At 39.7% G+C, this 1,089,448-nt stretch overlaps 26 protein-coding genes, 4 long non-coding RNA genes and 1 other non-coding gene across 58 annotated transcripts; 19 read left to right on the top strand and 12 right to left on the bottom strand.

The window, feature by feature from the left end:
- Positions 1-19,280: 19,280 nt before the first annotated feature.
- LOC141756978 (uncharacterized) lies at positions 19,281-21,742 on the bottom strand. Its single transcript, XM_074617104.1, has 2 exons — positions 20,948-21,742; positions 19,281-20,478 (listed from the first exon to the last, which is right to left on the bottom strand). Exons 1-2 carry the CDS (start codon positions 20,974-20,976, stop codon positions 19,416-19,418), a joined length of 1,092 nt encoding a protein of 363 aa, XP_074473205.1. The 5' UTR covers positions 20,977-21,742; the 3' UTR covers positions 19,281-19,415.
- Positions 21,743-27,618: 5,876 nt separating this feature from the next.
- LOC141757070 (uncharacterized) lies at positions 27,619-30,065 on the bottom strand. Its single transcript, XR_012591582.1, has 2 exons — positions 29,930-30,065; positions 27,619-28,903 (listed from the first exon to the last, which is right to left on the bottom strand). It is a non-coding gene; the product is annotated as an uncharacterized LOC141757070 (long non-coding RNA).
- A 130-nt stretch (positions 30,066-30,195) lies between these two features.
- eif4g2a (eukaryotic translation initiation factor 4, gamma 2a) lies at positions 30,196-39,560 on the top strand. Of its 2 annotated transcripts, XM_074617195.1 has the most exons (21): positions 30,196-30,377; positions 31,436-31,541; positions 31,674-31,727; positions 32,404-32,529; positions 32,723-32,825; positions 32,919-33,047; positions 33,145-33,211; positions 33,313-33,464; positions 33,622-33,732; positions 33,818-34,000; positions 34,286-34,427; positions 34,535-34,698; positions 34,796-34,900; positions 35,080-35,190; positions 35,284-35,388; positions 35,477-35,692; positions 35,813-36,071; positions 36,253-36,457; positions 36,582-36,790; positions 37,856-37,977; positions 38,405-39,560. In XM_074617195.1, exons 8-21 carry the CDS (start codon positions 33,381-33,383, stop codon positions 38,468-38,470), a joined length of 2,082 nt encoding a protein of 693 aa, XP_074473296.1. In that variant the 5' UTR covers positions 30,196-30,377; positions 31,436-31,541; positions 31,674-31,727; positions 32,404-32,529; positions 32,723-32,825; positions 32,919-33,047; positions 33,145-33,211; positions 33,313-33,380; the 3' UTR covers positions 38,471-39,560. The 2 variants fall into 2 exon arrangements, with proteins under 2 accessions (XP_074473296.1, XP_074473303.1); XM_074617202.1 differs by lacking the exon at positions 31,674-31,727 and having other exon boundaries at positions 30,203-30,377.
- Positions 39,561-41,148: 1,588 nt separating this feature from the next.
- On the bottom strand, positions 41,149-50,809 carry ctr9 (CTR9 homolog, Paf1/RNA polymerase II complex component). 2 transcript variants are annotated; one of them, XR_012591572.1, is made up of 23 exons: positions 50,650-50,809; positions 48,137-48,235; positions 47,747-47,986; positions 47,535-47,652; positions 47,358-47,447; positions 46,763-47,019; positions 46,559-46,666; positions 46,234-46,470; positions 45,862-46,080; positions 45,490-45,673; positions 45,309-45,397; positions 45,024-45,209; positions 44,027-44,114; positions 43,798-43,946; positions 43,588-43,704; positions 43,351-43,496; positions 43,183-43,254; positions 42,913-43,048; positions 42,651-42,794; positions 42,386-42,553; positions 42,252-42,321; positions 42,038-42,150; positions 41,149-41,956 (listed from the first exon to the last, which is right to left on the bottom strand). XR_012591572.1 is itself a non-coding variant. In XM_074617159.1 (23 exons), exons 1-23 carry the CDS (start codon positions 50,692-50,694, stop codon positions 41,497-41,499), a joined length of 3,540 nt encoding a protein of 1,179 aa, XP_074473260.1. In that variant the 5' UTR covers positions 50,695-50,808; the 3' UTR covers positions 41,149-41,496. The 2 variants fall into 2 exon arrangements, 1 of the variants encoding a protein (XP_074473260.1); XM_074617159.1 differs by having other exon boundaries at positions 42,252-42,345; positions 42,405-42,553; positions 50,650-50,808.
- A 177-nt stretch (positions 50,810-50,986) lies between these two features.
- On the top strand, positions 50,987-94,114 carry mrvi1 (murine retrovirus integration site 1 homolog). 2 transcript variants are annotated; one of them, XM_074617139.1, is made up of 40 exons: positions 50,987-51,165; positions 53,332-53,353; positions 54,242-54,326; positions 54,444-54,563; positions 54,653-54,833; positions 56,270-56,328; positions 56,414-56,474; positions 56,569-56,727; positions 57,953-58,070; positions 58,156-58,206; positions 59,190-59,267; positions 59,350-59,406; positions 59,495-59,554; positions 59,886-59,941; positions 60,038-60,131; positions 60,227-60,358; positions 60,455-60,540; positions 60,814-61,852; positions 63,389-63,536; positions 67,330-67,361; positions 74,391-74,609; positions 78,643-78,749; positions 78,845-78,906; positions 80,106-80,270; positions 80,455-80,532; positions 80,625-80,674; positions 80,856-80,912; positions 81,288-81,731; positions 81,842-81,920; positions 83,410-83,530; positions 83,696-83,726; positions 85,565-85,705; positions 85,893-86,024; positions 87,738-87,891; positions 88,219-88,268; positions 88,912-89,097; positions 90,287-90,351; positions 91,032-91,154; positions 91,817-91,945; positions 93,159-94,114. In XM_074617139.1, the coding sequence occupies exons 3-40, from the start codon at positions 54,308-54,310 to the stop codon at positions 93,319-93,321; spliced, it is 5,106 nt and encodes a 1,701-aa protein (XP_074473240.1). In that variant the 5' UTR covers positions 50,987-51,165; positions 53,332-53,353; positions 54,242-54,307; the 3' UTR covers positions 93,322-94,114. The 2 variants fall into 2 exon arrangements, with proteins under 2 accessions (XP_074473240.1, XP_074473247.1); XM_074617146.1 differs by lacking the exons at positions 50,987-51,165; positions 80,856-80,912 and having other exon boundaries at positions 53,234-53,353.
- Positions 94,115-96,447: 2,333 nt separating this feature from the next.
- Positions 96,448-99,436, top strand: lyve1a (lymphatic vessel endothelial hyaluronic receptor 1a). Of its 2 annotated transcripts, XM_074617221.1 has the most exons (7): positions 96,448-96,608; positions 96,728-96,911; positions 96,995-97,134; positions 97,694-97,879; positions 98,068-98,140; positions 98,294-98,459; positions 98,536-99,436. In XM_074617221.1, exons 1-7 carry the CDS (start codon positions 96,527-96,529, stop codon positions 98,572-98,574), a joined length of 870 nt encoding a protein of 289 aa, XP_074473322.1. In that variant the 5' UTR covers positions 96,448-96,526; the 3' UTR covers positions 98,575-99,436. The 2 variants fall into 2 exon arrangements, with proteins under 2 accessions (XP_074473322.1, XP_074473313.1); XM_074617212.1 differs by having other exon boundaries at positions 96,449-96,608; positions 98,294-99,436.
- ampd3a (adenosine monophosphate deaminase 3a) lies at positions 98,816-114,130 on the bottom strand. Of its 2 annotated transcripts, XM_074617176.1 has the most exons (16): positions 114,069-114,130; positions 113,641-113,717; positions 106,392-106,614; positions 106,123-106,303; positions 105,333-105,498; positions 105,018-105,237; positions 104,769-104,898; positions 103,739-103,933; positions 103,416-103,547; positions 103,169-103,332; positions 102,951-103,077; positions 102,006-102,169; positions 101,532-101,652; positions 99,980-100,153; positions 99,746-99,856; positions 98,816-99,644 (listed from the first exon to the last, which is right to left on the bottom strand). In XM_074617176.1, exons 1-16 carry the CDS (start codon positions 114,113-114,115, stop codon positions 99,474-99,476), a joined length of 2,403 nt encoding a protein of 800 aa, XP_074473277.1. In that variant the 5' UTR covers positions 114,116-114,130; the 3' UTR covers positions 98,816-99,473. The 2 variants fall into 2 exon arrangements, with proteins under 2 accessions (XP_074473277.1, XP_074473286.1); XM_074617185.1 differs by lacking the exons at positions 113,641-113,717; positions 114,069-114,130 and adding an exon at positions 109,730-109,994 and having other exon boundaries at positions 103,730-103,933.
- Positions 114,131-117,159: 3,029 nt separating this feature from the next.
- adma (adrenomedullin a) lies at positions 117,160-119,706 on the bottom strand. The gene is made up of 4 exons (XM_074617093.1): positions 119,550-119,706; positions 118,843-118,945; positions 118,576-118,701; positions 117,160-118,408 (listed from the first exon to the last, which is right to left on the bottom strand). Exons 2-4 carry the CDS (start codon positions 118,935-118,937, stop codon positions 118,105-118,107), a joined length of 525 nt encoding a protein of 174 aa, XP_074473194.1. The 5' UTR covers positions 118,938-118,945; positions 119,550-119,706; the 3' UTR covers positions 117,160-118,104.
- Positions 119,707-124,517: 4,811 nt separating this feature from the next.
- sbf2 (SET binding factor 2) lies at positions 124,518-234,257 on the top strand. The gene is given in 42 exon segments (XM_074617080.1): positions 124,518-124,685; positions 141,285-141,370; positions 162,325-162,462; positions 168,768-168,902; positions 169,365-169,475; positions 171,555-171,660; positions 175,862-175,994; positions 177,741-177,849; positions 178,213-178,326; positions 179,763-179,840; positions 180,062-180,175; positions 181,016-181,144; positions 181,395-181,493; positions 182,375-182,579; positions 182,778-182,887; positions 183,699-183,848; positions 191,616-191,684; positions 200,989-201,159; positions 202,121-202,392; positions 203,486-203,658; positions 203,928-204,001; positions 206,299-206,494; positions 207,712-207,839; positions 208,554-208,729; positions 208,904-209,037; positions 209,125-209,326; positions 209,782-209,978; positions 210,247-210,387; positions 212,001-212,084; positions 215,169-215,243; positions 217,012-217,190; positions 219,198-219,374; positions 219,763-219,864; positions 225,604-225,789; positions 227,029-227,155; positions 228,587-228,714; positions 229,043-229,267; positions 229,360-229,467; positions 229,581-229,774; positions 231,678-231,765; positions 231,848-231,979; positions 232,844-234,257. Coding segments are annotated over 42 exon segments (5,709 nt in total). The 5' UTR covers positions 124,518-124,630; the 3' UTR covers positions 232,943-234,257.
- Positions 234,258-240,824: 6,567 nt separating this feature from the next.
- LOC141756960 (switch-associated protein 70-like) lies at positions 240,825-253,959 on the bottom strand. The gene is made up of 12 exons (XM_074617069.1): positions 253,769-253,959; positions 251,229-251,369; positions 249,844-250,017; positions 249,496-249,723; positions 248,796-248,942; positions 248,112-248,220; positions 247,821-248,002; positions 246,394-246,501; positions 245,755-245,921; positions 244,563-244,761; positions 242,867-242,963; positions 240,825-241,441 (listed from the first exon to the last, which is right to left on the bottom strand). Exons 1-12 carry the CDS (start codon positions 253,862-253,864, stop codon positions 241,323-241,325), a joined length of 1,767 nt encoding a protein of 588 aa, XP_074473170.1. The 5' UTR covers positions 253,865-253,959; the 3' UTR covers positions 240,825-241,322.
- Positions 253,960-256,194: 2,235 nt separating this feature from the next.
- On the top strand, positions 256,195-275,299 carry ipo7 (importin 7). Of its 2 annotated transcripts, none has more exons than XM_074617046.1 (25): positions 256,195-256,440; positions 259,541-259,622; positions 262,512-262,668; positions 262,821-262,979; positions 263,075-263,231; positions 263,854-263,943; positions 264,077-264,171; positions 264,807-264,891; positions 265,007-265,141; positions 265,344-265,443; positions 265,537-265,613; positions 265,772-265,888; positions 266,562-266,651; positions 266,743-266,908; positions 267,038-267,198; positions 267,997-268,125; positions 270,021-270,087; positions 270,233-270,358; positions 270,493-270,590; positions 270,703-270,798; positions 270,942-271,162; positions 272,072-272,280; positions 272,391-272,597; positions 272,696-272,812; positions 274,227-275,299. In XM_074617046.1, the coding sequence occupies exons 1-25, from the start codon at positions 256,357-256,359 to the stop codon at positions 274,322-274,324; spliced, it is 3,123 nt and encodes a 1,040-aa protein (XP_074473147.1). In that variant the 5' UTR covers positions 256,195-256,356; the 3' UTR covers positions 274,325-275,299. The 2 variants fall into 2 exon arrangements, with proteins under 2 accessions (XP_074473147.1, XP_074473156.1); XM_074617055.1 differs by lacking the exon at positions 256,195-256,440 and adding an exon at positions 256,648-256,722.
- A 3,919-nt stretch (positions 275,300-279,218) lies between these two features.
- On the top strand, positions 279,219-287,271 carry tmem41b (transmembrane protein 41B). The gene is made up of 7 exons (XM_074617234.1): positions 279,219-279,473; positions 281,201-281,318; positions 282,324-282,452; positions 283,242-283,335; positions 284,088-284,192; positions 284,608-284,746; positions 284,840-287,271. The coding sequence occupies exons 1-7, from the start codon at positions 279,380-279,382 to the stop codon at positions 285,007-285,009; spliced, it is 849 nt and encodes a 282-aa protein (XP_074473335.1). The 5' UTR covers positions 279,219-279,379; the 3' UTR covers positions 285,010-287,271.
- Positions 287,272-290,032: 2,761 nt separating this feature from the next.
- On the top strand, positions 290,033-328,864 carry dennd5a (DENN/MADD domain containing 5A). Of its 2 annotated transcripts, XM_074616999.1 has the most exons (23): positions 290,033-290,290; positions 301,340-301,411; positions 302,206-302,315; positions 303,068-303,776; positions 309,763-309,950; positions 310,732-311,043; positions 312,672-312,887; positions 312,983-313,217; positions 314,739-314,889; positions 315,034-315,127; positions 315,806-315,937; positions 317,351-317,503; positions 317,644-317,731; positions 317,823-317,910; positions 320,844-320,972; positions 321,761-321,882; positions 321,976-322,121; positions 323,352-323,470; positions 323,566-323,747; positions 323,958-324,040; positions 324,635-324,758; positions 325,710-325,878; positions 327,339-328,864. In XM_074616999.1, the coding sequence occupies exons 1-23, from the start codon at positions 290,191-290,193 to the stop codon at positions 327,520-327,522; spliced, it is 3,906 nt and encodes a 1,301-aa protein (XP_074473100.1). In that variant the 5' UTR covers positions 290,033-290,190; the 3' UTR covers positions 327,523-328,864. The 2 variants fall into 2 exon arrangements, with proteins under 2 accessions (XP_074473100.1, XP_074473108.1); XM_074617007.1 differs by lacking the exon at positions 301,340-301,411 and having other exon boundaries at positions 290,046-290,290.
- A 1,172-nt stretch (positions 328,865-330,036) lies between these two features.
- sinhcafl (SIN3-HDAC complex associated factor, like) lies at positions 330,037-335,794 on the top strand. Of its 2 annotated transcripts, none has more exons than XM_074617031.1 (6): positions 330,037-330,175; positions 331,202-331,364; positions 331,885-331,984; positions 332,079-332,193; positions 333,301-333,451; positions 333,581-335,794. In XM_074617031.1, the coding sequence occupies exons 2-6, from the start codon at positions 331,237-331,239 to the stop codon at positions 333,777-333,779; spliced, it is 693 nt and encodes a 230-aa protein (XP_074473132.1). In that variant the 5' UTR covers positions 330,037-330,175; positions 331,202-331,236; the 3' UTR covers positions 333,780-335,794. The 2 variants fall into 2 exon arrangements, with proteins under 2 accessions (XP_074473132.1, XP_074473122.1); XM_074617021.1 differs by having other exon boundaries at positions 333,298-333,451.
- Positions 335,795-339,778: 3,984 nt separating this feature from the next.
- On the top strand, positions 339,779-364,162 carry scube2 (signal peptide, CUB domain, EGF-like 2). Of its 4 annotated transcripts, none has more exons than XM_074616980.1 (23): positions 339,779-340,106; positions 340,752-340,871; positions 341,224-341,349; positions 341,730-341,864; positions 342,694-342,819; positions 342,930-343,046; positions 344,317-344,406; positions 345,588-345,704; positions 345,823-345,945; positions 346,952-347,068; positions 347,220-347,342; positions 347,630-347,746; positions 349,715-349,804; positions 349,921-350,043; positions 350,717-350,884; positions 351,227-351,430; positions 357,113-357,283; positions 358,922-359,089; positions 359,653-359,814; positions 360,614-360,811; positions 360,994-361,146; positions 361,241-361,320; positions 363,089-364,162. In XM_074616980.1, exons 1-23 carry the CDS (start codon positions 340,019-340,021, stop codon positions 363,233-363,235), a joined length of 3,063 nt encoding a protein of 1,020 aa, XP_074473081.1. In that variant the 5' UTR covers positions 339,779-340,018; the 3' UTR covers positions 363,236-364,162. The 4 variants fall into 4 exon arrangements, with proteins under 4 accessions (XP_074473081.1, XP_074473074.1, XP_074473066.1 ...); XM_074616973.1 differs by having other exon boundaries at positions 339,781-340,106; positions 340,755-340,871; positions 351,224-351,430; XM_074616965.1 differs by having other exon boundaries at positions 339,781-340,106; positions 351,224-351,430.
- A 2,146-nt stretch (positions 364,163-366,308) lies between these two features.
- tmem9b (TMEM9 domain family, member B) lies at positions 366,309-373,556 on the top strand. Its single transcript, XM_074616953.1, has 5 exons — positions 366,309-366,528; positions 367,627-367,718; positions 367,821-367,929; positions 368,427-368,561; positions 371,881-373,556. Exons 1-5 carry the CDS (start codon positions 366,457-366,459, stop codon positions 372,034-372,036), a joined length of 564 nt encoding a protein of 187 aa, XP_074473054.1. The 5' UTR covers positions 366,309-366,456; the 3' UTR covers positions 372,037-373,556.
- Positions 373,557-374,187: 631 nt separating this feature from the next.
- On the top strand, positions 374,188-438,080 carry dennd2b (DENN domain containing 2B). 3 transcript variants are annotated; one of them, XM_074616932.1, is made up of 20 exons: positions 374,188-374,321; positions 397,833-397,926; positions 403,281-404,549; positions 406,180-406,325; positions 412,335-412,456; positions 413,654-413,869; positions 414,228-414,324; positions 414,499-414,543; positions 414,978-415,162; positions 416,927-417,036; positions 418,339-418,408; positions 420,380-420,457; positions 421,578-421,718; positions 421,854-422,002; positions 431,328-431,505; positions 433,003-433,044; positions 433,751-433,862; positions 436,227-436,466; positions 436,692-436,778; positions 437,579-438,080. In XM_074616932.1, exons 2-20 carry the CDS (start codon positions 397,853-397,855, stop codon positions 437,611-437,613), a joined length of 3,396 nt encoding a protein of 1,131 aa, XP_074473033.1. In that variant the 5' UTR covers positions 374,188-374,321; positions 397,833-397,852; the 3' UTR covers positions 437,614-438,080. The 3 variants fall into 3 exon arrangements, with proteins under 3 accessions (XP_074473033.1, XP_074473022.1, XP_074473042.1); XM_074616921.1 differs by lacking the exon at positions 374,188-374,321 and adding an exon at positions 381,689-381,922 and having other exon boundaries at positions 397,828-397,926; XM_074616941.1 differs by lacking the exons at positions 374,188-374,321; positions 397,833-397,926 and adding an exon at positions 402,745-402,890.
- trnae-uuc (transfer RNA glutamic acid (anticodon UUC)) lies at positions 434,663-434,734 on the top strand. The gene has a single exon. It is a non-coding gene; the product is annotated as a tRNA-Glu (tRNA).
- A 6,028-nt stretch (positions 438,081-444,108) lies between the features above and the next one.
- trim66 (tripartite motif containing 66) lies at positions 444,109-461,303 on the top strand. The gene is made up of 17 exons (XM_074616905.1): positions 444,109-444,342; positions 445,851-446,064; positions 447,985-448,114; positions 448,432-448,548; positions 448,731-448,845; positions 449,082-449,228; positions 450,450-450,567; positions 450,946-451,760; positions 453,716-453,922; positions 455,244-455,373; positions 455,495-455,576; positions 455,664-455,844; positions 456,239-457,146; positions 457,261-457,384; positions 457,490-457,564; positions 459,371-459,523; positions 459,610-461,303. Exons 1-17 carry the CDS (start codon positions 444,334-444,336, stop codon positions 459,844-459,846), a joined length of 3,762 nt encoding a protein of 1,253 aa, XP_074473006.1. The 5' UTR covers positions 444,109-444,333; the 3' UTR covers positions 459,847-461,303.
- Positions 461,304-471,363: 10,060 nt separating this feature from the next.
- On the top strand, positions 471,364-495,073 carry stk33 (serine/threonine kinase 33). 2 transcript variants are annotated; one of them, XM_074616832.1, is made up of 13 exons: positions 471,364-471,465; positions 482,439-482,552; positions 483,096-483,209; positions 483,354-483,458; positions 483,616-483,754; positions 486,413-486,498; positions 487,188-487,275; positions 488,757-488,832; positions 488,948-489,060; positions 489,219-489,304; positions 489,391-489,463; positions 490,099-490,256; positions 494,883-495,073. In XM_074616832.1, the coding sequence occupies exons 2-13, from the start codon at positions 482,439-482,441 to the stop codon at positions 494,973-494,975; spliced, it is 1,245 nt and encodes a 414-aa protein (XP_074472933.1). In that variant the 5' UTR covers positions 471,364-471,465; the 3' UTR covers positions 494,976-495,073. The 2 variants fall into 2 exon arrangements, with proteins under 2 accessions (XP_074472933.1, XP_074472924.1); XM_074616823.1 differs by lacking the exon at positions 494,883-495,073 and adding an exon at positions 492,310-493,080.
- On the bottom strand, positions 489,028-708,464 carry LOC141756885 (uncharacterized). Of its 4 annotated transcripts, none has more exons than XR_012591540.1 (7): positions 708,093-708,464; positions 707,034-707,090; positions 705,504-705,560; positions 524,724-524,894; positions 521,370-521,418; positions 501,629-501,850; positions 489,028-489,447 (listed from the first exon to the last, which is right to left on the bottom strand). It is a non-coding gene; the product is annotated as an uncharacterized LOC141756885 (long non-coding RNA). The 4 variants fall into 4 exon arrangements; XR_012591541.1 differs by lacking the exon at positions 524,724-524,894 and adding an exon at positions 503,720-503,826; XR_012591539.1 differs by lacking the exon at positions 524,724-524,894.
- On the top strand, positions 502,945-515,496 carry LOC141756895 (uncharacterized). Of its 2 annotated transcripts, none has more exons than XR_012591545.1 (6): positions 502,945-502,960; positions 510,461-510,508; positions 510,600-510,687; positions 512,362-512,405; positions 515,337-515,371; positions 515,402-515,496. It is a non-coding gene; the product is annotated as an uncharacterized LOC141756895 (long non-coding RNA). The 2 variants fall into 2 exon arrangements; XR_012591544.1 differs by lacking the exon at positions 502,945-502,960 and adding an exon at positions 508,492-508,892.
- lmo1 (LIM domain only 1) lies at positions 637,528-671,493 on the top strand. Its single transcript, XM_074616727.1, has 4 exons — positions 637,528-638,204; positions 656,962-657,175; positions 669,475-669,600; positions 670,982-671,493. The coding sequence occupies exons 1-4, from the start codon at positions 638,183-638,185 to the stop codon at positions 671,085-671,087; spliced, it is 468 nt and encodes a 155-aa protein (XP_074472828.1). The 5' UTR covers positions 637,528-638,182; the 3' UTR covers positions 671,088-671,493.
- On the top strand, positions 706,245-714,498 carry ric3a (RIC3 acetylcholine receptor chaperone a). The gene is made up of 6 exons (XM_074616810.1): positions 706,245-706,376; positions 709,098-709,315; positions 709,573-709,648; positions 709,954-710,050; positions 710,627-710,784; positions 710,931-714,498. Exons 1-6 carry the CDS (start codon positions 706,259-706,261, stop codon positions 711,656-711,658), a joined length of 1,395 nt encoding a protein of 464 aa, XP_074472911.1. The 5' UTR covers positions 706,245-706,258; the 3' UTR covers positions 711,659-714,498.
- Positions 714,499-717,855: 3,357 nt separating this feature from the next.
- On the bottom strand, positions 717,856-775,434 carry tub (TUB bipartite transcription factor). Of its 3 annotated transcripts, none has more exons than XM_074616774.1 (12): positions 775,069-775,434; positions 731,989-732,040; positions 730,033-730,195; positions 729,157-729,294; positions 727,262-727,417; positions 725,374-725,495; positions 724,280-724,471; positions 723,777-723,889; positions 721,111-721,225; positions 720,481-720,579; positions 720,175-720,346; positions 717,856-718,474 (listed from the first exon to the last, which is right to left on the bottom strand). In XM_074616774.1, exons 1-12 carry the CDS (start codon positions 775,122-775,124, stop codon positions 718,341-718,343), a joined length of 1,512 nt encoding a protein of 503 aa, XP_074472875.1. In that variant the 5' UTR covers positions 775,125-775,434; the 3' UTR covers positions 717,856-718,340. The 3 variants fall into 3 exon arrangements, with proteins under 3 accessions (XP_074472875.1, XP_074472887.1, XP_074472897.1); XM_074616786.1 differs by having other exon boundaries at positions 727,262-727,414; positions 775,069-775,427; XM_074616796.1 differs by lacking the exon at positions 775,069-775,434 and adding an exon at positions 741,127-741,558.
- Positions 775,435-783,379: 7,945 nt separating this feature from the next.
- rras2 (RAS related 2) lies at positions 783,380-824,071 on the bottom strand. Its single transcript, XM_074616844.1, has 6 exons — positions 823,571-824,071; positions 791,819-791,906; positions 791,568-791,670; positions 789,584-789,692; positions 786,964-787,082; positions 783,380-785,368 (listed from the first exon to the last, which is right to left on the bottom strand). The coding sequence occupies exons 1-6, from the start codon at positions 823,670-823,672 to the stop codon at positions 785,281-785,283; spliced, it is 609 nt and encodes a 202-aa protein (XP_074472945.1). The 5' UTR covers positions 823,673-824,071; the 3' UTR covers positions 783,380-785,280.
- A 5,568-nt stretch (positions 824,072-829,639) lies between these two features.
- Positions 829,640-843,167, bottom strand: copb1 (COPI coat complex subunit beta 1). The gene is made up of 22 exons (XM_074616714.1): positions 843,027-843,167; positions 839,020-839,173; positions 838,368-838,597; positions 837,521-837,690; positions 837,318-837,432; positions 837,122-837,214; positions 836,500-836,637; positions 836,231-836,350; positions 835,463-835,570; positions 835,209-835,355; positions 834,921-835,066; positions 834,252-834,348; positions 833,982-834,142; positions 833,779-833,899; positions 833,457-833,684; positions 832,784-832,963; positions 832,237-832,381; positions 831,351-831,470; positions 831,098-831,243; positions 830,471-830,560; positions 830,147-830,302; positions 829,640-829,930 (listed from the first exon to the last, which is right to left on the bottom strand). Exons 2-22 carry the CDS (start codon positions 839,108-839,110, stop codon positions 829,871-829,873), a joined length of 2,862 nt encoding a protein of 953 aa, XP_074472815.1. The 5' UTR covers positions 839,111-839,173; positions 843,027-843,167; the 3' UTR covers positions 829,640-829,870.
- A 6,327-nt stretch (positions 843,168-849,494) lies between these two features.
- pde3b (phosphodiesterase 3B) lies at positions 849,495-912,680 on the top strand. Of its 2 annotated transcripts, none has more exons than XM_074616749.1 (16): positions 849,495-850,608; positions 892,842-892,892; positions 893,976-894,224; positions 894,759-894,913; positions 896,711-896,811; positions 896,898-897,123; positions 897,234-897,325; positions 900,417-900,571; positions 900,815-900,949; positions 902,282-902,393; positions 902,572-902,685; positions 904,313-904,512; positions 906,909-907,112; positions 907,340-907,501; positions 909,388-909,646; positions 909,742-912,680. In XM_074616749.1, exons 1-16 carry the CDS (start codon positions 849,706-849,708, stop codon positions 909,954-909,956), a joined length of 3,333 nt encoding a protein of 1,110 aa, XP_074472850.1. In that variant the 5' UTR covers positions 849,495-849,705; the 3' UTR covers positions 909,957-912,680. The 2 variants fall into 2 exon arrangements, with proteins under 2 accessions (XP_074472850.1, XP_074472841.1); XM_074616740.1 differs by having other exon boundaries at positions 900,414-900,571.
- LOC141756892 (uncharacterized) lies at positions 894,053-899,921 on the bottom strand. Its single transcript, XR_012591543.1, has 3 exons — positions 899,670-899,921; positions 894,985-897,130; positions 894,053-894,192 (listed from the first exon to the last, which is right to left on the bottom strand). It is a non-coding gene; the product is annotated as an uncharacterized LOC141756892 (long non-coding RNA).
- A 2,317-nt stretch (positions 912,681-914,997) lies between the features above and the next one.
- cyp2r1 (cytochrome P450, family 2, subfamily R, polypeptide 1) lies at positions 914,998-920,764 on the bottom strand. The gene is made up of 5 exons (XM_074616763.1): positions 920,259-920,764; positions 918,709-918,850; positions 917,974-918,606; positions 917,499-917,828; positions 914,998-916,194 (listed from the first exon to the last, which is right to left on the bottom strand). The coding sequence occupies exons 1-5, from the start codon at positions 920,496-920,498 to the stop codon at positions 915,977-915,979; spliced, it is 1,563 nt and encodes a 520-aa protein (XP_074472864.1). The 5' UTR covers positions 920,499-920,764; the 3' UTR covers positions 914,998-915,976.
- Positions 920,765-931,080: 10,316 nt separating this feature from the next.
- On the top strand, positions 931,081-935,181 carry calca (calcitonin/calcitonin-related polypeptide, alpha). 7 transcript variants are annotated; one of them, XR_012591533.1, is made up of 5 exons: positions 931,081-931,175; positions 931,661-931,752; positions 932,120-932,245; positions 932,914-933,806; positions 934,484-935,181. XR_012591533.1 is itself a non-coding variant. In XM_074616713.1 (4 exons), exons 2-4 carry the CDS (start codon positions 931,667-931,669, stop codon positions 933,785-933,787), a joined length of 375 nt encoding a protein of 124 aa, XP_074472814.1. In that variant the 5' UTR covers positions 931,081-931,175; positions 931,661-931,666; the 3' UTR covers positions 933,788-933,808. The 7 variants fall into 7 exon arrangements, 1 of the variants encoding a protein (XP_074472814.1); XR_012591534.1 differs by having other exon boundaries at positions 934,472-935,181; XR_012591532.1 differs by having other exon boundaries at positions 934,465-935,181.
- Positions 935,182-1,089,448: the final 154,267 nt, after the last annotated feature.

Here is a 1,089,448-nt window from a genome sequence, read left to right as displayed (position 1 = left end):
TTCAAACTGGAGAGGATAATTAGAGATTTAATGGAGCACAGCAGACTCGGGGAGACTGGTGAGCTCCTAATCGAAGGAGGCTGATTCAGTCACAACAGCAAAATGAGTGGGAGGTGCTGAACCAGTTTCACATTAGGTCGCAGCTTTTGGCCGAACTCCACACAAATCCCACATTAGATGGCCAGTGGGGGAATCGAGTAAAACTTGCCTCAATGGAAAAAAGAAAAAAAAGTAAGTTTCGAAGAGACAGTTATTTTCCAGTTGCCAGCAGTCTTCTCAGAATAGTCTGTTAGTTATGTTGCAAGATTGTTTACTCATTATACTGGAGCCTAAAGGGCTCATACGAACTATAAATCTCTTCTGAAGGACAAAACAATGTTGGTTTGCTCTGTGTTTTTAAGTGCTTTTAGGTATATGGTAGACATTTAGTAGGTTTCTTCATAATTATGCTTGTGTTACTGTGTTCTTCTGAATATGTGTGGCACCTACTGTACATTTCACTGAATATTTATAATTGTGCAAGTAATTAGGATTTCTTCTGGGACACGATGGAGTAAACATCGAGTTCAGCTCAAAGGTTACAGTGACTTTAGCAATTAGCGCAAGTCACCATCTCGTAAAGGACCAGTGTGTAACATTTAAGGGGATACATTGGCAGGAATGGAATATAATATTAATAAGTATGTTTTCTTTAGTGTATAATCACCTGAAAATAAGAATCGTTGTGTTTTTGTTACCTTGGAATGAACTGTTTATATCGACATAGGGAGTGGGTCCTCTCCACGGAGCAGGCAGCCAAGTTTCTACAGTGGCCCAGAACGGACAAACCAAACACTGTGTCGATAACGTTAATCGCTCCGGAGTTAACACCCGTCACTTCACTCAGCCGCCGGGAAAGAAGATACAGGAAACCTCTGTTGGTCTTGAGGAGCTGCAGCATTTATTTCTACACAAACTGCTACTACCACTGTACATTCACTAGATATTCTCAGAGCTAAACTAACTCTGTCTTCTGCTCCACTGCACACATTCACTGCCGCTCTCTCTCTCTCTCTTTCTCTCTCTTGCTTCACCACTCACTTCCCACGTACACACACACTCTACGCACTGACTGCTATTCTCCAAATGACCTACGCTAGTCTTACAACAACTGGCTGTAGAGGGCCATTTGCGTTTTCACGTCAGCAACCGTAGTTCTTCTACTTGGCACACGGGAGAAGTTGCAATCTGCAACCTCACCACTGGACGCCGCCAGATGTTACACACTGGTTCTTTAATTACTCTGATTACATTGCATTCTTGATATTTCATTCTTTACATTTCAAAGACACCTTTCATTGGGGGAGAAGTTGCAAGAAGTTGTCTGCCTTTAAAGCTGCAGCCTGCACGTTTAGAAGTTTGTTGCAAAATTAGAAAAAGAAATTATGGAAAATGTCCTAAGCCAGCTAATTTTATTCTAGTTTTTAGTTTTTTTAGACTGTATGGTTACATAAGGATACTGAGTCCACAAACGAAATGTGAACATATTATAAACTATTCGAATTGCAAACATCTCAGTGGGTGTCCTTGACATTTCCAAAAGACATTTCTGCCTGGTGGGATGGAGCTACAATGTCAGCATGTGCACAGAAGGATTTCAAGGTGACCTTTGTTTCTTTTACCCTGAATAAAAATATATCTATTTAGAAAAACATGCAGGTATCAAATGTCACTCAACCTGCTTGCCAGGCACTTTATATAAAGTGTCATCACCAAAATGTCCAACACCTGGAAGACTCATGTTTGCTTGAAGCATCAGGTCAAGAAAAGAAAATCACAGAGCAGCAAGAGGGTGTTAAGAAGGAATAAAACTGACAAGAGAGCGAGCATCATGCCTTACAGTTATGCTGTTATGTTTATTTTATTAAAAAAAAAAAAGGAAGAAGATATTTATTCACACAATTGTTCACCAAGAGAGAGGTGGGTGTCCAAATGTGAAGCACTTTTCACACACGACGGCAACAAAAAATGTTTGTGCTCTATTATTTCAGTTACATTAGTTTCATTGTGCTGTAAAAAGGGTTTGATTATCTGTGAGCCAAAGCGTCCCAGTAGATTTACCCCCTCCTGATGAACACGCTTCAGCACCAACAGAGGGAGGCGGGTTTAGTGTGATAGGAGTTTATTTTTAATACCACAAAGAGGAAGAATTTGCTAAGAGATGCACTTCACTTCTCAGCATCAACAAGATTTGTTGCCTGTCAGCGATCCTTTCTTCGTTCAGTTTATCGTGTTATATTTAAAAACAAGCCACTGTTGAAAAGCATGAGTGTGAGAGTAGGTGATGCATGCGGTGTTAGATAAATATGATTAACAATGAAGCTATAGATTCCTGTTTGTCCATAATTTCACTTTGTCTCCAGTGTGACAGAATAAGCCTGGACATTTTCAATATTTTATTATTGTCAATAAATCTCAAACCAACTAGTGCTAGAGAGCACTTATGGCAGCAGGACGGTGTGGAATCATCTCAAAATAACAATCCGATCTCACAGGATGGCGTATACGTCCACGACGTGAGGACGCATTTTAGGCTTTTCACGTGTCGTTTGTCAGCCCAGTCGCACAGCAGTTCATGAAATAGTCACAAAATATAATGTATTCATTTGTGTACACACGTATTTCAGTCAGCACAAAATGAATTTGTATGTAATTCACGTAATTGTGAACCGGAAAGTATAAAGAGCGGCGAACGCCGCGTAGGGAGGAGGTTGGGGTTGATGAATGGGTCAAAAAGCACAAGACTTTTACGCAGGAGACTGGTGTCAATGTTTTCCTAAGCCTAACTGAGTAGTTTTTTGCCTAAGCCTAACCAAGTTGATCTATTCCTAAACTAACTAAGTAGTTTTATTTAGAAAAAGACGGGAGCAGAAACTGACACGTGCATCACGTGTTGCTGGACTTTAGTAGGAAAACGCACAAAAAATCCGTTGTTGAAAGTTGTGCTGAGCATCACGAAGAAAAAATGGAAATTCGTGTACATGTAAACGAATCAAATATATTAAATTTCATGACTATTTCACACAGTGCCGTTACACTGTGTTGCATTTGTACACGTGTCATTTGTACGTCACACAACAAAACTACGGTACCGTCCGCAGTTAGGTTTAGGCAACAAAAACAGTTAATTAGGTTTAGGAAAAACATCATATTTGGGCTTAAAATAAGTATATAAACTAGTAAAATACACACATAAACAATGTAACATTAGTACAGAAAACATGTCACTAAAAAACATGTGAGAGACGTCACTAACGTAACTCAGAAAACAAAACACCAGTCTCCTGGTTAAAAGCGGTTAAAAGTCGTGTTTTTGTTGGACCCATCCACCCCCATACCCGCCAGCCATAAGTGGTCTTTCTCGCTTTTTATTCTATGTCACTAGCTCTGAGCGTAGCATATTTACCCAGATGCGTTTTTACATTGTAGTCAGTATAGACTTCATGCTTTACAAATGACACGCCAAAAGCAAGACAGGCATTATTTCACACTAAATGCCTAAGATGTATCAGGCTTTGGCTACACAAACAACATTTGTTAGATCAATTCGTTGTTCGCTTTGGTCATTTCATGGGATTTGTTGACGACAAGAAAAGCAGATCAGAGCCAGTTAAAAGTTCAAATTGAATGAAAGCTTTGTTTTTGTCTCGGCATAGGCATTTGAGCTTCAGCGTGGTGGAAAAGCCAGAGGAGCATTTTGTCCATTTGTCTTTCTGAACAGCAGCATGACGGTCTATTAGGCCCATAGCGTTCTGGTTATGGCTCTTAAATATTTTGGGTGTGTAGGCCTATATCGAGTGCTGAAGGCAATGGTCTGTACTGATCACACAACCGTGCAACATTTATGGCTCAGGATTTGCTGTTGTTCTTAAATGTTATCAAAAGGGACGTTTTTTTCCACTCTTACTCTCACACCCCTTCACAGCAGACAGCAGTCGTTCTGCTACACTGCGTGGATGTCTGCAGGCGCAGAGCATCCACAAAATCAAGTGGTATGACAAGTCAGTGCCATACCACACCAACAGCATAACACAGTGCCTGGGAACGACTTCACATGCTGTCAGACAGTGTGTTGTGCTGCTAACTGAACTCAAAAGGGTGAGTAAGGCAGAGTTTGGAGCGTTTACTTGATAGCTATCGAAAGTGACACCAAATCTTGCCTCCACAATAGAGTCATTGTGAAGCAAACACACAGTAATAGAGCTGATCTTAAGGATGCTGCACAGCTTCCTCAATCGTGTTTTAGCTTGTAACTTCACATGACGTGTGTGTCACTCATTATAACTGCAGGAGCTTTATTAGCAGCTCTTAGTTTACGTCTCACCAAACAAGATGTTCTTAATTGCTACACATTTATGATAACTAAAAATACCAACAGCAACATCTAACGACGAGATACTTGTTAGAGGAAGAAGATCACATCACATCTGGAGTGAAAAATAGGTTTAATGAACTGTATGTAACAAGTAACAAGATAAAATGCTAGAATACAATGCAGTGAGAGGACAGATAATATCCTCTGAGAAGCAAAAGATAATGAGGTGTTTTTCATTTACAGCATTTTGCTTCCTTTGTTTTTGATCTCATTGACACATTTTTCCATTACTGGCTATTGCATATGCACGCAGATACATTTTATGCATATATTTTGAGGCAATAACCGTTATCCATTACCTACTGTAGAGGTCCTGAGATTACAAGAAATGTTATTCTTCCAAGAACAATAGCTGATACAGAAATTATTTGTCATAAATAAAAACTGTTCAGTCAAAAATAAGTCCTGGTCACATTTATGAATGTTAAATTGATAGTTAATTAAACTTAGTTAATACTTATTTTACTGTTAACAAATAATGAAATGATAATTAATAATGTTTACTAATTATTAATAATGCTATTATTTATGTAATTTTAATAGTTTATTGTTTCACACATTTTAACATTTTATATAATATATATAAAAGTATCTGTTAATGATTAAGATATCATTTTTAAACCTTAAATAATTTTTTTTGTAAAACATCTATAAACATTACAGATATTTGTAACACTTTGTTAATGGTTAATAATTGGTTTGTAAAGCATCTATAAACATATTTAGATAGATAATTAATACGTTGTCAATGGTTAATAATTGGTTTTTGGTCCATCCATCTATGTTTATAGATGTTTTACAAACGATTTCTTAAAGGTTTACAAATCATTTGATAATCATTAACAAATACTTTATATAGTATATAAAACATTATAATGTGTGCAACAATAAACTGATAATAAATAGTTTATTAATGCAATCAGAATGTAATTGTTATCGTCTCTTATCAGCTGTGATTCAATATATAATTTATAATCAAATTATTTCATATTACACAAACTAATGATAAAATAATATAAATTATAGAATTACTGATAATTAGTAAAGATTATGAATTGTTTATTGTTACAGTAAAATAACTATTAACTAAGTTTAGTTAACTATCAATTTACCATTTATTAATGGTGGTTATTATAAAGTGTTACCTGTGCTTCCCTGTCAGTCACGTCTTGAGTTATTTAATGTTGACCCATGTTGACTCTACACTTTGCAGGTGAAGTTTCAACCTCTTCTCATGATATTGAATGAGAATGAAAACGGCCCCCTGATCATCTGAGCCTGAAGATGAAGAATTGATTGCCAGAGTCTCCTTGAATCTTTGATATTGATTATTGCCTATAAGTGCCAATTTGATCAGCCATTCAGTGATGACAGAAAATAATCTCATATGAAGCTGGAAGGTATTGAAGTGTTTTGGCCTCTTTATTCAAATGCCGATGGATTTTGCAATGTGGTCATGCAATTTGAAAATGCATTCTGCAATTGGCAATTCAATATGCAAAGTGGCAATGCAACCCTTTAATCAGTTTGAATTATTTTGATCAAAACTTAAAATGAAACCTCAGCCCGCCGTGACCTCCAGCATTGCCACTTTGCATATTACATTGCCAATTGCAAAGTGCATTTTCAAATCGCATGACCACATTGCATATTGAATTGCCGATTGTAAAATACATTGCCATTTGATTAAAGAGGCCAAAAGACTTCCACAGGAAGTTGGTTATGCTGTATGTTGTACACGTCATGTGTGTGGATGCAGATTTTGAGACTTTTTCACTATATTTACAATAACCAGTAGCCTAAACTGCAACATTGAGTCAGTTGTAACACACTAACACCACATTTTGCAATTAAGAGAGCGTGATTATTAGTTCAAATTTGAGCAGAGAAGTTTAAATAGTTAACTAAACATGATAAGACCTGCCATCCTCGAACCATCCACTAGATCGCCCTCAGGATTTCTTTCCAGTTCTGGTCACCTGACTTCCACTCCCACTTACACACCTGTTCCCACTTTCCTTCATCAGCCCTGCCGTGCATATAGACCATCCCCTTCTCCCCAGTCACTTGCCAGTTTGTCAGTGTTGCTTTGCTGCTCATGTTTTTGCTTTCAAGCCTCTGTTAGTTGTTACGCTGTATTCTGTAAGCTGGAGTCTGTACCTGTCTGCCTGTCTGCACCTTTTCCCTGCCTCATATTTGCCAGTGGATTCTCAGTCACTTGGGTTTGGACTCGCTACCCTCACTGGTAAGTCTCCGTACCTTCACTTTTGTTATTGAATCATTGAACTGTCCCCGTCGAGTTTGAGTCCTCCTTCCTCTGCTGCCTGTGACAGAAATAGGTAATAAAAGTCATGGATAAACAGTTGAAATGTCCAATTTCTGCCACTCCAAGTGATAGGCGACTAGTGTGAATGCAAAAGTGACTATATGTCCCTTAGAATAATGTGACGTTGTCTATTTCTTTAGTTATGTGAAAGAACAACACAAGAGAAATGTACTAGAAAGATGTTAGACATGTATTAAACATATTTGCAGATTTGTTAGATTACGATACGATACAATACGATACGATACGATACGATACGATACGATACAATACACTTTGTTGTCCCCTTGGGGAAATTTGTCTTGGACTCAGTGCTGCACACCATCAGCAGCCTCCACAGCAACATCAATAAATAGAAACATTAAATACATTAAAAACAATCCACATGTAAACAGAGAAACACATAACAATGTAAACCACAAACAACATATATTGCACATTACCCATATTGCACAAGAGCTATATAAAACAGCATTAATCTTAGAATGTAATTATGAATTATTATACGGTAGATTTAAAAAATGCACATATATGTGGAACTCTGAAGCCTTTTGTAAATATTATGATGATTTAAATGAATGAATCTGAAAACTTTTCACAGACCCCCTAGCGGAGTTCCATGGACTCCACTTTGAGAATCACTGGTATAGAAAATATTGTTTCAATATCCAGTTTTATATAAACAAGAGTTCAACTTGGACGAATGAAGGGATACTTCAGCTCATGTCTATATTTCTAACTGTAGCAGCTGTTTAATAGGTTGGGTATTTGTTGGGCAGAGGCAAAAAGTACATTTGGATTCCCTCCTTGCTGTGTTGATGCTCTCAGGGTGGACTGTGTAGATAAACCTCTGAGGCTGCAGGTAAATTTCAGGCATGACTGTAATGACTCTGATCTGTGCTGGCAGACTCAAACTGCAGACAGGACTTCAGTGCTTCCCAGAGCAGACAGACAGACAGAGAGACAGACAGACAGAGAGAGGCAGACAGGAGCTCAGCTCTCTCCATACTGAGCAGACGGTCTCAGGCCCGGTCACATTACCTCAGTCTGAATGGAGTTTGTCTCGGAGCAGCTCAGCTGAGTCCTCACCCTGTCACTACTGGGATCTATTCCTGTCTGAGTCTACGCTGGGAGACATCTGTCAGCATGTGTAACGCACTCCAGGAACAAAACTAAAGTCTGTACCATGTGGGAGTTAGCTATCAGTGTCAATACATGTCAACCTGCACAGAGAAACAGGTGGGTGATAGGAAGAAACAGAGGCAAAAAAAACAAAAACTGAATTTTTTAGTCATTCTTTAGAGCTAATTCAGAGAGAAAGATATAATAAACCCCATAATCCTAATATCAATGAAAATCCTTTGATATGGTTAATAAATTATTTGATTATATGTGTTTAAGAGGATGAAGATAATTTCCATAATTTGATACAGATTAGCATAAATACATTTTCACGCAATGTTCAATAAACAGTATTATGAAGCCTGTACAATTTCTATACTAATTTTCTGAAAGTGGTCTGAAAGGGAATTGGTGTGTAACGAAGCATAATGAAAAAAATCCTATTTCCATCCTGCCATAAACCAGCATCAGCAATATTGATGGCTCTGTATGGATAATGAATATTCAGCAACTTGGTGAAAAGACCTTCCAACAGTGAGTGGTTGAGTGATGGCCCGATCCTTTCAACAGCCTGAAATCTCAGCGCTTTTTCACAAACTTCTGCCTGGTTCAGGATATTAGTTCAGTATATTAGTTACTGTGCTGAGTGGCAGAATAAATGCCAATACATCTAATCAATATTTATATGATTAAAGCAGCAGTTACCGTGTCCCACCATGCAGCACACACACACCTGTTGTGTGCGACCTCAGAGAACAGTATATTTAGCTGTTTATTACTTTAAATTCTGCTGATAAACAGAAACGCCGTCTCCTTTTCAACAGAAAGCCACAGCGAGCTGAGCAGAAATAGGAATGTCAAATCACATCGAGTCAACAACAAACAAAAAACAAGTGTATAAGCTTCTCCATGTTCTTCATATTTACTCATTAGCGGATGCATGACTGATGACTACCCTCAGGGTAACATCCTCGCTGTCTAAGTAAAAACCCTTCAAGTCCTTTTTATTTATGCATTTATTTATTTATTTCAGTAAGAGTCAAGCACAGGGTTGTTAAGGATGTAAGGGAGGAAATGGCACAGCTTGGAGCTATTTTTTTTGCTTTCTTTTTCATTAAATTTTTCAAGGATACATATGACCTTTTCCTTGAAATGGTGAAATTAATTAATATTATTATTTCATGCTATGAATACATGACATGTTATTTCCTGAGCCATTTTCAGCCATACACAACCTATGGAATCCAGCCTTTTCTTTTTTTATTAATTCATTTTTTGAGCAGCAAAAAGACATGAAATGAGAAAGACATCATTTATCACTAAATGCCATTTATAAATCACAAAGGAGGATATAAAAAGCACCAGACCAGTGACAGCATTGTTGAACTTTGAGATGTGAAACGTCCTAAAAGGGCTGATGTTTTGAATATTCTGTGCATATAATAGCTCTTGTTACATGCCGCAATTAATTCTTAAATACGTTTATGAAGACTTGAGGGCTGGCGTGGTATTAAACAAGATTTAGTCGCACAAAATTGCTTTTAACCAAAAGTAATTAGCCACATTAAATGTGTGACAAGTAGTAAGTCATGGCAATGAAAACGTACTGTATCTTCTAAAACTCTTAATTGTAGCAATAAGTTCTCACTATTGGCTGTCGTCTGTTTGCACTCAGACATGAGAGCATAGAGCTTCAGTGTGCCTGCAACAGCGTGATTTTGATAAATGACTTTATTACTTGTTTTGGTGTTGAGGGAAGATGTTGTTGTGCTGCCCAGTACATTAGTTCTTTGTCCTTACAGGATGATGCCCGCAGACAGTACATTATACTGACTGGTGGTTTCACACAGGAGAAGAAGCACCTCTTCTATTTCTCTCTAGACCCAAGGAAATTGTCTGTCCCACAATGATGCTTGAGGGTTTTATATAGTGTATTGTCACCTGGATTAGTGGGCTATGCTATTTTGGGATTGAGCACTTGGCCACCTTCTGGCTGCAGGATGCTTTGATGGGTAAGGACACCGTCCCAAGCAAGGTCGCAGGTAGAGCGCATGTGACAGCTGGTGTCCATCCTCCTCAATATGTCCTGCTGGACTCTCAAGATCTCCGAAGCAGTTATACAGCATGTGAAATTTTCCTTTCTATGATGTCTTTCATTATCCTATATAGTCACAATTAGAGATAAAACTAGCATTTATAAATGTCCTGATGGACAAGGGTTTTAAAGGGTGTGTAGGATTTGGTGGCATCTAGTGGTGTGGTTGTAGATTGCAACCAACTGAGTACCCTTCTACTCACTCCTCCCTTTCCAAGACTGAACTGTGGAGACTCAAAATCATGGTAATGCCGTTCGCCTCGCTCAGAGGCCTTCCGCACCATAATAACACTACTTTAGGAGCAACGGAAGTCAGACGGCGGCTGGCGGTATCACGGTTTTGCACTCTGCGGCTCACGTTACTGCAGTTTCACAAGCGTGTCGGAGAACTACGGTGGCCTTCAGGTAACTTAAAACCTTAAAAAGCTCTCTCCAGAGCCGGTGTTTGGTTTGTCCATTCTGTGCAATTATCTATGGACAGTCATGCGATTAATCGCAATTAAATATTTTAATCAATTGACAATACTAATAGTTTTGAATGTTATATTCCATTTCTGCTAATAGATCCCCCGAAAAGTTACACATTGTTCCTTACGATGCTGTCCATGTACTCCCATTCCCAGTGTGAATCTGGCTAGGGACCTTTGTTGCATATTATTCCACGTCTCTCCCACAATTTCCTGTTTGCTCCATACTGCATACTCAGTGATGGTTCAAATTAACTGTCAAAATACATTTTCTGATCTGACGCTCCTATCAACAGGACGACATCATTTGTCTGTGCCTTTCAAAATCCCTACAAATCACTGTTGAAAAATAAATGATTTAAATGTTTTCAGAAATATCTGGGGTCCCTATCTGGATGATTGTGAGATGATCACCATGATATTTGTGTGTCCCATCTTTGTTCCCAGTGCGTCATGTAATCATTTATGCTCAGTGGATGAACATGAGATGTAACATTATGATATGAGGAATGTGCATGTCTTTTTATTAGGGCTGTAAATCAATTAAAATATTTAATTGCATGATGTCCATAGTTAATCACAATTAATCACACATTTTTATCTGTTCAAAATGTACCTTAAAGGGAGATTTGTCAAGTATTTAATACTCTTATCAACATGGGAGTGGGCAAATATGCTTGCTTTATGCAAATGTATGTATATATTTATTATTGGAAATCAATTAACAACACAAAACAATGACAAATATTGTCCAGAAACCCTCACAGGTACTGCATTTAACATAGAAAATATACTCAAATCATAACATGGCAAACTGCAGCCCAACAGGCAACAACAGCTGTCAGTGTGTCAGTGTGCTGACTTGACTATGACTTGCCCCAAACTGCATGTGATTATCATAAAGTGGGCATGTCTGTAAAGGGGAGACTCGTGGGTACCCAGAGAACCCATTTTCATTCACATATCTTGAGGTCAGAGGTCAAGAGACCTCTTTGAAAATGGCCATGACAGTTTTTCCTCGCCAAAGTTTAGCACAAGTTTGGAGCTGAAGTTATTTAGCATCCTTCTCGACAAGCTAGTATGACATGGTTGGTACCAGTGGATTCCTTAGGTTTTCTAGTTTCATATGATGCCGGTATCTTCACTCTAGCTTTACAACCTCCGAAAGATTGATTGCGTTAAAGAAATTAATTGCGTTAAAACAAATTTGTGTTATCGTGTAAACTTTAACAGCCCTACTTTTTTCATATTTGTATATTGTTTGTAAATTTGTAATGTATGTTCAAATGCTGAAGAAAAAATTTAATCATTTAAAAAAAAAAAAAAACAATAAAAGAGAGAAAAATATTCTTAAACTACACAGTATACAACTAGATCTGGATCAGATATGATAAATAGTGTTTTTCATGATACCAAACTGCTTTAGTGACTCACAGGAGTGGATGTTCAGTATGTGGTTTCTTTTTAACTTTTGGCTTATGGCAGAAAAAACACTTTAACTTGTCCCGAGGGAGCGCTCTCCTCCCCAACAAATCTCATGCTAATACCATCAGGCCCCCAGGTAGAGCCCAGCCAGAGTGTAAGCGGAGCTGGAATCAGACAGCGCTTGTCAGCGATGACTCAGACAGTCCCTCAAGCCCAACACAATTTGGCGCTCAGGACAGCCACCATTGCTCTACCTCAGCATATTCATGCAGTGTGTGTGCTCAGAATATTAAACACACAATCCGCACGAGCAAGTTTGGGAGGTAATTTGCAATGATATCTGAGGCCACACACCCTCTCTGCCATGTATGACCCACTCTCCATCAGCAATAAATAAGAGCCAATTAGATCCCGAGCATGGAAACTCTCGTGTAGTAAATGAGAGGCATGTCCTGGATAAACCTCTCTGATGGAGAACAGGGAGAATAATTCAGCCAAGCTACGGTTGTTCTTAATGTGATTCATGTTTCGTGTGCCGAGAGTTCGGCCAATTAAATTTGTGTTCCTAAAAGGATTTTTTTCCCCCTGCTTTCCCGATTCCTTAATGGAAACTTGTTGACCCATTCACCACAGTACGTATAGAGCTCTGATAATCCTGAAGAGTTTACATGATCCCCGGAATGTGCTTGTGCTGATGTGTGCACATTATGTGAGATTAAGAGAGGAAAATAAACACAAAAGGTGTGGAAATGTTACTTTTTTCACATATGTGAGATGGGTTTTTAGTCTGAGAGTTCAGACATCCACAGACATGTCTGTGTTTGCATGTATGTGTGTCCATCAATTTCACAGCATTAAAGTCCCAGACGCAATGGAACAAAACTAAGCAGAAATCCATTATTGTGGTTAGCCTGAATTATAGTATAGCATAGTTGTCATTATAATAACTTATTCATGGTCATAATTTACATATTTGTAACCTTTTTTTTATAAATAATTTATTCAACTTGGCACTTACTGTATATACAAGAATTGCCATACAAATATTAGTAACAACCTGCCTATATTCTGTAATAAACAAATGTTGTATTTTTCAATTTAAAGGTACAGTGTGTAGGGTTTTGCGGCAGTGTTGTGGGTCCCCCTCCGCTCACTCCTTCCTTTCCAAGACTGTGGTGTTGGCGAGTGCAAAACCGTGGTAACGCCGTTCGCCTCGCTCCCTATGTAAATATGAAGGGCTCATTCTAAGCTAACGAAAACACAACAATTCTTAGTTTCAGCAGGTTATACATCAATTAAAACGTAGTTATGAATATTATATTCCATTTCTGCAAATAGATCTCCCGAAATGTTACACACTGTTACTTTACGCCTAGTATACACTATATGACTTTAGCCCTGATTTTCCGCTCCCCAACAGTTTTTGGAGCTCTGGAACAAAAGCCCCAGATCAGAGGCAAATCAGAGTTGGCTCGCCGCTAGCACATCGGCGCCTCGAGCATCATGTGTGAACTGCTCAAAGAGCCAAGAGGCTCACCGACGCACGCCGATGCCTCTCGGACACAATCCAGATATCTAGCATGCTAAATATCTGGACCCGTCAGGGACTCCGGCTATGAGCTACAGCCAATCAGAGAGCAAGATACGGGTTGAGGGGAAACCTGGGGGTAATAGGAACTGTATGTGCTGCATTTGCAGCGCGGAGCAAAGTTGTTGCTGCACTTAGAGGAATAGATAGTAAAAAATAGTGCGGAAACTGTCTATTTTGTTAACAGGTGTCAATGACAACATCAGCATTGTGTCTCGCATTTGGTATCGAGTCATTAACCGTGTATTTCTTGCGTGTGTTTTCATGACAAAACGTAGTTTGGTCAAAGATCTTGTAGTGTGTGATCTCCTGTCCCCGGTCAGTCATGTAGTTTGAAAGCCACATTGACTTCAAGTAGTGTAGTGTGAACAGTACTGCTGGTGTGAACTTGGCTTTAAAGGAACATGGAAATAAAATGTAATATTTAAAATACATCAGACCTTTCTCACAGCAGACATTTGACCTGTCAAACAAGTCTAACTAACAAAATCATTAATGACAACATTTCAATCAGGTGTTCCAGTGTCCAGGCTGGAGCAGAGCCATCATTAATGGTAATTCATTAGACCTGTGTTGTATTTATCATACAGTACGTCAAAATGTTTGTACCACTCGTGTAAAATAAATGCCACTCAACAACCAAACTAATTAGTTTTTTTATATATAAGTTGATTTAATTGTTGTATTTTCAACTAATTTGCTGTTTAAATCTTGCCGGTGTTCGAATGATTCAACTTCAGACTTTGTTTGTGTGAAAAACTTTTAAACCCAGTGCGATGGACACAAATAATGCCTTGTATTTGAACCATACAAAATGTCACGAGAAGCGCTGTAGCACCATCTACTGGCTTCAAACAATACAACTCAAATTATCATGTGTTCTTTTTGCTCGGCTCATTCATTCTTTTTATAAACGGCTCAACATTTTCTCTGCTTAGGCTTGAAAAATGGAAATTTACTGTCAAGTCTGGAGACCAACTTTAATTAACTTTAATAAGTTACACAATACATTTAATAAGGCTCTCACAATGCTTTCTATTCTTCTGTGATGGCTCAAATTAAATTCCTAATTTACTTCTTGCAATAATAATTTGTCTCATTGAAAGCCGAATATGATGGATATATTCTCTTTGCACATTATTAGGTAATTTATCAGCTTTTACTGAACAATTCACAAACCCAAGAGGGAATATTATAGGCTGTACTATAATTTCAAACTTTTTAACTCACTTCTCTGTATTTAATGGTACTGGAGAGAGGGTTCGGGTGGAATTTTATATCTTGCTGCATGTCATTGTTACCCCACACATATATACCATCAGCCCAGTTTAACATCTGTGGCGCTCTGAGGGATATACCCTGTATCGTTTCCTCTATCTACAGTATATAAACACAGCAGAATACTCCTACCTTGATACTTGAAGGTAAAGCTGGTGTAACATGGATGTTGTGTCATAGTTCGATCCCTTCGTCTCACAGCTTAGGAGTTCATTTTCATGTCATCAGAGTCTTTTTTCCTTTTTGGAAACTCCAGACTGATCCCCCTGCTTTTTCTCCTTCAGGCTGATTTGAAAGGCCACAGTTTTATCACTTGGTGAACTTTACTGTTGTCCCTCTGGCAAGAAACACAGTCATTCTGTATTTGTGTCATCGCTTTCCGTGGGTCTTGGTCGTCTCCCTGCTCAGTATTATGGGGCTATACCCTAAATGGGTTGTTCCATGATTTATTATTTCCTAATTATGCAGCCTACAGTGCTCCTTTAAACAATAAATTATCCTTTAAAGGACCAGTGTGTAACATTTAGGGTGATCTATTAGCAGAAATGGAATACAATATTCATAACTATGTTTTCATTAGTGTATAATCACCTGAAACTAAGAATCGTTGTGTTTTCGTTAGCTTAGAATGAGTCCTTCATATCTACACAGGGAGCAGGTCCTCTTCACCGAGTCTGCCGTGTTGCTCTGCCATGTTTCTACAGTAGCCCAGAACGGACAAGCCAAACACTGGATCTAGCGAGAGCCTTTCACGTTTTTACGTTACCTGAAGGCCACCGTAGTTCTCTGACACGCTTGTGAAACTGCGGTAACGTGAGTGGCAGAGTGCCAAACCGTGGTACCGCCAGCCATCGTCTGACTTGTGTTGCTCCTAAAGTAATGTTATTAGGGTGAGGATGGCCTCTGAGTGAGGCGAATGGCATCACCTCGGTTTTGCACTTGGCGGCTCACGTTACCGCAGTCTTGGGAAGGGAGGAGTGAGCGTAGGGGTACTCAGTTGGTGCAATCTGCAATCGCACCATTAGATGCCGCCAAATCGCACACACTGTACCTTTTAAACAATAAATGCTCCTTTAAACATATGACTCTCACCAGATCTATGACTTCTCACACATCCCATCTCTGGAAACCGTTCAGTGGACAGAGTTTAGGATTTAATGACACAATGGGGGCATATCTGTTTGCTCACATCCAGTCAAATAAAAGGGTGACAGTCAATCCAGGGTGTTTTACTCAAGGGACTTTGGATGCACATTCAGTCTCTTTGAGCTGTCACTGCAGTGGAGTTGATTTCTTATTCATTTTTAAAAATTCCGGTTTTCATTTTTCATGAATGTGTATGAAAATATAGATTTTTAAAAAATCACTTTGACAGTCAATGTCAAGTTGGCTGAAGTGAGATTGAAAGATCCTTCTTGACTTTATAATAAACAGAAGCTGACAACATCAATCTCCCCACAAGGTCCTGCAGCTGCATAGCTGTCCTGGAGCTTTCGATCATATCACACAATCTACCTCAGCAGATGGAGCTGCCCAGTTGGAAATACACTGTGCATGCTCAGTTTTTCCATTATTTCTGAGCACTTTAAGGACTTCTCCTCCAAATAGGGGCTTAAAAATTGAGAATATTACAGTAGCTGCTGGATCCAAGGTCAAAATTTTCAAGAACGGACTTTTCTTCAGTCTCATAAAGTTGGCCATGTGACACAGCTACTGTTGCAGGGCTAGTGTGCATAGCCTTTTAAAGGCAACTTAATTCACCAGGGGCCTCATGTATAAACGGTGCGCAGGTACTAAAATGTTGCGTATGCTGTGTTTCACGCACACGCCGGGATGTATAAAAATCGCCATCTTCCAGTGTGAAAGCTGAGCAGTGTTTTATACATGAGGCCCCAGGTCAGGATTGTAAGAGGAAGTCGGGGGGGCCAGTCCAAACCACTGAGCCACTGTGTCTCAAATGACTACCTTCATATTTAAAATTTGGTCAATAGTGAAACTATTGCAGTCCATTTAAATATGTCCCTGATAATAATGCAATTCAGTACTTTGGAGAACTGATACTGCAGGGAAAATTCTCTAATGATGCTTGCTACCCTGCAGGAAGGTTAGTGTTTGGATCACACAGCATCTCTGGGGCTACCAGCAGATGTTTGTGTGTATTACTCAAGGACACTTCAACACAGTCAAACACTTGTTGACACCAACACCTGAACCAGGGTCTCCCAGTTCTCTCTCACCACAAAGCCACAGCTGATATTTTATTATCCTTCTCTGCAGCACCAGGTGTTCCCGGTTGAGAAGCAGCGACTGGCTGTGCTTTCCCAGTTAAGTCTTTCTTACTCTTTATTTGGATCCCCTTTACTGGCAGGCGTGGACACCTATCTATGAACAACAAAGAATGGCTGGTTCACCACTATGACTCTACCACTTGATGAAAAATATGAGAAAATTATGCTTTTAAATGATGTGAAAATGATCTGGCGAGAGCATGCAGAATACTCAATAACCCACAGTGTCCAATTGGACTGCAAAAAAAAGCACATTTAGTCTCGTTGCTGTTTCTATTCAAGCCACACATGAATGGAGCTGTATGCTGGTATTTATGAGGGAGCTCAATAGGAACTCAATACCTTCTTTTTATTTAATAAGGAAATGAGCACTGGAGAGTGACATCTCTCCTTTCATGACTGTCTTGTTTTGCATTAAATCATCCCAGTGTTCAATGTGGATTGTAAAGAATTGTTACTTGATTTTACCTTTGCATAATTGTGCTTATCTGCTGTGTTTATTTGTGCATTGTTTTGTCATTTTTTATGGTGTCTTTTATCATCTCAAAATTAGCCCTCTTGGCTCTAACTAATTGCCTATTTGCTGTTTTGTGTTACTCAATGGGCTTTTTCCTTTAATTGAAGATGAATGTGCACTAAATGGCGGTTAACAAAGCACAAACTCAGATTACAACACACACAGAGGGAGCGACTTCATTCTCTGCTCAGGTAGGCATTACTCCTCTATCTTTTCATTGCAAATAGTTGTTTACTGCTATATTAAGGCCCTGGATATCGTATAGAGAACCTTTAATAATTGAAATTCAGATGAAATAAAAGAGAAAAAATAATGTGTAAAGAGATAACCTTTTGCTTAAAGCTGATGGTAATGATTGTTCTATTTCAATTCTTCTTGATTTGAGCGCTGCATTCATTCTATTAGATAGCCTTGGGAAGTGGGTTGGCATCAGAGACACATGGTTTAAATCTGATTTATCAACTTAACAAGTTTCTATAGTCATTGGTGAAGGTTGCATCCTTGGCCCCTGTTGTTCTGTACATACATGCTGCCACTGGGACATATCATACATAAACACAAAATCTAGTACCATTGTTATGCAAATGTATGTACCATTAAAGTATGGGATTGGTAGTGCTGTTCAAATACATTTTATGTTATATTTGTTGAAATTCTCATTAGATCCTGAAAGCATTCAATAAATCAAATACAAAAAAAAGAAATAAATCTGGTGTCTGTGGCTGTCGCATGAATGTAATAAACCCGTCCAATCATTACATTGGAATGTAATGATTGGACGGGCTGCGTGTCTGTCTACCTGCGTGCACTCTGCCCGTGCACTCTGCCCGTGCACTCGCTGCGAGTCACCGGAGTCTTCCACAAGCTGCTAGCTCGACAGCTGTGAGTACCAACAATAGCCATGTTTGTAGTTTACGTTCATAATGATAATGTGGGGGAGTGTCTTTGGAGGGAGGCCTGAAGTGACGGACTGTCAGTGTTGCCGACTTGGCCACTTCCTCGCTAGATTTAGGAACTTTTGGAGCGAGCGCTGCTATTTTCACTGGAAAAGAGTTGGCAACACTGGGCTCGTTTTTTCGGTTGGATCATAAAATCTAGTGTAGGCTACTCTTGCTAGTTTCTCAACATTACCGACCCTACCTTTAAAAAACAGTGAAGTAGGCAATTTTCATCATTTATTATCTTGTCTGTCAGAAATAAAGTGCTGGATGTCCCAAAACCTTCTCCAGCTAAATGAAAAAAGATCTGAAATCTGAAATAATTGTCTTCAATCCCACAAAGTCCATCCCTATTTTACAAAAGCATCTTTGCTCCCTGTCTACAAACATGGAACCTGCAGCCATGAATCCAGGTGTAATATTCTTTCTTTTGAAAATCGTTTTAAAAATTTGCTCAATCGTGTTTTTATCAATTGAAGTCAAAGTCGACCTGATCAAGAGAAGGTCATTCACGCTTTTATATCATCTCAGTTTGATTATTGTAATTCATTGTATTCAAGGTTTAGCCTCTTCAGCCTCTCTCTGAGGCTGCAGAACCAGTGACGTCTTTTAAATCACTTCTCAAAGCAAATCTTTTTTTAAGCGCAATATTTATATTTATTAACATGTCTGGTCTTTTTAATGTTATTGCTTTTGAATTTTTATATTATATTTTATTTCCATTTTATTTTTGTATTGTTTTAATTGTCTGATTTTATTTCATTGCAGTCCTGAAATGTTTTTGTTAGAGGCTCAGACATTAAAAACACTTGTACATCTGTAAACACTTGTAAAAAGTTTATTATTATTATTATCTAAACAAAGGAAGCATCTTTAGGGCCCCAAGTACGATTGCTTTTCCTCAACATCTTAACCAACATACATCTACAACATGCAGCTATATCGCAGGTCTGTCAGTCAGGACAAAATGAGAGCCGTGGTCTCACACATGTAGTGCTGTTTTTCACTGCAAACAATGTCATCCCAGGATTTTAACCTATTGTCCTGTCTCATGCTACTCGGCGGGACGATGGCAACACAGTCCTGTCCTGTCCCATTTTTGTTTCCGGATGCCATGGTGTTGTTCCTCCAGTGAATGTCATCTCTGTGGGTTGTGTTGCCATTGACCCAGATGTAGACGCCCTCCTCATCCATTTCCTGCAACCCGATCCACACTGAGCTGAGGTTTTGTTGAGGGTTATTCTGTGCAAACTGAAAAGTCATGAAGGTCAAGAATGCGTGGTCTTGTGCATTCAAAGGAACAGCCAGGTCAGCCCCCATGTTAAGACATTTCCTGCGAGCATCTTCCCACCTCTTTGTTTCTTGTGGCAGGACGAAGCAACGCGACCTGTATTCGACCCAGCCAGACATGCAGTGTGAACACTGCAGCGTGTCGTTGCTGCACAATCTCCAGAGGAAGGACAGTTTGTCGGAAAACAGGATTGAACGCTGGTTCTTGGAGGTTTGTTGTTTATTGTTGAACTGCAGGCGCCACCGTTTGCTTTCTTCAGCCGCCGTGGCGATGATGTGCAATGATTGATTCAGAACCAGGTGCAGTCCATTGGTTACCTCTATTGCAAGTTCATAGCTTTTCTGGGTTGATTCTAGAAACTTCTTCAGCTCATCGTTCTCAACTTGCAACTGGGTTTTTTCTAGCAATGCGTTCTGCAAGAGCAGTTTCAGCCGGGTGTTTTCAGCAGACAACAACATGATGTAATTTGTTGTGGAGATGTTTAAGTTCAGCATTCTCCTCATCTCAGTGTTTTCCGTTTCTATTTTGCTCAGATTTTGCAGGTTATTTATCTGAGTAAAGAGGACACCGGTCAATCCACAAACAAGCGCAATCAAAATCAGAGTCAAAACAGGTCGGCAAACACTTCGCGAGCGGCCTTTTTCAGTCTCTCCACTGCTTATTTCTTCATCTTCTGTGTAACTTGTTGAAATTGTTGTTGATTGCTCCTTAGAATATTCACTTTCAAAACTAAGAGCAAAAATAGAAAGAAAAGGATCAAGAGATGTTACTGTAAACAATCTGTGACACCATTCCTCACCCTTACAGTATATTTGGTCATTATATTGATTCATAAGTCACCAAACACATGTTCTTTTATGAAATCCACATATGTGTTGATGTGTAAAGTGATATAGGATTTTATATAAAAAAGAACATTCCCATCTCCTAAAATATTTGCACATTTCACTTGCATAGGGCTGCATTTTATTGTCAGATTTCTGCAAACTGCAACACGCAAACAAAATGTGTAACATAATATCCTTTACTCCCCCTCCCTCACATGTCAATATTGTCCCCCGTATTCCCACCAAGACTACCTCATCCTATCCATTATTAAATCCAAGAACAAATATTAATTGTTCAAACACTTTAAAAACTGGCAAAAGACCAAAATAACTGTAGACATCCCATGATTGTATACTCTTGATTTCATTACCTTGACAGGGTCTCTAGGGTTTCCTCCATTTCAATCCTGTCTTCTCTGTAGTTTTCTACTGGATTTTCTGTTTCTCCTAAAGTAGGGTCTATTTTTTCCCACCAACAATTGCAGCAGCTCCACCAAGAAATTATCAAATGTTTGAAATGAAAATTGTATTTTGATTTGCTTTCCCCCCAAGTTGCCACAGCAACTTGATAACATTAACATTCTTAAAGGGCCCTTTTGTATTTCCTGTTCCAAAGTAAACTTGGACCAAAGCTGCTATTCCATTGAACTATAGCATTTTTTCACACAACTGTACTGTATTTTTTTAATTGCTGTTCAGACAGAAGGATGCTGTGCTCAAGCTGTGAATTTCTGTCATAGAAAGTGAGTCAAGCCAACAGAATCTACAATAGTCAGATCTCCATGTTGGAAAAATAGTTAAGTTCCCTACAGTAATATGCATGGATGGATTACTCAACGGGCCTACCGGGCACAGGCCCAATGTCACTCAAAGAAACATGTGCCAACCAGGAAGAAACTCAAAATGACCACAAAGAAAAATTAAACAACTACAAAGGGATACAAAAAAAAAAAAAAACTACAAAGAGATATGAAACAGTTGCAAAGAGACACAAAGAGATTCACAACAGTTATGAAAAGGGCAAAACAGCCGTACAGAGACACAAAATTGCCATAAAGAGAAACAAAACCACAGAGAGATATAACCACTACAAAGAGACACACAAAGACTGCAAAAATAACAAAACTACAACACTGACAACTCTAACACAAAGACTCACAACACTTATGAAAAGGTATCGGCCGCACAAGGAGACATAAAGAACTACAAAGAGACACAAAACCACAGAGAGATGTGTAACGACTACAAAGAGACATAAAGAACTACAAAGAGACACCAAACCACAGAGAGATGTGTAACGACTACAAAGAGACATAAAACCACAGAGAGATGTGTAACGACTACAAAAAGATAAAATGTCCACAAAGAGACACAAAACCACAGAGATGTGTAACGACTACAAAGACACATAAAACAACTACAAACAGACACAAAACCACAGAGAGATGTGTAACGACTACAAAGAGACATAAACAACTACAAACAGACACAAAACCACAGAGATGTGTAACAACTACAAAGGAAAAAAATTACAAAGTGGCTGAACAACTAAACTGGAAAAACAAAGTTCGGAAACTTGTGTTTGGTGGATTTTTTCTCTGTTGTTACAATGCTAACGGTCATTGTATTTTACATCGTTGGAAAGCCTGTTTATTTACCTTCGCAATGATGTCCCACTTGTTAGGATCATGCATTTGTGGGATGAGCAGCACAGCTGATTATGTGGGTAGCGCCCAAGAAAAATTTGCCAAAATGCTCTAAACAGTGTATTCTCCTAAGGCTTACCAGGAAGCCTGCAAGGACTGCCCTTCACCGTCAGGCCCGTTTGCGCTGGTGTCGACAACACAGACAATGGAACCTGAACATGTGGGGGAATGTCATGTTCAGTGATGAGTCCAGGTTCTGTCTGCCAAAGTTGGTCGGCAGGGTCAAAGTATGGAGACGACGCGGAGAACGCTATGCTGATTGTTGCACCGATGGAGTAACAGCTTTTGGTGGGGGCAGTGTCATGGTGTGGGGGGGCATCTCCCTCACTGGCAAAACAAGGCTTGTCATCATTGAAGGCCATCTCAATGCAGCGAGATATCAGGATGAGATTCTGCAGCGAGTGGCGATCCCATATCTCCACAATCTGGCGCCTAACTTCATCCTCCAAGATGACAACGCTTGCCCACACAGAGCCAGGGTTATCACAGACTACCTCCACAATGTGGGAGTAGAGAGAATGGAACGGCCTGCCGAGAGTCCAGACCTCAACCCAATTCAACATGTAGGATCAGGTTGGGCGTGCTGTACGTGTTAGAGTGACCAACACAACCACGCTGGCTGACCTGCAACGAATCCTGGTTGAGGAATGGAACGCCATCCCACAACAACGTGTGACCAGGTTGGTGACCAGCATGAGGAGGAGGTGCCAGGCTGTTGTGGCTGCGTATGGATCTTCCACCGCTACTGAGGCTCCTGACGTTGTATTCAATCAATCAATATGTCTTGTTTGTTCCTTGTTGCTGAGAGAGAGTTCAATCATCCAATCCACCAAACAACTCAAAACAAGAGACAACACCAACAGGAGAATACACTGTTTACCATTGACGGAGCATTTTGGCAAATTTTTCTTGGGCGCTACCCACATAATCAGCTGTGCTGCTCATCCCACAAATGCATGAACCTTACAAGTTGGACATCATTGCGAAGGTAAATAAACAGGCTTTCCAACCATGTAAAATACAATGCCAATTAGCATTGTAACAACAGAGAAATAATCCACCAAACACAAGTTTCCGAACTTTGTTTTTCCAGTATATAAAGTCAGTGTGTATTGATCCTACAGTATATAGGAGAGGTGGTGGCGCCTTTTGCTTGTCTGTGATGGGGGCCCATTGTCTCGTAATCGGCTCATGGTCATATGTTGCAATTACAGCACAGGCACCAGAGAAACATGCAAAACCAGGGATGTGTTTAAGAAGGTTGGACAACAGTAAATTAGTTAACAACTGAGGAGACTTCTCTGTTCTTTTGTTTTTTGCTTCTGTTGTTTGTTACTCAGAAACTGGCAACACTTAAAAATAACTCTTGTCCACGGAGGCTTGATTTTGGGAATACTGACCGATTTTCTCTTTTTCAGAACTAGTTTGGATGAATATCTTGGACAGAGTTTGTGTTGTGTACAGGGTAAGGATTCATGTATACGTCTTCTGATCTTAGAGACGTTCCAGCCATCAAAAATTAGTTTGTTTTTTTTGTAAATCTGGATGGGCGTCTTCAGTGAGAGACAGACAGAGGCACATCTCTAGGACGAGCGTTAAATGTTAAATATGAAAATGAAAACCTAGAGGTGCACAATGATTTAACTTTATAAAGAGTGCAGCTTTACCATTATATTAGATAGTTTTTGTCAAGGTTTTCTCTCATCGCTCTGTTATGAAATTCATGCGTCCTCTGCCACCTCGGATAACACAGTTTTTCAAAGTGAGATAGTTTGACATGAACCACTTTTTAGCAAAGCATCACCTCCAGCAGACATTTAGGAATATGTCTCTAAATGTTTGAATGTTCACACAATTTAGCAACACAAACCCATTATGCACCTGCCGCTATGTTATGTCCATCTGGGAGGAACATTTATGAGGTCCAAGCTGCAATTTATTGTTATCTGACACAAACGCAACGTTTGGAAAGCACTAAAGGACAAAGCGGTGTTCTGTGATGACAAACCTGTAAAGACTTTTAAGACTGTGATGATATAATATGGCTCTCTGCTGTTTCTTTCTGTTTTTGAGAGGGGCGTCATGGTGAAAAGGTTAAAGCCATAACTCCAGCATTCTGGACGGAGGCCCTTATGAGAGCTGAGATGTATCAAGCCACATGTTGTTCTCAGGCCATCAAAGTTGTGGATGATATCGGTTTTGTTTTCTCATAATTACCAATTAATCTGGAGGTTTCATGCTAATACTTTACACTGTCATAGTATGAGCAATGAGTTTGCAATTTTTCATCATTCTTAGGAAAATATTTGAATAGCACAATTGACTGTCAAAGCATTTCCTGTTAACCAAGGCTGTGTTAATGGTTTATGGTGTGGTGTAGAAAAGATAGGCGGAAAAGAATAATTATGGAATAAAATAGTTTTTTTTCTTTAAAAAGCACATTCAGGGCATTTAGTGGAGTAATGGTAAACAATACTAGTCATTTCCATTATGTCCCACATAATTATTGTTCATTTAATTTGTTTTAAACACGTTACTGCCATCTTGTGGTGAAATACAGCTTGAAATGAAAATGGACACTACATATTACGGATCACAATATGTAAACTGTGAAAAATACCTGAATTAACAGATGCATTATGTGAATCATCCCACAGTATTCAAATTGAAAATGTTCGGAACAAATTACCTCCTTTCCCCTCCTGAAGACTTGAGCCCAATTTAGTTCACAATAAAAAAAATAATCTTTATGTGGCCCTCCTAAATATGATTTAAGTTATACTATATCAATATTGCTGTATGTTCCCTGACCAAACAAACAAAATCGATCTATATGAAAGCAGGCGGAAGCTTGATGATACTCTACATGTCTGCCACTTATATCTGGGCCATAACATTTGCTGCCGTGTTACACAATGTGTCTACTGACATATTATTAGTAAAGATTATTATTTTTTGGGCAAGCTTTAGAGGATCTGATTGGTCATCGATGCAGTTTGAGTATTGGATCCCCAGTTACACTTATTGATGAGTAGTGGAGCATTCTATTATTGTATATTACACGTAGCATTCTGCTATATTTTTATTGTATATTGTACATAGTGTTCTGTCTTTCTGTATATATTTTCTTGTACTTCTTTGTTATACTTTGTGTTTCCTTGTAAGTGGCACTCAGATCAGGCAAAGGAAGAATTTCATTGTACGGGGAGTTTGACTTGGAGAAAATTGCAATATTCAAATGTTAACTTGATTAAGCAACATTTTTCTAATTGCCTTATTCTGAAGGGTTATTTAAGATAGCCTCAAACCTACATCACATGAGAGCATAAAAAAGAGAGCATTGCTTGAGGTTGGACACCAAAAGGATCCGCCTTCATAACAATTACTGACATGAGAAAGGTCCTTATTCCTCATCTACTACTACACTGGAGCGTCTCAGTTACCAACAGATCAGACTGTGGTTGCACTGGGCACTCCTGAAAAAGAGCACAGATAAGTGAAATATCTGGGTTAAATCAAGTTTTAAAAACTCATGCAAACATTCATCCATTAGTAAGCCCTGTCATCTCAAAGCAAGAAGAAACTGTATTATTGAGACGATGAAGTAGAAATATAGTTTGCATTCAGCATCTTTCTACTTGATTCTGAAGGTCCAAACAAGGTTCAAACAACATCATTAGATCAGTGAAACTCACATCAAAGAGAAAAGAAGCAAACCAAATGAAATAATAACCAACTTCACACCAGCTCCGACTGGAACTGCACTCTTTTCCTCGAGTGCAGAGCGAGCCCTCGCTGACTTCACTGGCACACTGGGCTTAATTAACTCGGAGAGGAGTGTTTACTGTCAGACAACTGGCTCCATTTTGCTTTTGATGAATGATTGATGCCCCTCAGGAGTGAAGCAGCAAACAAGAGCAGGCATAGAGAAAGGTGCAACGCCTCCCCAGACTAACAGGGAAAAATGATCAAATAATGATGAAACAACTTTGAAAGCGATGGGATTATATCAGCGAGTGACAATAGGAATACCCACAAGGAGTAATCTTTTAAACTCCACTCAGTGATTAGATAATGTACATAATAACTGAATAAACAAGACGTTCTCTCTGTGTTATTCTTCAACCTCCTCTCTGACACACTAATTCATCAGACAACAAACAGAACCTGTCATTCTGGATTTAAGGGTGTGAAGAGAATTAAAGACTTTTATAAGGACAGTGGGTGCCAACCTATAGAGGTCGGGACATCACAAGGGGTCGCAAGATAAATGTGAGGGCTTTCAGGATGAATAAATGTATGAGAAATGCAAACAAACAGACTTCTGGTGTAAAAATGTGACAAAGTCATTTAAAGGAATAGTTCAACATTTGGGGAAATATGCTTACTGGCCTTCTGGCAGAATGTCAGGCAGCAGCCAGTTAGCTTAGCTCAGCACAAAGACTGGAAACAGGAGGGAACTGCTAGCCTGGGTCTGTTAAAAGGTAACTAAATCCACCTACCAGCACCTCTAAAGCTCAATAATTAACACATTGTATTTTGTTTGTTTAATCCATGCAAAAGACAAAGTGTTAAACCGACAACTTGTCATTTTACAAGGGGTTTTGTTATTCCTTTAAACTCAACGTCCAGTAGATTAAATGTTTATTTTTCTGACTTTTCTCTATTATTTTTCAGGCAGATGCTATTAGCAGCCAGGTGTCCATAGCCCACGATGCTATTTGCACCCGACCCGGGCACACATTAGATACTGTAAGTGTATATGTACTGTATGTATATTTTTCCTAAACCATGTAGTTTGGTGCCTAAACCAAACCAATCTGTGAAAACTGAAAATATTAATAATAAAAATAAATTACTTTTTTTCCCAAAAATGCCGCTGGGTCATGCCTGCCTCCTTTTCTGTATTGAGGTAACAAAAATGAACAAATAAGTAAAGAAAGAAAGAAACACTTTTCACCCCTGTAACTCTTGTTGTAATGAAACTGACTAAACCATTTTAAGCCAACAATATCAGGGACCAATTGTATATTTATATTATAATAAATCCAGTTATTTATGAAAATAAAGATCTTAATTTTTGTCTTAAAACCATTGTGATGTCTGATGTGTGTTGCGGTTTACAGGGGCTAGGGTTAGGGAAATCTGAATTTCGTCTAAGGCACCAAAAGAGCTAAAGCCGGCCCTGTACAGGACTCAATCTCTAGTCTCCAGAGTGTCAATCCTAAATTTGACCCATTCATCCACCACAATCCACCTACTCCTTGCATGTACTTTTTCGCTATTTATATTACTACTACTATTACTGGATGTAAATAGCCGTGTGATTATTCTCACCCGGGTATAAATAGACACATTTTTTATTGTGAAACACTGGTTAGTTTTACAAGTCTTCAGGTCTATAACAATATTCAAATGAAACAATTGGAGTAGCTTTCTAAATATATGGATGTTCCAGTTCCAGACACACTGACTATTCAGGTTTAACCACATCACAACAAGGCTGTGGAAATGCAGTTTGAACATGTTATTGTTAACTACGCAGATTTAATATTACCTTTGCCCTACAATTACTCATACGCCCTATAAAGGTTCATGAGTTCCGGAAACAAACGTTGCCAAATCTTTTAATATGTGTGTCTTATCTGGAATATTTCACCGTCATCCTGACATGGCTTATCTTGCACAATGGGCGGAACAGTGTAACCTGAGCTACAAAGAGGCGTTACCAGTCTGGTCTCGCCCGGTAGTCGTTTACTGGCAGATGGAGGAAGTGACTCATGTTGCCATGTCAGTGTGAACAATAACACGGGTGTCGTATTCTCAGAATACACCCAATCCACAGGACTTCTTATGAAACTGTTACGCCCCACACCTTCTACTGCACTGTACAGTAGCCTGAGAAAAACAAAAAGAGGTCATGAAATAAAGTGATCATCAGATCAAGAGCTTACAGTTTCTTTACACAAAGCCTGAAAAGTCTATAAAAAGCTGCTCTGAAAGAAGGGAAATAGTTTGACATTTTGTTCTAATGATGGTGATAAAGGTCAGATGATCACACAGACGTTAGGATTCACCCTGTGGGCCCATGAATATCCACTGAAAATGCTATGTAAATTTTGACATTACAGTAGCTTTTGAAAGGTCAGGAAGTAATCAAACCCATTAGGAATCCTCTAGGGACCATTAATATCTCTGACAACTTCATGCAAATGTGGCCAGTACTTGCTGAGTTATCTTTACTCTTTGCATCCCCACACGAGTGGGCAGAAACCAGAAGGATGAGTGGGAAATCAGGCTGGAAGTCCATGTGGTGCATGTCGCAATAAATTCAGAATTATACTTGTTTCTGGCTCATAAACCATCTGGGTATCATGGTGGCAGACTGCAGTTGGTTTCAGTGCTGTGTCAACAGCCATCGATCCTCCTCCTCCGGCATCCGCGGGTAAAAACACTGAATCCCAGGCGGCTCCTGAGTCGATGCCCTGTAGTTAACTCTGTGTTTGAACATCCCTGTAGAGAAGGGCAAGAACATTGAGCCTCCCTGAGAGGATCAATATAGTTTCACTGGTGACTTTACAATCCAGTAGGTCATATTCTGCTGTGATGGAGGTCACTCTTCTATGAAAGACAGTTTCCACCAGGAAAAGAAAAAAACAGTTGAAAAGGCAAGATAAAAATAAAAATCCTTACGGTAAATCGAAATTATGAGATGAAAGTCGAATCATGACATTATACACTTTTGAATCATAATTTTTCACTAAAATTACGAGATACCAAGTCAAATTTATAAGATATTAGGTTAAGTTAACCATTTTGATTTACTATCTCATCGTTTTGAGTACAAATTATGAGATGAAAAGTCAAAATCGTGAGATATTAATTCAAAATTATGAGATGAAAAGTCTAAATTGTGAGAGGGGGAAGTCAATATTATGGGATACCACGTCAAATCTATGAAATAATTACTATTTCATAACTTTATGTAAAAATTATGAGATAAAAAGCCAATATTATGCGAAACTACCTCAAAAGAAAAGTCTATCATGGAATAGTACAATTTCTACTCTATTTCATATTTTAAATGAAATGAACAGTTACAATTGTGAGATGAAACATCAATATTATGAGATATTAAGTCAAAATCATGAGATGTTACAATTTTTTACTCACTATTTCATAACTTCGAGTAAAAAATGTAGGACAAAAAGTCAATATTATGAGATATTAAGTCAAAATGATGAACTATTAAGTCAAAATTATGATATTAAGTCAAAATTATGAGATGAAATTCAAAATCATGGAACAGTGCCATTTTTTACTCTATTTCATATTTTAAATATGACATGAACAGCCACAGTTGTGAGATAAAAACTAAATATTATTAGATATTAAATCAAAATGATGAACTATTACGTCAAAATTATGAGATATTAAGTCGAAATTATGAACTATTAAGTCAACATTATGAGATATTAAGTCAAAATTATGAGATGAAATTCAAAATCATGGAACAGTGCCATTTTTTACTCTATTTCATATTTTAAATATGACATGAACAGCCACAGTTGTGAGATAAAAACTCAATATTATTAGATATTAAATCAAATTTCAGAGTCATTATATTAAGTCAAAACGTTGAATTACCACTCCCATAATGCTGGAAAAAAATGTTGAATTTCCTTCCATAGTTTCCTCTGTATCCAGCTGTAAGAAACGTGACAGGACAGAGTGCCTGACACAAGTACACACAAAGTGAGACGGTAGAACAACCCCTCCGGATAAGATACCACACATGTTCTTCTGATGAGAAACAGATCATGAGAGTTTTCCGTCCGTGACGTCGGCGGGGTGGGCTGATGACGTGTGAGCCGGCCTACCATACATAAAGCCTCTTCCGCATGACGTAGGTGACCAGTCAGCATTCTGTCCTCGCTGTAGCCGGTAGCCTAGCAGCAGCCTCTACCCGTCGACCATCACCAGACCTCCAGCTGTAAACCTGCTCTCCTCTCAGACCTCCACCTCCTCTTCTCTCTCTTTTTGTTTCTCACCTGGTCGACAAGACGACAATCACACTGTCGTTCCTTTAGTAAAGGTAAGAGATGTGCTGAGTCTGTTCCTCCCACGGCTAACCGCTAACGCTAGCTTGTGGCTAACGTTAAAGCTAGCTATGCTAAGTTAGTAGCTTAGCTAACCGACCGGTCTGGTAGGAAAGCTCATCTTCAATCACCAATACTAATGTGGATTTACAAGTTTAGCATGAGCTGACCTCGTTGACGGTAGACACGTTGCGCTGAACTGGTTTATAAGAGTTGTTCACAGCGTTATTAGCTTCATTAGCTCGTTAGCTCCCCGGCGGCCTGCTGAGCCAAACCCTCGAGATGCCTCTCTGTGTGTGTGTGTGTGTGTGTGTGTGTGTGTGTGTGTGTGTGTGGACATCCGGTGTCTGAACAAAGAGCTCATAAAATCAGCTGATTCTCAGAGATTCTCTTCTTGGTCTACATTAAAATCCTTTTTTATCTGAATTCACACCATGTTTTGTTGGATTATAGATAAATACCTCAACATTACATTGGTTTTAGTCTTTTTGTGGTAAATCTTGTAATTTAAGGGACATACTTGATTTGATTACCTTTACATGAATACGTATTGTGCCTCTTTATTTAATTACAAATCCTCCACAATGGATCGTGTTAGAGTTGACCTAATTGACGTGGATGTTTCCAGAGAGGCACATGTAATCCTGGTGCAGCTCGCTTCCTGTAGCGCTGCTTTCTCTCCGTGGTTGAAGGCAGGTTAAATAAGGTGAGCCTGGGCAACTTGGGTCAACGTTAGATTATATATTCAGGATTCACAGAGGACCGACTGGGTGGGGTTTATGGCTGGGTTTAATGTAATGAGAAGCACAAAGCGACACAACACCGACTACGTAACCGTGCTAGCACCTAGCCACAAGAGTAATGCTAAGCTAGCTGTGACCCAGTTTCACATTCACTGCTACGCACAACAATTATGACTGACATCCGCAGTAAATACAAACAAGACATACTATGACAGATATCATTATTGCTTTGTTATAATGTAATGTGCAATTTGTTTGCATTTTTTACACCCATTAGCTGTTAACTAATCTGTTACTGTCTCTCCTTCCAGGTCGCGTTTTCCTTCCCTTTCCCGGAACATTATTCTTTTCAGCTATACTTAGTCAAGCCGCCAAAGTGGAGAGTGTCGTCGCACCAGGGGGTCCTTCTCGTTTCAGGTATTAAACATTATATGATCACACAAGGCTTATTTATTTATACTGATAAACCTCTGCAACAGCTAAAACAAAGGATTAGACCCACATCTACTTATGTTAAAGTTAAAACCCTTTTCCTTTTTTGTATCACAGTGTAGGGGGAGGAGGGGGTGCACCTCAGCACTATCCCAAGACTGTCGGCAACAGGTGATTTTCCAAAGTTTCCTTTCACATGGAACACCTAGGCACTAATCTTTATTACATATAAAATCTAACCATCGCCAATGGATTTAAATTGCACTTTCACATATGTATTCTTTTCAACACATCTGGGGGATAGACATGCCTCTAATAAGAGGCTTCTTTGGCCTCTGAATATGTTGGTATATGACTCTACACCACCCCTGGTGGTTTTTAGGATAAAATAAAGTTCTTTATTTTTTACCACTTTAGTAGTGGTTCAGTGTTGTCATCATCAATATTGACACCAGTTGGCAGCATGTAAACTACAGGGGTGTTGTCATTGTGATTGTTTTTTCTCAAATGACTTAAAGGGAAGCTTTGCTGATTTTGTGCAAATGAACCATGTTCAGCTTCCATCCGTGTTACTGTAGCTCCCCAATGATACAAAGCCGATTGGAAATCTGCAACGTTGCCCTTTAAAACACATACCAAGACATGTTGTGTCATGTTTGCAGTTGTACTTCTTTGGGTAGGGAAATATTTCTAATTTGTAATCAAATCAGATTTTAGTAAAGTGTACCAGGGCCTTTGTGACTCACCCACCATGCATCGGGACAAGATACCTGTGATAAAAGGTCATGTTTTCTGCTAAATATTTCTGTATTGTAGTGGTATTGACTTTGTTTTGTGTCCATTACAGCGAGTTCCTGGGGAAAACCCCAGGTTCTGGCGTTCAGAGATGGGTACCTTCTCGAAGCACTAGACGAGATGCCAACTCCTCCAACGAGAAAGGGCAAAATGATGCAACCTTCAGGAAAGTGAGAGGGTAAGTTTCAACATTTACTTCAGTTACATGCAATCTATTCTTCTCAATCAATTCTTGGAGTATTTTAATTGTGGCTTTTTTGTACCAACAATTACCCCTTTAGAGATTAGTTGATGCATGATAGTTGTTGGCATTTGGTCTTTGAAGCGTGATGTTTTTTTTTTCACCTCTTGTCCTTCCTCCTCCTCTTTAGCATACTTAATAAGCTGACTCCTGAGAAGTTTGACAAACTATGCCTGGAGCTCCTCAATGTGGGTGTAGAGTCAAAACTTGTCTTAAAAGGAACCATCTTGTTGGTGAGTATTCTCTTTAGCTTTACTCATGTATTATTCCTATAGCCTAATGAAACGATCACTTAATTTGTCATTTTCTATTTCTTTCTCTTTTAGATTGTTGACAAAGCCCTCGAAGAGCCCAAGTACAGCCAGTTATACGCTCAACTATGTCTACGCTTGGCACAGGACGCACCAAATTTTGAAGACCCAGCAGAAAATCAAGGAACACAAAAGCAAAATACTGTAAGTTTTTGTAACAATAGGATTTGCACAGGAATATGGTTTGCTTTGCTACACTTGTATATTCTTTTCTGGATTTTGAACAAATTCTGTTTTACAGACCTTCAGAAGGCTTCTGATTTCCAAGCTTCAGGATGAGTTTGAGAACCGCGCAAAAAGTGTCGAAAGTAAGTGAATAACATTTGATACAAGTGGTCTATTAAAAAATACATTTGGTCATGTCTTGCATGAATTGTTACTTATTTTCAACTCTCTTGCTCACCCGTAGTCTTTGACAAACATGACGGCCCACTCACCTCTGAGGAGGAGGAGCAGCGTCATATTGCAAAGATCAAGATGCTGGGCAACATCAAATTCATTGGGGAACTTGGCAAACTCAACCTTATCCACGAATCTATCCTTCATAAGTGCATCAAAACAGTAAGTTCTTTTGAATAATTGTATGGTTGGGTGTATTTGTATTAACTCTTGTGATCCCAAATGAAGATTACGCTGCCATCCTGGCAGTTGGATGCCCAAAGTCACTTCAACAATTTGTGAAATAAATTACATTAAATGTTTGTTCTTTATTTTTAAGCTTTTGGAGAAGAAGAAGAGAGTCCAACTTAAGGATATGGGTGAAGATTTGGAATGCCTCTGTCAGATAATGAGAACAGTGGGACCTAAACTTGATCATGCAAAGGCTAGGGTGAGTATCTGGAAAATAACCAATTAATAGCCTTGTCTTAAAATGTCTCTGTTCCATTTAATAAACAAATACATTCTCCTTCCAGTCTTTGATGGATCAGTACTTCAGCCGCATGCGATCCTTAACAAACAACAAGGAACTGCCTGCTAGGATTCGTTTCCTGCTGCAGAATACAGTGGAGCAGCGAGACAACAACTGGGCTGCTCGCAAAGCGTATAGTGACAACGGACCAAAGACGATCAACCAAGTTCGTCAGGATGCAGTAAAGGTTAGTCTACATGGTTGGGGTTTCCGCAAGAAAAGTGGCCAGGTGTTTTTTCTCAAAAGAAACACGGACACTCGCTAAAGCTGAACACACAACCTACGCACTGAGTTATTCCTTCAAAGGAGTTTGCTAATTGTATAACACATTTTAGTTTTTAAAAAAAAATTCTCGATGCTTAGGCCCGGCGGGGAGTGGAGTTGGGACCGAAGAATAATTACATTACTGATCTAGTAGTCGTAGTCTGCCTGTATCCTCAGATTCTGACTGGATTCCAACATTGCTTTGCAGGATTTAGGTTGTTTCTTTCCACCTTCGAACGATGCAATGAGGAATGAATTCTTCATGGAAAACTCCTCCTTCCTGCCAACAAGGATCAAGTTTGACAGGGAAACTCTCGGTGGGCTGGCTGATATGTTTGGACAAATGCCTGGTATGTTAGAGCTTTTTATCCCCTCAGTGATAAGAGAGTTACACTACGTCATTAATAAGGCTTGATCTTTTCTAGAAATGTTTTAATGATTGTCTTGTTTTGGGTAGGATCTGGCATTGGTACAGGTCCAGGAGTCATTCAGGACCACTATTCCCCTACCATGGGACGTCATCGCACAAACCCACTCTACAATGGCCACATTGGAAACGGCAACGGTTCACACCAGCCTCAATTTGAAGCGGGAAGCAAACCGTATATAAAACCAAACCAGGTACATAACGGTACATTTACAGTGTCATTTTTCAGTACTTTTCTCATGGTGATGAGTCATCATTATTAATTGTATATCTGTGAATCTCTTTTTAAAGGGGCAGGGTTCACCTGTTTTCAACCACAAACAGAATATCTCGGTGCAGATGCAGTCTAAGGATATGGCTCCACGATTTGGCAAGAAGAAGGTCAATGCTGATGAGGTACATTGATAAACTAAGATTGTTTTGATTTGGAATTTTGTATGTTGGGCGTAGTCTGGGTGCCATTTAAATGGATCCTATTGTTTCAGTTGGATGATTTTCTAATATTACTCCACACTTCTTGACTGAAAATGTATAATATAACTGTGGTATTAAACTCACTCTCTTCGCCCCTCTAGATCAGTCTGAGGCCAGCTCAGTCCTTCATTTTGAGTAGAAAACAAATGCCAAAGCTGCAGCCACAGATGAACATGATTCCAACAAGTGCCCAAGGTTCCCCACTCATACAGGTAATATTTTTACACTTAAAAACAAATGTGTTTAACTGATATGGTAATCACAGTTTCCAGGGAACATGTAATAATTTGGCTTCTTTTGTTTAGTCTCCACAGCTTGGCCTGAAAATCAATCCTCCTCCAATTCAGGAAAAACCTGCAAAGTCCACTAAAAAAGCTCCTCCGACTAAGGAAGAGTTGCGCAAAATGACGGTAAGTTTCTCTCACACTGTGCTTCCTTCATGCACAATATACTGTGTCTAGCATACTATATCTGACTGTCCTCTCCATTTTCTTTTAGGAGACACTGGTGGCAGATTACCTGAACAACAAGAACATCGATGAGGCTGTGAATGCTGTGAGGGAGATGAAGGCGCCAAAGCACTTTTTGTCTGAGATGCTTAACATGATAGTGGTCTATTCACTTGATCGTTCAGATGAGGATAAGGAACATGCGAGCACCCTGGTCCATACTCTCTGCATCGAGGGCCTTGCCACTGGTGAAAATCTAATGCAGGTCAGTGTTTTAACCCTTAAGTTCTTTTAATTAAGCAGAATATACAGTACTTGTGTATGTTTTTACCATCTGAATATCAAGCTTTGACTCAGCACTAACAGTTCTGTTTTTATGTGATAGGCCTTTTTGAGTGTTCTGGATCAGTGTCCCAAGATTGAGGAGGAAGTACCACTGGTGAAGTCCTACCTGGCACAGTTTGCAGCACGTGCCATCATCGCTGACCTGGTCAGCGTCGCAGATTTAGCCCATCAGCTGGAGAACGGTGCACATTTCCCACTGTTTCTGCTCTGCCTGCAGCAGATGGTCAAACTGAAGGACCGTGATTGGCTGGCTGACCTGTTCCAGCAGAGCAAGGTCAACATGCAGAAGATGCTACCTGGTATGTCCAAACCCGCCATATGTTTATACTACTACTACTAATGCCATTAGTTAGGCTCTCAGTTCAGTTTTCAATGATGCAGTACAAAGAAGAAAGAAAAAACGTGAATCTCATGGAGTTTTAATTTTTAAGTGTCTTGTGCTACCACTGATGTTTTTTTATTTTTTTTAATACTACATAGAAATCGACCAGAACAAGGACCGAATGCTGGAGATTCTGGATGACAAAGGTCTCAGCTTTTTGTTCCCACTGATGAAACTGGAGAAGGAGCTGCTGAAGCAGATCAAAGTGGATCCCTCTCCCCAGTCCATCTACAAGTGGATCAAAGACAACATCTCTCCTAAACTCCACACTGACAAAGGCTTTGTCAACATCCTCATGACCAGGTATAGCCGTGGACAATGATAAAATATACTTGCTTTATGAGCCATTGATTTGTTGGTTAATCTGATCCCAAACAATATATTTTGTTCTTCAAGTTAACAGTATATTGATTGTCTTGTGTACCAGCTTCTTGCAGTACATTGCTTATGAGATCAACCCCGACGACGACGAAGAGCAGCTTTCAGCGCCCAGTAAGGAGCAGCAGGATGAGGAGAAACAGCAGCTGTTGTCTTTCAAGCCAGTGATGCAGAAGTTCCTACACGATCACATTGACCTGCAAGTCGACGCGCTGTATGCCCTGCAGGTTCACTGCAATACCAAGGGTTTCCCCAAAGGTTTGTACACACACTTGTCGTTCAGAAGAATGTAAAATAGTACATGATTCGTACGGTCATGTAAAACATTTGAAAATGGCAGTTTCCAGGCCTGGTGGAGTTTTTGAAAAATAGAACCAGAAAAATTTGGAAAAGTAATTTTGCTAGTATATGTGGTTCAGTTAAGATCAACTGAGAAAAATCTACATTGGTTAAGCAATACTTCAATATTCGAGCAGATCAGTTACATCACTTAACGTTACATTGTTCTCTGCGTTACATTGTTCTCTGCGTTGGGTAACGTCAGACTCTTACCTGAGTCGCAGCTTGTACTTTTTAACATGTAAATTTGCGTACTGCGAGGGAAATACCGATTTTAATGTCTTCACTTGGACAAGTACTTATTATGCATGGCTTGAGAAAGACCAAGATCCAGGGCGGGCAAAATGTGGACCGTGTAGTAAAACGTTCACATTTCAAACTTGAGGCACTTCTAGCTAGCCATGCTGAAGGAGCTAATCACCAGGCTGCTACCTGCGTGAATCAACTCTCAACCCCATCGCCAAACGTGGCAGTGCTTCCCTCCCGTCCGCCATCGAACAAGGGACCATTTTGGGTGCGGTGTCCTGAAACGAAGCCCTAACTGCAGAGGTACTGTGGCTGATAGCTGTGGCTAAATGTCACTATTCCTACAAGCAGGGCTTGACCTTAGCAGCTGCCACAACAGTCTCAGCACACCAAAGGGTTGTAAAATTAGCACCAGTCAAAATCAAATACAACATGGTTTCACAACAACAACATTGTGTTTGGTGACAATGCTGAGTGGCTAGTAACCAGAAAAACCAGTAGCCACAGTGGCTGATGAGCAAATAAGTTAATGTCAAGCCCTGCCTACAAGTCATGTGAAGACACAAACCAGCTTTTACAGGTCATATTCCTCAACAGCCATAGCTTCATTGATTTTTAGTTTAGATATACTCTAGTACATTTTGACATGACTTTGTTATTATTTTTCATGTATACACAAATGTTTCTGAGAATGCATGGTCATAGATATGAAACTTAATGATTACTTTTCTGTTCCAGGTATGTTACTGCGCTACTTTGTGAACTTTTATGATATGGAAATAATCGAAGAAGAAGCCTTCCTTTCATGGAAAGAAGATGTCACCCAAGAATACCCAGCGAAAGGAAAAGCATTATTTCAGGTAATTTTCATGTACATTGCTAACAAGTTTATTTGTTTGTACAGTTTTTCAAATTGCTCCCTGACCATGAACGGCACCTGTGTCCTGGCCAAGATCAGGTTATTGGAGTATCCCAGATACATGCGTGTGACTCTCATTTAAGATGAGCACTTGTACCAGTTTTGAGAAACTGGATATGCTAGCATTGGGTATGGATAAAAACTGATACTGTGGCATTGAGGTGTCAAGACACACCTGCACACAGAAACCTGAATATTGTTATGATCATGTATACAGGAATATGAATAACCAGGTTCCATGTAAATATCCAGAATAAGACTCAAAATGTAAATGTACATGTACGCATTGTCTGCAGCTGCCCATTCATGTAGTGATTGATTCATCATAAATAACTTGGCCTAATGAGATTCTGTGTTTTATGGTGCAGGTGAACCAGTGGCTGACCTGGCTGGAGACTGCAGAAGAGGAGGAATCCGAGGATGAAGATTACTGAGGAACAGGCCAAAGCCATGTGTTATCAGGATGCAATGAATACATTTTTTTTTTTACTTGTCTCCATTCGCCCTTCCCAGTTTCCTCCCTAACTCCTTTCCTCTTGCCTCGTTTATGAATATTTTCCAACCACTGTTACAATTCATTCCACTATGAAATGTTTTGCCAGATCAAGCCAGCATCACCACCATTGTATTTATGCTTTTTCCTTTCTAATTTTCAATCTAATTTGATGTCCTGCAGCAGATGTTTTATACATTTCAGTCTTGGGTTATGCTTTCTTTAACAGCAGGCAGTATTTTTGCAGGAAACTGTACCAGCACCAAAACCTGACCCATTTTATCACCTTTTCCATCTGGTAGGAGTCACCAAGTGCTGCCATAACTATTTACTTAAAAACTGTTTACAAAAAGAGAAAAGGCTCTGACATGTTGCAAAGAGACTTTTCTCCTTGTTTTATCTGCATTTGTTAAATCAGTTTTTAGATGCACTTTGCTCAACATCATGAGTCGTTGCAATAGTAAGATACACTTTCCTTGATTTGTTGAAACAATCCTAAGTTGCAGTTTATGGCTGCCATAATTATAATGGTTTTCTTGTGCTTGAAAGCAGGCCATTTTGTCTGAGAATTCACAACGATCTGGATTTGATGACTAACAATAATGGGCTGTTTGATTTGCACAGTGTGATTTCAGTTACCCACAATTAGTTTAAAGAATCAAGAGCTTTTTTTTTTATGTACAAAACTTTTGTGCTGTTAGGAATGAATCTGTGTGGCCTTTTTAATTTATCAATTCATATGGATATACCTCTAATGTATCTCGGACTATACTTGAATGTCTCGGTTTTAACATCGAGACAGCCAAAGCTTAGTTTCCTGTGCAACAGTTGTTCACCACCATGTGTGGAAATTTTACGTCGGTTTGCCATATTTGTCGAGTTTTTAAATGGTCTTTTTAATCTTCATGAAATTATAAAGAATGTACTGTATGTGTACACTTTCTCCTTCTTTTGGGGTGTCACTGTAATGTTGAGTGCAAGAAGTTTAGTGTACAACTACAGATCAACCTTGAATAAAGTTTAACAGTTCATTTCATTGTCCTGGACATTTTTTTATCCCCTGAATTCTGAATTGTATTTTTACTTGTATGACTTTAAAAACATAGTTTAAGGTTACACTATGAGTAATTAACTTGCTTTCAGATTTTTTTTCTGTGCAAATTAAATACTCAACAAATTACAGAATTAGTTTTCTGAAATCTGAGGTTGCTTTAAGGTGGATCATGTGCACTTTGGAAGAGCTGCAACAATTAATCCATTAGTTGTCAACTATTAAATTAATCTATTTTCATAAAATTTTTAAAGAAAAGTCAAATCTGATTCCAGCTTCTTAAATGTGAATATTTTCTGTTTTCTTTACTCTGACAGTAAACTAAATTTCTTTGAGTTGTGGACAAAACAAGACATTTGAGGATGTCATCTTGGGCTTTGGCAACATTTTTCACTTTTTTTTTTACATCTTCTAGACCAAACAACTAATCGATTAATCTAGAAAATAATCGTTAGTTGCAGCCCTACACTTTGGTCGGGCCTGACACATGGACCGACTTTTTCCACAAAAAAAAGGGAGCACATATGTGAAATGATGGTCCCAATTTTGGGGTTACATAGGCTTTAATAACGATGACAGGAAAGCTACTTGGCTCCAAGACGGTGCAGAACATGGGGAGGTGCTCATTTATTTGGAACAGAAATGATCACTATCATGTCAGTATACACTGTGGTACAGTGATAATCAGCTTTTACTTTTAAAGTTGTGTTGTGAGGATAAGGATACTTATTTTGAGTCATCACCAAACCTCCCATTTCGTTGACTCTACAGTATTTGAATTAGTTGCAGATTGAAATCAATGTTATCAACTTTAGGGTCGTATGTTTGCAGTTTGCACATCCACCTCTTATGACATAGTTTACTTCCAGCTTATCGGTATTCATAGTAGTGTTGTAGTACTTGATCGGTCTGAAGACCACTTTTTGAAGGTCTCGGAATCTCGTATTTTTACTCGGACAAAGAGGACTCTGCATTTTATTTCAAGACCACGCTGCGTGAATATCAATAAATTGCCTGTTGTCTGATTTATTAAACATTTCTGAAAATGCTTATAGAAAAAGGTAAATTCCCATACATAAAATTCACCTCTGAAATGCCTTTTGATTAATTATAGAGAATACATTTCTCATGGCAACACTTGTACATTCACACACATACACTATATATGGCAATGGACATTGAAGAGGAATCTGTTTGCTGTGGGTGTTTTTATGGGAATGTGGATCTATCAGATCAATTTGTGGAGTGCCTCTGGTTTGTTCCACCTTTTATCGCAAGTATGTCGTGCAGTGTGGGACTCGCATTGGTCTGGTCTTGGTCCCGACTCCGACTCTCCCTGCTTTGGTGTCGACTTGGTCTCGACCCCTCGGTCTCGATACACTCTGATCTCCGTCATGACTTGGTCTAGGTTTCGGTGGTCTTGACTACAACACTGATTCATAGTGACATTTCACTAAAGAAGAAGAATCATGTTGAATCACAGCAAAAACACAGTAAAGTTGATGCTATCTCTCTATTATGTCTATGATACAGAAGCAGAATGTAACAGTCCACATCTTACACCATTCTTTGTTTTCTCTTTTTTTATTTGACATTTAGTTGAAGCATCTTCCCATTTTTGGGTCAGTCAGTGTCTCGTCTGACCATCTGAGATAGAAAATAGATGTTTACACCTTTTAGTTCACTTCAGATCCTTTGATCTGTCTTTAACAAAACACGGAATCTGTGAAAAGACATTTCCAGTAAGACGTGAGGAATACACCAGAACGCTGTGCCAACAAAAAAAAACTACACTTTTTCTAGGCTAGTTCCCAGATACATCGTACAGACAGAAATCCCTGCTTTTTAATAGAAAACAAAAATGCGGACGTGGAGAGTTTTCTCAGCATTACATGGGACAAGTCTGTGAGGAAGATTTAATCGCTGTCATCATTGTTGGAGGCTTCACGTTCCGAGCCTTTGTCGGAGTGGCGTGGGGAGCCCTCGTTGTCAGAGCGACGTGGGGAGCCGTCGTCAGAGCGGCGCGGGGAGCCCTCGTTGTCTGATCCCGATCCCCGGTCTGATCCTCGGTCGGACGCCGCGGCGGGCGAACCACGCCGGGACTCGTCGTCGGATCCTGACCGACTCCTCTTGCTCTCGTTGTCTGACTGCTCAGAGTCGGACTGCCGCTGCACCCTCCTCTTCTTCACTGGACGGTCGCTGCCGGAGTCGTCGTCCTCGGAGCCCGCGGAGCGCTGAGGGCTGCCTGCAGAGCGCCGAGGGCTGCCCGCCTCGCTGCCAGATCGGTTCCTACCGCCATCTGATTCGCTGTCGGACGCAATGCGCTTCTTGTGGCCACCCTCGTCGTCAGATCCCGAACCGCTGTCTTTCTGGTTTCTGTATGGGGAGAAAGTGCACTCAACAACTTTCTGTTGATGTACTGAGTGTAAACTCACATTTAAACATTTCTGTTCTTACCTGTCTTCAGCTATTTTCAGGCCATCCTCATCTGAAGAAGAATCTGATGAGGAGATGATGGCCTTAGACTTGATCTTTCCTTTGAGAGACGGTGGCAGACGCTCAGGCTGGGACTAAAAATGATGAAGAGATGTTGATGTTATAGAAATTAGGCCAAAAAAAATCACATTTCAAAAGGATTTCAAGAACTTCAATCACAGAAAAGTCAAAGGACCTTTTCACCCCTCCTGCGTTCTTTTGGTTTACGCTGCCTCTTGCCTCGTGATGCTCCGTCCTGGTCATCACTGTAATGCAAGACAACATTCACTCTGAGTATCTTATGAGCCTCGTTCAGCAGTCTAAATAAACGTCATTGTAGCAGACTAACTTCCTCCTCTTCTTGCGTGACTTCTTCTCTCCGTCCTCGCCCTCCTCCTGCTCGCTGCCACTGCCGCCCCTTCTCTTCTTCCTCTTCTTCATTGGCAGGTCCTCGTCGGAGCCATCGTTGACAAACTCATCGAAGTCGCCTTTCTTGCGCTTAAGAGATAAAAAAAAAAAAAAAAATCAAAGTATGTTATCCACGCTGCATTCTGTGCAAGTTAGTCTGCTGTTGAGTTTGCTGTCAGACACTCACGCGTCCACCGCCCTTCCTCTTTTCTTTGGCCATTTCCTTCGATCCCTCTGCGAAGGTGAGCAGGTTCTTGGTCTTCTCCACGTACAAAGCTCTCTGCTCCAGGAGCTTCTTCTGCTCCTCCACCACTTTGTTCCGCTTATCCGTCTAACAAGATTTGAGGGTGAGAAGCCAGCCAATTAATAAGAAGCGCTTTAGTGTAGCTCAGCATGGTCAGTTACTGCCAAAAAGCTTCACGGTTTTTGGATGGTAGCACCATATGTACCTGTTCTTTCATCATCTGCTGACGCAGAATGTCCCTCTCCTGTTCTTGTTTGGCCCGAAGCTCCTTCTCCTCCTCATCCTGCTTTCTGGCTCTCGCCACGTGGTACTGAGCCTGACTCAGCAGGTCAGAGCACTGCCTGCAGTCCCACAACACACCCACCAAAGTATACGGTTTAAAAAAGATAAAGAAAGAAATGCATTTGTTGTTCCTTCAAAACAAAAAATTGTTCAGCATGTATTTGAACTGGGATGAGAATAAATTCAGACTGACCTGGCCTCAGAAGCGGCAAGAGCGAGGTCAAACCTCATCTTGTCTCCAGCCTTGCTGAGGTAGCTGAAATACCTGTTTGAGGAGGAGGGGGAGATACATTTGCAGGATTAGGCACCTGACAGCCAGAGGATCAGACTGGAAGAAGGCAATATAAACCAAGTCTGATACCTGTGAGCCAGTTCAAGCTCTTTGACGGCGCTGAGCACAGCCTTCAAGTTGCTCTTCTCATCTTTCAGCACAAGAGTGGCCAGTCTCTGAAGCACCAGGGCCACGTTGAACATCAGCACTGTGTCGCTGGGCGCCACGTGGCGGGCCTTGTTGGAAACACATCAGAAAGACAAAGCTATACTCCCCACATATTGTAACATCAAAACAAAAGCCTTTAATTTTTTTCCTTCATGTTACCTTCAGCAGCATCTGCTTGCACTCGTGGAGTTTCCCACATTTGAAGAGCGCCCTGGCGAGGTACAGCAGCACCTCCGTGTTCTGATATTTGTAGAATTTCTTCAGGCAGTTCTCGTACTGTGGAGCAGCAGTATACAATACTCAACTGCACAGACAAAACATGAACAAAGACTATCATTTTTATAGGTAATCACAAGCGAGGCCCCTTACCATCTGCACAGCGCTGATGTACTGCTTCTGTTCGACGTAGATGTGAGCCAGATTTAGCCAGACGTCGCTGATGTCTGCTGTGGCCTCCCTCACCTGCGCAAACACGTCACGAGCCTCTCTGAAGAAGCCCTTATGGGCCAGGACGGCACCTGTACACAAGGCATTTATGTTAAATACGTCATACATGTACAGTAGAACGGATTAAAAAAATAAATAAAACTCAACGGACCGATGCCATTGGCAGCATAGAGGTTCTTGGCGTCATTTCGCAGGACTTGTTTGTATATCGCAAGGGCTCGATCCTGGTGTCTCTTTTCCTGTAAAGACAAAAAACACACTTACTCCATGTATAATTTCCCTTCACGCCAGGGTTATTATAGTAAAGTCAAATTAAATAAGCAGTGAAAAATATTTGAAGTAAACTGAAACAAAATAGAAACGATATCAAGAATAGATATTAGATATTATTTTAAAGTAAACTGAAACGATATTGCACCGGTAAAATAGGAACAAAAATCAAATCAAAAGAAAAAGGAACTTCATTTAAATTTTTGTTTTTTAAGCTATAATGTATCAATACCGGGGGAAAAAAGAGATGGCATGAATTTCCGTCAATTGTCGTGACATTGAACCACAAAAAGAAAGGAAAGAAAAGAAACAAGAAGAAACTGAACGGACTTCCAGAAGACGGCACTATGCCACAATTGCTTCACATCGGACACAAAAGTAGTGCAAAGATTAGACATAATGGCCATTCCTACACAGTTCTCCAACCATATATTTTGTATGTATATGTAGCTACATACTTCTGAGACATTATAGCTGTCTCTAACAAAAAACAAACTTAAACTACTGTAAAACTAGAAATATAAAAACTAAAACTAAGCCTTTCTGAAAAAACTGAAACTGAAACTAAAACTAGAAAGAACCTTCTGGAAACTAACTCAACTACAACAAAATCGGAAAGTCAAAACTAAAACAGAATAAAAACTATTTGAAAAGCCTAAACTATTTGAACCTTGCTTCACGCATACAAAACAATATCTATTCAGGGTTTCCCTCAGCGCTTTATCATGGATATGTCCTGCCTCGCCTGAAATAGAGCGCGCCTGTACTAACATCAGAAATTACTACATTGTATGAATCATAATATCAAAACTTTAAATAAAGAGAAAACAGGGTAGAAGCACGACATCACAATAAGTGAGCTGATCACTGAACTGCACCTTTTCCCGGTCTCTGGTGGGCTGGTGCAGAGTCTGCAGCCACACATTACCCAGAGCCAGCATGGAGTAGGTGTCGTTCTGTGTGGACGGCTGCTTCAGAATACGCTCAAACTTCTTTTGACCCGGTCCCCACTCCTGTTTGGCCAAGTGAAGGTTCCCTATCAGGGACCAGGCATCCGGGTGATCCTGCACCAAACAGAACAAACGTCACATAATGTTGAACAGAGTCGGATTTTATTGAATTCTGATGTTATAATATTCACACTACAACAGGTGACAAAGTACCTGATTAATCTGCAGGGCCTCTTTGAACCAATCAGAGGCTTCGTAGAAATTCCCTTTGTCGCGAGCCATCGCTCCGAGACGCAAATAACCTGTGGACCAAAAAATTCAAACAATTCTTCACAAATATTTTTTCTTCTTGCTCTCACTTTTTGTTTTTTATTGTATAATGTTGCATGCTTACAGTCCACGTAGTTAGGATGCTCTCTCAGGATGTTTTTGTAGAGTTTCTCAGCTTCGTGGAATTCACACATTGCCTCGTACAGGCGGGCCAGATTGTAGGAGGTGGTGACAGAAATGGCGTTGTAGTAATGCTCGTCGTGCTCTCCTTCAGCTTTGGCCCGTTCGAGAGAGGCAAGAAAGTATTTCTGTAGGAGAGAAGACATGACCCGTCATTGAAACACTAAATATACAGTGTTCTGCACACTTCATGATAAAAACTACTTTAAATACCACGATGAAAGAAAACATGTTAATGTGCGGTATAGCCAATGAATTCCCAAGTGAATGTTAGGGTGTCGTGTTAATACAAGCTGTGTTGTGTATTGATGGACACCTTGGCCTCTCCCAGGTTGCCCAGTCTGAAGTGAAGAGCCCCCAGGTTGTTGAGGATCTCGGGGGGAACGTCGGCCTGCACTTTCTCCTGCAGGATGCGGGTGGCCGTGCCGTATGCGGACAGCGCTCCTTGAATGTCGGTCTGCTCTAGGATCTGAGCCAGCTCGATCCACGCCTCCACGTCATCTGGGTACTGCTCCGTTACTTTCTTCAAATGACCCTAGGGAACAAAGACAGTAAAAAATAATCATCAGCTTATTACTCGAGCTAATTCCAGACACATTTTTAAGATACTAGTGTAGTCAGAGCAGCAAAACGTCTTAATAACTGATGTAGGTAACTGTGATGAAATAATCTGTAACAGGATACGTACTTTGGCGATGTCTCTCTTCTCCTGATCGTCAGATGTTGCATAGAGAGAGCCCAGAATTTTCATGGTTTCGTAGTTGTTGGGGTAGGCCTTTAAAACCTTTTCGAAGCACTGTGCCGCGTTCTCTTTGTCTCTTCGATACACGTACATCTGGCCCAAGCCAAAGAAGGGCAACACGAAGGTGGACGAGGCGAACTGAGTTGCCTGGTAGTAATACTGAAACGCCTGGTCATAGTCCTCCTGGAGAGAGAGAAAGAGACATCAGAGACGTAAAGCGATAACACAGTGAATAAACGGTAAGCTGCCTCCGGATAAGTTAGGATCTTACCTGCACGTGAAACGAGCGAGCTAACTGGTAGCAGCTCTCGGCCTGCATGGCCTCCACCTCTGTGTTATGGAAAGCGTGGAGGGCCAGATGCTGCACTTTACTGTAATCCTGATAGAAAAACAGAAAAGGTGTGAGTAATAGTTAAACGACACCCTGGTTTAGAACTGTGTAAGTATTTCAGTGACAAACTAGACCGGCGACTACCTTTTTGAAGAAGAAGTGGTTGGCGAGGTGGTTGAGCACCATGGGGTTGCTGGGGTCGATGGTGTAGGCCCGCGACAGGAGCTGCACTCCGTTCTTGATGGAATCTGCCTCCTTGCTGTTGAGCTCCAAAACCGCCAAACCAACAAGAGCTCCCACACATTTTGAATTAAGCTCCAGGGCTCGACCGAACGCCAGACGAGCCTTCTCCAGTTTGCTGAGTTTGACAAAACAGTGGCCCATCCCCAGCCTTACCTCAGCTGGACAGAGACACAAGAAGAAGACAGAAGATAGATGAGGAATAATCTACAACACGTATCTTTGTATGACAAATGCTATAATAATAGTAGCATGGCATAGCAGGTACATATTGGCTGATATATCAGGTGTCACATCTCTGTAGAACCAAATTTGAGGCATCTTTGTCCAAGAAGTTTATTTTATTTGCAGATATATCATGACCAGATTTTTTCATACTCAGATATTGATATCTTGTATCGACCAGACTCCAGCAGTAGTAGTGAATAGTAATAATGTCGTAGTAGTAATCTGGAATACAGGATGCTGTTTTGAGGAGGATGCAGGTTAACGTGTTTACCTGGGCAGCCAGGGTTCGTACGGAGAGCCTTTTTGTAGTATGCCAGTGCTCCTCTGTAATCCTTCTTATTGAAGGAGATGCAGGCCTTACCTGTTGAACAACAACAACCGTGTGATTATTTCAATGAATCAATCGCAGTGGTCAAGATTAATGTCTTATTTTTAATATTCATCATACCGAGCAAAGCAGGGATGTTGTTGGTGGACTGATTGAGGACAAAGTGGAACTGAGCGTCGGCCTGGTCCATCTTGTCTCCTTCCAGCAGGCAGAAACAGGCTCGTCCCAACAAATGGTTCTGAGTGAGCCGAGAGCATGTTATATTTACTTATAATGCAAAACTAGTGGCGCAATAGCAGTTTTCTCTCATCATCATCATCACTTTTTTTTACCTGATCATACATGATGATCTTGTCTGCCATCGTGTAGAGTAGCGTGGCCTGCGTGATGAGCTCTTTCTTGGCATCTTTGTTTTTCTCTTTGCGTGCTTGCTGGACATAGTAAGCTGCCAAGGTGTCCAGACAGGTCATCTGGTCCTTCTCGTGGTCTCTGTAGTCGAGGTTTCCGTCAATACGAGCTGCCTCTAAAAGCTTGACAAAATCCTCTGTTTTGCCCTGCTTGTAGTACTCCAACTGAAAACAGACAGAGTGGACACTGTTACAACAACTGATGGGATAAATGGATGTTTGACACCTGGTTTGTGTTCAATTTATTCATCAAGCTAACATTCTATGTTACGATAATAAATGTAACAACTGTCTGTGGTGGCTCCGTTGACTCACCGCCAAAGCAATCCATATGTGCAGCTGCGTGTGTTCCTGCTTCAGGATACTGATGACCTCGTCTCCTTCAGGCAGCTGGTCAAAGTCGAGCTCGATGACCTGCAAGATACAATTTATTCAAGTCACTGAGCATCAACGTCTGACAAAACGCATACTCTATGTATCATTTAAGTTATGAATGAGGGTTAGGCAATATAACGATGCATACTGTGGGAAAATATCAAGAGTTTTAACAATACCATTTATACTGTGGTGGCTAACCCTGTAATATCTCTGGGTATATTAAGCCGTTATGGGTGACCAATGCTTTATGAAATTTATTGGATTTTTACTTTACTTTACTTTACTTTACTTTACTTTACTTTACTTTACTTTACTTTACTTTACTTTACTTTACTTTGACTTTATTGTCCACCTTAGTAGAAATTTGTCTTTGGCTTCTCTATTACATAAAAGATAAATTCAAATATGACACGAAATTCAAACATTAAAAACATACAGTCAGCAAAACACTGTGCCCTGTTACAAAACATACAACAACAAATGTACAATTGTGCAAATGGGCAGGAAACAGCAGCAACCGATGGGGATAAGTTACACCTTTCAAAATACTAACAATACTTCCCTATTGAAGTCATTTTGCATTCAGTACCTGTATGGCATGGGGAATAAAAGACCTCTTATATGTGTTCCGGCTCGCCCTCGGGACCCTGAATCGACGGCCAGACGGGAGCAGCTCAAACTCACTTTTTGCATCAACAATATGGTAAAGTACCTTGTTTTGTACGGTATTTAATTCACTGGATTAGCCAAAACTGACATTACTGTCTGTTTTTTTAATGCATGAATCCAGTTTTTCCATTGATTTGATAGAAAACACAATATGCTGCACTTTACACTCAATTGTCAGTTAATTAGTTACACTAACTGTGGCATAAACTATATCTCGGTGCTGCTGAAACAACAGCCCGATGCAATAAATCCTACCTTAATGAAGGTTAAAGTTGTTCAGTGATACAACTTTACAGTCATTTTGGAGGCCGTAGTGCTGTTAAATTGTATTGTATTTTATTGAGAGGTGTTTTTTAATATTTTGTCCATCTCATTTATATTAATAATGGCAGCTAGACTAAATATTATAAACACCTCTCTGCACGAAGCAATGCAACTCAACATCACAACAAACTACAGCCTGGCAACTGAGTGTACATATATCACAATACATATATATCTTGTAATAATTGCTATTATGGAGGGACAAAGGAGGACGGTCTGCAGGACAGATAATAATGCACACAGTGCACTTTTCATAGACTAAGCTACTGGAGTTACCCTGCATTATACTCATTTTCAACAGTCTCTTCTGCACTATATTCACTTTTTTAATAGTCGTGTATCACAGCTGTTACCCTGCACTATATTCACTTTTAACAGTTTTCTTCATCTCCTTGTATTTTTATATCTGGTATATTTTTTTGTTGTACTTTGCACTACTAACTTTTTCACTGCCTTTTTACTAACATGTTTTGCACTATGGAACTGTGATGCTGGAAACTTGAATTTCCCTCGGGATCAATAAAGTTACTATCCATCCATCCATCCATCTATTATGAATTTAGATCCAGATGTTTGTATACTTGTGATGCCTTCTTAGCTTTAAATATATAAGAAAGTAAAGATAATAACTAGTGCTATTAAACAGATCAAAATACCATATAGCCATCTGTTATATATGTTTATATCATGTTTATTTTTGTTTATAGCTTATTTTGTAAATTGTACATTTTTATTCTTATTTTATTCTAACGTTTTATCTATTTCTTTGTTATTATACTGTTTGACTTGCACCAACAAAAACCAAAGCAAATTCCTAGTGTATACCTCTTACACCTGGCAATAAACACCTTTCTGATTCTGATTCTGATAAGATATAGAAACTCATTTAAAGTTCTTAAATAAAGTGTAACTGTTGGATTGAATGTGTGATTGCTTCATTAAGAGGGGCAATGACAGAAAACATAACAATAAGTGACTTACTAACCTGAGCTCATATATCTGCAGACAGTAATGTTTGTTTACTTGAATCTCCCTGGGGATCAATAAAGTTACTATCTATATATCTATTATGAATTCAGATCCGGATGCAATTTAAAGTTGTTAAATAAGCTGTACCTGTGGGATTGCTTCATTAAGAGGAACGATAACAACACCACAAGAAGTCCCCTCACGTTACTAACTCACATCAGAGCCTGAGCTCACAGATCTGCACACAGTTTGTTTACTAACTTAACCAGCTAATGGTTCCGTCTGCACCTGCTGCTCCAATCATTACTGGACTTCACGTTTCTGGTCGTCTTGCACATATGTAAATATCTCAGTCTGGCATTACTCCACATTAACATCTCCACTAGCTAATGCTAATCTGTTAGCATGTCTGCTAGCAGCACAGCGAGGCTCACTTCTCTGCTCTCCTCAAACTATCACAGGAAAGTTACACATTACAGGAGTTTCACCTCATCTGTGTCCCGCAGGGGGATCTCGATGGACCCCCGGGACATCTTGACTGCGGACGGATCCACTTTGAGTCCGGATGTTTGACAGTAGTATAGTAAATGTTCAGTCCGCTGTGCGTCTGCTGGGAGAGGAGCAGATACTCACTGCTTCATGCTTCCGACAGGAAACAAACACGGGCGGTGCAACCGAAAACTGTGTCCGGGCAGGTTGATGGGCAGAAAGGGTTCCGGGACGTTGATCCCAACTGTCATAGTGGTAGTGGACATTATTGGAGGATTTAGTGATCGATAATAACTTAAAAGATGTATGGAGGAGTTATAATCCGGGAGTCAAGAGTTACTCATGGTTTAAGCCGAATGGAGGGAGCAAATCGATAATGTATTATTGGTTGGTGAGGGATAATATTCATATTCAATCTAACATGTTTGAAGTTTGGGTACGCTTCTGGAGCTGTTGCCCCGGCAACCCGCCCCCGGAGAGGCGGGTGAAGATGAGTGAGCGTGCATGTCTTCAAGGTAGACTATAGTTTTTAGATTTTTAATTTAATTGCACTAATATAGTGCTAAATTAGGATTTTGATTGTTCACATTTGCAAGCAATGTTGTCTGAAGTTAGATTGTCCTAGGGATTCCTTATGGATGACTTGTGCTTGTTTATTTTTATAGGAGAGCAACAACCTGGCAGGTGTAGTAGAGCAACACCTTGGTGTTTAAAGCCACCAAGGTGTTTAAAGCCACCAAGGTGTTTAAAGCCACCAAGGTGTTTAAAGCCACCAAGGTGATGCTCTACTTTGTTTTTATGCCGACCTTATTCTTTTTCCCCAAACTTTATTGTAAACATATACAATATACAAATATTGCAGACATGTACTCAACATAAATGTACAGTTAAGACTATGACTTTGGATATAAGAAAAACAGAAATCATAAAGACAATTAAAATAAATAGAATAAATAAGGTTCAGTAAAAAGATAAGGGGGAAACTATTCAGTTCACTATACAGTACTCAAGTTGTATTGCTCTTTTTAGTGGTTATAAGTTTGACAGTTTTAATATATTCTTTAAATTTATATAAAAAAACAGTGAACTTGGGGGTAGTTTTTGGCATTTGTGTATGAGAAATGTACCATGCATAATGAGTAATTTATCAATGAATTCAATTACAACCTGGCAGGGGTTTAAAACCACCAGATCGAAAATAAAAATAGGTATGTCTTGAGGTGATGGTCTTCTTTGTTTTATGACGACCTTGTTTTTTTTCCAAAACTTTATTATAAAAATATACAAATATTCCAGACATGTATAAATGTACAGTCAGGAATATGACAACAGAAATCATAATGACAATTAAAATAAATAGAATAAGCTTAAGTAAAAAAAATAATAAGGGGTTAAATACAATATTCTTCTTTTAAGAATTCACTATACAGTAAGACAGTTTTATTGCTCATTTAAGTGGTTATAAGTTTGAGTTTAAATATATTCTTTAAAGGGACTGTTTGTAACTTCTTACACGTATAAATCACCCGGGTCGGTGTCCCATGCAAGCTTGCATATGCGTGCTCGCGTGTGGCTGCGCTGTTCAGACAAGACTCCAACACAAACTACACTGAAGCACCAAAGTTCTATCTAGTGAAGCCCGTCTTGCAAAACAGTGCTGGCCGCGGTCGGAGGACGCGGTGCAGACTGTAGTTTTGGTCTCCAGGGCCGGAGTCTCTGCTGTACTCTGCTCCTCTGCTCCTCTGCCTGCTTGCCTTCACTCAGCTCGCTCCACCTCACGTGCATGCGCGCACACTACACACTGCAGAAGACTTCGTAGCTCTGAGAATATCTAGTAAATGTACAGTGGAAGTTTGTGCAGAAATGAATGCTGCAGCTCCTCCAGACCAACAGAGGTTTCCCATGTCTTGTGAAGGAACAGGGCTTTGCAGCGAGAAACGTTGTCGTCTCCGACCGGGTGCCGGTGTCTCCCCTGTTCCCTCCGACTGCGGACGGGAGGCTGAGGCAGGAAAAGCCAACACTAGGATCAGCAGTGATTCATGGAGAGACCTTCGTCTGGTCAGCTAACATTACTGCCAAGCAGGTGAAATATAGAGTGATATTGATGTTTTAGCTGACGTGTGTCGCCTCACTGTTTTGAGCGATGCTCGTTCATGTCTATGTAGAGCGAGCAAGCGTGAGCCCGACGCTGACTTTCGTTGACTTAACGGCCACAGGTGTCGCTGTTAGCAAGCATTTCTGATTCTTACAAACAGTCCCTTTAAACTGAGGGTTCTTTCAGTATTTAGCAATAGCAGTATTTTTAATGGATTGATAATAATTCTCTTTGCCACACTGGCAAAGGGAATTTACTCCCTGCACGTCCAAAATGTGGAAGAAATGCTTAGCAGACTGCATTTGATATGTTAAACCGGTGAATTTAAATTGAAACTCATTAACTGCGCCATTGTCGCCGACGCCAGCAGGGCAGCTTTTAGGCCGGAGTGAGGTGAGATGAGATGGGGTGATGATGTGGGTGGAGGGGTGTGAGAGGGGACTGGGGGGAGGGTGTCAGCTGGTTTTGATGTGAAGCAGAGGGGGAACAAGCATATGGGCATCTTGAAGACTTCTTGTGCAAACATCACAGTGAGTCAAATGAAGCTCCTGATTTAACATTTTGACAATCTTGTTTTTCTTTTCAGAGGAGCTGTCCTGGACTGGGAAGTAAGAATCTTTCTTTGTGACTTATTTCTATTTTTAAATTAATATTTGATTGCTACATAACAATAAGACAAACAAGATAAGTACCTTATAATCTCACTGTACACATGATTTAATGGAGCACTGTCATCCCTGTATATTTAGCACATACTATTGTTTTTCAGTAGTGAAAATTTGATTTAGCTATTTTGTGCTCTTCATTGAAAACATATTATTTTAACACAGTATTGCCATCACTCATTGCCTATGAGCGCTAAGTAGAGTCACATTTTTTTACCTCATTGTAGGATGGCAATAAAAAGATATGTAATAAAAATAATTCATTCCGTTGTCCATCAAAATATTAAACAGCAACAAGTAGTTCTAGTATTATATGATATGATTTTATTGAGAACTAGTACATTTTAAATGGATTATTTATTATCTGGTATGATTATACCTGGTTTTAGTATTTGAACCCACTCTCTTTTATTACCTTTTATTATTTTAAAGAACTACTGTCTCACACTCAACATGTGGATTTAAGCACGTCCATGCATTGTGTATGTATGATCTATGTTCTATGTGTGTATGTGTACATTGTGACTTTGGTATGTTGTGTGATGCAGTGGCTTGGAGCCTAAGACAAATTTCCCTGCAGGACGATAAAGTATTATCTTATCTTAATATGTAGCCCACTGATTTAAATCCCACTGCGTACATGTAAGCATTAGAAACAATCAGATCTCGAGGGGAGTTATTAAAATCATAGATGCTTCACTTCACATCTTAGTTATGAATTGATTTTAATTATTCAGTTTTGATTAGTGTTTCTACTCTGAGTTTTGCCCTGTAGACATAATAAATGGAGGTAAAGATCTGTAAAGTGTTTTACATTTATTCAAAAATCAGGTCATGTAGGAACGTGAGAGTCTCTCAGCACATTTGCTGTTCAGGGATTCTGGAGAAACAAGCACAATGTCTGGCGGCAATGAAGGTAAGTTACTTTGTTCTTTTATCAAAGTATCAAACAAACATTTACAGTATATTATCTTTCTTTACATGTATACTTCCTGTGCATGGCACTAACCTTTGCCCATCTCTACATGTTTAGTGTGGGAGTCAGCTGGAAGTGGGACGAGGGATGTGCTGGATGACAATAAAGACAAAAGTGGATTCTCTGAACATGAACTCCTTGACATCATGTATAATGCATGTAACACCTCCAACACAGGTACACAGGCTTATGTCGATTTGACCAAAACAGATTGAAATAATCATATGATCTGTGAATCATTGCTCCTGTGTCCCTCCCGTCCTCAGGAGAGGTGTTGGCCTCCACCATCGTGCAGTACCTGCAGACCATGACGGATCAGAGTCCGGAGCAGGACAGACTGGCCGCCCTGCGACGGCTGCTCGACCCTGACTTTCTGGACCCTCATGTGAGCAGAGAGTCTTTCCACTCCACCATGAGGGAGTGGATTGCACAGTGCAGCCAGGACAGGTGAGAGTAAACTGCACATCATCATTGTGGATGTCATGTAGCATGTAGTTTTTCAAGTGACTACCTTGACATTGCTTGAATGTAGTCATCTAAATGTACTTCACTGTGCTCAAATATCTGCAAATCCAAATCATTACAAAGCATCTGCAGTGTCCCATTTTTTTTACAACAATCATGTTAAATTACATAATGTTGTGAAATGCAATCAACCTATACATTTCTTAAAGGGGTAGATATTTTCATCAATCTGAAAAATAACGGAAATAATTATATATTTTTTTCTTTTAGCACTTTCCTCAACAAAGTGCTTTACAGGGAAAAATAGAGCAAGCAATAAAGGTAAAGTGGAAAAATACAAACAAAACAAATAAATAGAGCAGAAAACACAAGAAGGATAAAAAAATAATGTTATGAAAACATAAAAATTGTAAATATGAAATGGTAAAGCCAGAAGCAGAATCATATTAAATATTTAAAATGTTTACAAATGTTTACATCAAATGTGGAATACAAGTTATTCCCCAATGTGGCTGCTTGTGTTACACAGCAATTTAGAATGAAGATTTTAAACAAATGTTAAAAGAAAGTTCATCACTCCAATTAAACAAAGGGGGAATGTTTATTATTCACTTTGTGGGTGTAAAACACGAGACTTATTCAAGCTTAGTGCTCCTCTTCAGCAGCGGTGGAAGTTGAACTGTAATTAAATACAATTTTGTACTCTTACTTTGCTTCAGTATTTCCACGTTATGCTACTTTATACTTTACATTTCAAAAGTTAATGTTGCACTTCTTACTTAAATTACTAGATAATATTCAGATAAAGATTTTCCATGTAAAACATATCATGATCTTATCAAATCTGATGGATTGTTTAGATTAAACTACTTAACAGTATATTAAGTTGTTAGAATTAGCTCCACCTTGACAGCATTAAATGTTCCTTACATGTATGTGCATCATTGAAAATAGTCAAATAACATGTATGATAAATATTACACTCTGAATAATGCCTTTTTGCATGACAAGTTACTTTTGATATTTTAAGTACATTTTGTTAGCAATACTTCTGTGCTTTTACTATAGTCAAATTTTGAATGTAGGACTTTTACTTGTGGTGGAGTATTTTAATATTGCGTTTTTGTTACTTTTACTGAAGTAAATGATCGTAATGCTTCTTCCACTGCTGCTATTCAGGCAGCAACAACGTCGATCATTCGTAGAAATGAAAGAAGGGACCTGCAACAAACTCCTGTGTTGATTACATTCCCGAAAACCATTATATTTGAGGATGTTTTTTGTTTTTACAAACACAGTGGGACATGTCTGGTAAAATGTATTTGTTTCCAACTAGTGATGTTGATTAAATCTTTTATTTATCAGCATTTTTTCTATGAGATGTGGGAACTAATCCACTGACTCTTGGTGTGTTTCAGTTCCGATGTGGAGGGCAGTCATGTATCTTGGCCTGACTCTTCTAAAGAGCCTGTAAATGGTAGGCTATTACTGTTTTGTTCAGACTTCTGAGAAATGTCTTAATCAAATCAGATGGCGATTCACTAAACCCGATTTCCTCTCAGGACTGGATTCCTCAGCTTCTCAAAGCAAAGCTGCCTCCTCAGAAAGCCACCAGTGTTCCTGGTTAGTTATTTCACTCCTTTAACCTCTGCATGTGTTTACCTCCTGTAATCAATGTGTTGTCGTACTTAACCACCAACTGTTTGTTTGGCCTCAGTGATGGAAAAGACCTGTTGGACACAGTGGCCGAACTGAAGCACGCTCACCGCAAGCTGAGCGAGCAGAACAGCAGCCTGCTGAGGACGGTGGCTCAGTGTGAAGACGTAAACCTGCAGCTCACTCTGGAGGTCACTGAGCTGCGAGCGAAGCTGGCCAGGTGAAGAATGAACTACTTTCTTCTTCATTTAACTCCAGTCATAGTGCTGCAATGTAGGATTATACTGTAACTCTAAAGCCTTGTTTATACTTACACGCTCACAAAAGTACATCATTGTCTCATTTAAATTCGTTTTTTTCGATATCACTTCAGTGTACACGTCCAACACAAAACTGAACACAAAATATAAACTGCAATCTGTAACAAAGTAATACACATTTAATGATCAAAAAGGAGAAGGGAGAACAAAGATCAACATCATGCATATAGCGAGCAAGCAGTTTCAATGCAACCTGACTCAGATCACATACAAGTGACACGTCTCTATCATGTCACCTCACACACATCTTTAAGCTGCCAGTAGTCGCAGTTAACAAGAACGTTATCAGAGTTGGAAGCTTGAATCAAAAAAGTGAAAATGCTTGTTCAAAACTAGTCGGTGCAAATAAAGATTGACTGTGAAAACCATGTTTAAGCATGAGTAAACTAATAAATACGTGTTAATTTAACATGAGTGAAGCATGAGACCAATTTGCTTAATGATCGATCAAAGAGTGGCCATTTTATGTTTCACATTTTTTATTTTTTACAACACCAAACCGTTCTTAGAGATATGAACTACAAAACTTCACCAGCTGAAACTACCGGCAGAATAATTGTAAAATCAATCGAATCAGCATTTTCTACTATGAAAATAAAAATCATCACAGCAAACTCACAAATAAACACTCAGATCGGTGTCTGCCTGGTCGTCACATCTTTTGTCCTCAGATTTTTTAGAACTTAAACATTGAAACGGACCTTTAAAACTTGTATTTGAGTACCCACTCATAAATCATTCATCATATTTTATGTTATTTGTTTTATTTCATTCTTCCTTCATTGGTAACATTCAATCATTCATGGAGTGACTCATGCATCTTTCAGACAATATTAGTTTACGGAACCAGACCAAAAGAATAACAGTCGAACATGTTGAATAGAAGAAGAAGAAGAAGAAGAAGAAAAAGAAGAAGAAGAAAGGCACTTTATTAATCCCCGAGGGGAAATTCAATTTTTTGTAGTACTATGTAGAGATACAATGTGGCTCAACCCTCACTCTTCCATTAGCTTAAATTTGGCAAAACCAGGATACAATCTCTGTTCTTGTTAATTTTTTGTCTGTTTTGGACGTGAGTAAGGGTTAATAAAACAATAAGTTCTGATGTTTGTTTGGTGTGTGCAGTGCTCAGCGGTCAGCAGTGAGAGCCAGATCCCTGACAGAAGAACTGGAGGAGACCCGTCGGGCGTTTAAAGAGGCCCAGGAGAGAGCCAGCCGCACCCAGACCAGCTGCACCAAATTGGTACAGTTGCCCAGTGAAGCTACCTTCTATGTTTGATTCATTTTCCACGGCAACTATTTACATGTAAATCTTTTATCATCTTCAGAGCAATGAGGTTGAATGCCTGAAGGTTCACACAAGGAGGCTGGAAGACAAGGTAATGTCGATCTTAAATGTGAGTCCAAATGTGTGCACGTTCAAGGTCCCTAGGTTCAATTAGAGTCAAATAGACCATAAAGCAGGGTATGCTTTAGGACGTGGCTACCTTGTGATTGACAGGTCACTACCACGGCATTGTGTGGTCTGGGAGTTGTCCGAGTTTTCGTCTTACAACGTTAACCCTTTCACAGTGTGTTTTCAGTTCATGAATGTTAATTGTAACATTTTGGTCGCCTAAAAATGTCTTATTCAGAGTTCGGTTGTACTCGTGTCACGTCTCGTTGCAAAAATACAAGATGGCGACGGAAAAAATGCCGAACTCGAGGCTTCAAAACAACAGTCCACAAACCAATGGGGGACGTCACGGTGACTGCGTCCACTTCTTATATACAGTCTATGATTGTTATTCTACAATACATGGTTGCACAACAAAATGCAAGTAGCCCCTTATGCTACACAAAAAAACTAAATACAAAACCATTTTTATGGTGGAGTACGGAGAGTGACAATGAGTTGAGGAGCCTCGCAGCCTGATGAAAGAAGCTGCTCTGCAGTCTGGTGGTAAGGCAGCGGGTATTTCTGTATTCACTTATAATAACAATCATAGCCTGTTATGGCAAAAACAAGCACTTTTAGTGGCTGTAAATGACGGTGCCAGCTTGCCCCAATAGCACCATATTGCAGCCAGTGAACAGCTGCCGTCTACAGCGCTCTCCCTCAATACTAAACCAATTTCAGAAATTGTTGTCACTATTAGTCAGTTAGACACAAAAACATGGGGAAATAGGTTGAAAAATACTGAAGCTACACTTTAAGTTTCCTTAAAGCTCTTTGGTTTTGCTGACGTTGAGCAGTAGGTTGTTCTCTGTGTACCACTCTACAAGATTGTTGATTTCCTCCCGATATGAATTCTCTTCGTTGCTTATATCTGCCAGATGATGGATTTACAAAACTGAAGTTCCTATCTTTGTGTCCACACAGAATGAAAAACTCACCTTTGAAAGGACGTGTTCTGAAGACAGCATCAACAAACTGAGGACGGTCAACGCTGAGTTGAGGGTAGGAACAGATGAGTAACACTCTTGTGTTTGTCTCTGCGTTATGTGTTTGAACCGGGAGTTAAACATCTAAATGTTCACAGGCTGAATTTGAGGAAACCCTGCTTATGTTGACTCTGAGAGACAGAGAAATCGCAAAGGTTGGTCTATCTGGAGATTTTCATCTGGAAATAAATTGTCTGTCCACATTTCTGTCTCTTAAATTTACTTTCAAATGTTCCCGTGTAGAAAGACATTCTTATGGATAAGATGAAGAACTCTCATGTGGAGAGTCACAACATGATTGAGGTACGTTTTTTTCACAAACACTTTGAATTTGAAAGAAGTTTTGGTGAGATGGAATCAAGTGAATCTTATTTGACATCTCATAATATAGAGTAGAGTAGGTACTTCATGTTAAATCATGAAGAGAGACCAATTTCAAACGTGAAACAAACACTGATATCAAGAATTTTAATGTGATGACTGAAGTATTACAACAATGACCAAACTTATCAGCATCATAATGTCAGAATATGTAACAAGAAAACTGCAAATTTGAAGTATGTTATATCTTGAAAGTGGTTATATTTGATTAAATGTTATTTACCACATTAACTATAATGTTCTGGTGTTGCAGGGTCTGCAGTCAGAGCTGGTGAGGTTACAGGAACATTCACACCAAGTTCTTTTGAGGTACTTCAGGACTCAATGAAGTGTATATTTAATTAAATATAAGTTTTAATATAGTATACAGTGAGTGAGTGTTTTTCTTCTGTCTGTTCCTGGCAGGTATGACAGACACTGTATCAGTGCTCAGAGTCTCTACGGTCGAGATCCTCCAAACCACCGCTCTCTGCAGAGTGAGATGCAGGATATGCAGCAGGTAGGAAGCGCTCGCTGGCTGCAGGTTCATCTTTTCATGGTGCTGACAGTTTGTCTCACGTTGAGCGTTAACTTCTCCGCCTTCTTCGTCTGCAGCAGCATCACAGAGCTCTGGACGACATAAGCCTCCCGTCCCTGCACACACACAGCGATGATATTCACAGCATCATCAACAGGATCAAGTCTGCAGAAATAGCTCATCTTCTGAACAACAAGTATCCTGAGAGGGTGAGGAGAGTCAACAGAGGGTGATAATTATTACATACAGTAACATGTATGTGTATAAATCTATCTTATCTCTCTTGTGTCTTCGCTCACACGCAGGACTCTGCTCCTGTAGAAACACAAGAGAGGCCTTTTCCTCACCGCCCGCAGCAACAGGCAAGCATCAAGCAGCAGCTTGTCAATGTGTATGTGAGTTTTTTTACCTCCTCTTTCTCCTGTTATGGTAACAGACTGGTTGATGTTAGTCTCTGTTCTAAGAAGCTTTCTCCGGCTAATAAAAGGGGTGTCTGGTTTTGACAGTGTATTTATGGGCATCTCCATTACGCAACCCATAGGAGTTCCTATCTTCTGTGTGTTGGACTCTATCTGGGATAAGTGCAGTTTTAGTACCCTTTGGTAACTACAGACATAACAATGTTTAAAGGAGATGTTTATAAAGCTGCGGTGGTGGTTTTCAGGCTGCAGGAGCTGGAGCTGCACAATCGTGTGTGGGAGGAGAAAGGGGAGAAGGTGGAGGAGCGGTGGGAGAAGGAGAAGGAGCAAAAGCAAAGCCAGACTGGGAGCCCGACTCAGATCCAGGAGGCCAAGAAGGTGGCTGTGGTGAACTGGTGGAAAGCCCGCAGCGTAGAGGGGGCTAAAGCCCGGACAAAAGACCCACAGTCGGGCCAGGAGATCTCTGAGACGCAAGTGAAGCTCCAACAAGCAGAGCAGACGATCACTGATATGAGGGAGCAGGTTTGCCTCTTGCAAGCCTCTCTAAGATCTGCACAGGAGCGTGTCGCCGAGCAAAAGAACAGCGGTCTCCATATCGATAAGGGAACCAACACTGACAGAGAGGAACCACACAGAGCTGTGGAGAAGGTTGTGAAGGAGCAGAGGGATGCAGCAGTGGCCACGGAGATTACAGGTGGAGCCTCTCTAAGATCTGCACAGGAGCGTGTCGCCGAGCAAAAGAACAGCAGTCTTCATATCGACAAGGGAACCAACACTGAGAGAGAGGAACCACACAGAGCTGTGGAGAAAGTTGTGAAGGAGCAGAGGGATGCAGCAGTGGCCACGGAGATTACAGGTGGAGCCTCTCTAAGATCTGCACAGGAGCGTGTCGCCGAGCAAAAGAACAGCAGTCTTCATATCGACAAGGGAACCAACACTGAGAGAGAGGAACCACACAGAGCTGTGGAGAAAGTTGTGAAGGAGCAGAGGGATGCAGCAGTGGCCACGGAGATCACAGGTGGAGCCTCCTCAGAGCAGGAGCAAACCCAGCTCCGGGTGACCGCAGACGGCCTCCTGGAGACCCTCAAAAGGATGGAGGCGATGGTCAACAGCGCCCTGGAGACCGCCGAGCTGGTGAGAGAGAGCGAGCAGAGGGTGAGCCAGGTGAGGGTGAGGATGGAGAGCATCACTCAGAGGGTGGAGGAGGCTCTGGACCGAGCAGCCGACACAGGCGAGCAGCTGAACGTTCTGGAGGTCAGGATCGCAGAAAAAGATCCAACTCAGGTTTGTCGGTGTTAAAAAACAGTTTTTGCTTTTCAGTGGAGTAACAGTCAAAGTAGAGTGTAGTTTATTTAATGAGCCTGATTTCAAAAGTTCACAATGGTTAAAGCAACAAGTGTGTTGCTCTACTAAAATTTATGTCTGGACAGGTTTGATTATATCTTTATTTAGCTACACTACATAAAATAATGCAGAAAAGTTAGTTAGCAAATTATAAAAACATGTCATTTTATATTAAATATTATTGTCATGTGTGTCCAGAATTGTCCAGTGTCAGTATTAAAAACATGAATACCAGGGAACTGAGATTTTATCTTATAATGTAATCCAGATTTCATCTCAAACTGCTCCATGGAGATGTTTTTATAGCTCATAACACTCCTGTGGGAAGAAAAACTGCCAGAATAAATCTCGCTCTTATAAGAGGTTTCAAGTTGAGGTTATGACATTACTTGCACTCTTGTCACTAAAATAGAGGCAGTATGAGAGTGGTGTATCCAAAACTTTTACTTAAGTAAAAGTAGCTATACTACAGTGTAGAAATACTCAGTTACAATTAACAGCCCTTTATTCATTAGCATACAAATATACTTACTGCCAAAAGTAAAAGTACTTATTATGCAGAATGGTTCATCTCAAAATCATATATATTATATTACTGGATTATAATTATTTATGCTTAATGTGTCCATCAATTTGATGTTGCAGCTGTTAAGGTGGAGCTAATTCTAATTACTTGATAAACTTTATCTGCTTGTTAGCGTGTGAGCAACAAAGTTTTATCTATTCTTAACCTATAATAATACATCATAATGGAATTGTTGATTATATTTTGTATTATTAATCTAAATCTGCAAAGTAACTAGTAACTCAAGTTATCAAATAGATGTAGTGGAGTTAAAAAGTACAATATTTGACTCTGAATTGTTGTAGAGTAGAAGTATAAAGTAATATAAACTAGAAATACTCAAGAAAGTACCTCAATGTTATACTTCTACTTAGTTATATCCTATTCATTCATTCATTTGTATAATTTGTAATGACCCCAGGAGGTAAAACGTTGCAGTATTTCTAAGTAAATAGCAAAGATTAGATAAATGTCCAAAAAATAAACATCATTTTGACGTAGCAGAATTTAGATTTTCTTATTTCCTGCTCTGGTGATCATCTTACGACCACTCAGAGGCAACTGATGACCCCTTGTGGGGGTCCAGATCCCTAGGTTGGGTAACTGTTGTAAGGAAGTGTGAAAAAATCGAGGTTTGGAAATGTATGGCTTTGGGAGAGTTTTTCATGTTCAAACGCAGCCATTGGACTCTCAACCAAAAGCAAATAAGACTTAGAACCTTACATTTATAGTTTTAGTAGTAAAATTACTTGTTCTAGTATTAATGTAATAATAGTGATTTCATGTTTTTTATATAACATAAACTGCAGCTCTACGACAGTCAAACACATGAAGTTGATTTGTTGTCTCTCTTAACGTCTCTTATGTAAAGCATTGATCAAACTGTTCCCTCTGTTTGCACTTTCCTGAAGTCTCCAGGTCAAAGTCTGGCGGCTGATCCTGGAACAGACGTCACAGGCTTCATGGCTGAGTCTGATGTAGAGCCTGAAGACGGAGACGGTCCTCCTCCATCTCCTGTGATCCCAGAAGTCAGTGAGCCTCCACAGCTACCCATGAATGGTATGATGGCTGCATTACAATATTGTGTTAATGGGGCGTACACTGTCAGACACAGATGAATTAAAGCTTCCTTCTCTAATGGTAAACTCCCTGAGGAGGTCTGAAAATAGACACAAGCAGATATTTACATTGCACACAACAGCTGGTACAGTGAGGAGGAAGAGAAAGAGCTCTAAGGGAGTGTATGTTATCTATCAAAGGGGGCCTTGGGGGAAATTAGGGGAGGCCAGCATTTTTTTATTTTTATGTAAACACAGTGAGGGTAAGTATTTTTAGCTACACCCCATTTTTAATTGACAACATGCTTATATTTTGTTTTTTTGCGAGTTATTATTTCCAGTTCAGCCCACTTTACATTTACGTCTGAATTGTTCTGAAGTGCTTTGAGCACGTTTATATAAAGACGTTGAGAAATCTAAGATCTGTAGCTCACAAAGTACACAACGCAGGCTTTTAGGTGCATTACAGTAGGGATTTAACAAAAGCGGAACCATTTAAATGTGAATAAAAGAATACGCTTTCTTCAAAAGAACTAGAAAAGCTTGTAACCCATTTATTATGACTGACAATAAATATATAGTTTTGAGGAATTCTTATTCGCTGTATTGATGAGAGTTAATTGAGTAAAGTGAGACCATTTATGTTTGTACAATAAATAAGAAGCTACAGCTAGTAGACGGTTAGACTGGAAACAGGGGAAATGGCTAGCCTGGCTTTGTCCAAAGCTTAAAGACCAGCCTACCAGCACCTCTAAAGCTCATTAGTCTAATCACCACATTATATCTTGTTTGTGTAATAATCAGTGCAAAAAACATACAAATATAAACCCCTGTACAACCACAACTTGTTTTTACACTTGTACGGATCAATCAAATGATTAATTTGATTAATCAAATGAGATAAAACGTGTCATGTGACCTTTATGTGAGGTGCTGGTAGGTGGACTTAGTTACCTTCAGACAGAGACAGGCTAGCTGTTTCCCTCTGATTCCAGTCTTTATGCTAAGCTAAGCTAACCGGCGGTTGGCTGCAGCTTCATATGTAGCGTACAAACGTGAGAGTGGTATCGATCTTCTCATCTCTTAACAAGAGAGACAATAAGTGCATTTCTCGAAAGGTCAAACTATTCCTTTGCAACATTTCAACATCAAATGGGACTTTTCTTTTAAAAACTTTGGAAACAACATTGAAATGTTTTATTTCTAGCTACAAAAAGAAGGAAAACACAAAATCTTCAGTGTCTTTTTACAAACCCTTTGCGATGCCTTAATCTGCTCATGTCGTGATGTGCACTGATCATTTTGCCATTTCGTCACATATTTTCCAATACTACTAATACTAGTAGGCTACTAATGCAAGTCTTATTTATATAATTGTTTATTTGTGATGTAGAGGAAAGATTGGAGCATGTTGAGGTTGCTGAGAACCAGTGGGTGGCCTCAGAGGGGGAAGTCATAGTTTAAATGAACAGACAGTAGTCGTCCCCATGTCTGCTTGTTTGTTTATTTTATGTCTAAAGTTTACATTGTCCAGTGCCAGGTTGGCGTGGGCTTTGCTTACCAAATGAGGCTGCTTCCACGTCACAAAACGCTGCAGCAGGTTGACATTTTATGATGACATTGCTGCCATAAAAGTTAATGTGATATGATACATTCCAGTCATTGTTGTTAATGTGACGAAGGTTTCATCATATTTGGAGCTCTCTACACACAGCAAGCTATAGATGTTAACATATATTAACATCAGTGTGATGTAAAATGTACCAGATTTCACCAAAAGGTTTCATCTTCAATTCCTGGATGTGTTAATGTCAAGCATTAAAAAAACAAGCAAGACAAGAAGCAGACAAAACAACACCAAACCACATTATTGTGTGTAGGATATAGCATAAATGATAAGAAAGCTAATAAGAGCTGATATGAAACAGATATATACAAGGGAATAATATGATAATAATGAATTTACAACAACAGACGAGACAAAACATCGCAAAGGACTACAAAAATGAAACAGGACATGCAAATATAAAGGACACATGACACACAAACCTAAACAAAGTATCATGTTAACAGTGCCATATTTAGCATCTTAGTTGCTAATTAGCTAATTTTTTTTAATGTTTTAGCCAATGTGGCCTTTTAAATGTCTGTCTGTTTAAATGTCTGTGCTGCAGTATCCGCACTGTTCCGCATTTTTGATGCCATCTGGACTACAATGGAGCACTCGTCCTCCATTAAGGTTTTTAAAACTACTTTACATTCCCTCTATATCCACCTTACACTAATAAAACATTAATATGGGATATTAAATCACCTTTAGGCACAGCACTGTAACATAACAAAGGGATAAAAACTTGTTTTTAGGTTTTGTGTTGCTGTTTAAAAGAAGTCACAGTCAGGTTGTGTGATGAATGAAGATCCATTGGAGACTGAATGTAAATAATTTAGAAAAGCAGTGTGTCTCTAATACTGTGTCTGTGTGTGTGTGTGTGTGTGTGTGTGTGTGTGTGTGTGTGTGTGTGTGTGTGTGTGTGTGTGCATGTGTGTGTGTGTGCGTGCGCGTGCGCGTGCGTGCGTGTGTGTGGTGGCTGTAAACAGTGTGCTTTTTCATGGGCAATCTATAACTGAGACAAAGATGGAAATACCTAATTCTACCGTAGCTGGAATGCAAATGATTTGTGGTGAGATTGAACGATTACAGAGAAAAAGACTGTGATCTGGAGAGAAAAGCAAAAGTTTCTGAAGCGAAAAAGAGGTTAAATTAGGACAAAAGTGTGTAGGTTAACACAGCAGTTAAAACACTGCAGGAATCTAGTCATACTTTACTTCTTCATCACTTCCATCTCGTCATGCGCCACGGCAGGTTTTTCCTCAATGATTTGTGTTAGATAGATAGATAGATAGATAGATAGATAGATAGATAGATAGATAGATAGATCGTGTTACAGCAGCAGGTTATCCAGGCATTGCACAGGAACAGCAGTAAATACACAGTAAATATACATATCAACACTAGAGTTAAATATTTATAGAATACACAAAAATATATTAGAATACACTATAAATATATAAGAATTTTTGTTTTTAAATAAAAATTAAATGAGGTAGTATACCAAGGTAGGTAATGATTTATGAAGTGAAATCTGCATTAACTCAAGTAGTTTTTGTGCTTCCCAAGTGTCAAAATTATTGGAAATGGCACCATCAAATAAGCAACATAAAAGCAGTTAAGTGTTGTTTTTAATTCATCTGTATCCTCTCATATTTGAATAACACTGGTTCATTTAATTACCTTTTACTTTATTCAGTTACCTTTTTAAAGTGCCATGTTGCTGCTCAGCTCCGATGGCGCTCTGCATAAAGTCACTGATGTTTAGCTCTTTGCTTGGTATCACAATATTACCGACCTTTTCCTGAGAGCGCCTGAAGCAGACGACACAATAGCCTTTACTTGGGCCAAGAGCTTTCAATCAGAGGATCAAGCACCTCCTGTACTCAAAACGGTTGCCAGGTTATTGTTGCCCCTAGTTATAGAGGTGGACAGGGTGGGGGTGAAGGTACTTCCTGAAACAAGAGTTACAGTAGTTCTACCAATCAGATGAATATCACGTCACCAGCATCAACCTCACAGGACAGACAACTCAATTTGTTTCTTCCCCATTCTGTTTCTCTCACAAACACGCTCTCTGACTTTCCATTTTTTAAACCGTCTCATGACATTTGCATTGCACATGCTTTCCTGTTAAATGCAAATCAACTGTTTTCACTGTGTGTCTGTGCTCTGGCTCCAACAGGTGGCACAGGACGAGGCGGCTGCAGCAGCAAGGTAAGACTCCCTCCTGCTCTACTACAGAGAAATATAGATATTATTTTGTACATAGAGGCAGGACTGCCTCTGTGTAATGTAATGTGTTGTGTGTTTGTGTATTTTTTTAATGTTTTTTGAACTGGCTCATTGGATAATGTTTTTAAGAGGATACTGATTACCACTCTCCTTCAAGCTTGCCAATGTAAAGATAAAGTGCAGTTTGACTCAGTTTGGAAATAACATCATTTTGAGGTGCTTGTACTTTGTACTACTATTTTAGTTTTTACATTTTATGCGACTCTATACTCCACTACAATTCAGAGGTGAATATTATACTTTAAACGATACCCCCTAGATGCTAAATAGTCCCCCCATTTAGCGTTTATAAGCAGTATACAAACAATTAATAAATGGTTTACAACACACTATAATGGTGCTGTAAGCAGATATAAGGACATTTTAATGGACAGTATTTATCAACAATTATATCTTTTCCTATGAAGACTTTTTACATTTATATTTATAAATATATATATATATATATATTACCAGTTATTAAAAGTTGATATACTGCTTATAAATGCTAAATAGAGGTACATAAAGTGTTGCCCTTTTCAGATTAAGATTTTACATAAAAAGCATATGATAAATTTATAAAATGCGAGAGAGTGCAACAGGAATGAGTCCTAAAACCAGGAAATGACTCAGCATTTTAGCACTTCCGGTTCCCTCGTCTGGGGGGAGTCAATGGGTTTTCTGAATGGGTTTTTAGTAAGATTCCTGAAATAAGGTCTGGGGTTAACACAAGCTTAAGAGATTTTAACGTTTTATTCTTCGATATAAAATACGTCAGTAAATATCCCTATTGTTTATTTTGAAGCCTAACGTTTATAGCCTAACGTTAGCTTTTTACTTCTGACGATTGCATTCACGCTTCAAAAATCATAAAAGTAGTGTTAATTTGTGAAGATTATCTTGCTTAAATGTTTGTTTGCCACAGAGTTTATTTTCTGCAATAATCCAAAACCCAATGGAAAAAACCCATTGGCTTTTTGTTGAGGGAACCAGGCGATGCTGACTTCCTGGTTGGCCTACAAAAATGCATCCTTTATAGATAAATACAAAATGTAACCAGTGGTTCCCAACGTTTTTGCCCCGTACCAAAAAGCAATGAATACTTTGGGCCCCGTAACACTTTTCAGGGTAAGTTGTTATTCCACTAAAGAGAAATTTCCCTTCGAAACTTCTCAGCTGGCTAACAGTTCGAGGCTCAGGAGTTTAATGATCCGATATCTAACAATAAATCAAAAATCTGAGAAAAGTACAAAAAAAATTGCACAGATTCTTTCTTCTTTCCTCTCCCACTGATCATCTCACAACCTCTCAGACTTATTTTGTGACCCCCTTGTGGACCACTGGACTAAACTACTTAACTATAAAATAGGTAAAACTACCTCAACCAGCTGGAACAGTAAAATGCTACTTACCCTTATAAGCACTGATGCATCAGTATTAATAGTAATGCAAATTATGATAATGTGTCACAAGTGCCATTTTTCTGCAGAGCAAGTACTTTTGTTTTTGATACTTCAAGTATATTTTGATCCTAACACGTCACTTTCACTTTTGAAGCAGGGTTTTTACTTGTAACAGAGTATTTTTACATTGTTGTACTGCTAGTTTTACTTTATTCTGAATTCATTAATCTGAAAACAACACAACCTCAATGCTTAAAGAAGTTAAAAGAAGATCTTCACTCCAGTTGAGCTCCACAATAAGAACATCTGACTTTTTCGCATAAATTGCTCCTTTGATAAACTGTTTCCTTCACTTTGTAGCATTTAAGATTATCAGCTCACGTTAATTCAAACTGTGATGCTGTAATTCGCTGTGAACGTCAGCTGTGTTGCTCCAAACAATGTGACTCTGTGTGCTGCTGTCCTCTTTTTTTCCCCCTCACAAACTTCAGGATGATCGCAGCACTTAAAAACCCAAATCTCTTACCACTAAAAAGCAGCACAAATGGTGCAAGGTTTGACAATGCAGTTTACCAAACAATAATGAACTTCAAGAGCTCGCAAGTGGATGTCGTGTTTTCCTCTTAGGCTGCAGAGTAAACACAGATCGGACGGACACAATCTAACTATCTATCTTTCTCTCACAAACATGCCCTCGCATACAACAACACACATGATCGTCTCCTATACTGCTCCCACACTATGATTAGAGAAACCAAACAAACCCTGCAGAAAAAATAACATACTTTTCTAACTTTCTTCAGGTTTTAGTTTTCGGATGATTTGTGGAGCAGCAGCCTGAGAAAACACACACACACACACACACACACACACACACACACACACACACACTCCACAGCAGCCCAAAGAGGCATACAGAGCCCTTCTCCTTAAATGGTCAAAGCTCCCAGGAGTGAAAAAGAGGCTGCTGCTGAAAAAAGCCAGGGAACAGAGGGGACGGGAGAAGGAAGGAGAAGCCCCGAGGATAGAGGAGATTTCGGAGGAAACGGCTGAGAGTGACAGTTTGACTGTGGGAAGTCAGTGTGTGTTTCTCTACGGCGCTATAGTGGTGGACTCAGGTAACGTGCGTGCTCTCTGTGGACAGGTTCAGATGGTCGGCTGCGTGGTGGAGCAGTGGGGTCTTAGTGGGTGATGGTTTTAGCTGGACGCAGGAGATGTGCAGCTTTCTGTTATCCGTCTCTGTAGCTGCGTCAAACTTGTGCAAGAAGGTGTGTTTTTGGACTTTTTGAGAGTCTGACTTGTGGCTGCTGGGGTGAGTTTACATAATCTGTCCGCGAAGTGTGTCATCTTTCCTTCCTCTTTGTTTGTGATCGTACATTTTCTAAATTTATCTGCTCCCTCACCTGACTGTACATCTTTCTGTGGATCCATTTTTTTTCTGTCTTTCTCACCCTCTGTCTTGTTATCTCATATTGTGACTCTGTGGCAACCACTTCCTCTGCTTGGCCCTGTACTCTGTGCTTCACACAACCAAATTTTAAACAAATCTGGCGAGAGGGAGTGGGCTTATGTAACAGAGATAGGAGGGGAGGAGGAGGGTGCCGGTCCCCTCGTCGCACTGTGAGGGAAGAGACAGCTATAGGCCTGGCAGCAATGAGAGGTTAATTGTGACTGATGGATGTAAAGGACACATATGTTTTAATTTTAGAAGATGAGGGTGATGATGAGGGTATGCTATAAGAGCAGGATTGTTCTTGAGGAGTTGTGTTCAGGCTTGTATGTTCTGTCCTGTTCCCCCCACAGGAAACAATCTGAGTGATTCAATTACTCTGCAATATTTATCTCAGTCTCATGGTCTGCTGGGGAAACAGTCTGTACCGCCGAGCCTCCTGCAGTGCAGGTTGGCATCTTTGTTTTGGCTGAGTCAGGACTCTGTCCTCAAAAGACATTTAAACTTGTTGAGCTGCATTTGTAAGCTTGTTTGGTTGCTTAGTAAGAAGGAGAACAACAGCAATGGCAGTATAAATACAAACTATTAGAATTACCTCTGATTTCTTTGTTGTCGTTCTTTATCTAATTATTCTCCTTATGTGGCATTTTTTTAGGGGACAAAAAGAATAGTTACAGTTGTGTCAAAAGTACAATATTGATGAAAGAATAAATCAAGTGTTTACGATTCATATGTTTAGTCAGTCACGACAAATGCAGGTGGTTGTTACCAAGACTGCCCTGAACTCCAGAGGCAATTAGATAATCATGTTAGAACTATTCAGAGACTCACTCTCATATTTATATAAGCAGTATACGACCTCACAGCTGACCTCTTGTGCTCTGATTTGATAACTAATCACAGAAGAAGTAGACTGAGAAGACAGTTCATACTTTCAGGTATGAATGAGTTTGAAAGTGTTGAAATGTCTGTACTAAATGCTACTGCAGGCTGGGAAAGAGTAGTGAGTTTAATGCTGTCTGACAGCATTCTTGTCGTCAGGAAATATCCTCGCAGCTCGCTGGGAGACAGCTAAACAACCCATTTCCTCCCCAGTGACTCACAGCCTCTCTGTGCCTATACGTTCCCAAGAACTTGTCATGTTTGTGATGACAGTGAACAGCACACTGCATATTCTGGGATTTGTCCTTGCGTAAAGTGCATGCCATACCTCTGAAATAAGCAATAATTCATCACACCTTTCACTCGCCTACGCGCCTTATTCATCACTGGCGGTAAAAACACAGCCACGTCTGTGCTGCTCTCATGCATATGTAAATCTGTCTATTTTTGGTGAGACCAAACAAATGGGGGGACATTAGCATCCAGTACAGTAACCCATGACAATAGTTCATACAGACTCTGACTGCACTGCGCTCAAAGGGGTTAAATCGGTTCTGCATTTAGTTTTGCATAAATGTGTTACTAAAAAGGGAGGAGCTGTGAGTTCAAACACGTTGCACACATAATATTTAACTAAATTAGGTCATGCTTCTCTTTAGTTTAGACAGCCAGGTAACGGCTGCAGCATTGATGGCAAACACCAGTTGGAATGACTGAAACGATTAATCGGTTTGTCAATTGACAAAAAAAACAACTAATCAAGAATTTTGCTAATTGTATAAACGTTTAAGTAATTTTTAAAGTAAAAACTACAAAAATTCACTGGCTCCAGCTTCTCAAATGTGAGTATTTGTAGCAGTAAACTGAATATCCTTGGGTTTTTAAAACAAGACATTTGAAGATGACACTTTGAACTATGGGAAAGTAAACAGTGACAGATTTTTGTTTGTTATTTTCTCACAACAAAATGATTAATCAAGAAAATAAAAATAATTGAGTGTCAACCTCTGGGTCTGAGAAGTGAAGCCAATGCTGAAGAGCCTTAAACTTGCATTATTTCTAACAGCCAGCAGGGGGCGACTCCTCTGGTTGCAAAAAGAAGTCTGATTGTATAGAAGTCTTTGAAAATGAGCCTACTTCACTTGATTTATTACCTCAGTAAACATTGTAAACATGAGTTTATGGTCTCAATCACTAGTTTCAAGTCTTCTTCAATACAGCATGATGTTCATTTAGTAAATTATGGTCCCATTTAGAGTAAATTAGACCATAAAGCAGCGTATGATTTAGGGCGTGGCTACCTTGCGATTGACAGGTCACTACCACGGCGTTGTCAGGTCTGGGAGTTGTCTGTGTTTTTCTATTAGAACTTTAACCCTTTCACAGTGTGTTTTCAGTTCACGAATGTTAATTATAACCTTTATGTCTTATTCAGCATTCAGTTGTACTTAGCTCCACCTTCTTCTGTCATTTCTGGTTGCAAAAACCAAGATGGCGATGGCCAAAATGCCGAACTCGAGGCTTCAAAACCATAGTCCACAAACCAATGGGTGACGTCACAGTGAATACGTCCACTTCTTATATACAGTCTATGGTTGCACCTCTATTATATATGCAGCATAGCACAGGCTTTGTTTTTGATGTGGGAGAGATCTGAACACAAGCAAATACAATATTTCACCAAAATATATTTCCATGGACCATCATGGGTTCAGATTGAACCCATGATGGTTCAGCCTCAAAATACACGTTTTCAGTTTCCTCAGTTGCAGTGATTGATCAGTAAATTTCTTTCTCCTCGTAGCTGAGAGCTGCATCATTGTGTTTGCTGTTGGCTTTCCTCTTACGCTTTTGTAGATTTTGTTGTATCTTTGGCCAGTTTTCTTCAGTCTTTAGTCTCATCTCTGTTATTATAACAATACTGACAGCCTCCTCCACCTCGAACATTAATTCATTAAGTTTTAATGAATTCACACTGTTGATTAGCTTTAAGTAAAAAGACATTCAGTGTAGAGTAATGATTTCTCCTCCCGGTTGTCTTCCATGTTTGTTCCACACAGCATTTTCTCATACAAGCCCCTCTGTTTGTGTTAGCCAGTCCCTCAGGAGATCATTGCCTCAGGCAGCCTGTGAGAGCAAGTTACACTGAATGTAGCAGAGTTTTATAACAACCCAGTGCATCCTAGTCAACCCAGTGTGCTACTGGTCGAAACGTTAACTGCCTGAAAAAAAGCATACTTACCTCTGGCTTGAGGCTCAGGCATGAGTGGTATTTATTAGCTTTTTTGTGGAGCAGAGAATTCTGCGTGAGTGTTGCTGTTTTTCTTTGTTGCTCCGCTGAGCATCACTCCGATAAAATAATAAAATTGCTGCTTGAGTCTAGAAGAATCTAATCAATGTTTCACTATCCTTAATGCATCTTTTTTCGCATCCATTTTCCCAGTGAAGTAAATATATTCAATAACTTAAAGGTGCGCTGGGACGTTTTCTTGTAAACAAACAAACGTTATATAGACGTTCAGTGTTTCTCACCAAACATTTGCAAAGCCGATTGATCGTTCCTTGGTGTGTTACCACCATCTGTAGATCAGTTGAATAGCATGAAACCAACAGCAGGATGTGGATTGTGTTTCCCGCGATCTTACATGCGTGCATGCACGTCCTCGTCAACGTGTTTGGCATAATACAAACGCAATGGGGACTCACTCGTACAAACATTGCTCTACTAGTGGTCAAAAACTCCACACCTTTAAGTGAATATTCACATTTTTCATGGTATTAATGAAACAAAAATAGATTTATTATACTTTAAAGTATTTGCTGAACTTGTGCAACAAGTGTCACCCAATGTACTCTATTGATAGCACCATTTGCACCAATTGGCCCATTTAATGTTTCATGGCATTTTATTCACTATAGTATTTAATATTGACCTTATATTGTCACAGGAAATGAATGTACTCTTGTGAGAGTTTGGTTTCTGATGTAGCAGCCTGTCTGGGAAAATTAGCTAAAACCGCTGTTCCTAGGAAATGGAGAATGAAGCTATTTTTGGGATGTATTTATGGTGTCTTTTTATAGCTGTAGTTAACCAGAAAAGACTTCCTGCAGAATGAGTTAATAGTTAAGGAAGAGTTACCCTCACATTTACTCATCTAATGCATACAGTATGTGTCTACTCATGCATATTGCATAACATACACGTGCTTGTGTCTTCATGTGTGCATGATCTTGCAGCTCGAGGAAGAGGAGGAACACTCCCTACAGGGATCTCCTCTTGAGCAAAGTGACCATAACTTGGAGGAGTCCTGTGCTGCCTCCTGCGCCGCTGAGAGTCCTTTTGTTTTCCCACACACCCGCTCACGTCCCCCACTGCTCCCCACCATGCCCACACTGCCCGAGGAAGAGGAGGACTCCCCCGAGGAGCTTAACAGCTCCTCCAGCTCTCCCAGTACAGTGAGTGTCACTTTCTGTTTTTGGAAAAAGCATGTGAGGCCGTAAAATCTGATGCTGAATAATCCGTTTGGCTCCGGTGAGGAAATTCTATCAGTGTTGCTACTGATCGTCTGAACTCACAAAAAGGTCTCTTCTTTGCCTTCAAAATGCTGCTTTCAGTTTAGCAGTAGAAGCATTTGATTAATCCCTCGTAAGTGAGAGGACACTTATTATTTCTCTGGTTGCTTCTGTTACAAATGTTCCCTGTGGTTAACAAGCTGAGGCTGTGCTGTGCAGAGAAGTCACAAACAATCGCAGCTACAAAGTCTACATATCATATTGGCATTTGACTTGGGATATATTTGACTATTTTGGCTCTGTACTTGTATTTTTTTTAATCTAATGTTAAAATTGATCTGTACTTCCACTGATTCTTGGATATTTTATGAGTCTTTGAAGTCTGCTTTAAAAGGATGTGTGTCTCATGAATACTGTGTCTCTCTAAATGTCAGCTGTATGCCCTTTGAGGCAAATATGTGATTTGTTATGTTTTGGGCTATATAGATAAAAATCAACTTGACTTGACCTCAAAAAACTTAATTGCTTGATGATTTTTGAGGTCATCAGAGGATCTGGGAACTTTGGCAACCCCAGCTAGAGCAAGTGCTCCTCCTGTGTACTGTGTACTCACCCAAATTACATTTACTTTTTTTTTTCAAACTAAAACTATCAGCGTGGCTAGATACCAGTAGGAGTAAATGGAAATTCAATCTTGTAACAATTTCTATGACGCCCAAGACTATAATGCATTATAAACATACTTATAATGTGTTATAATCTGCTTATAGAGCTGTATAATTATAGTTATAAGCACTTGTACATATTCATAATGCTTTATAACAATGATTATAACACATTATAAAGCATTTTATAATAACTTAGGTCAAGTATCATAATAACTTCAGAATTGTTCGTCACTCAATGACATTTTTTTTGCAAGGATCATAGTGTATTATAATTCCCATAGTTGTAATACATTAGAATCTTTTTATAATGCATTATTATATGATTATAAATTCACTCTAAGTGGTCATTGTTTGTTAAAATAAAGTGAAAAAAAGCATTCAATTTATGCAAGAACAACTCACAAAATGTAAAATGGATTTTTTCTTAAAGGTACAGTGTGTAGGATTTGGCAGCATCTAGTGGTGTGGTTACAGATCGCAACCAACTAGAGTACCCCTCCGCTCTCTCCTCCCTTTACAAGACTGCAGTAGTGTGAGCCGCTGAGTGCAAAGCCGTGGTAACGCAGTTTGAGGCTCAGAGTCCATCCTTACCATAATAACACTACTTTAGGAGCAACGGAAGTCAGACGGCGGCTGGTGGTACCACGGTTTTGCACTCTGCGGCTCACGTTACCGCAGTTTCACAAATGTGTCGAAGGACTACGGTGGCCTTCAGGTAACGTAAAAACGTGATAGGTGATATGTTTGGTTTGTCCGTTCTGGGCTCCTGTAGAAACATTGCAGACTCTGTGAAGAGGACCCGCTTCCTATGTAGATATGAAGGGCTCATTCTAAGCTAACGAAAACACAACGATTCTTAGTTTCAGGTGATTATACACTAATGAATACATAGTTATGAATATTATATTCCATTTCTACTAATAGGTCCCCGAAATGTTACACACTGTTCCTTAAAAGCAAACAATGACCACTTACAGTAACTTATAATCATATTATAATGCATAATAACAGTGATTATGATGCATTATAACATTTTATATTATATATTAAATTATATATTTCAACTATGAGAATTATAATACACCATGATCCTTGCAAAAGAAAGTTGTCAGTGAATGACTATCAATAATGAAGTATTATGACACTTGACCTCATTATAGGTCATTATAAAATGCTTTATAATGTGTTATGATTATTGTTATAAAGCATTTTGAATATTTGAGTGCTTATAACTGATTATAATGTACTATAAACAGATTATAACACATAAAACAGTTGTGTTTATAATGCATTATAGACTTGGGCACCATGGAAAGTTTGGTTGAATCATGAGCACCCCCAAGATTAGAGATTTTTCTCTATTTCTAAAGATCTTTTTCAGCAGAATATGATCTTGAAGGGGTCAGATTCAGATTCAGCAAACATCCTGCAGACAGCAAAGTGTTAAACAGTCTGAGAACATCGTCTTCCGCTGATAAACACACAGGCTAGATAAGACATCTCTGCAGAATTTAATGAAGCCGTGTAATCCAATCTTCAGGGCATATGCCAACACTATAAAAGTCTCCACCTTTACTACAGCACAGCTGCAGTGTTACCATCAGAAGGAATCCTTTTATTTGGATCCCAGTGCAAAGATAAGCTGAGAGGAGCTCTTAGGGAATTTCTGTTTGATCTCAGTCTGTGTTTACTTGCCTACTTACCTTTTATGGTTGGACAAGAATTTGTGATTTTATGAAACAGGAAGTGAACGACCTATAACTTAAGAAGATGTGAAGTTTTCCAAATGTTTGAAACTGTGAAATTGTTTAAGGGCTGCTCCACCGATTTTACTTGAAGTTCGGTTTACTCGTCACTAGGAGTCTAAAGTAGCCTGTGGAAATAGTTGTATAATGTGTTGTGTGGTTCTGGACATACAGCCTGCATTATGTGAGGTGTAGGATCTAGTATTCTTTGACGCTTGACCAACACCAGAGAATAAAAGTCAGTACGTCTCGGCCTCCGCTGCTTCGATTTTGACCGTTCATCAGTCTCCGTTGAGAGTTATAAATCGCTGGAGTGTTCCTGTAAACAGATTTATGACAACGTTCACATTCAACATAATTTATCTGAGTGTTGATTTGTTCTTGTTTATTTTCACTTGGGGACATTCATACTCATTATTTTGTGTCTCTTGTTCTAACAAATGACTCATCTTTAATAATTCAACACTGCAGAGCAAAAAGTCGCTGTTGAAAACTTCACCAGCATTTACCTCACAGCAGCAGTTAACCGGTCCAGGCTTTAGGCTACTGTAGCTGCCCGCCTGAACAAACCACAAACCTATTTCTTTTAATCAAAAAGCATTTTAAGGACGTTCTCTTTCAAGTTAGGGCTGTGTATTGGCAAGAATCTGGCGATACGGTACGTATCATGATACAGGGGTTACGATTTAATATATTGCGATTCTATAAGTAAGGCGATAGATTGCAAATTTTTTAATCTGATTTTAGGAAAACTGTAGTAGTATAAAGAACACACTGCCATATGCATAAAATGTGATTAAAAAAAGTTTACTTTTTTAAGCAATCAGAACAGCGAGATCTGCATTTGCATGTATCACAGTCCCTGTAACATCCAACATCCTAGCTCTGCTTTGAGAGGACACATCTCTTTGCCAATGAAATAAAGTATTGACTGAGTTAATCGTTGCATGTAAACTATTAATTCAAAATCAATACACTGTTTTTGAGAATCAATACAGTATCACAAAACATAATATTGTGATATTCGATATTTTCTTACACACCTGCTTGAAGTGAGTCTGTCTTACCACCCTCAACCTCATCCTTTATATAACCAAAGCTGCTCATCACGACATTTAGACAAGTATTGCAGTGTCTATTGAACAGATCGTTATTTAAGGTTTAAAATGGTCACAATAGTGTAAGGGAAATCTTTTGTGTTTGCACAAATAGCCCATTTGTGGAGTCCCTGCAGTTACAAGCTGGTCAAAGAGCATAACAGCCCCAAGGCCAACCACTCTTTAGGGGGCATCAAAGGCATCTGTATTTGGGAATATGCACAACTGTAGCACAATATAAACTGTGTTTTTACCTACTTTTGAGACCCTGTCTTATTGAAGAGTTTTTTGTCAAAATCCAGTTTTAATACCTTTATTATGTCTGTTAATATAGTGCTATATAATGCATATTCTTAGACAAAGTTGTGTTAGATGAAAGCGAAACATAATATATCCCACCAATGCCAGTTTTGCTGTAACCTTATTTTATCTTTGACACTTTTGTTTTTCTTTGTTTTTTTTGCAGTCTACACCAGCAAAGAGTCGAGCTGTTATGATGACCGCCCCCACCATCGTCTACCCACAGCAGGCCACTATTGTCCAACAAGATGGACATCCCCTGGAGCAGACCAGGTAATCATCCACCATCTCAAACATTGAAATAGTTTTCTTCTATTTTGGCTGTAAACAGGGACAATGTGTCTGTATCGTTACTGTTTCTCTCTCAGGCCGCACAGTCCCAGAGCTCGCCTGGCCAGAAACTCTTCCGGAGGACCCATCACCACCATCGGTGGGTGAACCCTGTGTATACACACACACACACACACACACATACACACTGCAGCTGTAATTATCTAAAGATAACCACAACACTGTGAGATCTATTTACTTTAGTCCAGCACCAAATTGAACTGTTTGTAAGTGAACATTTGTAACTTTGTTGAAAGATGTGTCTTTCCCAGGATGGATAGAACCAATAAAACCAAAATAATGCTGTGTAGTTACACAAGAAGCTTCACCACATTTCGACTAAGTTTGGTCATTGGCGTCCGGGGAGATGAATCTGTCAGTGTGTCCTCCCACATGCCAGAGATGCTTGTGCAGCTTTGATTACGTTTGATGTTTAGCCTGTTGCCCTTTTCTGAAGAGAGGAGGAGATAAAAAATATCACCGACTTGGCCGAACCTCATCACCTGATTTATTGGCTCATATTTAAAATGTAAAAATTTAAATATGTAAATTATTCATTGGCATGAGACTTTATCGAGAGGAATTACACTTAAATATCTTCTTAAAATGTAAAAGCGCTCACAGACTTTGTTAACTTCTTGTTCCCCAAAAAGGTTTGTACAAAATGTATATTTTCAAAGCCTTATGACCTGATGTTTGATGTCTGTTTAAAGGACCAGTGTGTAACATTTAGGGGGATTTATTGGCAAAAATGGAATATAATATTAATAAGTTTGTTTTCTTTAGTGTATATTCACCTGAAAATAAGAATTGTGTTTTCGTTACCTTAGAATGAGCCGTTTATATCTACATAGGGAGCAGGTCGTCTCCATGGGGTCCGCCATGTTGCTCCGCCATGTTTCTACAGTAGCCCAGAACAGACAAACCAAACACTGATAACTTTTCATGCTTGGGCCGGAGTCGATGACGTTACTCGCGTTCATCGCTGCCGCTCTCTTTCTCTTGCTTCACCACTCAGTTCCCACGTACACACACACTCTACACACTGGCTCTGCTCCAAACAACCTTCAGTTGGTTGTAATCTCCTCACCTCCCCACTAGATACCGCCAGATCCTACACAATGGACCTTTAACATAGCTGTTTGTCTATAACTGCAGTGTGTGTGTGTGTGTGTGTGTGTGTGTGTGTGTGTGTGTGTGTGTGTGTGTGTGTGTGTGTGTGTGTGTGTGTGTGTGTGTGTGTGTGTGTGTGTGCGTGTGTGTGTGTGTGTGTTTACATGTGTGTATTGTCTTTCTCAGACAGCACAGGTCATGTGATCGACCTGGTGAAAGATCAGCTGCCGGAGCTGCAGCTCTCTGAGGAGGATCGACAGAAGAACCTGGAGCTGCTCCAACAGGCCAAGAAGGTCAGCGACCGTTTCCTGACACGCCGCGGCCGCCGTTCCCTCACTGACTCACCCACAGGTAGTGAATAATACACAAACACACACACACACACACAAGCACACACACACAAGCACACTGTACATAGCAGATCATTTTGAGTAGATTGTTGTCTTGATTTAGTTTAATACTTTAAAAGGGGTCGAAAGTCACATTGAACTCAATAACTCATATGTTTAATTCACAAATATTTTTTTCTCCACAGGTCTCTCTCCAACTCCAACTCCGTCATCCTCACCGTGTTCATCTAGAAGCAGCTCACTGACTGTGGCTCCTCAAACTGGTAACCCACTATCTAAAACAACTATTTATGACTTATTTATAACTCACTACTCTATTCCCCTATTACTTACTGGTTGTTTTCTGCTCTTTCAGCTGGAGGACCCACAGAGGCCACCTATGTCAGCCCACAGTCTGTTGGGCAGGTAAAGAAATTATTGATAATGCTATTAAAAAAAAACAGCTTTTACTCACAATGGCATGAGTTATTATGCAGATATTTTTGATGCACGCTCATTTTCCCCAATTAAAACTGGCAGTGTTAATTGTATTTCCCTTTGTTGTGTTTTTAAATTGTCCAAGTAATATGTATTAACACTCTTGTAGCATCTGGAAGGTCCTTCAGTGCGGGATCAGCCTGACTTAACAACCCAGGATCAGGAGGTCAGATTCGCTCGCTGTGTTTCTTTTTATTAACACAGATAGAACTTACTTACTAATATGACTAACTTAATATTGTCTAATGCACGCCTGATAGAAAGGTTTGTAGAAGACTGAAGTCATGCAAAAGAACAAGAGTCAACTACCGCACACTGTCGACATGAAAAAACATCTTAACGTTTCACTCATCTCGAGAAATATCTCAACATCTACAAGATGGAGTTGCACAAAATTTTGCTCACTCATGGTTTGCCCGATGAAGGGGCTGATAGTGTGCGGCAGTTTCCTCATCATAATTGTAATTCAAATAATACATGTTTATTAACACAACATGAATGCTAAATGTATTAATAAAAGTTATTATCTTGCCAACCTCAGGGCAACAGATTGTTGGTGGACTGGAAGCCCTCTGAGAAGAGGAAAGTGTCCTCTGGGACTCTAACGCCCCGTTTTGCTGTTCAGAAGGAGAACTGTGATCCTGCTGTACCTAAGAGTCCTCCAGCTGTGGGTAAAGCAGACGAGGGACCCGGTTCGGGCCGAAACCCCAACCAGGCCCCGGCCACAGGGGTGGCCAAGCCCGTCCCCCGACCCCCTACTCAACAGGCCCCCTGTACAGCGGAGATCAAGACGATCGGGGCCTTCCCTCCACTTATGAGGGCTGTTTCCTGGGATACTGTAGGCGGCCTTAATTCTAGAAATGGAGGCCCGAGTTTCCCTCCTACAGCGGAGGATACTTTCTCAGATGCTGTCTTCAAGTCCTCAGGGTACAAGGACCTCCCTGTCCAGCAGGGGGGCGTACAGAAACTGTCTAAATTCAGAGAGGTAAAGCATCAGTTCCCTGCTTTTGTAGTCAAATGCCTCTTCTGTAAAATGTTGTGTAAATGCTTTGTTCTTACGTGTGTGTGTGTGTGTGTGTGTTTGTGTATATACAGGAGCACAAGCTGATGCGTAACCAAAGCATACTGGGATCCAAGTTACCAGACTTGAGTGAAGCTGCTGAACAGGAAAAAGGTAACAGTCCTTGTTTTCCCTCTTGTCCATGTAAGACAGAACGGGCTTTCAGCAGCACATTCAGCCCTGTCGCCAAGGGTGTGCACTTCCTGAATCTCAGGGAAAATCTGTTCCAGTCACAAAATGATGATGATGATCTGTTCATGTTGTTTTTCCTCTGTGCCACCCATTTACTGGCAACCTCATAACAGAGAAATAAATGCTGTTTGCATTTTCCATCAGCAGATGGCATGATTGTTGAAGTATGTGAGCCAAAGACAACCTGTGGAAGATGAAATGAAGAGATGATTCGATGTGTTTTGTGTATTTTGGAAAGAGACCGAGCTTCAGACTTTGGACTTACGTCACTAAAATTCGGACATTACTCGGACTTGAATACTGTGAAACTTGAATTAGTTGAGACTTGACAGGTTTAAGATTTTACTTGACATTTGAGAAAACCAAAATGTTCAGATCTCAAGTTAACTATTAACACGGCTTTGAAGGAAACTGTACAGATGTTTTATTTTATTTTAAAGGAACAGTGTGTAACATTTTGGGGGATCTATTGGCAGAAATGGAATATAATATTCACAACTATTTTTTTTTTTCATTACTGTATAATCACCTGAAACTAAGAATCGTTGTGTTTTTGTTGGCTTATAATGAGCCCTTCATATCTACATAGGGAGCGGGTCCTCTTCACGGAGCCCAGAATGGACAAACACTGGCTCTAGAGAGAGAGACTTTCAGGTGTTTACGTTACCTGAAGGCCACCGTAGTTTTCGGTGCCAAACGATTGCAAAACCCTGTTACCGCTAGTCGCTGTCTGACTTCCGTTGTTCCTAAAGTAGTGTTATTATGGTAAGGATGGCCTCTGAGCGAGGCGAACGGCATTGCCACGGTTTTTGAAAGGGAGGAGTGAGCGGAGGGATACTCAGTTGGTTGCAATCTGCAAACACACCACTAGATGTCGCCAAATCCTACACACTGTACCTTTAAAAGTCAGCACTTAGAGACCTTAAAGTGAGACTATGTCACATTTGAAAGAACAAATAACGCCTTCTTCTTACTACAAATGAAAAGTTTAATTTAGAAGAAATAAAATGCATCCTTCTTCAATTGCTGCAGCCCAACTTGGTCTGGTATGACCAGTATCTCATGATGGCTAATGTTAGTAAACTACATACACGTTGATGTGTACAGTATCTGACTTTATTGAATTAGTTTACTGACTTTATGACTCTTCTTTACTTGTGCTACTGCGACACTATATTTCAGTATATATTATTGTCCTGTAGTTTCCTCTTGTGGGCATGGTGGTTAATGTTCAGGAAAAGTTACAGAGTTTCACTTGAAAGACGTGTGGTTTTTACATAGACTCGCACAAAAGCACCTGAGTCTTGACTTTAAACCGGATTCAAATTACTTGGGATTCGAATCAAAACTTCTTTGAAAACAGACCAGGTCATTTTCTCTAGGCCTGATTTATACAACAATGTGTCTGCAGGTCCTCCAGCTTCTCCAAACTCAGCAAGCAGCGAGGAGGCAAAGGAGAAGGCCGACGCCATGCCGAACATTTCAGATGTGATGCTGAGAAAACTCAAACTCCACCGAGGTCTTCCAGGCTGGTGTGTAACAAACCAACTGCTTTTTTGGTTAACTTTTATCTTTTGCCTTGTTTTTCCTGTCTAATCGCTAAAAAATAACCCCCCTTACATCTTAATTTTACTGTGTACAAATACTGTATGTACATTACTCACCCTACTAACAGTTCCTCTTTGATTTCATTCCAGTGCTCCCCCTCTCACTGAAAAAGAAGTTGAGGTTGGTACAGATTTTTGGGTGATTCTCACACATTATTCCTGCTAAAAATAAAGATATAAAGTCACAAAAACATATTTGCTTTCATGATGAAGGATTGAAAGTACAGTATGTTGTCCATGCAAGCTGCAGTTGATTTAGTTTTTCTGTCGGTTGCTTTGCTTGTGCGTGTCTGCAATTTAATCATTTGACAATCTGGGAATTATATAATTATTTTCTCTCTTGCCGAGAGTCAGATGAGAAGAGCGATAGCAGCTGGTTAGCTTAGCTTAGCATAAAAACAGGAAACAGGGGGAGACTGTTAGCCCGACTCTGTCCAAGAGTAACAAAATCCGTCTACAAGCATCTTTAAAGGTCACTAATCAACATGTTATATCAATCTGTCCATCTATTATCTTCTGCTTATCCGGGGCCGGGTGGCGGGGGCAGCAGGCTTAGCAGGCTATTCCAGACCTCCCTCTCTCCCGCAATGTTTTACAGCTCTTCCTGGGGGACCCCGAGGTGTTCCCAGGCCAGACGAGACGGGAACGAGATGTGAGATGTTATATCTTGTTTGTTTAATCTGTACAAAAATTGCGTTGTGTAGAAACGCTGTTTTATAGCAGGGTATGTGCCAGACTATTTCTTGGATTAGTAACTTCCTTGATTCTTCGCTTGTTGCCTGGCAACTGTTTTTTGTACAGATTTAACAAGCGAGATACAACGTGTTGATTAGTGAGCTTTTGAGTTGCTGGTAGGTGGATTTTATTAGCTTTGGACCGACCGAGCCAGGCTAACAGTTTCTCCCCGTTTCCAGTCTTTAGAGTGCTATTAATCTTCTCATGTAACTCTCAGAGAGAAAAAAGTGTGTTTCCCAAAATGTTGAACTATTCCTTTAAAAAATTAACATTTTATAAGTTACTTTGGTGGTTTATGGAAGCCTGAATAGTAGGAAGAGACTCAACTTACTTGCAAATACATTTATTTACTACTTAAACACAACTTAAACTGTTATGTAGCAAAAGAAAAAAATAATAATAAATCTAGAATTTGCCTCACGCCATGTTCTGCTTCCCAAAACAACATATATTTGATTTAATATTCTCGTTTCCGCCTTCAAAACGCTCCGCAGTAATTAACCGTGTGCGTGAGTGATCGAACAATGGGTCATAAAATTGACTGCCAACAGTAATCTGTTTACTTTGAGCAGTAAATTGTGTTCAAACACTGTTTCAAACAGAGCAGTCGGATCTATTGTTCCACTCGGTGCTGAACATTTGCCTCGAGTAGCCCCGTGTTTATAATAACATGTTTTGTTACCAAAGTAGTTAATTACACCTTCATAAAATTGGCTGCCTGAGTTCGGCGGTGTTCTGTCAACAGGAAAGTGTTTTTCTGTCCCTGATCAGACCGAAGAGACTCAGAGTGATTTCCTGTGAAGAAAAATGCAAACATTAGTGACGCTGTCGAGCTCGGGCTGCAGCCCCTCTCGCTGCTCCCTCGGGGACGTGTCTGGATCAGGACAGTCAGAGGTCGTATATTTCCTCTCAGCTGTGGTCTATGAATGTTGGAAAACCATGCAGACTGGCTTTGATCTACGCAGCAAAACTTCAAGAGGTCAAATGTCATGAATCACAGCTTGTCCCTCACACGTTAACCAATGAGAACGCATATTAGTACGACGCAAACAACCGCACTGATGTAGCCTGTGTGTGCTGCACTGTGGGAGAGTTTTCTATGGTTTCCTCTGATTTATTCCTGTGAGTTGGTGTGTTGCCATCACCAGCAGTTTATCTGTATTTAATGTGCTGTTTAATGTGCCATTCCTAGTGTTTTATATTGCAGTAACTTCCTCCCAACAGAACGCATTTATCCAGCTGTCCCTGGCGTATCGCAATGACAACTACACTCTGGAGATGCGGATCAAACAGGCGGAGAGGGAGAGGAACCTGACGGAGGAAGACACCGAGAAAGAACTAGAGGAGTTCAAAGGAGCACTGAAGGTCAGCCCTCGGAAACAGCAGCTGATGTTGGATTAAACTCCCTCTGGCTCTCGGTCATCTGTTTAATGTTTTCCTGGAAGTGTCCCTCAATAAATATTTATCTTGTCCGAGTCCAATCCCAGGTACAGAAGGGAACACGGTGTTTTCCTGAGAGAGTTTTATCAAGATGTTGTTGTGTTTCTTGCAGATGACCTCGCCACAGTGGCAGAACCTGGAGCAGCGCGAGTCCTACCAGCGCCTCATAGAGACGGTGGCGGTGCTGCACCGACTGGCCACGCGGCTCTCCAGCAGATCAGAGATCGTGGGAGCAGTTCGACAGGTGCACCCATACAAACACATGCAGGACAGTTAATGACAGATAAAAATAATATACAGTACGTCTGACTGTTTAAAAGATGCTGCCTTCTTCAGGATGTCTCGGGGCCGCTGGGATGCCTGTTTGGCAGCATTTTAAAACGTTATGGGGAAGATTTGTATCTGATGTCATGGCTAACCTCACGCCAGCCAAAGCAAACATCAGTTTAAGAGCAAATTTACTGGTTTTGCAGTACAAAGGTCTTTAGCTATTTATAATCCCAAACCACTCGGATGAATTACTACATTTTTCTGTCTTTTCCTTGTACGGCTGCCCATCTATTAATAGCAATCTAATTATAAGGCTCTAACAAATGCCCCGAAATGAAGGCTCCTGTAATATTTTATATATAAGTCTCTTAAGGGACTTTCAGTTTTTTTTCTTGACAGCCACATTTATTGATATATATTCTTGAAATGTTAAACTGCTTCAAACACTTTGTGTTTACTGCAAATAATAACGTGGATGTGTGATGATTACACACTGTATAAAGGAAAATGCAAATATATGAAGCAGGATATATTGTTACTATAAGGCCTTTTCCTCCAGGTATTTCTCTCCATCAGCACTGCGCATATTTCTTATCTTTTTAACATCTGTTTTGGTTTTACGGCACATTTTACTGTGTGGTTCAGTCTCGCTGCTCTCGTCCAGCAGCCGTCAGCGGCTTTGAGCAAAAACCTCTGATAAACCCGCTGACTGTACGCTACCTGCCCAGCACCAGACAGTAGGGGTGTAAATCACAAGTTTCATCACGATACGATATTATATCGTTTCTTTGGACAACAATACGATATTTACTGATATCACAAAGTTTGCCACGATACGATTTTGATTCAATCCAGTGGTCTGTGATCGATATGAGACGATATCATACCGTATGCCCATTTGACACAATCAGTTACATTTATATCTACTCACAAAAACAACTAAAATATGTTTTGACTACTTTATTACGGGGCTTTGTAGGAAGGAGGTGCGCTTGGATGGAAATGGTTACACAGACGTGCCATGGGAATTTCAAAATAAAGGCGTATCTTAAAGATGACGATATGTATCGATGTTTTCACTTTGCATCGATCATATTGGGTCGTTGATCATTGAAGCGATATATCGATCCAGATCGACGTATCCTTACACCCCTACCAAACAGCTGACAGACAAACTTAGCAACTCATTGGTGGGAAAGTTGAACATAAAGAGTTATTTGGGGAGACCAAACCATGAAAACATGAAGCAAGAATAAGCCAATTAATATTGAAATATTCATCAGGTGGCCAAAAATACAACGCTAACGTGAAGATAAATTGCTCTGTGTCTGCTGGATGCGTTAGTAGGCAGTTACTGTGTGTCTGTCAACTGGTTTTGTAGCTTGTCTGCCTCTTAGTGGCCAAATAAACAATTAAGTCAGCTTTAAAAACTCATATTTACACTTTAAAACAGTGGGCTGATGGGATAAGTCAATATATGTAGGACAGCCGTATGTTGAATTGAAATCCTGAGTAAAGTATAGGTTTGGTTGTGTATTTTTGTTTTCACATCGCTTCCTATCACAAAGAGCCATTTGTTCAAAGTCTCTCTTTTTTTGTTTCAGGTTTTAGGTTATTTAGGTCATGTTTCTGTCCTCATGTATTACAGTGTGCAGTCTTGTATTGACTGACTTTCATTGTGCAACAGGAGAAACGTATGAACAAGGCCACCGAGGTCATGATGCAGTATGTGGAAAATCTGAAGAGGACGTATGAGAAGGACCACGCAGAGCTGATGGAGTTCAAGAAGCTGGCCAACCAGAACTCAACCCGCTGTTACGGAGGGTCCGTAGACACTGGAGGTAAAAGACTGCGCTGGCGACCACATTCAGATCAAACACGGGAAAAACCCAGAGACATTCTTCTTCCGCAGAGGGTTTCATGCTTGTAAATGGAAAATATTTGTAAACTTTATTTATCCAGGGAACGGTTTGATAAAGTATGCAACTTTTTTTTTAGCATCACTGCTGCTTTGCTATGCAAGAATAGTTTTACAAGGGAACTTTCCACTGTAACTTGAGTGTCATAATGCTGCTTCACTGCGGCTTTGGTAACGAATAGCATGAAATTAATGGTTTCTGTGCTGTTGTAATGCTGTATTCTGTGTTTCTTTGTATGTATTTATAAAGATGACGGAGTTCCACGGCCGTCAAGATCGATGTCGCTCACCCTGGGAAAGGTAAGCACCTCAGTTTTTCCGATTTGTAATGCTGAAATAATTAATCGATTACACCTTTTTGGATACTTGGTTAATTAGGTCATCTAAATGTCATCAATTAAGCACATTCTCTGATCCCAGCTTCTCAAATGTGAGGATTTGCTGCTTTTCTCTGTTTCATATGTTTCTTTTCATAATTCGACTTACTACTTCATCATAACATTGCGCCTTTAACTTTGACCCTCTTGCTCATATATCGCTGCACAGAGGAGTGTGGGTCAGAATAGCCAGAAAAGCGTGCTGGCTTGAATACTGCAAAATGCGACCAGATGTAGTAGGACATCCTGGTATTTTTGGCATATTGCATTTGACATACTATGTATTGAGACATACTAAATATTTTTCTGGAATACTAATTGGTATGGTAGTATGGGTTTACCACGTTCACCATCTTTGTTTAGCGTGTTAGCAGGCAATAAACACTAAAAATGTCCTACTTTTTTTGTGTTCCTTGTTTAATGTATGAAATTGTCTCGTCTTTCAGTGACATCATCATGCCTTTGTAGTTGTAAAAGTCCCAAAAATGTATCTCTTAATCTCTAATGTTCTCATTTTCTGTTCTTACCACTGGCACATGTTCTGTCTCCTTTTTCACCCTCACTAGGCTCTGCCCAGACGCAGGGTGAGCGTAGCGGTGGTGCCTAAGTTTAACCTCCTGAACATCCCAGGTCAGACCCCAGCCACAGCCGGCCCGGGACTCATCATGGGACCCAGCATGCTGGGCCCCAGCATGGGCCCCAGCATTGGACCCACCATGGGACCCACCACTGGTGCTGCTCTTCCTGTCCTGGTAGGTCTTCCTGTCCTGTCCTTTCCTGTCCTGTCCTGTTGGGAAATGATAGGAAATTACATATCCAACATTTAATACAGTGACACCCACTCTTCCAGGTTGACTGCTGAGTATGTAGAAATCGTAGTACAATGGGTTAGCGTTTTGGAGTCACCTAAGGACACTTCCTTATGAAATAGTTCATTTTTAGGGCAACAATCGTTTTAGTGTTTCTTTTTGTTTCAAAATGGATGAATAATGTTTTGGGATGTAAACGTTCTGTCTCATTTTGCTGTAATTTACTGGTTATTAGTAACAAATTATGGTCCAGGTCATATCTATATTAATTGTCAGTGGTGGCAAGTAACTGAATACATTTACTCAAGTACTGTACTTAAGTACAAATTTGAGGTTCTTGTACTTTACTTCAGTGTTTCCCAGCTGCTTTACTCCACTGCTTTTAGAGGGAAATATTGTACTTTGTAATCCACTGGATTTGTCTGATAGCTAAAGCTACTATTAACTTTACAGTTTAAGACTTTACATTTTAAAATCATATGATAAGGTTATGAAAAACAATACATAAAAAGCAGTATCTACTTGGGGTTTCTTGTCACGTTTCAGATGTCTTTGAGTTGTTAAAGGTCCACTAAAGAGACATTTCCCCTCTAAACGTCTCTCAGTGTTTCATTTAAATAACTGTTCTTGCCCCAAAGAGGTAAAATTATCCAATATTTTACTAAAAAAAAAGCAGAAATCTGAGAAAAGTCCAAAATATGAATACAAGTTTGTGTTGCAGAAATTTATTTTTTCTTCTTTTCTCTCCCATTAATCATTTCACAACCCCTTAGACTTATCTTGTGACCCTTTGAAGAGGCCCAACCAGTTACCACAATAAAACGCTGCTTTCACATTGATGCATTAGCATTAACAATCTAATAACATCCTATATGCTAATATAACAGTCACAGGGGGCATTTTTTGCAGAGCGAGTACTTTTACTGTTTGGATACTTCAGGACATTTAGTTCATAATAATTCTGTACTTTTGCTGAAGTAGGATTTTACATGCAGAACAGTACTTTTACTTTGTCGTATTGGTACTATTACTTCAGTAAAGGATGTGAATACTTCTATAGCGCCTGTTAATTGTGTGTTATTGTTAGAAGGCAATAACATCCTTCCACACTATTCAACACTCTCCTCTTTAGTGTGAAGCGAATGATGTGAAAGCCAACGCTTCCACAGAGGCGGCACCACAACCAGCAGCAGAATGGTATGTTTTATGTGCTCGTGGTGTTTTTCTTGCACACACACGCACACACACACATACTATACACACATGACTGCATGTACAGTATGTACACATACCATTGCTTGATTCCCAAGGTCCCCACACAGTCTTTGAAACAATGGGCCAAGACAAACCTGAACTTGTAATCCGTCTTATCAAAAGCATTTTGTCCTGCAGTGGGACCTTTGTCTTGTTTGTGTGACCTTCAGGATGTGTTTTACGGCGCAGAGAAAGCCCCAGTGGGGTGAAAATAACCCTGACGGCATTAAAAAATAATCAAACCCTGCTGCAGTTGATGGATATGCTGTCCTGGGTCGTAATCTAAACATTTGTGCAAAGAGTTTGACAAAGTCCAGGCGCAAGGCTCCAATCATATCCTGGTTATAAAGAGAGCCTGAGTGGAGCTCTCAAGTGTCTAGATGTTCTGCGAGGAGACGGGAATAGCAATAACAAATGTGCAAAGTGCCAGCTCCATTTTTTTCTCTCTGTACTGGCCTTGCCTGTGATGCACACTACCACTCAGCCAGTGCTGCAGTTTGTCCATTATAGAACAAGGCCACGGTGTTGTGATGGAACCTAAACCTACACTCCTCTCAGTTTTTATAACGTCTGCTGCAATGGTGTCCGAGGCTGATTGTTCTTTCCCATCTGAAACAATGCAGTGGAAAGAGTGTGTCGGAGCAGGAAAGTGAGCCAGCCAAGCCTCCAGTCAACTTAGAGGAGATCAGAGCCGAGATCAGGGCCGAACTCAAGGCGAAGATTGAGGAGGAGTCCTATAATAAAGGGTGAGGCATTCTCTCCTCATCCTTAGCTACACGCAAACACACTTATTGTTGTTCATCATCATAAATCACCAGATTTATGAGACTCATCAGTCATGCTGTTGCTGTTGTGCAGGTTTATATAATGTTTAAGGTGTTATTGATAACATTTTTATGTAGACAAATATAAAAAATAATAATAATAATAATACATCCACAGAGTTTTTAGAAAGGTGCCGAATAAGTGTATGGCTTTACCTAAAAAAAGTGTGAATTAATCGTTTAAAAATTGTTGGTGGGTCCAAAATTAATGTTTTGTTTATCTCTGTGGATGATATCTGACGTTGGTTCCCACTTTTAACAAGGTTTGTGAGCCAATAGTATAAAGACGTTGGTATCACGTGGTATCTCTGGGTCGTCAATGTTCAAGTTGCCAGTTAGTGTGGAAAATAACTGTCTGAGTTTGACGGTAAGTGCCTGGCAACCACTTGACGTGAAGTGAATGCAATGACACGGGGAAGGGAGAATGAGACATCTAGTAGCTGAATGTTATCAATAGCACAGATACTTTAAATAAATTCTACTTTATATGTTACTGCCTGATGATAGGACATCAATACTACTACTGTATATCGTATCATATACTGTATAGATCTTGCTGTTAAATTTGAACATTTCAAATGCAGCTTGCAAGAGGGACTGAAGCAAAGCAAAGTGCTCCAGAAGGAGAAGGAGGAAGAGGAGAACGCTGCAGAGAAATTGCTGGAATCGAAAAATAAGGATGAAGAGAGCGGAAAGAAGAGAAGGACGAGCAGGTAAACTGAGTCTGCTGCTTTAAAATATACATATATACAATATACTGCATGTTGTTCTTTGACAGTATTGACGTTAGCAGACCAAAATGACCAGTCTTCAAGTTCCATTCAAAATGCAAAACAACAAAAATGTACCTGAATCTAATCTACACCATGAATGAGAGTACACCCAAGACCTGTCTCTATGTGGCACATCTTAAGCTTTCAGTTTGCTGCATTAAAGTAGTTTAAATACATCAAGTGCTGCTTCTAACAAACAAAATTTGATTGTACAAATGTAAAGAGGTAGAAATCCACATCAGTATTTATATGAATCTTCCAGCTTTTAAGATATATTTTGTCATTTTGCACACCTATGAGCCTCTTGCAGAAAGCTGGACGTTCATGGTCACACATTTCTCAAGATAAAAACATCCTTAGATCATTTGAGTCCGGTTGGTGAATAATAGGGCTAGGCAATATATTGGTATTATATCGATATCGTGATATGATACTAGATATCGTCTTAGATTTTGGATATCGTCATATGGCATAAATGTCTTTTCCTGGTGTTAAAGGCTGCATTACAGTAACGTGATGTAATTTTCTGAACTTCCCAGACTGTTCTAGCTGTTCTAATATTTGTCTTTACCCACTTAGTCATTCTATCCAAATTACTGATGATTATTTATCAAAAATGTCATTGTGTTAATATTTTGTGAAACCACCAATAGTCAACCTTACAATTTTGTCACAATATCGATATCAAGGTATGTGGTCAAAAATATAGTAATATTTGATTTTCTCCATATCGCCCAGCACGAGTTAGTAATGATGTTGATGATCAATTAAAGATGCTCCTTTTTTCAAACTTGATACAACAACAACACTTTTGACATCAACATTATAAATTATAGCAAATCTTTATGTAGCTCTACATAGTTTGCATATTATGATTCATGAATGGTAAAATTTACAGCAAAAGGAAAAGGGTGAAATTAAATTTAAAGGAGTGAACTGCCATGTTCATTATTCCAATAAATATATAATCCATTTTACCCATCTTCAAATATATAAATCATTCTCATCATGTTATCACACAATACATTTTGATGATTTCAAGCTAGATTGTTGTTTTTTGCCACAGTAAATATTTACATCGAATACACATATGAAACTGTTGACAGCATTGTAAATACCAGATGTATACTGTATGATGTCATTATCTTCACAGGAGGATGGAAGAGGTCCTGGTTCTTCTTCGTCGCATTTGTCCTAAGATTCCCCTGAGTCGGCGACTTCTCTGGACCGCCCTGACACTGTTTGTGGCGATGTGTCTGGTTATCAGTATTTTTACATTCTTCAGTGGCTACTACAACAGACGTGAGGACACGTAAGCAGAGACGAACTTTGTGCGACGTTTGGACTGAGTGTAGCAGAACAACCAAAGAACCCCAGTACAGAATAACCGAGGTCTCTGACAGTTTACCATATCACCACACCCGGACTCACTTGAATCCACGACCCTGACTCTCCAGGGCCAAAGACGTTTTGGGAGGCTTTATGGATAATGTTGCCTTTATCATAGTTGACAGCATTAAGTTATAATTTAGTTTTGGATTGAACAATTGACAGATTGTTTGCTGCAGCAAGAAAAAATTCTGTTTAGGGACCAATTATATAGTGTGATGACATATACTGTATATATATATATTTATATTAGATGCATACGTAACATTTTGTGGTTTGGGTACTTTTTAATGATGAACATCTTCACTTTCCATTAAATGTATCCGTAGAAGTGTATATTTATCTACACTCTAATGTTAAAGTATATTCTCTCAGGTCCAATAGATAATAAAGCTCCTGAGAGTTTTTGAACTAATATTTAAAGATACAGAAAATATAGGATTTTTTTTTTAATTATTATTTCTATAATGTGTATTTAAATACTTTAAAATATAAGCACATTCCAAAGTAGTTCCGTAAGTGCAATATTTTGCAGTCGATGGTTCTCGTTTGTGCCATTTTGGATTGTGTCTTCAGAGCACTGAGAGGTTTTCTTCTTGTATGAGAGCACTGATTAGATGGCATAAGGCTTAGTTTTATCTTCTTTGCACATGTGTACCTGCCTGTGTTGTTTGTTTGATGCTCTGCCACTTCACCTTTAAATAAAGGTGCCTGAAAAGATATTGTAGTCATTTCTATTGAGAAATATAATGTGCTACCAAAGCAGGTTGGTGCTATAATCCCTTTTTTTTACCATTTGGGGGCAGTGGGAACAAGTTGTGAACACAACGTTGATATATCATCACTTTAAAGGTTGATGAGGTGAACTTGTTAGCAAACTTAAATACACATCCAGCAGTTACGCAGCATCATTATCATTCATTTGGCGTCGTGTTTCTGATCACCTGGTGAACTGAAGTCCAATATTTTCTCTCTTTTAGCTCTGTATTGGTTCTCCTCCAACTCCTAAGGGAAATATCTGGCTCTTTAGCTGATAAATGCTCCAATATGTTCACCAGCTAACTAGTTGCTAACTGTGCTGTGTCTGCTGTTTGGTGCTGAGCTTTCTCGCTTAAGCTTTTTTTAAATGAATAGTTTGACATTTTGCGAAGTACACTTATTTGCTTTCTTGCCTAATGCTGAATATGACGCTACAGCCGGTTAGCTTAACTTAGCATGAAGACTGAAAACAGGGAGAAACAGCTAGCCTGGCTCTGTCAAGAGAACTAAATCCTTCCACCAGCACCTCTAATGCTCACAAAGTCATACTTTATATATTGTTTGTTTATCTGAACTAAAACCGAATCGTAAAAACAAAAAGTCGTCAATGTGAGGTTGCGGGAACTATAAAAAGTCACTGTACCCAGCCAAGACATAGTACCTTCCCCTGGTAATTAGTGAAGTTTAGATGGCTTACACAAACAAGACAACACTTTTTAGTTTGTGGATTTTCTTTTTACTTCAGACGGAGCCGGGCTAGCTGTTTCCCCCTGTTTCCAGTTGCTAAGTTAAGCTAAGCTATTCGACTGCTGGCTGTAACTTAATATTTATCCTGCAGGCATCATAGGGTCGTGTCTAGAAGGTAACATGCAAACTCTCGCGAGATGGTTAAGGTTAGGCATTGACCTTGAATGGTTAAGGTTAGGATAGGTCATCGGGCAGCGAGTCTCGCGAGAGTTTTTTGCAAGTTTTCACAATTTAAAGGTTACCTTCTAGAAACGACCGCATCATAGTAGTATCAATCTAACTCTTGGCAAGAAAACTAAATGTATTCTGAATTATGTAATCAGTGGGCCTTTTCAACAGAAGATATTTCGACATGTCACAGTAGGAAAAGCACAGGTGTAAATAATAAAATGAATGATGGCTGAATTCCATTGTGGAGGCAATTTCTGTGAAGAAGGACTCGAACACCGAGAGAGCGTCTTTTAAAGGTTTAGTAAACACTTGCAAGTGGGCAAACAACCATAAATGTTCAGGACTGAGAGCCCTGAGTCTCTTCGTTTGGCGACATTTATAACCTTGCGTGCATGCTCACAGTCGTATATCTCACATTGTCTGTCCGACTGACACTTCTGTCCATTTAGGGTTTCTTGTCCTCAAATAGGCACTACATGTTTGTTGACTAGGTATGCAACACAGAAACAGAAATAGGCTTCAATGGCCATGAGTGTCACCTATCAGGACCTTAGGAATGTGCTGCATGTTTGTATTTTTCCAGCACATCCATTTACAGTATCTGCTTCAGTTTCAGGGTCCTGGTATTGTTCATGCTGTCAAAATGTCTATGCTGGTCATATTTTCTTGCTCCAACACATCAAAATTCCTTTATATTCCCGTTGGCGTAGCTTAATGACCCCATAGACACACAAAGTTAAATATCCGTCCTTTTCCATAGCTCACGTTTGTCATTTATTATGCCCTCATTGACACCTCACATCTGACAAAAACACCGCTGCGTGTTCGTCAGCTCTGCGTCATTTCCTGCCGTCGGGGCTTGTGTGGAGATGTTTTTGGGGAAATGGGATGTAGTCGTGTGCCAACGGCTCATCAGAGGATACCAGAGATCATAAGCATGTTCATGATTGAGTAATTTCCCGTGGGAGGAAATCATTTGGACAGGGTGCCCATTGTCAGATATCAGCAACAGTGCAAATCACGTACTCTATGTGGACTTACCGCACATATTACAAGCTGTATTTACACTTAAATTCAACAAATGTTCTTAACTGAAAAACACTTGTTTAAGTCAAAGAGAAATCTATTTAAATAGTCATTTAATGACTCCTGGAACATGAATTCACTGCATTTTGCCCTCTGCAGAATTTCTGCAGCTTTATCTCCTGTTGACTATTAGTTTTATCTCTCTGTCTCCTGGGCCCTGCTCCTAGAACATAATGATGGCTCTTAATCTGACCCGTGAGCAGTACTTCCCTCTTCCTTTTCCTCTACTTTCTGGCAATGACAGAGTCCACACACACCCCAGCCAACAGAATCAACTCTATTTAACCCTGTCATTTGGCTCACATGCACACCGTGCATCGCTTGCCATCCCTCTGCATTCATCCGACTCCACTCTGACCAGTCATAAGTATGATCTGGCTTTGCATCACATCGTTGTTGTCAATTACTCCAGTCATCTCTGATCAAACAATTGACACAAGCCACATCAGAGGTAAGTAATTCCAGCTGTTTTTATGCTGCATTTTTATAAAAATGTCTTTAGATGAATATGGGCAACTCCTCTTCTTAAATGTACCTAAATCTGAGAATGTTTTATATGTTGTTTTCCAGCTTTCCCAGCAGCAAACCAAACTGTTGCTGGAGTGTTCCAGGTCAGCGGTTTAAATTACCGCAACCAGCCTGAGTATGCCTTCAATGCCTCTGACGCTCGGGGGCTATGCTCGGCCCTCGGGGTCAATATTGCTTCGAAAGCACAAGTACAGGAAGCTCTCAGTAGAGGCTTCGAGACGTGCAGGTAAGAAATGATCACCTCAGGAATCTCAGTGGAGTTTAATGAAAAGTGCCCTGATGTTGTGTCATGTTTTTGTTTTTTTTCAGGTTTGGGTGGATTGATGAACACTTTGCAGTCGTTCCCCGCATCAAGGCCGTTTCCTATTGTGGCAAAAACCAGACGGGCTTGGTGCCATGGCGAGCGCCTGTTACACAAAATTTTGACGTGTTTTGCTTCAATGAATCAGGTATGACATTTTTGTATGATTGCTTTACACTTCACATTAAGAGGCAACAGTTGAGTAAAGATATCATGCATGTTGTTCTTAACACAGCCCTGGCTTTTTGTTCTTTAAACTAAACATATACATCAAAAGGTATTAACTCAGATTAGTGTGAATGGCTAGTCCTGACGTAGACTTAATGTGGATTTAGATGCATTTTTTATTGTATATTTTACATAACAATTTTATTGATAGCTACTTTGCTCTGAAATTCATGAGAAATGAATGTAAGACTGAAATTGTGGGGATCATAAAAGGTTTGTTTAAACATCCACAATTGTGTTATGTATGTTTTACTGGATTTTTAATAAACTAAATATGTGCCATTATTGCCAAAAAAAAAATTAGAAGTGCCTTTTTAATGAACTTGTCCTGCTCTATGTTAAGATAGCTGTATAACTACATCACTATCAGCTCACAGTTGCAAATGGGAGGCAGAAACAATTGTTGATAAACATACATTTATCAAATGGCATGCACTTTCTATAATCTAATCTCTCATGTCCTTTTTGTACATGCACAGATGCTGCAACACAATTGAAGGATGCAACAACTGATAACCCTTCGGAGGGTGCAAGCTCCACCCGGACCACGCACTCTACATCTTCATCCACCCTTTCTCTTCCCTCTTCCTCCTCAACTCTTCAAACCATAGACAGAGAGGCAGAACCAGTCCGGTTTGTCGGCAATGCACAAAGCTCTGCTGGAGGTATGAGGATTTTGTTCATTCATGCTGTGGAGGAACTTTGTGTTATATTCAATTCATACTGCACAGAAAATACAGTACAAGTAAAAACATATGAACTATAAAAGACCTTTTATCATTTGTTGTTTGGATGTGATTTTTTTTTCTTCGTATGACTAATGTCTTTTCCCTTTCATGTTTTATTGTTCCAGTAAAGGCTATAGCCATCACCTCAACTTGTGCCCTTCTCCTTTCTGCAATAATCATCCTTGCATACATAAAATTGTGAGTGGATTTCCATTTGATCATACCATATATATAATACTAAAGTCTAAAGACATATTTGTTGTTGTTAAATGATGCTTTCTGAAGAGGTATTATCTCTCGATTATATCTATTAGTGCATCGTCTGATTAATTTCTTTCTCTCTGTGAAAAGGAGAAGGAGTCGCGCTCTGAGCTCTGACAAGAAGCAGCAGCCAGAGTACATCCAGACAGAAGAGTGGACATGTGTGAAGGATATAAAGGAAACCAAGGATACTGCGGAGGAAGATGAGAGGATAGAAGTGGAAGACGATGCATCCGAGGAAGATGAGAGGATAGAAGTGGATGACGATGCATCTGAGGAAGATGAGAGGATAGAAGTGGAAGACGATGCATCCGAGGAAGATGAGAGGATAGAAGTGGAAGACGATGCATCTGAGGAAGATGAGAGGATAGAGGTGGATGACAATGCAAGTTAAACATCTTTCTGATGAGATTTTTTAAGAAGCACTCCATGGACAACTACTGAGTAATATTCATTTTAAGAACAAAGATGTGTTCCTTGTTTTGTGTGAAAGTGATGGAACAGACTGTCCGTAAAGGGCATTTATTTTTGTATATGTAATAAATGTGTGTGTGTTAGTATTTTCAGGTGCAGTTTAGCCACTAGATGGCAATGTTTGTTATACAATCAATGTGAAGACTGAAGTCCTTTTATTTTGTTTGCTGCTTCAGATAATGAACATACATGTAAATGCAACATTTCTACAACATTTTTAAAAAGGCATTTTTCATTATGAACTTAGGTATCTCCCATAACTTAGATATATTGATATCTTTCCAAACCTCTTTAAAACAAGCTATTTAAGAGAGAGACAGAGGAAATGTACCAGACATCATCTGTTATCAGAGTCGTCTCGACTGACGTTATGTAACGCGCTCTCTCAACCATTAGTGTTCTTGTGTCTGATGTACAGTGTATACAGTAACTTAAAAACATCACGTTTCAAACAGTATCTATGACATACCCCCATTCACAAAATGGAGTGTAAGGTACAGTTGTTTATACATTGTGGGTTTGTGTAATGACAAGCGTGTGAATGTGCTTCACACGTCTGTCCCTCGACAGCTTTGTCTAAACTTTTTAAGAACAAAGTGCCATCAGTCATCCTAAGCATGCGTCTTCACTTTACCAAACTCCTTATCAACTTGTGACTTGCTTTTTAGTTGACAGGATATTGTATTTTTCATTAAATCATCACAGTCACTCACTGGCACTTTTCAAAATAAAGGTAAATGGTGATTACTGACAGCTCAGCATGCTTGAATTCTCTCTGTTGAAGTCCATTTTATTTCTACTGGGAATTCATAGGGTCAGACTTCACTGCATCCACTATGAAGCTGAGTTCATTGCACAGTGTCTCGTGTCTGTAGGCCATGCGGATCTGGGCGACGTTGGTACGACGGATATCGTTCCCTTCAGGTCCGTCTTCCAGATAGTTCACTCCTATGAAGTGCCTCTTATCCTGTAAACAAACAACAAAATACATTATTGGGAGATAGATGATTAAATGTGATGGAGATTAGGCTGAAAAAAATGGAAAAAAGGAGGACTCAGTGTGACTACCTGGTGAGACAGTCCACTTTGCAGCACACTGTTTCTGGCTATTTCACACACATCACAGGTGCTGAGCTTCCACAGCTGAGCTGCGATAGCGTACTCTTCCATCAGTGGTTCCTAGAGTCAGGACACAAACTATGGATAAGAACTAAATCCATCTAAAGCACACTGCAATAGTATGTTTACGAAAATGTACACCAAGATTCTGGCATACTGAACTAGAAACACTATATTTTTTACCTTGGTGTAGTGGAACTGCATGGGGTCATCTGTGGACAGGGACACACACAGGCCTTTGTGCAGGAACTCTCTGAGAGGATTTTTGGAGTATTCCAGGAACAGGCTGTTGTTGCTGAGTGGAGACATGGCAATTGGCACCCGGGCCAGGTAGTACAGGTACTGCAGCACAGGGCTCTGAGGGAAGTTTTAAAAAAAGAAATACCGCTCTGACAGTCAGATAAACACATATGGTACACATACAGTACAGAAGCTCTGTTACTGTTTGATGTACATGCTGCACAATAACTCACAAGTACTGTATTGTTACATCTAAAACATCCAGGTTCCCAATAATGAACGCAATCTGATCTAATATTTGAATTTGTAGATCTTTATCCACATCCAGACTTAGATACAGTGAGATACAGTTGGATTATTGCAATTGTAATGAATAAATTACACAGATGAAAACCTAAAAAAGCAACAAGAAAGTGAGAGTCTTACTACCTTATTGAACAAAATGACTAAAATACTGTATATCTGTGCAGTTTGGGTTGTAGATCAATATCAGTGAGTCATTGTCAGCAATTGTTCTTTCTTCAGGAACATTCTCTCCATCCACCGGGAATTCAAAACTTCCTATTTCCTTTCTCTCACCTACAGTTCTCACATTTTCAGCTGTTCCGTCATGAACCACAGCGCTAATAGAGAGAAATGGGAGAGGACATTTCGGATGCACAAGCTGAAAAAAACTTGGGCTGTGGTCGTCCTATGTTACGTCCTAGTGTCTTTTCCTAGCCACTTTTCCTTGACCTCGATGGAACGTCATCAGGTCAAGGAAAGATGTGAAGGAGAATTCATAAGGACGCAGGAAAGGACAACGCTAAGAGAATTCAACTGCACTTACACTAGGCTACGCTGTGGATGTTTGTTTTCAGGAAAACAACATGAGTACAGTGACAAACTCAGTGCTGTACAATTCAAGTAAGGATTTCTGTCCAAAACCGAATCACACCTCCTAAGAAGGATGTTTCCAATAGTGTACAATCAAAAAACAGCGGCAATGGATGTTATTGACGTACGAATGGTGTGGCGCTTTAAATGTTGCTTCCGCAAGGAATTATGGCATTATCTCCTTTCCTTTGGTAAAGGATGATCCAGTGTACCCTAGTCTAAAGGAGATAAGAAAGGAAGCATTGAAGCACCTTTCCTTAGCAATTAGAGCTCTTATCATGGCAGCCTCTTAGATACTTTTGGGTAATTTTACTCAGTTTTTTACTAATTTTACACAGCCTTGGTCTCAAACCAACAAAGACTTCAAAACAGTCACAAGGAAGAAACGTTCATTTCAGTATTAATTATGTTGTCTTTTGGTCTGAAGTTAAGAGTCGAAACAAACACTTTTCTGTGTTCTCACATTGTGGTAGTTATTTTGGTCACTATGATGTATTTTGAACAAGTATTAAAAAGCACAGAGGATAGTCATATTATTCATCTTTGATCATTATAAATTCAGCAAAAAAGCATCTGAATTCTTGAATAGTTTGCCCTCGTGTCCACAAATCTGAAGTACCTTCTTCAAGTTGAGTCCATGTGCGATGTTGTCTGATGTGAGAAAGGCAGAGACCAAGTGAGTGATTGATCCAGCTTCTCCGCAATGGGGACGGAGCTGGAAGGTGCTCAGTCCACGCTCTCTATAGAGGACACAAAAGGACAATCAATATACAAGCAACTCATGGAGTGGTGTCTAAGTCTGCTCATCCTTGTATTTATCAGACTGAGTATTTATAGATATCAGCTGCATATAGAGATGTCTGAGCTACTCTCATCAGCTATGAGTGTTCAATAGTTCAGTACTAGTACAGTTCTTACTTTCCAATGATTAATTAATCATTTCATCCCTGAGAGCTCTACAAAGTAAACTGTCCACTGAGTGCTGGACCCACAGTACCAGGTCAGGTCCTACATTGTAAAGGCAAACATTTTCCTCCATCAGTCTCACAGCAAGGTGTGTGTTTTGAAGAGGGAAGAAGGCATTGGCGCTTACTTTCTGAGGTTGTTGAGGACCATGATGTTTGCATACATGTGGAAGATGTAGTAGCTGTAGGGAGGGTTGTCATCTGCAGTCCACTGTTCTGGCTTTGGGCTCCGGAAGGAGAACATGTGATCGCTGTGTTTGGACTCATCGTCCACGCTGTCAAACCCAGACACCTGCACAAAAAAATAGTCCCTTACTACTGGGGTGGTTTTATGAAGCCCGGCAGGTATCGAGGTCAAATTGTTTTTATTATTATTATGTCACAAATATTAGTTACTTGTTTCCTCTAGCCTATGAATTGTTTCATTTGTTACCTCAAATTAATAATTCATGCCCAGGAATTATTTAATCTTAGTCTCAAATTACAAAATTAATTTCCACAAGGCAACACCTTATGACCTTGTAAAATGTTTTTAACATGCTATAATGTTGTTGAGAGCAGATATGACATTTTAGTGTGTTTATTAATTGACAGAATATGTCAACAATTATAACTTTTTTTATAAAGACATAGTTTATACTATCACAACTGTGTTTTACGATATTGTCATTCATTATGTGTTTATACACCAGCCTCCACTTATGGGTGCCCATAGCAGGAGTTAAATAGGTTCATTATTACATTAATAAACACTTGTATCATCTTACAACTATATTATAGTGTGTTATAAACCATTTAAGTCTTTACTGCATGTAAATGCTAAATAGGGGTGTGTGTTTGTGTGTGTGTGGGGGTTCAAGTAAAGTATTACCTCCCACAAATTAATTGCAGTGAATAGGTAATATTAGATATAAATTAGAGACTTGAGCGAATTATTTTTGTGAACACAAATTAATAATTTAAAGGCATGAGTTCAAGGTCTAGGCACACAGTTTATAAAAAACCTCCTAAACCTGATGGGCTCTGTAGGTTTTGTTGTGATGGACCCTAAAAGAAATCAAGGCTCATCTTACATATTTGAGGAAAACGTGGAGTTGTTTGTGCTTCTGTGGGTTAACAGTGGCCTGAAATAGAGGAAGGAATATGTTCTCCAGCATCTTGCCAAAACTTGGTACCAGCTTCTTTGCCTTGAAAATATCACTGAAACACAAAAAAACATTGTATTATTTTTAGATTTCCCATTTTAAGAAATGATTTTAAATTGAATTATTCTTAAGGCTGTAGCACTCACTATATTCTGGGCACTTGAATCATCCACCTCATGTTTGGAGAGTGCACTTTGTGGTTAATGAACCACTTGGCCAGATTGTCCCACTCGTCTGGAGAGCGTCCGTAGATGGAAAGGCGCGGCTCTGCATGCTGGTACTTACTCTCCTCCAGGTCATGGGACACTTCCTGTTAAAGGTGAGAAGTAGAGTGTGCTAAACTGTCTCTGCGAAGGTTCTGACTAAAAAATGTATAACTACATGATATAATACCTTTATGATGCGAGCGAAATACTCCCCATTCATGAGGTTGTCTGTTTTCAGGAAGATCTCTCGAAGTTCATTGGCTCCCACTGGATTATACTTAGAATTGAACTTGTCAAACCGGTGGAAGGTGTGTCTCCCCTGTAAAAATTAGACATTTCAAAGCACCAAGAATGGTCGGTCATGAAAAAGCGCTAATCAATACTGGTATTAACCTGCGCTGGCAGGGAAATTAAGTGACACAAATTAGAGGCAGAGTGAGTGAAGGAATTGTAATCAGTGGAGAGATTTTGGACGTAATGCTAAATGACTGCATTTATTACATTTCTTACAGCATGTACATCCAGAGAGTCCACGGTGAGGTCATAGGGGTCCATATCGAGACTGTGGAAAACCTGCTGGAGGGTCATTTTTTGTCCATCCTGTTCCAACACCACACGGTCTGCATCAGTCTTATACGTTTCCTGGATGAAGGTCAGCAGGTGTTTCTGAGACATGCAGGCGGCTGCATGAATATGTGTGTCCACCTGAGAGACAGAATCAATGTCTATGTTCAGCCTATTGGACAAATTTTGTGTTTAGAAACACACACACACGGCTTTTCTTACCTTTTTTTCTTTTTTACAAATAGTTCAACTTAAAGTAATAGTTTGGGTGTTTTGAAGTGGGGTTATATGAGGTACTTATCCATAGTCAGTGTGTTACTTAGAGTAGATGACGGTCGGCATGCCCCCAGTTTGGAGAAACTAACGGTAGTACCAACACCAGAGCAAAGCAATACAGTGCTGTAGACGGGGACAGCAGCAAAACATAATTTAGCCACCTAAAAGAAAGGCTCACCTAAGTGTACGCTATATTTCGAATATTTTCACCGGTTTATCTTGCCGTCAGACAGCCCTTTCCTTCTCCTTTTCGACAGGGGACTGAACTGAAAGTGAAACTTATCTATGCTCTCTCGAAAGCCAGCATGCTCAGATGACAAAAACAGTATAGATATGTCTCACTTTCAGTTCAGTTCGCCCTCGGAAAAATATTCTAAATATAGCCTACACTGATATAATTTTTTTTAGGTGAGCCTTTCTTTTGGGTGGCTAAAATACGTTTAGCTGCTGTCCCCGTCTACAGCACTGTATTGCTTTGCTCTGGTGCCGGTGCTCCTGTCTGTTTCTCGATGCTGGGGGCACGCCGACCGTCATCTACTGTAAGTAACACACTGACTATGAATAAGTACCACATAAAACACCACTTCAAATCACCCTAACTATCCCTTTAAAGAAGAAGTGACAACATGTACTGAAATCATACGTTTAGGTGTTTTTACAGAGAATATTGGAATATATGCCATGAAGCTAGAAGTCTAACCTTCCTAACATTGTAGAAATCTCTGTGAGGCACACATTTCAGTTCCTTTAGCTCAGCCATCTCATTGAGCATCTCATGGAGGTAGAACTTCGAACTCAGGAAGTTTAGACGTCTGTGACAGTAGGTCTTCCTGAAAATCAGAGTGGACCTCAGTATAGTAAGTTACTCAGGTGGCAACAACCAGTTTTACAACTGGAGCTGTTTATTCAACCGGCATAGCTGTAGTGTCTTTTTGTTTTGGCAACTTACGTGGGTCCATCTGCAATCATGGCCAGCACGTGACTGAGGTCTATGGCAAAGGTCTCTAAGTCTGGGTAAGGAAGGTCATGGGGCTGTTTTTTTCTCAGAGCCTCGGCACTGTCGTACACGTTCACTATCCCGTCCTTCATCTTCAGTTCGTAGTTCAGATCATCAGGGATGTCCTCCATGCTGTAGGGATCCTCCCCATCTATTGGACAGTGGCACATATCTGGAGGCCACAACCTTGTTCTGTTACTGTCATATAAACCAGAATAAACCATCAGTGACTGTATCAATTAACCATAATGTGTATACACTTCAAACCTGGTAGAACCTCATCTTCTTCGCTCCATTTTGTTTGTTCAGCGGTGCGGAGAAACTGGGCTGTGGTTCTGCAGAATGTATGATAGGCTAGCTTGGAGTATTTCTCGCGAATAAGCAGAGCCTTAAACAGACTTTTGGCTGCCTGTTCATAGTCCTCCACTGTGATCTGAATGGGGAATGGACATGACACATAAATTCATCTTAAGTGTTGTCTTATTTAAAGTGGCAATCCTTAAGATTTCAGTCCTGGTTGATATAGAAGTTCTATTTGAGTGAAAAAAATGTACTTGTGCTCAGAGTTTAGCCGTCTGGAGTCTTTTTTTGTTGATACATGAGCATAGAAATATAAAAAAAATCTACAGTATTTCTATGTAGCCTACATGAGCTTCAAGTCTTCAGAATTGTGTGCATAGTTCCATCTTTTGTGGGTATACAACGTACAACTGTACTTTTACGGGAATGTCCCCACAGACACCCATTTCAGAATAATAATTATAATGCAAATATATAAATATTGCAATACTTTCATCGGTGGGCCATAGTCTCAATTTGTTACCATTGTGTTACCTCCTTCGGGGATAGATAGTGACTTAACAGACATTTATTCAAATGAAAATCTACGAGATTGCCACTTTAAGCCATTTTGGTTAGTGTACAATTATGCCGTTTCTTTCAACATTCTGTAAACACGACAATAATTAGATGGGAGCAGTAAATATTGACCATGTAAAGCTGCTAAAGCATTAATTTCTCTAATGGTGAGGCATACATTTATGTTTATAGTACTTACTCCAGCACAGTAATCACCACTAATAGTGACCCTCTGGTAATCAGGGCAGTTATCTGGCTCTGATGAGCAGGTGGGGCTGGGGGACAGGTATGGAGCGACTGTCACTGACCGCGTACAATCTATTTTCACTGGGATCTGCAGGCACATTGACTGGGAACGAATCATCTTCAAGCTTTTCTTCCTGCAAAATTAGCCATGTAATTATCATAAGTGAACATCATTAGTGGCATTGATCTGACTAATGACAGCATTCTCATAGCAGGGCCTACCTCTTGTTACTCTCCTCTGACTGTTGCTCTGCCAGCTCCTTAAGCAGCTCATGTTCCTTGGCTTGCTGGAGGCCTATAGGGCAGTCCTCAGGCATGGCGAACATTGATAAGGCATCCTTGCTGTCTTCTTCCTTTAGCGCTGATGCATATACTTTCTCTACTAGCAGCTGTGTCTCCTTCTCCGCCTCACTCAGAGTTACCTTCGGGAATTGACGAGGCATGTCTGCAAAAAGGTAGACGCTACAGTAAATGACGGGTGACAGAGACATGTAATCAGACCTGCCCTCTTTATCAGACCTTCACTTGCTCAGACCAGTTTGTGCTGTTTTGTAAACAAACCTGTGTAAGGGTTTTTGGGTGCAGGACATTCAAGAACTAACTGCTGCACAGCATCACCACCTGGAGAGCTCTGTGGGAATAGTTCATGTCCTACAGGATAAACACTTTTAAACACTTCACTTAAGTTGTTTTTTTCTCCAAACTCCAAATGAAAACCATAAAAAAAAATCACCTCTTGTGATGCCACAAATAAACCAGTACACAAGATTTTCAAGTCGTCAATATAATGTAGGGATATAACGTCTATCTTAGCCAGTTTACATATGCTCCCAGTTCATTCCACAGTCGCTATTAACATTTATCATCTTTATTACATTATATAGCTTTTTTCCAGTTACCAGTTTGCTGTATTTATTTGTTGTACTTTTTCATTCTTTGCCTTTTTCTTTTCAAGAAGTTTCGTCTATGTTAAGCAACAAGTCACTATGCTTTTAGATGGTGGTGTTATAACAATTATTATTATCAGTAAATGACTGTAATGGGATACTGGAATGGAAAACACTGGCTAGTAATGGAAACACTAGCTAGTCCTGTGGAATATATCATACTTAAGTTGAAAGCATTTTGAATTGTGCAGTGGTACTATGACATTTTGAAAATAACTTGTGTCAGATTGCTCCATTAAATATTCCAGATTCATGACCTTTGTAGGAATGCAAATCCTCCTGAGCTATTCTTGACATGTTACTTTACAGTGGCAGTCACTTTCAGCCTATAACAAAAATAATGGTAGTAAGTTTGTTTTAGCCTTTATCGACAGCATAGCTGTAAATAACACTAACATTTTTACTACAGTATGTAATCCTGGATACACTCCATCTGTTTACAGCCATGCTCACAGACACATACAGTACAGCAGCTATGTCAAACAGAGAACTGTCTATTTCTGCAAACAGATAACCTGGGTGAACTGACAGTGTCTTGCTGATATCCTTAGTGATACAGGGTACAGTTCTGGTCATTGGGAGTGCTGAGGCAACAACAGAGAGAGGCCATGCTGCATCATGGTGCCATATAAGCCAATTTTCCGCTCTACCAGGGTGCTTCCAGGAAGCTTATCATTCCGGACACACAACACTACCCTGACAACAGCTGTGAGCATCACACCACATGCACACTGTGAAAAGGGATAGGCTCATAAAGCTGTATTGATCTGGAGATGATGTCCCTTATCAATTATTAATTGTCCTCTCATACCCCCCAAAATAATTTCCATGAAACGAATACTTATATTGCTTTTTTTTTTTGTTCTCACAGTCAGGTGCACATACACAAACACACACATCACAGCCAACATCTGTATGTGGGGCACATTTGGGTAGTAAATGGGCTGAAAAATGGGCCCTATATGGGATTGTCCGCAGGTTCCATAATGGCCCAATGTCAATTGCCCAGATGGATCCCATGCAGGATTACAATGGGTGTTTTGTGGGCCCCAACTGGGCAACATACCCAAGACCCATCTTAGTTCCAGCCTTAAGTTTTATGTGGGTACTACATGGGGACTACATGGGCTGAAATATGGGTTGTAAGTGGGTTTGTCACAGTTTCCATGTTGGCCCCATGCCAATTACCCTTGTGGATTTCATGCAGGAGTACACTGGGTGCCCAATCTGGGCAACATAAACCAAAACCAATCTCTAATTTCCCATTAGTGACCCACCTGGGACTCACAAGGGTAGCCCACTTGGGGGAGCCCACGTGGGACCTATTTAGTTGACTCAACTGGGCCACATTTGTGTTGCCCATTCTGAGCCCATACACTAATTTCCCATTATTGACCCACTTAGAACCCACATTAGTTGACCCAAGTGGGCCCCAGATAAGATGCCCATTTTCAGCCCATACCCACTTGGTACCCAGGTACCCCCAGCATAACCCATGTGGGGCCCACATAACCGAGTTGGCTGGGATCAAATTGGACAGTTATATTGCCTAATCCCATCTGACAGCTGGACAGGAACTAGTTAAGCTAATTATAAAAATAAATGAAAAAACAAACAAACAAAAAAGCATTACCCCGAAAAAAAGCAATAACGTTTTCTGTTTATTCACTAAATTGAACTGATATCTGTTGAGGAAAAAGAAATTAACCAGACCATTATGACGTGTTAAACCCTGAAACTTGCTCTCATTTATTTCGGTCCTGTAAATTTACATGTGAATTGTGGAAAGATGTCAATAATTTTATACTTGTTAACATTTTCTCAGATTTTGCACTGTAATATAGAAATATTGTATTTGGTTGCTATGATTACAGTGACAAAGACAGTAATGCATTTTTTCATATTAATCTAATTTTAATTATCGCGAAGTTCCACATTCACAAGTGTAAATTTACCCAAAAAAAAGCCTAATTTATTTGTATTTATGAAAGAAATGGATCTTTATCAGTCAACAATTTCTTCCTCACAAAACAAAAAATCAATGAAAACAATGAATGTATGCAATATCTTTAAAGTTTTTAAGTGAAATTATTGTCATACTCTAGCCTGGTCTTTTTTTTTTTTTTTTAATTTTAATTTTATGTTGGTTTTGTTTCATTTCTGTTTTCCTTTTATGTTTGGCACAGCTCTTTGTTTATGTTTTCGCTATGCTTCTTCTGTATGTAAATGATTTTAATGTTTTCTGCTATTACTATGTATACTGTCATTTTGAAATAAAAAAACAAACAAAAAAGCATTACCCCGAAAAAAGCAATAACTTTGTCTGTTTATTCACCAAACTTAACTGATATCTGTTGAACAAAAAGGTTTTTGCGGAGGAATAAATGGACCAGACCACGATGACGTATTAAACCCTGGTAACCGAACCACACCCTTAAAATCACTGCGAGGCTACCAGTAACCACGTCACCAGCATCGCTTTGGTGTTGGTAAAGTTATGTTTGGCTAGTTTTAAACCGACTTTGCTAATATAGATATAGATAGGTACAATATACGCAACGTTAACATGACATTAACATGTGAATGTTCTCGTCGCTAGGTAACGTTACTGACCTCTAGTTGTCAAGCAGACCGTTCTCATCGTACATGTTTAACGTAGCATTAGCTTACAATAGCTTACTCGTTCTCCTCAGGTGCTGCCGCTGGTAAGTTAAAAGTAATAGCTGTTTAGACAGCTGTTTCAGCTTACATTAGGTAACTTGTTATGCAAAAAAAAATTGTATTAAGCCTATAGACTGTATTTAGCAAAAGAAGAAAAGTTTTCCTTCAACAGGCAACTTGGCGGTTACCATGACAACCAGGGTTGCGATCTCATGACGTGGCTGAAAAAATTGCGTTGAACGTCATCACGTTAAAAATCAGTGTTGACGTCAACCCCCCCTCCAAAATATTGTTTTAGTAGACAGTAAGAAGATATTCCTTTATTAGTCCCGCAGTGGGGAAGTTTGCAGTGTACAGCAGGTAAGGGGATAGTGCAAAAAACAAGATGCATCAGCTAACACAGTAAAAAAGAGCTAAACAAAGTGTAACAAAATATGAACCATTTAAATAGAAGGAAGTATAAAAATAGGAACAGTATATACAGTATTGACAATAAACAGACTATTAACAAAATTGCACAAGTGGAAAATGATATTGCACAGTGAGAATGAATGAATGAATGAATGAATGAATAACATTAGTTTACTTGTAGTAGTTTGCATTTATTTGTATTTTCTACTGTGTTTATTGTTATGCAGGACCTAAACTTGGTCTTTGATTGGATAAAACAAAATAAGCTGGTACTAAATATCTCAAAAACCAAATCCATTATTTTGCGATCTAGTCATAAGCTATCATCTATGCCCACACTGAATCTCTACTTGGACGGTGAACCTAAACAGCAGGTGGATAAGGTCACATTACTGGGACTAACTATAGACAATCAATTGTCATGGGTGTAGAGCACATTGACACAATTTTCAGGAAAATGGGAAATGGCATCTCCATGGCAAGAAAATGCCTTCCGTATGTTCCAGCACACATTCTGGGACAAGTAGTTAAATCTTTAAGTTTAAGCCACCTGGACTATTGCTCACTTGTATGGTTTTCTGCACCGAAAAGTGTACTGCGGAAACTACAAATTGCCTAAAACAGAGCTGCAAGACTAGTCTTACACTGCCCCATGAGGACGAACTCAGACAGCATGCATCATAAACTGTCATGGTTACCAGTAGAGAAAAGACTCGCCTTAAGCACAGCGACGTTCTTTAGTAACAGCATTTATTCTACTAAACCAGAGTTTTTATACAGTCAAATTACCAAATGCAGAGACGTTCACAGTCATTTCACTAGAACAGCAGGTGATGGCCAAATCGTGTTACCTCACCCAAAATCTAATGCCTTAAAAAAGACTGTCATTTATCGTGCCATCAATCATTGGAATAGCCGCCCTTTTTACATCCGTCAATCCTCTAACAAATCCTCATTCAAATACCATCTAAGAATACATTACTGAAGCAGCTGATTGATAGTCATTATATGGTCATATGTGTTTTTTCTTTTGTTCCTTTTCCCTGATGATGGGCCTTGAGGCTAAATGGTTGTGGAAGATGTGTATGAATGTGAAATTTATATATGTTTGGAAAATTTGAACATTATTAGTGTAACACAAATATGATGTTGTATATAGTATGTATGTGATAAATGTAATGCACTTGATTTCGGACCCCAGGAAGACTAGCTGGTGCCATTGGTATCAGCTGATGGGGATCCTTTCTAAATAGATAAATAAATAAATGCACAAAAATACTAAGGCAAATAACTGTCTTTGTTATTTTTTATGTCATTTTGTTTTATGTATCTATTAATTTATTTGCATCAAGTAATTCATGATTTCTTCAAATATTAATTTAGGTTTTTGCCAACTCTGTCATGAATAGTTAGTTACTCAACAACACCCAGCAGGGACTCATACCCAGAGCAACTCAGCCTCAGACTCCTTTCTGTTGACCATGTGCCTTGAATAACAGCAGATGTGCAGTGATGCAGAGAATAGCCTCTACTGTAACTTGACTGCATAGCCATTTTGCCTATTATCTTGTATTACATTTATATGCCTGTCATCAGTTCTGCGCTTACCTTCAGTGCCGCTCATAGCCATATCTGGGGGTGTTGTCATCTCAAGTGAAGCACTTTACAGATTCAGTGGCACCTTAAGAGATTCTGTCTGCATCTATCTGGGTCAGACTCAGTCAATCTATGAGTCTACGGTGGCATACAGTTATAGTTTTGTTTTCCTGACTGCCCATCTCTCTCTATTTTAAGGAGCAAGTGGCCTCATGTTGACAGAGCTACTAATCCAGACTATGTCAAAACTGGCTGTCGACAAAGAGAGGGCCTCACCGCCTTCTGCTCTATTTATCTCTCTCTCTTACTGTCTCTCTCAGACACAAACACACAAGAACTCTGTCACTCGCTCTTACACTTACATACAGTACAGTGTGCACACATAGTGAGGGAGTGAGGAAGTGACTCCTCACTACTTCTGTGGCAAAGAGGCATCACAACCAGGTAGTCATCACAGTTGTCCCTTTCAGTGAATAAGTCACAAGCTGCTATGATCATTTTCTTAAGCACCCCCTGTCCAAGTGTTTGCCCATTTATCTCTCGCTTATTAGCACTGTTTTTAACTTGGCTTTGACCTTGGTTTTGTACATCTGAGAATACATAACCCAGCTGTGGTTTCCTGGCAAAGTCACTCTGATTACCATTCAGATTTGTGTGATAGCAAAGACAGCTGACCCCATCTCCTATATATGATGCAGAGTTGCATAATGCATTTTATTTACATGTCTATACTTGCTGCCCAGCTATTTATAACAAAGTGACCAGACTGATCCTTTATGTCAATGCCGAGAACACTCCTCTAGCAGTCAGTGTGGTAAAATAACCTTCTTACTGTATGGTTCTGGTGCTGCTTAACCAGCATTATAATAATAATAATTAGCCTAATCTCACCACACCCTGGGCCCGGATAAGCAGCCAAAGATAGATGGACAAAATCACAAGCTGTGACAAATTTCATAGTGCAGCATCTCCCCTGAATTAACTGAGAAATGCATTTTATTAAATTATCTAATCAAAAGCATTTGCAGGGCTTCAACAATTTTTCTGAACAACAATGTGTTTTTTCATATCTGCTTGTGATGTACAGACGGTCATGTTCCTTGAAGTATAACAACAATATGGCAACAGAACAAATCTCTGGATGCTTGAATTCCCAAGAGAGAAACAGCTCTCTCGTACAACATCTAATTGTTAACATCAAGGTGCCTGCTGCAGGGGATCAATCAATTCCCATATGATAAAAATGCCCTTCCGTCTATTGAGGACTCCCCAACTCAGCACCCCAATAACAAACACAGGAGATAAAATATAATATTCAGCATTCACAGTAGCCTTTCTCTAATTGATCTACGTGTCTGGTTTAGGAAACATCAGATCAGATGGCTGACAAATAGAGTTATAGTGTAGCTCTGGAGAAAGCATTATTTGACACTAATGTGGGAAGTATCCTAATGGTGCCCACTCTGGACTGTGCTAATGTGGGTGTGTGCGCCCTTGTGTTTGTGAGTCTGCTTAAATGCACTGGAAATGTGGCAATGTGGAGCTGACCATATATCATCTCCACAGTTATGTTGGAGAATCATCATTCATTATTTCGCCTTCACTGTGTAAATCCCAAAGGAGGCCATTACCCGACCACTTACAGCCCTATCTCAGACCCAGCTCGCTATATTCTGCTGTCTTTATCTTGTCTTTTTTTTTGTCTTTTCTCAGACACGTCACTGCTGCTAATGGCTGAGCCCCCAAGTTGGCTCTTTGTCAAAGTCATATCTGAGAGAGAGAGGTCAACAACACACGAGAAAGCCATTTACATTACAGAGAGACACGGATGAGATAGGGAAAGTAAAGGAGCTCACTCTTTCCCAAGCAAGGACTTGACTGCTGCTTTAAAAGAGGCGTGTCTCCTTTTCTCATCTTTCTCAGTGGCCAGGGCCTGGAGAAGAGTAAAGATAAAAAGGAAGGAAGTGCACTCACCCATGAATGCAGAACAGCCTCCCTTGCAGCTATTCTCTAATACGTGTCAGATACATTTCCAGTAAATCTAGATGCATCGTTTTGTTATTGCACCGATGAATGGGTTTTGATATGGATACACATAAACCAGTTACCAGTTACAAAGTCGCACATACAGTATAACAAAACTGCATATACTGTAAACCAACATTTTATTTGAATGGAGATTTGAAGACAGAAAAATACTCTAAGTGATGTTTGCCTCCAACTGTCAATTATCAGTGGTCATCACTGGTTTTAGACTACTAAGATGTCAAATAATTGCACTCACCTCCTCAGGCTCTGCTGTCTCTGAAGTTTGTATAAACAGAGAAACATCTAAGTCATGCTGTGCTGTTGTGGCTAGAGTGTATGATATCTCATCCACCACCCTGCAGTGCTCATCACTCCATCCTTAACTCTTTCATTGCCGCAGCTTAGAGCAAGGACATCGGCCGAACAAATACGGAAGTCAGGAAACATGGTCATTTGCACTGTTTTACTGCTTTTTCTGGCAGTATTATTGGATAAAGTAGGAATTATGTTCAACATGTATAATCCCAGTGTGTCTCTGTTTTCTCCCTTCTTTCTTAGAGACTAATCATGTCCTCTTGTGTATGTTTTGTTCATTTGCAGGACATTTTGCTGAGAAGAGACATGAGCAGACTAGCAAGTAAAAACAGCAATGTAAGGATGCCCTTTGGATTAGATAAACAACAATTGTACAAATAATATAACAGTTTTCACTTGAAGGACTAATTGGTTGCAAAGCTTTAAACCCCTGCTCTCGCTTCTGTCTCTTTAACCACAGTCCCTCACCTGAGATAAACACTGTTACAGCACATTCATCTGGACTTACCTCACCAGTGCACATCATGGCAAAAGTAAGTGTCTCTATTATTGCATGTATTCTGTGTGCGATGCAAAGAAACTAAAACTCCAAGCTGTGTGTTCAGCTAGCAACATCAATCTCTGGTCTGTCTCACAGACAGATTCTCTGATACCTTTGCAGAGCAAGGAGTCTTTAATTGAGCATGGGTGAACTCCTCACACAGCCTTAGAAGAAGGCCCAGATTTACTGTTGTGGCCGTAAGCAGCAGTGGGCACACAGTCCCTGATTTAGCCTGACAGTGTTTGAGATTACGAGGCTAATCTTCTCAGCTCAGGTTATCAGGGTACTTTTAGAGTTGGCTGTAGAGGATTGACTCTTTGCCCTGGGCCAGTATCATTTTGATTGACATCCGTATTGTCAGACTGATTATTCATCTCCTCCCTTCTCGTCAATAGTGATGTAACAGTGTGTCAACGAGCAGTGCCACAAACAGTGTAAATAGGGGATCTTATTAACACCTGATGATTATTTTCTAATGGCTCCAGAAAGTCCTTTTTCACTCAGTTGCATTTTGGCAAAATTTGGTATATTAGCTGACATCCTGCTGAAAAGAGCATGTCCCAAAATAATACTGTCAATAGCTGTCTGAACACAGCAGTGGAAAAAATATATAATATTTTTACCAGTTGACCTACACTGATCAGTTTTTTTATGCCATCATCACATCACTGGCGTCACCAGCTGATTGGCTTACTGAAGCAGTGACACCGTCACATAGTTAGAGAGTGCACTGACTATGCCAGATCTAGATCCATCCAGTTTATTCTTAGAATGCTTTTATTGTGGCGAGAAACACTGAACATGTTTTTTTACCATTAGGGCTTTGTGTAGCCCTAATTTAAGGAGCCACTAGATGGCACATTTGCTTTGTTTTAGTTTCTTTATAATATTTGCTCAGGCCATTCAGTAATTTATTGGGGCAGGTCTTGTGTTACTGACATGTGGTAGCTACTGTGCATTGTGCTGATTTAATTTAGGCATAAGTTATACTTCAGGAATAGATAAAAATACAATTTAAAAAGACTGAAGCCCCCCAAATCCACACGTTTTATTGAAGTAATATTTTAAGCTCTTTTTCTAAGAATAAATCTCTAATCGCAAAAGAACAGGTTCTAAACAATTAAAGCACCTATCGCTGTTCCCGCTTCTTATTAAAAAATTGAATTCATTCATTGAATTCATTCATTTGAATTCAGATGTCTGATCTTATTGAATAGATCATACCAAGAACAACCAAAATCCCAATTTGAGCAGTTTTACCCATCTAACCTCACTAGATGGCAATAGAGAACATAGAATTAAGTTTTGACCCTCGTTTTGCTTCCATATAACCTGCTCACAATCATACTACAAAGGTTTGAACAGCTGTAATTGGCTTTTCCGGTGAATTAAAACTAAAGCGGAAACTGTTTGCATCCAACATATATCTAATTACTAATTATTGCACTTTTAATCAGTGCTGTGAGCTCTACAAAAAAAACTAAAGTCATACATGATTTCATTCAGTCACAGGCTTATCTTTCATTTCCTGTATGTTTTCACTAAGAAAACAGAGGGATTAACTGGTTGGTGCTTACAGGAAAATCTGATAGTCGTGCTAGAAATGAGCACAGGGGACACCAAACAAGTGGCAATGAATATCTTACTCTAAGGACCCGGTTAGTTTGATTTTATACCGTCCAGTGAATTCCTGATTTGATCTATTGTAGTAAATCTGCATATGTGATAAAGTGTAAATTGAACTATGAATTTCTGCAGTAGGGAATGAGCGAAGCTAGAGGATAAGATGCCACATCTGCACTATCCTCAGTGGGTCTGCATGGTCCATCGCTCTTTGCCGTGTTCACCCCACATTTTCTCTACTACTTTTCCAATGTGGCAAGTGCACGTGTCAGTTGTACCCTTTGTGCATTGTGGGACTGGTGTGAATAAAAAGAGAGACAAGTAATACAGCCAAAAGAGAAATTTGCTATATATGTATGTGTCTACAATGTGAAAGGAGGGGTGATAATGTGTCATGTAAAGAGATCTGCAGCTTCTCAGTGCTGTTCAGTCTCAATGGTCTGCTTGAATGTGAAGGTCACGATCAGTGCTTTGCTGGAGCAGTTTTTGTGATGCTCTCGCAGGAATGTAACACCGGAACCCCCCGCATTGGCCTTCTCGTGTCCTGACCATCTACCATTGAACACAGATGGAGCTAAAGCCTCAGCCTCCTCTGGTGGCTTTAGGGCTGCTCTGTGGTGTGGGGTGAGCCAACAAATATGAGCTGAACCAAGCAGGAATGCGCCTGGCACCCTGTCTGCCCTTATTTTGAGGGGGGGGTCGTCATAATTAGGGGAATGTAGTGAGAGGAGGGGAGTATCTAATGAGACCCTGTAATCATTTAACAGAGACCAGGTGCTGTGTGTCTTGCTGTAACCGTGCACTCCAGACAATAGAGTGCCACTTTCAATTTACAAGAGCTATAAGCAAAGGAGGTCTGGACAAGGTCTAGATTTTGTATGCAAAATGTTTATTGAATAACAATGTTATTGCTTTGACACAAATAAAATAGAACACATTTACAAATATATAATATACGTATAAAACACATATCCTATTACCACAGTTTGCAAAAAGAATAATGACAAATAGCTACAATGCCCATATATATATTTCTTCCTGTACAAAAATAGTTCTATCTGCATAAGTACTGTAGTGTTATTTCTATATAATATTTAAATAAAGGAATTCGTATATACATATACCTGCAATAAAAACAAATATAGATTGCACATGTTTTTGTACAAACAATAACAATTTCAAGTATATTTCAATCCATTGTGGACTTGCACATATCTCACAGAATCTAAGGCATTTTCCCTTATACAGTGTCCAAAACTTGATATAAACTGAGAGCTTCGGAGCTCCGTAGCCTATCTTCCTGTTTGGCATTGTGATGAAGATGTCTTTTCCTGATGATTCATTCGGTTTTAAGTCCAAATGGAAAAGTGCAGACAAGTACTGACAGTTTGGAACATGGTGGTTTAATCCTTAGAGGTTAGCACTTATCAAAGTCCTGGCCTTGAGGAAGAAATGTGTAAAGTCCCAGAATGATAGAAGAGAATTCCCTCTTAAAGCCAGAGGATGTGTCCACTTTGCCAGGTATTAGCACTCTTCCTTTCCCTCTGCCAAGCAGAGAGCAGCACCTGTAGTTCGCTCAACGCTGTGCCATCCAGTGTCTGTACGCCAGCTGCAATTGTTTGCACGCTCTACATGGCTGAGCTGCGAGGCTCAGCCTTTAGAGAAGCTCAGTGCAGCCAGTCTTGTTCTGACTCAGTTCTCAAATGTGCCGGGACAAACTTGGCAGAAGTCTAAGGCATTTAGAGAATTTTAGAACAGAGAGAGAACGCTAACTCCCTCGCTTTTGTTCCCAACTCCTCTTGCGAAGTCCCGCTCATGTCCGTCGGAGGAGAGCCTCGAGCTTGTGAACTTGTGAATCATTTGTGCTCCACACGGGCCTCAGCCTGCCCTGCTCTAGCCTCAGTGTGACTCTCTGCGCTGGAAGAGATCGACGCCTGCGGCCGTATCCCTGCGGGCTGATCTTGTCAACAGGGGCGCTCCCGATGTTAAGATTGTTATTGAGCTGGTGCAGACGGTGTGCGAGGTCGTGCACTGTGCAGGTGCCCAGCGAACAACCGTGTCTTCTTGACTGGTTGGCTGAGTTTTTAGACCTCTTGGCTCGGACATTGATGTCAGTGCTGGAGAACAGAGGGAGAGAGAAGAGAATATTAATCTAAGTTGTTCAGTCCTGAGCTTAATATTCCTTTTTTATGACATCAGAATACATTTAGATGACAAAAAAATGATATGATGGCCAAATGGAGACAGTTTGTAGACTTTCAGGATTGCATGGTAAGTGTCTTACCTGGAATGTGGCAGCAAAGTATCCCTGATATCTTCTGGTCTGACAAAGTTCTCAGACTCTGCTGTCTTCTCTACTGATACACTGTCAAGATCCCGTCTCAATCTGCTCGCCAGCCATATGCTTAGCCTGGGAGAGGAGGAAAAAATAGTCCATTAGTCTTAGGTAGATAATTCAGTAGACAGCTGGCAAAGACTTGACAGACTGTCACATCTTATATCAGATTGAAACATATTGATTGTTGAGTGAATCACTTTGCAGTTAACTCACCTTTTTATCAACTCTGGATTCACTTCAAGTTCCACACAGTGTGCTACTGTTGCCAGCAGGCAGCAAGAGAGGAAGGACTGGAAGATCAATTGCATTTTGACTCCTGTGGAGAGTAGAGAAAACATTTGTTAGTTATTTATTTATGCTATAGATTGATATTCAACTTCATGAATTTCCTATTGTGCCTGAATGCATGTAAAACTCCCTCCTACAGTATTTCTGTAGTGCCACACTGGTACTTGCTTACACAAGAGTCCAAAAGCCAAGTTATATTTTGCACTTATCATTCATTTATTTAAAAAGTTAAGCTAAGGTCAGATTTGGCTCGGTTAAGTAAACCTACAACCATGCTTTGGGCCCCTGGCCAATAACGTGAAGGACAGTTTACCAATGAGGGGTCCAAAATAGACTCAGCTCAAAAGTCAAACAAAAACTATTTAACTCAGTCACCTCATTAAAAACATAGAAAAATCAATTGCAGCTAATAAACGATGTATGATGTACTGCCTGTGTCAGATGCTTTATACCTTGAAGGCAATTCCTTCACAGACGCACACATTGAGAGCTGAACTGCTTATATAACCAGACAGATAACCTGTCCTCGTCTCTACACTTGTGCCCTGACCTCAAAAAAAGCAAGGATAGAGCCATCAGCTTGTAGCACAGCAAATCACAGCAATATCTGTGTTAAAAGAGAGTGCACATACCTGTAATTCTGTGATAATTCAGTTGGATGAGAAAGTTCAGTCAGCTGTAAAAGAGTACTCCACAGGTTTCTTGAAATTGCCACTGGTTCTGTAAGGCAGCTGTGTCACTCTGCTAATAGCTCCTCCACACCAGACTGGGAGCCTTTATACAGGAGGTGGGAGGGGCTCAGTGACTGACACACTCTCTCATCCTTTTCCCCCACCCCTCCAGTACACTAGTGCTGCTGCTCAGATAGAAAGATAGTAACTTTATTAATCCCGAGGGAAATTCAAGTTTCCAGCATCACAGCTCCATAGTGCAAAAGTGCAAAAACATGTTAGTAAAAAGGCAGTAAAAAAGTTAGTAGTGCAAAGTATAAAGAACAAAAAAATACACCAGATATAAAAATACAAGATGAAGAAGAAAACTGTTAAAACTGAATATAGTGCAGAGTAACAGCTGTGATACACTACTATTAAAAAAAGTGAATATAGTGCAGAAGAGACTGTTAAAAGTGAGTATAGTGCATTATTATCTGTCCTGCATACCGTCCTCCTTTGTCCCCCCCACCCCTCCCTAGAGAGGTGTTGTACAGTTTGATGGCTCGGGGGACAAAGGATTTCCTGAGTCTGTCTGTGGAGCACTTGGGGAGCAGCAGCCTGCCGCTAAACGAGCTCCTCTGTTTGGTTCTCTCCTCTGCCACCGTCACCAGAGAATCGAGCTAGTACAACAACGCAACACAGTGAAAAGATCAAGAATGAAAAATGAAAATGATCAAAGAAAATAGTTTTAGAATAAGTGCAGTGCAGCCATTGTATCCTGTTGTCACTGTTTCCCAAAGTCAAAACTTTTTCACAGCTCAGTGTAAATTATGCATCAACAAAGTTTTACAATTCTCATAAAATGTTTGTTTTATTCCAATATGTGTATATAATGGTAACAAAGCAATGGTCATCAGTTATGTAAGTCCCATACTACACTCACTGTTCCAGTAAGAGTACAATGTGTTTGTCTCAGGCGACTGCTTTCTATAGGGGGGGTATTAGAAATCTAAATAATCACAAAAGAAAAGGTCATTCACCTTGTTATGTTTGAACGTTAAGGTCTAGTTTTTGTTAACGTTTCTTTCAGTTCAATTGGCTAATTGTCTAAAATAAAATTTTAAGGAATGTTTCCACAGTCTGCGTTTCAGGGCACTCCCCAACACAGTGAAGTTCCATGTCGGCTCTGAAAGCACACTGGATGATGAATATCAGATTTGGAAAAAGACAAGCATTGAGTAACTGATTATATATAGTGAGTATGCCCAACTGTAAACACAATATACTGAATGTATTTGTTTGTACAAGGCAAATATTTGACTCGGGACTCACCATGTCCTTTATTTTGATATTTGGATAAATGCGAAGTGGAATTTTACAAATTATCTAAAAATAAATCTAGGGGCAGAAAATGAACTTGAACAACAATCTATGACGTATGAACAATATTGGCTTAGACATTTTTTATTTAAATAGTTCTGCTGATTTGTTCATGTTATAAATTATAAGTAATATTACTTAACTTTTGCCTCAGGAATGCATACACAAGAATCTATTAGGCGATAATGGGAGTGCCATCAAGTCTGCCTGTATGTCCCAACCTCTCACATTATTTGACTATGGGATGGTCAGTACAGCGAGTCACTCTAAACCTGTATGCAGCAAGTTTTACATTGCCACACTATGTCCATTTGTGTTAAAGAAATATATTTCTGTCTTTGATTTTTATTTATGATTAGTCTGTAAGGCTCAAAACAACACCCCCGTCAGTGGGGTCCATGAGGCAGATGTGTATAATAAGTCCCGAGGGGGGGAACATACACAGGAAGTACCATCACAAATAACACATTACGGAGTTTACAACTCATTGTTTATCACAGCCTTCATCTCGCTAACAGCTAGTGTAGGTCTATGTTTGTGTCTGAGATGAGCATATACAGTATGTATGTGATGTATGTGATGCCAAAAAGATTGAAATCATGCGCCTTTACAGTCAGTGTATGAAATGCTGTAAATACCATAGAAAAACCATTTGGTTTTGTCAATGTAGAAATTCCACCGCAGAAATTTCCCCAAGGTATGAGGTCAATTAGTTTTTGTAGAGTCGCTTGAAGTATTGCTTTCAGTTTTGATTTTTGTTTCCGTTCTGAAGAAGGGGGAAATACGGTCCCTTGGGTCCTTTCAACATAATTTTCGAAATACTTAACACTTGACATTCCACTCTAGCATATCAGCGTCCTATAATTCATATCTTATTGTTTTTAGTCCCTGACACAGAACCTTCCTGAGTGTATTTATATCCCGCGACCCAACTCAAAGAATACATAAATGTCAAACACATGTGCTGTAAACCAGCAAATGTTTGGTAAGCACTTTGTAATGATAATTGCCTCCGTCAGATAAGTAATCCCCTCAGTGTAGTTTACAACAGGAGATTGTGCAATCTCGACAACAAAATTCTGCTGTTGCTTTTTGGCTCCTTATATAGAAATCGTTTGCTTATCCTCCATTTAGTTGCTGTCGTGGCATGACTGACAGTTTTTGTACGACCTTATACTGGAATGAGCAGGTATGTGTGGCAGGAAACCCGAGCGACTAGTGCCAGGAAAATTAGGGTGGTAACCCCAAAGGCACAAATTTGACAGATGATTCATAATCATTATAATGCCATGATGTTCCAGGTTTGTCACCTGGAAATGTGTGTATTTGAGGTCCCATGACTTTCCCGTCATTCTTGTGTCATTATAAACAATATAAATGAAAAAACCCGATCTGCGTTTCTTCATGTTTGGCTCCGGTTCAACTATTCGACTACCTCTGCCTTCATGTTCCTTTTACCATCAAACGAAAACAATAAGTGGGACAGAAAGAAAAAGCGAGAGAGTCAAAGAACACAACAAATTAGATAAATTGCTTGCAGTGTTCCTGCTATTGTTGACAGTGATGGTGGTTTTTGCATTCCTCTTATACACATTAGCTAGAGTACTGACTTCCATGTGCTATTCCCTTGTGACAGCTTTTCCTGTTTCATAAATATTCAATATTTTTATTCACTAACCACATGAGTTTATCATGCCCTACACAGTGTATGTCAAAACATAACAATGAACAGCCTAATATAGCAACTTTAAAACACAAAATATTGTCTGTGACAGCTGCAATAATTCTTTTGTAGCACTTACCACAAAATTGAAGCATTAAGTGAAATTGGATATAAAAGCGCACACAAATATGTGAGTCCATGGAATAACCTCTGATGATCATTTTAATGTTGGAATATGAGCAGCTTTGTCATATTATGAGGAAATGTTTTTTGTATCAATTTTAATATAACTAGTATTTTTGTACTGGTGCACACTTGACTGGTGGTTGATTTTAGTTAAAGTTGTGGACAAATATTTCCCATACTGAAGTGTCCCTACACTCTCACCCTCACTACATCCCATCCAAAAAGAGAGTAGCTAGTATAGAGAAGTACTGTATTATTATTTAAAGGGGACCTATTAGGCATTTGTGCTTTTTCCTTTTCCTTTAGTGTGTTAAATCTTTTTTTGTGTATGTTAAAGGTCTGCAACGTTATAAAGCCCAAAGTCCACGCCAAAGGGAGTTACTCTCCCCCACAGAAACACTACTCCTGAAGTGCCTGAAGTGCCTGAAGTGCCTGAAACGCCTTGATTGAAGTCCTGCCTTTTCTTCTGTAAAGTGGTGAGGTCACCAAGTAAAACATTTGCATAACAGATATTGTGGCACGCCCTCAAACAAAGCTAGTTAGAGCGGAGCTGGAGTGGAGTCCGAAGAGTTTGGTTCGGTTGACCAATCACAACAGAGTGGATCAGCTGACCAATCAGAGCAGACTGGGCTTTTCTTTTTCTTTCTTTTTTAAACTTTCTTTTTTTCCCTTTTTTCGAGGTTGTTTTCATATATACAATTTACAGTTCGTAATTACAATAGTTTATAAACCATTTTTTTAAGTAGTTGAGCTTATAGATGAACTCATTAAGTACACAAGAGAAAACAACTTCAACATTCAAAATTGAAATAAAATTAAGAAAATAAATAATAATAATAATAATAATAATAATGATAAAAAGAAAGAATAGAATTAAAAAAAGAAAACAAAAAACACACAAAACAAAAAAGAAAACAATAATAATACAAAAATAAGAGAGGGCTTTTCAGGAGGGCGGGGGGGGGGGAGGCATGAGCTCAAACAGAGCGTTTCAGACAGGGTGAAGAGGTGCTGCAGCACGGCCGGTATGAGAAAAGCAAAGTGTTTTGTTTTTTAACATTAAAGCATGTAAACATGTTCTAGTAGAAACCCAAAATACAAGTATGAAGCTAAAAATTAGCATGATATGTCTTCTTTAACCTGCTGAATATAAAACTGATGCAAATTTTCTACATTACTCAAAGTCAAAGTTCCCTATATTTATTTCTTACATGTATCTACCATCTCTGTGAGTGTTTTTCAGTCATTCTTGACGATACTTTGGGGGCAGCTCTTTTACCAAATGTAACTCCCAGGGACCGCCATAACAGTCAGTCACACTTTAAGAAAACAAAACATGCTCTGACCATGTGAAGTGTAATTCAGATTAACATTTTAACGGGAAATAAAGGCTAATTACTATGTAGAAGGTGAAACAAGGTCTAAACATCAGAAGATACCAGACACTTTCTGATTTTTTTTTTTGTTCATGCACTTGCAAGAATGCCAGAAATGTTGTAATACCTCTTCTATTGCATTACCCAGGCAGTGATTACATGCTCTCCCTGTTATTATCAATACATTCCCTACAGTTACAGTAAAATACAGTATTATCCTGGAGTGGTGGCTGCCCCTGATATAAAAACAAGTGGGGACCCCAAAGTTTCTCGCCTAAAAGAGCCTGTGTTGAGACACAGTGGTGTGTTTGTAAACTCCAGGGCCCACGCCCATGGATGTGTCTCCAGGCTCCTGCACGCAAGCGCACTGACACTCCTTCTGTCAAACATGGCTGTGCTCTGGAAGCAGGAAAAATGCTGAATTGTGTTGGTATACATCGGGAAAAGCAGCAGACATGGCTAGATTTGCTGACTATTTTATTGTCGTGGGATACGATCATGAGAAGGCTGGTAAGTTTTGACCCGCTGAGGGCTGTAGGTTTGTGTCCAGGCCGTCAGTCAGTGTGATGATGTTGATGCTAGATAGCTTTGCGCTTAGCTTTTAGCCACACAGCTAACCAGGCGAGACTGGAAAACACCTCCTTTTTACCCCCATAAACCCTCCAGATAGTGACTACCACCCGGCGGGGATGTGTTTATAGATCTATCACCCGTCTGATGGCACATCACCAGTAGATCTTTACGCACCGCAGGTTGCGATGTTTGACTTGGATGAATCGAAACTTTTCATGGGATTCAAAATGTGTCACATCCTGTCTCTGTTGATCAGGCTCCTGTCAGGGTTTCACTGCCAACTAATGGCACAAACTGGCTTAATAATCACCGAGGAAGATCATATAGTAAAACCAGATATGTGTGACTCCTTAAGGCATATGTTGTTTTGCTGACACAAGGTCAGTATTGGTAGCCACTAGTGTTTGCATCCATGCTTTGTATGTTAGTGTCGTCAGCGGTGGTCTTGCTGCTGCTTGCCCCGTCCTGCAAGCTCTGTTCTGGGTCTATTTTTACCCTCTGCAGCCGCACTTGTCAATGATTTGTTGTGTTATATTTGTTTTTGCCGGAAACTGCTCAACTTTTCTCCTGATGGGCGTAACGTTATCCAGCTGCTGCTGTGAGGAAAGGAAAGGCAGTCCTTCTTGTGCTAATCCAGATCCTCTTCCCTCCTCTTCCTCTTCCTCCTCCTCCTCTCACCACTGTTGGTCTGCACTGGGATCCCCATGCTTCCTCTCACTCACATGTTTATGCCTCAGGTCCAAGCCTCACATTCTTCTCATCCAAGGATTTGCACACATTTCTTAGCATTTACTGGATAAATGGATAAGTAAGATGAAAAACCTTTTGGCACTGCACAGATGTTGAGTTCTCACATGTTCCCAAATGATACATGGCATTTTGTAAATACCTCACTTCTGCAATTTATTGCCACTCATCCACTCGTAAGGACACAATAATAACCGTTGCTTAGGCGAGCAGCCTGGAGAAAGTAAAAAATATTCACTTGATCTGCCATGAGGGAACAAATTAAAGTTCCTAGCCTCTTTCGGTGGCGTCCATCCAGCGCCATGTGTGTCAAAGAGGGGGCCAGAGCAGCTGAATCCTCTTAGTCACCATAGCTTGCTATGCATAATAGGTAAACAGTGTCTTTCATCAGCTCTGTGCATCCCAAGTGCCAACTGACAAATGAATTTCTTGTGCTCCAAAGGACAAAATGTTCCTGGCGTCACCAGAAGAGTCTGAATGTATTCGCATTCAGTCACTCTCACCACAAGAAGACACACAGGGACCCTGAGTCTAGTTTATTCTCCGCTGGCCGCCGCTGATTATGATGATGAAGTTAATTGTGGCGAGAGCAAGCCATAAAAGTCTGTCATGTCAGATTGTGGTTGATTAGGGCGCTGCGGCAGGCTTATGTCTCATCCACATATAAGCCTCTCTGCAGGACACCATTTCTGATTGAATTGTATTTGTCTGATTTTATTATGTTTTGCTGAATGTAATGTAGCGTATCAATTGCTGGTTTGGGTTAGAGCCCTGCAGAGATGCCCTGGTTTGAGTGGTTTTCTCAGAATTGGTAAATGAAAGAGGAAAATAAAATGACGACTGTTTATTTCTCTAACTGGCCTGTGCCCAGTGAAGCTGGCTTATACAAACCAGTCTGCTCACAGTAACATGCAGTAGGTTGTCTAGACAACAGATTCTTCCTGCCCACCTTGCCCGTTAATGCAAACCAAGGATCCCCACCTGGGTCATCACCCAGCCTCCTGCGCTGAGCTGGCTTTTGCTCCACTGACCCATTTTTCACTGTTAGATTACTATGGATGGATCAGCTGGAAATAACGCCAGGCATGCAATCTGTTGAGGAATAGGCTCGTTTCCAATTTGCAGTGAATCAGAATTACACTGTAAAAAGTAAATGAGTCCCTGTAGATTCAGAATCTATACATTTGAATAAACTCCAATTTTAATTGTTGACACAGGAGTGTTGTTAACGTAAAATAATAACATTTGCAATAAACAGAAAGCATTGCTTTTAAAGTAGGACAAACCTGGTGTGTAGAAGTAATTAGGGATGCACCGATACTGGATCGGATATCGGGCCGATACTGAGTCAAATAGCTGGATCGAGTATCGGTGACAATGGGGCCGATCTATTCAATTCAATTCTGTGTATATATACTATATTTAATATACTGGAATTTGAATTCCTGTTGAAATTGACCAATTTGTTGCAGAATTACAAAGGCTTACACTTTCCTGTTAATTTTGAAGATAATAAATTAACAGTTCAGTAAATTTATATCTATGTATTTATTTGTTACATTTTGTTTCACAAAGTTAAGACAAGCCTGATGTTGCTTTACACATAACAGAATGATCCCAGTGGCATACAGCTTATTAATTAAACACTGGTATTGGATCGGTACATGGGATCGACCGATACCCAAAGCCCAGGTGTCGCTATCGGGACTGAAAATGTCGGATCGGTGCATCCCTAGAAGTAACGCTGTGCAGTATTAGTAGTGATGAAGCTTCTCTCTGGGTGACACAGGGTGGTGTGAAGGTAGGAATACAGGAAAGTGGGTTAGAAGTTGCAATACTGTATAGCAAAGATGTTTACTAAAAGGTATAAAGTATAGCAAGGAAACATTATAAAGTACTGTGTAGTAAAATTCCTCTTTAAATTCTGTTTATGACCTTGCACTTGCACGACCCGGTTTCATTGATTTTCTTATATTGATCTTTTGCCCCTTGAGAATGAATATAAATCCAGAGTACTGCATGTGTCTCCAGCATAACACTTGTGATATTTTCATTGTGAGACTGGTGACCTATTTAGAAACATTTATTGAGAGACGCATAACTAATGGTCAAATCATTGTGCTTTGGTTAACAGACCGAGGTGACATAAAACAAACGAAGAAGAAGCGATTCTATAGTTTATTGTTATGGCAGTGCGCAGTTTCGTGCGTCACATGTGTGAAAATGAATATGCGGTAGAGTATGATAAAAGAGAACATGACCTGAGACGCAGATTCCTCCATTAGGAATCTGCAGGAGTTTGCTTCCCTGGGGGCCAATGCCATGAGCCACAAACCCTGGAATTATTTTCATGAATAATGTCGGAATGTGAAAACGCTCGCTCGGTTTAGATGGATGCAGGCTGTATTGAACCTGCACTCTATTCTGTATTTTCCTTTTGCAGTAGGACGCCGTTTCTCTTCATTGGCAAGGGGTTATATACTGTCTGGTGTGCTGTTTGCCATAAATTGTAATTTGCCAAGTTAAAAAGAGGAATTTGCCCAGCTGCTTTTCTCAGACAGCTTATTGGATGGATATCGTCAATCTTAATTGAATCAAACTGCTTTTGGAGTGTGTTTCACAGACGCAATGCCCAATCTCTACTTTATGTGACTTTATGGTCTGGATTTTCTGTTCTGGACTCGGGGAAGGTCTTATGTAACATTGCACACTCCAGCAAAATAACAAAAATCATACTTCCAAATGATCGAGAGCAAAATGTTTCCATCTGCGGATATCTTTTGGCTGTGTATATCTGTAGGGATGCAAGTGTGCAAGCTTTAGATGTGGAGTGATTTCTTCATCAGATAAAATAAAAATATAAATGCCTTTCAAGCATGATTGTAATAGATGTAGTTAAGAATGACTCCATGCTAGGTTTTATCCTCCAAAACCTACAACCAAACAAAGAACCAGATTGTACAGATATAGCTACTGTAAGAGCAAGAATAAATAAATTAGTTATACATATTAATTACAATATATACATTTTTGTTTACATTAGAACCATGTCAGAGGAAAGGAAAAACAGTGTCTTATTTGTGAACACAAAGCGCGGGCGTCCTTTCTGCAGTTGGACAACAAGATCAGCAGGAAGATAATCAAGGAAGGGTTGCCAAATATTATAAAATAGATTGACGTTATCCTTTAATGTAGCGCTTAGGTGTTCCATAGGAAAACAATCAATAATTCTCTGTACCATTGTGTGACTGAGGGAGGTTTCTCCTTGATCAGAATGCATCGCCTCACGAGAAGCAGAAGTTTAACCAATAAAGTCAGCTGTCTCACCGGATAAAGAAAACTCCCCCGTAGGTACATTCAGGAGAAACAAGCTCGGCAATACATTTCCAGTATCTGGTTATCAAGGGACATTGCCAGATACAATGATGGGAAGTTCCTACTTCTTTTTTACACTTCACACAGAGGGGAGAGACCCGGGGATTCATTTTCTTTAGAAAATTAAAGTGAGGAGTGACAATACTGGTGTTACCGATTACACTGGACATGTTACAAGAAAAGATGACGTTCAATATATGTAGAGTGCTTACTTTGATCTTTAACGTTAGATGGCTGTGTGTCTGGCCTGTATGCTCGACTTATACGGAGACCATGCGGAGCAGACACTTTCAGTTTTCAGTTTGTAGCGTCTGTCGTCCGACTATGTATTGATAATATGGCGCTGATACACGAAAATGAACTAAATGGGTTTTATTTCTCATTTTATTTTCTCATTGTCAAGAGAGACCTGATATAACTTGGTGGCCACAGGGGGCCACCTACATCGGATCTGTGGCGGCCGGAGAGTAACTTTTTGTGGCCGCGGGCCATAGGGCCATGGTTAATGTCGAACCCTGCCCATGAATTGACTTTCTGTTACAACTTCTCAAAGAGTGTTTGTTTTTGTGCTGGCTCTCTTGGCACACCCACAAAGAAAGTGCTTTGGCAAAAAAAAAAAAAAATAGAAGAACAAAACCAGCGTTTGAATCTCTGGGAGGTTCATGTTTTTGTCTTTATTTTTGTTTACTTATTGCATCTTGTTGGAAATGCTATGGAAATAGCGCATGTCGGTGTTTCTGTGGTTTGTCTTGATGGTTGTTTCCCTAAAGTGGCACACGTCGTAACTCCGTCATTAGACCGTTTCTTGCCTTTCATTCTTGGCTATTTTCAAGCTTGTGTTGGTCTACACCAGTTGGGGTTCGTAGTTTCGTTTACCGGAACCTTTTGATTATTTTCAAGTGCTGTTTGACTCGATCACACATTTGCTGGCATTGGGCTTGCTTCTGAGCTTAACAATGGTCTCCTCATTTCAGGGAAACGCCTGCACAGCTGCATGTTACTGACTGCATGGAATTTTGTGCTTTTTCTTGCAGCATTGCTTTTTTCATGTTGCATCATGAAATGAAATCCGGGGTTGTTAACTTCTTCTTTTTTTTACCATAAATTCCAGAATATGCTTATTAATTTGTTCAGTTTTAGTAAAACAACACATTTCTTATTACTAAAACTTGATTTATAAGCCAGAAAGTTTTCACACGATCAGAATGTCGTTTGGGAAGTTGCTTTGGACCTGTATCAAGAGGCTGCACTTTTGTGTTTACAAACTCGCTGAGCCTTTGTCTAAAAATATGTTGCGTAAACAAGGATCAACAAAGTATTAACTCCTGACAATCAGTCCTGGATTATATTTGACAGATGTTTATTTATGCTAAGATGATGGCTAAATGCCATCTGTTAACTTAACGAAGTACTAACTTTGGCTAAATATTGCCATAAAGTAAATATTGATTGCATACCCTGACTTTAAAGAGTGTCCCTTCCAACAGCTGGAGATGTTGACTTCATGGTTTAGATGCCAGATCTTGAAGTGCTGCCATGTGTTGTGGTTGGTTTTCTAAATCGTTAGTTATTCAAGTTGTGTAGTCTGTTTTGTTTTATCAGCAGTAACATCAACACATGTTGGTTTGTTGGTGGCTCAGTACTTATGGAATAAGATTAATAGCTGTACTTTCGAGCGATAACTCACACAGCATTGTAGATGTTTTTATCATCTGCTCTATATTTAATCTGGCATTACTTGCTTACGGTGATTCTCAAAGTGGGGTCCGTGTCTCTCTCCCAGGGGGGTCCGCGAAAAGTTTTCAGATTCATTCATTTAAATATTAAAAAATATTTATTAGGGCTGTCAAGCGATTGAAATATTTAATCGCGATTAATTGCATGATTGTCCATAGTTAATCACAATTAATCGCAAATTAATCGCACATTTTCTATCTGTTCAAAATGTATCTTAAAGGGAGATTTGACAAGTATTTAATACTCTTATCAACATGGGAGTGGACAAATATGCTGCTTTATGCAAATGTATGTATATATTTATTACTGGAAATCAATTAACTACACAAAACAATGACAAATATTGTCCAGAAACCCTCACAGGTACTGCATTTAGCATAAAAACTATATGCTCAAATCATAACATGGCAAACTCAAGCCCAACAACAACAACAACAACAACCGTCAGTGTGTCAGTGTGCTGACTTGACTATGACTTTCCCCATACTGCATGTGATTATCATAAAGTGGGCATGTCTGTAAAGGGGAGACTCGTGGGTACCCATAGAACCCATTTTCATTCACATATCTTGAGGTCAGAGGTCAAGGAACCCCTTTGAAAACGGCCATGTCAGTTTTTCCTCGCCAAAAATGTGCGTAAGTTTGTAGCGTTATTTAGCTATTTAATAGTTATTTAGTATGACATGATTGGTACCAGTGGATTCTTTAGATTTCCTAGTTTCATATGATACCAGTATCTTCACTCTAGCTTTTATACTGAGCCCGCTACAACCTAAAAATTGCAAGTGGTGTTAATGCGTTAAAGAAATTTGTGCAGTTAAAATACATTTGCATTAAGGCGTTATTATTGCGTTAACTTTGACAGCCCTAATATTTATGTTCTTTGTGTCACAAAGAATTAAATGATTATAAGCATAACTGTTGCCAATACTTCAATATGCTGACTATCACATAATAACAACTTCTGCATGCCCGTTAAGATTTTCTATTGAAAACCATTCACATGCACTTTTTCCCATCTGTCCTTTTGGCCCTGATATGACTTATCAGGGGAAAAAAGGCTCTCATACATCCGTCAGTCAGCCGTTGATGTCAAATGTCAGTCCTTGTATTATTTCAGCACCAACAGGCTGCTTGTGGTTAACAAAGGTGTCACATTAATGTTGTTACTGAGAGTAAGTTGGCAGATGTGGAATTGTTTCGCTCCTATACATCTTGGATTTTCTGCCTCCATTGATTGTTTTCTTTTGAACTCCACATTTGGCAGCTTCTCGTTTGGATTCAGACTTTGTGGTGAAAGGCATCCTGACCACAATGGAGTAGTTCCTTCCTCTCTGTTGTAGAGTTTAAAACTGATATGTAGGGAAACTCCACTGGCTACCGTTACACTACTCTCAGTCTGTTGATAAGGCGTTATACTATCAGAGCTTTGGGATTTCTGTGGTTATTCAAATTATGTAAAGTTCATGTCAGGAAACATTTCAGCAGCATGACATTTTAAGAGGAAATGAAATGTGACAGATGGAATAGGTTGGTGGACTATAGTTGGAAAAAAAACTGAACACTGTAAAACAACTGTGAAACCATTTCCTTAATCTGATGAGACTTAATGACGGCAATATCTATATCTTTAAAGCTAATAAAGAGTTGAACTTAAAATGACCTCCGTCTGGATGTGTTGAATACAGACATTGTTCTGAACTCAGACTAGTCTGAAGAGAATTCATATACTGTAAGTATACCAACAGATGTAACCAGGGGCTGTATACTGAATAGCATAATTTTTTGGAAGAACTGTAAGCCACCATATGCACAGTTGCAACTGGGAAGGAAGGTTTCGACCCACTGATTGACTGACTGACTGACTGATGTGTGATGATGGCGCTGCTTTCATTTTTCTTGAGCTGCGGGAAAGAGCAAGTGATGAAAAGATGATTGATAAGTTTGTTTAAAGATATTGAAGTTGATCGAGGAAAACCACAAGTCTGTGGAATGTCAAAATGGGTTGTGTGTATGTGTTATTTTAATTTTTTTAAGCTTGTCTCCTGGCTGATAAGTTTTTCTTTTCTCCCAACATTTCAACCTGGGCATGACCTCAAGGCAGTGTCTGTCTTTTTACATACTTCCTGCCCTGCAGCTGTCTTTAAAGGCTGGAAAGCTTCCAGAATTTGATATTCATGACATCATTAGTTTGCTAATCTCTGATACCCTTTTGCCATGCAAACCTTCCTTTGCATATCACCCACACAGAACAACCACAACAGTTTAGTTTCCTGATGTAGCCAAATTGTCTGAAGCACAGCTGGAAGCTCTACATTCAACTCATTTGGATGTAATATGTCAAAAACTGATTTGATCACAAAGAGCCGGTCATTAAGTCAGTGTCAGTGGTTGTGAAGACGTCCTCGATCTCTTAAATTTTCTGAAATAGGTTAATGTAAATTCTGTCTTTAGTTGGATTTCCCCTTTAATCTGGGGTATCGATATTGCAGTGGAGGAAAGTGAATAAGCTATATCTGTGAACTTATTTCTAGGGATGCACCGATTTATCAGCCGAACATCGGTATCGGCCGATATTCACTTGGACTGCCTTCAGCCTATCTGCAAAGAAGATATTATTTGTTGATGGCAGTGGCTGAAGTTTATCTGTTGTGTTGCATCAATTTTGTGCCGGCTAAATTTTGTGTTGGTTATTTGCGGACGATCTCGGACAACAGTAAGCAGCTGCTGAGTCAGAGAAGAAGCCACTGAATGGACATCACTTTGGCATGACGGCGAGTGCCATGCATACGTGTGGATATATATAGATATAGATATATCTATATCTATATATACAGTAAAGTATATTCATGTGAAAGATGGTTATATCAAAGGTTGTTTCATAAATTTGTATTAATAAATGTGTGCTCATTCAAAGACAGTGTAATGAAATGCTGGATGACTTTAAAACAGCTCAGTCTTTATTTCCCTGTCACAGAAGGGGAATAATTAACAGCAAAAACAAAATAAATTGCCAAATTGTTGTTTTAAACATCGGTATAGGCCCAGAATTTCACAATCTGTGCATCCCTACTTGTTTCCAGAACAGTCCACCTGTGTGCACAACTCGGCCAAAATCAGGTTAGAGGCTGACGTGAGTGTTACGTCAACTCCACCGGTGGCCTGTCCATACATGGTAAAATAAGCATTTGGCTGATTTAATCAACAGAAACAGCAGGAAGATAAATCAGGAAGATGAATGGAGCTTTTTTTTTCCAAGAGGAGAAACATCTGCTCCAATCAAGAAAGACTAACAACTTTTCCTCTGTGGGTTTTCACTTTTTTTGTTGAGACTATGCTAAATCACACAACTCAGTAATACATTATTAGGTTCATTCAATCTTTCAAAGTAGCTGAAGTCAGATATTTGTCTGTGTGTGCTGACTTGACTTGCAGTAATGGCTCAAGTCCCAGTGGTGATGCTGAGACAGAACGTTAAACTCAGAATGTCTGTAAAATGTTTCAAAAGACTTTCATGAAATATCCAAACATTTATTATGTTATTAACTTATGAAATTTGTAGAGATACACTGATAAGTCAGTGTTGTGTTGGTATCAGCCAACCAGTCAAGTTGCAGTTTATATCCATGTCGTTGCAAAATGTCAACAATTCATTATTTTATCCTATCAGACATTTGTGTGAAAAAGGGATGCTAATTTAGAAATAAAAATTGAACCGATAACCGACCCTCGTTAACCGATTATTAACCGTTAACCGATGAGATTAGTGCATCGCATGTGGCGGTGCGCCAGCTGCAGTGTATGAGCACAACAGACAACTGAGTTCCCAGTTCACCCCTCCGGGAGCGTTATTGTAGCAGCCACGGTGCTGCGTGTAGTGTCGCGGACATGCGGCTTCATTCTCCACCGCACATTTAGTTTAGTTTAGCAGGTTGTCAGCTGTGTGTCTGCCCGGCGTAACTTTAGCGAGTGTCAAACAACCGTGTGTGTGTGGCGGCGGTGAGTGTGGGTTTGTCGGTAGCGTTATTGCTATGAACGTAGGTGTAGCAGTGTGTGTACAGTTTATTTGTCGTTGAATAAATGGTACAACTCCTCAGCTCGACTCGAGCCGACTTCCTGTATCTTGTAACGCCAGCTCAGACTCTCTTAAGGTGGGCTGTTAAGGTGAAGCCGGACGCTTTTCTCCTTTTAAAGGGACTATTTGTAACTTTGTACGCGCATAAATGTAGCAGGTCGTCACATATGCGCGTTCGCGTGTAGCCGCTGTACCCTCCTCCTCTGCCTGCTCGCCTTCACTCAGACAGCTCAGCTCGCTCCACCTCTAGACGTGAACGCGCGCTCACTCCACACTGCAGAAGAGTTAGTTTAGCTCTGAGAATATCTAGTGAATGCACAGGGGACGTTTGTGCAGAAATAACTGCTGCAGCTCCTCCAGACCAACAGAGGTTTTCCGTGTCTTGTGAAGTGACGGAGAGATTTACGTTGTCTTCTCGTTACCGACCGGGTGCCGGTGTCTCCTCTGCTCTCTCCGGCTGCGGGCGGAGAGAGCAGGGAGACAAGCTGCAGAGCCCCGCTGCCTCAGCCTGCACTTAGGCAGGAAAAGCCAACACTAGGATCAGATCTAAATCATGTTCATGGAGAGACCTTCGTCTGGTCAGCTAACATTACTGCCAAGCAGCTGAAATATAGAGTGATATTGGGCTTTTAGCTGACATGTGTCGCCTCACTGTTTTGAGTGATGCTCGTTCAGGTATATTGAGAGCGAGCAAGCGCGAGCCCGACGCTGACTTTCGTTGATTTCACGGCCACAGGTGTCGCTGTTAAGAAGCATTTCTGAAAGTTACAAATAGTCCCTTTAAGTGACAAGCCGCTCCTTTTTTTTTTTTTTTAGTTTTGCTCAGCTTTTTAATTAATTATTAATATTCCTTTTAACCGATAGCGTTAACTGGTTAAAATTCTTAATGTCGGTTAACGGTTGAACAGTTAATTATTAACATCCCTAGTGTGAAATTGTCATAATTAGCATATGAATTTTTGAGTTATGGACAAAAACGTGTTTTGTGAGGTCACATTGACCTTTGTCCACCAGAATCAAACCGTCATCCTTGAGTCCAAGTGGACGTTTGTGCCAAATTTGAAGACATTTCCTCAAGGCGTTCCTGTGGTATCCCGTTCACAAGAATGAATACCGGATAAAAAGTGTTTAAATGCAGCTGGAATATTTATTATCTGACTCATATTTCCCAACGGTTGTATGATATAAGCTGTCTCGTGACCTAGAACTGGCCACAAATCTAGTTAAGTAAGAATTTGTGGCTATCATGGTATCAGTTAAGAGTTGTTCCGACCACCGTTAAATTTAGTTTTCTCATTTTAGTAATAAGAAAACATTTATGAATCCCACAACAGTTCACAAAAAATTATGTACGCACTAAGTAAAAGGAGGTCTGTGCTTTCAAATGTTTCATAAAAGAGGCCCAGTGTTTGTACTGGACTGTGCAAATCTCTAACGGCACTTATTAAAGGCTGGTTATCCTTTAGTTATTGTTCCTAATAAATGCGTCCCTGAAGTCATTTCAGGAAAAAACCTGTCTAGATATATATATATATACATATATATCGTATTTCATCAGAAAGCTGAAAAACATAACAATTACATCGCCCAGCTGTACCACAGACAGGTTGTTCTGCATTGAGCTGGAAATGAGCCACGCTCTTAAACATGCACACGCGTGCTGTGGGCTTGGACAGGTTGTTGTTGCTTGAATAGCTTCTGCCAAAAAACAAAGAAATAAATAAACTTGATTTTGGGCTAAATCCCCCCCATCTCCCATTTCGCTAGCGGATGTTCAAATTAGCATGTTTCTTTTCAGGCCTGGCTTCTATTATCCCCACTGATGGGATTCTTTATAGTTATCAGGGGGGTAGTATTTGAAAGCGCGGTTTGTTTTAATACGAGTGCAGCCTCGTGGAATGTGAAGAATTCTGTCATTTATTTTCATCCGTGGTAGAAGATTTGAACTTGGAGTACTCGGAGCATATGATTTCAATTAGAGGAGCTGTAAAGTCCTGAAGACGCGCAGCGGTCAGACAGACTGTTGTTCTACTAGCACCAGTCTGTCTGGACACGCTCTGCTCGCCTCTACAGGTGAACAAAGGCAAAAGTATAACCATCATCCAGCTCCCATCTGTTTAAACAAACAAACACACACTCCCCCAAACCAAGACCAATCCCCACTTAAGCCCAAGAGCCTCATTGTGATTAATTTGTTTCTCTCTTCGACAGAGGTCTAGGTTTCAAGGAGTTGTTGACAGCAGGCTTGAGGCACTTTGTGCAGGAGGGCTGCAGCCGACCACTGAGGACCTCATGTCATTACGATGATGTGGAGCACTTTATTGTCCTGTTTTTTTAAGCAATTCGTCGTCCATGTGCAGAATATCTCCTCTTGGCCAAAGAGTGAAACAGGGGCTTCATCTGCTAAGTAGTTTTCTGAGTCATGGCATTTGCCCGTGTTGAGATGGGGCTGCTGAAATGCACTGAACGGTAAAATGGATCTAACACCACCATCTTTTTGACATTAAAATATAATGACAGTTGTCTGGATAGAAGATGCCAAAATCTTTTAGGAAGTGATTTGAACTGTAAATGGCCACGAGAGACTTCCCCGTAATGATCCAATGTATCAAATGCAAACTGAAAACATCAATACATATCATTGATACGCCCTTAATTTGAAATTCTTAACTGATAAAAAAAAAATATTTGCATTTAAACATGATAAATGTGGCACTTTATAGTGAACAACAGGAGGTCTATTTTTATTCTTTTTATTTAAAAAAATAGATCATTTTTTATTTAAATGTCTGGAAGAGCCCAGTAATAGAGTTGTCAAATCATATTTTATTTTATATTTTTTTGTGAGTTGATATAAATGTAACTGATGGTGTAAAATAGGCATATGATATTGTTTCATATCGATCGCAGGCCCCTGAATTGAATTGAATCAAATTGAAATCATATCGTAGCAGACTTAGTGATGTCAGCAAATATCGTATCGTTGTCCAAAGAATCAATATATTATCATATTGTGCCAGCTAGACAACGTACTAACGCTACACTGCGGTCCACTGTGTCCTCACACTCTGCCCCGATATAGAATATTCTTACGTCCAGCGGTGTCTCTGCATGCCTTTTTTATTGGAGAAGTTTTTATAGTTTTGAGCCAGAGTTGTAGGATACAAATGATGTTTAAAAGGCACAAGAAGCTTATGACTATGTTGGTTATGATTTCTCTGACATTGGTTTTAGGGCTAGCCAGAGCTTATGTCAAAACGTGTCATTCTAGGTTTTAACTTTTTGGATGGGAGTAAATCCCAAATGCTGTTTAGCTCGGCACTAACTGGTTAGCTCTTTTGCAGATGGTAAAATCCATGTGAACTCCAAATATTTTTAAGGGCGTTGTTTGATATAAACAGATGATCCGGATCCTAAAAAGCTGACCCTATCTGTAGCATATGTGACTCTTCAACAAAGGTAGTATTCAGCCAGAATGCTTTGAATTGAGAATTTGTGCTTGGCATAAACAACATCCCCGTATATATCTATTTTGTCCAAATTATTAAATTAATTCCAAGAAAATGGGCCACATGTATTCAATTTCTGTCTCGTACTCTCTTGCTAGGAACTTTTTCCCTTGGCTGATGAATAGAAATTGTGTCCTAGCTGTCAAAGAGTGACTAAGAGTTTAGAATAACGTTGAGATGAAGTCATGGGGTCAGACAACGCAGCGTGACAAAGAGCATATTGTGAAATCGATCTTAAAAGGCTGTTTTTGGCATGTGAAATGAGGGATTTGTTTTCTTAAATTAGATCAACTTTTCATTTATTAGCTTTCCAGATTGCTAAATAAGAATGTTGCCGTCATATATCAACTCCTAAATACATATTGCGTTGTGTTTGCACTCATGTTGACGTGAATTATTACGTCCAATTTAGATTTCAGAGTTTTGCAAGACCCAGCCATATGATGTCCTGAGGGAAATCTATGAGGGAGTTATTTCACTGGTAAAGAGTTCGATTGTCAACCTCGCAAATCTGTGTGCGCTACACATGCTATAGATCAGTATCCAGCTGTCTCTCTCAGCACTAACTGCATACTGTAAGTGTGTACGCCTGTGTGTTACATTATGTGCTGTTCATTTATGTATGACTAACACTTAAGACTTTGTATTAAAGGTATTAAGGTTTCCCTTTGTGCCTTTTGGTTTAACTTCCACTGTAGTGGTGTAAGTCCCATATCTCATACTTTGGACCACGTTCCTCCTGACTCATCTTAAGTTAGTCAGTCCCACCAGGATCTTGAGACCTGCGACTCCGACCGACTTAACTGTCTTTCAGAGGCTGTAGCAGGTTCAGGTTTAGAGCTAGAGTGAAGGTACGGATACCATGTGAAACTAGAAAACCTAAGGAATACATTGGTAACAACCATGTGATCTCACTTGTTGGGGAGGAGGCTAAAGGACGCGCCAAAGTTAGGCAACATTTTGGAGAGGAAAAACTGGCATGGCCATTTTCAAAGGGGTCCCTTGACCTCTGACCTCAAGATATGTGAATGAAAATGGGTTCTATGGGTACCCACGAGTCTCCCCTTTACATACATGCCAACTTTATGATAATCACATGTAGTTTTGGACAAAAAAGCATTTGAATGCAGTATAAATGTTATTTTCGCCTATACTAAAATGGTGTATTTGAATATTTCTGCATACAGGGGGTCCCTAAACAGTCTTGGAATTACACAAATTGGGTATCACTGTAAATCTGAGACTTTTGTGGATCCAATGAGCCCAATCATATTCATGTGTGATGATGTTATTTTGTCTTTTCATTTTATTGATACCATTTTTTAAATTTGACCTCACTGTATAAAATGACCCGTGTGACCTCTAGGATAATCACAGCCTCATGAAACTTTACAGCCATAAACTAGAGACCTAGAGCATTCAGAGGATGGATGACTTTCCTACGTATACTGACAATAAGGGGCTTTCTGAACAGAACAGAAGTGCTTGCCATCTAATCTCAAAATGTCAAAAGTATTTGACACCAAATCACAGCATGGCTTTTTCTATGGTGATCCTCAAGGTCGTGGTGTCTTAATGTGGTATTTTGGAGGGATTATTGATCATTTTGATCAATTCTCGAGTCGTAAAAAATTGTTAAATTTAGCACCAAATCTGTGTAACAAATGGTATCAACCCAAACATGGCTACAACAACTTGTGAGACATGAGTGAGCATGGGAATGACCATCATATACTTCTATCATCATGTTCTAAGCTCTTATACACTTGCACACCTTATTTTAATTAATTAAAAAGAACATGAGACATGCTCTTTGCCTGTCAAGTGACTTGTTAACTTGTTTTAACTCATCTCCTTTTAGCATTAAAGTGGGTAAATTAATGCTGTCGGAGATGAAATACCCAAGAGGACGACTTTCTGTTTATTAGTTATTTGTAATGAAGTGGGTTTGTTGAGGCGGATTTTTGACATTGTTTCACCTGACATCTTACCAGTGGTTCTGAATTCCATTATTACAGCAATAAACTGCGGTGATTAGAAGATATTTGAAGCATTGTTCATGTTTTCACAATTTTTTGCAGAAACTATGTGGGATATAGACTGATATAGCTTGTACAAATAACACAGTGGTCGGATGCGTTTGCATTAGATGTTCCAAAAACAACAGCGCGAGTTCCTGGAGGGGTTTATTTAATTCAACCCGGTAATTCATCCATTGATTGACAGTAACTGCTCCCTAATACACTGATGCATTCAGCTTCATTCTTTTAATCTCTCTGACTGGTTATTTCAGTGTTACATTATATTTGATTTTGCTCTGTCAACATATTTAGGCCTATTTAGTTTTGTTTCAGTTTCAGTTTTTTCGCAATTCCTCTTTACAAATAAAAATGAACCAAAAAATTCTTTGGAATTCTCGCTTCCTAGTAGCTTTTTTTTAAAAGTAGAATCAGGCCAAGTCAATCAGCTTCACTTCCAAATCACTTAACCACTAACTTACGCCGAATTCAGTGCGGCCCACTGCAACAATTACATTTTTCTGTCTGTGGCCGGGAGGCGTGTTCATGTGCTTCAGGCAGAATGAAATTCTTTGTAACATAGATCAACATGTCCTGTATTTGATATACTCTATTTACATTTTATATCTTTATTTTGTTCTGTTGATTCCTCTCTTTGTCTGGTTTTCTGATGTAGTCATGTTGAGTCAAACCTAATAAGTAGATTTGACTTACCATTAAGTGAAATTAAAATCTGAAAATCTCTTCAGACCATATAGTGTGCTTTGTTTTTCCTCACTTCTTTGTCCATTACTTTACTGTAAGTCAGGATTAATCTGAAAGAAATCTAATATTAGTCAGAAACATTGACTCTGAGATGCAAGCCTTTGAGAAAACAGTGTACGTTGACCAGTGCATTATTTATGCAAGAACTGCTTCAGTTCTCCATATTCTTTACTGAGTTTAACAGATGTACGTTGATTGGCTAACTTAAGATTGGTGATTTTTCTCTTCTTAAAATCATGCAGAGGTTTACATGCCATGATGCTTTGTCCTTTCCACTGACTGAGAGATGTTCCTGTCTTTTTATCTGCAGGTTCAGGAGAGGGATGTGGAAAGATCATTCAGCGATTCCCCAAGAAGGATTGGGAGGGAACGGCGTTTCCTCAAGGGGTGGAGATGGTGAGTGATAACAGCCTCCTAAAAACTCAAATTAACCAAACGGAACAAAGCTCTGCTCCCACCTGGGTATTTGAAGTACTCTATCCAGAGTGAAACACAGGAACACAAAGATGCACAAAGATGTCCGGGGGCATGCTCCCCCAGAAGAACATTTTGTACATAATAGATGAAATGCATCAATGTGGTGCAGTATGAGAGCAAAATTAAGGGGCTAGATCAACAAAGATCTTTGTGCTCTTGTAAACAAATGTTGTGCTTTAGCAGTGGTGGAATGTAACTAAGTACATTTAGGCTACTCAAGTACTGTACTTGAGTACAATTTTGTGGTACTTGTACTTTATTTTGCATGATTTGATGACTTGTAGAAATCATTTCTGAAACTCCAAGTACAATTGACAGACTAGTTTCTGAATGGTTGCATTAATATTGTGACTGGCCTTTGCTGTCTGCATTGTAGACCAATATCACAATTTCAAAGTTCATAACAGGAGAGCTGACACCATCTCTGGAACAAGTTAATGTGTGATGTGCACAGGTTGTACAGTGTTTTTCTAGTTAGTAAGTGTCCTTGTCTTTACACCCCTTACCCATTACCCCCTTCCCCTTCCTTCCTGATTTGATAGTTGAGAATGTTTTCTGCGAAAAAAAGAGGAAATATTTGAAATATTTGTCTCTGGCATTTTCAGTGTCACAAAATGACAAATTATACCCCAGGGAATTCTCATGTTTTAAAAACATATTTGCCCTTTGGAGCTTGTGCAGCAGATATGGGCATTTCCTGTTTCAGATAAATACATAATTATTGTTTACTCAAACGTTTACACGTTCCCTAATTGGGAAACAGACATTTTAACATTATGTCCAGCCTGCTATCTGGTTTCACATTGCTGCCTGTCTCCATCTTCCTCTTCAGGAATATTAAGGGAATAGTTGCCGGCCCCAGGGGGTCTGTTATCCTTATATGGACAATGCAATGGATGGACAAATATTTGCTTATCAGGACTGGGAAAAACTGTCAATCTCAAGGGCAACATTAGAAGTCACTGTAACAGTGTCATACCGCACAGGACATTAGCGCCTGTGTTATATCTGTTTTCGTTCATTTATATTGGCTTCTGCAGATAAGCTTTTAATGACTAAGCAGAATGGCTTTGGCAGCCGACAAGAAAGAAAACAGCGACATGACTCTAGATCCCAACACAGTACTCGATCCTTTGAAAGTACTATCCAGCACATACTTCTGAAATATTACATTTTTTCTGCTCTCTTTAATACTAAAAATGACTCATAAAATCCAGATACAGGGAAGGATCCATAGCTGTGGTTGTAAATGCTGTGCCAAACTTGTTGCATGTTGTCTATTTTGCAATTGAAGGTATGTTTTGCGTTTGGTGGAGGTCATATTAGGTACAGTATGTAATGTAGGGGCCAAGTGATGCAAAGCAGAGCAGCAGCAGGTGTAGAGGCCAACAAGTTGCATAATATGGGTCAGATATCTAAGCCAAGATAAATGAAGAGAGCTAATCCAAACAACAGACATTCCTCATCATCTCATGTTTAGATGAGGTAATTTTTTTCTCTATGACAGGATCCTTTCTTTGTAGAAAGGCAAAGATAAATCTACATTTTTATACAGTATTTGCAGATTTAGAAGTTTAAACTTGGGTTGGAGTTATTTTGGATGAATAGTGAATACAGTTTTGTTTGTCTTTTAATGATAAATGAGGGTTATTATAGCTGTAGCTGAAATCTTTGGCTCTGTGCGGATACTATTATACCATGACCCTTGTTTATGGTATTTATTAGGCAATTGAGGACATGTGAGGCTGTTATTCCAACACAAATAGACATATTGTGAGTGGGTGGTTTGAATGGCGTGCCGGCGTCTTCCTGTGTAACTCACTGTCTGAGTCTGCTGGTGGCCATCAAGAGCGTCTTGTTGTGAGTTATTGCTTAGAGATGTGCAGCATTGTGCTCCTCATAGCCAACAAACGGTACTGGTGACTGGTGAAACTATGAAAAATTAAAAAATTAAGTATGTCTTGTCTAGACAAAGTGTCAAGTAGAATTTTGGAGACTGAATTTTTTGTTAATATGAGGCGGAAACCCTAGCACTGCTATTTAACCTTTCAGTGACTTTCAGTGAGGGATGAGCCGGGTCGGCTCTCCTCTCTCAGCATCATCCCTCAAGTATCTGTCATGGTTTCATAGAGTTTAAATATAGAAACACGGCCACAAGTTTAGCTAAATCTATTAGCTTAGTGTTTCCAGATGTCATTGAGGACCTGCATACCATATTGTTATGTGCCTGTGTGGGTGTGGGTGTGTGTGTAGATTTTTTGTATTCCATCTTGCTGAAGTGTTCCCCCCGATGCTTCTTCATTATGTGTCAGCCTAGACTGAAATTGAGACATACTGCAATCCCCAGTGTGCAAAGAGAGCACAAAGCATGATGTTTCTCATTGAAGGCAGTAAGCCCAAGCTGAAACAAGAGGATGCATTCAATGCTAGGTCTTCTTTGGCAAATACCCCGCATATTTGCTGAAACTGTTCTTCTGAGATACAAGTATATGTAGAAGGATAACATGCTGAATAAGTTGTCTCCATGAAAAAGCGCCCCGAGGACTGAGCAAGGACGGGAAAGAGGGGGTTGTTCCAGAAATTTGCTTTCCTACTATGTGGTGTGTGACAAACTTTGGTCTAGAGCCAAATGACTGAAATTCCAGCTTTGAAGCTTTAATGAAGATACACCATAGTGTTTAACAGACCCCACTAAGCAATTTGCATTTTGGCTCTGTTTTGGGCTGGTATGTAAACCATTATTATTTGCAGATTTTCTCCACTCCATGAAAAAGAAAATGACTCATTTACAAACACTAAGAAACACATCTGTAGAGAACAGTGGATGAAGCTGAGCACGAAAAGCATTTTGCGGTCACAACAGGCCCCCAGCAAACTAAATAACCACAGATGAGGAATGCACCAAGAAAAAAGCGTTTACAACTTGTGCAAGGAAAAATGTGTTTCTAATCTTTTCAGGCAAGTGATGATGATAGGAACCAGCTCAAATCCTCATCTGTTATGGATGAGCTAGGTCTGTGGATGGAGTTCAGTAAGTTGTTCACCTAGTACATTTCCATCACCTCTCCCTCCAATATGAAGACACAGTCCTGATGATATACTGTAAATGGACAGAGGGAATTCATTTGTCAAGTAGCAGGTTTTTAAGATGTAAATTCTCAAAATATATCATGCCATTAGCAACTAAATGGAAGTTAAAAACAATGGTTTATTCCCCAATCACTTGCAAGGTTTCCTTGATTCTGACTTGTATTGTTCTCATTTCTCGTTTTTCTCTGGAGCTACTGTGACAAGCAGGATGCGGATCATGTGACAGACCAAAGCTGTGGTTTGCTTAAATGAATAACACAATGACAATATGGTTGACTTGAACTTTAATCTAATGATTACATGAACGGCAAATTGGGGTTGTTTGTATTTTATTATTAATTTTAGCTTATTATACTCAAAGGGAATATAGTGGTCTCCCTTGCTGTGAAAAGGAGAGTCTTACTAATTTTCAAATTTCAAGGACAGATGTGTCTGTCTGCTCTGCCGTACAGTACAAGTTTTATAGTTTGGGCATCTAGCATAGCAGCCAAACTGCAACCAGCCCACCATTGCCTTCAGTTACCTCTGGGTCAAGTAACCCTAGTCATGCTCGTCATTAGGGACGTTACGGTAAGGACTTTTTCCCACTGGTTAATAAACTTGTGACATCACCGGTGTTACCGTTTACACCAGAAATTTACAAGAAAAGATGGTGGTGAATATATGTAGAGGGCTCACTTTGATCTTTAACGTTGGCCGCTCCATCCTCCACACGATGATTGCCTCATAAACATTATGGTTCCCTTATAGCATTGGGTTTAAATCCGAAATATCACTTTTGCTTTTCGCTTCGACCTCAAATCCTCCGCCATCGTCTTGTCTGTCAAATCTCTCAAGTCCTGTGTGTGTGAAATCTGACTCCTGCTACTCTGTGCTGAGACTCCGTACGGAGCAGACACTTTCAGTTTGTGTCGTCCATCATTCGAGTATATATTGATAACACGGTGCTGATACGCAAAAGTGAACTAAATGGTTTTTATTTCTATTTTTGGTGGGGCGGTAGGCAAGTAATCTGTGTGTGCCTGAAACACTGTATAACACTGACTACCGCAGCAAGCCTACTCATCATGCTCAGTTTAATAAAGAAAAACATTTGTTTTTTTAAAGTTGGACAGGGACAGTCTATATTTAGTTATTTAGATTCACCCCCAGACAGTTTGTAACAGAGACATAAAATGTGCCACACAAACGCCAAAGGAATGTGGGGAATTTCTTTGGTGTTCACTGTCTGATTGCTGAGTCAGCTTGTTTAATTACAAGCACCATTTGTTTAATGCTTGGAGTATTTGAATGTTCATAACATCCGCTGCTCGTAGACAACATATTGGTGTCAAATGTAGATTGGTTGAGTGTGAGTTGTAGACTCTCCCTCTGTTACACCTTTCTCCCTCGCGTGCTCTTGTTTCTTTTATGCAGCGTTTTCTTTCATGTTTAATGGGCTGCATTAATTGCATGTATAAAATCCACATTGTAAGACAACCACATGAGCATTAACCTTTTTAAATCCATCTAATCCAAGTATTAGCGAGTGTATGGAGTAACAAACACCAAATCTTGTCCAAGCCTGCTTTTTCAGGTCAGAATGCTTGCCAGTAAACTGTGTTATAAATGTTACTGCTAACGTCACCTAAATGAAACCGTCATGCTTTGTATTTTAACACAGTGGAGGCAATATGCCTCCAATTTATGGCAGGATGGTTTTTGTTTAATGCTGTTTGTTGCGTGTAATAACGGAGGTACATAAAACAAATTGAGTTAATGCTTTAAAACAGATCCTTTTTAAAACTGGTTTTATCCCTTCAGAATCTTTGTAAAACACCTATTAAATACACAGATGTTGACATGTCGCAATATTTATATCAGCATTAATTATTTGGCAATTTTTCACCTTTTTTATCTTTTATTACGTGTTAATTTATATGCAGCTGAATTCATTCATTACTGGTCGTAACAAAATAAAATAAACTATTAAAAAAAAACTTTGTTGTGAAGTTTTGTGATATTTAAAGTGATCATATAATCCTCTTGATCCTTTGCCTTAAAATTACGATATCGCTTATTTTTGCCTTCTGCCCAGCTGTTCTAATATCAGATATGTCTCTCATTGTTTAACATGAAAGTTAAATGTTAACAAAGTTACATTTCAAGATACATGTGCACAGTCGTGGATCCAGTGTAGACATTTTGATTCAAAATCAAAGAAAATATTTTCTAGAATGAAACAGAGCCCCTAAAACAGCCTAATGATGTGCACATAACCTGACCACACAATATTAGTTTGGTTGTGAAAATTAATTAAAATAATATTCAAATGTAATCCTTAAACAGAAAGTTAAATCACCATATATTGAAAACGTCGGCATTGAAATGGATAGCTTTATGTTTATGCTTGGCGTGGCCTTCAGTCTGTATGTGTATATACGTATATATACTGTATGTGTGTGTGTGTGTGTGTGTGTGTGTGTGTGTGTTGGGTGAAGAGAGATGTCTTGACGCCGAGGCCCGAGAGGTCAAACACATTCCAAAGAACCACAAAGTTCAGCGTTGAACATGAGGGTCAGTTTATTACATGTAGCCTGCAGTCACCGCTCTGTCAGCGGACTCATTCCTGCTGTCTCTGCTATCATCACGTTGCCTAGCAGGTAAACAAAACGTCTCCTCGGATTACGTAGCCTCAAATCAGCCTTTATATTTTGGAAAATTTGACTTGAGCTCTGCAGCACAATCATTTCTGTTAATGTGTACAGTAAGAGGACCGGTATCCATAGAGGAAGTTAAAGATAGGAAACTGCTTTAATGCCACTTTGAGCCGAGATAAAGGCCGTGCAACAATAATATTTGCTGGTTGCAGCTCGAATATGAGGATTTGCTTCTTTTTTGCACTTTTATGTATAATGTTTTGGTTGGTCAAACAAAACAAGCACATTGAAAGCATCATCTTGGGCTCTGAGAAGTTATGATGGGCAATATTTCTCTATTTTCTGACATTTCATAAACTAAATGATTAATTGGTTCATAGAAATATAATTGGCAGACTCTCAGTAATGAAAATAATCCTGATGTGATTTAATTATGAGTAATTGTGTTGGGTTTTTCACAGCTATAATTTGTTTTGATGAGTACATGCAGTTGTTAAATTTCCATTTGGCTACCAAATACTTGCATGTCTGCCTGCAGGTCAGACATTTTTGAAAAAAGCCTTGGTTGACCTTTTCTCAACACGCCTTTTTCCATTTGCAGTACGTTGTCCCTCCTTGACGTGTTTCTTAGTTTGTTTTCAAAGTTTGAAGGCGACCTGACCTCACCTTTTAAAGGCTTGTAGCATTTACCATCAGGTGTTTGACAGTGAAAACAGTGGGAGTCTCAGTCTAATATTCAGACTGCTCTATTTCTAGTCTCACATGTTGTGGTCGTGGGCGAGATGCAGCAGCACTGAACAATAGTAATCCTGTACTGGTCCAGTCCAACACACAATATGCGGTGTGGGTTTTCTGTTCCACTCAGTCAGCTAGTAGGCAAGCAGACTTGTTTCTCTGACCACATACCACGCCGGTCATTTGCTATTTTGTCCCACTGTGTACTCAGATATATATTGGTAGCCATAATTGTTACTGAGAGAAAGACATTTATACAAGCGGCTACCACAATGGCCAAAAACTAAAGCCAATACGGAAGTGCTTTAAGATGCAGCTCCACTAATGGCCACAGCATTTTTCAGTCTGCTTGGATCAAGCCATTTAACATGTATAAAAAAGTCTATATGTTTTCCACAAATCATTATGGAAAAAAGCTAATTCAATTTGCAATGTGTGTCTTGGTGGTCTGTAAAAGTAGAGGTAGATGAGTGTTTGCTCGACAGACGAGAGTCAGTCTATCACACTAAGACGTGGTGGTTTCTGCTCTCTCATCCCTCCACAGCTCCACCGAGACTCCTCCGCTCTTTACCCAAATTTAAATTGTCTGACCCGAACTTCCAGGATGGTGGTCAGTGGTTAACCCAAATCCAGTCTTCAAAACAATCTTCCAAAACGAGGGTGACAACACAGGCACTGCGTCTATGCTTCTCTAAAATCTATAATTAAGAATGTCATTTAGTAGGGATGTCTTACCGCTGTCTAAAAATGTATTGATAGTGTAAATCCTCTAGGACTGGGTATAGGATAGGATACACCTATCTTCCGATCCAATAATATAACAATACTTGGGTGCCGTTTTGATAAGTATTGCGATTCTACAAGTATTGTGATTCGAAATTACAATTTATTGCGATTTTTGTTAACTTTTTTAACACTAGACCATGGGAAAAAGTTGAATCATACACTTCTAGGGACTTTTACTTTGGAAAATATCTAAATTAATACAGTAGAAATGTTTGATTTTCCATGCAGACCCTACGCAGTTTTCTACTTTCTCGTTTCGGCTCGCTGTTACCAGCTGCGGTTTGTTTTGGTTGACGGATACGGAACGGATATGACGTTGCGTTACTCAGACTACAACATTAAAAGCGGTAACCTCCTTCTACTTTCGTATAGACTGAAATGAAGCAGATATATCGATTCTGGCAATAAAAGATCGATTTCAAAATCCTAAACATTTTTTTAAAAAACGCGAGACATACGTGAATTGATTTTTTTTCCCACCCCTAAAAACCTCCCAAAATGCTACTTTTCATGGATTTAATCCCTCCTATTGTGTTTCCTATTTCTTATTTTCCATTTTCATGAGAGTCAGTTAGCTGTGGACTACACCTGAGTTATAAGGAGCGCCTTTTTATATGATTTCTAAGCAGATTTATCCCATTAATCCTTAATGGACATTGGAGAAGTTAGTAATGAGATGATTGCAGCAGTATGGGTATGAGGTCTGTTTGAAGGCTGTTGGTTTCCCTGTGGAAGTTTCTTCACTTATTTGTTAATTGCTTCTTACAATTCACACTGCCAAACAGCAATGCAAGAGTCCCTCAACCCTCCAACTAAACAGAAAAGCAGTCAGTTAGAAATATATTGCATGTAGAGTAGGCTAATCCAAGGCTAGATGATAACAGAGAGAAGCGAGGACTATTTCGAGTAAAGTTATTGTACTCTGTGTTCTGTTATTGCAGTGATCTGTTTGTAGTAGGCATTGTTTGCCTACCATACATTCAGTAAATAAATACAATTGAATATACTGTAATTGCAAAGGTTCATTGCATCACAACTTATACTGTATATGTAATGCCAGCTTACACTCGTACTTGTTTTCATCTGACAAAAATATGTAGACATGAGATTTAAAAAATGTCCCCTCGGGGCCCAACTTCCTCTGATGAAGGAATTTGACCTGACTTGACCAGACTGTAAACATTTGTGTCATTTCTCTAGAACTGTCTCGAACTTTGACCTCTTGAACCTCTCCTTTTTCCCCCCAATCCCTGCTGTAATGAGGAACGTGTCTCGGCACTTCCGGGAAGGATGCTCGAGTTATTCAGAAAATGTGTAAACGGCTGGTGTCGTGTGGGTAGTTGATGTGACTGCTGGAAATTGAAATAGAAATGTTTTAAATGCATATTGTCTCAGAAAAAGAATACTTCAGGACTCTGGTATGAGCCGCTGGTCTTAGGTCAGGTTCAGTTCAGAAAAGAGTCACCCTTATTGCAGCAAGGAGTCATTCATCTGGCCTTGTTCTCTGAGCATGTTGGATAAGCAAATCATGACAAAGCTTAACTGCATTGTTATAATCAGCAGCCTTGGTTAGTCAGCTTCAGGCTCGGTGCCAAACCACAGACTGATGAAAGAATGTGGCCTAATTGTATCACTGATGGATTGACCGTAACTCGACATGTCGCGCTGCACGTCGTTCTTATGATGTTTGTAAAACTATGAGACAAGCTAAACAGTGCATTCCAGATAGCAGGATGCCGTTCCAGCCCGGGGGGGGGGGGGGGGGGGGCGGAGAATGGGATCATGTGTTTGTCAGGAAGATCCACACATGAGTAATCAATGCTCCGTGTGCCAGTGAAGCTAAACACATCAGGAAACCAAGCTGGAGCCGTGAAGCAAGCAGGACTTTCCAGGCTGAAAAGCACTGTGAGCTCACCAGGAAATGGGAATACACAGGATGAAACGAAACCACAGTACGCTGGAGAGCAAACATACTCAAAATTTTAGATGTAATACAGTTGAAGCTCTCCGTCTTAGTGGTTTATTGTTGATATACGTTGTTTTGGGAATTAAGTGTTTCTTCCCTTGTTGTTGTGTCACATATACGCTTACTGAAATGTTGTTATTTCCGGATAGACTCAAGTCTGAGAGTCCAAACAAACAAAAACACAAAAGGGACGATGACAACTCTGTGGCCAGCCAGGAGCTGGACAAAAACATGTGGTTGTGAACTGGTGCCAGTAGTCGGGTGAACAGGTCCAAGAGCAAAGTTTTGGGATGCCCCGGGCTATCCTGTACCCTTCCTTCCTCCCATCTAAAGAGCTGGCTGGCTCCAGACATCCCACCAGCTGGCTACTGATGAATGCCACTGTTTCTCGTAAAAAATGACTGCTGCTGACACCAGAAATCCACACACTCATCGTCTCCATATATTAAATGCCTGTCTGTCAAAGAGATAAACTAATTTGCCTGAAGACGTGATGAACTCTGCAGACTTAGGTGTTCTCTGTTCTTCTGTTGAGCTTCTTCAACAGGACTTGCTGACAACCTTTCAATTGTAATGGTTCCCTTTTGTGTTGGCATTGTAGACATAAAATACGGTCCAAACTTCTGTAGACTGAGCCTGCTAAGCTTCACCTGACAACAAGTACTCTTATCGACATTGGCTGGATGTTTGACATTGTGAGTGAGAAATAGCCAGATCCTTTGGAGCAGTCTTGGCCACTGGCAGCATAATAACATGATGCGGTAATACATCACATTGCTGTAATTGCTGAGTGTGGAGCTCTGAGGATGGCAGTGTTGCTTTTTAGTCTCTTTGGGTGTGTGGAGCAGGTTGGCCTCTGGAGGCTGGTTGCAGGGGTTTTTAGAGCCATACCCTCAAGTCACACTGTATTTACTACGGCTGTCCCGAATACCATTTTTTTGGCTTTGAAGCTTCGGGGAGAAATATTCGAAGGTAATCAACGCTTCGGGACATTCCTGCTGCCGCAAATAGCGATATTCGTCTGAGAATAACAAATAACAATTAATATTGAATATGAATAATGAATAATGTTGTGGGATTATTCCTTATTTCATGGGCTATTTGTGGATTTATACATTATTATTGCATATATATATTTACATAAACAAAAAATGATGATTCGGCTTAGCCCTAGTATTTGCCACTATAAAATCCTAGGTAGGGCTATATTCTCCCAGTCTGTCCGTAGGTATGTTTGTGCTAAACCATGAATTTACATACCCAGCTCTGATTTGACGGTGCTGACGATGCTTAGCTTTTTAAGCTAAAAATATTGCTAAAATATAGTTAACCAACCAGCTACAGAAACATTGTGATGTCTTGCACCTGTGTTTTATTTATAAGGTTGAGTAGGAGTCATTTACAGTACGAGCAACCACTTCTCCTTTTTTAATCAACTGTGTCGTCTTCCTCCGACTGTGACATCAGCGTTACCATTAAGCCACCAGAAACTAAGAGAAATGTAGTGGCTCAAGGCGGCCCACTCAGACGGCCAGCTCCTCTTGTCCACTTCAGTCCAGTTTTTAGATATTTTTGGAAATAAATAACTCACTTTGTTAGTTTTCAAATATCAACTGTAAAGCTTCAAAGACATGGTTGTCATGAAGTTGCAGATTTAGACACGTCACCATCTAGTAGCTTATTGTGTGGTTTCCTGAGCAGGAAATATTGTATTAACATATTAGTGAGTGAATAAGTGTCTTGACACAAAACATTTTAAAGAGATTTGTGTGTGAAGCTTTATGTGAGAAAGGGTGTTTGCTTGGAAACATATTCTTCTGTGTTCATACGCACTCAACACACTGACACGTACTGCACGGATTCACATTTACTCTCCCCGCTACATTAGTGTATGTTCAGGAGAGGAACAAAACTTGTTGTGGTTTGAACTGAGCTTATTGAGGGTGGTAGTGAAACTGAGGCCTACTGTGCTGAATACTGTAGCTGATCGAGGGCCCCCACAAGGCGGTGGAGGAAGCACCTGTTCCACAGGCAGCTCATTATCAGACATCATCTGACTGTGCTCTAAAGGTCTGACGCAGGACAGCCATTGTACTGATCCACAACCTCAGGACAAAGCTGTTTACCTTGCTCTTTCATTCATCACGCCATGTGCTCAGAAATGTGTTTTGATTTTTTTCCATGTTTACTTTTTACAGATGAAATAAAAAAACATGTTTACCTACCATCAGCTGATATAGGTACAAAAAAGGCTGTAGTAATCTGGTACTGATCAGAACTGATAAAAGAAAAATAATAGTGGACAAATAACCAAAATACCGCAGAAATTAAAGCTGTACTTAAAGCTGCAGTGGGTAGAATTGGAGCAAATGTGATTTAAAAAAAAGTTATTTTTATAAAACTGTCACTATATCCTGGCAGTACTGCATGAGGCAGGTAATCTGAAAAAAATCAGGTTCCTCTGTGTCCTCCGGTGGTCCTAACGGCATCTGCAAGATTTCACATACAGGAGGAAAACAACCAATCAGAGCCCAACTAATAGGTATTACAGTAACAGAATATTGATTCATATTTGATCAGCGCTGCCTAGTTTGACCATTTGATCGGCGTTCGCGAGTGATTTACAGCAGCCGCTGTTGAATGAATAGCCAATAGGAACGCTCTCTCTCTGAAATGACCTGTGATTGGCCAAAGTCTCCCTTTACAGGCTAGATTGTTTAAAGCCTGAAAACAGAGCCATGAGGAGGTGCAGAAGTCTAGTTATCCCTCAAAACACTTGAATTACAATATGCTGAAAGGTTATTATTGAATTTTTGCCCAATGATGCCAAAAACATTCTGCCTACTGCAGGTTTAAAGGTACAGTGTGTAGGATTTGGCGACATCTAGTGGTGTGGTTACAGATTGCAACCAACTGAGTACCCTTTCCAAGACTGCGGTAGCGTGAGCCGCCGAGTGCAAAACTGTGGTAACGTCGTTCGCCTCGCTCAGAGGCCATCTTTACCATAATAATACTACTTTATGAGAAATGGAGGTCAAAGGGCGGTTGGCGGTATCAAGGCACCACAGTTTTGCACACTGTGGCTCACGTTCCTGCAGCTTCACAAGAGTGCCGGAGAACTACGGTGGCCTTCAGGTTATGTAAAAATGCAAAAAGCTCTCTCGATATCCAGTGTTTGGTTTGTCCGTTCTGGGCTACTGTAGAAACATGGCAGAGCAACATGGCGGACTCCATGAAGAGGACCAGCTCCCTATGTAGATATGAAAGGCTCATTCTAAGATAACGAAAACACAACGATTCTTAGTTTCAAGTAATTATACACTAATGAAAACAGAATTATGAGTATTATATTCCATTTCTGATAATAGAACCCCCAAAATGTTACACATTGTTCCTTTAAAGCCACTATGAAAGATTTGAAAATGTCCAACTGTAGAGCCTCCTGTGGTACTATCAAAAGAGACACTGTGGCAGACAGGAATACTGCTAACCCAGTCTGAACAGAGCTTGAGGTGCCTATCATTGTGCTCTATAACTCATAAGTACAGATCCACCGCCTGGTCACAGACATGCAGAAGCAGGTGAAGTGCTCCAAGGTCAAATGCACAGCTGCAGGCTGTCTAGGAATGGAGGCCAGATGTGACCCTACAGCAGGTCCTGGGGAGGCATCACGGTACTTTGTAGGGCGAAAGGGCAAACTTAAATCAGACAGAGCTCATCTCCCTGTCAAAAAGTAAGTTATTAAGTGCACGAGCACAGACAAAGATGATGTATGGTAGGATAATTACTTGATTTTTAAAGTTGCACTGATGGAAAGATAGTCAATGTCCCAATTGATTCATTACCACTTTCATTTTCTTTCTGTACGTCCTTTAAAAATGACTGTATACAAGTTGGAGTCAGTTGTATTTTCTAGTAAAATGTGGCTCAGTACTCCTTCTTGACATCACCACTTTGAATTCTGATAAAACCCTAATCGTTTGTTTCACAAATATTTATGTCAAGCAAACTGTTATAAACTGTTGTTGTAAATATTCAGTAGAACTACCGGTTCCTCTAAAAGTCTCCATCCTTCATTTCCACGTCCTTTAAATATTTGAGGTTAAGGCCAGGTACAACCCAAGTAGGACAATTCTGTTTGTGTCTTTCACCGTGCCTGTCACAAATGCCAGAATCAGAAAGGGTTGTTATGGTCTGTTAGCGTCCGTTGTGATTTGGGAGAGAAATCATACACGGTCTGTAATTCTTTTACAGCTCGCTGGCCACTGCCTTGAATTTTGTATTTTAGTGTTGCTTAGTGTTGGATCTTACAGAGTCTGGTTATCCTTGGCATGCATAACACGTGTTGTACTCTGCAGTCATTGTCACTTATCTAACTACTTTAGCTAAATTCATAATGGCTTACTGCGCAAAGCCAACCGCACTCTCTTGCCAGATTTCTGTTTAATATAAGACATCTCTCAATAATTGTGAATCTCTGTAGTTATTACATGGCTTTGACATAACCTTAAGAAAAAGTACAGCGTGCTGGCAAACTCTCGGGCTATGATTAACACAGTTATATAAGAAGGCATGCTCATACATGACGTACCGGGTCCTTCTTAAGCAGAATTCATTGATTGTTTTAGCGATAATGACGCAAGCACAGTTGATCTTACCGCTCTACTCGCTTCAGTTTGACAGATTCCTGTCACAGCAATGAGAGAATTTATTGGATTATGCTTGTTTTTAAAATATTCAAGTGGTTTTAATATCAGTTTTACCACGAAAACCTGTTATTAAACAGTGCCGGGGAAATCCACGTTCTTTTCCTTGGATTCTGAAAGGGAATTTCTGACTATATTTCAAAGCAGATTCTTCCCCTGAACTATTATTCAACTCGTTAAAGCTTGGAAGATTTGGTGTTTGTTAACCTACTTTTGACAAACCTGAGACATAATAAAGTCCATTTAATGTTTTGGACCTTCACGCCAGCCGTGAACATCCCTACAGGCGCTTCAGGTTTAGTTTAAGGAGTAAATTTGAGGGATTTAATCTGACAGGGGATTGATTTAAGCAAAGGAATGTCTGATTCTCTAAAGGGTCCTTTTTATTTGCCTCTTTACGCATTTCTGTTTTCAAGTTTCATGTGGTGAACTGGCCGTATGTTTTTAATTTATGCTGTGTTTTGAAATAAACCCAAGTATTCGCCCTGAAGTGAACAAATCTTCCCAAGGGATGCTGGGGGTTCAGCAGCGTTGTCCTTCTGAGCTTGTTCCTGGACTGTGCATGACTAAAAAAAACCTTTACATTTGAGCTAAAAATACATCTTGTGGTCTTTTTCAGGTGTTACATTTCCTACACATATGGCTTCTATTAGACTTGAAATGTTGTGTATAGTATAGTTTGCAATATTTGCTAGATGACTCTTCCTGTCCCGCTTGACTAGACATTTTTTCTGAATTACTGTGGTCCATCATAGTCATCTAAAAATATCTACCTCTAAAATGAACCATATGCGCCGGGTATTGCGTAACATATGAGCAAAGGGAAACCAGAAGTGCTGGTGCCAGTGGGGAAGCAGAGTTGAGGAATGGAAGTGGATGAGGAGATGCCACCTCAGCGGAGCGCTCCGTGATGGAGCTACACTTTGACGCAATAAATGAACTCCCTGCAACCACTGAATGTTATTTGGATAAGAGTGCTATTATGGTCATTTTGTTGACAGTTTAGTTTGTTATGTTCATCATGCTGACCTTGAGCTAAAGAGATGGTTAAGGGGGGGGTGTTTGTGCGCCAAACCGCTCAACTCGAGCAGCCGTCTCTACTTGTTTTGTCTCCGCTGCTCATCCTGCAGACCTGATAAAGCAGGAGTTCTGGGCAGGCTGCACGCCATTGACCTTCTCACCCCCAGCCAGTCCCGCTCTGTTCCCCGACACCTCGCTCTTCACTTTCCGTCATTGTGTTGTCTTCCTGGCGTGCGACTCGTCCACATGAATGGGGAAAGAACAAGGAAGAGGATGATTGAAGTGCACTGTGTAGTGCACATCTGTTGCTGCGTTTTCCTTACCACATTGTCTTGGCAGTAACTTCACGTTCCGGCTACGTCTATAATTCACTAGTGTTGTCTGGAGGTTTGAGTGATTATAGGTGTATTTTTTCACGTTTTCTTTTCAGTAATACCTCTAAGATTTGACATTGTCTGGCAGCCATATTTAATGATTCAGTGTGTTATTTATTTCCTGACTGTCCCTACATTTCCAAGAATTCTTCTTCGTTCCATGCAACAGTTGTGTACATTGTGTACATACAGTGTTATACATTGTAGTCAGGGGAGTGTGTTTTTCTCTCCTTCAGTTTCGGTCATTCTTGCTGATGCTCAGATGTGAGGAGACAGCTCAGTCTACGCACATTGTATTGCTGTGGAGATAAACAACATGGAACAGCTTTGATGCCTGATTACATTTGGGTGTGCAAATCTACCGAATTAGGAAATAAGTCCCTTTCCGACAGGATTTGCGGGATTGAGCTCATTTGTGGTAACGGGAACTCTTTAAAGGTTTTATGACCCTTCGAAGTCTGTTTGTATTCTCTTAGTACGGGATTCTCAAATGTTGGGTCATAATATAAATACAGTTATCCCGTTTCCAGTCTTGTTTTAGCTGAATCATACCAGAGAAAAACATCGCTGACTTTGAAAGGAGATGCCATACTGTCTATTTGTCCTGAGTCATCTTTAGTCGTGGCTCTTGCCCCAGTTATATCTGGCCTGCGTTGGCCTGACCTGGCATTAATGTCTTGTCACAGTATAAGAATGCAGCTATGTCCTGATGAGCCTCTGTGGGTTGATTTTTTTCTTTTTATTGGTGCTGCTCTTCAAGCACTCTGCTCAGCTGTGACGATGTTTAGCAGGCCAGACCGCAGATCCAGTGTCAGCGGCTGAGTAGGTGAATAAGAGTGCAGTCATACCAGGCTGCAGCACATGATGTGATGCAGAGGGTTTAGCTGTAGGGCAGCAGTTTACTGGGCTTTGACATTAATACAGCAAGTGTGTCCCTTTGTCACTTGACTACGGTCTAATTTGGGAACGGGAGATGTCCTTTCTCTCTGCTGTGTGTTTGTGTGTGACTCAGTGCTCTATAAAGGCGACGTTTACTACGTGTTGACCTTTGCACCTGTTGCACTGCAGTGGATTTCTGTCATGCTATAGCTGAGTGTACAATGGAGCTTGTGTCAGTCAGTGGTTTCACTTGTTCTTCCCTCAGCTCTGCTGCTTCCTGTAATCTCTCCAGTTCACTGGCACAGCAGGACATAAATACACTTACAGAAAGAAAAAAGGCCCCAAACACTTGATTTGTTTCTGTTTTGCAGACCGACCTTTTGACCCTTTTTGATAGAATTGCTTTTGCTTCCCCTCTTTATTATTCCTTGAAATCTTAAAGGAGCTCAATACGAGATTGGGAGCATTTCTATTGCCTCTCAATGACTCTCAACACGGCGTGCGGCGAGCTGGCGGCTCACAGCTAACAGTGCTAACAGCGTTAACAGTGCAAACAATGGCAACAGTGCTGACAGAACAGTGTTTACCTAAGGGGGAACCAGAGGGTAGGCGCTACGCGTCTGCGACGATGCCGTCATTCTGTACGCCGTTACCAACTGTAAGTCCTGTATGAGGTCAGAGCAGAGCAGCGGCTGTGAGCTAGCCAGTTCGTGCACACTTACGTGCACGGACATGCACTAAAAGCACTTGCGGCCAGCCTGGCTTTGTCAACAAAGTGTGGCGAAACTCTGATTATAACACATACAGAGGGAGAAAGACTTCATTCTCTGCTCAGATAGACATTACTCCACTATATCTTTACATGGCAAATAGTTGTTTGATGCTATATTAATGCTCTGGATATTGAATATAGAATATTTAAACATCACATCTTTATCCATTTTGCCTTCTAGGACTAGCCACGCGTTTATATCTACACTGCCTTCTGTGTTTGACAGAATTGCAAATGACATAATCTTTCAACTCGGATGTTTAAACAAATAGCATAAGGTTATTTTCTCTGTTTACACACGGTTGTTCACAGTTAAATTTAAAATGATAAACAACATTTGCAGAAAGCTCCAGATGCTTCCCTGCGTTTGCAAAAGTTGCAGAAAAGCAGTGCAGATTCTGAAATCATCAAGGCACTGGTTTCAAATAGTTTATTCACAAGCAAACACCACATATGAACACCTTTGATGCATACTCACTTGTTGTAGACATTAAAACTCATAATGAGAGTCATAAGCAGACAATGTTGCATGAAAATATGTTTTTCTTATTAATTTCATTGAACCGCCCCCTTTGTGAAATCCTCATTGCATCCAGCTACAATGTTTAGGCTAAGCGAGACGATCCTTCATCTCTTAGTTAGACAGCCATAAGTTGTATGTAAAATGATGCCAGTAGTCTGTCTGGATGCAGTGATCCCTGAATAAAGTGAAGTTTACTAAACACTGAACTCCCTAAAGTGTCTTTGAACCTGCGCCAGCCCTCAAGTGTTTTTCCCCAGACCTACAGGCGAGATAACGGCTTAAAGGAAACACTGATTTAATATCAGGGAAGTCAATTAATCGCGCCTCCTCGTGCTCTCGGCACGCCGCTCTCCCTTGCAGTCAGTACCTCTTTCAACAGAAATACAACACACACACACACACAGGATGTTATACCTGTGATTTTCAGAGCTATGCGGTCCCAAAGGGGTTTATCTCGTTTTTGACAACAATGAATGGCATAGTTGGAATAGTTTAGGACAGGATCACAGTTATCGGCACGTGTCCTTGAGTCCTGTCTGGCCTGACACACACACGCACGCACATACCTCACCACAAAGCAGGTTTAACAGATTTCCTGCGAGCTATTGTGTCTGCTGGAAGATGGTGGCATCCTGGTCCAAACCTGCAGGTTGAAGCCAGATCTCCCTTCCCTCCCCCCTTTTCCTCTCTTCCTCTCTTCAGTCCCTTTCACAGATGCAGTCTATCCCTGACATGTTCAGGAACATTTCCTGCATTGGGTCATGTGTGAATGGGAGCAGGGATCTATATTCAGGGAAATCTGTACTGCCAATTTCCCATGTCAAGCTGAGTAACATTTCCGGGAAAATGCCGGTACGGCTGTGTTGTGTATGAAAGTAGTAACATTGCAGGGACAAGCACGTAAAGGGTTGCGTCTGTCAGACGAACGACGCTTTCACGCGGAGCGAGCAACCCAATCACAAGACTCTACTGATGAGGTGTTTAAATCTGCGACCTGTTTACGGTTTAGCATTTACGCCGATGCTTTCACGGGCGACTTGTCCAGCAAACTTGTTTAATATTAAATACATTACAAGAACATTGGCACTGGACAAAAACAGCTCCGACATGTTCCCTCCGGCCTTGCCCCATCTTCTTCTTCTTCTTCCTCTTATGGTGGATGGCATTCACAAGCATTGCCGGCATCTAATGGACTGTCCCTTGCCCCATCGATTCCGGCATTGACATTTATTGTGTGAAAAGGCGTAAGACAGAAATTTTGTGTGAGAATGTGTGAAAGAGGCTTTAATATCCATTTCTCTCACTCTCACTCTCCTTCACTTTTTTTTCTCTAGATTATTTTTTGGCTCTTTTTGGCTTTATTTGATAGTGATAGTTATGAAAGGGGGGGAGAGAAAGACGGGATGACATGCAGCAAAGGGCCGTGGGTTGGATTCGAGCCCCGGGCTGCTGCAGTAAGGACTCAGACTTGGTTCATGACTGAGTCCATCCTTCTCTTCTTGTCCTTCTCTCTCTACTCCTCTTCTCTTTCTGCCCAAGAGACGTGACCTCGCCAGTATATTTGTCTTTGGCTGTACACAGATCCATCTATCCATCACTCCATCTGTTTTTGCCCTCACCCGCCCCTCCTTCACCCAGTCCTCCATGTGTCCGGTGATCCCCTGTGTAACCCCTGAGGAGAAGTCTAAACATCGTTTTTAGAGCCAGGGCCAGTTGGGCCTCCAGCAAAAACAGAGCGAGACGAGACACAAACACTCGTCTCTCTGACCAAATGCTCGCCTGCCTCCCATATTTTGGCCCTCTGCTCTCTTATGTGTCTCTCAAATAACTTATCCATTTCTCCACACCCATCTTTAACACCTCATTTTTCTTGTTTTGTGATAGTCGTTTTTTTATTCGGCATAATGAACCGATCTTACAGTGGGTGGTTTTATTATTGGCTCATAGAGTCACGTGTTTATGTGAAAGCAACATATGAACAGCATGAGAACATATCTGTGAAACTATCTATAAAATCAGTTTACTGATAAACGGTATAGGAACACTGAATCAGGAAGAAGCTTGTTTTTGTCCACATTTTGCAGATGTTTTGTGAGGATCGGTTATGACTCACACTGGTCCTGTGAGACCTTAAACCTGTTCGACATGCTTTTTATTATGGGTAACAGTCTTTCTGAATTAAAGTGCCCACGATTTGCTAAAAATGGCTCTGTTCTGTCATGCATCGAAAATTGTTGATTTGTGTGTTTTCTTAAATTCTCAATAAACAGAGTTTGGAAATATGATTAATAGGTTATTCCAAGAAGATTTTGGGAGAATATGACTCACTGGCGGAGAATCATAATATTTCAGAGTAAAAGTCTGCTTTACTCACTTGTATCCAAAGCTCAGCCAATAAGTTTGAGACCAAGTCTTTGACTTGACTCAAAATCCAATTCTGACAGCAGGATAAATAAATGTTTATTATTGCTCTCAGTTTTTAACCTTAATTTAATCTGGTGTACTAAAGTGTTAACCTTGCACAGCAGCTGGATTCTCGCAATGTCACAAGATCACACGAAAACCCATCTTGTCAGGCTTCGAGTAATGCGTTTGTGTCTGGCAAGCCAGTGCACGAACGAGCATCCTGTGAGGAGCTACTGGCAGCTACGTGCGTCAGGCGACACGGAGAGGCGGCTGTTAGTTCTAAACAACAGGTTAACGTAGATGCTGCAATAGCATCCGTTCCATCATAACTGGAGAGTATTTCTTCATTGAAAGAAGAGCAAAGAACGGCGCTGAAGGCTTTTCTTGATGGAAAAGATGTTTTCGCTCTTGTCTCGACTGGCTTCGGCGAGAGTTTTCCAAACAGTTTTCCAAAGACGGCTTCTCAGATGGTTCTGTGTAACAAACCATCTGATGGGTCAGGTTACTAAAATGTTATCAGCTGGTATATTGGTTAATTCCTGGGTATTTATCCTTTTCTCCATCTTTTACAAGGTGTTTTCTTTTATGATCAGTCAGTTAATGAGCTCAGGCAGTTTGGCCTGGCACCTTCGCTGATGACTTTCAAGGAAAATAAATACTGAACATGCCACTTCCCGCTCTGCTGCACTGAAACGGGACATCCTGTCTGCGCTCTCTATGGGGGCGTTGGGATTAGACTAGCTACAGTAATATCCTGATGCCCTGTCCATTTAAGGTTTGAATGGATTACTGGCAGCAGAAAGTTTCAGGGGACATAATAACCACTAGACTTTTAACAATTTCAAATCTTTGACAATTACGATGAAAATGTTGTCTCTGACATGATTAGAGCTTAAGTCACAGTAACACTGTGTGTCTGAGCACGTTTTGTGAATTGTCCTCTATGATTAATGGTATTTTGTTTAATATCTTTTCAGTTCTGCCAGCCTTCAGGTTGGAGGCTGTCCAGGGATAGGAAAGCACCCACCTTCTTCACCGTTGTGCTGACAGATATCGAATCAGACCGACACTACTGCTCCTGCCTCACTTTCTACGAGGCTGAGGTCAATCTGCAGGTAAGACTGCAACACACACTAGCTGAGGTTGAGTACTTTCTGAACTGTCCTTTAACATCTTTGTGTGAGTGAGTTTTTGTGCCGTTTTAATTCATGCACTTATACATTTGTTTGTTCTCTCTAATAGATTGATTGAAGCTTATCCCAGAATTCACTGGGGCGAAAGTTTTCAGTGCATCAGAGGGATAAGACAGACAGGCCCTGTTCAGACCTGGTAATAACATGCGTCCTGAGTGATCACAAGTAGACAGCTCTAAGTACAGGCGTGAACGCACTCAAAACAAATTGAGGACGCATTGAGATCCGATCACTCAGAGCAGTTTGTACACTCTATTGTATTCTGTCGGTACAAATGTATTTTATTAAGATATACCTTATCGGGCGCTGCAGTAGCTTACCTGGTAGAGCGGGCAAAGGCAGCGTTGCCGGCAACACGGAGGTCCTCGGGGTCCCCGGTACAATAATCTTTTATTTTGATGTCAATAAAATTACCCAAATTCACAAATATGTAGGATATTACTACTGACATTCATGTAATATTACGTCACAACACCTGCTGTATCAGCCGTGTGTTTACTACGTGTTTATTTGCATATAGAGCGGGGAAGTGAGATCACTCAGGACGCATGTTAATACCAGGTCTGAACAGGGCCTTAGAGTCTCCAGATACTGTACAGCTGTTTTAGGACTGTTGGAGTAAACAGGAGCACCAAGTGAAAGCCAACAAGAACATACTAATAACATGTGAACTATACACAGGACAGAGCCCTGTGAGGGAGCAGTGCTAACCTCTGGGCCACCATGCTAGACTCATTAATCCTGATGTAGTGAAATCTGTAAGCACAAATATTTCGCTTTGTCACTCCATTAAACAGCTGCGCATCACATCACTGTGAGCAGCAGGCTTCTCAACCTCCAAATGAGGCTCCTTATAAGATCATCACAATGATGATCCTGAGTTTCGTGGACTCTTGTGATGAGCCTGAGGTTCATCTTCATGTGTCTCGCGACTCTTGGAAGCCAGTGGGATATCTCGGTTGGACAACGTGATTGTTCTTATTTTCTGTTTTCCATTTCAGTTTTATTTTGGGGATTTCTTTTACAGACCTTTTTTAACTTGTAGGAATGTCTGTCGTGTGCGTGGTGCCTTTCAGAATTTGAGGCATTTGTAGAAAACAAAAGGCTGCTAATAAATTGTGAGCTGGCTGAGGGATGCTGTTATAAAAGACAGGATGGGCCTGTGATCCCCGCCAGAGCATTTCATTTGATTTACTCATGCATACAAGATTGTTTTAGATTGCACATTAGTGGTCACACGGCACAAATGTTCAAAACCCCCCATAAATTATTGATTACAGCAGATTTGTTTGGATGGGATCATTTTTATACTTCTGAATGATCTCGTTATTGTCCCTGCCAAAAGCCCACAGAATACCAAGCTAATTGTTTCACTGTGTTTTCCTGTGTTAGTGGCCTTAAATGACTCCTGTCCCTCTGCCCGCTGTGACTTCACTTCCTTTGGCATCGAAGGCACACTCGTAAATCACACTCCAGTTAGATCAGCAAAACATTTTTTGAGTTAAAGTCAAAATGTGGCCATGTACGAGAAATGTGTCTGCTTTCAAAAAGTGGGAGAGTCACTTCGATGGAACTTTCAGAATCAATACTGTACTATTTCATGCTTTCCTCATTACCATCTCAGCTTGTTGTGTGAATCAGACCATAATTACACAAACATTCCTCTGTTTGCACAACTGGGCACATTTTTCCTTAAAGCATCAAAGGAAGAAGGATTTAGAGCAAATTGTCACATGAAAGGGAGAAAATAACCAAAAATAGCCCAGTTGTTAACTGTTATGGGTTTCTTTAAGAGCCTAATAACAGACTTTGCCCAACACTGGTTGGCCCCACAGCTATATTGAAACCTTAATGCTCCTTGGTCTGTTTTCTGTCCTCACACACCGGCTTCCACCGGAGTGGAAGCAATATGAGTTGTCATTAACAACAGATTTAGACTTGATTATGGGGCCTCATGTTTTTGTAATGTTGTCTTTGTTTACTGTTATCTGTGGACTGGCAAGGCTATTAGTGAGGGCTACAAAATTTGTTTTTCACACAGACTCCATGCTTCAAGTTTATATTAGGTCTGCAGGACACAATCAGCTGTAGAGCAGGCGGCAACCTCCGGTTCTGAGAAGTGAAGCCAATGCTGAAGTGCCTTAAAATTGCATTCTTTCTAACAGCCAGCAGGGGGCGACTCCTCTGGTTGCAAAAAGAAGTCTGATTGTATAGAAGTCTATGAGAGAATGACCCTACTTCTCTCTTGATTTATTACCTCAGTAAACATGAGTTTATGGTCTCAATCGCTAGTTTCAAGTCTTCTTCAATACAGCATGATGTTCATTTAGTAAATGATGGTCCCATTTAGAGTCAAATAGACCATAAAGCAGGATATGCTTTAGGGCGGGGCTACCTTGTGATTGACAGGTTGCTACTAGGGTTGGGCGATATGTTAAACTTTTCCAACCAGCCGTTGTCAGCCCAACAACCGCCGATTGCTGATATATTCACGCAGGTGTGTGTGTGTGTGTAATGATGCACTTCCCGTGCCTTGTCTGATAGTCTGTAGATGTATAGCCTCTCTGTATGCCCGCTGAGCAGCGGCTCTCATTTTTTGGAGGCAGACCATCGCCCCAAAACAACAACCAGCGATGTACTCAGCCAATCGCCGATAGCCAATATATTCGTCCAGTCGTCCAACCCTAGTTGCTACCACGGCGTTGTCAAGTCTGGGAGTTGTTCGTGTTTTCGTCTTACAACTTTAACCCTTTCACAGTGTGTTCAGTTCATGAAAGTTAATTATAACAATTGTGATTGCTTATTTAGCTCCGACCTTTCTTGTTCCTCTTTTGGTTCCAAAAAAACAAGTTGGCAACGGCCAAAATGTCGCACTCGAGGCTTCAAAACAAAATGTTATGTCTATAACTTCTGTTTCCTGAAGGAGAGGAATGAGGTACAACACGCACAGTATGGGGTGTGATATCCCATACTGTATGTGTTGTACCAAGTGAATCGACAGAAAGGGAACGGCGTTCCACAAATCAATTGGTGCCGTCACGGTTACTACAACCACTTCTTATGCTGTAGGGACACAATTTTTGCAACAGAAGTTTAATTGTTCCAGATATTTATGACATAAAAGAACTTCCATATAGAATACTAAATATACTCTGATTTATGTACAAACATTTGAATTTCACCTCACGCATTTTGTGAATGTAAACAGTTTTTTTCTCAATTTCTACCTTCACTTTTTAAAGGAAGTTCACAGTATTATCAAACGGGGTTGTAAAAGTTGCACTGATTGAAAGAAGAGGGCCATAAAGTGAGTCAGGGACACCACGGCAGAAGCAGGAAGTTGTGTAAAATATTTGTTGTTTGTCATTTGGGATCATTTACTCCATGTTAATGAACCATTGATAGACGTATCTGATTATACTGTCCTGTGAGTTTCCCATTTTCAGAAAGGTGTTATATAACTGGTTTATAAAGTGAGAAGTTGCTGCTTCTCAATATTAAGTATTAAAAAAACATGAATACTGACATGACTACATCTGGAGAATATTAATTCTGTTTTGAAAATACACATTTGTGTTGTGTCATGGTTGTTTTTTCACTTTTTAGCACTTTACAGCTCACAGTAATTGAGATGTTTGTGTGTTCAAAGACACACTTGACCCAGACACGTGGACGCTTTGTGTATATTAAATACCGAATTTGATACACTACCTTTTTTGTCAGCCTCGTGTTAATTATAATGCTATATTTGGCCTCATCCAGACATCACGTTGCTGCAAAAATAAGCACACCTTCCTGGAGTCAGTAGAGTCAGTGTATGGCACTAAGGATCTTCTTGAAACGTGACGGTGTTTTAACAATCTTTACTCTCATCCTTATCTACTCCGTTGGATTCCACGGAGAGTCCAGACAGGCGGCGGAGGAATGTATTTTGTCTAATAATTGAACCAAATCCTAAGAATAATGGTGAAATGTGACCCCCATCTGAATGGAATATTTTGATCCCGTACTCCTTGGTCCCGAGATACTGAAGCACTTATGGCATGTTTTCACTGCCTGGAGAAATATACCAGATTGTGATAAGGGCTTTAGTTAGGAATGAGCACGGAGAGGTCGGAGCATCAGTGCTCTGATATGTCGGGCTCATGGATCCACGATAGAGACAATTAGAACCAGATTGAGGCTGTTGCTTGTACGACAAGCTTGTCATGATTTTGGGGAGAGGTAGATAACGTGTTTGATCATAGCAAATATACTTTATAGTGTTCCTTTGATTTGACTTGCAGTAAAAATGTGCACTCATAACGCCGGACTTTTGTCACTACATATCTGGATGCATTTCTCTTCAGCAGGACAGTTACGCTTTCCTTTGGTCATTCTTTGTTTCTGGTCATATTATTGCCCACAATTACAAGCTTTAGAGTACTAATATACCACAAGATTTCTATGTATAAGATTTTTTTTTTGCAATATTTTGCCATTTATTTGACAGTCAAAGAGTGTAGTTACAGACTGGAAACAGGGATAGAGAGAGGGGTACGACATGCATCAACTTTGGGGTGGCTGTTGCTCAGGAGATAGAGAGGGTCGTCCACTAATGGGAAGATCAGCGGTTTGATCCTTGGCTCCTCCAGTCCACATGTCGGAGTGCCCTTAGGCAAGATACTGAACCTGAATGATAAGATTAGATCCTTATGGTGGCAGGATCAGGTGGCACCTTGCATGGCAGCCTCTGCCATCAGTGTATGAATGTGTGAGTGTGAATGTTGACATGTAGTGTAAAGCGCTTGGAGCGGTCGTAACACTAGAAAGGTGCTATATAAATGCAGTCCATTTACCAATCCCATGGACCTTCAGGGTTGAAGTGGTGTAAAACATCTTGAAAATACTGTTTCAATGGCTACATTTGGCTAACTGTAAATGATATATCTTGCTAAATAGGGATGCATTGATACTGATATTGGATCGGATATTGGGCCGATACCAACTCAAATAGCTGGATCGGGTATCGGTGACGATGGGGCCAATCTATTCAATTCTATGTTTATATAGTGTACATAATGGAATTTTAATTCCTGTTTAAGTTTTGACCAATTGCATTAAAAAGGTGTAAACTTGATTGTAATTCCAAGTTGTTGGTGTACGATTTATTATTTTAGTACAATTCACTAAATTTATATTTATGTATTTATTTGTTACATTTTATTTGTTACAAAGTAATGTTTAAGTCAGGCCTGATGTTGCCTTACACATAACAGAATCATCCCAGTCACTTCCACACAGCGAGGCGTACCGCTTATTAATTAAACACTGGTATCGGATCGGTACTCGGTAACGGCCGATATCTAAAGCCCAGGTATTGCTATCGGTATCAGGACTGAAAACGTCGGATCGGTGCATCCCTATTGCTAAACATCATATGACTAAACATTGTGCATTTGTTAGCATCTTTGATATCGTCATTTATGTCTCTTGATGTTTTGCATTTGCTGTGTTAGTATGTGACTGGGAGGGAAGCAACATTAATCTCTTAAATTCATTTTGGCTTTTCTCTAAGGAAATCCACTTATATGAATTTGTCACTTTGTAGGCGAGATCTTTTATTAGCCTCATCGTAATTTTAGAATTATCTGTTGTGTCCATTGATGGCTCCAGTGGGATGAGCAGCTGTTCTGAATGAGGACAGATTGGGAAACAAGATAATAAATAGTCCAAACTTCCATGAACGTGTGTTTCCTCTCTGGAGACAAAGCCGTATTTTTAAGATTTTTGGGGGTTGATGCTATGACTCTGTCTGATGCGAGAAAGAGTTTTGTCCTGGTTATTTTTGTTTTGTATGAGGAATGTAATTACTTTCCACTACTTTCAATCACTGTCAAGCCTATTTCATGACTCACCCCTCAAGTGAAAACAGAAAATGGATTGTTAGAAGTTGGGTGTCCATCCGTAAACTTGTACACAACTAAATTTCAGCTTACATGACTCAGTATTACCACTGAATACTCTTTATGTTGGGGCACATCAGTTATTTTTCCTCGGAGAATGTGCAAATACCACATGCGATGCACAGCACATGCCAGATGTGTGTTGGACAATTAGAGTTTTAGGCACATGATGTATTCACAAGCTCAACAAGGAGCTCAGCGGTGCTGGCATGCTCTATAGTACATTTCATGGTCCATGGCACTCTGTTGAACCCTGAAATAGCTCCTTTTTTAATGTTTCAGGGATCAAAGAGTATTGAGGCTGATGGAGACGAAGATGAGGAGGAAGAAGAGGATGGCCTGATCCAGCCAGCTCAAGTGTTTGCACCAAAAAGTCTCATTCTCGTGTCCAGGCTGGATTATCCCGAAATATTCCGGGTAATAAGACACCATATGATTGTATCTTGATTAAAAAATATTTTTCTGTCTTGTTCAGTAGGAATACTCCGAATTTTTGTCAAATCAAGGCTTTCATCTCGCAGCTCTGAGATGACGCTTATCTGCTTTGTACTGTCTGCAAAATAGGCCAGAGTTTGATTAAGCATAAGCATGCAATTCTGTAAAGTAAATGAGACGTAAGCACCTCTGATCTTTTCATCACAGACTGAGTTGATCACAGGTTTTGCAGACACACGGTAGGCCATGCTATTCATGTTAATAGGTCCTTCAGTTCCTACATGCACGTAGGTGCTATTAGAACAAACTGCTCCCAAACTTAAGCTAAATGTCACAGACGCTGTTTAACCATGAGCTGTAATATTGATGACTATATAGAGTAGTTATCCTCGGTTTGTGTCTGTGTGTAATCACTTTGTTGTGTTTCACATGTTGTCCTTCCAGGGGTGCTTGGGTCTGATCTACACAGTGCACATCGATAGCCTGAGTTTCCCTTTAGAGGGTCTGGTGGCCAACCTCTTTACATTCCAGGTTCCTGTTGCTGGTGGATCCCAGGTAAGTCTTCACCAAGGTACCACAGTCTGTGGCCCTGTTCAGACCTGGCAATAACATGCGTCCTGAGTGATCGGAGCACAAATGGACAGCTTTAAATACGTCTGTTCACACCTGGCATTAGAATGTGTCTCCACATGTGTCTCCAGTGACCACTTGTGATCCGATCTCACTTCGGACGCATGTTAATACCAGATCTGAACAGGGCCTGTGAGACGTCTCACTGCTGCTGCCCTCTTCCTCACAGGGGGCCACAGATCCAAACCAGGCTAGAGGGGCTAGAAAAGGTTAACGTCCGTCCTGTTAGACTGTGAGGCAGTGGTTGTTTATGGAGGCGATGGCTGAGGTTCAGTGGAGCAGCTACTGAAATGATTTATGTTTTCTGCGCAGCCAATCAAGATTGCCGTGTTCAGATGGTGCCAGAGATTGTTGTCCAGCCACAGGCAGTCATTTTCTGATACATATTCATCATTTTTTCCATTATGTTACTTGGAGCAAAATACCTCAGCCTAGTGTAGGGCAGCAGACAGCAGAGCTCTTAAAGTGCTTATAACCGTTTAGAGGAATATATATTTAAAATTCATTACATAGGTTTTAAAAAACAACATTTTGTTTGTCGTGGCCAAGTGTCAGAAGATGAGGCTATAAATGCTTTGAACCACCCAATAGATTACTTACACTTTTGAGAAACACCCTGGAGTCAAAACGTGTACTGTACGTTTACTGGGGAGAAATCCTCATCACTCAGGTAAAAATCTGACTTGGCTAATGTGCTGTACGAGGGAAGAATTTGGCCCGTTCCCCAGCAAGACGCCACTTAAAAACCCCAAGTCCTCGAGTCTGCCTTCAGGCAGAACTTCAGCAGTGGAACAGACTCATCTGTCAAAACAACACCTTGTTAAACATCTAGGTATGTCGAGAATTGTATGAATGGAGACTCCGAGATACCTTTAATTTTTCACTTGACTGAAGAACTTTTCACTTCTCAGTCCCCTGTAATGGGAATCACAAACCATTTGAAAGACTTTGCTATCCAAAGCACAACTGTCGCATCACCAATTAAATGCTAGGGCTGTCAATCGATTAAAATGTTTGATCGCAATTAGTCGCATGATTGTCCATAGTTAATCGCGATTAATCACAAAGGAAGATTTGTCAAGTATTTAATACTCTTATCAACATGGGAGTGGGCACATATCCTGCTTTATGCAAATGTATAAAGAAAGCCCAACAGGCAACAACAGCTGTCAGTGTGTCAGTGTGCTGACTTGACTATGACTTGCCCCCAAACTGCATGTGATTATCATAAAGTGGGCATGTCTGTAAAGGGGAGACTCGTGGGTACCCATAGAACCCGTTTTCATTCACATATCTTAAGGTCAGAGGTTAAGGAACCCCTTTAAAAATGTCCATAGCAGTTTTTCTGTGCCAAAATTTAGTGTAAGTTTGGAGCGTTATTTAACTTCCTTCCTGAAAAGCTAGTATGACATGGTTGGTAACAATGGATTCCTTAGGTTTTTATAGTTTCATATGATTCACTCTAGCTTTAAAAACTAAACCCGCTACCACCTCCGAAATGTGGATTGGATTTTTAAGAGGTCATTTAAAAATCAAAAGTTGCGTTAATGTTTAAAGAAATCAGTGGCGTTAAATCAAATGTGCGTTATCGCATTATTATCGCGTTAACTTTGACAGCCCTAGTGAATGCACATCACAGCAGCAGATACTGTAAAAACATATTTTAGTGTGTAGACACTAAAACATTTTTTTATATTTCTTTAATGCAAGAACCTTTTTAAAGGGTTCTGTGATATTGCTGCAGCTGTGCGCTGCACCAGTTATATTTTGGTGAACATGTAATTGAGGTTTTCTTTGCTCAATGACAAGCAAACTCATTCAAATGGCTAATTCAGTCCTGCAGCTGCAGTGTCTGTGTCTTCTTTCTTTGATAGCCACAGAACACTCAGCTATAAATCTCAATGGATGACTGTAGCAGTACTGCTCGGCCCTGTAGACGTGCTGGCCGTAGACATTTTTCCACGACTGTTTTCTGACCTTTGCTTGTTTTGTTTTTCTTTACAGAAGTTGTTTAGCCTGGGAGCAGGAGACCGGCAGCTCATCCAGACGCCTCTGAACGACACGTTGCCCGTCACAAGCAAAAGTGTTGCTCTGCTCTTCCAGCAACTGGGTGGGTCACTTTGATAACTACTATTCAGTAATCATGAGACAGGAAGAGACTTATTGAGTCAGACCATGACTTGTTATTGAGTGTATTACTGTATCTCTGCACTGTCATTTATTTGAAATGAACTTTTGCTTTGCTGCAGGTTGTCACGTCTATATAATATCCCATTTACAATATGTGTTGTTGGTCGTTATAATCTGACAGTTTTCACACTCAAAGAACATTAGTCTTAATCATATTAGTGGCATCGTCGTCTTAGTTGATTTAATGAAGCAGCTTAGTGTGTGTGACATATTTCACATTCATTCAGTCTTGATCCTTTCAGATTTTTAGAGGCTCCGTTCTACTTTGCTAATCACGTGGTGGTAAACAGCAGCACTGTAGGACTTTTAAAATCAGGAGACTTTAGCAATGAGCCATTAAGAACTTGGATTAATTCTACACTAAATGTGTCTGAGGCAAGATTATGTGGTTTTTCGCTTTGTCCCATCAGTGTAATTTTGTCTGAGCTAGAACGAGCACATGATGAAGATTTGATTCAGTTTGCTGGTTTCACGTTGCCATGTTTGCTCAATATGTTAAGACTGTAAACGCTTTGCACAGGCAGTGTGTGCTTTGTCAAAGATGTAACACGCCCGGATGACCATGACTCATGTTGTTTGGAGTTTGCCATAAATTATTAACCGAGCTATCGAAGATTATATTTAAAGATTTTCAGGTCATTTTAGAAGAATTTGGTTTACTTCACTTTTTTTGCATCTCTAGGCGTACATCTGTTAGAGCTGAGAGTGAATTGAAATATAATTCACCTGAAATTTGATTTGTAATGGAAAGTTGGCTCCTTATTTGTCCTCATTTGATTAGAAGAATGTGATTCAAAACAGAGCGGATTTTATTTCCTGAGTGTATTAACACCATCCTCTGTTTGTTTGGATAAAGTGGTGAACATGCACATGGGGGGTACTTGCACGATACACATGCGGTCAGGGTTATGTTGAAGTCATGCATTTGTAACCAATCTGGATACACAAAACAAAGCAATCTTCACACAAAGCAATCTTCACACAAAACCCTGCCGTGCCCTGTCAGTCCTCATAAGCCTGTTTCCATGAATCAATCCAGGACATTATGAAGCACTGCTAGTCCTCGTAGCGGCTACATGGCCACATTAAAGAGGAGCTATAGTATCATGCTCATCAGGTGCATACTTGTATTTTGGGTTTCTACTAGAACATGTTTACCTGCTTTAATGTTCAAAAAACACTTTATTTTTCTTATACCAGCTGTGCTGCAGCACCTCTTTTCACCCTCTGTCTGAAACGCCAGACAGAGCCCAGTCTGCTCTGATTGGTCAGCTGGCCCTCTCTGTTCTGATTGGTTAACCGAACCAAACTCTTCGGACTGCGCACCGGCTCGGCTCTAACTAGCTTTGTTTTAGGGTGTACCAAACTAGCCGCTAGGCAGGAATTATGCAAATGTGTTACTTGGTGACATCACCACGTTACGGAACAAAAGGCGGGACTTCAATTGAGGCGTTTCAGGCAGTTCAGGAGCAGTGTTTCTGTGGGGGAGAGTAACTCCCTTCGGCTTGGATACTGAGTTTTGTAACTTTGCAGAACGTTTACGTGCACAAAAAAACTATATAACACACTAAAGGAAATGGAAAAAGCACAAAAGCATAATAGGTCCCCTTTAATGTGTATTGTAATGGTGCTCAATATGTGACGTTGTTAAATTAATACAGTGGAAAATGGCTAACCTTAAAACCACAATTTGTCCTTTTTTACATTTGTGTATGTATTAAACAAACAAGATGTAACATCTTTATTAATGGTTGGCAGTCTGCCTCATATTAAGGGTGCAAACATGACAGTGGTATCATTCTTTTCATCCAACTCTTGGCAAGCTAATAACGGTATTTATATATGCATACTGCATAAGTGTTAATGTAGGACTATAGACGTTAAATGACTCAGTCTATCTTCTGATCATACCAGGAAAAAAGGGACGGACGTTGACAGTTAATCATTCTTCCGCCGTTAAAACTGATTTCTCTACATGCTGACTGGAAGGTAAATATCATTAGTCAGCTGATCAGCTTGTAAGCGGAGAGAACAAGTGTATCAGTTCCACTTATTAGATCATCCTCATGCCCATATAAGGATTGGCTAGTAGCTGTGCAGGTCGTCAGGTCGATACATTATTCTGTGTGCACAGGTCACCTGAGTCACCAGAGAGGAATGTGTGTTAAGCATGTCACAGGAAGTACATCCCCCCCGGGGCGAGATAAAAAACCAGCCGTCAACAGCCTTGTTGTTTGTTGTTTGTTGCCTTTGTCTCTTCTGTTGTCCGGGGATGTTGCTGTCACTTTTTATTTAGGGCTCGGAAGTGCGTTGCTGTTTCCATAAGATAAGTAAACACCTGAACCTGAGGTGTGATTATGAAACAGGAGCCTCAGTAGTGAAATGAGCAAGGTACACTCTTTTTTACAGCGCATTTTACATAAGCTGGAAACAAATCATTTCGTTTGACAAGCCTGTTCATCTTAAAAACTCAGATGTTGTTGAGGCTCATGTTCAGTTTCCTGTTTATCACTAAAGTGCTTCACTCATGCAGGCAAACATCCAGACTCAGCGCCCCCAGTGGCGCTGATATGTCTGCCAGTGTTCCTCTTTCTTTATCACTCCAATGTGTGATGAATTGGTCTGTCAGTTGCTGGATAGGAAACAATAACAGGAACTGTAAATTTAGAATTCTTCCAGATTGTCACGTCGGTATTTGAAATATTATTTATACTGTATGAGAGTGTGTAATTTCCTTTGATTTCAGAGATTGGTTTTCCTTTAGGTTTATATTCAGTGTATAACATTAACTGACCCGTTTGCTCATGGAAAATGTATTGCATTTGTCATCATGAGCCGTCAGGTTTGATTTAAAAAGCTTTTCCGATACCCGATTATGTGCATTGATTCTAACTCTTATTATTGCAGTTGTTGTGATCGATGGAGGAATAGACTAAACGGCTTGATGCAAATTAAGAAATCGTTGTTGCAGGAGCAAAAGTAATTTTGTCAGAATTTACTTAAATACATACACCGATCACTCATAACATTAGGGCAGCATGGGCACCCTGACAGGTCTGCGGCTACGCAGCCCCATACGCAACAAACTGCGATGCACTGTGTGTTCTGACACCTTTCTATCGAACCCAGCATTCACTTTTTCAGCAGTTTGAGCTACAGTAGCTCTTCTATTGTATCGGACAACACAGGCCAGCCTTCGCTCCCTGCGTGCATCAATGAGCCTTGGGTCTGACCCTGTCGACGGTTCACCAGTTTTCCTTCCTTGGACCACTTTTGGTAGGTCCTGACCACTGCAGACCGGGAACATCCCACAAGAGCTGCAGTTTTGGAGATGCTCTGACCTAGTCGTCTAGCCAGCACTATTTGGCTCTTGTCAAAGTTGCTCACATCCTTACGCTTGCCCATTTTTTCTGTTTGCAACACAAAGTTCAAAATGTTCACTGCCAGGTGCCATTGTAACAAGATAGTCAATGTTATTCACTTCACCTGTCAGTGATCTTAATGTTATGTCTGATCAGTGTAAACTGTTCTGTATTCCTGCCTACATGTATTTTCCCAGAGCCGTGGAAAACAGAAAGGAAGTGCTGTGTTTACCTACCAAGACAAAGACACACTACAGATGCATAATTTACAAGAAAGTGATGGTCTCTTCTGAAATAAAGGAAGAGTTGCCACCGTAGTTTCAGGCTTCTTCCTCACCAAAGAGCCGACGCAGCTCAGCCTGTCACTCACTCACTTCACATCAACTCCACAAGTTTTGGAGTCACGCAGCACCTTCTCCAGCTCTGGCAGACCTATTATCAAAATGAGATTAGTACACAAACAATCCCATCCAACCCCTAAGTAGCAATACAGCCTTTTATACAGTATTGAGATTGGTATGGTTGATCCGCAGACCACTGCCGCAGAATATTGTATGTTTTGAATTGCAGTAATCAGTCTTGAAGCTGTTATGGATACGTACAGAACTCCCAAATGAATACTATGTGATCCAATCTGTTTGAAGTTTGAAATCGTCCACAAATAGCCACGAATGTTTGATGAATGATCTGGAAGAATGTGGCCGTCACATTCCAACAAACACTTCATTAGTTCCGTTCTCTGTTGCTTCTTCGTTTCAGGGATCCAAAATGTTCTCAGCCTGTTTTGTGCGGTTCTGACAGAACACAAAGTTTTGTTCCACTCCACCAGTTACCAGAGGCTTGAAGAGGCCTGTCGCGCCCTGGAAGCCCTCATGTTTCCCCTTAAATACAGGTAAGCATGTGTTTGACCCCAGCGGCGGGACAGATTCTCATGTAACTTTCCACTAACAACTCTGCTGGTGTCATGACTTCCATGGCTTGTGGTTTGATAGATGATTAACTTTGTTCATCATTGGATTCAGTTTTAGAAACGGGTATATCTACTGGATAAGATTACCCTTTAAGATCACAACATTTTACCTTGTCTAGCCTTGTATATATCTAGTAACTTCAAGGGATTTTTCCACTCACTTTTTCACTAGAAGTGCCTTTCACTTGTGCCTTTCACTTGTGCAGTGATTCACTTCCTTCCCATTTTAGAAAGAAATGCACTCATTACTATCTATCTTGTGAAACACATTTTTGAAACTCAGAGGGAAGTTTAGGAGAAGTAAGGGTAACTTCTGCATTTTTCAACCTAGACACTATTTGCATGTGTCTGAGTGACTAATGGGAACAACCAGTTTTGAAATTGGTCCAGTATTGAGGGAGAACGCTGCAGCCGCCAGCCGCTAAACAAGCTGTAATGCAGGCTCAGGTTGTTATTATAAGTGTCTGACAACATTATGGAAAGCACCCTACCAGAGAAATAAAACATTTTTCTGACCTTTCGCTTGTTCCCGGTCTGTTTGTTATTTTGTGTCCCGCTCTGAGAAGCGTCGTTCTGAAATCTTGCGTCGCGTCCACAATGTCAAAATCACCTAAATGTTCAGCCATGACATTGAAAATCTTTTAGATACCACTAAGCTCCACTTTCTGTACTCCAACACTACGAACTCTGACAACACCAGCTCATAATGTTGTCAGACACTTGAGCCTCTCAGAGAGCAAAAACAACTTTTAGCGGACGTAAATTGACGGTGAGGAGTTGCCCCGAGCGATTACATTACAGCCTGTTTAGCAGCTGCTGCATGCAGCGTTCTCACTCAATTCTGCACCAATTTCAAAAACGTTTATCCTCATTAGTCAGTTAGACACAAAAACATGGGGAAATAGGGTTGACAAATAGTTAAATTTACCCTTTTATAGACAATCCACTCTACCTCTTGGTATCTAAGCAAACGTTTAAGAATAAAATACTAATAATGGTTGGTGAATATCCCTAATGGTAATTTTGCCTGTATTGCCAAAATATGCATTATGTAACAAAAAATCGCAAAATGGCTTGTGCCATTCAGTAGTAACACGTGAATGGTACATAATCCTGATCACCAGATATCATTTGTGATTTTGTTTACCATCATATTGAGACAAACAGTAGGTTACATTTGTTTTTCTTGTTCTAAAAAACTTCTTTAAATTTTAAATATGAGATTATCCGTGTGTTATAGTGAAATAAACTATGAATCCCTCTACCTGTTTGGCTATCAATCCTTCATTATTGTCTCTCTTTTTTTAACATTTTGTTATGCGTACATATCCTGTGAAAGCAGCAATAGTCAATAGAAGTAATTCAGATTTTGTCCGTGTTACGCAGCCCTAGTTCCCGGTAGATGATGATGATGATAGAAAATTTCCACAGCTTGTAAATGATGCAAACTATATGAAAAGTCATGTGAGTGTCACATGCCTTTACTGCTGACTTATCTTTTAACATAAGTTTAGTCACTTCAGTTTCACTTTCATGATAGCGTACATTAAAACACAGGGAAGTATATTTTAGACTCTCTGTTGCCCACTCATTTCTCAATTCTTCCCCATCTGTCTTCCTCGTCTTATTGTGCATACTATTCACTGTTATGTCCTCTCCTGTGTTCAGTTACCCATACATCCCTATTCTGCCTTCACGGCTGCTGGAGGTGTTGAGCTCGCCCACCCCCTTCATCATCGGAGTGCACTCCATGTTTCAGACTGAAATCCAAGATCTGGTGAGTGCAGATGTATCACAAGCATCCAGTAATCTCTCTCACTTGCATGTAGAACTTGAAGATCATAAATTGTTTTATGCTGTCAAACATCTGTCTTTTAGAGATTGTTTTTATATCGTAACGGTGAGGATGCATTGTGATATTTTAGGACTTTCTGCTGACATGGGGAATTTTTTTTAGAAAAAAGCCCTTTGGTTCCAGGAAGTTTTACACACAAAGATGAAGTAATCTGCCTTTCAACAAGATGTTTATTTTACCGGTTTCGGCTGAACCTCGTCAGGCCTACGTGTCGTTCCTCACAGCACTCCCTCCACCTGCAATCAAACCACCTGACCCGTCTGTGTTTTATGTGTATATAACCAGTTGGATGTTATTATTGCCGACCTGGATGGAGGCACAATCAAGATTCCTGAGTGCATCCACTTGTCCCTGCTCCCTGAACCTCTGTTACACCAAACACAGTCTTCCCTGTCCCTGGTAAGCACAAACACACACACACACACACACACACACACACACACACACACACACATACAGGTGCAGCCATATTATTTAAAGGAACAGTGTGTAGCATTTAGGGGGATCTATTGGCAGAAATGGAATATAATATTAATACGTATGTTTTTTTATTGTATAATCGCCTGATTATAAGAGTCGTCGTGTTTTCGTTACCTTAGAATGAGCCGTTTATATCTACATAGGGAGCAGGTCCTCTCTTCACGGAGCAGGCAGCCAGGTTTCTACAGTAGCCAAGAACGGACAAACCGCTGTATTAACTTTTCCTGCCTGAGTCGATAACGCTACTCGCTCCGGAGTCAACTCAGCCGCCGGGAAACAAGACACGGGAAACATCTGTTGGTCTTGAGGAGCTGCAGCATTTATTTCTGCACAAACTGCAACTTCCACTGAACATTCACTTCATATTCTCAGAGCTAAACTAACTCTGTCTTCTGCTCCACTAGCTTAGTGGTTCTTAACCTTTTTCAAGTCATGACCCTTAAATTGATACACGTTAGGTCAGGGACTCCCATTTGATAAGATTTAGCTTCAGAGACATCCATCTTAAAATGTTTTGGTTGTTAGCTATAAATAAGACCAGAATTGTAGTTGTCAACTACAGTTGAGGAGATAACCGCGGATAAAGTGAAACCTATGATCAGATTAGTCACTCTTATGACTTCCTCTGTAGTCAATTAACTATTGAAATAAATTAAATACACATTTTTTCTGGGGACCCCCTGGAACTCCCTCACGGACCACTGGGGGTCCCCGGACCCCTGGTTGAGAACCACTGCACTAGCTCACTTGTTTGCTCACACACATTCACCACCGCCGCTCTCTCTCTCTCTTGTACACTCTGACTCTGCTCCAAATGACCAACGCTAACATCTGGCTCTAGATTGGGCCATTTGCGTTTTCACGTCGGCCACCGTAGTTCTCCTACATTCTTGGTACACGAGAGAGGTTTAAATCTGCAACCTCACCGCTAGATGCCGCTGTGTCGCCTTCACACTGTTCATTTAAATAATCCTAATATGATGACATTTGAAGTGAGCAAGCAAAAATTAATTTAAACATGAAGTCATTTGACTTTGAACACCAAGTACACAAATAACAGTCCTTGTTTAGCATCTGTATACTGTGCATGTCTGCTGGTGTGTTTCACACAGACACACACACACTTTAATGCACGCAAAGGTATTCTTGGATTATTGTACTCAAACATGCTCAGTGACTGCTGGTGAAATTGATGTTCTTAATTTCTTTTCTTAATGTGACACTTTTTATGGTGTGCCGTATTATCTGGTTACTCATCGTGCACGAGAAATGTTCACTTGTGTCCTTGTTGCAGTTATTGCAATGTCTTAAATGAAGACAAGTAAATCATCTGGAGATCCATTTATTCTTTGTAGGTTTTGCACCCTGATCTGGAGATAGCAGACAATGCATTTCCTCCCCCTCGCACTGCGGCCTCCAACCTCAAGTTGTTGGTAAGTCAGCACCGCTATCACACACCCTCCTTTCATTAGTGATCCTCCGGGGTCGGAAAAAGTCTCTTATCGCCAAAAAGTCTGCGTTGGAGTGAGGGCACTAACTGACTGTAACCCATTACCCTCAAGATAAATAACATGTCTGTTGCATAATTAACTTATCAGACTGCATTTGTGGCATAGTTGTTTGATGAGTCGTGTGTGCGTGTTCGGTGTTCCAGGACAAGGAGGTGAGGGCCGTCTTTCTCAGGTTGTTTGCACAACTCTTCCAGGGCTACAGGTCTTGCCTGCAGCTCATCCGCATCCATTCTGAACCTGTTATTCACTTTCACAAGGTAAGATAACAACATAATGGAATTCCCAGTGTTGTAATTAAAATTTTGCAAAAACCTTATTTTCCATTATGTGACCTTAGATTAAACTCCTTTAGCTTTTGCTCCACAGAAAACACATTGTTCTTTTTATATGCCAAGAATGTTTTTAGCCGGAGTCCAGCAGTGAGGGTGGAATTACATGTAAAGACGTGACAGATAAACCTGTCAGGGGTGTATAAAGTGTGTGTTTGTGTGTGAGTATGCATGTTGTTTTTAAATGTGTTGTTTCTTCCGTGATGCTATCCTTTTGTTTATGCAAGCTTCGGACTCAGTCCCGTAACCTTGGGCAAAGCCCGGCAATGAGCCATGTGAAACGTATTAGGTTTACATTTTTGTTTTGTGCCGGAGCTTTTGTTTGTTCGTGTCTGTGGTGTCTCCGTGGTAACCCCTCAGCACATCATCCTCAAAGTACCCCACATGGATCACATTATAAACAAACGCTCAGCTTATTCGCCTGGAATCGCTCAGTGGGGGAAGGCTGGAGTGAACTGTGTTTTATCTCTTCTACCCACATGCACAAATAATTATGCATAAAGTAAATTAAATTCATTTGCATGTAGTAATTTATGACTAGATTTATTTCCCTTTTTTTTGTACATGCTGAAGAACTTATCCATGATTTCAACAATAAAAGATGCCGGTCTCGGGCCCCCTTGCAGAGATATTTCTGTAATCTTATTCTAAAAATGTCTGTGATCAACACTATGCTTGTTTTTCAGTCCGCAGCGTATCCATATGAACAAGACTGCATTGCTCCCATCTGTGTGGGATTGTAACTGATCTAATTCTGACATTATCCAGACTGCCTTCCTGGGCCAGCGAGGCCTCATTGAGAATGATTTTCTGACCAAGGTTTTGGATGGCATGGCGTTCGCTGGCTTCGTCTCAGAGAGAGGTCCGCCTTTCCGCGCCTGCGATCTCTTTGATGAGGTACTGTACCATGATGCTCCACTTAAAGCTGAACTTTATTACCCTTCACTTTGTAGCTGTAAATGGAGATGTTCATACACAAAAAAAAATTTTTACACTACAGCGACTCTGAAAACGTTGTACGACACTCTATCAGTTGTTATAGTGACCTAGTTATGCTGCAGGAGCACTGTGATACTTTTGTATGTATTTTGCTAGATGATGTACCCCTTTAATAGTGTATCTTACTGTTTTGTTGTGTGTTTTGTAGCTGGTGGCCTTCGACACTGACAGCTTTAAGGAAGAAGACGTCAGCCCTGCCAAGCTGCAGAAGCACATAAGGACATTCTCTGAGCAGCTTTACAGAAATGTAAGACTTCAAGCAAATAACTACAACTACATCTCCTAAGTTGTATTGGTGTTGTACCGTATAGCAGTGATTCTCAAAGTGGGGTCTGTGGCACTCTGCCAGGGGGTCTGCGAAAAGTTTTTAGATTCATTCATTTAAATGAACATGACATATTTTTTTATTTTTTTTTACGAAAGTCTTCATAGTTCAACAAATAGTATTTTCATTTTTAAAACTACAATATAATCATTCCAGTTGTCAGGAAGAAATGTTGGCATTGGACATTTCTGCAAACCACGGATACATTGAATGTGGACGTTTTGTAGTGACATAGTACAGCGAGTGACATGCAGAGCAAGTGACGTGGTATATCAAGAGACCGTTATTGAAAGTTACGTTGTATGAATGTCGACGCTTCTGAACCAAAAATACGCCTGATAAATACGTTTCATTTGACATACATTTGACTTAACGTACGTAACGTTTTTTCTGCAAGTGTGATACGAAGCTGATAAGAAACGCATTTGGCAAACGTATTTTTGGTTCAGAAGCGTTGACATTCAAACATATTCAACATTCAACATTCATGCAAACATATCATGTAGCAGGTTTGCAGAAATTTACAATGTGAAAGTGTTTTTTCTGACGACTGGGTTGGTATAATAGTTAATAGATTATGTTCAAGTCGAACAAATCTATAACTCTTAGAGTCTGCAAATCTCAATCAATTCTCTATCTTGTAAGGGGTCCTTGGCTGAAAAAAGGATTGAGAACCTCTGCCGTATAGGACAGATGTCCTAATATTAGCATGCTCTGCACGTGTTTTGCTGTATATCCACTATACTGTACATACAGCTGTGTATCCTGTTAATACATGTGGTTTCCCTGTGGATGTACCATAGGAGAACCCAAACCCCCACATGGCATTCCAGAAAGTGCCTCGGCCGTCGGAGGGATCCCACCTGCGGGTGCACCAGGTACCGTTCCCCCCGCTGGATGATGAAAAGGTGGAGAAGATGGTGTGGGAGGGTGCGGCTAAACACAGCAGCGCACCTCCTTCTACGCGAACTGAGAAGAAGTGCGTTGTACCTGCCGGACCACCTGTCGGTATGTAATGTACAATGCACAGTGTTGTGATGAGGCTTTACATTCCTGCAGTGTTTATGTTGTGTCTCTCTCACAGTGATAGCTTTAACATAACGGATATCTGCAAAATATGTCTTTGACTAGTGAAAAAGCTCTGATGTTTGCAGCAGCTGTAGTTTTAACCCGATTGCTCTCCTATACTGTCCTTCTGTATTCCAGTGTCCATTATGGGTAAGATTGGCTCCGTGTTTAACAGCGCTCGCAGGCTGGAGGTGGTGCGGAGCTGCATTTCCTTCATCTTTGACAACAAGACCCTGGAGACTGAAAAGGTGATGATGCACAATGTCTTTCATCAGTGGAGCTCATCAACTTTTAAACAAGCTCATTAGCTGGAGGCATCGTTGTGTTACGCCCACCCAGCAGACCATTATGGAGCTATAGATCTCTCCTCACCTTCATCATCCTCATATCTCCCAGCTGCCACACAGACACAGTACTAGATAGGGCCTGCAACAAAACACTCCATGTTGATGTTTTGCTAACTTTGCTAAGCAATAGTTATTCTTTTCACACAGATGTTAATCGGTTCCAGTCAATTGTGTTTCGCCTCTAAAAGCACCTACACTACACAAAGATGTCCTTCGCTGTGGCCCCATGTTTGTGATTCTACCCAATATGCGTCCAATGTGTAATAAATGGGATTGTTGCCAGATACTTTATGTACCCCTCTGGCTTCATAAAGGAGTTATATAATACAGGACCGCATCTCTGTGCTAATGTAGGAATGCATAGCATGTATCCTCTGGACCCCTCGTGAGCCTGTAAATCCTTCGCTGCCAAACGGTCATTAACCATACAGCAGGTCGAAGTAGCTGCAAGTACTGTGTTGTTATGTGGTGTTGCTCTAATCAGTGAATGGATAAAAAAAAGCAAATAACTCCTCTGTAATCAATGTTTCATAAAACAAGGGCCTGCTATCTCAAAAAGCCTGAAAATCTGAAGAAGCAAAGTTGTTTGAACAATCACAAATTCTCGATTGTCTTCTCTCTATCTCTGATCAACTTCTCTTGTCAGGTCAGTCACTTTATTTGAGGTATTTTTCTTTTCTAAAACCCTCTTTGTCCACCCGTCTCCTAACAGACGCTGCCGCTGCACTGCGCGCACTGAGAACAGCAGACAGCTCGCCAGTGTCTGACTGAGGAACTGAGTCTTCACGTTCAGCAAAACCGCGCCATACTGGACCACCAACAGTTTGATTACACCATTCGTATGATGAACTGTGCCCTCCAGGTGAGTCACGCAACAGAAGTCATGCCAACACAAGTCACCCTTTCTACTGCAACATGCACAATACTCCATGCAGCCATCAAGGTGTATTGCTATTACTTTGAATCTAGATATTTCGATCGAAAATAGGTTGACAATAATTCTGATAAACAAAATCTGTCATTTATCAAGCAACACATTTACCAGACATTCATTGTTTCCAGCTTCTTCCATGTGAATATTGCTGCTCTTCTCTGTTTTATATCATTGCTTTGGGTTTTGGACTGTTAACAATCATTTTGAAGATGTCGCCTTGGGCTCTAGAAAATGATGTCTGGTAGACTGAAAAACATTGATTAATAAAAAAAAAAAAGATCAAGTTTCTAATCCCACACATAATGCAAGATTCAGTGAAATTGCATCATACATCACTGATGTATGATGCAATTTCACTGAATGTAACATGTGATTTACGGTAGGTACTCATCAAAATGATATCTGTTTTTACTGTTGAATGATATGGTTTTATTACGTTGTTCCCCTAATAAAATAGCTGAAATTTTAAAACTTTGTATGTAATTTAAACTTTTTTAAAACAGGAAGTGGACCTGAACTGTTGTGGTCAAGTGTGCCTATCAAAAATGTCAATTTCATTCAGATTTATTGTGTTATTCATGTATTATTAAATCATACTAAGATTAATTCAATAACATTTCTCAGTCAGCAGACCACAGTAAAGGTTGGCAGAGGTCTTTCTCTTTGGATTTCTCTTTGGAAAAGTTGACTAAAAACTTTAAAAAAAATAGTTTTTCTAACCAGATTTCGACCAAAACAATATCTAAAACTGATGCCAAAGGTCTCTGTAAGGTTGTACATACTCTACATATCTGCTTGAAATGCGCTGTACCTTAGATTATCAGCAGATGCTATATTTTATGAGTTGTAATTGGTTCTAGTTCGACAAAAACAACGTGTACACTTGCACATGTACAGAACAGACCTGTTCATCCTCCTCAGCTTCTTTTTCTTATTTTTTTAACAATCTGACAGCATGTCGTCAGACTGAACCCCAACAATGCTGCTCGTTGTTCATCGGATAGTATGTTTGTCTCTTTCTGGTGTCCTCTTGTCTCGGCTACTTGTCAAAGTGAGTAAGTAATGTGTTTTTGTGCAGCTCATAAAGAGTCAGCGAGACTTCACTCAACCAGAGCAGCCGGGTCTTTATTGGTAGTTCCTCATGTTTACTGCCTTGAATCAGCCCTTCCAAGATTTTAATAATTTTAAGCAGTCCTCACAGAGTGCAGCTTTTATGGAGTGACTTTAGATTCCAGTCATTCTTCCCTCCAAAATGGTGGAAAGCCAATGACTCCCACCTTCCGCCCGGGCTACAGACATGCAAGGTCATTTGACGTGTCATTTGCTCCACGACTATAATGTCTACCTGGCAAGGATACTAATTTGCAAATTGAATTATTTATGTCTTTCCACGCATGCAGGAAGACGTGAAAAGAAAAGCTTGTTGCATCATCCCTTTATGCCGCGCAGTGTCTTCGTTTCCAGGAGCAGAGATGAGCTCTGTGCTGCTCAGTTTGTCCATGATGTGCATTTCTTGAAAAGCCAAAAAGTGGCGAGATGTCTGGATAAAACCACAGATCTTTTGCACGGCCTCTATAGTCTAGACTTATTAGTATATTTGAAGTCTTTGGGAATTGATGCAAAGCTGAATATATTCTTCCATCGTCCCATTCTTGTGGACACAGCTGATAGGCCCGGGAGCCAGTGCGTCTTTGTGTGTGTTAAAATGAGATCCTGATGTGTTAGCTTTTGTTGGAACGGAAGAGTGAAACATTTTTAGAATTAAAATAGTTCCAAAGCTGGACACGAAATGAGCTTCGACAGCAAAATGATGAACAATGCAGCAAACCTCCCCGAAGGATGCCACAAGAGATACATATGAAGTGCATGACATTTGTCAAGGACAGATTCTGTAAAACAGGTAATTGTCATGCACATCTGGAAAAAAAGCTGGTGAACCCACATTGGGAGGCAAATAAAATCTACATGTCCTCACCATATAGTAATATTTACGAATAAAAGTCTCCAAGTGAGTTTTAAAGACCAATTTGACTCCCTTGACATCCTCTGGCATGCTGCTGAAAAGCCAATGATCCACGGCAACACATGGGGAAAGAGTAATAATTTTGCACATGGAGAAGAGATTTGATGTGGAGTGCACTTTTGTTAACCGCAATAATACCGGATGAGATATAGTCAGCCTTTTTCTGATGGCTTTTTGTTTGTTTTGTTTTAAATTGTATTGTTTATTGTTGTGTTTGTCATTTCTTCTCGTACTTCAAGATGGTTGCGAGGAATTTGTTCCTGCTTTTATTCCTCGGTCTCAGCTCGGTTGTGAGGGATTTGTCTCAGATGAGCTGTGAAAGGAATATAAATAGTAAATTGCTGGGCCAGTATTACTTTCATATTCTGCGTGCTGCCCTTTCTTTCAACGCCCAGCCACGTAAGAGCCCCCAAATTATACTACGGAGAGTGTGTGTGTGTGTGTGTGTGTGTGTGTGTGTGTGTGTGTGTGTAAGAGATCCTTCGGTGCCTAACAAAAACCAAAAGTGACCTACTCTGTTAAAAAATGTTGCTTGCTCTTTGTACGATGACAGCATGATGCCTCATTAGGATTTCTGGCGTCCGTGTTGATGTGACACATTGATTTTTCAATGACATCATCATTATGAGGCCAATTACAACATTTATCGTGTAAATGTGAACTTCGGGCTGAGTGGCAGGTTCTGTTGTCTCGTCTGGTTGCAATCAGTGTTCGCAGGGGAGCACGGCCGCAGGAAGTGGTATGTAATGCAAAGATATACAGTAGGTCAAAGTTTAGGACATTAGAATCAGGTGGTATTGTACCTTGTCAGTACTTGTTAGTACTTGTTCATTCGTTAATGTTGTTTTGTAATACATAAAAAATGTTAATACATCCTGTTGATTGAGTTGTTCGGAAACTGTTTAGAGTGACGCATTTGAACATCTGTTGTAATCCTTATCTGTGCTGTTTCTCTGTCATGAATCACGCTCAGTAACGACCCTCATTAAGGTGTTTGACTTAATTGCACATATATGAATGTTGTGCGCGTGTATGCTGGTCAGTGCTCCAGCTTCTTGAAGTAAACGTTGCACAAGCCATGTGGGGGAATGAGTCCTGCTGTGGATGTATCCTGGCATCCCAACCATTTCCTGTCAGATAGGATTATGAGCCCTCTGCGCTCTGCTCTCTCATGGCCGAGGGCCTCATGATGCTCAGCAAACACACTCTGAATGGCAGTTTACTGTGAGAGGGGATTAAGGCGGGAGGTCCATGGGAAGCGGCCACAACGGCATGGAGTCCATGAGTTCGCATGAGTTTGACCGTCTGAGGTGCAAGTAACGCATGTTACGCACAGATGTTGTTGGAGAGAGTACGAGGCACTGTATCTGACTGTCATGTCTGAATCGCAGAAGTGTGAACTGATGAACTGGAGCGCCTACCAACGTAAATCTGTACCCTCCTCCCTGCACTTTATCACTTTGAACATCTCCTTTAAAAGCAGATAGATGACTTCATTGCATTTTACATTATTTTAGATTATAAATTTTGTCTCATGCTGTGAGAACATGGCCTCTGTCTGCCTTAGTGGCCTTGATGGACTCTTTACGTAACATGGCCACTGGGAATCTGAACTGGGTATCATTCCCATGTTCAGAAAGCTGTTTCTCTAGGACGTCCACCAGTATGACCAGGTAAACATCTGCGTTGATCACATTTGGCCTCCAAAATCATAGGGAAGCCACAAAGGCAGCTAAGTGTCATGCATGAAGAACTCTCAAGAAGTAAAGCAAATAGATGTATTAATGACTAGGGCTGTCAGTCGATTAAAATATTTAATGGCGATTAATCACATGATTGTCCATAGTTAATCATGATTAATCGCACATTTTTGATCTGTTCAACATGAACCTTAAAGGGAGATTTGTCAAGTATTTAATACTCTTATCAACATCGGAATGGGCAAATATGCTGCTTTATGCAAATGTATGTACATATTTACTATTGGAAATCAATTAACGACACAAAACAATGACAAATATAAACCCTCACAGGTACTGCATTTAGCATAACAAATATGCTCAAATCATAACATGACATTTAAGAGGTCAATTAAAAATCACAAGTTGCGTTAATGCTTTAAATAAATAGATTCCTTAGGTTTTCTAGTTTCATATGATGCCAGTATCTTCACTCTAGCTTTAAAACTGAGCCCACTACAACCTCCGAAAGATCGATTGTGTTAATGCATTAAAGAAATTAGTGGCATTTAAACAAATGTGCTTATCGCGTTAACTTTGATAGCCCCATTAATGACCCTTCTTACCCACTGCACAATGAATTTGAACTCTTACCCTCAGGGAGACTTTATAGTTTACTGATGGCAAATAGAAATATCTACAAAACATTATTTGTTCCAAGTGCTGTTTCGGTAATAAATGAGGCACATAAGACTATGATTATACAGGGCGGAGACGTTACTGCCGTTCTTTGCACAGTAGGTTCATTTCCTGAACACTTGAACATTGTGTATATTTCAGACTTGTGTATTGAGAGTTTTTTTTATGAATGTGTACTGCTGACACGTCTCTTTTTTGCGTTTCACATTTCCCGTTTGCATTTGATGTAAGCCTGTGTATTGTCATATGTAGAGCTGACCCGAATGCTTCGAAGTTTCACTGTTGCCATGGTAATCGACCTCCAAATCGGTATTCGAATGCTTCGTTTTTTGTTTTTTTATATATATATATAAGTATGTAATAATAAAGTAAAAATCCCCAATTAACCCATGAAATAAGGAATAATCCCACAATATTATTCATATTCAACATGAATTACTATTAGTTATTCTCAGACGGATTTTGCTGTTTGTTGTGTGTAGAGGTGCGTGTGTGTACAGTAGTGTTGCAGCGGCACTGAAACGGGGGAGATAGAGACAGACAAACAGAAGAACATGTCAGTCTGCTGCGCCCCGAAGCTTCGAATACCTTTGAATATTTCTCTCCGAAGCTTCAAAGCCCAAAAAATGGTATTCGGGACAGCCCTAGTTGTATGTATGTTTTATGGCATGTTTTATGTGAAACCGAAGGCACATTTTCACACTGTGGACATTATATTTTTCGTAATATGATGCTTTGGCTCTCTGTTTGACGCTCGTCTGGACAACGCAGAAGTCTACTATGTGGCTTATTCTTCTTCCTATTAGTGATTCAGGTCGCAATTAACATTAATAGCCTCTGAGTTGAGAATTTTTTTGTAGTTCGTAGCCACAAAAGTCTCTTAAAAAATGGCCCCAAGTGTCCGTTTGTTTCACAGCTTTCCTGGAAAGTCCTAACGTCTCCGGAACACACAGGAAGCTGCTGTTTGTTAACATCCTCCAGCGTTTCTGTCATGTGCTCGTGCTTCTTGTTTTTGCTCACTGTATGCATGCCTGAGACAGTGTAGCTGCGTTAGTCATCATCTTCAGCATAACTCCTGCCTCTTCAAGAATGAGGAGGGAAATGGTGAGACTTACAGTAAATTATAGGAGGAAAGGAAGTCAGCAGGGTGTCATCGCAAACAGAAATGTGGGGACACACAACACCCTCCTCACCATCTATTCTTGAAATCGAAAATAAAGCATTTAACATAATTGCCCCACCATGTGGCTCTATTCAGCTCTACAATGATTGAGTCCCATATGCAATAATACATTTACATTTTGTCAAGTTCCCCATGTGATGCTGATAGACAAGAAACAGCTCTGCTCGACATCTCACGTTTCACTTTTCATTCAGTCTAATCTCAGACTCTGCTGTAGATTTGAACTGCTTATCTGTTGTTAGTTGACCTCCAAATCTTTTGAGCTGTCACTTAGCCTCTCTGTCTGCTAACAGGAGATTAAGTGTGGCTTAAGTGAACCTGATATTGTCTACTTTATATAAGATATGACGTGTCGATGCAGCCTCTGGACAAAGCTTTCCTTCATCTGAAGCATGACCGCCGCCAACTTTTCAGCGCCGTCGTCACAAGTTTCTGTTCCTAAGAACCGATGACATGCATCGCTGAACTCTTTTTTTTTTTCTTTTTTTTTTTGCTGGAATAATGCCGGTTTTGTTAATTATTCACACTTTTCTGCCTGTGCGTTTCCACTTGTTGTTCTATTTTGACTGGGGTCCATGAACTCCCGTGACCTGCAGCATTGTTAAAGGATGCTGGTAAACAATGCTTTGGTGCTGCTCCAAGCTGGAACATTTCACCGCAGCCCAAATAACTGCAAAGAGAAACACAAGCGACAAGAATAATAAAACAGAAACTATGTTGCTCGGTCGACGGGGGGCCAGGCTTTCATGTGTTTCTGTGGAACTTGTGTTTTGCATTTTCTCCCCTCTTTACATTCTTGTGTGCGTGTGTGGGGTTTTTTTCTGGAGGAATAGCGGTAACAGAGGCCCCCATCACAGACCGCTATCAGGAAGTTCAGCATTCTTCCCCCTATCTCTCCCGCCAAAATGACCACTCCGATAAGACTGATAGCGTGTTGCATAGCTTTAGAAAACTCTGCATCTGTGTGTTTGCATATTCACGTAACACAAAAAGAGAGAAATGTATGTTATTTATTTACACATTTTCTGGGCTTGAGGTCCCACTGAGGGTTATGAGGTGCTGTTGTTTTGTGCATGGTCTTAAATCAGGTTTCCTCTGGCCATTCTCATCTACAGACTTCAACAAATAACTCCCAACAAAGCTCACCAGAGATAAGCACCAATTTCCTGTCAATGAAGTACTTTTGAGTCCAACTCGCGTCCTTTTCTCTTATTCTCCTGTTCTCCGCGATCTCTACAAGAAAAGTTTTGTTTGGGCCCCTAAGTCCCCCGCTCTAATCCTCTTAATGTACTATTCATCTTAATACTATTCTCCTGAAAGCACCACTAAGCGCCGCCTCTTTGGCCTGAAATAATCCCACATCCTTACACACTTTGGCATGGTGAGTAAATGTCAAAGTGGGAATATTTTCAACTATTCCCTGATTTAAAAAGAACAAAATAAAAAAAGAGAATTAAATTTGCTTTCTGGCTAGTCGTGACTTCTTGAGAAATGGACAGCATGTTATGGTAAAAACGACTGGATTTATTCAGTGAGACTTCAATGGTAATCTAGTTCAAGAATTTAAAACATAAAATGACCTATAAATCGAAGGCTGGAGCGCTCTGACAATTGTGTCAAGGCAGGGATTATATAAAGCTATTGAAAGCATATGTCCTAATATTGGAGCAGAGCAGAGTTTGTGGTTTTGGTAGACCCTTTTTTGTTTTTGCATTGCTCTGACATATAACAGGACAGGAGTATCTTTAAGTAACAGGAAGTCACGTCTGCTGAAAATAGATTCTTTACCCCCCCAGTGTTCTCCCCAGGTCACATCTCTGCATCTCAAGTATACAGTCAGTCGTGTGATGAAAGACGTAAAGTCTTAATGTAACATCTTAGCAATGCATGAACCGTTTCAAAGTAGATCCAGTGTTGCAGTAAGAAAGTGGTTCTCCTTTAGGTTACCAAAACTGTTTCCCCTCTGGCCCTGGAGTGTGTGACCTTTCTGTTGGAAACTTGTGTTCCTTGTTTTGGGGCTCCAGTGAAAAAAGGTGTTTGCAGAACTGTGTAACACGTCTCCTGCTGTGTGCTGCTCTGCTCTAACATCTCCCCTGTTGTTTGACCCACAGGACTGCTCCAGCTCAGAGGAGTACGCGGTGGCTGCTGCGCTGCTGCCCCTGTCTACGGCCTTTTACAGGGTAAGCAAATGAACTAACAACAAGGATGTATGTGAGTTCACTTTAATGCTTCTGTTTCTCATATTTTCATCATTATGCATACAAACCACCGCTCTGTCTATATACCGTGTAAATAATTCTCTTTTAGTCTCTCACACACCTAAGCCGCGCCCGTAGCTGCAGCTCCTCACAGGACGCTGAGTGGTCCGTTGTCTGGCTTGCCGGACACAAACACATTACTTGAAGCCTGACAGGATGGATTTTCATGTGACATTTGATTCTTGCGTGATCTTGTATCATTGCGAGAATCCAGCTGCCGTGCAAGGTTACCTCACTCAGCCTTTAAACATGTCCGTCTCCGATTTCAGTAAAAACAGCAGAAGTACTGTTAACAGTATTTCTGATAATACATCTACGCAGTGAAGTGTTTTACATTGTGATGTCACAAAATCGAGACTGATAGCAATAAATTGCCGTTGTCATTATATCAGCCAATATTACCTTATTGTATTGGGTACATTTTGGCCGAAATGTAGCAAGAAATGCCACCAAAAGATGTTTGAGGTAATTTAGAAACGGTGTCTCCATGACGTAGTTTATCATGCTCCCAATTATTCCAGAAAAAAAATTTAAGGGATCCTCATGTGTTATGTGTTCACATAAAAAAATGCATATTTGCCAAGATATTGTTGTCAGATTTTTTGTATCTCTCAATATATCGGTGTCAGCCTAAAAGAAGTCCAGTGCCAGTCGGGCTCTGATTAACACTATAGAGGAGGTTGTAGGCGGGAATAGCCAGAGGAAGGACAGCGTTATCAACCTTATACCTTTGCTGATCCCTGAGCATGCACATGCACAGAGCAGCATGTTAAAACCTCCAAAGCAAAATGTAGAGGACGGGCCATGGCCTTTGGTTTCCAAACCACATTATCAACACAGAGTAGCTGTATTATTCACCGCAGCTATGTTCCCACAGCTTGCTCGTTGCTATGGGGACAGACACAACTGTCCGCATTGGCTTTTTGCTGGGTACCAGTGCCATACCCTGATGGGCTGCACTGGGACCTGGCCCGCTCTCTCTTCCACCACATGACTCATCCAGTTCACATGCCACAGGCTGATGCAACTCTCTCAGATAAGCCTTATGTTGTTTTTCTTCCTGCTCTTTAGGGCCACCAGTATTTAATATTCATCAATGATGTCAGTGTTTCTTAGCTGTGTGCATGCTTGTTTAACCATGTAACAAGAATATATCACTACAAAGCAAGTTCTGTCTCAGATGAATATCCATTCATTGTTGGTCGCAATTGTGACGCAATGGAGTGATTTTCAGCTATTTTAGTAAGAAGATTATAAATGATTTTCTTGGGAGGCATTGACGGCTAATTAGAGGAAAGAATATTTTGAGAATGCAACCGATTTTTCCTTATTATTTACAGATGATTGGACCTGGCGACACGCTTGAGCTCTGACTCACCCAAAGGGTGAAAAGTAAAGTGAGGTCAGGGGGGAATCTGCCAAAATGATTCTGTAATCTCCGGTTTAGTGGCACAAAGATCACGCAGTGAAAATGTGAGAAAAACAAAGCTTGGTAATGGAGCATCCCTGCAGCTGTCATCAAGGGTGTGAAGGCAGAAATGATCCTAATTTGATTATTGCAAAATGCAGCCTTACAAGTTTGGGAACATGAATGGGATGCCTGGATTTTGCAAAGAACAATATGTACCACAACGCTGCAGCATACATAACCATCTCGTCTTTCAGAGGCCCCTCACCAGCCATTTATCTGTATCCCAACGAGAAACTTATATAACGACCTCTGAGAGACGGCTCGCATGGTCTCTCAACCGTTGCTTATACATTACAGTAGCTATGTGTTCATACTTCATACAGTAAATGATCAACCTGTCCTTGAATCTGACCAGAAAAGACTGCAAAAGTCATTGTAAAGAATGAGAGTAATTGAACATGGCAGCATATCTTTGACTATAGTTTTTTTTTACCGCCATAAGAAATCAGTTGGATATTGTTGAACCTGTCAACACCCAGGAAAGGCTGTTTTTTTCTCTCACTGTTGTGAACTTTAGTGAACTATAATTAGACTTGTATGTATAAAATCTCCTAATACTTTAGAAGTGGTTTGATGGTACCGCAGTGCCATTGTTCCATTGTTTTAAGGAAGACTCTGCTTCTTGTAAATACCACTAGGAGACTACATTTTACAAGTCAGCAAGTTTGTGCTGTGAATCAAATGATTAACCCGCTCAGGACTGTATTTCCTGCACCGACGCACTTAACTGCATGTTGACATTAATCTTGAACCAGTCTCATAAGCAGTAACAGAGGAGGTATTTACCCTTTGATTTCCTGCACGTTTTGTATGTTCTGCAAGTCTTTTTAATATGAATTCATTTTAAGATATATTAGCTTTTGGAATTCTTTGTCTGAGTCGGAGGTGGCAATGTTAAGGTATCTACACATTTTAATCAGTAGTGCATATTTTTCACTTAAAGCTGGGGTAGGCAGTTTATTTTTTTAAAGTCCATAATAACCTTAGATAATTAGGCATAATAACGGCAGAATTTGAAAATACAGTCCTCATCCTGCAGCTCTCCTCTCTCTGTCCTAAGCCCCTCCAGACCGGCCGGGGCATATGCACGCGCTCCATACAGTAACCAGTAGTGGTAGTAATAATTCATTTCGGTCCTTATTAACAATTTTCTATAAGAAATCCACATAATAAATAATAACAATGCATTAAATTAAATGAAAAAAAACATGTACCTATGTACAGTATGTACATTTACCCTTTTTAGGTAGCATAGCATATTCTAATAGGCAACTCACTCACTACTATACAGTATTTAGGTTATACAAAAACAAGACAAAACAGAAATGATAACAAAGTTCCAAACATGTCATGCTCAATAATTATCATACTTTAGTTTTATACATTCAAATTTGCAAAGTGAACTACTCATCCTTAATACTTTGTCACAAACATTCCACAAGTTAACCCCTTTGATAGACATACATCTATTCTTTATATTGTCCTTACTCTTGTTTTTTGAAACCTATCTAATATGAGTATTCGTCATTCATTTCAAACATCATCCAGATCTTTATTGTTGTCGTGAAGCCTTCCAGTTTACTTTGCAAACTTGTGGGCCTGTAAAGCACTTTGAGATGACAAACTGTGATTCAAGGCAGAGCGTTTCAGAGATGAAGAGAAAATGTGGCTAATAGTGTAGCCTTCTGCTAACCGTAGCCGTGAGCAGAAGAACATTTTCTCTCCATCTCTGAAACAGATCCCTTTTTGATAAGTCCATCTTCCTTTTTTGGGTTGCTTTGCACTGTAGGCAGTTGTTGCGGACGTACATGCGCATCTGCATTTGTAGGACAGCCAATAGGAACGCTCTCTCTGAAATGACCTGTATTTGGCCAAAGTCTCACTTCACAGGCTACATTTTCTAAAGCCAAGAGGAGGTGCAGAGGTCTATTTTTCTCTCCGGTCACTTGAATTACAAAAGTTATTATGGAATTTTTGCCCAATGACGCAACAAATAACCTTCCTACCCCCACTTTACTGGCCAAGTATTCATAAGAAATACATGTTGTTGTTTTTTTACTGCTATTGCATGCCAAACATCCGGGCACCGCACATTAACAACTGTTAGTTCAAGAGTCAGACATTGGTCAAGTCCCTGTTTGGTATTCTTGGCCAGACTTTGGCGAGCTGACACTGTGGTCATGCTGCAGTGGTACTGTCCCCATGGCCCTTAAGTCTCCAGGTCGAGGGACGTGGGAAGCTCCCCTCGCACTGCTACCATCTGCTCCCAGAATCTGCTGGATGGAGATGTGCAGTGGTCGGTTTAATTCGTGGCCATATGTTGACACTGAACAGTATACTGTATGCGATTGACCCACATTCTGTGTTTAGTTGTTTTAATCTCCCATTTCTTTGGTTTCCCCTCAGCTTGACCCTACTTGGATGTTTTGCTCAAACTAAAGCACTTATGGAGCAGTATTTGATAGATGTTTGACAATATTTCAGATGGAAGGAAGGTGGAACTGATTTGCAAAATATCTTTTGGCTTAGATCATGCACGGATGGTGTCATTTGGCCCGTGTAGGTAAAGTTTATCTAAATGCCACACAACCTTTGCACAGTGGCCCTTTGTTAGAGCTGAGGTTATACATTTGGTTGTGATTCTCTAATCTGCATGGACAGTTCCTCTGGCATTCATTATCTAGCGAGGGGTGGGTTTATCAGGAGATGAACAGGTGTCATTGACGTCTGGGTCTGTTGTTATTCTGCCCTTTGCCGTCCAACACGATATTTCTTTGTCCATTTGGATGTGTCACAAGAGTAAATGCCTCTCTGTCTGGGGAAAACACAGATTGGATACAGCAGCAAGTGAAAAACCCAAACACCACACTGGATGACTTCCACAGCGAGAACACTTGACTGTTAGCATTCCTTCAGCCGTAGTTTATTCGTGGGGGGGATTTGGCAACTCGCTCCGTCAAACCGCTCTCCACCATGTCCTCGTGAGCAAAATGACGTACTGCGTGCCCCTTGTATATCTCAGAAATGTCCAGCGCTTGACTTAACCGTATCTATGTTTACTTTGTTTTCGGAACATTTATGTTACTTGTGCGTCTTGTTTTTACACAGTTATGGCCTATGGATGCCATGATGGGTTTGTTTATTAGTCTGACTTTCAACAGGTTTTTCTCTTGTTTGTTTGAAATGACTGTAGACTGTAAATACATTGTTTGATTAGAGAGTCTTCAGGATGCGAGTAGTTTTCCTCACAATACACTGACTCACGTGGAATTGCAATAATGAGGAGATGGATTGTGTACAGGTCAGGCATGCGTTCCCTTGTTCAGAAATAATGACTGTTTTTGTATCTACAATTCAGGAATGCTATGAGTTCTTCTAAGGCACTTGTAAATAACGTTGCTGCCCCAAGGCTGGTGACACATCAGATACAGCAGTCAACACCCTACATACAAGTATATACACTCCCTTCAGTGACAACGTGCACCGTCTCTCACTCTCTGGGAGACACAGTTGACGTGTGTGATGCCGTATGGCTGTCCGGCTCATGTTTGGAGGCCGCAGTCAATCATACTGTGAACCTTGGGATCATGTCCCAGAGTTCAAAACAAGATCCCAAATCCTGATAGCCTCATTCCTTTGACCTGTACACAGCATTTTCCTCCTTTCTGTCTCCCCTTGTGGGTTTTCTGCTTGTTTTTCACCCTTTTTTCCCTCAGCCCTGCATTCCTCCTCTTCACTAGTCACAGGGCCAGATGGGTCTGCTACTCCCTCCTTCCCCTTCATCTCCACTTCCTACTTTTCCTTTTCCTCCTCCCTTTCCTCTCCTTCCTCCTCTCCTTCCCTGTCCTCCTCTTTGCCCACCTGTTTTGTTAATGTCTCTTTAAGCACAGTCTATTATCATATTGGGAAGAGATGACCTTGGTCAAGATGACCTGCACATATCTGTCAAGTCAAAAACAAAACAGCCAGGCGGAGTGTAGACAAATCGCGCACAGTTCCCCTCCTACACAAACACACACACACACACACCCACACAACATCTGCCGCAAGACACGTAGCACACTCCTGTGTGACGGAAAGGTATTACCGTACTACCCAAAGGGCCTCACTTCTTCTTCTTGTATTCATCACCATTTATTTACAGCCATGTTTCATTCAGCTCCATCCTTAAAACCTGACCTCTTTGCAGTCAATCCAGAGACCATGTGGTCCACGGTCCAGTGCCAGGGTTGGTCACATTATAGCCTCTCTTCAAAGCATTTCTAGCCACAGCAGATTTGTCATTTCAATCATCGCTTCTCTGGCCTAATTCCCATACTCATTTGGTTCCTCTGATGATAGCAGTTAGTGTAATCATCTCTATTTCTAGAGAGAAAACAGTTCATCTAAACAAACTCCCATTAATGTCATCCTTACGTTGCCACATGATCTAGTGCAGGGCTGCACTCTGGCAAACCACCAGGGTCTCTGAACTGAACTACAGGTTTGAAATGCTCGTAGTCTATAATTCTCAAACAGTAATATTAGTGATGTCCTCAAAATAAAGTATCGATCAGGTTTTAGTTGTCAACATTTAGAGCTGCAGTGGGTAGAATTGGAACAAATGTGATTAAAAAAAAAAAGTTATATTTATAAAATGGTCACTATATCCTGACAGTAGTGCATGAGACAGGTAATCTGAAAAAATCATGTGCCTCTGTGTCCTCCGGTGCTCCTAATGGCATCTGCAAGATTTCACAGACCGGAGGGAAACAACCAATCAGAGCCGAGCTGGAGCCTGACGTCTCTGAGCAGCTGTCAATCACTTGCAAACTCCGATCAAACGGTCAAACTAGGCAGCGCTGATCAAATATGAATCAATGTTCTGTTACTGTAATGCCTATTTCTCGTCTCAAATGTTTTCAGAAACATCTTGTAGTGTACTGTTTAGCTGTAAAATGAGAACGTTTCCTCCGGCTGGTGGGCGGTGCTTGGTATTTCCTCAACTGATCTCAACATGGCTGCCGGGTCACAAACTTTCTCATTTTACAGCTAAACAGTACACTACAAGATGTTTCTGAAAACATTTGAGATGAGAAATATACATTACAGTAACAGAATATTGATTCATATTTGATCAGCGCTGCCTAGTTTGACCGTTTGGTTGGAGTTTGTGAGTGATTGACAGCTGCCTCAGTTGAATGAACAGCCAATAGGAACGCTCTCTCTCTGAAATGACCTGTGATTGGCCAAAGTCTCCCGTCATGGGCTAGATTTTCTAAAGCCTGAAAACAGAGCCATGAGGAGGTGCAGAAGTCTAGTTTTCTCTCAGAACACTTGAATTACAATATGCTGAAAGGTTATTATGGAATTTTTGCCCAATGATGCCAAAGATATACTGCCTACTGAAGCTTTAAGTGTAATAGGCTTTTATATTTAGCCTGATAAACAGACTGAATTGCCAATTTGTTGAGGACATTATTAAAGGTGCTGAGTACGGGATTGGAAGCATTTGTATTGCCTCTCAACGGCTCTCAACATGGCGACGGAGAACCGGCGGCTCGTAGCTAATGGTGATAACAGAGCTAACAGTGCAAACAACCGCAAAAGTGCTGACAGAGAGAAGAGTGTTAGCCTGGGGAGGAACGGGAGGGTGGATGCTACGCTTCTGCAATAACGCCGTTGGTCGGGACGGCGTTATCAGCTGTAACCACCATATGAGAGTGCAGAGGGGCTGAGCGACTTCATTCTCTGCTCAGGTAGACATTATGCCACTATAGCTTTACATAGGAAATAGTTGTTTGCTGCTATATTAATGCTCTGGATATTACATTTAGCACCTTTAAATAAATTCTGGGTGGTAAAATTTAAAAAAAGACCACCTTATGTGTTCTGTGTTTTTACCTTAAAATCCCTCAGACTGTTGTGTCACATTCTTTCCTTAATTGAGATGTTTTGTATCCGGTTCTTGTTGGCCTCTGTCATTAGCCAGCAGGATATCCTAGTCTCTTTTCTTTAAACACCTTGAATACTCTGCTGAGCTCAGCGGTGTAGCATTTCCCAAACAAAGTGGTTTCATTTTTGTAATCTAATATTAGAAGAAAAGCAGCAGGAGCCTGCTTCAGCATTTCATGCAATAACAAGTTAGAGCGTGTTTCAATCTTTCAAGATGTTTACCCACATTTTTCCTACATTGCGTACGTTTTTGTGAATCAATTCTGTTGTGAAAAACAAAATATATCTGAATCATAATGAAGGTTGAAGGTTGAGTACAGTAATAAGATGTTACCGGTGCTGCTTGTTAACTGCTGTATGGGCACGAGCTCTCTGTTCACCGCCTGTCCTCCCAGCTCTCCTCTCTCTTGGCTTCTGGCCCATCAAACTGGGAATAGACCTGCTTTGGTTCTGTCTGTTTTAATTACAGTAACCCCTCTGGTTTCTCATCATTCAAAGGTAAGCTGTGAAGTGATAATGGAAACTGCTGTATTGTGACAGGCTCAAAGGGGGGAAATCAGAAGCTAATCAAATAACAGACTTCAGCCTTCAGACTCTACGGGGAGATGGACGGTTGGTGAACGTTGGTTTGTGGCCGGCCATTTATTGGCTCTCTGTGCCTCTGTTGAGACCATGTTATTTGTGGTGTGATATTGTTTCTCCAGCATTGCTCTGCGGTATTCACCATATGTGGTATAGAGTACAGTATGGGCCAGCGTTAATGCCTTTAGCTGAGCACCCTTTAGTAGCTGTTTTTGCAAGCAGCAGGTGCTTTACTCTTCAGCCCGCACTAATGAAAAACAACAGCACTGCTTCCAAATACATCCAGACACAGAAGGAAAGAGGGGTGGTCCGTTGTTCCATTAGGGTTGTTATCTGGTAAAAAGTTACGACTCACAAGGAATGATTGATTTCACTTTAAATCCCATGGCGGACTTTTTCTGTTTTGTTTTTCCACTTCTCAGCATTTTGGCAAACTCCTTTTCAAGGGGCACTCACTGCAACTCAAATTCCTTCTTGATGCAAATACCCAGTGAGAAAGTCTTGGGTGAATTATAAACCCAAGACTTCATATTTTTATGGCTGTACAGTTTTGTTAAATGGAAATATTCCAGATGTTTTGTGTATCATATTACATACATTTACCCAAAATTCAAACATATTTTGGTATTCCAAGAAACTTTGGGATTTCCACTTGGATTTAAAACAAAGTTCTGTGGCTTTGAACAAAGTTTGGCTGTGATGAATGTGTTTGTTCTGACGGGGTCAGACCAGGTTGTGCATGTTAGGTTTCGATTCAGTTCATCTGTCTGTTTATTTAGACTGCTCGTGTTGTCAACACATAAATGTCATTTTAACGTCTGTAACATGACAGAAATTGACATTCTAATCAAAACTAATCTAAACTGTCAACAATAACAGCGTCAATGCCTGACAATCCAACATCTGGTTTGTATCTGTTGCTATGGGAGACGACATAAACTACCAGAGAAACAGTTCACATTCTCTAAAGGTGGCTCATAAAACAATTGATTTCTCTGGATAAAACTTGTAACATGTACCATTGTTGTGTGCAGTGGGGTGTATGACACATTCGAACGAGCATGCAGTGGTTTGATATCCTGCAACACACACACACACACACACACACACACACACACACACACACACACACACACACACACACACACACACACAGACCTCTACTCAAAGTCAAAGCCAGCTGTTTAATGTTGCTACCTTACATCATCCTGACTCTATGAACTACGTTTTGTCTTGCAGAAATTGGCTGCCGGTGTGAACCAGTTTGCCTACACCTGCATTCAGGACCATCCCATCTGGACCAACCAGCAGTTCTGGGAAGCAACTTTCTACAGCGAAGTCCAGAGTCAGATCCGAGCCCTCTATCTTAACACCCCAGAGGGAAAAGACGGCATCACTGCCAGGCTAAAGGTAAGACAGGAAATGTGACCAATATGAGTAAATATTATGTGAAATAAGCTTGTTAAAGCTCACTAATTTAACCCTCATTAGAGTTGAAAAGAAACAGAAATAAAAATAGGAGTTAATTTTTCAAACAAATATGGCAAAATGTCTTCTTTCCAGCTTTGAATTGCTGCTGTTCTTTGTCTTTATGTGATTGTAAACTGAATCTCTTTGGGTTTTGGATTGTTGGTTGGACAAAACAAGACTTTTAAAGACATAACCTTGGGCTTTAATGAATGGATGGATATTTGTTTTGTCTCCGTTAATATTCTTTATTTGGGAAATGCGGAATAGTTTTCCAAAATATTCAAAAAAATTGAAACTAGAGACCATCTTGTGATGAGATCACACCAGCCGTGATGCTAAATCAGGCCAAGGGCCCTGTCGTTGGCTGTGGCAGGTAAAAAATCCTGGTCAACTGCCACCTTGGCAGATACAGTAGGTTTTTCTAATATTAAGAAATATTATTTTTAAAAAGCAATCCCTTAATTGAAAATAGTCAGGGATTACAGTTGCGTGATATGTTCCATATTTCTACTGTGTGCTACCACTGACTCAGTGTTTACAATTCTAAAGTGTTCTACATAGATTTCAGAAGTGGCAGACAAGAAAAACTGAGTGGCCGGTAGAAATGTTCAGTGACCTGCCACAGTGACAGATTAAGAACATTTTAATTTCAGACCCCAAGTGTATGTGAATGACATAAGCTGACAGGAAGTAAACATGGACCCAAGCTTTTGCCTAGCAATGCAATTCCGTTGAAATTGTCTATACCAGCGTGGCTGATAAACATGAAGGGGAAAATCATCCTCTGCTTGAACTGTTTGCCACTCTGCAGGTCGACACTCATCAGGCATCATTACATTTTAAGGGGTCAAGCCTAAAAAAAAGTCTGTCAAACTCAAACTGTTTGCTCTGACCTCTCCAGGATGCGGACCCCGAGCCTGCGGCGAGCAGAGATGAGGAAGACACAGCCATGGACCTGGCCGCGGAGCAGCTGCGTTCGTGGCCCGGCCTGAGCAAGGAGAAGCAGCATGAGCTGGTGAAGAATGAGGAGAGCACCGTGTTCAGCCAGGCCATCCACTACGCCAGCCTCATGGTTTACCTGCTGGTTCCTCTGGACACCAGCAAGCTCAAGCTGCTCCGCACCGCCCCGGTCGCCGACTGGGAGAGCGGCAGCAACAGCATTGTCACAAACAGGTCAGCATGATGCAGTAGTAGAAAAAGGATGTTGTTTAACATCCTTCACATGTCTTTACTGTCCTCTTAGATCAAACACAGAATAGACTAGAACATATCTTTGGCTTGTTGAGTATCTGTAAGGTAGAACGATCACTCTTATCTGGAGGAAACGTTGAGGTAAGGTTTCATGATTTGGGAGTATGTATACCTCTCTTAATATGGTGATGATAAGCATGTGGGCGGATGTGGCGTAACTCACAGTCTACATGATACCTTCCTGTTTAGCCAAATGGAACACAGTACCTCTCCTGTTTCCAGCCCACGTCCATCCTGTGGGCTTACATCGCTACTGCACAAAACACAGTGAGGCTCATTTACTTCTGTTGGGAAGTTTAAAACCCTCAGGGCGTCTTTAATGGGGCTGCACTGTCCTCACCCAACCCAAACAACATAGCAGGGGAAGTGATTTCCCGTACTCTGCAGTAACTGAAATAAATCTGTGAAGATCCCCCATGTATGTCTTTTCTTAGAAGTGAAAAGTAGGCAGACATAAATATATTGTTCCAAATTTCATCCTTTGTTACCAGAAGAACACAATGTTAATTTTTAAAATTGTGTTATGTTCAGCAATTGAGCTATTAGTCATTTGTTGTAAATTTCCCATTTAATTCCCGCTAGAACACGTTGTTACTATTTAATCTATTTAATTTTATTTGTTTTGTTTCTATTTCTAATGAGAATACAGAAACACTGCAGGCAAGTATTTGTTTGCGTGGAAATTTTCTCAAATGTTTTCTTGCATTTTTGCCCCAGACTTGTTTGTTTCTCACAGAGGACATTTGGATCTCATCACTAGCTATGAATCCAGAGGGAAGGTTGCATCACCGTCTCATGTGAAACATTCTTCTTGGCTAATAGAGTCTGAGCGATTGATCCAGGCATCCCCGCTTTGCTCATGCCAGGCTGCAAATCACTCTCCCTCTCACTGCTCTTTATCACAGTACATCCTCCAAATCCATATCTGTCAACACATGACTCTCAGATCTCGGATTAAATCTCATTGTAGCGTGACCTTTCTCATTTTCATGGTGTCATCATGTGTGTTTTACAGCATTGCCGGTAGCGTCGCAGAGAGCTTTGACACAGAAAGCGGGTTTGAGGACTCCGAGAACAGCGATGTGGCCAACTCTGTGGTCCGGTTCGTTGCCCGCTTCATCGACAAGGTGTGCACAGAGAGCGGAGTAACCCAGGACCACATCAAGAGCCTGCACAGCATGATCCCAGGTACAGCGTTCACACTGTTCATTCACACTGTCCTAATTCCCTCAGCTTTACGCAGAGTAACCTTCACATGTGTGTATTCTCAGCTCAGGCCAACAGCAACAGAGGCCTCTGAGCTGATTAACTCCTGACATGTTACATGGCCTTAAAATCTGTAAATACACACTCTGGTTGTAAGACTTTGTGGACGTACATGTGTTTCTCTGTACCAGCTCTGTGTGTGCACTTGTGTATGTACATATGGCAAGCTGACCCCAGCTTGTGACCCACAGGCATCGTTGCTATGCAGATGGAGGCTCTGGAGGCAGTTCACAGAGAGAGCAGGAGGTTACCTCCCATTCAGAAGGTGAGTGTTGCTCTATTCTTAGCTGCTGACACCTCGGCTGTTTGTAGAGTGGATGTACAATTGACCGACCGTAAGTCCCGCCCCCCTTAGTTACTGTTGATAGGTCGGACAAGCTTGATAAAAAAAAGCGCACTTCGACATACTTCAGGGCGATTCGAAGCAGAGATAATTTAACGAAATCAGATGAAATCATACAGGTTTACCAGAAATTTCAGCTCAGAACTCCAGCAGCGACCTGCAGTCGGAGCTCCAGGAGCAGAGCTTTGCTTTGCTGCTCCGCTGGGAGCCAAGACCGACACCACGCTGCTGGAGACCCAGGCCGTATTGCTGGGCCCGCTGAAGGGAAGGTAGGCACGGGAGAACCCAAACAGATTGTCAAACCCTGCTGCTGCAGTAATATCTAAGTATTACAGAAAAAGGGAAAGTTCACCGAGGTTCTGCCGGGTTCCAAGCTTGCTCAACTGTCATTGGAGCACAGAGCGAAAAGGGGCGGGACTTAGGAAGGGTCAATTTTATGGCAGAGTTAGACTTTTAAAAATCTAGACCCACAAGCACCAAAACTGTTACAAGTTAAATGTCATCAGCTTCAGAGTATGCAGACTGACGATCTCATCTAATGTTTTTCCAGTCATCATTGCACTTTCAGATTTGACCAGTTGGTCTCTTGGATCATGCTGTGTTATATGTCTGCAACTCTTAGTAATTCCTCTCGCACACACTCATACACACAGACAAACACCATGCCAGTACTGCCTTGGGAGCAACCTGGAGACCGTGGTGAGCAGTCTGGGCAGATCGTCTGCTGTACTTTGTGGCTAACCTCTCACACGTTTATGTGTTGGACAAAGCTTCCATCCTGGCCTGCTAGCTGCAAGCAGCATGCCAAAAAATACTAAAAAGTGTGTAAACAGCACTGACTCTGGATTCATGACAAGTCGGAATAGTGGTAGTAGTAGTGCTAGCAATAACACCAAGAAGAAAAACATTGAAGGTGCAGCTCTAATAAGAAGCCGAGCTCGCAGCAGTAATGAGGTGCAGAGGGACTCTCTTCTTGGTCTCGCTGTCCATTCAAGGACGGACTCAAGAAGCTCTTATTATCTCCTGGCCAGACCTCAACTCCCCCAGTTTGGCTGTGGCCTTAATGGGAAATGCTGTGAATGATCTAATGTCCCGCCTCGTTCATATTTGTGACAGTGGAACAACTGAGTGTTTCTTTACTTGCTTTGGAGGCCAGAAGGAGCTGAAGCAACACGGGGTGTTCGTTACAGTTCATACATTAGAAAACGTTGCTCACAGGTTAGTTTGGTTAGTAATCACTTCTGTTGCAGTCAACACCCTAGTCTTACATATCATTTAAGGCAAATATGTCACACTATACGTTTCCTATTCTTCTTTCTTAAGAAGCGCCGTAAACTTCTCTGAAAACAGAAACCGATTCCAAACCCACACAGAATATGAGAAGTACTATGAGATGCTGCAGATACAAGATATTTGCTGTTTGAAACTGAACATCTCAATGTGATTGCTGATAATAATGTAAAGCAAAGGGCTACTATTATATTTATTTTACACACGGTTTTCATCGTAACGTGATTAAACTGAGTAAGGGTAATTCAAATACATGTGGCATTTTGAATTAAACCTTCAATGCGTTATAGTTGTCTGCTAATGTCTTGTTTCTTTCACTCGTGTGAGTTTGAGGCACAAAGTTACGCTGTAACTTCTGCCCCACTGGAATAAAACCCTGATAAGAATTGAGAAACTGGTCACATTATTAAGCCTTATTCTACAAGTAAAAATGCATCTTGTCAGTCAGCGTCCTCATGTTTAAATTTCAAAAACATAAAGGCGATTACTGAGTTCGATAGATTGGATAATCGCAACAGTTTTTACTTGTAAAGCAGATCATGAGTTTTGCTTGGAGGGTTTGGTAAAAAGGTCTCTACAGAGAGGATGAATTCGTTTTTGTTGTAAAAGTTAGTTTTTTAGATTGCTATCTAATGCTCAGTGTGTGTGTGTGTGTGTGTGTGTGTGTGTGTGTGTTTTTGATGATGACCTGCATGTGATGCTTAAATACGTCCAATGCGGTCTTGTGGTGCTGTGATTTGACATTATGATTTTCTGGCTTTTTGGGATCTGATTCTCTGACGCCAATGCTTTTGCTAAATCCCTCATTTAGAGCAACTTTAAAATCAATGAAAAACACCTAAATGTAATCTCAGACATGCTTCATAGACCGGTATGATTTGTGCGTACAGTGTGTCTAATGTGTTGTTATTATGTTTTTTCCCCATCAGCCTAAGATTCTGCGTCCAGCACTTCTTCCTGGAGAAGAGTTTGTGTCAGAAGGGTTGCGGGTGCTTCTGGACCCTGACGGCAGAGAGGAGGCCACTGGGGGCCTCCTGGGGGGCCCTCACATCCTGCCAGCAGAGGGAGCCCTCTTTCTCACCACTTACCGAATCATTTTCAAAGGCACCCCCCATGATCCACTGGGTAAATACTGAACCACAGCGTCAATTAAAAGGAATTATTACTATTTATGACATGGCTTTGTTGAATACTGGATTCTGATTGGTCAATCACGGCGTTATACGGTCTGTTATTTCTTTATAGCAGACCGCTTCAGGCGATGCATCACCCTGTCAGGGTTTATTTTGCAACAATGACCGGCTTGTTGTACATTATCCCTTACGTATATTTGTTGGCTAAAAAAAAATATTTTCTTTTTTATATTGAAACCATACCATCTTTGTCTGCTCAAGTAGCAGCAGAAGTTATTAGTATGTGGGGCCCACTGGTGACGTCCCTAGTTCATGTCGGACCTTTTATTGCATGTCATTCCCCATCTCTCTCTTCCCTCGTTTCCTGTCAACTTTCTACAAAAATCATTAAATATCCAAAAAAAGAATAATAAAATATAAAAACTAGGGCTGTAGAAGTTAACGCGATAATAATGTGTTAACGCAAATTCATTTTAACGCCACTAATTTCTTTAACGCATTAACGCAATCAATCTTTCGGAGGTTGTAGCGGGCTCAGCTTTGAAGCTAGAGTGAAGATACTTGCATCGTATATGGTATCAAATGAAACTACCTCCTTGTCACAAAGGAAGTTAAATAACGCTCCAAAGTTAGGCTAAATGTTGACGAGGAAAAACTGTCATGGCCATTTTCACTTCTGACCTCAAGATATATGAATGAAAATGGGTTCTATGGGTACCCACGAGTCTCCCCGTTACAGACGTGCCCACTTTATGATAATCACATGCAGTTTGGGGAAAGTCATAGTCAAGTCAGCTCACTGACACACTGACAGCTGTTGTTGCCTGTTGGACTGCAGTTTGCCATGTTATGATTTGAGCATATTTGTTATGCTAAATGCAGTACCTGTGAGGGTTTCTGGACAATATGTGTCAGTGTTTTGTGTTGTTAATTGATTTCCAATAATAAACATATACATACATTTGCATAAAACAAGCATATTTGCCCACTCCCATGTTGATAAGAGTATTAAATACTTGACAAATCTCCTCTTAAGGTACATTTTGAACAGAGAGAAAATGTGCGATTAATTTGCAATTACACACGATTGACAGCCCTAATAAAAACTTAGTTAGTTATTAGCTGGTTGTCCAGTGTGTTGTGTCAGTAAGATGCTGCACCAATCATCTCAGTAACGTGATGCTGGTCTTTGTTCCTGTGTGTGTCCAGTGGGAGAGCAGGCAGTGATCAGAGCTTTCCCAGTGTCCACGCTGACCAAAGAGAAGAAGATCAGCATCCAGAACCAGCTGCAGCAGAACATGCAGGAAGGCCTGCAGCTCCGCTCTGCTTCGTTTCAGGTAAACGCTGAAATACTCTCATGTTAGTCCAGTATGAACACAAGTTACCGGAGAAGTCAAATGGATGGGTGGGCACGGTGCGGTGTGTTTTCGTTAATGTGGCTTCTCTGAGATTTTAGATTCAATTAAAAAAACAACTTGTAGCATCATCTGTGGTTCTGTTTCTCAGATATTACATTTTACTTAATGCCTTTCCTTAATTTATTGGGCTCCCAGAGGATTCACAAGCTGCACAAACTATTATATTAGCACTGGCAGTAACACATGAAATTACAATTAACAATCCGTGTGGCACATCTTTTAGAAGCATCACTTTCTTGTGTTTTATAACATGAGCTTGATTCTTAGAATCAAAGAGAAAAGCAATTTTCAGCCAAGCATGTGTTGTTAGTCCTTAGATGTACTGCTGTAAAAGTTTTAATGGGTCATTCCTATCTTTTTATAACACAGATGATGAAAGTCGCCATGTTTTTGGATTGGAGGTCATTTGGCCCGTGTGGACATCTTTTCAGTGTGTGTGTTGTGGAAACCATGCATGGGCTGTTTCACCAATGTTGTGTTTAGATGTGGAAGTTGCAGATCAGCGTGCTTTAGCAAACGTTTGGGGGGTATAACAGAGAGGAATCTTAGCACTGATAAAGAGACAACTCTGACGCACTGAGATGCTCCCATGTAAAGATAGACTTAACACATGTACACTAATACCTCTTACAGCTGATAAAGGTGGCTTTTGATGAGGAGGTGAGCTCAGAGATGGTGGAGATCTTCAGAAAGCACCTCCAGAGGATCCGCTACCCACAGTCCATCTTCAGCTCCTTCGCTTTCGCAGCAGGACAAACAGCACCTCAGCTAATCCTTCCAAAACAAAAAGAGAGGAATACTGGCTTCAGGTTTGTGACGCTCTGGACTGAGTGGTTGTTGTAAACATCACTGAATGGTGATTCCAGGTGTCCTCTGAAATATTAGTGTAAATAAATACATGTCTCTGCAGTTTGCTTCTCCAGTTTTGATGCTGAAACTGCACACAGTAAATAATGTTGCTGTCTGCCGTGCACTCCTCACAGAACACTCTCCAAAACTATCGTCAAGGGAGCAAAGAGGGCCGGAAAGATCACCATGGGCCGTGGCAGCCAGACAACACTGAAGAAGAACGACAGAGGCAGCAGGATGACTTGGCATGACGATGATGACATTTCAAGTAAGAGGAATGAAACATTTGCACGTGATGGGTTGGAGGGAGATGGAAAACAAAACTTAAATTACCTTTGCATGTGTGTGTTTTCAGTATCCGACGACGGTGAGCCGCCGCCCAGCAGCACTTTGCGAGCATCAGAGAAGTCCACCATGGAGCAGCTGGTGGAGCAGTCTTGTTTCCGTGACTACCAGCGTCTGGGCCTGGGCACCATCACCGCCAGCTCGTCTCGCTCCAAGTCAGGCGACCAGTTCCGGATCACAGCCGTGAACAGACTCTACTCCCTCTGCCGCAGGTACACACCTCACAGGCTCAATACCTGATAAATATTCTTCTAGCTGCAACAGTACGGCTAAACATGCAATCGAGAAACAGTCGAGGAACCTGCTGATCTTTGATGACTCCACTAATGTCAGCACAGCGGTGCTGAACACATTAGTTTCCAGGATTTGTAGCCCTGTCGGAAGTTTTGTAAGCCTCAATATCTAAAAAGGCCAGTGGGGAGTCCTCCTTTACCTGGCAGAGAGATGTTTGACATCATTTGAGACAGATTCAAATTCAGCCTGTTAATACTAAAACACACATGCTGTGACTAATACAGCCATAATCCCACTGAGATCTTGGCTGTAAATCCAGTAAGAGTCCATTTATTCAGCTGCATCTCTGTGTATAATCAAATTGCTTTGCAGTGGTTTATTAGTGGTCGACAATTTGTGTGTTTGAGATTTCTATTCTGTCTCTCTTCGTCAGTTATCCGGGGCTGTTGGTGGTTCCTCAGGCAGTCCAGGACAGCAGTTTACACAAAGTGGCCCGCTGCTACAGACACAACCGTCTGCCTGTTGTGTGTTGGAAACATCCTCGCACTAAAGCCGTGCTGCTCCGCTCAGGAGGCTTCCACGGCAAGAGTGTGGTGGGAATGTTCAAGTCGCAGAACCCCTCCTCAACAGGTATGCATTCACACATTCAACAGTTTGATCTTTCCAAACTTTTAATGTGTTACTTCAGCTAACCGACCTCCAGGAGTAACAGCTAACGAAAGCTAACTAGCTCGCTTTGATGTTTATCTAAACTATTTACATAATTTATACCACTTGTGCAGCTTTACTTCTCAAAAAAGTCTTTTGATGGTTAGCCTATAACAACAGGGTAATTTAAACTGAATTTAAAATATCATTATTTTCGGTCTAAATCAAAAGTGTTGTGTTCTTCCTTTAGCTCCTGCCTCGTCCTCAGATTCATCCAGTAGTCTTGAACAAGAGAAGTACCTGCAAGCCGTCCTCAACTCCATCCCTATTCACTTCAAAATGAACGGACACAACACCCTGTCCAACCGCTCCCTCATTGGCCTCTCACCAGGTACGCTGATCGTATTCTTATTTAATGCTGAATACCGCAGTTGTCTCTGCTACTTGACTGTTTTGATCTGCCTCTGGGATAATTTGGATACTTCTATATTATAGACTTTTCATATCTAAAACAGCATATATTCATATGTTATATTGTTGTGACTTTGGAATTTTTAGATCTCTGATAATGCAGTTAGTAACAAGACAAACAGCAAAAGCACAGGTTTAGTAAAACATTAATGAAGGCTCATTTCCCTTTAGGTGTCCCACTAAGCTATAACATTGAGTCTGCATGCACGGTAGCAGGACTCTGAAACTGGAATACCTAAATGGATTGCAGCCATCTATAGCCGTGTTTCCACTCACATGTTTTTATGTGCATTTTGAAGTATCGCATTAGAAAGTATGCGCGTCTCTGGCAGTGCCAAACTGCAAGCCTGTGCGTATGCAGCCTTCCTCTCAGTCCTTTCAGACAGAGCAATCGGATCACAATTGGATATCAGTGTGGACACTGGAGACACATATTAATACCAGGTGTAAATGTAATCAGGTTAAATCACATCCAGATACAATCTGGATTGGAGATGCATTTTAATGCCAGGTGTAAAGAAGGCCTTGAATGTTGACAAGAACAGTATTTATTGTCAAACTGAACTAAATGCAATGAATTCCATTCGACGTGAACACAGCTCACCGTAACTATAATTATACTAGTATAATTTTAACGTAACTGGTGGATTGCTGTAGTCTGCAGGGAGTCAGTAAGCAGTGCCTGTGAGGCTCAACTCTGGGATCATGAGTTCCCTCAAACCAAAGCTACGTCACCTAGCAGCCCGCGCTCCTACCTGACCTGAATTTGTTGTGCGATGGCCTCGGCTCTGCCGTGGGAAAAAACTTAGTTTGTTTGTGAGGGACAAGAGGCCACAAGTTCATTTCTTCTGATAAAAACTGCCGAGTTGCACTCTTTATTTTTGTTCACTCAAGCTCTGCTTTTTCTCTGCCGCCAGGCAATCACTCTCTTCCCTTTTGTGTTTGCTCTGGTCTGCAGCTATTTTTCACCTACTTATCTTTATGTGTGTGTGTGTGTGTGTGTGTTTATGAGACAGAGAGAGAGAGAGACTGTGTGGGAGAAATACTCTATCTGATATTTGGTAACATTTGGAAGGAAATTTGTACAATAAAAGGTTATGTAAGAATCACAGGACAACCGGGGGTCACTGCCCAGCCAATCCATCTCCTCTGACTTCACCCCCCCACCCCCCGGTCCGTATCCTGAACATACTGGAAAACATACAGGACACTATACAACACACTGGACTGGACTGAAGCTGTGTCCAGGATGCTCACACACACACACACACTCATTTAGCCATCATGTATCTTGTGATAAAGTGCTCCGATCAGTTTAATGGGAAAATTGGAGTTAGCTCAATTCTGCAGTGTCACAATGAGTTCAAACTGAACCAAAGGGATAATTCATCATTGCAATCAGTTTTGTTTTCGCTTGTAGATGAAGGCAGTGCTCATTTGTCATCTTGTCTTGTTTATGATTTGATGCTGTATGAAAAAAATACCTTCCTGAACGCTGACACTTGTTGTATTGTGTGAATGTTTTGTCTTCAGGCAGTGACAGGAGAACATCACGGATACCAAAGATGGCTCCTGTCCATTTAGATCTCCCATTCTCAAACAGCTTTACCAGAGGAGGTGAGTGTTGTTCTCTGTTTCCTACTCAACATGTCCACGTGTGTCCTCCTGCTGCCAGGTGAAATATGAAACACCGGAATCTGTCATCTGTAAGACTGTTGAGTGTTTTAGCATCATCTAGTCTGTTAAAGGGATAGCGTTGGTGTTTTGAAGTGGGGTTGTATGAGGTACTTATCCATAGTCAGTGTATTATTTACAGTAGATGACGGTTGGCACGCTCCCAGTTTGGAGAAGCAGACAGGAGGAATGGATGGGAGCAAAACATATTTTAGCCATCTAAAAGAAAGGCTCACCTAAAAAATATCAATATCAGTTTACGTAATATTTAGAGTATTTTAGTTTGTTTGTGTTATTGTGTGACTTTGGTTAGTTCGGATTTACTTAAGTTACAGAATAACACAAACAAACTAACTGATCGAGGCAGCGGTAGACCAGCAACTCCCGTGTTCTGCGAGGTAAAATTACAGTTTTTTTTAATGGAGTCTGGTGGCTTTGGCGAGAGCACAGATGGATACAACGGCTTGAGTATTAATAAGTACCTCATACAATCCCACTTTAAAACACCCAAACTATCACTTTAAGGGGGAAAGGTTACAAGAAGGGGGTTAATTCATTTTTGCTAACCGATTGGATAATCACAATAGTTTAGGGAGGTTGTTTTGCCACCACTCCTGGTTTTCCTAGATATTCTGCCCTTCTCTCTGTTGTCTACTTGGGTCACATATTCTCCCATTTTTCTCTTGTTATAAAACACATTTCATCTCACATTTTAGAAATATGATTGAATGTGTCGTCACAACCTGGTAAATCACACTCACAATGAAAAGTATGCAACTAAATCATAGACATCCTGGAAGGAGGACTTTGTGTTTCATTCAGATTGTACTGAAGGAGTACTCTTCTTGTAAAAGAGGATATTACTGCGACTTTAGAAAGTTGCATACATTTATAAGAACGTATGAGACATAATGTACAGGCCAACAATATTTACTACTGTTCAAAGTAAATTGCAAATGTTAATAGTGATTTCAATGTTTTAATATTTATCTGAAAATAACTTTCTCTACAATGAATGCCGACTTCAGACTGTCGTTTTTCTAGTTATCATACCATGAATATAATGCCTGAATGTGAGCAATTATGAACTGAATATTTGTGAAAGTACTGAGATCATACAGTATAAAGATTGTAAAAGTATTGGAGAGCAAGAGTGAGACTAAATAATAGACTCTAAATAAACAACCACGGGACAAATGACGGACTATTTTCAGTAAGTTTCTCATAATTAAAATAAACTGTAAACAGATGCTGAAAATAATTTGAGCTTTAGTGCCCGAAGTGAATGTATCAGGTTGTTATATGCACAGTTTTTTCTATTATGTGGATCTGTGGTTTATACACCTTGTTAAATATCTGTTATTTATGTGAAGTTTAAGGTCTTATATTTCACAACAGAAACTCGCTGCCACATTGACCTTTTGTGTTCTTGTGACCTGTAGTGTTTCTGCCAATAATGACCATTACTGTAAATGTAATCTCACAGATCGAAACTCAATGTGCTGTAAAATGGACAATTCATCATGACTGTGTTAACTGGAATGTTAACTCCTCAGAGGTCAAACAACCAGTACACTATTTCTAGAGTGTTTTGTCTCAGCCAGATGTTGTTCTTGGTGCCGGTGCATGTCTGAGGTGTTAGTCAGATGAATGTCAAAGGGCAGTGAATTCTTAAACCGACTCAGCACTAAAAAGGATGACGCGCCACATCCGGTTACTTAAAACATGAGCTTTTATGTCCAGTCATAATTACTGGATTTAAAGTGCAGGATTATCACTGACATACTCTTTGCCTCCTTGGAGCCAGGAGTTTCGAGTTTTGAAAGTGGTGCAAATGAAGTGATCTGACTTGTCTGAGATTACCAAGGTCAGAAAATCTGTGATATTTTAGAGATCATCTCTCAGTTCAACTCCATCTGAGTAAAACTGTCTATTACACATAAAATTATAATATAATGTTCTAATCATATTAATAATGCAGACGGAGGCATTAAACAAGCTCATCAAAGATCCCAACAGAGAGCGGATGCAGCGGAGATGTTATTGATGTGGCTGATGTTGCAAATACTGAGGAAAATGAAGTTATAAAATGTCTAATGAGGAGAGTACAATTGAGTTTATTTGCACTCATGCTCACAGTTAACAACGGAATAGAGGAAGAATTTACATTAATGAAAAAAAGTAGAATCTATACATGATTGTATATCATAAGAAATAAAAACTATACATTTATTCATAGTACACATATGCAACCATAAATACACATTTACAAATACAACCATGCTTACATTTTAAAACACTAACACACTAAAAAGAAAAACAAACAATCAGAACAAACCCCACAAACTAAAGCGTCTAGTCATTTTACAGTTTACCATATCACAAAGCACAACTACACAACACCTGTTATTAGTAATATAATAATACACAAAAACCAGAAGAGAGCACAGACCTCCGCCAAGACTAAATGCCCTATCTCGCAATGTTAACGTGTGACATGTTTAACATGTTTAATTCAGTTTGATTTTCCCCACCACAGTCCTGGTTATAGCTTGTGTAAATCCCATTTGCAATATTTTCATGCCTGCTCTTAAGACGCAGAGAGTTTTGCACATAAAACTGCCGCCTGAAAATTGTGGTAACTTTAGTAAATCCAGTGGAATACATAGTCAGCCTCTGTTAACATGCCTCCACCTGAGGAGAGAACAACATGACAAACTGTGACTCCAGCCTGGAGCACCTGTTACACAGGTTCCTGGAGCAGAATGTGTTCCTGATAAACATTCACACCATCAATCATAACCATGGACGAACATATTCATGCATGCTATGACAATCATTCTCTGGATCATTTAAAATAACTTCATGTGGACCAGTCTCAACTCTTCATTTGCATGTTTCTGTGGTCTGAAATGATTTGTGAGTTAGGTGGTGATGTCCGTATGATGTTGACATGATTTATTTTTTCCATGCCCCTCTCCCTGCCCTCATCTTCTTTCTCTACCTCCTGTACAAACAACCACCCAGTGCTTGAGTACAGAGATAAACTATTCACTCACTCAAACCAAAAACCTGCCAGTAAGGAGAGAGTCCACCCTCAAGGTATAGTCCAACTGTCTCTTTCCCCTGCCAGTCCTCTTAAAGCGCTCCCTATCTATCTAATGCATCCTCCGAGCCTCATCCTTTTCCTCTTTCTAACATACACAAGAGCTCACTAACCAAGTAACTTCACCACGCTGCAACCCCCCTTACATAGACCTTGTTAGACGTAGCACTAATCATGGCTGACTTTGTGGCTGCTCCTCTGGGAGCTGAGGTTTTTCACAAATCAAAGTGGCTGCTCTATTGTGGCCTTTTCCATTGTTAATGTGTTGGCTCAGCAGGGCCAACTGTGGTCAGTTACGAGTCGAGTCCAGACTGAGGATGAAAGGAAGCAGACAACTGGTCATGAATCACTCAAAATGAGGCCACTCTGATCTTGTAGTTTAATGAAGACAGACTGTGTTGTGTAAATGTGACTCAAAGCGAACAGGATTCAGTTAATAAAAAAAAGAAAAATCATATAAAAGCTCTGATCAGGGCTTCGTCTGAAATCGCACACTATGCTCTACAGACCCTATGTGTGTACTATCGTTCAACATACGTTTGTGTGAATAAACACTAGTATGTATCTTTTCGGACACACTGAGCAGTAATTTACGTCGTCACTTCCTGAGAGCATCCTTGCCGGTTGCAGAAGGGTCACCATGGTAACCTGTGCCCACCTCATGTGACCAAACGATTTATGAGAATCGAATTCTGAACTAATTTAAACAATATATTAAGCCTAGCAAAGTGACATTACTCACACTTAAATTGAAGCATTATTGACATTACAGAGCTGTCTGCCAGTAGAGTGCTGCAGGGATGACGTATATTTGTAGGCCATGTCTGTTATGAATGTAGTCGTCACTACCGCATGGCATTGTGGGATTTATGATGCCGTAGTGTCAAGCATTTGCATACTGTGATATTACACAGGAATTAGTATGCAATTCACATAATATTGGTTTCATACTAAGGTTTCGGACATACTAAAAATCTCCCGTACTGTATAAGCGTACTACAAAGCATGTTAGTATGGAATTTCGGACGCAACCATGCTGTGTTATTATTACCTGTCTAAACAGCAGTCGTTTTAATCGTGCAATCAGGTGTAGCGTCAGGTGTAAACAGTTATCAGTAAACTGACCCCCGAGGATTTTAAGATATCTGTCTAAATTTATTTTGGTCAAAGGCTCTTTTATAGGCCTTTTCATTGCCATTCTGTTGCTAGGGCAACAGCTTTGGTCCAAGTTGACTTCCTGTCAGCTACTGCATTAACTATCATCGCAACAGGAAACACAAAGGGGCCCATTTAGAAGGTTTATGTTGTCAAGTTTGAAAAGGTCTGTAACTGTCGTGATTGCAGAAGCCGACATTAGTAGCAGTTTGACAGCCATGCAAATGCAACTGAAAAGGGCTGAAAGTGATTACTGTGAAAAATCGTGTCCTTCCTGATAGTGATTCATGCTGTTTGGAAGGTATTGCATGCTGGTTTTCAGAGAATTGTTGCTTCTAGACTTGTTGACTTGCAAAGAAATTCCTACAACTTCTGCTTCTAATATCTCAACACACCCGATTCACAGAGGCAACTGCTTTAGTGGTCGAGTGAAAGAATGAAGGTCATAATCCCTGTTGTACTGCTGTGCATGTAAATGTAGTCCGCATGTCATGTGTGGTTCATCATTCAGTCTTAGTTTGTTTGACAGCACGTGTACATCCGTTGTATTCGAACAGTGCCGCTCCTCCTGCGCGTGTGTGACTTTTGTTTGTATCTGTGTGTTTGCAGGCATGTGGGCGAGCCTGCGCTCCAGCAGCAGACTCAGCCATCACCCGTTGACAGTAGACGTGGGCGCCAGACTAGCAGGGAAGGATCTGGCGCCCCCTGCAGGTAGCAGCAGTCTGCAGGCGCAGCTCCTGAAACAGCAAGCTGCCCTCTACGTCTTCGGAGAAAAGTCCCATTTAAGGGTGAGAATGAAAAGAAAGCCGCTCTCTGGAGGCTGAGGGGACATGTTGTTATAAGTTGTTTTAAATCTACACTCAGTGTCCACTTTATCAGGTACACCTGTTCAGTCCAATGCAATCCCGTACAACTCTTCATAAAGTCTACTTTTATGATGCCTATGACGTTCAGGTTGTTTTTATATACTGTCATCGAGGCGTTAAATCAAATCATATGTTTTTGCATTGAGGTCATAGTGGTGGTGTTGCATTATATTCAGAGGTGTTTTGTGATATTCTGACCCTTCATTTCAGACAATGTCACCAAAAACTGAAGGGTAAGATTTTGCACAGCCTTAGTGATTAAAGACAGACTTGTAAATAAGCGAAAACACAATAAGAAAATAACTAATGAGATGGAGGTGGAGACACAAAACAGAGTGCTGTGTCCTTCCCCTCAGAGGCTGTAGTTTGTGATGTTTTAATTATACATTGTTTCCTCCTTCTTATGTGTAAAGGAGTTGGACAAAAAAAAACATCTTTCAATATAGTACAGTCCAATACAATACCACCAACATCCCATAGCTTACTGTGCTTACTGTAGGTGTTAAAACGCCTACCAGGAACTAAAGCCCCTGGTTCAAGTCTGACTGAAGACTTTTATTGCATCTCTTTCTCCATCATTTCCTGTCATCTCTGCTGTCACTCTAAATCACTCCCAAATTAATAATAACAAAAAACAAAAAACTGATATTGTAGATTTAGGGCTGTCAACGAATAGTCTAAATTTGAATATACACCGATCAGCCGTAACATTATGACAGCAAGGGCATCCTGACCGGTCTGCGGCTACGCAGCCCCATACGCAACAAACTGCAATGCACTGTGTGTTCTTACATCTTTCTATCAGAACCAGCATTAACTTTCTCTGCTATTTGAGCTCCAGTAGCTCTTCTATTGGATCAGACAACAAGGGCCAGCCTTCGCTCCCCACGTGCATCAATGAGCCTCGGGTCTGACCCTGTTGCCGGTTCACCGGTTCTCCTTCCTTGGACCACTTTTGGTATTTCCCGACCACTGCAGACCGGGAACATCCCACGAGAGCTGCAGTTTTGGAGATGCTCTGACCCAGTCGTCTAGCCAGCACTATTTGGCCCTTGTCAAAGTCGCTCACATCCTTACGCTTGCCCATTTTTCCTGCTTCCAACACAAAGTTCAAAGTTCAAAATGTTCACTTGCTGCCTAATATCTCCCACCCACTGCCAGGTGCCATGGTAACGAGATTATCAATGTTATTCACGTCACCTGTCAGTGGTCTTAATGTTATGGCTGATCGGTGTATAACAAATGAAAAGAGAACAAGGATTCATGATGTTTTTAAGTTTGACACATCTGTTATTGATTAATCTGTTATTAAATCTGTTTATTTTTGCGAACAATCAGTTAAAGTTCTTTTGCTTGTCTATAAATCTCTGCATGGCTTGGCCCCTTCCTATTTATCCAATCTTCTCAACCGCTACATACCGACTCGCTCTCTGCGCTCCTCTGGTGCCAATCTACTCTCCACTCCCACCTCCAGGCTCCGCACTTTGGGTGACGGGGCCGTCAGTGTGGCTGGGTCTAACCTCTGGAATGCTCTTCCTCAGGGTCTGCGCCAGTGCTCATCTGTTGCTTCGTTTAAATCAGAACTGAAAACACATCTTTTTAGTTTAGCCTTTCACGGAACTTCGTAATATATTTATTATGAATGAACCCATTTACCTGTATTTATTTTAAATTTAATTTTGTTGTTCTTTGCACTGTAATCTTGCATGGACTGTCTTATCTTGTTTGTAAGGTGCCCTTGGGTGTCTTGAAATCGTTCACTTGCTGCCTAATATATCCCACCCACTGCCAGGTGCCATTGTAATGAGATAATCAATATTACTCACGTCACCCGTCAGTGGTCTTAATGTTATGGCTGATCGGTGTATATTTAAATAGTAAATAAAAGATATTAAACCTTCGCTGTGTCTTCTCCCTTTGTGTTGACAGGGCCTCAGAGTGGACTCCTCTCTGAACTGTGAACTGGTGCCGGTGGACTTTTCAGACACACGGCAGGTGAAAGCCTCTTTTAAAAAGATGCTGAGAGCCTGCGCTCCCAGCGCCACCTCGTCCGACTCAGAGGACTCCTTCCTCAAAGCCTTGGAGGACTCTGAATGGATCCTGCAGGTGAACAAACACATAAACAACACAGTTTTATAAGGATTCACATGAACTGTAATACAGTGACTCAGGCTCTAAAAATGATGTGAGAACGACCCAGCCATCCGCTTTCACTGCTCATCCTGTGTAAATCCACTCTGAAGCCATTTTCCCAAGAGAAACAGATTTTCATGCTGGTTATCTGATGTACCCCCTGCAGCGTTACAATGAGCATATCGGATATTATTATCTGTGGGAAACCCTTTATAGGATACAAGCTGCACTCGGCAAGCAATTTACCAGTAGGCCAATGGTAACATATGCACAGCGAGGATTAACTGTGTGTGTGTGTGTGTGTGTGTGTGTGTGTGTATATATATATGTGTTCACATGCACATATGTTGATCTCCCACAGCTTCACAAGATCCTGCAGCTGGCACTGATGCTGGTGGAGCTTCTGGACAGCGGCTCATCTGTTCTCCTCAGCCTGGAGGACGGCTGGGACATTACTACACAAGTGAGAATAACGCACAAATACCTTTGTTAATAAATGCACAATTAAGTCAATACTTAATTCAATTCAGTTTTCAATTCAATTTATTGATATAGCATCAAATCATAACAGAAGTTATCTCGAGACCCTTTTCATATAGAGCCAGTCTAAACCATACAAAATAGTTTACAGAGACCTAACAAGAGATCCCCCATGAGCAAGCACTAGGGCAACAGTGAGAAGAAAAACTCCCCTTTAATGGGTAGAAACCTTGGGCAGAACCAGGCTCTGGGTGGGCGCCCATCTGCCTTGACCGGTTGGGTTGAGAGAAAGAGAGAGAGACAACAACAATAATTGCACAACAGTTGTAATGATAATAGAAAAGGGACTAATAATGATAATTGTAGTGGTGGATGTAACAGAATGGTAATAGTAATAGCAGTAATTTAGACCTGAGAGAGAACATGGAGAGCTTTAACGTGGAGCACAGTTTGTCTTTTGGTACGTTTCCATCAACCTGTTCTTCATATAAAGAGAGTATAAGAAACCCCTGAGGGGAAATAAAGGAGATTAAAACAAAGTAATATCACAAAAATACTAATACGGAAGTAGGGACGCTGGCATAATGAAAAAATAAAAATCATTCACGTCATTACATGCCTCCACTGCACCTTAAAGCTCATAAACGAAGGAATAAGACGACGGGGGTCGTTAAGTGTATGTAACCACAACTTCCCTGAAGTCCAGATGAGGTGCTTGTTACATTTCACTCCTTTTTATAATCATAGCAGTTGATAAAAACACCACAGGGAACACTTGGATCAAAAAGAAACACATTAAATCATTAAAACAAACACATAAGTAACATCCTGACTGGGAAGCAGCAATGAAACGCCATGATGTATCAAGTTACTGACACCCAGTTCATTATGTAGTTCCGTACTCGAATATATTTGCAAAAAGCAAACACTGATTCATATTGTATTTTGCCAAAATTTCAAAAATAAGCTTGTGTGACATTTTAAAGAAAGCGTAACTTGGCTGTAATTGTAAAATGTAAAAGAAATCACTTGTTAAAGATGAATTATTGACAGAAAGCAACTCATAAAACACTTGTTTACATTATGAGTAACCTTTAACTTATTGTTTTTGATGTAAAACATACAAACACCACAAGAGGGAAACTGTTAGATAGCTGCCCCGTCGCCATACATTATCATTATCTAGTGTGAAATATTGACATTGAAAGCAGAAAACGGGTAACTAAATAATAGTCAAAACATAATAGTTTAAATGTGATATATAGATGTTGACTTTTAAAACAGAAAACAAGCGTTTAATATTGTGATATTTACTGGAAATTACATACAATATAGCCAACAACAATTAGGAAAGTTTCTCATCAATTGGGGGATTTCAAAGCGAGCAACAGGAATATGTAGAAACTAGGGCTGTCAATCGATTAAAATATTTAAATGCAGATTAATCGCATGATTGTCCATGATTAATTGCGATTAATCGCAAATTAATCACACGTTTTATCTGCTCAAAATATACCTTAAAGAGTATTTAATACTTTTTTCAACATGGGAGTGGGCAAATATGTTTGTTTTATGCAAATGTATGTCTATATTTATTATTTAAAATCCATTATCAACACTAAACAATGACAAATATTGTCCAGAAACCCTCACAGGTACTGCATTCAGCATAACAAATATGCTCAAATTATAACATGGCAAACTCAAGCCCAACAGGCAACAACAGCTGTCAGTGTGCTGACTTGTTGAATTGATCAAAACTGCATGTGACCCATAGAACCCATTTTCATTCACATATCTTGAGGTCAGAGGTCAAGGGGCCCCTTTTAAAATGGCCCTGACAGTTTTTCCTCGCCAGAATTTAGTGTAAGTATGGAGCGTTATTTAGCCTCCTACAACAAGCTACTATGACATGGTCGGTCCCAATGGATTCTTTAGGTTTTCTAGTTTCATATGATTCCAGTATCTTCACTCTAGCTTTAAAACTGAGCCCGGTACATTCTCCGAACGATACAATTTTAAGGGATTCTCCACAGAGTGAGACCGCACTGGGCCATGTGTGAGTCATAAATCTAGCACACCTGCTCTTCATGCTGATCTTCTAATCAGCTCCGTCACTTGTGACCCGATTATGCAGCGATAGATAATGAAAAGGTCTTGAAGGCTCACTGATTTGTGCTGATTTCGAAAGTTCATGGTTCTGATTTTAAGGCACGTAAACAAAAAGTCTGTTTCAATCCTGATCAATTGTCTGTATCCACTTCCTGCCACATTCAGCATTTCCTTGCATATTTGCTTTCTGAGCTCATATTTTCCATGTTGACCTGTTAAAGTGCACATGTTTGTGTTGGACGCGCGTGTCCTTCAAAATGTGTTTACGGGGTTTGCAAAGCCCTGGGCTGCTGTTTAAAAGCACACTTTGTGGACCCCTTTATGCCTGGCACGTGTTTGGCCCGGAGCATCTCTCTCCACGGGCCACCGGCTCCATCACGCCAGGTCCTGATCAGCCCACACATGCAAATGGGCTCCATATGCTCTGGCTCTCCTGCCTCGGTCCACGGACCATAGACACCCAGCAGACAGGATGCAGATCTGTCTTTGCTTTCTTTTTAAAACCCTGTTTTCTGTTTCTCCGTCTAACCCTCTGCCTCTCTCATATCCTCTCTCATGCCTTGTCTCCTTCTTAAATCCACTCCTCAGTCCGCTGTAGTCTCACAAATAATCTGGGCGGTTTATATCAGTGCCGGGGTCGCGGGGGGCTTTCTATACCACTCAGGACTGGATGTTCTCGTAAACCTCACGGGGAAGCCATGAACTATTTTCCTCGCTCATTCCACGCGTCAGGGCTCATTAGTTGTGTCGGAGGAGACGCGGGCAGGGACGCAAGCCAAGCATACTGCATGTGCAGACAAGTGGTTCTCAACTGGTGTTTTGCGGAGCGAGCCTGAAGACTTCGCTTCGATGTTATATAAATGTAATTGATAGCAGATGATCTGTTTAACGTCTTGTTGTCAGAAGATGTTGTGTTCAGCCTTTGAAGGGATGCAAGGCAGAATCATACCATCCAAGAAAAAAAAAAAGAATGCTGAATCGTAATCAAACATGACAAACTGAAAAATATTGTGCCACAGCTGCCACTCTCCTTTAGTGGTACGACGATCATATTAGCCAAAATATCAGGGGTTTTCAACCCTGTATATTTAACATAATGAGAAGTATCATATTCAGTCAGTCTCACTGGCATTGACAGTGGGTTGTTGATCCAGTATTTTTCCACTGAGACTAATTCCAGATACGCTGGTATCGGCATAAATGTTAGCAGATACTGTAAATAACAAGAAACACAACAAAACACGTTTTAGGTCATTTAGAAACGGTGCCACCATTAGTTTGTCCATCACAGAGCTCAATACACATCTACCTCCAAGAGGTCAAGGCCCAGTTACGTGTTGGTTAATCTTGTATGACAAAGAGATTTTCCAAACAGACGGGTTAAAGCATAATAATACAATTTATTCCGAACAATCAATGTTGCATAAGTAAAAATAAAAGAGTTTACAGATATCTGGATCCAGTCTACGTGTCCCTGACAACATACAGTGCATGGGTCAGTTCGTGAAGTCTGAACCCCGAGCTATCCCTGATCCAGCCTATTCATGGTTTACACAATATTAATATTCATGAGCTTATGGCACGTGATGTTTCTGCTGCATGTCTTCTTCGTTATCTCCTTCTGACTCCTTCCTCTTCTTGACCTTGCAAAAGAAAACAGCACCTGCCACCTCCCTTTTCCTCACAATCACTCTATTCATAACAAATCCAACAGTCAGGTTATTGTAAGCATTCTTGTACATAATAAATCCAACAGACCCTCTTTTGAACTTAACTAAGTTCACCTACAGATAATGTTACATACAGATATATTTATTATAAGCATAGATAATGTTACGTACAGATATATTTATTATAAGCATAGATAATGTTACGTACAGATGTATTAATTATAAGCATCATCATGTTACGTACAGATGTATTAATTATAAGCATCATCACACAACCTCTTCAGGATCAACATCTTCACTATCCCCCACCATTTCCAGGAGACCCTGTCTCTCCGCTTGGAACATGGCCATCTGATAAGACGGCGGTGCATCCGGATGCTTTCGTTGCACAGCAGAAATAATCACACGCTCAGTGAGGTGGCGAATACATGGAATACAGCAACAACCGCATAATACTAAGCATGCACACACAGCAAGGATTGAGGAGAATAGAGATACCACCATGCAATTCTTTAAAAAAAACACTCACCAATGTTTGTTTATGTTATATAAAAAAATATAAATATATCAATGTTTTAAACTCTCAAATATCAATATTGGTCTTAGCCTCAAAAATCCAGTGTCCAAGATTCATATTATAAATGTTTTGCTTACATGGTCATCAGAAAATGTACACAAATACAGCAACACATCAAACTAAACGTTGTCACAGGTCACTCAGACACACATTCAAGTTATTCCATGTTTAAACAGGTTAGTTGTTCATTGTCTTGTTGTCCAAATTACTGTAAAAAATATTTTGTTATGCTGCACAATTAATCGAAATTTTATCGAAATTGCAATATGGCCTACTGCAATCTTCAAATCGCAGTATGAGGAGAAAATCGCAATATTTGTTAAAGACGAAATGTCTGTCAAAAAACCTTTTTCAATTAAATATTGTGGTGCTGCAGAGATGTCCTTTCCTACACATCGTATTGTACAGACTTAAGAAAACGTCTTTGTTTGGTACAGATCCCCACAAAGATCACACCATAATCATTTGAATATGTTTTTCAATGAAAATGAGAATAATGATGTAAAAATGATCATTCTCTCTAATATCCAAATCATATCGCAATTGCAATCTCAGTCAAAATAATCGCAATTAAATCGTTTTTCAAAATAGTCCAGCTCTATATTTTGTTTGACTCATTTTCATGTCAACCAAACTTCATTAGTGTATCTTCAACTTTCTTTTTTTTTTTTTTAAGTAGGCAACAATGGCCCTTTCACAAGCCAACATTTAGTCAGTTTTTATCGCACTCTGGTGCGGTTTGTTTGGGCGGTTGTGAACGCAGTAATCATACACTGGTGCGGATCAAAACAACTGGACCGAGACCGCTTGCGAGAGGTGATTCTGCACCGTTTCCAAGCGAAACAAAACGCAGGCTGCCTGCGCGGGCATTTGTTGAGATAGACACAGGTAAACAACTGGTTAACATGAGCGGGAGAGGACTGACCTGGACTTGTGCAGAAGTCGATGTCTTCTTCACATCTGGGTCAAAGAGAACTTACAGAATAAATTCCACAAAAAAAGTGACGTTTATAAAGTCATTCGAGATAAACTAGAGGAGAAGCTCCTTCGTACACGCCCCTCAGCAAATCATTTTTTTATTTGGTCCCCTTTAATTTGTGCACTGTGAAACCAAACCAGACTAAATAGAAAACTAACCAATAGTATCAATTTAACTCTGATCCGAACTAACCAAATGGACTATGGCTTGTGAACGCGCCCTAAAAAAACAAAACATACCACATACTACAATTCAGTAGAAACATACAGAAGAGAATAATCTTTTTCTTGTTAATGGATGATTGTTAATACTACAGATAAGTATTGTATCTGACCCATCTCTTCCTCATACATCACTCTCACCTTTTCTTCTTTCGCTCTGCAGGTGGTGTCTTTGGTGCAGCTGCTGAGCGATCCTTTCTACCGGACTCTGGAGGGTTTCCAGGTGCTGCTGGAGAAAGAGTGGCTCTCCTTCGGCCACAAGTTCAGCCAGCGGAGCAACCTGAGTCCCAGCAGCCAGGGCGGCGGCTTTACACCCATCTTCCTGCAGTTCCTGGACTGTGTGCACCAGGTGAGGTTTACCTTCACTTACCACAGTATCTCCGTACAGTCCAGCATATCTGACTTGGGGCGACCTGGTAGCTCACCTGGTCGAGTGGGTGTCCCATATACTAAAGGCTGAGTCCTTGCTGCCCAGGTTTCGAATCCAACTGCTGCATGTCTTTGATGACATATCACTATCACTGACAAATTAAGTAAAAATCCCCCAAAAATAATCTTTAAATAAATAAAAACAATAGAAAAAGCATTTTCTGCTACGTGACTTCTCTCCACTCCCCATGATCCCCCTAACTCAACACCATTCATACCGTCTTCATGAGCTCATCACATTCCTCAGAAGCGAGAGGGCGAAGAAGGCGAGAAATTCAGATGTCGTTATCTATACATTTGGTTTAGTTTTTCACTTTGCATTCCCAACTCTGGATGTGTAATTTCCACACTGTATTGCAACAGGGAGTGTGTGCAGGGAGGCTGCTGCCCAGATGGTCCGTGAACCCAGTGATCAGCACTGAGCTGTCTGCGCTCGCGTGTTTCAGCATCCCTTCACATTTCAGTGCGTGTTTAGAGCTGCATGGGGGAAATTGCGGTTGTGGGGATTGAGAGTCTCTAAGAAGGTTTGGGTGTGCTTCAGGATTTCGGGGGGGGCAGGGGGGGGGAGTGGAGTTAATAACGAAGCTCATACAGCTGAGGTCCAGAGAGCTGTGTCCTCTCTGAGAGGCTAACTTTAGAGAATGTCTTGGGGGTGTTTTTAGTTTCTCCTGGGGTCAGGCAGGCCCACTCCCATACACTTACATCAACACATAGTTTCTGCATTTGTCCTGGCAGCTAAGACAGTTTGGCGGGGGTCCTGGGGTCTGGAGAGCTGTAAACGGGGGGGGAGAGGGGATTCGGACAAGAGCTGAAAATAGAAGTGCCTCATCTCCAAAACAGCTGTTGTTTTTGCCAATAGACCCAGGTGGCCTCAAATATTCAACGCTTCTCCCTCACTGGCCACCTCACACAACTGGATGGGAACAATGGAGCAGCAGTCCTGCCGGCTCGGTCTGGATAGTGTCTGGCGGTGATGATATCACTGACCTTTGCCCCCACGCGGACAGGAGACATTCTTTCCTGTTTTAATCGGTCATTTATGCACCGGAGGGATGTGAAGCCACAACAAGAGGACGTGATCCAGCTGTCACACACACACTCTGACCTTCCCTCTCTGTCTCCTAATCTAATCTTTATTCATCTTTTCATGCCTTTGCAGATTTTGGAGCAGCATCCTCTGGAGTTTGAGTTTAATCAGTATTATCTGAAGTTCCTGGCCTATCATCACGTCTCTAACCGCTTCAAGAACTTCCTGTTGGACTCCGACTATGAGCGCTTGGAACATGGTTAGTGTCATTTACAATTTAAACCGGGGGGGGGGTTTCGTATTATCACTTTTTATACTGAGGAAATGCTTTATTACAATTGGCCGTATGTTACTTTCATATAACCAGGCACGTTTTAACAAAGATTAATGTATCAAAGTTAGTACTGTACTTTACCGTAAAATGTCCATGTGTAGAATAAGTTCCCAAAACAAAATGCAACAACTGCTTGTTGCACCATGACGAGAAAAGCATTGTCACAAACTACTTCATGTTGAAAGTTAATAGGAAAATACACCAAAATATTGTCTTACTTATATTTAATTTAAAGGTACAGTGTGTAGGATTTGGCAGCATCTAGTGGTGTGGTTGCAGATTGCAACCAACTGAGTACCCCTCTGCTCACTCCTCCCTTTCCAAGACTGCGGTAACACGAGCTGCTGAGTTTAAAACCGTAGTAACGCCGTCTGCCTCGCTCAGAGGTCATCCTTACCATAGCAAAACTACTTTAGGAGCAACGGAAGTCAGACGGCGGCTGGCGGTACCACGGTTTTGCACTCTGCAGCTCACGTTACCACAGTTTGTGTGTCGGAGAACCACGGTGGCCTTCAGGTAACAAAACTAAAACTACTGCGTTAAAACACATAATGTGGTTTAGCTTAAAATGACTTGAAACAAAACAAAAACGCAAGACATGACTGCGTTTCACACGGGACACAAACACCGGTCTCCTGGGGGAAAGTCTGGTGTTTGTTGGACCCGTACACCTCCCCTCCCGCTCGCCGGTAGTGGTCATTCTCACTTGTTATACCCGTTAATAGTTAATAACATTTTTATTCAACGTATTTACATTCAAGGTCGCTCGATATACTACGTCACCCGCTCTGCGCATCGCTCGTTGTACTACGTCACTCGCTGCAGCTGTCCGCAAAAGACAAACATACGCAACAAAATACGTTTCCTTTCAAACGCAATTTAGTTGTATGGGAACGTAATTTTTAGGAGACAGGGCTGGTAGAAACATGACGGAGCAACATAGCGGACTCCGTGAAGAGGACCCGCTCCATATGTAGATATAAACGACTCATTCTAAACTAACGAAAACACAATTCTTAGTTTCAGGTGATTATACACTAATGAAAACATAGTTATGAATATTATATTCCATTTCTGCAAATAGATCCCCCGAAATGTTACACACTGTTCCTTTAAATTAATTATGAGGTGGGATGTCGTGGGTTATTACGTGTGTGCTTGAAGATGATATGTGTGTGTAGATCTCCGTTGATGAACGTAGCCAGCCAAAAACCTTCTCTCATATCCTGTTATATAACACATAAACCCCTTTTGTTGAATTACAACTTTTATTAACAGAGTGTTGTATCAGTCAAAACAATCTGTGAGATTAAGTGGCCCATGTGCTCAGCAGCTTCTCCTCTGTGTGTTTCACAGGCACGCTGTTTGACGATAAAGGTGATAAACAGGCCCGGAGAGGCATCTGTATCTGGGAGAGCATGAACAGGATGCACCGGAGGAGTCCCATCTTCTTCAACTATCTGTACAGCCCCTCAGAGAGCGACGTGAGTGTTTCTGTCTGCCTTTCTGTCCCTCCTGTCACAGAGCTCCCCGTACATCCGACAGCTACAGCTGATTCATGCAGCTCCCACACTGAGGAGCGATGGTGTGGTTGAACTCTCTTGTGCTGTCATATCTATATTAAAAACTAGAAATCAACTCTTATTATTTATACAGTTATTTCACACTGTTTTTTTGTTACACATTGTGGACTTTTTGATTATCCTCAACAATAAATCACACTCCATATATTTGATCTTTTTCCTCAGTATTTTACATGATGGACACGATAAGATTGCATCCGATTCTCATTTCAACTTTTCTGTTTTGTAGGTGATCCTGAAGCCTTCGATCATTATCCCCAGCCTGATTAAATGGGACTACTTCACGGATGAGACTCTCTCCACGGGGCCGTGTTACGACTGGAGGATGATGGTGGCGAGGTCGGACAGCTCAGAGGAGGTGCACACCCTCTCCAACAGTAAGAGGAGGATTGTGTGGCCGTGTTACAGCAGCGTGAGCCGCGCCCAGCCTGACGCCATCACCAAGCTCCTCACTGTAAGAGTTGTTAATTGAAAGATATAAATTTTATCCCGTTTGTTCTAATATCATATGTCAACATGTGTTGTCTCTCTTGGCTGTTGTTGCAGGACGTTGGGAAGCTGGAGGGTGAGCTGAACCAGGCCTCGGAGAGATGGCAGACAACTCTGGAGAGAGTCCGAATCAGCATTCAGGAAGACCTCGCACAAGAAGGAAATGTGCGTGTTAGAAGAATAACGATGACAGATGTTGTATTAAAAAATAACAGGAAGGACAAATCTCAGTTGTTAAATTGTGTAAAACTATTCTATTCCCACTCGTGTGTTTGCAGCTCCGTAAACAGTCCATGGTGTCCATCTCGGGCCTCATTCCCACGTCCAGCATTCAGGCTTTCCAGCGGCGCTCCATGCTGCACCTGCCAGACAGCGGGCTGGTCGAAGACCGCAGCACCGCCACGGCCAATGGGATCAACCGCCGCGCCGCAACACTTTACAACCAGTTCACCCCCAAGAGCGAGGAGAACAGGTGGGTCGTGAACTTCCTGAGTCCCGGAACAAATAAGAAGTCCACATTTGATTCCCTTAAAACTGCTGCCGAGGGGCCAGTCCAGTTTGGGAAGACGTGTCAGTGCTGTGGTATGTGTGTGTGTGTGTGTGTGCGTGTGCGTGTGCGTGTGTGTGCGCGTGCGCGTGCGTGTGTGTGAGGACTGTCTGTACTCTGTTAAACTCATCGTGTGTAATTCTACAATTATCAGGAGGTTAAAGTACAATCTCTTGGTTCTAATATCTGGTTAGTTTCCTGAGTTGGACAAATAAATATTAATATTTACTCTCTGTAAATAATTTATAAGCTCTTCACGTTTCAAAAATGTTTTGACCGACGAAGGTTTTAACAGATGAAGAGAGTTTATCAGAAACACTTGACAGTCGATAAGTATTTCGTCATATTATCTATAAATCATATAATCCTCTAAATTATTCCAATTTCCTGTTAAATACTTCATGTTTCTAATCATGTTAACTCTCCTGCGTGATAACTTCAATATTTTGCTTTATATTTGTCTTAAAGAGTAAAAACTCGTCATGTCCGTGTTGAAGCTTCTTTTTGATCATTTAAACACGGTATTTTAGATGTTAATCATTCCACAGCTTTGTTGAAATAAATTCAAATATGACAGTTGAAATCTCTATAAGAGACATTGAAAGAAGATATGTAGGACATTCTGATCTGTCAGAGTAATACAAATATCCACTTCTGACCTCTTTCCACAACGGGTACATAATGTACAAACGGTACTGGAGTTGTTCTCGTACATATGGAGAAACACGACGTTCAGACGTTGTCTCTGTCCAGTATGTCCTTCTGGGATAAACTCCATCTAACTTTGATCATGAACAGGAAAAACGAGTCAAATAAAAATGATTAGGAATAATGTTTAAGTGGACTGTGCTTAAAGTTTCCTAAATGCGAGATTTGCGAGTGCTGACAGAGCTAACAGGGCTAAGTGTTAACCTAGAGTAGTGCAGAGCAGCGGCCGTGAGCTAGCCAGTGGGGCACGAACATGCACAAAATGGCACACACGGCCGGCCCGGCTATATCAACAAAGCACGGAGAAGCTCAACACACACAGAGGGAGAGCAACTTCATTCTCTGCTCAGGTAGACATTACTCCTCTATATAGTTGTTTGATGCTATATCAATGCTCTGAATATCGAATAGAGCACCTTTAAAGGGATAGTTCAGATTTTTTGAAGTTGGGTTGTATGCGATACTTATCCATTAGTCAGTCTACAGTAGATGGCAGTCGGCACGCCCCCAGTTTGGAGAAGCAGGCAGGAGTACTGGCTGCTAAACATATTTCAGCCACCTAAAAGAAAGGTCCACCTTGAAAAATCAATAACAGCTTAAGGGTATGCTATGATTAGAATATTTTCACTGTTTCACCTTGCCGTCAGACGGCCCTCTCCAACGGGGAACTGAAGCTGTTATTCTCTCTTTAAAGCCACCAGGCTCCTTTGACAGAAACAGTCATTTTACCTCACAGAACACAGGAGTTGCTGGTCTACCGCTGCCTCGATGTGTTATTTTGTTTGTGTTATTGTGTGACTTTGGTCTTTTAAAGGGCTAGTTCGGATTCGCCAAATTGTTTTTGTCAAAGGAGTCTGGTGGCTTTGAAGAGAGCATAGATAACGACATCAGTTCCCCGCCTGAAAGGGCCGTCTGATGGCAAGGTGAAACAGTGAATATGTTCTAAATATAGCATACACTTAAAATTATAGTGATTTTTTTAGGTGGCTAAAATATGTTTTGCTGCCGGCCCCGTCCACAGCAGTACATTGCTTTGCACCATTTTTAAGTGTAGCAAAAGGTACAGAGACATATCATCCAGTCTAAATGCACTTGGATGTCACTGTGTGTTATTCCTCAGGTCGTACGAGGGGATCCTGTATAAACGTGGAGCGCTGCTGAAAGGCTGGAAGCCTCGCTGGTTCGTATTGGACATTACGAAACACCAGGTGAGCTAAGCTGCACCACATTCATGTTTAAGAAACCCTCATCTCAGTGACGGGCTGCATGTTAACGTTCACATCTTCACAGATGAGGTACTACGACACCGGGGAGGACACAAACTGCAGAGGCCACATCGATCTGGCGGAGGTGGAGTCTGTAATAATCACCGCGCCCACTATAGGAGCTCCCAAACACATCAGTGAAAAGGCTTTCTTTGACGTGAGTACATGTTCACCCAAATGTCCGCTGGATGCAGCCGTGACCCGTCTCTGTTGCACAACGATATGGAAAACATGTCTTTATGAACGTGGCGACTGATATTTGTGGCTGTAAGTTACTAGAACAGTAAAACTAAAATTCTTTCAAAATGGAAGATTTAAAGGCCCTGACACACTAAGCCATCAGCCGGCTGTCGGACAGTTGGGGGCTGTTGGTGAGCGTCTGTCAGCCTTGTTTTTGCGGTGTGTCCCGCACCGTCAGCTCTAGGCTGCCCGTGTTGGAGTTTTTTTGGTCGATTCAGCATGTTGAATCGGCATCGGAGCTCGTCGGTGAGAGAAATCACTCTGATTGGCTGTTTAGCTTAAACAAATCAGTGCACGAGAAGAGAAACGGAAGTGAGGAAAGCAAGCCAACGAATAAAGTCGAGAGGAAAAACACAGAAGGCTCTTCTCATTTTTCATCTTCATCTCATCTGATCATTCCAATTCACGTATATTTTCACAACGACAGGAATGAAGCTAAGTGGTGAGTGACAGTGGTGTGAAAACGGTCGGCAAACGCTGCTTTGTTTCATGTACGTATCATAACAACGGCTCGTATATCCGCTGTCATTGGTCTTCCGGTTTCCCTTTTTGAATGACAAATACCTACGACCGTGGTGTGGAGAGTTATTTCCTCTCGCGCAGGCGCAGGACGTACGTGGTAGTTGGCCGTTGGCTGTAGTCTTTGCGGTGTGTTCAAGTGCAGCTTTTTTGGCCAAGACACAGGCGACATGAGGCATCGTGCGGTCGGCCAACCGTACATCCAAGTCTGTTCTGTCCCTTTTGTTCCACATTTAACCCTTGTTGTCTGACACCTCTGTAGCTGAAGACCAGCAAGCGAGTCTACAACTTCTGCGCTTCCGACGCGCCCAGCGCTCAGCTGTGGATGGACAAGATCCAGAACTGCATCTCCGATGCCTGAGCAGTGAACCTCAGAGCCTGAGCGCTGACGTCAACATCACGACCACGAAGAGGCGGCATCAGGAGGCTGAGAACAGAGACATGACCACCGCTCGACGCAGCTTTCAGATGTCTTTAATTGGGGGACCACAGTGAACAAAGTGCCTGGTAGTGGAGGATGAACACTGATCATCCACCTCTCTGCCTGCTGTTACTCAGCAGCTGGTCGGGCCGTCGTCCATCAAACACATTCGTCTCTGCTGTCAGCTCCCTCCTCCGCGCCTCCGACAGGGATCAAGTGAAGATAAGCTGATGTTTTAGTGGACTGCACTACCAAGGAAATGCTATCCTACTTAAGCTGTAAATAGATCAAAGCAATATCACTGGCCATTCAAACTGTGGGTTCAATTTTAGACTTAAAAAATGTAGAAAATAGCCTATAAAATAATTTCTATCGGATATTTTACTACGAGGAAAAAGGTTATTGCTGCTTAAAGAAACGTATGAACCGCCAAAAACTCAGAGATTTTAATGCACAACATGAAAAAGCAATTTGTTTGCACTTAGTTCTTAAGTATGCACTCCTTATCAAATATAGATTTTGTAACAGATGCAAACCGCGAGGCTAAAGGCATTACTTTACAATGTACATACGTTTCCTCAAGACAGTTTAAATGAAAAGAATTTGCACAGTGAGTTCAAAAAGAGTTTCCTGACATTTTTCTATTTAAATACGTGATGTTTTTCTCTATTTTGTTTAATGTTTCATTGACTTCTGGATAACACGTGTCTCATGTAATGTAAATTATTATTTTTTATTAAAAGTGTAACGGTGTAAGTGTGGTGGCTTCATGTGTTCCTGTAAATACCTGTGTGACATTTCATTTTATATACTGTATGATGTACTGAACATAAGTATACTTTTCTAACCTTAATTCTAATGTGACCAACAAGTCTTCTTTTTTTTTTTTTTTAATGTGTCGTTACTGGTGCAAAAACCTGAGTGGCCTGTTCCCCGTTTGTGATGAAACCTTGTTCTGAAAATGAAATTGAGATTGTTTTGGGTTTGTTGTTGTTCAGATTGTCCAGGCAGGCTCTGTGTCTTTAAGGGCTTTTAAAAAGTAATTGAATATATCATGTAGGACGTTGTGGTTTTCAGAGATCCTCGTCTTGTCTGTTCTGTTTGTGCAACCGATACAGTTTCATTAAAAAAGAAGAAAAAAAATGCCAATAAAACTACTCCAAGATGTCAGAGGCTTTTTTTGTTTCTGTATATTTGTACCATGTTTTGTGGTGACACTAATTTTTTGGAAATAAACCAAACATACTTGAAACCACCCGTTGCTTGTGTTCTTGTTTAAGTGAGTGAATATCAAAGCGTTCGCTCATTTATTGTGTAAAAGTAGGAATACCACAATGTGAAAATACTCTGTTACAAGTTAAAGTCCTGCATTTAAAGTTTTATTGAAGTGGAAGAACAAGTATTATCAACAAAATGTTTTCAAGTGTGAAAAGTAAAAGTACTTAATAATAGAGTGGCTCCTAAAATAATAATGTTGTATGTATTATATTATTACTGATGCGTTAAAGGACCAAAGTTAAAGGAGTGGCTTTGCGTGTTTTAGCTCATTTATTATAAATCAACTGTAGCAGTACTTTACATCACAACTAATGCCTTTGTGTACAATGTGGGGTCATCATTTAACATGTAAACACTGGATTTTAATGTAGCTTTTCGACGTGAGGCTATTGGTGGGAGCCTTTTGTATTTAAGTTCAATAAAGCTGTGTCCAAATTCAGGGGCTGCATCCTCCGAAGGATGTAGCCTACAAAGGCAGATCCTCCGGAGGACCTGAAGGCCAGACTACCAATGAGAAATTATCAAGCCTTCAGCTCAGTCACCTAAACTAATGTTGCATTCAGGTGCTCCTCATTAAAGGCAGGGTCGGTGATTTTGAGAAACTAGCAAGACTACTCTAGATTTTAAAAATGATCTAACCTAAAAACCCAGCCCAGTGTTGCCAACTGTTCTCCAATGAAGGTAGCAGCACTAACTCCAAAAGTCCCTTAATCTAGAGAGGAAGTCGCCAAGTCTGCAACACTGACAGTCCGTCCCTTCAGGCCTCCCTCCAAAGCCACTCCCCCAAAATTATCATAATGAATATGAACAACAAACATGGCTATTGTTAGTACTCACAACTGTCGAGCTAGCAGCTTGTGGAGAAGACTCCGGTGACACGCAATGAGTGCACGGACAGAGTGCAGGCAGGTAAACAGACAGGTAGCCCGTCCAATCATTTTATTTGGGCCGTATTAAATGATTGGACGGGTTTATTACAGTCTTGCGACAGCCACAGATGCCAGATTTACTTCTTTTTTTTGTCAGGGCATTTGATTTATTGATTGCTGTCAGGATGTAATGAGAATTTCAATCAATATAAAAAAAAAATTCTAAAATTTTTTACCAACCCTACCTTTAACTTGTGAAGTAAAAAACATTTATTAACAAGCAGTTTCCCTCAAATGGCCAAGAAGGTGTTGTTTGTGAACCCTCACTTGTTATCTAAAGTTTTGCGTCCCGTCACAATCCGTAGCAGCAGTAATGTTCTATCATTGTATGTGAAATAGTTTGAATTCATTTATTCAGCCTCTCTAAATTCAAACAAGTTGTGGACCTTAAATAAAAACATTTGAGTACCCCTGACCGAGAGCATCTATAATGTTGGACCAATGTTTTAACTGTGCTGTTGACACATCTGGTGTGGTCCCCATCTGGGCTAGCCCACAGGGGACCCACATGGGATTAGTGTTGCACTGCCCACTGTAAACCCACACCTACCCACAGTGGGCCTGCACAGACATGTTTCTAGATGGATTATGAATCCATCCTTTAGTTGTTAACACGTTGCAATTGATTACCAGCAAATTTGAAGCAGACATTCCTGTTCCTTCAGGGTAAATTGTAATAAAGTTAGGGATTCCTAAGCGTTTCACATAGCGCCATCATGATGTCCAATATTTTGCCTCACAGAGCTGCCAGCATCACAATGGGTCATAGGATACAGGAAGAAAACTTGTGTAATTGTCACGTTTCCTGGCCTCTTATGAACGCCTTGTCTTTATGAAACATTTTCTCTCAATGAAAGGTAATCAGACACGGCTGAAACTCATGTTTTTTTTTTGTCCAAAGCCAACAACAGGGCCTGGAGACGATGATGACGGGTTTCTCACTTGCCAGCAATGAATAAGAGCCCCAGCTCAGGCGCTGTGGCGCCTGGTTGGCGGCTCTGAACGGGACTCCTGTGGTCCAAAGAGAGTTTGTCTCTGAGAGGAAGCTGAAGGCCAGAAGAAGAGCAGAGGGAGTTGTTTTTTTTGAGATCATGGGTGTTTTGTCCCTCAGTACAATCTCCCAGCTGGCCTGTACTGTCTGGCAGCAGGTGCAGAGCTGCAGCAGGCCAACATCTGGGCAGAGCCTCTGGCAGGCCTCTCCATATTTAGCCTCTTGCTTTGGGCACGGAGATTAGGCCCTCAGCCCACGAACAGAGGGAGCAGCGGAAGTTATCCAGCAGGATTGTGTGGAGTGGAATGACAGGAATCGCTTCCTCCGATGCCAGAAATACTCGACAGACATTTTATTGAAATATTGATTGCACATAGCTGCGTTCCTCTAACTGGATCATACCAGACTCATGCTAAGTATTTGCATATAAACTGCCTCCATGAGTGATTTATTCGCTAAAGATTAAGTCAAAAACTGATGAAAGCATCTAGAACAGCAGCGATTTTTTTAAATGCAGTGCTGTGCAATTGTGATGTTGTGTAACTTATGGCTAAATGTTTCCTGAGTTCAGTGTGGTTAGTAGCGTGCTGCTCTCGTATATAAAGGCAAATAAAAAGCGGTCTATAAATTAAAGATTGCACGATGCGCTTCATGTCACAGCTGCAGTAAATGCCTCTTGTCCGAGAAAACAGCTTGAAAAATAAGCTGATTGGCCTTTCCGCGGTCCCCAAAAATACCCCAGTGACAGATGATACTAATTTATTTTATTGGGCCTCTAAATCCTGTTATCCCTGCAGCCCTGTGGTTGCAATGAATGTGGACTATGTAGCAGTTTCCTGGGTGCCTCTGCAATTCGAGAGCTGATTCAATGCTGCTGTGCTGGGGGGCCCCTCTGTGGCCCCTCAGCGGGCACCTGCTCCAAAATCCATCGGCAAACAACTCCAAACGCTGATCTCATTGGCTCGCCACACATCATTGAGTCCCACCCTAGAAATCAGGATGATGTCAGCTGCCTGCAGCACATGGGGGTCTAGCTGGGAGACGATCAAATGCACCAATCAACTGAGCTCCAGATGATCTTATCCGGGCTCCGCCCGCTCATCCGTGAGCAGAAAAGCACAATTACACATTTGATTTATAGCATTAAGGGATAGTAGTGTGGTTTCTAAAGTTTGTTTCCTTGGCCCACTTTCAAGTATTTGCCTGAGGCCCTGATGTTTTTCACTTGCCAGTGTAAAGTGACCCAGCAGAGAACCCAGAGTCCGTTCAACCATGTGAAACGCTCGGGGGCTGTGAGGTCATCTATCCCAGAAAACAGGAATCTGCCAGACATTTTTTCACGAGCAGACAATCCCCCCTAAAAAATGTTCCTGTTTCAAATCAGTTGCGATGAGGATATGTTGGACGGGAGTCAGATGAATTGGTTATGGGCGTTAGGGTACTTTTCAGACACATGGGGCGAGGGTGAGACAGCTAGAGACGTCCTCATTGTTGGAATGTCGAGGGGCTTGTGCAATTTAGCCACGGAGATTACAAACTCCCAATTCCGAGAATAGTCTAGCAAAAAACAAAAGGCGCCACATTTTTCTCAGATTCTGGGATATAAATATCTCTTATAGAAGAAATGTGAACAGCAAATCTATTTATCATAAACCAGATTAACAAGTAAAGCTGCAGTGGGTAGAAAAATGACTATTTCTCTCCTCAAATGTTTTCAGAATCATCTTGTAGTGTACTGTTTAGCTGTAAAATGAGAAAGTTTGTGACCCGGCAACCATGTAGAGATCAGTTGAGGAAATAACAAGCACCGCCCACCAGCCGGAGCACACTTTCTCATCTGAGGTGAGAAATAGGCATTACAGTAACAGAATATTGATTCATATTTGATCAGCGCTGCCTAATTTGACTGTTTGATCAGAGTTCCGAGTGATTGACAGCTGCCTCCGTTGAATGAACAGCCAATAGGAACGCTCTCTCTCTGAAATGACCTGAGATTGGCCAAAATCTCCCGTCACGGGCTAGATTTTTGAAAGCCTAATAGATAATAATATATATATATATATATATATAATAATAGAGCCATTTGGAGGTGCAGAAGTCTGAATTACAATATGATGAAAGATTATTATGGAATTTTTGCCCAATGATGCCAAAAACATTCTGCCTAATGCAGGTTTAACAATCCTGTAATCTATCATCATTAGCTGTTTATTCTAATCTTTTTGAATATTTCTGTTTTTTTCATGTTAAAGAATATTAACAAAGATGTCCATAAAAGGAAGAAGCTGTGTGGATTACATCTCTTATTCTGGATTCTGGTAAAAAATATTCATTCCTAGTCACAGTATTAGCTCAGAGATTCAATCTGTCTCTATATCTGATGTTATCAGTGACACACCGGTATAAAGAGATGGTGCATGGTGCTGACTGTTAGATACGTGTATGAATGCAGGTTCTTATCTCATCTCCTGCTCTGACAACTCTGAACCCAACATGAACCGTCTCTTTCCTTTCAACAAATTAAGGCTTTACGCCAGAGAGTAAAGACGCTCATTGTGCGGACTGCCAGACACGAGCAAAACAAGCACCCACTGCTGATAGTTTCACCCAGTTTCAGTGTTCCTGTAACGTAGACGACAAAGGTGAGGTGTACCTGTGAGAACAGTGGTCCTTTGTTGCACAAACTGATTTGTTTTGACACAGACGCAGCAAAACGGAGCCCTCGCATGCTGCAGGTCACGTGCATCCAGTGTGATTCATCTTGTTTTGACATAACTGGAACAATGAAGTCATATTGAACAACACATACAGACCTGTCACACAAACAGGAAGGTAACTAGGGAGGCACCGATCCTACTTTTTCTCTCCCGATATTGAATCTGATACCAGGACTCAATTTGCCAAAGCCGAGTACCAATCTGATACCAGCTCTGTGTGGAAGTTATTGGGAAGGCCAGGGATCGCTGTGGCACTAAAAACTGTGACTGAATGAATGTAGCTGACAGCAGAAACACTGAATTTTATAATGACACTGACAAAGAGACTGTATTTAATGTGGATCGGACATGTTGTGGATTCTCATCTGGCAAATCAGTTCATTGCATCCCTACAGGCGGTGGTACTGTGGAGGTAAAATACAAGTTTTAGGTACTTATACTTTACTTGAGTATTTCCATTTTATGCTACTTTATACTTTTACTCCTCTACATCTCAGTGGCAAATATTGTACTTTTTACTCCACTACATTTATTTTAAAGCTTTAGTTACTTTGCAGATTCAGATTTTATGATGTAATGTTATAGATTCAAATAAAACTTTATTGATGCCCAGGGGGAAATTCACAAACTACCCAGCATATTAGATCCATCTTTACCAGCTGCAACATTAAAGTGATGAACACATGAATGCATCACTAATTATAATCTAATAATATAATATATATATATCATTCTGAAATGGGCCGCTCTGCATCATTAGTACTTTTACTTTTAGCACTTAAAGTATATTTTGATGCTGAAACTGGTACTTTTACTTAAGTACGATTTTGAATGCAGGTGACAGAGTATTTTTAAACTGTGGTATTGCTACTTTAACTAAAGTAAAAGATCTGAATACTTCTTCCACTACTGCCTACAGGTGACTGCAATGCTTTTTGAAAAACATAAAATGATCAACTTTTCTGACTTAAAAGATAAGGCTGACGATATTTAATATTTCTTATGGTCAACAAATCCCATGAAAAGGCCAAAACCAACGATGAAGTGTTGTCAGTGTGTAGATGAAGTCCTCCTGGGCCGTAGACCTCAATCATTGGATCAAAATAGTCCCCAACAAAGCGGCTAAAAACAACAAAGTCCAGCTTCCTTTTTAAAAAGTGAAACTACGTATACCGGTATGTGACCTGTTTTTTTTAGATTTATGTCCGCAGTAGGAACAAACAGTGCCACCGACATGGTAGTGAAGTCGGAAGGTGTTTAGAGATGAACAACACACTGTTGGTTTTGGGGAGAATAACACCACACTGATCCTTTAAGAGTGAAAAATACAAGGACCTCACAACATCTGGACAACATGTCTGAAGCCACCATCAGAGGTGGAGACAGACTAGCTGTGCTATGCCAGAAAAATATTTAGCATGTCCAAATACATAGCATGTCAAAGGCAGTAGGCCAAAAATACCAGGATGTCCTACTACATCCGGTCACGTTTTGCATTATGCAAGACACCATGTTTTTTCTGGCTATTCTGACCCACAATCATCTGCACAGCAGCTATATGAGCAAGAAGGTCAAAGTTCAAGGCACAATATTATGAAGAAGTAGTATGTCCCAATTATATGTATACTGTATGCAACAGTATGTACTTGGTAAGGACAGTTGCAGTACGTACTAAGAGTAAAAAGAATGAGTATGAGATTTGGAACGCACCCTAGGGCTCCTAAAACATCTTAAAAATGTTGACCATGCAGTGTTTTCTTGCACTTAAACAAGCCGTTCATATGGTGACACCTGGTGGACGCTCTTCATCATGATCAAAATGTAGATGTCATGATGAAAGCAACAACAAAAAAAGAAAGAAAAAGGAGGAAGCTTGCTGCATCTCTGAAATGAAAATAGCCATCCACTTTAATACAAAATAGGTGGTGTTGTATTTGTTATCATTTTTGTTATGACTGTAACAGTCTAGAAAATGAATCTACTGTTATACTCTGCTGGATGTCAACGACAAGTTTATGTCAGAACACAAAAACATGTTAAATGAAACACAGGAAGTCAGAAAGGACGGACTAAAATTACAAAATAAAAACTGAATGAGAATGACATTTTTATAAAATAATCAACTCAAGGTCCACTGATGTCCCATCATCACCATCTCTATGACAGAAACTCTGCACCATGATTTCAGGTTATTTTGTCAAACTACTTAGTCCAACTGCTTGAATGTGAGTTTTTGTTAGAGAACAAACTGATGCAGTTAATCCCGGCTTTTAAAACTAACTCAAATCAAATCAGTAAAACCGTTTTCACGTGTCTCATTAAGTTCATGTTATCAAACCTCTTCAGACTTTGAATGTGACAGTTCAGAGTCTTCCTCATCGGAGTGAGATCCATTCGTCGTGGTGTCACTGAGCCTGAGCACCCTGGTTCTTACTCTCCTGCCACGACTTCTTCCTCAGCTCCAGCTCAGTGTCCATGAATGAAGCCAGACCCCAGTTAGTGATCCTCTGAGGTGCTTTATCACCTAAAAGAGAAGGGAGGGAGGCCCTTTAACAAGATGGACTCACAGACAAATCACTCATGATGCATTTTGTTGTATTGGTACTTAAAGCTTCAGTAGGCAGAATATTTTTTGGCATCATTGGGCAAAAATTCCATAATAACCTTTCAGCATATTGTAATTCAAGTGTTCTGAGAGAAAACTAGACTTCTGCACCTCCTCATGGCTCTGTTTTCAGGCTTTAAACAATCTACGACAGGAGACTTTGTCCAATCAAAGGTAATTTCACAGAGAGAGCCTTCTTATTGAGCGTTCCTATTTCTACCCACTGCAGGTTTAATGTGTGTAATAATAAATCTGGATAACAGACTGAATCTGAAAACAACAATAATTCAGGGCATAAAGTCTAGGGTTTCCCATGCTCTTAGGCTGTAAATTACTCTATATGATCAAAGGAAAATCTGCCATTATATTGATATTTAATTATTGAACGGGTCTGAGGCAACACATTCTCATCTCAACTCGTCATATGCTGACGCTTTGACAGACCCCTCAGTGTCACTTTTCATCCACAGTAAACAACGTGCTTAATGTTGTGAATTAAACAAAAACACTTGTTTAGGATTAGGCAACAAGACTTAGTTAGGTTTAGGAAAAAACAACATGGTTGGGCTTAGAATTACTAAGTTTTTACACTGAAAATGTGACTTGACGTTGTGAAAACGGGACATGAACGAACAGCTGATTGTACAGTTAAAGTGAAACTTAACGCACGGGACACAAACAGCGGTCTCCTGGATGAAAGCCTTGTGTTTGTTGGACCCTCCCACCTCACCTCCCACCCGCCCAGTGTGTCTCTTTTGCTCTTTAAACTACGTCACCACAGCACTCTCTCTGAGTGTTTACTGCTGCCGCGGATGGTTTTACATTGTAGTTACTGGAAAGACCGCTGCGTCTCATCAAACGCTGACGGCAGTGACAAAGCATCGGTATTTGACGCCCTGGGAATGAGAACGGGCTGTCTGAGGTCATGGTTCTGTGCAGACCAGTCAAGTTCTTCCACACCAAACTGGGACAAAACATTTGCTTATCGACCTTGCTTTGTGTAGGGGAGCATTGTCACGTTGAAACAAGAAAGAGCCTTTCCAAAACTGTTGCCACACTATTGAAGGAACGTTATTGTCCAAGCCAAAAGCATAAAAAACAGCCCCAGAACATAAATATAATGTTGACAGCTGTGTCCACATACATTTGGCCATGTAGTGTACCTCGCTGCAATTTTCAGGATAACGGTGTTTTTGTATATAAGGCCTTAATTCAAGTTGTGGAACACTACGATATCAAAATCTTGCAAAAACACATCAAGAAGCCCCGTTTCCATGAACTTGATGCACAGACTTTTTAAATGCATCTGTGTCATGTTGACTTATGAGACTTCTACGTCCCCACCTGGCTGGATGAGACGCAACAGCCCCTCATGTTGGGCCACCTTGTCCTTCCAGGTCTTGGTCTTGTTAGCTGCTCGTTCAAGCTTCTTTGACAACTCCTGTATAAGATAAAGAAGACGTGAGAGAAAAAGATAGAAGGAATCAGATCATATAAACTCTGAGTAGATGTCAGCTGAGAGGAAGACAGGTGGATAAATGGGATGAAGGACATTTTGAGACAGTTTGGCCAGCAGGGGGAGCAGCTGTTGATGATCAAGTAGTTCATGAGTCATTATATTGGTGGTTTAAAATGTAAAGTATTGAGCACCTCAATATTTTTGGCACTGATATGTCGGCAGTGCTGAGTATCAAAAGCTGTCATGTATGGAAACCTGGCATCAAATGTCAGATTCATCATGTTGTTCACTTAGGTTTTATCTCACTCCCCTGTTTCCTGTCTGTATTTCTACTGTCGACATCAAATTAAGGCAAAATACCAAGCAGATAATGTTAAAAAATATTTAATTTGATGATTTAAATCAAAAGTTTGATAATTTTATTGTATTTAGGCAAAGTTCCTATTTGTGTTTTTGACAAATGTTAATATTTAACTACATAACTTTGGCTTCTTTTGTAAAAAAAAAAATAGCTTCTGTAAAGAAACATGTCTCTATTTGGTAACACTTCATTTTACAGGTCCGCAAATTTCATGGTAAATAGGTGATAATTAGCAAGTAACCTATTTGAAATTTCTTTGGAATTACTGCCAAATTACCCCAATATTTATCTCAAAATTTATCTCAAAATTTATCGAAAATGACTTTAATATAAACATTATTTAATAATTATATGATAAAATAGCATATAATGGTTAAAATAGGGCCCTTAGGCTCGAGAAGCGGTTGCTCTAATAGAAGACTAATAGAAAACACTTCTGTTCAGGCACAAATTTCACCATTGTGTGATTTATTGTCTCCACAAATGTAACCTGGTAGCTAATGCAATGATTCAGGGAGCTTTTTAAAGAAATTTCAAATAAGTTATCTGCTAATTATAATCTATTTACCAGCAGAAATGGAAATAAAGCATATCATCTAACTTTGTATTATTTTCCTGGAAATGTATTAAATAAATTATCAGCCATTGGGAAATAGCGGAATATAATTATTAAATAATGTTTATAATAAAGTAATTTTCGATAAATTCTGAAGTAAATATTGGGGTAATTTGGCAGCAATTCAAAGAAATTTCAAATAGGTTACTTGCTCATTATCACCTAATTACCATGACATTTGAGGACCTGTAAAATGAAGTGTTACCCTTTATTTATAATAAAATAAGGTATCAATATTAAGTATCCGGCACTCTGGTTCCATATTGGCACGAGTATAAAAAAATTTCAAACAATACCCAACCCTAATTCTGACCCTCTTACTCCTCATTACGAACTGACTGTAGGTCAGTTGACACGACTTGTAGCTTATTCTATTCCTCCGTATACTGAACATTATTTATAAGAATCATAAAACAAGAATCAACAAAATGCCACAAATGTGAAACATAATAAAAACATATTTGTGGGTAGAACGGGGTAGTTTTATTACCAGATACAGGAGCAGTGCCTTCTGCTGAATGGAGAAGAATACTACTATTTCTGATGCCAAGGGGACAATGTCCACCCTAGATAAATAAAATCTCTGTCTTAGTTTTGACCTGACCTCGTACTCCTCCAGGGCTCCATGCCGCTCCTTCTCCAGCTTCTCCAGCTGCTGCATGGCTGCCTGCAGGTCTCTCTCCTTGGCCCGCTTCTCGGCCAACAGCTCCTGCTTCTCAGCCTCGGTCTGAGACAGCGCCATCTGCTGCTGCAGGTGGATCTGCTCCAGCTCAGCCCTCTTGGTTGCCTCCTCCTCAAGCAGCCTGAGATGGAAAACACAGCAATGATGCTTACATTTTATATAAGTTGTCTATTTTAAGTCCTATTCTGAACAAAGGGAAATGAGGAGCTGGAGCCAAAGGTAAGTGTGGAAAAATCCTGAACAGGTTGTCAGTTTATAACAGGCCTGCATGTCTTTTGAATATGGCAGGAATACCAAACTAACTCAGGGAAAACATGCAAAAAATACACAGAAAAACAGCTGTGGGACACCATGTTTATATGTATAAAGGAATTATCATTTTTGTGTGATGTTTTTGTATTGTATTTCATTGTAGTGTATTGTTAGGGTTCTCTATTTTATTTTTTACCTAGAGTATTACAATAGTTTAAGAAATTGATTTAAAATCTATAAATACAATTTGCGGAACAAACACATTAGTTTGACCATTTATTGTTTTACTTACTCTAAGCTTATTTTTGTTTTCTGTCCATTTTTCCTGTCACTTCCTATCCCTGCATGCATTTTCCGAGCTGTGTTTCCAACAAAACTCTGTGTTTTTGCAGCAAGAAATGCAATTTTTAGTATTTATAATTTTTACTTGATATTGTTGCACCTAAAAAAAGGGGGAAAATCTGTCAGTTACCTTTTTTTATCATAGCTGTCTTGTGATTGTTAATTTGTTCGTTTAGTTTTTCTGCAATCAGTTTACTGTTAACCAAGATAGCCATTGTACTAGCTGTCTGTGGCTTATGTGTTGCTAACACAACACTATAGGTAACTGTTCATTTAGTTATTTAGTAACCTATCTGTCAACTAGTGAATCAACAGACCGTCAAAAAAGTAAAAATTAGCATCTTAAAAAAGACTGCAGGTCTGTTAAACTGGTTTGCATAATATCATAAAGGAGTTAATATAACTGTAATTATCCACTGTCCAGTGTGTACGTGTGTGTGTGTGTGTGTGTGTGTGTGTGTGTGTGCGTGCGTGCGTGCGTGCGTGCGTGCGTGCGTGCGTGCGCGTGCGTGTGTGTGACCTGGACTGCAGCTTGTGCATGGCCTCCTCATCCTGCTTGGTCTGCTTCTCGTCCTCTAAAGCCTCCTCCAGCCGGTGGTACATGTCCTCCAGCTCCCGGACGCGCTGGAGGTACTGCTCCAGTTCACTGGACTTCTGAGCCACCTGCTCCTCCATCTGCTGACGCACCTGGGTGAGTCAACACACACACACACACACATACAGTTGCACGGTCTTACACACTAGGCTCTTGAACCGAGCAATAATCTACAAATCAACTGTAAATCTTCTTATGTGTTGCTGCAATGATGCAATCTCATCAGATCAAACTACAAAGTTTTTCTCATCTTACAAAGGCCTTTGTCTGTTTAGTCACTTTAATAAGACGATGATTAATGCGTCTGTGCATGTGACGCTCAGACAGAAGGTGACTCAACATCATGGGATATATCATTTTAACTGTTTTAGCTTGTATTTCCTGGAAGGACAGAACCACAGACAGCTGACTGAATCAGAAAATAGACGAGACAGTCTTAGTTGACCAGACTCCATTAGTTTTCTCCCTGAACTTTCTAAAGACCACGTGTTGTCGCATAACAACACACATGATCAGGACAAAGGAGCAGAGTAGAGGGAGGCAGACTCTGGCAACGGTGGTTACCATTTTCTCTCTCTCCAGGTCCAGTCTGTAGCGATCCTGCAGGTCTAACTGAGACTGCTTCCTCCTGTGCTCCTCTATTGCTGCTTTAGTTGCAGCCTCCTCCATTTTCTGTGAAGCACAAAAGAGGAAAGAGCTGTTACTTCTCTGCTTTAGCTACACCAGGCTACAGGGGGAAATCTTAATTAAGAAAATTAGGTTGGTTAAAGAAGAGTCTGTGCTACAGTGGGAATGTCTGGGTCAAGAATAATTAAAGAACCTTTTACTTGTAGTCTCTTATAAAACATTTTATTAGTAACAACTGGGTGTATTTAGCAAAAGACAAAAATACCCATCTGGCAGGGTAAAAAGAGAAGTGAGAAACCATCAATAATCTGCTGCAGCTCTGAAAAAATTGAGTGCACATGTCTGGCCCACCGCTAGATGCAGATGTCCCTGGCTGATATATACTATCATTTGCATAGCAGGTTTTGCTTCCCTTTTCACTGTGAATGTTCTGCTGAATCGAGTGTGTGATTGTGTTATTTTTTTTAATCAAATGTGTTTTTGGGTTATCTTGAACCACAATACGTGAAACTAAAAGGAAGTGGACAAAAACTGCAGGGCTGCATAATTAATCGACATTTTATCAAAATAGCAATATGGCCTACTGCTATTTTCAAATGCACAATATTTGTTAAAAGCGAAATGTGTGTCAAAATACCATTTTAAATTAAATATTGTCATGCGGCAGAGATGTCCTGGCCTACACATCATATTCTACAGAATAAAACAGATCCCCACAAGAATCACACCCTAATCATTCTAATATGTTTTTAAATGAAAATGAGAATAATGATGTAAAAATTATCATAATTCCCTCTAATATCTAATCATATCACAATTGCAATATCAGTCGAAATAATCGCAATTACATATTTTTATCAAAATCGTTCAGCCCTAATTTAGAGCATCTCAGATTTTCTCAAAAATGTAAGATTTACAAAATTAGCTGGACTGACCTACTATAGCTCCACATTTGTACCTACAATAAAGCATGTTTCATCATGACATTTCTCATAATAACCTACAGGGGTATTTTAAAGCAATAGTTTGTAGTGTTGTTAGATTACACTGTTATATGTTTACGAGATATAATTTACTTTAAATGCAAAAGGGAGATCTATATCCCTTTGTGAGGATCAAAATGTTTCCTCAGAGAAACATCTATCAGATATAAATAGGAGGAAAGAGCTTCCTGTAATAGAGATCAGATTGTTTGCTACAGTATATGTCTAAGACAAATGTGTTTACTGGGGCCAACAAGACTCGACAAGGACTCCTGTGTTTAACATTTGAGTTGTGCAAATGGTTACTGGACTCAACAAGGTGCGGTTGCCACCTTCTCAACGTCAGTGTTTAAGTTAGAAGAGTTGAGCATGGACCAGTACCTTCCTCATACCCTCCAGCTGCATCTGTTTGTTCTCACTGGCCGCCTGGAGCTTGTTCATCCTCTCTGCCAGGTCGTCCTCCTCCACCAGCTGTTTCTGACGGTGCTCCCTGCGCCTCAGCCGGGCCTCGCGGTGAGGAGACGGCAGCCCCAACCTCAGCAGCTGGATGCACGTTTGAATAGCTGCCGCGACACAGAGCGAGAGGTTGAATCACTGATTGATTTACTAGATGCTGTTGATATGACTATGATAATGATGAGGCAGTTACAGAGAAGTGGAAAATGATGCTACCTTGAAGCCATTCCTGCTTCTTCTTTTTATCTGATGCACTAATCTCAAAGCTTTTATCAGTGCACTTGATAATGAACAGGCATTTCTTCCCTTCTTTATCCGGCAGAGACTGCAGGAGAGAAAAAAATATTACCAGTCACATCATACTAAATGCACAAAACCATGTGGGATTATACAAATTCAAACAGTCGCTGCTGTTTCGACCACTGGTTCCCAACCTGGGTGTCCTCGAGAGGCCTTCTTGATTTTAAGAGGTGTAAGACAACTTTGTTTTAAAGAAAAAACATTCTGTGCTGATATGTATTGGTTATTGGTTTATTATTTAAAATATAAACAGGATAAGGGCACAGTGAAGACCTGAACACAAGCTATATCCAAAGAACCTCCCATCTCTGCTAAACAGCCTCATTCTGCATTAGAAAAGTACGCAGTTAAAACAACCAAAGAGCTGATAGAACAATGGCCAAGCGTCAGGGAGAAGAAAACACTGGATTTGTCAAAAAGAAGCCTATTACGTTAGTATGGTTGTTAAAAGTGGAAAAAAAACCTACATACATACATAATACAGAGAACTGTATTAAAAGTTCCTAAAAATAACAGGAAAACAGGAAATAAACTGCTCAAAATTCATCCAAATTGCTCGTTTTAAATAAATAGGTAAATAGATAATAGATAACAACATACCTCCACACAGCAGGTTCGGTCCAGAACGATGTCTCCTTTCTTCTCCACCATGTCCTCACAGGCGTAGTATGACAGCGAGTTGGGTCGAAGGACAAACCAGCGCTCCGTCCAGTTCTTCCTTTTGTGACCCTTTTTCATCATGTATCCCTTCAGAACACAGTATGGACGTAAACAAGGACACTTGAGTTCTCTAATTATTTTGCCATAATCACTGTGATATACTTAACATAAGTTATGCTACTTAGATAATTAAGGATACGATTGATAACATTTACAACTTTCAGCTACTAGATGTTGCATTTTCCCTCCCTCGTTCCATTGCATTTACTTCACAACAAGTCATTGCCAGTCACAATCTCAGCCATTTATCCGTTTTCTTTCGCTCTTACTGACAACCCAGAGATACCATGTGATATCAAAAGTCCTTTTACTATTGGCTCACAAGCCTTGTTAGAAGTGGGAACCAAACCTCAGATACCTTGCTCAGAAATAAACAAAACATTAATTTAGGACCCGCCAGAATTTTTTTAATGATTAATTCACAGTCATAATATTTTTTTTTAGGAAAAGCCATACTTTTACTCACCACCTTTCTAAAGACTTTTTTAATATATTTGTCTACATAAAAATGTTATCAATAAGACCTTTAATATCCAATATGTGTGCACACAGTACACGTGGGATCAACATCCTGTCTAACCTGCTTGAGCACGTCCATTATGAGCTCCTGGAAGACCTCGGTGATGCCCATGGACAGGGTCTGGTGGTTCATGCCCTTGCTGAAGTAACCCATCCCCACCAGTTCAATCAGCTCCCAGGCAGTCAGGCAGTTCTTCTTTTTGTTCAGCTTCAGCTTGTAATCTGCAAACTTCTCCTCACTCCATCTGCTCCCCATGGCCTCGATCAACTTTCGCAGGAAGTACTCAATCTGAGGAGATTGACAGACAGAAGTGATTTAAAACTAAAACGAAATGTCCTTGCTCTTTGCTCGATTGTTTACTTGCAGGTAAAAAAAACTAAAAAACACAGAAAACAACTATTTCCTCACCTCTTCCGTAATGATGACGAGCGGGTATTTTTCTTCAGACAGAAAGTTGAAAATGCACCACACTTTGAAAGCATCGTCGTCTGAGATGACTAGATGTTTAGTGCAGATATTTTTCTTGTAACACAGTGTCCAGCACATCTTGTTGAACTCCAGTACATCAAATTCCTCCTGCACCTGGGAACAAAAACACACCATTCAAGTCAAAGTCAAACTGGTCAGCACCAGTGAGGGCAGCGTGTTTACAAATGCTAAGCAGGAGACTGCTGATTGTCTCCTTTCAGAACCTCCAGTCTGCAGGATGTGAGGTACAAACCTGATGTAATTAAACGCCTCATTTTTATTCAAGTCAGAGTCTACAAGAGGAAGGCAAGAAAACAGCTTCCAAGTACAAAGAGTGAAACTCAAGCTCTAGTTTACTAGCTGACATGAGACTTCAACAGATGTGTTTGCACTGTGTGTTACGCTGCGCTCCCAAAAACTCTATCAGAGACAAGTATGCCCCTTTTGCAAAGAGTGTATCAGGATGCATCCCATTTTACCTAAATGTTTATTAAACTACCAATGAATTAATAATTAGACAAAAGACATTGTTCCTGTGGCTACAACAGAGAAGTGGTTTTAACCATTTCCTCTCTTACAGAGAAAAACAGGCCATGATTAGTCATCCTAATCTGTGTCATACACTCTTCAACTGAGAACAAGTATGTGTTGGTGTTTTTTTTCTATTTTCATTGTTTGTGTAGTAACATATCTTAAATCACAATCACACGATTTAACCACTTGAACACCAAGCATATCGTGTACACGACTTCCCGTGTTGTAAACACAAGCTCATTAGTTTCATTTGAAGGCACCAAAAGTCCCAATTGTATGCATACTGCATGCTACATGAACGTTGTAAGGGCAGCTGAAGTACGACCTAAAAGTAAAAAGAAAAAGTATGTGATTTGGAACGCACCCCTAGTATTTTAACTAACCTCATGTCCGATATCTGTCTGCAACTGAGTCTCTGTTCCATGCCTGCATCGTCACACTAATCAATTTTTACAATATCTTTGGTCTGACTTTGTTTATGGAAACTCATTGTTTTCTGATTTATAATCACGATCATTTAATTTGATGCCCAGAACTGTTTTCACAGTTTAACGATTGCTTCCAGTGAAGACGTCAAAGGCCAACTTCAGTCTTCAATCTTTATCTGTGTTCAGATCGCTGCATAACTGTGCACCCACACACACACAAACACACACACACATAGTGAGAAGAAAAGTAGCACAACCACAATACCATTTTGGTACCGAAACTTTTTGCAAATGATGTGTGTTGACTGGATTAAAAACGCAAGACTCATTCTCCCAGAACTATTCCATCAACCTTGTCCCCACCTTGTCAAGTATAAACCTGTTGAGGTACGGCATGTAGCCCTGGTTGGACAGAGGCCCTTTATTATCATCGTTGAAATGCTCTTCAAGGGCCACAGGGTCATGGGGGATCTTCATCACTGTGCACAGGCTGTGGGACAGCACCTAAAGGACCACAATTTAAATGTGAATTAGATAAGGCAAGCAGGTGAGGGGACATATATTTAGTCAAGTCATGTTACTATACAGATATGCATTCTTTCAAAATGAATATAGGTTGTAGATGAGTTAAAGAAGAAGGTCAATATCAGTCTCACAGTCTTCAAATTTTGCTACATGCAAATATAATTCACTGACATTTACAAGCATCACTAGCCAAGCGCTGCCTCTATTCTTGAAGGTGATATTTCTCTTATTAGACTAAAGGTTCATTTTACTGTAATAACAGAGGATTACACCCAGTAGTGTTTCATTTTAACTGTGCAGCACTGTGGCTTCATATCATCACGGACCAGGATTCTGATAACCTCCACTTGCAAACAGTCTTTTCTATTCTCTCCCAGATAGCGGTGGTATAGATAGGTGGTGGATGATTAGCTTTAAACTGGCCATCACAGTGATGTAAAGACCATAAATAAATCTCCAAAAATAGGGACTTTTAGAGTTTTCTTGACTTATGTTGAGAGAGCATGTGTGAGAGAGGAAAAACTCAGCAGGATCCTTGAAGTCAGAGTGTGTCTTTGTCAGGCTGGGCACATCGACATCAGACCCAGCAGGCAAACAAAATCTGGCCCAGGCTGTCACTCACCACCTCTCTCTGGCCTGTGCTTCAGTAAAACAGCCTGGAACACGGTTTTCAACTTCTTAGACAACAACACAGGTGGATTAAACATGCTTAAACATTCTCCCTTATTTAATAAACTAAAGGAATACACAAAATATAAGGAAAACACAAAAAAGCAGCATAAGTGAATGAATGGTGGATAAATAAGGTATATATATGATGGTATAAATCCCTTGTGTAAGCCTACTGTAGCTCAAGTAAAAGTAGTCTACCATTGAAACCATATCAAATGACTCCTTTACAAGCAAAAGTCCTGCATTCAAGTTTCAGTTTTAAAGCTAGAGGGAGGATACTGGTATCATATGAAACTAGAAAACTTAAGTCCATCGAATCCATTGTTATCAGCCATGTCATACTAGCTTGTCGGGAAGGAGATTAAATTACGCTCCAAATTTAGACTAAATTTTGGTGAGGAAAAACTGGCATGGCCATTTTCAAAGGGATTCCTTGACCTCTGACCTCAAGATATGTGAATGTAAATGGGTTCTATGGGTACCCACGAGTCTCCCCTTTGCAAACATGTAAACTTTATGATAATCACATGCAGTTTGGGGCAAGTCATAGTCAAGTCAGCAGACTGACACACTGACAGCTGTTGTTGCCTGTTGGACTGCAGTTTGCCATGTTATGATTTGAGCATATTTTTTATGCTAAATGCAGTACCTGTGAGGGTTTCTGGACAATATTTGTCATTGTTTTGTGTTGTTAATTGATTTCCAATAATAAATACATTTGCATAAAGCAAGAATATTTGTACACTCCCATGTTGATAAGATTGTTAAATACTTTAAAAATCTCCCTTTAAGGTACATTTTGAACAGATAAAAAATGTGTGAATAATTTTGGATTAATCACGATTAACTATTTTAACCAATTGACAGCCCTAATTATTACATAATTTACACTATATATTAGCTACTGTATTATTATGCACTATACTCTTTTTTAACAGTGTCTTCTGCACTATATTCACTTTTTTAATAGTCCTGTATCACAGTTGTTACCCTGCACTATATTCAGTTTTAACAGTTTTCTTCATCTCCTTATATTTTTATATCTGGTATATTTTTTTGTATTTTTTACTTTGCACTATTAACTTTTTTACTGCCTTTTTACTAACATGTTTTGCACTATGGAACTCTGATGCTGGAAACTTGAATTTCCCTCGGGATCAATAAAGTTACTATCTATCTATCTATCTGTCTATCTATCTATCTATCTATCTATCTATCTATGTATTAGCCTACTGGCAGATTCATGTTGAAGCAGTATTTTATTGTTGTATCTGGTTGTGGTGAAGCTAAACTAGGCTATATAACGTTATAGTGTGCTGTTGTACATCATATTTTATCATCTTGAAATGTAAAAACTGAATCTGCAAAATTACTGATAACTATAATTGCTAAATAAATGCAGTGTTAAATAAGTCCCAATATTCCCCCTGAAATGTAAGTAGCCTAGTATAAAATGGGACTAACGTTAGCTCAGTGCAAACTACTCACAATTATACTTAAGGTATGAGATACTTTTCCCCCACTGCTTAAAGTAAACACAGTAAAAAGCTGTTGTAGTCGCATTTTTATCATGAGGACACGCTAAATGTCTAACTTTAACACAGTTAGTGTGAGGGAAACCGAGTTGATGGAGTTTTTAGTGCCTGTTCATCCTCCATGACATCTGAACTTTATGAACAAGAATAGAAAAGAGAAGTGAATCACACCTTTAACTGAGATTTGGAGACTTTTCCTCGTTGATCCACGTCCAGGGCTGTGAAAGCATGCCATATAGACTTCAACAGCTCGTCTCGAAGCCACATCTTGTCCCTCGTCGTTCAGCACCAGAGAGGACGTCTGTCTGTCCTTCAGCTGTGTGTCTGTCTGCGTCTGTAGTTTCCCCGTCAGTCCGCCTCTCAACCACCACAGCGATGATGATGGTGGTGATGATGATGATGATGATGAAGGCGCAGCAGAAACCAGTGTGATGACAGCGCCACTCAACGTTTACTTCACTTTCTTTTCATCTTTTTAACTTAAGCTGCCAAAAACCGGTCAGTTTGAACCGTTTTCACATCTTAAAGGTGCCCTTTTTTTTTTAGAAAAAAGTGAGATTTTCATGTTTTTTTGTTAGAAAGCTGGCTTAAGTCCTAGAAAAATACTGTGAAAGTATGGAAACACTCAATCCACAGGGAAATACACACAGCCCGTATTCAGAAACTCTGCATTTGAAACAAGCTGTCAGGATTTCTGTCCATTTGTGATGTCACAAATATACAATATTTAGACCATTACACGGTTTTAAACATAAACATTTTAAATGTGTCCCAGTTTATTTCCTGTTGCAGTGTATGTAAATAACATCAGGTGACAGGAAGTATACATGGACCCAAACTGTTGCCTAGCAACGCAATTCCGTTGAAATGCACTAAAACGGAGCGTTTCAGACAGAGGGTAAATACAGGTATATTCAGGCTGACAGTAGGAGGAAAATAAATGTTTTTTTGGACATTACAGCATGTAAACATGTTCTAGTAGAAACATAAAATACAAGTATGATCCTGAAAATGAGCATGATATGTGACCTTTAACATTTAATAATACTTCTGTGTTTTTATTTAGGTTTGATTTTGAATTCAGGATTTGTACTTGCATTGGAGCATTTTACATATATAGTGCTATTGTTATTTTTACTCAAATTAAATCTGCAGTAGGCAGAATGTTTTTGGCATCTTTGGGCAAAGAATCCATAATAACCTTTCAGCATATTGTAATTCAAGTGCTCTGAGAGATAACTAGACTTCTGCACCTCCTCATGGCTCTATTTTCATGCCTTAAAAAATGTACTTCGGCCAATCACAGGTCATTTCAGAGAGAGAGCGTTTGTGATCCGTTCCGGATCACAAACTTTCTCATTTTACAGCTAAACAGTACACTACAAGATGTTTCTGAAAATATTCGAGCCGAGAAATAGGCATTACAGTAACAGAATATTGATTCATATTTGATCAGCGCTGCCTAGTTTGACCGTTTGATCGAAGTTTGTTTAGTGATTGACAGCTGCTCAGAGACGGCAGGCTCCAGCTTGGCTCTGATTGGTTGTTTTCCTCCAGTCTGTGAAATCTTGCAGATGTCATTAGGAACACTGGAGGACACAGAGGCACATGATTTATTTTTTTTATTAAAAAAAGAGATATATATAAATATAAAAAATATAAAAGATAATACAATATAAAATATAAAAATACAATATGTATATTTATGAGATGACAGTTTTGCCAGATTACAGTTTTGCCAGATTATTGCACAAAAGTGTCTGTCAGATAATTATATATATATATATATATATATATATATATATATATATATATATATATTATGCCTTATTCAACAATGTGTCCAACAAAAAGTATAACATTTAACAAAATGTATTTAACATTCAGCTGCTCAATGGTCTACAGACAAGATAGTAGGCCTCACAGATAAATATAATCTTTACTATTTTCTGATCATCAAGGTCAGTTTACATCAATAATGTTTGTTACACGTTTATTTATTTCGTTATTTGATGAATACTAAAAATGAAATGAGTCAAAATAAATGATTTCTTTCTAGAATGAGGACAACCAGTAGGGGTGTCAACTTCCCTGTCTCTCTCTGTGAATCACTGCACTGGGCAGGTTGTACTTCTGGTCATTGTTTATGGACTTTCTGGTGAATAACATTCTCATTCTTGGAAAATTGTATTTGCATAAATCCAAGTATATGAAAGTGAAACCTAGGTTTTAATGTGTTTCTTTCTGAGTTTCTTTCGTACATAAAAGCCCTTAAAGTCATGAAAAACAAAAATGCTTTGAAACTTCTTAGCATAATAGAAGAATATGAATTACAGGTACAGCCCAATAGCCCTTAATTTAATTTATTATTATTTTCATGTATAATTTTACATAATTTATTTGTTTTTGTTCTGTATGTACCTTGTCCTTTTACTTGAATGCAATGATCTATGAGCCATGTTGTTTTGAATTTGTTTAATAAAAAAAAAAAAAAAAAAAGAAATAAAAGGTTGTACTTCTGGTTGTAGTCCTGCCTTGCTGTAAAACTACAACTCCCAGTAGCTGAGCTCGATGACCGCCGCCGGATGTTCTGTGTTGCACAAATTTGGCGCTGATCTATCCGGGTACTTTTATTTCACTGCTTCCTTTCGCGCCGGGTAACCGGAGAGCCGTGCGTCCATGTGCGCAGTGACTGGGGGGATTGATAGACGTCTGAAATATTAACTAAAATCCGAGCCGCCAACACAGAGTTTCTCGCAATGGATCCTGAGTCTTTGGTCGAGGCCCTTCGGGGGACGATGGACCCCAACCTGCGGGAGGCCGCGGAGAGACAGCTGAACGAGGTAACCACGGAGACTAGACCCGTTAGTGGTGTGATGGAGGCCGAGGCCCGACAACAGCGAGATAGAGCGAGGCACGCAGCCTAGACTACCGTTACCATGACAAATAGAATACCAGAACTCCACCTGGATACTGCTCCTAACGACCTCATTAACATCACCACTACATATCCAGTAGCGTTAATTCAACAGTATGTCTTTATTTCGATGACACAGTAACGTTAGCTTCATCATGAGCCAGCTGTGTGGCTAATGCTAAGCTAAGTTCTCGCTCCGCTAGAGGAGGTAGGTAATTATTAGCTCGTCACACAACAGTTTCAGTGAAGTTTTGACTATTTTAGGAGCTGACACGACATACTAATAACATGTGTGGCGTGTTAAAGAGCAAGTGAAGCCGGGTGAAACGTGGGTTGTGTGCTAGTTAGCGTATTTAACAGCAGGAGACTGATTTAGCCTAGCTTAGCTTAGCTTAGCTTAGCTTGCTGAGCTACATAGCTGCTGCTGCTGCTCACGTGTCACTGTGACAAGCCCTGAAAGTGATGACATTATTCAACAACGCAATAACATTTATACATGAGCCAACTATTCGCTGTTTGCTTGCCGTAGACACCGTTTAATATGTGATGGTTGGGTTTTGTTTTAAAGCTACTTGGTCAATAATAAAATAGAGTTTTTACGTTAGCACGAGTTGAGCTAATGTTAGCAACACAGTCCACTGGGTTCAAGCAGCAGCAGGACTATTTAAACTAAGTTGTGTTGTTTTCTCCTCATCTGCTAGTTATGTTTTACCAGTTGACTTGTATTTATTTATGTGGCTTATCAGTAAGCCAGCAAAATGATACAAGCTGTAAAGTTAGAAATTAGGTGTCAGAAAGAAGTTTAATGGCTCAGATTGAGACTGAGCTGGGTAACTTTGACTATAACCTGAGGCTATGGAGTCCTGTCTTATTTGACATTAGTAGTTTGCATAGTTTCCCTAAATGTCTTATCAGTTAGTATGGACAGTGTCCTGCATTAAACAACTTGAAGCCTTCATTTCATGATTTCTAATAATTTTCCCCCAGAAGATGTTTGGAGCTCACTGATTTGTGTTTTGACTGTTGTTTGCTCCACAATCTTCTACATCTGTGCTCCTTTAAGTCAGTTAAATTAAAATGGATGACAGTTATCCAAAACTAAAGCCTCCTCATCTGCTAGTTATGTTTTACCAGTTGACTTGTATTTATATATGTGGTTTATCAGTAAGCCAGCAAAATGATACAAGCTGTAAAGTTAGAAATTAGGTGTCGGAAAGATGTTTAATGGCTCAGATTGAGACTGGACTGGGTAATTTTGACTACAACCTGGAGTCCTCTGTCTTATTTGACATGTACAGTATATTAGTTAGGGGGGAATTAATAGTTTCCCTAAATGTCTCATCAGTTAGTATGGACAGTGTCCTACATTAAACAACTTGAAGCCTTCATTTCATGATTTCTAATAATTTTTCCCAGAAGATGTTTGGAGCTCACTGATTGTGTTTTGACTGTGTTTTGCTCCACATTCTTCTACGTCTGTGCTCCTTTAAGTCAGTTAAATTAAAATGGATGACGGTTATCCCAAACTAAAGCCTTTTTTTAATGTTTTGTTTTCAAGTGACAATAATCCAGCCATAGCATGTGTTCAGTATGTTTTGCCACCTTCAACCATGTTTATTTTTGGCAGTGCAAGTGGCTTGGATTGTTTTACACCCACATATGCCTCGATAGTGATGGCTCACTTGAATGGCATATAGCTTGGAGTGTGTTCTTAGACAGCTGGCTGGAGTTATTTGAGTTGTGTACAGAACAAAAAGTCATGTCTTCTGGAGGAGGATGGAGTAAATCTGTTGGAGTGCATAGTTTCTAAATACAGTGCTTTGCTTAGTCATAAACTGACTTTGTTTTTCATGGGAAATGGCCAGATAACAATTGAATAAGGCTTGACTAAATGCTGAAATACATTGCATGATCTTTAAAAATATGTTTATACATTGTGGTTAAAAGCCCATAGGATGTGTTTTAATTAACATCTCATAAATCAGTTGGTCATCTCATAATTTATCACCTTTACAACTTCACAGGGACCAACCTATTACAGCTTTAATTCTGGAGGAGGCAATAACACATAATTACATGGGTTGGAAATTAGCACCAGCCAAATGTTGGTAACATATGCAAGTGGCTGCTAGATTTGCTTCACTCACCAGCCAAAAAAACAATGGTAATCTAATGAGTGGCTGCTAGATTTTTTAATCAACCAGCCACTGGCAGGTGGACAAAAAAGTTAATTTCCAACCCTGGTTATAAACTTGACTTTAAGTCAAGTCTAGTTTAAGTTAAGTCATAATCAACCCAATCATGTACCCATCACACATGAACGCAAACACTTGATGTGTCTTAATGTTGTGAAATATTGTGGTTGTTGTGCTGCCTTAATGTTGTTGTATAGTGAATTTGTACTGTCTTGTAATTGTTTTTATACAGTGTTAATTTTCTTAACCAAGATGTCATTCCCTGTTAGCTAACTCTGGTACAGCTAAGAAGCCGTGTACTGTCCCTGTCAAATAAATAAATAATAAAATAAAAATATAATCACGTTTTACATTAGAAAATTGACAAAAAAAGACCTGCACTGCTCTGGATCACAGCTGGTTGATAATATGAGCATCTATTTTCAACGCATGCTGGTGTTTAAAAAATAATGGACCCTATGGGATTTCTTTGTTTCGTAAACAATGTAAAAATGCAACAAAGCACACAATTACTCATCAATTTCAAAAGGTAATAGTGTAATATCCACTTTTATTATCCATCACTTAGCAACAGACTTAAAGCACCTGTATGCCAAACATAAAATACAACCTCCCAAGTTCCTTTATGATGGGAGCTCCCAAGTAGCTTAAAGCCACGGCCATTTCCCAACAGCACATCACAGTATATCACCAATAATAACTGGAAGTAGAGTTCATGCAAAATAATATGAAACCTTCTTCATACCAAACGGTGTGAAAATTGATATTCTAAATGTTGTTTCAGTGTTTATAACCGGTTTACATTCAGCTGTTCATATTTCTGCTTTCCAGGGTCACACCCAGGTAAACTTTGTGTCCACTCTGCTGCGCGTCACCATGTCTGATCAGCTGGATTTGCCTGTCAGGCAAGCAGGTGAGTCTAAACTTTGGCTTGTAAAAATAGTTCAGCAGTCGGTAAAAGGTGATCTTATATAAAACTAGACGGAATAGAAAATCAACTCTGCATATGTTATTCATGTCATCCCTGCTATCTGCTGGGACCAGTACATATTTACAGTCAGCTGATATGTGTAATCAGAGATGGGTGAGGGATGAGTTCAAGCTGAGGTGGAGATCAACACAAACAGGTCAGGGTTAAAGTGCCAGATGTGCCCTGGTAGAAACATCTTCTAGGGAAAAAATGTAGAAAGTGAAAGCTATTCTTCCAAACTGTCTAAAAGCAAATGCACTGGTTTGCTAATGACATTTTGACACATTTCTCATTGGATTGAAGTTTAAGTGTATCTTCTCAACAATTATATGCCCATAAAGATAAGACCTTCATGTGCTAGGAGGCTCACTTTTAGATTGAGATGGAGATTAAATCCCCAAATAAAAATCCATAATTGGATTTTTGACATAACAATTTGTAAATTATTGCTGGAGAAGCTGCATGAATACTTCACTAAGTCTTTTTTTTATTTAGTTCAAAACTATTTATTGAGCATACAAAAAAAACATGCAAAATAACACTTGCTTAGGAAAATAAATTGCCCTTTTCTATTTTCAGTGTTGCTGTTATGAGTCCTAATAGGTAGCGTTATTTTAAAACAATGTTACGACACACAGTCTGTGCTTTTTCCCTCCCCCTTGTATCAACTGGGTCCACCTAAGGTTACTGAGACACTCTGGCACTGTGTGCCTTACCACTTTATCACGCATCTGACTCCAATTTTGTCCGATCGCATTATCCGAGAAATGGACTAGATATTCTCCACGATCCCAAGTTAAACAGGTCACTTATATAACAGTTTCTAAAAAAGATAATTTAGCGATGTTGCATGATTCACACTTGTGTTTTTGTGAGGCTAAAGTGCCACGCTAAAGAGCAGCGGACACGTGGAGCTGGTTAAATATAGCTTGTTTTGCTTCAGTCAAACGCTGCTCTGTGGAAGGTGTCAATGGAGGGGAAAATCAATGTTCAAAGTGAAAATCTTGGCCAAAGTTGTTGTATAAAGTACACAGATAGTATCTGAATCATTGTGTGTCCACCTCCCAAGTATTCATAGCTGTACTAGCAAATGAAGCTGTTAGAGCCGTGCTATGGTGCAATGAATTACTTTTCCAGCTGTAGGAAAAATGTCTGACCATGTTTAAAGCAGAGTAGAGGAGGAGCAGCTCCTCCAGACTGCAGACAAGCTGTCTGAATAATATCACAAATGAAGCTGATTACAAACAAACATTGTCTTTACTTATTGTATTGGCACTTCCTCAATACATTTAGGTTGGTCGGGTTGTTATTCATTTAACTCCTGTCTGGCTTGATGTTGGGAGGCAGGCCAATATTTAAGAAATGCTGTCAGTCACTCTGCTTCTTTTATGATCGTTTTATTTGTCACTTACTGCATAATTTTCAGTGAATAGATTGATCAAATGCATCAGTCGTAGTGGTTTTATAACAGACAGCACAGTTGAATGTGGGTTTGAGTTGTTTTTGAATCCGTATTGGCAGCATGTACAGTATGTGGGGAGTTTTTGAGATCTCTGCTTTGAGATTTCTGCTGCCAACCGAATACAAAGGAGGTAAATTAAATTTTATGTGTGGTGGTCAAACCGTTGAAAAATGACACTTGTCAATAATTGTTGAAGTGTCGCTGTTGAGTTTTTAAATGTTGTCTTCTTTTGCTTTGAGGACCACAAATTAAATTCCATTCATCTCAATTGTGTTTGTGTTGTACCAGAAAGGACTTTGACCTTAAAACTTAGAATGCAAACCATGCAAAACTCTACATTTTGCACAGCTGCCAGAGTATTTTTGTGATCTGGTAGAACTGACCCTTTTAAAGTATCTGGTTCCCATGTTTGTTTAGATTAGATCCAAGTGCTCGCAGCAGATATTGTGGTAGGCTTTTTGTATTCATAAAAAAAAAACACACCAACTGATTGTATACTTGAGCTCATTGTTTGATTAATGTTGTTTGCCCAGCGTAGGTGATTTTATACGAACACTAAGGTCATTTTAAATAGTTAATACACTACAACCTCAATCCCTAGAGTTTTAATATGTTCCTGCTTTGGACTGGAGCTGCAGTTTACTGAACCTAACAAATAAATTGTTAGAGAATGTCTAATAGGAATAGCCTAGTTTAATAAATTGCCTCTGTAATCATACCTGAAGAGTGTATTTCACCATATTTGTATGCCCGTTCTTTAATTTTCTATCATCAGCAGTGTTGGCCGATAGTGTAGTTTGGTGGTCTTGGGCAGAGGGGAGGGGGTTTATGCTCCGTCAGCATTGATAGGCTGGATTATGATTGCCTCGCCAGCGGCGTAGACGATTGTGTCAGCAGTCTGACGTCCGCCACCCAGCCCTCACTCCTCCACTCCCTCAGATGCCTCTCAGAACAGGGCCCCACGTTGTAGATGTGAACCCGGCTGACACCCTTGTGCCACATTCAAAACTACTGAACTACAGACGGCAGAATTTATTTCTGCCTTTTAGGCTTTAGGTGGTTCTGAATTTACACTACAGTGTAGCACACAGTCATGATGTAAATGCAGTCAATATGACGGATGCACGTTCGGGAGTTGCATGAGGTTGTACACCAAATGAATTCTAAAAAAACTATACAATGTGGTTTTAGTTACTTAGTAGTTTATCTGCAAGCTGCTTTACAGAGTAGTATTATTCACTTGGCAGATTGTTTTGTAGAGATGGAGAACTGAATGTTGCTCATACATGTATATGTCAGCATTTATACTGTACATAGTATGTGCTGTGTTGCTGTTAAAGGGCTGACCCTTGTGTTTTCTCTCTGTCTAGGTGTGATTTACCTTAAGAACATGATAACCCAGCACTGGAGTGATGGCGACGGTACAGCCACAGAGACTCCTGCTGTCAATAACATCCCCGACGAGGACAGGCTGTTCATCCGAGACAACATAGTGGAGGCCATCATCCACTCCCCCGAGCGCATCAGGTAACCACACACACCCCGCTGGTTGAGTAGAGTCAAAGGAGCTCACGGTCGTCCATCTATGTTCTCTACCAGTCGCGCTTTTCCACTTTGCATACAGTATTCTGTCACTTTCTAAATCACCCAATCTAAAACTGTACTTTTGAACCTGGCAGGGTCCAGTTGACAACATGTATCCACCACATGATCAAGCACGACTACCCCGGCAAGTGGACAACCATCGTGGACAAGATCGGCTTCTACCTGCAGTCAGACAACAGTGCAGGATGGCTGGGCATCTTGCTCTGCCTTTACCAGCTCGTCAAAAACTACGAGTAAGTCAGGGTTCTCTATCTTAATTATCTATCGTATTATAACACCTGACATGGGGTTAACATTGTGTGGCTGATGTAACCTGCGTGTGAAACAGATACAAGAAGCCAGAAGAGCGTCAACCTCTGGTGGCTGCCATGCACATCTTCATGCCCATGCTGAAAGAACGCTTTATCCAGCTGCTACCTGACCACTCCAGTGACTCTGTCCTCATACAGAAACAGATCTTCAAAATCCTCTATGCCCTCTTCCAGGTAACGTCACAGCTCCCTAGCATCTTCTTTAGCTGGGATTAATGAATGAGAACATGTGTTTGTGTTTTTTCTAAAGAAAAATGTGTCTAGGGCTGCAACTAATGATTAATGCAACTAATCTGTTGATTATTTTCTTGATTAATCGATTAGTTGTTTGGTCTATAAAATGTCAGAAAATGGTGAAAAATGACGATCAGTGTTTCCCAAAGCCCAAGATGACGTCTTCAAATGTCTTGTTTTGGCCACAACTCAAAAATATTCAGTTAACTGTCATAGAGGAGTAAAGAAACCAGAAAATATTCACATTTAAGAAGCTGGAATCAGAGAATTTTTACCCTTTTCTGTAAAAATTACACAATTATCAAAATTGTTGGCGATTAATTTAATAGTTGACAACTAATCGATTAATTGATTGATCGTTGCAGCTCTATTAAAAACATTTCAGCAGTTGTGCTCAACCAGTGTTTAAATAGCACAACTTCCTTCACTGAAATTTGTCTTTTATTCTTAAATCTGTTATGCCCTCTTTTGGCGTGAACATATCAAAATATCTGGTCTAATTAGAGTAAGTGTAAAAAGATTTATCAAAAAACAAAATGGACTCCCTTGTTTGTCTCCACAGTACAACCTCCCGCTGGAACTCATCAACAGACAGAACCTGACAGAGTGGATGGAGATCCTGAAGACAGTAGTGGATAGAGATGTGCCTCCGGTAAGGACACAAAATGAATTCATACCGCACTAATATTGCCGATGACTCCTTACAAATTGTCCGGTTTCCAAGATGTAAACATTTCAGTTCTCCACACGCTGACTGTGCCAACATTCGTTTTTGATATGTGCAGGAGACGATGCAGGTAGATGAAGATGAACGGCCTGAGCTGCCATGGTGGAAGTGTAAGAAGTGGGCCCTTCACATCTTGGCCCGGCTGTTTGAGAGGTAAAAATCCGATGATTGTTCCCATAACTTGTGTAGTAAATAGGGCTGTCGATCAATTAAAATATTGAATCGCATGATTGTCCATGATTAAAGGGAGGTTTGTCAAGTATTTAATACTCTTATCAACATGGGAATGCTTGCTTTACGCAAATATATGAATATTTATTGGAAATTAATTAAAAACACAAAACAATGACAGATATTGTCCAGAAACCCTCACAGGTACTGCATTTAGCAGAAAGAAATATGCTCAAATCATAACGTGGTAAACTGAAGCCCAACAAGCAACAACAGCTGTCAATGTGCTGACTTCACTATGACTTGCCCCAAACTGCATGTGATTATCATAAAGTGGGCATGTCTGTAAAGGGGAGACTCGTGGGTACCTAATAGAACCCTTTCTGACAAGATAGAATGACGTGGTTGGTACCAGTGGATTTTTCTAGTTTCATATGATACCAGAATCTTCACTCTAGCCTTAAAACTGAGTCTGCTACAACCTCCGAAAGATTGATTGCGTTAAAGAAATTAGTGGTGTTAAAACAAATTTGCGTTATTGCGATAGCTTTGACAGCCCTAGTAGTAAATCGTACAAATATGTTTAACAATAACATTCACTGTATTGAACTTTGCAGGTATGGAAGCCCAGGCAACACAACCAAAGAGTACGCAGAGTTTGCTGAACTTTTCCTCAAGGAATATGCAGTTCCTGCTCAGCAGGTAAGAACTTCACAAGCCGTAATTCAAGCAGCAACGCCCCAGTCACACTGAACTGTGTCTCTTTTGAAGTGCACCTCAAAAATATAAGGCATTTCTTTGTTCATCTGTCTACTAGGTGCTGCTGAAAGTCTTATACCAGTACAAGGAAAAGCAATATGTGGCTCCCAGAGTACTCCAACAGACACTCAACTACATCAACCAGGGCATAGCTCATGCTCTGACGTGGAGAAATCTCAAACCACACATCCAGGTACAAATAAAGCATGTCTGACTATCCAGTAAACAATTCCCAATACAGTAAGGGACAAGTTTTAGATGTTGGTTGTGCAGTACCAACATTGTAAATCTGTATTTGTTTTGATGTACTGGTTCAGCCATCAGATGAAAGAAGCAAAACTAGCCTGACATCAGAACCACTCCCTGACTCAGACTCTTTATGTTTTGTTTTTCAGGGCATCATTCAGGATGTGGTCTTCCCCCTCATGTGTTACACAGACAGCGATGAGGAACTCTGGCAGGAGGATCCATACGAGTACATCCGCATGAAGTTTGGTAAGCAGAGAAAGTTGCTGCCTGTTATTCAAAAAGGATTTGCGTGCACCGGTGATGACTAACCATTTATCCGATGTCTGCTGTCCCCCTTAGATGTATTTGAGGACTTCATCTCTCCAACAACTGCAGCCCAGACGCTCCTCTTCACTGCCTGCAACAAGAGGAAAGAGGTGAGTTCAAATTATTTTGTGTTTAATTTCCTTGAGGCTTTGATTTTTGGTCAGTTAGGAAAAAAGTTCCCATAATGGAAAAATCAAACAGATTCTGCCTCTATCCCCTCAATTCATATTTAATGAAATCTAATCCAATATGTTCTTCCTCTGTTTAGGTGCTGCAAAAGACGATGGGCTTCTGCTACCAGATCCTCACTGATCCCGCCTCTGACCCCAGGAAAAAGGACGGTGCCCTCCACATGATCGGCTCTTTGGCTGAAATCCTGCTGAAGGTAAACACCCCTCAGCTGGCTTGTTAGCACTACTTCTTTGACAATTCCTCTTTTCTACACACAGATTAGAGACATTTGATTCCATTCTGAGCAAAACGGGTGTTGAACATTTTTAACATGGCGCAACAAACAGTATTTTCACAGCACCTTCCTGTTTTTCACCACGACATCCGTCATTTAGTCGGAAATGATGGTCTCTAACTGGGTTTAGAGATGATTTTGCAGAAGTTGGTTTAGCTTTGGGCTTTTAGAAATGGTGAACGCTGTTGTACTTACTTAGTTGTGACTTGTCGGACTATTGAAATCAAGTTTAATATTTCAATGCTGTGGACCAAATATTCAAGAGCTGATACTGTAGAGTTGTATCAACCAGTTTATACACAACTTCAGTCTGAGCTAGGGATGGGAATTGGTAATCAATTCCTCTGATTGATCAGATTTTTTTTTATCGATTCCTGGTAAATTGTTGGGTGGTTGGCCACCGGCTGCTAACGTTAACACAACTGTCAGAAAGCGTTGATAAGCGGACTCGAGTCTGAACAGCCCATTTCTAGAAAGTATCAAAGAAGTCCTAGATGTTTTTTTGTTAAAGCTGAAAATGAATCGTACAAGATGAGTGTTGTGTTTGACCGTCTTGTGAAACTTGACAGTTTATATTTCTTTCTCTACACAGAAAAAGATTTATAAGGACCAGATGGAGTTCATGCTGCAGAATCACGTCTTCCCCCTGTTCCGCAGTGAGCTGGGCTATATGAGAGCCAGAGTAAGTGATCATTTCCCAACAGGCAGACTGAAGACACATGTGTTAACTTTGCTTAATAACAAGCTTTTTCTCAACCTCTGTTTCCACACAGGCCTGCTGGGTGCTGCATTACTTCTGTGAGGTGAAGTTCAAAAGTGACCAGAACCTGCAGACGGCTCTTGAGCTGACCCGCCTTTGTCTAATCAATGACAATGAGATGCCAGTTAAGGTGGAGGCTGCTATTGCCCTGCAGGTCCTAATCAGCAACCAGGAGAAAGGTGAGCAGTAAAGTCATGCAGCTGGTGTTTTACTGACGGCACTCTATACAATGGTTTTTGTTTTGAGAATGTGTCATTAAGCAGTTTTTCTTTGAGTGTCTACATTAACTCGTGTGTTGTATCCTTTAGCCAAAGAATACATCACCCCCTTCATCCGGCCAGTGATGCAGGCACTCCTGCACATTGTCAGGGAGACGGAGAACGATGACCTCACCAATGTCATACAGAAGATGATCTGTGAATACAGTGAGGAAGTGACTCCAATTGCAGTGGAGATGACACAGCACTTGGTAAGTGCAGTAAAGAGGCTGCATGTTGAGGTCATCGTTTCACATGATGCCATCACTGAGTGGCTTAGTGAACTCTCCCTAGCTTCATTTCAGATGGAGTACAGGCAACCAAGATTATAGTCACTCACTGAGTTATCCAAAAAGAAAGAATAATCAGATTTTTATTAGGGCTATCAAAGTCAACACGACAATAACACATTAACGCAAATTCATTTTAATGCCACTAACTTCATTAATGCAACTTGCGATTTTTAGATTGTAGCAGGTTTATTTTTAAAGATAGAGTGAAGATACTGGCATTCTATGAAACTAGAAACCTAAGGAATCCATTGGTACCAACCATGTCATACTAGCTTGTCGCGAAGGAGGTTAAATAACACTCCAAACATTTGCTAAATTATGGCAAGGAAAAACTGGCATGGCCATTTTGAAAGGAGTCCCTTGAACTCTGACCTCAAGATATGTGAATGGAAATGGATGCTATGGGTACCCACGAGTCTCCCCTTTACAGACATGCCCACTTTAACCCATACAAAATGTGTGATTAATTGCGATTTAATATTTTAATCGATTGACAGCCCTAATTTTTATCCAAACATGTAATGTGCCTGACACATATGGCAGCTACATATCCAAGTTAAGGATTATAATTGTCTCACCAAATTGACGGAAAACATGCTTGCTTTTCTTCTCTTTATCTATCAGAAGTTTGTAAAAACTTGTGCAGGTCAGCTGCACAGCAGCTCACATACCATTTTTGTTCCACAATCCTAATAGTCTCTGTTGGGTCTTTGTCAGGCTATGACGTTCAACCAGGTGATTCAGACGGGCCCTGATGAGGAGGGAGGAGATGACAAGGCTGTGACAGCCATGGGCATCCTCAACACCATTGACACATTGCTAAGTGTGGTGGAGGACCACAAAGAGGTAAGCAGCATAGCCACTAAGCATGCTGCCCACGCACGCACACGCACACGCGCGCACACACACACACACACTCCAGGCTGATCACTCATCTCAGCGCCACTTCCTCTGCAGAAGCAGCTCTGGTCTGCTGTAGCATTCCTGCCAACACACTTCAGCCACCCACCAACTCCTGGGAACGCGCTCTGTTCTCACTGTGTTCAAAATGACTCAGAGGCTGAGGCAGACGCTAGAAATAGTGCCAGGGCACGCTGCCACCATGTCTGCTGAAACATAGAACTGCCAGTGCTCCGAGCCAAGAAGCCATTAGGTTTGACCAAGCATCGCTTTACACTGAGGATTTGATTGCACAACAGTTCAGCAGTTCAGATTTCAGCGGTCGTCGGTGTATTTCACTTGGCTACAAAGAATAGGAATCGTTGTTTTTTTTACCATTGACTTTACAGTCCTTACTGTAAAGTCAACCTGTTCAATTGGGATCATTAGAGGACATCACAGGATCGACACACCAGGGACATGAAAAAGCATTGGTGGTCAAGAGGTGCTTATCATCATTGCTTCTAGTTGATTTGACTCAAAATAATTTACTCATTCACTAAAGGTGAAAGTCATGGGTTACCTTACACCATTCCTTACACCGAAGTTAAATCATGTTTTCAACGTAGCAGGGATAGTTGATCATTAATAGAATCATGCCTTTCATGCAAACTTCCCTTTTTTATATAACATAGTTTTATACGTTATAACATTTGAAACATTTGGTTAAAATATGCTTTGAAACTGAGGCCTTTTTTTAACCCATTTAAATGGTTTCCCAGCAGCATACTGTGTGTGTGTGTATATTAAGACTGACCTGAATGCTTTGAAGCTTCGACCGTTGCCATGGTAATCGAAGTCCAAATCAGTATTCGAATACATCATTTTTATTTTCATACATGCATTACCTCAAAAATCCCAGTTAGCACATGAAATAAGGAACATTAATTCCACATTATCCATTATGCATCAACATTAATTATTCTGAGTTATTCTCAGACGGATAGCTCTGTTTGTTGTGTGTACGTGTAGAGGGTGTGTGTATGTGCGGTGCTGTCCCAGGTGCTGAAACGCAGAGGAGACCGATGGACGGTTTCAACAAAACCATGTCTTTTATTTTATATGTTGCATAGGCTACAGTATATTTATGTATTAATTAGTTTATAACCCTACACATGAGCAAATGTGTTTCTATGGGCTATCACTGTAATGTATTTTGTTATTGCACATTTTGCAGCTTTTGTTGTAGTTGTTCCCCTCCCACCGCCGTTTTAATGTCTACCGGGTCTCAAGCCTGATGGCTGCATCGGGATGTTCCACATGTGAGGACGGAATGGCAGCAGGAGTTTTTTTTTTACTCAGACACAACCTGCCACAAGAGGAACAAACTTTTTCTAGTAGCTTTATAGCAGCTATCTGACTGAGATCTGTTTCTCTTACTGAGTGAGTGAAGGGTGAGAGGAGACTGATGCTCGTAAAGAGAAGGATGTTCTCTCTCTCTCTCTCCCCTTTCCTTTGTTTCCTCTGTGTGTGAGTGTGTATATTATGTGTGAGATTGATACAGTTGGCCTACACTGAGCCAGCCTGTACCTTGTTAGTGATATGATTTATATAAAACACTAAATTAGTGCTTAACAAATACCAAGCAACCACATGTGGTGACAAAATAGATATTATTATTACACACATTTTGAACAAAACGTGTGACTAATTGTTTCACTCACTAATTACATAATAACACAATATTTGTAGTATAAGGAACATGCTGTTGAGTTGAATCTATACACAGATTTGATCCCTACAGCTTTATCTTCTCTGATGTATTATATTGATTAAATCCTTTGACCCTCGTGCTGTTTCAGATCACCCAGCAGCTGGAGGGCATCTGTCTGCAGGTGATCGGCACTGTGCTGCAGCAACACGTACTGGGTAAGCGGGTCCTTCCTGTGCTTCCACATTCCACCCGCATGTTGCACTAAAGCTCCCTCTGTCTGCCTAGGAGATGATCTATTGATAATAAACAGACTATATTTACCTCCAGTCACTCACTTGACTTTCTCTTTCTTTTCCCCAGAGTTCTACGAGGAGATCCTGTCCTTGGCTCACAGCCTGACCTGCCAGCAGGTGTCAGCACAGATGTGGCAGCTCCTTCCACTGGTGTATGAAGTCTTCCAGCAAGACGGATTTGACTACTTCACAGGTATGTGGCTGGCTAAGAACCAGTGTAAAGATTTTAAACTGTAGAATAAAAAGGAGCACTAGTGGCAGATCTGTAACAGCCAATATTCATAATATTGTTCAGCTGTGTGAAAAGTAAATGTGTTTCTGTTTCAGATATGATGCCTCTTCTTCACAACTACGTCACAGTTGACACAGATACTCTCTTATCTGACACCAAATACCTGGAGATCATCTATAGCATGTGCAAGAAGGTACAATGGTGCAGTTGATAATGCATGATGTAACAGACAGTGATTTCAAGCTAATTATTTGAGGTGATTGCTGTGTATTAGAAGGTTTACCTGAGTCTGTCACCTCTCACAGGTCCTGACAGGTGATCCAGGTGAGGACCCAGAATGCCATGCAGCCAAGCTGCTGGAGGTGATCATTCTGCAGTGCAAAGGTCGTGGCATTGACCAGGTCAGTAGCTATCAAATCTCCATTTCAAACTGCTAAGCCACACAGGAGGCGTTTACTCCTGACATCAAGATTCAACATTTTTAATAATACTATTCGTAATTGACCGTTTTGCTCTATTGAAGATGACCTTGCTGTCGTTGCAGGTTGTGCCCTTGTTTGTGGCTGCTGCATTGGAGCGTTTGACGCGGGAGGTGAAGACCAGCGAGCTGAGGACGATGTGCCTGCAAGTGGCTATCGCTGCACTTTACTACAGCCCCCCTCTTCTCCTCAACACTCTGGAGAACCTCCGCTTTCCAAACAACACTGAGCCTATCACTAACCACTTCATTACCCAGTGGCTCAAAGATGTCGACTGCTTCCTTGGGTAAGAGTTTCATGAGTATCAACAGTGCAAATTAGCACTACAGTACACATGGTACTGACAATTAACTTTCTAGTCTAACAATAAAACTCTTGAGCTCGGTATTAACTAGGCTTGTCAGTGTTACCGGTGTTACAGGTGTTACACGGTGGTTGGGCACCCATTTAAATAAAAAACATTTAGTTCATTTTGCCGTATCACCGGCGTATTATCAATACAAAGTCAGACGACAGACACTACAAACTGACAGTGAATGCATCTGCTCCATACAGAGTCTCAGGTCAGAGTAGCAGGACTCATATTTCACACACACGGGACAAGAGAGAGTTGACAGACAAGACGATTCGAAGCGAAAAGCAAAAGCGCCTATTTGGCAATATTTCGGATTCAAACCCAATGCTATAAGGGAACGTATAGCGTCAATGTGGCCATGGCCGTGCGGAGGACAGAGCGGTCACAGCCGGTGTGCGCTGCGGAGCACACAGCCACCCAACGTTACAGATCAAAGTAAGCGCGCTACATATATAGACTGTCATCTTTTCTTGTAAAATGTCCGGTGTAATTGGTAACACTGGTGTTGTCAAGAGATTATTAACCGGTGGGAACATTTCTTCACCGTCACATCCCTAGTATTAACCGCAGAAACTTGTAAATTTTATACTTGTCAAATGTATAAACTATGCATCTATTAATGAATTCATTGCAATTCATCTTTAATTATGATGATGACAAATGCTGATCTCTAGAGCCCAAAATTATGTCTTCAAGCTATTTACTTAGTATAACCAGCAGCCAATGAAACCCAAAGAAGTCGCCGTATATAGCAATAGTTCAGTCAACTAATAACTGTAATTTCAGAACTGTTATCATAAATGCCACTAAGTTTTTTTTTTTCCCTTGCTCCCCTCGCAGCCTCCACGACAGGAAGATGTGCATTCTCGGACTTTGTGCTCTCATCGACCTCGAGCACAGGCCTCAGGCTGTCAACCAGGTGGCCGTCCAGCTTCTTCCAGCAGCTATCCTACTGTTCAACGGCCTCAAAAGGGCGTACGCCTGTCGAGCAGAGCATGAGAATGACGAGGACGATGATGATGAAGACGGGGAAGACGACGACGACAACGGTAAGCCATTAATGTTTGATGTATTCAGTGTTGCTTCAGCCAAGTTCAATATTCCTCTGCAAGGCGAGTTAAGTGTATTAAGGTGTTCCCTAAACTCTGAATGAATGTAGCCGAGCTGGGCAGTGACGAGGATGACATCGACGAGGAAGGCCAGGAGTACCTGGAGATGCTGGCGAAGCAGGCGGGAGAGGACGGAGACGACGAAGACTGGGAGGAGGACGATGCTGAGGAGACGGCACTTGAGGGCTACACTACAGCTGTAGATGACGAAGACAACTTAGTGGACGAGTATCAGATCTTCAAAGCCATACTACAGAGTAAGACGACAACCTGATGATGTGAAAGCTAAATCAATCAATGAAATGGCTCAGTAAAACAAATAATCAATCACTAATCTCCCTTTACTGTGATGCAGATATCCAGAGCCGTGACCCAGCGTGGTACCAGGCACTAACACAGGCCCTCGACGAGGATCAGGGCAAACACCTTCAGGACATTGGCACACTTGCAGACCAGAGACGGGCAGCACATGGTGAGCGCCTGCTGAGACTGCAACAAAAAATTCAAATTAAACTCTGATTGCAGCACTTCAGTCTGACAATAAAGCAAATTCTTTTTTACATGCTATTTCCTGCTTTTTTGTTATTGATTTTGTTGCCTTAAATTTTGTTTTAATTCTAAATGTTATTACAAATGCCATTTCATCTATACATTTTACCTGGAATAAAAGGTACTATAGTATTCATAGCCTCTATCCACTTATACTACAGTCCAGCGTGTTGCAATAAGCTGCTTTTGTGCCTTTTTATGGACAGTAAAACATGATTTTTAAAAAATGATGGGAAGATTTAAAAAAAAAAAAAAAATCATATTTTAACCTCCATAAAAGAAAACAATAAATATGAGTTGTAATCCAAGTTCAATACTTGTCAGCCGAAGTGGTGGCCTAGGGCAGTGGTTCCCCACCTTTTTTCTTAAGGGACCCCTTTTCTATCAGAGTAATCTGATGACCCCTGACTGACATATTTTATGGATATTTAATATATTAAATGCATAACAATATCAGTACAGAACAACTGATAAGCTGTACAATTAACCCAAATAGTGAACACAATAACTGCAGGAAGTTTGTGTAAAATGAGCGATTTGAATAAATTGAGCAGATTATTTCTTGTGAATAATGCATCACAGATGAGTTTTCCTGTTATTTTTAATACAATTATCTGGATTGTCATTTTTTTTTGTGTTTTTTCATTCATACCAAGTTCAGTGTTTTCTTCTCCCTGATGCTTAGCCATTGTTCTATCAGCTTTGGTTGTTTTAACTGCCTACTTTTCTAATGCAGGACGCGGCTGTTTAGCAGAGAGGAAAGGCTCTGTGAATATAGTTTGTGTTCAGGTCATCACCTTATCCTGTTTATGTCTTAAATAATAAGCCAAACTTTGAAATTAACAACTTCATTTAGTTTTCTTCACAGAAATGAATGAAATGCTGAGATATAGGCCAACTGTATATATTTAAAAAAAATTGTCTTACACCCCGTTAAAATCAAGAAGGCCTCACGAGCCCTAGTTGGGAACCAGTAGCCTTGAGGTTTAGGGGCTGATGAGGAACCGCAGTGTCCAGTCTGTTGTCGCCATTTCTCTCTCCCCTCATTCCTGTTATCGCTTCTCTTTTAAAGACATAAAATGCATTGGATCACACTGTGGCTCCTAGTCTTGTCTCCAAGTTGTGTATCTGTGTTCTGTGGAAAGGGCTGCAGGGAAAAAATTAAAATCCGTACTCATACAATAACAACATGATATGTGTCTTGGGCTTCCTGACAGTTAAAATGGCCAACATTTAGGGAGCGGTCTAGCACCAGCTGTGTAGTTTATGAGCAGTGAACAACACTCCCCTTCGGGAAACATTATTTTTAAGTACTGTTGCTTATTATCTTATTACAGAATCCAAGATGATCGAGAAACACGGCGGGTACAAGTTCACAGCGCCAGTGGTGCCATCTACTTTCAACTTTGGCGGCACTGCTCCAGGAATGAATTGAGTCATCCGTTCTACTTTTTATTACTCTGTGACTGATTGTAGTGAAGTGAAAAAAAGCTTGTGTTGTTCCCTTAAGTAGTGGTTCCAGAACTGGTTCTTCTCAGTCATTCTTCAATCTGTCAAATGGGAAATAAGCACCAGAAGATGTGGGAAAGCAACTAAAATGCAACCAATGGCTGGGGAAAACAAACCAAGAACTTGAGCACGATGCAAGAGAAGAAGCTCTGAACAACGTTGTCTTCTGGAGCCCAGTGTGGAGGGGATACCATGATGGCAACTCTTTCGTTTTTTTTCCCACTTTAAACAAATTTGGGGGATTTAACAGGTAGAAATTGATAATGGGACTTAATATTGCATTATCACTGTTGTGGCCAATTGGCCGTAATAAGATTATACCTCTGGTAGTGGTGATATCTACGTTATTTTCTGCATAAACAAACACTCATGTTTATGTACATACAAGCCAAGGTTATTGATTTTTCAAGTAGCCTTGAAAAACAACCAGAGGCATTTGTAAGGTGTTAACAGCTGTATTCATATGTAGCATATTGGATACTTCATAGCACTATGTGATGCCTGATCTCTGTAAATTAATGACTAGCACTTTCATATTGTTCAGGTCTCCTAGCCTTCTGTATCAGACTGCAAATTTTTTAAATTGAAGACTATTTAAAAATGAAAACAGCTGTAACTTTGTTACTTTGCAAGCGACTTCTGTAATGGCTGGTTGTCACGCTTCTGGTTACAGAGGGGATCAGTGAGCAACTCGGAAACTATTGATTTCAGGAAAAAAGAGAATGCTCTTGGTGTTCAGTTTGGCTACAGGACATGGGTTTGTGAGCACTGAAAGTACAATTGAATACATCATTGAAGCATGTACAATTGGACTTATCGTGAAGGTCTCAAGCTTTTGGTTGGTGTATGGATGAACCATCTATATATACAACAACATATTAAAAAGAAAAAAGCTAAGGGACTCCATGACCTCGAGTGTTTCCTTAACAGGATGATGTATTTTCCTACTTTATGCGTTTATATTAGTGTAAGTGTTTTTTCAGAGGACTGTTCACCAGAGAGTGCATTGCTCTCCTGTGACACCAGAATCAGTTGTTTTTTGACATCGTCATACACTGTATTTGTACAAACCTGGTTAGTTGTGCTCTCCACAGAGCAGCTCTGAAGCAAAAATTATCCATGCGTTCCAATATCCATACTATTTAGTATGCCATAAAAAAAATTTTTATGTCTCAATACATATGTCAAATGCAGAATGCCAAAAATACCAGGATGTCCTACTACATTTGGTCGTTTTTCGCAGTATGCAAACCAGCATGCTTTTCTGGCACAGTCCTATGCTCATCGAATATATGAGCAAGAGGGCTGGATAGGTCTTTTTTCAGAGAAGAGATTTAAAACATGTCTCAGTAAAGCGCAGGTGTAAATAATATAATCCGCAATGGCTGAATTCAGGGCTTGTATTGTGCAAGCTGGCTCACTGTCACATCACTTACTGAGACATAAATTGACCATTTCACAGTTATAAATGCAAACAGTCCAGTGTCCGAGTTTATTTCCTGTTGCAATGTATGTGAATGACATAGGCTGACAGGAAGTAAACATGGACACAAGCTGTTGCCTAGCAATGCAATTCCATTGAAACGGTCTATAAAACAGAGACACTAGGAATATTCGGCACAAACACATCAGCTGACATGATGCCTTAAAGTGGATCCTGCTTTATTCCCTAATCTTGGGGCACTGTTTTGAATCAATGTATAGTTTCAAGACCATTATTTCACTTTTGTTCTGTGTATATTTCTAAAGTAATGTGTTTGATCCATTAACCACTCAGCAAATCTGGTATTCTAGCATAGAAAAACTGCACACATTGCACAGATAACTGGAGGAACACTGGTTAATAGAGGCCTGCCATCTTATTACCCTGGGGCCCGCTATGAGTATAATCTGGATAGATATGTCCAAAATACTTGATTTGGGCCAATTAAGGGTCAAAATAATTTCCTGTCCTTCAAAATTTCTTCATTTTACCTCGTTCGGTAGTTAGTCAAGTCAATTTTATTTGTATGGCCCAAAATCACAAATTTTCCTCAGGGGGCTTTACAATCTGTACATGAAACGACACCCTCTGTCCTTTACAATGCGACCCTCGCATCAGATGAGGCAAAACTCCCCCAAAAAAAACTTAACGAAAAAAATGGAAGAAACCTCAGGAAGAGCAACAGAGGAGGGATCCCACTTCCAGGATGGACAGACGTGCAATAGATGTCGTGTGTACAGAGTAACAACATGATGAAAATACAACATAGACAATCCATATGACAAAAAGATGATGTCACGCAGCCTTCCGGTGTCGCCAAACGGATAGAGCCAGAGCAACACAACCTCCTCTCCACGCCAAATAGATAGAACCAGAGCAACACAACCTCCTCTCCACGCCAAACAGATCCAGCCAGAGCAACATAACCTCCTCTCCACGCCATACAGATAGAGCGAGAGCAACACAACTTCCTCTCCACGCCAAACAGATAGAGCCAGAGCAACACAACCTCCTCTCCACACCTAACACATAGAGGCAGAGCAACACCACCTCCTCTCCACACCAAACAGACAGAGCAACACGACCTCATCCTCTCCACTGTGGAACCTAGAGAGAGGACCAGATTCTCGTTTTTATTTTACAGTTGCTTGGTAATGTAAACTTATGTTACCCATGCCAACAAGCCTCCTTGGACTGAATTAAATTGATAGAGAGGCTAAATCTCCTGGAGGACGGAGGTCCAGGTCTGTCAAGTGGCAGCAACAGCCAGGAGAGGCAGAGAGGTCCCAGTTAATGATGCTTTTTCTTTTTTTTAAACTCTTTTTTTATTTGAGAACAAAGAACATGAGGTCATCATGGGTGTTACAATGTCAGGTCACAGCACATTTTTGTAACTACATCTTAATATACAATGTCAAACTTCAATCAACAGTGTAAATACACAATCCATTTTTCCCAATACTTTTTTTCCAATTTCAGCCTTCAAATAAATGTGAGTCTTTCCATACAATATATTTCATTTACAATACCCCGTCTTTGGTCTAATGTTGGAGGATCAGTCTGCATCCATTTTCGAGTTATGGCTTTCTACCTACTTGCCAAGAGAATCTTTATTAAATATTTATCTTTGTGTAAAACATTTTCTGGTGTTTTTCCCAAGCATAGTGTAATGAAGTAGTACTTTAACTTTATTCCCATTATTTTATGAATCTCAGTTGCCACCTCTTGCCAATAAATGTTGTATTTTAGGGCATGCCTAAAAAATATGGAAATGATCAGCCATTGAGGTTCCACATTGCCTCCAAGAAAAGCCCCGGCTCTGCCTGCCTGTTTGCAGTGCTGTTAATTTAGGAGTGAGTTAATGATGCTTTTAAAGGGTTGGTACAGCCAAATAGAAGTATACACTTCAATATACAGTATATATATACACCCTACCCTCGTATACACCCTACTTGCAATTAACATGCAGTACTTTTATACTGTTAGGCATCTTCATCTGTAAATATGAATCATCTTTGTATCTTTGTAAAGATGAATGAACACTTCAAACAGTAGAAACAGCTCTTAAATTTCAGTTACTACTTTATAATGAAATGCAACGCACGTGTCACTGTCTAGATCAGCTATTCTCAACCCCTGGGCCGGGACCCACCGGTGTGCCTCAGAGAGCCACCTAGTGGGCCGCCAAGGTGCTTCCAAATGGTTAGATTAACCTGCTATTTTCTATTTCAGAGATTGTAGCGGGCTCTCTTTTAAAGCTAGAGTGACGATACTGGCATCATATGAAACTAGAAAAACCTAATGAATCCATCGGTACCAACCATGTCATACTACCTTGTCGGGAAGGAGGCTAAATAACGCTCCAAGGAAAAAGATATGTGAATGAAATTAGGTTCTATGGGTACCCACGAGTCTCCCCATTACAGGCATATATGTCACAGATGCAGTGACACAAAATTGAGCAATTTTTTTAAACCAGTAAAAGTATTCAGTGAGGAAATATGACCCTGAATACTTTGGATTCATAATGTCAGGCAGTGATGGGTGAGGGTAAGCTGAATATTTATGTGGGTCATTACACCTGACAGTGGCATAACACATATTTATAGCCCAGTTTGTCATTTATTTGGGAAGGTGGTCCTCGGAAATGTTTTAAAGGGGACATATTGTTAAAAAAAAGTGCGATTTTCATGTTTTTTTTTAATTATAAAGCAGGCTTAAGTCCTATATAAATACTGTGAAAGTATCGAAACGCTCAATCCACAGGGAAATACAAACAGCCCATATTCAGAAACTCTGCATTCGAAACAAGCTGTCAGGATTTCTGTCCATTTGTGATGTCACAAATATACAATATTTAGACCCTTTACACAGTTTTAAACATAAACATTCTAAATGTGTCCCAGTTCATTTCCTGGTTGCAGTGTATGTGAATGTCATCAGCTGACAGGAAGTACACATGGACCCAAACTGTCTGAAACGCTCCGTTTTAGCGCATTTCGACAGAATTGCAACAGAATTGCCTTGCTAGACAACAGAGTGTAAATACAGGTATATTCAGGCAGACAGTGTGAGGAAAATAAAGTTATTTTTTAACATTACAGCATGTAAACATGTTCTAGTAGAAACACAAAATACAAGTATGGACCTGAAAATGAGCATAATATGGGACCTTTAACAATCGGAAGTGGACCTGGAGTTACTAAAGGTTGAGAATCCCTGGTCTAGAATCTAGAGTCTAGATTCTAGACTCTAGAATCTCTAGACTAGATTCTAGATTCTACGGTTACTTATCGCCATGGAGACACCGGTCCTGCTGGCGGCGCTGTATTGTGGACTCTTCAGGGTTTTACTGCTGCTGTGATGTTGAAGGTGAAAGGTCAGTCTGTGTAACGTGTCAGCAGACTGTCACTTCACCGGTGTCACTCCACCCGACCGGCTGTCACTGTGACACACAACCTTTCATTACCCTAGCTGATCTTTTAATCCCGGTTAAAAATGGCCAAGAAGCGGAGAGAAAGACGAGAAAACGAGGGTCTGTCCTCGTCGAGTCAGGAGGAGGTGAAGGCGGATGCTAGTGAAGGAGTGAAAGGTGGGTTCTTCTTGTCTTTTGGCTGTGGTGGATAAATGAATGTAGAGCAAGGCAGAGGGAAGGAAACACTTATAGGTACATACTGATCTATTGAGCTATATATATATATATTGGTAGCGGTGCTTTGAGGTCAGAGCGGACAGCAGGACAGGAGCTAATGCTAGCCGAGAGCTAGCTGCTGTAACACACACAGCTAGGAACATCAGCCGAGCTGTGGCTAGTGGGTTAGCTAACTAATGAAGCACATAACGGGTTATCCTGTTGACGTAACGTTACCTAACATACACCCCACACACTGTTAGTAAAGTAGTGACTGTGATTTCATCACCCTGAATGTTAAAACGAGAGTTAAGCTCAGATAAGATAAGATAACGTTAGATGTTCCAGTAACAAAGACCATCAGTCCAACAGACCAGTCAGTGGTGGGGGAAGTGTTCAGATCCTTCACTCAGATAACAGTACAAAGACAACACTGTTTAAAAATGCTGCAAAGATTTGCGTTGAAAATGTTACTTAAGTTAATTGTCAGATGTACTGAAAGTATAATAAATAAATGTATTCTATGTGGTGAAAAGCCCCCCTTTTGATTGTTATACTATTATGAATTATTATTGCTGATAGATAGATAGATAGATAGATAGTAACTTTATTGATCCCGAGGGAAATTCATCACAGTTCCATAGTGCAAAACATGTTAGTAAAAAGGCAGAACAAAAGTTAGTTGTGCAAAGTACAAAAACATATACCAGATATAAAAATTCAAAGAGATGAAGAAAACTGTTAAAAGTGAATATAGTGCAGGGTAACAGCTGTGATACACGACTATTAAAAAAAAAGTGAATATAGTGCAGAAGAGACTGTTAAAAATGAGTATAGTGCAGGGTAACTCCAGTAGCTTAGTCTATGAAAGTGCACTGTGTGCATTATTATCTGTCCTTGTTTCAAGATTCAAGATGTTTATTGTCGCGCCTGTTATACAAGTACAATCGTGTGAAATGCTTTTTGCTGGTAAGCTCCATTAAAATAATAAATTATATTACAATTCTAAAAGGAAATACTTTTTACATGGCATATTAAGAACATATACATTAAGAACATATACAGTATAAGATATATAATTGAGGTACTTTTTGTTGGTCGAGGTGGAGCTAATTTTAACAAATTTGATCTACTGTTGCATAGTTTAATCTATAACAATACACCACATTTTATTCATTGTAATTTCTGTGTGTAAAATCCCAGTTTGTAACTACAGCTGTCAGGTAAATGTAGTGAAAGTAAAAAGTACAATACTGCAGATGACATTCCTGTCAAAAGTGACAGAAATGCACTAGGAGGAATATGTCTTGTTTGCACCTAATTCTTGTGTTTAATATGTTAATCAGTGACAGTTAGTGTTAATTTGCTATTTGTAATTTGCCTCGGTCTCCTCGGTTCCTCTCTCAATTATATCTCCTGAGTGCTGAAGTTGGTTAAAAAGCAACTATATACCCTAATTTCCTATAACATGACATCTCTATCTGACACCCTTTTAATGAAAGCATGATTTAACAGACTGGCTCAGAAACAACAAGTGTCTGTCTCGAGGGGGAGATTCAGTTCCCTGTAGGGCTCGAACAAGTGATGCAAAATTCATAAGCAAATTACACAAGGTGGCTATAGTTTGTCTGTTTTTATAGTAACTTCTTGATTTATTAGGTAAATAACTTATTGTCTTTCCCCCACAGAGGCTCAGCATACTGAAGGGGGCTCAGCACGCTGGTCTCTCCTGATTCTGGTGTCTATCTTCACCTGCGCTGCCTCAGTCATGTACCTGGTCTACAGGAACTTCCCAGAGCTTCCTGAGTAAGTTGCTTTGTGGATTATTAAACTTGATTAAATGTGGGTGGGTGGAGAGACAATGTACTTATTTTGTGTTCACAAATAACACTGTTAGTTCTTATTCAGAATTTATGGGTTTTTCAGGTTACACACTTAAAATCTAAGATACATTTTTGAGCAGTCACAAAAGGATTTGCACATGTGGACAGTGGATTTTGGTTTGCTTGGGGGTTGTTTGTTTCAGTGTGAGCTGTAGTAATGAAACTGTGACCTGTTATTTTCACTTTCATAATTACCAAATGCAAAACTCTCATTATTTTGTCGATGTTTCTGACCAATGTAAAGTTAGTGGCTATTTTAACACCCTGTAGTACTACAGTGAGTTTATTTCCAGGGCAAAACATTATTAATAAAGTACTTTACCAAGAGACATTAACAGGAGAGTAGAAATACCAGGTATGCTGGATAAAACATAGAAACATACAAACCAGAAAATATAAAACAATTTTGTACTGATTTAGCTTCTTTAGATTTTGAGAAAGGTTGTTGCAAAAGCTGAATCACCTTAGACCCCAGCTTTGACCTTGGAATAGCTGCTGTCCTCAGACCTGCTGAGGCTTATGGTTGTATGAAGGGACAGTAAAAAAAAGTAAATGATTTAAGTAAATCCTAAAGTTAACAGGTCACCTAATAAAGAGCTCAGCACTGGGGCAGTGTTGGATCTACATAATGTTGTTGTTGTAGGACCATTGTAGCAGAGGAGTAGACTTAAGGCTGCATTCACACGAGATCGGGCGGTGCAGCGACCATTCATTTTCAATTGGGGTTATGCGTTTGGGCTGTGGCGGCCTCAGGGGCCGCCGGAAAAATGCAGTGGCCTGCGGCGGAAAAGTAGAAACGGAATCAACTTTCATCAGCATTTTATGCAATCAAGTTTTGGTATATGCATTGTATTGTCATGAAAACAAGCTAAAAAGTTATTTTTTGTAAAGTATGTTTGACTAAAGATTATATATTTTTTGTTTTCAGTGATGAAATGGAGAAAATTAAGATCCCTAAAGACATGGATGATGCCAAAGCTTTGGGAACTGTGCTGTCCAAATACAAAGACACCTACTACTCCCAAGTGTTGGTGGCCTACTTCGCAACATATATTTTGTATCCTTGGATAATCTATCTACCTACCTATGTTAACTTAGCTTCCTTTTGGAGATGTTTTCAGAACTGCCCTTTTGAAATTCAGGTCTTCAAAGACAGTCTGTTTTCCAGTGATAGTTTGTAGCAACAATTCAGTTAATCTGTTTTTAACTAGGGTCAGAAGTTTACCAAAATCTTCTGAGAACACCTGAGCAGATTCAGGTTCTTGATCTTGTGATGCCACCATGATAAACACTACAGCTTCTTTCAGTTGTGCCCATGTTTGGGCTGACGAAACCCATCAAGCAGCATGTCCTCCATCGGAAACAGCTCAGTATCAGACGGAAATAATCTCAGTCATTCATCACGCGAGTGTCAAAGAGTATAGGCTCTGAATCTGCTGGAACAAGTCAAGACAATGACATTATGGCTTCAGGCCATTTGTTATCTCTATCGTAAAGAAGTGTATGTGAGCTTTGGCTTGGGTGTGCAGACAGTCAAATCTTAAGCTACTCAGAATTATCAGTTTAGTTGACCTTTCCCATAGGACTGACAATATGAAGATAAAGATGGTGTTGAACTAGCTGGAGAAATACATAACATCATTTTATTCCCCCTGTGTATTTCTTTCTCCTTTTAATATGGACAGCATCAAATCAAAGATTCTACAGAAAGACCAGCAGTGCTTACAGGAATATGCTTTTGATGTCTTCATTATTATTATTAACCTATTATTATTTTATTTGATGCGTATGCCTGAGTGATAACTGTATGTTTTTACAAAGTCGTTCACCTTGACGCTTCTTACAGCCTCCAGACATTTGCGATCCCTGGATCCATCTTCCTCAGCATCCTGTCTGGATATCTATACCCTTTCCCCTTGGCTCTGTTCTTAGTCTGCCTGGTGAGTGAGGAATGACGGTATGAAATGTATAATTGAAAACAAATGTTGTATTGTATGATGAGCAACTGTGCACTGAAATAGTTGCCACGAGACACACTTGGTAAGGATTTAGATACACATGCTCTGTTTTGCAAGAATGGATCGTGCCTCTTAAACATTATTTTTTTATAAATTTCAATGAAGTCATATTTGAAAATTTAAATCTGGCAGGTATTGGAGCAGACAAGAGTGTAAAGAATCTTAAACAATACATTAACATTGGCTGTGCTTATATTTTTAATAAGGAAAATGTCACCTTCAAATGAACAAACAGAGTCTATCTGTGCTGTAATAGTCAGGTCAGTTTTATCTATAAAGCCCAATATCATAAATTTGTCTCAAGGGGCTTTACGCTCTGTACAGCATACGGCACCCTCTATCCTTAGACCCTTGATTCAGATAACGAAAATCTCCCTAAAAGACTCCTTTAACAGACAGACATACAGTACAATGCCATAGATGTGTGTACAACATGTCATGTGCCTGTGTTGCATCACAGGCATTTGTGGCCACTCGTGGTTGGATTTTTTCTTCTGTCATGTTTTGTTCCTGTGCTGAAGAAGTCCCTGCTCTTTTCAAATGTGATGTTTTTGCTGTGACATACAGGAAGGGCAGCGGCTAGCGGTGGCATCTCTGCCAGCTGAGCTGCCACCTGCTGTGTGTGGATTGGAAGTAACCAATGTTTTCGTACTTTGTGTTTTTTCTGTTGGCAGTGCTCTGGCCTTGGTGCTTCCTTTTGCTACATGCTATCATATCAAGTGGGCAGACCCATTGTCTACAAATATCTCACAGAGAGAGCACAGAAATGGTCCCAGCAGGTAAAAAGCCTTATAACTGAAAATGTACTGTGAGTAGAGGGTATATTTGTATGAACAATTCTACGTTTTCTTTTGTATTAATCGTATACAATTACCATTTTGTAAGGCACAACTGTGCCATCTAATGTAGTCCAACACAATGGCTCTGCAGTAAAAGCTTCTATTGTTCAGTATTTATTTATGCACCCTGTATGAATGATGTTAATTCAGCTTTAAGGGAGGCTGAAGTCGGTTTTACCCAAAATAAATACTGGTACTGTAAAATATTATGTAACTGTTACTGAAATTACTATAACGACAAAGGTACTGATACTGTCAATATAAACTGATCATTAGGAAATTCACAGATAGGATTTACTGGTAATTCAGTGCATATGATTTACGAAATGTTCTGCTCATGACTTTCTGCCTGCAGGTTGACAAACATAGAGATCATTTAATCAATTACATCATCTTCCTGAGGATAACCCCCTTTCTACCCAACTGGTTCATCAACATCACCTCACCTGTCATCAATGTGCCTTTGGGGATTTTCTTCATCGGTACCTTTCTCGGTAAGACTTTCTATCCCTTCTGACTGTCTAGACCTTATTTTGGTATTCGTTGTTGTCACTGACTCACCTGTATTCAACCTGGCTGATTCACAGGAGTGGCACCGCCATCCTTTGTAGCGATCAACGCGGGTACGACACTGTACAAACTGACCACAGCTGGCGAGGCCGTGTCCTGGAACTCTCTGGCTGTGCTCGGCGTACTCGCCGTGCTCTCCATCTTGCCCGTCTGCTTCCAGAAAAAGCTGCAGAAGAAACTAGAGTAGAACATTAAACACCTCAGCACCTCATCTGCTGGCTGATCCCGGCATCCCCCTCCCCTCGGCTCAGGAACGTGCAGCTGTCCCTCAAGTTGCTCTGCCTCTGTCTCATACGTCAGCTGCTGGTGGGAGAATCTCTGACCACAACAAGCGCTCATTGACCACAAAATGCATGCAGTGGTGGGTGGTTCCTGATGTTAAGTGTAAACTGGCCGCTGCTTGCACAAGTTTTTCGGTTTCTGTGAATTTTATTGTCGATTGTGCATTTCTTGTAAATAAGAGATTTGTTTTGGTTTTTATTTAAGGCACTGCTCATTATTTTATGATTTTGCCAGACAATTAAAGGTGCTACTTGTAGGATGTTGGAGTAATACTCATCATTGTGATAGTTTTCATGGGGAAAAGGGTTTCTCTTTTCTTGCTAGAAACTGCTAAAAACGATGTAATCAGTACCTCGTTGAGGCTGTTGTTTTATTACCGGAACAACTTTTACTACTACATTTGCTTTTGGCAGTAGCATATCAACTTGTACATCCTGTTTGTAGCACCTTTAACTTCCACGCCCTTTTTCATATTTATTTTAACATGCTTGTGTCTAACTTCAACCGAATGAAGTGTACCACCACAGCAATAACTGTCACACTACTGTTGAAAGTGGATTTTTAAAAAAGTAAGTTTTGATACCTGGTGCTTGCCTCGGCAAACATATGCAGTGTGGAAAGAATGAAACTGCGGAGAAGAAAAGTGGGATGACTGATCTTGTTGACATGTGGGTGAGTTCCTGTGTTCTTCCTTGAAAGGTGCCTGGATCCACTGCCACACACACTTTCACCCACTTTTGCTCATACTAGTAGCCACTATAACTTGTAAAGAACAGACTAAGCTGATGTAATATTTCCTCACAGCACATCCACGTTGCAGGATGCCGAACAAATTTTGTATTTTATGTTAAGAAGCGAGCATAGATGTCAAGACAACTGATTTATGTGGTAAAAAGTACTGTATGCAACCCAGAAAAGTTAATGAAAAGCCAAACAGACTCCTCTTGGTTTGTAAATTTGAAAAGGGTGAGATGGGTTCTCCTAAAGTTTTGCATATGGTAATGATAATGCACCTCCTAGGTGTGTCCTTCTCCACCCAGTGGTATTGTTTGGTATGCCAGTATAGAAATGGAGATGAAGTGGATGATACACCAGTGCCCTCAATAAGACTGCCAACGGACTGAGGTATCCAAGCCTTACCTAGCTTTTTACTGCTTCCATTCTTCACCAGGTGAAATCTAATACGATGCCTGATTTATGTTTTTAGTCTTTAAATTGTTTTGAATGTCTAATTTTTGTGTCCCGTGCTCTAAAAGCTAACTGAATTTTTCATTTAGGTGTTTTTAATTTTTTGCCTGAAGGTAACTTATTGCTGCTGCTTAAAAGCATTCTGGACGGTTACTGGAGACATTGATGCAGTGAATGTACATGCAGGTAACTTATTCAACACACTTTTCTTTAATCTCTTAAAAGGTCTCATTCATAGAGGCAGTTGGTTTGGTGCATTTTTGCGATTTCCTGTTTTTACTTTATTGTCTTATTATTCAGCAGCTTCACTGTGTACTGCTGTAATATTATTAACCTCTCAAACCCAGATACATAAACATCAATCTATGTGAAACTTAAACTGTTCTACTGTATGGGGATACTTATGTCTTAGCATTTTCTGCTTTCATACTGGTCGTAGCAGGACGCTACTTCTTTCAAAGACTGTTGGGTTGTTTTTATGATTCTTACTGGTTTATGTGAGAACAGCATTCGTACTACTGGGGTTGACTGTTGTCTTGGAAAATGTATCTTCACTAAGGTGGTTGAATCAAGTGCTAAATAATATAAATTGCTCCTAAAAATCTTATTTTTTGTCTTAATACTTAAGTTTGATTAACTTCTTGGAATTTCTTGATAATTCTAAATTTGACAAAACATAAAAAATGATAGATTTCATTGATTTTTTTTTCTCTAATTGTTACAATATTTACACCTAAACTTATTCTAATCTTCACGCTACACATATACTCAAATTGGATATATTCTTGCTGTTTTTTGTCCTATTACCCTATCAAAGATAATTTGTGTAGTCCTCTGTTAACATTTCAAAAAGCAGTATTATTTTGTACTGAGCAGTGATGTATTGCAGTATGAAGTGTTTACAGATTGCACATGTCTGTCCTATCTAATCAAATTTGTTTTATATTTATTGAATTATTAAAATTATCTTTACAGAATACGATTGAGTTTTGAGAGTTCTCTCTAAAGAGTGCATGTTTGCAGCAGGAAATCATCATAAAGCCTAATAGCCTTTTGTGGAGGCAAAACTACAAAATTGATTCATTGGGATTCTTTCCCAGCAATTATGTATTAAGCTTGTGAATAGACTGGGCTCTCCATAGAACATGCAGTAAACTTCAGAGACACATAAACAAAAGCATTTGTCTCTATAGCCCAAAGAAAAAAGGTTGACACTGGCATTTCAGTGTGTGTTTTAAACCATGAACAAAATGTTATTATGTATATTCTATATACTGTACATGTCAAGTCTGACTGAACAAGAGTGAGGTTTAGTGCCACCAGGTGGTGACATTGTAACATACCTGCTAAGCAGTGGTCTGTTGGATAACATGACATTCACCCTAATATACTGTGATGTGCTGCAGTGTGAATGCTTATAACATGCATTAATCAGGGGGAATTTTACATTTAATTCAATACTAAAAAATAAAACTATGATGTTTCTTAATAATTAAAAAGTAGGAAAATGGGATCTCTGGGATAGATGTATGTTCTTCTCTGACCTGCAATGACATGGCCTTTATTAGACACATGACCAATAGTGAAATATAAACCTCACTTTTGTTATAGTAAAAAGATTTGTTACAACTGGACATTCAGATAAACAATTTTCTGTATTTAGTATTCAGTATTACATTCAAGCACCGTTCGCTCTGTACACTTTACAGATGACTGTTCTACTGTATTAATTATTAATACCATTACATCACATAAAGAAACACAGGGTTAAATTAGATGCTTCTCTAGAAATAAATAACTGCAAATTCATTGCTTCAAAACAAAGTGCCAAATATAATATAATACAATAAAATGCACCATAATTCTAACTACACTAGCTGCTGAGCAGGTTAACAATAATTCCTGTCAGGTTAATGGCTGTGTTACTTTATGGATTTAAGGCAGATGATTACAGCTGTTGTGCAGTTAATGGACCACAATGCATTTCGACTGCAACGCTCTGATTTCTATGGATGTGTGAAGCCAGAGACAAAACCGGATCTGATGAAAACCTCCTTCAAAATAATACAATAATTAGTCTCAACTGCAAAAGTTGGGTGAAATAATAATATAGTAAAGTAACTACCCCACATGGATACACAAACTAACTAAGATGACTGTTTTGACATATCATGTGTGCATTAATAAAAGAGGAAAAAGAAGACAAGTCACACTCAAAATATAATAAATTGTACAAATATGGCAGAATTTGTAGACCGGTAGTTGTATTTCTTGAACCACTGCAGATTAGATGGTAGAGTGTATATAAACTATAAACCAGGAGGATTATTTTGACAAATATAATTTAACAAAATATATAGGTTTAAATAAAAATACAACCTGACCTGAAAACGTTCAATGAAAAGGTGAAACACTGGCTGAAACTAAACCAAACCTGTGATCACTGATTTCTGATTGGGAACATATATTTGTTAATTGATTGTAATGTACGATGTTGCATTATGTGATTTTATGTATGATGTATTATTATGTATTTTTATGTTTTCTTAAAAGCCTAACCAGGGACAAGGTCTGCAAATTAGCTATGGCTAGAAGTCCGATATACATTGCATTGGTTGCACTTTAATTAAGTGTAACAATGCCTACATGTGTTGTCCCTGTCAAATAAATTAAGAAATAAATAAAATGAAATAAAAGAGGAAAAAGAAGACAGTACAAAAGTCACACACAATATATCACCAATTGTGCCTGTACTTTTTTTCTTTTCTTAGAGTGTATATAAACTATAAACCAGGAGGATTATTTTAACAAATATAATCTAACAGTGTCCATTTTAATCTCCAAATGTTACTATTGAACAATATGGCTGGAAGGTTTTTTTTTTCTTACCACTAGATCTCATAGCTAAATACTAGATTGATATATTTTTTTTCCTGTACTCAATATGATTTTTTTTTATATTCTTGTTATATATTCATGTCATACTTATTCTTTTGTGTATTCATTTTTTACTTGTATTCTTTTTTTCAATTTCTGTTTGCAAAGATAAAAACCCCACATATTTAATGACGATACAGGCCAACAGCAACATTTTTTAAATTAGATAATAAATAAATATAAGAATTAATTAATACAAAAGTTTCTCGTCTAGATATCTTTTTCCTGTACTCAATATGATTTTTTATATTCTTGTTATATATTCATGTCATACTTATTCTTTTGTGTATTCATTTTTTACTTGTTTCATGTATTCTTTTTTTCAATTTCTGTTTGCAAAGATAAAAACCCCACATATTTAATGACAATACAGGTCAACAGCAGCATTTTTAAAATTAGATAATAAATAAATAAATATAAGAATTAATTAATACAAAAGTTTCTCGTCTAGATATTTTTAATTAATACAAAAAAAGGTTTCTCGTCTAGATATTTTTTTCCTGTGCTCAATATGATTTTTTATATTCTTGTTATATATTCAATAATTATATATATAATATAATATAGTATATACTTATATAAATAATTATGTAATTTATTTATTTTTAATTTAATTTAATTAAATTTTTTATTTTGTATTTATTTTTTATATTTATTTTTTATTATTATTTATATTATATAATAAGAAGAAGAATTAATTAATACAAAAATGAGAGTTTCTCGTCTGTTATAAACGGTGTTTTATTGTGAAGGGCCTGGGCCGGATGTGTGGTAGCCGTTGCTGTTAGGTCAGCAGAGAGCAGGCTAACTGGAGCTAGCTCAGAGTCAGCCCTGATTTAGAGCTTCGCAGTAACACAGCAGCATCCGTGATGATGATGGCTGCAGAGAGAAATCACTCCTCCAGGTTCCTCTAATATGCTCCCTGTTGGGAGGATAAAGGAACCACTGGACCAGCCTCAGAATGACCACCGGATTCAGCTCCGGTTCCTGCCGGTTCGCAGACTATTTTGTGATCTGCGGACTCGACACCGACAGCGGACTGGAGCCAGACGAACTGTCCGGTAAGAACAGCAGAGCAACCGTCGTCAGGGGGGGAATGACGGGCTGAGGGAGGAAGGGACGAAGGGGTTATAACATCATGTCAGCTTTATTATTCAGCATTTACTGTATGTTAACGTGTTTATGTATTAGTGTTATGTGTTTAACATTAATATCAACGGACACACCGTCAGGCCTAGCTCCTCTCCTCTCAGCCTGGCTGGTACTGCTCGATGAGGAGGATTACTGTACTGGCTGGTTGTGTCTCTTTAACACACTCACGTGAATGTTAATTTGCTTGTCTATAAATTCCCTCCTGATTTGTATACTGTGTATATCTAAATGTTTTTTATGTCGGTGTTTCTGTGCAGTAATACATGTTTAATGTGAACAATACTTTACTTTTACAGTTAATAGAGACATTGGTTGATGGTGTTTAATACTGATGATATGATGTTATTACAACAGAGGATGTTGTCACAGTGGCTCCCAGCTGTCACCTGGTTATTTATCAGGTAGCAACTCACATGGGCGGATTACCCTATAGGGCACAAAGATACCATACCCCCCCATACGACCCCTGACATCCTCAGCATCCACCAGAGATCCACATTGTGCATGCAACCATCCTCCTCTCAGCCTGTCTGTTACTGCTCGATGAGGAGGATTACTGGCTAGTTGTGTCTCTTTAACGCACTGACATGAATCTTAATTTTCTTGTAGATAAATTCCCTCCTGATTTGTATACTCTATATATCTAAATGGTTTTTATGTCGGTTGTGTGCAGTAATACACATTTAATGTGAGCAACACTAGTTAATTGAGACATTGGTGTTGGTTGATGGTTTATAATACTGATGATATGATGTTATTACAACAGAGGATGTTGTCACAGTGGCTCCTATAGCTGTCAATTCAATTCAATTCAATTTGCTTTATTGGCATGACTGTCAGATGAACAATATTGCCAAAGCGTCAATTCAATAATAAATAAAAATAAAAAAAGAACAAAATAAAAACAAAAACATATATATACATATATACAATTCATTAAGCAAATTACAATATATATATATATTTAAAAAGAACATGCATGTAAATGGAGGAAAACAATAAAGAAGTAATTAATCAAGTTTTTTTAATTGTAATTGTAATTAATAATGTCACCTGGTTATTTAAAGGAGATCAGGTATCAAGGTAGCAACACACATGGGCGGATTATTACCCTAGGGCACAATTGTTTTTATTTATTTAACCTTTATTTAACCAGGTAATACTCATTGAGATTAAGAATCTCTTTTGCAAGAGAGACCTGGCCAAGACAGCAGCATTTAAACATACATTAAAGCTTCACACGCCACAACATAAAACAAATGCAAAAATAAAGACATAGCATAATATCATACAAAACACATTAAGATAAAGTTAAAATATTCAGAAACACAGACAGCTCCTGATTGACTCTGCTTCTAGGTCTTTCATTAATGTTTTAAATTCATCAAAAGTAGTCAGATTTCTCATGTCATTTCCCAAATATACCATACCCCCCCATACGACCCCTGACATCCTCAGCATCCACCAGAGATCCACATTGTGCATGCATCCATCCTCCTTAGAGGGCACACCCTTCCCTTCGCAAACAATTATAGAAACATCTTAAACTTATGATTAAGAGTACAATAGGCTGCTGTGACACACTTGGATCCTCTTTTGATTATGATTTTACCTGCATGTGTTCTGATTGAAAGACAGAAGATTTGCAAATATATATCTGCATGTGAAACTGTAGCCTGCAGGGTCCCTGAGCATGAACTGACTGAAATGGAAATTACGGCATGGCAACAGTGCTGTTTTTCCTCTCTATAGTCCTCCTGATCGGATGACTTTTCAGATGTACATTGATTATAATGAGAATACATTTTAGCATGAGCCAGTAGGTGTTGGCAATATGACAATATATAGCCTACCATGAAACAGTTGTGTCATACCGTTAATGCTGTGGTAGTTTAATACCTTCCAATGTTTCTGTGTTTATCAGGCTAATGTGGGCAATATTTGATTTTAGTATGATTTTTATATCAATGTGATACCCAGGTATTTATTTTCTCTGAATTACACAAAAATAGACATTTACATGGTATTCATGAACCATTTGTCATTTGACTTTCCAGAAAATGTACTATAGGGCTGCAACTGATGATTATTTTCATCGTCTTCATCGATTATTTGCTCCATTAATCGATTAGTTGTTTGGTCTATAAAATGTCAGAAAATGGTGAAAAATGTTGATCAGTGTTTCCCCAAGCCCAATATTACATCCTCAAATGTCTTGTTTTGTCCACAACTCAAAGATATTCAGTTCACTGTCGTAGAGGAGTAAAGAAGACAGAAAATATTCACATTTAAGAAGCTGGAATCACAGAAGTTTTACTCTTTTTCTTTAAAAAATACTCAAACTAATTAATCAATTATCAAAATAGTTGACGATTAATTAAATAGTTGACAACTAATCCATTAATCGTTGCAGCTCTAATTTACTACACCATAAATATCCAACAATGCAATGCGGTAGTGACGACAACATTCATAACGGACATTGACAGACAGCTCTGTAACATCAATAATACTTCAATTTAACTGTAAGTAAAATATTTCACTTTGCTAGGCTTGATATATATTTTGAATTAATTCAGACTTTGATTCTCACAAACTTTCGTTTTGGTCACATGAGGTTGGCACCGGGTTACCATGGTTACACGTATCCAACCGGAAAGAAGACTCTCAGGAAGTGACGACGTACATTACCGCTCGAAGCCCATGATATATATTGATATTTTGATACAAAATTACATATATACTGTAGTAGAGGATTATATCCATATCAATCACTCCAGATATTACAAATGGTAAACAGATTTTATTGCGTTTAAGGATTGTGATGTCTCAATTAACTTGAATATTCTGGTGGAAGTCTACAGTGACATTAGGCGCTTAAAGTGGCAGTAGGCAGTATATTTCTGGCATTATTGGGAAAAAATTCTATAATAACCTTTCAGCATATTGACTTTACAGCTAAACAGTACACTACAAGATGATTCTGAAAACATTTGAGGTGAGAAATAGTCATTAACGTAACATAATATTGATTCATATTTGATCAGCGCTGCCTAGTTTGACCGTTTGGTCGGAGTTTGCGAGTGATTGACAGCCGGCTCTCATAGACAGCAGCAGGACAGCAGACCTCAGATCAGCTCATACTGCTTGTTTTCCTCCGGTATGTGAAATCTTGCAGATGCCGTTAGGAGCACCGGAGGACACAGAGGCACATGATTTTTTTCAGGTTATCTGTTTCATGTACCACTGTCACGATATAGCGACCGTTTTATAAACATAGCTTTTTTTAATCATATTTGCTCCAATCTTGCCTACTTCAGCTTTAAGATCTGACAGTAGGCCTACACAGTTGGGAATGCTTAGTTCTTCCATACTTTATCATTGCTTAGTGTTGGAGACACTTGCACACATGTAGTTATTTACCATCTTGTGAGAAATGATCACTGAATCCAAGATGCAACCTACCAAGCTGCAGTTGTTGAGTGACAAGCTAATCTGAAACATGAACAAAGTGACTCTGTGAAGCTGGTTGGGTAGCCATGACAACTGACAGGCGGCACGTGACAGGGTATGTTACCATAACTGCACATTTCATCTCAAAAGAGCAGGTCCTAACAAAGACATGCACATCCATTTTATCGTGGCCACAAAATGGTAAACTACTTCTCTCAAAAGACTCCTGTTATTTTCCTTATTTGTTACATGAGAGAAGATTTATTGTAGGTTATTAATTGACGATTCTTGCGAATGAAATGTATTTGATTTTCTTGTCTCTTCCTGTAAGTGACAGATGGGTGTGTTGGAGTTTCTGGGGTTGTTGAGTGGCCAATATAGTTCGCTCAAAAGCTGCTTTCACCAAGGAGAAAACGATGTAATAATCATTAATATTCTTGAGTCTTTGTCTCCTCTGGGAGTCGTGACAGAACCAAGACATCAGTGGAAGTAGGAGTTGTGTCTCCTAAATTAGACTTTAGACAATGGAGATTTGTGTTATTTTGGAGTGTATGTACTGGTGCCTTCAAATGAAACTCGTGAGCTTGTGTTTACAACATGGGAAGTTATGTACACGAGTCATGTACAAGTCATGAGAACACTGCTGTTAAGCAACGGCAATATTAACGTTACTGTCTAGAAGCCACAGAGGCTAACAATTTAGCAAGCTAACAAGTGGGTAACACAATGTAGGAAATGCAAAGGCATAATGACAGAGGAAAATAGGACATATCAAATTATGAAGAAAAACAATATACAAGTAAAATTACAGTATATTAAATTATTATGCACCAAAAAATTAACTTCCATGGTCTCCGCCATTTCTGATAACGTCAACAAACACGTCACAACTCGTAAGCTCTGGGCTTTCAGAAACTTTGCACTTACGAGGTTGTGAATACCGTAAGAGGGGGGCGTTCATATGGACTGTTCTCGTGAACACGGTAAACACATCCCCATTTGAAGGCTCCATAAATATCTGGCAACATTTCCCCACCATATAATGTCAGGGTTTCCCGCAGTAATACCACTGCTAACTAATATCTTTGGGGAAAGCCCAAAATGTTGAAGGGAATAAACAAACACCTAATATAGTTTCAACTCAAATGATGTACTCATCACTGCATTTCCATTCAGACGGAGCTGCTAACATGAGCTAGCCTTAAGCCTGTTGTGAGTGTTGGGGTGTAAGCTGTCGTTGGCCGGGTCACTGCTCCTGCTTCAAACAACAATCAGATTAGCTCAGCCATTTTAACTTGTCTTGAGAAAAAAAAATTGACAACTGCTGTTCACAACACAGTGATTAATAGAGAATTCTGTTATCTCTATTTTCTGTGTGATTCATTGTGACTCAGCAGGTAGTGAGAAGCCTTTAGAGATAATGTTGTGGTCAAAAGAAAGTTCTTTCCTCCTTAAAGCTAAACTTAATCATAAATCCTTTTACAAAGACTCAACCCCTTTACTTCCTATTTTTTTTACTTCCTTCAATTCAAGTTCCTGTTTACCAGTTTCGCTAACATTTACTTGAAATTTTGTTATTATAATCTGCTATTGAGTGTGTGATAAGGGTTCTTTGAGGTCTCTCTGACTAGACAAAAAAACTTAACCGCTTGAAAGCTTGCACAGAAACTGAGACTCTGTGGTCTAACATCAGTGAAGCTGCTCTACTTACATGCGTGTTGCTGCTGTTTACTGTAGAAAGAGGTTAGGGGCTTGCCCTCGTCGACTTTCAGTTTAAGTTGAAGAGAGGAAATGGTGCGGAAATTCCATTGTTACAGGTTACATATGTCAGCTAAACATCCTCTATAGGTGTACCTAGAAGTTCTTTTGAATTTTGAATAAATGTTTGTGCCTTGTTGGATGCATTCAAGTGTGTCGTGTCAGATTTTAATCTTTACTTGTGACGGAGTACTTCTTCTGTTTTTTAGTCTTTACAGAGAGTTCATATTCTTTTTCACAAAATATTGTAGGGTTGCAGCTAATGATTATTTTCATCGTTGATTAATCTGTTGATTATTTTCTCGATTAATCGATTAGTTGTTTGGTCTATAAAATGTTAGAAAATGGTGAAAAATGTTGATCAATGTTTCCCGAAGTCCAAGATGACGTCCTCAAATGTCTTGTTTTGTCCACAACTCAAAGATATTCAGTTTACCGTCATAGAGGAGTAAAGAAACCAGAAAATATTCACATTTAATAGGCTGGAATCAGTGATTTTTTTTCTCAAACATTACTTAAACTGATTAATCGATCATCAAAATAGTTGGTGATTAAAAAGTCAAAAGTACTGTGTATGGTTGGTAATACAGGGATGTTTCAGATATCTTTCATGTGCGGGTAGATTAGTACAAAACTGTAAATATGTGAAAAGTTAAGTCAACAATTAGAGTGCTAATTTTGCAGATGATAACAAGAGTAAATGCTTATTCAACCTTTTTGAAACATACTTGAAAACCAGCACTGGAAAACAAATAGTTGATTTGTCAATCAGTCAATTGACATAAAATCAATTGGCTACTATTTTGATAATCAATTAATCGTTTAAGTCATTTTTTAAGCAAAAAATGCCAAATACTCTCTAGTTTCAGATTCTCAAATTTGAGGATTTGCTGCTTTTCTTTGTCATTTATGATATGAAACCGAAAATCTTTGGATTTTTGACTGTTGGAAAAAACGAGACATTTGAAGACGAGACCTTGAGCTTTAGGGAATTGTGGCAGTCATTTTATAGAGCAAACAATTCATCCATTAATTAAGAAAAAAAAGAACATATTGATCAATAATGAAAATAATCGTTTGTATCGTAAATACTTTACCACTTTTTTGTAAAGAAAGGCTTGCTTCAGCTGTAACTGAAGACCGTTTTGAGCATCATAAACAAACAATGTCATGACGCTGTGAAGAGGCAGTTCAGCCTCATCTTAAGCAACAGATACTGAGGATGGCAACTTAGCAGCCCTACGCACTTAGTAATTACTGAACAGATGGCTGGACATTATTCAGTAATTATAACGATTCAAACATTTTGAATTAATCAAAGTAACCTTGCCTCAAACTTTGCTGACAGAACTGTTGATAGATACTTGGTGCCATGAATGAAATGAGCTAAATCAAACTCTCTCAGTGATGTAACAGAACCACGGTACGTTCTTCATTTCCAATGTGATGCAATCGTGATTCATGTACAGTGAAACACAAAGAAACGTCCAAGACATTCTTTAAACGCAGTGTTTGGCAGCGCAGCGAGGGCCTGATTAGCATATGTATGACCCTGCAGCCTCACAGGCGACACTGGAAACACAGGCAGCTGAGGGACATAAGTACACTCGCACACAGGCTCCACTCATTCAAATGCTAAATATCCTTTTGAATTTCCCAGGCAGCCTCTCTCCCCCAATCCTACTCAGCAAACAAATGAGGATGAATGGCTCAACATGAAAGCTGGCTTTAAATGCATAATGTGGGCTTTCATATTTTCACTCAGTTGTTTATTTATGGGCCTGTTAAAGGGTCTACTGTCAGTGTTTTAAAAATCTGCTTGAAAATGTATCAGGGACATTTTGAATGCAATTTAAAGAGGCATTACAGATTTCACAGGGCTTTGAGGGTGCAGAGTATCTTGATCTTTACACAAAATTATTACAAACTGAAGCTGACATATGAAATAAGCTCGTAGAAAATACCAGCTCATAGGCCTGCAACTAATGAATCATGGAATGACAATGACAACGATGGAAGCTAAGGATTCAAGGTGCTCTATACGATATTCAGAACATTAATATAGCAGCAAACAACTATTTGTAATGTGAAGATATAGTGTTGTAATGCATGTTCGTGCATGTGAGCGTGCCCCACTAGCTAGTTCATAGCCGCCGCTCTGCACTGCTCTCATACGGCAGTTATAGCAGAAAACGCAGCCCCGACCGACGGCGCCATTGCGTAAGCGTAGCGCCCACCCTCTGGTTCTCAGGTAAACACTGTTAGCTCTGTCAGCACTGTTGCCGTTGTTTTCACTGTTAGCTGCAAGCCGCCGGCTCAGCTGTCGCCATGTTGAGAGCTGTGTGGAGGCAATAGATATGCTCTCAATCTCGCATTTAGAACCTTTAAAGTGTACAATCTGCAGTTTAAATCAATTAACTTTTCGATTCTGGGTGCTTCTTCTTCTTCTTCCCTAGTGGTTACCCACTAATTTGAATGAGCAAAGACAGTGATGTTACTGGACAAGTGAAAAAATTTGAATCGGAGAAACCATTTGTGAAATGTTACACATTTATTGAAAACCCCCACATTGTCTCTGTTGGGAGTACAAGCTGTGAAGGCTGTGAGTTTAAGCTGAGAGTGAGCTATCATGTCCTGTCAGCGCCGGGTCCTCTGGGTGAATAACCGTTGATGTGTTTTTGCTGCTGAGCTATTTTGAAGCGTCAGCAGCATCTTCACCGAAATCCTGCTGCGGGCAGTCAAGTGGAGTCGTGCTAGAGTATAGATTTCTAGACCGAGAGATACATCCGTTTATGTCTGAGCCTAGTGGGCCACGCTACGCTAGGTGTGAGGGTGTGTGAGCACAGGAGGGGTGCAGAGCTGTGGGTGGTCCCTGGCTGACTGGATGAGGGAACACGGCGAGGAGCCAGAACTCAGTGACGCTCTACTCCCACTGCTACCGGTCCACACTCTCATGGCATCACGCTCTCCATTTGTTTGGAAAAATATGACAAATGTAGAAAATGTTTACACGGTAGAGCTTGTTGGTGCTCATTTCAACGAGTGTCTTCCTGAGGTGAGGCAGCCAGCGTGTAATTAGCGCTAATTACCAGGTGAAGGTTGAAAGAAGGAACAGATGTGTAGTCTGAGCCAACTGTAAAGCTGTGACAGTCGAGGTGGGCAGGGATAACACCACTATGGAGGATCATGTTACCAGAATTAAAGTTAAAAGCTATTCTAGGAGCCAAAATGAGCATTTAGCCTGTATTGTTTATTATTATTTGTTTAGGCTGCACCACGTTCTTTTGGTTAGTATCATTTCCAGTAACTGGCACAGGGGTGTGGTTTCACATATTTGACCTGTTCACTGGGACCGCAGGATTTAGACAAAGAGGGCGAGTTAGGCTTGGACATTTTCTGTTGGCCCTATAGGTCCTACTTTAATTTATCCATAACAGTTGCCATTATTTTCATTTAATAAACAGTCAAACGCATATGGTTTTTAAGTATGGATTTGTTTTACGGGTCACAGTAAAGAGTACTTAGCCTCTTAGCGGCTGTTTGCTTGATAGCAGTTGCTACAATTATGTCATAAACAATTTGCTTATATATGCTTTTGTTTTCTTCTTTCATTACATTTTTCTTTTCATATTCCATGTTTCAATTTAAGTTACATTTTTTAGTTGATTTTAGCATTTACAGCATTTTCCATTTACAATATCCATTTGTCATTTCAATATCCTTTTTTAGTTACCTTTTTCTTTTTATCATTTATCGTGGAGCCATCATAGTGGTATAAAAATGTCAAAGAAATATTAAGGAACTAATCTTTTCCCCATCCCTACTAATCTTAATAATAGTCTGACATATCTTTGGTTGCTCAACTAGGATTCTCAGTAAATGCTTTCCAAGATTAAACATAAGTGTCTTGTTCAAACAAATGCAGTAGAGAGAATGAATGTAATCTTCAGGGAAGAGAGTTGAGAGAGTCATCATTTCTTGTCTCTATGCGTGTGTCACCATTAAGTCATATCATAAATGCAATGAAAATGGATTTTCCTCACCCCTAACTACATAGGTCACATCAACCTTTACCTTGAAATTGACCTGGTGTGAAAAGAGTCGATGTGTCACACAGCTCACTTTTGGCATGCTGCATTAATGTGTGTTTCTACCAGCAGGACTGTTTCATTGGTGCTCGGCAAATGTCACGCATGAAGAGGAAACAGCAAAAAGCACTGCTTTGTTACATAAAGGGTGTTTTTTTTGTGCAAAATGTTAGATAATCTCACTCAGCAGCTCCAGTCAGTCTGCAATACAAGGGCAGCCATTCACTCAGCAAACCTCATGACTGTCTAGTGATAGGATCTTTGAACCATTTACCACACCTTGAGATGTTTATTCCACATGTGATTAAATGTTGAAAATGTATTGAAATGTCATATCATGTCTTTGTAAAACACTTTTCCTCTCCATACCATCTTACAAGGCTATCTATATTACTCTATATTTTTCTTTATTGTCAAGAAAGACTAAAACCAAGAATGTGTTGGGTTCTCAATAATTTCCTACTTCCTTACCCTGTCTGTGGCTGACTCCGAATTCATTCCTACTGAAGAAATAACTCTTAAGAACAAATCACAAATATGTGCATTTAAAAAATGTAATTCACTAAAACAGCTAAATAACTGTCTGCAAAACTCATGACTCTCCCATCAGCCTCGGCTGTACTTTTGTTTAGTGCTATAGAGTGCTCCAGGGATGACGTATTTTTGTAGGCCAACCAGGAAGTTAGCATCGCCCCGGTTCCCTCGACAAAAAGGCGATGAGATTCTTCCACTGGGTTTTGGATTATTGCAGAAAATAAGATCTGTGGCAAACAAACATTTATGATACTTACACGTTTTGTTCAGCAAGATAATCGTCACAAATGAACACCACTTTTATGATTTTTGAAGTGTAAATGCAATCACTAGAAATAAAAAGCTAACGTTAGGCTATAAATGAAGTACACCACGGTCGCATGAACGTGAGTATAAACAACAACGCTGTAACAGCAAACGAGTCGACGTGATGACGTTTAGTAGTCTCATTTAACCACTTGTTAACAACCGCCTTTTTTTAAGACACATTAAGGCTTTAAAATTCACTAGTGGGGTATTTGTTAATGTATTTTATGTCGTAGAACAAAACGTTAAAATCTCTTAAGCTTGTGTTAAAACCACAGACCTTATTTCAGGCATCTAACTAAAAACCCATTAAAAGAAAACATTGACATCCAGATGAAGGAACTGGAAGTGTTCAAATGCTAACTCATCTCCTGGGTTTTAGGACTCATTCCTATAACACACACACACTGTTAGCAAATGTTGGCATGCTAACACGCTAAACTAAGATGGTGAACATGCTAAACATTACACCTGTTAATCATTAGCATGCTACGGTTGTCATTGGGAGTATGTTAGCATGCTGACATTAGCTCCAAGCACCACTGTGCAGCCTCACAGAGCTGCTAGCATGGCTGTAAACTCTCTGCGGTGAGCTTATAATCCATATCAGAGCCGTATGGATTTGCATGATCTCTAACAGGAGAGGAAACTGAGACACACAGAAACGCTGTATCCTCGTCTCATAACCCCAGCAGCTGGCTTGAATTAGCATACACACCTGCCGGAGAGACACGATAACGTCCTGTGTCTGTGGGCAGTGATGCGCTACCCATACGCAACCAGGCTTTTAATTCTACTTTTGTTTTATTTGTTGTGTAGCTTTATGCCAGTATATAGAGGCTACTAAATTCAGAGATGGGGCCAGAGGAAAATTGGCGGGGGCAGAAGAAGGTAACCCTCCCACCACACACACGCCTCCCCACTCTTAACCTGAGCTCAGCTTTAACCCTTCAGCCTTTAACCTGGCTCACCTTGTTTTTGTTTTTTTACACTAAGCAGCCCCAGCCCCTTTTTGTTACTTCAAATTTTTCCCAGTTATTTTCTGCACAGGTGTGGGGCCCTTTCTGTTTTTTTGCGCACTCTGATTTCTCTTCTCCCCTCCTCCCTCACATCCTTCAGCAGCAGCTGAACAATGAGCTGATGTTTGACAATCACCGCTTCTGTTTCTCTCACACACACACACAAATCCAGTGCTGCCTGCGCTGGCATTGCTTGGTCAGTGTTTACTCCCCCCCCACACTCTGAATGACTTTTCAGTACTGCCTTGGTGTGTGCATCACTTCTGCTTTACTCTGGGTTCAAATCAACTCAGTTTGGGCTTTTTCTATGATTGATTATTTTATGTGTTCCTTTTGTATTGTCATTAAAGCTGTCAGGAAGCATTAAGATCCATAAAGTAAATCATCTATTTTGGAGTATTGGATGCTTCCTGTTTGAATATTTTATTTCGTTTACTCTCTAAAGCGGGATGCAGATGACAGCTTTATATGATGCAATACAATCTTCCTCTCAAGACAAATATGCTGACTTGCGCTTTCCTCTGGAGCTGCGCCTGGCACTTTAAACCTGCTTCTGATCAGATTGTTTTTCTGCTCCTCCTTCCACATCTGGAAACCTATGCTAACTCTTTGTCTCCTTTTTCTTTTGTTTTTTTTCGCTCTCTCTCTGTTTTGTTTCATTTCCAGGTGAGAATTTTGAGCAGAGTCCACTGCGGAGAACCTTTAAATCCAAAGTCCTAGCACATTATCCAGACAATGTCGAGTGGAATCCATTTGACCAGGATGCAGTTGGCATGGTACGATCTCTACACAGTTAAAGCATTTCCCTCACGTCATTTAAGAATAATAGCATGACTGGGAGATAGGATTGAAATCAGTATCACAAAATTAATATAAATATTTTTCCTTTGTATCATGATACAGGAAATGCATACAAATTCACAAATTCAGTTGATGTTAAATCTAGGGCTGGGCGATAATTCAGTATGATAACTTATCAACTTTCAATGGAATCATATCCTGATGAAATGTTATATCAGATATCATGATGAAATGTTATATCGAGATATCATGATTCATGATCCACAACTACGGCGTCTAAATTGATAATAACAAGCACATACTAACTCAAACAATCTGATTACTCTGTATTTGTGTGCATGCATGTATATATCTATAATTTCACTTGAAACTGTTGTGTTCATCTTGCACTAAAGTTCTTAATTAAATGAGAAAATACTCAATACTTTTCATTTGTCAAGTATTTAATTCACACAGGTGTATACAAATATGCCATGTGGTTACTTCATATAGTGTAGACTATTTACATTTTGGCCATATCGCTCAGCCCTACTTAAATGCATTGAGCTGTGTTCCACTGTTTTGCAATACTAACATGTGTAAAGGAAAAATATCAGTAACTAATTGTGTTGGTTTGCTTAGAATCATTAAAGGAATAGTTCAACATTTTGGGAAATATGCTTTCTTTCCATGTGTTAGACTAACTTCCCTCAACCCTCTGATGCCTTCTCTATCCGTCCTCTCACAGCTCTGTATGCCAAAGGGTCTGGCGTTCAGGACGCAGATCGATTCCCGGGAGCCCCAGTTCCACTCCTATATCATCACCAGGGAGGACGGCTCTCGGACCTACGGCTTCGCCCTCACCTTCTTCGAGGAGGTGACCAGTAAGCAGATCTGCAGCGCCATGCAGACTCTTTACCACATGCACAACGCGGAGCAGTACGACATCTTGCACACTCCCACCTCGCCGCCGGGACCCGAGGACCAGCGGCACCTACACCCACACCATCACTCACACCCACACTCCCAGACTCGCCCCGTGCTCCACGCGGCGCCCGCCATCTCCCGCCTGCAGCGCTTCAACTCGTACGACATCAGTCGCGACACGCTGTACGTGTCAAAGTGCATCTGCCTGATCACACCCATGGCCTTCCCTCAGGCCTGCAGGAAGGTGCTAAAGCAGCTTCACCTTGCGGTCTCGTCCCCCCAGCCCCCGCCCCTCCCGCTGGAGAGCTTCATCTACAACATCCTCTATGAGGTGCCCCTGCCGCCCTCTGGGCGCTCCCTCAAGTTCTCAGGCGTTTACGGACCCGTGGTGTGCCAGAGGCCGAGCACGTCTGAGCTGCCACTCTTTGACTTTGCCATCGGTGAAATGATTCATCTGCTGGGGATGGAGAACGTTCTACAGCTGTTCACCTGCGCCCTGCTGGAGATGCAGATACTGCTCTACTCACAGCGTAAGTAGTCATCCCGCAACTGTAACACTCAGTGTTCTCATGTAGCCTTTCGCATCCTGTCACATTAGGGTGCATTGATCACAAGTACCTATGCATATTGCTCACATTACAACCTTATTTTAAAGACAAATAGACAAGTAGTCAGGGTTACATTGAAATCCTGTGTTATATGGACACAATTCATTAACACTATACATGTTTTCTGAAGAGCTGGAGGCAAGGAAAAATCATGCATTATCTGTAACAGCTGTTAGAGGTCATGTGAGCCTGTTAGTAGAGGCTGTCTCAAGAGACGTGTCTGCAGCCGGGGGACATATCAGTGTCATGACATGAGACTAGATATTGTCTGGGGACCTGGTTGTTACACACTGGTGTAGCTTCAAGCCTTTCCTCCATGTTTATAAATTGTGGATGGATGGAAATGGAAAGAAGACTTAAATTACTATTTTTGTCATCATAGAGAGGGGGAGATGCGATATTGTTTAAAAATGGGGATAACAGCGCACATTTTCAGAAGTTCTCTCCAAGTAGACATTCATAGTGTTGCATTCTGATGTTGAAATGAAAAGTGAAAGAGATTGTTGTGTCATTAATGGGGGGAAAAAGGTCCTTTCTTTCCTCCACACAGCTGGCCAATCACTGCGTGAAGTGGGTGTGAATGTGGGATTGTTCTTTTCGGAAAGTGGACGGACACAGCCTTTTCTTATCAGACGTCAGAAAAGTGCGAGGGCAGGGGGTCTCAGAGGCTATTCGACCATCTGACAAGCACTCATAGGATGTAGTATATTGGCTCCTTTAACCTGCAGTAGGCAGAATATTTTTGGCATCGTTGGGAAAAAATTTCATAATAACCTTTCAGCATATTATAATTCAAGTGTTCTGAGAGAAAACTAGACTTCTGCACCTCCTCATGGCTCTGTTTTCAGGCATTAAAAAATCTATCAATCACAGGTCATTTCAGAGAGAGAGTGTTCCTATTGGCTGTTCATTCAACGGAGGCAGCTGTCAATCACTCGCAACCTCCGATTAAACAGTCAAACTAGGCAGCGCTGATCAAATATGAATCAATATTCTGTTACTGTAATGCCTATTTCTCTCCTCAAATGTTTTCAAAAACAACACACCAGCAGCATACTATGGATAAGTACTCATACAACCCCACTTCAAAACTAACCAAACTATCCCTTTAATAGAAACACCATAACTCAATGTAGTCTTCAGTGGCCAAAAACAAAACTATTTGGCTGCTGAGCTCTTTGTGCATCATCAGTTTCATGGTCTGTTTCACCCAGAAACCTAGACGCAGAAAATGAATACACTGAAAAGGAAATGTTGCAGCTTGTGTCACTGCTACACTGCCGCTCCGTAAACCAGCTCTTTTGCCAACTTCAGAAATTTTAGGGTTTAAAATGTCTGGATGGTTGTTGTATAGGAACAAAAGGCATGGCCTTTAGGCTAGGACACATGTTTGATATGCATGGTGGAACTGTTATCCAAGAGATTACATAACCTGTTGAGTGGTTCCATTAAAGTGATGCAGTGTGAGTACCAGCCTGTGTAAACGTTGGTCCCCCTCCTCACCCATCACCGGCTGCTCCTTCTGCCAGGACTCACATGGAAATGTCTGTGTGAGGATCGTCTTGTGTGCACATTTGAGCTGATAGGCTATGCAGGCCTTTTTTGGTGATTCTTTGTGATTCATCCTTTAAGCAAAACACACAGCTGACAATCAGTTACTTCATTTTATAGGAGCTTTTGATTTAAAAAAACTATTTGGCAGTCCCAAAATGCAGAGAGCTCGATCCCTGTTCGTATTTATTCATTCGTAGTAACTGCTGTGTGTGTGTGTGTGTGTGTGAAAGGAGAAACAAGGAAATCATTTAAGGATGCTGGGTCTGGTCTGGTGATTGGATCCATTACAATGGCAAGAGAAGGCAAATGGTTTACAAAACGCCAGGGGCCGGGGGGAGAGGAGCTCTTAAGGGGGGGGGAAGCTCTGGTGTTGCTAGGCGACCCAGAGACAGGGAGGATGGCAGTGATGCAGGATGATTATTATTGGTTGGAAGTGACATCATGCCTCTTTTATTCCCCCCATGAGGTTGATCACTGCAGAACGTGTGAAGGGTGTTGTGTAGAGTTAAGCCCTGGCAATCTTCCACTGAGAAGAAATGAGGGGTTGTTAGGAAAAGACTCCACGTACTTAAACACACACACACACACACACATGGAAGAGAGGGGAGAGGGATGCTCTGCAAATAGAGAGACGACTGTGTGTGTTATGTGCTAAAAATAGCGCTGGACTTCATAAGTCTGATTTGAAATAAATAGGCCAGTATTTCGTCTCTGAAGCCATGATAGAGAAGATATTCAAATACGGTCTCCTGTCCTTCTCAAACAGGAAGCTCATCATGTGTCAATCATGTGTCAACCACTGTGACACACTACAATTAAGCCGCTACTTGTTATTGTTATTTCCCTTCCTTCGTCTTCTCGTCCGTCTCTATGTGGTTTGTGCAGTCGAGAGTGGCAGGTTAGATGAGGGGAGAGGGAGATCTTAGCGGGGGATGTTGCAGTTACACAACGCACGTTTGAGCCGCAGAAATGCTGCATGTGAAATGAAGTTGAAAAGCACAAATTTAAATCTGGACCTCCGTCAGCAGAGTGTGTTTGGCTTTAAGATACAGAATCAAGCTTGTCTACATCAAACTGTACCATTTTAAGTTAGCAAATGACTCACTCTTTTCATATTACCTTTTTTTGTATATTAGGCAATAGCATTACCATCTTGTGCCAACTTTTAGACGGGATTCTAAAACATGCCATGGTTCTTCTCCACCGTCAGTTGTTTTTTTTACAGCCCATAACCACATTATTCATAATTCATAATTTTCCTTTTAGTCAGAGGATTGTGTGTTTCATGTTTTTCTTTAGGCTGCAATATCAGTTTGCGCAACTAAATTATGTAGTTTTGGCTGAAGCGGAAACTCTTAGTCAATTAATCGATCAGTTGATTGACAGGACATGAATCCACAACTATTTTGATATTGTATTAAAGCAGCAGTGGGTCGAAATGGAGCAAATATGATTAAAATTAGTTATTTTTATAAAACGGTCACTATATCCTGACAGTAGTGCGTGAGACAGGTAATCTGAAACAAAAAATCATTTGCCTCTGTGACCTCTGGTGCTCCTAATGGCATCTGCAAGATTTCAAAGACAGGAGGAAAACAACCAGTCAGAGCCGAGCTGGAGCCTGCTGTCTCTTAGCAGCTGTCAATCACTCGTGAACTCTGATCAAACAGTTAAACTAGGCAGCGCTGATCAAATATGAATCAATATTCTGTTACTGTAATGCCTATTTCTCGCCTCTAATGTTTTCAGAAACATCTTGTAGTGTACTGTTTAGCTGTAAAATGAGAAAGTTTGTGATCCGGCAGCTGTGTTGAGATCAGTTGAGGAAATACCAAGCACCGCCCACCAGCCGGAGCAAACTTTCTCATTTTAAGTGCTGTATGACATCTCTCAACCATGAAATGTACCTGGGAGATAGTGGGGTTTTCCAGTTTAGGAGAACTAGCCTGCACGCTAACAACAATACATTTTAATTGTTTTTAAAGAAAAATGCCGAACATCTTTTGGTTCCACCTTCTCAAATGTGAGGATTTGCTGATTTTTGTTTCATATAATTTTACATTGTAAATCTTGAAGACGCCATCATGGGCTCTGGGATATTTTAGAAGGCAGAATATTTTCTGACATTTAAAGAGCAAACTATTCATCGATTAAACAAGAAAATAATCTGCAAATTCATCAATATTTTAAATAATCATTACTCTATGGCTACATCTCTGCAGGAACCACAGAATACATCACTCGTTGGCTTTTCCATTCACTTCTGACCAAATGAAAATAGTTGTTGATCAAAATCAGCCCGTAGCTTCTGGCTGTCAAAACGAACACAGAAGTTGTTTGATCAGAAGAGCAGAATAAGATCCGCAGCAGTTTCACTTCTGTGGGTTCAGTGTATTTTTAGCCTGCGCTGCATCAGTTTGCACTCAGTATGTAAACTAAACAGTTCAAGCATCACTTCAAGTCCAAACTGCTACCAGTTCTCAGTGTGGACATTTATAAAGTGTTCGTGGCATGCATCGGTGTATATAAGCAGCAGTACTTGACCCTTTGTGACCTGAGTTAAAGTGGTTTCTTGTTATTCTTGTTACGGTGGCCTAGTTTAAGAGCAAACGGGTGATGTGTTAGTATTCTTGTCCCCCCATCCTGGGAGAGGAAGCCTGCTGAGAAGGGGGGATGAGGGGGGGAGGCCCAGGCCGGGGTGAGAGTCTCTTCTCATGGACCAGCAGCACATGACCAAATGAAGGAATGGCATTTATTTTGGCACCATAACGGGAGAGGCAGAGCTGCTGCTGAATGTACAGTAGGTGTCAAGGGGATAGAGCAGGAATGCAGATGAGGAGGACTGGAGACATTTGTATGCACACCAGCCCTGATCATGAAGGAGTGTTGCTCTGTGGAGTCACAAAGAAAGGAATTTAAAGTTGGCTATAGGGCCAGCTGACTGGAGCTGTGTAACTGCTTAGACTGGATCCTCCACAGGTCCTTCAGAGGACTTCCTCTTTCTTTCTTTCTTTATTATAGGACAGGCTTGCTACAACGTATTTGGTCTGCAAATGTGGACTTCAGAAGATCCGCTCCCTACATCTGGACACCGTTTGTGTCTCATTACAGCTGATTCCTTTAAGTCTGGTCACATATACAGAACAGAGAATAGCAAAGACAACCAGACTAAAGAGTTAACACTATAGTAGGGTTGGATGTTTCCTTTTGTCATGTCATCATGTTAGTCCACGCAATTTTTACAATTTATTTCATTAAATCATCTGAGATCTGCTTTCTGAAACATGGCCAATTTATCAGAATACAGTTGTCAACTGTTTCCTGCTGTTGGATCAAAACCTCCGTTGACATTTTATTACATTTAACGAAGCCAAGCTTACCGGTAAACATCTATTCCTTCTAAAAGATCATTTATGATTTCTTACGACTGATGAACAGACACTAACTCATTCGGCAAACATGTTTTAACATTTTTAGCATCATGTAAAGAGAATAAACAGGATGTCTCCCAGATAAAGCTCGTCTGCCTCAACGGCAGATTACACATTTTTGTAACCGCTGAAACATCGCTCCAAATTTAGCAGATGGTAATCGATAATATAGAAAAAGTATTTTTTGTCAAGTAGCAAATATTATCAGTGGCTGATATACATAAGCAAACACGGCAAAAAACTGCTACCGCGCTGCTTTCTGTGGCTTCAAACTTTCAGTCGTGTTTTACTTTTGGCCTCAGCCACTCAGCGCTATCGCAGCAGGTGATTTCTGTCAGCAAACAGAAGAGCTGCTGAGGCATAAACAACGTAATCCCATTTAGATAACAGATAGTCATGTTGCACAACTCTTCTGGCATATGCTGTTTACCGCCCCAAGAAGTGTTTTGGAGGAATAATCAACATTTATCAGGCAAAGGCAGTGTGGCCCTGAAGTGTTTGTGGAATAATATATGGGAAGAGTTGCAAAAATGCACTTAAATAGTTTAGAATCATTTGAATATGTTATGAAGACTGCCCATCATGAGCAGCACAGCAACAGATTTCTGCCATGTGGGTATCAATCCTTTTCTCTTGTCCAGTAAATGTTGAATTTATCACTGATCACGTCATTGAACAAGCATTCGCATGTGGTGATTTTGATGATTGTACTGTGGAAACCACTAATCAGGAGAAAATGTTGGAGCACACGTGATCATTCAGAATCATTACAATCACTGAGGCTTTAAACTAATAATCAAGTCAGGAAATGAACCCTGACATCTGCACTGTATACTGCTGCACAAACAGTATCTTAATATCTGTTTCATGGTTACAGTCTGTCCTTCACCGCTGTTCTCTTTTCTTTATGTGTGCGTTAACAGATTACCAGAGGCTGATGACGGTGGCAGAGAGCATCACAGCCTTAATGTTCCCCTTCCAGTGGCAGCACGTGTACGTTCCCATTCTGCCCGCCTCCCTCCTCCACTTCCTGGACGCTCCCGTGCCGTATCTCATGGGCCTCCACTCCAACGGGCAGGATGACCGCACCAAGCTAGAGCTGCCACAGGAGGTACAAAACACACCGTAGTGTCTCCCCCTACTTAAATAAGAGTTAAAACTCTCTTCATTTGCTTTATTTCAATTTTTTTTGTGCAAAGTCGATTTTTTTGAAATGGCAGTAAATTGCTGCTGAGATAAATGTTGTAGGATTTTCATATTACCGTACTGAGAGGTGTGAACACCACTGTAGATCCTCCCACGTCTATTTGTTCCTCTTAAAAAACACAGATTGCAAATCAACCTTCGCCTCTGTGCACTTGTGTTTGCTTTTTTTTTGTTAACTAATGCAGTCTGCAAGGTTGTTACTTTGGTGCAAAAACATGTGGAGAGATTATCTGGATATTAGTGAATAAATCCCTCCTTGTCTTTATTTTTCTTTGTGCACACAAACATGCACGCTATATCTTTGTCAGTGTTTTTATTTACAATCAGAACAAGCAGAATGATTATTGTCATCCTGCATAGGTAAGGCTTTTTTTGTTGTACAGCTGACACAAGCTATGGTGGACAGTTTTTCTTCTTCTCATTCCTCTTGTGGCCACATTTTTAAGCTCAGTCATCAGTTTGCTCATTAGGAACAAGTGTTTTTGCTTCCCATTTTAAACACAGACAGATATGCGTGAAAAGTGAAATGTGCTGTCAGACATGTCTGGTAAATCTCGAGGTTGAACTGTGAAATCTAAAGGGATATAAAATAACCTTTGTTAGCTGTGTAATAGTGTTATTAGGCTCAATTTATTCGTTTTTTATGTTTCTGATGCTTAATTATCTCATTTCTTGACTTCTTCCAGGCTAACTTGTGTTTTGTGGACATCGACAACCACTTCATCGAACTGCCAGAGGAGTTGCCCCAGTTTCCCAACAAACTAGAGTTCATTCAGGAGATCTCCGAGGTGCTCATGTCCTTTGGCATTTCTCCAGAGGGAAATATTCACTCCAGCGACAGCCAGGCCAAGTACCGGGGCTTCCGATCTGTTGACATGGTCTCCGATAAGCGCAACGGGAACCTGGCCTCGCCCCTCAACTCCTACCTGCTGAGGGAGAACGAAACCATCGCCAGACTGCAGGCGCTGGTCAAGAGGACAGGCGTCAGCCTGCAGAAGGTGAGAAATGATGAAATCTGATGAATTAAAAATGGGTGGTTGTCTGGAACTCAATCTTCAAAACAAAATTTCTAATTATAGTTGAACAGTTTCAATAATGAATGCATTCATTGTAAAATCAGCCTTGCAAATAGAGTTTTTAAACCCTTATATTCAGCAGCTCCATTGAAATGCAAATATCTCATAAATGTGCGACTATATTCTGCCAGCTTATAAATGATGTAGGGATGATAATATCAGTTTATTGTATTATATGATGTTATTACTGTCATAATTGCAGTAAGGAGAAATGAACAAAAGGGGGAGCCCTTCTGTGCCACACAGTGGACTGGATGCATGTTTTGTCAGTATAGAAAGAAAAGAAGAAAACAGAAGTTGTCTAAAGTTTATGGTTTTCGTTTTTTTTAAAAAAAGGTCAGAAATTCCGCACTAACATGCTATTTAGGATGCTAAAACAGTATATGTCCGAAACCTCAGTATGAAACCAATAGTATGCAAATTGCATACTATTTCAATGCAATGCGTTAGTGACGACAACGCTCATAGCAGATGTTGACGTACAGCTCTGTAACATCAATAACGCTTCAATTTAACTGTAAGTATAGATTCCACTTTGGTAGGTGTAATATTTTAAAATAATTCAGACTTTGAAACCGTCATTTTGGTCACATGGGGTTACCATGGTTACACTTCTCCAACCGCCAAGGAGGCTCTCAGGAAGTGACGACGTAACTACTGTTTATTCAGGCAGCAGTATGTGGGGTTTTTAAAAATGGAAGATCAATGTGTTAAGTTTTAATCGTGAAAGGTACATTCGTTGCCCCTCACCATATTTGAGTAATTAAGGAGTTAATATGTATACTGACATAGATAATCATATTGAAGAGATACAGGGAGCTAACAGAGTGCCACCTACAGTAGTGTGGAGTCTTGAAGGTGTTTTGCATTTCCATCCAAGAGACTTCATCAGCTCAAAACAACAACTCCAGCTGCCTTTGAAATGCTGCTGGTCGATGCCTTGCAGCTGAGATGACAGAAACTCTTTATGGACACTGACATCAGCAGATGTAGTTGGCATCTGTACAGGCTCATTTGGCTCGAGTGACTTACAAACAATGTGATGAAATACTCTCTCTCCCTCTGAAGACTGATAGACGGATGAATTAGCTGCTAATTAGAGAAAGCCTAATCGGCTTATGCACTAGTGGCCAGCGTTAGCTTTCCATGAACGGATTAGCTCATCGTCTGTTTTCCAACTATGAGGTCAGACCTCACTTATAAGGAATCTTATCTAAACTCACTGCTGAATCTAAGGGAACAAGGCAGTGATTGAAGAGATTCTTGGGTTACGTCATTGGACTTTGCTGCTCTGTGTTATTGTAGCCCCGTAGTGCTGGCATCTGTCTAGCTGACCCACTGACATGCTAAAAAAGGTCACTTAGCTTTGGGTCATAAATCAAAACAGATGTCTTCCTTTCCCATAACCCTGCTGCTTCCTCAGCAGCCCGTGGCAACAGTCAGATAAGACAACACTGTTTCTTTTCTTTATCTGACATCTTTCTCACACACTTTTTTTTGTTTTCTATCCTTTCTTTATTTTGGCGTTAATATATGCTCGTGCACATCAGCTGGAGGTGAGAGAGGACGCCAGCAGCATTAAGGACGTGCGCGTTCAGTGCGACGAGGAGGAGCTGAAGATGCATCAGATCAACATCCACGTGCGCGAGGTCTTCGCCAACCGATTCACCCAGATGTTCGCCGACTACGAGGTGTTTGTCATCCAGCCAAACCAGGACAAAGAGTCCTGGTTCACCAATCGCGACCAGATGCAGAACTTTGACAAGGTAAATTGTTACAGGCAGTTCGTTAATAGCATAGCATCGTGAAGGGTATTATTTTGTATGACATTAAATTCCACCTTCTTAATTTGTGAGCGCAGGCCTCCTTCCTGTCTGACCAGCCAGAGCCCTACCTGCCCTTCCTGTCACGTTTCCTGGAGACACAGATGTTTGCCTCCTTCATCGATAGTAAGATCCTCTGTCACGATGATGAGGAGAAGGAGCACACGCTGAGGGTGTTTGACTCCCGTGTGGATAAGATCCGCATGCTGAACGTCCGCACGCCCACGCTGCGCACCTCGATGTACCAGAAATGCACCAACATTGAAGAAGCAGGTAAGGAAGAAAGATCTTTGTGGATGTGGAATAATTTGATGCTTTCAAAGCACCAAATATTGTTCTCAAATGTATCAATGTGCCCCAGTTCTCTGGACCCGTCTCTATCTTGGGAAAAACTCAACTTGAGGAAAACTCTGTGATTGGTTAGCACTGATAAAGCCACATATTTTAGTTTGAAAAGGAATAGCTTTAGTAAAAATGGACCTGTGTAATGTTGAATTACGACCCTGCGTAAAGCCAAAACACTTCCAATTTAAAGTTTGTGAATGTAATTAAAGAAGACCTCAAAACTCCTTTAATTTGAGCGTGGTCATAAGTTAATTTGAAGGTGTGAGCTTCTGACAGACTTGGAGATTTGCTGTCTTTAGTTCACTGACTGGTAATTACTGTCTTGTTTGCAGACAACCTGCTTACAAAGCGATATGAAAAAGCTGATTTTGTCGCTCCTGGACCTCATGCCATTGGGCTCGAGAACGACAAGACTCACCTTTGTAATATTTGCTCTCGTTACCTCAAACGTCTCCGGGTGGCAGCTCTCTGAATATGTGTGCAGTGCATTACCTTAGGTACACTCATAGCGGACGGATGGACTTCCTTTGGACTTGTCTACATAGTAACTATTCACTTTAACTCAGAACACACTATAACAGTGTTTTAATATAGTTCGGAGATGCTAAATGTGTTTTATTTACTGATCACTCTAAATTTGAGAGTCCTCTGTGAGATCCTTAATGCTTTGCATACATGTCAGTTTATACAAAACTTGATGACCTTTATGTTATTAAGAATTAAATGCACTATCACTGAAATGTATGGTGGGGATCTTGCAGCATGCAGGTGAATGGGTAATAAATTCTTTTCAGGGAATCAAATCTTTGTACCTGTGAATCTCAGCTTCAGACAGTGAACTTTTGGGTTCTGTGTGTGTGTTTTTATCTATTTAAGGTCTATTGTATTTCTTTAAACTCGTGGGTGCTTTTGTTAACACGGCCCATGTGTGGGTGTGCTGTTAATCAGGCATCAGAAAATCACTGTCTAAAGCTGCATTCATGGGTGACTTTAAAGAAAAAGAAAACATCTATTCTGAGCCTTTATTCTTCTTCTGGTTCTGTGGGTGTTTGGGAGGAGATTTTCTATTTTAACTTGTTCTCTTTCTTCTGTTGTCAGTCGCTTGCTAAAAGAGAAATTAGAGATTCTTCGTCACAGTTATCCTCGTTTCTTAACACAATTAGCTACAGAAAATAATGAAAATCTTAGGCGGATGATTGGTGAGAAGTAGGGACGCACCAAATGGATTTTTATTTAGCCGATACCAATAACCGATAGTTACCTGCTTTGTATGGCCGATGCCGATAAGATAACCGATAATTTCACATTTTTATATTTAAAAAAATAAGTTTATAACCTGTAGTTTATTATGGTAAATAAAATTAGGGCAAATTAACAAGATGAGAATGATGAATGCATCCTGTAACCCCACCGCTGACCTCTGCAACCCCTCATACATCTCCTCCGCAGAGAAAGCCATTGAGATGAGAGTCATGAAGATCGACCACACCGCCCTGCACCCCCACCTGCTGGACATGAAGATCGGTCAGGGGCGCTACGAGCAGGGCTTCTTCCCCCGACTGCAGTCTGATGTGCTCTCCACCGGGCCCACCAGCAACAAGTGAATATTTCACATTAATCAAAATTGTCCTGTAATTTATATTCATTTTGAATGAACCTTCGACGTCTATATTTAAATCTGAGAATGGCGGCTGTCTAGCGATGTTTCTTCTATAAAGTTGATGTGTTGTTTTTTGCGTTACAGATGGACCAAGAGGAGCGCTCCCGCCCAGTGGAGGAGGAGGGACCGACAGAAGCAGCATGCCGAGCACCTTTATTTAGACAACGACCAGAGAGAGGTGAGTGGTCACCACAGTGTTTTCTTCTCTCGGCTCATATTCATACAGATTGACTGCCTGAGCTCTGTTGTCTTTGTTCATTTTGCATGACCTGTTTGCTTTATTTTTGTCTTGGCTCTCACCATCTTGTCTGCTCTCCCACCCTCCTCTCACACTTCTGGCCACTACTGTCTTTTCTCTCTGCCTCTCTTGTACTCACGCTCACGTCACTCTCAGCATGTAGAGTGTTTGTTTCCGGAGCTGCAGCTCCTGCTGTTTCTTGACTACTACTGGCTCTCGCAGTCCTTCAAGCCCTGTCTAAAGTCGGTGACTGTGGACGTGGTATGTGTTGGTAATCTGTGAGGCCTTTAGCTTTCGCACTGGGGCCACATGAATCTGTCCACCCATGTGATCTTTACCTCCCTCTGCTTCCTTCACCGCCTGCAGCTGAGATTTATCTCATGATCCATGTCACTTTCTAGCGCGTAAAAGATATAATCTATACATTTGTTTTTAAATTATTAACATGTTTTGTTTTAGAGTTGAATACTTTTATTGTAATAGGCTTGATTCGACATGTAGTTATTCTAGTAATCCTGGTTTCTCTGTAGTAGTCGCCACCAGTAAGCTGGGTTGTTTTCTCTGAAAGAGCGTTTCCTGTTGTGGTTAGCTGACTGAACTCTATCTGTCTTTTACTAGAAGTACATCCAGGAAGCCAGGAACCTGGGCACAACCATCAGACAGCCCAAACTGTCCAACCTGTCACCTTCTGTCATCGCTCAGACGAACTGGAAGTTTGTTGAAGGGCTGCTGAAGGAGTGCAGGAACAAGGTTTGTGTCTGACTGACTGACTGACTGTGTGCTGCAGTGGATTAGTTTTGCTCTGTTTGTGCTGTGATCTCAGCTGCATTATTTCAGTTGAAAATAAGGTTCATCACATTTTTACACATTTTTAAAGGTTTGTTACACAAAGCAATTCAGAATGAGCACTGCAGCGGAATAAAGTTAGCAGAGAATCTCTATCTTTTGGAGTTATGACCGACTTTCTAATGTCTGCATTTAGTTTCCAATTATTAATCATTTCAAGTGTTCAAGTGTTGAAGCTTAAATTGTATCATTTCAGTATTTGGTTAACAGCAGAAAGCAGAACATAATGTAATCACAAAGGATGACAGAAAACATTGCACCATAGCATGTAGATGAGTCTTCTGTTTGTAAGTTATTTTTCCTACTACACACAAATAGATATCAGAATTTGCTAGTCTGAAGTTAGCAAACAGCACAAAAAAAAAAATGTATCTAATTATTAGGCCTAGTCCACACATACACAGGTATTTTTGTAAACAGCGTTTTTCCTTTTCTCCTTCGTTCTCAAAACAAAAAATCCCGTCCACAGAAGCACGTTTTTTTTTTTTTAAATCTCCGTCCAGATGAAAACGCAAAAACACAATTGAAGCGCTGTCAAGACCGGTTGGCAGGTTGGGCCACACACTGCATTGGATAAGTAGCAGTGACCTCCGCAGCGCATTCTGACGCCTCTATTCCTCAATATAGTGGAAGAGTAACTGTACATTTATGTGTAAACATGAACATTTTGCTACTTCCGCCGTTCATGGATGCATTTATGCAGCTGTTGCACAACATGTCGCCTCATTAGTGGCACACTCTGACACTACAAGCCAGAAACTCTGTTTTCCCTTTCTACACGTCAATACTGAAAGCAGTGGGGTGCAGACCTGTGGCCCTTTGCTGCATGCCATACTCTCTCTCTCCCCCTCTCACAACTATCACTGCAACTATCTAATAAAGGCAAAAACAGCCCAAAAATTAACTTTAAAAAAAAAAAAATTATGTTATGGTCTTTCATCCACACCCAGACACCGTTTTTGGTCACTGAAAACTGAGTTTCTAAAAATCTTCACCCTGGCCGGAAGCTCCGTTTTCAGTGACCAAAAACGGTGTCTGGGTGTGGACGAAAGACCATAACGCATAGAAAAGGCTACGTTTAGAAAAAATCCTGTGTACGTGTAGACAAGGCCTTAGCTTGATGTCTTTGTCAACTAAACTTTGAGTAACAACAGTGTGTGTGTGTGTGTGTGTGTGTGTGTGTGTGTGTGTGTGTGTGTGTGTGTGTGTGTGTGTGTGTGTGTGTGTGTGTGTGTGTGTGTGTGTGTGTGTGTGTGTGTGTGTGTGTGTGTGTGTGTGTGTGTGTGTGTGTGTGTGTGTGTGTGTTTTTCTCTGCAGACCAAGCGTATGCTGGTAGAGAAGATGGGTCGGGAGGCCGTGGAGTTGGGTCACGGAGAGGTCAGCATAACTGGCGTCGAGGAGAACACTCTGATCGCGAGCCTCTGTGACCTGCTTGAGAGGATCTGGAGCCACGGGCTGCAGGTCAAACAGGTCAGGAAAAACAACATTAACGCAGTCACTGTTTCACATGATTGATCCTCCACAGCTGGCGTGGACACACCGTGGACACACACCATGGACACACAGCGTGGACACAAAGCACAAATAATGAAACTAGTTTATGTTTTCAGGGTAAATCTGCCTTGTGGTCTCACCTGCTGCATTATCAGGAGAGCAAAGAGAAGAAGAATGCAACGCCGGGTGGTTTGGGACCTCCAGGTAAACGGCTGAAATCACCTGATAAACAAAATGAATTCACAAATAAGTGACTCTTGTTGCAATTACACATCTTTTTTTTTCTCCACACCAGGGTTCATTCATGACACAGAGAGACGCAAATCTGATGGTGGTGGATCGGCCATGCCCCCTCTTAAAATTTCCCTGATCCAGGACATGAGGTGAGGGGGACCGGAGGTTATTTAGACGTGAGCTAATGAGGAACTCAATAAAGTCTCGCTTGATTTCACCCAGTCTACCGTAAGCTGATTTACAAATGTGTTGGCTGCTGTCACTATCAGAGGGAAGTCAGTTGGACTAAGACTGCCCCCTTGTGGTTGACTGTGAAACAAGACCTACGTGGAGTTTACTATGTTGGGAGTTTTCTAAGTGGGGTCTATGGATCCCCGGAGGATCCTCAAAGGATTTTCTTGTGGTCAAAATTAGTAATAATTTAAGTTATCCCATTTAAATGTATAAAACCAATTGTTTTTTTTATCATTCTTACTCTAGTATCTCCACACATAGAGACGAGGCAATTCAACAACAATCAACAACAGATTGAATTTTCTCCTTGAACAAAAAAAAGCAATTAAATTTCGGCCTAATTTTTGTCTGTTTTAGTTCAGTGACTAAAACGTTATTGATCCCATGTCTCAGATAAACAAGGGCTTCTTCATAGCTCTCACAGTATCAGTACTAGATAAATGTGATGCTTCAGCGTTTATTAATTATAAAGGCATTTTTTTCTGTTTTCTAGATTTGCAACAACTTAGTTATATTTAATGTAGTGATGTAAGTAATGAGTTTAAATGCAGAATATATCTGCAGACACCAGTGACGCCACTGTAAAAAGTTTCATTCTGTCCTGGATAAGATTCACTCTTCTGTACCTGAGATATCAATTAAAATAATTCAGCATGGCAGTGACAGAAAACATAGAAACTACCACAACATTGATATTAGTAACTAATATTCAAGACCACTGGTATTCCAGAAACACACAATAATTTTATATGATATTGTTATCGTTACACCACTATTATTATATATTCTCTGACATTTCTGTCCATAGTAGTGGTTCTGTTACATAAAAAAACCTCTTGTCCCTTTTTATAGTATTTGTTTGGATACTATTTGTCTACATTAGATAATAGACAGTGAGATATGTGACTGGAAAGAGAGAGGAGATGACATGCAGACATGACCAGACCAATTAACTAACCCTAACCCACCATCCCAGACCCCTAGGCCAACCTGATGCCCCAGTTTACTCCAGACTTTCTACTCTAGTATATTCATATTCATGAAACCTTTCAAAAGGCTTTCAATAACCCTGAGAGCTCCAGCAGCAGCAGCAGCACACCTGCATGCTTTAACACCTGTGTGTGCGTGTGTGTGTTTGCGTGTGTGTCGTCGTGTTATCTACCGTACCCAGCCAGAGCTGAGGAGTCTGGGCTGGTGTTGCTGGAAGGAGGCGCAGAGTGAGTCTGTGTAACAGCACGTTACTTCCAGCCTAATTACTCGACCCCCCGCCAGTCTGACTGAGAACGAGAGGAGGGGTCATCTCAGGGCACAAACACTCATCTCTACTCTACAGATAGATACACCCTCCTCCACACTCGTGCATGATCGTAAACACACCAGCAGCCTCCCTTAATGAGTTTTAATAATTGATCATATTGTCTTAACAGGCGGTAAAATATTTTTAACTTAAAAATGATGAGTTAATATAACAATTGCTCACATTTAGAGATGATGGCAGCACCTCTTATCTGCGTTACCCTGTGCTTTCTAGGTAAGACAGTTAGCAATGATGGTGCATATAGTAGATGTTTTTCTCTGTTTCCATGGAGATACCGAGCGGAGAAAACTGGGTTACGTGGTATGAGGGTGGATACAGGGAGGGGGATGGAAGTTAGAGGAGGAGACACGACGAGCTCTTAGTAGACGAAGCTTGTGGCACAGGTGGAGTGGAAGGGAATGTGTCTGGACATCAGAGTCTCGACGGTTGCTCGGAGCGATGACACGGGACGACGTCTCTTTGGTTACAAATGCCACTACAGAGGCACACTGAGCCGTTTCTTTTACTCGGGAAAGTCAGAATCATGATGATCATTAAGATTTGTTTTTTAGACAAGTATGGATAAATCATATATCTCCAAGTCAGAGTTTTTGAATATCATTTGTAGTGCCCGAAACAATTTGTTTATTAATTGATTAGTTGATTATTTTTCATTTATCAATCAAAAGTACCCAACATCCACTGGTTGCAGCTTTTCTAATGTGAGGATTTGCTGCTTTTCTCTGTTTTATGTCATTGAAAATTGCATATCTTTGGTGTTTTGGACTGTTGCTCTGAAAAAAACAAGTAATTTTATGACGTCTCTTTAGGTTCTGAAAAGTTGTGATGAGCATTTTTCACTATTTTAAGACATTTCATAGACTATAGATTTCATCGATTGAATGAAAAAGATTGTTAATGGCAGTCCTTAACACTTGTGTATTACATATCGGTGTAAATCACAAGTTCCATCACAATACGATGTTCTATCGATTCTTTGGACAACCATACGGTATTTGCAGATATCAAAAAGTCTGCCACGGTACGATTACGATTAGATTTAATTCAGGGACCTGCGATCGATATGAGATAATATCATATTTCATATATGTTTAACACAATCAGTTACATTTATATCAACTCAAAAAAAGCAACTAAAATATGATTTGATCATTTCATTACTGGGTTCTGTAGGAAGGAGGTGCGCTTCGACGGAAATGGTGAAACAAACGTTGATCATTGAATTGATCCAGATGGATGTATCGTTACATCCCTTGTATTCATATCACCACGGTGGCTCCACTGATAGACTAAATGAAAGAACTGACCTAAATAAAAGTACTTGATTGATGTATTTTGACTGAAACAAGTTCTCAATACTTAAATATGTCATTCATGCTCTTTTCAGAACGAAACCACAGACTGCATGAATATGTGCATCAACCGCATTCATTATTATCTGGTTTAATTTGGCCTACTTTTATGATGAAACTTATCTTTGCTTTTCTGCTGAACCTCTTCTGACCTCTCGACCTGTCATGTTATTTGCAGACACATTCAGAACATCAGTGAGATCAAGACGGACGTGGGCAAGGCCAGAGCCTGGGTTCGCCTCTCCATGGAGAAGAAGCTGCTCTCCAGACACCTGAAGCAGCTGCTATCAGAGCACGAGCTTACAAAGTGAGCAAAACACGAGTCAAACTCAGTTTCTGAGTCTTATAACAACATTTTAAAGATCACTGACTATCTTTTCCCACCTCTTGTATTTCCTTACCCTGACCTTCTTTCTGTGTTTTTTTTTGGAGGAATGTCTGTCTCATATGAAATGAGGATGACGTGTGATCTACACATGTATAATACATCAACTCTTTCGAAATTGCAAAGCATCATGCTGTAGTTCACCGCAGCGTAAATAATTCACAGCATTCTTTATAATTGATATCAGAGTGGTGAAGTGGGTCAGGGGGGGATTTCTGTCTGCCTTTGTGACCTTACATGTCATTTGTTCTACTTTATAACAAACACACTCACTTTGTTATCCAAAATTGATTTAACATCTGTAGGGCTGCCGTCTCTTAGTCTATCCATCGACTAATCGGTCGTTTTTGTCTCGGTCAGCTAAGATTTCTTTAGTCGATTAGTCATTTTCTATGCTTTTTTCATGCTGAATGAAACTTTTAAGCACTTCTCTGGTAAACACAAGATTTAAAGTGGTGCTTCTGTGTGATTCTTTGTGGAGAAACTAATTTTTTCCAGATCTGTTGATTAAATCAACTGATCGATTAGTTGAGTCTTAGTCGACTAAGATCTTCTTTGGTTGAGGACAGCCCTAATCATCTGCCATGCTGCTGCTGACACTGTTGAGGAATGTTTATCTGTTGGGCAACTTAACTATTTTAAAAATTATGGAAATCCTTTAATTTTTTGTGTCTAAGTATTAATGTTCATTTTTACAATCTTCCTTTTAGAAAACTGTACAAGCGGTACGCCTTCCTCCGCTGTGACGATGAGAAGGAGCAGTTCCTCTACCACCTCCTGTCCTTTAATGCTGTGGATTACTTCTGTTTCACCAACGTCTTTACGACCATCAGTGAGTCCTTGTTTGATGCCAAACAGCTCAACAACGCTGTCAATAAACTGCCAGTTTTTCTCATGACTCTCCTCTCTCCTCTCTGTCTCCCAGTGATCCCCTACCACGTGGTGGTAGTTCCCAGTAAGAAGCTGGGCGGCTCCATGTTCACAGCCAACCCTTGGGTTTGCGTTTCTGGTGAGCTGGCAGAGACCGGAATCCTGCAGGTCCCCAGAAATACTCTGGAGATCACTTTTGAGGTTGGTGCTAATTCTTGGACAAAGGATAACTCCATTTTATTACAATTTGGTTCTTTATTTTGTAGTTTTAGTCATTGTTTCTGTTGGTTATTATAACAGTGTATTCACCACAGTAACTGCTACGATGAAGTTTAAAGCAGGCTTTACGCTCGCCGTAGTGTTCCTGACGCCAGGGTGCGCGAGTGAATAATTACATCATCATGTATAGTGTGTAAAGCGTAAAGGCTCCGCAAGTTGTCACAGCACCTCTGAATTTTTGTTACTAGGCGCCTGCAGCGCACAAGGGCTTTTTTTTAACATGACTGCCACAATAAGATAAAAGCAAATAACTTAAATTAAGAAGTAAAATAATGAATTCGAAAGACGGACAATTCGTTTTGAAATGCTTTAAAAGCAGGAGATCTCTATTTCACCAGCCGAGTCAAATTATTTACAGGATATTAATCCTTTAACCTCATTGCACAGAAAATTGTGCGCCCAAGTACGTCAGGTCAAAGTTGATCTTAGACGTTGGTCTGTAAACTGTATCAGATGTTTACAACAGACAGTTTGTTTTTTCGTCCATATAAGTTTGGTAAAATGGTGAAAAATAATGATGATGATGATCATTTAACTTCCTTTTCATGTTGGACAACAAATTATAGGTAACTACAATTACTGCCTTGTGGTTGTATGCCTCCACCAACCGGTCAAGTTTGTGTGAAATTGTTATAAATAGCATATCAATTCTTGACTTATGACCAAAACCGTGAGGTCACAGTGACCTTTAGCCTTTTGAAGTGAACGTTTATGCCAAATTTGAAGAAATTCCCTCAAGGCGTTCCTGAGATATCGCGTCCATGAGAAAGGGAGAGACGTTAGGTCACAGTGACCTTGATTTTTGACCTTTGACCACCAAAATGTAGTCAGTTCATCTTTGAGTCCAAATGGATGTTTTTACCAAATATGAAGAAATTCCCTCCAGGCCTTACTGAGATATTGCGTTCACAAGAATCGTACGTACAGACGGATGTACAGACGGACGGACGGACAACCCGAAAACATAATGCCCCCGGCCACAGCTGTCGCCAGCGCGGAAGCATAAAAATTAAGATCAAAACTATGAAAATAACACCAAGTTGTAATAAGCCAGAATTATCCTTTAACGATATGAGCTGATGTCTTGTGTTTGTGAATTAAACGTTTGGTTTGGGTGTTTGACATCACCATGTCTCTCTCTCTCTCTCTCAGTGCCAGAACCTGGGTAAGCTCACCACGGTGCAGATGGGTCACGATAACTCGGGGCTCTACGCAAAGTGGCTTGTGGAGTGCGTTGTAGTCCGAAACGAGATCACGGGGCACACTTACAGGTAAGCGTGTCTTTTGAGAGAAATTCACCTACTGTAATTATAGTTTTGACCGCAGGGTTCTCAGATATAATGAACAAAATGTGTGCGTCGTGCAGGTTTCCGTGTGGCCGGTGGTTGGGGAAGGGCGTGGATGACGGCAGTCTGGAGAGGATCCTGGTGGGAGAGCTGATGACCCCCAGCACGGAGAACGATGAGAGGATGTGCCGCACACCCCCGATGCAGCAGTCACCTGGGATGATGAGGAGGTTTGTTACCATCTCGCCAAACAGCAAACCAAGTAAGTTACTCAACTTCACAGTCATCTGTACCAACTCATAATAATAGTGGGATTTAGATTTGTTGTTATATTCTAATGCTTGAAGTCTTGTTCTTAATACCTTCATTGTTAAAAATTCAAACTCAATGACAAATATGTTAAAGAAAAATTCCCTTTGTGTGCTCGTATTGTCTCACAGCATCTTTGTTTGCCTTCTTTCTTCTCATCCAGAGTTAAACACAGGTCAGATCCAGGAGGGAGTGGGAGAGGCCATCAATGGGATCGTGAAGCACTTCCACAAGCCGGAGAAGGAGGTGAGAGACGGCAGTCTAGACGGGCCCCAACATGTACTTCTATTATTCATCACAAATGAAGAAAAGCAGCTTTCTGCTCCGGTGGTCCCCAAGCCCCTCAGTAACTGAGGGCTATGTGATTTCATTCACATTGTTAAAACATATTAAAGGAGAATTCTTGCTGGTTTTCAGAAGTCGACATTATACTTGATCATTTTTTTCTGACCTAGAGTTATTTTCCTCTGTCTTGAAGGCACTTATATAAAGCACCGACACTGATAATTATTAGTTATTGAGGCACATGAGGTGATAGTTATAATTCAAAGGAGATGCCTATTGTAACGTAACTGTTGATTATAGGTTTTACAAGTCATTCTTTGTGTAGTCAAAGCACAAAGGATTTAAACAGGGAAATCCCCTTCATGCTTTACTCCACCTCTTTACAGTACTGACAGGACAACGTAGGGAGGCTGTTATTAAAGCTGTTATTTTAATGGACATAACTGAAGAACTGTATCTAGAAAGTGCTCCATTTATTTGTCATTTGTGAGAAAACAACGACCTTATTATCAGTTCTAACTTCATGCATTTTCCTGTTGTTTCTGCTCTCCGCAGAGAGGCAGTCTGACCCTTCTCCTCTGTGGGGAGTACGGCCTCGTCTGGGCTCTGGAGCAAGTTTTCACGCACGGTTTCAAATCTCCCCGACTCTTTAAGAATGTCTTCATCTGGGACTTCTTGGGTGAGGACTTAATATCATTACCCCCTTATATTACTTAAGCCCATAAAGGGATAGTTTGGGTGTTTTGAAGTGGGGTTGTATAAGGTACGTATCCACAGGTAGTGTAATACCTACAATAGATGTAGGCAGTAGGCACGCCCCCAGTTTGGAGAAACAGACAGGAGCACCAGCATCGGAGCAAAGCAATATACTGCTGTGGACGGGGCTGGCAACAAAACATATTTTAGCCACCTAACAGAAAGGCCCACCTGAAAAAATTTATATTAGCTTAAGTGTACGCTATATTTACAATATTTTCACTGCTTTACCTCGCCTTGAGACAGCAACTGGGTTAGTTTGTTTGTGTTATTGTGTGACTTTTGTTAGTTCGGATTCCCAAAGTCACACAATAACACAAACAAACTAACCGATCGAGGCAGCGGTAGACCAGCAACTCCCGTGTTCTGCGAGGTAAAATTACAGGTCTTTTCAATGGAGTCTGGTGGCTTTGGCGAGAGCACAGATGGATACAACGGCTTCAGTTCCCCGTCAGAAAGGCCGTCTGACAGCAAGGTAAAGCGGTGAAAATATTCTAAATGTAGCGTACACTTAAACGGATATCAATTTCTTTAGGTAAGCCTTTCTTTTAGGTTGCTAAAATACGTTTTGCTGGCGACCTTGTCCACAGCAGTACATTGCTTTGGTTCTGTGTGGTAACTCCTGTCTGTTTCTCCTAACTGGGACGTGCCGACCGTCCTCAGCTGTAGGTAATACACTGACTATGGACAAGTGCTTCATACAACCCCACTTCAAAACACCCAAACTATCACTTTAAAGTGATATCCCACCCAAAATCTTAATGTTTTGACTATCAAACACTCAAGTACTCGGTCAAACAGACCTTCATATTACTGTGTAATCAATTATTAACCTATTTGTCTTTTAATTATTATAATTTTTTTGCTTTAACAGAAAAGTCACAAGTGTACTTTGAAAGTGCGGAGCAGCGGGAGGTGGCTCCAGATGAAAACTGGCAAACCAGAGTGCGCCACTTCTGCCGATTCATGCGCGCCATCAACAACACGTCCAGAAACATCGGCAAAGACGGGAAGTTCCAGATGCTCGTCTGTCTGGGTGCAAGGTAGGCCGCAGCACTCGCTAACCTCTTTAAACATTTGTTAAAGGAAGTTCAGTCTTCAGCATGGATGCGATGAAAGTTGTGTAGTATTTAGGCTGCAGAGTGACGTTACCCTTCTGAGCGTTCTTAAGACTGGGGGACTTTTAGGTATCAGGTTGGAATGGTGAGTATAGACATGGTTGCTAAGCTACATATGTAGTCTCTGTATCTACGTCATAACCCCTTAACGCACAACCATACATGAAGCTTAAGCCCCAAGGATGCAAATCAATCCTTCCTGCTGAAATGTCTTTGGCTACGACACTTAATCCCTCACAGTTGTAGAAGCTCTGCTCTGTATCTGACCCTTCATCCTGACCTGCAAGGAGCCAAGTGAAAATGATCTCTCCTTTGAGGATTCTTCAAGTATCAGATATTTTATTGGTTTCCTTTAGTTCTTCCTGCTTCTGTGCATTGAATGTGTGGTGATTTTATCCCTGTCTATTCACGACTCCTCTGTACAAAATAATAGCACTGCAACAATTAGTTAATTAATCCAATATTCAATCGCTAGAAAATTAACAACTTTGATAATAGATTAACTGTTAATGTCTTTTATCAAGAAAAGAAAAAAGCCAAACTTTCAATCGTTCCAGCCTCTCAAATGTGAGCATTTGTAGCTTTTCTCTGTTTCTCATTGTTTTTGACTCTTGGTTGGACAAAAAAAGTAATCTGAAGACATTACCTTGGGCTTTGGGACATTGTGATGACATTTGATAGACAAAACATCAATTAATCAATTAATTGAAAAACATTACAGAATAATCAGTAATGAAAATAATTGTTAATTGCAAGCCCTACACATTTTCAACAAGCTCACTCTCTCTCTCTCCCCTCTCGTCCGCTCTTCAATTTGTACAAACTCTTCGTCCATATACTTTTACTTAAATAAATACAGGCGGCCATCGAATTCAAAGACCTCATCAACATTGTTAAAATCATCTAAATGTTCAGCCAAGACATTGAAAATCTTTTAGAAAACACTAAGCTACGCTTTCTGTACTCCAACACAACAAACTCTGCCTGGCTAACACTCGTGTTTCTACCATGAATGTATTCCACTATTCCACCGTTATCTTACAGCAACACGTCACGTCACCAGATTTCAGAGACTTCTCCTTGAGCGAGACTCTCTCCATAATGTCAGATACTTATAATAACAATCAGAGCATGTTATGGCAAAAACAAGCACTTTGGAGTGGACGTAAATGACGGTGCCAGCTTGCCCCCATAGCACCATATTGCCGCCCGTGAGCGGCGGCCGTCTGCAGTGCTCTCCATCAATACTGGACCAGTTTCAGAAATTGTTGTCACTATTAGTCAGTTAGACACAAAAAGATGGGAAAATAGAGTCCAGGTTGAAAAATACCAAAGTTAACCCTTTAAGTTGTTATGTTGACTCCACGTGTGTCTTCTTCTCTCAGGGACCATTTGCTGCATCACTGGATCGCTCTGCTCGCAGACTGTCCAATCACTGCTCAGATGTACGAAGAGGTCGCACTGATGAAGGACCGCTCTTTGGTAAACTCTCTAATTCGAGTACTACAGACTCTGCAGGAGTTCAACATCACCCTGGAGGCTTCGCTTGTCAAAGGTGTTGGTATCTAAAACCAAACCAACTTCCCACCAGTTGTACCTGAGCAGGATGATCACTGGGGACCACTAAAAAGAATAACTGAACCTTTTATATGCAGGAAAAAGACTTGAACAAAGGACATTTTCTGGCTTATATTAAAGCTACTGTTACATTTGCCATATATTAAGTGCAATGAGCCTTTCAAGATATGTTGTTATTTTTATCCTCGATGATGTTGCCATTAGATGTTAAAAATATGTTTTCTATTATGAACCATAATTTTCACATTATTGGCGACTTGTGCTATAATGTTTTATTGAAAGGTAAATATTTTCATTGTTATCGTGAACTGCTGACAATGGCTATATTTAAGGGAAAGTGAGGATCAAAACTGTTAATATATTTTCAGAGAAAAACAGTATTATTTTGTTAAATCAGTCAAGTTGCTTGCTCTGTTGTCAACTCAGATTCCAATGTCATTACGCAGAGCTTAAAGCAAATGATGTAGAAGTATGCTTTATAAGTATGTGTATGACAGGGGGTTTGTAGTGTGGAAAGTGATTCACAAAACGGCTGTTACATTTGGGTCTTTCCTGAGAAATGTACAAATGTGCAGATCTTTTACATGGAATACCTTCAGCAGAGAACATGGTCCTTCTTGCATGTTAATAAGACTATGTGGCTTAACCCTGTATCCAGTGATGGACAGTATATTCAGTTGGATAAAGGAAAATATCCCAAGTCTTTGGCTTGTGTTTCACGCACAAATTCTCCAAGAGATGCTTGACCCAGCTTTCTGTGCAAAGTGAATCACAATGAAAGCCTTCATGTAAATACCACCAACCAGCCCTTTCCCCTACCCTCATCCCAGCCCTGACACTACATCGGCCCTCTTCTCTGAATTTGAACAGTGTGATGATCTGTGTAGACTTCTCCTCGTGATAAAGGATGGTCTCCTGCTTCCCATGTGAGGAGCAAAAAGGACCGCTCTTTCCCACTCCTGATTTTGTCATCATGGTTTCTTGCTATGCAATACCCACAACAGAAAATTCAACCCCCCCTACAAACTCCATACCGCGTGTCTTGAGGTGTTACCAGGGCCCTCCTCCGTTGCATACTTTGAACTTTACTGTGCAGAACAAGAGATTTAATATGTGAAGGACTTCTTTTCCGTGCCAACAACGTCTGGAATGACTGTGTTGTACTCGTCTGTGTACGACCCACACATGAGCATCTTGGGAGATATATATTTTTGTTTTCCAATACTGTTGTACATTTATTGACATAGCTGTGTAATGTAGTGTTTACTAAGTGAGCAACAGTGTACAGTGTAAAAATATATTAAGAATAAAGCATCTGTAATGCGTTAAAGTGAATTTAATTGTGTTAGTGCCAGTTTTTCATTAATTTATTTATCTTATCTGCTATATGTGCTTTCTCAGCTGGTTTCAGCTTCTTAAAGGTCCCATATTGTGCTCATTTTCAGGATTATACTTGTATCTTGTGTTTCTACTAGAACATGTTTACATGCTGTAATGTTAAAAAAAACACTTTATTTTCCTCATACTGTCTGCCTGAATATACCTGTATTCACGCTCTGTCTGAAACGCTCCGTTTTAGTGCATTTCAACGGAATTGCGTTGCTAGTCAACAGTTTAGGTCCATGTTTACGTCCTGTCAGCTGATGCTATTTACATACACTGCAACAGGAAATAAACTGGGACACATTTAGAATGTTTACGTTTAAAACCGTGTAATGGTCTAAATATTGTATATTTGTGACATCACAAATGGACAGAAATCCTAACGGCTTGTTTCAAACGCACAATTTCTAAATCCGGGCTGTGTGTATTTCTCCGTATATTGAGCGTTTTGATCGTTTAATAGTATTTATATACCACTAAAACCTGCTTTATAATATAAAAGACATGAATATCTCACTTTTTACTATATGGGACCTTTTAAATGGGAATATTTTCTGCTTTTATTAGTCTTCAATGATGGTAAATCAAAAGACTGTTGGTCAAACAAAACAAGCAATTTAAATATAAATATCCTTGGGAAAGTGTGTTTTTTTTAATATTTTCTTACAGACCAAACCATTTATTAGATGATGATAATAATATGTAGATTAATCAATAATGGAAATATTGTTAATTAAAGCCCTAAATTTAATTAAAACTGTTTTGGACAACTTTCTTTCTACTTATTAAAAAACAAAATATCACAATATTTTAAAAAAAAAATCACTTTTGTATCAAATATTTGAGACAGCAGTGATTTAACTGTATTGTGCTTAGTTTTATTCTCTCCTGAATGTGCTCTCAGCTGAGAAAATGTAAACAAACGCGTTCGCGCCATGTCAAATAAGCTGTTTTTCTTTAAAGCATCAGGCCAGATGGCTGCTGGGATATTGAGTTTGAAAGAACTCTTAACAACTGTGACGGCACAGAGATCTCCCGCTCGTTCACTACGCCTCCCATCATTCATGTTTTCTGACGAGTAGGCAAGGACCGCACCCATTGGTCGAACCCAGGTTCAAACTCAACGGCTGCACTCCTTATATGGTCATAGTCCGTGTTGTTATGCTAATGCTGCTCTAATAGACAGCTGTATGCAGCAGTAGTAGTAAGAGCATGCGCAGTGCGTCACTAGGTCACGGCGAAGATTCAAAGTTTTTGTTCAGTAAGTGCACTTTTATTTATCTAATACAGACACTGCATTAGAGGGATTTGACTGGTGTGTTATGTTTGTGAAGAGACTGATGGTAATGTTTTGTAGTGGTAGTCTGACGTGTGTTTTTCTCCAGTTGTTGCTATGAACGTACAAAGACTAACCGACACGAGAGAGCATGGCGTGCTAACAGCTAGCTAGCATGCTAACATGCTAACGGCTAACAACAATGAGCCGTATTTGGCGCTCTAGCGGGCAAAAGTTTGGATTTAAAGGGAAAGGATGAGTTCATCGCTTCTTTTTTGTTGTATTTTCCTCAAAATATTTGACAACCTACATGAATTACGCCAGGTTGATAGTTGTGTGTTTTTAAGACACAAATAATTGATGGAACAGCCCGGTAGCTTTTTGTTTCTTCACTTCACACAGAGAGAGACAGATAGCGCTGCTGCTGACCGCTTCTTGTTTCCAGTGTTTCCCTACAAACAAATCCCTACACTGAACAATGTCTAACATCGACTACTTTCATTGTGTTTGTGCTAGTAACCTCACAAAGTCTGCAAGGTGTTGAGAAGAGTAACATAGCCGCCATATAACGAGGATTAAACGCTGTGTTGTGGTGGGTGTAACGTCTCTGCCGTCTCTAAGGTTACACCGTGCGGAGTTTGGGAGCTTTCAGTCGTTACCGCGTCAAAATGTAACATTAATCATCCTTTTATGATTTGTTTCTTCAACACAACCAACTACATGAGGTTATAACGTTAGAGTAATATAAGTGTTGTCTGTTTTTATGTTGTTTTGGTGTTTAAATTCCTTTAAGATGCTCTGGTTGCTTTCATCAAAAAAGTTATGCCTTTCTAGTTGTTTGTGCTTTGTATATCTAAAATGTGAGTTTCATACAAGATGAGTTAAATTATGGGTTTAAAAGTGGCTTGGTTGTATGTCTGTGTGTGTTCGTGTGGGACCGCCCCCTTCTCAGTAGTAGAAAGCTGACTGCAGGCATCCACGGTGCTTATTATTACCGCTCTTTGTTTTCAGATTTTTTGCCATAACACCGACCAAACAAACAGACTATGTTTGGCTTTCACAAGTCAAAGATCTACCGGAGTAACGACGGCTGTTGCATCTGCAAGACCAAGTCCTCCAGTTCACGCTTCACAGACAGCAGCCGATATGAGGAGACCTTCGAGCTGTGTTTTGGGTAAAAGCTCTCATTCATTCATCTATTTCATATTGTGTTAATCTGTGTGTTTTTGCTTGTGTATGAACAGAAGATTGCATTGATGCATCAGGGTGTTATATTATTTTTTTTATTGGCACAAAAAGTACAATGAAGCAGTACAACTATAAAGAAATCAGTGTTTTACGTGTTTGAAACAGTGTTATCCTAGACCCATATTTCCTAAACCCCCCCCTGTTCCTGTTTGTAGTAATGGAGATAATGTGGTACACACAGAAAGTTTGGCAGTGTACACATGGAATTACATTGAATAATCCCAGAGAAGGGAAAACAAAAATTAAATAAATGAATAAAAGAAATAACAATAATAATAGTAAATAGATCGGAAAGGAGTATATATACCTACACACACCATATATATATGTGTGTATATATATATATATATATATATATATATATATTGTACATATGTATACATACACATATAAATTGCATCAGGGTGTTAAACTTTAGCAATGACCCTTCATTCATTTTTTTTAAGGCTGTCAGAAGATCGTGTTGGAGACATTTGCAATGCCTGTGTGTTGCTGGTGAAGAGGTGGAAGAAGCTACCTAATGGCTCCAAGAAGAACTGGAACCACGTAAGTGATGTCTGCTCACAGTAGTGAGAATCATATCTGTCAAATTGTCATGTTTATGGCTTTAAATTTTACTTTTGCCTGACCTGACTTTCAGGTGGTGGATGCCAGAGCTGGACCAGGCTTCAAGATGACAAAGCCCAAGAAGATCAAGAACGGTGATGGGAAGAAGAAAAGCAAGCTGAAGAAGCTTCATAAGTTAAAGAGACAAAGTAAGTTGTTTATATATATTAGCTCGTAATTTGCATGTGTTGAGAGATTTGTCTTATGAATAGATTGGAACTAGTCAGACAAGGAATATTTGTTGACTTAAATGCTCAAGAAAAAGTGCCAATATCAAAGTCAAACAAATACCTCACTCAGAGGTTTTCGGTTTGGTTTTCTTCTCAGTCTGATTTAAAAATGAGTGTTTTAGCAGCACCTTGTGGCTCTTTGGGTTAGGGCACACACTGTTACTGTAGTGTGAAACAAAGAGCCAGTTTTTAAAAATTAATTGGCAACATTTTTGATGATTGAAAAATTGTTTAATTTTTTTAAGCAAAAAAAATAAATTAAAAAATGAACTGATTCCAACCTCTCTAATGTGAATATTTGATGATTTTTTTTCTAGTTTTCTATGATGGTAAACAGAATATGGATAGACAGGAAGGCAATCCAGGCACTCCAAAATACTAAAACAAGTGGCAACGGGGAAGGAAATATGTTAAAAAGCCTTTACTGTAGTGGCTAAATCATTAAAAAAGCCAACATGTTTCGACCACTGTAGGTCTTTTTTCAGGGCATTCAACAAACAGACAAAGCGGATGTGGCCTCACCTACAGTATATGGCATCACATGATCACCAGAATCCTACAAAATATTACAAAATATCATGAAGAAATAACGCAGAAACAATTTATGTACCTCCATTAATGAAAAATACTCCTAGTTTTTGTAAACAGAATATGTTTGGGTTTTGGACTGTTGGTCAGATAAAACAAGCAGTTTGAATGTGTCAGCCTGGGCTTTAGGAAAGTGCTATGGGCATTTTCATTATTTTCTGACAGTCTGTCTAGAAAAAAAATCAGCTGATTAATCAATAATGAGCATATACAGTAATTGGTATTGTTGCCCTAGTTTGAATATAGTGTTTGTTGGCCTACTTTTGTATTTATTAAAAGCTAAACATTTCCCCAAATATTAGGAATGTTATTGAATTCCCCATCTCAGCATGGTCCCTTTTTGTTTTTAGTAAATCAGTTGAAAAGTTATTAAAACTTTAGTCAAGTATAGTCAGCAATTTACTGAATACATTTCTGTTTCTTTTGTTTTCCAAGCAGACTCAGATGCCCACAGTAGTACCTCCAGTGTGTCTCCGGCGCAGTCTCCCAGTTACAGCAACCTGTCAGATGATGGCTCAGACATCGAGTCCAAACAAAGACGCCCGACTCCCTCCACTTTCTCATTCCTGGACCGTTCGTACTGGAAAAGGTAAACTACTGCGCTCATTGAACAGCTTTGTGTTTGACAGTGCGACAAGAGAATTTTATTACGCCGTTTTGTCTTTTAATACGATGAATAACTCAAAGAGTCATCTTTCATCTGTTCATTTCCCTTTAGGCAAAAGGTGTGCTGTGGGATTGTCTATAAGGGGCGGTTTGGAGAGGTGATTATTGATCCCCGGCTCTTCAAGCCCTGCTGCAGCTCCAAAAAACAGAAGACACTGGTGTCCACGCAAGTGGCCACACATCTTCCAGACCCACATCTTCCAGACACACTTCCTCCACAACTCCCAGAAGACATGAAAGAAACCTGGTGAATGCTTTTGTTGAATCCCCCTGTAGGGTTATCCATGGCATCCACCTGGATTTGTCTCCAGTGGCAGACCTTTCATTCCCACTCACCCCACTAGATCAATTTGTTTGATGTTTCCTTTCCATGTAATGTTCCTTTTTTATATGGGTATTTTTTTTTAATCTTTTGTATAGAGTTGATTTTCTTTTTTTATAGAAAGCAAAAAGAAAAAAAAAACATGTTATGGGCATTAGTGTTATTTATAGGTTGAGGAAGCAAATTTTGTCAAAGCTCCGTTTCTGATTCAGAATTGTTTTAATTTTGTATTAAGTGATCAACGTTTTGTAAATATTTTGTCACCTTTTCATACATATCAAGACTGTTCTATTTTTTTTTTCATAATTTGTCTAATTGTAAATGCATATGAACACCAGCTATTCTAATACCAGCTTTTTTTGTGTATGTTGGAGTGGTTCTTCAACATGTTGCTGCAATGTTTTGTCTTATCTGTTTGTTCCACATGTGCGACTGCGTGAGTCTGTAGGATTTTAAGCACACAAATGGCTATCGGCTACCCCAGGGATCATTAGAACAACTGTTCTCTATGAATTTAATGAGCTTTTTAATGTTTGTATAGATAGGAACGCATAATTTCTCTGACATTTTCACAGTTTAAGCATGCTAGTTTGAAACACTCCATTTGAATTTTCTCCTTAGTTGGTGCACATTGACTCAGATAGATGTGGTTAGACCATGCATGCAGTACATTCCTCTGCCTTTTGGAATGACAAAAGTGATTTCTTTCTTTTGTACAGCCTCCAATGAAATGACAATACATGTTGTAAAGCAAATGTTTTTAAAATGGATTTTGTAAATACAGTCACAATGTTTGGCTCTTGGTACATCAAAACCTTTTTGAATTACAGGAATAGCAAACTACTACTTCTGTAAAAAAAAAAAGTTTTTTGTGTGTCTGAAAGGTGCTTAAAACACATGCTTTAAACCAGTTAATAGGTTTTTATCACATTTTCACATCTCAGACTTATTTCTGTAAAGGCGTGCAAAGCTGTAGCCTATGCTCAGTAGAAATATGTGTAAACTGCAGGGAACGGTAGATGTTTAATTGCCGCATCAGTGAGCTGCAATAATCCTTATTTGTTTAATTGCTAATGGCATGCAATGGTCAGAAACAGATCCTACAGGAAACACCTGACCTATGTTTTATGGTTACTAATGCTGTTGGAGAAAATGTGTTTATGATCGCCATTTCTGTAATTTATCTTCAGAAGTAATTGTCAAAGTTCAAACTATGCAGACATTTTGAATGTGATAAGTGCTCTGGGGCTGTCCGTCACTCTCGCTATTACAGTGTAAAGTGATGGACCCTTACTCAACCAAATTGGCTTGTAAAAAGCATCCATTATTTCAGCAATAATTTTACATTTTCCTAATCAAAATTCATAATTGTCTCAATATGTCTTATGTATGTCATGTAAAAATAATGCTCAGATTGCACAGTTTTAGCCATGGTGCATACTGTCTCTCAAATTAATACTGTAATGACACGGTTGTTTTTTTTGCATTATTGTAACCAATCTCAAACTTCATGAATTGACAGGCAATGCTCTGTAAAGTTGCTTAATATATAAACTTTTCTGCGGCAGGGTAGTTAAATGCTGAACATGTTTTATGATTATTATTAAAAGGAGAAATGCTGCTCCCTTTTAAGCTGGGAAATAAGCTTGTTTTTGTCCTTAGGGAGTTGCCATATTGTTTTTTGCGAGGTACATTTTGGGATGTGAGATGTGCCTTAATGAATTACCTGACCTTGTCATGATTCTCATGTAATTTATAATTATTTATTGCAAAATCTTTTTTTTTTAAACTGACATTTTGATAACTGGTGTAGAGCCTTTCAGAAAGTCTTTTTAATTTTGTGCACTTCCTTTGAACATGCAATTTCTATGTTTTTTAATACTTTTTTGTATACTGCACCACAAAGTAGATCTGTATTGTAATAAAAAAAATGAAAAGAAAAAAGTGTGATATTTGTGGGTCATTCCTGTTTTGCAGCAACATTTCTGTCCCCATGCACTACTTGTTACTAACATTTATATATATATATATATATATTTATATTTAATAATACATTGTATATACAGTATATAGCACTTTAAAATGTAATCAAAGGCACTTTACATGGTAGCAACAGAAGCAATTTACTCATATTTTCTTTAAAATGTGTCAAATATTTATAACAAATCGCTTAAATTATAGATTACGGTCTTCTTTATCACATAAACACAATAATGCACATTAAAAATACCTTTTTACTTTACTGACCTTTTTTTGGTACATATGCTCAATTTTACCATGTATATACAGTATGCATATATATTATATATATATATACTGTATATGTCCCCAGTAATCAACTTCTTTAAATACTGAATTTTTGAATTATGTTATAGGCCATGTTCTCTCTCTCTCTCTCTCTATATATATATATATATATATATATATTGTATTTATTTTTTTATTTATTCATCCATTTTTTTTTTTAGCTTTTTCATTTACCTGTTAGTAGTTTTCTTGCCTTCCAAAAAAAGACTACAATTCCATTGAGACAATTTTCAGGAAGTGACATCATTTCTTTGGAGGGCACTCTAAGGAGTCAAGTAGGGTGAGCATAAACTTTCACTTATGTCTTTTTTTCTCGATGTTTCATAGTGTGAATCTGTTTGTCACACTCTTAAATTTCCTGCCCCGTTCAGCTTTATTATGAAGAAAGTTGGTCCCATCAATAAAATGTAAAAAAAAACATATTTGATGTAGTTATTAAAGTTCTGTTAATGTGTAGAAGGGTCGCTAGCTAAATCTGAATCACTCACAGAGCTATGGCCAGGGAATGAAGTTAGCACCTGCCACCTGCCAAATACAGGGTAAATGTTGGCTGTGGCAGGTACAAATTTCAGGTGACCTGCCACCATGGCAGACAGGTTTTCCTTATATTAAGAAATATTATTTTAAAAAAGCAATTCTAAAGCCTAAATTAAATATTGGGTAACACTTCATTTTACAGATCCGCAAATTTCATGGTAATTAGGTGATAATTAGCAAGTAACCTATTTGAAATTTCTTTGGAATTACTGTCAAATTACCCCAAATATTTACCTCAAAATTTATCGAAAATTACTTTATTATAAACATCATTTAATAATTATATTCCGCTATTTCACAATAACTGGTAATTCATTTAATAAATTTCCAGGAAAAAAAAATACAAAGTTAATTGATATGCTTTGTTCCCATGTCTGCTGATAAATAGATAATAACTAGCAAATAATTTCTTTGAAATGTCTTAATTTTTTTCTTATTAGACAATAAGTCACACAATGGTGAGATTTGTGCCTGATCAGAAGTGTCTTCTATTAGTTTTCCACCTTGGAGGAAGAGCAGCCACTTCTCAAGCCTAAGGGCCCTATTTTAACCATTAAATATTATTTTAGCATATAATTATTAAATAATGTTTATACTAAAGTAATTTTCGATACATTTTGAGATAAATATTGGGGTAATTTGGCAGTAATTCCAAAGAAATTTCAAATAGGTAACTTGCTAATTATCACCTAATTACCATGCAATTTGCAGACCTGTAAAATGAAATGTTACCAAATATAGTCATGCAATAAGGTTACATGATATATTCCATAATTCTACAGTCTGGTACCACTAAATTAGTGTTTCTTTCTAGATTTCAGAAGTGGCAGACAGAAAAACATGAGTGGCTTCAGTGACCTGCCACAGTGGCAGGTGAGGAAAAAGGTTAATTTCAGACCCTGGCCAGGATGATGTAGCTAAAAATGTTCCTCCTTGTTAGCTTCCAATATAAACCAGTTCACACACAAGGATTATTAATTGAGATCCTGAGATTGGCCAATATGTTTTCCTGACAGCTAAACATGTCACTAAACTACTGTCACTGCAAAAATCCATCTTCTCTGAGGCCGACATGTTGATGCTAGTCATGTGTAAGTCTCGAACGAGTAGGCTCAAAGAGCCGGCTCTTTTAAGTGAACGATGGGAGCCGGCTCCCGTCCGAAAGCCGTGTTTTTTTTTTCTTTAATTAATTCAAGCCAGAATGATAGGATGATCTTCTCCGCGCCACGGACACTACATGCACTGACTGTGACTGAATGTTGTGTTAATGACGTCCGTGCGACCAATCAGGTGATGACAGACAAGGATCAAACCATCAAGCAGGGAGGGGCGCACTGACGGTCTACAGGTACAGAGCAGGAGGGAGAGGGGGAGAGAAAGAGAGAGAGGAGTGCGGTGCGCGAATAGCAGACAAGATGAGTGACAGTCGGAAACGAAGCAGCGTGTAAAATTACGATATTCTGGAAATTATAAGGTTTAGTATAATTATATTGAATAATTTAAGTGATATATGTGCACACATACTAATCATAGCTCAAAACAGCGCTAAATTTGTCTGAGTTATAAAAGGCAGAAGTGGTAAAACGAAGAGCTGTTTGGGAGCCGAAAGAGCCGGCTCTTCTTGGTGAGCTGAGCCAAATGATCTGGCTCACTAAAAAGAGCTGAAATTCCCATCACTAGTTGGTTTATACCAGGAATGACCCGGATGTCCGCCGGTAGGTGGAGCACCAGAGCCACATAGAGAACATGACGCAGTAATAACGCACACTGACCACAGTGTGGAGGACTTACTGTTGAAATATGTGGTTAACGTTACGCTGTGTATTTTGACAGTTGAAATTAGCCTACATTAATTTGTGACCCTTAACAGTTGAGACGTCATGTAAAAACGTTAACTTGTACGGTAAGTTAGGAGACAGACCTGAGCCCTGTTGAAGACGGTTGAAGACTTCAGTATGTATTAACTTTACCACTTCTATTCTTCTTAAGGAGATTGTTTCCACATCTTGAATAAGAGAAAGGCGGCGTTTTCTTTGTATTGGTGCCATTTTTTCATCTTCCTCTGCAGTATTTATGGATAACAAATTAATCATAAAATGTGCGGTCCCTCAGTTCTCAACGGTAGCTGCATTGCGTGTGTTGCCTAGCAACCGCGTTGCTTGGCCAACGGTGCTCTTCCAGGACTATTCCAAGTTAGTTAGCTACCCAAGCCTGACGTGGGCGACTTTGAAACAGACGCCAAAAAGCTCCATGTTTACAAGAGTTGAGACTTAAAAAGCACTCAATCACATCAGGTTTTACCAAGCGAGTTCCGGTCATGGCAAGGCATATAGAAGGAGGCTGAGTGCCGCGTCATATCAGCGGGGGTATTACACATGCGCAGTAAAATCTGGTCTGCACTCGCCGAAATTGAGCCAATCGCAACGCACGACCGCAGCTTGAGTTACACTGCGCATGCGTAATACCCCGCATTCCGATACCGATGTCCGCTCGTGACCTAACCTCCTTTCCATAGGCCTTGGGTCATGGCTTGTGTTGCCTAGCAACAGCGTTGCTTGGCCAACTGTGCTCTTCCAGGACTAAACCTAGTTAGCCAGTACTTGCTAAGTTAGCTACCCAACCGTCAATGACGAAAACTATTCACATTATGTGGTTGTATTATGTGTATTCGGTCTTTTTTTTTCATCACCGAAGCCTGACGACTTTGAAACAGACGCCAAAGCTCCATGTTTACAAGAGTTGAGACTTTTTAAAAGCACTCAATCACATCAGGTTTACCAAAGCGAGTTCCCGTCATGACTCGTGTTGCCTAGCAACCGCGTTGCTTGGCCAACGGTAGGCTCATCCAGGACTAGCTACCTAGTTAGCTAGTAGTTGCTAAATTAGTTATATACCGAACCGTCAATGACGAAAACACATTCACATTATGTGGTTGTATTATGTTTTTTGTTTCAATCACATCAGGTTTACAAAAGCGACTTCCGGTCATGGCTTTTCAAAATAAGAGCAAATTAGCGCACAGACGTTTGTAACGTTTTACGCAAAGCCTCCACACTTCCGGTCTTCCACTAGCTCTCCGACTGACTTGACGCAGCTCTCCTTCACATGTACGCGCACGCACGCTCTCATTCTCGCTCTCTCAAACACACACACACACAAACACACACACACACACTCACTCTCTCACTCCTTTCTCTTGTCTAAAGCCCCTCTCTCTTGTGAGGCAGATTGACAGGCTAGGATGAAAATGAGGCGGACGCTCGGTCACCACTTCAGTGCGTACGCGTCCTTTTGAGAAGACCTCTAAACTTGGATCATATCACCATGGGAGCTATTTGGGCTGCAAGGGACTTTTGTTTGTTTTTGCTCTTGTTAAATAGTCGCCAAAGCGCAGTGCTTGCAGAGAACCGAGGTGGGACTGTAGTGAGAGTGTGTGTGCATGTGTGTGTTGTGTTTTCCAGTGGTGCAGAGTGCTACTTTACGCACGCTTTAAGGAGTGCGCTCTTGTTGTTTCCCCAGTGGGGATTTTTACAATTTCCTTTAGTTTCTAAATGTGTGGCTATATATAAATGACTGTGGGAATATACTGTATGTTCTCCCAGTATACATACGTTTGAAAATCCAGTTTTCAGCAAGTTTTCTGTTTATATCATGTTTATTGTTGTTTATAGCTAATATTGTATATTGGTAGAATATAATTTTTTTAAATCTTATTTTAGTCTAACGTTTTTATCTATTCTTTTGTTATTATACTGCTTATTTGCACCAACAAAACCAAAGCAAATTCCTAGTGTATACCTCTTACACCTGGCAATAAACACGATTCTGATTCTGAATCTGATTGTTTTTTATATAACTTATTAATTTTAAGGTGAGTGCTTACATGATTTTTCAAATCGCCTGATGTAAGTTACTATTATTATTAGGTTTATGTTTTAAAGTTTTCTTGCTCTTCTTACCTTAGTATATTCCCACAAATCTTAAATGTCATACTATTTGACTTATTAGACTACTTGAATGTGTTTTTGGTAATCATGAGACCCCATATGCATTTCAGCAGATCCATGTGCAGAGGGAAGTGATGGCTGTCACATTGATGCTATTTGTCAGACTACCCAAGGCTCGTACAAGTGCACGTGTAAAGCAGGCTTTAAAGGAGATGGAAAACACTGCGAAGGTAATGTGTGTGTGTTTTTTTTGTTGAGCAGTTTGATTCACATTGGAAAACAAAGTGTGATCACAGAGTTTGGATGTTTAGGCACACGTTTTAATGCCTTTTGGACTGATTATATCTCTGTAATTCTAACTATATGTTTGGAAATCTCATAGTGTTCTTTAATGTATTCTGGCATAATTTCTGAATTCCCATATCTGTACTCATTTATTCTTCCTATATTTCTTTAAGATAGACACTATACATCCCCTATTGCACTAAAGTTCTTGTTCTTACTCTTCAAAAACTATTTTTTTTGTATTTTAACATTTTGATCAGTAGGTGAACATTAATTTCTGTGGTGTTTACTTCTCAGATGTTGATGAATGCGACTTGGAGTACAATGGTGGCTGTGTACACGAGTGCAACAATATACCAGGCAATTATCGCTGCACTTGTTATGACGGATTCAATTTGGCACATGACGGACATAACTGTCTAGGTAAGATCAGCTTTAAACCACTGAGTAAATAACCTTTTGTGATAGACGGAGAACTTGAATCATCAGCTCCGATGGTGAAGAGTTCATGTTTGTGTGGGCTGTATGTGAAGTTTCTCACACTCGGACTGCTTTTCTTGAGCCCTCTTTGGTAAACCTTTAAAATGTTGCCTAATACAAACAGTTTTGTTTTTGTTCATGCAGTGATTTATAAATATTTATGAAACTTGATTTGAAAAAGCTTTATTTTCATCTGCAATGTTTGGACAAAACTGCCATATTTGATTCATATGAGTTAAAAAACTGATTTGTGAATATAGCAAATACTTTTCCAGAGTCTTGTAAACACGGTTAACTAATGTTATCAATCCACTGTCCTGTAGATGTGGATGAATGCAAGTTCAACAACGGTGGGTGCCAACACACTTGTGTCAACACCATGGGCAGCTACGAATGCCGCTGCAAAGAGGGCTTCTTCCTCAGCGACAACCAGCACACATGCATCCACCGCTCTGTGGGTGAGTGGACAACTGTTTGTCTGACAACACAGATGTGCTGCACCTGAAGCACAACTCAGAATTATTGAAGATATTTAGTCTCACTGCCACAAATTTAAGTGCAGTTTAAAATGTCTGGAGGAAGTGAAAGATTTAACAGTTCATTCATAAAAGAGGTTTTGAATTTGTGTGTTTGTGGATGCTTGTATCCGCTAATTGTATTATACCGTGAAAAAGACAGACTTAATGTTGCAAACTCTCCAATATTCAGATAGAAATCCGAGATTGACGGCACAATGAGGGGTGACAGGTTCAAGCTGGCTCCCGTCACTGAGCTTTTATGTGCAGCAGCAACATGCTGTGGGAAAAAGGATCTCTGTGTCCCGGAGAACAAAATAAGTTAATAACTGCAACACTCGGGTCTATGTGGCCTGTGTCACAGATTAGTCTGAAGTGCCTTTTGTTTTGTCTTCTTGACTGAAGTCAACTTAAATGCAAGTGCTTTCCACTCCATCGGGTCTTGACAACCCTTTTAAACCCTGTGGACCTGTCCACTCAGCTGTGACCTATCTATATAAATGGTGATTCATCTCATCTCATTTTTCAGCTCAACGCATTATTTAGTTTGTTGTAGAGTTTGCATACTTTTGAGAAACTTTTCCTCTGCTTACAGACTTTTTAGAAGTGCTAAAAAAAATAACGCAGTGGGTGATGTTTTTTAAGGCGTGAGAACAATCAGTGTCTTTGAGGATGCCAGACTAATCTCTCAGTATGTGTGCCTTTTGTGTGTAGCCGGTCAGTCACTGTAGGAGAGTTTCATTGTGTACCTCTCTCCCTCTTTTTATCCCAGAGGGCCTCAACTGTATGAATAAGGAGCACGGCTGCGCCCACATCTGCAAAGAGACACCCAAAGGGGGCGTTGCCTGCGAGTGTCGTCCAGGGTTCGAGCTGGCGAGGAACCAGAGAGGCTGCATCTGTACGTGCTCAACAGCATGAAGCTAACTTCACACTAGTACACGCCTACAGTTGGCTTCAAATGTTGCACTGTTAATATGTCTAAATTGTTGCATGTTGTTGGCCCTGCAGTAACTTGTCACCATGGCAACGGAGGCTGCCAGCACACCTGCGAGGACACAGAGAACGGCCCCATATGCAGGTGTCACGTCAGGTACACCCTGCAGCCCGACAAGAGGTCGTGTGTAGGTAAGCACACTGTTTGTACACTCAGACTCATTTTCTGTGGCATTTTGTAAAACTCTTCCTTAAAAAGCTTATAGTGCTACAACAATTAATCAATTAGTTGTCAACTATTAAATTAATCGACGTCATCTTGGGCTTTGGAAAACACTGATCGACATTTTTCACCATTTTCACCATTTTTCACAAACAACTAATCGATTAATCAAGAAAATAATCAACAGATTAATCAACAATGAAAATAATCGTTAGTTGCAGCCCTATTGTGCACTAATACACATCTTTAACATGTTCTGTGGTATTTTTTAAAACTCTCCCTTAAAAAGCATATCTTAATCCTCTGATGGGTGCAACCATCTATTGTCTTTTAATCCAACTGACCTGCCAGCAGCTCAGTCATTTCATAGTCATGCTACACAGCCAAACATTGTTCAAACCCAGCAACTTTATTGCAAATTCTAAAGGGATCCAAAAATTTCCAAAGATCACTTTTGGGCATCTAGAACATTTCAATTTGATGTAATGGTGCAGCCGTGAAAAACTTGGATGTGTGGGAAAGTTCATTCTTGACATTGGAAGCAATAGTGTTTAAACCCACTGTCCAACTTTTTTCCCCATCTCACGGTCTTCCTCAGTGGATGGAGTTCTGAGCAAGACCGCGAGATGTGGTTGAAATCTCTGGAGGAACTCGGTAAGAGTATTTTCCTGGGTTTGAGCAAACTTATGTTTACAACATTGTAGCGGTTGTTTTTACATTCAGTATATGTAAACAGAGAGGTATGATTCATGTTTTAGGTTTGTATGTCTGATAACATTTATTTTCCTTATTGTAATTTCACATTGCAGGAGCAGCTTGCAGTGTGTTGGACTTTGTTTCTTTAGTAATGCGGAGGCTATCTTGATGAGTGAAAGAAAACACAGTAACTGGGAACATCTCTCTCTGCCAGTTCTCCTGTTAGTCAGTGTGCATTTTTCCACACAATGGTTTATGAGGGATAAGGATCAGCCGTCAGATATTGAGTAGTATCTCTCCTTCCAGCAGCAGCAGCAGTGTGTGTGAGGTCCAGGCATATCACTGATTCACTTTACTGATCTGGTGTGTTATCTGACGCACACCAAGCCAATGCAAGCTGAATGTCTTGAGTGTAAACATGCATCTGGTTACTGAAAGGTGACCCAGAGCTGAAGTCAATATAAAAGTAACTGTGCTTGTGTTTTATTTAGGAATGTATGTACCAATTCTTACTCTTATTAATTATTGTTTTTTCTGTGTCAGAGCGAGATGAAGCCACCACCGAGTCTGCAGACCACAACGCCACATCCTTCACTGAGGTGGACAAACGGGTCAAACGAAGACTGTTAATGGGTAACAACTACTCTCCTTCATTCAGAGGCTAACGGCTAGAATGTGTGTTTCTACCTGAATGCCATGTTGAGCTGCCAGGAACCACTCCGGGGTGTCAAACAGGGGAGAGGACTAATGTCTAGTAAACCGATGCATTCCTCAGTCTTTTGAGCAAACTGTGAAATGACTACGCACTCGCTTTCTCGCCCCCAGCTTCCCCCCTGAAAAATATGCATTTGTGACAGTGTGGTACATTTCACGTTTTCCTTCCATTTGGGAAGGGCAGCGTGTGAATCTTTTCTTGTATAGTTAGTATTTATCAGTTGTGTGATTTTGGGTCACTCGATACATGTAAAACATTATAACGTTGGCACTTTACCAAGAACATGGCTAGCATGTGCGCTCTGGAAGTCTTGTGCTGTGTTATAAATAAAACATGTTGCGCCAAGATGTTAACATGAACCTAACCAGTGTATGGATGTACTCTAAATTCAAACACACAACTGTGCACCATACAAACCATGCATTAGAGCCTCATTTGTCTGTTCCCATCAGCATATATAAATGTTTAAATCAATATTAAATACTGTATATAGGGCTGCACGATTATGGCCAAAATGATAATCACAATTATTTATCACAATAATTCATTGATTTTAAGGACAACATATTTTTATGGCACTTTCACATTTAAATAAACAGTGCACTGCTTTCACTTCTATGTTGTGCTACATCACTGCTAACTTGCAAATCTTTGCATCAAAATATAACTGGTCCTTATTCACACTATCCCCTCGATCGTCCCCTGCTGGCTGGCTGTTAGTTTACATAACGCTTGATTTGATGTGGAGCGGAGTTTTCTATGATCGTCAATATTGCGGTCAATCATGTTCATTTAACTGTGAGAAGCTGAAATTGTGATCACGATTAATATTTGATCAATTGTGCAGCCCTAACTGTATAGGAATTAAATGTTTGTCGTGGCCTCAAGTGTTCAAAGCAATTTAGACAATAACTCAAACTCTATGGAAGAAACAGTATATCTGTAATATTACATTGACTCCAGGTATTTTTAGAGCACAATTTTCCGACAATCAAGGTTCTGTTTTACAAATGATCTAGTATCTGACATTGAGGACGTAACATAGCATTTTTGTAGGAAGGTCATTCACATCCATTCACATTGTGTGTCGTAATTTCAGAAACCTGTGCGGTGAACAATGGGGGGTGTGACTGCACCTGTAAAGACACATCCACAGGCGTGCGCTGCAGCTGCCCAATCGGCTTCACCCTACAGCCGGATGGAAAAACCTGCAAAGGTCAGACTGCCAGTCCACAAAAGAACATCTTTACAGAGAGGAGCGGCCTGTTGAGACACTGATTTAGTGATTTAGTGGATTTGTTTGGGATGTCAGGATGTCACTTTTTTCCCCACAGATATTGACGAGTGTGAGCCTCACAACGGCGGCTGCGAACACTTCTGCAGGAACACCATCGGCAGCTTCGAGTGCAACTGCAGAAAAGGCTTCAAGCTGCTGACAGATGAACGCTCTTGTCAAGGTAGGAATGGCTCCTGAATAGTTTTATTCAAACTCTGGACTGTTGACAAAGACTGGGGCAAAATGAGACTTTCATAAATGAGACAAGAGGGAGTGGGATGTGACAACACTAGCAGACATTTCCATAGCATCTGTGCACATCCTTTTTTACATCCTTTCTAAAAGACTTGACCTGTAATTTTGTGACCACATAAATGAAGGAATAGTCACATGCATAATTGAAGAGTTAAGGTTGTAGATAAAAAAAATCTGAAAAAGGCCACTTCAAAAGTAAGTAAAAAACAATGAATACAAGGTGTTGCTTGTAATAAGTACAACAATCTGCCAATGGTACAAGTGAAATTTGCTTGTAAGATTTCTTGAAATTATATTTTTATTTATTCAAATAATTAATATTTAGGCCTTTCAAGAGGGAGATCTTGAAATTAGCTGGAATAACTCGTTTTGAGCTGCTGTATATCTCACTAGTATTAGGTAATGTTGTATGTCATAATAAGCCTGTAATGCTCAAAAATAGTATTTTTTTCACTTAACAAGCTATCCAAGATGTCTAAAAACAAGTCCCTAGAGCTCACGTAAGTGTTAATTGTTAGGCGATTGTGTCTTATATTAAGTATAATGAGATATTTTTACTAGTAATTAGACAAATATACTTGGTAAGATTTTGCGTTTTTGCAGTTTGTTTTTGGACTCATCAGAATATAGGTTTGTTTTATGCTTTTTTTAACCCTTGGATCAGGGTCTATACCTTTTAATGATGCTGACTTAATGCGACTACAATTAAATTGAAGGTGTCTCCTTGAAACCCAGTCTTCTTTTTACAGGAATAACTATCAAAATCCAATGTTATTTTACCTGACATAGCATACTGTACACATCACCTTTAACTGAGTGTGAAAATTCAGGATCAAATGCAAATGTATGTGTCTGTGGGTGGGAAATCCCTCCTGATGGAGATTGCAACTGACTGCCCTGCTATTATGTCACCTGCCTGATTTTGATTACAGATATAGATGAGTGTTTTTTTGAGCGGACATGTGATCACACGTGTGTGAACTCCCCCGGTGGTTTTCAGTGTCTGTGCAACAAAGGCTACACCATGTATGGGCTGGCCCACTGCGGAGGTGAGTCTGCACTGGGTAGAGGGAGCTACACATAACAACTTGAGCGTAACACACAAGGTGCTCAATTGAGAAATGCGTACAAAAGTGCTCATTGATGTGTTGGGAAAATGGACCCTGTAATTATAGTAATGATTTTCCTTTTTCCTCTCAGATATAAATGAATGCAGTGTGAACAATGGCGGTTGTGATCAGGGCTGTGAGAACACCTTGGGTGGATTTGAATGCTTTTGCCATCCTGGCTATAAGCTACACTGGAACAAAAAGGACTGCATTGGTAAGCCAGTGCCTCTTCCTATATGAGAGGCACATCTGTTGAGTGCTGTTGTCACATTTTGGACTCAAACATGGGGGGACAAAAACAGGAGATACTTTGAATTCTGCTCTCTTTTTTCTCTTTAATTCTCTGTCACTTGGTTTTCTTGTGCTTTGAGTAAAACATCCAAAATGCTACGATGCTGTTGGTGCTGTCAGGATGTTGGACTTTCTGTGCCTCTTCCTCCTTGTTACAATCAAAAGTGTTTTCTTTTTTTACCTTGGAGTTTTGTTGTGATTTCCATCTAGAGGCTGAGGGTTTCCCACCTGCTAAACCCCCCTCTAAACCCACCTTGAACTGTAGTAAGCTGGAGGGAGGGGACCGCTGCTTCCTGACATGCCAGTCTCAAGTTCATATCAGCAGTGGTGAGTTGGTTGAGCCAGATCTCAACATAAAATGATTTACCTGTTTACCTGCTGTTCAATGAGTGCAGCACTAACTATATTTACTCAGGCCAAGTTCTGCAGAGGAACCGTTTTGGTACAAGGTTTACACACCTGTGCCTTATTGTCAACTTCACCTGCAGATCCATCTTCTTTTTGAGTGTTTTCTTCTCATGAACCAAAGCTGACCTGCAAAACTACTGTACATACACTAGCTCTTGCATAACAAAGGAGTCACTGTCAGCTTTGTTACACTCCTGCATATGTTCCTACAATGAAGTCAGTTTCACTCTTGCAATGTTTCAAACACAAATGTAGAGATTGTGCAAGTTAACAGTGCAGGAAAATGTCCAAATCTAGATTTAGACCAACTTTGATTGAGCAACAATTTAGCCCTCGGAGGCTAACTTTTATGGCTTTCTCAACACAACGTTTTAAATTGAAAGCCTTCGAGAGGTTTAACAGTCTTAATCTGTCCTCCACAAAACATATTTTAAGTTGCTGCTGTGCTGTAGCAACCTAAAAGGAAGGGGTGGGGGAAGAAATCGACACAGCATAATATCAAAATATTTTGCGTGGCAATATCGTATCGATACTCTGATATCAAGTATTAATCTTTTATTATATAATCTATTACCTATTAACAAACCGGCCGCTGTTCTGTCTTTCAGATGTTGTAGCGGGCTCAGTCTTAAAGCTAGAATGAAGATGCTGGTATCATATGAAACTAGAAAACCTAAGGAATCAATTGGTATCAACCATGTCATGTTAGTTTGTCAGGAAGAATGCTAAATAATCAGAAGTTACAATACATTTTGGCAAGGAAAAGCTGGCACGGCCATTTTCAAAGGGGTCCCTTGACCTCTGACCTCAATATATGTGAATGAAAACTCTGAGAAGAACAGAGTGAAAACTGATTCTCATTAGATAAAACAGGTGTTGACTTCAATAGAGCTCTGATAGAGCATAGCAAACAATGAGGTTCTTATAAGTATAGTGAATAGTAAGAACAGTGACGTCTACGACATGTTTGATCCAACCAGTTAATACGACCTGACACACCTCAGTCAGGTGCACCATTAGGTTTTTTTGGTATGATAAGACCCAACAGCATGGCACAGTACAGGTGAGGTATCACCTGATGCAGCTATGTTTTAAAAAAGTGATGCAGCCGAATTAGCCAGAAGAGGTGGGACCGAGTCATTGTTTTGTAACTCACAAGTCTTTGCACTTAAGTCCCCAGTCCTATACTTTGAGTTTTGAGTCCTAAACAAGTCACAATGCGCTCTTCACCAAATGTAATGCCATTTGCGTCTCCGTCTGTAATTTCGACCCGCATGTTTTGCATACTGCAGTTAGTTTTTTGTTGACCACCGTATAGTTTTTGTATGCAAACAACCATTTTTTTCTGACTAAACTCAGCAACGTAACGTTATTTCTTCATGGTTCTCTCCTGCATCTTGATTAGATGCTGTCGGATTGGTTCAAACAAAGTGCATCTGGGGAATTAAGTGTCGACTTGCTGGGAATGAGTAGCGTTAACGTTGGTTGATTCATCAAATGAATTGATTTGTGGTGATTTGATTAAATAACATACTTTTAAATCTTTGGTCTTGTGGGAAGGTATCAAGTATTTTTTTCAAGTCAAAAGGCTCAAGTCCAAGGGAAGTTCTGAGTCACTGGTGTTAAAGTACAAGAGAGTTGCAAGTTTTTTTTTATTTTGTCAAGTGGAGTCTAAAGTCATCAAAATTGTGACTTGAATATGACTCAAGTGCACACCTGTGTTAGTCAGTAAATCGAGCTGTTCTAGATCTAGTTGTCAACATCAGTCTGCAGAGCGGCTCTTCGTGTTCCTACACGCTGCCTGTTTGCTCTCTCTGACTTGGCTTTCGTGGCCTTAACTTTTGTCTGCGTTGGTCTGCGTGTCACGGCCTCTTGTGTGTTTTTCAGGGACGGAGGATTCCTACACGGTGACCTGTGGAATGCCTCTGCCCTGCTTGGCTGACGCACAAAGGAACAACAGTGGCTCGCACTGCTTAGGCAAGTACAAAACATCACAGATTTACATCTGTCTTTCCGCTCTGCCACACAAAACAGTAACTCAGGAACAACTCCCTTGTTTACCGTTGATATATTTCTGTTCCTCTGTCCTGCAGGTCCAGAAATGGCCAGCGTCCCACGCATTAAGACCACAGCCACTTTCAAGTCCGGCACCGCAAAATGCAACTTAAAACGAAGTCAGGAGAAGCTCAAGGAGAGCTTAAACTCAGCACACTCAGGTACAGAGGTTGCCACACAACAAACACAACAATGCGTCCAAACACAAGACTTAGATCACAGATAAACCAGGATTAAAATTACAGCTCCTTCATGTTACTGGTTAAAAAACATTTAGGGTTTACCAAGAGCTGCCAGCATCTAAAGCCACACTCTTTAGAAGATAAAGCAGACCTGAAGGCTGCTTCAAAGTAAACCAAAAACCAAAGGCAAATGTGAAAGAAATTTGTGGTGAAAGTGATGTGGTTTTGAGTGTCTTGAATGTCTCAGTGCAGCACTTTGTCTGGCGGTGACAGGGGAGGATGTAATTAGCCATAGCATGCCTTTCAGTTGGGTCTGACCTAGCCATCAATCAAATGGGTTTCCGATTGTAGGATTATTTTGCTTCTCCAAAGGGTTTCGGCATGGTCTTTTACATCTCTCATAGTCACTGAAAGGGCACATAATTGTTTCAAATAAAGGAAATGGTCACTGTGACATCTCATCCTTTTTCTCAGCTTTCCGGTCTACACGACAAAAAATTAATGGCATAATTTGACTCTTTTAAATCTGTGTAATACTGTCAATGATTTTCTTTAACAATTGTGCGATTGTGTGTGTGTGTGTGTGTGTGTGTGTGTGTGTGTGTCTGCTGTGGCGTGGTCGTTGGGGGGTGGTTGTCTCCCGTGTCCACAGATAGCAGGTTCTTCTTCACTGAAAACGTCCAGTTCAGCTATGTGAGCCTGCGCTGCACCTCGTCCGGGCAGCGAACGCGCAACCGCCACGGCAGGAAAGCCGGCGAGGAGGACGGCTCATCGATAACAGCTGAGTTTGAGCTGGATGTGAACCTAGAGGAGGTAACAGGTTGGTCTCTCTGCGCTTCCCCTCTGCCTGCCTGCGACCTCTGCTTCTTGTTCTCCATCTTTCTTTCGCTGCTGTCTGTTCGTCACTAAACAAACCAAACTGTTAAAGTATCTCCTGTTTTGACTTGGCTACGGTGGTGGGCTCTAGGTTGGGACTCGATGTGGTTTATTTCCTTGAGTTCTTTATTAAGTGTTGGCCTGGATTGCTTTTCCTCTGGTGCATTTGTGTAAATGTGTAGGCAAGCATGCGAGCATCCACGCATGAATGTACAACTTACGACAGGTGTGGGAGATGACATTAAGCTGTGGAAACAGTCGCGGTATCAAATGCTTCTCTCAGCAGAGAGCTGTGACCTGAACTGTGTGCGCCGGCGCTCAGAGAAGAGGCTCAGGAAGACCATCAGGACCTTGAGGAAGTCCATCAACCGAGAACAGTTCCACCTCCACTTTGCCGGGTCCGACTACGAGCTCGCCAAGAGTCTGGGCAAGCCGGCAGAACTGCCCGGACACTGTGCGACGGGACAGGTGCTGGTGGGCAGGAAGTGTGGTGAGTTTGGTTTTTGTATTTACTTGTTATTCAACACAGGAATTAGGGATGCACCGTTAACCGGATCGGATATCAGGCTGATACTGACTCAAATATCTGGATCAGATATCAGTGATGGGGCCGGTCTGTTCGATTAAATTCTATGTTTATATACTATATACAGTATATATACTGACATTTGAATTCCTGTTTAAGTTCTGACCAATTTGTTGCTGCATTAAAAAGGATTACACTTGAAATTAAATTCCTGTTAATTTTTGAAGATTTATTACCAAGTTGCTGGTGAACGATTTATTATTTTAATAATAAATAACAATTAAATAAATTCATATCTATATATTTATTGGTCACATTTTGTTTTACAAAGTTAGGAACGCAATGAGTAAGTCAAGCCTGGTGTTGTCGTACACATAAAATAATGATCCCAGTCACTTCCACACAGTGAGACATACAGCTCATTAATTAAACACCGGTATCGGTAATCGGTACTCGGTATCGGCCAATACCCAAAGCCCAGGTATCGCTATCGGTATCAGGACTGAAAAAGTTGGATCGGTGCATCCCTAACAGGAATCATAAAGGTCAGGACATGCACCCTTCAACCAGGCATCACTTTTCATCTCTCGAGAGCGCAGATCCAACCACTTTTGTTACACCTAACACAAGGCAGCCATGTCTCTGACTAGGCCCTAAACACACAGTAGACTCATAGTCATGTCTTAAAGCAACTGAAATGGTCCATGCCAGTGAGATATATTTAGACAAGCTGGTTTAATGATTGGATTTGGAGCAGGTGTTGGCCAGATGAGTGCCATATTTGGTTTGCAGACATGCTGTAATGAGCTAGTTGGAGGGGAGAGCGAGCTCGCCTGTAAGAACAGAGAGACTGTTGTTGGCCCTCCAAGCTGTGAGATCTTCCAGCATCTCCCCGGGATAAGAGTGTAACATGAGGGCCGATGGCAGGTCTCCTGGTGGCTGTTGCCTCTCGGTCGGGTTTTTATATACAACCTGCGATGGAGAAAATGTTCATTAAATAAGACCGCACACTGTCAGAGCTGAACGCTGGCATGTGTTTTCTCTGGCTGTTGGGACCGTGCGCCCCTAGTTTCGGGCCTCACAGTAAGTTTGCTGCACGCCGCCTTTATATCAGCGAGAGGAAACCAGTGCCTTTCTTCTGTTGATATGTCTAAATATTTACTCAAATGGTATGCGCTTTGTTCGATATATGCACCGCCAATGTCGAAGATGTTTGAATCTGATGAAGGGCCAGATCTTTAGTAAACCTCACACAACTCTTTTAGTGTGTTTAAGGTTTCTGTTTAGGGGAAGTCTTTGCACATTAACTGTAGACTAAAACTTGTCCGAAACTGCAACTATCCTTTAATTTCATCAGCTTTATGTTGCATATATATCCCTGTAACACCATATTTTTTGGGCCCCTACATAAACATCAAAGTTCCCTCTGCTGTCGAGCTGTGCTGACATGATTTAAACCTAAACTGCTCCTGTTCATTATTTCCATCTTTCAGTAACGCAGGTCTTAAGTATCTTGATTCCTTAACTCCCCCGCTATGCTTTCAGGTCAACATTAAGCAGTCTATTGGCCATGGCAGGGGTGTAGACATGTAATTTGGGAGAGGAGGAAGGGGGGGCTGAAAGGCATTCTTCTTAACCTCCAGCTCTTTAAAGGAGCTATATTTTTCCCCTCCTCCCCCACCTCCCGCTCTGGCTTAGCTCGGAGTGCAGTTTAGTCCTTTTCAGTTTGCCCACTCCATTGAAAACCCCATTTGAGACTTGTTCTCACTGCCTCGGAGAGATGACAACACAGCCTCCTGTGCATTTGGAGAAAATATGCTTTCACCCCCGTGCAAAGCATTTCTCCACTGATTCGTTTTGGTTACTCCATCGGTTTATAATCCAGGATGTTGTTTATGTTTAAATAAAAAGCATGACTTAGTTAGTTATTAATTATATAAATATTTTGTTGTTCAGGTGTTTATTAGTACTGTTGATAACAGTCAACAGCACCAGAATAAATATTTATATGAAAACAAGTGCGAACAGATCAACGACGATGTGAATGGTGCGCGTCCAAGTCTATTTGACTTGTTTGCGTGTTTGTTTTAACATTGAAGATGTTTAGGAAGTGCTGTTGATTCAAGCTGGCAGTTTGAGTGCTGCGCCCCCCTGCCCCCCAACTGGGGCCACTTTGCATGACCCCCAGCCACTAAACTGCTAAAGAGAATTGACTTCAGCCACACCATGGGAATCAATTAGCATCAGTTGTTTGGGCCTCCGCTTGATGGGCGCGAGCAGCGATTGGGCCAAGCAGAATGGGGGGATTCAGAAACCTGACCCCTTTTATTGGGTTCAGCTCCTTACCACTGTGATACCGTAGTGTTTTCCTATGTCATCAAGTAGGCAAAGACTGGGGACTTGAATAGAGGTGAAAGGTCTTTTAAACCTCTTTGGGGCCATCAATTCGAGGACTCTATAGAAGCGTTCTTTGCATTTGAAAGGCTTCAAGGTTTTTTCTCTCTTTCACTCTCACTCTCTCTCTTCTCTCACTGCTTCCCTCTGTCAAATAAAAGCTGTTAGAGGACAATGCAATTATGGCTCCTCATGGTCTTTCAGAATAAACAATAGGCTTCAAAAAATGAACTGCTCTTGAGAGAATTACATTTTCTCTCTTTAGAGGAAAATCTAACAATTTGCTGAGCCACGTATAATGGATCTACGTTAAAGCTTTTGTGTGTCTAGCTTTTAGAGATGGTGGTTTTTCTGCTTACAGGCGGCTTAGAGGCTACGACTGAGGCACATATAGTGCTAAAGGCCTGGGATTTAATTGATTTATTCTTGTGTGAGATCAGCTCCAGTTTTCAAGTCAAGTTCTTAAGACCATCAGACAGACGCAGTAATTCCCAAATTAATTACAGGCATCACTCTGAATGGGAGGAACCAAAGCAAAACGGCGCTTTGGTCCCTTTAATCAAGCCTTTGCACTTTAGTGAGATAAGAGGGAAATACTCGCTTTGATTTGCTCCCGTGTTTGCTTTTAAAAGAGGCGAGGGTGCTTATGGTGGTATTAAAAGTTCCTCCCCGATGCACAGCCATGTCGTATCAAGTATTAGGACGATGTCAGATGTGGGGCACAAAGGCAGCTGTGGAGAGGGTTGGTGCTCTTTTGTCTCAGTGGTTTTGTCTGGCTGTATTATTTTGGTTTGCAAAAGCATTTTAACAGCTTAATGCTGGGTTTTTGTACACATGTGTGTGTCCCTATAAATGTGTTAACAGTATGTGTGTGTGTGTGTGTGTGTGTGTGTGTGTGTGTGTGTGTGTGTGTGTGTGTGTGTTTTGAATTGCATCTAAACTAATGTGAAAGATGCAGACATTTATTTTACTTCGTAGTTACGCTGCTGTTACCAATTAAAAGCAACATTTATTACTTTTATTATCAAATCTTGAATTGAAATGGACCCAAAACTGATTTTTGTTTTCCATAATTGTTAATACATACCTTGATTATATCATTCATTTTGATCCTTTAACTTTTAGCTTATATAAACATTTACGTTCTCTCCTGATTTGAATGTGGAAATTTATGACAACGTATGTAATAAGACTACATTTAACATGAGTAATGAGCTAAACTCTTTTTTTAGTACCAAGCCTTACACTCTAAAAATATATTTTATATATAATAATAATATAAAATAATATTTTACATGGCAATATTGTATCGATACACAGACATTAAGTATTGATCTTATGTTTAGAAAAACACTAAATAACGCTCCAAAGTTGCGCTAAATTTTGGCAAGGAAAAACTGGCATGGCCATTTTCAAAGGGGTCCCTTGACCTCTGACCTCAAGATATGTGAATGAAAACTCTGAGATGAACAGAGTGAAAACAGTATCTTATTAGATAAAACAGATGTTGACGAGCAGCTGCAGTTGAGAAAGGGTAATAAATCGCAATATATCACAATACTCAGCATTTCGAAAATGTTTAAAATCGCAATAAGATTGTATCGTGACTTTAGTATCGTGATAGTATCGTATCGTGGGGCATCTGGTGATTCCCACCCCTAATATTTAATGACAAAAATCAGACTACACAAACTGACAAACATAACTAATAAACATATAAGTCCTTTGAGGACCTTGTAAAGTTAGTTTTGTCTATGACAATTTTCTGTATTTTATAAAAATTGGATTATTAACATGCCTTTACTCCTTTGCTAAGAACATTTAAGTACAATAACTACATTAATTCCATTCAGCTATAACCTAAAACCAGTATGAGAGATCTACGGTTTACACGATCAATGATTTAACAATTTTGCTATACGTTATGCAGAACACAACAATCATTGTATCTTGTCATATTTATGACTAGTTGTCTATCAAAGGTTGTAGTCCTGGTTACTAGTCCTACATTTTTAAAGGAGTTTATGAGTGAGTGAGCGAGTGAGTGGAGTGTAAAAGTTTGTCGGTGCTTATTATAATGCATCAGCGCACGTGATGTGTGTGAGTAGTTACTTGTAGGGCTTCCCCCTCTTAGTTGAGTCGACAAATCGGTAGTTTTGGTCTTAGTCGACTAAGATTTCTTTAGTCAATTAGTCGTTTTTTATGCTTTTTCATGCTGAATGACTTATTTCCAAGAAGCTTATGAGCACATCTCTGGTTAACACAGGATTTAAAGTTGTTCTTTTTGTGATTCTTTGTCGATTAAATCAATGAATCGGTTAGTCGACAAAATTGTATATGTTAGTGTTAGTCGACTAAGAATTTCTTTGGTTGAGGACAGCCCTAAGTTGTCATAAACATTCAGATAAATGATTGATAAATCATTAAACAGAAGTGATTTTTTAGGAGGTACCCTATTGAGTGCCCTTACACTTTTATTTAAACCAGTTGCAGCATTTAAAACTCCAGTAAACTGGTGTACGCTCTGCTAAACTGCACCAAGGTCAGTGATACTTACTTGTGTAATGTTCATTGCCGTGCAAGTAAGACTCTTCAATCTGTCAACAGATTGATAAATTGATCAGACGAAGCCTTTTGATGTGTGAAGGATGTACTTCACTGTGTTTATACGTTTCAAGTATGTACATGGTCCTGTTTGATTACAGGCGGCTCAAGTGTGAAGTCTGGGTTACTTTACTTTAATGGTCTTGTCATGCAATTGAACCGCTGTATTTATGGTGTAAATCTACAGAGCGGTTAGGGCTGTTTGATTATGTGTAGCCACGGGGCATACTGCTATATTTGTTGTTTCATGTCTGCGTTTCACATTGTCTATCTCCCTTCCTGACACTGATCTGTCTGCTAAATTGGTGCAAATTACACTTCAGGCACATCAGTCTGTTTTGGGTGTCTTAAGTGTTTGTGTTCAGTTTGTGAGGAAAATGTTTGATTTCAGCGGCTTGAGTAATTGCATTTGTTTCAACTTGGTTTTGTCTTTGAGGGAATAATACATATGTTTAGCACTGAGACAAAACGATCAGCTCTAAGCGATGTGACCAACAACCACAAGCTTGGCAGCTCCTTTGAGAAACATGGCTGGCCTGTATGTGTATAGTCAGGGCTGCACATGTGTGTGTGAGTCTTGCTAAAAGTAAATCGTTGAATGAATAACCTTTAATCTATCTTGTTGTCATTCCCCCACCTGTGTGTTAGTGAGCTGCAGTGTTGGGAGCTACTACGACGGGGATCAGGGAAGGTGTTTGTTGTGTCCAGCTGGAACGTATCAGGATGAGGAGGCGCAGATGTCCTGTGAGGTCTGTCCTGGACCTGAAGGACGAGAAGCCTCCAAGGTGGTTGGCGCTCGGAACCTGTCAGAGTGTGGAGGTAAGACAGTCAAGTCCATTTTTATTTATGTAACTCAAAATCACAAATGCGCCTCAAAAGGGTTTTACAATCTGTACAGCACACCCTCTATCTTTAGATAAGGAAAACCTTCCCGAAAAATCAGAGGAGGGATCCAGAACAGACAGACACTGACATTAGAGAAACAAAAGTAAAAAGTGAGAGAGAGCCTCATATTTACCGTACAAACATGAGAGTAGCATCAATCTTCTCATCTAAGAAATGCACAAAAAAGTGCATCAGCACATTTCTCAAAATGTCTAACTATTCCTAAATACTGTAGATTATAGAAAGATTTTCTTTCATGGTTAATATAAGAAAAAGAAATCTTCAAATTTGCCTTTTAGATGTTCATCCTGTTGGTAATGACAATAGTTTAAATAGTGCGGCGCGTAAAAAAACAGTTTGTACAATAAAACAAAAAGATCTGAAAATGCGTAAGCCAAAGGGAAATATGATGTCAAATCTAGAACAAAAAGCAATAAAGGCGCAGAAGGACACAAAATGTTGTTAACTGTTTTGTGAATATGAGCCACACAGGAAGCGATGGTGCCTCGATAAAGATCTCTCCCCGGCAGATGTTCAGCTTTGTGTAAAGCCAAAGAAGCATGAGCTTTAGATGTTGAAGATGTATTTGAATTCAAAAGGTGAACTCTTCTTTCAGTCCTGAATAATAGCAGAAGGAGCCACCATGTTTTGGTCTCCTCCTGTGCTGTTATCGGAGTCACTTTGTGGCTGAATCCCAGATCCCATCTCCTCCGTCAGACTAAACAACAAAAAGCTATCAGCAAACTCCCACTGGCTCTCAGTTTGTATTAGGCACCCTGGAGTTACACACTGTGGAGTTACACTGTGCACTGCAGATAAAACATGGCATCTTTCCATTAACATTTGCTTAAGCTTTGCTATATCTTATCTTAACAGAGTGCTGCAGGAATGAGTCCTAAAACCCAGAAATGAGTTAGCATTTTAGCACTTCTGGTTCCCTCGTCTGGAAGTCAATGGGTTTTTTGAATAGGTTTTTAGTTAGATGCCTGAAATAAGGTCTGTGGTTAACACAAGCTGAAGAGATTTTAACGTTTTGTTCTATGATACAAAATCCGTCAATAAATACCCAACTTGTGAATTTTGAAGCTATTATGTCTTAAAAAAGACAGTTGCTAACAAGTGGCTAAATGAGAGCATCATCACGCCGACTCATCCGCCTTTACAGCCTCATTGTTTATACTCGTGCTCATGCAACCGTGGTGTAGTTCGTTTACAGCCTAACATTAGCTTTTTACACTTCAAAAATCATAAAAGTGGTGTTCATTTGTGAAGATTATCTTGCTGAACAAAACGTGCATCTACCAAAAACATTTGTTTGTCACAGAGCTTATTTTCTGCAATAATCCAAAACCCAATGGAAAAAAAAACATTGGCATTTTGTAGAGGGAACCATGACGATGCTAACTTCCTGGTTGGCCTACAAAAATATGTAATCCTTGTACCACTCTATAGAATATTTCACATGAAAAATAGCAAAGAAAACACTTGAAATCAAACTAATCCAAGTGGTGCAGCTCTAAAAGTTGCTGTGTCTAACAGTTCACACTTGACCCAATGCTTGTGTGTGTTCAGGTCAGTGTTCGCCCGGTCAGTACTCTCATGACGGCTTCCCCCCCTGCCTGCCCTGTCCACTGGGAACGTACCAGCCAGAAGTGGGACGCACCACCTGCTTCCCTTGTGGAGGGAATCTGGTCACCAAGCGCAGTGGTGCTTTTACCTTTCAGGAGTGCGAGACTAAAGGTGCGTCAGTCTTCTGTGTTGTTGTTGTTGATTCAGGGTAAAAACACTAATAATTCCAGTTTAGTTAAGTGTCTCATGTTTTAACATAAATGGAGGAATTAGATGGTTATTTTGGAGCTGAGGAAGTTTATGAAAACCTGTCAAACTTATCAGATAAAATGAAACATCTGTGGTTGTTTGATTAAAAAACAAAAACAGACTTTTTTTCACTTGACATCACAACAGTAGCATGTGGTTGGTCTATGGAGCTCTTAGCAGGAACTCTGTCGCCCTCTGCAGCTGTTGTATTGTCTGTACATTTAGGCGCTTGAGTCAGTTTAAAGCTGTGCACCTCCTAGATGTCAACCTTTCAGAAACTAGGAGAAAAGTTATTTTTATGTATAAACTCATTGGTTTTGAATAGCTTTTCTGAGCACAACATTGCAGAAGATTTTCTAAACCCATTGATTAATATGTAATCATTAAAACACCCATAATAGAGATGCAAACATTTAATCTAACAATGAATATTGGGAGTGTTATATCAACTAACAGCCCTTCATCACTGTCATTGGCTCCTGCAGTCCAATGCTCTCCAGGACATCACTACAACACCAGCACACACCGCTGCATCCGCTGTCCCACGGGCACGTATCAGGGAGAGTTTGGGCAGAACTACTGCAGCGCCTGCCCTGGAAATACCACCACCGACTTCGATGGCTCCACCAACATCATGCAATGTAAAAGTATGTATGTCTGTACACAGCAAGGTTATAATGGTTTTGAATGGTCAATTATTTTTGATTTGATTTTAGTTTTGACTTTTATTTTATTTTAGTTAGTTTTCAGAGTACGTTTGCTAGTTTTAGTTTAGTTTCAGTTTCTCAGAAAGGTTTAGTTTTAGTTTTTATATATTTAATCAGAGTTTTTTATTTTTATTTTTTATTTATCTATAGTTTTAGTTGTACAGTAGTTTTAATTTTTGTTAGGGACAGCTATAATGTCTCAGAAGTATGTAACTATATAAAGGTTACATACAAAATACATGGTTGGAGAACCTCGGAGGAATGGCCTTAATGTTTATTGTTTAATCTTAAGCAATTGTGGCATAGCGCCGTCTTCTGTAAGGTCAGGTCCGTTCAGTTTCTGTGGTTCAATGTCACGAGAGTTGACGGGAATTCATGCCGTCTTCTTTTTTCGGTTGTGATATCTTATAGCTAAAAAAACTTAAACTGAAATGAATTTACGTTCATTTTTATTTTATTCTGGGGGTTTTTAACCAAGAATTATCATTTCAGTTCAGTTTTAGTTTTTCTTTAAAGATATTGTTTTTATTTAGTTTCAGTTTACTAAAAATATTTTTTCACTGCTTATTTTTTTTTTAGTTTCAGTTTTAGTTTACTAAAATAACCCCAGCATGCAGTAATTCCTCTGAAACCTGTACACATAGAAAATTAAATTTGGGATTCAGTTCCAGATAATTCAGTTTGCTGCGCCAAGAACAAAAAAAAACAAACAATTTGACACATCTATGTCACTTTACAGACCGACATTGTGGAGGAGAGCTGGGAGATTTTACTGGCTTCATCGAGTCCCCCAACTACCCGGGGAACTACCCAGCCAATGTGGAGTGCACCTGGACCATCAACCCACCGCCCAAACGCAGGATCCTTATCGTCGTTCCAGAAATCTTCCTGCCTATTGAGGACGAGTGCGGAGACTTCTTAGTAATGAGAAAGAGCTGTAAGTTTGAACTGTTTGTGTGAGTGTATTAATTAGCAAAAACTGCACCGCCAAGAGGTTAACTATTACTCTAGGGTTCATAGTTAGAGGTTATTTTAGCGTTGTATTATCAACATGGCCAAAATGGTAGTAGTGAGCTAATTATAGATGCCTTCCTGTGTGCTCAAATCCTCATTTCACAGCTCTGTCCAACTCTGTGACAACCTACGAGACGTGTCAGACGTACGAACGTCCCATCGCTTTCACCTCCCGCTCCAAGAGGCTCTGGATACAGTTCAGGTCCAACGAGGGAAACAGTGGGAAAGGCTTCCAGGTCCCGTATGTGACATATGATGGTAAGAAAAAATGTGATGTTTGGCTGCTACCTCAGTGTGTTGTCAAATTAGATTTGATTGGTTGCATCAATGAGCTATTTATGAACTGTTTCAGAGGACTACCAAGAATTGATAGAAGACATCGTCAGAGATGGAAGATTATACGCTTCAGAAAATCACCAGGAAATTCTCAAGGTATGTAGGTACACGTGTTGAACAAGGAGTACTTATAGTTGTGTATTTCAGTGTTTCATGGATAATTTGGCATCTGTTTTGCACCTGTTATTCTCTATAAATAGAACATATTAATTGCAATTAATATTTGTCTTTAAATTGTACAAATCAATATGTTTATGAAAATATTTCAAGGAACAATATGTAGCACTGGCAAGTTGCGTTTTAGAATGGGTAACAACCGTCCAAATATAAAACATTGGAGCGGTGGCAGTCCAATCCTCTGGTGTGAGTGATAGCAGTTAGTGTGTGAACATTATCTCTGTTGATCCAGTTTGTCTGCTTGCTTCCATGGCTGCAGAGGGCTGTGTTTGCGTGCCAGTTTGTTTCATGTATGGCAACGGGGTCGAAATGGGCCGTGGACGGGATCACACTGGCCAAAACAAAAACAAACATTCGGGACTGTAATAGAAATTTCAAAGTAGAACATACAGCCAGTATGTAGCACTGCAAGCCAGTATTTCAATTTAGCATGTTTCCTTAATCTCTGAGACACCATGGTCATTTTATGATTTGATACAGTAAATATATTACGTTATTATTATTACATTATAAATTAGTAAAATTTTGAGGTACTTGTACTTTACCTTAGTATTTCCATTTTATGCTACTTTATATGTCTACTCCACTACATCTCAGAGGGAACTAATGTACTTTTTTACTTCACTACATTTATTTTACAGCTGTAGTCACATTCTCACACGATAACTTATTATCTTGTATACATAGATAAAAAAATATATGTCATCTTTCAGGACCTTGAAGTTTCCATAATTAAACACTCTGACAGAGGCCATTTTGCATATTGAGGACTTTTACCTTTTGCTACTTTAAGTACATTTTGCTCGTAATACTCTAGTACTTTTACTCAAGAAGAATTTTTGAACTCAGAACTTTGAATATTTTTACTCTGGTATCGTTACTTTTACTTATTACACAGATTTGTTGAGTACACTATTCTGATTGGTCAATCACGGCATTCTACGGTCTGTTATTTCTTTATAGCAAACCGTTGCTATGTATAACAGATCGTTGCTATGGGAACAGTTCTGATGTCGGACTCCGGCGGACCGTTTTTTTGTCACATTATTGATTTCTTAAGTGGCAGTAGGCAGTATATTTTTGGCATCATTGGACAAAAATTCCATAATAACCTTTAAGCACATTGTAATACAAGTATTCAGAGAGAAAACTAAACTTCTGCACCTCCTCATGGCTCTGTTTTCAGGCTTTAGAAAATCTAGCCTTTGACGGGAGACTTCAGGACACAGAGGCACATGATTTTTTTCAGGTTACCTGTTTCATGTACTACTGTCACGATATAGCGACCGTTTTATAAAAATAACTTTTTTTAATCATATTTGCTCCAATCTTGCCTACTTCAACTTAAAGTCAGTAGCCGTGTAATAAGCGGGATACTGTACAGCTGGCAGGTCATTGTTGTGACATAATGTGGTACAGGGTCTTTCATCGCCCTGTTGGGGTTTATGTCAAAACAATGACTGGCTCACTGTACATTATCTTCTTCCACCACTGATTATTCAGATCAGTAGTATTCTCCGATCGTTGATTTGTGTTTCTGTTTATTGTGTGAATGCTGTTTATTCTGTACTGAGGTCCAGTGAGCAAGTAGCGCCCTCTGTAGGAGACTTGTGGAAATACAGGCTGCTGCTTCACTTTATCATGAGCTGTTTTTGCTTTCCATTAATGCAACACATTTTCTCATCAGGACAAGAAACTCATGAGGGCATTGTTTGATGTGCTGGCTCACCCGCAGAACTTCTTCAACTACACGGCCCAAGAATCAAGAGAAATGTTCCCTAAATCCTTCATCCGCTTCCTGCGCTCCAAAGTCCTGAGATTCCTTCGCCCTTAGGATGGGCAGTTTCTGGACATGTCATGAAAAACTTAGATAAGATATTGACCACAGTATCTTGTTTTATCCACTGCCCCCTTTTAAGAATATCCTGTAGTTATCTGTTTTCACACATGGAGCGACACTAGAGTGGACTACACACTTGATAAAACTGATCCTGAAGAGAAAGTGGAGCTTTAAGAGGGAGAAATGATCAGTGATAAAGTGTTACAGAGTGGAGCCCCACATGGCCATCCTCAAACGGGGATCTGGATCACTCTGTTTGGAAATTTGGAAACGTCTTTTTATTAGCAAAAGAAGAATTGTGATGACTTTATATTTTAAAGTCACCGCCTCAGGATTTAATGCTGCACATGCCAACATAATGAGACAGATCTGCTGAAAGCATCGCTGATTAAAAACAAATGCTGTAGCTAAACAGATATACTATACTGAATGTCAGTGATGCTGTATATAGAGTGTGTATCTAGTTTTAACATAGGCTACTTTCAAAGGTAGAGCTTAATTGACAGAAATACCGCTAAATGTCAGAAACAAATATAGCACAAATGTTTTCTCGGGAACATTAGCACTACTGAAGAAGTAGTGGCACCACAAAAGCAATTATTCTGATGAATGTTTTGTATATGATGTAAAAAGTTTTAGGTGAAGCGCTAATGTATTGTAGTAACTACGTACATTTTTGACAGTGTATCATTGCTGCAATTGCTGGTGGCTCATGTATTTGATGTTCTGAAAACATGACACCAGTATGCACCAATATATTTTGTATTGTTTACTAGCAACCAAAGACAACTGTTCAGAGTACATGAAAAGAAAAGTCCTGTAAAATAGAATCAAGCTATTCACCTGTCTTAGATGACACGTGTATGTATATTTTTATGGTTTTGTACATCTAATATGCTGTAAATAAAGATAGAAAACTTATTTTGTGTTTGTATTCCCTTTCCAATTTATGTTTTTTTATTATTATTTTGTGGCACCAAACAGAATGTTTTCATTGTTTATTGCATTTCATTAACACACATACACACCATGACTGCTCTATTAGACAAGTTAAAGTTTAAATATACACATCAGCAAGACAGTATTTGGACATAAACACAATGCTCCACTCTCTTATGCAGGTATGAAAATATCTGTAACTACAGATGTACATATTAGCTACTCATTTTAGATGTTCAGGTAAAGTGGTACAGTCCTGTTTGCTCCGGCTGGTGGGCGGTGCTTGATATTTCCTCAACTGATCTCAACATGGCTGCCGGGTCACAAACTTTCTCATTTTACAAATAAACAGTACGCTACAAGATGATTCTGAAAACATTTGAGGTGAGAAATAGTCATAACAGTAACAGAATATATATATTTGATCAGCGCTGCCTAGTTTGACCGTTTGATCGGAGTTTGCGAGTGATTGACAGCTGCTCAGAGACGGCTGGCTCCACCTCGGCTCTGATTGGTTGTTTTCCTCCAGTCTGTGAAATCTTGCAGATGCCATTAGGAGCACCGGAGGACACAGAGGCACATGATTTTTTTCAGATTACTTATCTCAGGCACTACTGTCAGGATATAGTGACCTTTTTAAAAAAAATCATATTTGCTCCAATCCTACCCGCTGCAGCTTTAAAACACATTAAGACTAAGCTTAACAAGACCTACACAAATTTTAATTTAAGGGCTCTCAAGCAATATTTATAGTATCGATCAACCACCATTCCATGAATATAGACACCAAAAGAAACTCACATTAGAAATATTTTGTTGTATAATTTATATAGCAACATATACACACCCTATTTAATTTATTCTCCCCCATGCCTTTCACCCCATGGTCCTCTTGGTGTTCCCTGGATTACAGTTTGGGCCAAAGAACGTATATTGTCAAGAAGTGAAAGTCAATTGTTTGTTCCATTGCAACATCAGCGCCCAGCAGTAGAGCTACGCTTCCAACATTTTGGACTGAAAGCAACTACTGGACGCCTGAAACATCCGCCTACAAAGGGCTGTACAGAAGTAAAACAATTATATATATATATTGTGTTATATAGTGATTACAAAACAAGTGAAGACATGTGCAGGGACATATATAACAAACAAAACAACACAAAACAAAAACAACACAAGGGGATAAAAGCAGGTTGAAGAATGTGTGTTTTTGTGTTTGTTTGTGTGTGTGTGTGTGTGAGATGTGGATAATGGGTGTGTGTTTGGCATTGAATGAGGCTAGATGGTCATATATGACATATATCTACTCTTAAACACATATACTGTACACATGCACACATATCTACACACACACATACATATATCCTTCCTTTTATGTGTAGAGCATAAGGGGAACAAAAACAAAACAAAAAGAACATAAATGAGTAAAATATATATATATATATATAATATAGTATATACACATACACACATATGTATTAATAATATTAATAATAATAAAGATGATGATGATGATGATGATGAGGTCATGATAATAATATCAATAACAATAATTGTACCAACATTTACAATAATAAGTGAGATAAATAAAAAAATAAGTAAATAATAACAATAATAATAATAAAAAAAAATGTTTTAAGTTAATTCGAAGGTCATACATAATTAGAACTGTGTATGTGTGTGTGGGTGGGCAGAAATGGGGGTGAAAATGATTTGTATTTTATTATCATATTCTACTGAAATGGCCTCTGTTTAACAATAAAATATAATAAGCGTTTTCAGTCCAAAATGGCGACAGCGGCTGTTGTCAAAAAGAGTTTCGTCTCTTTGCTTGTATTCTCTCTGGTTCGGTAATGGGACTGTTGCAACATCACACTAAGAGGTGCGTTCGGTTTATCTTCACCCGATTTTCAGCAAGGGCGGAGTCTAGCTCGGCTTTTCTCAGAATCATTATATTAAAAGTAACTGATTCAATTGTTGAGTAATTTGTTTTTGCTCAAGTCAGTTGTGATACGAAACCAAACGATGAAATGAAAAAAACGGCCCCTCGGTTATAGGTATTTCACATGTCACCGCCCGCCGGGTGGTCATATGTGCAGAAACCAAACCGCCACATCCGGAAACAAGCAGTCAGCTGCTGGAAGCCGGAAGCTGTTAATACCTGAAGTAGCTCGATGGCTACAGTGGTCGGTTGTTGAGGTGTTATTCACACTGCTGGCGTTGTCTCTGGAATCACTTTCACTGCGGTTATTTGGACATCACTACAGGCTGTGAAGATGAAGTCCGTGTTTCTCCTCGAGGCTTTCTCTGTGGCTTGTTTTGTTCTTTTAAGTCAAGTGACAGCGAAGGTAAGCTCATGCTAACTAGCCTGGGTTAGCTAGCGTTAATGTTGATGATGGATAACTACACTGACATGTCCTCTCTAAAGATTAAGACTGTCTCCAGCCCTCACAGTGCAGAGGAAGAATAGACACGCTAACTCTTGTTATCCTGACTCTGGGACTTTCCTGTGATGACCAGATCTGTAGCAGGTGTTGCTGAAGCATCATGAAGCTACAGATTAAACACAAACTGAACATGAGACACATGAAGGAGGATTTATTGTTAGTTGTAGCTCGGTGTAGCGATGGACTGACAGCTGACTGTGTCCTGTATGTAGGGAGGCTAACAGCTAACATCCTCTTTAGCTGCTCATCAATCAGAAACAATGTTATGATCAATCATTTTATATTAGTTAATAAAGGTGACAGTACAGTATGTGCAAATGTAGCTATTATATAATAATAATAATACATTTATTTATATAGCTCTTCTCAAAACAGATGTTACAAAGTGCTTCACATGACAATAAAAGCAGATAAATAAAGTAAAAGATATGGTAACTGTTAAAACAGAACATCACAGAACATATCAATATATTAACAACAACAACGATACAAAATAAATACTATAGTACAACATGGTTGACATATCAAAACAAAGGTTATGAGTTTTTTTGGTATAATTATATACTACTAAATAATAATAATAATAATAAATAGCTCTATTTGTATTGAATTTTTTTAAACATGAAGTCAACAAAGTGCTTCACATGATTTAAATTAAAGGCACACAAGTCTGAAACAATAAGAATATGACGATTATACATAACAATAAGGACATAAAATCAGTAAAGAAACACAAGTAGCAAAAGGGAGGGAAATAAACTAATTAAATACATATAAATATAACCTTAAAAGCCAGATTCAACAATGATATGTGTTATGTAAGTGTGTTGTCTATGTGGGAAGAGGGAGAAGAGAAACCAACAAAACAAAGATATACATGTGACAATGGTGGCAGCTATATGAAAAGACAATAAGTCATGTGTCATATCATGTGTGCAGCATGTGAGTCCATGACAAATAAACAATAAAGTGTTATCTTATGTGATCTATCTGTTACAGAATTCTGAAGACATCCGTTGTAAATGCATCTGTCCGCCGTACAGAGATGTCGATGGGCAAATCTACAAACAAAATGTCTCTCTCAAAGACTGGTATGTAAAGTGATGTGTCACCCACTACACTTCCCTGAATGACACGAGCTGTCCATTTCCTGCTCACTACTAGCTTGTTAATGTTATTTTCCTGTTTTTCAGTAACTGTCTCCATGTAGTTGAACCCATGCCGGTTGATGGGAAAGATGTGGAGGCGTATTGTTTACGCTGCGAGTGTAAATATGAAGAGAGGAGCTCGGGGACCATTAAGGTAAGTTGACACTGTAACTGGTATTGTTAATTACTTTATTTGTTTTGTCACTTACTTCACTGTTGGGCTGCACCTAATGATTATATGCATTCGATTAATTTCGATTAATTTGTTTAATCTGTTGGTTATTTTTGTTTTTATTAATCGTTGGGTTTATAAAATGACAGAAAATGGTGAAAAATCTCCATCATACTTTCCCTTAATTTAACTATAATCAAATTGCTTGTTTTGTCCAAATAGAAAACCCAAAGATATTCAATATACAGTGATAATAAACTAGAGAAAAGCAGCACATTTCAGAAGCTGGAATCAGTGAATGTTTTGGTTGAAGTATGTCTTAAATGATGAATAGATTATTAAAATAGCTGTCAATAAATTGACAGAAGAAATTATGAATTCATTGTTTCAGCAGTAGTTGTCACTTAATTCACTGTTTTCGGTGTTTGTATCCTACACATGTCAAAGGAAACTAATCGGTAATCTTTCTGTATATGTAGGCCACCATCATAATGTACCTCTCCATTTTGGGCCTGCTGCTGCTCTACATGATTTACCTGACTCTCCTGGAGCCCATACTGAAGAGGCGTCTGTTTGGACATTCGCAGCTTATCCAAAGTGACGATGATGTTGGGGTATGTGTTCCTCTTAGTGTTACAGCATTGTATCTCACACTTATAAAGTACAATAAGGTTTTATATCATGTTAATTATGGTGCTGCCCCACCCTCCTACCCAGAAAACAATTCTTTCTTGTCATGAGAATTTCATGTTATGAATCAATAACCTCACTTTGCACAACATGTCACATGGGATTCATCCTTTGTGGTTAAAATCTAACAGAGTTATCGGTCTCAAATGTCCAAATTACACACAAAATACAACCCTTAATTTCTGAATCTTAATCTTTAGCTGAAATAAACATAGAAATGTCAAATCAACAGTTTATTTAGGCAATGTTACAGCAGCTGGTCCAACCTGAAGAGATCCTTCTAGCAGTGCTGTGTGGTAAGAGCTGCTCCAAACACAGGGAGTGATCTCACTCTGCATCAGATCCATTAGTAACCACATTAAGGAGCTGCAGCGGGGAAACTGTCAACCTAGTGCACGATGCAGGCAGCTTTAACCCTTTTCTGTTCACATCACACTATCTCTACGTGCTTTTGCCACCCACCTGTTTCTTAAATATTATTCATTCATTCAGTCATTAAAATGAGGGACCAGGTTTCTTTTTCAGGACGTGTGATTAAAAGAAGCCGGTTTAATGTATCCACATTTCTGCAAAAGAGAAACTGGTTATTTATGTAAACATGGGTGTGACAAAGACCAAGCACAGGAAAAGTAGCAGAACGTGATAGGGATGCAGCACGATTACAACCAAAATGATAATCACGATTATTTTTGATAAATATTGAGATCCCAATTATTTATCACGATTATTCATTGATTTTAGGGACAAAATATTTTTATTGTACTTTCACATTTAAATAAACAGACTACTTTCACTTCCATGTTGTGCTACTTTCCTGCTAATGTACAAATCTTTGCATGAAAATAAGACTTAAAATAAGATTATTCTCCACCTGAATTCAGTGCATTTTCATTTTGATGGTCATAAGGAGTAATATACAGAATATTACTGCAGCCTCAGCATTCAGGAAAGATTCTCACAGGTTGCCGCTGTAGGGTGCATGCAGCGGCATGACAGCTCCCCAAAAGTGAAGCCAAAACATCTTGATTGCCAGCTGCCGCTTGATTTGATATCCAGCAGAGTTTTCTATTGGCGGAGCACGCATTTTAAATGTCAATATCGCAGTTGATCATGTTCATTTAATTGTGGGAAGCCGTGATGGTGATTATTATTTGATTAGTTGTGCAGCCCTAGAATGTGATCACTACTTGTAGCTGTGTTTCATTGTAGCAAAAGTCCTGCTTAAACTGACACTTAAGTGAAGTTCACTGTAAAACAGAACTTCTACGTAGGCTGGTTTCATTTCCAAAGCCAAACATCAGTCTGTTTCTAAAATGTGTTTAGGCAGTAAAGACTGCTTACTCTCTGTGGCGCTGTGCCATCAGTGAAGAATCATTTTCTTGCAGTGGCAGGCAGCATGAAAGCACTAAACAGGTTTCGCAGAAAACATTGAATTATAATGGATCTAAAATATGCCAGTTCCCACTACTCTATATAAGAGAGTGGAAAAGAAAACAAATCACTGGGGGTTTAGAGTAATCGTACAAGTGCACTGCATTCAAAAAACGATTCTGTTTCATAGCCTTACATTTCTAACAGTAATCTAGTTGCTGATATAATTGTCATTTGTTCTACTAACTATTTCAGGAAACACCATTAAAATGCTGAAAGTGCATTTAAAAGCGCAGTAAATCAGTTTGGTCTCCTCCAGCATGACGCAGTTTTTAGATAATAAGATATTTTAGATCTGACAAAAGAAAACAGTGACTGCCTTTGCCTGAGGGGAGAGCGGGAACTGCAGCTTAGCTCGCTGCTGTGTTTTCACTGGCAGAGTTCAGGCAAGAGGAAGTGTTACATGAGAGGTTTCTGCTTTTGCTGTAAAAATGTGACTAAGCAGTAGTAAGCGCCGAAGTGTTTCACATTGTTGCATGAAACATTTCGATGTTGGCAAACTGTCAGAAATTATGTTTATACTTTAATTTTATAGAGGTTACTGCTTTGCTTGTTGTATGGAAATAATAAAAGATATATAATCTTTGCTTTCACTGTATTTGTGACACAGCAACAGAATAGGTAAATTACCACTGCTAGAGAAAGCTTGAAATGACATGAGTACTACAATTATCTAATTTACCCAAAGCTGAGACTATTTGTAGCACTGCAGCTTGTCCTCAAACTGTCACCGGGACCAAAACAAAGGGGAGAGATTTAAAAGCAAAACCAGTATAAGCGGAAATGCTGCTGCTACATTAATTATAGAGGAAATGGTGGGCTTGTAATGTTTAGTCAGTCTTTGATACAGCGAGGCGGCCCAACTGATAATGTTGGTTTATTTTCCTCAACAGATGTCAGCTGTGGCTGTGATCCTCCCAGTCTTGTTCGTGCATTTACTTTTATTGTTTTTTAACTGTAGCAACTTTATTTTATAGGCGTCAAAACAAGTTACAAAATACTTACAGACATAAAATCAAGAAAACCCAGTGATTGAGTAAAATAAAACGTTAGTAACTAAAACAAAACAATGGCTAATTAAACTAAAAGTATGAGTGCAATAAAAGCACAGAAACAACTCAAATTACAAATATATAATAGAACAAATTAAAAAATATAAGTCTAATTTGTTTGTTTAAATGAATTTAGTGGGGTAGAAGATCAGACAAATAGTCAGGAGGCAATACCAATTTGACAGTTTCCGCCAGTACATGGTTTAGCCGAAGTGGTAAGCCACCCAAAACAGATTAGTTAGTAGATGACAACGTAAACAAATAAAGACTTTTGCTGTGTGAATTAGCCCCTCTGTTTCCCCCTAAAGATTTCTGTTGTATTTCATAATGGTGTATCATTTTTTATTAAAGGTGCTCTATACGATATTCATAGCATTGATATAGCAGCAAACAACTATTTGCTATGTAAAGATGTAGAGGAGTAATGTCTACCTGAGCAGAGAATGAAGTCGATCCCTCTGTGTCTGAGCCATAACACTGTTAACTCTGTAAGCATTGTTGCTGTTGTTTTCCACTGTTAGCACTGTTAGCTGCGAGCCGCCGGTTCAGCTGTCGCCATATTGAGAGCCGTGCGGAGGCAATAGAAATGCTCCCAATCTCACATTCAGCACCTTTGACGTTAAGGGACGTGGTCCTTATTCAAGGCCCAGCAAAGACCAACAAACCCTGCATTATGTGCCTCCACTGTTCAAAGGTGACCTGACCTAATATGTCATACCTTTTTAGGCTGATCATGTTTTTTTCCATACTGTGTTTTCAGGACCAGCAACCTTTTGCCAACGCTCACAATGTGCTGTCCCGTTCACAATCTCGACCCAACATGCTGAACAAAGTGGAGCATGCCCAGCAGCGCTGGAGGAGGCAGGTCCAGGAACAGAGGAAGTCTGTGTTCGACCGCCATGTTGTTCTCAGTTAAACCCCGCCCTGCGAGCTACTGGTAGAGCAAAACAACAACAACAACAAAAAAACACTGTGACAGAGCCCTCAATTTATATTCCTTTCTCTCATTTGTGGTTTGTATCTCATCAAGTGTGACACTTATCCCAGGTGAACATGGTGAAGAAATCTGTATCTGTAGAGCAGGAGTCCCTGTTAAATGTAGAATCAAAGCTGGGGACTCTCATTTAGTCTGCAGGCAGCACAAGAGGCTACAGTGAATTCATTTTTGCACAATCTCGAATGAACAGTCTTAAATATCAATTTTCCAAAAGCAGAATTTACTCTCTGCCTGCCGTCTAGTTTGAAGAAGTGCCAAGTCACCAGAGAATTTACAGTGAAGAATTTGATGGAAGAGACTAATAAATGTGAGATAAAAATAAATCTTTCAAGTGAATATTTTATAGCACTCTCACTAACGCTTTCTGGCCACAGCATCAGGTGGAGTCCCATCAGTCTTTCACATTTACAAGCCAAACTGGCTTTCAGAGTAAAATAACCAGATGTTGGTTAACTGGATACCTGCAGTAATGGTCTGTTAACATGTAGCTGGTGGGTATTTTCCACCCCAAAAACTAATATAACCTGAAACTACTGCTCTCACCACAGGAGAAAGGAACTAGTGTACGATATATAACTCTTTCAGCTTTCTTTGAAAAGAAGATGCATGTTTTATAATGAATCTTTTATAAATGTGTTTGAATCCTTCATTCCTACCATAATGTTTAATGTCTGATAAGTGGTGTGAAATCCATAATTTAATACGTCACTTTCAATTTGATTTTTCGGAGTAGTTTCACTAAACCTCGTTGCAGGAATCGATGCAATCTCTTGGTGATGTCCTAGCTATGGTAGCTGTGCTATTGATCCTCGTCTGTTGAAGACCCTCTTGAAATCAGTGCCCTCTTCAACTGCCTAAACAAATCTAATGACTAGTCTTTTATTTTGACGCTTCTTCTATGTGCTCGGTCTAACACCAGCTCCGTCATGAAGGTCCTTGTTGTCTATCAGGCAGCATTAGTACGACAGAGTGGTGTTATTCTGGGTGCAAAGATGTTCATTTTGTGTATAGTTGGGCTGTGTACAGACCTATGGAAGTGTTCTTAACTATTGTATATGTTATACCTATAACTTTGAAATAAATTTATGTAATATTTGTGATTCTTTTGTACTTAAGTACAGTAGTTGGGTAAATGTACTTATTACACCACCACTGACGGCCATGACTGTGCATGTTACCAAACAAATTTGTAATTAATCAAAACTACCACAAAGTAATAGCTTCTCTGACAACCTTTTGGGCCCCTGTAATCCAGTCTTGGATGCACACATCGTTTTTAAATAAAGCAGGTAAAATGACTTCTGGTGCTGATACCTCTATAACTGAGTACATTTCGGACCCTTTTGATGATTTCTGTTCAGTTTTCTGATCCAGAATAATTTGAACACTGCCAATGGAAAATACTCTGGATAATTTCCTAAATAAAAACTTTAAAGGCATGTTTGCAGTTTAATTTGGGGTAAAAGTACCTTTTTTTGTGTTTAAACTTTTTTAAATTTTTCTCAGCATTTGAACATACAATACAAATGTATAAACAATATACAAAAAAGTTAAAAAACAAACAAACGTGTATATATATATATATTATTATTTTCTATAATAATAATAATAATAATTAAAGATATAAATATAACTCCACCTGTATATATCATTTATTGTTTAAACTCATACATATTTTTTTTTAGTACAATATCTCATAAGTATGCATGTTCATCCATGATCATGTGATGTACAGAGAACAAGGATGGGACACCCAAATATCAGTTGTCATGGCGATGAGCTATACCTATCTTTCCTTAAATATTCCATAACCTGCCACTACTTTTATTAACACAAAAAAAAGCCTGGAAATGATCAGTTAAACCCTTCATTAAAATATGTTGACCTATAAACTATAACTACATTCATTTGTCTGCAAACATTTAATAACCCTCAGTATCTTCTTTCTTTTTTTTTGTATTAAACAAAGTGATTTCCATCCAGCTGCGTCATCATTTCCTGTGCAGTCCACTTTTCCTTTTTTCCCCTCCTCATTGCATGCAGCAGTTTAACAGAGGAGACGATTTTTCCGTAGAAAAAGAAGATCAGTTTTTGAGGCTGCACAGACAGAAAAGCGACTCAGGCTCTGTGTTAAAGAATGGATCATTGAGCAAACACTGCAACACCAACAACAACAACAACAACAACACACAGACAGGTAGGATGTTTGTTTCACCTATAAATGTTGTTTTATAGAGAAATCTTACCACTTTTTTTTACCCTTTTAAGTAACTTGAAGCATCTTTAGAGAGTTGTGTTGATGAGAAAAGATGTATTGTGTTTTATAGTCTGTTGTATTGTAGACATGATTAATATAACTGACACAAAGTTGTTCACACACGCTGGCTGTGATCGATGTTGTTGTTTACTGTCTAATCAACTGTTTGACGTTATGAAGTAGTTCTTCTCAGCCTCAGTGCTGCATGTGCAGCAGTCTGCCTACAGGGGGCGCCTCAGCCTTTCAATTTGATCCATCCACACAACTAGAGTCCCTGTTGATACACTCACCTGTGTTTACCTTTTCCCTCATGTCCCTACACGTTTCACTTTAATTAGGACAGTTTGACAAACACACCCTACACACACAGAGGCATGTACAAACTCCAGAAACATTACAACATTACGCTACATTTGCCTCCAAGGTTTTCTGAGTCAGACTGATGTTGCTGCTGTGTGATGAAAAAATGCCACGAGAGATAAAGGACTGTCCTTGTGTGTTGTTGTGTTTTGTGAAACTGCAGCTGCATGTGTTATTCAAAGCATTTTTAGACACAGTAACATGGTGCCACTTCTGAAACTTCTGGTTCTCAGAAAAAAATATTCCAGTTCAAATTATGATGTAATTTATCAAAAGAGTGGGCTGGTTTGTTACAGATTAGTGTTGATTAAAAGTCCTTATTCTATTATTTCATTTTCCTTATTAAGTGTTGCTGTATCCAAAAGATAAGAGACAGAGAGTTCCCAGTATTAATAAGTGGTTGAAGAAGTATTCACATCTTTTACTTAAAGGTGCAGTGTGTAGGATCTGGCGGCATCTAGCGGTGTGGTTGCAGATTGCAACCAACTGAATACCCCTCCGCTCACTCCTCCCTTTCTAAGACTGCGGTAACGTGAGCCGCAGAGTGCAAAACCGCGGTAACGCCGTTTGCCTCGCTCAGAGGCCATCCTTACCATAATAACACTACTTTAGCAGCAACAGAAGTCAGACGGCGGCTGGAGGTACCACGGTTTTGCACTCTGCGGTACAACGTTACCGCAGTTTCACAAGTGTGTCAGAGAACTACGGTGGCCTTCAGGTAACGTAAAAACGTGAAAGGCTCTCACTAGAGCCAGTGTTTGGTTTGTCTGTTCTGGGCTACTGTAGAAACATGGCAGAGCAACATGGTGGACTGAAGAGGACCCGCTCCCTATGTAGATATGAAGGACTCATTCTAAGCTGACGAAAACACAACGATTTCAGTGTTGTTTTCAATCCTCTCTGTTGGTCATAGACTGCAAAATGGTGTCTGTATGAAACAAAAACAGTCAAACAGGTTTGAAATGTGCCCCAGGCTGTAAATATGAATACTCAGACAGCTCACATTCCTTGTTATTCTCCCGGAGCCACCACAGAGAAGCGACTGTAACATATTTTGCATTAAAATATTACAAAACATGAAAGTCGTAGTTATATTATGTTCAGCTACTGTGCAGAAGACACTTGCAGCTTTATTTCTCTTCAGTTTTAAAGAGGAGATGATGTCTTTACTGTCGGCGCTTTCAGGAGAGTTGACTAGACACAACTTAATTCTGAAGATTAACCCTCTGAGACCCGCGATCCCGACCAACTTTACTGCCTTTCAGAGGCTGTAGCAGGTTCAGTTTCAGAGCTAGAGTGAAGGTACACACATCCTATAAAACTAGCCTAACCTAAGTAATCCATTGGTACCAACCATGTCATGCCAGCTTGTCGGGAAGGAGGTTAAATAATGCTCCAAAATTGGATTAAATTTTGGAGAGGAAAAACTGTCATGGCCATTTTTAAAGGGGTCCCTTGGCCTCTGACCTCAAGATATGTGATGAAAATGGGTTCTATTGGCACCCATGATTCTCCCCTTTACAGACATGCCCACTTTAAAATAATCACTTTTTCTGATTAATTAATCTCCAGGTTCTCATCTTTGAGATGATGTTCACCACTTCTATGTGACATCTACTGTTGACCTGCTATCTCCCCCTAAAGACCCCATGTACCCCCCTAAAAAAGACAAAGTCTGTTGTGGGTCTCAGAGGGTTAAGAGCAGCCTCGGGCCTGTTTCTGAAACCAGATATGGTGTTCATTGCACCAAATATATTCTCAAATGGGTTCAGTATTTCCATAACTACCTCCTCGACCCCTCGAACATTCAGAAGCTGAGAGAAAGAATCTGAGGTGTAGGTGGGAAAATCCCCACAGAGCTGTGAAATAATCCCCTTTGAATGTTTTTAGGATTTGGGATTCACAGTGGATCCTTAACAAGCACACATAAGGTTTAGGGATTTTATGTGAGAAAATAAACACTCGTTCCCTTGTGCCTGTGGCTTTAGCAGGTGTATAATCATGAGAGCGGGAAGAAAGAGCTGAGATTTACAGCATCAGAGCTCAGTGGTCAATCTTAAAACTGTCTGTATGTGAAGCTTTTGGAACTTCATGATGTATGTAATGTGAGCAGATGCATGTTATGCTATGTTTTGAACTTTGTTTGATGCTCATGAAAGAAGAGGATGTGGCTTTTAATGAGAAATACAGATGGCACTATTCAATGGAAACAATGAATTCCACGAGAGTACAAACTCAGGCTCTGGTAAAACATCCCACAAACAGGAGTCACTGCCTTTGTCTTCAGACAGACGGCGAGGATCTGTGGTGTTTTCAGGAAGGACAATCTTTTACGAGACCTTGAAAAGGTTTAAGAGTGGGTCCATGAGAAAAGCTGCACAGTGGCAGATCTCGTAGGTTTCCTGCTGACTCGATGGGACGAACTGTGACGACGGACGTCTGGGTTTTGTGACTTCCTCTGTTCCCAAGTGTGTGGGATGATAAGACACCCCGAGAGACTGAAAGCAGAGGTTTTATGGACGGGTAGTGCTTCAACATTTGGTTCAAAGATGTTGCATGCAGCAACATAGAAAGATGATGTGATCTCATGTTTGATAGCATGAGGAATATACTGTATAGTAAATAGGAGCTCTTTCACAGTAAAATCTATTGTTGAAAAAAATGTTTTGGTGCTGAGCTTGACAGTTCAAGTTGACCTTGACAAAACAATCACCAATCAAGGTCCACTTACTCGCTTGTTCCAGAGCTTTTAACTGTATAACACAGTCTTCATCAGTAGCAGGAACTAGATGTTCAAACTTTCTATCATTTGTTTTAATTTTTTTATTCTAGGACAACTCAATGATAAATTCAAAAAGGTATTAAAAATTAAAAATTTCTAAGAAGTTCATGTATCTGAACTGTAAATTAGTTTTTTTTAAAGATGGTCCATTTAATGAAGGTGATCCCTGTTATGTAATCCTACAGTGCAAAATGTGCTTTGTTTGGTTTGAACTGTGGTGTTTTCACATTGGGCTTCTTAAAGGAACAGTGTGTAACATTTTGGGGGATCTATGAGCAGAAATGGAATATAATATTCATAATCGTTGTGTTTTCGTTAGCTAAGAATGACCGCTAGATGTCGCCAAATCCTACACACTGTAGGCGAGACACTACAGGCAAAAAACATTGTTTTTCATGCACTGATCAATTTTGAGATTTTGGCAATTTTGCTTCCATAACACATCTTCTTTCAGACCAGTGGAAAGAAAACATCCAAAATACACATGTAGGTGTTTATTTGACTAAACTTTGTTTATTTACGTCTGTAGATTTCTCCTAAATTCACCGATAGTTAGCATTAGATAATGCCTCATTTGCATATTTAAACATAACATTTCTGAAAACTTGTAATACAAAAAAATGTATTGTCTTAATGTAAGTAATCAATTAGGGAAGTTTCATGGCGATATCTCTTAGTTACATTTCTTTACCCTATTCACCTGTGGTGTCTCCCCCTAAGTATGTTGTTTATGTTGTATGCCTTGCTTTTATCGTGAAGCACTGCCACGTAGAATCTAGAGTAGTGTGGTTCCCAAACTTTTTCATGTCAAGGACCCCTAAAATGACACAAATTAGACCACTGACCCCCATTTGATACGATTTTGTCCCCAGTTTGATAAGTTTTTTGGTTTTAGATGTTTTATTACAGAAAGTGTATGAAACCCATGACCAAAATAGTCCTACGTTCTGTCATTGTGTTACTTATGGATTGATTTATAGTGCTAGGGACCCCCTGGAATCCCCTCAAGGACTCCTGGGGGTCCCTGGACCCCACTTTGAATACCACTGATCTAGAGAGGTGCTACATAAACTTTACTCACTTATTTATATTTTATAGTGAACAGATGAATACATTTTAATGGTCACCACTTGACCACTGAGACGCATACTGTACAAGTTTGGAATTCATGTGGCTTTCTCATCGTGTTGTCGTCTGGTGTCATTTTTTTTGAAGGTATTTGTGGAAATGTGTCCAAATGAACATGCACAGTTTACAGTCTGAGATGGTTTACATGAGCCGACATTACAAAGATGCTCTTTGTTATCCAGTGAATGCTCCAGAACCACAGCACAGAGAGAGTTAAGTGGTTTAATTTTGTTGGAGTTAACTCAAACCTGCGGGGGTATTATATTTGGGCGAATATTTTCATTTTTGTGGTCACCTTAAGTTTAGACCTGTGGTTCAGAGCACACCCAACCACTTTAGATTGGCTTTAGAATATGTTGAGAGATCTGCAACAGTGGAATGTAACTATACACACATTTACTGAAGTACTGTACTCAGAGAGTAACTTAACACCAGGCTGCATCTCCTGCCAGATTTGTGCTTGGTTGCACCTGTAACCACACCCAGATGTGATGTCACGGGGTCATGGAGTCCACCTCTACGTCACTGCAGCAAGCTGAGGAGTTAAACCACTGGAGGTCAGCAAAAACAAGTTATTAATATTAATATAAAATATAAATCCACTCATAAATAGTGATGTATTATTATATATTAAGCTATATATGAGAGTATATAAACTAGTTGAAATGAGCCCCACCTTTACCAGCTGCAACATTAAAGTGATATGCACAATGCATCTCTAATTATAATAAAGTGATACACAGGACGGCCTTAAGGCATAGGCCGTATAGGCGGTCACCTAGGGCGCCACCTTCTGGGGGGCGCTGGTTGATCTCTAAAAAAAAATATATATATATATATGTATATATAATAATTAAAATAAAAAAAATGCTAGTGGGTGCCCTTCCTTATTTTCTGCATTGAGACAAATTGACAGATTGGACAAAAGCTTTCTCTCACGGGCTGCTGCTCCCAGCTTTCAAACCGGAAACAATATGGTGGCTCGTTTGGAAACTTTCTTCTCTTATTTCACAAAAATAGTTCACCAAAATGTGTTTCTGAAAACATTTTATGGGAGAAATAAGCCATTCATTTGCTGAATCTGTCTGTATTTTGGATCAACAACGGTTAGTTTAAAAGTTTCGAGGGACTTTCCAGAGGTGGGGAGACGCCCCTGATTTGCATAAAGTAGGATATAGACCTCAACTTTATGCAAATGAGGAACGGCTAACGTGACGCCCCGTCTCTCGAATCGCGCCGCCACGCTACCAAAATGCATTGCACATCTACAAGGCTTGTTGGGGGGGGACTCCAAATCTGAATTTTGCCTATAGGGCACCAAAAAAGCTCGAGCCGGCCCTGAGCTACTGGAGAGTCTATAAAGTAATTGAAAGGAACTCTCCACCTTTTACCAGCTGCAACAGTGAAGTGGTGTACACAATGCATCACAAATAGTAATAAAGTGATATATTAAATATGATTCTGAAATGGACCGTTCTACAGTACTTTCACTTTAAGTGCATTTTGATGGGTATACTTATGCGCTTTTACTTAAAAGTCCCATATTGTGCTCATTTTCAGGTTCATACTTGTATTTTGTGTTTCTACTAGAACATGTTTACATGCTGTAATGTTCAAAATAACCTTTATTTTCCTCATACTGTCTGCCTGAATATACCTGTATTTACCCTCTGTCTGAAACGCTCCGTTTTAGCGCATTTTGACAGAATTGCGACAGAATTGCGTTGCTAGGCAAGAGCTTGGCTATATGTTTACTTCCTGTCAGCTGATGACATTCACATACACTGCAACCAGGAAATAACCTGGGACACATTTAGAATGTTTACATTTAAAATTATGTAAAGGGTCTAAATATCGTGTATTTGTGACATCACAAATGGACAGAAATCCTGACAGCTTGTTTCAAATGCAGAGTTTCTGAATATGGGCTGTGTGTATTTCCCTGTGGATTTAGTGTTTTGATACTTTCACAGTATTTATATAGGACTTAAGCCTGCTTTATAATAAAAAAAACATGAAAATCTCACTTTTTTATAATATGGGACATTTAAAGGGACTGTTTGTAACTTTTTAAGCGTTTAAATGTACCGGGTCGGGACACATGCACGCTCGCATATGCGCGCTAGCGTGTGGCTGAAGTCTCTCCTCCTCTGCCTGCTTGCCTTCACTAACACAGTGCGCGTTCTCGCTGTCTTGCTCCACCTCTAGACGTGAACACGCGCTCACTACACACTGCAGAAGAGTTAGTTTAGCTCTGAGAATATCTAGTGAATGTACAGTGGACGTTTGTGCAGAAATAAATGCTGCAGCTCCTCCAGACCAACAGAGTTTTCCCGTGTCTTGTGAAGTGACGGGGCTCCGCAGAGAGAAAGTTATCGTCTCCGCCAAACCTCCGGTGTCTCCCTCCGGGCGCAGTCGGGAGGCGATAACGTTTCTCTTCCTGCTTCAGCTGACGCAGGAAAAGCCAACACTAGGATCAGCAGTGATTCATGGAGAGACCTTTGTCTGGTCAGATAACATTACTGCCAAGCAGGTGAAATATAGAGTGATATTATGGTTTTAGCTGACGTGTGTCACTTCACTGTTTTGAGCGATGCTCGTTCATGTCTATGTAGAGCGAGCAAGCGTGAACCCGACGCTGACTTTCGGTGACTTAACGGCCACAGGTGTCGCTGTTAACAAGCATTTCTGAAAGTTACAAATAGTCCCTTTAAGTAAAAAAATCAGAGTACTTCCTCCACAACCACTGCTCTCTGAGCTGCTTGGTTACACATTCATCTCTGACAAATGAAAGACATCATTGTGTGTGCTGGGTGAAATGTATTCCCCCTCGGCCAGGCTGGGGCAGTGAGTGTGGAGGGGTTTCAGCATGACAATGTGCTGCAATGCTGCCAACGTGGGTCTCATACCACCAGCAGCTCCTGAATATTCATCCTCACTCCTCCTGAACAATAAACAAGGGAGTGAGGCTGAATGCCTGTCTGGAGGAGGGCACGAGGGGGGCAAACAACCCGTCTCCATGGCAACAAGTCCTGCCTCCAGTCCGCAGAGGGCTGTGAGAGAGAGAGGGAGAGAGGGGAGGCAGGAGAGAGAGGGCTTTTCTGTCGGCTTTACTTGGAAAGACATAAATCGGGAGTTCATAGAGAGGGGGCAGGTATCCGGCTAAAACAGCCCAAAGTTATAGCGCAAAACGAGCTGGATGTGAGCGTCTTAAAGGGGGATTATCATCTCTAATGTCAGCAGCAGCAGCAGCCATGGACCCGAGGAGAAAGTCCGAGGTAAAGAGCTGCTTCTTTTTCAACAACATGAGGGTTAAACTTTCAGCTAGAGCCAGGAGAGGAAACCGGTACAAACTACCAACAAACAAGAAAAAGAAACACTATAAACGCTGTAAAAGTTGCAAGGTGCGTTTAAATGTGGTCCTGTAATCTCCATGTGACCTTATTTGGACATGTTTAAACGCTGAAGTGCAGTAAAGCAGCTAAAACAAGCAGACTGGGTTTTTCAGCTGACCCTTTTGAATGAAGAAAATGTCCCAGCGGATACAGGCTGTAACTCTGTGGGTTGTAATTAGACCAAGTTATCGCTTAAACATCCAAAGAAAGAATCAAACCATGCAGCAGATAAACAGAAACAGTACAAGACTCCACAGTGAACTCACTGAGTCCTTTATCTCTGGTAGTTTTGGACTTTGAGGGGAGATTTGTTTTGTTCTGGGAAAGATAAAAAACCCACATGAAACAACATGCAGATGTGTGCTTTATCATAAATGGTCATAGTTTATACAATAGGCTACACATGCTGTTTTCTTTGTTAAAGCTACTGTGACATCCTGTACATGTCATGAACATAACAGTAAAGCTTTTTAAATATGTTTATTGGGTTTTCTTATTTTCACAAACACAATAAGAATAATTATAATAAAAAAACAACAACAAACAAACATCACTGGTACAGCTCAGATCAAAACAATGTATATAGGAGGTCATAGGAAATAGTCCATAGTGCAGGAAGTCACAGGATATACTGTATGAGTTCATGTTTAAGAGACTACTTGTGAGATAATGGAGGAGAGATCAGGTCCAATGTAATTCAGATAGGGCTGCCAGATATTGTGGAACTGATCTACTTTGGTATGTAGAATATTTGTAAGATATTCCAAAGGGACCATCTCAAATATGACTTTTCGCCAGCCTTAGACAGAGGGTTTCTTATCACTTATCGAAACAGTAAAGATTTAATGTAGTAACCATAAAACTACTCTTCATGTACATATCGGTATTGTTCTTTTTTCCCACAACATACTTGTTGTCAAATTGCCTTGTTTTTTTTGTTGTTTTTTTAACAATATTTGTATTGAATTTTACATATACATATATACACATATATACACATACAGACAGACTAACAATATTAATAATTAAATGATACAATGAAATGTTTAGTCAGAATTTCACAGTAATCAAAGAAAGAGAGACATGACATTTCATGTATTTCACATATCTAACAAAGAAAATGAATAAAATAAAAGATAAGACAAAATAAATAAATACCTCAAAGAAGAAAACAAAAAACAAAAACACAACAACACACAACAATTTCAACAACAGCACTCAGCAACACACAGCAGTTTCAATTTGACTGTGCTTCCTTGACGTCCAAGAAACTGCCTTGTTAGTTATTTAGGGGGTTATCATTTTAATTTGATCTTTTCTATTTAGATTTTAAACTTGGTAGGGAATTACAATGATGAAGTATGGTGCAAATATAGCCTAGGCTGTGGGATAAGCAACAAGTGACCTTTGGTGCAGATGTGGATGCAGGAATCTTTAAAATGATTTTCTAACTGTGAAAGATGTGCTTTTTTTTAAACATTTTCTCTACTTTCTTATGACCTCCTGCACTTACTGGGATAAAAAAAAAAATCAGATTCATGATGCAACACGGTTGTTTTTGAGAATTTGGTGCAGATCTGCAGTGTGATTAACACACTGTACTGTACACTGAAATGTGAATCTATATAACTAGAAATGTCAGCATCTTATAAAACTTTTGAACCAAAATATTTCATCCAGTATGAAATTTGGGCACCAATTCAATTAGTTATCGTTGTTTCTTTAAAAATAGGCAGGTATTTGTTTTGCCCTCTATTTACTTTCGGAGTTTTGACCAGTTCAAAGCTCTGAATTTAAGTTAGTTTGTTAGGGTGCTATCATTTTAACTTGAGCATTTCTATTTCAATTTTAAACTTTGTAGGCAATTACAATGAAATTTGGGGCAAATATAGGTCATGGGCTAAACAAGTGACCTTTGGTGCAGATGTGGATACAAGAATCTTAAAAATGATTTCCTAACACTGAAAGCTGTTTTTCTTTTTTACATTTCTCGACTTTCCTATGACCTCCTGCACTTACTTGGATTGAAAAATCTGGTTCATGAAGCAACACATGATTAGAGCTGCGATTAATCAACTATTAAATGAATTGCCAACTATTTTGATAATCTATTAATCTCTTTGAGTAATTTTTTAAAGAAAAAAAGTCTAAATTCCCTGATTCCAGCTTCTTAAATGTGAATATTTTCTGGTTTCTTTACTCCTCTATGACAGTTAACTGAATATCTTTGAGTTGTGGACAAAACAAGACATTTGAGGACGTCATCTTGGGCTTTGGGAAACACTGATAGACATTTTTCACCATTCTCTGAAGTTTTATAGACCAAACAACTAATTCATTAATCAAGAAATAATCAACAGATTAATCACCAATGAAAATAATTGTTAGTTAGTTGCAGCCCTGCACACAATTGTCTATGTGAATTTGGTGCAGATTAAGATGATGCAGTATTAAAGTATTAACACATTCACACCTTTACACTGGCAAAGACATGCTCTCTCTGACTGCTTTGTAGTTTAAATATGGGAAGCTTTACGGGAAGTTTATGTCTGTTTTTTCAACTGATTACAACTTCAATCCTAATGATTTTATCTTATACACTACAATGCAAACATTAGAGACATGACTGGCTTTATTTAGCTCTCTATTTTTTCCTTAAACTCTTTCTGTTGTGCAGATCAAACAATGACCTTCCCCTCTCACTGGACGGGACTGTCAACACAAAGCTATTGAGGAAATTCTTCTCCGTCCTCCTTTCAGTTAAACAGGAATGAGCCTGGCCTCTCACCAGACACTTTTAAATGGACTGTTGTTCACTCAACATCATGATGAAAGTGATTTTCCTCTTTCCCGGTGCTCTCTGTCCATCCAGGTAGTTTTGGTGTGATTTGCTGGGGATCTTAAAAACGTAACAACAATGTCCACACCTTGTTGTGAACAGTCCTTCTGCGTATGTACTGCGTAAAAAAGTATCTCTCAGGGAAATAGTCTGCAGCAACAAGGTGTGGGGACTTTTATAAGCTGTCATTTTTATAAAGAGACATTGCTGTTGAGTTTTCCCAATGTACTTGACATGACACTCCATGCCATTGCGTGTGTTGTATCGGGGCTACATCCACGGGCTCTAAACCTTAGCAAATGACATTCAACATGTCAGTTTTGTGCTTTTGAGTGAACTGTCCCTTCAAAGATGTCTGATCGTCTCTGATGACGAAAATTTTTGATTAGCACACCGTACAATGAAATGTGAATCTATATAGCAAGAAATGTCAGCAATTTCTAAAACTTTTGAACCAAAATATTTCATCCAGTATGAAATTTGTGGACCAAGTAAGTTAGTTATTGTTGTTTCTTTAATGAATAAGTAGGCAGGTATTTGTTTTGCCTTTTTTTTTTTACATAGTTTTGACCAGTTAAATGCTGTGAATTTAAGTTATTGGAAATTGTTTTGTTTGTTGCTGGTTCGGCACCAGTCGGGCCGTTTCCTTTGTGCCAACCACCGTTGATTTATTTGTGATTTGTATTGCGATTGAGATGTTGTTGTTTTTTTTTCTTTGGCCTTTAATAATTGGCAGTTTTTATGCCCGATTACACCGGCTTATGTTCTTTCCTTAAACCTAGACTAAATAGGGATGTAACATAAATCAAACCTGTTTGAGAACATGGTTAGCCTATACCTACTCTAATTTGAGCAGACTTTTCACCATTGTAATGATGGAGTTATGGAAGAGAGCTGGTTAAATGGAAGTGTTGTCAATTGTTATCCTGTTATGTCTTTAAGTTGAACTCAGGTGCTGCAGGTGTTTGCATCGTATGATCTGTACAATAGGAGCTGCCCGTTTCAAGCATACTATCTTATTTTTTGGTGTTAACAGTGATTCACTTTCAAACTCACACATCCTTCCTCCTCTTTTCATCGTTCAACTTTTCAGACCTGCAGCTGGACGGTCAGAGAGTTTAACCTTTATTGAAGTGTTTCTTGCTGTTCGTCAGTACTTTACGTCATGCTCATACACTTAAACACATGCCTGAGAGTTGCTTAGTGTTGGAGTCTGATACTGTTGGCCACAGAACAGCTCTGAAGAAACAGTTTAGTTCAGGGTCTCGCTGATGGAAACCACAGTCAGCTGTTTAGAGTGGAGAAAGTGTTTCTATATTAGATTCTTCTGAACAGATTTCTCAGTTGAGTGTTGTTCAGGTCACAAGGTCAACTCTCTTAACTTGAATCCACAAGTTCAACTGAAGTTCACAACCACTGAGAATGAACGCTTCTTGAGAAAATCTATTTCCACTTTTCATTGCCCCTCATGACACATCTGCGCTGATGTCCAGTTATATTTAAGCTACAAGTGCCTGGCTGTAGAATGTGTATGTTGTATTGTATCACAGTTGGAAGTCAGACTCAGGATCTATTTAAAGCTGGTTTAGGTTTGTCTGTTTGTTTTGTAATACAGAAATTACAGAAAGGAAATGTCTGTTGTGTTGCTGTTTTTGTTCTTGAAAGACGTGTTTGACTCTGTTTGCTGATGTGATTATGAGAGGCTGTATCTTAGTTTGCCCTGCTGTTGTCTGCCTGTGCTAACTACTGTTGAACACCGTCATGACAACACTGATACATCTCTGATTTATAATCCTCAGACTTTGCTAGATGGTCCTCTACACTGTAATTGGGATACCTTTGCTCAATGGCATGTATTTATTGACTCTTCTTAAGGTTTTCTGTGTAGTAATAATTAACCAGCAGCCACAATGTAATCTAACATGTGCCTGTCACATTATAACAAGTTCTCTTTATGCACTCACCCAGTGAGGTGCAATTAATCAATGGGATCTGCATGACCATGCCGCCATAACATGACATCACTATGTCAACATTAACACGCCATAAGATGCCTTCACTGATTCACGACGCTATAGTTAATCTAGCATTGCCTGCTCAAGCAGTTCACCATCAGCTTTGATGTCTGAATACAAATTAGGGATGCACCGATCCGACTTTTTACCATTGTGTAATTAATAGGCTGTATGCCTCACTGTGTGGCTGGGATCATTCTTTTATGTGTAAGGCAACATAAGGCCTGACTTAAACATCGCCCTCCTAACTTTGTAAAACAAAATGTAACAAATAAATAAATAGATATAAATTTACTGAATTGCTATCATTATTAAAATAATAAATCGTACACCAGCAACTTGGTAAAAAAAACTTAAAAATTAACAGGAATTACAATTCAAGTGTAAACCTTTTTGATGCAGCAACAAACTGGTCAAAACCTAAACAGGAATTCAAATTACAGTATATCATGTATATAATATGTAAACATAGAATTGAATTGAAGATATCAGCCTCATTGTCACCAATACCCGATCCAGCTATTTGAGTCAGTATTGGCCCGATGTCTGATCCGGTATTGGTATCGATACAAACACTGTCGGCTGTGTTTGTGAAACTTTTAGCTCAAAAACACTTTGAGATTTGTGAATCCACTTTATAAAGTAGACCTATAGCTTATAATAAATTGCTATTGTCTCGGAGCATAATTGTTGTTGTTAAATGCAGGTATTTCTTTATCTAACGCTGTCATCATGTAGGTGATTGTTCCCCTTATGAGATCACATCCAGTTATCTTAATTCATTCACTGTCTACTTATGTCAATAGTAGTAACGTTAATGTGATCATTGGAAGCCAGAGAACAGTCTAAAGTGAGCCAGTCATTTGTTCGTCTTAGCGTTTTGAATTTGTGCTTTAGAAAGTTATTAGGGAAAGATCTCCTTCATGGTCAAAAGAAACCAATGGCGACTGTAAGATTTTATGACTGGCTTATGGAGAGGTTTAGCAAAAATAATGATGGAAGCAGATTTTTGATTAAGAGATGACATTGCAGGTCTTCATCCTACTTCTTTATTTTCTTGCACTGTCTTCAGAATATTTACATAACAGTTGTTTATGGGAAACACCCTAGATCTGCTTTTTTTTTTGCTGATTTCTTAAAAAAATTGCTTGTGAGTTGCACATTTAGATGGGAACATTGACAAAAAAAATCAAGTCTTAGCTTAACATTTTAACCTACTTGAAGCTCACAGTAGAGAAAATGAGCAACAACACAGGTGACATACAAGTTCTCATTGTTTTTGTTGGCTTAGCTTAACTCTGACTTTAAGACAGAAGCAAACAAGAACACGTCTTATCTTCTTAATGTCCTTGGTGAAGTTAAAGACTGTGTGTGTCAGAGGTCAGCTCTGTGACACAAACTCTAGCACCCCTGCTGCAGCTCAGATGGATTTAAGCCTGTTTTCCACATGCCTGCCTCTGCAGCTGTGCATGCTCATATCTAGGTTACACAGAAGGGTTTTTCCTCTTTTCCACAAAGAGAAAATATGCCATGATCATTCCGGGGAAAAAAAGAAGCTGAAATGGCTTAAAAAGGAGATAAAAAAAGATTCCAGGAATTGGTTCCACCTGGTCAAATGAGCTACAGTGGCTGCATGGCGAACCATGTGGTAGAGTATGGGGGTAATTTTATAGGTACGGCTATGTACATCAACCTTGGTGGGTTTCTTTTACATAGAAACACACTGAGGCTGCCAGAGCCTTAAACCGCTATCCAAAGGTTATGTAGAGAATATACATCCAGAGTGGAATTCATCAATCTTTTAGTTTCAGCTGAGAGGTTCCATCATGTTTGTCCTGCTATACAAGGTTGTTTGTGTGTTGTAAATGCTTTTATGCAGACTGTATTATTGAGCATCAAGAGCTGGATTCCCTTCTACCAGGATATTTCTGCAACTCCCACAATGCTCTGTTTAACATACCAGCTTGAGTCTCTTTTTTTGTCTATAGTGGGGACAAAACTGGTCTTTCTGCAGATATTGAAACAATGGCATGCATGGATCAGTGTGTGGGCTCATGCCGGCCAGGGAGTTGTGACGTCTGGAAAGAGTTGAGAATTTGCAGAGATTTTCACTCTTCTTTTCCCTCATTGCTTCTTGGCTGCCTGTAAGTTCTGCGTTTTTTTTAAAAACCTTGAAGTCAGGTTGCTGATCAGCAAAAACTGAGGACCAGGTCAGCCAGAAAAGCAGAGTAGGAAGAGGGCAGTATTAGGCCCTGTTTAGACCTGGCATTAACATGCGTCCTGAGTGATCGGATCACAAGTGGACAGCTTTAAGTACGTCTGTTCACACCTGGTATTAGAATGTGTCTCCACATGTGTCTCCAGTGACCACTTGTGATCCGATCTCACTTCTCCGCTCTATATGCAAACTAACACATAGTAAACACATAGCTAATACAGCAGATGTTGTGACGTAATATTACATGAATGTCAGTAGTATTCTGCATATTTGTGAATTTGGGTACATTTTATTGACTACAAAATAAAAGATTATTATACCAGCGGACCCCGTGGACCTCCGTGCCGCCGGCACCACTGCCTTTGCCAGGCAACAGCGGGGTACAGAGCTTTAGAGAGCTGGGGATGAGAGCGAGCGGGAGAGTGGGCATGTGCCACCTCTGTGCTAAGCTCTGGAACAAAAATATGACACATCTCCGACAGTATGATATTAATGCACTATATGCAGTATGTAAATATGTAGCCTATTGATAAGATATATATTAATAAAATAAAGTTGTACTGACAGAATACAGTAGAGCACAGAGGCCGTTTCCATGCAGCGCGGCAGACAAGCGCTCGTGCCTGCCTGTCTATTCACCTGAGGAGCGCAGTGAGACCCGCGGATCCCAGAGGGGCGCTGGTTGAGTAGGCGGTCCTTCAGTGTGGCCCAGGACACATTCCTGTACAAACTGCTAAAAGAATGTGGCCATATGTTGCCCAGACCACCTCTGAATGTGGTCTGAGTGATCGGATCTCAATGTGTCCTCAATGCGTCTTGAGTGCGTTCACACTTGTACTCAGAGCTGTCTACTTGTGATCACTCAGGACGAATGTTATTGCCAGCTCTGAACAGGGCTTTAGCCTCTGTTTATGGACGCTGTTGTGTCTGCTACTGCATGTTTCAGGATGAACGGAGATCTTAAAGTGAACCCAGTCGCAGGTTAATGAAAGTTATGATGTCATAAAACTCTTACATAAAATCGTGCAGTGCTCTCCTAGTCTGAACGTCAAGTGCCAGGTGCTGAGAGAGCGCATATTTGAGTGTAGTTGAATGAAAAACAAGCTCTTGGCATCGGGTCCAGGTGTTTCTGCCCCTCTCCTCTGCTTTTTTTCACCCTCTGAAAACATTCTTTAACATTTTGAATGCAGCCGCGGGTCTGATGGATAGGGAAAATATTAATACATTCCTGTATGTAGCGGAGAGAACGGTGTATCAGATGATCTGTCAAATGTGACAGGGCCAAGGACGTGCAGACTCTCTTTTGAAAGATATTTTACCTGATAGAGACACACACGCACACACACACACACACACACACACACACACACACACACACACACATACCCACAGCTGATAAAAGACTTACTTTTTAACCACATCTCCCTCTCAAGGACGTATTGAACACAAAGGGCTCTTTTATTCCAGCCCAAACAGTCTATTGGAGACACTGTTGTAGTCCCATTTCATGAATATGCTCTTGTTACTGAGGAAGATATGCGTCATTGATATGCCTCTCATGTAATCAATTAGAACTTCTGGTATATGACAAAACCAGGAAAAAACCCTGCCATTCGGGCATTAAGATGACGGTGTTGAATATCTTAAAGAGACAGTTTGGCTTTTGGGATTTGTTTTAATGTCAGAGCCAAAGACAGACTCTGTGGGTTGAGTTTGAAGTAATGGCAGTAACTGCTACATGTGTGGGGATAAAGCCTGATCAGACAGAGCGCATTTTTTGCAGTTTGCTGAGTCTGTTTTATTAGATGTTGCTAGGCAACCACCAAATGAGTGCTTTTTACAAACCATGAACTGCACGCTACCCAAATAATTAATAGTGCAGTTTAAATTAATGAAAACAACTTATCCGAAACCTCATGTACCGCACTGATTTGCTGTTTGTTGTCTGTACAGATCATGGTAACTACGGTTGGTAAAGTCTTAAAGATCCAGGGGTCCAGCAAAAGTCCCCACAATGAGAAAAAACACCAATGACGCCGGGTGCTTTTCTGCTCTGAATTGAATTTTTTTCAACTCGAGGCGTTCAGGGCGCTCCTGTAAAAGTGCATGGAGCGGATAAATGCGATGCTCTCGGCAACACAAAAGCAGCGCGCAAAACACTTCAATCTCATTGAAAACAATTACAAAAAGCCGCCCCAGGCTGCTAAAATGCACTGTCTGATCAGGGCCTAAGTAGGGAAAGAGAACTTGTAACTTCTCCAATGCTGGATGTCTGGTTTGACCAAGCTATAAGTAGTAACAATTCAAATATTTAATCACAATTAATCGCATGATAGTCACATTTGTGTGCTGTTCAAAATGTAACTTAAAGGGAGAAGTATTTAATACTCTTATCAACATGGGAGTGGGCAGATATACTTGCTTTATGCAAATGTATGTATGTATTTATTATCGGAAATCAATTAACAACACAAAACAATGACAAATATTGTCCAGAAACCCTCACAGGTACTGCATTTAACATAAAAAATATGCTCAAATCATAACATGACAAACTGCAGCCCAACAGGCAACAACAGCTGTCAGTGTGTCAGTCTCCTGACTTGACTATGACTTGCCCCAAACTGTATGTGATTATCATAAAGTGGGCATGTCTGTAAAGGGGAGACTCGTGGGTACCCATAGAACCCATTTTCATTCACATATCTTGAGGTTAGAAGTCAAGGGACCCCTTTGAAAATGGCCATGCCAATTTTTCCTCGCCAAAATTAAATGTAAGTTTGGAGTGTTATTTAGCCTCCCTCTAGGTTTTCTAGTTTCGTATGATCCCAGTATCTTCGCTCTAGCTTTAAAACTGAGCCCGCTACAACCTAAAAATTGCAAGTTGTGTTAATGCGTTAAAGAAATTAGTGGTGTTAAAACGAATTTGCATTAACGCGTTATTATTGTGTTAACTTTGATAGCCCTAGTAGTAACAGAAGAAGTAGTCAAGCTACAGTGCAGTAGCATGTACTTTTTTTAGGAATGTTGACGTGTAAAATAGAATAGCAGGATGTAATAACATGAGTCGAGACGCCACCAGTGTGTGTGTGGGCTTACATAGAAAACAATGGGTGCGTTTTGACATGTGTCATATACTGCCAGTGTGTATGTTGTCCCTTAAATGCTTTTTCCTGACCTGGTTGGTCAGTTACATTTTTCAAAGCATCAACAATGAAGTCAAACAACCACCCTGTTGTCAAAGTTACTCCAATCAATAGTTTTATATTAACAGTGGTTTAGTGTAAAAGGTGTTGCTCATTGTGATAAAGTCAAAGAAACGTATCACCTGACTACCATCAGGTCTACAGAGCGTTTTAGTGTCTTTCAGATTAGGTTTTCGTCTCATCAGTGTTGTTTCCAGCTGCGGCATCCAACTGTTTTCTGCATAAAAGCACTAAAAACCCAATGTGTGATACCTGCTCAGTACCAAGCAGCAGACAGACACAGTTAGCGACTAGCTGGTGGACATAGTGGAGCATTTAGCAGCTAAAGAGCCAGATATCCAACTCAGGTGGTCACAAACATGTTGTTCTGTATCTGCTGGATGTATAAATAAGCAACACCCAAACAAGTTTGCCATACCAACTTTATCAATAAGAACTATTGAAGAACTCTTTGAGTCTTTAAGAGATATTCTGAAGCATGCATATTTGGTGAAGTATTTTTATTTGAGAAACATATTGCTGCATTGTAATGTTGTATGTGGCACAAACGGCAACAAATCTTCCCTTAGCAAAGAGTGTATATTGCTACGAAGTGACAGTCAATTGATCGTTCGATTGCAAAGTCAGCCCCCAGCAACTGCTACTCTTCCGCCATTTTGGACTGAAAGCGACTACCGGACGCCGGTAAAACATTCGCCTACAAAGTACCGTACAAAAGTAAAACAAAATTATTTGTATTCCATTGTCATAATTTTAATGTCATTACCAAAATGTCCTGTGTTGACCAATAACAATATTATAAATACGCATACTATTTTAATTATTTACTTACTTACTTATCTATTTATTAAACTTTTTTGCCCGGCTGCTTCCCAGAGGAGCATAAAGTGAGCGATGGACATAAATGGAAGTTAGAAAAATCCATATTTTAAGAACAATCTCAAAGTTTTTCATGTCAAGGACCTCCAAAATTGATGTTCAATAGCCCACAGACCATGAATGTATAAGAGGTTGTGCCCTGTGCTTTTGCCCTGCGTGTTAGTTAATAGCCTACAACTCTATTGAATTCTGTTTTTGTCATGCTACTAGCACTACTAGCTACTGGTTGTTTGGGAACAGAGACGTTAATACATCCACCACAGTACAGACTTACAGCATACAGCCCATGGGTGTATTTTAATATAATAAAAGTGATGAATTACAGCCAATATATCCATTATTATAGTGGCATACAGCTAGCAGGAAGCTGGCAGAACCGAATATGTCATATGGACGTGCAGAGCGGTGCAGTCCTGTGGGTCTGATGCACGTCCATTATGCCGAGAAAAATAACTCTGGATTTGGATATTAGTTAATTTTACAACTTTTAGGACATAATGATTTAAGTGAGGGCTATTTAAGTGTGAAAAAAAATGATCCTCTGATTTACAGACATCTCTTTATACATCTATGGCTATGGACACATTGGCGATTTCTGTCCGAAATGGCGGCAGTGCTACCGCAGCGCCATCAAGCGGCCATTGTCAAAACAGCACCAGAGTTTTGCATCTTTGCACAAACATTTTAACATTTTAAATCAATGTCAAGGTCGTCATCAAGACACTGAAGTGATTGAAGGAATCAGCATGACGCGGTTGACTTCTCACTGTTGACCGTTAGCTCGCCTTTGGCTCTGACGTCTCTAGAGAATATTTGTGTAGAATCTGGTTGAATGCACTTTAAAGGTACTCTAGAGCTTTCTTAGAAGTGGTTGTTTACAGCCTGTGATTTTGTGTAGGGAGATGCTATCAGACCTCAGGAAGTCAGTTGGCTAACGCCTTGGTGTTTACACTGCACAGTCCATCTTGGGCCTCTGTGACCCATTTCTGTTATTGTAGCTTTCTCAGTCCAAAAAATAAAAAATGATGAATTCATACAAATAAACATTGCTTAATATAACTTAAGTGTGTAGAGCTGACACAATTAAAAATAGATTAATTCCCTCAGCTCCTGGCAGCTGATTGCAGTTTTTTCTCTAATCTTCGTATGTTTGTGTTGCAAATTGAAATGACAGAAGCTTCATGTTTTAAATCAGAGAGGGAATATTGAATGTCACTTCCAAAAACATACAATGTTTTTCCAGCAGGTATTAATCAAAAATAATATTTTACTATTTTAACTGCCTAGTATTTTACTAATATTTTAACTGCCAATGAATTTTATGCATTTTCATTTGGTTTAATTTTGGAGCAATATGAAAGATTGTATTTCTCAAGTTCTGCTTATTTTTTTATCATGCAATCATGAATAAATTATTTAGCTATTTTTTCCATTTGGCTATCCAAAGAGTGTGTTTTCACAGTAATGCAATCAGTATTCCTTGTCCCAAATGTGACTGAGAATCTCTGATTTATAGAAATAATTTGAGAAGTGTTCTAATTTTTGGAACAAATGTCATGTTGCTTGATAAGTACTTTTCCTTCTGTGTCATCTACAAATGTGACACACTCGTTCCTGCAGTACTGTCTGCATTACAGAAAATAAAGGGGCTTTTTGTGCTAATTTTCTGTAAAAAATGCACTTTAAGTGTAATGTTCTTCATGGAGAGTTGTAAGCGGGACAGGACAACATAATTCTTTGATGAAAATAATGATGCATGTCCCGTCCTCTTAGCACGGTCCACAGTCACAGGAAATAGCTGACAGGAGGAATGCTCCCTCTCTCTCCTCATCTGTCTCTATAGGACTCAGCTCCACCACTGGTTGGCTGGCTTCTTCGTACAACAACTTCCTGTAAACAAGCCATGCTGCCAAACACCCTCCCATCCTCCACCTCTGATCTCTAGGGATCTCCATTTGACCTCCTTATGCACCAGAACAATCGCTTTGAGCCTTCTTGAAAAGTGATTTTCAGGGGCAATGGCCAACAGTTTGAACTAACTGCTGGTCTAATTTGAGATTAAGTCCAGGAAATGTTTATGATAAGGAAGATGTCTTAACAGTTTTTCCTGCTGTTAGTGTTTTTCATAGTGTTAAATAGAGCATGTTTAAATGAAACTGATTCACAGTCCATATCCATAAGTAATAACAACATGCATCTGTGAGAGCATGCTTAAGGCCCTAATCAGACAGTGTTTTGCAGGTGGTAATTTTTTACTTTATATGTTGCTGGGCAACCACCAAATGAGTGCTAACGTTGCCTTGTTACAAACCATGAACTGTATGTGACCCAAATAGTTAATAGTACAGATTAAATTAATGAAAACATATTATCCGAAATCTACCGCAAAAAAAAAAAGTACCGCTCTAATTTTGCCCCCAGGCCTGCTGTTTTCTGTTCAGATCATGGTAACTACGGTTGGTAAAGTCATAAAGCTCCGGGTATCCAGCAAAAGTCACCACAATGAGAAAAAACGCTAATGACGCCGGGAGCTTTCCGCTCTGAGTTGAATTTTCTTCAACTCGAGGCGTTCAGGGCGCTCCTGTAAAAACGCAAGGCGCAGTGAGCGGATAAACGTGATACGCTCAGCAATGTAAAAGCAGCACGCAAAATGCGTCAATCTCATTGAAAACTATTACAAAAAGCTACTCTAGGCTGATAGAATGCACTCTGTCTGATCAGGGCCTAAAGCAATTCCCAGCAATGCTGTTGAGCACTATCAACAACATTTTGTTCCATTATTTTATAGTAGAGGCAGAAATCTCAGAGTTGGATATCCCCATGGTAATGGTAAATAAAACTAAAACTATATCTGCACGGCTAGATATTAGAGTTAGACGATAAATTGGCCGGACTAATAGTTTGCCCATTATTAGCTTAGCGCAGTTATATCTGCGTATATGTCGATTAATAAGTAAGAAGAAATCACAGTACAGAAATGCCAAAGATATGACTGCATAGCAGTAATTTAAAAACGCCGGTGTCTTCATTACATAGTTTGTCCACCAGTAAGCAGTAAGTTTCAACTAAGCCACACCTGAAATATCATGGACACAATTTAAAAAAAAGTTTATGTTGTGTCTTTATGTAAAAAGAAAAAGGACTATTTGGTAGGGCTGACCTGAATATTAATAATGTATAAATCCCAAAATAGGCCATGAAATAAGGAATAATCCCACAACATTATTCATTATTTATATTCAACAACAATAATTATTATTAGTTATTCTCAGACGGATATCGCTGTTTGTTGTGTGCAGAGGTGCATGTGTACAGTAGAGTGGCACTGAAACAGGGGAGATGGAGACAGACAGACAGAAAAACATGTCGGTATCGATGTGAAAAATTCAGTATCACCAGGCTGTACTAAATATCACTTGGAATAAGTGAGCAAATGGCATCTGTTGTGATTTGTTTGAACTGACCCTTTAATGAGACTATTACCAGTCTCTGTTATCCACCGCTGCTTTTAGACTTAGACTCTATAAAAGCAGTTAATTATCTGCAGCCGCCTGAAGGCAGCAGATCGGCAGCCTCTGAAATGAACATGTTGTGCTGAAGACACATGAGAATCCATCGTGGTGACCTTGATTAAATCATGCACAACAAACACTAGGTAGCTGCAAAATAACTACAAAACCTTAATGTCTCTGCACACATCAAACTGGTCAATTATACCTCTGTATTTTCCAGGTTTATGCTATTATTCACGTGGCTGCTACCTCTTGAATAATGGCTTTCTTTCCAAATTTTCTCTCTGGCTATAATCCAAACTTTTCAGTTAAGCTGTTTTAGTGGCAGCAGTGTAGTTCTGTGCTGTTTGATGCGAAAATAGAATTTTTTTTAAGTGGAGGAGAAGCAGTGCCTGAAGCACCAGAGTTTCTCTGGCACAACATTGTCTACATGCTGTGACAGTTATGCCACTTTGTTGAAATGTGTCTGCAATGTTTACACTGAAGATTGAACATGGCATCTGTGATGAAGGGGGGTGCTTTGTAGGGTTTTTTATTAGCTTACCTTATGAAAAATTGTCAGGCGCAATAACTACCTTTCTACTCTGCTCTAATGTTAATCTGTGATTGAAGAAAATCTATTTCGGTTCACGAGTGTTGTGTGTGAAGTTGTGTCAAGTCAGATAATATCGACTATAGGGTTAAAATAATCCTTTTTCAAGTTCATGATTTGCTGTAAAAATTCCATTGTTATTGTTGGAACCTGTGTTCATTCTTTGATGCCAAAGTTAAGCAGTGTCAGACCAACATTAAACCCGGGTGGAAAGCCAAGTAACATGACCTGTTCACACTGATGGCACACCCAATTTTGTTTTGGGTCTTACAGGAATGTTGGTCATCTTGTTTTTGTTCCAGTGGCACTGGATTAAAGTCCATGTTCATGACGGGATTGGATCCTTTTGTGAATCTACTAAGTCAAATTCTATTTAATATTTGAGTAATAGTCTGAATTCCTGATAACACTCATTGACAAACCAAAACAACCTTAGAAGAGTTGAGTTCATGTCTATTTGCTTATTGAAATGTGTTGAGTGCTGCAGCTTTTCCGAATGTTTCACATCCTTGTGTTTTGTCCATCAGGTGAGTGGGCGGTTTGCAGACGAACATGACTGCCAACAAGAGTTCGAAGGCCGTGTCTCGGGCAGGAGGGGGTAAAGCTCCCCGGGACGTCCCCGACAGGTCAGTGACATCTGGGACGTCAGGGGTGGGCTTGTTAATGTTCACTTCCAGTCATCATGTCACATGGTTTCAGAGTATTTGACTGAAAGAGAAACAAGCGCTGTACTTTATATCAGTTCATTCATTTTCAACCACATGGATGAACAGTCTGTAGAAGCTTTTTTTCACTCATGGGAAAGAGGGACTGATGATTTTCTGTCATGATAAGACTTCCAAAGCTTTTGCAAGTACGATCCTGTGTCCTGGACCCGGGCCCCATCCAACCCTGAACTGTGAGTAGTGAGAGTTGAAGCTTGTGTTAGCATGTTGAGAGCTGACAGTGTCCTACTGGGAGAGAAAAACAAACTTTGGGAATGATATGTGATATCTAGACTATTCGTTCTTACAATTTATCATCCTGTCCATTTTTTTGAACACTTTTTAAGTGTTCTTAGGAACAGGCAGACTGGTCTCATCTCGACATACAGTAGTTCACATGATTATTGTACTTCACAGCTGTGAAATGTAGTCTGTGTTCACAAAAGTCGGACCACCTTGTGAAAGTCTGATGGCTGATTTGAGCATGATGATTGTTAGCAAGGGTGCTGCTATCCGTATTCTTTGTAGGGTTGTGTATTATCAAGAATCTGGTGATACGATACGGTAGCGATTCAATTTATTGCGATATATTGCGATTTTTAAACTTTTTTTTTTATTATTTAGCAATTAAAGACATTTTAGAAAAACAGTCATAGTATAAAGAACACACCACAACATAATATCGCGATACTCATGAGTATCAGTATTTTTTGACACCCCTAATTCTATGTAGTAATGCTACTATTTGACTGGCAGTGTTTCTTATTCATTCCTTCCTCATTTTCTGTGCGGATGAGGCACACACAGGACAATGTTTCATGCACCGCAAAACATAAACTAACCTGTGGCAGCCGGTTTCTGAAATTGCTTGTAAATTAGTCCTACTGGTATGTGGCAAACTGCACAAATGTTAATCATAATGTAAATATTGTGATTTAGATAAATGGCATTCATTTGCTGGTAAATCACCGCTATTCCCAAGGTAAACTTGGTGAATGTAAATGTGAGGAAAACACTAATCACAGTAGCACAAAGCTCTCTCTCTCTGCCGACTGCATTCCTCTAACATGATAACTGTGCATTTAACCTCAGCCTCTTTTGATTAATTTAATTGTCATTTTAATAGAGCTTTATTAACAGCTTGTTACCCTACATTCTTAAAGGAACAGTGTGTAACATTTCGGGGGATCTACAAGCAGAATATAATATAATATAATATTCATAACTATGTTTTCATTAGTGTATAATCACCTGAAACTAAGAATCGGGTTTTCGTTAGTTTAGAATTAGCCCTTCTACATAGGGAGCAGGTCCTCTTCATGGAGTCCGCCATGTTGCACTGTCATGTTTCTACAGTAGCCCAGAACGGACGAACCAAACACTGGCTCTAGAGAGAGACTTTCAAATGTTTACGTTACCTGAAGGCCACCGTAGTTCTTCAACACGCTCGTGAAACTGCGGTAACGTGAGCCGCTCTCTGACTTCCGTTGCTCCTAAAGTAGCGTTATTATGGTAAGGACGGCCTCTGAGCGAGGCGAATGGGGTTACCATGGTTTTGCACTTGCCGGCTCACATTACCGCAGTCTTGGAAAGGGAGGAGTAAGCGGAGGGGTACTCAGTTGGTAAAAATCTACAACCAGACAACTAGATGCTGCCAAATCCTACACACTGTCCCTTTTAAAGATCACAAAGACGCTTTGCAGCTCCCATGTTTTAACAGATGTTGTGTTGGATAGTGCTACACAATGCGTTCCCCCAAAATATGAGATCAACCAGGGAGGAGTTTGTCGGACAAATTACACCTATACCGAACTGTGTAGCCTCAAGTGGCACACATGGCCACATGGTGGAAAAAACACTACAAAGCTAAACTTAAGGTGTGCTTGATTCTTGTTCTGTGATCTTCTGTGAGGGAATAATTTAAAGGAATGTCTTGCACCTCAAAGATCTGTGCTGTGAGAGAGAACTCACACTACTGTGACTAGTGTTTTATACATCCTGGAATGCACATTCACTGAATTTATCTTATTTACTGACATGTAACCAAATAAACCTATGAAACCTGTGAAAATTTGTGCTGGAATTAGAGTTGTATCCTTGATAATGCATAAAACATGGATGATAATGTTTACACATTATGTTGAACTATAATAGTAGAAGTGGTGTTTGTGTGAGCAGTCTGCTCCCTCCATCCTGGTCAGTATAACAGGAAGTGGCCTGTGGTTAGCATGCCCTGGAAGCCTGAGTGAAAGCCAGAGGCCAGGTTGTAACTGACTGGCATCCAGCTCTCAGTACTGTACTGTATGTGTGGCCGGCCCAACTGAATCTGACTAATCTGGACTTTTTACAAGCATGATCCAGACCACAAGAACCCCCTAAAGGTCCCCAAGTCTTAAATAGACACAAATTCTGCACATATTTTCCTTTTGTGTCTAATCGGGAGCTCTTCATACCGCAGTCTACACTTCATTTTACAGCCTAAGGCCATAATATTGTAAAATCTGTATTATTTGGTGGCTGATTTTACTCTAGTGGTTGATTTAAATCTGCTGCTGTGTAAATGAATAAACAACAACAAATTCACAGTGATACGAAATACGCAAAAACAAAAGAATATGTTACAAAACAAACATATATGAAATGTAATATATTTTCTTATGATGTCATCTAGCCATGGATCATATAAAATCAGGCCACACGTTTGTAAAGATTCAGTTCAACATTTTCAGTTTTTCTTGCTTGTTTACTGTGACATTGGTGAAACCATGTTTGAGCATGGAGAGCAGCCATCTAACCAAAGAGCAAACATTTTAATTGCTGCGATTAACTCAATAAACTGTACTGTACTGGCATTAGAATAGCTTTACTGAGTGTTTGGTCTGGTTGCTAAAACATTCCCATTGATACTTAGCTTCAGAGACTCCACTCCCTCTCTGGCCAAACTCCTTGGCAGAAGTTTAGTTGGGAACCAGTAGGATTTTAATGTGCCAGACAAATCCTAATAGCTCCATGCTGAAGCACTGCAACATGTCATGTGTTGGACTGCTGATTATTAATATCAGAGTGTGCTCAAAAAGTATTTCCTTCATGAAACCATACTGCCTGTTTGACTTATTGTGGGGTTTAAAATGTGAAAGTATGATCGACATTTCACCTTAGATTGGAATTTCTTTTGAACTCTTTTCAAGCTTGAGTTAGTTTATGTTTATATTAATAATCAATTTGTTCATAAAGTAGGAAATATGGTCTGTTGATGTTTGATACAAACCGAAATTATGAACATATAGTATTTTCTCATGAAAAACTTCTCATGAGCCAAACAGGCAGGTTTAGTGCAGAGAAAAGGCTTTGGTTGTTATGGTGAAATTGAAGAGGATTTTATATTTTATTTCTCATTATATGATGATCAAGAGGTTGTACGTCTCAGTACGATGTCGGCATCACTTTACTTTAAGTGTCCCTGCGTAGCATTTATAAGCAGTATATAAACATTAAATAACGCACTATAATGTAATTTTAATTGTAAGCAGGTATTTCTTATTATTAAAGTTTTCATCAACAGCTGCCTATGGGCCCCCATGAGTGGAGGCTGGAAATAATTAATGACAATATAGTAAAACACAGTTGTAATAAAATAAAATAAGTCTTCATAGGAAAAGTTATTATTGTTAACAAATACTGTAAATTAATAAACATGTCCACAAATGTCCTTTTATCTCCGTACAACTAGAGCTGCATCGATTAGTCGACTAATCAATTAATCGATCGATAGACAGAAAAATAATCGCCAAATATTTTGATTATCGTTAATCTTAATTTTTCATGCAGAAATGACACAAAAATGAGGTTTTCAGCCTCTCAAATATGGTGATTTCACGATTTTCTGTGTTTTTATATCATATTAAACTGAATATCTTTGACATAAAGACATTTAAAGACATCTCCTTGGAGTTTGAGACACTGGGATGGACATTTTTCAGTATTCTCTGACATTTACTAGATTAAATGATCGATTAATGTAGAATACAATCGGCAGACTAATCGATAATGAAAATAAACGTTAGTTGCAGCCCTACTTACAACTACATTATAGTATGTTACAAACTATGTATTAAATGTTTATATACTGCTTATAAATACTAAATGGGGGGACTTAAAAATGTCTTTCATTCTGAAAAGTTCTACTTGAGTTGTGTTTTAGGAAGGGATTGTGTTTGTTGTAGCAGATTGTATTTGTGGAGCTTAGGACAACAATATATTTCTTTTTTTTTGCAATGTAATATATGTAAGAAATGATGTTCTTGTTTGAAAACAGTTGTTTCACCACTGCACCACAGCATTTTTCAGTGGTGAACCAAACTACAGAAATACAGTATCATATTCAGTTATTCCTTGTTAACCAAGCTGGAGGAAATCTTGTTGTGAGTCATCATCTCACAATCTCATATTACTTCAGGGGAAGTAAGATAAGATGCATCCATCATGCTAGCAGCTCACAGGTTTCTAGCTGTTGTAAAAAGCCTCCCCACCCTGCCTGGAGCAGGAGGAATGAAACCAGGGAAGGGCAGGTAGGTGAGAAGCGAGATCTGTCCCAACCTGCATTGTTGGATCACAGTCCCTCCTCCTCCCATAACGCTTGTTATTCTAACCATGGCTGTGACATCAGATCTCCCAACGCTTCACTTTCGCAACACTTAGCCAGCTTCCAAATCATGACAAGGTTCCTGAAAGACTGTGAGTAGTAACATGTTGGACATCGACGGGGAAGTAAAGGAGGTGAGCACCGTGAGAAAGTGTGTGTGGGACAGTCAGCAGTGAGCGTGGGACAACTAGTATCACTTAGAAAAGGCTGTGAGGACCAGAGAGGAGCAGTGAGACTTTTACAGGTAAGACTGCTGTAAAAAATCTGGCTTGGCACACTGGTTTCTGTGGGAGGTCCACAGTGATTCTCAAGTTATTATGATTATGTGGAAAAATCTACAGTGGCATTTTAATGTAGTCTGTATTTCCTTTGGCCTTTATTTTAATCGCATGCTGCCAAAGACAGAATACTTTCCTGTGGTTATTCTCAATAAGTGGCTCAAGTTTTCATTATGTCTTTGATCTTGGAAATGAATTCAGAATTTTTAAGCTGATTCTTTATGATTTTCTCCCATCTGTTCACCATCGAGTTCCTGGTACTTTTCATGCTTCAGGCTCAAGACAGCTCATATGAGAGAGAGAAGCATTTAAATGTTTACAATGTTTGTTCACACCTTTTCTGCGTCTCGTTCCAGGTGCCAGTCTACGTCACCGTGTCCTGTTCTCGCTGCCAGTCAGACGCAGAGCCAGCAGCCTCTCCTCAGCGACGGTGAGAACTCCGGAAAGCAGAGTAGGTACGTCAGGACCGACGGCAGGTTCCTGGCACGTGCCGGCTGGAGCAGCAAGACCGCTACCCTGTGCAGTGGTGCGTCTCTCACTGGTGACACTGACTTCCAAGGCCGTCTCACCAAGTCAAAGAGCATCAGCTGCCTGGACAACAGGCTCTCCATCTATAAGCCTCAAGGTCAAACCAAGTCCTGCCAGGAGAGTCAGGGTGTCCAGGAGCAACAAAGGGAACTCACACCGGGAGATGGACTAAATGGTAGGCCCCTGAGTTGGAGCACGCTCTCACTGGGACCTTCATCTAACCAAAGCCACAAGCGCACCCTCTCTCTCACCCGCTCAGTCGCAGGTGTTCCCCCCGCCACAATCCGCAAAAAGATCTCAGAATGGGAGTGCAGGAGGGTGTCTTTGCCTAGAATGAGCTTGTGTCTGGATAAAAGAGGGGGAGAGCGTGTAGGGGGCAGTGAGGGCTGCCCCAGCCTGCTCTCTTCTCCCTGCAGCGAGAAAACGTTTGACTTCAAGGGGGTTCGAAGGATGAGCACAGCTTTCTCAGAGTGCTCCTACACAGAGGAAGAGGAAGGAGTTTCAGACAAAGACTGCCTGGGCCGCTTCCAGAAAAGGATAGGCAAGACAGATTCCTCAGGAGCATTTGCACGTTCCCTGTGTACTCGGAAGGAGACGTCAGCGGTTCTCAACAGGATACAAAAGATAGAGCAAGCCCTGAAGGAGAATCCCAGCCCTACCCCTCCACGTTATCTGAATAATTGCTACGCTCCGGACAAGACGAGACAAAAGTCTTTTGTGATAGGCGACGACTTGGACAGCACTTGCACCAGTAAGCGCAGCAGCATTTGCTCAGTGGCCACAGAACCAGACGCTGTTTTGGTGTCTGATAAGCTCTCTAAACTCAGACAGAGGTTTAGTGTGAGCTCAACCAGGTCTGAGAGCCCAGAACCACCGAGCCAACAGACCTCTGTCGGCACACCGGTCAACCCCTTACCTAAGCCCAAACGCACTTTTGAGTACGACGCCAAACGGGACCAGAAGGTCGTGTCGCCAGCCAATGGACTACCTCCAAACACAGCCTCTGAGTCCCCCCCGCCTCTGCCCTCGACCCCTGCACCCAGCATGCCCCGAACGGTAAAGACCGAGGGAAGCACCCCAGTGAAACCACAGGACAGGTGAGAATATCTGTGTGCTTACGTCTAAAGACAGTTTCTCTGTGAAAGTCAATGTAAAATTCAATGTTTTGTCAATCTCTGGCCTCATGTTTACTGACATAAAAATGATTCCAATGATTTCCACCCAGCGAGATATACAGATTTTGAATTAGGGAGAAAGAGAGCTCGAAATGTATGTACAGTATGTAACGGATCAGTACAAGGTATCTACAGATACTCTGAGCTGAGGTATCGGAAACTAGGTCAGGAGAGAAAAGGTTGGATTGGTGCATCATTATTGGGTGCATTCAAGTTTGAAACGTTTCGTACGTATAAAACAGTCTTGTGAGGAATTTGGATCACAGGTTAAGTGTTTGCTTTGTTGGTGTTGTAAGATACTGATTAGTGTGTCTGGTTGTGGTGTTTGAGCGATCTACTCTGGTTCTCCTGAATATGTTTTTAGTGAGGATTTGAAGTGGAGATCAGTGTTGAATCAGTTATGCTTCCTGAAAGACCATAGAGGAATACAAACAATAGTTTTGTTTTGTTAGAACATTGAGTTCTTGTCACCCCAGCTTTCCTAATTTAATCAAAATGAATAATGTCATCGTAGGTTTATCATGAGGTAAATGCCTACTGGAGAAGGGTTGCACCGTGCACGTTTTTGAGAAAATATCTAATTGCGATAATTTTGACTGATATTGCAACTGATTTGCGAATCAGAGAGAAGAATAATTTTACATCATTGTTCTCATTTTCATTGAAAAACATATTCAAATGATTTATGGTGTGATTTTTGCAGTGATCTGTACCAAACAAATATGTTTTAATAAGTCTGTAGAATATAATGTGTAGGCCAGGACATCTCTGCAGCACGACAGTATTTCATTTAAAATGGTATTTTGACACATTTCACCTTTAACAAATATTGCATCTCCTGCGATTTGAAAATTTCAGTAGGTCATAATGCTATATCGATAAAGTTTCTATGAATATCCAATAGAAACCAGTGAAATCTAACACTGGATTATTATTGTGCCCCTTTGTTGCTTCAATATTAGCTGAATCTTGGATCCTGTAGTCTTTTTCTTTTTAACTTAAAGCCCTCAGGGACAATCTGGAGAGGCCCCACCCTCTGATCATATGTAAAATGAGGATGAAATCCTTAAATGTTCATCCCTTGGACTCTGTGTTTAACATTCCTGTGGCTCTAGCAATTTCAGACCAAGCTTAAAAGCCACAAACTGTCGATGGCGCGACATGACCGTACTCCTACACTAATGTAGCAGTGCCTTGTGACATGTGATGTGAGCCTTATACTGTGCACTCAGAAATAGTAAGATATCTGCATGTTTACTTGTGACTTATCAGGAAATTCCTTGAGATTGGAGAACATGTTTATCATGGTGTTTTATAATTAGTGGCTCCTCATTTCTTTTTTTTATGGGATAAGACAAAGCTTTCGGCTTTCTCTGTTCCAAGTTGGCAAGTGGAGAAGTAAAAGTGGCCGGCTGGACTATTTTTAACACCATCTGGACTTTCTCTGTTTACTCTTATCTGTCTCCACTTTCTTCCTTGTAATTTTGTCTATTCGACTATGTAACGTCATACCCAATCTTGGTCTGTTTTGACTTTCTTCATTTCTTCCTAGAGAGTCGTGTGAGTTGGAGGATGCTACGACTCTGCCATCTACAAATCCGTCCTCACCTGCAGAGAATGGCAAGCTAACCACGGGCACACGGAGTCGACCCAACTCCAAAAGCACTTTAGAGGAGAATGCCTATGAGGACATAGTAGGTAAGCACACTGGTTCACGAGTCTTCATGTCACTTTGATCACTCCGTGGTTTCTGTCTGACCTGGGTCACTCTTAGAAACCGTTTAGAGCTGAAATGATGAGTCGATTAGGGCTGCAACTAACTATAATTTTCATTGATGATTAATCTGTTGATTATTTTCTCGATTAATCAATTAGTTGTTTGGTCTATAAAATTTCCGAAAATAGTGAAACAAGTCAATCAGTGTTTCTCAAAGCCCAAGGTGACGTCCTCAAATGTCTTGTTTTGTCCACAACTCAAAGATATTATTTCATAGAGGAGTAAAGAAACCAGAAAATATTAACATTTAATTATTATTATTAGTTATTATTATATAGTATTTAGAATTTAGTTTTTTTAAAAATTACTCAAACCGATCAATCAATTATCAAAATGGTTGGTGATTAAATTTAATTGAAAACTAATCGATTAATTGTTGTAGCTCTAGAGTCGATTAATCGGTTAGTTGATCAACAGAAGATTTATTGCCAACTTGTTTTGATAATCTATTAATAGTATAAGTCACTTTTTTAATGTAAAAATGACAAAAAAAATTAAATAAAATATCAACATTGGCTTTTGGGAAACTGAATATATTAAGTTGGGCTTTGGGGAATTGTGGATGGACATTTTTCCCTATTTTCTGATATTCTATTACCCAAACATTTATTTGATTAATCAAAGAAATAATCAGCAGATTAATTGATAATAATACTAATTGTTAGTTGCAGCTCTTATACAGTTCAATGCAAATCATGTGACTTTAGACATTGGTTATAAGCAAGACAGTGACAGTATGTCTGTAATCTGACTGTTGCTTTTCAAATCCAGATGAAGCATTAAAGATAATCTCAGGTGAAACTGCAGCACTGTGAGGGATTACTATGAATTGAAAGTATTGAAAGAAAAGAAAGTATGTGTCCACGAAGAGTAAATACATGCATTATATGGTTTATGAAGCCTTAGAAGACAGCAGTCAGATGTTTTAGTGAAAGCGATAATCCCATGCAGCATTGTCTAATGTAATAAGATTGTGAGGGTAGTTCTTCCTCCTGTATCTGCCTCATGTAGACACTCAACCTGAGCATAAAATGAATAGATAACACGTGGTTGTATAGGTTGTATTTCACTGTAAAGATTGTCTGGTTGTGTAAATATTTCCCACTGCTATCCAGCACTATAACACATATTCGTAGGGGATGAGCACTTTTGTCCACAAAGACATTGTTATCCATAAAAGCCACTATTGTGCAGCCGTATGACCAAACTCACAGTAAAGAAGATCTTTAATTTAGTTGCTGAATGTTGACTGTATAGCATTATCCTCTCACATGGCAGCCATACGAGCAACACACTGCTGTACACAGGATCGACTCAAACGTTTCCTGAGACAATGTGTATGTGAAATGCTGAACATGTTGAAGAGCCAAATTCCTTTCCACTAGCAAATGACCCCCGGCCTTCTGCCCAGTCCAATTGCCAGTTCCCCCCAGTGCATACTTAATGTGGTGGAAATGTGTGTCAGTGTGAGTGTAGTCTCATGATGAAGCTTGGATTTCAGATGCAGTAAAAAGTTTTCACACTCTAAAATATGTTTTCATGATGAATGCTCAGTGACCAAATAAGGGCTTAATATGCAAGTATTACGTTACTTTTCTGGTATTTGTACAAGTGGCCACGTTGTTCTTGAATCAGTGATCAGTGTCATGCTCATCAGCATTTCTTTTTTAAGCGAAGGATGTGCAGTAGTCTCTGAGAGAGCGTCAGGGGGGCATGACTGATTTTCATGTGAATCCCAACAAAGCCCCCATTGTTCATCCACCACTATGAGTGTGGAGTTTGGAGACGCAAAGACATTTTCTCTGAGTAAGTTTGCAGTGGTTTCCAGTACCGCTATGCAGTAGTTTACAGGTCAGATGATCCATATGAGAAGCAGCCACAGCAGTAAATGAGCCATGTTTTGGTCCCTCTGTGCCTCTATTTTCATAAGCAGTTCATACAGAGAACCTGAAGTTCCCACACATTTTCCCCAGGACATCTTAGCCGCCTTGGTAGGATAGTCATTCACACCATTTGGGTTTTTGGCACCTGTGTTTGATGCCAGATGTTTACCTTTAAGAGTACAAGTCATTTGTACCCTGTGCTACGATGTTACTACAATAGAATGATGGATTGTGATATCAGGGGTCTGTTTTAAGTGCTTTTGACTAGTGGAGTTGATAAACGGAGTGCCAGTGAGTGATCTGTTTACAGGCAGGTGAATCACACCCTGCGCTAACACTATGATTCAGCTGTCTGCATCATGTGAGTCCCGTTCATGTTCAAACTCCCAGCTGTGTGTTACCTTCGCTGACGTAGATTATTGCTCAAGTGTCGTCTGCTCTTACTCTTGTAAATAAATCTGGGAGACTGTCTGGTACACTGTGAGTGATTCAGATTTGATTAAAGGATCAGTATGTAATATTTCGGGGAATCTAATAGATATGGAATATAATATTCATAATTATGTTTTCACTAGTGTATAATCACCTGAAACTAAGAATCGTTGTGTTTTCGTTAGCTTAGAATGAGCCTTTCATATCTACATAGGGAGCGGGTCCTCTTCACGGAGTCCGCCATGTTGCTCTGCCACGTTTCTACAACACATTCTCATTCTCAACTCGTTAAAAAACGCCCCTTGGCATCGGACACCAGCGCACGGGGTACCCCTCTTACGTTATTTTTGGACGGACCAGGGACGGTGTGTCAATATACGCTAGCTACATGCATAGTGCCCTTTCAAAATAAACTTCTGTTTTCACAGGAAATTAGGTTTAGGCAACACAACCACTTAGTTAGGTTTAGGAAACAGTTGTGGTTGACGTTAACTTCACTGACTAGCGACTCCCGTGACTCACAGGACTGATGATATCAACTTGTCACGTGACTAAAGACTGACGTGACAAAATAAGTCAATGTTACCTTTAGTTTCACACAGGACATGAACAGTGGTCTCCTGGTTGAAAGTCCTGTGTTTGTTTAACCCATCCACCACCACTCCCACCCGCCCTTAGCGGACTCTCAAGCTATTAATACTACATCACATGCTCCGACCGTTGAATAACGCCCGAGTGGGTTTCCTTTGGAGTTAGTTGAAAGTCCGGTTCGTCACATACTGTTGCTAAAGGGTGCCTCCGTGTGTCGGTTTCCAATGCCGAGGGGCACTGACCAAACGGCGGTATTTGATGAGTTGGGAGTGAGAACGGGTTGGTTTCTACAGTAGCCCAGAACAGAAAAACCGAACACTGTTGCTAGAGAGAGTCTTTCACGTTTTTATGTTACCTAAAGACCACCGTAGTTCGCCAGCACGCTTGTGAAACTGTGTAATGTGAGCTGCTGAGTGTAAAACCATGGTACCACCAGCCGCCGTCTGACTTCCGTTGCTCCTAAATTAGTGTTATTATGGTAAGGCTGGCCTCTGAGCGAGGTGAACGGCGTTACCATGATTTTACACTCGGCGGCTCACCTTACCGCAGTCTTGGAAAGAGAGGAGTGAGTGGAGGGGTACTCAGTTGGTTGCAATCTGCAACCACAACACCAGATGCCGCCAAATCAGACACACTGTACTTTTAAAGTTACACTTAGACAGTTGCATACACTGTTGATGATTTTGTTATTCTTTGGTGTAAAATATGCCGTGTGCATTCTCCTACATACTCTCTCCAGTGTGGTCACAAGCAGACTCTCCTCATGATGGACACACTGTATGGTTTGTGGTGCTGCCAAATGTTTTTACAAAGCTGCAACCTATTTTTTCATCCCTATCCCATGCACATTTGGGTTTACGGTTAAATGAATGGGTGAGCGCCGGTGCCACTATACTCTAGCAGCTAGAGTCTAGCTGGTCCACTTTATAGGGTAAGCTGATACTGACGCTGTTGGTATAGTTTGTTCTGTGCCTCGCCCTGCCCAGAGAGTCCACACAGAAATGTACAATCACAGTGTGCAGCCGAGGTGTGTCCACTCCCTGCATAATAGTCTGGGGGTGTGTTACACAGAGATCTGGATGTTTGTAATCAGAGGAGTAGATTAGTACCCTCCAGTACATAAGCAGCTATACAGACATATCATTTTCCCAGCAGGCTCTCATTACAGTATTGCTTCAGTTTAATGGGGTTGCAGCACAACGTGGGGTCACGCTAAGCCCTCTTATACTGCTCCTCAGCTTTAATGATGCACAGAAAATCACTCCAGTACACTAATTTACTGTTTGACACAACATAACGCTCCCTGGCTGTGTATGTTGTCTGCGTATGTGTGCATGGCTGTGTTCGTTTACTTCCGACAGGTTCAATAATTAACCTAAAAATAGATAATTGAACAAAGCTCTGCCTTGTAGGTTAATCTTAGACGATTTTAAAACACACACTCATTGTTTGAGATGCTGAGTTCATCTGGTTTTTCCACTAATATACTCAGGAAGAAGGAGCACGGCTACCAAATAGATTTTTTCCCCCCTTTCCACTGACAGATAACGCTGCTTTTCTTTCTTTTAAAAGTTCCCCTCATGCATTTCGACGCCATCTGGCTCTGTTTTTGTTCTTCACTGTGGTTTCTTCACTTTCTCACAACCTTTTTCAGACCCTGCCAAAAAGCTATTCTCAGAGCACATGTCTGAATAGACATGGACTGTGGTGTTACACAAGTTTTCTCTTTATTGAAGTTGGCCCTCTGCCAGGTGACATCAGTGAGAGCTGTGCAGCGCTCTGTAATGTTCATTTTCTTTCCTTTTCTGCTATCATTTGTTCACTGAAGCACATCTATAGAGCAGTAGCAAAGTCTGTGCTTATTGTGACTTCTAGAGGTACAGTGATGCATCTTTTTATGTTTAAGTCCTTAAAACCGATTAACAATTGAGACCCTAGTCAGAGTATTAACATAGACTGTACAAAATATGAACATAGTCTCTGTGACGTCACCCATAGGTTTCTGAAGAGCTGCTATGAAGCTCAAAGTGGGTGGCTCTGGCCCTCGCCATCTTGGCAGTGACGCCAACTTGGCACAGCCTAACCCCTCTTCCTAACATAAAGCGTAGGTGGAGATGAGGCGCCCCTGGTAACACAGTAGAGGAGACAGCTAGCAACTAGTGACTTGGTATGGCACCTACCTGTCACTCAAAGCAGCCATGCCCTCAATTATGCCTAAATGTAAGCCTTAATATAATTTAAATGTGTGAGTTATATAAAAATTCACCCCTGTACAGTTGTCATGAACGGGTGAATTAGCTATAGAGACCAAAACGGTTTTGTTTCATTATAAACTAAACATGTTTATTTTTGCTGTAAATTTGGGCATTTGAACATGGAGGTCTATGGGGATTGACTCACTTTTGGAGCGAGCCTCAAATGGCCATTTGAGGAACTGCATTTGTTGTCACTTCCTCGTTGGCTTCATTTCTCACCACCAGAGGTTTCTGCTTGAGTATTAACTGTGGTTTTTAAACCTCATTGCTTATACCTTATTTGAAATTCCACAATATGTTTAAGCACATGGCATGAAGTTAAATTCTAGATATTTTACAAATATATACTTCAGTATTTCACAAGAAAGAAAAATATATGTAATGCAACTCTCTTAAGTGTAAGTCTAAGATGAAGATGATCCTCCTCTCCATCTCACAGCAGACAGTTGTAATGCCTGGACAGTGACTCACCAGCAGTGTTGTGTCCAGCAGCTTCAGCCGGGCCCACTGGGGCCTGTGGGGCCCAGTGCCAACAGTAACTGTTTTGAAAAAAGGGAGTTCACTTGAGCCAGCTGGGAGTGACCTTTGACTTACCTTTCATGACTCATCTCTTTCCAGACTAACCATAGGGAGGCCCTCTTGTGCCCCTGACACATTTCACTGACCCCACAGCCTCATCTGTCTTCTGTCGAAAACATCCTCCATCTATGGACAGCTGCTAGCGTTACTGCTGTTTGAGCTCCACTGAACACTTACTTCATCCCCACAGAGAAGGAGAACCCATATGAGGATGTTGACCTGAAGCGGAAGAGTTTGGGTCGGAAGTCTTGTCTTTTGGAAAGCAACAGATCGTGGACCACCATGGACAGGAAGCTGAACTCTCCACCTCAGGTAAGTCATAAGCCTGTTGGGATCAACAGCAATGATGTGTTTTCCTTTAGTAAACACAACACACATGTGTTCCTGTGTCAGTGTCTGGACAAGACCTTTTTAAAGAATCTCACACCTCATTTGTGGCACTACAGGAAACAATTTGATATGTTTAGACCCATCTGCACATGTGGTTGCCTCACCTAAACGCAGAAGCACTTGTCTCACTATACTAAATGGGAGACACCCATTGTTACTGGTGGGAACAACAAGTGTGGTTTAATACTCCAGTGTAATACTCATTGAGCAGCTCCTCTTGTTCCAGTACTTCACGCAATATTTTAAACTTATCAGCTTGAAGTGACCATGTCTTGTTTTGTAGGCACATTTTTGTTAACTGTCAGTGCTAACCTCTGAGACAAATGCATTGCGTTTCCTCCTGTGATTACTTCACAATAAAACCCACCATCTGCTCCCCTGGTTGAACGCTTTTAATGCTTTTAATGTTCAATTTGCTTTGGCAGTAACTTAATACAGCTCTGATATAGTGTAAAGAGAGTGAGCAGTAAACCGTGAGGCTGATATCAATGTGATAAAATTATAAACAGTAACGTTGGATTACATGTTCCTGCAAATCCCTTGTGCTTTAGGAGGCAATTTGAATCCAGTTTTCGTTAGTTTAGAATGAGCCCTTGATATCTACATGGGGAGCGGGTCCTTTTCACGGAGTCCGCCATGTTGCTCCGCCATGTTTCTACAGTAGCCCGTAACGGACAAACCAAACACTGGCTCTAGAGAGAGTCTTTCACATTTTTACATTACCTGAAGGCCACTGTAGTTCTCTGATATGCTTGTGAAACTGCGGTAACGTGAGTCACAGAATGCAAAACTGTGGTACTACCAGCACTGTCTGACTTCTGTTGCTCCTAAAGTAGTGTTATTATGGTGAGGATGGCCTCTGAGTGAGGTGAACAGCGTTACCACGGTTTTGCACTCAGCGGCTCACTTTACCGCAGTCTTGGAAAGGAAGGAGTGAGCGGAGAGGTACTCGAGTTGGCTGCAATCTGCAACTACACCACTAGATGCTGCCAAATCCTACACACTGCACCTTTGAAGAAAATTATCTGAATTAATGCACTGCGATAACTATTTATAAAACCTTTACGAATGAATGAATGAACTTTACCAACCCTTCCATATTCTTTTCTCTCTGACTAGTTGCCATCCAAACCCAGTAGCCAGTCGCTTCGCCTCCCTGGTCCGAGTGAAAGGAAGAGCCACCGGATGTCACAGTTGTCCAAACGCTACAGCCACGACGAAATGCTGCTTCTCCCCCAGCGAGGTGCATCACCGTCACCTTGTGGCTTGCTGGATGATAGCCTCGGTAGCACCAGTGATACCTTGGCCTCACACAGGCACTGGAGGATCCCCAAGGTACACACTACTAGATCCTACACAAACACCTACTCTAAGTCCTTGCAGAGCTCCGACTGTGTTCTCTTTCCTCTCCTGCTTCACAGACCAGCTCAGGTTTCTGTAGGGACCAAGTCAGCTCTGGATCACTTGTACTTCCTCAGTTTGGAAAAGACCTTTTTAAAACACAGTGCCTCGATGCGCCTTATTACTGCTTGGGTTTCTCTTGTGGTACTTTTTCTCAAGAACTCGCATTGAAGATTTTCAATAACCCTTAAAGCACAGTACAGTATTACTTTTGGCCAGGAACACCCTCTACTTCTTCTATACTTAGGATCAAAAGAAACAACTGAGAACTTCCTCTTTCCTCTGTTTACAGCTGGTCCAGAGGATCAACTCAATTTACTGCACTAAACGTGGGAAGAAGAGGCTGAAAAAGCTGTCCATGGCCAATGTTGAGACTGCATCTCTGCGAGGTAAGGGCTCTCTTTAGTCCCTTTATCCACTGGCCAGATAAGTGAGTAAATATTTGCGTCTCAGCCACCCACAAAGAGTTCTTGTCGTGTCCTTCTCGTGACATAAACACATGTTTGTGAAATTGCCCTCTGACCTGTAGAAAACCTTCTTGTCTGTCTCATGTCTGCCTCCAGATGACAACAGTGAGAGTGAGAGTGACTCTGACGACAGGTTCAAAGGTGAGTGACCACAGCGTTCATTTGCAACAGTTAGGTGCTACATTTCTGTCACCTATGAACGTTTTGTTGGAGCTGTTTTTCTCAGTAGTTGTGCAACAGCTTCCCAGTTTTGTATTCAACAAGTAACCCTGTGTGACCGAACAGACCACAGAATTGTAACGGAACATTTGCCATGGATTATCAGTAGACCATACAACATTTATCACATGTCTAGGTCCAATGACAGGAATACTAATGAGATTTAGTGATGTTTTCCATCTGTTTTGGACACGATATTTCAGTAAAAGTGAATTACACCCATATGTACAACATTTAATTTCCTCACTGGCTGAAGGTTAATACCCTGTGAGCCCTAGATTTACATACTGAACTCTATAGTGTGAATTGTGTTTAGACAGAGAATTGTATGTACTAATGTTCGCTTCCCTCCTTAGCTCACACCCAGAGGTTGTTGAAACTGCAGTCCATCCTCCGACGGGCCCCCAGCTACCGCACGCTGGAGCTGCAGCTCATCGAATGGCAGGAGAGGGAACTCTTTGAGTATTTTGTGGTTATTTCTCTAAAAAAGAAACCCAGCAAAAACTCCTACTCCCCAGAGGTCACCTACCAGTTCCCCAAGGTAAAAGCCTGACAGTCATAACTGAATCCTACTCCTATAATGCATCAAAGGACCTCAAGTGTTTTAGCTCAGGAATTACAAATCACAAATACTACATTGATATGTCACTGTTTTTCCAAAGCTTACAAGAACCATGTTATTATCATTGTTTAAATGCAGGGTGGGCGATCTTAGGAAACCAACAAGCGTACGCTAGATTTTTAAAATAAAAGGATCCAACTGAAAACCCAGCCCAGTGTTGCCAACTCTTTTCTAATGCAAGTAGCAGCACTAGCTCCAAAAGCCACCAAGTCCAAAGGAACTCCCCCAAAAATATCATAAACCATAATGCCAACCATAATCATAATGAATGTAAACAACAAACGTGGCTATTGTTAGTATTTACAGCTGTCTAGTTAGCAGCTTGTGGAAGACTCTGGTGACGTGCAATGAGTGCACAGGCAGAGTGCACGCACACAGGCAGGTGGGTAGACAGGCAGGCTGAATAAAATTAATGGACAGGTTAATTACAGTCCTGCGACAGCCACAGATACCAATTTTTTTTTAATCATTATTATCAAAATTATTATTTTTGATTATGTATTTATTGATTGCTGTCGGGATGTAATGAGAATTTCAACTAAAATAACAAAAATGTTTGTAAAATGTTTACCAACCCTACCTTTAATGCTGTTGGCAGCAGGGACTGATTTTAAAATCACTCGCTTTAGTGTTTTAGTCTGTTCAGGTGACTACTGAGGGTCGAAAAACACATTTGTCAGTTTATTAGCTTAAAAATCTATGGCATGGTCTGGGAAAAGGTTAGCCCTAAAGCTAAATATAATCCATTTGTAGTTAAATGGCAAAACACGATAATAATAATAATAATAAAAAGAAAAAGAAATAAACGCAATCACGTGAATAAAAGCCAAACTTACACACCACATCTAAGATGTGTCAGGCAGCAACATTCTTGACATAGTTTATGACAGTTAATATTGTCTGGACAATTGATGAGACGATGATGGAGATGAACTGTTGATTTTCACTAGCAAATGTAATCCAGTTAAATCATATTTAGACAGTCTGGAAGATGTATATGTTAATGCCATGGATTAAGCGGGCCAGGGTCATCTAGAAATAACGTGTTAGACCAAGAGTTGATTATGTACTGAAGGCTTTTCAGAGTTTTCCCACTCTGAGCTTTTAGTCATGTATTATTACACGTAGAATGAATGCTGAAAATGATGACGATGATGTATTACGCAGGACCGTGACCCATGCCAATTATTTTTTGTATTTAGATTGAAGTAAAAATCAATATTTATGTGAGCTTTTCACACTTGATTGAGCAGGTTGTTGACAATTTAAAGCCGCTCGGGCAATTAAGATTTATAGCTTAGAGCCTGGGGAGTCTTGGGAGCCTGTTTACAGTTAAAAATAACCAGGATCTGTGGCATGGACGTGTTTTTAGTTATTCAAAGATATATTTTAAAGTTATTTAAGGTTCGGCTCAGCAGAAGTGTCCCTTGGGAAAAGTACGTCTCTGCCAGCCAGGGGATACGCTCACTCTGCTGCTGTTGAGTTAATGAGGACTGGAGGGGGCAAAGGTTTAACCTCGTATGGGAGAAATGGTAGTCTGGTCATTTATTGGTCACACTGACATCCATGGGGATCTTAAAAATGGAGGACACAGTTATGTGAAGGAGAATGAGCTAACTGAAACTCCTCTCCTGTCCTCTCCCTCTCCCTCTCCCTCTCCTCCCCTCTCCTTCCGTCTCACAGCTAGAGAGGCCCACCAAGCAGATGAGGGAGGCCGAACAGAGACTCAAAGCCATTCCACAGTTCTGTTTCCCAGATGCAAAGGACTGGAGTCCTGTGTCTGAGTACCCCAGGTATGGCTGGCAATCTTCCTGATTCAGTGTCAAACTAACTGGTCTATTAAAGGGGAACTCCAGCGATGTTGCATTGCACTTGCATAAAGTTTGTAGGGCTTGTAAGAGAAAAGAATAATCAAAGCAGCAGAGGCCGATATATCCCGACTTTTAGTCCCTGGAATTAATCAAATAACTCTGGATTTATCCAACAAAAGCAATTCAGTAGCATCTTTCATGCAATTGTTTATACTAGTGCAGTGCCCATGTAAAATATGCCTGTCCTGAACGGGTCGAATGCTTGGCCTGTGGTGTTGTTGTTTGCAGCTTTCTCGAGAACTGCTCATACAAACAACTTCACACTCGACACTGTGCTTCCTTGGGTCCTGTGCAGTACACCTGCCATGACATCGTTGCATCACACACCCAAGTAACGGCTACCCAGAAGCACCAGTTAAATACAGTTATGGTCCTAAATCGATACTAGAGTACTTCCTTGTTTATGAATGAAGCAGTGCACAAGTTGAAGCTTTTGAAGCAGCGGTGCTGTGTGTGTGTGTTTTACCGATGCGATGGTCATCCCTGCAAACTCCACCTTAAAAGTTCCTGTACTTTGAGTAAGTGCTAGCCCCCGACCAAGGCCTTTTTTCCCCGGTACTTAATTTAGACCCTGGTCCCTGCGGTCGAGTTCCTCAAAAGGTTCCTAGTTCCGGGGGAAAGTTCCTTGCAGATGTATTCATTTCCAAATAAGCATATTGGTCACTTAGTTTGACATAACCACTGCCGTAGAAAGTAGAGCATGGATTTAATTAGTGAAGGTATTTGGCCGGCGGTAACATTATAAGTTAGTATTGCAAAAACGTACACAATCTGAGTTGCAGTGGCAGAGTGCTGTGGCGCTGTTTCTGTAGGATATCTGCTTGTGCTCATTGACTCCAGGGAAGTGAAGAAGAGTTCAGTCAGTATATCCAACATCCATGTTACGTTAGTTTCATGCAGCAAAAGGGACCTGCAGTCAATGAGCCGCAGCCTATAAAAGCCCTCTGCGGAAAACATGCTCAATTCAGTCCACAGAGCATGTCTCATGTCCTAAATTGCACAAAATTCAACATAGCTCTTCTTTTGGTCAACGGCAATACACCCGCCAAGTGTGAAGTAGATCGGATGAACAGTTCTTGAGATAAGCGAAGGACATTCCCATACACTCAGACAAAGAGAGAGAGACAGACAGACAGACAAAGAGAGATTCTTTGCTTTATAGTTAGATGTGTATGTGTCTCTGTGTGTCGATTCTCATGTGTTTACATTTGTTTTTTTCTACAGTGAGACCTTCTCCTTCATGTTGACTGGAGAGGATGGCAGCAGGAGGTTTGGGTACTGCAGACGCCTGCTGGTAAGCCACCGTTCAGCCCCTCATCCTCTGCTCCCTGTTCACACCCCGCTGAGCCCTGTTTGTTGTGACAGACCTTTTTTTATGTGAACATGTGATACGGTTTTCCTGTGGGGCCGTTGATGTGTTACCATCCACTGTGGCAGCAGGAAACAGAACATGTAAAGCAAAAATGACATGAAATGACCGAATTGGTTAAAAAAATGCATGAAAGTGGTTTCATATTAAATATGTAAATTAACCGAAAGAAATACAGTAGCTACATACTATTTACATAGTGTCACTACCGCAAACATTCAGTCATAAAGGGCATAAAAAAATAATTTATGGTAAAAACCCAGTTAAGATTGACTCATTGAATTTAATGAGAGTTTCTCAGGAAAGGCGAAACAAAGAGAAACCATGAAAAATCCCGACTTTGTCATTGTGGAGCATTTCCTCCTCATAATGAGGCCGGAGAGCGCTTTGATGTGTTTGTTTTGTTGAGCTTCCCATTTAGCTTGCGGGTAGAGAGTACGACTGTGTGGGATTCTGTGAATGTGGTGGTGATTTTGTTTGCCGTTTGGTATTTCTGAGTTTACAGTACTACAATGTGTATGTTCTCATAGGTTTACTGGGAGTGCCTCGTATTGTCTTGTGTATGCGCTGGATGGCAGCCGACGTTTTGTGAATTCTTTAACCAGACAAAAATGTTTTTAAACTCGTTCTGCTCCGTTGATCCGAGATTCATCCTGATGGAAGCAGATTTGAATGAAGGGAAAGGAAGAGGTGATCTGCTCTCCTCCAGTAACTTTGTTTCTTCCCTGCTGTCTGACCAGCCGTTGGCAGTAACAGAGCATTCCTGAGGACTTGAATCAAGCTCCACATAGTTGATTTAATCATCCATTTGGAAAAGCGGAGGAGAAACAAGAGGAGAAAATTGTATACCTAATATGGACAAGTGGATTGGCGGTTCTTGAGTGCTCATGTTCATTTGTGTCTGTGTGTCTGGGGTCTCCAAGCACATAATGGTCTAAGAGTGTACAGAGGAAGGTAGATACGATCAGCAGGAGCAGATAAACCACCTGTGTTTAGGAAGTTGGTATCCACATAAAAGACTTTCACCTCAGATCACAGTCTCGAGTTAAAGACTTCAGCTACACTATTTAAACAACTTATCTACATATGATATTATCATGGTCTACAGGTCTGACTCTTTATGTATTTTCTTTATAAATTAAATTCCATACATTTGATAAAAGATGACCCTTTCTGACTTTTCTGCTCTGGTTCTTTAACCCCTTAAAATCCACCTGCCGCCGACTGGTTACGGTTAGGGGTTAGATGATGATCAACAATGTTTTGAATGATGGTAAAAGGTTTTATAGTCATCGAAACGCAGTATGTGCCAATTGCTTTTACTCACTTCTGTGACACTGGAAAACATACTGAAGCATGTTGATAACTGTAAAACCTTTTACATCATTCAAAACAGAGTTGATCATCATCTAACCCTAAACCCTAACCCTGCTTTTACTTGTAACTGTGATTTGCCTTTTTTGTATATACATTTTTAATCAGCATTGTTGAAGGGAACCTGAGACCCAAGATGTTCATTGCCAGTGACTGCTTTCTGAAATTGTTGTGCAAATGATAAATAAAGAAACTCGAAACTTGTAACCCGCCGGTGGTCAGGTGGGCTTTAACTTTAACTTTAAGTTCAGATTACTTGTCACAGGGAGAATTATTCAGCATGTGAAAAGAGATGTATAATATATTTTGTGGTTCTGGAGAAGCTTTCTAAAGCGTGAAATTAACCTGAAAAGAGCCCTTAATCTGACTCTTGTAAGTCCCACAACTTTATGAGTACTATATTGGACTGGACTGCTGGACTACCCCTTTAAATGTGTTTGTAGACAGTTTTCAGTTAATGTGTCTCTTTATCAAGTCTACCAACACCAATGTCTAATGAGTCTCTGTTTCTTTCTCTTACAGCCGACTGGGAAAGGACCTCGTCTTCCAGAGGTGTACTGTGTCATCAGCAGACTGGGCTGTTTTGATTTGTTCTCCACGGTAAGTTCAGCCTTTCCCGTGCACACACACACACACACACAAACATATGTACTGTAGACAAACGTCTACAATGCGCTGGCTGTGTGTGCAGTGTTGTAACTGTGGTTAACCCGCCTCACAGCTGAAATAAATGACTTTCAGGAGACCTTCTGCTGAACGCTTGTTCATTGGTAAACCTTATTTCAGTCTTTTTTTTTTTTTTCACTTCCTGATTTCCCAGAGTAATTGTTTCCTTCACTTTTGTCTCAGCGGTGCTAACACAGAGCAGAGCTGTCACTCTGTTTGACTTTTCCAGGCTTATCTGATTACTTATTAATTCAAAGTGAGTAAGTCCAGACTGTTGAAACAAAGTGGCGGCTATATGACATGAAAATAAAATACCATGGTATGGAGTGCAAACATGCCCTTTTTCCATTGTTTAATAAGAATAATAACTGAGCTGTGATTAACGGCTATACAAACAATCTGAAATCTGTATTTAGTAGTTGAGTTTAAGCAGAATATCAGTGCAATGTAGATGCATTTTAGCATTTAATTTGTGAACAAAGTGTTAACCAGCAACAGCATTTTACTAGTTTTGCATCATGTGATATTTTAGGGCATTCAACACATGCAAGAGTGGAAGAGAATGCCTCAAACGTCTTAATTTTGTGAACAATACAGCAGCAAACCTGAGACGAAAAGTGCTTTCATCGTAAATGGGAAAGGAGGCCAGTGTTTGATTTCAGAGGGAGTTGTGTGTGTGTGTGTGTGAGAGAGACAGACAGACAAACAGAGAGATGGAGAGGACGAGAGAGGTGATATCATATGACCTTGAAAACAAGCGATTCTCCAATCAACTTTCCAGACAGCAGGCAGCTTGAACCAAAACAGGCAGACAGGCAGACAGGGTAGAAATTTCCAATCACACTGGCATGGAAAGAAATTCATTTTCTATTTTCACAACAGAAAATGAATACAGAGTTCCAGACAGTTAGTGCTCAAATGCATAACAATATGTTTCCATTAATCGTCGCCATGGCTTGTCTTGCTTGGCTATTCATTCAACATGGATATTAACAGTTTTCCAGAAACTTTGTGTTGTTGTAATATGTTGAGGAAACTGCGCTCCCATGTTCAGATCCTGGATGAGGTGGAGCGGCGGCGAGGCGTCTCGGCGGCCCTGGTCTACCCCTTCATGAGGAGTCTGATGGAGTCGCCCTTCCCTGCACCAGGGAAGATTATCAAAGTAAAGACCTTTCTGCCCGGTGCAGGAAATGAGGTCAGAGCTACTACTTTTACTACTTAAATTATGCCACTTAGCCTAAATAATTTCAAGTTACAGTTGTGTGAATTCTTCTTAGTTAATCAGATCCACAAACTGTGATTGTGACACATTTGTTTTGTGGTCATTCAGGTCATCGAGCTGAGGCGGCCCACCGACTCCAGACTGGAGCATGTGGACTTTGACAGTCTGTTCAGTTGCCTCAGTGTACGGCAGGTGATACGAGTCTTTGCCTCGCTGCTGTTGGAGCGTCGAGTCATCTTTGTGGCTGATAAACTCAGGTGAGGCTCAGAGTTTGTCTTAGTCTCTGTGCAGTGAGATTGTCATCTTAAACACATAATTTAAATGAAAGAAACCCATGTAATTTACTTCCTTGTCCTCTCACCTATTTGACTGATTTTTTGTCACACCGGGTCATATTTTTCCTCTTGCAGTGTGAGACAGTTGGTCTGCTTTTTGCTTCGTTTGAGGCTTTGTCCATATTTTATAGACCTTTTCATTGCCATTTTGTTGCCAGGGCGCAACAGCTTTGGTCCAAGTTTACTTCCTGTCAGCTACTGCATTAGCAAACATTGCAACAGGAAATACAAAGGGGCCCATTTAGAATGTTTATTTTGTCAAGTTTGAAAAGGTTTATAGTAGCGTTGCCAAAACAAATATTGTGGTTTATGAACCGATGATAATGCAATGGAATAGACATTTCCTACATATAAGATTGCCGAGGCGTTTCAACAAAAATAATGAGGACCTAGGGATTGGTCCTGGCACACTGTTGTAGTTTTCCATGCTTCCTGGTCATCCAAAAACTGAGCAATATCTCTTCCAAAAACTTTTCACAGACTGCTTGTGTCCATTTAGACTAATCCTGGCTGATGATGACAGCATTTCAATAACCTTTCTACTCACACAGACACATAATAGTAGCATAATGCTTAACAGATACACCATGTGGTGAACTGTTTGCTTATAATGTATTGATTAGTATCAGACAGTCAGGCAACAGGTCAGTCCGTCAGTCAGCCAGCTGCCAGTTTGGATACCAGAAGTAAAGTGGGTCACACCGATGAGTCACTGCCAGAGGAGAAGAGGGCGGGGCTGATAAGATGCGAAGAGTCTCCGAGGACTCGGTGTCCCAGTCTGTCCTCTTGTTACAGAAAAGAGAGGGGTACTTTTAGAGCATTGGAGGCGAGGATGGAGTGGGAGGAGATTTGAGCGGAGAAGTAATCTCTCCATGTATCAAAGCCCAGTTTAAACAAACATCAGTGGGGGCAGTGACTGTGAGGAGAAGGAATGCACTTCCTGTGTGCGCGACTCTGCCCTCCGTGATCTGTGGCTCGACTGTCACCGTTTGACTTATGATGCCACGTTAACTCCCTACGTATGAGCTACGGCACTCTCTGTGTCCCTGGAGAAAATCTCTCTAAGTTGCTCATTACCAGAGGTGATAAAATCAAGGAGTCATTGGGTGGGAGTCACTCACGATACAATATTATCAAGATATACAGTATTGCTCGCGACAGTCATGGTAAAACTATACAGGCAAATTCTGCGACTTTGTGATATCTTGCACGGCAATCATTTATGATGTGATGATAGACTGTATATAAGAAGAGAGCATAGTCACCGTGACGTCACCCATTGGTTTGCGGACTCGAGTTCAGCATTTAAGCCATCAACATCTTGTTTTTTTGCCGTCGCCATCTTGTTTTTTTGGAACCAGAAATGACACGACAGAGTGGAGCTAAGTACAACCAAACGCTGAATAAGACATTTTTAGGCAACCAAACTGTTACAATTATCTTTCATGAACTGAAAACACACTGTGAAAGGGTTAAAGTTGTAAGACAAAAACACGGACAACTCACAGACCGGACAACGGCGTGGTAGCGACCTGTCAATCACAAGGTAGCAGCGCCCTAAAGCATCCCCTGCTTTATGGTCTATCTGACTCTAAATGGGACCATAATTTACTAAATGAACATCATGCTGTGTTGAAGAAGACTTGAAACTAGCGACTGAGATCATAAACTCATGTTTACAATGTTTACTGAGGTAATAAATCAGGTGAGAAGTAGGCTCATTTTCTCATAGACTTCTATACAATCAGACTTCTTTTTGCAACCAGAGGAGTCGCCCCCTGCTGGCTGTTAGAAAGAATGCAAGTTTAAGGCACTTCAGCATTAGCTTCACTTCTCAGACCCAGAGGTAGCCACCTGGATGCGATGCAATATCAATGTACCTGAAGAGATAAACATTCTTTTACAGGGGTGAAATAATAACAATAATAACTATTTGAAAAAACATGGTTCAGTCATATAGTACGTCACTCACTGCATTATGAAACGTTTGCATTTGCATCAAAGTGCATTCATTTATGGTTTCCAGACGATGAATCTTAATGACTTTGGTGATCCCCTGACTTTTCTTCTGCCGCCACCATGAGGTTGACATTTGTGGTTATGAGTTAAATGTCTTGACAACTATTGGATAGATTTTAATGAAAAATGGTACACACATGTTCCCCTGCGATTTCTTAACTTTTCTCTCGCATTATCATCGGGACAGAATTTCAATTTATAACCAAATACCTGGAAAACAAAGACACAGACACTACTTTTTATTTAGTGCTAATTAGCAAATGTTAGCATGCTAACACACTAAACTAAGATGATGAACACAATAAACATTGTACCTGCTAAGCATCAGCATGTTAGCATTGTCACTGTGAGACATCATTCAAATTCAGATGACTCTGAAGCAGAACAACAGTTAAAATGTTTGCAATAAAGGAAAAATGAAGTAAAACTTTAATTAGGGCTGGGCGATAATTCAATATGATAATTTATTGTCTTTCAATGTAATTGTATCATGATGAAATCATATATCGAGATATCATGATACACAAGTACGTTGTCTAAATTGATAATAACAAGCATATGCTCAAATTTCTCAGAAAATCTGATAATTTTTCACTAAAATTCTTAATTATATGAGAAAATACTCTTCATTTGTCAAGTATTTAATCCACACAGGAGTATACAACCATACCATGTGGTTATTTCATATAGACTATTTATTTATTGAATTACCAGCAAACATGCTATATCATGATATATATCGTTATCAAGATATGAAATGACCTTTATCATGATTGAAGAGTTTGGCCATATCGTCCAGCCCTATCCACAATGCTGTTGTTGCAGAAACCTAAAACACCAGCAAAAAACACAATTACAAAGATGAATTTTATAACTTTGAGTCGTAAATATGCAGTCGTGCTTACTATACAGTATATACTGTGTGTGTGTGCATGCATCAATGCAGAGCTGCTGTGTTTTGGTTTCTTTTGAAAACAGTGACGGGGCCTCTCTGCAGCATTAATGACTTCTATGATAAAAGGGCTGCTCCCTCTGGGGCTCCGGTACATAATCCATTCCCCAAATACCTCGCCAGCAGAACATGATGTATGTTTCTTTGCCTTGAGATGTACATCCAATACAAGCAGGAAGTGAGAGGATGTTAGGCAACCTTTTTCTGTGGGGTCTTCTATTGCTCATATCGTTTGCGTGTTACGTTCACTTAACTGTTGTAATATGCACTGAAACCTTTAGTTGTTTTTTTCCAGAGAGGTTGTTGCCTCTGCATGAAAGTCTGCACAGACAATTTCTTTCTTAAGTGATCACTCACCATCCGATGCCTGTAATAACAAGTCGGATGCCTAATCGGATAAATTCATCACCAGCTATGTCACTCTGTAATTGCTTAACTCGATTGACCTGCAGATGCTGGATGAGTTTTGTCAGTGCTGCAGAGTTTTATGTAAACAGCCTCTGTCGGTCCTCAGGCTGGAGATGAGGATGGTTACCTAACTGTATGTGCATGTCTGGATTCAACTCTTGGCATGGCAGTGACATACTTCTACAGTAAAAGTGCATATTACTGCACATTGGATTTAAATGACTTTCCCCGATATGACTCCATTGTTAAGATGATTGAATCCCACCGTCTTCCCTGCATTATTTTAATCATAATTGCCACACTCAAACCCAAAGTATGAAATAATTTTTGATTGCAAAGATATCCTGTTATTGGAGATGTCTCACATGGTCAAATAGACCATAAAGCAGGGTAAGCTTTCGGGCGTGGCTACCTTGTGATTGACAGGTTGCTACCACAGTGTTGTCTGGTCTGGGTGTTGCACGTGTTTTCGCCTTACAACTTTAACCCTTTCACAGTGTGTTTTCAGTTCATGAAAGATAATTGTAACCTTTTTGGTCGCCTAGAGATGTCTTATTCAGCGTTTGGTTCTACTTAGCTCCACCCTCTCGTGTCACTTCTGGTTGCAAAGAACCAACATGGCAACGGCCAAAATGCCGAACTCAAGGCTTCAAAATGGCAGTCCAAAAACCAGTGGGTAACTTCACAGTGACTACGTCCAGTTCTTATATACAGTCTATGCTGAGAGTAAAAGAAAGGCACAGGAGGCTGTTTGGCTTTCTGCATAGACACTCTCTGGTTTCCCCTTAATGTTGTTCATTTTGGTCCCCATCTGTGCCAATACAATGTGAAGTATCCTATGTATGTTGAGTTTGTGGTGTCCTTTTTCAATTTTGGGATAATATAGCAATCTGAAAGTGCGTTGGAGTTCTGTAGAGCACCCACATATGCAGCTGCAGTATTATGATCGATGGGGTCTGCAATCCTCAGACAGGTAGAGTTATTGCCACCGCTGCTGGCATTTTTCTAATCAACCAGTATGGCGGCATACTCATTTCATTTAGTCCCCCGTTATTCTCAAACACTTTCTGTAACTCGCTCTGCAGAACTGGCACGAATCCAAAACCGCTTTTAACAACCTAACCGGTTTCCCATGTGGTATTTAACTCCGAGGTAGGGTGAAATCCACACACTGTAAACATGTGAAATGTTTCTGTTTTTCAAAGAGTCCAGAAAGACTTGGCCATTGCCAGAGCCTGACCAGCTGATTTTTACATCAGTGTCGTTCTTGTGAATGTTTACACCCACGCGTCGACGCTCGCATACACATGTGGACACTCGTATACACAAACACCTGCGCACATTCATCTGCTCTCTAGACAGCACTGATCAAACTCAGACGTTACAGTGGTTTAAATGAGAACACGTATAGAGTTTCCCATCGGGAAGCCATTTCTCATAGTAAAATGACTTCTGCTGTTGCCTTCTGTGGAGCCGGGGAGCCGGTGGCTGGAGATCCTTAAAGACAGGAAGTGAGGGAAAACCATTTGGGGACTAAGGGAGCAGAGAGCATTCTGCTGGCGGATAAAAATACACCCTGTGCAGCTTGTCATAGGAATCCTATAGGTCTATATGGACTCTGCTGCCTCTTTATATGATTTCTAGGTGTTATTTTGAGCTTGGGAAGAGCATTAACATTGAAGAATGGTTTTGCAGAGCTTTGCCGAACAGCTGGTGTCTGACAGCTGTGGTTCAGTCTAGTCCTCTTTGTCCTCTGTCTGTGGAATCAGTCTTAGCCATGCCAGGACTGGTAGACACAGTGTGCAGTGCTTTAGTAGAGCCGTGAAGCATGTGGTGATGCAGGCTTTTGTCTCCCACCCTCTCTCTGTCTCGGACACTGAAATGTTCCCTCCTCCTCTGGGCTTCACAGACTAAGCCTCTGGATCCCATGTTTCCTGGAGTATGTGCCAGTTCAGCCTCGCACACACTAAACCAGGCCTGGCAGACCTACGAGAGATAATATGTCAGGATTAGCTCCCAAACCTCAACAGCTCTGCACAGACGTCACCTCTGAGAAACGGGTTCTTCTCTCTTTTACTGAAAATGGAATCATAAATTTATATGACTTTTATGCGGGTAATCAAGTTGAAATTAATCAAAATCTTTGAATCTTAGTTTATTATTGCTAAGTCTTATTTTCCAACCAATCCACACATATGCTGTTGCTTAAGAAACAGTCAAAGTCAGCTGTGTGTTTCAGAGGTTATTGCACCCTGAAAAGTGGAAAAAAATGCCATACAAGGAAGACAGGGAACTCATTTTGCCGTCCTCTTGTATGTATATGAGGGCACCAAATAACAAGAGAGTCTAAATCTATGCTAGCGGCTCTGTGAGATTGTACCATGCATGTAAAAGACACGGGATACAGCGTTGTAGGCGGGTTCCCGTTCATTCTTATGAGAGTTGCTCAGTGGCGCATGCAGTCAAAATGGCTCGACTGCCGATGATAAAGTACTCGGGATCATCCGACAATCTTCCACATCCATTGTGCCCATAGAGCAGGCGCAGTAGCGTTTCCTTTAACTCCGCCTCCTAGCTCGCGGTCTGGGACATAAACGGAGGAAGGAAGATAACTCTGGGTTCGGCTCTTAATGCAATTTAGAACAATTTGGACCTAACAATTTAAATAAGGGCTATTCAAGTGTTTGTACTGGAAGTTTACCCAAAAAATGCCCAATGGCATCACGTGACGGACACAGAAGTTGTAATTCCACCGTTGGCCACTACGAAAGTTTGCTTCAAAGCCCGACGCACTTCCTTGGGGCTTGGCCTGTATTTGAAACAGCAGTGCTTTGAGCTAAATGCTAACATGAGCATGCTAACATGCTCACAATGACAATGCTGACATGATATTTACCATGTTCACCATCTTAGTTTATCATGGTAGCATGCTAACATTAGCTACACACAAAGTACAGCTAAGGCTGATGGGAATGTCACTAGTTTTGCAGGTAATTGGCCATAAACCAAAGTATTGAACACAATTTTATGCCAATCCATCCAATAGTTTAAAATATTTCAGTCTGGACCAAAGTAGTGGACCGACTGACCTCTTGCATGGCTAAAAACCACCATACAATATAATCCAATCTGATACAACCACAATGCAGCCTCTGTACCTATCTACATATACAATAAAGCATTAACAAATTCAGAAGAGAAAAGGGTTTGTCTAAAATTTCCCTCTGCTGACACTGTCTAATTAAAATCTTTAATTCAGGATGTTTAATTATTTTGACTAATCTATAGAGAGGCGAAGTCTCTTCCCTTCCGGTGTCGCCCATGGGAACTTATTTCGGAGAAAATATGTACAGTAGTCCAAGACGAGAGACAAATCATTTTTTTATCCTGCTTGAATTGTAGTATGAATTACACGTATGAGGTTTGTCAATTTAAAACATAATATTGCAAGTCAAGAAAGTCACAGTTTGTCGTAGTTTAATTTAGTTTTGTGTTCAACCGCTCGGTGAACTACATCTCTCGTCTCGCACAATATACGTCACCAACACTAGCTCGCTAGCTAACTTAGCTATGTTCCACGAACAGATGTAACATTATCTTACCTTTTATTTTTTTAAAGATATTTTTTGGCTTCTTGCCTTTTTTTGATGATAGTGATACTCTTGAAAGGGGACGACATGCAGCAAATGTCCACGGGTCAGATTTGAACCTGGGCCGCTGTGGTTAGGACTCAGCCTTGGTACATGGGGCGCCTACGCTGCCAAGTGAGCTACTGGGGCATCCCAACATTATCATTGTCTTGTGTTTTATCAAGGGACTCCTGGACTTTTGATCACTTGGGAAGCAAAAGAACGAGCAAGACAAGTTGCTCGGGTGACAACTTGGTACGAAACACACAGACATCGTAGCTTCAGAGAAAGAGACGTCACTTACGCAACTTTTGGGTGTATAGTGTATATATATAGTATAGTCTTTCTAATTACGTATTTTCACAGTTTTATACTTCAACAGTTTACAACAAACTGCAACTTTCTTGACTTGCAAAATTATCTATTAAATTGACAACATCGCCGTTGACTATCGTTCATATTTTCTCTGAAATAAGGTCCCATGGTGGTCCACCGGAAGGGGCGGGACTTGACCTTTCTATTATTCTCACTTGTTAGTGGACAAGGAGACCAGAGAACATTTTGTTACAACCCACGTATGGTCTGAGGGTCTGAAGTTTTGGTCTGGATCTAACGGGAATGTCCCTCTCTCTTTCCAGAGTTGAGTGGCAACTTCTCGTAGTGCAGAGTGTTTTCATTGCAAGTTCACCTTCTCCCAAGAGTGTGTGGTTGGGGGGAATGAGTGTAATTGATCCTTTTGGTATCAGTGGTGTGTAGGGCCGCGTGTAGCCTGTGGCAAAGGTTTTTCTGAGATCTGTGCCCCATCACTCCCTGTTGGAACTCGTCAGACCCAGGAGACGGGATCTGTTAGGAATTACAGAGCCCTCCTCAGGCAAATGGAAATCAGACCGGCCAAAGCAAAGCTGCAAGTGCTTCATGGTATGAGTGATCTGGAAAAGGCCTAAAAACGCTGTGGTTATTGTAGCCTTTGGGTTTTCACTGGTGTAATTCTATTTAACCCTGTCAAGAAAACACATTTTAATCTTGGCAATTTGACTCATGGGAAGTTAAGATGAAAAGCCCTGTGGCAAACATGTAGCCTGGATGAATGGAGTGGAAAAGTTTGTGGGAGTTTTGTCATTTATCTCAGCACATTGATTACTGATCTCTGTATGTTCTCTGTACGCTGAAACTCAGTGTGAACGAGGTCACATAAAAGGGAGTAACTTCTGTTTACTTGGATGTTCTGTCTGCTGTTGATGACAGCGACCGCGGAAAACATTCCTCATTAAAAGTGTATATATCTCAAGTGGGGTGCGTGTGCATACCATGTTTGATCCCTGGTCTTGTTCTTGATCCATACTGATTTAGTGCTCCACTGTGTGTGTTTGTGTGTATGATTGGACCCACAGTTTATTTTCACTCCCTTTGTGTACATGGACTGGACAGTATGTAGAGGACAGAGGGGAGGAGGGTCAGCCACTGTCAACAAGCGACGGATCGTGAGAAAGACGGGCTGCTATTTGGGATCTCTCCATTTTATACCACAGCTGTCGGAGTTAAACCAAATTGGTGCTTTCTGGCACTGCGTCAACGAGCCTCCAGCTTAACTATAGCAACATGTCAGAGTCACGCCAGCCCTGCAGACAGAGTACAGTAATGTCACAATAATGCATTTTATTGGGCTCACCCTTCTTCTTTGTGGTTGGCAGTAGATGGCATTAAGAGGGAGAAGTGCATTAAGATTAAGGCATTCATTTATCCAGAAGTTGTTGTAATGTGTCTTTTAGAGAAATCTTTGTCAAAGTGTAAGAACAGCCTTTTGGATCGTGCTGTCCTTCAGATGAGTTACAGGAAGAACAAAGTGTCAAAGCCAGAGCGCATAAACTGTGCTGTTACGTCTCATATAAAAGTAACTGTTTCAAGGAAAAGAGGATCAAGTAGTCTTTTAACCTGGGAAGAGAGTTTAGGGATGGAAATACACTATTTGTGCTCTTATAGTTCAGTTTGAACATTTTGAAGGATTCTTTTTTTTTACAACTGCCAAAGTTCATGACTTCAGTAGGCGGTATTTTTAGGAAAATGTCGTTACCATATAAACCACCACTCCCCTTTCAGTCTGAAAAAAAAAAAGGTTTTGCATTATCTAGTGAAACATCTGCTCTATTTTCAGTTTAAACTGGTGTGGCCGCTGCAGGGTGTTGTTGTCGCTGTGATTGATGATCCGTGTCTTTGTTTTTTTTTTGTCATCCATCATCAGTACCCTGTCCAGCTGCATGCATGCAGTGGTGGCGCTGCTCTACCCCTTCTCCTGGCAACACACCTTCATCCCCGTGCTGCCGGGCTCCATGTTGGATATTGTTTGCTGTCCCACTCCCTTCCTGGTGGGGCTGCTGTCCAGCTCTTTGCCGAAGCTCAAGGATTTGCCTGTGGAAGAGGTGAGTACACCATATCTGCATTATCTCTGACCGTCTGTGCGCTTTCTTTTCCAGACTTTTACATTTCAGACTGACGTCTCCTTCTTCAGATGTCTCCGATTGTTCTCATCTCTCTCTGATTGAAGCCTGTTTCTTGGATAATAGTGGATATTAGTGTCTTGGCTGATAAATTACAACAATACAGATTCAGAGTAACTTCATTATAAATTGGCCGACTGTTGCTGCATCTGTTTGATCTCCTCTGCCTCTAGTCTTATTGTATCAGGGAACCAGCCAGGTGACTTCCAACCAAAGGAGAGGATTCAAAACTGTGGTCACATTTTAAGACCGTACATTTCAGACCAGAGCAACTGAAAGATGCATTCATTGTTTTTTTGGCCACTTGGGGGCAGTGAAATAAGCTGTAAAGACAACATTGACATATTATCACCTTATGGAGTTGACCATGGATGATACATTTCTGTTCATCTGTCCAGTTCAGTCGGTACAGTTGACCCCTCTCGCGTTACAAAAAGCAATTCGAGCCATTGTTTGCATGAAAATATTAATTTAGAAAATACATATAATTCAGTTTAGCCTAAGTTATAAGATGTTATTCTGGTTTTAATACTCTTCTATGACCATAAACTTAATTGTTGTGGACCGATGGATCAGACAATACAAGACATTTTAAAAAGTCAGCAAGGGTTTTGAGAACTTGTACTCTCTTGTAATTTTCCATGATTTGCTAACATTTTACAGACCAAAGGATTAAGCAAGAGAATAATTGTTAGATTAAGCGATGAATGAAATATGGGTTAGTTGCAGCCCTAATAAAGCAGATTCTCTGTGAAAGAATCAGCTGTATTCTTGTTCATCAATCTACTTGTTTACCTGAAAAGATCTGGATTGAAAGTCAAGCCGTGACTTTTTTCAGAAACCTAAGAAGAAAAAACCCTCTATACATTATCTCTATACTGTTTATGTATGTGTAAGCACTCACACAGATACATCAGATACAGAGCCAGAGCCAGTGTCAGTGTCAGTGCAGCACCAGCCAAAGATCTCTGGCCTCCTTCTCTTTCTAGTTTTGGATCACAATAAATATTTTGGTAGAAGAAGCCCTGAAGCTCTTAATGAGTTACACAGGGAGTAGGTTTGCTGCTGAAAATTGTTGAAGGTTTGTTTTATGTCAGCATTGGCTACATCTACGCATACCTCTCAGGCGTCAGTCACAGTTAACACCGACCTGTTAACAACATCTACTGTCTGTTTACGTCACTCTTCCTGCTGCTGATTGACTCATGAACATACTTCTAAAAAAAAAAAAACTTCTTTCAGAAAGATTTTTTTGTGCTGTAGCTTTTTTGAAGGTGATGGTTATTTATTATTTATTTATTTTACAGATTGTGTTTTGCGTAGAGCCAATGTGGAATAAGCAATTCTGCTTGTAGGAGATAAAGGAAAGCTTTTTAATTCGTTCTGAAGAATGATGTACTCTTCTTTTCCTTTTCTCAGGCTTTAATGGTCGACCTGGGAACTGACCGATTCATCAGACAGGTTAGTCTATGAAAAGAAAAAACTGACTTTATAACTTGCTGAACAGGGGCCACTGTGGTCACAACTGGCAATCACAACATAATGCCAATTTCTCTAAATTTCCCAAGTTTTTTAAAGTCATTTCACAATGTCCTCAGTTTGAGGCCTGCTTGGGACCTTTCATGCATTTCCTCCCCCTATCTAATAAGGGCAAAAAATGCAGAAAAAACAACAACACATAAATGCGATTGCAATGGGACCGCAAGCAGAAAAAAAAAATGTTTCCTGGTGAAATATGTGTGTGTGTGTGTGTGTGTGTGTGTGTGTGTGTGTGTTTAATTCTTATTTTATTTTTGTGATAAAACAATTGAAATGTTAATATGTGTCATGCTATAATGTTGTGTAACAATAGCAAAATGTCAGCAAACTGTCTCAGTAATGTAAGTTAAGCAGCAACAAAGTGTCTAATGTTTTTAACTAAAGCTAGCAAACATTATCTATCATAAGTTACTGGTCATACCAGACCATGTAAGGCTGAAGCAGCAAAACCCCTGAATGTATTGAGCCGAGTAAGTGTGTTTTTTCTTCTTTCAAACGTTAACATGGTCTTGCTTTAAGCAGGGCTGTAAAACATGCGGTTCTCTGTTGTAAGTCTGAGCCTTTGAAGCGTTTTCTCCAAACATCGTTGTTTATCGCTGGTGACTGCAGTGTTTTCGGTTGTTTATAGATGGACGACGAGGCCTCGCTGTTGCCGCGGAAACTTCAGGCAGCTCTTGAGCAAGCGCTGGAGCAGAGGAATGACATCATCAGTCAGGACTCTGACAGCGAGTCAGACGAAGGTGAATAAGTGACTAATCATCACTTCCTACCAAGACTAGGGTTTCCCTTGTTAATTAGAGCCATAGTTTCTGTAGCAGAACATGTTCAGTCCAAGTCTCTTTGAAACTCTGACGTCTTCTCTACAGACTTCTCATTACAGTGAGTCACAAAGGCTCACCTTAGAGGTGAGGTGATGTGATGTTTGTGATGATGAGAGGTGCATGTTGAGTTTACTGGTGACACATTTTGGTGACAAAACAACACTGAAATGTCCACGAGTAGTACAATTGTGAAAAGAAAAAGAAAAAAACAGTAACAGTCAAACACACTACTACACTACAAGTTTATTTTCTTTTCAAAATAAGATGGGTATAGTTGTGTTTTAGATCTTTAGGTTAAAGAGGACCTATGGTGCTTATTTTCAGGTGCATACTTGTATTTTGGGTTTCTACTAGAAAGTGTTTATATGCTTTAATGTTCAAAGAACGCTTTATTTTTCTCATACTGTCTGTCCCGCAGCACCTTTTTTATCAGCTTTGTTTGAGGGCGTGCCAAACTAGCCGCTAGGCAGGTATTATGCAAATGTATTACTTGGTGACATCATCCCCCTTAAGGAAGAAAAGGCAGGACTTCAAGCAAGACGTTTCAGGCAGTTCATGAGTAGTGTTTCTGTGGGAGAGACTAACTCCCTTTAGCCTGGACTTTGAGCTTTGTAACTTTGCAGACCTTTTACATGCACAACAAACTGTATAACACATGAAAGGAGAGGGAAAGGCTCAAAACCAAAGTAACTCTTCTTCCATTGCTGGCACTATGTATCTCCCATATGGTCTAGCGGTTAGGATTCCTGGTTTTCACCCAGGCGGCCCGGGTTCAACTCCCGGTATGGGAATCAGGGTTTTGTGAGGGTTTAACCCCTGGAGATCAATATTAGGTTTATTACCTCCGCCAAGGCCAAGGGCCGTTGTTTGTCTGTCTGTTAACAGGATTACTCCAAAAGTTCGCGATGGATTTGAATATACGTTTTTGGAGGGGTGGACTGTAGCACAATGAACAATCCATTTGATTTTGGTGGCGATCCTGATCCTGATTCAGGAATTTTTTTATGGATTCCGATCAGCCTGAGCATTAAGACCACAAGGTATAACACATGCGCATTGTAACTGATGACGCGTTGATGAAGCGTGACCCCGCCTTCTTCCTTCTGAGAGCAGAGAGATACGTGTGTGGATGTGTGGCGAGACTTCAAGGTGCGGAAGCTGCTGGCCATCCGCGGTGAGAAAGAAAAGAGCGGTAGATGACGGGATGAGAGACAACGTAGTGTAACGTTATACAGACATAACAAGGCTGCTGAGGCATCCGCCGATACGTTACACGGAAACACACAGTGTTAATAATAAGCCGACCACCTCACGGTACCGCCAGCTGTGATCTGTTTTTAAAGTCAGGCACCTTGGCGGTGGTCTGCGCTCTCCGAGTGCCATTCTAGTTTGTGAAACAACAGTTACAAAGTGCTTCACAGAGCAAATAATAAGAAAAGAATATGGGCATTCAAGAGACAATAATAAAGAAAACCTGATCTTACTCTTTCAAAGACATGCGCACTGTTCCATATCACTGCATTAATCAGGAAGAGAGCCGACATGGGACTGAATGTCCGACTCTGCTTTCCACATTCTTCTCCAAAATAAAACCCACAGCTAACACTGTGTAACGCTGTATCTGTGTTACATCTGCCGCATGTCAATCACAACATTTTCTTGCTAATGTGCAAACCAAAGCTTATGCAACGTAAAGTCTGTTAGATTAAATATATGTTTAAGCTTGACTCTAGTACCTTGTAATATTTAGACAGTGTGCCAGGCCTACGAGCTGGCCATGACTCCTAACCTCTACTGTACAAAACTGATATGAGAGGAAACTAACAAACCTTAGCAATAATGGAAAACAGCAAGGGAAGGCAGAAAATGAAAAAAAAAAAAAACAATCAAGTTGAAATTGTTCTTTAATGACTCTTTAATGATTTTTTTTTCTAGCCATGAAGGTCAGTGCCTCTGTAACCTGTTATTCTAGCTCAATACTTTTGACAGACTTTGACAACACCAACGTGAGAGGAATAGAAGAAATAAAGAGGCAAACCACATTATTGTTATTTCTTTGTGGTTAATTAGATTCAGGTTGATTTGACATCAGCAAGCATGATGGGAAATGTCCCAGAATCTCCACACAGTTAACAATAGCTGTGAGCTAAACCATTTACTCTGCTTTAATCTCATCTGACTATTTCTTGGAAAATATCAACATGCCATACGTGACATGTCTGATTTATTTCTATCTTATGGATAACTGAACTGTGATTAATCTCCTTTCTTTTATGTCTACAGAGTATAACTCCTTGAACAGCCTGGTGTCAGAGGCCTTCATCCGTTTCTTCCTGGAGACCATCGGCCATTACTCCCTGTTTATCACTCAAAACGAACGCGGAGAGCGCATTTTCCAAAGAGAGCCCTTCCGCAAGTCTGTGGCGTCTAAAAGCATCCGCCGTTTCCTGGGCGTCTTCATGGAGTCTCAGATGTTTGCAGGCTTCATTCAGGATCGGGAGCTGAGGAAGACCCGGGCTAAAGGTAGACTGTCAGTTGTTTCCATGACTGTACACTGTTCCACCCCTCTACTAACTATAATACTAAGTGTGCAGGAGAGGGCACTGCAGTAATACTGATCCCTAGTGGCTGAAAGTTATCATCAGCATGTTTTCTCACCACACCACTGAGCTCCTTGGCAGACATAAGGAACTGGAACCTCCTGGAGTACTAAGATGTTTCTTCTTTTTTTTATTGTCCCGTTGACAGGTCTGTTTGAACAGAGGGTGGATCAGTATCTGGAGGAGCTGCCAGACACGGAGCAAAGTGGAGTCAACAAGTTTCTGAAAGGCCTTGGTGAGTCCTGCAGCAAACACACATTTAACGTTGTACACTTTTGTTCTTGAAGCCAAACAAAACTTGACACTACAAAAACAAACAAAACAAGAATCTATGTGTAACAGATAACCAGGGGGGTTACAATACAACTGGTGCTATTTTACCTGAAATGTGCTCTATATAGGTTAATGAACTCAATTCATCCTTTCCAACATTTATCAAATATTTCTGTCTTGATTCTCAAAGCAAATGTTAATTTTTCCATTTAAAAAAAATTTAAAGTCTGTCCAAAACCAGTCTGCTAATGTGGGTGGTCCTTGACTTTTTACTGGCGATCAGCTTTATTTTAAACATGTACACTTTAGAAACGCCAAGAACTTGTTGTGGTATCATAACCACGTACAAGACCTAAAAACAAAAGTAAATTTAATTTTTAAATCTTTTTCCATGCTTTTTTTCAAGCAGTTTTAAAATCAGGCTAAAATGTTGTCAATAATTTGACACAAAAATGGTCCTTCAGAGTCCGACATCAGAACTGCGCCCATAGCAACGGTCTGTTATACATAGCAACGGTCTGTTATACATAGCAACGGTCTGTTGTAAGGAAATGAAACAGACCGTAGGACGCTGTGACTGACCAATCAGAATTGAGTATTCAACAAAGCCGTGGAATAAATTGGGATGAGAATGTGTTGAAACTTCACGTAATCTCAGCCTGGTTTGATCCCCAAATACTGTTTAATAACCTGAATTAATTTTAACCTCTCAGATGTTGATGCATTTACACAATTTAATGGATTTGTTTTAACTGTTTTCAGGAAGTAAAATGAAGTTTCTCCACAAAAAGAACTGAGGGGGAAATCATCGTCCTGTTTTCAGTCATTCAACAAACTGAAGACCTGATATCTCAAGTCTCTGCATTATGATGATTCTCACCTTTTTAAAAAATGTTTTTTATGTAAACATGTACATATTATTTCACTGTAAGCTGGCTGTGATACTCTTCAGTGTATGTTTATAGTACCTTATGATGAGATAGCGATAGCAGGACGGTACACAGCGAGTGTGCCGTAGAGTAACCACTGATGTCCAGGTGTGCTTGTGAAGAGCGTTATCAGAGTGTGTGAGTGTGTGACTTGACATGGGCATAGATGTACAGTTCATATGTTTTCATTTTGCATTAATTCACCACAGTGTTGTCCTCTGTTTAAGGAGTGTAAAACCTATTCGACAACTGTACAGGCATCAAGACAATGAAGAAAATGATTGTAACTCTTCATAGAGTCTTTTGCAATCTTTTATTAAAAAATGTAGTGAAAATGATTGTGTGCAGTATTAACTTTACTAATAATATACATGTTAAATATTTGTTTCATAATCATCATACATTTTTTCTTATTTTTCTTACACAAAAAGAAAAACCTTTTCCTCTCCAAAAAGGCCAATTATCAATAACAATAATACAGATGTTCTCCTCAGCCTTTATTACTCACAAAACAAACAGAAATCTGTAATTCACAGTTTGCCAGATGATATAAAAATCACCTCTTTTTACATCCGACATCCTCAATGACAGCTTCCCCCAAAGCCGTGCATTAGGAGGAACTGGTAAGATCCCACAAGGCACCGTTAGTCTGGCACCAGCTACCACATGCTGCCGGTAACCTTATTACGTCTCTGCACATCACTCTGGCGCCTGTCACTGCCACGCTGTTAATAGCTCTCCTAACTGAGAGGCTCGCTGCTGATTCCAGCCGCCATGTTACTTTTCCTCTGCTTGTGTCCTTTACAGCAATTAAGGGCGACGTTTGATGTGAAAAAACTGCGTTCTCTGTTTAGGATTAAGCTGAACACCAACTGTACTTTTCAGGCTAGCAGTACTTTATTTTCATTCTGGGTAATTTCAGCTCTTCTACATTTCTTAAGGAGATTTTTTTATTTTTAGCCCACAAAATGTATCTGATGTCAGTTGCTTTATATAGTATATTAAGAATTTACATACAAAAGATATAAGCATTGCGACACAGCAGTACAGTGCATTTTGTTGAGATGCTGGATCTCATGCTACATTAAATGACCAGTGTGTAACCGTTAGTTTGTTTTGGTGAGGAAAAACTGTCATGGCCATTTTCAAAGGGGTCCCTTGACCTCTGACTCAAGATATGTGAATGAAAATGGGTTCTATGGGTACCCACGAGTCTCCCCTTTACAGACATGCCCACTTTATGATAATCACATGCAGTTTGGGGCACTGACAGCTGTTGTTGCCTGTTGGGCTTGAGTTTGCCATGTTATGATTTGAGCATATAGTTTTTATGCTAAATGCAGTACCTGTGAGGGTTTCTGGACAATATTTCACATTGTTTTGTGTTGTTAATTGATTTCCAATAACAAATATATGCATACATTTGCATAAAGCAAACATATTTGCCCACTCCCATGTTGATAAGAGTATTAAATACTCGGCAAATCTCCCTTTAAAGGTACATTTTGAACAGATAAAAAATGTGCGATTAACTGTGGACAATCATGCGATTAATCGTGATTAACTATTTTAATCGATTGACAGCCCTAAATATAATATTAATAGGGACCATTCTGCTGCATGAATACTTTTACATTTGATGATTTAAGCACTAATAATAATACTTTTGCATTATTACTTAGGTCAAATTTCTAATGCATGACTTTTACCTAGTGGTGGAGGAAGTACTACCATGTTCTAAAAACACTACATATTACAAGTAAAAGACCTGAATCCATGTTACATGAGTAAAAAAGTGGTATTATGAGCAAAATGTAATTAAAGTATCAAAAGTGCTCCTGCAGAATGGCTCCTTTTGATAGTGTTACATTGTTATAGAATGGTATACTATTCAGTTTTTATCACTAACAAATAGCATAGGATGGAAATACTCAAGTAATGTACAAGTATGTCAAAATTGTACTTAAATGTGTTACATTCCACTGCTGCTTAAAATGGATCATAGATTGATAGATAGATAGATAGATAGATAGATAGATAGATAGATAGTAACTTTATTGATCCTGAGGTAAAAAGGCAGTAAAAAAGTTAGTAGTGCAAAGTACAAAAAAATATACCAGATATAAAAATACAAGGAGATGAAGAAAACTGTTAAAACTGAATATAGTGCAGGGTAACAGCTGTGATACAGGACTATTAAATAAGTGAATATAGTGCAGAAGAGACTGTTAAAAATGAATATAGTGCATGTTCATATTATGGTATTTTTACTTAGATAATATGTGAATATGATCTGCAGCAGTGGTGATGTTACCATGGTGCCATTTCTTTTGAACTTTCCAAAAAAATCCTCCTCTCTTCTCACCAAGTGTCACACTACAGCTTTGAGAAACGTCAGAAGTATTGCATGAGAACGAATGTTAAAATCTCACGATTAACTACGAGACTTGGAAATCTCTAAAATATTTTGGCCGGTCTAAAGAGCGACATCCGACAGGGGGGGAGCGACACTCAGGAGATGAACGAGGGTCAAGGTAAAAACACACCACACACACACACACACACACACACACGCACGCTGCAGCACACCTGACATGATTGACAGAAGTTGTTGTGCGGACAGCCTCGTGTCCATCCATCCTCACACACGCGCTCATGTTTACCTGACAGGATGCTTCTGCACGAGCTGCGCACTTCACGAGCGGATCTAATTTGTGCACAGACTACAGTTTTCTTTATGCTCTTGTTTGTTTACACCTTAACTATCCGTGTGTGTGTGCAGACTTAGTGTTGTCGGGCTGTCCTCTTTGTTTTGTTGTGGATTGCACCACGCTGCCATGATAGGGGCGGAATCTCATGCGCACTTTCTAAACCATAATATGAGGCTGGAGGTGCTGCTGCTGCTGATGATGCAGAGGCAGGAGGAAGAGGAAGAGGAAGATGAGGATGCGGGGGCAGACTCTCTCTCATACTGCAGTTTGACTGACAACAAGCTGCTTGTTATTAGACGCGTTAATAAAGTGCTGTCAGACTGACACGTTCACAGGAACAGATGGAGCAGGCAGTCAAACGTGGAACATGCCAACATAAGGAAAATCCCTAAAATTCCCACAGCTTTATTCAGTGAGTAATAACATCACTAAACTATATAGGGCTCTAATCACACTTAATGGTAGTTTTCATCACCTCAATGTATTGTTTTACAGTGATAATTCAGACACCATAATCACATTTGTAAAAATGGCAGGTTGTGTTTTATGTTTATTGTGAAGTTAAAAGCTCCTGTTTAATTTCACTACAAAGGAAATAAAGTATATAATGTGTTAGGCATCGTGGGGGCAAATCCGATTGAATTTTTTTTTTATTTAAAAAAATTTGATTATTTAAAATTTAATTTGAATTACAATTTTAAATTTGAGTTTTTCCTTTTCTAAATTAAGGGTCTTTGGTGGTGGTACCAATTTGTGATTTTATGCTGGATAAAACTGACTTAACTTGACTAAGACATGCTGATAAATTATGTCTGCACCAGGGCCATGAAAATGATTTTTAGAAATACCGGTATTTGTTAAATTCCTCCCAGCGCAAGATGAAATGCTTGAGCCTCTAAAAAAGCCTGTAAATGTTTTCCCCTCATTTTATTCGTTACTTTAACTGTATATATTCTGTAAATTCTGTCTCCATCTGAATGCTGTTTCAAAACCTTAATTCGATTTCATTTTTGCCAACACTGTCAAATTTAAAAATATTTAGTGTAAAAAAACATGAGAATCAGCCTTCAAATCCAATCATAACTGAAAGAATGTAATAATTCCTCTTGGCGTCATTAAACCCCCCAAGCCCCCCAATTCTCAGAAACAATAGAAGTGCTATCAACACAACCCAACTCGTTACATACTGCTGCTTTGGCGCGTCACTTTAGGTTCAGGCATCAAAACAACTTAGTTAGGTTTAGGAAAAAACTACGTGGTTGGGCTTAATCCACCACGTTTGTACAGTGAAAATGAAATTGAATGTTGTGATTGTAAAGTGAAACAAACAGCGGTCTTGTTGTCTTGTGTTTGTTGGACCCATCCACCTTCCCTTCCCGCCCGCCCTGTGTGCCTGTTTTCGCTCTTTAAACTACGTCACCACAGTCCCAGCGCACTTTCTCTGAGCGTTTCATATTGCCGCAGATGGGTTTACATTGGGGTTAATGGAACGCCCGGTGCGTCTCATACCGGCGCTAAAGTGTGCCTTGTGCTGTGACAAAGCGTCAGTATTTGACGCCCTGAGAAGGAGCTGGTGCCGTACAGTAGCTACAGCCTGGGGCTGCACCATTTTGTGCACAGATAAGATTTTAAATAAACGGAGGTTTTATTGCACAATTTGTCGTTTTTTTTAATTTTAGATAAACTTGAGCTGAACATTAGATCTTTAGCATATACTACTGTCATATACTACTAATGCAATGGTTAACTTAAAGCTGCATTAATCAGTATAATCAATGCCATTATTATATTAATATTGACATAAATGACTACAGGTAATTTGAAAGCATTCGCCCACTCTGCCCGTGCACTCATCGCGCGTCACCAGAGTCTTCCATAAGCTGTTAGCTTGACAGCTGTGAGTACTAATAATAGCCGTGTTCGTTGTTTACGTTCATTATGATAATTTTGGGGGAGTGGCTTTGGAGGAAGACCTGAAGGGACGGACTGTCAGTGTGGTCGACTTGAGGACTTTCTCTCTAGATTTAGGGACTTTTGGAGCTAGTGCTGCTACTTTCATTGGTAAAGAGGTGGCAACACTGTGCTCCGTTCTTTGGTTCGATCATTTTTAAACTCTAGTGTACTCTTGCTGTTTTTTTAGATTACCAACCCTAGCTTTAACAAAGCAATAATATGTCAGAGCTGTTGGTCTGTCGGCTGTTTTGTTCTTTTTCTGTCCCCTAGTGGCCAAACATGTATTAAAGGCACTTTAAAGTACATAATGAGGGTTTTATAACAAGAGATAACTATATGCATTAGATTGAGTTGTCACCGGTTTAACCGTCCGACAGGAAGCGTATGGTGAGATCTCATTAGCTGAAGCAGTTCAAGCACCCCATGATGAGAAGATCTACATAATGGGCCAAATATCTCTCAACAATCTGGTTTCTGTGTGAAGTTGCAGCAGCTTAACTAAGTGGATTTCTTCACAGAGTAAGTTATATGAGGACAGAGGTATAGTTAAATGACATAATAACTTAAGAGTGGTTGAAGATAATCCTGCTTTCTCTGTGATCTCATCACTTCGGTGTTAATAGATGTTACATAGGGGGTGCTTTCAAGGGAGGGATCACAGCGCAGGTTTCTATTATTGTGACATCTCTCGAGATGGCATGCGTATCTAGTGCCAGCTTCACTTAGCAGGGCAGGGAGAGCTGGCGGGAGGTTTCAGTCTGAAAGATGAACGCCGGGAAGGTTCAGTGCAAGCAAGGTGCTACCGAGCTGAGTGAACGAGAGGCAGGGTGTACTACTACGACTGGCTAATTGTGTTTCAAATTGGGTCTTTGAGCGCACAATGGGGAATGGGATTGTTCTGAGCTCCCCACTGAAGCACCCAAGGATGAGAAAGTTGTCAGATTTGTAGGTCAGGCTGCAGGGGCTGTTGTTAGGCAGACTTGCTCACAGCTCGAGATGTCTCAGCGGTTTGATTCTGGGATCTATTTGATGGCGAGTATTTGTTTTAAGTTTTGCTTTCAGCAGTTCCCCAGTTCCCCTTGTTCAACTTTCATATTGTCATGTTTCTTATGCTGATGCCTCCTGCGTCTAAATTCCCTTCATCTTCTACAGTTGGCTACTTTTCGTTCTTCTTACAGTGTGCTGCTGCTGTTCATTTTCTCTGACATGTTGAGTTAAAATCTTAATTGATTTCTCAGTGTTGGAGGGAATTGCAGGAGTGTACCCTAGTCCCATCTGGAGCTTGTCAGAGCCTGACCCGGTTTCTGCGTGCTACGTTGGCGTGTAGCTCCACTGGGACCTGTTCCCTCCTCGTGCTGACAAAGGGAAGAAGGCCACAACCGGCCCATCCCGACATACCCGACACAACCTGAGTCCAACATCGCCTCACACTTCCTGCTCCAAAGAACTAAAAGTTGCTTACAGCACAATTTCTCCCTCCTTCTCTCATTGTAGGTCACTTGGTCTTCCTTCCTCCATTTTGGAAAGAGCTTCCGGGGATATTTTGCCCTACAAAAAAATAATTATCTTATCTCCCTAATTCCCAATTATTATGCACAGGCTTATTTAAGAAAAAGGATTAGATTTTCTCTCTTTTTTTGTGGTGGCTGCACCAGCGAGCAGGGGGATGAATTTGAATGTGACACTACTCCTCTGCTCTGCTGCAGTGAAGGGGGTCCTACACTTGGATGAACTGGGGGAGGAGAGAGCACAGCGAGGCTGTCATGTAAGCCGTCTCCTCTGGGGCCACCTCTCGGTGCGCGCTGCTTCCTGCCTCAGGTAGAAGCCTCAGTGCTTCTGCTGCCAAGGCGTCGGGCTGCTCGCTCTCTTCTCCTCTCCTCTCCTCTCCCTCCCGCTGAGAAGGCTCCACGCTCAAAGCACTGAAATGGAGAAGGTAAGTGGTTTGTTTCAGCATTGTTTCCTACAGTATCTGGATCTTGACACAGCTAGAGATTGTTTATTTTTGTGCAGCAGTTTCTGAGTTTGCACTGTTGATCCTGTGATTGAACCCCTTTAGGGCCTTTTTGTGTAGAGTTGGCATGTTTGTGTTGCTCTCTCCTCACCCTAAGAGACATGCTAGATACCAGGGATACCCCTGCCATTGACTTTGGACAAGGATGAGGGTTTTAAAACTGGATTTGGTCCCGGGGGCGCTGCTCCTAAATTGGTAGCAAGGGTCAACTGCAGAGGATGAATTTCCCCACTGGGATTAATAAGATGTTACTCAGGTGAAAATAGCTGCACTGTGCATCATCTTACTAGGTTTCTGTTGACAGCTTTCATGCTCTTTTATTTTACTCAGATGCAAACACAAGGAACAAAGAGGAGTTTTATCATGTTTTTTTTTTATAATTAAATCCTTATTTTAACAGATATCTTTCCTTTTTAACATTTACATTGGGGCTCTCAATCGATACAAATATTTTATCGCGATTAATCACACATTTTGTTTTCTGTTCAAAATGTACCTTAAAGGGAGATTTGCCAAGTATTTAATACTTTTATCAGCATGGGAGTGGGCAAATATGCTTGCTTTATGCAAATGTTTGTATGTATTTATTATTGGAAATCAATTAACAACACAAAGCAATGACAAATATTGTCCAGAAACCCTCACAGGTACTGCATTTAGCATACAAAATATGCTCAAATCATAACATGGCAAACTCAAGCCCAACAGGTAACAACAGCTGTCAGTGTGTCAGTGTGCTGACTTGACTATGACTTGCCCCAAACTGCATGTGATTATCATAAAGTGGGCATGTCTGTAAAGGGGAGACTCGTGGGTACCCATAGAACCCATTTACATGCACATATCCTGAGGTCAAAGGTCAAGGGACCCCTTTGAAAATGGCCATGCCAGTTTTTCCTCACCAAAATTTTGTGTAAGTTTGGAGAGTTATTTAGCCTCCTTTGCGACAATGACACTGTTGGTATGGATTTGATTCCTCAGGTTTTCTAGTTTCATATGATGCCAGTATCTTAACTCTAGCTTTAAAAATGAGCCCGCTACAACCTCCGAAAAATCGATTGCGTTCAAGAAATTATTGGTGTTATCTTTGACAGGCCTAATTTACATACATCATGGTGTTTAATTGCTGACGGTTGGAAAATGAAATCAGTGTTTAAATGTATTCAAACGATGCTGCAGCACAGGTTAAGTTTCACACACACTCCTCTGAGAGCCTTTGTGAGCACGAGAACAGATCACAACTCTTGGAAGTGTGATTTAGCACAAAGTAAAGCGGCAACACAAATGTTTCTGACATATGCCACCTCGTCTTTTTGTCACATGGTCTGGTCACACTGTGTGTGTGTGTGTGTGTGTGTGTGTACCTGCATGTACGTGTGTGTTCACTGTATATTCTAAACTCAAGGAGGGTTTTTCTTTGTGTCTTTCAGAGCTGCTCTGAGTGCTCTGTGCCGACACTTGCACAGAGCCTGTGTACGCTCTGCAACAAGTGGCTGTGTTACCAGTGCACAGATGTGCATCAGCATCAGAGAGCCCCCACCACTTCCCAGTATACAGACATGCACCAGCAACAGAGGCCCAGTGCCACCCAGTGTCCTGACCTGCACCAGAGAGGCTCCAGCTCCCTGCCTCCGACTGGACAAGGTAAGAGATTTACATATTTCATGACTTTTTTTACCTCTTTTTTCCGAGCCACTATGACAGATTATCATCTGAGATACGCAGTCTGCCTCTCTCTCTCTGTCACCACAAAACCCGCCTTTGTTTTCTCTCTGGTGCTCTGTTTGTTTGTTAATCATGTCTCAGTAGGAACCATTGCCATGAATAATGCATGACAGTGGCGATGGTGGATAATAGTTCCTGGAGATCCCTGTGTTTTATTACACCTCTCTTTAACACGTGGCCCAGATTCTTAACTGCTCGAATGATTTCATTTTGGCTAATATTAGTGTGTTGCTATTTAAAGACCCTCACGTATGCCTGGCAGCTTTGTTGCCGGCTTCTTTTGTGCAGGTCTGCATCGCACAAGTTGTCATAACGAACGGACACCTTTTATTGTGACGAGGAAGTGTTTACTGTTTAGTTTGTGTACTTGTGAGAAGCAGCCGTGTGACTGCGCTGACTGACAGGATGTGGTCAGTCAGATCAAGTCGATGCACACAAGGGTTGATGCTCGGCTCTTCACCACAGAGAGGTGTGAAGATGTGCAGGCAGGAGGGGGTTGGTTGGGGTGAGCCGGCCAGCAGAGAGCAGTAGGGCTGCGTTCATTAGCTCTAACCACCTGCAGGTCTGTGGGCCAACAGTTTCTACAATGACCTATTTAGAAATGTGTGAGAGTGTGTGTGTGCGGTTGGTGCATCAAAGGCAGATCGGACAGCACTGAAATGTTGTTCACTTACATCTCAACACACATTGCAACCTCAACAACAAACCTATTTCCCACAATTGTATTTTCATTTTCGTCTCAAAGTGCACGCCGGTTTTAGTGGTGCATGTCAATATAACTCCGTTTACTATTAACCCACTGTCCCACTTAGTAGCACCATGTAAAGTTTCACAGACGGCTCATACTATGAAAAGCTACATGAATATAAAGATATAATAAGTGTATAGAGAGCTTAGGCTTTTGTCTTTCACTCATTGTGGTCATTTTTAAAAAGTATAGCCAACATACGGCAAAATATACAACTAAATATAGTGTCTCCCCATCTTCAAAACAGTTGGGCTGTCCAACAATGCAGTACATGCTTGAAACTTTATGCCCAATTCATTACAAGGGGCTAATGATTTAAAAAAAATCGTCACTTTGTTTCTATTTAGACAAACCACACCTAAAATCGAATAGTTAGTGTTGAAATGAATATATTTTGAAAATATGCTTATTCCCTTTCTAGCTGAGTGTTAGATAATATAATTGATACCACTCTCACTTCTGTACGGAAGAAGCTAAGACCAGCAGTCAGGTAGCTTAGCTTAGCTTAGCTTAGTATAATGACAGGAAACAGCAGGAAACAGCTAACCTGGCTCTTTCCAAACGTAACAAAATCCACCTCTAAAGCTGACTAATCAACATGTTATATCTTACTTATTACACGGCTGTGTTGAATACTCAATTCTGATTGGATAATCATGGCGTTCTGTTATTTCTTTATAGCAGACCGTTGCTATGGGCGCACCTCTGATCTCGGACTCTGGCGGACTGTTTTTGTGTCAAATTATTAATTTCTTAAGTAAGTAGCCGTGTAATAAGCGCCCCTTCAGGGCGATGAACCCTCGTGTCGGGGTGCGGCATCGCCCTGTCGGGGATTCTTTCACAACAATGACCGGCTCGCTGTACATTATCCCTTACGTGTTTAATGTGTATAAAGTGTTAAAACCAAAGTTGTTGTTTTACAGTTTAGTTAGTTAGTTAGTTAGCTTTTTGATTAGTGTTGGTGTTTGTTCTCTCTCGACTACAGAATGTGTACACGCTGATGGTCCTGTTGTTTGTGTGAATTGCTTGTCGACGGTTGCTAACGCTGCCCGCTCTCTCCCCCCTCCCTCCTCTCTCCGTCTGTTTTTTAGGCCCGGGGCCGTATCCTTGCTCCCTCCTCATGTGCCACTCTCACAGACAGGAGCCCTTGGAGCTGTTTTGTGAGTCATGTGACCTTCTGTGCTGTAGCAGCTGTCACCTGTCCTCCCACAAAAACCACAGGTCAGTCCTCAGACTCGCAGCACAAGGACACTGCAGAGAAGGGCTAACCGCAGGTTAAAAACTTCCTCTGAGCAGCAACTCTCTTTAACTGCCTTGTCACTTTTATCATCTGTATCTGCATACACTACCCTTGGCTCGCCTAGCACCTATTAAGTATTCATACGCTTTTGTTTTCTGTGATGTTACAGTACAGTAGCTGCCTCTAAGGTCACCTGCATAATGTCTTGTCCCCAGGGGAAACTGTTTTAATTCTGGCGTTCTTCATGCCCGGAGAATAAATTAGTGAACTTTGTGCTGTGGTCTCTCGTGTTGTTCAGGGTGGTGCAGATCGGGAAGGCCCTGCAGGATCAGCAGTGGCTGTTTGAAAACCTGATGGTGCAGGTGGACGAGAGGAGATCTGCAGTGGAGAACAATGCTAAGCAGATAGAGGACAGGTTGGTGTAGAGTCCTAATCATAGTCCTCCTGAGTCTGAGCAACTTCTGCCACAAATGCTCAATAATTTAACAGTGTGAAATATAGCAAGCTAATGCATAAATTAATGTCTGAAATGCTGCTCTCCTCTTCTGCATTTGGGATTTTTCTCAGACATTTATTTTCTCCTCTCTGTCTCCGTAGACTCCATGGTGTAAAGATTGCACACAGGAAGGCAGAGAACCAGATTAAAATGGCAAAGATGATTATGATGAACGAGCTTAACAAACGAGCCAACCTATTAATAGAGCAACTGGAGGTAATTACTTTCTTTTTCTCTCCTTCTTTATCGTTCAGCCAGCCGTGAATCTACATGCAAAGAATCAGTAACCGCCGTGATGTAATCAGTCCTGAAAGCAAGTAAACGAGAACCCGGAATAATCTGTCAAAGCTGCTTAAGCCAACATCTCAGGAACTACATCTGTCAAAAACAGTCCAGCCATGACTCTCTGTGTACCATGATTACTTGTTGCATTTTGATGGGTTTCTTTACAGAAAATCTCAGAGGACTTCCAGCAGCGTCTGGAGGACCAGCTGCAGGGGGCAATAGAGATCTGTGGCCAGCTGGACCACGTTCAGAAGTTCATCACCTGGGCCACGACCCACCACTGCAGAGGCCCGGTGCTCTTCAGCAGGGCTCTGGTACGCTGACAGGGCAGGCAACAGACGTCCACCGTCTGATTGTAACACACACAGTCCTATAAGCTTCTGTTTTTATTTCTTTGTATGTAAAGGGGAACTCCACCTGTTATATATGTGAAGTTTATCAGCCAGAGGAAGTACTACTCAGCGTGTCCCCTGGGTTTCTAGAGGTGCTTTGTTACAGTAAGCCTGACAAAATTACTGAAGTTGCATCACCGGGGTGTTTCGGCTTGGGCTATAAATTAAATAAAGAGAAAGCCTGCGTTATGAGCCAGGAGCGTGGAATTTGAAGGCATTTACCAGACAGGGAGGGTTTAACAAAAGACAAGTTGTATGATGGAAGTCCAGATATCTTGGCCTCAATCTTGACTATTATTTTGTAAATCTCTTGTGATACCTGAAACTTTATGGACGTGCAATACAGGGCTGTAGTCAAGACCAACTTAATTGAGTCCAAGTCAAGTCCAAGACCCGGTCCAGTCGAATCCAAGTCCAGAGCAAATTGAGTCCCGATCAAGACCATAATAGGCAATAGTGTCTTTCCAATGCTAACATAGTGATTAAAGAGTTAGGATGGACATAAATAATCTATGATCTTGATCTGAATTCTTACATAACTAATCAATGCATAGAATTTAGGTTTGGGGACCATTATAGATTTCTGCAGGTACATTAGAGGCGGAGGGGTATATACTTTTTTCATGTGTCATATTGCTAGAATCAGGCAACGTTCTGTACAACAGATCCCGAATCAGCAGCCAGGAACAGCTTTACCAGTTCTCAATAGCTGAGCCCGAGACCAAGACAAGTGCAAAACTTCAAAGAAGTGACATTGAGACAGAGACCGGATTTGACTACTACAGCCCTGGTGCAATACTAAATTCCTCGCATTCTCTTTTAACCTAGTCTAGAAAGTAACTCTAGTAGAGCTATATGTGGGATATTTGTGTTATTGACTTGATTTACAGCAGCTCTTCTTTCAGGATTAGCTGTCTTTTTAGAACACATTTCTGTAAATGTGCTAGTTTTAGCCTCGTGGCTAATTTTCTGCTGTAGTCCCTGGGCTTGTGTACTTGTGTGTACTGTACATATCAAAACACATTTCATAAAAACACATGGAAACAAGGACAACTATGCATAAAACAAAGCATGCTTCTTTACCTAGCATGGTCACACACATGTTTATAGAATATATTATCTTTATCTTATATCTTCTTTCAGATTTCTCTCCAGATGCAGCAGCTGCTGGAGTCGTCACTCCACTCGGACTCCTGGAGTCCCGTCAGGATCAAATTCAACTGGGATGCTAGTTACTGGACGAAGCAGATTTCCACTTTAGGTAAAATGAATGTTACTGAAGCGAGATGGTTATATTACAGTTAAATTGTTTTAATTTGTTTTATTATTCAGAATGAGGTTGAAACTGAAAATAAGCCCACAATAAAAAAAGTGAATGCATTACAATAAAATTATATTTTTGCAGTACAGGATTTGGTGAATTTGTGAAAGGTTTTTGTTAATGCTGGTGAATTTGTTTTCAGTGTACTACCATCAATATTTTTTTTGCAAAACGATACACCTTCTCATTCAAAATATCTTTTTACTGCATGGTTGAAACAAATAACTTTCTGTTCAAGTGTGCACAGAGTTTATTATGTGCTAATGATGTTATTATTTGCATGACATATTACATTAATGTGACTCTGCTGCTCTGCAGGCCAGCTGACCGTTGAAGGGGGAAACTGCTCTTACCCTCCGGGCTTGGCCTGCTCCAATATCCTGAGGCCTCAGCCCATCGCCTGCTTGGCTCTGCCGTCCGTGTGTCACAGAGGACGAGAACCAGGCTGTGGGTACCAGAGCTGCTGCGAGCAGCCCCAGATGTGTTGCCTCCATGGCATTCCCTCTCAGCCAGATCTGTCCAGTCTGGAGAAAAGCCAACTGGAAGCCACACTTTATAACTCCAGCTGTGTTCAGTCTGCCCTTATCTCGGCCTCCTTGCACCAGAGCCAGCAGCTCCAGAGGTGCTGGGACCCAGACAGCTCATCGCAATGTCCTCCCCCTTCAACATCTGTCCCAATCATGGGACCCATCCAGCTCAACTGCAGTCGAGGATCTGCGTCCCAGCCACAAGCTGCTGCCTCTCAGCCACAGTCTCAAACTAAGTCTCATCTCTATCACCAACGTCAGAGAGAAGTTCGTCTAGACAGCCAGGCTCAGCCAAGTGCAGGCCATAGCAGGCGAGGCCAACGTCAGAGGAAGCTGTCGACCAGCACGGCTCTGCAGCAGGACCTCAGCCACACAGACAGAGATGTGATGACTGAAGAGAGCTGGGAGGAGAGGTGCAGAGTGGAGGAGGCTCGTGGACAAATGGCAGTGGTTGAAAGCAGAGAGCAGCAGTTGGATGTGGATCTGCAGCAGGACAGGAGGGAGCCGAGTCCTGTCCAACATGTTCCTCCGCCGGCAGCAGAGCTGAGAAAAGAGCTGCAGAGAAACAGACCTGCACTGATGCTCAGAGACCACAGAGATGGCAGGGTGAGAGATTAAGTTAACAATAGACCCCGACTAGTATTGGTTATGGCAATATGTTAAGTTTTTAGCATAAACACAGCATTAAAAATCAAGGATTTCATCGTCGGCAAAGATTTACACTGGTGCACCCGATATGTTAGGCCATTAAATAGGCATTATCAGTCGCTATAAGCACCATAGACGTGGGTTATTAGTGGCCTACTATGTTGTAAAAGTGAAAGCAAAACTTAAAAGCAACACGTTCTAATGCGTTGTAACACTAAATGAAACGTTACGTTTTGAACAAACAAAAGGGCTCCTTTAGGTTTAGGCAACAAAAACAGTTACTTATGTTTAGGGAAAACATTGTGTTTTGGCTTAAAATAACTAAGTTTTGAAAGTGAAACGTAACGTTTGTGAACACCAAGACAACTACATGTTGTTCTGACCTTGTTTGAAAAATTGGGCGTGTGTGTTTGTGATCAACATCAGTTAGTGTGAGATCACAGAAAGGCATGCGGTGGGTTTTTTGCACCTCAGTTCTCGGTTTTTCGTTTCACACGTGGTTCTGCAAAGTTTCTAGTCCCTCAAACTAATTTGAACCCAACTCCCAACTCATGTCATAGTAAACCACAGCACAGTGTTCATACACACCTCTCAAAAACCACAATGTATCAGTCAGAGTCAGGCTGATTTCCTATTATACACGGATGTTCAAACACTTGCAAACACAAAGAACAAAGGCAACCAAGCCTAATTGAAACATCATGTAGTGACATTTAAGTCACATCAAAAGCCAGTAGGAAAATGTTTTACATATGGGAAGTGGTTATTGTATATTTCTGAAATGTTGAAGTTTAAGGGAGTGTTGAATTTGAGGCGGTACTCAGTTTTAATTAATATCAGTAAACGACTGAAACTAAAGGAGCACTCTATTTTAATGCCAGGATGATCACTTCCCACAGTTGACAGCTAGCCTGAAAACAGATGGTGCAACAGAAATGTGCTCCTGCTTTTATGAAGAAAGAACGATGGGAAAACAAAGCGCTGCTCTGACAATTAAAGCTGTTCGTACTGCAGCAATGCATCCCAAAACCAAGAGAGCACTGTTCATCAAAATCACACTTAATGCCAGGGGTTTGAGGAGCCACGTAATCACCTCGCTAAAACTTCTCAGGGTGCACGTTTACGAACACAAAGATGTATTATTTTTAAATTTTCAAGTCACGCAGCGTCTGAAAACGACATAAAACCACTTGGGCGCACTCATTTATGTACTTAACCTGTCATTAATGAGTCGCTGAGGGAATAGGGTGAGCTGCCAGTTTGATTTCAGTTCTGGTTTGCACTCTGAGATAAATTCGTACGCCCCTCCATCGCTCCAGAGAGAAGGATTATAGTCTATTTTCCTCCACAGTCTGAATCCCGCATACGTCTCCCAAGGGGCATGGATCAGGTAAGTGTTTTAATCGCATGATACTTAGGAGCACATGCTCGGTGTCAGCGTGGCCTGAATATGTATGATGGTGCACTAGAAAAAGAAAAAGAGGAAAGAGGTGTTAAAAAATAACGTAGTGTTAAATGATTTGTCGGCCCTCCTGCTTCCATTAGCTGAAGTCACAGCTGAGATCTTTAAAGGAGCTTTTCTTACATTAGTTAAATTGTAACAGAAGAGAGAAGTAAAGGAGTGATTTGCTGTACTGGTTTAATCAAATGGCCACACTGCACACCTGATAGTGAATTTACATATCATAATTGGTGTTGTAACCAAACCTTTTATTGCCTGTACAGTAATATATGCAGCTGTGTGGGCCATTCTCTATGTTTGTAAGGATTGAGTTGAGTGTCTGCCTTGTTTCCACAGCACACAACCCACTCCTTTTCTCTCCTGTCTGCTGTTAATGGCATGAGCAGGGGCATCTGTGCATGTGATGCAGCTTGAAAACCTGCTCAGTTTAGCATGTTTGTGTTTCTGACAGAGATCCACGTCCCTGGAGGTGTCGGTGACAGCCCACGAGTGTGTATCTGATGTGCAGAGCAGCAGGCTCAGCCCTGGTTTAGTGTGCACGAGGAGGGAGAGACGCTCGCAGAGCATCCCGGCAGAACTGGCAGCCCCATCCACCAGCCCTTACACTGAAAGGCCCACAGGATACACTCACGGCCTACAGGCAGGAGCTGCAACTAAGGTAACCCCGCATCAGATTGTAATCACACATTGCTGTCAGATGGAATAGAGGTGATCACTGTTGTGCTGTGCCCTTTGTACATGTGATTTCTGGCTTTGCAAAGGAGTAGTAATTACAGACCTGTCATACATAGTTATAGCATTGAAAAAATTAATATATTACTCTGATTTAGGGCTCCAACAAACTATTATTTTCATTATTGATTAATTTGCTGATTATTTTCTTGAAAGTTTGATTTAATCGTTTGGTCAATAAAATGATGAAAAAGTGTCCATCAGAGCTTCCCAGAGCCCAAACGCACGTCTTTAGATTGCTTGTTTTGTCCAACCAACAGTCCAAAACCCAAAGAGTTTCAACTAGTGTGTTTAGAGTGGGGTTGTATGAGGTACTTTTCCATAGTCGGTGTATTACCTACTGTAGGTGACGGTCGACACGCCTCCAGTTTGGAGAAGCAGACAGGAGTTACCGTACGGAAGCTAAGCAATGTACTGCTGTGGACGGGGACGGCAGCAAAACATATTTTAGCCACCTAAAAGAAACGCTCACCTAAAAACATTAATATCAGTTCAAGTGTACGCTATATTTAGAATATTTTAATATTTCACCACTATCTTGCCGTCAGACAGCCCTTTCCTTCTCCTCTCCGATGCAGAACTGAACTGAAAGTGAAACTTATCTCTGCTCTCTCCAAAGCCAGCAGGCTCCGATGACAAAAACAGTATAGATATGTCTCATTTTCATTTCAGTTTGCCGTTGGAAAATATTCTAAATATAGCGTACACTTAAATATTTTTTTCTTTAGGTGAGCCTTTCTTTTAGGTGGCTAGAATACGTTTTGCTGCTGGCCCCTTCCACAGCAATATATTGCTTTGCTTCCGTGCAGTAACTCCTGTCTGCTTCTCTAAACTGGGGGTGTGCTGACCGTAATCTACTGTAGGTATTACACTGACTATGGATAAGTACCTCATACAACCCCACTTCAAAACACCCAAACTATCCCTTTAAAGTCTGTTTACAGGTGTTGGGGTGTACTACTGCATATGTGCATATCCTCTTTTTTTTACACTCCATCATGAGTCCAATGTTGTTATAGAAGTGCAATGCTAACTCAATGGAGCAGTAGCTTTAGATATGATCCAAATACATTTTAGTTATCTGTCAGGAGAGCTGTTGTCACCAATTTTGACACTATTCAAATTCAAACATCAGTCAAAAGATTGCATGGCTCTATAAATAAAAAAAAAATATTTGAACAAATAGGAGCATCATGACCGAGTTACATATGCTGATAGGTTTTACATAATGTTTGTTTTGTTGTCAGTATGTCAGTGTGGATCCCAAACAGAGGAGAGCTTCAGATGGGGTGCTTTGTGTTGTCAAGGAAACTTCGTCTAACACGACGCCCTCCAGAGGCTACCGGTCTCCTCTACTGTCATATAAGACAGAGCCAGGTGCTGTAAAATACTACTTGACTAACTACTTACCATGAGATTATTTCTCATGATTATTTCTCATAATTCCTCAAATGAACAAAATATAAAGTTTGTGAAATCATATTTCTCTTTTTTTTAGATCATTCTTTTACTTGTGTAAATGAAGAGGCTGATTATGAGGCCAATGGGAAATGCAGGGTGTCAAGAAACGACCACAACAGGTGTGTAATAGCGGTTCAGTCAAACATTTGTTCATGCACAATCACGAAAATAAGGTTTCATCGTTCTTTCTCTGCTTGCCTCCAAAGTAACAGAGATGTTCAGAAGGACTCAGTGAGGCCCAGGGTACCGGTGGTTTGCTTGGAGCGCCTCAAAATACTTGTGTCTCAACTCCCCCCACATGGACGACGGCAGAGCGACCCATTACCTGCCAGCGGGACGGAGAAGAGCAATCCGCAGCAGAGAGCCTGGCATGATGCAACGCCTGAAGTAGGTATCATTGCTTTGCATACTGTAGAGGAAAGGTGATCATATAAAAACATCATACAGAACATATTTAATGGTCATAGAAATTTTTTTACATGATAAATAATGATAATTATGATATAATGATAGACTTATAGGTATATGTATGTATATTTTCACAGCAGTAAAAACATGACAGGATACAATCATTGAAGTAAACAAGTGTATTTTGAATTAGCAACCCCACCGCTAGATACCGCCGGATCATACACACTGTTCCTTTAATACATGATGAGTTAACATGATGTTCAAATTATGTTTAATTCAGCTGCGTGCTTTAAGTTCAGCAAATATGTTTAATAAAATATGACAAAAGCATACAAGACATCTTCTCTTCTCTAATGTGTTGTAAACATAGGGGATAGCCGAAGTCTCTGAGACCAGGAGGACCACCCGCTCTCTCATAGCGCCGCCATACGCAGAGCAACAGAACCGTAATCAGTCTACCGCACACTCCAGTGAGTTTGACAGCCGAGGGAGAATCAGCTCTCATAAAGTATCCACCACTCCGTCCGCTGACCCTAAATATGTGCCACAGAGTTGCTCTGCACTGGATCTGGACTCTGACTCTGATCCCATATCAGTCTCGGAGGACGCTGTTGTTTCTCGGGCTGATCCAGACCCACAGCTGGACTCAGATGCATCACCAGATTCTGACCTAAATGCAGATTCTTCATCTGAGGCTGAACTTGAATGTCTGGCTGAGGAGGCACCAGTGGCTGCAGGAGAGATGGGGCTCTGCGGTGAAACTGATATCGCAGGGGATTCAGAGCCAAGTCTTGAATATGAGGCAGACCCAGAATCAGATGCAGGAGCGGGATCGGAGGATGGACAAGGGCTGGACGCTGATGCAGAATCAGGCGATGCTGAAACCGAGTCAGACGTCCAGCCAGACTATGATCTCAGTCTTCAGGCAGAGACCGACTCTGACGTTGTGTCCGATCAGCCTCCAGACTCTCAGGGTTCTGTGGAGTCTGAGCTCGACGTGGAATCTGAACCTGAACTCACAACTGACGACCCGCAACCGCTGCGCTCTGACCTGGAAGAGGAGTCCAACGTAGGTGATGCTCAGATGCCGCTTCTGATTGCAAACCCTGTTGCTCAAAGAGCTACAGAGGAAGTCCAGCCGGACCAGGACGACGCCGAGATGGAGAGTGAGGACTTCTGTGCCGTGTGTCTAATTGGAGGGGACCTGCTGTGCTGTGACCGCTGTCCAAAAGTTTTTCATCTGTCTTGCCACATCCCGTCTCTGCTAAGCTTCCCCTCGTAAGTTTCTCATACTGTAACCTAAAATGTATTAAAGTTACCCTCCAACCTTCTATGAAACTGTTTATTTGGAGCTGTTATTGTTAACCTGATGCTGTTTCATATCCTGTTCAGAGGCGACTGGGTGTGCAGCCTGTGCAGAGACGCCGTGCAGCCAGAGGTTGAGTATGACTGTGAGAATGTGAGAACATCTGGAGAACACACATCAGCCCACGGACTGCCTGCGTGTGATCAGAGAGTAGGTCATTTTATTAGCTGCATTAATAATGACGATGGCTGGTGGTTTTCTGTGCCTGTGTTCCCTTTCTGTGACTGTTTTTCTAACAGTTTTCATTGTTTGTAGAAATGTGAGCGGCTGACTCTTCTGATCCTCAGTAACGCCGTGAGTGCTCCCTTCCACGAGCCCGTCAGTCCACTTGTGAGTAATCACCCTTTTATTACAGACCACAACTCATTTTCATAATCTCATTTAGTTTTCATTATATTTACAGGAACACTGTAGCATCATGAGGAGTTTTCCTCATTGTTTCGGTGTACATAAACCCATTTTGATTGCTGCTATATTTGTCAGGGCTTTGGGGTTTAAAAGTACCCTGTGGAGGTTTTTTGTAACATGTTCATGTTCATGTTCAGTTTTTCTCACCAAAACACAATGAATGTTTCCTTGAAGCCTGACAAATATGTTGAATTGAATTACATTTGTCGGTTGGTGTTTGGAAACACACTGCATTCAAAGTTGGCCACTCCTTCTCGGCTCAACGAGAGGCAGAGAGAGAGTAGCGATGATCGAGCGAGCTATAGAGTGAATAAAGAGAGGGAGAGGCGTTAGTGAGAACAAAGAAGTAAATCAGAGAAATAAAAAGGTTACTTTCTGATTGTTTCACAGCGGTTATGTTCTAATGTACTTAAACAAGCCCACACCCCCACAGACCTCCGTACAACACTGCGGGAATGAGCCGCTTTGCCGGATTTTTAATGAATGCAGCCAAAGGGCTGGCTTCATTCTGTCTTCTCTGCTCGTTGTGTGTGCCTCGGTCAAACTGACACACCGATAGCAGCACACAGCAGAAGATAGAGAGAGGAGCAGGCTAAAAACTAAAGCACGTAAAAACACACAGCGATGTAACAAACCCATTCTCATACGTCAAATACGGCCGCTTTGTATCTGACAGAGCTAAAGGGGGACTTGTGCCTCGGTATCAGATGCCGAGGGGTGTGACAAAGCGACGGTATTTGACCTGGGAATGTGAATGGGTTACACCCCCACGTGGGGCCCAAAGCCTCTTTGCTGAAACCCAGAAGAGTCCTGAACACAGCAAAATACAAAGAAAAGAGAAAATACAGGCAGAAGGCTGCAGGGTCTCTGTAGATACAGACACCACCACACACTGCTAGTGTGTCATAAGTGATGATTGAGAGGGATTATTTTTGTATCAGTCTATTCATTGTTTTTGAGGGGGAAAAAAGTTAAAAGTCCCTAGGAAGAGATCACATGACTACACCTGAGGCAGGGAGGATAAAATGAACGCTTCTGTCCGGAAAGGAACCGCCCCCCTCAGGTGCAATCACTTCCACTAAATCAGAGGCGATATATGCTGCCTTTTTCTCTCTGTTCACCCCGTTTGACCTCCAACATGATCCTAGCATAAACCTCACATACACAGACAGAAGCAAGAGAGACATGTTAAATCTGCCTCTGAAATAAATTGCTCTGCATATGGAACCTGCTGACTACTCCTCTCTGTTGCTCATATCATTAAGTCCAGTCCAGTATGTTCCTATTCAACAATACCTTTTAAGGTATGCGTCATCCTCGTGAGCATGCACAAGTTACAAGCAAAGGGGATCCACTCATACAAATATTGCTCGATAGCACCTACTAGTGGTCGAGAACTCCACAGGCTACCTTCAATGTTGATACCTAAGGTTATCTCCTCTTGAGTCCAGTTCAGTTCAAATTGCAACTGCAGTTAATCAAAGGCTTTACAGTTTGTATGTGCATTCCTGGCCCATCATTGTGTGATCATATCTTATCTTAGGGAGGAACTAGAATTGCTTGAGCAAGCACCCTACAAATAGGTGGTCCCATTTGTCACAATGAAACAGTACATTTTTTTTCATGCTTTTTTGAAAGCAGAAAGAGTTATGAGGTAATTACACTAGAATGAGTGTCTGGGTGGATTATATCTAAAACAGTGTTAAATGGCTCTTCTTTTTCATGCAGGCTCGTCATTACTACCAGATCATTAAGAGGCCCATGGACCTGGCTGTGATCAGGGCCAAACTCAACAAGAGGAACACTCGACATTATAACTCACCAGAACAGTTTGCTGCTGATGTTTATCTCATGTTCCACAATTGTGCAAAGTTCAATTATGTAAGTTAAAAGTAATCCTTGTTTAAATTATAAATAAGTCAGTACTTGAGTGTAATAGCTCTCTCTCTCTCTCTCTCTGACCACAGCCCGACTCCGAGGTGGCCCAAGCAGGCCGCAGCCTCGAGGCGTTCTTCACCTCCAAGCTGAAAGAAGTTTTCCCGGACAGAGTTTTCCTCGCGGCGGAGGCGGACTCTGACAGCGATGAGTACGACGAGGCCTACAGGACCGCTGAGAGTGGTTTCCCCTGGCCTGAGAGGAGAGAGCAGTGCCACAGGAAAAGGAAGAGGAGACACTCTCTCAAGTCGAGGAGGCAACACTTCTAACGCTGTACACACATATGCTGTATTTGTGGGTAATTATACTGTTTTTATTTAGCGGTCTGGGGCTGTAACAGTATTTCCATTCTGTAAGCTATTTTGCTGTTTTCAATAATATCACAGTGCTGCCATCCGATGGCAGCTGAACATACTGAAACAATACTTCAGATATTTGAAGTACTAACTAATGCCGGAGCAATTATTATCCCTGCACACTTCAACTGATCAGAGAAGTAGAAAGTGTAGAAAACGAATATAAAAAGTTTCAGTTAGATACTATATGTGACACATTTGGAACCACATCTCTTTTGAGAAAAATGACGAATCAAACAGATTCTGCAACTTTAAAACAACTTTTATTAGAGAAATGAGGCTGTAATTGTGACTGTATCATATCATATTTTGCCATTGATAATTTGCTCCTGATGCGCTGGAAATCAGATTTATTACTTACATTCAGACCTCCTAAAATCACATATCTGATGCTCTATTGTACAAAGAGGATGCTGTAGTTGGATGTTTTATTAATCTCAATTTGCATCTTTATTAAGTGTATTTTTTAGGTGAACATAGCTCTGATCATACACAGCACTTTGAAACTTTGATATGGGTAAAAACTGTATTTATCATATTCGTAAACGCTCAACATATTTATACATGTGTAACTGTATAGAACTTTATTTTACTATATTTGTCCTTTTAATTACTAAATGATTGCAGGCAATTATCATAGGTTTGATTATTGATATAATTATGTGTCTCAGTAGCTTTTTTTGAAAAGCAGCAGTGAATCTTATTGACTTTGTCTTTTTGATGATACAGAGTGATTGAAGGCGCTATTATAACCAGTGTTAGAGCTCAACATGTATTTTCATGTTTATTAGAGGATTTAATATCCAGATGAAACGATCCAAGAAAATTTGACATTTAACCATAAATTAAGTTTGTGCATACATTATGTAAGCTTTCTGTTCCACCCGTGTTTCAGCATAATGTCGTACTCCTCTATTATAAATATCTCGGGCTTAATAAGAGTGTTAGGTATCGATATCATTCAGTATTGATGATTATTTGTAGAGCCACACTGTTGAGAGGAAATAAGACGTTTTATAATACCTGCTGTTGTTGAGCATTTCCTGTCTTTAAATATTATTTACTTGCTTCCTGCAGCTTAAGATAGATTTTACTTGACATTAAGAGTAATTACTGCATCAATTATTGTCTGTGCACTCCTTGATTATTCGTCAAGAGTAGTGAATATACAGTATATGTAATGTTACTTCTTTTGAAATCAATAAATGTAATAATATTCCCTATTGTATGAGGGAAGACTGATAAACTATAGTTACTGTCCCTATTTCAGGAGAACAGTCTGGTTCATTTCTCTCTTCTTTTTTTTTTACTGTAACAGTCAATGATAAATGCACATTTATTAGTATCAATAAAATGCATTCAAGAGAAAACATATTTCATTATTATTTTCCATCTGACATTATTAATCATTATATGTGACAGGAGTTGAATGGTAAAGAAACTGTGTTTTATCATTTACAGCACCACAGTGTACTGTAAACGTGTACCTACTGTAAACAACCAGCACACAATATGAATTGCAGCCATTTATAGTTGGACTTTTGGCAGAAGGGTATTAGGATTTCTGCTTCTTCCCTAAAAGCCACAGAATCAAATTCATACATATTTCTTAACATTTTATTTTACCTTTATTTACTTTTGGGGGTGACACATCTCCAGTAGTTCAAATATTATGATACAATATGACATTTTCCTGCAGAACATTTCTTCTAAATGCATTCCAACACTACAGGATGTATTAAAATCTTTTGATTTGGCTGTAATTTCCCAGTATTTCAGAGGATCCAGGCAAGTTTAATGGCCGTGAATAAAATGTGATTTTTGGCTCCCTTGAAAATATCTTCTGAGATCCACCGTCTAATCTAATTTCATTGTGTCTTCTCTGATTAAACTCAGCGATGATGATGATGGTGGTGGTGGTGGTGGTGATGATTGAAATATCCTGTGCCAATATGATCTCTCTCTGAGGTAGCGATAATAATTCCAGTGTGTGTTTGTGTTGGATGATGAAACGTGGTTTGGATCTCAGAGTGGTGAGTGAAGTAACATACTGGAACTTGTTATTGTAACGAGCTGCAGAAGATGATTTGTGCAGATGTCGTAGCAAACTGTCCAACACAGGGTACGATTAATAAGCTCTTTTTGAATACTGGTGAGTATTACAATCCCACACCTCTCCTATACCCAATTTTAAAGTTTTTTAAAAAAAGGGGCCTTCTTTTCTTTTTCTCTGTTCCATGTTTGTCAGCTTGTTGTTTTCTGCCATTAAAAAAAAGAAGAGAAAAATAAATAAATAAAATTAAATAAATAAATGAATACTGGTAAGTAAAAAAAGTATAGTCTCACAATTAATAGATCAATGTCCCTGCAGCTTTTCCAGATAAAATGGCCTATATGAAAGAAGATGTAAGGATCACTTTGAAGAGGCTACTGAGCAAATGAGCAGATAACACATGGTGACTCAAGTTCAAAATGAAGTAATGATAACAACTGAAACTTCTCCCGTGTGCCAAGCATGGCTGTGGTGCCAAGCGTGTAGGAGAACTACGGTGGCTGAATGGTTCTCTCTAGAGCCAATGTTTGGTTTGTCTGTTCTGGGCTACTGTAGAAACATGGTGGTGCAATAAGCCGGCCTGACTCCAGAGTTCTCCTTATACATCCTTGGTGAAGAGAGAGGACCCAACTGTAGGTAAACGGTTCATTCTAAGGTCACGAAAACACGATTCTTATTTTCAGGTTTATACACAAAAAAAAACATGCGTATTAATATCATATTCCATTTCTGCGAATAGATCCCCCTGAATGTTACACACTGTTCACAGTTTGTTTGAGCTGACTTGTTTACCACAAACGGAGGTATGGATAAAACCACAAGCTAAATGTAGCTTGAACAAAGCACCCAGCAGGCCTCATCGCTTCTGACACCTTTGTGACATTTTTTAATACAATTAGTGAATCATCTCACACATCATGTGGTCCAACACCAAGTAATACAGGCAGATGTTTCAATCTAACTTTACTTTCACACTAATGAAGAGTTAAAACAACCATTTGTTTGTGAAGCCATACTGTATACTAGTTAACATTTTTGGGAATACCACTGAAGGCGCAAAACTACAAATTATGTCACTGAGTAATCACATGTAGCTCCATGTTTAAATGTGTGTTACACCTCTCTTTGATATTTGAATGCACTTTATTTACAGTGTGATGTCATAGCAAGAGAGTTGGAGGAGCTGGAGGTGGGAGGAGAAGATATTGGGGGTCTTTAAGTATGGTCTTTAAGGTAGGAATTCCTATGTGTGTTCTAATACCCATACTACCAGACTATTTAGTATGCCTGAAACATATTTAGTATGTGCCAATACATACAGTAGCTAGTATGTCAAATGCAGTATGCCAAAAATACCAGGATGTCCTACTACATCCACATTTTGCAGTATGCAAGCCAGCATGCTTTTCTGGTCTTGTCTTTAAGTAATAACATGCAAATTGCAAAACTCTCCTGAGATGGTTATGGTTAGGCATTGATCTCGAATGCTTAAGGTTAGGATAGGTCATCGGGCAGCAAGTCTCGAGAGTTTTGGAAGATTTTGCAATTTGCGGGTTACCTTCTAGACATCCACCTCTCTGTAGCGGATATATGAGAAAGAGGGTCAAAGTTCAAGGCACAATGTTATGCAGTATGTCCCAATTGTATACATACTGCATGCAGCAGTACGTACTTTGTAAGGGCAGCTGCGGTACATAATAAAAGTTAAAAAAAAGTATGTGATTTGGAACGTAGCGAATGCTTTTCTGGCTATTCTGACCTACAATCCTTTGCTCAGCGGAAGATACGTCACATCGACTGAGCCGCCAAGAGAGCACAGACTATTTGCAGCTCATTGACAGCTCAAATGATAGAAACCGTCGGATATATGAGCAAGAGGGTCAAAATTCAAGGCGCAATGTTACGATGAAGTATTATGTCCCAATCAACACATTCTCATCTCAACTCGTCACATAGTGACGCTTTGTCAGACCCCTTGGCGTCATTTTTCGGTCGCATTTAACACGCTTAATGCATTAATGCATACTGCATGCAACAGTACGTACTTTGTAAGGGCAGCTGTAGTACGCACTAAAAGTAAAAAGAAAAAGCGATTTGGAAAACAGCGAATGATTGTAACCCAGACCGTAACCATCTATCAAACTGCCATGATTGGCAGAGCTGTGATGGGGCAGCAACCAGCCTGAGGTATAGCACCTCCTGGAAGAAAAAAATTAAATTAGATACGATTTTGGCAAGTTTACTAGAAGCCGCCAGCAGCAGTCCATATCTTCTATCATTAATCTTTTTGACACTTGCCTCTCTTGTTTTGTGTCTGCTCTGAATCTCTCGACCTTTGAAACCTCTGTTTACGGCTCAACATGTTTTTGCCATTTTGCACCACAGTCGATTTGATTAAAGCAAGAAGCCCTCAAAATGCTGTTTGAATCAGATTGTTTGGAAAGCATGAGAGAAAGAGAAATGCAGCTTCAGCACAGACATGATGTCAACCCGCTGCCTGGCTGGCTCTGAGGCTTTTTACCCAGGAGACACTGCTGGCTCCTGCCTCACATCACACACCAGATATTGTGAACAAAAAGGTTTTGAAAATGAGTAGAAACTATTTCGTTGCATGTAAAACAATATCGTGATTGTGTCTCAAATTTAAGGGGAATAGTTCGTAAGTGTTCTTAATGGCACAAAATTCCTCTCTGCATCTGGAAATCTGTTTTAGATTTAGTCACACAATAGAAGGAGGGATGTATCTTATTAGGTAAATGGATTTCTGGAGAAAGGAGAGCTTTTAAGACAAATCCCTGGTGATGTGTTGCAGTTTGACGTCAGTTCAGTGTTGTGCTGTAAAAATATTCATTGTTTATTTTGGGCCAAGGATAAAATGCCATCTTTACTTATATTACACTGCTAATCTTTCCTTTATGTATTTGTCTGTGTTTCTGTTTTAAAGAACACATACAGCAATAAGTCAAAGGTGTTATATGTACACTGTTTTGGTCAGGGGGCATCTTGCTCTGTTTTATTCTTGAATAAGGTTTGTGACCTTTCAGTCAGCAGACTCGGAGTAAAACATTACAGGATAATAATGAGACACCTCAGTGACCTTTGGTGAACAATGAAAAGGGCAGACAGAGAAATACTGAGAGAAAAATGAGAGTTGACCAGTGAAGCAGTCTGTGAAATCAAAGTTTGGAGTATTTTTTTGAGCTGCGGTGGGGGAAGAGACGGGAAGCTGAAGCTTTGTGCCTAATTGAGGTCAACGGACATGTTACATTTTAAACATGTGCTGGTATTTTATAGTCTGTGGGTTTGATTCTGCAACTGTAACATGTCTGTGGTATCACCAATTTCTAAGGATCCTAACATCCTGACTATTCTTTCTTTTTCTCGAGGAAACCTTTAAAGAGGACCTATTATGCTTATTTTCAGGTGCATTCTTGTATTTTGGGTTTCTACTAGAACATGCTTTAAAATTCAAAAAACGCTTCTCTCATTTCTCATTTTTCTCATACCGGCTGTGCTGCAGCACCTGTTTTTACCCTCTGTCTCTACAGCACACAAATGCAATGTTTGGCGGTACGTACGTCGGAGTTTAGTGTTTACTACTGTTGCCAGGCAGCCTACTTTCATTTCCGTCACCACTCGTTGACTTTTTGCTTATCCACAGAATATTTTATTTGTACGCCTCCTGGCGTTTTGGAGCATATTGCAACGAACAACGCGCTTAGCATAAACGTGCGCGCGCCATCTATGGAGGCCTGAGTTTCGTGTGTCTCGTATGAGCAAAGCTTAACTCCCTTTGGCGTGGACTTTGGGATTTGTAACTTTGCAGACCTTTTACATGCACAAAAAACTATAAAACACGCTAAAGAAAAGGGGAAGGGCACAACAGTATAATAGGTCCCCTTTAAATTCAGCACTCACGTCTCTTTGGAAAGGCTATGATTGTGCCAGACACGTAGACCTAGTGCCACTTTTGGTTAGAAAGGCTGATCCTGTAATATTATTTATGTACGTATGTATTTATTTGTTTGTTTATTTTATTCATTTATTATGTTTTCATGCAAGAGAAACCAGACTCGATTTAGATATTTTTTTCTACAATTTACACTGTAAAAAGTAGGGCTGATCCGAATACTTCGAAGCTTCAACCATTGCCATGGTATTCAACCTCCAAATCACTTTTTTCTTTTATTATTTATATATAAGTATGTAATAATATTCTTTAATAAATCCCCAAATAGCCCATGAAATAAGGAATAATCCCACAATATTATTCATTTTTCATGTTCAACATTAGTTATTATTAGTTATTCTCAGAGGGATATCACTGTTTGTTGTGTGTAGAGGTGTGTGTGTGTACTGTAGTGCGGCGGCACTGAAACGGGGGAGATGGAGACAGACAGACAGACAGACAGACAGACAGAAGAACATGTTACCCTACCGTACCGCGAAGCTTCGAATACCTTCGAATATTTCTCTATAAGCCCAAAAAATGGTATTTAGGACAGCCCTAGTAAAAAGTCACTTAAAGCAGTGGTGACATAAGAGATGCTTTTGAATTGAATTTCCTCATGGCACACAATACACCCATACAGCACTTTTTTTATAACAATATAATTATATTTGGAGAATTTAAACTATAATGCTTAACATGTACTATATAATACCGTATGTTTTTCCAAAAAATACATCAACGATGAGTAAAATTGTATCTGCAATTTAAAAGAAAAATGTGTCTAAAAACCTGTCTGTTGTATTGGTCGACCTTTTTGTCTCCCTGCTTGCAAAACTTGTCTCTTTATGTGAGAAGGGTCAGAGACTCTGTGTGTTTTCAGTTCTCTCACAGGGACATGTGGTGAAGCAGCTCCTCCAAACACTCGTATAAGGACACATAATCACCTTTGATGAAGTCTGTAAACAAAAGCCAAATATCAAATGTCTAGTGTTTGTATTACACAACACTGACTTCCTCTTTCTTACACTCATGTTCTCCCTAGATGTTGTGGTGAGATTCCTGACAAAACAATTTATTTGACAGTAATGCTTCCACTGCCGGTATATAGATATACTCATTAATGATGTTATACTAAAGAAATATATATATCATATACTGCTCTCATTGGTTTCCCACTGTGTTTCTGTTGGCCTCACACTAATTAGATTATATCAATTTAAAGTGAGTCAACAAAACCTTCTTTTCAGTCTGTTTCATATTGAAATCGGTGATGTGCACATTTTACCACCACTCAGTGTTTATCTGCATGCTGGGTGAATGTAATAGATTTACAGTTTGCAGACGGGGATAGAATTTAAAATCTCTTCACTTCTGGGCTAAATGAATTTGCCCCCGATGAGCAATCATGCACCACAGTGATTATAGTGATCATTGTTCCACAGTTTGACTAAACTGGCAACATGCTGTGTTCATTGCCTCTCAAAAGAAAGCTTTGTGCATTTTCATTCACTGTGTTGAACTCTCAACTTGTATTAATGTTCATCAGTTAACATTTGATTCATAACATATCTTACATTTTATAGCAAACTTATTTTTACTTGTTTCTTTACAGATTCTTAATACCATAAAAGGATGTCCATAGATGAAGTTGGTTATATTTGATGCATGTTCACAGGAAGGAATGATATGTTTTAATAATACCATTTTGGGTGATGATTTGTGGTTATTGTCTTGTCTTTGGTTTGAAGGTATATACTAATGGTACCATGTAACTGAGAGCACACTCATAAACCTTTAAAGGTTTATGTTGCGACTATTACGACAGCAGAATATGTTTGCAGCCAGCACTGCTTTTTTTACCACCAAAGTTTTACTTTTATTGACTGCAAAAGTCTCATAAAAGGACCCTGCTGCTATACTGTGCTGCAGCTAATTTACTCTCTTTTTTTGGCTCCCTTCTTGTTTATTTTGGCACATGTCTTACTCTGTTTCTCATCACTTTTCACAGTTTTCTGCAGTAGGTTGGAGAAGAAGTTGTTAGATCAGTTGATGGACGATGTGCTGCGTTTGATCTCTGCATCCACTTCTGCTGTGTCCGAGTGGACGCAGCAGGTGTGTGTCCTGGAGGAGCCTGCATGTGAACTGGGCAGATGGATTTGTGGTGGCCTACAACATCACTGACCGACTGTCCTTCCTGCACACCAGAAGCATCCTGCGGCAGATCAAAGAGAGCTGTGAGGGGTGAGTGGCCGCATAGTCTGCTGGGAATGAAGCCGAGCTGAGGGATTTACTTTGATGAGCTAATGAGTCCCATTCCTGAGATGAATAATGTGTAGACCTATCAGGGTGAGGATCAATGTGGTATGCTGCGAGTTATGGGCTGTATTCCAACATGCTGTACTGGGATGAGCTGAAGTATCCCTGTATGAAGTTAATTTGACTTTGACACAAGCACACTGGGTTGAGGACATTTTGATTTAGGATTCATATCGTATCTTCTAGCAGTGGAACCTCAGAGCTCCTCCAAGATAATTAACTGGGTAGATAATCCCTGATTGCTTTATATCCACTTTTCTTGTTTATGTTAATTGAAATGGGATAAAATTAGGGCTGTCCTCAACCAAAGAAATGCTTAGTTGACTAACACTCATACAATTTTGTCAACTAATCAATTAGTTGAGATAAATCTGTAAAACTGAGTTTCTCCACAAAGAATCACACAAAATCACTATAAAGAAATCTCAGTCAACTAAGACCAAAACGACCAATTAGTCAACTAATCGACTAAGTTGTGGCAGCCTTAGTAAAGAAGTTTGCAAGATGGATGAACGGTGGCAGCTGGAGAGAATTAAAACACTTTAAGTTCCTTGAATTGTGCATTTCTTTCCCCAACATATTGTGAGAGAGATTTAAAACAGTTAAAGAGGCCGCAGCTTCACACACTGATACTGGTCAGATGTGAAGGACACGACATAGAAACCATTTTAAAGTTTGAAGTTTGTGAACTTCTAAGACCTGATGTTTTTCACCACTGTTATCAATGTGGTACAGCCTCTAGTTCTCTTCACCACCTGGTTCACTGGTCGTTGTTTAACCATGTTTCACTCCTTTATGGCAGACTGGTGGATGTCCCGGGGGCCGATCCTCAGGCTCAGGAAGACTACTGCCTCTTCCTGGAAGGGTCTGCAGCTGAGGACTACTTGTGATGTTCAACCTCTCCACAAAACTGATTTGTCACGTGATGGAGAACCTGAAGCACCGTGCAGACGATGCAATGGCTCCAAGTCCATGGAAAAACTCACCAATATGGTTGGCAAAAGACGGAAGTCAGTCTGATGGAGGAAATCTGTGGCTACTAATTATAATGCATGTAACTAAACTGTTTGTTTGGATACCCCAGGCATTTTCTATTGGTCAACAAATATGTGGACCAATACCAAAATACCATTTTTAATGAAATTGAATGACATCTCACATTTGGAAAATGATGATACATAATTTCAACTTTCAGTTTTTGTTTTGTCCTCAGAGGGCAATTGGATTTACAGCAAGATGTACTACAATACATGAAAAAGCATAGGCATACAGTACAGTAAGGGGAAGGGGAGATGTCCTGAATACAAGTGGGCTAGAAATCCAACACTAGTCACTTGTGTCCGACTCACATTTTCACAGTGGCAAAAGCACAGCAGCAATAACATCTAAATAAAAAAGTCAGATTTGATTGTATGCATCAGCATTATACCTCCAAAAAACCCTTTCCCATTGAAATTTCAATGTTCTTCTTAAGGATATAAATCCAAAATTAGGCTCTCAAAAACTGTCAAGATCAAATGTTTCAGTTCAGTTGGTATGAAGACAATTTGATATCTCCCCTATAAAATTTAATCAAATGAAAACACTGTAGGTGGGATAAAAAGCCAAATGTCAATGATTTCACAGCATGTAATATTTCTCTGTTGTAATTATGATTTCTGAAACACTCAAAGGTCAGTGTTTGAGATAAAATGTAGATTTCATGGTACAAACAGGTGGCAGGTGGTATGCTCCTATTCATAATTTTGGCAGCAAGCAACATTGTTTTTGCTGTTTGCTCTGTTTTTTTTGTACGTTTCATAACTTTCTTAAAAGGTTGTAATCAGAAGCACTCTCACAAATAAATAATTTTGCAATTTGCAGTTAGTAGCCTAATTACAGCATGCAACATGCTTTGTTTGTTAATGTAGAAAAAAAGGGAAGCTGTATCCAGTAGGCCTACTGGAAAGCAGATGTTAGTCTAGTAGACTTTAATTAAAATATGGTTTTCTATGGTGCAGTTAAATGTCATGCCAAGATTAAAATCCAGGCTGCCCAAATAAGAGTTATGGTTGAAGATCTACAGAGCCCCCTTCTACTAATCACTTTAAATTGCATGCAAACAGCTCAATTTTAACCTAAATGGAGCTGGACTAGATCAGATAAAACTGTTTTTCAGTAGGTTAGCGAGCTGAGTTAACCCTCTGAGACCCACAGACCCGTTTTTGTCTTTTTTAGGGGGGTACTGGGGGGTCTTTAGGGGGAGATAGCAGGTCAACAGTACATGTCACATATAAGTGGCGTACATCATCTGAAAGCTGGGAACCTGAAGATTAATGTAAGGTGCTCAGCACTGTGTGTCAAGTTGTTCTAGTCACAAATCAGAAATAAACATCATATAATTAATTAACTAATCAATTAATGAAAATACATTGTAAAAGTGTATAAGGGTTTAGAACATGATGATAGAAGTATATGATGGTCATTCCCATGCTGTATTATGTCTCATAAGCTGCTGCAGCAATTTTTGGGTTGATACCATTTGTTACACAGATTTGGTGCTAAATTTAACCATTTTTTACCACTCAAGAATTGATAGAAATGATCAAAAATCCCTCCAAAATACCACATTAAGACACCAAGACCTTGAGGAACACCATCTATCCATCTATCTACATTTATGATGTAATTTAGATTTGTTTAAAATCATTTTCTCTATATTCAATTGGTAATCTGGTGATCTTCACAGTTGATGAAACTACAAAACACTTAAAAATGTTGACTTTATCTTAGGTTATCTTTATCTTATTTCTGAACAGATAACTGTGAATTGAATTGTTCCAAAATTGAATTGTAAAGAATTAACACATTACAACTCAGACAAAACACTCACAGTTGTGTCCACTAGATGGAGACTAAGGACCAATAAAAATCCAGGGAGGGAGCCACAGAGGAAAAAACTGGTTCAACTATTCTTATATAAGAGGATGTATGGTTTATTGTACATAAAGCCAGTGAGAGGTTTAGTCTATGTTAAAGTCATGTCACACATGAGCCAGCAGGGGGCGCTGCAAGCCACGGTAATGATAGAAAAGCGAACATTCATTCATCGGAGGAGTTTTGTCCCTCTTCGCTCTCCCTCCTCACTCACTCACCTAAATAAAGTTAGTGCAGACCAACAACCTCCTCATGACAACAACCACCTGCTGATGAAAAACACCCACTCCGAGAGGTAACACACTCTAGTTCAATCTTCTAACAGGAGCTCTCAGTTTTATAACAGACGTATAATCACACTTGTTGCATCTGTATCGTGTTTTTAGACGTTTTTAACCCGTCAGCTTGTGACACTTTATGTGTGGTTGCCATGACGACGTGTGTTATGCTATGGGGGATGTAACTTCTACATCTGTGAGCTAGTTCACCTAAAAATGACTCTTCAAGCTTAACTAATATTGTTGTAACGTTACAATATGGTGGACAGCAGAGTAGCAGTACGTGTATTAAAATATCCCAGTTTTTTTTGTTCTTAATAGGCGTTAATTACCTATCTGTAACATCATTAGGCTGCTAATTAGCTATTAATTAGCTGGCTATCCTCTTGGGAACCGAGGAGACAAAGTGTCTTCCACTTTCATCTTTTTGTGGTTTCCTTAATATTTAGGGTTTAAAAAAAATCTTACAATTTAGACTTTTTCAATTTTATTTTTATTTTTAATTTGACAGCATGTCCACTGTAGTGGACCACAGGAACATTTTACTGTTAAAAGCCAATTTAGAAGATACAAAAAATGTACAGATTATGGCTGTAGAGTGATATTAAACCAAAAATACATTAAACTTGATTGAAAAAACTAAAAAATATATCATTCTGGATTCATGGTAACACCATCCATCCATCCATCTGCAACCGCTTATCCCGTTAGGGGTCGCGGGGGGGCTGGAGCCGATCCCAGCCGACATTGGGCGAAGGCAGGGTACACCCTGGACAGGTCGCCAGTCACACAAACTAGAAATTATATTTACAGTAAATGGGTACTTCCATGTAATGTAACACCCATATTGCACACATATTGCTATGTATCATTGACATGTATCAGTGATCATTGAGGTCTGAAGATTTCCCAAGCAGAAATACAATTTGCCTCAAGAATGCAAAGTCTGTGCTTATGAGTATGGTAAACAAGAGACCATAACACTGGAATTGTCCCAATGATGCACTACTACCTGACTGTATTTAAGTGATGGTTTGGGTATTTTGAAGTAGAACTGTAGGAGGTATTCTCCATAGTCAGTGTATTACCTGGCGGTCGGCCCGTCCCCAGTTTGGAGAAACAGATTGGAGTTACCACTCGGAAGCAAAGCAATGAACTGTCAGGCCGTTCTCATTCCCAGGGCGTCAAATACCAAGGCCTTGCCACAGCCGTCAGCGTGTGGTACCGCCCCAAAAGGCGCCCTTTAGTGCCGGACGCACAGGGTGTTCCATTAACTACAATGTTAACCCATCCGCTGCAACAGTAAATGCTCCAAGAAGTGGAGTGGAGGTGGATGGGTCCAACAAACACAAGGCTTTCATCCAGGAGACCGCTGTTCGTGTCCCGTGCGTCATGTAACAATCAGCTTTTCATTTGTGTCCCATGTTCATGTGTAACGTTCAGTCTCATTTTCACTGTACAAACATAGTAGTTTTAAACCCAACCATGTAGTTATTTCCTAAACCTAACTTTAGTGGTTTTGATGCCTAATCCTAAAGTGATGCCAAGGGTAACTATAGAGGTCTTGATGCCGAAAATAAAGTGATGCCAAGGGGCGTGACAAAGCGGCGGCATGCGACGAGTAAAGAATCTGGTAAAGAATCCTCTCTGCTTCAGTTCTGTCTCCTACAACAATGTGGAGTCATTAAGTACATTAAGATGGTCTTGGTGTCCACTACAATTGACATTCATAAAAGGGCTATTATTTCAAAAGACAAATCATATAACTGCTTTAAGAACTAAATATATCATTCCTGACATGTTAATAAACAAGAAAATATATGAATATCATAGTAAAAAAAACAATAGATAAACAATAGATAAACAATATTTGATTTACCTCTCCTCTTTCCATGAAATGTGCTTTCACCTATGACGTCTATTTTAGATAAAAAAAAGAGGAAGTTCCCAACGTCTCAGCCTATCACATGACATATCACTGGAAAGCCCAGAATGTCCTCTTTAAAATACACCAGGGGTTGATAGAGTAGCTCAAAAGAGTAAAAGGGGATGCATGTGGACAAAATGTCCACTACAGAAGACACAAGTCAATGGGCTGGGTCTCAGGTAATTGAAGGCTCGGAAGCTAATTAACGCTAACTGCAAACATATCTGGAACATTTCAGAGCACGGAAATACCTTCACTTGATCCATATAGGTTAACTAACTAATCTAATTAGTTTAAGTTACTGCTAGCGTAGCTGGAGCAGTCGATTATGTTAATATGACTAAACGCTTCAAGCACTGAAAAACGTTAGCTGTTACCTCACCCCCGATTAGAAAAAGGTACTCATTTTTTAATTTTTGTGTCAGTTAAAGCCTCATCATTTGATCTTAAAGGTTATGTTGTCCTGCATCTTTTGTTCTAACTCGTTAAAAACACATTTTTCTAGTGAGGAGCGTCACAACGTTATCAGCTTGGCAGTTGGACAATGAATGATTTATAACTGCAGGTGTAAGACATCTGTTTATTCTGATATGAATGTGCTGAGTTCTCTCTCTGGGTTGTCATTGAAATGAATTTGATTTTGTTCTTGTTTCTGCTATGGCCTACATTTTTTCTAGATGTATGCCCTCCTAGCTTCCCAAGGCTGAGCCCAGCAAGGGCAGAGATTAGCCTTAACCAGGATTAAACCAATGAGAAAATTTGAATTTGTTGGCCCTTATCTTCCAGCAACATGTGGAGTGCTCTGAGCAAATGGCAAGAATTTGATCTTCCTTTTGGCAAAGCATGTTTTTCTTGCCAATAGACTTATCAAACATGACCATTGGAGACAGAAAGAATTCCTGGAGCAGCCTTTAAATGATTTGTTTACAGGGACACTACACTTGTTTGCTGTGTGTAGAAATAGCAACTTAAAGAACCGCCTTTTTGTCAGCCCTGTAGTTAGGGTGACCGGATCCCAACAAACCAAATGTGGGACAGAGAGTATGTTTGTGTGGGACAATGTGGGAAACGTTACCAAGGCTGAGAGGTAGTCTTCAATTTTGATATAATGTCTATCTAACTTAAATAATAAACATTTCTATTCTGCCCCTTAGCTCGTAACATCTTACGCTTTGCCCGAATGCATCCATAGATCGGCGCATCTCTTTTTGAGCCTCACGTTTTGTTGTGAGACTCACATGAACTGTGTAGCTTCATGTCGTATCTCCCCCCCCCCCCCCCCCCCCCCCCCCCCCCTTGTGTGAAATTGAAAAATAACTGTCAAATTTCACCAACTCTGAGAATCGCCTTCCACCGGCTTATAAATACTTATAAGTAGTTTCACAGTCTTTTTTTGTAGCTGCACTTCCTTTTCTTTGTGGTAGTTTCCATCATCTTCCGCCTAAATCTGCATAGCTTGTGACTTTGCGGTGACTCGCAGTTTTCTCTGTTGGGCATAGCGTAGCAAAGACGGTGAAATGTCAACCTGCACTTGACCCACGTGTGCGCAGTTTGACAGCAAACACAGCGCCGTGATGACAGCCTTCCCTGCTTTCTTCACAGCCATTGGATAAAAGTCAGATTTTAAAAAACGTCAATCTTGTAGTGGTTTGACTTTTGTAAACTAGAGCCAATGAAAATGTGGGACATCGTCTCAAAATGTGGGACAAGGATACAAATGCTGTGCAATTTTTTTAAACTTCACCTCATTGTATTAAATGACCTGTTGTGACCTCTAGGATAATCACAGCCTCATGAAACTTTACAACCACAAACTAAAGACCCAGGACATTCAGAGGATGGATGGCTTTCCTAGATATATTGACAATAAGGGGGTTTCTGAGCAGTTTCCAGAACAGAAGTGCTCGCCATTTAATTGCCAAAAAATGCAATTCTTGCAGAAATCTCTAAATGTCAAAAGTTTTTGAAACCAAATCACAGCATGGCTTTTTCTATGATGTTCCTCATGGTCTTGGTGTCTTAATCGATATTTTGGAGGGATTATTTATCATTTTTATCAATTCTTGATTTTTAAAAATATTTACCACCAAATCTGTGTAACAAATGGTATCAACCCAAAAATGCAATTTATTAGAAATAATACAGCATTGGAATGACCATCATATACTTCTATCATCATGTTCTAAACGCTTACACACTTTAACAATTTATTTGTAATTAATTAATTAATTAATTAATCAATGAATTAATTATTAATTAATGATTATTTCTGATTTATGACTACAACAGCGTGACACACAGTGCTGAGCTGCACCTCAAATTAATCTTCAGGTTCCCAGCTTTCAGATGATGAAATGCCATATCACCCTAAAGACCCCCTGTACTCCCCTAAAAAAAACAAAAACGGGTCTATTGTGGGTCTCAGGGGGTTAATGACTTAACGTTGATGTGTTCTTTTTGGTATATTCCATTTAGACCACAAGCTTTGATAATCTCTCTGCATAATATTAGGAGTCACCTCATAACTTAGTGAAGTAGATGGGCTCTATATTTGCATTCTAAACATGCAATTTCTTGCCTCATCAGGTAATGTAATTCCACGCTTCATTAGGACTGTGAAGTTTATCATTTGTCATCAAAGCCAAGCTGTCAATAAATGATTAAGTTTCACATGAGAAAAATGTAATATTTGGGCTCAAGCAAAACGGATAGCAGTGTACATTTTAATTGCAGTAAGTAAGACTCTGTTTTTGTTTGATTTTCAGGCTGTATTTTAGCGTCTGCTTGTTACAGCCTGAGGCAGCATCATTAGAAGCTGCTTAAGCCTAATTTATTCTGCTATTTATTCCATTAAAGAAAGCAAAGGCCCTGTACAATGCAATCATTTAAATGTGCAATATCCTGATGGTCTGGTTGAGATTGAAAAGTGGTAACTGTTCTGACACTGTGGTTTCAGCAGCATACAGTATGTCATTTCTTTCTGGGATACACCACTGCTGACTTTGGTATGATGCAGTTACTCTATTGGAGAATGCCAATCATAAATGTCATTATGGCTGCAAATAGTGATTATTTCCATCATTGATTAATGTGTTGATTAATTTTACAATCAAACAATTAACCGTTTAGCCTCTAAAATGTCAGAAAATAGTGATAAATATCTTATCATTTGCCACAGCCACAGGTGATATCTTCATATATCTTGTTTGGTCAGAACAGTCCAACAATTTCTATATTTATAAACAGTGAAATTCAGAAAATATTCACATTTGAAAAGCTGACATCAAAATATGTTTTTCTTGATAAATGTCAGAATAGATTTATTAGCGGTCACTTCACTTTAATGATCACATGACCAAAGTCAATGGAATTTGTTTTCTGTACAGCATGGTGACAAGACTCAGTTCACAGTATAGAGTGGTGCAGGAATGAGTCCTCAAACCCAGAAATTAGTTGGAAATTTAGGACTTCTGGTTGCCTCGTCTGGAAGTCAATGGGATTTTTGAATGGGCTTTTAGTTAGATGCCTGAAATAAGGTCTGTGGTTAACACAAGCTGAAGAGATTTTAACGTTTTATTCTACGATATAAAATACACATTTTGGAGTTTTAAGTTTTCAATCGTAGTCAAATATATTTTAAAATCAGTATCTTTAAAAGTATAAAAGGAAGGTATTCTTTTCAGCCATATCATTTTATGGATATATTATTTCGCTAATTATGTAAATTTCATCTGCCGAAAAACTGGGAATGCGACTTGTTGTATTTTGTTCATAGGCTAACGTTAACTTTTACTTCTGATGATTGCATTCACAATTCAAAAATCAGAAAAATGGTGTTCATTTGTGAAGATTATCTTGCTGAACAAATCGTGTAAGTATTTTAAACGTTTGTTTTCCACAGAGTTTATTTTCTGCCATAATCCAAAACCAAATGGAAAAATCCCATTGTTTTTTTTGTCGAGGGAACCAGGGCGATGCTAACTTCCTGGTTGGCCTACAAAATTACGGCATCCCTGGAGCACTCTACATGTATTTTCTACATTGCACAAGGGAGACTTCATACATTGACAACATATCATACAATAAATGATAATTACAGTATTACTGGGTAGGCAAAGAAAGGTGGATATTTAAGTACATGACGCAAAGATGCAGAGGTATATTTCAGAGTTAGGAGGCAGAGTTCTTATTGCAGATGGGAAAAGGTGTTCTTGAAATAAGATGTTTTGACCTATAGGGCACAAATTATTGATTCATTTAATGTTGATTATAGGGCTGCAACTAATGATTATTTTCGCTGTTGATTATTCTGTTGATTCATTTCTCAATTAATTGGTTCGTTGTTGGTCTATAAAATGTCAGAAAATGGTGAAAAATGTCGATCAGTGTTTCCCAAAGCCCAAGATGACGTCCTCAAATGTCTTGTTTTGTCACAACTCAGAGATATTCAGTTTACTGTCATAGAGGAGTAAAGAAACCAGAATCGATTATCATTAAAATAGTTAGCAATTAATTTAATAATAGACAACTAATCGATTAATCGCTGCAGCTCTAGTCGATTAACTCATTTATTAATTGACACATATTGTCAGCATCACTTGTGTTCCTCCGACAGATACCCCTTCCTACTTGCGGGTGCCTTTAAAACTGGTAGATCAGCAGCAGTATTACTGTATTTCTGTTTATACAACATTGTCAGGATTGTGTTAGTCCTGTTTAACAGTTTTATAGCGTGGGATGTAAAGAACACTGCAGCCTCTCGGGGCTAGTAGGAGTGTAACTGACATTAAGGGTGGGAGAAAGAGTAAATATACCTTGAGTTAATGAAAGACAAGCAGGTTTAAGGGAAGAAAAGTTACACAGGATCAGAGTCACCCTTTGTATGTCCGTGCTCTCTGGTCCAAAGTGACATTGTTCTTGTGTGCTAAGTTCTTAGACAGTATCCCCCCCACACACTCCCAGTCATTAGACACTATGTATATTTGTTCACTCAGTAGTGTAAATAAACACAAATTGCTGTCTGACAGAATGATGGAGAGACGAGGCAAGTATGGGCTTGACTTGTGATGAACCGTCGCCTCTGATTACTTCCTGCTGAAACTGGAGATGTAAAGGTGGACCACAGCCTGTGTTTCCATAGCGTTAGGGTGTGTGTACTGATGTTTGCTCATCTTTCAGCGTGTCCTTGTGCGAACAAAGACCATTGTTATTTGACATTGTTAATTTGTGCTGTCTAGTCGTTATTTGACGTTGTTAATAATCATATATTTATTCTTTGGTCAGTCCATCTATATAGAGGTGGAAAAAAGATCCAAACACAGAATTTGGTAATTCTTTAACTAATCAAGTCAACAAAAATGATAATAAGTAGTCTAGGCTTGGTCTTTCAAGGAGGTTTTGAAATGTCATGTTAGTACTACTGATGTACCAGGTACCTGGACCGAATTTAGGCTTAATGGAAGGCATTTTAGGTGGCACAGGGGCACAGTTGTTACCCATCACTGCTGAGAGGTTTTATTTCCAGCAATTTGGTCATGCAACAAACACAATTGGCCAAGTTGCTAGCCGGGAAAGAACTGTGTCCTTGTCACTGCGTTAGCGATTCTTGAATGTTGTTTGGGTCAGAGTGGTGGGATTTGGGAGGAAGAGCAGGAGCCTCTTACTGATGGGTTAAAACGATTGGTAGCTTTTCTCAGTTGCATTTACAATTTCCAAGATTTTTTTAACTTGACAGTTGAGGCTAGGGCTGCAACTAACGATTATTTTCATTGTAGGTTAATCTGTTGATTATTTTCTAGATTAGTTGTTTGGTCTATAAAATGTCAGAAAATGGTGAAAAATGTCAATCAGTGTTTCCCAAAGCCCAAGATGACGTCCTCAAATGTCCTGTTTGTCCACAACTCAAAGATATTGAGTTTACTGTCATAGAGGAGTAAAAAGAAACTTTTCCTTTTTTTCTTTAAAAATTGCTAAAACCGATTAATGGATTATCAGGAGTGGAGATTCATTTAATAGTTGAAAACTAATTGATTAATCGTTGCAGCTCTAGAGGCAGAGTTGATCAGGGTTCAAATGCAGTAATTCTTGGTTGCATTTGGACGCCAAGTCTGATCATTTCTGGGTTAATATTCTTCCTCCAGCCCTTCAAGTTCTCAGTTTGGGTTTGTGTTTGGGTGCAAACTGCAGTGTAAACATTTAAGTCATTAAGTAGGGATGCACCAATCTAACTTTTTCCGTCTCAGTATCGACTGATACCCAAAGCCCTGGTATCAGTCGATACCGAGTACCGATCCAATACCAGTGTTTAATTAATAAGCTGTATGCCTCACTGTGTGGAAGTGACTGGGATCATTCTTTTATGTGTAAGGTGACATCAGGCTTGACATAAACATTGCTTTCTTAACTTTGTACAACAAAATGTAACAAATAAACACATAGATATAAATTTACTGAATTGTTATATATTATTAAAATAATAATTTGTGCAACAGCAACTTGGTAAAAAATCTTAAAAAATGAACAGGAATTACAATTCAAGTGTAAATCTTTTTAATGCAGCAAAAAAATTGTCAAAACTTCAACAGGAATTAAGATTCCAGTCTATAATGTGTATAGTATATAAACATTGAATTTAATTTAATAGATCGGCCCCATTGTCAACACAGATACCTGATCCACCTATTTGGTGCATCCCTATCATAAAGTTAAAAAACAGAAAAGTAGGCTAAGTATTCTATTTTGTGTTTTGACCTGTAGTTTAGAAACAGGTCTAAAGGTTGCAGATAGACAACCCCAGGCTTAAAGCAACTTAAAACCTGTCTGATAGTGACCCCTTTTTTGAGGTCAGACTTCTCACCCTGACCTGACCTGATATCCAGTTTCCTTTGCATCTTGGATCTGGGGCGAAGGACCAGTCACCTCTGTCATGCACAAGACCCTCCTACTCCTCTAGTCACTTCAAGTCCCCAGTGATACACTCATCACATGCCTCTGTCTTCCACAAATGAGCTGTGATTGAGGTGATTGGAATTTCCAGAGGCTGTCACAATCGTTTTGATTGGAAAATAGACAGGAGATAATGGGAGAGACAGGCCTGTTATGAGAGCCCTGTCAGGGCTAAAATAATGCATCAGAGTGAAGAGGTTAAAGACACCGCTTCCTTGTTAATAATTAATTGCTGTGCATGTGGTGGATCCACTTCATCGCTCCCAGTCATCACTTGATAATTGCTTTACATTTAATTTGGCGTTAGAGACTGTTTTTCAAGCTGGGTAAATTGTGCTTAAAGTTAATATGGTCTCAGACTGAGACAGAAGTTTGGTCATAAACCAGTGATTAAAAAAATGACAAGTTAGACTAGACTAGGGGAAGTAAAGATTCAGAGATATTCTGTACACTAGTTCTTGAAGTGTAGACTTCTTGAATTAACTTCATGAGCTAATTTAAAAAGAATGTCTCCAATACTGGTAAAATAGCTTCAATTACAAGTACGTTGTTTTGTTTCTATTCAGTGTGACATAGTACAAACAGGTGACAAATTATACAGACAATGGTGTAACACAAAATATACAGACATTAACATATGATGTATGAAACAGGTGTTTTTTTATTGTGTTTGTTAGTGGGAGTATTGTAAGTGTTTGTGTGCATTTATGAAAGTGTGTTGTGTAAGTGTGTCATAGGCATGTGTAGGTATGTCTAGTTATTTATAAATAAATGATAATTGTAATAATGTTGATAACTACATAAATAATAATAAATGTAAGGAAAAGATAAAAGTAAATGGTAATGATAAAAAGATATTAATAAATACATTTTTAAATAAATAAAAGAATAAAAAAACAAATAACTACCTACTACTACTACTACTACTAATAATAATAAAAAGAGGGGGACTCCATTAGCCCTCTACAGTCGCTTTCTTCCCAGGAAACACCGAACCCCTTAATATTAATGACTCATTTACTTTATTTTTTCATTATTATAATCATTATTATTATTATTACAAATTAAAAGTATGTTGTTAATGTCTCAACGCAAGTAAATAAGTAAATAGTTATAATAGTATGCATATTTATAATATTTTTATTGTTCAACAAAGGACATTTCGGTAGAGACATTAAAATTATGACAATAGAATAGAAATATTTTTGTACGGCACTTTGTAAGTGGACATTTAACTGGTGTCATTATGGGAGTCGACTCGATTACAGTTAAATTTTTTTATTGCAAAATGGCGGAGTCGGAGGTCTGCTGCTGGGCGCTGGCGTTGCAGTGGAACGTATAATTGACTTTCACTTCTTAGCAATATACGTTCTTTGGGTTTGCCTCATTATGTCCTCCTAGCAGGGAGGAGCTGGACACTGGTAAAATAGTTTTGCAGTAATTGATATTGTATAATATGTGGTGTGCTTATTGGTAGATTGAGATGTCAGCAGTAACTTAGAGATCTTGTATTAATGGTCTGTTCATTATTCTGTGTGAATCTAGATGCTTGTTCGGTTTAGCTCACCCTATACTTGTGTACCTGGGCAGGTGGCAGGTTCCAGTTAGATCAGGCTGAGGATGTAAAATCCCATTCACTCGAGTAAGGGGGAGAGGAAAAGGGAGTTGGCAGCATGCTGTGAGGCTGCAGCTTTCTTTTGTTTGGTGTTCTTTTGATTTAGTGTTATTGAATTTCCCAGGTTTTATTTTTGCCCTCTGTGTCAGTAAACTTGTTGTTAATAAATAAAAAATGTTGTGCTCTACTCCTGCTAATCAACCTGGTTCTTCAACATCCCTTTTTAAAGTTTTCCAGTGCCAAACCACCTCATCTGCCCTTTACATGGGGTGGTGGCGCTACATCTACTGCTGACTTTTTATCTACCCCTGAACATCCTCTGTCCCCCATCCTGACCCTCTAAAAAAAAGTGGGCGGAATGGAAAGCGGCTAATAAACACTAGATTTTAAGAATTCCCTCTCCATGAGTGCCTTCACACCAACATTTTTCTGATAAAATAATTGATGTCAAAGAAATGCAGTTATTATTTGAAAATAATTTCTTGACTTCCTTCTTTCTCTAGATGACACAAGCCTATGTCCGTGGATTAGGCATGAACATGATGTCCCTGCGGACCAGCATCACACTGGAGAGGAATGTGCCTTTAATACGCCTGGAGAATGATGCTGACCTGAGGGTATGGAGAGCTTCTTTACATGATCCCACTACAGTCCTGTGTTGTGCTATGGGGCCACCACTGAAGAAGCCACACATATTCACTGGTGACCTCTATAGTGCACTCTTATCTGCACTAGAAGAGGATCAAACTTCACTTTGCTGCTGTATAGCCCCCCTTCATTGGGGAATTTGACTGCTCCCTTTGCCAAATCCGAAGCAGCCAGTGCTCAGCCTTGCATGCACACAGATAATGATCAAGTTAATTAGACCTGAGATTGAACGAACTGCAGCAGCAACTTAATCATTTGTAACTTGATTAGAAATACTATATTCTGCTCCTCCAGAGACCTGAAAATGTTCAGCTTTTTTCAGAGAGCTTGAAATTAGGATGTACTTTGGAATTCAGGTCTTGAGTTAAGACATAATGTTTTTGTAATCCAAAACAGTGAAATGATCTTAAAGTCTGAAACACAAGCTCAAGGGAAATCCTCTGCTGTCTCTGACTGACAGTGAGCAGGTGTAGATTGCAAATGTATTAATGTTTTCTTTCTTATCCCCATAGGAAATCTATGAATTTGGAAGGAAATTGGGTCAAGGTAGCTTTGGAGTTGTTTATGAAGCCACCCACATTGAGACACAGACGAAATGGGCTATTAAGGAGGTTTGCAGACCAGCGGTGAGTGCTCTGGGACGCCTGTTTTTTAATGTGATTTAAAAAGTTGCACTAATAGAGAGTTTAATGTTTGGAGAAAGAAACAAATTGCAGAGACCACACTGAAACTCCATCAGCGATCAATGATTTGACTTTCTGTCACTTCAGGCAGGAAGTTCGAAAGCCCAGATGCTGGGGCATGAAATAAACATTCTCAAACAAGTGAACCATGCTCACATAATATGTCTCCAGGAAGTCTACCACACGGCTAAGGTGAGCATTTCTAACCTTTAAGACTAATCGAGAGTGGGTTATGTATAATGCGTGTGACATATCATAATCTATTACTGTGTGTCTCTGCATAAATGTTACTTATAAGCACACAAAAATTGGTTATATGGTAAGATGCATTTTCTCTTCTTGTTTCCAGATGACTTATTTGGTTACTGAGCTGTGCGTTGGAGGTGAACTGAAGCAGCTGTTGCAGCGGAAAAAGTTCCTTACAGAGGACGAGACGAGGCATATCATCTGTAGCTTAGCTGACGCCGTCGTCTACCTTCACAAAAGAGGTAATGTCATTCTACAGATTGATATTTTGATAGTGTTACAAATCATCTTTTAACGCTGGCTAAAAAAATCAAGTTGTTGATGACCTCCAGTGATTGGAGTCCTCATGTTGCAAAATCACTGATAGGGGTGTTTGCAGGTGTGACAACACCCTGGTGTGGTTACTAGTGCAACAGACATGAAACTTAGAACCAGAAGACAAGTGAAACAAAGCTATTTAGCTTGTTGCTAAGTTACTTCATATTCTTACAGTAATTAGACTCTAGTGTGGAACAAGTAGTCTTGGATTATGTTTCAGGCACCTCATGCCTGGTTCAGACTGTGTTTTGAATAAAGTGTGCTTCAGTTAAAGGGAAAATTTGTGTGCGTGACATTGATTGAGGAAGTTGAGTCCTCCTTCTCGCAGTGCCTTCATGTACCAGGATACATAGCGCGCAAGCTGCTAAACTTGCTCCTAAACTTATGCAGGTAATAAATATGAAAACATGGAGGCTCCCTAGTCCGAACCAGCATGAACCAAGACGGCAACAACTCTTTATTATTTTACACATTATCGATGGCAGCACATTACAGTTCCACTCCTTCCGTTTTTTCCTTTCATAATAAAAGCCCAACCTAAATTCACTCAGCATTTCGCCAAGAGGCAACTCAACAAATTAACTTACAATAGCGTTCGGTGACAAAAATACTCACTGAATGGTTATCTGCTCTTTCGGCCCTGCTGGTCTTAGTCGTATTTTTTGGTTTATCTTTGAGATCCTGAAGAAGTTCTCCAGCACACACTCTCGGGGTTGGCGTCTGCGACAGCATCCATCAAAAACTGCCCACGCTGACATTCATTGCAGCAGAATGACTGTTTCTGTTGGCATCGGAGTGCAATTTGAGCAAAGGCACCACCAGTTGGTGTCAGAGCCTCATGTTCTGGAGGGTCCCCGCTGGTTATTTCCTCCCTGCTGCATGTACACTGTAAAAATCCTCGTCCATAACACCTTCTGCACTCATATTTTGGGATGCCATTTTCGCTGTTGGAAACTTAACTAGTTTGCAATACAAGCGAAGAGAACAAGGACGTTCCGTTTTTGAGCAGCACCTAGAGCACGCCCCCTGGCTACCCAGAGAAATTCAAGCTGGAATAGCTCTGGATGTTCTCTGGGGCGCAGCTGCAAAATCTGTAGTTCTCCTTGCATCCAACTACGTCACGTCAAATGATGGCTCTGAATGTAGTAAGAACAACAGATTTTGCAGCTGCGCCTCAGAGTTCTAGACACAGAGAACATCGGCAACAACTGCAGGCGCTTTTCACACTATATCCCTAACTCGGATAGATAGAGATAAGGTTGAAAATTGGTGAATCTTCCCTTTACGTTATAGTAGTTCCATGGTGCCATTATTGTGTTGTCCTCAATGACGTGAGATTCCTTGCCATTATGGCTTTATTATAGAAGTGTTGCTCATTTTGATAAGAGAGCAATAATAAAAAAAACTTCATAAATTTAATTTTACGTTTTTCATTTGGAAATGGTGTTTCCCCTTTTCATGGTGAAATCTGTGGTTAGAGGTAATTGAGGTTGTTGCCCGGCAATGAGGCGTCGTTACATGTGGTTAATTTACAACAAGCTGAGCAATACTGATTAATAGGTGTGTATTCACATGGAAAGTCCCGCTGTGCTGGTTTTCCTCACTCATGATACCAATGACAACGCGCTGGCGTTGAATTAGGTAGCCAGAACCCCTTATTGTCACATGACCAATCATAAGTTTAAATTTGTTTGGGTTTTCTCAGATTATCAAATTTTTGCTGTCCTTCGTCAGACTCCGCTGCTGTTTGTCACATTCAGCTGTTAGTCTTCGGAGCTATACTTAGGCTCAGCTGTGCTTTGAGCTTTAATGCTAACACATCCTGGTAACATGGTACATTTTGCATGTAACTAACACTGCAGATCCAATTGTTTTATGATTTCTCAGTATTATACTAAAATATAAGGCACCAGGAAGAAATGCAGAACTGATGAGTGTATTTTAAAATGTGTAATTGTTATTTACAGTATGTATACTTATTAAATAAATACATTTATAATATGAAATTGAGAGTTCAGCTGTCAGCAAGCAGTCAGAAGAACAGGTATCATTGAGCAAAAAATGTCTTAAATGAATGAAGGAAAAAAGAACCGTTTCAGGTGTTTGTTTTGTGCACACCAGTTGGTCTAACTTACCTTCCACACACCATCAACACTGTTGCGTTTTATAATTGGTTGCTTCAAACAGTGTGGTGAAAAGGACTGCCCAGGGCAAATTGTATTTTTCCTCCTGCCTTCTCTCACTCCACCAAGCTTTGTTAACGAGGCCCTTCAGCCTTGCCTACTGTAAGCAAGCTAAACACCGTGTTAGTGTGTGCGGAACATAGTTTATTCTGGTGACTGATATTAGCAAATCATGTTGCACTTAACTCTGATCACAGACTTTATTTTCTTCAGAGCCATGGTTGGCGTTAATGATTTATCCGGGAATCATTTTGGTATTTAATTGAGGAAAACTGCAGAGTTGTGTGATGCTTCTCAGTGGTTTGAATATTAATTACAACTCATTGTCACATACATTCCTGTTAAAACTATTCAAACCCAGTAAGTCTGTGTAAAAGTTTTCCTCCTTCCATCTTACAGACATAGTGCACCGGGACTTGAAACTTGAGAACATCCTTGTGAAGAATTATCTCGATGAGGATGATAACGGCAGGATCAATATCAAGGTAAGATGGTGACACAAAGTGTGAAACTTTCCATCACCGCTTCTTATCCATTCTCTGTCAGAGTACAAGCCTCTGATGGGCACTTTTTATTCGCCCACTATCGCCTCTATATTGAGTAAAGGCTTTAAATAATACCTCATTATGACAGACTCCCTCTGGTCTTCCTTTATAGTATACCTTTACAAAGAGAGACTCAACTGTATCTTTAAACAAATTACCAGCTGAGCACAGCATGTTGTGTGCACTGACAATGAGCCAGCCAAAGCAGATACCTGGTGTGCGAGTTAAAACAAGGCTAGACCACGGCGTAAACATCCCCGTCTCTCTCTGTTTTTCTCTCTTTGTCTCAAATAAACATACACAAACACCCACATACTGTACATGTTGTAAAAAAGTGTTTTCGTGGCACAGCATAAATGACTTTCATTTCACAAGAGTTGGTCTTCTCTCCTGGATTTGTTTTTGCTTTTGTAATAATGTGATACCTCTTTGCAAATATGTGGACCCGTACAGCCTGAACTGCTATGTTTGTATTTACGTAAATCCTCAAGGATCATTGTTTGTGCTCAAGCTCGAGCCTTGTTTTCCTGACAAAAGCACCTAACAAAGAATTCAATGTGGGTTCTGTCAGCACATCTAAATCATGTTTATTTGAATCACCTTTTTCTTATGTGCTTTTCTCTACCTAGGTGACAGATTTTGGATTATCGGTGAAGACAGGTGGTGTAGGGATTGAGAACCAAATGACGGAGGCCTGTGGGACTCTTATCTATATGGGTAAGACACCTATATCTCCTACAGCATGCAAGTAGGCCACAAGGATTGAGCTACTTGAATGAGTGGTGTAGCGGCTTTTGCAGTATCTTTTTAGTTCTACCACTTGAAGGTGCCAAAGTTGGAAATTTCTAAATTCCATACATCATGGTGTTAAGTTTGTAAGCAGTGAATGTGATTCTATTTTTGCATGTGGAATGTATCTGGTATATTTTCTATCTATTCTTATCATTATGTGAAGGTACCCTGCTGAGCTTTTGACCTATAGTCGTGCTATGGAGTGATGTTTTAATGAGCAGGTCCCTGTTTTGTTTGTATCTTGTGCTTTACTAGCAAACGCACATTACTGCTGAGTGTAGAGTGCAGTAATACAAATATGTAGTGCATGCAAGCTACAATATTACATGTCTTGTTATCACACTAGCTGCAACGCTAAATTGGACCAGTGATTATGTTTGAGGCAGCTAAACGATAGCTTCTTGCTAATGTCATTCATTCATTAGCCCCGTTTGGGACTAGCACTATCCATTGCACCCACGTAATTAATACAGTTTTATCTTGTACTGCAAATTTTCGCAACGAATATAATAAAAGGCATCAGGCCCAGAGTGCAAGGTTTCTTTGCGTGACGTTTGTAACGTAACGCATACGAAAAAGGCAAAGGCCTTATGCAAGTGTTTTTGTTTGAATTCACAACATTAACCACGTGTTTACTGCAACCGTAGTGGAGCATCATAGTTTGACGTGCTGGGCTACCCAGTGTGTTAGAAAGTGGCACCAAGAGGTCCTGACCAAATGTCAGTATGTCACGAGTTGGAATTAGAACAGGTTGGACAGACAAAAAGAAATATAAACATCTGGCAAGTACTCAAAACCGCCTCTGTTGTAGTTCCTCACAAGGTGAAAACAATACCAGCGTTGCTGTCGCAGCTAGTAAAGAAGACTCCTAGGCGATGTTAACATGGATATAAGCAATGCAGGTTTCAAAGTATTTTACAAATTGGCTTTGTTTTGTGAAGTTTTATGAGAACAGAAATGAATTCAACATGTTTGTACGGCCTCAAGGATACACTCTATGTTTTTGGTGAGAAACACTAAATCTGTACACTTTTACTTTGCATGCTGAAAAATTGTTGCATTAATTAAATACCAACTGACCTGTAAAACATTTTTAAATTTTTTGTGAAACCTGCATTGTTCCGACTTGCAGTCCCCTTCTTCTCCTCCTCCACTTTTATTGGTGCGTTGCTACTTTTTAATGCTCATTACTGCCACCAGCTGTGGATATGCATTACTGCCTTGTATATCACATCCTGTTCTTGTGCTGTGCGAGTGTGTCCTTGTGAGGATGCTGATAAACATTATACAAATAATATGTAAAACTAGTGGTCAAAACCGAATTTTAACTAGTAGTTTTAAGCCCTGAATTTTTCATATCTCAGAAAAAGAAAAGTCATACATTTGTGTTTGTGTGTGAATTTCAGCACCTGAAATGATGAGCGGTCGAGGTTACAGCCAGTGGTGTGACGTGTGGAGCATAGGAGTCGTTATGTATATGTTGTAAGTAGACACACATACTATATATACATATATATATATATATATATATGTATATATATATATATGTACTCATACATACTGTGAATACATGTGTCTGAGCTGTGTGTCCCTGCAGGCTGTGTGGGGAGTCTCCGTTTGTGTCCAAAACAAAGGCAAACCTACTTGAGGAGATTATGAATAAAGAAGTCAAATTTCCTCAAAACATCTGGGCCACAGTCAGTGATGCAGGTGACACTTAATAATTCAAAATTAGTAATTGTTTGTGATGTGGAGTGAAGGAATTTATTTTTTCATTGACAAGCAGTACAGGATGTTGCATACATGCAGTTTTACTGTCCAGATTTTTACTAACAAACTCAACAATTATCTCGGGTCTGTCTCAACAGCAAAAAATCTATTGACTTGCCTTCTGAAGGCGGACCCTGCCTACCGCATGTCTGCTAATCAGCTACTAGAAAACCCCTGGATTACAGTAAGGCAATGATTGTTCCAGCTGCATTCATAAACTTTACCAAATGAGTCACAGGAGGAGCTCTTATGGGGTGCTTTGTCCAACAGGGTGACACTAATGGGCCTGCTATGCCGTCCAATGTGCTGGAGATGATGCGCCTTCACCTGGAACAGGAAGAAAGTAAGACAATGATGAAGATTTAACATAATTATAATAAGTGAACCCTTCTCATGAGTAGATAACTTGAATAAACAATATTGTGCTTGCGATAATATACAACAAGTTGTTCTGGTGGGCGGTGCTTGGTATTTCCCCAACTGATCTCAACATGGTTGCCGGGTCACAAACGTTCTCATTTTACAGCTAAACAGTACTCAACAAGATGTTTCTGAAAACATTTGAGGTGAGAAATAGGCATTACAGTAATAGAATATTGAATCATATTTGATCTGCGCTGCCTAGTTTGACCGTTTGATCAGAGGATATAGTGACCGTTTTATAAAAATAACTTTTAAAAATTATATTTGCTCCATTTCTACCCACTGCTGCTTTAACAGATACCGGCCAGCCATTCAGAAACAATTTCTCTCACCAGGAATGGCTGTGCTGTACCCTGTACCATTGGATATGTCAGAGTTACCAAATAAGGTCAAATTAGTCAAGTCTACACAGTATTTGTAATATTTAATATTAGACATTTGATTATATTACATGTACTGAGGAACAGAGAAGCAGAGGAGGGACGGAGGGAGAGAGAGAGAGAGAGAGAGAGAGAGATACTTGATGTTGATGTTATTTTAAACTGTCCACTATAGAAACACAGACTCTGGAGAACTTGTCCCTCCCTTCCTCTGAGAGCACACTGGACCCATCCCCGCTCCCCAGGGTCGCTTCAACCGAATCAGACAGCAACTGCAGGAGCCACGCTAAGAGAAACAGCAGCTTCTGTACACCCTCCACATCCACCAAGCCGGTATGTCTGTTCAGCACAGCTCTACATTTTGACCTCACCTGCCTGTGTGTGTTTTTATTCAGGACGCTAACTTTTTATGACTCCCAAATGATTTCAGAGATGTCAAGTTTCTACTTATCTATTAAAGTACTGTTACGTCTGCTTACACATCACTTACCTCATGTGGTAATTAACTTGTTTTTAACTAAGACTGTCCCATTAAGTAGATCATTTAACACTTACAGCAAAACCGCTTTTTACAAACATGTTGACGTTTTTGGCCATTTGTAATTTTTTTGTCTACTTTAGTCTACTATTGTTGAAACATGGCGGACTCTGTGGAGAGTAAAATCGAGACTGTGTATCGTGATTTTTTAAAATGTATTAGTTATTTAGAAATCGATTTTTTTAATGCCAGAATTGATATATTTGCTTCATTTGAGTCTATGCGGAGGCAGAAGGAAGTTACCACTTTTATTGTTGTAGTCTGAGTAATGTAACGTGACGTTATATCAGTCCTGTATCCGTCAACCAAAACAAACCGCAGCTGGTCACAACTAGAAAGCAGAAAACAGTGGAGGGTCTGTGTGGACACAACCGGCACACTCACATTTTAAATCCCAAATGGTAAACACTACACATACAGTAAAGTATAGAAACACTTTGGGTTTCACACATTACCAGGAAAAGCAGAGCTAGACATCACGGCTAAAGCTGCACGCTAACTCTGTCATAGACAGGAAATGTTATCGTATTGCGGTGGTCCGTGGTCAAACCGGCCGACGCTACAACTGTAGCGCACCCATATACTGACATTTACGTTAAATACAGTCAAACAGAGCTGACCATGGATGTATAAAGAGAACGGAGTTGACAGGAAAGCTAGTGACGGACTTGGTGAAGTTAGTGGAAGTATACACGTGTGACTATGTCCGGTTTTCAAAATAAGGTGTTAACAAAGAGGATTGTATATACAAAATACATATATTGATATAAGATTGATTGGATTATGTTCACCAGAAGTATAAAACACGACATGCCCCTTATAAATTAAAAAGAAAATACAACTAATTTGTGACGGAAATATCTTTATTCTTTGATTTTTGGGTTTCTGGAAAAATTCAAGAAATAATGCCTGACAATAATTAATATTTGACTTCAGGACATCTCTGACTACATACATGCTGAAAATCAAACATTTTTATTGTATTAATTTAAATATCTTCCAAAGTAAACGTACCTAGAAGTGTATGACTCAACTGGTCTAGTGTTAAAAAAGTTAACAAAAATCACAATAAATTGTAATATTGAATCGCAATACTTAAAAATCGCAATACATATTGAACTGGGAGATAGGTGTATCGTCCCAGCCCTAGTGGAGAGGGGACCCGCTCCCTATGCAGATATAAATGGCTCATTCTAAGGTAACAACAACAACTCTTATTTTTATTATACACTAAAGAAAACATGGTTATAAATATTATATTCCATTTCTCCCAATAGATCCCCCTAATTGTTACACACTGGTCCTTTAAAGTAAACTACCATTCTATAGGTCAGCCCTTAGCTACTATATATATGGTTATAGAATCCAGGTATCGATCTCTCATCTTTCCCTTTGGATTATCCTTCTATCCTGAATGAAGACTAAAGAGAGCAGTGGAGGCCGGGTCCAACACAAAAACGGCTCTGAAACTCCGGGACCACCTCAAGACACCTCACAGATTTGTTGAACCTCCTACAACCTCAATTTAGTTTTGATTTATAGGTTTTAATGATATTTCCAGTAGCACTCAACATATCTTGTAGTTTTCAATTTTACAGGTTTCGATCTAAATTGAAAAACTAGAAATATCTACAGCTGTACATTTTGGACTTTAAACACAAGCTTTCTTATTTAACTGCCTTTGTGCTCTCATATTGCCATGCAAACTTCACATTAAATCACCACTAGATGGTGCCAGATTCACCTATTACAGAAGATGGTAATAAAGGTGTAGCGATGCAGCTGTTTTAAAATGGATGTGATAGTTAATTATGTTATGTAAGAAGAATTTAAATCTCATCCCTGCAGATTCATGCTGGTGTGAAACCCTTCAAAAAGCCGAGTGCAAACAAGCGCAGGTCTGTGGTCAAGAAGGATGTCAGTACAGGACAGAAACCAGCCTCAGACCACCAGAGACCTTCTACCTCCTGTAAATGTAGGACTGCCCAACGCAAACTCTAACACCAATACCCCTTCAGAGTATAACTAAAACACCAGCCATATCACTTGAGAAAGTGGGTGGACAAAACAGAGGCTGCATGCAAAAGAGAATCTATAAACTAGAAGGTGAACTTTCTTTTATATACATTTTATTTAATGTAATTCTGTTTATTCCATTCAATTCTGTGATTTAGCAGTGATGTGAATGAAACTGCTGTGAATGGTGGTGACCAGAAACTAAGCAGTGTCAAAAAAAGGGGCCTCATATGCAGGTGTGAAAATAGTACATGTAGTCCAAGACTACTGTAGCTGAGGGTCCAGCCTCAGCAGTGCCTCGTGCCAAAGGAAACGGCCCCCGGTCTGAGGTGTTCACCGGATGGGGCCAAACTGCTGGACAAATGCTTTCTGTTGCACAGCCAACTGTTTGAGAACATCATGCAGCCCAAATACAGACTCACACTTATTTATAATGGCCTAGAATGAGTTTGTCAGATATTACTGGTGGCATCTGATTGAAGGTTTTTATTATAAAGCAGCGACCTGGAGTTAGTCGAGTAAAGAGAGCTACCCAGGAGATTTGAGCACTGTACAGCTCATTCCTTAATAAAGCCTGTTATTTAGTAATTGACTTACTACCTAGCAGCGTGTAATGTCATCTCTTTATTTATATACACTGTGAATGTATGCCTTTTCCACATAGAAATGTTTAAATCATAATCTCATATGTAGTTAATTAAATTGGGGAAAAGAAAATCATTATTAGCTAGAGGTCAGGGATGTAATATTTATCAGAAATGTATGATTACAGGTTAATTTCTTTAATGCAACTTGCGATTTTTACGTTTTAGCGGGCTCAGTTTTAACACTAGAGTGAAGATACTGGTATCATGAAACTAGAAAATGTAAGGAATCAATTGATACATTGGTAAGTCAGCACACCGACACACTGACAGCTGCTGTTGCCTGTTGGGCTTGAGTTTGTCATGTTATGATTTGAGCATATTTTTAATGCTAAATGCAGTACCTGTGAGGGTTTCTGGACAGTATTTGTCATTGTTTTGTATCAATTGATTTCCCTGTTGGTAAGAGTATTAGATACTTGACAAATCTCCCTTTAAGGTACATTTTGAACAGATAAAAAATGTGCGATTAATCGCGATAAACTATGGACAATCATACGATTAATCACGATTAAATATTTTAATCAATTGACAGCCCTAGTTTGTATCTATCTCAAAGTATAATTAGCCTTAAAAAATGCATGCATTACTTTTAAAGATATACTGTCATGAAGTGATTGGACAAGTGGGTATTTTGACGAGAAGGTGCAGAGTCAGAAGGATTCATCCTTTGGGAAACATGAATGTTTGTACCCAAGTTCATGCAATCCATCAAATATTTGCTGAGATACTTATTAGTGCTGGGACGATTCACCCATCTCCCGACTCGATACTATCCCATTTCGATTTGTATTGCGATTTTTAAGTATTGCGATACTACAACTATTGTGATTCGATATTACGATGATACGGTGATTTGTTAATTTTTTTAACACTAGACCATGGGAAAAAGTTTAATCATACACTTCTAGGGACTTTTATTTTGAAAAAAATCTAAATTAAAACTTGGATTTTCAGCATGTATGTAGTCAGAGATGTCCTGAAGTCAAACATATCAGTCATTGTCAGGCATTATTTATTAATTTTTTTCCAGCAACCCACAAATCAATTGTTAACACCTTATTTTGAAAAGCGGACGCAGTCACAAGTGTATACTTCTGCTAACTTCGCCAGGTCCGTCGCTAGCTCTCCCGTCAGCTCCGTTCTCTGTATATATCCATGGTCAATTCCATCGGGGCCGTTTGAATGCATTTAACATAAATGTCAGTATGTGGGTGCTCTACAGTTATAGCGTTAGCTGATTTGACCACGGAGATACGAGTGATGGCTGGCTTTACCGCAATGCGATAACGTTTCGTGTCCATGACAGAGTTAGCATGCAGCTTTGGGCATGATGTCAGGCTCTGCTTTTCCTGCAATGTGTGAAACCCAAAGTGTTTCCATACTTTACTGTATGTGTAGTGTTTACCACTCTGTATTTAAAATGTGAGTGTGCAGGTCGTATCAATGCAAACTGCCGTTTTCTACTTTTTCGTTTTGGCTCACTGCAGCCGACTTGTTTGTTTTGGTTTTTGAAACGGATATGACGTCATGTTACTTAGATAACAATAAAAGTGGTAACTTCCTTCTACCTCCGCATAGACTCAGATGTAGCAAATATATTGATTCTGGCATTAAAAAAAAAAATTAAAAAAAATAAATCACGATACATAGGCGATTTTTTTTTTTTTCTATCCCTAATACTTGACTTGACTGTGTCATTCAATAATACAATAAATATACATATTTTTGCTTTTTTTCATCCACATATCTTGAGGTCAGAGGTCAAGGGGCCCTTTGAAAATGGACATGCCAGTTTTTCCTCACCAAAATTTAGCGCAAGTTTGGAGCGTCCTTCCCGACAAGCTAGTATGACATGGTTTGCACCAATGGGTTTCTAGTTTCATATGATGCCAGTATCTTCATTCTAGCTTTAAAACTGAGCCTGCTACAACCTAAAAATCGCATTAATAATTATAATAATAATTAATGCATTATTATATATATATATATAATAATAATATATATATATATATATATATATATTACATATATATATATATATATATATATATATATATATATATATTACATATATATATATATATATATATATAACTATATATAAATATAAGTATATATATATAACTATATATATATATATATATAGTTATAGTTATATATATAACTATAACTATATATATATATAACTATATATATGTATATATATAGGTATATATATACACGTATATAGTTATATATTTATATATACATATATATATATAGTAAAAATAAGACTTAAAATGTGCCAAATACCATAAAACACAGAACTGTTGAACAATCATTTGACATGTTATTTTCAGTAACATGACAATATATTTTTGTATTGTTTTATAATTACAATAAACTTAATACTCATAAAGAGTACAGGACATTTTATTGGATATCATTTCGCAACGCCAAAGTGAGCATTAGGGATTTTCTTTCTTCTGTTCTGACCTCTCAATTCCAAAACGCCCTATATGCAGCGACTGCACCCACTCAGTGTCAAAACAGAAAAACCGTCACACAGGCTGGTTACGCTCCATCTGAATGCAGAGGATTGGGACTGAGGGCAGCCACGGGTCTAATCTCGTTTGGAGGCCATTGAAAGCAGTAGGAGCTACTTTGAGGGCACTGCCATTCAAGCACAGGTTTTTCCGCTGTAGAGAGAATAATCCCCAGCATAGATACAACATTAAAGTAGCCAAGCATAACACACAGAGGCTGAATTTCAAATCCACCCATTTGCATCTTGAAGTGAATGAGTGCCAACAATGGGGCTCCGTGCTCATGCACAGGCTCTGTGCTTTAGTGTGTCTGTAACTGTAGTGTGCGTTTGATGAAACTGTTTTCAAAAGGTATTTCAACATTGCAGGGAAGAGGTTATTGTCTTAAAAGTGCGGTTTGTTAGTTATTAAATTCAGTCCAGGTAGAGATACTGATCTCGGGTGATGTTTCTTAAGTAGATATGCAAAACAGTTTTTCTCTGTCTTTTGTTAGATTTATTTTTAATAAAACAGACTATTATGAGAATGAATAAATGGCATGTAAATGATCTTTGATTCAAGCTGCTTGCCAAAAGACTGCAACATTATTGACATACTGTCTGCCTTTGGTTTTCTCCGACCGGTATAAACAGCAGATGGAGCTGTAGTAAGTTGCTGAATTTATTTCCTGGAGTTAATCTGACAGGAGAGAGCTATCCCTAAACCCTACTACCTAGTTTTGTGCATGAAGATGTCTAATTAGAATTGATTGCTTGAGTCACTGCCCATTAAAACTGTGAAGTCCATGTAACATGTCACTAATTAATATGTTTAATATGTTGTATGGTTACGTCTTCATGATCTATTCAAACAAAATAAATGGTAAAGACTGGCTTCATTTTGGGTGCTGTCTTATTCACAAAATGTGATTTTTGTTGGTAGATAATTCAAGAAATAAAAAAAACGTCTTAGTTAAACCTCTTTTCTCTTTAGACACTGGAGGTCTGTTTAGACGACCTTCTGTATGGCAATTTCTTGTCAGAGGAGGAGATGGGATTTAAACATATGGTCCTCATTGTCTTGTGCAAGACTTTTGATTAATTATAGGGAAACATAAAGAAAAAAAAATCTCAAAATTGATTTGTGCAAGCAGAATATGACCTACAGCAAATTATAGGAGAATTATTTTAAAGAGACTGAAAACACATCATGAAAATATGGGAGAATATTTTCATATATGATGAAGATCAGATGCTGTCTGTTTGTATTGTTGCCACCAGTTTTACTTTTACTCCTTTGGCCAAAACAACAGAGAAAAGAGGTGGGAGTGGAAGGGCGACAGGATGAGAGAGGCTGTATGGTGGATAGGTTAGGGGCGTGAATTTGGGACAAAGCATGGAGGCAAAGGAAATTAGAAAATTCGTCGGGATGGAACAAGGGATGCGCCCCCAGCCCCCCCCCCCCCCACCCTCCTTCCCAAACCCCCCCCCCCCCTTTTCCTCCAGCAGTGCTCCTGACAGATGGAAGTAAGGGTGGGTGGGTTGACGGGCTGGAGGGATTAAAACTCTGCGGCCCCATTTTGGAGCCTGAAGAGAGTGTCACTCCTGCAAAGGTGGGGTGCAGAGAGGCACTTGTGGCGAGAGTCGCGGGGCGTGTGAAGTGGGTGCACGCGGGCTAATGTCAAAAGAGGCAAGGATGCTTCCCCTCCGTCGGCCCCCCCTCTGCTCCATCCACCTTTAACCACTGAGGAGCGTGGAGGGGGCTGCTAGGAGGAGGGGAGGGGGGTGCATCTCAATAACCTTAATAGAGCTCCCTTTAATTAATCAGCTCATCTGCAGAGGCCCCGATACCTGCAGCTGAACCCCCCCCCACACCCCCCTACTCCCCTCCATCCTCACCCCCAAACGCAACATCCTCACACTGCTGCTGTGACATTGTGGTAATGAGGTAACACAGCTACAATGTCATGGAAATGTTGCGGAGACGTTATCTGTGGGAGCTCATCACACATGCTGATGTTCCTGATCCCCTTCAATGTTTATGTTGTGTGCGGACGTGCGCGTGTGTTCATGTATGCCGCTGCACCCCCCTCACCCTCCCGAAAAAAACGATACATATGGCCAAATGGCGGGAGGAAAAGCATGATGCTTCTATTTCCATAGAAGAAGAGAGGGTGGGTGGGGAGGGAGAGGGGGGCACCTCAAGTAAACATTTGAAACAGATGGCAATTTCAAAGCAAGCCTCATCAATCTTTGTTGACACTACCCCTTTTTTAAAACTACTCTTATTTGGGATATTTGCAATTATAATACATACTGTAAGCTCATTTGAATATCAAATTAATTACCGAACACACTGGAGTAAATACCTCTTTTATAAGTCCTTGTTAAAAGTGAAAAGTTCTTGACTACGGTTGGATGGCGTGTTAATTTACAGTGATATCTAATCCCAAGTTACTTCACATAAAAGGCATTACTATACACATTTTAATGGGGAGGTGGTTGTTTTCCAAGCAATTTTCTGCTAGAGTACATTTTTAATTTATTCATATTTAATTTATTGGTCTCTGCATACCCGCTCAGTAAAACTAATCAACACCATGTATGGGCCTCTTAAAGCCACATCTCTCCTTGGCAGGCAGACAGGCAGCCCCTGCATTAGGATAAGCTCTCCTCTCTTGTGCACAGAGCTGGGTGAAATGCCCCGCATTCAGTCGAGCAGGAGGATACCACCTCGAAGGAGAGACTGTTCAGTTCCCACAAACAACCTTTTAATCAGAGGGAAAAAAGGGAGGGGGGGGAATGAAAAATGTGCCCAGCCTTGAGTTATCCAAAACATTTCAATTTCTGTGGATAGTGACCATCGTCACTGCTGTCAGAACATCGTCCACCGAGGACAATTTCTGCTACTTCCTGTCCTCAAACTCCTCTGCCCTTGAATTGGTTTTATGGAGCTTTGGCAGTCATTTAGCACAGTATGACTGGAGTTCTTATCACCTGACTTCGCTATACACTCCAAATATCTATCGACCCATTGACACACCTTGAGGAGGGATCTACACAACCTTACACATGGAAATGATTTCAATTAATTACCATTCCCCTTTGACAAGGCAGAGGGGAGGGGGTGTGGGGGGGAAACAAAGGAGCCCAGACAACAGGAGCATTTCTCTGGTGTAATGTGCACCATGTGTAATGAGCAGCGGAAAGGTCATTTGACACATTTCTGCCAGAATGAATTCATTTATTTCAAGCACTTAATTTTGCAGTCACCTCATTGGTGCACGGCTTGGCAGTGCACTGAGAGGGTGCATTACCACAAGTGGAGGCTTTAGTTTCCTCCCCAACAGCTAGTGCTGACCACAGGTCTGTGGGAATGCCTGAAGAGCAGGGAGATAGTGAAATGGAGTGTGGGAGATCCAATCACCCCTTCTATCATAGGAAAATCGCCTCCATCACCTTCAGCGTAATTGGAGCATTCATTACAGTTCAGTAAAAATGCAGGTTGCCATTAGATGGGCAATTTAAAAGTAGGCTTCTGGAGAATGAGAGACTTGAGGGGTCACGATACGGGGTCACAGTCAAGTAAATAATGGGAATTGGTCCCATGAGGCTTGGAAAACCACAAAGCCCGTGGTCACGCACCAAAATACAACTCAGCACAGGAGAGAGGCAGGAATTCAATCACCAGACAGAAAATAAAATGCCCCCCGTGCCCTCTCAACATCACAATAATTACAAATAGAAAGTCAGAGGCAATTCACCGCCTTATAATTACTCTAACCTGATGAGGTTAGAAAACGCTGTGATGCATGTGTGACAACTGGAAACTATTCTGTTATTTTAACGCTTACAGTACAAAATTTAGAAATTAGAAGTACGAAGAGCTATGAGATTATACCAATACCGGATTGGATATGGGTGACAATGGGGCTGATCTATTCAATTAAGTTTTATGTTTGTATACCATATACATTATATACTGTAATTTTAATGTTTAAGTTTTGACCAATTTGTTGCTGCATTAAAAAGGTTTACACTTGAATTGATTTTTTAACAATTTGCTGCTTTTGATAATAAAGAACAATTAAATAAACGTATATCTATGTATTTATTGGTCACATTTTGATTTACATAGTTAGGAAAGCAATGTTTAAGTCAAAAAAATCGACTCACCTACAGTATGTATCGCATTTTTTTTTACGATTTTGAAATCCATTACTTGATGCCAGAATTGATAAATTTGCTTCATTTCAGTCTATACAGAGGTAGAAGGAAGTTACCATTTTCACTGTTGTAGTCTGAGTAACATGATGTCATATCCGTTCTGTATCCGTCAACCAAAACACGTGGATACGACCTGCACCCTCACATGTTAAATCCAACGTGGTAAACACTACAAATACAGTAAAGTATGGAAACACTTTGGGTTTCACACATTGCAGGAAAAGAAGAGCTAGACATGATGGCTAAAGCTGCATGCTAACTCTGTCATGGACAGGAAATGTTATCGTATTGTGATAACGTTGCGGTCAAGCCAGCCGTCACTCATATCGCCGTGGTCAAATCGGCCGACGCTACAACTGTAGAGCACCCATATACTGACATTTATGTTAAATGCATTCAAACGACCCCGATGGAGCTGACCATGGATGTATAAAGAGAACGGAGCTGACAGGAGAGCTAGAGACGGACTTTGTGAAGTTAGCGAAAGTATACGTGTGACTACGTCTGGTTTTCAAAATAAGATGTTAACAATTATTTTTGGTTTGCTGGAAAAAATTTTAATAAATAATGCCTGACAATGACTGATATATTTGACTTCAGAACATCTCTGACTACATACATGCTGGAAATCAAACGTTTTTACTGAATTCACTTAGATATTTTCCAAAGTAAAAGTCCCTTGAAGTGTATGATTCAACTTTTTCCCATGGTCTAGTGTTGGAAAAGTTAACAAAAATCACAATACTTAAAAATCGCAATGCATATCGAATCGGCTCCCAAGTATCGTGATAGTATCAAATCGAGAGATAGGTGTATCATCCCAGCCGTAGTGTGCAGCATGAAATCGGATCAAATCTGTTGCTGAAAGAATGATGTAAAAAAGCCAATTATTTCCTGACTTCTTTATTAAAACAAAAATGCCCCCAGTATTCTGGGAGCTGTAGTATTAAACCACATTTGCTCTTACCACCAGTAAACAGGGTGTCGCCAAATCATTGAGAACTGAAATCTTCTGGATTGCCACTTTAAACCCTTCACATCACGTTGAAGTGAAGTCTAACATGGTAACTTTTAGTAGGGAGGATGTTGCCTTCAGCGTCCACTAGAGGCCTCAGTCTGGCTGAAAGTTGCACCACTTTGTTTTTATTTGTAGTTCTGCTGCTACTTTTGTTTTGTTATGTTTTACAATTTTTCTCTACAGGGAAACATTTCTCTGTAAGCAAAACCAGAAACATTTGCTTGATCAGAGGAACCATATTTAATGTGTTTAGGTTTGAAAACGGAGTTGTTATGTTCTGAAGGTTATTTTACCAAAACTTTGTTCTAAACAAAGCAAGCACAACAATAGCTCTTCGGCTTATGTGTGCTTCGCTAACTGCAAACATGCCTGAAGTCACTACTGATAACATGATTTTAGATTCTGTTTGAGAGATGTAAACGCTCTCACAACAAATCTGTGTATGTATTTCTTTGTGAAGCTCCCACTAATGACCATGTTTTTGCAGGAGAAAATGCTTCTACATTAAATATGAATACACATCATGATGAAACAATTAGGCAATGGATAGTGTAGCTGGTTTAAGTATCTGGATGCCTTAAAAAAACTGTAATGACACAAAGCTGTGGAGCAGTATTCACAAATTAGCCTCACTTCTCGGTGGAAAAGAATAATTAGAGAGTTTTGAACTGAGGAAACCACACAGGCCCTCTCCTGTCAAGACTGGACCGTCGCGATTTATGAAATAAGATAATAATCAATCAGAAGTATGCTTACCTATTGGAAGGGATGCCCGGAGGTTCATAATAGGATGACACACGGCCTCGGAGTCGGGGGCTCTCACACGGCATATGGGGTGTGCTTTCCTCCAGCCTTTTCACCACTCAGGAGGCAGATTGGACTTCTCACTCTCAGCTACTCCGCATTATTGTCCATTATCACACCGTGGTCCATGTGTAAGGTGACAGTGGTGCTCTGATGGAGAGGCGACAGGGGGACCTCGACAGCAATAACATATTATTAGCTTTTTTCACAGCTCCACTGGGCTGGATTTACACTGGATATCCAGAGACCTCCGAGGGCAGCCCACTGTCACAGCGGTGTCCACCAGCAGAGCAATTGCCAGAGATACACAGGTGTGTGTGAACTGAATAGCCATGCACCCACGCAAGGCAACACACGGGGCACGTGTACACACACACACACACACACACACACACACGCACGCACGCACGCACGCACACGCACACACACACAGTGTGTCTGTAATCAGTGACAGGCCTTTTCCAATTAGCCTCAGTGTGCTGTCATTCTTGTGTACTATTGTAGTACTGCATGTTCTCCTTTTGTTCTGTAAACTGTAAACACATCTCCTGCCATCACTGTGGTGTGTCTGAGTCAACACATGAACAGATAGATAGATATACTTTATAGATAGATATACTAGATAGATACACTGTACAGATCGATAGATATACTTTATAGATAGATAGACTTTGTAGATAGATATATTGTATAGATAGGTAGATATACTGTATGTAAGGGATAATGTACAGCTAGCGGGGTCATTGTTGTGAAAGAATCCCCTCAAGGATCAACAATGACCCGCTAGCTGTACATTATCCCGCTTATTACACGGCTACTTAGTTAAGAAATCAATATTTTGACACAAAACGGTCCGCCAGAGTCTGATATCAGAGCTGCGCCCATAGCAACGGTCTGTTATAAAGAAATAACAGACCGCTGTGACTGACCAATCAGAATCGAGTATTCAACACAGCCGTGTAATAAAAATAGATATACTTTGTAGATAGATAGATATACTGTATAGCTAGATATACTTTATAGATACCGGTAGATATACTTTATAGATAGATATACTAGAAAGATAGATGGATAGATATACTAGATGGATAGAGCATGACGTCCAGAAAAAAAGTCTAGCATTTTTGTTGTGTTTCGTGTTCCGTCATGGCCGCGAATTGTAAACAATGGTGGAGCTATGGCAACAACACCCCCACCTTTTTGATGTTTCCTCGAGGGACTACTGCGACAGAGTGTAATAAAGAAAAAAGCTGGCGTGAAATAGCAGAGCACTTCAGCAACCGGGTGAGTAGGCTACTGCTATTAGCATTAAGCTTTCTTCGTGATGACATCACGCACGTCGTGAAAGACAACCAGCGATGATTGGTCGGGGACCGTCATGTAGTCTGTCATGTCTCTCGGCCAAGTTACAACTAGAATTTATGACTCTCAACTGCTTAGTCTGACATAGTGACCATCGTAACCGACAAAAATATTGTGTAGCATGAACCAGGCATTAGATTTTGTACATCGTACTATGGAATAAGTGTCGTCTTTTCCTGGTTTTAAAGCTACATCACAGTAAAGTGATGTAATTTTCTGAACTTACCAGACTGTCTAGCTGTTCTATTATTTGTCTTTATCCACTCGGTCATTATATCCACATTAATGATGATTATTCATCGAAAATCTTAACGTTTAAATATTTTGTAAAGCACCAATAGTCAACCCTACAATATTGTCACAATATCGATATCGAGGCATTTGGTAAAAAATATTGTTATATTTGATTTTCTCCATGTTGCCCAGAACCTAGATAGATAGACAGATGGACATACTGAATAGATAGATATACTGTATACATATAGATATACTGAAAAGTTAGTTAGATAGATAGATATACTGTATACATATAGATATACTGAAAGGTTAGTTAGATAGATAGATATACTGTATACATATAGATATACTGAAAGGTTAGTTAGATAGATATACTGTATAGATAGATAGATAGATATACTGTATACAGTACAGAGATGGATATATATAGATCAGAGTGCTTACAGATTCCATATGTGTGGCACATCTGCCGCTCCTGTTTAAATGCGAGATGCTCTTGTCCTTGGTAATGTTAACAGTCTCCCTTGTGACTGATGCCTCTTGTCCCAGCCCTGTTTATAAAACAGTCAGAACTTCGTTAAGGGACAATAACATCAGCCAGGCTCAATTATGGTGACATTTTGCTGACATGCAGATTGCCTCCCCTCAATCTTTTTTATGTAAAATACTTATGTGCCAGTCACATATGGATGGATGAACTTTGGGAGAATCAATGGTATTGATGAATCATAGATCATACAAGTCAACAAGACTGACACCAGGAGAGCGAATTCATCGCACGCAGAAAGTCAATATTAAATTGTAATCATAATCAGACAAAGTGAGTTATGTATAATCAATAGCACAATTATGATATGACTTGTCTTTGCAATACAGACAATAAGTGAATTCAAACAGGCTGTATTGTGTTTATTACAGCATGAGCTTGTGTATTTAATGTATTTAATGATAAAACTGAAAAGATGATCACAACAATCCTGATAAATACACAAAGCAGTCTTCTGTAAGAAAAAAAACATTGCAATGAATTGTTGGAAACTATAGAAGTTGTTCTGAAATATGTTGGAAGGGGATTGTCAGGAGAAGAATACAATAAGGCTGCTAAATCCAGTGAGACGATGGCATTTGATTGTCCTTTGGTGTGCCCTGAAATATTGGAGCAACTCTGAGCTGCTTCATCTGTTGTCAGTGGTCTAACAGTACAAGCAAAAGTGACCAAACATTTTTTTGAGTTAGTTTTTGTTTCTGCCTCATGCCAAAATCTGGCCCATCCCACATGGGATTACAAAACACTATTTTACAAAACATGCATCTTCCGGTAAGACATACTACGGTGGCCCTGAGAACTAAACAGGCTCTTCACAATTCGACAAAACATGCACAGCATTAAGAAAAAATGCCACAAATAGAGTAAACACATCCAAATACAGAAATTAGCTTTAACAAACACGACAATAGAAACCAGGAGGCACTAAAAAGTGATGCACACGGCTGGGACACGGCTTAGGCTGTGTTTGAAATCACAAACTAACGTACAGTACATACTTAATCTGTATGTGCTGCATACTGCTTACTAAATTAACCATTAAGAATGGCATTACCAGCAGACTGTTCACACTGAAGTATACTCAAGCTAGGGTTGTCCAAGTAATCGAATTTCAATTACAATTGTGGCCTCCAACGATTATGAAAACAAGATAATCGACAGTTTCGCACTGACACTCTCGTTTTGTCTTGTGTCATAAATCCAGCGCACCCCTTTCCTTCACAGGATGGCAGGATCCCCTCATAGGGAACTCTCCCCTGCCCTGGCTGACCCTCGCCGGGCCTATTTCCTACCTGGTGGTGTCCCAATTGTATGCATACTACATGCAACAGTACGTACTTTATAAGGGCAGCTGAAGTACTTACTAAAAATAATGGAACACACCAATAGACTGTATCTAAAGATGGACGACATGACAGCTCCCCAAAAGTGAAGCCAAAACATCTGGATCGCCCCCTGGTGGCTGGCTGCAGTATAGGTCATAAGTACTGCCTCCTCCATGTTAGCGAATGGGACATGTGCCAAACTAAAAAGTACACGTCAAATACACTTTTCCCAAAGAGGATTTCTGTCATTTTAAATAGTTCTTATCACGCTGATGTATGTTCAAATGTTCATTGGTGATAAGTTTGGTTATTTGATGCTATAAAAAGGGGGTGAGACGTCATGATTGATAGCTGTGATTGTCTCTCGCTGACAAGCTACAGCCGTGTTTGCAGCTGCAGCCGTGAAATCGGTTGAGAAATGTAGATGTTATGGTGTTTTTTTTTTTATCTGGAAAACGGCAGCTTCCAAGTTCACTTGTATTTTTTTACAGGCCAGTCCTGCCTTCCCCAATATGGCGTTGACGTTGACGTACGATCCAAAGGCCAATGCGTCATTCTACATATATATATATATCTATGGTCGGAGCGCACTACATACACTACATAGATACTAATTTTACATCATAATTAGTATGAATAGGATGTGATTTCGAACAGACCCTTAATATGTATGTGTTTTGTCTATTTGCATGTTTTCTTAATTTGCAGTGCGTTGAGCTCTCAGGGCCACCGTATACAAATACTAAAAAAAAATAGCTCTATATGCTTTCGAAATCACAAAATCACTAACTTCTATGTCATTCAGAGCACATTGAACAAATCTGCTCTTCTTCTTCCAGACTGACAAACTGTTTCAAAAGTTGAAATTAATGCAAGTACAAGTTAAGAGCAAAAGTGCATAAAGAAGAAATGGATGCCTATGTGTTGGCACAAACCTACACTGTGCAGAACAACACTCTTTTTAGTAGTGCAAACGAAGCAAAATGTGGCAAGCAGAGCAGAAATAAGCACAGATGATACACTTGCGAGGAGGATAAACTGCATAAGTCTGATATACCTGGAAAATGTGTATCTAGAATTAGATTTAACATTGGTGGATAATCAAACATTGGCAGCTTGGTTCAGAAACATTAACGTGTCCTGTCAAGGTACAAGGACTTTACGATTGGTGGCACAATCAAATGTTGGAGAGTAAAAACAAACAGATTAAACTTGCCTATTCAGACAGAGAAATCTGTGTTTCATATTTGCTCTGTATGTCATATTAAATGAGTCATAGAGGAATTATTGTTGAGCAGATAAAGGCAAGGGAAGCTGAAGGGAAGCCAGGCATTGGAAAATGTGAGCTGACATACTGTAGATCAGCAAATCAAGAGAATATATCTGGTGGGTGAAAAGGCATCTACACACATGACTAAATGCATAATAGCCTCCGCACATACAGTATGTATGACCTCCTTTAGATGTGCTAGTGTGAATATATGCAAATTTTTTACAAAGCCTGTATATAAACTGTTATTTACGAAGCCCCAGGAGGGACATGGAGGGGTCTACTCTAGAGGGTAACCCAAGTTGCAAAAAACATGCGAAAACTCTCATAAGACTCGCTGCCCAACGACCTATCCAAACCATAACTATTTAAGGTCCATGCCTCACTTTAACCATCTCGCAAGAGTCTCGCACTGTGGGGGTTCCCTTCTAAAAAAAAAGACACAACCTGCTTTTGCGAGATTTTGCAAAACCATTTTCATTTGGGCTCCTTATGACAGCTACAGTAGCTTGGAAAATAGTGATATGGGGCACTGAATTTGATGAATTTACTGTTTATCAGACAAAAAATGAGGCAAGAATTACTTAGCCTCAGTCCCCGCCGCTAGGAGAGTACTTCACCGGAAGGAGAGCAGACACCAGCTTTGGAGATGGACTTTCAGTTAGCGGCTGTAGCGACTTGAATTCAGCCAGTGCCAACCCCAGCACCGGGTGTCACAGCGGGCTGGTGGCATCAACAGAAAGTTTCAGACCTCCAACGTGGAAGTTTGCACTGGCTGAACTCCAGTTGCTACAACCACTAACTCGCAATCCTTTTGTGTAGCCCATGTGATGCATTAAGCGTGATTTATGCTCGCCGCATCCACGAGGGTTGCGAGTGTCCCCACGGCCAAAGTGATGTCACACCATCAGAAATGACCATTTGCGGGGTTTCCGTACAGCAGGTTTTCGCCTGTTTGAGCACATCCAAATTTTTCCAAAACGTTTCCTCGTCATGATTCCATGTCAGCTGATGTCTGTGCGGCCGTTCTTGCGCAAAGCATAATCAAAGCTTTAGCCTTTAGACAAGTTAATAGTCAGCAATGAATGAAATAAAACAAAAGTACTGTATAGCTTCAGGTCTCAAATGTGGCAGTATCGGTTAAAGTTTGGTCATTGTGTCTTAAAAATGCAGGTATTAGACAGGTTTGGGTCTCATTTTTCAAAATTGTCAAACTTTTCTGACAATTCAACAACAACAACAATCAAACCTTTATCATTTAAATCAAACATTACAACATTAAATTTAATGCACGAAGGAGTTTTAGTGATATTCATAAACATACCTGTAAGAACTTGGTGTACATGTAGAAATACACAATTACTCTGTCTCTCTCTCTCTCTAGCTTTCTCTCTGTCATGCACTCACACATGCACGCACAAACACACAAGGATTTATGCAAGTCAAAGAGATATTGATATATTTTCAACAGTGAATAGAATCATCAAAACAAGCTCCCTCTCTCTCTCTCTCCCTCTCCTGCCTGTGACTACAGCAATAAAAAGCATTACATATGAGAGTGAGACAGCCCCTGTCGTCTTCATTAGCAGATGACAGCTTTTCTCCATCAAATAGCTCATCCGAAGGATGTGCAAGCGCTTTGAATCAGACTCTGTAATTGCTGACCAATGAAAATACTCAAGGCTTTGCACAAACAGTCTTTACTGAGGCCTCATTTTCAATTGTGTAGATTGGATTTAGCTACAAGGTCTAATAACTTCAGAAACCTGACAGGTGCATTCCCTGATACTCACCCTCTCCTCTTTAATCAACTTTTTTCTTCATTATTTCCACTTAACTACTGACAGTTTAGAGGCCACAGATTTTTCCTTTTTTCCCTCGACTGTTCAGTGTGCTACATAGCCTACAGACAACCACATGAAATGAATGTAATGTCTCTCAGATAAAAGATTTGTAAGGTTGAAGACCTGCACCTCAGCTTTTCTGAGTGAGACACCCCTTTGCCCTTCACTCTGTTGTCTTTCATTCACTGACTTTTGTTGATTAACCATAATGAGGTGACTTACTGTAGACCCCGGGCCAACCCCCTACTTTAGTGAGGTGGTACAGATTTAAAAAAAAAAGTCCATCCAGGCAGCCGTCATAGGGGGTCAGCACAAATCAGATGGAGGGGCTTTCTTGTGTCTGGCAGCCGACACTTTCAAATGTTAATGGATGGGGGCGAACAAAGTTGAAGTGGGTCTGAAAATGCTAATTGTCCCTAATTCATGTAAATAGGTTTCTTAATGGAGGAATTAAGCATTTTAAATATGCAATCGGAGGCAATCAGTCCTTTCATTTGGTGGGGTGGCACAGGTGTAGAGGATTGAAATTCATCTTTCACACAGGGTGGCTCATTTGTCATTTGGCTGTGTTCAGGCATGGATGACGGGGACTGGAGGAGAGGTCCTTCTGCACTGTTATGTACAGATATCGGTGAGTGAAACACGTTGCAAAACCTTTAATTGTGTTCTTGTTGTTGACCGTACGAAGATAGCGGGAAAAGCAATTAACTCCGATCAATACTGGTAAAAACAGCCAGTGTAAAAATATCATTCGTTCTCACCACTTACAATACAATACACTGATATATTTATATATTCATAAAGAATTATTTATACCCTCTATACTTATTTACACAGTAGAATATATGTATAATTCTGTATACAACTACAGCAATATAAGTCATGTCATTTCTGGATAGAAATAATGAGTGTAGCACACAACAAAGGAAGGAGGCCTACCTACATATCACAGACAGAGGAGCAGCAGAGTAGACAGCTCTGACTTATTATTCTGATCATCTCAAACAGACAATAAACCAGGAGGTCATGTTTCAGCATGTAATAACATGGTGTAGCAGCAGGACCAGAGACAGAGGGAAACTCACAGGCACCGCGTATGGGCTATGAATCAAATGGGCAATGCATTGTCTCAGAAAATGACTTATTAGTCAATATAAAGGGGGATACTGTGTCTTTGAGGTGTAAATAGCCGTGGCTGTGCAGAGAAGAGGAGGCGGCCCTGGTTAATGAACGAGACAAGAAAAACCTTGTATAAAAGGACAAACCAGATCACAAGATTTCAACCCCATTAGCTGCTACTCACAGGGAATGATAATAATGATAAAGGATGGTAGGGCCTTTTGATTTCGGAGTAGCAAACTGTGTTGTCTTGAGAAAAAATCTTTTCCTGGAGGAGAATCAAAGAGCAGTTCATTTTCACACTGACCTTCAGGGCTCAAGGCGGCCAGACAAGGGCACAAACAGATTGAGAATTAATTGGTGCAATTAACATTTTGTGATTATAAGGACTTCAGATCAATACCCTATGCAAATAGCAGTATTGATGTGCAGCAGAAACCTTGTTAATTGTGTTTGGCGAACAAACAGGCCCCTGTGCTACTATTCCATAATGGAACAGGAGGCACGGACAGGTTCAAACTGCTGACCACTTTAGATGCATGAGGACATGCGGCAGTTTCTCCCTCCTCCATCCTACCAGTCCACCCCTTCACCCTCCACTCTGCTCGAGACTTTTAAGAAAAGTTGCAGTTTGATAATCTCGGTCACTTTTAAGTTGGCCTTTTAGTGGCTCTCTGAAAAGGCTCTTAAAGGCTGGATGAAGATCCCTCAGTGTTTCTCTGATCACCACGCTCATGTCAGGCGGCAGCAGATTACACAAATGGCCTTCCGCCTCCTTTCTTTTACTTTTTAACAGTGGGAATGGGCACGTAAGGAAGAATTGAAACACTCTGTGCCGACAGCCATTGAAATGAATTAGTTTCAGCTTTATTGCAACGGACTGGATTTTCCACTCTCGTTATTAAACTGCGTTAAAAATGCACTTTCATTTCAGATAAGTACCAGTAATCCTGTTTGCGGACCACGGCAGATGAAGTTAAATATAATTTAAGCAGAAACGGAAACGCATGGAACAATGTAATCACTGAAAGTGAGATTGAAGTGATGCTATTCTTATCATTATTATTATTTTCATTACAGTTGGTGTGGAAAGACACCAGTGATGGCAGCAGCCACAGCAAGCAGAAGGTGAGAAAAGAGGGGGAAAAAAGCCCCATCCAATAACTATCAGAGCCAATAAATCCCTGCTCACTACTGCCCGTCTCACTTTTTCTTTCAGTGACAATTGGCTTGCAGATTGCTGGAGTGCTTACATCCTGTGGCCTTGAAGAAACACACAGAGCTGGCAACGTACAAAAGGCATGAAGGTACTGTTAATTAGCTGAGTTTACAGGCCGAAGGAACAGTTAGCAGGGTCTTTTATGTGCTGTACTGCCTGCTGTGGCTGTGGTGTCGGTGTAATGATGCTGTGCTTAATGTGGGCTTACCTGTCTTTAGCAGTGTGGTGTCGCATTTGCTAGGATGTTGCACAGAAGGTAAAGACCAGGCGAGAACAGAGCAGAGCTGTGACATAAAAAATACATATTTGTTTTACCCTGCATTTATTTGATAAATGGATTTTTACCAAATTACAACAATTGATATTAAAACACCTCTATGCCCCATTTCACCATCATTAAAAATGAGGTTCTCAAGAGTAAGATTACAGGTTATATAATAAAAATATAACAATTGCCATCGTATTAGCCATTTGTTAGCGTGCTAATTACAGTTAATTCTTTTCAATTTTGGGCTGTGCTCCTTTAGGCATTAGCCTTAATCTCCCTGGTGATGAAGTTGGTGTATTAAACAGAAAGCACTAGAGGGAGGGGAAAGTGGACATGGAATTAAACCATCATACTTATAGCCATGTTTAACAAACACCACCACTTACTGGGCTATTTGTTAATGACCTGAATCTAAATACTTTTCTGTGAATTGTGTTTGTAAAGTGAGACCCCATTACATCTAATTTAAAAAAAACAAATATAGTGCTAAAGTGATGGTTGAGGCTTTGAGAGAGATTTTATGAAAAAATAACGACTGGTTTTGCAATGTGAAATATAGTGCTGCATGTGTAAAATTTAAAGCTGAATTCTAAAAGACCCAGGAATATCCAAAAGAAACACATTTTCATTGTATTGGAAATCATTGTGTAATTAATATGGATACCAGACTAATTTCTATGGGGGCATATAGCGACCTTTTGGCCATGCGGTTTTACACAATCCATGATGGAGTTGCTGCATGATGAACTTCCTCTTTCACTGGATCAATTAATGTCGACGGTCAAGAATATAAAAATCAAGATTCAATAGAACTGCAAATACATGAGGACGAAGATCAATCCACAAGTAAACATCAATGTAAGAGGACTGAGGTGCCTCTGGAAGCTGAAGCTGGTTTAAAGTAAACATTGCTGGGAGGATGAAGATGATTGTGGTGATGATGGCGCTGATTCTATCTATTATTGCACCTGTTATAAAGTTGATTGTATCTCTGCTGTAGAGGAGAGGATAGCCAATGTTCTACCTAAGCAATCAACATATAAAAGATACATAATGATGACACGTGAACCATTTCCCAAACATTGTTATAGAGACAAAAATAATGCAGATAGTAAATCATAAAGCCAGGAGTCGAAATGCCCATCTACGGTCAGGCTGTGGAGAGCAGGTGAAAAATACACAATAGTATTGCATTTTTAGACGCGGTTCAAAAAGACCTTGTCAAGATTGATGTCTCTCCTGTAGCTATAGTTAATAGTAAGGGAACACTCCCGAAATTAGAATCCACTTCTTTCTAAACGCACCACCTGTGAATCGAGGACATCTGAGAGAAAAAAAATGGAAGGGTACATGTCATTTCTATAGGTTTCCGAGACACAGGGAAAGGAGAACAGCCAATCTGTGAGATGTAATGGATATGTCAAGAATTGCTAAATCATAGGTGTCCGAGGCAGAAAGACAACTAACCCAAACATAATGTCATTCTGGAGGCAGAAAGGAGGCAAATGCGGGAAAGAAGAGAAGAGGAAATGACACGGGTGGGTAAAGTATTGCATTTAAATTTAGCAAAAATGAGAAAAGATATATTAACTGTTTATTTTCTGACGTACTGTTCTTTATTATTACCTATTTGGCATCTCTGTCGGGTGCATTATGGAAATGAAGTAATGCTACTTTGCTTAACAATAACACACTGACTTTGAATCCTCTTACTTAAGGTTTGATTGCTTCTTGACGGTGGTTTTAAATGAATTGTGTTGAGGAGTGATAAAGAGCTTATTGCCAGGAATAAAAGCCCAGAGCAATGAAGAAAAGCTACACATGGAGTGGCTAGGCGATACAGGCTATTACGGTGAGGGAATGGTGTCCTTGACTGCCAGGACGGCTTAGAATTTTATTTCATCTTGTTTTGCTGGCTGCTGACAATGATGCGTGACTCTGGCACTGGAGGAAGAGGGCAAGCATGAGAGCCATTTCAGATCTCATTTACATATAGTGTGTCTATAACAGCATGAAAATAACCGTGTTTGAATGCGTGTGCATATGAACATGCAATGTGCACGTTTCAGGAGACATGAATACAGTATGCCTGCATGCAGGTGTATATGTGCATTCAAGCTTTTTAAAAGTTTGTTTGTGAATTTTCTACAGAGTGGTATTTTAGGGAAAGTTATGATTATCATTCTCCTTGTGTTGCGTGTGTTTGTCAATACACACTTGCTCTGACCTCTATCACTCACATGCGCTGAAGCCCCCAAACCTCATGTAAATTTGGACAATGGGGGACTCTGGGAATTGTTGTTTATCAGCGCAGTGAAAAGAACGGTTGAGCTGTAATGGCCCTCCAGTGGGTTCAGTATGTAAACTTCTCTGTGCTGCAGCAGTTTGAGGCCTCCCCTCTGAGCTGCACATCTCTGTGTTATTTTGGTTGGCTGCTTGATTCGGGTGGGAGCAGTTCATTTGGAGGTTATCGCTGCTTTTGTCAAGGTGAGTCAGTACTTTCGTTGCATACAGTGGCACAAATGAGGCAGCAACATCTCCAAAGAAAAGCTCATCTTTGCTGTTTTGTTTTTCTGACTATAAAGTCCCATCAGAGTACATTCAGCCTCCAAGGTTGTAACTTTTTAAAGATATTAAAGTTCCCCTCCAGACATGTTTTAAGTATGTAAAATACTCTATGATTAATATTTTGTTTAACATGGTTTTCCCACATAAAAAGTAAAAAAAAAAACTCTGAAAATGGGCTGAAAGCACATCTACTCTTTTTCCTGATTGAATCTGGCCGCTCCCCCCCCACAGAGTTGCCAAGTCTACTTATTATAAGCGACTTTGGGCTTGTTTTCCTCAAAAAGACAAATATTGGTAGTCGTCGGTTGTGTTTTTTTGGGCTTGATTCTAAAGTGTAGTTACTTATTTGGGCTAGCTCTTGTCTCTCTCCTCTATACCTGTCTAGTTTGTCCTGTTGCAGGATCCGTACACACCTGTACAAAATCCGCCCCTCCCTTTCTCCCATGGGCACAGTGCGCACGCACGCACGCACGCACGCACGCACGCACGCACGCACGCACGCACAACTTCTTTTTTTTAATCACTTTTTTCAACATGCTATACTATGACTTATTTTAATAACTTTTTTGACACACTATATGATGACTTGTTTTAACTTTTTTGACATACCATACTAAGACCTTTTAATTATTTTTGTCAACATACTATACTAGACGATTTTATGACTGTTTTCTGACATATTATATAGACGTTCTGTTTTTTTTTTACATACTATACCACGACCTGTTTTGACTTTTTTCGACATACTATACTATACTATGACTTATTTTAATGCACTGTAATATGACTTGTTTCAACTTTTTCAACATACTACGACTTTTCTTTGACAAACTGTACTATGACTTTTTTTTTGTGGTATACTATAATAAAACTTTTTTTCGACATACTATACTATCCTATCGCCTTTATTCGACATATGATACTATGACTTTTTAATGACTTTTTTTGACATACTGTAATATGAATATTTTTTAAATTTTTTCGACAGACTGTACTGTGACTTTCATGACTTTTTTCAACATACTATACTATGATGTTTTTATGACTTTTTTCCAACACATTATACTATGACTTATTTTAATTAAATTTTTCGACATACTATGAAGTTTATATGACTTTTTTTTTCGATATAGTATACCTTGACGTTCCTATGTTTTTTTTTACATACTATACTATGACTTACTTTACTAATTTTTTTTGGCATACTATGACTTGTTTTGACTCTGTTGGAATTACTATACTATGACTTATTTTAATGACTTTTTAAACTGTTATTTTTTTTAATTTTAAGACATACTATACTATTACTTTTTTTCAACATACTATACTTTGACTTTTCTTTTTTTTTGACATACTATAACTTTTTTCCGACATACTTTACTATGACTTTATTAATTTTTTCGATATACTATAGGATGATTATTGTATTTCAACATACTATACTATGATTATCTCCGACATATGCTATGATTGTTTTTTACATACTATACTATGACTTTTTTTCGACGTTCTATACTAATTTTTCTTTTCAACATGCTTTTCGTCATACTATAATATGGCCTTTTCTTGACATACTATACTAAGACATTTAAAAATTTTGCGACACACTATATTTTGATGTTTTTATGACTTTTTTGACATATTCTACCATGCCGTTTTTCTTTTTTTCGACAAACACTACTATGACTTTTTTTTATGACTTTTTTGACTCACTATACTGTGACTTGTTTTGACTTCTTTCAAAATACTATACTATGACTTTTTCAAAAAACTATACTATGACTTTCTAATGACTTTTTCAACATACATACTATGAGTTGTTTCGACATACTATAATATGACTTATTTCGATATACTATACTGTTACGGCTGTATGTGTTTTCTGTGTTGTTGTCCCCCAGCAGCTCTGCCCAGGTGTGCTGCACTGCTCAACGAGGTGGCCTGGTGTGCTGCACTGCTCAACGAGGCTGGAAAAGAAGTGCTTAAAGCTCCTGTGCCAGCAGCAGAAGGGAAAGGACTGATGGTTTTTCTGCCTCTCAGCCTATCATTTTTGTATTGTCTTATTCATATTTCTTTGTCAATAAATCCTATTGTTTGAGTGTTTTAAAGGTGTTTTCTGTGGTTGATTTGGGTCAGTATTGGAGTGTTGTTTGCTTCCATAGGGCTGCCCAAGGGTGGGGCGGAACATATACTATGACTGTTTTCTGACTTTTTTCAACATACTATACTATTATTTCTTCCAACATACTATACTATGTTTTTATAACTTTTCTAAACATATACTATGACTTATTTTAATTACTTTTTTCAACATACTATACTATTATTTCTTCCAACATACTATACTATGATGTTTTTATAACTTTTCTAAACGTATACTATGACTTTTTTTAATGACTTTTTTTGACATACTATACAGTGACGTTTTTATGACTTTTTACAATATAGTATATCGTGACGTTTTTATGTATTTTTTTCGACATACTATACTATAACTTATTTGAATGCCTTTTTTTTCGACACACTATACTAGGACTTGTTTTGACTTTGTTTGAATTACTAGAGTATGACTTTTTATTTTAAATTTTATAAACATACTATACCATGACATTTGTATAACTTTTTTTGACCGACTATAATATGACTTTTTTCGACATAGTATACTATGTCTTTTTAGTGTGTTTTTCGACATGCTATATTCTGACTTTTTTTTTCCGACATGCTATACTATTACTTTTTAAATACTTTTTATGACATATTATACTGTTTTTTTTTAATACTATACAATTACTTTTTTTTCCGACATACTCTACTATGACTTTTTTTTAAATAAAATTATATGTTGGATATCGAAAAATTGTCGAAAAAACGTCGTACTAAAGTTTGTCGAAAAAAAATAATGGTATAGTATGTCGAAAAAATAATGACTTTTTAAAAACTTTTTTCAACATGCTATACTATGACGTTTATTTCAACATGCTATACAATGACTTATTTTTACTTTTTTTCGACTTGCAACTTTTTTTTTGACATGATATACTATGACCTTTTTTTCGACCTACTATAATATTACTTTTTAAAACTTTTTTTGACATGCTATACTATGACCTTTTTTTTCGACATACTATATTATGACTTTTTTTCTTTTTTCATTTTTCTTCTTGCTATTATATGGCTTTTTTTTTCGACATACTATACTATGACTTTTATAAAACTTTTTTATATATAGTATATCGAAAAAGTTATAATATAGTATGTCGAAAAAAAAGTAATATTAAAGTATGTCGAAAAAAAATCATGGTATAGTATGTAGAAAAAATAAGAAAAAGTCATAGTATTGTACGTCGAAATAATAAGAAAAAGTCTGAATTTAGTATGTCGAAAAAAAGTCATTGTATAGTTTGTCAAAAAAATTTATGTTGAAAAAACATCATAGTATAGTATATCGAAAAATTAAAAGGTCATAGTAAATAAGTCGTAAAAAAAGTCTCAGTATGATATGTGACAAAAAAAGATCATAGTATAGTATGTTGAATAAATTAAAAGTCATAGTACAGTATGCCAAAAAAAGTCACAGTATAGTATGTCGAAAAAATATAAAAAGTTATATAGTATGTTAAAAAAAATCATAGTATTGTGTGTCACAATACTAAGAAAAAGTCATAATATAGTATGTCCTAATAATAAGAAAAAGTCATTGTATAATATGTCGAAAAAACATCAAAGTATAGTATCTCAAAAAAATATAAAAAGTTAAAGCATAGTATGTAAAAAAAGTCATAGTATAGTATGTCGAAAAAAACTCAGTGTAATATGCCGAAAAAAGAGCCATAAAATAGTATGTTTAAAAAATTTAAAAAATCATAATATAGTATGTAAGAAAAAGTCACAGTAAAGCATGTTAAAAAAAAGTCAATGTAAAATTCAGTTAAGTATGTCAAAAAATAAGAAAAACTCAGAATATTGTATGTTGAAAAAAGTCATAGTATAGTGTGTTGAAATGAGGCTTGAATTCACAACCTTAAACTCTTCAAGCTGTCTTAAAAACGGCCTGAGCTATAGTATAGTATGCCATTAAATAGTCATAAAAAAAGTCATAGTATAGTCCATCATAAAAGGTCATAGTATAGTATGCCATAAAAAAATGTAGCAATGCTGGGGGCCAAGCAATTGGCCCTGCACTAGTATTTACAATTCAGCTTATGTTAGAGCAGGCAAACACACTATTTAATCCTTTATATTTTGTTTACACAAGTACACAAGTAACTTTAACTAGATGTATTCAACCTTCAGTAGATCAACACAAGTCTACGGCTATTTGTTGGAAAGCTTCTATATCTTTTAGCTAACATTAAACGGTCTACGACCAATGGTGGAAGAACTCAAATCCTCACGTAAAGTTGCAATAGGCAGTATATTTTTGGGCAAAAATTCCATAATAACCTTTCAGCATATTGTAATTCAAGTGTTCTGAAAAATAACTAGACGTCTGCTCCTCCTCATGGCTCTGTTTTCAGGCTTTAAAAAATCTAGCGCGTGACGGGAGACTTTGACCAATCACAGGTCATTTCAGAGAGAGAGCCTTCATATTGGCTGTGCTCTGGTCACATGTGACCGGAACTTGGCGATCCTTTAACAGATTTCACAATGGCTGCCGTGTCACAAACTCTCTCATTTTTACAGCTAAACAGTACACTATAAGATGATTCTGAAAACATTTGAGGAGAGAAAAAGGCATTAACGTAACATAATATTGATTCATATTTGATCAGCGCTGCCTAGTTTGACCGTTTGGTCGGAGTTCGCGAGTGATTGACAGCCGGCTCTCATAGACAGCAGCTGGACAGCAGACCTCAGATCAGCTCTGACTGCTTGTTTTCCTCCAGTATGTGAAATCTTGCAAATGTCGTTTGGAGCACGGGAGGACACAGAGGCACATGATTTTTTTCAGGTTACCTGTTTCATGTACTTCCGTCACGAAATAGCAACCGTTTTATAAAAATAACTTTTTTTTAATCATATTTGCTCCAATCTCGCCTAATTCAGCTTTAAGTACAAGTAGAAATAACATAGTCAAAAAATAGCCTACTCCATTACAAGTAGAAGTATTCAAAATGTTACTTGCGTAAAAGTACCTAAGTATTATCAGAAACTACTTAAAGTATCGAATGTAAAAGTACTCATTATGCCGAATGACTCCTTTCAAAGCGTTATGTTATTAAAGAATATCTTCTATCAAATCGAGTTTTCCCTAGATGGACTATTAAAGTATGCTTTCTTCTTCTTGTTCTTCTTCTAAGCCCCCGATTTTTAAATAGCTAAGCTGCTTTCAATAGCGACAGTAATTTTTAGTTCACTCGACCCACATTTTTAAAAATGGCAGCTTGCAAAACTACCCCGTACACTACACTGTACAACTGACAAAGTGCATTTGTTTTTCTGTTTGGTTGCCGTTGAAATGATTCAGTGAGTGTCCCGTTGAAGATGATGTCACGGCAGTTTTACGCGCTGCCGCTACACCGATCAGCTGAGAATCCCGCCTACACTGAGAGGTTACTATACGCAGTGGAAACATGACATAGTGAAAAGCACCTACCAAAAGTGAGTCAAGTCAAGCAGAGCAGAGCCGTACCATGCAGTGGAAACACGGCTAAAGCAGCTTAGAGCTAGCTCAAGCAGGTCCACGGCGACCCGGTCGGCTTTGTGATGTTTTATACATTCAAAGAACTTCTATAAAAAAATTAACTGCTTTGCAGCATCAATGGCATCTAACTGAGATGCGCGTTCATTTGTCAAAACGTGTAGCCACACCCGGCGAGTAAAAGAGGTTGTGTTTAATTGGGCCTCGGCTTTTAACTCAAGTTGTACGGTAGTTACGTTCCACCGCTGTCTGCAACACTGATTTGAAAGTAATATACTGAAAAAGTCCTATAATGAAATTGGTCATTAATTGGTCCAACTGAAGCTGAAAAATAGGAAACACTACAGTATGTAAACAACCAGACATACAGGGATGAAGAAAGTCTTACAGAAGAAGATAGTTTATTCTAAGCAACAAACTCCAAGCGCCGACTTCTTGACTTAGTGAGTCAGGCATGCCAAAAGCTGTTACTCCTTAAGTAAAGTATATGTCCAGTAATTATCTCATATGATGCTGCGTGTTTTCAGGCATACAGAAAATAATGATCGTGCGCCGCAAAGTGCTTGAAAAATTGCAGGGGTGAAACCTCTCCCTCTGATAGGTTTAGGCATTTCAGACATCCTTTTCCAAAGAGATTTGGTCAGAGCTTTTCCTCTACTTAAACACAGAAACACTGAGGATCAATTTGTGGGATTAGTGGACACTGCTGAGATAAAGTTGGTGCTGAAGAGGCCCACATGACTGTCGTCCCCCCAGTGTCCCGCTAAAGTCCTCTTAGCTTCATTCCTGGCCACAGACTAAGCTCATCCAAACCCCAAATGCAATCACAACCCCAGCTCAGTGAGACCCCTCAGAATCATCATCTACAACAACACCAGCCTAAATTGCAGCTCCGTCCCTGATCTCCAGCCCTCCCTGCCTCGTCTCCTCCCAGAACTTTATTTAATGAGTGAAGTTTTTTGGTGGGTGTTCGGGGGTCTCACGCCGGGCCTGGAGCAACAGAGGAGGAGCTTTCATAAACCATCGGCGAACAAATGGGATTTAACACACAAGAGGCTCTGATGGCCTATTAATTCTGCTTTGGCTGGCATCCAGAATGAGCCCAGCTTCTCTCCTAATTGGAGAGAGGCTAATTTCTATCAGAGGTATCAGGAGACTTTTTTTTCTCTGTGCAGGATGCATCCACATAACTTTAATGGATTCATTCAAGGGCTACGGCACGCAGACATTGATTAGATTGCCTCTGAGGCCCCGCTGCTGGTCGCTTGACATAGGCAGCAAATGAAATGTGACCTCTGGTAAAAGGCCTGAACCAGCCAGCCCCACTCTAATCCATTAGCTCAGAACCTTTCCCAATCCCATTTAATTAATGAAGTGATTTGAAAAAGGGTGAACATTTACCAATCCCTAAAACTGGAAAATAGTGGGCAGATAAAGTAACTGAAACAACAGGAGCAACCAGAACAGCCACATTAAACCCTACACAAAGTAATAGCACCAGAGTTGGGTTGCAGAGTAATTGTTTGCAATGAGATGGAATATTATTCCAGCCCTGAGACAAGATGATCCAACCACAAAACACATACAGATGTGAGGTAATGAGTTGGTTAAGGAAAATTGCCTTTCTTTGGCTGGATTGCTTAAATATTTGTCAGCAAGAGAAAAAGTCAATTTATTCAAATTCATCAAAGCCAAACAGTGACAGCAGGGGAGGGGGGAGTTAATCAGTGAAATGTAAAACAGAGGAGAGGGAAATATATTTTCCACTTTTGTCTGTAGAAAGAATTTACCAGTATGTTCATCTTGGCAGTGCAGCTGTGATCTACACCCATCAGCACCACTTCAAATCTGCTTTCTGGTATTCCCATTTTGTACAGTCATTCCTTTTTTAACAAGGATCCCTTTCAATGTGCAAGCTCTTTATTCAGACAATTGGAAAAGGAGCTGTAGCACGGTATTTCTCCTCAATGTCAAAAGAACGACAAGCACCAGATCTCTGTTGGTGCATATGTTACATTACTTATTTTTCTAATTGAATTCATTTATTTATCTTCAATTAATAATTTATGACGCAACACACAGTGGTATGCAAATGAACAATTTAAATTTAATGAGTTTTTAATGACCAAACAAATAATTAGCCGAGCCCGGTGTGGTGTGCATGTAATTTGAGAAGGAATGAATTTGAGAGCTTTGTTCAATGTTTGAGTACAGACAGGCTAATTTACTTATAGAGCAGCTTATGCAGCAAAAGAGCTGCGTGGTACATACAAAAGCACTGGAAAGTCATTACCTCAAGGTCATTAGGAAGTCTCCAAAAGGCCAGTTGTGGACATGTAATGCTAAAAGAAAAAAGAAATAAATAATGTGAGCCATTATATTCCACACGCTCATAGCAAATAGCAAAATAGAGGCACATGCTCTGAATATAACTCACAGGCTGACAAAGGAAAAATCCACTATGGATATCCTAAATATTCTAACTATTCCCCTTGGTGTGGGGGGAAAAAGGCAGAGGGCGACATGCCACCGGAGCCAAATGGCATTTGATAATGGCTTTTTTCAGCAAACCCAAAAGACATTGTTAAGATTTACATTTTCAAATATATGCTGACCTTTTTTCCCTCCTCTCCTGCGTTCGCTTGTCATCAGCACTGTAATTGAATCAATATATTTCCTGATCAGCCCAGAGATTGAATAAGGTCACGGGAAGCCATGTGTGGACATTAAAAATCATTATTCTACTCAAATTGAGCAGAGATGGCATAGACCATTCAGGGTTCAAAATGAAATTATATTAGAGTCTATTACACTTTTACAATTATAGAGACGTTCCAATATTACAACGGGAAATGAAGTCATAATAAAAAGCCCAGGGGTGTATTACAAAGAAATGACCCAACTATTTTTTTCACTTTCACACTGTTATTGAATTGATGAAGAGAACTTGGAGACATTACATTCACTGATAAGTGACCTTATTCATGAAAAATAGAGGAGACTGTTTCAGTTGCTCCATTTTCTTACTTCAAGTTTGCTGTGGAGTCGTTTTCCACCTGCCAGACCTCAAGTGAGTAGCAGTGTGCACATTTACATTTCCTCACAGACACTTTCCAGGACAAGTGGTACTAATGTAGCCGCTAAAGCAGTTACTGTTTTAATTGCCTTTAAGCATACATTTATTTTAATTATTCATTTATTTTCTGGGATATGGGATTTTGCTTTATGCACACGTCTGAGCAGCAAAAGCGGCTAATTAAATTGCCCAATAGAGTTGTGCAATTGGAAGACAAAGTTTCAATCCTGTTAATCCAATACTCCAGAAAAAAAAGTGGAAAATTAAATTAAACCACACTATTAACTGATACTTCTCAGTCTAAACTCTTGCAAATTATGCCTAACTATCAAATTAGATAAAACTCCATTTTTAATTGGCTTACTCATTGAAATGAATAACACTTATCAGCGATCAACTTATCAACGCCGCGTGAAATAAGAATGAGCAGGACAAGAAAGCCTCCCTTCCGGCTGTACAGTCATTCTTGTGGTCCAGTTTGCTATAGTTTACAAATTCAAATATCAGGCTCAGTGTATCTCAAATTAGACTATTATAAGGCTTCCCACATATAAAGTGGCGACCTGTGATTTGTCTGTGCTGTCACGTCCGTCTGGTAATGCAGAGGAAGAGGTTCATTTTCTTCAGTTGTTATACTTCTGTTTCACTTAAGGCACAGCCCCTCTGGTCAATTAGGCGTGATGGTCACAATGTCTGCAGAGCTCTAACAGTGTGCTCCTTAAAGCCTGTCAAATGACAGCGAGCGGGGAAACCCGGTCGCCTGGAAACGACGCCGGCTCCCACAGCCATCATCATCATCGCCGGATGTAAATAGCCTTTCATCTCAGGTGGAACAGAGCCATTGAGCGAGCACATCTACGCTGCCCTGTTTAAACTCTGCATACAGAGGGATGAGCGGTAATGAAAGGACCATTTACACCATCTATTCCACCTCCACCTCTCCACATTTTTAGAATATAAAACCTCAGAGTGGAACGTTTATGAAACACATAATGACAATCTAAATCAGTGGGCGGCTTCAATCTACAAGGATTAGTGGGCTCGATGTAGTTCAACACGTGAAGGCATACTTGTCGCCTTATTACTGTAAGAGCTTCAGAAGTCCTCCCTGAAGGAGCGAGCGAGCGAGGGAGGGGGAACACTCGACTATGCCACAGATCTCTGGCAGCAAATTAGGGACTGTGCTATCTGTTCAGTATGGAAAAAAGAGGCCGCCAGATACTTGGCCTGTCACATTTTTCAGGTAGAGGAAAATAACTCTGTGGTGGATTTTTACCTTAATGATATGCCCAGGACATTACTGCCTCAACACAGCAAGGCAACTCTGCAGGCAAGGAGTGATATGACTGTGTACACTGGTATTTTGAAAACAGACACAACTGTTCATTACAGGTCTGCAGGTTCGGGGTTTTTATGAATGTCTCTGTCGTTTGCTAACACTCAGCAGTTACAAAACTAAAGGCAACACATGATCAAAGTAATAACAAAGGTCATGCAGGGTGATGGAGCTCTTTGTGAAGATAAGTAAAACAGAAGAAAATAAAGTAATTACAGAGATTAAAGGGGACTGTAAAACTGAAAACACTTGCTGTTGCATCTCATTTGGGGATTGGAAATGTGGCTCATACTGCCTCATGTTGGACACATTAAGATCAAAAGAAGTCTGGTTAATGGAAAGGAGGTACACATAATCAACAAAGTTTGTGCAATTTGGGTGGAAAAATGTTCAATGTCTTGAGAAGAGTCCATTATAGCATCTAGCGTTTTGGTCAGAGCCCTGGATTTTAAGAAGGTAGTGGATAGTTTTGCAGGCCGTTCGCCCAAAAAGGCGTATGAATGACACGATAATGCGCAAGGCATTTAGTGTGCAATGAGAACGCCTTTCTTGAACACTTTCTAAGAACACATCCGAGTAAATATGCTACGCTTAGCGCTTGTGACGTAGAATAAAAAGTGAAAGAAAGAGCGCTTCTGGCAGGTGGGGGGTGGGGGGGAGGTTGATGGATCCAACAAACACACTTTAACCAGGAGACCGGTGTTCAAGACCGGTATTTTGTTTTACAAGTTACGTTAGTGATGTTTGTGACGTGTTTCCCATACTTATGTTACATTGTTTCCGTACATATTTTACTCAGTTTACGTAGTCATTTTAAGCCCAACCATGATGTTTTTCTTTAACGTAAGTGTTTTTTCTGCCTAAACCTAACTGCTGACGTTACCGTAGTTATGTTACATGGCGTACAAATGACACGCAAAAAGCGGCATACAAATGACACATAAAAAGCCTAAAATGCGTCCTCATGACACACGGAACATCCGTGTAATGTCGTGCTATTTATACGCCTTCCTGTCCACAATAACCACAAATATCACGCAGGGCCACGCAATTATACTGCTACTTGAGTCACGGTGGTGTAAAAAAGATTGGGATGAAATCAATAATGAAAATTAAATTTATGGAACATGTTGTTGAAGGCTGCGGGGGATTTGTGTCATTGACATTGATATAAACAATTAATGATTACACTCCTCGTACTAAATGTACGTACGAACGGACAGTTGCACACGTACATAAACACGCATCAATCTCCAGTTCACACGAGGTGCTCCAGCCGCCGCCGTGCTCTGCAGTCTGATCGTCTCCTTCCTCAGCCAAACTGGCTGGCTCGCTCTATCACCCCGGTTTGTTGGAGGCCCGATGGTGATGAATGTCTTTTCCTTTTTGTGAAGTCCCCTGTACTGCTACAGCGTGCCAGGCAGAATGAAAAACAGATTAAAGAGGCAGGAAACCGACACAGAGAGGATGTTTGGCTGTTGGCTATTGAGTTATCAGCCCTTTTCACACCTAATGAAACAACTTTCAGCACTGCAGCTTATTAAATATCCCCCAGTCACTGGGCAGAGCTGCAGAGTTGCCAGGCCCTGAGAAAGCTACATTAGATTTTAATTAAAAACAAACAAATTACCCGGAGCTCCATGCATCCAGGAAATTTAACTCAATCCAAATAGGACCTAACTTTTAACTGTGGAGTGATACAGGTACACTCTCACAAACCACCTAAATGTCTATTAATGCTGAGAGGAGAGTAAATACATCAAAAGACTTTTATAGACCAAAAAATATATGCAAATGGAATACGATAAGATGGCAAGGAGACTGGGTCCAAACATCCAAACATACACCCTGTGAGCCCAGCAAATAGGAAATCATCACTGACTGATTTATTATTTGATAATCAATCCAATCTCGTTAACCTTCACTGTGGACACTTATCTTCAGTCCATCTACAAGGATTCTGAAAATCATACTGAAAAAAGGTTAATAATCATTTCTGTTTCCTTTGTTCTTGTGGAATTTGAATGGATTTTATCTTAAAAGCTAATGCCCTTTCAGGTGTAAATCCCTCCATGATGAAGATGTCATATCATAGCCGTCTTTTTTCCTCCAGGTCTTTTGAAATAGAAATATAATAAGCCCATTATGCCTGTCTGTGTTTATAATGATGTTTTTAAAAAAAAAATCTATTTGTTGCTCCGTCACTCGGTTCAACAGTTTCTCCGTGTGCAAGTCAAGTTGTATCATTACTTTGATTTTTCCCTCTGCCTCCAAAGCGACACTCACACATCCGGCTTTAAGGGCGTCATCGTCTCTCCTCGTGGCATCGTTTGTTTTAGCTGTGGACACTGAAGAGATCTTCCCATGTGAAAAGGAATCAGCTCATTATTGAAGTATATATATGAGGTATTGTACGAACAAGTGCATTAACATTTTTCCTTAGACAAATGAAGACAGAGTGGTAGTGAGGAATGGGCTGCGAGGCTGAAGGGCATCTGTCCCAGGCAGCTAAACCAATGTGGACTCCTTCTTCCTCCCAACGTCGCTTCTTTTTCTCCCTCTGGATTTCTGCTGTCCTCCAGCTGCACACGTAGCAGGCTTGTTCGTTTCATTTGGATTTGACCCCTGCTTACCTCACTTCCGAGTGGGCTTCATTAAATGTCTTTCTGGCTCTTTCAGGCCTTCTCTCTCTCTCCGAAACACTCACTAAGTGGGAGAACTGTAACAAAAGGAAAGCCTCCAATGTGCAATTCTCAGTGGAGAGGGTGACCCCAGCTTTAGGGAGAAAAAGAACCTGAGGATAATAGCAAATGAAGCCAAGGGCTGCGCTAATGGGCAGACACAGCACACAGAGTTCCTGGTGCTGCTTTAACTGACAGACATGTATATTAATACTCAGCATTTTTTTTTATATCAAAGTGGAAGAAATATGAATATTCATCCTCATTTATATTTCAAGGCATTTCCATTCCTGCGGGGGCCTTGGTAGGTTCTGACCAATTTCCATCCCTATTACGGAAATGACAGCTCTCACTCTCGGGCCCTGACAGAGGTCTGCCCAATGCACAGGAGGTCTTACGAGGAGGGAGCCTGCGCCCGTTCCCAGCTGTCCACAAACACTCATTAACAGAGGAAAATATCCAACGGAATCTCTGTGAGAATTTTTAATCACACAAAGGTCCTGCTAATTAGGCAGCTGATGGGGCATGGAGAGCACAAGGACGAATTCTTTAAACAAAGGACTAGAAACTTTAGGAGCCTTAATTACTCGGGCAAAGAGTTCATTCCAGAATGGCAGAGCACATCATTCCACTAATGAGACCAAGTGGCAGCACATATTAGTGAGAAATAATGTGGAAAGTTCAATTATATTGTGCTTTTGGAGCCTTTTCCCTCTTTCCCTCCCTGCTACTTATGCACACACATAAGACAAAGCCCGGGCCAGCGCAGGAAGGAGGCAGGGGCGGAGGACACGTAATCACTGGCACCAGCACTCCGTTCTTCACGTGTATCTTGGCAGGCTTGATCATCTTAATTGCCCATTAGAATGTTCTCCTGTTTGAAAATGAATATCATTATTGCACCCGGTTCTGGCCTCTGCTGGAGAAAGACTTGCTGCAATTTCACCATTCAGTACCGCATGTGTCTTGAATTCCAAACACACAATTGACTACCAATTTGCAGAAACCAAACCCTTAGAAATGGTATGAATTAAAAGGGCAAATGCAGAGTTAATTACCAGGAGGTAAGATTAACTCTTTTTCTCTTGCTACATGGCCAAATATTCATAAAGAACATGTTGGGGATGTGGCCTCGTCATTGTTGCGAATTCTGTTTCACCACATGGACACAGGGACAAGAGGAAAGGGATAAAAATCGTCCTCTAATGGTTTTTCCTCAATTAATGTGCTGCATTTCTTTACTTGGGATGCACCAATACCGGATCGGATATCTGGCAAATACCGACTCAAATAGCTGGATCGGGTACCGGTGACAATGGGGTTGATCTATTCAACTCAATTTTTATGTTTATATACTATATACTGTACATTATATACTGGCATTTTAATTCCTGTTTAAGGTTTACACTTGATTTGTAATTCCTGATATATGATTTATTATTTTAATAAAAAATAATTCAGTAAATTTATTTATATGTATTTATTTGTTACATTTTGTTTTACAAAGTTGGAAAACAATGTTTAAGTCCAGCCTGGTGTTGCCTTACATATAAAAGAATGATCCCAGTCACTTCCACACAGTGAGACGTACAGCTTATTAATTAAACACTGGTATCTGATCGGTATTCGGTATCGTCCGATACCCAAAGCCCAGGTATCGGTATTGGGACAAAAGCTGGAAAAGTCAGATCGGTGCATCCCTATTCTTTACAGGTCTGCTCATGCCGATACACAAACAGCGCTGTGTTTGGGTGAAACATGCAAACCATCCTGCTTTGGAGGATTTGGTTCCCTTTCAGAACAGCTACTGGAAAAAATTACACCAAAGTTTTTAAGTCTTCAAATGACGTTATTATCACTATTTTGCACAAAGGGTGTGGAAACAAAGTTATATCCACTTGTGTTTAGCTAATAGCATTAACCACAATCTTTAACTTTGTTTCACACAGTGTGTGGGTAAATAATTGTGAATGACAATCAAATAATGTGCTCCTGAAAGGGTAATGTATGCGCATTCTCACCTGCGTAAAAGATTGTATTAAAAATCCTAATGCCCACATCAGGAGGTGCCTCGATACCAATTACAGCAAGCAGGAAGCAAATTTCCCGTGAAATAAAACAGCTAATGGGAAATGGAGGGCGGCAGGCACCATTCCTTATTGCCCGCTAAGCTGGAACAAGAAAGAGAGGCAGGCAGAGGCGGATGTCCACAACCGGCCTGGTTTTAACCACACTGGAGCCAAATACATCATTTGGGCCTTTGGAAATGAGTTAAATGTGTTTGTGCTCAAGATGATGCCACTTCCACACATATACTGCATGTCTACATCCTATCTAGATGCTATTTGATCTAGGGATCTTATTTCTGTACTCAATATAGACTCTCTAAACTCACTGCTGAACTTCATACATACATTTACATTTTTTTTATTTATTAGTATTTATTTTGGTCTATTTCCCTGTTGAAATTAAGACAGTGCATACATGTGACACAGACAGAGAGATGGCGAGCAATGCAGCATTGCACAGCGCAACTGAACTTTTGTCGGACTCCCTGCTTTTATATATTCCTTTCACTCACTTTGAAAGCCCTGCAATGGACGAGGAACGGCTGATTTGTTAAGTTGAAATGAGGAGTTATCTTTAGGAGTGTGAACGGGAGATCGGCATTAATGCAGCCAGTGGGCAGCAGCACAGTCCTGCTTGGCTAAATAACAGAGCTAACTGCTAATGTTAACGGAGGTTCCATTGATTTACATTTATGATGTTATCATGATGTGTTCATAGGTAATCTAGTAAAATTTAGTTTTTGGTCGAGAAACTTGAATAAATACAATTTGAACTGGCGTCCGTCACTTGCAGTTACGTCTACAAAAATGACGTTAGCCAGTTCACAGTGCCATTTAATAACATAACTACGTCAACAAGCATTTGAGCAACACTTCAACGGCAACTCGGCGACACTGTAGCTTGCCACGCTGGTGATTTTGTTGCTTTTAGTCGCTCATAGCGTTAAAATGTTTTATCTGTACTGTTTTTACATAAGTTTACATTTGGGCCACCGAAAATTTACTTTGGCCACCAAATTTAGGGGCTTGGTGGCCAGTGGGGCCAGCGCTTAAAAATATTAGCTTCTATCCCTGCCCACACTCGAATACACCAATTAAGGATACCAATAATTTACTCTTAACTTCCAAAAAATTGGGAGACATCTAGAGACAGATTAAAAAGGGACATTGGTTCAGCCAAAGACTGTTCACACACATGTGGAAAACACATACAAAAAGAGAAATTGGTGCTGCCAAAGTCATGAGAAATCTTGATTTTTCGTACCACGTCCAAAAACAATGGATCCTACAGCTACCACATTGCAACTTGATAGTATCTTTCATCTTTTGACCCTCCCTGAAAATGAATCAAACTAGTTATAACTTGCTTGAGCAAGACATTATACAACTGTTTTCACGGACTGCACTGCTCATAAATTGACTTTGACATGGAGCATTGGTGAAGTGCCCCTTTAAAACATGAACCTTGAATCATTTGAGTCTGTTTTACAACTAACCTCCATCTTTTGCTAAAGGCAGTTTGCACTTCCCTTTCTCAGGTAGCTGAGTGGGTTAAATGCACATGAATATAAAAGAAATTTGGAAATGAAGAGGATGTTGACTGTGTGCTCTCCCCTCCTAACGGTCTGCAGAAAGCCTAACCCAGAGAGAATAATCTGACCGGAGAAGACCCACCAGTGAGGGAACCTATTGATTTTTTTCTCCCCATGTTCTCTCTGCCAGAGTTGTTTGTTTCTTTTTGCTCATTGCCCCTGTTTTATTTACAGGCAGTGGGATCAATAGAGACACTTCCTCACGTGCTTGTTTCCAGCTTTATGAAAACACATCTTTCAGCCTCTTAAGCACACTGGCATATCTACATCATTTCTCCAGTGGTTCAAATAATTTGAGTTCAAACTATTGACAAGTGTAATTGTGCAAGAAGGTGGCCGTATAGAACAAGATGAAATACTGCAGCACTGAAGTGAACTCTTAATATGTATATTTGTTGAGCACTCTTCTGAGCTGTCATGAACTTGAAAAAATATCTCCTGAATATCGACCTCTGCTGCCGACAGTTCTTAAGAGAAACTAGTAAAATATGCCGTGAAGACTTTCGTGAGTAAAACTGGGAAGCGGGTTTAGTACGATTTTCTGCAAGATTGTCTGTACCTGTTTAGGTGACAGATCAATATGTTGGTTGTTTCAGAAAGCCTCAGCAATTACAATTGTAACATAAAAGCAGGGAAACCTGGCTGGAAACCTGGTTGAGGCCATTAGGCAGTTATGCCGCTGTAACAGTGGGTGTGGGCCATCTTTACTCCTTAGGGTAACTACCAGAGTATGCGAATATTCAAATTTTACAACAAGACTTAGACACTATAACAAACAGATTGGAACAAGCGAAAGGAAAGAAAAATGTTTTATTTCCCTGTAGGGTCCTTCCCACAATATGAGCCTGTCAGCGGCAAAAACAAGCACTTTTGGTTACATTGACGCTGCTCACTGCTCTTGCAACTCGTTTCACGGCTGCCGGTCACAACGTTATCCTTCAATACTGGACCAATTTCAGAAATTGTTGTTCCTATTAGTCAACTAGACACATGTCAAAAAATACCAAAGTTACCCTTTAATTCTTTGACTATTCGTGGCAGTTCTGACTTGTCTTTCCTCCTTGCAAAGTAACTACCATGTAATCTAGTTTAAAAGGAGATTGTCCTCCCCAAAAAAACAACATCAGTCGTATTCAGCAAAATGTCAATTGTTTACGTTCAAGTTACCAAGCCTTCTCGTGGCCGTAGGACTCATAACTCTTGTGCGGTGGGAGCACAGAAGGACGTTTTGATTGATTTGTTTATCTGAGTGTCCTGCACCATATGGTGCCGAGCCCATATGGGCTTACAAGGAAGTAGTGTGACAGCGTTTTTTAGAGCCCCAAAGTCAGCAGAGTGAGAAGGTCAGGGTCAACAAAAAGTCAGTCTTGAACACGGGAGACCGCTGTTTCTTTCCTGTTCCCTACTGGCAGTCAACATTGGTTTCTTTTAAACAAGGAGAGGGGGTTGGGGTAGAGGTTATTGGGATGGCGAGGGTGTGGTAACATCGCGAGACAATGGGTGAGATCCAACATGGCTTATTAAACTACTGGTATTTTCTAAAAATTCCGAAAACAGCGATAAAACAAACCAAACTGTCTTTTCCTCCTGGATTATACCATCACAACTCTGGATAACTTAGAAAACTTCATTGACGAGTACTTTCACAGACTGTGCATCATGAGTCAACCCCAGGAACAGCCGAGGTCCACTGAAACAGACGAAAGGACCACCACCATTGAGGTCAGTGTACTGAAATCAATAAACAACAAACTGTCAATTCTGGAATTACTTCACATGGACATAAAGGACCTTAAGGCGAGTCTTGAGAACAGCAACAACAAATTAAAACACTACAGATGGAAAACAAGGATCTAAAACTTGCAGTCAAAAACAAAAATATAAAACCATATTAGACATCTAGTGCCACAGCATGCGCAACAATCTAATATTCACAGGAAAATCTGAACAAGACAAGACAACCCAGAAAACGCAATAAAAAAATTCATGCACTCGGCCCTGAAACTAACAAAAGTCGCCATAAACATCACTTTCCACCAAGTCTGCCGCATTGGCCCAAAAACTAACCCAGACCCATTATTCACAAATTTGAACACTACAAACAAAAAGGGTTTGTGAAGGTTCCTTTTGTAAACATGGCCTCAGTCTTTCCCTGACCTTAACCAAGTGGTTATTGTAACCATGATTTCAACCCAAACTATGATCTTTCCCTGACCTTAACCAAGTCATTTTTGTACCTTAATCATAGAAGTTTAAGATCAGAAAACAGTCATATTTTTTAAATGGTTTAATTGGGAGGACTTGTTTGTGTTTTGACTCTTGCCATTGAGGAACCATTTGCTTCTCATCATCATACATACATGCTCACATGAATACCAGCTCAGTATCCCTAGGCATTATATCCATATGATTCTGTTCCTCATCGTTTATGTTCAATGCCAACTTTCAGTGCCAATGCAAGAAGTAGTACAGAGTTTGTGTCTCGTCACAGTCCAACAAAATATGTTAGCTTTTTTGAAAACTGTAACTATGATCGGGCAAAAACCTTAACCAAAGGTTTTCATGTCTTAACTACAAAAATAGTTTATTTCAATTTTTTTCTGACATTGGGCTGTAAATTGATTAAAATATTTTAATGCGATTAATCGCATGATTGTCCATGATTAATCACACATTTTGTATCTGTTCAAAATGTACCTTAAAGGGAGATTTGTCAAGTATTTAATACTCTTATCTACAAGGAGTGGACAAATATGCTTGTTTTATGCAAATGTATGTATATATTTATTATTGGAACTCAATTAACACAAAACAATGATTAATATTGTCCAAACTGCATGTGATTATCATAAAGTGGGCATGTCTGTAAAGGGGAAACCCATTTTCATTCACATATCTTGAGGTCAGAGGTCAAGGAACCCCTTCGAAAATGGCCATGACAGTTCCTCGCCAAAATTTAGCGCAAGTTTGGAGAGTTATTTAGCCTCCTTTGCGACAAGCTAGTATTACACGGTTGGTACCAATGGAGTCTCCCGTCACGGACTTAATTTTTTAAAGCCTGAAAACAGAGCCATGAGGAGGTGCAGAAGTCTAGTTATCTCTCAGAACACTTGAATTACAATATGCTGAAAGGTTATTATGGAATTTTTGCCCAATGATGCCAAAAAAACTCTCTGCCTACTGAAGCTTTAAGGCAAACAAAGGAATTACATTACTCATTTTAATATGGTGTCATTAGCATGTACACAATGTCTCACCTTTAAATGCAGTTTATAAGAAGTTGGCTGCCTCAAGTTCAACAACAACCGCTATCTATCTAAGTCTCCAAAGTCCTAGGAGAAATAGCGTTTGTTTTTTATGGACTGGCCCTCCTCTCCCACCTCCTGTTGACTGGCAGGCTGCTCCTGCCCTGATGCACAATGCTTTCACACTCGTTTTGGTGCAGAGGGTGCTACACATTGAATTAAAAGAGTTCTGATTGATAAGGTAGTTGAAGGCAAATCTGCTCCCACTAATTGTCTTTCAAATGCCCTCATTAATCAAAGCAGAGCCGGGCCCGGTGACGGCCAGTCCTGTCAGCCGCTGTGCTACAGGCTCTCCTCCGGCCACTCACCCCCCAGCATGACGCCTGCTTCCCCTCTGTCAGGCGCCGCTGTCCGAGGACTACAGGAGCACAGGCCATCCGTCCGTCCGCTGCACACCTGCCTTCTGCCAGACAGGATCTGACCGCCCCCTGCCACTAGGACGGCCCCAGAGACCAATTTAGCAGCCACTTAATGATTCATGACTTCAAGTGGTGGAAATGAGGGCAGCATATGATAACAGGAATAAACACATTTAATTAGCTCCTCGTATACATTATTTATTTATTTACCTGCACTCTGATTAATTTATATATTTTGTGTGTGTGTGTGTGTGTTGTGAGGATTTTTGGTATTCACAGCATCTGGCAGAGAGCCTTTGTTGTGTGGTTGAGGGAGCGCCTTCTCCCACACCTATCATTTGGGTGGGGGGATAGCGGTGTACCTCCTCCTTATCTGGGGACCTTTTGCAAGGGTGCAGTGGGGTGGGGGTACCAGCAGGGATTTGGCAAGCCCCCCACAATGAAATGAAACGAAATGGCGCGGAATATTAGACTTTAAAATATACAGTTCCCTGTGCTCTAAGTAGCCTTGTTTGTGAATTTCCTGACAGGTAGTTACTCCCCCAGTTTTCTTTGAGCATAGGGCATACATTTTCATGGAGGCACTAATCAAAGCTGTGCTGTGGCAAACAGCACAGCCACAGTAGGCCCAATCAAAGCCGTGTACCTGGCTCTCTTCCATAAGGCTCCGGGAACGCTGATGACAACTCTTACCCTAGCATCTGCCATCGCATCCATCACAGGTTGACTTCCTTCACACTCCCTCTCTCTCTCTCTCTCTTATAGACACATGAGCACAGACTGCACTATGAGCTCTCACTCACAATACAAACGTCATGTTTCTAGGATGTTGAGTAAACACGGAGGAATAAGTTACATATCCTGGCACTAAAAGAGTCGTTAAAAGAAGATCATTAAGGAAAATTATAGTTAAGTGTCAGATTTTTATGCAGAATGTTCTATAATTGTCTTTTTCGTGGACTTTCTCAGATTTGTGGTGAGATTGTCTCCCTCTCACACTGATTACAGAGGGTAAAGGGAGGAGGAGGCACATAAAGCCAAAGAGAGAAAATGCTTTAGACGCTGTCACTGATTATTATTATATCCTCTTAATTAGCTGTTGTTGCAGAAATAAACTATAATTGTCTGCATGGCAGCAAATTAAAACGTCTGGTGTAAAACAAGCGCAGAAACACAACGTGGGAGTGACCTCTAGTATTGTCCTTTCAAGGCTTTGCTCTCTTTGTCACTTTTGTGAGGGGAAATCAGTGAGAGCAGTGGGAGTGTGATGATGAGAGTTGAGGAGGTTAGAAAGGCCTACACCCAAAGCGGCGGACGCAGAGATTCCCGCTGCCCGCTCTCCTCCTGTTCTCTTTTCCGTGTCTACGTCCCCCCTCTTCTCCTCTAATCCCCGGCCGCTGAAGACCTCCAGACGCCCTCCTCTCATAATGACACGGCTATCAAACCCAATTGCTGTGGCTCAGACCCAAGGCAGTGCATTAAACCCCTTAGTGTCTGATTGCTTCTCCAGAGTCAAGTGGTTGTGTCCTCCCTGTCATTCCCCTGGCCACCGCCATCGCCGTCCCGGCTGCCTGGAGCTGCTGAGACGAGAGCCCTCACACAGGCCTGGTTAACCCACTCGCCCCATTCACACTGACCTCATACATGCAATGAGGTAAGGGCCTGCACAGAAAGATGCAGGAGTGCTGATTTCATGACAGGCTGCCAAGATTGTTTTTAAGCAAAATGAATTAAATATGAGAGACTTTTTGGTGATCTTCAGCAATGTCAGAGTGACCTGTATGATGAAAGAACTCCCTGTAGATTTACTATAAGCTCTCCAACGGTAGATAGTGTTTGGTTCCCGTCGTAAACCTCATCTCAGGAGAAATAAAAAAAGCAATCCAAATATTGAACACTAACATATAACACATACAATACATATAAAACATCCTTTAATGGTGGTATTTGTCTTGCTTTCATGATACAATGTTAAAAATCTGTTCACAACCTAAACATCTTTGGAAAAACAGGTGTCATGATATTTACAGTTTTTGATTAAGAAGTCATAAGAACTTGGAATTCAGTTCTGACTCTGTACATTTTAGTTACACAGCTTCTCTTATTTGTTTTTCCAGATTTCATAGTAGTCTGGAGTGCATATCAAAAGACAAATACAAAGTTTTGACGTGGTTAGCTCCAATAATGAATCATCAAACTATCGTGTGTATTGCAAATATAGCTATAACATTGACAAACCTGTCAAAAGTGTTTTTTGACCACTGAAGATACATGAAATTACGTGAAACATGAAACAACAAACTGGAGGTTATTATGCCCTAAAATAAGCATGTATTCAATAACAATGTCCTCTTTTTACTTTTAGTACAGACTGCAGCTGCACTTACAAAGTACGCACTGTTGTATGTAGTATGTATACAATCGGGACATAATACTGTACTTTGTCACAACATTTCGCCTTGAACTTTGACCCTCTTGCTCATATATTGCTGCAAAGAGGATTGTGGGTCAGAATAGCCAGAAAATCATGCTGGCATGCATACTGCAAAATGTGACCGGATGCAGTTGGACATTCTGGTATTTTTGGCCTACTGCATTTGACATATTATGTATTGGGACATACTACATCTTTTTCTGGCCTAATAAATAGTATGGTAGTATGGGTACTGGAACGCACAGATTATATCTCTATGAGGGAAAGTTGCAAGCATATATTTCCTATAAAGTGTTTTTTTTTATCTATTATTGAGGCATTTCTAAAAACAATTTGTCAGTGAAGTGAAATAATTTCTTTCCAGGTTTAAAAAAGTGTCACTTTTCTTGATTCTAGTGCTGCAATCTGTCTTATTCTGTCTTGTTTCAAGACACTGACACTCATATCCAGAACATTTCTTTAAATAAGTTCATTTGTATTGGAATCAGGCAAGACTTTTAGGACTCAATCATAGACAAAAATCACTTGATATGCAGTGAAGGGGGTGCTGGATAATCTATTACATAAAAAAGCTGTCTTGGTGACTACAAATGTTGTTCATGAAATACATGACCTTGTTATCTTTCAGGTGACGAGAGTTAAAGAAAAGTAAGTGCGGACTGTATTTCTAAACAATATGTTTTTAAAGTTATGCATAATCGATTGCTCAGTGTTGGACCTACACTAGCCGTCACCAAACATTGCTGCAGGGATGTTCCTACAGTGCAAGTGGCAAAGCGTCGTCCGTGTTGCCTGCACACCCATGGTTGCACTGAAGGGAAAAATAATGGGAATGAAAGAGCAAATATCTGTAAGTATTTGTTTGTCAGCGTGTGTGTGTTCCCGTACGAATGTGTGTACATGTGCATGAGCAGCATATGTGTGCGTGTCTCCGTGCTGGTGTGTAAGATGGAGTGCAGTGTCGGAGTTTGGGCAGAAGGTGAATAACTACAGTGCTTACAGTGTAATCATGGTTCCTGTCAGGCTGCTGCAGGAGAGGAGGGGGCGCCCAGCAGACTGAGCTCCTCGGTGATGAAGTACAGGCACCGAGGAGCGCTCTACACCTGGATATTTATTAACACAGGCCTGACAGTAATGAGGCCTGAACAGGTGGGCTGGGACACACATATCAGAGTGAGGAGCATCCGCCAGGAGGCAGTGGGGGAGACGGCGAAGACGAGTGGGAGAAGTTCACCCTGCAGGAACGCAGCCCTACAGAGAGCTGAGGCTGCACACCCACTCGTACCTACATACACATCTGACTAGAAACTACAACAAAAAACTAAATGTTTGTTTCTCCTATGCTGCTCTACATTGTGCATGTCACACTTGGATCCAATAAATCACCCATACATTGATTTTAGATTTGAGAAACATGTTGGACTGGCCAATTAGCAATAAAATATATTAAGTTGCTTATTTCTGTTGGCACTTTGTTGTGTTACCAAACATGCAAATAATTGAAAACAAACTGAAACAGAATGTGAATACGGTGAGAGGTGTAATTTGCAAGCCAACAGCTCATGTTATGAATATCTGGAGCAGTCTTGTGCTTGTTTTACCCTTTAATTAGACAGGAAAAACACCACCGTTCATTTTCTGTTATTTAGAGAAAACTCCACTTTATTGTAAATAAAAAAAGATACTGCACGACTACCGTGTTAGCTTTCTTTAAGCTTAAGGACATACTTTCAAATTGTCTGCAATTCAGGTGAACACTTAATAAACATAGTTGCAAACAACGGATGGGGCTGAATTACACAGCCCTGTCTCCTAAAAATTATGTTCCCATACAACTTAAACTGCAATTCTCAGTTATGTTTGGAGGGACGCATATTTTGTCGCGGATTACGTTTGTCTTGGATTTATCCCAAATAATCGATGGACGGCCGCTGTGAGTGACGTAGTATATGGAGCGGCCAAAAATAATGAATGAAAGTTACGTGGTATAATAACATTATTGTTCTAATAACGAGTATAACAACCGAGAAAGTCTTCTTTGTTTTGTTTTAATGACGTAGTCATTTTAAGCTTTTTCGCCTATAACCTAACTAAAACTAAGTTTTGTTGTGGTTTTTGTTTTATTTTGTTTCAATTTACAATGTAAATCATGTGTTTAAAACTTTTAAAACTGTGACCATAATCTGGGAAAAAATATGTCTCCCCAAACAAAATTATGAATGCAGTTCAGTTGTATGAAAATGTAATTTTTAGGGGTGTAAGAAAATACCAATACACATGAGTATCTCGATATTATGTTGTGCGATACTGTATCGATTCTCCAAAACACCACATTGTGAAGGAAGCTAAATAACGCCCCAAAGTTATCTAAATTTTGGCGAGGAAAAACTGGCATGGCAATTTTCAGAGAGGTTCCTTGACCTTTGACCTTAAGATATGTTCTATGGCTACCCACTACCCACGAGTCTCCCCTTTACAGACATGCCCACTTTATGATAATCACATGCAGTTTGGGGCAAAAAACATGCAGTTTTTTGCATGCAGTACAAATGTGTTATTTTTGTCTATTTTAAAATGGTTTATTTCTGGAGAGTTCTTTATAATATGACAGTTTAAATAAAATCATATTTTTAAAAAATCACAATACATCACAATATATTGAATCGTTAGCCAGTATCATGATACCTATTGTATTGCCAGATTCTTGCCAATACACAGCCCTAGTAATTTTGTAGGAAGTAAAGTACTGCATTCTCCCTAAAGTACACTAATCCAGAGGTTGACAATAAGAGAAAGCTACAGATGTGATAAAGGAAATCAAAATAAGTGGCTCTCAGTCCATGCAGTGTGGACTTCAGGAAGAACAGCAGAGACTGGGAAAGCTGGACAAATCACCAATAGCGAGGGACATTTTCCAGACCTCATTAGGGTTAAGGACAGAGTCACAGTGAGGTTAAGGGTAAGGGAGTGGGCTAAGCATACAGGCTGGGAGTGTAGTGATTACAACAACTGGGATATCCGGTGTGTTTGTGTGTCTGTATTGGCCTTGTGCTGCCTTTCTGTACTCCGGTTGTCTTATTAAGACTCTGAGTGAGGCTAATCAGTGCTGTCATCTGACGCTGAACAGATGCACCGAACAAAGGAGAGGAGGAGACCACTGCAGGCCCAAGGTGCATCTGCGGGGGAGGAGAGAGAGCTGGCGCTGCCTGAGCTGATGCTAGCTGATGGCACTCCCTGTCAAGTACCCCTCTCAGAGACTAATGGGTGGAGAAAAGGTAGAGGGTGACTACGTTCAACATTTCATGTCAAATCCACCTTAATAATTCGTCATTGCCAGCTGTGACTGACACAAACTGTAGGTGAGACGGCTTCTCGTGCTCACCCAAAATGGCACATGGGGAAATTCACTTAACTAACGTAGTCGACTCTGGATCCGGTCGGCGGCACTGTGGGTAATCTGAATTTCTGGTGTGTGAAAGTAAAGAGTGAAACTTGTGCTTTACAGAGGGGACATGATTTTGAAAATGATTAGGGGAAAGGGATGGATGACGGCGCCACGTGAACGCTCCCCTTATTCTCTGTTGTTATGTCTCTCTTTCACCATCAATTATGTCTCTTTCTTCCCGTCTTCCTCTTTGTGTCTCTCTCTCCAACAGTCTCACTCTCTGTGCCAGACATGGACAGAGAATTAGGAACTCAACTAGGACTGCAGACAGACTTTAAAAACCAGAGCAGTGACTATTAACTCATCTCTGCAGCCTTCCTGCTGAGTCTGCTGGGAGCTCGCACTCATTTCCTATGCAGACACTCCTAACAGATGACCTTGGTCTTATCAGGACAGGTCTAGATCTCGCCAAAACCGGCAAAACATAATATTACCATTAAATATATTATTATATCATTGTTCATCTGTCATTGTGTTCAAATTTAGCCTCCATAAACCCCGGTAGCAGTAACGAGAACTCACTGATCTCTGCCATCTAAACAGCCACAATAATAGTGTTAGATAAGTCTAATTTCAAAATGTGAGATACAGTGGTTAATCTATACAGATGTGTATCTACCGCTAGCATCTTCTGTAAGTGCATGTTCTGGAAGAAAGTCCACTACAAGTGTAATTGGAAAGGCATACATGGATTTAAATGAGTACCACACATGTCCTGCTTTACACGTCAGTAAAATAAGGGGCTTTCTCTTGTGCAACCGGTTCCATTTATAGCCCTCCAGTCAAACCACCAGTCACATAAGCATACAATAGGGCTTTATTAGCCGATCCCCCCACACTGCTATGCAAGGAGGACAGATCTCCAATCTGAAGAGAACAAGCAGTTCCCTTTAAAGATCCTGTGTCTGGGGCTAATCTGGTAAACTCCCATAAATGCTCCTCAGCACCCCAGATGGAAGGAATTAGCCGCCCCAGACAGTGCAGAAAGGCCTTAAGCCTGTGATATACCTCTGAGATTAATTAGCTCCCAACTTTAGATATTATTATAGAATCTTAGGTTGCCACAGAAATTACCATGTCTTCAACTCCATTAGACAGTTTTGTGCCGCGGTCCAGGCAGAGAGCCGAGGCGCTTAGCAAGGCTCTGTCTTCCATAATGCATGTTGGCCTCATCCGTACTCTGACAGCACTTAAGAATCCTACAGCCATTTGAGTGACAAAGATCTCATCTATTTTTCAGTTTTGACTCTCACTGTATGAGGGAGGATCTTGTGCAATAGAGTGTACGTATGTATGTGTGTGTGTGTGCACAGGTGTCTGCAAGTGTACACAAGTGTGCGTCTGTGTGCGTGCAGAGGCAATTAGAAAAATGTTGTTGGACAACAGTCTTGGATTTACTCACAAATTATCTCAACTCAGTGCAAAGCCGGAGCGTCTCCGTGTGTGAGTCACAGTTTTAATGAGTTCTTTTCATGCAGTCCTCCATAGCCTCGCTCGCCGGCGCTGCAGATTCACTGTTTTGCCCTTACAAATCTGTATATGTGTAGGATAAAGCCTCCGATTGAAGGAAGATGAGGGATACATACCAAGAAAGGGAACTACACCTTTAAGAGGAAGAAAACAGACAATCTCCTGCCAGTAAGAAATCTGTATCAGATTGTTTTGTGGAAATGACCTGGAGTGGGCAGCTCAGACCTCCATCTCTGTCCGTGTCAGAAAGCTTAGAGCCTGAGTCTCCCAATCATCCCCTCTGCTCTCTCTGAAATGAATTTTATTTCATGTGGTTTAAAAATACATTATGAAAGCCACTCCAGCACTCTATCACCATCCAGATAACATGCAGAATCTACTATATTGAACTAAATTGTCATCTCATTCCAAAAGCACTTTGTCAACATGTTTTTTTGTTGCATCAAATAAAAGCTGGATGTTAGATTTGAATTTGTTGCATGCCAGCTTCCATTAAACATCTTTTGACAGCGCTGCTCAGCGTGATAAGTTTCAGTCTCGCAAAGAGGCGGGGTTAGATAATCCATTAATGTAGCATTAGACCAAACTTTTAAGCTTCCTCCGACAGGCCATCTCCAGTATTTGGCAACATCTGAGGTGGGCGGCTTCTTATTGCACATTAAGTGCTTTTAGACACAAGAGCAGAGCATGTGGTGAGTGATGCATTAGGAGACAGACTGTCGAAGATATGTGCTCTCTCATGGATGCCACTCGTATTGATTTCTATAGCCTTTTAATTTAAGGCACTTTCACTTAAGACTGAGACTAATGTGAGAAAAGGCTGGCTGCATATTCAGCCGTTAATGCTACAATCATGTTCAATTAAAAATGCATGAGGCCACAGATTTAAAGATAGGTCCTTCGAATCGGCTTGTGTTTTCATTAAATAATTAGGATTGGTAAAAAAAAAAAAAAAATGCAACACAATGTTAAAAATGTGTCTAATGATCGGCAAGCACCTTAAACGATACAGAAAAGACATGAATGAGACAGAGTGGGGACAATTAATCCCTCAGAGGCTCCGACTCACACACCAAGTAGCTCATTGCTGAGCGTATGACCTTGCTGAACAGCCTTGAAAAGCACAGGTGACCACTCTGCTGCTTGATAACTTTTCCCCGGCTGCATGTGCTAAGTGAAACTGCCGTTTTCAGCCGTGGAGACGTTGGGCTGCAGGTTGACGGCACGCAGAGAGAAAAGAAGGAGGGTAACAGTTGAGGCCGAGGGCACCCGGTGTCAAGCTCATTAACCTCGGCAAGAGAAACGTTACAATGAGACAGAAGATATGCACGACACCGGGTCACATCCTGAAGTGCTGCTTCTTGTAAAACCTGAACTCTCACCAACTGACACAGCAGCATCGGCATTTCATATATTAAAGGCCTTTTTCTCTGAAGTGGCGGGATGGTTTTTCGAGAGGAGAATGGGGAGTTGTGTATGATACTGTAAGTAGATTTAAATATTCAAAAGGCAGGGGTGGCTCAGACAGGGCTGATGTGATGGAGTGTACATCATTATGCCGCTACCAGGCCCTCTCAGCATATCTTCATTTATAATGCTTCTCATACAGTCATCTACAACCCTGACCTGTTCAAATAAAGCCTTTGTCCCAGACAGGCACAATCAGAGTGATGAGTAAACACATACACTACGTCTATCTTGCCTATTAATCTGGGCACCCAGCTGTGAGGAGGGCTTTGCTGCCCTATCTCCCCCGGTCCACACAGTAGCCCGTTGGTATTGCTGCCCGTGTTTGGATTTCATCGAGAGCTCGGGATCGTTTCACTGCAACACAGATCAGAGCACACTGGTGAATGTGGCCCTTTCTGTGAATATTTTGAACCTGCAATTTTGCTTCTTGGATATCTGGAATGTGAGCAATTTAACTACTAGTTCAACAAACTGTTTCATTCCATGCATGGTGATGTAGAGATGAGCTCAGAGGTAGATAAAGTGATGCATATAGAGGCAGCTTGACTCTGTGTCGAAACCGTGTATAGAAACACATAGTCAAACTGAAATAAATCTAATTCTTGCTAAGAAATCACTATAGGATATCCTTGGTGTTTGTTTTGACTGTAGTTATTTGGTAAAAAAATGGGATTTTGTATTTAACTGCTAACACTCCCTACATTAATGTTCTCCGGGGGGATTTTTGGTTCCGATTGGTGCAATATCTGTGTGGAGGGGCAATAAAAACAGTTTGTATGGTATAACAAAATATTTTATTTCCTACTCACTTATACCTTAATTCTAACAACCACACAGGCTGTTAACCAGCTTGTGGGCCAACATTGTGGCTGTTGCTTAGTTGGTAATTTGCAGGTGTGCATGCAGGTAATTTACTATTGGCTGGTTCTTCATGGAACATTATTCCAACGAACTGTAATTTCATCCCTTCAGCCGGTCCAAGCCCCTCTAGAGGGGGTCATTTAACAATGGCCAGTAATGGCAGGCCATCCAAATGTTTGAAGTGGCAAAGCGGTCAAAATTAAAGCTTTGGTATCCGTAAAACCACGCTCATAAAAGGAACAGCCCTTAAAAGGTGCCAAAGCTTTAGTTTAAAACATTTAGAAAATGAACTAACATTATCAAAAGAGTGTGAAGAGGTAACAGTTTTGACCAAATACGTCAATGTGTTGTGCTGCAGAGATATCTACTGCCAACCAGCGGGGTCTGTACTTTCTTGTAATACCACTTGTACCTCAAGAGGCGATAGTGAGTCACTGTAGCGTCCAGTCTGCCCTCAGTCCAGAAAACAAAGTGGAGCTGCACCGAGGGCTTGTCAATAATACATCCATGGTCCGTGTGCGTTTAGATAGTTTGTTTATTGTATTCAATCCAAAGTGGCAAAAAAAACAAAAAAACAAAAAAACAAAAAAACAAAAAAACAAAAAAAAACACAGCCTTGCCTCGTCTTCCCCTCCGCTGGGAGGCTGCTTCACCCATAGAGCGTGCGGCAGCTCCAGGCGTACACCCAGTTAGCAGTTAGCTTCAATTCAGCCAGTGCAAACACCAGCACCGGGGGTCTGATCCTGGGGGACCGCCCCGACTCTCCGCCCAATCAACAAACTTTCTGTTGCTCCCGTTACACAGGTTAGACCCAACGCTAGTTGTTGCGGACGTTGAGAGGACGAGTGCCGACCTCTCTCCGAGATGAAGGTGCGTGTCGTTTTTTCGTTTCTGCAACTTTGGAGTTAATCCAATAAGCAAAACACCAAAGCGTACATAGACCTACAGCCCCGGGTTAGTGGCACAAACACAAAGATTACTAACGATAACTATAGGCCGACGTCATACTTGCAGATTAGAAGATAGCAGTGTTATGTTTGAAGTTTGCGTATTCTTGCTCTGCTGTTAGTTAATAGTTTTTTTAATAACTGATGACCTCTACTACTGTATAGACCCAGTAGTAAAGGTGAAATGCCGCCTCCTATTTCTTCGGAGCATGTGGCACATTTTACACATTGCACCTTTAATGTGCTTCTTTGCAAAACCAACTTCCAAATCTGATGTGAAAAAATGTGTGAATTAAATGGTCGATATGGTGGTATGTCATGGATATTCTAGTGTTTAGTGGTGTGAACTTTAGGCCTAATATGCTTATGAATTTATGCTTATGAACCTTGATATAAACTGACTCCGATTACTAAGAAAGCAAGTTTAAAAAAAAACAGAGCCTACGTAGGGTCTGTAACTCTGCAGGTGAATATTCCATGACATTTCATCTGCAGTGGTATTAAGGTGTGGGGCGACACTGGCCATGCGGGTAGGGGGCTGGATGAAGCATGAAATTCATTGTCAAATACTTTCTTCCAGTTTAGGATAAAAAAAAAAATGGCAGATGTGGGGAAAATAAGAAGAAATAAACCTTCTTACTGGCATTTATAATGCGAGGTTACTAGCGTATTTAAAACACACAATATTAAATGCTACAGAATCTGACAACCTTCATCGTGACCGCTCTGTCATATTGAAATCCATCATGTCATTTGAGATGGCTCAATTCATAGAAAATATAGGTGTATTAATAGAATATAACAGAAATCCTATTACTCTTTTGAATCTCAGTGTGAAATGCATAAATTGCAAATGGGGCAGTGCGTGGAACGTGCGACAGACCTGTTAATGAAGGGCTCTGATTAGCATTTGTTAAAACTCAGTGAAGTTCTTACATGCTAAAGGTCAGACTGCTGCTCTGACATGGGGAGATGAAAACGTTCTACTTTTTGGGGGAATGTCATGATTTGAATTAAGATTGTCAGATTGGCTGTAAGCTCGTATCACAGTGCAGGCGTCTTGTATGACCTTTTCAAGGAATTGTCATTTTCCGCCCCTGTGATGCCACCATGGCTCAGCGGGGGAGAGGCCCCTCTTCTCTCGCCATGTAATTTGTCCTGGGTGTTACCATTCACACTGCACTACTCCCAGCCACTCGCCCAGATGCCTATGTATCTCCAGACCAGCAGGCTGCGACTACAGAATAACGAGAATGTAGCCGCTCAGGTTCTACTCTATGCACTGCGTACAGCAGGAAAGGCCTCTGCTGTGTGGCCTGAGCATCATACACACTCACAGTGCTGGAGCAGCCACTGGTCTAAAGCAAATATGATCACAGCTAACGATATTAACTACACTCGCTATAGCAACAACCGCACTCATGAGCGATCAAGCACTGGAGCCAGCTGTTGTTGAAAGTTGTTGTGCACTTTGCAGTAAACTATTTTTTACTCACAGTGATGTGTGTTCATAACAGGCTACAAACACCAGTGGTGACATAAATAATGTGTTGTTGCCATCAAAAGAGCTTGTGTTTTAACTGTTACTTACGATTATTTTTATTTTTGATTAATCTGTCGATTATTTTCTTGATTAATCTATTAATTGTTTGGTCTATAAAATGTCAGAAAATGGTGAAAAATGTTGATCAGTGTTTCCCAAAGCCTGAGATGATGTCCTCAAATGTTGTCTTTTGTCCACAAATGAAAGATATTCAGTTTACTGTCATAGAGGAGTAAAGAAACCAGAAAATATTCACATTTAAGAAGCTGGAATCAGAGAATTTTGACTTTTTTTTTCTTAAAAATTGCTCAAACTGATTTATCGTTTATCAAAATACTAACTAGAAAAATGGATTATTCGTTGCAGCTCTAGTTAGAAACACAGAAAATATAAAGGAATTTTCTTTGACATGTTGCCATAATACTATTACAGAATACCCAGTAACACAGTACCATTTATATGGTGAAAAGACATCTAGGTGAAAACTGGGCTAAATTTGGTCAAACAGACATCTGGGTTACAAATAATCACTGTTTTAACAGCATGTTATTGACTATAATGTAATGTTTAACAGGTCCCCAATAACACAAAGTCATAGAAATGTTAGTATCAGTACCATACACATCTACAAATTAACTTTTAAAAATAATTTAGCCCAGTTTTGACCTAGATGCCTGAATGTTTTTGACCAGAAAATTGCCTTGGGGCCCCTTTGGGTCCCAAAAGCCCCAGGTTCACTGCATAATTGCTATTTAGTAATTTGATTAACAGCTAATTTGTAAGGGATTTGCACCACTATAGTACAATATCAACTAAGTCGGGTCCTAAATTATTAGCTAATTTCCCTGTCTTGTAGAGGAGCCCTGAATCTAGTTTTTAATAACATACTGTAAAATAAATTTAGTGTAACTTTCTAACTACTACTGACAACATTTCAGAGGTTTAAATCTTGATGCAACATTATGAACAAGGAGAAACGTGATTTTTCTCATGCAGAAATGTGACACCACAACAAGGCTGCAAAACATGTCTCAGACCTGTTACACAGGCCTTAAAGTTTACAGACCACACATTTAGCCACTGCGACTCCTGAAGCCTGTCTTCGGAGATTTGCACCTACAATGAAGATCATACTGCATAGCAGCACTATAGCTGATGTGGCACTGCTGGCCTTTCACAGCTAATTGGTCGCTCTGTGCTCATCATCTGGTTATCAGCGGTGATTGGCTGATGGTAAGCTGCGACTGGTCATTCGAGTGTCACTAGCCTCTGTTCCTGTAATTAAAATCTGTCATCCAGAACCACATCCCTCGTCGCCACTAAACCCTTTCGTCAGATGCCAGAGCTCAGATAAACTGCCCTGCAGTCATTTCTCTGATGAGAAAAATAGCACATTTGTGGTGCAAAGTTTAGGAAACAGAATGCTTTTCAAAATATCCTAAAGTTGATCTTATTGTGCCAAGTAAATAAGCAAATTGTATAAAAACAGTCACAATAATAAAGAGATGAAAGAGACAAAATTAAAACTGAAAAATCACTGTATTTGACTAAATACTGGAACTAATAAGTTTGCTTATTCATGTATAGCCAATACAAAAAGGTTTCTGTCTGTATTCTGAAACTTTTAACAGTGAAGTGTTTTATCACTGATAGAAAAAGTAGGACTACTGTAGATAATGTAGTGGGAGAGAGGAGGAAGCAAGAGATACTTGATATTTTTAATGATGCTGAACATTTGTTCAGGGCTTTAACTACTGGAGGGCACTCCACTGTTGAGTTTCCACCAAGCTGGCCTTCAGAAACATGGACGACAGAAATCTTTGGAAATTAATTAGAGACAAATCCCTTCTCGCTGCTGAAGTGTGGCATTTAAGGCATTGTCCTTGGTGCTCGTATAACACCACCTTTCAGTGTCGACCCCTCTCCTTCCACCGGCTGGATAATGCAGCCTAATCCACATTAGCAATCACTCCAGTCCCTGTTGTGTAGTGGCAGTCCTTCCTAATTGCTTGGCATTATTAGGTACTTTACTTGTAAATTTGAAGAGGAGGAACATCATTCTACTGCATCCAAGCAGCAAATGATCCAATTTGCCTAATTTCCAAGAAACACCACCAGTCTGTTTTACCCTCACTGCTCCCCCTATTGTTTGTGGAGGGGAATGATAGAGGAGCACATATTAGTCAGAGGTAGGTGTTAAGATGTTGTTTTACTCAATTATTATCTGAAAATAATCTCCAGAGATAATAGGAATCAAATATATATCCGTATATAAATAAAAAGCAAGTGCGTATCCACAGACAAGAGAGCAAGGAATAGTAAGAATTTCATCAGATTCGCCTGACTCTGTTGCAGGCCTCAATCAAATGCAGACGCCTGACTGAAATCAGCTTGTATTCAAATGAACTAGAGCCATTGTTAAGGATATCCAAAGGAGGAAGATGAAGAGTACCTTTGATCTAATATGACGTCTATCCTTCAGCGCTGCGGAGTTGTTTACTAAATTAGAAAATGACATTTAGGCGCGTGTGATAGCTGGAGCATCAAGGCAGAAAGAAATGAGCCCCTCAGACTTGCACGCGGCTGATTTGCTATTGGTGAAGAATATCAGCTTTAAATCCCTAAAATGTAAACATCTGAGTGACCTAATCTGAAATTCAGACACCGGCCTGAGGGGCAGGAGAAGGGGAAAATAGTCTCATAATCTGCAACCCACTCATTCTTCACACACTCCGACATGGCTTTCTCTTCCTCTCTTCCTCCGTGACGCTCTTGTTAAAGTTTTATAGCCACTGTCTCGGCGTCTTTTTCACTTTTAAAGAGATTTACTTATGAGTTGTTGACTGCTGGTCTCTCTTTATTTCTCCGTCTGCATTAAGGGGCACACGCAACCCAATCCAGCTCATCTCTCCCTCTGCCTGTCAGTCAGCCAGACGGCCAGCGTCCCTGGACCGCGTGAGGAGGAAGGGAGGGAAGTCGACGTGGCCCAAGGCGTGCCGCTACACACCAAGGGGGAACAAGGCAGACATGACAGCCTGATGACACTTGCTTTTGTGTATCATATCATTTTACCAATCATCTGCATTTCATTTATGTGAGACTTCGTACTCCAACGCAAAGTGTCAAGCCTGTTGGCCTAGTTAGGTTGAGAGTGAAGTTGGCTGGGTAAAAAGCGAGCTGATGAAACCCTCCTGTCCGTGGCCCGCTGACAAGCCTGGCACTCCAAATGAAAGTGGAAAGGCAGCCTTATTACAGTGCGTTTCATACGGCAAATGGGGAAACAAATGTGACTTGATATCCCAGGATGCCCTTTGTTGTTGTTATTACTGCTGTTGTTTTTGTCAATAATGGTGATGATAATGCCTGGTGTTTTGTTTCAGTGCTCTCTTTTGTTGTTCTACCCAAACAGGCTTTGTTGGCAGAGGAGCTGCTGCAGCAGGGAACGAGAGGAATTTCTCACATTCAGGGTTGCACTTTGTTATTGTGATCCTCTCTTTTTGAATTTAAAACTTAAGATGAAACCTCCAGATCAAGAGTTCATCTGTCTCTAACAATGTGGTAAACAAGAGAGCTGTTAATCCAGACCTGAAGCAGGAAGATTTGTCTGTCATTAGATTTGACTCTTCTAATCTTTTACAAGCACAAACTACCATACTCAGTCTGGGCATCTAGTGTATTTACAGTGTATCTAATACTAGACACTGAACGCGATATACACCTTGACTTTGCATTATTCATGATTTCTCTAAACTGGCAACTTCTTTCATGAGGTTTTGTGGAATATTTACCATCAGCCTGCCTGTATCGATTGCATCAATAAGTACTCTGCATTCTGTAGCCCACCTTGATTAAACTTTAGTCTCTAGATGTGTCCTTCAGATAAGAACAAAGGCTGCTTGGACCTTTTGGATTTAAAATCATTTCTGGGTGAGCTTTTGTGCTCACATGTTTCCCGAGCCATACACAAAATTGATTCAACTGGCTTAAACGTAACGTAATTCTTTATGAACATTTTCAAAAGTGCTTAATGCGCGATTGGGAGCATTTCTATTGCTTCTGCGCAGCTCTCAATATGGTGATGGCTGAGCCGGTGGCTCGCAGCTAAAGGCAACACTGCTGACAGAGCTAACAGTGTTAACCGGAGGGGGAACTGGAGGGTGGGTTCTACGCTTCCGCAACGGCGCCGTCGGGACGGCGTTATCAGACAGCACGTTCTCATCCTAACTCATATTGACGCCCTGTCAGACCCCTCTGAATCACTTTTTGGTCGCAGTAAACCAGTGCTTAATGACCCCTCTGCGTCACTTTTCGGTTGCAGTAAAGACGTGCTTAATGTTGTGAATTAAACAAAAACACTTGCTTAGGTTTAGGCAACAAAACTACTTAGTTAGGTTTAGGAAAAAACAACATGGTTGGGCTTAAAACGACTACGTTTTTACAGTGAAAATGCGACTTGACGTTGTGGACACGGGACACGAACGAACAGCTGATTGTAATGCGACAGTGAAATTTATTGTTGGACCCATCAACCTCCCCTTCATTCTTTAAACTACGTCACTACAGCACTTTCTCTGAGCATTTACTAATGCTGCAGATGGGTTTATATTGTAGTTAATAGAATGCCCAGTGAGTCGCATACCTGTGCTAAAGGGTGTCTTGTAGGGTTGACAAACGGCCATGACAAACGCTCGGTATTTGACTTGGAATGAGAACAGGCTGTTCCACCACATCCTGACATTGTTCAGAATGTCAGGAAGGTATGAAAAAACAGATAACCACCCAAGCATATTGTATAGAAAGAAGTGTAAGAAAGAAGTGTAAGAATATCTTTAAGTGTTGACTCAAATGCACCGTATACCGTTTGTGTCCCTGCACTTAAGAAGAGTACAGATTAGCGATTGGCCCTCTTCCACTCTTTGTTGGCGCTAATGTCAGTTTCCCGTAGAGACAGGAACACTTGGAGACAAACATTTAAAAGCTCTTCATGTAAAAACAGTAGGAGGATTCTGTCTGAAAAGGGGTCTAAATACAGAAATGAATAAATAAATACAATAAAATGTGGGCACTGCTCTCATTTTGCAGCTTGGATGCAGCCTTGTCAAACGGCACTTAAAAGCGAGGGAGCTGGTCTTGGGGGAGGTTGAGATGTTTATTCTAATGGATGCCATAATGAATGCTTACGGAGTCAGGCCTTGGCTTCGATAGGGGGCCCTGTGCCAGCATGGTTTTAAAGGAGAGCAGTCACTGCAGCAGCCCTGGGCGCTTGGCACGCCGAGCTCTCCACAATCTCTCGGCACACACAGAAATAGCAGCAAGGACCTGGAGATAACCACCCGTGAAATCTCTCATCACATGCCTTTGATTACTTGTCCACTATTTACTGTTTTTAAACCCTGAACTTCAAACACAGCAAATAAAACACAATTCCTGTGACATCTCCGTCCTCATAGGGCCGTGTTTATTGAAGATGTATGCCTACAAATTGTCCCCATGTTGTGTTGTCTCTCACTTACGACTCAAAAAGACAAAAATTTAAATCAAAATGCTGGATTGACACCAAATATCACATTCTTTCGCCGTTTCATGCAGTCATTCAAAACATTTAATCGAGTTTTGAAAAACAGAAGCAGCTTTCTGTAGATTTTATAAATGTGTGTCTATTTTTCCAGATTAAATAGAGCCTATGGTGTGCGCAATTTGTATGTGTTTCCGTGTGTGTGTGTGTGTGTGTGCCTGCTGGGGGTGAAGACTGAAGCGCTTTATTAAAATGATGAGAGCAAGTTCAATTTGAATCATGCAGTGCCTGTCAGTGGCTTCTCGAATTGCAGGGCTGATGAAATTGCTCTTGCGGTTATTTAAAAGCAGTTGTAATCCATCTGAAAATGCTGTGATATAATCCATTTAATTTCTTATTCCTTGCAGCAATAACATTGAGTAACAAAAATCTATCAAAGCAATGTAGCCTGGTGATTTAGTAATTATCTTTATTTTACATTACTGCAATTCAGCCAGGATTAATTGGAGTCTTATCTGAACAGAGCGGCAGGTCACTTACCTCAATACACCACAATGTGTTTTTATCTTAATCATCAACCTCCACAAACTCAATTGTGACCCACTGTGCCAAGAAATTATTATTTTCTGATGCAGAAAATCAGCAATATATACAGACAAGAAACCAGCGGTTATTAAAGTGTCTTTAACTGGTTCCTTCAAAATAAAGAAGTGGTAAAAATAAAAACAAAAAGCACACAGCTGAGTGCTGCAGCACTGCGATAACCTTATCAGAAGAGGTTACTGGTGAAAACACAAAGACTGTGGGTGGAGCAGCAGGATGTATCACATGGTAAGTGTCATGGAGTGATTCCTATTTAGGAGGACTCACAAAATATCCAGTATTGATCAGCTGTTTAAGTTGAGTTAATGTATGAGCGATGCTCAATGTATTCCCTAATGGGTAAGCTGCCTGTAGGCAGTGCGCTGGTAATAAGACCTCAGACAGCCACATAACTCAGCCTGTCTCTAAGACCACTCTCTTTTTCCTCCACCTGGGCTATCTGACATCTGATATTAGCGAAATCGCGGCACTTTGGAAAAAGGAAGTAGAGGAATGGAGGAGAGGAGAAGGAGCCTTGCGAAGCCTATAAAAGCTATGGTGGATGAGGGAGAAGTAATTAGAGCTTTATTCACCATGAAGGCATCAAACTGTTTTTTTATTTCTATCACTGACAACATGTGTAGAGTGCAGAATATTAGATTAAAGTAGTGTTCTTCTTTTGCTGTTTTTTATTTCTATAATTACATTACTATCCAGGTTGCATTCATTTCTAGGGCTGGGACGATACACCTATCTATAAGTACCGATACGATATGTACTGAGATTTATTAAGTATTGCGATTTGATATTATGATTTATTGTGATTTTTGTTAACTTTTTTAACACTAGTTCATGGGAAACTAAATTGAACCATAAAATTCTAGGGACTTTTACTTAGGAAATATCTAAATTAATACAGTAAAAATGTTTGATTTTCAGCATGTATGTAGTCAGAGATGTCCTGAAGTCAAACATATCCGTCACTGTCAGGCATTATTTATAATAAAAACAATTCCAGCAATCCAAAAATCTAAGAATAAAGACATTTCCCTCAAAAATGTTTGGTATTTTCTTTTTAATTTATAAGGGACATGTAATGTTTGATACTTCTGGTGAATATCATCCAATCAATCTTATTTCCATATATGTATTTTGTATATACAGTTGCCTTTGTTAACACCTTATTTTGAAAACCAGACAAAGTCACACATGTATTCTTCCGCTAACTTCGCCTCATATGTGAGGGTGCAGGTCGTATCCACGCGGACCCTCCGCCATTTTCTACGTTTTGGCTCACTGTGATTTGTTTTGGTTGACAGATGCGGAACAAATATGACGTCACGTTACTCAGACTACAACAATAAAAGCGGTAACTTCTTTCTACCTCTGACTCAAATGAAGAAAATGTATAGATTCTGGCATACATAGGTGAATCGATTTTTTTCCCCACCCCTATTAGTTTCTGTACATGTCATTGTGGTATGAAAATGAACTTGCAGTGACTTGAACCTTGTTTGAGACCGTTCATATATCAGTGAAGTCAAGTTTGAGCAGCATTCAAGAGGAGCCAATAGAATCCCGTCTTACCGAAGACCCTCTTTTCCTCTCTAATATTTACTTCACTTGTTTATTCAATGAGAAAACTGCCTGCAGTTTCCCTTTTTAACACTCCATAGTCCTGTATTTTATTCAGCCTCTCCCCTTTTCTACTTCCCATGATTATTGTCATCCTTTTTTCTTCCTTATATGAATATTATATATATTCACTATAATATTGGAATGTAGATGCTGTCACATGTAGATACAAATTATGAAACAGCATTATAAGCCATATTTTAAGAAGATGAAACCTGGAAGACCATCAATAAGCAAACATGTTATAATGAGAACGATAATATGAATTTCGTAAACTTCTTGCATCACTACAGTTCTTTGCCTAACTCTCAACGGGAAGCTCTGACGTCCAAGATGTGTCTCCCAACAGCCCTCGACTGCACCGACCCACAGGAACATGCCTAAAGCTGCATTAACACACAATTAATTATAATGCAAGTGGCTTGTTAGACTCAATATCCATCTAAACACTCAACACTATGGTTTTATAAAACGGTTGTCTGTAATGTAAAATAATCACAATTTGTTGTGCAAGCAGTGTGTGTGTGTATGTATGTGTGCTCTAGTGGTGTTCAGGACCTCAACAGGAGTCTGTTTGCTGCCTGCCTGCTGGTGGATAAAACACATAAAGGACTGTCCTCACTAAGATTAATTGATTCCTTCACATTTGGATTCAGTTCAGAGAACCAGAGAAATTGGTTGTTTTGACAGTGACGTGGCTCTCGCTCGCTCGCTCACTCACTCACTCACTCACAAAAACTAACAATACTCAAACATGTATGGTATGTACTAGGGCTGTCAACGAAATATTCTAAATTGATATACATATTCAAATAGTAAAAAAAACCAAAAAACAGATATTCAAATATGCTGCTGTCTGCCTCGCGCGCACAGAATGCACCGCACTACGGGAGCCACACAACATCACTTTCGTTTATTGAAAATGAAATGTAACGTTAGGTCAAGCTCCAGATCAGACTGGAGACGTAGCCACCTAAAATATGGGTGAGTATTACTTGCTATCTTCCAACATTTGTACTTTTTAAAAAGAAAACACGTTTTATATAGTGATATTTACTGGAAATGACTTACAATATAGCCAACAGCAAGAAGGAAACTTTCAGGCAATCTCCAGCCAGAGGTCACCATATTTAGTTTTTTGTAGTGAAATGAGGTATCATATAGATAACTTCTCATTTCAACTTCACAAATCATCCGTTCCTAATCCATTGCGGCCTTTCAAAGTGAGCGTTATCAGCTATAACCGCCATAAGAGAGCAATGCAGAAAGACGGAAGACGTGTGGCCGGCCCAGCTATGTCAACAAAGCACAGAGAAGCTCTGATTACAACACACACAGAGGGAGAGTGACTTCATTCTCTGCTCAGGTAGACATTACTCCTCTATATCTTTACATAGCAAATAGAGGTTTGCTGCTATCTTAATGGTCTGGATATTGTATAGACCATCTTTAAAACACCAACTTTAAAAACTCTGCTTTCTCCTTCAGTTGTTTTGGTACATTAGCGTTAGCGTTGGCATTAGCGGAGTTAATCACCAAACATATTGATTATGATGAATCACTCGGGCCATCCATCTAAACATACATCTTTTCAGGACCTTATAAAAACAACTTTTAAAACATTACTCATGCTCTTCAAATCACTTACGCCATGCTAACGGAAGCTCCGTCTTCTTGGAAAACATTTTTTCCATCGCAAGAAAGACATACATCACTGGCGGCAGGTAGAAAAATCATTATTTGTGATTTGAATTTACCTTGCCCGTAGGTATGAGTGTATTGATACCGTAGCACATGCACAACAGGCCGAAATAGAAACATGTAAACCCTTGGCTGTGGTGGGACTTCATGATGGCGTTTTCATGTATTTTGATCATACCCTCTGCACTCCCGGAAAGCCTCTCACATGTTCCGCGGCATAAGTGCTCATGTCTAATACCCTCAGAGGACGTTTTGGTCTGTCTCTATGAGTCTAATTTACGGATATCTGCATGAATTGGGAGGGCCTGGGGCCAACCATCTCATGTCTTTTTAAGGGAGGGGATGGGCTGTTGCGTTAGTAGGCCCTTTCGGGACAGGAGCAGCATTTCAGATAAGATCGGCGGCGGGAAGTGGTGAGCCGGGCCGTTTGTTCTCGTTGGCCATCTCTCATGTTGCACCACTGATTGGGAGGAAAGCTAAAATTGCTTTCACCGGGGCTCACTCCAGCAGTAGGCAATGATAACTAACAATGCCCCCGGGACCTAGTTAAAGCTGCATCACACGCGCTGGAAAACCACTTTAATGTGGCAGCATTAGGAAGCTGTCAGTTGGGTTGGTGGGGAAAACAGATTCCAACTCATCGTGGATTTTGAAAACATTTGTTATCCTCACTTCAAAAATGCATATAATCAAGCAGGCATTTTTAATTTCATTTCACACAGCTTACCATGAAGAAAAAAAGGTTTAAAGATCATAAAAGCAAGGATACAGAACAGAAAATTACCATGCTTCCGCTCTTGTCTCAAACCCCTCTGCTGCCTCGCTCAGTCATGGGGATCGTGGAGCTCTTGTCATACAGAAACACAGCAGGTCGTGTGTTTCTCTTGTTTTACTCGGGTTATGATTCAGGTACCGTTCAGTGGATATATTTGTAGTCCTCACATTATTGACCCATCTGTGCAATTTCTCTAAGTGGTACTTAAAATTAGTGCTATTTATAGCTGGTGCTAATTACAGTAAAGCTTTCCTTGTCAACTGTAAAGCAGAAAAACAATATAAATAGTCTTTTTTTTTTTTTTTTGAAGCTCGATATGATGGAGCTGTTTCTCAAACACCACTTTCATTAATGGTGCCCAGTTTGAGAGTAACATTTTGATCTAAACTGATTTACTTCTCAAAAAAATATTTTTTTTACCTTTTACATTTTATACAAACATGTCTGGCAACATTTTATCTAGGACTGTCAATTGACTAAAATATTTAATTGTGATTAATCGCATGATTGTCCAAAGTGAATCGCGATTAATCGCAAATTATTCGCAACATTATAATTTTTTATCTGTTCAAAATGTACCCTAAAGGGAGATTTGTCAAGAATTGAATACTCTTATCAACATGGTAGTGGGCAAATATGATTGCTTTATGCAAATTTAAGTATATATTTTTCCATTGTAAATCAATTACCAACACAAAACAATGACAAATATTGTCCAGAAACCCTCACAGGTACTGCATTTAGCATAAAAAATATGCTCAAATCATAACATGGCAAACTGAAGCCCAACAGGCAACAACAGCTGTCAGTGCGTCAGTGTGCTGACTTGACTATGACTTGTCCCAAACTGCATGTGATTATCATAAAGTGGGCATGTCTGTAAAGGGGAGACTCGTGGGTACCCATAGAACCCATTTACATTCACATATCTTGAGGTCAGAGGTCAAGGGACCCCTTTGAAAATGGCCATGCCAGTTTTTCCTTGACAACATTTAGCGCAAGTTTGGAGAGTTATTTAGCCTCCTTCCCGACAAGCTACTGTAGTATGACATGGTTGGTACCAATGGATTCCTTAGGTTTACATAAATGTCAGTATCTTCTAGCTAGCTTTAAAAGCCTGCTACAGCCTAAAAATCGCAAGTTTCATTAATGTGTTACAGAAATAAGTGACGACTAATCCTGTTTTGAACTGTGACTGTGCTAGTGCTGAAGCTCTGGACCAGGGAACCACAACAACTCATTCACAACTGATTAACATCTCCATCGGTTTGTACGGTGGAGAAAGCCATGCAAGAGCTCTCTTAGCCAGTAAATCAACATCTTTGAGCTTTGGCAGTTGTCTCACTGAAAATGACCAGTAATCCAGTCTGCCACCTTTGGAGAACTTGGCAGTCGATATAAAGTGGTAACACTTGGTTCATAGTGTATACCCACAACTTTATTATATATATATATTGAATTTATTCAACCAGGAAAAGCCTCATTGAGATTAAAAATCTCCTTTTCAAGAGTGTCCAGGCCAAGACAGAAAACAGCACATTAAACAAAATTTCAGGCATACAACAAATAACAGTCAGACTAAGTTATGCTGTTTAGCTTCTCCCACCCCACCAGGTAATTTCTGAATCAAAAATCTTTGTGATATGCAAATTCTCTGTTTTGCAAAATGATAGTTATCTGAGACCTACCTCTCTAAACCAGTTAAAAAACAGCATGCAGACTGTAAATGTAGTCATTATAAATCTTGTTACTGTCTTTAATAGTGAGTAAAATTTAAATAAAAAAGCATCCCAAATCCTTTTAAAACATGCTGCTGGCAGGTTAGAAGGAGAGGAGAATTATAATGGTTGTTAGAAGTGTTTGCTTTTTCTCCTTTGAAAAGAAATTGTCAAAAACAAGGTGTGACATAGAGCCTGATCCATGTATACACTCCACACTGATCGCTCAACAAAAGACACCCTATCTTTGCCTAATGCCTTCCCTTCCATTTGGCAATGCTCTCCGAGTGTCCAAGAGGTGTTCTTATCCATTTAATATATGCTCACAGTGTATCCTGTCAAATATGGATTTGAATCAATAGCACTCTGGAGTGGCTCGTTAAACTTAAATCAGCTTGGAAGTGGTGCATGCCTGCCTCACAGCTGCTGTCATTAACCACCGGCTTGCAGATTATTGGAGAAACGTCCTTGTGTGAGCAGATTCACTAGTTTACCTGAGGACTGTCGGTTGGAACTCCAATGTGAGATGAACTAGCACTGAGGTACAAACAGCTCATATCCACACCCTCTGGTCTTAAAGCAACACTCAACCAAAGTCTATCTTTTCAGTGCCCCATGTACACTTAGAAAGTTTGCAGTTTTGACCTTCACAGAGCATAACAGCTGCAGTCTGCTTGAATTCATATCAGCTGCCCTGAATTCCCACAGCGACCAGTTTTCATGGCGGACAAACTTCCCAAACCACTTCTGCAGCATAATCTACTTCTCCTGCTGTCCTCCCGTGTGCTCAGTGTTTTCCAAACTGTTATTGTTTCACCAAGTTATGGCTGAACATACTCCCTCCATCTCACTCTTCACACTCAACGCTGTTGAGCTGGCAAATAGGTGCACATTTTCTATGCATGTTAGACTCTTTCATTGGTCAGAACTAGGGCTGTTGAAGTTAACGCATTAATGCAAATTTGGTTTAGCGGCACAAACGCAATTTGCGATTTTTTGGTTGTAACGGCTCAGTTTGAAAGCTAGAGGGAAGATACTGGCATCATAGGAACCCTGAAACCAAAAGGAAGTCATACTAGCTTGTTGCAAAGGATTTGTATTGCCTAAACCTAACTGCCACCGTTTCACAACATTAACGGCATGTTACAATAGACTGCATGGGGATTGACTCGCTTTTGAAGCCAGCCTCAAGTGTCCATTTGAGGAACTGCAGTTTTTATCTCTTCCGCATTGGCGTAATTTTTCAGCACCAGAGGTTGCCGATTGATTTCAACGTTAACCATATGTGGCTTTTTGCCCAAGTGGCAAAATATGATGAGTAAGGATGAGATTACGTTGGTTTGGTGACTGCATGATGTGTTTAGGACTTACATAGTCTGAATGTATATCAATGCAACCATTACACAATTTGTAGTTAATGAGCTAAAACATGCAAAACCAGCAGTATGGTCATTTAAAACCTTTTCTCTCACGGTTCTTTTGACTGGCCTTGACTTATAATCTCCCCAAATGTCTCTTTTGTGTGTTCTTCTCTTTTTTTCCAACTGCATGAATAAATGGAAATACTGAAAAGTAAGTGATTCATCCGTTCTCCTGTAAAGAGTCGAGCTCATTGCACAGCCACGCCTTGTGGGAAAGGGTTAACTGCGACAGCAACAATAATGAGAGCGCAGTGAGACGTGTGAAGTAATTAGTCAGTCTGCTATCCAATATTTACCCAGTTAATTATTTGTGAGTATTACTCTTGTCTTCCCTTCAGATGGCTGCCTGTGTTGTTTTTTCCACACCATTTGTCACTGTCCACCTCTTGTGGGTTCTCATCCCCTCTCTTCCTGTCGTTTTTCTTTTTTTCCCCTCTTTTTTTCTTTCTTCTGAAATGGCAGCAGAGGGGCATTTTGGTGAACCCTTGCCAGTGGAGGTGTTAGACCGCTGTCCCTGGTTGTGTGAGGTCAACTATGATTATTCATTCATCTGTCTGTTGCGAGATGTGATAATGGTTGTTAACTTTCCAGAGTGCTGCACACCACAGAAAGGTCAGACAACCAAGTGAGGAAGAAGAGGACTCTCCAAGTTCAAAGGTCGCACACCCGGCCACAATACATTTATCTCCATGCTTTTCGGGGATTATAGAAGCAGAGATGTGAAATAATTATACAGAAATATATTTTAATGTGAAACTTCATCTGAAACGCAGTACCACAGGTGTAGGGGTAATATTAAAACCTGACAACAAACCTTGAGCAATAGTTCAACATTTTGGGAAATACATTTATTCGCTCTTTCGCTGAGAATCAATGCCTTTGCACACCAAGTCTGTTTTTTTCTAATGCGTTGCTTAAAATCATCCGATCCGATCTTGCATTGAGTCCGATACAATTTATTATTCTATTAGTTGTGAAAAGTCGCAATACAAGACAAAACTGAATTAATTACATGGTTGCAATGGATGTCACTAGTCCCACACGGGGCTAATGAATGAATGACATTAGTAGGAAGAAGGGCTGTCAGCATTAATACAATAATAACGTGTTAACCCGAAATTGCTTTAACGCCACTAATTTCGCATGAATGCAATCAAATCCCATGGAATCCATTGGTACCAAGCGTGTCATTCTTGTCTGTCAGGAAGGAGGCTAAACAACGCTCCAAACTTGCGTTAAACTTTGGCGAGGAAAAACTGGCATGGCCATTTTTAAAGGGGTTCCTTAACTTCTGACCTCAAGATATGTGAATGAAAATGGGTTCTATGGGTACCCACGAGTCTCCCCTTTACAGACGTGCCCACTTTATGATAATCACATGCAGTTTGGGGCAAGTCATAGTCAAGTCAGCACACTGACACACTGACAGCTGTTGTTGCCTGTTGGGCTGCAGTTTGCCATTATATGATTGGAGCATATTTTTTATGCTCAATGCAGTACCTGTGAGGGTTTCTGGACAATATCTGTCATTGTTTTGTGTTGTTAATTGATTTCCAATAATAAATATATACATACATTTGCATAAAGCAAGCAAATTTTTTTGAGTTTTAAATACATGGCAAATCTCCCTTTAAGGTACATTTTGAACAGATAAAAAATGTGCGATTCATTTGTGATTAATCATGGACAATCATGTGATTAGTCACGATTAAATATTTGAATCAATTGACAGCCCTAGAAAGAAGCTATTGTTTAGGTGCTTAGAGCACAATCACTACTGTGTAATCTTTAGCACATCCTTTGTTTTGCAACCATCCCTGAATTCAAGCTGTTCTGCAATCACCTGCCACAACCTATGTTTAACTTCTGCATCACTGTATTGTTTTATTTCTTTATTATAAAGGGCTTTGTGCTTTTTTTTTTGCAAAGCAAATGCTTATCTTGCCATATTAGATGATGAGGTTATCATGGATAGCGGCTTTCAAAAGTCAAACAAAAATCTTTTGCCTTTTGACGGATGCGAAAAAAGGGAGAAAACCAAAGCAGTTCTGAAAAGTGTAAACATGATTGGCACAACGTGAGGTCGTATTTATTTTTAAACGTGCAACAAATTTGGATGAAAAATACAGACTTGGTTTACAAAGGCCTTAACATGAGAACATTGATACCACTCATGTCTGTATGGTAAATATGAAACTATAGCCAACAGCATGTTAGCTTACTTTAGCATCAGCACTGGAAACAGCTAGCCTGGCTCCAGAAAGAGGCTAACAGTTTCCCCCTGTTTCCAGTCTTTATGCTAAGCTAAGCTCCATCTCCTGGCTGTAGCTTCATATCTAACAGACAGACAAGACAAACAAGAAAATAACAAAATGTCAAACTATTCCTTTAACTTATAATTGTCGATCAGCCACTATAAGTGACCTGAATGGATGCGAGATGAATCTATTATCACTGTCATTGTTTAAATAACGTTTAACATGTGGAGGAAGTATGTCTCTGACCAATATGTGTGGGGGAGGGCTCAAAACAGAGGGAATGGGGTGGGTGGGCTTGGTTGGTTGAAAGGAAGACAAAACAGTAATTATTTCATTATGGTATGACAGCAATAATATTACAGTAGTGCAGTGTGCAGTGCGCTTATCTGTGGAACAAATGAGCTCTCCCTAAGGAGAGCCGACTGCAACACTGAACCTACGGTAGGGTTTGCATTGCCGTCTTTCTTTCTCCCTCACACACTTTCTTTCCCCTTTCTCAGCTACCTTTTTAATATTCTCATTCATAGCACATGCAATTATTATAAAAATAAATTTAGCGCAGATAAAAAAAAAAATTGGGCCTCTTGGGTGACGCAAATGACTTCCTTGTTTTTATTAGAAGACAAGGTGTTTATTAGGGGCCTTGTTGGCTTATTGCAGGAGGTTTCTGAGTTTGAGTAATTGTCCAATTAGGTGTAATTTCAGGAATGGTGCTAACGCAGGCGATTGTGCTGTAAGAGGAAGACTACCACCGGGACACACATTAATGAATCCCACCGAGACCTGTCTACCTTTAAGAAAGAGAGACTGTGTCTGCTTCTGTTTCGCCTTCCCAAATCTTTTTAACGAGGCATTATAACTGGGATTTACAATTGAGACAAGGCGCTACTTCTCCCTCCCCCACTTCATTGTTCCTTATTCTTCACCGTCTGTGCACTGGGTTACAAAAATAATTTATCATTCATGTTATTTCAGTTCTCTGAGCAATTGCCTCTTATTCAAACAGAAAGGTTACCTTAATTGTTATGTAGCTCAGCTATTTATGCCCTGGCATAAAAATGCATGTTTGCTGCTTCATGGAAAGGTCACTCATTACAACCCAAATAAGTTTTCCTCTGTCGATGTCGGTGTGGGCTCCTCAAAGTGTTTGTTGGCTACTTCACACTGAGAGATGGAACGAGGTTTTCACGGAGAGCTCCAGAGGATCACAGTTGTCGCTTCATACAGATATCTGATGTGAGGAACATTTTGGGAAATACACTTATTCGCTTTCTTGCAGAGAGTCAGATGAGAAGATAGATACCACTCTCATGTCTGTCTGATATGAAGCTACAGCCAGGAGATGGAGCTTAGCTTAGCATTAAGACTGGAAACGAGGGAACCAGCTGTCCAAAGGCCAAAAACAATCAATCAACAAGTTATATCTTGTTTGTTTTATCCTTACAAAAACTTTGTTTTTAGGTGCTGAAAAGCTGTTTTATATGCTCTAACAATTCACATGTTGATTTTGTTAATTCAAGACAGGAGGGGCCTTGCAATGTGAAAAGCAAAGCAGAGATTCTCGATTTTTCTGTTATTGTTCATTTCTGGAAATGTGGAGCCTAAAGGTGTGATGAACTACTATGTACTACTGTTGCTATATCGTGTCAGTAGTACATGAAACAGGTAACCTGAAAAAAATCATGTGCCTCTGTGTCCTCTGGTGCTCCTAACGGCATCTGCAAGATTTCACAGACCGGAGGAAAACAAGCAGTCAGAGCTGATCTGAGGTCTGCTGTCCATCTGCTGTCTATGAGAGCCGGCTGTCAATCACTCACAAACTCCAACCAAATGGTCAAACTAGACAGCGCTGATCAAATATGAATCAATATTATGTTACGTTAATGCCTATTTCTCGCCTCAAATGTTTTCAGAATCATCTTGTAGTGTACGGTTTAGCTGTAAAATGAGAAAGTTTGTGACGCGGACAAACAATTATAATTTGTGGCTCTTAATCTTGACGTATCTCAAACGCTTCATTTTACTCTTGGTTGCTATAGGACACCATTGGCCATCAGTGAAACTCTTCCCTCTTTAATTAAATTTCTTTTTTCTTTTTTTTTAAAGCAACTCATATCGGGATTACATTTTAATGAAATTGTTTTGGTGTTCTTCTTCTCAATGCTTTCACTCTTTAGATACTGTCTACCATGGAGCATTGAGGTTCATAATAAAAATATCAAGGCCTTCGCTCACCATTGCTCCCTGTATGCCAGGGTCTGTCGGCAATCACTGGCATGTCTGTATTTATAAGGTCATTCTTAACTTGCTTTCATGTAAATGTATCCATCTGAAAAATCCTGGAAGCTACCGTCTCTGCTCTGTGACATATTCGCAAGACTTACTTTTGCTATCTTTCCCCAACGTCCATCTTGAAATGGGGGAAAAGGGCTTTTAGGTGTGTTGCTCTTGTGGCTTGGAAGTTGTTGCAGATTGATTTGGGTCTAGGGGAGCTGGTCTCTTTACGAGTTTTCAAAATATATTTTTTGGAAATCGTGCAATCTGGTGCATTCTGACCATGACTTTTATCCCTGGCATAGGCACCAACTGATGCATTAAAAGTATAAAATAAAACATTTTACCTGCAAAAAGTATGCTATTAGTAATGGAGTCCTATTTCTCTCCTTACTGAACAAAAACGTATTTATGCAACTATATTTTAGAATAAAAATAGCACAAATAACTACGTGCGTTAGCGGTAAGAATAAAATGGACTATGACGGAATAATTTACTTTCGTCTGTAGACGTGGTAGACGGAGTACCTGCACCCATTAACACACAAAAACTCATGCCAATTAATCATGCTTTAGTTGCCACAAGTGGCCATTGGAGGGAAAACAAATACAATACATTGCTGATTTCAGTATAAAAGATTTTGTGTTGACAGGGAATACTGATAACATGGGAACATGATAAATAATATAAACCATATTCCCTATAGAATGTACTTGCTAATGCAAATTTGGTGTAAATAAACACAATTTTAGGAGGCAGTGTTGGTGAAAGAGATGGACACATGTACAGAGAAAGAGAAATAAAAAAGACATGACAGCATTAGGTTGAGAACTGGGAGTAAAAAACTGAAATATTAATAAGGGTGAGGGCTGTGATGTTTAAACTCTCAGACAACATCCTCCTGCATGTGTTTGCAGGCCTGTTCTTTGTGGACAAATAATAGGTGTGGGGCTGGTCTAAAAAATTCAACACACTGCATAATGTACAAAGGTCTGGCACGGAAGCACGAGGAATATGAAGGTGACTATCAAAATGGACCTGGCCTTCACAACGTGTCCACACTTGCTCCCTGCGCCGCTCTGCTGTTACATCTGTATGAGGTTAATGCTCCGGCAGGACGCAGAGGGTAGGGATGTAGGGAGAACTACACACTGGGAGTCATCAGCTCAGAGCTCAGTGCAACAGACATGGCCTCACTCGCACCACCTGAACAACAGTGCACAAGATCCCAGACTGGACATCATGCAGGCCCACTTGCTCTCAGCCAGTGGGGAGATAAAGCACTAAGCTGCTCATATGAATGCCAGCAGCATCGGGAGGAATGTGTCTGAAGCTCACATCTAGTTTGGGTTCATGTCAAGGTTGCATTACACCCACCCGCCCACCACCACCAACAACACCAACACCAACACCACCCTCTCTTTCTCTCTGCTTCATCCCTTCTCACATTAGAGCCTCTCACAGTCTCACCACAACCACTGACACCACCACGAGCACATCACATCCTCGCGGCAGCTACCCACCGCTCATCTTCACACTAAACCTTGTCCTTCTTTCAGGCTTACGTCTCAACACTCCCTCAGAAATAAGCCATTTCAAAAAGATTCATGAGCAGCTGGAGCCGCCATGCTGTATAACTGCAGCCATCACGGGCTCCTTCGCTGATACAGCCTGACGTCTCAAAAGGCTTCGGGATTCAAAACAAAATCAGGTCTCCTGATCCAGCGACAAACTGAGCTATTGGGAAGGCGCTTTTGCTAAGACTCTTTGTGACATGATGATTGGGAGACAGGCTGAAATTCTCTATGAATATGGATGCAACTGTTTATGCCTCTAGGAGAAAAAAATAAATAAAAAATCAAGCACATACTTGACTGGGAAATATTTGTAAAAAAAAAATATTGGAATGCTTTTGGCAAGGTAGGCTATATATGTGTTTGTTGGAGATAGATTATTTCTTTCAGTGTGTGGGCTTGGACTGTCAGTTCATACCATCTTAAAAAGGATTATCTGATGCACCTAGCTCTGATTTCAATTTGAATAGGTGTGAATTTATTTTGCGGTGCTCAATATCACATACAAATAAGTCCCCTATAATCCAATTCCACCCCCGCCAGAAAAAAAAGGATGAAATAAGAATCTCATTATACTGTCCTGCTTTATGTTGGCTTGTTCCCTCACAAACAATCTTCTGAATTCAATATCAGAGTGTTTACTCGCAGCTCTTGAATGGACAGGAATCTAAGTGAACGACAGGTGATCTTTTTCTAATTTCATCAAATTTCAGGTACAGAAATTCATCCCCGAGCATTAACTCATTTTGAAATACCTGCACCCCATGTCTTATTTACTGCCCCTGCGACACTGAATTCGTAGTGATTGAATGTGGTGGTGATGAAATTAGATTGCATTGTGTGTCTCTGGCTAATAATTCCAGATGGAATAGCTCCTCAGTCTGCTTGACATGATGCACCCAGAGAGAAATATGGAGGCAGAGAGGGAAAGTTAAGGTTGCTTAGGTTCATTCGGAGGCCTTAGAAGCACAATGAATCAAGCTTTACTAAACCTTGGGAGTGGTGAAGACCTGTGTAATTTGCTCTGAGAAGTGTCCTCTGAGGAGGTGTGTGGTGCTTCTGGCCCCAGGAAGAGGCCTGCCCTCTTCTGTGAGCACGGTGTGATGTGATGATAAGATGAGGTGTCCTGTTTAAGAGCTTGATTAATGGCGGAGGAAGAGATAGCCTCTCAGCACAGATACTGTTTGGCTTTACTGAAGCACTCTTCTGTTCAGGCAGGGGAGCACTCCCGGGGTGCTCCACTTCATCCTCGCCCAAACCCCAAATTACCAACACCGCTGTCACCACAGCTCATCTTTACTTAAGGCGTAATGGCAAAGATCACGATCAATTTTCACAAGTCCATTGGAGCAGGCTCCTTCATTATGTTTAAAAACCATTCACACTGATTGATCCGCGATGAGTGCACGGTATTGATAAATAATTAAAAAGCTCTCAGTTTAATTTGGGGGGTAAGTAGAGGATGGAGAGCGTGGGGGTCGGGGGTTGGGGTTGCGTCAGGCCAGTGGGCTCTTAGTTGGTGTAATGAAGCCTGGCCCCCTGCTGAGGCACACCCGGCCTCAGCTCCCTGTCTGCCTCCCCACTTTGTCCCAATGGACGCACAACCAGCTGGATTCGCCTGTCATATTCGCAGCAATCAATGCAATCCGGCTTGAAAGAAAATCAATAAGATGTGTCCACTTATGCCTCAGAGTGAGGATCCTTTGCTGGAGCAAAGCTGCAAAATCAACACGAGAGATTTCATAAAATGCTCTGTGAGGTGTTCTTGTGGTTGTGGGATGTTCTACATTTTTCATTTTCTTTTTTTAAATTTAAGGCATACTTCTCACATTGAAGCACAGTCATTTCATGATACAGGCCACTGAAGGCATCAAAGAGAGGATCTCTACAAATATTCTTTGAGGACAATACAACAATGAAGAGACGAGGAAAAACTACACCCTACAGTGTGTTTGTTCAATGACAAATCACCTGTTTGTTGTTTAGGCTGGAGGACTTGTTCACCTACAAATTGGGGTTGTCTACTTACTTTAGGTCTCAGAGGTGACTTAGGTCTATGCTAGGTGATAATCTTCATGCACTGTCTGCCTGACAGGGGGATGGAAGACAAACAGAAACAGACTATTGAAAATTGCATCAAAAATGGACCTTGAGAACACCGGAAGCAGGAAGACAAAGGCAGAAGCAACTTTTAAACAGAAACATTTCTACGTTATTTAGACAAAATAAAACGAGTACTGTTAACAGACTGGATGACATGATAAGAGTTACTGTTATGTGATAAGTATCATTATGTTCAGGGATATTGGTTTAATTAGAGATCTAAAGATAGGACAGTTTTTAAGGACAGTTTTAGTGCAGCAACAGAGATTTTCAAGGTGTCAGTAAACAGCGTATAGTTAATGTGAAGCCTGTCAGACATTTCACAGTTTGCTCATATGTTGTGTTGTTCGCTAATTAATTGTCAGCAAACCAGGTAACATCTCGTCATCTTCTTACTGAGGGACATTACAGTATGTTTTCCACAAAAGTTCAGTGTTCATTTATGATTTACTAATGATATAGGATAATTATAATTCTTTACATAACATACAGTAAATCTATGATCATCAGTGGTGGAAGAAGTACTCTGAGCCTTTACTTAAATGTTCTCTATATGATACTCAGAGCATTAATAAAGCAGCAAACAACTATTGTCTATGTAAAGATATAGAGAAGTAATGTCTACCGGAGCAGAGAATGAAGTCGCTCTATCTCTGTGTGTTGTAATTCTCTGTGCTTTGTTGACATCGCTGGGCTGGCTGCGCGTGCTTTTAATGCATGTTCATGCATGTGAGCGTGCCTAACTGGCTAGCTCACAGCCGCCACTCTGCACTGCGCTCATACGGCGGTCACAGCTGATAATGCCGACCCGACCGACAGCGTCATCGCAGATTCCCCCTCAGGTTAACACTGTTAGCTCTGTTGCCATTGTTTGCATTGTTAGTGCCGTTAGCACCGTTAGCTGCGAGCCGCTGGCTTAGCTGTCGCCATGTTGAGAGCCGTGTGGAGGCAATAGATATACTCTGATTTTTAAATTTAGTACCTTTAAGTAAAAATAGTAAGACTACACTATAAAAATGACTTAATTTCAAATAAAACAAAATAAATCAAAATCTTACATAAGTTAAAGTACAAAAGTATTATCAGCTAAATGTATTCATAATATCAAAATTAAGTAAAATACTAATTATTCAGAAAAATTACATCTTTGGTGGTGTTTTATTATATAAATTATATTTATAATTAAGTCCTAAAAAGAAATCAATAAAATCATTGCAAACTACCGCAAAGTCATTGATTGTTGTACGTATATTTTAGTTTTTAATTTAAATCAACTCAGGTATGAATATATTCAGCATTTGGGGATTATAGTTTTAAAGAAAGAAAGAAAATAAGACTTTATAGACGCAATTAAGGACTAAAATCAAGGATTTTGTTCGCTGAACACTCATCTGCAAAATAACTAGCAACTTGAGGGGCAAAAAAGTACAATATTTTCCTCAGAAATGAAGTGGAGTAGAAGTATAAAGTAGCAGAAAAATTAAGTACCTCAACATTGTTCTGAAGTACAGTACTTGAGTAAATGTACTTTGTTACTCTCCATCAGTGATGATCACTTCCACTTGGTCAAAGACCTCCTGCTGTTTGAGGAGGTAAGGAGGCTCAAACACTTAAAGGCCATTTGAAATGTCCAGAAAATGGTCGGTTCCATCAGGGAAGGAGCTCTGCTCGGCTGTTTTTGGGTGGGGAACTGTGACAAAAGCAGTTCGGTAAAACACCAGAGAAACATGTGCACACAGTGTTATGTTATGATGTTATGAAGGTATCAGAATGTATTAGTCTTTTTTGGAGAAGTGTGTGTGAAAGCCTGGCGAGGAGAAGGTGTTGTCCTATACTCTGGGGTTCATCAGCTCATGGGGGCTGTTAATGCTCAACCCACCAAATCCTCCACCCCCTGCTATTGCCACCTGGCTAAACCAGTTAACACCACAGGCTTGAGGTCATGGCTCAGCGACCCTGGTGCAGACAGCTCCTAGAAGTGTGATATGAGGCCTCTGGTGCTGTCTGTCCCACAGCCTCACCCACTGCTGAATATCACTACATGCCAGTCATGGACTCACGCCTCGACTGAGGAGCATGATGACTGTAAATCCGAAACAAAGCAAGGTCAACTCTGACACACGCAGATGGACACTCGTATGCACAAACACAAACTGACGAGCACACACACAGCTAAACCGGGAAGCCAAACACAATCTGTGTCAGAGGTGTGTGCATGTGTGTGTGTGTGGGGGGGGTCTCCAAGTTGTCATTTACTGCCTCTCTGTAAACCAAAAACAGCAAAAAAAAAATGAATATTATGCTGTGTCACACTTTTTAGTGCTGATATCCGTCTAATTGATGACTTTGTGCCACATCAATCCATTATGCATAATTTAACATGGATCAAGTCCCACATTAACATAATCACCCATTGGATATTCTGCATAGTGTGACACGCTAGCGAGGAGCAGAACCCCAGCCTGAGAAAAAGTGACAGGGGAGATGCACCCTGCATGAGTTGGCAAACACACACCCACGCTTTCCTTCAAACACACACACTGACACACACACAGTATAGGCTGGGATGGGGCTGATGTTAAGATGTCAGATCCTTATTCGCTTTAAGCGAATAGTGGGAGTCCAGCCTGAGCATTTTGTGTTTATGCGGAGCTGCATTTGAATAAACAGCACACACACACACACATCACACACACACACACACACACACACACCCCCAAACATACACACACACACACACACACACACAGTGAACAGCTTGGAGAGTGAGGGGTGTAGAGCCGCCTGCTTAGACGCTGCCGTTTGCAATCACTAAGCAGCTTTAGTGTCTCCTACCACAGTCCTGATTTAAAATTCATAAATGCTAATCCTTCATAATTTACAGTTTAAAAAGCAGCCCTGCTCACAGGCCCTGTGGCCACAGCTCTGTCAGAGTAATTATACCAAGGAGCTGGGAATGGACTACTAGCAGAGACTTTCAACAGTCAAGGAAATCCCCCTCACTGGCACCTGACCCAATTACTCCAAATACCTAAACAGATTAGCAAGTCATTTTCCAGTTCAATCTGGACATAGGTGCCAAATCGGTGTTATACTTTAGTCAGGTGGGTAAATAGCATTAAAGTTGGGACATGCCTGTTTCTTATTAAGTGGACGGTATGCCAAGTAATTTTATTAGCCATTTCATTTAATTTGTGGCCCCAGAGATTGTCTTTTACAAGGTTACTAGGCTCTCTCTATTCCTCTGGTGTCAGAGGGTGATTTGCTGCCCTCTCACTGTTCACTGACATTGCCGTGTGTGTGTGTGTGTATATATATTGAATATGTGTGTGAGAACGTCACCGATGAACGGACGCCTCTATTTGGAGAGGTGCCAGTTTCTAAACCAAATTCTTTGTCCTTGCGAGGACAAAATACATTAGTTTAGATGTAGATTGTCTGTGATTCTTTCATCCAAGGTCACTAATAGAAAGCCATTATCAAAATGGTCTGATTTCACTGAAATGGTCCACAATGACACCACGAAACCATTGAAGGTCCTGTGAAAGGGCCCGGCTCTACATGTAGAAGCTCTTAGTGCAAAATGGCTCGCCGTCCTTTTAAATGCATAATTAAGTAGCTATCTCAAATATTGATTCATCTCTCATCCTGATGTACCGTGCGACAGTGAAAGAAGTATAGACATATGTAACAGAAAGGGATCTTTAGTCATTTGTGAGTACAATGTTCAACAAGCCAGCAGATGACGTTTTTTCATCAGTGCAGAGTGATACACAATACACTATTTAATTTTACATGACATCAACCGTTTGGGTTGACTCTATATATCACCAGAGTAAAAGCTGTGCAATGTATTAAGAATGAATGCAAGAAGCGGTAGGAAATTTAGAAATTCATATTCAACTGTGGCACATTAGCATTAAGAGGTCAAACTTCTGTCAAATAAAGCAAAAAGCAAAAAAAAACACTCAGATTTTCCCTTCATGACCAAAAATCTTATACTGTATGTTATGGGTCAAATATGTGAATGCATATTAGGGCTGCAACTAATGATTAGGGATTAGCGATTTTTAATTAATCTCTTAAAAATCCAATGGGATACCGTCATATGAAACTAGGAAACCTAAGGAATCAATTGGTATCAACCATGTCATACTAAATAACGCTCCAAACTTACGCTAAATTTTGGCGAGGAAAAACTGTCATGGACATTTTCAAAGGGGTCTCTTGACCTCTGACCTCAAGATATGTGAATGAAATTGGGTTCTATGGGTACCCATGAGTCTCCCCTTTTCAGACATGCCCACTTTATGATAATCACATGCAGTTTGGGGCAAGTCATAGTCAAGTCAGCACACTGACACACTGACAGCTGTTGTTGCCTGTTGGGCTGCAGTTTGCCATATTATGATTTGAGCATGTTTTTTATGCTAAATGCAGTACCTGTGAGGGTTTCTGGACAATATTTGTCAGTGTTTTGTGTTGTTAATTGATTTCCAATAATACATATATACATACATTTGCATAAAGCAAGCATATTTGTCCACTCCCATGTTGATAAGAACATTAAATACTTGACAAATAGATAAAGATAAAAAATGTGTCACTAAATACGGACAATTATGTCATGTCATATACACATCAGTGTGTATATGACAAAGAAATGCATCAAATCCTCATATTTGAGAACCTGGAACCAGCAAATATTTGGCATTTTTGCTTTAAAATAGACTGTAACGATTAATGACTATCAAAATAGTCGCCGATTAATTCTGTCGATCAGCTTTCAGTTAACTGACTGTTTCAGCTCTGATGCATATAGAAGTGGAATATAATGTACACTAGTATTGTCATAGTAGAACGTATTACCTCTATAGCCTACTATATGCTTTATGTTATTCAAATCACTGTATTATGTATTAGAAAGTCTCTCAACCTTCAAATCATTTGTTTAAATGTCATTAAAACTAAAGTGGTGAAATAAATATGCAAAGTATTTCACAGCTCCCTTCATTTCACACTGCAGAGGCTTCAGACAGAACACAGTAACTGTTTTGTCTTCATACCTGTCTGGTATTTCTCCATCCTCTCAGAGATGGCCACAGCCCCAGCAGACGCTTGAGCACTATATCACAGTGACTCTCATCTCTAAGTGAAAGAAATCAGGATTCTATTAGAGCAGATTAGGAAGACTGCATTGGACATCATGTCACAAATCCCAAGCTTTGAAGTTTTTCTCTGTAACCATCAGCCATGAGGAATGACTCGCCCAACACTCAGATTTCTCTTCTCTTTCTTTTTCACAGTATATCTGCAGAAGCCCATTGCTATTGTATACTGACGCCTGCATGTGTGACTAATACTACTGTATTAAGCTTTGTTTTAGATACAGACACACACCAGTCACCAGCAATCCTCATCACTACTTTTGCAATAGTTTACAGACATACTTCTAAAATAACATCTTATGCAGCAAGTAACTCAATTAATTTCAACCATCGTCTTGAGAATACGTGCTGTTTGAATATGAGACAAATTATACACCAGAGAGACAGACAATAGCGCTGGCCTAATATTAGAAGAAACTACTTATTTTGTTTCACAGCAAACTGCAGTTATTATAATTAGCTATTTGTTTTTGAGCAGAGGCCTGTCTTAAAGAGTGGGATTACTGCATCAATGATCTCACTTTAGGTCTTTAGATCTCACTTATACCCGGGGTGGATCACCATGGTAACTGATGCTGCACACCAGCTAATCTGCTTTTGAAAAGGTTGATTTGGGGTGGTGGATTGAACTTTAACTTTGAACTTTGCGACTAGTCAACTCTGTGGATAAAGGGAGTCCCAATTCCTACACATGGATACATTACTGCAATGCAAGTTAAAGCTGCTCTAATCAATATGTTTGTATTTACAATGGATTTATGATGAGAAAGGGGTCTCTCTTAGTGATGAACCCACAGATAATTATCAGCTGCCCTCAGCTCTACAGAACTTTTTATCATCTTTCAGTTCACTCTCACCGCTCTCATCAGTGCCACTTCCAGTTACAGCAGGCAACTGTTTTTAGAAAACAAAAGCTCAGATAAACCCACTGTACGCTACCTTCCCAGCACCAACAACAGAGAGATAAAATGAGCAACTAGCTGGTTTGATTTTGATTTGATTCTATTTCACTAAAGGCCGGTACTGTATTTTTCATTCGAGCTGGTGGAGACCAAAACAAGGTTAAACTCCGCGGTTGTATGCCTCCACCAAACAGTCAAGTTACAGTTTACATCCTTGTCTGTCCGAAATGTCATCACTTCATCTTTTCATCCTATTAGACATTTGTCATAATTAGGATATGAATTCTTGAGTTATGGCCCAAAACTTATTTTTGTGAGGCCACAGTGACCTTTGACAGCTAAAATCGAATCAGGTAATCCTTGAATCCAAGTGGACGATTGTGCCAAGTTTGAAGAAACTTGTGCATTGTGTTCCTGAGATATCATGTTCATGAGAATGGGATGGATGTACGGTCAAAGTGACCTTCACCATCAAAATCTAGTCAATTCATCCCTGAGTCCAAGTGGATGTTTGTACCAAACTTGAAGAAATTCCCTCCAGGCCTTCCTGAGATATCACGTTCACAATAATAGACCGGACGGACGGACGGATAGACAACTCAAAAACATAATGCCTCCGACCACGGCTGTCCAGCGCCAAGGCATAAAAGGGGAGCGAATATTGGACTTTGATCCTTCAGGTGGCGACAAACAGGAGATTACATCACAGTAACAACACTTTGTTTCATCAATGAAAACTATGCTTGCCGTTCCCTAATGATGTGCAGTGATAAGCAGTTTGCTATTGTTATCATAGCCTAAACTTTATCTTTAAAAGGTTCTCTACGCAGAATTCCGAGCAAATCTATGATTGAGGTATTGCTATTGGGGAAACCGGAGTAACCGGTATGAGCGCGGTGCAGAGCGGCGGCGATTAGCTAGTCAGTGGGACACACAAACAAGGACTCACGCACACGAACATGCGTGTGCATCCGGACTGACTACGTACACAAAGCACAGAGAAGCTCGGATTACAAAACACACAGAGGGAGAGGGATTTCATTCTCTGCTCAGGGCGACATTACTATACTATACTATACTCTCTTTGGCTACAGAAACCCTCTTACTTTATTATTATATCGGTATTATGTTCTCAATTGCTGCGTTTATTTATCATGTTCTGGTCTTTTAATTAAAAAAAATATGAGTAAACTATTTCTTTCAGGAAGCAATTTATTAAGTGAAGCTTCTTAACAGGTTGAAAATGTAAGCAGTGTATATTAACGACAGTATGATTCCACATTTAGGCCTACTTTTATTATTCATTTCATTGTTTTCAATCATTTCTATTAGTCCTTTGCATATTCTGAGGTAATAATAATAATTTGTTTCTACATCTTTACCCTTATTAATATTTTTATATCCAAAACAAGGATCAACAGTTTCACCCTATAAATGTGCTGCTCTGTTGATGTTGGCTGTGATTAATCCAGTTAACCGTCATGGCAATTACCTTTTACTCTTGTAGTCTGTCGATGATGAACTCTCTTCATAAAAACAGCGCTGAGTTTTAGTCCTATCAGCGTTCATCGAAGCAGCCTCAAAATGACAACACACGCGCACATGCTACTGTATATCTCCTCCAAAACACATCATGGCTTCTAATGTGTCAGGCTTGTGGTGCAGCAATTTCACAACCAAATAGCTCCCAGGAGTGATAAGAGTTTCATTATTGCGCGAACAAATCAAACGCAACAAGCAGCATCATTCATAAAACAGATTTCAATATTTCACCTGTTTTAATTTAGGTGTTCAACAAAGCGACGGAGAGATGGAAGAAAGAGCAAGAAATAATGGAGAAGGTGGGTATAAGTACACAAAGAAAGCAGCACTCCAAAGGATATTGCTTTTAGTTATTCTAGTTGTGTGCTAAAGTCTGCGCGCTGTTGTGCAATTTTGAAAAATAAAATCTAATCAAAACAACAATGCAAGAATAAAAGACCTGCCCTAAGGCGCCGTCTTACATTTCTGCTGAAAACAAAATTATATTTTAAAGTTATTTTAGCTTTGAAGCCGACCACAATGGCCTATAAACTAAATTTATGACTAATGTTAAATTCTTAGCGGTTTTAAAGAGTAGAGAAGAACTGCGAGAATAATGGAGTAATTTTGCTTATTATCGTCTGGCTTTATATGCTTATTTCTTTGTTTGCAAACTCATCAGGCATTATTAGATTAATTCTGGTCAATTTAACAGTCTGACCAACCCAATATGGGACTAAATGACTAAATTGGAAGCAGATATAAATATTGTATGCGAGTATTCTTGCAATAACTGTTTTTAAGTTCATAACATTATGTTTCTTGTTGACTTTGTGTTGAATCAATTCTATCAGAGTTTTTTAATCAGTAGTTTGTGGTGTTGCCGTTATTGTGTCCACCCCCTGCGCAGTACAGTACATAACAAGCAAATCACTGTCTATAATATTAGCTGCTGTGTGTTTCAGTTACCTATTAATCCGTGGCCTTAAACACACACGCAGCAGTTAAGTGCATAATCATCTGATGTAACAAGGTCAAAACACCCAAATTAAACATTTCATTTTCTCTGTGCGCCTGCTCTCTTTCCACTCATCATTCAGCCTTGTACACATAAAAGGCACAAAGCACCAAGACTTACTAACGAGTAAGCGCTGAAGAAGTTCAATTGATGAAAATACAAAGGGATCGAGGAAGGCTGCTTCTGGTATGATCACAAACAGAAAGCAATTTTTGTTTAGGTCAGGGGCAGTCGAGGGGGTGGCTCAGTGGTTTAGCGCAGCGAGAAGGTCCTGGATTCGAACATGGATGAATCAAGAGTACTGGATACCATATTCCAAAATGGCACCCCATTGGTTCCAATGAGAGCTGTTTACCAGCAGCAATGTCCCCAAGAAATTACAGTTACATACTAATTTGTAACAGCAACAACGTTTTTTTGGTTTGTTATCAACATAATTAGAAAACTTTTCAATGAACGTAGTCACAAAATGTTCATATTTGCCAAAACAATCACTGACAACATATTTGATTTGTTTACCGTACAATATCCTATCTTGGGGACCAAAAAAAGAGCTAACAGGCAGGTGACCAGAAACTCACGGAGACAGAGACTCCACGTGAACGATAATGTTGCTCTGTAACTGCTGGATGTGTAAAAAAAGCAGCTTTTTCCTAACTCATTCGCCATATCAACTCAAAAGGCAGTGGGAAACCTCCCGGGTCTGAGAAGTGAAGCCAATGCAGGAGTGCCTTAAACTTGCATTCTTTCTAATAGCCAGCAGGGGGCGACTCCTCTGGTTACAAAAATAACTCTGATTGTATAGAAGTTGAGAATGTATGAGAAAATGAGACTACTTCTCACTTGATTTATTACCTCAGTAAACATTGTAAACATGGTCTCAATCACTAGTTTCAAGTCTTCTTCAATACAGCATGATGTTCATTTAGTAAATTATGATCCCATTTAGAGTCAAATAGACCATAAAGCAGGGGATGCTTTCGGGTGTAGCTACCTTGTGATTGACAGGTCGCTAGCACGACGTTGTCCGGTCTGGGAGTTGTCCATATTTTCATCTTACAACTTTAACCCTTTCACAGTGTGTTTTCAGTTCATGATATTTAATTGTAACATTTTGGTCACCTAAAAATGTCTGAAAATGATCAAAATAAACAGTAATTTTGGAGGACCTCTGAAAGCATGAGGTCACTGTGGCTGTGTGTGTATTTGTGATGCTAAATGATTTATTGTATTACAGCCATTTCCTTTGGAAAATGCGTTTTTGGGCCCTGGGACTTCACGTAATCTGCAATTCCGACGGTGGCCACAACACCAAAATTACCTCAGAGCCCAGCGATGTTCATAGGTTCCTGGTTTCAAACCTGCTGGCGGGCTTTTATTTTTGTAGAGTTTGCATGTACTTCCTATGTTATTGTGGGTGTCCTCCAGGTCCTCCACTGTCCAAACACATGCTGGTTTGTTGGGTGCATTGCAAACTCTGAAATGCCCATGTGGTTGTCTGTCTAGGTGTTAGCCTGCTCACTCTACTGTATTGCTCCTGTGACCCTGAACAGTTTAAGTGGTTTGCAAAATGGATGAATGTTCAGGTTATGCAATCTGTCATCGAAACATTGTGTACATGAGTTCTGAGCACTTAGAATAATGCACATTATCCTTGTTACAGAGAGTTGAGATTTAGACAAAGTATTTTAAACAAAGTGACATATTTTCCATCAAATTGTAAACTGTTTGTTCAACGTATTCTCATACAACAGTTCATATGATATGTGATACGAAAAGTTATTCTTCATTTTTCGTGTGTTTCCCTACGAATGTCTAGTGTCAATTTCCGCTCCAATCTTTTCAAAATAAACTGTTTTCACAGGAAACAACTCGGTTAGGCTTAGGAAAATATTAACTTGATTAGGTTTAGGCAACACAACTACTTAGTAAGGATTAGGAAAAGATCGTGGTTAAGTTGCGCCACAACAAAAGTGGTTACGTCACACCAGAAGTAGCGTAGCTTAAGTACGGACGTTCTGTGACAAAAACTACTTGGTTAGGTTTAAGAAAAGATTGTGGTTTTGGTTAAAATAACACTGGACGTGGCATAACTTAAGTTCGAACGTTACGTGACAAATGAATCAACGTTGACTTTTGGTATCACACGGGATAGAACACCGTTCTCCTGGGTGAAAGTCTGGTGTTTTTTGACTCACCCATCCACCCCGACCTCCTCCCGCAGTGTTTGTCGCTCCCTATACTTCCTACGTGGATTACATAGAAATATTTCGTGGGATATTGACGAATTACAGTGCATTTACTTTTTGTAAGTATAGGTACAAATGACAACAGCCTGGTTTGTTTAATTTCTGACGTCATCTTCCATAGACTGTTCATCAATAGCAATTTTGTATCTTTTCTGTACGTTTTCTAGTCTTACTCAAATTGATTCACGAGAGGTTTCTTATGTATTCTTATTAGAATTTCAGATTATTTCTTATTAAATGGTTTCATATTGGAATGATGACACCATTAAGAAAAGCAACAGCACCACTGTATCTTACGTCTACATTCAATGCTCAAGCTGCCTAAAATGCCTTCCTTTGATCTAGTTAGTCTCCTAGGCATTGGTAATAGACCCATCGCTATTGGGGGGAAAAAAGGAAATTGCAGCACATTTCAATAAAAGTAATTGGTCCTCATGCAGACAAAACAGCCACACATTTGCTATCACTATGTATACGAATGCGAATGTAATTACCTTGCCTGTGAAGCCCCTCTCCCTCCCTCTCTCCCTCCCGCACTCTCGTATGATTATGTTTTTCTGCCTGTGTTATCTGAGAGAGAAGTGTGCTGCTGTGCTGATTAACAAATAACTCTGTGATGAGCCCCCCAATGTCCAGTTAGGTGCAAACATACGCCGTATTTGGACAGAGAGCTGAGGCCTTATGGGAACAGAAAAACTGCTAATCCAGTCAGATATTTTTACAACTAGAGGGCCTGCTTTTGCTATTATTATATTATTATACATTTTATGCCATGTTTCCTTTGCAATATGTTTTATACTGAACATCCACTCTCACATTATTTCGGCATTAGGATCAACCACCGCTGGTGGATGTGTAGCAGGCTATCCAGATCTGCACAGTATGGCTCTCATAACGTAATTAGTCCATCTCTCTAGGAGGGTTTTGCTAGCTTTACCTATATGCCAAAGTAAAGTGCAGGCACTTTGATGATAAAAGGGATAAAAAGGCAGCGATAAGGTGGAATGTTGAGCAGAGCGAGGCTGGCGTGAGCCAGCCAGCGGAGGTCTAATTGGATGAAGGAACCCTGTTGCATGAGGCGTTCTTCCCTGAGAGTGCAAAGACATTATGAAAACCTCCCACGCTGCTTTCAGTTGATTCAATTAATTTATTTTTCTGTTAAACTGATGGAAATATTGCCTCTTTTCCAATAAAAGCCTGACAGCTTTAGCACTGCGACATGGCTTGAAGTCCTCAGCTCTAAGGAATTAATTGTGAATGCATTCTGCTCCCGTCACCAGCCCTGCCCTCAGCCCGATCCCGAAAGGATGACCAGAAATCACCCCGTCTCCATGGCGGCCCAGCCCAGGCTCAGCCTGTGGTCGAGTGATCTCATTCAGCGTTATAATTCCCCTCTTCCATGTTTGGTGCTGCGGCTTTTGTTTTGACCGGGCTGACAGTGAGCCTTAACTGATCGCCATGCCTCAACGCAGCGGAGGAAAAACATTGGTTCAAACAATAGGCAGAGGATCAGAGAGGTGGGAGAGTGAATAATGTGTCAGGTGCTCCGAATGAATTAAAGTGCAGAGCAAGGCTGTGGAAATACCTCTGTGTGAGGCCCTAATCAGTTGCAAACAAGGGAGGGAGAGAGGGGGAAAAAAAGCTTTCATTCCTGTAACTAATCATTTGCGGTTTCCCAATGCAGTCAGCCAACGCCAAAGGCAGAGACTAATAAACTGGGAGGCTGTGTAGATTTATAAATGATTAATTAAGGGGCCTCCCACGGGAACTACAGCAGCTATAAGCAAAAATATTAATTAGTTGAGATGAGACTTAAACTAACAGGAAAACATTCCAGCCATGTTGGAAAGCACATGGTGGGGGCAGCTTGTTTGACTCTGGGCTGACAAAGAGGGCCCTCACTGCTGCACCACTGTAGGGCGAGGGAGGGGGCTGTGTTGAATTTGGCTGGAGGATAATGAAGAGTTACATAGAGTGTCAGACAGAGAGACACACAGGTCCTTAGTATTGAGTTGTAAGGAGAGATGACTGAGTGACTGAGAGGGTTAGGATTGGGTCTGAAATGAGTTCTCGACTGCCTCAAGTACCTCTGCACCCCCCCTCACACAGCTACATTACCATCTCTGGTTGCCTCTCTTCATGCCTGCCCTTCAGGGAGGTCTCTAAAGCCTCTCTCCTCCGCTTCTTTTCATGAATGTCAAGATGCTGAGTTTAAAGTCCTGCAGATTAAATGGGAAGTGTTGAGTTTATTCTGCGTCTAATGAAAGAACTAGGTAATTTCATGCAGAGGATCTCAATGTCACAATGCTTTCCAACTTCCCGAGCAGTCTTCTTATTTCCTGTTCTCCACAGGGAGGGTGGCAACTGATTTCACCATTTTTGATTGCCGCAGCATCATCCGGGATGATGCTACCTGGGTGGACGTGACCCATCCAAAAGAGTGACCCATCCAAAAGAGCCTGTGTAGGTGTGATACAGTATTGTGAAGTGAGCAGCAAGGGTTCATGGTGCTAAAAACTATTCATGGCCACTGTCAAATCTGATGGCTGATCTGATCCAGCCTCTCTGTCATCTATTGAGTCAGTCACCAGAGAGCTGCAAAATCAAACAATACTCTGTCTCACTGTGTTTCCTGTTGGCTATTCTATGGACTATCTGTGCTGACAAATACAGTTTCTTCACATTAAAACAACTGGCCAAGAGGATTCTCGAAAAAGACGAAACTGACACATTAGCAAGAGGGAAAAAAAGAGCAAATATTTGTTTCAGGAATTCCACAAACCCAACATCAGTTTCTGTCAGAAATGCAATATCGTACAATTTGGAATCACATATCAACTCTCTGACATATGCCCCCTCCAGTCTGCACTCTGAAGAATAATGTGGCTTGCCTCTGCATACTCACACATACTGTATACCACAAGACAAACCATGGAAGAGATGGCAATCACCCTTTTCTCTTTTCCTCTATCAAAAATTGCAAAGTAAACTTAAGACAATAAAAAGGAAGCCAACACCGCACTGGGCAGCCAGCATGAAACACAATTACAGAAATATGAATTCATTTGTAAAGGTTGTGCGTCATTTTCAAAGATCTTTGTGATGAGAGCAAAAACCACTGGAAGCACAAACCGCCTGTGCCAACTCAAATATTATCACAGTTAGTAGAAATTGGACCCCAATCAGACCTGTGGGACAAAAAATGTAAGCCAGTGGTTCCCAACCTGGGGTTCGGGCCTCCCTTAGTGGGGCGCCAAAGATCACAGGGGGTGCGCCAAAGATCACAGGGGGTGCGCCAGGATTTGTCTGCTCTGAGGCTGTCAAAATTTGATTTGCTCATGTATAACTTAACTTTATTGGATAATTTATACAAAAGTCTGGATATAAAACTATTTAAAAATATGTATTTTTTAGCAAATTCTAACTAAATATTCAGTTTCAGTCCGTATTTATTGGCGTTTAGCCTTTCAAAAACAAAATTTTCACTGCGGTCAAAAACCTATTTGCTCTCCTGCTTGATGCACCTGTATTAACTGGTCGGTTTAGCAGCAGTCTAACACCATAAATTACATTTATTTAACTACAATAACAAAAAATCTATTTCGGCTCTAGCACTATCATAGTAAGTTAATTAAGTCATTAAGAAAAAAGATCATATTAAGTATCTACATTAGCTTGCCGAATCCTTCAAGACGTCATCACTTTATTTATGTAGACAAAACAAACGAGTTTTATGCATTAAAGAAAGTTGATTTAATAAAAATACACCGAATCATCTTCAAATTGAGGATTTTGTTTGAGGATTTGTAAAAATTTTTTTAGGATGATGACATTGAGGGGGCTCAGCTTTTCTTAGACACAAGTAGGGTGGCTTTAAGGAAAATAGGTTGGGAATCACTGATCTAAGAAATACTTTGAGACCTGAAATAATCGAAACCTTAAACAGAGTCCTAGGTATCTGGATTAAATCACCTGACTATACTGTGGATGCCTCAAACGTAATCCATCCACAGAAAATCCACAGAGGAATCAGCCCTCAAGTGACTATATCAAAAATCCCCATATGTCAATCTTGACTTCAGTTTCGTTTGCAGGTTAAAAAGAACCGGCCTCAACTATTTTCATGTTTTCAGCACAGAATCTGCTGAAAAGAGTCTGAGATGAAAAATTAGGGCCAAGTAGACACTTGAAGAGAGAGGCAGAAATTCCTTTAAGCCATCATAATTGACTCACTGGAGGGCCCGGCTCTGGTGGCGGTGAGGTGCTTCAGAAGTCAATGTTCCCAGAATCTAGTGTCAAGGGTGAATACATGTTTTTAGATTTCATAAATAAATATTTCATTCAACTGTCAATGGCATGTATGTGGTGGAAGAGAGCCCTTTCATGTCACTCTGGCTTTTGGATGGGTGCGGGAAAATTGAGGCTACTAAAGGCTACCAGCAGGAGTGAGCCAGAAAAGACTCCCATTTGAATGATGGGCAAAGAGTTGAACTGTGTTTTTTTTCTCTCTGCTGATATGATCAGCAGCGAGAAAAGCTGAAGGTGTCCAGCAGAAAGGAGTGACGTTTGACAACAATTAGTGGTGCTGCTTTGAGCAGTGATAGGCAGGCCTATATACGACACAAAGAAGGCTCCAACCACCCACTTCACAGCGGGTCAGACCACCACACAAATCAGCCCCATCACATCTCCAGGCAAGATTGATACTATACGGCAAAATCTAATGTAAGAGTAAAGAACACACATATTTAGGTCCAATTGGAAACACATAAATAGTAAACTTCTATTACATAAACATGTCCAGCTGAAACATCATAAACAAGAAATTCTCCAAACTAAATTACAAAATAATGCAGGAAGGCATTGTTTGCCTTCCGAAAACCATTATAAATATCATTAATTTTATGATCTGATACCACTTTGGTCTAAGTTTGGTAAGGTTTAGACCAGTGGGCAACTCCGGGGTCTGAGAAGTGAAGCCAATGCTGAAGTGCCTTAAACTTGCATTCTTTCTAACAGCCAGCAGGGGGCGACTTCTCTGGTTGCAAAAAGAAGTCTGATTGTATAGAAGTCTTTGAGAAAATGAGCCTACTTCTAACTTGATTTATTACCTCAGTAAACATTGTATACATGAGTTTATGGTCTCAATCGCTCATTTCAAGTCTTATTCAAAACAGCATGATGTTCATTATGTAAATTATGGTCCAATTTAGAGTCAAATAGTCCATAAAGCAGGGTATGCTTTAGGGTGTGGCTACCTTGTGATTGACAGGTCGCTACCACAGGGTTGTCCAGTCTGGAAGTTGACCGTGTTTACATCTTTCAAATTTAACCCTTTAACAGTTTTTTTCAGTTCATGAAAGTTATTATAACCTTTTTGGTCGCCTAAAAATGGACGACAGCACCAGTCCTTTCAGCCAGTTCCCAAAATGAGATATGTTTACTTTTAAGTGACAAAGCTCTCTAGTGGCTGTAGCAGTAATAATGACGGGAGCAAAGAAGGAAGTAAAACAACATTGAGGTGGACGGATGGGTCAACAAAACATCAGACTTTAATATGGCAGACCACTGTTTCTCGTTTCAGTCAACCTTTCTTTAAAGATGACCATAATGTATCCCTAAACCTAACCAAACCTTAAACATAGCGATGTCACATCATAAAATGTATTTATTTTCAAACAGTGATTTGTAACAGTTTTGGAAGGAACACACAAATGATGTCTAGCTGATAGAGTGGAATAGTCTCCACTCTTTTGGGAAGACTGTTCACAACATTTTGGGACATGGCTGCAGGGATTTACTCCCATTCAGCCACAAGAGCATTAGTGAGGCCATCCATATTGTTAAGCAATAAGGCCTGGCTCGCAGTTAGCACTACAGTGAATGAATGAAAAAATATCTAGTCATTTACATGTCTCATCTCTCATCAGGTTTTTCAGACACATTAATTAACAACAAAACAAGCATTCCCATATGTGTACCAACCCGCAGCTAACAGCAGCAACAACATACTGTCATACAAATATGTACATGAACAGCCTACATTTAGTGCCCCAGGAGATATCCAACAACGAAAATTGACTAAATTAATGCACAAAGCCTCACATAAACAAACATAATATACAAACATGAACAGAACAAAATCTACAAGTCATGTCAGCTTACACGTTACAAATGTGTTGGATGGGGTAGAGGTCAGGGGTCTGTGCAGACCAATCAAGTTCTTCCACATCAAACTCAGAAAACCATTTCTTAATGGACATTTCTTTTGGAATGGCAGCACTGACATGTTGAAACAGGAAAAGGACCTTCCCAAAACTGTTATCATGAAGTTGGATAAAGCACATTTTTGTCTGAAATATTATGATATGCTGTTGTAGCATTAAAAGGTACAGTGTGAAGGATGTGGCAACATCTAGTGGTGTGGTTGCAAATTGCAACCAACTGAGTACCCCTATGCTCACTCCTCCCTTTCCAAGTCTGCGGTAATGTGAGCCGCCGAGTGAAAAACCGTGGTAACGTCATTCGCCTCGCTCGCCATCCTTACCATAATAACACTACTTTAAGAGCAACGGAAGTCAGACGGCAGCCGGAGGTACCTCAGTTTTGCACTCTGCGGCTCACGTTAATACAGTTTCACAAGCGTGTCAGAGACGCTAAAGTCTCTATCTAGAGCCAGTGTTTGGTTTGTCCGTTCTGGGCTACTGTAGAAACATGGCAAAGCAACATGGCAGACTCCGTTAACAGGACCCGCTCACTATGGGGTTCATTCTAAGCTAATGAAAACACAACGATTTTCAGTTTCAGGTGATTATGCACTAATAAAAACATAGTTATGAACATTGTATTCCATTCTGCTAATACATCCTCTGAAATGTTACACACTGTCCCTTTAAGATTTCCTTTCATTGTAAATAAGAGGCCAATCAAGTTCTTCCACATCGAACTCAAATAATCCATTCCTTAATGGATATTTGTCTGTCGTCACAAAGTTGGACAAAGCACGTTCGTCTGAATTATCATTATATGCTGTAGCATTAACATTTCACTTCATTGTAAATAAAAGGCTTCACCCAAACCTTGAAAAACAGCTCCAAACGAAAAGCACACACTGTCCACATACTTTTGGCCACATTGTACACATTGTGTATATCAGTGTACAGTGTACACTGATATACAAAACTAACAAGCAGTTACTGTTTCAATTAGTCTATCATAATGCTGTACAGTATCAGGAGACAATTCAATCAAAAGAACCGTCAGTATCAGCAGCACATACCGGCCTGTATTTACTTCTATTATTTGTTCAAAGACTGCTGCAGCCCTACTGTATCTAAAACACACACCAAAGCATGCTGATTGTTTTGTGTGTAATGTAAATGTTTGTGTCTTGAGTAAATTGCAGGTGGAAGCAATGACTTCGGGAGGTAAAAACAAATTTAGGCAATAATTGAATTGTAGCATAAAATTGCCAACTGCAAATAACCACAAGCCATTACGTGAACCCATTCTCTCCCCTTTCAGTAAGAAACCGAACCTCACACACACAAATACAGTGTGCATGCATGAACACACAAAGGCACGCGCACACACGCAAGGTGGGAGAGACCTTTGAGGGTTTTACAATAGCACATTTATCCGCAAAATTAAAAATGGTGATTGATCCGTGGAATATTAACGGTCAACAATGTTTTTCATTAAGTTGTGAAGGGGAGCGAGGGGAGGCATTCTGGGAGAAGAAAGAGAGCAAGAAGGAAAAAGAGCGAAAGCTTTATTCAATGCTGATCCTGTACTGTAAAAAGGCCCGAAGAGAAATGTAAATACTAGACTCCAATAACACGACAGCACACTAATCATATTTACAAACTATATTAAATCTGCCCATTGTGTTTGCCTTGCTGAGGATTGGCTACCATGTAATTGTCATTGTAACCAGTGTTGGCTTATGGGGAAATTTAACTGCAGTGATATAAGGTGACTGGTAGGATTATTATTACTTTATTATGACCCAGTATATGTTTATTAAAACAATTTGTCATGCAGAACAGGAGTGGGGAATGGAAACATTAAATCCTGCTCCACTCTGGCCGCAGAAATGAGTTACAATAAAATTAATGGTGGGGAGGCCTGGGCTGACACCAGAGTGGTACGTAATAACCTGCTGCTTCGTTTCATTTGCCGATCATTTCCTGTTGGGCCCTCACCATTAAACATACATGCGGGGGATTATTGAAATAGCCCTGCGACAGCCATTGTAGTGCAGAGAGTGTGTGTGTCTCTCTGTGTGTGCGTCTATCTGTGCGGCTGTGTGTGTGTGTGTTTGGCTGGAAATGCTGCTTTTATGTGGCCGGGGCATTTGATCTTAAAAACACCGGCGTCATGGCAATATGCCACGGTGTGTTTGTATTTCTGGTTGTGCTGTTACGAGAGGAGAGATATTAGGACGTTGAGGCAGTAAGGCTGGGATCTGAAGTCTTAGGAGGAGGCATCATTTCACTGAGTGCCTGGGAGGGGCAAGATTAGTCTGTCAGTCCTGTCTAAAATGACTTTGAGGCTATAGCTACAGGGATGCAGCAGAAGTTTAGCCAAGGAGTTAAGTGCATTTACACTGAACAATGCCCTTCATTCCCCTTGCGGTTTGGTGTTTGTGAGGACAGCCATGGTAAAAGGTGTGGACTGATTATATGACTTGGAGAGCATTTTTTTTTTACTGTATCTGGTATCTTGCAGCCGCAGCAAACTTAAAAAAAAGAGTATAATATGCTGCCTTCGCAAACCCATTAGAACTAGCACAGGAAAAACACTGCAGATCTACATTTTAAATGCCGTATACATCATCCCACATCTCAACCTGAGCAAAACAAATGCTGCCTGGTGTCAGGAGAGGTGCCACACCTTCTCCAGTCGCTGTCTTTAAGAGTTAATGTTAACCGGAAACAGTCAGTGACATGTGTTGAAATTTAATCTACAGGAAAGGGCAACAGTGCCTTTTTTACATTTTACTGAATCATGTGGGTGAAATATTATTACTAAACAATCTGAAGTGCTTACAAAGAAAAGATCACAAACTGTATAAGGGGCTGATCACACCAAGATGCAGCGCAGCCGCTGCTTGTAACCGGGCAATCAAATGGGATTAACAGGAAAAATGTGGTTTGTCTCTCTCTCTCAAAGACAGTAGCCTAAACTGAAACTATCACTAGGCTATATGAGATATGAATTTCCCCTTCCCTCTCACATACTCCACATAGTCCAACAGCTAACTAGCTAGCTAGCCCTACCACATCTACCGGCAATCCAGCATCAAAACAGGAAGGAAGTGGTAAAGTAGTGAAGCCCGCCTCTTGCTTGATTTGATTGGCTGCCTGGGTCAAATGTGACATTGACAAGCGGTGCGACCAGGGTTTAAAATATGCAAGTGGCTGCTAGATTTGCTTCACTCACTAGCAAAAAAAGACAATGGTAATCTATGGAGTGATAGATTTTGTAATCTACCAGCCACAGTGGCAGGTGGACATTGGGGTAAATTTCCAACACTGGGTGCGACTCCACGGCGGGCCACGGCAATATTTTAACTTTAATGCGTGTCTAAAAACAGCAAAAAAAAAGCGATGATTCAAGATATGTGAATGGAAATGGGTTCTATGGGTACCCACGAGTCTCCCCTTTACAGACATGCACACTTTATGATAATCACACTGACAGCTGTTGTTGCCTGTTGGGCTTGAGTTTGCCATGTTATGATTTTAACATATTTTTTATGCTAAATGCAGTACCTGTGAGGGTTTCTGGACAATGTTTGTCATTGTTTTATATAATAAATGTATGCATACATTTGCATAAAGCAGCATATTTGCCCACTCCCATGTTGATAAGAGTATTTAATACTTGACAAATGTCCCTTTAAGGTCCTTTTTGAACAGATAAAAAACGTATGATTACTTTGCAAATAATCACGATGAACTATGGACAATCATGGGATTAATCGCAATCAAATATTTTAATCAATTGACAGCCTTAGAAGAAAGTGAAGTTGTTGTTTTCTGGGTGTCCCTGGAGCTGTTTCACCATCATCCACAAGCTGTTTTAATATTTTGCAGCTGTGAGCAGCTCTACCATTTCCTTGTGTTTTCCATTGTGGGAGATTAATGTCCATCAACAGCACATTTAATAATCAAACGTTTTTTAGTATGCATGCTGACTGCTTTGAGTACACTTAATTGCATCAAAATAAACAGCTGGTGGCGCTAATTCTCCGGTCGGGTTTCATTAAACCACTGCAGAAGAGGACAGCGCAACAAGACTATGTAAGTCAAGAGTGCTACAGTCAAACCCCAAATAAACAAAAACAATGTGGAAAACATGATGGAAAAATGGCATATACTGTATGCTTGTTTCATCTATTAACTTGAGAATGATCTCCTTGTTTTTGTCTGCTGCAATTTTTTGTCTCTTTTTAGACTTATGTGAAGTTGTCGGATCCTATTCATTTTCTATGGAGATCTTGTTGCATGATGGATACGACTCGGCGAGTTGACTGACCATTCGCCATATCTTAATTTGCATAATCATAACTCTACCTCAACTTTATGCAAATGAGGTCAGTCCTTCGCAAGGAAGCAGGCTCGCGAAACTCAGATCAAACAGTCAAACTATGCAATGCTGATCAAATATGAATCAAGATTATGTTACTGTATTGCCTATTTTAGCGTACGGTTTAGCTGTAAAATGCAAAAGTTTGTGACCCGCAACCATGTTTAAAACAGTCCAGCTAAACACCAAACATCGCCAACTGGCCAGAACAAACACGCACCACGGCTCGCAAAACTCAGATCAAACTGTCAAACTAGGTAATGCTGATCAAATATGAATCAAGAGTCTGTTACTGTTTTCAGAAACACATTTTTGTGTACTGTTTAGATGTAAAATGAGAAATTTTGTTCGCCACCTTGTTAAAAACAGTTGAGCCAAAAAACAAGCAACACGCACCGGCAGCAGTAAACCGGACCATTTTGGGTCCCGTCACATCTTTCCGTTTATGGTCTGGATTTGGTTCATCTCCACCATGAGGCTGCATTCACACTAGATCAGGTGGTGCTTAAAAACGCAAGTCCCATGCGTTTGGGCTGCGGCAAGGGAGTGCCAAATTAACTTTGGAAATGCAACCCAATGTCAGCTGAGGTGGCCATTCACGTAACTGCCGATCCAGAGCTGAACAACCCAGCCATGAGGGAACAGAAGACGTTAATCGTCGTGCAGTCAATGGTCCATTAAAGTGACTCTCCCACACCGCCGCAAAATCCTGCGGTGAATCGCCTTAATGCCTGATCTGGTGTGAATGCAGCCTAAGTCACATGCATCTGTTTCCATCACACTTTGTCGCATTTTATCGACACACCAACTTTTTCACATGTCCTGAATTCCTGCATAAGACAGTGAACTCTATCTGCTCATTGACTACAAACATTATGTGGATAAAAGCATGACCTCATTGGTAAATGTAAGTGTAAGTGCACATGTATGAGTACGGATTCTGCACAGTATAGCAGACATTCATGTTTATAAAAGTTTGACCAAATCCTGGGCCTGAAGCTCATTATCAGGATTATTTTTTTTCTCCCTATATTGGCCAGTGAGCACATAATGTGTCTCTATGATTTGAACTGAGTGTAATTCTGAGTGCGTTAACCATTCTCTTAGGTCTTTCAGTGATGTTGTCATTGCCATGCAGTTTATTGTTACAGTGGCAGGGTCCTTTCTATGCTGCCTCTCTCTCAGGAATTTCATGGTTATGCGGAGAAAAGAATTGGTCACAGTAATAAGATAGGATCCATCCGATGCCATTCAAAATAGCCTGATCAAATCTCTGGTCTGCAAATCTCAGTATTGTGTTGTGTTTTTGAATTTACTGAACACCAGTTATGCCAACAAAGCCTCGGTTTTCTAAGAAATGTTTCCTTACTACGCAGGATACACAAATAAACCAATGCTACCCTCTAATTCCTCAATAATTAAAAAATAAGCCTGCGCTCACCATTACATGACTGTGTTCTGCGATGGGCTCCAAGACCTCCAACAGCTCACACAGAAGAAGAAAATGAAACCTTATGAGTTTGCAGTGTAAATCCCTCAATCATAAAGTGTCTGAGAGAATAATGCAGGTTAGAGGACCCTCTAAGAGACCTTTGTTTAAAGGAATATATGGTTGGTTTTACATGTTAACGGCAGTTTTGGGCAGAGATGGCTGCACTATTTTGTATGAACGTTGTTTTGGTTCACCAGAAAGTCAAACTGAAACAGTGAGCTGAAATGTGCACAGAGCTGCAGAGTGAGAGGTTGATTCTCAGTGGGATCGACAGTAGTAGCAACCCTTTAGCATTACAGGCTGTTCTCATACACCGTTTGTAGTTATACCTACGAAAACTAATGCATTGTAATTCGTATACATCCCACAGAATCAATTAGTATTTAATCCACGTAATTGTGAACCAGAAAGTATAAAGAGAGACAACAGTCGCTTAGGGAGGAAGGCGGGGTGGATGAGTTGGTCAAAAAACACCAGACTTTTGCCCAGGAGACCGGCGTGCATACCCTGTGTGAAACCAGTAGTTAGCGTTGATTTATTTGTCATATAACTTCCATACTTAAGTAATGCCACTTCCATAGTTAGTTTAGTCCAAACCACAATCTTTTCCTAAACCTAGCTAAGTAGTTTTTTTGCCTAAACTTTACAGAGTCATCTTTTCCTAAACCTAAGTAGTTTTTGTTATGTAACTTCCGTACTTAAGTAACGCCACTTCCTGTGTTATTTTAACCCAAACCATGATCTTTTCCTAAGCCTAAGTAGTTTTGTTGCCTAAACCTAAACAAGTTGTTTACTGTGAAGACGGAAGTTTATTTTGAAAAGAATGGAGCGAAAATTGACATGTGCGTCATGCGTTGCTGGACATTTGTAGGGAATTAAAAAAACGCATGAAAAATGAGGAATACGTTTTCGTAACATATCATACAAACCGCTGTATGAGGATACGTTGGAACATTATGGTCAGTTTTTGAATTCCCCTCCATGTCGAAAAAAAAATATGAAGAGAAGTATCCTTTAGGAAGGTGCACTTGTCAGGACAAGCTAACAACTCTGCATCCCCTGGAGAGCAAACAAAGCTTAATTTCAGCTAAAATGAAAAACTAATCAACACTAATTCTCTTCAATCCCCTCAATAAACTTAAATTAATATTTGTGATTGTCACTGGATAATTACAATACGAAATTTCTTATCATGTTAGTTATCATGAAACTGTAGGAGGAGATTTTTGCCTCACACAGTACAGCCAGAGTCTGACTTTCACCCAGACTTAACTTCCTGTGCACAACACAATGTGCATTAGCAGTGTTTTAATGATGGCATCATAAAAGCTCTATTCATATATACTCTGAATTGGGCATAAATGGTCCATGTGATTAAGTAGTACATAATCTGAAAGCTGAAATTACACTTTGTTACTTTGGCCGTGCCATTTTTGACAAAATTACCGTCAAAAAAGTGGTGGTAATCAAATGGACAATTAGTTTTTAAAGTGAGGTCGCAGAGCTCATTCCTAGTTTCCTAACGTCTACTGCCCACCCTTCATCAGTTCACTGCACCCCCCCATACAAAGCCTCTTATGACCACATTAATGCACCTAATTACCATGTCAATCACAAGTAATGCTTATTAATTGCCCCTCAGAAAGGGGCTATTTCAAACAGCGAGTAGTGCCTTTAAAAGCCCACTGAAAGGCTGACTGTAGGGTAGGTTATGAGAGAGAGAGCCATGTTTCAGCCCTACTGCTGGCATTAGTCAATCTGCTGTCCAGATGTCTTCCACAGGTGACAGCTGCAATGGCCTAACAAGCAAATTAATCACGGAGCTTTTGTGGCGCTTCATTTTAGGGAAACTCATTTCGTTTCATAAAAGGCTTCATCTCGTGTGAAAAATGACAAATTGCGGCCATGGAGTGATGTGGAGGACCAAGCAGCCGGCTCTCATTTCTGTACCATGCCTGCAAGGTACTGAAGAATAGAGAGGCAGAGAGATAGAGCAAGGGGAGAACTGGGCCAGAACCAGCGACACAGTAATGAAGCCCAACTCTGCCCCTGTGGGCTCAAGTTCTGACGAGCCTCACAGGTGGCTCGGTCAGATTAAAACCCAGCATGGTTATAAGGACTAGGCTTTGAATGAGGGGATACGCTCTGTGGTCTGTCAGACATTGTCCCCAAATTGCAACATGGAGGACATTTTGAAAAGCTGGCCCAACAAGGGGTTTGGTGGCAGGGAGTTTTCTTTGATTTAAACCCAGATGGCTTGTTGTACTTTAAAGCCTTTCTTGATTTATATGTGATGTTTTATCCCACAGATTAGTGGTGGTTTTGGAATTTGGGGTGCATGTTAACCAACAGAGAAGCAAAAGTGTAGAGTTTGTTTTATTTTAGAGCAGGCAGCCCAGCATATGTGTTGCTAACAAATGTATAAAGCAGGGCAATTACAAACTATGTATTTTGGAGGAGTTGAGAGTGAGTGGATTTTGAATTAAGCCCATTTAGTTGCACAAAGTGATTGACCCGAGGGCAAACCTAAAGTGTACTCCACATTTTTTAGCAAAAATTGAACATTGTGTGTTTATATATATTTAGAGAAGCAGCTGAACCGTGGAATTTTTTTTATGACAGAACATCAAGAACAATTTCACATCGCAACTTAAAGGTTTTTCAAACAAAAGGTATGGAAAATTGAAAACTTCCGGTGGCCACACAGACCCAACAAATTAAACTTTTTGGATTTAAAAGCTTCACAAAGCCATTAATACAAAAAAGGAGATAAATCCTTGAAAGCCTTCCAACAAAAACTGTAATTATCATTGCCAGTAGAAAAGAAAAGAAAAGAGCACAGGGAGGCAAGAGGATTACACTCCTTCACAACAGAGGAATGTTCTGTGTTTATTTCTCTTCATTTGTTGAAAGAAATTCTGGGGTGACAGATGTCAGCAACACTTTATAATTTAGCATAATTATCATGTTCATTCTATTCTACCGGTGCATATTGTATCCCACCTTCTATTCTTCAAATTCTTACTTCAACTCGCTCTGATTGGGTAGAAACCCATAGTCCCTCTCTTGAATGTTTGACCATGGCACATAGAGGGAGATTTTTGCTTAAAGAGGACATATCATGCTCATTTTCAGGTTCATACTTGTATTTTGGGTTTCTACTAGAACATGTTTACATGCTTTAATGTTCAAACAACACATTATTTTTCTCATACTGTCTGTCTGAATATACCTGTATTCACCCTCTGTCAGAAACGCTCTGTTTTAGCGCATTTCAAGGGAGTGGCAACGGAATTGCGTTGCTAGGAAACAGCTTGGGTCCGTGTTTACTTCCTGTCTGATGTCATTCACTGCAACAGGAAATAAACTGGGACACATTTAGAATGTTTATGTTTAAAACTGTGAAATTGTCGAAATATTGTACATTTGTGACATCACAAATGTACAGAAATCCTGACGGCTTGTTTCAAACGCACAATTTCTGAATACGGGCTGTGTGTATTTCTCTGTGGATTCAGCGTTTTGATACTTTCACAGTACCAATAATATCACTTAAACCTGCTTTATAATATGAAAGACATGAAAATCTCACTTTCTACAATATGGGACCTTTAATGAATTCACGAAAGCAGTTTCCTTGACAATACAAAGAATGTGTTGCAGTTACAGCTGTCAAAGTCAACACGATAATAACGTATTAACGCAACTTGCGATTTATAGATCGTAGCGGGCTCAGCTTTACAGTGAAGATACTGGTATCATATGAAACTAAAAACACATAATGAATCCATTGGTACCAACCATGTCATACTAGCTTGACACTAAGGAGGCTAAATAATGCTCCAAACTTATGCTAACTGGCATGGCCATTTTCAAAGGGATCCCTTGACCTCTGACCTCAAGATATGTGAATGAAAATGGGTTCTATGGGTACCCAAAAGTCTCCCCTTTACAGACGTGCCCACTTTATGCTAATCACATGCAGTTTGGGGCAAGTCATAGTCAAGTCAGCACACTGACACACTGACAGCTGTTGTTGCCTGTTGGGCTGCAGTTTGCCATGTTATGATTTGAGCATATTTTGAATGCTAAATGCAGTACCTGTGAGGGTTTCTGGACAATATTTGTCATTGTTTTGTGTTGGTTATTGATTTCTAATAATAAATATATACATACATTTGCATAAAGAAAGCATATTTGCCCACTCACATGTTGATAAGTGTATTAAATACTTGACAGATCTCCCTTTAAGGTACAGATAAAAAAGTCTTCTATTAATTTGCGATTAATCACAATTAACTATGGACAGTCGTGCAATTAATTGTGATTAAATATTTCAATCAACTGACAACCCTTGTTGCAGTACAACTGAAAAGTTTTCATTTCCGTTATCTTTGTTGAAGTCTTCAACAAACTTTCTCAGTCGATGTACTGTATACCTATACAGAGACAACATATCTTAAGGATGCTTCAGTGTAGATGCTTCTGTCTGTAGAACATCAGCCGTTAGGACAAACCTTTCAGTTTTCTGTTAAAAGGTCCACATCGCTGTCATTGGCTTTTGAGTCGTTAACCCATTTTCTCTGGTTAAGAGTTATTATATCACTGTTTATATTAATTCTGTGAAGGTTGCAAATGAGTAAAAATTTTTCTGAAATATGGTGAAGACCTAAGAATCCACAAAAGTTACCACATTTAATGAAGATGCTTGAATAGTGCAACTTGGATGCGTGTTCAATAAAGTTTATTGTGAAATCAAGCATTCGATAAGCAGTAAGAGAAAATTCCAAAAACAGCAAGCTTGAATGTTTAACATAACACTGATTATGAGGTTATTTTCATCTATTTTCAAGATGACTATTGTATGTTACATTTTACATACAATTGAACCTACTCAACTATCACTAATACCTTAATAATGGGGAAATGTGCCGTACCATATGTCACACAAAATGGTGCTGTTTAATTATTGCCACTTAAAGGAGTTCAAGGAGGCAACAGTCAATCAGTAAATGATGGCTTGATCTTGACTCGCAGAGTCTGCGTCACCATGGGGACCCCAGACCCTGACGCCCAGATGCAGCATCTTCCCAGAGACTGAGATATGGCCAACCTCTGACTCTTCAATGTGGTCCCACTGGCAGATATGCTCTTATCAGGACAGGCTGCAGCATACATCTTCCAACTGCCAAACACACTGGCATAGAAAAGGGGCCCTAAATAGTGTGATAGGTGAAATTCTTAACACATGTGACTGTTGTGTATGATCCACTGAAGTGCAGTCAAGATTAGACTACAGCAAACAAACTGTTAAAGGGCAGGTATTTCACGGATTTATTACTTCAGATCAACATTTATGACATAGAAATGCGAAATACTTGCCAGTGAATATTATATGCCTAGGGCTTTTATTTTGAAAGGTAAGAACGGAAGGAGAGAATCTGGTCTGCGCTGCCTTTGTCAAGGTTGAAAGGAGTAATAAAGTTTGCCGTCCTGGTTCGGACTACGGAGCCTACGTGTAATATTTATGATAAAAACTAAAAATATATTGACGTGCAAATTAATTGCACTGAAAAAACACCACGGGTGTGTAACGGCCTTTAATCACTGAATTTCTGTTCATGTTCATTTTTGATTTGCAGAAGTAGCATTAAATAAATACTAGTCGGACGACGGACGCTACAATCTGAAAGTGAAAGTGTCTGCTCTGTACGGAGTCTCAGCTCAGAGCAGCATGTGTCAGATTTCACACACGGAACTGAGAGAGTTGACAGACAAGACGATGGCGGAGGATTTGGTGTCAAAGCGAGAAGCAAAAGCGCTTATTTGGCAATATTACACGGCGCTGTTTAATACTCGATTCTGATTGGTCAATCGCGGTGTTCTATGGTCTGTTATTTCTTTGTTTCTTTTTTCTTTGTTATACCGTTGCTATATATAACAGACCGTTGCTATGGGCACCGTTCTGATGTCGGACTCTGGGGGATCGTTTGTGTGTCAGATTATTGATTTCTTAAAGGTCACCTATTATGCAAAATGCACTTTTCCATGTCTTTTAAACATCAATATCTGTCCCCAGTGTGTCTACAGGTCACCATAGTATCATAAAAGACCATCCTCTCTCTTTTTCTCCTCCTCCGTTTGTCCGGAAATGGGTGCAGAAAAAAAATTCGCTTTTTTCCTTGTATTCTGACGTCATTTGAGAAATGCAAGCCACGTGAGGGTTTCCTGGTCGAACCAGAGAGAACCTTCAGTAGCTGACCCCGCCCCACAGCGCGTCACTGTCTCTCCTCCTCAACCTAACTTGAGCAAAGTAGCTCCTACAGTTAGTCTGCAAGAACCAGCAGAACCGTCTTCATGTACTCCCATCATCTAAATATAACATGTTCTTTCACAAAGGCTTTATGTAATTACACTGTTTAAACAGATGATATTTATATATTATATATATTTGATGTCATGCATGTAGCAGATTACAGGTAGTAAATAGTGACTTGTAAGCAACACAACACATTTCTGTTTCACAGTCAAACTTTATTTGAGTAGACAGATGACAATATTAATTGTTCACAGCATTTGTAATCATCCCACCTGTTAGTTAGTTATGTTAACATGGTACAGGAGAAAGTCTTCAGCTCTGGTAAACTATGGTAAGCTAAGCTCCGGTGGTCTGTAGTCATGGTAACAGAGAGACAGCTACTACTGTAAATAATATACCATTACTCTGATCTTCCATACATTTATCTTTTAGCAGAAATAATGAACTGACTACTGTTTCACATCTTCTATTTTCCACGCTGATGGTCGCTGTGTTTACACACCGTGTCATAGCGGTAGCATGTAGCTAACCCGTTAGCATGTAGCTACATGCTAACGGGTTAGCTACATGCTACCGGGTTAGCTACATGCTACCGGGTTAGCTTTGTATCTCCATGTAAACAGAGCCATCTGCTCTCAGCTGTCTGCTCTCCTCTGGGATGATTCTGTCGGTCATTTCTCACAGATGGATCTGTAAAGACAGACGTAAAACAGAGTGTATGTTTACGGTTTACAGAGTTGATGCATGAGGTAAACACTGAGTTAACTAACAGAGATATAAACAGCATTATTTACCTGAGAGAAACCGTCAGGAAAACCTGGAATCTGGACCGCAGATGTTCATCACGTGTCGCCGATTTCTGATCAGATTCCTCCGGTAACGTGCGCTGGGTGAAGTTTCTGGTTTATAAACTTTATTCTAGCTGCTATCTCTCCACTCGTCTCTCTCTCTCTCAGAGAGAGAGAGAGAGAGAGAGAGAGAGAGAGAGAGAGAGAGCTTCTCCGGGAGGGAGGGGGAGGGTGACGCTGTTGTTGAGGACGTTTGATTGACAGAAAACGCTGACCAATCAGAGCAGAGTGGGAGGAGACAGAGGCTACAGACACAGAAATCAGCACTTTTGGAAATGGGCTGAAACAGAGGTTATAGAGACATGCTGGAATGCATGATCTGATTGTTTTTTTGAAAAAAAAACTTCAGAGACATGGTTTGGAGGTGTCTGAGACCTATAATAACTAGTTTAAATGGAGTATAATATGTGACCTTTAAATAAGTAGCCGTGTAATAAGCGGGATAATGTACAGCTAGCAGGTTGCATTGTTGTGAAATAAACCCCTTTAGGGCGATGAGACGTATATTTCACAACAATGACCGGCTCGCTGTACATTATCCCTTACACACTTCGGATTTTATCCCAATGCTATAAGGGAACCATAACGTTATTGAGGCTATTGCCGTGCAGAGGACGGAGCGGTGAAAACCTGCAGCCTTGCAGCGAAAGCTGGACCGGAGAGGCCAGACACATAGCCATCCAACGGTAAAGATCGAAGTTGTAACTCGTAAAATGTTCGGTGTAAACGGTAACACCGGTGTTGTCACAAGTTTATTAACCAATTGCGAAAATTTCCTCACCGTCACATCCCTAGCTGGCAGCCGGTTAGCTTATCTTAGCACAAAGACTGAAAACAGGGGGAGACAGGTAGCGTGGCTCTGTCCAAAGGTAACAAAATCTAGACCCACACATAACCCGCCGTGAAACCACAACATGTCGTTTTCACATTTAGTTTTTTGTATGGATTAAACAAATGAGATACGTAAGAATTAGTGTGTTTTTAAGGTGCTGGTAGACTGAGTTTGTTACCTGTGGACAGAGCCAGCTGTAGCCTCATATTGAAAGAACAGATATGAGAGACTTCTCATCTAATTCTCAGCAAAAATTTCAAACTATTCCTTCAATCCTACAGCATGTAAAGCATAAATTAACATTAATAATAATAAATATCAGAACTATTCCTTTAAGTTGGAACAAGAAGCTAGATTGTCTTGTTGATGTCTGTGTTATAACAGTCATCATGGAGAGAGCATGCATTATCTTACAAAGTGATTTTCACTTAAAGAAGAGTTTAATTATCATTTCATTGCATTTAGTCGGTTTAATTGTAACTTGTTTAGTAGCTCCATGGGTGTTGCTTTTGTGCATGTGTGAGCGAGGGGGTGGAGTGAAAAAGAACAGGAAGTGGACTAGTCTACTTGAAGATATGGCAATATACAGAACCACGAACATACTCACACACTCACACACACACACACACACACTCGGACACTCAACACCCCCCTCCCCTGAGGGCCTAAAAGCTAATTAGCTCCTAAAGCATTTATTTATCACAGATAAACTGTCCAGCAATCTCACTGGCACATCCCCAATGGAAATAAGAACTACTCATTAGTTTGTTCAATTAAGCTTTCTTTTCCCACTTCAGCCTGCCCTCCCCACATCACACACAGCGCAAGAATGCACTTTTTGGTACTGCAAAAGTTGCTCCGCTTAAGCAGACTTTCCATGTATACACTGCAGTAAAGGCGGAAAGCCTTCGACATCTCTATCAATATGTATGTGACCCAAATTAGATTTAGAGGCTAAACTTAATCAATCTGTATGTGGAAAGTCCTTGAAAGGAGAACTGTGATTAGTAATGCTAAAACAAGACAACAAGGGTGGGGGGGATTAACTCTCATTTTACATTTTACTGTAAGACACTCGAATAAGCAGGCGTCTGCTGGTGCTGTTGAATAAACTCATGAGGTGAACTCTCAAACTTTTCCACACGAAGGCCTATTTGGGATTATTTGGAGCTGAATGAACTGAATTCATTGTTGACTCGGCTGCATTTCATTTATGCAGCGTGACAACAAGCTGGGACCAAGTGGATCCCACTTGGTGTCGTGACAACTTGGTGTCATTAGCCAATTATTCAGTTTGCTGAAATGGTACTTTTGAGCTTCCATCTGTACGGTATTTGCAAAAAAAAACATGTTCTTATTTCAGGTTGGATGGATTGTGTTTGATCCGGAGGCTGAGATATGCAGCTTATACTTTCTGATGCAATACAGTCTTTAAATACAACTGAGGAAGATGCCAGGCAGCTTGCTTAAAGGTAGGGTCGGTAATGCTGAGAAAATAGCAAGAGTACATTTGATTTTTAAAATGATCCAACTGAAAAACCCAGCTCAGTGTTGACAACTCTTCTCCAATGAAAGTAGCAGCAGCACTTGCTCCAACAGAAAGTCGGCAAAACTGCCAGTCCGTCCCTTTAGGCCTCCCTCCAAAGCCACTCCCCCAGAATTATCAAAATGAACATAAACAATGAACGTGGCTATTGTTGGTACTCAAGGCTGTCCAGCTAGCAGCTTGTGGAACATTCCAGTGACGCACAATGAGGGCACGGGCAGGTAAGCAGGTACTAGGGGTGGGAAAAGAAAATTGATTCACCTATGTATAGCATTTATTTTTTTAACGATTTTGAAATATTTTTTTTAAATGCCAGAATCTATATAATTGCTTAATTTGAGACTCTAGAAGTAGAAGATAGTTACCACTTTTATTGTTGTAGCCTGAGTAACGTGACGTCATATCCGTCAAAAAACAAAACCAAAACAATCCGCAGCGAGCCCAAACAAGAAAATTGAAAACGACAGAGAGTCTGTGTTGATACGACCCGCACCCTCACATATTAAATCCAACGTGGTAAACACCACACATACAGTAAAGTATGGAAACACTTTGGGTTTCACACATTACCAGGAAAAGCAGAGCTAGACCTCACGGCTAAAGCTGCATGTTAACTCTGTCATGGACAGGAAACGTTATCGTTTTGCAGTAACGTGCGGTCAAACCAGCCGTCACTCTCATCTCCGTGGTGGAATCAGCCGGCGCTACAACTGTAGTGCACCCATATACTGACAGAGCTAGCGACGGACTTGGCAAAGTTAGCCGAAGTATACACGTGCGACGAAGTCTGTTTTTTAAAATAAGGTGTTAACAAAGGGAACTGTATATACAAAATACATATAAGGAAATAAGATTGATTGGATTATATTCACCAGAAATATAAAACATTACATGTCCGTTATAAATTAAAAATAAAAATACCACTAATTTGTGAGGGAAATGTCTTTATTTGATTTTTGGTTTGCTGGAAAAAATTTAATAAATAATGCTTGACAATGACATGATATATTTGACTTCAGGACATCTCTGACTACATACGTGCTGAAAATCAAACATTTTTTACTTTATTAATTTAGATATTTTCCAAAGTAAACGTCCCTAGAAGTGTATGATTCAACTTTTTCCTATGGTCTAGTGTTAGAAAAGTTAACAAAAATTGCAATACATGTAGAATCGCCACCCAAGTATTGTGTTACTGTAGTATCGAATCGGGAGATAGGTGTATTGTCCCAGCCCCAGTAGGTAGAAGGATGGCCAATCATTACATCAAGGCTGAATGAAATTATTGGATGCATTTGATTTATTGAGTCTATCGATGTGTAATGAGAAGTTCAATAAATATAACAAAACAATGTATTTGAACAGCACTACCAACCCTAGCTTTAATGTATATGATGTTTCATGTTCTGTATAGTAGTTTAAGCAGTTTAAATAAAGTGCCAGTTCAGTCTTTATTTCTCTGTTGCCAAGAATTGACATCTTTCTCATGCAGTAGGGTTAATTATTAATCCATGTGAACTTTAGTTTTGCCCTCCATTATTAAGGGTTTTCACTACTATTCTATATTATAAAGTCATTGCGTGAGACACAAAGACAAAGACTTTATGAAGTACTGTACCTTTTTTTTGTTCTGACTCATTTCATTAAATCATTAAAAGCAAATTGCATTTTAAGCACCATTGGTATTTGAATGTCAGAGGCATAATAGATTTGTTGAAGTAGCATTGAAGTTGTTAGAATCCTGTTATTAAGGTCAAATGCTCATCACAGATAAAGGTTACGGATACATTCCCACCAACTACAGCTTTTCCTCACACGCCAAAATACTCAGCAGCATAACAGTCATCAACATTGCATGGAGGCAAACTTCTCTGGCCTGCTGATGAATGCGCTGAACTTGGAGAGAGGTTTTTACTTTCCTCAGGCCTGAGTATCTATCCCCTTAAGACAGTATTGCCGAGACACCACGAAGGCAATATTTGGCCCATTCCATCACTCTAATTCACTCCCTGCACATCCATATTTCATTCGGCCTCGGCTTTAATGAAAGTCATGGCAACTTCACCACCACTGGAGTCTCTAAGCGCACACATTGAAGAGAAAAAAAATCATAAATAAGGACATTGGCCTTCATACAAAACAATATGAGAGGAAATGAGGCCCCAAAGTTGGTTGGAGAAAGGTGGGGGGATTCAGCTGCGTTGTAGCTGGGGAGGCCATCTGCCTGGAAGAGCCTGGCTATCTCCCATCCCAAGTCCCCACTTTTCCTCCACCCGACCCCCACCCTCCCTCCACTGACTGCACAGACAAGTGCCTGTTTATCCCAATGCCCTTCAGAAGACATTAGCACAGGTCTCATGTGCAATCCTGTTATCTTCCACTGGCCTGAATATGCTCAGATTTTAAGTAGGGTTTGCTGTGTTGAGTTGGGCGTCTATATCCCCAGGAAGCAAACATGACATCCCCACTAAAAGGCTGCAGGGACACTGGGCTGGGTGGTGCGGCTGTTACCTGCATATGCATTGTGTCTACACAGCCCCCCTCCTGCTGGATGCAACGCTGCATTAGCGAGAAGAGTACAGTGTCATTTCAGAACTCTTGTGGGTGTTACTCATGCGACAGAAAAGCCATAGTACTTCAAATTTGCCATTTGTTTGAGCCCTCTAATTTTGACTTAATGAATCAATAACAAAAGAAAAATGGAAAAAAAAGAAAATTTGACCTTTAACGACTGACTTGCAATAATTCTGTTGACAGTAAATATGAAGCCAGAAATAGTAATTAAAATATTCAGACCTTTATTCTAATCTTTTTTTGCAAAAGGGATCAGCAAGTTATGTTTTTTTTCTGAAATATCAGTGTGATAAACTTTGTCAAGTCAAATCCGACTAATGCATGATGATTGTCGTGCATCACTTAGTTAGCAACTCTTTTATTCCAGAAAAAAAATCTTTTTAATGCATTGACATGATTTCTGTTCAGATATGTGATGAATGAATTTGCTGAGCAATTACACTCACTGTATATCAAGCGTTCCTCTGGAACTGGTAGGAATGACCAAAGAATCGCTCTATTTTCCTCGTAGCACTCAGAATCGCTAGATAGTTCTTAGTCTAGCCAAACATCTGTGATTCATTGCAAATCTAATTATGTTTGACCTTCAGAGTGATGATATTTCTTGGTGTCTCAAAGAATAATATAGTATTATGTGCCACAGGAATAGTTGAAAGTAGATTTTTTTGGGAAATACGTTTACTTACGTTCTTGCCATAGTTAGATGAAAAGATTTGATGCCACTCTCATATCTCAAACCTCTCTCAATGGCTCCATTAAATATGAAGCCAGGAGACAGTTAGCCTAGCTTAGCATAAAGACTGGAAATAGGGGTAAACAGCTAGCCTGGCTCTCTCTAAAGGTAACAAAATCCACCTACCAGCTCCAAAGCTCACTATTTTACAGGTTATATTTGTTTTTTGTTTTTTTGTGTTCGTCTTAAACAAAGTGTAAAAATGGCATGCTGTGGTTTACGGGGTCGTATCCCGGACTATTTAACAGCTGGAAGCAGTTGCTAGGCAAACAGTGGAGTCACTGTTCAGACCAAGAAATAGTCCAGCACATAACCCCCAGTAAAACCACAAACACAATGTTTAAACACTTCAGTGTTTGTACAGATGAAACAAATGAGATACAGTATAACGTGTAAATTAGTGAGCTATAGAGTTGCTGTCATTTTTGAAAGGCTAAACACCAACAAATATGAATTGTTAGTCGTACTTTAACTGGACTTACTACAGTAACTTACTACAGGAATAGCTCAAATTCAGTTGTATTAATGAAAGTATTTTAAAAGCATGCACAAGTTGCTGGTGTCCACTTCCTGCTGTCTAACCTCTGGTCTCCTGCCTGATACTTAAAGGTAGCAGAGCTCGCTCGTTGAATATGCACCATCCCAACTGTGGAGCTTAACTGATTAACACAGCCAGTCACAAAATTAACGAAAGCTTTAAATTATGCCATCTTTAATCAATTCATTATTTCTAAATAATTACACCAAATGCACAGGATGAGACGAACGCAGCTGCTGTATTTTAGTCACTCTCCTTGTTTCATAGATAGATGAATAGATAGAGTTCTGAGGGGTGTTTCCGTTATTTAGCCTACCCTCTGATATAAATAAAACAAAGACAAAATAATGGAAAAATGATGACCTTCATAAAGGTAGGTTTTATTGCATGACTGTTTCATTAGACTGCATTAGTTTTAGCTAGGTGTACCTAATAAACTGGCACAATACACAGACTTATTTAGTATTAAATTAAACATAATATTTTCATGTTTCTCTAGTTTTGCTTCTGAGATATTTCACGGTGGAAATACATGTAAAGGGCAGCGGAAAACATCATTTACCTGCATTTGCTGAAATAAATGTATCAACAAGGTTTCAAGTCAATGGTCTAAAAACAAATACAGATGAGTCTATTATCCTATTACAGCCACTCAGAACAGTATGATGCAGAGAGAGATAAAGAACAGGATGAGCCCATCAGAGGACATTAAATGGAGCCAGCTCTCGCTCTCTCCTCTCTCAGCTTTCACAGGGAACCAGCAGAGCAGAGGAGGCTACAGTAGCAGGCCAGGATCACACAAGGCCTGCAGAATTACACAAATAAATTGCTACCAAACTCATATGCTGCTGTGTACATAACTGTGTTCAAATCAAACATAAACAGAGTCTGAGCGAGGATAAATTATTTTCTGGATAATTAAAACAAAAACAAATGACACATTCAAATTTGTGCATCGCAGATCATCTGAAGGGGCTTTTTCATTTACATCCATATCAGGCATCAGTTTTAAAACAGTTTAAATTAAGAACATCATCACTATTTAAGGTGGAATTTGTGCCACATTTGCAAAGCCATGTACTGTAAAATCACTGTTAAATGCATCATATTTTGTTTATATTCACCATGTTTGTCTATGTCCACAAACAGAAGCGGAGGCTGCTGTTTCCTGCAGGTGAAGCCTGACATGTAATGACAAACTGTTCTCATTTGAATTGAGGATGTAAAGAGGATAGTCACAACTGAAAATGAGGAGGAAGGATAAAGCACGTTGCAAATATCCCCTGAAGCTGCGTCTTTAAAGACGCAGCCTCAGCATAAGGTATTCACTTTGCAGATAAAGGCGTTCTTTCCACTCATAATCAACATATACAGTAATGCATCATTTTCTACCAGATAGCAAGAGAAGAATTAGCTCAAATTATTTTAAGTTTTTGTTAATTACTTTTGGAGCCCGAAGCTGTTCGCTGCAGCAGCTCACGCCTCAGAACTGCCGGAAAGTTTACAGTCACGCGGTCACATTACCCGACTAATAATTCGAGCACTTATCACCCAACTCTAAAGCAGTGTTTTATGAAGCATCCCAGTCTTTATCTGAATGTACACCTCCAATGTGATCACATGGCTAAATGATATTTCTGCTAACACTCATCCCTTAAATTAAAAAAAGCAGTGGGCGTGCATTTCTGTGGGCATAATCTTACACTCCTGATCTCAATGGGGCATTTATGGAGGGTTTTATAACTCTAATTATCTTAGTCCATTACAGTATATCAACTTTTAGTGGTCTATTGTATTCCCAATATGCATCAACTGGACAGATGCCTCTGTGGCAAAGACTATTTACCTTAAATAAGAAGGCAGGAGGCTATACTTTAGTTGGATGCAGTGCTTTATGCCTACATAATTATCACAATGGTACAGATATGGCTGCTGTGGAGCCAGCTCTCTTTTCACTATAACACTATTTTAGCATGCTAATATAAACCCAAAATACAAACACAAAGGCATGTTAAGACAGGGTTTGGTCATATATTGGTAACAATTTATTTGACATTCATAAGCAGTATATAGAAACTAAAGAAATGGTTTATAACACGCTATAAAGTAGATGTAAGCAGTAACTCCTCATATGAAGCAAGCCAAACTATGATAAACAGATAAATGGTTGATACATGATGTAACAATGTTGTAATCATATATAATGACTTGTCTTCATCAGTTTTGATAACTTAAAGGATTGCTTCATGTTTTGTAATTATATATTAATACAGCTATGTTAAAGTGTAATCAATAATTTATCAGATGTTTATATACCAGCATTAACAGTTTCTTCACATGATGAGTTTTCAATATATTATTGAACACTTAAAATGGCCTTATGTCTGCTTATAACTACATTAGAGTGTATTCTCCTCCTATAAATCATTTATTAAAGGTGCTTAATTTGAAATTCAGAGCATTGCTATTGTCTCCACACGGCTCTCAACATGGCGATGGCTGAGCCGGCGGTTTGCAGCTAATGCAAAGAACGAATATTGAAAAGAAGTGAAAGTCAAATTGTTCGTTCCATTGCAACATCAGCGCCCAGCAGCAAAGCTACGCTTCCACCATTTTGGACTGAAAGTGACTTCTGGTCGGCGGTAAAAGGTCTGCCATACAAAAGTAAAACAATATCATGTCTATTGCCTTCTTTCTATTCTCATATTCTACCGAAATCGCCTATGCTGAACAATAAATATTATAAATAAATATAAGCATTTTCAGTCCAAAATGGCGGCAACAACTGTTGTAAAAAAAAACAACGTATTGTCTCTTTGCTTCTATACTGTTTGGCTCACGGTGCTAACATCGCTAACAATGCAAACAACGATGACAGTGCTGACAGAGCTCACAGTGTTTACCTGGGGAGGAACCAGATGGTGGGCGCTATGCTTCCACAACGACGCTGTCGGTCAGGACGGCGTTATCAGCTGTTATCAGAGCAGTGCAGAGCAGCAGCCATGACCTAGCCAGTGGGGCATGCTCACATGCACGAACATGCACTAAAAGGCACGCACGGCCGGCCCAGCGATGTCAACAAAGCACAGAGGAGCTTGGATAACAACGCACACACGAGAGGAAGTGTGACTTCATTCTATGCTCAGGTAGACATTACTACTCTATATCTTTACATAGTAAATGGATGTTTGCTGCTATATTAGTGCTCTGGATATCTTATAGAGCACCTTTAAGTGTTTGTTTTTACCTGTCCTATTTAGCATTTATAAGCCACATACAAAGTGTTACCTGTATATTTATGGTGTATATAGAATGGGAAGTGATCTGAAATATTAATGTTTTTTTCGGCAAGTTTCCGTTGAGCATCCCCTGAAACGCGGGCCCCCATACCGCAGCAGCCGGTAGCTCAGCCCCTGACAAAGCTGTTAATGTTCTGCAAAGAATGTGCAAATTGCAGAAACGAGTCCAAGTGTGGGCAGAAAACACTTCTGGTACTTAGAACCAGTGATGGAACAAATTTGGTCAAATTGGTAAAGTGCCCAAAGGGAGGAGGGAGATGTTCCACGGAAAACCAATTCCAAGCTTGGGTGAGCTCAGGATTGTTTGGAAACTCTCCAATCTGGGGGCCTGCATTGAATTGCGTGTCAGGCAGAGACTGTTAAATAAGATTAGAATAAGGACCAAGAGAGCAGCACAGGTACCTCACAGGATGGCTGTGTAACGTCGAGCCACAGTTACTCTTTAACAGCTATACATCAGCTGAGGCGGTATTGGGAAAGTGTTACATGAGGTGACACGTAAACTCACTGGACAGTTGCAGGAAACATTAGAGCTTTCTAGTGCGTTATGAGCTCTGTTTGAAACGAGTCCCGTTTCCTGCTTTGATTTATTCCTCGTAGCACCAATTAGGCTTGGCCCACTCCTGGAGGGGTTGAAAAGCTGACGATGGATATGTCATGGGATGCTATGATCAAAGCAGAAAGCTAAAGAGCAACAGAGAGAGAGAAAGGAATCTCATTCAGCTTCATATTTATTAGGTCTTCAAGAGACTTGTATTACAGCTTGTAAACGCAGCCACTTCCAAAAAAATGCAGCTTAAATCGTAAAAAAAGCAAAATGAAGACGAATGAAACGAACAGACACATTTTCATCTTTTGATGAGCACTCCGGCGAGCTAATGTGAGAGAGAGATCTTGAAGCCTCCAAACACTCACTGATCTCTGGCTCCCTTCCCTTTGGTTCAGTTCATCAAGGGCAGTGAATCATTATGAGAGAAACATTTAAAAGGGGTTACACTTACTGTTAGTTTCTATGCTTTACACTGAATGTCTCTGGACATAGTAATCATTGGCATAATGGCAGAGTGGGGAGGATTTATCTATTCACAACCCGTGATCCTGACTGGCTAAAATACAATGAAGTAATGCTATAGGGTGAAATAGCACACATTTATTGTAATATTTTAACACCAATTCAAGAACTGAAACACATGAAACAAGTGGAAGACAAGTAGACTAATCAAAAACATATTTAATATTTAAATGCATATCTCTAGTCACCCTGTCTAATTAATTCATTTCATTCAATTAAGCACTCAACTCCCTGGTATTCCTCTACCTTTGTTCCTCAACCTATTTACATTTGTTTTCAACAATGTTCAGGTGTCAACATGTCAAGCCTGGCTTATATATACAGTATACTGCATATGTGTTACAAAAAGTTTACATGTAATATGATTTTAATACATGGCTTAATCAGAGTTATATGACTGCTGGATCGCTAATGACCTGATGTCGAAATGTTTGAAAATGCATTTAGAGTAAGGGTTAAGGTCACCACTTTAACCACTTCTTTTGAGTGTAAGTTTGATTTGTCATAGGAGTGAACACAGTACTTGTAAATAATTCCTGGACCATCTTAACATCATAAATCCTGAATAATGCAAATAACTCAACAGACAACTGGACCCTTACAAACAAGGTGTCCAGCCTGCGTGTGTTGGTGCATATGTGTATTTTGTAATTTAGAATCATCATTTAATCACAAGAAATGATCCTTTACAGTATGGAACGTCACATTTGTGTGAACACAATTTATATTTTGTCCTTTATTTTCTGTTTTTCTGTAGCATTAAAAAATGAATTAATTTAATCCACATCATGTCACTGGTGAATAATGTGCTAACATGACCATGTCAACATACTCAATAGCCCAACTTGAGCTTTGCTTATCGAATGCTGTCACAAAGAGGAGCACATGTTGTATTTTGGGTAAGTTAATACTCTTGGACTTATTTCCAGTCAGTACTGAATGACAATTAAACGAAACGAAAATGCGAAATACTCGCCTGCAAAAATTTCACCTCACAACTATTCATACCAGCTGTGATGCAAATTTACAACAGTTTTAACACTTGTTCATTAAAAGGTTACAAAATGACATTGCTTTTTCGTCACGTTATATTCATGTTCTTTGTGAAAGTACTCATGAAAAAAACAACAGTTAAAAAAAATATATTGACGTGCAAATTAATCGCAAAAAAAAAACAAAAAAAATTGCGTCACAAACGTTACTAAAAAACATGTGACAAATGCCCCTAACGTAGCTTACAAAACAAAACACCGGTCTCTTGTATTTGTTGGACCTATCCACCTCCCTTCTAGCCCCCCACAAGCGATCTTTCTCGCTCTTTATTCTACACCACTAGCTCTGAGCATAGCATATTCACGCAAATGCGTTTTCATTGCAGTTAGTACACACATGGTGTACAAATGACACGCAAGACTAAAGCAAAAACTGCGTTCTTATTGCACACTTTTGCCTTGCGCATTTATCGTGTCATTCACACGCCTTTTCGTGTGGCTGTGCTGCATATCAACACCTTTTAAGTTATGTGGCGAACTTGTTAGCAAACAGTTGCTTGTTTACACGTCTAGCAGTTACAGTACAGTACAGTTATATTAATTTGGAGAATCAATTTCTAATTTAGAGTTGTGTTTCTGGTGAATGTAAGTCCAATATTCATTCTCTTTTAGCTCTGTTTTTGGTCTCTACCAACTCCTGAGGGAAATATCTGGCTAATAAGCTGATAAATGCTCCAATATGGTCACAAGGTAGTCGCTAACTTTGTCTTTCTGCTGCAGGTAGTGCACAGTGGGTTTTTAGAGCTTTTTTTTTATCTGAAAACAGCTGCCGACTATATCTGGAAATAATGCTGATGAGAGCTGTGAGAGTGAACCAAAACAGAAAAGTTAAGGGCCTTAAAACCAAAACATTGAGCTGAAAGATGCATAAACGCACTGTAAGCTGTGGGGAAAGTAGGGTGATAATTCTCTGTGGGTTCGTCACTACGAGTGACCCCTTTTACATTTCACAGTCATTTTCAACTATTATTTACAGTATATAGGTAAATATTGATTGCTGGTAGCTAATACTAATAAAATATTGAAGATGCAAAATCACCCTACAGTCCAAGCTACTGTATAAAGGTTCCTGGAATATGCAAAGTGGTCACAGACTCCTTGTTTTCTCGTATCTAAGTGGTAAAAGGTCTAAGCTGGACCTTACTGTACATGACCATCGGCAGTGTGGTCACTTAGAATAAGTGTTCAAAGAGGAAATAATAGTTTTGGTTCATGTGAAGTGAGTTCATTGTTAAATACAAGGAATTAAAAGGCCACCTTCCTTCCTTTCATCCTCAACTTAGTGCTGTTTGACTGAGACAGATGGGGAAGGTAAATCAAGGCAGCTGAGTGGAGAGCACTGCTGACAGCACATTAGAGCCTCTCTCAATGAACTGTCACAAGTGCACAGTGAAAGTAAAGTTTGATCATACGTGGCTGCTGTCCTGTCAGACATCCTTAAAAGCAAATGGGGCCTAAGTGCTGCGGAGCTCTGAATGAGCCCGAGATGACAGTTGTAGTCGGTGCAAAGAGAGGGCATCGGCACTCCATCCTCCATCCTGCAAAAGGACAATGAGGTGAGGCGGACTCTGGCAGCATTTCTCGCCCTGCACCCCCACCCTCGCAGTAAAAGCATCTGACAAAGTGTCAGTCTTCCACATCATCATTCGCATCATTAAGAGCCGGGGACAAAACTTTTATGCTGCTTTTGCAAAAAGGTCATGAATATGTGCAAAACTCCACATCTCTCACTCAGTATGAACATGTTCTTACCAATATGAATGGCTTTATTAAAAAGCTATTTTACAATCATTATTGGGAATGTCAACCTTCAATGTTAACCGCTTTTAGAGAAACAGACTTTTTTTTTTTCAATATTGGCTGAGAAATACTACTACTGAATAATTTACTTATAGTCACATTTAGACTGTTTTCAACTATTTGTAATCAGAGGGGGACCTGACCAAGAAAGCAAACATATAGCAAGCGCTTTTAAACATATTAGATTTAAGCTAGGGCTGTCAATCAATTAAAATATTTAATCGCTATTAATTGCATGATTGTTCATAGTTAATCGCGATTAATCACAAATTAATCACACATTTTTACTCCAGCTTTAAAACTGAGCCCGCTACAACCTAAAAATCACAAGATATGTTAATGTGTTAAAGAAATTAATGGCGTTAAAACGAAATTGCGTTAACGCGTTATTATCGCGTTAACTTTGATAGCCCTAGCTTAAGCATTTTTCAGCTTTATTAGATAAAGGTACTATACACTCATTTATGTATTGTAGCTTTACTATCATAAAAATGAACCATGTTGCTACCTTATTTTCAGGTTAGATCACAGACCCACCTGTGCACAGGTGTACTTATTCAGGCCTTAATTGTAAGTTATCATTATTTCAATGGTTATACACAATGCTATATATGGACTAAAGTATACAAATTTGACTGGTAATATGTTTAAATATTAACAGTGTACTTTATAGGGCTCTGAGGTGATTTGTTTTTTTGTTTTTTGATCTGTGCTAAAGCTGCCTGCCCCATTAACTGATCTTAAACCTCATCTCCAGTCTTTTATGTTGCTTTTATTTGTCAGTATGAAGACATTATTTCATTATTGTTGTCATAATCATTACTAGGTATAAGTAATGAGTATAATCCATATGCGTTGTATTGTAACAATTCAAACTTTCTGCTCATTTGTTGTAATTGCCGTTTTTCCAAAGCTCCTGTTACACCGCAGCTGTCTAAGAAGAGGATTTCTCTTTAAAATGCATCTCCCAAAGTTTCTTCTATTTTTTTCCCTTGTGTGCTTGAAGTGTTTATGTGTTTTGTCTTTTGTTGTCCTCTGGCCTGTATTGGGAACAGTTGCTGCTCTGGGCTTTTTAAAGCTCATTGTATCGATATTGAGCTTTACAAATACACATGACATGAAATGACATAGGCTAATGCACTATGAAATGATTTTCAATAATTACCTTACAGGTTACTGGTCTGGTAAAACATGTTGCACATAAATCTTAATTGAACACATTATAATGCATTGAATTAAAACCTAGAATCCTGTTTTGTAAAGCGTCAAATTGTAATCAATGACAGATAAGAGTGACATTTAGAAAGCAATGAAAAACAATGGGTGGTGAATAATATGATTGCTTTCATGTCTGTGTGATGGGTAAAGTAATAAGTAATTATTGACAGATTATTTTTTTGAGTAAATTCTCCAACACTAAGTTCCTCTTGATACAAATGGACCAAAAGATTCTGACCCGATTTATCGTAACAACACAGCGAGAAGCAGAGACTTGCCTCGCTTTAGTACATGTGGTCCTTTATAGTAAATTGGATTTCTTTCTTCAATTGCCCACTTTATCTAAAACATGCTGTTCCACTTTGACTGGGCCTGAAAGAGTGGGATGACTTGAGAAAAACTTTCATAGAATCATATTGATGTTTAAGTTGGTTTTAAAAAATGAGTAACTATTTTGCACTTTACTTTAATAATGTGTTAACTTTACCATTATTTTTGTATTCCTTTGCCAACCCAGTCTCATGGAAAGACGCATAACATACAAGCACAACATTACAAGGACATTTAGGCAACAAAACCACGTAGTTAGGTTTAGGAAAAACATCATGGTTGGGCTTAAAATAAGTGCAGAAACAACATAACAGAAGTGGAAGTCTCCTGGTTGAAGGTCCTCTGTTTGTTGGATCCATCCACCTGCCCACCATTAGCAGCATCACGCGGTCAGTGCTTTCACATACTACATGGCATACAAATGACACGCCAAACCTTGTGCATTATCATGTCATTTATACGCCTTTTTGTGCAAAACGTGCTGCCTTGGGCGCCCTGGTAGTCCTGACCGCAGCTGCCCGGGTTCAAATCCGACCTGTGGCCCTTTGCTGCATGTCACCCCACACCCCCCCAACCTTCTCTCCAGTCTATCCACTGTCCTTTCATATAAAGGCCGAAAAGCCCTAAAAAAATAATAATCTTTAAACATGCTGCCTTTGCTACAGACCCTTTAATGTAAAAACGTGCATGTGGTAACCGTGTCAGACGGCCCTCTGTCCAACAATGTAGAGTGCTTATGTGACCTAAATGAACTGAATCTGGTGACAGACAAATTAATAACTAAAGAATATCTTTTATTTTTGCAGTTCCAATCATAACAAAACACAACTTAATTAAAGACTGTCAATGCCTTTCATTAGAATCAACTAGCAAAACACTACTTTTGCCAAAATACAAACACACTGACTTTTTTAAAAACATTTTTTGTGAATGTTGGTTTTCATTTATTCCACGAAGCATTTGCAAAGTGTAGATAAATTGCAGATTAAGCTGATTAGATAACGCTTGATTGCAGCTTTTGAAAAACGTTATCTGTAATAACCGAGGCTTAATTTGTCTGATTTGAAAGCAGCCCACCTTAAATTACAGAAAACACAATAGGACGGTTTCTGAGGGAATAGGTAAAGTGGCCTGCGCTGACGTATCTTTAATGAATAACTTACAGGCCCTTGGACCAGCAGTGGGTAGAGCCTTGTTTACCTCAGCCCAAACCTGCACTCCAACACTGTATGCTACTTCACTCTTCCATTAGGGTGTGTGTTGAGGCCTGTGCCCACTGTTTAGCCTGGCGCAGAGGTACTTCTAGCTGTAGGAATTTGGTCTCCCACACATTCTAAAACCCACTTTCACTCGCTTCCCAGTGGGCCAGCATACCTTATCTCTGATGCAAAAGAGCACTTTCATAAGTGCCCTGCCGGAGAGGGAAAACACACAAACAAAGAAATATTCAGACATAGATTGAACTTTGTTGTTCTCAACCAATTTGTTTGGTAGGTGGTAGGGGGCAAATGGGCTGTTTTTCCAAATGGAATGTTTTACACACGTAAAAAATTTAAAAGACGGGTGAGTAAAACATGTACATTGAATGTGGGATCATCATTATGGCATTAAAAATGTAAACATTTCTAGAGGCCTTTTAGAGTCCCTGTGTGAGCGCATTTCTTCTACGCTGATGCTTTCAGTGTTGACCATTTAGCACTGACGTCGTAACCGTCCTCGAGGGAGTTTTTCTTTAACAAAGAGGATAACCAAGTTCAAAAACATCGAACAAAGGACAATGGCAGAGCAGAAATGGTCCGTAAGTCCATCTCATTCTAGCTCAATGCTTTTAACGTCACTGTTCCTCAGACAGACATTGCCCTGCCTCTAAAGTGGGTCTGAACCAGGAGAAACAGCCATTACGAGCAATTCAACTGCATGAAAGTAGTGTCTGACAGGTCCACTCTCAGTGACAGATGCCATTATAACCTGTAAAATGTGATACTGGCACTTTAAGGTTATATCATTTTACCCTTCAACTCTGGCAGCCCATCTGCTCAATAATAAGGGCACGCTCCTTTGTTTTAGGTCATATAGCCAATGTGTTCAAGATCTGTTACTTCACCAGTGTTTATTTTTATTATGGCTGTTAATTGATTTAAAAATTGAATTGCGATTAATCGCATGATTGTCTATTGTTAATTGTGATAAATCGCAAATCAATCACACATTTTTTTATCTGTTCAAAAATGTACCTTAAGGGAGTATTTAATAATTTCTTATCAACATGGGAGTGGGCAATTATGCTTGCTTTATGCAAATGTGTGTATATATTTATACTGGAAATCAATTAACAACACAAAACAATAACAAATATTGTCCAGAAACCCTCACAGGTACTGCATTTAGCATAAAAAAATCAAAGGACCCCTTTGAAAATGGCCATACCAGTTTTTCCTTGCCAAAATGTAGCGTAACTGTGGAGCATTATCTAGCCTCCTTCGTGACAAGCTGTGGCATGGTTGGTACCAATAGATTCCTTAGGTTTTCTAGTTTCATATGATTCCAGTATCCTCACTCTAGCTTTAAAACTGAGCCCGCTACAACCTCCAAAATCGCAAGTTGTGTTAATGCGTTCAAGAAATTAGTGGATTTAAATCGAGTTTGCGTTATCATCACGTTAACTTTAACAGCCCTAATTATTATTCTAAATCTCTTTTGAAGTGAGATATTAAGGAATACATTTAGGCTGAGTCTGTTGTCCAGTGTGTCGTGTTAGATGTAAAGTATAACGTATTATCCTCTCACAACAAAGCAACATCTATTTGTCCCTTCCTCTGAGAGCAGTATAGTTTCTAAAGCTTTGAATCAAAACTCCATTTCCTGAGCTCCAGCTCCTCCAAACAAGAGGCTATGAAAAAAAAAAAAAACTTCAAATTTTCATCGTCACCACAGTTCAGATGACAATTATGACAGCCCAGGTTTAATCATAAGAATCGGGTAGTTCATTTTCTCAATGTCAACATGAAACCTTGTCAAAAAATGAATTCTGTCTTTCTCTCGGGAGATAAGCAGGCTCCAGTGCACCGGGCTCATTCAGAGGAAAAAAACTTGCAGGTCACAAGGCAGCGACTTGCATGTTTTCTTATTTTTTTTCACCCTCTCGCTCTATCCTCCCCCCTCTCCTTTTTTCTGAAAACCACCCAAGAAGAGATTAATCATGAAGGGAAAACTCAACTTCACCCTCTAGCTGCAGGTCACAGTTCTTATTTCGTGTGGAATTGGCTTTCGGAAAGCAGAAGGCCTGCCCGGGGGGCAGGGACCTGATATGAGAGGAATTTGAGAATGAAGCAGAGGGGATTGATTAGCCCACTTCATATCCCACACTCCGTAAGCACAGTCCAGCTGCAATCTAACACACCGCTGAGCTGAATAGACAAGAGAAATTGGATTCCTTCCTAATATTTAACCTTCAAGTCAGCTCTAACAGCTGTTGATGGGTTGCTCTCCCAGGTAGTTACAAGAGGACTTTTTACATGTTACATGGAGAGGGAATAGCAAAGTGGGAATGTGATGACTTTTCTGTAGGTTATTCAATTACAATGGTGCAAAGAGCAGCAAGGCCATTGAAGCACATCATCTGCATGCAACTGCACTGAGGGATTTAATTTTACACCTCTACTTGTCTGAACAGGCTGTGTGAGTGTGTGTGGGCACACACGTGTACCGAACTCACATACACGTCGGCGAATGTGCACACAAACAGGCGTACACACACACATAAAGAGCAATTAATGCCACGAAAGTTGAGTGTGCAGCTAATGGATGGATCATATACAGCCCATAATGACTTACTTTGATGTCGGTTGTCAAAGCAGACCTATTTTAGACGGGGAGCAAAAGGCGCTTGAAAACATCCTGTAATGCCTCCATTCTTTTTATCTCTTTTCCCGAGCAGATGTTAGAACAAAGAGCGATGGCTTCACTTCCTTACCCTCAGATCTCAAGAGTGACTGCCATTTAGATTTCTGGTTTTCTTGGTCTCTACTCGAATCCAGATCAATGTATAAAAATATGAGGAGTTGACTGATAAATGGTGCATCTCTGTGACCATATTAGATGCCAATGAATATTTAGTGGCTTCATTTATAGGCCAGTTTGATCATATCCACCCACCATCTCTTGTGCCAGTCTTCGGGAAGTGTTGATAAGAGAGCAGGATGTCATCAGGCTCTTTTCTCAAGTCATTAAGCCATGCCGTTTTTTTCCAAGCAAAGTGTTGCCCATTTGAATGAGCACATTAGCGAATGTCTTATGATAATTAAGTGCTTGAGTTGCAGAATTGCAAAATCGGATTCATTAGGAGAGTCGCACATTTTTTATTAGCACCTTATTCTGTTCCAGAGCTGCAAGCGATGCCCGACGAGTCCGACACACAGCTTCCCCACAATGAAGACTAGACATTCAAGCGCTGAACTTCCACGATTAGAGAGGGCATATTGTAAAACTTCACATCATGGATTTGAAAGAAGTATATTTAAAGTAAATTTAGTTGATTTTTTTATGTTCCCCATGAGAATTTAGGTCAATTTGCTGAAGCATATTTCAGGCGCGGGAAAGCAATCCAATAAAGTAGTCTGGTACAAATCTATAGATAAATGATGCTTCACATTCAATTACAGTGAGGATTTTATCTTTACTTTTCAATGATTTTGTCAATTAGTCAACACAGTGTTTCTTAATTCATCAAGGACTCCGGTATTAGTCAGTGTGTAAGCATTCATTAGATTAGCAAAGGCAGGGGGAGAGAAGGAGAAAACACATTAGACGACATGGATGTGTTTTCGTTAAAATAAATCCGCTAGTAAAAGACAGTTTTCTGTTATTTGAGAATGAGCTCAGCGTCTTGAACTGGGTTCACAGCGGAAAACAAAACAAAGCCGGTAAACATTCCCTTATTCCTTGAGTTTTGACACGTTGACTATCGAGCGCACACACAGCACACCAAACCAAATCCACTGGGGAGCCCATGCAGGGACCATGAAACTATACTCACTACACAAATTAATTGGGGGAAAAAATAACTAATTCTGACATTCCCTGAAGAGGGTCTTTCATCTTATAAATAGTGGCTGCAAACTTGAGTATTTTTGCTTAAGTAACACAACACTGCAGATGATAGGATTCGTTTGGCTCAACCCCAGGGGCCCAGCATGACAAAGAACACTTGTTTAGCAACTGCATAACCGGGTCCCAACACGGGCCTGTGACTGTGCCCAACCTCACCTAGAAACCTGCTCCATTTGCATTCTGCCTCTCCAGACACCAGGCGACAGAGTCTAAGGGGATACAGCGTCCCAGAGATGGCATTGGGAGCTCACACATAAATTAGTCTTTATTCCCCCATCTCTCCTCCCTCTCCTCTCCCACTGCTGCTCCTCCCCTCTCCCCCTTATTTGTCCCATGGCTTCATCACATCACAGTTCATGCAAAGGAGAGAGTCAAATCCAACTTTTCTCCATCTAATTACAATCTGTATTTACTTTCCTGGGGCTGCTGTGTGAGCCAGCATATCGGCTTTTTAAGTCTGGAAACCAATGTTTAATTCAGCATTGAGCATGTCCTTTAGAATAATAAAACAACAGTGTAAAATAAAGTTCACGCCAAATCCAAACCAAGCTGGATCCCAGACTTTATGTTGGACCAAATGTATCATGTTTATAGCGTATGCAATGAACTATAAACTGTGTTTCCTCAACCCTATTTCTCAATATTTAAGAGTAGATTAATGTTTACAGCACATGCTGGCAGAGTTGTTATGCACTTCCTTTCCCCAGACACAATTATCCTTTTAATTTTCCATGTGAGCATTTCTCTTTTTTTACCATAACACATGAATGTGAAAATGGCACTGAGAGCATGTGAATGTTTCGCCATGTTCAGTAAATTCACATAACACTGGAGAAAACAGACACTGAGTAGAGGTAGCCTAAAACAAAGTGTACATCACTGGAAAAGAAAAAGGTGTAGAATTCTTGACATGTTTTGGTGTCCTTACTTTTGTCAAATTTCTATCAGATTTCTTTCTTAATAACAAAAAACAATCAAATTATAAATCACAGGAAAAGGTCACAGTGTGAAGGTTATCTTGAAATCTGTCAACACCCCTTCAAAAAACTACAAAGTGGTTTAGCACCTTGGCTTTACAATCCCAGCCGGATGAGGCTTTCTTTCTGTGTGGAGTTTGCATGTTTTCCTCTTGCGTGCATGGAATTTCTCCAAGACTCTGAATACAGACAGGCTTGTTGAATTTGCAACTCTAAATTGCCCATAGATATGAATGGCCTTATGTCTACATGAGTTAAATGCTTCTATGCGTGACACAATAGGTCACTGAATGAGTAAGACAATGGTGTGAACATAGAAATAGAATAGGAGTAGATTAGACATTCCCATTCAAATCAACGTAGCAGGATGGTCAGAAAGGCGGCCATTTTTATGCGTAGGCCTACTGTTACCATTGCGACAGTTGTAGCGGGCTAATTTTCATATAAACTAAACCGACTTAAGGCAAGTCGTGGACTCACTGAGGTGAGGATTTGCAGTAACGACTAAAGCGAGCAGCGGAGTAGTAACGGTGCGAATCATAGAGAGCCAGAGTAAAAGGGTACAATTCAACAACTTAATGCTTCATCAACACACTCTTGTCACAGCGGAGGAAAACACATTGCTATCGCCAGATGAGACAACTTTATTCAGCTCATTTTCTGTAACCAGTGCAGCATTAAAGCATGGTGGAATTAGCAAGCTAGCTAGCTAGCTAACTAGCGAACAGCTTCCTAGTTAGCTAGATTTCTAATTCCGCCATGCTTTAATGCTGCACTGGTTACAGAAAATGAGCCTAACAGCGGGCTGGTGGCCAGCGGCTGGGTCTAACGGTCCCTCCGCCTCACGCCCCCCCACCTCCCGAGTTGCATCCACTCTCTTGCTAACGTTCTCTTCAAGCTGCGACCACACTTTACGGCCCTACTGACTTGTGTTTTCACCATAACAACTAACAGCAATCGCCATTTCTTTTGTACTAGTGAAATGACCACGGAAAACAGCCAGTCCGTTCTATTCCTATTCTATTTCTGTGGTTGTGAATCATATCCTGTGGCCTTCACAGTCTCCACATCTCAGCCCAATTGAACATCTATGGGAGATTTTTGACCGATGTGTTGCACAGCGCTCTCCACCAACATCATCAAAACACTAAATGAGGGAATGAGGGAATATCTTTTGGTGCTCATTCCTCCAGCGGAGTTCAGAGATGAGGCTCACAGTGGCCCAACATCTTACTAAGACACTTTGTTGGGTTTTCCCTTTAATATGTCACCTCAACATGCCAAGCTAGCGTTTACATGTATGATTGTATTAGCAGCTAGTAAGGTGTTGATAGTAGAGAGTCCCCAGAGGCAGAGACACGCTCCCTCCAATCTGTCCATCTAATGGGAAAAAGGGAAGACAGAAGACCACTGTGGTGTTGACTCGTTCAAATGCCACCCCCACCCAGTCCGTGCCTTTCCAGACAGTCACGCTCTGCGTTGGCACGTCATTTGCTATTGCCGCAAAAGCGATCATTAATTTGCCCTTCCCAGTGAAACTTCATATACCCATGACACATTTTTTTTCTTTGTCTAATTAAATATAATTTTGAAGCTCTTTAAATCCAACTTCATCCAAATGCACAATCTAATTTTTCATTTGCTTTTGTACATGATATAAGACATCAAGTCAATAATTTATTAAATTACTTTTCCCATTCATTTTCTTCTATCTATAATTGATCTCTCCAGTTGAAATTCTGTTGTTCCTCTTACTCAGCCAGTCTGCGGAGAGGCTGCGTGACATCACTGTGAACAGGGCCTGTACCTCACCATACCCTCACTGGAAAACACACACACACAGACACGCACGCACAGCACGCACACACACACATCTAAGGAGCAGCTTGGGACATCCTTACAGTGTATATATAACGCAGCATTTCTAAACTCTATGTACGTTAACTATTAAAAGCTTGATTCCCTCTATTAAACGTAAAGTACATTATTTTTGTGGACTACATTTTGCATTTTTGTGATGTCACCTTTTATGAATATAACTATAATTTGATTTATTTACATATTTAAAGCTGGTATCTGAAAATATTTTCATTAATTAAATTGTTATACGATACTATATTCAGAGCATTAGAATAGCAGCAAACAACCATCTGCTATGTAAACATATAGACTTGAGAATGAAGTTGCTCTCTCACTCTGTGTGTTGTAATCTGAACTTCTCCATGCTTTGTTTTCCTAGCTGGGCCGGCCGCACGTGCCTTTTAGTGCATGTTAGTGCTCTTCATGCTATCATATGGCAGTTACAGCTGATCGTTGCAGAAACGTAGCGCCCACCCTCCGGTTCCCCCTCAGGTAAACACTGTGAGCTATGTAAGCACTTTTACCTGTTAGCGCTGTTAGCTCCGTTAGCTGCAAGCCGGCATCATTTCAACGTTTTAAAGATGTTTTTCAAGAAGAAATGAATGCACCTCTCAGTGAAACTTAGTGAATGCTGCTCAAGGAGGTTATATGAACAGCTCCAGTGGAGGAAAGGGAGAGAGGACTCGAGTCTGGCTATATCCTTGTTCCCACAAAAACAGGGCACCAGACCCATTCTGGACTCCATCCGTTGAATGCTTTCAGAGCCAGTATGCCTCTGCTAGAGCTGGCTCAGCCAGGTGGTTCACCACTATAAACTTGAAAGATGTTTATTTTTATGTTGCAGTGGTGCCCTGAGATGAAATGTTCCTCTGTGTAGCTTTCAGGGAGTGGCTTACAAATACAGCACGCTGCTTTTTTCTGCTACTTTCTGGGTGCCAAGGTTTCTGTCAAGGTACTAGAGTCTTCTCCTACCTAAATGACCTTAAGATTATTTTTGGCCTGGTCTCCAGAGTCGGCTGTGTTCTACACAGCGCAGTTGATGCTGCACCTCAGCAGGTAAGAAAAATAAGGAGAGCTCCCCTCGGCCCATCAAACCAAGTGCTTTATCCAGGACTAGAAGTGACTTCTGCCACAATAAATGCCACACTTCGCCAATCCAGATGTACAACAATGACAGCTTTGACATTATATGATATATCATATGACATCTTTTAGGTTTACTGGCAGCAGCTAACGCAGTGGGTCTCTTGGGTCTCCTCCTGCATCTGAGGTGCATGCAGATATGTTTTGAGCATCACAGTCAAACCATTTCCCCAGCAGTCTGGTCCACTGGAGAGATCCTTTCTTTTGGGAGAGTGTCCACCTACTCATCTGTGTTCACAGATGGGCTCCTGATGGAAAGGGACTGGATTTGCCAGCCCAGTCGCCTAAAAATTACATTCCCATACAACTAAATTGCATTCTCAATTACATGTGGAAGGAAACATATTTTGTTGCAGGTTACTTTCATCTTTTATGTAGAAAACCTTTCCCTTAAAATTTATTTTGGTTATGCAGTTCAGTCGCATAGCGGTTGAAGATGGATGGAGTTCAGTCGCATAGGAACATAATTTTGTGGGAGGCAGGGTTGTACTTGCATGACAGTTCTTCCATTGAGAGTGAGGTCTTTGAACTCTCCGAAACCGAAGGCTATAACTGATGGTACACATCCAGCGAAAGCTGCAACACAGCGTTGTGTTTTGATTCAGCGTCAAACACCTTTGGCTAGCACATACTGTGATGCATTAGTGGATTAGGGAAAGTTGTAATAATCAAAACTTTGCTGTGGCAGAAATGTACACAGTGCCTTGCAGATATTTGAAAGTATTCAAGTTATTACTAACAAGTCTAAGTCAGTGTAGCAGCCTCTGAAGGCTGATTGGCTATCGCATGAGATCTATGTTATTTGTGTGACCCTGCATGAGTAATGATCGTCAAACTTGCTAAGCCATGTACTCTGGGAGTCAGCGGTGGCTCTCAGGGTTAGTCTTTGGCCTCTGAGTCCATGTTTGTACTAATTTTGGTTCCTGGACTGGGTTTCTTCCTTTGTCCTGCTTAGGGTCAATCAAGCTTGGAGCATTGTATTTTGCCTTCCCATCCTCCATCACAACAGGGGCCGGAAAGGCACCTGCTCCTATGTAACCAGTTCATGTTGATTTCATGTCATGCTGGTGTCACAGCAAGAGGTGTGAGTGTCATGTTTTCCCCCCTTAAGCCTATAGACAGCCTGTTCATTGGAAATGTAGCTCTGTGATGACAGGCAGAGCGTTTATCTTTTCACAGTGCCACTTCACAAATTGTTGATTTGGGAGGTGCCCAGTGGGGTCACGCTACCCATAATATAGGGTCAATAATACTGCAGGTGTGCTGGTAATATAGGTGGAATAACTCGATTTAGCGAGCATGTGTTGTACATCAGGCAAGGTTCAACGAAGGAGAGGTCCTATTAAAGGTTCAGCGTGGTCCTCACACCAAACTGCACTAGGGCTGCCCCTTCTTAGTCCGTCGTTTTGGTCTCAGTCAACAAAGATTTCTTTAGTTGATTAGTAATTTTTTATGCTAGTTTCATGTTGAATGACTTATTTCCAAGAAACTTATGAGCACATCTCTGGTAAACACAAGATTTAAAATGGGGCTTTTGTGTGATTCTTTGTGGAGAAACTCCGATGTCGATTGAATAAAAAAATCATATGTGTTAGTCGTCTAAGAATTTCTTTGGTCGAGGATAGCCCTAAACTGCACACAACTCCTTTGCGATTGTGTGCACTTTGTCCACAACAGTTAACGTGCATATTGTATAATTGCGTTCTATGACACAGTAGTGGGTGACAAATTTACAGCAGGCACACAGGCAGACTGCTTTTTTCAGTTGGCGGAAGCAGGAAAAGCCGCAAGTGATGTTGCTATGTTGAAATGTTCACAATGGCTACCTTTATAGCATGTGTGTCAATGTTTTACTCTACTTGCTTCCTACATTTACACGTCTTTACGCCTCGTTTGCACAGCTTTGTTTTGTGTATGTAAATCCGTATAGTATACGTGTTATCTCCCCCTAGTGTTCAATGCAAGGAAATGCATCTCTTTACGGATGGGTAAAAACACCACCGTAAATATGGGAGAGAAGTTACTGCATAGATATATAACAGTATATAACAGTATATATATGTAAACTGTCTGTTTTTTGCCAGTCTATAACAGACGAGTCACATTTATACATTTTTTGTAAGTGAAAAGTTCTAAGGCATATTTAGCTAACATTGGTAGTATGCTAGCTGTGTAACTCATATAGTGCATGCATAGTGGTTCATACGTAACAAAATAGTTCACAAAAAATATGCCGTCGACCTTTTTAAAAAAAATTATAAATAGAGCTGTATTAAATTCATCAATCGGTTATTAATTCGCTAATTCCAAAGGAAATTATAGCATGACATGTTGACTTCCTGTGACACACGCTCCGTAATCTGCCGCAAAAGTTAAATTTTTTCCACAAGCAAATTACTGACCGGAAAAAAAAACGGAAGGAGGAGTTTCACAAACACATCGGCGATCACGGAGGTTCCCATAGGAATGAATGAACTTCCGGTTGCTCCGCATACGTACACCGAGCTATGTGGAAGCAATCAATCAATTACGTAACTGCAGAGGTTTGCTTGCCCTCATGAAAGAGCGTGAAGGTCAGTGAGAGAACCATACAGTGTGATCATAGCACCAGGCTTACAAAACATAACCTTTGCTGGTGATACATAATTGTTAGCCTATGTAACGGTACATTTTCTATATTACCATAAAATGTGTTCATGGGTTGCTTCATAAAAATAAGAGTAAAATAGCATATTAAAATGTTTTTCAGTGATCAGTCAAGTGTGTATCAAGTCAAAGGCAGAGTGAGATAAATAAGATAATTATCCTGGTTGTGACTAAAATAATTGGTACACGTTTTCTACCTGAACCCTTCAATAGCGCCGGTGACGAGAAGAGAACAAGGGTCTGACAACGAGGACAGACAGGAGCAGTCTTGGAAAATTGGTCTATAATTAAATGTTTACATAATTCAATGGTTCACTTTGGTTCATTTTAAAATTCAAATGCTTCCCTGAAACAATTTCCTCTCCCTAATTACAATTTCCGTCTAGACTGACATTTACAATGCAATCTGCAGATATTTGGAAATGTGTTTTTGATTTAGTATTTCTGCCTTCATCACAGCAGTTAGTGACAAGAAATGAGTTTATAAAATAAGCGCTCAAATTATCAGGGCCTTTGACTTGTACAGCTGACTCATTATCGTACGTCAAAGAAAAGCTGAACATTTTTGACAACCATGTACGGCAGGAGAAGATCAGAGGAAGAAATAGGTTGTTTCAATTCTCTCAAAATGCTTTTCTGCTATTGAAATGAACTGCGGGGACATCAAACATTCTTGGCTGCGTAGCTTTCGGAGGGAAGACAGACAAAATTATTTGATGCCATCTGAGGCTCACCAGTGCTGAGGATCACAATACAGCTAGTTGACACACTGGTGATTATTCATGGCACTCACGCTTATTATGCTGGAGACACAGAACAATGGTTTTCTGTTGTGGGAAAGTGAACAGTTAGAAGTTGTAACCTCTGCCAAAACAATCGCCCTATGCATTTCTCTCAGCAGTGAAACAACGGAGGGCTGGAGGGATGCGCACATCTCCGTCTCCCTTGGGTGTAATCTGACTTGGATAAATATTTGCCATGCAGTCTGAACATCACACAAAACCATTGTGATGCTCTTGTGAAGCTTGCTGTGATTGCTTTACTCCACCGCAGAGATGGATTTTAGCCTTGAAGTGACTTTCTTTGCTAAAACATCTACAGCCAGGCATGATATGCAGCTGAAAGTGGAACAAAAATCCATTTAAAAATCAATGAAAAATAAAAGAAAACCATCTTGAATAATTTAAAAAACACAAAGACAGATATAGATAATTATTCTTGACATGAAAATATACAAAAACCTTTTACCTTGTATGTTAGAGCTTTAGAAAAAAAGGCAACAAACAGGTGGGTTGAGTATTGGCAGTGACACAAATGATATTGCTTTGTCTTTGAAGAGCTCCGGTAAAGCTGTTCTCTGAATTTCTGCTTACCCTACAGCCCGCTGGCCCATGTAGCTCGTGTTTTACCATCACACACATCCATCACTGAGTCAAGAATCATATCAATACTTGCCCATTTCCCCATTTGGGGAGAGCTGAGTAGATCAATTCATTTAAAAGGAACCACAGCCAGACATCCGTTTTAGAGATTAGAGCATATATTGGCTAGTCATCTGATGGAGGGTTTAAGGTTCATTAAGTCAATGGAATCCTTAATCAATAGGCAAACTTTAAGTCCAGGCTTTTATGGCAGAATCTCTATTGCATATCTAGTTACACTGGTAAGGCACAAATCACTAAGCAGACGGCGCCTTATTTTGATAATGTTTATATTTATATATTATATTATATTTATATTATGTTTGTATTTCTTAACTTTTGTGTATTGTGTCCTTGGTAAACAGCCTGCCTGACAAAATACTAGGGGTGGGGGAGAAAATCGATTCAGCATAGTATCGCAATATTTTTTGCAATATGGTACGCGTCAAGTATCAATCTTTTATTATATAAAGGTGCTATTGATAATATTAATAACATTCAGCTACTAGATATCGCATTCTCCCTCCCCCGTTATGTTGCATTCACTTCACAACAAGTCGTTGCCAGGCACTTACTGTCAATCTCACCCATTTATCTGTTTTTTTCCACACTAACTGACGACCCAGACATACCACATGATACCAATATTGTTTTACTATTGGCTCACAAGCCATGTTTAGAAGTGGAAACCAAACGTCAGATATCTTCCACAGAGATAAACATTAATTTTGGTGAGGAAAAATTGGCATGGCCATTTTCAAAGTGGTCCCTTGACCTCTCACCTCCAGATATGTGAATGAAAACTCTGAGATGAACACAGTGAAAACTGTATCTCATTAGATAAAACTGATGTTGACAAACAGCATAATTTGCAGTTGAAAAAAGCTAATAAATCACAACATATCACAATATATCTTATCGCAATATTCAGCATATCGCAACATGTTTAAAATCGCAATAAGATCGTATCGTGACTTATCGTGATATATCGTATCGTGTGGCCTCTAGATGATTCCCAACCCTACAAAATACCCATGTTATTTGTAACAGAATACTTCAAAAGGCCAGTGATGTATTAATAAAATTGTGAAATGCAGTCTCGGAGAAAAGGTTTTATAAATCTGTTTCATAACCTTGGTGCTGGGATGAGCCTTTGAGGAAATACCAATGGGGAGATATTGGTGAGGAATAATTTCTTGTTCCATTCTCAAAGTCACACAACCAGTAATCTTTGATAGTCAAAGACAAAGGATATATACACATGACAAGCATCAAATGAATGCCGCCATATCCGAACAGTATTGTCCAAATGACAGAGGGTGAGTCCTCAATCACCGGGTTTATGTAAATCCCAGAACTCAAGTTTCTGTATCCCGTCCAGTGTATCCCTCTCCAGCTAAATCATGGGGCATACTCCGGCCGTGATTCTTAAGTGTCACTCGTGTCCACCTGAATTATTGTTTGTGTGTAATGCAGGGGAAGAACCAGCATGCAATGAGAAGTGGTTGTGCCCTCTGATTGATTGTTAAGTGTTGTCCAGGAGCCCATTGCCAGACTCCACTTAACGGCCTGCACAGCAGAAAGCAATCAGTGGCGGTTACTAAGGGTCTCGTGGGGACGGGTCCGGTCATGATTGATCTTCAGTGGATCTCTGAAGATGTCTCTCAGAGAACTAGGTCTCACCAGAGTCGTGTTCAGGTCAGAGAGAGCATCCTCGGACTTGAATGTGTGGCGTCACGTCAACTGAGAACTTTGGTTGGCGCAACACGAAGAAGCCGAAACCCTCTTTTTACTGATTTAACTTTCCTTGTTTGGAGAATATGAGACGTCTTGGTGTGTCTAATCATAAGTAGTATTGCCCTGTGAGGCATTTTAATTGGCATGACAAATGGTGTGTATTTGCATACATCATTCATACGGTATGTTAACGGCAAATTACCGCATGAAGCAGTGCATTATAGCCAAATAGTAAATCCCAGTGGATATATTACATGTCTCCAGGCGCTATTGTACCTGTGGACACATACACACACACACACGCACACACATATATACACACACACACACACACACACACGCGCACACACACACACACACACTCTCTGCCTCTAGTACCAGGCTGTAGAGCTGTCGGCTCTCCAGTGGTGTGTCAATGTGTTCAGTGACCACAACGCCTGGTGTTATTCTCATTACAGAGGGATCAAAGGGACATGAGCTTCATAGCAGCGGGGACTCTCTTCAGCCCCCTGAGAAGCAACTCCTCCTCTAATCTCAAAGGTCACATTTAGTCATTCAAATATAAAACAGCATCACACATCACTCGCACCCATGTGACCTGCTGGAGGTCCTCTTCAGAGCCGAGGTTTTCAGAGGAAACAGACAAAAATTAAACAGTTCCATAATAAAAAATAAAGAAAAAGGGAAAACTGTAACATGTAGAACAAATGGGCTGTTTATCCTTGAGCAATAATTAGCCTCTAAGGTGCCCAAAAATGATGGTGATGATCCCACTGATATTTAATCTAGACTGGTAAATAATGTTATTTAAATATTCAATTAATATTCTGAGGCCCCCGTACCACACACAAACAATAATCCTCATTAAGAAGCTGGATGAGGGTTTGTCCTTGCACAGTGTCATAATGACTGAAAATAACGGCCATGAATTGTCCAAACACTTTATATTCTGTGCGATCACTGTTTCAAAGCTCTAATGTCAGGGGTTAAGTGAGGTAAGGGGATACTTTCAGTTTAAGATGAAACCTAACACATCAATAAGTATATTTCTATTTTATTTATTTTTTTACATTTTCTTACGTACACAGTGTGTTATTTCCAATACAATCATATGGGAAGGCGTATAAATAGCACGACTTTACAAGGACATTCCACATGTCATGAGAACCAGTGGGCAACCTCCGGGTCTGAAAAGTGAAGCCAATGCTGAAGTGTCTTAAACCTGCATTCTTTCTAACAGCCAGCAGGGGGCGTCTCCTCTGGTTGCAAAAACAAGTCTGATTATATAGAAGTCTATGAGAAAATGAGCCTACTTCTCACTGGATTTATTACCTCAGTAAACATTGTAAAAATTAGTTTATGGTCTCGCTAGTTTCAAGTCTTCTTCAATACAGCATGATGTTCATTTAGTAAATTATGGTCCCATTTAGAGTCAAATAGACCATAAAGCAGGGTATGATTTAGGGTGTGGCTTTTTTGATTGACAGGTGTTGTCCCTGTTTTACAACTTTAACCGTTTCACAGTGTGTTTTCAGTTCATGAAAGTTAAAAAACAACATGAAGAGGGCCAAAAAACAAGATGGCGACGGCCAACTGCAAAACTCAAGGCATCAAAACGGCAGTCCACAAACCAATGGGTGACACCCCGGTGACAATGTCCGCTTCTTATATACAGTCTATGAGAACGCATTTTAGCCTTTTCGTGTGCCATTTTCACGCCATGCAACATAACTACCGTAACGGATGCAGTTTAGGAAACAAAACCACTTAGTTAGGTTTAGGAAAAACATCATGGTTGGGCTTAAAACAAGTACATAAACCAAGTAAAATATGTTCAGAAACAACGTAATACAAGTGTGGAAGACAAGACATTGTCACAAACGTCACTAACGTAACTACGAAATAACTCAACATTTTGGGACGCGAACATCTGTCTTGAACACCTGTCTACTGGTTGAAAGTCCTGTGTTTGTTGGACCTATCCACCTCCCCTCCAGCCCATCATAAGCAGTCTTTCTCTTTATATTCTACGTCTCTAGTTCTGAGAGTAGTATATTTACATGGATGCGTTTACATTGCAAAAGCAAGAATGGTGTTCTTATTGAACGCAAAATGACGATTACCGTGTCATTTGTACGCCATTTAATGCGACCTGGCTGGTTGTTTCCCGCTCGCTTCCATATAACACGTTATATGTGTAAATAAATCAATTTCACATGTGCTGCTCAGAGTACTACTGCAGTCAAAGGTACAAACACTGCTACAAACACGCAATGTTCACAATTAAAATCACACCAGTGATTTTTGCGAGGGAATTTAGTTTTCATTCTTTAAATGACACAGTGAGTGGACAGTGATGGTGGCAGCTAATAACATTGCAGTGCCAACAGCAGTTCCTCGGGATCTGAGCAGCTGTTCTGCAGTCTATATTGGCCTGTTCTTCAAGTGGAGGAAAAAAAAGAGCAACCTAGATGAGAATTTTGTGCTTCAGTGGCTATTGAAAGATGAGGCAATAAACGGCTAAACTTGAGTAATCACACACTCCCTGAGGAATTTCTCAAATGGGGATGGTCAAAAACCTTGAAATTTGAGCCCCTCGCACGCGGCCCGGGCTTTAACATTTGATGAGATTCATTATTGTAGGGAGCTGAATACAAGTGTCGTCTGATTACAGGGCCCACCATTAAAAGTTCCCACCAGTGTGCATTTCCACGGTAGAACGTCAATGGGATTAAAATCTCAATTCACTCCAGTCAATTCTCCAGTAACAAGATTTCATTAAAAGCAGGCAGGGAGGAAAATGGACTCGAAAGCACTGAAACAGCTGGACTATAAATTATAAAAATGTGCTTTCTGCTAACTGAACACACCTTCAGCTTGCAGATGCATTATTATTTAATGTTCAGAGGAGCTGGTTTTATGTAAATTGGAGTCTTCTATTCTCTTCAGTCCCCTTCTCAATGCCAGGTACTTCCAAACCAAGCAAAGGGAGAGATTATGCAAACCAATTAACATATGAAAATAACGTATTAATATACTGTCTCTGAACTGTATCCAATCAGTTCCTTTTCACTGGCGTGTGTACAAAACAATTAAAATTAAATTTATACCGCTCTTCCTTAACATATTCTGCAGCAAATGGAATCAGTGAGCAAATGCTGACAAAAGTTTTACAGGCCTGTGTTCTTCCTTAAAGGCACACTGACTTTAAGAATATTTATAAGACGCCATGCTAATAAATTCCACTCTTTGTTTCTCCCTAATGATGTGTGCATCTGAGACAAAGCAGCGAAATCCATAGCGGTAGCCAGGTGCTAATGAATGGCTTACATTATGCTGTCCACTAATTACTGCCGCACCATAAATAAAACACAAGACAATCAATTAGCGGTAGACGTGTGTTTGTTAGTCATGGGCAGCAAGTTCCTCCAGGCCAGGGCTTTGCAACAGACCTGCCTCTTCAGGGTGTAATTCTGAAATGGATAGGATGAGTTCAGATAAATCACATTTTCAATGTTACTGAATGCACTGCGGGCGCTCTATTTCTGCTCTCACAGATTACTAGTAAATTAATATCTACACAGTTTCAAGGTGAGGTGAGTAAAATGTTAAAATGCACATGGAGCAGAAAGTCCTTTCCACTGAATTAGACAAAAGAAATCCAACAGGCGCCGAGCCATCATCTCTCTGCCTTTTAATGGAGCTTTGCAAAAAGGCTTTCTCCTCCACTTCATACAAAGCTCCTCCAGTTTCCCAGACACCAACTGGCTGACGTACCACACGTTGATTTGAACCAGAGCAGGGGAAATCAGAGTGCATTAACACTGCATGTAGAAGGCACTAACTGAATGATCCCAGCATTATGCGGCCTCTGGCCTGGCCTATCTGCGTCGTTTGATGCATAATTTGAGCATTAATGCAATTTACATTTTAACACAGTCCCAAAAGTAAACTGATTAGTTGATAGTTATCTACTAATGTGCCAAGAGGACCCACATGTCACTTGCATGCAGGCAGAGGGACGGGATTACACATGACAAGGTTGGCCTTGCAGAAGCACAGACAAAGAGACAATGCCTGCCAGAAGGATAGACACCAGAGAGAGAAACACACACACACACACACACACACACACCCTCAAAGTCTAACACAGTAAATGGTTGTCGTTCAGGTTTGCTAGTGTAGCATTTCTGTCTAACAGGATCTATCTTTCTTCTTTATTTTCAAGGACCTTTAAACAGATCATACCAAAAAGGAGGGAGGACCGTAACAATAAATCTGGAGGAGGATGTAACAATAGGTTCTCAGTTGTGTTTGCAGTCCTTAGACCACTTGGTAGTAGGGCTGGTACGATTCACCTATCTCCCGATTCGATACTATCACGATACTTGGGTGGCGATTCGATATGTATTGCGATTTTTAAGTATTCTACAAGTATTGTGATTCGATTTTACGATTTATTGTGATTTTTGTTAACTTTTTTAACACTAGACCATAGGACAAAAGTTTAATCATATCACTTTTAGGGAGTTTTACTTTAGAAAATATCTACATTTATACAGTAAAAATGATTTTCAGCATGTATGTAGGCAGAGATGTCGTGAAGTCAAATATATCAGTCATTGTCAGGTATTATTTATTTAAGTTTTTCCAGCAACCCAAAAATCAAAGAATAAACCCATTTCCCTCAAAAAATGTTGGTATTTTCTTTTTTATTTACAAGGAACATGTAATATTTTATACTTCTGGTGAATACAATCCAATCAATCCTATTTCCATATATGTAATTTGTATATACAGATCCCTTTGTTAACACCTTATTTTGAAAACCGGACGTAGTCACACGTGTATACTTCCGCTGACTTCGCCAAGTCCGTCGCTAGCTCTCCCGTCAGTTCCGTTCTCTTTATACATCCATGGTCAGCTCCATCGGGGCCGTTTGAATGCATTTAACATAAATGTCAGTATATGGGTGCTCTACAGTTGTAGCGTCGGCCGATTTGACCACGGAGGTGAGAGTGACGGGCTTGACCGCATGTTACCATAATACAATAACGTTTCCTGTCCATGACAGAGTTAGCATGCAGCTTTAGCAATGATGTCTAGCTCTGCTTTTCCTGCAATGTATGAAACCCAAAGCGTTTCCTTTCTTTACTGTATGTGTGGTGTTTACCACTTTGGATTTAAAATGTGAGGGTGCAGGTCGTATCCACACGGACCCTTTGCCGTTTTCTGCTTTGTCACATAGGTGAATAGATTTTTTTCCCCACCCGTACTTGGTAGCATCTACAAATATGTGTTTGTGCAAAGTTTCAAGGGCACTTCACATGCCAGACATCGTATTAATCAATCTAAAATTCTAATTTGAAAACTTATTAAAAGTCTTTCTGGGCCATCACATGTCTTTTATCTCTGTCCCGGCAGACTTCCCTCTTTTTCATGGGACAAATTAGTGCCCCTGTAGATGACAGAGGCGCTTTAAAAGAAAGAGCAACAGAGTTGCGGTCCCATGATGCAACGCTCCCAGTGGTTACATCTGCTCCATTCTTTCATCTTTCTCCATTGTTAGGTGGGAGCTGTCACATTAGGAGGAGAATCGTGGCTCCTTCCCACCCCCAAGTACCCCTTTTCCCCCATTCCAGCAGTTGGCAGGGTGGCAGGCCCATACAAAGGAGCGTGCACCAGGAGCGCAGAGGGGAGCACCGTTAGAGGAAAAACTGTTTGGGAATTAAGGTCATTAATTTTCCACTTTAAAGGGCTGCCACACAGACGGAGATAAAGTCAGCATAAATATTCCGCCGAAGTTTCTCCTGTTTTTCTCCTCTCCCCATTTTCATCGGCAGCCCATTTATCTCCATGCTGTCAATTAGAGGCAAAAGCAAAGAACTAATTAGGAACTGTGCAATTTTAATTAGCTGTTTTGATAATTAAACTAATTGGTTCCCTTGTGTTTCTGCAATGTGTGCTGAGAACTTTTTTGATATCTGGGCAGCAGATTTCCCATCCGCTGGTTAATTAGTCACTTTTGCATTAAAAAGGAGCCTTCCTTAATAGCCTTAATTTGCAGTTGAAAAGAGAATCTACCATCAATAATTTGTGTAATTGGTAACCGTTTGATTGTAATTTAGAGGCACGGCCGGACAGCTCGGCATGTCTAATTCCTAATGACTAGGATTAAAGTTGGATTAACTGTTTGGGAAAGGGATTCACTCTCCTCTCTTTCCTACCCACCAAATGACACCTTGTCTACATTTGATTGGTCATGAAATTCAAATTGACGAGGTGAACAGCAGGGCTTATGCCATTCCCATTACCTCCTATATGGTGAGCCTGTCAGGTTACATCAAAAAGATTCCTATTTTCCACATACCATCTCAGAAGCTCCGCCAGGGAGATAATAAAAAGAGGTTACAATTTATTATGTGATGTGTTAAACCTCTGCTATCAAACCCATTTGTGTACAACTGTGAGGGGGAAACATGGCAGAGATCAGCCACTAGGAGGAGCACAGCCTTAAATCTCAGAGTAACAAAGTACATCCCACTGTTCAATGAAACTTCATTCAAGCAGCAGGCAATGCTTTTCTCTCTGAACATAAAATCACATATTAAACAAAGAGTAACTGAAAGAAAGTTACAGGCCTAAACTCAATACAAAGATGGTGACATTGCTTTAAATCATTTTGTACAAGTGCTCACCAAACTGGTGTTTGCTACAGTAGCAGAAACACCAGGGGAAATAACACTGATGTTTACAGGTGTCAGCTTAATGCCATTTGAATATTGCTAGAAGCTGGGTAAACCATGGACTAAAAGCATATCATTCAACATCTTAACTATCAGGCACCATCTCTATACTTTTACAACACAGAGCCCCGTCAGTAGTCTGATTAAAAAGCACCATTCATCCCACTTAGCCAGAATACAATTAAGGGACATGGCTTTAAAAGCCCAGCCCTGAAGCCTCTCCCCATCCCACATAAAAGGAGCACTCTCCACTGAGCCTCGCCTGTAAATATCATGTTTGATATGAGGTTTTAATCTGCTTAGCCATTCTGAACTATAGAACGGGCTCATCCTCTCTCTGAAACCTCCGTCCAATGGCTGTGTGCCTGAGGACGAATAGGAACACAACACTAGTGCGCTATCTGATTAGGTGGGGTTAATTACGGAGCACTGTTTTGTAGTGGCTGCATTTGAGAGCCGCCCATAAATAGATGGGCATGGCTAATGCATGCTCAGAAATGAATTTTAATTAACTGTGTATCAGAGAGGCCCACTCAGGGGCTTGTTTGTAGTATGTACTGACCCCCGCTGTTGGATGTTGAGTGGGGAAGGGTCTGCACCCAAGACACTGTGAGAGGGGCTGAAGAGTACACCATGGCCTACATGAGCCACGTATCGTAGACACACACATGATGCTGTGTCTTTACACAAAGGTAATGTGGGTAATTTATATTGATGAGAAGCTTGATTGAGAGCCACTCTGCAACCTGTCCATGCCTTCACATAATCTCAGTTGGACTGAGACACACGGCCTCTGCAGCTACTCCACTTGCCCAAATGAGGATCAAATACCAGCGACACTTAAATATACATCAAACTTCCCCATCTACATGATTTTCGACTCCAAAACCCGGCGTAGTAGCGAGGTAATTGTGGTAAATTCACGGCTCCGTCCGTTATTACCCACCCCTCACACACACCATTTTCGCTCTCTCTGTGAACGGTCTTTATATAGTGTTTTTTTCCACATTCAAATGTCAAATGGCTATTTGAAGTCAAGCCCCGATGATACTGAACCATTCTTTCCCCCTTTCATTTCCAGTTTTCTGTATGATTGGATTAATTATGTGCCACTCACTTTGCTAGAGGTCAGCAAACATACATTCTCGGTCATAAGTCATCAATCTATGTGACCGTGGAGATGAAAAGTCAAGCATGTCAGCCAGGAAGCTGGACAGAGAGGGATCAGGCCATTGATTTCAGGGCCAACCCAATCTCACCACAGCCTGCTGCCCGGAGAGCTGAAATTATCCCTATGGGCTATGTACAGTGAGCTTTATACCTTAGATTTGTGGTGCATGATCACATTAGCGGGGTCTATAAAAAAAAAAAGAAGTTATTTCATATGCAGGGCAGGATAATTATCAAATGTGTAGACCATATACTGTACTGTGATAAGTGAATCTAAAACAGTACAATGTGGTTCAACTCAAAATAAATTCACTGTTATGTGGATGTGATTATTTTTTGTACACATACTGTATTTCAACGTATCCTCATATAGGGATATATCATGAACAACAAGAGTCCCCACTAGAAAAACGTAAATCTGGCAAAATCTCACACGATCGAACGTGACTTTAGTGTAAATAAATATGGCGGACGACGGGCAGGAAGAATTAGCGACGTAGAAGAATTAGCATACTTTGTACTGAAAATGCACAAAGGATGGATGAAGTCATGTAGACAAGTTAAATAAACACTCACGATGTACAAGTTGGTCCTCCACTTCTGAAGTCCATCTTACTACTGTTTTATGCTTCGCATTTCGCATTAGCTCATGCATTAGCCGCAGCCGCAATGGCGGCAGTGGTTGTACCCTCAGGGTTCTCCACACACAACAGGATATCCGATCGTAAATCGGCTTTGCAGACGATTGTCGGGAGGGGAATATCGGGCCCAAAATTGGCTCGATTCTCGTGTAGTATGTGCCCGGCATTAGGCAACACAACTACTTAGTTAGGTTTAGGACAAGATCGTGGTTTGGGTTACAATAACACCAGAATTGGCGTAACTTAAGTATGGAAGTTAGGAGACAAAAACTACTTAGTTAGGTTGAGGAAAAGATTTAGTTGGTTAGGTTAAGGAAAAGATCGACCTGGTTAGGTTGAGGCAACAAAACTACTTGGTTAGGTTTAGAAAAAGATTGTGTTTTGTGTCAAAATAAGTGGCGTTACTTAAGTACGGAAGTTACGTGACAAATAAATCAACGTTAACTTCTGGTTTCACACGGGGTACCAAACCAGTCTCCTGGGCTAAAGTCCGGTGTTTTTTTGACCCACCCATCCAACCTGACTTCCTCCTTACGTGGTGTTTGTAACTCTTTATGCTTGCTGGATCAAAATTACGTGGATTACATGGGATATATACGAATTGCAGTGCATTACTTTTCGTAGGTATAGCTACGAACGATGTATGAGAACAATCCGGAATACAAGTTTTTACCTCCACCCCCAGTTTATACAGATATAACTCTATCTTCACAGATGAGGTTTCACTGCAGACATCTTACTAAAAAATGCCCTTGATCTGAAATAGTTTGAGCATAATTATTATCACAATTATTTATTATTGCTGTCGTTTGATTATAGAGTAGCTAATGATAATGTGCAGGGTTGGTGCAAAACGTAACAGAAGGCAAGGACAGACTGAGCGAGCTCACACCACAGACAGCCTGCTGGCTGCTGACGAAACCAGCGTTATTGTAGCTATACTCCACTCCACTCTCCTAAATGGCTAATCTTTGTTGGATCTCACCCTTAATTGGTTAACAGTCTCCGCAGGGCAAGTGAAAGTGGTGCTATTTAAGGCTCCACCATGAAACAGCAACACTTTCATCTTGGCAATAACAGGCAACAATTATATTACCAGATTCGAAACTGAACCTTCTATCTACCCACTAATCAAAAACGCAGCCCATCTGTTGTGCTGTCTCTCTCTTTTTGAAACGACTGTTTATCTGCCTGTATGATAACTGTGTCTGGACACTAATTAACCGCTAAATAGGCCGCAATTAGATGTTATTTCTATTAAATTCTGCAGGGGGAGAGAAAAAAAGTAGAGGAGAAGAAAAACAATAAGCGCATTTTTTTATGTTTACTCCAACTGTACCAGGCACCGATGGAGCAGCATCTCTCTCTCTCTCTCTGACGCACGCGCACCCGTGCATCAATACAACCTGACGTGCATGCGCGCGCTCTCCCTTCTGCTCTATCACGCACATTCAGACTGGCAGGCACACACACGCATACACGCACACTAACACACACTTTCCCTTAGCTGTGCTTTTGTGTTTTGTCAGAATTAATGAGAAAAGTTCCCTTGCCCTAGGGGTAATTAGTGTCCTTGGAGTTAAATAAGCTAATACTTAGACACCTCTGGCACAAGCAATTATGTTTGTGTATTGAATAATTGATTCAAAGAGGGGGGAAGGGCTGCTAATCAGATCTGAGCATAATGAATTGATTTAATTAACAGGGGAATCCGAGGGGTCTCTGGAAACTGCGCGCATTTATTCAGTAGCAGCAGCAGAGAGGCGAGCGCGGCACACAAACTGAGTGAGAGAGAGAGAGAGAGAGAGAGAGGAGAGGAGAGGAGAGGCGTGAGTTTGCTTTTAGCAGTTGTCAGATTTTTGCAATTGGATTTGTTTGAATATAGTTGCCGTCTCGGAGCAAATGAGAGCGAGGAAAAGAGAGAATATTAACACTGAAAGGAGAGCTCAGCCGTTCAGTCTGAATCGTCCGTGTGTGCGCACAGTTACCAGATAGAGAGGCGACACTAGATTTATATCGCTTTTCATTGTTTTCTTTTTTTTTTTTTTATTCGCATGGAATTTATATCAAGAGCTGTTTGATCGCGATTTTATTTGCAGTTCAGTCCGGATATAGAATAGGATATAGGGGGGATTTTTTCCGCCGCGTATCTTCACCGTGTATGAATTATTATTGATAGGAGGAGGAGAAAACGTGCAGACAGACGGGCAATTCATCTTTCCAGGGTTTCTCTGGTTTTATCTATCGAGGCGTAGTCTGGTATAGTCTGGTAGTCAAACCGCGCGTTTTCAAAGCCCATTTCCAGGAGAGAAAGAGAAAGCAGCAGCTGTGAGCGGAACCTGAGCGGTGCAGCCTGCTGGAGCCGAGGACGGATCGCCCGGGGAAGGACTCCTCGTTCCTCAGGACGATGGTGTTGGACAAGGAAGAGGGTGAGCAAACCTGGAAAGGATGCTAGAAACTAGTGCACATTTTACGCGTTAAGTGTTTCCTGCAGCCTCCAGCTTTACATCAACCCCATTTAGTCACGACAGTCCGTGTTTACGCGAAGAAACCTGCTTTCCTGTACCATGAAGTTGCACACACAAATAGCCTGTTTAGTTGAGAAAGAGAGTTTCATGTTTATGCCATTTTGTGTGCAGCGTTTTTGTTGTAACCCAGAGTTTTGAGGATATACTCCAACACACAGACGTCTGCAGTGTGCATGTGGCTTCTTCCTCTTCTCTTCTCTCTTTTTCCTTCCTCCTCCTTCTCTCTCTTAAGTGCTTTTTGCGTCTGTGAAGTTAGCGAGGCAGCCTTTGACATCACCACGGGATGGGAGATGACAGCAGAGTGCTTTTAACTTGATTGCAAATTATGGATATAGCGCACCGTGCGGGCGTTCACTCACTTTCCCATCCAAATAGGCCCTACTTGCATTACTTATCTATTTCAATGTATTTAGGTTAATGGGTGAGGCAATCTAATTAATTTTAATTTAAATCAAACTCGCACTCTAATGGCGTCCCATTTCGGATTAAAACTGATGTTGAGATGTGCAGTGCGTTTATCACATTCAAGGTCTCAGTGTGTGTGTGCATTTAAATACATTTATACAACATGATAGGCTTTTTTTGTGGTCTGAAATGAAGTTATCCTCTTATGTTTTTCTTTCTTTAAGAGTATTTTTGAGGGTTTGCTTTGCTGACCACCTGCTGACATGCACAATCACAACCTCGACTAACCTTTAAGACACACATCTTTGTGCTATTTCTTTGCACATTTGAGTTTATCCAGGGCTGCTGCTCCTCCTCCCCTTCTTCCAAAAGTAATGGATGCATTTGTAACCCATTATTTATGTTTGAAAATGGATATTTCATATCTCTTAGCGGGAGCATCCTTTCACTTACACATCTAAAAACCAATAAAAGGATTGCGGCAGAGACATAAATTGGTCTGTCTGGCTGAATCCATGTTGTGCTGCAAAATGCACCCAAATTAACTCAACTGTAAATTGTCTCCTTTGGATGTCTGTCTAGCTAAAAGTTCCCCCCGTATGATTCATGATTCAGATTGCTTTTAACAGTTATTGGCTAAGCAATATGGTAAATGTACAAGGTGATGCAAATGGCATTAGTGGGAAAGGATGCACAGGAGCATGTAATGCAGTCAATACTACATTAACTACTGATGCCCAATTACAGAACCAGGGAGAGTGGCTTTTAGGAGCATTAGGACTTGCAGAAAAGCTGAGATCACCTGCTGCTCATTGCCTAAAAGCTTCACCCTTTATTTGCTGGGCCCGACCAGCAGCTCCATGCATTTTGGCCGGGTTGTCAACAGAGCTGCTCGGATCTGGTCTCTTTCATTGTGGTGCCTCTTAGCGTTTATTGGCTCTAAAGTTATAGGCTTGTCAATTCAACCTTCTTGTCTAATGTATCCACTTAGTGCCTTGCACAAATAGATGCGTGCATACATGGAGAGAGGGAGGTGTGGGTCGGTGTTTTGGGTGGGCCACATGGGTGTATGTGTATGATTACTGTCTGTTTCTCTTGATTGATTCACCATTATGCCTGCGTGTGTGTGTGTGTTTGTGCGGGCCGCTTAAGTGTTCATATTTCAGCCCTTACGTGGCCCATAAAACAGATCTCCAGTGTGTCTGGTCTCGTGTTTAAAGCCTGACGTGCTGGTTGGCAACAAAGTAATGCTGCTGCTTGTTTGGCAGACTGGTTTTTGAACTCTGACTTCTTTTTGAAAACAAAAGCAGTAACCGGAAATTAATGTACGTGACCCCTTATATTAGCTCCACTGAGAAAATCTGCCTGTTACAAACCATTTCCCACTGCATCAGTCTATTACGAGTTTGAACATTTTAGTATGGATGCACCGATCCAACTTTTTCAGTCCCGATAGTGATACCTGGGTTTTGGGTATCGGCCGAGTACCGATCCCATACCAGTGTTTAATTAATAAGCTGTATGACCCACTGTGTGGAAGCGACTGGGATCATTATTCTATGTGTAAGGCAACATCAGGCTCCACTTAAACATTGCTTCCCAACTTTGTAAAACTAAATGTCACAAATAAATACACAGATAACATGACAAATTGTTATTTATTATTAAAATAATATATCGTGCACCAACAACTTGGTAAAAAAAAAAAAAAAAATCAAAATTAACATAAATTACAATTTAAGTGTAAACCCTTTAAATGCAGCAACAAATTGGTCAAAACTTAAACAGGAATTAAAATTCTAGTATATAATGTATATAATATATAAACATAGAATTGAATTGAATAGATCGGTCCCATTGTCACCGATACCCGATCCAGCTAATTGAGTCAGTATCGGCCCGATATCCGATCCGGTATCGGTGCATCCCTAATGTTAGACGGAGTGCCATCAGTTGATCAAACATAAAATGTTTCTCATATTAATTTCATGTTGTATGTAGCTGCCTGCAGATATTATCCGTCTTGTCCGTCACAAGTTCCATGCACATCGTAAACTTATCACCATACTCTCAGATGATGCAGTCATTAACTTATAATATACACTTTCTGGCAAAGCACCGAGTCAGAAAGCACGGAGGTCGACTGTAAAAGGAATACAGGCACTGCTCTGTGAAATAACCTAATATGCAGGTCATAATATCAACACATGTACCAATTCTGCGTCAACATTTTATTTCACCCTGTGATACGAAGGTTCCAATTTGCGTCTAATTTGAGAGGAAAAAGCAACTCAGCCATTTCCTCCCCTTCTTCGTACCAACTGCAGTGGGTCCACACTGAAGGCGTATTTTTGCTGAACATTAACACAACTACAGTATACTCTTTGCAGACCTGAGCAGAGGAAATATCCCCCAGCTATACTGATACATTTCTGGTTACCTTTGCTTGTTAATTTATGACCCTGTTATCATCCTGTCCGGTGAAATTTGTACATTCATAAAGCATGTGATTGAAAAGCGACGCTTCAGATGAATGCAGACTGGTGATCTGTCGGCTGCTGTAATAAAACTTGGGCTTCAGGCTCCGATTTTTATTTTGAAATAATAAGAATTGCTTCATTCTTTACCGGTGTTACCATGGTAATACTGTCTCGTAGCGATGTTATATTGATTTAGAAAGTGGACAGTAATATTTCTTTTCTGTTATTTGGTTTCTGAGGCTTGATTTCTAATTTCCAGTTGGAGATTACTTTTATATGTTCCTTAAGTCTTTTCACTTTTCCAAAGGAATGCAATTTGCTCCCCCGTATTTGCTATTTTCTCAGCTTATTGGTTTGCTCTTACTTCAAAATTAAACTTGCCCATTTCAAATATTGAAATTACGTCTGTTTTTTGTGCTCTGGGCCCTGAACAATATTACAAACACATTGCTGGGGTAGATATTTCTTAAAGTCACTACGGTTTCTTTTAAACAGCTTTATGACAGGCACCTGCATCGCCTTTGCAGTACTTTTCCAATTTTGTCGTAAACACAGATTGTCAAAAGGAGGCAGTTGTGTGTTTTAAACAATGTAACCTGTGCACAAATGAATGCAGGAAAATCTCCTTTTTTATGAGCATACACATAACAAAATAGTACCAAAACACACAGTATGAATGTGATAATAACATTAACTACAGTGCTCTGCATTGACATGCAACATGGTTTACACCCTCAGTGCACTATACTAAAGCTATTCTCATTAATTAACACAAAATCACATTTATACAATTTTCAGCTATGAGTGTTTAATTGAATCTGTTTCTGATATTACAAATGCAGAATTCTTCACTGGAGACAATCTCGTCTGTCACCACAAAACCTCTAGATCCCTATCAGCCCTGATCGTTTCACATGTACGAGTGCTCGACTTGTGTATCATTTTCCATAATCTTAGTGGAATTCAAAGGGACTGAATTGAGACTTAAGAGACACGTGTTAGCGAGCGCGCCCACCTGCCTTTGATGTAAATGGCTGCACTCATCAGTGAGGCACACAAACTCAATTATGCATTTTTGAGCTCTAAGAGCATCCCTTTTATTATTGCCAGAGGCCACATGCTAGCCATGTTATTATCACACAAACTGTCACAACAAGATCTGTTTACCACAAGCATCACAGGGGACGGACCATCCCTGTTGTGTTGTCCAAAGTCTGACCCTTTTTATTCACCCCTAAATGTTTTTTCAATGTCATGAAGAATTTCTGGTATATTGTTGAGTTGAGTGTGAGAATAGTGAAGGTTGCAGAGATAGAGATGCCACATTGAAAATTATATGAGGCCGAAGCCGCAAGGGCGCACACACACGTCAGTCCAAATGTTTCAATGGAACCTTTTACAGAATCCACGAGTGTGCTGACAAGTTGAGATAAATCGTTACTTTTAAACCACCTTGGAGAAACCCAACGTCTTATCGCGAGCTCTGAGACAAATGCAGACATGCACTGAAGTAATGTTGATGTTGCACAGACGCAAAGCTATTCTCGCCTGCAAAAAATAAACCCCAATAACCTCATACATAGTTGAGCCGGTCTAAAGAATATTACTGTATTTATCAACATGTAATCCAGCTTTAATGACAATGACCCACCGTATATATTTAGATATATTTAGGCTGTGTATTGGCAAGAATCTGGCGATACGATACGTATCACGATACAGGAGTTACAATTCAATATATTGCGATACTGTTAGCAAGGCGATATATTGTGATTTTTTAAAATCAAATTATAGGAAAACTGTCTTAGGCTTCGTCCGAAAATCGCATACTATGCACTACATGCTCAATATGTGTTCAACATACTTTTGTGTGAATAAACAGTAGTGTGTTTCTTTTCGGACGCACTGAGCAGTAATATACATCGTCACTTCCTGAGAGGTTGGAGACGTGTAACCATGGTAACCCGTGCCAACCTCAGGTGACCAAAACAACGGTTTGTGAGAATCAAAGTCTGAATTAATTTTAAATATATATTACGCCTTGCAAAGATAAATCTTATACAGTTAAATTGAAGTGTTATAGATGTTACAGAGCTGTAAGTCATTGTCTGTTATGAACGTTGTCGTCACTACCGCATTGCATTGTGGGATATGTATGCCACCATAGTGTCTAGTATTGCATAGTGTAATGAAAAAGTATGCAATTTGCGTATTATTGGTTTCATACTAAGGTTTTAGCGTACTAAATAGCATGTTAGTATGGAATTTCGGACACAAACAAAGTAAAAAACTCACCACTACAAATCTGAGTAAAAAAAAAAGTTTCCTTTTTTTATGCAATCAGAACAGTGGGATTTATCACAGTCCCTGTAACATCCAACATCATAGCACTACTTTGAGAGGAGAGCGCATATTTTTGCAAATGACGAAGTATTGACTCAGTTAATCTTTGCATGTAAACTATGAATTATCACAAAACGTAATATCGCGATACTCGATATTTTCAATATTTTCTTACATCCCTATAAATATAGTATATATTATATATATATATATATATATATACACATTTATACATATATATAGTTATAATCATTGTTATTCATCGGTTTGAGCCTGTTTGAAGCCGGTGTTACTGCCACATGTCACTGCAAAGCTGACTCTCATTGATGCCTCTGCAAACACACATGCGCACACTTCCTGCAACATCTCATCCGTTTTTTTCCCCACATAAAGATATTTATTCACCTGTTTACCTATTGCACGCTCTCTGTTCCGACTTTGTTTGGCATACTGATGCACTCTGTAAAGCTTGTTCTTTGCTCTCTGGAAAATAATTTCTCCTTTATTCTGTCACCATAGGCTTAGTAAAGAAGACAGGGAAGATGGGAAAGGGGAATGACGTGCAGCAAAGTTCTTGAGATGAGCAGATGTCAAAACTACAATGTCACCAGCTATAGTTGTTTGGCAGGTGTCAGAACGCCCAGAAAATGTTACTGAAGAGAAGATTTCATATTCTACCTGTAGTGATAAAATAACATGTCACCTGTTACACTCTAAGGCAACGTAAGCACAGTTGAGCCTCAATGGAAATCAAACACATATGGCATAACTGACATATGGCATAACTGACATATGTGAAAGGATTTTAGACCCAGAAGAAACTTGAATATTAATATGTTTATTTTATGGAGCATTATTTATGTCATGTGTGATCATCATAATGGCACTGACGTCTTTTATTGCCTTCTCATGTCTGAAAGCTAAATTATTTACGATTACTCATTCGGTATTAAACAGGTCTTGTTTAATCTCTCCTGAAACAGTCAGTTTTAAAGCCGATACCAACAACAATATTTTGGGAGTTTTAAAAATCTGATACGATTCCTGATATATAGTATATATACAGTATATTACGGCTGTCGAAGTTAACGCGATAATAATGCATTAACGTACATTTATTTTAATGCCACTAATTTCTTTAATGCAAATTTTTAGGTTGTAGCTCCAAGCTTACTCTGAATTTTGTCGAGGAAAAACTGTCATGTCCATTTTCAAAGGGGTCCCTTGACCTCTGACCTCAAGATATGTGAATGAAAATGGGTTCTATGGGTACCCACGAGTCTCCCCTTTACAGACATGCCCACTTCATGATAATCACATGCAGTTTTGGGCAAGTCATAGTCAAGTCAGCACACTGACACACTCACAGCTGTTGTTGCCTGTTGAGCTGCAGTTTGCCATGTAATGATTTGAGCATATTAATTTATGCTAAATGCAGTACCTGTGAGGGTTTTTGGAAAATATTTGTTATTGTTTTGTGTTGTTTAATTTACAATAATAAACATATACATACATTTGTATAAAGCAAGCATATTTGCCAACTCATGTTGATAAGAGTATTGAATACTTGACAAATCTCCCTTTAAGGTACATTTTGAACAGATAAAAAATGGGCAATTAATTGCGATTAACTATGGACAATCATGTGATTAATCGCCATAAAATATTTTAAATTAAAAATATATACCCCCCTCCCCCACACACACACACACACATATACTGTATGCCCTACAAAGAAAATCCTACTTTGGCATTTTTTGTCCAAGGAGCCGATAAGCGTTTATTAGTGTAGCTCTAGTGTGTATGGGAGTGTTTGTTCTGATGGGAGTAGGAAGACACACGTAAACTGTGCAGGATTTTGGAGTGTGGACATGTGTAAAATGTGTTATATTTTAATTACAATAATAGTGTTTCATCAGATTCTTGAGGAATTTTCCAATTAAAGGCAAACATGTGGAGCGGTCTGAGAGACAATTTTCACATACATTCACATGCTCGTAAGTTGTGTGAATCAGGTGTTGATTGGTTTGATTAGCACTGGTCTACAGTATGATAAACGTGGGTAAATGGACACCTGCAGAAATACAGTACTGTATTATTGTAATAATAAAGGGTTCAGCTATATGACCTGCAGTGGCGGCCGGTGGATTTTTTTTTGGGTAGGGCCAATCAATTTCAACAAACATCCTAGTACGATTCAATGCAAAAAAAGGTATCAAAAACGCATTACTACTTTGCAGTTACATTTTTATCATTTATTCCAACACTGACATAAGGACATCTTATTCATACAATTCAGTATGTTAATATAACATACGACAGATCATTTATAAAGGAAATGGGCTGTGAGAGAAGAGAAGTGGAGAGAAGCGAGAGACGAGAAGACAAGATCATGCGAGAACTGACATGAGCCCTGACGAGAACAGAGAGAGACACACGTGAACGTGCGCGCGCACACCATGGGCCAAATCAGTTTGGCCCTCCCGGAAGTCTTTTTTACGGCGCTGATTGGATGAATTGTATGTCATTCATGCTTGTAATTATATATCTTTAATCAGTGATTGGCTGTATTGCTTATTAGACCCGCATTCCTTGGGCCAAATCCATTTGGCCCCAGAAAGTGCACGTGCAGCAGAGCAGCTGAGAGGTGCACTAGCAGAGAGTTCAAGGAGGAAAGCAGATATTTGGCGCAGTTATCCTATTTTACAAATATTACGGGTATATTCCATAGGTCAAAAACACACATATTGACAATTTTTAGAATTTTTAGAATTTTTATAATTAATAATTTTATAATTTTTTTTTTTTTTTTTGGTGGCTCAAGGTGGGTGGGGCCAGGCCCCGTGGCCCTCTATTGGCCGGCCGCCACTGATGACCTGACCTGCTGTGTTCTCTCTACAGTGCACATATCACAGTGCCAGCAGGAATTCTTGCCGATGCCATATTTCCTATTTGACAAAGCCCTGATCGTTGTTGCTGAGTATTTTTCATTTGATTTTGGCCCTGCCTGTGTGAGAGGATGACAGTGTTGATTGGTCAGTAAAACACTTTGTTCTGGTGGGTGTGAGGAGCAGCACAGCCTCAAGGGGCCGCTAGCGGGGCTTTTAGACTTTTACTCTTTCAGTCTTGTTTCACTGTAAATATCTTCTGTTATTTTCCCAGTTGCGGTATTCAATTTTCTGCAGGCGTCAGTGTCAAAAAGTAGCTTTGGCCTCAAGTTAGAGCTTCCTAATCTTTGCTGCATCTCAGACTATGAGTATCCTTTTTCATTTCTGATCCATTTTCCTTCTTCTGGGAATGCAGGTTCCCAGTCAGAGGATAAAAACGGCGTTCAGTGCAATAACATGTGAACTTTAAAGCAGTTAAAGTTGTTTTCATGCTACTGGACAACTGGTATTTTGTTGGCCTATAACTTGCAGTTCTTCTGTTTTGCTGCACATTCGCATAAAATATGTAGTTCTAATCCAACTTAAAATGACCTTTACTCTGCTATTTTTTTGCAAAAACAAAACACCACATGCATTTATAAAAAAGCCTCCTACTGTAAGAGCTGCTTTTTAGTACAAGAATCCAGAGGAATAGAGGAGGACGGAGGTTTCGCACATTCTTAAGATATTACAGCTATCTTGTTGGTAAATAGAACAGCCTGGGGTGCCTTCTCTTAAATAAGAGCCAACTTGCTGAGAACTAATCTCTTATTGGATGACCTTCAGTAAATAAAATCTTAAATAGCTAATTAAAGTCTGTGATTAAAGGGGGGGTAGTTCTTTCCCTCTTAAAGCTAGTAGATTAGGTGTGGGATATTGAAGTTGCTGATTTAATCAGTGCCTAACTACGCTGTTTGCAACTACAAATTCAGAGGCGAATGTCAGCCGCCGTCCACACACATTCCCATTGAACTTTGTTTCTATGACCCCCTTCATTCCAGTCACACCTCTTTGGATTTTATATCATTAGACCAGTAGTTGAATTACCATTTGATTTTAGCCAGTAACAAAAATGACTCCTTTAGGAAAAAAGGCCTGGTCTTTATATTATGAGGTAATATAAAAGTGTTCATTAAAAGCAAGCCATCTTCATAATGAAACATCATCTATAATATTCCTCTCTTGGGAGATTTAGGACAGGCTGTACTACATGAGGCATTTAGTTTACCGTCCCACCCAATCTTCAGGAAGATTTGCCCCCAACCAGCCTCCCTCATTATTTACCCCATCAGGTGTGGGAGTAGGTGCTTAAATGACATTAGAGGCCGGTGCTGCCAAATAACTGCCCCCTGTGGGGAATTTGCATTATTCAAGATTAAAGAGCCTCACACAGTGCACCACAGTATGGCGTCCCTTCTTCCCCTTCCATTTTCGACTCACTGAGGACCCTGAATGGCACACCTGTCTCCTGGCATATCCTTTGAAATAATAAGTGTGCAGTAATTGCTGGGGAGTGGGGAGGATTTTGTACATCACTTCCTGACCTCGTGAGTGACACAAACTTTAGAGGGCTACATTTATTCCTCTCCAAATGCATTTTTAATGTGGACTAAAAGTGTTTGTGCATTATTCTGTTCCGGATGGCGGAAGGTGGCTGTGACAGGTCTTAACGGTTTGATTTTTTTTACTTTATTTTTGCGACGAATCACGAAGTGGCAGATAAGATTGCCTCGTCTATCAAAGTGTATAGTTTGAGAATAGATGGATTTTTCCTTTATTCAATCTCAGACTATTGAAAAAAAATGTATGAGGATTGAAAATGAAGATGCATTCCCTTTCTCCGTTATTGACAGCTTGCACTTAAATGAAAAATGGTAAAATGGCAGGTTTCAAGAACTAAACACCTCAGAGCAACAGCAGCCAAAGCCCAACGCTACGCCCACATTTGATTGGCTAGATGCAACACCAAATCTTCTCTTTGCTGTGTCAACACTCAGACGGTCCTCCCTCTCTAAGAGCTCTCCTGGGTTTATTTGGGGGTAACCCTGCATGATAAAACCATATCTTTTCTCCTCCTCCTCATTCATCTTACTCCCTCTCTCATTTTCTAGCTCCCTCTCTCACTGCTGTTGACAGCTTACCTTGCAGAGCTCTAATCTCACCCCTACTACTGAGCAACCAAGTGTTGGAACAAGTCGCCTTCTGTAATAATTTGGAAACTCTGCCAGTTTCATGTCTTTAAAAAAAAAAAAAAAGCTGCAATGAATTTAATTAGAAAGCTGTTGCATATCTCTGTGATACATTTCTTTTAATTAACCCCATGTGAATAAATTAAAAATAATAGGGGGCTGAAAAGTGTGGAAAAAACACCCTAATGAAGTTTTCCGTTAATTGGGATGGAGTCTGGTGCCAAAACCGCAGTGAGTAGTGAGCACCAGGAGCTAACAATGCCTTCTGTAAGCCTCAGAAAAGGGCCCAGGGCCTTCGTGCTGACTTCAAGTGTAAGAAATGCACCTCTGACGTGATGGAAATGACCGTGGGCTGGGAGAAAAGGCAGTCCTGTTCCAGGCTGCTCTGCTGAGACTCCCCATGCCGCGCTTGAAGCTGGGCCAGTGTTATTGCAGCCCTAATGCGGCTGACTCATTTGGAGCGGATCAGGAGTAATTATGGTAGGGAAAGTGGCTGCCGACCGTGGGGGTCAGGACACTTGTAACATGTGAAAAGAGCAATTATTCCAGGAGACAAAACCCTCCCTTATCCTGGGCAGTGCCAGGGTCAATGCAAGGGACGGCTGGGCTCCGTTTCACCGGGCCTTATTAGCCACGGCAAGCTGCAAAGTTTGAGAGAGTGCATCTTGTTAATGAACAGTCCCCTCCTCATCCGCACCAGCCCTGTCTGCTCTCTCTCCCACTTACTGTGGGTGTTAATTATGTCATAATCATAGCATGCATACAGTCCCAGAATTCACCTCACAGACCCCAGCATTCATACATAACCATCTGGAAATGTAGCACGCCGTACAGTAACATAGAAGGCTCTTACAGCGAACTATAAGAGAAAAAAAAACACAGTCAGTATGAAATGTAATATTGACTTGGGCCTTGTAAGAAACTACCTAATTTGAGAGAGTCTCTCTGTGAGCGTGTGTTCATGCATATCTTTTCTTTTTACTCCTTGCATATGCTCCAACTAAGGATAGAAACATGAATCACACATTGAATCAGTGGTGTTTATTTTGTTTATCATTCAGAATACACTCATCAGTCTGCGTTCAACTGGCATGTGTATTCCAGCTGATGTTATTACCAGATGTCTTGTGTTTTGTCTTGGCAATAGAGAAACGTGTCTATGGGCTCAATTACAGCGATGACGGGAGCTGAATGAAAGGGGCTGATTCATGCACACAATAGCAAGACATCTGCATGAGATCCCCATTAACCTTAGCGGCAGACACCTTGGCCTAGGGACAATTTTTATTTGGGATCGCCATGGCCACGACATTTACAGTGGTGGCAGGAAAATAAAAGAGTGAGAGAGCTGAGAGTTTTGGTAATACTGTGCCATAGTAGTATTTTGGATTTTCCACTTTTCCTAAATAGTTCTTCCTGTAATAATATATAATATATATTTAGATTTTAAGATTTAGATGATTCATTCGGTCGTGTAAGCAGTTAATAGATTCATCGTAGGCCATTAATGTCTGGTTGAATTAAGTGATGGTGATGATGATAATGATGATGATGATGATGATGACAAATGCACTTGTTTCAGCTAAATGCAATTATTTGGTAATATAGTATCTCATTTCCCTGAGCATCCCAGTCTGTATATTCACCACGCTGGTGGCTTATTCGCTGCAGCTGGGAGTTGGTATTATAGAGGCCCCCGAGAGGAGGCCCACCCAGGGCCAGCTCCCACCTCCTTAAAAGCCCACCTCCCTCCCCATGTGTCAGGAAGGCTGAGTGATTCTCATCAAGATCCTTTACCTCCCCATGAACCGGCAAAGTCTGCATCACACCATGGCGTCAGTGCTTTTAATTGATCAAAAGACATTTAACAAAACACAGAATCAGATGCAACTGTCCCTTCTGCCATTAAGGCTGAGTGCCTGTAAGAGCAGCTGTTCCATTGGGAGCGTGTGTGTAGTAGTGCAGTGAAGGACAACCATCAATTTGTGAGTCATTTTCCTGATCATTTTGTGGTATGCACTTGAAAGTTGATCAACATTAAAATAATTTGGTAACCATTTTGATTAGTAATTAATCAGTTCTCAAATGTTAGCATTTTTCTCAATTTTATATAATTGTAATTTGAATAAATTTTGGTTTTGACTGTTGGTCGGACAAAACAAGCAATCTGAAGACGACACCTTAGTAGTAGGGCTGTGTATTGGCAATAATCTGGATACGATACGTATCATGATACTGGGGTAACAATTCATTATATTGCAATATATTGCGATACAGTAATCAAGGTCATATATTGCGTTTTTTTTTATTTAAATTTAGAAAAACTGTCATAGTATACAGAACACACCAGAAATACACCATTTTAGAACAGGCAAATCAACACAATTATACGACATGCAAAAACTGCAATGGTTTTTGCCCCAAACTTCATGTGATTATCATAAAGTGGGCACTCGTGGGTACCCATAGAACCCATTTTCATTCACATATCTTGAGGTCAGAGGTAAAGAGACCCCTTTGAAAATGGCCATGCCAGTTCTTCCACCAAAATTTAGGGTAGCTTTGGAGCGTTATTTAGCCTCCTTCGCGACAAGCTAGTATGACATGATTGACACCAATGGATTCCTTAGGTTTTGTAGTTTCATATGATGTAGGTGGTTTGATATTATTTGATAACTGATTTCATATTAAGTCAAACAGCGGACCGGGATACTAAATTTTACCACTGTCGCACTTCATGCATACACAAATTACTGATGTCACAATACCAGAAATTAAGTAGTTTACTTCGTCCCATACACATTTTCTATTGTTACCGGGACGACGTTGGTCTCGAGTCCCGTTGAAAAATGAGTACCGTCACGTTTTCAGAATTTTGGCATTGACTTGGTACCAAAGTATCGGCTCTCGTGACATCCCTACTATGAATAAGAATGTAGTGACTCAAGTCCACTTGGTGGCAGTAATGCACTTCTAAGCTGGTTTGCTATCGGCCAATAAACACTAAAGAAGAAGAAGTAGCTGAGAGCAAAGCAGCATCACACTCAGCAGGACAACTCATGTTGCCTCATCTGTTCATCCACTTTTGTCGGCTTCAAATTTAAAATGTTGCCAACTCCCAACTCTACACCTTAGAGTCTGAGAAACTGTGATGGGTAGTCGATTAATCAATTAGTCGATCAGAAAAAGTCCACAGAAAAGTAATCTGCAACTATTTTGATAATTGATTAATCACTTTTGTCACTTTTCAAAAAAAAAAAAAAATCAAACATTTGCTGGTTCCAGCTTCTCATATACAGTATTAGGATTCAAAGCTTTTTGTCATACTGTATATGACAGTAAACAGAATATTTTGGGGTTTTGGTCTGTTGATCGAGTAAAACGAGCTAGCTAAATAGATCACCTTGGGCTGTGGGAAATATAACAGGAATGTTTCACTTTTTAACAACGCAATTACAATTACAATGAATCCGGAAAATAACTGATGATTAATCAATCATGAAAATAATAAATTACCGGTTGCAACCCCTCGTACAGCAAAACTATGTAATAGGAGAGAGAGCAGAAATACAGACAGTAACACTGTCAGTGTTGAATTTAGCAGTTAGAATTATTATTATGGTTATTATTATTTCCTGGTTCTGCAGTTGATGCCAAGGCAATAACCAATCTTCTTTTAGTTCGCATGACATGACACAGCATGGCTGATGGCTCAGGGACCCATACTGTATACATTACTGTATGCAGCATGGTCTGGAAGCACCTGCTCACTTGTTAGCGACCAAACATTTTAGTGGTAATGATCATCTTTCTTTTCACACACACACACTCTCGTCCATTCTGAAGGTGTGTGATGATTGTATTTCTCTAATTTCAAACATTTCAGTGCTCCAAACAGTGTATTTTCTTTTAAAACCTTAAATATATTAAAAAAAAAAGGTTAGTGGACTGATGTGATTTTTTTGATAGCTGTAAAAGACGGAAGTCTAAATGGGGTAACATAGAAATCGGATGCTATCTCTATAATAGAAAATACATGCTCTGACAGACTGCTTGGGCTGAGGAAAACTAACTACATATTCTTGAAAGATACAATCTTAAAGAAAGTAGACGGATGGTAGAAGGGGGAGATGACAGGCCTCTACACACAGTACTAATGGCAAATTAAATTCCCTCTCAGGAAGAATATTTGGCAGGGCAAGTGCTGTCTCTCCACTTTGAGGGGTAAAATGCATCCCTTGTTGGAGAATGAATCGTGATGTGGAGAGGCATGCTTTTGGTGACATCAAATGACACTGGAAGGTCAGTGGCACTTGTATCTGTTAAATGGATTGGATTAAGTGGAGGCTGCTGCTTCCTTTCATAATGCAGCTTTTCTTTCTGGGAGGTGGCGAGCATGGGAGGTTGCTGTTCTCCTCCACAGTTTCACATAGCGCCGGGAGTGGTGACAGGTGCAAGAAAATGTCTCGTGGCATTAAGGGAATTGAAAAGACATTTACTTTACACACTCATTTTTTTTTCTGTCACTGCTCTTTGTTTAGGAGGTTTGAGCTACTGCTTGCTACACTACTATTAAAGCTGTTTTCCAGAGGCTGCTTTGGTAGAAGACATCAAACCAATGTTTGTTCCCTGCAATGGCTTCAAGATAGAGGCGTCAGTTGAATGTGCGTACTAGTTTCCCGACAGACATTCCTCCATTGAGACATCTCTCTTACAGCCAGAAGGACTTAAGGACCAGGACGTATGCTATGCATGAAGATCCGAGCGTCAGACTGCAAACGGCGTTGTCACTTTGATGATGCCGAGCCGCGTTTTAAACAAAGTGCGCATCCAATAGACGGGGGTGAGCAGCATACAGTAATTCCAGGATAGGTTAAGCTTTGGCCTTTTCAAACGTGATGTAAAACACACATGTGATGTGTTTAAGGAGTGTGTGGCGGGTGGTGGTCTCAACCAATTAGGAGTAGTTCTCTGGAGGTGGAGGAACGACCTTTTTGTATAATTAGTTCTCTTATTTAAAGCAAAGATTTTGAGTAGAATAACTAATTAGGTGTCATAAAAGGCAAATTAAAGATTTTTGTGATCCCCGAGGGAATTGCTGCAACTCCTTTCTTTTTTCTTTGCACAAGCTCTGAAGTACACACACACACACATCCGCACACATGCATTTTCTCTCTCCTCATTAAGACTGTTTTTAGTTCTGTAGAAGTCTGTCAGGCATACCTGCAGAGAGCTCCCCTAACAAGCCATGAAATGCAGGTAGAAGAGTCCGCCCTTAGCCAGTGTGGCATGAATTTGAAGCTTTTTAGCTTCATTTACACTGAACATTGGTATTTATAGCAGGTTTTGTGATCCTAATGTGCCAGCTTCAAGGGGCCTGTTTTGGAGAAGGGAGGGAGGTGAGGGAGCTGGAGGGCAGGTAGAACACTAATTGATGGCTCCCATCACTGGCACCGGACCAATTAGCCTCTCCTTTCCACTTCTGATAAAGAAATAAGACGGCTCAACACCGCCAGAGCACTCACTGACATATAAACCAAAGCCATAAATTTGACTAACAAGCTCTCCTATTTCTTTCACCTCTCTTTTTTTTTTAAACGGGGAAATGCTAATTATATTACATTCATAGCATTATTGATGTGTGGATGGACAAAAATTGCAGAGCAAATCTGGATCCAATAAGGTACTTTGTGAGTCCATTTAGGTGTGCAGATGTGTGCGAGAGAGAGAGAGAGAGAGAGAGAGACAGAAATAGAGAGAAAAAATATGCTTTTCTATTCCAAAGAAGTCCTTTGAAAAGTGGTATAAGGTTTTTGTGAAAGAGAGCGAACCTGACAGGCTCAGCGGAGAAAAACAGTGCTCAGAGTGAAGCAGTCCCTTGTTACCAGCTGAGGTTGTGTTTATCACGGAGCGAGCCACAGAAGTTACTGTAAAATGGCAGCTCTAACTACAAGAATGACCCCATTCACACTTTAACATTACACTGTTGCAACTGTGCATACTTTCCTGCTCATAGGGCTGGGACGACACGCCTATCTCCTGATTCGATACCATCACGATACGATAGATCTTGGGTGCTGATTCGATATGTATAGTGATTTCTAAGTTTTGTGATTTTACAAGTATTGAGATTCAATATTATGATTTATTGCGATTTCTGTTAACACTAGACCATGGGAAGAAGTGGAATTGAAAGAAAGTCATTGTCAGGATTTTATTTTATTTTTTTCAGCAACCCCAAAATCAAATTATAAAAGACATTTCCCTCACAAATTAGTGTTATTTTCTTTTACATTTATAAAAGGACATGTAATGTTTTATACTTCTGGTGAATATAATCCACTGAATCTTATTTCTATATATGTATTTTGTATATAAAGTTCCATTTGTTAACACCATATTTTGAAAAACCATACGTCGTCATACTTACAGTATAAGTTATCTAAGTCTTTCGCTAGCTCTGCCATCCGCTCTGTTCTCTTTAAACATCCATGGTCAGCTCCATCGGGGCCGTTTGAATACATGTAACATAAATGTCAGTATATGGGTGCTCTACAGTTGTAGCGTCGGCCGATTTGACCACAGAGATGCGAGTGACGGCTGGCTTGACCGCACGTTACTGTAATACGATAATGTTTCCTGTCCATGACAGAGTTAGCATGCAGCTTTAGCCATCATGTCTAGCTCTTCTTTTCCTGCAGTGTGTGAAACACAAAGTGTTTCCATACTTTACTGTATGTGTAGTGTTTACCACGTTGGATTTAGAATGTGAGGGTGCAGGTCGTATCCACGTGGACCCTCCGCTGTTTTCTGCTTTGTCATTTCGGCTCGCTGCGGCCGACTGCGGTTTGTTTTGGTTGATGGATACGGAACGGATATGATGTCAAGTTATTCAAACTACAACAATAAAGGCGGTAACTTCCTTCTACCTCCGTGTAGACTCAAATGAAGCAAATAGATCGATTCTGGCATTAAAGAATCGATTTCAAAATCGTAAAAAAAAAAAAAGAAATCGCGATACATAAGTGAATCAATTTTTTCCCCCACCCCTACCTGCTAAAATAAAAACTTGTATCTGGTCTGGGCAAAATGTACCTCTGCACATCTCTAAAGTGCATCAGTAAAACAGTGACATTTCGTATAAAACGCAATGTAACGTGTCTTTAAAACGGGCCTTTATAGATACCCACACATACAAACTAAACTGCTGGCCTAACCCCCTGTGATGCAGAGTGTCCGGTCTTTTTTTTTTAACAGCGAGAGAGAGAGAGAGAGAGAAATGTGTTTTGAAAGTAGAGTGGCAAGTGGCGTCCACTGTGTGTTCTTTTAGATGGATCAATAGCTCAGTGTGTGAGAGAGTGTCTTAAGAGCTGTTGTCTTGTGCTTTCAGCTGTGGCAGACCTGTTAGTGCTACAGAGGGGAGCTGCGCGCCCCTGCCTCTGTACCGGCAGCGGCCTGAGGGGGGCTTTTAGTCCAAACACAAATGTCAACCACACATAGACTATTAGTGTTTAGTGCAGTTATTAAATGGACTTTATTTGTCCTTTAGGAGGCTAAAAGGCGCGCTTAAAGGGGACCTGCGTGACAGCAGGGCAATTTGCGAGTTTGGTAACTTAGGCTCGCTCGTTGCAGACACATGAGTACAGATAAGTGTAAAAGGAGGAAAGGCTGTAATGCTCTGAGTGGGGAACACTGTGTGTGTGTTTGTGGTCGGTGTGTGCAAATGCGTGTGTGTATGTATGAAACACAGAGAGTGAGTGTATGCTAAAAGGCACTTAGGCCATAACATATCTCACTGGGGTCTGGTAGCAGCGTTTTTGTGGTCAGAGGCTTTTTAAAAGGTTAATGTTAATCTATACCAAACAAAGCCCATGAGGAGCTTTTACAGCTGTAGACAGTTGAGTGAAATGGGCTTTGATGAAATGGCAGGTAACTAACATACTGCACAGCTCCCTGTAAATACCGCAGTAAGCGAAATAAACATTGTGTCTTTTATCCTCAGGAATACACAAGACATGCCCCTTCCTCTGAAACCTGCTGCAAGTGATCATGTAACTTTTGTACTACAGCATGTTCGTAGTGGAACAAGTAAGTCAGGGCTTTGTAGTCCAATGTGACCTGTGCGCCTATCTACATGGAAGAATGTTTTCTTTAATGCATATGAAGCAGGTAGGCAGTGTGCTGTGGCCACGCGCGAGGCCAGGGCTTAGACGCCTCGAGAAGCAGCCGGCTTATCAAAAAGAGAACATGAAAAGTCACTCGTGTTCCCGGCGCCGTAAATCACGCATGGCTGTTTGTCTCCTTATCACTACAGGTGTGCCGATGCTCTCCGTCCAGCCCAAAGGGAAACAGAAGGGGTGTGCCGGCTGCAATCGCAAGATTAAAGACCGCTACCTGCTCAAGGCCCTGGACAAATACTGGCATGAGGACTGTCTCAAATGTGCCTGCTGTGACTGCCGCCTGGGGGAGGTGGGCTCCACCCTCTATACGAAAGCCAACCTCATCCTCTGTCGCAGGGACTACCTGAGGCAAGCGACACACACAATCACCTCTCTCCACTCACAACAAACACAAAAGCCACGCCATTCCAAAAGCTCTGTGACATGAAAGAATCACAAAAGGTTTTTTTTATGCCTTCTGGTACCGTTTGCTTTGGTTTCTCAGTGTGTGTTTCCCGTGGCTCCCATTCACAGAAACGCAGCGAAAAATCTAAATCTAAATCATGCAAAAATTCCTCAGTGTTAGAACCACATCACAGCAATGTAGAGAGTTTGTTGTCATATTCTTTTACAGCATGAATATAGCAGAGAGTAATGTTCGGGTTGGGAATCATCCGAGGCCCCCCGATATGATATTATCGCAAAACATTTTGCGGTAGTGTTCTCACGATACTGAAATTTCTCACTTCATTACAATACCTTCAAAAATATCAAGATTCTATACCATATTTGGATACCACAAGAAAAATTTAAGGCATAAAATATCCGATTTTTATCAAAAGATAAAGAGCAGTGTGAACAAGAGAAAAGAAAGCACAGCTGGTACTTGTGTATTAATACTGCAAAAAATGAGGACTGAAATGTTTCAAATATTCAGTATCGATACTTCGATATTTTTGACAACACTATTTTGCGATATGCTAAGTATTGCAATAAGATACATTGCAACTTATTACCTTTTGTCATCTGCAAATTATGCAGTTTGTGAACATTTATTTTATCTAATCTATCTATCTATCTATCTATCTATCTATCTATCTATGATACAGTTTTCACTCTCAGAGGTCAGAGGTCAAGGGACCCCTTTGAAAATGGCCATACAGGTTTTTCCCTGCCAAAATTCAGCGTAACTTTGGAGTGTTATTTTATGATACCAGCATCTTCACTCTAGCTCTAAGACTGAGTCCGCTACAACCTCTGAAAGACAGAAGAGCGACAGTCAGATTGTTAAGAGGTTAATAGTTTATATAATAAAAGATCAATACTATATCGATACAATATTGCTACGCAAAATATATAAAGCACAATATACTATGTTGTATTGATTTTTTCCCCCACCCCTATTGTTTTGGGATGCTTCAACACAGCCTTATTGCACTGGCAGAAACAAAAGAACAGCTGGGGCATTATAGCAGCAGTGTGTCTCCTTATTCTGAACTAAATTCTACATACTGTACAACTTATAAAAATTCTTGTGCAACCATCAAAACATGAGTCATGCCGTCATGACATTTCTGTATTTCTGCATCCAAAATACAAAATGCATAGTCACAGTTTGAATGTAAAGTAAGCAGCAGTGGGTTACACTTGGTTGTCATTTAACATCTCTCTGTTGTTGATACATTTTGAAGATATTGGGAGCTACTGTATCAAGTGGATCAATTAAATAAATATGTCATGGGCTATTTGGGGATTTATACATTATTATTACATACTTACTGTATATATATATATACAAAAAACAAATCATTTGAATACTGATTTGGAGGTTGATTACCATGGCAACGGTCAAAGCTTCGAAGCATTCGGGTCAGCCCTAGTAATGTGACGAAACTGGTGATTTACACCCCTAATAACAACTGCAATATACATAAAAAAAAAACAGTCAAACAGTCTCACTGCTACCAACAAGATGTATGCCAGTTAAGCTAAGTTTAAACCACTACATGTTTCTCATATTTTCATCTTTTACTCTGTGTTTACATCAACACAGGAGACTTCTGTCACGGAGTAGACTCGCTGGCTCTGTAGGCTGTGAGAAACCTCCAGGCAGGCTTGTTGCTTCATCAGTGTCTTTGGCTCTGTATACCCCCCTTCAGATGCCCCTGCCATCTGCTTGTTAAATTAAACATGACCATTTCCTGGGCGTTAAGTCACATTCCCAATGAGATCCTACCATTTATCTGAGAGGGAATCCCCCAGGGGCCGACTTAGGGATGCCGGTGCCCTAGGCCCCCCCTCTTAAAACTCCCTGTCCTGCGCTGTCCTTCCCCTTTTCTCCCTTTCACCTACTTGTCTCTTCACTCCCTCACTGATACTTCCAGCTTATTGCTACTAGGAGTGGTATTGGCAAGAATCTAGGGATACGACACGCATCATGATACAGGGGTTACGATTCAATATATTGTGATACTGCAAGCAAGGCGATATATTGCAATCTTTTAAATCAATTTCTAAGAAAACTGTCATAGTATAAAGAACACACCACCATATGCATAAAGTCTGAGTAAAGAAAGTTAACGTTTTTCTGCAATCAGAACAGTGGGATCTGCATTTGCATGTATCACAGTCCTGTAACATCCAACATCATAGCACTACTTTGAGGGCACATACACGAAGAGGGCGCATCTCTTTGCAAATGAAAGAAAGTGTTGACTGAGTTAATCTTTGCATGTGAACTATTAATTAAAAATCTAATTGTTTTTGAGAATTGATACAGCATCACAAAACATAATATCGCGATATTTGTTATTTTTAACATTTTCTCATACTAATTGCTACCCACTAATTTAAAAACATCCAAAACAGCAGCGATGATTTTGCATCCCTTCTAAAAACCAAAAAGAGCCTTAATCAACTTGGTTTCCTTCCTACCTCCCTCATGGATCTCCATGACACTTTACTTACATCTCAGCTCTTCCTCTGACCTGGAAGGAGCCCGCAGCCCACTTGAGAGGTGCTTAGGGACGTTACGTTGAGATAGGCCATTACCATCCATCAGTTCCCACCCACAGTTAATGCTTTTAAGATGCAGTGAGAGGTCCACTAAGACCTGATGTTGCCCCCAGAAGGGGCAGATGGTGCAGATGAGGTAATAATAAATGGGCAAATGACCAAGAGAAGGCAAAAATGATGAAGCTCAGAGTTTCACTTGGTAAAATACATCTGCTGAGAGGACAGCAACCCCAACCCCCGAGCCATAAGTGCCTAACTGGCACCGTGGAGGGAGAAGGAAAAGCTTTCTCGCACATTAGACCAGTAAGATGTAGAGGTCAGAGACAGGATGAAGAACTGAGAATGACATATGAAATCAAGAGTTAGGAATACTAAAATAAGAATAAAAAGGAAAGAGGAGGAGAGAGCTTTCTGTGTGCTCCTCTGTTGCCCCGGATTGCCTAATGAAATCCATCCCACTCGCCTGCTCTTCAGCCTGCGACAAATGCAGAACACTTAATGGCTGGAGATGCTTGAGATGAATTCTATTATGGAGCAAATTAAAAACCTTGCCTTGCGTATAGAGAACAGGCAGTTTGAGAGAGTGTTTGAAAGTAGGTGATGCAGTCTCCATCCGGCACCAGTTTCATTCTCATTCCTTCTTTTCTGTGTAGTACGACGAAGGCTCCCCTCACCTGCGGTAATGAAGTTAAATCTGTGCGCTGAATTAGCCTCCTGCACTTCATTAAAGACAAGCGGGTGGATCAAACACACTTTGGTTATTTCCCAGAGTTTGGATCCCTGCCATGCTCACATTAATTATTATAGGAGCTCCATCTGTGATTGTCCTTCAGTGGCATTAGCAACTTATTGAATGCACTCACGCTTTACTGAATCTTACACACAAAACACACACATACCTTAAACAGTGTCCTCTCCTGCCCTCCAAACCATTACACCAACAAAAAGTTCAGTTTCTAATATCCCTGACTTTCACTTCCCAGTATCAAGAGTGTTTTTGTTTTTTTATCAACGTGGCCACACTCTTTCATTATAAATGAGAATAATAGATTAATTAGGCGTTTCCTTTATGTCTGGGGCCCAGGATCGCATGACTTCACCAGAGGGTTGACAATCTAGTCATGGTGTGATCATCAGGACTTGAAGCCTGAAATCATTTAATCCTCTATTTCGTATATTAGAGAGGACATAATAGTCATCCACTTATCAAAATGGGGTATAATTAACTGTAAGAGGAAAACGTTTTCAAGATAATGAACATTATAAGTTATCCACAAACCGGTGGAATAGCAGGGGGAAGATGATAGCTCCATCTGGATGTGACTGTTTTTCAAATCTGTCCTCTCCTTACTACGTTAGTAAGTAAAACAATTGCTCTCCTCCCGAAACAGTTTGCTCTTCCTCTCTGGGCGAGAGAGATCTGAACAGAAAGGTTTACACTTTCAAAAAGACGCAACTGTTGGGGACGGCCAGAACATGCGACGCATGCATTAACAGCTTTCCCTTTTATGAAATCTGACAAACTCTGCGCAGGCTGGGAAGTCTCAAAGAGCTCAGAGAACAGGTAGAAAACTTCAAGAGCCCACAGCCCAATCTGAGGGAAGCAATACAGAGAGGCAGATGATGCACTGTAGGAGCTTTAAGGGTTTGAAGTTGGCAAAGCAGCAAGTTGAAAGAACTAAAGAAGAGCCGTTTTTTCTCTAAAGAGTGATTGTAATAACTCAATAACAGAGAAAGGAGAGCTGAGCTTCTTTACATTCCTGCCATCCAACTCTGCTCCCAACAACCCACATCGGCAACACAAAGACACATTTTAGCTGCTAAATAAGAGCTCTTTTAAGGAGCATGGAGCACTGCAGCTCTCCTGAGTGGAAGATGGTAGGAAGCAGGGATAAAGAAGCGATACATGTTGTCATATAATGTATGTAAGAGCTGACATTGATTATTTACAGATTTTAGAATGAGCTATAGGGCTGTCAATGATTATTCTGAAGTTGACTATATATATTCGAATAGTAAAAAAGAATTAGAAAATGAAAATTAATATTCGATTGTGAAAAAAAAGAAGCATTACTGCACTGCCATGCACCACATGAGGGGAGTCACACAACGTCACTTTCATTAATTGAAATGTAACTTTGGGTAAAGCTGTACGAAGAATAATTCAACACCAACCGTAATGATGGCAAAGAACTCAGCCACAGCAAGCGTTACCTCACGTTGTCATGTAAACAAACCACGTACCTATCAGCTGTGCGCTCAAGATCAGATCTATTCGAAGAGTTCGAACCTTGGTGTGTTTTTAGATTTAATAATTTTGGCCAGTTCTGACAGTCCTTGAGTGAGCTACCCAAAATGAATGATTTTTACTTTGTTGGAAAGAAATTGAACTAAAAATAAAATGCAACTACTGTGATCATTGTTTACACAACAAAACAGTATTCATATAATTAGATATAAGCTACAATAATAATTACTATCAATCCCATTATTAAAGCCTATAATCTGAGACAGAGGGATGAGAGACTTTGTAATCCAATATTTAAATATATCATTAATTATTTAAAATATATTATATTGACCAGCTATTATTATGATAATCAAAATATTCTCAGATTTTAGCTTCTTAAATGTAAGAATTCAACTTTACTTATGTCATATATGATAATAAACTGAATAGAAACTGGACTGTTGGTCAGATAAGACAAGACATCAGAAGTTGTCACCTTGGGCTTTGCGAAATTGTAATTGATATTTTTTTACTATAGAGTACTAATTAGGGGTGGGAATCACCAGATTATCACAATACTGAAGTCACAATACGGTCTTATTGCAATTTTAAACATTTTTTGATATGCTTTTGAGTATTGTGATAAGATACATTGTAATTTATTACCTTTTTTCAACTGCAAATTATGCAGGTTGTCAACATCTGTTTTATCTAATAAGATACAGTTTTCATTCCATTCATCTCAGAGTTTTCATTCACATATCTTGAGGTCAGAGGTCAAGGGACCCCTTTGAAAATGGCCATGCCAATTTTTCCTCGCCAAATTCAAACAACTTTGGAGCGTTATTTAGCGTTCTTCCCCACAAGCTAACATGACACGGTTGGTATCAATCAGTTCCTTAGGTTTTATAGTTTCACATGATACCAGTATCACTAGCATCACTCTAGCTTTAAGACTGAGTCTGCTACAACCTCTGAAAGACAGAATAGCAGAAAGGTGGTCGGATTGTTAAGAGGTTAATAGTTTATATCATAAAAATATGATATTTGACGTCCGTGTATCGATACAATATTGTCACGCAAAATATCGCGATACAATGCTTAATCGATTTTTTTTCCCCCACCCCTAGTATTACTATAGATACTATGTTGCAGCCCTACTAACTATTATATACTATTAAAGGGGTCATATAATATATGAACAAAGATTATGACATTTGAAGGTTCCTAAAAATAAATAGCCAGCCTGCTTTCACTTTATACTGCGTTATACTATTCAGAAATCCATACTAGGATGTCTCACAGGTTGTCGGATAGCGATCCAAATCATCAATCAACAGAAGTGACTATTTTAAAAAACGACTTCTTGTGATTTAAACTGTTGCAATGCTGATGATTGATCGACACAACCTGATGGGCTCAGTGTATTATGAGCAGCTCTGAACAATACCCTCATATTTTCGAGAAACTCACCATTCACACGCTGTTTCAATAGAAATGCTGAAAAAAAACTGTTGATGTTGAATATTTTTTTTTGCACTTTCCTTTTGAGAATATTGATTTATTTAATCCAAATGACCAGGGAAATTGAAGTGCATGAGCCACTGCACTCTTACAATACAGGACATGTGTCAGAACAATACGTGGGAATTCTGCAGAAAATAGTCTATTCAAACAAAAAAAGCTATTGTAAATGAAATGAATGAGTGTTTTTCAGAGGTAATCCACCATTTATGAAGGCACTGTTTCAGTGCTGTGAAGCATATCAAGTTTAAAGAGGAAAAAAAGATGGAAGAAACTGTATGAACATAGTTTTCTTGAGAGTATATATACACAAAGTACTGTACATAGTAGGTGTGTATGGTTTCTTATAGAATACTTGATTACAGTCAGGTAAAACACCGTCTTTATTGGCTAATTGGAAATCTTTGGCTTGTATAGATGATATTATCTCTCCATACATGCTGACTCTAGCTATGCTTTCAAAAGCTTGAATGGGCCTAATTGTGTCTATCTATTTTACTTCTCATTCTCGCATCTGACGTTGAATCCCTTGAGCTTTACATCTGCCTCTAGATCATGTTTTGGTGTGAAACATTCATTGCTCACTATACGCAGCTCCACTTCAGCCGTTACTCATGAGACTGCCGCAGCGCTGGTTCAACTCCGGTTGCTTTTAGCTTCATAGGAGCACGAAGAGAGAAGTGTAATGTGTTTGAACAGTTCTCTCAGGCTGTAATCTCCTTTTAGCAGAAGGAGTCCAATTAAGCCGTATGTTGATACCGTGTTATAACCCAGAAACATCAATTGTTGGCTAAATAACTGTGAATGGGACACTTTTGGAAGACAATTTTTTTTTCTGTGCCAAATTTCTGCCTGTGATAGTAAATCACAAAGCAGATAAGAAAATCAGGTTAGCATGGAAAAAGCGGATCTCTTCATGATTTGAAGACTATCGGGGTGATTCAGAGGAACCAGTGTCAGTTAAGAGAACATGCCACGGTCCTGTAGCTTCGCTTTTACTGCACTTCCACCTAGAAGGTGTGAAGTCTCTCTGTGCTATTATCAGAATACTTGTGTCTCCTTTTTGGCTGGCTAATCAAAGTAAGACCAAATATTTTCTTAAGATAACAGCCTCAGCACACGTTAAATGCTGTTGCGCAGCATGTGCGCTGAGAGCGAGAGAGAGCAGCAGGTCGTACTGTAGGTGGAGGTGGAGATGGTGTTGATATGGATGTTAATTAGGGCTTTCCTCGATCAAAGAAATTCATATGATTTTGTCGACTAATCGATTAGTTGATTTAATCGACAGATCTGTGAAACTGAGATTCAAACAAAAGCACCACTTTCAATCTCGTGTTTACCAGAGATGTAATAATAAGTTTCTTAGAAATAAGTCATTCAGCATGAAAAAAGCATAACAAATGACTAATCAACTAAAGAAATCGTAGTCGACTAATACCTAAACGACCAATTAGTCCACTAATTGACTAGGAGAGGGCAGCCCTGATGTTAATAATGAGGTAAATGCAGCCAAATTCCTGGAAAACACCTAACGAAACGAAGAAAAGCTTAGTTGCAGTCTGTAGTTGTTTTACAGTTCATTGATGGCTAAATTCAAATTCAAGTTGGATGAACACAAACCAAAATAGTCGTCCACTATTTATTTGTGTTATATCGTGTTCATTAATAATAGTCTACTTTCAATAACCAGGTTTTAGTTATATAGAAAGCTTACATTTAATGTACGTTCATTTCTGCCACTACAACCTTCCTTGTGGCTCTTGAAAATCCCTGTTTACGCCTCGCTATTGGGGAGTACTATTTAGCGTGATGATGTCATCACTGTTATCAAACTTTGGGTGTGGAGTTTGAAAGATGTGGGTATTTACCAGGGAGGGAGGATCTTCAAGCTTTTTGTTATGTCTCCAATCCCAAAGATGAGATAACCCATAGTGACATCATCAGGGTTATTTTTTTCAGACTTGACAAAGCCTCTCCAGAGCTACAGAAGACAATACACAACTGCTTTCACAGGCAGAGTAGTAATAAACATGACGAGTATACTTAAAGGCAGGAAGACACTGGCGGCGTTTTTTTTTTTCCCATGCGATTCTTTTGCACGTCAATATATTTTTATAAACTGTTGTTTTCGTTATGAATACTTTCACACAGAACACAAATATTACACGGTGAAAAAGCGACGTATATTTTTTTTTCTGGAACAAGGTTGATGCACAATAAAGGCATCAACCAATAACGTTGTGCAGAACCGGTTGAGTTGCGCCTATATTTATGAAACAACAACACGGAGGCTCCGTAGTCCGAACCAGGACAGCAAACATTATTACTCCTTTCAACCTTGACAAAGGCAGCGCAGACCAGATCAACTCCTTCCATTCTTACCTTTCACAATAAAAGCCATAGACATAATATTCGCAGGGGAGTATTTCGCATTTTGGCGTCATTTATTCGTCACGCCCCCGGTGTAATTTGAAGTGCAAAAATTGGTAGACTGCCCCTTTAAAAATGTTACTAAACTAAATACTAAAGAGAAAGCCTTTAGTATATCACAGTCATTTTTGCAAAGAAAACAATATTATTTCTAGTATTTTAGTAGTAATGTTTCTATATAATATAAAATAAGTCTTCAAAGTCAATCAAAATAGTCTATTTTTCGGGCTAGTAAAGTTAAAACGCAGCTTACCTACATTAGCTATTTTTACATTTATAAACAGCTCTGCAGAGGAGCGATCCTAAAAACAAAATCTTTGTGTTTCGTAATGAAGGGGAAAAGAGGTTATACGCAGACTATTTGGGTCATTGGTTTGTATAGATGTAGCTGAAAGGTAAAAACTAGCCACAGGTGTCGCACGCCGCTTTGACTGAAGGTAGAACTTAGTGTTGGCAGCCAGCTGGGCTTCCCCACCAGGCGTTTTCACAACATGCATGTATCCAGTCAGCACCATGTCCGCAGCCCAGCGGGGTGCGATAGAGAAGGGTTAGAATAATCCTACGAGCTATTATAGGTGTGTGCATGTCAGACTCTGTAAGTGACCGAGGCTCTCTAGGTTCTTTTATAGCCTCGGTTCCCTGAGGGAGAGGAAAGGACATCACTGTGTGAACCTTCAGTCCAGTATAGAGCTCAGGTGTGGTGTGAAACCTGGAGCAGACCCACTTGACTGATGACGCAGGAGGTGAGGCAGTGGGTTATAACTAATGGAGACAACATTTTAGTGAACAAAAGGGGAAAGAATTAGCCTTCATTTCATCGTCCAACTATATACAGCGAGGTCTGTCTGTATGTCCTTCGCATATCTCAAGAACCGTTCTTCCGATCTCCTTCACACTTGGTGGGTGTATTGCTCAGGACCATAGACTGTATATAAAGATGGACGACATGACAGCTCCCAAAAAGTGAAAAAAGCCAAAACATCCCAATCACGCCCTGGTGTCTGGCTGCAGTATAGGTCATAAAGCCCGCCCCCTCCATGTTAGTGGATGGGACATGGGCCAAACTAAAAAGTCAAAGTACACGTCAAACAAACTTTTCCCAAAGATGATTTCTGTCATGTTAGGTAGTTCTTATCATGCTGATGTATGTTCAATTGTTCATTTTTCTGATAAGTTTGGTTTTAATTAGTTATTTGATGCTATAAAAAGAGTGTGAGACAACATCATGATTGACAGCTATGAGTCTCTCTCGCTGACAAGCTGCGGCCGTGCTCGGCCTGCGATTGGTCTCCTGAACATTTTGTGGACATCAAGCCCCCGGGAAGAGCACTGGGCATTGAAGCAAATTTCCTAGTGGCCAAACGGCGGTACTACAACTTCTGTGTCCGTCACATGATGCCATTGGGCCCAAAAAGACTTTTCCCATAGACTTACATTGGGAAAGAGAGGTCCGTAAATCAGGTAAATCAACTTTCCAGTACGAACACTTGAATAGCTCTTATTCAAATCATTAGGTCCTAAAAGTTGTAAAATGAACTATAGCCAAATCTAGAGATATTTTCCTTCCTCGCTTCATGTGAATGAGACCCAGTCTGCAGCTGGACCGAGGGCTGGGAGGCGGAGTTAAAGGAAACGCTACTGCGCCTGCTCTATGGGCCCAAGGGATGCGGAAGATTGCCAGATGATCCGGGTACTTAAGCACTCGGCAGTCGAGCCATTTTGGCTTCACGCGTCACTGAACAACTCTCATAGGAATGAACGGGAGCCCGCCTCCAACGCTGTATCCTGTTCTCTTTAGACATCCGTGGTGTAGATAAGATGTCTGAGTGACCATGGCAAATTTGGTGCCATTTGGCCAATAGGTGGCGCTGTAGCAGCAGCATCTAACTATAAAGGATGGAATCTCTGTCTGTCTGTGTATGTATGTATAACTGCCCTTTGCATACCTCGAGAACCGTTCATCCAATCAACATTTGGCGGGTATAAGCAGCCATACTCGACAACGCTGCAAACAGACCTTCTGGGGGCCGAGCGATCGGCCCGTTCTGGACGGGCACTGCACTAGTATTGACAAAACAAAGCAATCAGGGTTGCCAGGAAAACCTATACACTGTAATGGAAACGAGGAGCACTGTAGCACTGATATTTGGTCAATTTTTTGATCAATACTGAATGTGTGAGAATCTTCTAGATGTTTGGAAAAGGAAAAAACATGTTTTTAAAAATGTGTCTCTGTAACACAAAGAAGTTGCTTTTTTCCACAGAGTGCCCCGTGGGTGGCAGATGTCTACTGTATGAGAACATGCAGTGTTTTAGTGAAACAGTAACCAGTTGTAACAATGTCTCTGTTTAACACCGTGTGAATCCCTCTCACGGAACATAACAGCCTTTCTCCCTCTGTTTCTGTCTCTCCGGCTCCTCTGGGCCAGCGGCCCCTAATTAGAAGCAGGGCTGCTGGATAGACGTTTTCTTTAACAAGGTGAAAGCAACTGAATGGGACTAGCATAAACGAGGCAGAATATCAACACTGTGACTCCTCTGTCTGAGCCCCCTACAAGTTTGGGCGAAAAAGTGTTTAACATACTGTTGGAATGGCAATCTGCTGTTGCCTTATCCCCTCTTGCAAAGCTGTGAAACGGTCCTTCTCCTCCTGCAGAATATATAAATCTATCTGTGCTTCAGAATCTCCAAATTAAACATAGGGGCAGGCGCTTGGAAAATGAAAATGTAAATCGGACTGGGAAAAAGCATTTGAGGTTCCTCTGCTTTGAGGAGAGAAGAGATCTACACCAGTGCCTCCTTGCTCTGTTTGTGACCTTTATCATTTGGCTCCTATCTAATAAGCCTAAACAAGCAGAAGCAAGGTTTGAGCAGTCGGTCTGTTCACTGTGAAACATTTAGTTAACTCTTCAAGGTTACATCTCCCGTCACTGTCTCTCTCTGAATGAAAGAGCGAGATGGAGAACGAGAGAAAAGAGATTGAGCCTGAATCCTTGTAACAGAAATCTTTTGAACTCATGACTACATTACAGAACGTAGCCTCTTGTGTAAAAATCCAGCTGGCTTTGGTTGGAGATAGACTCATTAGGTATTTTAGTTATGAAAGAAGAAAACTTTCAACGATTCAAAATGGTTTGCTTCAGACCTGTTTTCATTGCTTTTTGTAATGTGCAAGGGGGGAAATCCTTTGAAGGAGGAGATTAAAACCATGTGATCATTTTAATTAGATCATTAGCCAAGAATTAAGATCTATGTTTGTAACTCTCATTAACAAAAATACCAAGTGGGTGCCAAGAAAGATTTGCGCATTGCATTCGACGTATTTCTATTTTTTTTGCCCCCTTTCCCTCTTCCTCTGCAGCATTTTTCCACTATTGTTCTAGCTGTCAGTACGTTTATGTTTGCTCTTTTATTGCATCAAGGTAAAGGGAAGGTGGGTTAATCTCTGTCTGTGCTCTCTGTCTTTCAGGCTCTTTGGTACAACGGGGAACTGTGCAGCCTGCAGTAAACTGATCCCAGCCTTTGAAATGGTGATGAGAGCCAGAGATAATGTTTACCATTTGGACTGTTTTGCCTGTCAGCTTTGTAACCAGAGGTAAGAACGGGGATCATAATAACTGCACAACAACATTGTCTTTTTAAAAAAACATGGAGTGTTAAAATGGCTTAAATATTAGAAGCTGTTGAAAAAGCTCTCTTAAGGTACTTTTTCTCTTATTATATTATTACAGACCACTGAACAAGTGGGGAAAAAACTGTAGTCTTCCTGTGTTGTAAAAATAAAAATAGCATTTGTAATGCTCTGCTAATTATTTCCTATTGTGACACACTGCCAGCAGTTTGTCCTTGTTTGTGGCTAAATCTGTAAATCTTTTAAGCCAGAGGGATGTAAAATTAGCCCCCGTTCTTATGAGGTATAGGAGCTACAGTACAAAACTAAAGTCCTCCAGAGGTGTGTTGCTGCATAAAGGAGAACGAACGGACCTACACAGGTGTGAAATGGTGTTTCCTTAGCGATAGGATCTATTATGAAATTGGAGTGAGCACAAAGCTTATGGTATGATACACATAGAATATGACATACCCAAATATTGCTTTTTCCCATTAATATACTGTCAGTAATGGCACCACTCTGGGAGCAGAGCGTCCTTTGCATGCTTGTCAGGGGTGCTGTGACCCTGTTCCTCCACACAGCACAAGCCCATTAACCTTCTGCAGGCCGAATTCAGTTACCATAGTGAACACCTGCTATAAGGGAATTATGACCGCGGTCTCTCTTCTCAGCTGGCAGACATGAAGCCAGGTCTCATCTGGCACAGCATCGCCATGGCCGTGACTGTTTTACCAGCCTGGCTCATTACTAAAGCCAAGCTATGCTCGGCTATATTCTTATCTACACTCCCCCTTCCGTCACATTATGGAGCTGTCTCCACTGTGTCACACAAACAAACGGCGGCGCAGAGAAGAACATCAGTAGGGCAGGCTGTTATGTGTTATTTTCCCCTCTTCAATTGACTATGAGACTTCAGAGGAAAAAACATTCTCGAGCACTGGAACCAAACTGGCGTGTGAAACGCTAACCCTATGGCAGAGATTCCTTGGAAACTCCCGGGGTGCCAGCGCCTTTTCGCCAGGCCGGCCGTGGAGAGTTGACCTGCCTTTTATCGGGCGCCAGCGCTCGTGTCTGCTTGCTCTGAAATGATAGGGTTTTAATCCACCTTTATTTGAAGTCACGCATTTATGATGACCATCAAAACGGGGCTTCGTATCTGACGGGGCACGGTGTCAAGTAAAACATCTCGAACCAAATGTGTGCAATCAAACAGAATCATCATTACCTGCTGATCTTAAATGCAACATTTTCGCTGCCAGAGCAGAGTCAACAAACACACACACACACACACCACTTTGCCATAATGCCAACAGTAATCGTCTTAACAACAGTTGTGCCTTTGTTTGTTTTTCTCTGCCAACAGGTTTTGTGTGGGGGACAAGTTTTTCCTAAAAAACAACATGATTTTGTGTCAAATGGACTATGAGGAGGGCCAGCTGAACGGGAGCTTCGAGACACAGGTCCAATAGTTGGAACCTCGTGGCAGCAACAATCGGCTCCACACTTTACACACCAGATGGATGTTCTGCTGCACTTGGAAAAAGACAAGCGTCTGTCTGCTTGCCTGCAATACTTTTTAAGACCCCTTTATCAGTCCCTAAGGACTCTATTGTAAATGTTCAACTTTTTGCCCTTCCCTCACCCCGACACTGAGCAGTTACAAATTTTGATGTACAGTTGTGCCTGCTTAGCTGAGCACTGTATTGCTTGTATGTTTTGTGAAATTTGTTTCCGGTTGGTTTTATTTTCCTTCTAGAAATGGTTCATTGGAGGGTATGTACAGTCTGTTTTCTCTGTATATATAAACTGGAACATTTATTTTATGAAATGTAATGCAATTTTATTACTAGTGTGAATTAAAGATTCTTAAATGTTCATAGTGAGTTTTTTCTCTTGGACCAAAAAACCAAAGTTGTCGGAGGAAGTCGGCCCATGTGTTGATGTGTAATCATGCCTCCGAAAACGGCAATGCTAGAAAAGGCTTCGCAAGAGAAAAAATATATTTGAAGTCCTTCTTCAAAAACATGATGCAACAAAACAAGTTTTATTACATTTTACAGAATTCTGATGGAATTAGAAATGCTGTTTAAAATGAACTACGTCAGATTTTATTTGGAATAAAAGAATGCTTCTCCAAACTGTGTTGTTGTGAGCGTGCAGGTGTCATGAAAGGGACTGAGTTAAGCTGAGCGGCGCTCCGTGATTCATGCTTCACTAATTGCCATCTGATTATGAGGGTGAATTGGCCTGGAAATGAAATGCAACAGCAAATAAATTAGAGAGAAAATAAATGCTCATTGAGTTTGAGCTCATTCAAACTCAGCTGTATTAAAAAGCACCCCTTCCCAGAAGACTCTTGTTAATGGAGCTGTGTGACACCGTCTGTTTATCTGATGAGGTTATTTCTGATGCACACACCAACGATACACCAAGTCTGGTGGAGCTGTCAGATATTCAGCTGATCCTTCAAGTGATAATTCATGTCAATGACTTTGCTTATTACATGCATTTGTGTGAATTAACACCTCAACTTGATCTCTAAATTGGGAAAAATAATACTGGGTTGGAATACTTTGGAGATTATTTGCTGCAAATAACACAATGTAGGTGATAAACAGCTATATATGTTAATTAAGCAGCTCAACGTGTACCTGTGATTTCTTCCAGAAATACCACAATAAGTCAGATCTGATTAACTTTAATATACCATGCAAGGAAGGTTTATGACTGCAGGGTGACACAAGTGTGCTGCATTCTTTATATAAGAATGATTTTAATTATTCTGCTGATAATTTATACTGTAGTTTATTTTGGCTTAAGGTCACAAGAAGCTGAGCCAATTATACAATTAGTTTATTACAAGGATGAAACTAGCAGTTATTTTCATTATTGATTAATCTGATTATATTCTTGATTCATTGATTAATCGTTTAGTGTACAAAATGTGAAAAAAAAAATAGCCATCAAAATTTGTCAGAGCCCAAGCTGACGTCTTCAAATCGCTTGTCTTGTCACACCAAAACCCAAAGATATTAATTTTACAATGATGTTAAGCAAAATCATTGTAATGGAAGACAGGGAATAGTGAATTATCGTTTATAGTTTGTCAATTTTGTTTGAAAAATGACTGAAATTATTGATTATCAACATATACATTTTCTGTTGCTGGATTACTCGATTATTCGCCTAATTTTTTCACCTTCAGCTTATTAAATTTAGCATTTTAGAGCCACTATGGGACGATTTGAATTAATTTTGCCACGTAAAAATCTCCATACTACTCTCAGGTTACTATTGGTAAAACTTTTAACAGCCATGTTTCTTACATGGTGAAACAATGACAACTAATTAGAGAGAACAAACATCATTATTTTAGAGAGGGGAAAAAAACAAAGCAGAAAGCAAAATGGGCACAGCTTGGAAAAATGAATAGCTGTTACATCATATGATCCATTTTATTTAAGTCCAAGTTCAGTAATAGGTAATATGCCATACATCAGTCTGGATGGAGGTGACGTTACGTTACCAGACCTCATGTTAGACCCTGAAAACCTAAAAGAGATGCAGTTGGTCATCTGGAAAACTGTATGATATCCATCTCTCTAGAACTCCAACGATTAACAGAAAACAGAAAATAATCGTTAGTTGCAGCCCTAATGTATATCTGTGTAAATGCTCATTAAATCATACAGACATAACTTGGAATACACAACATGCTGAATGTGGCTTAGCTCAAGGGTATGGAAATAATAAACAATTACAGAATAGTTATAAACATTTAATTTCCACTGCTGTATTATCCATTATTATTATTATTATTATTATTATTCAACACAGTATTCTTCTTCCTTTTTGGTGAAAGTGGGCAAACTTCAGATTTCAACCCATGTGTGACATTCTCTAGGCACTTTTCTACTAGCAGGACACAGAACAGCAATATAATTTGCTAACACATAAATCAAGTCCGCAAAGAGCATTAATTACAAATTCATTAAAAATTCAGACTCACCGGCAGGTGTGCAAATAAAGGATTAGGTAGACATCAATTATACTACATAAGAGCGCATTTTAATTGCAATTCCTGGATTGATTTACAGAGGGAAACAATCAGCCTCCGTGCAATATGGCTGATTGCTCATTTTCCGGAAAAATAATGATGAAAACACCTCACCAGGTAACACTGTGCCCAGCTGCAAATTCATACAAACATATAGATTCAGAGGTCTGTGTGTGTGTGTTCTGTCAGGCACAGACGCATGCAGGCTTATATGCGAGTGTACATGCCGACAACACACATTTTTAAAACTAACCATATAATAAAACACATGCACATGAAGATATAACAAACATGCACACACAACATTACAAAACACACACACACAGGCATCCTCACACACATACATAAACATGCACTGCAGCTTGGCATTCCCATCTGCTTGTGTTAGTGGAGAAGTTCTTAAGCACCAAATGTTGTGCTGTTATGACTCAAGTTTGTGAATTCTCCAACCTCCTCTGTGTTCCTGATTACTGCATTATGGCATCTGCTTAATTAGCTTGGCTTGTGTCATATGTTGCACACGAGGGGGTGTTAAAAAGTGCCCTTCCCTCTTGCTCATTATCTGCCTCGATTCATGTGATGTATAATCTCTCTTGACAGACATTCATATTGACATAGGGACAGCTGTCAGCGGAGCGTGGTCATAAAGGGTGCACGTAGAATAAAAACCACAAGGAAGGCAGATAAGTGGAAAGGCTGCCAAATTTCTAAGTGAAACTACTGATTCTGTGTTTCACTCTGGATCCATCAACACTGCAACAGTCCTAATTATACCGAATTTAATTTTATGGATGAGTTTTTTGGGAAGAAGGAACTGATAGTAGGCCGTGCATTTTGATTACTACAGGTAATATAGTACTCTCCTGCCAGTGTATTTTCTAAACTGGTGTGGTGTCCAACTCTTGGCGGGGAATCAACCTCATTATTGCCATATGGGAAATTCTAATCATTATATGCATAACAGCTCTAGACAATCATTTCCATCCCACAATACACTACTTTGGGAGAGAGTTTGTAGATAAGAAAAAAAGCATGACAATAATATTACAATAATGTACCCCAACAGGGTTGTTGTACCAATGGGACCTTTACTTAAAGGTACAGTGTGTAGGATTTGGCGGCATCTAGTGGTGTGGTTGCAGATTGCAACCACCTGAGTACCCCTCCGCTCACTCCTCCCTTTCCAAGCCTGCGGTAACGTGAGCCGCCGAGTACAAAACCGTGGTTACGCCGTTTGCCTCGCTCAGAGGCCATCCTTACCATAATAACACTACTTTAGGAGCAACGGAAGTCAGACGGCAGCTGGCGGTACCACGGTTTTGCACTCTGTGGCTCACATTACAGCAGTTTCACGGGTGTGTCAGAGAACTATGGTGGCCTTCAGGTAAGGTAAAAACGCAAAAGGCTCTCTCTAGAGCCAGTGTTTGGTTTGTCCGCGGAGTAACATGGCGGACTAGGTGAAGAGGACCCGCTCCCTATGTAGATATGAAGGTCTCTAGATGCCACTCAAATGTGTAAATAAAGTAAAAAAAAATTAAAAAAAGAACTTCCTTCTCTTCGCTTATATTGCAAACTAGTTACGTTTCCAACAGTGAAAATGCCATCCCAAAATATGAGTGCAGAGGATGTTATGGACGAGGAAACATTTTACAATGTTTTGGCTGACTAGGATAATCAGTCGCATTTATTTGAGAGTGAGTATGCGGCCGAAGATATGCAGCGGAGAGAGACCGGAGCTCCAGAACCTGAGCTGTCAAGAACAAACACTGACAGTGGTGCATTTGCTAAAATTGCGCTCTGATGCCAACAGAAATGGAATCATTCTGCTGTAATGACTGTCAGCGTGGGCAGTTTTTGTTGGATGCTGTTGCCGACGCCAACCCCGAGAATATGTGCGTCACTATGCATGAAAGTTTTACTCCTCACATGGACAGAGGTGTGCTGGAGACCTTCTTCATGATCCCAAAGATAAAATGGACAATACAGAAAAACATTATTGTCCATTTTGTCTTTGGCTCACACAGTACACATAAAGTAACTAGACCAAAAGTCTACAGCCATGCTAGCCTCTGTGAGGTTGTACTTGAGCTAAATGCTCACATCAGCATGCTAACATGCTAACAAAGCCAATGCTAGCATGTTGACGTTTAGCAGGTATAATATTTTATCATGTTCACCATTTGATTTGGCATGTTAGCCAGCTAACATTTGCTAATTAGCACTGAACACAAAGTACAGCTGAGGCTGATGGGAACTTCATTCATTTTGCAGGTTGACGTTGCCCAGATGATGGCATAAGAAGAAAAGTCAGGAGATCAAAGTTATTACAGTTCATCCTCTGGGGACCATTCACAGCTAACCATCTGATAGTCAAGATATTTCAATAAAGAACTAAAAAGTCAACCTCATGGTGGCGCTAGTCGAAAAGTCAAAGGAACATCAAAGTCAGCACAACAGGATCTGGTAACCTCTGGGAACCATGAATGCCTGTACCAAATTTTATACCAAGTAGATGTTGAGGTCTATCTTTGACCTGCTGGTGGCACTAGAAGAATTGTCAGAGGATCACCAAAATCATTAGAATGTATCTTTGAAGATCAGAAAAGGTCAGGGTTCATCAAAGTGAGTAGTCTTCATCTTCTGGGGACCATGCATGTTTTACATTTCAAAGCAATTTATTAGGGCTGAGTATTGGCAAGAATCTGGTGACATGATATGTTTCATGATAGAGGAGTTACGATCCTTAAATTGCGATACTGTATGTAAGGCGATATATTGCGATTTTTATCTAAATCTAATTTTAGGAAAACTGTCATGGTATAAAGAACACACCGCCATGTGCATATAATCTGAGTTAAAAAATGTCTACTTTCTTATGCAGTCAGAAAAGTGGTATCTGTTTGCATTTATCACAGTCTCTGTAAACATCCAACATCATAGCACCACTGTTGTACTGTCTGCCACAAATCTTTGCATGTAAATCATTAATAAAAAATCAATAGTGTTTTTGAGAATCGCCACAGCATCACAAAACATAATATCACGATACTAAAGTGTATCAATATTTTCTTACACCCCTACAATCCATCTAATAGTTTTTGAGATATTTCAGTCTGGACCAAAGTGGTGGAACGACGGAGGGACCGCAAAAAATAAAATAATAAAAATATCAGAGTTAAGAAATATGTGCGTGTGTTAGCGTACAAAGTCCTTCACTGCTTGTTCATCATGTTAGTGAAAGTTGGAATGAATAACTATTTGAATATTTGTCCTGACCAGAGGGTTATTTGTCTTTTGCCACTGAATAGAAAACAACTAGAGGAAATGCGCAGTATTGGATATATTGCCATCATTAAGTGGGTATATGTGGGATTTGGCTTTTTACTGTTCAAAAATTCAAAAAAGCAGCTGATCATCTAAAAATAAGTTATGTTGATGCCAATGAGGTTGGTTAATGTATTTCTGTGTCTGCATGTGTGATGTTTATTATATAACAATTTGAATGGATAATCTATTCTCTACTCATGAACCATTATGCTGTCCTTCAAACAAACAGCTGTGACCTTACCGCCTCAGAGACAAAGCTACAGCATTAGTTTTAAAATGTGCTGAATACAGTGATCTTAAATAAATGAAAATGTGAGCAGAGATGCAAACTGTGGTCAAGTGACTATTATTCTCCTTGAAAATAAACAGATTTTGACACCCACTCAAAAACTCCAACATATGTTCCATTGATGCCTAATGGGTCTGCTTGTGCTATGCGCGAGAGACTGGAGAGGGCAATTAGTTGCATGTGGCTTTGATTAGCACTGATTCCACAACAGTGCTGGAAGGAATATAGAAAACAAAATACTAAATTACTGCTGAAGCTCTTTCTGACAGAATGCAATGAAATGGAAGAAACTATTAAACTCCATGGTAATAACAGGTAAATGTGAACCCGTTAACGATAGCGTGGTGCCCACGGCTAAGATTATGCATATTCTACCTACAAACAGCCTGTGCCAAGCAATGCATATAAAACTGAAATAAATGGCTACAGATGCATGAACTTGCCCTGAAAGAGGTTTGCTTACTCTGTGATCTCATTCTTAAATGAAACCAATTTGCCTAGAAATTGGTTCTAAGGCCTAATGCTGAACTCTGTACATCAGCTCCACCACACACACACACACACACACACAGTTAGCTTTTTACAAACGCACTTTCACAGTCACACTGCTTCCACCCCTTCCACCCCTTCCCTCGCTGCAAATCATGTTTGACTTTGAAGTGCTAATTTTGGAAGTTTAGCCAATTTTTATTTGCTGCTTTGAAATGTATCCCCTAAGCTGCTGCACCAGCAATGAAATATACAGACCTTTACAATGAGGGATAAGTGACCAAAATGAGAAGCGCCTGGTTTTCTTCCTAACATTATATAACTGTGAATAATCCCCACATAGCATTTTCTCCTGTGCCATCAGTGCCTCAATTTATATTCAAAAATATTATGCAGACTTTTTACTTTTTGCTCATTCCTCAATCCCCACCTAAAGTTGGAGCTAATTTATGATATCTACAATACAATACTGCAGACACAAAAACCTAGAATATTTTCCATATTATTACTATTTCATCCATGTTTGTGAACAAAAACAAACATAACTAAATTAGGGAGAGTAAAACAGTAATCAGAGTAGATGGTTGATAAACGGTAGATTGGCAATGTATCATTATGTATCATCAGGATACCTGATAAGTGTCTGATAACAAGAACATTTTGTTATTAGCATATTTCTCAGAGTGCAGGCCTTCATCTATATACTGTAGTGATCCACTTTAGTAACGTCTAAACCCTGACAACTACGGGTGCAATGGATCACAAAACTCATGGTTTAGATCGTATCACTGTTTTGAGTCACAGATTGGATCAGCAGAAAAAAAAGGGAGCAAATATAACTTTTAGAGATGCCCCGATCACGTTTTTTGCCATAAATACAGATTGCTGATCATCGATGAGCCATATCAGCCGATATATTCAAATTGAAATGTTTTTAAATTGAAATGTTATCCTTGTACTTTGTTATAGTCATCTATAGTGGTTATTTTTGCATAAAAATACACAATTCAAATTATTAGGAAATAAAAGATTGTATTTTTATTGATAAAAAAATTCTTGGCATTAGTAGTTCTAATGATGTATTATAAGCTGCTTAGAGCTAGTGTTAAGAAGTTAAACAGGTCATAATTCCCTCTCTAATATCTATTTTATATTGCTGTGAAAACATCTCCTTCAAACAACTGGATTAATTCAAGTTTATCACCAAAAACTACATTTTACAAGATTACAATCGAACACATCATGATAACTTTAGAATTCAATGCTCAATACCCAATACTCTACTTTTACTATATCTTGAAGGCACCATAATGTAACTCAATGGAACCTTCATATGTTAGCTGTTAGCTATTATGGCTATCTGGTGCTGCCAACATTACTAGCTTTCCGCCTGCCAATTTCAACACAGAATTGTTGTTCACAATGCAGCATTATGAGGGATCGGCGACTGGAAAGCATTAATGCCAATCTCCCGCATATCGCATATCTTTACTGAATATCGTCCGATAACTATTGGCAGTAAAATTTTATGTCACACTATGATGGTTAAACTGTAATTAATCCACGGTTCACATGCATGCCGAACCGAGGGGGAATCAACTACAGTCTGTTACACCATTACTGACAACGAACCACATTTTGACAAAGGACCTTGTGGGCCTGGTGACGGTGTGTTTGATATGTGTTTGAATTCAGATACATCAGCTTTATGTAAACGTTAAAACCACAGTACAGTTATGTCTATTGTGCTTTGTCCCTCTTGCGTACCAAACACTGAAAAAAAAAGGCCATGGTAATATACGTAGCAGCGTTTACCACCGTGATGGATGCAAGGATGACCTCAATCACAATCCTTTTTTTAACTGCTTTCAGCGGGAGCTGGAGCATTATATAGTAAAATAAGTTGATCAGATTGGCTCCTCACCAAGCGGCCCAGCTAATAACATGGAAAGCAAAGAGCTTGAGGGAGAGAAGATTTGGAATGTGGGCCCCTCCACTTTCCAGCGCTGCTCTGCTTTAACACAGCCCTGGACTTGGCAATAAATTGCTTTGGTAATCAGCTTTTTGAAAAGCTTATTTACTGCTTGTTTTGTGTTTATTGTAGTTCTCAGAATGAAATACAAAATTGGATTTTATTACATGTGCAATTTTCTCCTCTCGTAAAGAATAGAGAGAGAGAGAGAGAGCGCATCACCTTGTTGAGTATGGATGATCCGGACAGAATATATACTGTATATTATTTTTGATTATCTCTCTGTTTTGATGCAGTCTCCTTACGCTCCTAAGGATGCACACTATGGGATTGGGTGAAACATTTCATGTACAAAATGTCCCAAAAAAAGTCTACTACTGTAGCTACACTGGAGTGTATATCTGTATGTATGAGTGTGTGAATGAGTGACGGAGAGTGAGAGGCTTAAAGGAAAGTGTGGAGTAGTTTGTATTGTATGTAAGCATTGAATGTATCAGTTGTATTCTGTTAGCGAGTAACTGCTCGTTCTTAACTGGAATAAAAGATTAATTTACCCACAACTCTACTTCACAAATGCACAAACCATGTGCTTATGCTTGAAGAATCATAGCCCCAGTTTCATTATTAATCACAATGCAGTACACTGAGACAATGAGCTTTTATAGACCATGTACTATAAAGTTAATGGAAAGCTAACACAGCATAGACCTGCCTTCACCAGTGGTTCTTTCAATCCTTGTTGTCAGCACAAGAACCCTTTTGTTAAACACATCATCTTATTTAAGCTATGTGAATGCATTTAACTTGCTATGATAGAAAACACAGCAATCTGATACTCAACCAACCACCATATAAAAAAAAAACATTTAAAAATGATCAATTTCAAAGAGACCACCATTTTAATCATAAAATAAAACCACTGTTATGAGCTCAAGTTTAATGAATCAGACTTTGTTCTCAACAAAACAACGGGTGACCTCTTAGCGACTCATTCTCATTCACGCTATGCGTCCTGTGTAGATAGTGTCACAACCTGTAAATGTGTATAATGTCCTGACCTTCAAAAAATCATCTATGCTCACAAACCAAGTAAATGTTTGCATCAACAGTTTTGAACATCACTTTCATTCATTTTTTCTGCAACATATCTAAGTTTTGTTGTTTTGGCCTTCCTTTAGCCCATACATCCCAACTTTTTTATATATATAATATATATATATATATATATATATATAATATATATATATATTATATATATATTATATATATATATATATATATATAATATATATATATATTATATATATATTATAATGTTGTATATACAACATTTACACAAAAGAAAAGGACATCAATTACTAAACTTTGTGAGGTTACTTTCAGTTTCTTCAGGCCTATTATTTTTATTCTGTGAAGAGGTCTAGGCAATGTATGAAATACTCTTAATATTCATATGGGGGCTATCTGGTAGCTAATAACTTTTAAATGACCTTAAAGGTAGGGGCGGTACTGTTAAGAAACTAGCAAGACTACGCTAGATTTTAAAAACAACTTTTAAAACCTAATGATGAAGGGCTATAAGAGTGTTCGTACTGGGGAGTTTATTTACCTAAAAAAAATGATCTGCTGAGTTACAGACGTCTCTTTCCTAATGTAAGTCTATGGGGAAAAAATTTTTTGGGCCAAATGGCATCACATGACGGACACCGAAGTTGCAGTACCGCCGTTTGGCCACTATGAAAATTGGAATCAACGACCGGCGCTCTTCCTGGGGGCTTGCATCGGGCGGGTTCAGGTGAGCTTACTAGAGAACATCACGGATTCGATGGGCGGGTCAAAAACTGACAAAGCAGCTTTCTGAGTAAGTTATCAATAACTTACAGAAGCATTGTGTGCACTATAGTGCACCTTCTCTTCCCGTCTCTGTCTCTGGCTCTCTCTCTCTCTCAAACACAGCTGTGGTGCTCAAGTCTACTTGTCCTTGTCTCAGACCTCAGTCCTGACAATTGTGCTGGTATAATGCATAAAGTTGGCGGTTTGTGGGTCGGGTCGAGTTCAGGTGGTTGAGTAACGTAGGTCGGCCGGTGCGGATTGGCTCATAACGGGATACCAGATTTTTTTCTAATATTAGTCAGAGCATTTGATTTATTGATTGCTGTTGGGATGTAATGAGAATTTCAACAAATACTATATAATGTTTTTGAAGAAGATTACCAACCCTAGCTTTAAATAAGTCAAAGCACAATAACTGACCTTTACCCTGCTGCAATGAAGCAGTAGTTAAATATACAAAGGGAGAGCAGTAGTTCAAATTCAGTACATTATGTCCAGCATAACTTCCGAAGCTAGTCCTATTCATATTCAGCAATTATTCTGGTGGCACATAGTTACAATGATATCCAAATGAGATCTCTGTAGCACTGACATACTTTCTGCTAGCAGGTACAGGATGCCTCATATATGATTAATTAATTGCGGCAGCCTGCCATCTGTGTTTTAACTGATTAAATAGCTCACAAAGTGGGATGCACCTTTTGATGTGAACCTTTGGGGAAATGGCTCTGTCTTTGTATTTCCACCTTGATTAAGCACAATACTCCCGCACTTCCTCCAGCCCTCTATTTCAAAGTCTCTTTAATTTGGGAGGAAAGGACACAAAGGCATTTGGGGTGCTTTAAAATGTTGCCCATTTCCAGTAGTCAAGGGGCTGCTTCTCTCTCTCTCTCTCCCTCCCTCTCTCTCTTTCCGTCTTTTTGTTTTTTTATAAAGTGAATGTTTCACACAGGGCTGGGCCAGTGAGCAAGCATCGAGCTTTCAGATAAAAATTGATTCCAGTAAATTCTCACCTGAGATCCATCACGGTGAAAGGCTTTAAAAGGTCACACATGTAATAAGTTCCTATGGTCTCAGTCCCTCCAATAATAGGCCTTTAGTCTGCCATGGAAGGCTGGTTTATAGAAATAATTGAGTAATCTGTGGACCATTCAATTCAATCGTGGGACTCAGTGACAGTGCAAGGCCTACTGGGCTGCGAAGAGGTTGTTCTGGAGCCTCTTTCTGCCGGCGGAAAATGTTTTGTCCCCTTAAGCCATGCACCTCCATCTTTGCATTGGATTCACTGACATAGAAGCTCTTCCAGGCCGAAATTGTACAGAATCGTGTTGAGTGTTTCAACTCGAATATGACACGACAGAAATGCATGCCTGAGAGTACTAGTTAAATTAAAATTAGCATATACCCTCAGCATATAGTAAAGTGCATCTAATGTAAAGAGCAACATTGCTGAATGGAAACATTTGAGGGAACTACCACTAACATTAGCTCCATGAATTGGCTGAAAACGCTGTCTCTGGCTGATGTTTTAACATTTCAAGCTGACTCATGTTAAAATGTTTATCTTGTAACAGGTGTCTCAAATATATACTTGATGGCTACATGCATGATATCACGCTTAAAGCCTGAAGCTAAAGCTGCATGTCCCAGACAAAAAGTCAGTATCCATACGCAGCGCGTTACGGCTAGCTCGCTGAACTGCTACGTCTCTCACACATGTGGTGTCCACACTGACAGCGTTTCTGCTGCTGCTCTGCTACTGCCAGAACCTTTCTTTCTGCATAGAGTTTGCCTTTTACAATGGCAATTTCATTTCATTATAAATGTCATTTATATTTATTTTAGACAGAAAATGGTTATGAAGTGGGTACTCATCTGTAAATAATAATAATAATAATCCACAATTAAAAGCGATAAACTTGACTGAATCCAGTTGTTTGAAGGAGATGTTTTCACAGCAATATAAAATACATATTAGAGAGGGAATTATGACCTGTTTAACTTCCTAACAAAAACCAGTATGCAATGGTAATATAGAAGTGTATGTTGAAGTACATGAGATTTATTGCTTTACTTTTGTTTTTTACTGTGGTATCGTATTGGCTTGAGAATCGTGGACTTCCACTGGCATTGGTATCGACTACTAAATTTCTGGTATTGTGACATCCCTAATCCAAAGCATAGCACTAGGCCTGCTCTGCCTAGTTACAGTTGCTAAGCTATAAATGGACAATCAATGTTTGGGGGAGGGGCTCAGAGATCTGTCAATTGTGTGCTAACATGCAAAGCTGACAACGTTGAAAGGCCTGGTTAAACATAAGAAGTAATTAGGAATTAAGAAAATACTTAATTGACTATAAAGCAATGTCAGATCTCTCAGTTAACTCTGATACTGTCTGGCATTTGAATAATCTTTTCATATTGCAATTCAATATGAGGCTTCTTACACTACGGCCTTTGAGTGAACCACATCAGTCATTACTCCATCTTTTTATCTGTCTTACCACACTGCGGTCTCTTTCTCTCTATCTTTATACAGCATCTATGTATCTGTATCCGGCTGAATCTGAAAGAAAAAGGGGGCAAACCTTGCGTCTTAAAGTCCATTAAATGTGATTAGTGTCTTGTAATTAACGTCCTTCACGAGGATAATTTGTTGACCGCATGTAGTTGTCAATACTGATGCCAGGCAGCGTGAGATGGACCTCTGTCTTGACAAGTCTGCAAACTGCAACAGCATTTCCACGCAAGTCACAGATGTCATAATAGCCTTTACACATCATTTTTATTTTCAGCAAAAAAACTGTTCCCACCCATCAAAGAAGCGTTCTCCACACATACACACACACAACATGACAGATTTAGAAATATGACTTAAACCAGAACAGATGGCCCTTAAAAGTAAAACACAGTAATTCAATCTGGCTAATGGGAGGAAAGCCACAAACTGCTCCATTCTCATTTCTTTGACTGAGGAACTCGGTTGAATTGCTTCTCCAGCTTTGATGCTCAACCCCTCTATCATAGTGTGTTTCTGTGTTCCCCATGCATATTATAAGACATTTAAAAGGAAAACAGTGTATATTTACTAGACACGCCTCATCATGTGCACAGACAGGAGCTATTAGTGCCTAGACAGAGGGGGAAATGTATTGTAATTGATTGTTACAAAAAATTACCCTCTTCTAGAAGCATCAAGCTATTTCAGAGCTGCATTTGACGCCTTAGAGCGCAGTGCAAAGAAGGCTCTTTCAGCGCCACACTTTTCACGCTGACATGCAGTTTGCAAAACAATTACCATGCGTTGTTGTTTGATCTTTGTCCCCACTTTGGTTCTTTATAAGTGTGAGTACAACTCAGTTGCCAGCCACGAGGGCAATCATGGCTTCTATCACGGGATGTCAGATATCGGCAAATGGAATGCATATTCCATACGCATGTAAAAAACGGTAATAAGGAGCTCCTTTCACCACTAAAATTATGTAGTTAAAATGATAATGAATTGCTATTGGAAAGTTGTGGCTGCATAGCAGTTATGAGACTCCACAATATTAGTGAATGACATTTCATTCTGAAATATTAAATCCTAAATGTGTTCCAAATAGGGCTGTCAAAGTTAACGCAATAATAACGTGTTAACAACACTCATTTTTTTTAACGTATTAACTCAACTTGCGATTTTTAAGTTGTAGCGGGCTCAGTTTGAATGTTTTGAAGATACTGGTATCATATGAAACTAAAAAACCCAAGGAATCCATTGTTACCAACCATGTCATACTAGCCTGTCAGGAAGGAGGCTTAATAACGCTCCAAACTAGCGCTAAATTTTGGCGAGGAATTACTTGCATGGCTATTTTCAAAAGGGGTCCCTTGACCTCTGACCTCAAGATATGTGAATGAAAATGGGTTCTATGGGTACCAACGAGTCTCCCCTTTACAGACATGCCCACTTTATGATAATCACATGCAGTTTGGGGCAAGTCATAGTCAAGTCAGCACACTGACACACTGACAGCTGTTGTTGCCTGTTGGGCTGCAGTTTGCCATGTTATTTGAGCATATTGTTTTATGCTAAATGCAGTACCTGTGAGGGTTTCTGGATAATATTTGTCATAGTTTTGTGTTGAAAATCAATTTCCAATAATAAATATACATATATTTGCATAAAGCAAACATATTTGCCCACTCCGATTTCTATAAGAGCATTAAATACTTGACAAATTTACCTTTGACATTTTAAACGAATAAAAAATGTGCGATTAATTTTGATTAACTATGGACAATCATGCGATGAATCACGATTAAGTATTTTAATCGATTGACAGCCCTAGTTCCAAAACATACATGAGGTTTGGTGTTGAAACGGATTCAAATAAACCAACTTCAGAAACAAATATAGCATCCATCTGCAGGCTGTAAAGTCTTATTCTGTGAGGTTGAGTGAACCATAGTCATAGCCTCACGAAGACAAAACATTGCTGTGTCTGGAATTGATTTAATTTCACTCACTTTCTGTATGTTTATGAAAAAATCTCCAGTTACAGAGCGGCTGTATTCTCTCATGAGGTTTACCTAATTGCCCAGTGATTCTGACAGTAGATTTCAACTTTACAAAGAGATCAACTCCACATTCTGTACAGAAACTATGACAGACTAACTATGATGGGAAACACATCTGTGTCGATTAAAGACAAGTAACGTGTGTAAAGGGGGGGGATGGGTAGTGAATCTGGAATTCCCAACTAGCAGAAAATTGGTTTCTGTACAGCAGCAATATAGCTTGGACACTTTTAGTCAGTCTTTGGAGGAAATATATTAACCTGCTGGGCCATGCGCACAAACTTTCCAACCTTATTGTTGACAGGTTTTATGAGCCTAATGCACTTTGTGATGTATAGCATAATAACCCAGTCTATGACTGTAGGGCCTTACTCTTAATATCGGCTGCCGAGTGAATCAGGCAAAATTATTGTAATGAGACAAAATTTCCATACAACAGCAAAATGAGTTCATTACTCTGAGTTATATTGGTGGAGTAACCAAAAGAAATTGATGGTTTTATTAAGCTGGAATCGAATTTCAGCCATAAACAGAATTAGGCAAACATGCAGACAGCAAAATGTAATAATAATTACATTAGTGTTATCAAAAAGGTTATCAGAACGGCCCCCGCTGCTTCTTATTCATCGCTTTCAAACAGAAATGCTGTTTTTAGCTCTCGCTCTAATTTCCTGGCCTTAGTAGGCTGATTGAAATTGGTACAGTTGCAAGAGCTGTCGCAATAACCGCAATATTGTTATAACGCGCTATTGACAAGCCAACCACAGGGGATGGCAAGCAACCGCCACAACCGATATGTTCACATTTTTTCTTTTTTGAATTCTTTACAATGGGAGCGCTGCGTTTTTTCACTGTGCTACAAACGGCAGCAGTGCGAAGAGGCGCTGAGCGTCTATTCTGTGCTGAGCGCTGAACGTTTCTTTATTTTCTTGGCGTCAAGAGTTAAACAATTTTCAACTTTGGGGAAAACACAGCGCTTGTCAATTTTGTACCCAGCCATCCAGTCACAATGGAGGAGAGGCGGGACAGATACCACAACCGTCACATCCTACATGTACAAGTGCTGAACAACAACAACAATGGAAAAAAAAAACAAAGCAAAAAAAAAACAAGAACAATGGAGGCAAAATGAATAGACCGGCGGGTCCATCCTCTCTCCCTATGTGCTTCAGTCTTCCCTTCATCCAGGGAAAGTTCTTTACCTTGTGCCAACATTTTTACTTCAGCGGATATCCTGTATTATAGCAACCAGACGCAACCAAAGCTCACTGGTGAAAAAAACGCTGCGCCTTATTGCCCTTCTGTGTTCTGCATTTGATGAAAAAACAAGTATTTAATTAGTTTTAAAACTGTCATCACATACCTATTAATAGCCTTATAATAAAGCTTATTTATATAGCAGGATTAAAATCAGGATAAGTGAAGTAATTTGCAAAAGAAAAGGCAATAATATCGCATATCACGCAGTTGAGTCTTATGAATCATTATCACCACAGGGGAAATTCCTTCACCGTGACAGCCCTAACAGTTGCCTGTCCAAATTGATCATATAACCCTGTAAAGCTGTAAAAATGCAGATGGAAATCTAACCCTTGGAACTGGTCTATTCCAGTCTCCTGTTTTAAGCTTCACAAGAGAGGAAACAGTATGTGAATCAGGGTAACAGGAACCAGGGTATCTCACATGTCCTTTTCCCCACAGCTTGCTCTACCTGGGGGATCCCCGGGCATTTCCAGGATAGCTGGGAGATGTAGTCCCTTAGAGCACATCCTGGGTCTGCCCTGGGGTCTCTCCCAACGTGATCATTTCCTGTACACATCCAGAGAGAGGAGCTGATGCTGTAGTAGGCACTCGCTCCTCTCAAGAGTGAATTTGTGTGCAAATGGTGGGGTTTAGAAAATAAAATAAAACGGATCTTGGATAGAGGACAGTGTTTTCACATAATACAGTCTGGGTCTACAATTTTAATTACAAGCACACAATATCTACTTCACCCTGAAGCTGCACTCCATACCTTATGTATGCATTAAACAAAGTATCAGTAGTCATTCCTCCCAAGGTTACCATCTCTCTCAGTAGCTGGCTGTACTCTCCAGCTGTCCACTGAGGACTGCTTCAGTGCATCCTCTACATCAGCTGATTATGCTATCTATCAAGCCCAGCTGTCACTGCCCATTTAAACCTTTGTCAAGTCCTCCATGCAATGCAGCCTGCAGTAAACCAAGTAATTGCACTTTTGTAATCCAACACCTGAACATCACTTTGCCCTGTATATTTCTAAAACAGATAAGCAAGATGGTGCATTTAAAGAATAATATTTTGGGACTTGTGTTGGAGGAATGGGGAGTAGTCTTGGTGACAAATACGCTGGTATCCAAAAGACCATTTTCTTGTTTTTTTGTTGTAGTTACAGCAAGCTAAAAGAAGGAAAAACAGATGCCAACTGCTTTTTTCTTGTTGCCAAGGCACAAACAGGATGCTGGCAGCTACAAAGATTCAATTATAAAAAGTACAGAAAATAATTAGAAAAAATAATAGCACTTGAAAAAAATCGCCCCTCCAGAAATTGCGCATAACAATAAATCCGTTAATTAGCTCATTAATATTCAATTGGGGTCAGTGGACTTAATGGAACCTTTTTCATGGGCCAAGGAAATGTTTAACACTCACTTTTCCTCTGCCTGTTCTCATTATCAACTATGCACAGGCAGGCCTTATCAGCCCTCCAGATGGTGAGGAACAATGCAGCGCCATTATCGTCTTACAGCAGCGTGTGTGCCTTGTAACCGGTGTGTGCCTGGGACAGTGAAGTATAGATACTGAGGCATTTAGTGTAATTGATATGTGGTATATATCGTATTGTTTAGGCCTGTTTGTTTGCTCTGCTGGTATTCAAGGCGGGAGGAGAGGCGAAGATTGATTTTCACCGCAGCCATTCCCGCTCTCACCGCGGGTCACAGATAACTTGTCAACGCAGGTTTTGGGGCTGGTGTAAAATGCATCAAGGCTAAACTCTCTCGGGCATAGTGGAGGATAGGGAGCTTCATCTCTACAAACACAAGCCCTCTCATTGCCATTACCTTGTGCATGAGACAGATGTTTTATTCAACAAGTACATGGGATGGAGAGATGTCCGAGCAAAAGGCTTTTTGCATCTCGTCTCTGTAAGGTTCCCATTCTAGGTCATGTTTCTGCCTCGCAAATACAAGAAAATTTAATTTACTGTATTGCTAAATATTAGGGCTGTCAATCGATTAAAATATTTAATCTTGATTAATCGCAAATTAATTGCACATTTTGTATCTGTTCAAAATTAACCTTAAAGGGAGATTTGTCAAGTATTTAATTCTCTTATCAACATGAGGGGGTTAAGGTTATGCAAATGTACATATATATTTATTATTGGAAATCAATTAACAACACAAAACAATGACAAATATTGTCCAGAAACCCTCACAGGTACTGCATTTAGCATAAAAAATATGCTCAAATCATAACATGGCAAACTCAAGCCCAACAGGCAACAACAGCTGTCAGTGTGTCAGTGTGCTGACTTGACTATGACTTGCCCCAAAACTGCATGTGATTATCATAAAGTGGGCATGTCTGTAATTGGGAGACTCGTGGGTACCCATAGAACCCATTTTCATTCACATATCTTGAGGTCAGAGGTCAAGGGACCCCTTTGAAAATGGCCATGGCAGTTATTTCTCGCCAAAATTTAGCGCAAGTTTGGAGCGTTATTTAGCCTTCTTCCTGACAAGCTAGTATGACATGGTTGGTACCAATGGATCCCTTAGGTTTTTCTAGTTTTCATACTGAGCCTGCTAAAACCTCCGAAAGATTAATTGCGTTAATATCTTAAAGAAATTAGTGGCGTTAAAAATAATTTTCGTTAACGCGGTATTATTACGTTAACTTTGACAGCCCTAGTTGAAATAAAAACAAAACGTATTTGAATAATTAATTTCTCTTCTGTAGTCCTAGTTTGTTTTTAAGAAAAAAAAAACGATTAAAATCGTTAATTGGATGTGATGGGAAAAAATCTGAGATTTTATTTTTAGGCCATATGGCCCAGCCCTACTTCGTGATTGCTCTTGTGTTTCATTTGATGAATAGATAAAAGCATTTCCTCCTTTAGATCAGCCTTCATCGTTCATTTTATCAGTGCATCTGACATACCAGTCAATCTGATGCTCCTTACTTCATTAAGACACCTAGTCTGGTGGCACAGAGGATCTACAAACTTGCAATAGGTCCCTGCTGCTGCACTCTCTCTTTATAAGCTTCTCAAAGATTCAGATTACTTCAAGCTATTTTCACCAACATACGGCATAAGCCTATCATCAGAAAGCAGACCAAGACAGAACCACTCATGCATACACAATTGGCCAGGAAATGACTGTGTCAAAGTCTATGCTAAAGCCAAGTTTAATTAATGTAGGTATGATGAAAGCTAAGTTGTCACTACGGGGCATTTTAAACCAATCACATTTACATTGCCTTTGTCGGGATCTCTCCCAGAAATCAAGAACACGAGGAAACATGCTAGCAAGGATTTTACAGTTGTGTGATTTTCTGAGCAGAGTAAATAATGCAATCTGCAGAGAAATCTTCATTCACTGACAGTCAAAAGGGAAATTGATGCCACTTGTTACAAATATGCAGTGCATTTATTTTTTATCAGCATTTTCCATAACACTGTGGATTAATGTGCCTCAATTCGGAAGATGAACCGTGACATCGTCATTTTCCATTAACATGCTCCATCTCTTGTATCCATCATTATATCTACAATAGCTAAATGTCAACCTTTTGAAAGCCAACATTTTCAGTCTCATCCAGGGTTATCCCCCTTTAAAAAAAGAAATAAAGCAAAACATGAAAGCACGGTTTGTTTTTGTCTTTGTTTGAAGCCAAGGCTGTGGATTTTTACTGAGATAAAGGCTGTTGCATTTGTTCTTAACATGTCAGTTTATTGACACCATTCTCACAGCAAAGGGAGATTATTAGAAATGATATATTATCGCTTGGAAAAAAAAGAGCATTTTTGTATCAATTCAGTGGTGCAGAAAAATACAGGGATGGACCGAATGACTTAGAGGAGATTTCCCCACATCTTCTTGACAACTAAGTGAAACTAAAGAAAGTACAAAAGAGAATTGAATTTGCTTGGCTGAGACAATGTAGGTAGGAGGATTTAACAATGAAAGCATTTCTAAACAAATAACTGACAACGTCTCTCAGCTGTGAGAGCTAACAGAGCACAATGGCAGCAATTGAATGTGCTGAATGTGCTACAGCTATCCCACAAATAGAGGTGATCCTAAATCATGTGCTTAAAGGTTGCAGCTTGAGAGCCCAGGTGTCATGGATAATTCCTACTCAGATATCTATAGCCCTCACTATCTCGCCCCATTCTCTCTCTCCTAGCTTAACTTCACCTCTGTCAAACAGGCAAGCTGCCATCCTATTGATCCCCACCCCCCTCCCCAGGCCCAGGCGTAAGGGCAGTCACTAAACCTGTGGGCAAAGGGAAAGAGGACACTCCCCACTGAGTGCAATTGGGATTTGAGAAAGTTAAACACTTCTCAAGCACAAAATTTCAGCCTGGGCAGCAGAGAGGGGATTCTGTCCTCAGGCCTCCTCACGCTCACCTGATCAGAAGGTCAGCCCCATCACCATCGTCCTTCTTGCCCATCTTGCTCTCTGGCCGCCTTTCAGTAGCTCTGTAAGGGCTCAGCTTTCTCATTTACTTCAAACACTGCTGTCAACAGTTTTTGCTGCCGTCCTTGACTCTAAAATGATACTGGGTTCATATTTTGAGAATGACACACTGTGGGGGGTGAAGAGCAAAAGCGCAAAAAGGGATGAAGGGGAACAGCCATAAAAACAAAGAATAAAACAATTGACAAAGACCATAAAGCACTGAAATGGTAAGATCAAGTTGGTCCAAAATTGGTCATTAAACTAGCCACCTTTTGGGTAGGTAGTACGGAGTATTTCTATATTCACTGATGTGAAACACAACAGTGAAAAACAAAATTGTAAAACATGAATGAATGTATGAATAAATATCGTTGCAGTGTTTTTTGCCAGATTGTATTGTACTCTTCTCACTATAGTTAGTTTTCTTGTCATTGATCAGGTTAAGATCAATTAATAACCCATAAATTCCACTACAACCCAAACGGAAATTTGATCAATTCAATTCAAAGTATATATGACCAAACCACAAAACTTAGACTCAATGCTTTAAATAAATGCATCTAATCAAAACAAAACTATCTGAATTAATTTTATTTTCACAGATCTTCACAGCGCTTCTTTTAAAGTCTACAATGATACCGCACTGGCCAGCAAACCAAAACACAAATGAACATGCTCTTTCATCATTACTTGCAGCATTAATACACAGACGGTGTTGTAGGATTCGCTTATTGAAACAGATGTGTAGTAGATTAAATAAAGCTGTCATATCAGTGCTAGTTGTTGTTTGTTGTGCCTGAACAGATACGAACCAACTCAAGAGATGGTTACAATGCTGCATCCACCTCCTGGGTGGTGTTGAGCTACACTTCACTGTTCTGCGTACCATTGTGTGGCAAATCTCATGTAAAATCTGTTTTTTTTTTTCTTTCAAACATGAACAAATGTTTCAGTGACACAAATATTTACATGCACGTTCAGGTTCGTACAATCATTCCCAGCTTGTAAATGTAACCATTAACCGATGACACAGGAAATATCGAATGCGGCAAAGGACAAAGCAAAATGGACACAGAGGATCTTAGAAAGATCAGATCACATGAATACAGTCTTTTCAAAATAAACTTCCGTCTTCAAAAGAAACAACTTCCTTAAGTCTAGGCAACAAAACGACTTAGTTAGGTTTAGGAAAAGATCATGGTTTGGGTTGAAATAAATCCGGAAGTGGCGTTATTAAGTAAGCAAGTTACGTGACAAATAAATCAACGTTGACTTCTGGTTTCACACGGGACATGAACGCCTGTCTCCTGGGCAAAAGTCCAGTGTTTTTAGACCCACCCATCCACCCGAACCTCCTCCCTATACAGTGTTTGTCTCCCTTTATATTTCCTGGTTCACAACTATGTGACTTACACACAAATTGATTTTGTGGGATATACACGAATAGCAGTTCATTACTTTTCGTAGGTATAGCTACGAACAGTGTATGAGAACAGTCTGACCCAGAATAAAGTACAGGACAGGACACAAATTGGTCAAACCGTCTACTGGCCAACTGTTCTTGGACTCAGTGATTGTTTGTCACAAAACTGTTGAGACCAGACAGGTCAACAGCAGGCTCCACGGACACTAACCGACTGCAAGTGATTTGTAGGTCCCCACAAATACTGCTGAACACACAGCTGAAAGGTTTCCATTGTAGCGGACGCCCTTGTTACCCCAGTGTCCTTTATCTATTCAGACCTGTGGGTCTCCTGTAAAACAACCTGCAAGAGTGAAGGAGGGGTATTTAAGGCCGTATCACCACTACAAAAAGAGCTGCATGTTAACAAGAACAAGACAAGCACATTACGTTCAAACAATGCTGCACTGCCTCCAATCCTGTGCTCTCTTTCACTCACTACATCCCACCCCCTCGGGGTTAGCAGACCTTCCTTCATGTTCAAAGATTATCTGTTAATCCAAAATGTGCAGGAGCATGAGACGGCAGGAAAGGGACCAATACTCTGGGGGGAGGGAGGGAGAGATGCATGGCTTTATTTGTTTGTTGGCTTTCATATTAATCCATTGGAACACAGTGCATTTTCCCCCTCTTTTCTGGGCATGTGTAAATGTTTTAGAGCCATTAAATGGAAGATGAAATTTTCAATGGATAGCATGTAAAAGTATTAATTGTAAAGACCATTATTTGGTGTCCATGAGGCTGAATCAGCTTAGCCACTCCATTCCCCCATTTGCATACAAAATGCTTTATTTTGGCAATCAATGAAAGTGCTCCACTGTATGTGTGGCTTATCACATGCTTGCAGGAAATGGATTCCTTAGCCATCTCGTTAAATTCTGTTGATGCAGAACAATTTGAAACATGGCACAGGCAGCAATGACATTTAAAGATGCCTCGGCTTAATTATATTTTGCAAACATTTGGGCTGTTTGTCCTCGGGGATAAAGTGCCTCCACTACAAAGTTAACTTGTTAATAATTCAAAATGAATCTCGCTTTTTGTTGAGCACCAATCATTATCTCCTATTAGTGCTGGTTAAGGGCATTCAAGGTGCCTCAAACACACAGGGGGAGACATGCTGCTATTTAATACTTAAAATGAAGCACACACATGCAGCATCATGAACTTGTTAAATTTCAGCAGAATAATCCAGCCACTAAAGTCCCTGGAAAAATGTCATCCTTTAAGACAAAGAAGAGATGCTGAAGTGCACAAAAATAACTAATTGAATGCATTATTTAAATAAATGCATACACTCATATACAAAAATAAAACCAGGAAACAGGAAGAGATGTTAACAGAGCTTATGCAACTAAGACGCTAAAAGCCACTGCATGCTTAAAAAAAGCTACTTTGAACTATAACTATACTTTTGAACTACCACACAAAAAGCCTGCCGTCATACAGAGGGGGTAAGATGCTATGAATCGTTCAACAATGCACACCCACACACAGGCATTCATTCAGTGTATATAAAGTTGAAACAAATATTTGATTAATAGATTAGTAGATTGAGAAAAAAAGAAATAACTATTTTTATTCAAGTCATTTTTTCGAGCAAAATTTCAAAACATTACCTTGAGAAGCTTTGCTGCTTTTCTTTGGCATCTGCTAACTAAATATTGGTGCCTTCAAATGGGGTCGTGTTAATCGTGTTCACGAGAAGAGTCCATACGAACGCCCCCCTCTTGTGGTATTCACGACCTCGTAAATGGAAAGTTTCTGAAAGCTCAGAGCTCACGAGTTTTGACGTGTTTGTTGACGTTGTCAGAAATGGTGGAGGCCATGGAAGTTAATTTTTTGGTGCATAATAAGTGAATATATTTTAATTTTAGTCGTGTATTGTTTTTCTTCACAATTTAATATGTCTGAGGAAAATGTTGATATTCCCAACGGCCTCATCTTTTTCTCTCATCATTATGCCTTTACATTTACTGCATTGTGTTATCCACTTACTAGCTTGCTAAATTGTTATCCTCTGTGGCTTCTAGACGGCGACAGTAACGTTAATTTTGCTAATATTGCCGTTGCTTAGCAGCGGTGTTCTTCACAACTTAACCACTTGAACGCCAAGCATATTGTGTACACGACTTCCCATGTTGTCAATACAAGCCCACGAGTTTCATTTGCAGGCACCATATCTCTGGAGTTTGGACAAAACAAGACTAAGGCTGCAACTAACGATTATTTTCATTGCCGATTAATCTGTTGATTATTTTATTGATTAATCGATTAGTTGTTTGGTCTTTAGAATGTCAGAAAATGGTGAAAAATGGCGATCAGTGTTTCCCAAAGCCAAAGATGACGTACTAAAATGTCTTGTTTAGACTCTCTGTTTAAATTGGTGATTCATTTAACAGTTGACAACTAATCGATTAATCGTTGCAACTATAAACAAGACATTTGAAGATGGCAAATTGGCCTTCCGGAAATTCTGATGGGCATTTTCACCATTTCAAGACATTTTATCGACCAAACAACTCATTGATTAATCAAGAAAATAATCAGCAGGTTAATTGATAATGAAAAGTTAGTTACAGCCCTAAATGTATACTGCTAGTGTTAATCAGTATTGTGTAAAAAGACAGGACAACGTGTTAATAAAAAAGTAACAGTTGCAAAAAAAAGCAGTTTGGTACAGTATATGCTTCAACTAAGACAACCAAGACAGAAAAGACAACAGAGAAATGTTGAGCAGTAACATACTCTTGAATCTGAATGTCTTCGCTCTGCCTGTACACATACCAAAAAACACGTTTTTACATACATGCTGTATATGTGCATTCATGAGGAGGAGCTCACATTTGCAAGAAGTGTGCGTGTTTGGTTCATGATAGTCCATAAAAGCAATACAAATTTAAATTGCATCCCTCGCTGATGGTGTATGTCCTTCTGATACTGATAAATAAAAGCAGGCTAGCAACCATACAGCTAAAAGACAGTCAAGGTCTGGCCTATATTGTAAAGCATGTTTCAACTCCATTAATCCGCCTCATTCACTTTTCACAGCTGTCTTTCTTCTACTGCATGAATATACAGGATTCAAATTTGTGACAGTGTCCTTCATGAGACTCAAAGCCAGGTGCATCCCCATCAATATCAGCAAAGAGAGAAAAAAATTAAATCTCAAAATATACACTGTAGGAGTGCATTGATTTAATATACTGCCATAAGACCTTGCTCCTACACTCGACATGCAATTTGGAAATAAATTGACTGATTTAGATAGAGGCACGGGGAGGAGCGGGGGGGGGGGAAAACCCTGATGTAAACCTGGTCCGCTACTATTGAGTAAGGTGACATTGCGCAACAAATCACTTGCATGAATAGAGAAAGAAAACGATTTCTATTTCTAAAAAGTAATTTTGTTTGGGGAAGGTGCGTTGATTGCCATGTATGTGAATCTATTCCTCACTCGACTCGAGGAGCATGAACATTTTATAAAAGTCAATGTTATATTTTGCTGTTAGCATAATAATCAGAAAGGCCAGACTTTCATCCAAAAGAAAAACAGAATCTCATTTATTCCAAGTACATAATAGAAGGCCAACTGCTACAGCCTATCTCTCCCGTGCTTTGTACACTGCTGTGCAGGAGCAGAAAGAGTTGACTTTTGCAGCAGCAGAGTCCATTGTGTTTTAATTGAGCCCAATGAAGAATAATTAAGTAATTAAAGGCTTGATAAGAGAGAGGCTCAGTAAACAGATAAAAGACAAGTGCTGGTATTAACAATATGGTACACTGCAGAGTGAATTGGACATACCTTCAGTATGGCATCACTAAAAGAAGACAAAGCATCAAAGGCACCACCCAAAATGGGCCAACAGTCTGCATGTCATTTCTTAAAAGAGCTTGTGGCTGTGAATATGCACACAAAATGTAATACTTCCCAGCTGGATTTTGGGAATGGGAGTGCACTGTGATATTTTTCACCACTCTGACATTAGCGGGTTTATTTTTTGAGTAATTGCACAGCTTGATGTGTACTCAGGGGTTTCCATGAGAACGATGAAAGTCTTATTTCAACAATGCTGCAATTATGGGGAAATATGGGAATACATTTTTGAGCCAGTTCACAGTTGAGTTGACTGGAATAATAGGAATAGAAAACAGAAACAGGGAGCAAGGGTGAAAATGGCAATTCGAAATTCAACTGTTTTTTAAAAATACCAGCCCGTTACGAAAAACAAATCCTTACAACTAGAATCTCTAATACCCTCTATGTGTCAGATACTGCAGCACGTCCATATTACTTTGAAGTAGTTCGTCGTGCCAAAATTTCCCAAACAGTGGTATCTGCTTTATTCAACATACAGCAGCCATAATCTCTGTTGGCATCATATGCTGGTTGGCAGTGATAATCTATAATCCATTCATCCAGAGAGGGTACACAAATGCATATTTGTTTCCTAGGATTAAAAGCTTATAGAGGGTGTATGGCATGGCCAATAATGTTCATCCATGCCAGCTATGACAGAATTTGCAGCTGTATTGCAGATACAGTGGGGGTTTTTTTTTCAAGTCACAAGGCAGTATTCCAAGTATTTGAAAACAAAGTACAGACTAAAATGTTCCAATATTATTAGGATGGGAAACCCCAAATGAATATTCTGCCATGACAATTTCTCTTTTAATTATAATTTTACAATTCAGCAGATTTGCAGAAGTGATAAGAATTTTGAAATAGTCATTTGATACCCCTGACTGCCAGCCTGCCTTGTGGTCGGCAAACGGAGCTGTCACATGAAGGTCACCAGTTCGTAGTCAAGACTGAAAAGGTCTACAACCATTGTTTGACAGAAATGAAACCCTACATTGCTGCAGAAATAAGATGCCAGTCAGGACACTGAAGAAAATCAGTTTTTCAACCAAAACACCAACTACAGTATCACCACTACCAATGTAAAAAAAAAAAAAAAGCTCTTTTTGAACAATTCAATATCATATGTTGGAATTGTTGTTGTCAAAAAACCCTGAAAAGTAAAACCACATTGGTTTTAATTGGGACGAGTTGCATACAGTCGTATAAAATGTGTTTCATATAACATATACCCTGGAGCAATGATTTGGTGTGCCTCCACATTATTCACTTAGCTTAAAAGGTAACTTCGCTATTTTTCATCCTGTACCCTGTTTCCCCATGTTTTGTGTCTAACTGACTAATAGCAACAACAATTTCTCAAACTGGTCCAGTATTGAGGAAGAACGCTGGCAGCTGCTCACTGGCTGCAATATGGTGCTATCGGGGCAAGCTGTCACCGTCATTTACGTCCACTAAAAGTGCTTGTTTTTGACACGACAGGCTCTGACAGTTATTATAAGTGTCTGACATTATGGAAAGAGTCTCGCTCAAGAACAAGTCTCGTTCTGAAATCTGGCGAGGTGACGTGTTGCTGGAAGACAACGGTGGAATAGTGGAATACATCCATGGTGGAAACGCGAGTGCCAGCCGGGCAGAGAATATTCTCAATTTCAGGTGATTATACACTAAAGAAAACATACTTTGTTTCTTTAATTAATGTTATATTCCATTTCTGCAAATAGCTCCCCCTAAATGTTACACACTGTTCCCTTAAATCTCCTTAATGTTTGTCTATAAGCACTACTAAGATGTGATTGAGAGAGGTAAAATGGGACTTTGCTAATGTGATGCACTACAGGGTGCTATTACGAAGGTCTTGATTGTCTTGTATTATCTACCTGATATATTCATGAACTTCTATCAGTAAAGTGGTTCTTACAGACATCAGTACATTTTGGCCTTTTGTTAGTTTCCCTGCATTCAAGAAACCCAAAGTTCACAGTAATGTTGTCATAATCAGCCAAGACTACCAGCATATCACACATAAAAAAAGACTTACTGTAACTGTCAAAAATATCTAATCAAGCCAAAGCACAATATTATAAGAGCAGTTTGTTTGTTATCCTTTATGAGAAAAACAAAGTGTTCAGATCATTAGCTTCTGCATATAGTTTATCACAGTAAGTGCTGTCCACTCCCAAGTTTCAAAATGTCCTTTGAGCTGCTCAATGAGCAAAAGTAGTAGACTAGAATAGTAGTAAACACACCTGTGGGTGTAATGTGAGCTCTACTCAACAGGTCATACTAGTAGTTTTTTCCCTAAGAGTCCATTTTAGGACAATAAAAAAAACTTGTTGTGCCCACCACCACCCAATCAGATGGTGGCTTGTCCTATATTAAAGGTCACATATTATGCTCATTTCCAGGTTCATAGATGTATTTTAATGTTGCACTAGAACATGTTTACATGCTGCAATGTTCAAAAAACCCTTTATTCTTCTCATACTGCAGCCTGAGTCTGCCTGCCTCAGAGCCTAATTCAGCCTCTGTCTGAAAACCACTGATTCACAGCCTGTCTCCTCCCACTCTGCTCTGATTGGTCAGCGTTTTCTGTCAATCAAACGTCCTCAACAACAGCGTCACTATCTCCCCCTCCCTCCCGGAGAAGCTCTCAGAGTGGAGGGAGAGGCAGCTAGAATAGAGCTTATAAACCACTTTAAAGTTTATAAACCAGAAACTTCACCCAGCGCACGTTACCGGAGGAATCTGATCAGAAATCGGCGACACATGATGAACATCTGCGGTCCAGATTCCAGGTTTTCCTGACGGTTTCTCTCAGGTAAATAATACTATTTATAGCTCTGTTAGTTAACTCAGTGTTTACCTCATGCATCAACTCTGTAAACCGTAAACATACACTCTGTTTTACATCTGTCTTTACAGATCCATCTGTGAGAAATGACCGACAGAATCATCCCAGAGGAGAGCAGATAGCTGAAAGCAGATGGGAGATACAGAGCTAACCCGTTAGCATGTAGCTACATGCTAACGGGTTAGCTACATGCTACCGCTATGACACGGTGTGTAAACACAGCGACCATCAGGGTGGAAAATAGAAGATGTGAAACAGTAGTCAGTTCATTATTTCTGCTAAAAGATAAATGTATGGAAGATCAGAGTAATGGTATATTATTTACAGTAGGAGCTGTCTCTGTTACCATGACTACAGACCACCGGAGCTTAGCTTACCATAGTTTACCAGAGCTGAAGACTTTCTCCTGTACCATGTTAACATAACTAACTAACAGGTGGGATGATTACAAATGCTGTGAATAATTAATATTGTCATCTGTCAACTCAAATAAAGTTTGACTGTGAAACAGAAATGTGTTGTGTTGCTTACAAGTCACTATTTACTACCTGTAATCTGCTACATGCATGACATCAAATATATATAATATATAAATATCATCTGTTTAAACAGTGTAATTACATAAAGCCTTTGTGAAAGAACATGTTATATTTAGATGATGGGAGTACATGAAGCCTGTTCTGCTGGTTCTTGCAGACTTTGCTCAAGTTAGGTTGAGGAGGAGAGACAGTGACGCGCTGAGGGGCGGGGTCAGCTACTGAAGGTTCTCTCTGGTTCGACCAGGAAACCCTTACATGGCTTGCATTCTCTAATGACGTCAGAAGAGAAGGAAAAAAAGCGATTTTTTTTTCTGCACCCATTTCCGGACAAACGGAGGAGGAGAAAAAGAGAGAGGATGGTCTTTTATGATACTATGGTGGCCTGTAGACACACTGGGGACAGATATTGATGTTTAAAAGACATGGAAAAGTGCATTTTGCATAATAGGTGACCTTTAAGAGCTGTAGTTGACTCATAGAACTTGAAGAGCAAGAGACCAGTTGGGCATGCTGTTGGAGGGCTACATCTGAACTCACAGAATTAGAGTTACATCAAACTACTGTTTTATATGGGTGCAGACCTCCGCACTTTCTTTGCCATTAAAGGCTCTTAGAAAGTAGTGTTCTCAAAACAGGGCCTTACAATGCAACCACGTAGTCCAGCCCAACTTCTTATTTAGTGCCAAAACAAAGCCACAACATCTTAAAGATAAAATAGACAGAGGTGCCACAGGTATCCTTCCTCTCACCTTGCAGGACAAGCCAGCATACTTACTACAGTGCTAACCACTGGATAAACAAAACATCTGGAGGACATAATCGTTAGATATGACTGCACAAATGTCGTATTCATACAGGATATCCAGGACAGCCTACTCTGGAAGGTGCAGATTCCACTGGTGTACCAAGCAATAGACAGTAGGCCTCACCCTCCAAAGCACCTCTTAATAACCATTTAATTACCAGATGACTCCTCACCGTGAGGCATTCGTGGCCAGCAGCAATTGCCGCCACAAATACGTCCAACGTGGGGAAACACAACCTTCCTAAAGCACTTCACCAAGAGGTGTGCTGGCTATATGGAGCCTTTAATGCACTAAGAGCTTAAAATCAATTCTTAAAGGTAGCTAGTGAAGTGATGCGAGAATCTGCGTGTTCACTTTGTACTTAAAACATGTTTAGCTGATGCATCTGAACAAGCAAGAGGCAATGGATTTTTTTTTGCAAATTTCAGAATACAAAGCATTAGGCAGAATATGATAAATACATGGATAACAGGTTCCACATTTTAGCCACGGTATGACTGTTTCAATCTTGAACACAACTGCTTGTCTAGACGGGGCTACTGTACTACAAAAAATGCCAGATTTTCTGAAGTGAATGCATGAATTTGCATTTTCATAAAAAATGACACATATTTCTGTTTTATTAGCATCTAGCTGTAGCAAACATTGAGCCATCCACTTCTGAATGTTTATGATGACAGTCAAATCCCTGTGGGTTTTTGGGAATTGCATAATAAGTGGGGCTGCATATCATCTGCATAATCAAGAACACTGATGGGATATCTATGCAATAGATGGCCTAAAGATGACATATAAATGGAGAACAGAACCGTACCTAGATATGACCCCTGGGGAACTCCACAAAGCATCCTACATGAGAAGGACCTCAACATATAAGTGCTATTCTTAACCTTAAAACTCAACCTTTTCAAAACAATTGACATGTACATGGCCCACCCAATGCTTGATAAGGATTGCATGATTGACAGTGCCAAATACAGTACTGAGGTCAACAGTAAATCTGATCAAAAATGAGCATCAGAATCAATAAGTAATTAATCACTTTAAGTAAGTTTAGTGGCATTGTTTCCAGTTGGTGAGCCCTAAAACCTGACTGAATTTTAAGATCAGTTTCATTCATAGAAGCCATGGGCAATAAATATTCTCCAGAAGTGTGACAAAAAAAAGAGAGATTGGTCTATGATAGGTCAGAGCTAATTCAAGGGATGTTGTACATTGGCAGTTTATCTGCATGATCTCTCTGTACATTGGACATTAGCTGCTGTACAAGTAAAGGGTAGAAATAGCACAAGCTAGTTTAAATTAGCTGGTTGAAATTTATCAGTCTTCCATAAAACCCAAATGGTAAGACCGTCAATACTGACTGAACAACAAATAATACATATTACAATTTTGCAATATCACAATTCTGTCAGAACTGTGTAGGACCAATGACAGAAACTAGGGCAATATGGCCAAAATCTTCTATCACGTTATAGGTCATTTCATATCTCAATAACGTTATATATATCACGATATAGCATGTTTTCTGGTCATTCAATAGATATTCTATATTAAATAACCACATTGTAAAGCTTATTTTTGTATACTCCTGTGTGGATTAAATACTTGACAAATGAAAAGTACTGAATATTTTCTCATTTTAAGAACTTAAGGGGCAAAATTAACAGTTTTAATTGAATTTATAGAGAAAAAGGAATAAAATATAGGCCTAACCTATATCACGATAGAAACAATATAAAAAATATATACAATTGACATTTTTATATCGTTTTTAGAATATGTATCATCATATTGCCCAGCCCTAACAGAAACCATAGCTGCAATGAATGCGGAGAGAAGTATTGCCATGAAAAAAAAAAAAAAAATAGTATCAAACGCAAATGACAATTCGTACAACTGACAATGATCCATATTGAAAGTATGTTGAAACATACTGTATGTATATGTAGGTTAACACCACGGATACCTATAAAGCCTAAAACACATATAGATGCATAGGTGAATTTTAAAGCAGGATTTATCAGCCTATTCTAATCACAAGGACTTCAAAAGATATCCTGACAGTTTGTAAAAATATTCTGACATGATTCATTCAGAAAACTCTGTTTGCTTAGATAACTTTACACAGCTCCACGTATCCCTTCATGTTGCTCCACTTCCCTTCAGCCTTCAGCAGCCTCTAAAAACCTAAATTCTCTCTGAATCTGTTTGTAAAATAAGTTGTGCAACATCCATTTTCATTGCCTTGTGAAAGCACAACGGCAGATACCGATTGTTGCCTGTTTCCAACTCATCTGTGTATGGTGATGTACTAGGGTTGGGCGATATGTTAATTTTTGAACCGGACACCGTCGGCCCAACAACCGCAAACTGCTGATATATTTGCGCAGGTGTGTGTGTGACGCAACAATCTCTGTTTTGTTCTCACTATGTTTGTGTTTGGATCTCACTTCCCAGAGATCCAAACAGTGCCGCGTTTCTGTGAAAATGTCACCACAGACTCCAAATTCATAATACTGCAAACGCAAGGGCTATCATCAGTGGGTCGTAGGCTCAGTCACCATTATGTCACCTCATTCGGCAATAGATGGTGTCTAAACAGAAATTAATTTAAATGAAAATTATTACTTTAATGTTTGTCCTCAATTAACTGTCTGTGTTTTGTTTTTAATTTAGACAGACAATTTTCCACTTTCCACATTGTGGACAATAAAATTCAAAACAAACTAATTAACCAACTAACTTAAGATAAAACATAATTATTACAATGTTACTAATATTGAGGCCCACACAGGTGTCCCAATGGTGATGGTGAAGTGATGCCTTATTACAGCTGATTAAATGTGTGTACTGATATTGTAGCAACACATGGGCTATACCATCTCTATTGAGCACAAATGTGGTAAAACTGCACATGATTTTGGGGGAGAGAAAACCAAACAAAAAATCCTCTCTATTCACTAGATTCTAAAATGGTTAGACAAATCTATTAAACACCATAAATTACGCTACTTGACTGTTGGGACTGAGTAGGTGATCCTGTCTCCAACATGTCAAACCTCTGTGCCTGAGCCTGCACTGCCATCTGCTGCTCTTTGGTATGAAACACACACCAGAGGGTCCACAGACTGGATGGGTTAATAGGTCATGTGTTGCATTCAAGTGCTCATCGTTAATACCAGATCAAAGAGCACCAAGCAAGTTTATCTTCTAAAAAAAGAATGCACAGAAAGATTTGCACATCAGGGTGGTAATCTCAAACTAAACTTTACCGTAAGTACTTCACCCTCTCAATGTTAGAAGGTGCTGTTACACAACAATAGAGGATGCACGCAGCCAGGGATAAAAACACATACTGTAGGTTCAGTACAGTGTCATAATGGCTTATCTTTGGCATTTTCAACAAACTTATTATTTGTATTTACAAATATAATTACATAACAGAAAAGAACGATGTTTTTTTTGGAAAAAAAAAAGTGTATAACTCCTCCTCACTTTTTCACTACCTCTTTATGGCACACCACAACATGATGCTATGGCTACGTTCAAATCACATACTTTTTTTGTTTACTTTTAGTACATACTACAGCTGCCCTTACAAAGTACGTACTGTTGCATGCAGTATACATATAATTGGGACAAACTTCTTCGTCATAACATTGCACCTTGAACTTTGACCCTCTTGCTCATATATCCACTGCACAGAGGATTGTGGGTCGGAATAGCCAGAATATCATGCTGGTTTGCATAATGCATGTACTATAAAAAGTCCAACAAACTAATTACAATGAGAAATGTCAGCTAGTAGGAATAACAACGCCAACCCAGAGAATTTTACCAGATCAACAACAAATGAGACTGACTTGCCTGTGAAACACTTACCTTATGTCTGCTAGTGCTTTTTTTTCTCTCATCATCATCATAAAGTGATGTACTTTCCATCCAAAGCCATCAGTCTGCCACTTTTATCAAACTTGAACAACAACTAGCTGAGATCTACCATGAAGCCGCACACTGCAATCCAACATTGCCTCACATGTCAACAAGCAAAGCCCTCATCAGCCTGACAAACACTGCTCAATAAACCAGCCATAACACACAGTAACACAGTGAGATGTCTTACCTTAACCCATGTATGTCTTCCTCCTTTTTCCAGATTTGGCTTGTTGCACCAATGACCCTAGATCATGGCAAAACAATAAACAAAAGAGAGATGAACTTTTTGATTTTGTGGCGCCTCCTAGTGGTAAAATGCCCCCTGATTTAGGCAGGTCTGTGTATGTTAACATGTGCACCACATTTGTATACAATAACACAAAGCTAAACAGCTTGGTACATTACATTATTAGATTAATTTTGTGGAGATATAATCAAAATTGAAGGCTGTGGTTTTTTATTTGTGTTTGGGCAAAATAAAAATGTGATGAAGAACCTTGGCTGAAATATGGTTGGCATACACAGAAAAATGCATCTTGACCCAAGGAATCCAGTGACAGAGTGTACTTTCTAGAGTGTACTTGGCTCCCATGTACTTGACCAAAAAGTAAAGGTGGTGAGTTGATGCTGATTATTGTGGGCAATCCCATCCATCTGCAAGTTTCGGTTGCTGTGGGTGTTGTGGTTTCTGAAATCCAGATACTTTTATGGCATAATAATAATAATAATAATAATAATAATAATAATAATAATAATGCACTAGGCCAGTTGATTCCCTTTTTGGGGATTTGTAGTGTCAATATTTCGAGCAGCACTTGAAGGCAGCTGGTCTAATCTGGTCTAATCTGGGCAGGAACGTCACCAGATGAGAGATGACATCTGTGGATACCAGCTTTACTGTTCAAGTGAAATAAACGCATGGCTGTCATTTTGTGAGACAAAATGTCTATAACAACTTGCCAGAAGGTTACTCTTATATCATGCTCGGTTCTCTGTATTTCTCTCTTCCTGCCCAGAATGCTTTTACCCAGAGGGAAAAAGGAGCTGGGTCGGCCTGAGGGTAAGGCGGCTTATCAGATCATCATTCATCCATCCATCTCCATCCATCTCTGATGTCTTTTTTTATTGCTGCTGCTGCTGTTGTTGTTGTTGTTGCTGCCAGCTGTTACTTTGACTATACAGGGTGCGCCAGGCCCCATCGTAGCGCACACATGTTCGTCATACTGTTACACAATGGATACGAAGAAAAACGTATGAATGTTTGTACGGAATATATTGTGAAATTTAGAAAAATATATGTGTGCTGTATTCATACACATTTGCACCTGTTCAAATCTGTTTAGGCCTATCTATCCATATTCTTTAATGCATGTCTGCAAAAAAATTAAGAAGCCTATATATAAAACACAGAACTGTAAAACTAAAATTATTGAAGGGTTGAATGTTATTGTGTATGTTATTATTATTTGATGCTTTTACACCTCATGTCCACCATGGAAGTACCAATACTGAGGAAGCTGCTGCCTTTGTTGATAAATCCGACCTAACGATGGACGTGGACACTTAATATGAATTCATAGGTCTATTCCGATCACTCTGCTTGAACAAAGATTGTAGAGCCTCTGACAATGTATCTGTAAATGTCTTAAGCACTTTGCTTTCTTAAAATAAATTTTCCCTGTTCCTTATGAGAAGGTAACACAGTGAGCTGCCTTACCTTAAACCAGGTATGTCTTCCTCCTCAGTTTTTCCAGCTTTGGCCTCCAGCTTGACCCTAGATCATGGCAAAACAATTAAAAAAAAAAAAAAGTCAATCAATTTTGAGAGATAAACTTTCAGATGAGAGAAGGTTATGAGAAGGTTTTATTTCTTTTATTATGAAGTTTAAAGTTTTGTTTTAATATATTTTTTATCACAGGCTAGAAATAACTTTGTGTTCATTGTGTGTGAAGGCTGTTATTCAATTAAAAGCAACATGCTGGCTGCCACACACAAATCAAACAGTGCTTCAGACTCCATTTCCAAAAACTGAAATATAATAGAAATTATGGTAAATTACCAACAATCCTCGAAAACTATAATTCTGTTCAACTACCAACAGCACAAAGTAACTCCACTCAAACATCAATACAATGATCACAAACTGATGCGCAGAAATAATCAATAACCACGATTGTTGTGCTAATCAACAAACAAACCAGGCTTGTTTTGTAATTGCTTTTCCCATGTTGTTCATATATGTTTTTATGTTTTTTATTTTTTTCCACTTACAATGTTGTTTGGTTACAATTACCCAGAAGTCTTTATAGATATTTAAACAATATCCTCCTCACAAACACTAACCATACACTTCCACGCAACACAAACTTGTCTCTAGGTGGAGGCCTCAGATAAGCCCACTGGGTTTTTTGCCTCTTCCTGCACTTTATATTATTCATTATTTATTTTGTTATGTTGTATAGTCTTAAATTGTGCAAAATAAATAAACAATAAAAAAATAAACAATAAACAAGTTAACGACATGCCACACACAGCTGGGCTAAAACAACATGCTTCTCACGTGTCAAGAGGGAACCCCCCAAACCACGAAATCTCATCTGAGATCTGCAAAAACTTGCAAAACCTCTCGCGAGACTCACTGCCCGACGAAATATCCTAACATTAATAATCTCGCGAGAGTTTGTTGAAGTGAGCGCTTTTTTTCTCTGTCAGACCTGGCAACCCAAAACACAACGATAAATCCGTAAGAAACAAAGTATTTATAAGAGTTTGTTACCTTGTGACTTCAAACAGGGACCTCTTCTCTCTTCTCTTCTCTTCACCCACATCCCGTTGGTCCAACGTTTAGAAAAGCACGACTCTCCTTCTGTTTTGTTAGCAATGCATTAGTTGTCCACGATGGTGAATTTGCAGCGTCTGGCAACCAGATGGCGCATTTTAACTCTTTTATTCTTGATAGTTTGAGGTGTATCTTGCTAGTGCATTGTGATAAAGGTGGTTATTCAAACTTATAATGACCACATTAAACTTTTTTACAAGCTAGCTAGCTACACACAGCAGCTAATACTAATATAAACTAACTAATGTAAGTAGTTATCACCATGGTGATCACACCTGCCTGCTTGGCGGTGACGCGTCTGCCTGATGATGCTGCTTGATTGTGATTGGTGGAAGAGACTGTCAATCATAATCAACAGCACTGAGGGGCGGCATCATAAAGGACTTAACAGGAAATAGATATTTGATTTATCCAATTAAGTTCTAAATAATTTGCTAAAATGTTGTTGTAAAACAAATGAAAAATGCAGTAATATAATGTATCTGCAGACTCACATTTCCAAAACACATTTTGTACAACAAATTACTGATTTCTTTTGTATAGAAAACAATGTCTACCCATGATTGTTTGATCCAAAACACATTGTTCCTAAATATTAATTGGTTTGAGTCCTTTTTAAAAAAAAAAAAAAAAAAAAAAGAGTAAAAATTCTCTGATTCCAGCTTCTTAAATGTGAATATTTTCTGGTTTCTTTACTCCTCTATGACAGTAAACTCAATATCTTTGAGTTGTGGACAAAACAAGACATGTGAGGACGTCATCTTGGGCTTTGGGAAACACTAATCTACATTTTTCATCATTTTCTGACATTTTAAAGACCAAACAACTGATCGATTAACCGAGAAAATAATCAACAGATTAATCAACAATGAAAATAATCATTAATAGCGGCCTTGATTTGCTCTAATTATTAATAGATTGATTGTTTTTTGTCTCCTCCAGTTGGACCCGGGTTCTACCCTCCTGCGATGCACCGGCTGTCGTTGCCAGTGGACCCAGAGCGGTGGGGTGTGGACCCTTCGTACTCCATGGCACACAGTGCTGAGGCCATGGCCAAAATGAAAGGCATCGGACAAGGCAAAAAATACAACCTGATGGCTCAAGCGATACCCATATATGGCTTTGGGATACTCCTGTACATGCTCTATATAATCTATAAGGTATGACTGACCTGCTTGGTAGGCAGGTTGTATGAATATATAACACTATATACACTTTGTATAAAGTAACGTATATGAAGTGTTATCGTGCAGCTTTACACTACACTATAATATACTGCACTATACTATTATGTCATGTATCTCTTTGACAATAATGACGATGCATTTACTCCCCATTTAGGCAATTTAATGTACAGTAGATTGTTCTAAAAGATTGTTGTTAAGCTCTATTACGCTAAACATTTCTATGTTCACAGCTGACATGTAAGGGGAAGGCTACTCCATCAGGAAACTGCACTCCAGTAACCAAGGCAAACATGGAGAATAAGATTCGTAAGTACCTTTAGCAATTGATTGATTGTATTAGTGTAATTCCAAAAACAAATAATTATTTATTAGTGGCATAATGTTCTTCAGTGAAAGACTAATCAAAACCAAAAGTACAGCAGCAAAATACTTTTGTTATTGTAAACATTGGCGTGTAAATGGCACTTTTTGTCTTCAACTGTACAAATCAACCACACACCAGTTAGCATATGTACGTATAAATTAACACACCTAAATATAATTTGCACATTTACGTAGAAATGCATTATGTTTTGATTTCAAAACAATGTTTTCTCTTGTAAATCTTGTAGCGCCCGATCATGATCTTGTCAAGCTTCAGGAGAGACTTCGGCGAACAGAAATGATGATGGAGAGGATTGTGTCTGGAAAGAGTCATGGTTCTGGGAGGTAAGACTTATTTGTCCTCTTAACATCACTGCCCACAGCACAGAAGAACCAGAAAAATCACATATACTGGGATAAATCAGTGCAGACCTGGCATGGAAATGAGAGTGGCTAAAAATTAAAGGGAAAATTATTCAAAGGTGGAAAGGCCACCGGCATATTTTACTTAACAGCTACTGCTACTACTTTATTTAAAAGTCCTTAGGTCATATAATAGCATGTATTAGAAATGGAATCAATGTAAGAAAAGGGGAATTATCTAGTTGCTAGTTTGTTGGATGTTACTGTCGCTTTTGGACACGATGATGATAAATAATTCTCTTCAGCAAGACTCAATAATGCAGTCTAAGTCAATATTATTCGTCACAACTCATTGAAAACATCTCTAATCTCTGCCTCATCGCACTCAGTAAGGGCTCTGAGAAATCCAGAGGAATCAGAAAATCAAGACCAAAGAGAAAGTATGCATTGTAGCTACATAACTGAGAAAGAACCATTTACTGAACTGGCATAGAGTGATGTACCATAGCGTTTGCCATCTTGCATGACTGCTACTTCATTATCTGCGCTGCTCTCTAGTGGCAGAAGGAGGAAGAGTAAAGGTTCGACATCAAAGAAGGAGGAGAAATTACTCAAGCAACTTCGACAGATCACACAGCTGATACAAGAGAACCGACTGGAGGCAGCTTCCCCGGAGATGGAGGCGGAGGAGGTCCCCTACTGTGTAGACTGGGAAGGTAGGTACATGCCTTAATCTGAATCTCCAGGCCCCTCACATCTTTTTACAAAATCAAATACATTTTTAATTAGAAGAAACTGTTTTATGCAACCAAAATCTCATACTTGTATATGAAATCATGCGTCTTTTTACACACCAATGCAGGCTACCCAGAGGAGACCTACCCAGAGTACGACGAGCCCTATAAAAGACGTGGATTTGACATCTTCACACTGGAGGAGCCCCCCAGACAGCCCACCGCCGAGGCCCTGGCAGAGAGGATGGAGCAAGAGGAGGAAGAGATTATGGCGAGGAAACTATCCATAGTGCAAGAGTTGGACGAAGACGTAGAGGAGGAGGAGGAGGAGGCCGAGGAAGAGGAGGAGGAAGATGAGGATAAAGATGATGAAGTAGAGGAAGAGACAGAGGAAGAGGAGGATGAGGAAGAGAAAGCAGAGAAAAGGCAGTTGCTCAGTCTTGCTCCATCCCAGCCGGCCGCAGAACAAAAGCAGGAGAGACTTGGTTTGGAGGTGAGCAAAGAGCTGCAGTGTCTCAACGGAGTGAAGAAGCAAATTAGCTTTAGCGACTTCAAAGATGTGTTCCACTACCCTAAAGAGGAGACTTATGAAGAGGAGGAGGAGGAGAAGGAAGATGAGGTGGAGGAAGAGGATGAGGGGACAGAGGTGGAAGAGGAGGAGGAAGCAGATGAAGATGATCCAGTGATGGAGGCGGAGAGCCTGCTGTTCAGCTGTGTGGGTTGTCCCAACCCGGAGGAGGAAGCAGAGGAGGATAAAGAGGAGTTAATGTCGGAGGAAGACGGTTCGATCCACGCAGACATGCCTAAAGAAGTCGGGGCAAGTGGGCTGAGGATGCGGAACAGGAGGGAGACGTAAAGGACTTTTAGAATTACCTAAAATTAGTTTTTAAACACATAATGTTCCTCAACTTGTACTTTATTTATTACTAATCCCTTATATGTGTAAAATATAGAACACAAGCTAAATAGAGACATGCAATGCTGCTCTGAAGGGATACTTTTATACAAATAATAGTCTCCTTTCACACATATAGCTTCTGATGCTTGTTAATTTCATTTACAGGCTGTTCTTTTAAGGGGAGCACCACCTAAATTAAGAATTCCAATATCTTATTTCCATGGCATACTGTAGGAAAGTTCAATCAGTCTGTGTGAACATGAGCTGCTCTCTCTCTCTCACAGCCAGAAACCAGAGAAATAGTCTCAAACTTGTGATGTCATAGAGAGCTGCTCCATAGACAATGAATGGGAAACCTGATTTTAATGACCCACAGACAACACATTCTCACTCCCAACTGGTCAAATACCATCGTTTTGTCAGTGCCCCTCAGCATCAGAGACCAACGCACTGGGTACCCCTCTTGCATTACCTTTGGACGGGTCAAGGACAGCGTGTCAATATACGCTCGTTACATGCTTAGTGTTCTTTCAAAATAAGCTTCTGTTTTCACAGGAAGTTATGCTTCGGCAACACAACCACTTAGTTAGGTTTAGGAAATGGCAAAGTCTATTGAAAGAGGCTGGGACACGGTCTTGAGCTATGGGTGTGATACATGCGCAGTGTAACTGGATCTGCGGTCATGCGTTGCTATTGGCTCAATTTCGGCGAATGCAGACCAGATTTTATTGCGCATGTGTTGTACCGCGATGATGACGCGTGACATCTCTTCTTTTCACCCTCCTTGGGAAATGGTCATGGTTGACGATAACTTCACGTGACTACCGAGTGACTAACGGCTCACGTGACTAGCGATCATGGGACTCACGGGACTACGTGACAAAAGTCACTGGTTACTGTTAGTTTCACACGGGCCACTCAGTTCTCCTGGGTCTAAGTCCTCTGTTTGTTTGTGTTTCATTGACTATGGAGCAGTTCAAGAATTAATGACATGACAAGTTTGAGTTTTAGCAGTTTTAGTAGTTTTTGGATTTGGGAGAAAATTGTTCATGTTAACTAATATTTTTTGTGCTGTCTTCGACCATAGCAATAACACTTATGAATTTTGAAAATGGGCATAGTTCCCCTTTAAAAGCCCTGCACACCCTTGGTCCACCCGCCCACACAGAAGTTTTCACTTATTTGCCTGATTAGACTCTCTTTAGTGTAGACATCTCCCTCTCTCTCTAGTTGGACCTGTTAGCAATAGAATCGATCAACAGCGATCGCCACGCAATGCATGCCGGTTAGATTTGTGTCCGAGTTGATCCCGACTTGCTCTAAGGTCATGCACACGTGGGCAACAATAACCTCACAAGATCGAGGCGGCCGCAGTTTTTAGAGCTAGGCGCCGCAGTTGCTTTCCACCGACTGCAAGACCCTGGGCATGATGGGAAACGCCTGGCTGTTGCCTGATCAAAGAGCTGATTGGCTCTAAGTTTTGACAACAACCACCACGTGTTGTAGGAAGTCCTAACTTTCTGTATAATTGTAATATTTAACATTAGCTTGTTATTAGTTATTAGTTGTGCAATGAAGGTTTCATCTGTTAACAAATACATCTTGGGTGGTTGATAATAATAATAATAATGAAGGTTATTTATAAGCACTTATCAAAATGAGTGCTCATTATGTGCTTTACCGCAGCTTTTAGTCTCCGCCCCCTTGCTGCTGCCGCCTGATCTCGTCTACTTTCCAGGCGAGGCACAGTTCATCTCGAACGAGCCTTTTCACTTCATCATTTTTATTGGTTAATTCCTGGCAATGCTGTCATGCAATATCTGGCTCTACCTGGTGGTCCAATGTGGTTCTGCTCTTGGGGATGCTCCCTGTTGAGGTAATGTGGCATAACTGCTTAGAATACACAGCAATATGATAAATGACATCTAGGGAGCATTATGAGTAACCCCCCACAGTAAGAATCATCATAGAAATAAGAAGCCTGCAGGGTGCACACAAACAGAGTAGAAGCAATGCAGGTGGAGGCTGATGGTGGTGGAGAAGGCAAATTGGTAGCAGTGGTAAATAGCAGTAAAAAACAGCGTGTCAATATACAGAGTAAATGTGAGCATGAAGATTTATAAATGCAAATAAGTGCAGTAAAATAGGAAGGGTGTGGTAAGGTAGCTCTCAGCTGTCACAGCAGCACTACTTTGACTTCAAGTGTCCTGCCAAGTCATTAGCTGCTTTTCGCATTGCTGCTTCTAGTGATGGATGTGATGAAGTTACACTTTATTACACGCTGCAGGGAATCCATCCTTTGCATCTTTATCCAACTGTTTAAGAGAAGCAAACTGCCACAGCACCAGGGCCAGGAATAACTCCAGTAGTCAGGCAGCTGCAAGCCACGGTCGAAGGCAATGAAGTGTTTCAATATTCCTGGGTAAAACAAATTATTACACTTGCATTGTGTCAGACAAAAGTAAAGTAAGAACTCAAAAAGATTTTAGTTTTCAGTTTGCTGTGTTTCTTTACAAGATGGTTTCTGGGAGAATGGTTTAATATTTGTCACTGTCAGTTTCACTGAAGCAGTTTATCAGCAGTGGTAACACACATCATTCTCAACAGTCTCAGTGTTCTCGCAGCTAACATCAAACATGTTCCAATAGACCTTCCTCACTGTGGACATTTTGAATTGTAATACACAGCTGTGACTGCTAACAATAACAATGGCTGCAATCCATTAAACCTGCAGTAGGCAGAAGGTTTTTGGCGTCATTGGACAAAAATTCTATAATAACCTTTCAGCACATTGTAATTCAAGTGTTCTAGACTTCTGCACCTCATCATGACTCTGTTTTCAGGCTTTAAAAAATCTATGACCCATGATGGGAGACTTTGACCAATCACAGGTCATTTCAGAGAGAGAGCGTTCCTATTGAGCGTTCCTATTGGCTGTGCTCCGGCTGGTGGGCGGTGCTTGGTATTTCCTCAACAGATCTCAACATGGCTGCCGGGTCACAAACTTTCTCATTTTACAGCTAAACGGTACACTACAAGATGTTTCTGGAAACATTTGAGGAGAGAAATAGGCATTACAGTAACAGAATATTGATTCATATTTGATCAGCGCTGCCTAGTTTGACCGTTTGATCAGAGTTCACGAGTGATAGACAGCTGCTCAGAGACGGCAGGCTCCAGCTCGGCTCTGATTTGTTGTTTTCCTCCGGTCTGTGAAATCTTGCAGATGCCATCGGGAGTACCGGAGGATACAGAGGCACATGATTTTTTTTCAGATGACCTGTCTCATGCACTACTGTCAGGATATAGTGACCGTTTTATAGAAATATATATTTTTTAATCATATTTGCATTTACATTAAACAGGCAAAGCCATAATTAATATTATTAGTTGCATCTGCCTCTTCTTCTGGTATTACAAGTCAAAATGTCAGCTGTAAGAAAGGTCTACTTTAATTATTTCTTCTGGCATTTGTAAGGAACATTAAGTTGCCATTCTAAAAAATATTTTTTAACTATATATCCTATTGTACAAAGCACGTTTTAGTTTGAACTTTGAAGGTTACAGCTGTTACAATATCCTTGACATCTATATTTCAGGGGCAATTTTGACATCTATTTTTGAACATGATTGTGAATCAACATGTGTTAGTGTAAAACATAATGTCTGTAAGAGCAGTGTTAAGAATTGATACGATGTATTTAATGAATGAAGCAATAGCTTAATCAGTCTCAGGAGCAAGACAGCTTCTTGACCAGTGTGCCAAGTTGAGCACGGAGGGAATCTTGTAACTTTATTTTTTGTTCAAATTAAACCTTTTAAATGGAGTTGCTGTCTCTGAAGATTCATTTCCCGTAAGGCTTATTGCCAATCCACAGACTGTAACAGTAGTGGTAAAGTGGATTACTGGACAGAGAGAAGACTGCCATTACAAAGTCAAAGACTAGCATCGTTTCTGGTTGTGACTCACAAAGCAAATTGAAAAAGAAAAACATACCAAGTTGTAGATGATCAAGGATGGACATGAAGAGAGAGTCTGAAGCTGGATCTCAGTCTCAGAGGAATAGAAATATTGATGAGTAGATGGAATGGTAAGATCAAGCAGCAGCCCCCATGGTCAGAGTTCTCTTTCTGATCATACAAAATGCAAAGCAGAGAAAAGCATCAGCAACAGAAAAGAAAGGAAGAAAGAGAAAGCCACAACAAAAAACGTGAAATGCAGCTTTAACCAGTCACAGGATTCAACATCTGTCTGTTTCCTCCCAGATATCTCTGTAATGTGGGTGAGAGTGTAGAACTAAACAATGGATCCTGTTTGCACATCACACTGTCACTCCTAAAGTATTAGTGTGTAGGCAAGGTTTTTCCTGTTGTTGTAAATAAAGACAACATTGCTTCTCAACTTCAATTTTTCTGTGTGTATTTTATATTTTTCTACATCTTTCATGCATCATGTAGGATTTTGGGTGAAAAGAGACGGTGTGTTCACGGTTACCTTGTTTTGAAAGAGAAGCAAAGGGCGAAAGACTGCTTAAAAATTCATAAACATGTCATTCAAAAGGTTAGGAACGCATATTTTTGATTCACTGAAGTTTTATTTTTTTCCATGATCAAAGGACTGTGTCTATACCACCACAGTAAATTGTACACCATTTACTGTACATTACAACGAGAGCACTGAAAACAGAAAAGTGAAAGAACCTTTGGTTCCCGGACACATGTATGAAAAGCAGACTTTACAGCAAGAGTATCAACAATTTTAAAATAGAAATTTAAAATAGTTAGAACACAGTTGAGTACAAGAATAGCACATTTTGATAAAGATTTCCTCATAACCCACAGTAACAATAGCGGTATCAGAGATTGTTCTTTGCCTTCATTCAGCATTTTTTTTAATGGTCATAAAATACAAAATACTATTGTATGTTTGAGAAAGAATACTGCCCCGTAAGGAGCAAGAGGAATAATATTTTGAGTAAAAATGTGAACAGCAATAAATCATGTGATGTAGAAATATACTGCCTGTCAGATGTACCAAACTCCACCTCAGTGGAGCATAAAATTAATCCAAGATGTAAAGAGCAAGAGATGAAATATGCAAGTGTTGAAGCTGTGGCAGATTTACACTGTTACTGTCTGTTTGGTTGCAGAAAGTCAATCTATGTTCAGTTTATTTTTTTCAGGTAGGAGACATCAGAAGATATGAGCACAAACTTAAAGGGATAGTTCGGGTGTTTTGAAGTGGGGTTGTATGAGGTACATATCCATAGTCAATGTATTACCTACAGTAGATGACTTTTGATTTTTTAAGGTGAGTCTTTCTTTTAGGTGGTTAAAATACGTTTTTCTGCTGTCCCCATCCACAGCACTGTATTGCTTTGCTCTGGTGCCAGTGCTCCTGTCTGTTTCTCCAAACTGGGGGCCTGACGACCATCATCTACTGTAAATAATACACTGACTATGGATAAGTATCTCATACAATCCCACTTCAAAACACCCAAGCTACCCCTTTAAACCTGAGTGCCTTGGATATTATATCTGCTGCCGGATTTACAGTAAAATGTAAATAATCATTTGCCTCTTTCGTTTAATGTGTCCCTAAATGTAATTTAAATATATCTGGAAAATCACTAAAATGTTGTCCGATGATGTGCACTTTGGATTATTATGTTCTGGAGGTTTTGCTATCTAATGAGTCTAGATGAAGTCCGCATTAGACGACTGAATTGAAAGTAGCTACAGAGAATTATCTCCAATGCATGTGAGGACAGCAAAGAGAAATTCAAGCTCAGCTCATTGTGTGGCCAACGCATAACACTGGAATCAGTCTTCAAAAGGCACAATAAAGTATGTACAGCTATATCTCATCCACCACAGACTTCAAAGTAAAGTGCACCATCATCCTATACATTCACATACGTGACACTGTGACACAATATCGTATATGGTACACAGCACAGTGTAACGTGCCTTTGCCCCGTTCATGTCCAATTGTTTTGTGTGGAAACAAGAGATATTCCTTCTTGTGATGCTAATTTATGTGCTTGCAGCTCCACATAAAGTATGGAGCCAATACTGTCTAAATTGTCGCAAAGGAAAACAAAATGTAATAAATACATAAATAACAAAATAAATATTATATTGTGACGTGCATGTTATTTTTAATTCAGTAGCTATATAAGCAGTATTCATGCTCGAGGAAGAGTGTGACATTTTTGTGTGGCAGATCACATAAAATCCAGTCAACTTTTAAAACTTACAGATGTGTAATTGTTAGTTATAATTTACAGATAAAGAAATGTTAAATTTCTCTAACTACTACATAAAGGAACAGTGTTTGTTTTTATAATGCCATTACAGTACAAAATGAATATAGTTATCAAAACAAATGAATTGGATTTTGAAAGTGGATCACTCTTTGTGCTTGTTTTCCTCCACTGACCAAGACCATCCCGAGGTCCCACCCCCCCACACACACACTTACACACAAAACTTGAGGCGCCCATAAAGCATTTTGGGATATGCAGGACTTCCAAGGTACCTGGTGATTTGAAGATCTCAAACCAGCCCCAAGGATACATGAACAGCCCTTGTTGAGAGGACAGATGGACCAGTTCTCCACTGACCTTCAGGCTGGGATCTATTCACAGGCTAACTTGCTGTCAAAGCTGGAGAGGGCAATGGCAAAGGCTTGCAGGGCACACATTGGATAGTTATAGTCCATGGTGAAGACGTCCTCTGCCACACGGCCAAACTGCATTACAATGTAGTCAGCTGCAGAGGAAACACATTTTGGACATTTATTTCTCCATTAATTTCTCTCTCACTATCTACACTTTTAAGCCCCGTTTCTACCGCAGGAACTTTCCCCCGGAACCAAGAACCTTTTGAGGAACGTTTCAACCATAAGGACCAGGGTCTACATTAAGTTCTAGGGACATTTTATGGGTCCTTTTTACGCCCCAAAAAGGCCCTGGTCGGGTGGTAGTATTTTTCAGGGTGGAGGTGGAGTTTGCAGGGATGACCGTCGCTGATTAGTCAAACACACACACACACAGCACAACTGCTTCAACTGTAGCGTTTCATTCATAAAACAAGGAAGTACTCTAGTATCAATTTAGGACCATTTTAGGACGAGAGGAGCACATTTGTCTTTGTTTGATAACATTAGAAGTAAAGTTAGGCTCTGCTGTCGGCTTCCAGACTCATTTTAAAAAAGACAGAAAAAGAGAGAGATCGTGCGAGCGAGCTGAGCGGGCGAGCAGTAGAAGAGAGAGAGAGAGAGAGACATAGTGTGGCGGTCCTGTGAATGAAAGAAAGAAAAGATATTTTCTGATTGTTTCACAGCGTTAAAGTTCTAATGCACAAATAAATAACCATAAAAAACTCAACAGATGATTTACTGTGGAGACAGATGCTCTTAGTTTCATTCTCCTCATCTGCATTTCTTTCTTTACATCCAACATGCATCAGTAAATACTATGCAGCAGTAAATGTCGCCGCAGTGAGATAAAACCTTTTTTTTGATGAAACAGGCAGACACACTGAACTGCAGGCTGCAGAGTGTGTTTACCTCTGTGACCACCAGCAGCCCTCGTCACATGTCATGTTGCTTTTTCATACGTCAGTGGAACAATTTGCCTAATCTTCGCAGGTCTTTAGACTGCGTTGGAAACGCAGACAACAATGGGCTAAAGGAACCTTTTAGTTCTTTGAAAAGTAGTTCCAGGGACTAAAAGTCAAATCCACTTTTGGTGGAAACCCAGCTTTAGTTACTATTCCACCCTTTGAAATAGATAATAACAAAAATAATAAGGCTTACCCACTTGCCAAGTGCAAGTGAAATGCCAAGTGAGGCGAGTTAATCTAGGAACTCGCTTTCCCGATTGGTAAAGTGGTAAAAAAATAATTAATCACATTGTTTTTGTTCCAGAGCTGATGATGGAAGTAGCTAAGGAGTGAGCTATCTTACATAGTGTTTATTGTTTTAACAGTTTTGTTGTTTTTAATTGTGCTCAATAAATAAACTAAACTTGAAATTTGAGCCATCCCTCTTCTTTTTCACCACTATTGAGAGTTGGACATGCACAGTACCGATCGATCACTCATGAGGAAATGGAAGCAGGTAAAGACAAAGTTTATGAGCTGAAATTTTAGCAAGCATTTAAATTATTCTGGAAACAGAATGTGGGTGAAACTCCAACTATGTATTACGCACTTTGCAGCAAGTCTGAGAGCAAAGCTGATAAAATATGACAATTAACTTTAGTCTTTCTTATTATTTGATAACCACTAATAAATAAAACAAGTAGATTTCTGACAAACTTGCCTGGAAAAAAAGGGGAGGGTGTGCTATACTAAAACCTACCACGGATTGGGTGTTTTGTACAGCACAACATGACTATAACATGGCAAATGTTAATATGTTAATAATGTTAATAAATCTCAAACAGTTTAAAAGGTATGGAACTCACGGTCATTATCGTGAATGATTTGGAAATTCTTGACGGAGGCCTGAGTGACTCTGCCGTGGAAGTTGAGCACATAGGATTGTGTGTCATCGTTCCACACGGGCGTCTTGTTGTGAAGTTCAATCACGCTCTCTGTGTTCTTGTTCTGCCACCTGGCCAGCAGCGACTCATGGTCCTGTGGTGAAAAATAAAATAGAGTAGCTTTGTACATGGACATCATATTAATCAGATCAATTATATATATAAGTATAAGAAGTGGCTGAATTGGTCAGCACAGACGTGGCTATTGAGAAATGAGGTAACACGTACATTTCGTGGACGAATAGAAACTCTCTCGTGGTCCATGTTCATTCCAGGAATGATGACACTCATTTTGCGAGGTCCTTTGAATCCTAAAACATTGGTTTCCTAGAGTGGAAAGATGATAAACTGCACTGTAAGCATGTTCACCCGCCAATACCCACATCATAATTAAGCAAATGTTATGTCATTGTGGATTATTTATAGTTATCTCTGTCTGCCATGAAGGTTAAGGCCATTCTCCTTTATAAATATTCAATTGGATTTATACATGCATAGATGATAATTTGATTTCAACCTGATTATGGCGATGCCCTGACTGCTCCGTTTGCTGCCTGAATGTCTTTATCTGATTATCTGAGTTAGACTCTAAATGCAGCTGTGCATTTCAAAAGGCCACCAGACACATTAACCTGGATGTTGTATTTTCAGAGCAGATGCAATTACATACAGTAGCTCTTCTGCTGGCTCCTTTAGACATCTGATAATCATTCCATGTTAAGTGTGTTATTAGAAAAATGACATTACCATAAACCATGTAAGCCATAATCAAGTATTGTATCTTTATGCGACATTTGTCTTCAAAGTTATGAAACACTAAGTACAGCTTGGGGTTAAGGAGCATTTTGACCGACTCACATAGCAAATGGCTGCTAGCTCTTGACGCAGGTTGCTAGCTTCAATGCTAGTGGTGCTCTTCATGGGGTTCAGGCCGCTGTCGTATACAGTGAACTTAGTTCCCATGAGGTTAGACCTGCAAGGAAAACACAACAGACTGAAGAGGTCTGTAGATGTAGCCAGCTAACTAATCAACTGATACCATGGAGGAAACGGACAAACTTTTCCTTTTAGTGCCAATTTATAATGAAACTACTCCGCTCCGGGTCGCTTTGATTGTTGAACAGTAACAGAGATGTTGTGCTCTAATGGAGGATTGACAGCCTGGCTTTCCAGCAGGATGATGGTCAGATCCAGATCCTGACAGTGGGTCACCGCACCACAGAGGGAGGCAAGTGGCCAGTGGCTAGAGCTTTGCCTTTAAGTGGCTTCCTTCCCTAGATGAAGCTTGAAGAGCTTGTTCATGACCGTTTACTATGGAAACAGAAAGTGTACCTTGAAGAAAGCGGGACCTCACTGTATGAAATGACCTGTGGTGACCTCTAGGATAATCACAGCCTCAGGAAACTTAACAGCCACAAACTAAAGACCTAAGACATTCAGAGTATGGATGGCTTTCCTAGTTATACTGACAATAAGGGGGTTTCTGAGCAGTTTCCAGAACAGAAGTGCTCGCCATCCAATCAATGAAAAATGCAATTCTTGCAGAAATCTCAAAATGTCAAAAGTTTTTGAAACCAAATCACAGAATGGCTTTTCCTATGGTGTTCCTCAAGGTCTTGGTGTCTTAATATGGTATTTTGGAGGGATTGTTGACTATTTTTATCAATTCTCGAGTGGTAAAAAAGGCACCAAATCTGTGTAACAAATGGTATTAACCCAAAAATTGCTGAAACAACTTATGAGACATAATAGAGTATGGGGATGGAAATCATATACTTCTATCATAATGTTCTCTTATACACTTTTACAATTTATTTCAATGAATGAATGAATTAATTTGTATTTCTGATTTATGACTAGAACAACTTGACACACAGTGCTGAGCTGCATCTCAAATTAATCTTCAGGTTCCCAGCTTTCAAATGATGAACACCTCTTCTATGTGACATCTACTGCTGACGTTTTATCTGCACTGTAGCTCTGCTATTTTATGTACCGTAAATGTTGCATTAAAAGCATCAATATGAAATGGTGCTTCCTAATTCTACCACATAAACTAGTGTCCAGACGCTTTATGCACAGACACTATCATTTATGTTTTCAATCCCTGTATATCATTTCTGAATGTATGTAGTTTTATTAGTTGAAGATATGCTTCACCACACAGTACACATTTTCTACAAGCCTTTACACTTGATGCTTTCTCAGTGAGTTTCATTTACAGTTAATAGCACTCTTCAAACAAATTATTCTCACATCATGACTTTTGACTTACATTATTTCCAAACTGTTTTCTATGTTTAAACCAGACAAGTAATATGATTTGCAAACGTCCTTGGGAGATAGTATAGAGTTATCACTGATTTGTGATCTGCAGGATAAATCTAATATCAACACAATGGGATATTAAGGTTTTTTTGACCAACTATAAATCCTGATATGAAATAATTCTTCATCTTATTTTGCTCTGTTTGCATTTTTCAGTTAATGTCATATCAAAGAAATGTACTCCACCACTGTAGCTTTCATCCTTTCACATTTAAATACATAATATAGTCTTAAAAACCCACAACAGTGCACTCCAGCAGTTGACTGTAGTGGTTTGTGCATCGTAGGTAAGTAGTATGGTTAAGCCACAGCATCAAACAGCTGACTGTATACCTCTCATAGTCCAGCCCCCTCAAGGACTCTTGAGAAGCACTAGATGAAAGGTCACTGTTCATTTCAATTTAGATTGCCATCATTCATGCAGGATAGTGATTGCAAAGGTTTGAGCAGTGCATCGACCAATGGTCAGGCCGGCTCTGAAGATTAAAGGCTGCACAGAGCCATATTTGATTAAACTCCCCCAGGAGTTTCCATGGAGTCACTAACGCAGCCTTGAAGCTGTCTCTAAAGATTATATCTCTGCTCACTTCCTGCTTCTTACTGTGGCCTTAAAAGAATCTACAGCTAATGTACGTTTATGAGGAGGGTATAATAAAAAGAGACATTTTTTTTTTAAATGAGTGGTGCATTACAGAGGGTTCATACAACAATATAACAAATACACTTTTATAAATTATACATTTTCTTTAGTGAAATGAGCACAGAACATTCATTTCTTATGTGAATTATTAATATAAAGGTGCTGTTTAAGTACCACTTGTTAACTGTTCATAAATTAGCAGATTGATGATTTGTTCACTCCTTAGTAGCTACAGTACAACACACAGTGTTGTCAACATAACTGTTAAGTTGTACACATACAGTTTTTTTTATAGGGCTCATAAGAATATATAAATGAAGGAATGGGGAAATGTATTTCATTTATTTACATATGGAAATGTATTCTAATTAGATTAAATATCCATTAAATATTAATAAAAATGTGTATCAACACTAAATGCAAGGCCTAAAATACAGTTTAATAAAAGAGTACGGGATTAAACACTTTAATGAAAAGTCAAATAGCAGTGACGAAAAAATGTACAACACGTTTTTAGTGTCAAATGTATCATGCGGCAAAACCACTGAGGACTTACCTCAGTTTACCGATGAAGCTCTCTCCACCTCGAGACAGATCAGTGGGGTCGATGGAGATGAGGTAATTTGATGTTTTACTCTTTTTCCTCTTCCTGCCAGCTAACAGGAACACCTGTGACAAGCCGAGCCAGAAACCAAATTAGTAAATCAACTTATTTGGACGCACACAGAAACTACAGAACAATCTCAGTAGCACTTTCTATGACGCCTATGTCATTATAAACAGACTTATAATGCGTCATAATCTGCTTTTAGCACTGTGTAATTCACTCATAAATATTTATTATGCATTATTAAGCATTTTATAACAACTTATAAGGTCAAGTATCATAATACTTCATAATTTCTGGTCACTCACTGACATTTTGTTTGCAAGGATCATAGTGTATTATAATTCCCATAGTTGCAGAGTTTTCACAATGTTCAATACTCCATAGGTGTTTGGATTGCTAAATTGCGTTGTTGTTGTTGTTTAGAGTTTCTACTGCCAGACCGTTCTCACCTTCTTGCCGTCCTCTCTCTCCAAGTGAAGGTAGTAGGTGGGATACATGCCTCTGTCCATGCCTTTCTTGTCTCTGGTGATTCTGCACTTCACTCTGACACCCTGGGGTGCAGGTCGCAGAGAAAACTCTTCAAGGTCATCTACATCGATGGAAGGTTCGTTGACGGGTGGAGTGGGTGCTGAGGCCACCTCCTGTAGGTGAGAACAGCCCACACAGGACGAGACACCCTTGTGAGTGTTGCATTAGAGTTGACTTTCATTAGAACAGAGTAATGAGCCTGAAGATCAAACCGTCCACTGGGACTGAGAATGAGCACACTGCGTCTAAAATAAGGACCTGGTGTAGAGACGGGAGATTGAGATGACTGAAGGGAAAGATTAGAGTGGAATGAAGAGCAAAGAGAAATGATGGTTATCATGAGTCCAATGCCAGCTGGGGTTTCACTCTGGTTTCACAACAGGGTGTAGAGGCTGCAAAGAGGCTGTGTTTTTAAATCGGACCTTAGTCGTCCATTATCACACCTGTCTGTAACCTCAAATATTAGATTGATTATATCCAACGCAGGCTGACTTCAAGGGATCAGAAGGTTGCAAAATAGCAGCTTACAACACAAAATACTAAAAAGTATGATTACATAAATTACACCTTAATGCTTACAATGGCCCACCTGGGCTTTTTATGCAAGGCTCTCCGCCTCAGGTGTGTCTCTTCCAACCAAATAAAATGTTTTCCCTTTCAAACTGCTAGAGGCACATACAGTACAGTAAGGTGTCTAGTATGAGATTATTGTTCCACCACCTGCATACAGTATCATCCGCACTGTAACATAAACAGCTAAATTACTTTGTGGCAAATAAATAAATGACAGAAATAGCAAAATACTGTTTATAGAAGAAAAAGAAAAGCCAAAGGCCATAATGGTCTACTGTAATTTCAGCCATGACACTTAAATAGTGTCCAGCTGAGCACCAAAATTGAATCTACTTTTTTTTTTTCTGCATGGCATTCACTAGTAAAAAGGCAGCGGTCGCTGGACAGAATAAAGACGCATCATGCAGAGAGCACAAGTGTGTGCTGTGAACTTCCTTTTTACCTTGCATGACTTCTTGCTAGTGGCGGAGCCTGGTCTCGTGTTGCTGTTGAGCTGTGAGGAACTGGAGCTAATTTCATCTTCATCGTCCTCTTCTTCATCAAAATTCATACTGCTGGATATACCTTCACAGACGAAGAAAATACAAAAAGAAAGAAAGAAAGAAAGACAGAAAGAGGCGTTACTGATTTTTCCCTGCAGTTCATTGGTACCATGAAATGCTGTAATAATTGTAGCCTCCAACAGGAACATGTTCCCACCTCACTCAGTATAACTTCAGTAAAAAAAAACATCTTCACAGTTTGAGGTTTATATAGAATAACTTGTGTCCCATGTTTTTTTAATGTAACTAGGTCACAAGTTTCCATTAAATGATTAAAACCAGGTGGCAGAACCTGTGGGCAAACTCTGGGTCTGAGAAGTGAAGCCAATGATGAAGTGCCTTAAACTTGCGTTATTTATAACAGCCAGCAGGGGGCGACTCCTCTGGTTGCAAAAAGAAGTCTGATTGTATAGAAGTCTATGAGAAAATGAGCCTACTTCTCCCTGGATTTATTACCTCAGTAAACATTGTAAAAATGAGTTTATGGTCTCAATCACTAGTTTCAAGTCTTCTTCAATACAGCATGATGTTCGTTTAGTAAATTATGTTCCCATTTAGAGTCAAATAGATCATAAAGCAGGATATGCTTTAGGGCGTTTCTACCTTGTCATTGACAGGTCGTTACCACGGCGTTGTCCGGTCTAGGAGTTCTCCGTGTTTTTGTCTTACAACTTTAACCCTTTCACAGTGTGTTCTCAGTTCATGAAAGTTAATTATAACCTTTTTAGTAACCTGAAAATCTTCTGGTTGCAAATAAATAAGATGACAATGGAAAAAAAACAAGATGGCATTGATCAAAAAGCCACAAACCAATGGGTGTTGTCACGGTGACTACATCCACTTCTTATACAATCTATGGTCATGAACTCAGTGGAGACCCCTGGGTTTTTAGTAAATTTGAGTTTAATAGTCACTGTTATCTTAGTGAAATATTAAAGGTGGCTTGCATACAAAAAACATCAGTTAAACAAGAGACTGTTTCCCAGATGTCTGTGAGTCCATTCATCCATGTTTAGGAGGTATAATGTTACTTATTTGATGACCATCAATACTATGGTTGTTGCAAGGTTGTTTTTTGCCCGTAAATTACCAGAAAAAAAATCATAACAAAAGTATGGAATAATAATAACATGAAAGGGTCAACTATAGTGCCATAAGATAGCAACAATACTTTTAACATGGCCAGAAAGTCACAATCATTCTTCACATTTAAGCCCAAAAACTGATTTATTTCCAAAATCTTTGTTTCTAGTTTTGCAAAAACAAAACAAACCGTGTAGCTGTGTCTGAAATGACTTATGTCACATGTCTTATGTCTGCCATTTTATTATCTGAGTGTAGAGTACATTATATACACTATAGTGTCCTGAGAAATTCCCATAATAGAACGAACAACATAGAGTCCACAGCATGGACAATACTTTTTGCTAAACATCTCCCAGTGTAATAATTTAAGTTTGGTAGAAATTAGTTACGCAACACTCTAGCAATCAGTGAAGGCACAAAAAAGTGACTTCCTGTATAAGTGTCCAAAATCTCAATTTACTGCTCAATATAGAGTTCAATGTTGAGTGTTTTAGCAGCATCATATGTTATATCATTCACACACTGGGTCTTAAAATGGCATTTCTATTTGCAGTTGCAAGTTCTAAAATGATTCAATGTGTTTCACCCTCCCACCAACACACCAAAGCAGAGGCCCAGAATGCCGTGGGTGTAAATGTGGACTCATGGTTGTGCTATTATTGCAGATTCAGTGACAGAACCATTCTTGAAAACTGACAGTACCTTTCTTGAGCATGGTGACGCGCAGATCCTGTTTACTCTGCGACTGAGTGCAGCTCATGACGGGCTCGGCCTCGCCCTCATCCATGCTGAGATGACCCACCGTCAGGATCTGGATCTGACCGTCGTCCTGCTGGGAAGCCAGGCCATCGATCGCTGCTGAGCCACAAACTCTCATCAGAATACAACAACCATTATCTCATCATTGTCTCTCATTAACATACAGTAAATGACCAAATGAACCCCAGCAAAGTAAAACATCATATAGTCAACAGTAGCCTGAGTAAATGTGATAACATTTCTGCTGCATCTCTGCTTTGATGAATTTATGGGTGTTCTGTGCTCTGTTCTTATGTTTTAAGTAATTGTTTCACTGACTGTCTCTACTATTAAATTAGCTTCTAATGTGCAAGAGGAGAGAACATTATGTCTGTGCTGCTCCAGGCATTCAAGCACACTTCAATACAGTTCAAAACAACTTCTCTACTTGTCCTTTTTTTCTCCTTGTACAAGCACAAAAGAACACAACAAAGATGATGGAAATGGACTGCAGATGGACCCTCTACAGCACTGTTTTAAAAGGAGTGTTCTTTTTTTTGTGGAAATCCCAGATTTAGTGCAATATTACTGTGTATATTGAAATATATTTTTGTTGAGTATAACACAACTGTTATTTAGTCTTGACAGTTGTTTCTCACGTGGCCTCTTGTCCTTATTTCCTTTCCCTCAAAAGTGTGAAACAGCATGTGATTTTCCTTGGGGTATATTTTTATGTCCTCATTGATGAAATTCAATGTAATTCATTAGAAAATACAAATTTAGCCAAAGGCTCATGGAGAAATTGTCATTTGACATATGTAGGCCTTATGAATATGTATATATGTGTAATATGAATATATGTAGCTCTCCTGAAACTAAGCGCTGGTGCTTGAGACAATCAGAGAGTGAGACAGAGAGGGAGTGAGACGGGTCCATCAGTTGTGGCCTGATTAATCTTTTAACCCTGTGGAATCCCATTCACTTGTTTTCTGATTTTTTCTGGGACACAGTCATTCCAAAGATGAGCATCTACTGTCCTGCACTAGATCAGATGACAAACATCTGAAATGTCAGAAATGTATGAGCAAATGATGTATTACAAAGATTAGCAATGATGCTGTTATAAACCTTAGGATGTTATAGTATGACTGATTGCTTCGTCTATCAGTTCCTTCTGTAGTGATTCTTTACATTTTAAAGGAAATACATGAACTGTTATACTACATAGTGTCAGTCTGCAATAACATACTGAGAATGTTGAAAAGCATAGAAGCAAAGGAAAACAATCAAAGCACTGCAGATGTAGTAGGAATGCACCATTTTCCTCCTCCATCTAAAGATTAATTTATGTGTCAGCAGGCTGACAGCACTCAGGCTGTCATACATCATCACACACAGTCGAGCTCTGACAAGCATGGCACCACAGCGGTGGCTGAGAGGGCAGCTTCACTGGCCGTGTTTGTCGCCAGATGTGGCTTGAAAAACCAGCAGGCGAACCATTATGTGAGGGTTGCAAAGAGGACTTCAATAGACAGTTGCAGCTGCTGGATAATAAGGCTTTTGACTCTCCTCTGTCATACTGTGGATTGCTTCTAACAATTTAAATCAGCTTTTTTTGTGTGTTTGAACACAAATACATAAAGTAATATCCTAAATTTGATAGTAAAACAAAAATGCTTTTGGTGTGTTTATACTGTAAAAATCTCCTGTCTAGTTTGCTTTTAACCTTTTCTCACCACCTCCTCTCTCAAACGAGTCGGTGTGTCAATCTTTCTCGCAGTGCGCCTGTCCATTCATCTCATTTCTATCTATTCTCCACTCTGACCACCCTTAATAGGCTGACAGGTCGGCAGGCTGACCTTTGTGCTTCCCCTTCCTCTCCTTCTTGTCGCTGCCCGTCTGTGGAGTGGAGCTGGCCGATGCTTTGCCCTTTTTGGCTGAGCGGGGCGGCTGTGTGTCCGCTATCACCTTCACCTCCTCCTGTTCAGCTTCTTGCACTGAACGCAGGGATGGAGATGACCAGCAGCAGATGCAGGGTTACCACAGCAGATGGACAGAGAGGGAGAGAAATGGAAAAGAGGGCTGAGCACAGTTCAAAGTAACACCGATCAAAAATAAATATACACTCAAAGTAAAAGACATCCACTTCCTGCTTGTGAATAGAGCAATGTAGAGCTAAGCAGTAAATGGAAGTGAGTAGATTTATTCCTCTTGTTTTGGGGGGTAAATGATAAGGTTATTATTCCCCCTCTTTCCATCAGAATATCAGCATAGTGCAGAGTAACACTTTGCCAATACATTTTCCCTCCTCTCAGCATGAAATGTGACAGATTGTGGCCTTGAGCCCAGAAACTGGCCCTCTGAACTGAGGATTAGATGGCTGCTCTGTTCTCTGTGTGGAGATAAGTCAATCCCAGCCTTAAAACCATTTCTGCTCTCCAGTGGATAGATTTGCAGCACAGCGTGAGTGCCTTCAGTTCGATGGCGCAGAGTGTTGCATTGGTTCTACATGAGCTCTTATTCAAAATGGTAACGTTAGCAACTGTTCTTTTTTTGTATTATTCAACTATTTCTATGTTTGGCGATTGTGCTACTTGTACACAAAAACAGCCCAAAAATAAATACTTCCTGTAAATCAAAACAGATCGATCAAACAAGCAGTCTGAGATCTTTATTTGCCATAGTGTTTCTTAAACCCTCTGAATCAGCAGAGTCCCAGAGGAGTCTTTACTCACCATGGTAGATGGTGCTGCTGTTGCTGCTGAGGTAGGATTCCACCAGCGGAGCCTGTTCCTCGCTCTGTTTGGTCCGACGAGCGCGAGATCTCCCGTCCACATTAGACTGGACCATCAGAGGCTCCTGCCTCTTCTTCTTCTGCTTCTGTTCAAGGAGCGCTCGCTGTTGTGGAGGTTTCACGTGTACATGCACACAAACATGCCCGGACAGAAAAAGAAAATAATGGAGGCACAGTTTCAGCAAATGAAAGAAGTTACACCGTCACATTATACATCATTATAAGGGATAAATAAAGATAAATATACAGTGGTACCAAGGTCACTGAAGTAAGGACCAAAATCTACAAAAAAGAACAACCACTATATTTGTGTGGCCATATTTATGCTGACAATCAGGAAACATGTACAAGTTTTGTCCATACAATACTGCATATGACACATTTCTAAACAATATTGCCTCACTGAGTGATTATGTAATAATTTGGCTGCTAATTGTTTAAGATCACCTCACTTATAATCCGTACACCATGAGGCAAAGCTTTATTCTACTCTTCCTGTGAAAAACACAAGTCCTCAGACATAATACAGAATACAAAATACACATTTTAAACTAAATTCATTGTGATAAACCTCTGTTGGTCTGGAGGAGCTGCAGCATTTATTGCTGCACAAACGTCCACTGTACATTCACTAGATATTCTCAGAGCTACTAACTCTTCTGCAGTGTGTAGTGTGCGTGCATGCACGTGAGCGGAGCGAAAGAGCAAGAACGAGCGCTGTGTGTGAGTGAAGGCAAGCAGGCAGAGGAGCAGAGAAGCAGAGTACAGCAGAGACTCCGGCCCTGGAGACCAAAGGTACGGTCTCCCCCGCATCCTCCGACCGCGGCCAACACTGTTTTGCAAGACGGGCTTCACTAGATATAACTTTGCGGTTTTGGTGCTTCCGTGTAGTTTGTGTTGGAGTCTTGTCTGAACAGCGTAGCAACACGCGAGCGCGCATGGGACACCGACCCGGATTGATTTATACGTGTAAGAAGTTACAAACAGTCCCTTTAAACAATATACATTTAGGCGGTGTTAACAGTCTACATTTTTCCCTCTCATCAGTAAAACAAACAGAATGTACGCTAACCTTTCATATTAGATTCAATGTTATAAGTAGGCTACAGTTATCAGAACAATACAAACATTCAGGCGCCCTCATGTAGCTCAAAGGTGTACTGCAGATATAAATGTTAAATAAAAGACTATGAAAGAAATTCTGCAAATTTATTTGGCGACCCTAATAAAATCTCCTGCGACCCACCAGTCTTTGGGAATGACTGCTGTAGACAGAGTGTTGAGTTTAAAAACAAGTCTCAGATAAATCTGTTGAGGCAGGACAACAATCTGAAGATGTTGCAGGATGAGCTGCCAGAACCACTTTGACCTGAGGCTGATATTAGAGCTCTTCATCTGGACTAACTGTCAGCTATATGCAAGTCCTCTAACCAGAGCTCATCAAATATTGAAGGTTACTATTAGTGGAGAGAACTCAGGCTGCAGAGCTTTGCAGCGCTACAGCATCCTCTATAAAGCTCACATCATGAGAAAGATGTTTTGTATTTACATCACTTTAAAACACACTTTAAAAGGCACTTTAAACCTTGTGAGAGTCTTTAAAAATAACAGAAACCAGTTGAGTGAAGAGTAAAATAAAGAAGTGCTATATTTTCATGCCATTTCATTTTCACGCTTGGGTTAATACTGCTTGGCTTTAGGTTTTCTACATGTTATTTTTATACACACTCTCTCATTAGAACTCCGCTCAGAGAGATAACATGTCCTAGCTGGCCATTTGTGGCCTCGTGATGGAGCAGCGGAAGTTTGTGTCATGATAAAAGTGCCCTGTTATAATTGATTTTGCCTCTGTGCTACTCTCTTATCAGAGCTGAGAGGAAGAACAGCAAAGACGTACCTGTCTGTCCAGCTTCTGCTGTCGGAGGTTGGTGCCCTCATCATCTAAAGTGCTGCACAGAAAAGAGCAAAGAAGAGTGGTGTTAAAAGGGCTCCTCAGCTCCTCAGACATTTTCCTAACTGCTTTAGTTAATTCACTTGAAGGTTGCACACTTACAGTATGTGACTGTATTCTAGCATCATTGCTTTTGATATGCTGTATATGGTAATGGAGCTTGTTGTAGACTTCAGGAAACAGTGCGTTAGTTTCTGCTGCAAGACATTTTGTCTTCACATTCATACCCTCATGGCTGTGATTACTACCGCACACTCAAAATGCATTGGCTCATTAGTCCCTGAAAAAACAAAATGAGTATATTAATTGCATAAAAGGTGTTTTTAAAGCTTATTGTTAAAGGTTTCAGATTATTATATATTATATTAGATGATTAAAAGTATTAGGGAAGATTTCTAGTCTTATATTTTGGGGTGAGTAACGCAAAAAGCCTTACCTTTAATGTACCCTATTGTATGCACTTCATAAATATACAATAGCCAGCCACACTTCTAACCTCTATTTCCCTAATGGGCTTTATGTCAATGTCTGATCAAAATATGTATTAAAGAATAAATTAATAAAAATAGAAACATGACAGACAAGATATACAGAATATTACGGACAAGACACAGGACAACGTATTCTCATACAACAGTTTATATGACATCTTGTGAAAAAGTTATTCCTCCTTTTTCCACTCGTTACATATATACAGTCTTTTCAAAATAAACTTCCGTCTTTACAGCAAACAACTTGCTTAGATTTAAGCAACAAAACTACTTAGTAAGATTCAGGAAAAGATCTTGGTTTGGCTTAAAATAACTTTGGAAGTGCCGTTGCTTAAGTACAGAAGATACGTGACAAATAAATCAACGTTGACTCCTGGTTTCACACAAGACACGAACGCCGGTCTCCTAGGCAAAAGTATTTTTAGACCCACCCATCCACCCCGACCTCCTCTCTACGCTGCGTTTGTCACTCTTTATATTTCCTGGTTACTTTTCGCAGGTATAGCTACGAACGGTGTAGGAGAATGTGTACAGCACATTACAATGTAGCTCAACAAATCCCACAATAAAAACACACCGGTCAGTTGTAGAATAAGTCTAAAAGAGGACAGGGCTGCAGAGATGACAGTGTTTATATCTTCCGGGCGGCTCATCAAATGTTTAATGAGAGCATGTGTACTTTGATACAGCTCTTTAGAAACTCCCCTTCAATGAGTAGAGCCAGGAGGGCTCTCACAAAGCTGTCAGCTGGCTTCTTCTCAGTGAGGGCAACAGCGACAGAATCAGAGGCATCACTTGAACATGATGCTGTAAGTGATGTCATAGTGTGCAGAGAAAAACCTATGATGAAGCTGGTCCAGATCATTAGTGAGAGAAGAGGCACGGTTTGAGGGATCGCTGATTTCCATTTTAATGATGCAGAACTGCTACAGAGTTCCTTCTTCAACCGTGTCCCTTTTACTAAACAAACTCCTCCTATCACTGAGACGCTGCTTGATTTCCTTGAGAGCCATAATTAGATTTTAGGATGGTTTTCCTTGCAGTAGACGGATTATAAAATGTTAAATAGTCCATTACATGCTCTGTAAGTTAATTTGCATTTGCGCAGCTTTTAAAAAGTATTGCCGCTGAGATTTTGCAAGAAGGCATGAAAAAAGGCGTGACTGGATGTGCAGATCTGCTCAACTATGCTGACAGAGATTAACTTATTATAACTGCAGCAAACAACATTTCAATGTTCTTCCTAGAAGCCACGGATCACACGTCAGAAGCTGTAGCAGTCAGTGAACATATGGACGGCAGCGTCTGTCACAAGAAAGGCAGAAACAGAGGGTCTAATGATGGCGGGTGTCGTATGCTGTACAGATTGTGGAAGCCCTCTGAGGCACATTTATGATTTTGGGGCAAAGTGAACAGCAGCTGCTCAACACCTACACACTTCACCTTTCAACAGAGAGGATATGATAGATGAAAGAGACTTTGTGTGTACAGTATCACCGCATTGTCCTCTCAGTCCTATAGGGTCTCTCAGCAGGTTATCCTGTTGGTGTTGCAGAGGAATGTGACAAAGGTGCCACTATTCTGACTATTCATCATGTGTACATTTACATTATTTAAATCTCTCAAAAGCATTCTTGTGTCCTCTGCAGCTCATTTAATTAATGATGCAATGCAAAGAGAAAGCAAGGACAGAAGGAAATCACAGAGGATTCATTGCATCACGTTCCAGCAGCACAGCATACAACAGACTGCACGATATCAAGCACACACCTGATCTCAGCCTCTAAACAGGATTCTCTGCTTTCCTGAGCAGATTGCTCTAAAACAACTGGGTAATACCTTTCCCTACAAGAACATCAGTATTGACTTGATCTTTTTTTTTGGGTAGTGCACTGCATCCTGACGTAATAGAGTGCTACAGAATGAGTCCTAAAACCCCGAAATGAGTTAGCATTTTTAGACAGATGCCTGAAATAAGGTCTGTGGTTAACACAAGCTTAAACCTGCAGTAGACAGAAAGTTTGGCATTATTGGGCAAAAATTCCTTAATAACCTTTCAGCATATTGTAATTCAATGTCAGGATATAGTGACTGAGTTATTAAAAATAACTTTTTTTTAACCATATTTGCTCCATTTCTACCCACTGCAGCTTTAAGAGATTTTAACGTTTTGTTCTACGACATTAAATACGTCAGTAAATATCCCACTCGTGAATTTTGAAGCTTTTATACATCTTAAAAAAGGCGGTTGCTAACAAGTGGATAAATGAGACTAATAAACGTCATCACGCCGACTCGTCCACCTTTACAGTCTCGTTGTTTATACTCGCACTCATGCGACCATGGCGTGGTTTGTGTATACCCTCACGTTAGCTTTTTACCTCTGGCGATTGCATTCACACTTCAATCATAACACTATTGTTCATTTGTCGAGATTATCTTGATGAACAAAATGTGTAAGTATCATAAATGTTTATTTACCACAGAGCTTATTTTCTGCATTAATCCAAAACCCAATTGAAAAATTTCATTGGCTTTTTGTCGAGGGAGCCCACAGCGATGCAAACTTCCTGGTCGGCCTACAAAAATACGTCATCCCTGGAGCACTCTATGCCAATGGTCTAAGCAAAATGAATACCTAAAAGGTCAGTGAAGCACAATAAGTGTTGGTAACATGAATGTCTAAGTGATTTCAGCAAGTTGTTTCTCTCTCCACCACAGAATGCTTCAAGTGACTGTTAAATAATATATACAGCAATATGATAATCTATAACCAAACACACATTAACATAAAGGGATAAACATTAGGGACTAATTTATAGAGATAGCATCAAAACCCAAGTTACAGTATAATAACCACTTACATCACAGAAGATGTAATCACATCACATTGTGTACAATGTAAAGTACATTATTAGCCACATGCGCCATAAGAGAACAGGGTTGCTGCTATTTTCATTATCAATGTTATTTAATTAATTAACCAATTAACTGTCATCACAATTTACCAGAGTGAGAGCTAGTTTTACATTTGAGAAGAATTTTTTTTTTGTTGCTATTTTAAAAATATGCATCACTTCAAGGTTTGATCAAATATAACAGAATCAGCATTGATTAATAGATCAATTGTTTCACCAGTAAGTAAAATGGAGCGGAAACGATCGTTCCCTGCAAGAGACAAAATGAAGGAAAAGAGAACTGAGAACTGAATAATGAGTTTATTTCCTGCTTCCTTACTTTTATTGAACAGATATATTATTTTTCATCAAACAAAGTTTAATTTAAAAATCAGTCAACCAATGTTAGGACATTAAAATATGCTAATTTAATACTAATACTTTAATTTAATTAGAAAATGAGCATTAACATAGCTATTAACTATAACCTTCCTCTTCCAGTGTTCCCTGATTGAACAGCTTTTAATTCTAAATGACCATCAACCAATGACTCACTCATGATCCACTGGGAATTTGTTTATTATGCATGGAAGAATAAGTGAAACTCATCTAATGTAAACAAATCAGGCACAGCGAAATCACAACAAATCCAATTATGAACGTATTTGTGACAACGTGTCCTCCACAAAGAAAGTTATAATTTGACAGATGCCGGTCTTTCTAAGTAACATTGTTAAACCTCGTCTCCATGCCGACAACAGCACTTCATCCCCACATTAGACCTTTCCTCATATTTGTGCTATTGTTTGACGTTTTTAGTAAATTTTCTCTGTGACCCAAACCAGGTTTTGAATCATACTTTTTTGACACTACACCACCGTCACCTACTATAAACATCAGGGGTTAATGAACCCCCCAGGTCCCTGCTGCTGTGGAGGATCAATCCCTACTCACTGTGCTGCCTTTTGCTCCAATAATTTGTATAAACTGCAGTAGATTAATCGCTCTCATTAACAAAACAACAGGTTATTTATCCAGCACAAGTGATTGGCTGGTTGCTCTCTGTTTCCAGTCCTCCCAGCTTTTAATCACTGTCGACAGACTCGCTGATTGTTCCTTCAGCTCGTGTGGCCGGGCATCTTGGAGAAACCTCAACGGCTCCTAATTAGAGGGCAACGAGAGGTTTTCTCCACAAGAGTTGGAGAGAAGGAGCTACGGCAGAAGAGGAACGGATGAAAGATGAAGAGGGGGAGTTGTCTGCTGATAAGTGATGAATGAGAAAATTATGTTGTTTTTCCAGCACTCTCAACTATGACTGAAATTGCAATGTTATTATGGCTTTATATTTTTACATGATGATTCAGATTGTGTTTCCTGATTCCATTTCATTCATTCTGCCTTTTAAAGGATATTGTGCTACATATTCCGCTTACCCAGGCAACTACATTGTTCTGCATGTTCTTAATAATTGCACAAGTCTCTTATTTTATATTACCTTCTAAATAATAAATAAATATTTTATTTATTTATTTAGGGGGTATTTATTATTATTATTATTATTATTATTATTATTATTATTATTATTATTATTAATATTATTATTATTATTATTATTATTATTATTATTATTATTATTATTTCAATTAATGTCTTAAATTATGTATTTTTTGTTAATAACTTCCAATGCATGTCTTTAAAACCAATAAAATGTGATCACGCAAAAAAAACTGATATCCCATAATATGTGTATGTTTAAAAGCCATTCTTTACTCTCAACAATTAAAAACCTTTCATGCATACTGCCTGGAGATGTATTAATAATGTGGCCACAAAGGTGAATGTGTGTATTTGCATAATCAATTTGGTTGATTACACAATTAATTACAACAATGCTGACTAGTTATTGCAGGGCTGATAGTTACAATATAATTAAAAGCAGAATGCATTTCCGATTTTGTATTTGAGTTATAATGTTCCATTTTTTTACTCGGCAATTTGTTATCGCTCAGCTTGATTAATGCCAACTGCGGCAAGTTGTCATTTCCCATTAAGCTTTACTGGTACATGATAAATACAGCTAACAGGTGGTGTGTCCGGTGGTTCATATACACTTCACACCTATGCCAAAAGCCTGAACGTTACAGTGACCGTGGATAGTCAGTCCTGCAGATTAGTCAATGAACATTCAGTCTACCTGCACCTCTGCACTAGCGACTCTAGTTGGACCACAAATGCCCACTCACATGCAATGGAAATGTATTTACCTCCCACTCTCTGTCAGACACACAGACAAACAAAGCACTCCAGGTCTGCAATCAGAGTAATCAAGTGTGTGAATAGGCATCAGACAGGAAGATAATGATACATACAGAGCTGTTTCAGCGGAGGTCAAACAGCTCGTTATTGTCAAGAGACTCTGCTGGTCACCCACCGATAGGGAGGTTTTTAATCTATTTAAAGAAAAACACTAAGGTGCAAGAAGGACAAAAATATCAAGAATGAGGAAGGAAGAGCTCTCTGCAATATTTATTGATGAAGCCAAAATGTTGGTTACTAGACCACCATCAGGTCAAGGGAACAGCTGGTTTACAAAAGCTTGTATTCATCATTAAACACTTCATTGGACCGTCTTTTTCCATTAAAACTGAGAATCTAAATTATATTTTGAACTATTTGATTGCTGTTTATCTGATTATGTTTAAAGGCAAATGATTTATCATTCTTTTCTGACCGCCTGTATGCCCATACTGAAATTAAAATGGATTTGTAAATTACTATATATCAACATTAAGAAAGCAGAAAATAAACCCTTTGCAGCCTATAGCAAAATATTACAATAAAATTCTGTGCAAGCAGCTTATTACAACTTATATTTGCATTTATTGTTAGGCAACCTCTAGTAACCGTAGTAATTATGGCGGAAGGCAGGAGCAAAGGAGGAACTCAGGTGTCGTAGTATAAAGAGCAGTGGGCTACCTCCGGGTCTGAAGAGTGAAACCAATGCAGGAATGCCTTAAACCTGCATTCTGTCTAATAGCCAGCAGGGGGCGACTCCTCTGGTTGCAAAAAGTAGTCTGATTGTATAGAAGTCTATGAGAAAACGACCCTACTACTCACTGGATTTATTACCTCAGTAAACATTGTAAACATCAGTTTATCTCAATCGCTAGTTTCAAGTCTTCTTCAATACAGCATGATGTTCATTTACTAAATTATGGCCCCATTTAGAGTAAAATAGACCATAAAGCAGGGGATCCTTTAGGGCGTGGCTACCTTGTTATTGACAGGTCGTTACCACGGCGTTGTCCTGTCTGGGAGTTTTCCGCGTTTTCGTCTTTTCACTTTCCACAGTGTGTTTTCAGTTCATGAAAGTTAATTGTAACATTTTGATCGCCTAAAAACGTCTTATTCAGCGTTCGGTTGTACTTGGCTCCACCCTCTCGTTCCACTTCTAGTTGCAAAAAAACAAGATGGCGACGGCCAAAAGGCTTCAAAACAGCAGTCCACAAACCAATCGGTTAGTTCACGATGACTTCATCCACTTCTTATATACAGTCTATGATAAAGAGCGACAAAGTCTGCGTAGGGAAGAGGTCGGGTGGACGGATGGGTCAAACAAACACAGGACCTTCACCCAGGAGACCACTGTGTCCTATGTGAGACCAAAAGTCATCGTTGACTTATTCTAACTTGCATACGCAAGTTAAAACTTGCGTTACGTGACCTAAGGTATTTTGGAAGTCATTGGCAAACTTGCCATTCTGTTGTATAGGTATGAGGACTTGTGGGCTGTAACATAAGCAATATATTTACAATAAACTGTACCACACACGTCAAGTTCGAGACAGCACTGTTCACAGGCAATGCTGTGAAATATGCTGTGAAATTCAGGACTGATTTTGATCTCTTCTTATCAAAATAGCATTACATGCTGGCTGTTGTAAATTTAATATTGTTCAGCATTTTAATTTTTTTAAAATTTAATTAAAATTTTTGATTTGGACAAAAAAATAGTGGATTTTTAATTAACTCAGCCAGCCACTAGTGAATTTGTGTGTCGGGGGAGAGACAGCTGTGACTGCTATCAGTCCCTCTCATACTCCTCTTCACACTTTTAAAATAGTTTCATATGCATCACCAGGTTTTATATGTGTGACTGTCACTGGCTGATGATTCTGCAGCAGCACCTGCCAACACTGGAGGACAATCCGATATGCACACAAAAGCATGTTTAATTTTCATTTGCATGGTGCAATGCATGAAATTTGATTGTGAGAACATGAATCTGATGAGCACTGCAACGACCAAAACTGACCTTGTCAGTAAAGTAAATAGTAAAGCTAATATTAACACAATGTGACATTAAATGCCCCGTGCATTGCATTAACCTCAGATGAGATTTTCTGAAAAAGTAATTGTGAAATAATTGTAAATTTCACCATTTCTTTTGTCAAGAGTTTACAATTTCTGCTTTCCTTGCTGTCAGAGAAAAACAGAAAGAAATAGAGATTCTTCTACCACTGAAATGCTAATCTGGCTCCCCACAGAGAAGAACTACTGAACAACTGGCGTTCTCTGTGTGTGTTGACAGCTATCTTTTCCTTCATTTTGTCAATTTCGGTGAATGCATGCACAGTATATCTCTAACGAGATGAGAGAGGCACACGGTGCAGCTGTCTCCTCCAACTCTGCACAGAGGCCTGCATTTTTCATGGCAGCTTCGCTGGATGAGGAAAAACTGCTCATTGAGGAAGAGGGGAGAAGGCCAAAATGTAGAACGAGCCAATAAATACTGTTTGTTCCTCCAACTACTGCATCAGTCATGAATAATTCATTTTAGTTTTTTTATTAACTTCATAAAATGCTGTTATTATTAGCCTTGTTATTTTATGTCTTTTCCAGCAGTTTAATTTCATTCTGAAATTCAGGGATTGCCACCGTAACTTATAGCAACCGTGAACCAATGGCATCAAAGTAAGCAGGGAAACCATGGCAATGAGTATTCAATCAGAGGCAGGAGACAGCGGCGTTAGTGCTGCACTTGAAATGATGAAAGCAGATATAGGTTTTACAGCAAGATGCCTAACGTCCATAAATGCTCACACTTTTGTTAAAAATACAAATTATGTTCCCAGCATCATACAATACAGACCATACGCACACAAAGGCAGGAACTTCCTCAGTGATTTTAAAGACAACCAAGTGAGAAATATGTTCTATATGAATGTGATTCAACATCCTACATTCATCTTCTTTTGAATCCAATAAAGCAGCACTATTTCCAAATCTAATTAAAGGCAGTTTTCCTCCTGTGAACCAAACTGAGACCTCAATAGTTATTGCAGTTGAAATTATAGGATTCACTTTTGCATTATTTTTTTTTTTTCCTATGTTACTGCTTAAAAAAAAAGAGCCTCAGTCTTAAACATAAATACATATAACATTTTTCCAATGTTCATATTAGCAAAGACAAGAATATTATGCCACAAAAAAATCAGTTCCCATCCACATTGTTTGCTTTTATTGTGCCAATTCAGTGTTACCGTTATCAGTCGGATCTTGTCAGACACTCACATGACTGAACACCCGCTCAAATACACAGACACACACACACACACACACACACACACACACACACTGCTTCAAAAGATGAAAACTGTGCCCTTCCTCCTGTTCTCGGGCATGTGGTACAGTACCTGTAGGGGATCCAGTCGGAGGAGAGCTTGGAGCTCATTCTGTATCAATCACTCTAACTGCGAGGCTGACGGCCTGCAACAGCACCAGAGCAAGTGGCTACGGGGGTCTGAGGACAGCGATCACAGCCAGAGAGCCCACATCGCCTGTTCATCCTCTGCACACAGCCCTATATTCCCCAGCCTGCCCGTTGTTTCTTCGTATGTCCTCTAGCCGTGGGGATGATTTAACAATCCAGACAGACAGCCTCACTCCTCCGTCGTGCACGGCGAGCACATGAAATAGCCGTTTTCTTCTCTCCCATGTGTACGCTCAATCCAGTCAATGCCTCCCCTCTTCTCTCCTTCCCATCTACCTCCTCTGCTCCTGCTCCGTGCTGGCTCTCTTCCCTCGCTCTATCTAAATCTCCCTCCGTTTCTTGCCCTTTAAATCCCCCTCCCCTTCCCCTTCCCTTTCCTCTCTGTCCAAATCTCGCTCTCTAACCAATCTATCTCTCGTTATCTCTCGTGTAGCATCACCTACAGCAGCATCGAGTGCAAAGCCTATAAGCAAAAAAAAGGTTATAGAGAGTCCCCTTTGTCTCGCCTCTCTGATGTTCCCTCTATACGCTTTATTTCTGTACAGTGCCACCCCCACCTCTCTCTATAATGCAACCACACATCTCTGTTTCCTTCTCGCACACTATCTGTGTTGCGTGAGGCATGTAAAGCAGGGACTCAGATGTGTTTTCTGGACCATAATTTATTTATTCTCTCAGAGTAAGAGGCATTAGCATATGACTGTGCAGACTAGTGTTAACAGCCTTTAATTCAACACTCTCTTACAGCCAGACAAAGGCAGCCTGTGATAGTGCCACAGCTCTGAACCTCTCTCTCACACACATCTGCTTCCGCCCTCCGTCTGCCGCCCCTCACTGTCACCGCACAAACACACACATCACTCACTGTGCTCCCAGGGTTATTCAGGAGTCCATCTATAGACAGTTAAACCCAGCGACTTCCTCGTAACAAAACTGCTTTACACAAGGAGTCGATTCATGTCAACTCCATCAACGAACATCTCAGTTTTAAGTGTGTGATCCGAGCGTGTGCAAGTGAAATCATCTGAAATAATCCTGACAATTATTTGGTGGGAAGAAAATCTATGGCTTGTGGGTACAGATAAAAGCATCTTCTCATCCACGGACTCCCTGCAAAACAGCCTCGAGCTAAGTCTTTTATTTGATGTATTTCATCATCCATGTGTTGCACCAATTCCTGTATATTCACATGGATTTAGGCCATTCAATGCACCAAACCATTCTGAAATATACAAATGCATTTAAGATTGCTGAGCATTTGTTGTGTGTTGTAGCGTACAGTATGTAGTTCAATCTTCCAAGGTCAGATCATGTGCTGATCAGATTAGAGACATTCTGCCACATGGTAAAGCTGTGACATAGCATTCAGCATTGCGTAAATTGTTAGTTACGTCAGCAAAGACTGGTCAAACAGTGGAGTCACTATTAAGGGCTTTCAAGCATCTTCCCTCTGGGATGTTAATAATTGTTGTTGTGTTAATAATGTTAAACCGTTTACTGACATTAAGCATTTTAACCGATTAACGCTATCGGTTAAAAAAATATTAATAATGAATTAAAAAGCTGAGCAGAACTGAGGAGCGGCTTGACACTTTAAGGAGAAAAGCACCTTAATAGCCCACCTTAAGGGAGTCTGAGCTGGAGTTACAGATACAGGAAGTTGGCTCCGGTCTTGAGCTCGCTTGAGCGGAGCGGAGCTGAGGAGTTGTAGCATTTATTCACCGACAAATAAACTGTACACACAGTCTGCTACGGCTACGTTCACAGCTATAACGCCACCAACAACCCAACATTCACCGCCACCACACACACACACAGTCTGTAGGACACTCGCTAAAGTTACGCCGCACTGACAGAGCGTATGTGTGTGGCGGAGGCGAGCACGAAGACAACGGGAATGCTAGAGCTGCTAACGTAGCACAAATACACACACTGTTTGTCGGACAGACACACAGCTGACAACCTGCTAAACTAAACTAAATGTGCGGTGGAGAAAGTGGCTGCATGTCCGCGACACTACACGCAGCATCGTGGCTTCTACAGTAACGCTCCCAGACGGGTGAACTGGGGACTCAGTTGTCTGTTGTGCTCATACACTACAGCTGGCGCACCGCTGCATGCGAGGCACAAATCTTGTCGGTTAACGGTTAATAATGGGTTATCGATTTAGAATTTTTTTCAAAATTAGCATCCCTACTTCCCTCAATTATTTATTGTACGACTTAAAAAAAAAAAAGACTGATAGAGTTCAGTGGTAGACTGCCAAAGTACACCAGGGAGGGAATGAAACGGCCAACAGAGAAATAAAGACAAAAATATGTGTTTTAAATTAAAGTTTGATGTGTTGAAATAACCAACAAATAATGACTTGCATTTAATATTATTTAAAAGCAGTGCTGGGCATGTTACTAAAATATAAATTTGGATTATACACTCACTACTCATTTTTAAAGATTTTTCACTTTATATCTCATTTAGGGCTGCAACTAAAGATTATTTTCATTGTCGATTAATCTGTTGATTTTTTTCTCGATTCATTCATTAGTTGTTTGGTCTATAAAATGTCAGAAAATGGTTAAAAATGTCGATCAGTGTTTCCCAAAGCCCAAGAGGACATCCTCAAATGTCTTGTTTTGTCCACAACTCAAAGATATTCAGTTTACTGTCGTAGAGAAGTAAAGAAACGGAAATATTCACATTCAAGAAGCTGAAATCAGAGAATTTTGACTCTTTTTTCTTAAAAAAAAAATTATTTAAACTGATTAATCGATTATCAAAATAGTTGGCGATTAATTTAATTATTGACAACTAATTGATTAATCGTTGTAGCTCTAATATAATTTAATATTTCTTCATTTATATCATAATACTCTGTATTCCCTCTGTGGTGTTGCACTGTACAATGTAAAAAGGTGTGCAGTGATAGAAATCTAGAATCAGAGGTTTTCAATTGATTTTAATTAGGGCTGTCAGAGTTAACGCAAATTTGTTTTAATCCCACTAATTTCTTTAACGCATTAACGCAATTTGTGATATTTAGGCTGTAGTGGGCTCAGTTTTAAAGCTAGAGTGAAGATACTGGTATCATATGAAAACCTAAGAAATTCATTGGTACCATGTCATACTAGTTTGTCGGCAAGGATCCTAAATATCGCTCCAAACTTACACTAAATTTTGGCGAGGAAAAGCTGTCATAGCCATTTTCAAAGGGGTTATGATTTGAGCATATTTTTTGTGCTAAATGCAGTACCTGTGAGGGTTTCTGGAAATATTTATCAATGTTTTGTGTTGTTAATTGAGTTCCAAATCCAAAGGAAATCACCGAAGGGAGACAAATCACCCTTTAAGGTACATTTTGAACAAATTAAAAATGTGAGAATAATTTGCAATTAATCATGAATAACTATGGACAATCATGCGATTAATTGCTATTAAATATTTTAATATTTGACAGCCCCAAATTAAATCTATAGGTTTTCAATATGTGACTTTCAAATGCCTTTCCACAATTCCAAAATCGACAATTAACCGGAAATGAAAACGGCCCCAACACATCACAAATCTTTTCTTCAGGTAAACTGGTCAATACACTGGAAGATCCATCCAAAAATATATATACAAAAACGTGATGTTATTCTCCTCTAGAACCGACAGCATCAACGACGACTGCAAGAGCTTTGCTGAAAACATAATGAAACATTGATTGCATTCTCAGTGCTATGGCCTTTCACAAATGTCAAGTCACAAAGGTGTTTCGTTTTGACTCGAACAGAAAGAAACTGTTGAGAGAACGGACAACAGTAAAAAAAAAATGAGCTTTCATAAAATTCCAAACGGATCGATCCCTTGCACAGCGTTTCTCTCACCATGTCACAGACCACCAGGGACGTTTCAATAACTGGGGAGTCGAGTGGAAGGTTGAGAATGCAATAGACAATTCTTTGGTAAATACCTTACATAATAAAGAAGTTTGTCATTCTGCTCTGTAAAAAGAAGAGTAAATTATTACTGTATTACATAAATTACTGAGAGGCATGTTGACAACAGTGTATTTGACTGAAGTGTGGGCAGTAAAGTCAGATGTCCCTCCTACTCAGCTCCGCGGCTGTTTCTTCTGCAAATTACACAATCCACTACACAAGAAAAACCCTGGACTTCCCCCATCGAACTGAGACAGACTAAAAGACAGACGGCGTAGTGTCACAACCCAGGAGAATGTAATTTTTGTGATGAGCAGGTAAAGCTGCAAAAAAAACAACCTGCATCATCAATCCACCTCGTTGCAATTATCACCGTATTTGAGGAGCAGGACGACGCAGTAATTATTAGGGCTGGGACGATTCACCTATCTCCTGATTCAATACTATCACGATACTTGGGTGCTGATTCGATATGCATTGAGATTTTTAAGTATTGCGATTCATTGCGATAACTTTTTTAACACTAGACCATGGGAAAAAGTTGAATCATACACTTCTAGAGACTTTTCCTTTTGAAAATATCTAAATTGATACGGTAAAAATGTTTGATTTTCAGCATGTATGTAGTCAGAGATGTCCTGAAGTCAAATATATCAGTCATTGTCAGGTGTTATTTATAACATGTCTTCCAGCAACCTAAAAATCAAATAAAGATATTTCCCTCACAAATTTGTGGTATTTTCTTTTTAATTTATAAGGGACATCTAATGTTTTATACTTCTGGTTAATATAATCCAATCAATCTTATTTCCATATATGTATGTTGTATATACAGTTCCCTTCGTTAACACCTTATTTTGAAAAACGGATGTAGTCACACGTGTAGACTTCTGCTAACTTCACCAAGTCCGTCGCTAGCGCTCCCGTCAGCTCCGTTCTCTTTATACATCCATGGTCAGCTCCATCGGGGCTGTTTGAATGCATTTAACATAAATGTCAGTATATGGGTGCTCTACAGTTGTAGCATCTGCCAATTTGAACACGGAGATGAGAGTGACGGCTGGCTTGACCGCACATTACCGTAATACGATAACATCTCCTGTCCATGACAGAGTTAGCATGCAGCTTTAGCCATCAAGTCTATCTCTGTTTTGTCTGGTAATGTGTGAAACCCAAAGTGTTTCCATACTTTACTGTATGTGTAGTGTTTACCACTTTGGATTTAAATTATGAGGGTGCAGGTCGTATCCACGCAGACCATCCGCCGTCTTCTACTTTTTCGATGCAGCTCATTGCGGCCGACTGCTGTTTGTTTTGAGTGACGGATACGGAACGGATATGACGTCACGTTACTCTGACTACAACAATAAAAGCTGTAACTTCCTTCTACCTCTGCATAGACTCAAATGAAGCAAATATATTGAGTCTGGCATTAAAAAAAAATATTTCAAAATCTTAAACAAAGAAATTGTGATACATACTGTAGTTGAATCGATTTTTTAAATTTTTTTATGGCTCGACGCCACATAAGATGGGGGCAAGAGAGAACACAATTCTATGCAGAAATTCATTAAGTATGGTTATTAAAAACGGAAGTTCCTAAGAGATAAATCTAGATGACTGGCTCTGTGGTTAATGGTGAATACCCCGCACATCAGCTTGTGTGATGAAAGTGGAAGTAAATGGAACAAGCCACTCCGCTGAGGAACAGGTGTAAGCACAGCGCCCTGCTTAATATTTGATGCTGAAGGGAGGACTTTGAAGTTTGGCCATGAGAGAGTTAGACGTGAGAGAGAGGCTCATGTAATTCTGTGAAGACAAAAGTATTTTCTCTTCCTACTAGATTCAGCAAACAGAGCGCTTTCCTTTTTCTTTCCCCCCCTCCCTCTGGTCTTAGCCATTACAGCATTAAACAGCAAATGATAAGATCCTCTCGACAAATTAGATTTTTCCAGTCCTGAATTTGTCCAGAGTTTTCCCAGAGGCATTTTATTGTTGGTAGCAGAGGGCCAGCAGTATCAGTAATTATAATAATGGTCCTGGCACAGAAGGTACACACTGATGTGAAAATGGATCTCTGGCTTGTGTCTGCATGTCTTAGTCAGAAACCCAGCTGCAGAGCACATGGCCTTAATAATAGAGCAGCCTGATGGGGCATGCAGGAGGACATGTGCCGACTGATGAGTGACATTTACCTCTGCATGTACCAGTCTGTGCATTGAATATCTGTATATTTTTATCAAATCAACCAAAAAACAACACAGAAGCCACAGCTAGCGAGCAAGGAGGCCGTTCCCAACGTGCAAAAAACAAACTTTGTGTCCATGTTTTTCTGATGTTCCAACTCAGACATATTACTTGTGTTTTACAGTAGACACTACATAATTTCTTGCCAGCTGCTGTTGCCTCGCTTTCGTGATTCATGTGATTGACTGGATTCACAGCAACTATGTGCTGCCATGCATCCCAATGCAGCGGCTCTGCCTTCGAAGGAACAGGCCTGTGAAGTTGCAGACCTTGGAGGATTGAAGGGTTGCTCCTCCTCCTCTACTGCATACTGCAAAATTGCCATTTCTCACCCCTATAGCCTCACAGCTTTAAACAGTGCATTTTAGCAGCCTGTGCGGTGCGCCTTGCGTTTTCCACCTGCAAAACGCTCTATTTGATCGGGGCCTAATAGTGCTCGGGCGGTTCTCATCAACTTATAAAGCAAATAAAGTGGTAAAAAGTACCAGTGGTAAAGTTCCATGATATCTGAGTTTGTAGTAAATACTGTGATGGACTTTTGGAAAACATTTTACCAGGTTAATGGCAAACGTATGCATGTGTGATGCACAGTGTGGGAAGAATTGTTATGTGTTGGCCAACAACATGCCAAAGACGCTAACAAGACCAAACACAAAAACCTGATAACTAAATTGTGATCGGGTGATATTCCCAACTTGGCAGGTTGGGAAGAACTACCAGAACGAACCATTAACAACGACCACCGTTGCAACGTGTTCTCCAGATTCAGGATTGCATTGAAGAAGCCTTTTGGAATGGGTTAAACTCAAACTCTTATGATGTACGATATGCAGCCTTAAAATGCGGACTTCGAAGGAGGCAATTAGGACACAGCTAGGGAGTGAGTCACTGACTTGATCCACATTACATCACATCACACACGGGAGCGTGCTGCACTTCAGAGAGACTGGAGGCGAGCTCAGGGATCCTGTCAGCAGGAAATTGGTGGAAGCTCAAAAAGCCTTCATCTGCATCAGGATTAAGAGGTGGATGGTGTTTAATAATGATCACATGTTTAATTATGCATAAACAAAACAAGACAAATGATCAGAGGAATGAATGGGTGATATCAGATGGAAATTTTTGTGAGCGAGTGCTACTTGATGTTGCACAGAAATAAAGGGTTTCGGAAGTTCAAAGGGGCCGAACTGTACACACCTAGTTACTTAAAATCGCTTCTTTTGCAAGAACTTTGAGCATTTACATGATCATGATAGGAAAACAGCCTGAAAAAAGCAGATTTTTAGTAGTGCAAAAACCTTTTACAGATGAAAAACATACACTTTAAAGGGAAAGTGAGCTATTGTTCCCTCTTCTCACTCAGGAAAGTGGCCAGAAAAAAATCTCAGTCATGATCAGATAACATTTGATTGTTCGATTCATACCGGAGTGCCAGGCTGCCAGCCTGCTTAACAATGTCACAATAAAACCACCCTGAATTAACCACGTAAAACACAATATGGGAAAGCTGATTACACAAACTGATTAAAAAATCCCACTTCCAGCCAGAAACAGCCCACTGAGACTGAGACGCTCTATGAATCAGCAGCAGTCTGACGTTCCATTCAGTGGATGATATCATCATTTATAAATGGAGACCTCGAAAAATGTCCCCATACAAACATTCAAAGAATTCTATTTGAGAGCGACGGTGGGAGGCTAACAGGAGAAATCCAGCCTTCGACGGTTGCAGTGAGGCATTAACAGTGGCACGTTTTTAAGGGGTAGTTGTAAATCTTAGAATGAGAGACGGGGAGAAACAGAGAGAGACTATGTGTGTTTGTGAGTGTGGGTGAAAAAGCCAATCTCACAGATTCAGAGACAAAGAGGGAGAGCTTATGCGTGCAAAAGAATGAAAAGTAAACGGCTTGTGTCCATTATTGATTGAATGTAATGTGTGTCCTATCTATTGATTCCCTCTAATGTGGGCAATGTGGAAAATTTGGATTTATAATTCAGTTGCATTTTCAGGGACCACTTCTTTAATAGCATCACATCTAGTGCACCTGAGACTGTGTGTATGTGTCTGTAATCAAGACTGTAGCGCGGCGTGAAACTATGCTAAAGAATCAGCAGGTGGTTGACCGACACACACACACGCACACGCACACGCACACGCACACGCACACACACTCACACTCACACTCACACTCACACTCACACTCACACTCACACACACAGCCTTTGTATCAACAAAAATCCCTGGATCTCATCTCTCAGTGCCCAGTAGAGGGCATGCATAAAACATGATTTGGATTAGAAAATGTCACGCTGGATGAAACAGTGTCCCAGTGTCCCAGTGAGACAACCAGATGGACTGCTTCGATACACCAAAGTTCCTCTGCATCCTCCTCTCCATGGCACAGCTGGATCTGTGTATGTACAGTATCTACAGTGTGCTACTGCTACCTGTAATTGCCACGTGATCATCACATTTGCCTTTTGGATGCCTTTCTGCGTGTTGAATTGAATCTTAAACAGTAGCTTAATCTGATCTAAGGTCTAAATATAACACTCAAATTTAAAGGGGACCTATTATGCTTTTGTGCTTTTCCCTCCCCTTTAGTGTGTTATATAGTTTTTTTGTGCATATAAAAGGTCTGCAAAGTAACAAAGTAGGGATGTTAATAATTAACCATTCAACCGTTAACCGACATTAAGAATCATCACTGATTAACGCTATCGGTTAAACGGTTAAAAGAAATATCACAAATTAATTAAAAAGCTGAGCAAAACTCAGAGGAGTGGCTCATCACTTTAAGGAGAAAAGCTGGTCCACCTTAACAGTCCACCTTAAGTGAGTCTGAGCCGCTGTTGCAAGATAAAGGAAGTCGGCTCGGGTCTTGCGCTGAGAAGTTGTAGCAATTATTCACCGACAAATAAACTGCACACACACTGCTACAGCTACATTAACAGTTATAACGCCACCGACAACCCCAAACTCACCGCCGCCACACACACACGGTCTGTCGGACACTCGCTAAAGTTACGTCCACGCTGAGAGACCGTATGTGTGTGAAAACGACGAGGACAAAGCCACCAGCAACGCTACAGCTGCTAACGTAGCACATACACACACGTTCTGTCGGACATTCGCTATCGTTACGCCGGGGTGACAGAGTAACGTTACGCCAGGCAGACACAGCTGACAACCTCGCAGCTAAACTAAATGGTGTGTCCTCGACCATACACACAGCACCGTGGCTGCTAACTCTCCCAGACGGGTGAACTGGGGACTCAGTTGTCTGTTTTGCACATCCACTGCAGCTGGCGCACCGCTACATGCGACGCGCTAATATTGTCGTTTAACAGTTAATAATCGGTTAACAAGAGTCGGTTATCAGTTAAAAAAAAATTCAAAATTAGCATCCATATTACAAAACAAAGTCCACTCCAAAGGGAGTTACTCTCCCCCACAGAGACACTGCTCCTGAACTGCATGAAATGCCTTGATTGAAGTCCTGCCCTTTCTTCCGTAATGTGGTGATGTCACCAAGTAACACATTTACATAATACCTGCCAAGCAGCTAGTTCGGCATGCCCTCAAACAAAGCTAGTTAAAGCAAAGCGGGAGCGGAGTCCGAAGAGTTTGGTTCGGTTGACAAATCAGAGCAGACTCGGCTTTTCAGGGGAAAATAAGCATTTGAAAATACTGTAAGCACAATAAGTCCTCTTTAATTCAGAACTAATATCTTCCATTAAATAGTTTCAAAGATGTACTCCAGATTGGAGGATATTATAGATTCCACTAGCATCTCATTAACAAGTAAAAATGTTTTGAAATCTGGGACAGCAAAAGACAAAAACTGCAGTGACAAAAAAAGTGAAATAAAAGTGAAAAAAGGTCATTGTAAGCTAAAACTCACCAACAGAAATAGACACACTTAAAACGATATCTGATAAACATGACATAAACACTGCCTTAATAATAACACCCAGAGATCTGAATCAATCCCTCAGCGTGACAACCTGAACAATGACTATATGTCGATAGCTGTGCTAAATTGGTGTTTATGGCAGGGTTTCCATTTGGAAACCACTTGTTTCCACGGGCAACAGACAAAGACGCACAGCTTAGTATAATAAAAGGCACAAAACTCAATATGGACTCATGAGTCATCTCCTGCATTTTCCCTCTGTATATACACATGTGTTTACATTTCTAGACAGCCAAATTATCCCCTAAACTCATACTGTCATTTTCCAGTCCAGTTAAATATACAACCTTGTGATTTTTTTTCCCCAGCCGTTGAGTTATAGTGCCCTTGAATCAAACATTCCTCAGCAGCGAACTGCGAAATTATAGCATTTGGTTTTGTTAATCTGCATTGTTTCTAACATTATTTGGGGTACATACTGTGTTAAAGTTGCAGTTCGTGAGATCTGATGGCATTTAGGTGAGGTTGTAGATTGCACCCTCTCCCTAGTGCCCAAGTGTGGTGGCCGACGTGAAAACTTGAATGGCCTCTATCTTATTGTAAGAGTAGTGTAGATCATTTGGAGAATAGCAGTCAGTGCGAGTGTGTGTGTGTGTGTACGTGGGAAGTGAGTGGTGACGCAAGAGAGAGAGAGCGGCGGCAAATGTGTGTGAGCGAACAAGTGAGCTAGTGGAGCAGAAGTTAGTTTAGCTTTAAGAATATCGAGTGAATGTTCAGTGGAAGTTGCAGTTTGTGCAGAAATAAATACTGTAAGACCAACAGAGGTTTCCTGTGTCTTGTTTCCCGGAGGCTGAGTGGAGTGACGGGGGTTAACCCCGGAGAGAGTAACGTTATCAACTCTGGCCCAAGCAGGAAAAGTTAACACAGTGGTTTGTCCGTTCTGGGCTACTGTAGAAACATGGCAGTCGGCTCCATGAACATTAAATACACTATATACACTAAAGAAAGCATACTTATTTATATTATATTCCATTTCTGCCAATAGATCCCCCTAAATGTTACACACCGTTCCTTTAAAGGAGCCATATCATGCTCATTTTCAGGTTCATATTTGCATTTTGGGTTTCTAATAGAACATGTTTACATACTTTAATGTTTAAGAAACCCTTTATTTTCCTCATGCTGTCTGCCTGAATACAGAGGTATTCCCCCTCTGTCTGAAACGCTCTGTTTTAGTACATTTCAATGGAATTGAGTTGCTAGGCAACAGCTTCTGTCCATATTTACTTCCTGTCAGCTGATGTCATTCACATACACTGCTGCAGGAAATAAACTGGGACACATTTAGAATGTTTACATTTAAAACTTTGAAATGGTCTAAATATTGTAGATTTGTGACATCACAAATGGACAGAAATCCTAATGGCTTGTTTCAAAAGCTCAGTTTCTGAATACAGGCTGTGTGTTTTTCTCTGTGGATTAAGTGTTTCGATACTTTGACAGTATTTATATAGAACTTAACCCTCCTTTATAATATAAAAGCCATGAAAATGTCACTTTTTATAATATGGGACCTTTAAATAATGTCATCTACAATATTAATCAAAGCAAGCTGTTCTCATTCATTATTGGCACTTAAACCTACGAAAAGTAATGCACTATAATTCATATATAACCCACGTAATCGTGAGCCAGGACGTGCAGGGCTGCCTCTGGGAACGTACTTGTAAGTTACGTAACGCACATACTTATTTTAACACAAACCAAACTCTTTTCCTAAACCTAAACAATTACTTTTGTTGCCCTAAACAGGTTGTGCACGGCAGCAGCTTGAGCAGGCGCACTGTCTGATTGTGTAGCTAATCATTCATAGGAGAGCGCACGAAAAATAACAAATAACTTTTCGTGAGTTATCATACGAACTGTTGATTGAGGATAGAGGTTTTCCTCCAGGTAAGACTAAGGCTTTTCTCAGGCAAGTCAAAGATATGTGATATTCACACACAGTTATGTATTGACTGTTTTCCAAAGCAGCTGTCTATTTTAGGTCTTAGGCTTTCATGTTATCTCATATTTGCACATAGCACAGGTTTATAGTATTTTTAATATTAAAGTAAATACTTCTTTTATAAAACTCTTTTTAAAACTCCATTTTACAATCCTTGGCTCATATGCATACATATATATTCATAGTATATTGCAAAACAGGCTAAGTACTTTTTTATACAACGCATTTTCATCACATTGTGTGGGCACTAGCAGACCAGGAAAAGTGAGGCATAATGTGTCCTTTCAGAGGTTAATGACCCGTTTTTGGTTCAAACAGAGGATAAAAACGACGTCCTGTACAGACTGACGCACACACACTGTAGCTCACACCGTGCTGACAGGAAGGCAGAGATGTTAAATGAGAGTGTTGTCTTTGTCAGGTGCTGTACAGCGTGTGAGTCCTCAATCTATCTTTAGAGGGTTATATGCATGTGACTCACTGTTTCTAAGCGGTGTCTGCATACTTATCCGTCTTCTTCACAATTTATTTTTCAGTTCTCAAATTTATTTTTTGCAGTTCCACACACTCACGGCCATCATGTCTAGTTTGGAAACCTCTCGTTAATCACTGTAGATAAAAGCAGCCTTAAAGGACACTGTTTCACTATGAAGTCATGTTCAAGTGAAACACCTTTCCACAAAAAATTCAGCTGACCATGTCATTCTGACTCAGTGCTAATGACTGTTTTTAATTCCATGGACACGAGCAGAGAGACGGAGGGAGCAGCGTGCTGTGAATGAGTGCAGCCCCTTTGCATCCTAACTCAGCATCTTTGCGAGGAGGTGGCGGCGGCGGCTGATGTCTTTCTCTGTATGTCACGCTGCCTCCTCTGACACACACACTCCTCTGCTCCCGTGTCCATGGTAACAGCGGAGGCTAATTATCATTTAAAAGCTCACCGGTTAACCATAATATCTGCTTCAAGAAAAGGCACACAAGCACAAACACAAACCAATTAGCATCTTGTCAGTTGCCATAGCTGTGATTAATCAACATCTGGCTGCGCCTGCAGCGTTCAGCAGCATCACCGAGTTGCTGCAGTTAGTGGCTGGGTTTGTTTTTTTACATGACCGACAGGGGGACTCGTTGAACGGTGACAGAAATGTGTAGTGATCACTCATGGACACATGGAGGTGCTGTACAATAGCACAAGCATTCCCCGGCTTCACAAACCCTACAACAACAGCTTCACACTGTCTGTGAGGGAGGGGAAGTCAGAGTTACTGCAAACGCACATCTTCTACAAGAGCACCAATTGAACACAGCGTACCCAGTCCCATTCATGATCTATAATCACAATCACAAATCTACAGTCACAGTCTTTTCAGCAGATACAAACCGAATGCCTTGCTCATGCCTTTCTGTACTCTATTGGGGATAAAAGCCATCCCAACAGGCTTTATATCATCATGAATCTTTATTTGTCTCCTAACGATTATTGGCTCTTTCCCACTCTTTACAGTACAAACACGCTAAATAATTGCAGCCGACATAGACATCATGGTCATAAAAACACATTTGATCAAGAAAGATTATATAGTATAGTATTATTGCTAGTCTTTTTACACCTAGTCATGCCAAAGACAAAAATCTTTCATTCATTAAAAACAGTCTGTTGTGTATTTTTGGACGTTGGCTCTCAATTTAAACAGCGAGAAACTCATTAAATGTTCAGGAGTCAACAGAAGACACAGTGTGAAACAGAAAATGAAAGAGACACTGTGACTCTGCACCCTGCCTCTGCATAACATGCTGTCTTTGTGCGCATGATGTGTTTGTTCCTGCTGTTAATTAGGATATCTTTTGAACTATTAAGATTATTTTACTTTTAAAGGCAAGGAGGGAAGAAACAGTTCGGATTAGCACACTGTGTCTGTGTCTCCTAAGAAACAGAGGCAATGTTTCAGTCTCATATCAATCTTCAGAAGGCCTTGGCAGGCAAACAATGCGAGACATCTGGATAAAACATAATGGACACAGTGGGGACGGTGAGCGCATCCAAATGAATATATAACTAATTGTCAGAGTTAAGTGATATGGCTGGTTGCCAAACTGTTACTAACAATGTCTCAGTGGCTGCTCAGCATCTGTTTAAGTCTTTAGGAAGACCAGCTGCTTGAACTATATTAATCACATAGCAATATGGTTTACGCTCCCACCAGTCCATCAGTATTATAATTATTATTATTATCAGTATTATAACTGAGAGACAGCCCAGTGTCAATTAAGACACCTTTCAAATTTCAAACATTCAAAGTTTCATTATCGATACAATATTATATTGATTACTTGGACAATGATATTTGCTGATGTCACAAAGTCTGCCACGATACGATTTCGATACGATTCAAATCAGGGACCTGCAATCGATATGAGACATTATCATATGTAAGGGATAATGTACAGCGAGCTGGACATTGTTGTGAAAGAATCCCAGATGCTGCACTTCTTTCACAACAATGACCCGCTAGCTGTACATTATCCCGCTTATTGCACGGCTACTTACTTAAGAAATCAATATTTTGACACAAAACCGGTCCGACATCAGAGCTGCGCCCATAACAACGGTCTGCTATACATAGCAACGGTCTGCTATAGAGAAATTACAGACACTGTGATTGACCAATCAGAATTGAGTATTCAACACAGCCATGTAATAATTCATATATATTTAATACAATCAGTTACATTTATATTAACTCACAAAAAGCTACTAAATCATGATTTGACAATTTTATTATGGGGCTCTACCAGACATTTATATTACAAATTAAATTCAAATTAATTTAAATGAAAAATCAATTCTTTATAAAAAAAATAGACCTCCTGTATAAAGTGATTATAAAGACTATAAAGTGCCACATTTCTCATGTTTAAGTGCAAATGTATTTTCATCAGTTAAGAATTTTAAAATATATTAAAGATGATGATACGTATCAATATTTTCACTTTGCATCGTTGATATTGGATCGTTGATCACTGAATCGATATTGTGTGAAAATTGCAAATTATAAAAGCAATAATTGCAATATTAGTATGTATTTCAAGCAAGATTGACTGTTGCAATTTATAAAAAAAATGCTGATAAACAAATGTTATATAAGATAAATAAGGAAATATTATGCAAATAGGATAATATTGTGTATATTAACAAATTACTTTTGAAGTCAGAGTCCAGTGATACAGTATGAATCTGTGACAAGCTAATATACTATATTTTCAAAATTAATAATCTCATCATGTACGGAAATCAAGTGTTAAAAGATGAATAAGACATTATTATAACAGGACAAAGCGAGTTATGTGAATTGCTGTTGCTTTGGTCAATTACATGACTGTCCGTCACCTGTTTGTCTTGATTAACAGAGAAAAACTTTATGGTGAAAAGTGGCATAATGAAATTATTATTGTTATTGGGAAAAATTGTTTTGTGAAATAAAAATCTGACTTTGTTAAAAAAAAAAAGGACATTTTGAAATAAAAACCTGCTGGAATAAAATTTTATAAAAATGACCTGCATGTAATAAACTCTGTTATTGTGAAAAGAAGTCAAATACGATGAGTTTTAAAATAATATATTGGATTTTTTCACAATTTTATAGCTATATGTTTTGTCTGTACGTATTCAAATTAACATTTAATGCATAATGTATTATTTGTTCATTTTAAAGTCCAACGGTTGGGGTCTTCATAATCATGAAATTTGTACCCAAATCCTCCAACAAACAATTTTCTATTCGTTTTTTCCCTTTCTCACTATTAAAGCCTCAGTAGGCAGAAAGTTTTTGGCACCATTTGGCAAAAATTCCATAATAACCTTTCAACATATTGTAATTCAAGTGTTCTGAGAGAAAACTAGACTTCTGCACCTCCTCTGTTTTTAGGCTTTAAAAAAATCTAGCCCGTGACGAGAGACTTTGACCAATCACAGGTCATTTCAGAGAGAGAGCGTTCCTATTGAGCGTTCCTATTTGGCTGTGCTTCGGCTGGTGGGCGGAGCTTGGTATTTCCTCAACAGATCTCAACATGGCTGCCGGGTCACAAACTTTCTCATTTTACAGCGAAACAGTACACTACAAGATGTTTCTGAAAACATTTGAGGTGGGAAATAGGCATTACAGTAGCATAATATTGATTCATATTTGATCAGCGCTGCCTAGTTTGACTGTTTGATCGGACTTCGCGAGTGATTTATAGCCGGCTCATAGACGACATCTGGATGGCAGACTCCAGATCAGCAGTGACTGGTTGTTTTCCTCCGGTCTGTGAAATCTTCGGAGGACATCGGAGGACACAGAGGCACATGATTTTTTTCAGATTGTCTGTCTCATGCACCACTGTCAGGATATAGTGACCGTTTTATAAAAACAACTTTTTCTAATCATAAATCGCTCCATTTCTACTCACTGCAGCTTTAACTATGAGTGCATCAAAATCATTAATCAATATATTCAATATAGAGCAGCAGAAACCACGAAAATGAGACCCAGCAAGACAACAGTGTGACGTTCATTCTCTCCCATGTGATGAAGGGACAGAGGGAGACGGACTGCATGTGTTCACACTTACAGTCTGCTCATTGATGTGGGATTCATAATTACACTCTCCACACACACACACACACACACACACACAACCTCATTTCGCAAAAACTTGATGGCACTTCTCAATTTTACGCCATGATGTTTCACCATAGCAACCAGCTCCAGAGGCATATCCCACACACATCCGCCAGTGGCACAGTGCTATGGAGGAGAGGATTTGAAAGAATAGCAAGAGGGAACAGAATTAACATATTTTTTATTTATGGACCTTTTAAAAAACAGTGTTCAATCCTTTAAGAATCCAATAGAAAATATAAAACCCATGAATTGAAGAATTGAAAAAGGGTCAAATCCACTTAAAGACATTTTACCTGAGCCAGGAAAAACAAATTGATCTGACAGAGGACTAATATCCAAACCTCCTGCAGGCCCTGAGAGCACCTGTACATTACTACTGAGATTTTATAACATTTCACCTGACAAACTGAGGCTATGTATTTGCTCATTGGATATAAAATAAAGATCTGTCATGTATAATGTATAGTCCTCTGATATACTAAATCATGGTAGTTCAAGGGTAATGCAGAAGCAAGCTGAAAGAGCTGAAAGAGGAATATCTATATGGTGATGGCAAATTAGAGAATGAAATGGAGTGATAAAGGACAATGATAGGGACCAAGAGGGGAAAAGAACAGTAAGATGAGTAAATTAATAGCATGTGGAATAAATGAGGACAGGAGAGTGGCCGAGGTAGAATGAATTTCACCTTTCTTGGTACCAAATATCCACAGAGACTACACAGAATCAAACCTCTCTGGTGTGTTTTCTCCATGTTTGCTCATTTACTGTATTGCTTATAAAATGTAGGCCCTGTGCTTCAACTACAGCACTGCTTTTGAATGCACTTAGTTAAGTGGCAAAATGTACATATCCATTAGGGGCCTAAATGCTGGCCAGCATCAAATTAAATCATGAAATGTAGATTGTAAAATGATAATGCATATACGTTTACAATAATGTTTTCTAAATAATAATGTTTACATCCAAATTAAAAGATGCCAGTAGGGATGTTAATAATTAACTATTTAACCGTTAACGACATTAAGAATTTTAACAGATTAACGCCATCGGTTAAATGGTTAAAAGAAATATTAATAATTAATTAAAAAGCTGAGCAAAACTCAGAGGAGCGGCTCGTCACTTAAAGGAGAAAAGCTGGTCCACCTTAAGAGAGTCTGAGCCGGCGTTATAGATACAGAAAGTCGGCTGCGGTCTCTCGAGCTCGCTTGAGCGGAGGAGTTGTAGCATTTATTCACTGACAAATAAACTGTACAAACACTGCTACACCTACCTTCACAGCTATAACGCCACTGACAACCCCACACTCACCGCCGCCACACACACACGGTCAGTCGGACACTCGCTAAAGTTACGCGGCAGAGCGTATGTGTGTGACTACAGCGAGCAGGAAGCCACCAGCAACGCTACAGCTGCTAACGTAACACAAACACACACATGGTTGTCGCTATCGTTACACCAAACACATAGCTGACAACCTGCTAAACTAAACTAAATGTGCTTTGGAGAAAGAGGCTGCATGTCCGCGACACTGCACGCAGCACCGTGGCTGCTACAGCAATAATCCCGGATGGAGGTTTCTGGCCACCTGACGAATGTAAGTCCAATCTTTACTCTCCCTTTAGCTCCGCTTTGGTTTCCACCAACTTGTCGCTAACTTTGCCGGTCTGCCTTTTGGTGCTGGGCAGTTACTATTGTGTTCATCAGAGCCTTTTCACTGAGAACAACTGCAGCTGGGAACAGGGTTGATGAGAGCAACACGTTCTCAGTCCCAACCCGTCAAATACCGACGCTTGGTCAGCAGCCCTACGCTTCAAACTATGACACTCTAGGTACCCCTCCAGCGTCAGTTTTGGACGCGTCAGATTCCGCTCATTACAGGCATTCAGTGTCTTTTCAAAATAAACTTCCGACGCAACAAAACTACTTGGTAAAGCTTAGGAAAAGATCGTGGTTTGTGTTAAAATAAGTATGTTTGCTACTTAAAATAAGAATGCTTGTTACGTATCTTACGGACACAGCATTAAATAAGTACGTACGTTATGTAACAAAAATGAGGTAAAATAAGTCAATGTAGACTTGGTTTCTTCAGGGACACGAACAGCGATCTACTGGATGAAAGTCTGTGTCTGTGGAGCACGCATTTGTAATGTCAGTATTGCAGTCCATCATGTTCATTTAACTGTGGGAAGCCAAAATCATCACCACGATTAATATTAGATTAATTGTGCAGCCCTATTCGCGAGTATACACACGGCCAAAGTGAGGTCACACCATCAGACACGCCTCTTGGTGCGGGTCCTGTGTGACGAGCTGGGAGTGAGAACGGGTGGATAAGAGCAGGGGGGGATGGGGCAAAACAGAACAAAGGTGTGGGCTGTAAAAGCAACACAATGAGCTACAAGATGCTATAAACACTCAGTAGAGTCCAGTGATGATATTCTGTGGATCCGTTGCTACAAGCAACCCCTTTTACATGACACATTTGATCCTTTGTTAGAAAAACTAATCAATTACCGCACCTTTAATGCTTTGCGTTTGTGTGTGCAGGTATATCATGTGTGTTCATTTATACCCCTGGACAGATGTGTGTGCATATGCAGGAGTATTTAGGAGTATTTATATGTTTCATAAATCAATATGACTGTGTTCACATGTGTGTGTCAGTAGTACCTACATAAATGTATGACTTTCACCTTTACAGACCCTCCTGTGACACTAATCCATTTCAGAGTGTATCTGATACACGTGAAGATGAAATAACAGGAGAATATACGTCAGCACAGACTGCCGGAGGCTGCTATACATACCCAACATACCTTTTTTAAATAGGGCTGCACAATTGATCAATATTTAATCAAAATCGCAATATGTCCTACTGCGGGAGGCGCAATATTACCATTACCATTGCCATTTTAAATTAAATACTTTGGAGCTTCAGAGGTGTCCTGGCCTACACATCATATTCTAGACTTAATAAAACATCTTTGTTTGGTACAGATCCCTGCAAAAATCAGACACCATAATCATTTAAATATATATTTTTAATTAAAATGAGAATAATGATGAAAGAAATGACCATTTCCTCTAATATCACAATTCATAATCGTGATTCGCTCACAATCGTTGAGCCCTATGTTTAAATACAAGACAAATGATATCACTGAGCAGGAGAATGTAAGGAATAAACATTCCTGGTACTAACATATTGAGAGTAAACTATGCCAGACGTCTGAGTAAGAAAACAGAACTGCTGATGGAGCACCCCACACACAAAGAAAACATATTTTTTATTTGCCCTATGATTGCTCTCCAAACACACTATTAATAATAATAATAATAATATGGAATTAAATCAGGCCAGCTACGTTCATCTTGGTAAATGCCTTGGAGAGGCAAAGGGTCCTCGTTTACCCAAGGTACTACTCATGTGAAGAGGTACCATTCTTCAATATTTGCCATCACTTCTTAGAGTTTTTTTCTATACGGGCCAAGGGCACAGCTGGCTTGTCATGCTGCTTCAGCCGTGACGATGGCCTGACGTTGGGACCCCATGCCCGAGTCATTTGACCGAGCAGACGCTACTGCGCATGTTCTATGTGCCCAAGATCCGGGTACTTTTCCAGACGGAAGTCGAGCCATTTAGGCTTCATGCGCCACTGAGCTACTTTCATAGGAATGAACGGGGCCCCGCCTCCAACGCTGTATCCAGTTCTCTTTATAGATACACTTTTTTTTTCAAAATTACTGCTACTGTAGAAACATGGCGGTGCAACATGGCGGACTCCGTAAAGAGGACCCGCTCCCTATGTAGATATGAAAGACTTATTCTAAGGTAACGAAAACACAACGATTCTTAGTTTCAGGTGATTATACACTAATGAAAACGTAGTTATGAATATTATATTCAATTTCTGATAATAGATCCCCTGAAATGTTACACACTGTTTCTTTAATGATTTTCACAGTAGGCTTTTTCCTTTGTGAAATGAAAACGCATTTTGAGTGAACTAACTACGAGGTTATTGTGTGTAGATGTTTACTTTTACGTTAAAAGCCTTGAGCTTCGAGACAAAGTCTATTCAATATTCAGGGCTGCTTGTAAGTAATGGCTGCCTAACAAGCTGGTAGCGACTGCAAAGTTTGGCAATTCAGAATAAGGATTCATTTCTTTTCACACTAGATACGCATTACTGAGAAATTATTGAAGCCTTGGAAAATTGTCCCACCCAAACACCTCCACACCTCTAATCTGCATCTCCAGCACTCTGTCACACTTCAAAGATCATCTTTTCAAACTCTTCGAAGCAAAAATAATCATGAGGTCTCACTAGAGGACATTTAAGAGGCTCCGTCCTGATTGTCTTTTGTCATCTGCATCTAAAATGTATTACATTCATAAAGCAAGAAGGAGAACAACAACAACTATTAAAACTACTCCTTTCTCTGACTTTACTCCTTGGACCCATAAGGTAAGATTGATAAATTAAGTTACTACAGTTTATAGAGTTAGTAGAGTTATAAAATTATAAAATGTATGGAGTCTGTGATATAGGAAAGGTGGGCAACATCTGGGTCTGAAAAGTGAAACCAATGCTGAAGTGCCTTAAACTCCTCTGGTTGCAAAAAAAAGTCTGATTGTATAGAAGTCAATGAGAAAATGACCCTACGTCTCACTTGATTTATTACCTCAGTAAACATTGTAAACATGAGTTTATGATCTCAATCACTAGTTTCAAGTCTTCTTCAATTCAGCATGATGTTCATTTAGTAAATTATGGTCCCATTTAGAGTAAATTAGACCATAAAGCAGGGTATTGTTTAGGGCGTGGCTAACTTGTGATTGACAGGTCATTACCACGGCGTTGTCTTGTCTGGGAATTGTCCACGTTTTCATCATACAGCTTTAACCCTTTCACAGTGTGTTTTCAGTTCCTGAAAGTTAATTATAACATTTTGGTCACCTAAAAATGTCTTATTCAGTGTTCGGTTGTACTTAGCTCCACCCTGTCGTGTCAGTTCTGGTTGCAAAAAAACAAGATGAAGACAGCCAAAATGCCCAACTCAAGGCTTCAAAACGGCAGTCCACAAACCAATGGGTGACGTCACGGTGACTACATCTTCTTATATACAGTCTATGTATAGGAACCATAGTTTGAGCAAAAAAAAAAAAATCAATTCCCATCAGGAGCTTAATCTGATTGACAGATATGTGTAGGGATCTACTTTGATGATACAAGTTGTTGTTGTTGTATTTTTATCACATATAAAATTGCACATACAATGTTTCTGAATTCATAGTTAGTATTAGGTTTTGGCATGCATCGTGATTGTTAGACACAGACATACACTGCTATATTCCTGCATCCGAAAAATATCACGACCTTCAATCAATACCAAGTGGGATTTAATAAAACAGGCAGTTGGGAAATCTGCAGGGGGTCCTATTGAGTTTATTCTGTTTGAAGATGTAACAACTGCATCGATCTTAGTAATAAATTCCATTATTTCATGTCATTAATATATAAATAGATTATACAGTAGATGTCTATGGATGCCTGAATGGATACAGATGTTGGACTCTACTTTTGTTATAAATCAATCATGAATTTAAACAAGACCATTTCTTTGGTTTGCACAAATAGCATGAAAGCTTTGAGGGCTGTTCTCTGGTCAGACGTATTTATATTAGCTAAGTGCTCCTTTACAATAGAACAATAGGGACGTTGTCATCTAAACGGCCCAAAAATGTCTGAGCATTAACATATGAATCATTTCAAAAAACGTATATGTAGTGACGCTTTGAGTCTTGCTTTCAAAGCTCGTGGCCTGCCAGCATCGCCACCGGACACCGATCACTCCCTCACAGCAACAAAGAGCGAACATACAGAGGGAGATTTCAGAGAGGAGGCTTCTCCACCTTTGCTCTTGATGTCAGATCCTACTTGTCAGCAACATTAGAAGAGGTGCAGCTTCAAACCACAGCAGCAGGCCAGCTGGCTTCACTGTTTCCCCAGACAACGCCAGTGTTTTCCTTTTTAACTGCAGAGGAAGGATTGGACTGACAGGCTGCCTGACACAAACTCCCTCTGATTTTCACCTGAAAAACCTCTGAGCTTCACCTCAGCGGATCCTGAAGCACCATTATCCCTCCTCACCTCATATATCTGCTCACTAAACTCTCCTCTATCTGTCAACTGTACTGTCTGGCTTTGTTGCTACAGGAACTGATGTTCCCCATAAAACCTCTCAACAACAGCTATATGACCAATTTCATATGCTATGATTTTTGTAAAATAAACGGACAAGCTATAATATGATGGCATTTTAAAAATCTGTATACAGTATGGCATTAGGGGGAAATCATTATTCACGTTATGTTCTCTCAGCCTGTGTTTCTGTGCCTGTCTGGCTTTTAAACCTTAAATAACCTCAATCAACCTGGTTGGTTTAATACTACAGAATCTGCATTCAGTTGACATTCTGGCCATAAGCCTACCTTTATTGTTAATATTTTAGAAAAAAGAAAGCCGTACAGGAGTTTACTGTTATCAGGCAGAAAATATATACATATATTTATTACTTCTCTATGCATACTACATCCCTGTTTACACCTATGTATATATATATTTAATTTTTTTAGTTCTTCTCATTACTAAATTCCTGTCTACACCTCTGTGTACATGCAGTATATTACTTCTCATCATGCATAAACATATCATATTCCTGTTTACATTCAGTTTTCCCATCTGAAATACTGTCATCAACGAAACTAGAAATTTACAAATGTACTTTTACATTACTTTTTTACATTTACTTATGTTTATATTTATTTTTACTGCACTATTTTATGCGTTATAGATTATTATTTTGCTTTTACTTTACTTATGTGATTACCCCTTTTATATATATACATATATTTCATGAGCATTGTCATTGCCAATGACTGCTTTGAATTGACAAATGACAAAGAACCTTGAAAATATGTGTAAAAGTAATAGTAGCCTAAATGCCAACTCCTGCTTAGGTGCTTCTACTGCAAGATGTCTGTCAACCTTCTTTTTATCAACAAGAAAATCCTCGTATACTACAGGATACTACTATCCTACAAGACGGTCAAGCAACCGCACTGTATGAACGAACCAACACAGCGAGAGATACGTCTTCATGACGAAACAGAAAGCTGCTAGCTTACCAGAGGGTACAGGTGTCCATGCAAAGGTCTATGGTTGACCCTTAAATGGGATCAAGTACAACACTTTACTTACTGACCTATGTCACTGACAGTACAAGTTAAATGTATTTACATGATAAATACATTTATTGGTATCATTAAAACACCTTTCGACTTGTCATCTCATACGCCCCACCCCCGCTGTTATTGTGAAAATGGTGCGGTCAAAAATCGACCCGTAAAGCTGCGAGGTCCGCGCAAGGGGTGCATGGGTTTAGGGCATGGAGTGTGTAGGGATTCAGATGTCCCAAATCAAAAAAATAAATATTATGTAATGGAGCTTCCGGCTGTATATGACAAAATATGATGATAGTGAAGATGAAAATGAAGACGAAGATGACAGAAGTTGAGTCAAGTGATTCACATGTTTTGTTCTTCTTGCCATAGGTTTATTAAACTATAAATAGTTTAATTTAAAATCAATACATAGGCTAGATAAGACCTGCGGCTAAAATCATGTTCCCCCTTAAAATAACCGTGTTTATTTCCATTGAATAAGAGTGCATTTATACATTAACCATCATTGTGGCATGTCTTGATAAACCTTACAGTGAAATAATAAATAGGCCATAACAACAACAACACAGCTAAACTATCGTGGTGTCACAAAGCTGTTAAATACAAAGCTATAGGCGTTGGTTTTTTTCGCAGTAACTTCTAAAGATGTATGTGTCATGCCAGAGAGCAGAATCTTCTAAAATCTCTCATAGTGGGTTGAGGACAGGCTCTCACAGCGGGCGGACTGGACGATCTGACGCTGTCTGCTCTCCTCTACTGTACTGCAGCAGTCATATAGAACTGTGCCAGGCTCATCTCTCTTCATAACGCTCTGCAATAGTTTCCTCTGCAATCCCAAACCTTAATATTTAATATATATACTGGCACAGGCACAACACTAAAACAAAATGATTTTAGGCAACAAAATCTCCACTCCCATCCGCCCCGTGTGTGTCTTTTCACTCTTTAAACTATGTCTCCAGACACTTTCTCTGAGCGTTTACTGTTGCCACGGATGGGTTTATATTGTAGTTAATAATGTAAAGCCTGGTGCGTCGCATACCTGCACTAAAGCTGGGTATACACTGTACGATTTTAGTCACTTTCCAGCCCGAATTTTGAGAATTGGATGAACTGACATAAACATCTGACATCAGAAATTCTGGTTGGCTGTCTACAGACTCTCACACAGTTGAAGCAGAGCCACGAGCCGATTCCCCAACGTCACTGCCTTATATCTACTCTTTTTAAAGTAATCAGAGCATAGTTATTAAGATAATAATGTGCAACAGATAGTAAAACGTAGCTAATTACCTCTAATTCTCTCTGCAAAATAGACCAGCCATACTGCCCACGTTTTCCTAGGCAACTGCGAGTCCATATACGTTGGCGCCTCTTTTTTTTTAGACATTTCAGCAGACAGGATGGCACAGATGATTAAGGCAGCACATTTCTGCATCGCAAACGATCTACTAGTACAGTAGGAGTAGGAATTACACAACATTTCTAAAATCGCACAGTGTATGCCCAGCTTAAAGGGTGCCTTGTGCGGCGGTATCAAACGCGGTCTGCCGTGACAAAGCATCGGTGTTTGACGCCCTGGGAATGAGAACAGGCTGAAATACTATCTTTTGAATATCAAATATCTGTATGCTCCTTATTCACAGTTAATTTTAAGACAATACAAAGAGTCAGAATAATTCATGGTGTTAAAGACTTATGCAGTCAGACATCACAGGGCAGAGGATCTGTTTACTAAAAATGTCAAGAGGAGAAATCTTATTCTTAGTCAGCAACCTGTGGATTATGAATTTTGTGGCACTGGCTTAATAATAACATGCCTCGGTTTGTAAAACACACATTTAATACTGCCTAAAGATGGTTATGTTTGTTGTTCCATCGATCCGTCAGTTTGTCTGTCTAATACTCCGAGCAAATATCTCTACAAACTCTAATCACACTGTCATGACAACCACATTCAACTTTGGCTTTCCACTCTGCCACTGGCCCACTCTCATCTATGATGATGTTATTGTTTTGTCCATAAAAGATGTGTTTCTTTCATAATGGACATAACAGTATTTTTGGATGGTGACCGATGAATCAATCTCAAGTCTTTTATTTGGTTGCAATTCCAAACTAAGGTGCTTGGTTCTTTTGTGACTCATTTTTAAAGCCACCCACAATGGCCCCAAACACACGATGGATTCTCACTTCAAGAGCTCGCAGCAATTATGACTTAGTGTGTAGCTGAAATACACTTGTGGAGGAGGGTCTCTTGCAAATCTGGTACTTAGGACTGGTTCAAGTTTTTCTACATATATATGTAAATGAATAACAGCATACATTGTAGCAGGTCACAGCTTCTGTAAGGCAATAAAGAGTGCAAACACACAGATGCACTTTTAGGACTGAATGTCAACAGCAGTCTTGCTGTAGCCAATTCACAGCTGCATCGCAAGCTGAACAAACATGACAGACATTTCTTCCACCTCCGCAACATCTCCAGACTCCGCCCATTCCTGTCTCATCCGAGCACAGAAATCTTGGTCCAGATTCAGATTCAGATTTAGATTTAGACAACTTTATTGATCCCAAGAAGGGCAATTCAATTCATTCCACGCATTTGTTACATCCCGGATCGATTACTGCAATGCTGTCATCTCTGGCCTTCCCACCAAAATGCTTGACAGACTTCAAATCATTCAGAACTCTGCCGCCCGGATCTTCACCCGCACCAGATCCTCTGACCACATCACCCCCATTCTCATCCAACTACACTGGCTCCCTGTTCAATACCGGACTGACTATAAATACCTCCTGCTCACCTACAAAGCCCTCCACAACTTTGCCCCCACCTACCTCACTGACCCCCTTCAGGATTATATCCCCTCCCGTTCACTGCGCTCATCTTCAACTGGTCTTCTGACCACCCCCACCTCAAGCCTCAGCACCATGGGAGCTAGGGGCGTTCAGCTGCACTGCTTTCAGGCTCTAGCATTCACTCCTTCCTCACATCCAGCAGTCTGACACTGTTACTACATTCAAATCCCACCTCAAAACTCACCTGTTCAAACTGCCATATTCACTGTAGTTTCCATCAGTCCATCACATGTGTCTGTCTAAATGTGTCTTTGTCATGTCTGGCTGTTTTTATCTTTTTTTAAGTTTAATGTTATCTTTGTAAGGTGTTCTTGGGTGTCTTGAAAGACTATTATCATTATTATTATTATTATGAACACACCTCATATCAACCCATCAGATCTGATCTGAAACCAAATTCACACATAGTAGTTATTGAGGCATGCAAATCAATACAATACCCTATGAAAGCACCTCACAACCACAATTCGTTGAAACTTTTTGCTGCATGTCTAAATTAAATGTATTATGGACATAGTTATTCAAGTCTCTTCAGCTGAACAGATTCCAAACGAGCACAGCTTAAATTCAAAGACAATAACACACAGAGCAAACAATGCAAAGCCTCCCGACAAATGGACTGAGACTAATTCCATACCAAACCGGCAAAGTCTAGAAAAACTGTTCGATGTGAATGCAATGAGCATCTTACTCGCTATAACTTGTTAGGTCTACATTGACACTAAAATATGGCAACATTAGGAAAACTGTCAAATCTGGTAAAGAGTGGGTCAGTCACAGCCATAGATTGTATATAAGAAGTGGACACAGTTACTGTGACGTCACCCATCTGTTTGTGGAAGCCTTGAGTTTGGCATTTTGGCTGCGCCATCTTGTATTTTTGCAACCAGAAGTGACACGAGAGGGTGGAGCTAAGTACAACTGAACACTAAATAATGTGTTTTTAGACAAACAGGAGACTGTTTTTTTGGGGTGTGAAAATGCTAGCTTAGTGTGTATGGAGGGTCAAAGCACAATGACACAGATACTGTGAGCAAGGATGTTCTCTTACCTTCATGCAGATAAAATAGGCCAGTGTGTGTCTGCTCTAAGCTAAATGTCAGATAAATCACTGGCCAGACTGGCATCAATACTAGCCTTGGACTTTTGTGTGAAACCAAAACTGGCATTTATTCTAATATGAAAAAAATATTTACAAGTAAACACAAGCTCAGAGTTGTGCATATATATTACCAAGTACCAATTTAAAACAGAAAATCCTTTGATTTGGCAGAGACATGTCAGGGATATAGAAAATAAAACCTGGAGTGATGGACCTTTGGAGTTCGATTTGATTTAATTTCCATCTCTTACATCAAGATATGTTTTTTTTTAACAATGCATGGTTAGAAATGAAGGAGAAACGTATGGTCCACTGCTTCCCCTTTTTCTATACCTGTTTATCTTCTGCAGTTTGGATGGGGGAACACAATGTTTACCAGAGGAACATTTCACACTTCTGTACTGAGCTCCGCAGGCTCTGAATTGTATCTTGTCAGCCCACCTTGCCCCTCCATCTCTAGGATACAGTGTTTACTGAGTGGGTGCCAGGACACAGTGGGATTGTACATACTGTAGGTCCAAGTACAGACATGAATTACAATGCCTGCAAATATACATCAGTAAGGCATGGTTGTACTCAACACTATAGGAGAGCCTTTGAGTATGAGTAGGCTTATTCAAGTATTTAGATTTACCTTTACACACTGATCAGACACTGTGAATTAAGTGGAAGATACATAGAGTCAAAGCAAGAGCTTACTTTCTAACAAATGTCATGCCTACAGTTTTCATTTTTCCTATGGTCAACAACAGTTGTTTCGAAAGTTCAACATGGTGCTTGTTTGCTGAATTTAATCATAGACTGTATATACAAAGTGGACGTAGTCACCGTGACGTCACCCATTGGTTTGTGGACTGCCGCTTTGAAGTCTCGAGTTTGGCATTTTGGCCGTCGCCATCTTGTTTTTTTTAAACCAGAAGTGACGCGAGAGGGTGGAGCTAAGTACAACCAAACGCTGGATAAGACATGTTTACAAAATGTTAATATTAACTTTCATGAACTGAAAACACACTGTGAAAGGGTTAAAGTTGTAAGACGAAAACTCAGATAACTCCCAGACCGGACAACGCCGTGGTAACGACCTATCAATCACAAGGTAGCCACGCCCTAAAGCATCCCCTGCTTTATGGTCTATTTGACTCTAAATGGGACCATTATTACTAAATGAACATCATGCTGTATTGAAGAAGACTTGAAACTAGTGATTGAGACCATAAACTCATGTTTACAATGTTTACTGAGGTAATAAATCAAGTGAGAAGTAGGCTCATTTTCTCATAGACTTCTATACAATCAGACTTCTTTTTGCAACCAGAGGAGTCGCCCCCTGCTGGCTATTAGAAAGAATACAAGTTTAAGGCACTTCAGCATTGGCTTCACATTTCAGACCCCGGAGGTTGCCCACTGATTTAATCTGACCAAAGAGGGTAAAGTTTCAAATTTTCATCTGAAATAACTCATTTTGCTGGCAGATTTGATCAGTTATTGTTATCTCCATGAGTTGGTCAAACTTCTAAATGAAACTTGGCTAATAAACTCACTTTCCTAGGCAGCACTCATAACATTATGCTAACTGAGCTGTCTCATCTACTGTGACATCTCAGATAGCTCAGTAGCCATATTTGAAATCTACTAATTTAACCCTTTAGGGAATGTCACATGAATGTCTTTAAGCTTATCAACGTATTATCTCTGCTTTCAACTACTTTTGAATAACAGGATGAATAGTTTTGAGTATAATTACTACAGCTATGCACACCACCAATGTAGTATATCATTTAAAGGCCCAATACCCCCACACAGACGTTCTTTCTTCTTCTGGCTGATTAGACCTCTGCTCAGGTTGACGTTGGGTGGATCTGTGCTGGAATATGCCCATTTTACAGCGGACATTGTGACATGTCACAGTAGCAAAAGCACAAGTGTATTCAATAACATTAATGATGGCTGCATTCCACTTAGGGGAGGTCCTGGTATTGTGCATGCTGTCTCACTGGAATAGCTTACTGGGTGACTTACTGTTATCAGTTTTCACCTGTACTTTTCCTACTATGACAAGTCAAAATAGGCTTGTTCGAGATGAGCCAGGCCTGCGCAATCGCCGCACAATGCATGCCGGTTAGATTTGTGTCCGACTTGCTCTGACATCATGCACACGTGGGCAACAATAACCTCACAAGATCAAGGCGGCTGCAGTTTTCTAGAGCCAGGCACCGCAGTTGCTCTCCACCAACTGCAAGACCCATGCATGATGGGAAACGGCTGGCTGTTGCCTGATCAAAGAGCTGATTTTGAGCTCAGTTTTGAAAAAAAACACCAGAAAAAATCCTAACTTTCTGTGTAATTGTAATATTTAACGCTAGATTGCAGGCTATTAGTCTCATGTTGTGCAATGAAAATTTTATCTGTTAACAAATACATCTTGTGTGATTGATAATAAAAAATAGAAGGTCATTTATAGAGCACTTATCAAAATGAGTGTTTCTTACAATGAACTTTACAAGGCAGTCATAAAAAGAATAAAGGATAGAATACAACGAGGTGCAATTACTTCTGTGACTTCCTGTAAATTCTTTGAAGGCTGCTGGCAACTGTCCAACTCGACTGCATCTTTTTGTCACCGCCCCCCTGCGACGCAGTTCATCTCAAACAAGCCTACTGTTTGTTGTGAAAAAGGTCCATTACCTGAGGTCACCAAAGTTCATGAACCATTGAGAAAAAGATAAAGATGTGGCCTCTCCTTAGGATGACCAGATCCTAACAAACCAAACGTGGGACAAAGTATGTTTGTGTGGGACAATGTGGGACACATTACCAAGGCTGAGAGGCAGACCGCAATTTTGAAATAATGTCTATCTAACTTAAATAAAATACATTTCTATTCTGCCCCTTAGCTCGTAACATCTTACGCTTTGCCCGAATGCATCCATAGATAGCTTGTGACTTTGTGGTGACTCGCAATTTTCTCTGTTGGGCATAGCGTAGCAAAGACGGTGAAATGTCAAACCTGCACTTGACCCACATGTTCGCAGTTTGACAGCAAACACAGCGCCGTGATGACAGCCTTCCCTGTTTTCTTCACAGCCATTGGATAAAAGTCAGATTTTAAAAAAGCGTCTGTCCTGCAGTGGATTGACTTTTGAAAAGTAGAGACAATGAAAATGTGGGACATCGTCTCAATATGTGAGACGTGGGACAAGGATAAAAATGCTGTGCAGTCCCTCGTAAAGCACAAACACCTGGTCACCCTACCTCTCCTATGCTAACAAAACTAATAGGAGGGTCAGACTAGCACAGTCTGTACCCTCCACACAGTTCACAATAAGTGAAAACGCCTGTATGGGCAGACCATAGGTGTGTACAGCCTTTAATGGGGAGGGGTAGCCGTCATGGATGTTGCTTTGTGGCCCTGTACGGGGGAATACATACGTGTGTGTCTATATTTCAACATATATGTACTCACCCGTTGGACCCGTGTTTAGCACATGCATAAGAGATGCCATTTTGTTCATTTTCACCCCTGCCCCTTAGAGAGTCTGAGCTGCCGTTGGAGACCTAACTGCTCTTTGACAAGACACATCTTTTATGTTACAACTGGCTGCCAAAGGATAAAGACAAAGAAAACAACAACAACAACCAGCACAGATCTCACAGAGGTGGCCTTCAGCTTCATTGAGCTTCTAGTCTGACTGAAAACTAGACTTTTACATTGCAATTAATGTGGGTTTTTAGTAAGGAATCGTGATCATTCATTCAATAAGATAAAGGTGTATACCTGCGACCTAAATTTGCCCCCTGATGCTAATGTCTCTCCTGTAATAAGGTGTTACATTAAGATCACAATTTATTCTTGGTTGGATTGATTTTGACCTCAAGAAAGAGTTAGCGATCTATTCCTGTAGTCAGTTCTAACGTAATCTCCTCCAGTATGACTCCACTCTGTTGAGGCTGATTATTTTCAAACCCAAAACAATCTGGGAAGTGAATCCAAAAAACCAAAGCTATTGATTTTCTGGAGGAAGAATATCATTGGATATTGTTAAAAAAAAAAAATCAATGCTACTCCTGTAATGAACAGACCCCGACTGTCATCTCATACAGTCTAAAGCTGCTTGCACACAGTAGACATGATTTCACAATGCTGTGAGAAATCTTAAGAGGCTAAGAGATCACTGCCCCTGGCGGCAGTCTCTTGGGATGTCCAAGCACTGATTCAGAATACCAATTATATTGTATTGCCTTGTAAACCAACACATACAGTGTTGTCAGGATGAAACCTCCTCTACTGATGGAGGGATCAATGATACAGCCACAGAATCTCCACAACCATCCATTGTCTTCCTGATTACTGGCTGAGGAAGGATTGGTCAGCTAATCAGAAACTGTATGCTTTGATGTGTGTTGGCTAGTAATAGGCTCATTCTAAGGTAACAAAAACACAATGATTCTTATTTTCAGGCGATTATACACTAAGGAAAACATACTTGTTAATATTATATACCATTTCTGCCAATAGATCCCCCTAAATGAACTTTCGCTAAGTCCCTCCCCTCGAACGCAGACTGGCCAATCAAAGCATAGCATCAGCCAGCTTCGACAGGGTCCGGCTGCTCCATAGACTCTCATGCAATCCTTTCAGATTTTCTTCATTTTCAGGCTGGTTTTGTGGATTTCGAGCTAGTCAGGGTTAAAACGTTGGGTAGTAGTGATACTCGTTATACCCAGAGAGGTTGGAAAGAGATACGTTAGCACTATGCTACACTAGATACTGAAGGTATACTGAATGTATACACATGCTGCTTTTGCTTTGTAATGATTGTAACAGTGAATAATAACCTACCCGGCTTTAAAGGAGCAGTGTTGTCCCTTAATTTCATTGTCCACTGTCTCAATCGCCAGGTGATGGTGGTTCACTTTTACACCGTGATCTGCAGCTTCTATCTACATCTTTTTAACCTGTTATGCAGGGGGTGGGTTAGTGACAGTGTGGGCTCCATGGTAGCAGCGGGGGGCGGGGCTTAGTGAAGAGTCAATTGTTACATACTGTTCCTTTAATATGATTCTGTGTATTGAACATACTTACAGGTGGGTTTCCTCCACATTAGAGACAATTTCACCAGTAAGGACCATTCAAACTGACATTTATATCTGTTGAGGACATCTCACACACACAAAAATAGACATTTCGTTTTCGATACTAATTTAAGAAACGTGTCATAAATCACACTTCGGAAAAAACAATCCGCCACTTGCTCTTATTTTTAATTCCTCACAAAAATGAGTACGCAAGCTGAGGACCCCCAATGGCTCCACAGGTTTTTTAACATGTTTTCTGTGTGTTCATACTCCACAATGCCTGTTAGAATTTGTACCAAAATGTCTTGATCACAGTCTCACCCCCTGCTGAGACACATAGCCTGCCAACTTCCTGACTAATGAGTCCATCTCTCTCTGTGATGGTGAAGCACTTCAGCTTGTATACACACACAGATATTCTACCACTGGGCTGATAATGTCTAGTCTATAATGAACATTGTCACTCAAGCACATATAACTTTTAGATAGACAGACGTATAGATAAATAGATAGATAGATAGATAGATAGATAGATATGGTGATGGTAGTACATTTTGTGAATCCACTGGACATAAAGGTAGTGAAGCGAGCATCCTGCCAGATGCCCCAGTATGGTGTTTATTATTATAGGCTATTATACTTGATATACACTCACATCAGCAGCTCTCATTTCCAAAATCCGTCGCACCTGTCAACTAATTGCGCATGAGGAGGGTTCAATATCGGCCTACATGTAGCATGACAACACAAACAAGGTATGAAACGTCCACTTGTCATTCTATTATTATTATTATGATGGGGGATAAAGCTCGCTTACCTGTCATAACTCCACCTACTGTAAGACATGCTCCTGTTGCTGCTGACTCCATCCATGTCTCCGGCTTGACTGGTACTGGACTGGACGGTGAGACGGATGGACAAATGGACGCGTAGACCGGCTCCTCTCTCTCTCTCTCTGTCTCTGTCTCTCTCTCTCTCTCTCTCTCTCTCTCTCTCTCTCCGTCCTCACTGAACCGAGCCAAACACGGACTAAAGGAGTCTCCGTTAGAGTAAATGAGCAAAGAGAGGAGGCTGTGTGCAGAGCCTCTCCTCTCCTCTCCTCTCCTCTCTGTATGTATGGATGTTTGTATGGATGGATGGGCTATACCACCACAGAGAGGGGAGCGCGAGCTGTCAGCTCGAGGTGCACGCTCCGATGCTGGTTTATTTCCTTCACGCGGACTCCCACTGATTGATTGATTGATTATGAGCCCTACTGACTGACTGACTGTGTGCTGCGTGTCGATAGCCACAGACTTCAGTAAACAGGTCCTATCAATAGATGAAACTGATTTCTTTAGTTTGATTGTTGGCATCTCTTAAAGGTCCCATATCGTGCTCATTTTCAGGTTCATACTTGTATTTTGTGTTTCTACTAAAACATGTTTACATGCTTTAATGTTACAAAAAACATTTATTTTCCTCACACTGTCTGCCTGAATATACCTGTATTTACCCTCTGTTATAAACGCTCCGTTTTAGGGCATTTTGACGGAATTGCAACAGAATTGCATTGCTAGGCAACAGCTTGGGTCCATGTGTACTTCCTGTCAGCTGATGACATTCACATACACTGCAACCAGGAAATAAACTGTGACACATTTAGAATGTTTACGTTTAAAATTGTGTAAAGGGTCTAAATATTGTATATTTGTGACATCATGAATGGGCAGAAATCCTGAACGCAGAGTTTCTGAATACGGGCTGTGTGTATTTCCTTGTGGATTGAGTGTTTCGATACTTTCACAGTATTTATATAGGACTTAAACCTGCTTTATAATAAAAAAAACATGAAAATCTCACTTTTTTTTATAATATGGGACCTTTAAAGCAGCAGTGGGTATAGAATTGGAGAATATGATTAAAAAAAAGTTATTTTTATAAAACGGTCACTATATCCTGACAGTAATAATAATAATAATAATAGCTTGGATTTATATAGCGCCTTTCATGAAACCCAAGGACGCTTAACAAAGACATAACTAAATACAACAAATGTAACAGTAGCTAGAGGCCATAGGCCTTGGTGAAGAGGTGGGTTTTGAGGAGTCTTTTGAAGGTGTCCAGAGATGGTGCGTTGCGGAGCTCTATGGGGAGAGAGTTCCAAAGTGTGGGGGCTGTCACACTGAAGGCTCTGTCCCCAAAAGTTTGCATTCTTGTGTGAGGGATGGAGAGCTGACCCGTGCCTGAGGATCTAAGGTTCCGGGGCTGTGTGTATGGGTGGAGGAGGTCAGATAAATACTGAGGAGCCAGGGCATTGAGGGATTTGTAGGTGAGGAGGAGGATTTTGTAGGTGATGCGGGACTTGACCGGGAGCCAGTGGAGGTGGATGAGGGTGGGGGTGATGTGCTGCCAGGGCTTGGTGCGGGTGAGAACCCTGGCAGCCGAGTTTTGCACATACTGGAGCCTGTCCAGGGCTTTGCTGGGAACCCCGGACAGAACTCCATTGCAATAGTCTAAACGGGAGGTGACGAAAGCGTGGATGAGGGTTTCTGCCACAGAGTCAGAGAGTGATTGCCGGAGACGTGAGATGTTTTTGAGGTGGAAGAAGGCGGATTTGGTGATGAACCTGATATGAGACTGGAATGATAGTGTTGGGTCCAGGATGACACCCAGGTTGCGGACTTCCGAGGATGGGGAGAAGGAACAGCCGTCAACGTCCAGGTGGAGATCTCCAACCTTCCGGAGCAGGGCCTTGGGAGCCACAACCATGAGCTCGGTTTTGTTGCTGTTGAGTTTTAGGAAGTTAGATGACATCCAGATTTTTATTGCATGTAGGCAGTTTACAAGTGACTGTGGGGGTAGCTGGGTGGATGGTTTGGTGCTGAGATATAGTTGTGTGTCGTCAGCATATGAATGAAAGCTGAGACCATGGTGGCGGATGATCTGACCAAGGGGGAGCATGTAGATGGTGAAGAGGAGGGGTCCCAGCACAGAGCCTTGAGGTACGCCATGGTTGACTGGGGCCGGGGTGGAACTGGAGTCTCTGATGGTGACAAACTGTTTTCTGTTTGTGAGGTAGGACTGAAACCAGGAGAGAGCTGAACCGGTGAGGCCAAGGTAGTCAGATAGGCGGGTGAGGAGGATAGTGTGGGAGACTGTGTCGAAGGCAGCTGAAAGGTCCAGGAGGACGAGGATGCTGATGTGACCAGAATCTGCAGCGATGAGGAGGTCATTTGTGATTTTGATGAGGGTGGTCTCTGTGCTGTGGTGTGGTCTGAAGCCAGATTGAAACGTTTCGTAGAGCTCATGGTTGGCCATATGTTGATGGAGTTGGGCGGCCACTGCTCTTTCCAGAATTTTGTTCAGGAAAGGAAGGTTGGAGATCGGTCGGTAGTTGTTGCTGTCATCCCGGTTCAGACCTGGCTTTTTGAGGATGGGAGTGACTGATGCCATCTTGAGGCTGTCGGGTACAAGACCAGATGCCAAGGAGGAGTTGATGATGTTCACCATAATGGGGCACAGGGCAGGTAGGCACGCCTTGACCAAGGCTGTGGGCATGGGGTCCAGAGAACAGGTGGAGGCTTTGGCCTTAGTGACCAACTTTGCGACCTGAGGAGCACATACAGGGGAGAAGAAGGAGAGGGAGCACTGAGGCAGGCGAACATCCAAGGGAGCCACGCCCAGTGGCTGAGGTGTGTGTGGAGGGAGGTGGGCAGGCACCAGGAGCTGCTGATGGATGGACTCGACTTTGTCCTGGAAAAAGTCCAGGAACTTAGTGCAGAGGTCGGGGGCACCTGAGGGGAGGGGTGGGTCGAGGGGGCGAAGGAGCCGGTTGATGGTGGAGAACAGCAGTCTGGGGTGGTTTTGTTGGTTGGTAATGAGGGTGGAGTAGTACTGTGTTTTGGCCTGGGAGAGAGCTACTTTGTAGGCCCTCACATGCTCTTTATAAGCCTCAAGGTGGACAGTGAGGCCAGATCTTTTGTAGCGCCTCTCCAGTTGACGGCCGGTGGACTTCTGGGTGCGGAGTTCAGTGGTGAACCAGGGGGCGGGACGGGTATAGGAGACAGTCCAGGTTTTGAGGGGGGCAAGGGAGTCAAGGCTGCCGGATAAAGTGGCGTTGTAGTGGGCAACCAGCCCATCAGCAGAGCTGTCGTGTGGATCTGAGGCCAGATGGGTCGCTATCAGGTCGTTCAGAGCTGGTGTACTCACCGTCTTGATGTTCCTGTACTGGATGGTACGTTTTGTGCGCTGCCTGGGCAGGGTGACAGGAACAGTGCAGAGAACAGCGAGATGGTCTGAAACCGCGAGGTCCAGGCACTGCAGATGGGAGGGAGTTGTGCCAGTGGAGCACACCAGATCCAGCGTGTGGCCTTTAGTGTGGGTGGGACTTTTAACGTGCTGTGTAAAGTTGAAACAGTCCAACAGTGACAGGAATTCAGTGGCAAACGAGCAGCTGGTGGAGTCCACATGAATATTAAAGTCACCAAGCAGGAGTGTAGATGGAGACATGGAGCAGACAGAGGTGAGAAGCTCAGACAGCTCAGACATGAAGGTGGTGGAGGCTTTAGGGGGGCGGTAGATGAGGACAACCTGGAGCTGTGTAGACCCAACCAGGGAGAAAATGACACACTCAAACGAGGTGACATTGGGTACTGGGAGGTCTTTGACCAGGATGTCAGCTCGATGTATAACAGCCAGCCCGCCGCCACGACCCATGGAGCGAGGCTTTTGTATGTAGACATATCCAGGGGGAGTGGCTTGATTAAGCGCCATGATTTTGCCAAGTCTCTGTTAGACAGATAAAGTCAATTTTCCTGTCAGTGATAATATCATGGATGAGTAGAGCTTTATTGTTGATTGAGCGAGCATTCTGCAGCATAAATGTTGCACTGTTGTTAATGAATGCTGGGGCAGGCGGTGTGGAGGGAACGACACTGTCAACACAGACCAGGGACCTCAGATTGTTCACGGTGCACACGTGTGGTTTGTTGTGATGACGTCGTAGCTGCGTGTTGGAGCGCCTGTCAGACAGTACTGAGGGAATACTATGAACAGCGTAAACAAACTTGCACCTGGAGGCTGTATGGACATAACGGGGGCGACGTAGGAGTCCGAGGGATTTAATGTCAGCGATGCAGTTTGGAATGAAGTGACAAAAGAGGTCCAGGAGTTGCGTTGTTGAGTATTTGATGAACACCATGTTTGCAGCAGTGGAGCGCCGGCTAAATCCTGGAGCCGCAATCCGTGGAGGAGGCTCCCAGCCTCGGACCGCAGCAGCCGCAGGGAATGTAGCCAGAACAGCAGCAGCAAACAGTGTAGCCAGAACACAAGGTGGATAGTCCTGGAGTCGTGGCATGGAGATGTCCAAACGTGAGCAGCGGAGTGACGTTGGATAATCCACAGTAAATTGATAGCGCCGCTTGGTCGGCGGAGCTAACAGCTGATCACTGGAGAAGGCGAGCACACAGAGCCAAATGTGCACAGTCTTCTGACAGTTAGCAGCACCAGACAGTGAAGTGTAAATACAACTTATAGTGATAACTTATTCCTACATGCAGTGAATGTAGGCACAGATTTAAACAAAAAGCGAAGTTTTGCTACGGAACTGAGAAGCGGCGACAAACACGCGTCCTCTCAATCCGAAATCTCTCTACTCTCTCTACTCTCTCTACTCTGAGTTGATCAGAAAGGCTGGCTCAGTGAGTGCATGAGACAGGTCATCTGAAAGAAATCATGTGCCTCTGTGTCCTCCGGTGCTCCTAATGGCATCTGTAAGATTTCACAGACCGGAGGAAAACAACCAATCAGAGCCGAGCTGGAGCCTGCCGTCTCTGAGCAGCTCTCAATCAAGTAGGGAATACATACACAATTATATTTATTTTATAGTTGTGTATGTATTCCCTACCTCATATTTTATGGAACAATTTGCTATTGTTGCTGCTATATTTATAATGTTTATAATGATGATTACATTTTACCTCATTATTGTTATTCATTCAATTGATTGATGATCGATTGTCTATTATACAGGGATGAGAGAGTAACAAACAGGAACAAAGACTCTCACTGCCACGTCAATGTGTATGTGATCAATAAACTAAACTTAATCAGCTGTCAATCAAACTCAAAATCAAGGCGGAGCAAACTTTCTCATTTTACAGCTAAACAGTACACTACAAGATGTTTCTGAACACATCTGAGGTGAGAAATAGGCATTACAGTAACAGAATATTGATTTGTATTTGATCAGCGCTGCCTAGTTTGACCATTTGATTGGAGTTTGCGAGTGATTGACAGCTGCCTCCGTTGAATGAACAGCCAATCGATTTTTTTAAAGCCTGAAAACAGAGCCATGAGGAGGTGCAGAAGTGTAGTTATATCTCAGAACACTTGAATTACAATATGCTGAAAGGTTATTATGGAACTTTTGCCCAATGATGCCAAAAAGATTCTGCCTAATGCAAGTTTAATGCAAATTGGAAGAGGCCCAATTTTTCACAGGATCAGGCTCACACACAGCTCAATGCTTATATCGCAGTGGTTCTCAACCTAAAATGATATACAGTACATTAGGTCAAAGACCCCCATTTGATAAGATTTGGCTTCAGGGATTTCCATCTGAAAAGATTTTGGTTGTTAGGTTATTAAAACCAGAATTTTATAGTTGTCAACTACAGTTGAGATAACCATGGTGGATGTGAAACCTATTATCAGAATAGTCACTCTTATGACCCTCACTCACATTGGGCTCACTTCTATAGTGAATTTAATTGTGAAAATAAACTATTCTCCACTGGCTTATTGCATGCAGGTTGATGCTCCTGCTTCTCTAAGATCACTAATTGGATGTCAGCCCATCTGTGATTTCGCGCAAACATGGAGGCGCTTTAGAACAACCTATCATTAGGTGAACCAATACGGAGAAGAAAAGGTGGAAATGAGGGCAAAGGCCATGCAGGAAATCCTCTTGAGCTGCCGTTTCAATACTCTGTGAATCTGCTATCTAATATCTCTCATTAAGCCAACAAAGAGCTGTGGAGGTCCTTCAGCCTTTCTATACTTACCTCATATCCTCTCGTCTATAGCCTATCATGTTCTGCTGGAGGACAGCTTAATTACACTACAACATGTTCTCCTTCCATGTTATTTTTTTCAAAGGAGTAAATATCACATCACTATGATTTACTATACAAGACCAAAATCACTATAGCAGGTAACACATGCAGCTGAATTGTGACTTTAATGGCTCTTTAATATTTAATCTTTCATTTAGATTCTCTCTTTGCACATGCAAGTGCTAGCTAGGATGCTACGTACTCTCAGGACATGAGACCAATGAGCAAACCAATTACTGTCAGTATTAGTGCAGTATAATCACAGGCAATATTTAATTGTACAAAAGGTGCAAATGCACACGGTCCTCTCTCTAAAGCGCTTTCTAAAGCCAATCACAAATGATTCACAGCAGCTCTGGAGAGGAAAGAGAGGATTACTGTAGAAATGACATACATTGTGAGGGATAACTGCGATATTACTCAGAAAAATGATGCCCTACAGTATGTAATGTGTTTACTGAACCATCGGAGTGAGTTCTTTAGATTTACTACTAATGGTTTGATTGGGATGAAAACTATGTGAATCTTATGGTGTGGATCTTATGCACCTCTAAACACACAATGAGGGAGTATCTTTTGGAAGAATGGTGTTCATTCCCTCAGTAGAGACTTCAGGAGATTTAGCCTCGCTATCAATCCAATTCATTCAAGGGGCTTATTGGCATGGGAAACACACGTTTACATTATCAAAGCAACTGTGAACTAAAAACAAAAATCTTGTCCTCTCTCTAGGTTACATGGTGGAGAGGAGGTCGTGTTGCTCTGGCTCTATCTGTTTGGCGTGGAGAGGAGGTTGTGTTGCTCTGGCTGGATCTGTTTGGCGTGGAGAGGAGGTTGTGTTGCTCTGGCTCTATCTGTTTGGCGTGGAGAGGAGGTCGTGTTGCTCTGACTCTATCTGTTTGGCGTGGAGAGGAGGTTGTGTTGCTCTGGCTGGATCTGTTTGGCCTGGAGAGGAGGTCGTGTTGCTCTGGCTGGATCTGTTTGGAGTGGAGAGGAGGTTGTGTTGCTCTGGCTGGATCTGTTTGGCGACGCCTGGAAGCTGCTTGACATCTCCTGGATCCATCTCTTCACATATGTTCACATTATATGTATAAATTTGTTGTCATATGGATTGTCTGTGTTGTATTTTCATTATGTTGTTACTCTGTAAACACATCTGTCTGTCCTCTGATCCCTCCTCTGTTGCTCTTCCTGAGGTTTCTTCCATTTTTTCCCTGTTAAGTTTTTTTTGGGGGGAGTTTTTCCTTATCCGATGAGAGGGTCGTACTGCAAAGGACAGTGGGTAACGTGTCCTGTACAGATTGTGAAGATTTGTGATATTGGGCTATACAAATAAAACTGAATTGACTTATAGAAGCTATGCCAAGGAGCACTGAAACTGCTCATGATGGCTCATCACCTTACTGAAACTCTCGTGTTGCATGTTTGTCTTTTAGTTTATCGCCCACATATACATGTCTCCATGTTATGTATTTTATATTTTAACCCCCAGTGGTTTAAGCATTTAATAACAATTCCTTAGTCAAAACAAGCCCCTTGTGGTCAAATATGTGTATGCATCTATGTGTCTATAATCAGACCACATATATAGTTTCATATTGTCTACTTTTGCTCTCAGTGGCTCTAATTTGGAAGAAGCAGCACGTAGTTTGAGGGTCTGGTCTAGATGAATAGAATTAACAGCAGAAAATGTACTATTATATTGCCTCCCACAATGTATATTTCTCCCATACAGTCGACAGATGCTGTGGCAGCACAATTCAACAATAGGCTAAAAGTCTGTTGGGAATTCAGGGATTCCAATAAATGTGGTCCCAAAAGAAAAAAGAAAACCGATAGAAACATGCAGTTTATGAAAGTAGATCAATGTAGATCTGGACTAAGAGGGATTGTACCAACGGGACTGTAAAGATATTGATGCTACTGCAACACCAGTTAGAGTCATGCTGTGAATAATAATGGTCTCACTGACACAAGGCTCTGTATCTGTGCTATCTTTTTGAGTCTAAAAGAAAGATCCTCTACCCCATCTGGCTCAATGACAGATTTTATTTTAGCACCAAAAGCTAGACACAGGGCAAAAGACACTGATATGGAAGAAAACAAAAACAGTATGATTTGGATGCACACTAGGATTTGCAATAAGCTGGGAAGTAGGTGTTTCAAATCTCAGTGATTATAATAATAGGTTCATGTGGTTTTAAGCTCCTATATGTAAAGACCAGAATCATTTCTAAGACCCTCTCCCACCTCGCCTCAAACATAAATATATTCTCCATCACTAAGCAAGAAATAACATTCTTGGTCACATCTGGGTAAAGAATCCAATTTAGTAAATTTGGGCCAACAGTCATCTTCAGTTTCAAATAAGAGAATTAAATATCCCTCTTTACATATATACACAGCCATGCTGTGAACGTGTAGTCACTTATAAACATATAAAAATACTTGTCAACTAGTTTGATAAGAAAATAATGTATAAAAGTAGAGTAGAAACATTTAATCAAGTCCATTACTTCCATCATCTGATTTTCTTGTTGTTTTATATTACAAGATGATGACATGAAAAACAAACTGCGGTACTTCATTTATAAGCCCGAACAGAAGTACAGGAGTGGAACGGGAAGGCAGAACAGTGTGGTGGTGATGATAGCTCCACAGGCGTCAGGTCCGCTGAGTTCATGTCCCATTGGCTGTTTTACGATGATGCTTCTTCCACTTGTCCTGGTTTTCCAAGCGATAGATCATCGGGGGGGGAAAGTAATGTAACAGAATAATTGAAGGACACAAAACAAATACATTGCCACTGTGTTATTGGAATGATATAACAGGTATTTGATCTAAATGTTTGACAGAAAAGATGCATTACATCGGAATGATCTGAACTGAAAGCCTCTTGATTTGCAACAAAAATGGATTTGATTACTGTCAAAAGTTGAATAAAGAGCGTACAGTGTTTTGATCTGAAATCATGTTAGTCGTCAAAGATACACAATGTGCTACCAATAAAATCATCTACTGCTTCTTAGAAATCTGAAACAATGTCCAATTTTGACTGAACCGCCACCTTCGAGGGAAGAAATTCAGACAAATTTGCTACTTTCGGTACAATGAGGAGATGGCGTCGGATAAAAATGCTTCAATCTATAAGACTTTAAAAAAAAAAAATCAAATACAGTAGACACTCCATATTTGGCAATTGAGATGAAAGCAGAAACCACAGACGAAGAAGAAGTAGAAGAAGAAGAATCCACTGCAGGATGCCAGAAAGTTCTATCATTGTAGCTTTAAGGGCTCGCTAGGCTTTATATTTATATACATACTTATATATTCACTTTCATATATGTAAAACCAAACTCAACCTCACACACTGTACTGTGGTGATTTAATAGATCATTAGAAGTACACTTTGAAAATCACAACAAATGTCACATATGTACAGTAGCAGATTAGCACATGGGAGTAAAGGTGGATATGGCACGACATACACAAAGCTTCATAATCTCTCTGCTCTGGTCAGACACCGGAAACTAAAGAAACATTCTGGAGATATATATATATATATATTTATATATATATATAGTTTTCATTCAATCTCGGTAGCAAGTACAAATGTCACTACAAGGCAAGAGAAGTCCTTCAGAGTACAAAACATTAATTTGTCAGGCTGATTCAGAAGGCAATGTTTAGTGTTGGGACTCTCTCGTGTGACTTAGATTACGGCTGAAGGTAGAGTGGTGTTAAAATTTGGCATTGTCAGTTGTCCATAGTGATGTCCCGGGGACAGCAGCTCCTGGTCAGAGTATCTCAGAAAAGGCTGTCTGAAGTCATGCACGTGGAGAAGGCAGCGGTCAGTCATCCACTGAGGATGTGATGTTAGGCAGAGTGGGTGGGGGGGTATAGCTGCATGAGTTACAGTGATTAAGGCCGACTCAGACGATCACACAATGGCAGCCGCTCTTGTCTTTCTCTTTTCTCGTAGGCTCTGGCGACGGGGGGCATTCCTGTTCTTGGAATTTCCTGGGAGTTGGGAGAGAGCAAAACTATCATGAAACACTGATACTTCTGTGATCTCACTTTTTCTTAGACCCGTTTTTGTCTTTTTTAGGGGTGTACAGGGGATCTTTAGGGGGAGATAGCAGGTCAACAGTAGATGTCACATAGAAGCACTGTGTGTCAAGTTGTTCTAGGCATAAATCAAAAATAATAAGTTAGAGTAAAACTGACTAATCTATTGTGAGGAATGTGTGCTGTACTTTGTTAGGTTTGTGACCATATTCTCAATTTAATTTGTTATTTATTTATTTATTTTTTATTTATTTTCTTACTTTATTTTTTTTTCATTACAAATATATACCCTTTAAACATCATGTTTAGCTATTTACTTTCAATTAAGATTAGGTTCATAATAATTTAAATAATATTTTTTGTATTATTATTGTTTTATACACTGCCATATGTTAAATTTGGGGGAAAGTTCTGTGTTGTATGTACAATGTGTTAAATGTATAAAATCAATAAACATATGTTTAAAAAAAATGTATTCATTAATTCATTCAATAAATTAAATAGTGAATGTGTATAATGGCTGAGAACATTATATTAGAAGATGGTCATTCCCATGCTCTATTATGTCTCATAAGTTGTTGCAGCAATTTTTTGGGTTGATGCCATTTATTAGATTTTGTGCTAAATTTAACCATTTTTTACTACTCGAGAATTGATAAAAAATCCTCAATAGTCCCTCCAAAATACCACATTAAGACACCAAGACCTTGAGGAACACCATAGAAAAAGCCATGCTGTGATTTGATATAAAAAACTTTTGACATTTGGAGATTTCTGCAAGAATCTAATTTTTTGGCGATTGGATGGCGAGCACTTCTGTTCTTCTTATTGTCAATGTAGCTAGGAAAGGAAACATCTATAACACTTCAATTTAACTGTAAGTATAAGATTTCACTTCAGGTGTAATATATGATTTAAATTAGTTCAGACTTTTTGATTCTCACAAATCATCACTCTGGTCACATGAGATTGGCACGGGTTACCATGGTTACACCTCTCCAACTGGTAAGGAGGCTCTCAGAAAGTGACGACGTATATTACTGCTTAGTGCATCCAAAAAGATACATACTACTGTTTATTCACTAAAGTATGTTGAACGATAGTACACATGTTAAGTATGTAGTGCATAGTATGTGATTTTGGATGCAGCCACAGTCTTGTAGAGGCAGATCAGATGAGTTTTTAAGTTTGATTCTTGCTTATTTAGTCATTATTTTCCTAAATAATATTTTATCACTCATCAATATTTATTGGTTAGCTGGCGGTAGAGAAATGACGGTGAAAGAGGGAGGAGAAATGCAACAAAGGTCCCTGGTCGGACGTGAACCAGGAGCGTTGTGATTCATGGTCATCCACTTAATCCCTAATCCCATCAGGGCGCCACCAGGACACCCTGAGTCATGAATATTTAATGTAAAGAACCTTCACTGCATTCTGCATTATTAACAGTTATTACAGGAGTGCCTGAATGTTCATCTTTATAGTCACTGTTACACCTTTGAGTCACTGAAAGATCCACATGAGGACAATATGTAGAAGTTGCCTACCTGATTACTCTAACCAGCTCGTGGAAAGCCTGGTCAACGTTCATACGGATTTTGGCTGAAGCCTCCATATATGTGACCTTCAGTTGTCTGGCCAGCTGCTGGCCCTCTTCCTGGGTTACCTGAGGCAGAAAGCAAGAAGAGAAAAATGACTGGCTGAATGTTGGATGTAAATTGAGATCAAAAGCATTTCAGACAATCTATCAACACAAAACACGTGTTTACATCTCTACCTGTAATCTTCTGACGGGGAGAGACGACGCAGTGTAGTAAAGTGGCAACAAATGTCATATTAATGTCAAATGGGACTGCAATGTTACAGTGTGAGCAAAGTGTGAAAAGTCCTTTCATCTAAGGCTTTCTATTGCAACTTATGTGACCATACAAAGAAAAAAGATAACAGCTGCTGGAACTGTGGCTCCTACTGGATTTTAATCTCAGCTCATCGATAAAATTTCATTTTCAGATGTGTGTAGATTATTCTTTTTTCAGCGTTGGCTTAATGCTCGATAGTCTATAGATGCACAATTACAAAATTCAGAATTGTCATGACCTAATGACCCCTTTTGTTGTACTTTGTTTGTACTAGGGATGCATGATATATATATTGGGCCAGATAAATATCGTCCGATTATGGGAAATATTATGTCTTATTCCAATAATAAAATTATAACCGAAAAATTATTGGCTGATAATACGAAGTCAAATTGCTTTCATTGACTTAAGTGCTATCTACAGTAGGTGAAGAGCACGCTGACTAGCGCCACACATGTTGTCACCAGTGTGGATGTTTTTCACAGTTTCAGAGGAAGACAACACAATTGCAATCCGTTTTTTGATGCACTTTACTAAAACAAATATATGAATATTTGAAGAGTCAGAACTGTTCTTTGTTTTTGTTGTTGTAACAACAGTGATGTCAGTTAGATTATGGTTATGAATTTATTTTTAAAATACAAAAATGTGAAATTATCGGTTATCTATTTGGTATCAGCCATGAAAAGCAGGTAATTATTGGTATTGTCAGAAAAAAAATCTATATCGTGCATCCCTAGTTTGTACTCTTCTAGTTATGAATTGTTTATATTATTGTGTTAACTAATAATCGCCGTAGGAACAAAGATTAACGGACCAAAACCAAGCAAATACTTTGTGCAGGTCACAAAGCTGTAGTATGTACTGTAATACTGCTGTAGTACTCAGTGAGTGCTACATACCATTAGTGCATATGACTTAGTATGTAGAAGTCAGTTTGTACTGCATACCACACATGTTCACAGTTTCACATCCAAGTGAAAGTGACCCTTAATAACACTGAAAGAAGAACTTTGTTATTTTCCAATTCAACTCCTTTTTTCAGCTAAAAATAAACTCAAACATGAAAGTATCAAATATGTATCTTACACTTTAATTTCCGACCTGACCAGGCTTTCTTCTGAGCCTTCATAATATTATCCACCATTATTTTTTCAATACCACAATCCTTCTCATTACATAGTGCACTGTGGGACAATATTGTCCTGCAACACCAGAAATTAAGCACATTTTGTATGCCCGTTTCAAAATTGTATTTCATTTTGTAATTTCTCAAGGGGACACTTAAATTAGTGTGTATGCATCTGGGACACTCTCTTTTTGAAACAGCTGTGAATGTAATCTGAACCTGAATAAAGCAAAAAGTAATTAGATCCAAAGCTAGACTATACTAAAACAAATAATAATAATAAAATAAATAAATATTACTACTACTACTATTACTACTACTAATAATAATAATAATAATAATAACAATAAGTAGTAGTTTATTTTGTATAACAAGAATACAAATTAATTAAAACAATAAAACAGTGAAAAACAATAAAAACAATCAATAAAACAGCTGTTAAAAACACAAATTTACAATACTAGGCAGTGTAAGGTGACACAAAGGTCAGTTTGAATAAGTGATATTTTAGCTGTTTTTTAAATGAGAAAATATGAAATACTGACCACCTTTTGGTTTACGGATTGTTCTGCCATGTTCGGTGGAAAATATTGATATAGGGGACGGTGTACAAATGTGTTTGTCAAATAGCATAAAGTTGAAATGGTAAATAAGTGTAATTATGTGTTATGGTTAGGCTTCTATTACAGAGCTACTATCAAGCTAATTAGGTCATGTGGTATCACAATTATCTGCATGTCTCATATAGATAGAGTAAATCACAAGTATCAACTCAAGCTAATTTTACAAGGCTTGAAATGCTGATTTCAGTGAATAAAACCCATTGGTAGTAATTAGCTGTATGTGGCTGTAAGGCTCATTTTCACCATAAGGGGGTGGTGTGGATTCACTGCAGGAAGTGACGAGCGACTGCATACCAACAGCCAGAAAATTCATCATTTCATCACACTCCCTTTTCTCTCCATCCATCCTCCCCTCCTGACACCACCATTTCTACAGCTTCTCTCTTAGTCTTTCACTCACATCCTGCTGTAGCTGCAGCTGCACCGCTCACTTCCACTTTCAAATATGCAAATGTGAATCCTCCAGACTGGTTGATATCATCTCTTCAGATGATCAAACAGGGTGTGTGTGTTTGTCAGTCAGTGGGTTCAGATCTCTGCAATCTGTTGGACTTACTTGTCTCTGTAGTTCCAGATCTGCTTTGTTTCCTACAAGGATCATGGGGAATTCATCTCTGTCTTTCACTCGGAGGATTTGTCTTTGGAATTTGTAGATTTCTTCAAAGCTGTAAAACACATCACATGGTGTTATGTGGTGTTTTCTGCACAAACAGGTCATATAATGTTTTTAAATGCATACATTCATCTAAAAATGCACACGCGCCCGACATCGCAATGTAGCTAAATGACCCACCCATGCACATAAACACACCCATCACCCAGAAGCTGGGGTCACCGCTGCTACTGTGGATCACACTGAAGGGTTGAATGTGTCAGCAAAGGGAAAAAAAAATCCAACCGCACTGTTACAGGAGCATAAAATGTGTTTGTCTGAGGTTCTGCTTTGTGCACTGACCTGACCGTTTGTCCCACTATAACATAAAGGCCATGAGCAAATAAAAATGTCAATCTGGGGGGAAAAAGGAGGCAGAAAGCAACCATAAACCCAGGACGGCATTCCAGCCACGAGCCCGCAGACAGCTTGGTGAGCACATAGTAAATCTGGAAAGACTTGACTAATATAAATGGAGGAAGGAAAGACTGTTTACAACATAAACATTGGGTGGGGGCAGGGGAATGCAGCTCACTGCACTGCTGGGCAGCGACACAAAGACAGGGAGGAGCAGACTGACACCAAGAAGAATACTATATAGTGTAATGTGAAAACTATTTAAAGGGTGACTTAAAGGGATAGTTTGGGTGTTTTGAAATGGGGTTGTATGAGGTACTAATCCATAGTCGGTGTATTACCTACAGTAGATGACGGTCGGCACGCCCCCAGTTTTGAGAAACAGACGGGAGTTAGCGCATGGAAGCAAAACAATGTACTGCTGTGGACGGGGCCGGCAACAAAACGTATTTTAGCCACCTAAAAGAAAGGCTCACCTAAACAAATCAGTATCTGTTTAAGTGTACGCTACAGTATAGAATATTTTCACCGGTTTATCTTGCCATGAGACAGCTATACAATCAATGGTTCTGACAGAGAACTGAAGCCTCTACCTATGCTCTCGCTAAAGCCACCAGACTCCATTGAAAAAGCAGTAATTTAACCTTCAGAACACGGGAGTTGCTGGTCTACCGCTGCCTCAATCTGTTAGTTTGTTTGTGCTATTGTGTGACTTTGGTGAAGCCGAACTAATCGACGTCACACAATAACACAAACTAACCCTGTGTTCTGCGAGGTAAAATTACAGGTTTTTTCAATGGAGTCTGGTGGTTTTGGCGTGAGCATAGATGGATACAACGGCTTCAGTTTCCTGGCTGAAAGCTGTCTGACGGCAAGGTAAACCGACAAAATATTCTAAATATAGCGTACACTTTAAATTACATTTTTTTTTTTTTAGGTGAGTCTTTCTTTTAGGTGGCTAAAATACGTTTTGCTGCCAGCCCCGTCCACAGCAGTACATTGCTTTGCCTCCATGTGTAACTCCTGTCTGCTTCTCCAAACAGGGGGCGTGCCGACCGTCATCTACTTTAGGTGCATGACTTTGACTCACCAGTGGCTCAGTGGGGTTTATAGGGTTAAAATGCTTATACATACTGAAATGAAAAAGTCCATCATGAAGGGTTCAAAAGCTATAAAATGATTGTCAAGCCCCTTAAGTTTTACATCTAACTATACTAGCCCACATACTATTGTTGAAACAGCACGTGGGCTTTAAAGAGGAAGCTAAGCTACACTAATATGTGAATTCAAGAGAACAGTGGGAGGGACGAATGTTGAGAACAAAAGAGAATGACAACAAGAACAACAGCCAGGGGGTCCGGAAGTACACGCAGCAACAAGTGAGAGTATCGGTGCAAGATTTATGGTTTTAGTAGAGCGAGAGGCGGAGGAGGAGAGAGAGAGAGAGTAAACAGAGATGTGCAAACAGAAAGACGGAGAGAGAAGTGAGCTCGTAGCTGTGAGTTTTCACATGACGAGAACTGTCACTCACCTTCCTCTGTCAGTGACTGAGAAGACGAGCAGGAAGCCCTCCCCAGTCCTCATGTATTGTTCTCTCATGGCTCCAAACTCTTCCTGTCCAGCCGTGTCGAGGACTAGAGACAAATCACACACACAAAGAAGAACTTGCAGCAAAATAGACTCAAATCCTTGAGTACAATATAATGCGAGAGAAACATACAAATAGACTATGTGTGTGTGTGTATTTACTCTGGTCATGTTTGTTCAGCAAAGTGCACTTACTGTCAAGCCTGGCCGCCCTTTCGTCAATCACACACTGCTTGGTATAAGAGTCTTCAATCGTGGGGTCATAGTCGGTGACAAAGTACGACTGCAGGAGAGAGAAAGAGACAGAAGAGAATGTGAATATGTCTGGAGTCTATACATTTAGGTCGGATTGAGACACAAGATGTGTACAAATCACATACTAACTGTACGCTGATGTTTGCAGTGAGTGCACAAGAAACCAACATGCTTCTATACAAAGGCAATCAAACTGCGACTTTAAAGTAACACTGCGACTTACACCTAAAGAGACAACAACAACTTTGTTTTTTTTTGTTTTCGAAGATGTTCCTGGAGCTTTTTTCTCTCGCTCCTCCATTTCCTTTGTGCATTGCACGTTAGGAGAATAAAGTCCACTACTTACTGACTGGCATGATCATACTTGCCAACTTTGAGGCCTCAAAAATAGGGAGGATTTCAAAAAAAAAAAGTGGGGGGTCTGTGGGTCTTCCCTCATAAAAAAGAGTTTCAGAGACTTTGTTTCGTGTATTCTGGTGACTTTTAAAGAATAAAAATAACAAAATGAGAAATACACTGCAACAGAACGTTTTGTTAAATAGGCCTACTTTGAATTCTCAGGAAAGAAAACTGAATAATTTGCCCCTATGATGTGAACTTGTGTGAATCTCTGGTATAAACTAGGCTAATATTCATCAGTTTTCATTCAATCAATATTTTTTTGCCCCTGCATATTCTCATACAACGATTCGTATGATGTCTTACGAAAAGTTATTCCTCATTTTTCGTGTGTTTTCCTACAAATGTCCAGCAACACGTCTATTTCCGCTCAAGTCTTTTCAAAATAAACTTTCGTCTTAACAGGGAACAACTCGGTTAGGTTTAGGAAACAAAACTACTTAGTTAGGTTTAGGAAAACATTGTGGTTTGGGTTAAAATAACACAGGAAGTGGCGTAACTTAAAGATAGAGTCGACGATATTGGAAAGCTAGCATAATTTGAAAGTAGCATCGCCTCAGGAGCTCCGTTTACACCCACCGACCGCCTCCCCTCGGGACTCCCACACACATGCACGAGCAACGCCGCATCGTAACTACTTCACAGACACAGAGCGGAGAGAGGACCTCAACTCAACAACGCTACCTCATGACAAGTAACCAGTGCTACTTTTGGTTGAATTTTCTCTTCCATTCTCCAGTAAACTTGCGGCGGCGACACACTTTGAGTTCAGGCTGGTGCACAATTACGTGGATTACATACAAATTGATTTCATGGTATAAATATGAATTACAGTGCAATACTTTTCATAGGCATAGCTACGAACGATGCATGAGAACAGCCTGATTTGGGACACAGGTACAGTGGCTCAAATCAGCTGGCTCCATAATGAATGGATATGAGAACAAACAGCCACTCTGTCCTTGTGTTTTTGGTTACAACAGCAGAGACGGCCTTAATGACCTCTACCTTTACAACCATACTGCAGACGGGAGGTAAACACACTGTCTGTAGACACTAAAATGTCATGTAAATATTCCCTCACACAACAACCACTACTCAGGCTCAGACAGCAGGCTGGTGTTCATGCTCATAACACATTTACAAGACGTCACACCACCACCACTCACTCCTGAAGGCTCTGATTCTTTCATTGTGGGGCCAATATCTGGTCTCCTAGTAACCTAAACTGGAAGGGTGGGGCCAGGGGGCAGGGAGCCGGGTGGAGGAGGAGGAGGAGGAGTCATGCATTTTTTACATTTTTCCCCATGTTTTGTAGTTCTCGCTCTCTTCGGGGACTAGTTAAGTGGTGACAGCTGAGGGGAGTGCTCGGGGAATGTCAAACCAACACCCTAAAAACACGGAGCGATCACGAGAACAGAAAGTCCAGACAAGATTCCCTGTTGTCCTAACAACAAGCCAAATTAAACTTTTACATTTACAGTTGTTTGTGTGTCGTTTCACACAGGTCGCATACTGCTTATTTGCTGTTATTGGGCAGACGGGGACACAAGAGAGAGCTTGCATTACATTTACTAAATGTCAACTCATCTGACTGAGTAACATAAAGACATCCGATACGGATCAGGAAAAAAGAAGCAGGTAAATCACTTCCTTCATTATGATTAGAGCCTGACTCATACATCTACATTTTATCGACCGATTTTAGCTCATTACTAGGGTAACGATCAATATGGAACGATGTATCGATTCAATGATCAACGATCTATTACCATCCTTGCAAAGTGAACACATCAATATAAATCGCCATTTTTAAGATGCGTCTTTATTTTGAAATTCCCATGGCAGGTCTGTTTCACCATTTCCATCCAAACGCACCTCCTTCCTAAATATTCAAACGGCGCTTAAACATGAGAAATGTGGCAACAGGAGGTCTATTTTTATTATTTTTGTTAAAAAGAATGTTTTTTTTAATTTAAATTCTATTTTTAATTTAAATGTCTTTAGGAGCTTGGTAATAAAATTGTCAAATCATCATTTTAGTTGCTTTTGTGAGTTGATATAAATGTAACTGACTGTGATGAATGGTCATATGACATCTCATATCAATCACAGGCCCCTGAATTGAATCAAATCAAAATCGTATCGTGGCAGACTTCGTGATATCAGCAAATATTGTATTTTTTCCCCCAAAGAATCGATGTAATATCATATTGTGATTTACACCCCTACTTATTACAGAGACATAGCCAGTATGGACTTATACTACAGTAGGTTGGCTGATAAATAACTGTAGTATTCAATTAATTTTTTTATAGCGTCAAATCATAACAGAAGTTATCTGGAGATGCTTTTCACATAGAGCAGGTGTAGATCGTACAGAAATGCCTCAGATATGTTTTGAGCTCATTTAGAAACTGTGTCGGCATTTAAGGCGTCAAGTGACGATTATTTTCATTATCGATTAATATGCCGATCCTTCTATCGATTAGTTGTTTTGTCAAAAAATACTTGTTCTGATATTCCTGCAGTCCAAGGTGATGGATTCAAATTGCTTTATTTGACCAAGAGTCCAAAATCTAAAACTAATTTTGATATGTGAATGTTTGTGAGTCCACCTTATTGTATATCATTTTCTTTCTTCTCACCTGCAGCTCTCTGCTGTGGCAGGAGATGCAGGTAATCTCTCCCTCTCACTCTCCTGTCGCTCTGCAGCATGCTGGCCTCTGTCACATCCACTCACCACTGTTCAATAATTCATCAGTATTACTGTGTATCCTAGAACATGCTTCACTGCACTGCACTGCCAGTGTGCCTTTCAGACGACCAGACGAAGACAGAAAGAGAGAGAGAGAAAAGCTGCTTGTGTTTCTTGCCCCTCCCACCACTAGTACCACCACTCTCCCAGCCGTTGCTTCAGCACGTGACCTCGGCTTCCCGTCAACCTCTTATTCCTATTCTGTCAACCTCGGGCAGCCGCATTGAGCACCGCACTCCTCCGGCTATCCCTCCCTCCCTTCACATGCATGGGTAGTGGAGCTGCATGGCGCTCTGTTCTGGCTGAGCTGATTCTCTCAGAGCCGTTTCCCGTGATAGATGAGGCTGTTTTGCAGCGCCAGCAGCACCAGAGCCAGCACTAACAGGGCCGTATAGCTCGGCCTGGTCGGGCAACGGGCTGGGTGAGGGAGTGCAACATGACTCAGGAGGACTACCAATAACTACTAGGTGACATAAGCCAGCCTGAGTCATGTCCAGTAATATGACCTATAAATCCTTATACCGGTATTACCCATGACTTCATCAGATGTAACAGGCTCCTCCAACAGAATGAATCAGGCTGTAAGAGTCGAGTAGAGCTGCCCCAAGGTTTTGGGGAACAATAGCACCAACAAGTTACTACTACGTCCACCACCTGCAACTAGGGCTGGGTATCAAACCGCAGTACTTTCTGACAACTGACCAAGGAGCAAAAAACTGTCCCAAATGTTAGGATTGAGTGCTTTGTTAGGTATCTTTATTTTTTTTACTTATTCTTTGATTGGATATTTCCTGATTGAAGTCATAAGTTCACTGCCCATTTTATACAATTATGTGGTAACACTTCATTTTACAGGTCCGCAAATTTCATGGTTATTAGGTGATAATTAGCAACCTAGTAACCTATTTGAAATTTCTTTGGAATTACTGCCAAATTACCCCAATATTTAACTCAAAATATATATAGAAAATTACTTTATTATAAACATTATTTAATAATTATATTCCTCTGGTAATTTATTTAAAACATTTAATAATATAATAATACATTTAATTTATTAACAAATAACTTCTTTGAAATTTAAAAAAAAATTCCCTGAATCATTACATTAGCTACCAGGTTACATTGACAGTTATTCACACAATGGTGAGATTTGTGCCTGATCAGAAGTGTCTTCTACTAGTTTTGGTTTTCCATCTCTGATGAAGAGCAGCGCACAGCCGCTTCTCAAGCCTAAGGGCCCTATTTTAACCATTATATGTTATTTTAGAATATAATTATTAAATAATGTTTATAATAAAGTCATTATTGATAAATTGTGAGGTAAATATTGGGGTAATTTGGCAGTAGTTCCAAAGAAATTTCAAATAGGTTACTTGCTAATTATCACCTAATTACCATGAAATTTGCGGACCTGTAAAATGAAGTGTTACCAAGTTCTTGTACGGCTGCTTTTGTTAAAGATGCTCTATTCGACATTCAGAGCATTAATACAGCAGCAAACAACTATTGTCTATGTAAAGATATACAGGAGTAATGTCTACCTGAGCAGAGAATGAAGTCACACTTCCTTTGTGTGTGTTGTAATCCAAACATCACCATGCTATGTTGACATTAAGTTGTCTCATTCTGTTTGTGTTTAGGGAAATGTTTAAATACTCTTACTGAAGGTACTGGCCGGAACTAATGATTAGTTTTATTATCAATTAATCTGCCTTTTTTTGTATTTTTACAAATAATTGATTGTCTATAAAATGTCCAAAAACTTAAATAACACCCATCACAGTTTCTCAGAGCCCAAGGTGACGTCTTCAACTGTCTTGTTTTGAGAAGTTTGATATTATTCATTGAAAAAATATTGAAACGATTAAGTGATTCGGTGAATCAAATGTTTTTGTCAATTGACTATTCATTGTTTTGGTTCCAGTATCGTATTGACACAAGTAAGGAAAAATCTCAGATGATATCTAACATATTTACAAGACAAGCAGTGGCATCAGTGTTCTCACTGTTATCTGCCAGACTACATCACAGGTACGTACTGAGTGAGGGGGCAGACGGATTCCTAGACACATTTCCATGAAAACATTTGACAGCTGTCACAAGGAGACAGCTGACACACAGTGGGGTCAACAGCTCAATTCTTCAAGAGTGAGTGTAGTTTGGACTGTACACACACACACACACACATAAACACACACAGATGGCCCACAGTGGCCTGTGTGCACCAGATCTTAAAAGATTCACTGTTAAACGCCCTCTTCTCAGATAAATTATCTAACTGCTCTCACCACACAGCACAAGAGCAACTGAGGCATTTTACAGCAGAAGTGTTCTGCAGTGTTTTGCAAAGCTGAGCTGAATTACTATTCAAACAGTGCCAACTTGCTGTATAACAAGAAAAACTCAAGCTTCACTCAGACAGTCATTAGGCCAGTGCTGACATGACCACCATGGTGGGCGTGCGTCTTTGTGAGCTGTAAAACCAGGATTATTAACATGCTTTTGGATTTTCACCTCTGCCAAAGAAAATGAGTAAGCACACTGCACAAAGAAGCACAATTGTTAGATTAACAGAACAAAATAAAACCCCAGAGAGAGACAAATCCAAAAAGCCTGCAGAACCAAGCTGCAGCACAGTTTAGATGTTGGTGGCAAGGTGGGTCAGACCACACTCGGCCCCGGTCCGCTCACCAGGAAGGAAACTCCACCTCTGCAGCAGGCAGCTGGCCCGGCCGAGCCTTAGGGTGGTGGTGATGTCACAGACGGCATGTTCCCCTACCCCGCCCACCTACCGAAGTCCAAACCTGTCGCTCGGATCCCCTCCAGCATTCCAGCCATACATCCCAGCCCTCCACCCACACACTGCACATGCACCCGGAAAACATTAGAGGCCTGTTTTCACCATGAATACAGTCGGGGCCGGCGGATGAGTCTCAGCTGCAGCACAGCTTTATGTGTCTGGATGCTTTGTGAAACACAAATGGACTTTAATCACCATGCAAAGAAAAGAGTTCAAGAAAGAGCCAAGAAATGAAGACTGCAAATAATTATTATTATTATCGATTACGGTCTTGATTTTAGATTGAGCAGTCTTGTCTATAAAATGCCATAAAATAACGAAAAACACCCATCACAGTCAAAGTCGATGTCTTCAAACTCATCATTTTGTTCGAACAACAGTCAAGAACCCAAACAAATTAAATTGAAAATGATGTACTGTCGAGGAAAGCACCAAATCATCACATGTGAGAAGCTGGAACCAGAAAATATTCAGCATCTTTGCTTGAGAAATGGCTTAAATGATTACACTATTATTACATTTGCTGTTGATAAACTTCCTGTGGATCGACTAATTGACGAATACTTTAAGCAATTTAGCCATGCCTGGTGCGAAAAACATAACTAGAGCTGCAACGATTAATCGATTAGTTGTCAACAATTAAATTAATCACCAACTATTTTGATAATCGATCAATCCGTTTAAGTAATTTTTTAAAGAAAAAAAAAGGCAAAATTCTCTGTTTACAGCTTCTTAAATGTGAATATGTTCTAGTTTCTTTACTCCTCTGTGACAGTAAACTGAATATCTTTGAGTTTTGGACAAAACAAGACCTTTGAGGACGTCATCTTGGGCTTTGGGAAACACTGATCAACATTTTTCCCCATTTTCTGACATCTTACAGACCAAACAACAAATCAATAATCGAGAAAATAATCAACAGATTAATCAACAATGAAAATAATCGTTAGTTGCAGCCCTAAACTTAACCATCAATAATGAAAGACGCCTAGAATTGGAAAAATCTTTGCCGAATAAACCACAAAGATAGCATCAAATCAGTGTTTGTCTTCTAAACCGCCTCACTATTCAATATGAAATATCAAATGCTGTATGCGGTCCAGCTTGTAGTGTTCTCACAATTTGAAAATATACATACATTTGTCTCAAGCACCTGCTCAGGTTTCTTTTAAGGCTCTTCAGTCAAGACATAAAGCAATAAATCCTATCTGACTGCCAGTTGCCAGCCTCAAGGAAAGCAAGAACAGGGTGATACGTGTAGGCGTGTAATCAACATCATGCTTGCACTATGCACCCACTTCCTTTCCACGCAAACAGCTTTACTAACACTAAATATAGATCCTTTTCCATCTCTGTCTGTTATCCTGCTTGTTTGGTTAGAACCGCCTCTTTCACTGTTAACCAATATAGCATCATTAACTACACAGGGCACAAAACCACAGATTCAGCACCAATGCAGAAAAAAACCCAGAGATTTCCACAAGAAAAAAAACCCCTGGGCGATTAATTAACTAAAACACAGTGCACTTACTCAGATGAGGGGAAACGGTGTGCCTGCCTACTAGATTGTCATAATGAGAGGGTATGCTGAGCTAAAACAAATAGTCATCAACACGGTTAGGAGTTAATTACCTTCCGCATATCGCCCCACGTCCAATGAGAATTCCAAGACCTTGACAGCCGTATAGTTGTTCGTTAATTAAAGAAAAATGTAGATTGAATGCCATTAAATTGTGTTATTCTAGGAAAAATTCTGTCAGGTACCTGCAGATTTATAATAGTCCCCCAACATCCTTATTCCCCTCACCAACACAGTAGGCGTGGGAATCACCAGAGGCTCCACGGTACGATATTATCACCATACCCAAGTTAAGCTCTTATTGCGATTTTAAACATTTTGCTATATGCTGTGTACAGCGGTATATATATTTGGTATTATTACCTTTTTTCAACTGAAAATTATACAGTTTGTCAACATCTGTTTTATCTAATAAGATACAGTTTTCACGCTGTTCATAGTTTTATTGTTTCTTATGATACCAGTGTTTTCACTCTAGCTTTAAGACAGAGCCCGCTACAACCTCTGAAAGACAGAACAGCGGCTTGATTTGCCGTGGTCAGACTGTTAAGAGGTTAATTGTTTATATAATAAAAGATCGATACTTGACGTCCGTGTATCGATATACACATATCGCAATACTATGCTGACTGAGACATCAGCACCAAGACGCTGGATAGGAGCGACCGCCACACGAGGGAGGTGAAGGTAGAGACTATGCCCTCCAGCTGACAGGTGAAACATGTTCAGTGGGCCACAGCCAAGTGCAGCAATTTCAATTAAGGACACAAACGTCAAGCCAGACAGTCTGGAGCCTGACAGGTCGCACCCTCCACTAGACAGCTGCAGAATGATTATCTACAGTATTTCTGATAACACATCATGACATGACAACTCATATATTGTGCATGCTTATAAATACATAATGGCATAAATATTCATGGCTGTCTTTCTTTTCAAGGATTTCCTCTGAAGGTTAACTGATATTCATATTATTGACTAGATACATTTTACTAGATAAGTAGGGCTGGGCGATATGGCCAAAATCATCTATCCCGATATACCTCATTTCATATCTCGATAACAATCTATATCATGATATAGCATGTATTTTCTAATTTTAAAAACTTGAGTGCAAAATGGACTAAGGCTGGGCAATGTATCAATTTATTACATGGCTGTGTTGAATACTCGATTCTGATTGGTCAATCACAGCGTTCTGTTATTTCTTTATAACAGACGGTTGCTATGTATAACAGACCGTTGCTATGGGCGCAGTTCTGATGTCGGACTCTGGCGGACCGTTTTTGTATAAAATTATTGATTTCTTAAGAAAGTAGCCGTGTAATAATACACCAAAGCAGTGTAGCAAGGAGCATTAGGGCTGGGCAATAATTCAATATGAGAATTTATCATCTTTCAATGGAATCATATTGTGATGAAATCATATCAAGATATCGTGATACACAATTATGTCCTCTAAATTGATAATAATAAGCACTTACTAACTCAAATTTCTCAGAAAATCTGATAATTTTGCACTAAAGTTCCTAATTTCATGACTGTACTTTTTTATTTATCAAGTATTTCATTCACACAGGAGTATACAAAAATAGGCTTTACCATATGGTTATTTCATACAAACTATTTATTTATTGACTTACCAGAAAACATGCCATATCTTGATATATATCGTTTTCGAGATATGAAATTACCTTTATTGTGCTAGAAGATTTTGGCCATATCGCCCAGCCCTAAGGGGCATTGATCTAAGAAAAGAGAAATTTGACTGAGGGTATCACTTCCTGTCCCCGAACAAGCGCCGGTTTAACCTTTGCCGAACCTCTTGGGTTGGACTCTGAGCAGCTGTCGGTAATCAAACAGCCACCATGAGGGTTTAATGTTAAACAGATGGAAGTGAGGACCAATTCCTTTGCATTTCTACCCTGTCCACTCTCCTCCATCATCGCTGTCCTTCCCATGGCTTCACACAAGTGGCACAGGAATTTGTGTGAGGAGCATTGTTTTGCTGAGTACTTAAGAGTGCTTGAAGTGAGAAATAGTGGAAAAAAATAAGACAAAGTGAAAGGTTTGAGGGGGAGGGAGACTGTAGGCAACATGGAGGGGGAGAGCGAGAGAAAAGGAGGGGGAGGGAAAGGCATTAACTTCCTGTGGAAACACCCACTTTTCCCATGAGCTCATACAAACCAGAAAGGTCACTCGATTCAATACCTAATACACACGGAGAGAAAGAGAGCACACAATGTGTCCGCCGCCTTAAAAGGGCCACCGGGGAGCACTCCGTTAAAGCTGGGCGAGCTTTAAGATAGTACACATCGCTGCAGAGAATTACTGGAACATAACAAAACGTGTTGATTGACACCATTTCAAATCTCTTGTGAAGCTGCACGATCATGCTGCATGTTCAGTGATAACACTTTCATTGAATGTTTACAGTCAGAGGATGCAGTCTGGGTGTAGCACTGAAGCTTGGCGTGATGCCGAATTAAATGAACCCATGCACATCACTCCTACAAGCTCTCTTCCTCCTAATGCGCAACAGATCAATAGCTTGTCCCTTAAATCATTCCCTTGTCCTTAAATGCTGGCCGACCAGTGAAACTCTGCCCCGCCACACAAACCTTTTGGCACAACTCTCACATCCACCCAGCACTATGACCTCACTAGAAATGCAGATCCTGCCACTCTTAAGATAGCAGATAATTCAATTTTCAACAGAAATGATGGCCAAAGCTACAAAAATAAGGTCCAAGTAGTCAAAAACAAATGGAACAATCCTTTCAGTGAAGACCAATTCTGTTATCTTTGGACTTTCAGGAGGCAAACGCACATCCATACATTATTTTGCAGGTGCTGGGCAACAATAAGATGCATAAACAAAACCAGTTTGTTAATTCTGCATGGACGTGACAACGTTCCTCAGGTCTCAGCTTTTTCCTTTGTGGATATTAATGTTTTTACGGTCCCGGTGGCGTGTACCACTGCACAGCCACTTCTTTGTTGAGATACGGGGGTTCAGCCTCATCACTTGTATGAGGAGTCAAGCGATCAGATGATCAAACAGTCTGCGAGCAAATTCCAAGTTCGGACACACATTTAAAAGTGAAAACAAAGATCAAAGTGAAAACTACTGCCTACACTGTCCATTGTGAATGTTAAGGTTGCAACTAATGACATTTAGGTTCATAATTTGGGTGAAACTGGTTGTTTGTTTACGTCTCAGTTGTGCTGCTCCCCTTTAGAGATGTTGCCATATTCCCCAATCCCTGTGGTTAAGCTGCAGAGTGAAATGTTATTGTAACAGATAATAGTAATTAGGGATTCAACGATACCAGAAATTTAGTAGTCGATACCAATATCAGTAAAATTCCACGATTTTCAATACCTAAATCAATACCACAGTAAAAAAACAAAAATAACACTTCAACATACACTCCTTTATTGACGTCTCTATTCCCTGATGATCCGCCACAAGTTTCTCGTCAAAATCTACATTTGAACACATCATGATAACGTTTTAATTTACCTTTACCCAATGCTCATTTTTACTGAATAGATTTTGAATGCATCATACTGCAACCTTGTTAATGTTAGCTGTTAGCTCCGTTATTTAGCCAAGCAGGACTGTGCTGCCCACCGGCAGCTAACAGCTAATGTTACTCTCCTCCTGCCGATTTGTTGTTCACAATGTAGCATTATTGGGGAAATTTTCTATCGTCCCCGAGACAACGGGGGCACCATTAGTCCCCTCGATCATACAGTACTGTAGAAAAACAAGTAGCTACTGTCATGTTGGCATCGAATTGGAACCAAAATCGGTTCTTGTGACATCCCAAACTATTTATATATTTATATTAATGACTAAGTTGTCATTAGTCAAGCACAACTAAATGGTACTTTACAACTATGCTGGACATACTGGTGTTTCACAATAAAAACAAGTTGCATTCAGTATGAATGGTCCAGCTAGCACTCGAGGCTGTAGAGTTGGGATAGCAGCACTCATGCAGAGAATAAAGCAGAGGATAAATGTCCCACCAGTGAACCCCCTGCTCTCCTCTAACCTCTCTGGCATTAAGACTTCAATCGCCCTGCTAAATATCAATGTGTGCTGGACTCTGAACACTTTTGAACCTGCTCAAAGGCGCAGAATCAAAGAGGTGCCATTTAAAGGCCTTTTCCACTCGACCACTGGGCTCAAAGACGCCTGTTTGCTCTTTAATGGTCACACTCTAAACTATTTCTTTATCTCCATTTCATAAGCAGACTTTGTTGAATTATAAGTGGAGACCTGTGTAACTACTTTGTAGAAGCCCACAAACTGATTAAGCAGAACACAAAGAGGGAGAACTGTGTGAACCGCCCTTATTGTTCTAGCGGATCATGTGACATCACTAATGTTCCCCTTCCCTGCATTAAGCCGACCCTAAGCCCGGCCATTGATGGGTTATCAATGCCGTTTTCTCTACGGCCCTTCCTTGTTTTGCTGGCAGAGACGGAAAATAAAGACATATTTTGATAAGAGTTACTCTCTAAAAAGACATGGTGATTCCCCCCTGACTGAGTCCCCATCAATGCCTGCTTTTGTGGAAGTGGGAAAACCTTAGCCCATGTGACGCTGTATCAAAATCGCCACAAATTAAGTGGAGTACATGTTGAGGATAAATGGAGCAAGACACTCACAGAACAGAAAGTAATGTGGCAGTGAACAGCCCTAGTTATAATCCCCTAACTACTGTAGTTAGGGGCAATAGAAATTCTTAGTCGACTAACAGTCTTACGATTTTGTCTACTAAAAGATTTAATTTAATAAGAGATTTAATTGACAGATCTGTAAAACAGATTAGGGATGCACCGATCTGACTTTTTCAGTCCCGAAAAAAAAAACCTGGGCTTTGGGTATCGGCCGATACCGAGCACCGATCTGATACTAGTGTTTAATTAATAAGCGGTATGGTTCATTGTGTGGAAGTGACTGGGATCATTCTTTTATGTGTAAGACAACATCAGGCTTGACTTAAAGCTGGAGTACGCAGGTTGGGACAAATATGATTAAAAAAAGTTATTTTTACCAAACGGTCACTATATCCTGACAGTAGTGCATGAGACAGGTAATCTGGAAGAAATCATGTGACTCTGTGTCCTCCTGTGCTCCCCTAATGGCATCTGCAAGATTTCACAGACCGGAGGAAAACAACCAATCAGAGCCAAGCTGGAGTCTGCCGTCTCTGAGCAGCTGTCAATCACTCGTGAACTCCGATCAAACTAGGCGCGCTGATCAAAAATTAATCAATATTCTGTTACTATAATGCCTATTTCTCTCCTCAAATGATTTCAGAAAAACATCTTGTAGTGTACTGTTTAGCTGTAAAATGAGAAAGTTTGTACCCGGCAGCCATGTTGAGATCAGTTGAGGAAATACTAAGCACCGCCCACCAGCCGGAGCAAACTTTTTACATTTTAGAGCTAAACAGTACACTACAAGATGATTCTGAAAACATTTGAGGCGAGACATAGGCATTACAGTAACAGAATATTGATTTATATTTGATCAGCACTGCCTAGTTTGACCGTTTGATCGGAGTTTTCGAGTGATTGACAGCTGCTTCCGTTGAATGAACGCTCGATAGGAACGCTCTCTCTCTCTCTGAAATGACCTGTGATTTTTTAAAGCCTGAAAACAGAGCCATGAGGAAGTGCAGAAGTCTAGTTTTCTCTCAGAGCACTTGAATTACAATATGCTGAAAGGTTATTATGGAATTTTTGCTAAAAGATGCCAAAAACATTCGGCCTACTGCAGGTTTAAACATTGCTTTCCTAACTTTTGTAAAACAAAATGTCACAAATAAACACATAGATATAAATTCATTGAATTCCTGTGGACTGTGGGAGGAAGCCGGAGAACCCGGAGAAAACCCACGCTAACACGGGGAGAACATGCAAACTCCACCTGCGACCCTCTTGCTGCAATGCAGCAGTGCTAACCACTGCATCACCGAATGAATGAATTGTTATTTATTATTAAAATAACACATCGTACACCAGCTCCTTGGTAAAAAATCTTCAACATTAACAGGAATAACAATTCAAGTGTAAACCTTTTAAATGCAGCAACAAATTGGTCAAAACTTAAAAAGGAATTACAATTTCAGTATATAATTTATATAGTACATATACGTAGAATTGAAGTGAACAGATCGGCTCCATTGTTACTGATACCCGATCCAGCTATTTGAGTCAGTATCGGCCCGATATCCAATATCGGTATTGATGCATCCCTAAAACAGATCAGTTTTCTCCACAAAGAATCACACAAAGCACCACTTTAAATCTCGTGTTTACCACAGCTGTGCTCATAAGTTTCTTGGAAATAAGCATAAAGCATAAAAAATGAATAATCGACTAAAGAAAACTTAGTTGACCCAGAAAGCTCATCTTCAGCCTTTCTGACTTTTAAAACATTAAGTATATCATGATACACTCCAAAGCCTTGTTGTGACCCATCATTATCATCAGACAGTATAGTGTTTGCAGATGTTTTTGTTTCATTCTGGGCTTCATTCTTCTTCCTCTGCTTGTCTTGGTGCAGAAGTAGTACTGCACATGCTCACATCAACAAAGCTTCACTGTGACGGCTCAGTGAGAGGACACCAGCTACTGCAGTGGCTGTGGACAGAGAAGCTACTGTGTGTGACTTTCAAAAACCCATACAAAGTCACTCAGCGGAGTGTGGCTCACAGTCTGTAGTCTATGGGTTTCAGGGAAACCGTATGATCGTCCAAATAATGGGACGCTGATCAGGGCTGAAAATGAAGAACACTCAGAGGATCCAAAGAGTTGGTTAAGATTATAGAAGATTAATAATAATCTATATCTAAACTAATTTACATATTACACCACAGCAAATCATTTTCTACCTACTTTAAAATGATCAAGTATCTCCCAAACACCTCTAAAAAAATTTAACTGTACAGCACCTGCAGAAATGTATTCATCTTCTCCACCATCTCCCCTCTCTCCTCTGGTACAACTGCTGAGTGTGTGTTTCTGCACCAGTGTACTCTGCTGCAGACTATAACTCTTAGCATGGGGTGATATGTCAAAGGAAATGGGGCCACTCACTGGCATCATGTCAGATACACAGCAGCAGCGTTACCGTTGTGTGCTTTTAGGCCAGCAGTCACAGGCAGCAGAAATGTCCTTACTGGAGCAGGCAGCTCCTCATAAATAACACCTAATGGACACGTCTTCTCTCTCTGATGGGTCCTCCCTGCCTGCCCAGTCACACACCATCATCACAAGTCATTTTATTTGGATTTAGAAAATGATCATAATCAACAATTGTGTATGTCACAATTACAAATTATCGTAAGATGGGGGAAAGATTTAAAGAAAAACTAGAGTAAACTTACATTTTTCAACCTGGACTCTATTATCCCATGTAAGTGACTAATAGGGACAACAATTTCTGAAACTGGTCCAGTATTGAGGGATAACCCTGTAATCCAGCAGCCACGAAACAAGCTGCAAGGGCAAGTGATCAGCTTCAATGTACCGTTTATGTGCACTAAAAGTGCTTGTTTTTGCCACTGACAGGCTCAGTTTGTTATTATACGTGTCTGAGAACATTATGGAAAGGACCCTACAGAGAAATAAAATGTTTTTCTGACCTTTCGCCTGATCCAGTCTGTTTGTTATTGTGTCCAAGTCCCCCTCAAGGAGAAGTCTTGTTGTGAAATCTGAATATCCGTATACTCTGGCTCAAATAAATATGGGTGGCCATTGAATTCAAAGACCTCATCCACATTGTGTAAGTCATCTAAATGTTCAGCCAAGACATTGAAAGTCTTTTAGAAAACACTAAGCTACGCTTTCTGTACTCCAACACAACAAACTCTGCCCGTCCGGCACTTGTGTTTCCACCATGGATGTATTCCACTATTCCACCGGTGTCTTCTGGCAACACATCACCTATTTCAGAACGAGACTTCTCCTTGAACGAGACTCTCTCCATAATGTCAGACACTTAAAGCAACAATCTGAGCCTGTTATGGCAAAAACAAGCACTTTTAGTGGACGTAAATGACGGTGCCAGCTTGCCCCCATAGCAACATATTGGCAGTGAGCAGCTGCCATCTACAGCGCTCTCCCTCAATACTGGACTAATTTCAGAAATTGTTAGGGACCAGGTTGAAAAATACCAAAGTTACCCTTTAACGAATGCAGATGCAGGGAAGGGCGGGTCACTAAACAGTGTGATGAGTATAAAAATTATGTGAATCAAATGTTATGGCCTTCAAAGTCACCAGATCTCAACACAATGGAAGTGAAGCTGCTCTGGAGGCTGACTAGTAGAGTGTAACTTTTAAAACGGCCAGCATGTCAACGAGATGAAGGTCTTTTTGAGCTCTACATGCTTTAACTAGCATCTAGAGAGGCCTGGCTGTGAGTCGACAATGTTTTGGTTCAACATACCAAACCCACTTTTTGGTGCAGCTGTTGACTTGGTTTGGCGTGTGCCAGTTTAAAAGTCTGCTGCATCGGGGCTCGCCGACACCAACTGGTGCTGAAAACACAGTCCCCTTTACTGCATGTGTTGGATCAGTACAACAGTCACACAACAGCTGTGTCACTGACTCAACCACACTCAGATAAATGTATCTACACATGTACCTGATGCTCACTGAACAGCCTTTCTGATTATGATCTTTATCAGTGGGAGAGAGAGAGAGAGAGACAGAGAGGAAGACACAAGTCACACTTGGCCATTGTCGTCAGCCCATTTGGACACAGCGAGTTGTGCTGTACTGTCACCTGTTGTCTCATTCCATGCCTCACCTCCCCCTGATGGACAGCAGGTGCCCCGCAGGCCTTTGGACGGCGTCTGCATGAGACGTGCCAAATGTCCACCAGCTGCCTGGCAGGCCGGTCAGGAGCCCGGCCTCAGCGACAAGCACAGACGTATAAAAAGAAACCATTCATTGTGTTCTATCGACTAAGCTGCATGAAAAATGTCTCCTCTACATGCGGCAGTGCTACTTTAAATAACAGCGTATAAAACACTATATATAATCAACACTATAGCATCAGTGATTAAATACAGACTTGTCACAAATAAAGGTGTAAATAAATGTGGAGTCCTAAATGTTAGAAGGTGGTGGGAGAGGGTTGCTAAAATAAGTAGCATGTCAGTTTCCCATAGCCGGCGTTGTTGTTATATGACTCTGAGATGCGAGACCTGATACTGTGGCCAGTTATTCTGAAACAGACAGATGTGTGAACACAGAACAATAGCTAAAAACAACACAGAGGAACCCGCTGCCCCCTCTGTCTGTCTGACTATCTGAGGGGCAGTGACCGGAAAACAACAGGCGATATCGCAGGTGAATGTAGGATTTTTATTTGACCTATCAGAAATTCAAAGTATGCATAAACAGTTGTTGTATGCCTCATAGTGCTATCATTACAAATGTGGTAAAATGCATGAAATTGAACCTCAAAACACAATTTAGTTGCAAGTCATATTTCGCATATAGTGGCTTTATACATTAATGTGATATTACATATAATATAAATTGAAAAGCAGCTTGTGGAAATCTGTTGAGATCAGCTTCTAACAGAGACAGCAACTGAATCATTATTATTTTCTATTAAGATAAGAGACAAGATGCACACGACAACAAGGACTGACTTTTTGTAGATTTAAAAAAAATATACGTTTTAATTACTAAAATAAATTATGAAGACCATCTATATAACAAATATTAATAATGAAGAAAATAAACTAATTAGGGCTGTCCTCGACCAAAGAAATTCCTAGTCAACTAACACTCATTCGATTTTGTCGACTAATCGATTAGTTGATTTAATTGACAGATCTGTAAAACTGAGTTTCTCCACAAAGAATCGCACAAAAGCACCACTTTAAATCTTGTGTTTACCAGAGATGTGCTCATAAGTTTCTAGGAAATAAGTTATTCAGCATGAAAAAAGCATAAAAAAATGACTGGCTTTAGAAACCTTAGCTGACTAAGACCAAAACAACCGATTAGTTGACGAATCGACTAAGAGTGGGCAGCCCTGAAGCTAATACTGTACCACCAACATGCTACACAAAGCACGCCTCCTGAAAAAATATCTTTAAACAAAAGACAAATGAATAACTCAGCTAGAACTAGCCACCCACCAACAAGCTGAATACGATCTGAAAATAACATAGAAGTAGAAATACAAATCATACAGGAAACAAGCTTTTGGTCATCAATCTGAACTCCTCTTTTACTAACACAGTCCGATACAACTGGCCACTGAGCGGTTCAGGTTTAGATGTTTCGCTCATGGCTACAGCTACTACAGTAATCTATATGAATGATTAAGTAGAAATGCTAAGAGGACACACACACTAACAGGTCGTCTGACTGTTGGTGGTGACTAGCCGGGCTGATAGCGTGCCTCCATGGGGCTGTAACCTGCAGGGTCTCTGTGGTCCGATCTCCAGTGTTTTCTATGTAAACAACATACATGTATACAGAGGAAACGTCGCTTTCAGGTGACATTTGAGACGACCGAGGGGATGAAGCAGAAAACTTCTCCTAACAAACAAGTTTGGCTCTTTCTCACCTTTGACCTACCTGGGGGTGGACATACACTGCCACCATCAGCTGATTTCAGATCACTGTCATTTAGGCGTCACAGTGTTAACCTTGAGAGTTCATGTAGATTCCTGTGTGACTCGCTGATGATGTTCGCAAAAGCATTATAGGCAAATAAAAGGCAGCGAAGACATGAAACAAGTAGAGTTTTGGTACTGATACCAGAACAATACTTTTCCAATATCCTACTTTCAGAAATATAAATAGGGCTGCAACTAACAATTGTTTTCATTGTTGATTAATCTGTTGATTATATTCTCAATTAATCGATTAGTTGTTTGGTCTATAGTATGTCAGAAAATGTGGATCAGTGTTTCCCAAAGCCCAAGATGACGTCCTCAAATGTCTTGTTTTGTCCAAAACTCAAAGGTATTCAGTTTGATGTCACAGAGGAGTACAGAAACCAGAAAATATTCACATTTAAGAAGCTGGAATCAGAGAAGTTTGACTTTTTTTTTCTTAAAAAATTACTCAAACCGATTAATCGATTATCAAAATAGTTGGCGATTAATTTAATAGTTGACAACTAAATGATTAATCGTTGCAGCATTAAATATAAACATAGAATTTTCGTTTATTGGTAAAAGAGGTCGAAGTTCTCAAATGTGAAATGTCGTCTAAACAAAAGCAGCCTTACAAAACTCATCCTAAATAAAATACAGTCTATTTTAATTAAATTCGGGAACCATCTGTTCAGCAAATAAGTAAACAAGATTATAAATATCACCAGACATTCGATACTAGATGCTATCTCGTAACTGTTAAGACACATGCTGTTGATTATTATGATAATCGCTACAGCATCGAATAAATCATTTATGTACACAAGAAGTAGTTTATTCAATCAACCCATGAGTCTGTATGCAACTAGTACCTATAGGTCTGATTTAACATCTTCATCAGTTGTTATCAGTCATGTTTAATCAGACAATTTCTTTAGAATCTGCACACTACTGTAATGTGTCATTCTACAGGCTGTTATATTAATAATCATTCGGGTATAGTCATCGCCTCCTTCCTGTTATTAGTCTAAGAACGGATAAGTGAGGTTGAGCCCTACCTTCCTTGAAATTTACATTATATGTTTTGCACCAGTGTACCCAAACACCCAGTCATAGGAAACCAATGTTGCAATGCTGCATAAGTGAAAGTTAAAAGCAAAACTAAAACATATTAATCATCAGCATTCACTGCTTCATCAGTACACACAGATGTTTTCAGTCGATGATTATAAAAGATAATAACTCTCTGCTCTTTTGATGGTTTCTTACTTACTGACTTGTGGAAACATGCTTTAGTATTCATTAGTATTATTATCTTCCTTGTGGCTGCAGGGAGACACACAGAGGGAAAGGGAGAGGGAGGGAGAGGGAGAGAGAGAGAGAGAGAGAGAGAGATAGGAATGGCTCAAATTATCATCTGATCTCAGATCTGTAATGTAGGTAACAAACATTCGGAGTCACACCTTCGCCTCCAGCTATCAATTCTGCTTCACACAGCAGAGACAATGCTTCAGAGAAGGTGAAAAGGAACTGGTGGATCACCGACACCGTACTGCCTACAATTATGGCCCTGTTCAGATCTGGCATTAACATGCGTCCTCAGTGATCGTATCACAAGTTGACAGCTCTAAGTACAGGTGTGAATGCACTCAAGGCGTATTGAGGACACATTGAGATCTGATCTTTCAGAACACATTCAGAGGGGGTCTGGGCCGCATATGGCCACATTCTTTTAGCAGTGTGTACGCGAATGTGTCCTGGGCCGCACCGAAGGACCGCCTACTCAATCGGCGCCCTGCTGGGATCCGCGGAGTCTCTGCGCTCCTCATGTGAATAGACAGGCAGACGTGACCGCTCGTCTGCCTCGCAGCATGGAAACAGCCTCTGAGTTCTATTGCATTCTGTCGGTACAACTGTATTTTATTCAAATAGATCTTGTTTATAGGCTACATATCTACAGAATATCAGACTAGGCTCGCAAAGTGCATTATAGCGCATTATTATCATACTGTCGAAGATGTGTCTGTGTTTTTGTTCCGCTGCTTTGTACGGAGCTGACACCCACCCGACCGACCGCCCGCCCGCTCTCTCTCCTCCCCACTCTCTAAAGCTCTGTACCCCGCTGTTGCCTGGCAAAGGCAGCGGTGCCGGTGGCGCAGAGGTCCCGGGGTCCGCCAGTACAATAACCTTGTATTTTGATGTTATAAAAATGTTAATAAAATGTACCCAAATTCACAAATATGTAGATTATTACTACTGACATTCATGTAATATCATGTGACAACGTCTGCTGTATTAGCCGTGTGTTTACTACGTGTTTATTTGCATATAGAGCTGGGAAGTGAGATCGGATCACAAGTGGTCACTCAAGACGTATTCTAATGCCAGGTGTGAACAGACGTACTTAAAGCTGTCCACTTGTGATCCGATCACTGAGGATGCATATTAATGCCAGGTCTGGTTTCTATCTCATCACCTTAAAAGACTTTTGCTATAAGCTTTACAAATGATAATAGCTCACTTGAGCTTCCTCGGTAACTGTTCTCACATGGAGCTCCTTGGCAGCTTGGCTATTTCAAAATGACGGGTTTCTTCAGGATGTCCCGTGTCGTGCTAATGATGATTCACTCTGACCAATCAGGGGTCTGCAGTGTTTTAACACCACCTTCTAGTATCGGCTCAGCTCGCTTAGGACCTTGACCGAGGTGGTACCAAGAATGGTAACACGAAAATGGAAACACAAAAAAAAATCATTCTAATGCATAACAAACTGAACTGAACTGGACTGCTTGGTGGAAACGTGCCGTTACTGTTGCATTCAAGGCTGCATAGGAGTCAGGGGGTGAGTGAATAAGCTGGATGGATAAATTCTAACAATCACTGTCATTTCTCTTGACTCGAGAAGGGCGTCCTGCTGTCCTGCCAGATAACGTCACGATACAGCCCCGAGTCAGGAATAAAGTTCTTCTTTTACTGAACAAGGAAATTATTGTGTAAATAGCAACATCATTTTTCAAAAAACAAGAGTTATTTTGGAAAAGCAAAACAGAGAACTAATTTATAACAAACACATTATGACAGCTGATACGCAGAAGACGCGTGCAGAATGAGGAAGCACACTTACAAAAGGTGCGATATCAATTGTTTTTTCAGGTTCTTAGTATTGATATACGTGTGAGTGTTAGTGTGACTGTGGATCCAAGCCAACTTCAGTGTGTAAACCGGTAAAGGCCACTGAAAGTCACACAAACAGACATAAAGCGAAGGTGAAATGGTGGTGAAAGATGTGTGTGAAGCCATTTGTGAAACAGTAAAGTCAGCTCCTATTAGTTCTTCTCACTGACTATGTTTCCTCTCTACTATTACAATGCTTATAAAACACCGGTACAACAACATGTGTCATGAGAATGGAATCAGCCACAAAAATATACAATAATCCACTTGTGCCTCAAGTTGTATTAATGTTTTTAAGCTATTACTGATGAAGAGTAGTCTCCCTCCCTGGATAGTCATTAGTTTCTCATTAGCTCGGAGCAAGAGGGATGACCTGCTAGTCTCTTGAGCTTTCCCAGATGGTTGGGAGTGTCTTTGGAGATCCCGAACTTCCTTTTGCATGAACATTCCTATGGTGTGCTGCATGGCATTTAGCCAGATTCAAGTAAATTACATCAGCAACAGGATTGTATTTATCCATCAAACAAGCCTAAAAAACATAAAGCCTCACTGGTGACCTTTGGTTCATTATATCCCACAATACAAAAGTGTCAGATGGCACAAACAATATACTGATTAGACATTTAAATAAATCTAATTAGCATCTGTAGATGCGTAGAATTTGAGGATAAAGAACTGTAGAGTTTGTCCTGAGGGTTGCATTAGAGGAAAGGCCATGGGTTCATTGTAATCAAAGGAGGCTATCTCCCTCGAAGCATGCATGCACTTTTCACACAAGCCACACATTTGATGATATTATCTTGTGTAAGAAGTTGTCATTTTTGCCTGAGAGTTGCACAGGAAAAAATGCTTACAGTGTCTAAATTGAAATGGTTCATCCTCTGGGTACACATCAGGTTTAGATATTGCTTATGCACAAGTATGAGTTTGGGTTGATGGTGGTGGTCTAAGGGGCCATTCACATGCTGGAAGTCTATTGGTCTTTGTTTTGACTGAGTTCAGTTTAGTCACGACTGGCGTTTTCCACAATTTTTTTAGAGATACTACATGTGAACGGCCCCTAACAGTCACCAAAAACATTAGGATCCACCCTCTGGGAACAATGAATAATGTTTGGACGGTGAATATGCCCAGCTTCACACCCTGCCACCATCAGTAGAAAACAACAACCAGCAGGCGAGGACATAAAACATGTAGCACAGCACCATGTCTTCAGTAATCACTCTGATGTCTGTATAACTTTAATTATGTACTATTGATTCCATAATATGCCAATTTCCACACACTTCAGAAACCTGACCTTACAGTTGACTAACAAAGGAAAAAGCAATCTTGTGAAGATTTATATATGCTCAATACACTACGACCTCTGTTGTTTGAGTGCTACACAGGCACCGACCACAAGGCCGGCTGAATTCATAACTGATTGGTCACACAAAACCGTATTTAGAAATGTACTTATGATGGGCTATATCTGGCAAGAGTTTGATGTTCACTGAGGTCCGACAACAAGTAAAGACATGTAATTAAGTATGTACACTTGCATGGTGACATTTGAAAAAGAGAAAGATGCACATAGAAGAAGGAAAGCTACAGCAGAAAACACAGAATGAACAGTTAAGGCCAATCTCTGAAAGGTTCTCTTTAAATGTTTTCTTATCACAGTTATAGTCCTCAACACAGGGACGCAGTAAACTTCCATTTGGGGTTGATTTAAACAGTCAATGTACGTTACCAGACACTGCTCATGACCTGGGCACATCTGATAGTGTTTTGGTCAGTGGGAAACCTCTGGGTCTGAAAAATGAAGCCAATGTACCTTAAACTTGTATTCTTTCTAATAGCCAACAGGGGGCGACTCCTCTGGTTGCAAAAAGAAGTCTGATTGTATAGAAGTCTATGAGAATATGACCCTACTTCTCCCTGGATTTATTACCCCAGTAAACATTGTAAACATGAGTTTATGGTCTCAATCGCTAGTTTCAAGCCTTCCTCAATACAGCATGATGTTCATTTAGTAAATTATGATCCCATTTAGAGTCAAATAGACCATAAAGCAGGGTATGCTTTAGGGCGTGGCTACCTTGTGATTGACAGGTCACTACCACGGCGTTGTCCGGTCTGGGAGTTGTTATCTTACAACTTTTCACAGTGTGTTTTCAGTTCATGACAGTTAATTATAACCGTTTTGGTCGCCTAAATATGTCCTTTTCAGCGTTCATTTGTACTTACTCCAACCTTTTGATAAAAAAAAATAACATATTGTAATTCTTAATTTAGTTGGTGTTCCCCTTTAAACGGTTTCTACAACCCGTCTGAACAAGTTGGCGGACAAGCTCCAGCCCTCTTAAACATAAATCTGCTCTTCTCAATCTATACACAGCTTAAGTTGTTACATTAACTTTTCATAAGGAGACCAAAGAAGGAAATCCTATAACATTTATATAAACTTGGCTTCAGCACAAGCAGCACTAGAGTCAAATGAGGGTAAAGGGTGGTGGTGGTGGTGGTGGTGGTAGGAAAGGGGAAATAAGACACAGTCACACCGCCTTTGTGGTACTGCGCTTATTGCAAGCAGGCTATTGTTTTAAATATCACTGGTAAGTTTTTACTGGAGCACTCTCACACGAAATAGATATCAATGTGAGTGCAGCACCAGCCTCTATACTAAATCTGAAAAAGAAATCAGAATGACAGCTACCCGTTATCAAAAGAGTATTTTGTTTTACGGCTATGCTGCATGCTGTTTAGAGAAGCACGCAGAACACAAGCCGTCTTCTTTCATTTCTGTGCATGCTGATGTTGCCAACCGGATGGATGATTCACAAGCAGACTGTGAAATCATTCACAAAAACAGCAGGTCTAAGAGAATTGTTTGCTATTTAAATTTAGTGCGATAGTCATAAAGAAGCCTGCTTTTTTTTCTCCTCCTTCGGGTGACATGGTGCTGAAAAAAGTTTTTCCCCTGCATCTTTGAACATTTGTTGTTAAATATATTCATATTTTACTTTTCCGGTTAGAATTCATGTTGTGAAAAGCAATGAAAGGCTTATTTGCACTCGATTGTGGTTCTGCTCTGTGAGAAATCAACAGGTGACTCTCTCCTACAGAGCTAAACAAACAATACACTCTCATCATCACCTGCCCCGACACGCACAGCTGCAAACCCTACAGTAAGAAAGAGCTTACTGTCATACGGTTCAGTCTTCCAGTACAAAGAAAAGATATTAACTCCCTTAAAGGAGATGAAGAAACGCCGGTTCAGAATATAAATGGAAGTGTTTGCACTCAGCGGTATGGCATGTGACATATCACTGGGCCAGACAGAAAGCTACAAAACTGCCTGCATCCAAAAATGGGCTGAGAGTATGCCGTGTGTGGTGTTACATACAACTCACTCACAAACACACAAGCACAAAAAGCGTCGCTGCAAACACTTTGTCTAACCACCTGTGGCTGTTTCTGAGAAATCTACATGAAACGGCGCTCACCACATTCAATTCCATGCATTACTATCATTACCACACCTTGCCTCCACATGCCCAAGGAGAGCTGCCCTTTATAATAATCCGTGTTTATTCTATTGAATTACTAGTTATGGCAACATTCCTCCTAAATGACCTCATATCTAAGCAATCAAAAAATATGTGAGATATGTGGAAAAGGAGTGGGAGTACAAGAGAGAAAGAGAGAGGTCACTTTAGCTGTAAATCCAGCTGAGGTCTACAAAAATCCTCAACTAATCTGTCTGGACTTGATCAGTCAGGATGTTTTGCTCTCCTGCATGAATCTCTCCACCACCACACTAATATTAGAAAGCATGTAAGAGAGCAACACCACGCTTTTCATCCAGCAATCACACGACATCTCATTATAGAGCCGTTTCATTCCAGTAGCTTCTTTGGTTACTCTGTAAATTAAGTCGGTTTTTGATGTGCCATTATTTCTGGAGGTAAAACACACACACACACACACACACACACACACACACACACACACACAGACACACACAGACACACACGCCACCCCACATGCAGTCTTCACGTGGCCAGCATGAGTCATGTTTTCCCTTACTTGGGATGCTTCCTCCCTCACAGACGTCACATTAAAACAACACACTGTGTTCCACAACTTTTGTCAGATGACTCAATGTTATGTCATCCCAATGCTATCTCAGCTTGAGTCAACTGCTCGGCATTAGGTGGCGGCCGGCAGCGCCCACCGACCTGCCACTCTCTTAATTGCAAGCGACATCATCTTTCATCGTCTGACTCCCAGAAATCCCTGCTTCAGCACGGCCTCAGCACCCTCATGATTAGCACTGGGGATCGAAGCTCAGTACTTTTGAGAAATGACTGAACTGTGCCCAAAGAATCTAAGGCTGTATGTTATGAGGAAGATATGCAATAACGTTGTTGAATATCACGATAATGATATTACTTGCGATAAATAAACTGATATTATAAACTGCTGCTTTCTTTATACTGCTGGTTATATATTATAACAAATTGCTTGTTGAATTTAAAAAATTTAAAGAAATTATTTCCAACATTATTTTATTGAACAAATTAAACTGAACACAAAAGGCACAAACAATAAAAAAGAATGACATTTACATTTTAAAGTGCAGTTTTCTACTGATACTCTCTTTCAACTAACTCAAAAAATCCCCGAGTGCGATATCTCGCAGTCTTTTGCGATGTGTTTAAGCAAGTTGACATCACGATGACTATAGAAAAAAAACAATGCTATATTGTGCAGCTCAAATAGAATCGAGTATCGAAAACTGTCAAGTATCAAAAGTTGGCATCAAATGACTCATAGTCTTGTTTACTTATCTGATCCCATGTTTCCTGATTTTAATCATAACTTTTTTTGCAGACAAAGTTTTTGTACAGCTGCTATTGTTGAGACAATTCTAGTGCATTGAAGACTTTGGTACATTTAAAAGCAAAGTATTTAAAAAACAGTTTTGGTGTCAGTGCCAAAACTCAGGTATCATATTGTCTCCTGTATTGAACATTTTCAAATGACTCACAATTGAAACATGCTTCTTAAAATGGTTTCTTTCACACACACGTTCCTACACATTACAAACTAATAACACACGATGATGCCACAGAAAGACCCCACTGGATACTCAAGCTGTCGGAGCACCTCTTCTATGTGAAATCATACTCGGACAGTAGAAGTACTGCATGCAAAACTACCTCAAAAAGACTATTTTTACTGACCTATTACAATAAGAACTACTTGATGGCAGGATATCAAATGATAAATTGTCTCCCCAGTAGTCTTGTGCACAACTTTAAATATTTTTTAAAGAAACCATATCCATACGAAACAGAAGCAACTACTGTTTGTGGAAAAAGTGTTGCAAGAGCGTTTCTCAGAAGCCATCGCAAGCCAGACCAAACCAACCAAGAGTTTCAAAGAAAGGGTTTTGGGGTTAGGAAGAGACTTGACACTTGCGGTAGCATCGAGTACTTACAGAAGGCCTGGGGCTTCATTGCAGTAAAATATCCCAGCTACTTGTCCTATCTTAACTTAAGTTGCAAAGATAGGAAAGAGCCTATATCCTATTACAAAAGCAATTCCTTAACTCATGACTGTGTCCTATCCTATCTCAGACCTCCTATCTTAACTTAAAAAATCCTAACTATAACTGTAAATTTGATTCTTCAATCGGCACTCGTCCTGTCATGCCTGTATCTATTTTTATTACACGGCTTTGTTCTACGGTCTGTTATTTCTTTATAACAGACCGTTGCTATGTATAATAGACAGTTGCTATGGGCACAGTTCTGATGTCGGACTCTGGCGGACCGTTTATGAGTCAAATATTGATTTCTTAAGTAAGTAGCTGTGTAATAAGCGGGATAAAGTACAGCTAGCGGGTCACTGTTGTGAAATAAACTCCTTCAGGGCGATGCAAGATCCCTTCACTTTGCGTCGGGTGCCGCATCGCCCTGTTGGGGTTTATTTCACAACAATGACTAGCTCGCTGTACATTATCCCTTACTCAGAATGTACCGGTAAACTACTCGAGAGATGGACAAGCCAAAGTATCAATGGCTCTCACTTGTCACTTACTAGCTAGCCGTCATGGACAAAAAAAGACGGGCATTCAATTTTAGTTACAAGGAGTCGGGGGCATTAATCGAGTTGGTGGAGTAGAGGAAACCCCACCGTCATATATATAATTACAAAATTGAAAAAAAAATTAATAACAAAATGTAATAACAGTTATTTTGAATTTAGGACAGGGTTATGCCATCCTAATTTAGGATTCCTAACTTGGGAAATTCCTAAATTAGGACAGCTCTGTAATAGCTAAACTCCTATCCTAGGATAAGATTCTTCTTGGGGCGCCGCTATAGCTCACCTGGCAGAGTGGGCGTCCCATGTACCAAGGCTGCGTTCTTACCGAAGCGGCACAATAAATCAATATCAATAAAAGCAATGAAAAACCCGCAAAAAATTATCTTTAAAAAAAGTAAAGATTTTTTTCCTAAATGCAGTTAGGAAACCTGTTTCTGTAATAACCAAAAATAGTAAATGTCATCCTAAACTGAGATAAGATAGGATTTCAGACTTAAGAAGTTTCTGTAATGAGGCCCCTGCTCTACATTATAAAATGTATTACATTTTATAACACGTGTAATAAAAGTAACACTGCAATACTTCTTGGTGAAAATGACGTCAAGCTCATACTGTTTTAGGCAAAACACTGAATCTAATACTGTCAAGACTACCGCACACACGCGCACATGCACGTAGCTCCAGTGATTCAGGAAGCAGGTCATGTTTTTCCATACAGAACTAGAAGGTCCTCAGAGCAGCAGTAGAGGGACTTCCTTTTGCCGAAGGGCCAAATTCCACATGGTCCGTGACCATTAACCCACCCAGGCTGACTCAGACCCCCCACCTCCTCAACACTCAACAGAGATCTGGGGAAAGCCTCCACTTCACAATCAGCTGTTAGGTCTTTTCCCTTTGGCAGGCGACTTCTAGAAACTTCTGAAGAGGATGTATGTTCTCCTCCTGCTGTCAACATCTCAGTCTCTCTCACTTTCACGCCACCCGATATGCCGGCTGGCGGCGAGAGGAAATTAAACTGTGGGTCACACTGAGTACACAAAGTGGATGTTCAAGCAGAATCCCACATCAATACTGAAAAAACTGACGGTATACTCTGGTACTCTTTACTGTTTACTTCCCAGATGAAATTTATTGCAAGAGCCCGATGCAGACAGCTTGATGATATCTTCTAGTGTTGAACTCACTCACCCAACAGGAATAATGTGCCTTAGGTCACTCGAAAGACTCCTTAGTGGAGGCTGCTGTTGTATTACTACAGTAAAGCTCTGTTAGCTTGTAAATCCACCTTAATATAATGATAAAGCAATCTTTGCAAGTAATGATCCTCCATCTATAAACATTGACATATTTTTCTAGGGCCGTCCTCGACAAAAGAAAATCTTGGTTGACTAACAAACATACGATTTTGTCGACTAATGGAGTAGTTGATTTAATCAACAGATCAGTAAAACTGAGTTTCTCCAAAAAGAATCACTCAAAAGCACCACTTTTAAATCTTGTGTTTACCAGAGATGTGCTCATAAAATTCTTAGAAATAACTAGAGCTGTCAAAGTTAACGTGATAATAACGTGTTAACGCAAATTTGTTTTAACGTCACTACATTATTTAACGTATTAACTCAATCGGAGGTTGTCGCAGGCTCATCTGAATCTACAAAACCTGATGAATCCAATTGTACCGACCATGTCATACTAGCTTGTCGGGAAGGAGGCTAAATAACACTGCGAACTTACGCAAAATTTTGGTGAGGAAAAATGGCATGGCCATTTTCAAAGGAGTTTCTTGACTTCTGACCTCAAGATATGTGAATGAAAATGGGTTTTATTGGTACCCACGAGTCTCCGCTTTATAGACATGCCCACTTTATGATAATCACATGCAGTTTGGGGCAAGTCATAGTCAAGTCAGCACACTGACACACTGACAGCTGTTGTTACCTGTTGGGCTGCAGTTTGTCATGTTATGATTTGAGCATATATTTTATGTTAAATGCAGTACCTGTGAGGGTTTCTGGACAATATTTGTCATAGTTTTGTGTTGTTAAAGCTGCAGTGGGTAGAAATGGAGCAAATATGATTTTAAAAAGTAATTTGTATAAAACGGTCACTATATCCTGACAGTAGTGCATGAGACAGGTAATCTGAAAAAAATCATGTGCATCTGTGTCCTCCGGTGCTCCTAATGGCATCTGAAGGTTTCACAGACCGGAGAAAAACAACCAATCAGAGCCGAGCTGGAGCCTGCCGTCTCTGAGCAGCTGTCAATCACTCGCGAACTCCGATCAAACAGTCAAACTAGGCAGCGCTGATCAAATACGAATCAATACTCTGTTACTGTAATGTCTATTTCTCTCCTCAAATGTTTTCAGAAACATCTTGTAGTGTACTGCCTAGCTGTAAAATGAGAAAAGTTTGTGACCCAGCAGCCATGTTGAGATCTGTTGAGGATACCAAGCACCGTCCACCAGCCGGAGCACAGCCAATAGGAACGCTCAATAGGAACGCTCTCTCTCTCTCTGAAATGACCTGTGAGTGGCCAAAGTCTTCCATCATAGGCTAGATTATTTAAAGCCTTAAAACAGAGCCATGAGGAGGTGCAGAAGTCTAGTTATCTCTCTCTCAGAACTACTGAAGCGTTAAGATACACTTTGAACAGATAAAAAAATGTGATTAATTTGCGATTAAATCACGATTAACTATGGACAACCATCCGATTAATCACGCTATAAATATTTTAATCGATTGACAGCCCTAGAAATAACTCATTCAGCATGAAAAAAAGCATTAAAAAAATGACTAATCGACTAAAGTCGACTAAAACCAAAACGACGGATTAGACGACTAATCAACTAAAAAGGGGGCGGCCCAAATATGTCTATCTCAAAACCAATGAGGAACTTCCCAATTACAATATTAGTGTTATATCACGTGTTGTTAAATCAAGTGCAACGTCTTGTGTGTGTGTGTGTGTGTTTCATATTGAGCTTTAAATGCTCCCCTACTTCAGGTCAGCAGGGTCAGCAGGCTGTGGCAATAATCTGTGCCACAGCAATCTGATCCCTTCTTACTTGGTATGCAGTTAATGAGCTTTTTGAACCCTCATTAGACACAACTCCCCCCAACACACACACACACACACACACACACAAACTTCTCACCCCCCACTTCTCAAACGTGTGCCAGCCCACTATTGTCTGACAGTGTGGAGACATGCAGCTGCCTGCAGTCTGGTCAGTCAGTAACACACTGACAGGAGGGGGGAAACACACACAAGGCAAAGGGCAAAGTTTGTCATATGTGTGTGCGAGTGTTTGTGCGAATGTGTGTGCGTGTGTGTGTGTGTTTGTGCGAATGTGTGTGTGTGTGTGTGTGGGGGGGCTTTCCAGAGCCCATTGCCTAAATGACTATTATGAAAGAAGCCTGGAAGGTCAAAGCGAGGCTGTGTGCAGGAATGCAACCAGGGATAGATGGAGGTGACTGTTGTTTACATGCCTTTTATATGTGTGTCACAGTGAGTTTTCAAGCATACAACTGATGAAGACAGTCTGTCAGGGGGGTGGAAGGTAAAGTTTTATCTCATAGCATATTTACAGTAGTGTAGTTTGGCTTCTAAATGAAATGAGGTTAAAAAGCAGCAGCTTGAACACAAAAGTTCATCATCTTTTCAATTTGCATTTTGGGCTACTGTCTCTGTCTAGTCCACATAATGAGATCTGAAGCAGCTTTGTGGCTCTAAAAAATTAATTCAAGTTCTTTTTTCTCTTTAACTCTTAAGTGCAACTTTTTCCTCTGCCCTCCTACAGCTTTATTAACACTACTTTAAGTTCCTGGCTTGGGAGCAGGCCATTGCACACTACATCTTAGCATCCATGTGCTGTAAATCCGCTACTTTACTCTGCAGCAAGTTAATGAAACAGGACTAAACTCCGGCGCTCTGCAGACCCACTGCTCTCCTTTCTCTTTCGACTACACAAGCTGCAAAGTGGAAGTGTGATATGTCGGATATCGTCGTGTTAAAATGACAGCCCGTCCTTCCTCGTTTTAGTTCACAAAATAAGCACTAACATCTCCTAAACAAGCCGGTGGGGAGATAGTTGCAGGCCTCGGCAAAAGTAGTGGAGGAAACACAGCCCGGTTCTTGGTTCCCTGTGTCTGGCCTCCTCCTACCGTGTTTTCCGATAAGCAAATCACAGCAATTCAAGCTAAGTGTGCAAGCTACTGACCTGAATAAACTGGATAGTCAGCGCTGACTTCCCGACACCACCGCCTCCGACCACCACCAGCCGGTACTTCTCCTGCACCGAGCCGTCCTTCCAGCCTGCCATCGCGGACTCTTCGCTGCGCTCCGCCGCCGCCTGCTGCCGGAACAACCAGAGAGAAGCAGCAAACACCCACTTTTATATACTGCTGTAAGACTGAAGAGAGAGGCCCTGCAGAGAGAGAGAGGAGACCCGAGCCTTCTGGAGGAGGAGGAGGAGAAGAGACCAGATATATGCTGCCCGAAATGTAGTCCGTTTAGTGCAGGAGGTATAGGTAGCGAGAGAGAGAGATGGAGCTGTGTGGCTCCTGTCCACAGACGCCTGGCCTCAGTGTTTCTGCCTCTCAACACTGCTGCGATGTTCTCACTGTGGATCCGATAGTAGAGTAATAAAGAGCCAGACCAGTACTGGTGTCTGGCGCTAGGGGCAACTTCTACAGGCTCAACACCCCACCTACAGTACACACACACATGCTCCAACACACACACACACACACCAGCCTTAACCCAGCCTGCAGCCCTGTCCTAATATCACACACCCCTGCCAGGGGCGGATTAAGGTGTTCAGGGGCCCCTATAGGCTGCTCTCTATATGGGCCCCCCACCCACACTTAACTCCTCATGCTAATGTTACCAGAAAAAAAGTATTTACCCTGGGAGCACTGGCACACACACTTTGAGACAGCCTTTAATCTAAACCTTGAAATATCTTGTCAATTTAGGAATTTTCTTTAGTAGATCTTGGTCATCATGGTTTTCTTTCAGCTGTTGTGCTTTTCATTTTTGTACTCTGTGATCATATTTTCATTTCACTGCTATTCTATTCACAAAGGAGTTGTGTGCAGTTTAGGGCTGTCCTTGACCAAAGAAATTCTTTCGACTAACACATACGATTTTTAGATTTATTTCGACAGATCTGGGAAACTGAGTTTCTCCACAAAGAATCACACAAAAGCACCACTTAAAATTTCTGCTCATAAATTTCTTGGAAATAAGTCATGCAGCATGAAACTAGCATAAAAAATGACTAATCGACTAAAGAAATCTTTGTTGACTGAGACCAAATGGACCAACTAAGAGGGGGCAGCCTTAGTGCAGTTTAGTGTGAGGACCACACAGAGCCTTTAATAGGACCTCTCCTTTGTGGAACCTTGCCTGATGATCGCTAAATTGAGTTATTCCCACCTATATTACCAACACACCTACAGTATTATTGACCCTATATTATGGGTAGTGTGACCCCACTGGGCACCCCCCAAATCAACAATTTGTGAAGTGGCACTGTGAAAGGGTAAACGCCCTGCCTTGATATATTAAGAGAACTGCATACAGCGTTGGAGGTGGGGGCCCCATTCATTCCTATGAAAGTTGCTCAGTGGTGCATGATGCCAAAATGGCTTGACTTCCGACTGGAAAGTACCCGGATCTTCCGGCGATCTTACTTACGCATCCACTGGGCCCATAGAACATGCGCAGTAGCGTCCGCTCGGTCACAGTGTCACAGCCGTCACAGCCGTCACGCTGTCTTCACAGCTTGCTAACTCCGCGGTCCAGCCTCGGTGTGGGTCTCATTCACATGAACGGAGGAAGGGAAATAACTCTGGATTTGGCTATTAGTGTATTTTACAACTTTTAGGACCTAATGATTTAAATAAGGGCTATTCAAGTGTTCATACTGGGAAGTTGATTCACATCAAAAAAAATTATCAGCTGGGTTACAGAAATCTCTTTCCCATTGTAAATCTATGGAAAAAAGTTTTGTTGGGCCCAATGGCATCACATGACGGACATGGAAGTTGTAGTAATGCCGTTTGGCCACTACGAAAAGTGGGATCAACGGCCGGCGCTCTTCCTGGGGGATGGATGTGACTAGGTTCATAAGGTCAGGGCCACTTCTTCTTTTATTCTTTCTTATGTGCCAATAGGGGTAAAGGTTATTTTTTTCTCTGAAGTACATTTAAATAATTAAAAATAATCTGGCCAATCTGGGGCCCTTGCAAACATGGTGCATCTAGGCTGCAGCCTATAGGCCAGCCTAGCTGCATTAATCCACCCCAGACCCCTGCAGTCACATTCCTGTCCTCAAACACAGCCTGCACACACACATAAAAGCAATGCATGCTCCCTGTAATAGCAACCACAGTGACAAAGAAAGCGCCGCTGCTCTAGGGTTAGGGTTAGCACTTTTTATTTTTTTATTTTCATAAATAACTGTATTTATTATAGTATAAATAATCAATTGATTCCTGATATTGTCAGTTTAAAATTGTTTAGCCAGTTTCACGACAATTTACACTTTTATTAACAATCAAGTGCGTCCGGGCAGATGAAAGTGTATTTCTTTCTTTCTTTATTTGTTCATTTGTTACCTCAATGCAGAAAATGAGGATATAGTATATAGGCTATATACATATAGAAATGAGGATTGTGTGTAAGTAAGTGACAGTATCTCCAACAGTATTGCAGAGATATAATGAGAAAGAGGAATGAGATAAATGAATAGATAAATAAATAAATATCTTAAAAAACTATAACTAGATAAATGTTAAAACTCACTATTGTTACTCTCAGCTACACCTTCACGGCTATACTGTGACTTTTAATTGACCAGTCCCCTAGACTTTGTTATTCTAATCAAATATATCTAAGGAGTCCGACGTGTTCATCTTGCACTTTGGAGTGTTGTCATGGTAACTCACCACTGAGGTGTAAATAAAAGTGACAGACTTAAACCAGTTTATCTGAGATGCCAGCCTTTTACGTCAGTGTGTAAAAGCATGACTTGTATTATGTCAACATGTCAATTATATGCCATGTTATTGTTATGACCAATCTGACTACAGGATTATTCAGTGCAGAATACCACCACTGTCTACTTTGATACCTGTGGCGCCACCTGGTGTCAAAAGAAAGAGGCTGGATGTAAAACTGCACTTCAAAGTCTTCAAGTGAATAAAAATGGTTTCAAACATTTATATTAACAGTTAATTCATATCTAAAGTGCTGATAGTGTTGCTACAGCTTCAGTCTCACTTATATGGCCTTAAAGTACTGAGGACAATCTGTTTAGCAGCTTAGAAAGCTATATGAAAAATAACTGCTGCTGCAGGACTAGCGTGTTGTGACCAATGTAAAGCACCTTGCTGTGTATATTCCCTTTTTAAAATATACACATTTATACTTTTCAAAGGAAAACTTTGTATTTAATTTAATTATGGCTGTGGTTATTGTTATTATCTAGGATGTGCTGTGTCCGTTTGTGTTTTGTTTTTGTTTTCTTGTTTTTTTTTGTATTCCTACTATGCACTCAAAAATAATAAACACATTTAAAATAATAATAATAATAATAATAATAATAATAATAATTGCTGCAGCAGTTTTTGTAATAAAATGCAGGATAGGTGTTTATAAAACATCACAGTAAAATGAAAAAGTAAGGAAATACAATATTACACAGATACTGTACTTTAGAGGATGAAAAAGCGAAATATGCAAAATACAATAAAGCCATAAATTCACTGCTCCACCGACTCAGTAAAATAAAAATAAAAAATGTGAGGAATTAAAGAAAATAAAAGAGATCCTTTGTTGAGGTGAGTACTTTCTGCCAAAATACAAAATCATAACAAATACACAGAGTGCAAAAGCTCAGGTCTTAGGTTATGGAGTTTAGCTGTGATTGTAATAATTATGGGTATTAATATCGAACCTAAATCCAAAGAGGCCGTGTAATGCACACAGTAGCTTGGCTGTGACAATGCTGCTGGATAGCCAACTGTTTATTTTCCAGAGCTGAAGCTCTGACCTCAAAGCCACCTCTCAGCCTTTATCTAACCCCCTGGGGAGACAGATTTCACAGATATTGTAAATGTATGACTGGGGTGGTGACCCTTTAATCTGGCATATTCCCAGAAAAGTTCCTTCCCTTATAAATTATAAACAGGAGGGCAAGTGGAATATGTAACTCTCTGCCAACACTAATCCATCTCCATGTCATTATGGCAGTAAAACTTGCAGATGGTGTTTGAGAGTACTTTTGAAATCACTGCACCATATGATCCTATAGGTTAAAAGAAGTCATGTCCCAGCCAAGGATATGTATGTGTTTTAGTCTTCATGATGTCATTGTCAATTTGGGGGTGCCGACGGAACTAATTCCTCTCAGTTTCACACTGTGAAAGATATCACACGAGGCATCCGAGGAATTCTCATTAGAGCCTGGAGCTGTGAGGCTGGACACAGCAGGGGCTCCAGGCAGGAGTCCACTCACTTTGGGACACAAACACCTTTTTCTCTTTGAAGTCACTACTTAACATCAAACATTATCAAACATGTACATTACAACTTTACAGGAGAAAGCAGTCTAACAGCGGCCGTTCATAAATTCATAGAGTATTCATCCAAACAGTTATTCCTAGAAAGTGGACAGAAACACCCTCATTTACTTCATCTCTCTTAATATAAGAGATATATGAGATACCACAGGTGAATATGGCAAAACGTTTAATAGATATCGCCATGAAACTTCCCCTTTTGATTACTTACATTACCATAATTATTTTTTATATTTCAAGTGTTGCGAAAATGCTTTTTTAAATATGCAAATTATGTATAATCTTATCAAATATGTGCACATTTGCATACATTTCTAGAACAGAAATCAGAACATGTTTACTTTTCTTGACATATCCGAGTCAAAGGTTTGGATATCTCTTTTTAATCACTCCATAAATCCGAAAATACTGTCAACAGCCATAAAAAAAAAACTATTTTCGGCATATTTTTAGGTGTAAAATGTTCTATAAATCAGGCTATGAATGATGTATGAACTAACCCGCTGTAAAATCCTTCAGAATATAGACAGGAATGAAATCTGAAGTGGAGATTTTTGGCTCAGAGTCTGAGAACATTTTTCAGAAAACGGCCTTTAAAGATATGTATTGTAAAACGCCATACATTTTGCAGACACTACAGGTGAATAGGGTAAAAAAAAGAACTAATAGATGTCATCATGAAACATCCCCAGTTAATTACTTAAATTGTAGTTATTATTTTTTTGTATTACAAGTTTTCTGAAATTTATTTTTAAATATGCATATGAGGCATTATATTATTAAATATGTGCTAATTTGCAGAAATCTGAACATTGGATAAAGCCAGGTTAAAATTCTTGCTTAATTTTGTTCACATACTTGAGTCAAAGATTTGGATATCTCTTTTTTATCAATCCATAAATTAGAAAATACTGTCAACAGCCATAAAAAAATAAATAAAAAAATGTTTCGGCATGTTTTCAGGAATAAAATGTTCTATAAAGCAGGCTATGAATGATATATGAACAAACCCTTCTGTATGAACCTTCAGAATATAGATTCTGATATGAACGAAACTGGAAAGCTTGGTGCTACTGAAGTGGAAATTTCTGGCTCAGTGAGAAAAAAACAAATTTTGGAAAAATGGCCTTTAAAGACATCTATTGTAAAATTACCTACATTTTGAAGCCACTACATGTGAATAGAGTAAAACATTTAACTAATAGATATCACCGTGAAACTTCCCCAGTTGATTCTTACATTAAGACAATTATTTTTTTGTATTACAAGTTTTCTGAAATTTGATGTTTAAATATGCAAATGAGTCATTATCTAATGCTAACTATTGGTGAATTTAGGAGAAATCTAGAGACGTAAATAGACAACACGTTCTCATCCCAACTCGTCATATACCGTAATTTGTCAGACCCCTCTGCGTCACTTTTCACTTGCAGTAAACACGTACTTAATGTTATGAATTAAACAAAAACACTTGCTTTTGATTAGGCAACAAAACCACTTAGGTTTAGGAAAAAAACAGCATGGTTGGGCTTAAAATGTCTACGTTTTTACAGTGAAAATGTGACTTGATGTTGTGAACACGGGACATGAATGAAAAACTGTGTTTTTGCCTGGGGTGTCTCCTGTTAAGTGAAAAGTGTCCAAAATGAAACTTCAAGATATGAATAACTTAATAAAGAGCATGGAGCAAAGTTCCCTCATTCTTTTAATACATATGTTTATTGAAAATCAAACAGGACAGGGAGCGAGCATTACTGAAATGTAGTTTTCAGACGGCGGTGATGTAAAAAAAAAAAAAAAAAAAAAGAAGAGAGAAAACAGCACAGAAGAGACGGACCATATAGAGTTCATAATTAGTTGTGATGAGAAGACTGTAAGATGGATGATAAAAGAGAACAGCAGGTGACTTTTACAGCTGGACCAGAGTTGTCTCACATGTTTGACTTCTTCTGGGAGAGGTTGATTTTGTCACCGAGACTCAAGGCCATGCCCTGTGAAACGAAGGACAGAGGATTTATTGTAACAGATTTAATACATACTGCGACATCATATATTCACGTTCCTTGTCCATTCAGTCCAATTCTTTCAACGAGGTATTAGGTTAATTATCCTTCCAAAAGATTAATTTGTTGCATTGCTCAAGTTGAGAGCAAATAAATGTACTTCTCAGATGCATAAGGGTTCATAGAGCAGCAGCTGGGACCCACCTGACTTTTGGCCCTAATGCGTATGTGTCCGTTGACAGGTGCGTCCGGCCCCAGGTGGATGGGCTTCTCGATGCTGACGTTAGCCAGGGCGTCTTCTCCAAAGATAGAACGAGCGTAAAGGTTGGCTGCCATGAAACCGCAGAAGCCAGACAAGGCCTGGTTTGTAAGAAGAAAAGAAAAGGAGTTGTTAATATTGAATAACAACTTCACGTAATATGTACTAAAAGTTTTAATTGCCCACTTAATTTATCTATAGGAGTCCTGCCAGCTTTTAAACCATCATTTACTTTCTTTGCTCTGCTGTGTGTGACGTCATATACCAACCTTCTCAGGAGTCAGACACTTCATGTTGGTGGACTTGAGGATATGCTGAAGGTACTCGTTCAGATCAGTGATGTTGGTGTTCACCGTCACCTATGACAAAGAAAGACTGCTTAGAAACCATCTTCAATGTTCATGTTCATGCTTTTACATTTTCCTAAATATTGATATTAATCTGTTGATTACAATGAATGTGTTCCCTTAAAGGTACAGTGTGCGGGATTTGGTGGCATCTAGTGGTGCATTCATAAGCTTGTCGGAGAACTACGGTGGCCTTCAGGTAACGTAAAAAGGTGAAAGGCTTTCTCAAGAGTCAGTGTTTGGTTTGTCCGTTCTGGGCTACTGTAGAAACATGGTGGACTCCGTGAAGAGGACCCGCTCCCTATGTAGATATGAAAGGCTCATTCTAAGCTAACGAAACACAACGATTCTTAGTATCAGTTCATCATACACTAGTTATAAAAGTTACTCACCGTTCCTTTAAAAATAGGAAGAAGAGAAAACTACAGAACAACAAACCTTAAACACATATACTTATAACATGTCTGACTCATGATGCCAAAAAAAGCAACTTTTGTAAAGCCACTTTGTTTCTGGGAACTGCCCACAAAGTAAGAATGCAAAGCTCACCTTGTTTTCCCACTCAAACTCTGCCCACATCTGTCTGAACTCTGCGTCGGTGCAGGAGGCTGGCTGGATGTAGTCCATGATATCAATGTGGATGTCGCTGAGGACTACGCAGTTCCGGTCGCTGGCAGCTCCCGACACGTCGTAGACTGGAAAGAAATCACACCACAAATAAGAAAACATTCTCTTTTTACAGACATCAAAAAACAAAGATGAGATGAATTTTGATAGTAAACACACAGAATGATTATCTTACCTATGTTGCCGAATATGATGCCGTTCTCAGTAGAAGCCACCTTTACGTTGGCCTTGATGTTCGCAAAATCGTGAGGAGCCAGAGTGAGGGGTGAAGGCTTCTCAACCAACTTAAGATCACCTGCGGGATGGATACGTTTAATGAAGTGCATACATAGCATAGGAAAAAAATGTGACTGGCCTGGATCAGCATTAAAACCCCCTCCAGCCGGTGTTACTTCCTGTTTTTCGGTTAACTTTCTTTTGAGAATGGGGGTGTGGTTAGTAGTCAAATGTAATTCATTACCATGGCAACCAGATTGTTTTTCAACCCAGTTTAGATGAAACCAGCTACAGTAGCTTGGAAAACAGCTATATGGTATTGAATTTGATGAATTTACTGTTTATCAGACCACAAATGAGACAAGATTAGCACAACACACATCCACTCTCTCTCACTCGCTCTCTTTTTTTTAAGCGTCTCCTCCTGGCGAGGTGGCCGTCTGACTGTTGTGTCCGGCCACAGCACACCGCACGACGGATAGACATGTTGCCGAGATCCACCGTTTGAAATGCAGTTTCGGGACGTTTTTGGAGGTGTCTATGATCCGTCCTGCGGTGCGCTGGGGCCGGACACAACACCGGCGTGCAGCATCGGCTGCTTTCCGTTAATTTAACTCCAGCAGGAGGAGACGTTAAAGAAGAGACCGCAAAGAAGCATGAGTGCGCCTGCGCAAGCTTGGAGGATGACGTATGACCTGCAGCTTCTACTATAGTCATACTTTAACTTCCTGTTTTAACAACAACATTCTATTTTAAAATTTGATCACAAAACAGTGTGAACAGTTTGACTAATCAACTTAGTCAGGAAATGACTCAAATGAATATGAAATATAAACCAGACTAACCTAAAGTGGCCAGCTCAAGGGTGCAATTCTGGAGAGTATCACTGGTTTGGTTGACCACCAGCACGTCCAACACGATGTCATACTGGTTGACATGAACATAGGCTTCAGCATACACTGGGTCTGAGAAGCCTGTCAGCTGGGTCACCTAGAATGGACAATAAATTAATTACATTTAATTATCAGACATAATATAACTAAAAAACCGTTATACTCATAGCCAAATAAAATGAAATTTTAATAAATAACGCCACAACTAAATAGTAGACTATTTGTAAAATCCAAACACAAACAGGAACAACTGTTTGTGTTCTTTCCCGATGTGCAATCAAAAACAGCATCTCCCTCTGAGACAAATGCCACACTCAGGTCTTCAAATATTTATGCATTATAATTGCAACAATGAATGGGCAAGTTTTCAAAACAAAAACAAAAACTCTATCTAATCTCCAAGCAGAAGTGAGTCCAAAATTAGTCTCCAACAGTAGTGTTCTTCAGTAGTAATTTCCAGTTGCATGGTAAGATGATTTCTGCAGGGCTTGTGGTGTACCTTGTTTAGTTTTGAAGCTAGTGGATCAGCTGCCTCCTTCCTCTGTGTGTTGCCCATAGCAGCCAGCAGACTGAGCTGGAACTGGTCCTCCTTAGAAGTCATCTCGTTTTTGGCTGTCAGCTGCATGAAGGAGATCGGGTCGTCTGCCTGCACTGTTACGTTACGTTTCTCAGACTCTTTCTGTGGTCAGAATAAGAAAAACAATTGGTTATTTTTTGGGGGGGATAACCCGGCCTATAAATAGTCCACAATAGAATCAATGCACCATAAATACCTACAAAAGTAAGCCAGGATGTAAAAACAAATGGGTAACAGAATGAAGTTGAAATAAAATCAAGCAACATTTTGTGCAGAATGAATACAAAAATTGCAGTGACAATGTTCCTGTGAAGAGAAACCACCAGGGCCCTCACGTATTAATGTGGCATTTTAAGGCCATAAATTACTTAAAACAAAACTTTTTTTATAACTAATACATAAATGTGCATTTGCAATATTGATAAATGAGGGACGGGTCCAAAAATATGTGTTCACTTCCTCGTCACAGCAACAAAAATCCTTCTAACGGGAGCTATTTGGTGTGTTGATCCATCTGTTTTAATTATGCTTCAGCTGTGCCCGACTGTCAGGAGGTTAAATATTGAGTTCAGCCCTCTGAGTCAACTGTCATTACCTTCTGCGACAGCTTCTCTTCCTCCAGTCTGACAGTCAGCATATGTGACAGGGATCTGCGGCACTCCTTGTTGAAAATGTCATTCATAAGTGGCGAGCACTCTGAGAGGACCTTGAGGCACAGCGAGATGCGGTCCACATCGTCGTCCGTAATTGGCTTCTTGGGCAGAGAGGACTTGCCCAGGTGCAGCACGGTGACCATGATCAGCATGGCTTCTGCTACAAAGGACTGAGAGGGACAGCGAGACAGCAGGGATTAGAGGAACCGGCAGTTAGTTTAATGATTTTTCTCGTTGAAGTTAAGTGGAGAGAGGACAGCTTACATTTTGTTTCTTCTTGTCTTGAACAATAGCAACATAGCGCAAGGCCACTTTGGTCAGTGTGGTGGCGAGGGAAGCTGCCACATAGAAGTCTCCGTCCATCAGGAAGCCTCTGAGTGGAGGTCTGGAACAACAAATCAGTGTTTAATGAGTGAGCTGGGTGGTAAGATCACTAGCAAATAACAATATCCCCCCGCAATTTTTACCGGTCCTCTTCTTTCTTCGAAGGCCTGGAGGAGCTGAGGGCGCTCTGTGTCACGTAGGTGCCCATCTCTGTCACCAGCTTCTGGGCTGGAGCCGCACTCACTTCATCGTCTGGTTTCACCTCTCCCGTCTCCCTCTTTATCTCATTTTCTACAATCGGGATCTGTCCACGCGGGAGACACATATCAGATATTTGTGACAATTGTAATTGAGTCGGGACTGTCAGGTAGGCTTGGGTTACATTAAATTATGACTATAATGGACAAACATACCTCTCCAATGGACCTGCGCACTTCTGTCATCACACTCTGGATGTCGTCCTTGGTGCTGCAGTATTCTCCCAAGATCCACAACGCTCCCCTGTAGATCCTGAAATATAACGATGGCGACAAAGGTCATTCACAAGGCTACATACTCCTATGTTGATGCACTACCCAGCCCTAATGACAAACTTAGCCAAGTCTATGAAACAGTTGTCAAATGTACAGAAAAACTTGACATGACTATCAGACCAAAATTTTACAATTTTCATTCCTCATGTAAAGTAACCAGCTGCTAAAACTTGAGAGCTACCCTGTTTTGTATATTTTTAATTGTCTATATTTTTGTTTCTTTATTCATCGCATCATTTCAGGGAGGGGACACAATGGGTGAACTACTGTAATGCGTCATTTTGCCTCACATGAGCGTCTTCATTTTAGCCCAACAGACAATGCAATACCCTCAAAATGTTTTTGTTTGTGCTTGTTTTACTAGGATTATTGACTTCTCAGTAGCAGAGACTGAACAAATAGCGATATACTGAATTGTTGATCGACTTATTTGTTCATCTAAAACAAATAGGCTAACCTAACCCGACCTGCTTTTTATAAGCATTAAGGGGAGAGACAAAAACCAAGACAGTGCGTAAAATTCCCCTGAATGTGCTTAGAAAGCCTTACTTGACAGTTTTGATGGCGTGAAAGACTTCCAGCATCTTCTCGATGATGAGGGGTCTCAAGTTGTCAAACCTCTGAATGGCCTCCCGTACGAACTCCAGCACATCAGCAGCAGCTGCCTCATTAGTGTCACTCAGGAACTCCATCAGCTGTAAATCACATCAACACACAGAAAAAGTCTTATCATATATATATAAACCATCATAGGCTCTCTCTCAAAAAGCTATGAAATATAATATGTTTCAAGAGCATCTTTTTTTTCCCCATGTGCTTAAATAACAGGAAACTCACCACAGGTATGACATTGGCCGCCATGTCAGGGAAACGCACACTGCAAGAGTGGAGAGTGCGCACCAACAGCTGCCTGTATTTATCGGTGTCTTCATGTTCCGTTACGTTGTTTGTCTTGATCACTTCTTTCTTCAAAACGATCACCAACTGGAATACAAATAGATACCACTATATTCCCTTTTTTTTCTGTGTCCATGCTTGGACATGAAAACAACAACAATAGCATGGATATATCAACTGTGCACGTCACTCACCTCTTCTACATTGCGAGATGAAACGAGGTCCAGCGCCAGCTGCAAGGTCTTCTTTCTGACTTCCAGGTCCGGAGTGCTGAGAACACGCAGGATGTCCATCACAAGGTCCTGGACACAAAAAAAGCATTAGTGACAACCAAATTAAATCTGAATAGAGACTGTAGGTGCAGAAAACTGGTGTTGTTTCATAATAAAACTACGTTAGCCAGATTCTGATATCTTCCTGATATTTTTCTGCTGCTTTTGACTAAAAAAAACAAAACGTGGTATACTTTCTACTTTTTTGAATATTTTCTTATATATTTTGTTTAGGGCTGCACAATTCATTGAAATTTTATCAAAATTGCAATATTTGTTAAAGTCAAAATGTGTGTCAAAATACCATCTTAAATTAAATATTGTGGAGATGTTCTGGTCTACTCTCATCTTCTATCATATTTGTTTGGTACAGATCCCTGCAAAAATCACACCATTATCATTTGAATGTTTTCAATGAAAATGAGAATAATCATATACAAAATATCATTCCCTCTAATATTGCAATTGCAATATCAGTCAAAAATAGTTCAGCCCTAATTTTGTTATGGTCTCATATTAAATAATAATAATCATAAACCAAAAGACTAACATCATAAATACTACTACTAATACGTTTAATGGGTAAGAGGTTTCTTTCTCTTTTTTTAAATGTTTTTTTGCGGTTTATAAGATACTACATCTTATTTGTTTTTTGAAGCAAAAACTAACCACAGCAATAATTCAACATACCTGGAGTACACGCTCGTGAGTGGGATGCTCCTTCAGTTCAATCAGACGATCAAGAACAATCAGCTTCACATTGTTGTCGCTCTCCTTGATAATCAAATCGATGTAGCACTGGGCAGCAGCCTGAAATCCCAACAAAACACAGAGTGCATAAGAGACTTTACAAGACCAAAGACAACACTGTAACTGGGTCAAGAGTAGTACAATATCAGTACCGTGTATATACAGTATATGACATAGACAGGATCACTGACAAAACCTCGGTGATGTACCTTAACGGCTGTGGGAGCACTGGAGAGGGTCACAAGAGTGCCGGCAGCCTCGTATTTAACGGCCGGACTGGAGGACTGTAGCAGGTTGTAGATGCAGCGGATGAACCGGGCGCGCTCAGACGGGTTAGCATGGCAAACCTGACAGACAGAGAACAATAACAGCAAGAGTTCAGTCATGAAAGCAGCTTTTCTGGTAGTACGCTGATGTGTTTAGAGCTGCAACGATTAGTCGACTAATTGATTATTCAATGAACAGAAAAATAATCGCTAACTATTCTGATAATCAATTAATCGTTAAAGTTTTTTGTTTTTTTTAATTGCAGAAAATGCTGATTTCAGCCTCTCAAATATACAGATTATATGCTCTTCTCTGTTTCATATTATATTAAAGTGAATATCTTTGGGTTTTGGAGTGACAAAACAAGACATTTAAAGACATCACCTCGGACTTTAATAAACTGGGATAGACATTTTTCACTTTTTTCTGACACTTTATAAACCAAATGATTAATTGATTAATGAAAAAATAATCGGCAGATTAATTAACAATAAAAATAATCGTTAGTTGCAGCCCTAGCTGTGTGACAAAGCTTAAATTTGACTAATAACGGCCTTAACTCACTTTGTAAATCAGCTCCACGATGACCAGCTGGAGAATGTCGCCGAAAGTATGGACTTGGTCGATACATGTGCTGAGGTAATCCAGAGCTCGATCCTGTGAGATGAGAATATGTGAATGACATGATGAGAGTTAGATATTGTAGGTCTAGTGGCACACAACGATAGAAACAGTATGAAAAGGACAGCATGCTACAGACCTGATCGGCGTGAATCAGCATCATGAAAGCGTTTCTCTTACAGCTGGCATCTTTCTCATTGACAAGAAAATCATGGATCAACTCTGGAGCATCTGGGATGAGATGTTCAAAGTTCCTAAAACAAATAAATATCATCAGCTGTTTGTTGTTCACTGATGAATGCAGTACAAAACAGGTATATGTGGAAAGGCAACAGTTTGTACCTGTAGATGGTGTAAATGGCCAGGACGGCATTGCGGCGCACGTAGCTGTGACGGTGCTCCAGGCAGGCCCGGATCGCTGGCATGAGAGGCTCAAGCAGCTCAGACTCCTTCAGCTTGCACAGGAAACGCAGAGTGGAGCCGCGGATGAACTCGTTGGGATGCTGCAGGTCCTGAAATTCAAAAAAAGATTTCACATGAACATATTGATATTTTTAAACGTAAACTAAAAGCCCATCTATTTAGTCTGGCTTTTATGTGGTGTTTTATTATTTTTGTGGTTGTATTATTTATACTTACTCTATTATAATTTTTCAGATCTATTTGACCCTATTTTGTTTTATCAACATGTTACTACTACTTTGAGTAACTGTTGATCATTATGAATTATTTTATTCTATTTTATTTTATTTTATTAACATTTTACTACTTTAAAAGTTTTGTCAATCGCTTGTAGAGCACTTTGAAGTGGATTTCATTCGTTCAAAAGGTGCTATATAAATAAAGTTTGATTGATTGATTGCTGATTTTTTAAAAATATATAAAAAATAATGAAATCAACATATTCTAGCCAAGTTACAATATCAATAATCATATTATTATTTTATTATAATTGAGATAAAAAACAAACACAAAACCCTGCCAAACTGGTGTTCTGCTATTCATTCAGATGTATGCATCTTACCATCTCATATGACCAAATCAATATATATCAAGAATAAATCTATCTTCTCATTTTGTTTTCACAATGTTACAGTTATAAACATTATTTTCCCTGCTGTTACATATAGTGTATAACGATGACCTGATGTAAAAATATGCAGATCTATAGATTGAGTATGAATCTTACCTTCCTGTAGGCATCACAGACCAGGATCATCTCCTGAAGCAGTTTTCCATCTGTGGTTGTTTTGGGAACGATCTCCCAGAAAACCAGCAGCAGCTTTTTGATGGTGTGGTCCTGAAGTGGCAGCACGAAGCGGATTATGGTCATCAGCAGTCCCGGCAACTTCTCACCATTCAGTATCATGATGATGACCTTCTTCAGGGCTTCAGTCTTTGCCTTGATCTCCCCCTTTTCTGTAGAGAAAATATTACCATTATTACTACTATGATGAGGTCAGCATGGCCTCAAGCATGCATTATGATTTATACAGATCTTCACCTAAAACTTTTCTGAATGAATTGGTTGAAGTATTTGTTTCTTCACTGAAGATATTAAGTGATTTGTATTTTGATGACATGAGACAAACATTTTATTTTCCTACAGAAGAAATAACCCCTATGAAAATTGCTGACAGTGACAGTGTGTGGATTATCCAGAGTAACAAAGGCATTGTTTCAGAAAAGAGATGTTTTTCTTTTGATCTAACAAATTCAATTCCAATCACCTCCATTGCACTGAGGTGGAGACAAAAACTTTAGAAATGAGTATCTCCCTTCTGCAAAGTTTATTAAGGTTTAGTAAAACAGCTTTGCAAGTTAACATTAAGAATAGTTACCTAGATCAGCTTTTAGGCTGACTTCAGACGGGGGCTCTGAGTCAGATGACACGTTGATCAGAGTGTAGCAAACGTTCTCGGCAGCCGTCATTTTTGCTGCTGGGCTTGTATCCGTTTAGAAGAATCCCAATGAATGTCGCTCACTGGATGATACCTACAATAAGGAAAGAAGATTTAGTAAATGGTGGAGAAAACATTTACACATGTATAAGAAGTGCAACAAATGTAGGATATAACTAGGAAGTTAACTAGGTGAGGGTCGTATTTTATTTTCTTTGCAGCAGCCGAAGAAGGCATGGCAAACTGTTATAAAGTGGGACCAGACCAGGTATCAATCACATGGCTTACTTTCACTGGAAAACTGACAAAATTGAGCTAATTGGGTCTACAAAGCATGATTTACCACATATAACCACTACTTATTTAGTGGAAGTAAACTGCAAGTTTACAGCACACTGCCTCATTGTTTATTTGGCACTGTCGCCTCCCAGAACAGAGGTCCTTCAAAGAAATGCATAACAGATAAACTGGAAACTTTAAGTAGTTGTGAATGTATTATGTTGGTGTTAGCCTGTCATAGCCTTGCAACCTGTCCTGGGTGATTCTCTTCCTAAAAGCATGCTGGGATATGCTTCAGTCCTGCAACAACCTTGGCCATGAAGAGCAAATCAAGGAAATTGATGGGGGGGGGGGGCGAGCCACAAGATGTTGTGAGTCATTAAACACTTGTTGCCTACATAGTGATTATTCAAAGCGATGAGGCATTTGTTTGAGGGGCAACTATGTAATCCCTCTAACAGGTGATTCCACCCAATATAAAGCTGAAAACACAATGGGTTAGCTCAGACCCAATAATAACAAGACTTGCATAAAACACATAGTCCCCCCATATCCCCAAACATTAAAACAAATTTGAGTTCATTAAGAGACCAAATATTACAATGTGATAAATTCCAGCTTATGCTCACAACATAATATAAGTATGGTATAGTACATTAAAGAGAAGATGACAGTGCTATACAGAGTAACTTGTTCTTTAAAAGAAAGTGTAAACGTTAACACTTGAGAAAACATAGGACTACAACTCTTAGTATGTGTTAACACATTTGTACATAAAACAGCAGCATCTGAACATGAAACTTAATTTGTCATAAAAAAAATGACTAGTTTATAATTTAAAAAGGTTCACAAATTTTCTGTCTTAAAACAATAGTCAGGTGTCCATTAGGTTTTGTTTGCTGTAGTAATTCTTCCTATTCATACTGACCATTTCAGTATTTGGAAGTAATGGGGGACAAAATCCAAAATTCATGTTCTGTACAAAAATATATCTTTACCAGATTATATGAGGCTTCAGCATTCTGACTTAGTCAAATCCAGTGGGTATCTTCCAGTAAAGAAATAAGTTAAGAATTTCCTCTTTGCGTTTCCCCAGATAGTGTTTCCATGTCAATCTGTGGTAGGGCTGTGCATTATATCGATATTATATCCATATCGTGATAGGAGACTAGATATCGTCTTAGATTTTGGATGACGTAATATGGAATAAGTGTTGTCTTTTCCTGGTTTTTAATGCTGCATCAAAGTAAAGTGATGTGATTGATGTAATTTTCTGAATTTACCAGACTGTTAGCTGTTCTGTTATTTGTCTTTACCCACTTAGTCATTATATCCACATTACTGATGATTATTTATCAAAAATCTCATCATGTAAATATTTTGTAAAAGCAACAATAGTCAACCCTACAATACCGTTATCGATGTATTTGTTCAAATATTATCGTGATATTTGATTTTCTCCATATCGCCCAGCCCTAATCTGTGGTGAAGGAAACATGATATAAAGAGGGAATTTTGTACTAAAAAGTCTTTAACTTGGGAAGATACTTACTAGATCTGGCTAACGCAGACTGATGAAACCTCATATTAACTTCAAATACATTTTGGAAGGCATTTTTACATTGAACAAGGACTGTGAACTTTGTCCCCCATCACATTTGGAGTGCATTAGGAAGGGACCTCTTAATGGCCAGTATGAAAACTTGTGAATACAAGCATCTAATAAATGGTTTGCGTGTTTGATTTATTTTATATTACTTTGCTTATAAAACCCATACTGTATGTTGTATTGTAGTTGGATTATGTTGATGATCAGGGTCTAAAATTAAGTTTTTTCCTCACGTGCCACTATGGCAGGTCACTGAACATTTCTACTAGCCACACAATTGTTTTGTCTGCCACTTCTGAAATCTATGTAGAACGCTTTAGAATCGTAAACACTAGGGCTGTGTATTGGCAAGAATCTGGCGATAAGATACATATCACAATACAGGGGTTACGATACTGTAAGTAAGGCAATATATTGCGATTTTTTAAAATCTAATTGTAGGAAAACTGTCATAGTATAAATAACACTGCTATATGCATAAAATCTGAGCATACAAAAGTTAACTTTTTTATGCAATCAGAATAGTAGGATTTGCATATCTTTGCAAATAAAGTAAAGTATTTCCTGAGTTAATCTTTGCATGTAAACTATTAATTAGAATTCAATACAGAGGTTTTTGAGAATTAAAACAGTATCACAAAACACAATATTGCAATACTCAATATTTTCATCCACCCCTAATAAACACACTTTTTAACTCCGGATGGATATGTGGGTTGTAAATAAACTTGGGATGCTGTTCATATATTTAATTTGGGATGTAAATAAATCTGGGATAGTTTATATATTATATTATCATTCTATGATATATGAGTTATTAGAGGAGAAGTGAGAAAGGGGTAGGGAAATATAAGTTTTACTTCTACCTACTCCTTTTCGGACACTATTACTCTTGTTTTGTTTGTTATTAATTTGTATCTGGTTTTATTTATTTTTATTTTCTAAATAAAGTCTTCCATTCATTCATTCATTCATTCATTACAAACACGCAGACAAGAGCTGTCATTGTGACATATAAAACAGCTTAAGTGTACAATGCTACAGTAGGTTATTAAAGCTGAAGTCAACATTTACCCTGTATTTGGCAGGTGGCAGGTGCTAATTGCATTTCCTGTTGATGATACAGTGTGACAGTAACAAAAGGAGGAGTTGAAAAACTGCTAAGCTGTCTTTGAACAGATATAATTAACATTATAGTTACATTTCAAAAGATTAATGTTTATAATGTTCAGATATCTTTTTCTACCTTTTTGTCTGTAAAAACTAGACTGCTGTCATTACAAAAAAACGTAGACCAGAGCTGTCATTGTGACATTTAAAAACAGCTTTTCAATTACGAACCATCTCCAAAATAAAATCTTTTCTGTCACACAGTGATATGGAGAAAGTCATATATGCTGCCAGACTTGATTACTGTAACTCCTTGTATTCCTCAGTCAGAAGCAACTTTCACTTTTTTTTTTAGCAGTTACCATATCTTTTACTTTATTTATCTGCTTTTATTGTCTTGTGAAGCACTTTGTAACATATGTTTTGAGAAGTGCTATACAAATAAATGTATTATTATTATATCAAAAAGTCATGTTTACAATGCTCAGATATCTTGTTAGCATTTCCTGCTGCTTTTATCTGTAAAAACTAGACTGCTGTCATTACAAGAAACGCAGACAAGAGCTGTCATTGTGACATTTAAAGCATCTTAAGTGTACAAAGCTCCAGCAGGTTACTAAAGCTGAAGTGAAGAGACACGCAGCGTTATCAGCCTCCTACAACACTGCTGCTACTCTCACAGCCCTAATAGCGTTAGCATTAGCACCAGCAGTTGTGTAGCAAAAACCTCCATAAAACACAAACACACATCAGTTAGTGGACTATTAACTTGGTTAGATGAAGTTAAGCTATGTGATCAGCTGTTAACTAGTCAGCTAACGCACAGATAAGCTTGTGTCCAGACTAGCAGTGAAATGGAGGACAGTAACGTTAGCTAGCTTAGCTCGGTTACCACGGTGACAGGAGAAGAAACTACTGCTGTTGGGTCAAACTAAGTTACGTAACTTACCTAATTACACGACTGTTATCCTCCGAACTGGCCTTCGATGTCCAGTTTTGTATAATTACATCTGTATATAATCCTAGGAGCCCTCGTTGGTGAGCTGACTGTAGCTCCTGTAGCTGCTGTAGCTGTCCACTACTTCCTACTGACGTGGAAGATCACTCTCTGAGCCACATCACTGCTACGGTGCGCCGCGTGCGCCAAAACGCGAGAGCAATAATAATACACCTTGAACAAGGAAAACACAGGTTAGCTTTCTATTCAAAAAACGAAACTATTACTATAACAACGATTATTTTATATTAAGGCCCTTTAAATTTGTGTAAATGCTATGCCATCTGTCAAATTGCTCAGATTTCCCTGTGGATTTTGAAAAGATGAACTGGAAAAGAAAGAACATCTGGCCAGCTGTGTTCCGCCTGTTGCCAATGAGACTGTGACCCCGATAAACAGCTGGAAATGGATGTTTTTGAAGACTTTTCACAATAAAGCTGATTAAAGATTAAAGCTGCAGTGGGTAGAAATGGAGCAAATAAGATTTAACGGTCACTCTATTCTGACAGTAGTGCATGAGACAGGTAACCTGAAAAAAATCATGTCCTCTGGTGCTCCTAATGGCATCTGCAAGATTTCACAGACCGGAGGAACACAACCAATCAGAGCCGAGCTGGAGCCTGCCTTCTCTTAGCAGCTGTCAATCACTCGCAAACTCTGATCAAACGGTCAAACTAGGCAGCGCTGATCAAATATGAATCAATATTTTGTTACTGTAATGCCTATTTCTCACATCCAATGTTTTCAGAAACATCTTGTATTGTACTGTTTGGCTGTAAAATGAGAAAGTTTGTGACCCGGCAGCCATGTTGAGAACAGTTAAGGAAATACCATGCACCGCCCACCAGCCGGAGCACAGCCAATAGGAACGCTCTCTTTGAAATGACCTGTGATGCCGTCATGGGCTAGATTATTTAAAGCCTGAAAACAGAGCCATGAGGAGGTGCAGAAGTCTAGTTTTCTCTCAGAACAATTACAATATGCTGAAAGGTTATTATGGATTTTTTGCCCAATGACGCCAAAAACATTCTGCCTACCGAAGCTTTAAGTGAATGCTACAGTGGATTGGGCACTTAACAGCAATTATGACTCACTGCCCTTTGATATAAAACATGAACAATGAATAGTGATCATTTCAGGAGTTATGTATTTATTGTAAACATTTTGAGAAAGAGACAAAATATACGTTCAAAAACACTGTACACAACATTACAACATTGTAGCCTATTTACTAGCTGTGTACAGCTGGTAAATATGATGCCTGCCCGAGGAAATAAGACTAGCAGAATCAGTCATCCCTTTTAAATCACTTCTTAAAACCTATTTTTCTAGACTTGCTTTTATATGATATTATCCTTTTATCTTCTTTTTTTTATTGTTTATATTGCTCTTTCATTTGTATTTATTTAATTTATATATTTTTTAATCTATTGTACTCTTTAATCAGTGTTCAAAATGTACCTTAGTTGTGTCTTGCATCACTGTTTGGCTTTTTGTTGTCATATTGCCTTGTATCCTGCTTGCTTTGTCTGTCAAAGCACTTTGTAAACTTTGATTTTAAAGGTGCTATATACATAACATAAAGATATTAGAATGTTGTAATGTTGTACAATCATGTAATACCAAGTATTCAAGCTTTCCACAGTGACTAACAACTTCCACTTCAAAGTTTATTGGTTCATTCGGCCTCTTTGCTACAGTCTTCACCAGACTTGACTCATGTATCACAAACACAATCAGATTATTTAAAATGTAATATACAAAAAAATAACACACATTGCTGAACTAAAATTTAATTACTTTAGTGCTTCAACAAAATAGTACAACAGATTATAATGGTATGCAGCACCCCCCGGTGGAAGCTTAGCCTCAGTGATATAGTGGATACACGGAAACTTGAATGAACCAGTCTTAAAGTGGATCTTTCATTCAGTCACTATCCTCCACTCTTTACTTACCAATATACAGCAATGCAACAACCCATAGCCACAGGTCCCTAAGTAAACTGCATATTTCACTTCCAAAACAGAAAGGGAGTTTTTATGTCAAACCTTATAAAACTTCACAAAAACAATGTTTGGACAAATGATACTTTTAATATGAAAGGTTAATAAGTTATTAAGTCTATGTTATCACTGTATTATTGCTATCAACAAATACCATTAAAGAAACAAAACCAACAATGAATTTATCCCATTAATAAGTATTGTCTGTGCAAGAACAAACGCCACTGGCCATGTTAATCATAATGAAAGGATATGTGTTGTATCATGTGTGTAATAGTTTGTATGGGACCAGAGTTCTGTGGCACAGAGGCATCATAAGCTACATCAGGCTGTCGCTACTCAAACAATATTCCTTAGTAGGTTAAATTAATTGATGGTTCGAGTGTCTTCGGGAAAATTGTTAATTTATGTGAGTTTTGCAAACTATTATGAATTGTACAGTAGTGTACGGCTGCAAACACCACAATAGGCTACATTCACTCTTACACTGATTAACCCCCTCTTCCATGCAAGTGTTTACATAGGCATACATATTAAAATTTTTATGATAAGGAGGATTTGTGGTTCAATTCAAGAGCAAAGTACTTGTTTACATTACACTACAGAGCCTCGTCAGCCAAAGAACAATGGCTACACACATACTTCTATCTACTCTGTATGCTTACTATTAAAACTATTGTTTATGGGATTCCCATTTCACTTAGTTAAAAGATCCTGTTGTGTGGGCATGGTTTCTCTTAGGCCAGAGAGATTATATTGTACCCGATCAGTCAGATTACAGTTAGGAATAAAATAATTAATTAAAGGAAGAAAAAGAAAAAGAAAAAGACACACATAGGTCTAACATATATTAGTTTATTTAGTGTTATAGGCAGCATTGTTCATCAGGCTGACAATAAACAGAAGCACAGTAACCCAGACTAGGAGTATCACTTCAAAGGTCATCAGATATTTACTTCTCAGAGACACGTCTGGTGACACCTCTTTATATACAATCTATGTGACACATTGGCTCATATAACTTTTATTTGGGATATTACATCCAAGCTAGCTTTTCATGAATGCAAGCATGCCTTCCATCTGTAAATCAGAAAATGTGCCATTCACATCATACAGTCACAGTGTCTTCTATGACCTTAGATAACTGAGCCCAAGTTAAGCAAACTGGAAACCTTTATATTTTCTCTGGCTTGATAAATTGTCAGTATAAGTTGCTCTGTGTGTGTGTCTGTGTTTGTGGGGTGGATGCAGGGTTTGTCAGTTTCTTGTGGAGGGTGGGTATTCTTTCTCTTTTCTTTTATTGCTGTTTGTTCTTGTCGCTGTATGCATTTAAATGTTTACCTTAATGAAATGTTGCTATAATCATTAAACCGCCTTGTCTTTCCATAGACCTTTTGACTTGTGGCAGCAGAGACACAGGTGTAACTAATTAGGCTAAATTAAAGATGGCCCTGTTCTATTTAAGGGCTCCAATAAGTCAGCATGTGCAATGCAAGGGCTCCTGGAATTGGAAAAACTTAGTTTACGTACTTATTTTACTTAGCTAGGTACATATTTTACTTAGTTTAGGTACATATTTTACTTATTTTACATACTTATTTTACATACATATTTTATTTAGTTTACGTACTTATTTTACGTACATATTTTACTTAGTTCACGTACATATTTTACGTGGATATTTTACTTAGTTTACGTACTTATTTTACATAGTTTACATATTTAACTTAGTTTACGTACATATTTTACTAGGTTTACGTACATATTTTACTTAGTTTAAGAAAAACTTGCTATGTATATGCTATATTGTTATTATCATGTCCTGCTGTGACATGCCAGCATTTCTGCAGTGAAAAAGGTCTATTAGATGTTGGTGGCAGCTCTTAGATTAGTCTGTAAAGACAACAATATAGTTCTTATTCTGTTGTTGTTGTGTCTGGTTTAAGTTGATATGACTGGACTGGACAATATAAAAACAGGACGTTGCCTGAATTAAGGCAGGTATTTTCTTTTAAGGATAAGAACTTGTTTGCTTCAGTATGCAGCTCTCATGGATCAATACTTATCTTCCATTCAGTCAATCACGTGTTGTTGATCTATCATGCTGACTAACATAGACATCCAACTATCACGAACAATGGCTTTATCTGGCAAAAGATTTTAAACGATATTTATTTAGATATCTTTACCACTACCAAAATAACTTTTGTAGATACTTTTTTTTTGCCACGACTCATCAGTTAAAACCGGTTACAGTGTTGTTGTTATTCTGATCAGTTTAATCGACAATCGTCCAACCAAGCTCAAGGCAGGCGGAAGCAAACGACCCCAGAGCGACATGATGCAGCGACACTCAGTGGCGACACTTTTGTGAGCAAAAGACCAATTATTATTATAATTTTAATAGTTTTATTGCACTCCACTCATGAAATGGTACACCCACGAAATGTCCAAGATATATTTACAATTTGTTACTATTATTTTTGAATTTTATACACCCAGTGGTGCGAACAGGACAAGAGTATTATTATTATTATTATTATAATTGATATAATTATTATAATTATAATTATTATGATTATTATTTTAATACTTTTATTGCACTCAACTCATGAAATGGTACACCCACGACATGTCCAAGATACATTTACAATTTTTTAATTTAATTTTTAATTTTATACACCCAGTGGTGCGAACATAACAAGAGTACTATTATTGATATTATTATTATTATTATTATTATCATTATTATTATTATTATTATTTAAAAAAAAAATTTGCACTCAACTCATGAAATGGTACATCCACGAAATGTTTTGAAAGTTTTTTATTTTATACACCCAGTGGTGCGAACAGAACATGAGAACAAGAAAGACAAATAGCTAAATAGATAAATGAAAAAATAAGAATAAATAGACTAAGAATTTAAATATTATATTATATATTATTAAAATATGACTTTAATTATACAGTTAATTAGACTATGAACAAAGTAATGTAAAACTGTATGTGAGAATGTTAGTTATGATAAAAAAAATTGTAACAAACTCACAATTCCCTTTTTCATCTCCATTTTAAACATAGTGATTTAAATTTTTTAAATGGAAATTTTGTACTATTATTTTTTAATTTTATACACCCAGTGGTGCGAACAGGACAAGAGTATTATTATTATTATTATTATTATTATTGATATTATTATACTTTTATTGCACTCAAATCATGAAATGGTACACCCACGAAATGTTTTATATTTTATACACCCAGTGTTACGAACAGAACATGAGAACTAGAAAGAAAATAGATAAATAGATAAATGGAAAAAATAAGAATAAATAGACTAAAATAAAAATACCAAATTATTTTTAAGAATGAAAATATTACATTATATATTGTATCATATTATATTATATTATATTATATATTATTAAAACAATGACTTTAATTATACAGTTAATTAGAATAGGAACAAACTAATGTAAACTGTATATGAGAAAGTTAGTTATGATGCAAAATTGTAAAAAAAAATGTTTTTAAATGTGTTCATTAATTGCAACCTCAGAGTATATTGATGATATTGCATTAATGATGCAGCTGCTCCTGACTGGCTCAACGGCCCCACATTAACACTAACGGAGGTGCCCTGCAGAGTGAGTTGTGGCCTGAACATGAGAACAAGAAAAAAAAAGCTAAATAGATAAATGAACAAAAATAAGAATAAATAGACAAAAATAAAAATACCAATTATTTTTAAGAATTAAAATATTTAATTATATTATATATTATTAAAATATGACTTTAATTATACAGTTAATTAAACTATGAACAAACTACTGTAAAACTGTATGTGAAAAAGTTAGTTATGATAAAAATTGTAACAAACTGACAATTCCCTTTTTAATCTCCATTTTAAATGGTGTGATTTACATTTTTTAAATGGAAACCTTTTATTTTTAAATGAATTGAATGAAAAAAACAAGAATAAATAGACTAAAATAAAAAGACCAATTATTTTTAAGAATTAAAATATTATATTATATGATATGATATTATATATTATAATATATAATATAATATAATAATTATATTATTAAAATATGACTTTAATTATTTACTGTATGTGAAAATTGTAACAAACTCACAATTCCCTTTTTAATCTCCATTTTAAACAGCGTGATTTGAAAACAAATTTTCATCATGAATTGCAACCTCAGAGTATATTGATGATATTGCATGAATGATGTGCAACCTCAGAGTATATTGATGATATTGCATGAATGATGTGCAACCTCAGAGTATATTGATGATATTGCATGAATGATGCAGCTGCTCCTGATTGGCTCAGCAGCCCAACACACTAACACTAACGGAGGAGCCCTGCAGTGTGAGTTGTGGCCTCTCGGCGGCGACAGAGAGCTCCCTTTTATTCAGTAAAAACAACATCTCACCTTCTTTCTTTAGTCCAAGTGCTGCTGGAGCACGTTTGAGTGACCATGGAGTGCACATTTGCTTGTCATGTAGTTCAGCGTTAACACAGCGTGAATATTAGCAGAAGAGGAGTGGACTTTTATTGTGTTTTTCTCTCTCCTCCGGTCGTGGATACTTGGAGGAGCCACAGTGGAGCCATGGCTGCACGGGAGGACGGAGGAGAGCAGCTCCTGCACAGTAAAACAAGGCACCACGACGGAGGAGCTGCTGCTGGAAGTGTAAACAGCTCAGAGGGCTTCAGGAACGGCTATGTGAAGAGCTGCGTCACCCCTCTCAAACAGGACCACCACAGGGGCTTTCTGTTCAACGTGTGCAGGTTTTGCAACGAAGATATACTCAACTCAAAACTGTTAAAGGTGTCTGCCCTCTACGTCGGCGCCTTTGTGATCTTCGCGGTTTCTTTCCTCATTTCTAGGAGCTTGCAAAGTGACTCGCTTTGGGATTTGCGGACTTTTCTGCAGGGTTTCTCCCAGTCCATCAGCCCTTTATTCAGCATAGGATGTGCTTTCTTCTTCCTCACGTTTTACCTGCGGAGGAAGAAGAAGGAGAGCAGCAAATGCTGGCTGGTGTCGCTGCCAGCATCGTGTTACCTCGGGGATTTCATGGTGTTGCGGTTCTTGCAATGGGGAGAGGACCAGCACCAGATGCAAATGGTGGGCAGGTTGTTATTCGTGTTGGGATGCGTGGGTCTGCTCACCCTTATCCCCACTCTCAAACTCAAACACAGCGTCCTCGTACTGGTGTTTGCCAGCGTGGTGTGGCTGGTTTCTTTCACAAGTTTGAGCGGTCTGCCGGCGCTGCTCAGACCGCTCTTCGCCTGCTTCGCCGGGGTGTCGGGCTCTCTGTTGGGGCTCTGCTTTGACCGCTACTACCCGACGAGGGAGGCACCGAGTGGGGTCTCCACGGCGGAGGAAAAAGTCCCCGTGATCAGACCCAGGAGACGGTCCAGTTGTGTTTCACTGGGGGAGACGTCGACCAGCTATTATGGCAGTTGTAAAATGCCTCGCAGACCTTCGTTGCCCTGTATATCCAGAGAGCAGGTAGGTCTTCTTCATCCTGCAAGGACCAGGCTGTTGTTATTGTTCACACAGAGATATATAGAGGCCCACTGAGCATCCACAGAGTATACACATGTGTGTGCACCAAAGGAGGAAAAACACCCATTATTATGCCATGAAAAAGCCCACAAAAGCAACTCAAACTACTGACCTACAGAACAAAAACACAGAACAAAGTATTAGATATGCAATAAATGACTTGTAGTTAAAGTTTTCTGCTAAAAGACTTAACTTCAGGTAGCAAGCAATATAAAATTTTTTTGCAGTGGTATTACATAAATGTCAAGAAAGGGCTTTGTCCAAATTTGTATTCTATCCAGAGAGCAGGTAGGTCTTCTTCCTCCTGCAAAGACCAGGCTGTTGTTATTGTTCACACAGAGAGATATAGAGGCCCACTGAGCATCCACTGAGCATCCACATGTGTGCACCAGAGGAGGAAAAACACCCATTATTATGCCATGAAAAAGCCCACAAAGCAACTCAAACTACTGACCTACAGAACAAAGTATTAGATATGCAATAAAATGACTTGTAGTTAAAGTTTTCTGGTAAAATAGAACATTGCAAGCAATATAACATTGTTTTTTTTGCAGTGTTATTACATAAATGTCAAGAAAGGGCTTTGTCCAAATTTTAGCACATCAGTTATGTGTTGTTATTGTTCACACAGAGATATAGAGGCCCACTGAGCATCCACATGTGTGCACTAGTGGAGGAAAACACCCTTTATTATACCATGAAAAAAAGCCCACAAAGCAACTCAAACTACTGACCTACAGAACAAAGTATTAAATATGCAATAAAATGACTTGTAGTTAAAGTTTTCTGGTAAAATTGAACATTGTGAAAGACTTAACTTCAGGTAGCAAGCAATATAACATTGTTTTTTTGCAGTGTTATTACATAAGTTTTCTGATAAAATAGAACATTGTATTGTGAATGACTAAACTCCAGGTAGCAAGCAATATAACATTGTTTTTTTTGCAGTGTTATTACATAAATGTCAAGCAAGGGCTTTGTGCAAATTTTAGCACATCAATTATTAAAAAAAAGTGTGTTTTATAGCCTATAAATACTTATATTTAACATGATATTGAGTGCAAGATACTTGCCTACAACACTTCACAACATCCATAATGTTTATTTACATGTTTTTGGGTGAATACAGTTTTAGTTTAGTTTATTAATTTATTTGACAGGCACAGTGCATATTGATAACATTTCTAAAAATATGCCAGAATTAGACAGAAAGGCTCATTTTCATCTGTAGTCCCCGGGTAGGTAATAGATAAATCATAGAAATATCATATTTTTATTTTATTTTTATCGTGAATATAGTTTTGTTTATTACTTTATTTGACAGGGACAGTGCATATTGATAACATTTCTGAAAATTTGCCAGAGTTAGCAGAAAGGCTAATTTTCATCTGTAGTCCCCTGGCAGTCAATAGTTAAAACCATAGAAATATATAATATTTTTATGATTAAAACACACACATTAGGAATAAAAGCATTGAAAATTATGAATGCACCTATCCAACTTTTTCAGTCCCGATACCGATAGCGATACCTGGGCTTTGGGTATCGGCCAATACCGAGTACCGATCCGATACCAGTGTTTAATTAATAAGCTGTATGCCTCACTGTGTGGAAGTGACTGGGATCATTCTTTTATGTTTAAGGAAACATCAGGCTTGACTTAAACATTGCTTTCCCAACTTTGTGAAACTAAATGTGCCCAATAAATACGTAGATATAAATTTAGTGAATTGTTATTTATTATTAAAATAATACATCATACACCAACAACTTGGCAAAGAAATCTTCAAAATGAACAGAAATTACAATTCAGGTGTAAACCTTTTTAATGCAGCAACTGATCACTCAAAACTTAAACAGGAATTAACATTTCAGTATATAATGTATATAGTATATAAACATAGAATTGAATTTAATAGCCCTATTGTCACCGATGTCCGATCCAGCTATTTGAGTCAGTATCGGCCCGATATCTGATCCGGTATCGGTGAAGGTGCATCTCTATTGAAAATACAATCAACAATAAAAGCAAATGAAAATAAAATATGCATCTACGAACAGAGCCTGCACTACAAAGAGACAAGAGAGACAGTTCTTATAACAAACAGAAGCAACAAAGAGCATGACAACAATTTCAATATTCATTTAAAATTTATATACCAGATAATCAATGAAATGTGAGTGTCCATCTCCACCATGCTGTCAGAATAACAACCAGCCTCATAGCAATAAGTGATGTGGCCTATACAGTCCCATCTGACTGTAGCAGTCAACAAAACAAAATGATGGTGAGCACACACGCAGGGATTATTCAGTGTCTACAGTCCACATTCAGCGTGTGTTTCTTCTTCTTTTTGTTTGCTTGTATACACAAGCCCGCACAGGCTGCATAAAACCAGTCTGTTTACATACAGGTCCACTGAAAAGTGATGCTCCGTTCTACTTTGCATCAGTTTTGTAAACCAATACACCTATATCAGGTGATATGTCCATTCTAAATGAAGACTATCATGTTGCATACAACAAAAAAGCTGTTGCAAGTTGTTGCCTTAATTTGTGTGTAGATAAATGCCGACATTAGTGTCAGCATTTTTATTTTAAACAGTGTATTTAAAAACAAAACATGCAGTTCTTTAGTGGATGCCATATGCTTTGTTATTGTGTCCTTCAAGCTTTGTTAGAAATGATAAGAGAACTAAAAATGTATATCCATTGGTTTGTCTCAGTGGTGCTATTTCCAGCAGTTGTTTTTCCACCTCATTGTGTTTTAGGCTATTAGCAGATTAGCAGTCACATTGAGTTAGGCTTTAAACAGTGCATGAAAACTAAAACAGAAAAAACAGGTTTAAGACCCCGTATGAACACCATACACCATTTCAGCTTTTGCTTTATCCTTTAGGATATACAGAACATTTGTTATTTAATTATATCTTTACACTTCATTTCCCTGAAAATTAGCAAGAAGTATACAGTAATATATGGAGGCTCTAATATCTTTTAAAAAAAGTTTTTGTGATGCGGGGGCTCAGCTGCAACATTTGCCAAACTTTTCATTTGAAAGAGAAAGACTTGAACCTAAGATGTTTTTTGAAACCCCAATATGTTGCTCCAATTTGCAGAAAACGTGTAATTGTAAAGAACTAAGGAAACATTGTATATTAGTAAAATCCCTAATAAGAGTATTCCCATTCCACATTTGTATTTGACTCAACTGATATCCGTTGTAGTACTTGTAGTAACAGCTTTGACATATTCAAGGTAGGGTTGGGCGATATTTCAACACGATAAATTATCGTCTTTCAATGGAATCGTATCGTGATGAAATCGTATATTGAGATATCATGATACACTATTACGTTGTCTAAATTGATAATAACAAGCATTTAGTAATCTGATAAAATCCTCAGGTAAATCTGCTGTCTTGGTCTGATTCCTCTGTGTTTGTGTGCATGTATGTAAAGATAGTCAGCGTATAGCTGGAAATATAATTTTTTTTCTCTATAATTTCACTTGAAACGGTTATGTTCATTTTGCACTTAAGTTCTTAATTAAATAAGAAAATAGGCTTTACCATGTGGTTATTTCATAGACTATTTATTTATTGAATTACCATAAAACATGCTATATCGTGATATATATTGTTATCAAGATATGAAATGAAATGAAATGAAGAAGATTTTGGCCATATCGCCCAGCCTTAAATTCAGGGACTGGAGCTCAAAATCTTGAAACGAACTGATATCTTGAGTAAAACTGAACCCCCCCCCGTTTATGTGCCACCGTTAGTCTCTTCGTTGGTTGGGGTATACAGCACGCGGTACACGTAGTAGTAGAAGTACTTTTCATTTTCAGTTGGAAAGTTGAATCAGGTCATTGTTTTTGTTTTGGATTAAACAGACCATGTATTTTTGAATTGGTAATCCTTTTTTTTTAATTGCTACGTTAATCTTCTGTTTCATTCGCCCGCCCCACTCACACAACCAGATGTTGAACCTCTTTTATACTGTGTAAAACTGCATGAATTTGGAAAATGTGTGAAAAAGAACAACAAAAACTTGTGCAAAAGTGGTGGATATGAAGAGGTTATTGACTGTGTATAGTCACACCATATTATCAGCTGGCTATCTGACATGGAGAAGGACTTTCGGTCGGCACCAAAGTGCTTCTGGAAAACCATCCGGCACCTTAGGAGGGGGAAACGGGGAACCATCCAAGCTGTGTACAGTAAGGATGGGACACTGTTGACCTCAACTGAGGAGGTAATCGGGCGGTGGAAGGAGCACTTTGAGGAACTTCTGAATCCGACCAATACGCCCTCTATGGTAGAGGCAGAGCTGGAAGCTGATGGGGGACCATCATCAATTACCCTGGTGGAAGTCACTGAGGTAGTCAAACAACTCCACAGTGGCAAAGCCCCGGGGGTTGATGAGATCCGCCCTGAAATGCTGAAGGCTCTGGGTGGGGAGGGGCTGTCTTGGATGACACGTCTCTTCAACACCGCGTGGAAGTCGGTGACAGTGCCTAAGGAGTGGCAGACCGGGGTGGTGGTTCCCCTTTTCAAAAAGGGGGACCAGAGAGTGTGTGCCAATTACAGGGGTATCACACTGCTCAGCCTCCCTGGTAAAGTCTACTCCAAGGTGCTGGAAAGGAGGGTTCGGCCGATAGTCGAACCTCGGATCGAAGAGGAACAATGCGGATTCCGTCCTGGCCGTGGAACAACGGACCAGCTCTTCACTCTCGCAAGGATCCTGGAGGGGGCCTGGGAGTATGCCCATCCAGTCTACATGTGCTTTGTGGACTTGGAGAAGGCATATGACCGGGTCCCCCGGGAGATACTGTGGGGGGTGCTGCGGGAGTATGGGGTGAGGGGGGCACTTCTCAGGGCCATCCAATCCCTGTACGCCCAAAGCGAGAGCTGTGTTCGGATCCTCGGCAGTAAGTCGGACTCGTTTCCGGTGGGGGTTGGCCTCCGCCAGGGCTGCGCTTTGTCACCAATCCTGTTCGTGATATTCACGGACAGGATATCGAGGCGTAGTCGGGTGGAGGAGGGTTTGCAGATCGGTGTGCTGAGGATCTCATCGCTGCTTTTTGCAGATGATGTGGTCCTGTTGGCATCATCGGTCTGCGACCTCCAGCACTCACTGGATCGGTTCGCAGCCGAGTGTGACGCAGTCGGGATGAGAATCAGCACCTCTAAATCTGAGGCCATGGTTCTCAGCAGGAAACCGATGGATTGCCTACTCCGGGTAGGGAATGAGTCCTTACCCCAAGTGAAGGAGTTTAAGTATCTCGGGGTCTTGTTCGCGAGTGAGGGGACGATGGAACGTGAGATTGGTCGGAGAATCGGAGCAGCAGGGGCGGTATTGCATTCGCTTTACCGCACCGTTGTGACGAAAAGAGAGCTGAGCCGGAAGGCAAAGCTCTCGATCTACCATTCAATCTTCGTTCCTACTCTCACCTATGGTCATGAGTGTTGGGTCATGACCGAAAAAACGAGGTCGCGGGTGCAAGCGGCCGAAATGGGTTTCCTCAGGAGGGTGGCTGGCGTCTCCCTTAGAGATAGGGTAAGAAGCTCAGTCATCCGTGAGGAACTCGGAGTAGAGTCCTTGCTCCTTTGCGTCGAAAGGAGCCAGTTGAGGTGGTTCGGGCATCTAGCACGGATGCCTCCTGGGCGCCTCCCTTGGGAGGTGTTCCAGGCACGACCAGCTGGGAGGAGACCACGGGGAAGACCCAGGACTAGGTGGAGAGATTATATCTCTACCCTGGCCTGGGAACGCCTCGGGATCCCCCAGTCAGAGCTGGTTAATGTGGCCCGGGAAAGGGAAGTTTGGGGTCCCCTGCTGGAGCTGTTGCCCCCGCGACCCGATCCCGGATAAGCGGTTGAAGATGGATGGATGGATGGATATCTGACATGCATCGCAGTCCATATAGAGGAAAACGATAAGAAAAATGGCGAGCATATGTTATCGCCTGCGTCATCATCATGCTGTCCTTAAATGTCCTTATTTGGCAGCTTCTCTGCCAGTAAAGTTTTGTGTAAAAGTTGTGAATGTTGGGATGAGTGTGTCTGTCTATCTGTAGGTGTCATGATGCAGCTTACTGGCAACCTGTCTGAGGGGTTGTGCCCACTGCATTCTGGGAAAGATCTTACTCACTGGGATAGTATGATGGCCTATATTAGCAGTGTAGCCCGCTGTATAATGTAAGGAAGAGGTGATGTTGATGTTCTTTAATCTTAAAAAAAGTTGTTTTCTCTGTAATCAAGATTTAGAATTTTAGCTACTGAAGGCACTAAACCTTTCCTTTCCTGGGTTTGATAATCTGGAAATATAGTCCGTGAAGAAGAACTGTAAACGGAGCATAAGAAATGATCTTTTGTGATTTAACTTCTCTAAGTATTAATGAGGCAGCTTCTGCGTCAGAGGCCGGCGAAAAGAGGCACAAAGGCAGACGTCAAAAGGAGGCACTCAAGGTTCACTGGTGATGTCACACATGTTCTTCATCTTCACACACATTTCACACACCGAACAGGCAACCCCCCTTTCTGCTGTCTGAGAGGTTCATTGGTTTTCTGCCTTTCAGTTGCAAGGAAGGGGGGTGTTTTCTGTTAGCAGCAACACGTGGTTTTATATACGCAGCAGGTTCATCAACATCTTGGATAAATGGTTGTTAAGAGTTTCGGCATCATGTACATAATAGTGAAGATGTTTTGGTCCAGATAACAGACACAAATGTGTGAACTAAGTCTTGAAAATAAGTAAACTAGATATTAGGATTTAAAAAAACAGTTTAAACAAAACTTGAAATCATTGTCATAGTTTACCAGGGGTGTAAGAAAATATCAATACACATGAGTATCACGATATAATGTTTTGCGATACTATATAGATTCTCCAAAACGCAATATGAATTAACCTCTTAAAAATCCAACGGCCCTATTCTGTATTTCGGAGGCTGTAACGGGCTCAGTTTTAAAGCTAGAATGAAGGTACTGGCATCATATGAAACTCTAAAACTTAAGGAATATATGGTACCATTATACTTGCATGTTGCGAAAAACGATAAATAATGCTCCAAAGTTACGCTACTTTTGGCGAGGAAAAATTGGCATGACCATTCTCAAAGGGGTCCCTTGACCTCTGAAGATATGTGAATGAAAATGGGTTCTATGGGTACTCTCCTTTACAGACATGCCCACCTTATGCTAATCCCGTGCACTTTTGGGCAAAAACCATGCAGTTTTTGGCATGCAGTATTTGTATTTTCACCTATTCTAAAATGGTGTATTTGAGTATTTCTTTGTACTGGGGTCCCTAAACAGTCTTTGAGGTACATACATTGGGTATGACTAGAAAGCTGAGACTCTTGTGGATCCAATGAGTCCAATTGTATTCATGTGTGATGATGTTAGTCCCCATAGTAGCCATTTCACATAGTCACTTTTTTTTATTCCGATTTTATACATATGGTGGTGTGTCTTTATACTATGACAATTTTCCTAAAATTAGATTTGAAAAAAATCACAATGACGTTACCCCTGTATCATGATACGGATCATATCGCCAGATTCTTGCCAATACACAGTCCTACAATTTACAGATCATCCTCAGCCTTTTGATAATTATCATGTTACACCATGGCTATAGAAAACTCTCAGATGCTTGTTAAAATCGTATTATGGGATACGCCAAACAAATGTACTGTCAACAGTTTGACCAACGTCCTTAATTCATGTGGATTATACTGCAGGTAACTACAGCAACATTACTTTTGCCTGACGCTGTATAACCAACACATAACTCTCACTGGTGAAAAGGACCTAACCAGAAGTTAAAGCCACAACCAACAAACTTGGGTAAAAAAGGATAATGGTGTAAATACAGCTTTCCCTTTTACTGTGGTAAATGACCGTATATACTTCTTGTGTATTAATACTTTGACATTTGCAATAATGACTATATCATACCCATTCATGGCTATTTTTTATTATCATTGTCAATTGCAAAGTTGATGATTTGAGACTGTTCTGTGTTGAGTTTGTTGGCTCTATCAATTTGCTGTACCAAAATTAGGAACATGCATTCATTTTTTTTTATAATTAATCTTTTTAGCCATCGTGAGAATCCTTTTAGACATGTTATATTCATGTATGAACCATCTGATGTGTTCTTCACAAACATCTCATTAATGTGGGTGCAGACTTTCTACATGTCGACACAATCATGAATATTCAAACTTCAGACGATGTGCCCCGTGGGCGAGAGTTGTGCCACCAGACACCTGAGGTGTTATTTGTCCTGCTTATCACTTGTCATGTACATGAGGGAATTATAGAGCTGCAACACAATATTAAGAAACTGCAATACCTGAGTAATACTCAAAAATACAATAATGTCAAAGAATAGTTTGTAGCCTCTGTTCCTTTTTCTTCTAATTTATAAATCCATTCTGCGAGTTCAAATTGAGGACACGCATGTAGATATTGTTTTTCGACATTCAAGGTTTCGAATGTTTTCTCACAAATGTTTCTTCCCCCACCAGAAGTAATTGTTCACAGAAAGCTTGAAATGGCCACCTAAAGGTAACATTTCGTATTACAACGGAGGTTAATTGACAGTTGTAAAATTGTGTATTACTCAGTGGGCATCCTCCGGGTCTGAGAAGTGAAGCCAATGCTGAAGTGCCTTAAACTTGCATTCTTTCTAGCCAGCAGGGGCGACTCCTGTGGTTGCAAAAAGAAGTCTGATTGTGTAGAAGTCTATGAGAAAATGAGCCTACTTCTCACTTGATTTATTACCTCAGTAAACATTATAAACATGAGTTTATGGTCTCAATCGCTAGTTTCAAGTCTTCTTCAATACAGCATGATGTTCATTTAGTAAATTATGGTCCCATTTAGAGTCTAATAGACCATAAAGCAGGGTATCCTTTAGGGCGTGGCTACCTTGTGATTGACAGGTCGCTACCACGGGGTTGTCCGGTCTGAGAGTTGTCCGTGTTTTCGTCTTACAGCTTTAACCCTTTCACAGTGTGTTTTCAGTTCATGAAAGATAAGTGTAACATTTTTGGTCGCCTAAAAATGTCTTAATCAGCGTTTGGTTGTTCTTAGCTCCACCCTCTTGTGTCACTTCTGGTTGCAAAAGAACAAGACGGTGACAGCCAAAATGCTGAACTAGAGGCTTCCAAACAGCAGTCCACAAACCAATGGTGTGACTAAGTGTACTTCTTATATACCGGCTATGGTATTACTACGAGGTGCACAGTGTAAACAAAGCAATAAAATAAAAAGCAGCATTTCTCTTATGTTTCGACGAAAGACTGCTGCTATTGTTTTTGTTCAAGGTACGTTGAGGAGTTTTTGGCCACTAGTGGTGCTGCAGAGTAACACTTTTTGTTCTAACAGCATGCACATGAGGCTGCACATGCATGCCAAAAATATTTATCTGTTAGGGTAATAAACTTCTATTTTTTATGTTTTTAGCACATTATGTCAAATTACCATAACTTTTGTTGCCATGCCCTAAAAGTCAAAGTAAAAAAGAGGCTTCATGGTATCCCCTGGATTCACACGATTCTGCATATTAACAGTTGGAGATAGTAATGAGTCCTAAAAGGCAGCGAGGTGCCAATACAAAAGTAGCAAGCAGAAATGTCAAAACATCGAGTTTGCAAGCATTTTATAAGGTAGGAAATGCATCCAAATATTTGCCTGTAAACAGAAGAGAACACCTTCAATGTTCACTTTAAAATTATGCAAGGCTGATGCAAAGGATAATATACATGAGTGGGGAAAAAAAACCTAATTGTGACAGTTGTTTCTAAAGCTAAATGACAGAAAAACAGTTTAATAGGTAATGGTTATGCACTGATGCTGACGAGCACATATTTGGATCAACCAAATATGTTTTTCTTCAGCCTGTTTTAAAAGGTTGAGTCTACAATTGATTGTTACATGTTCCAACCAATACCAAAACACTGTAGCTTCATTGATCACCTAGTTCAAATTCAGCTGATGGCACACGTTTCACCAGATACTAGTCGGTATAAAGTTTCAACACATTGATGTCAGTCTCTTATGTCATTCTTTAAATATTTTATAAGTATGACACAGTTGGATTCGCACATACCTATCAAACAAACATCTCTTACTACTTTAAGTATTTTGATTTTTTTAATACTGTTTTTTTTAATACAAGGTTATAGAATTATTTTAACTGCAGCTTGGTCTAACAGTGGGTCATAAAATGATATTTAATTTGACGCCCATCACTTTTTAAAGTAATGCTGGGCGATATGGCCAAAACCTTCGGTCCCGATATAGGTCATATCATATCTTGATAACGACGTATGTCCCGATATAGCATGTTTTCTGGTAATTCAATAAATAAATTAATAGTTTATATGAAATAACCACATAAAGTAAAGTCTATTTTTGTATACTCTTGTGCGAATTAAATACTTGAGTATTTTCTCATTTCATTAAGAAGTCAAGTGCAAAATGAACATAAACATTTTCAAGTGAAATTATACAGAAAACAAAATACATTATCTCACATCAGATTTTCTTCAGATTTGAGTTAGTATGTGCTTGTTATCATCAGTTTGGACAGCGTAACTGTGTATCATGATATCTCGATATATGATTTCATCAGATTATGATTCCACTGAAAGACGACAGCTCTACTTTAAAACATCTTTTGACAACATCAGCTTTGATGATAATAGTGTCGTTTGCGTTTCTAACTAGAATTGAACTGTTCTGCATGAACAACCTGAAGGAGGCTTATATGAGAATAAGTGCTTAGGATTTATAGACGTATTCATTTCTATGTCATGTTATGGCCACATTATGAGTCAAAAGACTGCTCTATTTTTCTTAAAGGTCAACCTCTGCTTGTACGTGGTGTTGTGTTAGAGTTCAGTGACAGCTAGTCACTGTAGCTGAGCACATCTTTTCATTGGAGGTGCGATCCTTAAATGTGTCAGACTGACTGAGAAGGAAAACCCTTCATGGTTGCTGACATTGTAGAGCATTCACTGTATTGAAACAGTGTTTATGAAAGTCATGAAACAGGACACAAAGGTGTCTGTCCTGCAAACATGAGTTACACATTGAAACAGAAAATCCAGTTATGAACACTATAAACACAATCTTTTATGCAGTGTTGGAGCTAGAATTGTCCCATTTTTGCATATTTTTGCTCTGCTAATTTCAAGTCTCAGTTTTGAGTTTTGGCACAGTAACTCAAAACCTCTTGCACAACCAAAGCTTTATGGATTGACTGTGAGTGCCAGGGGTTAGGCTCACTGAATGCTAGATTTATTGCATTAACAGTGTCCCTCCATTGTGTTAAATTCTTCCTCAATGGGAGACCTAAATAAATCAGTGAATTGTGTAATTGTGTCTTGCACTTTGAGACTGTCCACACAGGTCACAAATTGAGACCTAGAATTTGCAAGTGAGAAATATTTTTGCACATTTTCTGCTGCATATTTGGGTGTGGGAGAATCATGTATTTCAAACTCAAAACCATTTTATCGTCCAAACTGAATGGTAGCCTGTTCCTCCCCAAAACAATGTCAGCATGTGTCTCTGAGACCCAGTTAGTTTTTTGAGATGAAGTAGATAAAGTGGAGATCATATTTTTTAAGTAGGATTATTGTATTTGGGCTTTCATGGCAGAAATCTAAAAGCTCATGAGTAAGACCTTAGAGGCAGTGCTGGCAGTGCAATGTACAATGTCAGGGAGAAGGCCCTCTTTTAGTGTGGTTGCTTACCACTCCACGGGGGCAGGCAGGGGTAAATAATACACTTAACTAACCCCCCATTCAGACGAGAACAGAGAAGCAGGCTGCAGAGAGAAAAGGTTGGAAGGGAGAGCAGCGAAAACGCAGAGCAGCTCTCAGCTGTCACGTTCGCTTGCTGTAAAGCCATGTGGAATGATATAACATTGACGTCACAACCCAGTGACGTACCACAGGGTGATTGCAAAGAAGAAAAAAAAAATGCCAAGTCTCATTAATCGCCCTGTAGAATGTAGTGTCTGCCTCCAGCAGTGATGAGAGAGGGAGAAATTGTCCGTCTTCAGACGGTGTGCAATAGAAAGAGTCTTTAGGAGGGAAAAGTTGCCACGGAGAAACCACTCAGCTTATTCAGACACAGATACAGGCTTTTTAAGTATTTCAGAATAACATATTTTCCTAATTTATAATTTTACATTTTTTGGCTTTTGAATATTTTACAGCAATTTAAGACACTATCAGCAGCACAGTGGTGTAACTGTACTGAACTAGTTATGTAATGTTTACTTGGATTGAACAAATCCTCCTTCATCCGTATTAGAGAACTAATTAGTATCAAATCTAATAGAAGATTTTTGGTTAAATAATCTAACAGTACATTTGTGATTTAGAAAAATAATGTGGTTATTTTTTGTCTAATGAGATAAAATCATGGCCAAATGATATTGTACCCAATGTACTGTTTATACCGTTTGCATCCTCGGCCTCTTAATCTGTGTCGTCTGTGGAGATGAAAGCCTCGGTGCATTTAGTGAAACTGTCTGTGAGCTCCTTTGCCTTTTGGTTCACTGTCTGAACAACGTGTGTTACATTCAAGATCAGTTGCACGTGCTGAAACAAGCATTCAGTTTTACTTTCCAATATACTGTTAATCCTCCACATGCTGGTTATGGCATATATATATATAAATAAACAGTTAAATGTATAAAGGATAATCAATATAAAACCTTATTGTTGTTGTTGTTGTTTGACCTCTTACATGCTCAGAATGTGTCATAAACATTTAAGAGGACACCACGATCTAATTCTGCATTGTTCATTCATTTTTTTTGTGCTTATTTATTTTTAAATTAATATTAATTAAGATAAATAATGAGCTCAAGCAAATTTGTAGTTTGTTCGTTTTATACATTTTAAACAACTTTAGCTGGAATAGACTGCAGCTTCTGAGTAGGGCTGGGCGATATGGCCAAAATCTTCTATCCCGATGTACTGTAGGTAATTTCATATCTTGATAACGATATATATCACAATATAGCATGTTTTCAGATAATTCAATAAATAAATTGTCTATTTGCAATAACCACATGGTAAAGCCTATTGTTGTATACTCCTGTGTGAATTAAATACTTGACAAATGAAAAGTACTATGAGTATTTTCTCATTTTAAGAACCTGAGTGCAAAAATGAACAAAAATAAATTATAGAGAAAAAATAAATAAATATAGGCCTAGCCTATATCGCGATAGAAACAATATAGAAAAATATATACGATAGATATTTTTATATCATTTTGTAGATGTATATCATCATATTGCCTAGCCCTACTTCTAAGGACTGTGATGACAGAGAAAATAGTGTATTGCCTTAAAACAAAGGCCATTACATTTGATCTGCAGTTAAAGGTTATGTGTGTTTGTGTATTTTTATTTTAAGGAAACTTTAATCTTGATATTATCAATGTTGTGAACAATTTCTCTCAGTCCATGTGAAAGTAAAACAGCTTGAAATCTTATGTGGCATCCACAGTTTAATTTATAATACAAGTATTGTTATATAAATATGGAAATATGGCCGTCTTTAGTGAAATTGTTGTTAATGTGTCTTTGAGCTGATCATTATAATATAATTCTAGTTGATGAAATGTGAAGCTGAGCTGTTGTTTAACTGAAGGAGAGTGATGTGTGAAGTTAACCTCCGTGTTTAGGAGCTTGTGTAACAGTTGCGATATCAAGACCAAGATGTCCTAATTCATCGCTTAGCAACTCCTCACTGACGCCACTTTGATAGTAGGTAAACATTTTATGAATGCAAAAATCAAGAGCTGAATCAGCATTTATGAATGTTGCCTGTGTGTGTATAATGGAGCTTTTTCAGATGTTTGAAATGTATATAATTGAATTATTTATTTTAGTTTGTTGTTATTGGATCTGGATTGAGCTTCTGTAAATTATATTGTCATCGTACTTTCTTTTAACTAGTTTGCATAGCTGCTTGCAATTTTTCACCGCAGCAGCAGCAGCAGCAGGACCAGGCAGAAAGGGTTAAGTTGAGCGAGGTGCTGTGTGTTTGGCTGACTGCAGAGTGAAACAGGATGCAGCGGCTGCATTGTCAGCCTGCTGGTGTGAGTGCAAACAGATGAGGAAATGCTGGAGCGGGTACTCCAAAACTCGGGTTACCCTGGAAACGGTTTGCGTCATGATCACCAGCAATTAGCTTGCAGCTCTTTAGTTTTCATGATAGGTCTACCAGAGCTTAGCTGTCTGAAGAGTAACCATCAAAAGAGAAATATTCATGGGCTGTTTTATTTTGTTTCTTTATCATTATTATTTTACAACATAGTTCGGGTTACGGCTTGTTTGATGCTGTTTTGAAATGCGTATAAAGAGCTGCGCAGCTCTGCCCCTCTTTCTTATTTTTCTCTAATGAGCCTTGATGTGATGTCCTGACCTCGTCTATCTGCTTGTATTATTGTCTGCACAAAGCTTATCCGTGGCTGAGTTTGTGCGTTGTCGAGGCCCAGAATGTTGGACCAGAGAGGGGGATGCCGAGCCGCTGCCATCAACTAAGTTTGGGCTAATTAGACTTTTTTTCCCCCTGCATCAGCTTTGAATACTTTGCTTGTTTCCACTACATGAAAAATGTGCAAATGTGAAATGGCTAGATAAGATAAGTAATGACAAAATATTCCCCACGCTGCTGGCTTTATTTGCAACACAATCAAGCTTTTATAGTTTGGGAGTTCAGGAGACGGTGGAGTTGATTTTGATTACACCATTAGGTTCCCAACAATGCAAATATTTCAGGTGGCTGAGCTTTTAAGTTCATGATGAGGTTGTTGAACCTTGCATGTGTTGACTGTTTGTTCAGTCCAGTGACGGGATGAGAGGGAGAGAGAGAGCTCGGCCAGGTTTGGTTAAATTAGACTGCTATGACATAGATGGTGTGAGCCCATGCGTAAATTGTTGCTGTGGGAATTTAAGCACGAGGGGAGGGATGTAGTAAATTTATTTAAGTGAGTACACATACCATAGGTTTTACTGACTGTTAATGGTCTCCAGACGACTTTATTGATATAACATCATCTTTTCCTTCAATATTCTTAAAGCTTAATGTGATAATTTGAAGGGAAGGTCAGACGAGAGTGATTCCAGCTTTTTTTTTGTGGCGTTAAAATGCTTACAATTATCATTTTTGCATTGCATTCTCATCTAAACATTACACTCACCAAAATTGTACTCCCTCTACTTTTCTCTCCCTCCTTTTATTCTCTCTATCTCTCATTCTCTCTGAATTTCTTTCTGTCTTTCTCTCTGTGCGCCTCTTTTGAAAACGGTGTCAGCACTGCTGCTTTTACACCAAAAGGCTGTTGCTAAGTGACGGTTGACGTCAGCCACAGCTACAGAGGAGGGCTTGTGTGTGTTTAGCAGCTGAGGGCAGATCCCACTGAAAAGGGCAAAACTGAGAAGCACTATTAGTCACTGCAATGAAAACCCTAACTTCAACCAACAGGATCCCCATTTCCAATAACTGTGCACAATTTATTCGGAGTGACTTATGGTAAAAGTAAATCTTTCAAAGTGGAATGGTGAGGTTTAAGCAAAAAAAAAAAATTTGCAGAAACTGCTCCCGGCCAATCCCCACCCCCTTTTCTTCACTTTTTCTTTAGTCTGTCGCTGTCTCCTTTTCTTTCTCACTTTAACCCCGTCCGCCCCTCCCCCAACACACAAGCACACGCACAGGCTCAAATGCCAGACACCCCCCCCCTCCCCTTCCCCTCACATAATGTAAGTGAGATTTTGTAGATAGATTTTGTGTCTGACGAAAGTCTCTGACTGAGCTACAGCGTGATATCTCCCCCATCCGGCCAAGGTTGCTCTTGATCTGCTCGCCATTGTTCGTGTGTAATCAATTCCCGGGGACCGGTATCATCCTCTCCCTCCCCACCACTACACCCCCCCCCCCTCTCCCTGCCTTTCTCTCTCCTGTGACAGCTCACGAAATCTGACCCGTTGAAGTGGACCAAACAAAAACCTTATCTACATTTCATGTTAAAATAATAGTGTGCTTCTTCTATTCACAACTCGTGTTTTTAGTTGTCGCTTTGCAAGAATTTAGTACATTCCTGTTGCAGTGTGATACTTGTTTTGTCTGCGTCCAAGCTACAATACCGAACTAGTAAGAGAAAGTGAGCCGAAAGTAAGAGAGCAATGACGCAGTAATTTACCGGTCTATATACAGTAAAAGACCATCATGTGTGCTGCATCTGTGGCCTGACGACTGTGATGCAAGTCTGCTGCTGGAGATAAAGCAGAGACTGGGGGGTCTATGGGCAGAGATAGGTGTTTGCAGCGGTCATATGGAGCTCGCTGATGATGGCAGAGTGGGTCAGCGGAGGGCACGGGGTTTTAATCGCACACCCCCTCTGCAGCCAATGCACACTGTGCTGGTCAGATACAGTCAGAGCTGTGGCCCGCCCCAAACTGTTGGCTCCCTGAGAAGGCCTTTGACATTAAGTGCTCATAATAATCTTTGAAGAGTGATATTCAGGGATCAGGGCCTGATGGGCAGTGGTTTAGCAGCCAAAAGCCCCTTTTAGACCGCAGGAACTTTCCCCCGGAACTAGGAACCTTTAGAGGAACCTGTTTTGACTGCAGGGACCACAGTCTAAATTAAGTTCTGGGGACATTATTTTACCCCCCCCAAAAGTCCCTGGTCGGGGGTTACAACTTTGCACCCAAATATGTTACGGCCTCTGCAAAAATCTCGACATGAAATTTGATCCCTGATCAGTATGTATTACTTTTGGCAAACTTTAGGGAGAAAAAGGAAGGCGTGCTAACTGGTCGTCGGCTGTAGTCTTTGCAGCGCGTTCAAATGCAACTTGTCGACAAAGGCGACGTGATGCGACGCAATAGTCTGCTTTCATTACTACTAGTTCTTTGATGTTGGCTTGATGTGTCTGGGCCTTAAGATTTAATATGTTTTCAGGCAAGAAAGTAAGCGTTTAGATTCCCAATATGTGATAAGTTTATCCAAATAACAGCTGTTTGGAAATGACTTCGACGTTCTTGGATATGTGACGGAGCGATTGGCAGGGTGTCTTGAGACAGGCCCGGCCGTAGTAGTCATGCACAAAAACGACGTGTAAAACAGCTGGCGCTTTTTCATACATCGGCGGACTAATTTGTCTAATCTTTGTGGGTCTTTAGACCGTGGTGCAAACGCAAACAACAATGGGCTCAAGGAACCTTTTAGTTCCTTGAAAACTAGTTTCTGGGACTAAAAGTCCTGATAACTTTGGGTGGAAACCTAGCTAAAAAGACTTTCCTTCAAGCAGAAAACCATTTCACATTAGTGAAACTGTTGGAAGGGTTGTTTGTCAAGACACTGAATCTCCCTCAGTTTCATGGGCACACCTGACGCTGTGAAGTGATGCAAGCCAAAGATTTAGTTTTGTTCATTCAAGATATACCATATTCAGGTAATGCTGTAAAAGCTTTGAAAAGTTGTCTCTTACTTACTCATAGACTCTGCAATGCACTGGATTGATTGCAATGTGACCCCCTTTGTCCTTATCTGCCCCGACCCTTTATCAAAGGATAAACCGGATCAGCTGATGCCATATATCAACAGCGTTGGATCATGGACACGGGGCATTAGGCAGCGGGCGCTCGGCTGCAGACAGAAGCAGTTGGCTGGGGGTAGGCATGGATTAAAGATGCAGTATTTGCGTCATGAGGTGAACTCTACCGGCTGTAGTGATCATATAGAAAGTTTTGTGTTACTGTTGCTAAGTGATTAAAAAACGCACAAGTCAGGTTGGCTGTTTGTACAAGTAGCAAAAAAACGGTTAAAGCAAATTAAGAATAACAAAATATGCTAAATGTATTTGACAGTTTTCTAGGCTAGCTAGTTGGTTAACAGTTATATCCTTTCTCCTTAATTAATATCTTTTGTTCACAGAATAAGACTCTTACAAATGTACTAAAGGTTGGCTAAATCACCATTATCATAAGATAAGATATTCCTTTATTAGTCCCGCAGTGGGGAAATTTGCAGAAATCATACCCATCTTTTGGAAAAAAATACGTGGTTGTATGCAATTATAGTTATATCGCACACGTATTTGAGATGAACATAGTCCATAATTTGTAAATATAACTTAAAGGGTGACTATAGGGTGGTATTTTTCAACCTGGACCCTATTTTGCCATGTTTTTGTGTCTAACTGTATATACGTGTGACTACGTCTGGTTTTCAGAATAAGGTGTTAACAAAGGGAACTGTATATACAAAATACATATATGGAAATAAGATTGATGAATTATATTCACCAGAAGTATAAAACATGACATGTCCCCTATATATTAAAAGAAAATACCACTAATTTGTGAGGCTATTAATAAATAATGCCTGACAATGACTGATATATTTGACTTCAGGACACCTTTGACTACATACATGCTGAATATCAAACATTTTTACTATATTCATTTAGATATTTTCCCAAGAAAAGTCCCTAGAAGTGTATGATTCAACTGTTTACACTGGTCTATTGTTAAAAAAGTTTAAAAAAATCACAATAAATCGTAATATCAAATCGCAATATTTAAAAATCGCAATATATATCGAATTGGCACCCAAGTATAGACATAGTATCGAATCGGGAGACAGGTGTATCGCCCCAGCGCTATAAACATGGGAAACAAGAAATTCAGTTCCTCAAAAACACCGAAGGTACCCTTTAACACAATGTGCAAATGTGGTAATCACAATACATTTTACTTCACTTCAACTCAGTGATCTGAAAGAATATTGATACATATGACTAAAGCCAGACTCAGTGGCAATAATGACACCAAATGGCGTGCAACAAATTCAAAATAATGTATTCTCACGTGCATTTACAAATGCTCTTGCTTGCTGACACAGCAACATTAGGGAACAGAGACCAATTAATCTCAGTATGCTATCATCATACATTTCACCTGTTAATAAGAAGTGCTTGATCTCATGCACCAAGCATGGGGTAACGCATCAATATGATAACTAATCACCTTTAACTGCTTGTCGAAGCAAAGATAGCCAAAGCTAAGGCGTCATAGAGGTAGTTTGTTAAGCTATGTATACAGTGAATATCATTTATCATGTTTTGGACACATTAACAGGCTGTCCATGCAGATAATGCAGTGAAGTGAACTGTTTACATGTCATGGAGCAACAGAACAGTGAGAGAAACAAGCTAAAGGTCACATTCAGGCAACGCTACTCTCCAAAACAAACTGCAATGAATGTTTTGTGGGCCTACTTAAGTCAATATTATGCATCATAAAACTGTAGCTAACTGATTTGTCCATCCAATATCCAATGTGGCAGATGTTTCATGATAATACCCTACATTTCTTAAAAAATATGATTTAAAAGCCATTAAAAAAATTATGCAGTGTTATTTCACAAAGTGGATTGAGACAAAAATAGTATAAAATATTTTGTGTAATATGTGCAAATTGAAGAATAATAATAATACGCAAATCATGTAGGTGCAAGGCTGTCAGAAAACAGCATCAATGAAGAAATAGGTAACTCCTACACACTTAAGCCACAAAAGTTTAATAATGACGCTTCAGTCCTGCTTGGATCATCGTCAGGTCAGAATGCTTGAAAAGTGAAAACAACACCCATATTTATACAATATTCATCAATAGATCTAACAAGCTCTGTGATATATACCCAGGGTGATAAAACATCCAAAAAACAATAGTCACTTAACAATTCAATAAAGTGCATAGAAAAAGTATATAAAGAAAAAAAGTAAAAGTGATATGTGCCAATGCCACGTGTCTTGAGGATCTGTCTTTATCTAAACAAATTTACATTTTCTAGCCCTCCCTTTACTTTATTCTTCCACTTGGCAATCATTATTTTGCACTATTGCTGATACAGAAGCCTTTTTTTAAACTTTATTTATTTATAAACGGGAGTACTCTTTTTCAGCAATGCCACAACATCTTTATACCTAGAAATTTAAAGTTCTGTCCAAAAAAAGGAGTGTATACTACACAAATCTTGGTAAACTGGGTACATGTAGGCCTCACCTTTGCTCTCCTTAACTCTGTTTAGTAAACCCACCTCAGGTTTGTTTGTATGACTCGTGACTCATCTGACAGTCGGCCAGTGTTCCAATATTTATGCCATGTGGCATCTGTCTCAGGTGACGTAGGTAGAGCTTGTCGAGCTCTGAGTTTATACTTACAGATGTGAAATGATGATCTCTGGTGGTTCCAGCATTATGTTCTGACCCGCACTCTGTCAGCACCGCCTGCTGAGGGTGCTCGTTCTGAAGATGGGGTATTGAGGGGTGAGTAACTGAAAACCCCGGTCACTCTGAAAGTACCGTGTTTAAACCACAGACTGTATATAAAGATGGACGACATGACAGCTCCCCAAAAGTGAAGCCAAAACAACTCAATCGCCCCCTGGTGGCTGGCTTCAGTGAAGTCGAAGTGACCAGTCGAAGTTTCGAAGCTTTCGGGTCAGCCCTATTTTTAATGAGTTATTTGATGCTATAAAAAGTGGGTGAGAAGTCAGGATTGACAGATGTGATTGACAGCTGTGATTGACAGCTGCTCTGAGTGAAGTAGTTGCAGCCAGAGGCTCAGGAATTGACGAGAGAGGAGATGTAACTTTAACTTTCTATAACCGTCACAAGTCTTTGTAATAAAGCATGTGTCAATTTGATCATAAAATGTAGTTATAGAGATGGTTTGGTTAATTGTTGTGTCTTTCTAGCCAAACAGCTACCGTGGTGCTAACGTAGCAGCTAGGTGACTCACGCTAACAAGCTGCGGCCGCGCTCGGCTCACGATTGACTCGGGCGGGACCTCGATACCGCGGCTCCACCGCCCGATCACTGCTATGCAGACTCTGGCTCCAAATGACGGCAAAATCTCAAGATGGCAGCTCCTGTATCCGGGATATTTTGGCTTCACTTTTGTACAGTGGGAGAAAGTGGAGAGGTGTCATCCATCTTTATATACAGTCTATGGTTTAAACTGTAAACTGCATGATGCATTTGTAAGGAAGTGTACATTTGTCACTTGAAAAGATTGCAGTTACATATTAGTCAACTCTATAACAACATTTCTTCTGCTTTCATTTGTTACATTAGTTTTTAACAACCGTTTAGGATGCATTTTGTTCACTTAGTTTAATGGACAGCGCTGGCTCAGGGATTTCTGTTTGTTGAATGCATCAGTAGCAGAAGATAAGTATCTCCAAATTAATTAGATATTCTGTGCTCAGTTATTGAAATTGGAGTCATGTGACTGTTGCATCCTGTGATGAAGGTCACCCCCAAATAGCCTCCCTGGAATGCTTTTGTGCTAATTGGCAGAAATATCTGTTAAGTTCACATATTGTTGATGCAGTCATTTTTAAAAGCAGGAAGGAAAGATCTCATGTTATAGAGAATGTTGTCCAGATTTACAACATATTTTTATGAAATTCACCGGCTTGAACTCGACTGGTCTTCCTTAATTTACTACTTTGAATCGTAAAACTTGCGGCCTCACTCTCTCAGTCTCAGTCTCTCTTTCCCAACAGCAGCTTCTCCATGTTTGTCTCTTAGAGCATACTGGCCTCATGGCAGGATGACAGGCTCACTTCATTATGTGTGCGCTAAACACCAGGGAGTCCACAATGTGAAACACCGAAACACCCACCCCTGTACCAAGCCAGGATGGATTATTCTCATGAAACATCAACTTATCGCTTTTGTTACATTGCGAGTTGCAACAAAAGACATATTTCGCCTCTAACAGTGTAGGATTTAGTCCCTGACGTGTTATAGTGTTGCAAACTATCAGTATGGGGTTGCTTTGTGCCCACACATTGTAGAAAGCATGCAGTTGTCCATTGTCTGGCCATACCAAGGGAAGTGGATTGTTGCACACATGTGGGTAATTGCCTCATACTGAAGAAGGGCGTTTTGCCCAAAACGTCTGTGTCGAATAGAATGACAGAACTGGAGTACGGTCTTTGACATTTTAACAGTCAGACATATCCAGAAATGTATGAAATGTTTATATTCTAAAGCAAGCCTATTCAATTGGTGGCCTGTGGGCCGAATCTGACCCTTTAACAACCTCAAACCGGCCCTTTGATCATATATGAATATAAAAAAAGTATTTTAAAAATGTTAATAATAATTTCTTCCCATAAGAGAGTTTATTTCCGTTCATCAACTTTACCACTCACGCTATTGACGCTGTTACCAACTGTTAAAAGCAATATTATTGTGATTTTATTTAAATAACCTGCTTAGATAATACAAAGCTTATGGGTGTTTACGTTGTTAGATTATCAGAAGATCATCATTTTAATAGTAGGCTCATTAGCCCATTCATTAGTTATGTCAAGCACAGAAATACATATTTTGTTAAAAAGTTTTGACCCAGGCTGTTTAAGCAAAGAAAATTTAGGACAGTCAAACTGAATAAAAAAATATCTTAAATGCAGCATTGTTTTTATTAAAACAATAATCTACTAAGATTAGAAAGGTGTATTGTTTTCACATTCAAATTCCTAGCTTTCGCAGATCAGATGGGAAATGTAAATGTCCGGCCCCTCAGCACTTCACTGTTTTTCAAATCTGGCCTTTCTAAAAAAGTAATTGTATTGGTGGTCTAAAAGATTTAAACAGATCTATGAGAAAAACAAACATAGCATCAAAACTCAGACCTAGTGTTTTTTAAACACAGACCTTAAAGCTGCATTCTTTGATTTCTGAACACTAGAGTGCAGAAGAAATCCAAAACCAGCTCATAGACACACAGCTTTGACATATTATGGCCTTATAATGGTTAATGTTAGCAAACAGTTGACTATAACGCCGAATTCACACCAGGCAGCGGCGAAGTGCGACTCGCCACAATAATTAAATTTTTCCCTTTTGTTTGGCAATCAGAATCAAACGGCCGCAGCTCGCTGAACTCGGAGCAGCCGCCGCAGCTCTTCATAGACTTTGCGTGGCAGCTCGCCGCAGGCCGCACTTCACCAATGCTCTGGCGTGAATTTGGCATTACACATCAGCAGACATTATTATCTCATTTGGTTCATGTTTCTAGCCATCTGATGAATATAAGTCCCAAACTCACTTTCCTTTTATCTCTGGTTTGGTCTCCACCAACTCCTACGAAAAATGTGTGTATTTAGGTTGCTACATGTTTCTCTTTCTTCACCAGTTAGTCACTAACTTTGTCTGCTGTTTGGCAGGTAGCGTGTAATGGTTTTAGTCAGAGCTTTTCGGCTGAAAACAGCTTCCTGCTGCTGCTGGAAACGGGCGTTGATGAGCGCTGTGAACTGTACGGACTGAACCGTTCAGTTAATACGCGGCTAAAATATTGACCTAAAAGAGGCGAAAAGGCTCCATAGAGCTGCAGAACTTAGTAATAATTCTCTGGGTTTGTGTGTGTGAGTGAATTGATTTACAGCTACTTATTTTATGATCTTATATCACTTAGCAATGTAGACTATCACACCTTGTAAAAATAATATCCAGCTACAATCGCCAGACACAAAACCTTTGTAGCTGTGAGGCATTTTGAAAAGCACATGTATGATGCTGACCTTTACCTCAGTGATCCAACCCAGGCCTTCACAGCACCATCAGGAGAGCAGGAAAGGACAGGCTGCAACATGCCCTTCGTTGCTATGGAGCACACAAACATACTCTCACTATGAATTTGCCTCAAAGAGTGTATTGAATTCGGTTAAATCACCATCATACTATATAATCAGAAGTAATGTGAGTGTGTTCCCAAATAACTTTAACAACAAGTAGACTGACAGATGTTGAGGCGCTCCAGAGCGCTCCATATTGAATTTGACCTTTAACTTGACAAGTGTACAACTGTAAGCTTCTGAAGCTTATTTTAAAAATTCAACCCCTCCGTCACCTCCGCAGCTTTAACGGCAGCTTTGTGAATGTGATACCTAAAGTAGAAATAAGAAGCTGCCTACAGCCGGCGTTGGTCACTTGCTTGTAAATGATTTACTTAATTTCTGTTGTGGTGTCTCTTCTCACTGTTCTTGGTGTCTGTCTCACTCTCTCTACTTCCCTGTTAACTCCTCCTCCTCCCACTGCTCGGCCCTGATGGATGGCGTTTGTGTTCACATGCTTGTTATTGGCCAGAGCTGCAGGGCTCAGGCGTTAGGTTGTGTTTATGAGAGGAGCCTGCACTGATTCCATGATAAAACCAGATGTTCCCTTACAAGGCTTCGAGCCTCCCTCATCTAGCTCTCATGTCCATATCAGGTATAACCTTCCTGTTGTACTCAGCCTCCAAACTATAGCTTGGCGTAGGGCTCCACAGTGGTCAAAAAAAGGTTGCGTGTGAAGGACATACATGACATGTTTGCACTTTGATAGAGAGAAACAGTCGACGTTAGACTATGCTGCGGACCATTTGTTTTCAGAACGTCAAAAATACCTGTCAGATTAGAAAAATGACAATAAATTACTAACTAAAAAATACAAAATACTTAAGCATGGAAACCTGAGCAGTGACAGACATATTTTTTTAATTTACATTGATATTTAAAAAAAGGGAAAGTGTAGCTTATTCTCACATCTGAGATGTTGGAGCCACAGAGTGTGCAGCATTTCTGCTTGATAAATGACTTAATCACTCAATCAATTTTCAAAATTGTTGCCCATTAATTTCCTGCTAATCCACTGATCGCTTCAGTGCTGAATTATACATAAATGAACAGCTTCACGTGTCGCCTATCAACATGTCCAAAATGTTCCTACCGGTCTTTTTCAATGAAGGTACGAAGGTATGAAAGACATGCCGTGACCAGTTAAAGCTGCAGTCGGTAAAGCAAGCAAATATGCTAAAAAGTTATTTTTATAAAACTATCACTATATCCTGACAGTAGTGCATGAGACAGGTAATCTGTGAAAAAATCATGATCCTTTGTGTCCTCCGGTGCTCCTAATAGCATTTGAAGGATTCCACCACGCCTGAATGAAAACAACCAATCAGAGCTGAGCTGTCTCTACACTAGTTGTCAATTGCTGCTCGCAAAATTCGTGAAGTCCAATCAAAACTCTCAAATGTTTTAAGAAGCATCTTGTAGTGTACTGTTTAGCTTTAAAATGAGAACATTAGTGAACCGGCCGCCATGTTGAAAACAGTAGAGACAAAACCAAGCACTGCCCACCGGCCAGAGCAAACTTAACAACCCACCTTAAGCGAGCCTAAGCCAAAGTTGTGGCTATCTTCGGGGCTAACCACTTCAGTAAACAGACTGTGGCAATCAAGACACAGGAACTTGGCTTGTGTCTTAAGGAGTTGTAGCATTTCTTTACCGACAGCCTAAACCATACACACACTGCACTGCTACGCTCACAGCTCTACTGTTATCTTCATACTCGCCGTCAGTCCGTCTCACACACACGGTCCTTCGCTCTCTCTGTCTCTCTGTCTCTATTTGTACCGCACACCGCCACTCGCAAACGTTAAGTAAACAACGTTCTCACTGAGTTATTCCTTAAAGGAGTTCGCTACTTGTACAACAAATTTTAGTTTAAAAAACGTCTTAAAGGTCACCTATTATGCAAAATGCACTTTTCCATGTCTTTTAAACATCAATATCTGTCTCCAGTGTGTCTACAGGCCACCATAGTATCATAAAAGACCATCCTCTCTCTTTTTCTCCTGCTCCGTTTGTCCGGAAATGGGTGCAGAAATTTTTTTTGCTTTTTTCCTTGTATTCTGACGTCATTAGAGAATGCAAGCCACGTGAGGGTTTCCTGGTCGAACCAGAGAGAACCTTCAGTAGCTGACCCCGCCCCACAGCGCGTCACTGTCTCTCCTCCTCAACCGAACTTGAGCAAAGTAGCTCCTACAGTTAGTCTGCAAGAACCAGCAGAACAGGCTTCATGTACTCCCATCATCTAAATATAACATGTTCTTTCACAAAGGCTTTATGTAATTACACTGTTTAAACAGATGATATTTATATATTATATATATTTGATGTCATGCATGTAGCAGAATACAGGTAGTAAATAGTGACTTGTAAGCAACACAACACATTTCTGTTTCACAGTCAAACTTTATTTGAGTAGACAGATGACAATATTAATTATTCACAGCATTTGTAATCATCCCACCTGTTAGTTAGTTATGTTAACATGGTACAGGAGAAAGTCTTCAGCTCTGGTAAACTATGGTAAGCTAAGCTCCGGTGGTCTGTAGTCATGGTAACAGAGACAGCTACTACTGTAAATAATATACCATTACTCTGATCTTCCATACATTTATCTTTTAGCAGAAATAATGAACTGACTACTGTTTCACATCTTCTATTTTCCACGCTGATGGTCGCTGTGTTTACACACCGTGTCATAGCGGTAGCATGTAGCTAACCCGTTAGCATGTAGCTACATGCTAACGGGTTAGCTACATGCTACCGGGTTAGCTCTGTATCTCCATGTAAACAGCCATCTGCTCTCAGCTGTCTGCTCTCCTCTGGGATGATTCTGTCGGTCATTTCTCACAGATGGATCTGTAAAGTCAAACGTAAAACAGAGTGTATGTTTACGGTTTACAGAGTTGATGCATGAGGTAAACACTGAGCTAACTAACAGAGATATAAATAGTATTATTTACCTGAGAGAAACCGTCAGGAAAACCTGGAATCTGGACCGCAGATGTTCATCATGTGTCGCCGATTTCTGATCAGATTCCTCCGGTAACGTGCGCTGGGTGAAGTTCCTGGTTTATAAACTTTAAAGTGGTTTATAAGCTCTATTCTAGCTCCTCTCTCTCCCTGCTCTCAGGCCGCGAGGGGGGCGGGGAGGGTGACGCTGTGTTGTTGAGGACGTTTGATTGACAGAAAACGCTGACCAATCAGAGCAGAGTGGGAGGAGACAGAGGCTACAGACACAGAAATCAGCACTTTTGGAAATGGGCTGAAACAGAGGTTATAGAGACATGCTGGAATGCATGATCTGATTGTTTTTTTGAAAAAAAAACTTCAGAGACATGGTTTGGAGGTGTCTGAGACCTATAATAACTAGTTTAAATGGAGTATAATATGTGACCTTTAAAAATACATGATTCCCCGATGCTTAGGCCAGACGGGGAGTCAATTTAGGCCCAGCGGGCCGCCAGGCTTGCAATACACTGGTGAAAACCCTGATTTGAGGTGAGAAATAGGCATTACAGTAACAGAATCTTGATTCATATTTGATCAGCGCTGCCTAGTTTGAACGTTTGACTGGAGTTTGCAAGTTTCACGAGCAATGATTGACAGCTGCTGTAGAGACTCCTCGGCTCTTATTCGTTGTTTTCATTCAGGCGTGGTGGAATCTTGCAAATGCTATTAGGAGCACAGGAGGACGACAGGGGAACATTATTTTTTTCACAGATCATCTGTCTCATGCACTACTGACAGGATGTAGTGACCATTTTATAAAAAATATTTTTTATCATATTTGCTCAAAGTTACCGACTTCAACTTTAACCTACTAAAAGTTTCCAAGAATTAGAACATGTTGTTCAATTACTGCCATCAGATCTGATCCATGTTAACATACTGAAGGCCTATCAGATGCCAAAGCACCAGACAGGAGGTAATTACATTATGAGAAAGAATTTTACAACTCTTGAAAGTTATCAGTGGCATCATTTAATCTCAGTTTTGACGGTTGTGACGTACACGCTGGAACTATGCTGTCCACATTACAAAGTAATCTACCTGGAATGTGCACTTGCACATATTTGATTTGCCAATTTAGTGTGTTGCTACATGACGTATTGCATTGTTGTAGAAGTTGAGCCAGGTTCAACGTTTTCATTGGACTACACTGTGTTTTTGTGCCAGAGCCCAGAGCAATCTCATTGAAATGAATGAGGAGACTGTAGTGTTTGACGCGGCGCTATTGTCGGTTTAAAGAAGGCATTCGTTTTCAAAAGTTTAAAAAAATCAGTCGATCACTGCAAGATCCCACGTGTCTGCCAGGTCTCAAACTCATTGAGTAAGATTGTAAACCAACATAAATAAAATGCATGGATAAACAAACAGCCATGCAACCAAACATGTATATAACACCTCCATGTGTGCAGGATGTGTTGGACAGTAAAGCCGTCTAGGCTGAATGGGCACAGTTTCAACAGATAACATTAGCACTGAGATCACCTTTGTCCCCTGGCAGATCTTTAATGACATTAACTTCAAACAGCTTGTTGGAATCTAAGCTTTGTGCTGCTATAAAGGGAAATACTGGTGTAAGGAAATGGAAACAGAACAGAGAGACCAGTCGGAGTTGGTTACTTATTGTGATAAACAGCTGCTTAACTGTTTTTTGATGACGTGATGATATGAAGCCCTCGTCAGGCTCTGATTGTGCTCTGTGTGCGTCACAAGGTCAATGGTCCTTTTAATAATTACTTGTGTTAACACTGGGTGAACCTGGGATATTTATGAACCTGCAGATCAGCAAATCAATGTCAGCAGAAAGGACTTTGAGAAGTACTATTCCCAGTATTTACTCTTGGGCTCCCTGCCACTGTTCTCCAAAGGTCATGCATGCCTATATTCTTGCCAATCTCTGGTGATAGCGAATGAATTGCTGCGTTCCAGGTCAACAGAAAATCCAAGCTCCGATAAAATGTAACCTGCATACATAGCCTGCACTGCAGACTGCCTGCACCTATTTATAGGGGCATGATTTACTGAATGGTTTCCAGTAAATGTGGGGCCAAAGTCATGCATGGATTACATCTCTTTATGTGGAATATGATTTGTTGTGTAAAATTGTCATCCGAAAGAGTTTCTCATTTGATTTGATTTGAGGCCAGTCTGTTTGCCGTCACCAGCTTGAATTAAACAGGTAGAATTTATTGCTTGAACTCTGTAAATGAATACCTATTTTAAATATTTGTGTGCAGTGTTTAGACTGTATTGTGTGACAAGTCTTGAACAGTTGAGACCTACAGTATACCTACACAAGACTAGCTGTGAATATAAGGGACACAGATTCAAACACCACGTCCAAACAAATCCTTAGTAACTGCGACCTATCTCCTAGCTGTCTATGAAATTATATTTTTCAAATTTTCTCTCATTTCTGATTTACTAGATAGCACACAGTGGAATTAGATTAAAAAGGAAAAGATGCATGTTGTCAGTCAGATTCAAATACAATTTCATCTTTCTTTTTATGGTTTTGCAGGTTTAAAAAACACTGCAAGTAGTGTGCAGGCTGTGTTTTGCCAGCATGTAGCTGCCTACTGAGTTTGGGTGTTGGGTACAATCAAAAAGTTACGGGCCGTTACAGCATGAAACATACCATTGTGGGAATAAGTTCATCGTTGACGTACTTGGGTTGACCTTACTCAGATTGTGGCATTGGCATTGACTCACACAGGCAAAGTGTGAGTCAATTCTGACAGTCAAACTGAGATTTGTGTCTCTTGATAAGCTACAAATTCGTCGCCACATCACGACACCAAAATTCACCTCTTTATCTTTAGTTCTCCTAAATCATAAGGGTGTAAGAGCAGACTAGACACTTTGTTATTGTTGTTGTAGTCGTCTATGAGAGAGCTGGGTCATATGATCAACAATCATTATCACAATAACTAACACTTTAAATTGGTAACAATGAACTGAAAAATAAAATAACAGTTATTGTTATTATTATTATTCTTCTTATTATTATTATTATTATATTGCTTTATATATATATGTAAATAATATGGGAACACAACTGAATATTAAACATTTTTATTGTCAATAACAAAATAGAATCTAAATAATTGATCAAATTTGGATCATTTTAAATGCAAACTAGATCTCATTTTTGAACATTGTAAATTTTTAATTAGATTTAGGCAAGGATTCAAAACAAATCTTTATATTATAAAAACGGGCACATTTTAAAGATAAGTTGCATTATTTAACAAAAATAAATTAATTTTCTTGTTAACTTTTAGAATAGAAAATGTCTTAATGACAAAAGAATGTGTCAATGCAGCAACATTGTTTGCGCTTGACATTTTATCTGCCATTTTTGTGGCTTCTCTTCAACATGAAGCATGGCAGACACCAAACAGCTGCTGCCCCATTTCCTTAGCAAATGCTCCATCATGACCTCTTTGGCTTTCCTCCCACTGCTGTACATGTATCAGGCTCTGCGCTCTCTGCTGTCATTTTTTTGGGGACTGTGGCTGATTCCATTTCTGTCTTCATTTTTAACTTTATGGTTGAGAGACGGGATGTGAAGCAATGCAAATCAACAAAGCTGGCAGTGCGCTGTTACTCCTCTGCCATACGTAAGGTCTGAGAACTTCTACTTAAAGTGGGTTTTTCTTCTCTGAGCTATTAATCAATTTGATATCCAAGTTAATATTGTTAGCTTTGATGAAATGGTTTGACAAACTGATTTTGCTCTAGCTAAGTGGCGATTACAGAATAGTGCTATACGGTTGCAGGAGTAGAGAAGAGACATAAAAATAACTAACTGACACAGTAATGTCCATTACACAACAATATCTATCTAAGTTTGCTAAAATTAGCAAACATTACCCACCATGAGCTACTGGTCATACCTAGTGTTGATATATGTGGGCAACCTCCGGGTCTGAAAAGTGAAGCCAATGCTGAAGTGCCTTAAACTTGCATTCTTTCTAATAGCCAGCAGGGGGCGCCTCCTCTGGTTGCAAAAAGAAGTCTGATTGTATAGAAGTCTTTGAGAAAATGAGCCTACTTCACACTTGATTTATTACCTCAGTAAACATTGTAAACATGAGTTTATGGTCTCAATCGCTAGTTTCAAGAGGAAAACCGGAGAACCCTCGCTAACACGGGGAGAACAATCCATGTAAGCACGTAGCAGCAAAACCACTGAGTGTATTGAATAGACAAAGGGTGTTTTTTGTTTCTTATCATTTTTTTGCTTTTCATCTGTAAGGGACATTATAGGGTATTTACTCTTTCAAGAGTAACACATCTTGCTTTAACTTATTTAGGTGTGTATTGGCCAGCAGCCCTGCATCACCCAAAACCAGCACACCTGAATTGATTTCATGCGGAAAGGGTTTCTTAAAATGCGATGGTGTTACATTATTCTCCATAATATGCATCTGTAAACTCGCTGGTAATAAGAGTGCTTTGCTGACAGACATCCAGGTCAGTCCGGGATGGGCTCAAGAATCCTTTTAGCCATCTTCTATATTGATAACCATCTTGCAGCGCATGACGTCTCAAACTTTTGTTGTGGCAGGTCGTTTTTTTTTCCTTTCGACAATGCTTTCCTCTTTGACATCTACAACAGAAGGTGCTGACAATCTTATTGCTCAATCTTGTTGCTTGTTCCACATGATGATCTTTTAAAGCATTTTCCGCAGCACAATGCAGCGCAAGTGAACACAATAGGTTAAGTAACATGAATAGATGAGGATGAATGGCTAATTTCTTGTGTGTCACACTGACTAAATACGTGGGGAAAGATATTTTGCAGATATTTGCAAGTCATACTGCCGGCGCAAAACTTTCCTGCGGACTTAAAGTAAATATGGACAAACACTATCTGACTCTGTAGGGTGTACCAAAAAAAGTGATGCAAATCCATTTCTCATGATGTTTGCTGTTTTAATATACAATGGAAACAGCTTGGATGCTTTGCATGGTGGGAAAATAATAAAAAAAAAAAAAACGTAGCTAAAGTAAAAAAAAAACATTATTTAATTGGTCCACTAATACAGCTCTTACCGATTCAGTCATCTATCTATGTTCTTGTCCTTCCTGCATCTCTTTATGGAGGATACTAAAGTGATCCAAGGTCAAATGAGAGATGCAGTAAATCCGACTATGTGGAAGGTCTGCTGGGACCCTTAAGTATCTCCCGAGGCTTTCTCTTGAAACGAGGACACACCTGCAGCCTCAGAGCAGCCTGAGGGATGTCTGGTCTCACCTTCCCTTCCTGAACCTCCAAGTGTTTTCACCGTAGCCTCCTCAAACTCATCCCACACCCATGCTTTCGCTTCTGCAACTATGGCGGTTGCAGCCTTTTAGGCCTCTGCACAGTTTTCATCCGTAATGGGTCTCCACCATGACGGAAACCAACCATGGTGGCCATACTGTTTGGCCCTGTTCAGACCTGGTGTTAACATGCGTCCTGAGTGATCCAATCACAAGTGGACAGCTCTAAGTACAGGAGTGAAAGCACTCAAGACCATTTGACGACGCATCGAGATCCGATCGCTCAGACCACATTAGGAGGTGGTCTGGGCCGCATATGGCCACATTCTTTTGGCAGTGTGTACGCGAATGCGTCCTCCGACATGTGAGTGTGTTTGGTACTCACCAAGCGAGGTGATAGGCAACAGCTTGTATAGCCGAGTGTTCCATTGCGCCTATACTTTATGAAGGTAATAAAATAATGGCAAACTCTTTATTACTCCCAGATTGTCAAAAGCAGCGCATAACAGCGCCACTCATTCCATTCTCACCTTTCACAATAAAAGTCCTAGACATAGTCTATCAAGAGGCAGCTCAACAAAAAGTTTAATACTGTAGTTATAGGCTATAGCTTGATAACTTGTCATTGATATGTAGGTGTTTTGTTCCGCTGCTCTGCACATATCTGACACTCGCCTGCTTGCTCTCATCCCAACCTCTCTGAAGATCTGTGTGGCCCCAATGTGCGGCAAAGGCGGTGGTGTCGGCGGGACAGCCCGGTAGTCAATAACCTTAGGTTTTTAGGTTCATAAAATTTACCCAAATTCACGAATATGTAGGAGAGTAATACTGCTGCCTCCCGCTTGTTAAAAAGAACAACGCATTTTGCAAATGGAAATGATCCGATGATGATGATGATGGCTATGATGATGGCTATGTGTGTATTTGCACATAGAACAGGGAATTAAGTTCGCATCACAAGTGGTCACTCAAAACATGTGGAGACACATTCTAATGCCAGGTGTGAACAGACGTACTTAGAGCTGTCCACTTGTGATCGGATCACCCAAGACGCATTAATACCAGGTCTGAACAGGGCCGTAGTCTGATAAAACCACATCAGCTCCATGTCCGTTGGACTTGTCCAGTGTCGTGGCCATGACGAAATAACAGTATTGGGAAGGAGCACCATCCAACTCGATTTAGCACAAAGAATCTTTTCCTGCTACTTCCCAAATGGCTCATCATGGTGTGCAGTTGCAACGCTTCCACTCAGTTTTTCTGTCAGCCTCATTCTGGTCCATCTGCTTTTTTTTCTGGGGACACAGCTGGCTGACAAATTCACAACAGCCAGGAAGCAGACAGCAACTGCTATCTTCCCCCGCTTCAAAGGAATTAGTGGGTGTGTGTGTCTATAGGCTGTGTGCTGTACGTCTCCTGACTCATGTAAACAAAAACGCAATGGTAAAACCACAAGCTAAGCCCCTGAGGTAGAAGATGAGAGAGCAGTGTAATCTACTCATTCTGCTGCAACAAACTCTGACCTTTGCTGACGTAAACCACACAGGCTGGGATGTTGAGTTTGATGTTTTAGCTGATTAATCATTTGGTCCAAAATCCTTTGGCCTGTTCTAGTGTTAATTATGCAGCTGTTTTTAGATTTAGTTTTTAGTCCAGAGATCAAATGTTTTTGCTGGTTTTAGTGAAATTGAGTTAACTTCATTAATACTAGCTTGTTCTCGTTGCATAACTGCAGACAAAACCTGATTCCAGGTCTCTCTTCTCACAAAAGGTCTCATTATACCGCTCTGTCTTGCTTGTGATTTTATGTTACACACTTTGAATCGATTCATTCTTAATGTAATCTGTATAAATACGTTAATTTGGTCACATCACATTGGGAACTCAATGTAAAACTGACAACTAGTTGGTTATATTTAAATTCTTTTGACTATCCAGCTACTGAGAAACTACTGTCTACATCTACATCTACACAACACAGAAAACCTTTAACACAGAAAGTCCTCCACTAAAATTGACCACAAAATACTTTTAATACTGCACTAAACATCCCAAACTGATGATATCTTGAGTAGGTGGTACGTCAGAGTTAAAGATGTCCCACACAAAACAGAGTTGCAGACAAACTTACGTGAATAATAAAGTTTTGTTCACTTTCTTCCACTTCAGGCCAGTGAGTGCAAATGAAAATGCATCTGTAACTCAACACGGAGAGTGAACTTAATGTAGTATAATCCTCGGAGAACGACAACCATGGCTGTCTGGAGAGAGACAAAGGCGAGGGAGGTTTAGGAAAGTTGTTTGACGTATCTTACATTGTGACAAAGGTCAGGCGTATGACCTCGAGGTGGGTGTGTCTACTTTGTGGATGAATGCATGTGGATGTACAGTTTTCAAAGCTTACTGTATTACAAGATAGCAATCATAATACGTTTGTTGTTTAGTTCACAGATTGGTGATAACGCTCCGTCCTCATGTAATGTGACATGATGCAAGGATGTGAAGAGGAAACATGAGTTTTCCTACATCCTACATCATTTTCTACAAAATTGATTTCACAATGTGTAATAGTGGTACATACTGAAAACTCACCAGCAAATGATGTATAATATTTTTAGGTTTGCAACTTTTTGGATGGTTTGATGATGTATGGCACAGATCAGTAATGACACTAAGTTGAGCAATATATCAAAAGTTATGCTCATAATATCATAATTCTTCTAGTTTCAACACTCTTGTCAGATGGCTTTAAAATGTCATCCAAAATATACAAAAAAAAAACCTGGTTACACCAGCGTTCCCTCTGTGCCATTAATTCAGTGTTGCTACCTTGTTACCCTCCTGTAGCACATGGGAACATGGTGTCAAGTAACCTAATGCCGTACAGATACTGCACACTTGTTGGATCGTTGCCTGGCTAGTAACCTACCTGTACAACATTGTGCTTTAGATCAGCTTATCTTATAGTATCACACGGCATGTGATACTTGTAGCAGGTGATGCTACTATATAGCAGGTAAAGATAGCTTGTATGGGTTGATCTTGGGAATGGATTGTTTTCCTACGGGGAGAGCGGTGCTGCCATCCTTGGTTGATAGTAAATTAAATATGTGCCGCGGTCGGACAGGTAGGAAGTCACAAAACTCCCTTTCAAAATCTGGCAATTTAAATTTTGCCTTACTGGAGACAAACATCATACAGCAAATAAAACACGGTGTATAATCTTTTCTCAAATGTTAGTGTATTTTGTTTTATTCTCAAACTCCGGTATTTGATACCTGCTGTTTGTTACATTCTCAAACATCCCATACTTTCCTAAGATTAACATTTCTCCACACCCGATGTTTTATTTTCGCCAGTATGCTATGTCTCCTTCTGATTGTTTACTGTACATTTTCTAGTGAAAATTTGGTGGTGATTTTCCCAAAAGAAACGTCGTCTACTAGTGTTCGTTTACATATAGAGCAGCAGAGGATGTAGACAAGTGTGGCAGATGAGCCCCTGAAATACCCTAAACGCAGTGTGACGTGACGTTTATTTCAAAGCCTATTTCATGCTCTTCATTAGCCTGGGTGTCTCCCTATTGAGCACACTCTGACTCCTATAAATACCCATAAAGCTTTCCACTGTGAACACTGTAAAGTTACTTTGTGGGGAGAAAAATGGACACGTTATGTGCTTTGTGGTACCTTCTGTAGCTCCACCCCCTAGGATTGAGAGAAGGAATTTAAAACTACAAACTACTTACAGCTAATTAAATGTTATTGTTACGGAAATTACATTGCTATAATAATGTAAACCAGTTGAAATGGAAGCCAAAAGTTGATGTTTGTTTGTTTAAGCCGTTCTTTTCTGTCCGTTGTGATATAAAGTTTTGCAGAGCTATTTCTACAACCAGACCAACGAGACTTGTTTACCTTGAATGATTGGAATTTTTAAACTATTTCTATGAAGACATTTCATTGGTAGTGTTTGTTTTCTTAATTCACTGGATTGGTGCCAAATGGGACACACACCACGCAGTGTACAAAGAAACAGATCTTGTACTTAAGTACTTCAAAAATACTCCAAATGACACTAATAGACTGGCTTCTGCTGGGCAGACGCTGAACAACAGCGGTCCAGTGAAGTGGTAGATGAGTGTGAAAGAGAGGGATGACATTTTGCACGAGCTCCTTTCCCTAGTCAAAGAATTTTCCATGGTCCTGCCAGGTTGCCCTGACAACACTGGTGACAGCCATAGGCGGACTAGCCATCTGGAGTACCATGCGTTTTCCCGTTGGCCCTGTTGACCTGTGGGCTGGTGGTGAGCCAAGCAGCACAGATGCAAAAAGGTCTTTACAAGTCTTTGGTCCTGTAGATTGTCTGGCTGGTTACACTGGGAGGAAGTACTTTATCGCTTCAAACCTTTCACAGTCAACTGCTGAGTCCCTTCATACGTCTGTCATCTACCAAACTAATTCGGTTCATTCTTGTGACAGATTGCTTTGTGTATTAATTGTGACATTGTAAAACAACTGACCAAAATGGTGGGAAAAAGATTAAAAATAAGGTATATTGTAAAAGTGGTTGATTTATTTTGTCACACATAGAGGCATTAATGATATACAGTACCAATTAGAAAAATCTATCAGCATGACCTAATGCAATGTTGCTATCATGCTAGCTACGTTTTAAGTATTTCTCTCATTTATTGAATATAGTGAAAACAAGTTACCAAAAATCTGTCCATAGGGCTGCGAGATTTGAACAAATATTATCAATTATTAAAAAACAAAACAATTCATAGATGTATTTATCAGTTGTTCAATTTCTTTTGTAATTTTTTTTGTCAGGATAAATGTTTTCTTGCTATTTAAATCCTACAATTAAACATTAAAATTAATGTAATCTTGAGAAATTCTATAAATATAATGCTAACAGTGTCAACGTGGCTTTTGAATTGACCCCTGATGCGTAGCACAGAAAAATCCTCTTGGGTGGTTGTACTGAGAGTCTAGCACTGTAATCATTGTCATCATTTGTCAGAGCATTTGATTTATTGATTGCTGTCGGGATGTAATGAGAATTTCAACAAATATGGCAAAACATTTATTTGAACAGCACTACCAACCCTGTACTGAAGCCTTATTTTATAAAGGGTAATGGCCACAAACCCAGGACACAGTTGATCGTTGTTTAGATTGAGTTCCAAGCTGAATGTCAAAGGTGATCATGTTTCACTAGTATTGTACCATATAGTTGTGCTTCCTGTCCTCATTCACAATTGGTCCATTATGCAGAGTATCTTTGTCAAAGCATCCTGGTCACTTTAAAGATATCTTAACCACTTCCATATAATTGAAGTTTTTAAACTTTTTTTTGTCAGTGACTTCCTCATCTTTGGTAATGTGGGGTTGATGTAAGTTCAGGCTTGCGCTTGTTTTCTCTCTTCATGCTCATATTGTGAGGAAAATATTGTAAGATTAACTGGAGTACGAAGACCACACGTTGAGAACCGCATAAGAAATCATTGTTACCAAACATACATTTTTATAGTAATAATTTCATCACCTGCGTTCTGAAAAAGTGCAACCCTAGAAGGAAGAGTTTATCATAAACATTGGTGCAACATTTAATGCTTTCTGTTTTATTCCAGATTCTTAAAACCCGTAACTGAGGTTCTTTAATTTGATATTATTATGTTAATATTTCACACAACATGCATTTTGTAAATAAAAGAAAATGTTGCATCTCTAGTATATTTTATAGTATATGTATTTTCTTATATGAGTCAGTTTTGTAGTGTAGGAAACATCTTAGCAGTGAGTCAGTCTGGGTCAAAAGTTCAGAGACTGTTTCTTTAATCCCAGTCTGCTCCTTCCTTCAGTCGCCTCAGCTGCTGGCCTACCGTCAGCTAACCTGCCAGAGCTTTGGCACTGAGCTGTACAGGCCCCGCCATATCCTGGCAGTTCAAGCTACGTCCGACCAATAGGACACACACACACACACACACACACACACACACACACACACACACACACACACACACACACACACACACACACTGCAGACCTCTCATCTGGTTAGCTCTCTTTCCTGAACAGGCTTAAAAGAATCAAGCCAGCAGCCTGTGTTTTCTTTTCCTCTCTCTCCGTATCATCTTTTCTTCCCGTGTGTGTCCTGACAGCCAGAGCCCAGTCCTCATTATCGGCGTGTGCATGTGCGGAAGGCTGCTGACGCGGTGTGTGTCGCCACACACTGACGTCAGCAGTGCCCTGCTCCTCTCCATACAAATGCCTGCCTGCCATTGATACCTTTCCTCCGTCCCCCCACACTCTTATTAGCGTGTTTTTATCAGTTCTAGCACCTCTCCCACCACAGAGCCGAGCTAATATGACACGCAGGTGTAACAACTGGCCGTCTAATAGCTCGCGCAGGTTTATTGACTCCTGTTAGGAAATATTTACGACTTGTGCTAAATGTTAAATAACTGTGTGTGCGTGTGAAGTGTTATTTTGATGTGTGCTATATTTTCCCTGAGTTTGATTGTGTGTGTTGTTGTCTGTTTTCTCTCACTGTATGCTTTATATATTCCTGGAGGTGTGCATAAATACAGGGCAGTTATTTCCCTTTTTGGAAATACCTCCACCATAAATAATCTTCATGCACATGGAGGTGTGCACATAGTGTTACGCAGAATGGTAGATACTCTGGATATGGATAATTGTATGAGTCTTATAAGCCCCTGTCTGTGTGTTTAAAAGCTAGCCTAAAATAAAAAGTAATGAAATATATGAGTAGTAGAGGGAACATTTAAAAGGTAGGCAGTCTGACATTGTTGCGCACACATCCCCATATTTCTAATGTAACTATGAAGTTGTGATATTGATGTATAATTAGCAGTTGCACATACGGTATGTCCTCATTTTAAATAATAGTTTTGGTTTATAGCAGGATTTACTGTCATTTATATTGTTTCTTTAGTAAAAGTAGCAATACCACAATGTAAAAGTACTCCATTTCAAGTAAATGGTATGCAAGCAAAAAATGACAAATGTAAAAGGAGGAGCAAAATCTACTATTATTATTATTATCATTAATAATAATGATAATAATAATAATAATAATCATCATCATCATCATATTGTATTACATTATTATTTAAAGACAATTTACATTTTAATGCCATGTAATGGCATTAAAGCAACTTGAGATTTTTAGGTTGTAACTGACTCAGTTTTAAAGCCAGAGTGAAGATACTGACATCATATGAAAAACCTAAAGAATCCATTAGTACCAACTATGTCATACTAGCTTGTCGCAAAAGAGGTTAAATAACGCTCCAAATTTACACTCAATTTTGGAGAGAAAAACACTCATGGCCATTTTCAAAGGGGTCCCTTGACCTCTGACCTCAAGATATGTGAATGAAAATGGGTTCTATGGGTACCCACGAGTCTCCCCTTTACAGACATGCCCACTTTATGATAATCACATGCAGTTTGGGGCAAGTCATAGTCAAGTCAGCACACTGACACACTGACAGCTGTTGTTGCCTGTTGGGCTGCAGTTTGCCATGTTATGATTTGAGCATATTTCTTATGCTAAATGCAGTACCTGTGAGGGTTTCTGGACAATATCTGTCATTGTTTTGTGTTGTTGATTGATTTCCAATAAGAAATATATATATACATTTGCATAAAGCAAGCATATTTGTCCACTCCCATGTTGATAAGAGTATTAAATACTTGACAAATCTCCCTTTAAGGTACATATTGAACAGATAAAAAATGTGTGATTAATTTGCGATTAATTATGGACAATCATGCGATTAAATAAAAAATTACAATATACCCCATTTTAGGTGTAGTTGAGTAGAAGTGTAAAGTAGTATAAAATGAAAATACTCAATGTACTTGAATGTTTGCACCTAATGTTTTAAAGGTGAGGAATAATGTCATCATGTGTTTTGCGGCTCGTGTGTGTGTGTGTGTGTGTGTGTGTGTGTGTGTGTGTGTGTGTGTGTGTGTGTGTGTGTGTGTGTGTGTGTGTGTGTGTCTGCACGCATGTGTACAGGACAGGTGTCTCAAGTGTCAGCAGCTGACTCGTGCGTCTCCGTCTCTGCGTCAGCCCTCATGTCATGTTTTCATAACATCACTGAAGAAAATATCTCCTGTTCATTGAAAGATTTTAATCTCATCTCTCGCAGAAGGCCCTCACTGTAAATATGTTGTTGCTTGGCACACGCTGTGATGGTGGTGGTGGCTTTTCCTGTTTGTGTGAGAGGCGGAGAAGACATCCATGTTGTTGTGCATTGTGCACAGATTATGCAAAGGCGTACTGTGATGGTGAGATGTAAACAGGTGGTACACATACTACGCTATGCAGTGTGACACACTGCAGACCTCTGAGTGTGTACTGCGCGTTTGATCAAGGGGGTCAGAAGAAAATGGAACAAAACGTTATGTTTAGGTTGAGTTAAATGAAGGCCAAGCGTCTATGTTTCTTTTCCTATTTTATCTCCATCTATAATTCTCTGTCCTTAACTCTCCATCCCTTCCTTAATGGCATCCTCTCCCTCAGCTTTTACCCATCTCCCTCTCCGTTTCAGTCCTTCTGCGTCTCTCCGTAAACAAGCAGAAGGCCAACAACTCTGTCCTCCGGCCGTCTCCCGCCATCCCGTTGCCATGGTGTACGGAGCATTGTTTGCTGGCCTCTATGTCGGGTTGCCATGGCAGGGCTTATTTGCCATATTAAATGTTTGGCAGCATTGTACAGATGCTGATGACAAACACCCAACATCCCACTTTGATCAATGAAACAGTTACTGATTAGAGGAGATGGGACGGAGCCACTGATCCATTTAACAACCTCAGTTATAGCTTTTCATGCACTGCATGGATCACATGCAGAAAAGTAAATCAATACTACAACAGAAAGCTGGAAAAAAACATATAAAATGTACCGTTTTTCTTATTAAATTAAAAACCTGGCTTTGAAGACTAGCAGATGCTGTTTTTGTAATCACACAATGTAGAATAGTAGTGAAAGAGTGCATTTAAAATGTTAACAAATCTAAATATATTCCCTAAAATAATTTGTTTTGCTAAATAAATTGTAGTATAATGTCTTATTGAAGTTCTTGACATTAATCCAGTGTAAAAATATTTCACATTTTAATGTGATAAGATGTGCTTTAATTATTCCTGACAATGTGATGAGTGGCTGAGATGTTAAAAAGAAGGATATTTGTTTACATGTTAGGTTGAGGTGCTTGTTAAAATGAGGCTTAATCCTCTTTGTCTCTCCCCCTTGTGGTGCGGGGTGAGACTGCATGCTGGCCTTTTAAAACAAATGTATACTGGCTGGATTTTACATGGCAAACTGTTATATTTATACCCATTACAACATGAAGGTAGACTTAAAATCTGTGTCCTTTTGTTGCCGCATGAATCGACAGATTGGACTCAGATTCATCACAAATAGCAGACTTTATGTTTTCAATTGTTATGCTGTCGAAAGTGATATATTGCAGTGCTTGGCTGACAAAAAAGAAGGTGCAAAAGTCTAATTGGATTGTATAACAAACCGAATTAATTGCTATTTTAACTAATCATGTCTGTATTTATACTTGAGCTGGAGGATTAGATTATTTAAGGCCCAGCAACTTAGTGTTACACAACCTGCTGCAACTTTGGCTGCACACCGCTGTAACGTGTGAGAGCTCCTGTTTGGTTACCGACAGATAGCGTGGAAGTGCTGCCGATTGACGTAGTTGGAGCCAGATAACATCTCATAGCTCCATTGTAGACGCACCAATGTGGTTTTAGTGGTTTGCTTTTCTTCTTTTGCTTTCAGTGAAAGGCCTCAGACTGCTGTCGCTGAGGCATTGTGCATTAGCATACCTGTAGTAAGAAAGTGTATCATGTGGTGCAGGAAATCCGTAATGTAAACTGTTACTACACCGTGTGTTTGTATAACAGGCAGAATAGACTAACAGAAGCTCTGTTGCTGACCTGCCGGTGCCCTCACCGAACAGTCATAAGACAGAAAGTGGAGCAGGGGTCAAAGCCTGTGCTCCTTCTATGTAAACACAATTCATATTCTCTGTTGTGCACAAACATAAATGCAACGATGACTGACAGTTCATGTGTCTCTTTTGTGTTTTTCAGATGATCTTGTGGGACTGGGATCTGAAACACTGGTACAAGCCACAGTATCAGGTCAGTACTGTGTTTATTTCAGGAGTTTAATGCGCATGGGTTCATCCAGGTAACGCACAGATAATACAGGTCTGTTCCGAGAGAGCGGTATCTGTAGTCCACCAGCAGAACAACACGGTCTATAAGTCACCTTTAGGACATTCAGTTCTTTTGTTGACATTTTTTGGTTTAGGCAAAATACACATTGTGTAAAAACCTGGCATACAATGACCTTGGCATTGTTGTCATGCCACATTTTATTTTATCTTACTCAGACATTCTTTGTCTTGTTTGAACTATTTGCGTAATCTGTCAAAGAATTTAGCTCCCACAGACCTAAAATCATTATTTGTTCCTGTTAGACATACAGAGCCAAGCCAGCCAGGACATTTCCCACATGAAACCTGCCCTGAATAAATCAAGGATTACACCTGTTTTGTGCTACACTGCTCTTATAATTTATAGGATTTCACTTTAGATATTAGCATTAGGGATGTCCTAGGGAGAAATTTAGTAGACAATACCAATACCAGTGAAATTCCACGATTCTCGAGACCCAATTCGATACCACAGTAAAAAAACAAAAAACTGAAACAATAAGTCCCATGTACGTCAACACAAACTCCTTTATTACTATTTGCATACCGGTTTTATAATCCGCCTCAGGTTTCACGCCATAAACAAAATTTTACAACATTACATTTGAATGCCTCATGTTAGCGAATTTACCTCCGCCCATTTCTACTGAATAGAGCACATCATAATGTAACTCAATGCAACCTCCGTATGTTAGCTGTTAGCTGCGTTATTTAAACAAGCAGGACTGTGCTGCCCACCGGCTGCTAACAGCTAACGTTACTAGCAACACAGATTTGTTGTTCACAATGTACCATTATCATGGAAATATTCTATTGTCCCCGGGATGACAGGAAGTTAGAAACTGTAACTTGGTGCACCAACAATAAGCAAAACAGACCAGAATACATGAAAAGATGGATAGCTAAATAAATAAAACTCAATTAAACGCCTAAATGGTCTAAAAGGGTAAAAAAAAAGGTGCTGCCCTGTTCCCTAACCTGTGTGATGTATGTGTGCGGATGTCAGGGTGCGGTGAGCGGTAACGGCGTGGATCTCTCCGTCATCAACGAGGCCAGGAACCTGGTATCAGACCTGCTGATGGACTCCTCTCTGACGCCACACACCATCTCAGCCCTGCGCAGCATCTCAAGCCTCATGGGGACGTTTTCAGGCTCATGCCGCCCCAGGGTCAACCCCTTCACCCCTTTCCCAGGTTTCTACCCCTGTGATGAGGTGGAGGACTCTGTAGAGAGGAGCGACAGGAAAACCATTAAGGTGGGTACAAGCATTACCAATGCACCAACCCTAGTAGGGATACATAAAGAGATGAGTTATAGGCCAGTCCAGTCTAAAAAGTCCCAGAACTGAAGAAGTACAGTATCTAACACAGACACTAAAAGTTCCTTCAGACAACATAATGCTGCACAACAGTTTCTAATACTGTGGGAAAAGATTTTTACAGCTGCTGAAAGTTATCAGAGCGACAGTATCCGTTATCTTGATAGTCACAAGGTAGATAACAGAATTACGCCATTCACATTCCTGATTGATCAGATGATGTGAAGTGTTGCCCGATGACGTTGCGTTGTTGCAAAAGTTGAGCCAGTTTAAACATATTGACCTTAACGACGCTGTGTTGTTGTTTTTCATGGTTTTCTCGCGTTGTGTTATTGTCAGTCTGAACGTGACCTAAGTTCAGAAATGCTTGCAGCTTTTTGGTGTGATAATGATGTTTATGTAACATGACCAGCATCTTCAGTTTGTGTATAAAACATACATCTATACTGGAGACTTCCTTTCCCCCATCAGGGTTTGAGCAGCAGAAACAGCCTCCCCACCCCTCAGCCCAGGCGGAGCTCCACCTCCTCCTCCTCCTCCTCCGCACTCCCTCCTCTTGACCCCACCTCTTTACGCTGGGAACGCAACACCGGCAAGAGACCCCACCCTGACCTCAACTTGACCAGGTACCAACACAAACACACTTTACCACCGTCCAGAAACACACATTGTCTTGCACACGTCATCTCTACTTTACCCTGAATCTGCCCGGTTTTGGAGCAGATTAATGGCGACTCTTGCAGGATCTGAATAATGTGACTGTACTCCAGCTCTGATCTTCCTCAGGTGGCTCAGCAGCACCTGTGCACAGTGAAATCAGGGGTAATTTTTTTTTATGTTTGGTCAGCCTGAAAAAAGTTATGAATGGGCCTCAGTGTGTTCTAAATAAGCAAGAAATCATCTTCATTATAAAAATAGAAATAGTACACTTCACAGGAAACCAGGTCAACTGAGTAGTATACATCTGTGTTGAGAGGACCGGGGAGAAATGTGGATCACATCTGGTTTTGAATAGAGAAAACAGATTTTACAGTTAAATGCCCATGCTTAGGTGTTACTTTTATTGGTTTTACTGCAAACATGTAATATAGCTCTGATTTGATACAATAAATTATCACGAAAATCAAAGTTATTTTAACCTTCTGAAAACATATCACTCTGTTCTCGTTAGTACTCATCATTGTCCGTAGTAATTAAGAAATACTTTACTGGATATTCATTTAAAAACATCTCCAGCGGTCAGAGGAACTGTGACGGCATTCAAAACAGCAGTGTGACACTGGTTGTTTTAAGAAATTATTTATTTAAAAATCCAGGGTTAAAAATGTACAGCAAGCATATCTCTTCTTTTGAGTCAAAGCTGATTGTTCTTAATATAAAAATAATGGATTAGCTGACATATTTTTGCCATATATTGACTACTTTCTGAAGTCCAGATGTCAAGTGAGAGCTGTCAGGGCCTGGAAAAAAAGAAATCTTAAAAAAATATCCATGTGCTCCTGCGTATTTTTACCATAATTTGACATTACGCTGACATGAGAGATCTTCCTTTCCCTAGCTGGCAGCTTATTTTTTACCGTAAATCCAACACAAAGTGACCAAACAGCTTTTTTTGTCTTTCACAACAGTTCGGATCCCAAAACTTAATGGCTGCTTCTACAACAGAGCTGTACATAAAGAAAGTATAGGTGTCATTGCAGACTGGACTTTAATGCTCTTTTCCTCACAGTTGATTGGTGAGGAATTCATTTTCATATTTTGAACCGTGAACAAAAAACAGCGGCTTGCAGGTTTGGTCTGACAGACCGACAGACCAGACCCTGCTACCATCAGCTGAGAAACAAAGAACATCTTAATGTATGTCAATTTATAATGACAAAACTGACTGTACCTCTGAATTTTCTTTATAGCAGTCTGTCACCTACAAACAAGAAAATTGGGCGAAATTGTGTTCCATAACTTCATTTCATTTTGTGTTTCTGTCGACATCAAAATGTACCAAAATGAGAAATCAAAAGCAGAAGAAGTTGTTAACATATCATGGTGTCGTCTGTTCTCTGAGTAAAAACAAATACATCCACATTTTACACAATCAATAAATGAGTTTAAGTGGACTATAATAATGGTACTTACTGTTTACATGCATTGAAAGAAGATCAGGCTCCTTGAGTGACTGTAAACAAATCCATTACACAGTGTGCAATTTATTATAAAGTTGCTGTGGGGACACTGGGGTGTAGTGTCTATATGTCTCCACAGGATGGCAGTAGAGACCAGCTATGTTGGCAGAGGAGCTTCTTTGAGTTTAAGACGATCGAATATCTTAGTTATTCCTTATCTGTGCAAAAAGTATGCTTAGAGAGCAGAAAGTTGTTTTTTAAAGCCAGTGTTGAATATGTGTGTGTGTGTGTGTTGTGCTCCAGCTCAGGTCTGTCTAATGGGCCAAATCCAAACCTGCTCACCATTCCCAAGCAGAGGTCTTCCTCTGTCACCCTCACCTACCACGCAGGGTCCCGGAGAGCAGGTGAGACATAACCATAAAACTTTTTAAGATTCTACATGTGCTCATGTTTTGACTTAATATCCTGCTTCTTTCTTTTCCCTCTCCAGGCGCCTCTCCCAGCCTGAGCCCAGTCACCTCACCAAGCCACGGTCTTCTCGGAGTAGGTTCTTCATCGTCCCTCGTCACCCGATCGCCCGTGGAGTTCCCGGACACAGCTGACTTCCTGACAAAGCCGAGCGTCAATCTGAACCTGCACAAGTCGTTGGGCTACACCCTCAGCTCACCTGATTTCCAGCAGGCCTTCCGTAGCCCCACCTTCCCTCTGTGCACCAGGTGAGACCTGCAGTAATGAAGTGTTACTGTGTTTTTTAATGTGTTAGTGGTTATAACAAAAGAGGAATGGTCATGATTGGTCATGTCTGTGATTGTTGCGTCCGTTCCAGCTGTGGTCGTCAGATGCTCAAGGGAGTTTCCAGCGGTGATGCGGGGGAATCTTATCAGCCATTCGCCAGTGAGGCTCAACGCAGGCGCTCAGGTACATACAACTACATTTAATGCACATAAATTAGTGTAATGGTGTGGTGGCAGACTGTCTGGACCAGTGTTGGAGATTGAAAGAGAAGCACTTCTGTAAGCAGTTTAGGGGGTTAATGCTGCCCTCTGCTGGACTCCAAATATAACACAAGTTAATGCACACGGACGCAGGCGGAGAGAATGAACATTTCACATTGTATATCTTTTCCCTGTTATATTCTTAGTAAGTAAATATGGGTAACACTTCATTTTACAGGTCCGCAAATTTCATGGTAATTAGGGAATAATTAGCAAGTAACCTATTTCATAACCTATATTTAACTAGGAAGTCACATTGAGATTAAAACCTCTTTTACAAATGAGACCTAGTCAAGACAGGGTCAAATAGCAGCATCCAACACATACAAAGACAACATTGAGTCACGACAGACACAATAGGTACGACAAAATACATTACATCATCATAGAGTGCATTAACAGTGCAGCATGTTGGTCATGTGTTTGCTATTTAATGGAAACAACTGCAGCTTGCAGTGACCACTTCCTTTATTTTATGTTAAAAATCATTTAAAGAGATAACGGTCTCAAGTTTAAGCTTAGTCTGCAAATCATTCCAAGTCCAACGACTGTAGAGGAACAGGCTTGTTTTGCCAGCTTCTGTACTGATAGAAGGCACTTTTTGAAATTTATTTACTGCCAAATTACCCCAATATTAACCCCAAAATGTATCAAAAATGACTTAATTATAAACATTATTTAATATTATATTCCACTATTTCCCAATAGCTGGTAATTTATTTAATACATTTCCAGGAAAAGAATACAAAGTTAATCTATATGCTTTATTTCCATGTCTGCTGATAAATAGATAATAGTTAGCACAATAACTTATTTGAAATTTCTTAAAAAAACTCCCTGAATCATGACATCAGCTACCAGGTTACATTTGTGGAGACAATAAGTCACAATGGTGAGATTTGTTCCTGATCAGAAGTCTCTTCTATTAGTTTTGGTTTTCCACCTCCGATGAAGAGCAGCCGCTTCTCAAGCCTAATTTAACCATTATATGCTATTTTAGCATATCATTATTAAATAATGTTTATAATAAAGTAATTTTAGGTAAATATTGAGGTAATTTGTCAGTAATTCCAAAGAAATTCCATATAGGTTACTCGCTAAGTGTTACCTAAATATTTAATAAACTTAAAATTTGCATACGTAAGTTTAGTAAAATGTTGTTGAATAGATGGACTTGACAGAATGAAAATAAGCCTTGTTTTCTCAGTGGTTATCTGTAATCACTATGGACAGCTTTGTGGTGTGGTGATGAGTCTTTCCTCCATCTAAATGTGTCAGAAAGTCACCACCAAGCCCACTGCCATCTGTTGACAGTGGTGGTGTTAACATCAACCTATAGTTGATAGCTACAAATATTTCGGTTTTGTTCTTGATGACAACCTGTGCTTCGAATCCCATGTTGATGCTGCCTCTACAAAGGTTCAGCAAAAACGTTTTTTTACCTGAAAATAAAAGAAAGATGACAGAAGTTTCATTGAATCTGTTTTAACATCTCGTATTATTGCTTGATTTTGAAATTTAAATCTGTCCAATAAGAGTAGACTTGGAAGTCTTATTAAAATGGCCAGTAAGATTTCAGGGAGGCGTTGGGTTATACTCTTGGACATTTATAACAGGCAGTTCCTTAAAATGCTATATTGGACTGCCAGGACCATCCACTCCTGAAGGAGTTTAAGCTTTTTCCCTCGAGACGTCGTTTCAGGGCGGGATTCCACGTCTCCTTCATCCCAAGTGTTATTAATATGCTCAATAACAATGAGCACTCTGGCTGCATGCCTTGCACTTCCCTTGCACACTTGCAGATTTACACTCTTGTACATGTGTTCTTAGTATGAGTGTCCATTTCCCTGCTCTAGCTCTGTGATTTACTGTGTTGATGTGTCATCGATGTTATCTTTTTGTATTCTGTTTATATGTGAACGTAATATTGGTTACCTTCTGATGACCAGTATATGGTTTCATTTTCTGTTTTTCTATTCAGTTTACAACAGTTACCTGTTTTAGGCAAGTCATTTTTAAAATGAGTAAAATCTATTTTTAAAGGGACTCAATGTAAGAATCAGAAATTGCTTGTTAATAGTGACACTTGTGGCCGTAAAGACAACGACAGTCAGCGTCCTGTTGCTCGCGCTTCTGCTCGGACTACATAGACGCGAGCGAGCATCGGTCAAAACAGTGAGGCGACACACACGAGACTGAACGTGACTGACAGCTAAAACCACAATATCACTATATATTTCACATGCTTTGCAGTAAAGTTAGCTTACCAGTCCAATAGGAATTTTGCCAGCTCGGGGTCCGTTTTGATATCCAAAACCAAACGAAGCTCCCGCCATGAATCGAAGGACCCATCAGTGTTGATCCTAATTTTTGCACGATGTCGGTCACATTCCTGTTTTGCAAGACGGGCTTCACTAGATATAACTTTGTTTTTTGTGCTTCCGTGGAGTTTGTATTGGAGTCTGAGTTGTGGTGAAGGCTGGTCGTTTGTTTTTGTCAATGGAATCCATTTCTCACCAACCGTTAGCTATCTTTATCTATTCCTGTAGCTACGCTGAAGAGATTAGGCACACACGAGCGTGCATGACGTAACATTCGCTGGGACACCGGCTCAAGTGCTTCACATTAAAAGCTGTCTACAGGCTGATAGAGGAAACACAGAAAGTGTTGTTTTTTAGGTTAGGTTTACAACCTGTTCACACATTTGCTCGTGTAAAAAGTTTCATACAGTCCCTTTAAATAAGAAAAAAACTAATCTTTATTATAAGTAATTCTAGTATCAAAAGCTCATTTAAATACTTCAATATATGGCAAATCAATATATTGAATAAATAAAAACAACTTTTCCATTCTGTGACTGCATTTTATTAATTAAATTCCATTTAAAATTCAAACACATGAACGTAACGTGATAATGCAGAGTAAAAAAAACAAGAACAGTTTACATGTAGGTGTGTGTGCGTCTATATGCTGTATAATGGCTTTCCATTGACTGTGCTGTGTGTGTGCAGCAGGTGAAGGGTTGGAGTTCAGCGGAGAGCCTCTGATCAGGGAGGAGAGCGTGGAGGCGGAGGCGTCTGGGGACGGGAGACCAGACGCTGCAGGAAACCTGGCAGAGGACGAGGAGAAGAAGAGCTCGAGCACAGACCAGCAGACTCAGGAATCAGCGGTGTGTTTGATCACTTGTTACGATATGATTGTTTACTGCAGCACAGCAGATGAAATAATTATTATAATTTGTTATTTGTATTTTTCCCTCTCATAAGTGACCGTATCAGCCGTAGTTGCGTTTCAGACAAGTTATCTCATCTGGTCTCACAAGCATTCAGTTTTTTGCATGTTCAGAACGTTATGTGTCAATAGAAACAATACTCGTGCTGATCTCTAAAACATTTTCTCTGATTGTCTCCAGGGAGAGAAGGAGCTCAGACTAGATCCTATGCTGGAGGACCATGAAGCTCTCATGGAGAGGATGAACACCTGGAACTTCCAGATCTTTGACCTGGTGGACCGAACAGGAGGGAAGAGCGGGAGAATACTCAGCTATGTTAGTACAACAAGCACAAACCAGTCATATCCTGTAGATGTAGTAGTGTGTTTTATTGATCAGTCTGTCCACTTCTGATAAATTTCTTAAGAAAAGCAAACAGTTCTATTATATGGAGTCATGTCACTCTCAATATGTCTAATATATCTCAGTATTAATGAATGCACACAGACGGATCCATCCATAATCTGTAACTGCTTATCCCATTCGGGGTCGCGGAATGGCTGGAGCCGATCCCAGCTGACATTGGGCGAAGGCGGGTTACACCCTGGACAGGTCGCCAGACTATACACAGAAGGATTCACAAATGTATTTTGTGATTTATATATAAATGACTCTCTCCAAAAAATAGTTTTCAAAGCACACAAAAATAGTTGTATATAAATGTAAAAGAAAATCCACATATAAAAAAATAACTTCACAAATATATTTCTGATGCACACACAAATATTTCTTGTTGTAAATAAATGTAATAGAAACCCACAAATATATGTATTTAAGTAGTAGCTATTTGACTATTTTCTGCAGTCACCATGTGCATGACATAAATCATACCCCCTGGGAGGCTCGCTCATGTGATTGTCTGAAAAGGAGGGAGACATCTAATTGGCTACAGATGATTCCCTGTTGAAAAAAATGCATTTGCAGATTGGTGCACATCAGGGGAGTCTCAAAAAAAAAAACACACACAAATGCAGTGAAGTTCACACATGACAAGCAGTTAGTGAATGCAGGTTCAACAGTTATGTTATTAGTTATGTTATGTTAGTTAAATATGTTTTTTAAGAAAACTGCAAATACTTTTAAATACATATATTTGTGGATTTCTATTACATCTATTTAAAACAAGAACTATTTCTGTGTTCATCAGGAATATATTTGTGAACCTTATTTTTTTATGTTTTTATTTATTTACAACGGTAACTATTTATGTGTGCTTTGAAAAATATTTTTGTGGAGAGAGTCATTTATATATATTTTTATATAAATCACAAAAAACATTTTTGAATCCGTCTGTTTGCCTTCATTAATATTAAGACTGATCTGACTCCATACTATTAAGTTGTATGTAATCATCATTGCAGCTGTTATGGTCTGCTTGCAGGACTTTTAGCCTTTAGTCTAAATTTAATGTAAACATGCAACACAAATTATAATTATTACAGATTTCAGTAATTGCAAATTATTTACTTTTTACTTGAAATTACATTTCAGCAGGTAGTGAACTTCTTGTCTATGCATAATGATGTGCGCAAAGTTATTTTAATGTTGGCTGCTGGTAATCTTGTGTTGTGATTGGTGTTTCAGTAAAGCTGGCTTGTGTCTCCTCAGGTGACATACACCCTTTTCCAGGACACGTGTCTGTTTGAAATTTTCAAGATCCCTGTGAGGGAGTTCATGACATACTTCTGTGCTCTGGAAAGTGGCTACAGAGACATTCCCTGTGAGTATTACACTGTGTAGTGTTCAAGACATTTTTATGTGTTATGCCAGGATGTTCATGTGTATTATTGAATTATTTAAGTTACTAAGATTCATTTTTAGTCATCCATCAATGATTTAACATTTCAAAGAGTGCTGTTGTACTGTACATGGTAACATTTGAACTATTATGCGTACAGATCATAACAGGGTCCATGCTACTGATGTGCTCCACGCTGTCTGGTACCTGACCACTCGACCAATCCCTGGGTTCCAGCAGATTCACAGTGAGCATGTGACAGGAAGTGATACAGGTGGGCTCATAAACTCATTCGGTTATAGATCGTTGTTACAGTTTGTGGAAAACACAGGTTATAATCCGGATACAACAATAATTTTAAGATAAATGCGTGGTTGCGTTATATAATCTCTGATGTGTTGCACAGATGTTAGCCAGTGTTGCACATTTTGATTTGTCTGGGGGGTTTTCATCATTGAATGGACTTCTCTGATAGTATATTTGTAGTTGTAGTAATAGTTTTTAAAACAATATACATGAAAGTTTTTTACATTCCCAGTGGCTTCCTCACAGTATATGAATATTGACAAGGAATTATATCCGTAAAGTTACACAGAACAGAAAAACATATCCCACTAAACACGATTAGTCTCTAGTTGTCACCTATACGGCATATATATAGGTATGGTACTTTTTTTTTTTAATCATGCTTTTTATTGTTTCCTTAAGAATAATGAGAACAACAACCTAAACCATAACAAATATAATGCTATGTACATGTAATAACAGATAGTAACTGTAATTTGAAAAACAAAGATTTCAAAAACAAGGGAAGAGATAAAATGTTAATCCTAACAATAAAATAACAATAATAATGATAGATTAAAATAATAAATAAAATGTATAGATAAATAAATACAATTATAATAAATTAAAGTAAAAAGAAATACAAAATAAATAAATAATAACAACAATAAAGAAATATACATATACATAATAATAATAATAATAATAGATAAATATAAATAAATAATTAAATAGATTAATTAAATAAATTCACACACCAGATTCCCAACACCTACTTATATCCCTGTGGTCCCACCCCCATGTTAATTCACCTGTACAGGATAGATACAGATTACATACTGTGTGTTTAAGGAATGTTTAATGTTTACAAAAGAGTAAATAAAACAGAATATAAAAATAAGTAATACAAGTATGATTAAATAAAAAATCAAAATCAAAATGAATGTATTAAAGGTTGCAACAAATATATTCAGGAAACAATATTTACGCCAACCACTGTAACCCGAACAGATACCACCTGTCACAACCACAGGACTGTGACTATATGTTTTTGCCTCCATAGTATTTCAAGCTGAACTACTTTGTGTTGGTTTTGGTTTCCCTGGAATGCTTTTAGAAGTTTCTTCTTTTACGGGATGTGGCTTTTACTCTGCAGATGGTTCGGTTTAAAACGCAGACATTCCCAGGCTCGTCTCTGCTGATGATGTTTTAGCTCCATTAGAAATTACCTGAGGCTTATCCTCTGACGTCTAACGCCGAGGCTGCCGGAACAGCTGTCATTTGATAAGAGGGGACAGAGAGGAGGGGGGGAGGAAATGGCAGTGAGAAATTGAGTAGAGCAGTGAATACATGAGAATAGAACAGTGTGTGTGCGTGTGTGTGTGTGTGTGTGTGTGTGTGTGTGTGTGAGTGTGTGTGTTTGTGTGTGTCCCTCCTTTTTGCATTTAATCCAATTTCTGCTTAAATTATAGAGATCAGTCAAAAGTAATGTTTTGCTGAATTGTGCAAAAGCCACAATTCTAACCCTGATTTTACAATGACCGTGTAGATCTACACCTCCTCTTTCATCACTGTGACATTCATTGACGTCCATCTTGTTTGTTGTCATGTTCCAGACTCAGATAGCGGGATCTCTCCAGGCAGGATATCCTACGCCTCCTCCAAAAGCTCCTCCATTTCAGACGACAGCTACGGCTGCCTGGCCTGGAACATACCTGCCCTGGAGCTCATGGCCCTTTATGTAGCAGCTGCAATGCACGACTATGACCACCCCGGTCGCACAAATGCCTTTCTAGTAGCCACTAATGCATCTCAGGTAACCTGCAGCTTTTATTTGTACTTGAATGTGTCATAGATTGAATTGACTATTTTTGGTCACTGGCACATAAACACACTCGTGTTTACAGAAACAAAGGATCAGATGTTCAAAATATGGGTTTATGCCAAATGACATTTCACCACAACTGTTGCGTGACAGAGACAGAGTATACACACAAATACATGAAGGAGTGAGATCCCCCGGATCATTTCTATGACCCCTGCCAGTCAGCATACATGGTCCTGTACTTTACCTGGACCTGATGTCTCACACACAGTGTTGGATGTTGCCTTAGCTCGCATTTTGAAACCTTCATACTAAATTGAACTACATGAATTTTTGCTTCTTCCATTTGTAAATCTTCTCAAACTTAGGGACCAATGTGCTGGCTATCCTTGTGAACACTATTTTCCACGGAAAATGATAAACTGATAGAACGCTTTGGATCCTGCATTTGCTGCAGTATCAGCATTTATCCCTCTGTCTGTACTCTCCTATGTTAACCACTCCACGGTTATCGACAGCAACTTTCCTCCTAACAGGAAGGCAAATATCACCACTGACGTCTTGTCCCTGAGACAAGCCCTGTGTACATACACAGAATCACATGGCTGTCTCTCTGCAGTCTGTCTGGATGCTGCATGTCTGACCGACCGCAGAAAAACCTCCACTCAACACAAATAATCATGATCCGCCCACACATGCACTAAGCCACACAGGATGAACTACCTGCATATCGTGTGCTTTTTTTTTTTTTAAAGGACCAGTGTGTAGTATTTATCGGGATCTATTGGCAGAAATGGAATATAATATGCATAACTATGTTTTCATTAGTGTATAATCACCTGAAACTAAGAATCGTTGTGTTTTCATTAGCTTAGAATGAGCCCTTCATATCTAGATAGGGAGCAGGTCCTCTCTTCACGGAGTCCACCATGTTGCTCTGCCATGTTTCTACAGTAGCCCAGAACGGACAAACCAAATGTGATTTTACGTTACCTGAAGGTCACCGTAGTTATTTGACACGCTTGTGAAACTGCCGCCAAGTGCAAAACCATGGTAACGCCAGCCACCGTCTGAATTTCGTTGCTCCTAATGAAAATGAGGCGAATGTCCTGAAAGATACCACGACAGTTTTGCACTCGGCGGCTCACGTTACTGCAGTCTTGGAAAAGGAGGAGTGAGTGAAGTTGGTTGCAACCTTACCGCTAGGTGTCACTAAATCCTACACACTCGTCCTTTAAATCATTACATATTCGTTTTTGATTTTTACATACCTCTGTATCACTTTGGCTCCCTCACGTTATATTTGCAGAACTAGAAACAATTCACTTGAAATGGTGTTTTGTTCTCTTGTATCATGAGTATCCTACAGAAACACGATGTTTCCAGTTTTCCAGTTAATCTTTAACTTCGCAGTCAACATTTTCCTTGGATGACTTTTCCATATATACTTCATAATGCAAAGCTGATTAGGGCTGCAACTACCGATTATTTTAATGTCGATTTCTCGATTAATTGATTAGTTGTTTGGTCTATAAAATGTCAGAAAATGGTGAGAAATGTCGATCAGTGTTTACCAAAGCCCAAGATGACATCCTTAAATGTCTTGTTTTGTCCATAACTCAAAGATATTCAGTTTGCTGTCATAGAGGAGTAAAGAAAACAGAAAATATTCACATAAAAGAAGCTGGAATCAGAGATTTTATTTTATTTTTATTTATTTTTTTATTACTCAAACGATTAATTGATTATTGAAATAGTTGGCGACTAATTTAATAATTGACAACTAATCGATTAATCGTTGCAGCTCTAAAGCTGTTCTGCTGGATCTATACAAATATGAAAGAAAGGACGATCATTATTTGATGTCCCAAGATTTACACAAAGTTAAATCATCTCTACAAATGTAATGTAAATGAGGGGTGAAAAGGTTAACTGCGTGCCCCTATTTAAATATTGTATTATCTCAACATGACCCATGATAGCACTCCCACTGTCTGGCTTTTGTAAAAGTCCCAGGAAAGTGGGTAAAAAGAAAGGAGAGGGAACCTTGTACCTATTGATTGATAATGATGTTGACAACCCCCATGTCTGTTAAAAGGATATTTTAAGCCTTTCGTGGTATCTAATGTCCTCGTAACTACTTTTATCCTGCTTCTCTTTTCAGCCATACTTGAGCCTGTTGCATTTCTACTTTCATAACCAAATACCCTCATGTCCTGTTTATCTCATTTACTGAGTGCTCGCTATTTTTAAAGCCATTACAAATTGTGTAACACATATGCAGACGTATTATGTAAGCAAATGTATTACTGACGTTTTAGGAATCTTCTTAGCGTGCCGTCTTTCCCCTCTCTCACCACTTGGCTTTTCCCTCCTGTGCGGTGTAGGCGGTGCTGTACAATGACAGGTCGGTGCTGGAGAACCACCACGCTGCGTCTGCCTGGAGCCTCTACCTGTCCCAGCCCGAGTTCAACTTCCTGGTCAACCTGGATCACGTGGAGTTCAAGCGCTTTCGCTTCCTCGTCATCGAGGCTATACTGGCCACAGACCTCAAGAAGCACTTTGACTTCCTGGCTGAGTTCAATGCCAAGGTCTGAAATGAAGAAATCATAACATATTGCTGAGTTATATGATCAGAATAGATCATTATCTATTCACTGATCCTTTAATTTCTGACAAAATATTGATTGAAACATTAGGAGGATGGTACGTTAAAGTTTAGTTGAGCAGTACTCAGAATAATGGATGCAGGAAAAAAATCAGTTGACCTGTTGTAATAAGGCATCCATCCATCCATCGTTTGCTTGTTTGTTAACAGGTGAACGATGTGAACAGTCCAGGAATTGATTGGACCAATGAGAATGACCGGCTGCTGGTGTGCCAAGTGTGTATCAAGTTGGCTGACATCAACGGGCCGGCCAAAGTTCGTGACCTGCACCTCAAGTGGACAGAAGGCATCGTCAATGAGTTTTATGAGCAGGTACAGACTGCATGCTAATGCTGCGGAGTGTATTCAATTAACACAGAACATTTCATTCTATCTTTATCTTCTGCATTATTTACTTAAAGGTTCTCTATACAATATCTAGAGTATTAATATAGCATCAAACAACTATTTGCTACGTAAAGATATAAAGGAGTAATGTCTACCTGAGCAGAGAATGAAGTTGCTCTGTGTGTGTTGTAATCTGAGTTTCTCAGTGCTTTGTTGACATTGTCGGGCCGGCCGTGCGTAACTTTTAGTGCATGTTAGTGCAAGTGAGCGTGCCCCACTGGCTAAATCACGGCCACTGTTCTGCACTGTCAGCAGCGTTTGCCATTGTTTTCACTTTTAGCGCTGTTGACACCGTTAGCTACGAGCTGCTGGCTCAGTCGTCGCCATGTTGAGCGCCGTGCGAATGCAATAGAAACGTTCCAAATCTCACATTTAGCACCTTAAAGGGACTATTTGTAAGATTCAGAAATGCTGCTTAACAGCGACACCTGTGGCCTTGAAATCAACCAAAGTCAGCGTCGAGTTCGCGCTTGCTCGCTTTACATAGACATGAACGAGCATCGCTCAAAACAGTGAGGCGACACGTCAGCTAAAACCACAATATCACTCTATATTTCACCTGCTTGGCAGTAATGTTAGCTGACCAGACGAAGGTCTCTCCATGAATCACTGCTGATCCTAGTGTTGGCTTTTCCTGCTCAGCGCAGGCTTCAGCAGCGGGGCTCCTCAACGGGTTACGTTATCGCCTCCCGACCGCAGCAGGCAGCCAAAGACACCGGCACCCGGTCGGTAACGAGACGATAAAGTAACACGTGGAGGAGCCTAGTCACTTCACAAGACACGGAAAACCTCTGTTGGTCTGGAGGAGCTGCAGCAGTTATTTCTGCACAAACGTCCACTCTACATTCACTAGATATTCTCAGAGCTAAACTAACTCTTCTGCAGTGTGGAGTGAGCGCGCATGCATGTGTAGAGGTGGAGCGAGACAGCGAGGATGCACGCGCCGTCTGAGTGAAGGAGAGCAGGCAGCAGAGACGAGGCTCCGGCCACACGCGAGCGTGCATATGCGAACGTGCATGTGTGCCGACCCGCTACATTTATACGCTTAAAAAGTTACAAACAGTCCCTTTAAGTAAAAAGTAATACCTCAAACAAGAATCTTTCATTTTTATACCCTAAAGCAGGAAAACTCCAGGAGCCAGTTAATAAACACATAACCCACATTTTGGTCTTAGCCCGGACCAATGTGTGGGGGTCCGGGAGATCCTTCCCTGGCACTTTCTTTTAATAAACAAGCCTATGTTGATGCTTTTTTTTTTGTGGAACATTATTTATATTCAAATTACAAAAGAAATTCCCTTTATGAATCAATTTAATTTCATTGTGAATTAGAACATGGTCGGCCAAATCTTGCCCGCAGGTATCACCTACGGTCCAGTAACTGTGGGGTGTTACTTTAGGGCCTAAAGTAATCCCATTCCCACTGCAAATATCTTCAGAGAGAACTCATAATTGGCACATTAATATTAATTTATATAATATTAATAATCCACCCTTTGAACAATCCCACCCTAATCTAAACAGCAAGTTTACAAATACAGTAAACAAGGACAAACATGAAAAAGGACAAAAACAAAAAGGAGAGATGATTTACATTAGTGACATCTATTAATCCCTCTGTAGTAAATCCCAGAGATGCAAATTTATAAAAGATGACATTTCATCTTAGTTCAGTTCAGTACAGTTCAGTCTCTATTGTCCTGCATGGGAAATGTGGATTCCTGCATGATAAGACAAACAAATGAGAAGTTATTAGTTTGTATCAAGGCTCTGAGGCGTTTCCAACCATAATGTTTGTTTTTAATCTGCAGGGTGATGAGGAGGCTCGGTTGGGATTACCCATCAGCCCCTTCATGGACCGCTCCTCCCCTCAGCTGGCGAAGCTTCAGGAGTCCTTCATCACTCACATTGTAGGACCACTTTGTAACTCCTACGACGCCGCCGGCCTTCTTCCTGGCCACTGGATTAATGAAGCGGGATCAGATGAAGATGATGAGGAGGGGCAGGTGGACACAGACACAGATGAAGATGAGGATGAAGATGATGAACTAGATGACGAGCTGGCACCAAGTAAGACAACTCATCAATACTGTCGAGTTTAAAACAGATTACAGTTGGCCGATCTAGATTTCCTGAAACATTTCTTTGTGTTTTCTTCGTTGCAGAAAGGAGGAAGAGCCGCCGCAGGTTGTTCTGTAGCATCATGCAGCACCTGACAGAGAACCACAAGGTGTGGAAGAAGACCATAGAGGAGGAGGAGAAGAGCAAAGAGCAGCAGCCCGACGGCCTCCTCCCCAGCCTGCCGGCCAGCCTGCCCACCTCCCCGTCAGATGACATCCAGGTCATCCAGGAGGAGGAGGAGGGAGAGGAGCGTCAGTAGCAGGGGGACGAAGGAAAGAACAGATACGCGTGAAGAAGAAGAAGAGGAGAGGCAGTACAAAGACATGAGTCCCTCAACCACCTGCCTTTCACAAACAGACATGAGAAACACACACAGACAGTTGACAAATGCACATAAAACACACTTTGCTCCTCTCTCTCTCTCTCTCTCTCTCTCTCTCTCTCTCTCTCTCTCTCTCTCTCTCTCTCCTCACACACACATATTGAAAGATTCACTGTGCAGACACTCAGATGCTTAAGCAGTCACATTGTTTTTTTGGAGAAACAAAAAGGCCTTACTACTGTGAGCGGATCCTTGCTGCAACGGTTGTTGCCCAACTCCTATGCACTTTCACCCCGTGGAGAAAAAATAGCACCAGAACTGAGGAAGAGGAAAGGTGCAGAAGAAGAAGAGTGTGGAGGGACAGGGTCCAGCATTAACTTGCCCTCCATGGTGACCTGGCTGTGATGCTGCCTTGAATGCAAAGCGCTTACACGACCTCCCTTAGGTACAAAACAATTCCCGTCTATTTAAAAACGAAAAGGTAGAGGAGAAATAATGAAGCATCACGAAGCGATTGATACCCTTTACCAAAGCGAACAGTTCAAAACACGGAAAGACAAGAGACTGAGACTGTTTCAGCCTCAATGTCAGGTATATTTTTGAATTATATATATACATATATATATATCAAATGTGCCTGTCTGAACTTTTACTGAGTCCATATCGGCCCAGAGCCTCGGCTTGTGTAGTTCTCTCTCTCCTTGCTGGCGACACGAAACACTGTATCAGACTCAGTCACAGAGACATTATTGAAATGTTGACTGATTAATAGCATTATATCTGCATCATTTTTGATGCTTTTACTCATGTGTACCACCCGTCTTTTCATTTTTTGTTTTTCTTTAACTCTCCTAGCTTCATTTTGTTTGAGTGCGTGAATATTTTTGGAGGGAATGTGACAGAGAGAATGAGTAGGGAGAAAGAGAGCACATTTTTAATTATTATTAGTATGTAATTTGTGTGTGTGTATGTCTGTGTGTCCTTTCAGTAATGGTTTCTAATCAGTGAAATGTCCTCTGGCGTTTTAACATGTTGAGATCAGGAGTGCTGTGTCAATGAATGGATTCTTCATTTTCCTTTTCTTTTTTTTTTTTTGATTCTAAGTATTTTTTTAAAGGTTACTCAGGATTCACGCAAAGTTGAATAATTATTTTGCAAGAATTTATGTCATTAATATGAAATACACTTTAAAAAAGTAAGAAAATTAAAAAATCTGGGTGACTGAAGTAGTTTGTAATCTCTTAATGAACAACTTGACTACAAACCAATTCCAGCAATTGATATCCTCCGTGACGGAGGAGCATACAGCATGTGCTGTCTCTTGGCCATTCATACACTGTTTGCATAACCTTTTTACAACCTCACTGGAGAAACGCTTATCTTGATTGTTAGCAGACTGCAAACGTCTCTCCTGCAGCAACACAATTTTGCAGTTCTATAACAGTATATTAGTTAATTTCTTTATTAAATTCACTCTGTTTTTAAGCAAACAGTACAATGTCTATTCATCTGTTTCAGTCAGCAGGCAAACACTGATGTTTAGACTAATTGAAATCTCACCCATCTCTCTTTTTCCTTATTTTTTTTGTTTTTTTGTCGCCAAACCCATAACTCGGCCAGTGTGTAAAGAAGGGATCCAGGGTTCGTTTCACTTTGGTTTTAAGAGGTTAAAAAACTACTAGTTCTCTATTTTTGTCTCTAAGAACTCTTGGCATTCCACTAGAATAAGACGTTTTATGAAAGGGAAGGCACAATTGTTGCCTATAGCTCCTTTATCACCTTATTAAATCATAATAATCTCTGGAAAAAATGTTAAGTAAGCAGTGTAAATCAAGATAGTACTATTTAAAGACAACAACAATAGATACAGGTGTGCACATTTTAATACCAAACAAGTGTTTAGCCGCTGTACAAAAGAGTATGTGCATATAAATATATATTTTTTAAATAATCAAATGAATGCATCTGTTTTCTACACGCAGCTGACATGTTGTACATTGAGATCCTGTAATTACCATTGTGTTTCCAGAGTTTTTATCTACTTCTACTTACAGGTGTGGAACTGTGGGGGTTTGGTGTTTTGATTTTTCACTTCCTCTCCCTGTTCTGCATCATAACCACTCTTGTATTCTTCATTATCTCTATCACTGTCGTCTCAGTCGACCCAACTCGTGCCAAACTTTACCTACAGAACAGTAGTTTGTGGGCTGTGATACGCTGATTGGCAAAACCTCTCTGGGCTCCAGTACTGTTCATGCAAGAGAAACACCTCGAGTCAAATATTCCACCAGGCTCGGAGTGGCAGTGACGGTGGCGAGAGTCAGAGTTGGACTCAGGTCAGAGCCATATACATTCTGACAACTCAGTTTTTTTCACATGGACCCATGCTGGATCATAAAGCCTCGGTAGCTCCCGACCCGACATGCTCCGGCTCATTAAGTTGTAAAGGTTTGTTGGCTTCTCACTGTGCAGTCTTTCAAACCACAGTGTCCTCCGATGATTGTGCCATAAACACATCTATGAATGGTTGTTACCCTTATGTAGCATCAATATACGTACGTTTGTCTAATGTAACCATTCACCCTTATCTACATTGTGGGGGCAACTGATTTTTGTTGTTATTTATAGCTGTCATAAAACACCATCCTTAAAGTATCAAAAGTTCTCATTGATTTTTATTGGTCTGCGTGTGTGTGTCCATGTGAACTTGTGAAGCAGTATACTATATTTAACACTGCCTTCTTTTAGTGTCCATGCAACCCCAAATAACCTTAAACACACCTATTGTACACCAACACAGGTGTTTTCACTTATAAGCCAGACAAGACCTCCTCTCAGGACAGTGGGTGTGTCCAAACTGGGCTTGATTGTTGCAACGATGAATCGATTAGTTGTCAACTCTTAAATTAATCACCAACTAAATTATTTTGATAATCAATTAATCGGTTTAAATATTTCTTTCAGAATAAAAAAACGCCAAAAATTCTCTGATTTCAGCTTCTTAAATGTGAATATTTTCTGGTTTCTTTACTCCTCTATGACAGTAAAAGAATATCTTTGAGTTGTGGACAAAACAAGACATTTGAGGACGTCATCGTGGGCTTTGGGAAACACTGATCGACATTTTTCACCAAACAACTAATCGATTAATAGAGAAAATATTCAACAGATTAATCAACAATGAAAATAATTGTTAGTTGCAACCTTTTGACATCTCCCTCACTCTAGGTTGCAATTGATAGGGTGGTACAACGTTCGCCCTTGTCATTTCTATTAGGGCATGACTACACCCTGCATTGGTCCACCCAACTTCAAACTGAGCAGAGGTCTAATCAGCCATAGTAATAGAAAACACCTGTGTGGGTTTGCAGAGCCTTTAAAGCTGCTGTTAGAAATATTTTCACATTAAAGTTAAGGTCAGTAATGCAGAGAAACCAGCAAGAGTACAGTAGATTATGAAAATGATCCAACCGGAAAACCAGAGTCCAGTGTTGCCAATTCTTTTCCAATGAAAGTAGCAGCAGTAGCTTCAAAAGTGCCCAAATCTATAGCTAGAAAGTTGCCAAATCGGAAAAACTGACAGTCTGTCCCTTCAAGCCTTCCTCCAATGTCACTCCTCCAAAATGATCATTATGAAGAGTCAGGTGATGCGCAATGAGTGCCCGGGCAGAGTGCGTGCAGGCAGGTAGTTTCTCGTCTTTTTTGTCAGAGCGTTTGATTTATTGATTGCTGTCAAGAATTGACAATTCAAATGAGAATTTCAACAAATATAATAAAAATATTTGAACACTACTAATCCCACCTTAACAAAAGTACCTAATCGTCACGTGTGATGTGAAAGAGGTCGCTCGTGATGACGAACTCACAGACAATTTCCACCCGACTCGACAGTTCCCCTTGGCACTAGCACACAGCGTCTTTCAGCTTATTGTGTTGGCTTTATGGCCTTTCCTGTTTTGGTTCGCTCAGACCCATATCATCAGTGTCATTTTGTGGCAGAAGCAGGACCCTGTTTTTGATGAAAAAGTTCTAAAAACCTACTGTATACTACCTCCCCAGCACCAAGCCGCAGACAGACACAGTTAGCGACTATCAGGTGAACATAGTGGAACATTTAGCCGCTAAAGAGCCAGATATTTCCTTCAGGAGTTGGTGGAGAGGAAAACTGAGTTAAAATGGGAATGAGTAACAAACTTACATTTAGTGTCGCCTGAAACACGACCATAGACTGGATATAAGAAGTGGACTTAGTTACTGTGATGTCACCCACTGCCGTTTTGAAGCCTCGAGTTCGGCATTTTGGCCGTCGCCATCTTGGTTTTTGCAACCAGAAGTGACACGAGTGGGTGGAGCTAAGTATAACCGAACGCTGAATAAGAAATTTTTAGGCAACCCAAATGTTACAATTAACTTTCATGAACTGAAAACACACTGTAAATGGGTTAAAGTTGTAAGACGAAAACGCGGACAACTCCCAGACCGGACAACGCCATGGTAGCGACCTGTCAATCACAAGGTAGCAACGCCCTAAAGCATACCCTGCTTTATGGTCTATTTGACTCTAAATGGGACCATCATTTACTAAATGAACATCATGCTGTATTGAAGAAGACTTGAAACTAGTGATTGAGAACATAAAATCAGGTTTACAATGTTTACTGAGGTAATAAATCAAGTGAGAAGTAGGGACATTTTCTCATAGACTTTTATACAATCAGACTTCTTTTTACAACCAGAGGAGTCGCCCCCTGTTGGCTATTAGAGAGAATGCAAGTTTAAGACACCGTTTGTTAGCACCATAAGAAAATAATAACATAATGTGTTGAATTCCCAAAGCATTTCTCCACTGGGAGCAGAACAGTGCTTAGGGGTAAGATGTAACGCAGGGGTGATGCTGCTGCTTTTCACCTTCAACACACAGTTTACAAAAACTACTGATTATGTTGGGTGTCCTGAAACAAGGACTCAAGAGGCTGAATCCTTTTGAAATTATTATAATGTATTACATTTATTGAATGAGGTCTTAATATGTGGATATGTGGACACACATACTATAAGTAATAAATATGAGATCTTTGTACATTTCAGAGATCAATGTTTAGCAATTTAGCAGCAGTTAAAAGATGACAGGGCAAGTTTTAAATAGCTTAAGAAAGACTTTAAGAATACACAAAAAACTTTTACCACCAGTATTGCAAAAAAGGACAAACAAATGTTAACCTCAAACATAAATGCAGTACTTTGTTAGCACTGATAAGCACCATTTAGCAGAAACCAGTGTTGCATAGTCAGTTTCTAGAAATCCACCAGGGTTGCATTTGCCTTCTAAGAGACACATTTTCCAGAGAGCGCTATCCCTGGAGGAGGGGTCACACTCAGTCCAGGTGATGTCAGTCTTGGCCCACGTCCAGCTCCAACACAGTGTTCAGAACTTTCTTGGAAAGTTCAATTTCACCCCACACGTACAAATCAGTGGTGTCATCTGTCTGACCCGAAGCTGTCCTGAGGAGACAGGGCTATGAACCATCATAGGTGTACTTACTATCAATCATTGACATATACCTAACCCGTCGCTGCCGCACCAAGGTTCATAGACATTTCATTTTCTGGGCGCAGAGCAACTTTGAGCTATAGAGAACTAAATCAATAGCACACAAGTGTTCCCAGAATGTTCTTTCAGCACCGAGTCTTGTCGCCTAAAGTATTGTGCAAACATAGCATATTGCTCAGTGTAAGAATTCAATAGTAATTGAATAATATGGATCACATGTTCATATGTAGAGAGCGACTTTTGTCACTGAAAGTACTTTGGAAAAACTGTGACGCACTGGAACTGGACGCTACAATCCAGCGCGATACAGTTTTTATGCACCTGCATCATGTGGTTGCATTGCTGTGCAAAATAGTAGAAATTCTGGCTTGAACAGTCGAACAAGCTGTAATAACTTCCTGCTGGCCTACTTTTGATAAGGAGGGCCTCCAGAGCAGGGAGTTTTCTGCTGCCTGCGGACAGCACAGATGGAGTAGGGCTTGGGTTGTAAAGTCATGCCCAGTTTGGGAGTGACAGTGGGAACGGTTCCTGGAGGGAACTGAAGATGAAACCTCTGCAGCAAAGTGGTGAAAAAGAGGAACATCTCCATCCTGGCCAGCTGTTCGCCCAGACAGCAACGCTTCCCTGAAAAAAAGAAAAATCTTTAATTTAGACTTTCTCATACACACACACAGGAACAACATCTGGCCAATTCATTCAAGTTCAAAGACATTGGGGAACACAAACACTACATATGAGGAAAAAATGGGTTTAACTGAGGATTGCGGATGCTCGTATTCATGCTCTATGGGAATGTCCTGTGATAAAGACTATTATGAGAACAGGGACCCACGCTGCCCAAGCTGCGTACCCAAGCTGCAAAACTCTCGAGAGATGGTTGAGGTTAGGCGTTGACCTCAAATGGTTAAAGGTTGATATCAAGACCATTAATATAGCCTCAAACAACTATTGTCTATGTAAAGATATAGTGGAGTAATGTCTACCTGAGCAGAGAATGAAGTCTCCATCTGTATGTGTTGTAATCCGAGCTTCTCCGTACTTTGTTGACATAGCCCACCCTCTGGTTCCCCCAGATAATCACTGTTATCTCTGTCAGCACCTTTGTTTTCACTGTTAGCGCGATTAGCACCGTTAGCTGCGAGCCGCCGGCTCAGTCGTCACCATTTTAAGAGCCGAGGGGAGGCAATAGAAACGCTTCCAATCTCGCATTTAGCACCTTTAAGGTTAGGCATTGACCTTGAATGGTGAAGGGTAGGACAGGTCGTCAGGCAGCGAGACTTGAAGAGTTTTTCACATTTTCACAACTTGTGGGTTACCTTCAAGACACAACCATCATAAATGTATGCTACAGCTGAAGCAAACACATTTATCATTTCATTTCTACAGACATTTGTTTTGAATTTGGGGATTTTATGGATGCTATCAATGATATGGCCAATGAACTGTGCTCAAAACAGACTATATGGAACATTTAAATACTCTCTTGTAGAGAAAAAGAAAATGTTATTGCTCTAATCTCAACCAAAAGGACATTTGTGTTTATTTTATTTATTTCTTATAATGCAAAGGTGGGTTTGGAGTTTATGTAAATGTGATGTCGGTATGTATACATGATAAATGCAGTTTTATTTTTCTATTTAATTTAAGAGGGAAGTAGATTGCACTGAGAAAAATTAAGATGAAGACAGATTCAGTGTATATAAGACTTCATTTCTGTCAATGCACATTCATGTGTGTTGGTTGAATTTTAAGATTTTGTTGATGGCTTGGCAGCATCTGATTCTGGGGTCACCGCTGGGGACATGCTGTAATTACCTGCCAGTTTTACTGATCTAAGAATCAGAAAGCAATCGAGGAAATGTAATTTGTGTCCTGTTAATGACCCACAATCTTATATAAGAAGAGTGTTTGAATTTAAATATACTGACCAATGGAGAATGGCAGGAAGGCCTCGCGCCTCACAAAGTTGCCGTTGCTGTCCAGAAACCTCTGTGGTGAGAAAGCGCCTGGATCGTTCCAGTACTTCTCGTCAAAGTGCACTGAGTAGAGGTTGGTGATCACCATGGTGCCTTTGGGAATTGTGTACCCGTTGACTTTTGCTTCCTGGGTGGTGGCACGGAAAATACCGAGCGGGACAATGTTGCAGAAGCGAAGGACCTCGTGCAGAACGGCCTCCACATAGGGCATCTTCTGTTTGTCCTCCAAAGTGGGGGCCTTCCCATTGGCCAGCACGCTGTCGATCTCTCTGTGCACCCTCTCTTTGCAGGGGAAAAACAGACACTTTTAGGCATTTATTCATTGCATAAACATCATATTTATAGCAGCCTACAAACAAATGTTCATCAAATCTCTCTTGGGGTGAAATGTTGTACTTTGGGGTCTGATGCTCCCACTATAACTAACCTTGTATGTTGGGGTAGAGAGCCATATACAGCATGGCCCAGCGCAGGGTGTTAGTTGTGGTCTCTGTGCCGGCAATAATGAGCTCGCCCACTGAATAGATGAGGTTCTCATAGGAAAAGAAGGAGCTGGGTTCCTCTGCGTTCTGCTCCAACTCATCCAAATAGGCATCAACATAGTGGCGAGGTGCATGTGGCACCCTGCCCTGTGAGAAACCCTTTATAGTCGTCTGCAAGAAGTCGTACACCTCAGCAGCATTGCGGAACAGCTTCTGATGTTTTCCAAAGGGCACATACTCGATCCAAGGGAAGGCGTTGTAGAGGAGGGCCCAGCCGCTCACCGCCAGCTCCACGTTCTCACTGAATAACTCAATCATGTGCTGGAAGTTGCGGTCGTCGTAGGTGAACCGTTGTCCAAAAATGATCAGGTTGGTGATGTTGGACACAGCGTTGGTCACCAGGTGTTTGGGGTTGAAGGGCTTTCCCTTGTGTTCGTCGATGGCGTCGACAAAAAACATGCACTCCTCCGAGATCTTCCTCTCAAACGTTTTCTGGCCGCTGCCGAAGTAACGGAAAGAGTTGCAAGCCAGTTTACGATGTTCAATCCAGCCTTTGCCGTATTTACAATTGAGAAGCCCTTTGGAAGGTTGAGAAAAAAAAAGTAAAACAGATCATTTATCATGTCAACTGCAATTATTCAGATACTGTTGCATAGGAAATAGTTATAACATCATCTTACCACCCATTTTGGTCATTTTCTGGAATAAAGGCAGCGATGGGCGATCAGCAAACACCTCGCCTTGATGGTAAAGGCATTCCTTGACACAGTCATATCCAGTTAATACCACCGTCAAGATGCCTCCCAGGTCAAGACTGAAAATCTGAAAGGCACACATTGCAACATGAGCACTGTACTTTTGTTCTTTGCACACATTTCTATACAAATACATGGAATGTGAGATTTATACCACAATTGTAGGCATGTTGCAACGTTTTGCTTGTGTCTGCTCTTTGGCACTATAGGGTCAAAACTGGGTTTTCATGAGCCAGAAAACTGAGGATGAATTAACCCCCTGAGACCCGCGATCCCGACTGACTTTACTGTCTTTCAGAGGCTGTAACAGGTTCAATTTCCAGAACAGAAGTGCTCGCCATCCAATCATGGAAAAAAATGCAATTCTTGCAGAAATCTCCAAATGTCAAAAGTTTTGGATACCAAATCACAGCATGGCTTTTTCTATAGTGTTCCTCAAGGTTTTGGTGTCTTAACGTGGTATTTTGGAGGGGTTATTGATCATTTTTATCAATTCTCCAAATCCGAATTTCGCCAATAGGGCGAGAGCCAGCCCTGAATGGTATCAACACACAAACATTGCTGCAACAACGTATGAGACATAAAAGAGCATGAGAACGGCCATCATATACTTCTAGCATAGTGTTCTTAGCCCTTATACACGTTCACAATTTATTTCGATTAATTTATTGATTAATGGTTATTTCTGATTTACGACTAGAACAACTTGACACACAGCTGCATCTCAAATTAATCTTCAGGTTTCCAGCTTTCAGATGATGTACACCACTTCTATGTGACATCTACTGTTGACCTGCTATCTCCCCCTAAAGACACACCCTGTACCCCCAAAAAAAGACAAAAACAGATCTATTGTGGGTCTCAGAGGGTTAAACTTCCCTGCTATATAACAGGACAGTGAGTGAATGAAACAGACTATGACTTATCTCTCCATTTATACAAAGATATCCTGCTCTGCACCTAAATTATGTTTAACTTTAAAACCCACAAAAAATTTAATCTGTATCCTCACTTTTTTTTACAATTTTCTTTTTTTTGGGAGAAGGCTTTAATTTTTGGGAGCCCCTCATTATGCAATTTATTTAAAAAAAACCTAAATATAAGTTGTGAATTATATGCAATATGCGGTCAGCAGTTTAAAACTTCAATGTCAGTTGTATCCATTTTTCTATACAGATTAAAAAGGGTCTCCATATAGCATAACATTTCTGCACCTAAATTATGTTTAACTTTAAAACTTTAACTTTTTAATTTTTGGGAGCCCCTCATTTGCAATTTATTCTCCTCCAAATGCTTCAGACAGAAAATGTTTGGGCGAGTCTCTTTTGTTCTGTTTCACGACTAGTTCTCAATGCATGTGCATGTGTGTGCATGTGTGTGTGTGTGTGGTATGAGGTCATGCATTGCTGCACAGTTTTGCAGAGTTAAGAAAAGCCCCTGCAGTCATAAAAACGCGCAGTCCGAGTCATCATTACCTGTCCATGAACTTCACTCTGCTTCTTGAGGAAGACGTGCGGCTCGGTGGCCAGAGACATGATGTTTCCTATGACAGGAATAGGAGATGGACCAGGAGGAAAGCCCGGAGGTCTTCTCTGCTTGACGAGCTGTCGGACGAGCAGGAAAGCGAGGAGGACGACGGCCAAACAGCCCACACCGAGCAGAGCCTGCGCACAGGACACCGGCACCAGCACAGACTGCGATGTGATAGAAACCATCTTCAAAAAGAGTCTCTCTTCCACTGCTAGACTAGACTAGACCTCTGCTCACTTCGGCTTCTCCTCAGAGGAACTGAACCTCATATGTATCATCTTGCACATTTTTCTATCCCCCCGCCTCTAAGCTCGAAGATTGGCCAGAAAGAGTCAGAGTCAACTGTGGGTGAACTTTGTTCTGCTCTTGATCAATAACCCGGATAATTTTTTTTGGTGGTTATATGTTGAGTTTTCGGGCTGCTTGTAATGAACCTCCAGAGGGGGGCAACAAAAAATCACAAAGGCACACTTTGCACTTCATCAAAGTTCTAAAAAAAGCCATGTAAGTTGTAAAAAGGTTGTCTCTTTGATGCATAAATAACACTTAACACAAGCAGTATAGGCTAATTGACATCAGCCAATTATGTTAGTATGATTTTTAACATATCATAATAGTCTATAGGGGAGACTGGGCTGGATTGAAAGAGATGGGCACAGAGCCATCCATTGTTTCATGGAAACCACAGACACAAAAATGCACACCCAGTCTGGATGGAAGCAGCTTTCCCAGTAGGGAGGTTCATGAAATATGCTGCAGCACATTTCAGATCAAAAACAGGTTTGGGGAATTTGCAGTGAATGCTGCAGCTTCTTGGGTCCTTAAAAAGAACAAAGATGAACCAATAATAGTTCAAAAGTAAAAATAGATAATAAATGTTAGAGAACTGTTCAACTGTTTAAGCAAAGCAAAAGCACTCACATGCAATGAGAAAAAAGAAAAGAAGAAAAAAAGAAGATGCTTAGTCAAAATACATGTAATTTGTAAGAAATCAATGCCATGTTTTACTGGATGGAATTAAAATGAAGTACATTCATTGTTCTGATTAATTTATCTGTCAGTCTTTATAACGGTTCAAGACATTTTGTGTTTGTATATTGCTCATTATGTATTTTGCAATATATTGCTCATTTGGGCAACTTCATGGATTCATGATATACAGGCTACTTTATCTTAAAGCTAGGGTTGGTAATGTTCTTCAAAAAAATATTTTCTTATATTTGCTGAAATTCTCTTTACATCCCGACAGTGATCAATAAATCAAATGCTCTGACAAAAAAAAGGAGAAAATAATCCGGTATCTGTGGCTGTCGCAGGATTGTAATTAACCCGTCCAATAATTTCATTTGGCACAAACGCCGACGTTTATGCGTCGGCCACCATACTGTAGTTCTCCTACACCAGGCACACTGAAGTGCCAAGGGGCAGGACATTTACAGTTTCTATATGATCTGCAAAACTAGGAACTTAATGTGAAAACAATACACCTATTTAATCTTAATAGATTATTGTTTTAATAAACACAATGCTGCATTTAACATCTCTATTATTCAGTTTCCTAAATTCTCTCTGCTTAAAGGCTCTAAATTTGACATTCAGAGCATTAATATAGCATCAAACAACTATTTGCTATTTAAAGATATAGTGGAGTAATGTCTACTTGAGCAGAGAATGAATCCGCTCCCCCTCTCTCCGTGTGTGTTGTAAAAGTTTCTCCGCGTTTTGAAATGCCGGCGTCTTCACGGAATTGGTTAGTTATGTTAGCAGGTTATTTATATGAAACACAATGATACTGCTTTCACAGTCCGTAACACCGCCAATAGCGTGAGTGGTAACATTTATAAACAGGAATAAAGTGTTTTATTGGAAGACTTTATTATCATTATTATTATTATTATTATTATTAATAATAATAGTAATAATAATAATAATAATTTTATTATATTAATTATTATTATTATTATTATTTATAATAATAATAATAATTTTAAAGTACTTTTTTCATTTTTATAAAAGATCAAAGGGCCAGTTTGAGGTCGTTAAAGGGCCACGGGCCACCAACTGTCCTACACGCTTGGCACACGGGAGAAGTTTCAGTTGGTCGTAATCTGCAACCTTGTTTGTTTTTTTTTTCAAAATTGAATTCATTGACGTAAATGGTGAGTAAGCATTTTTCTTTTGTGTAACCTGTTTTTTTTTTAAAGAAATAAACTTTGACCCAGTAAGCTGCTACAGTCTCCTTCCCCTGAACATGTTAAAGGTTAGGTCATGCACTACGTTCAGGGGTTAAAGGTAAAGGCAGGCACCACATTCCAGACATGAATTAGTTGTCTGAGATTTTTCAAGCTTGTTGACTAAAACATGAACGCATCCAGACAGCGCAGGAATTTGCATGGATGTTCTAAAAATGGATATTGATTTTAATATGTAGATATATATATACTGGAAAAACAAAGTTTGGAAACTTGTGTTTGGTCGATTATTTCTCTGTTGTTACAATGCTAATGGTCATTGTATTTTACATCGTTGGAAAGCCTGTTTACTTACCTTCGCAATGATGTCCAACTTGTAAGGATCATGCATTTGTGGGATGAGCAGCACAGCTGATTATGTGGGTAGCGCCCAAGAAAAATTTGCCAAAATGCTCCATCAATGGTAAACAGTGTATTCTCCTGTTGGTGTTGTCTCTTGTTTTGAGTTGTTTGGTGGATTGGATGATTGAACTCTCTCTCAGCAACAAGGAACAAACAAGACATATTGATTGATTGAATACAACGTCAGGAGCCTCAGTAGCGGTGGAAGATCCATACGCAGCCACAACAGCCTGGCACCTCCTCCTCATGCTGGTCACCAACCTGGTCACACATTGCTGTGGGATGGCGTTCCATTCCTCAACCAGGATTCGTTGCAGGTCAGCCAACGAGGTTGTGTTGGTCAGTCTTACACGTACAGCACGCCCATGATCCTACAAGTGTTGAATTGGGTTGAGGTCTGGACTCTTGGCAGGCTGTTCCATTCTCTCTACTCCCACATTGTGGAGGTAGTCTGTAATAACCCTGGCTCTGTGGGGGCGAGCGTTGTCATCTTGGAAGATGAAGTTAGGTCCCAGATTGTGGAGATATGGGATCGCCACTGGCTGCAGAATCTCATCCCGATATCTCACTGCATTGAGATGGCCTTCCATGGTTACCAATGATGACAAGCCTTGTTTTACCAGTGAGGGAGATGCCCCCCCACACCATGACACTGCCCCCACCAAAAGCTGTTACTCCCTCGGTGCAACAATCAGCATAGCGTTCTCCGTGTCGTCTCCATACTTTGACCCTGCCGTCCAACTTTCGCAGACAGAACCTGGACTCATCACTGAACATGACATTCCCCCACATGTTCAGGTTCCATTGTCTGTGTTGTCGACACCAGCGCCAACGAGCCTGACGGTGAAGGGCAGTCATTGCAGGCTTCCTGGTAGCCTTATGAGAATACACTGTTTACCATTGGCAGAGCATTTTGGCAAATTTTTCTTGGGCGCTACCCACATAATCAGCTGTGCTGCTCATCCCACAAATGCATGATCCTTACAAGTTGGACATCATTGCGAAGGTAGATAAACAGGCTTTCCAACCATGTAAAATACAATGACCGTTAGCATTGTAACAACAGAGAAAAAATCCACCAAACACAAGTTTCCAAACTTTGTTTTTCCAGTATATATATATCTACATATTAAAATCAATATCAATTTTTAGAACATCCATGCAAATTCCTGCGCTGTCTGGATGCGTTCATGTTTTAGTCAACAAGCTTGAAAAATCTCAGACAACTAATTCATGTCTGGAATGTGGTGCCTGCCTTTACCTTTAACCCCTGAATGTAGTGCATGACCTAACCTTTAACATGTTCAGGGGAAGGAGACTGCAGCAGCTTACTGGGTCAAAGTTTATTTCTTTAAAAAAAAAAACAGGTTACACAAAAGAAAAATGCTTACTCACCATTTACGTCAATGAATTCAATTTTGAAAAAACAAACAAACAAGGTTGCAGATTACGACCAACTGAAACTTCTCCCGTGTGCCAAGCATGTTTTTCCAGTTTATATATATATATATATATACACACATACAGTATAAACATACGTTCAAGACTGTACGACAGAGGTTGCTTTTTGGCTACTTATTTTTCCTATATGGTCTGTAGATGGAAGTCAGGAACAGATAGAACTTGCAAGGGTTAACCCAGGTAAATATCATCTCATTAATGGGGTTTTAAACTATAAACTATTTACACTTTTGTAGCACCGTGTTCTCCACTTTGCTATGTGATCAGTTCATCATGACTGGCTCCTCATTAGATGTGAAGTTGTTTATCCAGCCGTTCCTTCCTGCTGAGGCAGCTGGTATGCTTTTTTTCTTCAATGCCTCAAATGGCCTCTACAGACCTCTCCCAATCATTCAGATTTGTTAGGGATACCTAATGAGGACATTCTTGCAAATTACTTCTTTGCTTCCTGCCAGCTCCAGAGACTCAAAAGCTATTCTGGAAGCGTTAAACACATCTGTCAAATTTAATCAAATAAACATGTTCTCACTGTTGCATTATCTTGTTAGTCGTTGGATTAATCAAAACACCAGCGACAAGTGTCCAGGTGGTCAACATCTAACATGTTTTGTAACGGCATGGATTCACAAACGGAACCAGAGTTATTTAAAAAATATTTGACATAATCACGACTGCTATGACTAGGCAATATAAAGGATGAGTTTAAAATATTTTGTATCATTTGATCTGGAAATTGACAGAGAATAAGAGAAATTTATTATTGAGAATATTTGAACCAGTTTAAACAGACTTATAATGATATTGATATACGATACGATACAACTTTATTGTCAGTTTGCACTGAAATTAATTCTGCATCCATAGGTAGCTCAATTTGAGAAAAAATTCACATACAATAGACATACTGTTACCATAAACAAACAGACAAGTAAGACCCATCAGACAAAAACCAAAACACATCACAATTAACAATTCATAACACATTAAAAATGACTGTATGTTTTCTCTGGAGGATATAAACATTATCAGATTCGGTCTGGTGTGACTCTTAATTTTTACTACTTGACCCTTTAAAATTGTAACTAATCTGGAAAAAATAAACTTAAAAAAAAAAAAAGCCAATGTGGAAGTGCCTTGAATTTGTATTATTTCTAACAGCCAGCAGAGGGCGACTACTCTGGTTGCAAAAAGAAGTCTGATTGTATAGAAGTCTATGAGAAAATGAGCCTACTTCTCACTTGATTTATTACCTCAGTAAACATTGTAAACATGAGTTTATGGTCTCAATCGCTAGTTTCAAGTCTTCAATACAGCATGATGTTCATTTAGTAAATTATGGTCCCATTTAGAGTCAAATAGACCATAAAGCAGGGGAGGCTTTAGGGCGTGGCTACCTTGTGATTGACAGGTCATTACCAAGGAGCTGTCCATATTTTCGTCTTACAACTTTAACCCTTTCAAAGTGTGTTTTCAGTTCATGAAAGTTAATTTTAACCTTTTTGGTCGCCTAAAAATGTCTTATTCAGCGTTTGGTTGAACTTAGCTCCACTCTCTTGTGTCACTTCTGGTTGCAAAAAAAACAAGATTGTGGCGGCCAAAAACCAAGATGGCAACGGCCAAAATGCAGAACTTGAGGCTTCAAAACGACAGTCCACAATCCAATGGGTGACATCACAGTGACTACATCTGCTTCTTATATATAGTGTTCTTATGCCCTGGGGTAGGAGTAGGCAATATGCATTGATATATACATAGTTATAGTAGTGATGTCACCAGGGGTAACTTGGCTTGGGTTTGAGACTTTTTAGCAGTAAACCTGAATTACAAACTGGAGTTGGGAGGTTTGACAGACCAGGAGCTGCAGCACCTCGCCGGGAAAAGGGAAATTGGGGCCCCCTGGAGCTCACATACAGTATAAATACTGTCATATAGCCCATCCTGGGGTCATTTTATTCCTGCTGTCCTGATCAATGTATGGGATTTAATGCAGTTAGTGTATGTGTGGTAGAACAGCATCAGTCTTTACATTAGAAGGCCATTTGAAGAGTGTTCTTCCTGTTTTGCTATACTGTGAGGCATGTTCCTTTGGGTGGGTCCCTTGACTACTGTGATTCCACAGTAAATTATTTACCATCCGGATGACTGGAAGAATCAAGTGCATGGGGAAAATCTAATTACTGACCATCCTTGGTAATTCTAATGCTGGCCTATTTTTTCCAACAACATAATGACAGTGGCAGGAGGCTCAAGAGGTCTTGTAATCCCTCTGCAACTACCGGCCAGGTGTTTAAATGTTAGGTTAGATTTGGTCAGCTTTCTAATGGAGAGCAGCAGGTGGACTTCACTTTGCTAATGGATACTTCACCTCATGTTTGTAATTCCATGAGCCTCAATGTTCATTTTATGTTCTTTTTGAAGGCGCAGAAACCGATCTGTAATCTGTTTTCAGGCACTTTACTTCCATTATAGATTGTCCTCACAGTTGCTGTTTGTTCTCATCATTGCACAAGAACACTTCCCACATCTATTTCATTAGACAGTTGTGTAGGAGAGGCACGAGTAGATAAAAAGTTTCAAAAATCAGGCAGCCTGATGAAGGTCTAAAACAGAAACGTCGCAAATAAATGTATTACTGCAAGTTAGACAGTGTGCGGAAGTCTGTTTGCAACTGTTTGTTCTCATCACTGTATTGATTTTAAATGCTATGTGGTGAAGCCAAAGATAATTATCCACAATGTGGACAATAAAGTTTCTCACTTTTCAGTTCTCTGCTTTCTCCATTCTGACAGTTCCAGTGTAGGTTCAGAGGTCATCCAGCCGACAACACCACCCTATGACAATTAGTTTATTTTCACACTTACCTTTAACACTTAAAAGCTTGCTGCCCAGAGGGCGCTCTAGGCAGCAAGCAAGCAAATGTTGGTACTGAAATTTTCAGAATTGGGGTCAGAGGTCATCTACAGGGTCATTTCAGGAATAAGACACTTGACCTTGAGGTGAGAGGACTTTCATTGTATTTCATGTCAAAATGTAAATATTCAGCTCTTCTGTGTTTCTCTTTCAGGCTTTTACACAGTGGGAATAAAATAAAACAATTGTTACAATTAAAATTATGAAGGGAGAACTATAGTTTAGCTATAGTTTTTTCTTAGCTAGGCTACAACATGTGGTTGTTAGCTTAGCCGCTAGTAAAAAAAAACAGTTGGGGATGCTTGTCACATTCTCTTCAGGGTTGGTTGTCACATGTAACTGATTGTGAGTGACTGACATAAGGATGAGTTGAGTATTATTATATAAGGATGCACTTATAGGAATGATTTTTCCTGCTTATGTTCTCTCAATGTAGGAGATGTTTTAGGTTGTTGCATTTCAATAAAATTAAACTTCTTAAATTCATTGAAATGACAACAAACACAAGGCTTTCATCCAGGAGGCCGCTGTTCACAACGTTCAGTGTCATTTTCACTGTACAAATGTAGCAATTTTAAGCCCAACTGTGTTTTTTTTCCTAAACCTAACTAAGTGGTTTTGTTGCCTAAACCTAAACAAGTGTTTATGTTTAATTCCCAACATTAAGAACGTGTTTATTGCGAGTGAAAAGTGACGCAGAGAGGTCTGACAAAGCGGCAATATGTGATGAGGTGGGATGAGAACGTGTTGGGATGTTTGTCACAAGTACACAAGACATATAATTTATTAATGGTACAGTTGTTGAGGGATTAAAATGAAAGTAAAAAGTGTGATATAGTATACAGAAAAGTCTAAGTATACTTGGCTTATAGGCTTACTTGTACTTTTGATCGAAATATACTTAAGAAAAGTATAATTAAGTATTCTCGCCTTATAGGCCTATAGAAAAGTATACTTGGCTTGTAGTTGTGCTTACTTTTTGATAGAGTAGCCTATTAAAGTGTGTGAGCTTATTTCTAGCTGACGTAGTAATTGCTCATAATGTCAAGACTTATTCAAGGTCCCCTCTGCGAGTGCTGATGGCCTCTGTTCAGCTCTGTTCAGAGCACCGATGTACATTTCACCTTGCAATGATCCATTTATACGCTCCAATGTCGACAATCGTCATGTGCTAACTTTAATATTTAATACATAACTGTGGATCATTCCAGCTGATTATCAACCCTTGCTGCTTATTTGAATAACGCAAGGTGTCGATATGAGAGAGCTTTGAAGGAAATATTCTCTGGGGCTTTTTTATTCCCAGCCAAGAGCTTCTCTTTGGGAGAAGACACATTCACAGTGACTCAGCTGAGACTGTCACTGATGAGCAACTGTGCTGAGCATTGAACACTGCCTTCTCTGTCATGAATGCTCTCCTGTGTCGCAATTAATTTTCCAGGCCAATTCGTGCCCAACATTAGGGAATGTGAACAGTGTGAGATAATTGCATTCTTGACAATACACTTTTCCCCTTGGAATGTAATTTCTCTGCCTCGACTCCTGTCCCTGGTCAGAGCCGGCAGTGGTGAACCGAGGCCTGCATGGGAGCATCTTGAGTGCAAAACAGTGTGGAGAGTATTTCATTTTACACTGACTAGTGTAAGGTGGCTCTTGACTTGTTAAAGGTGGCATTTGTCAGGGAGAAAGAGACATCCTTCTTGTTCTTGACTTAGAGAGATGGTTCACATGACTTGATCATTTTTGAAGAATTTGCAAACAATAAGATTGTTTGAGCACTGACATTTAAATTATCTGTAATATACACATGATTTCTATCTTCACATACTGTATGTGCTCTGCTGGGTTGACTTTGCATGAGAAGCTGCAGATTAACTAAAAGATAAATGTATGAACTTCAAATTTCTTGGCAAGATACTCAAATGAGATCAAGAATCATTGTGTGTGCAGTTGGAACCTCTTGCTCTAAAGTCTTTAAGTCCTCCATGTGGAGCTGTTGGAGACTAATTTAGTGCTTCTGGTCTCGAGCCTGCAGGTCTGCTCAATAGCACTAAAAGGCTCATCCACACTAATGAGTTTCCTTGTGACGCAAAAACTGACTGGGAGTCAGGGTGCGTTATGACACATCATCCAATATTGTTACATAAGGGGAATTACAAGATGGCCAGAGACCAACAGCCCAGTAATTAGCTCAGAGAAACCGGATGGATGGACGCTGCTGAATTCTGTGGGAGGGTTGAGTTTATCCATGAAGAGCTCACTGTGACGCTATTCTTATACAAGGAAAGCATTATTTTATCCAACCGTATGTAAATTATGAAAAGGAGCAAGATCCAAACTGTTCTCTGGGTTAAAGCTAGAGCTGCTAATCTTCTTCAAAAACATTTTTATATTTGTTGAAATTCTCATTACATCCCGACATCAATCAATAAATCAAATGTTCTGACAAAAAAGAGAAAAAGATCCAGTATCTGTGGCTGTCGCAGGACTATAATAAACCCGTCCAATCATTACATTCAGCCACAATGTAATGATTGAACGGCCTACCTGCCTGTCTACCTACCTGCCTGCGCACTTATTGTGTTTCACCAGAGTCTTCCACAAGCTGCTAGCTTGACAGCTGTGAGTACTAACAATAGCCATGTTCATTGTTTATGTTCATAATGATAATTTTGGGGGAGTGTCTTTGGAGTAAGGCCTGAAGGGACGGACTGTTAGTGTTGCCGACTTGCCGACTTGCCGACTTTCTCGCTAGATTTAGGGACTTTTGGAGCTAGTGCTGCTAGCTACTTTCATTGGAAAAGAGTTGGCAACACTGGGCTGGGTTTTTCGGTTAGATACATTTTAAATACTCTTTCTCTTGCAAGTTTCTTAAGATTACCAACCCCAGCTTTAAGTCAGAAATAGGATCTGTTGCAGAGACAGAGGAAGTTAAAATCTACTTTGTACTCTGTGCTTCAGAAATTGACGCCACGGTTCTATGATGTTTAGATCTAATGACAAGTTGGAGACAAATTACTTTACTTTGGTATTTACAGACACACTTCTAAACTGTTGAGTTTGTCTAAAGTGTCTAATGGGATAATATTATATTGAAACATGTTAAGGAACAGCAGGGTAGAATCGGACCTGTAAAGTATTTAACTGTTAGATTGCATCCTGATGAACATATGAGCCATGCGCTTGGCCTTTGACCCTGTTCCCCCGCCACACTAAAAATGCAACTTGAGCGAGTGACTGCAACAAAAAAAGACATGTTTTTTATTTTTCTTCTTTAATTTTACACATTGCTATCCGGTAATATGTAATGAAATATGAATCACTTGTGGACATTCATTGTCTTTGTAAATGTAATGAAATCTTGTGGTATTTCCATTTTTTCACCCCCTAGCCCTGTTCATCTTACTCATTCAAAAACAAAATCGCACCACATTAAAAATAATATTGACATATTTTAATAACAGAAGCACTGGTGAATTATGTTAAAATTCTCTGACCATTATGATTATGCACCCTGTAATGGGGATTTACAGTAAGTGGTTACACATGCACATACCATCTCAACAACATGAGACACTGACTATGACGGTGAGATGTTTTTTTCACCCGCTTAAAGAACTGATTCAAATACCTGGCAGCTGTTTTTGTGAATTAAACACACTGATGTCATTTGCGTACAGGCTCTTTTATTGGCTTGCTGTGAGTGACGATGGACATCTGATTGGCCAGCAGTTTGAGGTAAAACATTTGACTGGCCAATAGACTATGATCAAGTACTCACTCACTTCATACAGAAACCCATGGGGAACATATATAAAACCCTGCACTGTGGGGAGTGTTCAGCACATCCACAAGTGAGATTCAATTCTTCATTACCAGAACATCTATTATCTCACGGTGAGTATAGATTAAAGACTGCATTTTTAGTTGATTGTGCAAATGATGCTGTTAAATATCAGATTATGTGGTTTTTGAGTATAGACTGGATAGCCACCTATACTGGTGGATACTGGTTGCTAACAGAAGGGAGATGCAGCTTTGCTGGTTTGATGACGTTATACTATCTATGGTGGGCTGCAGTTAATTCCGCTAATGGACAGAGCTGCTGTTATAGTTGCTGGCAAAGCTTCCAATGTCAGTATATCACCAATAACTCTTCTTGCCTCTGCAAGTTCAGCGGCTCTAACAGGGAGGTAGTGTAAGAGAGAGACGGAGAGAGAAGATTCATATAGCTGTGAATGCATACAGTTGATGAGAAAGTCTGTACAAAAAAAAAACATGTTTAATGGCATTAAATGTTCAGATCACACAAAATCATTGATAAAACTTTTCCTTATAACAATTTTCATTACCTCGTTTGTAATTGTATGTATTTTCCACAGGGAATCATGATAATGCTGAAACTCTGGACTCTCCTTGTTGCCTACACACTGATCATTTGTCAGATGTACGTCTCACAGGCAGCTCCATCCAGGTGAGAGTATTCATAAAAGTATAAAATATATTGACCTTGTAAAAACATTGTGGTTGTGTCTGACACTTTTGATGTGTTTAAAATTATTGCTGCAGAACACTTTTTCTTGTTTATCATAACTAATCAAATGTATTTGATTTTAAACTTAATTTCCTCAAAATCCCAAAGATCAGTTCACATGCTTATAGATATAAAAAATGCCATACGGTTCCTGTTAGCTTTTCAAAGGAACAATTACATTTGATTACATACAGTATGCATTGTACCCCTTACTGTTGTATTAGTCTGGACAAGTTAAAACGTTTTTTAAACCAATGTTGTGGCAGAACCAGCCAATCAATCAGTTAATCTAATGTGTATTTTCCAGAACTAGTAAGGAGTCTATGTCAGATGGAGTCACACTATCGAACGATGATGCCCAGCTGTTACTCAGAGCTATCAAGGAGTTGATAACTTCAGATCAGCAAGACCAGCAAACAGCTGATGGAAACAGGTATGGCTTGTAATAATTGTAGGTATCATTGAATATGGTTAATCCTGATTATAATAAAGTTTAAGTACTATATAGGGTGTGGTATCTATCTATCTATCTATCTATCTATCTATCTATCTATCTATCTATCTATCTATCTATCTATCTATCTATCTATCTATCTATCTATCTATCTATCTATCTATCTATCCATTTCAGTTAAGCCAAAATATAACATACTTTTGTTTACAAGCCCAGCAGCTCCAACTTGTTGGCGTTTATTACTGTAATTATCAAGGTATATAGTGAAATTCATGTAAATCTACTCTCTGTCATAATCCCTTAATGCATGGACTGCAGTTAGTCATTCATTCATCCATTCATTCAGTAATATGGTAAACAATGTGCCTGAAAGACAGTGTCCTTGGTCAGAAAACTGAAGGGAGCATGATATCAAAGAATATGAGAGAACATGCATGATAGACATGATAGAGAATGAAACAATAGCATGACAACTCAACCACAAGATGCCTTCATATGCCTGTTGGATCTGTTAGCATGCATTTGAAATATTCATTTATTGATGCATGCCATTTTAGAAAAACATCATGCATGTGATTATTACTATTTATCTGCATGCCACGGTTACTGTAAGCCTGTTTCTGCATGTTTGTCTCCGTCTCTAACAGCTTGGATAGACACGTGTCTAAGCGCTGCACCGGCTTAAGCACTTGTGTGCTGGGCAAACTCTCCCAGGACATTCACAAACTGCAAACCTATCCCCGCACCGACGTGGGAGCAGGGACGCCTGGCAAGAAGCGAAGTCTATCTGAGCAATATGAGAACTACGGCAACTCATACAATTGAAGCTCTCACTTTTTAGCCAATCTACTCTTCTGTCTGTATGTTTGAGTTGACGTTTGCTTGTTTGTCCATTCACAACACTGCTGGTGCATGTGGATCCTATGTGTCCGACTAACTTCATAGAAACGTCCTTGCTTTCATTTTCCACTGGCAGACATTAGATTTTGACAGAGACTTGAAAACTTAGAATTAGCTACAAAGATTGTGTTACTTAGGCAGTTCTGTACAATACAATAAAATATAGAAACAGCTACAAATCTTTCTAATGTATGTTTCCCTTTTAATAAACTCATCTTTTACATGAAAGCTGTTTTTACTGTAATTCATTCAAGATTGAAAATTACTCATTGAATAAAATATGAAAGGAGAAAAAGGGTAAGCATGACTGCCTATAATGCACACGCAATTATTGGAATATTCTCCTTGACATATTTCTATTGTATTTAATTTGTTGTTGATGATGCTAAACAATACTGTAACTGTGTGTCGTGTATCATAAAAAAAACTGTGTTCACTATCTTTTCCATTCTTGCAAGCAATACAACAGCACAGAAGCGGGCGTGCAACACAGCCACCTGCGTGACCCACCGCTTGGCTGACTTCCTGAGTCGGTCAGGAGGATTGGGACACAGCAACTTCGTCCCAACCAACGTGGGCGCCCAGGCGTTTGGCAGACGGAAGCGGCGCGGCCCTATGTGAGCACAGGAGCAGACACATGGTATGTTGGCACTCATTGGAGCTTATACTGTAGATGAAGTACAAGAGAAAAGCATTGTGTTTTGAAACCAAACTGAGAATCACAGAAAGGCTTCTTGCTTGAATTGTTTCAAACACAAAATGCACACAGTCTGTTGTTTGTGCTTTTATGTGAAACTTTTTATGCTGCCCTCTTGGCCAGGACTCCTTCGAAAAAGAGATTTTACTGTAAATCTCAATGGGAATATCCTGGTAAAATAAAAATTAATCTATCTGACATATTTGGTGTCATATACTGTAGATTTGAAATATCCTGAAATTAGATATAACAATCAATTAGGTCCATTACGTTCACAGGTTATTACAATGTAATGTTATAATGTTGTCATTTGTATACCACGCGCTGACCAAACCTTTTTTTTATCTTGTATTTGCCTACAATGACAAAAAGTTACTGACTCTACAGTCCTTTTTTGTGACAACTTCAGTGTGTATGAACTATAAAAAAGGATTTATTGCGAGCCATCAAAGGTCTACTACCACTAAGGAACTTTGATATCCGTGTCTCTTACTACCCATATTTTCTGTATTAGCTCTCTACTGCCACAAAAATATTTTCTGAATCTGAATCTTTTGAGAAGTTGAAAATGTTTTTTGTTTATCTCTCTTTGGCTCTCTAGGACCAAGTGCCTCTTTGAGTGACAAAACTGCATCATCATCATGATCATCATCTACCTGCAAACACTTGGAAACATGAACATATACAGTATTCTTCACAAACAAGGATCTCTTATTTTCAGACTCAGAAAGTTGTCAGTATTCATTGTTAGTCTGTGCTTAAAAACAGAGAAATAACGGTGTCATCGTCATCACTGAGAGGATATTTTCTTTTGCAAAGAGGGATGACAATGGATTTTCTTGTGGCTCAACTGGTCTTCTGACTTGTATCTACGTATGTGTCGAACTGGAATTCTTATACTGAACGTCTGCACGACCAACAAAACCTTCAACATCTGTGGCTGTTTTGTGCCTTGATGTAAAACACTTCATTAGATGTCCTTGTACTGCACAATGCAGGTGTGAAAACTGTTAAATATTGTAATAATTGTGAATTGAATGCAGGAATAAATTGTATTTTAGCTACATTAGGCGTTCATGTCTTACTGTGTTTTTGTTTGATTGGGTGATATCAGCTGTAAACCACACTGAGCTTCCCAGCAACACTATTTATTTCAAAGAGGTTCACATGATGTGTTATGATAAACAAGGTATAACATCAAAACATGATATTTATGACATTCACTTTTCATGGAAATAGAGAGGACACATTGCATTCACTACACATAAATAACTGGACCATCTCCAAGTTTGATTAAAGAATATTTCTTTAATAAAAACAATTTTGTGAGTTGTAAACTGTTATTTGATATTCTTTTGTTATGAGATATAATGGTAAGCATGTCACTGGCACAACACATTTATGTTTTATCTTTCAATATCTGGCTTATTTTGCCCTCCAGTGGTTACAAAAAGTTACTGCTTTTTCATAGAGCCTCTCTCAAGGTTCAGCTTCTCCAGCTGTTTTCTTGTAATGTTTTTTTTTTTTAATGTTTCTAGAGCTTCTTCACCTACAAGTAGAAAAACTGTTTTGGATATTATTTTACAAAAGTTACATAGTGAAAGACTTATCAATTATGCCCCAAGCAACAATACTGCAACATGGTTGGGTCTATAAGCAGATTAGCCAACAAATGTGGTTCTTGGACACCCCTCATGAAACCATGTGAAACCAAAGTGCTTTTAGTTGCCTAAGCTACACCATACCACAATCTTTCTCTATCTTTTAACCAAACAGAGGTATTTGTCGAACCTTAACCATGCTATCTTTGGGCATCTTGTCAGGAACATAGCTTAGTTACTAGGAGAGCAGAGTACAGATACAATTCTATGATATTGATATAAATGTTGTGATGGTATTTCTTTTTTAAATATATATTTTTAATAGGAAATCTACAATCACTAATCTATTAAAATGCTTATGGATGAACTATCCAGACAGGGAGGTGTGTTTTTGGCAAACCCACCAAAGTGAATGCTTTATAAATAAGCCCACATTTTTAGGCATTTTTAAAAAATGTATTAAAAAAAATATATATGTATACTGGAAAAACAAAGTTCGGAAACCTGTGTTTGGTGGATTATTTCTCTGTTGTATCAATGCTAATGGTCATTGTATTTTACATCGTTGGAAAGCCTGTTTATTTACCTTCATAATGATGTCCAACTTGTAAGGATCATGCATTTGTGGGAAGAGCAGCACAGCTGATTATTTGGGTAGTGTCCAAGAAAAATTTGCCAAAATGCTCCGCCAATGGTACGTTAACTATGATAAATGAAAAACTGTAAAAGTTATCGAAAAGCTGAATCATAGCTTAACAGTTCAAAGACTTGTAAGCTGTTTAAAGTTTGAATGAAGTCTGTAGCTGAAAGTATGCAGAAGCAGTAGCATTTCAAAGTGGAGTAGGTTTAAGAGGATTTGAAGATTTTCTCGAGTTGAAGTTGAAGTTGAAGTTGAAGAAGTTGAATAAACCTTAGAAGAACAATACTGGGAATGCTGAATCTGCATTCCCATAATTAAGGGCACCGTCATTTTGATGCTTGGGATACGTGTTTATTTGCAGTGTCTAGCGTCTGCGTCGGAAAATTCTCCTACGTCTGCGGACAGCGAAGGATTGTCAAAAAACACACAGGCTTTGTCCGATATTTCATTTATGCACTACATACTCAATAGGTGTTAGATCGTACACAATAGGTGTACGATAGTACAATAGTAAGTTCAACATACTTTTGTGCGAATAAACAGTAGTATGTATCTTTTCGGACACGCTGAGAAGTAATTTACGTCATTACTTCCCCCTTGCCGGTTGGAGACGCATAAGACATGGTAACTTGTGCCAACCTCATGTGTTAAAATCGACGGTTTGTGAGATGCAAAGTCTGAATTAATTTCAAATATTTATTAAACCGAGCAAAGTGAAATCTTATATTTACAGTTAAATTGAAGTGTTATTGATGTTACAGAACTGTCTGTCGATGTCTATTATGAACATTGTCTTCACTACCGCATTGCATTGTGGGATATTTATGCCACCGTAATGTTCAAAGTTGCATACTGTAATATTTTACCGGAAATAGTATGCAATTTGCGTACTATAGGTTTTATACTAAGGTTTCGGACCTACTAAAATAACTCACATACTGTTTTAGCGTACTAAATAGCATGTTAGTATGGAATTTTGGACGCAACCACAAACTGTGATGTCACTGATGAGGTCACAGTTTATGTGACATGCTCATTTATGATCTCACAGATGAAACCACGGGTAATGTCACAGGAATGTTAGTTTAGTCTGAATGACAGAGATCATTGACTTCATCAAGGGAACTGTGAATACAACTATGTGAATGTTGATTAAAAAAATCTAAATAAAGTAAAATATGCTACCTAAAAAAAAAACACTAAGACAAATGAAAAGCATTAAGGCTTAATGCATTAATGCTTTCCCTTCGTGGTTAATGGCGTTGCCTAGCGTCTGCGTCGGGCAACCTTCCGTCTGCTGACAGTGGAAGACCTGCGAGTCTTCTGTCTTCGGTCTTCGGTCCCTGTCTGCAACTGGTCCATCATCCTGCGCGTGGCAGTATCAAAAAACACTTGTTTTTTTATCTGTGATTGATGGGCGTAACGGGGGTTCTATAAGTAAACTTTCGACGACGTTCCGTGATGTCACTTATGATGTCACAGTTTATGTGTCACAGTTTAAGTGACATCACAATGGCAACATTCCATCATGTCACTGATGATGTCACAGGAGAGTTAGTTTAATCTGATTGTCAAGACTATCTGTCAATTGTAATGTCCCATGTGTCTACTTTACTCTGTCAATATCTGTGAGAAATCATTGACTTCATGGGAGGAACTATGACTACAACTATGTTGATGTTAATTTGAAAAACCTAAATACGGTCAAATGTATTTAACCTTAAAGGTCCCATATTATAAAAAGTGAGATGTTCAGGTATCTTTTATTATTAAGCAGGTTTAAACAAGCAGTCAGGAGTACTATGCATGTGTGATGTCACAAATCTACGATATATTGAACATTAAAATGTAAATGTGTCCCTGTTTATTTCCAGTTGCAGTGTATGTGAATGACATCAGCTGACAGAAAGTAAACATGGACCTAAACTGTTGCCCAGCAACGCAATTATGTTGCAGTTCCATTGAAATGCACTAAAACGGAGCGTTTCAGACAGAGGGTGAATACAGGTATATGTCAGGCAGACAGCATGAGGAAAATAAAGTTTTTTTTTAACATTACAACATGTAAAAATATGGGACCTTTAAAAAAATGAAGGGCACTGACATTTGATGCTTGGGCTACATGTTTATTGGCATTGCCTAGCGTCTGCGTTGGACAATTCTATGGCAAGCTGTTTTTACATTTAATAGCTAAGCTTGACTATCTGAAATTAACATTAGAGATATCCAAAATTGCGTTTTGATTAGTCGTAATGACATTAGAGCGGAAAAGAATGCTGTCATATATAGCGGCAGAAAATATCACAATTGCTGATCAAATGCTTTGATATAGAGTAGAATACAATAGCATCATATAAAGCATGATAGAATGCTGACATATAGAGCAGAATAGACATTCCTGTGGCATCGTCATTTATGATCTCACAGAGGCAACATTCTATGATGTCAATGATGATGTCGCAGTTTATGTTACATTATCATTTATGATGTCACAGAGGCAACATTCCATGATCTCAATGACGATGCTACAGGAATGTTAGTTTAATCTGAATGACAGAAATCATTGACTTCATCAGAGGAACTATGAGTCCTACTATGTTGATGTTAATTTAAAAAAAAAAAAATACACAATAGGTGTACGATAGTACAATAGTAAGTTCATCATACTTTCGTACGAATAAACTGTAGTATGTATCTTTTCGGACACACTGAGAAGTAATTTACGTCATTACTTCCCCCTTGCCGGTTGGAGACGCATATCCATGGTAACTTGTGCCAACTTCATGTGTGAAAATCGACGGTTTGTGAGATGCAAAGTCTGAATTAATTTCAAATATTTATTAAACCGAGCAAAGTGAAATCTTATATTTACAGTTAAATTGAAGTGTTGTTGATGTTACAGAGCTCTCTGTCGACGTCTAATATGAACGTTGTCTTCACTACCGCATTGCATTGTGGGATATTTATGCCACTGTAATGTTCAAAGTTGCATACTGTAATATTTTACCGGAAATAGGTCACAGTTTATGTGACATGATCATTTATGATCTCACAGATGAAACCATGGGTAATGTCAAAGGAATGTTAGTTTAGTCTGAATGACAGAGATCATTGACTTCATCAAGGGAACTGTGAATAAAACTATTTGAATGTTGATTAAAAAAATCTAAATAAAGTAAAATATGCTACCTAAAAAAATCCCACTAAGACAAATGAAAAGCATTAAGTCTTAATGCATTAATGCTTTACCTTCGTGGTTAATGGCGTTGCCTAGCGTCTGCGTCGGGCAACCTTCCGTCTGCTGACAGTGGAGGACCTGCGAGTCTTCTGTCTTCTGTCTTCGGTCTTCGGTCCCTGTCTGCGACTGGTCCGTCGTCCTACGCGTGGCAGTATCAAAAAACACTTGTTTTTTGATCTGTGATTGATGGGCGTAACAGTAACAGTTTATGTGACATCATAAGTGACATCACAATGGCAACATTCCATCATGTCACTGATGATGTCACAGGAGAGTTAGTTTAATCTGATTGTCAAGACTATCTGTCAATTGTAATGTCCCATCTGTCTGTCAATCTCTGTGAGAAATCATTGACTTCATTAGAGGAACTATGACTACTACTATGTTGATGTTAATTTGAAAAACCTAAATACGGTCAAATGTATTTAACCTTAAAGGTCCCATATTATAAAAAGTGAGAGGTTCAGGTATCTTTTATTATTAAGAAGGTTTAAACAAGCAGTCATGTGTGATGTCACAAATCTACGATAAATAGAACATTTAAACCTAAATGTGTCCCAGTTTATTTCCAGTTGCAGTGTATGTGAATGACATCAGCTGACAGAAAGTAAACATGGACCTAAACTGTTGCCTAGCAACGCAATTATGTTGCAGTTCCATTGAAATGCACTAAAACGGAGCGTTTCAGACAGAGGGTGAATACAGGTATAGTCAGGCAGACAGCATGAGGAAAATAAAGTATTTTTTTTAACATTACAGCATGTAAACATATGGGACCTTTAAAAAAATGAAGGGCACTGTCATTTTGATGCTTGGGCTACATGTTTATTGGCATTGCCTAGCGTCTGCGTTGGACAATTCTATGGCAAGCTGTTTGTACATTTAATAGCTAAGCTTGACTATCTGGAATTAACATTAGAGATATCCAAAATTGCGTTTTGATTAGTCGTAATGACATTAGAGCGGAAAAGAATGCTGTCATATATAGCGGCAGAAAATATCACAATTGCTGATCAAATGCTTTGATATAGAATAGAATACAATAGCATCATATAGAGCGTGATAGAATGCTGACATATAGAGCAGAATAGACATTCCTGTGGCATCGTCATTTATGATGTCACAGAGGCAACATTCTATGATGTCAATGATAATGTCGCAGTTTATGTAACATTATCATTTATGATGTCACAGAGGCAACATTCTATGATGTCAATGATGATGTCGCAGTTTATGTAACATTATCAGTTATGATGTCACAGAGGCAACATTCTATGATGTCAATGATGATGTCGCAGTTTATGTAACATTATCATTTATGATGTCACAGAGGCAACATTCTATGATGTCAATGATGATGTCGCAGTTTATGTAACATTATCATTTATGATGTCACAGAGGCAACATTCTATGATGTCAATGATGATGTCGCAGTTTATGTAACATTATCATTTATGATGTCACAGAGGCAACATTCTATGATGTCAATGATGATGTCGCAGTTTATGTAACATTATCATTTATGATGTCACAGAGGCAACATTCTATGATGTCAATGATGATGTCGCAGTTTATGTAACATTATCATTTATGATCTCACAGAGGCAACATTCTATGATGTCAATGATGATGTCGCAGTTTATGTAACATTATCATTTATGATCTCACAGAGGCAACATTCTATGATGTCAATGATGATGTCGCAGTTTATGTAACATTATCATTCATGATGTCACAGAGGAGACATTCCATGATGTCAATGATGATGTTACAGGAATGTTAGTTTAATCTGAATGACAGAAATCATTGACTTCCTCAGAGGAACTATGACTCCTACTATGTTGATGTTAATTTAAAAAAACAACAACTACACAATAGGTGAACGATAGTACAATAGTAAGTTCATCATACTTTTGTGTGAATAAACTGTAGTATGTATCTTTTCGGACACACTGAGAAGTAATTTACGACATTACTTCCCCCTTGACAGTTGGAGACACATATCCATGGTAACCTGTGTCAACCTCATGTGTTAAAATCGACGGTTTGTGAGATGCAAAGTCTGAATTAATTTCAAATATTTATTAAACCGAGCAAAGTGAAATCTTATATTTACAGTTAAATTGAAGTGTTGTTGATGTTACAGAGCTCTCTGTCGACGTCTAATATGAACGTTGTCTTCACTACCGCATTGCATTCTGGGATATTTATGCCACTGTAATGTTCAAAGTTGCATACTGTAATATTTTACCGGAAATAGGTCACAGTTTATGTGACATGATCATTTATGATCTCACAGATGAAACACCGGGTAATGTCAAAGGAATGTTAGTTTAGTCTGAATGACAGAGATCATTGACTTCATCAAGGGAACTGTGAATACAACTATGTGAATGTTGATTAAAAAAATCTAAATAAAGTAAAATATGCTACCTAAAAAAAAAACACTAAGACAAATGAAAAGCATTAAGGCTTAATGCATTAATGCTTTCCCTTCGTGGTTGATGGCGTTGCCTAGCGTCTGCGTCATGCAACCTTCCGTCTGCTGACAGTGGAGGACCTGCGAGTCTTCTGTCTTCGGTCTTCGGTCCCTGTCTGCGACTGGTCCGTCGTCCTGCGCGTGGCAGAATCAAAAAACACTTGTTTTTTGATCTGTGATTGATGGGCGTAACGGGGGTTCTATAAGTAAACTTTCGACGACGTTCCGTGATGTCACTTATGATGTCACAGTTTATGTGACATCATAAGTGACATCACAATGGCAACATTCCATCATGTCACTGATGATGTCACAGGAGAGTTAGTTTAATCTGATTGTCAAGACTATCTGTCAATTGTAATGTCACATGTGTCTACTTTACTCTGTCAATCTCTGTGAGAAATCATTGACTTCATTGGAGGAACTATGACTACTACTATGTTGATGTTAATTTGAAAAACCTAAATACGGTCAAATTTATTTAACCTTAAAGGTCCCATATTATAAAAAGTGAGAGGTTCAGGTATTTTTTATTATTAAGAAGGTTTAAACAAGCATTCAGGAGTACTATGGATGTGTGATGTCACAAATCTACGATATATAGAACATTTAAACGTAAATGTGTCCCAGTTTATTTCCAGTTGCAGTGTATGTGAATGACATCAGCTGACAGAAAGTAAACATGGACCTAAACTGTTGCCTAGCAATGCAATTATGTTGCTGTTCCATTGAAATGCACTAAAACGGAGCGTTTCAGACAGAGGGTGAATACAGGTATATGTCAGGCAGACAGCATGAGGAAAATAAAGTCTTTTTTTTAACATTACAGCATGTAAACATATGGGACCTTTAAAAAAATGAAGGGCACTGTCATTTTGATGCTTGGGCTACATGTTTATTGGCATTGCCTAGCGTCTGCGTTGGACAATTCTATGGCAAGCTGTTTTTACATTTAATAGCTAAGCTTGACTATCTGGAATTAACATTAGAGATATCCAAAATTGCGTTTTGATTAGTCGTAATGACATTAGAGAGGAAAAGAATGCTGTCATATATAGCGGCAGAAAATATCACAATTGCTAATCAAATGCTTTGATATAGAGTAGAATACAATAGCATCATATAGAGCGTGATAGAATGCTGACATATAGAGCAGAATAGACATTCCTGTGGCATCGTCATTTATGATCTCACAGAGGCAACATTCTATGACGTCAATGATAATGTTGCAGTTTATGTAACATTATCATTTATGATGTCACAGAGGCAACATTCTATGATATCAATGATGATGTCGCAGTTTATGTAACATCATTTATGATCTCACAGAGGCAACATTCTATGATGTCAATGATAATGTCGCAGTTTATGTAACATTATCATTTATGATGTCACAAAGGCAACATTCTATGATGTCAATGATGATGTCGCAGTTTATGTAACATTAACATTTATGATATCACAGAGGCAACATTCTATGATGTCAATGATGATGTCACAGTTTATGTAACATCATCATTTATGATCTCACAGAGGCAACATTCTATGATGTCAATGATGATGTCGCAGTTTATGTAACATCATCATTTATGATCTCACAGAGGCAACATTCTATGATGTCAATGATAATGTCGCAGTTTATGTAACATTATCATTTATGATGTCACAGAGGCAACATTCTATGATGTCAATGATAATGTCGCAGTTTATGTTACATTATCATTTATGATCTCACAGAGGCAACATTCTATGATGTCAATGATAATGTCGCAGTTTATGTAACATTATCATTTATGATGTCACAAAGGCAACATTCTATGATGTCAATGATGATGTCGCAGTTTATGTAACATTAACATTTATGATGTCACAGAGGCAACATTCTATGATGTCAATGATGATGTCGCAGTTTATGTAACATCATCATTTATGATCTCACAGAGGCAACATTCTATGATGTCAATGATAATGTCGCAGTTTATGTAACATTATCATTTATGATGTCACAGAGGCAACATTTTATTATTTCAATGATGATGTCGCAGTTTATGTAACATTATCATTTATGATGTCACAAAGGCAACATTCTATGATGTCAATGATGATGTCGCAGTTTATGTAACATTAACATTTATGATGTCACAGAGGCAACATTCTATGATGTCAATGATGATGTCGCAGTTTATGTAACATAATCATTTATGATCTCACAGAGGCAACATTCTATGATGTCAATGATAATGTCGCAGTTTATGTAACATTATCATTTATGATGTCACAGAGGCAACATTTTATTATTTCAATGATGATGTCGCAGTTTATGTAACATTATCATTTATGATGTCACAAAGGCAACATTCTATGATGTCAATGATGATGTCGCAGTTTATGTAACATTAACATTTATGATGTCACAGAGGCAACATTCTATGATGTCAATGATGATGTCGCAGTTTATGTAACATCATCATTTATGATCTCACAGAGGCAACATTCTATGATGTCAATGATAATGTCGCAGTTTATGTAACATTATCATTTATGATGTCACAGAGGCAACATTCTATGATGTCAATGATAATGTCGCAGTTTATGTTACATTATCATTTATGATCTCACAGAGGCAACATTCTATGATTTCAATGATGATGTCGCAGTTTATGTAACATTATCATTTATGATCTCACAGAGGCAACATTCCATGATCTCAATGACGATGTTACAGGAATGTTAGTTTAATCTGAATGACAGAAATCATTGACTTCATCAGAGGAACTATGACTCCTACTATGTTGATGTTAATTTAAAAAAAACCAACTACACAATAGGTGTACGATAATACAATAGTAAGTTCATCATACTTTTTTGCGAATAAACTGTAGTATGTATCTTTTCGGACACACTGAGAAGTAACTTACATCATTACTTCCCCCTTGCCGGTTGGAGACGCATAACCATGGTAACTTGTGCCAACCTCATGTGTTAAAATTGACGGTTTGTGAGATGCAAAGTCTGAATTAATTTCAAATATTTATTAAACCGAGCAAAGTGAAATCTTATATTTACAGTTAAATTGAAGTGTTATTGATGTTACAGAGCTCTCTGTCGACATCTATTATGAATGTTGTCTTCACTACCGCATTGCATTGTGGGATATTTATGCCATCGTAATGTTCAAAGTTGCATTCTGTAATATTTTACCGGAAATAGGTCACAGCTTATGTGACATGATCATTTATGATCTCACAGATGAAACCACGGATAATGTCACAGGAATGTTAGTTTAGTCTGAATGACAGAGATCATTGAATTCATCAAGGGAACTGTGAATACAACTATGTGAATGTTGATTAAAAAAATCTAAAAAAAGTAAAATATGCTACCTAAAAAAAAAACACTAAGACAAATGAAAAGCATTAAGGCTTAATGCATTAATGCTTTCCCTTCGTGGTTAATGGCGTTTCCTAGCGTCTGCGTCGGGCAACCTTCCATCTGCTGACAGTGGAGGACCTGCGAGTCTTCTGTCTTCGGTCTTCGGTCCCTGTCTGCAACTGGTCCGTCGTCCTGCGCGTGGCAGTATCAAAAAACACTTGTTTTTTGATCTGTGATTGATGGGCGTAACGGGGGTTCTATAAGTAAACTTTCGACGACGTTCCGTGATGTCACTTATGATGTCACAGTTTATGTGACATCATAAGTGACATCACAATGGCAACATTCCATCATGTCACTGATGATGTCACAGGAGAGTTAGTTTAATCTGATTGTCAAGACTATCTGTCAATTGTAATGTCCCATCTGTCTGTCAATCTCTGTGAGAAATCATTGACTTCATTAGAGGAACTATGACTACTACTATGTTGATGTTAATTTGAAAAACCTAAATACGGTCAAATGTATTTAACCTTAAAGGTCCCATATTATAAAAAGTGAGAGGTTCAGGTATCTTTTATTATTAAGAAGGTTTAAACAAGCAGTCATGTGTGATGTCACAAATCTACGATAAATAGAACATTTAAACCTAAATGTGTCCCAGTTTATTTCCAGTTGCAGTGTATGTGAATGACATCAGCTGACAGAAAGTAAACATGGACCTAAACTGTTGCCTAGCAACGCAATTATGTTGCAGTTCCATTGAAATGCACTAAAACGGAGCGTTTCAGACAGAGGGTGAATACAGGTATAGTCAGGCAGACAGCATGAGGAAAATAAAGTATTTTTTTTAACATTACAGCATGTAAACATATGGGACCTTTAAAAAAATGAAGGGCACTGTCATTTTGATGCTTGGGCTACATGTTTATTGGCATTGCCTAGCGTCTGCGTTGGACAATTCTATGGCAAGCTGTTTGTACATTTAATAGCTAAGCTTGACTATCTGGAATTAACATTAGAGATATCCAAAATTGCGTTTTGATTAGTCGTAATGACATTAGAGCGGAAAAGAATGCTGTCATATATAGCGGCAGAAAATATCACAATTGCTGATCAAATGCTTTGATATAGAATAGAATACAATAGCATCATATAGAGCGTGATAGAATGCTGACATATAGAGCAGAATAGACATTCCTGTGGCATCGTCATTTATGATGTCACAGAGGCAACATTCTATGATGTCAATGATAATGTCGCAGTTTATGTAACATTATCATTTATGATGTCACAGAGGCAACATTCTATGATGTCAATGATGATGTCGCAGTTTATGTAACATTATCAGTTATGATGTCACAGAGGCAACATTCTATGATGTCAATGATGATGTCGCAGTTTATGTAACATTATCATTTATGATGTCACAGAGGCAACATTCTATGATGTCAATGATGATGTCGCAGTTTATGTAACATTATCATTTATGATGTCACAGAGGCAACATTCTATGATGTCAATGATGATGTCGCAGTTTATGTAACATTATCATTTATGATGTCACAGAGGCAACATTCTATGATGTCAATGATGATGTCGCAGTTTATGTAACATTATCATTTATGATGTCACAGAGGCAACATTCTATGATGTCAATGATGATGTCGCAGTTTATGTAACATTATCATTTATGATCTCACAGAGGCAACATTCTATGATGTCAATGATGATGTCGCAGTTTATGTAACATTATCATTTATGATCTCACAGAGGCAACATTCTATGATGTCAATGATGATGTCGCAGTTTATGTAACATTATCATTCATGATGTCACAGAGGAGACATTCCATGATGTCAATGATGATGTTAAAGGAATGTTAGTTTAATCTGAATGACAGAAATCATTGACTTCCTCAGAGGAACTATGACTCCTACTATGTTGATGTTAATTTAAAAAAACAACAACTACACAATAGGTGAACGATAGTACAATAGTAAGTTCATCATACTTTTGTGTGAATAAACTGTAGTATGTATCTTTTCGGACACACTGAGAAGTAATTTACGACATTACTTCCCCCTTGACAGTTGGAGACACATATCCATGGTAACCTGTGTCAACCTCATGTGTTAAAATCGACGGTTTGTGAGATGCAAAGTCTGAATTAATTTCAAATATTTATTAAACCGAGCAAAGTGAAATCTTATATTTACAGTTAAATTGAAGTGTTGTTGATGTTACAGAGCTCTCTGTCGACGTCTAATATGAACGTTGTCTTCACTACCGCATTGCATTCTGGGATATTTATGCCACTGTAATGTTCAAAGTTGCATACTGTAATATTTTACCGGAAATAGGTCACAGTTTATGTGACATGATCATTTATGATCTCACAGATGAAACACCGGGTAATGTCAAAGGAATGTTAGTTTAGTCTGAATGACAGAGATCATTGACTTCATCAAGGGAACTGTGAATACAACTATGTGAATGTTGATTAAAAAAATCTAAATAAAGTAAAATATGCTACCTAAAAAAAAACCACTAAGACAAATGAAAAGCATTAAGGCTTAATGCATTAATGCTTTCCCTTCGTGGTTGATGGCGTTGCCTAGCGTCTGCGTCATGCAACCTTCCGTCTGCTGACAGTGGAGGACCTGCGAGTCTTCTGTCTTCGGTCTTCGGTCCCTGTCTGCGACTGGTCCGTCGTCCTGCGCGTGGCAGTATCAAAAAACACTTGTTTTTTGATCTGTGATTGATGGGCGTAACGGGGGTTCTATAAGTAAACTTTCGACGACGTTCCGTGATGTCACTTATGATGTCACAGTTTATGTGACATCATAAGTGACATCACAATGGCAACATTCCATCATGTCACTGATGATGTCACAGGAGAGTTAGTTTAATCTGATTGTCAAGACTATCTGTCAATTGTAATGTCACATGTGTCTACTTTACTCTGTCAATCTCTGTGAGAAATCATTGACTTCATTGGAGGAACTATGACTACTACTATGTTGATGTTAATTTGAAAAACCTAAATACGGTCAAATTTATTTAACCTTAAAGGTCCCATATTATAAAAAGTGAGAGGTTCAGGTATTTTTTATTATTAAGAAGGTTTAAACAAGCATTCAGGAGTACTATGGATGTGTGATGTCACAAATCTACGATATATAGAACATTTAAACGTAAATGTGTCCCAGTTTATTTCCAGTTGCAGTGTATGTGAATGACATCAGCTGACAGAAAGTAAACATGGACCTAAACTGTTGCCTAGCAATGCAATTATGTTGCTGTTCCATTGAAATGCACTAAAACGGAGCGTTTCAGACAGAGGGTGAATACAGGTATATGTCAGGCAGACAGCATGAGGAAAATAAAGTCTTTTTTTTAACATTACAGCATGTAAACATATGGGACCTTTAAAAAAATGAAGGGCACTGTCATTTTGATGCTTGGGCTACATGTTTATTGGCATTGCCTAGCGTCTGCGTTGGACAATTCTATGGCAAGCTGTTTTTACATTTAATAGCTAAGCTTGACTATCTGGAATTAACATTAGAGATATCCAAAATTGCGTTTTGATTAGTCGTAATGACATTAGAGAGGAAAAGAATGCTGTCATATATAGCGGCAGAAAATATCACAATTGCTAATCAAATGCTTTGATATAGAGTAGAATACAATAGCATCATATAGAGCGTGATAGAATGCTGACATATAGAGCAGAATAGACATTCCTGTGGCATCGTCATTTATGATCTCACAGAGGCAACATTCTATGACGTCAATGATAATGTTGCAGTTTATGTAACATTATCATTTATGATGTCACAGAGGCAACATTCTATGATATCAATGATGATGTCGCAGTTTATGTAACATCATTTATGATCTCACAGAGGCAACATTCTATGATGTCAATGATAATGTCGCAGTTTATGTAACATTATCATTTATGATGTCACAAAGGCAACATTCTATGATGTCAATGATGATGTCGCAGTTTATGTAACATTAACATTTATGATATCACAGAGGCAACATTCTATGATGTCAATGATGATGTCACAGTTTATGTAACATCATCATTTATGATCTCACAGAGGCAACATTCTATGATGTCAATGATGATGTCGCAGTTTATGTAACATCATCATTTATGATCTCACAGAGGCAACATTCTATGATGTCAATGATAATGTCGCAGTTTATGTAACATTATCATTTATGATGTCACAGAGGCAACATTCTATGATGTCAATGATAATGTCGCAGTTTATGTTACATTATCATTTATGATCTCACAGAGGCAACATTCTATGATGTCAATGATAATGTCGCAGTTTATGTAACATTATCATTTATGATGTCACAAAGGCAACATTCTATGATGTCAATGATGATGTCGCAGTTTATGTAACATTAACATTTATGATGTCACAGAGGCAACATTCTATGATGTCAATGATGATGTCGCAGTTTATGTAACATCATCATTTATGATCTCACAGAGGCAACATTCTATGATGTCAATGATAATGTCGCAGTTTATGTAACATTATCATTTATGATGTCACAGAGGCAACATTTTATTATTTCAATGATGATGTCGCAGTTTATGTAACATTATCATTTATGATGTCACAAAGGCAACATTCTATGATGTCAATGATGATGTCGCAGTTTATGTAACATTATCATTTATGATGTCACAGAGGCAACATTTTATTATTTCAATGATGATGTCGCAGTTTATGTAACATTATCATTTATGATGTCACAAAGGCAACATTTTATTATTTCAATGATGATGTCGCAGTTTATGTAACATTATCATTTATGATGTCACAAAGGCAACATTCTATGATGTCAATGATGATGTCGCAGTTTATGTAACATTAACATTTATGATGTCACAGAGGCAACATTCTATGATGTCAATGATGATGTCGCAGTTTATGTAACATCATCATTTATGATCTCACAGAGGCAACATTCTATGATGTCAATGATAATGTCGCAGTTTATGTAACATTATCATTTATGATGTCACAGAGGCAACATTCTATGATGTCAATGATAATGTCGCAGTTTATGTTACATTATCATTTATGATCTCACAGAGGCAACATTCTATGATTTCAATGATGATGTCGCAGTTTATGTAACATTATCATTTATGATCTCACAGAGGCAACATTCCATGATCTCAATGACGATGTTACAGGAATGTTAGTTTAATCTGAATGACAGAAATCATTGACTTCATCAGAGGAACTATGACTCCTACTATGTTGATGTTAATTTAAAAAAAACCAACTACACAATAGGTGTACGATAATACAATAGTAAGTTCATCATACTTTTTTGCGAATAAACTGTAGTATGTATCTTTTCGGACACACTGAGAAGTAACTTACATCATTACTTCCCCCTTGCCGGTTGGAGACGCATAACCATGGTAACTTGTGCCAACCTCATGTGTTAAAATTGACGGTTTGTGAGATGCAAAGTCTGAATTAATTTCAAATATTTATTAAACCGAGCAAAGTGAAATCTTATATTTACAGTTAAATTGAAGTGTTATTGATGTTACAGAGCTCTCTGTCGACATCTATTATGAATGTTGTCTTCACTACCGCATTGCATTGTGGGATATTTATGCCATCGTAATGTTCAAAGTTGCATTCTGTAATATTTTACCGGAAATAGGTCACAGCTTATGTGACATGATCATTTATGATCTCACAGATGAAACCACGGATAATGTCACAGGAATGTTAGTTTAGTCTGAATGACAGAGATCATTGAATTCATCAAGGGAACTGTGAATACAACTATGTGAATGTTGATTAAAAAAATCTAAAAAAAGTAAAATATGCTACCTAAAAAAAAAACACTAAGACAAATGAAAAGCATTAAGGCTTAATGCATTAATGCTTTCCCTTCGTGGTTAATGGCGTTTCCTAGCGTCTGCGTCGGGCAACCTTCCATCTGCTGACAGTGGAGGACCTGCGAGTCTTCTGTCTTCGGTCTTCGGTCCCTGTCTGCAACTGGTCCGTCGTCCTGCGCGTGGCAGTATCAAAAAACACTTGTTTTTTGATCTGTGATTGATGGGCGTAACGGGGGTTCTATAAGTAAACTTTCGACGACGTTCCGTGATGTCACTTATGATGTCACAGTTTATGTGACATCATAAGTGACATCACAATGGCAACATTCCATCACGTCACTGATGATGTCACAGGAGAGTTAGTTTAATCTGATTGTCAAGACTATCTGTCAATTGTAATGTCCCATGTGTCTACTTTACTCTGTCAATCTCTGTGAGAAATCATTGACTTCATTGGAGGAACTATGACTACTACTATGTTGATGTTAATTTGAAAAACCTAAATACGGTCAAATTTATTTAACCTTAAAGGTCCCATATTATAAAAAGTGAGAGGTTCAGGTATCTTTTATTATTAAGAAGGTTTAAACAAGCAGTCATGTGTGATGTCACAAATCTACGATAAATAGAACATTTAAACGTAAATGTGTCCCAGTTTATTTCCAGTTACAGTGTATGTGAATGACATCAGCTGACAGAAAGTAAACATGGACCTAAACTGTTGACTAGCAATGCAATTATGTTGCAGTTCCATTGAAATGCACTAAAACGGAGCGTTTCAGACAGAGGGTGAATACAGGTATATGTCAGGCAGACAGCATGAGGAAAATAATTTTTTTTTTTAACATTACAGCATGTAAACATATGGGACCTTTAAAAAAATTAAGGGCACTGTCATTTTGATGCTTGGGCTACATGTTTATTGGCATTGCCTAGCGTCTGCGTTGGACAGTTCTATGGCAAGCTGTTTTTACATTTAATAGCTAAGCTTGACTATCTGGAATTAACATTAGAGATATCCAAAATTGCGTTTTGATTAGTCGTAATGACATTAGAGCGGAAAAGAATGCTGTAATATATAGCGGCAGAAAATATCACAATTGCTGATCAAATGCTTTGATATAGAGTAGAATACAATAGCATCATATAGAGCGTGATAGAATGCTGACATATAGAGCAGAATAGACATTCCTGTGGCATCGTCATTTATGATCTCACAGAGGCAACATTCTATGACGTCAATGATAATGTTGCAGTTTATGTAACATTATCATTTATGATGTCACAGAGGCAACATTCTATGATGTCAATGATGATGTCGCAGTTTATGTTACATCATTTATGATCTCACAGAGGCAACATTCTATGATGTCAATGATAATGTCGCAGTTTATGTAACATTATCATTTATGATGTCACAGAGGCAACATTTTATTATTTCAATGATGATGTCGCAGTTTATGTAACATTATCATTTATGATGTCACAAAGGCAACATTCTATGATGTCAATGATGATGTCGCAGTTTATGTAACATTAACATTTATGATGTCACAGAGGCAACATTCTATGATGTCAATGATGATGTCGCAGTTTATGTAACATCATCATTTATGATCTCACAGAGGCAACATTCTATGATGTCAATGATAATGTCGCAGTTTATGTAACATTATCATTTATGATGTCACAGAGGCAACATTCTATGATGTCAATGATGATGTCGCAGTTTATGTTACATTATCATTTATGATGTCACAGAGGCAACATTCCATGATCTCAATGACGATGTTACAGGAATGTTAGTTTAATCTGAATGACAGAAATCATTGACTTCATCAGAGGAACTATGACTCCTACTATGTTGATGTTAATTTAAAAAACAACAACTACACAATAGGTGTACGATAATACAATAGTAAGTTCATCATACTTTTTTGCGAATAAACTGTAGTATGTATCTTTTCGGACACACTGAGAAGTAACTTACTTCATTACTTCCCCCTTGCCGGTTGGAGACGCATAACCATGTTAACTTGTGCCAACCTCATGTGTTAAAATTGACGGTTTGTGAGATGCAAAGTCTGAATTAATTTCAAATATTTATTAAACCGAGCAAAGTGAAATATTATATTTACAGTTAAATTGAAGTGTTGTTGATGTTACAGAGCTCTCTGTCGACATCTATTATGAATGTTGTCTTCACTACCGCATTGCATTGTGGGATATTTATGCCATCGTAATGTTCAAAGTTGCATTCTGTAATATTTTACCGGAAATAGGTCACAGTTTATGTGACATCATCATTTATGATCTCACAGATGAAACCACGGATAATGTCACAGGAATGTTAGTTTAGTCTGAATGACAGAGATCATTGAATTCATCAAGGGAACTGTGAATACAACTATTTGAATGTTGATTAAAAAAATCTAAAAAAAGTAAAATATGCTACCTAAAAAAAAAACACTAAGACAAATGAAAAGCATTAAGGCTTAATGCATTAATGCTTTCCCTTCGTGGTTAATGGCGTTTCCTAGCGTCTGCGTCGGGCAACCTTCCATCTGCTGACAGTGGAGGACCTGCGAGTCTTCTGTCTTCGGTCTTCGGTCCCTGTCTGCAACTGGTCCGTCGTCCTGCGCGTGGCAGTATCAAAAAACACTTGTTTTTTGATCTGTCATTGATGGGCGTAACGGGGGTTCTATAAGTAAACTTTCGACGACGTTCCGTGATGTCACTTATGATGTCACAGTTTATGTGACATCATAAGTGACATCACAATGGCAACATTCCATCATGTCACTGATGATGTCACAGGAGAGTTAGTTTAATCTGATTGTCAAGACTATCTGTCAATTGTAATGTCCCATGTGTCTACTTTACTCTGTCAATCTCTGTGAGAAATCATTGACTTCATTGGAGGAACTATGACTACTACTATGTTGATGTTAATTTGAAAAACCTAAATACGGTCAAATTTATTTAACCTTAAAGGTCCCATATTATAAAAAGTGAGAGGTTCAGGTATCTTTTATTATTAAGAAGGTTTAAACAAGCAGTCATGTGTGATGTCACAAATCTACGATAAATAGAACATTTAAACCTAAATGTGTCCCTGTTTATTTCCAGTTGCAGTATATGTTAATGACATCAGCTGACAGAAAGTAAACATGGACCTAAACTTTTGCCTAGCAACGCAATTATGTTGCAGTTCCATTGAAATGCACTAAAACGGAGCGTTTCAGACAGAGGGTGAATACAGGTATATGTCAGGCAGACAGCATGAGGAAAATAATTTTTTTTTTTAACATTACAGCATGTAAACATATGGGACCTTTAAAAAAATTAAGGGCACTGTCATTTTGATGCTTGGGCTACATGTTTATTGGCATTGCCTAGCGTCTGCGTTGGACAGTTCTATGGCAAGCTGTTTTTACATTTAATAGCTAAGCTTGACTATCTGGAATTAACATTAGAGATATCCAAAATTGCGTTTTGATTAGTCGTAATGACATTAGAGCGGAAAAGAATGCTGTAATATATAGCGGCAGAAAATATCACAATTGCTGATCAAATGCTTTGATATAGAGTAGAATACAATAGCATCATATAGAGCGTGATAGAATGCTGACATATAGAGCAGAATAGACATTCCTGTGGCATCATCATTTATGATCTCACAGAGGCAACATTCTATGACGTCAATGATAATGTTGCAGTTTATGTAACATTATCATTTATGATGTCACAGAGGCAACATTCTATGATGTCAATGATGATGTCGCAGTTTATGTAACATCATTTATGATCTCACAGAGGCAACATTCTATGATGTCAATGATAATGTCGCAGTTTATGTAACATTATCATTTATGATGTCACAGAGGCAACATTTTATTATTTCAATGATGATGTCGCAGTTTATGTAACATTATCATTTATGATGTCACAAAGGCAACATTCTATGATGTCAATGATGATGTCGCAGTTTATGTAACATTAACATTTATGATGTCACAGAGGCAACATTCTATGATGTCAATGATGATGTCGCAGTTTATGTAACATTATCATTTATGATGTCACAGAGGCAACATTCTATGATGTCAATGATGATGTCGCAGTTTATGTAACATTATCATTTATGATGTCACAGAGGCAACATTCTATGATGTCAATGATGATGTCGCAGTTTATGTAACATTATCATTTATGATGTCACAGAGGCAACATTCTATGATGTCAATGATGATGTCGCAGTTTATGTAACATTATCATTTATGATGTCACAGAGGCAACATTCTATGATGTCAATGATGATGTCGCAGTTTATGTAACATTATCATTTATGATGTCACAGAGGCAACATTCTATGATGTCAATGATAATGTCGCAGTTTATGTTACATTATCATTTATGATCTCACAGAGGCAACATTCTATGATTTCAATGATGATGTCGCAGTTTATGTAACATTATCATTTATGATCTCACAGAGGCAACATTCCATGATCTCAATGACGATGTTACAGGAATGTTAGTTTAATCTGAATGACAGAAATCATTGACTTCATCAGAGGAACTATGACTCCTACTATGTTGATGTTAATTTAAAAAAAAACAACTACACAATAGGTGTACGATAATACAATAGTAAGTTCATCATACTTTTTTGCGAATAAACTGTAGTATGTATCTTTTCGGACACACTGAGAAGTAACTTACATCATTACTTCCCCCTTGCCGGTTGGAGACGCATAACCATGGTAACTTGTGCCAACCTCATGTGTTAAAATTGATGGTTTGTGAGATGCAAAGTCTGAATTAATTTCAAATATTTATTAAACCGAGCAAAGTGAAATCTTATATTTACAGTTAAATTGAAGTGTTATTGATGTTACAGAGCTCTCTGTCGACATCTATTATGAATGTTGTCTTCACTACCGCATTGCATTGTGGGATATTTATGCCATCGTAATGTTCAAAGTTGCATTCTGTAATATTTTACCGGAAATAGGTCACAGCTTATGTGACATGATCATTTATGATCTCACAGATGAAACCACGGATAATGTCACAGGAATGTTAGTTTAGTCTGAATGACAGAGATCATTGAATTCATCAAGGGAACTGTGAATACAACTATGTGAATGTTGATTAAAAAAATCTAAAAAAAGTAAAATATGCTACCTAAAAAAAAAACACTAAGACAAATGAAAAGCATTAAGGCTTAATGCATTAATGCTTTCCCTTCGTGGTTAATGGCGTTTCCTAGCGTCTGCGTCGGGCAACCTTCCATCTGCTGACAGTGGAGGACCTGCGAGTCTTCTGTCTTCGGTCTTCGGTCCCTGTCTGCAACTGGTCCGTCGTCCTGCGCGTGGCAGTATCAAAAAACACTTGTTTTTTGATCTGTGATTGATGGGCGTAACGGGGGTTCTATAAGTAAACTTTCGACGACGTTCCGTGATGTCACTTATGATGTCACAGTTTATGTGACATCATAAGTGACATCACAATGGCAACATTCCATCATGTCACTGATGATGTCACAGGAGAGTTAGTTTAATCTGATTGTCAAGACTATCTGTCAATTGTAATGTCCCATGTGTCTACTTTACTCTGTCAATCTCTGTGAGAAATCATTGACTTCATTGGAGGAACTATGACTACTACTATGTTGATGTTAATTTGAAAAACCTAAATACGGTCAAATTTATTTAACCTTAAAGGTCCCATATTATAAAAAGTGAGAGGTTCAGGTATCTTTTATTATTAAGAAGGTTTAAACAAGCAGTCATGTGTGATGTCACAAATCTACGATAAATAGAACATTTAAACGTAAATGTGTCCCAGTTTATTTCCAGTTACAGTGTATGTGAATGACATCAGCTGACAGAAAGTAAACATGGACCTAAACTGTTGACTAGCAATGCAATTATGTTGCAGTTCCATTGAAATGCACTAAAACGGAGCGTTTCAGACAGAGGGTGAATACAGGTATATGTCAGGCAGACAGCATGAGGAAAATAATTTTTTTTTTTAACATTACAGCATGTAAACATATGGGACCTTTAAAAAAATTAAGGGCACTGTCATTTTGATGCTTGGGCTACATGTTTATTGGCATTGCCTAGCGTCTGCGTTGGACAGTTCTATGGCAAGCTGTTTTTACATTTAAAAGCTAAGCTTGACTATCTGGAATTAACATTAGAGATATCCAAAATTGCGTTTTGATTAATCGTAATGACATTAGAGCGGAAAAGAATGCTGTAATATATAGCGGCAGAAAATATCACAATTGCTGATCAAATGCTTTGATATAGAGTAGAATACAATAGCATCATATAGAGCGTGATAGAATGCTGACATATAGAGCAGAATAGACATTCCTGTGGCATCGTCATTTATGATCTCACAGAGGCAACATTCTATGACGTCAATGATAATGTTGCAGTTTATGTAACATTATCATTTATGATGTCACAGAGGCAACATTCTATGATGTCAATGATGATGTCGCAGTTTATGTTACATCATTTATGATCTCACAGAGGCAACATTCTATGATGTCAATGATAATGTCGCAGTTTATGTAACATTATCATTTATGATGTCACAGAGGCAACATTTTATTATTTCAATGATGATGTCGCAGTTTATGTAACATTATCATTTATGATGTCACAAAGGCAACATTCTATGATGTCAATGATGATGTCGCAGTTTATGTAACATTAACATTTATGATGTCACAGAGGCAACATTCTATGATGTCAATGATGATGTCGCAGTTTATGTAACATCATCATTTATGATCTCACAGAGGCAACATTCTATGATGTCAATGATAATGTCGCAGTTTATGTAACATTATCATTTATGATGTCACAGAGGCAACATTCTATGATGTCAATGATGATGTCGCAGTTTATGTTACATTATCATTTATGATGTCACAGAGGCAACATTCCATGATCTCAATGACGATGTTACAGGAATGTTAGTTTAATCTGAATGACAGAAATCATTGACTTCATCAGAGGAACTATGACTCCTACTATGTTGATGTTAATTTAAAAAACAACAACTACACAATAGGTGTACGATAATACAATAGTAAGTTCATCATACTTTTTTGCGAATAAACTGTAGTATGTATCTTTTCGGACACACTGAGAAGTAACTTACTTCATTACTTCCCCCTTGCCGGTTGGAGACGCATAACCATGTTAACTTGTGCCAACCTCATGTGTTAAAATTGACGGTTTGTGAGATGCAAAGTCTGAATTAATTTCAAATATTTATTAAAACGAGCAAAGTGAAATATTATATTTACAGTTAAATTGAAGTGTTGTTGATGTTACAGAGCTCTCTGTCGACATCTATTATGAATGTTGTCTTCACTACCGCATTGCATTGTGGGATATTTATGCCATCGTAATGTTCAAAGTTGCATTCTGTAATATTTTACCGGAAATAGGTCACAGTTTATGTGACATCATCATTTATGATCTCACAGATGAAACCACGGATAATGTCACAGGAATGTTAGTTTAGTCTGAATGACAGAGATCATTGAATTCATCAAGGGAACTGTGAATACAACTATTTGAATGTTGATTAAAAAAATCTAAAAAAAGTAAAATATGCTACCTAAAAAAAAAACACTAAGACAAATGAAAAGCATTAAGGCTTAATGCATTAATGCTTTCCCTTCGTGGTTAATGGCGTTTCCTAGCGTCTGCGTCGGGCAACCTTCCATCTGCTGACAGTGGAGGACCTGCGAGTCTTCTGTCTTCGGTCTTCGGTCCCTGTCTGAAACTGGTCCGTCGTCCTGCGCGTGGCAGTATCAAAAAACACTTGTTTTTTGATCTGTGATTGATGGGCGTAACGGGGGTTCTATAAGTAAACTTTCGACGACGTTCCGTGATGTCACTTATGATGTCACAGTTTATGTGACATCATAAGTGACATCACAATGGCAACATTCCATCATGTCACTGATGATGTCACAGGAGAGTTAGTTTAATCTGATTGTCAAGACTATCTGTCAATTGTAATGTCCCATGTGTCTACTTTACTCTGTCAATCTCTGTGAGAAATCATTGACTTCATTGGAGGAACTATGACTACTACTATGTTGATGTTAATTTGAAAAACCTAAATACGGTCAAATTTATTTAACCTTAAAGGTCCCATATTATAAAAAGCGAGAGGTTCAGGTATCTTTTATTATTAAGAAGGTTTAAACAAGCAGTCATGTGTGATGTCACAAATCTACGATAAATAGAACATTTAAACCTAAATGTGTCCCTGTTTATTTCCAGTTGCAGTATATGTTAATGACATCAGCTGACAGAAAGTAAACATGGACCTAAACTTTTGCCTAGCAACGCAATTATGTTGCAGTTCCATTGAAATGCACTAAAACGGAGCGTTTCAGACAGAGGGTGAATACAGGTATATGTCAGGCAGACAGCATGAGGAAAATAATTTTTTTTTTTAACATTACAGCATGTAAACATATGGGACCTTTAAAAAAATTAAGGGCACTGTCATTTTGATGCTTGGGCTACATGTTTATTGGCATTGCCTAGCGTCTGCGTTGGACAGTTCTATGGCAAGCTGTTTTTACATTTAATAGCTAAGCTTGACTATCTGGAATTAACATTAGAGATATCCAAAATTGCGTTTTGATTAGTCGTAATGACATTAGAGCGGAAAAGAATGCTGTAATATATAGCGGCAGAAAATATCACAATTGCTGATCAAATGCTTTGATATAGAGTAGAATACAATAGCATCATATAGAGCGTGATAGAATGCTGACATATAGAGCAGAATAGACATTCCTGTGGCATCATCATTTATGATCTCACAGAGGCAACATTCTATGACGTCAATGATAATGTTGCAGTTTATGTAACATTATCATTTATGATGTCACAGAGGCAACATTCTATGATGTCAATGATGATGTCGCAGTTTATGTAACATCATTTATGATCTCACAGAGGCAACATTCTATGATGTCAATGATAATGTCGCAGTTTATGTAACATTATCATTTATGATGTCACAGAGGCAACATTTTATTATTTCAATGATGATGTCGCAGTTTATGTAACATTATCATTTATGATGTCACAAAGGCAACATTCTATGATGTCAATGATGATGTCGCAGTTTATGTAACATTAACATTTATGATGTCACAGAGGCAACATTCTATGATGTCAATGATGATGTCGCAGTTTATGTAACATTATCATTTATGATGTCACAGAGGCAACATTCTATGATGTCAATGATGATGTCGCAGTTTATGTAACATTATCATTTATGATGTCACAGAGGCAACATTCTATGATGTCAATGATGATGTCGCAGTTTATGTAACATTATCATTTATGATGTCACAGAGGCAACATTCTATGATGTCAATGATGATGTCGCAGTTTATGTAACATTATCATTTATGATGTCACAGAGGCAACATTCTATGATGTCAATGATGATGTCGCAGTTTATGTAACATTAGCATTTATGATCTCACAGAGGCAACATTCTATGATGTCAATGATGATGTCGCAGTTTATGTTACATTATCATTTATGATCTCACAGAGGCAACATTCTATGATGTCAATGATGATGTCGCAGTTTATGTTACATTATCATTTATGATGTCACAGAGGAGACATTCCATGATCTCAATGATGATGTTACAGGAATGTTAGTTTAATCTGAATGACAGAAATCATTGACTTCATCAGAGGAACTATGACTCCTACTATGTTGATGTTAATTTAAAAAAACAACAACTACACAATAGGTGAACGATAGTACAATAGTAAGTTCATCATACTTTTGTGCGAATAAACTGTAGTATGTATCTTTTCGGACACACTGAGAAGTAATTTATGTCATTACTTCCCCCTTGCCTGTTGGAGATGCATATCCATGGTAACTTGTGCCAACCTCATGTTTTAAAATCGACGGTTTGTGAGATGCAAAGTCTGAATTAATTTCAAATATTTATTAAACCGAGCAAAGTGAAATCTTATATTTACAGTTAAATTGAATTGTTGTTGATGTTGCAGAGCTCTCTGTCGACGTCTAATATGAACGTTGTCTTCACTACCGCATTGCATTGTGGGATATTTATGCCACTGTAATGTTCAAAGTTGCATACTGTAATATTTTACCGGAAATAGGTCACAGTTTATGTGACATCATCATTTATGATCTCACAGATGAAACCACGGGTAATGTCAAAGGAATGTTAGTTTAGTCTGAATGACAGAGATCATTGACTTCATCAAGGGAACTGTGAATACAACTATGTGAATGTTGATTAAAAAAATCTAAATAAAGTAAAATATGCTACCTAAAAAAAAAACACTAAGACAAATGAAAAGCATTAAGGCTTAATGCATTAATGCTTTCCCTTCGTGGTTAATGGCGTTTCCTAGCGTCTGCGTCGGGCAACCTTCCATCTGCTGACAGTGGAGGACCTGCGAGTCTTCTGTCTTCGGTCTTCGGTCCCTGTCTGCAACTGGTCCGTCGTCCTGCGCGTGGCAGTATCAAAAAACACTTGTTTTTTGATCAGTGATTGATGGGCGTAACGGGGGTTCTATAAGTAAACTTTCGACGACGTTCCGTGATGTCACTTATGATGTCACAGTTTATGTGACATCATAAGTGACATCACAATGGCAACATTCCATCATGTCACTGATGATGTCACAGGAGAGTTAGTTTAATCTGATTGTCAAGACTATCTGTCAATTGTAATGTCCCATGTGTCTACTTTACTCTGTCAATCTCTATGAGAAATCATTGACTTCATTGGAGGAACTATGACTACTACTATGTTGATGTTAATTTGAAAAACCTAAATACGGTCAAATTTATTTAACCTTAAAGGTCCCATATTATAAAAAGTGAGATGTTCAGGTATTTCTTATTATTAAGCAGGTTTAAACAAGCAGTCAGGAGTACTATGCATGTGTGATGTCACAAATCTACGATATATTGAACATTTAAACGTAAATGTGTCCCAGTTTATTTCCAGTTGCAGTGTATGTGAATGACATCAGCTGACAGAAAGTAAACATGGACCTAAACTGTTGCCTAGCAATGCAATTATGTTGCAGTTCCATTGAAATGCACTAAAATGGAGCGTTTCAGACAGAGGGTGAATACAGATATATGTCAGGCAGACAGCATGAGGAATATATAGTCTTTTTTTTAACATTACAGCATGTAAACATATGGGACCTTTAAAAAAATGAAGGGCACTGTCATTTTGATGCTTGGGCTACATGTTTATTGGCATTGCCCAGCGTCTGCGTTGGACAATCTATGGCAAGCTGTTTTTACATTTAATAGCTAAGCTTGACTATCTGGAATTAACATTAGAGATATCCACAATTGCGTTTTGATTAGTCGTAATGACATTAGAGCGGAAAAGAATGTTTTAATATATAGCGGCAGAAAATATCACAATTGCTGATCAAATGCTTTGATATAGAGTAGAATACAATAGCATCATATAGAGCGTGATAGAATGCTGACATATAGAGCAGAATAGACATTCCTGTGGCATCGTCATTTATGATGTCACAGAGGCAACATTCTATGACGTCAATGATAATGTCGCAGTTTATGTAACATCATCATTTATGATCTCACAGAGGCAACATTCTATGATGTCAATGATAATGTCGCAGTTTATGTAACATCATCATTTATGATGTCACAGAGGCAACATTCTATGATGTCAATGATAATGTCGCAGTTTATGTTACATTATCATTTATGATCTCACAGAGGCAACATTCTATGATGTCAATGATGATGTCGCAGTTTATGTTACATTATCATTTATGATCTCACAGAGGCAACATTCTATGATGTCAATGATGATGTCGCAGTTTATGTAACATCATCATTTATGATCTCACAGAGGCAACATTCTATGATCTCAATGATGATGTCGCAGTTTATGTAACATTATCATTTATGATCTCACAGAGGCAACATTCTATGATGTCAATGATGATGTCGCAGTTTATGTAACATTATCATTTATGATCTCACAGAGGCAACATTCTATGATGTCAATGATGATGTCGCAGTTTATGTTACATTATCATTTATGATGTCACAGAGGAGACATTCCATGATCTCAATGACGATGTTACAGGAATGTTAGTTTAATCTGAATGACAGAAATCATTGACTTCATCAGAGGAACTATGACTCCTACTATGTTGATGTTAATTTAAAAAACAACAACAACAACAACTACACAATAGGTGTACGATAGTACAATAGTAAGTTCAACATACTTTTCTGCGAATAAACAGAAGTATGTGTCTTTACGGACACACTGAGATGTAATTTACGTCATTACTTCCCCCTTGCCGGTTGGAGACACATATCCATGGTAACCTGTACCAACCTCATGTGTTAAAATCGACGGTTTGTGAGATGCAAGGTCTGAATTAATTTCAAATATTTATTAAACCGAGCAAAGTGAAATCTTATATTTACAGTTAAATTGAAGTGTTATTGATGTTACAGAACTGTCTGTCGACTTCTATTATGAACGTTGTCTTCACTACCGCATTGCATTGTGGGATATTTATGCCACCGTAATGTTCAAAGTTGCATTCTGTAATATTTTACCGGGAATGGTATGCAATTTGCGTACTATTGGTTTTATACTAAGGTTTCGGACCTGCTAAAATATCTCACATGCTGTTTTAGCGTACTAAATAGCATGTTAGAATGGAATTTTGGACGCAACCACAAACTGTGATGTCACTGATGAGGTCACAGTTTATGTGACATGATCATTTATGATCTCACAGATGAAACCACTGATAATGTCACAGGAATGTTAGTTTAGTCTGAATGACAGAGATCATTGACTTCATCAAGGGAACTGTGAATACAACTATGTTAATGTTAATTAAAAAAATCTAAATAAGGTAAAATATACTACATAAAAAAAAACACTAAGGCAAATGAAAAGCATTAAGGCTTAACGCATTAATGCTTACCCTTCATGTTCATGAATACTACTATGTGAATGTTAATTAAAAAATGTAAATAAAGTAAAATATGCTACCTAAAAAAAACCACTAAGACAATTCAGTAGCATTAATGCTTAGTGCATTAATTCTTACCCTTCGTGTTCATGAATACTACTATGTGAATGTTGATTAAAAAAATCTAAATAAAGTAAAATATGCTACTTAAAAAAAAACACCAAGACAAATGACCTAACCTTCGTGGTTAATGGCGTTGCCTAGCGTCTGCGTCGGGCAACCCTCCTCTGCTGACAGTGGAGGACCTGCGAGTCTTCTCTCTTCGGTCTTCGGTCCCTGTCTGCGAGCGGAGCGAGTGGTCTGTCGTCCTACGCGTCCTTCTTGCTACTTACTATTTTCTGAAAGCTTTTAAGATAAATTACTTGGAAACAAGTATAAATGCTGTCAAGTTGAGGCCAAATGCTGAATTTGAATTAAATAATCCTCTGATTAAAGGTATATAACATTCAATAACATTGCAAATTTCTCCACTTTGTGACTAATAATGGAATATCTTATCTTAACATGATTCAAATGGAAATGTGTTTCTCTTTATTACTATTAAACTAAGCAAGAAGTATTTTGGTTGAAAATTTTTAGAATACAAATAGCTCTAAGAGTACAAATGGTGGTAAGCACATGCTTAATCGGTGTTACGATTATGAGGGGGTCTTTGGAATATTTTCTTCCCTGTAAGGGTGCCTTTGCCCAAAAATTTTGAGAACCTCCGGATTAAATCAATTTATTGATTAGTCGACAAAATTGTATGACCGTTAGTCGACTAAGAATTTCTTTGGTCGAGGACTTCCCCAATCAGCTTACTTTGTCACAGTGGTTACTGAAATGCATTTCTTTTGAGAAACCAGGAAAACGGCTTTGTTGGTTCAACATATGAATAGTTGGTCACTGAGTGGTTTAACGGCCAACAAATTAAATATGTACAGAGTTTTGCTCTCCCTTCCTCCACACATGTTCTGTTATAGCAACAGTTAGTCTGACCTTTTCCTGCAGAGCTAAGCATATCCCCTGGAACCATGTGTTAAAGGCTTAACAGCCCCCTTGAGTATTGTCACTATTTCTCTAGAGTTCCTGTGTAACAGACCTTGAGCTTCACAGCTGCTAGCCTTCCCTAATTGACATGCTTGTTCTACCAGTTGTTTGACTCCAGTGTCTCTCCAGGGAGAATACACTGTGTTGAATTAATTGTAGCAATGTATAAAGTGGACATTAGTCTCTGTTTCTTAACAATAAATAGCTCTAATCAGATGTTGATAGGGATGTACCGTTCAGACTTTTTCAGTCCCAATATGGATAATGATACAGAGCACCGATCTGATACCAGTGTTTAATTAATGAGCTGTATGCCTCACTATGTGGAGGTGACTGGGATCATTCTGTTAGACTATGTTTAAGGCAACATCAGGCTTGACTTCAACATTGTTTTCTTAACTTTGTAAAACTAAATGTAAGAAATAAATACATAGATATAAATTTACTGAATTGTTATTTATTATTGAAATAATAAATCGTACACCAGCTACTTGGTAAAAAGGTTCAAAGTTAACAATTCAAGTGTAAAGCTTTTTAATGCAGCAACAAATTGTTCAAAACTTAAACAGGAATTAAAATTACAGTATATAATGTATATGGTATATAACTCTAGGATTCAATTGAATGGATTGGCCCCATTGTCACCGATACCCGGTCAAGCTATTTGAGTCGGTATCGGCCCAGTAGCAGATATTGGTATCGTATCGGTGCATCCCTAGATGTTTACCCAAAGTAGTGTAGAGAAGTCATGTAAACTCAGTATTATCAATGTTAGTTTAACGTGTACAGTCGACCAACAGAGGATTTTTCACAACAAACTTGAAAGTTTGGCCACTTTTACATTTGTTGAGTGTTGGACGGTATGTTTACTGATTTATTCTTATAGTGTGGGTGTTCTTATCTGGTAGCTGTGTTAGTAATGTGTCCACTGGGCATATGATGGTGCAGAGTATTTATTAACAACAACACGGTGTCATTGATGTGATCGCTTGAAACCTGGCACAGCCAGTATCCTCCAACTGCAGACCTGTATCAGGCCTGTCACAAGTATTTGAGAGTTGTTTCACTGGTGGATACTGATCCTAGGTATCGATGGGTAGCTTGGAGAGTTTCTGCTGTTTTTGCAGCCTTTCTTTTTGCTGTTTCCTTTTATTTGTATTTTACTCTCTCAGTAACCACTAAGTGTAAGCTTTTAGCAGTGATTGTCTGTGCACTTGTCCACTGTAGCCTACTATACCAAATATGTCTGAAGTTTAACAAAGAAATGGACTTCATAACTTTCCATATTTTGCTTTAATATGCAGTCTAAAAGAAGTTGTAAATATTGACCAACAAACTTGATCGTGTCTGCGGTGGTTGAAACGCATTCAAAGGAAGGGTGTGTTTATTTGCAGCTCTCTCCCCTGAGTGTTGACAGACAACACATATCTCAGTTGATTAGACAGATGAGAATGGGGCTACTGTTGGATGTGTGAGTGGCCATGTGCAAACTCCCAAACAGAGCTAATGAAGGAGATGAGGGCTGGTGTTAGAGTTAGTTCAGAGCCTCAGAGGAGCTGTTGGAGATCTCTTGAGTGTCTGGGGACGAGCATCTGTCACTTTTGCCTCATCACCATCTGGATGACAAACTGTGAGTCAGTTAGAGTGGCATTATCTTACTTGTTTAGCTGCAGGAACAGAGACGATTAGCTTGCCGGCTGGTTGTTTGATGCAAAACTTTTCTATACATATGGGACGGTACTTTTAGCTTTCAACACGGGAGAAAAGGCAACACTATATGTCCTGGTTCATTCCTGTTATGCAGTAACATTTCTTTCCCATGAATTACTTCCGCATATTTTCTTTAAAATGTGTTAAATATTTATAACAAATGGTTTAAATTATAGACTTTATCACATAAATGCAGAATGATGCACATTAAAAATAATTTTTTTTTCTTACTTTGCTTACCTATTTTTGGTACATGTGCTCATTTTTGATCATGTCCCCAGTGCAAATTAATCAACTTCAACAAGAACTATAAGCCATAAAATGATAAAATAATCAAAATATTCTTTAATTATTTTATAGGCCATGTTAATCCTCCCCTGATTATTTATATATATATTTGGAAGAACCATATATTTTTTTTTTTTTACATTTCAATAATTTATTGTGTGTCGCTGAAGTCATTTTCCATCCTGTTAGTAGTTTTCTTACTTTCCCAAAAAAAAGACTACAATTCCATTGAGACCATTTTCAGGAAGGGGCATAATGTTTTGGAGGAAACTCAAATGAGTAAAGTAGGGTGAGCATAAACTTTCACTTATGTCTTTGATTCCATGTTTCATGGTGTTAATCTGTTTGTCACACTTAAAGTTCCACCCTGTTCATCTAATGTATGAAGAAAAATGCCATCAAGAAAATTTAAAAACATTTGATACGGTTATTAAAGTTCTGTTTATGTGTAGAAGGGTAGCTAGCAAAATCTGGATCACTCACAGAGCTATGGTTGATTTAGCTCAACATTTTCCACTCTGCTAGGTCTATCAACCAATATAAAACAGTTCACCCATCAGGATTATTATTCGTGGGCCTGAGATTGGCCAATAGGTTTTATAGTTAAATGTGTCACTATTCTTATATAATGTTAAAAACATGCACAAGTCCATCCTCTTTTTTTTTCAAAAGTTGAAGTTGAGACTGAAATATTGCTGCTTAACAGATGGACTATGGTATGAAACCCTGTGTTAATGCTGTGAGGACGATAGAAGTGGATTATGGTGAAAAGCAACGGTCCAATGCATGTTTGTATCAGATGCTGACCTTCAGTTTACAACCCATCTCAATAACCTCTTGACACATATGAAAAATTCTGTTGTAGACAACGTCCTGTTTCACACTCTGTTACCAATATTTACTCCTGGAAGATACCCACTGCTACGACAGTCTTCTCTGATTGTCACAAAGCAGCTCCACTGGAGGAGTTGGGGGTTAAGACCCTTGCTCAAGGGCACCTCAGTGGTAGTAATGAGGAAGTGACAAGCTCTGCTCCTTTACTTTCTTCACCTAGATTTTTTTCTGCCAGTCCAGTGATCAAACCAGAATCCCTCTAGTTTCTAACCTTCTAGCCACCAAAATGCACTTTTGAAACTGCTAAACTTTGCCATTAAATGTTTCCATGTAATTTCTTCTTGTGTTATCTATTTATTGTCTCTGCATTTATAACTGAATTGAAGTGAATGTTAAATCCCGTTGCAATGTATGTTAGAATACATATAAGTTCTAAAATGAGGTGCAAGTACATGAAAACCCACTGACTGCTTCTCTTTGCACTGTAATGCCACCATGTGGCTAAATATGTGATAGCATGCAAAGATGTTATGTGCTTCATGTACATGAGGAATTCTTAGTGGTCAGAGAATGGAGACAGCAAGTGGTAATGTGCATAAATAATTATTGACATGAAACGAAATATTAGGGAGGTTGAGCTGCCAGCACAGTGGAGGTTAAATATACTCTATTGCATGGGCTCATGCAACTTGTAAAAAATAAGTTCTCAAATCCAATCAAGGCATTTAGTTTTCTGATAATCTGTGTGCAAAATATTTGATTAGAAATATAAATACACATTAACATTTTTGATATTTTCAGAACATGATCTATCAGTAAATTGTAGGGAAAAAAGTATATAGTCAATCTCCAGGCGAGAGCTGACTTCAAATACATCACAGCTTGTCTACAAAGCAATTAATAGGGTAAGACCTCCATGTATTTCTTACATGCATTCACTTAGTTTGAGTGGAAATGGGCTAGTTTGAGTTGGTCCAGTGGAAACAAATATATATTTTATGTTGTCAGTGACATTGCCTAAAAATCAAGATAACTCTAAAAAGTAGAAAGAAAAAAATGTTTTCAGTGTTTGCAACAACAGCTACCAACATACTGATAACCTTCAAGTCCACCAAATAAGGAGAGATGTTCTCGTCACTGTGCTTCTGCTCTGTTGTGCTGCTGGGAATAAGTTCTGCTTTGCTAAAAGGTGAAACAACATTCTTTATGTAATGGATCGACACTGATAATTGACCATCGACTAATACACACATACCTAGTAGGACTGGGCAATATATCAATATTGATATTGTGATATTATGGATATGGTAATATGGCAAAAGTGTTATCTTTTCCTGGTGTTAAAGGCTGCATTACAGAGTGATGTAATTTTCTGAACTTACCAGACTGTTCTAGCTGTTCTGTTATTTGCCTTTACCCACTTAGTCATTATATCCACATTACTGATGATTATTCATCAAAAATCTCATTGTGTATATATTTTGTAAAAGCACCAGTGTTCAACCCTAAAACATCCTCACAATATCGATATCGAGGTATTTGGTCAAAAATATTGTGATATTTTACTTTCTCCTTATCGCAGCCCTATTACTTAGAAATATTTTGATGATAAACCTTTTTATTATTTTATTTATTTAACCTTCATTTAACCAGGAGTGTCCCATTGAGATCAAGAATCTATTTTTCAAAGGGTGACCTGGCCGAGACGGGCAGCAGCATAAAACATATTTGTCTTCCCTCAAGACTGATGCTTAGACAACATAAGTATAAATTGAATGATGACATTTCTACTAAACTGTCTTCACCTGCATCAAGATTTTACAACATAAGAATATATAAATCCATTGGCCTTAATCTACTCCAATACCAATTTGATTTCACCTTTGTTCTCTTAACCTTTTCACATTTAGTTGTGGAACACGAGTTCATCTGTCCATACAGTATATCGATGACATGTTGTGCTTTATTAAAGAGTTAATTCTGTCGGTAAGAATGCCGTCTGTGTCTATGCTAATGTGATCCCGAGGTTTGCCAAACACACACCAATATAAGAATTCTCAGTTCCCAAAAACACATTCTGCCGGCTTGAAGAGCCTTTTCAATAATACAACGCTTTCATATTATATTCATAATGCGCTACGGTGAACACTGCAACCAAGTCTGCTGGGTTTAATTTATTGTAATTTCAGGGCCTAATTTGGCTTCCTACATGTCAGTGGAAATGAAACTTTTGTATTTGATCTAGATACCCTCCATTTGGATTTTCCCAAAGACTTCCAAGATTTCAAGATGAACTGCATAGCATTAAATTCAAAGAGAAAAATAACCCCATCAGGGCTGTAAGTATGCTCACATATATTTTTAGGGGGTTATTGGTGCCCCCAAATATTTTCATTTCCGAAATTTAGTGATTTTTTTTAATTTTTTTTAATTTTAAAGAAACATTTAACATTAACCATATGCATAAGAATGATGCAGGGGCAAATAGACTTAAGAATATCGAAACCTAATATGTACTTGGGACCTAACAAAGGACAGGCATGCATTGTGTTTCATGAATGCATCCCTTTTCAAACAGCATAGCGTCTACTAATTCTTGTTAGGCTTTGAGGCTAGGGTTGGGGTTTTAGCATTTTATCCAATCTGAATCCAGCATCCGTTATACTTATTTAATCTGAATCCTTTCAAATCTTTTCTCTCAAAACTTTTGAAAGTTACTAAAATTATAAATAACTATAAAAATCTGTTGAGGAGACCATGGCAGCCTAATTAATGTGAACAAATTGTAGCTACAAATGAGAGGTAGATCTTAATTCATCCTCAGAAGCTTTTGTGCCAAAGATTCTCATTCAGTAATAATAAATATGTACATAGCAGCAGAACATATCTAATGGTGACTTAAATATGTATTTACACATGACTTACTGACTTTGGCACACCTTATTTTCCAAAAGCTACTTGCTCAAAATACTGACGATCATAATTCAGAACTACAAAGTTGATAAGCTTAATTTATTGCTATATGAATGAAATTAGACTCCTGAGATATAACACACACACATATATATATACACACACACACACACACACACACACACACACACACACAAACATTAAGACTACCATTTTGTTCCAAGCCTTACTAGTCTCTACATTTCCAGTGTAAATGTTCCTCTAATAATAACCGCTTATTATATATCCTACTGACCATCAGCCTAAGTGCAAATTAAAACCAAACAACCTTTCAAAGGACATTGTTTTTAAATGCCAAGACTCCACTAAGTTCATAAAAATGGATTGCTCCATTGATTTATAAAAAGTAGTTAAAACTTCCATCTAAAATATGTAATGTCTTTTCAGATACTCTAGATGGCAGCAAAGAGCCACACAACTCTGCTGCTCAATTAATCAATTTTCTATTTATGAAGTTTATTAAAAAACTGTTTTGCCGTTTTTCTTTTCTTCTGTGCCAGATTTATACAGTACATAATTAATGCAGAGGCCTCTCCTTTCCGCTTGTAAAACCGTCTAATCAAACAAATTATTCCAGCAAGAGAAAATTCGTGGAATGGTTTTAAAGTGTGGCGATAACCAAATTAATTTGTGTACGAGATGAGGATAATTGATGATATCTCAGTGTCTATGAACATATTGAACACTAAATGGCAGTATGTTGTCTCATCCAAAATGATCAGGTTCCTCTATAAATCTAGAGCCGGTTTGTGTCTGTGTGAAGATGTCAATATCTTCATGTGCAGTAAAAACACCAATGCTGATTTGCAGTCAGGTTGTTGACAGTGTTAACCACTCTACCTTAGTTTTATTACACTAATTATTTGAGTTAAATCAGAATAGCGTCAAGAAGTCAATTCACTCTCCTTTTTAATATTGAATTAACGCATTGTAGCAGTACTATTGATTATTAAGTTTAAGTAAATCATCATCACATCTATGAATGCTGTCATACTTCTCATATTTGAGAGTAAGAGACCTTCCCTCTTCTGCTTAACCGCTTTCTTGACACCCTGGTTATCAAACGCGAGCCATCACAGCCCTTCTGGTCACTTTCAAAACTTCAGTCATCACTGGGGCTTATTTACCGTGTGGAATAGATATTTCTAAAGTCAACATTAAACAGACTTTGCAAGGCATGCGTTGTGCTCTGTCAAAGATTTAGCTCCTTGCACATCCCGTCTCTCACTCTCTCTCTCTCGTTCTCTCTGAAGGCCTCCTTTGTAGGCATAGTGTGCCCTGTGTGTACACTGAAATGTAAAGCAGGCCCTCTATTCAGATATGCACGCTGCTGTTGATGATGTGTTTAATTGTAAATGACAGAGGGATTTATAAAATACTATGTTTGATAAAGATCTGATATTCTCTAAAGGAGAACATGCAGTGGTAATAATTGTTGGACATCTCATTAGGGCAGCGTCATGGGACCTTGCTAGATAATGAAATAGCTGTTATGCTACAGTATAGCATTCATCTTGTCTTGTGTGTCTTCTGATCATACATATGCATATATACATAGAAGCTGCAGTCATCATCTTACAGCACAACTAGCTATATTGCTCACAGTTAATATTAATGTATTGACCACTTTTATTCTACAAACTGCGTGGAAAGTTTCAGTGGCTATCGAACATTTGGAAGAATCAAGACTAAAAAACATTTATAGACCTGTAAATAGTTTGATGAATTAATATGCTGTAAACGGTTTGATTCATGAACATGAGCCAGCATTTTGTCACTTGCTATTATAGATTTAATTTGATACTTTTTTATCAAAAAAAAAATTAAAAAAAATTTAATTATGGTAGCAATGGACACTTTTAGTGAGCACTTAAAGCTCTCTCCTCATTCTTCTCTCTTGGAAATGGTTTCTGCTAAATTGACACTATTCTCATCATGATACCTGAACAGTTTAACACATACAGACCTCCCATTAATCTGTTTTACCTTAAGGCAGGCAAAACAGGAAATAAAGGTCAATATGCACTGCTGTTTTATGCATAATCCATCAGTTAAAATCTTTGCAATTACTGGCTTGTGTTCCTAAGTGTTCCTCTTAGCTAGGGCCGTATGAAATATGTTTTATTTTTTCCTAAATTCCGTGTTTCCCGTTTAAGTTTTTCTGAATTTTGTGTTTTAGGATTGAAGCACATTTTGTCATCAAGAAAAGTGTCTAATCATGTGGTGGATGAATAAAATATCAACAATTCATAAGAAAATATAAAGAATTAATGATTATCAATTAATTTGATGTAATACAATGTTGCACTATTTTTTTATTGAAATTGCTTCAGTACAGCTATAAAAAAACAAAAAACATTCCATCCTTTTGTAAAATAAATCATGCAGCCCTACTGTACATATAAAGCAGCCTTTGCAATTAAGTTCCTATCATGTAGCTGTATACTGTAACCTGATGGTCACCCTACACAGAATTTTTTCTTTTACAATTATTGTACAGGACACCATCAGATCATCCCACCTTTGGCCTTATATCACACAGCACAGATAGATGCTCACACGCTGCTCATATTGTCTCCCAGCCACACTTTTAACTTCAAAGCCCTGCTCACCCTTGTGTCTCGGGAGGAATGGAGGCACCATAGCAGCCAGTCTTCGCTGCTTTGCCATGGTTAACTATGACCGCAGGCTAGAGCACCTCCCCATGCCTCCTGATACCAGAGCAGGGGTGGTGGAGGTGGAGGGGAGAGTCGGCGTCCTGTAGCTCCACAGCACACTGCCTTGTGCCTCGCCGCCACATAACCTGTCCCTGTAAAACAGAGGTGCATTATGCACCCCGTTACAAGGCTACACTTGTTGAGAACAGTGTATGTTTAATGAAAAGCATAGGTAACCTATGTATCAAAGTCTGCTTGACCGGAGTTGCTCAGTATGGATTTTCTTAATGAGAATATTAAGAAAATTAAGAAAAACATATAAAGAAAAATAAGTTTGTGTGTCAGAAAAAGAGATTGAATTGTATAGCTTTGAACGGGAAAATCAGACATGTAATCTAAAATTGATGAAAATAAGAATTTGTTCAAGATTTTAAAATGCTGTCTGTATGTGTGTGATGTGTTTGTAGGTACATTGATGCTTTTCTCAGGTCTGGAAAGTGTCCTCCCTGTTGAACTGGTTGTGTTCAGCTCAAAGGAACAATGTGGTGGATTTACTTTATTATGAACAAAGCCTTTGTCTGAGGTGCTCACATACTGAACGGGGGTCCAGAGTCCAGGAGCAGCTTTGAACTATCAGGTCAAAGACATCACAGAACCGACGCGCTGTTTCGCATTCATCTTGTACCTCACACAGGAGGCCCGTCACATTTGTCCTTTTGATTGTCCTCCATTTCTTTAAAGGTCTGGCTGGAACCATAGGTCATCTGGAGGCTTTTATGTGGAGAAAAACAAATGTTGTGTGTTCTTATTCTTGCTCTTCACTTTAGGGGAAGAACTGCACAGGGGTGGAGGCTTCCACTTGTTAGCCCGGCTCCCCACCAGACAGTAAAGAACAACAATTGAAATTGAACTCCATATTAAAACAACCAATTACATTACGCAAGAAAAGATATTTTAATTGAAAAACAGAAAAGGCTTTTTACATATCAATAGAAAGGTGGGCATAGATATGAAATTCACTGCCATGAAATATGCAAAGCAAGCCCACCACAGAGAATAGCTGAAAACACAGGTTCTTTTGATGTTAAGTCCTTTGGTTGTGCATGTCTTCATTCAACTAGCCTGTGGATGTTTTAACCTTCTGTAAAACTTGCTACAGCACTGCACTCTCCCTCTCCCCACCAGAGTAACGTGGATCCATGATTTTTATTTCATGAACGCTGTGTTTCTCTTTGCCAAGGTTTGAGTGCCCACCGTAGCATTTCACTATCCTGTTATGACTTTGGACACCAGCTTCCTGTAATGAGTGCAATTCGGTTATTAATGGGTCTTGGGTGTTTTTTTGCTGGTTCTGTTTTTCCACACAATATTTTGATGGCCTGAGTTGTGTTATGTTGACTGTTGCGCCTTGGGCAAAGTTCACTGCAAAAAAAGACTTGCTTCTAGGGGTGAGAATCAAGAGAGAACCCACGACACGATATTATCACGACATGATATTATCACGATACTTAAGGCATGATACGATATTACGATACTTAAAGGAACAGTGTGTAACAATTAAGGGGGTGTATTGACAGAAATGGAATATAATATTAAAAAGTATGCTTTCTTTATTGTATAATCACCTGAAAGTATGAATCCTTGTGTTTTCGCTACCCTAGAATGAGCCGTTCATATCTACACTCGGAGCAGGTTTGTTTCAACAGTAGCCCAGAACGGACAGACCAAACACTGGAGTCAAAAACGTTACTCGCTCCTGTTGCCGCCGCTCTTTCTCTCTTGCTTCACCACTCACTTCCCACATACTCATGCACTCTAAGCACGCTACTCTTACAAGAACTGGCTCTAGACAGGGTCATTTGCGTTTTTGAGTCAGCCACCGTAGTTCTCCCACACACTTGGCACACGGAAGAAGTTGTAATCTGCAGCCTCATCACTAGATACCGCCAGATCCCACACACTGTTCCTTTAAGTCGCGATACAATCTTATTGCGCAACATTTTTGCAATATGCTGAGTATTGCGATAAGATATATCGCGATACATTGTGATTTATTACCTTTTTCAACTGCAAATTATGCAGTTTGTCAACATCTGTTTTATCAAATACAGAGACAGTCATTCACACATCTTGAGGTCAGAGGTCAAGGGACCCCTTTGAAAATGGCCATGCCAATTTTTCCTTGCCAAAATTTTGCGTAACTTTTGAGCGTTATTTAGACAACATGACATGGTTGGCACCAATCGATTTTTTAGGTTTTTCAGTTTCATATGATACCAGCATCAAGACTGAGCCCGCTACAACCTCTGAAAGAATAGCAGCCTGGATTGTTAAGAGGTTGATAGTTTATATAATAAAAGACTGATACTTGACGTCCGTGCATCGATACAATATTGCCACGCAAAATATCGCGATATTATGCTATATTGATTTTTTTTTTTTCCCCACCCCAACTTGCTTCTTAGGTGATTCTCTTTTGCACGTACACTCTCTTTCTCTCAAACAAACAAAATAACACAAATGGGACTAATAATCAATCAACCGTGGAACACGTATCCTTTGACTTCAGGCTATTATTGCTTGGGTGAGCCCATGTGTGTTGTGCAGTATTGACTGTTTCAGTTTTGATGATCCATTCTCAGATGAGAGGAAGCATGTCAGTGCGCCGAGTATCACAAAGGGCAGATGAAACACAACGCTGCACACGCTAGAGCAGATAATTACAGAAAAAAAACATCATCTTCACTCAATCTACGTTTTCTCCCTCATTTTCTTTGTGATATATAGAAGTCTCCCGATGGAAGTGTAAGGACCAGGCAGGGTCCCAGCGCCGAACTAGACACTGCTGGTCTTACAGGCTTTAGATGCTCCTGAAGAGAAGCTCAGGATTAGTTAGTATTCACTGGACATAACAAGGCCTTTGATGTAGCCAGTATTCTCTTTACTCACCCAGAGCATCAACATTTAATGAGACCTGATATCAGCCTTTTTAGGAGCTGTGAATATTTCAGATAAAAGCAAATTGTGTTCAACAATACCAAAAGACCGCGAGGTGGTCAGAGGTTCATTGTCACCTGTGTGTTCTCTGTGATATACTGGAGCCTTTTGTGTAATGGGATATGTTCATTAAAACAGGCCCATTTCACTCTCTCTTAATCAGCACCACATATGTCATGGGAGGATACTGCCTGGAGCTAAAAACCAGTGCATAATTTATAACTCCAGGTCAGGCTGTGCAATGAGTGCATATTATCTCAACAAAGATGCATTACTCTCCCATCATTCCATATTTACAATTATGTCTTGATGTGCAGCTCATTTAGCACACAATAGTGCAATAATCCTCTAGACGAGATTTCAACACGTAAGAATGTTAAAATGGGTTGGTATCCTATCAGCACACATTTAAATGAGATCTTAATATAAGCACCTTTCTCTTCTCAAAGTCTTCAGCATCTGTCTAACACAAGTGTGTGTGTGTCTCCGTGTGTCTGCGTGCGAGAGAGACAGCGAGTGCGAGAGTGTGCAAGAAAGTGTCACAGTGAGCTGTGACACTGCAGGTGTTTAAACTGTGGTGATGTAATTGGTCACAAGGGGAATAGAAACAAGAGCTTCACAGTCCTTGATTTGATCCCTTGGTTATTGATTTCTCAGTCTGCTTCTAACAGAAATAATTGCCACATGTAATGTATTATTCAATTACAAGACACTGCTCTCAAGTTTGGGTTTGATGGTCCTTTTTGAATCACTGAGACCTATAGATAATTCAACACTGTCAGCCCATTAAGCAGCGCGAATATTAAAAGGTATGCGTTAATCCTGCCTATTTATTAGGACCTGTGACATTCACCAGCACTCAAAGTTTCCCATTTTCTGCCTTTGTATAGTTGAAGGAAGTGGGCTTAACTTTGCTGCAGATGCAGGCATATTCTGTTATTGTGACTCTTATCTATAGTCAGTCAAGCTATTTTAACTGTTCATTGAAGCCAAACCAAAATAATGGAAACCACACTGTTGGACATGTGATGAGGTGAGAGTCTGACGAGGCCGTTCCTGTCTAAATAAGTAAGTTTACAATATAAAAAGACAAAACTCAATGACCATGGTCAGCAAAGGTAACAGTTAAGAGTTGGAACAGTGCTCAAGATTTTAATGCCTGTTTATTGCTAGATTTTGGATAGGCACATGCAATTGGAAGTAAAAAGTCATTCCTCCTCCTCACCAGATTTTTTTTTTTTTTATATATTTCTTCTCTTTTTCACTCTGTCAGAGTCAAATAATAATAAAAAAAAGAAATCTAAATTGATCCAGCAAAGGCTAAACTTTCCTGACTCTCATTTTCTAGTATGCTTCACTCCCATATCTCCAATAATGCAACTTGATAATGTCTTTCCATAGGCCTGCTCTGTCCGGAAAATGCTTACAGTTGTCACATTTCATACTATGAGTTTGTAACAGAGTGCTTTCTGTATTTGGTGTAAAGTTGTATTTCTGTCACTACGAGCAGAAGTACCTTAAACGTGCATTCTTTTTAACAGCCAGCAGGGGGCGACTCCTCTGGTTGAAAAAAGAAGTCTGATGGTATAAAAGTCTATGAGAGAATGACCCTACTTCTCACTTGATTTATTACCTCAGTAAACATTGTAAACATGAGTTTATGGTCTCAATCGCTAGTTTCAAGTCTTCTTCAATACAGCATGATGTTCATTTTGTAAATTATGGTCCCATTTAGAGTCAAGTAGACCATAAAGCAGGGTATTGTTTAGGGCGTGGCTACCTTGTGATTGACAGGTCACCACCACGGTGTTTTCCGGTCTGAGAGTTGTCCGTGTTTTTGTCTTACAGCATTAACCCGTTCACAGTGTGTTTTCAGTTCATGAAAGTTAATTGTAACATTTTGGTCGCCTAAAAATATCTTATTCAGTGTTCGGTTGTACTTAGCTCCACCCTCTCATGTCAGTTCTGGTTGCAAAATACAAAAATGGCGAGGGCCGATAACCAAGATGGCAACATCCAAACTGCCAAACTCGAGGCTTCAAAACGGCAGTCCACAAACCAATGGGTGACGCCACGGTGACTACATCCACTTCTTATACTGTATGCCGTCTATGATCACTACATCTAGCTTAGCAGTTTTGGCCTACTTCATTCAAGTCATCATATGATTCTCTTTAGGTGTGTGTGTGTGTGTGTACACAGTTTATGAAGAAAGTGCTGCTTTCGTAAACTTCATATACACTGAGATATTAATGTGATGTTGTTTGTGTTGTTGCCACAATTTCATAATAATTGGGACAGATCCTAACTATTTGTCTCAATAGTTTTTTTGTTTTGTTTTCTTGTGGACATTACTGCAAATACTAATACCTTCTGCATCGTGTGAAAATCCCTCAAAAGACTGATTTATCTAGACTACTGAATGCTTACCGGTTATTATAAATTGTGTCATGACTTAATAGGTGTGTGCTACATACATTATGGACCGGTTTCTATTCTGTTTACTAGATAATACTGGATGCTTCATTCAGCTCAGAAGAAAGATCAAATCTAGTGTTTAAATCTCTATCTCTCCATTGCTGTGCAGCACTGTGTGACACAGTTTTAATGATCAGCCATCCAGCACTTGTTTACAGCTCGGCTTCCCAGTCATGTTCTGTTAATACCCACTCCTGTTAATATTTATCGTCAGTCTTAATTGGTTTGATGTCACTACACTGGTGCTGCTGTCGGCTTGCTTGTTGAACTGGCCTCGGTGTTGTTTCAAAGTCTTTATTATTGTGACAGTCGAGCCCTGTTCATTAAAAGTCCTGTTCATTAAAGTTTCACATTCCATTTTCATCAGTATGAAGCTGATTCTGTAAATGCGAGGGAGCTGCGGAAGAGTCAAACCCTGCAAGCGATCACAGGGGAGGTGCATAGTCTGTATAAATTATCAGGAATATGAACTCGATCGAAGATGTAAATTGCACCAATGGTTAGTTATGTGGGGAATTGCCATGCATTTCATGCAGCGATAATAAAAATGAATTTTTGAACAAAGGGATCTTAAAATAATATCTAATCTACAGAGAATACCCACATCAAACGAATAATTAAAAGCTTTGAAATTTATCTTTGTGGTCAGAAGTACGAAGCGCTAGCCCTGTGAATATTGTACTCAATTCAAGTTTGTCAAAAGAAAAAACAAAACCAGAGTTAATTAACAGTTATTACAGGCCTTTTCAACTGAAATTTGACTTTCAAATATTAGCTCTTATATATAAACTATGCTTCTGGCATCTGCAAATTAGCTTTAGTGTATCTCCTCTAATTAGGCCTCATTGAACCCGTGGTAACCCACACACAATAATATTAATAATTCAGCAGCATAAGATGTATTTAAAAGTAGTCATTAGAGTGCATTTTAACTGCATTGTATTAATCTGATACACATCACCTTTACAATTAGTAAAACTGTGATGTTAGGTCAGAACCAAATTAAATTACGAGGTGATCATTAATATTAAAAAGGGTATATTTTAATAGCTTTCAGAGGTCTTTCAAGAAGTTCTCATTATGGAAAAAGACGACTGCTTTGTGTTCTAAAGCCCAGTTCATTTTAGGTCAGACCCATTATACCCAAGCCCTATATTTCTAAATTAGATGGGACTTTATCATCATCTCATTAGTTGATCACTACAATATATGATGTTTCTTGGTCTTTCACATTGAAATCAAACATTACAAAAAGCTACATTTCTTAATAGTTAATTGATCAACTTAAATTCTGTCAGTTGTCCAGTAAATAATCTCATATAACGGCACCGCCTTCTCTTTGTAGAGCATGCCTGTGGTAAAATAAAAAAAGAAGTGTGGTTTAGTAAAACCTGCCCCCCAGCCCTCACACTTCTCTCTCCCCCACCCACTTGCCCTCCTATCTCCATCCTCCTGCCATCTCGCTCTGTCAACAGTGATTTTGCCTCTTGCCACTGATCAAACGCACCTGCCAAGCCCTGCTAACATTCCCGAGCATGTTCGCTAATTACCCACAAAGCCTTGCAGATTTATACTCCTAATAGGGGATTTGCCTCAAATCGGGGGCAGGGTTGTACTGCATTACAATGGTATTTATTTACTCATTTGGGGAATAATCTCTTGGGATAATGTGCATTATAAATGTTTTAAGGCAAATAAACTTCTATTTTTTTTTTACATGACTATGGTACCATTCTGAATAAGTGGCTCCCTGTTGTAATGCTATTTTAGAGACATTGTCATAGTCATCTCTTTACATCTAAGTTAAAGCACACGTATCCTACAACAAAGGCGTGGCGTTACCATCGGGGAGTTCAACAACAAAGCTTACAGTAGCACTGATTATAATCCTCTTGTTTATGTCTAATTAGACAAAAGAGCCTTTTAACTGTGCACTTAATAGGGGAAACGATAGATTAGCTGCTTAACAAATTGGCAATTACTTTATGTTTGAACCTCTACAGTTGGTACAATAGATGCCATTGAAGAAAAATCTCCTTTAAATTACAGGAAAAGCTTGTTCAAACACATTTCTAGTGATTTAAGAGTCTAACATGATATTAATATAAATTTGCCATGCTTCATTAATGTCACATCATATCAGAATAGAAGATAATAGGCTCAAAGAAGATTTTAAAGCCCCATATAAAGAATGTGAAGGCCGGTGACTTTGGCATCACTTGCTCAAGATAAAATAATATAATAATTTGTATCTCCTCTAAAATTAGTTTTGTGTTTAGTTTGAACACACCTCAGCAAGGGCTCGGCAGACAAGGTCTACATTGTACTTTGTATAGCTGTGTCATGCACGTTGAAGTCGTTTACATTAAGTGGCCTTTTTTATTTAATTTGCATAAAAAAGTGAAAGGCTCTGTCATCCTATCATCCTGACTGCGGCGGTGTATTGGCAAGAATCTGGTGATACGATACGTATCATGATACAGGGATTCAATACAGGGTCAATATATTGCGATACTGTAAGCAATGCTATATATTGTGATTTTTTTAATTTATTTTTTTAATTTAATTTATGAAAACTGTTATAGTATAAAGAACACACCACCATATGCATACAATCTGAGTAGAAAAAAGTTAACTTTTTTATGCAATCAGAACAGTTGGATCTGTATTTGCATTTATCACAGTCCCTGTAACATCCAACATCATAGCACTACTTTGAGAGAGCAGATACACTGAGAGGACGCAAGTATTGACTGCATGTAAACTATTAATTAAAAATGTATAGTGTTTTTGAGAATCAATACATCACAAAACACAATATTTTGATATTTTTTTTTAAAATATTTTCTTACACCCCTAGAATTGTGTCAGAAATTAAATTGATAATCAATTTGTTAAAACTCCAAATACCTGCCATAGTACATACAATGTATACTTATACATTTGAAAACATGATGTTAGATTAAATATCCTACAGTTTCTGAGTTCTTTTAGTATGGAGACTTAATTTTCTTTGGACATCAAAAACAAGAGTCCTGCTAAAATTGCTCCAATCGTGTGAACTCTTTCTGAAAAAACAAAAAACTGAAAAACAAATGCTTTTGTAGAGTGCCAGTCACATATAGGAAGTTGAGGATGAGCCCAAAAAACGGGACTGTTTTTTTTTTTTTTTCCAATGTTGTCTGCACATACAATTTAAATAAATTCCACCTAATTTAAAATGAGCTAAATCAAATAGGTCACTGCATATGAAAGGCTTCTTTCTATTTGTGTTGAAGGAGTTGACGGCAGTTGAACTGTTATTTTCTATGTAAAAAATTCTGCACATTTATTTATCTTTTAGAACAAACTGAACTCTGTATCTGGCAGAGACCCAGACATTGAGGGCTTCATCTGGACCTAGTCAGTTGGTATAAGCATCAAATATAATTTTTGTCAGGAGGAAGCAATCACTAGGGAGAGTGTTTACTGCCTATCCATTTAAAAGAGAAACAAGTTTTCCTTATGCCTGCTGCTTTCTGCATGGTTAGTTCCCCAGTGCTGCTCTAATGGAAGGCAACCCGCTCTGCCAGTTCTCGGCAGCAGTAGCGGCAGCGTGGTGTGGTGGGGAGAAGAAGAATATGTTGTGGAAGAAGTGCTTGAATGCTCCTCAAAACAAACAAGCCAGCCTGAATACTTGGTCACCATACCATCATTAGTGGAAGGGACTAGGGGGTGGGGGCAGGAGGGCTACGAGATAAACCCACTTTTAAGTCGGTGTCTAGTTTCACGCTTTATCAGACATTAATGCACAGATCCACTCTATGCAGAAATGTACTCAAATTATTATTGATTAATTGATTCATTCACTGAAATAAAAATTAGAGTAACAATATTTGGTGACTATTTTAATTTTTGCACATGTTCAGCACATGTGAAATACATGTATGGACATAGAAATGCTACAGTAGGGTGTGACATTAAACAAGGATAATATGATCATGCAGACTATAGCCATATGATCATGATGGGTCAAAACAGCACAAATTGAGATCAACAAAGAATTCTCTTTTTTTGGACTTTTTAATTTGATATCCACCCATACATTCAAGTGGGATATGTAAAGTGAAATTTTGCCTAAGAAATTCCACTTGATAATAATTTAGTAGGTATGGGTCAATATAGGACTTAATCGCGGATCGCGATAAGAAAGACTCACAATAAGATGATCGTGGTGAATTTTGGGATAACCGTGAATGTCTTCACATGAGTTACTTGAAAAATCTGTCGAGCTCGCTGTCATGGTAGAGAAGTGAAACATACAGGAATTATCATGTAAGAAATAACAGACTCAAACAATGTGATAATAAATAAACTAATATGATTACATTATTTAAGTTTCTTTCCACTAAAAAGGATGTTCACTAAAGTGTCCTATCTGTGATGCAATACAAATATTTTTTAATTCCAGTATGTTTTAGTAACATTTTTTGAGTTTTAAGCATGTTCTGTGAATCACATTTATTTTGGCCTGGATAATCGTGACAGGAAATTTTCATACTTAACATTTGATGACAGAGTCACAATGCATGTATCACTAGGCAATTGTATTCATGTTTTTACAGACATTTCTTTTGTAGTTATTATGTATGGGAAAATATGACCTGCAGTTCTGACTATGGCCACTACGCCAAAATCTCCTCTTAGCCTCGTGCTTTTCCTCGGGGCTTTGCCCAAACTACAATGCAGTACCGGCATTTTCACGTATCCACATTGTAGTTGTGGTCTAAAATGTTGTCCTAGTTTAGTGAAGGTCAAAATGTGAGGGAAAAGGTGTTTTCAATGTATCCACATAAGTGTGGACATGGCCTTACACAATAGGATTTTGAATCCTTTAGCTTAGCAATAAATGAAGACGTATATTTTCTAGACCCATCCCACCACTTAAGGGCATGGAGGGGTTACCTCCCATCCAGCTTGTAGCAGGGGAAAGACAGGGACACACTTCAGACAGGCTGTCAGTGCAGTGTTGCCAGAATTTGAACCCCTGATCTTGCTGTTAGGAGACAGTGCTAACAACTGAGCCATCAAACCAACTTTTCAATTTGGCCTGTTGTTAACCCTGTAGCCACTACCCACTGCCATTGATTGTTTAGCGTACCGATTTAACACAAATATGATAGAATTAGGAGCTTTGCTTCTCAACAGTACAACACAAAGTGACAGAAAGGAGTCAGGTGAGGTGTAGAACAAAGGAAAGGCCTACAGGTGGTGCCAAACCATGAAACTAAAAAAACGAAAACATGCTTCCTAACCTAAATTTTTGTACTGATTTATAGTTTTAACCTTGTATTTTCTTTCCAACACACCGAGGTGGGTGGGGTCAGAGAAAAAAAGAATCGTTGATCTTGCTTTTGATTTCGATGGTCGAGATCGTAAGCAAATTTCAATTGACCTCGGATTTAGAATAAAAATCGTGACACCTCTACCTCCCAGATGCCAAAACCATTGAACTAGTGCCTCATATGAGGTAAGTTACCTCTAAGTTACTTCTTTCTGAGTAATCTCTGTGAATGAACCACTGAAATTTACTGGATTTCACTTGAAATATAATGTTTAGATTTAGATTTCACATATGGCCTCCTGTTAACACATTTTCACTCTGCTTTGTGTGAAAAGGGAAATTTCTTAGGATTTACCTAACTATTGCACCTACCTGTTTTTTAAACAAGGCAGTGGTATAAAAGTGATTGTATGTGTGACTATTTAAGTAGCAATATACTTCTTTTTTAGTTAATATATTAATAAGCTACAACAACACAGAGAAAAAACATAATTGGTGTAATTTCCTTTTGAATGTCTTTATTCCTAAAATGGATAGATGCGTTTTTATAGTGTTGGCTTGCCACAGATAAAACAGTTGCAGCGTTAATTAATAAAATTGACTCTCCAGGAGGCAGTTTCATAAACAAAAACACACATAGACACCACCTGTAAATCACACACACACACAGACACACACACACACAGAGAATGAAACACAGATTTTTTTTCAAAGGATGTTGTCAGTAGGAGAATAAGCAATGGAGACACCACACGTTTGTAACCTGCCAGGACTGATCCCCCCAGCCTATCTTCAAAAGCAAATGAAGAGTCTTAATAAAGGCTGCCATAACATGAGATCTTTTTAAGTGAGACACCCTCCTTCCTTTACCAGTCTACCCCCTGTGGAGCAAAAAACCTCTCTTCACCAATCTCATTTCCACCAATCAATAAACTTAGTCTTCTGAAGACAACCATGCAAAGCCACGGCTCCCTTTCTTCTCCTCATTGCAAATTAGAAACAAACATCCGGCTCGTATTTATGCCAGACTTATTAGATGCTGGTCTAAACAATATTCCTGAATAATTCCTGTTTGGCTGCAAATGTTAATTTAGCATTTTCATGTCATTTTCTTCCTTCTGTGATCAATAGTCATTCAGGTTATTACATCTCAAAAGAATGACCTTGTTTTTTTTTTTATGTTACAAGGCCAGATTTTAGTCATTTAAGTTTATCAATCATTTAAATGAAAGCAGAATTAGTTACATATTTAGTTTCTATAACCATAACAAAAGTCTAAGGTGTAGAGTGGTATATTTGCTTGAGTTGTATGTAATGTATAAGCTGTACAAGTGTTGGACTGAGACTGTGTCAAAGAAGACCAGATGGTGGAGCCAAAAACTCAGAAGTGAATCAGTCTGATTTCTAATTTGTTCCAATACTAAAGTTTCTTGCTCTGTAGTTTGTAGTGTCTCTTTGTGTGTGTGAGTGTGTGTAGGTATGTGTAGTTACATGTGAGTGCATGTGTGTATAAAAGCATGTGTGCATGTGTATTTACCCTAGACTAAAAACACTCACTTGAGAAACAGAGAACAGGGCTCATTTTCTAACCACCCCCATCGGCTGGTTCTGGGCTATGGATGAATAATGGCTGAATTCAACTGTGCTGAAACAGAAACACATTCCACACACTCTGCAAAGCTAATAGCCAGAGCAAAACAACCACATTTGAACATTTACAATTAAGAAAGCTCAGTGATTGAATATCCGGGTGACTGGTAAGTCACGCCTTGGAGTGAGATAAAATGCTGCTCCTGGATATTGCTGAATGCTTCACAAAACCCTAACTATGTTTTAGATGTGCCTCAACAACACTGAATGAGTCAATTTGACAGGGAGGCAACATTTTGTTTGCGATGAGAGCGCATAGGGGATATAGACATTGGCATGTCTTGAAAGAAAATCTCCGTGATGGCAACACTTGGTTTAAAAATTCAGCCACTATTGCAGATAAGACATCCTGGTAGGTAACTGATGATGTATGATCTTGTCCAGATTTATTGCCACCATTATATACATCAAGAAATATGTGGATATGCTGTATAGTCTTAACTTTTAATGGTTTTAATTATACATTATAATCATACAGAAACAATTATACTTATTTATGTGTCAGCCTTTGGCAGCATCTGAACAATAACAGTTATGGTACATGCATTTTGGTCAGCACATACGTTTTTCATCATGTTGCTGCTCATTCTCTTGCATTCCAGTGGACCTCAATGCGGTTTTACATAATTTTCCCGATTGTGCTCATATTACAGTAAGTCTGGAGCAGTTTGGTCTACAAGGCAGACACAAGAACTGTTAAGATATTGAGGTGCTTAGGGAGCAAAACCTCTTAAACTCACCCTGCTTCCACTGGCCATAAAGTAGACCTTTTACATTAAAGGGCCAGTGCGTAACATTTAGTGGGATCTATTGGCAGAAATGGAATATGATATTAATAAGTATGGTTTCTTTAGTGTATAATCACCTGAAAATACGAATCGTTGTGTTTTCGTTACCTTACAATAAGCTGTTTATATCGATATACAGAGCGGGTCCTCTTCACTGAGTCAGCGGCCATGTTCCTACAGTAGCCCAGAACGGACAAATCAAACACTGGCTCTAGAGAGGGTTAGGGCTGCCCCCTCTTAGTTGAACTAATTGGTCATTTTTGGTGTTAGTCTACTACAATTTCTTTAGTTGATTACTTACTGCTTTTTCATGCTGAATGACTTATTTCCAAGAAACTTATGTGCACATCTCTGGTAAACACAAGATTTAAAGTGGTACTTTTGTGTGATTCTTTTTGAAGAAACTCATTGTCACAGATCTGACGATTAAATCAACTAATCAATTAGTCGACAAAATCGTGTGAGCGTTAGTCGACTAAAAATGTATTTAGTCGAGGATAGCTCTAGATAGGGCAATTCATGTTTTGCGTATGCCATCAAAGTTCTCTGACACGCTTGGCACACAGGAGAAGTTTCAGTTGGTTGCAATCTGCAACCTCACCACTAGATATCACCAGATCCTACACACTGCACCTTTAAGTCTCCCACCTGAAAATTTCACAAAATCTTACCTTTTAGAATGGAAGTACAGCACCATGTCTGGGGCTGAACGATTTTGAAAAAATATCTAATTGTGATTATTTTGACTGATATTGCAATTACGATATGATATGTGATATTAGAGGGACTGATATATAGATATTTTTTTTAGATAGTTTTGGGTTTATTTATTGCCTTTTATTAGTGTAGCTTGAGAATGAGAAAGGGGGGGGAGAGAGAGGGGATGACACGCAGCAGGACAATCTCTGGAGAATCACAATATTTAATTTAAAATTATATTTTACATTTCGCCTTTAACAAATATTGCGCCTCCTGCGATTTGAAAATTACAGAAGGACATAATGCGATTTCAATAAAATTTGGATTGTGCAGCCCTAACCATGTGGATTTTTATGTTAACATATCATTAGTCAGATGTGTTGACAAAACTCCAAATAAGCACACCTAATAAATGGAAAATCTTGGAGATGCAGAGGCTGGAATTCAAAATCCTGGACCAAGAGCATTAAATTATATTTGCAGGCCATAATCTTAGAGCGAATCAAAGTGAAATTTGTGTGGAGATTGAATGGAATTTAAATGGAAATTATGCCCCATTAATCTTTTGTATAATTAAGATCTCAAACAATACAAATTATTTAATTTGAAAGAAGTTATAAATTTAAAACTCAAACATGACTGGCTGTAACATTTGGCAGTCCATCACAGATAACTTCTTTCCCTCCCATTACAAGACATGTAGGAAATCTATACAACTGCATCCTGTTAAATTCTTTTTGATAAAGTAATCCTGTGTCTCACAGGTAAATTTGTTATCTTGTGTATTAGTGTTTTAAAAATTCCCAGCGCAGCGACAGGCTTGGGAGGATATTCAGGTCAAGCCCACAAAGGATCACAAACAATCAACTTAGTGAAGAATGTAGAGAGAAACATCTGTGGATCTATTCACCGTGGCCTCTCAGATTGCCGTGGCCATCACGAGCCCTAATGGCTTTACCTGGTGGCCCTTCATTCACAGGACTGACATCTCATGTAGTTAGATTTGGCAGGTGTTCATTCCGCAGAGCATCGCTAGCCGACTTCTCCATTTTATCAGCCCCTGGTTAGAGAGCTGGCCAGAAAATAATTCTACAGCAATTACCATATGTTGTGATTGTGGTTTTGGACCAACACTACAACATCTGTGTTATACTGGCAACTGGGGCACCCTGAAAGAAACTTCCCCAGTCTACATTCCTTCCCTGCATCTACTGAACAGGTGCTCACTGCAACACTGCTCCCCTATAGAGAGGCTTTGGGCCGGCCACATGGTTCCTCACTGTTAAAGCTTTTATATACACGGGGCATGTTTGTAAAAGAGTAATTACTGACTTGCAGAGTGTAAGAGAATGCCACAAGCAGCACAGTCATCTCTTTGTGGAAAAGGTTTTCAATGAAACGATAACAGCTCACACTTTTATTACTCTGACTGAAGGTTTCTTTTAATAAAATGTCAATCTAGAGTAGTTCATCAAGAGTATGTGATATATTTGCACGGTCCGAAATCGGGTAGATTTTTCATTTGGTGAGTAAATCTCCGAAGGTTATCTGCCGCACTGGCAGGTGAATGTTTGTACCAAAATAGTCATGTAATTAAAAAAAAACTATGCTGAGTCTTTACCCCGTTTTGGTGTCATTTATGGTGTCATTTACAGTTTAATACACACACACAGGCATGCACACACATACACACACATACACTAAACATTTTTACACTCGTCTAAACAGTGCCGTCTGACCGTCTCGAGTGCTCCTAGTTTCGCTGCACTGTTTACCGCACAGGACATCAGCTACTCCGCTAAACTCACACTTACCGCTGGTGTGCTGCTGGCTATCTTTAGGCTAATTAGCTATTATGCGGTGATATTTATTTACAAGGAGTAAGCCAACCTTTAAAACGAAAACCCACCGACGAAAAGGAGGGTAAAACACAAACAAAAAGAGTCCTCTTCTTTAAGTTTGTATTCAACATGTTACCTTATTCACTCAATGAAATGAACTGAAATGAATACATATGTGACACAAACAAGCAAATTATTATTTGGGCTAGTAAAAAAATATTCTTGGCAGATGGATATTTTCATCGACCAGTCCCCTTGGCTGGTGAGTCAAAAGGTTAATTTTGGACATTGTATGTGTACAACGTAACATTTTCTTTTAATGCTAATGACAGTAGGTCCAGTCACAATTTTGGATTAGTTGAGACAGGTGAATATGAAAATAATTCATATTACCCTCAAAGATGAAGACGCAGGCCTTTCTACTCCTGCAGAACAGATACACACCAGTAAAGGCCACAATAAATGATGGCAAATTGGCAAATGAAAAACAGGCCGTTCGTAAATGAACCCACATATGGGGATTCCCTGAACTAAACAATCAATTATCTCTTTAAACTTGTAACATCTATCAACATTTGTCACAAACCATACAGCAGAGCAGGTGGTAAGTTAACACAGCGTCCACAGGGGAGCAGGGAGAGCAGCCAGCGGGCTCCCAGTCAGGGTGGGGTGTACTCCTCTGCTAAGTGATATCTCCCACTACAGGGCTGTGCTGGTCTGTCATACAACCACTCAGACCCTCAATGTACATGTCATTATAGTGCAGCACAGAATGGCAACTGTCACAGAACCTGGTCATCTATTTCAGACTGGCTCAATGCTGGAGGTGTTTAGAAAAGCCTCCAAATCAAAGGTGCTGTTCTCTTCGTCCACACCCTCCCTCAACAGCAAATAGAAAGCAAGTTGCGGTAGCTGATGCAGTAAATCAAAAAAACTTTACAAGGCAGGACCTGAACATGGACCTATTTCATTTTTCAGTGTTAGCCTCTGATTTATTACACATGACATGAACACATGAGGGGGCGTTTAAGTCAATCATTCCAGCAATGTCACCCCACTAATTCATCAGAGCTTGCGCAATTAATATTTTAATCAACTGAATTCATGCAACAACAGCCTCCATAAAACAGTCAAATCCTGCTTTGCCTTCCACATATGTCAATGACAGTCATTGGGAAGCTAAATAAAATTACAGGGCTTCCATTATGAAGCATTTTAATAGCTAAGTAAGCAAATTAGGGCTGCAACTAACAATTATTTTCATTGAGAATTAATCTGTTGATTATTTTCAATATCTCAAAGCACAAGATGATGTCCTCAAATGTCTTGTTTTGTCCAGAACTCAAAGATATTCAGTTTACTGTCATAGACGAGTAAAGAAACCAGAAAATATTCACATTTAAGAAGCTGTAATCAGAGAATTTTGAGTTTTTTTTCCTTAAAAAATGGCTCATTGATTAATTGCTTATCAAAGTAGTGGGCGATTAATTTAATAGTTGACAGCTAATCGATTAATCGATTAGTCATTGCAGCTCTAAAGCAAATGTAAAATAAACAAAACTGTAGTTTATTTCGATAACGAAGTCAAAGTTTTCCAGAGATATTGTGTATCTGTTTCCCTCTTGTTTCCTAACAGTGCAACTGGATCATTCACTAGATACTCACTCACACAAGATAATGCTGGATGCGCACAAAGCAGAGACACAAAATGAAATCAGCCAGAAAGTATGAAGTGAAACACTGCCAAGATGACAATCTGTTTTCGAGAAGTGTGTAATTAGGAGACCAACACATTTAAACATCAATAGAACAACACTTGGCTCTTTAGAGGAAGGAAACGGAAAGAATTAAACACTTAGAGCATGACCACAGCATCGTGTTTGAATAAATGGGAAGAATAAGTCAATTAAAAAGGAGCCATTTCAGTTCATAAAGGATGGGGTAAACACCGGGTTAGCTGCAGAAGAATAATCAGAATCACATTTTATTCAGCTATAAATTTGTCAAGGGACTGCAGAGAAGACAAAGACCTAGAAATTATCTCAAAGACTAGTTCAAGAATAATTAAACTTTCATGGTTTGTGGAATAATTGAATTATCCAGAGAAATGCAGCCTTTATAGCTGGATTTTTACCACAACGGCATTCATTATAAACACATGGAGTCATGTTCAGGCTTTCTCATTCTTTTCAAAATGCGTTCACGTTTCTGCTCTCAATTCAACTTGTATAGATAAATGAAGTGCTCCTGCACATTTACGCTACTTTAGCACAGATATATCAGGAACCGCTGGCTGTTAGATCATTTTAAGTACAGTCCTTCAAGAATGTGTCTACAGCATCTAATTTCCCTGATATGGAAAATGAGATTCTTGTTGCTTTATGAACCTGCCACTAATGCTTGTTGAAAAAATAATCTGAAAGCAGACTTAATGTCAGTGAAAATGTAGCATCTGTGTGAAATAAATGCATTTACTGAATCTCATATGATAATTATCTATTTATTAAAAAAATATATATATATATTTTTTTCTACTATATTGTAAGCAAACAGTAGCTTTGAGCTCTTCTTCCTGGCAAGCAATACTGTCATATGCCAAATTCCCTTTACAGTGACAAAGGGAAGTATAAAAAACCAACTGAGCATAGACAAGCTGGAAAATGTTCCCATTCATATTCAATATTTAAATTCCTATCCGTGTGTCTGTGTATATGCATGAGTGCTCAGTGATCGCGGCGTGCCGATTGCGGCTTGAAGTACTGCAGATTGCTGGCTTTGACATTTTCCCATTGTGCATGGTGGTGCAGCAGGCAATAATTGAATATCAGGTGCATAAGCTGCTCTTTAATTTGACATGTGTGCTTGAGGCAATAAACACATGTGGTGCAGTGGGGGCTGCATAATTGCAGAGGAATAAAATATCATATCAAGAGTGAGAGGATCATTGTATCAGGTACCCGAAGACAGCTCGTTTGATCATTACGCCAAGGCTAAAGAGGTTGGCTAATTAGTTGTCATTAAAACTCAACCTCTAATCAGGGCTCGCTCTTGCATAAAAAATGTCCCCGATCACATGATAAGAACCCTTTCAGGCCAAACTCAGTGCTTGCAGCTATTAGCAATGGGAATGCTGAAACATTGGCACACATATACTTTGTTCTTCTGTATTTTTAAGCTAGAATAAGATGAGGTTGTGTTGTTGTTGTTGTCGTACATGATGTGGTTGCGTACCAGCGCTTATAAGAGAATGCCTAATCTAAAATCTTTGAAGTGAGCTGTGAGAGAAATGGTTATACTTTCCCAGATCCTAAAATCATCAGCTCAACAGTGACCTACGCTGATGCACTTAGCAGAATAGAGAAGAAGACAGAGAAGAAGTAAATCAGTGAACGGAGATAAAGAAGACACGGCAACACAGATGCATTATATCAGTATAAGTGGGAATGACTTCTTCAGACAACACCCTGGTGAGCGAACCCCCGAATGTCTCAGAAACCATGGGTGCCTCTTGCCATGACTTTCAAAGATGGCAGAAAGTGCTTCAGTGAGAGACCCATGCATTATTAGCTGACAAGCACGTATAAATAATAAGGCACATAATGCCAAGTGTGAGTGCTTGTGTCTCCACAAGGACGCTCAACAGGTGCACCTCTCGTCGCTGCGTTTCCATTTTGTTCAACAAAGAGCCCTGCCTGCGCGAATGACTTCTGTCTGAAAGCTTTGCCTGATCATTCTTTTATGTGCCACTTCCCAGAATGCACAACATTCACAGGACCTCATGATAATAGGCTCGTCGGGACACAGAGAAAAGGAGCGAGACGCTTGTCAGAGTGGATACATCCGTGGCTGACCCGGGGGAGATGGCTCAGTGCACGACACATCAGTTACAGGACACCGAGAGACCCTCTCCTCTCCGCCCCCCTCCGCGCAGGCTAATGGTTGTCAAGTTAGTGAGGGCCTGCGCTCTTGTCTGGTCCCGGCCTGTTGTCATGTGAAATCCATTAGAGGTCGCAAGCACACAGGATGGGCGGTCGATTGATAAGGCAGGAGGAGAAGTGAGGCAGAAGCAGGGGAAGAAAAGAAGCTTTTTATCTCCCGACTGTACTGTACTCTCCTTGAGGACTTATTAAACCAAACTGAAGTAGAGTGGAAAATTGAGGGAGATGTCTTACATTATTATTGTACTTCTGAGCCATAGGTTGTAAGTTTTTATTCTGAAATGGTAAGAAAATTGAAAACAGTCTCTTATGTAATCCAAAACATGTCAAATTGAAGCTCTCTTGCTGTCCACAAAGATACAAGAAATAAGGTTGTGTTTGGTAAAATCTCCTCAAAATGGTCATAGATTGATATTACGTCCCAAAACCACCAATGAAAGTATTTCAACTAACACTTACTTTCCCATTACTATGATCGCCAACGGCTACCTAAATACTACTATTCTCAAAACAGTGTTTTCCCTTAATTTGCTGATAATCTGTTCATCATTTAACTTGTTTACTCTTTTTCTATTCGTTTTTAATTCATTGCCTATGTCTTCCAAAAATGTCAAAACTTCTTGCAAATCTTATTTCTCAAGACTTGACGCTGCTACAAACTGTGGAAGATGCGTTAGCTTCAGTGACAGCACACTGAGTCATACTGTGGGTTTCTTAATTAGATTAATTCACAGGCAATTTAGTGGGGAGCCACTGGATAGTTGAGACCCAATCCATATGCTATTTATTTCCTGCTCATCTTTTTTTTTCATTCATTATACTTTTGCATGAGTGACGCTGTGAACACCCATCTTTCTGTCAGATCAGTCAAAACAGCAGCATCATTTTCTCTTTTCTTTTCCGCTCTGAACACATTAAGTAGTTTCTTTTGGTTGAAAGTGTGAAATATGTAATTAATAATCAATCTTGCATTCTATTTTTCATGTTTCCCTTCATTTATGATAATTAGTATCTTTCACTGTCACACAAATGCGTAAGGCGGTACAATGCTTCATATTTACACACCCACAGAATGGGTATTGATAAAGTTTATCTTTTGTATCTACATCTAATTACGTAATAATATGGTGGCAAGACATACTGCAGATAATACAACATAATGCCTCAATTTAAGCTTCATATTCAGTTTATATATAGATAATTTTTTCAGCCCTTTGGGCCCTAAGATTTGCAGTATAGTTTTTCTAACATTTGGTGATGTTTAAGTAATTCCTCTACAGAAGGCCTTTGTCCTTTTTTGGTCTAAAAGTGGTAATTCCTGAAGTTATGGCTAACCTTCAGAGATCCTTTGAAGAGTGAGACAATTATGTTTCTTCCCATTGTTTGTATTTGTTGTGGCACAGAGAGTAACCCATTGAAAAATAATCCATATTCTTACTGATTGTGACAGTGTGCTAATGTATTAGCACCTTAAGACCGAGAAAATGTTTCTATTTTTCATACAAACCTCCAGCTTCATTTAATGTTACCTACAATTAAGATCACATTTGCTCATTTGTACGGATCACCAACGCACTAGTCAACCAGCTACTATAGTATTAAGCTAGTGACCAAAGGAATCAACATTAAATTGTTAAATTGTTTTAAAACTCCGTTATTTCAAAGACCAAATGATTACAAATTGTGCTGCTTAGTTAAAAGGCAGCTGAGTTGCAGACCAGACTCTCTGACAGAGTTTCTGTTCCGTGCGTGCGAGTAGTAGACATAAACAGCTGTTTGAGTAACGGCGGACCAAAAGGATGTCGCGGACCGAACCGAACGTCCTGTACCGAACGGTTCGGGTCAAATACACGTACCGATCCACCCCTATCGATTACTAATTGTTTATGCTTTTATTCATGCTGAATGACTTATTTCCAAGAAACTTTTAGCCACATCTCTGGTAAACACAAGATTTAAAGTGTTGCTCTTGTGGAGAAGCACAGTTTCACAGATCTGTCGATTAAATCAAGTAATTGATCAGTTGACAATCGTATGAGTGTTAAACGACTTAGAATTTCTCGGGTCGAGGACAGCCCTAGTAATTAGTCCTATAGATGCAAAAATCTGCTTTTTTCGTGTATGTCTGATCACACACCTATTCTTATTATTGAAAATGTTGGACTTTTTTTTTAAACAATGTCTTTACACACATTGCTCATGTAGACAAACCCTTATCAGTGTGTGTGTGAGAACTGAGCTGTGTACAGTGCATAAATGTGCGTGATATATAATTAATGGTTTCTACATGCTTCAATAAGTCATTTTGTTTGTCGATGTCCATGTTTGCTTACATATGTGAGTGAAGATAGTTGTTTCAGCGTATTGTCTGAAAGCTTTCATGGGGTCTTTTGAAGGATGCTAAAGCTGAGCTGCCGATGATAATTAGAGCGCTATGACCTTCTCATTAGAGCCAGCAGGCTGCTCGTTCTCTCCAGCCCTCCCTTCTGCCATCATGCAGGCCTGCCACAGGACAATCAGTATATCAAAGCAAAAATATTTATTAAAGCCAAAATTACAAAAACACACAGCACAACCTTTGAATTACTGACCCTAATATATGCAGAGTCAAATGAATCGTTGCGCTTAGCCCCCCTGAAATCCTTCCCATCCTGCTCGCCTGTATCTTAAATTTTTCATTACAAATTTCCAGGGCTTCAAAGTAACATCTCAGATCTAATCCGTTTCTTCTCCTCTGAAAAAGACAAAGGCCTGTTTCAAATTGTCCCTTTGTTTGGACCGGCTTTCCTCCCTGTCTTTTACATCTAAATGTCAAAAACTGGATTAAATACAGTGGCACTCATCTGGCGGGGCTGGCAGGAGAGAATAAGAGGGGAGAATATGGCACAGGGTATTTAAAAGCCCTTTAATTAATCCTCCCCATTGATTTTGTTTCATCTCTGGTGTACTGTAGTCATTAGCGTCTTGATGTTCTCCAAGAAAACATTTAACACTTAAAACTTCTGAGAGTACATTCACAAGTTTAATGGTAGAATAATGGCCTTGGTGTGTGTGTGAATTAAATAAAAGTAAAGCAAGACAGGTTTTTTTCAAGCAGCTAGACCCAGAGTAGAAGACTGGGATAAATAGTAGGGATGCACCGATTGTGAAATTCTGGGTTGTTCCCGATATTTAAAATAACAATTCGGCTGATTGCCGATACTGATGCCAATGCTTTTGTGTATTTTGCTGTTTATTTATTCCCCTTTTGTGCAGAGAAACAAACCTCTTCATAATAAAAAAGTCATTCAGCATTTAATTACACTGTCTTTGAATCAGCACAAATTCAATCATACAAATTTATGTAACAACCTTTAATATAACCTTCTTTCACATGAAAAATATTATTTTTTTTAATTAAAAAACTACTTCAAAAGCTTTTTTAGCTGCTATACAACTACCTACTCAATGAGTAGAATGTGTCAGTACACAGCCCGACAAAAATATTCATTTTGTCAAACATAAATCAAATGTAAAAGTGATTAGAAACATAAGCAGTGTTTCCCACACACAGACTTTACTTGGGCAGGCCGCTCATATAATAACAGCCACCCACGTATATTTGGCGACCCGTTTTAGCATTTTTCATTTTTATTTTTTCATCCATCCGAGAGACCAACGCCATCCGTGATTTATAGTGGCAGAATGTCGCCGGGTTGCGAATGGAGAGCTCCGCTGGCTCAGCGTCAGGCATTGCTGCCTCATCTGTCCGGGCTGGACGGACCCACGGTGGAGCTGCAGGACTACGATGCGATGGCCCCGACGTGCTGCGCGACATGGAGGATGTCCCCACTGTAACGAACTGGGTGCTGCGTCACCCCTCATTGGACTGACAGGCTTCTAGTGGCACATTGTTTTAAACAAATCTTGTAAGCCATTGATTTACTGCTTAATTTTTCATACAGTAGCTTCTTCTCCGAATCAGCAGCTGGTTAATGTTGTCCGAGACCAACCGCAAATAACCAACACAACATTTTAGCCGGCGCAAAATTGATGCAACACAACAGATCGGCTACTGCCATCTGCGAATGTCATCTTACTTGCTGATAGGCCGATGGCAGTCAACAAGGCGAATATCGACATGGATGTTCGGCCAATAAATCGGTGCATCCCTAATAAATAGTGTAGTAAACAATGCTGGGATTTTAACATGACATGTTGTCTGCTTCATGTTGAGGTCTAAGTAGGAAGAGAAGGGCTGAGGTGTGAGTAGACTCCTGAAGAGTAAACTTATGGAAAGACCCCTGCATTAACCACATGTCTTGATATGGCTGAGAGGTTTTGACTTAATCAACAGATATTGTTGATGTGTGAAGACTTTGTGTCAAGTGCCGCAAACATGTTGTTGCTGGATCAAGCTAAGAGAAGTTAAAAGCTAGGGTTGGGAAAAAAACGATTCACCTATGTAGCGCCGGGTGGGGCAGCCTGACACAATAAATGTTAGGACTGAGGTCTGAGATAAGGACAGAGACAAGCGTACTCTAGCACCGTGGCTCGCGTGTGTGCAATGTGATCTCACAGAAATGACTTCTTGACAGCGCATTTAGTGGTGATAGCATGGAATTACGTGTAAGTTAATAATAACTTTGCCCTAGACGGAATGCTGCTTTGTCACTCTTTGACCCGCCGGTATGAACCCACGATATTTTCTAGTAAGCTCACTCGAACCTGTTAGCGGAATGTGTGTGTGCGCTCAGCTGGGAGGTGGTGACCCCCACGTTTCTAGGCTTAATGAATGAACGAATGAAGAGAAGTTGAGTTGATTTCGTAAATTCACGTGATTTTAATCAAGTGATTCACATGTTTAGCTATTTTAGTTATTTTTGGCATAGTTTTATTTTATAAATAATTCAATTTAAAACCAATACATAGACTAGACATGGGATTAAAAACATGTTCCCCTTAAAATAACCTTGTTTATTTTCGTTGAATAAGCGTGCATTTATGTTTGCTAAAACATTATATTAACCATCATTGTGGCTTGATAAACCTTAAAGTGAAGATGTCGATAAAAAAATAAATAAAATAAGATCAATGATCCTTAATTACAAAACTTCTAATCAGTCAGGAATAGGTGTGTTTTTACATATTAATAACGAATTAAAGCCTGTGGACTAAAACGCACTAGAAGCCTAATTCTATTTTACAATAATTCACTACATGTTTACAATCAGGCCGGCAAACTCATTTAAATATGCATTAATTGAGATCAGTGTATATGATTGAATAGTGGCATTAGAGTGTGCCAGAGGAACCAAATTTGGGAAGTTATGGCCAAATTTTTTACATTTAATTTAACGCTTTCGACATAATTTCGACTCTTTTTTTCACCATACCTGTATTTGCATCCCTAATTAAATCATTTCCTTTTTTCCCAGTTGTGTTCAACCCTACATCCCGGTAAATTTTATAAGGAGTCAGCTCACTGTTATACTGTAAGATAAATTGAAATGTACTTCAATACCTTTAACCCATTTGCATTTAACAAACCGGCAGTGGTAGAATACATAGCATTTATTGCTTTACTATTTTTTCACCTTGTTCAGAAGTCCTTATTCAAATACTTATAATAACAGTGTCTATGATGTGTTGATAATTGTAAAACTGTGAAAAGTGCCAATGTAAATGTGTAATTATAACACGATAAAAAACATTTTCCAGCTTAATAGATCCTCTTTATTGTGGATACATATGTTGATTGGAAATGACATGAGGTTAAAATCACTTATTGAATCTAATCGGGGCAGAACTGATTGTCATTATGGAAAAGAGGAGATTTTGTGGGTTGTTTTGGAAACTGTGTTAGTTGATGGTATGAGCGTGTAATGTTAGGTCCTATGAAGCAGTGGTAGTGTGACAGACACATGCCAGAGCTGACACACAACATACTGTACGAGAGCGAGGACTCGGTGTAGCTGCGCCACCCAAACCAAGTCATTAGGCTCCTCGCCACCTGCACAGTTTCCTCCTACGTAAAGAGCTGTATAAATTAATCACACACAGCCTTATGCACTTTGATGCAATTTATAATGCACATTAATGAGCTCTGACAGCTGTAACTAAAAGGCAGAATGATCACTTACAATTCAAATAAAAATCACAGTGCAATAACAAAAGTCATTTGCATGACTTTTTTTTTTTTTTCCTGTCATGCTTTATTTTCATCTTTATCCAGCTTTGATTCCTGCTGTTTTATCAGAGGCCCAATGCATGTGAAAAGACTAAATGATCTGCAAATTGATGCAACACTTAGGCTGTGTCTCACTCCAGAGGATGAGCACTAATTGTACATTGTGTGAAGGTATGGCATTTATTGATAAAAAGGCTTTTTTTCCACACCTCATTTCAATCTCAATGTCTTATCAGTCGCCTTTGTTAAGTCACTGCTTGTTGATGGGCATTCATAGGTTATGCAGTTACTAATTACATTCATTTTTTTCCATATGTTTCTTCATAGGGACTTGTTTTTTGTTGTGCTATATGCCCCATGCAAAATCAAAGTGGAAATAAATTTACAACCAAACATTGTGCTCACATGAAAACATCACGAGGAAACCATTTGAGCTGACCTTCAGAGGTGCTAATTAAATTTTGGGCGTGTGGCGATGGTATAACTGATTTCATTCTTCATTATGGCCTGTAATGACATTTCTCAGCTGTCAGAAGCATTGCAGGGGGCTCGCTTGTGAGGTTTGGGATGAATTAACCATTATACCATCATAGAGACAGCACAACCATAAAGGAGGGGTGGAGAAAAGCTCGGTGTTGATCATTCAGAGACCAAAGCTGAGTGTTTACTGCAAAAACACAATTTACAAAAAAATGGATACCACCATGATTTTTGCCATTCAGCTGCTTCTAACGACAAGGCATATATGACCTTCCTGACTGCAGAGCAAACCCATATGTCTCTGCTCCAATAAATGGCTTTAACGGGATCCTAAAGAGTTAATTAAGATGTCAGTATGCGTAGGTCAGCTGCAGTGCAGAACCTGGAGTGGAAGATATACAGTAAGACTACAAAGAGCTCAGCTGGATCTGTGAGGCCATGCACAGAGAAGAGGGATGTCCCTGGCTCTGATTTACACACACAGACTTGTTGTAAAAGCAATGGCATTTTAAATACCAGTTCATTTGCACACAGTAAGCACAGCTATGTTGGACTGGACGAATGGAGACGAGCCCAAAGTCCCCACTCGTCACCCGGTCATTAGAAGCTGAACGGCAGTACAGTCTAATAATTTAAGTGCTATAAGTGAAGTGTCACCAGGAACCTTGATTGTCTGGTGATATAGGATGAGATATAGTACAATAAAATGGAGCACAGACAACAGATAATGTTATTTACATTAACAGAATATCTGTCTAAATTAATGTGATATTGGCTTATACTGTATTTAAAGATATCTATTAAAGAGATAGTTTGGGTGTTTCGAAGTTGGGTTGTATGAGTTATTCATCCATAGTCAGTGTATTACCTACAGTAGATGACGTGAAAATATTTTAAATATAGTGTAAACTAGGCTTGGGCAGTATCTTCAAATTTTCCAAAAGGCTATCATCAGCCCAACAACCAGTGATTGCCAATATATTCGCGCAGGTGTGTGTGTGTGCACGTGGCACGGCATGTACCCCGTCTCCCGCTGTCGTAGTTTCAGCTGGGAAACCAGCTGTTTTAGCGGCGGAGCATCGTAAAACACATTTCATTCAAACTCGACCGAAACAAAATAAAACTCACCAAAACTGTTTTGGTTAGCCTTAACAACAATTTCCAACTCTGGTTTAAACCATTATTACTTGCAGAGTTGGATGTGAAAATATGCCATCTCTGCACGCTGTCTCTCTCTCTCTCTCTCTCTCTCTCTACCCACTGTGCAACAGCTGTGAGGCTCTCGTTCATCGAAGGCCGACCATTAAATTAGCAAAATAAAATGACAAACATCACCCGAAAAAAATCTTCTAAGAAAACCCAAAACAACCGTTGATGCACTTAGCCAATCGTCGATATATAGTCGTCCTGGAGTACAATTAAACGGATAGTGTTTTTTTTTTAGGTGGGCCTTTCTTCTAGTTGACTAAAATATGTTTTGTTGCCGGCCCCCGTCCACATCACTGTATTGCTTTGCTCCAGTGTCATTACTCCTGTCTGTTTCTCTAAACTGGGGTCTTGCCAACCGTCATCTACTGTAGGTACAGTAAAACACTGTCTATGGATAAGTACCTCATACAACCCCACTTCAATAAACCCAAACTATCCCATTAATATATACACCGATCAGCCATAACATTAAGACCACTGACAGGTGAAGTGAATAACATTGATTATCTTGTTACAATGGTACCTGGCAGTGGGTGGGATATATTAGACAGCAAGTTTACTTTTTGAACTTTGAACTTTGTGTTGGAAGCTGAAAAAATGGGCAAGCGTAAGGATGTGTGTGACTTTGACAAGGGCCAAATTGTGATGGCTAGACGACTGGGTCAGAGCATCTCCAGAACTGCAGCTCTTGTGGGATGTTCCCGGTCTGCAGTGGTCAGGACCTAAAGTGGACCAAGGAAGGAAAACCGGTAAACCTGCGACAGGGTCAGACCCAAGGCACATTGATGCACGTGGAGAGCGAAGGCTGGCCCCTGTTTTCCGATCCAATAGAAGAGCTACTGTAGCTCAAATTGCCGAAAAAGTTAATGCTGGTTTCGATAGAAAGGTGTCAGAACACAAGTGCATCGCAGTTTGTTGTGTATGGGGCTGCGTAGCCGCAGACTGGTCAGGGTGCCCATACTGTCCTAATGTTATGGCTGATCGGTGTATGTTTAAATACAGTATAAGCCAGTATCACCTTCATTTACACAGTCCAATGATTAATTATTAGTAGCTAATGTCTAAATGTTGCAACTTTATTTATATGTACTGTAAGTGTAGTTGCTTTATTTCCAATGTATCAAAGGTTTATTGTAGATATTCATATTCTCTGAATAAATGAGCAAATAAAAAGATATGTACATCTCAACTTAAAGTAAATTAATCAAAATTATCGGACACCAAAATAAATGCAAAACTTAACTGTCCACAATGTCGTCTTAAATTAAATGAACCAATGATAAGGGAAGACACAGATGAAAACTGTAAAAATAGGAATAGAAATTGTCCGGCTTTTTTCATGTCATCATCCTGTTTTTTGAGCGACTTTTATTTCACTGTTGTATTTCACAACAGATAAGATCTGAAGGGCCACTCATCTGCAGGGAGAGTGGAGGATAAGATGTGGGCTGAGAAAAGGAAGGGTGACTGACACGGTTAAATGGTTCATTCCCTGGAGGGTGGATGTAGATCTTGTTATTTCCATTTCCCGCCACTCCTCGCTATCGGTCTGTCTGTTGGTCTGTCTTCTTTTTGATTATACAGAGGATCTGATCCCACAATGTCCAGTGAAATGCGGCCTGCCACAGTTCTCTCTGACAGACAGGATTTTAGTTAAAAGGCAGAGTTCACAAGACTCATCCATTAGATCTTGTGGTAGCCAAGGAAAACAGACTAGCTAACATCAAACTTCAAACCACATTGATTTAGATGGAAATTGTTCTGATGGTAAGGGACATTCTTGCAGATCAACAGTATTTCCCCCCAGTTTAAAAAGGAAGTAACATCCTCTGTTATTGACCATTATCTCACTCAAAGTTAAACATAAACTCAAATGTCTGCTGAGTACTTGGGATCATAATAGATTTGCAAGTGGTTCCTATATTCCTCCATATATCCATGTAGTAGAATATTCAGTTTTCTACTGTCTGTGCATATGTTTGCATCTGTTTTCACACACTGGGTTTCTTTTTGAGTATGGAACCAGAGGAAAGAAGTTCCCTGAAATCACTAAAAGCAGGACACTTGTTTGACTTCTTTAAACTATCAAATGGAGACTGCACTGGTAGTGAAGAGCAACTCAAATGCCAAGCTTAACCAGCGGCAGCAACAGTGTGAATGTACAGTGTATTGTAAACGTTTCATTGTGTAAAGTCTTGAAAAACCAGCTGCCTACCTCCAGTTCTGAAATGTGACACCAATGCGGAAGTGCCTTAAACTTGCATTCTTTCTAATAGCCAGCAGGGGGCGACTCCTCTGGTTGCAAAAATCAGTCTGATTGTATAGAAGTCTATGAGAAGTCTTCTCTCTTGATTTATTACCTCAGTAAACATTGTAAACATGAGTTCATGGTCTCAATCGCTAGTTTCAAGTCTTCTTCAATACAGCATGATGTTCATTTAGTAAATTATGGTCCAATTTAGAGTCAAATAGACCATAAAGCAGGCTGTGCTTTATTGACAGGTCATCACCACGGTGTTGTCCGGTCTGGGAGTTGTCCGTGTTTTCGTCTTACAACTTTAACCCTTTCACAGTGTGTTTTCAGTTTATGAAAGAAACATTTTGGTGTTTGTTCGGTTGTACTTAACGCCACCCTCTCGTGTCACTTCTGGAAAAAAACAACAACAACATGGCGACGGCCAAAAACCAAGATGGCGACGGCCAAAGTGCCGAAGTCGAGGCTTCAAAATGGCATTCCACAAACCAATGGGTGACGTCACAGTGACTACGTCCACTTCATATATACAGTCTATGGTCTTAACCTTGGAGTACCTTCCCTCTACAGCTTACCTGATGGGCTGCCTCGTTTTACTTATTTGTGTAAGGTTGTATATAATGCTGAATAAATGCAAGGTAAGAGCTATTCTTGCTAATGCTCAATTAGCTCAATTGCTTTGTTTCTATTACATTTTGAATAATGCTCTTTCAGATTAAATTGCATACCAAGAGCATTCTTACAGCAGTACGTCTGCATGGATGGACCTGCTCCTGTACCCTGCCATGCTGGGACTTTAGTGGAAATGGAATGGATGGAAATTCATTGAGAATGGGGGTGTGTTTCTGGGTCATGGGGACCTGATGTCCTCCTTAATACTACTCCATATGAGGCCAACCAAGTGAACCACCAGTGTCTTTGTTAAATATTCATCCGCTGTCAATAATTAAATGCTCATTATTTGAACCTGAAGAGTGCTGTGATTCCAAATTTAATGTGCTTCTAATGCATGGGGCGATAAGGCACGCCTAATAGCTAGGCTGCATGATGAAAGGTGGATGCGTACAGCCATACCCATTCTTTCTCAGTTGAACAGGTAAAAAGAATCCGTGTTTCAAATGAAAAATTTACAACCGTTGTCCAGACATTTTTTTTGAAGAACATCTGAGGTTTTGTATTCTATGACTGTACACGATTTTGAACAAATGTCAGAGAAAAGAAGCTTGTTATCTCAGGCCCTTTAAATTGAATCCTCTCTGAAAGCGAGAGACTTTTCAGGAGATCTGTTCCTGGGTCTGCCACAGCACAATCAACCACCCACACAGGAAATAATGACACATGAGCCAATTTAGGTGATAAGATACAAGCAGGGCATGAATACACAAATATACAATAAATATGCAAACAACAAGATCTGTTACCCGAGGGCTAGGGGCTCACATGATAATACAAGTATTGTCCTGCAGCTATGTAGCACGCTCAACCAGTAGTGCTATCAATTAACTCCAGGAGGAAGTCAGCGCATCAACAATCTTTCTTAAAACTTTAAAGAATTTTTAAATACATAATCATTTCCTTCTTTGATGTCAGGCATTTTTCATTGTTTGTTGTTATTATGATCTGCACTATGAACAACTGAGAATTACCGCAGCTGTTTTTACAAATGTCTGTGTGTGTGTGCGTGTGTGTGCGCACTCGTGTGTGTTCTCGTATGGCTCAAGGACCTGTCTGTGATGTAAACACAGAGAGGGTAAACACACAGGCAGCTTGTAGTCTCCATTGTTATTATCCTGTTTGTATAATTAGCCTTATAAATTGCTCACATCAAAGGCGCTGTCCCTTGAAATACTTCCCTGCCTCTGTTCAAGTAAAGGAGAATGGAGCGGGGAGGAGCAGCTCTGGTCCCACTCCCATTGAGACATGTTGAGTTTCTGCTGGGCATCGGAGAATTAAGCAGTGCAACGTAACCAAAAGTGTAGCGATGTCTGGTGGTGATCTCGTATTCTTCCCTGGGCCTGTCTTTGTGATGCTATTTTCTTGAGATACGTTGTTAAACTGCCAGAATGTAAAGGGTGCAGTGTGCTAGAAATTAGGGCTGCACAATTAATTTAAATTTTATCGAAATCGCAATATGGCCTACTGCAATTTTCAAATGGCGGTATTTGTTAAAATTGCAATATTTGTTAAAGGAGAAAAATGTGTGTCAAAATTCCATTTTAAATTAAATGTTGTGGTGCTGCAGATATGTCCTGGCCTACACATCATATTCTACAGACTTCAGCAAAATCTTTGTTTGGTACAGATCCACGCAAAAAATACACCACACCATATTTACTTTAATGTTTTTAATGAAAATGAGAATATTGTAAAAATGATCATTCCCTCTAACATTGCAAATCATATCGCAATTGCAATATCAGTCAAAATAATCGCAATTAGATATTTGTTCGAAATCTTGTGGCCCTACTAGAAATCAACTAGTTTATACAACGTGTCGTCCGACCACGTTGTAAAGCAAAAGTGTTTTGTTCCGAGCAGCCACACTTGACACTGTTGGACAGTCTCTCCTCGAAGGCATTCATGGTGTTGCACTTGATTGTGCACACAAGACGTTAGGGAGGTAGCTGTGTGAAGAAAGAAATAGAGAACTTGAGTGAGAAGTTAGCGAAGTAATGTCTACCTGAGCAGAGAATGAAGTCACTCTCCCTCTGTGTGTGTTGTAATCCGAGCTTCTCCTTGCTTTGTTGACTTAGTCGGCTCTGTCGCTCGTGCCTTTCAGTGCATGTGAGCGTGCCCCACTGGTTAGCTTATGGCCGCCGTTCTGCTCTGCGCTCATACGGCAGTCGCCGTTGTCACGTAAGCATGGCGCCAACCCTCCAGATTAATACTGTCAGCTCTGTCAGCGTTGTTGCCGTTGTTTGCATTGTTAGCGCCGTTAGCTGCGAGCTGCCGGCTCAGCCATTGCCATGTTGACAGCTGTGTGGAGGCAAGAGAAATGCTCAGAATTTTCTAATTCAGCACCTATTTAAAATCCTTTATGCTCTCTTTGCACAGCTGGCCGATTGTTGCGTGGGTGTGATTGTTGGATTGTCAGTTTGGGAAAATTACAAAAAATGTTGGACGCAGCCTCCTCAATTCCAACGTTGGAAAGGTGTTGGGAGAAATGTGTCAGACACTGTTCACCAATCCGACAAGCACTTCAGTTGAAGCATAATGACGTCTTTGACCCACTCATGTCAGTAACTATTGTGTGTACAAAATGAACACTTCATAAGCTGATTATACTTGAATGTTGTGTTTAAAAATCACTGTTTGAAAGTCTCTCTAAACTAGGCAAGTCACCACAGATCAGCCCAGAAAGGAACATTTTTCCTGTCACCTTCTACCCTTTCCACATGGTGACAACATTGTGAATATTGCAGTGGCTAGGGATTAATTCCTCCCTCTTGGTTAAAACATATCTACAGTACATCTAATGACCTTTACGACCTGTAGTAAGTGTACGGATGGGAAAGTGCTGGAGTACAGTATGTGCTGATTCTGCTGCACTCTGAGACGCTGGCATGAACAATAATGTCTTGGCAACTGGAAGTGATGAGAGACAGAAAGTGTCAGAGGGGGTTTGCACAAATTTGATTGACAGTACCAAAGCTGCCTCTGCCATCAATTTAATGGTAATTATTATTTAATGCATATTACTTAAAAGCATATGCAAAATTAAGACTTAGTCACAAAAAACACATTTTATATGGTATTTAAAGAATAATATGCATAATATATTGCTTGTTAATATTTATGGCAAAGAAGTTCAAGCATTTCTTGTCTTGAGCTAGTCCTCTGCTGAAAGCGTTGACTCTCATGATCTCAATTAATAACTAAGAAAGTAAGAAAAGGAGGAAGCAGCACAAAACTGGAAGCTTTTTACACAGAGGAGTAAAACCTGCCAAGGGGAATTTAACTCAGATTCAGAATCACTTATGTGTAAGAACAAGAGACTGGCCTCCTTCAGGGTATGATTCAAGAAAGCACACTGGAAAAGAAATATTTTTTCATGATAGATTTGAAAAAAGATATTATTTGTTAAATATTTTGAATCTTTTGGATGGAGAGTCTGCATATGCATTTGTGCAAAACAGATTTTTCTTTTCAAGCAGAAACGAAACTTGAATAGTATAGGTCATAGGATAGTGAATAAAATGCACACTACCAAAGAGTTTCTTTGACTTCATTTATTCTTTCCAGTTTAAAGTGCAAGGTAAAACATGTGGATGCGGCCTATTATATTCAGTGTCAACGACTTTGCAAAATGCTTTGTTTGGATCTCGTAAGGCAGCACGGGTATTTCCGTCCCGGTACCTGCACGTTTTTGCTTTTTGAATGGATGTTCACCTGGTCCCTGGACACCAGGCTCCATGTCAGCAATGGATGGTTTTGTAAATCGGGATGGTCACGATTTTTTTCTGGATGTCTGGTCACCTTACTACACATATTATAATAAATGCAGAATCTGCATATGGCCAACACAGGGCAACACTTGGCCATCGCTAGTTTGGTTTATCAAAAAAAATAAATCAGGGACGCACAAAATGAAATGAACATAAGTGAGTTTCTTTTTAAAACTGTGTGAACCCGACAGGCATTTAATGAGCTGAAAGAAAGGAGTTATTCCTAACCTGAGAGAAAGCACTCAATCAAGTGCAACCTGTCAAAGTAGGTCATGATTGTTTTTCTTTGATAATGAAAGTAATAGTAATGAAGGTTGGTATCCACCTCTGTTCCTATACCCACAAACACGGCCTCTTTGTGTTGGATTAGATTCAGATTTTGGAGACTCCCAGTGGTAGTAGCAAAAAGGCATGGCAGACAGAAATGCACGGCCCCAACCCCCCAACCACCAACTCAGATCTGGCACGGTGACAGAGAGCATAAATTGGGCGAGAGTAACAGGTACATGCGTCTCATTTTCCTACAAACAACAATGTAATCACACATAAAATCTATACATAAAATTTAACAAAGTCAATGTGTCACCCTCGTCTCTGTATTAGCTCTGCCGCAAAAATGGCCCCAACAAGACTAGACAATAAAAATCAATATGTTTCTGCTTTCTTTCTATTATCTCTTTGTTCTGTTGCTGCCAAGATTAGGATTCTGGAGAGCGTGATTGACACTTAGATGAGGGTTTGACGGTCTGTCATCACCCGCACTGAAACCCAGTGTTAATATAATTAAATTATAAATGAGTGCATGAATATTATATCAGCATGGGAGAGCTATCGGGGAATTCAGTGTTGCTTTTCCAACATCAACAATTCTACCATTTTAGTCACCTCTGTTCATCTTCATCCATTGCTAAAACACAATGCAAGGGAATTCCAGCATATCTGAGTAATATGAGTCTACCTCTACGTCCTCATATAGCCCCGTCCGTGGGAGGAGGTCACTGTGGGAGCCACAAGGACCAAGGAGAAAAACCAGTTTAGAAGAGGACAAGGATTAAGGTTAAAAGATAAAATAAATCTGCTTAGTTTATTTTCTGGCAACCCCCTGAGGGAGAGAGACCATGAACTGACAGGCCCTATGTAATTCTTGACAGAGGAAAACTTTGTATACAGACAGTCTCAGCAACATGTTATTAAAAAGAGGAGCATGGCCGTGGAAAATAAATAAATAAAGAAAAAATACTGATTAAATTTTAAGCAGCTGGCGGGCCGATAGTTTGCCCGAGGCATATTTGTCAGTTTCAAAGGGTGTTTTTATTAATTTTGTATTTTGCATTTTGTTAGTGGAAAGAGCTAACTCCACCGGGAGCGCCACAAGCTATAGCCAGCAGAGCCTATAGCAGGGAGAAAGGAGACGCAGAGCATGCCAAGCAGATCCTGCACATTTAGAGAAAGAAATCAGCTCTAGATCACCAGCATAACCCACAGACCCCCCACCCTCTACCCAAACAGCACACACAAAACACAGACATGTTCACATAGAAATAATGTATACAAATCTCTATACCACGTTCTTCTTTTAACAGTTAGCTGTTTGCATTAGATAAAAAATGTATTCACCTATTGTATAGAATAACCTCTTTTGAACTGTTAGCACCACACTGCAGTAGCAATGCTGCTGCTTTTTTCCTTTCTTTTATGAATCATCAACCAGTGAGGATGCTGACTTTTTGCCTGGAACCTTTAGGCTTCAGCCTCAGTCTTTTTTTTTGCATCTTTGCAGTGCTGAGTTAGCATGATTACATGTATGTAGCTCAGGGCCACCACTGACCCTTTAGGGACCCTAGGTAGATATTTCATTTGAGTCATTTTATTAGAAACTCTTATAACTCATAGGAAAGTCAGTTACTTTTCACAACTTATCAGTTTCTCTCTTTCTTAATTATATGGGCTACATGAATAAACATGTGGGATCATGCCTAATTCAATGCTCATTACATCACACTTTGATTTTAGGCCATAGAACTGAAATGGACATGACACTGTAGCAGCAGCCCAAGCATGGATATTTACATTTTGACATGAAACAGGGTTAGCTGAACACTTTGGTGTTTGATAAATGTATTTTATGTTTTGTTAAATTGTTCAATATAAGCACAGTGTAGACAGACAGACCTTCCTTTCCTCTGTCAGCTCAGTGTCAGGGCGCTACTCCTTCGTTTTGGTGGACAGTGACCTCTGATAGAGCAGCCTGCAGCTGATTGTCAAAATGTATTTGGTTCGGCATCTTAATGAATAATTGCAATAATTAAATATTCATTTTGATTTGTCATCTGTCCATTTCACTCACTTGTCTGCGGCGTGGTGGCAGGCAGAGCAAGGTAGCCCAGACGCTCAGCCCCATCCTTCATCTCCTCATGGGTGATCCTGAGGCCAGATGGGACATATAATCCCTCCAGTGTGTTCTGGATCTACCCTGAGGTCTCTTCCCAGTTGGACGTGCCTGGAGTACTTCCACAGGGAGGCCATTTTAGCATTTGTCTTTTATGTTGACACTGCTGGGCAGAAGATACCATGTTGTATTGTTTTATATTTACCTGTATATTGATATTAGTAGTATTCAATTAAATTCTTATATATGACAATACTCAGATACAATATTTTAAAACAGAAATAATGTATATATTATTATATATGTATATTGAATATATGCCAATGAAAACTAAACTTGGAAAATAAAAAAATAAAAATGCTGAGCAAATGCTAATTTCTACCACATGTAAATAGTCAGGAAGAATCATTGTAGTACGAAGGGAATAATGAAAAATATATAAGAGAAACTTGGAATTTCACAAACTCCAGGCAGACAGAATCAAACAGCATCGAACACTGAGCAGCAAAGGCTGCCCTCAGGCTATAATTTGCAGAAGTTTTACGTGCTGCTGGCTGAGACCGAATGCAAGTGTGAAGACAAAGCTTAGCAAGTGTGTGCGCGTGTATATATATATATGTGCACAGTTCACAATATTACACTTGGCAATTTTATAGAAAATTGCCAGCATTTGGGTCAGGTAAGCCTCCCAAAACCCACCAACAACTTTAATCATCTTTAAAAAAGAAATAGCCGTTGAGGCATTTGATGGCTATTAGCAATGTGTGTTGCATCTTCAAAATCACCTTTCATTTCAAAAATACTCATAAAGCATTTGTGTCAAATCAGTCAGACAGAGCAGTTTGAAGTAGATGCTACTTTGTTGTGTAAAGGTGAAAGAGTTAATTAGGTGATGGGAAGGTGACTGATGCTATGTATACAGCACATACGACCGGGAGAGAAGCCAAGTGGGCTGCTAATCATGCCCTCCACCCCCTTACTCCTGCATTCATCTCCAACCATATGCTTTTGAAGTCATGGCTGTCAGCAGCTCTGTGACATGCACTCAGTTTTATTGGATTTCATGGAGAAAGTATGCTTTGTTTTTCATGGTTGATTTTGAATAAATCTCAAATAAAACACTAAATTACATTTAAGTGATGTGTTCAAAGAAGCTCACTCTAAATAGGATGAAGATAGAGGCTCCTTTGCTTCTTTTTCTGGTAAATTAACGCATGTCCTATACAGTAATGGAGGCTGCATGTTAATTTGAGCATGTGAGAATGAGAGACTGTGACACTAATACAAAACAATTAATAAATAAAATAAATATGACTGGATGACTGGGTGTTTAATACTAAGTTGAATCAGTAATTAGGAGTTTATAACATAATATAGATGTGGTGTTTCTCAGAAGTCATAATGGTTGACTACTTACCTTTTAGAAGCAATTACACAACAAAAAATCCTAAAATTTGGTACCAGTATTTGATCCCCAACAGACTTTATTTCACAACTCTAGTGACAGCTCACGGCAAAACGGCACGCATTGTTGTAATTACACTACACAGTCAGAGACTAGAGTTAATGGTGAAATATGAATGAAGCAATGTAGGACTGGAAAGCAATACACATAAAATAGTAAAACAATTTAATGGAAATAAAATGCTAGTGACATAGTATCTCATTAGTAGAATCGTTTACGCGCCTATCTTTATGTTATGAGGTTTGAGTGTTGTCTATATTCCTGATTATGGAAGAGAAATCCTTGTAGGACACGTTAACAGGTCAGAGATCAGTGAATAATATAATACATTTTTACAAAGCTGAAACAATGTAGGCATCTCACTGTATTCCCCTCATGTAAACTTAGGCCCATTGCCCATGTTTATTTAATAGATAATAACATTTAGACCAAATATCATCTTACCTTCACCATTAGACCAGTAGCTGTGGGTCGAACTCAGATCATCAACCTACAGTATATTATCTGATACAGCCAGCTGCAATAACCAGATATAACTAACTGAAAGAAAAACTGAAAATAAGGTGTTGCGTTTTGCTTGCTTAAGAGATTATTAAAATTGCATTCAGTAGGATTTTGTTTTGTTTACATACAGCAATAATGTCTGTACTGCAAAAACTAGAAAAGAAGCAACAGCATGTTTATGCCTTTGCAGAATGGGATATATTTTTAAATAATAATAATAATTTTCCCTAAAATAATTCAGTTTTTACTTCGTTATCCACAAATAATTGTTTTTTAGTTTTTGTAACACCACTATCACTACTATTATTCAAAACACCTATACACCTATAAATGTGATGCTTTAAATGCAACTTTCACTTGGCCTGTAAAGGAGATGACGCACACAGTTGTTGCTATAGCTTTAAGTTTTGGATGATTATACTGAGGGAGTTTAGAGATGTGGAAATAAAAAACAACAACTTTCAATTGTCTTGAGATGTTTGAGGGAATAGTGTGTTATAATATATTTCCCTTGTCATTATCACAATTTTCCCTACATGCGAAAGAAAACTGTCTACAGAAGAGGTGTTGTAATTGTCCCTTCCTTATCTCCCACTGAGTTAACAAGATGAGGTTCAAGACTAGTTGTGTAAACTCTGTCCACCCTCTTACTCATGTTCGTGTCTGTCAAACTAAGTAACAAAGAAGACTCAAAGCAAGAAGGAGCTATGCAACACTGTTGACTTGATCAGAGCATTAACCCTAATATGGCCATCCTTGAGGAAGATGCTAGGATAGAGTCACTGAATGAAATTGGCATACTGCGCATACAGCTAACTTAGGTGCTAACCTCGACAGTTGACATTAACTTATAGTTATCCTTACTAGCTATGCTCCTTACATGTTTGCTAATAACTTATTTGAAGAGTTGTGTATCCAACATTTACAGTGTTGTGTTAAGAACATAGATGGACTAACTTATCAGGGTTACCTTGAATACATCAGTTTTAGATACATTTGTGTAGAGGTGTTCCTGATACTAATCATTCGTGAACTCCTGATTGATTCTTTTAAGGAATCTTCTTCTTCTTCTTCTTCTTCTTTTTCTTTTGCTAGTTTTGTTCGGTAAAGTCTTTCTAGCGTCTCCCGTTTTACCAAAACTACCAGTGGTCCACTTCCTACTAACACAAACACAAACATCCAATAAGCAATAATGTGGTTGTTGATGCAACTGTCATGTTTATGACTAATTTTTGTTTCATTCTACTTTACACAATTTTCCTCTTACTGGATGTTCTTCCACCTTTTTAGCTATAAACATATATAAACTCTAATATTCAATGTATTGTAGCACACAGATATAACTCAACACCTCATTGTTTTGTCTTTGAAAATAAGCACAAACACTGCTTCATAAAGTAATAGCTACTAGTCGCTTACAGAAATGACTTAATTGATCACAGGCTGTGATCCAAATCAAAGCAATTAGGATCAAACCTCAAAAACTATTATGAATTAATAAAGAAGCCATTAATGCATTATTAATGACAAAAGAATTACAGGCTTGACACGTGTGTGTTGTTGATGGATGGATGGATGTGCAGAAGAATGAATTGAGCTCAACCATAAGTGATAATTTCCTTCTTATAATCTTTCAGAACAACTGGCTTCAGAACAGAATGAAAATGAGTAAATGGATAATTAGGTGAAGGATACCATTAAAATGAAAAAGAGCTTGAGAAAATATGCTGCTCTCAAACAATCGTTTAAATGTTATACAGTGCACTCATAAAAGATCCATGAAACACTTAAACCCTGTATAAATGGGAAATCATCTTTTTTTGCACCATCAATTCACACAAGATTTTTTAATTTAACAGTTTGGATTGTAATCTATATTGTAATCTTGATTCAAAATTCCCTTTTAAAATACACCAATTTACAATTCAGACTAAACAACCTGGTCTTACGGAAGACGTACATTATAAAGAGCTTGACATTACACGGTCATGAGGATGCATTTTAGCCATTCCACATATCATTTGTCCACTGCTTTTTGCATGTCATTTATTCGCCATGCAACAAAACTATGGTACCGTCCGCAGTTAGGTTTAGGCAACAACACCACTTTGTTTGGTTTAAGAAAAATGCCATGGTTGGGCTTAAAATAAATACGCAAACTAATTAAAATACGTACGAAAACAACGTAACATAATTACAGAAAACACGTCACAAACTTCACTAAAAAACATGTGACAAATGTCACAAATGTAATTTACAAAACAAAACAATGGTCTCGAACATGGCTCTCCTGGTGAAAAGTCCAGTGTTTGTTGGACCCATCCACCTCAATAATCAGTCTTTCTACCTTTTTATTCTACGTCACTAGCTCCGAGCGTAGCATATTTATGCGGATGCGTTTACATTGGACTCATTACAGACATGGTGTACAAATGACACACCTAAAGCGAGAAAGGCGTTCGTATTGCATGCTAAATATCTTGCGCTTTATCGTGGCATTCATACGCCTTTTCATGTGAACATGCTGGATTATAGCTGAATTTAATATGTAGGGTTTTGTATAGAGATCGACTTGAAAATGCAATTCTCATAAGATGGAAACACATTTTCAAGGTGTACATTTTTTAAAATCTTGTGCAATTTTTTTGTAATGTCTGCAGTATCTCCCCAAACTCAGAACCCTAACTGCATGGCATAGTTTCTGTTGTTGAGTTGTCGACTCTAGAAGTAAACTGTTGTGGAATAAAAGACCACGCTGACCTTCCATTTAGTGTTGGCTTGTGCTTGCAAGATCCCTGGTGAAAATAAGGCAGATTCTGAACATGTAATATAGAGGTACAAGACCTTGTTTCTCTGCTGTGTCTCCCAAAGCCCTTTCACTGTCTATCGAGCTCCCCTGCCACCTCTCGTTCTCAGACATAAAATAATCCACAGATGAAGTGCAGCGTTCAGCAGGAAATACAACATAACAGCATTACAGTACGAGTAGCCTGATGGCAACTTACTGCAGTACCGATGTATTTGGAAGGCTTGCACTTAGCCAAGCAATTTACTTGATATAATAGCTGCCTGTTCTCTTATTTAGACAACAATAAGCCAAGGAGAAAAATCATACAAAAGCTGATGCTGCAGCACTATTAAAGTTAATATGATACTCTTCATTTTTTCACTTTAGCCCCTCCACCACCTCATACACATTAAATTCACAAATGCCTTTTGAGTTCCTTATTTTTATCATTTATTTCCAAGCCGAGGCTTATTTAAATGTTGTTGTTTTTCTGCTGGTCTCTGCTTTGGTGGATGGGGGGAATTCTTTACTTAATTCCATTAACTTTGTATTGCTGCTCAATCTTTGGTGCCCTGAGCGTCAGTGCTGTGGCTTGGCTGTCTTTTAGCAGTTCTGCTTCAGCGCTCTTGGATAGAACATGACAGTTACATTAATGTCTCCATGTAAATTGCTGTCTACATGTAGGAAACAAGCAAAAGGGAAAAAAGAAAACATGGAACATTCATTGCCCCTTGACAGGAGGAATTACAACAACATTCATTGTGTGTGGAGCCCCAAATGGCCGAGTCTATTATAGTGTACAGCAGTTTCACTGAGAATCCAACCAGGAAGATGGACAGCATAAAAAAAGGCAATGACAGAAAACACTCACACAGTGCTTTTTAACTAAACAGTAGAAACATAAAGGAAATGGGGGTCAGGGCTCCTGTTTCATCAATTTTTGTGCGGAAGTACTGTAACATAGCATTAAAGCCAAGGCACCCTTTGGATTTTTTTATCCATTAGCTGCATTGAAGAGCAATGTTTTGATGAGTGGGTCGCCGAATTGTTTGCATATGTCGCACCAGCATGCACGCTACAGGTATGGGGGTGGTTTAGTAGTTATTTTTCCTGACAGTAAAAGTCCATTCCTTTCACATCTCACACTTAACATGCCAGACTTGTATTTTTGTCTCTTTTGTGGATTCTCATGGCTATGAAGAAAAAAAAAAAAAATCATTGTCAAACAAAACAAAATGTGATGGTTTCAATCCAAGGTCAGTGATAAAAAGGCTATGGCTCTGTGTACTGCTCCTCCTGGCTTCTGCTGAAGTGCGGTAAAGGAAACCAGAATATTTTAGATTGTTAAATGTGGGGTTGTTTGGCTGACCTCATTCTGCGCTGGTGCTAAGGGCAGCAGAGCGACGAACAATGGTGGAGGCTGCAGGAAAAGGAAGCTAGAACAGTGAATGGAGAAATCAAAAATTTAATGTGAAAACATGTACAGTAGATTATGATGAAGCCGATATATGTCTGACTTTTTAAAAGTCTGACCTCCCGATTCAGATCTTTCTAAGAACTATAATTGACAGCAAGGCTCCAGGCTTTTTTCACCACCGTCCCAAAAAATAATTTCAACTGTCCCTAAGTCAGTTTAAACAGTCAAAAATTCAAAATGTTATCCTTTTACTTAATTGTCATCTATAGTGGTTATTTGCATAAAAACGCACAAGTCAAATGATTAGGAAGTAAATTATATATTAAATTGTATTTTTATTTAATATTTGCTTTAACAAAAAAATATTCTTGGCATTATTTAGTAGTTCTAATTATATATTATAAGCTGCTTTGAGCTAGTGTTAGAACATTTAAAAAAGTCATAATTCCCTCTCTAATATCTCTTTTATATTGCTGTGAAAACATCTCCATCAAACAACTGTATTTATTCAAGTTTCTTGCCAAAAACTAAAATTTACAAGATTACATTTGAACACGTCAAATGTTCTCAAATGTTGTTCTAAAAAAAACTAAAATTTATTTTCACCCAATAGTAATTTTTTTGTCAGGTGTCATCAATACTATAGCAGAGGTACCTGAGGCTGGTTGGAGAGGATTTCGGTATCCATTCCTTATGCCACATCAGATGGTTATGTTATGATTTACATTTCGTTTGACATACTTAAGAGGAACACAGAATAGATTATCCGAGTCTACGCAATGCTCTACTCATGGTGTTCTGGTTGCTCTGAGGACATTGCTTATCCTTACCACCACAGGCCAGTTAAAATTACAGACGCACATTAAAGTGCCATTATAGAGAAAGCAATCACTACATTTGGTTCACTTAAACTGCAGCAGCTACAGTATGTCAGTGCAGAATATTGCAGTTTTGTCCAGTTGCTATTAATATTTTGATGTTGAGAGAACAGCGTTTTTTGATTAAATCACTTGATGGTAAAAAAAAAGAAGAAAATGCAGAAAATGCACTTTAATCTAATAGATACATATCTACTACGATGGAGCTACTTGTACAAACTGTACCGTGTTGTTGTGATCTGCCAGATCTAGACAAAGTAAAACAACACAGCGTGTGTGATCTCAGGCTATACAGAGAGACACCGATGGAGAGCTTTTCTGAAGTGAGGTGGGCATTCTCGACTTGAAAGTACATCTAACACAAAAGTTGTGCGGTCAAGATGACAACACCATGTCCTGAAGACACGTCCAAAGATGAGTGTCTCTGCCTTGCCTCTGTTGTACTGGCACATTTTTTCAGGCTTCTCTGACTTCACAGTGAGCCACATACTGTTGTGCGGCCAGAGTACCTAGCAGCCACCCTCGCTCTGTGTCTCCCACTCACTTTCTTTACTCTTAAGAAAAGAGAGTGGGCAAGAAGCGTGTGCTGTCTTTGATACAGTGTTACATCTAAGGAACAACCATTGCGAATTTCAATTGTTTGTGTTTTACCACTTCATTATTTTGTGGAAATAAATGCTGGAGAATAGGGATGTTAGGGTGAGGACATTTTTCCACAGGTTAATATACTTGTGAAAACAACGGTTTTACCGATTACAACGGACATTTTACAAGAAAAGTTGACTGTCAATATATATGTACAGCGCTTACTTTGATCTTCAGCGTTGGATGGCTGTGTGTCTGGCCTCTCTGGTCGAACTTTCACGGCGAGGCTGCACATAGGAGCGGTTTGAACTTTAAGGTTGGGGGTTCACAAAAAATAATCTAAAGGGAATATAATGTGTACACCTCAGAGAGGTCTAATGTATTGGGATGTGTTTAGCCTACATGTTACACCCTCCAAACAGAATGCGATGCAAGTAAGCATCAGTGACAAAATCAGTTTGATTACATTCTTTTCTAAATGGGATGTCCTAACCGGCCACGGCGCAGCGTGCCGTTTTGAGCTGACGCTGTTTCTGTTTATTCCTGTCGCTCGCTTTGAAAGCGCCGCAATGGACGAGGAACGGCTGATTCATGAAGTTGAAATAAGGAGTTATCGTTACGATACCTTGTCATTTTACTACAAACACCCAAATAAGGAGGCAGCAGGCTGGAGGGAGATCGCCTGAAAGTTTATTTATGCTACTGTTGGCTGTATTTTATGGCATTTTCGGTAAATATCACTGTAAAATCCTGTGTTTTCTGTTGAAAAACGCAAACGTTGGAAGATAGCAAGTACTACTCAGTGGTAGAAGAAGTGGTTACGTCTCTGGTGTGGTTGACTGCACAGCTGATGGGTACGTAGTTTGTTTACTTGGCATAACGGAAAGTGCATATTTAACAGATTCACAGTGGAAAGAGAGTGTCCGATGTTATTAGGCTATAAGTAAATAAATAGACCACAAATCTATCTTCTTAATTATAAGGTCTACGTTATTATAAAGAAATATAGATGCATTTCAAGGGGGTTCAGTGAGCCCCCTGAACCAATGCAAACAGATCCTGTAGGGCCGCAGGTTTTCACCCAGCGCACCAGCTGTGAACACGCTGACACCAAATCCTCCAGCACTCCAACACTTTCAATTTGTAGCGTCGTCAGAATTTGCGGCGAAAATGAACTAAGTGGGTTTTATTTCTATAAAAAAAAAGCAAAACGGCGGTGGGCAAGTTATGTAATCGGTGTATGCCCTAACACCGGTAACACCGGTACCGCGGCGAGCCTACTGGAGAAAACAACTGTTAATTTATGGATCCGTTAATGAAGACATTTTTACAAAGCTCTAATTTATAAAACTAAGTCACTTGATGTGGTACTGTAGATATATCTTATCAATGAAGTTTCAGAGATTTGTGTCAAACTGTTTAAGTTACTGGTACTCCTAGGTCTGGGTTTGAAATATAACATTTCCCGTACAGGAGAGGTGACAAAAGTAAGAGATATTTCTATTATTATGCAATTGCTACAGCTTTCCTACAGGGACCCGAACAATATTCCTTTTACGCTGCGCTATCCATCATGATAATGAATGGCGGTAACTTATCTTGGGACATAAATCTGGCAAGCCCCAACAGCCCCGTGACACAGCATTTAATTACAACGCATGTCTAATTGAAACACCCCCGGAAAATAGTGGGATGTCTCTCTGGCTGTAGCAGGGTTAAAAAAACTTAATTAATTATGAGGCACCTCCCTCCCTCTTTATTCTGAGCCACTGGCGTCCCTGCCTCAGTGAGCTGATGACATTTTCAGCCTCCCTTTCATCCTTCAGAGAAATGAATGACGTGGCAAGAGCGTTATCAAATGAGCTGTAGAGCCAGCCAGTGAATATGTCATCGAGTGTGACTGCTCCCTGAGTGAATTGTGATTTATCTGTATGGCTCCCTCGTCATGTTAACTGACTTGCTACCCGGCACCCCTCACCCCCACCCTGTGTTTGACAGGCTCAGTCGATCATTTGGGGGATCTCTAGGTGAGCTGCTGGCTAATGTAGTCTGGGACCCTCCTGAAGAACAGCACCCCTGCGTTTGACCCCAGTTGCCCCCCCACATGGGACTGTTTCTATTCATTGCTTTCACGTCCCTAATCAATAGAATATGGCACTCCCACTCTTAGATACAGGGCTGATGGTCTCTTCAGCATGCCTTTGTGAGTGGGGGGAGCTAAACAATACAACATGAGCTGCAACGGTTAGTCGAGTATTCGATTAGTCGATCTACAGAAAAATAATCGACAACTATTTTGATAATCGATAAATCGTTAAAGTAATTTTTCATGCAAAAATGTCAGAAAATGCTGTTTTCAGCCTCTCAAATATAGAGATTACTTGCTTTTCTCTGTTTTCTATGATACTGAAATGAATATCTTTGGGGTTCAGACTGACAAAACAAGACATTTAAAGACATCACCTTAGACTTTGAGAAACTGGGATGGACATTTTTCAATATTTTCGGACATTTTATTGACCAAACGATTAATCTGCAGATTAATTGATTATGAAAATAATCATAGGTTGCAGCCGTACATGTCTGCATGGTAGTTTCATTAGATTATAGTAAATGAAGATCTCTCTAAACTAGGAACGACAAACTATTGAATTAATAAAAATGGCAAATTCAAATTATCTCTGTGAAAGTTTTGTTTCATCCACAAAACTATTACACAACAAACCCATGCACATACTTAAATAACTTTCACACCATGGGCTGACTCTCTTTATTGACCCCCATGAGTTAAAAGTGGAGGAAAGAGAAACAGGGAAACTGTAGAAGAAATGGGCAGTGGAATATGACAGAAACTATCAAAGTTTTGGGAGCGTTTTAGTTTGAAAGAGGCTGGGAAGCTGCATTAGCCACTTGGCTGCACTAGCGACTAGCACAGCCACATGCCTAAGTGATAGCGAGCTAGAAGGATCAATATCAGTGGCATACCAGTTTTAAAAAGCATGATGCAAATGCATGAAAGCAAATGGCAAGTGCCAGTAGAACAGCAGTCTTGAAACAGCAGTCTTGTAAGTTCTGTTTTTGCAGTTACAATAATAAATGTTATGTAATGTTATGTTTTTTTTTTTTTTTTTTAAATAAGAAAACCGGAAATGTTAAAGAGGACCTATTATGTTGTGTATACTTGTATTTTGGGTTTCTACTGGAACATGTTTACATGCTTTAATGTTAAAAAAAAGCTTTATTTTTCTCATAACGGCTGTGCTGCGGCACCTCTTTTCACCCTCTGTCTGAAACGCTCTGTTTGAGCTCCTACATGCACAAAAAATATATATAACATGCTAAAGGAAAGGGCACAAAAGCATAATAGGTCCCCTTTAATAAGCTTGAATTGTATAGTATCTATTTAAAGTCCATCATATGTACCCTTGCTTTTTAAAAAAGTGTAAGTAGTCTTCACTGATTACTTGATTAACCCTCAGAATAATAGTTACAGCTTTTGTCAAAAATAGGAATTTTAAAACTCCCAGAAACTTTGGAGAAACTTTCATCAAGGACAGCTTGGAGTTGTTGACAAGGCACTTCCTGATCTTCTTGTACAAAAAAAAAGATGCACTTTAAAGTTGTTTATGTCTGAATCAAGTTCGTATGACTAAATAATGTATTCATCAGCCTTCCAAAATGCTCCCAGTGCCTCTGTTTGGCAGAGACAGCACTTACATGTACATCAAGCAAAGGGTGGTGGGTTGCTGGGTAACACCAGGACAAGCGAAGGGACCTTGGAAAACTGTCTTAACTAAAAAAAGGTGATGCAGTTTCCCAAATAATAATTTTACCAGCTCCATACATTTGTCATCCACACTCACGCCCATGCCCTGACCCACCTGAGCTTGATAAGTGAACGCCTGAACCTGAAGTACAGTGTTGAAAGGCTGCCAGCAGACACTCAAAAGCCAAATCAAAAGCTTCACTGTAGAATCAAAAGAGTTCAGTCTTTCTCTGCATAAACATGAGAGCAATGGAGGTGGTGGGCTGCGTTGAATGTGAACCAGTTTTGACTGGTTTCTGCACACTCTGTGTTGTCGTCGTATATCCTTTTCGCTTTTGCTGTCAAATTCAAATGTCATTTTAAGCCAAGTAAAATAACTGTTATGCACTTTATCCTTCACATGAAATAGGACATATTGTTGCAATATTATTTGCTCAAAACTTCATTTTACTACACAATGTAAAATTCATTGAATGGCTTGCTCTCCAGAATATTTTTTTTAGATTGGCCAAAGAAAGAAAATGTATTTTCCAGTATGGCATGGTGCTAAAGAAGAAGACCGTGTGAACATGACATGTCATTGGAAGTATCAGAATAATAAATGATTATTCACAAATTATACATTTACTTGGGATATTTGCATCTTTAAACAATAGTGAAAACATTTAATAATTATCATCTAAGGAGTGACAAGAGAAGTATCATTATCATTGTCTTTCAGTGACAGTGTCCTCCCCTGTCCTAATAGGGCTGCACAATTAATCAAATATTAATCGTGATCACAATCATGGCTTCCCACAATTAAATGAACATGACTGACGGCGATATTGACGTTGATAAGGCGTGCTCCAAATCAAATGAAGCACCTCCTACACTAGCAGCCAGCCACAAGGGTGCGATCGACATGTTTTGGCTTCACTTTTTGGGAGCTGTCATGCAGCTGCACGCTCCCTTTTACACTTTCTTGAATGTTGCGGCTGCAGTCCAGTATAGATAGTAGTAGTAGTAGTAGTAGTAGTAGTATATAACTCGTTTTGCAAAACCAAAATGAACTGAATTCAGGTGAAGAAAATTTTTATTTTAAGTCTTATTTTGATACTAAGATTTGTTAATTAGTAGGAGCACAAGGTGAAAGTGAAAGTGAAAGTTGATTTAATTTGGGGTGTACGTTTTTTTTTTGCTTCAAGGGGATTTAATGGGAATAAGGACCAGTCTTATTTTCGATCAGCAGAAATGTAGCACAACATGGAAGTGAAACTGTTTATTTAATTGTGAAAGTGCAATAAAACTATTTTGTCCCTAAAATCTATGAATAATCGTGATATATAATTGTGATCTCAATTAGGGGTATAACGGTTCATAAAATTCACTGTGTGGTTCATATCACGGTTTTGGGGTCACAGTGTTTGGTTCAGTTCGGTTCATTTATGTTATAGCGAGGAGGTCATGTTCTGATTTCAACATGCTTTTCATTTATTTGGCAAAAATAAGTTAACAAATGTTTGCCTTAACAAAAGTATGGCTTACATAAGGAACATAAACACTTCTTCATTGTCAAATCTCAATTGGAAGAACAGGTCTTCTACAGTAATTAATGCAAACAAAAAATGCAGCTTTGTTATTTTCATATACATATGATGTAATTATAGACTAAGGCCATCAACATAAATTGAAGCATAAGCTCAACCAGAACTATACCAAAAAAAAAAAAAAGAACTGTATAACATATGTCTCAATTCCCTTATTATCAGCTCTTAATTGAAAGATTAGTTTTTCCACTCCAAAAGTGCAGTATTTGGAAAGGAATACGGTTGGATTTCCGTGCCACTGTGTTATTTGCTGCACGACTGCAGCTTCAGTTACACTGCGCATGTGTTATACCCCGTACCTCAAGACCCATGTCCGCCCATGTCCCAGCCTCCTTTCAATAGGCCTTGATTTCTAGAGTGACACTAAACGGGAGCCTAACTCGACATGAAAAAATACATAATCGGCCTCATAACTTATTTCAAATGAACCGAACAATTCATACACGACCCGAACTTCGACTAGCGAACCGAACGGTTTGGATTTTTTACCTGAACCGTTCCATCCCTAATCTCAATATTGATCAAAATCATTTTTATTATCATTTTGGCCATAATCATGAAGCTCTATGTCCTAGTGTACTTTCTGTAAGCCTGTAAACCTTTTATCTTTCAGACATGTTGGATGAAAGAGAAGGATAAGTACAGAGCATGCAGCATGGGACACTAACATCTTATTAGAATAATGGCCGTCAGGAGTCCCTGCGTTGCTGTTCACAGTAGTATACAGACTTTCGTATTAGCTCCAGCTCTGTCGCCGGTAAGTATCATGCAAAGAGACAGGTCATTTACATTTTTGATCAAATGATCCTGCATTTTTTATTTGTCTTTGAAATTAAAGACTTCTTTAATCATTGTGGATGGAGGGGGACTTAGCCGACGTACTCATGTGTTTCTGATTGCATTAGAACTGATGTGGCGTGGCATGATGGATATTTAATAGTTGTGCTGTCCCTCTGTATCATGTCAGGAGTCTGACACACACAGATGCTCTGGAGCTCTCCATCCCATACAGAATTGCTTTAATTATTAGGCCTATCATCTTGGCTTTGAGATGATAGGAGGTGTGAGCAGAGCAGAGGAGAGGAAGAGTAGATGTATAGGCGAGTGAAACAAGGCCATGCGGGACGAGTCAAAGGTTGTTGTCAAAGGTTCTAAATGAGTTTATCAGACATTTGTGCATGGTGATGTGGTATCAAACTGACATGCCATATCCTGTTTGTCTGCAGTACTTTCTTCTCCACAGGCCTCGTAGTGGGGCCTAATTGCTGTGTGTATCTACAGAGGCCGCGAAGAGCCCACGGCAGCCCTGTAGTGCCCCAGGCAGTGTGCTGATCAGACCTCTCCGTCTGCTGCGCTAAACTGTCATCTTCTACAGCTATGTGTTTTTATATTGCAGCATAAAACTGATTTTACTTGATTAAAAAGATCAAATGTTGGCCATGCCAATATGAGTAACTCAAAAAGAAACGCCACAATTGCGTCACCAGTACGACAGAAACATCCATCAGTGCATAGGCGCTGGCACAACTATTCTTGATAATCCAGAGCTATAATGAAGGAACATAAAACGGCCATACAAATTTTCCTAGAATGCTTTTTATGGAAATAAAGAGGACAGATGAGAGCAGAGGCCAGAGAGTGATTATGTGAGAGAGAACAGCCACTCTTATGCTGGCACCTCCAGCGTGCGGGCCATCTGCATAGAGGGCCTGGAAATGAGGATGACAATGCTAATCACTGCCATGGAGGCCTGACTGGTGTGGATGAATGGCCATCCGAGGCTCTGAACACACTGAGTAGCGCTCATCACACAATGTTTTTGTCTGGGCATGCCAGGTCCACAAGCCTCCACCAACCCCGCCCTTTTCCTGTACACACTCCATCACTCAGTGGCAACATGTGTATGGCTTCCTGTCAATTCAGGAAGTCTTGGTTCATGTCCCAGCCACATTAATGGACTAGGCAGAGGATACTTAGTAATTTCCTATTTCCCTATTGAAGCAATTGTTGTTGGCTATTCTCATTCATCGTTGCCCCCCCAAAAACTGGATCATTATCTGTTTCTTGTTTCTGTATTGGTTGTTTCTTTCTTTCTCGTACTCAATCCTTCATCCTACAAATCTAGCGGCATTCGCATCTTTTAAAGGTGTTTTCTTTTGGTCAGTGACTTAAAAACAGCAAGCTAGGAGTTATTATGAATGTATATTTTGTAATGAAGTCTTAGCATTTGTCATAAAAAGGGGCTGTGATGCACTGTAGCCTCGGGTCAAATCAGATAATCAAAGCAAGTGAAATTGTCTCGAGGATAAGATCAATCTAGTGACACATGTATTTTCATGACCGATCAATCAAAAGACTAAATCAGATACATGGGATTTTCAGTTCGAGAAAATGTCTGTTTAATTCCTTTATCCTTAAAAATGAGAAGAATAAATTGAGAATGACACATTTACATGAGCAAATAAAAGGCTGTGCCAAGACGATCTTTGGGCACAGGGAGGGAAGGCCCATAGTCTCAACTTTTCATCCTGATGGTTTCCAGCTGTAGTGTGGGCTTGCTTTTGCGGGTGTCCCCATAAGTGAATGTGAAGTGGACCAGCTGCCTGGCAGCCGGCTTCTCTTTGCCCCCAGCTTTTGGTAACCAGTAAACCCCTGTGTCCTTGATACGCTGGAAGGTCTTTTTGAGGTAATCTCAGAGCCCACGGTTGGGCTCCATTAGCTCGTGTACAACAATATACAATGCTGCCCAGAAATTACAGGGAATGATAACAAACAGTGACATATAAAAAGCTACTGTTATTTCAATCTTTTAGAAGTTAAGAATTAAAATCAACAGCGGTAACAGATGTAATTACTAAAACACCAATATAGGTTATCTATCATGATGGTTTATTTTTAAGAGTACTGCAGTAGTGATTCTGTTTTTGCAAACATGAACTTACATGTGTTCATGTTATCTGGATAAGCATTAATTGGTTTAGTTGATGGCTCACTTGAGGGCGAGTGGAAGTGAAGTTTCAGCATTTCCTCACTGAAGGCAGGGTGATTACAGATATGTTCTAACGCTGCATGCACACAGACAAAAACCAAGAGGTGATTAATCCATGAAATTCAAAACCATGTCTTCATTAAAATAGAAGCTCTGTGCTTTGTTGCGCCTTAAAAGAACAGAGATATGACTGTCAATAAAAAGCAATATGTTTTCAACTAGGGGTGTAAGAAACTATTGATACACTTGAGTATCGCAATATTATCTTAATCGGTTATGCCGGTTAATCGGTGCCAATAGGACGTTTTACAAACTATCGTAAGCGGTGGAACTTGGCTCTGATAGTAGCCAATGGCTGCACAGCTGCCACCAGACACGCAGGGACGAAAATCACCGTTTTGCATGGAGGCTTCATACACAAAGTCAAGGTAGAGGGGGAGAAAGAAAGTTATCTCTCGAATATACAATATAACGCAACACTATCAGCTCTTTGTCCCAGATACAAGACAGGCAGACAGGGAAGAAAATAAATTATTCACTGTTGAATAACTATCTTACTTTGCCAATTTGTTGTTCTTTCTTCCAAATAATCCAGCCACGTAACCATCCATTCATGAAATGAAATGAAATCGTACACTTTAGGATCCTCCTTACCCTGAAAATATGCACTAACATTATTGGTTTGCAAGAGTGGCATTTAACAATGTACGAGACGTGCAACAGAAGTAATCCTGGTCAGTCATACTGTAAGCCACAGAACAGCGCATCAGCCATTGAAAATGTATAATTTTCAAAAGATGTAATCCACCAAATCACAGTTCAGGATATTCTGTGACAAAAAACTGATTTATTAAAAAAAAGAGTACACAAAAGTAGCCGACTACTACTGCTGCAGAAGTAAAGAAGATATCGGCCGATCAATCGGCTATCAGCTTTTTCCTGCTGCAAACTATTGTTATTATATCGGCCTTTAAATATCCACTATCGATCGATCTCTATCTTTTGTGATGCTGCATCGATTCTCAAAAACACTATTTTTACAATTTGTAATTAATAGTTTACATACAAAGATTTGTGGCAGACAGTGTTGGATGTTACAGCGACTGTGATAAACACAAATGCAGATCCCTCGTTCTGATTGCATAAAAAGGTAAGCTTTTTTTTTTAACTCAGATTTTATACATATGGCAGTTTGTTTTTTATACTATGACAGTTTTCCTAAAATTCGATTTTAAAAATCGCAATATATCGCGTTGATTAAAGTATCACAATATATTTAATCATACTCCCTGTATCATGATATGTGTCGTATCGTCAGATTCTTGCCGATACACAGCCCTATTTTCAACCATGTTACGGAATTTCAGCATGCTTAGAGTACTGTACTTTAGGCATGTTTTTGTTTGTGATAAAAGGAAAGAAGTTAAAGTATAACCATGTTGGTCAGCCAATTGGTCAGACTGTCTAACACAGATGCAAGATATCTTCACAATTGATATTAGATTGCCATAAAATATTGTATATATAGATATTTGTGGTATCCAGAGGATGAGTCTCAATGGTTTGGCCTGACTTGTTTTGTACCGTCAGAGCACAAACATTTTGGTTCAGGCAAAGTTTAACATTAAATTATTTATTGAAAATTACAACAGTCAAATTTATGGTCTCCAAAGTGTGAGATTGTGACCCTTTCTTTCTCACCACCATCAGACCTAAGTTTCCGCTAGCAGACATAGAACATTAAAGTCTAATATGACATTTACCCCAAAATGTTATGAGCACATTCATTCTTCATTCCATTTTGGACACACCATTAACTTTTTTTACACCACATTCATAAAAATTTTTTTCAAGTACATATTTCATAAGATAGAAAATAACTATTTTACACAACATCAAAGAAGTAATTATCCAAACTTTCTAAAAGTTTAGTTTTTACCTGGAGACCTCTTTCAGACTAAGACAGGCTTTTTACTGCATGTCTTGTTGCAGCGGGTATGCACTGCTGCAGTTCAACTTTCATGTGGGGCCTGTCAGAAAGCACTTCATTCTAATGTGCTGTGGTTTTCAAAATCCAATCCCAAGTAAGAAATAAAAGCCCAGACAACTGCATTACTGTCCAACCTGTCAGCTTTGTTAAATATAAACTCCATCCTGCCTGCCAGAGCCTTAAAAGCTGAGCTGGCAGAGCGCAGGACTGGAAGTGACAAAAGCAGATAACTGCAGCGGCGATTTTAGGAAAGGAGAATGGACACTTAAATGCATTTTTATACGTTTACAAGGAGTTCATTCTGTTCTCCATGAATCAATAATAAGCAGCATGCACGAGACCTAAGATACAATTCCTCACTCCGAAGTACCTCCCTTGTCACTACAATGAGAATTAAAGTCAACATGCTGTCAGGTGTAATGACATTCATGTTTCCCCTTAGCTCCAGTAAGCCTGTCTCATGGGACAGAACAAACCAAAGTAGCCTGGAAATAAGATATTTCCTTTTGCAAAATCATACACGTCTTTTTTGAAAATGAAATAAAAAGGCTATACAAATGTCCTGAGTGTGTTGTAAAAACATCTGCTATTACATAATGCAAAACAAATATCAACAAAACACGTCCGGAGACGAAGACAAGCATTCGCACGTTATTGGAATATCCGAGAAGACGGCGACATCAGAAACAGCTGATCAGTCATGTGAGTTAAATGTTGCCTAAGTCAGGATTTAATTCGGCAAAGGCGTTTCCATAACCCATTAAGCACATCAACTCTCATTCGATAAAGGCAAAAAACACCTCAAGTGAGCGTAAAAACCTTTTTTCGCAATTGAGGAAGTTTTATTGAATTTTGCCGTTTCTGTACAGCTCTTCTGATGCGATACTTCAAAATACACATAGAAATATGTGAATGGAAACACGACTATGGAGTTGGCTGGGCCGTTGGTATTTTCCTCTATCACACTCATAATTCATTACCATCCAAAAGCCTTATCTTTCACAAAGGATATAGTCACTTTTAAGTGTATCTGACAAGTCCAGCTGTTTCTCAGACTGGCTCTCAGCAGATCGCGGTTCCATGCTTCAGTTGGAAGGCTCAAGTCCCTCAGCATTGCGTTTGGATATTGAGATGTTTCATGCAATTATGAAAACCTCATTGCTCCCATAAAACATCCATATATTCAATCATAGTCTGTCTTTAGGTTGCGTTGCACTACATCAATGTAGTCAGGAGGCATTTTTTCTTATTCAATGAGTTGTTTGATCAAAAAAAGAATAGTCACGAATAATATCTAAGCAGAGGCATCCACAGGGGATGAAGGAGACTTCTTATCTGAGCCACACTGGGACGCATAAATAAATGAGTAAATTGGCTCCAACCGTATAATTGGGATACAATGATATTCCCTTATCCAACCAATTCTCTGTTGAATTCATGTAATCCATACTCGTGGATGTGGACTTGTTTTGAGCCATGGAATAAATAGACACATTGAATAAATATGCGGAAAAGAAAATCTATATATGTAAGTGCTTATCTTAAAATCAAAGTTACATTTATAAATCTACAACTGTTAAATCAGCTTGAGACGGAGTTACTTGACACAGGCCGTCAAGGCTAATGCTCTCAGACACGAAACACTGAAACAAAACAAATTATTGCGTATATTCAGTCCATGCAAACAGATCAGATGAATGTGACTTTAAAGAATGACATTTTCATTAGTGGCGTACTGTCAGTAAGCACTCAACCTGAGAAATCAATCTTTACACTGCCATTCTGTTTGCTCACTTTAACATCATGGTGCAATTGCCCTTTTTGATATTTTTGGCAATAGACTATGTAGTATTAAAAAAAAAAGCTACTGACACCTTATACTGTTGTGAAGTCGTGGAACGAGAGAGAAAGATTGTGGCTAATTCCACTCCACTGGATGCCCACCACTGTGGTATGCCTGGCCTTGGGAGAGAGAGATTGGCATGTGCGTACACATGGTGATGCTCGCTGGCAGTTGAAACCTAGCTTGGCTTACATTGGCTCATTTACAGTGATGTTGCATTGTGAGCAAATTTCCTCTTTCAGCCATAATATAACCGTATATAAGAAATGGACGTAGTCACCGTGGCATCACCACTTGGTTTGTGGACTGGCGTTTTAAGGTCTCGAATTCAGCATTTTGGCCGTCACCATCTTGTTTTTTTGCAACCAGATGTGACATGAGATGGTGGAGTTAAGTACAACCAAATGCTGAATAAGACATTTTTAAGCCATCAAAAATGTTACAATTAACTTTCATGCTTTCTTTCTGCTTTATGGTCTATTTGACTCTAAATGGGACCATAATTTACTAAATGAACATCATGCTGTATTGAAGAAGACTTGAAACTAGTGATTGAGACCATAAACTCATGTTTACAATGTTTACTGAGGTAATAAATACAGTGAGAAGTAGGGTCATTTTCTCATAGACTTTTATACAATCAGACTTCTTTTTGCAACCAGAGGAGTCGCCCCCTGCTGGCTATTAGAAAGAAAGCAAGTTTAAGGCACTTCAGCATTGGCTTCACTTTTCATACCCCGGAGTTGCCGCTTATGGCAAACTAACAAAATTGGGGAAATATGTGAGCCTGTACAGGACTTTTACTGTATGGCTGTCTCTGAATTGTTTGGGTACCTTGTTTCAATCAAATAAAAAAGGCAATAGAAAACATTTTAGTTAATGTGGTGGTGATGAAGGCAAAGCATGAATCACAAAATCATTGGAAATGAGAAGTGTACCTCTTATCTCTTTTGTTGCATGTATCATTGTAGTTCAAATGAGAATTAGTAGTACAGTAATTCATCTAGAGCTGCAACTAACGATTATTTTCATTGTTGATTAATCTGCCGATTATTTTCTTGATTATTCAATTAGTTGTTTGGTCTATAAAATTGTGAAAAATGTTGATCAGTGTTTCCCAAAGCCCGAGATGACGTCCACAAATGTCTTGTTTTGTCCACAAATCAAATATATTAATTTTACTGTCATAGAGGAGCAAAGAAACCAGAAAATATTCACATTTAAGAAGCTGGAACCAGAGAGATCTGACTCTTTTTGTCTTAAAAAATTACTCAAACCGATAAATTGAGTGTATTAATTTAATAGTTTACAACTAATCGATCAATCGTTGCAGCTCTAAATTCATCAATGTATCATTATATTTTATACAACACAAAAGGGAAAAAAATAGATTTTAATTGTAGAGGTTTCCTAATATTTTCCATAATCATTAAATTAGGCAAAATACCAGTTAAAAGTTAAATTGAGTCGAGTGAAACCGTTGACTCTACAGTTAATATTTTTTATATCCTTTCTTTTTCACATGTTGATCATACACTTAAATTGCTCCACGTGAATTGATTCCAGTGCAGCAGCACAAAAAGCCTGAGCGAGATGGTACAGCCACAATATGCTTGAAAGATGAGGAACTCACCCCCTTTCCAGCCATTTATTGCAAACCTTTTCTACAAAGTGCTCCAAACGGAGCCATTACACGACTGAGGTGAAAATATTTGCTTTTATCACCCATCTATTTGAACACTGGCCACATCCCCAGCCAGCAAAATGCTCAGTGTGTAGCAATCACAGTCTTGCTTTGCATGTCATCATTTCCAAACAATTTACCAGCTGCAATTAACTGACTGCAGTTGTCATCACAGTGCTTTGTGAACTCTTTAGCTGAGGAGTTAATTTATTAAAGAGACTAAAATAAAAGTCTGCATTAAACAGTGCACATGTACATAGAGTCCATATGTGTGTATCACTGATGATTGCACACACCAATTGAAAATAAAAATGACCTCCGCCTGACAAATTAGAAATAAACCTGTTTGACAGGCCCCGTTTGGTTAGAACAAATGTGAGACATGAAAAATTGTTTGACACACTTTCATAAAAGCAAGTGGCGGCAACCCATCCTTTAGCATGTGGTAATGGCCTCTCGTTGTTAGATTCAATGGAAAAAGCTATTCATACTGTTACGTGATTGAAAAGAAAATTGAATCCTTTTGATGTTATAAATGTGTCTATTACCGCATTTGCACACAAAATTTCTATGGAAATTATAGAGAAAGGAATGATTCTCTGGAGGAAATGTTTGGGAATGACATATTGAATTCTATTCCTGCCTGAATATCAATATAGTGTATGCGTTCAAGAACAACTTGAAAACTATATGATTTTTCACTGGGCTGAAAGCCTAAAATTACTATACTATACAGTGCATATATGAGAAAAGGTTAATGGTTAGATATTTCTTATGTTCTAATGAACAGCCTCTTCCGTTTACTACTAAAGTTATGAGCAACTTTCTCTCTCTTTTACCTGATGAGTTATATCTGCAGCTACTGTTGGAGTTCATAAAAGGTTCATAGGTGGGATGGGTCAACTCGACATTTAGCATATGAAAGACTATTTTAAAAGGAAATTATCCTTAAGGGTGAGAGGATGTAAGGGAAGCATTTTCTTTTTTTTCCTGACATAGAGTTAGATAAAGCCATTAGAAGGGTTATTCAGACAATATCAGTCAGTTACATAGAGTCTTGTGCTGAAGCCTTTTAAAGATGTATTTTTTTTTTGTAAGGCTACATATCAATTTATCTTCCAAGGGTGGGATTACTAAGTATGCCCTTGGCAACTGTATCGCACACAGGGAGGAGCCCTGTACAACCGCAGTCTTATACTGCTGACCACTGAGCAGCTCTACTACAGCAGTCGAGCACAGTGCCTTGCTCAAGAGCCTCCCAATGGTTCATATATATATTAACTGAATTGTTATTTATTATTAAAATAATAAATCCACCACCAGCAACTTGGTAAAACACCTTCAAAATGAACAGGAATTACAATTCAAGTGTAAACCTTTTAATGCAGCAACCAATTGGTCAAAACTTAAACAGGAATTAAAATTCCAGTAAATAGTGCATATAGTATATGAACATAGAATTGAATTGACTAGGTTGGTCCCATTGTCATCGATACCCGATCCAGCTATTGAGTCAGTATCAGCTCGGTGCATCCGTAATCATTTTCCATTGCCCTAGGTAGATGTTATATTCAAATTGCTTGTTTCATCCCATCAACAGTCCAAAGCTTAACGATTTTAAATTTGTATATAACAAAGTAGAGCGTAATACTCACATTTAATTAGATGGAACCATGAATGTTTGGCCTTTTTGCTTGAAAAATCAATTTATTGATCATCAGAAGGGTTGTTGATTATTTTCTGTTGATTGATTTATCAGTTAATCGACTAATTGTTTCAGCTGTCAAACAGTGAGGAAAGAAACACTGCCACAAAAATACTGTAATCAAAGCCAAGGATACTATACTACATTTGTCATAGCTTGATTAAGTTAAATGATGGAGGATAGAGTCGGCTTATAAGTGACGTATTTGCAGTCAGATGAAGGCAAAGAGGTTTAAATATCTACATATTTATTCTCACTTTTGTCACATTTTTATATTCCTATGTACTTTTGATTATAGTCTATAGACCATCGTCTAATGTTGATGTCTCATGTATGTGTTCATCTGTTTCAACTTGTACTGTATGTACAAAAACCTCTAATTAGCACCGCATTTCAAAAATTGCTTAAATAATAAATAATTTACAAAAAGGGGGAAAAAATATTTTTGACTCATGAATAAATAACCATTGCAGTTAGAAAAAAACATTTTGATAGGAACATTAGGTGAGCGAGCATCACTCAACACACGGTGAGGGAATGCTGATTTCTTCTTCTAGGTTTGCATTATGAATATGCACATTGTAAATCCCCTCGTACGTGAAGAAACAGTCAACAGTCAGGAGGGTCACCAAAGTTTTTAGCTTTTAAATTCTACATCTTGCAAAGTAAGAAGGCTATTAATGATAAATGACTACTGATAAAGAACACAATGCTATTAATTTTACTCTCTTCACTGTTAATAACCTTCAATCTTCAATCAAAACTTTTTATGAGTGTTTTGAATAGTGTGTTTAAAGTAATATGTGTCACATGTGGCAAAACTACTGACAAAACATACAAGGAACTAAACAGGAATCTGTATTCAAGATAGTACACCTCCATAATTTAACCCGTCGTTGAACACAAGCTGTTTTCTGATCACTACACCACAACATTATTCAATTGCCTTAATGAGTGCATTTAAAGACTTTTCAGCTATGCTCATATTTGATGTTTCGGGCCTGTTGTAAAACATTTTGAAGTCTCAGCAAATGGTTGTAATAGCTTCCTTTCAAAATGGTGATAATGATTATGGATGTATTCAAATGAAATTAAATCTCAAAGACTGTGATGCAAGTCACTGTGACGAACTCAAGCGCATCAATCATTTTCCTGAAGCTTACAGGAACACTGTCGATTCACTCGGAGGTACTTTTGATGTCAGACACAAAGGAATAATAATTGCTTTAATTCAAAGGTACACTTTATACTTACAATTTCAATCAAATTTCAATCTAGGATCAAAAGGATATGTTTGCATTATGCTCTGGAGCAATCCCATCCCTGAGCTTGAGGACAGATTTTCCCAGAATGTTTAGTAAATAGAAAAGCAGATGGCAGTTCGTTTCTCTGCACTCATTACATTAAAAAGATGCACAAAGTTTCCACCCCACAGCACATAAAAACCAAAACATCATGATTAAAAACGAGTATGTTATATGAGAGGTAGCGAATATAGGCCCTGATTACTAATTTCAAATTGCTAAATATGCACCAATTTCGGTCATTTGCTTAAGCATTTGATCAAAAGTGGTATGACGCCAAAAGAAAACCTTTCAAGGCTGGACAGAAGTAGGCACCGCATTCCTTGTGTGCGGCATAAAAGCTGTCACTTCTTGTACATTATCACAGGGATGGCGAGGAAGTCGAGCAAAGTGGTGAATTTTGTTGTTAACGTGATGGATGTGACCTGAGGACAACGGGATATTAATTTGCATGTGATTAGCAAAACTGTGATTGAGTGGGTACAGAAGTGGCGTGCTGTGGTGTGTTGTTGCCGTGTCATGCGGTTGTCATCCGGTGCGCGTGTGTGTGTGAGAGAGAGGGTGTGTATTTGAGTGTAAAACAAGCTCAGTGGCTGCAGGTGTGAAAGTAGCCCAGGCTGTGAACTCCACACACTCCCTCATCCTCTCGCACTTCCTCTCCCTCTCATTGCTTTTTCTTTTTCTCTGATTTAGTTTTACACTGCTGCACTCTACTCATTTGCATCTGCTCCTGACACCCTTGTACGAGTCACAAGCAGCCCCTCACGCACACACACACACACACACACACACACACACACACACACACACACACACACACACACACACACACACACACACCCTCTTTCTCTCCCTCACACACACACACACACACATTAAAACTATCATCATCATTCACAACTTGTCCTGTCGTTGGAGTGTGATGAGCAAGAAACTCACGGTGGTTTGAGAGGTTTCTGTCGGAATTTATATAGATAATGTGTGTAAGCTATGTAAGTATTTAAAATAGAATTATCAGTTATGTGTAAAAAAAAAAAAAAATTCTATTAGGGCTGTCAAAGTTAACACGATAATAACGGGTTAACGCAGATCAGTTTTAACGCCACTAATTTCTTTAACGCATTAATGCAATCGATCTTTTGGAAGTTGTAGCAGGCTCAGTTTTGAAGCTAGAGTGAAGATACTATATGATAGATGCATCATATGAAACTAGAAAAACCCAAGGAATCCATTGGTACCCACCACGTCATACTAGCTTGTTGCAAAGGAAGCTAAATAACGCTCCACATTTGCGCTAAATTTTGGCGAGGAAAAACTGTCAAGGCCATTTTCAAAGGGGTCTCTTGACCTCTGACCTCAAGATATGTGAATGAAAATGGGTTCTATGGGTACCCACGAGTCTCCCCTTTACAGACATGCCCACTTTATGATAATCACATGCAGTTTGGGGCAAGTTATAGTCAAGTCAGCACACTGACACACTGACAGCTGTTGTTGCCTGTTGGGCTGCAGTTTGCCATGTTAGGATTTGAGCTTATATTTGTTATGCTAAATGCAGTACCTGTGAGGGTTTCTGGCTGGACAATATTTGTCATTGTTTTGTGTTCCAATAATAAATATATACATACATTTGCACAAGGCAAGCATATTTGCCCACCGCCATGTTGATAAGAGTATTAAATACTTGAGAAATCTCTTTTTAATGTACATTTTGAACAGATGAAAAATGTGTGATTAATTTGCAAATACTGTGCTAGCTGTGAATAAGCTCTGTGGTTTGTGGTATAAATACTAAGTATAATATAAGCACGTATAAGAGCTTGTGGCCTTCCTTTGTCTTTTATTTCCTCTGTTTTGTGGTGTGTGTGTGTGTGTGTGTGTGTGTGTGTGTGAGAGTCTGTGTTGGGGGTTGGAATTCAGAAACATATGTTTGGTATTTATACGGCAAAGATTCAAGCATGGATGCACAAAGGAACCGATAATCAAATGTTTAATCCAATTAATTTATCCAAGCAGCAGAATGAGCTGAATATATCAGGTCATGGAGCTGTGCTGTTAAGAGCGCTGCGATGAAGTTCAATTAAGACACAATATAATAATTATAAAGTGACTCAAGAGACAAGGCAGGGTTCATTCTTCTGAGAAACAGCCTGTTCTGTTAATCACAACTTATTCGATAAGTAGGCACAGAGATTTGCCCACCGGCTTTTGTACGGTAAATGCACCGGTTCCTTTTTAAAAGGTTTTTCAATGCCACAAGACATTCACTTCTGCACAGTAAATTGAGATAAAACAGAGGCAAACGGATCTAATATATTAGTTCAATATATTATAAAGCCTGCTTTTGGATTCTCATGTGCTACTGTAATCGTATACAGCCTTGTAGACACACATAGTGCATGATACAGTGGCAGATTAATTGAATCTTGGCAAGTAATTTGTAGCAAACATAAAGGATTCAGATGTTTAAGTGTTAAGTGTTACTGAATAAAACGCATAAATGTGCTACTAAGGTTTTTTAATTATCTTTTAATATACAGTAATGTAATGGCACTAAGAAACTATAGGCTGCATGTCTTTTAAAACACTTTGTACGGTTTAAGAACACTGCAGAACAATCCTAAGCATTTGCAAGTCACAGGTCAGGCTAATTATGTCTTCTCATGAAAAATAAGCCTGACCCCGTACAACTCATACAATCACACATTGATTTTCTAAAGAGAGCGTGTTTAATAAATTTAGCTACAGTAGCAGGACCAGGTGGTCAATCATTGTCCCATTCTCAAAGCCCTTGATGAGCACTGAGAAAGATCACAGAAATAATACATCATTGTTCTGTCTAATTACAGCATGTCACAGACAAGAGCGGATTTGCATTTTAAACAAGCACTTGTTCTGATTGAGGAACAATTGCTATATATTTCATTAAATTGTGAGCCATGCAGAGGGCAGCACACTCCTTCCAAACATGCGTTACAGCTAGAGGAAATGAAACCCACAAAGCATCCCGTTTTTACTCAAATATGTTCCATCGGCAATTCAAGATATTCTTTAAAATATGTTTGTTTGTTTTCATTTCTTTTACACTTATGCATACTTTAGTGATATTTTTCCTCCCACCAACGATTAATTTAATCTCGCAGCCTTCTTCAAGGTCTTTTTTTCTATCCCCCCACTCCCAGTTCAAGCAGAAATGAGAGAGGGTCTGAGGAGAAAGGGAGAGGAAGAAGAACTAAAACAAGATGCGAGAATCAAATACGCTTTAACAGTTTTTGACTGCTTTTGCACTATTTTCTTAGAGTGGATTTGAAGCGGGGCTGGGCTGCTTCCTGAATATCTTACAGCCTCCTCAGTGTCTTTATCTACAATTCCACTTATTTACAGATCACTGGAGGAACATCTGCTCCAACACTTGCCCCAAATCTAAGAAGTGATGTTTTGCAATATACCATTTAATTTTTAATGCTGAAATTCAGTTCTCCTTCAAAACAGAAGAACTTTCATAGATAAACTGCTTTTGATGACAACCAAACAACATCCAATAGCCTGGAAATATACTGGAATTCAAGGGATAAACAAAACTGTGGCAAACAAACAACTAGAGTAATGGTAAACACTGCAAAAGTTGACAATATCACGGCAGCATAAAAGTAGCGGCATGACTTTTTATCTTTGTTATAAACAAGTCTGAATGCGGCTAATCAAATGAGACGATGTGTCAGAGACAATACACAACAAATAACTTTTTAAGAAGTGTCTTGTTTTAGTTTTACAGAAATGACTAACAAGGAGAGGTCATGAATGATCCAATAGTATCCAAATTCAGCCAAAAACTTCAACACATACAAGTGTAGACTCAAAACACCTGCTTCACAAAGCGGTTTATTGCGAGCCATCTTGTACAATTACTCTGAAGTAGATGCCCGCCATTGTTGCTGATCCATTCTGTTACCGTGACAGGCACGGGCAAGTTGTGATGCACCTGCATCTGTTCATCTGTACAGCAATACAGGCTGGCCTCATGCCAACACTCCCCACTTCAGCTACCGCCAAATGCTACACATATTTGATTTGCAATACAGCATAATAGGCCATCAGCTTAATTATTACTGAGGAGTTATCATCCTGAACCTTTCTAAACAGAATTGCAGGAACGAGAAAGAATGGCTCATAATACCGACATTTGCATGTGTCTCAACAACAATGTAGTTTTTCTGCTGCTCATTGAGAACATACCAAAGTTTCTTGTTACTTTTATTTTTATACACATTTTATTTGTGAATGCAAGCGAGGAAAGAGACTGGAAGAAGCACAACACACCGACATTTACACATTATATCTGGGATCAGCCACACCGGGACTTCTCTCCAGGCATACATCACATTATGCTGCACTGAATAGTGCTACTATAATAATAATAATTACTATTATTATTTAAATATACATTCTTAAATCAAACAAATAATCCTTAACCTAAGGGATAGTTTCACACACATCAGAACTTCTTAGATGCTCAATGTGCTGTACATGTTGATGGCTGAAGGAAATTTAGAAGAACTAAAAGAGAATACTCAAAATAAAATGGATGTATAGTAGATAAGGAAATAATAACATAGTGAGAGAGGTTATAAAACCAAGAGAAACCTCACAGAGACACAAAAAGACATTGAACCAGCATTTAAATGCTACCACATTAAATATAGTCAAAACATTATTGTGTGTATAGTGCGCCTGATCAGCTCAGCTTCTCTTATTCATAAAACGTGACACAGTAGACGTACTGTAGGGCAGGACGTTGATTCGTTATTATCGTTTAATCAGTGGAGTCAGTGCAATTACTGTTTTACAGAATTCACTTGTCCAAATTATTGATTCTCTGCAAATTGTAATTAAAACCCCCCCCCAAAAAAACAAGTTATTGAGGTTTTTGTTTTATGTGTATGAAGAGTTCTGTTTTATGTAATGCAACATGAGTTGGTAAATTGTATGTAATTTTGCATATATTTTCTATAATATGATATATATCAATATCAGGAAAATATTTCTAATAATATGATAATTATGTAATACATGTTGGAAACAATTTCCGATACAGATTACTTTATTGACCCTTAGATTTACATAAAATGGAAATTTGTCTTAAACACTGTCATATAAGCGACAACATACACAACAATACCCAACATTCACACACAATAATACACAACAATTATTTGTCTTAAAGTTCTTAAGTGACCAAGTGGCAGTACAAAATAAAAGTGCTGAGCGGATTGTTCTTCTACTGGCATGTAGTCCATTAAAACTGTTGTAAACGTTAACATGCTTGTTACTGATTTATTATATTAATTGTTATATTAACTACTGCAGATCCATGTTGCTTTTAACACAGCTTTGCAAGAAAATCAAACTCAAAAATGTGCATGGTATAGTAACCTACTTGTCAGACAGTTTACCAGTCAGATCTAATGTTATTGTATGGCGTGAGTCAGGAGTTACACCCTGGCCAAACTGAAACAGTGAATAACGTCCTTACACACTGGAGTCTGCCAAGCATGTATGGGACTGTTTGTATTGGATGCAGGTCATGGAACTGATTTCATAACAACACACGGTCTGTGCTCTGCACAGTGTACTGTTTCTTCTGCTAAATGTGAGCATCATGCTCAGTTTGACTACAATATAAAAATGTTTAACCATTCTGCAGCATTTATATTTACACCAGAACGTTTTAGAGTGCAATTTGTCAGCACCAAATACAATTATACACGTTCAGAAGCTGTTTTATGTTGAAATTGTACCATGAACTTTATCACTGCTGTTCAGAAGTATTTTTTGAGTAGTCTGGTTAGGCTTCTTGTGACACAAAATGCAAGGTTCACAAATACTATCACTGAACATGTGGTCTCTTTTTCTGTTTATTTTTTTCTCTCCTGGCATTTAAAACCTCTCTAACCGCCATATTTACTGCTGTCAATTACTGACTGATATTTCTGCCACCGTTTGTTGTAGAAAGGGTGAAATCTGTCCGTTGGGGAATTTTCAGCTTTGAATAGGTGACAGTTTTGTTCACATCAGCAAACAGCGTAGTAATCTTCCAAAGAAATGTGCTTTGTATTTGTGCATGTTCCCGTGCAACTGAGCATTTCAGAACCCAGAGATCTCTCCATCTGCGTCTGCCTTGTGAGATCTAAGTACAGAGAAGAAGTCAGCCCCCTTCCCACTGTACCTGCCCCGGCCTGGCCTTCTCACTTGTTTTAGTTGGCACAGCTCACACAGTATATCCATCATCGTTATGCTGCTCTCTGACTGTAGTTATGTAGAGGAAAACTTGGTAGAAATAAAGTCAAAAGAAAACAGGAGGATTTAATCTGACGGAGGGTGAGTTCAAGAAAATATAGTTAAATTATGATTTACAGATTATCCTTACAGTTCTGGGATTTCTAGCAGTATTTCACATTTTAAAGAGTATTTTTGGTGGTGTTTACTTAACACACCGTGATGTAGGGTTGGGTAATATGTAGGGCTGGGACGATACACATATCTCCCGATTCAATACCATCACGATACTTGGGTGCTGATTCGATATGTATTGTGTTTCTTAAGTATTGCAATTTGATATTATGATTTATTGTGATTTTCGTTAACTTTTTTAACAATAGATCATGGGAAAAAGTTGAATCATACACTTCTAGGGACTTTTACTTTGGAAAATATCTAAATTAATACAGTACATTTTTTTTATTTTCAGCATGTATGTAGTCAGAGATGTCCTCAAGTCAAATATATCAGTCCTTGTCAGGCATTATTTTTTTTATTTTTTTTCCAGCAACCCAAAAATCAAAGAATAAACACTTTCCCTCACAAATTAGTGGTATTTTCTATTTATAAGGGACATGTAATGTTTTATACTTCAGGTGAATACAATCCAATCAATCTGATTTCCATATATGTATGTTGTATATATGTCAGTATATGAGTGCGCTGCAGTTGACCACGGAGGTGAGAGTGACGGCTACTCAGACTACAATAATAAAAGCGGTAAATTCCTTCTACTTCCGCATAGACTCAAATGAAGCAAATATATCGATTCTGGTATTAAAAAATATATTTATAAATTGTTAAAAAAGACAAAAAAACAAATCCCGATACATAGGTGAATCGATTGTTTTTTGCCCTCCCCTAGTAATATGGCCAAAATCTTCTATCACGGTATATGTAATTTTATATCAAGGTATATATCACTATACAGTAATTGTTCTGTAAATTCAATAAAGAAATGGTTTTATTTATTTTTATTTATTTGTTTTATATTATATTTGGATATTAAATTCAAACGAAAACAGCTGCCAATATGAGACAACACTTCAAAATGAAAGCTTTAAATTTCCTGATAACAATTTCAAGTTTAACAGGTTTTAAGGTTATCAGGTGCCAATAAATACATGTACCAGCCTGACTTCAGGCAGTGCAATATTAAAATCACACAAATTTGTATTTAAGGGTATACCAAAAGAAAACAGATGACTTTTCTTGCAGGATTTACTCATCCTTCATTTCAAAAAGCTGACAAAACAAAATAAACTGTATTGTGCAAATGTCTGGTAATCATGAAACCAGAGTTCTTCCTCATCTTGGGCTGGTTGGGATGCCTCCTACTGCTCTACTTCACTCTCCGAGATCACAAGATCACGCATGAATCACAAGATCACGTGATAATTGTTATCGCGGTGGGAACGGTATTGTCATATCTATTCAACGTTATATATCGTCATATCGCCCAACCCTACCGTGATGTTGTTGGTTATGTTTGCTGAGCAGTGATCCCAGATGTGCTTCTCAGAATCAGTTGTTTCTATAGCATACTTCTAGAAAAAGATGTTGCCATAAAGAAACTTACTGTGTACATTGGAGTTTTGTTTATCTTTTGTAATATATTATAATTTTGACCATACACCACTTACTCTGATACACTGATTTATTCACCCTCTATATGTCTTACATGCCACAGACATGAAACACTGGTGGTTGATTGCTGCAACAGGGTTGAGTTATGGTACCATCTACACATAGCAAAAAAATATATTTTAAGATTAATGACTGTGACATTTTACAATAAATTACTGCACAGTTATTTACTCGGCTGTAAAGTCGTCAATGCTACATCTGAACGTTTGAGTGAGATCAAAAAAATGTAACATTGTGACACTGTAGTAGTTATTCAGCCACAGTGTTAAACACACTGTGCTTGTTGCAAGAAAAGGTCTGAGTTTGCCAAAGACTATGTTCTGAAAATAGAGCACACATTTACTGTAGCACTTTGACAATTTGAGAGAAAACAAAACTTCAGTTTAAAAGCTGTTTCTCACCAGTGCGATGCAAAAATGCAGTACAGGAATGTGTAAAATCTGCATTTGAATTTTCCGCTATGACAACTATGCACACCGGGTCCGCTGTGAATTATCTGTGTTGTTGTGGTTCATTTCCGTCAACGAGATTCCCCCTAAATAGAGCCGTGTCCACTCCACACAACAAAAACCTATCCACACAGAAAATATTTAAGGGGCTGTGCACATGCCGCGTCTTTTGCATGCTCAAATCCGTTGTTGTCAATGTAGACGCGCGGCAGGCGCACAAGCATTCCCAAGCGGACATTTTTGGGGCCGCGATGGCTGCGCCTCAAGATAAAAATACTTCAACTTTTGGAACGCTGCAGCGTGCATCATATGTCATGTGACGAGGAACAACCAATCACAGCTGGCAGATATCTTTTCTTTCTTCCGTAATTATCAGTCTATGTTAACATATATAGGAGAAGGTAATCATTTCAGTGCAGGACTACCCAGAGTTTTACCATCTGTCCCACGGCTTCACCCTTTCTGTCCGACGACGTCGCAACATCCGGTTGAAAGGTGAGCCATATTGACGCAGAAAAATCAAGTGTAAAGCTACTGTGAGGGATTTATGGTGTTGGAAATTGATTTATCTTTGTTTTGATTATGTTTAGTTTAGTCAGTGAGGCTTCCTGCTAAATTACCACAATTTCTCGTCATCGTAGCACGCAGGTTTTGGTTACTTAGTTACGGCAGTCGTGCCGGGAGCGCAATCTCCCAAGCACATTGGAAAGAAAAAATAAGCGTCCCAGCTGGCGTTTTCCGTGTGTTTCTAGACGCGGCATGTGTACGGCTCCTAACTTTTGCAGAAGTAGAAACATTCAGACTGAGAAACTTGCACCCACTCAGAGAAATCACAGTAACCCCTTCACACAGAACACCACACACACGTAGTTGCATATAAACATACAGTGCTTTGTAAAGGCTGCCTCTCTCTCTCTCTCTCTCTCTCAAGTTTCTCAATGAATACACATCAGCAGTGTTGCCCGCTCTTTGGCTGTGAGTGATGTCATTGTCAGCTACCTCATGTTGCTTTGACAGCTCCTAATCACACCTCCTGTGTTGTGGGGACTAGCCATTCAACATTGCAACAACACTGCTTCTTCTATCTGTCAATCACTGTCAGTGGGTGATACTTTCCCTGGGGTGTGGTTGTCCATCAGGACGGGGATGGTCACCGTGTTCACATGTGGCCCATCAACCTTTTTTAGATTGATACCATACAAACCTGACTGGCCTTCAGTCTCTCTTTTTCTCCTCACTTCAGTGCGGCTCCATCACACATCAAGAACAGGCTGCTGGCCTTGTATTGACAATGCAACATGATTCAAACAAAAAACCCAAGTCTTTCTACTTTCTCTTTTTTCAGAAAGGGGGATCAATATATTGTGCTGCAGAAGTTGCTCCCACAAAGGCAAGAATATGTAAACTTTTGTTTTACACCCTCTGTCTTTGGAAAAAAAGAACTTCAAATAGAGGATACATCAAACAGAGAACCAGAACACTTTGATCTCACTCTGAATGCAATGAAGTTATGTTGCATTAAAATTTAAGAACTGGACTTGAAAATAGAATACTGTAGAGAAACCTGTATAGTAAAGAGACCTGTGTATTGAAAAGAATATTGTACAGTGTTTTTGGAGAAGGCAAGCTACAATAAAACCCATGTATCTTTAGATGATAAACTGAATATACTAGGACTGCAACTAACGATTATTTTCATCGTCGATTAATCTGTCGATTACTTTCTCAATAAATCGATTCATTTGGTTTATAAAATATCAGAAAATGGTGAAAAATGGCAATAGTGTTTCCTAAAGCTCAAGATGACGTCCTCAAATGTCTTGTTTTATCCATAACTCCAAGATATTCAGTTTACTGTCATAGAGGAGTAAAGAAAGCAGAACATATTCACATGTAAGAAGCTTGTATCAGAGAATCTTGACTCTTTTTTCCTTACGAAATACTCAAACCAATTAATCAATTATCAAAATAGTTGGCGATAAATTAAATAGTTGACAACTAATTGATTAATCGATTAATTGTTGCAGCTCTAGAATATGTTTGACTGACAGAAAAACCTTAATTGTGTATTTTCTAAAAAAAGTCCTCATTCACAAGTGTAGATGACATCAAACAGAAGAGGTCCGACCTTTTTACATGAAAACATCCACAGGAGCGATAGAAGCAACGATGTTCTTACCTCCGCTGTTTGCAGCAGGCATCAATACGTGCTGACAAATGACCATGGCAGGCAAGACAGTATAATTTACCACTGATTAAACAGCAGGGCTTTTAACAGAGAGCCAAGGTTCATACAGTTAACACAACTCATCTTTATGCAAGCATATTTTATGACCTTACACGGGTGGCATGCCCCAGCTGCAAACACAAGTAAATACAGCTCCTTGTTCTGTCAAAGTGATATAGCATATGTTGCAGTGATCATAACAACACACAACAATGAAATCTGCAGGGAGGTGAAGATGTTTAAGGTAATATAAGACTAGATAGTGGCTTTATTTATTCTAGAGTGTAAATCAATCATCAGAAAGCTGAGACATAATAAACAACATGGGAAAGAGCTATAACAAAAATTAAATACCTGTAAAAAAATAACACAATTACCTAACCTAATTTCATAACGTATACATTTCACACTTAACATATGATGATAAAGGTGATAATGTGTGAGAAAGACATAACATTTCAATACATATTGTTATCTTTAAGATACGCTTTTATTTTGAAAATCTTAACTGATAAACATTTGCACTTAAACATGAGAAATGTGGCCCTTTATAGTGAACAACAGGAGGTCTATTTTTATTCTTTTTATTAAAAATAATAGATTGTTTTTCCTTTAATTGTCTGGAGGAGCCCAGTAACAGAATTGTCAAATCATAATTTAGTTGCTTTTTGTGAGTTTATATAAATTTAACTGATTGTGTTAAATGGGCATATGATATAATCTCATGTTGATCGCAGGCCGCTGAATGAAATCGTATCATGGCAGACTTTTTAATATCAGTGAATATTGTTGTCCAAAGGATTGATATAATATTGTATCGTGATAACATTGGAGATTTGCACCCCTGTTGTAAGTGTGATTTTTTTTTTTTTCTTCTACAAAGATATTTGTGGTATGTAAATCGATTGCTCTTATAATAAATAAATAAATAGATAAATTAAGACTAGTCTTGCACTCCACTACGTACCACAGCTAAGGTGAAACGCAGGACAGGCAGACTAACTGTATGAAGTTTACAGTTACAGCTGTTAACATATTTGAAAATGATTAAGTTTGGAGGTGGGTCTATATTTGGGGTGGGGATCTTTTCCATTAGGGGTTGATTAAATAATGATAAGCTTGTGAATATTTACTGTGATATTACAGTGAATGTAGCGTGTGACCCACTTTAGACTTTCACATCTGAAAAGGATAAACCCTTTGATAATTCTTTGACTGCAGACACTATTTGACAGTCAGTTTTGGGTAATGAAATATGCTTCTCCCCTGTTTTCCCCTTCCTATGTTAGTTCTGTTGCTTGTGTTAGGCCACGAGATGTGCAGTCTGAGGTGGATGTGACTGAGTGATGTGTCATATAATCTCTTGGACATATCTAGAGGACGTTATTCCAGCAGAGGATATGGGGGCTGCCTCATGAAACATTTATCTGGGAAGAGTAGCGCAGCGATGGCAGAGAGACGGAGTGACAGAATGGAATGAGGTAGAAACGGGAGAATAACAAGGAAAGTGTTTGTATGTGCGTCTGTCCGTGTTCCCGTCACTCAGTCATCCCGTGTCGGGTAAAGGTTGAGATGCTAGGAAAACCATATATATTTTTGCCACTGCAAATCTAATTTACATTTAAAATGAACAATCCTATAACCCGTGGACAAGTATATACATCAACAGATGATGCAAATATATACACAGCACACACACACACACACAGTTTTAAACATGCTCTGAGAGCTTAGAGAAGCTTTCAGTGTGATAACTCCTAACAAAAACCCTGAGGCTGAGCTCTGACACAAAGCTTATAATCTGGCCAAGTGTTCCAGTGGTCGAGACTTCGCCACATCGCTGAGCAGCAAATGGAGCTCTGGACATATTATGTTCAACAGTCACTTATTTCATTCTTATTCTGTAAGAGGAGATCTTTAAATGTGGTCTAATGCAATATACCAAGAGTTGCTAAAATGTTGTCATTGATTGTAGGCCTATTAACATGTAAAAACTAAAATTGCGAGTGCGCGAGCCAAAAATGACAATCACGTATTGTGCGTGAAGCGAAAAAGGCTCCGCAAGCTCCACAAGGCTCCCTCTGTATGTGTGGGGCTTTTCAGACATCCATGAATGGATGAATGTCCATGAATATGAGATATGAGTTTACAGTAAGTTACAATCCTTCCCCATCATTGAGGAGTTTGGTTTATGATGTTTTGCCTGTAACACTTGCTGACGTCTTGCTTCTTCACAGAATAGCTAGTTTCTGTACCCCCTGGCGTTTTGGAGAATACTGCAACAAACAGTGCGTTGAGCACAATAGCCATAAAGGCCTGCGCCACGGTGCCTCGTGCAAGTATGAACAAAGCATAACTTGATGTTAAATAGACATTTATGTCTCTTGCTGACCTCTGCCAGAAATTTGGAAATAGCAGTCACATCAATAAGTGACTGATACATCTTAAGCCGATTTCACACTACACGACTTTCAAAGTCGTCAGATCGAAGTACTGTTCACACTATACAACTTGCTGTCTTGCTATTGGGAGTCTTGAAGTCGTTTTGGTTTTCACACTACATGACTGACCGGCTGCACAGTCGGGTCACACACTACAAGATCTTTCACCAGGAGGAATCCCCGGTGAGGCCAAACTATGCTTTGTCACGTAAACACACGCGGGAAATACACGGTAAACGATGTAATACCATACGCAAGGCACATTGCTGATGTTGTTGTTGGCACTTTTTCATAAAATTGCCTATTTTCACCAGTTTTCACACCCTTTTTTACTATTTATTCCTCTAGGTGCAACAACAACTTTGCAAAACATACAGTAAGTTCCTATCGTTACAGTCAACCCCTCCGCACCCAGGTTTCCCCTCAACCCGTGTCCTGCGCTCTCATTAGCTGGAGTGGAAAATCATGGCTAAAGTCGTGTAGTGTGAACACTGTAGACATTACAGAAGAAGATATTTCAGAGTACCTGTTAAGTTATTTGCACTGATGAACAACAGTATGAATACCCCTTGGCAAGAATTTTAATGATTAATTAACTTAAATCAGGAAAAATATGCTAAATATTTGCTGGATTCAACTTCTCAAATGTTAGAATTTGCTGTTTTTCTCTGGTTTATATAATTGTAAATGGAATATCTTTGTATTTTAGATTGTTAATCAGTAAATAATTAGCAACTTGAAGATGTCAGCTTTGCCTCTCAAAACCTTTGATGGGCATGTTTCACTATTTTTTCAGACTTAAGACTAAACTATACATCAATTAATCGAAAAAAAATCAACCGATTTTTTGATAATGAAAACAATTATTAGTTGCATCTCAACTTATTTCACCTAATAAAGATTGATTTAATTTTAACTTGACTTTTGTTAGTACTTGTCCAGTGTAGACCAGGACTTTGAAATAAACGACTGTGTGGCAAAGGACCATGGGAAAGATTGCTCATGCTCCCAGCAGCTCTTGGTTGTGCTGGCCTGCTGTGGCGCTTCAGCTCTGGATCTTCAGATGCTGACAGACACCAGAGCCTAGTGGGAGCCTGGTGGAGTGGCCTCTCTCAGAGGGAGGAAAGCTGCTCCCACCCAGTCAAGGTCATGCTGGCCTCTTGTCATTATCCTCTGAACAGACAGGGGAAAAGCATTCCTATCCAGCGGCCATTAGTGCCAGGCAAAGACCAATTACCACCAGGCAAAGGGCAAACAGTAAGCGGACATGAATGAAGCCAGACAGGTCAAAGCGGTCATACATAGCAAAGGTCAGTGTTGTCATAATTTCAGACAAGTTAAAGTTGTAAATAGCTCCCCAGATAAATACATGAGCAAGAAGGGTTAAATTAAGTACACATTTCCTGAGTGCAATAAATGCTGTCCATTAGGGGCCTTTGCTGTTGTAGAAGAGCATTATTGCCATTATCTGAATTGTCTCTCTCTAATCTCTTTACCAAAATCATTTGCATCAGCAATTTATCATCCACTAACGAGTTGTAGATCAATAGGGGCTTTTATTATCTAAATATGGTTTATATTCTCCTTGAATTCACAACAGAGTCACAGGTTATCTCAAGTAAACATTGAGAATGACTCGTGAAATATCCTTTACCCAGCATAAGTGACACCCCCAGCCACCGTCAGGCCTTCCCTAGAGTCTATTGAGATACAGGAAGTTCTGCAGAGCGTCTGTACAGTATGTACTCTCTGTATGTAGCAGTCACAGCTCTCAAAAGGTTTCCTATGTCATGTACATGTTCACTTGTAGTTTTCTTGCAGCCTAGAAAAATAAAGCATGTACTGTTTGACGTGCAGCCCATAGCGTCACTGAGGCAGCAAATATACGTTTTCGTTTTTTTTAATACATGAGGATCCTTGCTTCTGGCTGTGGAGAGCCACAGAGAAATTATAGTGCTTATCCCTACTCCTTCTTCTCTTAACTATCCTGAAGTGAGAAAAAAAAAAATGTGTAACCCATTCACATCCACAGGAAGGACTCCAGTTTACCTCCCGCTGTTTCACACCTCTACTCCTGACATGTTATCACTGACAGGTTGTGGGGTTTGCAGGATATTCCCGTGCAGGTCTTTGTTACTGTTAAGTCAAATTGGGAAAAAAGGGGCAAGATACAGAAAACTGTGTGTATGCACAAAAACAGCATGCACTCTTTGCCTCAAATTTATAAAGCTGTGCAAAGTTCTGTTAAATAAATAAATCATTGTGACTCTCACAATTATCCATAAATGGCCGTAGACACGCTCTTAATCAACTGTTTTCATATGTTTATCCCTCTGTGTAGAACTGTCAATGGAAAGCACGTTAGTTTTGCATTGGCAGAATCCTCCAGCAACACCAGAGTTAAACCATTAAAGACAGTTCTGGTTATTTTTACCCCCCATAGTGTCATTAATTGTTACACATGTAAACCATCAGCAGCAGTAATATCTCTATCGTCACACTCCTCAAACATCAGAAAGGACATCGATACTATTTTTAATTTATAGCATTCTTATAAAACCGTTGCAAAGCTTGTCACAATAAAGGATCAAATGGAGAATAATAACTTTTTTTTATGTTAAATCTTGAAGTTATTTCGGCTGCTAAAAGCCATGAGCAAATATCCAATGAATTCACTTACAAATGTTCTCCTTGCATTTAACTTTATATTTTATCAGTTTAAATGGAACTGCTTCAATTGGACTGTTATTAAGTTATTTAAAAGAAAAATGTAATTTAAATGAATTTGTGTGCGCTTGCCCTACTAATTTGTAAAATGGACAGAAAATAAAGAAGGAAATAAACTGTCAAATGCAAAACACCAAAAAAAAAAATGAAAAAATAAAATTGCTCACAAATGGAATTATTTAAAATTTAGTTGATAAATGCAATTTTATTCATTTAGTTCAATATCACAAATCACAAATTTACCTCAAGGGGCTTTGCAATCTGTGCAGCATACAACACCCTCTGTCCCACCCAAAAAACCCTTTAATGGGTAAAAATTGGAACAAACCTCAAGAAGAGCAACTCTGAGAAGCGTGTACACAAAAAAAATCATACACAAAACACCGCGAATTTTGATATGAACTAAAAAGAATAATTGGAATAATTATATGTCGTCTTTAACATTGTTCTTAATTTCCTCTTTGCCATATCACGCGCTGAATGAACAAAACCATATTAATGCATGTTCTGAAGTAATTTTATTTAAAAAGTGGCATATGCATAGTTCTGTGCATGCGCATCATTTATACATTTGGCCTTCCTGGTTTGATGTCAAAGGAATAAGCATCCAAGTGTGTGAACGTCCACCCCCGTCAGTTTGGACAGAGGGAGATTATCTAAGAACGAAGGACCAAAGTCCACGAATCTGTCATCTTTATGCATTTGCTAAATGTTCATCCCCTCCTTAGTGTTAGATGTGTAACAGGAAATTTTCACACACCTCCTTCCACTCTGCACTTTCATGCCACATAGGGGTGATCAGCTGGAGGAAATCAAGCCCCTCTCTAAATTTCCTCTCAACTGATTAAGATAAACTGCTTTTCAGCCATGGTTACCCCCCCAACCAATCAATTAAAGTAATCAATTAAAGGCCTGCCGGCTGAGCCTTTGGTAATTGAGGGTTGAATAAACACAGGCTGCTGATACTGATGATAAAGCCGTAACAAAACCGCGGGCATGAAAAGGGAATTTCTGGGATTTTAGTAAGTCTCAATTGTAAGATATCTTCTAAGGGAAGCAAGGTTTAGTTATTTATTTCATTTCATACCCAGCGCAGTCCTAGCTGTTTATCCCGCGCTGCCAGAGATTCTGCCCTAGGACGTTAAATATTGAATAAAATCATCAGCCAGGCCTTTCCAATTGGCTGTGGCTACCCTATTTGAAAAAAGTGCCAGTAGAATTCAAACATGGCACTGTGTTCCAGCGTGTCCTCCAGTGAAAACAAATCCTCAGAGGAGGGTGAAAGAGACTCTTTGGGCAGGCTTGGCCTCTCCACTGCTGGCTTCAGGTCCAAGAGGTGAGGAGGCTGCCTGTACTTCAGGGATCCTAAAATATAGCCACGCAGGGCTCCTTGACTGAGTCGCATTCACTCAAATATGCATTTTGTCTGCTTTCTATTTAGAAATTTAAATTAAACCCGGATTCACATGGCAATATTGGCACATTAAGGTAATGAAATATTTTGATTTAGAACTGAAATATCAACAAAAAAACTATTTTTCTTGCCGCATTAATGCTCTACTGGACTTGTTTAGGATTTTTTATTACAAACTTTTGTCACAGGAGGGCTTATAACAAGCGTGCTGTCCATTTGGTTTGAATCAGCCTGCCTTTGTTAAGGTTAGGTGACTCTAAGTCTGAAACTCTGCTGTCCGACTTTGCGAGGTGCTCGTCTGCTGGGTTTTTACTAGACAGTAAAGACATTAGAGAAGGGGTGATAGGTCCTTGTTTAAGATTTGTGTGACCCTGCGACTTTACGAGGTCACAATTTACATGTGTGCGCTGTTGGAGCGCGGATCTAATAACTGGCTGTTGGTGAAGTCAGCTTCCATGTTTTGATGACTCACAGCACGACATGTGGCCTGGATTCTGTGTGTAAGAGGAAACGTGGAGTACAGACATCTTTTCAGTTTATTTGTGTATTACTAAAAACGACTCTGATAGTTTAGGCAAGCCGCAACAAAACCCATGTATCTTTAGATGATAAACTGAATATACTAGGACTGCAACTAACGATTATTTTCATTGTCGATTAATCTGTTGATTATTTTCTCAATCAATCGATTCGTTTTTTTGATCTATAAAATGGTGAAAAATGTTCTTCAGTGTTTCCCAAAGCCCAAGATGACGTCCTGAAATGTCTTGTTTTGTTCACAACTCAAAGATATTCAGTTTACTGCCAAAGAGGAGTAAAGAAAACAGAAAATATTCACATTTAAGAAGCTGAAATCAGAGACTTTTGACTTTCTTGCTTAAAAGAAATACTCAAAACGATTAGTCGATTATAAAAATAGTTGGCGATAAATTTAATAGTTGACAACTAATCGATTGATCAGTGCAGCTCTAAATGAAACAAATAATCCACAATTGACTAAAGAAATAGGTACACAAACTAAAGGACAATGAGATGATGGTAAACGTAGAACAGCAATCTTTTTAAAAACGCACCTGGGTGGTAAAACCAGTCTCCTCCTTTCCAAAGATGTTAACAGCAGTAATACTGTATGTATGGACTGTACTTGGAGCACGGAGGAAAGTGCTGTGCCTGCTCCAGCTCATTATCTAACAGCCACATAACATAATTTAACATTTCCTTTGTGTTCAGGGACACCGCGGCAATTAGCTAACAAGTGGGTCATCCATTAACCAGGCCCATGGCCCTGGGAGAGATATAAGCCTCCAGGGCAACACTCAACAATTCTCTGTAATAGAATGGCTAAGAGAGAGAGTCCATTAGTAAACATTTAGGAAATCAGTGAGAAGGCAGGTCTCCGCGGCTAATTATATTACTGATTACTTACAACAAATACACTCTGTACTTTATTGTATTTTGTTTTGATCTTTTTCACGATGTTGTTTTCAACTTCTACCATTTACAGGTTCACATTAATGAACCAAGAGGTCATAAATAAAAGTTTGTTGCCTCTTAGATTGAGACTGATGGTATACGAGCCCCTGAGCACAGACAATTTTAACTGAAACACAGGATCCTCGCCTCCGCTTTTTTTGAATGACATAAATAATGAAAGTCTGTTGATTTTCCAGAGATTGCAATTATATGATCGCACAGTGAGAGGATTGAGACTGCTCTATAGAGGAGCTCACCTCCGAGTCTAAAAGACTGGTGGGTGCTTCCTGCTATTGACGTCCTCCTTAACTGTGATTCCAGTCTCTCAGCCCAAAACTGTAGATATACACAAAGAATAGGCTGCACTGTTGGACTGACTGATCTCAACAGGCATGATATAGTATGGACACCCTTTTGAAATAGTTTATTTCAAAATAAATACTTAATGCGGCGTGTTTTTTCTGATGAAATAATTCATTGAACACACTAACATTTGTAATAGCTAACCAGCCCCTCACAACGGTGTTAGAGTAAGACTCAAGGTTGATCAATAGAGGCCTTAGGGGTTTTATTTTCTGTTCCTTGATCAAGGCTGTCAGATTAGTATAGGTACAGTGTAAATAGGACTGCTCCTTGAGCATAGGCGGCGGCTCTGCAGCACAGGTTGGAGCATCGCTCCCTCATTAATATGATTAGGAAAACAGCCTTCGGGCAGTGAGGATGCAGAGCAGCCCACACCGAGACTCGGTGGATACCAACAACAGTACAGCGGCACAATGGCAGAGCGTCAGTGGGTTTTTCATGGCCCTCTTTTTTGCGAACCATCAAATCTGAACAGAATGTATAAATAGTGCACAAAAAGACATTTCAGTGGCCATGACCTAGAGTGAGATTTTATTCCTTTAATTAGCTGATGTTTTCTGGTTTATGGTGAAATTTAATAACTGCAAAGAGTAAAGATTTGGACATTCTTATATCTAGCAAATTCATTTTTTAGAGAGGTTTTGGGAAATTATTTTGTGAACAGCATTGTTTAGTTTTATTCTTTGTCTTTGCAAAATAGTCCTCTTTCTGCCTCTCTCTCTCCACATATCACCGGCTCACTCACTAAGCCAATCTCTTTCACAGGATTCACTAAAATCTTACACGTTGTGAAGCCTGTGTCATATCAGTTTCAGGGTGTGAGAGGTGGAAATGAGGGACATTCCTACCAGGTTTTTCATTTGCTTCATTAATTTTTAAGAAATTAGCAAATTTGTGTAGCGTGTTGTTTTTTAAAGGCAAGGGGGTGAAATATAGTGCAATATGAGAGATAATATAGTTGATTACTGGTAGTAATGCTTCATTTCTCATCCAATTTACAATCCATTTAGTTTAGGAAATCACCAGACAAGGTTTTTTCTTTTTCTTTTTTTTTTTCACAGTGTGGCTGTCATCAAGTGAGTAATTATCATTGGTCTGTGTGTCATAAGCCAGGAAGGATAGTGACACTTCTACTGATCTATTTATCTTTTAGTGCCGATGACATCTCCCTCCCGGCTTTGGAAACAGGTTGTCACCTCCTCAATCCAACAGACAGACCACACAAGTGTTATTAGCACGTGTTCCATATTCAGCAAAATAGGTGAAAGTGAAAACGGGCTTAAGAGCTTTACATGGCAAAGTCACCTCTTAATGGCAATAATTATGATAAGGATGATTTTGTTGATGATAATAAACAATAATTTGATGTCTATTTCAAGGATACCATTTAAATTCCTTTTATATAATTGTATAGAAATGAGGTTACAATTTAACTGAACAGGAGTTTCTTTAAAGAATTGTGGCATATAATGATATAATACTGTAATTATTAAGTTTGAGTAGGTTTGTTTTTTGGTTCTCTGGCTGCTGGCAAAGTTGATTTTGATTGTAAAACATGTATTTTAGTGAAAATGTACAATATGTTTTCATCAACTTTGGGCCCTTGAAAACCTGTTTTACAAGAGAATAATCATAGTAAGCTTTATTTTTTACCCAACAGTAGCACAGTTATAGATAACTCAACTAACTTATAATACAGCAGCTTTCGTGTCTATAAAATCACACATTTTATGCTTTGCATTGTGACTTCACCCAAGGTGAGTATATAAATTAAACTGCCATTCCTAAATACTCATCTGTGATGCTAGAGACAAAGCAAAAACTGTGCTTTTTCAGCTACCTTTGATTTCTTAAAATGCACATAATTTCTGTTGTATATAAGCAAAAGTTTCTACAGAAGATGATGTGTGAAGTGCGGGATGCTGTGGTTGGTCTCCTCATGTTTGCCTTAAGAGGCGAATACCTGAAGACCTTGGGGAGCAGATGAGATCTGATTGTACGCAAGTGGCTGAGATGATGGTTGTGTATCCAGTACCATAGACAGCCAGTAGATGGTACTCTACTGTGGGGCTAAGCAGGAACATGGTAATGTACACTGTTGGTGTGAAAAAAGGATAGAAGACTCTGAACCTTATTAACTATCACAAGGTCATTAGATAAAGCATGTTTAAGGGGATTCTTAAAGAACTGCTGCAGTTCCCCACAGTGCATATCAGTGATTGTTACAGAACCTATTCTGGGCATTAAAAAGCTTTGCAAAAAGTGACGGCACAGATTTAAGTTGAGAGTCAGTTTATGTGGAGGTAATGTTGGGTGTATTGCCCCATGTCTGTCCAGTGTTGTGTGTAACAGACAACAGCAGATGGCACGTGGCCGGCTCCCTGCATGGCCCCGTCAGCAGGAATGTTAGGTGGAGGTTACTTTGGTCGGTGATGGAAAAACCAGATTACTCCTGTCAAAAAGCAGGCAACAATGCAGCCCCGTGCTTTGTTTCCCCCGTTTTCAAAGGCATTTGTTCTTTGATAAGGTACCGGAAACAGTTAGCGACATGCTGGTGGGAACCTATGGAAAAGAATACACTTTCTATCAATTGTGTTTTCCTTATCCCCTGGTGGCGTTTGCTGGGTGTGGGAATAGGCAGCATTCTGGGCACTGCTGCTCTGAGATAGCATTCAGAGACCAGAGCAGAAGAACGGGCTGCATTCAGCCTGGGGAACCAGGGGCCCGACGCTGCAGAATTGTACACAGGGATGGACAATGTACACTATCTTTGGTTTGGACACAAAGAACCAAGGAAAGATTTTATTGAAAGGTTTGGCAGGTCTTGTTTCCAGACTCTCTCTTTCTCCATCTTTCTTGCTGGCTCACCCTCTCTATTTACCTGCTGCCTTCTCGTTGCAGCAATTTCATTACGTATGTATTATTTTACATTACATGACTAGTTTGCTAATGACAGAGAGACGAGTAGCAACTACACTCTCTCTTTCCCTGTCACTGTTTCTCTCTCTCTGATTCTCTCTCACACCTATATATCCACACTTTTTTCTTGATATTCTCACTTTTTACTGACACGCTTCGGCCACCATCCAGCTTCTGTCTAGGGCTGCCTCCTTCTTAGCCGGTTAGTCGACCAGTCAGTCATTTTGGTCTAAGTCGACTAAGATATCTTTAGTCGATTTAGTCGTTTTTTTTATGCTGAATTACTTATTTCCAAGAAACTTAAATATTTTGTTTGTTTGCCTCTGCCGTTTTGGAGAATACTGCAACGAACAACGCGTATCATAATCACATAATCGCCATAAAGGCCTGCGCCATGGTGCCTCGTGCAAGTATAAACAAAGCTTAACTTGATGTTCAATAGACATTTATGTCTCCTGCTGACCTCTGTCAGAAACTTAGAAATGTCAGTCACATCAATAAGTGACTGATACATCTTACAGTGCCATAAATTTCAGCTGGCAGAGCACCTGTTAAATCATTTGCAGTGAATAACAACAATACGAATACCCCTTGGCAACAGTTTTGATGATTGAATAACTTTAATCAGGAAAAAATAACCAAATATTTGCTGGTTCCAACTTCTCAAATGTGAGAATTTGCTGCTTTTCTACAATTTATAAAATTGTAAATTGAATATCTTTGGATTTTAGACTCTTAATCAGGAATTTTCCACTATTTTTTGGACAGATCTTAAGATTAAACTATAGGTCAATTAATCGGTAAAAATTAGGGCTGCCCCCTCTTCGTCGATTAGTCGACTAATCGTCATTTTGGTCTAAGATTTCTTTAGTCGATTAGTCTTTTTTTATGCTTTTTTCATGCTGAATGACTTATTCCCCAGAAACTTGTGAGCATATTTCTGGTAAACACAAGATTTAAAGTGGTGCTTCTTTGTGGGGACGACGTTAGCATCTACAGTGAGTGAGTCTACAGTTCCGTTCTCCTCTTCATCCCCTTCGGGTAATAAGAATGCAATGAGATCTCTCCATCACATTTTGTCTATGGCAACATGCTGCTCCTCTCCTCATGACATGAGCATCTTGTCCAGCAGCTCCTCCAACTTTAGGACACGCAGCTAGCAGGGCCGGTTCTAGCTTTTTGGGGGCCCATATGCAAAATCTTGTTTTTTGACCAAATGCTACTTTTTACACATGCAAAATTAGCTTAGCTGCATTGTTAACATCAAAATCTAAACAAACATGCAAATTATAAATAACAAACCAATAAAACTAACTTTTTAAAATAAAAAAAAACTGTTTTGGATAAATGATAAATTTACGAACAAAAATAAACAAATCACTTTTGATGTTCAATATATGTTAAAGGTCACCTTGACTGATTAACTAACGATAATGTAGAAACACAAAGCTTTATTTTCAGGAAGGCTTAGGTTGTATATCGGGACGGTTACAGGAGGATGGTGAAGAAAGTTAGTTGAGAGCCCTGCGTCTCCGATTCCAAGCTGTTCTGCAATTTATGCGAATAATGGAACAAAGTAAAATCTTTCCAATGTTTCTGTTAAAATGAAGAGAAAATATGAAATGCTTTTTGGATGCTCTATCAAATAGTACAAATAAACATTTGTGCAGCATATGTTCTTAAACGAGCAGCAAAACATCGTTGTTATTGATATAATTGTTTCTTGTTGATAATTGGCATTTCTGCATGCTGAATGTCTTCACCGATTTGTGATCTATTCAGTGCCGGAGCGCATCAGATGATGTGTTCGGATAAGCGTTTTTAATAGAAGTTGGACCCACTGCTGCCACCCACAGAGCCTCCACATTGCATTGGGTAAATTAGTATTATGATTTTAAGGGATAAATACCCGTTCCACCTAATTAATCCACCACATCACAGGGGGATGTGACACCATGAGCCCGATAGATCAAGGACCACAGATCAAAGGCTCCACCACTGTTAGAATCCTACACAGGCAAGAATAACGTTTCTTGTTTATTTATACAGTGTGCACAGATGGCCTGTGAACTAATGACTAAAGAATACAGCAATATACGCAAATTTGTTTATTGGTTGTTGACCGAATGATGTTGCATCGCCGGTCCACCAATAAGCATGTCTAATTAGGCAGTGGGGTTTCAAACCTCAAGACTGAAATTTTAATGCTTGTTGAAATTCCTTGTTTGGAAAAACATCATTCTGTCATTAGCATAATGTATGATTTAAAGTGTGTGCTTTGAATTAAACTACCATTTGTAGTTCAGCTGCTTATGATCAATATGTAAGCTGAGATCTGATCAATATGTTAGAAATTTAAAAAGTTTCTTTAATGATTCACACTCAAAGCCTGTAATAAATTGATTGTTTGGTCTTGTTTATTGCTCAGGAGTGAGGCTAGTTTTGGTGAGGAAATATGAAATAAAACGATCAGTAAATAGGACAGTTAACAGAGACAGAATATATTTATTGCAGAAGGCCATGATGAAATAAATGTTTTCTTAAAGTTCTTGGTGCCTGCACTGTTTGGCTTACTGTGTCATGATCAGTGCTTTACTTCTATTTCTGGTGTATTTTGTGATTACTTTCTTTATAGTTATATTTTGTTTTAATTAGTGTTTATCACTTGAACATTTATTACACTGACATGTAAATAAAACAAGTCATAACTGACCCTCACCAGCGTTGTGAAGTGGCTGTGACATCTTGTTCTGGTTCATAATGTTCGGAGCAGCGCACACACTTTGGCCCATCCTCAACCTGACATAAGAAAGGAGCTCGCTGGGCCCTCTCTTTATTTAACACACTGGCTGTGCTCTAAAAAATGTCAGGGTACTGCCAAGTTTACCACATATTCGCTGTTTACTGATGGCTGTTACACATGTGGTTTTTGCATATGCTCCCCTCTCCCACTTAAATCGTCTGCGGTCCCTGGGCTTTCTTTTGACGTGTGCAGCGTCGGTGCTGCCATTGCAGCTTAAATTTTTCAAGCAAAGAAAAGGCATTTGTATGAAATAATAATGACCGTTTCAGACATTTATATTTTCCGCATCTGACTGTCATCTCTCCTTTTCTTTCTCTCTGCGTCCAATATTCCAAAACCTCCGCACACATTTCCATCATGGTTTTGTTTATGCTGTTATGCACTATTTGCTGTTGTTTTTAGGGTAAAGTTATTCTGATCTTTTGTTTATTTTGGCGCACATGGTGGTGTGTAGCGTTGGGACAACAAAGCTTTATGCTGAACACCTCAATTCTCAACATTCTTGTGATTCATAATGACGTGCTAACTGAAATCTACATTTGCAGCATCCAACAAAGCTGGTCTACGGACCTCCTCTCTCGGGACACGCTCCCTGATGTCAGAGATCCTGGGTTGACTGGACTGACTGACTGACTGACTGACTGACTTGGGACTACGGTCTTGTCTTCAATAATTCATACAACAGTATCAAGTGCTTCATTAATATACTATTACATGCCATGTCAAAAAAACAAGACCGTATATATCATATAAATTCAGTATTTGCAGATGAATCGTTTGTATATTTGAAAACATTCTGCAAAATCCTGCTCTGAGAACACATTTTATTGAGGAATTACAAGTTGATTGTCCTATAAGTACGCAGTGCTTTTGTTAGGTCGAATGTCAAAATGCCACTCAAAACATTCTCTATAATTTATTGAAGGTAGCATTGTGAAAACTCCCTCTTCTGTCAGACTACATCAGTGTAAATGATGTACACATGTCTTGTGGCGTTCAATCCTCTTCAAAGAGGCACTATTTGTTTTGCCGCTGTTCCTTTGTGTAGGCACGCCTACAGTCTCAGTAGAGCGTGTGGATGTCATAAAACATTAGGAAGTATGAGATTCAGGATGTTCCATTTAATCTCCTTGACTTCCCCAGTTAGCAGAGGAGCCAAGCAAGCAGCTGAGGGAGCCCCGGCATCCTGTAGAACAAAGCTGGCTGACATGATGTTTGCCTGAGGGGCCTGCACTCACTCTCTCTCACAGGCATAGTCTGCGAGTGTGTGAAACAATGAGAAACCAGTCAGCTGACAGATACACTAAGCTGCAGTCACTTTGAATGACAACAGCGCATGAGAGGAGCGGCGGCGGCAGCCCCGGTCTGGGACTCAGTACAAACAGCTTTTGCGAGCAGACAGAAGGCTCTATCAGAGCTATCAGTCAGAGCATCTTAGATCACGCTGTTGTAGTTTATTGCAGCGTTGGAGTACTGTAGACTGATCACATTGTGTAGTGACAATATGTTTCCCCGCCTGTGGAGGGAATAGCTGCCTGCATGTGTGACTGCGATGTGTTCTCTCCTTCATTGCAAAGGCAGCAAGTAAAGCACATTGGTCACTCTGATTACCCAGAGTGCTGTTGTGGCCAAGGGTTAAACAGGAGCAGATGCCTACTTAGACACAAGGATGAGTGACTCTACTCAGCTCTAGACCCTTTCTCAAGCATCCCAGTTCAGCTTTCCTCCCGTGTAATAATGATCCACGGCAAGATGACACGTTTGACCCCCCGTGACCACAAAGGGTATAGAAATTATAATCAAGGCAGTTATTTAGATTGACCTGATTTGACGCTCAGCTGATGGAGAGGCTCTTTCGTTGACCCTTTCCTGTTTACCGCCAGCTTTAGAATCAGGTTACCGAAGAAGTGGTTGAGAATGATTGAGATTCAAAAGGCCAGTCTGTGTGAAGAATTGTGAATTGTTACAACAACAAAAAAACATGTTCAAGGGTGCAGATTGCTTAATTAGAAAGATACAAAAGTTTGGAAAAACAGAGCTTTGACAACCAGTTCAAGGAATCCATAGTTCACAAGTAAATCCAAGTATATTCTCAAAGAACTGGAGCTCACTTGTCACACATACACACACTGTCCCATGGGTGTGCAGGATGCACCACTACAGGTAAAGAGGCCCACTCACAAGGGTCGTATGACTCAGGCTTTGGCTTTTCTGCCCGTCCTCCTGTGCATCTCTGGGGTACATGAGACTCTTCGGCATCCACCACTTCTCTCATTAGCACATGCCAGGCTGCTAGTTGCTGTGGCTGAATCCAGGGCATGTCAGGAGCCATGTCTAGGAGCCACTTGAAATGACAAGATGAGAATGAGGGCCAAGGGCTGGCATATGGTGCTGATTAGCAGTCAAGTTTACAGGGGTTCTCTATCCACAGAACATAATCAGACCTACTCCCAGCATCCTGCCCACTGAACATCATCTCGCACACATCGATTCCCCCAAGATGCCACTGATCCCTCTGAGAAAGACAATTTATATATTCCATTATTTTAAACTTTTGCTCCAAAAGGAAACACTAAAGTTGTGTTTTTCAAACTGGGTCTTGATACAAATGTGTTTGATGATTTTCTCGTAAATAGGTCTTTTGGAATTAATGAAAATGAAAAGCAAGTTCTCAGGCTTTACCCCGAGGGACCTTGTCAAATGTTGATGGATTTCTGTGTGCACTGACAAGTAAAAACTAATATCTAGAAAATAAGAAATCACAAAACTATTCTACATATTAATGAGTGATTTCAAACAGTCTATGCCTGCACTGGATGCACCTCCCTGCCCACCAGGCACAGAGCACAACTCCCCTCAAACAAAACTTTCAGTGCCACAGTCGAAGCAGCAACATCTGGCTCCTCATGTAGGCGCTTATTAGGATCAAATTAAGTAGAAATGAATGGGATGATACATGACAGGGTGCAGATGTTCAAAGCCGTGGTGTGAAAATCTGAGGGCAGAAAACAGCTTAATGAATTCTGCGTCTTACAGCAGGGGTGAGGGTTTGGGTTCACAGGTTAAAAAAAAAAGGCTAATTAAATTCTGAAGCAGACGCACAAGAAAATAAATGTTTGCTTGTCGCTCCTCTTATTTACCCGAGGCGCGCTCAGGGACAATGTTATGATTTGCAGTTAATCAAGCAATACAAGGAAGTGTAAGTGAGTGGTCTGCTCTTTTGTGATTTATGAACAGATGCATATCAGACTTGGACCTCTAGAGTTCCGGGTGAAGTGCTTCTCATATTAGCTGAACCGTCAGTCAGAGCAGGTTAACATCAGAACATATTGCATTTGCTGTGCTAGTTTTCCCTACAATTGTTTTTATTTTTTTTTAGCACAATAGGTCGGAGACAATTTAAATTTCATTACCAGACTTAATGACTAGTAATTAAGTAAATAAATAAAATGTGTTATACATTTGTTCTATTCAATATTTTCCCAAGATTTATCATCAGTAAATCTTTCTTTGCAAAAAAGGTGTCTATTAAAATATCTATAAATATCCATGAAAAGTCCAAAATCTTTAAAGGACCGGCATGTAACAATTCGTGGAATCTATTGGCAGAAATGTATATAATATGTAATTTTTAGTGTATAATCACCTGAAAATAAGAATCTTTGTGTTTTTGTTGTCTTGGAATGAGCCAATAGCGTTACTCGCTCCCGTTGCCGCCACTCTCTCTCTTGCTTCACCACTCACTTTCCTTGTACACACACACACTCTAAGCACTGGCTCTGCTCCAAATGACCTACGCTACTCTTACAACAACTGGATCAAGAGGGACGTTCTTGTTTTTGCATCGGTCACTGTAGCCAGGGCTTTAAACTAACCTTTTCCACCATCCTCCCAGATGCGTCCCGAAATGACTGTCCCAAATTTAAAATCTTAGTTTTTCTACATTAATATTAGTTAATCATTCAAAGTGACCTTTAACATAAATCGCATATCAAAAGTGGTTTATTTTTTGTTTATAAATTAATAATTTATCCCAAACTTTTTTTTTTATTTAAAAAATCATTTTATTGCTTTTTTAGTATTCTTAATTTGCATGTTTGTTTTGATTTGATGTTAACAATGCAGCTAAGTTAAATTTAAATATCTTCTATGTGTAAAAAGTATCATTAGGTAAAAAAACAAGATTTTGCATAGAGCCCCCACAAAGCTAGAACCGGCCCTGCTCGCTGTGTGTCTTAACGTTGGAGGAGCTGCTGGACATCTCTCTCTCAACTCTCGTCCCAAATTCATCCCAAAATTAATTTTCATTCTCCCTGAACATATTTTTTTCAGCCGCAGGAAGACGGGACGTCCTCAAGCTCGAGCCCTGATCGTAGCTCTCCAACACGCTTGGCACACGGGAGAGGCTTCAGTTGGTTGCAATCTCATCCTCACTGCTAGACACCGCCAGATCCTACACACTGTTCCTTTAATTGGAGCTTTGACCATTCTGAGTTTTATTTATGGGACTGTTTCATGTCACCTTCAAATATTGCTCCCTCTCTTCCCTCCACCCACACAAACATAAACAGCATAATAACGTTGAACCAACTCTGCCAGGTAGACAGGCACAGACTCACACTGGGCTGTCTCAGTTGATAGGTTTCTTTAGAGCCATAAGACTTGAGTCAAAGGGGGGAAACTCAATTTGACATAAATGATGTCGTCACATGTCTGAATGTGACTTTTAGCTGGCTGTCGTGGCTGAACGACTTGATAGTTACCTCATTGTTGAATCACAATTCTCTTAATTACATCCTTGAGATCCATTATTTTAGTTTATTTTCCTTCTGTGGTGTGGGGCTGCTTCTCTTCTAAATCACTGAGTCTCCCCTTCCTCGTTAATGTCTCCTCAGCCTGCGTACTGAGCTCCAAAGCTGCGCAGGGCCAAGTCTAATTTACACATTTTCACTGGCATGATGTTTAAGGGTGTTTTCCCCCTCCTGACTACATTGCAGATTTTGTGTGTATGTGTGTGTGTGTTGTACTGTAGATTGTAAATGACACTGCGCTAAGGGTTAAAAACAGATGAAGATCTTTGTAGAGCTCTCTGATCGGTTTATAGTTATAAACTGGTTTTCTTTTGCAAAGAAAAATAGGCAGTGAAATAGGCAGTTCTTGATTTGGAATACATATTTGGATTTTGTGACTGTTGTTTATTTTGACTGTTGCAACAAAGGAAATGATGCTTTGAAATTCACTGGATTTTTCTATATATTAGAATAATGAATAAATGACATTTATGTGTCAGGGGCGAATATAGAATCAGACCTTTTTAATGAGAATGTGACATGTGTAGAGTCAAGTGGGCAGGTTTTGTCTAAACATTGGGGAGAACACATATTCAGTGGGGTGTCTGGGGGTCCTCCCCCAGGACATTTTGAATGTGAGCGTAAAACACTTAATTTCCTGCATTCTGGTGAATTTTACACACCAATTTATGGTGGAAATGTCTTTGTGTAAAGGAAAACAAAAAATCCAGGTGACAATTAATAATGTAATGGATTTAGGGCTGTCACAGATAACTCGTTAATGCTAATTTATTTTAACACCACTCATTTATTTAACACATTAACATTAACACAACTGATTCTTCAGAGGTTGTAGAGGCCTAAAAAGCTTAAAGCGGGTTTTAAAGCCAGAGTGAAGATACATACATCATATGAAACTAGAAAACCTAATAAATCCATTGGTACCAATCATGTCATATTAGCTTGTCGCGAAGGAGGTGAAATATGGTGTACGGTCATAGACCTGCTCGATATATAAAGCGTCTTGAGATAACTTCTATTGTGATTTGACGCTATACAAAAATAAATTGATTTGATTTGATTTGATTTGAAATAACGCTCCAAACTTGCGCTAAATTTTGGCGAGGAAAAACTGTCACGGCCATTTTCAAAGGGGTTCCTTGACCTCTGACCTCAAGATATGTGAATGAAAATGGGTTTTGTGGGTACCCACTAGTCTCCCCTTTACAGACATGCCCACTTTATGATAATCACATGCAGTTTGGGGCAAGTCATAGTCAAGTCAGCACACTGACACACTGACAGCTGTTGTTGCCTGTTGGGCTGCAGTTTGCCATGTTATAATTTGAGCATATATTTTATGCTAAATGCAGTACCTGTGAGGGTTTCTGGACAATATTTGTCATTGTTTTGTGTTGTTAAATGATTTCCAATAATAAATATATACATACATTTGCATAAAGCAAGTATATTTGTCCACTCCCATGTTAAAAAGAGTATATTCAAAACTTGACAAATCTCCCTTTTAAGCTACATAGTTAACAGATAATGAATGTGCAATTAATTTTCGATTAATCGTGGACAATCATGCGATTAATCACGATTAGATGTTTTAATCGATTGACAGCCCTAAATGGAATGTAATCCAGTAAGGCTCTCTGCCATTCTGTATTGCTTTCAAGTATTTATTCTCCTGTAGATAAACTTTTCCTCATTTAATGTTATCCTGTTATAATCCCGTTATCTATGGTAATAACAACCAATTTGACCCAACATTCTCCAGCAGAGCATTCAGCAATTTTATTTGCTAAGGTTTCAACTTACTTACTATGTGTGTGTAACATCATGACTTTATAATACTGGGTAGTAAACCTGTTTAAAGAAAGCCCTTTGAACCTGTAATTTTTTGCCAACTCTAAGAGACCCACTTAGACCCGTTTCTGGTTTTTTTTGGGGGGGACAGGGGGTCTTTGGGGGATATAACAGGTCAGCAGTACATACACATAGGGGTGTACATCATCTGAAACCTGGGAACCTGAGGAGCAATTTGAGATGCAGGGCTGACACATATAGACAGACAACCATTCACGCTCACATTTAAGAAATAAACATGAATTAATTAATTAATCAAAATAAATTATGAAAGTGTATAAGGGCTTAGAACATTATGCTAAAAGTATATGATGGCCATTCCAATGCTCTATTATATCTCATAAGTTGTTGCAGCAAATTTGGAGTTGCAAAAAACTGCATGGGTTTTACCAAAAACTTGGGAGTAACATAAAGCAGGCATGTCTGTAAAAGGGAGACTTGTGGGTAGGCCTACTCATAGAAATAATTTTCATCCAGATATCTTGAGGTCAGAGTTCAAGGGACCCCTGTGAAAATGACCATGTCAGTTTTCCCTCAACAAAATTTAGCCTAAATTTGAGACATTATCTAGCCTCCTTCCCAATAAGTTAGCATAGTACGATTGATCTCAATGGATTTCTTAGGTTTTGTAGTTTCATAAGATACCAATATCTTCACGAGAGTTAAGATTGAGCCAGCGACAGCCTCTTAAAGAATGTAATATCAGGTCTCAGAGGGATAATTATTTTTTAAGGGTGTTGATATGAAATTTAGGCTCTCAGCTTCAGCACCCCTAAAAGGAGTCCTCTGTTATGTGATTCTGCCTCTACAGATCACATTATAAGTTGTACATGTTTGTGTTGTTTTTTAACAAAAATGTTAATTTCTTTTCACGAGTTTACCAGTGATCACAAAAAAATGTGTCTTTTATATTGACACCTTTCTTGATTCAGAATACAGTTCTGTATTGACCTGAGCATAATTTAAAACAAATAGTAGGCTGTGTCCAAGGCCTTTCTATTGGTGGCATCCAGAGGGAGCAATTCTTTTTACAATTCCAAGTAGAGGGCAGGTGAGTCATTTCTTTGGCTGTGTTTTACACATGACTGTGTTCATACATATTATAGAGCACCCTATAAAGATTTTTAAGTGCAGACCCACTTCCCTGCACAAGAGATGCATCATACTCTGTTCCAGGTGTTCTGACACATAAACACACATTTTTGGTAATTCACAGCTAAGGAAAATATTCCTTTTTCTCTCTGTTCTAGCATACCTATTATGGCATGCCGTTTAGCCAGAATATACGGAATTAACCTTGAATATATGGAATGCATATGCATATGAGTGTGCGAGTTAAAATTTCACATGGTCGCATTCATGTGCAAGATGATCATTATCGTTGGTGCCACCACCGGAGCAGAGACATCAGCCACTGTCTATCCTTCCCCGCCTCCAAACTCTCAATAGTCAACTTGATGAGCGAGCGAACGTTGAGCAGTTGCGAGCGTGTAAGGAGGGTCAAGCTTGCGTTCAAGCCTCAGGGGGTCAACGGGGGTGGTCTAGCATAACAGCACTATAAATTGTATTTATGAAACCACAATAACACAAAATCACATTTTCCCCGAAATAAGGTCTGTAAGGCGGTTGCTAACAAGTGGCTAAATGAGACTACTAAACGTCATCACACCGAACACTAGTCCATCTTTAGCTTAGTGGTGGCGACTTAAAGTCACGCGACCATGGTGAAGGTTGTTAATAGTCTAACGTTAGCTTTTTACTTCTGGCGATCAACAGTCAAAAAAGTGGTGTTCATTTGTGAAGATAAATTTGCTGAACAAAACGTGTATCATAAAAGTTAAAAGTTAGTTTGCCACAGAGCTTAGTTTCTGCAATTATCCAAAATCCAATGGAAAAATCCCATTGCCTTTTGTCGAGGGAAACAGTGTAATGCTAACTTCCTGGTTGGCCTACAAAAATACGTAAAAAAAAAAAAACAGAGACAAAACAGCCAGCCAGACATTCAGACATCATTCAGTGTAATTTACACTTCCCGAGAATATCAATGTCTCTGATGTCCAGAGCTACAGAATACCTAAAACTGAAATTACAGCCAATTTAAGGAGCGCATTTGTTTTCTTTGTTGGCTCTCAGAGAAAAGACACAAGGTGTTGGGGGAGGAGCAGCAGACTGGGTGGAGACAAGTACATCAAGGTGAGGAGAGGTGGACCTGAAAAACAGCTGGAAACTGCAACAGTCAAATGACATAATTTTTATATTTGAATGATTGTGTGTCTGCAAAGCCTTTTGTTTGTGTCCAGAATACGCTGGACACCTCTGAGACGAGAACGATGCTGGACAAACTCACAGAGTAAGGAATCACCAGTGAAGGAAAATATGAGAGTCAGTACCTCCAAGTCTGAGGCCATGGTTGGGTTGGGCGCGAGTATTTGCCCAAGCGAGGGAGTTCAAGTTTCTCCATCATTACCCATGTGAGTTGAAGTCCCCCAGCCGAACTATAGGATCCCCAGTCAGCGCCCTTTCAAGGACGCCAACCAGAGACTCCAAGCAGGCCGGGTACTCTGAGCTGCTGTTTGGTGCACAAGCACAAACAACAGTCAGAAACTTCCTTCCAGCGACTCGCGGTGGCAAAGAGGCTGAGCGCCGCTGTGTTGGAGTTCTCCCACTCAGCGGCGCTCAGCCGGGGGCTCGTGAGTATACCCACATCTGCCCGGCGCCTCTCATCCAGGGCAACTCCGGAAAAGGCGAGAGTACAGCCCCTCTCCAGGAGTTTGGTTCCAAAACAAGAGCTATGCATGGAGGTGAGCCCAACTATATCTAGTTAATACTGCTCCACCTCCCGCACCAGCTTCGGTTGCTTCCACGCCAGAGAGGTGACAGTCCACGTACCTAGAGCTATATACATATACTGTATACATAATATATATACACATATAGACAGACAGACATGCAGAGACGGCAGAAGAAAGTGGAGGTACGCACGTGTACATACTAACATATACTGTGCAGACAGACACACACACACTTCTCTGACTTTGCAAGCACACTCAATCTTTCTGGGCTGGCACTTCCAACAGGAAACTGACAGTATTATGTGACACCATGGAATGTTCTTGGGAGTAGCAGCCTAGTAGCACTGACCTACACCCAACAACAATACCTCTTTGTGTTCTGCCTTTCCCTCAACATCTCAGCTCCCCTCTCAAATGCAGGTGTACTGCAATATACAAGGTATTTTTTTCAACAGGCATAATTAAAAGAAATAAAGTCAGTGTTCCCTAGCACAAATCAGAGCACTCAAGGGAATGACACAATTCTCTCTGTACAGGGATTTACAAGAACAGCATGCAACAGTACATGCCAACTCGCAAGTAAGTTGATCTAAAATAGAATTTGATTGGTGAACCAATAAAACTGTAAAAAAAAACTTGTTTTATAAGAGTGCCAATGTTGGGTTAGGCGGGTTTCACAGCAGTAAGGTACTGTCTTTATATTAGAAGTAAATTATGATTAAATGTTTTCTTTTGAAATGATCTGTGTACTGTATGGCCAAAACAAAGAAGTTGTTGGGCTCAGAACCTACATACAGAAATAGTATTCCTCAGCATTAAAGTAACGTATTTAGAAATCTGTATATGTGCGTTTGTGCTTCATTTGTAGATACTTTGAGGCCCTTTCTGTCACTTAGTGCCCAGCAAGAGTCAAAAGCTCTTAATTTCAACATCTGGAAAGTAAGCATCTTAAGGTTCTGATCCGACGGAGCGCGTTTTAGCAGCCTGGGGGCACCCTGAACGCCTCGAGTTGAAAAGATTCAACTCCGAGCGGAAAAGCGTCCAGCGTAAATAGCGTTTTTTCTCATTGTGGTGACTTTTGCTGGATACCGGAAGCAACCAACCGTAGTTACTGTGATCTGAACCATAGATGGATGACATGACAGCTCCCCAAAATGAATCCAAAACATCTTGATCGCCTCCTGGTGGCTGACTGCAGTATATGTCATAAATCCCGCCCCCTCCATGTTAGCGGACGGGACAGTGGCCAAACTAAAAAGTCAAAGTACACGTCAAATACATTTTTCCCAAAGGTGGTTTCTGTAATTTTAGGTAGTTCTTATTACGCTGATGTATGTTCAAGTGTAAATTTTTCTGATGAGTTTGGTTTTAATTAGTTATGTTATGCTATAAAAAGAAGGTGAGACATCATGATTGGCAGTTGCGAGTCTCTCTCGCTGACAACCTGCAGCTGTGCTTGGCACGCAAATAGTTCAGGTTGGTGCCCGATCACTACAGCGCAGACTCTGGCTCCAAATGACTTAAAAATCTCAAGATGGCAGCTCCCTTATCTAGGATATTTATGTTTTACTTCTGTACAGTGGGAGGAAGTGGACACACGTCTATGATCTGAACAGAACACAGCTGGCCTGGAGGCAAATTAGTGCGGTACTTGATTTTGGGTAAATTGTTTTCATTAATTTAAACTAAACTATTAACTATTGGGTCACATACAGTTAACGGTTTGTGTTAAGCTAACGTTAGCACTCATTCGGTGGTTGCCTAGCAACAGTAATAAAAAAGACGCAGCATAAAAAGCAGTCTGTTCGGGGAATAAAAAAGGCAGTGCGGTGCGCCTTGCGTTTTCCACCTGCAAACCGCGCTCTGTCTGATCAGGGCTTACGTCTGTTCTTACTTAGTCAAATACAGATCTTGCACAAGTATCTTTCACTACATAACTATAAAGCAATTAAAAGTGAGTAAGGAAATGTAAAGTGTTACACAACACAACAGTTGATGTACATGCAATCAATAGTTTCCTTTACCAATTCAGTAGAGTTAATATGTTTTCAGGATTTGATTGAGCTGTATTTTCCTGCTTGTCCTGATGTGGGGGGATTTGAGGCTTGCCATGGCTTCATTGGGGTTTCAGCCACACAGCAGGAAGAAGATAAAAAGGGGGGCTTTGGAGGAAGGGAAAAAAAAAATCACAGCGCATTAAAAACAAATCTACTGGGGGATCCACCAGCAGCTTAAGTGAGCCAAGACGATTAAAGGGTCAGTGGTCATAGACTGCAGGTTGAACGTACCTGATGCCACTCACCTTGGTCCACAAGAGACGTTGCCAAAACCAATCTCTCAAAATCAAAAACATACACAGGAGACACAGTGAAGGTCAATGCAAAGTTAATGATAGTTATAATGACAACTAACTCAGCAGATATTTGGGCTTGATCAGGCATTCTTACTGTATTTTAGATTTCAGAATTGTATTCTGAAACTTTTAGGCAGCCATTAGTTTCAATGTATTTCACTATGAAAATAAACCTACAGAGTTATTTTATTGTTGTGTGGTAATGCAGTTAACACGCAGATTGATTTGAAATATCTGCACTGCATTAAAGGAACAGTTTGTAACATTTCGGGGGATCTATAACTAGGTCTTCTTTAGTGTATAATCACCTGAAACTAAGAATCGTTGTGTTTTCGTTACCTTAGAATGAGTCCTTCATATCTACATAGGGAGCGGGTTCTCTTCACGGAGTCCGCCATGTTGCTCCACCATGTTTCTACAGTAGCCCAGAACGGACAAACCAAACACTGGCTCTAGAGAGAGCCTTCAGTGTTTTTACGTTACCCAAAGGCCACCATAGTTCTACGACATGTTTGCGAAACTGTGGTGGTCCTGTGGTACTGCCACCCGCTGTCTGACTTCTGATGCTTCAAGAGTAGTAGTAGTAGTGTTATTATGGTAAGGATGGCCTCTGAGTGAGGCAAACGGTGTTACCACGGTTTTACACGTTAGACTAACGTTAGTTGAATTTCTGTTTTGTTTTTTACTTTACTCCCGTGATATTTTGACCGTCTGCTTTCCGGCTGGCTACGTGAGGCTGATGCTGCGTGCTCGCGCTCCAGAGGGCAGAGCTGGTAAGCTGGCGCATGTCCGGAGAGTGAACCGGAGTAACATTTAACATTTCTTTACTAATAAAAGTGCTAAAAAACATTTTCATATAACGTTTTGTCATCCTTAAATACAGGGTGCAAATAGTCGATAGTATCAATACAATTGATTTGTGCGTTTCAAATCAATTTTATATTGATATACTGTACGTCTCCAGTGAAGGACAACTTTCCGTGTACCTATCGATGTAGTCGGATCATAGGGATATAAATCGATACTTCGATGTAATAGATGAATCGTTACACATCATTTTCACTGAAACATATTACAATGATTATGATGTAGGGATGTTAATAATTAACCGTTTAACCGTTAACTGACATTAAGCATTTGAACCGATTAACGCTATCGTGGACTCAAACGGCTGCATCTCACTGAGCTTCGAGCAGCCGCCGCAGCTTTTCATAGACACTGTATGGCAACTCATCGCAGGTCGCACTTCACTTGTATGAATTCGGTGTACGGTGTATCAGGTGACCTGCAGCAGGTTGTTTCCTTGCCTGATGGGACATGCTGCATCTCTCTGCGACCCTGTAATGCATCAAACAGACAGAAAATTAATAAGTACGCCAGATTATTAAATGCTGCAAACTCAGAAAATGAAATACTAGTAATGACCAGCAGATTTGAATGCAAAAAAAGTACTATGGTGCCCATTCATGTTTTACAGTAAAGTAGAAAACGACTGAAGAAACCTCTGAAGTACATACTTTCCCCTTGGACTTTTTCTTCTAGTAAAACACAGAGGGTGGACTGCAGTGACTCAACATTTCGCTGCATCAATAAGGGCCTCTCTCCTTCCTCTGTCTGGTGTCACTAGTGGTGACTCTGAGTGGCTCCCCAGCCAAAGACCTGCTTTATCAAGCAGCCAATTTAACAAGACAGCTCCTTTCATGCTTGTTGGCTTCTCCAGTGGTAATGGATTTCCTCAATGAGCGTCTCTCTTTCTCCAGGTTTCACACTTTTCTCTCTGTACTGCTGGGCCCCACTCCAGATCAGATCTTTTGCCATTGACTTTGACTTCTTAAGGTAAGTGATCCATCGCTCCAGGCCTCACCAGCATTGCCTGAAATCTGGCCTCACTTTGGCTCCCCATGCCTGATATTGTACACTCTAATGCAAAGTGAAGTAGCACGTCTAAATAGCCTGTCACTCCACCCCTTGCCCCCCCAACCCACCCACCCACCTATGCCCACCCCACCTCCAACTCTCTCTCGTCACCTCCTTTGGTTTCTAAGCTGCCCAGCTGGGACTCATTTCCAGTGTGTGTGGGGGAATGTAAACGATACAGTGATATTAAGGAGCATTAAACAAGTTGATGACATTTTGGTCACATTAATGAAGACTGGCAGGGAGGAGGTAAAATGAGGGACGGAACAGGCAGCTTCTACTGTACATGACGTCATTCACTCAAGTTTAAAAAAATACTTGAGGGAACTTTTGAATAAATGCTCTTCATTTAAATTCTTCAACATGAAAACCAGTTTGTAGCTTTTACATTATGAATTTCCAGCTCTAGACTTATATCCTATATTGCTCTTGTTCTTTTCTTTCTGTCATTACACTGATAAATCTCTCCACCACTGTAGCTGATCAGCAATCACGGTCGTTGCATTAATTGTAAATTAAACTTTGTGAGGTTTCCTGCCCAAATTTGGGTTGTTTTCAGAGCCTCCATTTCTCCTGTTAGGAAATGCATCCCAAGATGTGTGAAAACAGTGTGTATGTTTAATTGGCCAGCGCTGTTGCTCATCCTGGGCCTAGTGCACATGCTGCCAGGGTGCATGTTTCTCAACAGGAAAGAGTAAGCTCAGGCTGAAATCAGAGGAAACACAGACGATGGTTCTTCAAGGCTCAGTGGTCTGCCATATGATCTCTATAAACCAAATCACTGCTGGCGACCTTACAGGCCAGCACATGCATTTGCTCAAACTGAAATCAAAGCCAAAAGCAAAGTGACAATGTGTGATATAATGGCATTTCTGTATGTTGCTTTTGTTCATCTATGCGTGTGTTGATTCAAGTACAGACACTTTTTAAGTGCTGATATACGCATGTTTGACCTTAAAGTTAACAGTGTGTAACATTTCGGGGGATCTATTAGCAGAAATGGAATATAATATTCATAATGTTTTCATTGGTGTATAGGTTTAGGGAAAGCATATCAATGGGGAAACAGTATTCAGCTTTGTTTCTTGACTTTTCCAGCAATTTCTCTCAGTAATTTCAGCGTGTCTCCTTTCTTTTTTTTATTTTCTTTCCACCACTCATTCACGCTTAGCCCACCCAGTAAATCAAAATTAACAACAAAATCTAACATTTCATAACAATTTGCTTGGCGCAGTAATACTGATGTAATGCGGTCACAGCTGTGTGTTCATAGAGTATTTTACAACGGCTTCAAACATGGCTCAGCCAATCATAATCAAGGACTGGAACTATCCGTTTTATAAGTAAAAACAAATTTCTTAAAAAGCAAACGTGCCAAACTTTACTCTTGTATAAATGAACAAATGCGACTCACTTCTTTCCTGAGCAAAGGGCATAATGAAAAGGAGATTACCGGAAAGGGAAATGAGGAAACACTAGGGAGGACAAGAGGGTGAAAGACCTGTCGGTCAGGATGTGTACCATGCTGGAGGCTGGTGTATAACACGACGATAACATGGTGGTAGAACTGAACACCTCCACGAATTTGATACTCCGGAAAGGCAACATACCAAATGCTGAGGTCCAACAACTTAGTAATGCAAATAAATAAACCATAACAACACCACATCCATCTTAAACATAAAAGAAAACGGCCCCTGGATTTCATTCACAAATGACCCGAACATCACCATGGGGAGATGCACAGTAGTGTCGAATACATGTGAACTCTTTACTGACACTAATGCATATAAAACCCTCAAAGGGATCCCACCCATGCATACCAAATGAGGGTTATTGATTGTTTACAGTCACCTGAGAAACAAAAATAATCGATCGCAACATGTAACACGGTCCTTTCCCTGGGGAAGTCTGTACATGTTTATGTATCACATGTTTAACACCTGTACCTGGCAACACGCGGAGGACCACTGCTACCACTAGATCAAACTGTAGCTCAACCTAAACAAAGTATGCTCACTGATTGACATGTGCTGCAACATTATGTACTTTAAATATGTTAGCTGTGCTATGGTTCACACGTGTCTCGTAGCAAATTTATAAATGGAGGTAGTGGAGAGAAAGGCTCCAAGCCACAGGTTAAAATATGTGGATAACATATGAATGAAAATCTAAACCTGTGAGGGGTTGCTTTCTCTAGTCTTAACACATTAGCTCATAGGAACATCAGTTTAATAGGGAGAGATGCATAGCAGGAAATTTGACATTCCTAGACTGTGCGGTCTCCCTGAAAAAAGATGGGGGCTTGAAATTGAGGTGTACAGAAAACCCCCTCACGCACACACAGTACTTCCTCTTTAATAATCACCACTCCACTTTGGCATAAATTGGGCATAATTTGAACTTTGCACCACCAAGTAGACATAATATCAAACATTGAGGCTAAAACCAGGAAACAGAAGCACTACAGCATGCTGTGAAAATCTGCAGTTACCCGGACTGGACTTTTGTTAAAAAACCCAAACTGGGTCAGCAGAAAATATCAGACTAAAACAGAAAGCTAAACGACACAAAACAGAACCACATTGCCCTCCCATATACGACTTGTATCTCTGAAAAGTAGGCTGTAGGACATGCCAGTATTTTTTTAAAATCTGGAAACACAGTGTGGCAAAACTTACACCGTGTGTACGCCGACAACTACCTTCAATGAGTTATTCTACGCTGCTCTGTAACAGTAGTTGCCAGTGGCAGTCATGATACATCCAGGGCGACAGCACAGTGAAGGCTACGGTTTTAGAGCGGCGAAAAATAATTGATTTCTGGTTAAATAAGTTGATTTTTTTCTGGTTTAACAAATTATGGTACCGGATCGGTGCATAGACTGGCGTACTCGCCGATACCCGATACCGAATTTTGGGCAGTATCGGACTCATTTCCAATACCGGTATTGGAACAACTCTAGAAAATAGACTAGAGTTTTTACTCGTGTAAAAATACGCTTCGGGTAAAATGCAAGACGTTACACGGCCTGTGTAGACAGCTGGATTGATTAAAATAGGGGCATAACAGTTCCGTCAAATGCATGAGATGGACAACTGAAAAATGCAGCCTCCTGTGTAAACACGCCATAAACTGGTTATTGCTTATGATTGAGACTACGTAGTTTAATCAAAGAAAATAGACACATGCATTAGTTTATTAATGTTTGATTAATGTTTACAGCATGTAAATGTGAAATGCGTGTTGCCTAGCTAGGGGTAAATATTGTGTCTAATTAGGGCTGCACAATTTTGAAAAAAATATCTAATTGCGATAATTTTAACTGACATTGCAATTGTGATATGATTTGCGATAATAGAAGGAATGATCATTTTTACATCATTATTCTCATTTTCATTGTAAAACATTAAAATGGTTAAGGTGGGATGTTTTCTTAAGTCTGTAGAATATGATGTGTAGGCCAGGACATCTCTGCAGCACCACAATATTTAATTAAAAATGGTATTTTGACACATTTCGCCTTTAACAAATATTGCGATTTTGATAACATTGTGCAGCGTTAATTTTAATCTTAATAGCTAGAGTTGTCTGGTAAATTTGACGGTGAGCTTCAGTTATTTCAGGAGACACTCATCATCAGACTCTAATTCCATCTGTTTACCATCCACCCACTGTCCCTTGCCTTGCCAACGTTAACGTCACTCTAGGTCTGTCCTCGGTATACTTTGTCAGAGTAAATCCTGTGGTTGAGTGCAACACAAGCTCATGGTTTATGCTTCTCCTTTCCTAACTACAGGGTTTATACTGTGCTAACCCTCCGCCCTGATATCCACAGAGTCAGGGAGGCAACATATGCTTCTGTGTGGTTCACAGACATGCATTACAGCACACAGTTTCCACTGCAGCATAAATTCAATATAATTATTTGTGTTAGAGTTTCTTTAATCAAAGTGTCAATGGTTGTGGGAATGGTCTCACTGTGGACCAGTCCTAACGCCATGCACGCCTTGATCTGAATCTATTTTTCGATGTTCAAGAAAAACAGCTTTCTTTTTTGGGAATGATACAGCTGTTAATCCTTGAAATTTAAGAACACAATATCTATGTAAATATAACCACGACAGTTATCCAATGACAACAAAACCTGGGCCCAAACTGAGTCTTTGTTTGTCGAGTTCAAATCTGCATCTAACCACCTCCATTTCTCTTCCACATCTCACTCATCATCATATCTCTATGTGAGGCCCTGGATGGGAGAGTCAGTCACAAGAAACCAGATGACAACTGTTCCAGCGAGCCAACGTTATATTTCAAACCGCACACCATTACATCCTTAACTGTAGGAGTCACATTGAGAACACGGGCTCTGGAAAAATTGCATTACAATTTAGTGGACCAGTTGAAAGCTTTTAAAACCAGAGTCTTAATATGAAACAGACGGCAAAGTTTGATTCGGCTGCAGCGATTCCAGAAGCGAACATGTGTCTCACCAAGGTGCCAAATTTCTGACAACTTACATATTCAGGGCTCCAACACCATTTATCCCCTGAATTAACAACATAAATGGACTGCAGTAATTCATTCAAGGAACTTTTTTCCAAAAAAGCGAGTCAGATGATTTTTTCAGACAAGGGCTTTTACATCTTTAAGCACAAAACCACAGTGGAGACAACTGCCAAATCCTCAAATGAAATACTCTGTACTTAACTGCAAAACCAATAAACTGATAAATTAATGCTTTTCAATATGATCTCAATTCCCTCTTTCTCTGCCCATGCGTAATGCACATTAGATTTGAGAACGCCAACAGCTTAAATAAATGTGAAACTTTTATCTGATGTTCATTATGAAGATATTGTCCAGGCCCCATTCGATTGGCACAGCATGTCTTCCTCCTCCTTTTTTCTCCTCTTCTTCTTTTTTCTCCTCTCATTCATCTTCTTATTTTGTAATGCATTACTTTGCTCTGTCACTGTAAATATCTAATAAAGAATTAAGAATGACTACTCCTGATTTGTTTTCCCCATAACCTCTTTTGATGCATCTATTCTTTGCATAAAATCATTTTATTATGAATATTTTTTCCATGCATACACTATATCTTACAGTTTGAATATGTTTAAACAATTGTTTCTGTGTGTTGATGATCAACTGAATCTAAATGGTCTAAATCACTGAGGGATGTCTTTATTCTAAGACTAATAATGCTGGATGTTGCAGCCCAGATGCATTTGAATTAATTGTGATTGCACATAAACGCTAACTATTCTGGACATTCCTGTGATCTTTCTCAGTGTTTAAGATTTGCTGGCCAGTACCGAGGCAGTGGTACATAATGAGACATATTAGAATTACAGTGGATATTTAAAAGGCAGGGCAAATCAAAAGACTTTGCCACCTCTGGGTGGAGGCTAATTGAGCTAGCTGGCTGTATTCTGTAGCTCTGCTGGACTGGGAGACAAAGCCACGCTAATCATGCCACTATAATTGATTCTTAGACTACTTTTTCTTCTATTGGTTATGCCAAGGGCATTGCTGAAACCTTAACAATAGCATTATCACAACTCCTCTCAAGTCTTACAATTACACTGGTTCAATGCATGTTGAATATGCCATCTAATTAGATGAGAATAATAAAGATCACAGATTCAGTTCTGAGACTTTAACTCTAATCAGCTGTTTGGAGAGCCAGTGGGGAGTCTCAGTTGGCCTATTGTGCAATAATTAATGTTCTCTTCTTCGCTGACTAAAATGTATGAATCCATTTTGCAAAATATATTTCACATAATGTAATATCTTAGATAGCCTATACTACCTAGTATATATTGAGAGAGGCATTCTCCAAGATGTACATTCTCGACACACTAAAGCTGGGCTCAGACTACAGGAATTCTGGGCCAATTTATCCCTGATTCACCCCTTGCAACAATCGGAGGAGAAATCTGGTCTGGGACCTTGGTCAGTACCGATGTTTGTCCCAGATTATCTGGTAATGTGACAGGTTTACAGATCCATTCCTAAACCTCCTCAACTGTTCTCAGACTCAGGGCCGCCCCGATTAATTTCAATGTTTGATATTTAGGAGTTAAAATCTGCATGATTAAGTCAGTACTTTCCAAGCGGGACCAGAATAGCCAATGAGAGAGACAACCCGGAGAGTGTGTAGCAGTGTAGACAACGCCAGCTGGGGGAATTTCACCTCCAGGAAATTTATGAAGGAAGGTTAACCACTTTAAAACTCAAAAAGGTCACTGGTTCGAAAACACTTGACGTGATAGGATTACAAAAAAATTACAAAAATGGATACAAGTTTTGTTACAATGTTTGTTTGTTTTTCTTCTTAAAAAAAAAAAAGCAGACAGGTAGTTCCACTTTCAAGTGGCAATCCGCAAGATTTCAGTCAGGTTGATTCCGAATTTCTATTTGAGTGAAAACAAGGAAATGTGCTTAGAGTTTAGCAGTCTGGAGTCTTTCTGCTGATACACGTACGTAGAAATAGAATACAGACATTGGCTTTGTCTGAAATCGCATACTATGGATTACATACTCAATTTGTGTTCAACATACTTTTGTGTGAATAAACAGTAGTATGTATCTTTTCGGAAGCACTGAGCAGTAATTTACTTTGTCACTTCCTGAGAGCCTCCTTGCCAGTTGGAGACGTGTAACCATGGTAACCCGTGCCAAACTCGTGACCAAAATGAAAGTTTGTGATAATCAAAGTCTGAATTAATTTAAAAACTATATTACACCCAGCAAAGTGTAATCTTATACTAACAGTTAAACTGAAGCGTTATTGACGTAACAAACTGTCCGTCAATGTCTGTTATGAACACTGTCGTCACTACCGCATTGCATTGTGGGATATTTATGCCGCCGTAGAGTCTAGCGTTGCATACTGTAATATTTCACCAGAAATAGTATGTAATTCAGGTACTATTGGTTTCGGACATACTAAAATATCTCACATACTGTTTTAGCGTACTAAATAGCATGTTAGTGTTGAATTTCGAACGCAAACTTTATATTTCTATGCACATGGGCCTCAAGTTGTCAGAATTGTGTGCATAGTTCCACTTTGTGTGTATACAGCAGCATTTTTTCCAGGAGAGTCACCAGACACCCAGTTCATAATACTGCAAACATGAAAATATTGCAATACTTTCATCAGTGAGCCATATGCTCAATCACCATTGTGTTACCTCCTTTGGCTATAGATAATGACTTAGCAGACATTTATTTAAATGAAAATCTTCAAGATTGCCACTTAAAAATACAAACCAGTACTAGCAACAAGTTATAGCAGTACAAACTACCCTATAAGCACAAGAGCTTGTAAGTGAAGGCAGAGGACACAAGGAGGACGTCTGGGTGCTTACCATGACAGAAAAAAAATTATCCGCTGAGTTTATGACGTCTCTTTCCCAATGTAAGTCTATGGGAAAAAGTATTTTTCGGCCCAACGGCATCACGTGACCGACACAAAAGTTGCAGTACCACCGTTTGGCCAATACGAAAGCAAGGCGAATGGCGTTACCACGGTTTTGCACTTGATGGCCCACGTTACCGCAGTCTTGAAAAGTGAGGAGTGAGCAGAGGGGTACTCAGTTGGTTGCAATCTACAACCACAACACTAGATGGCACCAAATCCTACACACTGTATCTTTAATAATATCCTCTAGTGTGTGATGCACCAAAATAAGAACATTTGGGAAGATTCTCCTTACGTGATGCAACCGGATTTCAGAATCGGTTAGGATTTGAAAACTCCTGTAGTCGGCCCAGCTTAAATAAAAAATATTTAAGTTTTCAGAAGAATTCTTGGACTAACATCCATTTAGTTGCATAACGATTGCATCCTCTCAGAGTATAGTGGAAGAATCTTTTCCGTCACTGAGACTGATGGGCGAAGACATCTCCCGTATCCTAGTGGTGTTTGAGACGCTTGTGAAAATGTATTCATCTTTTTACATCCATTCCTTTTTAAATTATTTTATGGGAAAAAAAATCTTTTGACCACTGTGTCATGATCCTGCAATACTGTCTATGTCCACTATGCTAAAGTACCCTCACAGCCCAGCACTGCTTCTGGCGGCCAGATTGATAGTCTTCAACCTTATCACAATTTAACATTATTTTACATAATCAAACATTTATAGGCTGCAACCTAGGTCAGCTCTTACGTAAATCCGCACCACAGTAGATATACTCATTGTTACAGTAAATATTGTTATTTACTGTCATATGCACTCTTTTACACAGGACAAGGAATTGTTGGCAAACATCTGTTATAAAGAAGTAAATCAGAATCTCCTCTTGTCTATAACAAAAGCTTACAAAGATGACAGCCATAGATACGGTTCTGTGGGCCGTGTACAAAACATGATCATGCCAACTTAAGTGTGCTAATGAATGGATGTGTGCCAGTGTAACGGTCATCAGCGCGAACACCTCCTTTGATGCCTCATCGAGCAGAAAGCTCTTAAACAAAATGTTTGAAGTGTCTGCCTGTGTAATAATGATTTATAATTCTCTTGAACTAATGCAAAATTTGCTGGAAAATTTTTTTTGAAATAAAAATAAATTGTGCCCGGAGGGTCAGGCCAAGATTCAAAAGAAGATCACCCAAGAGCAGCAAATGATTTAATAAGCCACCAGCTCTGCGAGGGCATGGAGACGAGCAGAATGGAGAATTTCAAAGTGTGTCTAATTAACATCAGTTTATTACTATGTCAATCTCTTCGGCTAGAGCGTGAATGAGGGGAGGGTTAAGAAATGTAGCACTGCTTTGCTTAAATATATGGAATAACACTTAACTCCTTAGGTTAATACAAAAGTCCTACACACAGAGAAAAATCCTTTTACATGTTTCTATCTCGTCACAGCCACACAAAATACGAATCTCATCCCAGCTAAGATTTTTTTTTAGCTTTGTTAAAAAATCATTAAAAATAGAAAACAACTTCCAAGATTTTTCCATCACCATTATTCCTCAAGGAACGAGTACATGAATATTTAATATCACTTGCATCTATATGATTGCATAGTAATTATCAGAAACCAAATGCTTGACAAGCTCGGTGTAATATAATTTGTAATATGTTAAATTTGCAGGCGAGACAATGTTGAATTCCTCAGACACCATGTTTTAATCTTATGTTGGTTTTCCATCACTACCACCGTGTCTACAGAGACAAGAAATGTCCCCAACAGAGGGGAGCAAATCCTAAAGAATTACAAGTAAAAGCGTTGAGCAACAGGAGCAATTAACAGGTCTCTTCTAACCTCGCTACAGAAAACAGAATGGTTTCTTGTGTACTGTGTTATTTCTCTTGCTTGTTGGATGCAAAACACAAGTAATCAGCAGACCTTTCCTTAGAGATCCTGTGTCATTCCCTTGATTTTGGTCAATACATGTCAAAAATGTTAACTGTGCTTTCATAAAAGCTTCTAATTAATAACAGGCTTAATAACTTGTGCTCGGCTGATTCTAAGATGTTGGAAAACACCTGCACTGAAAATGCGGAGAGAACAAATGATGGAAAAGATGCCGGGAAGATTGAACTGGAAGAATGACATGTTTAAAGAACAATGGGACGGCTTTAGTGGGTATATGTCCGGAGTGAGCAACCCAACCTTATCCAGATTCTGATGGTATGATGCAGTGTGACCAGTGGACTTGTGTTGTGTCAGATAGTAAAGACGGCGTGACACCGGGATCTCTTTATGGTTGGCCTCTGTTTATTCTGATAAACACATAGGGAAACAGAACCTCCATGTTAAATTTACTGCCCGCTCCAGCTCCCACACAAACAAACACAGCATACAAAACGGTTAGTTTAGTCTGCCGTAACTTTAAGCAATAGCAGCATTTACTCTTTAAACAACTGTTTTTAAATGCCAGTTCATTGAAATCAATATATTGACAGGTTGGGATAGACATTATAACATTGTAGGAAACAGAAATATGGACAATATGAGAAATAATGGGACGGATTAGGATAATAAATGAGCCAAAACAAATGACACCCACCTCTCCCACAGGATAACTGTACAAAAGGGGAGAGGGGACGGGAGTTTGGAGGTTCTCCCAGTCAAAATAGACAGTAACCAGCTGAATTTTGTGTAATTATAACAACCACAGAACAAAATATAGAGGTACATAATGACCCTGTTACAACAGCATATGTAATTGTTTCCCCACTGCATTATTGTAACCATTAATTGCCTTTCTTATATGCATGTCTGTCAGGTTTCCTGCCTGCTCATTTGTTTGTTTGTTTTTTTCACCTTTTTGTTACTGGATATACCAGTTACAAAACTCAATAAAACTTCAAATTGTATATATATAATTTTTTTTTGACAGATTCTGATTAACCGTGGGGCTCCAGCCTTCTTTTTCCAATAGTTTCCTGGATTGTTTTGGTGATTGAGTGGCTCTTTTTTATCTTGAGGTGTAGCGGCAGCGCAGCCATGGTGGTGTGAAGGATAAGGATCTTGCATCAGCTTATGGTCTGGACATTAAGTCATTCCTACAGTTGCCCACATGTTTCATAACATACTTGAGCACTGTAGGTAATTCATCCATGAAATCATAATTGAAATCACATTGAGATGCAAGAAGCTGCATTTAGAGCTTCACCGACCATCAACAGTAACAGCAGTGTGGAAACGCCACAGAAATGTGCAAAGACTGAGGCCCTCTGCTACCTGTTTGACTCATTACTCAGTCAAGTAATATATTGATCATTATTCATTACTCATTTCAAAAGTAATTGCTTTACTTATTACTCGCTGAGAGCAAATCTGTTTCGCAATTTGTCATATTATCTTTTTGCTGCACCACCATAATTGCATTAAATCTTACCCTCAAACATAATGATGCGTTGTTTACCTCTGGGTGGGTTTTTTTGTGTGAATTTGTAAAGATAACCATACATCACTGATATCTAGTTATTTGACAAAATGATTGTGCTCATTTGTAGAAAAGGTTGTTTTTTTCCCAGCTATTTGATAACAAAGGTAAAATGTAGGGCTGTCAATCGATTAAAATATTTAATTGCAATTAATCACATGATTGTCCATGATTAATTGAAAATTAATCACACATGTATTATTATTATTATTATTATTATTGTTATTATTATTATTATTATTATTATTATTATTATTATTATTATTATTATCTGCTCAAAATGTACCATAAAACGATATTTGTCAAGTATTTAATACTCCTATCAACATTGGAGTGTCCAAATATGATTGATTTATATAAATGCATGTATATATTTATTATTGGAAATCAATTAATAATCAATTAACAACACAAAACAATGACAGATATTGTCCAGAATCCCTCACAGGTACTGCATTTAGCATAAAACAATATGCTCAAATCATAACATGGCAAACTGCAGCCCAAGAGGCAACAACAGCTGTCAGTGTGTCAGTGTGCTGACTTGACTATGACTTGCCCAAAACTGCATGTGATTATCATAAGGTGAGCATGTCTGTAAAGGGGAGACTTGTGGGTACCCATAAAACCCATTCTCAGTCACATATCTTGAGGTCAGAGGTCAAGGGACCCCTTGAAAATGGCCATGAAAGTTTTTCCTCGCCAAAATGTATCGTAAGTTTGGAGCGTTATATAGCCTCTTTCGTAACAAGCTCATATGACATGGTACAACAGCGTTGGTACCAGTGGATTCCTTAGGTTTTTCTAGTTTCATATCAAGGCAGTATCTTCACTCTAGCATTAAAACTGAGCCCACAACAACCTCCGAAAGATCAATTGCATTAATGCATTAAAGAAATTTGTGGCGATAAAACAAATTTGCACTATCACGTTTTTATCGCGTTAACTTTGACAGCCCTAGTCAAAAGTTATGTTTAGATTGATCCTTGAAATAGCATTTTTTAGCAATATTTGTAAGAAATAACTGACAGGGAATGAGCCATTGATTCTTTCAGTACATGATCCATATTGCCAAGTCAGTTGATCCACCATCATACCTCAGAGAACGCCCCCACCCCACAACCCATTATTCAAAACGAATACAATTTTATTAAAATAATCCCGATGAATGATTTAATGTTGCACTTTTGAATTGTAAAGTGGTATACATTATTATGATGACACATTTGTTTGTTTCTTTTAACCCCCCCTTCCGCCACATATTTACTACTTGAGAGTCCCCTGGCACCCTTTCCTCAGAGTACATTCATGTTTACAACAAAGGGCCCCCCCGCCCATTTACATAAATATATCTGTGCACCAATAGGGAGAGAGGAACAAAGTGGCTGCATCCGTAAGGTAGCAGACTTGAACCCCCAACAGAAAAGGCAACATTCCCAAGTGCTTCTGCCTCTACGCCTTCATGTTAAATTCATGGTCCAGCAATGTGCAACGGACACACCGATACACAGTATTCGCACCTTGTCTGTCGACGGGTGTGCAACTCTCCTGAACGTGGTAATGATTCAACAGGAGGACTCATTTAAAAGCTACACGTCCAGGAGATCCCAAGACAGTACTGCTGTACACAGGTAGTGTATTTCATTTAAAGTAAATATCAAGATTAAGCTTGCATACAACACGGTGGACACGCAAAAACACAAAAAGCCCACAGAGAAACTTGGTGCATGTAGAGAGTACTGTAGGGCTGCGATTAACGATTATTTTCTTGATTAATCGATTAGTTGTTTGGTCTATATAATGTCAGAAAATGGTAAAAAATGTTGATCAGTGTTTCCCAAAGCCCAAGATGACGTCTTCAAAACTAAACGATATTCAGTTTACTGTCATAGAGGAGTAAAAAAAAAAAAAAAATCTTCAAAATAGTTGATGATTAATTTAATATCTAGTTGATTAATCTAACTAATCGATTAATCGTTGCAGCTCTAGTAGTGTGTTTGGCTGGCGTATTGATAGTAGTGGATCATGTGTTCGCTCTGACCAAATATAACAGACCAAATTTATTTTCCTTCATTTTGTAAAGAATTTAGACAAGATCTACACTGAATACTGAGTAACTATCTGGAAATTTGATGGATGTTTTTGTCTATTTTAGTTTGTGTTAGTGTGGCCTGTCTGTGAGCAAGGCATGCAAGCTGTTCAAATAACATTTTCTGAATTTAGCCTGACTTGTCTTTTATAAATAGCTAAAGGAATCTTTCATACGAAAAATAATTTTGAGCATTTTGCTCTCTTCCTCATCTACTCAACATTTTCACTATGCACATGGACAAAATGCTTCTATGCTTGTTGATTGACTTCACTTTGCTACAGTACAATGTGTGTTGCATGAGATGTTCTTTTGACATCTTATAATTTTTCACATCTTTTTTAAAAATGCAAAAAATAGTATTATGGAACATACTGAGAAAGATAATTTGACGCTTGCATTTAAATTTTTCAAACAGATGATAATAATGTAAGCAAACATCTACACGGAGAAATGTGCCTGTTAACATTATAAGTGCACTTGCAGAATCCATAGATCATATCATGAAACAGCTGCAACGATACTGCCATACGCAAATCATATTCATTGAATTACACAAATTACAGATGTAGCTCAAATCCTCTGAAAACGTGATGATGAATCCCTTTTTTTAACTTCTGGCTGATAATTCATCAGACTTACACTGGCAAAGTATTCGGCTTGTGAAAAATGCATGAATTACTAATTAATGAGGCATTCTCGCAAGATTTACATATTCATAAAGGTGTGTAATTCACATATGCATGAGAGAGCTGAGTGATAGCTTTTGAGAGAATAACACATATTCCAAGAAAGAGACCTTTATTTGTTAAATTCTTCAAAAAGCTTAGGGAGCCGAGATGCTTTTAAAAAAACATTACGCATTTATTCTTCCCCACAGAAATGCAGTCAAACGCTTTGGGAGACAAATGCACTGAGGAGATGCAGTCATGTGAAACAGTATGCAAAATTACATTTTCTGAAATATTGTCCCTAGTGGATTTTCAAAAGTTCATTTAGCAGCCCAGTGTTCCTAACAACTGTGCTCGGAAAATACGACTGATTTACATAGACGGAAATATATCTTCAGTATCATCTCAGTTCAGCAAGGAAATATGCAAAAAATAGACCAAAACATCCATAACATGTATGTTTTTTTCTTAAATCCATTTTTAAATGAATCTGATATTGAAAAAAAGAGGTCACATATTGCATTTTAAGTCTGAGTGTATTTTTTTAAGGCCTTTGTTAACACACAGTCATGTCCTCTCTTGTTGTTTCTATGGTGATAAATTGTAATCTGAAATCTTTCTGATGCTTAGAATGATAATTTAATAATAACCACTATTGGGATTAGTCATCATTATTTACTTTTTTCAGGGTAATTCAAATCAACCAATAGCTTCGCCATGATGTCAGCTTTTTGGTGACAAACCATCTCAGTGAAGCGGGTCCAAGATGGTTTGGCCGGAGTCGAGGCCTGTCCCTCTTCTGAAAGCGCCTCTCCATTGTTTCTACCCTCTCACAAGGGCTTTGTGAAAGCTGTCCCAGATATGGGTAAAAAAAAGCACAAATAACATTCAGATGGTTCCTAGGCTTTCCGCACAGCTATGCACCAAAGAATGACAAGTCCAACAAAACCATGTCGAGTTTTTCACCCTGCGCCATTGTCTTTCCACATTAACTCCAAGCTGGGCCTTTTCAACCAGGCCAGAGTTGTGTCAGGCCCACTCGGACACAACCCAGCTCGAGCAGCAGGCTTGGCCTATTCAAAACACCATGCAGAGTCTGATTCACTCCTTTATTCCATTACAAAAAATGGCTCTTGGATGCATTGTACAAAACGTCTAATGAGAGAGAGGACAAAGTAACGAGTAAGAATAGCCTCCCTGGCCAAGTGGACCCATCAATTTCAAAGTAAAATCCTTTGTGCTCCAGGGTGTTGTTTCAGCCAAGAACAGGAAGTTATATTTCCCAAGGCCACAAATTTTGATGTAAGAAAAAAATAGACTAATTAATTAAACAAAGACTTCAGATTTTAACTGGAAACAAAAGGAAAATGTGAAAAGGCAAAGGGCAAACCAAAATTGAAAAGGGCCTTAAATTAAATATCATAAAAGATTAACAGCAAATTAACTATTGTCGACACAGAACAAAAGAAAGGTGAAGTTCATTGAAGATGTGGTAAAACTAACGACAAGGATGGCATTTCAGGATGCTTAAGTTTGAGTTTAACCTTGCAGGACTTTTGGAAGGCACTTCTGAGCATGAGGCGCGGGGTTTTGGCAGCTGCACAGGGAGCCTGGTGGGTCAGCCCTTCTCCGGGAGCTGCTACTCCACACTAATCTATTTTAAACCATCTGTGAAATTAGCAAGATTTCCTAAGTCCTTCACCTCCAAGGATTAAAACATTGCTAAGGGTTCGGGCTGTTCTTACATACTGTTCTTGTGTACATGTTTGATGACTCCAGAGATCAAATTCTTTGCTCTCACCTGGGCTAGAAACAGAAATAGAAATAAGCTGAAAGTTACATGCATGTAAAGTAGGGCTGCCAAAATGATAATCACAATTATTTTGATCAATATTGAGATTATTCATTGATTTTGGGGAGAAAATATTTTACTTCACTTTCACATTTAAATAAACAGAGCACTCGTCTTACAACTTTAATGCTTTCACGGTGTGGTTTCAGTTAATTTAAAAATTTTGGTCGCCTAAAAAAGTCTTATTCAGCATTTGGTTGTACTTAGCTCCACCCTCTCATGTCACTTCTGGTTGCAAAAAACCAAGATGGTGACAGCCAAGAACCAAGAGGGTGACGGCCAAAATGCTGAACTTGAGGCTTCAAAATGGCAGTCCACAACCCAATGGGTGACGTCACGGTGACTATGTCCACTTCTAATATACAGTCTATGGGTGAACAGCTCCCCAAAAGTGAAGCCAAAACGGAGCACGCATTTTAAACGTTAACATCTCAGTCGATTATGTTCATTTAATTGTGGGAAGCCAAAATTGTGATCAGGATTAATATTCGATTAATTGTGCAGCCCTAATGTAAAGAATATTGGTTGAGAGGAAAA

This window comes from Sebastes fasciatus, chromosome 2 (assembly GCF_043250625.1).
Source record: "Sebastes fasciatus isolate fSebFas1 chromosome 2, fSebFas1.pri, whole genome shotgun sequence".
NCBI classification, from domain to species: Eukaryota; Metazoa; Chordata; class Actinopteri; order Perciformes; family Sebastidae; genus Sebastes; species Sebastes fasciatus.
This window is presented reverse-complemented; position numbering and strand designations above follow the sequence as displayed.

What these genes read in the sequence shown, in the direction of transcription:
- LOC141756978 (XM_074617104.1), bottom strand. Translation starts at nt 20,976, where the DNA reads ATGGAGGAAACCCTAGAGACCCTGTCAAG. An exon ending in ACCCTAGAGACCCTGTCAAG is followed by an intron (nt 20,479 to 20,947) that starts GTAATGAAATCA and finishes TTTTGCTCTTAG; the next exon opens with TTTTGAAAGTGAATATTCTA.
- eif4g2a (XM_074617195.1), top strand. Translation starts at nt 33,381, where the DNA reads ATGCTGGGCAACATCAAATTCATTGGGGAACTTGGCAAACTCAACCTT. An exon ending in TATGTTTGGACAAATGCCTG is followed by an intron (nt 34,428 to 34,534) that starts GTATGTTAGAGC and finishes TGTTTTGGGTAG; the next exon opens with GATCTGGCATTGGTACAGGT. An exon ending in AAGGTTCCCCACTCATACAG is followed by an intron (nt 35,191 to 35,283) that starts GTAATATTTTTA and finishes TCTTTTGTTTAG; the next exon opens with TCTCCACAGCTTGGCCTGAA.
- ctr9 (XM_074617159.1), bottom strand. Translation starts at nt 50,694, where the DNA reads ATGTCCCGGGGGTCCATCGAGATCCCCCTGCGGGACACAGATGAG. An exon ending in AGAAGAGAGACATCGCCAAA is followed by an intron (nt 46,081 to 46,233) that starts GTACGTATCCTG and finishes TTTGTTCCCTAG; the next exon opens with GGTCATTTGAAGAAAGTAAC. An exon ending in TCACGCAAGAAGAGGAGGAA is followed by an intron (nt 42,346 to 42,404) that starts GTTAGTCTGCTA and finishes TAAGATACTCAG; the next exon opens with AGTGAATGTTGTCTTGCATT.
- mrvi1 (XM_074617139.1), top strand. An exon ending in TTCTAAAGAGCCTGTAAATG is followed by an intron (nt 56,329 to 56,413) that starts GTAGGCTATTAC and finishes ATTTCCTCTCAG; the next exon opens with GACTGGATTCCTCAGCTTCT. An exon ending in CCTCCAGCTCTCCCAGTACA is followed by an intron (nt 74,610 to 78,642) that starts GTGAGTGTCACT and finishes TTTTTTTTGCAG; the next exon opens with TCTACACCAGCAAAGAGTCG.
- lyve1a (XM_074617212.1), top strand. Translation starts at nt 96,527, where the DNA reads ATGATCTGGCTTTGCATCACATCGTTGTTGTCAATTACTCCAGTCATC. An exon ending in AGAGGCTTCGAGACGTGCAG is followed by an intron (nt 96,912 to 96,994) that starts GTAAGAAATGAT and finishes GTTTTTTTTCAG; the next exon opens with GTTTGGGTGGATTGATGAAC. An exon ending in TGCACAAAGCTCTGCTGGAG is followed by an intron (nt 97,880 to 98,067) that starts GTATGAGGATTT and finishes TTATTGTTCCAG; the next exon opens with TAAAGGCTATAGCCATCACC.
- ampd3a (XM_074617176.1), bottom strand. Translation starts at nt 114,115, where the DNA reads ATGTTTCTCTGTTTATACAAACTTCAGAGACAGCAGAGCCTGAGGAG. An exon ending in ATTTCGCTCGCATCATAAAG is followed by an intron (nt 103,333 to 103,415) that starts GTATTATATCAT and finishes CACCTTTAACAG; the next exon opens with GAAGTGTCCCATGACCTGGA. An exon ending in TGCAGTTCCACTACACCAAG is followed by an intron (nt 99,857 to 99,979) that starts GTAAAAAATATA and finishes TCCTGACTCTAG; the next exon opens with GAACCACTGATGGAAGAGTA.
- adma (XM_074617093.1), bottom strand. Translation starts at nt 118,937, where the DNA reads ATGCAATTGATCTTCCAGTCCTTCCTCTCTTGCTGCCTGCTGGCAACA. An exon ending in AATCCAGAGTTGATAAAAAG is followed by an intron (nt 118,702 to 118,842) that starts GTGAGTTAACTG and finishes CTCCTCTCCCAG; the next exon opens with GCTAAGCATATGGCTGGCGA. An exon ending in ACTTTGCTGCCACATTCCAG is followed by an intron (nt 118,409 to 118,575) that starts GTAAGACACTTA and finishes TCTGTTCTCCAG; the next exon opens with CACTGACATCAATGTCCGAG.
- LOC141756960 (XM_074617069.1), bottom strand. Translation starts at nt 253,864, where the DNA reads ATGTGGCTTCGAGACGAGCTGTTGAAGTCTATATGGCATGCTTTCACA. An exon ending in AGCTGGAGGGTATGAGGAAG is followed by an intron (nt 246,502 to 247,820) that starts GTACTGGTCCAT and finishes TGTGCTTCACAG; the next exon opens with AAAATGGAGGAGGCTGCAAC. An exon ending in GTTGCGTCTCATCCAGCCAG is followed by an intron (nt 241,442 to 242,866) that starts GTGGGGACGTAG and finishes CTTCTCTTTTAG; the next exon opens with GTGATAAAGCACCTCAGAGG.
- ipo7 (XM_074617046.1), top strand. Translation starts at nt 256,357, where the DNA reads ATGGATCCTGAGTCTTTGGTCGAGGCCCTTCGGGGGACGATGGACCCC. An exon ending in CAGCTCGTCAAAAACTACGA is followed by an intron (nt 262,980 to 263,074) that starts GTAAGTCAGGGT and finishes CGTGTGAAACAG; the next exon opens with ATACAAGAAGCCAGAAGAGC. An exon ending in GATGTCGACTGCTTCCTTGG is followed by an intron (nt 271,163 to 272,071) that starts GTAAGAGTTTCA and finishes CTCCCCTCGCAG; the next exon opens with CCTCCACGACAGGAAGATGT.
- tmem41b (XM_074617234.1), top strand. Translation starts at nt 279,380, where the DNA reads ATGGCCAAGAAGCGGAGAGAAAGACGAGAAAACGAGGGTCTGTCCTCG. An exon ending in AACTTCCCAGAGCTTCCTGA is followed by an intron (nt 281,319 to 282,323) that starts GTAAGTTGCTTT and finishes TTTTGTTTTCAG; the next exon opens with TGATGAAATGGAGAAAATTA. An exon ending in TACTTCGCAACATATATTTT is followed by an intron (nt 282,453 to 283,241) that starts GTATCCTTGGAT and finishes CGCTTCTTACAG; the next exon opens with CCTCCAGACATTTGCGATCC.
- dennd5a (XM_074616999.1), top strand. Translation starts at nt 290,191, where the DNA reads ATGACCACCGGATTCAGCTCCGGTTCCTGCCGGTTCGCAGACTATTTT. An exon ending in AGCTAGAGCTGCCACAGGAG is followed by an intron (nt 309,951 to 310,731) that starts GTACAAAACACA and finishes GACTTCTTCCAG; the next exon opens with GCTAACTTGTGTTTTGTGGA. An exon ending in CTTCATCTGGGACTTCTTGG is followed by an intron (nt 324,759 to 325,709) that starts GTGAGGACTTAA and finishes TTGCTTTAACAG; the next exon opens with AAAAGTCACAAGTGTACTTT.
- sinhcafl (XM_074617021.1), top strand. Translation starts at nt 331,237, where the DNA reads ATGTTTGGCTTTCACAAGTCAAAGATCTACCGGAGTAACGACGGCTGT. An exon ending in ACCTTCGAGCTGTGTTTTGG is followed by an intron (nt 331,365 to 331,884) that starts GTAAAAGCTCTC and finishes ATTTTTTTTAAG; the next exon opens with GCTGTCAGAAGATCGTGTTG. An exon ending in GACCGTTCGTACTGGAAAAG is followed by an intron (nt 333,452 to 333,580) that starts GTAAACTACTGC and finishes ATTTCCCTTTAG; the next exon opens with GCAAAAGGTGTGCTGTGGGA.
- scube2 (XM_074616965.1), top strand. Translation starts at nt 340,019, where the DNA reads ATGGGAGCTATTTGGGCTGCAAGGGACTTTTGTTTGTTTTTGCTCTTG. An exon ending in AGATGGAAAACACTGCGAAG is followed by an intron (nt 340,872 to 341,223) that starts GTAATGTGTGTG and finishes TTTACTTCTCAG; the next exon opens with ATGTTGATGAATGCGACTTG. An exon ending in GCTGGTGGGCAGGAAGTGTG is followed by an intron (nt 351,431 to 357,112) that starts GTGAGTTTGGTT and finishes CCTGTGTGTTAG; the next exon opens with TGAGCTGCAGTGTTGGGAGC.
- tmem9b (XM_074616953.1), top strand. Translation starts at nt 366,457, where the DNA reads ATGAAGTCCGTGTTTCTCCTCGAGGCTTTCTCTGTGGCTTGTTTTGTT. An exon ending in AATGTCTCTCTCAAAGACTG is followed by an intron (nt 367,719 to 367,820) that starts GTATGTAAAGTG and finishes CCTGTTTTTCAG; the next exon opens with TAACTGTCTCCATGTAGTTG. An exon ending in GGAGCTCGGGGACCATTAAG is followed by an intron (nt 367,930 to 368,426) that starts GTAAGTTGACAC and finishes CTGTATATGTAG; the next exon opens with GCCACCATCATAATGTACCT.
- dennd2b (XM_074616932.1), top strand. Translation starts at nt 397,853, where the DNA reads ATGACTGCCAACAAGAGTTCGAAGGCCGTGTCTCGGGCAGGAGGGGGT. An exon ending in TGCCTATGAGGACATAGTAG is followed by an intron (nt 406,326 to 412,334) that starts GTAAGCACACTG and finishes TCATCCCCACAG; the next exon opens with AGAAGGAGAACCCATATGAG. An exon ending in TGCCCGGTGCAGGAAATGAG is followed by an intron (nt 421,719 to 421,853) that starts GTCAGAGCTACT and finishes GTGGTCATTCAG; the next exon opens with GTCATCGAGCTGAGGCGGCC.
- trim66 (XM_074616905.1), top strand. An exon ending in TCAAGAAACGACCACAACAG is followed by an intron (nt 455,577 to 455,663) that starts GTGTGTAATAGC and finishes TTGCCTCCAAAG; the next exon opens with TAACAGAGATGTTCAGAAGG. An exon ending in ACGAGCCCGTCAGTCCACTT is followed by an intron (nt 457,565 to 459,370) that starts GTGAGTAATCAC and finishes TTTTTCATGCAG; the next exon opens with GCTCGTCATTACTACCAGAT.
- stk33 (XM_074616823.1), top strand. Translation starts at nt 482,439, where the DNA reads ATGACACAAGCCTATGTCCGTGGATTAGGCATGAACATGATGTCCCTG. An exon ending in AGAATGATGCTGACCTGAGG is followed by an intron (nt 482,553 to 483,095) that starts GTATGGAGAGCT and finishes TTATCCCCATAG; the next exon opens with GAAATCTATGAATTTGGAAG. An exon ending in CCTCCACATCCACCAAGCCG is followed by an intron (nt 490,257 to 492,309) that starts GTATGTCTGTTC and finishes TCATCCCTGCAG; the next exon opens with ATTCATGCTGGTGTGAAACC.
- lmo1 (XM_074616727.1), top strand. Translation starts at nt 638,183, where the DNA reads ATGGTGTTGGACAAGGAAGAGG. An exon ending in TGTCGCAGGGACTACCTGAG is followed by an intron (nt 657,176 to 669,474) that starts GCAAGCGACACA and finishes TCTGTCTTTCAG; the next exon opens with GCTCTTTGGTACAACGGGGA. An exon ending in TGTCAGCTTTGTAACCAGAG is followed by an intron (nt 669,601 to 670,981) that starts GTAAGAACGGGG and finishes CTCTGCCAACAG; the next exon opens with GTTTTGTGTGGGGGACAAGT.
- ric3a (XM_074616810.1), top strand. Translation starts at nt 706,259, where the DNA reads ATGTCTATAACAACTTGCCAGAAGGTTACTCTTATATCATGCTCGGTT. An exon ending in TGCTCTATATAATCTATAAG is followed by an intron (nt 709,316 to 709,572) that starts GTATGACTGACC and finishes CTATGTTCACAG; the next exon opens with CTGACATGTAAGGGGAAGGC. An exon ending in CTACTGTGTAGACTGGGAAG is followed by an intron (nt 710,785 to 710,930) that starts GTAGGTACATGC and finishes ACACCAATGCAG; the next exon opens with GCTACCCAGAGGAGACCTAC.
- tub (XM_074616774.1), bottom strand. Translation starts at nt 775,124, where the DNA reads ATGGATGGAGTCAGCAGCAACAGGAGCATGTCTTACAGTAGGTGGAGT. An exon ending in CAGCAGCACCATCTACCATG is followed by an intron (nt 729,295 to 730,032) that starts GTGAGTAAAGAC and finishes CCCTGCGTTCAG; the next exon opens with TGCAAGAAGCTGAACAGGAG. An exon ending in AGAGAGAGGACGGCAAGAAG is followed by an intron (nt 723,890 to 724,279) that starts GTGAGAACGGTC and finishes GGCTTGTCACAG; the next exon opens with GTGTTCCTGTTAGCTGGCAG.
- rras2 (XM_074616844.1), bottom strand. Translation starts at nt 823,672, where the DNA reads ATGGCAGGCTGGAAGGACGGCTCGGTGCAGGAGAAGTACCGGCTGGTG. An exon ending in TCAGTCACTGACAGAGGAAG is followed by an intron (nt 789,693 to 791,567) that starts GTGAGTGACAGT and finishes TGTGTTTTACAG; the next exon opens with CTTTGAAGAAATCTACAAAT. An exon ending in ATCTGGAACTACAGAGACAA is followed by an intron (nt 787,083 to 789,583) that starts GTAAGTCCAACA and finishes TTTCTGCCTCAG; the next exon opens with GTAACCCAGGAAGAGGGCCA.
- copb1 (XM_074616714.1), bottom strand. Translation starts at nt 839,110, where the DNA reads ATGACGGCTGCCGAGAACGTTTGCTACACTCTGATCAACGTGTCATCT. An exon ending in AAGACAAGAAGAAACAAAAT is followed by an intron (nt 833,685 to 833,778) that starts GTAAGCTGTCCT and finishes TGTCCCTCTCAG; the next exon opens with TCCTTTGTAGCAGAAGCCAT. An exon ending in CCTTGAGCTGGCCACTTTAG is followed by an intron (nt 831,471 to 832,236) that starts GTTAGTCTGGTT and finishes TCCATCCCGCAG; the next exon opens with GTGATCTTAAGTTGGTTGAG.
- pde3b (XM_074616740.1), top strand. Translation starts at nt 849,706, where the DNA reads ATGGCTGCACGGGAGGACGGAGGAGAGCAGCTCCTGCACAGTAAAACA. An exon ending in GCGGGAGAATACTCAGCTAT is followed by an intron (nt 900,950 to 902,281) that starts GTTAGTACAACA and finishes GTGTCTCCTCAG; the next exon opens with GTGACATACACCCTTTTCCA. An exon ending in TGGCTGAGTTCAATGCCAAG is followed by an intron (nt 907,113 to 907,339) that starts GTCTGAAATGAA and finishes GTTTGTTAACAG; the next exon opens with GTGAACGATGTGAACAGTCC.
- cyp2r1 (XM_074616763.1), bottom strand. Translation starts at nt 920,498, where the DNA reads ATGGTTTCTATCACATCGCAGTCTGTGCTGGTGCCGGTGTCCTGTGCG. An exon ending in AGAGTGAAGTTCATGGACAG is followed by an intron (nt 918,851 to 920,258) that starts GTAATGATGACT and finishes TGTGCCTTTCAG; the next exon opens with ATTTTCAGTCTTGACCTGGG. An exon ending in CTTCCTGCCATTCTCCATTG is followed by an intron (nt 916,195 to 917,498) that starts GTCAGTATATTT and finishes TCTTTTTTTCAG; the next exon opens with GGAAGCGTTGCTGTCTGGGC.
- calca (XM_074616713.1), top strand. Translation starts at nt 931,667, where the DNA reads ATGATAATGCTGAAACTCTGGACTCTCCTTGTTGCCTACACACTGATC. An exon ending in TCACAGGCAGCTCCATCCAG is followed by an intron (nt 931,753 to 932,119) that starts GTGAGAGTATTC and finishes TGTATTTTCCAG; the next exon opens with AACTAGTAAGGAGTCTATGT. An exon ending in CAAACAGCTGATGGAAACAG is followed by an intron (nt 932,246 to 933,624) that starts GTATGGCTTGTA and finishes CATTCTTGCAAG; the next exon opens with CAATACAACAGCACAGAAGC.